Source organism: Tamandua tetradactyla, chromosome 6 (assembly GCF_023851605.1).
Source record: "Tamandua tetradactyla isolate mTamTet1 chromosome 6, mTamTet1.pri, whole genome shotgun sequence".
Taxonomy (NCBI): domain Eukaryota; kingdom Metazoa; phylum Chordata; class Mammalia; order Pilosa; family Myrmecophagidae; genus Tamandua; species Tamandua tetradactyla.
Genome location: NC_135332.1, coordinates 150,656,807 through 151,810,239, shown reverse-complemented (window position 1 = coordinate 151,810,239; position 1,153,433 = coordinate 150,656,807). Strand labels below are relative to the sequence as shown.

The 1,153,433-nt window shown below is 36.6% G+C and overlaps 2 protein-coding genes, 2 long non-coding RNA genes and 5 pseudogenes across 20 annotated transcripts; 4 read left to right on the top strand and 5 right to left on the bottom strand.

The window, feature by feature from the left end:
- Positions 1-125,580: 125,580 nt before the first annotated feature.
- Positions 125,581-126,091, bottom strand: LOC143686431 (myosin regulatory light chain RLC-A pseudogene; annotated as a pseudogene).
- Positions 126,092-224,107: 98,016 nt separating this feature from the next.
- On the bottom strand, positions 224,108-225,950 carry LOC143688952 (uncharacterized). Its single transcript, XR_013178408.1, has 3 exons — positions 225,762-225,950; positions 225,508-225,627; positions 224,108-224,487 (listed from the first exon to the last, which is right to left on the bottom strand). It is a non-coding gene; the product is annotated as an uncharacterized LOC143688952 (long non-coding RNA).
- A 98,515-nt stretch (positions 225,951-324,465) lies between these two features.
- Positions 324,466-399,283, top strand: ABRA (actin binding Rho activating protein). 7 transcript variants are annotated; one of them, XR_013178403.1, is made up of 6 exons: positions 324,466-324,735; positions 327,353-327,396; positions 368,442-368,473; positions 368,794-368,861; positions 369,951-370,002; positions 370,575-370,689. XR_013178403.1 is itself a non-coding variant. In XM_077167476.1 (2 exons), exons 1-2 carry the CDS (start codon positions 355,044-355,046, stop codon positions 371,050-371,052), a joined length of 1,143 nt encoding a protein of 380 aa, XP_077023591.1. In that variant the 5' UTR covers positions 354,984-355,043; the 3' UTR covers positions 371,053-371,176. The 7 variants fall into 7 exon arrangements, 1 of the variants encoding a protein (XP_077023591.1); XR_013178402.1 differs by lacking the exon at positions 369,951-370,002 and having other exon boundaries at positions 324,467-324,735; positions 370,575-370,687; XR_013178401.1 differs by lacking the exon at positions 368,442-368,473 and having other exon boundaries at positions 324,468-324,735.
- LOC143686430 (uncharacterized protein KIAA1143 pseudogene) lies at positions 343,860-344,377 on the top strand (annotated as a pseudogene).
- On the bottom strand, positions 386,328-826,628 carry OXR1 (oxidation resistance 1). Of its 10 annotated transcripts, XM_077167465.1 has the most exons (16): positions 826,544-826,628; positions 661,481-661,665; positions 482,618-482,700; positions 469,875-469,982; positions 468,853-468,966; positions 462,169-462,321; positions 445,845-446,029; positions 442,915-443,654; positions 427,890-428,058; positions 422,771-422,933; positions 404,234-404,314; positions 402,276-402,401; positions 401,362-401,514; positions 400,046-400,141; positions 398,274-398,347; positions 386,328-388,229 (listed from the first exon to the last, which is right to left on the bottom strand). In XM_077167465.1, the coding sequence occupies exons 1-16, from the start codon at positions 826,564-826,566 to the stop codon at positions 388,094-388,096; spliced, it is 2,589 nt and encodes an 862-aa protein (XP_077023580.1). In that variant the 5' UTR covers positions 826,567-826,628; the 3' UTR covers positions 386,328-388,093. The 10 variants fall into 10 exon arrangements, with proteins under 10 accessions (XP_077023580.1, XP_077023583.1, XP_077023586.1 ...); XM_077167468.1 differs by lacking the exon at positions 404,234-404,314 and having other exon boundaries at positions 826,544-826,626; XM_077167471.1 differs by lacking the exons at positions 661,481-661,665; positions 826,544-826,628 and adding an exon at positions 617,325-617,500.
- LOC143685742 (cleavage and polyadenylation specificity factor subunit 5 pseudogene) lies at positions 801,513-803,621 on the top strand (annotated as a pseudogene).
- Positions 826,629-942,921: 116,293 nt separating the features above from the next.
- On the top strand, positions 942,922-944,492 carry LOC143686429 (elongation factor 1-alpha 1 pseudogene; annotated as a pseudogene).
- Positions 944,493-991,777: 47,285 nt separating this feature from the next.
- On the bottom strand, positions 991,778-992,129 carry LOC143686861 (small ubiquitin-related modifier 2 pseudogene; annotated as a pseudogene).
- Positions 992,130-1,120,834: 128,705 nt separating this feature from the next.
- Positions 1,120,835-1,134,476, bottom strand: LOC143688951 (uncharacterized). 2 transcript variants are annotated; one of them, XR_013178407.1, is made up of 4 exons: positions 1,134,384-1,134,476; positions 1,133,255-1,133,383; positions 1,125,756-1,125,811; positions 1,120,835-1,120,903 (listed from the first exon to the last, which is right to left on the bottom strand). It is a non-coding gene; the product is annotated as an uncharacterized LOC143688951 (long non-coding RNA). The 2 variants fall into 2 exon arrangements; XR_013178406.1 differs by lacking the exon at positions 1,120,835-1,120,903 and having other exon boundaries at positions 1,125,396-1,125,811.
- Between the last annotated feature and the right edge of the window lie 18,957 nt (positions 1,134,477-1,153,433).

Below are 1,153,433 nucleotides of genomic sequence, written 5' to 3'. Positions count from 1 at the left end.
AAGGGTGCTTTCCACACATTGAAGGAATTCGATCCTCAAATGCTGATCCACAATGTTAATCTGTAACGTCAATGAAGGCAAATAAAAACATCAAAACCTGAATCAAACATTTATTTCAAATGCCATAATAAGACATTGTAGCAAATGGCCTAAAATAAAAAGTAAAATAACCTCAATATCTCTGAAGGTGCTTCCATTCTGCCATAATCACCATGCTTGGCCTATGGTGATGTCTCCATTTTCTGCTTGCTTGTCCCCATTCTCACAGATATTTGTCTTCTCTTTGCTTTCAGGCACTGTTTTTTGTCCCCCCCCTCCCTTTTAAACTTCTGAATTGTAAATCCCTATCCATTAGTATCCAAATAGTATAGATACAGCATCTTGAAACTCCAGAATCCATGACAGTGCCTTTAGCACTCTCACTTCAGCCTACTGTGTCAGCTCTATCTTGATTTAGCTCTTGGAGTGCAAAGAACCCAGCACTCCCTTCCCCTTGCAGACACCCAAACTGGCCCAGCTGCGACAGTATCGTTCCTAGATCTACCATCCTAAGCCAGCCGGGCTACTCCCGGTGTAGAGCCACACTTTAAGTTTTCAGATGTTTCTGCCCAAATGTTTCACAGTCTGCAAACTTGTCATCACATAAATAGAAGCACACTTGACGTTTTCCCCTGAGGCTTAGTTCCCATCTCCCTTGTTATAATGGTAGGAGGAGCATCATACTTCTACAATTTCCACTATTTCTCTTCATTCATTTTTGGTTTCTTCACTTTGTCCATAATCTTTGTAAAATATCCATATTTACCGCAAAAGGAGAAATTAAAGCAACACTGACTTCCCTTTTCTTTTGTCCATTTAATTTAGATTGCTCTTTCCACCCACACTAAATGTGCATGTGAAAGATTTTAACATGATAGATTCACAAGCACACACCATTTCTCTGCAGAATTTTCCATACTCTAAAAGATGAGTGGCATAAAGTGGGCTAATAATTAATATAGATTATTAATCTATACATTCAGCAGAACCTTTCTTTAGATTATGTGGGGGAAAAGAAGGCACAGGCCAAACTGTCAAAACTTGCGAGAGTACCTTGAGATAAAGGGAGAATAGATGGTGGCAAAAAGTTTTCCCTTCCATTTCTCTTTATGTCCCAGTCTCTATCACAGTTTTTGATACCTAATAAAACATAAATAAAAATTTATAGAATGAAGAAATTAACATCACTGCATAACAAATTTTAGCATATGGAAGTAGTCCTATTGATTCCAAAGGACACATTGTTCTCAATTCAATATGTTATAGTTTAATTTCTGTGTTTTGAAAGCGTCACTGAGGATGCAGCCAAGATATGTCATGCAATCTACATTGTGTAAATGTTGCTAATTTGTTTCATTTTAGAAGAATGGGATTTCTAATTTATTTCCCAGAGACCTGTCAAAGAGATGGCATTGATTACAATGCTTTACTTATACTTTGGAATCTCTCTAAGGTTTAAACTCAACTTGAAAGCAAGGTCATGAGTCTATTCTTGAGTGAGTATAAGGCAAAGTTGCTATAATCATATCACTGTAGTTTTCACATGAAAAATAAAAGTGACTTCAACGTCATTTTAGGTAGATAGTTTGGGATATCTCCCCCGAGTCCCCTTAAATAATTTACATTCTGAATTCTCTGGAACAGTGATTGATGCGTTGACAAATGCTTTCTTCTGTTTTAGATAAAGAAGAGCCTATTGACTAGAACTCAAGCCAAGTTTTGCCTCTAAAATATGCCCAGGAATGTCAAACTATATCAAAGCCTAATTCACGCTACACTGCATATCATGAACGTTGTTCTGATTATAAAACCTGACTTTGAATCCAGATCATATAATGACAACTCTGCTTTCAAACAGTTATACTGTTTGCAAGATTGCTCTGAAAACTGGTTTCAGAGATGACAAGGTCAATTTTTGTTCCAATGAGTTCCATAAACTTGCAACTAAGAAGCCCTTATTTTACCAGGGTTTTAAGTGTCAAGTTAAGGAATGGAATATGTCAATAACCTGCTCTGTAGGTTTTTGGTTTTAGATGTCTGGAGTTGATCACATTTCATGTAATAACATTACCCCATAATTACTTAAGGTGAATTATTTGGAAATATGGAGCACTAAAATAATTCTGAAATAATATCTGAGGTTACCTGGAACCTTAGGTGAATTCATTATTTCAATTTACTTAATATTAATCCAAGGAAAACCTACCAGTTGATTCTGAGCGTTCCCTAAATTATTCATGTTATTATTAGCGCTTGATGTTTTCCCCAAATTGTTCTCTCATAAATGAGCTTAAATTGATAGCTGAACATCAGGTCTAATCCAGATTGCGCTAAAGAAACACACAAAGTTTTCACTGCATTATCTGATTAACTAGAGTTTCTCTAATCACCTCTGAATTCTAATATACCTAACCCGTGACTAAGTAGTTACATAGCCATTTCAATGATGTCCTACTTCTTCCAGCATGTGCTGCTGACTCAGCCTTTTTTTTGGAGCATAGATTTTGTTCTTCCTGTCTCCATATCTCCTGCCTTCAATAAACTTTTCTTATTCTCTTCAAAGTCCAGTTTAAAAACTTCTTCTGACAGTCTCAGCTCCAGGGTGCAATTACCTTTATTCTAAATTTCCTGACCCTTTTAGCTATTTGTACTACTCTTTCTTTCACGTGTCACTGCCTGTCTCCTATTTTCAGAAAGATAGACAACATGCTTTTTTCTTGATGCTCCAAACAGAGTGCATCACACATGCTTGATGGGTCAAGGGGCAGCCATGCAGTTTGGGAAAACCTCTCAATAGAGTTATCTCACCCACTCACAAACTCTTTCTCTTTTCTAAGCCTCCATGAAAACAAATAGTAACCTGAATTACTATTATTTTCTCCCCTCTCTTTCCTGATCATCATATGCAATTGGAACTCTATGGAAGCCTATTGCCTAGATACAGACTCTTGGAGAGGAGAGAAAAATCACTCATCCCCAGGAAGATGATCCAAGATTGGTCTTAATTACTAAGGATCATAACTTACTATTGGATCTGACACTAAAAAAAGAGATTTTTAGCTTAGACATATAGCTTGAAATGTAGTAGTCTCTTTATAAAGGTGTAAAAAAAGAGTCAGGAAATTGTACTTGCTTGGTGCTTTGCATTAGATCATTCTAGCTGGGTCATTTCTAAAGTCATCTAAATAAGTAGAGGTTTATCACTTGCCGTGGTCATATCCTGCAGATTTTTAGAAGGCTGAAATTGTTTCTTTGACCCCGTAACAAAGCAGAAGCAGGTGAAGCAATGGAAGGGAACTGAAACCAACGGCTTCCTCACCACACCAGTTAATCACTGAAAAAGAAAGCTGATTCAGAGATCCAGTGTTACACTGCTGGTCAGCCAAAACTGCTTGCTTTGCCACAAAATCACTTGTGAGTCTTCAGGGACCATCACTGCTGTGAAACCTGCAGAAACTGCTCCAAATGTTATGCAGCAGACAATGCAAACACACAGCATTCAAATGGCACTTGTTTGTCAAAGGAGCAAGGCCAGGGAAATTGATGAGGGTTTTCATTATTCTTAAAGGAGGCAGAGAGGAGTGAAAGGCATTCAAAACTTCATGGTGAAGTGAGGAGGAAGGGAATGAATTTTACCAAACTTTAAAAGGCTCCCAATTCACAGACCAGGAGGGCTGAGGGCAGGACAGGACGCTCTCAATTAGAAACAGGCCTCCTCTTCTATTGCACTCCTGCCATTTCCTTTGTGGATTAAGGCAGTTAGAGTGCAAAATTTTGGCAGTTGTGAAATTTTCTATTTTCTTTTCAACATTAAATATCCATGCACAATACGGGAATATAGGCTATAAGTGCTTTGACTACTTTTTGTTTTGGTGGGTCTTATGAAAATGAGTACTTTCCTCTGGCTCATAAATACCAAAAAGAACAAAATGGTTGTTCAAGTAGTGGAGGCTTTCAAATAAAGATGCAATTACTCCCTGTTTAAACTGCAAATTAAGCACACTCTTGGGTTGAAATGAAATTGCTCTCAACTTAAAAGCAGACGAGCAAAATGCAGTTATTAAGCCATAGATGCTCTCTTGCATCAAAGTTATAAGTTTCAAGAACAATTAGAATAAATTATTTGAGTTGAACCATTAATACAAACTGGCAATTACTTTAAATTGCTTCCATAGGAAAACAAAATATCAATATTATCTTGTATGTCCCTTCTCCAAATACCACAGAAAGAAGACACTGGGAAGGGAAAACCTGCAGAGGAGAAATATCTTGAGATATAGCAATATCTGTGGTCACAAGAGGAGGCCTTGGTTTTATTTTGCTCAGGAATATTTGCGTTTTTAATAGACATACTTAAAGACTGAGAAACTTCCAAGATCTAAAGAAATGAAGACTTGTTTGGAGGAAGTCAAATAATATGGCTGATGTTTAGGATGGAACATATCTGTGCTTCTGAAGTAGGATGAGCTATTAGATATCCATGAAAATCATATAAGGGAGATAACAAAAATTTTTCAGTGAAAATTTACAATTTGCAGAGTCCTATGGCAGGTTCTATATTAATGTGTACTTGTCCTCAAAGAGCTTATAACCCAGTGGGGTTATAAGAAACACATGGCAACCACATGAGAAACTGTTTGATTCAAGACAGCATAGAAAGGGATGTCACATGAAAGTATGAAGACTGGGAAAATTCTCCATGCTGAGGTGGTCAAGAAAAAATTATGATAATTAAACATAGTGTGTTGTTGAAACTGCTGTGTACCCCAGAAAACCCATGCTCTTAAATCCTAATTAAATATTGTTGGATGGGATTTTTTTACTGTTTCCATGAAGATGTGACCCACTCAATTGTGGGTGATACCTTTTGATTAGGTGGTTTCCTTGGAGATGTGTCTCCACCCATTCAAGATGGCATTGCTTCCTGGAGTCTTTTAAGAGGGAACTGTTTTGGAAGAACTTTTAGAGCCCACACAGCCAGAGATCTCTGCAGATGCAGAAGGAAAATGCCCCCCCAAGAAGACTTATGAAATGAGAAGCTGGGAAACAAAGCTAGCAGATGTCACCATATGCCTTCCCAGCTGACAGAGATGTCCAGAAGCCAAAGACCCCAGCAGACACCAGCCTTGTCCCTTCCCACCTGATAGAAGTGTGCCAGATGGCATCAGCCTTTCTTGAGTGAAGGTAACTTCTTATTGGTGCCTTAATTTGGACATTTTCACAGCCTTAGAACTGTAAATTTGCAATGCAATAAATCCCTTTTTAAAAACTGTTCTGTTTCTGGTATATTGCATTCCAGCAGCTTTAGCAAACTAAGATTGTTTCTTGCTTGGTCTAATTTTAGAAGCAGGTCAACTGATGGAACTTTACTTTTCTGCTTCTTAATTGACCCAGACTCTTATTATAGGCTTCATGTGTAGAAATGAAATCCTGGAGCATCCTCTTTTCACCTACTATGCCACCTTTTGATCATCAAGATACTCCCACAAAGGGTGGTTGATATCTTGAGACTCTATTTAGTACAGTGGCTATGATTTATTTATTTATCTACTAAAAATGTTTAAACTATTTTCATAAAAGGTAAGATTTGGTTATGAAAATAAATTATCATTTGGAATTATGGTTGAGTGACTGCATTTGAACTTAGGAAATATCTTGGAAGCACACTCAGTTGGGACAAGAAAGACATGTTTTTCCCAGAGGCTTGATAAGCTTTTTCATGGCTAAAAGATTTGCTCTCAATGTTCTTCCACAAATTGAAAAAATGGAATTTAATAAAATGGAGTCATATTGTCCTTGGTTTATAAAAATAAATGCAAATAATCAAGCCTATCTGAACATCCAGGTGCAACCAAGATTCCTCTCCCCACTTCGCCTGTCAGGTCAGGATTGGAAAGAAGATTTTTCCCACCAGAACTTTAGAAAGAGGAAAAGAATTTCCCCCATGCAAACTACTACAGAAGAACCCAGGTCATTCAGTGCATGAATATGATTACAAATGAAGTCTCCTCTCAGCAGACAGTATGAGTTCTGAACCTGCACAAACAGGCTAAGATCCATTCAAAGCATGAAGAGAAGTACTCCATGCTTCCTCTTCTTAAAATGGTTTAGCACCTTCACTGTAATTATATCTTCAAAGAATTTCAATGAGCCGAGGAATGAGAGCTTGGAGCTGGTCTCCATCAAATTGATGGCTTGCTCTATCAGAATGCCCCACAGGCTTGTACAATTTCTCTCCCAAATGAGATTAGCATGAACCGATGCATAATTTCTCAGTAATTCTGCAGACCCCTTTTCCATAATAGGGTTACACTAACCATCTTTTGTCTTCAGGGATCTCAATTTGAGTCAAACAAATTTGTGAAAATATTGACTGACACATCTCCAGTTTCTACCCTAACTTCCATTATCAGTCTTGGGTGTATAATGTTTAACTTGGTGCCTTGTCAATTGTAACATCTTCTAACACTTTCAGAGTTCCAGCCAAAGCTATTAGCACAGTTTTACTCCCCATTTGATATTCCAAGGAACTTAATCCTCAATTTGGGCAAACTCACTCTTCCCTGTCAAACACTGATTTTGGACGGAGGAAGAATTATTTTTCTTCTATTTTCCTTCTTCCTTGGGTATCATTCCTTTCATTTCAAAATTATGCCTTTTTTTGCTTCTTCTGAAAACAATCCCTACTATAACTATGCATCTATTGTATATAAGAGAAACCTGATAAAGTAAAAGTTTAAGAAAAAAATGCATCTTTAAGTGCATTAGTAACCACAAGTTATCTTGAAGTACAAAAATATTTATTATCTTTGGAACTGCAGGCTTGGGGAAATACAAATTAAAACAGTAGTTCCATATAACTTGATACATACTTAACAAGTTGGAAAAATTAAAAAAGGAGGATAAACCACTAATGAAAGTATAACTGGTATATCCTTTCTAATAGAAAGTAAGTATCAAAAGTTTTAAAATCCACATATATTTTAAGCAACTTCACCCTACAGTTTGTCTCCTAAAATTATTATCAGATGGGCAGAGAGACTGATGAATAAGGAGGCTTGCTAAACCATTACTTGGAAATCATATTTCCTACAATAAGAGATTAAGTAAACTGGTTATATTCATGGGATAAAGTATTATGTAGGCATTATAAACAACGTTTTGCTGCAAAATTCTTATAAGTAAAAAATAAACAGACTACAAAACTCTACATGTGGAATAGGATATAATAAATGAAAAACTTTGTATCTTTAGATAGGAAAATTATGGTGATTTGGAGTACTTTTTATTGTTTTTCAAGAGTCAAGTTTTTGGATTTAGCATGCATCTCTTTTACAGTCTATCAGAGTTATCATTTCTCTACTTAAGAATTTACAGAAGAATTCTATGAGCATTTGTAAACCCATTTTATAAAGAGCCAATTATTTGCAGACTGCAACTTTTAAAAGCAAGTCATCACCTCAGACTTCAAATACAAAGCTATATAAGGTACTTCATGTAAAGTATTATCATGAGGTATCTTTTTTTAAAACATATTTCTGTTGTTGCTCTAAAAAAAGAAAACTAAAATAAATGATTCAAAGAAAGCTATTCTACAATATTGAGTACATTGGTAGAAAATGTTTTGTTTTGTTTACTGTGGCTATGAAAGTTTGTAGAATGAATATGTGGTAGCTGTTTTTGCACAGCTAATTAATAAAACTATCAATCAGGTTCCTGGGAATTTTGAAGATTCCCCAAAGCCAGACAAAACAAAGTTCCTCTAGGTTAATGCTATGGATGTTTAAAGCATATGCAAAAAGGCAAGTTGCTGGTCTCACATTCCATTGTGACTAGCATAGCAAGTTTTATATAGTGAATATATAGTGAATATATATATTTATATAGTGAATATATAAAACTGACCTATTAATTTCAACGATTATTTAGTGAGCCTCTACTACATTCCCATTTCTGCTAATCCTTATGTAGACAATAAAAGGTGTAAGACCTGTTATGCTCTAAACTCAAGGATTAAAATTTTAACCAAGTATAAAGCAACATTAAAATGAGAAAATTGGTAGCAAAATAAACATGCTTGAAGAAACAGAAAAAAATAAAGGAAATCAGAGACATGGAAAAATTAGAGAAATCATAAAAGAGGTTATCAGAAATCTCATTTATTGCCAAAACTGAGAATTGTTGCTTGGATTTGAGTACAAACTCAAAACATCCACAGAGCCAGGCAAGTAAATATGTGTTTAAAACAGGCCAGTATAAGACGTAATGGAAAGGGATGCAGGAAATGCAAACCAGAGATGGGACAATCACTGCTCGGTCCCAGCCGGTTATTGACCAAAGATCAGGCAGATTTGTTCTCAGGTCTTAGATTTTCAATTCCAGCTATCTGCCTATGGGCAAAAGGGAATCCTGGCCAAGACAGGAATGCCAACTGATTGTCTTTACATAGTCATACTCCCTTTATCAATCAGGGTTCCAGAATAAGAGCTCCTACGATACATAGACTAATGTATGTTAATTACAGGGATTTGACTGTGCAACTGTGGGTGCTGATTACATAGTCCATTTGTGGCTATTGTCCATTGTTTCAGTGCCTGGTCTGGAGTCTGAATTCCACAAGGCACTCAATTAAGAAAGGAGAATAGATGAGAAAGGGAAAGACTGAAATCTGCAAGGCTGAACGGGAACCCTTGAGGACAATATAGAACCTTCATCAACTTCTCACTGCTTTCAGACTTGCACTTCAGGGAATGAGGTATCCTGCGGGTAAAACTGTTGAGTTGCTGCCCATGCTAACCAGGTGACTAAACATATATGCAATAATGTGTGTAAGAAGTAGCAGCACGTTGAGCTTTCCTCTGATCTCCAAAGATAGAAAGTAATATGACTGCTACATCTGCAGATCCTGCCTGTTCCTCTTTTATCATCTTTATTCCTGAAACAAATGTGTGTCAGCTTCTAGATGAAGGATGCCAGAGTTTACTGAAGGACGCTGTCATTCATCAAAGTTGGAAGAGTGGAAGGGTGGAAATAGCGTTGCTGAGACATTAAACAACCCTAGATCAGATCTGCTGGATTAAATGATGCTGGGCTAGTCACTTAATGTCTCCAGGGCTCAATTTTCTCAATAGGATGAAAGAATTAGGGGTGGGTCTAAATTCACAAGCTTAGAAAAGCAATGTTTGTTGAAAACAAAGTCATATGCAAAAATTGTACTGAGGGAAGTTACTCACTTCTTTGTTATTCAGTGTGTATAGCTGCAATGTGTACGGAAGAGAAGTCCACAGGCAGGCCAAGTCACAGGGCAGCAATTTCATCTAAAGAAAAACACAAAGATAAGGATGTAACAGACAGATTATTGGATTGAAAATCAGAAGACTTCAACTCTTGTCCTGGCTTTGTAACTAACCGCTTGACTTCAACTCTTTCATTTAGCTTATGAAGACCTCGGATTCCTACTCTGCAACCTGAAGCCTGAGGCAGTGGTGCTCTGGGGAGCTTTTTTAAAAAAATATTTATGCACAGATCCCATCTTCAGAGATCTTGACTTAATTGGTCTGCAGTGTGGCCTGGGAATCAGGATTTTAAAATACAGATTCTAATGTACAGACAAACCTAGGAACACTTTATTAGGGTTTGCTTTGGAAAACATCAACACAATTTAAGGGTTATGGTAAGGCTCTACACAAACGCGCTCACACACACACACGTCGACCACAAACCTGTCAGATTACATGATATTTCATCCTTAGAGATTCATCCCATTGGGTTTTGGTGTTTCATCATTAATTATTAAAAGTCATATACTCCTGGTATATGTGACACCTTGAACTTACAATAAGTTTATCTTACCTAGAATCATGAAAACTCTAATTTGAAAAGAATCTCAAAGGTCACAAGTTCAAACAGGCAAGTGTTTTTATAATGATTTTTAAAGATAAGGAAACTGAAACTCAGAGATGCCTTTCTACAATGTTAGGCTTTCCTGCGAGTATTTATTTTGGTGCATGTGTTGGGACGGATTTTAATTAATGTCATCTTTCTTACATAATATTTCAAAAAATAAAATATTTGGACTGTACATGTGTTATTTAAAGCCACCTGTGCTTTTTTATTTCAACCAACTTCAGAGATTAAAAGTTTTTTTTGGATAAGGAACATCAGGAATGACATTTAAGCCTTTAATATGACTTATTTATCTAAATAAACATTTCCTGCTATTTTATCATTCCCCTGTGATTGCTTTCTGTCATCTTTCTGTCACTCTTTCTACCTTTGATCTTAACACACAATATTTCTGCTCTGTTGGCCAAAGTGAATGTCATAGTTTAGTTCAGAAGCAAAAACTTAAGGAGAATATGTTATTACCAACTCCAAAGAAAAAGGATCCCCTCACCCCCTTATATCAAAGTAATATGCATGTCTGCTCTCAAAGATACATCTGGTAGGGTGCTTATCTGGGAATTGATTGGGGTTCCCCTGGGGTGAAAGGGCCCCAGTCTATAGGTTCACAGTACATAAATCAATCAATCCCTAAACGTAGAAAGTTCTAATCTGTCTAAGCTTTGGTTATTCTAATTATAGTGCACCCTTCCTCTCCTCTCTAATCAGCGTATTTCTTGTCTGAAACAAACCCAAGGTATCCTAGTACCAGATGTTGGTGAAGCAATGTCTTCAATGTCATGACCTCATCTGAGTTTGCACGGGATGGGCCATTCTGAGGGGCTTGCATAAGCCTAAGGTTTTGACCAATACTTTTCTATCGATTTGATATCTAAATTGTAATTGGAATCATTCAAATCTTCCTGTGAAAGTTATAGTGCTGGCTTACTTTTCCATAGTGGAAAAACAATTATTTTTCTGTAACAAAAATAACCGCACACATTTAAAACGTGAAAAAATTCTCATAACCCTGATATTTTTCTCCCTTTAATATATAATTTAAAGCATAAGGGTGAGTGCAGTGCTTGGTATATCATATATTGTTTACATTAGGACACATTATGTACATAAGGGACATTTGTAAAATATATTGAATTGAAAAACTATTTAATATGTTATCATCGTTTAGCCTGAGAAAGAAAGAGAAAAACAATCTCGTAAGATTTGTTGATAAATGTAACCAAGATTTTTCAACTGGCAGGCCTCATACAACCATTTTTTAAAGAAATGAATGAGAAATAAATTAAAATATTTAATGACATCTACCCAGGAAGATGAAAAACTGCATGACATTCACTTGGAAAAGTTGCAAGGAAGTTGCGATGAGATTTATATGGCATCTTTTTCAAGCCTAAGTATTTAAGAAGTCTCAGAGTTTGGGACTTTGGAATTTCTCCATAGGTTAATCATTTTGAACAAGAATTATAATTCTCTCCTTTTCATTCTTACTCAATGATGTGCAATGCGTGTTTTCCTGAAAATCGTTTAGTGAACTACACAGCATCTTAAATTACAATAATCAACACAGAATGATACAGTAAACATTCATGAATTCTAGTCTTTACTCCACCACTCACTAGTTGTATGATCTTTTTTTTTTTACATGGGCAGGCACCAGGAATTGAACACAGGTTCTCTGGCATCTCAGGCAAGCATTCCTGCCTGCTGAGCCACTGTGGCCCACCCTGATCTTGTTATCTTTTTAAGCTATAGGGTTTTTCTCATTTGCAAAATATATCGTGTAAAACTAGGGTTGATTCTGGTAAAATACTTAGAAAGCTGCCTAATAAAATAGCATACTTAAGAGAATAAAATAAATAAAATACTTAAGAGAAAAGAACCCTTTTAAAACAAAATTTGTTTACTTACATTGGAGTGTTACTTAATCAGTTAGCCCTATGCATTAAGGATTCGATCAAGTTTTATCTTCTCCAGAAAAACATTCACCAAAACTTGGAAACCTGGATCTCACAGCCTCCTCCTCATTCCTAAAATCTCTCCACACTGCTAACTGATAATATTTGATTTATCTTTTTAAAAATATATTTTTTCTGTTTATTTCATATCCTCTTACAATTATGGTATTTAAATTACAGAAACTTGATAAAATGGTTTATTTATTTAAAGAGAAGGGTGTTCTGTTTTTGTGTTCATGCACATTTTGTTATAAAAGCTGTTATATATTTATTTTATTGGCATATAACTAACGTAGAATACAATTGACCAATATAAAGCATACAATTCAATGATTTTAGTGTAGTCACAGAGTTGTGCAACAATCAGCACAATCAATTTCAAAATATTTCCATCACCTCATAAAGAAACCTGTACCCATTAGCAGTCATTTCCAATATCTCTACCCTCCCACCCACACCTCACCCCTTCCCAACCCAATCCTAGGAAAACACTAATCTATTCTCTGTCTCAATAGATTTGCTATTTTGGATATTTCACATAAATATAATAATGCCATTTCCTTTAACTTAGGACAATGTTTTCAAGGCTCATACACAGTCTAGCATGTATAAGTACTTTATTCCTTTTCCTTCCCAAATAATGTTTCATTGTATAGATTCCATATTTTATTTATCATCAATTGATGAACATTTGGATTATTTTCATTTTGGGCTATTCTGAGCAGCTATTATGAACATTCATGTACAAGTTTTTCTGTGGAGTTCTTTTCATTTTTCTTAGGAATATACCTAGTAGTGGACTGATTTATTCATATAGAAACCCTATGCTTATACTTTTGAGGAGCAGCCACACTGTTTTCCATTATTTTAAATCCCTACCAGCAAATGTTTGTAGGTTCCAATTTCTCCACAACTTCATCAACACATTATTGTCTCACTTTATAATTATAGAAATGTGAAACAGTAAGTCATTGATCTTGTTATCATAGTAATACAGGTCTCATAGAATAAGTTGTGAAATGATTCCACCCTCATCTATTTTTGGAAGAGTTTGTGAAGAAGTGGTATCACTTCTTCTTTAAATGTTTGGTAGAACTCACCACTGAAGCCATATGAGTATTAGTTTTTCTCTGCTTGGAGTTTCAAAATTATGAATTTAATCCTCTTTTGTTATAGGACTATTCAGTCATTCTATTTCTTTTGGGGTCAGTTTAGATAGTATGCATCTTCCTAGGAATTTTCCCATTTTGTCAAGTTATCTTATTTGCTGGCATACAGTTGTTCATCATAGTATTTCTTTACAATCTTCTTTATTTCTATTAGATTGGTAATGTCTCATCTTTTATTTCTGAGTTTAGTAATTTGAGCCTTCATCTTCTAGGTCAGTTTAGCTAAAAGTTTGTCAATTCTGTTGCTCTTTTTAAAGAACCAACTTTTGTTATTGTTGATTCTCTCTAGTCTTTGTTTCATTTGTCTATGCTCTAATCCTTATTTTTTTTTTTCCTTTCATTGATTTGGTTTAGTTTGCTCTTCTGTTTCTGTTTCCTCAAGGTGTGAAGTTACTGATTTGAGATCTTTCTTCTTTTGTAATGTACGTATTTACATTTGTAAAATTTCCTCTCAGCACTGTACTCACTGCATCCATGAATTTTTGCATGTTTTTTTTTCATTTACATTTGTTTCTAAATATTTTGATTTTCCTTGTGATTTCTTATTTGACCCATTTGTTATTTAGAAGCATATTGTTTAATTTACACATATTTGTGTATTTCCCATATTTCTTTCTGTTATTGATTTCTAATTTTATTATATTGTGGTTGGAGAACATACTTTGTATTTCAATCCTTTAAATTTATTGAGGCTTCTTTTATAACCTACCACAGGATCTACCCTGGAAAATACTACAGATGTTCTTGGTGGATGGATTTTCTATAGATGCCTTTTAGTTGATTTACAGTGTAGCTCAAGTCTTATTTTTCTTTGATGGGTTCTACCTAGTTTTTCTATCTATTATCAAAAGTGAAATATTGAAGTCTCCAAATCTTACAGATTGTTGAATTGTTTATTTATAACATTAATTCAGTTTTTTTCCAATGTATTTTGGAGCTACATTGTTATGTGTAAATATCTTTATAATTGTTATATCTTCCTGATGGGATGACTATTTTATCATAATAAAATGTTTCTGTTTACCTTTTATCTTTAGTAACATATTGGTAAAGCCTCTACAGCTTTATTATGGTTGCTGTTTGCGCATGTATCTTTTTCTATCCTTATGCTTTCAAACTATTTGTACCTCTGAATCTAAACTGTATCTCCTGTAGACAGAATATGGTTGCCTCTACAGCTTTATTATGGTTGCTGTTTGCGCATGTATCTTTTTCTATCCTTATGCTTTCAAACTATTTGTACCTCTGAATCTAAACTGTATCTCCTGTAGACAGAATATGGTTGGATCTTGCTTTTTTTCATCTGGTATGACAATTTCTGCTTTTTATTAACTATATTGTCATAATCCATTCAAATTTAATAGTAATATTATTTATGTTATGTTGTAGTTGGATTTACATCTGCCATTATACTTTGTGCTCTATATAGCTCATATATTTTGTTCCTCTGTTCTGTTCCTCCTTTACTGATTTATTTTTACTATTTTCTATTCTAACATTTCAATTCCTTTAATAATTTTTCACTAAATTTTCTTAGTTGATTTCTCATTGGTTGCTCTAGGCCTTTCCATATAGAGCCTGATTTATCAGGATCAATTACAGATGTGTACTAATTTAAGTGAGATAGAGCTTTATTTCCTCTTCCCCCTTTTGTGTGCTACTATTATTATACATATATGACTATATATGTTAAAACAATGCATTGTTATAATTATTACTTTATAATAATTTGTTTTAAAAGAAACTGAAAGAAGAAAAGAGAACACATATATTTATAGAGGTAGTTATAATAATCTTATTTATCATTTTAGTTCTTTTCCTTGTTTCTGTGGATTTGAGGTACCATCTGGTGCCATTTCTTTACTTCAATACAACTTTCTTCCTGCAAACCTTCTTTTTGCTGTTATCATCAAATGTGTTATATTTTATATGTTATAGGCCCAGCAATACAATTTTATACATATTGTTTATTAACATTAAAACAAAATCAGTTAAGAACAGAAAAGAAAAGAAATATGTATTTATTCAGTCTTTTATAATTACATAATTACTTTTACCAGTGCTCTTTGTTTATTCCTGTGGACTTGAATTATGGTCTGGAGCCATTTACTTTCAATCTGAAGAACCTCATTTAGTATTTCTTGTTTGGTGGGTCTGCTAGCAACAAATTTTCTAAGTTTTTGTTTATTTCATTATGTCTTCATTTTGGAAAGGTAGAATTCTTGGATATAAATTCGTTGTTGACCGTACGTCATTTTTCTGTTAAGAGTTTGAATATGCCTTCCCACTGTCTAATACCATCCATTTTTTCTTCAGATTAGATTCTGTCACTCTTGTTGGGGTTCCTGTTTATGTGACTAGCCCTTTTTCTGTTTCTGCTTTCAAAGATTTTCTCTTTGTTTTTTTAGCACTTTTACTATGATGTGTCTGCATGTGGGTGTTTTTACATTCATCCTGCTCAGTGTCCATTGAGTTTGGCTGTGTAGATTAGTATTTGTTTGTTTTTGTTTTTTTTAATCAAATTTGGAAAGTTTTCAGCCATTATTTCTTCAAATACTTTTTTCTGCTCCTTTTCATCTCCCCTCCTCCTAGCACTCCCATTACATATATATTGTAGATTCACTAAAATAGCCCAGCAAAGTCACCAGAGAAATATGGAAGCAAACAATAAAAGCAAGCCCTGGAGTAGGAAACAGGAGACGTCAGTATCCAAAGTTGTTACAATATATTATCTAAAATGTCCAGTTTTCAAAAAAATATAATGTCACATGCAAAGAAACAGGAAATTGTGACCATATACAGGGGTAAAAAAGCAAGCAACAAAAACCACCTGGAGAGGGATAGATGTTAGAAATAAGAGACAAAGACTTCAAAGCAGTTTTTGTAAATATGTTCAAAGAACTAAAGGTAAACAACTGAAGAAGCAAAGGAAGATGTGATGACCATGTCTCATCAAATAGAGAATGTCAATAAAGAGATTAAAAAAGTAAAAAGAACTAAACAGAATTTCTAGATTTGAAAAGAACTACTGAAATGAAAAATTTACTAGAGTTCAATAACAGATTTGGAGTGGCAAAAGAAACAGTCAGTGACCTGATGGCCTCCACTAATTGCTAGCTGAATGCATTATTGTTTTTGAGAATTGCCCTGGGACATAAATTACCCTACAGTTTGATCCAATTAGATCCAGGTCCCTTGAAGGAGTAATTTTTTAGGCAAGTCTTTGAGGTTTTCACTGACCACAGGAGGATTCTTCCTAGATGCCTCTTTTGCTGGCTCATTCTGATAAACTAACTGTTCCAGGGTTTAGCCTGTTGCTGTCACTAAGTTACCAGCCTCCTCTTCAATGCTTACCACCAAAATCTCCTTTGTTTGAGGTTTCTCATAAGATTGAATTTATTCAGTCTGTTCTAAATAAAAGTTTATTTGGGGAAAATTGCAGAGCTCATTGTTATTATGGTGTTCTTCTCCTCCTGGGAAAAATCACTGAGCTGCTGCTCTGGAGCTGAGGGAGGGGACAGTAGACTTTTATCTCAGAGTGACAACCCTTCTTCATGAGCAGAGCACAGAGTATAGTCAATAGCTTCTGGGTTTGCAACTTGCCTCTCCCAGCATGGAACCTCTGTCATGAGGGGAATCATGAATCCAGTGGTTTTGATCTGTCCCACCTAGAGTAGATGCTCCATCCTACATGTGGGAGCTGGGTGGAGGAAGGAGCTCCAACCATTTGGTCTCACTTGCCTAGAATTTAACCTCTGCCATAGGAGCTGGAAATGATGAGAAACATTGGCTGCTCACCATAGCCCTAGATTGGGAGCTTGCAGGAGAAAGAGTCCTTGGCTCTCTCAGTTGGTTGCAGACAACCCAGTGTGGCGCTTCTTGGGGGAGGAGGAAGAGAGAAAGCAGGTCTCGGCTCAAGTGCCACAGACTCTTTGGGTTCTTATCGAGATTTAGTACATTTTCTTCAATAAATTTTCTTTCATTAGCTTTGCTCTTAGAACCGTTTCAAAGGAATTTAAATGGTTTTGTTTTTACCATTTCACCAGTCATGGTTGTCTTGCTGGGGAGCTGATCTGCAGGGCTCCTGTTGCTGCCATCCCAACATGGGCCTTCTGTGCAATGCATTTTGGGTTATACAAGGGACAGAAAAATCCTTTGCACTTTCAGAGACAACTGCTATTAACATTTTGGTATATTTCCTCCAGGACATGTTTCTAAACATAGTTTATTTTTCCCTTCCTTTTAAAAAAATATGAGCATGACAGCTACTCTATTTAAATGTTTTAAGTAATTCTAAGATGATTTGTCTTCATTAATGTCAACAATAAGGGGTACATACTGTTCTGTCAATTTGAAATGTCAAACTTACCTAATAATCATTTTCTTATGGTCAGAAATATTTTAGTCATATATTCCTGTCACTAGTGGTGCACTCATTTTGAAATACAGATGCTACTGGGCACATTATATATATTATCACCCTAATACAAATAACTTTATAATGTGAAAGTCCTTTTCACCTTATCACCTTTGACAGAAAATGAAACTGAAGATCACTCAGAAAGAGGAAGAGACAGAGCCAGAACGATCACAGATCTCTAAGGTTCTAATTAATATGGCTGTGCACATTTTTTCCCTGCATTTTTTAAATGATTTCTTTTGTAATAATAGGTTTCTAGAAGTAGATTGTTAGATCAAATTAGTTTAACATCTACATTTTCTTGGGAAGAACTGATAAATTGCTTTTTAGGAGGTTTGTTTTTGTTTTAAATCAATTTTCTGTGCCACAAGTAATAGGGTCAGAATGTCCCTTTCATTATTCACCAGAAAAATGACATCTTTTAATATCTTAATCATTTATTTTCATTTGCATTCCATTTTTAACTAAGAGTGAAAGTGTTTCTATGTTCTTAATATGTTTTGCTCATTTATGAATTTTGTACATGTACTTATTGGGACTCTTGGGCCTTTTCTTATTATATTTTATGAGAACTTTGCATGATACAATGAAGGTAAGTCTTACCCATATTTGCTACAAGTACTTCTATTTCACTTTTTTGCTGTTTTATTTGTTTTGCAGAAACAATTTATATATTAGTCAGATTTATTAAGGAGCATCTATTTGATTTTATAGATGAGAGAAAAGAGGCCTAGAAAGACACAAGTAGAAGGTTACTTTTTTGAAAACTACTATCAGTCACCTTCAATCTCTGGGGCACTTCTTGAGGAATGATTCTCTTCACGCTGGCTGCAAGAGCATTGCTTTTGCTGTGATGAATGCATTAAAATGGCTCATACCTCTCCTTATGGAGCTGACCTAAACCGGGGGTGGACATTGCACCACGTTACTCATTAGCTTGCAAATTTCCTCCCAAGGACCTATGCTCAAGATCTGAATCCCAGTGGACCTGGCACTAGACCAATTCTTTCCATGTTGTTATTGTGATTTAAACCCCAACACATTAGGAGCTGTGGTACTCTATATTATAGCCTTCAATTCCTCTTCATCTAGGAAGCATATCTTCCAACCCACTTGAGGGAATGCACTGGCAAAAACTAACAAGGTGATAGAAGCAGAAGCACATTTTGCAATTCTGACTCTCTTCTACATCTGGTTGAATAAACACACACCAATTTATCTTGATTAAGATTAGTGTGACTAATCTGAATATTCTCCTTAGGAGAAGGGCATTTGCCCTCTGAAATATGCACTTCTCCATCAATTAAAGATCTTAGTTCTTAAATCTTCTCAGAATGCATTCGCCACCTAATTCAAGTGCTCCCCCATACACAACTCTATTTCTTCACTTCAAGAGGGAAAGCAAATTTAGTTAATTTCTCTAGACTTCCCAGCTTCTGAGCTACAATGAATTACGGACGGTATACATTATCAGGCAAATAAAAAAATTAAGTCCAAAGATGACTGGTAGTTGAAGGTGTAGATAAAATTTAGATGACAATTCTACCTGACATAACCTAATTAGTAACATTATAGAGGCAATAGAGTCATTAGAACACTTCAGGTCAACTATGTAGACAAATAACCACCTCCCCCAATTTCAAACTAGCTAGCAAATAAAAATAGGCACAGAGCCCTGAAAATTATCAAATTCTTCATTTGAGATAGGACTAGTGACAAATGGCAGTGGTTTAAATAGAATATACTATTCAAAAGTTACTGAGAGTCCAGTTATTTGGGAGAGAATAATTTTACTCTTGCGGCATGAAATAATATGTAATCATATTAATTTAGTTCAGAAATAAGTTACAATTATGTGTTATCACCCACTCTCTGTGGGCAATAATAGCTTGTAGTTTTCTGCTGCCATGAAAACAAAACTCTCTAACCAAAAACTCTAGAATCACATAACCTATATTTTATTGGGAGTTTTGGAGTGGGTGTCTTAAACATGAAAATTCCAAATTGTCATTTTCTCCAGAACATACAGAGGGCTCACTTTTCAGATGTGGCCTTATCCTGAACTTCTCTGAAATAGCACATTCAGCTGAATGTATTTATGGTAACCCTATCAGTTTACTGGAATTTGGAGCAAAAAATACATTCCAGGTATTAGCAGGGAAATGATAGTTCAAGGCTTCAAGTATTCAAAACCTCTGTACATGAAAGTTTGAACAAACTTTGTTACCAACTGCAACTGCTTTGCCTGATATTATAATTTCCTGCATGGGTCTTTCCACCATAAACTCAAGGTTGGGAGATAACAAACAAACAAAACAATTAATGCCTAAATCCCTAAATTATATTATTAATCCATTCCATATCACTTTGGGTAAGAAGAAGATCAATTACCAATTTTGTTCCAGGTAATTTCTATGTGCACAGCTAGCAGGAAAGCCCATCATTCTTCAAGTGCAAAGTAGCAATAAAGGCAGCGTTTATTCCTTCACCTGAATTCCAAAGAATGAGCATTTTGCTAAGGTTCCACCTAGTGGCACCAGGACATGCCATGCTGTGTCAGCACATCCTTATTTCCAAAGGCTCAGACTAGAAAACAATAGAAATTCTTCTAGGGAAGAATATGAACTAAAAAGTCCAATCAGGTGGAGAATGCTTCCTTGAAAATGTTTAATCTTTTCATGAATGTGTGTTTCATCAATTTCACTAACATTTTTTTAGTAAATGTTTCCCAGATTTGGCTTATAAATTCAACTTTTCACTAGTTTGAGAAAAAAAATAAACCATTCCAAAAGGGAAAGGTATCGATCTTTTGTTGTGAAAACTCCTATTCCTTAAGGCTTTCAATACAGAATACCATTTAAAAAGCACACGTGGCCCAAACATCTGTACTCTATTGTGTTTTCCTGAACAAGTAAACCCATTCAGGGTCTATAAAACAAGAATCCTTATAAAAATGGATGTAAGGAAGACATATTTCTATTTTTAAAACTCATTCCCCCATGGCGAAGCTATTAAAAGAAGGTACAAGTTAACAATAGGATATGGGTTAATTGTGTGGCCATCGTGGCAGGACGGGCCAAACGAATGGTGGTGGAGCTAAAATAACTGAGACCCAGAGACCAGACGGACCACAAGCTGTCCTCTGGCGGCTTATTTGAGAGGAAATCAGGAGATCCTCACAGATGTGTCCAGGATGCAGGGTAAACAGCTGGCAGACGTGCCAGGCAGTGAGGGAAGCCTGGGACTGGGTAGCGCTGGGGCTGTAAGAAGAGAAGCTGGGCAGAGCAGGGGGCCGCTGGGGAGCATGTACAGTCAGAATCCCAGCAGCACAGTTAGAGCGCACGCTGGGTGAGGAGTGCTCAGTAATAAACCTCCAATTCCTCAAAGTACTCCAGTTTGGGAGAAACAGGGGAAGTGGAGAAGTTCACAAGCAAGGATTCAAGCACAAAAATGACTCTGAGAAAAAAAAAGGTCCTTAAGGATTCTCAAAAAATGGGAATTTTGAGCACCTCCCCCTAGGTAATATATACATATATCAGAATCTGTTTGAAATAAGTAAGGGTTATTTTGAAAGTACACATTTTTTTCTACCCCCATTCAGTTTCTACCCTACCATAATAAACCACTGTTACTGATAGAAACAAATCTTACTCCACAGATGTGTTGGGGGGGGTGGGGGGGGTGGGGAGACGGAAATACAGGGATGCTGAAAACAGATATTCGTTCATAAAAGAATCAAATAAGGAGCTCAGTAAAGTTCCTGGGAACGATGTAAGATATGGACACGTGTTTAGGTTGATCTTGATGCTGAGCTGGTGAGCACCAGGCAGCTGGGTTTAATGCAAAGCTCATGCACATTGGAGCCAGGTTGGCCAGGATTCAATCCCCAACTCAGCCATGTACACGTTGTGAGAGCATGAGCATGTTTTTAAACTCAAAGACCCTGATTTTTCTATTACTTTGATCCTTGTGACCACATGTTTGGAGAAAAATACACATTTGGTGGTCCAAAATGAGACCCACAGGCAAATTTTCTTTACTTCAGCCATTCAGTGGTTTAGAAAATACTTTCAAGTATCCATCTATAGTCTGTCCCTCCCTAATCTAATTCTCTAAGGGTGGGGCTGAGGCAGAGGATGCTGCGGAGGAAGGAAAATAACAGACTTAGAGTTGGGTGGCTCTTGGCAAGTCAGGAGAATGAGGAGAATCTGGGGCCCATCCATTATCAACCCAAGAGACACCTGCTGGGCCCATGGCCTCAAGTAGAACATTCCCTTTGTTTTCTTCTCAGTCCCTACTAGTAACTGCCGTCTGTGACAAGAGTCTTTTTCTGATCTCTTCTCCCTGGTTCTCTGAAGAATGAACTATAATCTCAATATAAAAACAATAAATGGCACAAATAAATGTATAATTACAAATCAAGATAAAGCGTTACGAAAGAAAAGAAGAGATGCAATGAAAAAGTATAATGGGTGCCTGATTTAAATGTGAGGGGTAGAGTTGTTAGTCAGGGGAGCAGAATAAGTAGACACTGAACATATAAAAAGTAAGGGAAAAGATATTTTTTAGACCAAGAGAATAGCATAACGTTTATTTTAGGGCCACTATGACAAAACTTCTAAAAAGCAGTTTCAAAATCTGTCTCTCTTATCCTGTTTCAATGGGCATCAGAACCAATTGACAAACTTTTTGATGCTTACAAAACTTTAAAAAATAAAACAACTCTTAAACTCTTAAATAATGAGACTGAACCAGCAATATAAAATGAGAAACTAAAATGCTTTAGTTATTAGAAGGATATAGTCCTTTCCATTGTGATCTTACGTGTTGTATGCCACTTTCCCCAAGTCCCAATAGTAGGAAAATGGCATTGAAAAGAAGCCACAGTAGTTGTTCTAAATTGTCTTCCCCCAAGCTATTCAATCCATCACTGACATTTTAGAAACTCTGAGCCTCTTAGATTCTTCCCGAACAGTACTATATAGTGTCTCATTTTGCTCCATGGACTAGGAGTTTTGGCCTCTTCCATTTTCTTCTCCTTCATTGGTTCTTGAATTGGGTTTAATGCAAAGCTCATGCACATTGGAACCAGGTTTGCCAGGATTCAATTCCTGAAGCAGCAGTTGCCCATTGCCTTCACCTTTGCCCCTGCTGGCGGAAGGCTGATGGGCACCAGAGGAAGGCAATGCCAGTCTGTAATAGGTCTTGAAGTAATTAATTTCTTAAATCAAAAGCTCTTCTGACTGCACCTAAGAGGGGCTTCTGTCATTACAGAAATGTAGCATTATTTCTCAGCATTTTGAGAAGTTAATAAAAGTCTCTAGTCCCATAGTCTTATGAAAATTACACCAAAAAATAAAAATAAGAGTAGATTTTACTTGCTTCTTTAGAGTTCCTCATCTGAAGATTTAGTCATGAATCCTTTGGGACTTTGAGGGGAAGATAAGTTCAAATGAAAAGAATAACAGACATAAAACAAGGAGTTTTAGACATTATTAATATGCTTTTATAAACTAGGGAAGTATTGGGGTTACAGAAAAATCAGGCATAAAATTTAGGGATCCCACATACCATTCTATTATTAGCATCATGCCTTGGTGTGGTATGTTTCTTACAATGTATGAAAGCACATGTTTATAATTGAGCTATTAACAATAGTCCATGGTTTAACTTAGGTTTGTGTTGTGTAGTTCCATGGATTTTTTTAAAAAATTTATTCTAGTAACATACGTACAACCTAAAATTTCTACTTTCAACCACATTCAAATATATAATCCAGTGCTGTTAATTATGGTCACAATGTTGTGTGGCCATCATTACCATTCATTACCAAAATTTTCCCATTGTCCCAAATAGAAACTTGATATATTTTAAGCCTTAACTCCCTATTCCCTATACTCAACCCCTCTGCTGGTAACCTATTTTCTAGATTCTGATTCTGCAAGTTTGCTTATTTTGTTTGTATCATATTAGTGAGATCAAAGAATATTTGTCCTTTTGTGTCTAGCTTATTTCACTAAACATGATGTTTTCAATCTTCATCTATGTTGCCACATGTATCAAAGCTTCATTTTTATCACTAAATAATATTCCATTGTGTATATACACCATAAGTTGTTTATCCATTCATCAGTTCATGGCCAGTGAGGCTGCGTCCATCTATATTGGTAAGAAGGAATAATGCCACTATGAACATGCGTATGCAAATGTCTGTTAAAGTCCCTGTTTTCAAATCTTTGGGGTATATATCTAGAAGCAGGATTGCACGGTCATATGGTAATTCTATACGTAACTTTCTGAGGTACTGTCATACTGTCTTCCACAGTAGCTGCACCATTTTAATTCCCACCAGGAATAAATGAGTGCTCTTATATCTCCAAACCCTCTCCAACACTTGTAATTTTTTGTTTTGTTAATAGTAGCCCCTCTAGTGGATGTGAAATGGCATCTCATTGTAGTTTTGACTTGCATCTACTTAATGGCTAATGACATTTAGCCATTTGTATCTCTTCTTTGGAGAAATTTTTATTCAAGTCTTCTGTGCTTTTTATTCGGATTGTTTGTCTTTCTGTTGTTGACTTGAAGGATTTCTTTATATAGTCTAGATATTAACTCTTTATCAGATATGTGGTTTCCAATCTTTTATTGAATGCTGTTTTAAATATATTAAATATTAATAACGTTTTAATATATTACAATGTTAACTCTTGGATTTATTCCTTGAGATGTCTCTTTCTTGAGTTTGTAAAACAGCTAGTGATATGACAGAGATTTTCTTTAGTGTTGGAGCTAACACAACCAAGCAAAGCTAAGTGAAAAACACCTTTCACCATCTTTGCAAATTGGCTTTGTGTTGGTTGGTGCTGTGAGGGCTCAGCCCTCCTATAGGGAAGGTCTGCCCAAGGTTAATAGAAAGTGCAGGGTCTTCCCCGTCTTTTCCAGACCCATCTCTTGTCCTGGGCTTGTTCTTGTAGTGGCTTTAGGAGTCCTGCTGCTTACAGGAGTTTGAATGCCCCCTCTGTTTCCCAGGAAAAAAAGACCTTCTCCCCTTCATAGGTGTTCTCCTGCAGGACTTAAAGCAATTAAGTCTTTGCCCTGGGCCCTCTACCTCAAGCTGGTTCTGACAAGGGGGCAGATTTCTGGGAGGTGGGACATGCTATAGAGCTATTTCTCAGAACAAGACCAGGGACGCACAAATGGAGTGCCAGTGGGCTCCAAACTGCCCTGTGAAGGAGATGAGGAAGGGGTCAGGAAATGTACTAGGAGCTTCTACCCAAGGGTTCCCAAAGGTGTGCTTTCCTGACGGGGTCCCTGCCCAGCAAATGTAGCCCTTCCACTACCCTGCACAGCTCTGAGAAAGCGTACTGTCTTTCAGTCTCCTCTGCCATCTTAGTCTGGGGTGGGTTGGAAAAATAGCTGCCCTCGATGCAGGATGCCAAGTGTTCTGAAGCAGGTAGTCTAAAGAAGTGATTGGTGATCCACCCCTCTCCTTTTGCATCTTGGGGAAGTGGATTTTATATCCTTTTCTGGCACTTGCATGCTACCCAGAGGCCAGATCCCTCTGTTGCCTGCAGCAATAGTGGGGCAAAGGCGATGGTACAGACAAGGTGGTGAGAACAACTTACTGTAAAAATTTACAGCCTATTCTTTTCATTCTTCCCTGGGTGCTGTACCGTATTCCAACAGACTCCAGAGTTTCAAGAAAATTGATTCCTCCTGTTTAATAGTTTTTCTGGTAGAGGCACTAATCAGAATCCTGGAGTTTTCTGTTGTGCCACTTCCCACTTCCCTCTATTAATTTGTTTTTCCTTTTGCCTTTCTGAATACAGGATCTTTACCTCAGTCCACCCAAAACATCCATTAGCCTGTGTGTGGGGGAGAAGCATTCAAATTTTTTTTTTCTTTGACAAGGGTAGGCTCTGGGAAGCAAACCTGGGTCTCTCTGGCATGGCAGACAAGAACTCTGCCACTGAGTCACCATTGCCCACCCTGGATATTTTTAAGTGAATGTGAAGAGAAAAGAGGAGGTAATATTTGGATTCTGAGATCAGAATAGATCATAGTTATGAAAATGAAATTTTCAGATTCCATAGCCTTTGCCCCCCTTTAAAACCAGAAAAAAAAAATAAGCTCAGCCTAAAAAAAATAGGCTCATTATGGTATGGAGGGGGCTGCTCCATTTGGGTCAATTGAGTGGTTGTAAACTAAAGATATTATCTAGGAGAAAAAGAGAAATGCCCTTACCATTTTCAGGTCTAGGGAATTTGTGAAAAGGAAAAGAGAGGACAGAGATGAGAGTGTAGAACAGGTAAGTATCTTCTGAGGGCCCTCCATGATAAAGAAAGGACCTTCTAGAGACGCGAGGAAACACTGCAGGCAGAGAAGGGCTATGCTTGTCCCATATTAAGGCCTCTGGCCAGCAGTCTTCTATTGAACATCCTTCAATCACCAAACTGAGGTGTAGTCAGAGCAACTTGGCAATATTAGCTGGTCGGGGAGAGCAAAACCTCAAAGGCTAGCTTTGTGGGTCCATCCTTGGTTTTAAAGCCACCAAGATTTTGACTAGGGAGCTTGATATACCAGTTTGACATGATGACTCTGTATCAAGGATTACCAAGCCTTGCTAAGTCGAAGGTTGAGTTAGACCCTGAAAATTCTATACTCAAGCCGAAGTCAAGGTGGGCGTGTTTGCTGGGACGACTGCTCAGCTCTGACCATTCTGATGAAGACAAGCTTATGATTCTGACCACATGCAGACTTAAGTTGCATATGGCCAGAGGTCTAGTGGCATCAGCTGGATAAGAAACATTCTGGATCCCAGATGTGACAGAGAGCATTGCGCATGAAGACTCTGACTCCTGTTAACTTTGTGCTACATACACCCCTTTCTCCATACATTTGGACACCAACTTAAGGAGAGAAAGAATGACAAGACATGACATTTGAATGACTATATATTTTATTTCAAGAAAGTATGAGCACATACATGGACTCTTTAAATCAGACTAATATTTACAAGAGATGGCATATTTACTATTATCCCTATTTGTTTGATTTTATTTTGAAGATGGTAAATTGTGTGAGATCCTTGAAGTTAAGGATTATACTTTAACTTTCGCAGCTCTCGCAGTACCTGACATATTGCTCTTCATGAGTCAAAGCTCAAAAAGCCTCTATTGAGTGAGTAAAGAGTTAATATATATTACTATTTTTGAATTTCAATGACCCACAAACTCCTAGAGAGTAGTATACGGTAATTTAAAATTTGCCTTCCAATTTCCAGACTTTACTAACTCAGTGCTCTAGAGAGATAGATTATCTTGAGTAAGAAAAAAACACATCTATATGACTGGATCTCAAAGCTTTAAGATTTTCTTCTCTGTTTCCCTGTAATTTTTTTTGTGTTGGGAGGAGGCAATCATATCTAGTTTGTGAAACTCTGGCTATAAGAGATTTTTAATCAACACACAAAGGTTCACAGAGGTTGTTTCTTCCAAGAATAATCTCCCAGGGCCCCATTCAACAGTAAATATTTCGTAACTTCCCAGTGCAGAAGCTAGTGCAGGACTGAAAACACTAAGAAAATTGCCTCTGTATCCAGCCGGCTGATTTGGCAGATCAAAAGCCAATGCACAAAGAAGGTCTGTCTGTGTTTGTTTTCCTCATACTTTTCCTCCTCTCTGAGCATCAGGCCATGGAGAGTTATGGAAAAGTCTGGGAAGAATGTGTTAGCAACTCCCTCTTCCCACAGACCCTCTAATTATGAAGAAACAAAGTTTTTGCTTAAACTGGCTAGGCAGTCATGATTTTGGCCACTGGACATACAGCAAACATAGACTCCTGTAAATTTTCACATTTAGAGTCTGGGGAGAGAAACCTCAGAATCCTCAGCCACTTCATTTCACTTTCAGGCTCCCTACCCCAGCAGAAATAAAATAAAGACAACAGCCATTTTATGACTCATTGCCCTTATTACCCAGTAGAATCTTAAGGGACATTCCACTTCTGGTATTGCAGAAAAAGCACCAAAATAAATAATAGAAGCTCGGTCTCTTAAAAGGACAAGAGAGCAAATTCAAGGACTTGCCTTGTGCTTCTAGTATAAGTAAAGCCCTAGTTTCTTCTATGACATTGGAGACGTCTCTTTACCTCTCTGGATCTGAATTTCCATCCTGTCAAAAAAAGGGAGAGCTTGGAGCATCGTTTGTCATTCTGCTGTTCAGAGTGCTTTCTAACTTTTTAACTGAATGTAACACCTTACACTTTTGGTCTCAGTTGCATTTTATCATGCCCCTCCCTCCCTCTGTCCCTCCATCCCTTCTTTTCTTCCTTCTTTTTCTTTTGCAAGAATTCTTTTAGGAAATTTTCCTTATACCCATTATTTGAGCTTATTAGCTTGAATTGTTATACAAAGAAAACTTTCCTTCCTCAAGATGAAATTTGTACAGGAAATACAAGATAAAATGGTTGATTATTTCCCATTATTATACATTGCATTATCAAAGTCAAGCAGCTGTGATTCACATTTTTGGTCATAATTGTGAATTTTTCTAGCAGAAGACTAGTCAAAGGAGAGAAGATTCTCTTCTAGAAGTAAACACATTTTATTTCTAGAAAAAAAATTCAGGATGAATGTATGTAGCTATTCTCAGCAATAATGGAGAACTACTATATAACCAACAGCAACCACTGAATCTGCTATTAAATAAAACAAGTTTTTGTTAAGGGAGAAGAAAACCATACAGTAGGAGACAATATTCATTCCCCTAGAAGTAGGATCATAAGCAGTCAAATCCAGGCCCCACAAAGAATTAAGCAGACACAATACATAAATGTGATGCACATTTCAGTAAAGCCAGACAATTCCTGAGATCCATGTGCTGGCAACATACCTTTTTATTTGAAGAAAAATAATAATAAAAACTAAAAATTAAATAAGTTTTTTAAATTAAGAAAAAATGAAAAGTTGTTCTCCTGTGGGAAATTTAAAAATTTTCCATTGCACTGTATTAGCTAACACCCCAAAACTTTATGGCATTGATTTCTCAAAAGCACCTCACACAAGTACAAAGAGCAACTTTTCAGAATTTTATGTTTTACATAAATCTCAATAGCTGTATTGGGGTCCTTGGAAGAGCACTAATGTTCTGAACAAGTGAGAAATAAGACAACGGAATAAGAATCAAAAGGGAAAACCATCACTTTTTATTTTGTATGTGCAGGAATTGGGAATTGAACCCGGGTCTCTGGCACACGAGGTGAGAATTCTGACTCTGAGCCACCATTGGCACCACCCAAAATATCACTTCTATTACTGAAAAAATGATAATAGAGAAGTTGTAGCTTGTATCTGCAGGTATGGAGGTTTCCATCATTTTGAACCCTAGAATCAGGTTTTATCCACCTAGGTATAGCAGCACCACACCATCACTTGGCTCCCTACATGGGGTCAGATCCTAGTAAAATATTCAGCATGGAGATGCAGATAATTATTTGTGAGTCCCTCCCAAGAGGAAATGAGAGAGGAAGATATTGGGTCAAGAATTACTAGTTTCTCCTAGTCTCACCATCAAAGAAGTGATTTCTCCTCTGTTGGGAGCTTTCTGTTTGGGACAGGGAGTGCTGTCATGCAAATGCCTCTCCCTTCACAAAGAGGGCATGTATGAAGTCCTGCAAAAGACCCTTTCTCTGTACCCCAACAATCTTGTGAAATCATGGCTGTTTAATTTATATTGCCTTGCTACCTAATTACTGTAATTTTGGAAAAAAAATATGTCTCCATGACATGTTTAAGGACTTTCTGAAACCCTTCCATTCTGTTACCTCTTTTGATCATCACCATCAACTTTGCCACTGACTTTTGTTGAGCAAACTGCAGACAGACCCTAGCATGGAGGGATTAGTGACTTGCCCAAGTCTAGTTGTGTGATCTTGGGAAAGTTCCTTAAGTTTTCTAAGCTTCTGTTGACTTGCTTGTAAAATGGGAATAGTAATAACTTTTCCAGAGGTTTATTTTGTGCATTAAACAAATTACATGTTGCAATTTTGCATATCAAAATATTCTAGATATCAAAGATGTGGTGTATCACGGGATTACCCACATACACATAAGAAATCTGAATCCCTGATTAAATAGTAACAAGTAGGTGTACACTCTTCAGACTCTACAGATTCATTCAGAGATGCCAGTCCTTGACTAGGCAGTAGGGTGTTGTACCTCCCTTTTAGTGATGTAAGTAGAAGGTCACACTGAAATACAAAATCAAGGTATGAAAGAATTTTAGGGATTATCCAGCCTTCTCATCTTTACAAACCAGAACAATGAAGCCCATTGCTTACCAGTAGCTCAAGTTTCTTTACCTCCATAAGTCCTTCATCTTCATCATGATCATCACCATCAACTTTGCCACTGACTTTTGTTGAGCAAACTGCAGACAGACCCTGGCATGGAGGGATTAGTGACTTGCCCAAGTCTAGTTGTGTGATCTTGGGAAAATTCCTTAAGTTTTCTAAGCTTCTGTTGACTTGCTTGTAAAATGGGAATAGTAATACCTTTTTCAGAGGTTTATTTTGTGCATTAAACAATCTCACTCTGCAGGAGTTCAATAAATAATTGAATTATTTCCTTCTTTGGAGTTCTAGGTAGCTGTCTTTTCTATGTGACTGTGTTTTTATGCTAAAAAGAATAGGAAATAATTAGCAGCAACCAGCTGAAATAAGGTAGTTCTTGGAACCAGCCTTCTCACCTTCTCGTCCATTTACTAATTTCTGAATTAAAAAATAAAAAAGCCAACAGCTTTATTAGCCAAGGAGCTCTTCAGTTGTATACTCCTCATTCTGAGCCATAAATACGATATTCAAATACTTTACATGTTCTCCATAAGGGAACTGGATTAATTGCTGATAAAGAAATAACAACACCAGTGAAATATTGAAATGCTAGCTCCAAATATGGCCCTGAGGTTAAGAAATGCCATAGAAAATAAGTTTGCATCACACATTCAGAATTGTATGTACAAATAGACTAAACAAAAGTGTTCCCACAACTGCATTGAGTAAGCAAAATGTGTTTTGAAAATTGTATATGTGTGTGTATATATATACATTTTCAAATTCTTTTGAAAATTATATGTATTAGAAGGAGGGCATATTGTTTAGATCTTTAATAAAAGAATCTATTCTTTTTATTTATTTTGGAAATATTAGCTTCTATATGCTCCAAACATATCTCTCTATTCTTTCCAATAATCACTTGGCAACCCAAGTATGATTTTATTAAGTTCTCAAGATACATAGGTTAACAGCATCCCACACCTACACTGGGGTCAACCTAGTGCAAATATCTAACAGAAATCAATAAAGAGCATGACATGTGGAACCATTACCTTTCCAGTTTACAGGTGATTATGTTCAGAAAAGAATGCAATACTTCTTTAATGCTAACACTATTTAAATGTTCACCTTCTACGTTTGTCTCTTGCCAGAAGCATAGTAAGTATTCAGGACTCAACTATGCAAAAAACGTCTGGGAATAGTTTACTTGCTTGATCTCTTCCTCATACGAAGATGTTAGAACACGTGCTGTTCTGCCAGTTGGGCCCTTTATGTGTAACTTTTCTTAGTTTTTCACCAGAGCTAGTCACATGCCCTGAAACAAAATAATGTGAAAAGCAGTAAGATACGATTTCACCTTTGGCTCAACCTATTATTCAAAGAGCCTAGGGAAACAAATTAAACTGTTTTGAAATAGGTTTTAAAAAATACTTTTCTGAAGCATAATGCACATCAAGATGCAGAAAGTGCATTTGTATTTTAAATTTCTAAAACTGTTATCATATTAAGAGTTTTACAGCTTGATGGTAATCCTCAGAAACCAAGTGTAGGAGGATCTAGGAATCAAATGATCACATTTTAACATGTAACAAAGGAGGGTGATGAAAGCACATTAAGAATGATAAAAGTCAAATACTAACAGATGTGGAATATTGCACAAAGTACAAACCCAATAGGGCATCTATGGTGAAAAGAACCATGGGAATAAAAGCTAAAAGGAGTTTCCTGAGGTTTATTTAGTCTGTATGCGAGTAGGCTGGACTCAGCAAAATTTACCGAAAAATATACATTGACCTGCCCAACTTACATTCTAGAAAAATAGGTTCTTGAGTATGTAGGTGAGTGCTTGTTACAGGGCTTAAAATATGGGCTGGAAATTCCAAGCATTTGGATATAAATCATTGCATACTTTATATTGCACAATGTAATCCTGAAAATGAGAATGCTGTCTCTTCTGGATTTTTCTCTGGACAACAGTTATCTGAATGGACTTTTCTTGAGTTTCTCCCCTCACCCTCAACTGAGATCTAGGCTGAATATTCTATACATAACCTTCCAAGAAGATGATGTCCTTGTAATTACCCCCTAGTTTTACCAATCAATCACCATAACTTTTACAAGGTTAACTCCTCTCAAACTGTGTTCACCATTCTTCATGCACTGCTGTTATCTGCATGGCTCTCCTATGATCTGGTCCCAGCCAAGCTCACCAAGCTCATTCTGGGACACTCACTGTTGTCCTCTAGTCACACTGGACTCCTGCCAGTCTCTAAAATACAACAAGCTCTTTCCTGCCTCTCTATCTTGCCCACTGCCTGAAATGTTCTTACCCATTTTTTTTTTTTTTGCTTATTTGTGTTGGTCTGATTCTTCAAATCTCAGCTTAAATATAACTCTTCAGAGAAGGTTCCTCCAAACACTCTATAGATACTCTTCAACATTAGTATCTATAACAGCAACCCATACTTTCCGCTGAAGAGCTCAATGATCTGCAGGTAACTTGTTTAATGCAACATATCAGTGAGAATGGAAGTTTCCACTGCTACTGAGTATGAAATAGCTTTTTCCTGATGTCTATGAAATGGAACTTGGACTGCAACATAAAGGGAGTATATAACTCAAGCTTTTTCCCATAAGCACAGGCTCTCATTCATCCTGGTCAAAGGCTCTAAGCCAGTCTGCATTGAGCAGCAAGCTGAAATTCTGCTGAGCTGACAGCTGCTGCTGGCCTGGAGCCCACTGTGGACTTGAGGAGAATAATGTGCCTCATTTCATTCAGGGCTCAAAATAAAGCTAACTACCATTTTGGAGTTGCAGAATGAGGCCACTTAAGGAGGGCTGAGGTCACTGCCTGTGATCTTCATGGGTCAGACAGTAATTGATGGCCATCAGAAGACATCTTCACCAAGCCACCAATGGAAGCATCTCAGTCACAACTTTGCATTATTTTCCTGTTTACAATACAGAAGTAGGATGGATGGATTTTCCAAAACTATTCTCACTTCTTCAGATTACAGAAAGTTGAGCATGGCTTCTGAAAAATATTTCTAAGCTAGTGATTTCTGAGATCACAGAGCCCTTCTGCACTAGGTTATGTATGGCCCTCAATATCTAGGGACATACAGGCTCAAGGGCCATTGTCCTTTTCCTAATGTCCAAGGTATTGGCAGTGCCTCAAGAAACTGATTCGATAGGTATTTTCATGAATAACCAGATAGGAAATTTGTCAACAAGAGAAAAACCATAGTTTCTTAGAATCCCAAAATCATATAATTGCAAAGGCTTTCTGGGATGCAGATCCCGAAGATCCATCTTCTTTTGACAAAGGATTCTTCACTCAACATAATAATACACCATATACAAAGACCATGTGTTATCACAAACAATTTAGGAAGCAGGAGGAGCTTATTGTGGCAGTATATTAAACAGTTTTCAAATGCAGGTAATTTAAGTTTTCTGTTGGTCATATCATGAACTTCAGAGGAAAATGGATACCTATGTTAATGACAGGGAAGATACTGAAGCACCTGATGAATACATCTAAGAGACCAAATAATATTGTGGTTAGATGTGTTCTGTTAAGGTCTAGTTCATTGAAAACTGATGATTCACTTCTGTTATTAACAGAGAGGTACAAAATGAACCATGATGTACCACTCTCTTTCCTTTTCTGTTTTGTCATTCATTTATTAAATATGTGTTGATACCTATATATGTCAAGCATTATGATAGGCACTAGATATGTAAAGTTTTAAAAAAGAAAGACACAATCCATGCCCTCAAGTCACTGATTATCAGAGGGCACAGATTAATGTACATGTTTAATTATGTAATCATATATGTGAAGAGTGCCCTAAGAAGAAATAAGTGTGCCAAAACAGTTTGTAGCAGAATATCCTGACTTCTTCTGAAAGGTCAAATAAAGGTTTTCTGAGAAAGTGACCTTAATTTGAGAAATGCAGGATGAATAATGTGAGCTAAAATAGCAGAGGAAGAACACTCTAACAGTGGAACAGCGTACGTGGAAGGTGGGATGAGAAGAAGCCTTGCAGGTTTAAACCTTACAAAGGCCAATGTGGCTGAAATATCAAAATTGAGGAGGAGAGTAATATGAAATGAAGGTGGTAATGCAAGCTGTATCTTGCCAATTTTTCACGTCAAAATTTTGGAATTTTATCCTTTATGTCCATGGGAAGCTTATCAAGTTTTGATGCCCTGAGGGATTACGATAAGATATGCATTTTTTAAAATTAATTTTTCTTGCTATTAAAAAAATGAATTGAAGAAGGAGTAAGGGTGTATGTAGAGAAATGCTTTTGGCAGCTATTGCTATAATCCAAAAGATAAATAATAACAACATGAACTTGGGTGGTAGTAGCAGTGGAAAAGGAGAAAAGTAGTTATTTCTGAAATAGAATGAGAAGTATTTGATTTGCCTTGCACAGAGTAGTCTTTAATAAATATTTGCTTAATGAATGAAAGATCAGTTCTGTGTACTGAACACAGAAAGGGAGTCAAGGGCCCTTGTACATTTACATTGGCTTGAGAACTTATTCTACATAAAATTGTTCTCTACTCAAATATAGTCCTCAGACCAGCAGCACTGGCATCACCTGTGAACTTGTTAGAAATGCAGATTCTCAGGCCTCACTTCAAACCTGCTGGATCAGAATCTGGCTATTAACAAGGTTAGCAAGTAATTTGTATACACGCTGTATTAGTTAGGATTCTCTAGAGAAACAGAATCAACAGGGGACACTCACAAATACAAAATTTATGAAAGCATCTCATGTAACCATGGAAACACAGAGTCCAAAACCAGCAGGGCAGGCTGTGAAGCTGACAATTCCGCTGGAGGGTCTGGGTGAACTCCACAGGAGAGGCTCACCAGCCGAAGCAGGAAGAGAGCCTGTCTCTTCTGAATCCTCCTTAAAAGGCTTCCAGTGATTAGATTAAGCATCACTCATTGCAGAAGACACTCCCCTTGGCTGGTTACAAATGGAATCAGCCGTGGATGCAGCTAATGTGATCATGATTTAATTCTATGAAATGTCCTCATAGCAACAGACAGGCCAGCACTTGCCCAACCAGACAAACAGGTGCCACCACTTGGCCAAGTTGACACATGAACCTGACCATGACACACGCAAAAGTTTGAGAAGAGGTGTTCTAAGGTAGCACAAGATTGAGGCTATGCCCCCAAAATGCTAAGATATAGATTAGAAGCAAAACTGAAACACAGAAAAAAAGAGTCATATTTAAATATTCATGGTTCAAGTATAAGACCATATCAGAGATATGTTTGAGCATATTAGAAGTCCCCTGGGACTTCCTCCCCAAATTATATTTTCAAATTTCCAAAAATGATAAGACAATGCTGGTTATAAGACTCTTTCTCTGCCCAAACAACAAGAATAATAATGGTGGTAGATACAATAAATAAGGGTTGCATTGTGTTTTAAATACAACAAACAGAGTGCTTGTTTCATATACTTTCTCGCTAAAGAAATATAGGTAAGTGGAAAAAATCCTAAGAGAGAAGAAATTGCCTTGTATTTCATGGTGTGTGTGGGAAATTTTTGTAACTTTTCTTTACTCCCATGCATTTTGACAGAGACTAATTTTTTTTTAAAGTAGGATTGGCACTAAATCTCTACATAATAGCCTCATAAAATCTGTATATCCTGTGTATAAGAAAAAATAATGCTGGGTAATTTCTATGGAACAAGCACAAAAATATTGGAATATAGAAAAGATGTGGGTCCAGGATTGTTATATCAATATGAATCTTGATGGTAGAAAAATGCCAAAAATAGTTCTGAGCTGCACTCTAACCCAAAGTACCATGTTACCATGATTACTAGGCTGCTTACTATTATGCACTAGATCAATTCCATATACGAAAACTTAGTGGGCAGAGAAAGGAAGCCACACTTGTTGCATATATACTTAATATATTGCCAAAAATAGACAAGGTTCACTTGTGCTCAATGGCTCCTGAGGTTACAGAGCATCATTCTTTTCTAAAGTTCCAGCTGGCAGTTACTTTCCCTTACTCTCATCCTGCTCCCTTGTGTTTGTTTTATATTCATGCACATGACAGAGGAGTTACAGAATCAGGCCTGTGCACTCTTGCAATGATTGTTTTCAGAAAAACACAGATGACAGTTATTAGATCAACAATTGAATAATTCAAAGCAGTCGCTTAATATCATATGTGCATAACTCAAAAAGGGCAAGAGAGAGGAGCAACAAAAAGGTTGTATGGCCTAAAATTTTGACTTAAGAAGAAAGAATGAAAAAGGTAAGTTATTCCCCCTTGGTAGCTAAAGGCTGGGGGAGGACGCCGGAAGTCTAAGTATATATGACAGGCTTTAAGGGAGAGGCCCCTGCACTTGCTCACCAAACCAACAGAGGAACAAAATAGTAGTGGCTTCCAATAGCCACAGCAGAATTTCAGGTTGAGCCTTAAAGAAATTAGAGAACCCTACTAAAGTGGTTAACAATATAGGGCTTTGGATCTCAGTATTCCTGGGTTTGATTCCTGGTGCTGAAATGTTAGTGGAAAACTGTCCAGAGAACTGTAGAAAGAGGGAAACTGTGAAATGCTGTTTTCATAGCGGTTTAGAGTTTTCACTGTTATTCCATTATCAAATTGACTTCTGAGTTTTATCCTTTGGTCATCTGCATTGTGCAAGGACAGGAGTTTATTTATGTAAAGGAAAAACCTCCAATATGCAACACAACTTGTTTACAGTCTGATAGAGACTAAAACTTCAATGTTCCATTTCACACTTTGATTCAAATTAAAATGAACGAAGTCACAAATATCAACAAATTAAAAATGTTAGAAAAGATGGATTCGTTTTATTGGGATTCAAATACTAGAGGTAAACATTCTTGACACAATACAGTTTTTATTTTCCTTCAAGCAGTTCCTGTAGAAATGTCTGCACAACCAAAAGGGGCTGACGCCCAAACACAGCTCCTTCCCCAGCCCCTCCTACTCTGGTGCATATCAGTTTTTTAAAAATATATATATAAATCTAAATGTTACATGTTGTATTAGTTAGGGTTCTCTAGAGAAACAGAACCAACAGGGAACACTTGCAAATATAAAATTTATGAAAGTGTCTCACGTGACCACAGGAACGCAGAGTCCAAAATCCACAGGGCAGGCTGCGAAGCCGACGACTCCGATGGATGGCCTGGATGAACTCCACAGGAGAGGCTCACCAGCCAAAGCAGGAATGGAACCTGTCTCCTCTGAGTCCTCCTTAAAAGGCTTCCCATGATTACATTTAGCATCATTAATTGTGGAAGACACTCCCCTTTGGCTGATTACAAATGGAATCAGCTGTGGATGTAGCTGATGTGATCATGACCTAATCCTATGAAATGTCCTCATTGCAACAGACAGGACAGCATTTGTCCAATCAGATAAACAGGTACCACAACTTGGCCAAGTTGACACCTGTCCCTAACCATGACAGTCCACCCCTTGTCAACTTGGCACCTATATATATGTATCACCTTAGACCATACTTAATTTCCAAATGAAAACAAATAAGCACACATTTTTTTCTTTTACCTGACAATACTTAACTGTCCTGCATATAACTGGAAACACATTAAATCTCTCCAGAATAGGGTGCAAATCCTTGGGCAACATTCATTCTTAAACTTGGTATCTTACAACTTAAATAGTATAACATGAACAAAACAGCATTACAGTCCTTGTTTCTGTAACTGATCATGTGGTCGAAGTTCATATTTATCACTACCTTCTTCCACTACCCATTCCATGTTCCCTTTCCCCTCAGCAAGCACTTCAGCTGGCCATGGTTCTTTGCCTGGTGGGGTGACCCAAACCTTCATTCCTGAAGTTTCATTAGTAGTCCTGCCTGGATTGTGTTGTTGCAGTTTTCCATTGATTTTAATCACAGGGCATGGTAGTACTAATAGATGCCCCAGGGGATCTCCTATATTCCAAGAAAACTCTTCTTTACCTCCATTATGTAGTTGCAGTCCTACTTGCTTCTGATAGTCAGGGTCAATTACCCCAGACAATAATGTAATCCCCTTCTTGGCATGTTGATCTAGAGGCATAAGTAGCCCAAAGTGACCAGGTGGCAATCTTAACTTCCAGTTCAGTGGTATCACTGTTGTTTCTCCTGGAGGAAGCACACCCCGTTTTGGAACTAAAACCTGTAGACCAGCAGAACTCAGGGTAGTAGGGACAGGAAGCAAAAATTTTCCTAGTGAATCACTAGGGGTAATAGTGAGTGGCACCACACCCATTTCCACCCCTTGGTTCCTGCACCCATGGATCCTGGCTATGGGAGAAACAGCACCATACAGCGGACACTGATTCAGAGCACACACAGCTTCCTGGAGAACATTACCCCAGCCTTTCAAGTTTTTGCCACCTAGTTGGCACCGTAATTGAGTTTTCAAAAGGCCATTCCACCGTTCTATCAATTCAGCTGCTTCTGGGTGATGGGGAACATGGTAAGACCAGAGAATTCCATGAGCATGTGCCCATTCCCGCACTTCATTTGCTGTGAAGTGTGTTCCTTGATCCGAAGCAATGCTATGTGGAATACCATGACGATGGATAAGGCATTCTGTAAGCCCACGGATAGTAGTTTTGGCAGAAGCATTGTGTGCAGGGAAAGCAAACCCATATCCAGAGTATGTATCTATTCCAGTTAGAACAAATTGCTGCCCCTTCCATGAAGGGACTGGTCCAACGTAATCAACCTGCCACCATGTAGCTGGCTGGTCACCTTGGGGAATGGTGCCATATCGGGGGCTGAGTGTGGGTCTCTGCTGCTGGCAGATTGGGCACTCAGCAGTGGCTGTAGCCAGGTCAGCCTTGGTGAGTGGAAGTCCATGTTGCTGAGCCCACGCATAACCTCCATCCCTACCACCATGACCACTTTGTTCATGAGCCCATTGGGCAATAACAGGAGTTGCTGGGGAAAGAGGCTGACTGGTATCCACAGAACAGGTCATCTTATCCACTTGATTATTAAAATCTTCCTCTGCTGAAGTCACCCTCTGGTGTGCATTCACATGGGACACAAATATCTTCATGTTTTTAGCCCACTCAGAAAGGTCTATCCACATACTTCTTCCCCAGACCTCTTTGTCACCAATTTTCCAATTATGGTCTTTCCAAGTCCCTGACCATCCAGCCAAACCATTAGCAACAGCCCATGAGTCAGTATACAAATGCACCTCCTTCCAAGCAAAATGAACAACCAGGTGCACTGCTCAAAGTTCTGCCCACTGGATTTCCCCTCACCACTGTCCTTCAAGGACACCCAAGAAAGGGGTTGTAATGCTGCAGCTGTCCACTTTCAGGTGGTACCTGCATATCGTGCTGAACCATCTGTAAACCAAGCCCGAGTTTTCTCTTCCTCAGTCAATTCACTGTAAGGAACACCCCAAGAGGCCATAGCTCTGGTCTGGGAAAGAGAAGGTAATGTGGCAGCAGGAGTGGAAACCATGGGCATTTGTGCCACTTCTTCATGTAACTTACTTGTGTCTTCAGGACCTGCTCTGGCTCTATCTCGTATATACCATTTCCATTTTACAATACAGTGCTGCTGTGCACGCCCAACTTTATGGCTTCGTGGGTCAGACAACACGCAACTCATGATAGGCAACTCAGGTCTCATGGTAACTTGGTGGCCCATGGTTAAGCATTCAGTCTCTACTAAGGCCCAGTAGCAGGCCAAAAGCTGTTTCTCAAAAGGAGAGTAGTTATCTGCAGCAGATGGTAAGGCTTTGCTCCAAAATCCTAAGGTTCTGCATTGTGATTCTCCTATAGGGGCCTGCCAAAAGCTCCAGACAGCATCTCTATTTGCCACTGACACTTCCAGCACCATTGGATCTGCTGGATCATATGGCCCAAGTGGCAGAGCAGCTTGCACAGCAGCCTGGACCTGTCGCAGAGCCTCCTCTTGTTCAGGTCCCCACTCAAAATTAGCAGCTTTTCTGGTCACTCGATAAATGGGCCGGAGTAGCACACCCAAATGAGGAATATGTTGTCGCCAAAATCCAAAAAGACCAACTAGGCGTTGTGCCTCTTTTTTGGTTGTGGGAGGGGTCAGATGCAGCAATTTATCCTTCACCTTAGAAGGGATATCTCAACATGCCCCACACCACTGGACACCTAGAAATTTTACTGAGGTGGAAGGCCCCTGTGTTTTTGTTGGATTTATCTCCCATCCTCTGACACGCAAATGCCTTACCAGTAAATCTAGAGTAGTTGCTACTTGCTCACTAGGTCCAATCAACATGATATCATCAATATAATGGACCAGTGTGATGTTTTGTGGGAGGCAGAAACGATCAAGGTCTCTGCGAACAAGATTATGACATAGGGCTGGAGAGTTGATATACCCCTGAGGTAGGACAGTGAAAGTATATTGCTGACCTTGCCAGCTGAAAGCAAACTGTTTCTGGTGGTTCTTACTAATAGCTATTGAGAAAAAAGTATTTGCCAGATCAATAGCTGCATACAAGGTACCAGGGGATGTATTGATTTGCTCAAGCAATGATACTACATCTGGAACAGCAGCTGCAATTGGAGTTACCACCTGGTTGAGTTTACGATAATCCACTTTCATTCTCCAAGACCCATCTGTTTCCTGCACAGGCCAAATAGGAGAGTTGAACTGGGATGTGGGGGGAATCACCACCCCTGCATCTTTCAAGTCCTTAAGAGTGGCAGTAATCTCTGCAATCCCTCCAGGAATATGGTATTGCTTCTGATTTACTATTTTGCTTGGTAGGGGCAGTTCTAGTGGCTTCCACTTGGCCTTTCCCACCATAATAGCCCTCACTGCATGAGTTAGAGAATCAACGTGGGGATTCTGCCAGTTGCTCAGTATGTCTATGCCAATTATACATTCCGGAACTGGGGAAATGACTACAGGATGGGTCCAGGGGCCCACTGGACCCACTGTGAGATGGACCTGAGCTAAAACTCCATTGATCACCTGGCCTCCATAAGCCCCCACTCTGACTGGTGGTCCAGAGTGACGTTTTGAGTCCCCTGGAATTAATCTCACTTCTGAACCAGTGTCTAATAATCCCTGAAATATCTGATCATTTCCTTTTCCCCAATGCACAGTTACCCTGGTAAAAGGCCATCGGTCTCCTTGGGGATGACTTAGAGGAAGGTTAACAGTATAAATTTGTGGCAGTATAACAGGTTTCTCCCCCATAGAGACCTGACCTTCCCTTCATTCAAGGGCCTCAGGGTCCGTAAACTGTTTCAAGTCTGGAAATTGATTAAGGGGCCGTGACTCTGTGTTTTTGTAATTCAGGTTAGACTTCTGTTCCCTTGACCTAGAACTCTTTTGTTTATACAGCTCCAACAAGAATTTAGTAGAATGCCCTTCTATTGTATTTCTAGGCACCCCATGATTTACTAGCCAATGCCACAAATCTCTGCATGTCATATAATTTTGATGCCTCCTTTGAGTTTGTTGTCTATTATAATAGCCACGTCTACCCTGTCTTTGGTGATTAAGTGCTGCCACCTGGCTTCTGCCAACTCGGGATCCTGTCATCCCCATTGTGTTTAAGGATTCCAGCTCAGTGACAGCAGCTCCTACAGTAATATCTGACCTACAGAAAATTGCAACCACAGAGCTCATGAGGGATGATGGTGCTAGTCTCACAAACTTATTTCTCACTGTTCTGGTAAAAGGTGCATCCTCTGGACATTCCTGGGGTGTAAGAGCAGGCTTTGCATGATAAATCCACTCCAACATTCCAATCTCTCTAAGCCTCTGGATCCCCTCATCTACATTATACCAGGGCAGTTCTGGCATTTCAACCTCAGGTAATGTTGGCCAGCTTTTGATCCATGTTTCAACCAACCACCCAAACAAGCTGTTAACACCTTTTCTAACTGCTCGAGCTATAACATTGAATGCAGAATCTCTGCTTAGTGGGCCCATATCAATAAATTCAGCCTGATCCAGCCTTATATCCCTCCCACCATTATCCCACACTCTTAAAATCCATTGCCACACATATTCCCCTGATTTCTGTCTATATAAATTGGAAAACTCACACAGTTCTTTTGGAGTATAACATACTTCCTCATGTGTGATACTTTGTACCTCACTTTTAGGGGCCTGTTGGGACTTTAGTCTAGTTATAGGCCTAGAAGAAATGAGGGATGGTGGGGGTGGGTTATGAAAAGAATTAGAAATATCTTCCAAGCCATTTGCTTCAGGGCCTTCATTTGCAGTTTTATATAGTGAAACAGGATTAATAACTCTAGGGCTAATCCCTTCAGTAGGAGGTTGGGTGGCCAATTCCTCAAGGCAGGCTGGAGGTGGGGCAACTATGTCCTCAGGGCAGACTATTACAAGGTTATCTAGAGAAGGCTCAGCATGGTCTAGGGTTTCAACCTCACCCCCAACATGATTATCAATCCATATGTCACCATCCCATTTTTCAGGGTTCCACTCCTTTCCACTTTAACGGCAGACACCATGCAAGACTGAGATTTCAGTTTACGTTGTAAAGTTGCTACTCTAACAATAAGATTCTGAGTCTGATTTTCAGAGATCTCAAGTATACGGCTACAGGAAATAAGATTTTCCTTCAGGATACTCATTGAAATATCTACATCTTTCAGATGGCGCTTAAGCTTCTCGTTTGAAGCCTTAAGCCCATCCCTTTCACCCTTTAATGTACACAATGTATCTAACAACAACCAACCAACATCTCTATAACTCTTATTTCTACAAAACTCTGTAAAGGTGTCAAAAACATTATCCCCCAGAGTCTGGCTTTGTACAAGCGAAGCATTAGGAGAATCGAATGATGATATTTTGACTATCTCCTTTGCCTACTCACTCCATGGATTGGGAGTGTCATTCTGATTATGGGAATCAGAGTCCTTAGTGTCTCTGAGTCCAGTCAGAGTAGAAAACTATTCATAAAAACCCGTTTTTAAGATTCTGTTCCTTAAGAACCACTCCTGGTACCAAGATGTATTAGTTAGGGTTCTCTAGAGAAACAGAATCAACAGGTAACACTTGCAAATATAAAATTTATGAAAGTGTCTCATGTGACCATAGGAACACAGAGTCCAAAATTCACAGAGCAGGCTGCGAAGCCAATGACTTCAATGGATGGCCTGGATGAACTCCACAGGAGAGGCTCACCAGCCAAAGCAGGAATGGAACCTGTCTCCTCTGAGTCCTCCTTAAAAGGCTTCCCATGATTACATTTAGCATCATTAATTGTGGAAGACACTCCCCTTTGGCTGATTACAAATGGAATCAGCTGTGGATGTAGCTGACATGATCACGACCTAATCCTATGAAATGTCCTCATTGCAACAGATAGGCCAGCGCTTGCCCAATCAGATAAACAGGTACCACAACTTGGCCAAGTTGACACCTGTCCCTAACAATGACATATGTATAAATTCTAATAAAAATGTCAAATTGTGTAGTACAGAGATTTGAATTCTCACCTCCACCAAGGAGGGTCACCTTTCTATATGTGATGGCCTTGATGATCTTCAGCCAGTCCCAAGTAGGCAGAAGGAAAGAAAAATGCCATCTCTTCACCAGCATAGCTCAATCGAGACATGTTGAGATTAGAACAGAAGCAGGGACAAATTAATCTAGTCTACTTTGGGAAACGTTCACTTCTAGAGTCAAAGTGTTTGAATAAATCAAACATGCTTCTCTGATCCTCATAGATCAGCAAACAATTGAATTCAGATTCAAAGTAAAACTGTATGAAGGGAAAGAAGCAACACCATTTCCCCTTCAGCAGAACAAACAAAGGTTCTTCTGAATTATGGCATTAAAAGACACAAAATTGAATCTATAGCAAGATTACACTTCCTATGGCAAAATTCACATTTTTAATGTAATCAGAACCGAGATGAACTAAATACAGTGCCCAGTGTTGAATCTTCTGATTGAGTCATTTTTCCTGTAATGATATTATAGTACCCTCTCTTTCTTTTTAGTGTTAGGACGCAGTTTCATTTTTTGCATCTCTTTTTTTTTTAATAAATGAAGAATTTCAAGGAATTTCTTAAACAGCATAAAATTTCCAGATCTATGAAGAATATAATGCCTTGGGAAGCATGTTTTGCTATAAAGCTTTAAAAAACACCTCTACAAGACTGCACTGTGTACTCTGGGATAAGGTGGGTCTTGCTCTCATCTGTACACCATATGAAATGATAGCTGAACAACTGTGATAAACATATGCATTTATTCACACATTAAAAGCAATAGCTACATTTGAATTCACATTTTCTAAAGAAAACCACATTGAGAGTCAACAGATCATGGCAGCGTACTGAGGTATATTTAATTTAGGTGGGGACAAAACTCTTCATTGGGGAGATCAGCTTGTGAAAGAATCAATGAATTGTAATTTCTAAGTCATGATAAATGCAAAATACTTAGAAAAGACTGCTTCACCTGTATATATCACACTGCACCAGCATTTGAAAAAGTATATATCTTTATGGCAGGGCAGTATTGCACAAATGGAAAGAACATGATCTTTAGTCAAAAATAATTGGATTTGAATCCTGGCTTTGCAACTTACAAGAATTCTGGTCTCAAGTGAGCTATTTCTTTGCATTCTAGTTTCTGAGCCTCCCATTCTTATCCTATGCCACATTATGTCACTGAGCCCCAAAGCTGCTTGTGTGTCCCAGGTTCATAAAACCAGGTTTTTCACCTTTACCTGCAGCTTGTCTCTCCATAAGGCTTAGAGTAAAGCAGCCAGGCCACGAGGGCCAGCTGTGTGACCTTGAGCAAGTTACTTAACTTTTCATACCTCCGTTTCCTGTTATAATATAGTCATTATAGTAATATCTATGCATGAGGGTGTTGTGGGAGCCAAATGCATTAAGTCATGCAAAACATATCTTGTAAGCCCTGCATAAGTGTCAATTGTTATTGAACTGTCATTCCCAGAATCATTCTATAATGAAGACCCTGGGAGCAACAGGAAGTTGTCATAAGAGGTTATATGATGACTCAAACCATTTAACTGAAATATTAAAAGATGTGATTTACTTTGTGCTCCAAACTCGAGCAGTTATCTCCAATCAGAAGATGTAGTTCTAGAAATACAATCAAAGAGTTTTGGGAACAGAGTGGGAGAATTACTTAGTTCTGGAGATGCATAAGATGGAAGAAAAAAGATACATGTTGGATTTAGCGTTTTCACAAGGTTTAGAAAATTTAGATTTTGAAAGAAGGGAAGACTAGATGGTAAAGCAGACTGAGGACATGTCCACAACGGTGGAAACAGGCATACAAACCTGACACACTTGAGAATGGTGAGTGGTACACAGGGTAGGGTTGAATTAATGTGAGGGAACAGTGGGAGCTACAGGTTGAAAAGTAAGCTGGGATTGTGGAGGATGTCAAATGGCATGCTCAGCAGTTCAGATTTACTTTCAAGATAATGAAGAAATACCAAAACTTTTTGTAAATAGAGTCTCCAAGCATTGTGATGTTTTTACACCTTGCTCACTTTCAGACAGTATACTTGAAAACCTTAATGTTGCTTTTATATTCTAAATCTACATGCTCGTACTCCATCCAATAAGTAACCTTCTTGAAGATAGTCCTCGCTGTACACTTTAGGTGTGTCAGCAATTTAGCACAACAACTTAAATGATGGTTTTTTTTGGCATTTTGCCCGTATTACTTAACAAATAGTGGAAAAATTACTGCCCCCTCCAATTAAAGTGCTGACATAAGAAGCAAAGACCTCATGAACTTAATAAACCTGAGTTAAAGATGGAAATCGTTATGCTAAATATACAGATTAAAGCTCAATTGGATGCTCGTCAGACTTAAGCCTGTTGAGTACATGAATAGTTAGGAAGGAAAAGAACGAAGTTGAAGAACATGTGTGAAATGTTAGTTATAAATTCTTGAAGACTGCATCTAAAAAGTAAATTGTAATTGGGAATTTTAGATCAATTTTAGTTCTCCAAGAATACAGCTTTCCTTATATATTCCTTAGAAATAATTATCAACTATGGCAAATTATTGGAGTAAGTAAGGGATTGGCTAGTAAGAAGTACAGAGAAACTAAAGATTATAGAAGATATAAAGAGCAGCCACTACTCCTAGAGCTAAAATCAAATGCCCAAGGAAGAGCCCTCCCACACACCCCTGTCTGAGACCTAAACCTCCTTAGAGAGGCCACTACCTTCTGCCATCACTCACTAAATGGCAGTGAAGTTGCTGTGCTGCCAGTGTGTAGGAATTTGCTGGAAATCTGCCCTCCAGAACTTGCCAGAAGCCTACTCTAGGTATGCTGAAATGAAATTGTAGAATGGAGACGGCAGTGAAAACTGCCGGCTGCTGGTTGCTACTGACTGCCATGTACTGCAAGAGCATGGAACCAAAGAAACAGCCTTTGCTACAGAAGCTGAGCACTGGGGAAAGTGCATGCACTGCAGCGACTGAGTCCTGAAGAAGCTGCATGTGTTGGAAGGCCCTGATGTCAGTGAAGCCACCTGTGTCACAGAAGTCTGGCCCTGGAGAAGTTACGATGCTTCAGGAGATGGGGAGAAGCCACCTATGCTGTGGAGATGGGCACTGGAGAAGCCACGTGTGCAGGAGTAAGCCCAGCAAGCACAGGGGACCCAAGAAGGAAACCTTTCCCCTGCAATGTACACATGGCACACAGCCTGTAGTGGCCATGATGAATATCACAGCAGCTGTCAAAGGAAAAATATTTAAAGGGCTCATCTCAATTTTCACAGAGCAGGCAACAAAGGATAGATTAGGAACAGAGAAGCAATAAATTGATAGCTACCTACCACAGCTAGTAATGGAAACCTAACAGCTATTACAACTAGTATTATTTATTTAAACACACTTTTTAAAAACCAAGAATGAGATAGGGATGCCAGCTACTATTATTTCTATTCAATTTTCAACTAGAAGATCTAGCCAGTACCCATACAAGGAGTTAGAAAATGTGATAGAAGATGTAAGAATTGGAAAGAAAGAAAATACTTATTTTTGTATGGAAACATAAAAGATAATGCAGAAAAGTTATTAGAATTTATGGAATTTAAGCCTAGTCTATCACACTAAAAACTATTTTTAACCAACTTGGTATGCTTTTTTCATAAAGGATTTTTAAAGATGACTATGGTTTTTAACATTTGTCTATAGCACTTTCCATATTTTCAGATTCTACTTTTTTCCACTTTACTATAACTTCCCATCACGCTTCTCATGCTCTAGCTAAGAAACATCTGCCTGAAGAAAATACTTCGAATGTTCCCTACCAACATGGGAGTTCACCAAATGCCCATTGGTATACAAGCATACACACAAAAACAGTTACACAGTACTCGCATGCACACAGACAAATAGAAAAGGGGTAAAACAGATGACATCATCTGTAAGACTGTGGTCTGATTTTCATGTCATCCCATAGGATAGTTTTCAGAATTGAATTGAATACAACATTTAAAGGATTGTGCACAGTTCCTGACAGGTAGTTAGTGTTCAATAAATATTAAAGATGAAAATGATTACTGTTTTTTTTTTTAATTAAAAGGCACACACCTTGAATCACAAGAAGATATCCTATCTCAAACACGCAGTCAGTCTGATGGCATAACTGTCTGGCAATTGCTGAGCTGGGTGAATGAATTTGTTGATCTACATCCAACCAGGACCTAAAGAGCTCTTCTGTTAAAGAATTCATTAAAGCTAGGGAAACAGAGTTTCACAAGTTTCTCACCACTGGGTGTAGGCAATCCAGATTTAGTGGAAACACATTTGTGGGCAAGCTTACACGGAACTGTAGTTTAGATTTACAAAACTATACGTTTTCAAAGTATGTTATGATTATTTACCAAATTACCATGACAAAAAGCCAAAGCTGAATGTCAGCATTGTATGGGAAATGCTTCCAAACTGACTTCCAATGAAAAAAGCTAAAGGTGATTCCAGAAATTTTAAAGAGAGAAGAATCACAAAAAATCCCAGAAACCTCTATGTAATATTTGTGTTCTTTTTTCAATTACCCCTTTAAAGGAGACCACTTTGGGTGAGGAGTATAGCTGAGATTGGAGAAATTACATCACAAATCTGCCTATAGCAGTTTCCTGTGAATGGGTTTTACTGTCAATGTACAATTGAAGAAAGAGGGGGTGAGAGAAAGAGAGGCAAGGAGGAAAGAAGAGGAAGGATGGGGAGAGAAGGAGAGAAAGAGGGAGAGGGATCTCTTCAGTTCATGATAATGATTGATTTGATGTATTTCATTTAAAACTGTTGTTTGGGCATTATTATAAGTGGAGGTCTTTTCCTTTTCATACTCCACACTTTCTCTGTTCTTTCTTTTCATGCCCTATTTTTCTACAACTTTTGACTCTTCTTCAAGGTGGGTTTCTTATGTTGACTCTGACATGTCATTTCTTTTATACTTATTAATAGAAAAATATGATCAGGATGGCAGAGAGGTTGAGTAACAACATTGTGATCTCTTCTCATATAAATATAACAAAACTAAAGCTCTGCATAGGAGGAGAAATTAAGGAAATTGTCTAAGAAATCCTTACTTGGTAGAAGAATTAGGATGGAAACCCTATTGTTTCTCATCTTCAGAAAGAGGAGAATAAGAGTACTCCCCAATAACAACTCAATGACATCTGTAGCCCTAGGTGATATTATATGTAAAATAAAAGATTAGTAAATTGCTTTAGTGGACCGCTATCATTTTTACCTGTCCAGGAATTCTTCTCTCACCTAATACCACCTTAATTTATCTTCAAGAAGTTGTCCGTTCCACGTTGTGTGCAGTCTTGATAGGAAGGTCCTCTCTCTCCTTGCTGGTAGTGTATCCTGTGGTTGGAGTAGATTTAGGACAAGTCAGTGAGATGCTTTCTGCCTGGACCTGCATGAATGATGCAAATATGTGAGTCGTTACTCGTTACACTGCAGAGATGACATGTTACCAGATTTCCACCACTAGCTGTTCCATCCGTGAGTCCAAAGTCCCTTTTGCTTTCAATAGGCAGAGTGGATTTCTTTGCTTACAATTAAGAATTGAACAATACAAATGTTGTCTTTCAAGAGAGCTTAGACGTTTCATCTTGGGAAAAGATACAAACAAGAAGAGATGGTCAGCTGGAAAACAGGACTCATGGAGCAAACCCTGCTGAAGCACACATAGTGCTATTCAAGGGAAATTAACAATGGATTTGGGGTTCACAAGAAGTTCCACCCAGAGAGGGGCATTCAAACATCAGCTAGGGCTCACTGCTTTGGGAAAGGGAAGCCATGTAGAACCAGGGCAAAGAAGAATCAGTGCTAAGAAATAGATTTTTTTATATGCTAAGCAAATATGATGAAGAATTTTTGAGTTCTTGACCTATGGCTTTCGATCACCCAAATCCAAACTTTTGTACTTAAACAATAAAATCGGCATAGATAAAAGCCAATTCTGCCACCCTAATGTTGATGTAGAATCCAGGGTTAAGAAGGAGAATAGAAGAGCCCAGAAGACAGCAATAGGGATGGAGGTTGGATAGTTCTCTAAAGGAGGGCCCTATGCCATGTCCTCCATATTCCCCACTCCAAAATAGGCTTGACTGGATCAGAGAGGAGAGGATCTGTGCCTGGCCTCTGAGTAAGCCTAAACAGGTAGAAAGACTTTCAGGCCTCCTCACTCCCAGGGGTAGCTGGCAGTGGAAGAATAGACAGCGCTACAGTGTATAGGCAGGAGGATTGGACGTGTCCCCCAAAGGTATGATAATGTTAAATAGAAACAGAAAGTTTTTGAGGTTCTCAGAGGGTTCATAGGTACCCAAGAGAGGATTAACTAATCTGAGGAGCCAAGAGGATGTGGTGTGCATGATGGATGTCTGCACATTGGTGGGGGGGGGGGGGGGGGGGGGGGGGGGGGCGTGCAACTTACCTTCTTCAAAGATGCCAGTGGAGATAGATGTCAAAAAGTAAAAAAAAAAAAAAAAAAAAAAAAAAAGAGTGGGGTTGATGTGCACTTCATTGGATGTCAGTGTAGACACATGAGGAATTTGGACCGTATCCCTCTTCTCTGAAACCTAGCCTTATAAAAGCATGATGTTTATAAGCTCACTGGACTGCAGATCATTTCAGCTGAAAAGAGAGGGATAATGTGAAAGGGAAAAATCCTGATTTGAATGAGTTTACTTGGCATTGACTCACTTACTTGATTTTCCCATCAAGGAGAATGACAGATCAAAAGAAAATGTGTTTTAAATTACATAGAAAATAATAAAAATTATATTTTTGAATGGACAAATTATGGACCAAAAATATTGTGTTTATGAAATGTAATAAAAAAATTTAGCACTATTTTGTTAAAACTCGAAAAACAGCTCATGGAAATCTTTTGCTTTTGCCTGCCCAAAACCCAGCACCCTTTTGTTCAGTAAGGGTACTTTAATTTCCATCTGTGAAAGCCCTCTCACTGCATTCCCTCCATACTGCTCCTGCTAGGCTGACTTTATCCTCTAGCTCTAGAGACAGGAAAGTCATCCAGGAGCAGCTGATTAAGAGTCAAAGTAAGTGATTCCAAAATTGGCTCATGACAGCCCAGAAGAATAAGAATAATATGAATAAATCTTGGGGGATTTTCACTACAATTCTTGGAAAACAGGGGTTTTCTCTGTGCTGATAGAACGTTAGTGTGGAGATGCTGGGGGACAACATTACTATATCAAGGCAAAAGTTTGCCTGATGGTTAAGCCAAAATACAGAAAATAAAGAGACGGAGAAACAAATGCAGCACCCTCAAGTCATTACCAAAGGTCTTGATCCAGCTCTTCCTGGATCAGGTTCATTGTCTTGCATATTTTTTGTTATAGTCAAAGACAATTTGAACAGTTTAAAGTAAAATTTTGTTTGCTCATAATGAAAAGAGCCATAATTGAAATGGATTCCCATTGATATTTAAAAGGTCCTATAGCATCAGCTTGCTGCCTGATTCCCCAGCTTCTTACTACATTCCTCCTCCCTAGCAAGGAAGTCCAGCCATACTACATTTTCCTCCCTCATCCTTCTTGCTCTCGCCACTGGGCTTCCCATGGCTGGCCTCTTCTCATCCTTCAGGCCTTGGCTTAAAGATGAAAGAGGACTTTTCTGTCCAACATTCACTTCTCACCTCCCCCTGTCAAATGATCACTACTTCATCATCCAGTTTATTTTCTTCATAAAATTTATCACAGTCCAAAATATCTTCTCTATTGAATTGTTTACTTCTTTATTATCTCCCTTCCCCAATATGACTGTAAACTCCATGATGGCAGATACCTTAGCCATCTTGAGCAAACCCTGGCATCTGACCCTTGATAGGTACATAATACATTCTGCTGAAACAAATGAACATATTTAATTTTTATGTTTAACAAATAATTATATGTTGTTTACGAAAATGCAAAGCACCTCCTAAAGGCTTTCCAATTATTAAGATATTAAATTCTCATAGCATTCACATGAGATTGGATTTGACCTATTATGGAAGATGAATGAAGGGAAGAGCCAAGATCACTTGGCAACTTGGCTTCAGACTCTATGCTGCTTTCCTCCATGCCATGCTTCCTGAACAGCTGACTGAATGATTGAATGAACAAGTTGGCTACCAAGGAAGTGATCATATGTAGGTGGGATATGATTACTCAGTTCTGAACTTCAAAAGAAAGAATTGAAGTCTGGAATTCACGACTCAGTCCACTTAATACCCCTAAGAAGTTGAACCAGAGGCTTCAAGAACTCCCCTCTCACTGCTACAACTCTGTGTAGTGGAGAGTTGTTAGGTTGTGGCCGTGGGTTATGAGTGCTTCTAAAATATGTTACGTCTATTTAATATTGTTACATAACCTGGGTCAGTTGTAAAGAAGCCAATTAGCTCATACATCAGGAATGACTGCAAAGGCTCTCAATGAGGAAAACCCTCTTAGGCACATTTTTACCATTCCTTATAAAAAATCCATGACATTTTATAACACTTGACCAACCATTTTAGAGTTGCTGTTGTTGAAATTTTGCAGCACTCTTCAAATCCTACCCATTATTTTCTTTAATAATTTAACAATATTTATGGTCTGACACTACTGGAAATGAGATGGATCATAATAGAAAGGATGTTCTTCATTTAATCTTCAAAGTCATTTTTATTTTAACAAACATTAAAAAGTTGTGGGTATATTCATTTCTTCCCATTGAGAACATTATGCTTCCCTTGTTAAAGGCAACTTTTTTGTCCTTCTTTGGGTAAAACTTAATCCTTAGAGAAACATGTTGCAGCTGTTGTATAAATGCATATTTTTTTATACTGATAGGAAGCAGTCAGATATTTCAACTATTTGGTTTTGTTTGAAATTAACAGTTCAGTTCACTCTTAAGATGACACCGATGAAGGAATTGTACAGGAATGTGTTTGTGGCCAACTGAATGTTTGTAATTAAACATACTTGTAAAGACAACACAGCTAGACTTGAAAAGAGTTACAAGAGAAATTCATTGGAGAAAAATCCACTAACTCATGAAGTAGTAGTTTTTGACCTCCAGCAGTGGTAAATGCCAGCCAAATGAAGCACAGACTTCAGTTAGTAACCCTTATATAATTGTCTTTACTCAACAATTCCATGATGGTTTTGATTATTAGAATTACAGAATCTGACATGACAAGATACATTTTTAGTATTAGGTTACCCTAAACCCTAACCACTCTCTCTCCATATTCCTATTCCTGACTCAGAACCATATTGTTTCCCTTTTCTGAAATATTTGAAAGTATTAGGAAACCTAGTAGTTTTTACATTTTCTCTCTCAGACTTCCCATTAGCAACTCACATCTGTAATCTTATGGCATCATGCTTAAAAATTGGGTCTAGAATTAAACTGACTAGAGTTGGAATTCAACTAATATAAGTCTATTAAAAGTAGCCTTGTCACTTACTAGTGTCTAACTAAACTTCAGTTTGTTCATCTGTACAAAGGACATAATATTGCCCACTTCAGAGAATTTTGTTGATTATAAAAGAAAATAATATATGGTTAATACCTGGCCTTTAATAGTTTAGCAACAACAACAAACAATACCCCCAACAGTTACAGAAAATATTTAAAGCTTAAATTACAATCAAACTAATGTTTGGCTCCATCCCCCACATTTTTAAGGGTTAGGACTAATTCAAATGAACTTAAGAAAAAATTCGTTAATGATAATTCAAAGTAATACTGGACTGTCTCATAGAACTCAAGGGCAAGAATTCTGCTGGTCTCAGAAAGAAGTAGAAGTCCAAAACCAGCAGATGTCTCTCATCTATGCACCTTTCTGAATATTCATTTGATCCTCTCTTGTTCTCTCTGAAGCTGGTTTCTTCCCCCTTCTCTTGACCTCATGGTAGAGGGCATGCCCATTAACAGCTCCGAGTGTTATATAAATTCAATCTTTCGAGAATAAAAATCTCTTATCTCTTCTCATCCCAAGTCCAAATCCCTTAATAAAGCTTCACTGGTCCATACTGGCTAAAGAGCCCACTTCTCGTACAGATAACTGAGGCCAGGGAGCGCCTTGCTGCAATCATATCAATGGAAAGGGGTAGTGGTAATAAGGCACAATTTAGTTCCTCAGAAAGGGTTTTCATGGAGGGCCTTGAAAATCCTCAGCCTTCTCCAACTCTGTCTATCCAGTTTTCCTCTTACACTGGGATATGCCCACTTGGGAGGGAGAGCTCCCAATCCCTGCGTCATTTCTTGGAGATTCTGGCTACTGTTGTTGCTGATGCTGATCTAGTCCCATGAATGGGACAGTTCTGCAGCATTTGTTTAAGCAGCGTGGCACCTGCCATTGATGCAAGTGGTTCAGGTTCTCAAAAATGCTTGCCTGATTCATGTACATTTTTCTCTTTTCCTCCAAATGGATTATAGGAACTCAGTAAATTATTAAATTTAGAAATTAGAAATAAACCTATACACCACATGCATACACACACCTTTTATAGACAAGAAAACCAAAATCCAGATAGGCAAAGTCCTTAGCTAATGTCACAAAGAAAATTAATAAATCAGGACCAGAAGCTAGATCTCTGAACTTGTGGGGTAGCTGTCTTCCTCCTAAACTTCATTGGATATTTCTCAGACACTAGTCACCACTTATGATCCAGTTCTTTCTTCACAAGACATGGGCTGTTTCTGGGTCTGATCACTTGTCTTCAGTAAAGGTAGATGCCTCCCTCAACCTAAAATAATTATAACTTTGCTAGTTATTTCCAACTTCAGCAGAAGCAGCTGCTGAATGTGATAGTGAATTTTACTTGCTTTTGCCCTAGGGGCAACAAAATACACCTGAAAGGGATTTAAATTACAGCTTGTAATCATTATCTCTGTTATCTATTTTTCTTTAAGTTCCTTGTTATTAGTACATGTACTGAGTAGCAAAGTGTCCCATTAGTGACTCTTTTGAAAGATATTTATAGGTGAGGACAGTAAAGAATGCAGAAAAATGAAGAGTTGAGACAGATTACATCTGGGCCTTTGAGGTAACCTACCTTTTTATATGCCAATCTTAGAGAGAAAAGGACTGATCCCCAGGCCCCAAAATTGAATGCTTATAGAGAGGGACTGATAGAAAATTATTTCATCTACTTTTTAGTGTTTCTACAGGTGAATTTATATATTATGTATATGAAAAAGTAAGGAATCCTCTAGAATTGCTCTCAAAGTAAAATATTCCCAAGACTATGTCATGATATACTGAGCTTGAGGATCATTGGTTTATATTTGTACTGATGTAATATCTGTAGATTTTCCCTCTCCCATGTATAGTTCACATAGATTTTTTTAATTCTGACAATGTTATTTTAATCTTTTAAAAATCACCCCTCCTCCATGTTAGTCACGTGGTTCTAGAGATGATGACTCCACCTTTAGATCCAAGAAGTAGCTTAGCACCCACATACAGTCAATTAGAACATTGAAATGAGCTGGCCATGATGATGGGTTCAGGAATAAGCATAGGTCCCAATCAGCGTCAATGAGACTCAATTTTAAGACATTCGCTGGAATGACTGGGTATAATCCCAGTCCATGAATATTGCTGAAAAGACATCTTGTAAATTGAAGTTGTTGGTAACCACCCAGAAGAGAAAGTCTTTCTGAGATTGGAAGCCATACTGAAAGGCGGATAGAATAAGATGGAGTGGTAGCATCAGTAGATAGTTTGAGCACCCTGGATTCAGCCATGCTTGAAGTATGGTTGTTTTTTTTTTAGGTTTTAAACAGATAATATCATAGTTAATAATTACAGAAATTACATGGAAAAGATAATCTAATAGGATTTAAAAAAATGTTTTCTTTACTTTACACAGTCATATGATAATTAGCTGTTTACTAATCCCTTTTCTTCCAAAATCCAAAGAGACAGCTTTATTTTTATATATTACTTTAGTGGAAAGAATCCTCCCCAATTCACTGTAAAAACTAGTTTTACAAACCTATATCCCATATAAATTAATCTGTGTTAAATCAACCCGCTTTCAGAAAAGTAGAATTCAATGAAAAATGTAATTGGAAATGATGTAATATCCTAATGTGGAAGATGACATGGTCTATAAAATGAAGGGAAAAGAATGATAATTAACACTAATGGGTTGATACCAGAATGTGAGTTTAAAGAAAATAATCTATAGTAATTGGGGGGTGAGGGTAGCTCAGTGGTAGAATTCTCGCCTGCCATGAGGGAAACCCAGGTTCAATTCCCAGTCCATGTACTTCCCAAACAAACAAAGAAACCAGTAAAAACAAACAAACAAAAATTCAACAGATGGTGCTGCAATAACAGGATACTCACATGAAAAAAGAATGAAATGTGACCCTACCACACAGCATACAAAAAAAAAAAGATTCAAGAAAATAGACTATAGTAATCAACAGGGGAAACAGTCACACCTTAAATGATGAAGGTGCTGAAGGAATATGGGTAGAGATGTTGGAGAAGAAACCCTAATAGCACTTGATTATAATAATGATATTTATCTCGATGTATTTTGTGCCTTTGGTGATTGGTAGCATGACACACTGAGGAGCCAGGGGTAGAGGTGGGAATCTTGAAAGAAAAATTTACTGCTCTTTGTTTGCCATATTTCCTTTGATTTAGCACCAAGACAACTAACTTGAGAGCTCTGGGCTTGGATCATAGATAGTTAAGCTCATTTGCATGTAGTGTACATGTAGTGTGGTTTAAAGAGAGTGTGAGGAATTACTAGCATTTTGGCTTATAGAAATGAGAATGGAGAGCCAAGCCTGTGATGTCAGGAGCTCACAGAAATTGGGAGAACTTTATAGAACCCACCATGTGAAATCTTAAAGGGTTGGGGAGGTAAACTGGAGAAGGACGCACTTTTCTGTTTTAACAAATTAAGAGAAGGAAAAGAAAGAAAGAACATCAGAATTCTTGAGTTCTACCCTTATGTGAATTTAGCCATTACTTCAGTCAACTTTTAAAAATAATTTATTCCTAGTAATTTTTAAATAATGTGGCAGAATAAAATCTTTTTATATGTGTGCAATACACTTGTATAGCGAATGCATAGGAAAAGTGTGACCCAAAACAAAACACTGTGGCTACTCTCTTGTTATAAAATACAATGCTTTTAATCTAAGCTATTAGATACTTTATTATTAACCTAATGGGAAAATCCTTCACAAAAATTTAGCATAAACATTAATTTAATAATAGCTGATGATTTATAGTAAATGGCATTGCCAAAGCTTTAATCACACTGGTATCTGTAAAAGATATTTTTATACTAAAGTATCATTTCCAAGAATTATTCAGAAAATAAACAATTATTCATCTATACGTGTGCCTGTTTGAAAGAATTATGCACTCCAGAAAGGCCATGTTTTAATTCTGACTCAGTCCGTGGAGGCAGCCTCTCCTCTAATCCTAATTCAATACTGCAGGGGACAAACCTTTGACTAAATTATCTCCAGGAAGATATGACACACCCAACTGTGGGTGTGACCTTTGATTAGGTGGAGATGTTTAGGACCTACCTAAACATACCTACCATTTCAGGGTAGGTCCTAATTAGTTTACTGGAGTCATTTAAAAGAGGAAGCATTTGGGGGAAGGCTTAGAAATGACAGAGCCAACAGAAACTTCAGAGCAGAGCTGTCACAGATGCCAACATTTGGAGAACAGAGACACAGATAGCTGGAGATGCTTGGAGCCCAGCAGACATCACCACGAGATGTTAAGCAATCCAGAACCTGGAGAGAGCCAAGGGAAGCCAAGAGATGAAAGCCAGTCCTGGAAAAGCAAAATGAGGAACCCCCACAGGAACAGAGGCTGAAAGCAATGGAGCCGAGGAGCAAGGGACCAGCAGAGGCCAGCCACGTGACTTGCCAGCTGACAGAGGTGTTCCTGACCCATCGGCCTTCCTTGAATTAAGGTATTTTTACCTGGATGTTTCAGTTTGGAAAATTTTACAGGCTTAGAACTGTAAACTTGCAATTTATTAAATTCCCCCTAGCCATTCCAGTTCTGATATATTGCAAACTAGAACAATATGTATGACATGAATTAAGATATCTTAATGATCTATTAAAATAGATTTCATTATATCACAAGAACATTATACATGGGATTTTTGTCTAATTCAGGAAATAATCAAATAAATTATATTAATACAATAATTATAACAGGATTTCTGAAGATAATTCCTTTATTTTACATAGCCGTGTGAGAATTAGTTTTTTACTAATACCTTTTCTTACAAAGTCTAAAGAGACAGGTATTTAAAATACATACAAATTGGTACTTTTATAAGACTGCATTGGACAATGGATGATATAAACAATATATTAAGTGCTTTAATACTTAATGTTTGCTAAGTAAAAATATACATTTTGTAATAGTTTTGCTTAAACTCAACTGCATCCAAACCTCTGTAATTTAAGTATCTAGCTTAAAGGGGCTATAGGAAGGAAGGAAGGAAGGGAGGCAGGGAGGGAGACAAAGAAAGAAAAAAGCAAGGGAATAGATGAAAAGGGAGGCACCCTCCCTTTTCTTTTCACGTCTAATGACAAACCCAATCTGGCCTTTATTTAGGCTAAGAGAAGAATTTGGAGGGACACATATATCCAGTATGAAATTAGAAAATATAATCTGGCCTTGGTTGGCCACCAGTCTGAAAAGACTTGAGAAATTTTCTATAGGGCCACTCTGTGGATTTGAGGGAAACTGAAACTGTTTCTTAGGTAAAGACAGTAAGATTCCATTTGCCAAAGCTCTTTTCTTCTTTATTTGACTTCCTGTTAGGATTCCCTACCATGCATTTCTACACCCACTTAAAAAAGTTATCCAACATCTCCTTTCATCCACGAAGTCCTCCCTAACAATTCCTGCCCTGCTAAGGCCTCAACTATTTTTAGATAACAGTCATAAACTAAGGAGCAAACGATAATGACCAGAAGTTTTAACCACCATCTGTAAGGCTAAAAATATGCTGCCTTCAAAATGGTCAGGGTTCTAGCTTTCCTTGACCTGTAGTTTTTATTCAGCCTTTGCAATTTATCTAAATCTATTCTGATCACTCAGACCATATTATAGTGTCACAGAAGAGCATTTTTTCCCTTTATACTCCTGAAATTTATTTTACATGCCCAAGAGGTCGATGCACTGCCTCTTATAAATTCTGATATTTATTGCTAGCTTAAAAGTACTGAGAAACATTTTGATTCAAGGATCTAACCATAAAATAGTCATCTTTTATAATCCTCAAGATATATATGCTTTACAATATATAGATGCGCACATGTACACACACATATAGTTTCTTTAGAAATGTTTGAGTGGGAATCTAAGCTAATTTGGCCAAACAGCTGATGTAGTAGAAGGTATACATATTTGGAAGCACACAGTGGAAGGGCTACAGCCAATAATTTAAATGAGGCACGTAACTTTAGTTATTTACTCAGTGGTCCAAGTAGAATAATTTTCATGTAGTAGTAACAGATTGAGGTGAATTATTTGTACCAGCAACAATAGAAATATCATATTTCACTGTTTGTTATTTTCTACTCTCTTTAACCACCCAGAAGCAACAAAAGGCACTCTGTTTTTGGTTTCTACTCAGTCCTCACAAATTGTGCTATTTTAGAAACGTTTATTGCATTTTCCTTTTATTCTTCAACAGGAAATACAATGTGATTACTCATAACATATCCAAATAACTTGAAACACAAAAGTTCCAAAAAAATGTGTACTTGAGTTTTGCTCTCTCTCTCCTCAGCATTGTTCCCTCTGCTGTCTTCATCTTAGATTTATATTTGAGAATCCAAATAAGTGAGGTTGTGGATTTCCTAGACTTAAACTTATCAACATATTTTGATATTTTGGTCTGAGTGACTGACTCCCAGATAAGTGGAAGACTCCGTGAGAAGTAGCAAGGAGAGAGAGGTTCTTTTTCCTACTGAATAATGGTATTCAATCAGGGAGCATGTGAGATTTGCAGCCACATTGCCATCACAATAGAAAGTACTGGAGCTTCTGGGATAATACTGTTTAGCCTAATTATAAATTAAAAACCAGGACAGGAAGAGTTGACAAATGGAGAGAAATTGAGTCTTGATAGCATTTGAGCCAAACCTCCATCTATGTCATGGGTCCTACTTTGGAATATTTCTGATACTGATAAATATATCTGAATTGAAAAAGTTTCTTTTACTATTTTCTGTCACTTACAATCTGAGGAATCTTAATTGATACAAAATCTGTGTTTGGAGTAAGATCTCTTAAAATATTTGCCAGAGAGTTTTCCAAGGTTACTACTCCCTGGAAACTTCCCATCAAAATAAGTGTCCATGATCAAATACAGTTAGAGAATGCTGAATGCATTAATCCACATGTGTATATTTATTTAAAAAATGGTCTTTTAAATGCCAGTCTCTTTAAAAGCCTACATTATTTACAGCTGCCAACCCACATTCATCAATGGATGAATGGATAAACAAAATGTGCTATGTACATATAATGGAATGTTATTCAGCCATAAAAGGACTGAAGTTCAGATATGTGTGACAAAAATGGATCATCATGTTGCGTGAAATATGCCAAACACAAAAAGACAAATATTGTATCATCTCACTTATATGAAATGATTAGAATTAGAAAATGCATAGAGTCAGAAACTAGAATACAGGTTACCAGGAGCCAGGGGTAGGGAAAGGGGAGTTAATGCTTAAATGGTACATAATTTTTATTTGGAATTGTTCTAATTTGCTAGCTGCCAGAATCCAATATACCAGAAACGGAATGGCTTTTAAAATGGGGAATTTAATAAGTTGCTAGTTTACAGTTCTAAGGCTGAGAAAATGTCCCAGTGAAAACAAGTCTATAGAAATGTCCATCCAGGGAAAGACACCTTGGTTCAAGAAGACTGATGAAGTTCAGGGTTTCTCTCTCAAGTGAGGTGGCACATGGCAAATACAGTCAGGGCTTCTCTCTCAGCTGGAAGGGCACATGGCGAACACGGTGTCATCTGCTAGCTTTCTCTCCTGGCTTCCGGTTTCATGAAGCTCCCCAGGAGGCGTTTTCCTTCTTCATCTCCAAAGGTCACTGGCTAATGGACTCTCTGCTTCATGATGCTGCAGCGTTCTCTGCTCTCTCCAAATCTCCTTCATCCTCCAAAATGTTTCCTCTTTATAGGACTCCAGAAACTAATCAAGACCCACCCAAATAGGTGGAGACACACCTCTACCTAACCCAGCTTAACAACCACTCTTGATTAAATCACAACTCTGGGGAGATGATCTAATTACAACTTCAAACATACAATACTGAATAGAGATTAGAAAAAACGGTTGCCTTTACAAAATGGGATTAGGATCAAAACATGGCTTTTCCAGGGTACATACATCATTTCAAACCAGCGCAGGGATGAAAGAAAAGTGTTGGAAATGAATGGGGGTAATGATAGTACAACATTGCAAAAGTAATTGACAGCAGTGAATTATATATTTGAATGTGTGTAAAAGGGGAAATTTTAGGCTCAATATATGTTATGAGAATAGACACTTTAAAAAAAAACATAGATCATTGATAATGAACTCAACTGTAAATGATGGACTATAGTTCTAGTGCAATTATGATTATATCCTTTCAACAGCTGTAACAACTGAACCACACTAATGCAAGCTATTAATAATGAGGGTGAGTGAAGTAGAGGGAGTATATGGGAACTTTGTATTTTCTGTATGATTTTTCTGTAAACCTATAACTTCTCTAATGAAAAAAAGTAAAAAGAAAAAAAAAACTTTGGACATAGAATAAAAATCAGCATCCTGCAGATAGTCTGGAAGACTCTCCATGAACTTGCCCTTGATTATTTCTCTTTCTTCATTCTGACCTCCTGTTTACCATACCTTAGTGACATTTGGCCTAGCTTCTCATCCAATATAACAGACTTCCTTCTGCCTTGAGGCCTTGGATTTGCTATTCACTCTGCTTTGAATGCCCCTCTTTACCTGGCTAATTCCTCCTTCTTCAGTTAAATCTCATTTCTTAAGGGAGGCATTTCCTATATCCATCCCTGATTAAATGGGTACCCTATCTTGTTCATTTTCACAGCATTTCTTCTTTCTCTTCATAACACAATGCAGTGTACTGCTGTCTAAGTGGTTATAACTTTATTTGTTTCATCTCGGTCTTCCCCATTACCGTGGAACCCTGTGAGGACAGAAACCATGTCTGTTCCATTGACCTTTCTCTGAGAAAAGCATGGCTATCCCGGCACTCAGTGGTGCTGGATAAACATTTCTTGCCTGCATGCTAGCTTCAGTGAGTCCTGTCTACATTTGTTTAACTCCGAATGTCCCAAATATATTCAAAATATGATTTTTGTGAATATTTAATTAATATTCCCAGTATTGCTATTATATAGAGTACAGTTTAGGAAACACTGTTTTATGTTATTTAGGTCATTGCTAGTTTAAGAATGCAAGTTCAAAAGCTTAAGCCCATGTCTTTCTGAGTGTTGGATGGGTCTAGCTTGGAGATTCAAATGAGACACTGCAACAATGATATTCAAGACATGAATCCCAATCGCTTTAGGGGTAATTATACAGTAAGCATGTATTTATGACTTTTCTTATGCTGATTTTCATGGGGAGAATTTAAAGTTTTTATCTTAAAGATCATCAGCATGGAGATTTGTATATTAGATTCTATAACACTAGTACACAAATCCCTAGATAAAGAAATAATTTAATCACTCTCTGTTGAAGAATATGACTTTTATTTTTAGATATGCCTTAAATTAGATAATGAAAGTCAAGTATATTGTTATGGGAATCAGATACTACCCCAGGGTATGTGCTAAAGGTCATATAAAAATAGGCTAAAATCCAAATAAATGGTGATGATTTTAGCTTTTGTTCCCAGTTACATTTCAACTGTTTTAGCAACCCAGAATATTCAGTATAAATAAGTGTCTTTTAAAGAAATCACCAAAGAATATTTAAAACTGGCACTTGCATTACTTTCCATTTAGAGTTTTGAGCTTACTTCATATCTGAGCTCCACCAAAAACAGATGACTTAAGCCCAGGAATATTCAAATGACCACACAAATCAACAATCAAGTCTTCCAGCCCAAGTTTCTAACTCCAGAGCACAAAGGAATGGAAGAGTGTTGAAAACGTCATTCAGCTAAGCAGGTGTAGAGTAAATACTTATTCAGTCAACCAACTGGTATTGTGCACCAAATGCAGAATTCTTCCATAAGCCACAGGTTCCTCAGTAACCACGCACATGAATGACTTGCTCAAGGAAGAGTTGGGAAAATGTCATCACTGGACCCTGATACTCTATCCTTCTACCCATCAAGATCTACATTTCCAATTTCATTTTAAGCTAATGGACTATGAACCAATGCCTAGAGAAGAACGTTAAGATTTTTCATTTATGATTTACCTAACATTCTCTGTGTTGGTTTTCTTGATGTGTCAAAACTCATCTTCAAGATATGGCAAGTAAAAGGTGTTTCCCTTTTTTTTATTCCCACCCTGAAATAGCAACACTTTGGAACTTGCATTTTAAAAGCCTGGAGATGATTAAATAAAGGAGATGATTTTCATTGTACCCAGGAGTGAGATAAGGGACAGAGAGTTTCTTTAATAAAACAATGCACATGTGTCCTCCAAGAGACAGGTATTCTTTATGTCAAATGTCTGTGTGTCCTGTGCAGACTTGGCACTGAGACTGGACTAATCAGTTTTCCTAATTGGCTTGCTTCACTTTTCTCCAACCCTCCTTGGATTTGAATGCTCTCTAGTTTCTTCCTGGGGAAAGGAAAAATGATTGGAATTGAATGATGGATACACCCAGGCAAAGGAGAAAGAGAAGAGATGGGACTGAGGAAAGAGGGGGCAGGTGATGTAGGAAGAGGGGCTTAGAAGGCCAGTGACAGAAGGGTGAGGAGTGAAGAGCATCAAAAGAAATAGGCTCTAAAGGGAGCAGGAAAGGGGCAAGAGAGTGCATATGTGAGTATGGTTGGCAGAAACAGGTAGAGGATCTCCTCCACATAGACATGCAGGTAAGGCAAATGCAGATAGGATTGTTCTGCACATTCCTTTGGTTGAATTGTATATAATGGATCAACCAGCACTACGACCCTTTCAGGGAAGGATTGTACTGTCCCATACTCCAATGCTGAAGTCAGAGTACAGAGGGCATTACAAAGATTAAAAAACAAACACCTCATGAAGCCCAGCACATACAGGACTGTGCTGGTTTGAATCTGTTCTATACCCCAGAAAAGCCATGCTTTGGTCCTGATCCAATGTTGTGGGAGTATCTATTTCTTTTAATCCTGATTCAATACTGTAGGTTGGAAACTTTTGATTAGATTATCTCCAGGAAGATGTGACACGCCCAATTGTGGGTCTGACTTTTTGATTAGATGGAGATGTGACCCCACCCATTTCAGGTGGGTCTTGATTTGTTTACGAGAGTCTTTAAAAGGGGAAACGTTTTGGAGAAACCTCAGAAATGACAGAGCTGACAGAAATTTTAAAGCAGAGCTGACACAGATGCCAACACTTGGATAACAGAGACACAGATGTTTGGAGATGCTTGGAGCTCAGCAGACATTACCTCGAATGTTAAGCAAGCCAGAACCTGGAGAGAAACCCAGAGATGAAAGCCAGCCCTGAGAAGTAACGTGAGGAACCCCCACAGGAACAGAGACTGAAAGCTAAGGAGCCCAGGAGTAAGGGCGCAGCAAATGCCAGCCACATGACTTCCCAGCTGACAGAGGTGTTCTAGAGCTATCAACCTTCCTTGAATTAAGGTATCTTTACCTACATGCCTTAGTTTGGACATTTGTATAGGCTTAGAACTGTAAACTTGTAACTTATTAAATTCCCTTTATAAAAGCTATTCCATTTCTGGTATATTGCATTCCAGTAGCTTTCAAACTAAAACAAAGACTAAATACATTCTACAGTCATTGGAAGAATGCATATTTTTAAGATAGAATTCTAATTTACTTTACATCCTGCCAACCGTATAGAACACTCAGGGCTCTATCTGAGAGTCTATTAAAGTTTCATGCACATTGATAACTTTCCAGAATCCTACAACCTCCGGATGGGTTCCTGGGCCAGATAAGTCCTGAAATGCAGAGGGGCCAGCCTTTCCAGAACATCAACAAGTTCCATCCCCTTGTTCCATATTGTCAACACACTTTTCCAACATGAAAAATTTAGAAAAGGGGTAATCCAAGTACTCTAAAGATTGGGAAAAAGATCAAAGGAGGAGGAGGAGTTATAACAGAGAAGATAGGATTTAACAAATGAGTGTGACTGCTGAATCATTATATTGATATTTCCTTTTGTCTCCAGTGCCCTGGAGCAGCTAGAAGGAGAAATCTAAAACTGTAGAACTATAACCCATACCAAACTCTGAAATCTGTTCTATAACTGCTTGTTACAATGTTCTTAGAAATGTATTGCCTTTTTTGTATCTGTGTTATACTTCACAATACAAAGTTTTAAAGGATAAAAATATAATAAGTCACTTTATACAATCGCAAACAATCAAATATCAAGGTATATATACAATTTTGGGCACACTGATTAAGCTCAGTACCTTGCAGAATTTTTTTAAAGTAGCTTAGATTTCTTCCTAACATATTCACACACACACACACACACACACACACACACACGCACACACACACATCATCACCGCCTTTAGAGTGCTGGTTCCATTGATACATCTTACCAACGTCTAATATTTGTTCCGACAGTTCTTTAAGATTCTCAGGTAAATGTGATAATCTAAAACAAGGGGTTTTGCTGTTGAACTCTGATATTCAAGTGGGAACTAGATGAAACATTTGTATTTCTATCAGTTCAAGCCAATTTATCTTACAGTAGGGGTTCGCCTCTTTTCCCTGGGATCCATGATGTCGGCCTCACCCGTGACAGCCAATATTTTTTGAGCCATGAGCTGAATATCATTTCACCAGACTTCATTCACCTGCACTACAAGGATCATTGATGTTTTTTTTTTTATTTGAGGGATACAGAGTAGATTAATTAATCCTTAAAAAACTTCACATTAAGTTTAAATAAAAGTTAAAATATGTATAATGAAAATGAAAAATGAAATTTTTTTCAGCAAAGTTCTTATTCAATAACTTTTTAAATATATGAAAAGAGCCAAGGAGCAAAACTACCAAAAAAAAATCTTAACAACATTGAAAAACTGTTAAGAAATGCAAGTAAGCAGAAAACTTTCAAAAATGAAGGAAACAATGAAAAGGAAGATGAAGAAATTCTCACATGCCATGTGGGAGACCTGGGTTTGATTCCTGGCCCATGCACCTCACAAACAGACAAACAAGCAAAAAACAAACACAAATTCAACAAAAGGTGCTGCAATAATGGGATACTCACATGGAAAAAAGAATGAAATGTGACCCCATCATACAACATCCAACAACAACAACAACAAAAATATGAAGCCACAATCAACCAGAAAATATACAAATAGAAAGCAGGAAATCAAGAAAATAAAAGAAATACATTTTAAAATAAGAAACCCCTAACAAATGGAAGAAAGAGGAGCTTAATTATGCTTAGAGTACAGCAGTAGAGGTTAAGGACAGTTAAAAAATGAAATATGCTTTAGCAGAGAAATATATGAATAAGTATACAAATATTTGTATTTAAATGGAAAGCAAATGAGCAAAAATAACGAGGCATAGAGTCAGATAAAGTGTTGTGTGTAAATAAGGGCATAAGTCAAGTTATAAAATATCATATTGTCATTTTTCAGGTTCCAGCTTAAATGTATACTTAGATCACCAGCCTGGGATTGAGGCCACACTTAAGTATGAAGAAAGAGCTTGTAGGGATGAGCCCACCAGGAAGCTATGCTTCCAGTAGAAAAAAAGCACTTCCCAGGAAAGAGTTCATCCTAGAGAAGAAAAAAGTCAGCATTTGTGGTTGGCCTATAACAATGGATCAGTCACATGAGGGGCAGGCCTTTTTGAAAACAGTATGGTATCTCTCATGTAAAATCTACCACATATTGAGGACCCCAACAACACCCCCCTGTAATCTCCACTCACCTCCCTGCCCCCTGCCCTTTCCCACCCTCTTCATGTTGTCTCTGGCAAAAGGAAAGTAGCTTGGCCCTATGAAAAAAAATTAGCAAACAAAACAAGAAGCAAAAGATGGTTAATCCCCAAATCTTTGTGAGTCCTCTGCTTTATTACCAGAGTAATATAAAGCAGGCAGACAGTGGTGTTTTCCCTTTGTAGACACACCATGAGCCCTGGACAGCAGGACCTCTGGAGGACATGCCCTGGCCATGGCATAGGGAAAGCACAGCAGGGCTTGTAGGACAGCAAGAACTTCTGACCATGGCTTGAACATCAGCACTCTGTGTGGGCACACCCAGAAATGGCTCCGTGAGTTGCTTCCATGAGGATTTATGGGTATGTGAGGCCCGGAGAAGGAAGAATATTTGGGAAGGAAAATGGCCCCTGCCACACGATAACAGCAGTGGTCTTTTGTGGGCACATATAAGACAGACCTGGAGCCTCCTAGGAATAGTTAGGATGCAGAAACTCTGCAGAGATGCTGGATTCCCATGAAGTTTTTTGGAGGGAAATGAAAGCCAGAGAAAAACATATTTGCCACCAAATTGTAATCCTGCCTTGGTTTGATGCTAAATGGCCTATAAAACATGTTTCCAAATCACAAAATGTAAAGAACTGCTAGCATGATTACCAAGAAATATTTAATAGTTTGGTAACAAGTGTTCTATGTAGAACTAGAATTTCCACCGAATTGAAAACCTGGATGAAGTCTGCCTTATTGCACTGACAGCCTTGACTGAGGATCAAGACATTTTCTATACCATACCTAGTCGCTTCTGCCCAGGACTCCAGTCATTGCAGAGTTTCTTTGCCCACCTGTCTTTGAAAAACTTTTTCAAAGTTAGTGACTTATAAGTAGTCTAACCCAGTGAAGGAATGGCCCTTGATAAAAGACCAGTGATCTAGCATCTTTCTGCTTGTCTTCACATCATGCTGTCCCCATTCATGGGCTTAAATTGTCAAACCCAGTGTCCTCATCTGTTAAACAGGCAGCTCAATACAATGTCTGAGTTCATAGCAAAAGTATTAGTATCATAATGCCATACTGAATTAAAATTTTATTTAATTAGGTATTATTATTAAGTTAGACATTAGGAAAAGTTTTTATTCTTGTGACAGCTGGTCATGTGAAAAGCTATGTGACTTAAACAAATCCACTTCAGTTCTATCACGTAAATACTAAGTCATGCTTTGATAGAATCTGGGAAGTTTTATCAAGTCTTTAAGGTTATATTACCATTCATTCATTCAGTCAGTGAATATTTATTGAGTAACTACATTGTGTCATGTGTTATTCTAGAGCTATAGATACATTACCAAATAAAATGAACCAAACTGTTGACCTCTAAGCACTCATATTATAGTAGGGGAGTCAGATAATAAACAAATACAGAGAACAAAATATAATAATATATGAAGGAAAATAAGGTAGAGAAAAATACGAAGAAATGAAGGAGGTACTATTTTAAAAAGTTTAGAGGATCAGAAAAGGAATCTTTGAAGAGGTTATTCTGATAAAGACATAAAATGAAGGGAGGCAGTGAGCCTTGAGCAGGTGTGAAGGAAGACTAGGCAACTGCATCAGGAATAAGTTAGACATGGTCTGGAAAGATCTAGAAGGACAATGTGGTGGGAGAAAATGAGCAGAAGGACAAGTAGTAAAAGGTGAGATTAGAGACATAGAGCCAGATGATCATGTAGCTCTTTGCAGGCCATCATAAGTACCATGAAAATACTCAATTTAGGGTTGCTTTTTTTCTTGTAACAAGAATCCCAGGACTAAACTGCAAATATTGAACTAATATATTATTGTCTGGTAAATAGAAAGAATCCAGGCAGGCTTTTAATTACCCAGGGCCTATGAAATTGATGACTATGTAAATTGAGGACCAGGAGGTACTAAACCTCAGGAGAGAGAGAATCATGTGTACAAAATGGTCTGGAGCCGCTGGTTGGGGGATGCAGGAAAGCAGAATCTGAACTCGGCAAGGGGCCATGTTACTCACATTTTCTCTCCTAAGGCTCCAAATCTGTTAGGTTCTTAGGAGACGGGAGATGACAGAAAGGTATAAATAGCAAGGTAGCTCAATAGAAGAATCTGGAAAACATGAAATTTCTTTGGCTTAATATTGTACTTAGTACAGGAAGTTAAAAAGGAATGACCCTTCTTGGACTTACATTTCTGGCAATATGGCAGACTAGAAAGCCACAGACATTGCTCCTGGTACCACAAAACTGAAAATACTAAATAAAGGTATCCTCCATAAATGTAATATCTTCAGTGGATTAACTGTGAAAACAAACAAGCAAGAAAAACAGAGAGACAGTAAAAGCACTTGCCTGTCTTGGCTTCCATTATGAGTAAACTGTGGGAAAAAAACACAATTCTGCCTTAAGAATGTCTAGCCATGACACAATACTCACAAGACTTTGGCGTGGGAATGCGCACTAACCATGAAACACCATGTCTCACAAAAGTAAACACTAATACCCTCTGGAAGAAAATGTACTTTAGAGCTAGATTTCATAGAAATTTCACAGATAAAATTGGAAGGAATATATGAGCTCTCACTAAAAGTCACCAAAAATATGAAAGAATAAGCTACAATTAGTTACAGTCAGCAAAAGCTCCAACTGTGAATTCTTACTTGCAAAAAAAAAAAATCAAAATCATCAGATACACAATGTCAAATATTTTTGCTTAATTAGCTTAAAAGTAAAGGAATAATGATTAATGAGATAAACAATAAATTGAACATATTTGAAAAAAGCCAATCAAAGCTTTTATTGAAAACAAAACAATTTAAATAAGAAGTTGCATGAACAGATCAACCATCAGTTTAGACAAAGCTATAGGGAAACTAAGTGAACTGGAAGATAGATCTTAAGCAATTTCACATAATTCAATGTACAGAGAAAAAATGATGAAAATTTTGAATGAGACATTATGTAACATGGAGAGTAGATTGCTTAGATGAAATATGAGGCACACAGAGAGAGAGAGAATGGAAAATAAGCAATATTTGAAGGCATGTTGACTTAAAATCTTTCAGGAAAGATGAAAGACACCAATTCTCAGAGTTCAGAAGCTCAATTAACACCAATAATGATGATAAAAAAGAAATTTATACCTAAGCATATCATAGTTAAGATTCATAAATCAAAGACAAAAAGAAAAATCTTAAAAGTGATCAAGGACAAAAGAAAGATTACCAACAAAGGAACAGCAATGAGACTAACTGCTGACTCATCAACATCAAAAATGAAATCTAAAGGTCAATGCAATAATATTCAAAGTGCAACAAAACAAAATTAACCAACATTTGGATTTCAATATCCAGTGAAATCATCTTTTAAAGAATGAGGTCAAAATAGAGACATCTTCATGCAAACAAAAACCAAAAGATTCTATTAAACAAAGTTACTCATTAAAGTTACTTTTGAAGGATGTCCTTAAGGACAAAGTTCTGACATATAAGAATAATGGTGAGAAAAGAAAACTGTAAATGCACATAGGATATTATATAATAGAGATTTATGAAAAATTAACAACAATGAATCATTTGTGGATTAAAAAATTAAAGGTTGTTCTGACTGAAGCATATGTCACTGCCTAAAATGGGTGACTAGAGCTAAAATGCTCTTAGCTGTTTACTTTACTCAGAAAAATGTATTTATTAACTTTAAAATTTATTAGGTTACCCAAGGATGTTAAAATTCCTACAGTAACCATTAGAACTATAGAAAAATAATTTAAATCTTCAAAATGATCAGAGAATATATATAATCATGGGAGGAGAAAATATCAATCAATTCCAAACAAGGTGAGATAAAAAAAAATTACAGGAGAAGTAGACAAATAGAAAACAAAAAAAGGAGATGGTAGAATTAATCCAAATATATCTGTAATCACAATAATTATAAGTGAAAAATATTTTCTTCTTAAAAAAAGGTTTTTAGACTGGATCACAAACAAAAGCCAATTTTGTATGGCTTACAAAAGTTTAATGTTGGGTGGTGTGACAGTGACTCAGTGGAAGAATTCTCACTTACAATGCCAAAGACCCAGGTTCGATTCCCAGTGCCTGCCCACACAAAAGAAAAAAAAAGTTTAATATTCAAAATTTTAAAAATGAAGAGACATATGTTGTGTAAATAAAAATAAAATAAGGCTAATTTAACTATATTAATAACACAACAAGTCAATTTTAAAGCATAAAGCAATATTAATGATAATAAGGTTCATCTCACATTGATAAACTCTTTAATTCATTAGGACAAGACAACAGTTTTAAACTTGGCTTCACTCATGATAAAATTTTCAAAATATAAAAGTAAAACATTGATGTATCTTATATATACAAATAAAACAACTAAGAAAGTTGGACATTTTAATACTCCTTTCTGCATATCGATTTATTGAGAAATCAAGTATGACTACAGATAATGTGAACAAGATTGATTTAAAGGATATATGCAGAATACTAAACCCAACCATTCCAAAACAAAATTCTTTGCTAGCATAAACTATATATGTGTGTGTATTATATATAAATGCACAACGTTCAAGCCCATATAGTGTCTCACAACAGATTTCAGACATTTTCATGTACAGACATATTTAGCCATCCAAAATCCAATTGTTATAAATCAAAATCAAGATGAACTTTAAGCTGTTAATATATGAATATTTATGCATCATAATATGAAACAGTAGTGTAAATTAGAAAATATTTACAAATTGGCATTATTTTATTGCAAACCTGTGAATTATAACCAAAGAACATATAGGCAAAATTATAGCAAACATGCTTATGTTTAAAAGGATGAAAATAAATAAGTAATCATTCAAATGAAGAAGTTATAAAAGAGCAGAATAATTCAAGGGAAAATAGGGAGGATATTATTTTTAAAGAGAGTGGAAGCTAATAAAATAAAAGCAAATAATTAATAAAATTAAAGAGTGTTTGACTTAATATTATAGTAGACAAATATTTAGAAACATTTATCAAGGAATAGAGCTAGGGATTAAAAAAAATTGTTAAAAGGGGCACAGTTAGATGCAGCGAGATGTAAAAGATAAAATACTGTTTTAAACAAATTGTAGGCAATATATTAAAATTTTGACTGAAATAAACAAGTACCAAAATTATAACAAAAAGAAAAAAAACACTGAGTAATCCTACAACAATTTTAAAATTCTGATCAGTGGTTTACATTTTTCCTCAATACCATGTCATAGTCTTGACATTTTGGTTCATTTTATTTTTTTTTAATTCAAGTCATTTTTGTTATCAGAGAAAGATCATCTCCTGGCCTATACAATATAAAATATTGTTACATAAAATTAAAAAATAAGTTAAACACATGAGGATTAGAAAGGAATAAATACATATTTCCATATCTGTCTACAGAGAAAACTCAAAATTCAAATTGGACAAAATTATTAGAATTAACTCAATTATCAGATTAATGGATGAGATTCAAGAGTATTTCTTTATATCAGAGAGAAAGTATTAGACAAGAAAATTCTTTAAAAACCATCTGCATTAGCAATTAAAAATATAAAGCACAAGAATAAATCCAGCAAATGATGTGTGAGACTATTTTGGAGAAATTTCATAAACTTTAAAAAAACTTTTGAGGAAGGCCTATATAAATGGAAAGATGTAACAATATCATGGCGCAGGACACAACAACTTAAAGACATCAATTCAATTTAAACTAATATAAATTCATGTAAAATCCAACTAAAATTCAAACAAATGTGAAATTTATATGACAGATGAAAGGGCCAAGAAGAGTTAAAATGTTCCTGAAGAATTAATTAGGCTGAAATGACTTATTAGGTATCAAAACTGTATTAAAGTTATAGAGAGCAAGAAAGTATGATAGTGGCTGAGCAGTTGACAAATTTTCTAATGGAATTGAATACAGAGCCCAGAAATGACACAAAAACCATGGGAGCAGATGCAGGGCAGAGATGCATCTCAGAGAAGTGTTTAAATAAGTGGTATTAAACAATGGGGTAACATGTGGAGAAAAATGGAAAGTGTCTCTACCTTACACTATACAGGAAAATGATTCCAGATGAATTAAGGGCTTAAATTTGAATAGCAAAACTTTAAAACTTTTAGAAAAATATATAGAAGAAATGACTTGAAAATATTTCAGTTAAGGAAGAATTTCTTTAAACAAGACTTTAAATATACAAACTTTAAAAATGTAAGTAAAAGAAAACTCAAAAGAAAAATAAGCAAGGACAAGGGCAGACATTTCACTGAAAAGAAAATGTAAGTGCCCAATAACATATAAAGCATATTCAACTTCACTACTAATGAGATATTTCACACTAACCTGATGTGCAAAAATTAAAAATGTCAGATCAAGTGATAATGAGATTACAAACCAAAAGAATTGTCCTTCATGTTGGCAAGTAAAAACAGGGTCAACTAATTTGGAAAACAATTAGGTTGTACCTAGCAATGTTGAAATGAAATTATATAAATTCTACAACAGCTAATTCAACAACACTCCTAAGGCACATATTTACACAGAATTACAGCATTATACAGGCCAAGAATTTGAACATTTGAGAGCAAGTTGTACCCATGGTACTCCTTAAACACATATATCCATGTAGCTTTCCTACAAACAAGGTCATTCACTTACATAATTACCTTAAGGGCAGTTATCAAATTCAAGAAATTTAACATTGATATGAAGTTTACATTCTACTTAACAATTTTTTTTGATGTCCCAATAATATTTTTTGAGACTTTACCCTTCCATTCTTAGATCCCATCCAGATTCATGCATTGCATTTAATTGTACTTTTCTCTTCAGTTTATGTCAGCAACATTTTTAATAATATGATCAATGCTATTATGAAAGACCCACCTTGAATGGTAGAGTCACGTGTCCATCTAATCAAAAGGCCTAACCCACAATTGAGTGTGTCACATCTCCATGGAAATAATCCAATCAGTTTCTACTTAAAATATTAGATCAGGATCAAGAGAATGTGGCTTTTCTGGGGTGCACAACAATTGCAAACCAGCATTGTTCCCATTATCTTCTTTTTTCTTTTGTTGCTTGTGCTTTTGGTGTAAAGTCTAAGAAATTACCAACTATCACTAGAACTTGAAGATGTTTCCCTACATTTTATTCTAGTTTTATGGTACTGGTTCTTATTTTTAGGTCTTTGATCCATTTCAAGTTAATTTTTAAATAGGGGTTTGCTTATGAGATAGGAGTTTGCTTTCATCCTTTTCATTATGGATATGCAGTTCTCGCAACACCATTTATTGAAGAGATTGTTCTCCAAGTCCAAGTTGAGTGGACTTGGGAGCCTTATTGAAAATCAATTGATCATAGATCTGAGGGTCTATTTCTGAACTCTCAACTCAATTCCATTCATCGATATATCTATCTTTATGCCAGTACCATGCTGTACTGATCACTGTAGCTTTATAACATGCTTTAGAGTCAGGAAGTTGATTCCTCCCATTTTAATCTTTTTCAAGATATTTTGGCTACTCAAAGCCCCTTGTCCTTCCAAGTAAAATTGATACTTAGCTTTTCCATTTCTGCAAGGTAGTCTGATGGAATTTTGATTCATATTGTATTGAAACTGTAGATCAATTTGGGTAGAATTGACATCTTAAAGACATTTAGCCTTCTAATTCATGAACACAGAATGTCTTTCCATTTATTCAGGTCTTTGATTTCTTTTAGCAGTTCTTTGTTGTTTTCTGTGTACAAGTCCTTTACATCCTTGGTTAGGATTGATTATTTTAGGTGCTATATTAACTGGAATTTTTTTTCTTGATTACTTCCTCAGATAGTTCATTATTAGTGTATCAACACCCATTGATTTCTGTGTGTTGATCTTGTATCCTGCCACTTCGTTGAACTTGCTTATTAGCGCAAGTAGATTTGTTGTCATTTTTTTCTGGATTTTCTCTATATCGGATCATGTCACCTGCAAATAGTGACAGTTTTACTTCTTCCTTTCCAATTTGGATGTCTTTTATTTCTTTTTCTTGCTTAATTGCTCTAGCTAGAACTTCTAGCATAATATTGAATAGCATCCTTGTCTTGTTCCTGATCTTAGAGGAAAAGCTTTCAGTCTCTCACCATTGAGTATGATGTTAGTTGTGTGTTTTCATATATTTCTTTTATCATGTTGAGGAAGTTTGCTTTGATTCCTACCTTTGGAAGTGTTTTATCATGAAAGTCTGCTAAATGTTATCAAATGCCTTTCCTCCATCAATCCAAATGATGGGGTGTGTATTATTTTTTCAACTCTCTTGTAAGTTTGAAATTATTTAGAAATAAAGTGTACTCAAGTTTTGGTCAACAACAACAACAAATGAACAAATTCTACTGAAAACCTGAAAGTCCTTGAAGAGCAGAAAGGAGATCTTTAAAATGCCAACCCACACAATAAAATGAATAAACTTCAACAATACACACCAACGTGACTGAATCTCCAAAACATAATGGACAAACAAACCAAGTCATAAAAGAAGAAATACATCATGAGTCCACACATATGAAATTCAAACCTGAGCAAAAATAAACACCATATTCTTTTGGGATATATATCTGGCAAAACTATTTTTAAAAGGCAAGGAACTGACTGCAAAATTTGGGCTGGTGGTCATTATCTCTAGCATGGAAGATGAATGAGATAGGGGCACACAAAGAGATTCAAATATGTGAGCAAGTTTCCAATTCCTAAGATGGCTTTGGTTTTAATTTCCAGGCCATGATAAATACCACATAATGTGTTGGCTTAAGCAATAGGAATTTATTGACTCACAGTTCCAAAGACTAGAAGGCTTGCTTCCTCCAAGGACTGGTAGTGTTCTAAATAGCTGGCAATCCTTGGGGTTCCTTGGCTTTCCCCTCACATGTTGATGTTCTCTCCCTTCTCTTCTGGTATCCCACTGACTTCGGGCTTTGAACTCCTCCCAGTGGCTTTCCCCAGTGATAGGATTAAGAGCCACATCTTGATTCAGTTGGCCACAGTCTAACTGAAAATAATATCTTCAAAAGGCTTCCTTACATTGTGTTCATACCCTTGGGAATGGAATTAAGATTAAGAACATGTTTTTTTTCTAAGGTACAAAGCTCAAGCTACCATAGTAGGGTCATAGGTGTTCATTTTAGATTTATTATTTATACATACAGGTACATTACATCCACTTTCGCATGCATGATGTATTTTATTTTTAATTGATGTGTGTGTCTTGAATGTGTGATATAGTTTTCATTTTTTTCAAGAGGTCCACAATCCTCCATTTTCTCACTTCTAAGCATGGCAATGTTTAAATATAATGGCTACACATTGTCCAGTTCCTGGTTGGAACAGATATCAGCCCAGTGGCAGGTGAGGGAACTACTTTTTTTTTTTTAATGGTATTGGTTCAGGGATAGAGAATCCATATAAGGATAAAGAGGAATCCCTTAGCTACTGAAGATGGGAATAACTAATCACTACCTAAGCTGAAGAAAATGTTTAAACCATTCAGGTTTCAGTGATATTGCTAGTGGGACTATACCCAGAAACTATTATTTTGTTCCTATTCTGCAGTGCATTACAGACCACAGTGACCTGAGTAATAAAACATAAATGTACAAAATTAATTTAAAAAGAATAAATATTTTTCTCAATGATATTGTTATATAAATAGTCCAGGTTTTTAAAATCACCAAGTCCTGCATCTTTTACAGCAAACTCCACGAGTATTTGAAAAAAAAGTCTATAGGTCACTTCGAATTCGGTTGTCCTAGCACACAGCTAAATTCAGCAATGCACTGCATCATTTCTTAAGAATGACCTGAAAGTATTAACATATTCCCCCCAAAGCAAACCTTACACCAGGAAGGCTCTTATATTTGGAAGAGTAAAGTCATTTATATTTCTTCTAAAACAGCTAAAAAATGAGACTAGCTATTTCCTAACTTCCTCAAGAAATGGTAGTAACTGATTGTTCAGATACTTAAAAAGAACTATATGAGTCATTGGAATTAAGGACAGCAATCAATGTATTGTTTTATTTGCACATTTTTTCCTTTAATGCACACTACAGTTTTGTTTTGGTTTTTGGGGGGCTGGTATCATTCCAAAAATTATAAATTAGAAAGAAATGTGTGTTCTTTTCCAAAGGGCAGCTGAACTTTGTTCAGAATGCTTAAGAAAACATCCGGTGGGATGTTTGCTGATGGAGCTATGTCAACTCATCTTCAAGATTCCCCTGCTACAACAGTTTAACAGTTATGAGTCCAAATGCCATGAATATTTTATTATCACTGAGATCTCATCTCCTAGTAGACAGACAGCAGTTTTAACTAGCTACTGCTGGAGGCCTGGATATGTTGCTTATTTAAAAGGAAAGAGAAGGTTAAAGGAGATCATAACATGAAATTGCAAGAGTTAGGGTTAGGCACAGGAACTAAAACTGAAAGATATCTTTAGTAAATGAGAAAAAAATATATGTATTATGAATGTATTAAATCCTCCTTCTTTGAGATGCGTTTAACATTAAACAGTTAATGAATAAAAACGAAGATCGTTAGAAAAAAGAGCTGAGCCATTGAATATTGTGGTTTTTACCAGATGAGATGAGGTTATTTGGCCCAAAGGCTCCATCCCCTCTTTTCCACATGTCCTGTCCAGGACTGTAGCAGCAGGCAGCTTTCTGATGGAAGGATTCAGAGACAGGGACAAAGGTCATGAATGTGTGACTTTACAAAGAGAGGAATTCAAAAGGAGATAGTTTGTCTGTGCTTTTGATCTCATAATGAAATTATATGTAAAAAAAGTTACATGGTTTCTGGCATTCTAAAAACAGTTATGATTCATTTTTCTTAATTTAATTCACCTCAGCAAATACCATTGCGGGCCCATAACAAATAAGGCTTCAAGGGGAGACTAACCGCAGTCTTAGAATATTACCAAATTTAAATAGAGCAGAAAATTGAGATTATTCTTTTATTCATCAATAAATATTGTCCTATGTCCTCAGCACTGGGGTGGGCAATGGTTTTACAGTCTTTCCCACAAAAGATATAGTCTTTACACACAAGGAGCTTACAAACTAGTGGGATGAGTTATTATTAACTTCATATTTTATCACACAAATGTATGACTAGTAACAACACATACTATGTAAGAGAAGCGCAGTAAAAATATGTATACTTTTGAAATATGTATGTATTTCTTTATCTGAAATGGACATCAGGGAAGGGCTCCAAAAGGAAGAGATGGTTGAGTTGAGGTCCAAAGGATGACTAGGAGAATAGAAGTTAGCTTGGCAAGGGACTGAAGATGACGGGAAGCATGAAGACAGTAACAATCTAATATTTTTCAAAATTCAAAATCGGAAAAGACTTGACATTTCAGGAGCATTTTAAGTCATTCATACTTATGGACTGAAGCGGATGTGCTCAGAACTGAGACAGGTTGATGGCAGAAACACTAAGCAGTCACTCTGTCTTGCTACCAATCTTGGTAGCAAGTTCGGGGACCAGCTGTCTGGAGTGTTTGATGAAACTGCAAGACTGAAGTGCCCTCAACTACCCTGATACATTATTGTTTTCCCATTCCACATTTCTAGTAGCCAGAAATTCCTACCATTAATTTCATTCCTTTGGATTACACAACCTAATAAATGTAGGGCGCTATCTCTGTAAAGCCACAAAGACTTCTCGTGACTTTTCAAGATCCTGTCACTTGTCTTTATCCCCCAGCTTCAACTAGTATTTCTCTCCCCCATGCTCAGTATAACACCGCAGACTAGCCTCTTCTTTCTTCTAATGCAACAGGTTCCTGCCCACCTGACCATCTCAGACGCCCTGCCCGTTCTCTGGTGTACTCTTCATTCCCATCTTTTTCCAGTTTTCCTTTAGATCCCAATAATATTTTCCTTAGGACACCTTATCTGACCTTCTAGGCCAGATCATTTTCTCACTGGACATTATGTTGACACCTGTACTTCAGCTTTTTAATAATTCATCACAATTGAAATTAATTATTAAACTTAATGATTAATTAGTTGTTTGATGTTTATCTTCCTTGCTTGCATATTCAATTATGGTTATGATGGTCTTATTCCTGATTCTGTTTCCAATAATTAGCACTCAGGATGCTCACAATAATTCTCAAGGAAGGAAAATGGGAAGAACAGAGTGAAGGAGAGAGAAAATATACTTGTTTCCCAGGATGTTTGTCTGTCCAGCATCTGTCCTTTCAAAACTACCCCTTCCTACTCCAAATTGCTTATCCATGGCCCCAATAATTCATTCAAAGATGAGCATGCAGCTCAAGCTGGGCCAGTTATTGTTTTTCTCCAGATTTCTTCTCCAAGAGGTTTTAGATGAGGGCTCTTTTTCCTATTAAATCACTTGATGAAAGGAAAATACAAACTGAAGAAATATGTAGACATGTTCATTGGCCACATGGAAGTAGTCATCAACAACAAGAAAGAATGAGGCCCAAACTGTAAGATAAAGAAAGAGACTATGGAAAATCAGAGAGTAAGAGCAAGAGAGGTAGACTTTATGATGATATCCTTTGAAACTCTGATCCAGCTATGCCTGAAGGCTTTGCTCCTTACCCATAGAGTTTTCAATTATACAAACCAATTGCTTTTGAACATAAGTTCATTTATATTGGGTTTCTGTTACTCAGAAATAAAAACCTGACAAATACCATCATAAGGGGTCTGTTTAAACAAATGTCCACTTCCTCCTCTCAGTATAAATTAATATTTCATTCTCATCACATCTCAAGTGCCAAGAGCAGCACTCAGCATATGTGAAGCATCCAGTAAATATTTGGTGACTGAAAGACCTAACAGTAACTCTGACTAAATTAAAAGGTACGGAACGATTAAGAAAAGAGGTGGAAGAAATAGAATTTCAATATGAATAGAGAGTTGTTGCACCACAGTTGGGAAGTTCAGCCTGAACAGCTACAGCAGGCAGACTAGGAACCAATTATTAAGCAGGAAATGAGTCCTGGATTTAGGATGCAGAAGACTTGGGCTGGCATCCCAGCTCTACTGCTTATCCACTACTGGACTCTGGGCATGTTGTTTAATATCTCAGAGCTTCAATTTCCTTTATTTGCAAACTGGTGATAATAGCTGATCATTAGCAGGAATTGATAGAGTTGTTGCTAAAAGAAAAACATGAAAAGAGTACAAAATTCAATTAGACAGCAAAGAAGACACATGAATCCAATCAAGTATTGCTTGAAAACACACATAGACACACTTATCACACTGCCCCCAGAAGAAGTAGGCTACAAAACCAATTTCAGTTGAATGTAGAGGAAGTCCAACTGTGATTCTCAGAGAATCACCTGGAAGTCTTTTGCTCTTCGACCTCTGTTCTAGGCCTGTTCTCTGACTGAGAAATAATTCAGGGGAAACTTAGAAATAAAAATCAAATTTAATCTTTTAGGATTAAAACTCTGTGTTAAGTTCAGAATAATCTCTGTGCTTGTTACTCAGGTATTTGTAATGTTTAAGAGAATCGGGCGTATTAGTTCTTTAATATTTAAGTGAAAGTTTGTGAAGAATTTAAGTTAATCAAGAGTAGTGGAATGCCTAGAAGAATCTAATTGATTATATTGATGTTACATGGAAAAATTAATAAGAGCTCCACCAATACCTTGTGTGACTTTGAGCAAGTTATTCAATACCTCTATGCCTCAGTTTCCCTGTCTGTAAAATAGGGACAGAATATTTAGCTACTTCACGGGACTGATGCGAAAATTAAATAAATTAATATATATAAAGCTTAGATCAGTATTGGCATACAGGAAGCACTATATAAATGTTACTTTTAAAGGTATAAAAATGCTTTGTAAGTTAAGGTCATAACTAAGCCTTGTCAGACATTTGAATTCCTTAAGGAAATCAAATTATTAAGTTTATAAGTGCTGATAAAACATTTAGAGGGATCTAAGTAACAAAGTTTTTAATGGAATTAATTGCTTAAGGCATTTTAATTTGTTCAAAGTGAGTTAATTGATCACTATTTTGAAGCAGATAAAAGTGATTTTATTTTTATATTATTACTAGTGGATTTATTGATAGAATATCTAGAATAGTATACTGATGGTTGCACAACATGGCGAATGTACTAAATGCTATTGTATATAAATGAACCATACACTTTAATGTATACTTTATTGTACATTTTAATGATTAAATTGGTAAATTTTATATTACGTGTAGCATTTTATCACATTAAAAAGAGGCATGCATGTGCCAATATATGGAATATTGTATTCATGTTAATTTCCTGATTTTGATAACTGTTTTGTGGTCATATAAGCAAATGGCCCTGTTTTTAGAAAATATACACTGAACTATTTAAGGGTTGAAAAAAAATAATTGTATTTCAAACTGAAAGACTAAAAAAAAGCTAAGTTCCTTGAATTTGTCAAATGCAATAAATCAAATATTAATTCAGATCCTAAGTAACTGCACAGAGTATTTTTGCTCAAGATTTTTTTCTGGCTCCAGCATTACAAGAAAATTCACATTGGTAAATACCAGTTTCTATTAGTCAAAGTGAAGATAAAATAGAATATGGCATTTTAGCATTTCTCAAATTATCTTCTAATGTATGTTCTATATATATGTCCCTCTTGAAGAATCACAGTACTTAATAGCATGTTGGTAAACCTGCTTAAATTTAAATTTATCAAAATTTTCACAACATTAATTTACTATGGATATTTGACTTGTGCACTTCCATTATCCTTTTGGGACTGGTTTTTATTTGGGAAAGCACTTAGTGAACTGTAAGTCCCAGACCAACAGTGAGCTGTCTACTCACTCAGGAGCAGAGAGGACAGGTGCCTGAAGGGTTGAAGTGTGTGTGGGGGTGGGGGGAGGTCCTGGAAGGTGATAGGAGAGAACCGCAGATGAAAGGGAAAACCAAAGGGAAGGAAGGGCACTGCAGCATGTTTTGTTTATGGCCCAGTGTCAAGTCATTCCTACCTGTTTTTCCCCCCAAGGTCAACCCTTCCATGAATAACAAAGCAACATAGATCCATTCCTTCCCAACCTATCATGCCAATCTCTTACTCCTGGAGGGGAACGGAAAAAAAAAAACAACTACCTTTTTATTGACAGTGTTCTGAAATTTTGTTTTAATGTGTCATTTCAGTGGTTGTTGAATGGAATGGGCAAAATCTTTTGCCTGATGCTGCTAAATTCCAGTGTGTATGAGTCAGATTACTATGGTGGAATCTGGGGAAATCTTTTTTTACTGCTTCCTCCAAGTTCTCGTGATGTCCAACCCCAGGACACTCATCTTTGGGAGTTCATGCACGCCATCTGCAGCTGGTAGCCGGCCCGCAGCTGCATGCCAGTTTTCCTAGCACGGGTAGGACTCCTTCGCGCCTCAGCTCCTGCATCTGCCCAGGGCAGACATTTTTCCATTCACTATAAGTCCCAACCCATCCCCTTCCAGATGTCTTCCATTTCACCTTTAACAGTCCTGGGACTTGTCACTTTTATCTTCCAGTGGAGGCTTCTTGTTCCTCCAACTGATCTATTTTGTCTCTCACAAGGAGCCTCCCAGGACACATAGTTGTGGGTATGCTATTTTCTGAAGCATTGCATTTTATATAACAATTTTTGGCCACAGCTTGCATTTGCCAAATAAAATTATGGTTCTGTTTATGTGTGTGTGTGTATGTGTGTCCTTTGAATCTGTTCTAACTGCTCGTTGCTGTGATTTGGGAGAGTTGAGGCTAGCCAGAGGAAATTTATGGCAATAAAGGATGGTTTGGAGGATTTTTGACTCACGTCCACCTTTTAAATTATTACCCAAGATATTATGAAAATGAAGATGAAATACAGTTCAAAAATCTGAGAAATAAGAGGCAGATCTTCATTGGAGCACTAACCTTCATAAATTGAATATGGCTTCTGCAAGTCATCTGAACAAAACTTCTGCTTAAAATGGCTGTTTGAGGTCACATTAAAGGATTTAATATCAGTCAATGTGATTTACATCCTTGAGCCATGTAAACAACAAAATACATGTATATATAGACATCTGGATAAAATTATGGTATGCTCCAAGCAATCTAGGAGACAAAATTTTTGCACTACCATCTACCAACGACCTGCCTCGTCTAAATCACACATACTCAACAGGGGTTCTATCACCCACAAGGGAAAAAAATGGTTCTTGTGGGGCTGAAGAAAATCTTAGCTATTACAATGGTTTGTGACTGTTTCTCAGCAGATATACAGAATATCTGTGGTTTTAAAATTTTACGGGTAGAGTGGGAGGCAATTGAAAAAAATGTCTATAAAAGGCTCCTTGGCAAAGGATATAATGAATGATAATGAAGATAAGACAGAAAAGCTAATCTAAACTGAAATTTGTGATGGATTTACAAAATTATTGGACGTTCATTTCGCTCTGACATTTATCAGTTCTTGTCCTGAAGTTTCTGCTTCATAAACAGAATCTGCTGCCTGTGCCGGTCTTGCTTTGGACGTTGAAGATTTGTGTCATTTCTTACAACCCTGTGATTTTTGTTGTTTCATAGATGGCATGCTGGAAGAAGGCCACATGTGTGAAATTCAAAATGACATTTTCCAATGATTCATTTGATTGAACCAAATTTGACCTTTGAATTGGCCTGAGAAAACCCTAAATAATGGGAGTACATGCCACATGTCACTACTTATAATTTGCAAGTACTTATAATTTGTAAGCACTCATAATTTCCATGCCTACTCAATCTTCAAGATCCAAATCAAGCATCACCCATTTTGCAAAGTTTTGGAAAGTGGTCCAGAGAGTAATACCTTCTCCTGAGCAGGCAGTATGGAGTACATATGTCAATTATTACAGTAACCCCACTGCATTGCACTTATTTATTTCTGTATCCCTCTCACCTTCTACATTGAGGGCTCCCGGTGGGTGGAGAGCAGTGCCGTGTCCATCTCTATATCTGCAGCCCCTGCATCATAACTGGTAGGTACACAAATGTGGCAGCTCAGTAGTGTGCAAAGGCACCTGCAGTCCAAAGCAAGGGGCAAGAACCCATGGGCAAGGATTCCTTTTTGCTTTGGTAGTACTATTACAGGAAGGGTTTCTCAATTAAACTGCTTCAGTATTCAAAGTGCAATAATCACAATTCTGCCACAGTTATTTGCAAGTGGCATTGTTATTTTGTTCAAACTCACAGTGTTCAAAATTAAATGCATTTTCTTCCTTCTCCAGTCATGTTTTTCTTGTTTCCCTCCATTTTGGTTAATACCACCATAATTCAGCAGTTGCTTAACCCAGAAACCTGGATGTTCAACTGGCCTTATCCCACTCACCATACCCCGTCAATCTCTTTTCTACCTCTTTAATACTTTTTCAATCTCTGTTCAAGTTCTAGTGTGACGGAGACAGCCTAGTAAAAGTGTACTCCTTCACTGGGTTAAGTATTTACATACTAAGTTTGCTAAGAGTGTGGAGGTATTGTTTATCCCGAGATCTGCGATGGGGAGAGAGGTGGTGGCTGCCGTACTGTTGCAGTTTAGAAACGTTTGGAAGGAATGAACAGTCATTTCAGAATCAAACTGTAGTCATTTTTATTGCAAATGGGAAGGAAGGAGGTAGAAGAAAAGGACATATTAACTAAACAACTTTAGTTCTAATAAAAGACTTTTAAATCGAAGGCCCACGCAGCATATCTATTCTTAAGACTTCTCTAAAAAAACATAGCTGTTGGACGGGCCACGGTGGTCAACTGGCAGAGTTCTCTCTTGCTGTGCCAGAGACCTGGGTTTGTTTCCCAGTGCCTGCCCATGCAGAAAAAAACAAAACAAAACAAAACACATAGCTGTCCCTGGAACTTCTATATTGGGGGGAGGGGTGGGTCACAAAAATGAGAGTAACTGTTGTTTACCTTATTATGACAGCATTAATACATGGTCATTATTAGGTTTTTGTAAAATACAAAAAAGCATAAAAAAGAAAATGAAAATAACTCCGAAGTCAATGCTATTAGCATGTAACAAAAATGCACCCGTATTATAAAATTTGATAGTGCTCATTATTATATGTTTACAACCATTTTTACAAAAGGTAATTTCAAACTGAACATACTTTCAAAACCATTCTTCCCATTTTTAAACAATTTTCCAATATCCCTAAAGCATCACACAATTTAAAAACAGCTCTATTTTGTTCTTTTGTATAGAATTTATATGAGCAATCTTTCATTGTGTTAGCATGCATTTTTCCAAGCTTTTAACTAAGCTTAAGACTTTGAAGAACTACTATATGGGTAAATTTTAACACACACACATCACTGTCTTTTTCTCCTTCAGATGGATTCCAGGAAGGAAGACTGCTGAGTCATGTCGTGTGGACTGAATTTCCCTCCAGAAATGTTGCATCAATTCACACGCAAAGTAGATTAAAGACAATGTTTGGAAACCACAGTTTGACCCACCTTCACAACACAACACAAGTGGCACGGCACTGCACGGCTTCCGAGTAATACTGTAGCAGACAGAACGGCTTGCAGTGTGGCAATCAGGGAGGCTCTTTTCAAGGCAATGTTGGAGGAAAATTTACAGAGTAGCTAATCTTAGAGCCTTGATTCAGAGCGTAAACTACAAGTGCGTGGTCATCCTCACATTGCATACTGGTCAGTCACATGCTTTTTTTTTTTTCATTTCTTTCTAAATTTTCCCAGCCAGGTGGGTACCATCACTTTCAGGATTCTGTTTGAAACCTACAGGACAATGCTGGTGCATAAATAAAAATGCATATAGGGTGCACGGGTGGTTCAGTGGAAGGATGCTCGCCTTTCATGCCAGAGACCCGGGTTCAATTTCCCGACCATGCACCACCCCCCAAAAATGCTTATAGCAGCCATCCAAATGCAGACTCTGAATTAAGATTCTAAAAGGCAGCCTTGTGAATTACACCTATCTCTGTTAATGCTCTCTGCATCTACATGTCAAATAAAATTTAATCTCTCACTTTGGAAAGATTTGAGGACCTAGAATTACTTTTGTCAGTCATTTTCTCCCTCACAGATGACATCTAAAGTATGAGCCTTTGGCATTTATACAGCCATTTCTTCCCAGTGTTCAAAGCATTTCACCTAGGTGACAAATAATTTATTAATGCCAAATAATACTGTCTTTCTCTCCATAGTACAATTAGGACTGCCTCATAACAGAACTTCCTGACGTTCTCTTTTACACCAAAGCCAGAGTATAGGCAGAAACAGGTTTTCTGGTTTCTTCTCTGCTTTCATTTTTGATATCAGGGAAAATGTCCAAAAGCAGAGAGCTGACTTACAAGAGAGTTAATGCCACCATCAACCCATGGTCCATGGGTCCCTGTGCCAGATATAGCACTATGGTGGAAAACGGGTAACGTGACACCACTGGGCCTATAGAATCCATCAGGCCAGCCATTCTATACCACTTAATTTATAGACAAAACCCATAAAGTTCCACAGTCCAAAAATAAACCTTCAAAGAGTTTCAATACTTCAAAGGATCAATTTTCATAATTAAGACCCAATTTAAGGCAGAAGAATACATTTAGTGGGAATGCAGCCTGGTGATTATCTGTACAAAATAAGCAGTTCTCAACACAGAAAAGGAATTTGCACGTACAAGCTTCTGTTTGGATAAGCAAACTTCTACTTTGCACATAAGGCTACATGTTGTGCAGACGTCCTGCTTAAAATGTTCTGGAGCCTCTGTGATTTAACCCACCGGTATCCACCTAATGTCAGTAATTAGAGTACAAGAGCTGACCCAGGGGCAAATTCCAGTTCCTTATCATCTCAGAGCTAAATACATGTACCCTAAAAACCCAAGTCACTTAAAAATTGATAGGTTTACAGTTGCAGTGTTCAGGGGAGATATACTCAAGAAATCTGGTGTCTCTAATAATAACTCTTCTTATGACTTGATTCTTTTTAAGTCACCAATTTATAAGCATACAAACTTCAAATAACCTAAATCTATAAACAATTGCACCTTTACACCCTATTTCTGCAATACCTGCTTAGGAGTGCTGCTGTGAACACCTATTTATTGCTTGTGGAAATTTTGTTCATTCAGAACTAGAAGAAGGGAATAAATGATGAAAAGCAGAAATCATAGAGTGCCTAATTTCAAAGATTGACTGTTGGGCAGAAGTAGCTTTTCTCCATGCATTGAACGGAAATTTCCTAACTCTACTCAGACCACTAGACTGGTTTTCTTTCTTCATTTTGCCACGTTATTTTACATTTTAAAAAGTAAGAATATATTTAGGAAAGTATTTTCATAGTACAAACGTCATTAAGAATGTTCTTTCTCTAAAAAAAACACTCTTATTTTTATAAAGATCACCTGTAATAAACAAAAATAAACAAAAAACAAGTAAAAAAATGTCTTTTAACTTGTAAGGCACTTTATAAATGGACTGTCCCTTCTGTTATTTGTTGCCAACCTAAGTTATTCATTAGCTCCCTTCCCACCATCTGTGTCTTATGTACAAAAAATATTTTTAAAATAGCCCAGACTTAAAATTAACCACTTTATTTCCCTCCAGACACTTGGCAACATATATGCCAATTGTGCATATATTGAGTGCACTCTAAAAAATGTCTGTGGCAATGATGACTGATTAAAAGAAACAGTATATCCACCGAAGCTTAGTTTTACAATACTGAAGCAATGGTAAATTATGGGTGGGAAGGATGGTGCAGGGATATCATTAACCTTTTTAAAAATTAAAATGGCTCTACAATGAGGAAGATAGCATGCTTTCTTAGAAAGCAGTTTTATTTAATAGTTTCTTGAAATTTTAGTGACAGATCTGCCTATTCCCAAAGTAGTTAAAAAAGTGATAAACGAGAAAAAGCAAAGATAATAGCCAACTGAACAGGGCACTAAAATTCATCATCAGTAATAAGAACAGCTCAGGAATAGAGACATCAATGCTCGGTATCATATAGATGCAAATAGTGTGACTTATCTCAATGCTGACACAAAGCAAGAGAATTTCACACATATTCCCAAGATATTTCTAATATACTTTTCTTCTAAAGATGCTAAGGACAAATTACACAGAAAATGGTTGAAGCAATGCAGATTTTTTGCCTGGAGTAAATCAAGTATCCAAGTGGTACCCAAATGAAACTGAAAAAAAAGGGAAAAGAAACTTGCTTTTTATTAATTTAAAGGACAGAAAATGGGTAAGAAATGTAGAGAGACAGACTTCAGATGAACATAATCTAAGAAAGAAGATGTAAGGGTTAGAGTTGGCTGACAATAACATTGACTCTATAAAGTCGTGTGCTTGGGTTATAGATATTCTGTGGTGTAGCAGGAAATCTGGAAATTTTCTCATGGAGGCTTGTATTTCATTTTCTGTATGTTTAGTGATACCTTTTATATATCAAGTATGCTGAATTATTAGAACTACATGCTAGTAAAAAGGCAAATCCATTTTGCATCACACCTGTCACTAGTAAATGCCACAATCTGCCAGTCCTGGGGACCTGCAGTGACCCTAAAACTCTGGCTGATCCCAGGACTGTCATGCTGCAAATACAATACAGGGCAGCATGGACACAATATAATGGAACCCAACACATTGGCAATTTGATGGGCTAATACTCTGGCAAGTAATCAGCCCCAAACCAGACCCATGTATTTGAACACCACCATGGTTGTTGTTTATCATCTCGTCTTTCCCATTTGTCCTTGGTCTCACCTGGTATAGAAACTCAAGATGAGGGTGACCATATGTTTGCCTGGGACAATCCTAATTTATACTTGTCCCAGTATCATAATCAGCAGAGCCCACTTTCACTGTCAAGATCATCCCAATTTGAAAAGCAATGGTATTGTCACCCACCTATGATCCACTATGTCCTGGAGTTAAAAAAAGGAGTTCTTGTTTCATGTGGTATCCTGTAAATGGAAATTCATACACAACAAAAAAATGTGTCCTTCCTTCATAAAGTAGACAATAAAAGCTATGAAACTATTTTGGTATGCACAAGTTTCATTTAGCACAATGCCATGCAAAGCAAGGACTGTCTTTACTTACTATGCTTTATGACAATACTTCCGAAGTGACAATTTTTGGCTAAGTGAACTACAGATCCTATACTCTAGATATTTCCAAATATACAACATTGCAAGGAGACTTTTCCAATTAGGAAGCTGAAGACTTGGCCTCACATAGCTCCTGTTATTTTGCAATTGACCTAGTGCCCTGGCCAAATCAGGTCTTCCTCAGATTCAATGTAGTTAACACTGTCGGCTAGTTTACCCACTGTTATTGGACTATATTTGAGAACCCTGCTTAAAAAAAATGATTGGCTTTCTAGGGTACCTGCAAACTCTTCTAGGCATGTACCTATTAGCATTGTGTAATGCTCTGTCCCCTTACTTAGCGATTTACTACATGAATCCCTTTCCTGGGAAAGGTTAGAGGCAGTATGTAATTAATAAACCTGAATGATATTCTAAAATATTATTCAGAGACTAACTTGTAAAAATCCTTAATCTCCATAAAGCTCTATCATCATCATTTTTAAGCTAACTCCACGTAATGCATTGTTTCCATCCAAGCAGAGAAAATCCTGGATATAAATAGTCCCATTGAATTATCAACATCTGTGTCTACCCTCTTAAACATCAGACTACCTAAACTATCCAAGGTAATCAGTGTTTCCTGGGTATCGGCAAAATTCCAGATGTTGCGATTTCCATTTCTCCACTCTTTATGTTTCATTAATGAATTGCATCAAAAGGAACCCCAGTAGAAATGGTAGGGACGTCTTTTATAGGAAGGTCGTGGTGTCAACTACTTTCACAAGAAGTTGGTTCCAAATATGAATGCATGTTCTCTAAGGGCCATCAATCCCACATCCATCAGGCCACATCCATGATTCGAGAATCTCATGATCCAAGTTGGAAGCAGATCTAATAAATTGGGAAAACCTTTTTCCTATTGCTTGATGGGCCAATCTCATTTGCTCAAGTATCTTAGGGTTAATTCATTTAAACCCAGGTTGCCTATAGACATTTCACCTAGAAACAGTTAGTTTAATGAGAAATGTATCTGAGGACCTTTTCTCCAAAAATTCAAAGCTCTCTGAGTGCTTCTACATCTATATGGGTGCCTACATTTCTGTTGTTATTTTCATGCAGTCTTTTTGAGATATTTTTGAAAACAACTGGTTTAAATTTACATCCAACTTAGTTCTTTATCATAAATATTTATCATTTTTAAAGCATTTCAAAACTGGGAGTGTTACTTTGTCCCCTTGTGGGCATCCTTTCCTTATTATCTTTGGGAACTTATTAATACTTTACCCAAATTAAGAAAGAGCCATCCTCCAAATTTTATTTTTTTAATTGTTTTATTTTATTTTATTGAACTTTCTTTTAAATGCTTATAAAATAAATCCTTGAACAATCACAGGGACTTTGGTTTTAAGCTAGTTAATCATTAGAAGAGTAAATCAATAGAAAAAATGGTATTAGGTGAAGAAATGAGCATTTGGGGAGGTTTACTTATTGGTTTTGTTACCCTTTCTTTCTTTCTTCCTGCCTGCCTGCCTTTCTTCCTTTCTCTCACTCTTCCTTTCACCCTCCCTCCATCTCTCCCTCTTCCTCTTTCTCCTTCTTCTAGGGATCCAAAATCACTAGACACACTTCTGCTTTGAAAGGCATAATATCAAGTGGAAGGCAGAAGCTCTTCCAGCCACAGAAATCCTCTGCCTGAATCTTCCCCACAACAGAGTAACTGAAGTTGAAATAGGCAGGGCTGATACTCTTTTAACACACTGTGGTGCGTCTAATGCAATTGTTTATAACTGGTTGATCTTTGAATTGGGCCAGGATCTATTCTGATTCATTCATGCTTTTGCCATATTGATTGTTTCTGATTTTAATGTTACCCTGCAGGTGTGTGAAAATTGCAACTGAACTTCAATACACTTTTCCACTGACTTAACTTCAAATAGATGAGGCAAATTATTTGCCGACTCTAATGACAACTATCAACAGTAATGTTTAATACCTTTTGAAGTATTTCCTAAGCATACTGAAAAGTAATCACTTCTGATATGTAAATATTTTGAAAATATGTTAGGACCAATTCAACATTTTTTTTAAAGCAAAGAGAAATGGTATTTTGACATAAGCACTTGGGAAATTCACATCTTTTCATTTCTTTAAAGTGGATTATATTTCTCATATAACATTTATGTGGCCAAAACAGAGTTTTGAATATTCTTAATATGTGCATGCATACTGAATTTTCACATCTTTCTAGTCATTTGCTTGATAAATGAAGTATTAAGCACTCTAATTTTGATGAATTTCAATGATCTTTATATGTGGGAATTGTGCTGTCATTTCTCTTCAATTCATGCTGACTTTGAGACAGTTTTATTAGGAAGCTGATGGACTGGCTTGCTCGAGGATTTTGTTTTGGGTTTCATTTCCTATTATATGAAATCGAGCCCACAGTATAACTAATGCTACTGAAACTAATCAGGGAGCTACCATCGACAAAGAGCTATCCATAGAGAGTTGTACAACTCTAGGGTCTTTTCAACTTGGATTTTGATATGTCCTTAAATTATTTTTATTATTTAAATGAAGAGACAATATGTGAATGCTTCTTCAATGCATTTGATAAATAATTACTGCACAGCTATACTGTACACAAGAAGGAGAACTAACATTTGTTAAACACTAAGTTTTTTACCTAAGTACCACTTACTCACTACAATCCTACAAATTAAATATTTAGGGATATGAAGTTAAGCATTCTTAGTCTATTTTTATTTTTTTAATTGACTGTTCTAATTAATCATTTCAAATATATTCATTGCATTTCTTGACATACAATACAATAATCCAATAGGCTAACCATGAAATAAAGATTGAATCCCACTTTTAAGGTTTTATCATAATTTAAAAACTTTGTTTTACAAATTTCTAGCTGTCCTTGAAGAGGATAATTTGTTTTTAAACAGATACACTAATTCTTACAGATGAACAACTAAGGCTGAGAAAAGTTTTAAAATGGCCCTTGCCCAGCTAATAAGGGGGAATCAAGAGTCAAACCTTCAGATTGTCTATTCTAAAAGCAGTACATTGTGCCATGCAGAGTATTTTAGGGACTAAAATATGTAGTGTCTTATCTAAAGAACTCTGAAAGCATAAATAGTTTAAAAATAGTCCAAGAATTAAATTTTAACTCACCCCAAAAAATCTCAAATCATGAGATTAAGTGCAAAGGATTGATATGATGAGATGAATGTTTGAAAGGAAAGGTTATGTGGTTTGAAGTTATCAAAAAGGAAGTTAATTAGGCGTGGAAACAAGGTGAGAGCTAGGTAAATGAGAAGCGAGACAAAAACTCAGACAAAGGAATAATTCGAGAGAAATGTTATCAAAGCAGTAAGTATAGTTCCTTTAGGAGACAGTGAATAGCTGACCTGGTGGAGGAAAAATGTGAAAAGGGATCGTGGGAGATTCTATTTCAAAGGTGGCTTTGCACTTGATTATGCAAAGCTTTCAAAAGTGAATAATATTTTGGACACTCTCTTGTAGAATAAAGGGAATCATTGGAGATTTTTGAGCATTTGTAGAGATATTTGTACTTAACTGGACTTCTAAATTCTGTTTATTTAACCTTGATTTAAAAATGATCAGCATTGGGTGCACGGGTGGTGCAGTGGTAGAATGCTCGCCTTCCATGTGGGAGACCCGGGTTCGATTCCCGGACCATGCACCTGCCCCCCCAAAAAACAAACGTCCGCATCAACTGTGACTGATTCTCCCCAGTACTCCCCAGTATTTGATATCATGAATTGGATTATTTGTCAATCATATACAAACATAAAAAGAAAAGATCAAAGATGATGTAAGCAAATATGTAATATTTAGGGTATGACATTAAGCATTATTAATCTATTTTTATTTTTTAATTGACTGTTTTAATTGATCATTTCAAATATATTAATTGCATTTCATAACCCACAATACAGTAATCTATTAGGCTAACCATGAAATAACGACTGAATCCCATTTTTACGGCTTTATTATAACTAAATTTCAAGCTGTCCCTGGAAAGGATTTTTTTTTTTTTATGAATTCATGGGGTGGAAGAGATTAGAATTAAATGCCATATATCAATATTAAATCTGACAAAACTATATAACACCAGATTTATTAAAAAGGAAACTTAATGCACACATTATTTTAATTTTCTTCTGGTCATAGACATTTAATTTTCTAAAATATGATTCTACTTAAAACTACTAAATTGTCAACCAAATAACGTTACAACAGGATTTGGGGGTGGAACAGTAAGAGGGTTCTTTTACATGCAATGTTAAACTGTGGGTTAATATTCATTTTACTACAACAAGAGAAATAATATTAATTTTTGAGTGTAGTGATAATGCTCATTATCAGAAGAATCTTTCCATTTATAACTGACTCTTCAGAGAGATTGTTCAAGAATCTATTGTGTAAGGCTCATAATCTTTATTCTTAAATATGTTTCATACTCTTATTTATGAGCTTCTTATGGTAGCTGCACATTTTAAAAAAGATTTGTAATTTAAACTGTTCTAATGTAAACGTGACTATGCAAAGTTGAGGCTATGTGATCAGAAACAGGCAATGTCTGATTCCTTGAAATTCATCTAAGAGTAATAAGTGCATAAGTTATGACTCTTAGCCAAATTTCTGGGTAATGTTAAGTCTCAATTTATGTGGTGCTACTTCATTAGATAAGAAGACCGTGTAGAAGCCAGACCTCCCAAACTAGCATTTACAGTGAAGAATTACTAGTTATTCCTTTGTTGGGAGTAGATTTTTAAATTTATGTTTATTGTGGTTTTCCTGTGGATTTTTTTTTCACGGTCATTAGGGTCAGAAGATACTTCTAATATGGAAATGGACAGAAAATTGATACTGAAAGTCTGGAAATGAGGAACATAATTGCATACTCTTGTCCAAACCATCTAAGTACATAAGCCTGGGAGTTAAAAAAAAATTCTTACCTCATCTCTTTTCTTATCCATTATTCTGGATGGCCAGTAATGAAATGATGAGATGATGATAATAATGATAATCACGTTGATGATGATACTCTGATAACTAAACTCAAATTTTGAGATATTTTTGATGTGGACTTTCTTGAAGAAAGAAGTGCATATCATGAGGGAGGAAAGGAGATGGAGAATGGGGAAAATAACCCAACAGTAACCACATTGGGAGTGTTGAATTTTGACAGAGGCATATAAGGGCGATTGAATCTATATATAAAGTCAATAGAAAACCACCTACCTTTCAAAAAAAAAAGAAAGATGTGATTTTTCAGAAATGGTGTTTAGTCCCTCTTTTTCAACAATGACTTTCAGAAAGTAGTTTCCTTATGACACCATTTTTTCTAGTCTTACCTAAAAATTTCTGCAATTCTGATTCTTATTGTTAGGGTGCTTTGTTCTAAGACACAGTTGTTGCTGGCCCAGCCACTAACAATTGTTAAAATGAAAACTTATTATACCATAGTATATTATACTCTAATATACATTTTTAGATGAGAGAGAGGTACATTCTTACTGTCCTGGTAGAGAAGCTCATGCGCTATCTTTTCCTCTCAGTAAACCTTACTCTACCAAATATATACACCTATGGCTATGAGAATCTTTTTTTTCTTTTTCTCTTTCTTCATATTATTTTTGAGAAAGGTTTTTGCTTGAGTTACTGTCTCTCAACAGAGATATAACTCTCTGCCCAAGGAAAAGATTGTAATCCTTCACTGAAGGTCAGTACCCATGAAAATACAAGGCCCCTGACTACTAGACCTCAAGATACCAAAGTATAAGGCCACAGAAGTTGGGTTATCTGAAAAAAAAAACTATCTGACATTGAAGAATACCCTTCATCGAAATATTTCCATGAAAGAACCCTTCAAGTTGGGTTTTCTCCAATTTAAATTAGCCATTTTGACTATTCCCGAGTGACCTCACAGACACAAGTGTGTGGTCATTTGTAATCTGCCTGACTCCTGAACTTACTATGAGAAATGTGAGATTGCTCTACGGAATGAGTGGGTGAATAAGTCTAGCATCTCCAAAGACGCACAGCTTCACAAAGATTTGTGTCTGCATGGTGAAGTGAGCCACTACTGAATCTGGACACTGTAGAAGGTCCATACGGAATAATAAAAGGCCACTGTACATGCTGGGATAGATAAGCCAAGTTAGGACATATCTAAATGCCTACAGATCAAAGATAGAAAAGGGACTAACACTGCAGAATCTTAACAGTTCTCCATTGAAACACCATGACCTTGATTCAGTATTACCAGTGAAACTATTATATCAAGAGATCATTCAGGGATCAATAAAAGGCTAGAAGCTAGGACTCTACATCACAACATTTTAAAACTAAGGTGCCAAATGACAGGAAGAATTACCATGATATTCAATGTATCATTGTCTCCTTTATTGTAACAGACAAATGAATCAGCCTAAAATAAACTCTAACACTTCCAGTTTCCAATATAAACCACAATTGTGTACCCAAAGTTTAGTCACAAGGAAAAGCAAATAGCAAAGTCATTAATTAGGAGCATCCCTTACCATCAGCCCCATAAAATGTAAATTTACCAAAATATAATACTGTGCTCTGAATTAACTGCTTCATATGTTTTCGTCTTATCTCAGCAACAAACACTACAATGTTTTGGCACACAAATTACATGTTTATTCACTCATCAAATAAGTACATTTCTGTTTTTCCCCATGCCAAAATAAAGTGGAAAATTATCAGTGGAACTCAAAAGCAGAACTTAACTAGTCATTAGTTAGGTTTGTTTATAGCACATTTTACTATGCTCAGACAAAATTTTAAAAGATTGACACCTGTAATCAGGGTGTGGGACCTCACTTAAGGAAACGTCTAATTATCCTAAACAATGTACAAACAAACAGCAAATAATTAATGCTTCCGTTATTCATTTCTGCTATGGCTATTACTATTGCTTGCCAAAATTCAGTTGATTGTTTCAACTATGAATAATTCTGAAAGTTAGCGGGACCATTTTTCCTTTCAATTATCTGTTGAAAGCTTCCAAATCACATAGGCCATCTCACATAGTTGCCTCCCATGGAGGGAAATTCCTCTGTGTCATACAGAGAAAAAAGTAACAGTGCCAATAAGTGAATTATCTGTACCTTTGGTGGCAAAGAGCAGAGAGTTTGACAAAAATGAGTTGGCAAAAACTCAATGAAAAACAAAATAAGTAACTGTATTGGATTATAACTCAAAGAATAAACTATATGAGCCCATATAGACACACACACAAAATGAATAAACAAACAGAGGAGAAGGGACAAGTCTCCCCTTATAAAAGAATTGTAATTAATAAATGTTGATGGGATGAGGGAGATGGAAAATCACTATTAGAACACCACTGAATTAACAGCTACAGGCAAAACCCACTGGTGAATCTCCAATTAAAATGAAACAGGGGATTTCCATAGTCTCAAAGTAACTCCCTCAAAATATTTATTAATTGCTGTGGCAGTTTTAACATAAATAACAAATTCTTTGATACTCCTCTCTCTATGAGGTGAAGCTTATTTTCCCCTTCCTTGCATATGGGCTGGACTTAGTAATTCAATTTCAAATAGGAGAGCATGGAGAGGAAAACATCGTAACTTTACAATAATGAAATGGGACTCACCTTGCCTTAACCAAGCGATCGATATCAATATCACTGGTAATAAACCATGCTGATATCACAAAACCTCTTATGTGTTATGATGAGAACAGTACATCATCTCCATGCATTCTTCCCCAAATTCCATAACCTCAGTCTAATCATAAGAAAACATCAGACAAACTCAAATTTATGGTCATTTGACAAAATATGTGACCAAAACCCTTCCAAAGTGTGAAGGTCATGAAAGACAAGAAAACACTATGACAGATTTGGAGGAGGCCAAGGACAACTGGATAAAACGTGAGGGCCTGACTTGCATACTGATGCAGAGAAAGGACATTAGTGAAAAACTGGAGAAATACAAATAAACTCTCTGGCTCAGTTAATAGTATTAGGCTAACGTTAATTTCTAAGTTTCGATCACGTTAGCACATAAAATGTAAGGGGATGCTGATGAAAGATATAAGAGAACTCTGTACTAACTTTGCAACTCTTGTGTAAGACTAAAATTATTTCAAAATAAAAGGCTAAAATGAAAAGATGGCAGGAACTTAAGTTAAAAACGGGTTCAACATGCTGCCTTCAGGCAGGTAACATCATTCATTTAGTTTGGCAAGAAGGCAAGCTCCATGAGAGAAACTTCACTGTCTTGTTCACCACTATAACCTCAACATCACACTATATGCATGAGGAGAGGCACTTAAAAAAACTGAACTAAAGCAATTTTTTAAAGAAGTTACTTCTTTAAAATAATAATTTAAAAAATGACTACAACAGCAACAAAACATAGATATCAAGGGAGTTTTTGTACTCTGCTTTCTTTTTTAGAAAACTGTCAAATTCTTAGACCTAACAAGCCATTTCTCATCTTCCCGGTTTTGGGGAGAGGAGATGCATTTACTGACAAGAAATCATACTGCACTTTGTTTCAAGATTCTTTAACTGCGGCACCAGATATTGCCTTCTGAAGATGCAATGAATTGCCACAGTGGCCTGGGGCAACTGACAAGCCATGGGGCTGGGAGGGGATCTGGAATTCATTCCCATCACCAGGAACTTGTTAAAGGATGCACTCCGATGGAGGGCTCTGAGTTAACACTCTGCAGGAAACTGACAGGGCCCAGGTTACACTCTGCTTTATCTTCAAACAGGTTTTTGGAGGAAGGGAAAATAGGAGGGAGGTTACAAACACCTCTGGTGAGAATTCTTTAAATGTGAGAGAGTCTTACCCGGCTGTCAGAAAGCTTCATTCCTGCCACTTTCCGCTATCTAAACAGAATCATCTTTGGAGCGTAAAAATGACAGGATATAGCTCTTTTGGTCACAGAGAGGCTAACTGCTGACAAGGCAATTCAACTCCTGTAATATGACACAACAGGAAAAAAAATGAATATTCTGACTCACATTCAAAATGTGCTACTTTGGAGCCAACACACAAATAATGAGTCTGCTTGGCACCTGAATTGGCCAAAATAAATAATATTTCTCTTCTGCTTCTTACCTCTCCATAATATGTATAATTCTTGCTGAAAACCAGAGAACATATCATATGGATTTTTTTTTTTTTGCTAATCTCATAAAATTACAAATAAAACTTTCACAAAATCATAACATCTGCTTCAGCAATACCCTGGAGAAAAATCATCTCTGCAGAATCACGTGAGGACATATAGTTTAATGTTCGACTTGCCTTCCACATTTGGCATTCACAGCATCTCTGAAAGGTCTCAGGGAACATCAGCAATAAATGCCAGATGAGGAAAATGGAGTCTCTGGACCTAAGAATGCTTTTGGTTTATGTCACTGATAATATCAAAATCGAAGTATGGCATTATTAATTTGCTCATAAGGACCCTACGGTAAGAATTTTTTTTTTAATACACATTTTCTTAGGACAAAAAAAAGGGGGATGACTGAATGTGAACCAGAAGGTCCGGAAGGATTTGACCTTTGTTTTCAAACTGGAGCAACTTGAAGGGAACTCAAGGCAGAAGTCTACCTACCGATGGTTGTAAAGAGCCTGCTGCATGCTTTTTCTTCTGTCTCCCTGTCTAATTCCACCAAGACAGATCATCCCTAAATATTCCTCAAACATAATCATATCTTCCCTTCCCCATTGCTACCACTAGGGTCCAGGCCATCATTTTTCTCCTTTCCCCGAGTCTGGCTTATATCCACCCAGTGCCATGCTGGTCTACCCAGTTTTCCAAAAACAGCAACAAAAAAACACCTGACCCGTAGTGTTTTCCAATTTCCATTATGGACATACTTCCACAATGACCGATTTCAAGCTACCAAGAGTTTAGCCATCAGTTTGCAAAATTCCTGAATAATTAACAATTGACTCTTGCAAGTAGTCTCCTACTTTAACAAACCACTTCCTCCATGCCTTATCCAGTGAAACCAGTCACCTTTATGCTCCTTGTTTTTAAAAACCTTCAGTAGCTCCCTATTTCCCTTAGCATTAAGTGCCAAATCCCTCACTGGGCTCTCTAAGTTCTGGCTTATGCCCAGCTCTCCACTCTTAATGGATGTGCCTCTTTTTCTCACATACCAGGCATAGCAAATTTCTTTCAGTTCCTTCAATTTATGACAGTATCTCTGGCCATTGGACCATCAAACTTGCTGTTCCATATTCTCTTCACCTTCCCAGTGCCTGCTTCTTCAGGTCTCAACTTAAACAATCATTGTTCATCCTAAATCACACAGATGACATCCTAAAACACATAGCGCTTCTAATAGACACCCCCACAGCTTTCCTCATATCTAAAAACTCCTCAAATTCATCCCACCATGATACTTGTTTAATTACCTTTCTACCTGTAAAACTGCAAACTCTCTAAAGGTAGGAGCCACATCTTTGAGGCCAGTACTTTATTTCTAGGACCTAGCAAATGAGCCTGGTACCCAGGCTCAGGACCAATCGGGCCACAAACACTTGCTAAAATAATGACTAAAGGGGGATTTGGGAGTCACAAACACTCTCTAGATGTAGATTTATATTTGTAAACAAAACAAAATCATAGTTATATTCATAGTTATAACTTTCAGAGTCAAGAAAATTCCATAAGAGAAAGTTCTTCAAATTCCTAAAAGAAAAATAAGGTTTTAAAAGTAATATATTCTGAAAGCTGAGGTCTTATGAAATCAAAAGGCATGTAGCTTATGATGGTGACTGAGAAATGCCACCCTTACGGAGGATTAAAGTGCACAAAATGGGAACATAATCTTTCCTACCCTAGGGGATGTACTTCTGAAGCTTGGTTCAGAGCCTGAACCAAGGATGAATTTTTAAACACATGCCAGGGCTGATATACAGGGAATTCCTGCATTAAGAAATCAGGATCTTCAAGATTGCTTCCAATTCAAGGGTTCTAAGAATTCATACAATAAATATGAGTACTGGAGTGGTCGAATTATATGGCTCTGTACTATTCTCCTTCTCCTATTGTCATGGGGCCCTGGCAGTGACCTTGGAAGCAAGGACAAAAAGTGCCTAAAATTGGGTCCACCCTTCCACCCTTCTGCCCAGAAAAGGAACTTTTTTTAAGTAGCACAGTGAAAGCAATTTTGCCTCACCAGCCATCAAACTCTTATCTAATCTTGGTGCTGGAAAAAAATTATCTTCAGAGATTCAAGGACCTAAAGGTGCATATAAAAATAAAACATAAGATGCTGAAGGTACTGTATATGTGTATTTTCAAATCTTAAAAACTCCTAGATGTGCTTTTCCAAAATGATTAAAGCAGTGTATAAAGAATGCCTTATAAATATTAAAATGTATTTTTGAAAGCTCAGCTAAAACTATAACCCCAGAAATAAGAAACAGCCATTCATTCTTTTAGGATTCAAGCGCTGAATAGCTTCTATTAGGAGCCTAAAATTAGTTTTGCAGGTGGTGATGGGGGTATACAGCTGAGTATGACAAAGTCTCTGACCTCAGGATATTCACAGTGTAGTGGAAAAGACTGACATATATTAAATATTCGCAATTCTGAGTGATTAGTACTGCAAGAAAACTATGACCAAAGCACTATGGGGGTTGGAAATGGATGTCATCTGTTCCCTTTTAGTTCTTTGAAAGCAACAGAGTGTTTTCAAATAGATCTTTGGTTATATTACACATTTCCCCCTCAAATTTTAACATACCAGGAACCCCATTTCATTAAATGTACACATTGGCTTTACGTTATATCCCATTTTCATAAATGTTACAAAGAGGAAAATATTGTTTGTATAAAAATGAGATAGCAAGGTGAAGAGAACAAAATTAACAAATGGCAGCCAAGTTCCTTTTAAGTAGGTAATTATATTAATGGGAAAATCTTATATTGCAGGGATATTTGATAAGTGAGTCCAGGAATCGCCCTCTTGAATCTTCAAAGGAAAGGGGACCACAAAAGAAAAGGAGCTGAATTCGTGGGTGTGCAACCTGTACAACTGCCTCACACTTGGTTTAATACTCTATTGTTGTTGTCTTGAAATTTTTTATAATCTTTGAGCATGTGCCTTGTAAGTGAAGTCTGATGAGGTAATGGAGCATGCTTATAAGCAGGAGACAAGCAGAAGCTGGGCATTTGTCATTTCTTGCTGCTGGTTTGCATATCGCATCCTCAATGTTCCATGAGTACAGGTATCCCATGTACCTACACTGCTTGGGAGTTCAGCGAGTCTCAAAAGTATGACTCCAGTAAGCATGTTATGTCTCCAGCTGAGTAAGTGGTGGTGCTGACAGCCCCCCAAATCCACACTTTCCATTCAAACCATAGCTGGCTTCAAATGCAGAAAGAAGACCAGGACATTCTAAGAAACGCAAATGCTCAAGAAATCCTTTTCTACCTTTTCTTACTTGTATTAGCCAAACACTTATGCTGAGAAGGAAGGAAAAAAATAAGGCAACCTATAGTTCCTTTCCCTTTTAGACCTTCCTTACTTCTTTTAGACCTTCCTTACTTCTCAGTAAGCCCAAACTAGAGTGCCAATATACTGAGCATGGATCAAAAATAAAATAAAAACAGTTAGATTTGTCCAATGCTTCTATGGTTCTGGTAATAAATTAAATATATATGCACGTATGAGTTACAAAATACAAATTGTGTAATTTTAGTGATTCTACATGTAAAATGTTCTCATATTTGCACTTAAACTGGAATTGCACAATGTAAAGATGAACAGCAAAATAAAGAACAGCAAAATTCAGTTAATACTTTAAAATTGCATTTTTTTTCACTCAGTGCAATGCAAAATAACAAATAAGAAACACGATGACAACTTGAGAGAGAAATTGCAGAAGAAAGGAAAACATTTATACTTCAGTACTGTAACAGTACTTTCTTTCCTGCTTTTTGGAGCAAGGGACCCTATGTTTTTACTTTTCACTAGGCCACATAAATCATATAGCTTGCCCTGGATATCTAATTCTACAGTTAGCAAGGCAAAGGAAGAGGGAGATAGGGAGGCTGAGAGACCTAGAGAATGCTGAGTATCTCCTGCATACTACCTGAAAGCAAAGCAAGGGCTGAAGGATTACTACCCAAATCCTCAAATGACTGTTCCTCTTGGAATGGTATTTCTTTTCCAAGCTCTGGTTAATGGAGGTCTTTGCAAATGACAAAACATTCTTTAGATGTTACACATTTGATACTGGCAATAGATTGCAAATTCATTATAGGTAGGAGCCAGGTTTTAACCTTTCTCCCCCCTTCCATGCCTACTGGGACTAAGCACAATCTCTCCTGGATTAATGCAGTGGTGTCTTCACTGGTTTCCCTGATTAGGCCGCTCCCCGCCGCCCACCCCCAACATTATCCTCTTAACACACTGGCCAGTGGGATCCTTTCAAAATTTAAACCAGATCACATGTTGCGCCGCTGCTTGAAGTACTTAAATGGCTTCCCCTCTATGCAGAGTAAAAGCCCAGTCCTTACACTGGTTCGGAGGTTCCACGAGATCTGGCCCCTTCTACCTCTCTGCCCTCAGCTCCTATTACTCTACTGCGCTTACCAACCACAGCACCTTTTTTTCTTGCTTTTTCCCAGCACATCAGGCATGCATATTCCTTCGCATTTTCCTTCCCACCTCCTGACTACTCGTGCCCCCAGGTATTTGAATGGCTCACTCCATCATCTCTTCTTGGTGGGGCCTTTCCCCATCACTCCTTAAAATTATGACTGCATCCCCCACCTAAAGCACTCTTTTTCCCTATAGCTTGACTCCCAACAGCACTTAGCACCACGTAGCATGTAGCATATTTGATTTATATTTGAAGTTGTCTCCCTACTAAAATTTGATCTCCTCAAGGGCAGAGACTTCTTTTCACAATGCAGCATCCAGTATTTTTTATAAAATGCTGCATTTCCATCATCCAGAGTAGTAACTGGCACTTAGGAGGCACTCGAAAATATTTTGCTGAATGGATGATTAAATACACAGTTGATGATTGACTTAACTTATGCTTGTAAGTAATACTGAGTGCTGATTTCTTGTCTGATTTCCCATGGGGAAACTAAATGTTTAATAGTGTACATCAATGTAATCTGTCATCTTTTTTTTGACTATTTTTGAACTATTTTACTCCCTTTAATATCTTCACGTTCATTGTAGTAAATCTCGTCTCACCGGAGAGTGGTGAAGTGTAGAGTCCCACACTGCAGACACTTCAGAGATTCTAGAGAAGCTATCAGGGGCTTGTATCCAGCAGCTTAGTCCAGCACTTGCCCCGATTAACACCTTCAAATATTCTCAACATGTTTCTGATTTTGTTTTTGGTGTTTGTGTCAACTTCACTTGGGATTCTTCGGCCAAGTGGCCTCTTCAGCTCCTGAGGTACATTTGAGTATGACTTAGCCTGCCAGCTCCATTATTACAAATACATTCCCCTAATTCCAACTAATCTGATCCCACTTCATAAGCCTCTATCTAACTAATAACACTAGGGATCTAAAAAAGTGAAAAATATTAAATATTTGTGTGTATATTCTTTCCAACGTATACTTATCTTCAGAAAAGTATAAACTTATAGAAGAGCTGATTAATAATTTTCTTTTTTTTAGTCAGAATAACTTCTAAAAGCCAAAATGTGTACTTTCAGAATTCTTTTTAATGCAAATAGCAAAACCTATCTCAAAACAATTTAGGAATAAAGTGAGAAATTCTAGGGATAAAGGTAGCTTCTGGAATATCTGCATCTAGGGATTCAGCTGATATCATAAGAGTCTCTCATTCCTTCCTTAGAATGGTCTTCAGATGGGGGGCAAGATAGCAGAAGACACCCCTGACTCAAATCCTGCCAACTTAAGTCCAACGGAAGGAAATCATTTCACCAACATTTAGTATGGAAAACTAAGAAAGACTTGTTCTGACTGAGATCACATGTTCATCCTTAATCAGTCTTTTCATCTATGGGGAAAGGTACTCTAATTGGTTAATCTAAGCTCATGCTCACCCTGGGATAGATGGATGGAGGGAGTAGGTTTATTTCTACCCTGAACCACAGGAAGGAGTGCTTCTTACACTGGAAAGGTCTGCCATCCTTTAAGCAATCGTATGGCCATCATAAAGAACTCAATGGACTACTATTAACAATAACTACATATAGGCAAAATTTACGGTTCAGATTTCCAGCAAGGGAGTGTGAGGAGACATGATATGGCAGTGGTATGTGTACCCAGTGTAGACTGGATGCCTTTTATTGGTAGCAGTCTATACTCACTACTCTAAATCCACCACACCTGCTTCCTCCCTCAATCTTCAAAGCAAACCTGTAAGACAGATGGCTATTTTTTCTCATTTTATGGTGGAGAAAGCTCAAATTCAGAGTAAATTGCCCAAGGTCACTAGCTTGGTCACACAAGAATGAGAGCCAACTTTGGAGCCCAGATTTAGCTCTGAAAAACATGCGTTTTTCAACATCTGATAATGTTCTCACTTGAAAACTCTTGGTGCCTTGACAAAGTAAGGGGAGGCTTTTGTTTTGTTTTACTTTCCCTCTTCCTTCCCTTTAAGAAAAACGACATTACCTGTTAAAGGTCAACTTTGGGACAATGACCCTTTTCTAGAGGAAGATCTGCTGAGCCTGGGTCACACAGGGGCTGGGGAGACATTAACATTGAAAACAGCAAGGCAGGTGGAAAAGGTCTTGTGGGTTCTCAATGGAAAGTTTACCTTTTTACTATGAATATAACATGAAAAAGATGGCTGTTGTGGCATTTTCCATTTCCCAATTTACCATCTGTCATGGATGTTAGGCTAATTCTTTGGTACAGTGACTCAGGGTGTGTTATTCATTCATGGAACAACTATTTATTGAATTTTTACTATGGGCTAAGCATAAAAAATAAACCAAAGGGTATAAAATACCTAACAAAACAGTAACGATATAAACCAGTGTTGAAGATAAATAAAGGAAAGTACAAAAGGAAAGAGCAAAACTCAGCCAAATCAACAAAATCTCACACAGGCCCACCTTATGCACTTTTGATCTTTCTCATCCTCTTAAATCTAGAGAAAGTATGTTACAGCCAAGTACAGCTCTTATTCCTGTTCCTCAAAATTACAGAGCTATGAATGGCATGGTTTCTGTCCAAGTGAAAACTTCCCACGGTTTTGTTCCTGACATTTTGCTATACGAAAAGAAAAATCCAATTTCTCTATGGGCAAAACAGGATTTCAAAATTAAACCTGCAAGAGTGATTAGTTCAAAATACACAATCTCTCAGTTATTTGGGGTAACTTTTAACAGCACAGTTGGAGACTCTAAGATGCAGTTTTTCATGTTTTAGTTTTCACTAAAATATATATATATGTATTTATATTCAGGTATAAAGTCCCCCAAAAAACTAAGGGAAGCTAGACAGAGGTTTTCAATCCAGAATAAATATTGTCAGTAGCCACAGATAGTACTGTAAAGAGACCAGCACAGTTACTTAAACCTACAGAATTAAAACTCAGATCTTAGGTTGACACACTAGGTTTCTACCTTCAGGTCCCTAAGTTACCTTTGCATCTTGCCTCAGTAACACCCTCCCCTCCTTTAGGATCTAAAGGGCCACTGGCAATTTCCCGAACTTGTCATGCTAATGTTTTTGTCTTTGTGCTTTTCCTGGCAGTTATCCCTTTGGGCAAGATGCCTTTTTCACACTTTTAAAACACTTTTAGAATTAGCAATGCTTCCTTCAAAATGTAATCTAAATGAAATTTAGGATAGTTACCAAAGTTAAGAAAAAGAAAAAAATCAACCAAATGACTGTTCTCCTGAAGTGTTATTTTTTAATTTTTTTACCTTCATTAGTGATTGCTAATTAAATTTTATTTTACTTAATTTAGGATCATTAGGCTGCAAGTTTCTCAAGAGTCCTATTTTATTCATCTTTATGCTCTTATCCCCTTACAATGCTCCTCTATCAAAGCAGGTGTTCAATAAATCACTGGTTAATTACTTTCCTGAACATCTACTACATGCAATCCATTATTATTCTTGTTCAAGGTAAAAAACAAACAAATGAACACAAAAAAACACAAGCAATGCCTCTGACTCCAGGAAGTCAGTTTGCAAATGCAAACTGCAGAAAACAGTATTGATCTTAATAAAACAATAGAAAAACTGTGTATTATACATACCATATACCATATGCCAGGGAGTATTTTAAGTGTTCTATATGTATTAATTCATCTAACCCTAACAGTAGTACCTGTGAGGTAGTTACGATTTTACAGATGAGGAAAGAATAAGGAATGTGTCCAAGATGAACAGTTAAAATTGGAATAAAATCCCAACCAGGGTGGCTTTAGAGTTACTCTCACCATTTACATTATGCTGTAAAACACGTAATAATTACAAAATAAATTTAACTAACTAAAATAAATGTTGAAGACTTTAAATATTAAAATAACTATATATGCAATTAACCAAAATATTCTTTAATTTTAAATTTCACTCTGAACCACGGATTGAAATTTGGTTTTACGTCTCCTCTCAAACACTATTAAACCTGCAGAAGCTACTAACAACTTTTCGTCAGGGCCCCCTTAATGGAAAGGGTGAAGGTATTGGCCTCATCACCACCTCAGTTCAACTAGAATATCTCTGCGTTTATTTTTTTATGTATTGGGGTTCCATGTAGCATTTCATTTCATAAAAATGGTTCCACTGATAAATTAAAAATATTTTGAAAAGTGTTATTATTTCAGATATATTTAAGTATATGTGAGATCCAGTACTTGCTCCAGATAAAAATATAAATTTAAGTCTAATGTACCTTCAGCACTCATGCCCCCCCCCCTTTCTTTCTCTTGCTCCCCATAATGCCAACAACATGACCACAGTTGTCCCCAAACCCGGGCTTTCTTGGCTATCCATGCTGTGGACTTTTCATCTCATCCTTTCCCCCTGCCACAGTCAGCATTATTTTCAGCTCTGTACTTGATCACTTCTATTCCTTGACTAGCAACCTTCATTTAACCCTGGATTTGACGCTAAACACATGCTTCCTCTAGTAGTCACTCTTAGGTCTCATTTTCTAAATCATCCCAGGTAAAATTCCTGCCCTGGCACCCATCCAGATCACCAGTGTTCAGGGGGTAATCAGTCATCTATAAGATCTTGAATAGGGTTATGATGTTAGCTGATTACAGATGTCCCAGCTTCTGGGACTTCGCATTTTATAGAGATTGTTGTAGACTGAAAGAACAGACTTCTCTTGGCTGTTTACAGCACTGCTGGGTGTTTGGAATCCAGTAACCTATCTGGTAGCACCATCACAACTGATTTTTCTGACATGCTTTTTCCAGATTCATGTAAAAAGCAACTGTGGGCACTACACACCTTTTCTATTTCATCATTCTTTCTCCATTACTGTATGATGAATTATGTAGTTCTATTTGTATATAGTATTATTCTCAGTTCCAGAACCCAGGAAGCATGGGGTTTAAAATAGGGCCATATAAGTCAAATATTTCCAGGAAGCAGAAAATAGAATCAACGAGATATTCAAACCATTTTAGGTAGTCAAAAGACAAAGCGTAGTACCAATAGGTCTATGAAGGTATCTTCATGAGTAGCTTTTCAATAACCTTTAATAACAGCATATGCTTATGTTATACAGGCTTACCAAGCCTGCTGCTATTCTAATATTACTTTGAAATCAGGCCCTATGACTTCCGATGACACATTTCTGATGGCCTTGATAACTAAGAAAAACACACAAGTGCCCCTGTCTGGTGAGACTGAGATAGATGGAACACAAATTTAGTAGAAATTGGAAAAATGAGAAGGAGACTCAAAAGTAGAAGCTCAAATAACATGACCGTATTGGTGTAAAGCTGTTATGTGTCCCAGAAAAGGCCATGTTCTTTTAATCCATCCTTGTGAGAGCAGACCTATTGTGGGTGGGACTTTTTGATTAGATTGTTTCAATTGATATGAGACCCAGCCCATTCAAAGGGGTCTAAATCCTTTACTGGAGTCCTTTTAGAGGAGATAAGAGGCAGAGACATTTGGAGAGAGCTTAGAGAGAAATGCCTCAGAGATGCCAAGAGTGGCTCAGTGAGTAAGCCACTAAAGGCAGGAGCTGAAAGCAAGGGAACCCGAGAGCAAAGGACCAGCAGACACCAGCCATGTGCCTTTCCCTGTGACAGGAACCCCAGATGCCAGGAACCTCTCTTCAGAGAAGGTATATTCCTCTTGATGCCTTAATTTGAACATTTTCAAAGCCTTAGAACTATACCTTCATAAACTAATAAATCCCTATTGTAAAAGCTAATCCATTTCTAGTATACTGCATTCTGGGAGTTTTAGCAAACTGAAACAATGACCATAAATGATGAGAAGTCAAATCCAGTAAACAATCTATTACTGTATCTAGGGATGGTGAGAATCTTTGTGAGGCAAGAATCACATGATCCTTAAGACAATGAGGTAGTCTGATAAAGCGTGAGGACCTCTGAAACAATCCCAAAGTAATTGAACAACTCTGAAATGCACTGAAGAAAAAACTATCAATTGTATGTACTGGTACACTTACAAAAAAAAAAAAAAGAAAAGAAAAGAAAAGAAATTGTGGAACAGTAGGAAATAATCTCAAAAGGAGCATCTCCCATACAGGGAACACAAAGAACAATGCACCCAATACCAAGTCAATTATTTTTAAGAAAGATTTGAAAGCTTCTAAAAGAGCATGGGGCTCAGTTATACATTATTATCCATCTTCTTGCCGTCTTTATATGTGTCTTCCTTGACTCTCCCCTCCTTCCTTTCTCTTCTTACTTCCTTTAACAAACGTTTATTAAGCTCACACTCTAGGTCGGGAACTTTTCAGACACTTGGTGTCTTTATGCACACTGCTTCCCCACAGCATCGGCCCGGCCCCTGCACCTGAGAACAATGCACATACCCAATGGGTCCTGAAGTCACACAGCCTAGAATTGAGTCCCTAGTCTACCAGAGACCAACCATGCAGCCTTGGGCAAGTTACTAAATCCTCACTTGTAACCTGAGTATGATAGTTACATAATTGTCCTCCTAGGTTTGTGGTAAAGTTTATAATGTAAAGGGTATAATGTTATAATTAACATATAGTAATGGTTCAACAAACCTTTATTATTATCATTATTGCTTTAAGATTCACAGTGGCTCCTCCTTCAACCATCCATGAATTGCTGTCCAACTTTGAATTATTACCTTCTTCTGGGGTCCCCTAGCATCTTGTGTGCAGGTGTCAAAAGATGGAACTTGATTCCCAGCTGTAGGGAATATGGTCTTCAGACAGCCTTTTGTCAGTTTTAGGGCCTACCTCAGCTTCAGAAACTTACCTCATTCCAGGCCATGCCCTTCCTTGGTATTAGCATATTAAATTTGCCAAAATTGCAAGTTGTGATGAATATAACACATTTGGCCACCGAGTGAGGCAGAGATCTGAAGGTTTGGCTTGATGAGAGGCAGCAAGTACTTATGGATGGAACTTGCTCCACAACCTCCTACCACATTGGCCAAACCTTTGGCAGACCTGTATCTCAGTCTGAGTTCTTCCCTGACCAGTATGGCTTTCTTTCTCCTGCATCCTCTAATAGAATGTACATCTCTAATAAACATCTTGTACCCAAATTTCACCTCATTGTCTGCTTCCCAATCTGATACCACACCATAGCTGTGTTCTGTTGGTTAGTTTACTTATCTGACTATTTGACTGGTCTTCAAGATCCTTAAGGGAAGGAAAAATCCTATTCAGCTCTGTCTTCTCAGCACCCAGCAAGAGGCTATTAAATATCAAACACCTACTCAGATCATGCTTTTTGAATGAATGAAAAAATAAACAAAGCATGTGCTTGATAGAAAAAAATGTGTTTGGAAAAATCCAGCTATCATAAAAATATCATGTTTCATGTTAACTTAAGATGCTTCCCATGAATGAGATGACAGTTCTTTTACAATCTGGATGTACAAGATTAGAGGAAGTAAATTTTATCAGTAAACTCAACACTGCTCTGGACAGAATACTCTTAACCTCCTAACAGTTGTGGCCACATTTTTTTTTTCTTTCCAGCACTCACTACATGTAGCTGGAGAAATGGATAATGAACAATGTATGTACGACATCTGGTGGCTCCCAGATTATGTTACATCGGCCTTTCCTGGAGTCTGAGCCACAGAATTTAGTGATCATATTAGCTTAAACCTTTTCTTACATTGCAATTCCTACAAAAGATTAACGTAGTTTGGTGTGCCAGTGTTGGGAAGATACTAAATTTGTCAAAGTTGCCAGTTGTGATGAACGTAACAGCCCCATTCCTTAAATCCTTTGATTTATACTGTTTTCAGAATTAATAATCATTCATCCCATTAAATGCCCTTGATCTGGGCCTTGGGCCAATTCTATGTCATAGAAGGCGATAAGACCTATTAGCTATAAGCCTTAAATTAAGCAGCATCAAACCCAAAGGAAGTACAGTGTCCAAATGAGCCACCTCCCTTCTCATTCCATGATGCTAGAAAATATCTTCATTACCTTGCTGTTGTTATGGTCAGCAGAATAGATTTAAATGCCACAATTAATACTCCAAAGCTTAAAAAAAAATCTCTTTTTTCAATCATCAATAATTAAATTTAGAAATTATTTTTACATCTACATTAAAAATATTATAGAGCTAATATAAACTTGTACAAACATAAAACATATCGATACGGGAAGAATAGAATAAAATCATAGAAAAATTTTTTATCTTGTTGATGATCTTATTATGATAACACTCTGATGACCAACATTTTGATGTGATTAAAAAATATTCTGAGAAAAGGAATAGGAAAAGAAAATATTTGTTATTCTTTAACCCTCAGATGGACTGAAGATGAGGTTATTTTTAGTTGTATTGTTTGGATCATTTTTCTTTATTCTACCCTGGACTTTACATGCATCTTTACAGCCTTTGTTGAAAAAAATTTTAAACAGTATTTTGATATCTAGAATATACATCAGGGAAACTAGGAGGAAAAAAATCAAATAAAAATTCAGGGAACATTTGTTAAGTATCTGCAGTATGTTTAGGAAACAGAGGAATATCCACTAAAGCTAAGCTAACGTTTGGTGCAGTTCACATGGATATCAGCATATGCTTCCTTGTCAGGGGCTAAAACCGTGGACCTTTCTTTGAACTACAAATCCTCAAAAATAAGAACCGATGAAAAGGGTCAGCAAAGTTAAATCACCATGGAAATCCAGGCAGTTTTACACTCTTCACTTTTAAAGTTGACAAGTGTCATTGGGTTGAGGTCAACACTGGCATTCAAATAAGAATGTAATCTACATTCCTCAAAACTAAAGCTTAATAAACATTTTAGAATATTTTATTAACAGAAATGTCAACATATCCTCAATCTTTCGAATTCTCTCCTACTATTAATAAACATGGGAAATTCTTCTCCAAAATGACTCTGGAAAATATATCTTTATGCATTTTCATGTAGGCCCATGAATTATCTGAATTAGCATTTCCAGAATTTATTGAACGTGGTTCAGAGAAAAGCCAGGAGATTTTCTGGATCAAGTTACCTCATAGGCTATTTTATTCCACTTGATTTATGATGACTTGTATATAATCTCATGACTACAGAGATTACCACAAAGTTTGATTAGTCAAGAATAATATGAGAAAATTTTTGTTTTTATTGCCTGTTAGGGCATATGCTATCAATTCATGGATTAGTAAACTTGTCCAGATATGGGGTATACACATTTTGGATTTTAATTTCCTTTTTATTTACCATGCTTATCTCTGTGATTTAAACTTCAATTTTAAAATCCTTCTCAAACGTTACACTCATTAGTTTCTATTATTGGTAAATAGCTGTTCAACTGAACTAGGATGAATTCACATTTGACTGTTAAATGCCCGCATCTTCTCTTATCTAATAAAAGTGCTGAATTTTAAGTATAGCTCATTTACAATTTCATTACATTCAAACACTAACTCTAATTTCACCAGAGGCATTCTGCAAATTCAGTAGTAAAACAGAGAAAGTATAAATGGAAAAAAAAAAACATTGAAAAAAAAATCCTCACCTCATTTCTAATTTTAATAAATTATCATTTTTTTAAATAAGAGTGAGCACAGGAAATCTTCCATGAGCCAGGGCTTATGACTAAAAAGCTGGGGAGCAGGGGCCTGAGCAGAGCAATCAGCAGGAGGAAGAGCCCAGGAGCAAGTGAGAGCATGGAACCAGTCGGGAAATGGCAATGCCAACTGACACTGGAATCAGACTTTCGATTTTAGTCTGCACCCATCCATATGTGAAACTGTGTGGTCACCAGCAAGTTCCTAAACATTTGTCTGCCTCCATTTCTTCCTCTGTACAATGGGGCTAAAATCATTCCAATTACTGAGAGAATTAAATTTGATGATGCACATAAAGCACTTAACACTTTGGCCTCTAATTGGCATGTGAAACATGCTAGCTGTTATAATTATGAAAAGGGTTTTGAAAGGATGTAAGGGTATAAAAAAAATCAAGAAAAATAAGGAATATGAAAAGATCTTTAGATAATTAGTATGAGGTTGAATAAGATGAAATTTAACAGGTTAAAAGAAGAGGTAGCTTTTTCTTTGAAAAAGGGGGAAAAAGAATTTGTTTTATAGATTAAATGAATATATGTAAATCCTTAAGTGTTTGACAAATAGGTCAACAAATGTTGTCTATCTTTATGACTGCTATTGTTATTAATAATAGTTGTTGTTTTAGATATTATTTGGCTAAAGGATAGGAATAAAGTACTGAGGACTTGAACTTGAAAACTAAGCAAATTCCTGAAAAGGAAAATGCCAAGCTACTCCCTTCCGGACTGTAGATATAGACCAAGAGAAATGTTTATTGCCCGCTGTAAAAGGATGCAGAGAAATGTCCTGACTTAAATTCTTTCATCAAAATTATATCAAAATAGGGACAAAATCATTTGATGGAATTAGTGAGAGATGAAAGGAGTTGGTCATAATAGGAAATAAATTTTAAAGGGCATGTAGAAAATGGCAAAAATATTGTAACAGACAGGGAGGATTAAAACATAATAATAGTAAAGAATAACAGAGCACTCATGAAAGTGAATGGAAAATAAGGTGACAGAACAAGTTTGGGGAGAGGAGATAAGAGAATTGAACAGAATTAAATCATTATATTGTCCTAAATTTGGTGCAAATTACATCAGTGCTAGAACTGACTGAGCTTCCCAGACCCCTCCCAGGGCTGGTCTCAGGGGAATAATGAAGGTCCTAGAAGGAAATAACCAACTGCATCAAATGTACGTGATTGATTAATACGATAGAGATAACATATTCCCCAAACTCACTTTTCCCTTCCTCCTGACCACACAGCTAGAACCAACTTCTAATTTTCAGCATTTCTAGCAGTTAGGTGGGGAATGAGACTGAATTATGCTCACTCAAAATGTGGTGGGTGTATTGTACATCATTTGCAGAACTAACTCTTAAGCAAAGTAAACTTTGCACCATTTTCTTCTCTCCTGTCTCTCCCCTCCTTGGAAGCTGGATGCAGAGGATTCTTAGGGGAACTTAGGGCTCTAAAGGACAGTGGAAACATCATTTGGGTTGTACAGCGACGTGTGGAGAAGAGTCTCCCCTTATTCCAACCATAATTTGACTGTGACATGATCAAGAAATAAACTTTTATTGTGTTAGGACACTGATATTTTAGGGATGTCAGGAAACCTACCCTGATGAGAACTGTGATTTAATCCTTGAGTTTGGGAGAATGTAGTAATTGATAACCTTGAAAGAAGCTTTTAATGGGATGGTGGGAATGAAAGCATGATTACAGTAGGTTCAAAAGATAAAATCAAGAGCAAACACAGGACAGTTGGTTGAGAAATTTTGTCCTGAGAGCAGAAAAATGGGACAATATCTAGAAAGGAGGACTTTTTTGAAAACCAGAGCCATCATAAGATGCTCATATTAGGCTGAGAATGATGCCATACAAATAGAAAAACGTTAAAGATACAGGAGAGGGAGCAATTGCAGAGGCCAACTCTTACTAACAAGCATTAAGCACATTACACACACAAACAAATAAGTAGTCAGTGTATAATGGTGGTGTGGTAGGCAGAATGATGGACCCCCAGAGACGTCCACATCCTAATCCCCAGGAGCTGTAAATATATTGTTACATGAAGCAGATGGAATTGAGATTGCTTATCAGCTGACTTTAAAATAAGGAGATAATCCTCGACTACCTGGGTAGGTCCAATGTAATCACAGGATCCTTAAATGGGGAAGAAGGAGGCAGAAATTGGTAAACTAGAGAAAAGCATCATGGAAAGACTCTGTTGATCACTGCTAGTTTAAAGGTGGAAGTGGACCAAGAGTCTAGAAATGTGAACAGCCACTGAAAGCCGGAAGAGGCACAGAAACCTATTCTTCCTTAGAGCCTCAGGAAGGAAATCAGCACTTGCTAACATCTTGATTTTAGTCCAGTGAGATCCCATTCAAATTTCTGACCCCCAGAACCTTAAGAGAATAAGCTTGTGTTGTTTAAGTCACTATGATTGTGGCAATTTGCTACAGCAGCAATAGAAAATTAATATGGGGAGAAAAGTTAAATTACATTGAAAGCAACTGAAAGTGTCTCATCTAAGAACACACTTCATAGGGAATATGTTGCTCCTATGAAGAAAATTGCAAATTATGAAAGAAAATTCAAATAATTGGAAAAATATATTTCAAAATAGGAAGTTTAAATATTATACAGGTGTTCAAACTTACATGGAGGTTTAATGCAATTTTACCCACATACTTCAAGGCCCTGTATATTAGTCAGGACGCTTTTGTTTAAAAGTGAAGAAAAAAACAATTGAACTTGAAACAGATATATATTTTTGAAGTGATTTTGTTTTGGAAGGGTAAAGGAAACTAGAAAATACTGAAATTTGGGGTGTTTTCTATCACTCATCTCTGCTTCTCCGCAAATCTGTTCTTTCTTTCCTTCCTACTGCAGACCAGTTCCTTAATATTCCCTGGGGCACATGGCTTCCCACAATATCCAGTCAACAATCTGATTGGCCCAGTCTGGGTCACATGACTGTCCCTGAAGTATTCTGTGTGGTCAGAGGAATGAGTGTGTCATTGCTGGCCCAGCCTAGGATACTTTCAGCCCTGTGGTCACAAGAGATGGGTCTGTCACCAGAAGAAGAGAAGGCCCTATATTTTTGGTATCATCCCATACTGGTCCACAGCCATGGGTGATTTATATTATTTTTCAGAGGAAAGTGGAGATGCAGAAAGAAAGCAGTACTGCAAAATGTTTTTCATCATTTCAATATTTATGAAAGATAAGGAAAAATCTATATACACAACAATAGGGAATGGTAAAATAAAGGATGCCCTATTCACATGATGAAACAGTTTGCAGTCATTAAAAATAATATTTACCAAGAGTTTTTATGAATGATCAATAGAATTGAAAATCCATGGAGAAATATTCATAAAATAATATCAGCAAGAAAAAGGAATACAAAAGAATATATTATGGCCCCAATATTGCCCAAAAAGGAAAATATGTAATTCACCAAAACATTAATAACATGTGTCTCTGGATAATGAGATTATACTGTTTTTCTTTAACTTTTGCTGTATTTTTTTAATAAACAGTTAAAAATAATAAATAATTTATACAGCTTACACAAGCTAAAAATACTTATATCTACTACTCTCCCACTGTAGACACATCTCTTGCCACTGTACCTGGTCTTCTGGCCCAGTGATTCTCAAGGTTGTGTATCACAATCACCTGGATGGCTTATTAGAATACAGACTGACTTCTATAGCAGCATTTCCTTCTGCTATGCCAGTTTTTTAAAAATATATAAACATATTGATGAGTCTTGGTCACATTTTCCCCCTTCTCTTTGGACTATGATAAGCCTTGAAGTAGTGACTGCAGGAGCTAGGTAACTTAGAAATAAAGGGGAAAACATCCTTACATGGAGGAGGAGAAATTCACATGTATGAGTAGGATGTGTTCTTTGGGCTCATTTTAAACCATTTAATGTATTTATCCACCATCAGGACATAGGCTGCTGGGTCCCTGATTCAGTAGGTTTTGGTGGGGCCTGAGATTTTGCATCTCTAACAAATTCCCATTTAATCCTGAGGAGGCTGGTTTGGGGACTAGAATTTGAGAACCACTGTTCTAGTCATATCTGACTCCATGAAAAATTCCTTGAACATCTTGTTCATCTGCACCTCTAAGCCTTTGTTTAGCTTCTCCCTCTCCAGTGACCAAACCCACCGCTGTGCTTTCTAGCCTGCTGAAATCCATCCTACTCTTCAAGATCAGCTGAGGCATCACTTCTCCTGAGAAATATTTCCTTAAACTTCCTAATTTGATTCGGGTAACTTTCCCATCTTCTCTCAAGGCATCTTTGGTTGATTTCTATAAGCCACCTTTGAATGAATTAAATAATGAATGAACCAACTATCTTTTTGATCTACAAATAATTATATAACTGCTCTTGGTGGTGGTAGTGGTGCTATTCAATCACATTTTATGGATCAGTAAAACTGAAGCTCAAAGAGATGAGTTTATCTGTTCACAGTCGATTGAGAGTTAATGGCAAGGTCAGGTCTCAATTCCAGGTTTCTTGATGGCAAGCCCAATATTTTCTGTATCCTTCCATGTTGACCCAGAAACACAGATCGTGGATGCTGTACATCTAGAAGTTTTGTTTTCCACTATTTACTACAGTGAGATCAACTTGGTTTAAAAACAATGGATCTGAACCCTTGTAAAGAGCCAACACAAGTAGACAAGTAATGCACAATAGGCGAGGGAAGTGATTCTTGCCCAAAACACCAAAAACACTTTCATGTTCCTATAGCTGAATTCGTTTTCTGACTATAACAGCTTCACTGAATCATAATTCACATATCTTACAATTCATTCATTCAAAGTACAATTCAACGATGTTTGTAAGCTTCACAGAATTGTGCAAATATCAACACAATAAAATTTAGAACATTTTTATTACCCCTAAAATAAATGTACACTCTTTAACCTTCATTCCCAATCCCTTCCTACCCCCAGCTCCAGATAATCTCTAACCTGTCGCTGTAACATTTCCAAGTCTGGACATTTCATATAAATTGAATCATACAATGTGTGATCTTTTGTGACTGGCTTCTTTCACTTAGCAGGATGTTTTCAAGGTTCATCCGTGTTGTGGCATGTATCAGTACTCCATTTCTTTTTATAGCTAAGTATTATTTCATTGTTTGGATATACTGCATTTTATTTCTCCATCCATCAGCTGATGGGCATTTTGACCGTTTCCACTTTTATGCTACTATGAGTAAGGCTGCTAAGAACATTCACGTGCAAGTTTTTGTGACATGTATTTTTATTTCTCATAAGTATATAACCAAGAGTGGGGATGAAATTGCTGGGTCATATGATAACTCTAAGTTTAACCGTTGAAGAACGGCCAGATTGCTTTCCAAAGCTGCTACACCACTTTAAATTTCTTTTTTTAACGGTGAATTTGTTCACATAATTTGAGCATTTTATTTGCACTGCAGGAAAAAATGTTTAATCAAAATTTTCACTTTTCAGCCAGTTATTCATTGCCAAATCAACACAACTGAGCCTCTGGTTCTCTCTGGAGGAGAATTTGTGAGACATCCCAATCTCCTTCCCGGTGCATCCTGTATCCCCTGGTTCATCTGTCACCCACGGCTGCTGCGCTTTGCTCAATGCCTGACCATTTCTACATTTCTAGAAGTCTGGAGTAAGGACCACTAGGCAGGTGACCTGTATTTTTATGTGAGAACTTGAAAAAGCCTTGGTGACAGCATGGGAGTTGGTTATGCTATTATGTAACCAGCAGACATTGTCTGGCCCTGAAATTTCACTGGTAATCATTTCAACCACTTGCTATATTTCTGCTGAGTTCAGCAAAAGTATCACGTCATTGGAATACTAATCAAGAACTCAGTTTCTCATTGCTCAAATATTTAACCGCAATCCCATATAGGTTGTTCTTTTATTCATATTTCAATTATGCTTTTCTATAATCAGAGGTAAGTCTCTTTTAAAAGAAAAGGGAATCTCATTCGCAAAACAGAAAAAGGTGGGTGGTCTGTAAATCAATAACGTTGAGATTTTTGTTTACAGTAATTCTGAAAATAAGAGGAATAAGCCATTGAAGTTATTATATTCAATTAATGAGAGCCATACCTTACTAACTTACCAAATAAGTGTGTAACTAGTTAACTATCAAAACACAGGTAAAATGCCTTGTTTTCTGTGAGGTCTCCACCCCTCCACATTATAAACTCCAATCACATTTAAATTATCTTCTGGGATTTTGAGGATACCTCTATCATGGTTTTTATCATATTCTAATTACTGTTCTGTTCCCCCCAAGAGACTGTAAGCTACTAAAGTGCACAGTTCATACATATTTATTATTTCCCCCTTGGCCTGGCACATTGCAGATAACAAATATCTGCTGAATAATGAATCAATCAACTTACCTTTGGGCAGACAGTGAAGGCACAGAGGCAACTGGTTGACAAGTACCTTGAGGTAAAGTAGTTTTAAAGCATTTTGAGGTCTAGAACTCCCTTGAGTATTGAATGAGAGCTCAATACCCATTTCCCCAAAGATTTCATATTCACACAAAATTTCCTTACAATGTTAGGTCACAAGCTGGATCGCAGATAATAACTTCTGCTGTGGACCGTCATTTTCTGTCAATGAAGCTTAGCTAGGTCACAGGTTACATAGAAGTATGTGAGCCAGCCTGTGTGAGTAGCAAACAGATCACCCATCTGTTTGCATAATTTACTATCTGCAGTAAATTGAATACCCCGGGTATCTATCATTTCGAATGTAGCTCCCAAAAGACCAAGTGCAGATGACTGGTTTAATCAAAATCCTCAGTCGGAAAAATTCTTTAATATGCTGGTCATAGAAAGATGCCTGGTTTGTTTCTAGTATTTTGAGTAAGATAGTTTAAGCCATCCTCAATTCCTCAACTTTAGATAGATGTAATTGTTAGGTATAGCACTAGATATCACGGGGCCCTGAAGAAGCTTCTCACAGCTTACTAGTCTACCATCTACATGACGCAGAAGTGTTTTCCTCAGGCACACTCCAACTGGGGTTGTTGTTGTTATTATTATACTTATTTGCTAACTAAGAATTTAACCAGAGAGGTTTTTTTGCTTTTGCCCTCAATTGCTGAAAAGCATTCTAAATTATATTTTTTCACTTTCCTGTTTTCATAAGTAAAGACAAAAGATCTTAGGGTCCCTGTACCAGTTTCTTCAGGAGGTATTAGAATGCAGTAAAGTTAGAATCCAAGAACTGAGCTAAAGTGCTGCCTGCTCCTCCAACTTAACTACTGTGATTAAGCAAAATACTTAACCACTTTTGCCCTGGTTTCTGAAAAAGAAAAATAGGATGATGATACATAAGAATATTCAGTGTAAATTATAAAGTTGCGTACAAGTATGCATCCATATATCCCAGGTATAACCTGGAAGTTGTTGAGAATTTTTCTCTCTCTTATATTATCTTATGCATTCTTACTGCATTTAACTTTTTATGACTGGACCTATTTGAACTCTGAAGGTCACATTACTTTTTCTGTACTGATCTTCAGTTAATTAGACTGTGTCAGAAACTGTTTTTTATGAATATTTAAATATACTGTTCAATAATAAAAATGATCACATCTCAGCTTGTGCTGTTGGTGAGCATTCTCTGGATATTAGAAGGCTTGATTGTGAGTATCATAGCAATAATTTGGATCATTTCTGCTTTTATAACTTTTTATTTTCAAGTAATTTCAAACTCAAAGAAAATTTGCAAGAGTGGATAATACAGGAACCCCTTAATTCACTTTACCAAGATTCACTAATTTTTAATACTTTTCCCCTTTATTATCTGTTTTCACTAACTGTATTCACACACACACACATTCAATCATTAATATTTTCTGAATCATTTAAGAATATACTACATATATCATGCCACTTTAACCCTTAATGATTCAATGATTCTTGAGAAAAGGATATTCTCTTATGTAACCACAGTAAACAATCTCAGGAAATTTAATATCGGAATGGTACTTTTATTTAATCTACAATCTGTCTTCCTACTTTGTTAATGATCTCAATAATGTCCTTTATAGTGTTTTATTTTCTCCCTCTAACATAGGTTCTAGTCCAATATATTGCAGTTAGTGGTTGTATCTCTTTAAATCTCCTTTTTTTCTGAAAAAATCCCCAGCGTGGATATTTCATGGCATCATTACTTTTATTAACACAAATCAGTTATTTTATAAAAGATATTCAATTTGAATGTGTCATAGTTCCTTGTAATTTTATATAGATTATGTGTTTCCAGCCTGAATACTAAACAAATGATGTTGCTGCCTTCTTTTGATATTACATCCAGAGGATTCCAATAGCCCTTAATCATTCTTATTAAGCTTAAGATGATATCTGTTTGCATCATTATATAATTATTATTTTTCACTCTTGCATTGAATAAGAGGACTGTACAGTGACACTTTAAATATCATATAAATATCCTGCTACTCATCAGACAACCCACCACTGCCCTCTTCGAAGATTTGTCATATGTTGATAATCCTTGCCTGAAATAAACTATTACGGCATTTGAAAAATGATGATCTCCCAACTTTACCATGCTCTAATTACACAGGGATATATATCTGTACATATACATGAATATATCTTTCGGATTTTCAAAAATTTAAATTTGAAGATGTTTCAGTAGGAAAGTGTCCAATTTACATTATTGGTTTGACTGCTATATTTGACCTTATTATAGTATTTTATATAATAATTACAATATATATTATATATATATGTCTTTCTGTTTTCAAATTTTCTTGTGGAATTCAGGAAGATTTTTTTCTTTTTTTTGAAATTTAGGAAGATTTTTAACTTCCTAAAGTTAAAAATTGTTTTAGTGGCAATGTTTATATTTATTGTTTTTATAGTTTCCTTAATCCTTCTCTTTATACTTACCTTTGTATTATATAGTCTGTCTTTTAAAAAAATAGTATCCCCAGAACATGTAAACTTAGAATCTTCAAATGAAGAATATAGAATGCATTTTCTGATTATTTTTTGCCCTGCATTTCTATGGATGTTTTTTCTATTTTTCATATTATCTTCTATTCCTAGAAATTTTCTGAAGCGATTTCCCATTCCAAGAGCACACTTTTTAGTCAATATATTCAAGTGCAGTTTCTTTAATGGATGATTTAGTCATGGTGGTGGTAAGGGATCAGGCTGGGTTAGCAGGTGTTATTTCTGGAGGATTTTATCTTCACCTTTCCCACCTCCTTCTCCTACCCTGCCACATCTCAAGAAATCTCATCCTTTCTCTATTTATCAAATTCTCTTATAAAAGCATTACTACCCTGAGACTGCCACTTCTTGTCCCACTGACTTTCATCCTAGCCCTCTTCCTGTAGCTGGTACTCCCAATGACCAAGGTTCAGTCCTGGGTTTTCTATTTTAGCACTTAGTTTTTAATTTTTCTTTCTGAATATGACTTTATCTGAGCTGCATCTGTATCTAATGTAACCTTTCTACCTTTACAAATTTCATAGCCATCTTGCTCAATTTCATAACCACAGTCTTTCAGCAGTAGGAAGAACTCTTTTGCTATTTGTTTATTTCTCTACTTAAAGGCCATTTGAATTTCTTGGAATTCTCTGTCTCCTAGCAATGCTAAAGATAGGGGCCATGTGTGATTTAATTTGTACTCCTTGTTTTATGGATATATAAAAACAAATATCCATATCAGACATATAGGAAAGACTAGTTATATCATACAGTGGTAAGTTCTTCATCTATATCAAATAAACAATTATACACCTCATGGGAATGATGTAAGGGTTAAAGAAATTAATATAGAGAGAAAGAATAGGCTATTGTAAGCCCTCAATAAATCTTAAGTGTAATTATTGTTATTATTCAGAAAGAGAACAAGACATTCAAGGTGAGAGAGAGAGACTGATAGGCAAATGCATATTCACAGAAAGAAAAAGAGAACAAAACAAGAACACCAAGAATAAGAGATATAATTTCAAATAAAAACATCTCCACTTAATTATTATTAATTAGGACACCTCTTGAACCAGGCCCCATGAATAGGACAAAACAGAATTGCAAGAGTTAAAGCTGATATGTAGGCTTTGTTCACTGATGAAATATTAAAGTTTGAGCATAACTGGTTTGAAACTCTGAAGCACTGAGAGGTTATATATATATTTCTCCTACCTGTATTTATTTGAAAATATATGTTTTAGTATTTTGAAAAGTCTTGAATTAGAAAAATAAATTTAGAAATATCTACTTTTAAAAATCACACAAGGCAGAAGACCTTTAGATAAATAATATCAAATTCTCTCCCTCAGTTTTTCCTTCTTCATAAAATCAGTTTTCCCCATTATTGCATTCTCTATTTTTTCCCACTCCTCCATATTTATCTTGGCCTTTTTACAAGGTACAAATATTTTTCAAGTGCCTCAACATAGGCTCATAAAATATTAGAGTTGGAAACAAACTTGTCCTCTCTTCTTTTTTTTATTTTTTTAAGGTTGGGCAGTTGAAGATTCATAAATATCAACAAATGAATTACAGTTCTACTATGTGTAAAGCTCTACTCTAAGCCAAAAAAATTAAGAGGTGCAAAATCTAGCCTAAGTTCTAGCAGAGTCATAATAGGCACCACATTACCCAAGTGAGCTATGATTTTATGCTAGTGAGCATGGTATAAAATTGCAGTGACTAAGCTTTCAAGCTACATTATGTTAATTTGGATTAATTATTATATAAAAAAGATAACCTGATTTATACATCATCATTTCCATCAGTGCTGTGGAACTGTTTAAGGTTCATGCACTGACTTTTGCAAAGGCTGGATGCAACTGCCCTCTTTTATCTTGACCTCTCAGTAGTATATGATGGAGTTGGTTGCTCCTTTCTTATTGAAATGCTTTCTTTGATAAGCTTCCATGACCATCCATTTGCCCCTTTACCTCTTACCTAACTCACACTACTTCTCATCATTTTATTAGATTCCTCTACCAGACTGTTAATTGTTGGAGCACCCTAGAGCTGTGTTTTCAACAATAGGCAACCCTGGTCCTGTGATTTTTTTTTTCATCTTTACTAGTAATATTTCTTGGGCACTGGAGAGGAACAAGGCCCCAGGTGCCTTAACAGTCCTGAATTCCACAATGCTCTTCATATGATAGATAATGTAAATGAAAGAGAACAGAATGTGTAGGGTCAACATAGAGCATTCAAGAAACAACTAAATTCTTTTCTCTATCTCAAAATCTTTTGTTTTTCATCTTACAAATCTAGTTTTAAATTAGGCAATAAAATTGATGTGGTTAAAATTATATGCAGAATAGGAGGGTTAAAATTATATGCAGAATAGGAGGGGAGGAAGTAGGTGTGACAAGAAGAGGGACTTTCTTGGCCTCTCCCATTGCTGGAGTCCAAGGCGCCCTCAGCTCTTGCCTGGATGATGGCAGTAGTCTCCTAACTGGTTGCGTGCCCCTCCCTTCGACACACAGCAACAAGATGGAGCGGTTAAAAACACAAAAACACGTTTCTCTCTGCCTAAACCCACTCAGGCCATGCAACAAATGCAATCCCTTCGATCATTCTCTTCGCTCTCACAGTGCTCCTGCCGTGCATGCCTTCAGAGCGGCTCTTCCTTCTGGCTGGAAAGCCTTGCCACAGTCTTCACATGGCAGCTTCCCTCTTGTCATTCAGACCTCAGCTGAACATCACCTCCTCCAGAAAGCCTTCACGACCACCCTCTTCTCCTTTGCTCAGTTCCTCTCTGCCGAGTACTTCTCTGAAATTGTTTATTGACTGTCTGTCTCACCCCCTGGAATGCGAGACCTAGGAGGGCAGTGTCCTTGTATGTCTCACTCTCCATTTATCCCCAGCTCTAGAAGGGTGTCTGTTGCATCATAGGAGATTGATAAAATATTGGTTTAATGATGATTATGATTACCCCACTCTATTTCTCCCTTTCTTTAAATATACAATGATTCTCAAACTGGCTTTGTGATACTTTGTGATGACATTAATCTAATGAGTGGAAAAGGGAGGCAGCTTTGGATTCTTGTACTTGTGGGATGTTGACCAGGGACTTCAGCTTTTAAAATTTCAGTAGGAATGAAACCTGCCCTACTTCCCTCGTGGGCCATGGGAACTAATTAGATAAGAAATATAAAAGCTCTGATGAACTGTAAAGCACTGTAACGGACCAAGAGTTGAAATGATCCCTCCTTTTAAAGATGATGGAAGCCCAGAAAAATTAAGTGATAGCAAATGAACAGATTATCTGCCTACTACACCAAGCTGTAAAGGACAGATATTCAACAACATGTAAATGCATTGGATTGAAGTCCACAAGATACCAAATACAGTTTAGGAGGGGTATAGGTATTGGATAACACTGGGAAACTTTCTTTTTTATCAGTCTTTTCCTTTTGTAGATTCTCTCTCTCACTTCCCATTGTACTTGGCTTTGAGGATTTTAATGAGCTCACAGCAGCCTCATTTAAACAGTTTTTCTGTCCTTCCCTAAGGTCAACAGTCTACACTCCATAGAATGCCTTCAACATCCGACAACGATAACAACAGTGGTGACTAAAATCTTGCATTTTTTTTACATGGATAGAATTTTCTAAAATTCTGTTCAAATAATCAATTACACCAAGATTATTTAAAATTTCAATTATGGTAAATAATTATCTTATAATATAGAAGAAGTGCATGACCCTTTTCAGAACTTGGGGCTTTTCAGAGACAGCACAGTGGTTGAAGCATGCTAAGCTCTGGAGTTAGGCACCCTGGTTGAAATTCCAACTCTAACTCACTAATACTGACTTCAGTAGTTAGGTACTCAACCACTCTTAACTCCATTCCCCCACTGGAAACATAGAACTAAAAAAATCTATTTCACAAGGTTGATGGGAGGATTCAATGCAAATAATATACAAGCAATGCTTTACACAATAAATTTCAATAGTTAACTACTCTTTTCTTCAGATTTTGCTTCTTCTCCTTAAAATCTTATGTCATAAAATGTTTAATGCTTCCTCCAATATACTCTAGATTTGTCATTCAATAGTTCAAATATCTGACTTACTAGCATTGTGGGAAAAAAATGAAGGCATACCTTAGTTTTTACTATATAATGTTAAATTGTACTCAAAAGTTCTGAAGAACACTGTCCCATAAATATGAGAAAATCAATTTTACCATGAAATCTGAATTATATGAAGTTGAAAATCTGAAATAAAGAGCTATCCCCAACTACCACTCATTGGTTTAACTTGCCATTATATTCTATTTGAGTCAGCATTATCTTTACTTCAAAACATCATTTTTATTATATAAAAATATAAAAATCCAGCAAAACCAGAAATGTGGATATACTTTCCTAGACGTTCACATGTGTTGATTTTTATTCACAATCTCTTTTTCATCACAACTTATAACCTCATCCCCATTTACAGTCTGTGACTATACAATTGCTAACTGGTCAAAAGGTCTGGAATAAATACCTCAAAAGAAAAAAAGAAGATAGAGCTGTGAAGCTAGATGTATGCAAAAGGTTTTAGGAAGGTGGGAGGAAGTGTCTTGGAAATAAAACACAGTAAGACATATTAACTGAAAGGTTTTAGCTAAAGTTCTTTCAGTCATCCTTGTCCTTTGCTCTGTGTTCAAGGATGTGTGTGAACTTCAATGACATTGAAGTTCTCCTTTTTGTTGATAGGTGCTTCTCTGTTCAGCTCATTCACTTCCTCGTCTGCAAACCGATCCCCCATGTTGTCAGCAGCTCTCTCAGGTAATCCTCCTGGGTGGTGCTTCTTTGTTAAAGCAAGCAAAAGCATTTCTGAGGACATCCTCTGAGTCTGGGCCATTTAAGTTCTCCCCAAACATAGTGAGGAACATGGTAAAATTGATGGGACCTAGAGCAGCATTCATCATCGCCTCAACGTATGCATCCATTGGATTCTTCCCAGAGAAGAAAGCATATCATGCCAATCTTCCTTATCAATGAAACCACCTCCATTCTGATCGATCATGTCCAAGGCCTCTTTGAACTCCTGAATCTGTGACAGATCAAACATGGCAAATGCGTTGGATGTTGGGCATGTAGGGTGATTTTTGGTGGTCTTTCTCTTTGTCTTTTTGCACAACATGCTTAATTCTGCTTAATTCTGTCACAAACTCTGGAACCAGATTATCCTGCCTGGTCCTATGATTTTTAAATATCATTTATATTTCAATGTTTCTTAAGTTTTATATAACCAACCTGAACCAAGTAGACAATTTTAAAAATTGCCTACCTGCCATCTCCTCTTGAATATCTGAAAGAAAGGCTGCTGAATACAGCCTTATAGGCTGTACATTACATAACCCTAGAGAGATATCACTCAATGAGAATACATGAAAGTCAGTGAATAACCACCACAAGTGCAAGAAGCATCCCTGATGTAAAGGCATCTCTGCTCTCAAGTCTTTCCCATGGCAGTAAATACCACTATCTACCAAGTTGATCAAATCAAAATTCTAGGAATCATTCTTGATCCTTTCTTATCCTCATATCCATATCCAACTCATCAGAAATACCATTGGGTCTACATTTAAAATACAACCTAAATCCAGAAGGCTATAAAAACTCACACTGCTAGGTTGAAGTCCAATCTACCATCATCTCTTCTTAAACTATTTCAATATTCTCTTAACACTTTTACCCCTTACAGTATAGCTATCCACGAAGCAGCAAACTGTTTCAAGTATAGATAAATCATTATACTCACATTCTACCAAACCTTTCATTTCTTCTGATAGCACTTAAATGAAATCCAGTTCATTGGCTATGACTTACAAGACCATATATAATGTGGTTCCAGTCTTACTTTCCAATCTCTTCTACTCCTGTTCAATTCCTCTTCTTCAGCCACAATGACGTTCTTTCTGACCCTGATACACAGTACACTTGTTACCCATCTCAAGGTCTTGGAATCTGCAGTTTCTTCCTCTTAGAATGCCCTTTCCAAGGTTCTCTTCTTCCTGCTTTGTAGATCTGAACTCAACTATCATCATGCCAAAGAGGCTGTCAATGACTTCTCTAACTAGATCAAAACCCCCTTCCCAGACCACCAGACTCTTTACTAGAGTAGTATTTCTGTCATTCCAATTAGTGTTACCAGTGCTTAAGTATCTTATTTATTTGTTTATGTATTCTTCTGCTTTCCCTAACTAGAATGTAATCTTAAGGTCAGAGCTTGCTCTGTTTTCTTCAGTGTGACAGTCTATAATGATGCCCAGGCCACAGTATGTCACCACACACACACACACACACACACACACACACACACACAACCTATGGCACTTACAGATATTTCTCTTTACCCCTTTTCTTCTTCCTCTTTTTGTCTCATTAACTACAGATATTATACTAACCAACTGGCCATATGTGTAGACTTAGGCTCTAGTTTTAGTTTTGTCACTAATAAGAACGACTTTGTATATATCACTCAACTTAACTGATTCAATCTAATCATCTGGAAAAGGAGGTTCAACAAAATGAATTCTAAGGTTTTCCCTTATACTAAAATTCTCTAGCTAGCTATTATGCTTTTATGATCTCCTTTCTATTTTAAGAAAACCTAGAGTTATACTTTCATTATTCTAATACCCAAAGCTAGAAATTAGTAACATAAGCTTGTTTATGTTAATTGTAAAAATTTCAAAAAGGTTTATAGAAATATTTCCTGACCTAAAATAGTATGAAAAAAACTGAAAAATACTCCTAAATCCCTCTTGAAAAACAAATACAGACTGGGATCATGTTAGTACAACTACAATTACATTTTACTAGCAGACAGGAAGAGAAAAGAGTCACTGAGCAACTTTAAGACATAAAGCAGATATGAAGAAAACCCTCCCACTGAAGAAAGAATAACAGCAATAAAACAGCATAGTGCCTGGCTCCCTTGATAATGAGTGAATGAGTGACAGTGTCTTATAATTCATTGACCTGAGCATTAAAATGATAGCAATTAATTATCAAAATAATCCTGTGGTTTTCAGTAGCTGATTGTGAGAGACTGTCCAGAATCTTTTGAAGATTCATTGCACACTTTCTGGTCTGCTTCACAGAGCCTTCACACTGTAATCTGGCTTGAATTTTTATGACACGTTACAATAAGGTAGTCTTTTCCAAATTGATTAAAGAGATTTTTATTAGAGTAAATTTGACATTAAATTCATAAAAATTTTCCTGTTCGTGTTTTGCAGATATTAATAAAAATAACACAAAATTCATAAATAAAGGGAAACTAATGAAGGATATGTTTATATTCGACAAGAAAAAAAGGTAATCAACCAAACAAAAATTTAATATAGATTAAATTTGGAGTAATCCAATTGTCAAGCTTCATAGTCAACAGCCAGAAATGGAATTCCTTGAGAGAAACTCAATCTACATATCTCCGTACATCAGCTGTCCTTGTACTACATTAGTTTTTTGACAAAGATTTTTTTCTCCTTTAAAAAATTGTAGAGAATTCAAATTCTAGATTGCTCTGGGACCAAGCCTTCAGAACTGAGCCAGATCTGATAAGAAGCCAATTCAAAGAGATGGAAAATGAACTTGGGTTTATATAACTTTATTTCCCTAACTAGCCAACAATATTAATTTTAGTAAGAAAATCTAAGAGTAAAGAAATCAATAAAAGTCACTAGTGAGTAAATACCCTTAATTTTCTTTTCAACTTCAAACTTTTCTATATTTGCAGAGAAATAACTATCCCTTCCCTCTCCAAAGCTAGCTCTTAACAATTATGACCTTAATTGTATCTGCACTTAAGAGCTCCATGATCTTGCTTTTTTTAAGTCTTACTCCCTGCTCTTCTACCTTCAATTTCACTCTCTTCATTGGATCATTCCATTCAGCCTCCAAATTTCTGACAGTATCCTTCATTAAAAAGCAAAGGGACAAATCTCAATTTTCTGAACTTCAAGTCCTACATCGCATTCTTTTCACTTTCAGCCCTATGCTTCAGACGTCTTTAAAGACAAATTTTCATGTTTGCTTTTATTCCTTCACTGTGTATTCCCTTCTAAATCTTATTGCTTTTTGTTTCCAACATCATTTCTACTGAAGCTGCTTCTTGATATTTGCTAACAACCTCATAGTCATCAAATTCTTTTCTCAGGTTTGTCACCCTCTTTTACAACTGCTTATTTGATACTTCCAGATATTTCTCTTTCCTTCTTTGTTTCCTCCTTCTCCCCACTATGTAGATATTGCTCAAAACTATGTCTTTGACTTCATATCTTCTTACTGTCAACTTTCTCCTTGGGAGATTTTTTTCAGTCAAAATATAACGATAGCTGTGATCTCTAAATGTAAAGCAATCACATCTGTACGTCTAACCTGATTTGTTTACTAAACTCCAGTATTCAACTACTTACTAAATAAATATCTGTATGTTCAAGAAACATCTCATATTCAACATGTACAAAATTTTACCTCCTCAGCCTGTGTTTTCTAGTACTCTTATTTGATTCACTATTCTCCTAATGAACCAGGCTTAAAATCTAGATGACATCTTTCCATTGTTCTTAGGGCCTCACATCTCAGCTTACTAATCATCACACACTGAACTTCACTAATTCCTCATACCCAGGTCATCCTCTGATCTCCTCACAATCAACATCTCTTCCTCCAATCTAGTTCACACATTCTTGGCAGATTAATTTTCCTCAACCATAGTTCTAACCACTCATTTGTCTATTCAAAAACCTGCAATGGCTTTCTGAATTTCAGATTGAAGTTTGGACTCCAAGCCTGTTATTAATCCATGGTCTAAAGGATTTCTCCATGATATTTTCCAAAACTCCCTTTTTCATGCAGTACCAAACTATTTGATACTCTCAACATAAAACCCCTACTTCCTGCCTCTCTGTATTAGAAAACGCCATTCACTCTGCATAGAATTCCCTATGTCCGCCAACTCCTCTACCCAAGCATATCTAAATTGTACTCCTTCCAAGGATTAGCTCAAATTCCTTTTATTTTGAAATTTCAAAATATTTTGTGAAATATTTCTTAGTCTTCTGGCTAGAAGTAATCTCTCTCTTTTATGAAATCCTAGTTTATCCAATCTGTGGTGTTGGTCTCTTTCGGCTCTGGTTTTCTTTTTTAAATTTTCTCTTGGTTTTGTACCATTGCAATATTTTAATTCCATTTCAACAAACATTTATTAAACACCTGTGTGCATCAAATACATTATTAGACACTCGGGATACAAAATTATATTAGACAAGGTTCAAATCTTCAAGCAGCCTCCATTCTATTGGGCCAATGGACATGGCTTATCTTCTGTACCAAATACAAATGAGAGAGCATTTTGGACAGGAGAACCTACTTACTTCCCAAATGATGTTCATTAAAGAATTTAGAAAAATCAGCTTATAGAAAAAGTGACAGAAACAAGAACAATATTGTGATCAGGAGAAACCAAAAAAAATGTTTTTACCTGCAAAATATCACCACAGACAGAAAGATTCTCAGAACATTCTGTGACTGTATATGCCCCAGTCTATACTAAACTTTACTACTTCAACTTCACTCTAAATTTTTCTTACTTTCTTTGCTTCCTTGCTTCCTCAATGACTGAAGTAATTCTGATTTTTCTTATCAATGAAACGGAAAGTAAACTTTTGTCATAAGAACGGCTTTGCAGATTCATATGACAGTAAATTGGGAGATGTCCCATATACAGACTTACACTTTCCATTTCTTATGGGTTTGTAAAGATGATAAACCAGCCCAGCTCATGACCATCTCCTGGCTATTTTGACTAGAAATCTCAGGTCACCCATAAAATACCTGTACACCGTTAACTATCACAGATTATAATAAAATGCTAATAAACAACATTAATTGGAAACGTATTTAATCAAACCATTGAGTAGTGGATAATCTCATTTTTATACGATAATCTTTCAAATAGATACTACTATGATGAACTCCTCTTTCCAGGCTCAGAAACAAAATCACACAGTAGTTAGACATAAAGCCAAGATTCACGCAGAGATTGGCCTCATCCCAGACCACATCTTTTGAGAAAAAAATATTTTCAGAGACCAGAGATGCATTATTCTGGAGTTTGTCACACAATTTACTAGAATGAGGATAATTAATCAAATCATTTCTTTCCTGAAGATGATCCTTGCTGGAATTGTTCAAAAAAAGTAATTATTATGTCACAATTTCTCCTTTCTTTGCAAATAGTCTACCCCTTCTTTTTTGCTAGTGTTATATTTCATCATTAGTAGATAGTGAGCTCGTGGCAGGGACAGGCTTGAGTCATTTTATATATATATATATATATATATATATGTTATCATTTTATATATTTTTAATATTCTTAGCAGTTAGCACATTGCCTGATACTCATAGGCACCCAAGAATCATTTGTTGAATTGAACTAAACTTGAAATGTCTCACGTTTTATTTTCTAAATTCCAAGTCTTATCATATAATATCAGCGGTGATCAGGTTTAAATATTCTCAGCAGTAAGATACCAGCAATTTTCTGTAAGAGGCCAAAAAATACATGATTTTATAGGGCATGTATGTTTTTAATCACTTCTTGGATCCCAATCAATCAACAGCACCATTTTCCTGGAATTAATACAACAAAATAAAAAGCAGAGATACTTAAGTAATATAATAGGACTCTAATTCCTATTATACGCTTGCTTTATGCTTTGATTTGAAGGAAAATTTACTGAATAAGGGAAAGAAATGATTTATTCCCTGTGAAAGTGTGGTTCTCCCACTCATGCCTAAGGAGGGATCATGAATTCTTATTGTTAAGGGTAGAAATACCTATATTACCCATATACATTACATTAATAATATTTCTATCAATCAAGGAATAGAACGTTCTCTCCATCTCTCTCTTTCCAAAGTGCTGCCCAGAGAAAGTAGTACATTTACTATTGGAAGTCACTAGGGAAACAAATAAAATTAAAACCTTGATTAAAACCCAGATGCTGAAAAACTCATGGCCAAACTCCAGGACAAAAAATTACTATAAATTTCAGGGGCACAGCTGCCAAAGGAATTCCATTTAACAACTGGTGTTGACAGGAGACCAGCAGTGCAAGATCACAGGAAGCAAGAAAGCACACAATTAGATTCTTGATCTGTGACATATTAAAGTTAAGTCAAGATGGTGTGAACCAAGCTGCGGCGCAGCTTGAACGGTCTACCAAAGAACCGAGGGCAAAAACAAAAGGACGGCATGGTTAGGAGGACCAGAGCGACAAATAAATCAAGATAGTACTTGTAATGACATCTCCACTGCTGAGAGTCTGTGGGACATCATGTCAAGAACAACCACATCTGAATGCAAGTAAATTTTACCAATATAGAGACAGACTAATACTCTGCATGCATATGCACATATGTTATGAAAGATGATTCTTCTTTTCCTTCTGACTTTAACACACCCAGAAGGCTGAAAAACTGTAAATTCACTAAACCTAAAGCTGCCCAATGCTTGGGTCCTAAAAATTGCCGCAGTCTTCCAGCCAGGCATAATAAACATTCAACTCCAGGCTGGAAAAGAAAGGGCAGCAATCAAAGCACAGAGAAAGTCCTAGTGCTCTGTGCTTCTATGAGAATCAGAGCCGCAGCTTGGTTGAATTATAAACTCCAGCTTGAAGCCAATGTTTCCACAGGTTCTTTGCCCTGACATCGAATTCCAGGGCTAAAGAAACATGGCAAGAGCACTAAGTGTTCAATAAATCATTAGATGGAGTGTAGTTACTCACCTGGGTATTAATAGCAACAACTGCTTTTAAAATACCATACCCAGCCTGACTTTTTACCCAAGGCCAACTAGGAAACATATCATCGGCTCCCAAATCTTAGACATACATTTAAATTTCTTCAAGAAAAATGCTGTCAAAGTTTTAATCTATGGTTGAGATTGAATTTATCTGTAAAATAAATTGAAAAGATAAGCTTGAGGAAAAGGAAATATTTCTGCCTCTTATCTTTGTTTAAGATGCTAAGTACCATTTTAAATGATGTTTTCATCAAATTTTAAGTATTATAAAAAAGAATTAAGACATTTAGAATGAATCAGACTTGAACTTATTAGAATTTTTGCTCTGGCACTTATTAGCTGTGTGATCAGGTAACTTTCTTTCCTTCTCTGAGCTTCAATTTCCTTATCTCTAAAAGGATTAAGATATGAGATAAGTTATGAGATAGCATGTATAACATGCCTAATGCAGCATCTGTCATATGGCAAATCCTCGAGAAATTATTCTTAGAGTGGGAATTACCATGCAGTTAATAAAATTTTGCTTCAGATTGTTTTGTTTGTTCAGGACCCCTTCCAATTTTCTTGGAGAAGCCCTAGCAAAGTGGGAATTTTATTTTTAAGTTGTTTTGATATATTTTCTCATTATACATATATTTAACTTTAATACCTAACTCTGTAATATTGTATGTATTTTTTCTTAAAGAGAACTTCCTGAATTGAGCTTTAAGTCTCACAAAACCTTGATCTATTCTTAATTTTACAATAAATATTTTAATCATAGTTAATGGTAAAAATCAAATAGTACATACAATTCAGTATAATTTGACTGCTTTTCCTAGCTTAAAATAATTACAAAAGTTTGCTCTGAAAGAAAATAATTATGTAAATCTGGGCTCAGGATTAAGTACATATAATCAGGTTGGGTTTTTATAATAATTATCATCAAGCAATGGGTTTGCATTTTGAAGACAATGACTCAATACCAATATGAATTTAGAAACCAGGTATTTTTTTGAAGCCTGTTTCCAAATGGCCACCTGTTTTATTGAATTAAGTCAGATGGTGCTCAGTGCCCAAATCCTAGTATGTTGAGAGAAGGAAGAAGCACGTGTTATTTTACCCTTCTGAGACAAGGAGCAGATATTTAGAGTTAGGAGGAAGACGTTTGAGTTTAAATGATAATGGATCCAACCCAAAATGATGAGGCTAGGTAGAATGTTTATGAGGGAAAGTCTGCCCAGAGTCATAACTTTCAAAGCAAAACCCCAAGAATGAACACAAGAGTCCAATCACTAACACAGGCACACCTCGGAGATACTGCAGGGTTCATTCCAGACCACTGCGATAAAGCAAGTATCGCAATCAAGCGAGTCACACGAATTTTGGGGTTTCCCAGTGCATATAAAAGTTACGTTTTTACTATACTGTAATCTGGGTATGCAAGTATTATGTCTAACAACAACAAAAAAATGTACATACCTTAATTAAAATGTGACGCAGAAACATGAGGTGAGCACATGATATTGGAAAAATGGTGCCAGCTGATAAACACGATTGAAATAGGGTTGCCACAAAACTTCAATTTGTAAAAAGCACAATATTTGCAAAGTGCAATAAGGCAAAGTATTAAAAAACGAGGTGTGCCTGCATATAATTGAGTCCAGTATATAAGAGCAAGGGAAAAGAGAGAGAGAGAAAAAGAGAAAATAATTATATAAGGAAATCTGCCCACCTCGAATGAGTAAATACCTGGCGGTGGCAGGTGGGAGAAGTACAGCTGCAGGCTCCTTGCTGGGTCTCTGTTCCCATGAGCCTCTCACATGCGGAGCATCTTGCAATCTAGAGTTTCAAGACACAAAGCCCTCTACTTAATCTGATGCTCACCAGAAGAAACAGCTGTCCTCCACTTTCTGTGGAAGAATTTATTGAATGAGCATATGACTGAATACTGTGTGTATGCTTGCCCGAGGGATTTCATGGGTGATTTTCATCATAAAGGATTTTGCTTTATACTCTGATTTAAGAAACAGACCCCTAATTAAAGTAATTCTACCATACCCCAAGACAGGATCACATCTAATCAAGATTCTATAACAGAACAGGAGGAATGCATGCATACACATGTAGCAAATATACATTATCAGGATACGTATCAGTATAGATATCAACAAGTATAACATCCAGATATATAAAACTAATATGCCTCTATAGTTTTAAAAAATCAACTTGATTTTTATCTCAATTCCTATCCTTCCTGATTTTAACTTAATTCAGGTTGAAATTAGTCATTTCAAGCATGAGCGAGACATCTAAGAGTTTCCCTTCCCTGTCCTTCTTTCCCAGATTCCTGGGCTCTTACATAACTTCATGGGATTCGTGAATAGAAGGCTGAGAGCTGGTCACCGGTCACCTTCTGGTCACCTGCTGATATTTTCACCCTCTCTAGCTCAGGCTGGCATCCACTTGGATGCCCTACCCCAGAGGCCATAACCATTGTTCCACAAAGTCTATGTTCCCTCTTCATCCTAAGAAGTCTTTTTTTTCTTTTTTGTTTTTGATCTACTATCCCTCTTTCATTTACTTCTCTTCTACTCTTGGAGTCATAGGATATTTTTTACCAGGCAATGTTGTGTCTACCTACTCATGCCATGCCACCATTTCTACTCCATCAACCTGATGTGGTACAGGGACAGTCTCAGACTTTGCTGTCTTCCTTGGATTCTGCCTTCGAAGCAAGCATAAATTCCTCTTCCCTCTGAATAACAAATTTAAACGGGAGGGAGGTGAAGGGGTTCCATCCTCTGCTTCCATTTGGAACCAACTGAAGGGAAACCATAGCACAACATCCTTCCAGCCATAGAAACATCCTTCTCTGAGGCTGACACCCAAGACTCATGCCTTTGTATATTCTATTCTACCTGTCATCTCCCTAAGCCCAACTTGAAGGTCTTTATCAAGATTCAGAAAAGTGTACTGATTTTTTTTAGGGCATAAAATGTATGCTCTGAATCCTTTGGTTTCCGCTTTTCAAAATACAAAAATCCTAGCTCCTGCCATTCAAAGTGCTTCAATACTCTTACTTTTCTTTTGAAATTCAAAAACCTATTTCAAAATTCAAAAGATGAGCCTTGGTTCATTTCTCTCTGTCTATATTACAGCAATAACATCCCTACTCTGAGGTTAAGAAGGCAAGAATGTCTTAGCTGCCTGGGACAAGGGAAAATACTCAATGAAGTTCAGACGGAGGAAACATACCAACTAATGTGACACAGTATCATGCCAACAACAGCTCTTTAAGAAGAAAGCTACTTGAAAGGGACTAACTTCGCAGATAGATGCTGAGAGGAACTCGACTAATAGAGAAATTTCTTGCAGATTTATTATTTGGGCTTCTCCAGAAACCCTGGAAGAGGAAGAATAAGCTTTAGGGCTGGGGTGCAGCAAAAATCACTGATGATGTGGCAAGGGGAACTGTGGGTAAACATAACTGCACTGAACAATCTTTCTCAAACTTATTCAGATGGCGACATAACTAGCAGTCATGGAATTCTTTATAGAGTGAAATAACTTGCTCAATGGAATTTAACTATTAAAAATATCCTGCTATTTTGAAATGTCTGTATAAATTAGGAACATGTTTATAAGCAGAATTACCCTCTCTCTGTGTGCTTTTCTTTCTCTCCATAAATGTACACAAGTAGAGAAGCATACATGAAAAGCAAAATATGTTTTGACCAATTTTAACCCACATATCCATTCACACTCATTTGTAATTTCTTCATCTATTATTTTATTTGGAGTACTATACTCTGTAACTTTAGTATTCACCAAAGGTTTAAAAAAAATTAGAAACAACTTATCTTTGAGCAAATTATATCTGTGGATTCTTTTTTCCTGAAATCTAATATAGGTTATGCCAAGTCTTTCCTATTTGTTTGCTTTCTATTAGAATCTATTCAGCTCAAGCAACACCAAAGTTTGTTTCATGGGATCACAGCTTGAGAACTACCGTGTACTAATTTATTCTTCTTCCAATTTCCAAAGATTTGGAAGCAACTATTTCCTATATCTGTTCTCTTCACTGCATAGGTTGCAAAAAACCTAAGGCAAAAAGAGTGTTTTTGAGACCCCAATGTAATTCACATGTTATTAAAAGCCCTCTTGCAAATGCTAATGGCAGCCATGGGGCAATCTTTTGTCTGCTTGTTTATTTTTATTTGTGTCAGTTTTAAGTGAGAGATGGTCAATAACTATGAAGAAAATAGGAATTACAAAGGTTTCCACTAGAGAAAATGTTTCCCAACATTTCTTAGTCCAGGCAATATTGCATTTCCTGCCAAAATTCATTCCAAAAAAGTATTTAAGAAATTTGTGTTACTTCAGAGAATTTGGAAGGTGTCACGTAAGAGAACCATATTTCCACAATAGCAATATTGCATAGATTTAAGCAATAATAGATAGAAACAGTAGAATTACAATTGATAGAATCCATCGAGTTCAGACAGAAAGCACCTGTCCCTTACAGGCTGAGCTTTGAACAATTTCAGGCAAGTATTTGCTCTGAACAATAAGCCCCAGATGTAAGATACAGAAGCAAACCATATGGATCAGAAGTAGAAACAAAACTAAGGAAAAAGAAGATTTAGAACAGGCTGAGACTCATCTAGAAACATTATTCTAACTAAGCCCAGTTAGGGGCTCCACCAGTAGCAAGGAAAGGGATGGTAAGCAGTTTGTAAATGAAGGACTAGTTGAGGTTGTTGGGTAGCCATTGCTAGGATGCTGTGCTATGAAATATCAGTAGATTTCATTCCTATAAACTCTGTGTTTGAATTCAGTGGTCATCATAAGTACAGGAACCATGCAGGGTGACTTTGTGCCATGGATATACAATCACAGACATTAACAAACACTGCAAGCAACATGCAAGCAAAGTACTGTCCTCAATCTTCTATTCACTCGAAATGGAAAATTTTGAAGAATAGATGTTATTATGTTTCAGTTAATTCTTTCACTGACCTTATAAAGTATCAAGTAAAAGAAACTTTCAGACATTATTAAAGAAGGACATGTAAATGAGAAGAACCCACATGAAATTGCAATTATTCTGGGTCACTGACAAAACTACAGAAATGGCACCATAACAAGGAGCATCCTGATTAGAATAAATCAATGAAAGGTCCCATCTGAAATGTGTCTGAATAGAGCCTATATGTACAAAAGCCAGAGTGTGCCAAAAAAGAGTATACACACTTGTATCTTTAATCTCAGATATACACATTTTAATACTTCTGAAATCAGGACTAGTACACCATTGACATTTTTATAAACAATCATTTATAGTCAATCAAATGTGTAATGTTATGGTAGTTTTTTTTCCTAAACCACTATATTATATTGGTCAAGTTTACCACCAATTATGCCATCTAAAAATTACGGAAATATGACAGAAGTTTGATCATATCAAAAGTAGTCCTAAATTTCCTCCAGTATCTCCAGACAGAAGCTGATCAAGCTAACTTTAAGTCCTCTGCACAAGCCTGTGACTCAGAAGGGTGATTGACATGCTATCCTGGAAAGAATCAAGGAACTGGAAGTCAGACAACCTGGATTTAGTTCTGGCTCTGATCTTATTTTACATCAGTTTTTTATGCAGTTTTAATTAGATTAAATTTATAGGCTCTTCTAGCTGTAATACTCTTGGATTTTATTAATAAATTTCACAATATCCACAATGCGACAGCAATTGATATTTAGAATTTAGATCTTTTATAATTCAAAAAAGGAAATATACGAATTGTCAAAGATTAAATTAAACTCATAATCTTAATGTTAGGCATTTTTTTTTATATTTGACTTTTAAAATTGGCTCTCTACTTAGAAAGAGCTTTTACTTAAATATAATTTGCTGCTAACTAATTACCATTTTATTTAATTAGGCCAAATGAGCTATACATTAACGTTTGTATATTATGGACTTGACCAAAGGATGAATTACCACAAATCCTTCATGAAAAATAGGTGAGATTTAAATCATCTAGTTAGTTAGTTCTAGATAAATGAAATGAAATAAGGCACATAGCATCACCATACATTGATCACTGAGTAAGAGTAAAATCATTTTTCTATTCAAATCAAGAATTTACTCAAGAAAAAACAGAGATCAACATTAGAATATACTCATTATAAATAAGAAGAAAACACCAAAGGATATTTCCACAAAAAGGTTAAATTTACAAGGTCATCACAGATGGCAGCAATAGCTGAGTTTTAAATCCCTAAAACCCTTTAAACACTTCAGTACTACTCAGTGGAAAGCATCGTTGTAATAGATTTGAAGTGCACATTGTCAGGAGAGGTTTGTGTTTATTGACTTCCTGTAAAAGCTTCAAGAAAATTGTAACAGAAATGCAAATATTGGCATGTGGCACATCACTCGTTTGCCTGCTTTTAAAAGAAATGTCTGTGGCCAAGTTTTTTATATGAAAAAAGCAAACATTAACAGTATCAATTTCTTAATTAAAGAATATAAACCATAGAAAAAAGACTATCAGTTGGCAGGCTTTACTCTCACTATTTCAGACACAATACTATCATAGAATAGTCTCAAAAATATGTTTCCATTCCATGAACAACTGTATTTGGAAAATACTGCTAATGCACCAAAAAGTCTTCTTATAAAGGCATTACAAATGGTAGGGGTCAGTTTAACAATAAGGAATGCTTAAAAGATCTGTGAATGAATGTAGTATTTACAAGGAATTTTAAAAACATGGGGAAAATGTCATGATATCCTGTCAGTGAAAAAGCACAATACACAGATGTATGAAAATTGTGCTCTGACAACCATATACAATATCTATAAATCTGAATAATAAAAATCCTAGAAGGAAAACTTATTGAAAGGAAAGAAATTTACTAAAATGTCATCTATGACTACCTCTGGGTGTGACCTTGATTATATTACTTATACCTTCCTATATTTTTCAAATTATCTTTAATATTCACTAAGAAGTAAAGATGGTTAAGGATATAATAGACCATTTTAAAATCTTTTATCATGACATTAGTTGATACCCAGAAAATTAAAAATAAAAGTGAAATCACGTGTGGTGGTCTGAAATTGCATGTACCCCAGAAAAACATGTTTTTAAATTTAGTCCGTTGCTATGGATGTGAACTCAATGTAAGTAGGACCTTTTGATGAGGTTTCTTCAGCGAAGGTCTGTCCCATCTCAATCAGGATGGGTCTTAATCCTGTTACTAGAGTCCTCATAAGCGGAGTGAAATTCAGAGTGTCAGAAAGAAAGCCATGGAAGCAAGAAGCTGAAATTAAATGGAACCCAGAAGAGAACAGAGAGGCCTGGAGCAGCTACCACGTGCTTTGCCATGTGACAATCTGAGTTACAAAAATGGCCAGTAACTGGTCCCAGACTGCCACAGTCTTCAGGAAGAAAGCATCACTTTGACGCCTTGATTTTGGACTTTTTCCCAGCCTCATATCAGAGTGAATAAATTCCCATTGTTTAACTTGCCCCATTTCATGGCATTTGCTGGAGGAGCTAGGAAATCAAAACACTGTGTAAATGAAAGAAAAGAGTACCTCCATGCTCAATTTAGATAAATGTGGCAGAATCAGTCCCAAACTTGAAAAATTCGTTTTCTTTTATTTCCATAATTACCTGGACAGAGAAATGTCTCTTTATTTGAAGTGTTTCTTCTTTCCCAATGACAATCAATGAGAAACATGACTTTGTATGTATTCCTAGATTTGAAGTTTCAGATCTCTTCCTTTTTTCTATATCTTATGTTTCTTACTATTGATTTCTACAGCTCAGCATTTGTTTGGACAACTGAAGCTTGTTTCATCTGTTCTCTGCTGAGTAACCATGGAAAGCACATCATAACCAGGCTTATTACAAGGTGGCAGAGACAGTTGTTATGAGGGCAGGTCTCAAGTCAGATGCCTGTGTTCAAATTTTTACGTCAGCACTTACTTTGAACTCTTGCAAGTTCCTTAACTGCTCTCTGCCTCAGTTTCCTCATCTGTGAAATAAGGATTATAACATCAAGGGATTTTGTGATGGTTAAAGGAATAATTATTTTACACTGCTGATACCCTTTCCGCTTTACCCCTAAACCTGAGTCTTCTTGCCTCATTTAATGCCAACTAAATCCTTCCCTTCCATTTTACTCAGACCCAAATGCTTGATCTCACTCATAACACCTCTCTCTCATACTCCCCATGTAGTCTGTCAGCAAATTCTGCCTTCGTTGACTTCAAAATAAGTGCAGGCTCTGACTGCCTCCATTGCCACTAACGTGGTGCAAACTGCTGTTCCCTCTCCTGGACAACTGCAACTGCCTCCTCACCACCTCCATTGTCCCTACAATCTGTTCTTTGCAAATAACAGAAGCCAGATCATGCCACTCCTCTGCCCCAAACCGTTCAATGCCTACCCATCTTGCTCAGGATAAAAAGCTGAGAAGAAGGCCCTATAAGAGCTGGCCCCTCCTTACTCTCTGACCTTATCTTGAGCTACTCTCCCCAGTGCCACTAAACTCCATCTGCACAGGATCACACAAGCTCACCTTACTGCAAGGCATTTGCACATGCTGTTCCCTTCGTAGGGATTGTTGTGCCCCAGGACAGTCACATGGCTTGCCCCTCACCCACTTCAAACCTCCACTCCAATGTAATTTCTTAGCAAGGTATGTTCTATTTATTTTAATTTTACTTTTTATTTTAAAAATATTTTTATTGACAAATCTTCACACACATACAGTCCATATATGGTTACAATCAATGGCTCACAATATCATTACATAGTTGTGTACTCATCGCCATGATCATTTTTTAACATTTGCATCTCTCCAGAAAAAGAAATAAAAAGAAAAAAGAAAAAACTCACATATCCCATACTCCTTACTCCTCTCTCTCATTGACCACTGATATTTCCATCTACCCAATTTACTTTATCCTTAACCCCCCTATAATTTATTTATTTTTTATCCATAGTTTTTACTCATTCATCCATAACCTGGATAATAGGAGTATCAGACACAAGGCTTTCACAATCACACAATCACATTGTAAAAGCTATATCATTATACAATTGTCTTCAAGAATTAAGGCTACTGGAACACAGCTCAACAGTTTCAGGTACTTCCCTCCAGGCACTCTAAAACATGATAAACTAAAAAGGGCTATCTATATAATGTATATGAATAACCTCCAGGATAACCTCTTAACTCTGTTTGAAATCTCTCAGCCACTGACACTTTATTTTGTCTCATTTCTTTCCTCTCCTTTCTTTTTGGTCAGAAGGCTTTCTCAATCCCATGTTGCTGGGTCTTGGCTCATCCCAGGAGTTGCTTCCCACATTGCCAAGGAGATACACAATCCTGGGTGTCATGTGCCATGCAGGGGAGATGGCAGGGATTTCACCTGCTGAGCTGGTTTAGAGCAAGAGGCCACATCTGAGTAACAAAAGAGGTCCTCTGGGGGTGACTCTTAGGCATAATTTTAAGTAGGCTTAGCCTATTCTTTGCATAAATAAGTATCATAGGCACGAACTCCAACATTGAGAGCTCAGCCTATTGATTTGGTTGTCCCCACTGCTTGCGAGAATATGAGAAATTCTCCAAATGGGGCAGTTGAATATTTCCTTCTTTCTCCCTAGTCCCCAAAGAGGACTTTGCAAATACTTTTTTATTCACTACCCAAATTACTCTGGGATATATTGGGGCATCACACTAAACTAGACAAACCAACAAAATCTCATGCCCTATACAAGATTTCATGTACTTATGGTGTTAACTAAAGTGAACATACAAGTTAAATTGGGTAATGTACTACCCAAAATATTTATTTTGCACCAAATAAACATCTCTCCCTTTGGTCTCACACAGAAATTGAAGTTTTAAAATATGGACAATATCATCCTTTACCCTGCATTCAGATCTACCTTAGTCCTATCCATACCAGCCTCATTCATATCTCGAGTTGACGTCTCATCCCTTTTTCAACTTTTTACAGTTCCTGTATAGGCACTGCTGGCTTTCATAGATTCAGAGGGCTGATTCTGAGTTTCAGGTACTATTCAAATTGCCAATGTTTCTGGCAACGACCAGCTTATATACAAACAGCTCACTATCTCAGAATTTAGAAATAACAGTTACGACTCCTGAATATATGTGACTGCTGTAAGAGCTTACAATCTAGGACCCTTTACAATAGGCCCCAACCTGATAACCCATGCTCTTGACTTCAATTCACCAAGTTTTTATATTATAGTTAGTCCATATGAATGAGGCATGATGATATTTGTCTTCTTATTTCTGCCATTTCATTTAACATACAGTCCTTAAATTTCATTCACCTAGTTAGATGTCTCACAATTTTATTCCTTCTTGTGGCCACTCAGTAGTCTATTGTATGTACACACTATAGTTCCCTCTTTCATTCCTCAGTCATTGTATCCTTAAACCACCTCCATCCATTGTGAATCCCGAACACTGCCACCATAAACACCAGTGTGCAAATGTCCATTCATGTCCCCACTCTCAGTTCCTCCAGGTATATTCCTAGCAAGGGGTTCAGGATCATATGGCAACCCCACCACTAGCCTCCTGTGGAACCACCACACTGCCCTCCAAGGGGCTGCACCTCTTGTCAGCTTCCCTTCCAACAGTGAATAGGAACATCTCTTTCTCCACACTTTCTCTAGCTCTATTCACACACATACAATCCAACCTAAGTATATAGCCATGCTTCCGCCACCATAGTCTTTATGAAGACATTTCCTTTTCTTCCACAGAGAATCCACATGACTCCCTTACGCCCCCTACTTGTTGCCATTTAGTTTTGGCATAATGCCTTTGTTGCATTCAGTGGAATTATATTACAATGTTACTGTTGACTATAGACCCTAGCTTGAATTGACTGTACTTCTGCCTGTATACCATTCATTTTCAATACCTTGCAATGTTGACATTCATTTGTTCCCCCTCATGCAAAACATTGTTTTTTATTTGTACATTTAATCACCATGATTGCCCACTCTAGGCATTCCTAAGTTATACCATCTCAGTCTTAATAGTCTATCTTTCCTCCTGGCTCATGTGTTCCCCCAGCCCTTCTCCCTCAATCATACTCACATTCAGCTTCATTCAGTGTACTTATATTATTGTGCTACAATTGGGTGGTATTTTGCTATCCATTTCTGAATTTTTACAATCAGTCCTGTTGCACAATCTGTATTCCTTCAGCACCAAATGCCCAGTCTCTCTCCCATTTCTATCTTCTGATAACCTGTGTTCTTAACTTCAATTCTCACAGTTCACTCATAAATGTCAGTCCATATTAGTGAGACCATACAGTATTTATCCTTTTATTTCTGGCTAATTTTACTCAATATAATGCCCTCAAGTTTCATCCACATTGTTACATGCTTCATGACTTAATTCTGCCTTACAGCTGCATAATATTCCATTGTATGTATATACCACAGCTTGCTTAGCCACTCTTCTGTTGAAGGACATTTGGGCTGTTTCCATTTCTTGGCAACTGTACATAATGCTGCTATAAACATCAATGTGCAAATGTCTGTTTGGGTCCTTGCCTTCAGTTCCTCTGATATACACCTAGTAATGGGACTACTGGATCGTATGACAATTCTATACTTAGCTTCCTGAGGAACCACCAAACTGCCTTCCAGAGCAGATTTACCATCTTACATTCCCACCTACAGTGGATAAGTGTGCCTCTTTCTCCACATCCTCTCCACCACTTGTCATTTTCTGTTTTATTGATAATGGCCATAGTGATGGGTATGAGATGGTATCTCATTATGGTTTTGATTTACATTTCCCTAATGCCAGGGAAGTTGAGCATCTTTTCATGTGCCTTTTAGCCATCTGTATTTCCTCTTCTGAGTAGTGTCTGTTCATGCCTTTTGCTCATTTTGTAATTGGGTTGTTTGTCTCCTGCTGTTGAGTTGAAGACCCTCTTTATATATTCTGGATACTAAACCCTTATCTGATATGTGGTTTCCAAATATTGTCTCTCATTGCATAGGCCTTTGTCTTTGGTTGCTTCTGTTTTATAATACCTGGGGCCTGAATTCCTTGAAGGAGTGATTCCACTTGAGCTGGGCCCCACCTCCATTTTCTTGAGGAAGATACACCTTTTAGGGAATTAACCCCTTTCACCTGACTAGTTGCTTTGTCTCTCAGATAGCTTAATTCTGCCATTGCCTGGGGCAGTGTTGGAGCTTGACGCATGAGAGGGTTTCCAGTTCCATCTAATGAGCTGTTAAAGAGAAAAAAAAAAAAACAACTTCTCAAAGCCAGAGCTCCTCAGGTCTGTCAATCAAGAGCATGAGTTGGTATGTGGTTCTCTGTATGTCCAGGCTGTATGTGCCCCCTTTTCTTGGGGTCCAGCCCTTTTCCAATATTTTGTGCTGTCGAACTCAAAAACCCTCTGGTCTTGGGAAGTATTTATGATGGTATTCTCTATCAATCATTGCAAAGTCTTCCTCCAGACTCCTCAGTCCATTCTTTTGGCTTAATTTTTCTCTTCTAGCTTACTACATAAGTTATTTTCTAGCTTACTACGTAAAATATTTACTGTTGAGAATAACAATCTGTGAAGCCAAGAATGTGATATAATCTTTGGGCCAAAATCAATGCCTTGTACCTCGTAAGTAATTAATAAATATGTTCTGACTGAATAATGAACGCATGCCCTTAGGACAGTGCCTGGAAGATAGCAAACACTCCATAAATGTTAACTACTGTTCTGTAAGAAGAATATCATAGAATCATGAAATCATACAGTTAGAGAGAATCTTATCTACCAAGTTTATCTACATTTTTGAAAGATGATGATCCAAGCTTTAATTAAGCTTTTTCAAGAGGGCATTTGCTACCAAACACAGCAGGCTATTTCATTTTTTGATAATTCTATTTCTTAGTGAGTGATAGGCTGAAATATGTCTCCTGGTAAGTTATCCTCATTGATGTCTCTATCTTATCCAGAAGTGAGCATTGAGGGGGTCACCCCATGTATTTGTTTTATTGCAGACCTAGTCTACATTAACATTGTAACCATTCATTATACCATTAGCTCATACTGAGTTTGTAATAAAGTCAGATGCCCAGATCATTTCTTTAATCACAGTCACTTCTTTTAAGGCAGCTGTCTCCCATTCCATCCTATGCTTTTCTCATAGACATGGATAATCTTAATTGACACCTTCCCTCTTAAGTTTAGAAATAAAAGAGTGAAGCATTACAGTGGAATCCTCAAACTATAAAACAACAATTTTAGCCAACTGAAATAAGAAACATCTGCTAAATTTTTAAAATATCAACAGCTAATTTCCATAGAATTTGCAGCAAAAGAGGATCCAGTCTTCCATGAAAACCTTCCTGGACACCTTTCAGGTACTTCATACTCTAAACACATCTCATCCAACTTGCTCTTGAAAATCCCTGTCTCTTCCTCTGCCACAAAACCAGGAATTCAAGAATTGATAGAACTAAGAAGTGATACCTTCTCCCAAAGATTAAGTGGCTTCCTTACTCCATGATTTTTGTAACCTTGTTGATCAAACTCTTTGTGTACCAATGATATCGAACAACATCAGCAATGGAATGAGATAGTCTTGATACAATGCATTTGTAACATATTTTGAACTCCTTACAGAACACATTGTAAATAACAAATATTTATGAGTTAAAGAGCAAATAAATAAAGACAATCATTTAAGAAGTATGTTTTAACAGAGCAGTCTACTCTCTGTATCAATTTGTTTTTCATTATATTATAACCCTCCCCAAATCAGGCCTTTACATAGCTAAGGGAAAAGAGTCTTTATTTTACTTTCAAGACCCATTAAACAAGGTAGGTACAAGACAAATTAGTAGCCAAAATTTGCTAAAGAATTATTTTATGCCTTTAGCAATGGTTACACCTAATTATCAAAATTGGGCATGAGATTTAAATACAAGAACAAAAAAAAAATTGAGCATGAGAGACATACATACATGCATATACATATACATAAATAAATAAACAAGGAAGCAAACAAAGCCATGAAAAATAATGAAATGTTAAACCAGATAGCTTTGATTTGCATTTAAAGGACTTTTGCTAAGAGAGGGTTGTCAGATTTAGCAAATAAAATGCAGGATGCCCAGTTAATTTTGAATTTCAGCAAAACAATGAATATGTTTTTAGTATGTACATGTCCCAAATGTATGTCCAAATATTTATGTTCCAAATGCATTCTTAACAAATAAAGTATACAAAAACTGATTCCACATTTCTTGGGCCTCTCAGTCAGATAAGGATATAAAACAAGGGTGAGAGGATGGGAAAAGTGAAAGAGGATGTGGTGGGGAAGATTTCTATGGAAAAAGCTGCCCTGGAACTCCACCTCTACCCCCCAAGGAGAAAGATCTCAATGAAAGTAAGGGCTGTAGCCAGGGCCCCTGCAGGGCCTGATCTTCTCTGCAGTTGGGAGATATTGTGGACTGAGAAAGCTAAGTCCCCATCTTTGTGGGACGATGGAGAGAGGAGAAGAATGTGTTTGCAAAACAACTACACGTCCACTAATAAAAGTCAAGGAATGTGTTCATGTTTCCTATGAACCAGAGGTGGGTGGGATGCAGGGAAAAAGCTGGCCTGGAGCACAAGAGGACTTGGATCAAGCACAAGGATGGAGAGTGAGCAGTACCAGGGCTGAGGTCAGGAGCTGGCTGAAGAAAAGACTTCATCCCTGCTATGAGAGCAGCAATCGGAAAATGACATTTGTGGGTCTTCAAGGAATCCACATGACAAAGCCTCAGATATGAGCATCTGTAAGAACCAGAGTGAGAAGCCAGTTTATGAAGGTACCTACCAGTCACCCGTCGGGAAATGACTTTCCTCTTCTATTTCCCTTCTCTCCCCCCTCCTCCCTCTTCAATTCTGGCAAGGTCCAAAACTGCAGCTAGAATCCAAGTTCAGGAGGAGGTATGGCTAAGCTTCTCCTTCTCTTCCCCAAATGCCCACTCATCCTACTAGCCTAAGTCTTGGGAAGGGAAAAGAGACATCTTTCTCTTGAAAGATGTCTTTAATCTTTAAAGATTAAAGATTGAAGTGCTAACTAATATCTTGTGCTTTATTCTTTTTAAAATTATGAATTTAGACTATGTTTCATATCTTAAAGTAATCATAGGGTTATCTATGACCCAAGAGTAAGTATAAAAATTTTAGGGTTTGCTAAGTGTTCACCTAATAAACAGAGAAAAGCTTTTCCCAACTAAATAAAGTTTAAAGGAGCAATGACAGATAAAAATAAAAGTCTTTAGATTATATCTAATGACTCATTTGTGTCAATATATTGGTTATATTGGGAAAGGGATTAAAAAATGGAGGCCTTCCTATGAAAACCTGGTTGGCTACAGCAGCTTTCCAGATAAACCCATCTACGTCCTCTTGTCCATCACATTGACTAGCCAAGAGAAAGGCTACCAGCTTCTGGACTGGCTATTTTTGCCATGTTGCACTTTTTTTGCTGCCAAATATAGAGCTTGTTTCAATTTCAGAACCCTACATTACACCAAAATGCTTTTAATGTGTTTAAGAGCCTTTATATCATTGAACACTTTTTTTTTCTATTTTTCTACTTTTTTTAATAGCAAGAATGTGAAAGGACTACACATAAAAATACTTCTAAATTTGTCAGAAATTTTTCAGACCCAAACAAGAGCTTCCTTTGGTCAGTTTTCAGTTATCTCTCCAAAGGTTTCATTCAGTTCTCTTTTGTTTCAGTTTCATCTAATTCCAAAGGATTCTCAGATTCCTTTTTGCAAAAAAAGGAACAATACTAGACAAATGACCCTCTAGAAACTGAGAACAAGAAAGACATATAAACATATCTGGAATCAATAACAAAATCTATTGTAATAATGTATAACATGAGAAACTCCTGATACGGCCAAAACGTGATGTTAGCCAAACATTGCACAATGCTGAAAGCAGCAGAAGGGTTTGAAGGTAAAAATAGAAAACGTTGTCAGCATTGAAAGATGTACAAATTCCCATAATATAATTATCTCACTGGGAATGCAGAAAAGAGAGAAGAGCAAAAATGCAGTGACCTGATCTATTACATGTGTCTATTTTCTAAAATTTGCAAATGTCTAAGATGCATGAAAGGGCTATTCTATTACATATTTTTTGCTATTATATTTCATGACCAAGAATAAATAATGCCACATTTGTGAAAAAAAGGGTAAGGGGACTCTTTTAAGAAAGTAAAATCCGATATAGTTCTTTGTGAGCCCATCAGTGGAATTCAGATTCATATCTTCAAAACTATTATTTATTTTGGTTTTTCTAATTTTTTTTCCTTAAAATATATGAAATCCTAGTTTCAGGTATATAAGCAAAAATGCTACATGTTATGCTTTTAAACTTTTCTGAAAAGCCATGTGCTAATAGCAGGCAGTCTTTCAGGAGAAATTTAAAAGGAAAAATATACTGTCAGAGGGTCACGAATTAGAAGCACTGACTTCCAACTCCTAACTTAAATCCCAGTAAAGTGACTGCACAGAAACATGAGAGAACCTTAGAAAACACACGCCATTGCTTCTGCCCCATAAACAAGAGTTTTAAAAGGGTACATTCATGCCAATGCTAATTCCACCTTGAAGCCACACGGTCTTGAAAAGCCTCTAATCTAAAACACATTTGTCCATAATTTCCCCTCACTCCCTATGCCCACCTTCTCAATGCAATATTAGGGCTTTCTTTTCAGTGGAATAAGCAGGATGGATGCAATATAACCAAAAATTCAAGTTAAATTCTGGCTTGCCCACACAGGTTAATCACAACAAAGTTTTCAAGCCAACAGATTCAAAATAAACCAACCTCTGTCACATCTCAAGAATATTTATTTATTTTAGATTCTATTATGAGCTACACTTTGAAAGCTATTCCTACAGCAGTTACAATAGGAGAGCACTAAATTACATTTTTGAAGTTGGGGGGCTTTTCCTTCAGTCTTAATGACAACAGTGGGTTGGAGGGGTTTAGACTTGTTCATAACAATTCCTCTTTCCTCCCTACACTGCTCCGACACTATTGTCAAGGCATAGAACTTCCTTTAATTCTTTTTCCATGCAAAGCATATTCATTAACAGATATTTGAAAATCCAGACAAGTAGAAATAAGGGGGAAAATCACCAATTTTCCTACGAGCTATACTTAATTTTTTCTAATACTTTTGGTCTTTTGTCTTTTTAAGACTTCAGCCAAAAAATGTACTTTTAAAAAACAACTATTATTGTGTCTTACATATGGTTTAATACTCTGCTCGTTTCACTTAATAGAATTCCATCAGCATTGTCCATGTCATTACATAATCTTGGCAAATATTTTTAGTGGCACATAACATTTTACTGAGGGGATGTACCATGATTTATTTAACCATTTCCTTGTGATTGGCATTATATTTGTTTCCAGTTTTTCACAATTAGTAATGATGAGCCCATGAACTTCGAGTGTAAAGCTCTTTCCTATATTTAGGATTATTTTAATATGGTAGATTCTCAGGGGTAGATTTACTGGTTAGAGGCTATCAGGTTTCTTAAGACTCTCCAACTTATTAATAAATTGCTGTCCAGAAAAGTCATATCAATTGACTCTGCCACCAATAGTGGCTGTGTGTCAGCATTCCAGCACACAGCTTCTAAGTGCTTTCATCCCAGGCTCACTAGCACTTTGCCAATTTGATAGCTAAAGAATTGGAGCTCATTAAAATTTGTAGTTCCTGTTCTTTATCAAGGACATATATGCACATGGATTAAGGGCTTTTTATGAAAAACAGTAATCCCCAAAGTCTCACACATTCACACCAAACATTTCCCACTCCCCAGAGATAGGACATGCTCTAGCCGCCGGTGCTGCTGCCTTTTGACAAGGTCGTGGGCCAAGAGCAAAGCAGCATCCCTCCCTCCCTATTCTGATTACTGACGTCAGGTGAGATTACCTGCCTAGCAATTAAACTGAGCTGGAGAGGTACCCCGATCTTGGAGGGCACTAAAATACCCCACTTATGAGATCAGGGTGTTAATTATACCTTGTTTGTCTTGCTTCCGACTCTATAAAGTGTTCACTTCATAGTCTCCCGTGGGCTGCTCAGCCTGCCTTATACCCAATAGCCTATAGGAATAATCAATGTCCAGTTGTTCCTACTTGGCTCTGCTCATGCACAGTCCAGGTACATCCAATTAGTTACAGGATGAATTACTGCTGTCCTCCTCTAAAGACAAAGCGGCCTTTGCTCTTCCAGCATTAGGTTCTCACTTGGCTGATCTCACGCAGCAATGGGGAATGTAAGAGGCCTAGGAGAGGAGGAGTTCTGAAATTTTTCACTCTGGCATGACCTTACTGCCACTTTCTGGCATCATCCTGGGCAAGTTCTTAACTTCTCTGAGATTCAATTTTCTTACCTGTAAGATGAGAATACTTCTACTACTTATCTTATCAGGGTGTTGTAATGATTAAATAAGCCAACTGTAAGTGTGTGTGTGTGTGTGTGTGTGTGTGACACTTAGAAAATGAGCATCTCACATTCAAAGCACTAAACATATGCTAGCTGTAATTATAATTGTATTCTATTTAATCCCTGCTACCGCATATGAACATGTTGGTTCTTAATTTATGATTACTGCCTGTATACCTACATCTAATTATAGAATGCCTGGTACAAAACCTAGCTGTTCTTATTGCACAAAACCTAGCTGTTCTTATTGCACCAGCAGACACCCCAGGGAGTCAGGACAGAGGCCTACTGTACAAGCAGTCTCACACAGGCTGTGGAAATATTCTTTCTTATATTTTATACTCTAAGAATCATTTTACTGGATTTTTATTGGGACGGTTAAATTCATAAATGAATTTGGGGAGTATTGAGAACTATGCAATGCCTAATCTTCTCAGTTTACAATATGACATGTACCCTCATTTGTCCAATACATTCTTTCCAAATCTCTTTCTCAGACAATTCTATCAGACCGGTAGAACCACTGCACATAAAACAATAGATTTGCACTGGAATTTGATCTTACACAAGATTTGCACTGGAATTTGATCTTACACAACTGGTTAAGCAGTTCCTGTAAGGATGTCGTCCTCCTGTTTGATACTAAAACTGAAGTCTGCAGGACACTGAGTGGGGAAGAGAAGATGGATACAGGGTAGCCAAGAGAACAAGCTGGAATTCACAAGCATGGACAGGAACCCACAAGGTCAGAACAGAACCCTCGTCAGTTCTCGCCGCCTCCATTCATGATGACAAGAGTATCCTGCATGGAGAACTGGTGCCCTTCATGGTGGAGCTAAACACACACCTGCCAGGAGTTGGGGAAGTCAAAGGAGGATCCAGGGGACGGTGGAGCAGCTGCAGGCCAGTTGCTCTCTCACACCAACCAGAGGAGACAGCAAACCAGGGCGACTGGGTGTGAGCTACAAAATGGCTTCTGCGTACTTTCCACCTCCCACATCTCCCAGAAAAATGTCTCCAGTGGCCACCTCACTGAAAATATACAGGAAAGGCAATTATGGGAAATGTAGTTCATTACAAAGCCACCACATTTCTTAATATATTTTTTCATGTATCATACACACATCTCACAGGTATAAGTATTTTTAATTATGTTGCAACTATTGACGGGATCTCTATAGAATATATTTATTAAATTGTAAATATTCTAATACCATCACCCTCTCTCCCTCAGTATAATAATATGATGATACCGCAAATCTGATTAAAGCCAACAGACTGCTCTCACTGCACTGAAGTAGCTAAATACAGCTACAATAAAATCTGAAGCAATGTCGAATAGTCCAAGTTTAAATTTATGATTAAAGAAACTAAGTTCTCAGTACTGTCTGCCAAACTTAATATTACACTTTCCTGGTCAATTCACTCTGCTATTCTTCCAGATGCCTTTTATAAACATAACTGGTCAAATCTTCAACACCCTCCTCCATTCATCATTCTCAGAAATAATCCTGCTTATTATTTCATGTAGAAAATAGAAGCAATCAAAAGAGAAATTCTACATCATCCCACCCCAAAATCTAGCAACCTATCCACATTCGAATTCTGCATTCTCCTAAACTCTGCATCACTCCTGTTACATAAGCTGAAATATGCACGCTCCCCTAGGGGACCAAACACTCCACTTGTGCACTGGACTGCATGCTTTTGTCTACTGAAGGGCCTCTGTGTAGCAATTCTTCTCTTTCTCCTGCAATATTCTCTTGATTCTAACAACTCATTTTCATGAGCATACAAACCTGTCATAATATCTGCTATCTTGACAAAACTCTCTCTAGCCTTACAGCCTCTCAAAAGCCATTGTCTTAGAGCAAAATGCAGGAGCTGATTATACTCACTCTCTCTAATTCTCCTCTTTCCTTTCTCCTTGGACCCAGTCCAAGCAAGTTTCATTGCCTGCACTGTACCAGAACTGCCTTGTCAAGGTCACCAGTGACTTTATCAATAAATCCAATCATCAATGATCAGTCTCCATTCTATCTGATCCACCGGCAGCATTTAACATAGTTGGTAATTTCCTCTCCTAAAAATTTTTTGATTTAGGGGGCACAAGGCACTTGAGTCTCATACTCTACTGGCCACTTTTTCCTCATCTTCCTCATTTAAGCCTCATTGTTCAAGTTCTAAGAGTCAGAACCCCTAATGACTCTATCACTCAGGATTATATATGTGTGTGTGTATATGTGTGTGTTTAATCTTTAAGTGAGCTCATTCAGGTCCTTAGATTTAAAATTATTCATGGCCTGTGATTTCTGAATATATATCTCTGTGCCCAGTCTCCAGACTCAAATATGCAACTACTTACTCAACAGCCAGCTCCATTTAGATATCTGATCTACATATAATGCTCGAAATGTCCAAAACAAAATCCCTGAGTCTCCTTACCCCCACCATGGTTTTCACATGGTAGTCCCATTTTTGGTAAATCACAACTCTATTTATCCAGTTACTTGGGTCAAAACCTGTGGAGTCATTTTGACTCTTTTTCACACACCAAAGATAATTTATCAGTAAATGTCATTAGTCCTTCTTTAAAAACATATCCAAGGGCAGGCAACGGTGGCTCAGTGGCAGAGTTCTTGCCTGCCATGCTGGAGACCCGGGTTTGGTTCCTTGTGCCTACCCATGTAAAAAAAAAAAAAAAATGAAATAAATAAATAAATGAAATAAAAATATATCCAAAATCTACCTACTTCTTACCACCTAGCAAAGCCATCTTCTTCCTGGCAAATTGTAGTAGCCTCCTAAATCATATGTCCACTTCCAATCATGCAAGTTTTATAGTTTATCCTTATTAGAATGGGCCTTTGTAAATGTTAGATTATGGCAGATACATGCTCAAAATCCCCCAATGGCTTCCCATTCTTCCCAGAATAACCCAAAGTACCTACACAGTCTACAGGCCCCAGGCATTATCCGAACTCAAGTATTTGACCTGGTCTTCAGCCGTTCCCTTGTTTACTTTAGCAAACTGGCCTCATTGCTATACCTAAAACACACCAAGCATGTGCCAACTGCAGGAACTTAGCATCTGTTGTATACTCTGCCTAGAATTATTTTTGTCCCTGCTAACTTCATGGTTAAATCATCATTTCGGTCAGGTCTCTCTTAAATACCATCTCATCCCATAGACCCTTGTTAACATCCTCAATAAAATAGCCTCCCTGCTATCTATTCCTACTCGGCTTTTCTTTTTCTTCATATCACTAATCATACCGGACATAGGAATATGAACTGCCTGCATTTGGATCTTGTCTCTTTCACTCACTCTCTTGACCCTGGTCAGCTTCCTTCCTGTGACTCAATTTCCATGTCTGTAAAAATGGGAATAAAAATAGTTCCTATCTACTTCAAAGGGCTGTTAAATTATGTAACAATTAAACGTTTCTGTATTTGAGTGAGTGTGTGTGTGTGTGTGTGTGTGTGTGAAGGACTTTTCAAAAATGCATCTCTGGCATATAAGCATTACAAATAAATTATTATCATAAATATCATTATTTGTCTCCTCTTCAGAATGTAAGCTCAAGGAGAGCAAAAATTTTGTCTCCTTTGTCCTCCATTGTATCCGTAGTGTTTAGAATAGTGACTGTACATAGTAATATTTATTGAATGACTAAAAGAAAGAACAGTTATTACTATTTATCATACATCTGGCCACTTAATTCATTTAAATTTTAACAATTTTAGTGGAGTTTTTTTCTTTTACTCTTCTAGGTATCTAAATATATCAACTACAATCTATAATATTTTCTCTAACTTTCCTATATTTCGTCTTAAAACATAGGCTCCAAATCTGTTTCAATTGGGCCAGAACATATGCAAAAGAATTACATATACAATTGTATCTGTATGTACAAGAATTGTATATGTTCTAGCTACCCCATCACAATATTAAAAAGAACACATAACACATTAAAAGAAATGCTTTAATAGGATGAGTTTTGACACTTATTAAATTCCCTTTTTAATGTAATATGATGGATATAGATTTTTTTTTTTCTTATATAACCTCATAAAGTGACTTGAGCTTCTGTGGGGCCAACTGTGCAATCTAAAACACATGGCCCTTGGGATCTTACAGACATGAACTCACCTCCCAGCTCTGACTTATCAGCATGATGAATTTGACCAAGTCACTAAATCTCTCTGATTCTATTAATCTACATACTTTCTCCAAAGGTTTACTGTACAATAAAAAGATAACGTTCTTGAAATAATTCACAAATTACCTAACATATACTAGATGCTAAATAAATGCTACCTGCAACTCTTGCTTTCCCCTTCATTTTTTAAAGTCACTTTTGAATCCCTACATTCTTTCATTTCTTTGACCAGTGTGTATAGAAAATGCACTAATGCTATTCTCCAGCTACTGGGATGGAAGATCCTGACAGTCTGAAATAGATAAATAAATCATTACAACGCAATGTAAAATATGCCTGACAGAAAGCAGAAACTCAATAACTGTTTAGCAATTAAATGAATGAATGAACAAATGGCCAAGTGAAAATATCTTAACCTATTAGCATTTACCTCTTTCTAAAGTTTCCAATTTAATGTTAGCATTTGTTCTACATTGGCAAAGGCTAAAAATTCCAGTTTATAACTTAGCACAACATATCTCATGTATGCCCAGGGCTATAATGCAGAACATAGGAACAGAGTATGTAGAATGTGGACTAGTAGAAACACCATAGTTTCAACATCTCAAAAAGAGAAAGTGTTTGAAAATAAAAAAAGTTCAGCAATTTATTTTTATAAACATCCTGTCACATCACGGTAGTGTATTAAAACAGCCCCATAAGAAAGTGCCATTAGCACAAAATAAAATAAAATAATTCATAAGACTTCCAAATACCCTTCAACTGATTCTTTTTCTCTGTTTCTAATAAGAACTTAATGGTGAGATAAGACAAAAGTCCAAAATATCACCCTGGTATTTTTCCAATTTCAGAAAAATATATACACATCATTAAAATTAAACCTAAAATTATTCACCTAGCATCATCCATCTTTACTTGGAAAACAACAGTTGACTATCCAAACAGCGTGTGTGATTGATGCTGGGTTCTCAAAACACAGATGAATGGTTTTGGACAGATGTTTCATCAATGACAAATTGGCCTTAAGGGAAATACGACCACCTTGGAACAAAAGCCACAAACCCAACCTCTTTCAATTTCAGCAGAACTCATTCGAAAGTATGTTCTAATCTTAAATTTCTAAGTAAATTTTTGTTAAAATAAATATTAAGGAACTCCTTTAAAATTAGATTTAAGTAAATCCCCTAAAGGCTAAGATTACAGTTTTAAAGTAACCCACTAATCAACTCTCCAATTCTCATGGCAATAAAATTATTGGCAAGACTTTACTAAGAGTTGGATGGCATCAACCACAAACCCTGCTTATGTCCATATTATCACATTAGGGGCACACTGTTTTGATTTTTAGAGCATTCCATTGAAGTTCTGACCTTGAACTGATCTGATTAATACTTTTTCTTGTAGCGGTTGTATTTCATTTTTGACAACACTCAGTGGGAACAAAGAAAACATTCCATTTAAATTAAGACTCTAAGTTTCTGTGATTAGTATTAACACCAAAAGCCTGTGAAATTATCCTCTCAAGTCTCTAGAAACTGGGGTGGAGAGAGCTGTAGTAGCTTTATATAGTGCTTTCAAGAGGAATCAAGAGGAACCCAAGAATTCAGAGCTAGATAGATCACTGATTCCTGAAAGCTGTTTCTGCTGGATTATGTCAGATCTCTCCTAGCCACAGAATCAGGCACTCTCACATACACTACACTACACCCAAACACCAGCCCCAACACCACATACAGCGAAGGCTCTTTACACCATGAACTTATCTCAGTTTTCCCCGCACCATTCTCTTTTGTTGTTGTACTATTAATCTATATCAAGTTTTCAGCCTCTGCATTATTATCTTGAGGTCTATTTTAACATCATGTTCAAGAAATCAATGGTTCAAACTTAAGTGCAAAGAGTAAGAGCAGAAATAATGAAATTATGTCTAAATGTCCAAAATCCTCTTGACCCCGTGAAAATGGATCTATGTCCTCCCTCTCTCTCTCCCTCTCTCTCGCACACACGCACGCGTGCACACACACACACACACACCATGCTTTCTTGGATCAATCAGTTGATCAGCCAACTGTTAAGGGTGATCTAACCATTCCTAGAGCATTTCCCAATCTTAAGAATTTGGATAAGTAATAACTCTTCTAGAATATTCTCATAGGGGAGCGGCAGCAACTTGTAATAATTGGGTTCCAGCCTCCCTACTTTGCCACTGAATTCAGAACACCCACAGCATAGTAGAGATGACTCACAAACGTCAAGGATTCACCTCACCAAGCCTACCCAAGACACCCAAGCTTCTCTTTCCACCTGCTGAGGAAGGTCCAAACACGCGGGGTGGCATTCTTAGGATGAGCACTGCCGTTGTCCACAGCAATCCCCTGCCCGTCCTCCACTTCACTTGCCTGTCCTCTGGGACTCTCAGGCTCCTCCACAAATCTTTACCAAATCCATTGGCAAGTGCCCTTCCTGTAAGTTCACATGGAATTCTTTGCATACCTCTGTCCCCCTCTCAGGGCAGTTACCAAATAATATGTGGCCCAGATGTCAACTGTTTGGTCATTCTCCTGCTTGAATCACACTTCTCTGCCAGAAAAAAAAAATCACTTGGGTAGCTAGGTTTTCATTGCACTCTCCATCATTAACAACTTAAACATTCTATCACCTTTTTCTTTTTTTTTCAAACCATGCTCCCTCAGCAGCATCCTGGCTTTATGCAGAGCAATTCTACTCTGAGGCTTAGGAGACCCATCTGAGCAGACAAAACAATTAACAGGATCTACCCTCCCCAGAGGCCAATTAACCCTCATCTAAATTTGTCTTTCTTGAGCATGCTCTTTGAAATCTTTCCCTCTGATGAAAAATAAATAAATAAATAAATAAAGTCTTTCAGTGTCCGGACTTCGAAGCACTTTTCTCATGAGTTCTGCCAAAGTGATTTAGCTACCCTTTATGTTTCTGTTTTTTCTCTCCATGTCTGTTTCTCCAGCAAATAGCTTCCTTCTTCTATACCATCTAAACGCCTCTTCTCTATCTCACAGTTGCTACTTACTCAACAGTTTCTGCCTCCCTCATAACGTCATTGTGTGTATCATGACCTCTCTAACTTTTCAACTTCTATTCCCAGTACTGCCTATTTCAAATTTCCAAATTAAAAACTCTGATTGGTCCAGTTTATCTTTTAAGCTGGTCTTATCATAGACCATTGACCGATTTATGTATTGATTGCCCTTTGTTTGACACTTCCCCTGGTCCTCCAATCTTCTATAGTTTTGAAGGTCACAAGGTTCAAACTCACCCTTTTTGCAGCCATTGCTGGCAGCTTAGTCATCCTTCGATTGGGATGGAGGGAAGTAACTACTGTGATTGTGATGAATTATGCCAATTGCAATTTCTTCTTTCCTTTTGCAGCAGATGTGTGGTGCCCAGGGCACATCCTTCTTACCATCTAATGCACACATATCCCAGCTGCTGTGAGTGTGGCTGCCATAAGAGACAGCTGCCCTCCCTTCTCCAGGAAACAGCCCTCGGGTCACAGGGGCTGCCAGGTCCCACAGGTCACTCTCATTTCCCCTCTCATTAGCCTTCCTTATCCAGCTTTACTTTCCCTCTTACTTTATTTTTTCTTATTCTTAGGATCTTTAGATGACTCTATATCCCTGAAAATTGATACAGGGAAACAGAGTAAGTGCAAAGTTGTAAAAAGAATGGCATGTTCGGTGAGCAAAAAATCTTTACTGCTGGAACTCAAGATATTAAGTTGGAATCCTGTAAGAAGTTTCTCTAATCATTGAATTAACTTTAGCTAGATAATGTAACTATCATTGTTTTCTATAGCATTTTTCAAATAGACTCTTTACTGTGAATGGTCAATGTTAAAAACGCGAAACATATGGAAGATGGTACCTGTGAAGTCAATTGCATACTCTAGCTGCAGAGATGCAACATCTAGTTCATTGCTATATATGAGCACAGATTTTCTTCCTGGGCCATATGATTTGGAGTTTGCTCTCTTTACCAGAATCATAATGGTGAAATCATACTGTATCTATCCTTCAATGTCCAGCTTAATTCGCTCAGCATTATGTCCTCTAGGTTCATCCACGTTGTCATATACTTCAGGACTTCACTTCATCTTACTGCTGCATAATAGTCCATCATGTGTCTATACCATATTTTGTTTATCCACTCATTGGAGTATATTATATAATTATATAACATATTTATATTTAGACTACAGTTCTTAAAAACTAACTCTTCAAAGAGTTTGTGCTTTGTGGTATGTCTAATATGTAAGTATATTTTTCAGTAAAGCTCTTTGAGATGACTAGTTAACAACTCAATTAAAAATAATTATAATTCAAAGAAAAAAATTTCTTTTATGGAAAAATCTTGTTATTCCAATAACTATCTGACATAAATTGATTGAGACAGTTTCAAGTTTCCTTTAAAGATATGAAAAGTTTATATGCTAATTTCATGCTGTCAATTTTAACTAGATCATTAATGTTATTATTTCTGAAGCCTCCACTTTTTTTCTCTTAGATAAATAATAACCCTAAGCATTTTTTTTGTTGCTTGGTGATCCCACTATTGACTTCTCCACAACTGATAAGTTTGCTTTGAAATTGTTTTAGGTTCCCTATCATTCTGATTATTTTTTAGTTCAATCTGAAACATAACACAGGTCTAATATTTTGCCAGCAAGGTACATCTCCATTTTCTTCCAATTATTCCATCCCATAAAAAGTATAGAACTTAAATTCTACACTAAAAGTCCCTCGACACAAAGTCACAGAATATTTAAGACAGATTCCCTCCAGTTAAGAGATCATTCATACATACGAGAAAGGAAACCTTTGTCAAATAATGCAACCAGTAAAGCATAAATATTTTAGCAACCATTCAGATAATGAAAATATGTTCACGTTGTGTTTTACATTTGCCAAAAATTCTCCACCTCACTTTTACCAAATATAAACAAACAAGCAAACAAAGAAATAAACAACGTGTACTAAATGTTCCTCTGTTAAATAAGGAAAACTGGCTTACTGATTCTATATCCCACCTTCATTATGGAGTGAATTTCTATGCAGCAGAGGCTGAAAAACTGAAAATTACATTTCAAACTCGTTTGCCTCTAGGGTTCTAGATGCTCAGCAGATTCTAACAAAGAGATCTACTCGTGCAAGAGGCAGAAGATGGAAGTAGGTGAGAGGCCAGCTATTTGTTGTTTCCTTTGGCCAGTCGCAGCTGAGATAGCGGGTCTTTCTGCAATGCTGCTCCAGTGCCGAGTCACTACCGTGGGGGAGGGCGTCAGCAGCTGCAGAGGCTGCTGCAATGGCCTGTAATTCTGATCCCTTGATCGTGGCAAGGGGAGCAGTGCCCATGGTTGGCCATTTCCCCAGCCTTGGTCTGAGAGTCATTCCTGGAGGACCTGCCTACAAGCTATTCCTGACTTGTTTTGAAACCCTTTCTGCTTAAATCAACTAAATAAGTATGTTCTGGCTGATACCACTCCAGGGGGAATATTAGAAAAGAGCAGCTATATTTGGGGCAAATCAGAAAATTTCAGTTATAAGTTCGAAAGCATTCCCAGAAACCCAGGCATTGAAGTTCAAACTTTGTTGTAGCTTCCAGCACATGAGTGCAGCAGTGTGCAAAGAGCCAGGCCTTGGAAGTCACACAGCCTAGCAGGTTTCCGATCAGAGCTGCAGTTCCTAGAGGCTGGCAAAAGCAAGAAAAGGTAGCAGAAATTTAATATTCACATAAAGATAAAAGTCCTGTGGTCATCACTAGAAGATCAGAGTATGCCTGGGTAGGTAACCAAGGCTAAGTTGGACCAGCTGGGCAGTCTCTTTCCTAGAAAAGAGATTGTGGTCTTTGGAAGGCAGCAGCTCTGAGGTCTTACTTTGACTTTGCTACTTACGGACTCTCTGGCAATTTCTTTAGTCTCCAAGCCTCAGTTTCCACAACTATAAAATATGGATACCAATACCAGGCCGTTTTATTAGAAATAAAGTATGCAAAGCACTTACAGTGCTTGGCACATAACAGGTGCTCAGTAAGTGCTAATTATTATGATTCCCTGAGACTTTAATTCGATAGTGAATCCAACCTTGTTCTCACAGAAACTGAAAGAACAAAATCTGAGAATTGAAGCAGAAGAAAGCACAAAGAAAAATAGCCAAGAAATAGAGCCAGAAGAGTTAATGTTGCCACATAGACCCTGAGACTCCCTGAGACACAGAGAAAGGAAAGGTACTCACTCCCATGGTGAGAAGAAAGGAAGTAAAGTAGTCTAGAGACACAAAGTCTCAAGGACAGGGCCTCCTGCTGCATTAGCGCTGGGAAATTGTAAAAACATGAGGGCTATGCTCAGCAGTAGAGGCAAGCATAATGTTTCTATTATATTTCTCTGCTCTCACTCAGAACTTGCCAAAAATGCTCTCTTAAGGTGAAACTTTCCAGTATTTTCTACAGCTCAAATTGATTATTTGCGGTAGTATTGGCAGGAAGTCAAGACACACTTGTCATTAGGATGCAAGTAGGTAAGAGAGGAGACACAAAATTATAAGATGCCCCTTGTAAACAGTTAACCATATTGGCATGCCCATTAAAAGGCAGTTGCATTTTTTACTGAAATTTAGCATGTGAAAGAACTTCACAATGAGAGGTTTTGCATTCCTTTGAAAGTTCTGAGTATGGATAATTCCGACTAAACACATAATCATGTGAACTTCATGAATGCAGCAACCATATTCCCTGCTTATCTGTGCCAGCATGGCTTATGTACACTAACTGCGTCCACATTTTACACAGATGGTTTCTACAGCCAACACAGAACAAAATTAACTGGTTCATTAAGTTAAATCAATCATACAATTGGTCAGGTCAGTGAAACAAAACCACAACAATTGTTTTACCATGCAAATCAAATATGAATTCTTTAAATATGGATTCAACTATACTTTTAGGAATGACTACCCACATTCAATAGAGTGCCATCTTCATCTGGCAGCATTTTCCTTTAAGAAAGTTTACCTTGGTGGGGCAGGAGTAGGTGTGAAAAGTACAACTGTCTTCAGCTTGGCTCAGAAGTTGGATGCTTTTTGAGGACAAGAACTCCAGACATTTCGAGAGACACCAGCAAGCCATATAGGTGCTACAGATAAACTTGAAGGTCAGCTTAATTCAGAACGTGGCTCCTTGCAGATATTTGAACATATCAGCAATCAGGGGATGGGGTACTCACATTGAAACATGAGGGCATTAGGTGCCTGGTCACTGGCCTTCTTCAGGTCAGCAATCCCTCTGAGAGAACAGGGATGAGGTATGATATCACTTCTACCTCTGAAGGCCAACTCTACGTGGAATCCAGTTCTGAAAAATGATAAGAAGATCAAGCCCTCAGGAAAACATCTGGCCAGTGATTTCAACTGGCCCCAGGTAGAAAATTATGACTCTTCCTTTCTCAAGTTAAGGCCCCTTCCCATGCCAGGGCACTGGGAAGACCTTTCATGTTATTCATACCAACCCTCATTCTACACTGTAGGGTGGCTGCCCACAGACCGTCCTGGTGGTGGTGCAATTGTTTGCTGTCTGTGGTGTAGACTCCTAGGGCTGTGGATGGGTCTACTGTAGACATTAGTTTCCAAGTTCCTTGGGGAAGAAAGAAAAAATGCTACCACTGATGATTCTCTTTTCCTTGTCCTTCCTTCCCTTTCTCTCCTTACACTCCAATCCCTCCTCAAGTTCATTCAGCATCCTAACAGTGGTTTCATACCCCCCAACATGCTGCTTTCCTCTTGATTATCCTCAACATTTTAATCTAAACCTAGGTCCATAAAACATTAAACTATTTACGGACTGCATATATTATACCATTTAAGTTGTCATCTGGTTTAAGATTAAATAAACTAATAGAGTAAAAATAGTAATATGACACATTGGGTACATACTGCATTCCATATTTCATGTTAAGTTCTTTACATAAAAAAGATGGTATAATATAAATTTGAAAGCATCAATTTGAGACCAGTTAACATAAATTCCAATCCTAGTTTGGGTATTCACTAGTTTTGTAATCTAGGTTAATTACTTAATATTGCAAAGGCCTTCAATTTCTTCATCTATGAAAGGGAAATGCTAGAAGTACCTATCCCAAGCCATTTGGAGAATTAACTGATGTAAAACTCTTAGTGAATGTCTGGAATATAATAAAAAAGTTTATTAAGATAAATTTATGAGTAGTATATGCCATAAAATAAGTACAAATGTATAAATAATGAGCTACATTAGTATACTGCAGTATACTAGTCATATCAATACTAATTTTTTTCCCATCTAATGAAGAAGATCACTGTAACCGTGTTATATAGGTGAGAAAACTAAAACTCAGAGAAGTTAAATCACTGGCCTAAGATCATGCAACTGGTAACTGGCTGCAAAAGGGTTAGTACCTGGATCTTCCTATAGACATAGGTTCTGAAATAGCACCCTGGGGATTCTCGCCACTGGTGGCATCGCAAACAATTGCTCTGTTTCTTTAAAACCACAGATGCCTGGGTGTGGCCTGCAGGGATTGCATTCATAGGTCTGCGGCACTGCACAGGTGGGCTATTATTATTGTTTGGTTTCTCAGGTAATGCTGATGATGACTAAACAAAGTACACTGTCTCTCAGCTGCAAAAGAGCGGCAAAGCCTCCCTCATGATGCCGTGATAAGAATAAAATAAGAAGCGGAATGTGAAAAGTGTCGGTCTCCTTCAGTGCCTACTGAGTAAATACAGTTCTCTGAAGGTAATCAGTTTCCAGGAAAAGACAAACAAGATCCTTAACATAGTTGCCACAAAGGAAATTCTTGCTTGTTGGGCAAAAGAAAAAGTTATACTTGGCCAAAGAAAAGCTCATGGAAAGCCACCAAGAAGGTGAAGAAGGTATAAGTTATATTTTAACTCAGAGAATGCTTTAGAAGATGTTCAGAAGCAATTGCTCCTGTTTAAAGCATAGCTATCAGCTGATCTTTCCATCAGGAACTGGCAGCTTCTTTGATTCTGCTGTCTCATCCCATCCAGCAGGAGACCCATCAATTCTGTCATCTTTCTCCTCTCCATTTCCACATTTTCTACTCTAAATAAAGCCCTTATTAGCTTCTCCTCTGGAATATCTTAATTTCCATGCATGCTCCTAAACCCATCAATTCTACACACAGCATATGCCTGCAGGAAATTCTTTTTCCTGAGTCGAGTCTCCTTAGTCTGCCGTGCAAAGATCTCCATGACCTGGCTCTAGCACTAACTTTCCTGTTCTCTCTTTACACTTATGTCCCATGCTTCTCCACCTCTGTGCCTTTGCCTATATTGTTACATCCACCTGGCATTCTCTTTTCACATGTTCAAGTTCAGTCCTGCCCTCAAGACTTAGTTCCAACAACACTTTCTCCACAAAGACCTTCCTGGCTCCCACAGGCAAACGTGATTTCCCCTAGCCATAAACTCATGAAGCGCACTATTTTTACATTTGCACTGATTTTATGACATCAACTAGTCATGACCTTATCTTAAACATCTTATCTTGCATAATATTGCCTTATTTGGTATTTGGATTGTCCTGACATAGTTCAAGTTTGGGACATTTTACACTTCTGCCTCAGAAGAAAGATGTTTTAGAAGAGGAAAAGAAAAAAGTGAGGCCCACCTCTTATAGCAGAGGCTGGTGTAGGAAAGGGATCATGCATTCTGGAAACACCAAGTGGCTGCTCCTATCCTAAGGGAGGAAAGTACTTTGAATCACTAAAAGCTTCATTTAACAAGGGTTGGTGTAGCATTGTCCTTGGAAAGAAGGCAGAACAAAGTCTTTCATATTTCTAAGTTTAAATCGGAGCAGCTCCAGGAATAGGAGCTTTGGCATTGGACCATGAGTTGGGAGATACTCATCTCAATCCTATCCCACTCTCTAAATATGTTTCATGGCCTGGGAAGTGACAGGGCAAATGAGGTGAAAGAAAAACAGCTACAAGGAGGTATCATCCCCATGTAGCTGACAGTGCCCTCAATGGAGAGCCCAGTTCAGCTCCCAAGCTCGAGGCTTACATCCCTGGTGACCCTTCCCCAGGAGTTTCAGGAAATGATGGACTTTAGCATCTCTCACTCAGACTCTGTATAGCAGAATTGCCCTTTCATGGCACTTATTCACTTCCCAAGGTCAAGACAGAGGGTGTGGCAGTGAGTCTTTGACCCTTGGGGACCACTGGTCAGTATGGAAAAGGAGGTTATTTTGGATTTGCTGTTATTCCTAATAGATGAGAAGACGGGTGTTAGTCATTTTATCCAGTGAGTAGAATGGAACCCAGTGGTAATACTCCTGAAATGCTGAGGGAGGGAACACCCCATTACAGTAACAAAATTCCAGGAGTATGTGGTATATGTCTTGTTTACAGAGATTCCATTGTGCTTTGAACACAAGGTGTTCAGACTTGTTGAATAAAGGTTCTGTTAGTAATTGATGTTTTATTTCCTTAATATGCAATTGACATCACTTATATATTTTTCCTAAAGAATATAGAGTGAAAATAATAAGTCTTACATGATAAGATTTCACAAGTGGTCTCTTTCAATGTCTCCAAATATTATTTATATATCCATTTGTTCAATAGAAATATATGAGCTGCTAATGTATTTAAAGACATGCTAGAGACTAGAAAAATAGCTCTTTTGATAAGAAATTACAACATATTTAGATAGTCATTCACCAAAAGTCCACATATTCAACCATACTCATTTACTTAAAAAAATGAGTGAGCATCTGCCTGTCTATGAGACACCTAGTTAGGCACTGGGCTACACAGTGAGACCCTCAAGATTCTACTCACTAAGTAAGGAAAAAATTCACTATATAATTATAAAGTTTGTTTGCACTATGAAGTAAACAAACAAGATAAACTAATAGAAGATAGCTCCCATTAGCGAGGGAAGGTATCTTTGAAGAGGTGAGGTATCAGTTGAGACCTGAAGGTCAAGAAGTAACCATTTATGACAAAGTTGTTCCGGACAGAAAGACCAGTGCATTAAAGGCTTGAAGGTAAAAAACCCCTTCAAGACAGATCTGGCAAGACATTATGAGGGTTTAAAACAGTGATAAACACATGAGAATGTATTATTTTCAACAAATATTTATTGAGTGACTATGATGAGCTGAGATACAATGGTGAATGCAGACACAGCAAGTTCCTGCAGTCAAGGAATTTGCAATCAGGTGAGAAAGACTGATACTGAGCCTGCAGTTACAGGTGCAATGAGAGTCACTCGATAGGGTGATATGGGTGTATGTAAAAGTGTATTTTACCTAGCCTAGAAGGATGGGGAAGTCCTTTCTGAAGAACTTATATTTAAATCAAGTTTTGAACAGCAATATCTCCATTGGGTCAGAAATGTCGTAGGGTTAGGGGATTATCCAAAAAAGGGTAGAACCCAGATATTTTAGTCGTAGGGTTTCTGGATGAGGAGCTAGGTATAGCTGTTATTTTAGGGGAAGAATTTCCAGAAGTTAATGGACAGAATGGATTTGGTGGGTGACAGAGAAAGTTTTGAAATATAGAAAAAAGAAAGGAGTTGAAGAAGAACTTTTGAGCCTGGTGAGTCATTAGTTTTCATTAAAAAGTTTGTCTAAGAATTAATCAGCCTTTTAATTCTTGTCATCAGGTTACTGTTTTATACTATAGCCCTCTTTTCCCCCTCTGAAGGCATGCTATTATGTCTGTATTTTTACTTTTTTTAAAACTGCTGCCAATAGGGTAGTTTGGTTTTCTCTCCTTGAGGTATATATATATATATATATATATATATTACTACTTGGGGAGAAAAATGGAGATTTGATAAGGCATTATGTATTTCACAAAACAACTACATATTTCCCCCCAAGGGCTTCTAAAGTACTTTTGAACCCAGATTATTTTTAATTTTTTCTGCACACAGCATAGGGCATACATGAAGGCAAGGAAAGGTTTAAAAGGCAAAGGCATTCCAAATTTCACTTGAAAGCACAATTTGTGGGGCAAGACTAAAATATTTATCATTTTTTCTAGAAGCTTTACTAAATGACAGAAAATCCATATGATTATAAATCAAATTTTTACCATTGTGACAATGGATTGGATCATCAAAATAGCTTTACAGTTTCAGAAATTGCTGCTTTACATATAAATTTTTGACATGACAAAGGGTCGTGACCTATGGAACTTGCAATACACTATGTTGTATCATCACAGCTAAATATGGCTTAAGTAGAGTATGGAAATACTGAACCCATGTGTCTTCCTTTTTGAAACCTTCCTGTTTTCCCTGGAAGGTCTGGTTAATCTGAACTCAGCCCTCTATTACAGAAGTTCTAATTGATGGTAATTATAGTTCACATTCCTCTCCCTCACCAAACTGAGCACTTCAAAGCAGGAACTGTTTATTATTTTTCCCTGTAACCACAAGACCTTGCATACGTAGATGCTCAAAAATAAATTCAAGCAGGAATAAATGTGAGTGGAGTTATTAAAACTAACACACTCTTGAGGTCCTCAAAGATTGGACTTTTGTCTTAACAGTATATATAGAACATAAAGGGGGGTGTTTATTTAGAGAAACACCCCCCTTCCCGCAAGTGAACTAGCATCCAAATACCCCTTGGTCACTTTGACACCTACTTCTTTTAAACATTTACCTTCCACATATTCATTCTCATCCAGTGAGTCTATAAAGCACAGCCATGTTTAAACATCTGGAATTTATCATACTGGTCTGTTAATCAAAGTTCTGGAGATCATCAGTTCCAGATGTTAACTAACGAAAGTTACACAAGCACTGATCACATTTTTAACTACAATCAGACCTAACTTCACATATTTTAAAAATAGTTTAATTTATATAGGTAGGAGTTATGCTCTGCACCATTTCTAAAAATTAACTCCCAATTTAGTGCAGATATAAAGTTGATAGGATCATCCTAGAAGTGAAAGAATATCATCAAAAATTCAAGGTACGTATTTTTAGAAATCATGCATTTGGTCATATCAGCTAAAGATCTCATAAGAAGAAAAGAAAAATTAGTGTTACTTAAATTTCCACTATTGGAATAAATTGTCATGATGGGTGATTCCACATGTATTATCTTGTTTAATTGACTTAATTCTTTTAATTGTCTAAAACGGAAATTATCTCCATTATACAAATGAGGAAACATGGTCTCATAGAAATCAATTACATTGTTGAAAATCATATGCTTAGCATCTAAAGTGAGATTACAGTCTAATTTTTCTGACCCCAAGTCTAGCACTCTTTCCACTGCAATCTTGAACAATGTGAGCCAGAAGGATGGATTTAGAACAAAGGAAAAAATAATACTTTCATCATGCCTGGAAACCATTTTCCTAAGAAAGGCCAAGAAGTAAAGCCTAGGTTCCTTTTCAATTATAATTATTTAATTTTGTCTATATTTTAGCAAAATAACTAGTTTAATTATCTGATACATAACATAAATGAATTTTTATGAAGCCCAAATATAGCTGGCATGAGGAAAATAAAGCGATTCAGTTCAAGTGCTGGAGGCTCTGTAGCAAGCACCTGATAATGCACAGATGCTGCCAGACTCTGGAGAAGGCAGTGTATTGCAGATAAATTGCAGTAATATTTTTTAATCAAAAGTAAGAAATCTGCCATGCTAAGGCAAGTTTTAATCATAGGGGGAAGGTATACAGGGGCTGTACTTTCTGCATAATTTTTCTGTTAACTTACAAATTCTCTAACACAACAAAATGTCATAGGCTGACCTCTGATGTTAACAGAATCTTGGGACAGACATTCTAAGTCGTCCCCCTACTACTCTGCAACTTGATCCTGAGGTCTGTGTGCCTCTGGGCTCCATTAGAAGCAAAACAAATTTTATGTGGCAAAAAGTCACCCATAAGGCCTTCAGAATTCCCAAAGATTAAGTTTAATAGAAATAATAGAAATTCATAAAAATAATAGCAATCAATCACCTAACACAAAATGAAATGGGTCACCATGAACCAGAGTTAGCACAAATAACAAACGACAAAATTTAAACTGCCAAAGACTGGAAATGTTGGAAGTAGTCTGGTGGAAAATAGAAAATAAACATGCCATGAAATGTTTAAAGAAGTTTTTAAAACACTAAAAAGATAAGTTAAAGAACAAGAGATTATTTTCAATGACAAGCATATTTGTAAAAGACTAGGAAGAAGTTTTAGAAATGAAAAATATATTAATTAAAATTAAAAACTCAAGGCATTATGTTAGAGAATATACTGGACATAGCTGAAGATACAATCAATGATCTAGAAGCAAAATGTGAAGAATTTCCAATACTGAGATGCAAGGAGATGAAGATATAAAAAAGATTAAGAGCTATTGAAGACAAAATAAAAATAAGAGGGTCAAATATACGTCTAATTGTAGTCCTGGAAAGATAATAGAGATTAGAAGAGAGACAATATTGGAGATATAATAGCTAAGAATTGCCTAGCACTGATGACAGATATAGGATACACAAAATATGCCAAGCAGAGTAAAGAAAAAGAGAAGTCCATGTGTAGAACATATTATAATAAAACTTTGGAACATCGAAGATTGGGTATCTGAAAGGCAGCCAGAAGGAAAAAGTCAAATACTAAAAGTAAGAAGGTTTAATCTAATAGCAGATTTCTCAACAGCCTCAGTGGAAAACCAGAATTCTCTAGAGTAGTATCTTGAAATACTGCAAGAAATAATCATCAACCTAGAATTGTGTCATAAAATTATTTTTCAAAGACTTTTCCAAAAAAAGAAAAACTGAGAGAGATTACCACCAATAGACCTTTACTAATTTAAATTCTAAAAAATGTACTTTAAGAAAGAACAAACTTATTCTAGAAAGAAGTGTTCTGAAATGTAAGAATTGTTGAATGAAAAAGTGTTGAACAAAGAAGTTGTCAAAGATGTAGATTAATCTAAAAAGAAATAGTGTAATTAATAATAAAATGATGACTAACTTCTAGATTAAAGAAGAAAAGATAGAACAAAGATATCAGACTTTTGTTGTTCTACACAGTAACTATTAGCTACAAGTTGATGTTTAAATTGAAATTAAATTAAGCTAAAACTTCAATTTCTCAACCACACTAGCCACATTTCTTATGCTCAGTGGCCAAATATGGGTAGAGGTTATTGTGTTAGATAAAAGAGGTGTGGATTTCTATCACCACAGGAAACTATATCCTGTATTCTTGGAAAGAATAGTTAAGAAATGGATTCTCTTTATACCCTCATATTGATAAGTATGGCTGGTAAACATTTTAATGATTATCACTTAAGAAGAAAAATAGAGTGACTACCTGTCAAAATAGCAAAGTGTGCAGAAATTGAGTAAGGAAAACAATTAGCAAAACCAAAAAATCAATAAATAAAATGCAAGGAAGAAAATAAGATGCCCAAAGAAAATAGGACAAATCACAAATCACCAACAAGGAAGGTGATTTAAAAACTCCCAAAGTATTTCTAATCAAAATAAATATAAATTTACAAAAGTTGCCAATGAGGAATAAAAAGGAAATTATCTATTGGGATTTAAAAATATGCAGTTTATAAGGACAAAACCATACCTAAACAAATGAAACACTGGAAAAAATTGAAAAGCATATAGCAGGCATGCAGACTTTATAGCAAAAGGCATTTTATATTAAAAGTAAGAAGTTCAATTAATCACAAAAATATAACTTTAAATATATAATATTCTGAGCAATTTTATAATAAAAAACTGGAAAACCTAGCCAAAAAAGGAAAAGTTCTATAAAAATATAACAAATCAAAAGTAACATACAAGAAGTAACACTACAAATAATTTGTGCTAAAGTATTGATTACCTAGTGTTGAGTTACCCTAAACCACCCAAAACCTCCTGACATAAGCAACCCCATTTATACTGCTCATAGGTCTTTTACTTTGAGTACTTAATGGGGATGACACCTCTCTGCTGAGCTCAGTATCACCTGGAGCAGCTTGAAGGCTGGAAGTTGGAAGCCTCTGAAAGCTCACTCATGTATCTGGTGAGAGATGCTGGCTGCTGACTAAGAGTTTAGTTGGCACTGTCAGCCGGAACACCAACATGTGACTCCTCCTTGTGACTTGGGCTTCCTCACAACATGGTGGTTGAGTTCCTGAAAACTCAGCGAGTGTCCTGAGACGCAAACGGACAGACAAACACATGAAAGCCACTTTGATTTTAAGACTTAGCCTCAGAAGTCATGGTGTGTCACTTTTGCCTCATTTTATCTGTTGAAGCAGTTACAAATTTTCATCTCATGGGGAAAACAAGATTCTAGCAGAATTTGTGGGACTGAAATACTGCCGTGCCATATTGGTAAATACAAAATCTTTCACAAATTTCAATTATCTAGAAAATCTAACCGATATTAGGAAAGGAGAAAACACTCACTTATTCATTATTTGAGCCTAGTATTTCCTTTATATGAAAGTCATGAAAATCCAATTAAAGAAAAGTACAGGCCAATCTCACTCACAAACATAATTCTAAAATTCTCAAAGAAAATATCAGTAATCCAAAGAAGCAAAGTAATAAATTATAACATGATGAAGAAGTTGGGTCTACCCCAATAATCAAAAGTTGCTTAAAACTCAATCTTTATAAATGTAAATTACTACATTTCCAGGTTAAATAATAAAATATCACATAATAATCTGTACTGATGCAGAATCAGCATTTGCTATAATCCAACACTCTTTTATACACCACAAAGCAATATACTTATGAAAAAAGAACAGAAAACAACTTTCTTTATCTGATAAATAGTATTTACAGGAAAAAAAAGGAACCCACAAAAAATGTTATAATTAATGCTGTAGCTGTAAAGGCATTCATTTCAATACATGAACAAGAAAAAGAAGCTCAATATCACTATTTTCAACATAGTACTGTAGATCCTGTCTACTTTGTAGACAGAGAAGCCAAATTATCACTGTTGAAAGATGATACTGCTGTTTACATACAAAAAAGAATCTAAAGCAACACCACTGATTATAGTAATATTCAAACATCATGTGTTCATATAAACCACAAAGTTAAAAACATAATTTAAAATAAATATTTTTTTATAATAGCAAAATCAATATTTTTTATTTTAGTGGAAAAATATTTAAAAACAAAGGCTTAAAATTTTATTGAAAACTATTTTTAAAGGACATAAACAAAAATAGAGATATACTATGTTCATGGATCAAGGAAACTAAATAACATAAAATGTCACTTCTCCTAAATTAGATATAAATTTAATTCATTTTCAATCAAAATACTAACAGAATTTTTGAGAAACTTGACAAAATAATTCTAAAACTTGTTTGAAAAAAGCCCAATAATGGATCAATTATCACTGAAGAAAAAAGGTAATATTGGCATAATTTTGTACCAAATACCAAGTTTTATTATATGGCAATTAATACAATATGATATTAATTGAAGGAAAGACAGGAACAGAATGAAGAGCCTAAAAACAGACCTGTACATAATGGAAATTTGTTATAAGAGAGATGATATTATTGATCATTGGGGGAAAGATGCTTGAATAATAATATGGCAAATGTATTCTTTGCTTACATAAAAAATATCAGTTCCTGGTGAGTCGAAAATTTAATGCAAAAGGCAAAATTTTTAAATTTTTATGAAGAAATAGGAAAAATAATCTTTGTGATCTCAGAACAGGAAAATATTAACCACAAATGAAGAAAGTTGCTAACCTACATTAGTAAGAAAAACTTCTCTTTATCCAAACATACAATAAGGAAAATGGAAATACAAACCACAAACTAAAAGAAGATATTTTCAACATAAAAAGTGAATAAAGGATTCATATCCATTAATAATGATTAACTCCTATGAATCAACAAGAAAAAGACACAAAAACTCCACAAGAAAACTAATAAATAACCCAATAGGCATGAGAAATGAGAGAAGACACTAATGACACAGCCTTATTAGTAATCAGAAGAGTACAAAATAAGATCACAGAGAGATATCATTTTATTTGTATTATATTGAAAAAGTTAAAAATTCAAAAAAATACAGTGGTGATAATGAAGTAAAATGATGGAAAATATGTATTGCTGCAAGTAGAATATAATTTAGCATATCTAATTGGGAATTCAATCCTCTTGTAAGCCTGAACATGAGGCTACCTATAACAGAGTAATTTTACTCTTAGGAACAAAATCTGGAGAAACTTGCATATGAATCTCAGAAGATGTGTATAAGAATTATGCAACTGAAACAAGAAATTGTGACAATGGCAAACATATAACAATCCAAAAGCCAACTGACAAAAAAAAATTGATTGCATTATATTTGCAGAACAGAATATGACGTGGTCATGACAATAAATGAACTATAGCTACTGATTAAAAAGGCAAGTTTCGGAAAACTAAATATCCTATTTTACCATTTTTTTAAGAAAAAGCATGTTATTTTATTTAGAGATTGCTACAAATGTGTTAAATTTACTTTATAAAGAAAGGAAATAATAAATACATCATTTGAAATAGTGGTTGCATCTGGAAAGGAAGTAAAAGAATTTTGGAAGAATGTACATATAACTCCAGCACTGGGAATGTTCTCATTCTTAATCTAAATAATGGGTCCACCAGTTTTGGCATTGTTATACTTCATAATATTATACACATACTTATAAACATATGTTGAATATTACACAATAATGTTTTAATCAGAGCTTTTGTATATTATTTGATATATCCCATAATCCACTTTGCTAAAAATGGTAAATAAGAGTACATTAAATACAAAAAGAAAACCTAAATTGACCTGTATTATATATACCTGGATTAGAATTTTTGTTTTGATACTTGCTCACTTGAGCTGTACAATCTTGGAACAAATATTTGCAACATTCAAATAGCTCATGGTTTCAGAGGCCAAAAGTCCAAATCAAAGCATTGGCTAGAAGGCTTGCTTCCTCCAGAAGTCAGTATGTTCTGGCTGGTTGGCAGTCCTTGGGTTCCTTGGCTTATTGTCACTTGGTGAGAGCCTCTCCTTTCTCTTCTGAATTCCTGCTGATGCTGTGCTTATGGTTCCTCCTATGGCTTTCTCTGATTATATCTGAATCTCTTCTGCTTATAAAGTACTCCTGAAATTCAGATGAAGGTTCACCTTCACTGAGCTGGACCATGCTTTAACTGAAATACCACTTTTAAGGGCTCCTCTTCCTAATGGAGTCACACTCAAGGAATGTAGTTCAAGACCAAGAACGTGTCTCAATTGAGACACATAATTAAATCCACCACACCGGTTATGTACCAAGCACAGGCCTGGACACTAGGGCTATAATGATGACCAGAACAGACACCATCTCTAAGTGCTGCAGAAATGTGTGCAGAAAAGATTTTACAGGAGCCTGGAAAGGACTAACCACAGCAGCAGTACTTGCTGTGAGACCCATATCAGTGCTCTCATATGAATTTCTGTAGAAATTATTTCACAAATTTTTTTTTAACTTGGTGTAGGTTAGATTTCCAACATTTCTGGCAGTATATGGAACACAGACAAGGACATTTTGCCACAAACTAAAATTAATATGGTAGTATGAATTCGTTTATATAAAAAGCAATATGCCCTTTTGCCAATCTATCAGTTTTTTTTATTGTGTGAATGGGTTAGTTAGTGAACAAGGGGTTGACTCTCTAGAAAAGTCTTTATCATAATTTTATCAGGCGCTATATCCCTGCCTTACTCAGTTGTGTGCCTTCCCCATTTATACTCTCAGTCCCTTGAAACTTCCCCAGTATAACCAGAAAGGAAATATTTCCTTTCTTCCCATCTTCCTGTCACAAGCATCAGGATCATGGTTCTCTCCTTCCTTTTCTCTCTATCTCACTTTCTCCGTGTAGGCCTCATTCATCCTCTTATCATCCTGTTCCCAACCAGCCCTTAAATATTCAACTAATCCTGGGGCTACCACAATTGACGCTCCGTGGGGTTACCAATTACCATTGACCTCAGCTAACACTGGGTTCAAAAGGGTGCATGGCCAGCTTAAGAGGAGGAAAGATTTTTATCCTATGTAAGGAGTACCTAAGAGAAAAATACCATATAATCTGATAACAGATTATACAACAAAAATCTGATAACAGTTTTATTGCCATTAAAATGAAATCTGAGGATATGATATTTATGGGAATGCATATAATGGCCCTCAAATTTAGCAAAAAGGCAGCTTATATGTCAAAGACCCTGCCTGCAAACAATAAGAAATTCCTGGAGAAGGGCAGTGGACTGAAATAAATACTGATCTATAAAGACAATGATCATTACATTCCAGCATCTGGAAATAAAACTAGGAAAGAGAAGAGGAATAAAAAGTAAAATCAGACATTTTAGACAAAATCAGGAAATTTCCTGCAACTGTGAGAGCTAAGCAGCAAAAAGATACCTGAATGTGTATTCAGACAGTTGTTGATAGAAAAGTGTGAGCAAAAAAAAAAAGGACAGATGAGATCTTAATCATTTCATTTCCTGGGAAAAGAGGGTAAGAGAGCACATAGTAGAATCCTGTCAGCTCAAAACTGAGATGGTGACATTGAGCTGCTGAAAGGGTAAATGAACTAGATAATCAGACCACAGGAATGCTTTAAATATGAAAGGTTGTTCTATCGTTTTTTGTTTGTTTTTGTATCTGAATATCTATATCTGAAATGAGAAGCCTGGCCCCATTCTCAAACAAAGCAAAACAAAACACAAAAATGAAAATAAATGCCACTCTGACTCTCTCCTCTTATACCACTTTTCTAAATAGATAATCATTTCTAATTCGTGGGATTAAGAGAGTCTAGAACTACTAGGCCCACTGGCCCTACTGTCTCTGGGTCCCCTCTCCAGAGCAGACCAGTGAACATTCAGCTACCATAACTGGTACCTTGGATTTTTTTCTCTTATTAGAATAAATGGGATCCTAAGGAAAAGTCAGGATCAAAATCCCAGAAAATTAATGTCCAGACACTATGTAATGCTCTGTCAAGAAACCAAGATGGATTTAAGCATGTATGAAACTTACTTAGAGGGTCTACTTAAATAGCAGCAAAATGACAATAAATATCTACATGTAAATCATGCTTTGCTCCAACCTCTGTGTTATTTATTTTTTGTCTCACTATGAACACAGGGCATAATAAAGTTTGTTTTAAAAAATCCCTGAAAGTATTTGTTTCATTGGTGTGGTCCCCATGCCATTCCTTTTGCTGTTTTCACTACTCACAACGCTGTTTTCTTGACTACAGCTCCAGCTCCAGTACCTGTACACAGTGTATGATTTCCTGTTAGGATGAGCGAAGGAGACTAGTTACATCTGGCTAGTGTGTGGTACAGATTTCTATAAAACAGCACTGGGAAACAAAAGTCAGGTCACAAATCCCTTTCTCAAAAGCAAATACAAATCAGTTTCTACATCCAGGCAGAAAGCCAAACCTAGAATAAGAGAAGCCATATGTATGTATTTGTGAGAAAGTTGTCTACATAAGTAGGGATTTTCCCCCAAATAGTGAAGTTAACTTTTTCGATGGCTTTTGGTGGAAGATGGAAATGTAACAATCAGAGTGCAGAATTTTGAAAATATTTTCCAAATATTTTGAGATAATTTTTAAAAGACGAAACAGCATGATAAAAGGACCACAGCCTTCATCAAAACTGATTAATGCAAAGAGGGCAGCTATGGTATTTAAAGGTTCACCAGTTTCCCTACACTCGAGTGCAGCTGAAACATGTTCCCAGATATTTTTGTCCATGTCTAAAGGAAGAAAGCTTTTTCACTAAACAGAAAAGTGCCTATGAAACTACCTCGTCATTCTTGATCTTCATTTGACTTAAAGATAATGAAAACAAGTGAGTGACTCTAGAAACCCTCTTTTATACACTTCAGTGCACTTCAAGTAGATTGATCCTGAAATGTTCAGGATGGGAAGAGTCTGAAGATCTTCTAGACTAGTGGTTCTTTGCTTGGGACAATTTTGTCCAGGGAACATTTGGCATGTCTGGAAACATTTTTGATGGTTGCAACTGGGGGCAGGGGTACTAATGGGCAGAGACCAGGGGCGCTGCTACAGTGAATAGGGAAGATTCTGATTCAAAAGATCAAGTCCCAAGGCTAGAAACCCTGTTTTAGACTAATCGCTCCTGGATTAGCCCAAACTGAGGAACAGTGGTCATTTTATTGGGTTGATTTCTCACCTGGAAGCCCCTCATGTTGAGCAGTTATTTGAGGCCACATTCCCCCTGCTGTAAATGCATCCAATAGCTAAGTATTCTCTTCCTGCTTCCTAGCTTGGGAGGTCCTCCTTGTAAGCAATAATTTGGAGTACAAAGCTCTGTTCCTTTTTTCCATCAGACTGGGCTCTCAGGTCCTGATCTACTGTGGCCTTAAAAGAAAGGGCTTTAGCCTGTGTTTGGCTTTTCTCATCCCACCTGGAATATTCTAAATTATGTGAAATAATGTTCGCAATTTGTTTTCACCCCTAGGTCAAGCAGTATGTTTGACAATGTCTATCAACAAAAATAAACCTCATGAACTACTTGGAATATGAACTCCACTTCACATTATACTACTATATGCATGAATTCCCAAACTGATCCATTTAATCAAGAAAACAATTATGCACCATATAACAACAAAAATAAAATGTGTTGAAATTTTCCTTTATTTGAAAAAATTTAAATATATACTTTTTGAAGTGCAAGATGGGCAATGTTCTTTCCTTGAGAAGAGAAAAAAAATATTCTAAGATGATATGGTTCATAATTTTGAGGCAAATGTTATTTATTTTATTAAAAATGGAAATGGACCGTATCTTCTATGTTTTTTGTCTACCTGTCATTTGTTTGTAACAATCTTAATTAGAAAAATAGTAAATTGGCACCTTGACGTTAGTTCTCCATCTATTTATTTGAAGCATTACTGGTCTGAAAAACCTAAAATCCTGCAATCACTGCCCTAGTCCAGCCAACATTTCACAGCCAAATAGTCAGACTTACTGTTAACTCAACTCCAGTGGTGAGGAATCCATTGCTTCCCGAGGAAGACTATTTCATATTTGGCCAGTCCCATTGGCAAGGCTTCCCCATGTTGAGGTGAAACATCCCTCCTTTCATTCTCTGGCTCTTATTGTATTTTTCAGGCCACAGCAAACAAGCCAAATCCCACTTCAACAGGACAGCAATAAGCAACAATGGTTGCCATTTCCTTCCTGAACATTGTCTTCTCCAGGATAAGCATTTGCTGCTGCTGCGTATGATACAATGTAGAGTTCCTCTCACCATCCTGGCCTTCGTCTTCTGACCAGCTTCCAATTTCCATAAAATTGAGCAATATAGGTATTGGCTGCTACAAAATTAAATAGTACTTTGGTTTTTCTGTTTTAGATACTGTACTTATACTGTTCAACTTAAGGACAAACTAGCTTTGTTGGCAGGATTTATATAAACACATTCTACTGTTGACCCAAATACCCTGTCCTGTGTATGCATGAAATGGGTAGGGTTTCTATTTGATTTGATATTAGTATTTTTAAAATCTATCCCTCTGGAATTTTATCTTGTTACTAAGAGTATATTATTCTACCCTGCTGAGATTTTTAAAAATTTTTTTTATAAAATTCCTTGAGGAACAGGAGAAAAAATTGGAACTATTAAACTTTACCACCAGGGAGACCCTGGATACTGTGTTAAGCATTAGGGTACCCAAATCAATAGGCCAAGCCCTCGATCTTGAGGCTTGCTCTTGTGAAACTTATGTCTGTAGCAGAGAAGCTTAGCTTACCTGTAGTTAAGCCTAAGAGTCATTTTTAGAGGACCTCTTTTGTTGTTCAGATGTGGGTTCTCTCACTCTAAGCCCAACTCTGTAAGTAAAATCATTGCCCTCCCCACCAAATGGGACATGACATCCAGGGGTGAAAGTTTCCCTGGTGGCAAGGGAGATGAATCCCTGGCCCTGGCACTGAATGGTAAGGGAGATGAATGAGTCTGGCCTTGGCACTGAGGGAACAATGCCATCCTGACCAAAAAGGGGGAAAGAAGTAAAACAAATAAGGTATCAGTGGCTGAGAGAGTTCAAATAGAGTCAAGAGGCTACTCTGGACATCACTCTTATGCAAACTTCAATTAGACATTGCTACCTATCATATCTTGCCAACCCCCAACCAAAACCATTCCAGCCAACCCTAAAGAATACCTAGGGCAATGTATGGGTTCTACAAAGGTTCCAAGCTCTAGGGTAACTTTCCAGAAACCTACAACCTCCAGATGGGCCCATGGCCCAGTTAAGTCCTGAAAGGAAGAGGGACCAGCCTCTCCAGAACATCAACTACTCCATTTCCCTAGCCCATATGATCAACAGCCCCTTCCAACATGAAAAATTTAGAATGGGCATAGCCCAAATACCCCCAAAGACTGGGAGAAAGATCAAAGGTGATGGTGGAGTTATACAGAGAATGTAGTGTTTAACAAATGAGTATGATTGCTGAATCATTATGCTGATTTTCTTTTAGTCTCCAGTATCTTAGAGCAGCTAGAAGTAAAAACCTAAAATTGTGGTTTGTAACCCATACCAAACTCTGAAATCTGTTCTACAACTAATTGTGATGTGCTTTTAAATCTGTTGCTTTTTTGTAAAGATGCTATTTTCACAAAAAAGAAAACAAAAGTCGGTTGTGATGATAAATGCACTGCTATGTGATGATGTTGTGAACCACTGATTGTATACTTTGGATGATTATATGGTATGTGAATATATAATAAATAAATAATTCAAAATATTTTTCTTGTGAAATATTTCAAACATATGGAAAATTAGAGGAACTAATATAATGAAGGCCCATAAGCCCACAACTAGATTTAATAAATATTAACATTATACCTCATTCGCATTTTTTGTTGGTTGTTTTATTTTTAGGAAATCAAACATTAAACATAGCTGTGGCCCCACTGACTTCTCTGAAATTCCATCCCTTCTGTCTCTCCCTAGGAAAACCACCATGCTGAAGTGACTATGTTTTCTTTTCTTCCAAGATTTATATACCTAATTCAACATATGTAGATAGCTACGGATGAGATATAATATATGAACTTGAAATACATTTTATTATATTATGTGAATCATTCTCTAACTTGTTTTCATTACTTAACTTTTCTTTCTGACATTCTTCCTTGTTGAAACATAAAGCAGCAGGTCTTTCATTTTCATTTGTCCATTTACCCAGTCTTCTTTGTCCTCTATTTCAAACACTGCTGCAGGGAACATCCTTAAACACATTATCTTTTGTGCATGAGTTATAATGGTTTTAGGACAGACATTCAGAAGTGAAATTGCTGAATTTTAGTTACACATCATCTCTTTTAATAGATATTGCTAAATTGCTCTTCAAATCCATCGTGCTAATTCACAGTACCATCAACAGTTAATGAGAGTTTGCTTTATTCTGCATTATCAACACTTGGTATTGCCTAACTTTTCAATGTTTTTGACAATCCAATGTAAAATAGGATCTAATTTTCATTTTCATTTTTATTTCCTTATATTAGTGATACTGAGCATATTTTGGTCATTTGGGTTTTCTGTTCAGAGAAATACCTACTTACATTTTCTGCCCCACTTTTTTTGTCTTTCATGAGTTTCTTTATTTTATTTTTTGTTACCAAAAAAAATCCCTCTTTCCCCAGTAACCTCTAATCTGCATTTTTGTTTGTTTTTTGTTTTTGTTTTTTGCATGGGCGGATGCCAGGAATCGAACCTGGGTCTCCGGCATGGTAGGCAAGTACTCTGCCTGCTGAGCCACCATGGCCCACTCTCTTTTAATGTCTGCAAATTTTCAATTTCTACTAATCATCTTTTATAAGTTATATCATACAATTTTTGTCCTTATATGTCTTGCTTATTTCACTGAGCAAAATGTTCTTAAGATTCTTCCATGTTGCAGCATGCCTCATAAATTCATTCTTACTTACAGCTAAATAATATTACATTTTATGCATGTACCGCATTTTGTTTATCCTTTAATTGGCTGATGGACACTTGGGTTGTTTCTAGCTTTTGACTATTGTGAATAATGCTGCTATAAATAGAGTCAGTTACCCTGTTTATACTCTCTTTGGGTATATACCTAGAAGTGGGATGTCAAATGGTAATCCTTTATTTCACTTTTAAGGAGCTGCCTCATTTATTAGAATTCACACCTTTTGTCTTCGTTATTAATGTAAGTTGTGCATAAATCCTCATTTTTTGCATTTTGTCTCAATTCAAGACCTTCATGGCAATTTATTCCTCTACCCTGGGACCTAATCCAGTGTCTCTTTAAACACCTTTAATCTCAGCATTTGTCATTCATGACATTAACACTTTGATACAATCAAGCCAGTTACTTTATAGAATGTTCCTTAATATGGTTTTGTTTGCTGCTTCTTGGGAATACTACCATTATTGTGTCCTTCTAAGAGTCATTAAAATTTTCTTAACACAAGTGTTATTTAGAAATATGCCACTGACTTCCAAAAATACAAAATTTAAAGCAATAGTTTCTCATTAATTTCTAATGTGTTACAGGCTTTATAATACTGATCTTTTAAAATTTATCATTTTTGCTATGACAAGATTTCTATTTTTGTGAATGTTTCATGTGTATTTAAAAGGAATGACTATTACAGCAAAATAATTAAAACTCTCAATTTCATTTAAGTCAAATCTTATACCCTTCCACTGAAAGTTTTATATAGGGGAAGAAGTATGGGTAACTTCACTATTTTCTTCTTTTAGCTGCTCCACCATCCTTGACTAGGCTTTCATCAGGTTCACCAATGTTGGATTTCGGAGTGAGGAGAAAGCTGGGGGGTGGGGAGGAAAGTAAAGAGAAAAGAAAGCTTTTATTTGCCTGCTATTGTCCTCATCTCTGCAGGCACCAAGTCAATGTTCAAGGTTGACTGTTTTTGTTGAGGTGCTTCCATGGGTTCCTCAGAGAGTCACCAACTGAAAACATCTGGTGATAGTCCCCTGTTCCAGGTAGTGCTTTTTGGTTAATTACCTGTTTCCTGATCTCTCCACATCCATCTCCTGTCTCTAGTGATAAATCTCTCCTAGGTTTTTTGTTGTGGTGTTTCCAAGCTTTGTGTTTTCTTTCTCTTTTTTTTGCTTTACTATCGTTTTCTTCTGAATTGCTAATTTCACTGTATTGTGTTTAGGGAACATAAATAGTACTATATTGGGGAAGGAAGAAATGTTCCTCATATACCTAGTGAGGAGGTTTAAGAAACCATTGGAAAGCTGGATGCCAATCTTCTGAAGATTGAATAGCAAAGTGACTGGCAGAACTTCTTCAGAACCTGGGAAACCAACTAAAGCCTGACAACATTCCAGGGAGCATTTATTAAAGAAAAATTGCTGAATCTCAATAAGAACAATGGGCTTTGTGGTATTTGAACTTGCCATATTGCCACCCTCTTCTCCCCAGCTCCAGGGTAGACTTGAAAATTAACAGTTCCACAACTAGTGAAAAACAGCAGCCTAGAAGCCCCTTGAGGGGGTAGAATAGGATTCAGCTTTCTCTAGCACCCTATTCCCAAAGAACTCTCATTTTGACCTGACTGTCAGTTACCTTGACTACCCCACTCACATGGCTTGTCTTTATTTGGCCAGAGTCAGAGTCCACCAGACTTTTTCCTGCAGGCTCTTGTTAAAAAGAGTCAGTATTAATGTGGGCAGTGAATAAAGAAGGATTTGCAAAGTTCCCTTGTGAGATTGGGGAGCAAGGAAGAAATATTCAACTTCCCCATTTGGAGAATTTCTGAAATTCTAGCAAGTGGTAGAGACAGCCAAATCAGCAGGCTGGCCCTTGATCTTGGGTTTGCTCCTATGAAAATTGTTCCTACAAAGGATAGGTTATGCCTACTTAAAATTATGCCTAAGAGTCACCCCCAAAGGACCTCTTTGGTTGCTAAGATATGGCCTCTCTTTCTAAGCCAGCTCAGCAGGTGAACTCCCTTCCATTCCTTCTACATGAGACATGACCCCCAAGGATGTAAATCTCCCTGGCAACATGAGACAGAACTCCTGGGATGAGCCAGGACTTGGTATCATGGGATTGAGAAAGCCTTCTTGATCAAATGGGGGAAGAGAGAAATGAGAAATAAAGTTTTAGTAGCTAAGAGATTTCAGAGTTGAGAGGTTATCCTGGAGCTTATTCTTACCCAGTATGTAGATATTCCTTTTTAGTTTATGGTGTATTGGAGTGGCTAGAGGGAAGTAACTGAAACTGTTGAGCTGTGTTCCAGTAGCATTGATTCTTAAAGACAAGTGTATAAGTATACAGCTTTTACAATGCAACTGTGTGATTGTGAAAAGTTTGTGTCTGATGCTCCTTTTGTCCCACGTATGGGCAGATGAGTAGAAAAATATGGGTAATAAATAAATAAATAATGGGGGGATAAGGGGTAAAATAAATTGGGTAGATTGAAATACTAGCGGTCAATGAGAGGGAAGGGTGAAGGGTATAGGATGTGTGAGTTTTTTTCCTTTTTCTTTTTCTTTTTCTGGAGTGATGCAAATGTTCTTAAAAATGATTGTGGTGATAAAATCACATCGATGTGATGATGTTGTGAACCACTGATTGTGCACCATGCATGGAACGTATGTGTGTGAAGATTTGTCAATAAAACTATTTTTTAAAAAAAGAGTTGGCAGCAAGCGTTTACTGTCACAGCTGAATGAAGCAGTGATAACAGTTGGGGAAAACAAAAAACTTAAAAGGGAAAAGCTGCTCATCATGAGGTAATCATAGGATGCTTTGAAAATCTCCAGCATTCTCTAGCCAGGAATAACTAACTAGAAAATACAATTTAAAAATAGCATGCTTTTCCAATAGCCACAAAAATTGTCAGGTATCTGGGAATTATCTTTAAGAAGAATACAGAAAACTACTTTTAAAAAAATGTTAAAATGTAAAAAAGGACGCAGATCATGAGCTGATAAATGGAGGTACAGTCTGTGCTCTGGGATGAGTACACTAAGTATTATAAAGGCATCAGCCCTTAGTGGAAGGGTGACCCAAAACAAACTCTGAAATCTGTTCTTATCCACTCATTGAAGTGTACATTGAAAATCATAGCTTTTTCTTTCTTTCCTTTGCATATGTGTTATATTTGACAGTAAAAAACTTTAAAAAAAAGATATCAGCCCTCCCCAATTTAACCTATAAACTTGACTGAATCCAATTAAAAAATTGCTATTGGACTTTTTAAAAAAATCGAGCATATTCAAAAATCTTTATGGATCAACAAAGTCTACAAATAAGTAAATCAATACATAAAAAGTAAAGCGAAGAGGAAGGCTTACTCTTCCAGATATTATAATAACTAGTAATTGGAAAAAAATGGACAAACAGATCAGAATAGAGAGCTTGGAGACAGACCCACAAACATATAGAAGCAAATGTATGATAAAGTTGGCACCACATAGTAATGCATCAATGCATTACTTGTTTGTTATACAGTTTGGGAAAAAATGGTTTACTACACAGAGGAAAATTAAAATTAGATCATTTGTTAATAAGATTTGGAAAGGTAGAGTCATGGTTTATAAAACACCTAAATATAAAAGTTAAATTATAAAGTTAGTTTTAGAAGATGTGAGAAAATACCTTAGCATCATAGCAGCGGAAATGGACATCTCAAACACAATTTAAAAGCTTAAAATATCAGACAAAAAATAATTTTAAATGTGATCCATTTGATTACATAAAAATAAGAGTGCTTATTGATTGGTGAACAAACTGGCAAATTTAACAGACGATAGATCAGGAGATGGAACTTATACAGTTTGAAATCAGTGAGACACTCTCTCTCAGGCTAGGGATCCCCAAACTTTTTCTTGTAAAGGGCCAGACAATAAATGTTTTAGGCTTTGTGCATCTTATGGAAACTACTCCACCCTGCCACTGAAGCATAAAAGCAGCCATAGACGATACCCAGATGTACAAGCTTGGCTGTATTCCAATACAGCTTTGTTTATGGCATTAAAATTTGAATTTCACATAATTTTAACATGCCACAGAAATCCTCATTTGATTTTTTTCTCTATCATTTAAAATTGCCATTCTGGGTGCATGGGTGGATCAGTGGTAGAATGCTCACCTTCAATGAGGGAGACCCGGGTTCAATTCTTGAACCATGCACACCGCCCCCCCCCCAAAAAAATGCCATTCTTAACTGTGGGCTGTCCAAAAACATGCAGCAAGTCAAATGTGGCCAACAGTGCATAGATTATTGGCCCCTGATCTAAACTATAAAAGGAACTCTGCAAACCAACAAGACAAGAAGGACTAGCAATATCAAATAGGCAAAGGCTAAAATAGGCAAGAATACAAAAGTGAAATTTGAATAGATATTCAAACCAGCTAATGATCAGAAATGCAAATGTAGATATCACATCTTACCCTTCAGAATGGCAAAAATTAGAAAGCTGGATAATGTCAAATGCTCGCTGGGATTAGAGAGATGGGAACCCTTATGCTCTGATGGTGGAAGTGCAGACTACGCCCTGTGAAAAATCTGAAACCACTTAGGCAAATTAATATATTGAAACCCCTCTATTCAGCAATCCTTGTCTTGTCTTTATGCCCCAAAGATGCATATCCATAAATATGCAAGGAGTGCTTGCTTTGGCAGCTCATTTACTAAAATTGGAACAAAAAGCCTTAAACCTATGTACTTATAAAAAGAATGACAATATTAAAAAATACAGAGAAATCAAAAAGCAAAAACTATATAGAAAAAAGCATTTTAGTATTAAGCAATAGAAAGTTAATTTCATAATTTCATTCATGAATATTTGTTTATAATTTATTAATATTTGTTTATAATTTATTAAATTTCATAAAATTTGTTTATACAGTTTAAGATATATTAACTTCTAAGAATTGGTTCATTGAAAAATCTAATGAAATAGACAAATTTCTATTCAATTTTATAAAAAAGAACTAATATATAATTAAAATGAGAGATTATAGTGATAATAGAAAAACTGATTTGCTCAGATAAATTACCAAAATTGACCCAAATGTTACTGTGCAAAACCAAAAAATCAGTTCTTAAAAAAAATATTAAGGAAATGCTGCACATAAAGGCTTTATTCAGTACTAGATTTTTTTTTTTTTTTTTTTTTTTTTTTTAGGAAAGACAGAGAGAAGGAAGGAAGGATAGAAGGAAGGAAGGAAGGAAGAAAGGGAAACATTTTTAAACATTTTCTTGTTTTATTGTATTCTGTTTCTCCGTTTTTGTTACATGGGCTGGGGCCGGGAATCGAACCGAGGTCCTCCGGCATAGCAGGCAAGCACTTTGCCCGCTGAGCCACCGCGGCCCGCCCAGTACTAGATTTTTTTATAAGGGAATTCTTTCAAGGCTTTATGGAAGACATTTTCTGAAATATTTTATTTCAGAATTTTATGAAATGTTAATTAAGAAACATCAGGAGAGGGTTAAAGTTTAAGAAATCTAATAATAAAATACATCAAAATGATAAACTATATAAGAAAAACTGTAATCATCTCATGAGACATTGAGAAGGCAATTATTGAAATCCCATACCCATTTCTGCTTAACACAACAGTTAAGAGAAATTCCTATTCAAACAGAATAACCATCAATGGTTCTTGTATTTCTAAATGTTCTGGCTAATTTCAATAAGAAACAAATCAGAAAACACAGATGTAACTACCTGGAAAAGAGAAGAAAAATATCATTCTTATTTTTGTATTTCTACAATTGTCTACTTACAAAACTTCAATGAAATTGATTGAAAACTTTCTAGAGTTCAAAACTAACTTCAGTAAAGGGCCTGAATAGAAATTAAATATCCTCAAGTAATAGAAATTAAATATTCTCAAGTGAGTAGACCTTCTCCTAATTTAATAGAGGGAAAATAACAACAAAATTATAAGATAATACATAACCCTAATAAGAAATAGATTAAGTGCAAACAAAACCACAAAATTTTGCTAAAGAATGAAAACTCATGTTAAAATATGACAGTGCCAAATACTGTATATATATATATATAGAATATATATATATGGAATACATACATACATATATGGATATATGTATATGGAATATATATATATATATATAAACCCATATTCCCACAATAAATATTTTAGTTTAAATTCAAAGATAAAATTATTATTTGAGTTTATCACTTACAGCACATGGCGTGATAATAAGCATTTGCAAACAAAACTAATGAAAGGGATATAGCTGAAAATTCAAACTTACTATTGAGTTACAATAATTAAAATTTAAAATTTACCACCAAATCGATCTGCACAAGAATATGCCTCTGGCATATATAAAATTGTAATATACGATAAAAGAAGCATCACACATTGAAGAAGAAATGGATTATGCTATTACAGGTGAATTAGAAAAGATCAATTTATGTTATCTGTTCATACTAGACACCAAACTAAATTTCAGATCAAATGCTAACTGTTTTTTTTAAATGAACTAGAATAAAATATGGGAGAACATATTTGTAGTGGTTCTGCTAACTGGGCTAAGCCTTTATAAATGAAATAAAGAAGACACTTTTTAGGAGCGTTGGTAGAATGCCCAAAAATTCAGCCTAGGGACAATTTTTCCACCCACCACTCATCTCCTTATGAATGTGGACTTCCAACCATCTTCCCTAGAGCACTGCACCTATTTATATCAGTTTCAATGTGAATATCCCATGTCTTCTTCCAACAACCCATTTAGCAATCCTACCATGTTTCAAGGAATACACATAAGCTACACATAAGCTTAATGGAATCCCCTGGCCATCTACTATGGTGACAGAGAGAAACTCTCCTGCTGGTTCTCGGGTGTTGAACTGAGAATCTTGGAATGGCACATTGTTCTAGTTTGCTAGCTGCCAGAATGCAATAAACCAGAAATGGAGTGGCTTTTTTTAAAGGGGAATTAAGTAAATTGCAAGTTAACAGTTTTTAGGCTGTGGAAATAACCCAATTAAAGCAAGTCTATAGAAATGTCCAATCTAAGGCATCTAGGGAACGATACCTTGATTCAAGAAGGCTGATGAAGTTCAGGGTTTCTCTCTCAAGTGGAAAGGCAGATGGTGAACACAGTCAGGGCTTCTCTTTTGGCTGGAAGGGTACATGGCAAACATGGCATCATCTGCTACTTCCTCTCAGCTCCCCAGGACCATTTTCCTTCTTCATCTCCAAAAGCCACTGGCAGGTGGACTTTCTGCTTCATGGTTCTGCGGTGTTCTCTGTTGTGGTTTTCTTATGGTTCTGTCCTTCTTCTCTGCTCTCTCTGGATCTCCAGCTTTCTCCAAAATGTTTCTCTTTTATAGAATCCCAGTAAGCCCATCAAGACTGACATAGAATGGGTGGAGTCACGCATCCATCTAATCAAGTTTAATACCAACAATTCATTGAGTCACACCTCCTTGGAGATAACTTAATCAAGTTTCCAACATACAGTACTGAATAGAGATTAGAAGAAATGGCTGCCTTTAAAAAATGGGATTAGGATTAAAACATGGCTTTTCTAGGATACATAAAACTTTACAAACTGGCACAGACATTGAGGAGGAGACATCCCTACTTTTTATTAAAATTATATTTTTATGAGATTTTCATAAGCAGTCTGGCAATTGAGCAACAGTATCTTAAATGATAGGTCAATTTTGAATATATGGATGTGAGAGAAAAGCATCTATGCTAATAGCTGTGAAAGTAGGTAAAGAAGTGGGAAGGTCTGGGAAGCCTGGAGGAGAATGAAGAGGTAGAATCAGCAACAAGATTAGTGGGTAAGCAACAGGTCTAGGAGAGCTTTATTTCACAGGCAATTAAGTACTGTTTAACAATACCTCATAACAGCATAAGTAAAATGACTTTATTTCTTGGAATAAATGAAAATGAGGGGAAGAAAAACAAACTCCTTATCACAGGCAAAGGCATTAGTATAGTTAACAGGGCCAGAATAATTCAAGCTTTAGGAATTTACACATGCTTTGTTATTTCTTCTGGAAATTAGGAACTTGTAGTTCAGGTCTTGGATGAACTATACCAAAACATATATTTCAGCAAAATGAATACTGTAGTCACCAAGAAAAGTTGAACCAACAGCCTACAAAATGGACCATAGCAAAGAAATCTGCTGGAGGATATACAATCCCAGGAATTTTGCGTGCCCTAACAATGAACAGCAGATGGTTCTAAGTCCAAAGAACATCAGTAAATAAAATAGCCAATGGTTTCAATCAGTTGAAAAAATGGAATGTTAACTCCAAATCCTATGTAAACCAGTTTCCACAGAGTTTTTTCTTTTTAAGTGAAAACATATTTGCATTTTGATGGCACATTTCTTCCAAGATTTTCAAAGCATTTTCATGGGTAAGTTTTTCCACTTTATGAGTCATATGGGGCAACTGACTTTCATGTTGGTATCGTGTTGTTGTTTTCATTATAAATGCATCGTGCACATTTCAGGTACATTGAAGTTTCACGGGTTGGAGGGGCAGGCTTTCCAGGGAGGCTACCCATCATTTACAACAATTTTTCCATAAAATGAATATAACATATGAATAAGTTGCAAACTACATAAATATAAATGAACCAGTAAATAACAGATTTATGAACATATCACCATAAAAAATGTCCAGTTTTGTACTAGTTTAAATTTTTTTGTAGAATATAGAGGATTGATACAAATCTATGAACAGTAGCAGATTGTGCAAAAATTAACCCATAGGAAGAGTTTATGTTAATACCATGATGAAATCAGCTTCAACATGGATTACATTCTAAAATAAGGGCATAAGGAGAAAACTACACATTGTCAAAATTACCTTCAACTCTTTAAATCACCTTAAAGAACACTATGTGTTTTTGTGTGCTCTCTACAATGTTGGATCAAATGGTCGCATTTTTTGGGTGGTACCAAATAAGTTATATAAATAAGTAAATAAATAAATAGCTAATATATAAAGTTCATATTGTACTACAAAAGAGCAGGAAAGCCTTCCTCATGATGCTGTGATCAGATAGAGAAATCATTAGATAGACAGACAGACAAATAAAGATACAGACAGGATTTTTTTTTCTTTTTTGCTGTTTTGGGTACTGAACTGGATAAGTGAAATGCAAATATGACACAGCTCCACTTTTCTCTTAAAAATATGTCATAATTAGCATTCACCTCACTTTTACCCAAGTCAATAAAAAATTATCTTCAGCGCAAGATCTAACACCTCTCTCTCAGACCCTCTCCCTTTTATTTTCATTGTCTTTTGGTCTCTCATTTCCAACTCTTTTTGTTTCTCCATCTTTTGGATACCGCAGGTCCAGTAAGGCTGGCATAAACTGATTCCTATGGAGAATAATGGGGAAAATGTAGTATTGAATGAAGTGTGAGCCCTATTACTCACTTACTGTAAGGTCTTACTGCCACTTACTGCAAGGTCTTAAATAGGTGACTAAGCCTATATAATCTTCACCATAAAATTTCACTTTTAGCACCTAAATTACAGAGTTTAGGGGAGACTAATATATAACTTATAGACCCTTAGAATACACAAGCAGGTAGGTATAATATATGTGTAAAATAGCATCCATTTCACAATCATCTGCACTATTTTACAAATATACTATAGACTTGAGAGAAATTCAGGTGTAGATCACAACGATATTGAGACTAATTATTCTAATGTAAGATTTATAAACTTCAGAGACAGAGCTCATCACCAGGAAGTGTCCATGATATAAAAGGCATGGAATCTTTCTCAAGCCTGTTGCTGCAGCACTCAGACCTGAACACATTCATCTAATAACTGAGACATCCAAGTTCTTTTCTCTTCTGCCTCCTGCCATCTATTTGTGAAAACTTTAAGCTTAAATTGCTGCATTCTGCAAATTCCTCCAGCTACTTCATTGGCATGTGGATCATAGAAAATATGTTTGAAGGAGCTGAAATACACCACATGGTGAATGGAGATCAATTCAACTTAAATGTATTAAGGACAATTGAAGTATTTTTATCCACACCTATCTCATAAGACTGTTAAGACAATTTTCATAAATCACCTAAACATCCCTTCTAGAGGGACTTCATATAATTATTATGAGTGTCTTGGAAGCTCCTTTGCCTTAATAAAATAAAAAAGTAAAAGAAAGTGATAAAAAGCAGAATAAACCTGAAGCAATGCTCCCAGTAACACTAAGCACAGATAAAAATAAAATAAAGGCATGCCAAAAATCCATTTTGAAAGAAAAACAATAAAATCGTTGAATAAATACTGCAAGATTATTGTAAGTAAAAGTAAGCTAGTTGGAATGAAAAGGAAATAGCACATTTAAAATTTATTTCTTTTACTTATAATAATCTTTTAGGATATATCCAGAATTCTTCTAGGGTACAGAAGCTGTCTGAATTTCACTCGTTGGCCTTGGTAAATATAGCAAGAGAAGCATGAAATGAATGAGAAATATTGAGCTTCCTGATGACTATGAATTAGCAACAATCTATGACCCATTTGTAAACAGCAATTAGAATGTGATCTTAGTCCAGATATTACAAAATCCAAACACCAAAAAATAATCTCAAAAATACATATTTATGGATTTGGGTTGTTTCTTCTTCTGATCTCAAAAGGAATAGGTATGCTCCTCTTGGAAATTTCTACACTAAAGTATGTGATGCAAAACACAAAATTCTTCCATAATCTCCCTTGAGATAGCCTCTATTGCATCTTAAACAATGAAAAGTACTCGGGTAAAAGTTACTAGGCTAAAATTAATGGTTATTAATTGGTTTTAGGTTTTCTTTTCTGGGGGGGGTGGGGGGTGGACATGAGCCAGGAATCAGACCTAGTTCTCCCATATGGCATGCAAGCATTCTACCACTGAACTACCTGTGCACACTAATTTAGTTAAATTATGTTCACAGGTCTCAAATTTTAGAAGACTTTTTTGGAAAACATTGTTTAGATTATCAGTTAAAAGGAAATCACACATTATTTAATGGTTCAACAAATATTCATGTAGTTACTATTGATTGTTTACCCATTCAACAAGTACCCATTCAAAAAATATTGATGAAATATCTTCTAAGTCCCAAGCACTGTTCTAGACAGTGAGAATGAACCAAACAAATATAAATTTCTTCCCTCATAGACGTTACATTGTAATTTGACGAGGTACATATAATAAAAAAAGAAACACAGTGTTTTACAAGTTTATACAATAAGGATTAACTTTACCCAGTGTGATGGTTGATTCAGTGTGATGGTTTGGCTAGGTTTTAGTGTCCAGTTGTTTGGTCAAACACTGGCTTAACTGTTGCCTGGAGGTATTTTGTAGACAGAATTATCATCTACAATCAGTTGTCTATACATAAAGAAGATTACCCTCAATAATGCAGGAGCCTCATTCAATCTGTTGGAGGTCTTAAGGAAAGGAAAAGAGGATTCCAGGGATCAGAAGGAACTCTACATGAACAGTACACCCTCTATTCCTTCCTGAGTTTCCACCTAAGGAATATGAACTCAAGACTTCCACAAGAATTCCCAGCCTTCAATCTACTCCACAGAATTCAGATTTATCCAGCCATCATAATTGCATGAGGCAATTTTTTATAATAAATCTATTTATATATATATAATATATATATAATATATATAAATAATTATATATATATATCCTGTCAGTTCTGTTTCTCTGAACCCTGAGTGATATACATAGTTCAAAGAATCCACTACTCAATCAATTCTTTGCAACCATCTTCTTCCCTATGGGAAATTTTCAATAGAGCTTCTGAAGTAATCATAAAATAATCTAGTGTATTGAAGCTATAGCAAAAAATCATCAATTTCCATACTTTCTGACTATAAGGCAAATTTCAGTGATGTGTGAGTGGTAATATGTGGCATTGGCATTCATGATGCCATGGGGGACATATTCCATCTAGTATTCAGCTACTACTCAGTTCCACCTAATTGTTGCCATGATTTTTTATAAAGGAAAAAATCTATAGTCATAATTATATGTGACATAGTCTCATTTTTGAATGATGAAAAATTACAATAAAGTAAATATATGTTGGTCATAAGAGTCTAGATTTAGCTCACATGCTTACAATTGGAAACTTCTAGCATGGAATTAGGAGGATAAAGCATTCTAAAAATAAAAAATAAAATCGAATAATAAAATAAGCTAAATAAATGAAGCTCTCCAACTTCTGCTGCCTTGCCCTCTGCCTGACCAGGCTATCTGAGCTTCAGGGAGATGAGCTTAGATAAAGATTAGCTAAATGTAGAGAATTTCAAATGGGTCCCACTTAGGAAAAGCCTATTCCTCACTTTCCAGATAGAAACTAGAAAAAATGACAAGACATCACCAAACAAGGGATGAGGCCAAACTCCACAAAAGCTTAAAATCACAAGATGAAGTGTGATGCCTGAGTCTCTCACTGCCATTGGAGCAGTGCATTTGGGGAAATAATGGCCAGACACATCGTGTTATGCTACTGGAAAGGGACGTTGATCCTGGCCTCCTCATGCATTTATTAAGGAATTGGACAGAACCAGAGATTACTGTCTTATCTGCCTTACTGGCAAGAGAAACATCCTATTCTCTAATGCCAATGGCCTACAGGGGTCGCATGTGGGCAGCCTGTTGAAGAATTATGGCTAGCGTACAAGAAAGAGAGAAGGTACAGAGGTTTGTATCTCTTTGTCCCCTAGTTACAGAGATTCAATAAATTTAGACCTTCCCATCAACTATGGACTATTTTTTTGCCACCTTTTCTGAAAAGTTTCCACTCTGAGCCTGGACAGTCTAAGAACTGCTTGGACTCCTATCCATATATAAGTTACAAAGAGAAAAAGTTACACACCCTTTAACTTCCCACCCTTTCTGAGGTCAACATCATGTCTGCAAGCAACTAATCAAGGGTCTTTCTTTGCTCTCTTCGCATAGAAGACAGCCTGTCCTTTTTCTGGAGCAATTAACTCTATAGGAACTCAGGAGTCCACACCAAACGTGAGCTCAGAAACAAAGGAAGTTAACATTAATATAAAAATGAAGTTAGAGTTTCCCTTGCAATCAGTATGACTATTAGCTGCCACAACCTGGAAAAGAGCATCCAAATTTATGTCCATCTAGTCATCCTCGGTCAAGCTAATACCAGTTTGTTTCCATAGAAGATACTTATTATGAGTGTGCCCTAAATAATCTTATCTGACTATCTGCCTGATCATGCAAGCTAGATCATAAAGAACACAGCTTAAATTTCAGCAACTTGGGCAAAACAACTAATACTGTGAGCACCAGAATTTGCCATTATTAAGATCAATGCCTTCAATAGCCCACTGAATATATTTATCTCAGAAGTAAACTGTCCTATAAAGGAACAATTATTTTGTCAAGTCTTAAAGGCAAAAGTCTGGGTGAGTCAGCAGTTTAAACAAAACAGTTAGTAGTCATTGTTTCTAATGGATGGGCAGCCACTTGTTCATGTAGTTGGCTGAGCCTTAGAGGACCGGTCTTGTTCGTTGATTGGATATACCATTTCCACTTTAAAAAAAGAGAATTCTCATGATTTCAGACCTTATGGGACTTCAGTTAAAAAAAAATATTCATTGCAGAATGGGAATGTGGAGTTAGAGAGTCAAAATTTTCTGTTAATGAGATAATTTCTCTCCATCAGATATGATGAGTGATAAATAGGTATCAGTTTCCCAGATTCCAGTAGATGAAAACAGAATCTTATTATAAAAGACTACAGCCAGCCATGAATCAGGTTACAGATACCTGAGAATGTTCACTTGCATAAACTTAGAGGGTTTTGATGGTACAGGAAACTCCAGAGAGTACACTCAGTGCACCATGATGGACAACATCTGCAGAGAGTACAACCATCAACATGATGGTCCCTCAGGCTAATCTTATATAATCCAAACTCCCCTCACTTGAAGTCCTGGTGAGGAGGGCTTCTAATGGGATTACTCAGAGAGTTTAATCTGTGACCATTGAAGTGGGAACAAAATGGGCTAGGATGCTGGTGGTGGTGGAAGGTGACAAAATTTGGACAATGGGATGGAGAGCATTTTATGCAGAGGTAAAACAAGAAAATGAAAGAGCAACTAACTTACTGCTTTGGCAGCAGAGCCAGGAAAGTTGTCAGTGAGGTTGACTGGCTGCATTCCAGAGTTTTTGAGGGCAAAGGATGGGTGAGTGCGTCTCTGTGCCATAAATGAGAAAGATCCACTGTAGAATTGTCTAGGGTCTGTACTACAAGGGTCAAAGAAATGCCAGCAGCAAGAAGCTGGAGATGGATACAGTTTCATGGACGTAAAGAAGGAGGCTCAAGAAGTGACCAGCCAGAAAAAGAGGGATAATCTCCTGGGTCAAGGAGCTTCCCCCATTTAGAATTTTCAAAATAGCCTACATGGAAGGAACCACAAGTGAAAGAGTCAGCTTTAACCTTGCCATCCAGAACAGTAATATCTATACTCCCATTTCTCTCCTTCCCATTGGGTCAACGCTTGTTGGGTAGAGAACATCTACTCAGGGGAGAATGAGAGAAAAAGAGTGCAGGTGATGATGACTCCCCAGACCTTAGCTGGGAGAAGTTGAGAAGTCATACTTCTGAATAAAGACTGAAGTGTTGATTAATAGCTTGGACCAGATACTTTTAATATTTGAATCTGACTGCATTTCATGACAGTCTGTTACTTCAGTAACTCTTCAGAGCAGAGGAAAGTCTTCCCCCACTGACTAATGTTGAAAGGGGCATTAACAGACAGAGCTTTGTTGCATCCCTTGAGTCATGCATTCAGTTTATCAGTTACACATACCCAGTCTATGTACGTAATCTTCATTATACATGTCGTAGTTTTCCCATTTTAAAAACATCTGCCAATAATTAGGTATGCTTAATTTAAATGCTATAGTAAATATAATTGTACCCATATATTTAATATGGAATGAGTTCTTAATAAGGAATGGATGGTCATAAGTCTGGATAGAGACAGTGTAGCAGATGCAGCTGATGCCCAGCTCATCCCTTGGGTCTACCTCTGAGTTCACCTCCAGGTGGGGCAGACAAATACTCTGCAGGCTGAAAACTTTCCCTCTCAGGATGATGCTGCCATTATTTAATGATATGGAGATAATTATCAGAAAACAAGCAGAACTTTTATAAAAAGACAAAAACAGCTCCCTCTGGGAAATAGGAATGAGATAGGACAAGCAGGTAACGATGCCTTCTCTTATGAATTCCTTTTCCCTTTTCTTCTTATATTTTAAAAGTGTTTATGTATAAATACTTCCCAAAAAAGAAAGATGTTAAGAAGATTTGTTATTATGTTAATCTATAAGGAACAGAATAAATATTACATACATGTTCAATTTCAATAGAACTAAATGTATGTACACACAATGGACAGGGCATAAGACTTTTGGAACTTCTCTTAAATTCCAATTCTTTTCTTGCATCTTGACCATCATTATTGCCCAGAGGAGGCGGCAGGCCAAATTATATCTTGGGAAGGAAGAAGAAGTTTCTTTCACCCCTGAAAGACAGCAGAAAGAAGAAAAGATACAGTGGCTGGGAAGCTGTCAATAACTTCTCCCCACTTAAAACCAAAATGTTAAATTGGCTTATTAGAGGCTTAAGGAGGCTTATTGTTTAGGCTGACGGTAAAACTAAAAGCAGGAGCATTTTCCCTGGTTTCCCCTTATATCCTTTGGGAAAAGGCCAACATGGAGAGGCTCCCACACAGAAAACACATGGTTATGGTATAAGCCGGAAGCCTTCCCTGCCCACCACCCACCAGAAAAGCACACTACACAACAAACACTCCTAGAGAAGGAGAAGGGGATGAGAATAGAACCTGAAAAACTGAGCATTTACTTAAAAAGAAGTCTAGCACAGAACAAAGAGACAACCACCATCAGAATTTCATAAAATAACACACCCAGAGAAGGTTAAAAGAGAAGCAAAACAAAGTAATTGTAACTGTCAGAAATAAGTTCAAACATGAAACATGATAGGTCATGAAATCACTCTGTGATTTGTGAGACATGGATTTTTGCTCTGAGACGCTGTATAATCTGCTCAGTTTGTTGTTGCTGGGGTAGAATTTGGAATGAAGGAAACCAAGTGCCATCTTTTGGAAAGAACTTCCATCCACAACCACATTGGATAAGCTGGCCCTTCCCCCATAGCCAACTGATGGTCTGTCTCTGACGTATCGGATCATGCATGCGTATGAGAGTCTGCCAGTGTGAAACTAATTAATCAAAAGCACATATGGTTTACATTGGGCTAATTAACTTTAAAGCAAACATGAATCTTGAGAGTGTGTTCCACATAACAGCAGGAGTGTGTAAAATGAGCGATAATGCTCAGAGCCCCAGTTCCATTCCTATAAGACTTCAAACAGCCTGGCTGTCTTTAATAGAAGATTACCAGGTTTCATTTTAAAATTGTTATTTTACACTTGATGGCAAAACAATGATCTGAAAACCAAAATATGCAATAAGTCAATGAACTGCTTCCCCAATGTCAAGTTTGATTTTTGCAGTCATTTTTATACTGGCAAATTGAATGAACTGAAGATTGTTTCAGCACCGTAGACAACCTGAGTTGAGTTAGGACGGTGAAGCCTGTTCCAGTCCTCATTAGAAGTGTCACTACAGAAAGTCACACGAGTTATAATAAGCCACCAATGATTTTCCAGTAGTTTGGAAAATTGGCTGTAGAGGTATTTTTGCATATAAAAGAAGCCATCTCTTCAGCATGACATATTACAAAACAGCATGAACTTTGTAGGCAAAGAAATACTAAAGTTCTCTGATTTTGTTCCCTCCTTGGTTAAACAAGATGAACAATGACTTAGATTCCCAGATACAAGCAAAAGACATTGATTCTGGCTGATTTTAGACACACACACACACACAAATGGACTTAGTTTGAATGGCAATGGCTCACTAAATCTCAGAGACAACAATGTAGTAAGTTGAATAGTGTCTGTCCAAAGTCATGTCCAGTCAGACTATGACTTTATTTGGAAAAAGGTTCTTTACAGATGTAATTAAGGTAAGAATCAAAGATGAGACCATACTGAATGAGGATGGGTCCTAAATTCAATGAGAGTATACTTATAAGAGGCAGAAAAAGAAAGGATAAAGAGAAGAAAGTGATATGTTGACAGAGGCAGAGACTGAAGTGATGCATCTACACAAGGAACACCAATAATTGCTAGCAATCACCAGAAGCTAGAAGAGATGTGTGGAATGGCTTCTCCCTCAGACTTCTGGCCTTCAGAACAGTAAGCAAATAAATCCCTATTATTATAAGTCATCCAGTTTGTATAATTTGTTACAGCAGATCTTAGAAACTAATTCAAGCAGAGCCAGAGAACCAGGCTCAAAGGCTGACCACCCCATAGTAGCCATTACTTGCAGACACCTTAGCTTGCCTCTCGGATGCCATGACCAGGTCCATATGTGCCCACTACTCCCACCCATCATCAGCATGGATGTTTCCATGGCCCTTGCTTCATCAGGACACTTTCTTCCCATTCAATAACAAACTGTCTGATTGACAGAATATAGATCATAGGCCATATGCCCACAACTTAGCTACAAGGGAAGCTGAGAAAATGAAGGGAAAACTATGCTGCCTATTGGTTGATTATAAATACCTGTTATAATAAGGCTTAACATACAGGGAGCTATAAATTCCATCAAAGAAGAGACTTTAGGGAAATTAAGCCTGGCCTATAATGGATGCTCAATAGGGATTGAAAGGGCAATGAATGAATGAACGAAGTCCCTTCTTTTGTGTGGTTTATAAAACTACCCATTTCTTTTTTTCTTTTTTTTTTTTGCATGGGCAGGCACCAGGAATCGATCCCGGGTCTCTGGCATGGCAGGCGAGAACTCTGCCACTGAGCTATGGTTGCTCACCCTTGTGTGGCATATAATAGACAACAAATTAATTCTTTGTTTCTTCCCAGTTTTAATGCCACTCGCAAATGCCAGTGTATGTCAGAAAAGGCATATTTATTTCTTGTTTTCTAACATTTTTTGTACCTATCTCAGTAGCACGAGGCAAGTCTAAGCAACCCATCATTGTCACAGTTAAGCTATAGCCATAGAGGTGCAACAGACAAAAAATCTGAGTGTGTGTATGTGTGTGTGTGTATGCATGTGCATGTATGTGTACATGCTACATTTATACATAAATGGCTTAGACATATAATGTGAATATTAGGTCCATGTATAAACATATAAAAAATATTTACTACAATGAATAAAACTAAAAATGTCAATACCCAAATTTCTGGGATCAAATTCTTCTGAAAATAAAATTTCCCTGGAAATTATATAAATTCTTTCCATTTGGCAATTGGAGAGTAAGTTTTCTGATTTATGGATTTAAATGGGAACTTTCATTATATAAATTATAAATTTTAAAATAATTAGAATGCAATAAACACATTTATTGCCAAAGAATTTTGAATCCAAGTATTCCTTTTCATTTTGGGAAGATTTAGAAGGCTGTGCAGTATTACCCTCTAGACAAGGGTCATCTGGATTACAGTTATGAAAGCAATTGTTGTATAATAAAGATTTCTAAAATAATTGCTACATAATAAAGATTTTTTAATTTTAGATTGCCTACTAAGCCACCTTTTAAATATATACTTTTCTCAGTGGCTATGACTAAGAAATTAGTGTCAACACTTAAAAAAGCATAGACATAATGTTTTTTGACCTTTTATAAGAAATTACATTTTGATAGAAAAATAAGCTGTTTTCAAACATGCTAAGTAGTTTTTGATAGGCTCATTTGCCATTCTTCATTTGTGCAGTGAAATGTTCATTTTCTCTAAAAATCATTTGTTTTACTAATAAAGTAATTGTGATGACCCAAACTCTCACCCTATTCAATCCTCAGAATTCAATAATTTTATTACAAAGATGTTATCATTTTCTAGACAAGGCACTAAAAAAAGTGGAGAGGAAGATAATTTATAGCAACTCTGAATAGTCTTATATCTTTCTACCTCTGAAATCTGAGGATTTTACAAAATTACAAAATAAATATAAAAGTAATTCAAGATGTCTGAACCATGTTAAATAAAAAGTAAGCAGACCATGTAGCAAAGCTGTTTACTTCACAGAGCATTTTTCGCCATCTGGACCTTAAACTAGACCAGGCAAAATGATGAAACACACAGCCTGAAAATCACCAACTTCCACCTAGACCCTAGGTGTGGCCCCATCACTGGAAGTTATATAAAACCAAAGATTTCAAAATAGAGCTGTTTCCACAAAAAGCCTTATTTTTTTTTTTTTTTTTCTTTTTTTTTTATTAATTAAAAAAAGAATTAACAAAACAATTAGAAATCATTTCAATGTACATGTACAATCAGTAATTCTTAATAACATCACATAGTTGCATATTCATCATTTCTTAGTACATTTGCATCGATTTAGAAAAAGAAATAAAAAGACAACAGAATAAGAATTAAAACAATAATAGAAAGAAAAAAAAAACAAAAAAAACAAAAACAAAAAACCTATACCTCACATGCAGCTTCATTCAGTGTTTTAACATAATTGCATTACAATTGGGTAGTATTGTGCTGTCCATTTCTGAGTTTTTATATCCAGTCCCGTTGTACAGTCTGTATCCCTTCATCTCCAATTATCCCTTCTCTTTTTTTTTTTTTAATTAACAGAAAAAAAGAAATTAACCCAACATTTAGAGATCATACCATTCTACACATGCAATCATTAATTCTTAACATCATCACATAGCTGCATGATCATCATTTCTTAGTACATTTGCATTAGTTTAGAAGAACTAGCAACATAACCGAAAAAGATATAGAATGTTAATATAGAGAAAAAATAAAAGTAATAATAGTAAAATCAAAACAAAACAACACAAAACAAAACAAAAACCTATAGCTCAAATGCAGCTTCATTCAGTGTTTTAACATGATTACTTTACAATTGGGTATTATTGTGCTGTCCATTTTTGAGTTTTTGTATCTAGTCCTGTTGCACAGTCTGTATCCCTTCAGCTTCAATTACCCATTGTCTTACCCTGTTTCTAACTCCTGCTGAACTCTGTTACCAATGACATATTTCAAGTTTATTCTCGAATGTCCGTTCACATCAGTGGGACCATACAGTATTTGTCCTTTAGTTTTTGGCTGGATTCACTCAGCATAATATTCTCTAGGTCCATCCATGTTATTACATGGTTCATAAGTTTATCTTGTCTTAAAGCTGCATAATATTCCATCGTATGTATATACCACAGTTTGTTTAGCCACTCTTCTGTTGATGGAGATTTTGGCTGTTTCCATCTCTTTGCAATTGTAAATAATGCTGCTATAAACATTGGTGTGCAAATGTCCGTTTGTGTCTTTGCTCTTAAGTCCTTTGAGTAGATACCTAGCAATGGTATTGCTGGGTCGTATGGCAATTCTATATTCAGCTTTTTGAGGAACCGCCAAACTGCCTTCCACAGTGGTTGCACCCTTTGACATTCCCACCAACAGTGGATAAGTGTGCCTCTTTCTCCGCATCCTCTCCAGCACTTGTCATTTTCTGTTTTGTTGATAATGGCCATTCTGGTGGGTGTGAGATGATATCTCATTGTGGTTTTGATTTGCATTTCTCTAATGGCCAGGGACATTGAGCATCTCTTCATGTGCCTCTTGGCCATCCGTATTTCCTCTTCTGAGAGGTGTCTGTTCAAGTCTTTTTCCCATTTTGTAATTGGGTTGGCTGTCTTTTTGTTGTTGAGATGAACAATCTCTTTATAAATTCTGGATACTAGACCTTTATCTGATATATCATTTCCAAATATTGTCTCCCATTGTGAAGGCTGTCTTTCTACTTTCTTGATGAAGTTCTTTGATGCACAAAAGTGTTTAATTTTGAGGAGTTCCCATTTATTTATTTCCTTCTTCAGTGCTCTTGCTTTAGGTTTAAGGTCCATAAAACCGCCTCCAGTTGTAAGATCCATAAGATATCTCCCAACATTTTCCTCTAACTGTTTTATGGTCTTAGACCTAATGTTTAGATCTTTGATCCATTTTGAGTTAACTTTTGTATAGGGTGTGAGAGATGGGTCTTCTTTCATTCTTTTGCATATGGATATCCAGTTCTCTAGGCACCATTTATTGAAGAGACTGTTCTGTCCCAGGTGAGTTGGCTTGACTGCCTTATCAAAGATCAAATGTCCATAGATGAGAGGGTCTATATCTGAGCACTCTATTCGATTCCATTGGTCGATATATCTATCTTTATGCCAATACCATGCTGTTTTGACCACTGTGGCTTCATAATATGCCTTAAAGTCAGGCAGCGCGAGACCTCCAGCTTCGTTTTTTTTCCTCAAGATGTTTTTAGCAATTCGGGGCACCCTGCCCTTCCAGATAAATTTGCTTATTGGTTTTTCTATTTCTGAAAAATAAGTTGTTGGGATTTTGATTGGTATTGCATTGAATCTGTAAATCAATTTAGGTAGGATTGACATCTTAACTATATTTAGTCTTCCAATCCATGAACACGGTATGCCCTTCCATCTATTTAGGTCTTCTGTGATTTCTTTTAGCAGTTTTTTGTAGTTTTCTTTATATAGGTTTTTTGTCTCTTTGGTTAAATTTATTCCTAGGTATTTTATTCTTTTAGTTGCAATTGTAAATGGGATTCGTTTCTTGATTTCCCCCTCAGCTTGTTCGTTACTAGTGTATAGAAATGCTACAGATTTTTGAATGTTGATCTTGTAACCTGCTACTTTGCTGTACTCATTTATTAGCTCTAGTAGTTTTGTTGTGGATTTTTCCGGGTTTTCGACGTATAGTATCATATCGTCTGCAAACAGTGATAGTTTTACTTCTTCCTTTCCAATTTTGATGCCTTGTATTTCTTTTTCTTGTCTAATTGCTCTGGCTAGAACCTCCAACACAATGTTGAATAATAGTGGTGATAGTGGACATCCTTGTCTTGTTCCTGATCTTAGGGGGAAAGTTTTCAATTTTTCCCCATTGAGGATGATATTAGCTGTGGGTTTTTCATATATTCCCTCTATCATTTTAAGGAAGTTCCCTTGTATTCCTATCTTTTGAAGTGTTTTCAACAGGAAAGGATGTTGAATCTTGTCGAATGCCTTCTCTGCATCAATTGAGATGATCATGTGATTTTTCTGCTTTGATTTGTTGATATGGTGTATTACATTAATTGATTTTCTTATGTTGAACCATCCTTGCATACCTGGGATGAATCCTACTTGGTCATGATGTATAATTCTTTTAATGTGTTGTTGGATACGATTTGCTAGAATTTTATTGAGGATTTTTGCATCTGTATTCATTAGAGAGATTGGTCTGTAGTTTTCTTTTTTTGTAATATCTTTGCCTGGTTTTGGTATGAGGGTGATGTTGGCTTCATAGAATGAATTAGGTAGTTTTCCCTCCACTTCGATTTTTTTGAAGAGTTTGAAGAGAATTGGTACTAATTCTTTCTGGAACGTTTGGTAGAATTCACATGTGAAGCCATCTGGTCCTGGACTTTTCTTTTTAGGAAGCTTTTGAATGACTAATTCAATTTCTTTACTTGTGATTGGTTTGTTGAGGTCATCTATGTCTTCTTGAGTCAAAGTTGGTTGTTCATGTCTTTCCAGGAACCCGTCCATTTCCTCTAAATTGTTGTATTTATTAGCGTAAAGTTGTTCATAGTATCCTGTTATTACCTCCTTTATTTCTGTGAGGTCAGTAGTTATGTCTCCTCTTCCATTTCTGATCTTATTTATTTGCATCCTCTCTCTTCTTCTTTTTGTCAATCTTGCTAAGGGCCCATCAATCTTATTGATTTTCTCATAGAACCAACTTCTGGCCTTATTGATTTTCTCTATTGTTTTCATGTTTTCAATTTCATTTATTTGTGCTCTAATCTTTGTTATTTCTTTCCTTTTGCTTGCTTTGGGGTTAGCTTGCTGTTCTTTCTCCAGTTCTTCCAAATGGATAGTTAATTCCTGAATTTTTGCCTTTTCTTCTTTTCTGATATAGGCATTTAGAGCAATAAATTTCCCTCTTAGCACTGCCTTTGCTGCGTCCCATAAGTTTTGATATGTTGTGTTTTCATTTTCATTCGCCTCGAGGTATTTGCTAATTTCTCTTGCAATTTCTTCTTTGACCCAGTCGTTGTTTAGGAGTGTGTTGTTGAGCCTCCACGTATTTGTGAATTTTCTGGCACTCTGCCTATTATTGATTTCCAACATCATTCCTTTATGGTCCGAGAAAGTGTTGTGTAAGATTTCAATCTTTTTAAATTTGTTAAGACTTGCTTTGTGACCCAGCATATGGTCTATCTTTGAGAATGATCCATGAGCACTTGAGAAAAAGGTGTATCCTGCTGTTGTGGGATGTAATGTCCTATAAATGTCTATTAAGTCTAGTTCATTTATAGTAATATTCAGATTCTCTATTTCTTTGTTGATCCTCTGTCTAGATGTTCTGTCCCTTGATGAGAGTGGTGAGTTGAAGTCTCCAACTATTATGGTATATGAGTCTATTTCCCTTTTCAGTGTTTGCAGTATATTCCTCACGTATTTTGGGGCATTCTGATTCGGTGCGTAAATATTTATGATTGTTATGTCTTCTTGTTTAATTGTTCCTTTTATTAGTATATAGTGTCCTTCTTTGTCTCTTTTAACTGTTTTACATTTGAAGTCTAATTTGTTGGATATTAGTATAGCCACTCCTGCTATTTTCTGGTTGTTATTTGCATGAAATATCTTTTCCCAACCTTTCACTTTCAACCTGTGTTTATCTTTGGGTCTAAGATGTGTTTCCTGTAGACAGCATATAGAAGGATCCTGTTTTTTAATCCATTCTGCCAATCTATGTCTTTTGATTGGGGAATTCAGTCCATTGACATTTAGTGTTATTACTGTTTGGATAATATTTTCCTCTAACATTTTGCCTTTTGTATTATATATATCACATCTGATTTTCCTTCTTTCTACACTCTTTTCCATATCTCTCTCTTCTGTCTTTTTGTATCTGACTCTAGTGCTCCCTTTAGTATTTCTTGCAGAGCTGGTCTCTTGGTCACAAATTCTTTCAGTGACTTTTTGTCTGAGAATGTTTTAATTTCTCCCTCATTTTTGAAGGATAATTTTGCTGGATATAGGAGTCTTGGTTGGCAGTTTTTCTCTTTTAGTATTTTAAATATATCATCCCACTGTCTTCTAGCTTCCATGGTTTCTGCTGAGAAATCTACACATAGTCTTATTGGGTTTCCCTTGTATGTAATGGATTGTTTTTCTCTTGCTGCTTTCAAGATCTTCTCTTTCTCTTTGACCTCTGACATTCTAACTAGTAAGTGTCTTGGAGAACGCCTATTTGGGTCTAATCTCTTTGGGGTGCGCTGCACTTCTTGGATCTGTAATTTTAGGTCTTTCATAAGAGTTGGGAAATTTTCAGTGAAAATTTCTTCCATTAGTTTTTCTCCTCCTTTTCCCTTCTCTTCTCCTTCTGGGACACCCACAACACGTATATTTGTGCGGTTCATATTGTCCTTGAGTTCCCTGATACCCTGTTCAAATTTTTCCATTCTTTTCCTGATAGTTTCTGTTTCTTTTTGGGATTCAGATGTTCCATCCTCCAAATCACTAATTCTATCTTCTGTCTCTTTAAATCTATCATTGTAGCTATCCATTATTTTTTCTATGTTTGCTACTTTATCCTTCACTTCCATAAGTTCTGCGATTTGTTTTTTCAGTTTTTCTATTTCTTCTTTATGTTCAGCCCATGTCCTCTTCATGTCCTCCCTCAATTTATCGATTTCATTTTTGAAGAGGTTTTCCATTTCTGTTCGTATATTCAGGATTAGTTGTCTCAGCTCTTGTGTCTCATTTGAGCTATTGGTTTGTTCCTTTGACTGGGCCATATTCTCAATCTTTTGAGCGTGGACAGTTATCTTCTGCTGCTGGCGTCTGGGCATTTATTCAGATTTTTATTGGTGTTGGACCCAGCAAGGTTGTAATATTTTTCTGTGAAATCTCTGGGTTCTGTTTTTCTTATCCTGCCCAGTAGGTGGCGCTCGTGGCACACGTTTGTCTGCGGGTCCCACCAGTAAAAGGTGCTGTGGGACCTTAAACTTTGGAAAACTCTCGCCGTCCGGGGGGTTCGCTAGCCGAAACGGCTTGAGCCGGCCCGGGGTCCGAACGCAGGGAGGGTTGCTGGTCGCCGCAGCCAGGGAAAGAGCCCGTCCGAATTTCCTAGTCGGCCCTGGGCAACAAGCGTGGCGGGAGGGCGCCAGCGGCAGCGGCCCGCCCGAGAGAGTGCACGTTCCCCGGGAGTCACGGGTTTGGAAGGGGCCTCCCCCACCCGTCACCGTTCTCCGCGGCCTGGGGGTTTCCGATCCAATTCTCTCAGTTGGTCCGGGGGCTGCGCGTGGTGTGGGCGCCAGCCGTCTTTGTTTCAGGGGTCCGCCTCTCCAATTCTCCCAGCCGGCCCGGGAAGGGGGAAGGGAGTAACTCCGGCCGCTTGCCACCCCGCCCGGTAAGGCCCGCGCGCCTCGGCAATCTCACCCGAGCTGCTTCTCTCAGCCAGCCAGCCGTTCCAGGATGGGGTACGCTGCCTTTTTTATCTCTGTTGTGGCTTTGGGCGCTTTCTGTATCGTTTCTACTCCCCTAGTAGGTGTCCTGGAGAAGAAACTAAGATCCGCGCGTCTTACTAAGCCGCCATCTTCCAGGAAGTCAAAAAGCCTTATTTTTAAAAAAGCGTTATAACTATAATAAACATTATATGAAAATACAAATAAACAATTAAAATCAGAGTAAAAAGCTTTTGTAACTCTACCATCAAACATAACCACAGTTAACATTTTAGTGTTTTTCCCTCTAATTGTGTTTATGCATATATTTAATGTTGGGTGTGTTTTTAGATGCATGTGTGTACATATGCAAAAATGAAATCATATGGCACCTACTCTGCATAACTTACTTTCTTCTCCTAATAACATTTCTGGCCCATCATATTCCATTGCATAGATCTACAAAATTCTTTATCCAATCATCTCTTTGGGTGTTTAGGTTGGTTCTAATCCTTTGTCAGTACAAATAGAATTATGATAAATTACTAACACAGTGTGATTTCATTTTAGATGTTTGACCATTGTCAGCTTCCTAGCCCCACCCCAGCCCTTTCTTCTCTTGCTCTACATCTGGGCAAGCCCATAACAAAGCTTGGATGCTCTCTCCTTTGACACCAGCAGGGAAATTCAAACCATGTTAACCCCAGCTAGCAGGCTCTCCCCAAGCCCACTCCCTAACCAGGATAAAAATCAAAACCACTCATCCTTCCCTTCATTCAAACCACTTTGGATGGGCTTGGGTTTCTGCCTTCCTCTCCCCCCAAAAGCTTACTTATTTAAGTAATAAAACTTTACATATCATCACAGTGCATATGTGGCATCATCAATCTCTATATCTGAACCAATTTTCAGTGAGGGGTTAATCCCACCATCTACAGGACAATCCACAAAACAAATGCTGTGGGCAGATGGTCCAGGCAATAACCACCACCCTTGGGGGATTTTTCTTCCCTTGCTTTTAAAGCCTGGCAAATCGGCTCTGCTGCCTGTTATGAGCATGCACTTTGAGCTAGGCTAATGCCTGCTGGTGAGCTTATACTTGGAGTTGTGCTGAATCCTACCAGACATCTATTATGGATTTAGCCAACCTGAGTCAGAAGTTTCAATAATTGCTATTTAAGAACTGGAGTATGGAATTGGAGTCCTACCTAAGTGAACCTGGGTCATATGTCTTACCCCAGACTTATCCATGTGTCTCAGATTGTACCATGTGTCTCTATTCCAACATAAGTCATAACTGATGCTAGGCTCAGGGAATGACTCTTCTGTGACCACTCATTGTGTGTCTCTGCCAGGTACTTACCCTCATTTTGTGGAGCTCAGAGATTTCCTATGCCAGACAGGCCCATGGGGTGGCTGCTCAGTGAGGAAGAATAATCATCACGTGGACAGCAGATGAGGAAATGGCTCATTAGGACCCTATGAGGCCTTAAATGGCTCTCCTGCTGCTGCTGCACAGGGCTCTGTCACAACAAATGTTCTAATTCTTGGAATGATAGAGGGGAAACACCCCCGGCATCCCTGTGCACAGAACCTTATTAAAAGGAGCCCCGAATGCTTTATCTTCTTCCTTCCTGAAGAGTAGGAGGGCACTAACACCCTATTGGACAACTGTAAGACACACCTACAAAAACTCTGAGCTCAGCTGAGTGTCAGGGCTTATCAACATGCCAAGGGGTTAATTCAAACCTGCCTCAGGTTCAGGATCTTTAAACTCAATAAAGAAACAATCACCATGGTGTGTATGGGGGGGGCCTCAGGGAATAACCCTGATGATATTGAATTTTAAGTCTCTACAGGAAGAAACCTACAAATATAAGCAAGGTAGGAAGAACCCATCTTCCTGAAGCATATTTAATAACTAAAATAAATAAATAAATAAACCTTGATACAGTAGGATAAATAGAAACTAAAGCAGGTTGGCAATTGGACCCAATTGAAAATGTAAAATTTACTAAAAGAATTCAAGCTACAGATATATAGAAAGAGCACGTCTTTATACCTCTTCAACCTAAGTTCAAAGTTACCTTCAAAGTTTGCTGAAATGCATCAACTGACTTTCCCAGTCTTACTCAATACTGGGGTTCAAATTAAAATTATTCTCAGGACTCCATTAATTGAAGCAAAATACTCCTATGCTCTTAAGGGAGTTAAAAAATACAAAACTGAAGATAAAAATTTATGCCTGTCTTTAAGAAGCAGGCATAAACTCCTTCTTATCATAGTGCCATTGCCCTTAAAATATCCCACAGTAGGTAAATGCTCTAATCCAAAGAGCAGGAACTAAAACAGAAGAGGTCTTTGGCATGTACAGTCTGACAACTTCCTAATATGGAGTTTCCTCTCTAGCCAAAACAGTCAAAATACGGTCCTGTATAATCACACGACACATATTCAAGGAAGGAGTCATTCTTCTGTCTTCACTGTTAATAGTCCAGTTTGGCCAGTACTTAAATAATAAAAAGGAATAGTGGATAAACAAACTGCAGTGATTCCATACAATGGACCACTAGTTAGGTATAAAAAGTAATGTACTATCAAACCATTAAAAGACATCGAGGAACTTCCAGGGAAGATCGCAGAATAGAGAGCGTCTGTGTACAATCCTCCTCCAAAGAAAGCTTATGGCTAGACAGAAACTATCTGAAACAACTGTTCTGGAGCTTTGGAGAACAGGGGAGCATTGCATAGCATCCAGGGAAGAGTGGGATGAAGAGGCTGAGACACTGCAGTAAAAAAACTGTAAGTAAAAAAAAATTTTTAATTTAGGTAAATTGCTCAATAGCAACTGTTGGTGCTCACCCACACTCTTGAGGCTAGTCACCTGAGGTTGGGTTCCTAGTGGGCTCCTGCTGATGGGAGGGTCGAGGAAGCCCTCTTCCCCAAGAATGGAGTTCGGGCAAGGTAGAGGAGTACTGATCACAGCTCTTGATCAGCTAGTTTAGATTGCTAGGTACTGGCTTTTTCAGCTAGCCCTTGGCAGGGACAGCCATGCCATTATTTCAACACCACCCTCGATAGGAGGGAAGGCAGTGGAAATACAAAGAAGCAGGGGCACATTGGGCTGTGGGGAAAAGTTTTCTGAAAAGTACCATCTGCTGGGTAGGCCCAGAAAGCACAGCTTCAGGGAGGCATCAAAAAAGGTTTTTTGGCCTCTTTCCTGATCCTCTGCACAGGGCCCTTTGAAATTAGTTGCACCCCTTCGGGGATCCTTGACTCTGTTTTCTTTGGGAAATATTGACTTGGAAAGTTCTCTCCAGGGTGAGCCTCTTCCCAGACTTTGCCTTCCAGGCAGAAGTAGCTAGAGGCAATGAAGAAGAGTCCAAAAAAAAAAAGCTTATAGAGGTAAAACAAAACCAAGCAGAGCAGATAAAGACTCACAGAAAAGGAATAGAAAAATAGACGCTTTCCCCTATGAGTAAAACAATTTCACAAACAGTGCAATCTTAAAAATTGTTCTGCATACTCAGATGAGGAAGATTTAAATCATTAAATTAAAAACTTTTGTGTGAAGGTCTTTATGACATTTGTGAAAAGACAATCTATTTAATGTGATAAAATATTTGGAAATCACATATCTAATAAGGATTTAATATGCAGAATACATAAAGAAATGCTACAATTTGAATTGTAATCCAGTAGCCTTGATTCTGGAAGATGATTATATAACTACAGAGCTTTTACATTGTGACCATGGAATTGTGAAAATCTTATGGCTGACATTTCCTTTATCCAGTGTATGGACAGATGAGTAAAAAAATAAAGACAAAAAATAAATAAATAATGGGGGGGAAATAAAGAGAATGTGATGCTTCAGGTGTTCATTTTTATTTTTATTTTTATTCTTATTTTATTTTTTGGAATAATGAAAATGTTCAAAAATTGAATGTGGTGGTGAATACACAACTATATGATGATGCTGTGAACCACTGATTGTACACTTTGGATGATGATCTAGCATATGACTGTACCTCAATAAAATTACAGTTTAAACAAAGAAATAATGCTCACTTTGGCAGCACATATACTAAACAAAGAAATACTACAACTCACAATAAAAAGACAAACTACGTAATTTTTAAAAAATGGGCAAAAGACTTGAATAGACATTTTTCCAAAGAGGGAATATAAATGGCTAAAAAGCACATGAAAAAATGTTCAACATCACCAACTAATAGGGAAATGCAAGTCAAAACCACAATGAGATATCATTTCACACCTTCAATAATGGCCACTATAAAAAAAAAAACAAAAGAAAATTACAAGTCTTGGAGAGGATGCGGAGAGAAAAAACACTCATTCGCTGCTGGTGGGAATGTAAAATGGTACAGACACTATGGAAGACAGTTTGGCCATTAACTCAGGAAGCTAAGTATAGAATTACCATGTGATCTGGCAATTCCACTATTAGGTATATACCCAGAAGAACTGAAAATAGAGACTGCAAACTGACATTCATAGCAGCATTATTTACAATTGCCAAAAGATGGAAGTAATTCAAGTGTCCATTAACAAGTGAACGGATAAACAAAATGTGCTAAATACATACAATGGAATATTGTTCAGCTGTAAGAAGGAATGAAGTTCTGATGCATGCAATGTGAATGAACCCTGAGGACATTCCATTGAGTGAAATAAGCCAGATATAAAAGGACAAATATAGTGTAGTCTTACTGATATGAACTAATTATAATAAGCAAACTCATAGAGTCAGAATCTAGGATATAGGTTATCAGGGGTAGAGAAAGGGGAGCCGATGTTTAATTGTGCAGAAGTTCTCTTTAGGTTGATTATAAATGTTTGGAAACGCACAGCGGTGATACTAGGACATTATTGTGAGTGCAATTAGCTGCACTGAATTATGATGGTGAAAGTGGTTGAAAGGGGAAGTTTTGGGTCATGTATATTACTAGAAGGAAAGTTAGACAATAAAACGTGGGACTTAGTAACACAATGAACCCTGTTGTGGATGATGAACTGCAGTCAATAGTACAAATATAAGAATGTTCTTTCATGAACTTTTACAAATGTGTGACACTATTGCAAAGTGTTAATAATAAGATGGTATATGGGGGAAAATATGCCTAAGGTAAACCACAGACTATAGTTAGCAGTAGTATTTTACCAATCTTTCATCAACTGAAACAAAGGTAACACACCAATCAATGCAAAGTGTCAATAAAAGGAGGTATACAGGAACACAGTATTTTTACATAACTTTTCTGTAAATCTATAACCTCTCTAATTAAAAAAAAGACATTGATGAACCTTGATTGCATATTGTTAATTGAAAAAAGCTAGTTTGAAAAGGCTAGAAGCTCTGTGATTCCAGCTATTAGCATTCTGTAAAAGGTAAAACTAAAAAGAGACAGTAAAAGAATCTGTGGCTGCCAGGAATTCAGGGGGAAGAGAAGAATAGGTGGAGCACAAGGCATTTACAGGACTGTGAAACTACACTGTATGATATTGTAAAACACAAGAGTGAAACTTACAGGATATAGACTTTAGTCAATAATAATTAATCTATATTGTTTCATTAATTTTAACAAATATAGCACACAAGAGATTAATAACAGGGGGAAACAGTGAAAGGACATGTGGGAACTCATTGTTTCAACAATTAAAAGGCTCCCACACCTTAGCACAATATCTAGACGCTATTTGGTCACTTGAGGACCACTCCATTCCTGATGCTGTCAAAAAACAAGTATGAACCCTCTCAGCACCTATAACATTTTTTTTTCTTTTTTCCACAACATTTTGTAAGAAGTCCAACATCCTTTAGGTATTTTGGCATTCCGGAGACAATATATTCCTCATTTATGAATTTTACTAAAACCTATCCATGATGTTACTTGGGAATTTGCCCATTTTGAATTGGGCACCTTGCAACATAAGACTCTAAAATCTGTACAAATTGCAATACAACAGATACTCCCATTAGTGCTCCAGAGTACCCTTCATGCAGAGGCTTTAGGAACCTCTTCTCAGGCTTTCTGGAGACTGTGTACCACTCATGACAGGCATAAGTTGCCTATGTGTGCTGGTGCAGGACACATCCACAACTGGCCTCATGTTACATACCACTGGAGGAGAGCAGCAACTCTGGCCACATATTGGGCCTTTTTGGAGATGAAGATACTCAGAAGCCTGAACCTGCGGGTCCCCAGACCCAGCTGCCTGCCATGGCTTGAGACATGGATGCAGTACCCTGCAGGCTCAGCTGACCACAGAGTGCTCCTTAATAAACTGGAAATGGCAGCTCAGGGTAAAGCCTAAACTGGACCTTCAGGCCTGTGCCACCTATGGGGGGAAGGGGTTACCCCTATCCTCAGTTCCTTGTCAGGTTCTATGGCACCAGAGAGCCCAATGGCTAATTGGGGATAACTTTGGGATCAACCGAGCAATCAGATAAGGGAATTTGTACACTTTACAGATGATGGTGGCACCATCAGTTGTGATGGAGCCACCTGGAAAGCAGCTACTGTCCATCCCCTAACTGGGACATCCTGAGAGCCGAGGGTCAGCACAACTGACTGAACTTTAGGCAGTCATCTTAGAACTAGAGGATGGCTGGGGCAACAGTAGATCCTGCCAGCACATTTTTACAGTCTTTGGGGCATTGCCAGTGTTCTGGCCATCTGGCCTGGTCAGTGTCAGCAGCAACAATTCCTTACCTAATGTTCTTCCAAGTGGGGTAAAGAAAACCTGCTTCACAGATATCCAAAATATAAAGCAAGTTCATACATGTCTCTGCACATACTAAAGCCACAATATGAGACCTCACCAAGACATTCCTTATTCTCTTGAGAGTTCCAGAGATTGTTGATAGTGATCAAAGCATTAATTTTACTTCTCAAGATACACAAAACTGGGCTTCTGAACAAGGAAGTCATTAGAACTTCCACATGTCTTACCCTCCTCATGCTGCAGGCCTCATAAGGCACCACAGTGGATTACTTAAGGAAGGTCAGATCCAATTAAATGGGACATGCTACATTTTTCTGTCATAGATCAAGCACCAGGAGTGAATTGCAATAAAGAGTATCAGTCTCAGTTTCTCTCTTTCTATCTCTCTCTTTCTCTTTCTCTCTCAATCTCTCTCAGTAGGAAATTCAAACCATGCAAGCAAGGCCTGTGCAAGGGAACATTTAACCTGGCACCACCCCCTAAGCATAATTAAAATCGAAGCCACTCGTCCCCTTCTTCACTAAAGCAATTCTGAATGGGCTTGGGTATCTGGTCTGCTCTGCCCAGAAAGTCCCATTATGTGAATAATAAACTTTTTTATACCCTCTGGGTGCATGTCAGGCTTCATCAGTCTCAACATCTCAACCAGCTTTGGGTAAGGTGTTGATCCCACCTTCTGTGGGCTAACTACAAAACACATAATTTGACGTATGTCTTTGTCCACTTGTCCAATTATTTCCGTAGGAAACATTCCTGTAAGTAAAATACTCATGATTGTCTTCCAGAAATGTTTTGAAATTTTACTCTTTACCTGGTGATACAAATTGAATGTCTTGTTTCTTCTGAATATTATATATATTAAAAATATAGTTCTCTGTTTGTCAGCTGCCTTATTTTACCAATTTATGGTGATTTTTGCAATAGACAATCTTTCAAATTTTTATATATTTAATTTCAAAAATCTTCTATGTTGGTTTACTGACACATTTTTAATCTGAAGGCAGATTTCTTTACAAACAAATTAGGAAAATCTAAGTTTCTATTTTGAAATAGGAGGAGAGATGACATATTTGGAATTTTATAATTGCTGTGAATTTCCTTGAATTGTTGAGCAAATTAGTTATTTTACCAGAAGGGATCCTTGACATACAGCAACAGAATCCCCACTGCTAATGTCTACTTTTAAAATGCCAACTCAGAATCGACTGAATTGTAGAAACACTGTATGACCTTGCTCCCGCAAGGTTATAATAAAATTAGCAGCCAAAGTAATCATGTTAAAGTTTACGTCATATTATGTACCCCTCTATCCAAACTCTCCAGTAGTTTCTCACATCCATTAAATCAGTGGTTCGCAAGCGGTCGTCGGGGAGGTGGTACAGGCCCATGTACAGGCTCACGCATTGCCTCTCAAGGGAATTTAGCAATGTCTAGAGACAATTCGGGTAGTCACACTGGAGACACGCTGCTGGCATCTGGTGGACAGAGGTCAGAGATGCTGCTAAACATCTTAGAATGCACGCAATAGGCCATACAACAAAAAGTTAATAGTGCTGGAGTTACGAATTCCTGACTTAGAGCAACAGCAGAAGCCCTTGCTATGACATGCAAGGCCCTATTTCATTTGATTAAATGGGACATAGAATCTACCTATAGGGTCTATTTCCTGGTCCCCCAGTGTTGCTCTCTAACTCATTTCTCATGACCCCTCCTTTCCTTTACTGTACTCCAGCTACATTGGCCTCTTTCCCTTCTGGTCTACCATCAGTCTGGAAGGCTGTGACCCCAGGGTCTTTGCACTGCTGTTATCTTGCCTGGAAACTTCTTCCTCCTGATTTAACCTAATTTACTCTTTCCCTCCCAGCAGGACTCTACTCAAAAGCCACTTTATCAATGAAGTCTTCTCTGACCACAGGATCTAAACTTACAGCTTCTGACCCCTAACACTTTGTATCAGCAGTGCTGTTTTTCCTTTTTAGCACTTACCACTATCTAACAAACTATATATTCATTTATGTCATATATTTTATCTCTCCTTAAATAGAATGTAAGTTCCATGAGGTTAGGGATTTTTGTCTTTATGTTTGTTTCTTTTTTTTTTCCTTTTATTTTTTCAAATGCTGCATCCCAATGCCTACAGCACTGCCTGGTACATAGTGAGTGGTCAATGAATATTTGTTGACTGAATGAATAGATGAATGTCCTAAAATCTTGGCTTTGTAAGTTTGTTATATCCCACAAACCCTACATGAATATGAAATTATTGGTCTTCTCATTGTTAGTTTAGGTAATAAGAAATGCAAAGAAGTACTTGAATTCTTTAATTATAGATCCTAATTTTGCTTCAATTACTTCATTAGATGAAGTCTTTTTTGGCACTAATACTTCAGCAATTGTAAACTTCTAATTTAAACTGAGAACTAAGGCCAGAAAAGATGTAGAAAAGAATTCCCTAAGAATTATTTGGTATTTTCTAGCCATTTCCTAAGAAAACAATTTCTCTTACAATTTTCGAAATCTGAGCATAGCACAATTGTTTTGCTTTGGAGAAATACTTCTAATTAGTACTACCTCAATACTTGAAACTGTTTTTTACTGTTCTAATCAACTTCTAAGATACTCTTTAGCATTCTTCTAAGCTAAGCTCCTAAAAGTATTTGACAGACCAAAAAAGAAGAAAAAAAAAAAACCTAGGGAGGGTGGGGATAGGATTGCTATAAAAATATAAGCTATTTGTCTAAAAGCTTCAAATATGCACTCACAGCGCAGGATCACAGTGTGGACACCGTCCGCATGGAGCAAATGCGGCAGGAGCCACAATCAATCAACGCTCATGCTCTGATAATGAGGAAATTGAGCTTCCCCTGTGCCAAGTCAATAGACAAATATTACAGACCACATAGAGCTCTGGGAATAAATGCCTACCAAGGGCTTTCATCCCAATCAAACTGGCATAAAATGGATTGAAAAGACTACTTGAAAAGCTGCACATTAGGAAAATCTGACAGTAAAAAAATTTCTCTCAATTTTACAAATTAGAATGAAAGCAAAATATGACTTTGAATATCATAAACTTGATTCTCTGCCCTCATCAGCCAACAGATCAACTGAAGTATACACCATCCCACCCTTCCCTCTGATTTTAGATCTGATTTTAGATCATTAGTTTATTGATGCAGGTAGAAAGTTTGCCTGGCTCAGTAATTTGTACAGATTTTCTTTAAAAAAAAAAGAAAAACAGTAAGAAAGCCATCATTTTGTTTTGGCAGTAGGACAGAATATCAAGTAAAATACTAATCGTAATCCCAAAGTTCAAATGCACAAATATAAATGGAAATTTTATACCTCAAAGATATTTGTTAAGGATCTCAAGCTCACAAAGCTCTTTGCTCCTTCCCAAAATATAAATCTTAGCCCACATTCCACTATACACCATGATTTTGTTTTGTTTTGGAGGAAAATGCATGGAACAGAATATAGGGGGAAAAATACCCCTCATACCACTGAAAGGAAAGTTTCATATCACTAAAAAGGAAGATTTCAGTTCAAGAATGTGACCCCAAGGAAGCACTTTAAAATCTTCACCTTGGCCAAGCGAGATTGATCAGCGGTGAGTATAGAGAGAATTTCATTGGGAAAGAGACGGAGGCCGCAGGAAAGTGCATCTTGGCCATTTAGTTGTATGTACTTTGAACTGGTGGAGTGGGAGGGAAGACTTTGGAGACAGACAGACAGGGGTTTGAATTCTGGTACTGCCAATTACTAGCTCTCTTTAAGCTTGCTACATCATCTGTAAGTGGGGATAATGTACCTACATCAAAGGATATTTATGAACATTAAATTAAATTATGTTCATAACACAATTTACACATAATAAACACTCAATAAATGACAGCTGTTATTTTAGAATGAAAAGGGTCTATACTCACTTGTTTATTTATTGTCTGTCTTGTTCCCAGAACGACACAAGGTCATTACCAAAAACATATGCTGAACAGTAAGATAATTTTATGAAGAAATAAGAGAAAATTGGGATAAGAGCAAGTTATGGTAGGGAACATAAAGGAAATCAGAGCTGACAATAGTTTTTCAAGATATATACAAACATTTATAATTATCTTAAACTTGGGTCAAAATTTGGCTGTAAATCTTGAAGCAGAATGAGAAGGAAACAAAATCTTGGTAATTTAGAAGATTCACGAGGATCAAAAGATAGAAACAAATTAGTTGTTCCTATGTAGCACAGATATTCCTGATTTAGCATAATAAACATTTGTATAGTCAATAGAGCAATAACTTTCAGATAGTTCTATTTCTTAAAATACCCTTCAGAATATTCCAATGTCATCATGCCAATCCATTCATATTAAGGAGAATGATATTTAACAAAATATACATCATTCTTACCAGATGAAAAAAAAATTTCTCGTGTTCTAAAGCAAAAGGAAAGAATAGACAAATATAAGTACGCTGCTATGGTGGTTTTAAATATATGTCTACAAATCCTTTGATTCTCCTCCTCTCCTTAATTTTCCCTCTCCTTGAATGGGCACTGAACTTAGTGATTTCTTTCTAATTAATAGAATAAAGTGAAGGCGATGATCTGAGATTTCAGGAACTAGATCAAACCAGGCAGGCCTCCATCCTTTTCGCGATCTCTGTCTTGTGGATGGCTCATTCTGAAGGAAACCAGTTGCCAGGTTGTGAGCTGCCATATGGAGAGAACCATGTGGCAAGGAACTGAGGCCTTCAACCAAGAACCAGTAATGAATTGAGGCATGCTACCAGCAGTCACATAGATGAGTTTGGAAGTAAATGTTCCAGCCCCAGACAAACTTTCAGATGATTGCAGCCTTGGCTGATAGGCTGAATCTTAACTGTAATATCATGAGAAACCCCCAGTTACAATCACCTAGCTAAGCTGCTCTCAAATTTCTGGCCCACAGAAACTATGAGACAAATGAATGCTTGTTGTTTTAAGCAACTAGGCTTTAGGGTAATTTGTTACATACCAATATAACTGATGTGGCTGTTTTGAGACAGAAAAGGAGGAGATTTAAGCTCTCTGAAATCAATAAAGTATCATATACTAAAATTGGTTTCCTAGAGACAAAAACGTTTATTTTTAAGTCTCTTTCAATAGGGTAGGAGCAAACACAAACTGTATGTCTACAAGATTTAGCAAGCTTTCACTTGTGGAAAAATACAGATATGCACAATTTAATGAGTCTAATTCAAAACACTGTGCATTCATTTCCTGGTGCCTGCCCACACAAAAACAAACAAAGAAAAACACTTGGCATTGCTTTTCCACATCAGAGTGCTGTTTCGTTGTTCAGTTTCTAGCTTTGTTTTGAAAGCCCTATACAAGAACTGCAAGAATTAGAAGATGATTGGATTAAAAGGATTGATGGTAAATGTCATTAGTTTTAAAATAACATATACTGCCTGCGTCAGACCTGACATCCAGGGGTGAAAGTCTCCCGGGCAAAGTGGGAGAGGACTCCCAGGGATGAATCCAGACCTGGATTCACTGTGGGATCAACAATTACATCCTGACCAAAATGGGGTAAAAGAAGTGTAATTAAGAAAGTATTAGTGGCAGAGAGAGTTCAAATAGAGTCAAGAGGCTACTCTGCAGGTTGCTCTTATGCAAGCTTCGGGTAGACCTTGCTACCTATCATAACCTGCCAACCCCCAACCAGGACCATTCCAGCCAATCCTAAAGAACACCTAGGGCAATTTATAAGATTCCACAAGGGTTCCAGGCACTAGAGTAACTTGCCAGAAACCTACAACCTCCAGATGGGTTTCTGGTCCAGATAAGTCCTGAAATCTAGCCCAGCCTCTCCAGAACATCAGATAGTTCCATCTCCCTACCCCATATTAGTGATAGACCCTTCCAATATCAAAAATTTAGAATTACTATAGCCCAAACATCCCCAATGAGAGGTATAGAAAGATCAAAGGTGATGGTGGAATTATACATAGAAGATAGAACTTAACAAATGAATATGAATGCTGAAGCATTAAATTGACATGTCTTTTTGTTTCCAGTATTTTAGAGCAGCTAGAAGTAAAAACTTAAAATTGGGAAATTGTAAGCCATGCCAAAATCTGAAATATGCTCTACAACTAATTGTGGTGCTGTGCTTGGAAATGTATAGCTTTTTTGTATATATGTTATTGTTAACAAAAAAAGAAGGGGAAAAAAGTGATTGTTATGATAAAAAAAGTATTTAAGCCCTCTAGCCTCCTAAATTCTGGAGCAGCTAGAAGGAAAAATATGAGAGGATTGTATGACAACCCATGACAAACTCTAGGTTCTATCCTGTAACCACTTTTGGAGAGTGCTTTGAAAACTATTGCTTTTTTATTTCTATGCTTTGTGTATATGTTATATTATACAATAAAAAAGTTTAAAAAAATAAATTAATAATTATATATAACATCTGTGCTGCACATAAATTTGTTCCAAAAATTAGATGAGCTAAATGGTCCATAGATATACGTCATTGGCTCATTCTTTCAATACAAAACATTTATTGATTCCTAATATGTCTTGGGCTACTCTAGATGCCCGTGGGACAGACTTAAAGCACCAAACTTGGATTAGCTGATTTTTAATCTAATATTATGAAGTTCCTCTAATATTATGAATATTTAGATGGAAATTCTATGGTGATGGTAGCCCTCTCCTCATTGCCTTTGGCTCTGCTTTTCTCTACCTTCCCCACAATTATACCTATTGATCTCTTTTAGTGAAAATTGCACTTCATTCTAGTTTCCTTGAAATAGGAAGTACTTGGTTTAATCCTAAAGGACTTATAAGCATTACTTTATTCTCTAACCTGAGAAAGTGCTATCCCCAGGCTAGTTTCTCCTGGTTTGCAACCTGTTCACATTCTTTTCTCCAAGTAGTGCAACCTGTTCACTACTTTTCAAATTTGATTCTAGGGCTCTTTTGTCTGTGTTCCCGAACCTACAGCATAAAAATTTAGACGATTCATAGACTTGGACTTCTAATTCAAATTGCACTTCCAAAAATCTTGCCTAGCATTCCAGCTTTGGGGCCACATTTCCCAGCTTCCGAGACTGTCCCCACTCACAATGTTCACTCATTCCAAAGGTTTGATACTCTTTTTAGATGCTCTATGAACAGCCATGCCTTAGTCACCTGAGCTCAGTCCAAGTCCTGCCACCTCTATGAACCCGGTACGGTCCACAGGTAGACACAGTATTTGAATGCCCACTGTTCTCTAAGTTAACAGAGAAAAATTATAGTTTAAAAATGTGGGTTATTTCCTCTGTGAATACCTGATGCAGAAATGTAAGGGAGCTTAGATAAAATTATTTCAGTTACAAGAATGATTGAATCAGAATAGCCCATTTTTCAATTTTGCTGATACAACTTCATCATACACTATATGGCTCGACCATTCATAATTTAACTTCTTCCACAGGCTGCATCTTCTACACAGAAGTGCTGTCCTAATTCTACTTACCTAGAATTCTCTTTCAAATACCATCTTCCTAGGAGCCTCTCACTACCCCATGAAGCCTGGGACAGAAAAATGGTTATTGCACTGAGGCAGGGGTTGATAGTAAGAGGGAAGTGTTGATCCAGGACAATGAGTTTATGCATAGAGTAGTTTGAATTTATTTGAATCAGGATTCAGAGACCAAATTGACTGAGGTAAGAGAATATTCCAACACCAGATGCATGATTTTCTATCCAGTGTCTATACAATCACCTATAGAGCTTTCTAAACCGCAGATGCCTAATCCCCAGTCTTAGAGATATTTAGATTCCAATAACTCTAAGAAAATGCTGGCAATGAATAAAGGCTTCTGATTCAAAAGATTAACTATCATCATCATTATCATTACGTTATAGAGTGAATGTTCATTATAGGCCAGGAACTATGATAAGTATTTTACCTACATTTTCTCCTGACTGGAAACATTTTACAAATGAGGAAAGTGAAAGCTTACTCAAGATCAAGCACCAACTAAAGGTCATGGTCCTCCAGAGTTGAATCCTACCTCTGACCATTCTCAAAGCCATTTGTAATCCCTGTTCTGTACTGCTTTTTAGTATTTGTGCCTCTTGCTATTATCACAATATATACAATCTACTCTTTAGGATCTTTGGGATCTTTGGGTCAGCAATAATCCAACAGGGGGTTCAGCTCAGTTTTCTCCAAAAATAGTTAGCCTTTCTTAACCAAATGCTGAGAAAAGAGACAAAGGGTTTTAGGTCAAGATCCTGTCTGATTCTTCAGGGGGAAACAGAACCTACATGTAAAATTACCTGCCCCCTGCCAGTAGTATACAGTAGTTTACTCTAGAGGGTGTTGACATTTCTCCACATTTCTCAGATAATCTACCATCTTAACAGCAGCCACAGAGCACACTGGAACAAGAACCTTTGACGCTCAAACTAACTAGGTTTGTTGATGTTGTTATTAGTGCATATATGTACATGTGGCATAAAGGTATGTGTGTTCTTCTTTGTTTAACCTAAAGCATATTTAAATATCAAAGCCGCAGTAAAATTGAGGGAAGCCATCACAAAGAACTGAAAGTGAAAGCAGAATTTGCAGTCTCTTCTTCAGAGATATGTAGCTGAGATCAGGTTGGTTGTTTGTTTAAGTTATAAATTCATATCTGAAAAGCAATTAGAGAAAGAGGCTCAGTTGCTTATCGTATGGCCATTCTTATGTTTCAAAGACCCTTAAGTATATGTACAGTCTAAGCAGAGAAGAATTCATTACCACTACTGCTCCAACCCACTGACATACATCATGTGAGTTGGAGGATAATCAAGAGTTTTTCTCTTACCACTAATGGGATAAATGCATGTGCTGAATTTCCAAGAAAGATGAGAGAATGCACAGCATGAGGAAAGTCAGAACACGTCTACCCCGAATTCATGCTCTCTTGTATTTCCATCCAATCTTGAAATGAGAATGTCAAGACAAACATGTCAGTCTTTCCTGGAAACTGCAGCTGCATCCACCAGCACTATGAGTATCCAGAATTCAGGCTCTTCAACTTGACTGTGAAGCAAGGTCTCTGGTACCTCTCCCAGATCCAGTTTCATCTCCATCTGTGTTCACATTTCCCCCATCTGCTAAATCTTTCTCCTCTGCAAGGTCGGACTGATGATTAATTATCTACTATCTGCCAAAGGATCATCAATTTCTCTGGGGGAAATATCCAAAACTCTTATGAATAGTAATATACAGAAATGTGCCCTCCTGATGTCTTTTTCTTGGCCAACTGGAAGCTCCTGAAAGATTAAGGGATTCAGTAAATGATGCCCAAGAGCATCAAGTGTTCCAAAGATGTGAGATCATAACCCAAAATATTTCATTTGGTCATTGTTGTGACTGCAAATGCTATCTTATTCTCTATCTTACTCTCCTAGAAAGACACTGTGCAGAGAGGATCTTCTATCATTGGAGTGTCCCCAAGTACTTCAAGAGCACAAGCAATAATTTAGGAAATGTTTTTAGAAATCAAATATGCCAATTGTATCAACAGCAATAGAGAAACCTGCTTATAGACTGGGGGTGTTTATTAAAGTTCCCATTAAAGTTCTCATTAAATTTAGATTCGCACAGGCATTGAATGCTTCCAGAAACTGGGTTAAGAACAAGAGTGCGCCACCACGACTGCAGAATGATTTTCCTATTTTACATTTCTGACGCTCTGCTCCGTTGATACACAGTATGTAAGGATCCTGGTGTTTACATAGAGGCTATTTGAATACTCTTTACCTGTTGTCAATGAGCCAAAGACTCCATGAGACCTGCTGCTTTACTTATTCAAGTCACATTTAAATCTGGACCTCATTTCTTGTTTATCCAGAGGGAAATTGCTTTGAATCTTCAAATTTCTCCTGTTCAATACACTATCATCTTCAAAGGATGCCTATTATTAGAGCCAGACTGGTATACCTCCATGTCCCTTCTTACCTCTCCATCTCTGAACAGGGCCTGTGGAAAAAGGTGCTGGCACCAAGTGGTACAATGTTAATCAAGTGGTCAAAAATAATATCCAGAAACCTTCCAATAGCTATTTCATGTCAGAAAGAGGTTATATTCCAATGATGGTCCAGTCAGTTGTATTTTATTGGCAGCAGCTTTTCCTATACACAAGCCAAGCTTGAAGATTAAGATTCACATCAGCCCCTCAGAGATTTGCATGTTGGGCTGACAGGTTGTTCACCATTAGTAGTTGATTATCTTCCATGAAGCTCTTAAGGGTTTTCTCAATTTGGGAAAACGTCTCTGTGATCAACTCTATTGAATATAAGAAGGATCTGGAGCAGGAGAAAATCTCTAGTTCACCATCCAGGAACTCAGCGCTCTATATGACTTGAATTTTTAAATGGACAGATGAATGGGTAAAGATTGTCACTCTCCACTGCTACCCATAACACACAAGCCAGGACATTCCTCGCTTTCAGAGATAGAAACACAAACACACATCTTCTTCTGCACCCAAGATGTATCCACTGAGCCTCTCACCTGACCAAGCGAAGACCATGAGATAAGTCATTGCACTCAGACCCACTGAGAACGTTCTTAAAAATACATCATTGTCAGAATATGTCAAAATGTTAATTCCACAGTCTAAATAAATATAGAAGTAAAGCTGGGAACATACGTAGTAATGAGATGCATGAATCTTAATAGCCACATCATAATTGAACTCCCCTGTTTATCAACTTACAATACAGGATATCACTGTAGAGATCTGAATTAGTAGCTTCTAATTTCTTTGACAGGCCTGGATTATAAAAATTTAGGACACTTAGATAAGAATACTGTTGAGAAGAAAAATCTTGTTGACATAGTAAGCAAATCTTGTGTTGAAATTGCATTTCTGAACAAGTTACAGAAGAAAAGGTTGTAGTAAATTCTTTCACTCAGGTAGGGTCCCAGCAAATATTGGGCACAAATTGGGTGATGCGAAAGTTCAATAATGGGTCTATATGCTGTGAGCAGAGTATGGAGGCTGAGGGCTAGAGAGAAGACAACTACCACCCCCAGGCCAGAAAGAGGGAAAGAAGGGGTGATGGCTGGGGAGGGTTATCTACAGAGGGCAACTGCTATGCAGGAGTCCTTGGCTTTCAGAGACAACTGTAACCCATTTGTGGCTGGGAGAATAAATTCCCAGCCTTCAATATCCTACCTCTGCCCCTCCTTGGTGGAACCCAAATATAAACCAGAGAGCAAGGGACCTGCCACAGGGATTAGCCAAATACAGAGATTAGCCAAATACAGCCAGAAGGGGCAAATGCTTATTTAAGTTTAGATCTGTACAAGCTCTGTTTCCTCTTTTCATGATTAAAGTGCCCCTCATTAATATTCAACTGCTTAACTAACCTCTTTGTTTAATCACAAATGAATGTAACTTTTAACTGCAAAGCTTTTGATGACCACAAATTTTAGGAAACATTTGTTATAGGAAGTTATAATTAATCCAATTTATATTGAAAATTTTATCAGCAATTCAATTTACACACAAGTTATAAAAGTACTCACCAACATCAAACTTATCATCAATCCAGCCCACTGTAAATGAATTTATCTGTCTCATGTTTATTAATCCAAAATGTGGGCTCTCCTTTAAGCAGAAGCATTTTGATTGACCTCCTCCTGTAGCTGTAGAAAGAAAGAAAAAAGAAGCTCACCTCTGATAAACTAATCAAAACATATCATAAAGTTATTCTGTTATTTATGTCAGTCATGATCATATTTCCTGGATCTTCAAATATACAAAAACAAATCTGAATTACCAAAGATTGTATGCACTAAATTGCCTTTTATTTACAATCACCAAATAAAGGAGAATCCAGATCTTTGCAGAATACTCAAAACAATTATCTAAGATCTGAGTAACAACAAGAAAACCTTCATGCATGTGTCTGGCTCTTTAAAACTAATCTGCCCCAAAGGATATGTCAGTGAAAGGAGAGAGTGCAGATACAAAACGTTCAGGGTACACTGCTGTTCTCTTTATGCTTAACCTGTGGGACCAAACCTCAGCCTTTGTGATGTCAGGGTCTGGAAAACTGACTTAGTTACACTCCTTGATATATATTGTTCTAGGATGTTTTGAAGGCTTCCTAGATCATGATTTACAAGGCAAGCAAATTTTATTGGACTCAATCACATCTTCTTATGCTTTTGTTTTATTTTTTAAATTGTTAACCCTCTGCAGCTTTCTTTGTATACACACACACACACACACACACACACACACACACACACACATCAAAGAACGCATCCTCCTGAGGACATGCTTAAGCAAGTAGTTAAGGGTCAGTTCTAGGACTGACCCCTCCAGCTTGTTGATTCCATTCTCCTCAAGGTCTCTCCCTTGAGCCAGTTCTTTGGAGAGATCCATTTTTAGTGGTGGTGGTGGTGCTCTTACTGGTGCATTTGCTCAAAGCCTGGTGTTACTGAGTCTTTCTTTTTCTACTTTCTCCAGCCTCACCTTGACTGGATCCTGCCCCACCTCCCCATGTTCACAGAAGAGATGGCATTCATCTTTTCTCAACCATCTGCATGCTCACAGAATATATACAAGTATGAACATAGACACAAATAGACAGACAGACAGACACGCGTTCCTAGGTTTGGGAGTTTGCTTTATTTTTGTTTTACCAAAGATGTTTTCATATTATATTCTCCACATCTACCATTTCACATTTATATATGGAAATCTTACCAAGAAAAGTGACTTCTCTTTTGTTTCCCCATATATATTCAATACTTTTAAGTTCTACCTCTTCTAATAATATTGCCACTCTCCTCTTTTTCTTACCTTTACTTGGTCTCTCTTGTCCATGCTTTTATTTTCAAACTTTATCACAATGAGTGTACTTCATTAAACTTTTTTACCCTAATCTTTCGATTTCTATCTTTCAATGAAAGAATTCAGCCATGGCATATATAATGTAACAATTGAAATACTTTATTTCTTACTTCTTACACTTAACAATGTTTATTTGTCTGGTTTAGGCTTTTTTTGTTTGACTGTTTTTGTTTTTTGTTTTTTGTTTTTGCTTTGTTGTTCTTTACTGTTATTCCTTTACTTGTTTTTGCTGCTTTGCTCTTTTCCAATGTTTACTTTGAAATTCTGTATTTTTCCATTCTATCAGTAATTACTTTCTCTTTCGCAAGACTCTTCAACACTTATTTTTCTATTTTTATGTGAAATCATAAAACTATTTCCTCCAATGTAGATATGCTATTTCTTTACTACATTTTCTTTCTTTCCTCAAGAAAACTACTAAAAGACTTGTATTTCTCTATTCTTCCTGGTGATGAGGTCTTTAGAAAGTTTCTCCTTCTTTCTTTACTCCATCCCAGTATACCAATACCTAAATTCTAAGTATTGCTGGAAGTATTTACTAACTGCAGTTTTCCCTTTGCATATGTCTCTCTGTTTCAAAAGTTTTTTTTCAAAAAGCAAAAAAGTTTGTTTTCAGCACTTAAACCATGCATTACTTATTACACTATCACTATCCACTTATATACATTTTATAATCCATTTATAAACTTTCTGTATTGGTTTAGATACATTTTAAAGTTTAATGCTTGTCATTATTTCTTTTGTTCCTCTTTATCTTCACCTATTTTGAGGTTTCTTCTGATTTAACATTTTACAGGTATTTTTCCCTTTTTGGGTATATGCTTGGCATTTTCTCTGAATCCTCACAAATCCACAGATGAATCGTATCAAGGTTCTCAGCTTCTTTCCTTTTCATTCCAGTGGCCTGAGGCAGTTAGTCCACAACCTCCCATCCTTCTGCCTTCATAAGTAACCTATCTTCTTTCCCTCTAAATTTGTAAGATTTTCTCCTTGCATTTTCCATCTGCTCAAAAATTTTCTAGGTCTACATTTTCCTGTTTTTTCTATTGTCTTTTATTTCTTCTAGCTGCCCAGTTATGAGCTTGTCAATCTAAAGATTTTTACAATTTTAAATTAGTTTTTACTTAACTCTACCCTCTTTTAGCACATTTCTACCCTCTCTCTATTTCCTTCTCTCACTTCTTACATGAGAAACATGCAGCGAGTGTCAGCATATTCATTCACTCTTCAACCTGTGTTGTGTGCATACCGTGTGCCATGTACTCTTCAAGGGAGGGTGGTACAATGATAAAATAGCCCACAGTTATTGAACTTTTTGTCTTCATTTTCTCCTTCATTCATTTTCCATCTACTGAAATCTGTTTTCACATTTCCTCTCACCCTCTAACAATACCTCTAATTGCCAAACCCATGCCTACTTGACCTCTCTGTGGCATTGGCAATTTACTCAACATCTTCTTAATTGTGATGAAGCATCAGTATCAGTTAGGACACTTTCATTGCAAAAGAAAATGCAACTAAAGTTGACCTAAATATTAATAGCAATTTATAAATTAAGGCAACTGATATTTTCAACTAAGGCAGATTTTAGAGATGATTTGATTAGGCAGCTCATCAAGGAGCTGATTTCTTTCCTTCTATTCTGCTTCTCTGGTGTCAGTTTCTTCCTAAACTGTAACAGTTCCAAGCTTCACAGCAACTTACCACACCTTTCAAATAGGTTGTCTCATTTCAAATGAGAAGGTTGTCACATTTCCCACCATGTCTAGTTAAATTTAGTTGGGTCATTGCCCCTTTCTAAACTAGTCCGTCTCACCAAGCAATAGCAAGTTCTGTTTACCTCAGGGTTGAGTTGTTTGAACCTATCATCACTCTGAATGGCTTGTATAAACCAAGGCTCATACCTAGAACAGGGTTAGAACCAGCTTCCCAGGAAACACATCAGTACATAGTGGAAGGGTGTATGGATAAAGAAACAAAAATCTAGGTACTGTCCATAAGGGGGAAGCAAGGAATCACTGCTGAATTGCTCATAGACAAATGCCAATCATGGTTATTGTCTCTTGACTTCCTCCTAGAACACAAATTAAATTTTGTGGCTTTCTATAGTTTTCATGTAAAGCAATTTTGGGCATAAATAAAACCCCATGGCTTTAACTACCTGCTGTATGATGGGCACTCTCAAATCTATGTCTGCAATCCCAGCTCTTTTTTGGAAATCTAAATTTCTGGTTCTAGTTACAAGATGAACATCATGGACCATCACTACTTCAAACTTTAATTTGCCCTGTACCTGCAAAAACATCACCAATAGTCAAAGACAGAAACCTCACAATGACTGTTAATCATCCCTTTTGTTTGTTAATAATTTCTCCAGAAGTGAAGACAGTCATGCTATTTGCATCAAATATTCGTATTTTCTTTATCATTGTGCACGATGCCTAGTCCCATACTAGGTGCCTGAGAGTTATGATAAGAGGAAGGTTCATGTTTAACCTTTGTTCCTAACTTTATCTTTTGTCTTAAAGCCCAATCCATAGCATCATAGCATCAAGCTACCAGGGTAAACCAGCTTAGTAATTGGGAAAGTTAATGTTATTAACCTTTCATCCTTTGGCCTTCCTTAAAGCCTTGACTGGACCTAAGCAACTGAAACTACCTTACTTCTTGTCTTTGAATCACTGCCTGTGTTTTCCCTCCTAAAATTTCCTTTTCTCCTTGAACTACAGAGTGAAGCCTTCTCTAACTCACCCCCAACCTTCTAACAGAGTTGCTGCCTTATCTTTCCAAACACCTTACAGAGGCTTAATCCTTAATTTCAGACATTACCTACTATTGTTCAGGCACAGTCCATCATAATTATTTGGTTTATGGCTATCGCCATGATATATAGTTATGTCCCTGTTAGGTATGTAAAGATGCAGTGCTTGTAAGCATGGAAAGAGGGAGGGAAAGAGGAACAGTAACCTGCATCATGACTTTATAGCATTTGCCCTCAATTTTCAGTATATAAATTTTATATGAAAAAGAGGAATAGCTTGAGGAAGAAAACAAGGATCTGAATCTAAAATCCTCTACTAATCACAATGTGTACTAGAACCCTCAGCCTAGCAACTCCCTTTTCTCCCCAGGACCAATCTCAGTGGTACAAATGCAGATAATTTTCAACAGCCAAGATTTTTAGGTTGGCTCTGGAGCATTATGGGATATGCAGTTCAATGAAAATGTTATGACTCAAATGAAGCATATTGCATTGGTAATGTGTATCTGGTTTCATATGCTGCAGTTCAGATGTGCATAGACACTAAATTAAACCCAAAAACCACAAGAGGATAGCAGATATCTTTCTGCCCCATTTAACAAACACAACTTTTTCTCATTTCTTGGATATTGGGCTCTTGTTTCACTGTCTTATTGCCTATTAATCAGCATGAGGAGACATCTGTAATTGTATTTCCTTCATAAAGATGTAAATCCTGGCAGCAGCAGCCGACTTGCATCTAAAAGCTGTATCCTAAATTACCTTTGTCAGACTGCATAGAAAGTAAAAGGCACACTTCAGTCTTATTTGATTAAACCAGGGAATGTATCAGCTAGCCAAAGGACAGAAAGTCCTTTCCATTTGCATGCTCCATTAACTGCACTTCACTGAAAAAATAAATCTCAGCACAATTCTTTACCTCAGTGCCTCTAATTGCTACTAACAAATTCTTTTCTCTCAATCATGCTCTCACTCAAATGTCAGGAAGCAAAAGCATTTGTAGCTGAGTCTGTGGCTCTAATTTACCATGATATGCCACTGTGCCACTATTAATACCAAAGGTCAGTGATATATGAAGTTGCCATGGGGACCAGGGCATGAAGAGGCGAGAGCCCTCCCTTGCACAACATGGGTGAGACTTCTGTGGAATCCCAAGCCCCACCAACATCAGAGCACATGTCATTTTGGCAGAATCCCTCAGGACCAGCCCATTCCCAACCCCAGAGAAGTATTAATGCCTCTTGCATTCTCTGATACTTGTAATTGGTCCTAAGAAAAATTACATGATGATCATTCACATTAAAAATGGATTCATCATTATACATTCACTTTCAAGAAACATTGCATATGCCAAAATAGTAAAAGACCAAATTTATGGGTGATCAACTGAGGGTGATTTGTAACACTAGAAAAGTATATTTAACTGTACAAAAGTACTCACTTATCTCAAGGTTCTTTATAATATTCTTTACTCTTCCAATTATTATGGACATGCAAAAGATAGGTCATTTCATGGTTGAAGAATGGCTCACATTGTTAAAAATCAATCAGAAATTAGAATATTATATTTACTACAAAGAAATTGTTCCATTTTCTAAACCATTAATTCATACAGTGCTTCAATGATAAAACTTGTTTCAAGCAATGTAAATCTATTTCAGCACATGATCTATGCCATACACATACACAAGGAAAGAACTTCCATATAACCCTTCCACCCCCAAAATATTATTTTCTGGCCCACTTCACTTTTATCTACTCTGCTTTGTCTCCTGCAAACAGAAAATATCAATTATAAGGAATGAAGTCACTGTATTTTCACCATAAGGGAAATATTTTTTTAGATTAGACAAGGAAAATGCAAGGGATTACTACATGATAGTACATAATAACTTTAGAGAACAGTCACCTCAAATGTATGTATGGTACTGCATGATAGAAGTTATTTATTTCCTTGAAAGTCTCTCTAGTCTACTAAGAAAATGATTTCAAGAATCAAGCTGATGTAAACAACCATACCTTCTCTTGTTATAGTTTTATAAAATGTAAAGTCAAAACTGGTGCAAAAATGTATTGCTTGTTACCAGAGTGGTCAAGGCTTTGCTACACATGTTGATTTCATTGTGACTCAAATTATTGTTAACAGTCCTGGGCTCCTTAAACACAAAACATATTTTATGGAATCTTCTGACCCTTCAATTTAAAACCCATGTGTGCTTAAAGAGAAATTTAATTCAAGAGAGTTTTATTCATTTTAGAATTATTAATGTTTAAGTGAATTTCTTGAGGTCAACCAACAAATGGTGAAACCTATGGAATAACACTGAATGAGGTGATTGACAATTAATGAGAGACCAAAGTTAGAATTAGTGTTGTACTGAAGGGAATGGATGCAACAGTCTGTATATGCAAGCAATTAGCCACAAAACTTTGGAAGGTCAGGAAAGATTGGAAGAAGCATATTTATTGCAAAAGTCTTCAAATAATATGGCACACCTTCCTTACCTTTTCAGTAGACTAAATAATGCTGTCTCTCACATGTATCTTTTCTAGCTATATGAGCGTGATTGCATGTATACTATACCATTATATCAATAAAATATAAATTCATATAATAGAACAGTATTTATTTAATGGCATGGTTTATTCCTTTTATTTTTGCTTAATAAATCACTTCTTTACATGATTATTCAAGTATTGATTTGTATTCTAGTAAAAGACAGTATTCTAGTAAAAATACTGCCAATAATAGATCATTTTTACTGAGTTACCATATGCCAAACACACTGCTAAAGACTCATTCATACATCATTTTATTTAATCCTCATAACTCTATGAGGTATATATTTACACCTACAAGGATTGTTTTGTGGATTAAATGTGTTTTTTTTAAGGCCACATATAAACTTTCTATTTATCCTTTAAAAAGCAGTTTAGAAAAGAATGTAGGAAAGGTGGCGCTTGTTTCAGGTGCCATCAACACACAGAGTAGGCATCCCAGGAGATACAGAAAGAGAGAAGTGCCGTCTATTTGTACCAATATCAAGACCAAACAGGTATTCTGTGTCCTGAAGAGACAGTTTGTGTACTAAACACTGATGCTGTACCAGGTTTAATCAAGCAAAACAAAAAACAAAGAGGTAAGACCCTTCACTTACAGCAGAGTAATATACTGTGTTACTGTTCAAAACGTCTACTGCTGCTCTGTGGCAGGGTTATACATCCCTGTCCTATTGACAAGAAGTTTAGCCATAGAAACTGTTTTGGACAATGAAATGTGAACAGAAAGTTACAAGTGTCACTTCTCAGCCTAAGCTTTCAGATCCAGCAGTTGAGTCATTGTGTTTCTATTTTCCCTTAGCTATGAAACTAGTAATGTCCCCAGCAGAGAGTTTCTCCATCAGCATAGGGCTAAGACTGAAGACAGCAAATAGCAAAGCCCCAACCAGCCCACGGTGGACATATAAATGTGAATTAAAAAGAAACTTCTAGTGTTCAAAACCCCTAGACTTGGGGCAGGGGTTGGGGGTGGGGTTGTCATTTGTTACCGTGCATTAACTTTGCTTACCCTAACAGATACAAGCAATATAACAAAGTGATTACAAGGATGAGCTTAGATAAATTCAACTGAAAAAATATGAACCTTGAATAAGCCAAACTTAGTGTATAGTAAATCACATTTTGTTCCTTGAATGTTCTAGTTGGCCATGTGAAAAAACAAGTAGGGTAGTTTAGAAATGGTTTGCATTAGGCAAAATAGATTACAAAGCTTATACATCTCCAAGAATTTGTAAAAGTTTTGTCATTATGTAGACTTATTTTTCTCAAATTTCAAACTATAAATGAATTTGGTGCTGAATTCCTTCCAATAAAATGTATATAGTAACTGTTAAATATGTGAATTGTGTGCTGGCTTCTGTCTGTCCATTACTGTATACAGCTTAATATTGATTCCTCTATATCTGATTCTTTCCATACTTAAGGATTTCATACTCAGAAAATATAGGTGTGGATTTTTCTGCGATGTCATATTAGCAGAGATAGAAATTCATTCCTTATCACTAGTTATTGTAGTTACAGATGTTGATAAGAAAAAACAGAGCATTTGTTCAAGTAATTATACTTTACATGCTTTCAAAATGATTTGGAGTTGGGGGTGCAAGGGTAGTGCAGTGGTAGAATTCTCACCCACCATGCAGGAGACCCAGTCCATGCACTTCCTCCAAAACAAAACAAAGAAGCAAAACAAACAAACAAGCAAATAAAAATTCAACAAATGATGCTACAATAACGGGATACTCATGTGGAAAAATAATGAAATCTGACCCTGCCATACAGCATACCAAAAAAAAAATGATCTGGAGTTGCTGGCATAAATGTAGATAACAACCCAAACTGAAAACAGACAAGAGAATCAGTGCAAAGGAGAATAAAGTCAGGCAGGTTGGATGGGTTCAAGGGTAAAAGAAGAACATACATTGAATGAAAGGGCTCTCATGGCTACTAAAAATCCTCTCCAAATTTAGCTTTGAGATTCTTAATGTACAAAGCAAAGAGAGAAACATAATCGCTTTTCAGAGGCATAATATCCAAAGATATTTCCTCAAGTTATAAGTATGAATTATAACTCAATAGAATGCAGAGTGGAAAATCTGCTGTGTTTTTGTTGCTGTGTTTGAAGGGATATTGATAAGGACATGGTTAAGGGTCCGACTTTTCATTTTATATTGGCCCATGGAGAAAATTTCTGACAGATTTCCATGACATGAAAAGATGTGCTTCTCTTGAGTCTTACTTGGGTAGGTGGGCTACTTGGGAAGGAGCCAGGTAATGAATCATATGAATAGTGTTCATTTAGATTTGGAAGGTTATCTTGGTTCTGCTAGTCATTTCCCAAAATATAAGTATTTGCAAAAAATTTCATTTTGGAAATTCAATACTGGGACATGTTCTTCACATGCTTAACAGCCTCTATTTCCTCATCTTTAAAATGGGGATTATAATAGCAACTGCCTCATGGGATTGTTGTGACGGTTACATGAATTAATATCCATAAAACACTTAGAAGCATGGTGGGCACAGTGTAATGTGCTTGCTATGATTATTGAAGAAGTTCCTACCATCCTCTCTATTTTTTTCTTCATCAACTGTTCAACAGCATAGGAACAATAGAAAGGCACTATAAAAATTAAACATATTGCTGTTTTTTACATAAATGCCAAGCTCTCCCTCATTAGGAAGAAATGAAACTAGAAGTATTCCTTTCCTCTAGCACACATTGTTTTAATCAAGACACAACAAACAGACATTTCAATCAGTGATAATTCAAGAAACGTTTTTTACTGCTAACATCTCTTCATAAATTTCTGCTTTCTGGTAAAGGTCTAAAGAAAGGCAACCATGGTTCCATATCTTTTTTAATTCATAGACCCTTGCCCTCCACACATCTTATCCCTAATGTACCTGATCACCTATCCTTGGATTGGCAGCAAGTTACGATGTAAAGAGCAGAGGACTGAAATAAAGAACATGTCCTGAACCAGCTGTGGCATGAGCACTTCAGATTTAAACAACGTGTTTGCCCTTATTAGGCTGAACTGAGATGGTCTCTGTGGTAGTTAGAGTCAGTTGTCAACTTGGCCAGGTGGAGGTGCCTAGATCTATTGCTGTGGACATGAGCCAATGGTGTGTGAACCTCATCTGTTGCTGATTACATCTGGCTAGGAGGCGTGCCTGCTGCAATGAATGATGTTTGTTTAATTGGCTGATTCTTAAATGAGAGAACTCAATGTAGCACAGCCCATGCAGCTCAGCATACCTCATCTCACACTCGCAGCTCAGCCCAGGCCTTTGGAGATGCAGAAAGAAGTCACCCCGGGGAAAGCTGTTGGAACCCAGAGACCTGGAGAAAACGCCAGCAGAGACCATCCTGTGCCTTCCCACATAAGAAAGAACCTCAGTTGAAAGTTAGCTGCATTTCCTCTGAAGAACTAATGAAATAAATCCCCTTTTATAAAAAGCCAATCCATCTCTGGTGTGTTGCATTCTGGCAGCTAGCAAACTAGAACAGTCTCTCATAATTATAACCTCTATAATTCTCAGAAGCTTTTCACACATTACATACACATGATGGACAATGTGTCGTTAACCCCTCTAAAGTTATTCATCTGAACACAGACTTATAAGGCAGATGAATACTCCTTAACTAGATCATCTATTAGCCAGTTTTTTCCTTCCTAGGAAAACAAGACAGAAAATGGCTCACTCTGAAAGTTAATTCATGCTTTAGTAATTAGAATGTCCTTTATAACATGGAAACTGTCATCCTTTTCTTTCCACAGAGCACATGCACAAATTTCTTGGCACTTTTTACCTTTGCAATGTTGTCAAATTTCTGGATTCCACTTTTTGTCACAGATACAAGTGAGAGAGTCCTTGCAAACATTTTCCCCCCAAAATAAGCTTCCAAATACAGCTCCTTCACTCCCTTATATACAAACATTCACTTTTCTTCTGGGATTTTCACTCCTCCATCACAGAGCCAAGATGCCATTGGCTTGTTTCAACTTCCAGAGCCACAAGTATCCTAGAGGTTATGAGCAATCATTTTGTTCACAGCTAAAACCTCAAACATTTCTGGAGACACCACTAGTGTCCTTAAAGGTAGAACACTTCTCAAGGTCACACTGCCCCTCCACAAAAGGGAGAACTGACAAAAGAGAGCTGAGACCAGGGCTTCCGGGAATGGGGACTTGGTCAGCCATAAATCAAAGCAGGAACATCTGGAGGCTTACATGAAATTTCCAGGAGCCAGGATCACAGAGGAGGGGAGCCTGGGCTAGAGAAACAGAGAGTTAGAGTAATGGGCAGGCAGAGGGGCAGGGAAGCTGGGCTAAATCAACAGGCACACCAAGAAGCAAAGTCCCAGGGCAACAGGGGTGAAGGCATAGCACCAGGGAGAGAAATTTCCTCTTCATCTGAGACTAGAGGGTCTGAAGAGGCCAGAATAAGCTCTTTCCACCCCTTCAACTGTCCTTGTAGAAGCAAACTCTCTTTGGAAGAAAGCTTCCAAAGAGAGGCTCACAGGACTCCTACAGATTAAAAGTAAGCATGACCTTACAAAAAAAAGATAACTAAGCATACAGAAAAACAAGCCACAATGAAAAGATTTAAGCCAAATGGACTGCAAAGGTTGAACTATATGACATAATAGAAAATATCTTTATATTAAATATAAAATGAAAAATACAATTACAAAGATAATATAGAATAAGAAAGTAGGGAAATAGAATTAAAAAGTTACAATTTACAGAAATAATATAATTGTTGAAGCAAAAAGTTCAATAATTGTTGATAAATGGATTAAAGAAATAACAATAGGCTACAGATAGGTTATAGCTAAAGAATTTATCTACAATGTAGCATAAGGGAATAAAAGATATAAAATAGAGATTAAGAGTTATGGAAGACAGAATTAGAAAGCCTTGTATACGCACATTGTTAAACATCCCAGAAAAGATAATGGAGAAAATGAAGTAAAAGGCATCATATTTTTTAAATGGCTGAAAAATTCCCAGAACAAATGCAAAATAGGAATCCACTGACACACAATAAATGAAAAGGCAAACATATTTCAGATCATAAGACAATCATAAAACAGAATAAATATCTTAAAAGCAAACCGAGATAAAGCACAGCTCATCTGAAAAGAATAGCAACAATTTAAATAATAACGGAGTTCTTAGCTAAAATAAAGCCTTGAAGATAGATTAATAACTTCAAAGTGATGGCAGAAAATAACTGTTCACGTGGATTAATTATTACAAAAGTGTGAATAGAAATAGTCTCAGATAAAAACAGAGTAGGTTTACCACCAAGAAGCCTGCCATAAAAGAATTCTGAAGGATATACTTCAAGGAGAAGGAAAAGATTTCAAGAGTATCAGTCTTAGACAAACAAAATATTGTCTGCATAATATTTTGTGGAGTTAAAAACAAAAAAAGACAGTATTAAATATTTGACACTATGTAAGCAGGGAATGGAAATATCAAACTTAAAATGTTTAAAGTGCTTTTATTAATGAGCTTTAAGAATTTATTAAGTGAAATATGTAAAATAAAATTATAAGCACTAAAAAACAGAAGGAGAGTATATAAACTCTAAGTAGTAGAGATCAAAGAAGTGAGATAAAGGGGGATAAAAACAAATGAACAATAAAAACTCAAAAGGAGTAATGAAAATGTTCTAAAATTGATCATGGGAATGTATGCGTGACTATGTAATGATATTGTGAGCCATTGATTGTATACTTTGGATGGTTTGTATGGTGCATGAATGTATTGCAATAAAACTGCAAAAAAAATAAATAATGTAACTTACTAGTAAAAAAAGGAAAGGAGAGAAAAAAAGAAAAAGGCACAAGGAAAAATTGAAAATGATAGAAATAACATCAAATAGTTCAGTAATCACAATAAACATAAATGGACTAAAACTACCAATTAAAAGGAACAAAAAACTTTTATGTTTTTTTACAAAGACATACCAAAAAAAAAAAAAAAAAAAAAAGACATACAGAAAGCATTATGTAAGGAAGACATTTAACATATGTTGTGTCCCATCTCCATTCCAGTCTCTACTTGAGGGCTTTCTCTCAGGTCCCATGTAGGGCAAATTGAAAATACCAGAGATTAAAGCCCTTGGAAGTAGTCTACAATCATGAAATTTGGAAGTGAGAGGTAAATTTCAAGTTTCTGCCCTCATCAGGTCAGATAATTCTGTCTCTTAAAGTACCCCAAGTAGAACTGGAGCCCCATTTGTCCACAATAACAATCTGCTTGATAATATGCCCTATGTTGACTGCTTTCCCTTCTCTGCCTCACTTCTTCATTTCTCTACTGATATTTTCTGGGATTATCTTCCAAATAAACTCTTTGTTCGCAAACAAAGAGTTGCCGCAGAGTGTGCTTCTAAGGGAATCCAACCTACTGGACTGAAAGAAAAGATCCTAGGAAGCAGACCCTCAAGCGTGGAATTCAGGAACTGGATCATTTACTGGCAAGATGACTTTAAAAAAGGATGCTATTGTGGTGTGAAAGAGGTTTGTGATAATATATGGACCACTGAAGCACCACAATTACCAAGACACTCGTCTGTCGGGAAGCAGAATGAGACTGAATAGAAACAAATGTACTAGCTTATGCAATAGCTCTAGCACTTGAGTCATATGGATTTTAGAGATTGTTCCTTACTGCAGAAATGCTAAAGAGAGAGAATAACAGGCTTCTATAAACCAACTATCAATCAGGGCACACTGAAAACAGTGAGACCAGCCTGCAATGATTAAAAAGAACTTCATTTCTTTGGGGGAAGTCTGGCAAACACCTAGCAGTCATTTACCAGCCCTCACCTACCCTAGCCTCCCTTTCGGTTGTGTGTAGATATTTTAATATCTCTCCATTCTGCAGCCCAGGGAGATGTTAGATCTAGTGGAGAGGCCTGACCATACCTTAAACCCAGGAACCAGGAACAAGCACCCCCCATTGCTTATGGAGGAAGGAACCCTCATTGGTAGGGCCTCTCTCTGTGAGGTTGCATAAATATTCAATACTCAAACAGCACAGATTAGTTTTGTCTCTCCTCTCCAAATCAAAGTGAGGCATGTAGAGCTGCCATCCATAGACCCTAACCCAAGCTGTTGGCCTCCCTAGGAGACAGGCCATGATAGGCTCTCCTCCCCTGCTCTTTTGGACCCTTTATGCTATGTAAATAACAAAGTGGTCATTTGCTGAAAGTCTTTGTTGTGATTTAGCCTATGTTCCCACAATATACCATGTAGCAACTCACGCAGCATGCCCTACAACTAAAGAAAAAATTGTCCAGACAATCAGACTGAAGATCTGATTCTAATAGAAACAGAGTTACAGAGGAGGCTAAAATCACAGCCCCTAAAAATTTTTACCTATACTAAAGTTAAGACCCCGACAGGGAGGGAGACAAACCCTGGTTGAAGATATTTGAGTGAATGGACTTGTAAACCTCCTGTTTTCCCTGTATTTTCCAAGAATGCATCAGTGTTCCCGTCCTCCCTCAGAAAAAAGAAGTACTCCCTTGCCTGGAGATGTACAAAGTCTCAAATAAAATGGAAGCCCTTCAAAATTATGTTTCTCCTCCTCAAGATCTGCTCCTGCCTTCCTTATTGCTTCTAAAGCAATAACTAGAGTCAAATCTCATCATGGCAAAAGCAAAGGAGAAAATGAATGATTCACTAAATAATTTGGTCATGAAACAGATTATTCACTGAATGTTCCTAGGTAATATGTATGGCAAGAACTGATAGAACATGGTGGGAATGAGTTTTTAGGGTGCTGGAACAGGGAAGAGGAAGCATATAAGGTTCAAGTGAGAATTTATTAATATGAGGGAATTCACCAATAACTCAGTATTTAACATCCCGTTAAAGTTTTCCAAATATACTGCTGGAATTTTCAAAGCTTGAAAACAACGACCTGCAGTAAATGAAGTGAAAGTCCTGGAATGCTCTTGGAAGACTATTGAGGAAGGGGTGAAAAGACTCAGAAAGGTGGGCACATTAACTGGATTTTATACGTAAGGTCAATAGAGTCAGTTTCCTGAGAGACCCCAGAGGACCCTCTATTCATCAAAGCGTGAAAGCATGTACAAGCAAGAGATGCATTAGAACTGTTGAGAAACTCAGTGGTGACTGTTATTTGTAGAAGGGATGATTGTAATTGACGCTATTCGAAGTTGGTCTCCAAAGAGCCAAAAGGATTACAAGAATCTGGGAAAACCCATTTACCCATGTGTTGTTCCATTTATCATGTCCCATATGTTTCTTCTTTTCTTTCCCATATTTTCCATTCTTTTTATTTCTGTGCTCAGTCTGCATATCTTATGTGCAGCCATCTTCTGGTTTACTAGCCCAACCTGCTTTTGTCCAATTTGTTGAAAAACTCCTTTATTGTATTCTTCATTTCAGTTACTGAATTTTTCTGTTCCTGAATTTACATTTTATTTTCATAGGGCCCATTTCTCTCAGTGAATGAATACATCTTATCATCTGTTTTGTGGAACATATTAATCAAAGTTGTTTCAAAGGCTGTATCTGATAGCTTTAATATCAAGATCTCATGTGAGGTGAATTCTGTCATCTGTTTTTCTGCTTTAGCATTATATGTCAACATGGCTAGGCTATAGCACCCAGTTATTTATTCACTAATCTCGTTGTTCCTGAAGGTATTTTGTAGAAGTGTTTAAAATCTACAAGCAGTTAACCTTAAGTAAAGATTAATCTCAATAAAATGGGTGGGATTCACACAATTGGTTGAAAGCCTTAAAAGCAAAAACTGAGATTTCCCAGAAAAGAAAAAATTCTGTCTCAAATCCTGCTTGAGAAGCCTGATAGTCTGCACTATAAATTTCAGACATATTCAGATATATATATTATATATATGTATAGATAGAGAGATACTGTTTCCCTGGACACCCTGTTGCAGCTTGCCTGGAATTTTTTATTAAATAGTAGACACTATATATTAAAACGTATAGGATCACTGGCTGGTGCTGCCTTCTTCTGAAGATGTTTCTGCCTATTTTCTGGCAAACAAGATGATTAGGGAAAGATCATTTCAATCCATCCAGCAACTGAGCTGATTTGAGGCTTTGTCACTCTTGGTGCACCTTGGTTTCTCCCACTTTTAGGGTAACGTAAGAACCCTGAGAACCTAGATGACTACCAAAGTCCTATTTACTCACAGCCTCTGAACTTCTCAGCCCCACTATCTTCCCAAAGCTTTGCTGGCTTCTCTGCTGCCTCTTAGTACCTGCCCTCTTCCTGACTGCTGCAACCATCCAGCTCCTGAACAGCACTTTTTAAAATAGCAATCAGTTGCAAAGAATCCAAATGGCCATCATCATGAAAATGGATAAATAAGTTGTGTTGTAGTAACAGAATTCAATACACTATAGCAGTGAAAATGAATGAACCACATCTATAAGCCAAACACTAAATTTTACTAAAAATATTGAATGAAGCGGCAAGTCCAAAAAGGGGAGATAACAAATGACACTTTTTATAAAGGAAATAAAAGGGAAACTGAAAAAATATATCATAATCATAAACATATGAACTTCTAAAAAGTCAAAGAAATGGTAAACCTAAAATTCAATAAAGCATTTATCTCTGGGACAGTGGCAAAGTGAAAAATTGGGGAGAATCATATAGGTAGAATTATTGGTAATGTTGCAATTCTTAGTTTAGTTGGTAAAGTCAGAATGTTTATTATTACAGTTTTTTGGTTTGATTGGTGAACTCAGGATGTTGATCAGATTATTGAGCAAATAAGCAAATAAACAAACAAAAATGAAGTACTAGGGTCTCGCCTGGACCAGTAACGACAACACTGTCAATCTCAAGCCTCACCAACAGCTCGCCTTCCTCAAGAGCAGGCAGAAAGGAAATTTTCTCCCTATTGCAAGAGAAATTGGTTCCTTGTATAAGGTTTGAAAACATATCCAAATTAATTAATTTGTATCTATTTAATCCCACCATTTTATCCCACAATACCATCCCCTCTTCCTCGAGAGGAGAAGAAGAGAGGAGAAAATATGGAATCCTCAAAGTTTTTCTTTCTCCTCAGGATTACTTTAGCATAGGATTTCTTCACATCTTAAAAGTGGGACCTTCAGTCATTTTGACACTAAATAACCGAGAGCTTAAATGTTTTCATTGCATTAACTTACTGATCGATTTAACGAAATTACCCTCTTATTTGGCAAACTTAGCACATATTGGGGCTGAGTTCATTTTATGAGAAAAATGTTTAATGCAATTAAACTTAGAGATTTTTAGTCCCTGAGAAACAGGAACCATAATTTTCCCAATGATTTTTAGTTCTCTGAAATCAAAAGCAGTTATTCTGCAGGTATAAACTTGAGTCACAGAAATCTCATAAGGGACCCCAAAGAGGGCTACCCTAATTTCAGAACCTGTGAATGTTACTTTACTTGGCAAAATGGCCTTTGCAGATTTGATCAAGGTTATGTCCTTTGAGATGGGGAGGTGTGCCAGTTTGAAAGTATTATGTACTCCAGAAAAGCCATGTTTTGATCCTGGTTCAATCAAGTGGAGGCAGCTGTTTCTTTTAATCCTGAGTCAATACTGTAGGTTGGAAACTTTTGATTAGATTATCTCCACGGATATGTGGCACGCCCAATTGTAGGTGTGACCTTTTGATTAGATGGAGATGAGACTCTGACCTTTCTAGGTGGGTCTTGGTGAATTTGCTAGAGTCTTTAAAAGGGGAAATATTTTGGAGAAACCTCAGAAACAACAGAGCCAACAGAAACTTCAGAGCAGAGTTCTCCACCACTTGGAGAACAGAACAGCTGTTTGGAGATGCTTGGAGCCCAGCAGAAGTCGCCATGAGATGTTAAGCAGGCCAGAACCTAGAGAGAGCCAAGGGAAGCCAAGAGATTAAAGCCACCCTAAAGAAGCAAAGTGAGGAACCCCCACAGGAACAGAGGCTGAAGGCAATGGAGCCCAGGGGCAAGGAACCAGCAGATGCCAGCCACGTGACCACCCAGCCGACAGAGGTGTTCCTGACCCATTGGCCTTCCTTGAATTCAGGTATCCTTCCCTGGATGTCTTAGTTTGGATATTTTTACGGGCTTAGAATGGTAAACTTGTAACTTATTAAAAGTCATTTCAGATCTGGTATATCACATCCTAGCAGCTTATAAACTAGAACAGGAGGTTATGCTGAATTTTTAGAGTGAGCCCATTCAAATCACATGAGATTTTAAAAGCAGAGAACATTTTTGGCTGAGGTCAAAGAGATGGGATGCAAGCAGAAGAGTCAAAGAGATGAGTCACAAGAAGGATGACCTCCCACCATTGCCTGAAGATTAAGGGGCCCACAATGTGGCCCTGCCAATGTTAGCCCAAAGAGGATCACATTGGACTTATGATTTACAGAAATGTAAGATAATAAATATATGCTGTTCTAAGTTACTACGTTTGTGGTAATTGGTTGTGGCAGCAATAGGAAATGAATAGAGGACCTTAGTGAACAGAAAATTAAAGTGATTTGCTCAATGTCATACCTCGTTTTAGGGATAAAGCTGGGGCTAGAATCCTGGCTCTATTTTCTATGAATTTACTGCTGGTGAAATTGGAATCCATCTATATTTTCTGCTAATAAATATTAAGCTGTTTCCTAATGGCATTTAGCAAATTAACAGATGTTTTGAAATGTACAGCTAATGATTTCCTTAAATTAATATCAATTAGTTTTAAAGGAAAAGAATAAATACTTTTTTTTATTTTGGCTTATAAGAATAAAAAAAACCCAGTTGTATGAGTGTTGTTTCACACATGTTACTTTTAAAAAGCTCATTTTATTAGCTACAAAGAATATGCAGACCTCAATCAAAAAGGTTACTTGCTGCAGTCATACTTTGAAAGCAGCAGGTCAGGTTCTCTGAAGAGTTCAGTCGGGAAGTCTATTAAAGTATTGATGTGTTAATTCAATAAAATATTTACATTAAAATATTACACATGTAAGAGATAAGGACAATATAAAGAAAATTTTTTCAAAAGCCAAACTGTAGAATTTCTTAAGGGACCATTTAAGGACTTTTTAAAGTTGGAAAGGCAACAAATTTTAATAGAAATAAACTTTGGACTTGAGGTAAAATGTTTCTGATTATGTAGTCATGGACAAAACCTCTCTCAGCCTCAACATTTTCATCTTTAAAATAGTAAGGGAGCAAATATGTTCCTGCTTACATGCTATATTATTTTAAGAACCAAATGATATAATAGAGATGAAAGTGATTTGTAAAGGGATCACACGAAGTACTCTGGAATAGGAACCGGAGAGCTGAGTGTTATTTCCCAATCCACCATGTGACATTGCCTAAAAAGTCATTTTACCCCCAAAACTTTAGTTCCAGCATCTGCAATATGTAAATAATATGATATTCCCTTCAGTCTTTGCAAGATACTTTCTTTGAAGGTATTTTCGAATATGAAAGCTATAGATACCTAAGGCTTTTTTGGTACATGCAAGGGACAGTCCACTCAACAAGTCACACTCAAAAGAATCTAACATTCTTTGAGTAAATGATGTGATAATATGATGTGGATGAAGTTGTTCTCCCAGATATATAAATTCATGATCCCTAGAGTTTCACATAAAGTCACAAGGTTTGGATTAATTCCAGAAGGAGCTTAAACCTTAAAGGAAACATACTCTTTGAAAGAGAACCATCAAGTTCTCACTCACAACTAACAGAAAAGAGGCCTACAGTCAAGTCAAAATCAGAAAGGCATTACAAAACTTTCTGAAGGTAGATAGTAAAAATTTGAGACACTGGAGAGGATTTCCAGGCATTAAATAATGAAGAATGGACTCTTTGTCTCCTAGACAAGTTTAAAAAAATCTGCTTACAGAAATATCTGTAAGAGTCATAACATATTTCAGTAATGAATAATATTGTACAAGCTGGCCCATGCATCTGTTTGGATGAAATCTGAAGTTTATAGTACTTCATTATATAATGAACATAGAAATCAAAGACCAGTTTTTTTAAGGTATTTGCCATCCAAATGAGAAGCTTTGCCTTAGAAAGGCATTTTGAAGACTCTAATGTTCATTTTTAGAACACAATCCCACAGAACTATTCATAATGCTCAGAGAAGCCAAAGATCTCCTTTTCGATATAAATTATTCAAGAAAAGAAGGAGCATTCTGTTCAACTGGGTCAAATTCCAACAATTCTAATAATTGTTCGCTAATTGTTCTTTCCACCATCAAGACCAAAAATGCCATCACGACCAAAAATGCTAGCCAGCTGTTGTGAATTCTTCCAGACAGCACCCTGAAGGCTGACATGCCGTTTCTGGAAAAAAATTGTGATTATTTTCCCCTCTCTTCTGGCAGTTGTTAACAAGCATCAAGCTTTTCATTAGGACTTAAAAGTCTAAACTACTCTTAACAATAGCGCACTGTAATTCACTGATCCACAGTATTAACCCTTCTGTCTTTGTAAAATAGAAGATTTTGAATACAATCACCAGATTCCCCCAACAGAAATGGATGGTCAAATATTATATCAAAAAAATTATATTCTTAAAATCAAAAAGTTCTAGTTAAATAAATAAAATAATAAATAAAATTAAACATTCTAGTTAAATAATCCAATCATCATCTTAATTGAATTGTGGCTGATGTAAATAACTACAGCGTATTCCCAGAATAAGAGTTAAAATGACTCCTCAAGTTTCCCAACAGCTGCTAAAATTCCACCTTTGGAATTAGATAGACCTGAACTTAACTCCTCATTCTGACACTTATTAGATATAAGAGCTTAATCTACTTAACCTCTTTAACCCCCAGTACCTATTGGGTAAAAATTAGGAAGAATATTTACTGTATAGGACTGTTACGAGGATTAAAGGAAATGATATGTGTAAAGCACCTACCATGATCCTTGGCACATAATAAAGCAACAATAAATGGAAAGTATCCTTTATCTGATTGGTTAACCCATATCTATAGCAAAGAAAAGGAAATCACAAATTAAGGCTTTTCAGAGATATCTTCTACTACCCACTTCAGCAAACCTGCTGTAATAATCAGAGCAGCAATGCATAATTATATAGAACTTTATCATTTAAACATTTCACAAATATCTCATTTGACACATTTTCATGGCATGAACCAATTCATACCATTTTAAAGACAAAACAATTGAGGCTCAAAGAAATTAGGTGACATTTTAATAATCACTTTTACTATAGCAGATGTCTATTCTTTTGGCTGCCTAGCATTTTTCATTGTCTTGAAGTACCCTGCCTTCCACTTCATTCATATGATTCCTGTGAGAACTTCCAAATCTTACATAAGTCCAGACACATAGCTCTGATTAATCTGTCCAAGAATGGGAACAAGACTTAAGTTGAGCCAATAATAGCAGCTCACATTCACAGTGGCCACTATTAATTGATACAAGGGTGGAAATTTGACTTGAGCTGAGCCAATGGGTCCCTTCTCAAGATTTTTTGAAAATAAACACCAGGAAAGTTTCTCTCTGATGATATGATTTTAGTATGTTTAACTCTGAAGCTATTGGTATCTATGATTTCTATACACTGGTGAAAGTTGTTCTGAGCAAGAAAGAAGAATGAAATAAATACACAAACAAAAGCAGAGAGGAAAGAGATTGGGAGAACCTGTTCTGCTTATTCATGAGACCCACGTTATTCACACTTCTGTCCTTGGGCTCCATGGACACACTGGTATCCTTTAATAAATTCCCTTCAGGTTGAAGCTAGTTTGTATGGTTTCTATAACTTGGAACTAAAAGAGTGTAAATGAGGTTTTAGTACCCTTCTCACTAGACAGATCACTAATAATCATCACTTCACTCCCCCCCAAATTTTATTTTGCTCCCAGATCTCAGCCCACCTAGCTCTTCACCTAGCTAAGTATTGTTACTGAAGTCTCAAACAAGATATGATTTATTTCAGGAGGTCTTCTCTTAATTTCCAAGTCAAATAGCCAAGTGGGTTCTGTGCCCCTCCTCCATGCTCTATGAGCACCTGTATTACATTCATCACAACTCTTATCCTCCTGCAATAAAACTGCTTGATACTTATCCAATTCTCCCGAATTGGGGGGATAATATAATCCAAAGAGGGCAGTAACTAATCTACTCAAGGTAATATCTTCTGTATTTAGGAGAAATACAGCAGATGTAACAAATATTCATTCTTTGTGAAAAAAATTTCCTTGGGAATTTTTATTAATTTCCCATAACCTCTAATCCATCTCACACTCTCCTAACCAAATCACTGCTGAAGTGTCTCAATTCCTGATAATGACATTGGAAATAACTCAACTTTGTCAGGATGGTTGGGAATTAGATTGAAAACAGCTCAATTCTAATATGCCTCTTAGAACAATTCTATTCATATTGATAATGGAGAATGAGAGATTAATTTCTGTATTCTACCAAAGAAGGACAATAAGAATATCAAATATTGCCCCCTTGAAAAGCAATTTACAACAGGTTAAAATTGAAAATTATATAATAGTTCTTACATAACCGGCTATTGACTCTTAAATCTCTGCAGTATCACTGAAGACTGTGATTTTCAGAAAATGCTTTGTCTCATATAAATGGGCATAGCTATGTAACTAAATCACTCTCAGAATATATTAGAAATGACAGTGATTAAATAAAAGAATAACACAGTTAAAGAAATATGTATGATACTCAAATTCCACTGGCAATTGAAATGGTATGAAGCGAACAAGCGCCTCACTGGGTGACATCAATCTGACATAAACAACGGCACCAGGAGAGTAACATACCTAAATATTCTCCTGTCACAAGGATTTAGGTTGAAGAGAGGCAGAGAGGAAGCCAGTGTTTTCATTTCTATCAAGTGTTTGGAACAGTGTTTTCATCCTACTGCTGATCTTGGCCCTCCTGAACCCTCTAATGTGTTCCTTAGGATCCCTAGAAATAGCACATCTCAAATACACAAGGGCTTTGGCTCACGAGGCCAGCTTAATGGCAGTGCCTGGTTATGTGGCATGCCCCAAATCAGGCCCAGCACACGATATGTGTTTAACAAATATTTGCTGAATAGATGAATGAACTAACCAATTAGTTCATTGCCTAGCTACACACTTTGAACTTAATTCATTCTTTTATTTTGGATTTGCTTTTCATCTTTTAATTGGTTGTAACCAAAAAGAAACTTAGGCAGTATATGAGGGCAAAGCAGTTCTATTCATAAGCTGAATGTGCAGCTTCTAACAAATCTTGATTGTAAAAGCATACCTCTCCCAAAATATGCCTAATCTATCTGCCATTAGAGTCACTTTGGGTTAGTTTGTAGATGAGCACTAGCCAAGTTCAAATGTTTTCTTTAAATATGGACATACTCATAGCCCTGAGCAAATGACAAGAGACTGATTCATACATTTCCCCAGAAATGATCAGATTCACGATGATGAGCCTTGGTCATCTCTTTTTACACTCTATATTCTCTCCTAAGATGAAGTCATTCACACCTATGGCTTTGGTTCTTAGGATCTAAATTTGGACTAGCAAATGTATACCTGGAGTCCAGAACTCTTTTCTGAGCTCTAGATACATAAAAAATAACTGCCCTGCTTGTTATCGTCACTTGAATGTCTCAGAGGCTTTCAAACTCTACATATTCTATAACTAAGCTTGTCTTCTCATTGCTTTCTGTAGGAATGTGCCCTCCAGCCAGACCTTAGAGGATTTGCCCAGAAAAACTCTAGTCAAGCATGAGTTCAAAGCACGTACAACAAATAGCAGCATGTATCATGTATATTCAGATATTGAGGATATAATATGCTGAATTAAATGATGCCTGAAATATTTAAAGAAATGAAAATGATATTGAAACATAAGCAAAAATCATTGTATCTGGCAAAAAAACTACAATTACTTATAGGAATGAAATTATAATTCTTAAAAATAAGCAAAATAAATAAATAAAATTGAAATAAGCAGGAGTTAGTGGGAGTGCTGGCAGTCAGCTCACATTTAGCAGTGAGGGCAGAGGCCCAGCACCTGAGCGTGGAGACCGTGACCTCAGCAGAGAAAGTATGGATTTTTTTTTTTTTTATAAATAGAGCTGGGCAATTTTTAACCATATGGAAAATATTTGGATTCCTACCTAACACTATTCATATAAACTCATTTCAGGTAAATTCTAAATCTAAATGTGAAAAACAAACTTTAAAACATGGGCAAAGTTCAAATAGAGTTGAGAGATTACTCTTATACAAGCTTCAGCTAAACATTGCAACCTCTCATGGTTTGCCAAACTTCAATCAAAACCATTCCTGTCAATCCTGAAGAACACCTAGGACTTTATCTGAGATTCTACAAAGGCTCCATGCACTGTGATTACTTTCCAGAGATCTACAACCTCTAGATGGGTTCCTAGGCCAGGTAAGTCCTAAAACCCAAAGGGCCCAGCCTTTATAGAACATCAACTAGTTCCATCCCCTTATCCCATATTATCGACAGCCCCTTCCAACATTAAAAAGTTAGAATGGGCATAGCCCAAATAACCCTAAATATTGGGAGAAAGACTTAGGAGAAGGTGGAATTATACAGAGAAGTTAGGGTTAAAAAATGAGTTTGATTGCTGTATCATATTGATATTTCTTTTAGTCTCCAGTGTCTTGGAGCAGCTAGAAGTAAAAACCTAAAATTGTGTAATTGTAACTCGTACCAAACTCTGAAATCTGTTCTACAACTAATTGTTATGGCGTGCTTTGAAATTTATTGCTTTTTTGCATATATGTTATTTTTCGCAATAAAAAAAAACTTGAGCAGAAAATACATAATAGATCTATGATAACAGTATAGGGGAGGATTTTTTAAATAAGATCTCAAGTATACAAAACAGAAAGACAAAATATTATACATTTAATAACAGTAAAATATAAACTTGCATATTTCAAAATTAAGCATTTAAAAACTGAAAAGACAAGCATAGACTGGGAGGGAGGTATTTGTAGTATATATGACATGCAAAGGATTAATATCCAGAATACATAAAAAAGAAAAAAATCCTATTACAAGTCAATAAACACAAGACACTTCTAAGAAAATGAAAAGCAAACATACAAGTCACAGGAGAATTGAATAGCCAATCAACACATGTAAGATGTTCAATTCATAAGTGATCAAGGAAGTGCGCAGTCAAAGCATAATGACTCACCATTTTAAATGCTTCAGATTAGCCAGAATTTAAACACCTGACAAAACCAAGTATTGGTAATGAATATAGAGTAACAGGATAGAGTAACAGACATGCTTATTCTGTGCTGGTAGTGTGAAAATTGTTACATACACTTTGGAAACCTTTTGTAGAGTTTAAGAAAAGTGCAAATGTTCACACCTCACAATCCATCAATTCCAAATCTACATACATACTTTTAAAAAATTCATATCTTTCAACAAGAAACATGTATGAGAATGTTCAAAGCAGCATTGTTTGTAATAGCAAAAAACATAATTCACCTAAATACAAGCAATCAACAGGAAAATGGATTTAAAAATAAACTATAGTATATGCATACAATGGAAACCTATGTAGCAGTAAAAACTAAATGAACCAATGTTACGGCTGATGTGAATAACTCTTACAAACATAAGCAAGAAGAATGCATATGTATGAGATCATTCAGAATTGTATATTATTTAGGTTCACATCAATATGTTATAAAAGGATAAAGAAATGCATGGGAATGAGAAACACTTAATTCAGATTAGTGATTACTCTGGAGCAGAGACTGTAGGCAAGTGAAAGTGAGAAAGACTGAGACAAAAATTATCTAGGACCCAAGTCTCCCAAGGCCCAGACAGAGGGCTATTTTCCTACCTAAATTACTTTCAAGCCTTCATCTTCATTTTCTTTCTCTTTATCACAACTACCCTAAAGACTCTCAACCAGAACCCTCATCTGTTTTCTCCTATTGAGGCAGCTCTGACATGTTATGTAAGGGAAGTTACATCCTGCCCTAAAAAACGTATTTTTTCCCTTGCCCTGTCATTAGGCTTTCTAAAGACTGCAATTCTATAGCATTAGAAGTAATCGGGGCATCACACAGCATGGCCTAGGTTGCATGGAGGATGAGAGCTCAGGTTTTATAGTCAGACAGCCTGGGATGAAGTTCTCTAAGTGCAGGAGTTACTTCACCTCTCTGGGTTTCAGTGTCTCTTTCTGTAAAATGAAAGTATAATTTAAAATAAGATACTTCTTGAAAGGTTAGGTGTAGGATAAGAGACGTGCATATAAAGTGCATGGACCCAGGCCTGGTCCACTGAAAGTACTCAGTAGAGGTTAGATTTGTTTTTAATTGGTCTATAGTGCTTATAAAATCCCATATCAACTATAACTACGGTAGATTGCCACATTCTGACAGCTGCCTTAAATAAGCACCAGTCGGAGTGATCTTTGGAACTCCATTGCTTAGAGTGAATTCTGAAGGGATGATTCCCTGATGTCCCCTTAATTGGTTCAAAAGTCAGTCGGTGGTGCATATTTACAAAAGTGAGTTTAGTGGACCAACTCATGAACTAGTTTTATACACATTTTATCTATTACCCGATCCATAATGGTTTCGATCATGTATGTTACAGTAGACTCTACATGTCATATGATCGTATTATTGTAGAATCTTTGTAAAAAGTAATAAAGGGTTATTGTTTGGTTTAGGTTAGGGTTTCTAAATCTAAGGTCCCTATTTTCTTAGATGGCATTATAGAAACTGAGAGTCCCTGGGAATTGCATGCAAATTGTAATATGTTTGTACATTTTTCTGCAGACAGTGTTATCTTTCATCATATTTCAAAAAAAGATCTGTAACATAGGAAAACAGAAGAAATCTTGGTTTACTTAAATGGAGCTTGTGTGAATGATACACAACGACCTAGTGTTTCTCTTTTGCATTGGTTCTGTGGCCCGTGATTTATAAGGTCGTTGTGTGTGCGCCCCTTGATCCATCATCTATTTCAACTTATGAGACAGCCACATCTTTTTCCCTGACAGTCACTCACTACATAAGCACTGGGTGTAAACCGCTATAGCTAAGGAGAATTTTCATCCTAGTTTGCCTGGTATAGTCCTGTTTTATACCTGTCTCCCAGTATAATCACTAATGGTACCTCCTTCATTCTCTAAAGTATCCCAATTTAGAGATAAATTGTATGATTATATGATACCCTAAATAGAGACAAGGCTTTGAGGAGGTATCTTCATCCCTTATTAAAGAAAGAAGTAGAAGTGAACTTCTAAACAAGCATAACCAGTCTTGCTGACAGCCAATCTTCACAAAATTCAAAAGTCCTTGCCCCAAATAGGGACTAGAAGTTCCTACAACAGATGTCTATTAAAGAGGCAGAAAAGGGATAGGAGGTTGGAAAAAAGCCACTTCCCACATTGCAGAGTATAGGAGAAAGAAGTTTTTCCATGACAGCATGATAAATAATTTTTTGTTCCAATGTTGCCCTTTCACTGGCCAAGCCACCTGACCTCTGAATGATACAACTACTTTTAAAATCCAGATTCTTAGAATTCTCAGTGACTTATCCACATCCCCAAACTAACCTCATAATTCCCAGAAAGAAAACACTGTGAAAATTCTAAAGTACCATCAGTAGTCAATTCTGGATGTACATTTCAAATTTTAAAATGTCTACTACATTTTCCAAACTGGCCTTTAATGATAGAAAAATGCATCAATAATGGAATAGTAGAAATATGGGTGTTTCTATGATAGTCAAAAAATATAAAGTTGTAGGATATAATATGAAAGCTGAACACAGCACTGTTTTGAATATTCTATTGAATGAGGCCACAAGAATGAATTATTATTCAGTACTGTGGAACTCTTAGGGATAAGAAGTTATTTTAAAAACGGGACAATCCCAAATGTCAAATCTGCTTGTCCAAAAAAGTATAAATACAAGAAATTGGTAATAAATATAAATAAGAAGAAATAAAGATCTCAAAAATTATACCCACATTTAGAATTCGGTAGAAAAATATATGCTAGGTGGAAAGATTCCATACTATGTGAAAATATCCAGAGAAGAAACTCTTCTCTTTTAGAAAACAGCAAGAGCTATAAGTAAATCAAATTTATGTGAACATTTGATGCCTGTGAGGGTTAGGTAAATATAGATGGAATCCACCTGGCTTAAGGAATAAAAATCCTATTTTTGAACATATTGTATTAAGGGAAGAAAACTATTCAATTACACTTTTTCAAAAATGGAAAAAAAAATCCTAGTGAATAAGTACCCATGCTACAAAACAATATTTTTTTTAAATCAAACAAAACCTACATTCTGATAAAAGTACTAATGGTCTCATTGAAACTACCTATGCTGTTGAGATTTCCTCATGAGTGAAAGCTCATCCTTAATTGGCCCCTAAGGACACGCCCTTCTTCAAAATCCAAACTCACCATTTGAAGTAAAATCCAATTGTATGTAAAGTAAAACAATGTCCTTGAGGAATGGGTATTTCTCATTTGACTTAATTAAGAATGTGAAACGTGGTATATGAGCTAGGGAACACAATTTAACCCAATTCCCACCCCAAAGCCTAAATCCAAATGAATCCCTCTAAATCCAAATGAATCCCTCTCAGGTTTTATCTGCCTGGTACTCTGGAAACTCCGTCAAGTTCAAAGAAAGCAGTGGCATAATGGACTATGTGGACTCCTCTTCACAACAGTGAAGCCAGTGCCAAGAGATTCAAATTTTAATATGATGAGAATATGCCCTGACTGGATATCTAGTCCTCATTTTTACCAGACCATTCCTAATTTGGCCATGACAAGTTATTCCAAAAGACATACTATTCTATCAACAAAAATATGGACAAGGTTGCTTCTAAGTGCCACCTACAAAATTACCAGCTGTCTTTTCCTCCCAGATGCTTCTATCCTCATCCCCAAACCCCACTTTACCTTCCCATTCTGTTAACAAGGTCCAATGTCTCTAAGAGAAGAAGGTAGGCTTACAGAGGCATGTTTTATTTCAGCACCCTTCCCACCACTGAGCTGGCTCTAGACCCTCATTTTGAGTCCTTAGAGAAGACAAAGCAATATACTTCTGATAGAACCTTAGACTTGGGCCTAGTCTTTAATTTTTCAAGAAGTCATAAAAGTTTGAAATAGCCTCAGCCAAAACTTTCGCAGATGAAAATAAAGTTTGTTATCTAATTGCAACTAACAGCGCATGGAAACTGGAAATGATGCCATGCAGCATCAGAAACTATGGAGGCAAAAACCCAGTGAGACAAAATATTCAACATGCTGAAACAAAGTAATTGCCAACCAAGAATTTTATATCTGGCAAGACTGTCTTTCAAAAAGGAAGGCAAGGTTAAGACCTACACAGATAAACAAAAGCTGAGCCGTCACCACTAGACTGCCCTACAAGCAATGAAATGATAAGAAATCCTTAAGACTAAAAACAAAGAAAACTAGAGAGTAGATCTATGCTACAAAAGAAATAATGACCTCCAATAGGTAACCAATTAATTTTTTAAGGATATTGATGTAAGCAACCTACTCTCAAATGTTCAGAAAATAGATGATAGGAAGGAAGGGAGGGAGGGTGGGGGAGAGAAAGAAAGTTGAAAGAAAAATAACAGGATGCTATGCGAATGTGGTAAAATATTAAAATTGGAAGATCTGGGTAAGTAAGGGTGGGGTTGTACTGGAGTCCTCTGTTTTGTGTTTGTATTATTTTTACAACTCTACTGTAAGTTTGAAATTGTTTCAAAACAAAAAAACGTTTAAAGTAAAAAAATATATTTTTCTCATTGAGGAAACTTAAGGAAATGAAAAATCAAGCCACAGTAAAGGAGAAAAAATTCACAATACTTAAAGATATCAAAGTAATATACCCAGATTATATAAAGACTTCCTACAACTCAAAATGAAGGCAGACAACTGAATATTTTAAATGGGTAAAAGATTTGAGCATGCACTTTATAAGAGAAGATTCATGAAAGCTAACATCATTAGTCTCCAGGGAAATACAAGTTAAACCACATGAGATACTATTACACACTCACTAGATTACCTAAAATTTTAAAAAATTGGCATTGTCTAATGTTAGCAAGGGTATGGAGGAAATGGAACATTAATGATAGGAATGTAAAATGGTGCCAACACATTGGAAAATAGTTCGACAGTTTCTTATAAAGTCAAACATAGCCTTGTATATGATCAAACAATTCTCCTAAACATCAACATAAGAGAAATGAAGACACATGTCCACACAAAATCTTGTCTTGAATTTTTGTAGCAGCTTTATATGCAATAGTGAAAAATTAGGAAATAAAACTATTGCCCAACAACAAGTAAATGGAAATACCAACCATGGTATATCCATAAAATGGAATACTGCTCAGTGATGAAAAAGACTGAACAACTGAGATGGACAGCAACATAAGTGACTCACAAAAATGTCATGCTGAGCCAAAGAAGGCACAAAAAGAGCACATGCAGAATCATTTCATTTTTATGACAGTCTAAAAAGATAAATCTAAACTATAAATATAAAAATTGGCTCAGAGGTCACTGAAGCTAAGGATGCAAGGTGGAGAGTGACTAGGTGGGGCATAAAGGAACTTTGGAGGCAATGGAAATGTTTGCTATTCTAGTTTTGGTGATAGTAATACATGAATATGCATTTGTGAAAACTCATGGAAGTTTGCATTTGCAATAGGTACAATGGGTGTATACAAATTATGCCTCAATAAATTTGATTTTAAAAATCCAAAGGAAACCCAAAGAATAGTCCAATTTTCCCCCCAGATATTTACATGAAAGAGTCCTTACATTTTTTGATTCCTTGTTCTCAGTGAAGTCTACTCTAACCACCCCATTTAAAATTTCAGTCTTTCCTTCCAATTTCTGAATCTCCTTATCCTGCTCTGTTTTATTTCCTATCATCTAATATACTAAATAGTTTACTTGCATTGTATATTTATCCTTTATTATCTGACTTCTCTAATTAGAATATAAGCACCATGAGGTCATGGATATTTTATCTTTTTTTAATGATTTGTTCACTAATGCATCCCAAATGATTATGTACCCCCCCACACACACACACACAGAGAAGATGAATAATATATCTTTTTTTGGGTGAATGAGTGAAATTTCAAAGAGTCAATTTGTTCAGAGTGATCTAATTTTAGCAAGCCACTAGATAAAAAGCATCGGTACAACTTTAGGAAAATCTTATTTTTCTACACCCAGGCAAAGTCTGCCTAAGAAGTGTTCTCATGGTTACTGGTTGACTCAATGCAACAAATAACACAAATATAATCTTAGCATTGTGATAGATACAGGAGAAGGACTGAGAAAAGTATTAAAAATGATGTATACATGTAAAGATTATACTGCCTTATCTAGTGATATAACAAAAGAATTTGACACCATTCTACTAAAATGTCTTTAATAACATTTACTGTTGGGAAACTTTAGAAGTTGATTACCTCTTAGAAACATTCAAAGGGGGTTATTTACTTAAATGCCAAAGGAGCTTTATTATATTCGCTATAATTAATTTAACCACTCTGGATCAGTTTTCACATCTGTAAAATGAAAGGGGGTTCAAACTAGATAGAACCACTGAATTTTGCCAAGCTTGTTAGAGTTCTAAAGGGTGTTTTACAAATAGAGTTGGATTTAGATAACTAATGAACAAAAGTTGGAGCTAAGTAATGAAAACACTAGAACACTGGAGAGAGGATTCACCGGGTCCGTCTGGTTCTGTTTCTCCGAGCCTAAACTATCCTGCTCTTCCTTTGATTCTCTGAGTTAGACCAGTGTTTTTCTAATAACCCCATAGCCCATTTTTAAACTTATGTAACCAGAATAATTCTCTTTTGTTTGCCTCTGAGAGTCCTGACTGACAAAGAAATTGGCCCTTGAAAGTGAAGTACGACAAGTGGCAAAATCTAACATGTGAAAATAACTGAGTGGAGGTTGAATGAGAAACTGAGACTTTTTACAATAGGGACCAGGAATATTTCAATCTGTGTTACCCTAAATAGCATGTTGTTTGATTAAGCTATCATCTGTGTTATTTTTAGACAAGGATCATGTGACTAAAATTTTTATTAAATGTTGCAAGAGAGGGAAACAAAGTCTACACAGAATTCTAGCCTAAGGGAGCCAGCAGAGAGTACTAGGGTTTTGTTCAGAAGGTCCAGCAATCTTAAGAGTGTAATTTGTTCTCTGTGTGTGTTAACTAGGAGTAGATAAAAAGTAGGAGCAGAGGAGAAAATTGAGGAAGCTTTTGATAAAATTATGATAGAAATTTACACTAAAAAAAGATAAGAAAAATAAAAAGAATGAAAAATTCCATCTGGCAATTAAGAGACTGGTTTCCCAATTAAACAGTGAAGAAATTGGTTAAGATCTGTGTAAAGAATAAAAATTCCCATTCTTTCAGTTCATGCAATTAAAATTTAGAGACAGGATCTGAAAAGAGGCTGAAGGTGAAAAATGGGTTAGAGCTAAATTTATTGGATTGATAAATTAAATCACAGCTGTAATTATAGTCTCTCCCTCTCTATTGATAAAGCAAGGAGAGCCTCAACATAAATAACAAAACAGCTTATTGATATTATATTTTAAGAAAACATCATTTTGACAAACATGAGATTATAGGTCCTGCTCCTCAAATCTCTAGCCATATCCATAACTGTACCATCATCACCAAAATACCACAAGTAGCCTCCATTTGCATGAGATAACACATTTTCCTCCTAGTTAGGCGAGTTGGAACTATAACAAGTAATGAAAATAAGCATAAAGTAAGTAAATCAAATCAATATTATTAATAATTGAGGGTTAACTTTAGAAATAAATTTTGAAGTCACTGAATTTACTTGATTTTTTTTATGTTTAAGATAACTTCATATGTTAGAGAATTTTATGTATGTATTTTAATAAAACCCTCATTCATGCTATGTAGCAGTTATTCTGAGTAATTTAGAAATATGAACTCATTTAATACACATAACCACCCTCTTGGAATACTACAATTATTCCATTTTACAAATAAGGAGATTGAAGCACAGGGAAGTAACTAATTCAAGGTTATATAGTTAGTAAGTGGTAAAGCAGGAATTTGAACCTGAGAAAGTCAAGTGCCGGAGTTCACACTAACATCTTCTATGCTAGTGTACCCTTCTATTGATTTTTTTAGACATGCAGTTTTACTTTAAATTTTTTGAAAGGTACAAAAACAGGATTGATTCATTTGTAGACAGTATTTTGAACATTAAATATGACGATTTATTAAATATGTCAGTTTAGACAAAATTTAGTTACAAGTTTAGGAATATTCTGCTTGTTAGATATGGATGAATATTTACCAAGCTTGATAAAATCAGATATATTAACTTTCATAATCTTTAAGAGAATATAACTTTTAGTTTCCCGACAACTAAAGCAAATAGCATTTAATGGGTTGGCTTAAACAATGGGCATTTATTGGCTCATGGTTTTAAGGCCAGGAGAAATCCAAAATTGAGGTATCAGAAAGGTGATGCTTTCTCTTCAAAGACTGTGGCATTCTGGGGCTGGCTGCCAGAGGGCCTTGGTCCTTGGCTTTTCTGTTACATGGCATGCATATGGCAGCTTCTCCTTTCTCTTCCAGGTTCCACTGACTTCCAGCTTTTCATTGCTTCCTCACCACTTTTCTCTGTGTACGATTTCCTTTGCTTATAAGGATTTCAGTCATATTGGATTAAGCACACCATCATTCGACTTAGGTACACCTTAGCTAGTAACGTCTTGAAAGATCCTATTTACAAATGGATTCAAACCTACAGGACCAGAAGTTGGGACCCAAACATGCCATTTACAGGGGAACAGGAGTCAATCTCCAAACAGCCACTCTCCTGTTCCCCAAAAGATACATTCTTCCCACATAAAATATATATTCATTCCAGCACAACAATCTAAAATCCTTAAGCTATCTGAGAATAATGCTTAATGTCTCATCAAAGATTATTTATGGTTGTAGTCTATCCTAGAGCAAAATTCCTCTGTCCAGTGGACCTGTGAAACCTATAATACAAGTATCTGTTTCCAATATACGAGGGAGGGACAGGATAATATTCCCATTCCAGAGGGGAGAAATTGGAAGGAAAACAGAGGTAATGGATACCAAATGAGTCCTAAACACTGTTTTGTCCTCCAGCCTGGGGGAGTGGCAACCCCACCCCTTTCAAGCACTTGCACAGCAGCCATGCTCTCCCTGAATATTGAAGTGAAGGCCCCACACTCTCCAAGCATCAGGACAGTGGCGAAGATCTCCATGGATACCAGGGCACAGGCCCTACCATCTCCAAGGCTTGGGGTGGTGGCACTGTCTCTCAACAATGAGGTGCAAGGCCCTTCCCCTCCAAATGCCAGGGCTTATAGTTTGCCCCATCCTAATAGGGTCATACCTGCCCTTTCCACATATCTTGGCCTAAGGAGATCTTTTTGATCTATACTTTTGTTTCCATGGTTCTGCCCTTGAACTCATTCTTCTTCAGTTTGTCCTTACTCTTTCCCTTTCAGTCCAGGCTGGCAATGATTCTGCTCATTCAAATTGTGCAAAAAGTTTGCTGGCTTTGCATGCAGTGCAAGTTGATCCAAGCCATCAGATAGTAGAACATTCCACAGATCCTTCCTGGATAACTACGTTTCCAATTCTGACTTCCAGGGAAATGGCTCATTGGATCAATGTTCAGTCACACTCTCTTTAGCAAATGGTTGTTCAGTTAAAACCTCAAATGAAGCCCTTTCCTGAAAGCTCAGGGAGGTCCTTTATAGAGCTGCTTCTGGCTCTAGTCTGAGTTTCCGCTCAGAAGAGGGTTAGAATTTTCCAAACCATCAGTTGTTGGTTTGTTTGTGCTTAACAGTTCAATCCTCTGTTTTTCTCTTTCCTCTCTCATTTCACTATAAGCTGCAAAGAGAAACCAGGCTGCAGCTTCCATACTTAGCTTGGAAATCTGCTCAGCTAAATATCCAAGATCATTGCTTTCAAGTTCTGCCTTCTATCCAACATCAGAACTCATTTTCACCAAGTTCTCTGCCACTTTATAATGAGGACCATGTTCCTTCCAATTTGCAATGATACTTTCATCATTTCCTCTCAAGCCCTTGCCAGAAGTACTTTTAATGTCCATATTTCTACCAACATTCTAATTATGATGAATTATGTATTCTCTAAGATGATACAAACTTATACTACAGTTCTTACTCATATGTAAATCCTGATAATTCTTCCAGCCTTTTCCCATTATCCAATTCCAAATTCATTTCCATATTTTAGATGTTTGTAATAGTAGCATCCCACTCCTGGTACACTTTTATGATAGACATGATTTAATGTCCAGGAATAAATTTTTGTGCAAATGGGGTTCTTTATACTAAGAAATTTCATCTGTTAAATTTATGTGTCAATGAACATAAATCAAAAAATAAATTCATGAGTGATTTTTCCTATTTTATATAAAAACAATAGATTTACAAATAGAATAAAATCTGTACATTGTACATAGGTCTTAAGAAAAAACTATGTTTCAAATGTACACTTTCAATGATTCAAATAGTAATTGAAATCCTAGTAGCCATGAAGAGCCCTGTATGTACACAAAGTTATCTCCCAAGTATTAAATTGAAGTATTAAAATATCCCATTGACATAGCTTTAATGGGCTTTACTACAAAAGTTCGTGTGAAATAATTTCTGTGGACACCTATAATTTTTACTGTATTGTCTAAGCATTTGCTTTATTGTCTAAAGTTATGCTCATGGAAGACCAGTACATTTAGAATATAACAAATTTTAATTTTTAAGTCCTACATTCACATTACATTTATATACCCTCTCATAACAATCAAGATAAAGTACAAGATACCATTAACCTAGAAAAGTTTAGCAATTTTATTGGCTTCAGTGGAACTCAAAGCTGGGTTTGCATGTATTTGCCATCTTCAGGAGTAACTGGCCTTCCTTGGGCTGCGTGGAATATACTTCTGGCCTGGCAGAATTCAGCACATGTACACAATGTTGATCTCAATGGTTTATTCCCTTTATTACAATGGCAGCATCTGTATGTGGGGGCTCCTAGTGTTCTGTTGTCTGTTATACTGTAGTGGAATGTGGATGCAAGGTCTATCCTATTGTCGAGGTAGTCTGCTGCATGGGGATGGACTGTGAGGACGCAGGACCCGAGCCCCTCCTCCATAGTAAGAATAAGGTATTGCACATAGCCACCTACACTGACCAGGACAGAAATGAAAGATCGCCAGACCCCTGGGGAGGGGAGGGCTTCAGTGGATAGAACGTACTGATAGTATTGTAAAGAAAGATTAAAACTCCCCTCCCTTGACACTGCTGATAACAGACCTCTGGATCCCTGTTTGAACCTGCTGAAACTCTGTTGTCACATGTTAGTCTTCAACTCTTACAAACTCTCCCTTGCACTCCCCACCCTTTGGGGAATGCTGACTTCCATTTCCCAACCAGCCCACCAGCAGGAAGAATCTTCTGCTTGTTTAGTCCCAAATAAAGCCCATGCCTGACTCTCAAAAAAAAAAAATGCAGCAGTCATTGATATTAACCAAGAAATGGGGATGTTTGGTCATTTTTGTGGTTTGAACAATGTTCTTGTGTTTTTGTGTGGTCAGGTATTTTTATGAAGTGATCTTTCATGCACAGCACAAATAAGCTTTAAGAAACTATTTTAATTTGGTGTACTATCAAAAAAGAATAAGCATAATTATCTGTCTTAGCGCTTTTTGAACTATCTGTCTGATGGAGAACTTTGTTTATATGCCGCAACTAAAACAATATACCACAACAGACTGAATGCAAAAGCAGATATGAGAAACCAGCTATCTTCTATTAAGGCAGATATTAAAGGTGTTTACAAAAACCTCTTCAATTTCTTTTGCTTGAAAGATAGAGTCCATATTTTTCATTTAGAAATGTTATTTATTTTTACATGCAATGGGTCTGGGCTGTTACATATATATTTTTTTAAGTCTTCTGGTTGGTGATACTCTTTAATGACAGCCCTAAGAAACTAAGAGAGATTTTTGTGTTCAACAAAAGCAAAAAATTTACACAGAATAATCTTGCATATGCATGATTAATTGCCCATTTATCTGCTTGGGAACTATACTGCTAGCCAAGTATCTGGGTTTTTTCCCTTGATGCTTCTTAAACACACTAATTACTGTCCCACCACCAGGTTTTTGCACCTGCTATAACCTTTTGGCCTAGAAACTTACACCCCTCTACAGCCCAGATATCTGCCTGGTACATTTCCCTACTGCCTTCAATCTCTTCTTAAATGGGACCTCTCTGTCCACGCCGCATCAATGAGCCATGTGCCAACCCCTCACATCCCAGCTCCCCCCCATTTCCTTTATCCTGCTGTACTTTGTATTTTTTCTCTCTTTTATAGAATCTTTTTTATGAATGGTCAATGTTAAAAATGTAAAACATATGGAAACCATTGGTTATAAAGTCATTTCTGAACTCTACCTGCAGAAATGCAGTATCTAGTTCATTGCTATATATGAGTACAGATTTTCTTCCTGGGCAGTATAACTTAGAGTTTGCTCATTTTGTCAGAGTCATAAAAAAAATAGAAATCATATTTTTTATCTATCCTTTTGTGTCTGGCTTATTTCATTCAGCATTATATCTTCTATGTTCATCCATGTTCTCATATGCTTAAGGATCTCATTTCAGCTTACTGTTCCAAAATATTCTATCATGTGCATATATATTTTGTTTATCCACTTGTCTGTTGATGGACACTTGAATTGTTTCCATCTTTTGGAAATTATCATGAACATTGGTGTATAAATGACTGTTCATGTCACTGTTCTTGGCTCTTCTGGGTATATACCTAATACTGGTTTTGCCGGGTCATAGGGTAACACGATATTCAGTTTTCTAAGGAACCATTAAACTGTCTTCCACAGTGGTTGTACCATTATACATTCCCACCAGCAGTGAACAACTGTTCCAATTTCTTCACATTCTCTCCAACATTTGTACTTTCCTGTTTGTTTAATAACAGCCATTCTTAAAGGTGTGAGATGATATCTCATTGTAGTTTGATTTGCATTTCCCTTATAGCTAATGAAGGTAAGCATCTCTTCGTGTACTTTTTATCCATTTGTATTTGCTTTTTGGAAAAATGTCTATTCATATTTTTCTGCCCATTTTATAATTTTTTTTATTTTTTGTTAAGTTGTATAATTTCTTTAGATACACAGGATATCAAACCTTTATCTGATATATGGTTACCAAATATTTTCTCCCATTGAGTTGGCTGCCTCTTAAGTCTTTTTGACAAAGTCATTTGAGGCACAGGAGCTTTTGATTCTAAGGAGTTCCCATTTATTTTTTCTTTCATAGCTTGTGCTTTGAGCGTAAAGTCAAAGAAGCTACCTCCAAACCCTAGGTCTTGAAGATGTTTCCCTATATATTCTTCTAGGAATTTTATGATATTGGCTTTTATATTTAGGTCTTTGATCCATTTTGAGTTAATTTTTGTATAGGGTATAGGATAGGGATTCTTTCATTCTTTTGGCTGTTGGTATCCAGTTCTCCCAAGTCCATTTAATGAAAAGACTATTCTGTCCCAATTCAGTGGATTTGGGGGCCTTGTTGAAGAAAGGGCCTCCTTTGCTCTTCTTTTTTAGGATATCATTAGCTATTTGAGGTTTCTTTCTCTTCCAAATAACTTTGATAACTACCTTTTGCAAGTCTTCAAAATAGGAACTTTAATTGATATTGCATTGAATCTGTAGATCAATTTGGGTAGAACTGACATCTTAAGGACATTCAATCATTTTTTAAAATTAATGTTTAAGGTTTTTTAAAAAATATAACCACAAACACAAACATTCTTAACATATTATCATTCCATCTACATATATAATCCATAATTCACAACATCATCATAGTTGTGTATTCATCATCATGATCATTTTTTAGAACACTTGCATCAATTCAGAAAAAGAAATAAAAAGAAAACAAAAAAATTCAGATATACCATACCCCTTACCCCACCCTTTCATTTCAATCTACTAAAGTTATTTTAAGATTTGTTCCCCCATTATTTATTTTTCTTCCATATGTTTTACTCATCTGTCAATAAGGTAGATTAAAGGAGCATCAGACACAAGGTTTTCACAATCACACAATCACATTGTGAAAGCTATCTCATTATACAATCATCTTCAAGAAACATGGCTACTGGAACACAGCTCTACATTTTCAGGCAGTTCCCTCCAGCCTCTCCATTACATTTTAACTGACAAGGTAGTATCTATTTAATGCATAAGAATAACCTCCAGGATAACCTCTCGACTCTGTTTGGAATCTCTCATCCATTGACACTTTTTTTAATCTCATTTTGCTTGTCCCCCTTTTGGTTGAAAAGGTTTTCTCAATCCCTTGAAGCTGAGTCCCAGCTTATTCTAGGAGTTCTGTTCCACACTGCCAGGAAGGTCCAGACCCCTGCGAGTCATGTCCCACATAGAGAGGGGGAGGGCGGTGAGTTTGCTTGTGTTGGCTGGGAGAGAGAGGCCATATCTGAGCAACAAAAGAGGTTCTCTTGGGGATGACTCTTAGGCCTAATTTTAAGTAGGCTTAACCTATCCTTTGTGGGGTTAAGTTTCATATGAACAAACCCCAGGATTGGGGGCTCAGCCTATTGCTTTGGTCGTCCCTACTGCTTGTGAGAATATCAAGACTTCTCCACTTGGAGAAGTTGAATTTTCCCCCTTTCTCACCATTCCCCCAAGGGGACTTTGCAAATACTTTTTTATTCACTGTTCAACTCACTCTGGGATTTATCAGGGCATCACTCTGGACAAACCTACAAAATTTTATTCCCTACTCAAAGTTCCAGTACTTATGGTGTTCAATTAAGCTGTCCACATAAGTTGTAATAGGACCTGCACTAGTCAAAATATAAATTTTGTACCAAATAAACATTTTTTGCTTTAGTCTCACAGATAAGTTAAAATTTTTAAATATTAATTACCATCCATTTTCAATACCCTACACTATTGACATTGCTTTGTTCTTCCTCATGCAAAAACATTTTTAAATTTGTACATTTAGTCACTATCATTATACACTCTAGGAATTCCTAGAGTGTATAATGATGTTAGTGAATAAACTTGGAGAATTTCAGTTGGTAACAGAGGCCATCAGGAAATAGAAATAGGGTAGATATTGGGTAATTGGAGCTGAAGGGATACAGATTGTACAACAGGTCTGATTGTAAAAATTAATGGATAGCACAATACTACCTAACTGTAATACAATAATGTTAGAAATTAGGCATTCCTAGATTATACCATCTCAGTCTTTATTGTCTGTCTTTCTGATTTCTTCTGTGCCCCCAGCCCTCCTCCCTCTATCATTCTCACATTCAGCTTCATTCAGTGTTCTAACATTATTGTATTACAGTTAGGTAGTATTGTGCTATCTATTTCTGAATTTTTACAATCAGTCCTGTTGTACAATCTGTATCCCTTCAGCTCCAATTACCAATATCTACCCTATTTCTATCTCCTGATGGTCTCTGTTACCAACGAAATATTTCAAGTTTATTCACTAATGTCAGTTCATATCAGTGAGACCATACAGTATTTGTCCTTTTGTTTTTGGCTAATCTCACTCAGCATAATGTCCTCAAGGTCCATCCATGTTGTTACATACTTCATAACTTTATTCTGTCTTACAGCTGCATAATATTCCATCGTATATATATACCACAGCTTGTTTAGTCACTCGTCTGTTGATGGACATTTTGGCTGTTTCCATCTCTTTGCAATTGTAAATAATGCTGCTATTAACATTGGTGTGCAAATGTCCATTTGTGTCCTTACCCTCACATCTTCTGAGTAGATACCTAGCGATGGTATTGCCAGAGGACATTCAATCTTACTGTACATGAGCATGGATCATCTTTGATTTCTTTGGGCTATCTTTTGTAATTTTCTGTGTACAGGTCCTTCAAATTCCTGGTTAAGTTTATTCCTAAACACTTGATTCTTGATTCTTTTAGTGGCTATTTTGAATGGAATTTTTCCTTAATTGTCTCCTCAGATAGGTCATTACTTGTATATAGGAACATTACTGATTTTTGTGTATTCATCTTATATCCCATCACTTGGCTGAATTTGTTTATTAGCACAAGAAGCTTTGTCATAGATTTCTCAGGATTTTCCATGTATAAGATCATGTCATCTGCAGATAATGAAAGTTTTACTTCTTTCTTTCCTATTGAGATACATTTTATTCCTTTCTCCTGCCTTATTGCTCTAACTAGAACTTCTAGTACCATGATGAACAATAATGGTGACAGTAGGTATCTTTGTCCCTTCCTGATCTTAGGGGGAATGCTTTCAATTGCTCACTGTTGAGAATGATGCTGGCTGTGGGTCTTTCATACATGCCCTTTATGATACTGAGGTAGGCTTTTGAAGTGTTTTATCAGAAAAGGATGCTGAATTTTGTCTAATGCCTTTTCAGCATCAATTGATATGATAATGGGACTTTTCCCTTTTGATTTGTTAATGCACTATATTACATTGATTGATTTTTCTTATGTTGAACCACCTTTGTATTCCTGGTATAAACCTAATTGGTCATGATGTTCTTTTAATATATCATTGGGTTCAATTTGCTAAAATTTTGTTGAGAATTTTTGCACCTATATTCATTAGGGAGATTGGTCTGCGATTATACTTTCTTATAGCATCTTTAGCCAATTTGGGTATTAGAATGATAATAGCTTCATAAAATGAGTTTGATAGTGTTACTGTTTCCTCAACTTTTTGGAAGAGTCTGAGCAGAATTGGTGTTAGCTCTTTTTGAAATGTATGACAAAATTCCTCTGTGACGCCATCTGATCCTGGGTTTTTCTTTGTAGGAAGATTTTAAATAACTAATTGAATCTCTTTACCTATAATTATTTGTTAGGATCATCTATTTCTTCTTGCGTCAGTGTTGGTAATTTTTATGTTTCTAGAAATTTATTCATTTCATCTAAGTTGTCTAGTTAGTTAGTGTATAATTGTTCATAATCTCTTCTTATGATTTTTAAAACTTTTTCAGGATTCATGGTAATGACCCCCTCTCATTTCTGATTTTGTTTATTTGTACTCTCTCTTTTTTTTTTCTTTTTCAGTCTAGCTAGAGGTCTGTCAATTTTATTGATTTTCTCAATGAACCAATTTTTGGTTTTGTTGATTCTTTCTATTGTTTTTGTTCTCCAATACCTTTATTTCTGATCTAATATTAGTTATTTCTCTTTTTCTATTTGCTTTGGGGTTAGTTTGCTGCTCTTTCTCTAGTTCCTCTAGGTGAGCAATTAGATCATCAATTTTCACTCATTCTTCTATTTTAATATAGGCAGTTAGGGCAATAAGTTTCCCTCTCAGCACTGCCTTTGCCACATCCCATAAGCTCTAATATACTGTATTTTCATTTAATCTCTCCATCTCTCCCTCAGTTTTGCAGAACAGCTTGGCAGGATAAAGAATTCTTGGATGGAAGTCATTCTCATTCAGATTCTTAAATATATCATACCACTGCCTTCTCATCTCCATGGTGCTTGTTAAGTAGTCTGAGCTCAGTCTTATGTAGTTTTCCTTGTATGTAGTTAATCTCTTTCTCTTGCTGCTCTCATGACTTTTTGCTTCTCTTTAAGATTTGACATTCTGATTAGAATGTGGTTTAGAGTAAGCCTATTTGAATTTATTTTATTTGGAATAAATAGTGGGCTCATTTAATTTATATATTTATGTCTTTTATAAGGGATGGGAAAATTTTCCCTACAATCTCTTCAACTAGCCTTCCTATCCCTTTACTTTTCTCTTCTCCTTCTGGGATACGGATAATTCTGATATTTGTATGCTGGATGTTGTCTATCAATTCCTTGAGATCTAGCTCCATTTTTTCTATCTTTCTTGCCATTTGTTCTTTTGATCATTCAAAGTTCAATTGTCCTATCTTCTAATTCACTTATTGTTTCTTCCACTTCTTCACATCTACTGTTGTGTGTCTCTAGTATACCTTTGATTGGTTCTACAATATCTTTCATCTCTGTGGGATCTGCTATTTTTCTATCTATTCCTTCAAATTCTTCTTTATGGGGCTTCCGGTGTCTTCTTGATATCCCTTATATCATCATGAACATCCTTGATTAGTTGTTCTAAATTCTGTGTCTCCTCTGGTGATTTAATTTGGTCATTTGGTTGGGCCATATCTGACTGAATCTTCATTTGCTTTGTGATCTTCTGTTGCAAATGGGGCATTTGATTGTCTTGATAAGGTTATTTAGCAAGTTGATTTCCTTCATTCATCTGAGGTTTTGTATCTACTTGGGTTTTTACATTAAAAGTCTCCTTTTGGATTTGGTTTGTGGGTCCTTCCTCACCAAACCAAGTCCCAGGTCTCATGTTGGGGGGGAAGGAAGGTGGAGGGAGGGGGTTGTAATTGTACTTGAGGTTTTATTGAAAGCTAGGCAGATAGGCAATTTGCCAGACTGCACTTTCTGCTCCTTCCCAGCAGATGGTGTTCTTGATCCACCTCTTCTCCTCAGGCCTGCTTCTCCTAACTGCAGGTACCAGCTGAGTTGAATGGAGACCCAAAGTAATTTCAGCCAGGGCCACTGTTCTCATTGATCGTTGAAAACCACCAACCCTGGGGCTGCGGGATGGACAGTGTACACTCAGGATAGACCCTGCCTCTGTGCCCAATAGATCTGGTGGTCCACAGACCCCTGCTTGGGATGATTTTGGGCTGTGGGACTGGGTATTTCAGCTTCCCTTGCCCACAGCCAATCTGGAAATGTCAGGTGGCAGTTGAAGCATTCAGTTCGGCCAGCTTCCTTGGCCTTGCCTCTCCATTCTCACATGCCCGAAGTCTCTGGGTCTCAGTGGGGAAAGAGAAGTTAGATATCAGGACCCAAAGAAGTCTCTTTCTCTGGTTGGCTATTGTACCAGCAATACTCTGAGTCTCCCCCCCTCCCTGGAAAAGGGACCCCAATTTCCATCCAAAAAGACCAGGCACCCACAGTGCCTGTCTCAGGAGTAGGGAACAGGTACTGTACCCTGCCCAAAAGGTCTTTGTGCACAGGGAAAGCAACTTCACTGGCTTCCAGTTTCTCCATGGGGACCCCCGGCTACTGAGCTGTGAGAGAATCTCCAAGCCAGCTGCTAGTCATGACTGAGCACACTCCTCCTGTTCTATCTGTCCCCATTTCTCTGCTTTTCCATTCAGGGCCTCCCTATATAGAGTAGAAGACCCTTTCTTGTCACTTGCTCCCTGGAACCACTGTCCTGGTAGTTTTTTCAGTGCCATCTCTCGTTGTTCATGGATCTGGAGTACATTCAGCCTTCTCTACTCCACCATCTTCCCAGAAGTCTATTGTGTAATATTAAATCGATTAATTAGTAATAATTTTTTAATTTCTCAGCTTTAATTTCTTATGTGATAAATATAATAACATAACTCATATCAACAAAAGCTCTTTGCAGAACTCAATTTTTTTAGCATAAAAGGATTCCGAGAACAGTTTGAGAGTCACTTATCTGTGGATTAACATGTGTGGAAAAATTCAAAGGCCAGAAAGAATATAAATTCATAGCAAAGTAAAAGAAATTAAGTATGGGTTAACCATAAAAAACAAGGGGGGAAAGACAGAGGAAAAAACACCTGTCAAAATGTTGCGAACTTCTCAGGAACTTTAGTATCTCTTTATCTACCATGGCCTATGTGCTGGTTTGAAAATATTATGTACCCCAGAAAAGCAATATTTTAATCCTGATCCAATCTTACAGAGGCAGGCATTTCTTTGAATCCTGATTCAATAACGCGTGTTGGAAACTTTTTATTAGATTATCACCACAGAGATGTGGTGCACCCAGTTGTAGGTGTGACCCTCTGATTAGATGGAGATGTGACTCCACCCACTCTAGGTGGGTCTTGTTTGGTTTACTGGGATCCTTTAAAAATGGAAACATTTTGGAGAGAGTCAGAAACAAGAGAAATGACAGAAGTCTCAGAGCCAACAGAGAAAGCAGATATAGACACTTGGAGAACAGTTGTTTTAGAAACAGAGACACAGATGTTTGGAGATGCTTGGAGCTGAGCAGACATCACAATGACATGTTAAGCAAGCCAGAACCTGGAGAGAGCCAAGGGAAGCCAGGAAATGAAAGCCAGCCCCAGAGAAGCATTGAGGAACCCCCACAGGAACAGAGGCTGAAAGCAATGGAGCTCAGGCGGAAGGAACCAGCAGATGCCAGCCACCTAACCGTCTGACAGAGGTGTTTCTGACCCATCCACCTTCCTTGAATTAAGGTATCCTTACCTGGATGCCTTAGTTTGGACATTTTTATAGGCTTAGAACTGTAAACCTGTAATGTACTAAATTCCTCTTTTGAAAAGCCATTCCAGTTCTGGTATATCATTCTGGCAGCTTATAAACTAACACAGTCCATCACATGTCTTTACTAGTTCTTTAATTTTTTCTAAAAGTTTTTTCTAAAAATTATTTTTCATTTTTTCCCATTAATTATGAGACCTTGTCATTGTGAAATTTACATTTAGGCTATATGGAATCATTGAAAAGAACTCCTTTGCCTTCTCCCTTCCTCAATTCTTTAAAAGTATACAAATGTTGAGATTTCTTCCAAATAAAAGGTCTTGGTGAAGGATAAAGGGTTGAATGAGGCAGAGATGTTCACTGTCTACTTAACAATAATCAGTGAGATAACTGTCATGAGAACATGAAGCATTAAAATACACCTGCTGTTAGAATTGATTTCATACAAAATAATTATTTAAACTAACCAGAATTTTATACATTAAATAAATGACTGCATGAAGTCTCATCCCCAATATTTTGATTTTGTCTTTAATTTTCTGAGGAACTGGTGTTCTCTCTTTTAAATAAATTTTAAAGATAAAAACTTAAACCTACAGAATGAGAAAGAAGTCCTTTAATCCAGAGTTCCTTTAATCCTGTATAGATTATTGCAATGCCTGGAAACATCCTAGAGTATATTGAGCAGATAATCAAAAAGTATTACCAAAGTCCCCTGAGGGAGGGGTTAAAGACTATGGAACTATTAAACCTTACCATCAGGGAATCCCCTGATACTGTGTCAAACTTTAGGAATACCTAAATCAATAGGCCATGCCCTTGATCATGAGGCTTACTCTTGTGAAGCTTATGTATGTAGCATAGAAGCTTAGACTACCAATAGACATGCCTAAGATTTACTTCTGGAGGACCTCTGTTGTTGCTCAGATGTGGCCTCAGTCTCTCTAAGCCCAACTCTGGAAGTGAACTCAGTGCCCTCCCCCCTACATGGGACATGACATCCAGGGGTGAAAGATTCCCTGGCAATGTGGGAGAGGACTCCCAGAGATGAATCCAGACCTGGCACTGTGGGATCAACAATTACATCCTGACCAAATAGGGTAAAAGAAGTATAATTAATAAAGTATCAGTGTCAGAGAGAGTTCAGATAGAGTCAAGAGGCTACTCTGAATGTGGCTGTTACGCAAACTTCAGGTAGACCTTGCTACCTATCATAACCTGCCAACACCCAACCAGGACCATTCCAGCCAATCCTAAAGAGCACCTAGGGCAATTTATAAGATTCCACAAGGGTTCCAGGCACCAGAGTAACTTTCCAGAAACCTACAACCTCCAGATGGGTCCCTGGTCCAGATAAATCCTGACACGTAGCCCAGCCTCTCCAGACATCAGCTAGTTCCATCTCCCTACCCCATATTACTGACAGACACTTCCAATATCAAAAATTCAGAATTTCCATAGCCCAAACAACCCTAATGAGAGGTATGGAAAGATCAAAGGTGATGGTGGAATTATACACAGAAGATAGAACTTAACAAATGAATATGACTGCTGAATCATTAAATTGATATCTCTTTTAGTCTCCAGTATTTTAGAGCAGCTAGAAGTAAAAACCTAAAATCAGGAAATTGTAATCCATGCTAAAGTCTGAAATATGTTCTACAACTAATTGTGGTGTTGTGCTTGGAAACTTATAGTTTTTTGTATATACGTTATTGTTCACAAAAAAAGAAGGAAAAAGAAGTCGATTGTGATGATAAAACAGTATTTAATCCCTCTAGTCTCCTATATATTCTGGAGCAGCTAGAAGAAAAAATATGAGGGAATCGTATGGTAGCCCATGACAAACTCTGGGATCTGTCCTGTAACCACTTTTTGAAGAGTGCTTTGAAAACGATTGCTTTTACATTTCTTTGCTTTGTATATATGTTATACTGTACAATAAAAAAGTTTAAAAAATAATAATAATAAAGAAAACCAATACACACAAAAAAACTTAAAGCTAAACCCCTCTCCAGAAGGACGTGGTGGAGAAGCCATTAAATCTGAGGCTGTTTTCCCATGGAAATGTAAGGGAACGTCATTGTACTGTGGAGAACAGCCCCTGGTTTTCCTGTAGCACACCATAGATAATCTTGAGCAATGAATTTTAGCTATGATTCATTTTTACTGAGAAACAACTTGTCACGATTGTTGTAATTGTTTTTTTATATTAGAGAACATGTCATTTAACCTAATTAGGAACCAAGATCTATGAGAATAAAATAGCTCACATGACAAAACAACACGGTCCTTCATTCAGAGAAAATCACCGCAGGGCAAATGTTGAAGCTAGTATTTACCAGATATTAATTTTTCCTATAATTAATTTACCTAGTACAAGATCTCACAATTTCTCTAATTTTTTGTCTTTGAATTCTTACTCTGTTACCCTTAATGTGAAAGATGCACAATACAAACGTGCACTAAGGTCAGTACAAATGGGATTATCTGACAATTATTTAACAAATAATTGCCACATCCTTGTTTCAAAATCATGGATTTAAAATATGCATAGACTGACCTAATCTCACTGATGCCCTTCTCCTGCCTCAATTTTCAGAACTGTTATCTTTTTAACCAAATTTGCCCGCATCACTGAACTTTGTTGGGAAAGAAAACAACTCCTTTTTCACAGTACTAGTATAAACCACACATCATCAAAGATAATGAACTAGGAAAATGGGTTTGGGCAGTGGTTTTCAAACATGCTGTGTAGTAAAACAACCTAAGAGCTTTAAAAATACACCCATGTGTGCCACAGGTTTGAAGCTATTGTGTACCCCAGGGAAGTCATGACCTTTAATTCTCATTCAATATTGCTGGATGGAATATCTTGCTGATTGTTTCCAGGGAAATGTGACTCACCCAGTTGTGGGTGGTAACTTTTGATTAGTTGGTTTCCATGGAGATGTGTCTCTACCAATTCAAGGTGGGGTTGCTTACTGGAGCCCTTTAAGAGAGAACCATTTTGGAAAAAGCTTCAGAGCCATCAGAACCAGCAGAGCCCACACAACCAGAGACCTTCGGAGATGAAGAAGGAAAAGACCCCCAGGGGAGCTTCAGGAAGCAAGAAGCTGGGAGAGAAAGCTAGCAGAAGTCACCATGTGCCCTCCTAGCTGCAAGAGAAACCCTGAACTTCATCAGCCTTTCTTGAGTAAAGACAACCTCTTGTTGGTGCCTTAATTTGGACATGTTCACTGCCTTAGAACCGTTAATTTGCAACTTAATAAATTCCCCCTTTTGAAAGGCTTTCCATTTCTGGTTTATCACATTCTGGTAGTTTTAAAAATAAAACACCATGCTTGAGGCCCACCCGGAAATTCTGATTTAATTGTTCTGTGTGGATGCTTATTAAGTATCAGTATTTTAAAAACAATGGTTCTCAACTCCTGTTTCATATTCGAATCACTTGATGCATTTTACACCATGTGGTACCACACTCAGCCCCAGAGCAGCTGGGTCAGATTCTTTGCAGTTGCATTCTCCAATAGCAGGTTTAAAGGTCACAGGTGTTTCTAACAGGCAACCCAGGTTAAAAACTTCTGACAGAATTTCTTCTATAAAACTGATGCGAGATCCCAAACTAAGCCTTAGTAGGAAACCCTATAACCAACTCAGCTGCCTGGCCTCATGCCCATGGAATCTACCACATTTTACATGTCTGTCATGTCCAACACGAAGCTGGATTGTGGTCAGATGCAGAGAATACTATAAGGTTGTCAAATTGGAGAGACTGGGAAAATTATAAAACCCATAAGATTTCCAAATTTCAGTGCCAAAGCATGGAATGGAATGGTTGAATACTGTCATTTTTTGAGAAAGAATTTACAAAGGAAAAGATGAAGAGCTCCTGAGAGCAGAGCGGAGTTACTGCTATGTGAAAACCAAATATACAAAAACAACAATTCAAGAGATAAATAAAAAGATAATTATTTATAAGTGGGATGCAGTGTAGTAGAAATAAAATGCTGAACTTAGACTCAAAGGACTAGTGGTTGCATGACAGCATCAGATACATTCTCTCAGCCTCTATTTTCTCATCTGTAAAAGGAGTTAAATCCTATTCCACACAGCTGTTGGAGGATTCCATGTAAACGTGCAAAGCTCTATATCCTCCCTGTTCGGAGTGTGGTCCTAGAACAAGCAGCACCAGCATCACATGGGAGCTGGTTATAATATGCAGAATCTCAGGCCCCATCCTAAACATACTCAGTTGGAATCTGCATCCACAAGGCGCCCTAGGCAATATGTATGTCTACTCAAGCTCCTCGTTGTACATCTTCGTTATTACTGAAGAAGTCAGCACAGGTTGCCTTTAACATCCAATACTATGAGACAGTTTCATACACATGAACAAAATTAATCAACACCATGTTCAAGCCACACAGATTTGTCTAAAGCAGTGAGTACTGAGCAATCTGCAAACACATACTAAACATTGCAACTTGAAAGTGGGAATTTAGCATCCTGGTTAGTCAATTCATCCTGGAGAACTTTTGTTCTGAACCAGCCCTGAGACTCCTGTTCACATGGCGCTGGCATCTCCCTGGAAAGGGCAGCTTACATTACACTGTCGAAGAGACTGAATATACCTGGAAGTTCTGACCCACTACCAGTAGTAACTAGACCAGGAAACTCTGGTCTGTAGTCAACAGTCCAGGATGTTAGGGAGCTATCTACAGCAACCAGTAAAGGAAGTTGAACCACAATATCTGTTAACAATCAGCCTAGAATAGTGAGGACTTGATCAATAACTGACAGCTTCCCTAATTTTGCCCCCACTTCCAACTTGGAACCAACAGGAGAAAGTCAGATATGCTTCTCTAAACCCCACTTCCAGTTAGCCCTCCTCCAGTTTCCCCATGCCGAAACCTCATGGGCATAACCTGATGTCTTCCCTTTTTTCCTCTGCCTGCCTTTGAGTCTCTACCAAATGCAAGTGATGGTGGGTGACTCCCTTGCTATAGCAAGTATTGAATAAGTAGCCGTTCTTTGTCCTCATTTGGATGCTCTTCATTTATTTCCATATGTTACACACAGTTATCCAAGGAGAAGTCCTTCCCCGCATTCCAGACCAATATGTAAGACCCCTGAACCCTTCAAAGGCTAACAGGAGAATCAAACAGGGAAATGGAGCTACACGAAAGTATCAACTATGCAAGAAACAATTTCTACAGGAAAAGAACAGATAGAGATTACAGACTTCGTGGAATAAAGGAGCTTGAGTTTCAAACCCTTACCCACCTCACATTTCTTTCTTCTCACAGAAACCTTTTCTAAGAATTATTTTCCAGCCAATTATATGCACTGAGGTGGTGAATCTGTATTTGGTAGGCAGAATATATCTTCAGAGTAGAACAGAAATTTTCTGAATCTGGAGGAAGCTGTTTTTCTTGAGATTTGACATGAAAGGAAAAATCTACTATACTGTATGTGACTATCCCTGTTTTCCTGAATTTAGGAGGAAGAAAGAAAAACACACACACACAGCAACTCTCCATTTTCATGGACCAGATACCAATGCAATTTTTCTTTATACAAGAAATTCTATCAGAAGTTTTTAACGTGGGTTGCCTGTTAGAAACAACTGTGACCTTTAAAAACCTGCTAAAAACCTAAAAAAAAAAAACCAAGTTATTATTATTTACTAAAATATCACCATAGAATGGTCATGTGACTGCTTTCACAAGTCCTAATATGATATATATAGTAACTTACTAGCATGTTAATGGGTGCTATATATATTCTGTTAAGATTCTCAACACATTTTGAGTATGAATATTTGCCTTGCCCCAAACAAAATAGTAACCATCTCCTTAATGCTTGTCTGATTATACATATGGATGGGAATTTTCAATCTGCTTTGTCTGTAGAACAAGCTTTATTTTATTTGACTGGACCATAACAAATGGAAATATAGTTAAACACAGATAGGAGAAAACAAACTCTCAACCTAAGCAGGTCTTCTATTCAAAAATAGTCCACCATATCATGTAAAAGACTTGAAGTTTAGGAGAGAAATAGAAAAAAAAAAAAAAGATAGAAGGTTCTGAATTTAGATCTCTAAGAGTTGTAAATTTAACCATTTCTCCCATCAGTAAGTATGTAATATTATCTTCATGGACTAGCACTTCAGTGGTTTGCTCACAGGCAGACACTAGGTATATTCTCCAATTGTTGAATGCAACATTCTATTTTTATAAATCATTGTCATTAAATCTAATTTTCATTCCTATTACAGATTGAACTACAGTTAAAATCTATTATATGCATACTGATTTTTTTTTAACTTTTTTCTTTTACTAGGTACTGAAAGAGGTATGTTTCATTCTCCCTTTATCATCATGGATTTTCCATTTCTCTTTGTATTTCAGTCAATTTTTGTTTTATTTATTTTTTATTTTTAACTGTGGTAAAATATACATAACATTAAAATATCAGCTATCAGCCATCAAAAAAAAAGGGTGGTTCATGGTGGCTCACTGGCAGAGTTCTCGCCTGCCATGCTGGAGACCTGGGTTCGATTCCCGGTGCCTGCCAGAGTGAAAAAATATATATATATATCAGCCATCAGTCAAGTTGGTGTTTCCTTCTTTCTGCTTTTAAAATCTTATCTTTATGTATAGTGTTCTGTAGTTCACTCTGATTTATCTAAATTAGGATTTCTTTTTATTTTTTCTGTTTAATTTTGTGTTTTAACATTGTATTTTTTCAATTGAATGGTTTGTGTCTTTCAAAAGTTCTAGAAACTTCTTAGCATTTATGCCCTCAAATCTTACTGCTTTCCCACTCTTTCTGATTTTTCCTTCTGGAATTCTCACTGAATATTTGTTAGACCATATCTCTCTGTGCTTGTTTTCTTTCTTTGTGTGGTCCAAAAACACTCATAAAATTCTTACCAAAAAATGGTTATTTTTGACATATTTTTGGATCATACAGGCAATATGAATCAAGGTTCAAACCTGCATGAGGATTAACTTGTGGTACAAATTCTTAAGGGAGACATATTCCAGTTACAACCAATGCCAAAGTTATGTCACCTTCTATACGGCAGGGATATTACTCATTTTTCATTACCCCAAAAGTTTGGATATTTGGAATTTGGGTTTTAGGCAGAAGTCTTCCATTAGATTTCTTCACACTGAGGCGCTCTTAGACTTAATCTCCTGCACTTCACTCCCTCCAGATCTTTGAAAATTAGGGCCCGTTCCTTATCTTCTTCCTTTTCCTTTCTCTGTTTAATTCAAAAATACATTTTCTTCCTTCTCTCTTTTATTCACCAAAAAAGCTATTTGACAACCAAAAATCTGTCACAGATTTTTGAGACCCATTTTTAAAAAATAAGAGTTTAGTGATGACAAAAAAAAAAAAAAACAACAACACTATTATTCCTGAATGAGGTGGGAGGTGGCCCCTGGTGGAAGAAATTAACAGTTAACAGAGAGGTTGCCTAAATGGGAGCCAGTTTCCCATGACAGAGAAGACTCAAATAAGAATGGGGGACAGCTGGGATAAACTTTGCGTTGTTGGACTGGAATTGGAGATAATGGTATGAACTCATGGCTTTCAAAAATAAATACATAAATATAAATGTAAGGCTATGTGTGATTGTGCATGTGTGCTCACATAGAGGAGAGACACCCCAGAAGCACCTCACAATCTCCCACCCTGATCTCAGTTTCTGGATCTCTCTTTCCACTGAGTGGAACCAGGGACCCTTGGAAAAATGGGTGACTTCAAGACTAGGGCAGGGAAAGAATGAGATGATTCTGGAACATCTTGGACAAGAGTGTAAAGTAGTACTTAAAGAATAATGACAAAAGAACACAAAAGCCAGCTTAAGGGGACTCCATTCACTAAATTTGGAAAATTTAAGCATCAAAATAAATGGTGGTAGTAATGGACTATATCCCCCCGAATAAAATAAGAACACATGACCCATGTAGATATAAATTAATCAATTAAAAATAAGTAGGATTACTGATAAAAATAAGTAGGGAAAAGAGAAAGTTCTCCCTCTCAGTGGAAGGAACTAATAAATATCAGGTAATAAAAACATTTTAAAAATCACCATTTGATGACTGTGCTAGTAACAATCAATACAAGCAAGAGAGTTTAATGGATATTAAATTAGTTGGTGAAAGTTACTTAAGGAATAGGACTTTGTATAAACTCTAAAGACTTCCATACAAAATAATTATTGAAGTGGGGGGGAGGTGGTAACTACAATGGAGAAACCTGGCAGAACTCATCATAATAAAGTGATCAAATTTAACATAGCCATTAATGGGATTTTCAGACAGACTATGAAAATCCTTATAAGTGTAGTCAGAGTTTGGTACTTGTCCTCAGGCCATGGTGCAAGTGATGTGTAATCAGGGAAGCCAAGAAGCACATACTTCACTTCTGCTCACATTTCATCGGTAGGAACTCATCACAGACCCTACCCAGACAGCTGCATGGGCCTGGGAATGAGGTCTCCTGCATGCCCAGGAAAGTAAAGGAATCTGAGCATTGCTAATGTCTACCCCAGGAGAAGACTAATCATTATATAAGTGTTATATGGTATCCAAATTCATTCTTCTTCAGTGGGGAAAACAGATAAAAGTCAAAAATGATCTTCTAAAATAAAGTTTCATCTATGTGTTTTTGTCTATTGCTATATTATATAAATAAGGATGCATACACTATCACCAAATCGTTAAATGTGTTTGGGATGATTGCTTTTTAATGAAATCAAGCAACCAAAAGGCTCAACAGGTAAAAGGAGGATCAGAGAGAGCCCAGTATGGCTTCAATTCGAAGAGATTTACCAAATATGTTAATCTTCCACTGACAGAGAAAACAACAGTGGTTTCAAATCAATCCCCAAAAGAAGACCGCAAGAGTAGATGCTTCAGACTGCTGCATGTGTGCTCAAGTTGCTTCTCCTACAGGTACTCTCTGTGTGAGCCCAGAGGGCCACAGAGTCATTTTTAATGATAGCTATGATGCTCCTGAATAACTCTATGTTTTGGTTTTCTAATGCTGTTGGAATGCAAAAATACCAGAAATGAGTTGACTTTTTTTTTGCAGCGGCAGGCACTGGAAATCAAACCCAGGTCTCCAGCATGGCAGGTGAGAACTCTGCCTGCTAAACCATTGTGACCTGCCCATGTAGACTTTTAGAAAGGGGATGTATTAAATTAAAAGTTTACAGTTCTAAGGCCATGAAAATGTCCAAACTAAGACATCCAGATAAAGATACCTTGACTCCAAAGAAAGGCCAAGGTCTGTCACATGGGAAGATAGATGGCTGGTGTCTGTCTCTTCTCCTGGCTTCTGGTTTCAAACAGCTCTCTTAGCTCCTGTGGATCCTCCTGGCTTCCCATTAGCAGCTCATGGGAAGTCACATGGTGATGTCTTCTGGGCTCTGCATCTCCAGATGTCTGTGTCTAGGTGTCTGCACTCTCTGTCGGCATTCCAACCATCTCCGTTGGCCCTCTAAGCATCTCTAAATGTGCCTCTGTCACTTCTGAAATTCCTCTGAAATGTTTCCCCTTTTAAGGGACTCTATAAGCTAATCAAGATGCACCTTAAATGGGCAGAGTCACATTTCCATCTAGTCAAAAGCTCACATCCATAACTGAGTGGATTGGATCTCCATGGAAACAAGCTAATCAAAGGTTTCACCCACAACTGGGTGTGTCACATCTCCATGGGTACAATCCAATCAAAATTTCCACCCTACATAATACGTCTGCCCACCCCCCACCAAGATTGGGTTAGGGGAAAGAAGTTACTTTCCTAGGGTACAATAACTGTTAAAAATAAATTTTTGATATTATAGGAAAAGTCCAATCTATAGCTGATATGAACCTTAAGCTATTTTGACATTGCTTAAACTATGCTACTTTTGCTTATTTAGATGAGGGAACGTGGCATGCACTTCGGTTTGGAAAAATTCCATTGTACCCTACTAGCCCTCAGGCAATATAGTCAAACTTTATGAGTCTCAGTTTCCTCATACATAATGTGGTCATAATATATGCACTTTACTGTGTTATTATATGGATTAATTTTTTAAGGTCTGTAAACCATATAATAACATGCTTGGCATGTGGTGTAGGCACAATTAATGGGAGTTCCTATGACCTTATTTCTCATTTCTCTGTTCTAAGTTGTAGTTTTTTGATAAAATCCATTTCTTTAAGTCACTTAAATTCAAAATATCATTCTTATTTTAGGTGTACCAAATAATTATCAACTGAGGAATTTTCAAAATTTTCATTTCAATGAACCAATTTTGCTTTGCAAAAATAAATAAATCATGAATCCTATTAAACCCAGATACCTTGTGTTTTCCATCAAGTGCTGACAAGTAAAATCGAATGTTTGCCACATGTTTTCCCATATGCTAGGAACTACAGATGTCCTGGCATATGTTGCAACGACACCCACAGTTATAACCACAAGCTGAAGGGCTTAAAAGTCTTATGTATGAAATCAGAACTCACTGTACTTGGAAACTCAAAAAGTCCTCAAATGAACAACCCAGAGGTTGGGCTCCATTTACTGTGGTCACCTGATGTCCACCCACAATTCAGCACAGTAAGTATTAGAGGCAGTAAATGTACATCGTGTGTTCTGAAGATTCCCTGGGAGATTTTGTCTATTTCAGGGTTCATGTGGTAGAGCAGATTGCAAAGAAACTGGTAAAGAAAAGTGGGGCCTAGACGTTTGAATACGAGTAAATATAAAAGCCATGGAATGTTGTTGTCAGAGTGTTAGACTGTTGAAAAGTGCCATGCAAATTCAACAGGTTGCCAATGCTAAAAAAAGCAGAAAAGCACAATAAAGCCCTGAAAGCAGGCTTTAAGGAAATATAAGATGAAATTATATGGTCTTTGAAACAGCTCAGATTAGCTAATGCTAGTTCACCAAATAGCATTACAAGGTCTTTCATTCTATTTTTCTTACTTTTGACTACGTACAGGCAGAAGAGCAAAAAGGTCAACTTCTAAAAACAAGCTGAAGAGCAAGAATTTACCATTGTTTCCTTATTTCCCTCTATTCTGATTTGCAAAGATCAGTATTTAGCCTCTCATTGCGAGGAGAGCACAGAAACACGTGTCAAAGAGGAAGTTAGAAAGGAAGTCAAGTGTAGAGGAGAAATGGAGAATCACCACTTTACCAAGGTCTAGATTTTAGTCCTAGCTTGGCCCCAGTTATGGGTTCAGTTTATCCCAAAAAAAGATATGTTCAAGTCCTAACTGGAAATAGGATCTTTGAAGATTTGGTTAGTTTAGATGAGGCCAAACTGGTTTAGGGTGAGCCCTAATCCAATATGGCTGGTGTCCTTATAAGAAAAGGAGAATTGGGCACAGAGAGACAGACACAACAGAGAACACTTTGTGTTGATTGAGGCAGGGATTGAAGTCTAACTATTGCTGACAAACCATTGGAAGAAAGAGGACAAGGAAGTTTTCTCCCCCACCCCCACCACCCCGCAGAGTTCAGGCTTCTATCCTTAGAACTGTGAAACAATAAATTTCTGTTGATTTAAACCGCCCAGTTTATGGTGCTTTGTTACAGCAGCCTGAGAAAGCTAAGACAGCCTGTGATGAAATATGTCAACTAAGTTGCAAATCTCTGTGGTTTTATAGCCTAACGTGTACCATGAGAAGGTTTGGCCAGTTGACCTCTTGGTAAGGGACCATGTATCCCAGAACAGTCCTGGTTGATACCTGATGTCCCCGAGTTAATACAGCAGCTGCTCTTGCTCTCAAACATATCCTGGTTTGTTTGATAAATTATCTGCCCACCCTACCTCTTAGGTTGTCTTTTGAGCTCTTGTAGGTTCAAATTCTGGAAAACCTAATTCATTCAAACTTCTCAATGGGCTGAAAATGCTACCTCTTCATTTTTGTTTGCTTGTTTCTTTTTTAAACTTTTTTTATTGTATAGTATAACATATATACAAAGCAAAGAAATAAAAAATCAATAGTTTTTGAAGCACTCTTCAATTACCTGTTCGTTTTGCTGTCAGTAAAATACACCGTTGTATACCCAGAGGCCTCTCACAGCTTAATAAATTATAATGATGAAATTTCCATTTCCTTGACTACCATGCTTCCTATTTAGAATTGGATACTGCACTTTACAGAGGTAAGGATTTTATATACTAAAAGTCATTAGAAACATATATATATATAATGTCAATTTCTGTGCAAGCAAGATTTTTAAGGACATCAAATTCAAAAGTTATTGTGGCCATAAATTTTAAATAATTTTAGATCGTTTCCAACTTAAGAAATATAATGATTAAATTTCTAGTTGCACATGTTTTCATATGTCAAAAATCCTATAATTTAAATTTTCAGTATGGAATTTTGCAGAATTTCTCCTGGAATTAAAAAAAAAAATGCCAAATCTCAAACTGACACTTAAAAAAACAACAGCTTCCTTTTAGCATTACATAAGTAAAACAAATCTGATTCCTTGTCAACACTTTTTCCATAGATGATGATCCTCATTGAAAATTCAATCTTCTCTTCCTTCTCTATTTCCTTGGCACCATGATTCTTTACTAGGACATTCCTCCTTCTGAACACACCTCCTCCACCTTCCCACAGAGACGTCATCTATGGATGCCTTCATCACTTTTGCACCCTTTAATTGGAATGACTAGTAATTTATAAATGTGACTGCTGCTTTCAGCAAAGGTGAGCTTCTAACATTAACACAACAACATGTCTTGGGGATATGTACAGGCTGTCTTCCACCATCCAAAGGGAGCTCTAAGATGAATTATCTGACTAATCAAGGTCATCTCATATATTCTACCTTACACCCTCATTTTTTGTCCACCTATAAATTTTCATATTTATTACAACTCCTAAAGAAAACTTAGACACAATTCTTAAATTCATTTATCATTCAAGTGAATCTATAAACTTCAAAAAGTTGTAACAACTTTTTATAATTAAAATAATTTCCTATATGATTATAAACCCTCCCACTCCACATATGTCTCAAAAATATCTTAAGTCATTGATTTCATACTATAAACTATGGAATATTAACAGAGTTTAAGTTATTTCTCATGTGCAAAGTTCAAAGTACCTTGGAAGGTCTAATAATAAAAGAAGACAACAAAAAATGAAACAGATGCTTTCAGGTAAGATTGGAAAATAGAAAGGGAAATGAGTCTTTTAAAAGTTAATGCTTACAGTAATTATACCTAACAGCTACCAAATACTTTCTACGTACAAAGCCTAGATGTAAGCTTTTTCTGCTGTATAAACTTTTTAATTACTACAACAGCTCTGCAAGGTAGCTGTCTTGCAAACGAGAAGGCTACATCAAACAGAATGAGGACAACCTCCCCAAGTTCTCACAGCAAGTGGTGGAGATGAGAGTCAAACCCAGTGCTGACTCCATTGTCCTTGTGCCTAATCACCATGTCCTTCTACATAAATTAAGGATTTCCAATGCTGTCACATCAAATACTCCCTTTTAAAATGAACATTGTGTGATTCCTACTTTGCTATCTGAAATAAAATTCATAAAAATCTTACCTCCCATCAGATATAAAGTAATACAAAATAAAACAAAACACAGAATGCCCTAATGTTCATATAAAGGAGAAATAGAAAGAAAGTAATTAACAGCAAAATAATAGGCAATTCAATATGCAAATATCCAGGTAGAATCATACTAGAAAAAATAATGACTTAGACAGCCAAAAAGCAGACTGATACAGGTGTGTTGTATTTTTTATTCAAGTAGCACAAGCAGCATTGCCATCGGTGATGACATATACTTGACTGGTTGTCTCCCTTTTCCAGGCTGCTAAGACAATACCACTTAATGGGTTGGCTTAAGCAATGGGAATTATTGGCTCTTGCTTTCAGAGGCCAGAAGGCTTGCTTTCTCCCGGGGCCGGGAGCATTCTGGCTGACTGGCAGTCCTTGGCTTCCTTAGCATTGCCACCACAGGGAGATGTCTTCTGCTTTCTCTTCAGGGTTCTGTTGGCTTCTGGCTTCAGGCTCTACCCTGTGGCTTTCTCTCCTACCATGACTGAAATTCTTCAGTTTATAAAGGACTCTAGTAATCCATATTAAGGCCCAACCTCATTCTATTGGGCCATACCTAATCTAAAAATAACATCTCTAAGAGGCCCTATTTAAAATGGTTTCATACCTAACAGGAAATGGATTAAGAACTTGTTAAATTGGATTATGTAATTCAATTTACCATAATGGTGAACAACTCTAAGTCAAGTTCCAAATAAATAAAGTAAAATCTTTCTTGAGTTACAGAATAGCTGCATTCTGGAAAATTCAGTTGATACTAAAACTACATAAAAATACCACCTGTTTAGATGTAAAAGGTAACTTGGCTATAGATTCAGACGATTGTATATGGGTTTTTTCTATATGTGGATGTCTGGTGAGACTTCTGAAAGTCAGCAGTACATGGGACAATTATCTGTTATGCATCCTGAACTATGTTAGACATCCAGCTTCCCTAGTTCCCACTCACTAAATGCCAGTGGGGCCTTTCAATCACTGGGACAACCACAAACATTCCCTCCCTCTCCCTTCCCAGATTTCAAAAATCTCTCTTATCATGGGAACTCCCCTAATGAGTACAATTGCTGTATATGAGAGAGTAGGTGATGAGCTTAAAGCAAAGAAAGCACTACTTCCATGAGAGGAAAATAAAGCACAAGCTTAAACAATGATGTGACATTGACTCTGTAATGTAACAATCTAGATAAAACTGATCTTGAATTTTAAATAAATGAAAAATATCTTCCAGGTCTACCAATATTTTGTTTCAACACTTTTCTCCCTTTTCACCAGGATGCAATTTGCCTCTGGGCTAGCTCTTTTTCCTAAACGATTGGTTTGGAATAGCCCCAGGCTACTCTATGAAGGAAAGTTTACTTTCTCTTTTTATTCTCTTTCTGTTAAATTTCTTCACCTTTTCTCCTCTGACCTCTCCTTTCTCATAATCTTCCATTATTCCTAGCAGGCACTCCTAGGAAGCAGAGAGGTGCAGAAATTACTTCCAAGAATAAATATTTGCATGATAAAGAAATTAGTGGATATAAAAAAGAGGCTATGGCTCTTATAAAAGTATTTCTAAAAAGTATTTCATTCATTCCAACAAATATTGCTATCATGTTTGATATGCCATGCACTGGATTATCTATATACTCTCCATCTAAAAGGAAATAACTAAGCAGTAGGTAAGGTAGACAGTAAACAGACTGCTTCAGGATATTGTAATAAATACCACGGGGTAAGCCCAGGACAATATTGATAATCTGGAAGTACATAGAAAGGACACCTGATCCAGTCTGGAGGAAAAAGACACCTAGTGGACTAGAAACTCAGAGAATGGAGAAAACGGCATTTCAGGCTAAGGGAATAGAACACCCAAAGTCTCAAAGTCAAGAGAGCTTGATTGAGTCAGGGAGTAGCAAGCAAGTCCGTGCTGCTAGAGGCAGGTGAGAAGTGATGAGTAGTGAGGGTAGGCCTGTAAAAAGAGGTTCATAGTGGCTCTTATTTGCCATGCTAAGGAGACTGGACTTCACCCAGAGGGCACAGGGTCCCCCTGTGAGTTTTAATTATCAGATTTGCATTTTGGAAGGACCATTCTGGCCCCTTATGGCGAACAAATTGGGGCAGAAAGACCAATCAGATAGAATTTACATTGTTACAGGCAAGGACGATGGTGCCTGGGAATAAAGTAGTGCCAGTGAGGATGGAGAGAAGTATATAGTTTTGAAAGTTAGGACAGTAGATAGGACTAGGTGATTGCCTGAATTGTAGGGGTGAGCACCTGCCCTCGTGGGCCTCTGTGTCAAGCACCTCAGTTGAGAACAGTACAATCGACTGAGATAGAGACCATGGGAGAAACAGCATGTTGGTATAACGAGAATGCTGAAGTTGATTTTGAGGCAAAATATCTATTCAGAACTCTTACTAAGACCACTGATTTTCTCAGTGATCAACTCTTCTGTTTAGAAGTTACTGAATTTAATAATGATAGAACTGAAAGAGGTTTTGGTTATCAGAGGACTAACTCTTCATTTTAAAAATAAGGAAACTGATATAGCAGCATTATTTACAATTGCCGAGAGACAGAAACAGCCCAAATGTCCATCAACAGATGAGTGCTAAATAAGCTGTGGTATATACATATGATGGAATATTACGCAGCTGTAAGAGAAAATAAAGTCAAGAAGCATGTAATAATGTATATGGACCTTGAGGACATTATGCTGAGTGAGATTAACCAGAAACAAAAGGACAAATACTGTATGGTCTCACTGATATGAACTAACATTAATGAATGAACTTGGAGAATTTCAGTTAAGAACAGAGGTCATTAGAGATAGAAATAGGGTAATTGGAGCTGAAGGGATACAGATTATGCAACAGGACTGATTGCAAAGATTCAGAAATGGATAGAACAGTACTACCTGATTGTAGCACAATAATATAAGTACACTGTAAGAAGCTGAATGTGAGAATGATAGAGGGAGGAGGGTTGGGGGCACATATGAAACCAGAAAGAAAGACAGATGATAAAAGTAAGGAAACTGAGCATAGACCATGTGGGCAAGTAATGTAATCCCAAACTTAGAACAAAATAGTTAATAAAGCCAAAGAGGCATAAAGAAATAAAGAAAAAGACCCAGATTCAAATCCCTCATCTGTGACTTGTCAGCTGTATAATCTTTGAAAGTCTTCTTACCTGTCTTTTTTCACTTAACATTGTTGTGAAATAACATGAACCAAGGTGCAAATTACGTCATTGTGCCATGTACATGGCAAATTCATCATTCCAATGAACTCAACCATTATAGGAAGACTTCCCTCCAAAAAAAGGGGAAAAAGATGATTTTCCTAAAATTTTGTTTTCACTGGTCCTCTGCTAGGGCATTATAGCTGGTTAGAATAAGATTTGAAAACAGTTTAAACCAATTAATTAGACAAGTTACCCAAGTGTCTTGAAACTTAATTTCCTTGACTATAAATATGGAGATTCTACTTACCTTTCAGGTTATTTGGAAGATTAAGTGAGATAAGATGTGTGCACATAGATAAAATGGTGACTTTCACATAGTAAAATCTTTCTAAGTAGGCATATACCATGGGAATTTCTATCTGGCATCTTAGGAAGCTTAGGATGAGATATCTAAATTGGGTCCTCTAAACAGAAATGACAGTTGAAATAAGATTCTGAAAGGAAAGTATGTTGAAATGGGGGAAATCTATTAAACCTTGAGGAAGGCCTAGATTTAGAGAAGAAAGGGGAGATGAATCAAAGAAGGAGAGAAAAAAGGAGGAACCAAAGAAATAGAACCAAGGATTATAGTGTAAAAATAATGACAGAGTTTTAAAGGGGATGAGGGATTAGCCAAGTGGCAAATGATGCATAGAAGTAGATAATGAGGGGAACCAAGAAAAGACTATCAAATGTGGAAGCTGGGACAAGAAAGATAGGAGTCATTTAAAAGTGCAGTTTCAGCTGAGATTACAAGTAGGTGAATTAGTCCAAAGCAAAGAAGTCAGTCAGTAAATATGTGCTGCACCTGATATATTGATTTCCAGGATATCTGTGTTTGAGTATACGTGTTTTTATTCACTCGTTTTGGAGGATGTTCTAGTTTCCTTGGCTGGTCTAGCAAATGCCATGCAATGGACCGGCTAAAACAATGGGTATTTATTTAATGGCCCACTGTTTTGAGGTTAGGAAAAAGTCCAAATCAAGGCGTCGTCAAGGCAATGCTTTCTCCCTGATGACTGACGTCCTGGGGCTGGCTGCTGGTGACCCTTGGTGCTGGGCTCCTCTGTCACATGGTGAGGCACATGGCAGCTCTTCCAGCCTCTCCCTTCTCTTTCCATAAATTTCAGCTTCCTGCAGCTCCCTGTGTAGCTTTCGAACTGAATTTCATTCTACCTATAAAGATCTCCAGTAATGGGATTAAGATCCATCCTGATCGAAGTGGGCCACACCTAAACTGAAGTAACCTCATCAAAATGTCCCATTTACAATGGGTTTGCACCTGCCGGAGTGGTTTAAGTAAAAAGCATGTTTTTTTTCTGAGGTATACACAGCTCCGGGCCACCACGGAAGGTGAGAGCCTGCCACTGAGAATCACAGTCAGAGAATGTGGTTGGCAAAATTATTGCTTTAGAAGGTTATTGTGCATCAGTTCGGTGATCTTCAAACTATTCGATCGTGCTATCAGGGAAGGTTTTGAGCTTGCACCTCCTGTAAATGTGTATTTAGAAATATATGCACTAACATATTCTTTAATTTCTGTCCTTACCCTGTGTCGTTTGGGTTCATACTCTGTCTGAGATCACTGGACTAATGAGTGAAAAAAATTTGAAAATGCTCCATGAATACCCGAAGATAAGTTATATTCTCACTGGGTAAAAAAAGTTTTATAATTCTATCAATTATCTATATCCTTAATTTTGACCTGCTTCATCAAAGTCTGCCAGATGTATTTGTTACTTCATGTTGGGGTAGAATGGGCATCTTCATATATTGTTGTTTTTGCTTTGTATATGTGAGTGAGGTTATCACTTGGATTAACATATATGATGATTTCATCATCCATTTGAATCATTTACCCCATCTAAATAAATGAATAAATACATCTATCCCTTGTAATGGTTTCTCCTATGAGTTTTTCTTTGCAGAATACAAATATTGCCACCACTGTTTTTCATTTCGTTCCATGTGCCTAATATATCTTTATCATTTCTTTTATTTTTCAATGTTTGAGTTTGAATTTTTCTCATTTTTCAAACATAAAAACTATGATCCATTTATGTTTAATATAACTACGGACCAGAGTATTAATATATATGTCACCTTTTCATACACCTTTTGTTTATAATTTTCCACCTCATATATTTTTTGTCTTTTGCTTTGTGGACTATTGCCATATTTTCTCTGCTTTTATCAATTAGAAATAATCTACACTATCTTCAAAACATGCTTGATATAATTTTCTCTGATTATCAACATTAAAAATGAAAAGTATCTCTTGACTCTCACATGTAAATAAAGAATTTAGCACATTCTTGTTTCCTTTAATTCTCTCCCACTGCTCAGTTTTTATTTCAATAATATGGCTTTTTGATGCATGGATTGTTTTCATTTTGCATATTCTCCTTGAGCATATTATATTATTTGCACTATGTGCTCTATTTATATTTACAACAAGAATTTATACTTATATCTGTTCATTATTTCTTTCAGTAATTAGCATCAATCCTTCTCTGGCCTGATATTTCCTTCTTTGGGGTTTATCATTTTATATCTTGTTCTTCTGTACATTTAAGTGAATTTCTAAAGGTATGTGGGTGGCATAATCTTTGAATCTTTGCTTTTTCTGAGGATGTCTTTCTCTTTTTTTATATGTGAATGATATGTTGGATGAAGAGAGAAAAAATGGATCAGACTTTTTCCCCAGAAGTGGATCTAAGTATTGTCTCCTAAGAGTCTAACTAAAGTTTCAGAGAAGTATAAAACCAGTCTAATATTCGCTCATTTAGTGTTACTGTGCTAAATTTCAAATAAGGAAAGTTTTGCCTGATCTAACTGTGCAGAATGGAATTTTTTATGAGTAGATTAAACAGTCTTTTGGTCTTTCATTACTTGACACAACAAATGAAACCCTCACATATCCTGGTCACTTGCGCATGCTACTGGTTATACTGCACACTTCATTTCCCGGGAGACAATACAAACCACTTTTCCTGGGTTGGTGGGGATTGTTTTTCCCAAATTTACATAGAAATAAAGGTCCAAACGAGGGAAGTAGAAAGTAAATCATTCTAGCCACCTAAGAAACTAGCTCTTGTCTAAAATTGGGAACACTCAGCAGCTGAGAGCATTTCCCAAAAATCCAGATTCCAGCCATATTTAGCATGAATTTACAGATAAATTAAGCAGGACAGAGAGCTCAGATATTTAGCATAGCATCGAGATGACAGTTTTTTAATTGGAGAAAAATGGTCTGAGAGCCATATAGATGGTCATCTTAAAAGAAAAAAGAAAATTGTATCCATACTCCGTTTTTAAACCAGAATCCACTTCAAACGCATCAAATATTTAGATGCAAAATAGAAAATCATATAATTATACTACTATAAAAGCAGATGGAAATTTTTTTCATAATCTGAAAATGGGGAAGGCTTCTTTAAAAGAAAACACAAAACCCAGAACCCTAAAGGAAAACAAATTATATATAATTTATGTATATGCTAAATGTATTTCAAACATATAAAAACATATTCCACCTCACTTTTTTAAAACGCAAATCAAAGCTACAAAGAAATGTCAGCTTTCACTTTTACTGTGAAGGGGTATCAGGAAACAAACACCCTAAGATTGTTTTGATGAGAGTACAAATTGATAAAAACTCTTTATAAGACTCTTGATTTTTTAAATCTGTCATAATTTAAAATGAACCCACCCTTTGGCATGGCAATTTACTCTTATGAATTATACGTTGAGGCAAGCACATTCATTGCAGCAATTATTTATTTACAAAAACTTGAAATGCTGAAAAAGAAACTAGTTACATAGATTATGGTACATCCACACAAAACTCTTTATTGCCTTTAAGAACAAAGAGCTAGCGAGAAATGCACTATTATGAAGATTCTCGAACATATATTCACCGAGTAAGAAGAGCAAATGCAGATTGCTTATCTAGAATTTGTTTTTAAAATGTGATTTTATACACACACATAAATACTCTATATCATCATAATTTTCTTGTGTAGTTTGAAATGTAATAAGCTATATCTATATAATATGTACACAATTTATTAAATGCAATGAAAAAAAGTCTCAAGATTTAAGTAAAATTGTCAATGATTTGTATGTTTCAGTTCTTTTATCTATTTTATGGGTAATGACCTCTGTATTATTCGGAAAGATTATACCCAAATACATCCAAAATGATTGTTTTAGATTCAAACAATGAATAAAATCAATGCTAAGATTTCTACAATTTTATTTACTGAATCTCCAGTAAATTTTCTCTCTATTGCCTTTTGAAGATTATTCATGTTATATGTAGACATGACTTTGTTACAAATTCACATCACATAAGGATTCTATGTAGACCCTGCACACACAAATATATATATATATATATATACACACATACACAATATTCATACATGTTTGTATATAAAGGAATGCTTATGAATCTTTGGAAGGAAAAACAAGAAATTCAGAAGAAGTCGTTGCTTCGCAGGTACTGAGTGGAGGACAGGTGTAGAAGGAAGATTTCAATGTTTTACCATCCTCTCAGGAAGACATTTGGATTTTTGAATTTTTTTAAAGGAAGAGCTAGTTCTCTCATCCTCCTAGAGCTACCATAAGGTGAAGATATTCGAAGCTCAATCTTGAAACTTTGCCTTCCTCTCCTTCATCACAACTTTAATTTCTAATTCTACTGCTCCACTCCAAGCCAACAGAGCAAAAGCTTCCTAACTTGTGCCCCTGACTCCCGTCTTCCCTCTTCCAATGTATTCGCTGTTCTACCGGTAGAGCGAAAATTCTAAGGTGGAATGCTGACACCCTCACTCCCCTATGGGCTCCCACATTCTACAGTGAGGCTGCTCAAGCATCCTAGATAACTCCAGAGTCAATGAATCTGTAAATCCTGTCGCCAGAGCCCCTGGCGGTGCTCTCCTGCAGCAGGCAGCTTGCTGCCTCACAACATAGGGTCGGAGCACAGTTTCTAGAGCCTTCTGCCTAGGTCCAAATCCTGGCTGTCCTTACTAGTCACATGACCGGCAGGCCTGCTCTGGGGAACCCCCCTGGGCGATGGGGGAGGGGATTATCTAGGGTTTCACTCTCGCATTTTTCCTCAGCTCCTAAAACAGAGATACTGAGAATATTTCCCTCACAGGATTTTTGTGAGGGGCACATAGGATTATACAGCACACTGGCCCTTTTTCAGAAACCTTAGCTTTCAAAGGGATTGCGTAGAGATTTGCAGCCGCAGCATCTGCACAGGTCTATGCACTATCCAACAGCAGACGAAATAACCACAGCAATAGAAATACAGTTAAGAACTTTAAGAACACTCTCTCAAGAAGCACAAAATCTCAGTCAACTGTGGCTAGCCCTCTCCGCACTGAGGAAACTGTGCCTGTACAGAACCGATTCCTCTTGGGGTGTGCTATGCCTGACACAATGTTCCAGCACTTTCATAAATCCCAGGGATGTCATTTTCACGCCCTTTGCAGCTCTCATCTGTGAAATGCGTCCATAACGATATAAACATCCTCACTTTCTGGCTGGTAGGGCACAACAAGGAAGAGAAAAGACAGCTGTATTTTTGAAATGCTGAGACACCTGGAAGAATAAAGCAGTGCACCGAAGAGGGAAATGCGCTAGGACAAGGAGAAACAAAGGGCCACGGGCTTAGCCACCGAACAGACTTGAGATGCATTGTCTATTGCAGAGAAAAGTGCTGGTGACATTCAAAAAGACACAATAAGGAGAAAATGGGACAGACAGTTTGCAAGGGACTAAAATCGCTGAAGTAGGGGGTGGGGGCCCGCATTGGCCCTGGGCATATAAATAAGGTTCTGTAAAGGAACAAAATTTAGAGTGGGACAGATTTGCAGCGAGGAAAGGACAAAGAAGGATGAGGGAAGGAAAGGATTATGCTCAAATTTATTTGGCCATAAACACAGCCCGTCACATTTTTGCTCGTTATTCAATGCTGTGTGATGCATCTCGCCACTGGCAAAGAATTTTGTGTCTCCTGCCAATCTCGTTCCCTCACTGTCCCTTTATTATCAACACTCTTCTTCTTTTGTTTCCCACTTAAGCATCAGACAGTTTAGGAAAACAAATGAACTATTTGACTCCACGTGGATACTGAAGAAGTTAAGAAAACTTCACAAATTCTTTGTACTAACAGGCATATCTTAGCATGTTCCACTCTAGTCAGATGAAGCGTGGGACAGAGAGTTTTCTAGTAATTTTTTAAGATTACTTCAATAATTGATACGCCAGGTGAAAACTCTTTTTCATCTCAATCATCTGAATAACTATCTCAATTCACGTCTGTTTAAAATTCAGTGTTTCTTTATATGAATTGAACTGCCGTTATGTCTAGAGTCATAGTTTAGGTGGAGTCTGATGCAATTCTTCTTGTGCCCTCCAGATGGCAGGCGGGGACTTAGGCTGAGCTTCATAGCTGTGGAAGTCTTTTTACAGCTTGTTTTACTGTTCCAGGTTTCCTATTACTGAATCCATCGAGCCTTTTTTGAACGCATGTTATATGCCAAGTGTTATGCTAGATTTTGTTGGCAAGCTCTCCCATTTAAAAAAAAAGTACCTTAAATTACCATATGGTTTAGAAAAAACACTGGGGTTTCATTCTATTTCATTTATTTAGTTTGTGGGAGAAAATGCAAGAACATTTGGACCATATACTAACGTTAATTGCATCACGCACAGGAAACAGCAACTAAAAAATATGAGAGAAAATAACACCTAGAGAAATAATGAAGATATTAGAAAGATTAGGCATATCAGGTAATTTTTTTAAATCCTACTAGTTTAACCCATAAAATTCTGGCAACTAGATTCCAAAATCCCAATTCTTTTTGCTTCCAAAAGTATTTCCTTTGGAATTTAATGCATTAACAACTATAATTATAAGGTACATTTTTCAGACATCATTGTTAACCTTGCTAATTGAGAAAGTTTGAATCAATGCTAAGAAATAAACTTTCATTGTATTTTGAAAGTCAAAAAACTGTATTTTAAATAAAGAAAGTTTGAAAGCTCACGAAATGGAAGGGAAAATGTTCTCCCTCCAGAATCTTAAAACTTAAATCTGATAATTTTCCTTTCTGCTGTATTGATGCTAACTAATCTAAACTTAAGCAAAATTGGAGTCACTGAAAAAATGATGCATAATACAATTTATTTTTACAAATTTATATACTTATTTGCGTAGCTTTCATATCATTTAACCTTAAAAATTGATTATTAAAAATAAAATCATCAAAGATAAATTTCAAAGAGTAGTATCCAAGACTAAATGAAAGTAAGATGGCAAACGGCCAAATGCAAGGTGGTATTGTAAATTCAATCTAGGAACAAAAAAAGGGTGTTAGTGGAAAAATAGGTGAAATCCAACATTGTAGTTTAATTAATAGTATTGTACTAATGTTAATGTCTGTTCAAATGAACTATGTTTATGTGACATGTTAATATTGGAGGAGGGGAGCTGGATGAAGTAAATGGGAACTCTGCTATATTTGCAACTTTTTTATGTATATAAAATTATTCCAAAATAGAAAGTGAAATATCACTTTCACTTTATTCAACAATCCCAATCTATTCAACAAGCATAACTGGGCACAAACCGCACGCCAGGAAATGCCCTAGATGCTGAAGAAACAGCCTCAGCTCTTCACAGCTGCTGGAGAGAAGTCCATTAAGTTTTATCCTAAATTCGACTTGTCAAAATTTTTAAATACTTACCAACCATGCCTTCTCCTATTTGGAAGAATTTAAAATAGTATCAGATTAATTAATATGGATGAGAGAGGAAAGAGAAAGGATGCTGTGGGAAATAAGGAAAGAAAAGGTGAAATAGAGGGAAAAAAGAGGGATAGCGGCAGACGCAAAGCACAGCTGGGCAGATGAAGTGCACCAACCCGGTGTGATTGTGGAAATCTCCCTCAGTGTTTACTTTTAGACTTGATCTTCATTACAAATCTGCAATTTGTACATGGCTGCAAAATAAATATGATTTAGGTGGCACAATTCCCATGGATAATTTCATATGCTATCATATTCATATATATCCAATTTCATATATATCCTACGTTTGGATTTATGTAAGTGGAGCATATTTTACCCCATCCTCTTAATAATGGGTTTTATGGATATGGGGGAAGAGAGGTTAGAAAGGAGAAGTAGAAGAAAATCCCAGGAACAAAATAAATTGCAGAAGAGGTGGAGAAAAAGAGATGGAAGACATTGCACCTTATCCAAAATCTAATACCCAAATATATAAGTCAGGACCTTGGTAAAAGTTGAGCCAAACCTATTCATGCCTCTAGCTATCACTTTGATAGCTGTGTTCTTTATTATAAAACTCTCAATGGCCAGCCAACTCAATTTTTAAAATCATCACTTCTACCTGCACCATACCCCATGTCCTCTGGTCCTGGGATTGTTGTCAATGATGTCGTTATTGGTACCAAGTGAAGAGCTCACCCATGTTAAATTCATCTCGTTAGATACAGTCAGACTTTTGCTCTGGCTCATAAGATGCTTTTTATTTCTACAAAGGCTATTGAAACTTCAATTGGCAACTGTAAATACAGAAGTAAATCAATTAAATTCAATTCTGACTCTAATTACCTAGAGTTATAGGCCAGACCCTACAAGTTAAGGGTAAGCCTCTACAAGAGGCGCCAGGTGCAATTTCGGGGACGCAAGCCACCTGCACTTCTGACCAAATGACTACAAATTCAAGAATTCCCACCACCCCCTTGAATTCTCTAGAACAACTCATAGGACTTACTGAAAGTGTCACATGTACTACTATAACTTTATTGACGTATAAGAATGCCAATAACAAGAAGCCAAAAGAAGAGACAAATAAGGCGAGGTCTGGGAGGGTCTCAAATGCAAGCTTCTATGTCCCCTCCACCTCATCCCCTCCCAGTACAGCAACATATCCTCTCCATCATGGAAGCTCTACCTGGCTTCAAGTGTCCTGTGTTTTCATGGAGTCTCCTTACGTAGGCATGATTGATAAAATCAACGTGACTTGGGCTGAACTCAGTCAGCAGCTCCCTCCCCTATAGAGGATGGGGAGGTGGGCTAATAGGGCCTGGCTCAAAACCCCAACCATCTGGCACATGGTTGGTCTTTCTATAGCAGCCAGCCCAGGCCCTGGGACCAGGCAGGTGGCTGAGCCCAGCCAGTTACCTTATTAGCATATGACCTATAGCAGGTGCAGTCCTGGGCCCACCATGGAGAGCAAAAGACACTCCTATCACAGCAAATTCAAAAATTCAGTGGTTGTTTCCCTAGGATCTAGAGACAAAATCCAGCCAAGTTTTTAATTATAGTACAATAATCACAGGTAGATTACCCCCAAATTTCACTATTTCTTCCAGCTTAATATCATTCATGAAATCAACTGAGTGGGTCCCAATAAGCATTTTCTTCTTAATGAAATAGACTAAAATCAAGTGCATTTCACATAGCAAGAGTTAGTATTATTCTGTGAATACTTAATGTATTTATATATACACATACGTTTATTAAATGTGTGTGTGTGTATTCTAAGTAACAATATAAAATGTTCTTCTTACTGTTGTCACTTTCTAGAATTTTTTTTTAAATCATTGGCTTAGGATGACCTTTTAACTAATGGTAATGGTAATTGAGTGGAAAAAAAGGCGTTTTCATGCACCTCAGTAAAGCATTTAAAATAGTAGGAGAATTTGGCAATAATTACCAAAAGCCTCAAAAATGTTCAGATATTTTAATCATGTAATTCTGCTGCTCAAAATTTATCCTAAAGAAGTATTTGGTCAAGTACTCAGGGGCATATATTTCTCACAGCATCCCAAATAATATTGAAAACCTGGGAAATCAAAGGGCCAAACAATATAGTAATGTTTTAAGTAAATTGTATGAAAGGATACAACACACAACCATTCAAAAAGTTTGCTGACTGTTATTTATCAATATAGAGAGATATTCATAAGGGTAGGGAACAATACAAATGCACAATTTGATCTTTAGGTTTCAAACAAAAAATGTGTACATATCCACAGAAAAAGTTCTGAGAAGATATAGTCACCAAAATTGTTAAACTGGTATCTGGGGGTGGGGTAGGGAGATGTGAAGCTTCATGGATGGGTTGCATTTTTGCTTTTTTTCTCTCAAGAGTTCTCTTTTCTCTAAAGTGAATACAGATTCGCATTGTAGAGGGATTGATTATAACCATAGAAAGACTGACTTCCAGAGCCCATACTCAGTAATGAAGCTTTGGTCCTCAGCCCAAACAATTTTTTACAAGAGGATTCTGACATGAATGTATATATATAATATGGACATGTTTAAAGTAATAGCATATAAAGCCAACAAGAAAAAGTAGATTCACCTAAAATAGGGCCGTTTCAAGAAAAGATAAGATTAGATAGATAGGGGGAAATCATGCTTTCAGGCCCCTAAGTTAGGATTTACTATATGGGCTTGCTTTTGATAGGTTAATAGAAGCCATTACCTCTCAGGAAGGCATCAGCTATATTTTACCTGTTGGTACATGGTAATGTCCCCTTGTTCTAACTTTCATACCCTGTGGAATACTAATTCAGAAGGGTAGGGTGGTCCTTGATAGAGGTCCATATTGCAAAGTGAAAGTAGAGGCACAACTGAACTCTTTTCTCATAAAACATCAGACACACTTTACCAGCTACATTAGCAAGAACTTAAGTTTTACGACAAACTGAAGAATGCTATGTTCATATATCTAGAAATGTCAGCTTGGGTCCTAGGATTAATATTCCACTTGATACTCCATTTCCTAGAGAGCAAGATCTCTACAGCTTTTTTCCTTGCAATGTTCCCAAGCATTATATGTGGAAAGCACAATGCCTTGTAAAATAAGACCCTCATATCTCTAAGGGGAGTGGAAGACTGTACTCAATATGTTAAAAGATAAGACCATATATTAATTTTGCCTTAAGACTTAGGCTAGAGATTGGCAAACTTTTTCTATAAGTGATCAGATAGCAAATATTTTAGACTTTATGGGCCATATGGTGTCCATTGCAACTACTCAACTCTCCCATTGCAGTGCAAGAGAAGCTGGAGACAATTTGTAAATTAATGGGAGTGGCTGTGTTCCAGTAAATCTTTATTTTCAAAAAAGATGATAGGCCCAGTTTGGTCCATAGTTCCCCAACCCCTAACTTAGGCAACATAAAGTAAATGTCACCAAAACAAATTAATTCACATCTTGAAATTTACCAAAATATAATACTTAGCTAAATGAGAAGAGAATATTTGGTCATTTAAGATGAGATATTTTACCAGATTTGATGAAAATAAATTATTACTAAATACTAGATTTAGTTATTTTTTCTAAAAAAGATTCATCTTTTACAAAATCTTAATATCCAACAATATAGAGATGAGATTAAGTAAAGACACTCAGACATTTCTAATTTTAAATTTAAGACATGCTAAAGTTACTGTAATTCTGTTGGAATGTACATCCATTTTAAGTACATATAACTGGACCTGGCTAGCTCTCCAGATAGGATTTCTTTTCATGGTGGGAAATTTGTCAATCTCTTAATCCAACCCAAATTCTCAGATAGTACAGGCCTGTGGTACGGTGTAGTTATAGTTCAGATTTCTTTCGCAGGCTTTTGGGTTTTCTCCTTCCCTACTCGCTGGTAGTAGTATCGGCTGCGGAGTCCTTGTCCCACTGTCTTCTGGACCATGAGTGATGATGTTCGCTCCTCTCATGAGCAGTGGCCTCAGCAACCTACACGATTGACTCTGCTTCCTTCTTCGCTATTGACTCTGCCTTCCTCCTATTCCCTGGCTTTTGGAACCTGCTGAAATTCCGGCCAAGTTTTCCAGTGGTATGTGGGGTAAACTCACCCATGGACTCAGCAAGGGTTCCCCCGACTTCAGGTCATGGCCACCTGCTAGCAGGCCCGGGAGCACTTCCTCTTGCCAATTCTGCACCCCACTTAGGCCCAGGGGAACTCAAGGGCCTTCTAGGTGTCTCTGGAGCACAGAGAAACTCAGAATGGGGATGGGACAAAGAAGCATCAGACCCTCTGTTGCATAAACATACCACGTTGCCATCTTTAGCTGCTCCCCTTCCCCCAGTCCAGCAGTGTGGAAAGAAAAGGAAAGGCTGCTATTCGCAAGAATCTCAAACAGGGTGTAGGAATGAGTGTATTCCACTTTCAGGTCCCCCAGTCCTGGGACAGCAAGAGCATAGCACAAGGGTGGTGGAGCATGGCTTCACCATGAACTACCACTACATAACTCTTCTCATTTCCACAGGTAGTGTCTGTCATTTTGTTTTATATCTGGTTGGGAGGACCCTTAGTTTTGCACATAAGGCTAAGATTTTGAGATCCTTTATTTTTAAGTTGCTCTGTCTTTGCCAACTCTCCCTTGCAGCTGGGGTGGGTGATGTGATGGTTCACAAACAAAACAAAGGTGTGACCTCAGGAGAGAAGGCTGAGATCCTTTGAGCCTTTCTTCTAAGAAGAATCCCATCTCCAATTGCAAGTCGTTCAGAACCCGTGGTGAGAGCAGATGGGAACCTGCCTCTTGGCTGGAAGAAGAAAGTAGGAGATAAACAATGAAAATGTGCTGTGATCCTTAGTCTGTAAAGCATTTTCAGAGGGAGGAATGGAGTGTAAACCCAGGGACTGTTGAATGGAGGACAGGACACTTATGGGCAGGGGAATAACAGCACATTCCCACCAGGCAAGCTGTGGCAAGAGAGATGAATGATTCAGTATGCCATCATATGGGATGGTGACCTGGCTGTCAGAAAGACAGCTCAGAACTCTCAGTGCCATTTTTGCTGTCATGGATGAACTCCCTACTCCTATCTAAGGACAATCACTCCACTTGTACAATCGATCCTTAAGCTCTCAGCTCTATAAACAATGTGCTCCTAAATACTTCCCCTCTTTCCCCTACCTCATCCTTTTTCTGTTCCCATGGGCAGCTTACTCACATGCTGCAATATCTTCTATCATTCAAAGATTCCACTACTGTCTCCGGGTATCTACCCATTTTTCAGCTCTCATTCACAGCAAAATTTCTCAATACTTGGTCTGTACTCAGTGGCTCCATTTCCAATGCATTCCAAGAATGCATTGGATACCCCTTAATTAATTCTAAACAATAGCTGTCCTCATCACTCCATGGACACCTCACATGTCAAGAAAACCAAGGGACAGATTAATTCGTTAATTTTTACCCTTCATCTCCTAAGACCTGTCAGCAAGCAGCGTTTGACACAGCTGATCATGCCTTCCTTCTTGAAACACTTCCTTCAATTGGCCTTCAGGATATTACATTCCCTGAATATGCCTCCTACCTCACTGGTCAATCTTCTCAGTCTAATCTACTGGATTCTCCTCAGCCCTCTTCTGTATCCTCACTTTTCCTAAGTGAGCTTACTCAGTATTCTTGCTTCAAGTTCTTTGAATATCATTTAAAATCTGATGACTCCTGAATCTTTTTCTCTCCTCCTGATAGCTCCTCTGAGACTCAGCCTGTTATATGTCTCCACTCCAATATGCAGTAGGCAAGGCACTCCAAATTTAAATGCCCCAAATAGAACTTATAATCTTTCCTCATTCTAAAGACAAAAAGAAATGCAAACAAATATTGAACTCTAGTGAGTAAGTCGCTTTTCATTAGCAATTCTGAAACTCTTTTGTGTGTATTATAGGAGTGAGCAAATGAGTTGTTAATAAATTAACAATAATGGCAGGGATTAAAATATAGAAATTCTAGAAGTCTAGAATATTAGACTGAAATTAAAAGTATTAGGATGAGAACACCCTAGCTAAGTCTTGGGAAATTTAAGCATCAAAATAATTAATGATAGCAACAGATAATAATCCACTGAAGAAAACAAAAATCTTTGAGTCAATATCATTATAAATAAGTAAATAAATAAGGAAAAGGCAAAGTGTTAATTTACATTTGGATGGCAATTAATAAATGTAGAAAAAGTCGACTCAGGAGAAAAAATTGCCATTTTGTGATGATCTTTGAAAGAATTGGTTTTGGTAAGAGTTATCAATGATAATAAAATTAACAGATGAGTGTGTGATGAGCAACAGGATATTTAAACAGTCTCTCAGTATCTCTCCCAGGACAATTATTGAAGACAAGGAAAAAGTAGTAATTTTATAGTAGAAAGAGCTAATGAATAACAGCCTCACATAGTAATCAAAGTTAATGACACTGGTAATGGGGCAATACACTTATTATAGCTTCCTGATATGTACTGAGGACATAATATTACTTCTGTAGTGTACTTATATAACCTGAATCTAATTGTGAGGAAGTCTTAAACATAAATAAATCATAGATAAACGTTCTAGAAATTAATTTGCATCTACTCCTAGAAAACATTAAGGTCATGGGAGATAAAGGTGGCCAAGGAACTATTCCAGGTTAAAGAGACAGGGAAACTAAAAGCAATGCATGATACTGGATTGGATACTAGACTGGGGGAGAAAAAAAGAATTATTGGGACAACTGATGAAATCTGAATATAGAATGTGAACTAGATAAGAGATAATAATCGATAGTAAATACTCTGGTTTAGACAAGTTTACAGTAGTCATGTAAGTGAATGTCCTTGTTCTTAGGAAGTATACCCTGAAATATTCAAAGGAAAAAGACATTTTGTCTGCAACTTATTTTTAAATGATTCAGAAAAAGAAACGGAATGATAAAGCAAAAGGGGCAGAATGTAAATAATTGGTTATTCTGAATTAGTAGTTTGTAGTTTTTGGTACTGTTTTTGTGACTTTTTGATGATTCAAAAATGTATTAAAACTTAAATGTTACAAAACTTTAAAATGTATGGTGCCTTAGAAAAATGAGGTACAGCAAAATAATCATAAATAATGACAGAGTTAATAGCAAGTTTAACAGGTGTAAGAGGTCAAAAGACAGAAGAATTTAAGAGTGCTAGGAGAGGCGGGAACTTCATTTTTAAACCCTGTAAAGGAAATTGTTTCAGATGGCGAAAGCATGGCCTCACTGCAGATGGTTGAGAAGAGGGAAGATCAGGAGCCTGCACTGAACAAGTTAAGTATCCAAGAGGTCAGTTATCAGTACAGTGTTTGAAGAATACAAAGATGACAACAGTGATTCACTTGTAAAGCAAGACTCTTCTCTAAATGTTGAAATCATCAAGATGTAATCAGATGATAATAACAAGGAGGTCAGGGAGAAGGTGGCATAAGAGAATAATATGGGCTTCCAAAGAAAGTACCTAATGAAGGTTAGTAGGAGAACAGCAGGAGAGAGGCAGGAAGTGAGAGCTTAAAGTGTACTGATCTTTCCAGGACCCGTGAGAAGGAAGAGGTGGGAAAAGAAGCCTCCTTAAGAAAGAGCAGCCAGAAAAGTGTAATCATGAGGGAAAGCTGTTTCACTTAAAGTGAAGAAGAGAAGTAAAAAAGGTCCCAAGGAAATGTCAAAACTGCAAGGTTGTCTTTTAAACAAATGGTACTGCATATCCACCTGTAAAATAATGACGTTGAACACTTACTTTACATCATATTCAAAAATCAACTCTAAATGGATCTAAGACTTAAATATAAATGCTAAAACTATAAAACCTCTTAGAAGAAAATGTAGAGGCAAATTTTAAGACCTGGCAATGGCTTCTTAAATATGACACAAAAGCAGAGGTAATGAAAGAAAAAATATATAAAGTATACTTCCACAAAATTTGAAAACTCTGTGCATCAAAGGACTCTATCAAGGCATGTAAAAAGACAATCCAAGATTTGGAGAAAATATTTGCAAATCATACATCTAATAAGGGTCTAGTGTCCAAATTATATAAAAAAGCACAACTCAACTACAAAAAGACAAACACTCCAATTTAAAAAATGGACAACAGGCTTACATAGACACTTTACCACAGAAAATATAAAAGTGGGCAAGAAACACATAAAATGTCAACACCATTAGTCATTAGGGAAATGCAAATCAAAACTATAATAAGATAGTATTTCACACCCACAAAAAAAGAAAAAGTAAAATCACAAGTATTGGTAAAGTTGGGAAGAAACTGGGACCTTCATATATTGCAGGTGGAGGTATAAAATGGTGCAGCCACTGTGGTAAACAGTCTAGTGGTTCCTCAGTAAGTTAAAGATAGAATTGCCATATGACCCAATATGACCTAGCAATTCCACTCCTAGATATGCACCCAAAAGAACTGAAAACACTTGTATATGAATAATCAAATAGGCTCTATTCACAACAGCCAAAAGGAGGAAACAACCTAAATGCCTATCAGCAGATGAATGAATAAATAAAATGTGGTATTAGTGGAATATTATACAACCATAAAAAAGGAATGAAGTGCTGATACATGCTACAACACGGATACACCTCAAAAACATTACACTAAGTGTAAGAAGCCAGACACAAAAAGCCACATTTTGTGTGATTCCATTTATACTAAATATTCAGAATAGGCAAATCCATAGAGACAAAAAGCAAATTAGGAGTCACCAGGGGCTGGAGGCAGAGGAGAATGGGGAAATACTGTTTACTGGGTATAGGATTTCCATTTGGGGTCAATAGGTTTTGGAATACATTGTGGTAATGGTAGTTACAAAACACTGTGAATATACTTAATGCCATTGAATTGTATATTTTTAAATGATTAAAATGGGAAATTTTATGTTTTGTGTAAAAAAGTGCAAAATTGTTTCAGAGAACATAGTAGAAGCAGCAATAGCGGTGTGAAGTTATGCCAGGTGTCTGGGGGATGGAGAACAAGCTGATGTGTTCAGATGGGAGGAGTTGCCTGAAGACACCAGAAAAGAACTTCAGGGTCAAATTTTGAAAAGTCTCGAATGTCATATTAAAGAACTTGTACATTACTCTAGAAACAATAAAGTGCCACTGAAAAGTTTTAAGCAAGAAGGTAAGTTGAGCCAACAGTTCTAAGTTTCTGTAACACTCTTTTGAATGGAGGTCCGATATTAGATTTAAACAACTCTCAGAAACTCTTTTATTGACTGATTAAATGTCATTATTGCTGATTAAATTTCCCCCTTCCCTTTCCCAGGAAGCCAGGGTTCAAAAGGCTTCTTCACATGTACTTTTCCAACCTCGCTCTCAAATTGTAACTCAAAAGAAGTAGCCAGTTTGATGGCCATCCTTAACAAGGTTTTTATACCTTTCTCAGGGATTTTTTTTACACAAACAATGAATGGATTGAAGGCCTAGGCTGCTGTTTTAAAAATAAAAGTGCTTTTGACAAAAATGTTTCCCCTGCTCCCAGGCAGCCCCGAGCCCCCTCCTAGTCCTGGGATGATCCTCTAGGCATAGGCACAAAAGCCGGGGCTGCTAACATTTCATGGCTGAGTGTCAACAACGCCGCCTGCTAGTCTGGCAGCTAAAGCACACAGATCTATCTTTAATCAAAACCACAGACAGTTGGTACTTTGGGCACTCCAAGAATGCAGGCAGGAATTCTCTATAATCCAACCCTGGCCAAAAGCTCACATGAACACCTGATGTTTAGAAACCTGGTAAGATCCATTGTTAAGTCCTGCACTCTTCTAGATAGTCTAAGTACCATTCTATTTTAACTTAGAGGGTCGTAAATCTCATATAGATGCCTCATTACCATAGTTCCCCTTTTATAGGCTTTTACTGGATTTTAAATTAATGTTACTGCTTCAGATTCGAATATCCAATTAAATAATACTTCTTTTATTTTTATTATCAACCACATGTTAATCAGGCAAGCTGCCCTTAGTCCGGCATCATCTCCCACTGTCTCCCCATATGGTCCCCACTTTTACTCATTGGTTTCATTAATCATAGGCCCACTAATGTGCCAGGTGCTGGAAATACAAAGATGACTAAGACATGCTTCCTGCCTTCGGGTGTTATAGACCAAAAGAAAAACACTGGGCTATGGCAGGAACAACAGTTTTGTTTTTTTTTTAATTTCTTTCTCCAGCACTATTTCTGTATCTGTTAAAATTCTGGGTCATATATCTTAGGAGCATTGAAAATTAGAATAATCCTACCTTCTAGGCTGAACCTTACTGTGCATTGTTTAATCACAATGAGATGGAAATTTTGGACGACCGGAGAGGCCAGCAGAGACAGGGCCTCACTATCCCTTTATGCAGTGCCAGGCGAGGCCCACGTGATCCCAGCTCCACCCCTGACCTGCGTGTGTCCTTCCCACCTGGCAGGCCAGGACTCCTCGGGTTTCCGTGCAAGCCACAGCCCAACTTCACAGCCACCACCAGTGACTCCTTCAAAGGCAGGAGATGCCATATCCTCTTCTAATACCTCCTGAGCCTTAAACTGTGCTTATCTAATCACAATCCTCCTGTTCTTTTGAGGGTTGAAGGGGCAGGTCTCTATCTAACCTGTCATAGAAACATTAAATGGTAAGCAAAATGATTGGACAAATAGAGTTTTATCAGAGAAATTTTACAAGCATTAACATGCTTTCTCCCATTTTACAATATGTAGAATTTATCTTATAGTGAATTTATTTAAGAACAAACAATGGGCACAGTTTGTGAATCCTGTTTCTCATGAAAAGAGAAAAAAATAAGGATATGCTAAGGGTAAGGGATTTTGAGGCTCTGTAAAGGGGAAATTACTGAGAGCTTCCCACAATAAACATCCACATGGCACCCAGAGGAGAGAGTTCGCAGCATGTGTTTGTTGCACAGAAGGATAAATACAGTCAATGGCAAAGGTTATGTGGCCAAAAGAACACACGGCCTGGCAATAGTGGGGCATGACTTCAGTCTCCTCTGCCATCAATGAGCTCAGATGCTGAGAGAAAATCTAATCTGGTTTTCCGGTTTGGGTTTTCTCATCTATAAAATTAGAAACTGGGCTTAGTTAATATCCACGATGATTTCCAACTCCAAAAAAATATATCATTTCATGATCTTAGACCCTATTTCCCACTCCCTCCTCAGCCTTTCCTCTAAACTGAAGTCTCTGGGTCTTTTTTGGTCTGACCACCGAAATATAAAATCCACGAGGCCTTATTAGTGCGAGTCTCTATTTCTAGCATGTGGAGACTCAATACATTTAATTACATCACACTATGGAAAAACAGTAATTTTAGTCCTCACCGTGTACTCAGGGAATACCATGCTGCGGTCCAGCCAAAGTCCAGCCTAAACTGGCCTCCTTTCCCCACGGGGCACGGGTGGCCGCCAGGTGTCAGTGAAAGCCAGAAAATAAGAACAAGTCTTTGTGGGATGTTTTTTCCCCTTTCCTTTCTTTCTTTCTTTCTTTCTTCTTTTTAAAATAACCTGCCTAAATTTACATGACTAGATAACATTTTGGACATATTTGGGATATATAAAGAATCTCAAATAGAGAAATTCACAAAAATTACCAAAAATGTTTGTTAATACCATGATAAATGAACTACTTTTTTTTTCATGATATAGGAGGATGTCTATTTAGTTAAACCAATGCCACAATTAATCAGATATGCAGCAAACAATGCCACATTAATCAGATATGCAGCAAATAACAAAATCATTTCTATAAACTTGAATACCAGATGCATTCCCACCTGGGATCAGCATAAACATCACGTAAAAAGGACAGTTTTTTGAGGATCACAGCTAATGAGCAAATTAAAGGAAACTTAGTCATCTTTCCCGCACCCCTCATGCTAATCACCTTGCTTCAGATTCTTACTGAAGAAATTCCAGAGGAATGTCTACCTATTGGGGGGATTTTCTCCACCATAAAGAATTAAATAAAAATAATAAGCCCCTCTCCCCCTTGTGGCATCTAAATTCACCACACTTAGAATGCATGGGTAGCTCCTAGGAAGCAATTTCCTATATTTCTACTTAAGAGGCCACTGGGTTCTCGGGTGGGTCTCACCCATACTTTCACATTAGCCAGATTCTTGAAGAAACTTACCTACCTCTCTGCCTCAAAAACAAAATTATCCCTGAGGAAGTAAAAAGCAACATTTTTATACTACTTAATAAGACAACACTTTCCCTCATGTATTTCACTTTGGGAGCGTTCTTGGTATGCAGGTGTGATAACTGCATCCCCATTTTCCTGATGAGGAGGTTGAGGCTAAATGGTTAACTCTTAGCCTCACCCTCCTCATCTGTAAATTCTTGAGACACAGGTCCACAAGCAACGACTAGGTCCCATACTATAAAAATGCTCATTTTCCAGAGAAAACCGCCATACAAAGGTGGAATAAAGAGATGAACGCATGTGACTTTCCAACAGGAGCAACAACATTAAAACACTCAATACAGTCATCGAAAGCAATTGTAGTTAAAGTCTAGCTAAGGAGATTAAATTTGTCATGAGACTACACAACTGTAAACAAAATAGAAATGGATTTTTTTTTTTTGGTCTCTTTGTCTTTGGCAGGAGCACAATGGGTTGAGAGTGAAATTCCCTTAGTGTTTACTTATGAAGCCTATCTTCATATTGTAAAATTTTATTGCAAGGAAACTGGTAAAGGTGGAAAGGTAAAGCTCATGAGGATTTGTGAAGAAGCCCCAATAATATAAATGGTTTGCCCACATGAGCTCTGAACGAACCAGGGCAGACGGAGAAGCCAGGCAGATGCTGGGGCTGGCCGTGGCAGCCCTGTCCCCAGGTGGGAGGCAGCAGTGGTTCCGAATGTCGAAACCGGCACAGATCCACAGAAGCGAAGCCCAAGACAAGAATTGGACCACAAGTAGTTTACTGGGAAATTAACCCCAGCGGGAAGGTTGGGGGGCGGGGGGCGGGTCGTGAGACGGGAAATGCAGGAAAGCCAACAGAGCAGCCAGTTCCAAGGCAGTGACACCGCGGACAGCCTCAGCGCAGTCCAGCTGGGAAACTCTCAAGAAAAGCACAGAACTTTCCAGGTTATCTGAATCTGGGGTATTTGTGCCTAAACTCCTGGCCATCCTTATTTGAGGGATGCCTTGAAGCAATCAATTCTTGGGCACTTCCAGCTTGTAGTGTGCAAGGGTTGAGCATGCTTGGGTGGCCGAGAGTAAACCGCTGTAGCAGCAAGTGAGGTCTTTCTATTCAGCAGCTTCTGCATGGAGAGGTGAAGGCTGGGAGGATGGGGCAGGGCACCAGCAGCTTGGCCCTGCCCACCTGGTCCTAGGTAGCACCACCAACCACAGGGAGGCATCAGTGCTTAACCCCCCCACCCCCACCTGTGCCAACTGTTATTGTTTTAAGGCACTGTTTGGGGGTGCTTTGTTATGCAGTGTGGTAGTTAGATTCAGTTGTCAACTTGGCCGGATGAAGGCACCTAGTTCTGTTGCTGTGGACATGAGCCAACGGTACGTGAACCTCATCTGCAGTCAGCTAGGAGGTGTGCGTGCTGCAATGAATGATGTTTGACTTAATTGACTAGTGCTTAAATGAGAAAGTGCAATGTAGCACAGCCCAAGCAGCTCAGCATTCCTCATCTCAGCACTCACAGCTCAGCCCAGGCCTTTGGAGATACAGAAAGGAATCACCCTGGGGAAAGTTGTTGGAACCCAGAGGCCAGGAGAGAAGGCCAGCAGAGACCATCCTGTGCCTTCCCACGTAAGAAAGAACCTCAGTGGAAAGTTAGCTGCCTTTCCTCTGAAGAACTAACAAAATAAATCCCCTTTTATTAAAAGCCAATCCATCTCTGGTGTGTTGCATTCCGGCAGCTAGCAAATGAGAACATGCAGCAATAGACAACTGAAACAAACTTCATCAAAAATAAAACTCCTTCAACCTCAGCTAACCAGAAAAGAGGATTAAAAGGCATTATTTCTTTGTATCTAAAAAGACCACAGAGTGTCTTACATGCTTTTGGGGCCCCTGAAAGCCAATGATTTCATTCCTCCCCCCTCCTCGGCCCTTCCTCACTCCCCTGTGCACAGGCCTTTCAGCGTGTCCTCTCAGGCCAAAACTCAGCTCTGCCAAATCTCTTCTATTAAGAAACAGGCAAAAATCCCCTTTCTGATCCCTGTTTAGAAATTCTCATAGCCGTCACCTTCAGAAATGGCTACTCTAAGAAAGAAAACTACCAAATGACTCTAAGGAAATGGTATTTTGCTGGAAGATCAGAGCATCAAAAAGAAAGCGTAATTTTCAGTACAGCTTTAATATAAATTTCCCTAAACTCTTTTTTTTTTCTTCTAAGCAGTGTGTAAAAATCATGGGTGGCTGCTTTCCGTTTCTACTGTAAAAGGAGTTTCACCTATTCGAAGATGCAAAATGCAGGAAATTATCAAGACACACTTGCTCCCCAGATTTTATTTTTCTGGATGTGCAGCTGTGGAAGCAGCCTCAGGAATAACAGGCACATCTGCCAGAGAACACCCCCAGGATGCAGTACAAAGGAGGGTGAGGAGAGAGGGCAGGAGGGGTGTGGAAAGAGTAAGCAGAGTAAGAGGGACTTGGGGGGAAAAGGTGGGGCAGAATGACTTCTGAAACCTGAGCTGCTAACTCGAAGTAGCATAACACTATTTCTCCTAAGTGCGTGGTAGCTCTCCCAACATGGAATTAGAGATGCCACAATGGCCAAGCATGAACTAAGCAGAGAGATCTCCTCTTTACAGGGGCAGAGGTTCAAACTCAGCTTTACTATAAGATTGTTGCCTGAACCTTTGATTTTCTCGGTAGAACTGAGAGGCCCATCCTACAGGTCACTGACACTTATATGCTGGTTTTTGACTCTGGATCAGCTCTGCCATCTATCACAAATGCAATATATAAATGTGGCTCTGAAGTACCCGGTTGGGTTCCCAGTTATTCTGCAATTCAACTCCTGCTCCCTCTTACCAACCCAAAGAGCTACTTTATTCACGTAAGTAAAATTTCCTAAAAGGAGCATTACAATTAGACCGTCCCAGGTTATACAAAACTAATTAAATAATAGAATGGCAATGGGAAACAAATGTATGCATTCTGGACAAATGTAGTTCATATGATGGTGGCCTTAATCTGCAGGCTTGAAGGTAGTTGTCGTTAAGTAGTTTGGTGACTATTAGAATCACCTGGAGAACTTTTAAAACCACTGATGGGGCTCAAGGCCCTGCCTGCATCAGGATGGTGTAGAGAGATGCTTCGTGTCTCCACCCCCACAGAAGTTTTGAACAATGAGTTGGAACAGGCAGAAACCACTCTCTCAAAGCTCCAGAAAACAGTTAAAGGACGTAGTAATAGTGAAAGCACCAAACAGAAGAGAAAAAGACGTCTTAAAAGCAGTAGGATGCCTTGGCACCCGACTATCCCCCACCCCCACCCACCCCCACCCCCCTCACCCCTCACTCACAGGCTTGGCTGAGGGGCCAGCTGTGCTCCCAGCACAGATTCCTGGGCCTGGTTCCAGCGTGAGCAGAGCGGGGCTCGAGCACTTGCTGGGAGAGGTATGTCTGGCCTGGTCTGTTGGGGGGTGGCCTGGGGAACTCACTGTCCCAGAACATGCCTGCAGCTCACAGAGCTGGCCTTCAGAAGTGGGAGGGCAGTCAAGTCATGCTGCCATGGGCAAGGGATGCTGGCTGTAGACAGAGGGGGCAGTGCCTGGAGCTAGGAGGAAATTGATTTCTAGGGAAGAGGAGCCATTTGTAACTGTAAGTGGGGGGATTCCCAAAGCCAAGTGGTGCAGGCCCAAGAAAAGAGGCCTACACAGAAAGGATAAGAGCCTCCCACCCTCACCCTGCCCCCCACCTTGCTTTGCCCTGGAGCTGTCCTCACGCAACCCAGTGTGTGGGAAAACCCTGAAGCACAGTGTTCTGCACAGGTCAGTCTGCAAAGACTGAGAAAGGTGTTTTCATTTCTCTCACTCTTTTTTTTTGTTAGAACCTAGCATTCAAGGAAAGTGTTGTCATAATAATATGTGCTGGATACAAGTTTAAGGAATAGATGCCTCAGAGTCTAAATTCCAAAGATAACAGTAAAATATTAAAAAAAACCCAGGTTTTTATATAATAAAAGATTATAAAACATACAAAGAAACAGGAAGCCCAGGAAAAAGGAGATGATGAAGCATTAGAAACCATCAGTGAAGAGGACTGGGCCTGAGGCATACCAGACAAAGAATTTTTTTTTTTAATATTCTCAGAAAACCAAAGGAAAACATGGATAAAATGCTCAAGGAAATAGGAAAATGATAGGTGAACACAAAGAGAATAAATAACAAACGGGGGGGTGGGGTGGGAAATGATGAAAAGGAACTAAACAGAACGGTAGAGCATGGTAACAGAAATTTGAAATTCCCTAAACAGGTTCAACTGATTGGAGCTGGCATAAGAACCATAAAACTTGAAGATAAGGCCATTTAAATCATCCAGAGTAAGGAGCAGAAAGAACGAGGAGAAAAAGCTCAAAGGGACATTATTGGAACATATGAAAAATTGGAATATAGACTGAAAGCTTTGTATCAATGCTAAATTTCTTGAACTTGATAACTGTACGTAAGGTGGTTACATAAGTGACTATCCTTGTTCTTAGGAAATGGACATGGCAATAAATGGTCAAGCGCCAGGATGTGTATGACCTGTGCTCAAGTGCTCAGAAAGGGGCGTAATGAATGGATGGATAGACAGACAGATTTAAACAATAGAGTGATATGGTAAATGTAGCAAAATGTGAAAAATTGGTGGATCTGGGTATCTGAGGCGGGGGGTGGGAGGGGGCAGGGGGTCTAATCGAGTTCTTTGTATGGCATTTGTATTGTTTTTGTAATTATCTTACAAGTCTGAAAGTAGTTCAAAATAAAGTCTTAAAAAAAATACTTTTGTCACTGAACTAACTCTCCAGTGACTAAATTATTCAGTGAACAAATGTGCTCAGGATGAAAGATTTATTTTCATTAAAATAACTGTTTGAATGAAAAAAAATACTGATGCCAAGGGATATTGTTATAGATTTAGGATGTGCTCAATCCTAAATCCTAATTGATCTGCCCAGACCAAGTACATTGAAATCACTAGGAGTAGGACCCAAGTATTGTATTTTTTTAAAAGCTCCCTTAGCAATTATAATGTGCAACTAGGTGAAACTCTGCTTCACTGTGTTTTCAGGAACAATACATCCTGATTTTCAGAATAAAGAACTGTCAGTACATGCAAATGGCCCTAAATCTTTGATAAATGGGGAATTGCCCATCAGAAAAATTGAAGACTACTAGAAAAGGAAGAACTCTGAAAGGAGTGTGTCCACTGCTTGGAAATGGAGTTTCTGTCCTCAATAACCTGATTCTAGTCACTCACCCTAAAGATTTAGCAATGGTTTACAAGTATCTTATGTAGTCCAGGTTAAGCTGGGTGGCCTCAAGACCAGAACAAGCATAACATTGCATCCGTAAGGCAACATAAATACATCCCCAGAAGGCCTTGACATAAAGTACAAGTCTTCACTTATATTTCCTGAAAAGAGACACAGAGAAAACTACATAGCAAAAACAGCAAAGTACATGAAAAAAACATCAGTCTCTCCAAAATCCTACATCACAGTGTAGCAAATGCCTGTCATTTCTCCTCCTTATTCTTTCAGAAACCCCCTTCTCTCAAAAATTCAGCCTTCTCAGGATCTTCCCTTTCGCTCTCTCCTCCTTTTCAAATAAATGTTCCTCCTATAAATAACTTTCTGTTTCTTTACTATTTCATCACTTGTCAACATTTTTTATTTTCCATGCCTAAGATCCATAATTTTTTATTCTTGTAAGAAAAGCACTTATGTCTCCTTGGGAAATCATTTTCTCCCTATATCTAAGTGTTCGGGGACTCAGTTGAGCATGAGTCCTGGCCACTCATCTCCAATCCACCCACAGTGGTTAGTTTAGAATGAGCACATGTCCCAACCAGATATTAGAGGAACAATCCCAAGACTAATTATGTCATTAATCAAGAGGCTTTCTTTTTTTTTTTTTGAAGAAATCAGCCATAGGAATATTTAGGCCTAGAACGGCCAAGGGTAGAAGCCTAAGAATGAAACCAATACCAAGGAAATAGAGCTTAAGAATGGAAAAAAATTGCACTTGGGTCTGACAAGTCACTCAAGTAGGTAAAGCCCAAACCTAGCAAACTTTTATGGAATCCAGCTGTGCTTCGAGCCAAACTACCCTTGTGTTTCAGATATAGAAGACAATACATTATTTTAAATAGACTGAGTTAGGTTTTCTGTCACTTGAAACTGAGAAACATGTCTAATACAGAAACTAGTGCTTGGGAAAAGGGTTTTATTTTATTTACAAATAAAAATCCATAAAATGTGGAATTGGCCGGCTCTGATATGGTAGATGACGGTAAGGAAGTTGGCAATTTTTGTTACAAGATGTTTGACCTGTCACCTGTTGTATCTAGAGATAGAGATGATGTTTCTAACAAAGCTGGAGTATTAGGAAATTTTGCAGAAAATCACCAGAATGTAGGAATAGATTGGTAATTCCCTGCAGCTTTTGCCAAGTTCTAACAAGAAAGAGATTTCTTTTACAAAGAACTTCTCTATATAACAGCCCATCTTGGATACAGAGAGGGAAGAAAATAAAACTTCTCTACCGAACACCCTTTCTGCCTACAGCACAAGTGCTTGAAAATATTTAGTATCTGTTCGTCTTTTTACTTGCAGGGTTAGAGAGGCTGAGTTCTCCACCCCAAGTTAAGGTTGGAATTGAGGCTAAAATAAAGCAGAAGATAAGATAGAAACCCTAAAGGAGCAACACCTCTCTCCCCCAAGCTTCTTCTAAATATTCTGACTTGTAAACTCCCTAAGAAAGGAGATGCCCACAAGAAAAATGCCAGTCTTTGAGCTACAGATTGGGGACAAGGAAAGAAGAGATAGGACTTTTGAACTGTCTTGAAACAGGTCAGATGGGAGACTTTTAAGTTAAATTGTGGTCAGGGCTTTCTCTCTAATCCACTGGCTGAATCTGAATTCTGGGGCACGACCTCACAGGACAGGGAGCTTTGTAAGTACTAAAAGAGATTGGTGCGAAATAGATCCCAACCTATTAAGCTTAAAAGGGGATTGTTTTTTTCAGAGAATTCCCGATTTATTGAACAAAGGTCTATACATATATTCTCCTATAGCTTTGCTTTTTAGTTAGCAGTGTATCTTGGAAAGAGGTGCATACCTGTAATTTACAAACCTAACCCTATCTCTTCAACTTCTGCATGATATTTCATTGTATAAAGCTTTTACAATTTATTTGTTGTCTGCTTTGCTAACCATTGAGTTGATTCCAAATTAGAGACAGCACAAAGAATGTTGCAGTGAATATCCTTGACTGTGCTTATAAAAATAGGTTTTTCTTTAAAGCTAAAACTTGGTGGTATGGGAGGGGTTACCCACAGTCTTTTAGTTAAAACTCGGTATTATGGGAAGTGTTACTATATCCTAGTTGACAACTTCTGGGAACTCAATAAGGATGTGATGAATGAATTAATGACTGTCTTTATTAACCATACATGTTGTACTTCATTCCCAGATGTTAGAATCCCAGACATATCATCCCCTGCTTCAACCAAAGTCCCCAGTGATGGAATTGCAAAGAGCTCTGTGGGTAGTGAATTTAGAGTCTTGGCCTCTTCTAATACTGAGCAGCCCACCGACTCAGAGAGGCTCCACATCCCAGTTTTCTTTTCCTTTTTCTCTGGTTTTGTCAAAGCTCCATGATTTCCTAATATGCCAGCAGCAAGTTTGTTTTTCATTTGGTTGTGGCTTATTAAAACCACAGATGTGGGTGGGTGGCAGGAACTCAGCACTTTGCTTCCTTAGCGATAAGTACTGCCATCAACTCACACATATGGCTCCTATTAAAGTAAATGGAAGGCACGTGTCTAATTTGGAGGGCAAAATTGGCAAAATTGAAACAGCTGTAGCTATTGACCCTGTTTTAAATGGGTGCTACATGGGGTGAACAGTTCATTCTCTTTTTCTGACATGTTCATATGATTTTCTCATTATACAATGGTTATTTCTTTCTACCTCTGGTCAAATATCCTGGGAGATGTCCTTCCTTGGATCAGTATTAATTTTTTCTTCCTCATTATGAAAGAAGAAACCTAAGAGTGATGTTTTACCTGAAACAAATACATATCAATAACAAACAATGATCCTCTAGTGCCAAAAGAAATTAGGTGATCAATTTTTGAGATATATTAGAGGAAAATCAATTTGTTTATTGCTGAGGATTGACCGTAAGATTCCTTTTGCCCTCAAGAGTGGTATTGATTCACAAATGGTATTTAAGATACTGTTTAATATTCAGAGTTTAAATAACTCTAATACCTGTATTTATAGACTTTTTTCCTTCCTTGCTTTAATTTTAAATTGTTTTATGAAACATAATGTGCCTATGGATAAGCTAACTAAGATGTCCATTTTAGGTGGTTAAAATTTCCATATGTTAATGGTAAAAATATATGTATCTTCATATTTTTCATATTTTTCCTGAAATAAGAAAAATATTTAGTAGCATAGGTCATTACTATGCTACAATACAGATATTTGTAAGAACTTTCTACTTGATATTTTGAGAATAGTCACAGTTTTGACAGCTGATCAAATGGTATCTAAGTTAGTTTTTAACACTTAGAATTTAAGGACTTTGCTATTTGAATATGTAGATTTTTTCCTTGTTGCCTTAATTTTAAATTGGTTTATGAAACTTACTGTGCAATCACAGGCTTTTTAATGATTATATGGATACTTTATTTAAATATGCCTATGGTTAAGCTAACTAAGATATCCATTGTTGGTGGTTCTAAGTGGATTGTTTGTTTTATTAAAATTTAAAAAAAAAGTGATGATTCATTGTTAATTCAATGAACAAGCATTTTTTTTTGAGCATCTTCAGCATGTCAGTTGCTGGTAGAATCTGGACATACACAAAATAAAGACAATCTCTATTTTTAAGAATGTTGCATCCTAGGTAAGATGGGAGTACTGTCAGGAAGGTTGTTTCTCATGCTAAACCATGAAAAACTTGATGGCAGAGAAACGTATTCATTATTATAGTCTCAGTACTCAAAAAAAAAAATGTGTTGGATGAAAAGAATAATTTCAATACCTGTGAGTAAGCCAACTAGGGACAGTAGAATCATAGGTCTAAAAGTTAGAAGAATGGTCCAAAGTTGGATGGAGAAGTTTGAATCATTACCACAGAGGTGACAGAGAAGGGAGAGACATGCATGAGACTGACCAGGAAGAATGTGGCCAGCTTTGGAGCAGCTGACCTTTAGGGACAGATAAAGGATGAAGAGTCGGTAATAGGCAGTCAGAGATCAGAATCAGCAGCAAGTAATGTTCCAGAAGGTGAGAGAGGAGAATTTTAAGAAAGGTGTGGCCAAAGATGAGAAAAATTACAGAATACTAATGAAAGATGCAGATTGGAAAGTGTCAATTTAATAAAAAAGATTAGAAAACTAAAATATAAATATTGTAGAAGAATGCCTAAGATTGTAGAGAAGCAATAGCTGAGTAAAGAGGAAAAAATAAAACCATCAGAATAAGAAAAGCTTTTCCTTTTCCCATCTTAATCAATAGAAGCTTCTTTTCCATCGCTGTCCAGAATATAGCACAGTCTATCAAACTGTTCTCTCATGTAATCCAGATATTTTCATAATGCAAAAGGTATTATGTCATACATATATAATATTGTTAGTCTTTCCCAATTTGCAGAAAAAAATGTAATTTCAAGGATGGCATACTCTCAATGTCAAGTTTGTCTCTAATGTATTTTTATTAAACCTTTGGCAGGCCTGCGCCGCACTTCTGTTATCAAGTGCTGAATGCTGAAAAAACAAGAGAAAAAAAGTAATGAAGACTAAAGAGGGAAACCTAGGAAGAAGCTAGTTGGTTTGGCAATTTTTTATTTCGTGGGAGGATGTATGCAAGATGATTTTAACGTATAAACTTAAAATATAGCAATATTTTTCATCAGCAAATGTTCTTTGTTCATGCATTAAAATTAGCTGATCCATTTTTCATGTTTTCCAGAACAGTGCATAAAACCTGGGCACTCTACCTCCACTGACTAAATGCATTGATTTATACAGTGTAAATAAACTTCCCAGTGGTCATATATATATACATATATATATATATATTCTGTGGTGGCAATTAGATGAACAATGGTGTGACATCACTCTGAAACCAAAGAAATCATGGTATGGGCTGGGCCAAGGCTCCAACCTTCCCTTATATTTCTTGTCAGAAATCCTACAGTGAGCTCAGTGTGTGACTTTTTAGCCCTTTGCTAGGAAAGCCTGGGAGGAATAGACACTGAAGTGATTTACAATTCTGGGCAGGCTTTCCCTCTTATGTGAGAAAGCATTTCTCACTGGACTTTGCTCAGCTGTTGCTTTTTCTTGACGCAACTGTCAAACACCCCAGCCAGTAAATTCTGCATCCCTGGAGTGGCCTTGGGTGTTGGCTTTTGTAAGCCAGGATATTTCAGTCGTTACCCACATGCTGAAGCTCAAACAAAAGCCTCAAGTGCACAGGAGGAAGGGTAACTGCAGTTGTCCCTGGGGAAAATGCAAGTAGGAAACCTTTCAGCACACAGCTCAGCATTTCCCTTGGAGGATAAAGGGAGATGGCTGAGGAAGATCCAAGGGGGCCAGGCCAGGGGAATGGACTCTCTGGCACCAGAACATGTCTCTGACCAAAAAGCCTAAAGAGACACCAGCATAGAAGAAAACAGTAGAAGAGCAGGGTCTTATCCCATTCCTCATTTTGTCCACACCCTTGTGTAATGGAGCACCCACAAACTGCTTCTTTGACTCAGTCTGGCAAGGCACAGGGGTGGAACTGATTTCCAGTGTATTTGATGTTGCATGAACATAGCGTGAACTGATCAGTACCATACTCTCCATCTGGGTTATCTGTCAATCGAAGCATCTGGACTTACTGGAAGCCATTTAGATGCCCTCTCTACTTTGCCAGAAAAAAAGGTAAAACTATCACTAGGCTGAAGCAACAGTTTAAATGTTGAAAAGAATATGGAATGGTAGAGCCAGAAATTACCTTAAATTTGTGATTTCTGCACCCCTCATTTTGGGGGTGGAGACTGAGGCCCAGTAAAATGAGTGCACGAAGGTCAGCCAGCTGGTTAGTGAAAAATTAATAACCTCGATACAATTATTTAGCAAAAAAAAATAATTTAGTATATACTGCTCCAGGCATGGCGCCGGTTACCTGTATGTACAAAGGGGAAAGAAACAAACTACACTCTGAGTTTCTTAAGGGCGGGTGCTATGGTTTCCAAAGGTAGGTCAAGGCTGGAGGAAGGTAATTATCCCATGGTTAAATCATAAAGGGGGTGAGTTTATTCTGGTACAACATTCAGAGGGAAAACAGGAGACACAAAACCTAATCACCTTATGACCCCAGTCTAAAGTTCTTTCTCTGAGGCCTACCCCACTCAATGCCTTCAAAAGAAGAAGTTCAGTGCTTCTCCGCAGTATTAAAATATAAAATTTTATTACTTAAGATATTATTATGGGAATCAAAAACTTTAATTTTATGACCAAAATGCCATGAAATCCCATGCTTGTATTGGTTACTATAAAAAACAGATTTTTATACATAACCCAAATATCTCAGACTGCAGTGCCTAGGAGATCACACTCCCAACAATATACTAATCCCAGCAGTTGAACACCCCAGCCTTTTGATAGGCAATCTTTGCCAGGTTTCTTCTTCTGAAAGTTTCCGAGTAACTTAGTATCTTATGTGTTCCTCAAATCTTCCCTTCACCAGCCATCTGATTCTGAATTCTGTAGACTCCTTCTTCCCACCGCAGCACAGCCAGCACATGTATGTCAGAAGCCATGTCCGTCCTTTTCTCACAGCTTTGCAGAGCTGCTTTTCCTTTTTCTATTTTGGGGGGGGTGTGCATAGTCTGGGAATCGAAGCCGGGTCGCCCACATGGAGAGTGAGCATTCTACCACTGAACTACCCATGCACTTGGCTTTTTCTCTTCTAATAAGAGTTTTCTAAAAGTAACCCACAGATGCTGTAGGGCCTCAGGTCCCTTCTGGGGCCCCTACAAAGCAGGTTCACTTCCTCAATCGTAGGCCCAGGGGTTTATCCTACTTGTAAACACTGTGTGGGTTTCATATGCCACCACACCAAGATTTCCTTCCTTCTGTTCTCAGACTGGCTGAGCTATGACTTCTTTTCAGGATAGCTGACATATGAAATGTCCACTTCCTTCAGATGCAAACCCACTATGATGTATAGGATGGCAGTCAAATGCCCAGAAGACAATGCTGATACCAGCCCATTTCCCAAGGCAGTGTTCTTTAGTTCATCCTCAGCTTGCAGGACGTAGCTCAAAGGAAGTTAGGGGATGTCAAAATTAGGAGAATTATAGCCCCCAAAGATGTCCATATCTTAATCCCTAGAACCTGTGAATACATTGCCTTACAGTAAAAGGGACATTGAAGATGTGTTTAAATTAAGGACCTTGAGATGGGAAGTTGTCCTGGATTATCTGGGAGTTTCCAATCTAATCACGTGAGTCCTTAAAATCAGGGGACCTCTCTCTGCTGTGGTTAGGAGGAGATATGACTACATAAAAAAATGGTCAGAGAGATGTGACATTACAGGCTTTGTAGATGGATGAAGGAAACCAAAGACCAAGGAAGTAGCAGCCTAATAAAAATTGGAAAAAGCAAGAAAACAGATTCTCCAGCAGGGATGCAGCTCTGAATTCACCTTGATTTTAGCCCAATGAGAACATGCCAGACTTCTGAACTACAGAATTGTGACATTATAAATCTGTGTTGTTCTAAGCCAGTAAATTTGTGGTAATTTGTTATGACATCTACAGAAAACCCATAGCTATTCCTTTTCAGGTTTTCCTCATTAAGGATACAAAAGACATAAAGGAACAGCATCACCTTGTTAGACTTGTAAAGTGGGTCCACCTTGGATGTGCTTCAGGGCATTTTGATAAGCTACGGTCATGAGCTAACCTGGGTCATCGTTGGACTCCAGAAAATCACGACAGTAAATAAGGGTGAGGTCAGTAGAGTGAATATTTAAATCAGTTAGAAAGAAATTCTCTAACACAGGGTTTCTCAGCATCACTATTGACATTTTGTGTCAGATAATTCTTTGTTGGGGCTAGGGGACAGTCCTCTGCATCCCTGGCCACTACTCACTCAATGCCAGTAGCACACCCCAGCTGTGACAACCAAAACTGACTCCAGACATTGCCCCATGTCCCCCAGGGCGAAAAACCACCCTGGGATGGCAAAATCACTAGTCTTCTAATCCAAAGTTCTCTTGAAACAAAAAGTAGCTTTCTTCTAAGGATAACCGAAATTTCAGGATTTGAAAATGTTCAGTTAAGAATTACACACTTTCTAATAACAGACAAAATAGACTTTAAATACAAAGCCATCGTTAGAGACAAAGAAGGACATCATATATTAATAAAAGGGACAATTCACCAAAAAGAAATAACAATCATAAATGTATATGCTCCCAATCAAGGAGCTCCAAAGTATATGAGACAGACACTGGCAAAACTGAAGGGAGCAATAGACGTTTCAACAATAATAGTAGGAGACTTCAATATACCACTCTCCTCTGTAGTTAGAACAACCAGGCAGAGGATCAACAAGGAAATATAGAAGTTAAACAACCTGATACATGAATTAAACCTAACAGACATATATAGGTTGTTAGACCCCAAAACACCAGGATATCCATTCTTCTCTAATGCTCATGGAACATTGTCCAGGATAAATCATATGCTGGGGCACAAAACAGGTCTTTATAAATTTTAAAACATTGAAATTATGCAAAGCACTTTCTCTGATCACAATGGAATGAAGCTAGAAATCAATAACCACCAAAGAATGAGAACTTTCACAAATACATGACGATTAAAGAACATACTCTCAAACAACCAGTGGGTCAAACAAGAGAGTACTAAAGAAATCAGTAGCTATCTGGAGATGAAGGAAAACAAGAATATAACATAGCAGAACTTATGGGATATGGCAAAGGCTGTGCCAAGAGGGAACTTTATTGCCCTAATGCCTATTAAAAAAGAACAAAAATCGAGGCCTTAACTGCTCACCTGGAAGAACTTGAGAAAGGACAGCAAACTAACCCCAAAGCAAACAGGAGAAGAGAAATAACAAAGATTAAAGCAGAGTTAAATGAATGGGAGAATAAAAGAACAATAGAAAGAATTAAAAAAAAAAAAAGATGGATCAAACTAGCCAGGCTGACAAAGAAAAAAAGAGAGAGGATGCAAATAAAATCAGAAATGAGAAGGGGGTCCTTACCACAGACCCTGAAGACCGAATGACACACATTTAGGCTGTATGTGAATCCCATAGGCCTTTGCATTTCCTGTACATGAAACAAACAGATCTCAGACACACATATCAATTTCCAAGTGATTTAGGTATCAGGACCATTTTGGATATATTTTGTTGTGTTCTCCTACACTTTTAACACAAGCCCTCTTTCCATGAGTCGATCTTTTTTCCTGGCACTCTGACTTAGGACGGCGTTAAACAGCACTGGGCACTGCGGCTCCCTTCTAAGGCATGGTGACTTCTTAGGCTATTCTGTGCCAAAACAACCAACTGCAGGTGGATTCGTGTTACAGAGCGCAAGCCAGTGAGAGGGGAGGATGTCACCAGGAGCCACTGACTGAGAGGGGTCGGGGCTTCAAACAGCTAAATTAACTTAGGCCATAGTTGTTAGATGGTTTCTATTCTCAGAGAAAAAGGAAGGGAAAAAAAAGACATTCCATTGAGTTAGCATTCACATGTACAACCAGTCCCATGGTTGTATTTCATGAAGAAGACTTACCTATGCTAGCCTAGAGTTCTGGCACTACAGGCTGTCACATGCACAAGAATCCAAAGGTTGTCTATTCTTCTCAAATACAGCAGTGATCTAAAAATAGGGAGGTGATTTAGGGACTAAACAAAGCAACTGAGTAGTTGTTTATAACTCGTGAAAAAGTCAGTGCATCTAGGGTAACTTTCCACATCCTACAACCTCCAGATGGGTCCCTGGACCAGATAAGTCCTGAAATGCAGAGGGGCCAGCCTCTCCAGGACACCAACTAGTTCCATCCCCTTACTGACAGCTCTTTCCAACGTGAAAAAGTTAGAGTGGACATAACCCAAATACCCCTACAGAGTGGGAGAGCGATCAAAGGTGGTGATGGAGTGATACAGAGAAGATCAGGTTTAACAAATAAGTACGACTGCTGAATCGTTACACTGATATTTCTTTTAGCCCCCACTAATTCCCAGGCTGCATGGTGGAAGTGTGGGGTTGAGGACGACTGTGTGGAGGCCGCTGTAAGGATGTGATCTCACCCATCTACAGTTAGGGTCCCTGCCCACACCCTCTGTGCCACGTAGCTTGCTGATGGGAGAAGAGAACCCTTTTCTGACCCCCAAGCTCAGTCACCACTGCGGGTTCAGCGGCTCATGAGTGTATGCAGACTTTCCGAGCCCACTACCTCCCCTTATTGTCAGAGCAGGCAGTTCGTTTGGGACTGGGCACACAATGCCTCCAGGGAATACCTATGTTCCTGGGAAAGTGGGTCAAATCGGTAGCCAAGGATTTAGGTAGGCACAGAGTGGCCATTGAGCTGGTAGTCACAGATGTGGATGACTGGCTCTGGAAATCACACCTGGGAAAAGAAGCTGCCATTTTCTGCAGTTATAAGTATAATTAGTTTACTGATCAATTGATCATGGTATTAAGGATTATTGTTTAGTTTTTAGGTGTGATAATGGTATTACAGATATATTAAAAGTAAGAGTAGGCTTATCTTTTAGAAAGACAGGCTGAAATATTTATCAATAAATGATATGCTCTCTTTAGGGTTTATTTCAAAATAATGTGAGAATGGAGGGAGAATGGAAATGGAGGGAGAAGAAACAGGCTTAACCATTGGCTCATAGTTGTTAAAACTGCGTAATAGGGACGCTGGGTACATGGAAGACATCAATCTATATTCTATACTTTGTCTATGTTTGAAATTTTCCATAATATGAAGTTTTAAAGGCTATAATTAAATGAATAAACAAAGAAGGCTTTGATAATGGCAGTTTAATTGAGGAATAAAGGGAGACCACAGTATATGTCGAATTCAGAAAATCAAAGATTGATTTTGGAAGACCTTCTGCTGATGATTACAGGTGAGTGAAAACTTAGGCTTGTAAAATTCAAATTAGATCACACACAAGAAAGGTAAAATTAGAAACACGATCTTAAATTTTAGGTGTGTGCTGTTCTGTTTTGTTTTTATCTGGCAACCATAGTATAGGGTCTACTAATGGGTCATCAGGATTAGGCAAAACATTCCGTTTTGAGTCCAGCTCTGCCAGACGGGGGAGGTACAGGTTCAGGCAACCTCCGGGTCTCACAATGCCTTGTCCGTGTAAGTGAGAGGTGATATGAATCTCTGACTCCATCTTTCCACCCATGGGAGGTTTGGTCCAAAAAATAGCCTATGCTTTACTACCCTAGTGCCTTAGTTTGCCAAAACTGTTATGACCAATACCACAGAATGCGTTGGCTTAAACAACAAGAATTTATTGTCCCACAGTTGGGAGACTGGAAATCCAAAGTCAAGGTGGCAGCAGGACCATGGTTCTCCCCGAGTCAGTGGCAGCCTGGTGACAGCAGTGTCCTTGGCCACGTGGCCAAATCTCCTTCCTCTCTGGCTTCTGCTACTGGCTTTGAGTCGTTTCCGGCTCCTCTGACTGCAAATTTCCCTCTTTATAAAGACATCAGCTTCCTTAGAATAAGGCCAGCCTCGTTCAGTCTGGCCAAGTCTTAACTAATAACATCTTCAAAGGTCCTGTTTACAAATGGGCTCCCATCCACAGGACCAGGGGTTAAGGCTTGAACCTGGGGGGTGGGGGTGGGGACTGAGCCCATCTCTACACCAGGGTGCTGGAAGAACCCCATTATTACATCAGTGGGGTAGAAGACTTAGCAGGTGATCCTCAGCCTACAGGATGGGCCAGGTCACCAAATGTGAGGCAGAGGAGGACACGGTGATCGGGCATTTCATTCTAATTAGAATCTAGATGTCTGTCGCAATCCAAATTCCTGGTAGTGATGTCAATAAGAAGTATGTCAAGGTTTTCACAGCCTGCTTCAGCTACCAGTGAGGAACCGTTTCAGGGGATGAACCAATACTGACTGCGTGAGCAGGTGTCCTGGCCATTTTCAGGTAGGATCAGGTGCTCCCTGGGCACTAAGTACTTCATGGATGTTATCTCATGCAGTCTTTCCACACCTGTCCTAGTTTCCTAAGGTTGCCTTCACAAAGTATCATAAACCAGACAGCTTAAAACAAGAGAAATTTGTTGTCTCAGTTCTGGAGGGCAGAAGTCCGGATCCAAGGTCCTCAGGGTCGTGCTCCCTCTGAAACCCAAAGGGGAGAATCCTTCCCGCCTCGTCTGGCTTCTAGTATTTGTGGGCCATTGTTGGCAGTCCTTGGTTTTTAGGTGCATCTCTCCACTCTCTGCCTCCGTCTTCCCAGGGCCTTTCCCTCGTGGGTCTGTGCCTCTTTTTCCCTTCTTACAAGGCTACTAGTCATACTGGATTAGGGCCCACCCTACTCTACTCTCACTTCATCTTAACTAGTTCCATCTGCAATGATGCTGTTTCCAAGTAAGGTCACATTCTGACATGCTGGGGGTTAGGATTTCATCCTTTGGGGGGACACAGTTCAACCCATAACTGTGTCCTTGTACCTTCCCATTTTGGCAAAAAGGAAACCAAGGCCCAGAGAAGTTCAAAGTCACCTAAGGTCACATAGTAAGTGACTGAGCTGGGCTTTACACCTGGATCTGTCTGACTGCAGAACCCATATTGTTCCCCACTCACAAGCTAATTTTGTTAAATACAAAACAGAAACCAATGAAATATTTCAGAGACCATGTTCTCCCTGGCACTGATGAAGTAAATATACCTTGGTGTTGATTCATCAGTCAAGTCATCCAGCCATGTCCCTTAGCCCTCTGCTGTGAAATTCCCTTCTTTCCGGCTCACCCGGGTTCCAATCTGGGATATGGGAAAGATCCACTCATGCCTTTCATAGTAGCCACTTGTTTTTCACATACACATATACAGAGAGAGAGAGAGGTTGATAAATTGATAAAGTTAGACATAGGCAACAGAATCCCTGAAAAGGATGCCTGCAGTAGTCAAAAAATAATTTCTGATCAGAATTCAGGTGAGAGTGCAACCTAATGCAGAGTTGACATGTTAATTTGCCAAAGAAACTGTTTATTTCTGTCCAGGGAGGAAGTAAATTTGCAAAGTCTGTGGGTACAATACTTGAGAAGAGAAGGGAGAAGGAATAGTTCCTTTTAGATTGAATCTTTCTAAGGAATAAAAGGGAAGGTTTCTCTTTTCCCTGCAAGGGGATAAGTTCAGTGTTACCAGCCTCATATGCAAGCACCAAGATTTATGGTATAATTTTTAAGTGATCTGGTTAACCCTGAAGAACATGTTACTTGACAGAAAAAGTAATTACAACTGTCCCTTTCAAGAGGTGTGAACACTGTCTCCCTAACACCGCTGGGAAAACAATCTTGCAGCTCACACCTGCGTTGAGACCACGGTCTGTGACACGCAAGGCTGGGTGTTTCCTCAATGGCAGCCTCTTCACAACTTAGCACTTGGACCAGCTGACCAGGATATTTGAAGTTAAATAAGAGCATCTTGTTCCCTGGTTTCTACCACTCACATGCATAGGCTTCCCTCAGTCAAATTCACCCACTCTTCACTTAGGGGCATCAGTATACGCATTTAGGGTAACTATTCTGTTGTTCTTTGTGCTAGTATTTCTCATGACCACAGACATGGAATTGCCTCTGTTGAAAAACCAATTACTTTTTTGTAATGCCAGGCCCTGAGAGATGCTTAGGCATAGTAAATAACTTCCTTTTAATTAGAACATGTGAAAAGGGACAATTACCCCATAGACTTGTGTTCTTCCTCACAACCTCTCACAGCATTATGGGGCGGATTGCACAGATGAGTAGTACCTGGTTGCCGTTAAGGAACCAGAGTTTATGCAATTTTTTTTTCTTTTTTTTTTTTACTTAAAGCAGAATCCTGGCTATTTCTATGTCACTCTCAAGGCTTACATTTTGCTTAAGCAGGAGCTCGACTGATTTTAAATGATGAATTCCTATACAAAGTAGCGTAAGCCAAAAAAAAAAAGGAAATTATTAGTTAACATAACTTAAGAGTCCAAGAGAACACCACTTTCAGGTACAGCTTGACCAAGGCACTGATACAGTGTTATTTGGAATCTAATTCACTACATCTTTTGGCGTTGCTTTCCTTTATGTTGATTTCATGCTCACACAGACCTTCCCCCTGAAATGACAGGATAGCCCACCTTATAATTTAGCAGTACCAATAGAAAGAAACCCTCTCTTTCCCAATAATTCCAGCAAAACTCTGGGATTGAGTTTCAGTATATCACGGGATCACTTGGGTACCTCTGCTTCCAGGGTGGGTGGAAATATATTGATTTATTAGACTAATCACTCAGTGGGAGGGGCCAAACTAGACAGGTGGTGGGTTTTCAGTCCCACCCAACCATATGGGCAGAGACTTTACGTGATTTTCCAAAGCAAAATTGTGATGCTCTTTTCAGAAGAAAGAAAAATGGAAGCCAAGCAAAACAAACGAAAACCATCAGCCAGTTCCATACAGCAGGGTGGTTTCAGCAGTAATGTTTGTCAGTTGCATCTAAGACAAACCTATAGTGGTATTTGTGGTTTATAATTTCATAATTTCTTCCAACTTCTTTTCTCATTTATTAATAGATATAATTTAAATAAAGAAGAGAGAAAGGAAAAATGCAGAAAGAGTAAGTAGCATGTCCACATCTATATTGACCCTCATATGTATATGGTATGCCTTGCTTAAATTTTTTTTTTTTTTTTTTTTTTTTTTTTTTAAAGACAGAGAGAAGGAAGGAAGGATAGAAGGAAGGAAAGAAGGAAGAAAGGGAAACATTTTTTTTAAACATTTTCTTGTTTTTATTGTATTCTGTTTCTCCGTTTTTGTTACATGGGCTGGGGCCGGGAATCGAACCGAGGTCCTCCGGCATAGCAGGCAAGCACTTTGCCCGCTGAGCCACCGCGGCCCGGCCCTCCTTGCTTAAATTTATATGCAAAAATTTTTAGAGTTATCTCTCATGTATGTGAATGCAGATACAAGTTTCAGAGCTGCTGTCCCAATCAATGGAGATGAGCCTTAGGGTACCCCACTTGGCCAAAATAATTACTTGCAGCCCACTAAAGATTTCACTGGATTCTTAGTTTATGCTCTTCAGGTTTATGCTGGAATTTTCCCTTAAAATTTTCAATCCATACTAATGTTTATACAGAAATCATCAAAGATGTTACTGGTACCAACTGAATATAATTGCAAAAAGACCCATGCATTAAAATGGGGGGAGAAATTAATGGCTTTTTAATTTCTTTATACATGCATATAATTGCCTTTTAATGAGCCTAATATAATAATATATTTTTATTTAACATTGTATGAGATATTTGACATAAGAAATATTTCCAGATAATTGTTTTGATTATGTGTTACTATGGTATGACAATTCTCTTAAGCGCATTATTTTGTTTAGTAGCTGATTAGTGTACATATCTGGGCCACAGATTTAAAATATCAATTAAGTTAAATGAATATGTCAAAAATCAGTAGTAGCCGCAGGACTTATGGCTCATTGAGTTTGAAAGCTCCTTAGTATATAACATGACTTCAAGCTTGCATGCAATAGGAGTTGTGTCTGCCATGTCTTTCCCCATTGCTGCGGCTTCTCTGTGCTATAAGATCACCTTCCTCATATGAGTTTCCAACCTTTTGGAAAACGGATAACAGTTAACTGAATTTGTCAAAAATTTGTCTAAAATAAGGGCAAATAGATTCTATGTGATCATGTAAGATGCTCTGCAATGAATAAGGTATAATCTTTTCAGTGCATAGATTACATTTGATGTTCCACAACCGCTATGCTACAGAATTCAAGACAGCAGCATCAGGTCTGCACTCGCACGACCTGCAGTAGTTGACATGTAGGAGGCACTCAGTAAACGCGGGTGGAAAGGCTGAATGAATTTGCAGCTTGGCCCTTGTGTATACTGGGCTGAGACCTTTACATTTACTTTCACGGTGTTGACTTTGCTCCAGATGGGGGCACTTTAGATATGTGGGTTTGGCATAAACTGCTCCTGAAAACTCTTGTGAAATGAGAAAACGTGTACAAAACCATTTAGTTTAGTGCTGATATGTAACGTAATTAGTGGTCAATAGAATAAGTTCAATCAGCATTTTATTCACCCTTGATGATTTTTTGTTTGGTTTTTGAAAGCGGTCTTCATTGCTATGGTTTTCAGAGGTGCATGGTGTTACGGAAAAACCACCGAGTCAGGAGTCAGAACACCAAGTTCGAGTCCTCGCTTTCTCACTCATTTCTCGGGCACCTAACAATTTCTTTGAACTTCAGTTTCCTCATTTGTAAAATGAAAATAATCATTCGATTTAACAATAATACACTGAATGCCAATCAATATTAAGGTCCATAGGATTTAAAAGTGCCCTATTGCTTTTCTACTTCACATAGGTTCTTGTAAAAATCAAATTAGGTAATATGAACAGCTTTAGTAAACTATGAAGAAATATCCAAACATTAAATGCTATTAGTATTATTTTTTTTCCCATGAACTTTCAGGTCTTTTTATGTTGCTGAAAGTCATTCCAATTCTTTGATATCTTTTTTCTTCACCGTGTCCTTTGGAGAGAAATCAAAACAAGTAATGCTTTGTTTTATTCAAACATAATTTTAATTGCATTCCTTTTGATTTTTCAAAGGTCCAACTTTAGTTTGCTTTTGGAATTGTTTTATGGGATTCAATTCCATATCTTATAAAAGTTTGGGAACACGGGGGAATGAATGTTTGCTTAGAGGATTTTGGAGAAGGGTTTGCAGCACTTGAATAGGCAGATCTGACCAATGCACAGAATTCACTTTCTGTATTGATCCAGTAGGGAGCCAAGGTATGGGATGTTGATGGAGAAGTTAAGCAGGTTCTTTGAGACCAACCCCCTCTCTGTGTTGGGCAGAGATTTGGGGTATTGTGCTAAAGTTGCCAGATTAAGGAAATTAAAAACAAAACATAACAGGATGCTCAATTAAATTTGAATCCCAGATAAACAATGAATAATTTTTTAGTGTATGTAGGTCCAGATATTGCATCCTGTATTTTGTCTGGCAACCCTAAGTGAGACAATGCCAGTAAGATTCTTACATGCTTTCTTGTGTAATTGAAAGGGTCTCTAAGATATGCCCTGAAATCTTTTGTGATTAACAAAGGATCATACAGCTGCATCCTTTGGTATCCTGTAAAAAAAAAAAAAAGGGAGACCTTTGTCATCTGAAAAGGGATTTTGTGGGTCAACCAGGTTTGTCTGGGAGATCCTGTTTTGGGCTCTCATGCAGGTGCAGCCTCATGGCTGCTGGGGTGGACTTTAAAAGCTCAAGTGAGCTGGACATCCCGGAGGATGCGCTCTCAGGACTGGCTGCCGATGCTGCCTGCTCACTGGGACGGGGTTGGCAGCCACTGACTGACGTGTCCAGACGTGGACAAGCTCCCTGACTTGGGTGTCTCCGGGGCAGAGGGGCCTGGGTGGGGCCGGGGGTAGGGTGGGAGGATGGTTAAGAGGTCATTTGAAGAAAACTGTCTTCAGTGCTTTGCAGTGTTAGGTAAAATTTGAGATTCATGGATTGGACTGGATTGAAATATGGATTTTCTAGGTTAATTCTGTGAATAATGGGAGTTGGTTTGATTAAGAAGAAAGTTGAGCTGCGGGGAAGAGAAACTGCGAATCTGGAATATAGTAAAACAAAATCCACCCAAGCATTTTTACCCTTTAGAGTCCATAAGAGTAAATCACAGTGGGTTCAAGGTTTATCCTTTTTAAATTTCTTGTTTGACTTTATTTACATCCCCTTTCATTGCTTTTAAGTTTATGCCTGGCCACATTATAATAAAAGACTACTTTCATTTAAATACATTCAAAAATGGTAATTTAGCCAAAGTAAATGACTTCTAACACAAATCATGGCTTATATCTTGAATTGGACCATAACACTGACTGCTGCTTCCTCTTCATATTTCACGAATGCTTTTAGTATAGGCTATAAGAATCCCAAAGGCATTCGGGAGCCTGCGTGAGTACAGATCCCACTCTGTCAGAGTGTCTAATCACAGGGGTTTTTTTTACATGCTTAAGATGCACTGGTTGTACAGAAAATGTTTGACTGAGGCTCACTGTGGTTGTAGGTTAGCCCAAGAGGTTGCTCTCAGTTAAATTACGTCAGCTAGAAGGCCACCTTTCCCAGCCCTAACATTGCTGCCTGCTAAGCAAAGCAGTTGGTGGCTGGAAAAGTGGTAGAAAGGGACATGTTCTGCCCGTTGCTATGAAAAGTGAAAGGGGGGGAGCAGATAGCCCAGTGTGAGAGGGGGGAGTAGATTGCCCAACTGGCCCTTAGAGAATTTGCAGAATAGAAAGTTCAAGCCACTCAGCTTCTATTTAGACTCAAATGCAGCGGAGTAGTTTCTCAAAGCTGAGTCCAGTGGGAGAAGGTAAGAAGAGAGGAAAATGAGGACATATTTCTGAGCCACTGACTATAAAATTAGGAGCTGCCACTGCACCAGAAAACACAAAATTTTACCAATAATATTCTGTGGGGAGGCCTGAAAAGCCCTCCTTTGAGTAAGGAGGCGACCGTAACGGGGGTGTGTGTTTCAGGCTAAATGAGAGCACAAGCGGCCCTGGAAAAGAGAAAAATAAATTGATCATCAGTCATATCTGCGCCTTGTTGATATGGACTGGCTATTACTTAACCAAAAGAAGTTTTAATTGAAAAGGGGATTAGGGATGAAAGAGAGTAAAGGTTATAAATAGAAAATAATCAGTTTCACTCCAAAGAGAATGAAGGTTGAGATCAACTGCTCCTGAGATGGCACCTTCCAGCAGCCTGCGGAACAGATACTAACATCTGAACTTTGAGGCATCAGTCCCCTTCCTAAGAACTAGTCTTGACATTGGAACCACTTAGATATATTAGAAATTCAAGGTGGATCTTTACTACAGGGAATGTTGTTTTGGCCTTGGTGTACCTTGTCACAGCAGGAAGGCAAGAGGGATTCATTTATAGATATTCCAATTTCAGTTCCCTGTCCACCCTCATTAAAAAGAAACAAACAGGCAAGCAAACCATATGGTTTAACTCAATTTGCAGAGTGTCTTCATTTATCTTCCAGAGAAAATCCAAAGTCGTCTTTATTTGTATGTTTTTGAGGCCTGCTTATCATAACCAGCCAGATTTGCAGCCACGTAGCTAAATCCTGGCATCCTCTAAGAAATCATTCTGATGATATTTGTATCTTCTGCAGATGACTGTTTTAAAGTGTATGTAGTGTCTTCTTTTCTAGCTCCCTTTCCTGTCTCAGCAAAGGTTCTTAGCAGCTCTCCAAAGGTATTCAGACTCCAAGCATCAGATCTCATGAAGTAGCTTTCCAGGTTGGAATTTCATTGAAGCAGAAGTTGGCTAGTTGACAGTTTTAGAGTTTGACGTGTAAAAATAATGAAACACTCCAACAGAAAGAAGAAAAGGCATGCCACAATCCTTTCTAAGACAACTGCAAGTTGCCTGAATCACTGAAACTTCTCCAGGTATAATAATTACTTTTAAAGTAACATTATCCATGGGTGACATTCAAAATACTGAACCGCTGGGACAAACAGCCAAGAGGACTGATTAAGCTCGGTTATGAGGGTCCCAGCATATGTCCCGGGGGTTAACCCTTTAGGTGTTGGATCAGAAGGTGTCCAGAAATCCCTGGGCTCAAGCATTTCTAGTAAACAAGCGCCGTTTACATGAGCAATTCAGCGTTCTCACAACCGGACCAGCTGTGTCTGCTTCTACCCAGGAAATATCATCCCTGCTTCCAAAACTGCTCAGTACAAGACACAATGAGAAACTAACATGGTAAGAGGAACTGGATTTTCCACCTGTACTGTATTGCCTGTGTAATTTACTTAATCTCGCGTCTTCATTTTCCCTGTGTTAAAAAACATTTCCCACACAAAGTCAAGACATCATGAAAATGCATTGATTATGAAAGGTTTTTTTCTTTTTTAAGGAAAATCTAGAAATATCCATTTACATCACTAATATTGTTTGTGAAAGATTCTTAAAGATTTTTTGCCATGTGATTTTCCCGATACAGTCCATAAAAAATCCTATGCATACTTTTTAGTTAGCTGAATTCCAATTTTAAAAGAAGGTATAACTATTATTAATAATAATAATAATTATTATTATTATTAAGTATATTGTGTTGGCAAAATTTAGATACTCTAAGTCCTGAATCATGCTTGAAAGGAAAGTTTATGTCATTTTTGGTTCACTATTGCAAAATCAAGTACTGTTGAATAGGTTAAAAACATACCCTTTAAATTATCATGTGCATGTTAGAACAACATACAATTTTCACAACTCTGCTACCTCCTGCACAAGCTGATGTGAGAATAGCACATTTGCATTAGCAACAGGACCTAAACCCTGTTGATAAAGGAATGTAAAGTGAAGCATGTATTGAGAGAGATAAAGAAGCAGGTTTATCTCATACTTTAGTGACTTAGAAAAGGTTTCTGAGGGAAGAAAAGGGTTTGGGGATTTGGTTACACATGGCAGAAGATGATTTATGAAAGTTCAATTATAGAGTGACCCTATCTATGGTATTTGCCAGGAACCAAATATGAGTGCTTTTGGTAGCTCAGAACAAAAAGCATTCCTGAATAAATATTGAACTTCAAAACAAAAAGCAATGTAACAGTGGACTGCCAAAGACAAGTATTCTGAAAGGGCATGATAATTAAATATATCTGAACAGCATTTTAACTTCAAGGTCATTCCAAAGTAACACAGGCATTGCCACACAAAAAATGACATGCTGCTCAGAAAGCAGGTGTCCACAACTGCACTGCACCAGCAGCTTCTTGCGGTGGCTTAAAAATTGTCAGGGAAAGGATGGAAATCATCTCCCATTTTAATTTTATTGTCATGACAGCAGCTATGCTACCACTGAAGAGACCTGCCATTGCACTCATTGCTTACGCCTGTAAGGGCTGGCATGACATCAGAAGGAACATTTTGCAAGCCTCCAGGCAAACTTTCTGACAAAGGGGGAGAAGGAAGGGTTTATTGGCTAGAAGGTTAGGTGGGGCAGACATGCAAACAAAGAAGCAAGAGCTGAAATTTGTGTTGGGAAAATAACCATTTTACAAGGCCCATACTCTACCTGAACCGTCTCTTGCCAGTTAGCAAGTGAACTATAGTACTGTAAGAATCCAGGCTTGAATCGAGACACTTGATTTCAATTCCATTTATGCCATTTATTCCCTGCATGACGCGGACAGCTCATTTCCTCCATGGCTCCATTTCCCTGCCTGTAAAGTGAAGCTAATAGTCATGTCCTCCTGATTTGGGTAGTAACCAGGAGATGTCTAAAGAGCTTCTCTTAAGTGAATGACCCCCTTAGTCGCATTTCAGGAAACCCTTGACCAGGAGGGTAACTCTGTCCGAGGGACAAAACAGCAGGGGACACATAATGCAATGTCCTAAATGATGACCAAGAGATAAAGAATAAGTTCTCACCTTGACCCAAAAACAACATGTAGTTTGCAGCAGCATTTACCTACATTTTCACCAAAGCAAACCCAAAAGACACACTTGGGGTTCACGCTCTGGAAACTCATTAATGAGAAATGACACAACTACTTGACCTTCATTCAATGTGCCTGCCCTGCTTCAGCCCTATAAAAAACAGTGTTAAGAAGACAGGAAATTATAATCATGCAAGTCTCCTCATTGGGTAAATGTCATAATAACACAATTAATTGAGCATTTACCACATGTCAAGAAGAATGCTAAGGATTTTGCACACAGTAATTCATTAATCCTCATAACTGCTATACTTAATACTATTTTTACCCTCTCTTTATATTTAGCAAACTAAGACAAAGAGCGGACCAATAAATTGCCCCAGATTTACTGGTTTTCCATTACTGTGTAATGAATTATGGCAAACTCATTAACTCTAGGAGCTAAGGCATATCTTCACAGTTCCTTTGCTCAGGGTCTTATATGGCCAGAATGAAGCCATCCACCAAGCTGCATTCTCATCTGGAGGTTTGACTGGGAAAGAATCTGCTTCCAAGCTCACTCAAGTGGTTGGCAGAAATCATTTCCTTGTAGCTGTATGCCTGAGAGCCCTGCTTATTTCTGGCTGTTGGCTGGAGGATACCCTCAGGTCATAGAGGCCACCTGCAGTTCCTTGGATTTCCCTAAAAGGCCTCTTACTTCATCAAGCAGGCAAGGAGAACCTCTCACCTCAGCAAGGCCCCTTATAAGGAATGTCACCTGATTGAGTCAGGCCCATCCAAGGCAATTTTCCTTTAGATGAACTCAGAAATCAACTCATTTGGGGACCTTAATTATATCTGCAAATCGTCACCTTTTCCATTTTCTGTTGGCATTAAGTCACAAAAAGGTGTGAATGATAGGGTCAGTAATTGTCGGAGGACACCCCAGGATCTATGCCACACTCCATCAGTGCTTCTCACACTCATGCGAGAATCCTGTTAGATGCAGATGCAGGAGGCCTGGGATGGGACCTGAGATTTTGCATTTCCAGCAAAACCTTAGGTGAGGTTGACACTACCCAATAGTCTGGGGACCACCACGACCCATAAAGCTTGGACTGGGAACAGCAGTTTGAGCTCTTGGCCTTGTACGCTAAACCACTCACTATGCCAGTCAAAATCCCCCAGATTTTGCTGCACCTAAGGCTGTTACCAGCAATAGGTGTAGTTTTGTTTTTGTTCCATTTTTGCCCTTGGAATCCTCCAGTGTGCAATGTAGTTGACATCTGGTTGCCTCTTTCCACATTGATGTGGCTCACAGAACTACCTTTGTCACAAGGCACCTTGACCTTGAGGTCAGAGATCCGGGCACTCCAGCTAGACCAAATGTCCTCATCCCCTTCCTCAGGCAGTGAGACAGTCTGCCCTGGGCAAAGGGTGACACTCTCCGGGGTGAGGGCTCACCAAGGTATTGTTTTCACACCGAGACCCATGATGCTCCCGGGGCCCCTCGTCCTGTCTAGACGGCAACCCCCTCCCTCAATGAGAGAACTTTCTCCCTTTTTTTAAAAAATATTTTTATTGACAAAACAACATACAAACGCAAATGTTAACATATGAACATTCCATACTTGGTGTACTAGCATTGGCTCACAATATCATCACATAATTTTATATTTATCACCATAATCATTTCTTAGAACATTTGTATCACTCCAGAAAAAGAAATAAAAAGAAAAAAGAAAAAACTCATACATACAATACCCTTACCCCTCCCTCTCATTGACCGCTAGTATTTCCATCTACCCAATATATTTTAACCTTTGTTCCCCCTAATTTTTTTTCTATACCCCATACCCCTCCCTCTCATTGCTCACTAGTATTTTAATCTACTCAATTTATTTTAACCTTTGTTCCCCCATTATTTGTTTATTTCTTACCCATATTTTTTACTCATCTATCTATACTATAGATAGAAGGAGCATCAGACACAAGGTTTTCACAATCACACAGTCACATTGTGAAAGCTGTATCATTATACAATCATCTTCAAGAAACATGGCTATGGGAACACAGCTCTTCAGTTTCAGGCAGTTCCTTCTAGCCACTCTAATATACCTTAAACTAAAAAGGGGGGATCTATATAATGCGTAAGAATAACCTCCAGGATATCCTCTTGACTCTGAAATCTCTCAGCCACTGAAACTTTATTTTGTTGAGAACTTTCTTCTTGACTTGTTTTTGTAAATTGGAAATTTTGAAAATTTCCATGGAAATTTTCATTTAGTCAAAGTGTTTTACCAGAATAACCTTTTCCTTTTAAATAACAGGAAAGGGCAGGAGTAAAATTGTAAACACTCTTTGGTTTTTCAATAATAATAAATATTTACTTTGAAGAAAAAAACTGTCAAAAATTAAAAACACCTTAACTAACTACAATTAACTCTTCCTTGGCCTTTGTGTTTGGGGAAAACTCATTGTCACCAAAAGAGCAAAGAAATGTTAAACGAAAGTTTCTCTTTCAGTAATCTCTCCCAGACAGGAAACTGTTATCTGCCTTCTTTTAAAAATGCTGCTTAGACCCCTACAACTTAAATTTAGCTCCCAGGTAGCCTCTCCTTTCTCCCTGTGGGGTACAAGTGGTGTTAAATGACAGACAAACGTTAAGCAGATAAGTCACCAAACAGCTTCCTTACCCTCTTTCAGTAAGTACCAATCTCCATTAAAGAAAAAAAAAGAAAAGAAAAGAAAATCTGAAGATAAGCCTGTCAGAGGATTCTGAAATTAACGTAACTCAGGCCTCCTGCCTGTTCCCTAAATCTATCTTTTTCACAAAAATAGTGAATTTCCAATTGTCTGGAAACCAACCACAAAGGCTTTCAAAGCCAGAGTCCCACAGCGTGGCGCCAGGGACCCCCCAGAGCTCACCTTGGCACTGGAGCATTAAGTCAAAAAGGCGAAGATAAATGTCTCCTCGTAAAGCTCCACATCGAAAAGCTGGAGTCCTGCCTGCTTCAGCTGTTGTTATAGGCACTAACTACAAGGAGATAATCTCTACAAAATATTTGTTGAGCATTTAATGTGTTCCTGAGCTCTGCTTACAGCTGTGCATTCAATGCCTCATTTGCTCTTTACAGCAGTCCCAGGGGATGCATATTTATACTCCTCTGGGTAGAGAGCTCAGGCAGACAGAAGTTAAATGGCACACTAGCTAGTGGCTAAGCCTGATTTGATCCAGTCAGCCCACATAATCCAAGACCGAAGACAAAAGCACAGTTAAGAAGCCAAAAGAAAATAAGAGGACATCCTGTAAGAAGACGAGAGGGGGTCGAACTGCGGGCTCCCCACCCCCCAAAATTGTCCATATCCTAAACCCTGGAACCTGTGAATGTAACCTTATTTGGAAAAAAACTCTTTGCAGATGCAATTAAGAATCTCAAGATGAGATAATTTGGGATTATTATGAGAGTTTTACGTAACAACTTTCCTTATAAGACCCTTACATGACAAGTGTCCTTATAAGAGAGAGCTAGGGGGAAATCAGTCAGAAGAAGAGAAGGCACAGGGGAGAAGATCATGGGGAGCCCAAGGCAGGGGTTGGAGCTGGGCAGCCACAAACCAAGGAGGCCCTGGAACCCCCAGAAGCTGGAGGAGGCAAGGAAGGAGTCTTCTCTAGAAGCTTCCGGGAGCGGGCCTCCTGTTGCCATTTGGATTTCAGACTTCTGAGCTCCAATCTGTGAGAGAATAAATTCCTGTTGTTTTAAGCCACCAAGTTTGTGATCATTTGTTTCATTGGCTTTGGGAAATGAACACAGAGATTTTGGGGGAAAAAATCTGTAGGTAATTCCTGGGGTCTCCTGTCCTCATGAGGGTTAGGCAGGCCCAAGAGGCAGAGAAATTATCTCACTCATCCTGTGTCTTTGGTGTCCATGGCAGCTCCATGTGGCTCAGTGAATTGCTAGAAATGGCTGAAGGCCAGGTAATAGAGACCTTAGAGACTGAAAGCCTTGGTCAACTGAGAATGGGGCTGAGGAGGCGGCAGCAAGCCAATCCCTGGCAGAGCGGCCCCACCAGGCTGAAAAGGTCCCTGTGACTCTTCTGCAGCACTGAGAAGGGATCATAGAGAGTTTCCTTACTCACTTTTTCACTACTGCATAGAACGTCATTATTTGTGTACATATACAATAATTTAGCACCTTAATGGCTATTCACATTGTTTTCAATCTTTTGCTGTTTTGAACAATGTTCCAAGACATGACTTTGTACAAACGTCTATTTGAATCCCTAGGATATTTCCCAGAAGAGGGACTGCTGGGTCAAATACTGTATGAATGCGTAATTGTCAAACCGCCCTCCGTGGAGGTTTTACTAATATACACCTCTCAGTGACAGCACATGGCACTGCTCGTCTGCCCACTGGTTGCACATGAAGTGTAATGTCAAACAGTTCTGGAGTTTTTTGTCACTATGATTGATAGAAAAATGATAATTCAATATAATTTTTAGTTTGCATTTGTCTTATTATGAATAAGGTGTACATATTTTCATGTGTTTGATTCTCTTTCCCATTGAACTCTTTACTTACATTTTTCTTCGATTTTCCACTAGTTTGTTGGCCTTTTTTCCTTTGATTTTTATGTGCTTCTTATACATTAGGGATTATTCTGTTTTATGAGTTGTACATGTTTTTTCCTATGTGCTCTTTGCCTTTTGACTCTACTTTTAGATTTCTTTTCTTTTCTTTTGCCTTGCAGATTATATATATAGATATAGATAAAGATACAGTAACAATATATAGCATATATATAGTAACATTTATATATTATAATTCTTATATTTGGATTTATATTTTTGTTTTATGCTCTATTTTGTTTGTCAATTATAGTCAATATAATACTATTTAATTATAGAAATTTCTTCCTTTTTGGTTTTTCCTGGCTGTTTTTTATTATGTATTTTTTGTATAAGCTTTAGAATCAGCTTGTCTCATAAAGCTAGAAAAAACTTGATATTTTTATTGGCATAGAGTTAAACTTAGGAAGTACCATAGAGAGAAGAGATTCTTTGGTGATGCAGGGTTCTCCCATCCAAGATTATGGCTTTCGCATCCTTTTGCTCAATCATATTGTGTGCCTTTCAAAAATTCTTTGAAGTATATTTTATACAGTTCTTGTATATAGCTTTATTCATAGGTATTTCATCTTTATCATTGTTATTGTAAATGTCTGTCTTCTTGGGTTTTTTTTAAATATATATGATTTTTTTCTCATTATCTCTGTGCCCACCATCCTACTGAATTCTCTTCTTTATTTTTAAACATTTTTCAGCAGATTCTCATGCTTTTCATGTATACAATCATATTATCTGCAAACAGTGATGGATTTCACTCTTCTCCCACTTTCTATCTCTTTTATCTAGACTATTTTCTCTTTTGAGAGGTATTTTTTTGCCATCTCTTCCATAAATTCTTGCATCTGCTTTGTGCTTTCCCTTCTTTTATAACATGATGTTTCTTTGTCTTTAAATATTTGCCAAATGTTTACATTTTTCATATGCTCTATGGCAACTTTTTTTTCTGATAAGTGTTCTCTTTGGGTAGGTTTTACTGTACCTTTCCACGTTTCTTTCATAAAGTGTCTTTGGGTTGATATTGGACCCTTTAAAAAAATTATATGTCATTTATTGAGTTGAATTTTTCTGGTCTAGCTTTTGAAAAGAAGTTCCTATATAAAGGAAGGGATGAGGATAGACTCCTAGAATCTGCTGTTTGCCGCCTCAAAAACTGACTGTTTACTGCAAATATGGGACATCCATGTACTATAGTTCTTTATGTAACCTGCCTGCCTCTGCATCTTTAAATCCACTGCTATTTTTTTTTTTTTTTTTTTTTTTTTTTTGGTGCATGGTCCGGGAATCAAACCCGGGTCACCCGCATGAAAGACGAAGATTCTACTGCTTTTTAAAGTCAAAATCTAGAGGGACTTTTATTGAAACCCCCGCACCAGATTCCTGAACTCACAGTAGCAAACAAGTGATGTAGCTTTTTGACTCAGGGGTGAGCTTCATTTCAGAAAATGTAATTTTGCAAAATCTTTCTACAACTCCCGTTGCTGGCACTTCTCTGTATTATTCTTGATTTCCTCCTAGGTAAATCCCAACCAATCTTAGCTAGCTTTGGCAGTCAGTACATATATGTCGGGAGTCTGCAGAGTATATGTTTTATTTAACTGAAATAGAGTTTGAGTTTTTTTTTTTCTATTTGCTCCTTTTAGATGAGTCTCAGGAGGAGGGGGGAAATCTGAAGTACAAAGCCATTTTTAATGGGAGATCTCTACAAATTTTTCTTAAAGTGACATCTCTGCACTAAAAAGAATACTTGTTCTAACACAACCAAAGTTTTAGAATTGGGAGTAAATTATATCTATATATAAAGTATATATGCCTAAGGATGAACTGTATATATGAATATGGTGTAAACATGATTGGTTATTTCCTTCTGGCTTTCCAAGCTTTGCCTTTGTCACCTTCTGCCCCTCAATATACTCACACACACATTGAAAAGGATGTTTACAAGAATATCAAATGCTGTCTAAAAATTAAACAAGTTAGAACTAAAAATCTTCCTTGGATTGGGCAATGAAGAGGTCATCTGTGAGCCGGATTAAATTGGGTTTGTAGACAGCAACCAGAGTTTGGGGTTGGATGAATTGAGAAGTGAACAGGAGGTGGTAAATCAGGACTGCTTTTTAAAGACACTTGCCTATTAAAGAAAGTTTTAAGGGATCAGCTACAAAGTCACTGCTAGGAAACTCTATATTTAGATATTCTTAAGCAGCTTGTTTAGAGAGTGGTGTCATCGTCTTGTGAAGTGCTTGTCCTTCAGGGTGGGGGTAGGAAGCCTTGAGGATGGAAGGAATTTGTGTTAGAACACAGTCCTCAGCAGCCCTGACTCTACTTCCAAACTGCTTGGGTTTGGTCCCTGCTGTATCTCTTGCTGGCTTCGTATGGCTTAGCCTCTGATCCTAAATGACGTCCTATGCTACCTAACAGCCCAGACCTCTCTCCTGGGCTCAGTCTCAGTCTACCGAACAGCTTCCCTCTTAGGTGTCCTACAGGTACCTGCAGATCAATGTTTAGGACTTAATTTAATACTTGTTCCCATCCTCAAATGTCTTCCTCTCTCTTGTTTCTACTCTAAGTGAATAGCAGCACCACCACCCAAGCTGTTCCTCAAGCCAGAACGCCCTTGTTCGTCCGAAATGCCTTGGTTTCCTTCACAGCTACCATCTAATTGGGGCAAGGTCTAGCAATCCTATCCCTTAATTCCACCACTAGTATTTAAGGCCTCTCTCACTGCTTCCACCTTCAAGTACTCATCATCGCTTAGGCTGTTGCTATGGTTTCCTAACTCCACCTCTATTCTCGCCCACACATCATCTCTGAGTCTATCCTCCACACCACCGACAAAAGGATGTTAATAAAATGCAATTCTGGTCAAGCATTCTGCAGTTTAAAAATCTTTAAAATATTTGGATAAAATCTACAGTTCTTATCAGAGCTGTAACGTTCCTTCATGATCTGGTCCTATTTACCATTTGCCTCTCCAGCCTCTAACCTCACTGTACCTTCTTCCTCAGTCTCCATCTTAGAAAGACAAAATAAAAGAAGGTACTATTGCCCTCTGGTTTTCCAGCAAACAGAACCAATTGGCTATCTATATAAATATATATTTATATTCATATACATATTATTTATTTTAAGGAATTGGCTCACAATATTGTGGGGACCGGCACATTTAAGATTCAGGGCAGGCCAGCAAGCTGGAAACTTGGCAGGGGTTGTGTTGCAATCTTGAGGCAGGCAGAATTTCTTCTCTGGGGAAAACTCAGTTTTTGCACTAAGGCCCTTACCTTATTGGATAAGGCCCACCCGTGTTATTGGGTGTAATCTCCTTTATTTAAAGTCAACTGATTATAGAAGTTAATCACATCTCCAAAATACCTTCAAAACCTTTAGTGTTTGACCAAAGGACTGGGCATCATACCTAGTCAAATTGACATATAAAATTAACCATCACACCTCATACCTAGAGAGAAGGATGTTCTTTTAAGAGGAGAACAGCTTTTGATTACAAAAAGACTTTCATGGTGTCTCAATTACGCAAAGGCCCTGACACCAAGCTGGGTGGGGAGTGAGGAGGTTAACACGAAAGGAATCGTGCCGAGGTCCTGAAGCAGGTACAGGCCTGGAGGTTGGCACTGCTGGGGCGGGGTGAAGAATGGAGGCACGTGACAAGAGACGTGTGTGTGTTCAGTTGGGTCAGTAATGGCAGCTGTAGGACAAGCCTCACACTCACTAATGTGCCAAGGAATACCCCATCCCCACTCTCCACCCTGCTAACCCCCACTTTCATACACACTCAGATTTGAAAAGACTTCGAACATAGACCATTAGACTCCCCTCAGTTACATGGGGTAGGGGCTTAAGTTATTTTATTTGGTTGTTAAAAAGAAAGATTTACCCAGAGGCTATGGTATGCAGAGAAACTCAGATTAGACTCTATTATGCCAAGCAGTTTACTCCCCCACTTTGGATGGCTAAACTGGCGCTTCTGTGCTCTCACTTTCACTCTCACTCTCCTCTCTCTCTTTGGGGCTCATCCTCCCTGAACCCCATTCATTTGACAACTACCTATAATGCTTGCTTAATCAGCACCTTCTCTCTGAGGCCTTCTGTAACCCCAAAGATGTAACTGATCACGACCTCATAGGTGTTCCCACTGTAACCCATGTCTCATACCCCCATAACACTCTGCACTTATTTACTTCTCCCCCCGCCCCACTCCGTGCTCTACTGTAAGCTGCTATAGGCCAGGACACCGATCCGATTCCCCTCTTTTGGTAGCCATCCCCTCCACAGAGGAAAACGCAATCGCTAAATAGATGTACAATTACATAGTAAGATCTAAACAGATGGCAAAAGGAGAATTCGGAGGATGAGTGCATTACTGTGAACCCAAATGATGAAGAAAAGAGATCTGAGCTGGATGGCACTGCTGCCTTTTACAGTTTATAAAACACTTCCATATGCATTACTTCACTAAATCCCCACACGAAGTCCAGGATACAGAAGAGGCTCATTATCCCGATTTTACTGAAGAAATGCAAGAACAGAAATAAAATGAAATGTGTTACTCACACTGCAAAGTGGAAGAAGTAGGATTTCAACATAAGGCTTCTCGTCCAAGTCCACGCTTGTTTTAACAATGCATCCTCTGGAACAGGAAGGAAGAAGCTCATTAGGCAAAGGGCCACAGAATAACAGAACAAGAAAGGTGAGAGAGCCCAGGGTTTTGGTCCTGGGATCTGCTCCAGCTGGAGTGGAAAGTGACTGCAAATTATAGTCAGCTGTAACTACTAAGCGAAGCACTTTGAACTTAATCTTGATGGGACTGGGAAGCCCTTAAAGCATATTGAGCAGCTGAGTGCATGAATTTTGAGTTTTAAGAAGATAATACACAAGATGGACTGGCAAAGAACAAATTTGGAAATCGATTTATGTGTTAAGAGGCTATTGCACTATATTCCCCCCAGAGTGGCAATGAGTCAGTGGAACCAGGTGCCATATGTATGGCCCGCTCAGCCAACGTCCCTGGCTCGCTTCAAGGAAAGGGTGGGCTGTAGGGAAGGACCCACTGCTGAGACCACATGAGTCCAGCCTCAGCTCTCAGATGAAGATGGTGATCACAGTGACAAAGATGAACAGCCTCAAGGGGTGGTTTCACAAAAGGGGAGACCTATCAGCTGAAGTCGTGAAATCAAAGCAGCGGTGAAGGCTGCCAAAGCAGATGACGGACCAGCTCAAGCTGATGGAAGGATCGTGTATGAACACCAGCCAAGTGTCCCTCAGATGAAAACTGGTCAGGTTTAATGACAAGCTCAAAAAAGTAGATGACAAATGAAGATGAAATAAATAAAAAGGAGTCGGTTAGAAAGAACTCACAAAAGCAAATAAAAAACAGTAGCCTCCTTTCTTTTGATAATGAAGATGAAAATGAAGAAGTGTACACATTTTGGACTTCGCCTCCTATGGGAGTATACGGTGAAACTTTTTAATAACTTTTTTCCTATCTTAAAGATAATTCAAGTTGATTATAGAAGGTTTAGAAAAGGACAGAAAAAGTTTAATAAGATAAAAACTGAAGAGCCTGCCCACACCAAAATAAATAAATAAATAAAACCCAAACAAAACTATACCCAACTGTCAATATCCCTCTGATTTGAAATGCCAACCTTATAAAAGTTAACTACCATTTAACATTAACTACCATTAACATTTTGTTATCTCTCATATGTGGGTGTACCTATGTAAATTATTTATTTTTTACACAAAATTGAGATTTTATTGTATATGTTCAGTGTCCTATGTCTCACTTGACATAAAACTGTGAGCGTTTTTCAGGTCAAAAAAATTTTGGACCCGACATTTATAGCTACAAGGGCTTTCACAATTAAATGGAAGCCTGTTACCTCTTCCTTCCTTAAACCCTGCTTAAGATAGGGGAGTGATAATGTGCACAGTTAAAAATACCTCCCCAGCTCCTGCTGAGCCCTGTGACTCAGCTCTGGCAAAGTTAAGGGCTACAAGTGGAAGTCTGCTCAATAAAGCTACTGTTGTTTTTATATATATATATATATACAGAAGGACAGATGTAACAAGCATGAACCTTTGCCCTTCTCCTTTTATACTGCCTGGAGCACAGACATGAAATCAGACATACGGAGGCATTTTTAGATATGAACCAGCCACTTGCTCTGGGTGGTACAGTGGAAAGACTCAAGAAGCATCCCTGGGTGCCTGATGGCATGCCTCGTGGGGTGACCTCACCAGCCTTGGGTGCTGACCTCTGTGTGTCTTGATAAATGACAATAAACACCATGCTGAGTTAAGTCTCTGTCAGATTTTCTGTTGCAAGCAGCTAAATGCATTTTTCTAAATGATACAATAAATAACTGTAGTATTGCATGCTTATAACAGAAATCTTCAAGTATATTTCAGGTGATTTCCTTTGAATAAATTGCTAGAAGCAGAAGTACAGGATCACAGAATATTTTTAAAGCTGTTGATGCTTACTGTCAAATTGCTTTCTAGAGAGGTTTTACCTGTTTATTCTTACCTCAAATGTGGTCTCAGTGCACCAGCCTTGTGCTGGCACCATTCATTTGATTTTTGTCAATTTGATGTATTGAAAATGGTATTTTATAGTTTAATTGGCATTATCTTTGCTCTATCAGAAACTAAACTTTTTTGTACATTAATAGACAATTTTGTATTTCTTTTCTGAATTAACTTTGTATTTTCCATTATTGTCAAATTTTCTTTACTAATTTATAAACTGTGTATTCTTTTAAAAAGACAAAGAGGCTATTGTACTAGTTTAGGGGGCAGCCAATGAGACCAGATAGCAGTGATTGATTTTACTTTCATTAAACAGTAAGTTGGCGCCTCATTATATGTGCTGTATGGTATAACTCGCTGGGAAAATAAGGTACGAACCTGATGCCTTAATGGGTATTGTCATTTTAGGGGTGTCCCTCAGTTTTATGACATATAACTCTGATTTAGTATGGTTTAGAATTACCCCGGCATGAATTGAATCAACTTGGAATTAATAACATAGTTAAGACTGAGAAATAGTTAGAGAAAAGTGAATTTGAGTCACAATTACAAGGCCACTTACTGAGACACCATGGTTCAGATTTAATTAGGTGTAATAAACAATCACGTGTTGTGGTTCGTGAATTAAGTTAATGTGACTATAATTTAACAGCTAATAGGACTCCGTGACATTTGTCCTCCGAAATTTTCTTTAGCCTCTGGTAATGTATGTAAATTGTTATTGCTTATAATTTAAAAATTCCTGTTGCATTATTAATATTGAGGTTGGATATATTGCCTATGAATTTAGGGCATTTATTTAGAGTCATTATCCTCAGTAATAGCACAAATAGCAACAATATTAATAGCTTCCTTGTGGTGCTCTCAATAAATATATGAAGGCACCAGGCTAATTGCTTCAAAGAAGTCACCTCCATAAAGGGACAACAACCCAGGGTGAGGGCGGGGGAAATGCATCACTGCCACCTCAGACAAGGTGGCTGAATCTCAGAGAATGTTAATAACTCCTCCAAGCTCTGCAGCTTCTAAAAGGAGACCCAGAATGAAAAATCAGTGTGACTGCCCCAAACCCGGGCAGCTGCTCACTGCAGCCTCACACCGGGCGTCTGAAGGCTCCGCGGGCCTCCCAGCACCCCCACGCTGGAACCGCAGAGCTCGACCCTGACGCCACGTTGGACTTCAGCGCCTGTAGTTGTTAAAGCTCCACAGGTGATCCTCATGTGATTCAGTGATTGGGAACCACTGAGCCGGAGAGAGCCCGTGCCCGACGCTCTCTTATCACTGCCGAGGAGCTGACGCCCAACCTGACCCTCCGCCAGGCTAAGAGGAACCTTTAAGCCGGAGCCTTAAAAGCGTCTCTATAAATTACCTTAAAATAAAATGCTATAAATAAGTTTCCCCCTGCAGCCTCCAGGCCCTGCGGGTGACCCCACTTGACCTTCCCAAATGAAGACTCAGTCCGGCTGGGCTCTGGTATCCATCCTGTCCTTGGTTACACCACCTAAGGAGCTTTAATTTGGCCACTCCTGTGACTCAGTGTCAGGATGTTATATCAGAAAGCATTGACTGCATGTTTGTATGCACCAGGCAGGGTGCCTGACGGCCTACACCTGTGCTAATGGCTTTAGCCTCACCTTGGGAAGCAGGTGCGGAATTCTCATTTTGCAGATGAAGAGACTGAATGAGAGAGAAGTTAAATAACTTGACCCAGGTCACCCAGCTAACCAGAAGCACCTGGATTTTCACCTGGCCCGGCCTGACCCCAGAGAACATGCTCCTGATTACACCTCCTACTGACATCGTGTCTTGTGTGTCCCAGAGCAGACTCAACTCAAGACGAAAGTTCTTCCTTCTTACCACCCATTCCCCCCTTCCCCTGCCCTCTCCCAGCTCATGCACCTACTCACGCCCATCACCGAAGTCAAAACCTCTGGGTCGGCCTTCACACACCCCTACCCAAGGCAACCAGATGGCCCCTCTCTCCTTTTCATGTCACCCCCAATGGCACTCACATCCTTCTTTCCATGCCCACTGTTTTCTTTCAGGCCCTCCTGTGGTTCTTTCCAAGATTGTCACCCCTGTAAACTGTCTCCCCATCCCAGTCTCACCTTTTTCAAATCCAAACCCCACTCAGTTGGTTCTAGATTAATCTTTTTATAACACAAATTTGATATCACAGTGAGACTTAAAATCCTTCAGTGATGTCATGAACCCCACGTGATAAAACACTGATTCCTTAACAAGGCTCTCCACCCAATGTAGTTCCCACTTACTTCTTCAAAGACATTTCCTACTGCCCCCTGGCTCCTCTCCCAATGCTGTAAGTACGGTATGCTCCTCTCCAAAGGTCATAAACTGGAGCTTTACAAGCAGCATCTGGTCCAAAGACATGCTGTACTGTCCCAGTCCTATTTTATCTATGTGCATGTATGTGTGTTAACTGTCAATATTTGAAGAGTTGGGAGAGTTCATTTAAAAATCAAAATCTCTTATTTCTCTTGCAAAATTATTTCACCATTTACCCAGAATCCTCACTGCAGCTTGTTTCACCCCCAACCCAACTCACCTATGCATTTAAGTTACCTGCCTGATGCTGTAGGCAGCTGCATTAGCAGCCTCTGCTCTAGGCCCAGAATGCAATGTCAATCTTCACGATTTTGTAACTTTTTTGTGTGTTTTTCATTTAGATTAGCATACTCTTTCTCCATCTGGTAAAATCCTTATCTTTTAAGGTCCAGATAAAGGGTCACATTTTCTGTGAAGTTCTTGCAATAAAATCAACCCCCTTGTGCTCAGGGCTCCCATTAAACTTTTATTTCTAACATAGCACTCCCCAACTATCACAGGCAGTTGTATGTATCTCTTGGCTAGATTGGGAAGACTTTGAAAGTAGGTTCTGTTTTGTACCCCCTCCCACATGTTGCCATAGTGACTTGAACATGATATTGTCCATATGTGCCATTTTGAAGTTATTATGTACCTCAGAGAAGCCATATTCTTTAATCCTCATTCGATATTGCTGGGTGGAATCTCTTTTATTGTTTCCATGGAGATGTGACCCACCCAGTTGTGGGTGGGACCTTTTGATTAGATGGTTTCCATGGAGATGTGTCTCCACCCATTCACAGTGGGGTTGCTTACTGGACCCCATTAAGAGGGAACCATTTTGGAAAGAGCTTTAGAGCCATGAGAGCCATGAAAGCCACCAGAACCCACAGAACCAACAGAACGGACGGTGCCCTGGGGAAGCCATTGAAGATTCCTGGAGAGAAAGCTAGCAGACTTCACCATGAACATTTCCAGCTAAGACAGAAACCCTGAACATCATCAGACCTTCTTGAACCACATCCCTGGATGCCTTAATTTGGACACTCTTATAGACTTGCCTTAATTTGGACATTTTCATGGCTTTAGAACTATAAACTTATAACTTAATAAATTCCTCTTTTTAAAAGCCATTCCGTTTCTGGTATATCACGTTCTGACAGCTCGCAAATTAGAACACCAAATGATAAGTAATATCTAATTTTTTTCCAATCACTTTTACACCTATGACGAATTTCTTAACTGGTACTTCATTAATTGGGTCTCCCCTTCACCTGCGGTTTCAAATCTTATAGCGTCACAGGAAACTCATATTGTGAACTACTTCTACTTTCACAATCTTTGTCTGTAAAGCTTTAGTTTCATTCCTTTTACACCTTATATTAAAGTAGAAAAATACCAAACTGCTAAGAATCGGAATCTAAGTGGAGATAGAGAGCATAGCATTTCTATAGTTATCAAAAGAGGCCCACATGGTAACACATAGACCGCGCTTTAGGGAACGAAAACATTAAGTGAACAGGAGGAGGAAAAGGATTCTACACACTCTTCTGGGAAATATGAATGAAGGACCACGGTTGCCATGGAGGGGAAATCTCAGAAGGAATGACCAGATTCTTTCAATGCCTCCGAATTGTGCCAAGGCTATCCGCTGACAGCCCAAGCCCCTGGCAGCTGACTGATGCCTATTAATATGGGAAAGACTAGTAACACTTTGCTCTCTACATCTCTTCTCCTCTTATCAGAATCTGAATACGGACCAGATGCAGGCAGGGAAACAGAAGACATCCTTTGAAAGATGTAAATGAGCCTGATCCTGGGCTGATATCCTGGGTGCCTCTGAAGAACCGCTTTCTTTTCCTAGGCCTTCCAGACGGGCTGAAAGGAATCGGACAGGAACTAAACAGTCTGCGCTGTACCTGCATTCCAAGGACTGCCCGAAAGTTCAGACTCAGATTTAAATCTTTGTTCATAATAGTTTCCTTTCCTTGTGATCCAATTTCCTCTTAAGTAATCAAGAATTTTGTCTCTGCATTACAGGCCCTTGGTTAATGCTCTCAGATGCTGCAGAACTCTGAAAACACACTGACAGATTTCTAGAAAGAGTATCAAATCATTTCCCAAACGGTTTTAATCCTAGGTGGTAAATGACCTACATGATGAAAAACTGCCCACTTTATTTTCTTAAAATAAATGCCTCACCCTCAGAAGTAATTAACTTTCCTATCTTTTTGTTTTTTATGCTCTTAGACAATGGTTTTCAGCCAGGATGGTTAACTCCATGTCAAGATTGGAGGAAAGATAGCATTTTAACTTTTACAGAACTGCTTCATAAAAAAAAAAAAAAAGATTCGCTTGCCTTACTTTGAGAAGTTGTTTTAATTTCCCTGACTGCTCAATCAAATACCATCGAGTGATTTGGCTTAAACAATGGCAAAGTATAAGTTCACAGCTGATGTTGAGATCACAGCTGATGTTGAGATAGAAGTCCAAATCAAGGCATTGTCAAGGGGATGCTTTCTTAAGCATACTTAAATAAATAAATGCTATTAGAAGTGGACTCTCCCCTCCTCTTTTATTTTTATTAACAAAGACTCCCCAAAGACTGGGGATTTCTGGGACTGGCTGCTGGTGATCCTTGGTCCTTAACTTGTCACATGATAAGGCACAGGGTGGCTCTTCTAGCCTCTCCCTTCTCTTTCATGTTCTCTTGAACTTCAACTTCTTGCTTCCAGCGGCTTTCTCTCTTTCTCTCTTTTCTGTCTGAATTTCATTCTGCTTAGAAAGGACTCCAGTAACAGGAATAAGTCCCACCCTGATTGAGGCGGGCCACACCTTAAGTGAAGGAACCGCACCAAAACTTCCTGCTTATGATTGGTGTACCCCCACAGGAGTGGTTTAGGTTTACGAACATGTTTTTCTCTGGAGTACATACAGCTCCCAGCCACCACAAGGTCACTCAGTGCTGAGCCCCGAGCATTTTTATCTGGCTTAGTACACTTCATATGTCATTCTTTTTCTGTCCAAATGACCTCTCTTCCCAGTTCTTTTTTTAAAAATATTGTATTTCAGACTTTGTTCTGATTTGAAAAGGTGACTTTGGCTGCATTAACTGAAGGCCTTTGGAGAAGGTTGTGTTAATAAAAATAAAAGAGGAGGGGAGAGGCCATTTCTAATAGCATTCATTTATTTAAGTAGATGGCCTTTTTTTCTTTTACAAAATATTTGAAAAGCTTTATTATGAAATAGTTGTTAAAATTGAATGTACTTGTAAAACATACGGATTAAAAATAAATAATAGGGGAAACATGTCAAAATAAATTTAGTAGATTGAAATGCTCATGATCAATGAAAGGGAGAGGTAAGGGGTATGGTATGCATGAATTTTTTTCTGTTTTCTTTTTATTTCTTTTTTCTGAATTGATACAAATGTTATAAGAAATGATCACGATGAATATACAACTATGTGAGGATATTGTGAATTACTGATTATATATGTAGAATGGAATGATCATATGGTAAGAATGTTTGTGTTTGCTATATTTAAAAAATTAAAACTTAATTTAAAAAGAAGGAAAAATATTGAACGTATGTCCAGCTTTTTTAACTTCAAGAATTTTAATGACTGGACCAGAATTTTGACCGCCCTCTTGTCTACTAATGTGAATTTGTCAACACAGCAAAAACTATTATCGTATAACTGTCCAGGTTGGTCTCTCCTTAGCTGGGCTTCAATTTTCTCATCTAGAAAATGAGGGCTGGATGAGATGATACTTCAGGTCTATTTCTACAGGAATTGAAGACAAAAAAGAGGGATGCCTAGGATGTTTGGTAACTAGAATGAAGGTGGCAGTTTTCATGGCCACAGCATTGGAATAAAACAGATCTGGGCTTGAATCTCAGCTCTTATTAGCTGTAGGAAGTTAGACTTCATTTTACTTGGCTATAATATGAAACTAATCAAGATCTATATTGAGGCCACTGAGGTTCAAATGAGAATAAGTCTGTAATGTTCCTAACACAATATCTGACCCTGTTGTAGTCTATATAAATATAGTGCCACATTTTTTAAACTTTATTTTGAAATACGTTAACATTTACAGGACAGTTACAAAAATAACACAAATCCCATACGAAGAATTCTATCATACCCTTACCCATCTCCAGATACCCAGACACACCAATTCAACTTTTTGCACATTTGCTGTATCATTTTATTTCCTTATCTCTCTCTCATCTATCCATCTATTTACTGAATATTTGAATGAAAGTTGTACACATTGTGTTCCTTGAATATTCGATACTGCCATGTATATTTCCTAAGGGTTCTATTTATGTAACCACATTAAGTCTGGTTATCAAGTTCAAGGAATTTAACATTGATATAAAACTTAGAATCTATATCCCAATTTTTTCATATGTCCCAATAATGTTCCTTTGAGCCTTTTCTCCTCCCTTGCAAGATCCTATGCAGAATCATGTATTGCATTTAATTGTCATTGTCTCCTCAGTTACCCTTTCTTTTCTTTTTAAATTTAATTGTGGGAAAACATACACAACCTGAATTTTCTCATCTCAACCTCTCCCAAGCATATCATTCAATGGGGTTTATCACAGTCACAATATTGTGGTATCCTTACTAACTTCTATCACTAAAACTTTCCCATCTCCCCAGATGGAAACCCTATCTCCATTACACAATTACTCCTCATTCCCCTCCTCTCATACAGCAATCTGTATGTTAATTTCCATCTCTATGAGCTTGCATATGCTCCAATATTTTCTTTGTAGCTACCCTGGAGCTTAATTTACCATCCTAAATCTATAACAATATATTTTGTTTTGATACCAACTTAATTTCAGTAGTATATACACACTATGTTCTGTTCTGTACCCCTTCTTCCCCCCACTTTTACCTGGTTCTTGACACAGATTACTGGTTTGGGGTGCATGAGTGGGTCAGTGGTACAATGCTCGCCTTCCATGCAGAGACCCAGGATCGAGTCCCGGACCGTGCACCTGAAGAAAAAACAAAACAAAACACTGATTTGTCATTACATCTTACGCATTTGTCTTTTAGATCCTGTAGGAAGTAAAAAATGGAGTTACAAACCACAAATATAATAGTACTCACGTTTATACTTACCAACGTCGCTATCCTCACTGGAAGTCTTTATTTCTTCATGAGGCTTTACAGAACTCTCTTTAGCATCTCTTGTCAGGTCAGCATAGTGACAACAAACTCCCTCAGTTTTTGCCTATCTCGGAATGTCTTAACCTCTTCTTCTTCTTTAAAGACAGTTTCTCTGGATATAGAATTCTTGGATGGTAATTTTTTCTTTCAGCACTTTATGTCATCCCAGTGCCTTCTTGCATGTGACATATTGTATGTGACATATTGCTTCTCCCTTGAGACTTTCAGAATTCTTTTCTTATTTTTGGCACTCAACAGTTTGATCATAATATTTGTGGTGTAGTTCGATTTGGGTTTATCCTGTTTGGAGTTTGTCAACCATCTTGAATGTGAATATTTCTTTCTTTCATTAAATTTGAGAATGAATAAATTCTTCATTAAATAAAGAATTATTATTCTTTATATTCAAATTTAATGAAATAATAATGGCTATTATTTCCTTGACTATTCTTTCTGCCCGTTCTCTGTTCTCTTTCTCAGACTCCCACAGCAGGTATGCTGATATGCTGGATGACCCACAAGTTCCTCAAGCTTTGTTCATTTTGCTTCATTCCTTCTTCTTTCTATTCCTCAGAGTTAGTGACTTCAATTGTTTTATCTTCAAGTTCACTGATTCTTTCTTCTACCAACTCCAATCTGGAGCTGAACCCCTTTAGGGAATTTTTAATTCCTGTTACTATTACTACTGTTTGGTTCCTTTTCATAATTTCCATCTCTCTGCTGATACTCTGTTTGTATTCATCTATTTTTCCCCTAATTTCCTTTAGTTCTTTGTCCGTGTTTTCCTTTAGCTCCTTGAGCATATTTAGAAACTTTTTAAAAGTCCTTGTCAGGTACTCAGGTCTGGTCCTCCTTGTTGATGGTTTCTAAGCCTTTAATCTCCTTTGCCTGGGTCATTGCTTCCATTTTCTTTATATATTTGTAACCTTTTGTTGAAACCTGGACATTTTGATATTTTAATGTGTTATCATTGAAATTTAGACTCTGCGGCCTCTGGTCCTTAAGCTTCTATCCAGCTACTGCTATGATGAAGTTTTTCTCCAATGCAAGGAGCTAACAAACAAACAAAAGAAAACACCTTTCCAGTCTGCAGATGGACCCGTATAAGTGCTCTCCCTCAAAGTTTATTCATATAACGAGTTGTATGAGATTAGCTCTAGGACAAAGTATAGGGTCTTTCCTGATCTTTCTGCACAAGCATCTAGTGTGAGACATGCGCATGTGGCCCTAGTAACTCCCCTCTTTATACTGTTACAAAAATCCCCTCTCCCGTAAGAAACGGTTTCCTCCGGTCCCGGGCACTGTGCTGTGTCCCACAGCCAGCAACCCCTTGGCCCAGGCAGTCCGACCTGACCGCCCTCCAGCAGCATTCTGTAGGGGAGCTGCCTTCTTCATGCAGGACCCACCAGATGGACTGGGCCAGAGATGTGTTCCCAGCCTGTGCACGAGGGCCACTCTGCTCCCTCTGGAACAGGGACCAGGGATCCACACTGGGAGCATGGGCCAATGCTGAGCGGAGCCAGTGACAGGGAGGGGAGCATCTGCCCAGGGCACCATGAGATCCTACAGTTTTTAAGAAATCTCCTTCTTGTTTTAGTGTATGCTCTGTTGCTGCCATACCTTAACTGTTTTCTGGAGTCCTGAGAAAGATGGTTTTGCTAGTTTTCACTGGTTGCTCGAAGCCTACGTGGAGGGATGGAGCTCTGAAGTGTCTCACTCCACTATCTTGATGGTGGCAGGAGGTAGGGCTACATTTTAAGGTCAAGAAAAAAAAAAAAGGCTGAGAACCTGCTCAGTGATTTCCACTCTGGCACTTGGAGAAGAAGGAGAGTGAGTGTAGTGCTGGTCTTTTACCAGCAGTGATGTCCGTCTGTGGTGATGAAACTAGAGCTGTCAGGGTTTAAAAAAAGATCACTGTCAGGGTGAAGGCACGACGTCTTGGCAAGAAATGCTTAACATAGTTTCCACCGTCAATAAGCACTACTTCCCACCGCACACCCTGCTTCTATATAAACCCCGGTCACTCCACTGGGCTGCACTCACTTCAGCCGTTGCCCGGGCCATCGGCAGAGAAGGGAAAGGTAGAAATGGCTCCAGGAGAAAAGGAAAGGGAGGCGGGACCCGGCAAAGGGGCTCTCAGGAAGCTGCACAGAGCCACCCTCGTTATCAGCTTGGCCCGAGGTTGGCAGCAGTGGGCAAATGAGAACACCACGAAGCAGGCCCAGGAGCCTGCGGGCTGGCTCCCCGGAGGCACCCAGGACCCACCCGAAGCTCCTAAACCAAGGATGCACCCTACTCCGGTCCAGAAAGACGAGAGCGCTCCAAAGTCTTCCTCCCCAAGCCCGGAGGGGCATGAAGAGGAACTGAGCTCAGAGGAAGCCTCTGAAGTCTCCCATATCAAAAGGAAAGAGGTGACCAAGACAGTGGTCAGCAAGGCTTACGAGCGAGGCGGGAGCGTGAGCCACCTGAGCCACAAGTACGAGGACGGCGGGGTGCCTGCCCTTGAGCAGCCAGACAGTGATATCGACAGAATCCTCCACGGCCGGGGCTCCCCAACGCGGAGGAGGAAGTGCGCCAACCTGGTGTCGGAGCTGACCAGAGGCTGGAAGGAGATGGAGCAGGATGAGCCCAAGTGGAGAAGCGACAGCATAGACACGGAGGACAGCGGCTACGGAGGGGAGGCCGAGGAGCGGCCGGAGCAGGAAGGAGAGCAGGTGGCTGCCGCCAGGATCAAGCGCCCCCTGCCCTCCCAGTAAGTGCAGCCTTCCGCTCCTCGCGCGGAGTGGCGGAGCGGCCCAGCCCGCCCTGGGGAGCCGGAGTGCGGGGCAGCGCTGCCCGGCCGGGAGGGAGGAGCTCAGAGGTGGCGCGGGTCGCCTGGGCCGGGCTCGCCTCTGCGCCGCCAGAGCAGTGGGCCTTTGGGTCAAGGGCCTGCCTTCTTTAATGCTCCTTTGTGTTTTGAATTGAACACTTAAGTTTTAGCCTCAGCAAGGATGATGCCGTCAGAGGGGGGTGTCTGTTTAGAGGATTCTTTGTCAGTTTTATAAGAAGTAATAAAATAAATTCTCTAGAGAGAGGCGTCTGCTGGTGGACTGACTGCAGAGACATTTTCCTTGTTCCAAATCAGTCCATAATATTATCAGGAGACACTGCCACCCAAATACTGTGCACAGAACCCAAATCCCCACGGCTCTGTAAGCAGGCTGAAGTTGCTGTCTAACCTGAGGACGGCCTGTGGAATCAGACAGACCCAAGTTCAAATCCCTGCTCTGTCCCTTACTAGCTCTTTTTCTAAATCAATTTTACTGTTTATAAAATAATGAGGATAGTAACTCTTTGAGAGTCTGTTGGATTAGGAGATGTACATGAGATTCAGGCTGCCGTGCCCTTAGCTTGGTGCCTGACAACATTTTCAGTATGTGAAAGCTATTATTACTCATATAGATTCTATTTAACAACTTTTCACTTTCAAAAAAAAAAGCTTTTTCTGTTTGAAAACAAGACATAAATGCTACTAAAGCTGGATAATAAAATATCACAATCCTAAAATGTTTGGTTGCCATGTACACATACATACACACACAGTGACTCAAATTGAAACATTTACCCACCCTAGAAACACTGTCACTGCATTTCAAGACAGTAGCTCCTCTCCTAATGGAAAGTCAGGATATGCTGCTCAGCAAATGGGCGAGCTCCCCGACATCCCGGCAGGTTAGATGTGTAGGTGGGCTTTTTGAGGCTTATGAAGCAACCAGAGAGCAAAGAACAAAATCACTTACCTGATTTGACAAAGAGCTTTCTTCCAGTTTGTGACTGTACATGTGTTTTGTGAGAAATAGGACAACTATACTACAACTGTCCAAGAAGAATTTAATGGCAAACTTAGATAATTATAACAATCTGCCATGCATTTAGCTCATGGCATGCACTGTGTTGGGTGTTTTACGTGCATTAACTCTTTAACCCTCGCCATCGTAGAGGTAGGTATTATACCATTTTAGGAGTGGGAATATGAGAATGCTGATGCTCAGAGGGAAAGGCTGCCCAGAAAGTTAGTGACAAAGCTGATACCTGCCTGATTCTAAATGCAATGTTTTGGAACCAGACATGGTGTTAATTTCCATGTGCTGCCTTATGGGTGTGTTCAGAGATCTGGATTTGCCCTTGACTTACGGTGATGTAGGAATTCATGATCAGAAGTAACTATTCTACTAAATTCTGGCCCTGTACATTTGTGTGTGTGTGCATGTGTGCGTGTGCTCAAGTGCTAGAATTGGGATAATAAGGACTAGGGGGGCACAATGAGGGTCTTCCTTTGGCACATCTTGAATTGGCCTGAGGAAGGGAGATGGTGGCCGGGACCAACCCCTGTGCCCAATAGGGCTGGTGTCTTCCTTGGCACTTGCCCCACCACATTTCATATGTTGACTCATTTAAACCCCATGGGATCAATACAATCATTATTCCTATTTTCTAAATGGGAACATGAGCCCCCCAAATATTAGGAAATTTGTTTAAGATTAAATAAATTTAATCTTAACTTGTTAAAAATCCCATGTTCAAATCCCATGAGATTTGAACCCACTCATTCTGGCTGTGGAGCCCTCCTCTTGATCACTTTGGAAGAGTGGGAACTGGCCCACAGGACCTTCTCCGAGTTCCTGAAATCAAGCAAGTACACAGGCCCCTTAGTGTGATGGCTAACACATAAGCTTCGAGCAAGAAACAATTGGATTTGAATTGTGGCTACTTTTCTGAGCCTTTGTATCCTCATCTAAAACATTCGTATTTCATATTTATTTTGATATTAGGTTTATAAAGCAGTGGACCCAAAGAAGATACTTAATAAGTTGTAGCCCACTATAATGGAGGGGGTCAGGCCTGGGGATCTCCATCTTTCAAGATGCAAGGGGCTTGGCAGTCTGGGATAAGTGGGGAGGAGGACTAGCTAAATTCAATCTTTTTTTCTCCTTTGTCCCTTCCCTCTAGTCTTAGAGTACATAGAGTGCCAGAACGTGGCACTCAGCCACAGCAGTCCTTAAGGCCAATGAAAATCCTAGCTGTGATCAGGAAGCTTCAGCAGAAGCCTGTTAGGACTTCTCAGCTGAGGGGACTCAAATATTGACAGAAAGAAAGTTGCATTCTTGAGTAAGCCAATATAAAATGATTTTTTACTCACTTTTACTTTAATGCTGGGCACCATTCTCTTCTTTTCTCATATTCTCCCCAAAGGAGATTATTATGCACCACAAATGTTTAAGTAGAAAGTTTTCTTGGTGGTTAAGATGACCCACGGATAATAGAAACAAATCATGTTTGGTAAAAAGTATAGACATTCTTCATCAATAGTGGTTTTGCAATGAGGGATTTTACCACAGTTTGTATTTTTATTTTTTAACATTTTTTATTGTATAGTATAACATGTATACAAAGCAAAGAAATGAAAAAGCAATAGTCTTCAAAGCACTCTTCAAAAAGTGGTTACAGAATAGATCCCATATTTTGTCATGGGCTATTATATGATCCTCTTATATTTTTCCTTCTAACTGCTCCAGAATATAGGACGCTAGGGGGCCTAAATACTTTTTTATCATCACAATCGACATCTTTTCCCTTCATTTTTTGTGAACAAAAACACACATATATATACAAAAAAGCTATAAATTTCCAAGCACAGCACCACAATTAGTTGTAGAACATATTTCAAGGCTTGACATGGGTTACAACTTCACAATTTTAGATTTTTACTTCTAGCTGCTCTAAAATACTCGAGACTAAAAGAGATATCAGTTTAATGATTCAGCATTCATATTCATTTGTTAATTCCTATCTTCTATGTATAATTCTACCATCACCTTTGATCTTTCCATATCTCTCTTTGGGGTTGTTTGGGCTACAGCAATTCTAAATTTTTGATGTTGGAAGGATCTGTTACTAATATGGGGTAGGGAGATGGAACTATCTGATGTTCTAGAGAGCCTGGACTAGGCTTCAGGACTTATCTGGCCAGGGATACATCTGGAGGTTGTAGGTTTCTCGCAAGTTACTCTAGTGCCAGGAACACTTGTGAAATCTTATATATTGCCCTAAGTGTTCTTTAGAATTGGCTGGGATGGTCGTGGTTTGGGGTTGCCAGGTTATGATAGGTAGCAAGGTCTAACTGAAGCTTGGGTAAGAGCAACCTCCAGAGTAGCCTCTCAACTCTATTTGAACTCTCTCTGCCACTGTTACTTTATTAATTACATTTCTTTCCCCCCTTTTAGTCAGAATGGAATTGTTGATCCCACAGTGCAGGTCTGGATTCATCCCTAGGAGTCCTCTCCCACTTTACCAGGGAGATTTTCACCCCTGGATGTTTTGTCCCACGTAGGGGGAAGGGCACTGAGTTCACTTCCAGAGTTGGGCTTAGAGAGACTGAGGCCACATCTGAGCAACAACAGAGGTCCTCCAGAAGTAACTCTTAGGCATGCCTATAGGTAGTCTAAGCTTCTATGCTACCTACATAAGCTTCACAAGAGTAAGCCTCATGATCGAGGGCATGGCCTATTGATTTGGGTGTCCCTAAAGTTTGGCACAGTATCAGGAGATTCCTTGATGGTAAAGTTTAATAGTTCCATAGTCTTTCTCCCCTCCCTCAGGGGACTTTGCCAATACTTTTTGATCATCTGCTTAATATACTCTAGGATGTATCCAGGCATTACAATAATCTATACAGGATTAAGGGACCTTTCTCATTCTGTGATTCCTGTGTTTCAGTTGTTCAAATGAGGTATACAGATAGGTTGAATTAGAATATGCACTACAGAAAATTTCAGTTCCAGATCAAATAAACCTTTCTTCCATTGGTCTCAAAGAGTATGTGTGGTTCTAAAATATAGACACTGTCTTCCTTAGCCCTATGCTCTGAATTACTTTAACCACAACCTGTTCAGCTTCATTCTTATCTCTAAATAATACGTTATATATATATAACAGCCTCTCAAAATCCAGAAATAATAGTCACCACTCCGGACTTAATGTGTCTGCTCTAAAAGCTTATAATCTAGGCCCCTGTTTTCTTATAAACATTTTATAAAGGTGACCATACCATTGTTGTTTTTTTGTTTTTGGCTTATTTGTCTCACCAAATGTCCCACATGTTCATTCATATCGTTACATGCCTCAAGACATTGTTCATTTTTGTGGCAGCACAACCTTCATTCATACGTACACACCATCGTTCACCAATCTACTTCTCCGTCAGTGCATCCTTCAGCCCCCTGCATTCATCGGGCATCATGTAGAAGGCCCAAAGTCCACAGTCCATCAACATTCTCAATTTTAGATAATTTCATTGTTCCCAAAAGACAGAAAACCAATAAATACACCCTCACCAAATAGGAAATCTAAATGTCCTCTTAACTCTTGTCCCTCACCTCATTGTCTACCTCTGCTGTTGCTGTGGTAGTGCTGATGGTTTCCTTTTGAACATAACTCATAGCATGCAATAGCAGTTTCCCCCCTGTACCCTGGATTTAAACACTCTTTATACAAGAATCATATCTTTGAAGTAATTCTTAGGAGAATGCATTCATATTTCTAGTGTGAGTCAGTGGGACACGTAGGTTTATATAACCCCTTTCAATCTTGTTCTTCTTCGATATGGTAATATTACTTCTAGACCCACTAGAGAATCAGCTTCGCTCCTATCTATTCCCTTACCTTGGTGTTCAACCTCATTAACTAATGGTTCACCCATCTCTAGCTTCTACGTATCTCTAAGTCCCCTATATTCTGTATAAGCCTCTGATTATACCTTTATGCTGTTCATGAAAGTAGAATCATACAGTATCTATCCTTTTGTGTCTGGTTAATTTCACTCAGCATTATTTCCTCAAGGCTCATCCATCTTGCCATGTGCTTCAGGATGTCATTTTGTCTTACTACTGCATAATATTCCATCGTATGTGTATACCACATTTTGTTGATCCACTCATCTGTTGATGGGCATTTGGTTTGTTTCCATCTTTTGGCGATTGTGAATAATGTTGCTGTGAACATCACTGTGCAAATGTGTACTTGTGTCGTTGCTTTCAACTCTTCTGGGTATATACCAAGTGGTGCTATTGCTGGGTCATAGGGTAACTCGATATTTAGTTTCTTGAGGAACGGCCAAACGCCTTCCATAGTGATTACACCATTATACACTCCACCGGCAGTGCATAAGTATCCCAATTTCTCCACATCCTCTACAAAGTTTATAGTTTCCTATTTGTTTAATAGCAGCCATTCTTATAGGTGTGAGGTGGTATCTTATTGTAGTCTTGATCTGCATTTCCCTTATAGCCGGTGAAAATGAGCATCTGTTCATGTGCTCTTGAGCCATCTGTATTTGCTCTTCAGAAAAATGCCTATTCATATCTTTAGCCCATTTTTTAATTGTATTGTTTGTTCTTTTGTTGTTGAGTTATATGAGTTCTTTGTATACACAGGAAATCAAACCTTTTCTGATATGTGATTTCCTAATATTTTCTCCCATTGAGTTGGCTGCCTCTTCACCTTTTTGACAAAGTCTTTTGAGGTGCAGAAGCATTTGATTTTAAGGAGTTCCCATTTATCTATTTTTTCTTTTGTTGCTTATGCTTTGGGTGTAATTTTAGGAAGCTACCTCCTATTACTAGGTCTTGAAGATGTTTCCCTACATTTTCTTCTAGAAGCTTTATGTTGCTAATTCTTATATTTAGGTGTTTGATCCACTTTGAGTTAATTTTTGTGTAGGGTTTAAGATAGGGGTTCTCTTTCACCCTTTTGGCTATTGATATCCAGTTCTTCCATGCCCAATTATTGAAAAGACTATTTTTGTCCCAGTTCAGAGGACTTGGTGGCCATGTCAAAAATCAGTTGACCATAGATTTGACAGTCTACGTCTGCACTCTTGATTTGATTTCATTGGTCAATGTTTCTGTCTTTGTGTCAGTACCATGCTGTTTTGACTACTGTGGCTTAATAATAAGTTTTAAAGTCAGGGAGTATTAATCCTCCCACTTCACTCTTCTTTTTTAGGCTCCTTTTAGCTATTCAGGATCTCTTTCCTTTCCAGATGAATTAGGTAATTAGCTTTTACAACTCTTCAAAGTAGGTTGTTGGAATTTTGATTGGTACTGTGTTGAATCTGTAGATCAATTTGGGGGAGAATTGACATCTTAACTATATTTAGCCTTCTTATCCAAGAGCAGGGAATGTCTTTCCAATTATTTAGGTCTCCTATGATTTCTCTTAGCAATGTTGTATGGTTTTCTGTGTACAAGTCCTTTACGTCCCTAGTCAAGTTCATTCCTAAGTATTTGATTCTTTTAGTTGCTGTTTTGAATGGAATTTTTTTCTTAACTCTGTATAGAAATTGCTTGTGTATAGAAATGTTACTGATTTCTGCACATTAATTTTATATCCTGCCACCTTGCTGAGTTTGTTTATTAGCTCAAGTAACTTTGCTGTGGATTTCTCAGGATCTTACAAGTATAGTATCATATCATCTGCAAATAATGAAAGTTTTACTTCTTCCTTTCCAATTTGGATGCCTTTTATTTCTTTGTCCTGCCTGATTGCTCTAGTTCTAGCAAAATGTTGAGTAATAGTGGTGACAGTGGGCATCCTTGTCTTGTTCCTGATCTTAGGGGAAAGGCTTTCAGTCTTTCTCCATTGAGTATGATGCTGGCTATCAGTTTTTCATATATTCCCTTTATCATATTGAGGTAGTTACCTTTGATTCCTTTCTTTTGGAGTGTTTTTTTCAGAAAAGGATACAGAATTTTGTCAAATGCTTTTTCAGCATCAATCGAGGTGATCATGTGTTTTTTCCCTTTTGTTTTGTTAATGTGCTGTATTACATTAATTGAGTCTTTTGTTCAACCATTCTTGCATTCCTGGTATAAACCCCACTTGGTCATCATATATAATTCTTTTAATGTGCTGTTGGATTCCCTTTGCTAATATTTTATTGAGAATTTTTGCATCTATATTCATTAGGGAAATTGGCCTGTAGTTTTCCTTTCTTATGGCATCTTTACCCAGTTTTGATATTAAGCTAATATTAGCTTCATAAAACGAGTTAGGTAGAGTTCCTTTTTCCTCAATTTTTGGAAAAGTTTGAGCAGGATTGGTGTTAGTTCTTTCTGGAACGTTTGAAAAAATTCCCCTGTGAAGCCATCTGGCCCTGGGCTTTTCTTTGTAGGAAGATTTTTGATGACTGATTGAATCTCTTTACTTGTGACTGGTTTGCTGAGATCTTCTATTTCATCCTGAGTCAGTGAAGTTGTTTGTGTGTCTCCAGGAATTTGTTCATTTCATCTAAGTTGTCTAATTTGTTGATGTATAGTTGTTCATAGTATCCTCTTACGGTTTCTTTTATTTCTTCAGGGCCTGTAGTAGTGCACCCTTTCTCATTTCTGATTTTGTTTATTTGCATCCTCTCTCTTATTTTCTTTGTCCGTCCTGCTAGTGGCCCATCAATTTTACTGATTTTCTCAAAGAACCAACTTTTGGTTTATTGATTCTTTCTATTGTTCTTTTGTTCTCCCATTCATTTATCTTTGCTTTAATCTTTGTGATTTCTCTTCTTCTGTTTGCTTTGGGGTTGATTTGCTGTTCTTTCTCAAATTCCTCCAGGTTTGCTGTTAAGTCCTCAATTTTTGCTCCTTCTTGTTTTTTAACATAGGCATTTAAGGCAATAAATTTTTCCCTCTCAGAACAGCCTTTGCCACATCCCATAAGTTCTGATAAGTTGTATTCTCATTTTCATTAATCTCCAGATAGCTACTGATTTCTCTAGCAATTTCTTCTTTGACTCACTGGTTGTTTAAGAGTGTGTTATTTAATCTCCATATATTTGTGAATATTCTCATTCTTTGGTGGTTATTGAGATCCAGCTCCATCCCATTGTGATCAGAGGAAGTGCTTTGAATAATTTCAATATTTTTAAATTTATAAAGACCTGTTTTGTGCCCCAGCATATGATCTATCCTGGAGAATGTTCCATGAGCACTAGAGAAAAATGTATAACCTTGTGCTTTGGGGTGCTATGACCTATGTATGTCTGTTAGGTCTACTTGCTTTATCAAGCTATTTAACTTCTCTATTTCCTTGTTATCTTCTGCCTGATTGTTTTATCTGTAGAGGAGAGTGTTGTATTGAAGTCTCCTACTATTATCGTTGAGACGTCTATCGCTCCCTTCAGCTTTGCCAATGTCTGTCTCATATACTTTGGAGCCCCTTGATTGGGAGCATAAACATTTATAATTGTTATAGCTTCTTGCTGAATTGACCCTTTAATTAGTATATAGTGTCCTTCTTTGTCTCTTATGATGTCTTTACATTTAAAGTCTATTTTGTCCAATATCAGTATAGCTACTCCTCCTTTCTTTTGGTTACAACTTGTGTGGAAAATCTTTTTCCATCCTTTCACTTTCAATCTATTTTTATCCTTGTGTCTAAGATGAGTCTCTTGTAAGCAGAATATAGCTGGATTATGTTTCTTAATCCATTCTGCCAATCTGTATCTTTTAATTGGTAAGTTTAGTCCGTTAATGTGTTAGTTAGATTCAGGTGTCAACTTGGCCAGGTGAGCATACCTAGTTCTGTTGCTGCGGACACAAACCAATGGTACGTGAACCTCATCTGTTGCCAATTACATCTGCAGTCAGCTAGGAGGCGTGTCTGCTGCAATGAGTGTTCTTTGACTTAATTGGCTTGTGCTTAAAAGAGGGAAAGCAATGTAGCACAGCTTAAGCAGTTCGGCATTCCTCATCTCAGCAATAGCAGTTCAGCCCAGGCCTTTGGAGATGCAGAAGAAGTCACCCCGGAGAAAGTTGTTGGAACCCAGGGGCCTGGAGAGAAGACCAGCCGAGACCATCTTGTGCCTTCCACGTAAGAAAGAACCTCAGTGGAAAGTTAGTTGCCTTTCCTCTGAAGAACCAACAAAATAAATCCCCTTTTATTAAAAGTCAAGCCGTCTCTGGTGTGTTGCATTCCAGCAGCTAGCAAACTAGAACAGTTAACATTCAAAATTATTACTGAAAAGACATTTCTTGATTCCACCATCTTATCTTTATTACTTTATGTGTCAGATCTCTATATTATTTTCCCTCTTTCTTTTGTATTCTTTAAATTACCCTTAGTGGTACTCTTCAGTTTTGTGCCCAGCCTCCAGACCTCCCTCTCCTGTCTTTGTTTTTCAGTTGGCAGAACTCCTTTTAGTATTTCTTATAGGGCTGGTCTCTTGTTGACAAATTCTTTCAGGACTTCTTTGTCTGTGAAAACTTTAATCTCTCCCTCAGTTTTAAAGGACTGTTTGGCTGGGTACAGAATTCTTGGCTGGAAGTTTTTCTCTTTCAGGATCTTCAATATATCACACCATTGCCTTCTTGCCTCCAGGGTGCTAGTTGAGTAGTCTGAACTCAGTCTTATTTGATTTCCCTTGTATGTAGTAGATTGTTCTTCTCTTGCCACTTTTAAGATTTTCTGCTTCTCTTCAACATTTGACAGACTGATCAGTATATGCCTTAGGGAAGGCCTATTTGGATTTATTCTGTTTGGAGTTCTTTGGGCTTCTTTGACTTATATATTTATGTTCTTTACGAGAGTTGGGAAGTTTTCTCTCATTATATCCTCAACTACTCTTCCTAGCCCTTTTCACCTATCTTCTCCTTCTGTAACACCAATGATTCTTATATTTGTGTGCTTTGTTTTATCTATCATTTCCCTGAATTCCCATTCATTTTTTTTCCATCTTTTTTGCCATTTGCTGTTTTGAGTCTTTGAAGTCAATTATCCTGTCCTCTATATCACTTATTCTTTCTTCTGTCACTTCAAATCTGGTGTTGTGTGACTCTAGTACGTTTTTTATGTGGTCAACAGAGTCTTTAATCTCTTTGATTTTCACTATTTTTCTATGTATTCTTTCAAATTCCTCTTTGTGCTCTTCTACTGTCTTCTTGATCTACTTTATGTCATTTGCTATCGCACTTATTTTATTAAGTAGAGTTGTATGAATATCTTTGATTAGTTGTTCCCATGTCTGTTTCTCCTCAGGTGTTTTAATTTGGTCGTTAGGCAGGGCTATATCTGTCTGCATTGTGATATGCTCAGTGATCTTCTGCTATCTTCGCTGCATGTAATTATCCTGATTGATTTACTTTGGCAGTTGATTTCTTTCAGTAGTCTACAGACTTGTGTTTGTGGGATGGTTGTACAGCAGGAAGCAAGGGCACAGGGTGGAGCACTCAGTACAGTGATTTGTTTCAGGGCAGCTATGGGTGCATGTTGGGGATATTATGCTGGTGCTTGTGAACATGGGTGCCCAGTGGCCAGGGAGGATGTATCTGTGTGGGTGCACCGGTCTGGGGGGCGTAACCCTGGTGTACGCTGGTCTAAGGCATGGGGCCCTTTGTGTGCATGCACGGAGCTGTGGCAGCAGGTCAGTGTTATACCTTTATGGATTGGGGGCAGATGTGACCTGGCTGCACAGGTTGGCACTTTCTTAGAGCTGGGAAGTAAGGCTGAGGGCTGTGTGCATGTGTGGTTCTAGGACTGCTGTAAAGTGCAATTCTCAGAGTTGAATGACGTGATTGGGGTCCCGTGCACATGCCTGGGCCTGGGAGTGCCATAAATGGATGTGCAGAGTTCAGGGAGTGTGGGGTGAGGCTGTGTGACACTATGGGATGGGGGATGGGGTAGCCTAGGTATGGAGGTTAGTGCCTGCAGCCTTTATGCACTGGCAACAGCCTGCAGGGAACAGGGAGGAGGAGGTGGTGCTTGGGAGAGGTGCGGGTGAGGTGGGTTTCTCTGCACTTGGGGTGGGGGTATGGGGTAAGTACGTGAACTAGGGGCTGGTGGGGTGGGGGTGCCTGGAGCATGAGAAATGGGAGTGGGTGAGGGGTTCGGGTGTGTGGTGAATTGCCGATCATGGGACTATGCCTGTGAGGGTAGTGGACCCTAGGAACGCAGTCTGGCTTACTTCCTGGTCCCGCTTTCCCTCCGTGGCTTCACACCTCCTTGCCAGGCAGCAGCTTTCTCCCTCTCAGTTCCTCGGCCTCTGCAACCAGAGCTGCCACATATGGTGCAGAAGGCTCTCCCACATGAGTCACACTCCTGAATCACTGCCTCAAGTCGCCCTCCTGTCCCTTTTCTAACTTTTCCATGGAGCTGGGCTAATCTCAACCTACCCTAGTCAGCCACCTTCCTGGAAGTCAGAAATCTTACAGTTTGTATTTTATGCCTTGTTTATAAAATAGTCAGTCTTTTGATTGTATAATTATGAGTCGTTCAGCTCAGTCATTTAGACAAAGGGATTGGCTCTAGCTGAAAATTAAAGAACCAGTTACTGACCCCTTCTCTGCTTCTGCTTCAAATCAGTGAAATAGTAGGAGTTGAGCCTGAGGGTGCCATTTTACAGGTAAGGGCACTAAAACACAGAGAAGTTAAATTTCTTAAGCCACATAGCTATTGAATGATGAAGTTGGGAAGCCTGATGCCAGAACTTGTGTTCTTAACTGTCACTGCCTCTTTCAATAGAGAATAAATTCAAGGACTAAATTAGGGATCAAAGTATCAACTTAATTAGTGGACTCCCAATAACTCCCCAAATGATAGGGCTTTGTTAAAGTTGTGTTAAAGGACTTAGAAACGGAAGCAAAAGTATGGCCTCCTAGTACCTACCCCCAGTTCTAGAGTCCCCCATAGACTCTGGAATTGTTACTAAGCTCGCTGCTAGGAGAATTACAGGCCTGGCTCTGCTACTTAGGTGATAACAGAATACAGCACATAATTGCTGACTGGAGGTACTCACATAGCCTTCTGAATGCAGTCACCTTGCTTCTGATGGATGTGACCCAAAGGATATCATGCATCCATTAATCAAATTGGTTATACTTCCAGTGGGGAAGAGCAAGAAAACTGAGGCACAGAGGAGCATCCTCTCCCCAGCATTTCTTTGAGAGCTTGGAAAGGGTGGCAGAAGTCCCTTGCTTTATCCATGGAAAATGGTGCCTGGGTATGTAGGAGAAATATTCCCTCTACAGGAAGATCTGTGGGATGGGGCCAATGAGAGCAGATCTCCACTTTCTTCATATATTTCCAAGACAGACCAGAGAAGCTTGCCTCTAAGCCTCATGACACCTTGAGGTGGTGATGCAGGCGACAGGCAACAGCTGGAGTTGCACAAATTTGTTGCAAATGCACAAAATGACAGTGCATTTTGTTAGGCTTGAAATATCCCTTTTAGCGGGTTTGTTTGCTGTGGGGTTTGCTATATATTTAAGAATTTTGAGCATACTTATTCCACAAAGTGACAGGATTATAGTGCAATTGGTTCCCATATTCTCACCCTATTGCTAAAGAACCCCATTCAGATAAGAAAGCAGCACTCAAATTTATTCAGATAAGAAAGCATTCCAAAACTGTCATGTTTTGGAATCAACAGAAATAATTTTCTCACTTTTTTTTTTTTTCAGTGAACGAAACTAGACTTATAATATCCAGTAAGGTTAGTTACCTTGCACCAAGCTGGCACGGGGAAAATATTTTTTGATTATAAAAAAATTGTTATAATAAATTTATAATATAATCATGAAAAACTAAAAAGGTGGTCTGGATTAAATAATGCTATCCTAAAATACGATTGAAAAGTCAGGTTTGATTATTGCTTTGCTTTCTTTAAATTTATACTAGATTACCCTTTGAAAACTCTATATTCACTTTTTCACTTGAAAATATAGAATAAGATAAGTTGGGTATATTAAGTCTTATATATTCATGAACTAAGGAGAGACTTTCTAACCCATTATTTAAACCTGATACTTTCAGACTTTTAAAAAATTGGAAATATGAAAACAATGCAGAACACTCATAAGAAAAAGAAAATTAAATACCTGGTAAGGTGAATTCCCTTTAGTATCTTTTCATACATACATGATTTTATAAAGTTGTAGTAACTGGGTATAGTATTTGTATGCTGCATTTTTCCCACTTAACTTTATTATATACTTTTGTCCACGTGGTTACAAAGAATAGTAGTGCTTTTTGTAGCAGGGTATTCCTAGTTCAAATTCTTTTGTAAAAGTGAAACTGAACACGGCAAGTAGAGGACTTTTGGAAATAGAGCGTGAGAATTAAAGTTTGCCATCTAGTGGATGTCAGATACAAATGCTTATAAAAACATATATTCCTCTACCTCTTTTTGGTCCCTGCATTTGGTAACAAGATTTCAGGAAGTGAGGTTAAATAGAAAGGGATACTCCAATCTCATCTGTTCCTGGGTTTTGAATAGCGAATTGTAATTGTATATACTTTGAATAACAAGGGATGCCTAGCGCAGGCATTCCGTTCATCTCCATTCCCAGGGCTGGCAGATTTGAGGCCCCTTGAAGGTGGCAGAAGGAGAAGGGTGGGCCACTTGTAGTGAAGAAGAGTGCAAATCTCTGACTTTTAGATAATCCAGGAGTTCTTGTGTTACATGTGAAGGCAAAAAAAAAAAAAAAAAAAGAACCCTAAGGAAGAAAAGACTAGGAGATTGGAGGGAGATAAAGAGATTGGGAACTCTTTTTTAAAGATAAATTTTACTCATCTAAAAATTAGGCCTGCAGCCTCATGACAGTGCTGGTCTACACTTTCCAGTACTGTGTTTTATAGACAGATCCATTCCAAATTCCAAGGACAGACACACACATTTGAAACACAACTCATTTATTAGACACTGCCTCTACCTGCATTTTTGGTGGCATTGTCACATAGTGGAAAGAGCATTGACTTTGGCCTCAGAAAGGTTTGTGTTTGAATCCTGTCTATAACAAGATTTAAGGCAGTTTTTTGTAGTAGCTACGAACACGGTCTGGAGCCCTGCTTAACTTTGGTTCACATCCCGGGTCTACCCCTTAACAGCTTTGTGATTTTAAGCAAGTTACTTAAGGTCTCTGGCCTGTTTCTTCATCTGTGAAGTGAGGCTAATAGCACCTTTCTCATAGGATGGCTGTTGGAAAATTTAATGGAAAGTGTTTAGCTGAATGTTAGCACATAGTAAGTATCCAATAAATATTCCTTTTGCCCGCTAGTGTTTTCTATCTTGCGATTTGATATTTCAAAGTTTTGATACATATATACTTTCATTAAAATTCTGTATGTGAAAATCTATACATAACTATAACAATGTAGGTGTGGTGGTAAAAGCCTTATCTATGGGAAATAACCAGTATCAGAAGTCCTATGAGAAGATTCACTCCTCTAATGTACTTTTATGATTTCAGTTCTAAAATGTCATTAATGTACAACTTTATGATACACACATTTGCATTAATATGTGAAGGAAGTTTTTTTTCTTGAAATAGAGAGAATATAATATTATTTTATAAGGCTTAAGATATTACTGTTATTTATAGAGAAAATAATCAAGAAGGACACACCAAACTGGTAAGAATGGTGGAACTGTATATGAATATTTCTTCTTTTATTTCTAAATTTAGTTTTGTGTTTAGAAATATTTTTATGTATAAAGACATATTGAGATAGATATGGGCTGAAAGTACAAAGGGAAAGCAACACTTGGTGCTAAAAAGCCAATATCTTGAATATTTACTCTCTTCCCCCTTTAGGGCAAACAGATTTTCAGAGAAACTCAACTGCAAAGCGCAGCGGAAATATAGCCAAGTAGGTAACCTGAAAGGGAGATGGCAGCAGTGGGCTGATGAACACGTACAATCCCAGAAGCTCAATCCTTTCAGTGAAGAATTTGATTATCAGCTGGCCATGTCCACCCGCCTACACAAAGGAGATGAAGGCTATGGCCGTCCCAAGGAGGGAACCAAAACTGCGGAAAGGGCCAAACGAGCCGAGGAGCACATTTACCGAGAAATTATGGACATGTGCTTCATTATCCGTACAATGGCTCGCCACCGCCGAGATGGCAAGATCCAAGTCACCTTTGGAGAGCTCTTTGACAGATACGTTCGTATTTCAGATAAAGTAGTGGGCATTCTCATGCGGGCCAGGAAACACGGACTGGTAGACTTCGAAGGAGAAATGTTATGGCAAGGCCGAGATGACCACGTTGTGATTACTCTCCTGGAGTGAACCTTTTCACAACTAAAGCCAGACTTGACCCATTATGTCTTAATGCTAAATTCTAATGTATTAAAAATTAAAGTGCAAACTACTCTGTAACAAGTTAGCAAATATTAAACAATTTTTACATAAATGTCTTCTCTGCCCACTCTTTCTCAGCGATGACAAAGTGTGAAGACTTTGAGAAAGCATACACAAAGCATTTCAGAAAGCACAGTGTTATTAGTACATAAAGTATTAGTTATTTGAAATTCCACTTACTTTTCCCGGCAAAAATATTCAGCTATTCATAGCAGAAATTATAGATTTTCAGTTAAATAAATAAAAGAAGAATGCTGACTTTAAAGGTCATCAGATCGCATTATGATGTCAGCATCTTTTTTAAGGAAAAAAATGTTCCGTTAAGTCTGGCAAAACTAAACTAAGCATAGCATCACTTAGAAAATAGGTGCAGATATAAAAAGTTTTAAAGTTAAAGGTTGAACTTGTCAGTCTCTCTGTGGACTTGGAATTTAATAGGTTTCCAGAAGAGTTAGCCTTCTTCTATGTGACTTGAGCAAATCACCTAAAATCAGACCTCACTGATTGGTTTATCTTAAACATGGTTTATCTTAGAGTCAGTGGAGAGGGCTGCAATGTTCACCTTCCTTCTAAATGTAGAGCAGGGATGGGAGTCAAATATATCTGCCTATGTAGGGGTTCCTGGAGAAGTTTATTTTTTCTTAAAACCCGAATGAGTCATGCTGCTCACATTTACATGTCAACCACCAATGAAAGAGAAATAGAAAATTCTGTGATGAAAGGAGAGTTCAGTATAGAATAATCTCATGGAATCATAGATAAATTAGAAACAGATTTGAGACACTACAATTTCCTTCCTGCAATAACAAAGAAAATTTTCTGGTGTCTGAAAGTCATAAAACGGCAATATTAGTTCTGCCAAACTGAAGAAAGTACTTGTTAAATGCAAGCACAGAGAAAATTACTTGATACAAATCTGTTAGTTGTCAAGGTTTTGCTTTAATGAATAGATTTAACATAACTTCTGTCTTAAAAAAACCTGAAAATAATGTGACATTACAAGTCTTATTGAATTTGATTAAAGTTAGTAAAATGTTATCTTACTATCAATATTATAGCACTTTGGTGTTAAAGAAATTAATGTCAAATTATGACACTTCAGAATAATTGACATTCATAATTATTAGCTGTTAGGTTTAAAATAAAGCAAAGGTTAAATTACCACAGGAATTATTTTTGTTTTCATGCATGATTCTCTTTCAAACTGAAAGTTCATCTATCTTCTTAAAGAAGAAAACATACATTTTTGTTTCCATAACAAATTTATAAAATTCTAAATGATCAATGTTTCTAAGTAGAATTTCATGTAAGATGTGCACAACTATCACAGCAGTGAAACATCTCAAAGATTTAAAAACAAATGGCACAAGAATAAGTGTTTTCTCGTATTTTCTTATCGCCTTTATACTATTATTTTTAGTTATATTCCACAATACCACTTTCTTATGTTTGAAATACAAGAAAATTATAGAGTGCAATGTGGGTTACTTCTAATATAAACAGAGTATTTAAACCAAGGCTTCAAAATAATTTCCTCATATTCAACTCTGGTTAATAACCATTTGTGCAGGCATTGATTATTAAAGGTTCAATTTGTGTCAATTTGAGGATGGAGTAAAGCCCCCTATTAGAGAGCTAACAGTAACATTGTTCTGAATAAGGCATGACTGTAAAGTCAGGAAATAATTTCCTTAGAGGACCATGAGTGCTGTGACAGCCACTCTTAACAAATGCCTTGTGAGGTAGTATCATCATAAGAAATGTCTCATACTTAGAATTCATGGTTTATTGCATTTTATTCCTATGCTAACTATTTGTCAGATCATGTGTCACTGATCTGTTTCCAGATTCGGAGATTTAAAAATATTCTCTCCTTAACCAAAGGATTATCCTAAAACTTAATGATAGGAACATCCATAGTTGAAAAACTTAGGACAGATGTGGTGCAGGGTTGGGGTTGGGGGAACGTAGTGGAAATCAGGTCGGAGAAGAGTGAATCAACATCCTCACAGCCATTTTTTTGGTTGCCAACATAATATATGATAGCACATGAAATGAATATATTCTCAATAGCATTTTACCAACAAAATATGAAATCCTCCGTGATGGGCAGTGTACAGCACATGAAATGAATATATTCTCAATAGCATTTTACCAACAAAATATGAAATCCTCCGTGATGGGCAGTGTACAGCACATGAAATGAATATATTCTCAATAGCATTTTACTAACAAAATATGAAATCCTCTGTGATGGGCAGTGTACAGTTAGCTTCCAAATCTTCAGAATTTTCCTTTTCCAAACTTGCAGATATTTAGAGTTTTTGATCCATTGAAATGTACGCTCATCCCCTTTATTTCTGGATAGCCATCCAAATTTGATCGCATATTAACTATTAATTGTATTTGTGTCAAATTTCCTGAATTTGATCATTGTATTTTTAAGAAGTTAGCCTCATTCTTAGGAGATGCAAGTACGTATTTACAGGTAAAGTGCCACAGAACGGCACTTTACTGAATCCAATGAGTCAGCAAAACAATAAGGTGGGGGAGAGGAAGAGAGAAGGAAAAGTAAACCTTCCTATAAACATTCTAGTCTCTCGGTAAAAAAATGTACGCATTTACTGCTGGGTATATAAGGAATTAAATTTGCTGATCAGAGATATGTGTACACTGAGCTTTAGTGGATACCATCAAAAGTCTCCCAGGAGAAGATGGCGGCTTAGTAAGACGCGTGGATCTTAGTTCTTCCTCCAGAACAGCTACTAAAGAAATAGAAACAGTACAGAACAGCTTCAGGACCCACAACAGAGACCAAAAAGACAGCGTACCCCATTCGGGTACGGCTGAACCGGTGGGGAGAATCCGCAGCGGTGAGATCGCCAAGGGGCGCACGCTTCCCTGGCCCGGGGTGGCTGGCGGCCGGAGTCCCTCCCTCCCTCCTTCCCGGGCCGGCTGGGAGAATTGGACAGGCGGTCTCCTCAAGCCACGGCGGTTGGCGCCCCCCCCCCCCACACGCGGATTCCCGGGCCGGCTGGGAGATCCGGATCGGCACTCCCCCAAGCCGCTTCGGCTGGCGACACTCCCCCACACTGAGAGTTTTCCAAAGTAAAAGGAGCCACAGCATCTTTTACTGGTGGGACCCACAGACAGACGAGTGCCACGAGCGCCACCTACTGGGCAGGATAAGAAAAACAGAGCCCAGAGATTTCACACAAAAAATCTTTCAACCTGCTGGGTCCCACACCCAGGGAAATCTGATTAAATGCCCAGACGCCAGCAGAAAATAACGGATCACACTCGGAAAATTGAAGATACGGCCCAGTCAAAGGAACAAACCAATAGTTCAAATGAGATACAGGAGCTGAGACAACTAATGCTGAATATATGAACAGAAATGGAAAACCTCTTCAAAAACCAAATCAATAAATTGAGGGAGGACATGAAGAAGACATGGGCTGAAAAAAAAGAAGAAATAGAAAATCTGAAAAAACAAATCACAGAACTTATGGAAGTGAAGGACAAAGTAGAAAAGATGGAAAAAAAAATGGATACCTACAATGATAGATTTAAAGAGACAGAAGATAGAATTAGTGATTTGGAGGATGGAACATCTGAATTCCAAAAAGAAACAGAAACTATCAGGAAAAGAATGGAAAAATTTGAGCAGGGGATCAGGGAACTGAATGACAATATGAAGCGCACAAATGTACGTGTTGTGGGTGTCCCAGAAGGAGAAGAGAAGGGAAAAGGAGGAGAAAAACTAATGGAAGAAATTATCACTGAAAATTTCCCAACTCTTATGAAAGACCTAAAATTACAGATCCAAGAAGTGCAGTGCACCCCAAAGAGAATAGACCCAAATAGGCGTTCTCCAAGACACTTACTAGTTAGAATGTCAGAGGTCAAAGAGAAAGAGAGGATCTTGAAAGCAGCAAGAGAAAAACAATCCATCACATACAAGGGAAACCCAATAAGACTGTGTAGATTTCTCAGCAGAAACCATGGAAGCTAGAATACAGTGTGATGATATATTTAAATTACTAAAAGAGAAAAACTGCCAACCAAGACTTCTATATCCAGCAAAATTGTCCTTCAAAAATGAGGGAGAAATTAAAACATTCTCAGACAAAAAGTCACTGAGAGAATTTGTGAGCAAAAGACCAGCTCTGCAAGAAATACTAAAGGGAGCACTAGAGTCAGATACGAAAAGACAGAAGAGAGAGGTATGGTGAAGAGTGTAGAAAGAAGGAAAGTCAGATATGATATATATAATACAAAAGGCAAAATGGTAGAGGAAAATATTATCGAAACAGTAATAACACTAAATGTTAATGGACTGAATTCCCCAATCAAAAGACATAGACTGGCAGAATGAATTAAAAAAAAAGGATCCTTCTATATGCTGTCTACAGGAAACACACCTTAGACCCAAAGATAAACATAGGTTGAAAGTGAAAGGTTGGGAAAAGATATTTCATGCAAATAACAACCAGAAAAGAGCAGGAGTAGCTATACTACTATCCAACAAATTAGACTTCAAATGTAAAACAGTTAAAAGAGACAAAGAAGGACACTATCTACTAATAAAAGGAACAATTAAACAAGAAGACATAACAATCATAAATATTTATGCACCGAACCGGAATGCCCCTAAATACGTGAGGAATACACTGCAAACACTGAAAAGGGAAATAGACACATATACCATAATAGTTGGAGACTTCAATTCACCACTCTCATCAATGGACAGAACATCTAGACAGAGGATCAATAAAGAAATAGAGAATCTAAATATTACTATAAATGAGCAAGACTTAACAGACATTTATAGGACATTACATCCCACAAGAGCAGGATACACCTTTTTCTCAAGTGCTCATGGATCATTCTCAAAGATAGACCATATGCTGGGTCACAAAGCAAGTCTTAACAAATTTAAAAATATTGAAATCATACAGAACACTTCTTGGATCATAAAGGAATGAAGTTCGAAATCAATAATAGGCGGAGTGCCAGAAAATTCACAAATACATGGAGGCTCAACAACACACTTAAACAACGAGTGGGTCAAGGAAGAAATTGCAAGAGAAATTAGTAAATACCTCGAGGTGAATGAAAATGAAAACACAACATATCAAAATGTATGGGAGGCAGCAAAGGCAATGCTAAGAGGGAAATTTATTGACCTAAATGCCTATATCAGAAAAGAAGAAAAGGCAAAAATTCAGGAATTAACTGTCCACTTGGAAAAACTGGAGAAAGAACAGCAAACTAACCCCAAAGCAAGCAAAAGGAAAGAAATAAAAAAGATTAGAGCAGAAATACATGACATTGAAAACATGAGAACAATAGAGAAAATCAATAAGACCAGAAGTTGGTTCTATGAGAAAATCAATAAGATTGATGGGCCCTTAGCAAGATTGACAAAAAGAAGAGAGAGGATGCAAATAAATAAGATCAGAAATGGAAGAAGAGACATAACTACTGACCTCACAGAAATAAAGGAGGTAATAACAGAATACTATGAACAACTTACGCTAATAAATACAACAATTTAGAGGAAATGGACGGGTTCCTGGAAAGACATGAACAACCAACTTTGACTCAAGAAGAGATAGATGACCTCAATAAACCAATCACAAGTAAAGAAATTGAATCAGTCATTCAAAAGCTTCCTAAAAAGAAAAGTCCAGGACCAGACGGCTTCACATGTGAATTCTATCAAACATTCCAGAAAGAATTAGTACCAACTCTTCTCAAACTCTTCAAAAAAATCGAAGTGGAGGGAAAACTACCTAATTCATTCTATGACGCCAACATTACCCTCATACCAAAACCAGGCAAAGATATTACAAGAAAAGAAAACTACAGGCCGATCTTCCTAATGAATATAGATGTAAAAATCCTCAATAAAATTCTAGCAAATTGTATCCAACAACACATTAAAAGAATTATTCATCATGACCAAGTAGGATTCATCCCAGGTATGCAAGGATGGTTCAACATAAGAAAATCAATTAATGTAATACACCATATCAACAAATCAAAGCAGAAAAATCACATGATCATCTCAATTGATGCAGAGAAGGCATTTGACAAGATTCAACATCCTTTCCTGTTGAAAACACTTCAAAGGATAGGAATACAAGGGAACTTCCTTAAAATGATAGAGGGAATATATGAAAAACCCACAGCTAATATCATCCTTAATGGGGAAAAATTGAAAACGTTCCCCCTAAGATCAGGAACAAGACAAGGATGTCCACTATCACCACTATTATTCAACATTGTGTTGGAGGTTCTAGCCAGAGCAATTAGACAAGAAAAAGAAATACAAGGCATCAAAATTGGAAAGGAAGAAGTAAAACTATCACTGTTTGCAGACGATATGATACTATACGTCGAAAACCCGGAAAAATCCACAACAAAACTACTAGAGCTAATAAATGAGTACAGCAAAGTAGCAGGTTACAAGATAAACATTCAAAAATCTGTAGCATTTCTATACACTAGCAATGAACAAGCGGAGGGGGAAATCAAGAAACGAATCCCATTTACAATTGCAACTAAAAGAATAAAATACCTAGGAATAAATTTAACTAAAGAGACAAAAAACCTATATAAAGAAAACTACAAAAAACTGCTAAAAGAAATCACAGAAGACCTAAACAGATGGATGGGCATACCGTGTTCATGGATTGGAAGACTAAATATAGTTAAGATGTCAATCCTACCTAAATTGATTTACAGATTCAATGCAATACCAATCAAAATCCCAACAACTTATTTTTCAGAAATAGAAAAACCAATAAGCAAATTTATCTGGAAGGGCAGGGTGCCCCGAATTGCTAAAAACATCTTGAGGAAAAAAAACGAAGCTGGAGGTCTTGCGCTGCCTGACTTTAAGGCATATTATGAAGCCACAGCGGTCAAAACAGCATGGTATTGGCATAAAGATAGATATATCAACCAATGGAATCGAATAGAGTGCTCAGATATAGACCCTCTCATCTATGGACATTTGATCTTTGATAAGGCAGTCAAGCCAACTCACCTGGGACAGAACAGTCTCTTCAATAAATGGTGCCTAGAGAACTGGATATCCATATGCAAAAGAATGAAAGAAGACCCATATCTCACACCCTACACAAAAGTTAACTCAAAATGGATCAAAGATCTAAACATTAGGTCTAAGACCATAGAACAGTTAGAGGAAAATGTAGGGAGATATCTTATGAATCTTACAATTGGAGGCGGTTTTATGGACCTTACACCTAAAGCAAGAGCACTGAAGAAGGAAATAAATAAATGGGAACTCCTCAAAATTAAACACTTTTGTGCATCAAAGAACTTCATCAAGAAAGTAGAAAGACAGCCTACACAATGGGAATCAATATTTGGAAATGACATATCAGATAAAGGTCTAGTATCCAGAATTTATAATGAGATTGTTCAACTCAACAACAAAAAGATAGCCAACCCAATTACAAAATGGGAAAAAGACTTGAATAGACACCTCTCAGAGGAGGAAATACAAATGGCCAAAAGACACATGAAGAGATGCTCAATGTCCCTGGCCATTAGAGAAATGCAAATCAAAACCACAATGAGATATCATCTCACACCCACCAGAATGGCCATTATCAACAAAACAGAAAATGACAAGTGCTGGAGAGGATGCGGTGAAAGAGGCACACTTATCCACTGTTGGTGGGAATGTCAAATGGTGCAACCACTGTGGAAAGCAGTTTGGCGGTTCCTCAAAAAGCTGAATATAGAATTGCCATATGACCCAGCAATACCATTGCTGGGAATCTACTCAAAGGAATTAAGGGCAAAAACTCAAACAGACATTTGCACACCAATGTTTATAGCAGCGTTATTTACAATTGCAAAGAGATGGAAACAGCCAAAATGTCCATCAACAGACGAGTGGCTAAACAAACTGTGGTATATACATACGATGGAATATTATGCAGCTTTAAGGCAGGATAAACTTATGAAGCATGTAATAACATGGATGGACCTAGAGAACATTATGCTGAGTGAGTCTAGCCAAAAACTAAAAGACAAATACTGTATGGTCCCAATGATGTGAATCGACACTCGAGAATAAACTTGGAATATGTCATTGGTAACAGAGTTCAGCAGGAGTTAGAAGCAGGGTAAGATAATGGGTAATTGGAGCTGATGGAATACAGACTGTGCAATAGGACTAGATACAAAAACTCAAAAATGGACAGCACAATAATACCTAATTGTAAAGTAAGCATGTTAAAATACTGAACGAAGCTGCATCCGAGCTATAGGTTCTTGTTTTGTTTTGTTTTGTTTGTTTTGTTATTATTATTACTTTTATTTTTTTTCTCTATATTAACATTATATATTTTTTTCTGTTATACTGCTAGTTCTTCTAAACCGATGCAAATGTACTAAGAAACGATGATCATGCATCTATGTGATGATGTTAAGAATAACTGATTGCATATGTAGAATGGTATGATGTCTAAAAAAAAAAAAAAAAAAAAATGGTCAGCACAATACTGCCTAATTGTAATGTAATTATGTTGGAACGCTGAATGAAGCTGCATCTGATCTATAGTTTTTTTTTGTTTTTTTTTTCTTTCTCTTATATATTTTTGTACTTTTTATTTTTATTTGTGTTTTCTCTGTGTTATCACTTTATTTCTTTTTCTGTTGTCGTGCTATTTCTTTCTCTAAATCGATGTATATGTACTGAGAAATGATGACCATACACCTATGTGATGATATTAAGAATTACTGATTGTATATGTAGAATGGATTGATTTCTAATGTTGTTAGTTAATTTTTTTAATTAATAAAAAAAATATCCATTTGTAAAAAAAAAAAAAAAGATTAGAGCAGAAATAAATGAAATTGAAAACATGAGAACAATAGCGAAAATCAATAAGACCAGGAGCTGGTTCTATGAGAAAATCAATAAGATTGATGGGCCCTTAGGAAGATTGACAAAAAGAAGTGAGAGGATGCAAATAAGTAAGATCAGAAATGGAAGAGGAGACATAACCACTGACCTCACAGAAATAAAGGAGGTAATCACAGGATACTATGAACAACTTTACGCTAATAAATACAACAATTTAGATGAAATGGATGGGTTCCTGGAAAGACATTGTTCTAGTTTGCTAGCTGCCGGAATGCAACACACCAGAGATGGATTGGCTTTTAATAAAAGGGGATTTATTTTGTTGGTTCTTCAGAGGAAAGGCAGCTAACTTCCCACTGAGGTTCTTTCTTACATGGAAAGCACAGGATGGTCTCTGCTGGTCTTCTCTCCAGGCCCCTGGGTTCCAACAACTTTCCCCGGGGTGACTTCTTTCTGTATCGCCAAAGGCCTGGGCTGAGCTGCAAGTGCTGAGATGAGGAATGCCGAGCTGCTTTTGCTGTGCTACATTGCGCTCTCTCATTTAAGCACCAGCCAATTAAGTCAAACGTCACTCACTGCAGTAGACACGCCTCCTAGCTGACTGCAGACGTAATTGGCAACAGATGAGGTTCACGTACCGTTGGCTTATGTCCACAGCAACAAGATTAGGTATGCTCACCTGGCCAAGTTGACAAATGAATCTAACTAACACAGACATGAACAACCAACCTTGACTCAAGAAGAAATAGGTGACCTCAAGAAACCAATCACAAGTAAAGAAATTGAATCAGTCATTCAAAAGCTTCCTAAAAAGAAAAGTCCAGGACCAGACGGCTTCACATGTGAATTCTACCAAACATTCCAGAAGAATTAGTACCAACTCTCCTCAAACTCTTCAAAAAAATCAAAGTGGAGGGAAATCTACCTAATTCATTCTATGAAGCCAACATCACCCTCATACCAAAACCAGCCAAAGATATTACAAAAAAAGAAAACTACAGACCAATCTCTCTAATGACTATAGATGCAAAAATCCTCAACAAAATTCTAGCAAATCAAATCCAGCAACACATTAAAAGAATTATACATCATGACCAAGTAGGATTCATCCCAGGTATGCAAGGATGGTTCAACATAAGAAAATCAATTAATGTAATACACCATATCAACAAATCAAAGCAGAAAAATCACATGATCATCTCAATTGATGCAGAGAAGGCATTTGACAAGATTCAACATCCTTTCCTGTTGAAAACACTTCAAAAGATAGGAATACAAGGGAACTTCCTTAAAATGATAGAGGGAATATATGAAAAACCCACAGCTAATATCATCCTTAATGGGGAAAAATTGAAAACTTTCCCCCTAAGATCAGGAACAAGACAAGGATGTCCATTATCACCACTATTATTCAACATTGTGTTGGAGGTTCTAGCCAGAGCAATCAGACAAGAAAAAGAAATACAAGGCATCAAAATTGGAAAGGAAGAAGCAAAACTATCACTGTTTGCAGACAATATGATACTATACATCGAAAACCCAGAAAAATCCACAACAAAACTACTAGAGCTAATAAATGAGTACAGTAAAGTAGCAGGTTACAAGATCAACATTCAAAAATCTGTAGCATTTCTATACACGAGCAATGAACAAGCTGAGGGGGAAATCAAGAAACGAATCCCATTTACAATTGCAACTAAAAGAATAAAATACCTAGGAATAAATTTAAGAGACAAAAAACCTATACAAAGAAAACTACAAAAAACTGTTAAAAGAAATCACAGAAGACCTAAATAGATGGAAGGGCATACCGTGTTCATGGATTGGAAGACTAAATATAGTTAAGATGTCAATCCTATTTAAATTGATTTACAGATTCAATGCAATACCAATCAAAATCCCAACAACTTATTTTTCAGAAATAGAAAAACCAATAAGCAAATTTATCTGGAAGGGCAGGGTGCCCCGAATTGCTAAAAGTATCTTGAGGAAAAAAAAAACGAAGCTGGAGGTCTCACGCTGCCGGACTTTAAGGCATATTATGAAGCCACAGTGGTCAAAACAGCATGGTATTGGCATAAAGATAGATATATCGACCAATGGAATCGAATAGAGTGCTCAGATATAGACCCTCTCATCTATGGTCATTTGATCTTTGATAAGGCAGTCAAGCCAACTCACCTGGGACAGAACAGTCTCTTCAATAAATGGTGCCTAGAGAACTGGATATCCATATGCAAAAGAATGAAAGAGGACCCGTATCTCACACCCTATACAAAAGTTAACTCAAAATGGATCAAAGATCTAAAGATTAGATCTAAGACCATAAAACAGAGGAAAATGTAGGGAGATATCTTATGAAACTTACAATTGGAGGTGGTTTTATGGACCTTAAACCTAAAGCAACAGCACTGAAGAAGGAAATAAATAAATGGGAGCTCCTCAAAATTAAACAATTTTGTGCATCAAAGAACTTCATCAAGAAAGTATAAACACAGCCTACACAATGGGAGACAATATTTGGAAATGACATATCAGATAAAGGTCTAGTATCCAGAATTTATAAAGAGATTGTTCAACTCAACAACAAAAAGTCAGCCAACCCAATTACAAAATGGGAAAAAGACTTGAACAGACACCTCTCAGAAGAGGAAATACAAATGACCAAAAGGCACATGAAGAGATGCTCAATGTCCCTGGCCATTAGAGAAATGCAAATCAAACCCATAATGAGATATCATCTCACACCCACCAGAATGGCCATTATCAACAAAACAGAAAATGACAAGTGCTGGAGAGGATGCGGAGAAAGAGGCACACTTATCCACTGTTGGTGGGAATGTCAAATGGTGCAACCACTGTGGAAGGCAGTTTGGCGGTTCCTCAAAAAGCTGAATATAGAATTGCCATACGACCCAGCAATACCATTGCTAGGTATCTACTCAAAGCACTTAAGGGCAAAGACACAAACGGACATTTGCACACCAATGTTTATAGCAGCATTATTTACAATTGCAAAGAGATGGAAACAGCCAAAATGTCCATCAACAGATGAGTGGCTAAACAAACTGTGGTATATACATACGATGGAATATTATGCAGCTTTAAGACAGAATAAACTTATGAAGCATGTAATAACATGCATGAAACTGGAGAACATTATGCTGAGTGAGTCTAGCCAAAAACTAAAGGTCAAATACTGTATGGTCCCACTGATGTGAACCGACATTCGAGAATAAACTTGGAATATGTCATTGGTAACAGAGACTAGCAGGAGTTAGAAACAGGGTAAGATAATGGGTAATTGGAGCTGAAGGGATACAGACTGTGTAACAGGACTAGATACAAAAACTCAAAAATGGACAGCACAATAATACCTAATTGTAATATAATTATGTTAAAACACTGAATGAAGCTGCATCTGAGCTATAGTTTTTTTTTGTTTGTTTGTCTTTTATGTTTTTCTTTTTCCTTTTATATATATATATATTTTTATTTTTTATTATTTTTATTTTTTTCTCTATGTTAACATTCTATATCTTTTTCTGTTGTTTTGCTAGTTCTTTTCCTAAATCGATGCAAATGTACTAAGAAATGATGATCATACATCTATTTGATGATATTAAGAATTACTGATTGCATATGTAGAATGGAATGATTTCTAAATGTTGTTACTATTTTTTTTAAGTAATAAAAAAAATAAATAAAAAAGTCTCCCAAAGTTTTTATTTCCTTTCACATCCACTGTAGCAATGTATGAGTTCCAATTACTCCACATCTTCATCAATATAGGGTATTATGTCTTTCATTTTAGACATTCTGGTGAGCATGTTTTAATTTGCATTTTTTGATGACTAATGAAGTTGAGCACCATTTAAAATAGCTTTTACTGGCTTTTTAAAACACGCTTGTGAATTGCTTGTTGAAGTCTCCTGCCTTTTTTTCTGTATGTTGAGCTGTCAGTCTTACCTTATTGAAAAGACCTTTATACATTGTATGAGTCCTTCATCGAATCTATGCGTTGCAAAAATCTTTCACTCTGCAGGTTGCCTTTTCACCTTCAGTGATGTCTTTTGATGAAAAACTCTTTAAAATTTTAATATAGTACTTAAAAAAAAATCCTTCATGATTAGTGCTTTATGTGATATGAAGAGATCCCCGTTTTAAAATTAATAGCCTTATTGTTTAAACGTTCACATTTAAATCTGCAATCCATAATTACTTTTGTACATTATGTGACACGAATGCTGGGTAAACCATGGACACATTCAGTGGTCATCTTCCAGAGCTTGTCCACCTTTTTCCATTTGCGTGTAAGTGCACATCATGTTTTCATTCTTGTTTGAGTACAGACACTGTATTTCACAAGAGACGGTGGGCAACTTCGGGGAAATGTTTAGATGGTAACCAACCCTGGCTGCTTGCTAGGGCATACGGGTTGTTTGATGAATGCTTTTTGTTCATTGGAGTGGGGGGTCTTTCCCTGGGGTGTATAGAAGCCCAATCACTCGGGCAGCACAAATACGATATCTATAAATGACATTTAAATTTCTTCCTTCCCAACTGCTCTTGCTTTTTCTAGCTTTATTGCACTGGTTAGAACTTCCATTAACGATGTTAAACAGAAGTGAGACAACAGTTATCTTTGAGCGTTATCTCACGTGGAAACTTCGAATGATTTGACATTAAGTATGACCTTTTCTGTATGTTTTGCAAGGGTAGTTTTATTGAAAAAAGATCCCTTTTTTAGTTTGCTAAATTTTTTCTTTTTAACATAAATAGGTGCTGAATTTAATCTAATGAATTGCTTATATTGAGTTATACTTTTTTTTGTTAATGTAGTAAATAATACTAATTTTCACATATTAAACTACTCCTGTTTTTCTGGAATAAACCCAACTGGCTTATGACATTCTTTCATATATTGCTAAATTTGGCTTGCTAATATTTTGTTTAGGATTTTTGCATCTACATCACAATTAAGATTGTTCTGTAATTTCTCTTTTTTGTAAGGATTTTAAGGTTTTGGTATCAAGGTCATACTAGCACCAAAAAGTAGTTTGGGAAGTGTTCCCTCTTCTCAGTGTCCTGGAAGAGTTTGTATAGGAACTGATATATTAACATAGAACCCTTCAGGCCTTGGTTTTGTGGGAAGGCTTTTTTTTTTTTTTAATATTAAAGGTAACATTGGATTTCTGTAATAAAATTTTTATTTAGTTTTGGGCCAAGTTTAATGAATTATGTTTCCAAGCACATTTTTCCGTTTCACTTTGACTGCCATGTTTACTGATGTGAAGCTGTTCATAGTATACTCTTATCTAATGTCTAGAGGTTCTATAGTGATGTTGATAGTGAGGGTCTAGTGATGTCACCTTTTAAATTTCTAACGTTTGTTTTACTGTTTCTTTCTTTCTTGTTTTTCTAGATGAATCTTGCTAGGACTTTACAATTTTATTAACTTTTCCCAAAGATTTTCAGTAGCATTTGTTTTAACTTTCATTGATTTCTGTTCATATCTACTTATTTATCAGAGCGGAATATAAATGCCCCAAGCACCCAAATCTATTCTCTAATTTCTCACATCAGACCATAATAAAGGTCCATAGTTTACCTCAATTACCTATATCATTTTACCATTACCCATCTTGAGGAATAAATAATACACCCAGTTCCTAAGAAAATACAGAGCAATATCCTTAACTCTGATATCCAATCAATAACCAAATCCTATAAATCCTAATTCCTAATCTCCTTCATATCCATACCTCTTTCCTTATCACGACTGCTACTATTCTTCAGGTCTCATTATTTTTTCTCTGAATTTTCCAACATGCTCGTTTATTGGTCTCCTTGTCTAACTTTTTTCTCTCCAAATTGATTTTCCACAGAATTTTCCTAAAGTTTAAATCTGATTTTGTCATTTCTCCATTCAAATGTTTTAAGTTCATCCTATGAGTTAAAAAACAACCTAAATTTCTTGTCATTGTACACAACAAAACTCCTTATGACATGTGGCTTATTTTTGTTATGTATCCTCTGCTAAAAAAATACATGGTTTAGAAATATCAAGTAACTCGCACACACATACCAAGTGCCCTCCTCACATCTCTATTGCAAAAATTGTGGTGTTCCCTCCAACTGGAATGCATATTTCCATCATTGTCATTACCTCCACCCATTAATGCAGACAACTAGAAGCACTTTTTACACATGAAAGAGAGCAGTTTGTTTAACCAAAGAAGTCTTAGATTATGAAAGTAATTTGATCATTCAAGAATTCCAAACTCAAATCTGTATATAGGTATTTAATTTTATTTGGTATATACCACTATGACCTTATTATAAGTAAATCCATAGCAGGATTTTTTTATGGTTAGTCAACTCCACAAAGACAATAATACTGCTGTGGAAGACCAAAGGGGAAAAATTGATACATTTATTTACAATCTCCTATACTGTAAACATTTAATCTATGTACTGTTACTAACTTATAATGAGAGAGCTTTACATAGACAAGGATTATGCCCTGTATTTCTATACATATTCAGCAATAGCATATAATAGAACATCAGATTTTTCCCATTAGCATTATGCTTTCTTTAGATAATTATTTTAACTTTCAAATGAATTAAATATATTCAAGTGCTATACAACTAAAACTACTTAAGCCAACATATTTGGCTTATAATTTCATTTTTAGAATAATTTAAAGTGCTATAAGCAACCTGGCAATCAACACTTTCTATAAGAACAAAACTACCTTTAAACATTAATTTACAAGATAATATACAATGTTTATCTGGAATAGCTGAAATTTCAGCACAAAGTCACTGTCACATGTATAACAGCAGGATTTTTTTATTTTTATTTTTTTCTGCATAACATGAAGCTTTGAAATTAAAGGATGAATTATTGCCACAATGGCTTATTATTGATTTTCCTACAAAAGAGGATAAGAACTACTAGTCTATTCTATCTTTTCATTTTTTGAGGTCACTTGACAGTTAAGTTTGCATATTCCACAAGTCTACGGAGTTACAATATTGTCTACTATAATCACTGCCCTTTTGTAAGAGCAAATGCTAATAGTAATAACATACCACTCAATTAAAAAAAATCACAAGGTTTTTTTTTTTCCTTTTGAACAGGAATAACCCATATTTGGGGAGTTTGTGTGCAACAAGGCTAAAACAACAGAACTATAAAACAGTTTATCTGACACAATATGTTGAAGAAATATGTATCTGTTTCATAGTTTTTGTACTTTTAATGCCCTGCTAAGCTACAAGTACATAAATAATATATTTTATTGTTTAATATATTAAATCCAATAGATTCATCAAGTTCTCATTCTCTTTTGTCATTTTATAAATCTTTATCAGATAATTCAATGATAAAAGCATATGCCCAAACCTACAGATTATGTGCAGTGTGATCATTAGAACTAAAATTTTCCTCAAATTGTACTTTTATTAAAATGAAATTGAGGGTACCATCTAAATTAACCAAAAGAATGTTGTAGCATGAATTAAAACTGGAATTCAGTGGCCTACAGAGTATGCATTACCTTGGCATTAATAAGAAATACTAAGTTTAGCATGTCCAAAATCACGTGCCAGCTACCCTCAATGTAATATGGCAGTATCTAGTGCTCATTCCTTTAATGCCCCAATTAGACTGCTCTAGTAAAAAAGAATCAATATAGTTTAAAAAGTAATAAACCAAAATATGTTCAACAAAAGAGCACCATCCAATAGGGAGAATGAGATAACACAGACTGTTGATGAGGTGGTCACTATGATTAAAATGCTGCCAAAATTCTAAAAATACCCAACGTGTTATTCTGCATGGACCCAGGCTATTGTCTAATCCAAAAGAACTTTGGGAAAGAAACATGATTTAAAAAATAAACTCCAAAATTATACTGTAACAAATGGTGGTACAGACTAATTTTAAAACACTAGTGACATGTCACATTGTATTGCTTCTTGAACTTTCCAAACAATGCTTGTCCATGCCAGGTTTAGGGCATTATCTTGCTAAGACAGAGCATTACATTTATTCAAAAGCCCAGATTTCAATGTCTTGGATAAAGAAATCTTCCTTCTTAGAAAGTGTATGATTCCCAAATGTTTTACAAGAATGGCTTCTTCCATGGTAGAGATCTCCATCAAGCCAAAGAGCAAATTCTCCCCTGCAATACAGAAAAAATAGTTTAACAAGTCCTGATACTTATGCCCTAAATTGTAAAATGATATTAGCAGATATTACAATAGCTATTTAAATGAGAAATTTTAATATCCAACAATCCTAAAATCATGAATTTTCCAAAATCCTTATCTACTCCTTTCCATGTGATATGAGGCAATTTTGTTTTGTCCATATCCCATTATAAAAGCATTTATTATACATATCAAGGGATAAAATGAGCCCTCTAAAATTAACTTTATATAGAACTAGCTTTTGAGACAGGTGCTACTATGCTAATCTTTGTTATTATTATGGGGTTTTCTTTGCTGAATGGCTTTAATGTATTTACCGTGAGTTTCTCAGAGGTATGAAAACTCTTTATCATGTAAAACAAAATGTGGGGTTAACCTTAAGGACCTGTTTCTTTGAGAAATATAGAAAGTAGAACTCTACCATTAAAAACAGATTGTCAGTATGAACAATGAGAATTTATTCTTTCTCACTAAACTGGTAAACTTTGTTGTGAAATGGCTCTGGCTTTCTAGGAAACGGGCAAAAAAAGCTCAGTTTGAGAAGGCTTTAAGTGGATAAAAATATGATGTTGAGATTCTTTATCAAACAGAAAGATTGATTAAGAAGCCAGGTATAATAGGAGCTTTCTCCCACCCCCAAATGCTGGGGGTGGGAGAAAGGGTGATATTAGGACTTTAAACAAACAAACAAACAAACAAACATATGAAGATTTACTTTCTACCTATGACCTTACATTTAATGGACATTCTCTACAAGTGAAAACACTACAAAGACATAATATGACTTTAAGAAGACTTTAAATGTAAAGACATAAGAGACAAAGAAGGACACGATATATTAACAAAAGGAACGATTCACCAAGAAGAAATAATCATAAATGTTTAAGCTCCCAATCAAGGAGCTCTAAAGTTCATGAGGCAAGCACTGGAAAAATTGAAGGAAGAAATAGATGTTTCAATAATAATAGTAGGAGACTTCAATATAACACTGTTCTCTATAGATAGAACGAACAGGCAGAAGATCAACAAGGAAACAGAGAAGTTAAACTATTTGATAAATGAATTAGACCTAACAGACATATATAGGTCATTATACCCCAAACACCAGTACATACTTCTTCTCTAGTGTTCATGGAACCCCAGGATAGATCATATGCTGGGGTACAGAACAGGTCTTTATAATTTTAAAAACAGTGAAATTATTCAAAGCACTTTCTTTGACCACAATGGGATGAAGCTGGATATCAATAACCACCAAAAGAACGAGAACTTTCACAAATTTATGGAGATTAAATAATGCACTCTTAAACAACCAGTGGATCAAAGAAGAAATTGCTAGAGAAATCAGTAGCTGTTGGATATGAATGAAAATGAGAAAACAACATATCAGACTTAGGGGGTACAGCAAAGGAAAAGCTGAGAGGAAAATTCATTGCCCTAAAATGCCTATATTAAAAAACAAGAAAGAGAAAAAAATCAAAGACCTAACTGCTTACCTGGAGGAATTTGAGAAAGAATAGCAAACTAACCCCAAAGCAAACAGAAAAAGAGAAATATAAACATTAAAGCAGAGTTAAATGAATGGGAGAACAAAAGAACAAAAGAAAGAATCAGTAAAACCAAAAGTTGGTTCTTTGAGAAAATCAATAAAATTGATGGACCACTAGCAAGATCAACAAAGAAAAAAGAGAGAAAATGCAAATAAAATAAAAAATGAGAAGGGCTGCATTACCATAGACCCTGAAGAAATAAAAGAAATCATAAGACAGTTCTATGAACAGTTATATGCCAACAAACTAGACTGTTTATATGAAATGGACAAATTCCTAGAAACACACAAACAACCTACACAGACTCAGAAAGAAATAGATGACCTCAGCAAACCAATCAAGTAAAGAGATTCAATTAGTCATCAAAAATTTTCCTACAAAGAAAAGCCCAGGGCCAGATGGCTTCACAGGGGAATTGTATCAAACATTCCAAAAAGAATTAACACCAATCCTGTTCAACAGTTTCCAAAAAACTGAGGGAAAAGGAACTCTACCTAACTCATTTTATGAAGCTAATATCATTTTAATACCAAAATCGGGTAAAGATGCTATAAGAAAGGAAAACTACAGGCCAATCTCCATAAAGAACAAAGAAGCAAAAATTCTCAACAAAATACTAGCAAATCGAATCCAACTATACATTAAAAGAATTATACCCACAACCAAGTGGGGTTTATACCAGGAATGCAAGGATGATTCAACATAAGAAAATCAATTAATGTAATACAGCACAACAAATCAAAAGGGAAAAACCACATGATCATCTCAATTGATGCTGAAAGCATTTGACAAAATTCAACATTCTTCTCTGATTAAAAACACTCTAAAAGATAGGAATCAAAGGTAACTGCCTCAATATGATAAAGGGCATATATGAAAAAATGATAGCCAGTATCATACTCAATGGAGAGAGAGAGACTGAAAGTTTCCCCTAAGATCAGGAACAAGACAAGGATGCCCTCTGTCACCACTGTTACTTAACATTGTACTAGAAGTTCTAGTAGAGCAATCAGGTAGGACAAAGAAATAAAATTTGGGAAGGAAGAAGTAAAACTTTAATCATTTGCAGATGATGAGATGCTATACTAGGAAAATCTTGGGAAGTCTACAACAAATTTACTTGACCTATTAAACAAATTCAGCAAAGTGGCAGGATATAAAATTAAAGTGCAAAAATCAGTAACATTTCTATACACAAGTAATGACTGAACTGAGGAGTCAGTTAAGGGAAAATACTCCATTCAAAATAGCAACTAAAAGAATCAAGTACCTAGGAATGAACTGAACTAGGGACGTAAAGGACTTGTACACAGAAAACTACATAACACTGCTAAAAGAAATCAAAGATCTAAATAAGTGGCAAGACATTCCCTACTTATGGATAGCAAAGTTAAATAAAGTAAAGATGTCAATTCTACCCAAACTGATCTACAAGATTCAACGCAGTACCAATCAAAATTCCAATAACCTACTCTGAAGACATGGAAAAGCTTGCTACCAAATTCACCTGGGAGGGAAAGAGACCCTCCCAGGGTAAGCATTTTAGGACGCTTTAAACAAAGAACGAAAACGATTAATACCTCCTGACTTTAAAACTTATTATAAAGTCACATCGGTCAAAACAGCATGGTACTGGCACAAAGACAAAAGTATGGATAAAAGGAATTGAATCGAAAGTGCAGAAAAAGACCACCAAATCTATGGTCAACTGAATTTTGACAAGGCCCCCAAATCTACTGAGTTGGGATAAAACAGTCTTTTCAATAAACGGGCATGGGAGAACTACATATCAATAGCCAAAAGAATGAAAAAAGACCCTTACCTTATACCCTATACAAAAATGAACTCAATGGGGATCAAACACATAAATAAAAGAACTCGTATCATAAAGCGTCTAGAAGAAAATGTAGGGAAACATCTTCAAGACCTAGTAATAGGAGGTAGCTTCCTAAACTTTACACCCAAAGCACAAGCATCAAAAGAAATAATAGATAAATGGGAACTTCTCAAAATCAAATGCTCTGCACCTCAAAAGACTTTGCCAAAAAGGTGAAGAGGCAGTCAACTCAATGGGAGAAAATATTAGGAAATCACACATTGGACGAAGGTTTGATATTCTGTATACATAAAGAAATCAAACAACTTAACAACAAAAGAACAAACAACCCAATTATAAAACGGGCTAAAGATATGAATAGGTATTTTTCTAAAGAGCAAACAGAGATGACTCAAAAATATATGAAGAGATGCTCATTTTCATTAGCTATAAGTGAAATGCAGATCAAGACTTCAATGAGATACCACCACAACTCTAAGAATGGTTGCTATTAAACAAACAGGAAACTATAAATGTTGGAAAGGATGTGGAAAAATTGGGACACTTATGCACTGTTGGTGGGAATGTATAATGGTAGAGCCGCTATGGAAGACAGTTTGGTGGTTCCTTAGGAAACTAAACATTGAGTTGCCTTATGACCCCCACCCCCCGCAACAGCACTACTTGGATACCCAGAAGAGCTGAAAGCAGTGACACAGACATTTGCACACAGATGTTCATAATAGCATTATTCACAATCGCCAAAAGATGGAAACAATCCAAATGCCCATCAATAGACAAGTGGATTAACCAAAATGTGGTTATATACATACAATAGAATATTATGCAGCTGTAAGACAAAATGATGTCCTGAAGCACACAACAACATGGACAGCCTTGAGGACATAATGCTGAGTGAAATAAGAGAGACACAAAAAGATAGATACTGTATGATTCCACTTTTATGACCATGGTAAAGGTAAAATTAGAGGCTTATAATACAGAATATAGGAGACTTAGAGATATATAGAAAATAGAGATGGGTGAACAGTTAGCTAATGAGGTGAACTCAAATGTAAGGGAATAGATAGAAGTGAAGGCAGTTCTCTAGTGGGGCTGTAAGTGATATTACCATATTGAAGGTGAATATGATTCAAAGGGATTGTATAGACCTATGTGTTCCACTGATTAACACTAGAAATATAAATAAGTTCTTGCAAGAACTACTTCAAAGGGATGATTTGTGTACAAAGAGTGCTTAAGTCCAGGGTACAGGAGGAAAACTGCTATTGCATGCTATGGGCTATGTTTAACAGAAAAATATCAGCAATACACAGCAACAGTAGAGTTAAATAATAGGGGGAGGGACAAGATTTAAGGGGAGGTTAGATTTCTATTTGGTGAGGGTATGTTTATTGGTTATCTTTTTCTTGGGACAATGAAATTATTTAAAATTAAGAGTGTTGATGGACTGTGGACTCTGGGCATTATACATGATGCCTAATGAATGCAGGTGGCTGAAGGATGCACTGACTGAGAAGTCGACTGGTGAACGATGGTGTATACCTATGAACAAAAGTTGTGCTGCTACAAAAAGGATCAAAGTCGTAAGACAAGCAACAATGTGAATGAATGTGTGGGACATTTGGTGAGGCAAAATAAGCCAGAAAAAAAAGAACAACAATGGTATGGTCAACTTTAGAAAATGCTTATAAGAAAATGGGGGCCTAGACTGTAAACTCTTACAGCAGACAAATTTAGTCCAGACTGGTAATTATTATTTCTGGATTTTGAGGGGCTGTTCTATATATGTATTACCTCGTATTTAGAGATAAGAATGAAGCCAATTAGGTTCTGATTAAGGTAATTCGGAACACAGGGGTAAGAAAGACATTGTCTGTATTTCAGAGCTGCACCTATTCTTTGAGACCAAAGGGAGTAAGGTTAATTTTGTCCGGATCCTAAATTTTCTGTAGCACATAATCTAACTCAACCTGTCTGGATAGCTCATTTGAACAACTGAAACACAGGGAGCCCAGAATAGGAATGACTGCCCTTAATCCTATATAGCTTAATGTAACAACTGGATACATCCTAGAATATATTAAACAGATAACAAGTATTGGCAAAGTGCCTTGAGGGATGGGAGAAGAAATTGGAACTTTTAAACTTTATCATCTGACCCAGATACTGTGTCAAACTCTAGGGACACCCAAATCAATAGGCCAAACCCTTGATTGAGGCTTACTCTTGTGAAGCTTTATGTAGGTAGCAGAGAAGCTTAGCCTACTTATAGTATGCCTAAGAGTTACTTCTGGAAGACCTCTTTTGTTGCTCAGACATGGCCTCACTGTAAGCCCAACTCTGTAAGTGAAATCATTGCCCTTCCCTCCAAGTGGGACATGACATCCAAGGGAGAAAGTCTTCCTGGCAGTGTGGGAGATAACTCCCAGGGATGAGTCCAGCCCTGGCACCGTGGGATTAACAACTCCATCCTAACAAAATGGGGAAAAGAAGTGTAACAAATACGGTATCAGTGGCTGTGAGAGTTCAAATAGAGTCAAGAAGCTACTCTGGAGGCTGCTCTTATACAAACTTCAGTTAGACATTGCTACCTATCATAACTTGCCAAACCCTAACCAAAACCATTCTAGGCAATCCTAAAGAACACCTCAACAATAATAAGATTCTACAAAGGTTCCACGCACTAGGGTAACTTTCGAGAAACCTACACTCTCCAAATGGGTCCCTGGACCAGCTAAGCCCTGAAACCTAGAGAGCTCAGCTTCTCCAGAACATTAGCAAGCTCCATCTCCCTACCCCATATTACTGATAGTCCCTTTCAACATGAATGGCTATAGCCCAAATACCCCTAAAGAGTGGGGCAGAAAGATCAAAGGTGATGGTGGAGTTATACAGAAAAGGTAGGGTTTAAGAAATGAGTATGACTGCTGAATCATTAAATTGATATTTCTCTTAGTCTCCAGTATCTTAGAGCAGCTAGAAGTAAAAACCTAAATTTGTGGAATTGTAACTCATACCAAACTCTGAAATCTGCTCTACAACTAATTGTTGTGCTGTGCTTTGAAACTTATTGCTTTTTTGTATAGATGTTATTTGTCACAAAAAAAGAAAAAGAGCCGATTGTGATGATAAAAGATATTTATTTCTTCTAGTCTCCTATGTTCTGGAGCAGCTAGAAGGAAAAACCTGAGATGATGGTATGGTAGCCCATGACAAACTCCGGATCTGCCCTGCAACTACTTGCTTTTTTTCTTTCTTTGCTTTGTACATACATTATATTATACAAAAAAAAAAAAAAAAAAAGTTAAAAAAAAATTAACCCCAAGCTTCTCTCATGAATGGAATTAATTCTGCCACAAGCTTCATTACCAAATAGGAATGGGTTTCTTAGAAGGCAATCTAAATCCCTGATTGGAAACTTTCAGAAAGTTTGTGAACTCCATAAAATGATAGACAAACTTTGGTTGTTTTTTTATTTTAGGGAGTTAGGGTCCACGGCTTTCCTCAGTGTTTCAAAATTTCACTAAAATGTATTCAAGGGTTATAGATGTATTCTTGGTAAAACACCCAGAAAGCATATTTTTATATGATATAGTTTTTAAGGACTATTCATATTACTTTCTGAGAACAGAAAACTGAAAGAATAAGAAAGTCAAGGAAATAAAAATAGTCTTCTGAATCCTAATGTCATGTAACTCAGGTGATACAATGACATTGCAGGCAGAATTCCTTCCACGTACCAGAAGAGAAAAGATATGGATAGAAGGAAATGAGTAATGGTGGCCGGCTCTCATTTCTTGAGTATGTAGTACATGGCTGGTACTGTATTAAAATTTGTACATAGTTTTTCTCATTTGATTACTCACAACCTCCCTGTAAAGGTAGGTTTAATCTCCAATTTACAGCTAAGGAAAGTTAGGCATGTTAAGGAGTTTACTCAAGGTCCCACATGTAGTATTTGTTTGTGGCTGGAATCTGAATTAGGTTTCTCTGATTCCAAAGTCTGCATTCAATCTATTATGCCATGGTTTGGATATCTTTGGAAATTCTGCTTTTCTGAGTATTAATTCTCTCCTCAAAGACTAGAAACTTGTCATGATTTGTTCTCAAAAATGACCCAATGGTCAGTTTAGATTGGAAAATCTAGTTTCAGCAGATATCTCAAGACATTGTGTGTGCTTTTTTCATAGATTCAAGGCATCCTTAACAGCCTGAAATTACAAACTCCTTGTTCGTGAGGCATTCCTGGAGAAATAACTCAATCATATATAAGACTACTATTTGGGGGTGAATGACCAAAAAAATAATTGGCCCATACACACATTATATGCTGAATTGAACTAAACTATCCTGTTTTTAATAACTTGGTTATGTCCTTCAAGGAAGACTAAAATAACCATGGTTATTTTTCAACATTGAAACCGTGTCTTCCAGAAAGCTATGTATAGGAAAAGTAGTAAAAAATCACTGGGGTTGATGAATATTTTTGAAGGCTAAAGAGAACGGGAGGCCTGACTGAATTATTATTATATATCCTTAACTGTGGGATATAAATAATATGATTTAAAACTTTTGCAAGTCTGAGAATTATTTAGCATGCTCTTTATCTGATCCTGAAGTAAAGGAGTCAATGCTTGTAGAGTACTGTTTGAGAAGTTCAGGGAAGGATGTAGAAAAGCAAGTCACTTCCAAATACTATAAAGTATAAATGAGGTTGCGATAAAGAATATATAAAAGTTTCTCATAGAGCCGGTTGTATTAAAAAGAATCAAATCAAATTACTAAATGTGGCAGACTGGATTATGTACCCCCCAAGAAAACATGTTCTAAATCTTAAGCCATTCCTATGGTATGGATAATTCTAAACAAGACCTTCTGAAGATGTTTTTTTTAGTTAAGGGGTCGCCAACTGAATTGGGCTGGGCTTTAATCCAGATCATTGGAGCTCTTCATTAAACAGAATGAAATTCAGATAGAGAAAGAGAAAGCCATGTGAAAGCAGAAGCTGGAAGTCAATGGAACGTAGAAGGGCAAGGAGAAGATGCCACAAAGTGCACTGTCACTTGACAGAGAAGCCAAGGATTCAAGGATCACAGGCAGCCAGACTTTGCCTCAGACTTTGGGGGGGGGAAAAAAAAAAGAAAAAGCATTGCCTTGCCGACTTGTCAATTTTGGACTTCTAACCTCAAAACCATGAGCCAATAAATTCCTGTTGTTTAAGCCAAACCCATTATAGAGTGTTTGTTTTAGCAGCTGGGAAACAAGACACCAAATGACTCATACTGTTAAAAAAACAAACAAACAAACAACAACAACAACAACATGAAAACTTGAGTGTTACTAAAATTTATTACAGGAAAACAAATTTCTATTACTTTCTAAAATTTCATTCCAAATAGTCTCCAGGTTAGAATGACATTAAATTAGGCCTTTTCTGTACACTGGGAGAAATAACTATACCATTGTGGTTATTTGGAAATTTAAGAGCTAAAAAGGTATTCATATATTCCTTTTTGAGGAGTGACTGTAATGTAAAGAAAAGGTGGATTTTAATAAAAATGTTGTCAGTTTGATATATTTTAAAATGCAGAAACAAATATTCTACCAATAGTTTCAAATATTATATTTTAATATCTTCTTGCAAATATATTTTCTGTGTCTTATTACATAGAAATTAAGATTCCAATGTTGGAAACTTTGTATCCAAAGATAACAGATTATTAAAAATCCAAGTGGAGTTAAGCTTCTTTAAAAATCTGACAGTAATTCAACAGGCTAAGCCCTCAATCTTGGTATTTAACTCTATGAAACTTATTTCTGCAAAGGAGAAGCTAAGCCTACTTAAAATTATGCCTGATAGCCACCCCCAGAGAACCCCTTTTTCTGCTCAGATGTGGCCTCTTTTTCTCTGAGCTATCTTAGCAGGTCAATTCGCTGCCCTCCCCCCATGAAGGGCCTGACTCCCAGGGGTGTTACCTTCCCTGGCAATTTGCGAGAGGACTCCTGGGATGAGCCAACACCCAGCACTATGGGACTCACAAAGCCTTCTTGACCAAAAGGGGGAAGAGAGAAATGAGACAAAATAAAGTTTCAATGGCTGAGAGATTTCAAAGAGAAGCGAGAGTTTATCCTGGGGGTTATTCTTATGCATTGTATAGATATTCCTTTTTTCATTTATGGTGCACTGGACTGGTTAGAGGGAAGTACCTGAAACTGTTAAACTGTACTCTGGTAGCTTTGTTTCTTGAAGACGACTGTTTAACTATATAGCTTTTACAATGTGACTGTGTGATTGTGAAAACCTTGTGTCTGATGTGTCTTTTTCCAGGGTATGGACAATGAGCAAAAAAATATAAGGTAAAATAAATAAATAATAGGGGGAGATATGGGGTAAAAAAAATTGGGTATATTGAAATACTAGTGGTCAAAGGGAGGATTAGGCGATATGGGATGCATGAGTTTTTCTTTTTCCGGAGTGATGGAAGTGTTCAAAAAATGATTATGGTGATGAATACACAATTATGTGATGACATTGTGAGCCACTGACTGTATACTGTGGATGGACTGTTTGTGTATGAAGATTTCTCAATAAAAGTATTTTTAAAAAAAATCTCATGGTGACTTACCCACCACCACCAAAAGCTAGTGAATCCATGTCTCCTTTGATAAAAAACATATTATCTCCTGTCCACTTAAAGACCTACATAAATGAAAAAAAGGAAATGTCTATTATTTTGGTAGACAGAGGCATACACATACATACGCGGATGAAAACAGTGACATTACAGCATCAGCTTTTAGAAACCCAAAATGGTTCATGGAGCCTAGACTGTAAAAGGAATAGCAACAACAGCAAAAAATAAAGCTGCCAACAAAAGGGTCTGGTGCTTTAGGTTTCAGTGTATGACTAATCGAAAGCACACAATCTACCTCAAATCAATTCTAATTCCTCAAATTTTATTATCTCTTTATACATACTTCTCTTTGCCAACTGTTGTTTGGTAAATGTAAAAAGTTAAAGATATCAGGGAATTGGCTAAAATAAAATGCCATTAGCCTTTATTTTAATGGTAAACATATAAAGTTGATAACATTATAAAAAACGGCTAAGTTCTTTTCTTTGGGTATGGATTTGCTGATCAATCATCATTCTTAAATAACCATGCCCACAATACATATGTAATTATGATTTTCAGTTTCAAATTCTTTAAATAGTAGTAAGAACTTAAAGACACTGGATAAATATGATGGCAAAACCTTCAAGCTGTTAATATTCTTAAATATTTTTTCTAATCTTTTATATGTGGTTTATCCACACCTAATAAATGGAAATTTCTAGCAACTCTCATTTATCAAGTTTTACCAGAATATTCATTATAGTTTTTATTAAAATACTTTCTTTTAACAGTAATATTTTTATAGTTTCGTAACATTTACTTAATTACAGATTATAGTATCAAATAGAAATAGCATTAAAAAGTTTGAGAAAAAACATAACTGAAGCTTACAAAATTTTTAACAATTGGTAGGCACTGATATGCACAGGTGCCTGGAAAACAGTCCACAAATTTTCAGTCAACTACAGTCATCAGTCAGTACGTTTTATGGAGGTGATGATGAAACCCTGTCTGTGGTTAATCAGGTAAGGCAGTCAATAATCACAAATCGGGTAAGAGAGCTTGTACCTTACCTTATTATCAAATTCTTCCTGTTTTGTTCATATAAAAATTGTTGCTAAAGTTATTTATTTATACCTACCTACTCACTTAACTAAACTAACTCTATTGATTCCTTTTCTCAAAATTAAGATATAATTTTATCTCTTAGGGAAAATTTAATATGACATGCTGTATTTCACTGTGGCTGAGATGCTGGTATTGTGTTCAATGTTTTAAGCAGAGTGAGCATCAATGAAATTCATTTATATCTTTAAATCTTAGGCCTCATTAGTATTAGAATGTACACCATTTAAGTCGTCAAGCCACAGATAAGACTATCAGACAGGATAAAGAAATATGGTAATCCAAATAATTTATTTTGCAAATTTTCAAGTCATCCATCACTGAACTTATTTAGTCATTCAATGTTTCTAGAATTTCATGATGACAATTTATAAACAGAGTAGTGATAATGATGTTTACTCCCTACTGAGTCACTTACGTGCATCTGACACAATGTCAATGTTACATGTTGTATGTACAACATTTCATTTGACTTTGAACAAGACTGTTGTCTTTTATGATCCCTATTCTATCTATAGAAATAGGACCTCAAAATGGTCAAAGAAAGGCTAAGTTATCAATTAGTAAAGCAAGGATAGGAATCAAATGCAAGTAACACCAAAGTATATTCTTTTCATTCTGCCATCTCTTTATAATCAGAATATTGATATCTTTACCTCAAATTCTGGACAGAAGGTAAAAAGAAAGGTCTCTCCAGTACCATAAAAGCCATCACTCACTTTAAATGGCTCAGATGCCAGTGCACCAAAAACCTAAAAATAAAAAGAGGTTAAGGTCAATGACATGACTACTAATTTGTTCAACTGGGCATTATCCCATCATATAAATTTAAGTAAAATGCAAAACAATAGAAATCTGGTATAATATTATCTACTCAAAATTAAAAATTTTTATACCCTGCTTAAGTTTAAAAGTGGACTTTCTTAATGAAAGGTTATTTAATAAATACAGAACATATAAATGTACAGCACAATTTGGAATTCACAAAGGCCAATTCAACCTTTTCCCCAACCAAGAAATTGAACATTACTAGAACGCCAGAAGTTTTCCTTTTACCTCCTCTGTATCATTACCTCTACTCCCCACACCCCCGCCACAAAAGCCACTAGTCTGACATACCACCAGATTCATTTTGGTCATTTCTGAATTTTTTATAAATGGAATCATAAAGAAGACACTCTGTAGTGTCTAGGTTTTAGCTCAGTATTTTGCTTGTGAGACTTATCCATGCTAACATTTGGCAATAGTTTGTTAATTTTCATTGCTGTATATGCCTTTTATTGGATATAAAACCTTGGCAAGCTAATGCACCTCATTTAAGTAATAGTTAACTCACCTTTAAGACACAGGGATAACAATATCTCATAGGGCTTTGATGATTAAATTAAATTATGTATATAAAGTGATTAGCCCAGTGCCTGGCACATAATAAGTTTGCTAAAGGTATCAGCAGTAGTGGAGTATTTTTTCTTTTTTTTAATATTGCAGTTTCACTGTCTAATTACTCTCAAACCTATTAACTAACCTGAACCTACCATTTATAGTACAAGCAAATACTTCTCTTTCTTTTCTGTGCTTTTGAACTTTCTAACCTTTACCCATGTTTTAAGACTGTCAGTTTCCATGAAGCTCATTCTTACCTAAATAAATATGAGCAACACTTACTCTAAACTTTTTCTGGGCTCTTAAAACACTTAGCTAATATAGCAATATTAGCATATTTGGTGCTGTTGAGCACCAAAGATATTGATGTACTTAAATCTTCTTTTCTACCAGACTATAACTTTCTTAAGGGCAAGAATTCTATTGATGCTCATATCTATCCTCTGTAGCACTTAATAATGCCTTGCATGTTAAGAATACTCAATAACTGTCAAACACAATACAATATACTAAGAAAATGATTTTATTTACAAGTTATTGTCATGCTAATCTCTTAAAGAGTTGAGTATATCTAGTTAATTTTTCATACCTGGCCATCACTATCTTTAATAACCATCAGCACCGGGGTGTCCAAACCTGTCATTGTTCGATAAAGGGTCTTCAAGCTTGTGCCATGCTTCCCAGTACCATAAACAAGACTCCACGGATAGCCAATTGTTCTTGGTGGAAGATGCTTGGTAAGCTTTGAAAAACAAAATGCTAATATTTACTTGATAGCTTATTATCTATATGTAGGTATGAATACCAGTTGGAATTAATGGTACTTATAAAATGTAGGTTACAAAAAGCTAATAACAGTTGAAATTATTTAGCTGTCTCAAAGATAATTGAAAAAGTACTTATTTATTTCTCAGCATGAAATACTGTCCAGAGAAAAGGAAAGAATCATGCTGAACAAAATACACATTAGAACAGAGATGAGAAACAGGGATCATATCTTTGTACCTGTTTGTAGTCTCAGTCTCTAATTGATGGGCGTTACCCTTGCTTATTAAAATACTTCTCATATAATGGCCTCTGGTGTCAGACTATCAGAGTTATAAATCAAGCTTTAACACTTTATAGCTGTGTGATCTTGGACAAGTTACTTAACCCTTCTATCCCCAGGTTTCTTCATTTGGAAAACGTGTGCAACATGAATATCCAAGTCCTAGAGACACTGTCACAATGAAATGAGATAATCCACACAAAACACAATGAAAATTCAAATACTGGCTAAAAAGTCACTCATCTAAATTGTTACAGCATTTTATTTTAGTGTCTGCTTACCTAAATCTCCAAGTACCTTCTATTACACCAGTTGCTACATTTTGTCTATTTTTTCTTCGTGGAAGAGGGACAATAGTAATGGTAACCCTGCTGCTTCCATTTTCAAAACTGAAAAGAGATTGTTTACTCTCACAGGCACATATTCAGATATGTATCTATGTGGGTATGTTGTACCTTTTCAATTTGATCTGGCAGCAAGAGTTCACTAGGTTCACTTAGGTTTGGTCGGAAAGATTCTGATTCCAGGTCTGCTTTTACTGGAGCAACCTGCTTTGAATTTATGTCTTCCCTTGTAGTAATCTAAAAAAGTAAACAGCAGCAGCATATGAATATAAAATTGGGACATTTTCAAAAACTTTCAGCCTTTTGAGAGAACTTTACACCTTAGAAACAATGGCTGGAGCTTTAATTCAGGATTTTATAAGGCAAAAGCTGCTCCATTTAATAACAATGGCATCTAATGAAGAAAAAAGATTTTTTAACTATAAGCAGGCATTTTTCGAATCTACTACATGAAGGAAAAGCTAGTAATGGACGATAAATTCTATTATTTCTGTTGAAAAGGAGATAGCTGCATGAAAACTTTTAATTTAGCCTTTTGAAAGGCAAAAGTGAGCCAGTTAGGTTGCTTTTTATTTGAACTAATTAAAATGTGTAAGATTATTTTTTTCATAAAATTTGCCAAAAATAATTAGGAGAACTTTCTGGGTGTCAAAAAATGAATGTAAATGAGCTTAAAATAAAAGTCAGAACTTTCTTTTCATTGTAATATATAAATACACATATACATTTACTTCATTAGAAAAGCTTCTTTTTAAAAGATACCTTTATTTTTTACTTCCTAAACACTGAATTTTTTCCTAGTTAGACCAAACAATAAGTTCTAAATTAATTTCTAAAATTCTAAATTAGTTTCTAAAATTAATTTATTCACAAGGGAATTAAAAAAAAACAGATTATTTGATGTATTGTAAAGAATATATGCTTTTGCTTGATGGAAATGATCTCAGATACTTAAAATAACTTGTAAAAATGTTGATTAGTTCAAAAAAGCTTACTATTATACAATCTGTACTGTTGGAGCTTAGTTTTTATATTTATTTTATTTTAATATATAAAATGCATTAACCTTAGAAAATATAAGATATGAAACATAATTATTGTTGATAAAACTTTTAACTTGGAAAATAAACAGAATTCTGTGGAGCAGATAACTAAAATGCAGCAGTATCCGGCGACTATTATTCCAGACGGGAATACCTGCTAAATTACTCTTTCTTGATCAAATTTCTTACCAATCCTGAAGAGCATATATTTTCAACCAATACATGTTCAAGAAATGTATTGTATCCTGATGAGAATTCTTTCACATCATCATGTTTTACCCTTATTTTGATGATGTGAAAGGTTAAAAACAAATCCAAGACAGCAGTAAAAGAAAAGAAAAAAATTTAGCAGGTCTAACAAAGCCATAAAAGTATACCTTATTAAGAAGAGGAAAAACACACAAGTAATAATGCACAAAACGGAGAAAAATGAGTTTGTATTCCTTTCTCGTAAAAATGACAAAATTTCACAAAATTTCAAATAATTTATTTCGTTCTGATGCTTAACCTACACTATTAAGAAGTATTTCTAAATATCAACCAGGAATGCCTCAAGGACAAAAAGGAATTTCTCCTAAGGTACTTGAGGTGGGACTGACTACAACAGAAATAGCCATAAAGAAGACGACTTGAGCCTTGATATCCAAAAATATAAAAATTTTCTAGAAGTACCACATCTTTCAGATTCTTTTTAGTATGACTTCAGTCCCTAGCCCAACATTATTCCAATGTTAAAATTAAATAAAAATTCCTCATTACACTTAGAAATACAAAGTATTGAGAACAGCTCTAAAGTGACAGAAAATTCCTCTGAATATTTTTTCAAGGGAAAAGATGAAGGAAAATATAATCCTATATCTCTTCAAAACAGTATCGTACTCTTTAATAAAAAAAGGAATTTTCTGATGGGTTATTTTAGTGCTGCAATCAAAACAAATCTTTCAAATGTGAGATTTGCCCTAACAAAGAACACTAAAAATGGGAGTTTTCAATCTCCTGAAGGATTTAAACTACTGAAGGGGGCACCTGGAGACGTCTGCAGAGTGTGCGCAGTTCTTCAGTATTTAGAGCATCGATCCTGCGGTGATACTCAGCCACTGACACTACCTGAATATGGAGACAGGAAGACAATAATTCCACTGACAGTTGAAGAAAAATTCCCCAAAGAAAACTACCAAAAAAAAAAAAACAAAAAAAATCAAAAACAAAACCAAACTCAATGGAGAAATTTAAATGGAGTAAGAGAACTGTAAAGAAAGCAGAAGTGTTATCAATATTATATGATTATATATATTATATAAATATATGTTTTGTGGGCTCCATGAGTTCAGTATGATAATTATACTCATGGTGGACCATAAAAGAAAATCAAGATTTCTTCCTCATCTCCATGCTGAAAATCCTAGTGGATTGTATATAGAGTGAAGCACACATAAGTTTAACTGCTACATCTAACTAGATGAGAACATAAGATTTTAAGAACTATTTCATATAGACTAAATTTAGTAAACAGAATTTTAACCTTTGACAAAGGAAAACAACCTGCTTTTGCTAACATCAATGACAATATCTAAAATCTAAATGGTGTTGGAATTTACAAAGGAAATGATTGTTTCAACTCTCCCATTCAAATCAGTTTAGCTCAAACATTATATCCAAAAGAATTTCTTCTAGACAAATGTGGCAAACATACCCACTGTATATGATCTACATCAGAAAAAAGAGGGGAAGGGAGCAAGAAACAGGTATGAAGTTTTAAAAGCTAAGGCAATATGAAAAACAAGCACCAGAAAACAGAAAATTATATTTTCAAAAGCATGTCCAATCAACAATACTTCTCAGGCATGTTTACTAGTATTTTTAAATTAAGTACTCTAGCTTTTGTCTTTCCTGTATGTTATTTCTTTGTGCTTTGTACTGTAGCAGTTGTGACTAAAATAACTAATTTTCTACATTCTAACTTCCTAAGGGGAACCCTGTATCTTCTATAATCTTTTGGCATAGAAGTGAATCTCAAAGTCATATATGATAAATAAACATAGTAAAGAAACATTATTACAAAAAGTACACAAAAATAAGTTTTTTCAGAGTGACACAGTGGCTACAGTTTTTTAGGATCATGTCATAATTCCCCAAACAGTTACCTCAAGATACCTTACTCTGGTGGAGTTATAAATAAATGCTGATTTTCCTGAGATAAACAATTGATCACAACAGATCATTTATAGAGACCATGACCATGAAGTAAAGTTAAAAACTGCCCATAAAGGGTTTAGACTTGTCTCCTGGGTTTTAAAAATCTCATGTTCTAGCTAAATAAAATATAATTGGCTACCAGTCAGTAAATATCAAGATGACTCCGTAAAAAGCCAGGCAAACTTGTGAAAGCTTTAAGACATTGGAACAGAAAAAAGTTAAAGAAAGTAGACAGATTTCTACTGTGGCCAATATTATCATACTGGCTTTTGCAAAGCAACAATGTATACAATATGATTTACAATATCAATATACAATATGACTTTGTACTTGCAAAGAAACTCAAAGTGGTTAAGAGCCCTTGTGCTTGGGGTGGGGGTGAGGGTCAGATGGATCTGAGTTTAGCTCTTTCTCAATCTATTTCTTCATAAAATAATGGAAATAACAAGAATACATAGAAAATAGGGTTCTTAAGTAGCTCAAGTGAGAAAAAATATATATATATAAAAGATTGATATAGTGCCCAGCACGTAGTAAATGAGAGCTACTATTGCTAATATTATTTTTACTTGATCACTTTTCACAAATTACCCTAAGAACTACATTATAGTGGCTGAAGTTTGGTTTTATTTTTGTTATTACAGTATTTCAGTTTTCAGGACTATTATATTTTAAATGACTATTCTGAAATTACTTTTAAATACCAGTATTAGACAAAAATAATAAAGCCCTTTCAATTAAGAACAACAGAATTCTTATAAAGATAAAAGAAAAATTAGATACTAAAGTCATGGCCTTGCTTTCCTTTGGCCAGTAAAAATGATCTTTACAAAATTATTAAATAGACATTAATGGTTTTGTTTCTTTTCCCCAAGGCATTTAATCTAACTATGAGTATCCTTAACATGGCCAAGAATTTTCAGATCATACAACTTACCTACTCCTCTGTATTTCTTCTACCCCTCCCATTATCACTGATCTTACACCTACTTTTTAAAGCTTCTCTTTTACCATATTAAACACACTTCCTGGATGGAAGCAACATTGAATTATTCTCACAAAAGGATTAGTTATAACCTAATTGACAGCATCAATGAGAGTAGGAACTATTAATAAGAGAACAATGAAATGTCTCTATAACTCTAAGCTTATAACATTTGGTAAAGCCATAGTTTCTTTAAATCTATCTTTTCTCATTCATATTTTTTTAAAAACTGTATTCTTTTCTGGTACTTAAAATCTCACCAGTCCCTTAATCCTAAATATTTACTCATATCCCAATGAGAAAAGCGGTACAAAACTATCAAAAATAAAGTTTATAAATAAATAGAGAAAAAGGATTGAAATAAACTGACTAAACAAACACACTTCCACCTCAAAATTAATGGATAAAAGGAATGCAGATTTCCAGTACGTAAAATTAAACTGGAATTAAATTACTTTTTATCTTCTTGATAACTCATATGCCAGGTTCAGAACTTATTACTTCACCCAAAGCTAAGTAGAAAATGATCATGTTTCTACAAAATATCCCAATTATTAGGGGTACATAGATGAGGAAACCAGGACCGTCCAATTAAAAGTGTATTCATGGCCTAGCTAAAAAGTGAAGCGGTTCTGCATATACTGCTAAGTTTCACCTGAAGAGAACTAAGTAGTACTACAACCAACCCTCTCCAGAATTATGAGCCACTCTCTGGTTTTTTAGTCTTTGTCAAAGGACTCTTACACAGAAAAAGTGTTTTGATAAGCATTTACTCCACAGAACTACCAATGTATGGCTGGATTAAATCTACCCATTTCTGTTAAAAAGAGACCAATAACAAAACAACAAGAGCAAAGAACAGAGAAAATTTTAGTTGCTATCAATCCCATGAATAAGAATATGCTCATCTCATAAACATAAAGACCATAATACCTTGGTTTAACAGCCCTCCTTCCAAGACTTTCCAGTGTTTTTGCTGAGATTATTACATAAACCAAAAACTTCCCCTCCCCAAATTGCCTTGCAGGCTAATAAAATTCTGGCAGATATCTGTGAATGAATGTACCATTTTTATTTCTTCATATCAAAAGAGAGAAAAATGCTATCTAATCAATGCCATTTGTATTTACTTTGGTACCCCAAAAATATGATAAAGGACAAGGTAATGCAAACCTGAAGTTGATGCAGATGACAAAAAAGGACATGGAGCACCATCTTTGCAAGTCATATAACCTTACGTTCTAATACATTAGACAGTATATAACAGAATCTACTAGAAAATGAGAACTGGACTCTTCCAACATAGCTCTATTTTTCTTTCTTTAAAATTACTGCTTTTAGGGCGGGCCACGGTGGGTCAGCAGGCAAGAATGCTCACCTGCCATGCCAGAGGACCCGGGTTCGATTCCTGGTGCCTGCCCATGTAAAAAAAATTACTGCTTTTAAAATAACACTTAACAAATAACAAATGAGTATGAAAGAGCTAATAGAAAATCAGAAATTAGTTAACTGGAAAATAGATCTGGCAGAGTTTGAAAAAAAGATTTAAATCAAGAATGAAGTCAATATAGAAAACAGTAAGGTTTTCATATGACCCAAATCTTCTATATTTCAAATCACTTCTAATTAAGTATTTTTGCCAATGACTCAAAGATTTACATGAGAAAACTGATGTGTTCAGTTATTTTAGTCAAAAAAGAGATGTGTAACTATTCAAAACTATTCATTTATGATATATTTATATCATATTAATTTCCTGGAATGATAAATATAAGAAATGACAGTCTCAGGAGATAATTTTGTTTTCTCCATAGCATATCAGGGAAAAAGCACACTCATTTACATCATCCTGAATTTCCTAGTGTTCTATATGCTCTGCAGATCAGTAATATAGTTTTGAAACAAAATAAATATAAGGTTACTTCTTAACATTTAATTCCTTTGTATTCGTTTGTCCTTTCACTGCAAATTTATATACTGAAGTTACTGGAGTCTTATAAAACTTATGATTTCATCATTTAAAACTTTTGGAAATAAAATGGATATATCATAAGGTTATCTTAATGAATATTCAATAGCATTTTAACGTATTGATTTTTAAATTAATTTTTATTCTATCACTATTTTATTATTCATTTCAAAAAATATTTTAAAGCACTTACTATGCTCCACAAAAAACACCACTGCTTCCCAAAAAAAGAAGGAAAAGAAACTAAGCTGGTAATAAGCAGGAGTTTATGAATGGGAAAGCTGGTTATCCTAAAAGCTAGTATCAATAGTAAAAACTGCTGTGATGCTGAGACTAAGGGACTTAGGACATCAAAATCTGGGTACTAAAACTGAATCTCTTGCATTAAAAGAGGATTAAATGGTCCCGGATATATAGCAAAATCTGGCTCTTGACAGAAACAAATAAATTCTCTCAGAAAGAAAAGATTGTCAATTCAGGTTCTCTTATTCTCCAAGATTAACAGTAAGCAATTATGAGGTCATAACAAAAAATACCCAAACAGTCAAATAACACAATCGTGATAGTAAGCAAACACTGAATTAATTTTACATAATGAAATTAACTAGATATGTAAACTGTGAGATGAGAATAAAAACATGAAATCTAAAAATAAACAAGCAATAAGAGATTATAAAAAATGAGCAAGCAAGCCAATTTAAAACAACCAAACACAGCTGCTATAGAAGTAGAAAGTATAACTAGTAATTTTTTTAAAAAGACGAGTTAAAATAAAAGATACAGGCTAATTAATGAAATAAGAGAGTTTAAATTATCCACAATGCACTACTGAAAACAAGCAAATGAAAAATATAAAACAGGTGAGATTTGGAGAATAAGATGTAAAACACTATAATCAGGGTCCCAGACAAAAGAAGAGAACATAGAAAGAAAATATTTGAAGATGTAATACCTGAGACTTACCAGAACTGAGGAAGACAAGAATCCATAAATTCAAGAAGCATACTTCATTCCAAACAAGAAATATATACCTAACACTACTGCAGTAAAGCTTCATAATATTTAAGAGAAACACAAAGTCTTTAAAAGTAGTCAGAAAAGTCAGATAACCTACAAAGGAATGTCAGTTAGACTGACAGTAGACTTCTCAAAAGCAAATGCAAATCCTATCGGAAATAAAGTATCCTTAATTCAGCCCCTCAAGATCTGCACTTAAGCAAATATGAACCTACAAGGAAAGATTACCAAATACACTATTCACTATGACAGAAAATAATGATTAACCTAGATTTGTTTATTCAAACACAAAACTGTATTACAAGGAGAGGGAAATAAAGATACCTTCACATCAACAGAAACAGTGCATTAACCATCAACAAGTCTTCACAAAAGAAATTTCTAAGTATATACTTAAGGAAGAGGGTCTGAGATACAGGAAGGAATCAAAAAATAAAATGGCAAACGTATATATAAATTTGAGCAAAAAGGTTAACACATAAAATAACAACAGACTGAATAAAATAAAAAAGTTTAATTTGTTAGGTTATAAGAGGATAGAAAGAATACAGAATACAATAGGATGTAACTAGGAAGAGGACTGATGTTCACTAAAGTCTTCTAGGGTCATTTTTTTTTTAATTTTTTCTTGTTCAGGAGGAAATATTAAGACACATTAACTTTGGATTTCACAAAGGTAAATATGCAGGATAAAATTTCAGGGATTCTATTAAAAGAACAGAAACATAAGTTTAAACTAATGTATACAAAAAGAGATTAAAAACAAAACAAAACAAAACAGTTGATTCCCACTTCCCCAACCCCAAGAAAAATCAAGAAAGGAAATCTGATATGATGGCAGAGCACATCTGTAGGAAAGCAGGTATACTTAATGAGAAGTGCTAGAATGGTTGGTTTTCCATATTGTAAAGTGGGGGTGGGGGTGGGGGTGGGGGTGGGGGTGGGGAGAAATGGCCAAAAGGGAGGAAGAAAGGAGAAAAGGGAAATCCTACCTTCAACTACACTAAAAAATAAATTACAGAAGGATTAAGAACTTTTAGAGGTCTTTAATATAAAAATATCTTTATGAGAAGTACTTAAAAAAAAACTTTTTGACCTAGAGTTAGGAAAGACATTCTTAGCCAAAAAAGAAGTAGTAGTAGGTATTAAAGAAAAGCTAAATTCATCCCTATCTTTGCTTAAAAAAAAAAAAGACAAACTAGCTCTAATCTGCATAACAAGTCCAATAACAAATCCTGATACTGAAAAGGATGGCTTAGGGGGACTCAAATGTTCCTGGTTGGAGTGTAAATTGGAACATTCATTTTGGAAAACAATATTATGTTGTTTTGTAAAGTTGGATATTTTTTTACTGTACTGCAACCAAGCAAGTGAATTCCTAAGTATTTACTCTAGAGAAACTACTGAATATGTGCATCAAGAGATAAACAAAGGATGCTCATAGAAACAAATATTCATTTTCATAAAAAACTGGAAACCTACATGACCATTAAGGAGGTATACTTAAAGAATAGAAAGTATACAGAAAAGTAAGTGAATTATGTTTACCTGCAGAAGCATGGATGAATTTTAGAAAAATAATATTGAATGAAAAACTGAGTCCCTAATGTCTATATAAATAGTCTAGTAGCTTTTTGAAGTTCAAAATGAGCAAACATGTTCTTTAGGTATATACACAAAAGTGATAAAACTACTTTTTTAAAAAATGGGAATGATAAACACAAAATTCAGGAAGGCGGCTATGAATTGGGTGGAGACAGGAGATGAGATAGAGAAAGAACACAGAGAGATGCAACTGCATTGGTAATGTTTAGTATTTAATACTCAAGTTGGGTGGTGAGTTCACAGGTATTCATATTATTATGCCTCATAATGTGCATATGTAATTATTATACTTTTCAACTACTAAGCTGAATAAATACTCTACACTGAATATATATGTATGCATCTTTTCTTTTCAATTAGGCCCCAGGTGACCACAGAGCAGAAGATGTTTTACTTATCATAAGGCATATATAAATTTTAATTAATTTCCTGTGAATATCTACATAGGTAGGCAACATAGTAAAGGAGAAAGAATGCTGGCTCTGGACTTAGACTGTTGCCTTTTTGATTTTGCTTTTTATTAGTATTGTGAACTTGAGCTTAAACTTTCCCTTTCTGTTTTGTTTTTTTTTCAAATGGAAATATGCACACTTTAAGCATTTTATGAGGGATAAATGATATATGCAAGGCATATATATATATATATATATATATATATATATATATATATCTATTATATATATATATAATAGATCCTGGTATGTGAATAGTACAAAATAAAAGTTAATTCCCTTCCCCTATTTATATTTTGAAGTTTGAAAAAGAATATAGCAAACCTCAGCTCTGACCCCTTACTGGTTCACCTGACAAAATTATATAACATAATATGACTACTGTATGCCTGTTTCTTCAACTATAAAATGGGGTAATAATACTACTTCACAGAATTGTGATGATTACATAAACTAACTCATTTTAAGTATGTAGAACAATACTTGTGGTAGTAGCTATTATTTTTGTGATTATTGCCATTAGAAAGATTTTTAATTTAAATTAGCTCTTCTTAAAATCCAACGTAAAACTCTTACACAGATGTAAACAATTCATTATAGGAGCTTTTTTCCTGTGTTTTCATACATGAGAGACTAAAAAAAAACCTTGTCTTTTCATTTCTGAGGGTCTAATTTTTTTTAATAGGGTAACTAATTTAGTGAACTACTGTCAGAGATAATAAAACAATGCTACTATTCAATGATCTGTGGCTGTAATCTGATTAAGCCTAAATCCTTATTACAAAAATAGGCTTATAACTATCAAACAAATTACAATTTACTGATAGACACTAACAGGTAAGGTATATTTTGGTTCAAATAAATGTATTATTACAGAGATTAAAATTCAAATTGTGTGTTAGAATACACTGCGAAATATTCTTAAAAAAAGGAAGAAAAGATAAGGACAGTAAAGTACGCATATCAATATGGTTCTCACTGAAGCTAACAGGGCTTTCTACATATTTTGATTGGGGATATATTCTACCTATTAGTTATTAATTTCTTTGAAACTTAAATTAACTCAATTAAAAAATGAAAAAACCTGTACCTGGTTAAGTCAGAGGATTACTGTAAAAGTCAAATATGATAATAAATACATAAGCATTTAAAAAATTGTTAAAGTTGACTGAGATACATGGCAGGCAGTATTTACTACTAGCTCTATAAGATAGTTCATCACTTGTGTCTATTAATAAGTTCTATTAATCAGTTGAGCAAAGATATGAACTATTTAAAAAGCTAGAAAATAAAAAATACAAAAATGTGGCATTTAATTTGTTCTAAAATACTTATTATCTTAGAAGAATCATTCTCTAATTTCAATTTTAAAGCAGAAGAGACCCCTTTCAGGCAAAACCTTACATGGATTTCAATATGTAAAACAAAAGCAAAGCTCCTATTGCTTTTAAGCTTCATCTTTTTAATTAAACCTTTCCTCCTGAATTACAGCCCCACTCTAAACCAAGGAAACCAGTGCAGAAAAGTGGGGATCTGGGCTTGTCTATATATCCAAACACATCACACTGTACATTTTAGAAAACCTTCAAACGAATCGTGGTGAGTTTAAAAATGTGCTAGGGTCATGCAGTCTCTGTGCTCCATGTCAGCCTAGTTCAATAACCACTCTATGCCTCAGTTTCCTCATCTTTAAAATGGGGATGATAAATCTACTGATCTTTCAAAGTTATTATGGAGGTTAAATGAACATTTACATATATATATATATAAGTTATAAACATATGTATGGGTAGAGCTCTTACTAGTGAGACACATGATTTGCTTAGTTAAGAGATAAATTATCTGACAAAATCACATAACAGCCTTAAAAACAACAGGAATTAGTAAGTATAATAAGGTGTGTGATGCACAGCATAGTAACCAATAAAATTAAAAATATCTATAATTTATTTTGCTTATATATGTAATAAATCAAACTATATTAAAGTCTTAGCAAGCTAATGATAAACATCTATTCAAACTGCAAAGCATAACATATCTGAACAGCTCCATTTTTGGGGATTAAAAAAAAACAACCCTGTGTTAACTGGCTAATCTTGTAAATTCTGATTGAAAATTAAAAAAAAATTCAATTATTTCAGGTGCCTAAATCCCAACAAGCTGATGTATCATATAAGCAAAAACCTGCAGATATTAAACTTAGGGGGAAAAGAAAAACATAGCAATATACTCTCATGTCTAAAATGAAAGCATTTTGATATTCTGAAATGCTTAACTTTAAGAGAGGCAAGCAGCTTTGGGGGCCTCATCTAAAGTCACTTCTGGTTCTAATACATATATATTTGGCTCTATTTAAATTATCTAACAGTAAAAATAAAATTAATATTCTCAAGGTAAGATAAAATCCTGAATCATCACAGAAAGAACAATTGACAGTACGTTTTGTAACAAATAATGCACACACATTTTTACTAAAAAATAATTAGAATTCTTAAAATACTATGAAGTCAACGGAGATTTTTCTTTACTAGAATATCTTTTAAAGTTTTATATTAGGGAACTGCTTGAAAACTTTTTGAATGGTTTATTTAAAGAAAAACCTTTTCTCAGATTGCTAAAATTAATCCTAAATGCATTTAGTTTGAGATCTAGTCTACTCTTTTTATGCAAGGATAAATTCTTATTGTTGAAGTTTTAAAACTATAAGTAAAATACAAATTTATAAATCATAAGATTCTTTTAAAATATGCAAAAATGCATCAAGAGGAATATTAAACCAGAATTTCCTTTTCAAAATAAAAATTCTCAGAGCTTTCCGACAAGGAAAAGCCTATATAAAAATATTAAGGCAGCAATAAAAATTTGGTACCATCCTGTTGGAATAGAATAGGAAAACCAAAACAATCTTACAAAAGAAAATTACAGTCCCTATGTTTCCTTTTTCTGAAGTTAACTGGAATTAGAAGAAAATTTAAAGGTTTTTTTTTTTTGCAATCATTATACAATTTTGTATTCTATAAATATTCTCTATGTTTAAACTTTTAGAAATTGTAGAATTTTACATACTGTGATCATAAAAAGAGTAAATATAGGAAGGTAAATAATTAACTAAGATTTACCAGAGTGTATTTAGGATTAATAGGTTGGTGTCTTCTCCCCTTTGTCCCATACCAAAGACGAGACATTTCCTTTCCAGGGTAAGTTAAGTTACATCAAATTATGTAAGAACTGTTTTGAAAAGCATTCTTCCTTTATCAAAGATAAATTCCCAGCACAGGAGCACTACTACAGTGACAAAACAGTTTGCTAGAAACAAAGATTTGATTGACAAGACAGAGAGCTAATCACTAAATAGTATCCACTGCAAAGACAGTCCTGAGTGGAGACTGTAAAGCTGGGGAGGGAGAAAGGGTTTCCCATGCTTAAGTTTGGTTGCACTGCACCCAAATGTGCAAGAAAGGACTCAAAAGTTTAAAGACACAGAGCATGCAATTGAAAACATCAGTATAATAAGAAACAAACTAAAGGTTATTTGATAAAAAAAAATTAATAAGTAGTTTTAAACCTCTCAAAGTACACAAATTATTTCAATGAGCATCATGTTGTTTTTTTCTCATGGTCATAACATTTCTTATGGTTACAGAATCCTATAAACTTTTATTTTCATGTGAACATTTTTAAAGCAATTAGGTGTTCTTACAGAAATTATTTTAGAAATATTTTAAATATTTCAAATCATAAACAAGTATGGCCTTTATTCATACTGTCTCTTTTCACAATTTATAGTTAAATTATAAATTTTGAATGTTTGTGGAATTTTTATAGCTCATAACTTTGGCTAGTAATTAAGGAAGAATATTGTTAACAGAGAAAACAAAACACTGGTTCAAAACTTTCCTCAGTTAGGTTATGTCTTTTTCTTTCTTTTTTTTAAATTAGAGAAGCTGTTAACTTTATAGAAATATCAGGCATAAAATATAGAGCTCCCATATATACCTGTCCCCATTTTTAACATTTTGCATTTAGTATGTTACCTTTGTTACAACTGATGAGAGGATGTTATTATAACTGTAATAACTATAGTTCATTAGTTTAAATTAGGGTTCACTGTTTTGTACAGTCCTATTTTTTTTCAATTACTGTTCTAGCAACATATGTATCACCTACAATATTCTCTTTTAACCACATTCAGATATATAATTCAGTGGTGTTAATTACTTACAATGTGGTGTTATCATCACTACTATACATTAAGAAAATATCAGGTCATATCTTTAACATTATCAGTAGTCAAAACAAACTATATCAGGGAGAAATCCTGCATGTCAAATGGTAATAAAAGCAATATGTAAAGAGTCTAGAACTGTTTATTTATAATTATACAAATATTTCAATATGGATATATTATTTAAGATAGTTTGTTTGGACTTAAAATTTCCAATTAAGTTTTAAATTGCTTTGGTTTCTACCTTTCTTGAACGTGTTGAATTTCTTCTGGAGTTATGACTAGTAAAACTATGCTATAATTTCAAGCTATGCAAAATCCTATGTGTATGTTCTTTCTTTTTTTAAAGGTTTGCCTGAGAAATGTACAACACCTATGTACTGACTTTAGCCATAGAGACAACTTTCACCTTGAAAAACAATACAAAACAATTCTATGTGGATTTTGTTGGATAGACTGAGAAGAGACGTGTTTTGTTTAATATATTGACAATTATAATTTTGGCATTACTTATGCTTTAATACAAAAAATATTTTTGTATTTGCTTTTTCTTTAAAATACATTTAGTATTTAGAACACACAAAAGAGATTAAAATAATAATAAAATGAACTAGAGTATTTACTACCTGGTAGCACTGAAGCTGTCTGATACTAGTACTTAGATATTGCAGCAATACTAAACTGTTCGGAAAGTGTTCTTTAGGAAACTTAATATACAACCCTGGCAATAACTTTACTTAATTTTAGATATGAAAACAGAACTTAATATACATGACAACCTCCACATTGTAATAAAAATCCAAATCAATAATAATACAAATTTTTTGGCCTAAAATGCTTAAATTAGGTAAAATATTTTAAATTTGCATAATTTAAATGGAGAACACTAAGAATTAAAGTCAAAACAGGAAGACTGTATAAATAACTTTGAAAAATTATCTAAACTAGAAGGCAGATTCTGCAATATTTTTTAATAATGGTGCAAAGATTTAAGTAAAAAGCAGCCAAAATATTTACATTTACTTACACTTAAATGAATAAACTAAGCTTTAATTTATTGTAAGAGAAAATGTAAATAATGTTGAACATTAAAAAAGAACCAAGACTTCTCAGAAATCAAAATAGCAAATGGAATGTATTTTTAACAAACTTTGGCAACAGTAAGAAGTGGGAAGTAAATAAAAATAACTCTCTTCTAATACCAATCATTAGTCTTTAAAAAAGAAATACAATGCATCAAAAATTCTTGATTCTCACAAGCAGTGTGGACAACCAAAGCTATAGGCTGAGCCCCCAGTCTTGGGGTTTGTTCACATGAAACTTAACCCCACAAAGGATAGGTCAAGTCTACTTAAAATTTAGGCCTAAGAATCACCCCCAAGAGAGCCTCTTTTGTTGCTCAGATGTGGCCCCTCTCTCCAGCCAACACGACGAGGAGCAGTCTCACCACCCTCCCCGTCTCTGCGTGGGACATGACTCCCAGGGGTGTGGACCTTCCTGGCAACGTGGGACAGAGATCCTGGAATGAGCTGAGACTCAGCATCAAGGGACTGAGAAAAACCCTAGAATGAGTTGAGAATTAACATCAAGGGATTGAGAGAAACTTCTCGACCAAAAGGAGGAAGAGTAAAATGAGACAAAGTGTCAATGGCTGAGAGATTACAAACAGAGTCGAGAGGTTATCCTGGAGGTTATTCTTATGCATTAAGTAGATATCACCTTGTTGTTCAAGATGTAGTGGAGAGGCTGGAGGGAATAGCCTGAAAATGTAGTGCTGTGTTCCAGTAGCCATGTTTCTTGATGATGATTGAACAATGATAAAGCTTTCACAATGAGACTCTGTGAATGTGAAAACCTTATGTCTGATGCTCCTTTTAGCTACTGTATCAACAGAAGAGTAGAACATATGGAATAAAAATAAATAATAGGGGGAACAAATGTTAAAATAAATTCAGTTTGAAATAGTGGTAAATGAAAGCGAGGGGTAAGGGGTATGGTATGTATAGTTTTTTTTTTCTCTATTATCATTTTATTTCTTTTTCTGCTGTCTTTTTATTTCTTTTTCTAAATCGACGCAAATGTACTAAGAAATGATGAATGTGCAACTATGTGATGATATTAAGAATTACTGATTGTATATGTAGAATGGAATGATATCTAAATGTTTTGTTTGTTAACTTTTTTTAATTAATAAAAAAAAGTTTTGAAAAAAAAACCCCACTGGCATATAATCTAAGTGAAACTCATCTATTTTTAATTTAATCAGAAAGCATAAGCCTAGGGGTAAACTCTAAATAAATCAATTAAAACTGAATTATACGGCAGGCCACGGTGACTCAGCAGCAAGAATGCTTGCCTGCCATGCCAGAGGACCCAGGTTCGATTCCCGGTGCCTGCCCATGTAAAAAAAAAAAAAAACTGAATTATAAGGCTAATTTCTTAATTATTTTAATTTCTTATCCCAGGAACATTGCACATTTTAATCTGTAAGTTTGGAATATGTGAGATTCTGAACTAAAAGTAGTATAATATTAACTTTGTAAATAAAAAACAATTGTTCTTGCCAGCTCTTATCCCCGAAGAAATGAAAGTCAATTTGAAGGATGTGAGCCAATGAGCAATTTTAGCTTAAAAGCTCTAGACTTTGAGGCCTGTATGGTTACTGCAACAAGACTGGCACAATCAACACACACAAAACTATGAAACCTAAGACTTTCAGAGGACTGTAATACAGAGCCTCCCAACCTTGATTCTTGTGATTGGAGATGATATAGTCCAGATATAAACTAATGAGTGTGATGACAGGATAAATGTGACTCATTTTATTATAGCATCGTTACTTCATGATAAGTAATCTTAAATTATTTTATGTTGTAATAAATTATGAAGCTGAATGAAAAATTCATGCAAAATTTCAGGCTTAAATTTTACTATGTGGCCACTGCTTTAAGCTATACCACTGGATTCTTGGAGACTTGTCAAGCACATTAAGAGTATTGAGGATGACATTCAAGACATAGGTCAATGATTTATATCCTGATATTTTTCTTGATTTCTTTTTCCTTGCAGTGTCATTGAGTACATAACCTGATAGAAGTTCTTTGGCAGTTAAGAGAATTATACCTAAATTAATCGCATCAGCACGGCTGCCTTTTGAGAAGAAAGTAAAACTCGTTTTGTTTTGTCTTTTTTTTTAAATCAAGGCACAAAATGATTAAAGAAACCTTTCTCCACAATGAACCAAATTTATGTTTTTGGCATATAGATACAATACCTTAATAAAAGGAATCTTTTGAAAAATATTTTACAATATAACTTGCATAGCAAGGACTAAAAAACTGGGCCATATTATGATCAATATAATATGTCGTAGGAGCGTATATATTTAACAGAACACATGTAGTGGTAACACGGTGTAGTATAGTGGTTTTTCCACCTTGACTGCAACATGTAACTACTTGGGAGCTTCAAAGAATAGTGATAACTAAGTCCCATACCAAGTGATTCTGACTTCACTGAAATGTGAGCTGAGCAGTAAGATTTTTCAGAGCTCCCCTACATGATTCTAAGGTTCTGTCATGGCTGAGAATCTGGTGTAGTAGAAAAAGTATAAGCCTTGAGCATATAATTACTATTTTGAAGAGTTTAGGCAAATAAGTAATATGCTTTTAAAAAGGGAATTTAGTAAGTTGTCAGTTTACATGAAAATGTCCCAGTAAAAGCAAGGCTATTGAAAGGTCCAATCTAAGGTATCCAGGGAAAGATACCTTGGTCCACAAAGGCTGATGATGTTCATGCCTTCTCTCTCAACTGGAAAGCCATGTGGCTAACATGACAATGTCTGTTAGTTTTCTCTCCAGGTTTTTAGTTTCACGAAGCTCTCCCAGGGGCATTTTCCTTGGAGTTTCATCTCCAAAGATCTCTGGCTGTGTGGGCTCTTGTAGCTCTCCTAACTCTCTCGTCATTCTAAAGGTTTTCCCAAAATGCTCCTTCTTTTAAAGGATTCCAGTAAACTAATCAAGACCCTTGTGGAATGGGTGGAGTCATATCTCCCTCTAATCCAAGGTTAATATCCACAATTGGGTAAGTCACTTCTCTGTGGAAACAATTTAATCAAAAGAGTCCAAACTATATATTGAATAGAGAATAAAAGAAATGGTTGCTCCCACAAAATTGGATCAGGATAAAAACATGGCTTTTATACATAAATCCTTTCAAACCGGCACACATGACTTGATAAAATATTTACTACAACTGGCATATGAAATTCTTTAAGGAAGCAGATCAACCTTGAAAGATGAATAGAAGCTTATCTCCTATTTTAACCTGCGACCAAGTTCATTCACTACTTCAATAAATAATTACTGAATAAATTATATATTAGGTATCATTCTTAGTTCTGAGAATATAGCAGTGTATGATACTGATAAATCCCTGCCCACAAGAAGTGTACATAGAGAAAAAGGGTGAGATAAGTTTATCATATTCAAGTTTCTCCAGTCAATGCATAAGCTTCCAGCTAAGGAAAATACTTTTACCTGAATAACACTCAAGGATAATAAAGATCTCCTAATTAACACTGCAACACAGTATAGTGAGTAGAGCAGTGAGTTTTAATTCAATTGATGCCCAATTTTGTCAGCCATAGTAAACTGATGGTAAATTCTAGGTCACCTATCCTCCTCTATTCCTATATAGGAAAAAAAAATTTTAAATACCACTTCACATTTTGAAGAACTCTTGTTTTATACAAATTCTAGCCAAATTCTTTCTTTAAAAAAAAATTTAAACATTAAAATGCTAAGATTGCACTCTTTCTTAAGGAATGTATTCATTTACTTAAGGTTTTTAAGCACTGAGTATACATCAGGACTATACCAGCTCTCTACAAGAAATAGAATGTTATAAGTAGATGGAATAATAAATTTTACAGTTGCCACATTAAAAGTAAAGAAAAGCAGGTGAGATTAATTTTAATGATATATTTTACCCAATATGTCTAAAAGAACATTTCAACATGAAACCAATATAAAAAATCAATCATAAATATTTTACATTTTTTCTCTCAATTCTGCCTAAAAATTTGCAGTGTAAAAGTTGATTCATATATCCAAATTGTTCTAAACATATTAAAAAGCTTTCCAATAACTGAATCAAGTATTAGTTTTTAAATTTAAATCAAACTTAAAATTTAAAATTCAGTCTTTCAGTTGTTGCATTAATCATATTTCAAGTACTCAGCCATACATGAACAGTACAGTACTGTTTCTGAACACAGCAAAAACAATTTAAAATTAAAGTTTTTTGCTTCTATTTTCTTATTTGAACCAATTTTTGTCAAAGAACAGAATGGAAGACACCTGCAGAACCTTCCGCAGGAACCCAGGCAGATCCTTTGAATCAAAATACTCAATAGTCTATTATTTCCAAAACTAAGTGCTCCAACCCTAAATGGGGAAAAAACTTCTGATTGCCTTTCTTTGATTAAAACTTCCTTTCACCAGGTCATCCAAGTTAGAAATTTCATAACATAGTTTTCATCAAATCCTGTCAGTTTAATTAATACCTTTTTGACTTTACCTCATCCCCCTCCACACTTCCCTCAACTGTTGCTGCTTTAGTTCAGTCACACATCTTTGATTACTTGGACTATTAATCTTTAATTAATTATTCAATTACTGGTGTAAAATACACAGCTCAGGGTTTTTAAAAATATATGTAATCATCCATGTACCACCACTCAAATGAAGATATAGCTCATCTCCAAAACTCTAAAAGGCTCATTAGTCACCTTCTCAAATCCCCAGTAAACACTAGTCTTGAGAGACCTCTGACTAGTTTTGCCTTTTTGAACTTCATGTAAATGGAATTACATATATGCTCTTTTTTGTCTGGCTTCTTTTAATCAAAGTATTATATGTGATATTCTTCCAGTTGTTACCTGTACCAGTATATCTCTCTTTTTTTAATTACTATTGTAGTCCATTTTATGAAAACACCCAAATTTATTCATCCGTTCTCCTGCTGATGGACGTTCAGGTTGTTTTTAGTTTGGGGTTATTATGAACAAATCTAGTATGAAGATTTATAATGCTGGTTGAAGTATTAAATAAATCCCAAATTTAATACGTACTCAATAAATACTAGTTCTCTCCTTTCTTTTCCTTCATCAAACTGGAGCTGTAGTAAAAACCAATGTTTGTACATATGACACAGAATTCTAAGATGCGCTCAATAGGTTTGCATTTTAAACAAAAGATGTAACATGTATATATTCAAACATTATACATGTTGAGTACATGAGCATTGAATTAAAGTCACATAAACAAGCACATATATTAACACCAAATGAAGATAACAAATTGATTGCAAGAATTCATTATCACATTTTAGCATATGCTCTATATTTTCTAACATATCAAGAAGAGATTAACCTAGGCAACAACAAAAGGAAACAGATATTTTCATTCTACCAATTGCAAAAGACAGACAAAGCACGTACAATTGGATATGTAATCTTATCTAAGAGGTGTCAGAAAAAATTGATTAGTGTTAATTTGGCCATTTAGACAAGTTCAGTAAGTGTGGGCACGTGCAATTTTTACTTACTTGCAAAACCGGCATTAGCTTATTTCCCTAACGTAATATTATTGCTAAAATCACATCAAGATAATGCTTGAGTCTTGAAGCAACAGTAATTTCATGGATGTGTTAAATGACTGCTGTACCTCTTCCATGCAGGAGATAAAATTAAAATGAATCAGAACAGAAATAATATATTTTATGGAAATCAGTATAATAGTGAGTAATATCATTTCTTTCTTGCTCTAATGCTACTTTCCTAAACTAGTCTAAAACACACACAATAAAAGTCACTGCTGATAAAGTTGCATTTGCAATATTTTAAAGATAAAGCAGACTGACAAAGAGTATTAAACCAAAGTTTATACCAAATACTATTCAAATACACTTAACAAATATACCTGGGCAATAAACCTTAACTTCAAAATAAAAAATTTTTTTTGTGTAATGCTCACATTTGTCTATAGTACTATAAAACTAGAAATTCAGACAAAATAAAAAGATGAATCAATCTTGATATTTCCCCCCTTACCTCCCACTCTTTGGCAGCTGCTTCATTAGTAGAACCTTCACTTGCTTCGGACTCTTCAATCTTTTTTACTACTATAAATCCAGGTTCTCTAGTGTATTCTCCAGTGTCTTCTGCATATATTTCTGGACTCCACTGAATGAAGAAGGCATACAAGTGGTCTGTCCTGTTAGGGCAAGTGACTATTAATAATAGACCTAGTATTCTGTATTGTAAGCTAGAATCACAAAATTATAATATCTTGATAAAACTTGAAAGCTCAAAATACATGCAAAACATACTATTGCATTTTATAAAGAGAAAAAGGCCTAGTATCTGGAAGTTGTTACATTAATTTGGTTATGCTCTGACAAGCTGTTCTGAGAAAACTATATTAATATTCTCCTTGGTGTGCTTTTGACTAACTCAGGTGCCGTTTGCAGTCACGTTTCTTCCTCTTTGGAGAATCTAGTGATGGAAGGGACATTGAACTACAACTTAATCTCATTCATTAACTAATTGCATATTTTGAGACCTGGACATTGTATAGAATTATTCCAAGTTAATGTAAATTTAATGTGCTCAACTTCTAAATCAACAATACTAGGAATACACAGGGAATACTTGGTACAGGGATAGATGATCTAATCTTTTAAAAACTCTTGCTCCTGTTTCAATCTTTTGTTTGCTATAATAAAACCTGTGGTTGCAAAAGAGAACTAAAATACTAATAAATATACTTGAGGGTCAAGCACACATTTCAAATATTTCTATTTTGCTGGCTTTATACATGAATAATTGAAACATGAATAATTGAAAATAGATTAAAAATTTCTCAGCTAACATACACCAATAATAACTAACATTGTTTCTGGAAACTGTATTTCCAATCTAACGAATTTTTTTAATACCATTCATTATGTGGCAGCTAACATTAAAAGGGTGTTAAGTTTTATTTTTTTGATGATATGATATGCCAACTATTAAAACAGCAATTTTCATAAGTTACATGTCTTCAAAAAAGTTGAGTATTAATGAAACTAATTTTAATGAGCATTAGTCAAGGTATAAGAACAATATAAGAATGGAAAATTCCACATAAAAATTAAAGCCAACAGTAAAGGAAAAAAAAAACTAAATCCTTATGTTAGTTTTGAAGATGTAATGCAGTTTACATTTTTCATTGTAGTCATCTCCATATCACTGGTGAATCTAAATTCTCGTCAAGGAAAGATTACCTATACTATAGATGGCTCTGTCCCTTTCAGGTATTCATAAATCCTGCAAATCAACCATATTTTTTAATTACTTGAATCACATTTTATTGAATAAACACATTGTACCATACAGTTTTTAGGTGAGAAGAACTTTATTATTTTATCTCCTAAAGCTATACTCTTCAGAGTGACACAAAGATTTTCTATGGGGTACACGAACACTTAAAATAGTTCTAAGGGAATTAATTTCTATAGCTTTAACTTTCATTTGATCCTCTTCACTCATGTTAATCTCTTGAAGAGTGTGGTCAAGATACCTTTTAGAGGGGGTGTGAGGGTAGTTCAGTGGTAGAATTCTCACCTGCCATGCAAGAGACTGGGATTTGATTTCCAGCCCATGCACCTCCCCCCAAAACAAGCAAGCAAAAACCAAACAAATAAAAATTCAACAAATGGGTACTCACATGGAAAAAGAATGAAATGTGAGCCCACCATACAGCATACAAAAAAAAAAGACATCTTTTAGATTCTTCTCTGTTTTACTTAAAGCACCTTATAAAAGGAGGGCATATCCTCACCCATCCAGAACTTTACAAAAGTGCAAGCCTTAACATAAAAACTTGCAGGTCGCTCAAGGTTGGTGCTGAGAAAACGAATGATTTTAAACACCCTGTGGATATCAGGTGATTCTAATTCACTGACTTCCACAAAATTGAAGGAGTTTATATAGATACCTCTTTTTAGTTTTGGTGTATTGGAATAGCTGGAAAGAAATACCTGAAACTGTTGAATTGAATTCCAGTAGCTTTGATTCTTGAAGACGATTGTATAACTATTCAATTTTTGCACTGTGACCGTGCAATTGTGAAAACCTTGTGGCTGATGCTCCCTTTATCCAGGATATGGACAGATGAGTAAAAAAATAAGCAAAAAAATAGATGAATACTGGGGGGTGGGTGAGATGAGGCGTGTGCCGGTTTGAAAAGGTTTAGTACCTTAGAAAAGCCACGTTTTAATCCTAATCAATCTTGTGGGAGCAACCATTTCTTCTAATCCCTATTCAGGACTATAGGCTGGAAAACTTGATTAGGTTATCTCCATGGAAATGTGACTCGATCAATTGTAGGTATTAAACTTGATTAGATGGAGACATGTCTCTACCCATTCTATGTGGGTCTTGATTGGTTTACTGGAATCCTATAAAAGAGGAGAATCTGAGAGAGCAGAGAATGATGACAGCCTTTAGAAAGCTTCATAATGCCACAGAACCATGAAGCAAGAGAGTCCATCAGCCAGCGACCTTTGGAGATGAAGAAGGAACACCTCCTGGGGAGCGTCATGAAACAAGAGGCCTGGAGAGAAAGCTAGCAGATGCCACCATGTTTGTCAGGTGCCCTTCCAGCTGAGAGAGAAACGCTGTATATCATCGGCCTTCCTGAACCAAGGTATATTCCCTGGGTGCCTTACAGTGGACATTTCTATAGACTTGCCTTAACTGGGACATTTCCATGGCCTAAAAACTGTAAACTAGCAATCTATTAAATTCCTTCTTTTAAAAGCCATTCCATTTCTGGTATATTGCACCCTGGCAGCTAGCAAACTAGAACAAAGGCTAAAAAAAAAATTGGATGACTGTGAGGCTGGTGGTCAATGAGAGGGAGGGGTGCGGGTATGGGATGTATGGGATTTTTCTTTTTATTTCTTTATCTGGAGTGATGCAAATGTTCTAAAAATGATCATGGTGATGAACAAATAACTGCAATGATACTGTGAGCCATTTACTGTATACTTTGAATGGACTGTATGGTACATGAAGATAGCTCAATGAAAATATTTTTAAAAAGTGAAGGAGGGTTTATAATGGCTCATATTTGTTAACTAAAAATAATTTTTGATGAAAAATGACTAATTTTTGGAATATAAATAGAAACATTTAAAGAATTGAGTGACATTACTATAATTCAACTTGTCAAGTCTCATATACTTATTTTATATAGGCAAGGCTTCTCAGTAATTATAAGAAAAAGAAAAATGGAAGGGGAAGAACTGATACTGAAACACATCTCATCTCTTCACTAAATATTATTTGTCAATAGATGAATCAAGAACTTGGGGCAGAGCCGCATCTATCTACTAAGTATGTCTTTCCTATGAAATTTTACTTTTCACATGTAATAATTAAGGCAATTTATAATTTATGTGGCTTTAATCAATTGTGTATTAATAACTGTAAGAAAACTTTTTTCTGGATGTAGTTAACATTTGGAACAGTATAGTTGAGGAAGAATTTTTCATGCACCTCTTGGATGTCTTGTGAGTAGAGGTACCCAGTATCTTTGCTCACCATTATCTTCTTAAGTAAATTAACATAGGAAAAAGCCTCCTGTGATGGTTAGGTTCTGGTTTCAACCTGGCCAGGTAATTGTACAACATGTCCGGTTAGGTAAGCACTGACATGACCATCATGCAAGGATATTACATGGCTGGTTTATTAAATCATAAGTTAACTGATTGCAACTGTGACTGATTCCATCTCGGATTAACTAAGGTAGTGTCTCTCTCCAAAGAGATAACCAAATCAGTTGGGTTTGATTCAATTGCTTGAATACTTTTAAGGGAGAAGGGAGAATTTTCACTGCTTCTGCAGCTAGCGAGCCTTTCCTGTGGAGTTCGTCAAGACTCTTTATCAGAATTGCCAGCTCACAGCCTGCCCTACGGATTTTGGAGTCTTGCATTCCACGGTTGCATTAGACACTTTTATAAATCTTCTATTTATGGGTTTCTCTTGTTGGTTCTGTTCTCCCTAGAGAACCCTGACTAATATACTTTGAAAGGTAGAGATAGTATCAGACTCTGAAGTAAAGGGTAAGCATGCTAGCCCATTATAGAACTGATCCAGGTTCCCTAAATTTAGGATTACTCTTCTGTACAAAACCTCCGGCCTTCTTAGCATCATCCTATGGAACTGAGGCTCAAAGTATCCACACCAATGCTGACAGTCTGGCTACTATTATTGCTGTGACTCTCCTGTTTTCTGAGAATATCCATCAAACCATCAAACTTACTGGCTTGCGAGTATGGGAAAATCTTAAACCCTTTACTATTTTGACAACAGTCAGAGAAAATTGAAATATAAATGTAACTGCTCTATGTGTGTATTTAAGTATGTGTGTATTTATAATTTTTTGCAGAGAAATATTATGAGATAAAAATACAGTTCTTTTAAATAAAATTCCTTGAATTTTAATAGAAATATAAAATCAAAGAGAAAAAATAATGACGCAAATTCTATTTAAAAAGACAGGATTCAAGCAGTTTTTACATGGATAATGTAGAAGGCAAATTATTATGATGTTTACATTCTACTGGATATATTTTTAAAGAGCAAAGTGACAGTTTTAAATTAAAGTGTCAATATTTACAATACAGTGACAATGAACATCTTTGCAAATATTTAAACTTAAGAGGAATTTTATTGTGTGAGGGTACACAAAAATAGTTTGAAGATCACAGCCTTTTAGGACCTAAATTAGTGCCATGTATATAGCAGGCATTCAATAAGTATTTGACAAATTTTCAAAATTGGAATTAAACATTTTTTTACTTGCATTTAGGGATAAGCTTTACTAGTTAATATTATTGTGAACCTTTTTGCTCTAAGACCTTTTAAGTGAGTCTTTTTACTACTAAAACTGGGTACATGTTCACTCTTTTTGCCAACCAAAAAGAGAATAAAATTTAAAATTAGGTAAATTAAATAATATAAATAGAACCTAAATTATTTCAAACCAATTTAATGTGAGGTTTTACCCATAAACTATGTATTTAAAAAGTACCCTGCCACTGGCATCAAGTGATATACAAAATAATTCTAATTCAAGAATTCTCAATAATTTTAAAGTCTTATTTGCTGTTTTCTTTTTTACCTTTCTTGTGGCACAGCAAACCAATATTCATGTTTCTTATCTCTCTGTGCATACTGTTGCATTGTTGCACTTGCTTGTGATACAAATGTTTTCCTCATTGGTTTTCCAACTCTAAGACATAAGAACTTATGTAATCGATGCCTTCTTTTTTCTTTTAAAAGTGCAGAACCTAGAATTGAGAACAAACTATTTAATTATCATACAACATGCTTAATTACTTCAGATTAGGTAATATCTTGCCTCCAAACTTTTGACAAATAATCACAGAATAAAATTTCAATTACTGATACTTAAATAGGTGAGTTCTCTTATATAACTTTGTGCTTTTATCTCCATCAAAGGTAAACCTGCAAGTTCAATAAGACTAAGCTTAACAAAAGAACCAATGTAATGAGCCGAAATGATATCTAGGAAATTAGAAAAAGATGTAAAAGCTTAAGAAATTTTTAGAATTCAAGTTTATATATCTATATATGTCATAAGTATAATATATAAAAAATATGAAGGTATAATAAAACACTCAACAATACCAGATTCAGTTTCCTGCTTGGATAGTTACATTTCTGTTTTCTCTAACTCTTCTAACCTGAGATACTGGCATAAAGTTTATTAAGGGTCCTACAATATGGTGGAGTCCAGGGACTTGGGCATTAACTAGCTATGTGAAAGTGGCACACTTGAGGAAAGAGCATTTTTGTCGGGAGATGTTGGGTAAACATACACATACAAAATGTATACATTTCTATCACTCTTTTTAGAGTATAAACTCAATGAAAGTGGAAAAGCAAAAATGTTACCTGAGATAAGTACTATGGAAGAAACAAACATGAGAACATTTCCTCAAAGGAACCTGAACTGTTCTGTCCGGGGTTGGGGGGGGTAGGTTAGTTAGGTGACAGGGTGCATTGTTAGGGAAGGTGAAGCAGTAAGACAAGTAGCTACTCAATAAAAAGGAAAAATAGTAGTTGAAACCATTTTCCTTCTGGGACAAACATATCCCTATACGTTTTAAAAGATCCAAAATTTAATTAAGTGTAAATCAAAAAGCTTCTCGATGTTCGATATTAACTCTTTCTTTTTTTTATTAATTAAAGAAAAAAGAAATTAACACAACATTTAGAAATCATTCCATTCTACATATGCAATCAGTACTTCTTAACATCATCACATAGATGCATGATCATCATTTCTTAGTACATTTGCATCGATTTAGGAAAAGAACTAGCAAAACAACAGAAAAAAATATAGAATGTTAATATACAGAAAAAAATAATAATAGTAAAAAAAAATAAAAGGAAAAAGAAAAAAAAGACAAACAAACAAACAGACAGACAAAAAAAAACCTATAGCACAGATGCAGCTTCATTCAGTGTTTTAACATGATTACTTTACAATTAGGTATTATTGTGCTGTCCATTTTTGAGTTTTTGTATCTAGTCCTGTTGCACAGTCTGTATCCCTTCAGCTCCAATTACCCGTTATCTTACCCTGTTTCTAACTCCTGCTGGACTCTGTTACCAATGACATATTCCAAGTTTATTCTCGAATGTCGGTTCACATCAGTGGGACCATACAGAATTTGTCCTTTAATTTTTGGCTAGACTCACTCAGCATAATGTTCTCTAGGTCCATCCATGTTATTACATGCTTCATAAGTTTATTCTGTCTTAAAGCTCCGTAATATTCCATCGTATGTATATACCACAGTTTGTTTAGCCACTCGTCTGTTCATGGACATTTTGGCTGTTTCCATCTCTTTGCAATTGTAAATAACGCTGCTATAAACATTGGTGTGCAAATGTCCGTTTGTGTCTTTGCCCTTAAGTCCTCTGAGTAGATAACCAGCAATGGTATTGTTGGGTCTTATGTCAATTCTATATTCAGCTTTTTGAGGAACCGCCAAACTGCCTTCCACAGTGGTGGCACCATTTGACATTCTCACCAACAGTGGATAAGTGTGCCTCTTTCTCCGCATTCTCTCCAGTACTTGTCATTTTCTGTTTTGTTGATAATAGCCATTCTGGTGGGTGTGAGATGATATCTCATTGTGGTTTTGATTTGCATTTCTCTAATGGCCAGGGACATTGAGCATCTCTTCATGTGCCTTTTGGCCATTTGTATTTCCTCTTCTGAGAGGTGTCTGTTCAAGTCTTTTTCCCATTTTGTAATTGGGTTGGCTGACTTTTTGTTGTTGAGTTGGACAATCTCTTTATAAATTCTGGATACTAGGCCTTTATCTGATATGTCATTTCCAAATATTGTCTCCCATTGGGTAGGCTATCTTTCTACTTTCTTGATGAAGTTCTTTGATGCACTAAAGTGTTTAATTTTGAGGAGCTCCCATTTATTTATTTCCCTCTTCAGTGCTCTTGCTTTAGGTTTAAGGTCCATAAAACCGCCTCCAATTGTAAGATTCATAAGATATCTCCCTACATTTTCCTCTAACTGTTTTATGGTCTTAGACCTAATGTTTAGATCTTTGATCCATTTTGAGTTAACTTGTGTATAGGGTGTGAGATACGGGTCTTATTTCATTCTTTTGCATATGGATATCCAGTTCTCTAGGAACCATTTATTGAAGAGACTGTTCTGTCCCAGGTGAGTTGGCTTGACTGCCTTATCAAAGATCAAATGTCCATAGATGAGAGGGTCTATATCTGAGCACTCTATTTGATTCCATTGGTCGATATATGTATCTTTATGCCAATACCATGCTGTTTTGACCACTGTGGCTTCATAATATGCCTTAAAGTCAGGCAGCGCGAGACCTCCAGCTTCGTGTTTTTTCCTCAAGATGTTTTTAGCAATTTGGGGCACCCTGCCCTTCCAGATAAAATTGCTTATTGGTTTTTCTATTTCTGAAAAATAAGTTTTTGGGATTTTGATTGGTACTGCATTGAATCTGTAAATCAATTTAAATAGGATTGACATCTTAACTATATTTAGTCTTCCAATCCATGAACACGGTATGCCCTTCCATCTATTTAGGTCTTCTGTGATTTCTTTTAACAGTTTTTTGTAGTTTTCTTTGTATAGGTTTTTTGTCTCTTTAGTTAAATTTATTCCTAGATATTTTATTCTTTTAGTTGCAATTGTAAATGGGATTCGTTTCTTGATTTCCCTCTCTGCTTGTTCATTGCTCATGTATAGAAATGCTACAGATTTTTGAATGTTGATCTTGTAACCTGCTACTTTACTGTACTCATTTATTAGCTCTAGTAGTTTTGTTGTGGATTTTTCCGGGTTTTCGACGTATAGTATCATATCGTCTGCAAACACTGATAGTTTTACTTCTTCCTTTTCAATTTTGATGCCTTGTATTTCTTTTTCTTGTCTGATTGCTCTGGCTAGAACCTCCAACACGATGTTGAATAATAGTGGTGATAATGGACATCCTTGTCTTGTTCCTGATCTTAGGGGGAAAGTTTTCAATTTTTCCCCATTGAGGATGATATTAGCTGTGGGTTTTTCATATATTTCCTCTATCATTTTTAAGGAAGTTCCCTTATATTCCTATCTTTTGAAGTGTTTTCAACAGGAAAGGATGTTGAATCTTGTCAAATGCCTTCTCTGCATCAATTGAGATGATCATGTGATTTTTCTGCTTTGATTTGTTGATATGGTGTATTACATTAATTGATTTTCTTATGTTGAACCATCCTTGCATACCTGGGATGAATCCTACTTGGTCATGATGTATAATTCTTTTAATGTGTTGTTGGATACGATTTGCTAGAATTTTATTGAGGATTTTTGCATCTATATTCATTAGAGAGGTTGGTCTGTAGTTTTCTTTTTTTGTAATCTTTGGCTGGTTTTGGTATGAGGGTGATGTTGGCTTCATAGAATGAATTAGGTAGTTTTCCCTCCACTTCGATTTTTTTGAAGAGTTTGAGGAGAGTTGGTACTAATTCTTTCTGGAATGTTTGGTAGAATTCACATGTGAAGCCGTCTGGTCCTGGACTTTTCTTTTTAGGAAGCTTTTGAATGACTGATTCAATTTCTTTACTTGTGATTGGTTTGTTGAGGTCATCTATTTCTTCTTGAGTCAAAGTTGGTTGTTCATGTCTTTCCAGGAACCCGTCCATTTCATCTAAATTGTTGTATTTATTAGCGTAAAGTTGTTCATAGTATCCTGTTATTACCTCCTTTATTTCTGTGAGGTCAGTAGTTATGTCCCCTCTTCCATTTCTGATCTTATTTACTTGCATCCTCTCTCTTCTTCTTTTTGTCAATCTTGCTAAGGGCCCATCAATCTTATTGATTTTCTCATAGAATCAACTTCTGGTCTTACTGATTTTCTCTATTGTTTTCATGTTTTCAATGTCATGTATTTCTGCTCTAATCTTTGTTATTTCTTTCCTTTTGCTTACTTTGGGGTTAGTTTGCTGTTCTTTCTCCAGTTCTTCCAAGTGGACAGTTAATTCCTGCATTTTTGCCTTTTCTTCTTTTCTGATATAGGCATTTAGGGCAATAAATTTCCCTCTTAGCACTGCCTTTGCTGCATCCCATAAGTTTTGATATGTTGTGTTTCATTTTCATTCGCCTCGAGGTATTTACTAATTTCTCTTGCAATTTCTTCTTTGACCCAGTCGTTGTTTAAGAGCGTGTTGTTGAGCCTCCATGTATTTGTGAATTTTCTGGCACTCCTCCTGTTATTGATTTCCAACTTCATTCCTTTATGATCTGAGAAAGTGTTGTGTATGATTTCAATCTTTTTAAATTTGTTAAGACTTGCTTTGTGACCCAGCATATGGTCTATCTTTGAGAATGATCCATGAGCACTTGAGAAAAAGGTGTATCCTGCTCTTGTGGGATGTAATGTCCTATAAATGTCTGTTAAGTCTAGCTCATTTATAGTAATATTTAGATTCTCTATTTCTTTATTGATCCTCTGTCTAGATGTTCTGTCCATTGATGAGAGTGGTGAATTGAAGTCTCCAACTATTATGGTATATGTGTCTATTTCCCTTTTCAGTGTTTGCAGTGTATTCCTCACGTATTTAGGGGCATTCTGGTTCGGTGCATAAATATTTATGATTGTTATGTCTTCTTGTTTAATTGTTCCTTTTATTAGTAGATAGTGTCCTTCTTTGTCTCTTTTAACTGTTTTACATTTGAAGTCTAATTTGTTGGATAGTAGTATAGCTACTCCTGCTCTTTTCTGGTTGTTATTTGCATGAAATATCTTTTTCCAACCTTTCACTTTCAACCTATGTTTATCTTTGGGTCTAAGATGTGTTTCCCGGAGACAGCATATAGAAGGATCCTGTTTTTTAATCCATTCTGCCAGTCTATGTCTTTTGATTGGGGAATTCAGTCCATTAACTTTTAGTGTTATTACTGTTTGGATAATATTTTCCTCTACCATTTTGCCTTTTGTATTATATATATCATATCTGACTTTCCTTCTTTCTACACTCTTCACCATACCTCTCTCTTCTGTCTTTTCGTATCTGACTCTAGTGCTCCCTTTAGTATTTCTTGCAGAGCTGGTCTCTTGGTCACAAATTCTCTCAGTGACTTTTTGTCTGAGAATGTTTTAATTTCTCCCTCATTTTTGAAGGACAATTTTGCTGGATATAGAAGTCTTGGTTGGCAGTTTTTCTCTTTTAGTAATTTAAATATATCATCCCACTGTCTTCTAGCTTCCATGGTTTCTGCTGAGAAATCTACACATAGTCTTATTGGGTTTCCCTTGTATGTGATGGATTGTTTTTCTCTTGCTGCTTTCAAGATCCTCTCTTTCTCTTTGACCTCTGACATTCTAACTAGTAAGTGTCTTGGAGAACGCCTATTTGGGTCTATTCTCTTTGGGGTGCGCTGCACTTCTTGGATCTGTAATTTTAGGTCTTTCATAAGAGTTGGGAAATTTTCAGTGATAATTTCTTCCATTAGTTTTTCTCCTCCTTTTCCCTTCTCTTCTCCTTCTGGGACACCCACAACACGTATATTTGTGCGCTTCATATTGTCCTTCAGTTCCCTGACCCCCTGTTCAAATTTTTCCATTCTTTTCTCTATAGTTTCTGTTTCTTTTTGGAATTCAGATGTTCCATCCTCCAAATCACTAATTCTATCTTCTGTCTCTTTAAATCTATCATTGTAGGTATTCATTGTTTTTTCCATCTTTTCTACTTTGTCCTTCACTTCCATAAGTTCTGTTATTTGTTTTTTCAGTTTTTCTATTTCTTCTTTTTGTTCAGACCATTTCTTCTTCATGTCCTCCCTCAATTTATCGATTTCGTTTTTGAAGAGGTTTTCCATTTCTGTTCGTATATTCAGCATTAGTTGTCTCAGCTCCTGTATCTCATTTGAACTATTGGTTTGTTCCTTTTACTGGGCCATATTTTCAGTTTTCTGAGCGTGATCCGTTATTTTCTGCTGGCGTCTGGGCATTTAATCAGATTTCCCTGGGTGTGGGACCCAGCAGGTTGAAAGATTTTTCTGTGAAATCTCTGGGCTCTGTTTTTCTTATCCTACCCAGTAGGTGGCGCTCGTGGCACTTGTTTGTCTGCGGGTCCCACCAGTAAAAGGTGCTGTGGGTACTTTAACTTTGGAAAACTCTCACAATGGGGGAGGTTCGCCAGCCGAAGCGGCTTGGATGAGTGCCAATCCGAATCTCCCAGCCAGCCCGGGGATCCAAATACAGGGAGGGTCGCCGGCCGCCGCAGCCTGGGAGAGCGCCCGTGTGAATCTCCCAGCTGGCCCGGGGTGCCAAGTGTGGTGGGAGGGCGCCAGCCACCACGGCCCTGGGGAGTGCACCGTTCCCAGCCGGACCGGGAAGCCACGTGTTTGGAAGGGACCCCGGTCACCGTTCTCCGCAGCCTGGGGATCTCCGATCCAATTCTCCCAGCTGGTCCGGGGGGCCACACGTGGGCGGGGGGCGCCAGCCGCCGTGGCTTGAGGGGACCACCTGTCCAATTCTCCCAGCCGGCCCGGGAAGGAGGGAGGGAGGGACTCCGGCCGCCTGCCGCCCCGGCCCAGGGAAGCCCGCGCCCCTCGGCAATCTCACCAGAGAAGGTTCTCCCAGCCAGTCAGCCATTCCAGAATGGGGTACGCTGTCTTCTTGATCTCTGTCGTGGCTCCGGGAACTATTCTGTATCGTTTCTACTCCCCTAGTAGCTGTTCTGGAGGAGGTACTAAGACCCGCGCGTCTTACTAAGCCGCCATCTTCTCCGGAAGTCACCGATATTAACTCTCTTAATCTACTTATTTAATAAACAATAATTACCTAAAATAATTATTTTAATACACTTTTACTAAATTACCTTACTTTGAAAAATGGTGCTCGTGATTTTGTAAAGTAAGGGCAGTGAGATGTTATAACTCCCACTTATAGAGGAAGAATGAAGAGTTGAGGTTCAGGGAGGTTAGCTAAAACTAGTGACAATCCATAGGTACAAAGTGGCACAGCCAAATCAAGTTTTTAATACTCCCCTGCCACACAAAACAATGCCATCAATTACTTCATTTTTTAATAGCTCATATGAAAGAGGGGAAAAATCTAAGCAAATTTTTAAAAACATGTAAGTAATAGAAAAAGTGCATATATGGTATTATGTCTATTTTGTGGCACTGTGGTAACAGGTCTTTTATTCCCTTAACAATATAATTTTTAATGAGGTTATGTAAGAACATTGATCCTTAGTTGTAAAGCACTTCCTTGTAAGAACTTTTCCTAGTAATCAATCTGTCCTTTTGAATATTTTAAAATTTTGCCTTCAATATAAAATCATACTCCGTTTGGACAGATATTATTTTAGAATTTAGAAACATGTAAATCTCAATGTACAAGCAGTACTCTTTGGAAATATTATCAACAGCTAAGATCTATTTCTATATCTACATATAGATAACAAATACATCTCAATCATTAAATATGGTCTTATCAACTACTTTGTGGTAGTTTATGCAAATTTATGACATAAAAACAAAATCATTTAAACATACCATGTTTTATACTGATTCACATAAATCTCCCTCAACTACCTGGGATCTTACTAGTAAAATCCATTTTCCAAGTTTGAAATTTATGTCCAGGAACTAGCATTTTATTCCTAAAACATGATTCAATGTCTCTACTACTACACAAGGATTCTTTCTCCTCATGGCTCCCTCTCATTAGGTTGTGGCTTGACTATTATAATTTTCTATATAAGGCTCTACATGCTAAATAGTCTACTTACCATCCAGTTACATTCACAGCAATGTACCTAGGTGGTACCAAGTTTTAATACTCAGAATAGAAAGTACTGTTGCTGGATATATGATTTATTATGGAAACTATAAAAATTCTACCTTTGAAACTAGGTGAGAATTTTATAAAGCTGCATTGCTTTTGTGGGCTATGCAATATTTCCTGAGGAAAAGAGTTCAGAGGCAAAGCTAAACTTGGAATTTAGCAATTTATATATTTGTGACAATATATATTTGATTTCAACCACTACAGATACTAATGCCCAGCAAATGGATTAGTCTAATGCTGATCTGGACTTTCCTGATACTCGTATGTTAGTGATTCATTCAATAAATTTTACTGACCATTTACCATGAGCCAGGCTCTCTTCTAGGTACTAGGAATACATCAATAAACAAAACTAAGTTGCTTGCCTTTGGAGCTCACATGCCAGGGGAAAATGAGAGAAACTACAAACCATGATAAATAATTAAATAATATAAAATGATGGAAGGTGGTAGTTTTAGGAAAAAAAAAATAGTGTAAGAGTCATCAAGATTATAGAAGTGGAGGTCTGGCATAATTTGCACTATTAAATGGGAGCTTCAGGTTAAAGTCTCATTGAAAAGTTAAGATTACAGCATTTATGAACAACATGATAATTGTGAAATAGTTAGCTATGTGGTTGTCTGAGGAAGGAATAGTTCATGAAAAAGGAGTGTGCTTGACACATTCAAGGTGGGCAATGTGGCTGCATGATGTAAAATAGGGGGAGAATAGTGAATTCAGAGAACAGAAAGGACAATAAAATACTGAATTCTAGAGCACCCCATTTTTAAGAGGTTAAGGAGAAGGACAGAAACAAACAAAGGAAAATGAGAAAAAGCAACCAGAGAGGTAGGAAGAAAATCAAGGGAGTGTGTCTCCTGAGTAAATAAATATTTTGTTCAAGAAAACTAGACCTAAGTCCTCTGGTAAATGCTAGGAGATAAAAAGATTTAAAATGATAATAATAATAATAAGATATAGATTCTATTCTCAAGGAGCTTACAATATTAAAAGAACATAAAACAGAAAATAAAAAATATGATACTATAGGAAAACTGAGAAAAGAGATAGTTGAGCAGAAGTTTCAGAGAAGAGATACAAATGAGCAGAAACTTAAGACAGTTCAAGAATTCTTCACTATGTTAAATCCAGTATTTTCAATGATTTGACACTGTACATAATGCTTCAACAATCAAATTTATGGAAACTAAGTGTTCACAAAGCTAATTTTCTTGGCATACATTTTTATTCAATCAGATATAAACCAGTAACACTTAAGTTGGCTTGTCTAAAATTCTAGGCAAAAAGGTTTCAGCTAAATTAATTTTTTAAACTAACCTCTCAGAAACATTCTTAGACACAGACTTTGGGCCGACAGGCCATCTGCCCTCCTACTACGTGCCTAGTAATAAACTCTCTTTGAAACTCCAGTGTCTCAGGAATTAGTTATTGGGCATGTCAAGCTAAAGAATCATGGCCTTTGTCTGGTAACAATTTGGCAACCTCCACATAAAGCTTTGAAGTCCCAGCAGAGAAGAAAAGTCGGGTGACCGAGACTTTTGTAGCCACTGGACTGAATTTAGACTAGTGGCTTCGCAACTGTTGGCATTCCAGAGACTTTTGGCACCTTAAAAAGCTTCAAAGAGAAAAACTGTTTTCAGTTTCATGCCCAGACACCTGACTGGGTAAGTGGGTCAACAAGGTAAAAGTGGACTGGGGAGTAAATACGGCAGTTCAAGTCTCCTTGAACTAGGCCTGGGTCATGCTTCCAGAACGATCCCCTTTTCTGTTTTCTGGGTACCATGTTGCATGGGGTTTGAGGCCCTGACCTAAATTTGTCTGTTGAGTATATGCCTAGAAAATGAGTAATTCAAAAATTATTTAGTATTTAATGAAATTAAGTAGGTCTGTTTAAGTGTTAGCTGGTGTGTTACCTGGGTATAATAAGAGCTTAATGTTTCTTTAATTGTTAATTGGTGTGTTAAGTGGTAAATGCCTATTTAATTATTGGTTGGCATGTTCAGTCTAGTTGTCAATTTGTGTGTTACTTAAAATATAAAAAGTATTAAGTGTCTGTTTGATTATTAGTTGGTATCATCCTGTATTTGTATTGGTCAAGTGTTCCTAACTGGTTACTATTTATGGAAATTCTTTAATAAGGGAAGCTTTGGGCTGTACTGAAAATTGGAAAGATTTTAGTTATTAATCTAAAATAAAGAGGTTTATTTCTGTAATATAATCTGGCCTCAAATGATTTAAAATGAAAACACTACCATTACAGTTAAATTATAGATATTATTTAAAATCGTTTTCCAAAAAGGTAGAAATGGATTGAGATAATATATTCAGTCCTTGAGCTGTTCCTCTCAGAAGTATTTCTGTGCTTGTTTCTTGTGTAACTAACTTTCTATTTGTCTCTGTCTGCCTGTTCAATGTATATTCTCATACCTCCAGGTGGTGGTAATAAAATAACAAAAATTCTTTAAAAAAAAAGCTCTACCAGAATTGCTTGAGAAATAAACAGGTGGTTTTATATAAATTTTATATAAATTGGTACTTCTGAAGTAAAAGAATAAAATGACAGAAAAAACTCTCTGAACTGCAAGATTCAAAACCTTAGTTTTATAATTACTGTAAGCAAATCTGGACATTAGAAGGAAACCATCCCTGGAATTTCCCTAAGGCAATAGAAAACTGCTAAAGGACTGCCCCTGGAAAAAAGCAAGGTTGTTTTCCAATAGTCCTGGTCACAGTTTTTAGTAAAATAAATCTAATTGGAAATAGTTAAAGAAGCGCATAGGAACTCTCAAAATTCAATGGCCCTCACCCAAAACTGTCAACAAGAAAGGCTTCATTCTGCCCCAAGGCCTAACCACTGCCCCAAGGCAGTTATGGGGGGAAATCTAGATATAGAAAGATATGAAGTGTGGGGTTTACAATTTTTTTTTTACTAGGCTGGAGATTAGAAATAGTAAGCATAAAAATGCTACAGAATAGACTATGTTTGTTAATATTATGCTTTTCCAATAATAACTTTGCAATGTAGTAACCAGAAAATTATTAAGATATAAATAGCTTTGGGATATGAGTAACTGAATAAAGTCTAATTACCAAATTTCAGTAAGTAAAATGAAAGATCTTTGACAGATATGGAAAAGTTTTCCTGGATTTAGGCTTGGGACAAATTAAACAATTGCAGTATATTTTCCAGAACTTGACAGTCAATGTATTTTTTAAATTATAATTTTAAGATACTATGAAAACAAAAGGATTTTTTTTCAATCTCTGATAAAAGGAATTTTACGGTAAATTCTGAATTGAATAAATGTGAATTTATTCTGCTTGGGTGTGTTCTCTAAATCTATATAGGCTTACTGAAAAAATAAGTTAGTATTAAAAATACATTCTCAAAATTCTTCTTAAAATAGTCTAGATAGGTTAAGTTACATGAACTCAACAATGTATCTGGTAAATGATGACATATATAGAATGGAATAAAATAAGAATATGCCAATGCTTCAAACGTCTTCTATTTAAGCAATCAGTTAAGTTTAGTAAGAAATACAAATGGATTTTTTTGAAACTTTGATTACTGGATTTCAAAAACTTCTGGCTTTTGGTTACTTGGCTATATATTAAATCAGTATGTAGAAGAAATTGAGTTTACAGTGGCTTTGTTAGTGTCAGTCAATATAATTTATTATTAAATGCTGTCATAAATAGAGAAAATCTAATATTCTAGTTAGAATATATTTGTACCTGAGCATAGTGAAGACAGTAATAATAAAGGAATAAAAATGATGGGAGACCTTAAAAAGCAGATAGACAAAGAATGACCTAAGAAGACCTCACAGAAGAGATGACACTTGTAAGTCCCTTAAAAAAGAAAGTAGCATTTAAATAAACAGAATTCTGGACTAGGTTTTTAGAAGCTATAACTTAATTTTGTGAACTAACATATTCCTAACATAACACTTAGGAATAATGTTGGGGAAATTCTGAGTTTTTCTTTTCTGGATATAAATCCTTTAAATATTGAAAAGCTGATTGTCTCAAACTTGGGGCATTTCTGACCTTTGAAGGTAGTGCTAAACTGGACTGAGGGATTTTAGGTATATTGTAAAGTAATTAAATACATGTGTTCTGAGTATAAAATATATGGATGCCCTCAAATAAGAGGAAAGAATTATAACTGAAAAATTAGGATTTAATGGATGATTTTCATTACTGAATTGTATTCCTTTCTGCTTTCTGGTATATTGGAGTAGAGTGGTAAATACCTGAAAATCCCTAAACTGTAATTCAGCTGCCTTGATTGTAAAAAGGGCATCTATCCAAAAATGATCGTAAAAAGCCCTTAACTTGAGCCTTTGTGACTGTAAGAGCTGTTACTCCCTTTATCTGTCATTTTCAAAGGGCAAAGACCCTAAGACTAATGAATTTGAAGTCAGCCTCTTACATTTGTTAACCATATAGGCTAGACTCTGCTATTGAAAGATAACTTGTCTCCCTTCCTTTCTGCTTACATTTTTAGTACTGAAATGATGGCTCTGCCTCCCCTCCTTTCTCCTATTGAAATGATAATGATAACTCTCTTTTTCTGCTTAGACCTTGCTATTTGAAATTGTAATGACCTTATCTCTCCTTGCTAAAATCCATAAAAACCTTGAACTGCCTAAACTCAGGGAGACAGATTTTGGGCCAAGAGGCCATCTGCTCTTCTACTATGTGCCTAGCAATAAACTCTTTCTCTCTGTAACAAAACAAAACATTCCTCAGTCAAGTCATAAGATAATATGCATTCCAGATAAACCCTGAAACCCAGAGGCACCAGAGTCTCCAAGAATGTCAACTAGTTGCATCCCCTACCCCATAATGTTAATAGCCCAAATGAGAGGGAGGAGTAGTAACAGGGAAGATAGGATTTAACAAGGATTGTGACTACTGAATCACTATATTGATATTTGCTACTTTTCTAGTGTCTTAGAACAATTAGAAGGAAATACCTGAAATTGTGGAACTGTAACCCATACCATACTTTGAAATTTACTCTATAACTACTTGTTAAACTGTACTTTGAAATTTATCACTTTTCTGCATAAATGTTATAATTCACAACAAAAAATGCTAAAACAAAATAAAACCACCTTCAAAAGGAAAGTAGTAGTCTACCTAAAAAAAAATTTTTTAAATAATATACATGAATGCTATATACCAAAGGATTTATATAACCAGGAAGTTCCTAAATTAAGCAGTGTAAAAAGTTTATCTGACAATGGAGGGAAATTTTTTGGATTCCAATTCAAATAAACCAACTGTAAATAGTGAATAAATTCTTGAACTTATTAAGGAATCATATTTTGGGGCAGCGATTGTCAAAGTACAATGATTAATGAAATCAAATGTACTAAGAAATGATGATCATGCATCTATGTGATGATGTTAAGAATTACTGATTGCATATGTAGAATAGAATGATTTCTAAATGTTGTGTTAATTTCTTTTTTTCTTTAATAAAAAAATAAATAAATAAAAGAGGGAACAGAGAAAAATAAAACTATTTTTGTTATAACAGCAACACTCATTTGCCTTTTCCACTCCATTCTTTTGCTAGTATACAGTGGAGTTTTCCAAAGGTTACATGATATGTGATTAAATGTCTCTTCTCTAACAGCTAATGAAATGTGTACTTGTAGGCTCTTTTAAATTTTTTCTTACTTTTAATTTCTAACCCAATAAAATCAATAGACATAAACACATAAGCAAAAGTTCTTTGGAGTCCTGGATCATTTTTAAGAATTTAAAAAGTTTTAAGAAGCACAGTTTTGGGAGTGATAATGATGTTATGGTTATGCTAAAAATTTTTATCTATTACAGATATGTTCTGATATATTTATGGATGACATTAATGATTTCTTGGATTTAAAAGATTTTGGAAAGGAAAAAAGAAGAGTGACAAGAAGACATGAAACAAAAGTAGTAGAGTATTCATAGCTATTAATGTTATTGAAGTAATGGGATTCATTATACTATACTATCTACTTTTCTGTTTGAAAATTTCCATAATAAAAAGTATTAAAAAAAAGTACATGTGTAATTAAGATTAATCTGGAGTTAGTATTTCAGTAGAGTGAACATTGGAAATATTATCTAAGCTATCTGAGCTACATCCCATTCGACCCTAAGCACTAAATATTAAAACTGAAATACAGACTATTATCATAATTAAACAGCACCACAAAACAAAACTGAAAGAGAAAATGGTGTTTATATTTACCTTGAGTATCAGTTTTTATAGAAATACATTTAATCATAAGGTGATGGAACTTTTAGACACTTCCAGGAGCTTTAAAAACTGACTTCTATGTCAATTTTTTTTAAATTGCAGTTTTTAGAAGCTGGAATTCAAATGCACTATAAAAACAACTTTGGCAATTACAAATCACAATCAGAATATCATATGTGTAATGAAAAATATGTTTTCATAAGGTAACACACCAAGAACTGAAAGAGGAAGTGGAGAAATAAAAAATATCAGAGAACTTGTTTGTACTCTCAAGAGAAAATCTGTTTAAAAATAGAATGCAGTGAGTCAAGAATGTTAAAAACATGGTGACATGGTTCAACATGTGTAAAATCTACCTGTGGGATAAGACAGAAAGACACTCTACATGTAACTTGGGTAACATGAGTGAAGGACCACTTGACTACTTGTCAAAGTTGCCTTACGGTAGCTTTTTCATCAGTGAGAAATGAGGAAGACAATATATAAGATAACTTTATATACTTCTTAACACTTACCTTCTACATGTCCATCAGCAGCTGCAATTTTATGCTTAATTTCTTTTTGTGATACCTGTTGAATATTTTCCCTTTGCTGTTTAGTTTGTTGCATAGTATGGGTTTTCCAGAGTTTACGGAGCTCTTCTACCTCTGTCTCTGATTCCTGATTTTGCTCTTTTCCTAATTTTCCTTTGTTGACAATTTGCTTTTGTTTAAATTCGGTCACCTCACCACAATACATACTTTCTTTTTCATTCTCTCCTTGGTGTAGTGAATGCTCAGGGTCTGCATTACCTTTTATACTTGTACTTTGTTCTTCAGGGCCTGATATTTCTTGAAAATTCTCTATAACCTGATCTTCATTTACATCCATTTCAATATTATTTAAATCCATTTTATGAGATAGAGTCCCAACCTCATGCCCAGTATTGGATTTTAAGGGACCAGGAGTACTAGTAGACTCTAATTTGACTGTCAAACATTCTGCTCCAGTCTGATTGACAGTTTGCACAGATTCTGATGATGCACCAGAAGATTTATCTTGTCGCAGCTCATCTGAAGAGACAAGCTCCTCTCGTATAGGAGAGAGTTCTGATTCTGTGAACACATCTTCAGAAAGCGATTCCTCAGTGCTCCTGGGAGCAGTGCTGGCACTATCATTTCCTGCATCGCGGATTCTTGAGTCTATTTCATCCGTATTACTTCTTGTCATTTTCTTCAAATGGCAGATATCCCTTCCTGATAACTGATCTATCTCTCTGTTAGTAAACAAAAATAAAAGTTATTAGAATATTAAAATTATGCTACTCTACTTTCCAGAAACTTAACAGTGAATTAAAATTACTCAAAAGGTTTTTCTAAAAAGATATAGCACACATCTCTTAACAGGATACCAAAAACGAACTAAATGATTAAGTCAAACTTTTGCTTCAATTTCATGAGATTTGGGAAATATTCATGTAAGATCTTCTTGCAGGAAATCCACCTGCAGAGAATTCAGTGAAAATTCTTAGTAAAGTTATAATTCCAAATTAAAATTTATTTACTGATGGAACATGGAAAATAAACTTGAATAAAATTTTGATTAAAATTTTCAATCTCCTATTGATTGATGACACATACACTCAGTGTATACCTGCAATCAGTTAGAGATTAAATTAAAACATATGGCTCAAATATAAAGCTAAGAACCAAGTAAGTAGGGGTGGGCCACAGTGGCTCAGCAGGCAGAGTTCTCACTTGCCATGCCGGAGACCCGGGTTCAATTCCCGGTGCCTGCCCATGTTAAAAAAAAAAACAAGTGAGTGGAATTGAGGCAAAAATATTTAATAGAGGAAATCTTCAGACTACCAATAACAACTGTTAATTAAGCTCTAAGAGAACTTTTTCAGCTAAAGAGCTTAAATATTAGATGAATGGTTCATAACAGGGCCCAGATTTCCATGTTTAATGGCATTTGTATATTTAAGTACTAATGGCCAAAAGCTAAAGTTCTATAAAAAGGAAATACAAACATTCATACTATATAATATGTCAGCAATTAAAAATGTTGATTACATGCAGTCCATGTTATTTGGAAATGGATATAATGGAAATTGTATGAGTTCTTAGTGGAAAAGTAGTAATATTTATGCATATACAGTATGAGCATGTAGAAATATGCTGACAAGAAAAACAAGACATTATGAAAGTAATTTGCTGTCTTGGTTGATAACTTTTCCTTTGTCTTTATTTTTTGATATTTTCCAAATTTTCTATAACAAGCACATATATTTTTCGTAACTAGGATAAGTAAAATTCATTTAAAAAATATTAAGTAGTTGAAGTCTAATTCATATCTCCGGCTCCTTTGTATCTCATTCACTTTAAGAAACACACACAACTGATTTATGCTATTAAATATACAATAGTGTCATCTACTGGTGATTCACTCAAACTACATATATTGAGTCTTAAAACTTGCGTGAGGTATTAAGAAACTATTTGACAGACTATTTATAAAACACTAAGGTGGGAATTAACAAACCGAATATGACTATATTTAGATAAGTAATGTACCCTTCAGAGTTAATAAACTGAAAGGCTAAATATTTACTTATGCCAATGATACTGCTACTGATCAATATATTAGTTTCAGATAAATACCTTTGAAAGTGACTTCACAAGCATCATGACAGAAGAAAACCAAATTTCCTACTTATTTTTGCCATACATGACATTATTCTGTAAAATTGCTTGCTTTATTTGGTACCAAATATTTGTAAGGTGTAGTTTCACACCTTTGTTATCAGCTTTACACAAATCCCCTGAACAGTATATTGCAAGGTAACCGTTTGTTTTTTTTTTCCTTTGCATGGGCAGGCACCGGAAATTGAACCCAGGTCTCGGCACAGCAGACAAGAATTCTGCCTGCTGAGCCACGGTGGCCTGCCTGCGAGGTAACTCTTTATAATTGTATAACTTGTGTTTTTCTCCCTCTATATTTGTTACAACTCCAAGGCAGAGGGGTACAAAAATACAGAAATAAATAAAAGCAAAGCTTCTTTAATTATAGCAATGTTAGGTGTTTGCTCATATAACCTCCTCCAAACCTCATTCCCAACTCTTGAGGAACTTTCAAGTAAAATTTGAAAAACTACCATTGATGATGGTTACTGAGAATTTTGGATTGTATGCTGAATAAAAAAGGGTTGGTAAACACTGAATTAAATAAGTTCTATAGGTTACTTTTCAAATATCTGGTTCTCTGGCCAAATAAAGTCTAAAACAATTCCTAACTATTACAGGTACATGAAGAATAATATTTTCAATATTATATGTTTTCGTATTTCAAAGTTGATAAAATGAAAGGCAGTTTTAATAAAACTAATAAAAATTCCTGAGTATTAGACCAGGGTCAACTATCTAGATGCAATAAAATTGTAAAGGAATATAAATACCACTCTTACATGGATAAGGATTCCTTTATTTTGCTATCCAAAATTTCTTTGTACATTGCAGCTGACATCACCTCTTCCATTGGACACATGATGCCATATTCCTCACAGCCATTCTCTTGAACCAAGGGGTCAGTTTTATGTGGATCAAACATAATATTATTTGGTGTAACTAGCAGCACACCACTGACTGTGCCCTAAGATGAAAAAAGAAAATAATGTTTAAACTTTAATGTTTAAATTTTCAAAAAGTATTCTAGCTATTTTTACTAGCTTTAATCTGGTATTAGGCCACTTATTACATATATAAAGGTAGTAAATTAAGCACTACGGCATTCTCATGAAAATGTTTTTAACTGAACTCAAAATTTCTCTAGAAATTGCCCTCTTCAGTAGAGGCAGAACACAAAAAAATATTGTATTCACTCTAAAACAGTCAAGTCAGGAATTCACATTTCCAGCCTCAATAAAATGCTGAGTTATCTCATATCAGGAAGATAACTTTAGTAAGGTAAGAAGGGATTATAAGATCCTACAATGTAGAAGCCATGCTTTACATCAACTTGTATATGCTTCCTGTGTTGTTTCTCACTACATGTGCCAAATACAGCTTCATGTATAGCCTCAATAAATAATGCATTGATAATTTAAACCAATTATAAAAGGAAAAAGAGTACTGTATCTTTAAAAAATAATTTTAAATGTTTTAAAATCCCCATTTCCACTTGACACAACTACTACCAAATCATGTGACCTTGGGCAAGCAAAGCCTCCAGATCTCAGTTTCCTTATCTGTAAAATTAGATGACCCCTAAGGCATACAGTAGTCATTATGAATTTCACTATGTAAAGCTGCAAAATTTTTAATTCACTTGTACAAATACCAATACAAATCTGAAGAGTCCAACCCTCTGATTTTACAAATGAGCAAACTAAGGTCTGCAGGCAGCTGATTCCATTAACATTAGCTAATATGTACTGATTGCTTCTTATATATCATGCTATATATACACTATTGCTCATTTGATCTTCACAATTATAGCTCCGTGATGGGTATTATCACTTCTATTTTACTGATGGGGAAACTAATGCTGAGAGAGGCTAGGAAACTTACACTAAATAATAAATAACATCGCTAATAAGTAGTAGAGCCAGGATTCAAATCCAGGTAGACTGTTATGCTTTTTATTATAATCTCTTTCTTCCTGAGTTCAAATTATATCTTCAAATCAAGTGCCAAACATCCCTTGATCTCTTTTAAACTCCAGTTTCACTACATTCTGCAGGGTAAATATGAAGAGTCAGACAAAATCTTAAAAGGACACCAAAAGTTGTCTTGTCCTTTTTCTGAAGTTATTAAGGAAAAGGACAACTTAAATCATGCTTGTTTTGGTATCATACCCTCCTTCCAAGTTCATATTTGAATCTGAATTGCTAATATGAAATTCATATTTGAATTTATCAGGTTAATTTTAGGAACATAAGACTTAAGTTATGATAGACACTAACTTTTAAAAATGATCAAGTAAAAAAAGAAAAATCCTACTCAAAATGGTTGCCTACTTGCAAGTGAATAGTTATTGCAGATGTTCAAGATAATAAATATTTATCATTTAGAATAACTGCATGAAATACTGGAAAGAAATATATGAAATTTTAAATGTGTATATATGTAGATGTGTATGTGCATTCTAGTGAGGAAAAGGGACTCAATCTGAAACACTGAATAGTACCTCTTTCTAGTATAGACCATGGACTCCCTAAATAAGGAATAACTTTATATAAACCAAACCTATTCATCTTTCTAATAATATTTTAATTAGATTCATAAACAACAGTTTGTATTCTTGGAGCACATGCCAACTCAAGTCAATGAGAGATGATAAAAGTATGTTGTAGAGAACATTTACATTGCCAGGAATAATCCAAGAAATAAATATTCAAGAGTAGACTAAATACAATGTAGGAAACCTTAAGGTTTCCCATCATTATTTTCCTCTCTACCACCTGATATAAACTCAAGCTATTTGAGAACTGGAACAGTAAAAAATAAAGAAAACAAACTCTAAGTTTTCAGAAACTGAATTTATAAATCTCTGATAAGCATTAGTTTTAAATATTACATTATTAATGGTAAGTATAACATTATATAATATCTTTCACTTAGAAGATTTTCACAAAGAAAAGGATTACAAGGCTATGAAAAGGTCCATGTTAATGACTTTTTAATGCTCTGTATACATTAAAACAATAATCTTAGCAGTATATTATAGAAGTCAACTGAAGAGCATTTCAAAACTGTGCTTCTCTTTCTTATTGATCACAATGGGCTCAAAGCCCTACATTTAACATGGTCAGGTCAGTCTGCTAATGCTCCTTTCGAAGGTATCCACCTCTATGCTTTATTGCTGAAAGGATGCATTGACATAATCTTTAAACTTCCTTTCCCTGCTGTATAATCAAAGTTTCCACATAACAGGGCTTTTTGAGGTATTCTGTCTATATTACATTCTCCATAAATCTAAAGAATCTGACCATGAGAAACTTTACTTGAACATAAAATCAGTTCAAAGAAGTCTCTTGAGAAAATAATTTCCCAAACTCATTTGACCACAACAAAGTCCAAAATTATAAACTTTCACTAAAATATTCCTATTTCATTATTTTAATGGTTACATAAATTCTGAAATATTATCAGTAGTATATTAAGACTATTGTGAGCAAAAGGTTTCCAATGAAAGGACCTTCTTAATCATGTTACCTTCTGAAACTTCATGCAGATCTGTCTTTACTATTAACTTCCAATTCCTTTTTAGCAATTATATGACTAATCTGGCTAAGGAGAAAATTAATTCTATTAGAAACTAAAATCTATCTGCAAAAGAAAATTTACCACTTATAGTGTAGTATCTCTATAAATACCAAAAGACTATGATTTGAGAAACCATCTGTGCCAGTTTAAAGGATTATGTATCCTAGAAAAGCCACGTTTAATCCTGACCATTTTATGGAGGCAGTCATTTCTTTTAATTCCTATTCAACACTGTAGGCATGAAATGTGATTAGATTATCTCCATGGAGATATGACACACCCAATTGTGGGTATTAACCTTTGATTAGAGGGAGACATGACTTCACTCATTCCAGGTGAGTCTCAATTAGTTTACTGGAATACTTTAAAAGAAGAAATATTTTGGAAAGAGTGGAGAGAGCCCAAAAAGCCAGAGACCTATGGAGTTGAAGAAGGAAAATGCCCCCAGGGAGCTTCATGAAATAAGAAGCCCAGAGAGAAAGCTAGCAGACGTCACCATGCTCACCATGAGCATTTTCAGTCGAGAGACAAACCCTGAACTTCATCAGCCTTTCTTGAGTGAAGGTAACCTCTTGTTTATGCCTTAATTTGGACATTTTTATAGACTTGGTTTAATTTGGACATTTTCACGGCCTTAGAACTGTAAACTTACAGCTTAATACATTCCCCCCTTTAAAAGCTGCTCTGTTTCTGGTATATCGCATTCTGGCAGCTAGCAAAGTAGAATAGCATCTCAGCAGGAAGAAAAACTTGGACTAATTTTTTTTTTCAGTCTTTAGTCCATAATAATTTGAATATTACAATTACTATTGATAATGAAAAAGGAATCAGTTAGATACATCATAAAAAAACTATACAAAAATAAATAAATAAATAACGCTTATTAAAAGTACCCTAGAGGAAGACAAAAGACAAAAAATTGGTGATTTTTAGTAAGTGTTTCTTTCTATTTACTTTTTTCTCATGCATTGGGAAAAAAAAAAAGACAGCTTCTAACAAGCGATTATCTTCCAAGAACACCAGGCTGCAGGCCATTCCTAATTCTGCTTAAAACTAATAACAAAGCAAAAACTATAGGAAATAACTGTTTTCAGACACTGAAAAGCCAGGCTGTGATATCTAATTAAGGAGAAACAAAATGAGCTCTATGACTGGCCCTGCTGACAGTTTCCATGGAAAGGAGGGATGAGTGCTGCCCAGAGAGAAAGCTTTGGCAAGGTGCCCCTATGTGTAAAGAAATTATAAAAGGTTGAAAAAAGGGACACTTGAAAAGAGTGGGGACACCATCTCAAGTTCTCACAGGGCCAGATATCGTTTGTATTTCTACAAACCAGAACAAAAAACCTTGTCATTTACACGATCTCAGAATACTCAAGGGTATTGTCTCAGTAGTAGAGAAATCTTAGCTGCAGACTAAGTGCATTATAAATGGCTTGTGGGACAAAAACAATGCAAAGAGGGGAAACAGGGATAAGGGAGCAGAACATGTGCATGCTAGTAAAGCTAAATTGGGCATCTTTTCAAATTAGTGGGTTATAGATGTAGGTTGTATAATATAAACCCCAGGGTAACCACAAAGGAAGTTATTTAAAAATATACTAGAAACAGAAATGAAAAAGGAATCAGTTAGATACATCATTAAAAAAACTATACAAAAAAGGCAGTTGCAAAGAAGAAAAAGAGAAACAAAAAAAAAGGTGACATTTAAAAACAAAAGGACAAAATGTCTGAAGTACTGCCTTTACAGTAATATCACTGAATGTTAATGGAACAAACTCCCAATTAAAAGACACAGATTGGAATAATGAATAAAAAAGCATGTTCCAGCTATATGTTATTTACAAGAGACTCTCTCCTCAGACCCAACGACAGAAAAGGTTGAAATGAAAAGATGGAGTAAGATAGTCCATGCAAGTAGCAACCAAAAGAGCTGGAGTAACTGAACTACTAATGAACAAAACAGACTTTAAGTCAAAAGCTGTTATAAGCAAAAAAGGACAATATATGTTAATAAAAATTCTTGCAATACAGCAAAAAGAAGTAAGTATAAATATTTATGCACCAAACCATGGTGCCCAAAAATCCAGGCGACAAATGGTGGCAAAACTGAAGGGAGAAATAGATACCTCTACAATAATAGTTGGAGACTTCAGTTTACCACTCTCATTAATAGACCGAAGATCAATAAAGAAAACTTGAATAATATAATAAATTAACTAGTACTAATAGACAGATATAGAACAGTGTACTCCAAAACAGCAGGATATACATTCTTCTCAAGTGCACACGGATCATTCTCCAGGACCAACCACAAGAAGGATCACAAAACAAGGCTTGATAAATTTATAAAGACTGAAATCAAACTAAGCATCTTCTATGAATATAATGGAATGAAGCTAGAAAACAATCACAGGTGAGCTGGAAAATCCACAAACAAATGGAAGTTAAATAACACTCTCTTAACCAGTGGTTCACAAAAGAAACTGAAGGGAAATCGGTAAATATTTTAAGATGAACAAAAACAAGAACACAACATAGCAAAACTTTTGGGATGTAGCAAAGGCAGTGCTGAGGGAGATTTATAGCCCTAAACACATACATTAAAAAGAGGAAAGAGCTAAAATCAAAGATCTAATGCACAACCAGAGGAACTAGAAAAAGAACAGCAAACTAAACTTAAAGCAAGCAGAAGGAAAGAAATAACAAAGATTAGAGCAAAAATAAATGAACTTCAAATAAAAACAAAAAACAGTGGAGAGAAATAATGAAACCAAAAGTTGGTTCTTTGAAAAAATCAATAAAATTGACAAACCCTTGGCTAAACTGACAAAAAAGAGAGAGAAGATGTAAATAAGATCAGAAATGGGAGGAGGGCGTTATTAATGACCCTGCAGAATATAATCAAGGATCATAAGAAGATACTACAAACAACTGAATGCCAAGAAATTAGACAACCAAGATGAAATGGACAAATTCCTAGAAACACCTGAACAACCTACACTGACTCAACAAGAAACAGAAGATCTCAGCAAACCAACTACAAGTAAAGAGATAGGGTTATAAAAACATCTCAATAGAGAAAAGCCCAGACAAGATGGCTTCAGGTGAATTCAACCAATCATTCCAAGAAGAATGAACACCAATCCTGCTCAAACTCTTCCATAAAAATGAACAGGAGTAAACACTACTTAACTCATTCTGTAAAATCACCCTAATATCAAAGTCAGATAAAGATACTACAAGAAAAGAAAATCGCAGGCCAGTTTTTCTTATAAATATAGACTCAAAAATCCTCAACCAAGTACTTGCAAATCAAATCCCACAGCACATTAAAAAATTATACACCATGACCAAATGGGTTTTAACCCAGGAATGCAAGGGTAGTTCAACGCAAGAAAATCAGCTAATGTAATACAACACATTAATAAATCAAAGGGGGAAAAATCATACAATCATCTCAATGGAAAAAAAGGCATTTGACAAGAGTTGGCATCCTTTATGGTTAATAACACTTAGAAAAACAGGAATAGAAGGAAACTTCTTCAACATGATAAAGGACATAGATGAAAATTCCAAAGCTAATATCACACTCAATGGTAAAAGACTGAGCACTTTCCCTCTAGGATGTGGAATAAGACAAGGATTGCCCACTGTCATCATTGTTATTCGACATAGTAGTGGAAGTTCTGGCTAACTACCAGAGCTATTAAGCAAAAAAATAAAAAAATAATAATAAGGCATCTAAGATGGAAAGGAAAAAGTAAAACTTTCATTATTTTCAAATGACATGATCCTATACAGAGAAAATCCTGAAAAATCAACGTAAATCTACTAGAGCTAATAAACAAATTAAGCAAAGTGGCAGGGTTAAAAATCAACACCCAAAAATCAGTAGTGTTTCTATAACACTTGTAAATGAGCAATCTGCAGAAGAAATCAAGAAAGAAAGAAAAAAAAAATCTGTTTACAATAGTAAAGAAAAAAATAAAGAATCAAATACCTATGAATAAATTTAACCAAGGATGTGAAAGACCTGTACACAGAAAACTACAAAAATTGTTCAAAGAAATCAAAGATGAACTAAATATTATGTTCATGGCTTGGCAGACCAAATAACATTAAAATATCAATTCCATCCAAAATAATACACAAATTCAACACAATACCAATAAAAATTCCAACAGCCTACTTTGCAGAGTGGAAAAACCAATGTTCATATTTATTTGGAAGCATATTTGCCTGGATAGCCAAAACCATCCTGCAAAAAGAAGAACGAAATTGGAGGACTCACACTTCCTGATGCTAAGGCATATTACAAAGCTACAGTGGTCAATACAGTATGGTACTGGCACAAAGATAGATACATTGACCAATAGAATCAAGCTGAGAGTTCAGAAACAGAACTTCACAACTATAGCCAATTGATTTTTGACAAGGTTGTCAAATCTACTCATTGGAAAAAAATCGTGTCTTCAACAAATGGTGCTGGGAAAACTATACCATATGCAAAAGAATGAAGGAGAAACTCTATGTCACACCATATACAAAACTTAACACAAAATAAATCAAGGATGTAAATATAAGAAGCAGGGCTATAACACTCCTAGAAGAAAATGTAGGGAAGCATCTTCAGGATTTTGTGTTAGGTAATGGTTTCTTAAGACTTTACACAAAGTACCAGCAAAGGAAAAAAATAGATAAATGGGGCCTCTTTAAAATTAAAAACTTTTGTACATGAAAGAACTTTGTCATGACAGTGAAAAGACAACCTCCTCAATGGAAGAAAATATTTGGAAATCACATATCCGAGAAGGGTTTAATGTCCAGAGGACATAAAGAAATCCTACAACTCAACAATAGAAAATTAAATGTTAAAAAATGGGCAAAGGACTTGAATAGACAATTTCTCCAAAGATGATATACAAATGGCTAAAAAGCACATGAAAAGATGCTGAACATCACTAGCTATTAGTGAAATGCAAATCAATACCATGATGAAATATCATTTTATAGCCACTAGAATGGCTACAATTACAAAAACATAAAATTATAAGTGTTGGAGAGGATGCAGAGAAAGAGAACAATCATTCACTCCTGGTGGGAATGTAAAATGGTGCAGCCCAAATTTGTGATACTATGAGCCACTGATTGTATACTTCAAACGGTTTCTAATAGTGTGTGAATAAATCTCAATAAAACTGCATTAAAAAAAAGTATTCCCATACTTGTTTAGGAAAAAAAAAACAGTATAGCCACTGTGGAAGATGATTTTGCATTTGCTCAGAAAACTAAATATAAAATTACGACACAATCTAGCAATCCTGTTACTAAGTATATGCTCAGAAGAACTGAAAACAGGGACTTGGACAGATATTTTCACACCAATGTTCATAGCGGCATTGTTCACAATTGCCTAAAGCTGGAAGCAATGCAAGTGTCCATCAGTCAATGAATGGATAAACAAAATGTAGTTTTCTATATGTTGTATACCTACAACAGAATATTATTCAGCTGTAAAATGGAATGAGGCTCTGCCCTCCAAGTAGTAGATGTTCATAAATATGGATTGAATGAATGGAAATCCCTTTTATAGACTGCATGATAGCTCAAAACGCTAACTATACTACATGAGAAGATATCAGATAAGTGTAGCTTGCAAAGGAAAATCCAATTTCATGTATTTGATCTATTTAATTGGGACATTAGGGCATGGCTTATAACACTTCAGGGTCAGCTAAGAAGCTCACTGTGAAAAGGAGATCTCTATTGTTTGGAAGGCTATTTAGTGCAAATGTTAAACTCAGCAAGACCAAAAGTGAGAAAGCAGATCTCAGAGCTCTGAGAAGTGAGTTTATCCTCTTAGTTGGATAGCCATAAAATTCTCAAACTGTTTTGTTTTTTCAATAGCATGCAGGTTAGTTAAGGCATAATATCCAGTGAGCTCTAAGAAGCAGTATGAATAGGTGGGCCTCAGTTTCTTTATCTGCAAAAGTGGAAGCAAAGAGTGAGAGAAAAGTAGGGAAAATCAGCCCAAAGATTCTTCACGCTTAAAGAGGATAGAAGGAAACAAAGGTTTCTGCTTAGTATCTTTAAAATTGATATATGATCCAAGTATATCAAAGAAAATTAAAACCATTTCTAATTCTACCACTCAGAGATAACTACTCAGAGACAATACAACTTTGGCGTGTATCCTTCCAAAGATACAATCTTGCATAGATAGCTAAACAGATAGACACACTCTAAGTTTCCCCCCACAAAAAAGGAACTTTAAATACATACTGTTTGCAACCTACTCTTAAGTCAGTCTCTCACAGTTGGATACCTAAGTTGTTTACAGTTTTTCACTATTGTAAATAATCATATGAACTTCCTTATATTCAAACCTCTACTTTCTCAGGATAAATTCCTATACACATGAATATTGGACTTATAATTTTTATTAGAAATATTTTTTCAAACTGGAAAAACGGTTCCCATGAGTTTGTATGAATTTCTTTCCCAGAAAAGCAACTGAGGGTGGTGCGACAGTGGCTCAGCAGGTAGAATTCTCGCCTGCCATTCTGGAGACCTGGTTTCATTCCCGGTGCCTGCCCGTGTTAAAAAAAAAAAAAAAACAACTGAAAGTCATGGGCAACAAAAACCCCAGAGATCCAATTCAGACTCATTTTGCCAAGACATCATCTCAAATGTTCGTCATACTTAAAGCTACCCCTTAACTATTATGATTGATGATGTACTGAACAGTGTTGATGGCTTTAGAAGCATCATTCAAATCTTCCCATTGTATGCCCCATTGTGGTCCTGCCATGGGATTTGGGAGAGAAATGACTGGCACTCTCCTGGGCTCTGGGGGAGGACTTTTCATTGGACTCCATCAATCAGCATAATTCTGTCACCCTTCCTAGCGATTGATTTCTGGCTAGGTTACTGATAGGGGTTGGTCTAATCATAATGAAGTCCAGCACCTTTGTCTTATGGTTGTTAAGGAGGCGTTCATTCTCCTGGTCTGAAAGAGGAAGCATACAGCTTCAGTTGCTGTGTGTAATCTTCTGTAACCACATGGGGAATCAGCCTCATGATGATGTAAACCTTATAGAAGGCAAACAGCTGGGATCCCTGATGAGACCAAGTTGTTGGATCTAGCTTGGCCTGAATTCTGCCCTCCTGCTGGACTTTTAATTTACATGAGCCACAACATTCCTGTTACTGCCTGTTCAACTTTGGGTCAAGTTTTTTTGTTGCCTAACAGATGCAACTATGGTAGAGCAGAGAAGTTACAACACCATCCATTAAAATCTATTTCTCTTTCCTGCAAACTCACATAAAAACTGCCTTTATTTGTGTTTCACCTATTTTATGACTTCAAAACAAGCCTCAAAATAACAGCTTTTCACATGGCCTATATTAAGTATATCTCACAATTCCATCTTCCATTCTGTATACGAGAGAATCTCAAATCTTTTCTCATGCCCTGGCCTTTCACTTTTTTCAAACCTGATTTTTCAGTTGCCTGTTGACCATCGTGGATTGATTTTTATGCCACACCTGCACCTTAACACAGACCCCCACCCCCCAGAAATTTGTTGGCAATCCTCTGGCCTTTCCAAATCTGACTCCTAACCATCTGTGCTGGTTTGAAAAGATTTATATACCCTAGAAAAGCCACATTTTAATCCTAATCAATCTTGTGGGAGCAATGGTTTCTTCTAATCCCCATTCAGCATTATAGGTTGGAAACTTGATTAGGTTATCTCCACGGAGATGTGACTCAATCAATTGTGGTTATTAAACTTGATTAGACGGAGACATGTCTCCACCCATTCTACATGGAGTTTGATTAGTTTACTGGAATCCTAAAAAAGAGAAGACATTTTAGAGAGAGTTCTTTTCCTGAGAACAAGGAGAGAGCCACAGAATCACAACAGAAGGTGAGAGAACCACAGAGTCCACCAGCCAGTGACCTTTGGAGATGAAGAAGGAAAACGCCTCCCTGAGAGCTTCAGGAAGCAGGAAGCCTGGAGAGAAAGCTAGCAGATGCCGCCATGTTCACCATGTGGCCTTCCAGCTAAGAGAGTAATGCTGAATGTCATCCATCAGCCTCTTTGAACCATGGTATCTTTCCCTGGTGCCTTAGATCGGACATTTCTACAGACTTGTTTTAATTTGGACAATTTCACAGTCTTAGAACTGTAAACTAGCAACTTATTAAATTACCCTTTTTAAAAGCCAAGAAAAAAAAAAAGGAATGAGGATCTGATGTATTCAACAACATGAATGAACCCTGAGTACATTATGCTGAGTGAAGCAAGTGGCACAAAAAAGGACACATTATATGATGTCACTAATGTAAACTATATTAAGGAAACTCAGAGATAGAATCTAGAATAAAGGTTATCAGGGGATAGACTGGGAGTAGAGAATAGGGAGCTGATGCTTAATTTGTACATAATTTCTATTTAGATTGATTATAAACATTTGGAAATGGATGGTGAGTGGTGGTAATGGTAACACATAATTCTGAGTATAATTAACAGCACTGAATTAGGGATGTCAATGTGGTTGAAAGGGGGAAGTTTTGGGTAGTGTATGCTACTAGAATGAATGTTAGAAGATAAAATATGGGATTGTATAACAGTGAAGCCCACTGTGAATAATGGTCTGGTGTTAGTAGTACAAGTATAAGAATGTTCTTTCATGAATTTAACAAACGTAAGACATTAATACAAGGTGGTATTCTAGTTTGCTAGCTGCTGGAATGCAACACACCAGAGATGGACTGGCTTTTAATAAAAGGGGATTTATTTTGTTATGCCTTCAGAGGAAAGGCAGCTAACTTTCAACTGAGGTTCTTTCTTACGTAGGGAGGCACAGGGTGATCTCTGCTGGCCTTCTTTCCAGGCCTCTGGGTTCCAACAACTTTCCCCAGGGTGATTTCTTTCTGCATCTCCAAAGGCCTGGGCTGAGCTAGGAGTACTGAGATGAGGTATGCTGAGCTGCTTAGGCTGTGCTACGTTGAGCTCTCTCATTTAAACACCAGCCAATTAAGTCAAACATCATTTACTGCAGCAGGCACACCTCCTAGCTACTGCAGATGTAATGAGCAACAGATGAGGTTCACACACCATTGGTTCATGTTCACAGCAACAGAACTAAGTACCTTCACCTGGCCAAGTTGACACCTGAACCTAACTACCACAGGTGGTATATGAGAAAATACACCTAATGTAAACTAAGGACTATAGTTAATAGTACTACTTTAATATTCTTTCATCAACTGTAACAAAGGTAGAACACCAATGCAAAGTTTCAACAATAGGGGGGTATAGGGACTGTTGTATTTTTACATGACTTTTATGTAAACTTACAACTTCTCCAATTAAAAAATAATTTTAAAAACACATTATGCTAAGTGAAAGAAACCATACACCAAGTACTACATATTGTATGATTCCATTTATATAAAATGTAAACATAAATAAATCTATATAGAGAAACCGATTAGTGGTTATAGAGGGCTGGGAAAGGATAGATGGATTGAGCAGTAACTGCTCAAGGGAGTTTTTCTTTTAGGAGTAATGAAATGTTCTAAAAATTGATTGTGATGATGAATGCACTCCTCTGAATACACTAAAAGCCACTTACCTATAAACTTGGGACGGACTGTATGGTATATAAGTATATCTCAATAAAATTGCTTTAAAAATTATTATAAAACTATTACAATTGCACTGTCCCATGACCTATACCTTGCACCCTATTATACCTGTAATAGTACGTCAAATTTCTATACAGTAATTTGATACATAAATGAGAACACTATTAAATAAAATGAAGTATATATGAAGTCCCTGGAGGGGAAAAAAAAAAAAAGAGTAGCAGACAAGCCAAAAAGCAGGAAAATCAGACCCAAATCAATTAAAAGAACAGACCCCCAAATGACAGGTATGATAGAAATGGTAGAGAAAGACATTACAAATAATTATTATAACTATATTTCATATTTTCAAGACAGTAGAATAAAGACTGTATATGGTAATAGGGTCATGGAAGATATGAAACACCCAGTTTGAGTTTATAGAGATAAATATCTTAGAAGAAAATGACAATAGATATGATTAACAGAATATTTTAAACTGCAGAAAAAAAAATTAGTTTACTTAAAAATATATCAATATCATAAATTACCAAACCCCAACCAAAACTATTCCTGCCAATCCTTAAGAATACCTAGGGCATTAGGTAAGATCCTACAAAGGTTCCATGTACTACAGTAATTCTCCAAAACCTACAACGTCCAGAATGGTCCCTGGACCAGATAAGTCCTGAAATGCAGAGGGTCCAGTCTTTCCAGAACATCAACTAGTTCCAACATGAAAAGGTTAGAATGGGAATAGTCCAAATACCCTAAAGAGGAGGAGAAAGATCAAAGCTGATGGAATTATACATAGAAGATTGGGTTTAACAAATGAGTATGAGTGCTGAATCATTACACTGATATTTCTTTTTAGCCTCCAGTACCTTAGAGCAGGTAGAAATAAAAACCTAAAACTGTGGAATTGAAAGCCATACCAAACTCTGAAATCTGTTCTATAACTAATTGTTGCAATGTATGTAGAAATTTACTGTTTTTATGTACACATGTTATTTAAAGAGGAGGAGAATAACAGAGAAGATAGGATTTAACAAATGAGTATGACTGCTGAATCATTATACTGATATTTCTGTTGGGTTTCCAGTGTCTTGGAACATCGAGAAGAAAAAAATGAAATATCATGGAACTGCAACTTAGACCAAACTTGAAAATCTGTCCTATAACTACTTGTTAAGATGTACTTGGAAATTTATTGTTTTTTTGTATATATATTATATTTCATAATTAAAAAAACTAATTGCAAAAAAAAGATTGTATAACAAATTGGAAAATCAATTAAAAATACTCCTATTTAAAAGAATATATATATCAATAGAAATTATCCAAAATAAAGAGAGAAAAAGGAATCCAAAAATAATAAAGGATAACATTAAGCCTAAAGTATGCATAATTGGAGTTTCCAAGAAGGAAAGAAAAATACTTGAAAAAATATGATTGGAAAATTTCCAAATCTGATGAAAACTGTGAACCCACAGATCTAAGTAGTGATGAACCCTCAGCAAAAGAAAAAACGAAACAAAAACACATATACCATATACTAAGGCACATAGTAATTAAGTGCTCAAAATCAGTGATAAGAGATAAAATCTTAAAAGCAGTTGGAGGAAAAAGGACTCATTTTAAAGAGAAGACCAGGCATAAGAACAACAGCAAAATTCTCATCAGAAACAATGCAAGCAGTGGAGTAACTGCTTCAAGATTTTTTCAGAATCTTTAAAATTCAGAAAGAAAACCCACTTGACAATCTAGAATTCTATGCCCAGTGAAAATCAGCTTTCAGAAGAAGGAAAAATGAAAGACTTCTTCAGGCATACAAATAAGGAAAAAATTCAAACCAGTAGACCTGCACTATGAGAAATAAAAGTCAGTTCCTCAAAGAAAAGAAAATGATACCAGGTGGAAATAGAGTTATATAAAATAATGAAGAGCATAGTAAATGACAAATGGGAATATACAAAAGTTTTCAGCCTTTAAACAATAACTTTAACAGCCTTTAAACAATAATTAACTCTTTAAACAAAAATGAATACAGTGTATTTAGGGGTTTAATATGTATAATAAGTAAAAGGTGACAACAAGAATAGCACAAAGACTGAGAGGGGGCAAATGAGAGTTATGAGGTTCTTTCACATGAAGTGGGATATCAAAATGAGAATGTGACATATTAAAGATAGATACTGTAAATCCTAAAACATCCACTGAAATAAGTAATAGCTAATAAAACAACAAGGAGATTAAGTGGAATAAAAAGAACATTCAATACGAAAGACAGAAAAAAAAGTTGAAAAAGAATAGAAAGTACGGAATAAACAGAAAACAGCCAGATGGGAGATTTAAACCTAACCATATCAATAATCACATTAAATTAAAAAGGTGAGATTATTTAAAGAAGTACATGCTAACAAAATGCTGTCTACAAAAAACCCACTTTAAATTAAAAGCCATACACAGTTTACGTAAAAATAATAGAAAAAAGATAAACAATGACAACGTTAATTAAAAAAACTTTTAAATGGCTATATTAGTATCCATTGCAGATCTCATTGCAAAGGCTATTAGCAGGAATAAAAGACATCTTTCATAATGACAATCAAGTCAACTTGCAAAGAGGACATAACAATCCCTAAGTTTTTGCACTTAATAGCAAAGTTTCAAAATACACAAAACAAAAACTTATAGAATTGAAAGAAGAAACAGATAAATCCACATTACTGTTGGAGATTTAAAAATCCTTCTGACAATAACTGACAGAACAAACAGGAAAAAAATCAGTAGGGATAGTAGAGATAGAGAGGAACAATGCTATCCCCAACTTGACCTGATATTTATAGCGTAATTCACCCATTCTTCTCAAGTGCACATGTAATATTTATCAAGATAGACCATATTCTGGACCATAAAACAAGCCTCAACATATTAAGCATACAAATATAAGTACATATGTTATCTAACAATCAGGAATATCCTCATATTTTGGAAACTAAATAAAATTCTCCTAAATATTCCATGGGTCAAGGAAGAATTCAGGAGAAATTATAAAGTATTTTATAAATTTTATAATTTAAACAGAATGAAAATGAAAACACAGTATTTCAATCTTAATGAGATGCAGCCAAAAGAATACTTATGAAGAAATTTATAGCACTGAACACTAGTATTACAAATACTCAATTTATGAATTATGACTAAAAAGCAATCATTCTCATGTGTAACTTCTAATCAGCATCATGTTATAGTCACTTTCTAAGCAATGTCTGGAATTTATTCTACAACTCTGTGTTATATGTTCCCTCTGCAGAATAGAAGTTCTTTGCTTAGAAAAGCAGCAAGGTGTGGTAGATAAAAAATGGATTCAAACTAATTCTGGACATGATGGAAACTTTCTGGATTTCTTTTATTTCCTCTGGTAAGAAGGAATACCATCACCTGTCTCACAGATTATGAGAGATAATAATCTCACAGATTATTTTCAATTGATAAACTAATTAAAACACTTCACTTACCTTCTGGTATACAGTAGGTATTCAATAAACATTATTTTTCTTCCTATTTGTATATTATAGTAGGTTTGCATGACTCAGCAGTTGAAATAGTGTTTTTATATGTGCTTTGGTATATTTTATAAACAGCAAATTGGCTGAGTATTATCATGGTAAATTTACTTATATCCCATTGTCATTAACAATTTCAACAGTCCCCCAGATTTGTAAGTAAATTGTGAGTAAAGTCCACCCTAATCAAAACTCATAGTACCAGGGATACCTTTTTAAAAAATACTGATGCTGATGACTTAATATGTAAATGGAAAACTGTCATATTTTAGTAATAATCAAAAGACAGTTAAAAGTTTTTCTAGAGTCATTCATTACCTTGCCACTGGTAATGTATTTGCAATTAATTTTAAGAAATTTCTCAGTAAATGCTTCTTCCTCCTCAGAAGTAGAAGATACAACTCGTGCAGGTCGAACACCAGCAAAATTAGATGATGGAGTTGCTTCTTTCTGGTGGATTACATCAGGATTCTATTTAAAAAAAAAAAAAGGAAAAGAAAAAAGGTACTTCAGAGAACTAAAAATCAGAAAAATAAGCAGATTATTCAAGCCAAATTAAAAGTGTTTCCAGTCAGTGTTTTCCTTCCCATCACACTCTGGAATTAGTTCAAAATATTACTAATATAAGTGCAGCTCCAAAACTTTTCTTATTCTTGTCAAGAATTATAGGAAGAAGGGCACTGCTTTTATGTTCATAGTCCTCATACAGTTTAAACTTGCTTACACTTTCAATGATTTTTAATAGGGATTATATATGAGCATCTAGAGAACTTTGAAAGCTAGGTATCTCTTGCACCTACACACATCACACACACACAAACTCTGTTACACCTGATTTGAACTAATGGCCCTGATAAGACCATATAATATAAATCAGAGAAAGGGAAGATATCTTGTCTGAGACACCCTGGTATATAGTAGAACACATTCACAGGAAGAGCCATTTTATATTTCAAGCTACAAAGAGTTCATTTGATACCAATACTATAAAGTATTAATTAGCTAGATCTGTTTTCTAACTTTTTATGTGCTATGCATTCTTATACTGAACTCTTCTCAAAATGCTTTTCAATGAATAAAATAAAATATGGAATTTAAAGAAAAAAGGAATTTAAAGAATTCAATTATGTTGAAACACAAATATCCAAATAATTTTTAAAAACAAATTAGAAATATAGTTTTATGCTTATTTATAAGCATAATATATTTTGATGGCCATAAACAACACTGTGGTATTTACCACAAATAAGTGATTTGAAAATATCTGAGTTCTACAGAGGACAAAGTCACAGGTATATCTGAAAACAGAGTAGTTAACTGAAAATAGAGTAGGTACACTACTTTATTTTCCTGCTTATATTCCTAATTGAAATCAATGCTGTATTTCACTTAGAAAAAGGTGAAAAAACAGAGATTTTTTTTTTATAACCAAGCTCACAGACCTCCTAAATATTATCCCTCTCATCCCTTTCCAAAGTCCAATTTTCCATGGTGTAGGAAGGCTAGACAAATGCCCTTATTTTTGTTTTAATTACTTCCCCAGGGACATTTTAACCATATGATTGAATGTACACTGCCTTGAAGAACAGTTTTCATAGTAGCAAAGCTCTTCTGAGCTTTGAGTTAAAATGTGCTGCTTTGTAACTTCTACTCAGTTCTGATTTGGCCTTTTGAAATAATACAGAACAAGACTTTCCTTTGATTCGTCAATCTCATAGACTCTCAGATATTTTAAAAGACCTATCACATCTTAACCTGACTTTTCTTTTCCAATAAATAGATCTAACTCTTTCAAACTATATTAGGGCATATTTTTAGATCTCATTTATAAATTTCATGTTTCTCCTAAAAAAGTAGGACTGAATCTCTAGCACAGTGGCAGCTACCAACCAGGCGCTTTTTGAACGAAGGATAGATCATTGCAGAATACTTTAAAACAATCATTTAATATACTATGATTCAATTATAAAAAACTGATATGGAATTAAGATTTTAAGAGCTTCATGACACTGCTGAATTATTAGCATCTACTAACAAAGTTTTAGTCAATCATTTTATATTATTTTAAGAAATTCAGACTAGTCCTGTTGTCTTTGGTAACTACTAGATCCAGGAATTTTCTATCAGATATAAATTCATTTAGCACATATTAAGTAAGTTATACCAGTCTCAAGTGACATTTATGAATACTTGCTATACTTAAATGTTTTATTTGGACCATCTCATTTAATTTTCAAATCAGTCCTATAAGATATATACTATTATCTTGATTTTTAAGGAAACTTATGCTTAGTCAAGTTCAGTGACCAGCCAAAAGACAATGATACAGCTGAGACACAAATCTCTAAATCAACATTATATACTTTTCCTTTCATATTTTCATCCAAATAACTGACAAATGAGTGAGCAAAGAACAGTCAATTAAGAACCATTAGGAGGCCATCACAAGTCAGCAAAAAGCGATCAACATTCTGTTTATGACTATTCAATTACCACTAAATTCACTTAATATTATCTATTATTTTACCGCATTATTCATAAAAAATATAGCAAGGTACAATGTCATGTTTTCCTTAAATTAAGATATACCTCGTAAAATATTTTCTGAGGATCTCAAAAGGTCTCAAATTCTATGTCATAATCTATAATAATCCCCTGATTTGTCAATTTAATCCTATTGCAAAGAATACATGAGATCAGTTTAGCAAATGCTCAATGTATAGCACAAAAGAGTACAATATCTTGCATGAAAGATCAAAGTTGTTCAAAGGAATTATTATCAGTCCTCATTATAACTTACATAAATATACATTACCTAAAGTATTCAGTATCTCTTTGTAGTTGATTTTGACTAGTATTTATAGACTGATTTTTAACATAGTGGTTTTGAAGCTCATTTGAGAGCTCTCTGAAGCTGCTTTAATTTTTTTTTAGCTACTACAGAAGTATAAACATTGCTCTAACCTCTATTACTGCCCCAAATGTTTGTGGAAAATAAAAGTATTGCTAGTACAAATGTCCCCAAAAGGCTGACTTATAATGTTCTTTTTTATAACAAGATTATAATTATACAACATGATTTGCATAACATGATTATAAATCATTACCACAAAATAATTAACAACAACAAACTCTCCATTTCCTGTTTTGCCTTGACTGTATTGAGGCTTTGCCCCTTTGTGATTGAAAATTTGCAGAAATGTTCTCTGTTAACACATAGATAAGGCAAAGGAAGTTTGAGGAGAAAAAACCACAGAGACAGAAATAGCAGCATTTATATTTATTTCTTGCCATATATGCACAATATATAATTTCAAAGAAAAGATTCACTTTTAAAACATGTATATTATATACATTAGATTCAACAGAATAGACAGGATGGCTACCATGTTTTCCCTATAAATTATATTTAATCATCTCTCTCAGAATGTATTAAAATTTCACTTCTTACGACCAAGAATTTGAAGTTGCTTACAAGTAAAACAGAGCAAAATATTAAAATAAAAAAAAAAACAGAAATATTAGGGTCAAAATAAAATACAACTGTAAGTAACAACATAAAGTACTAAACTTGGGAACTAGAATTTGGGTCCAAGCTTTTTAGTAGCCAGGTTAAAAGCAAAGAAAGATCGATTCTTGAATTCTAATTTGGAAACAATGCTCTCATCCAAACTCTATAAGTAAAAACTCACTCAATGATTTACCATTTCTTACTTGTGATATTATAAATATAGATTTTCTTTAATATAAAGATTTGCTTATCTAAGTTCTGGATAAATACAAAGTATACTATAAAGCTCTAATTTTTTTCAGAGCTATATACCATAAAATTTTGTTCCGAAAACATAATAAAATGAAGGTATGATTATGGTATAACTTTATAACAAGTACAAATTTAAAAAATTATAATCCTCTAATAAATAGCTGACATTTATTTCAAGTTTAAAAGTACCACTGCTTTCAGGAGGGAACTGCCTGAAAATGTAGAGCTGTGTTCCAGTAGCCATGTTTCTTGATGATGACTGAACAATGATATAGCTTTCACAATGTGACTCTGTGATTGTGAAAACCTTGTGTCTGATGCTCCTTTTATCTACCATATCAACAGACAAGTAGAACATATGGAATAAAAATAAATAATAGGGGGAACAAATGTTAAAATAAATTTACGTTGAAATGCTCGTGATAAATGAAAGCGAGGGGTAAGGGGTATGATATAGTATAATCTTTTTTTTTCTGTTATCGTTTTATTTCTTTTTCTGTTGTCTTTTTATTTCTTTTTCTAAATCGATGCAAATGTTCTAAGAGATGATGAATATGCAACTATGTGATGATATTAAGAATTACTGATTATATATGTAGAATGGAATGATATGTTAAAGTTTTTGTTTGTTGTTAATTTTTTTAATTAATAAAAAAAGTACCATTGTTTAATTATTTATAAGTATAATATACAGATGTTATATATTTTATAATACATAATTTATACATTATTCATTTAGCATATATTATACTTATATATAATAAATGATGTTTATATAAATATATAATACTTATAGAAGCATAAATATATATTTATTAAATAAAACATACTATATATATATAAAATTCTTTCAAAATGTGATTTTATAAACTTTAGTTGCATTATTTCCCCTAGAACTATATTCATTATAAGGGTTCAAGGTAATATTCCTATATAATTTAGTGTATTTCTCTAGTGCTTATATTGTATTATATACACACACACACACACATACACACACACACCATATATTATAAATTATAATTTTAGGTGGAGTGTTTCTAAACTTAAGTTTAAATATATAATATTTTATATACTTAATAACAATATGTACATAAATAAAGAGAGGAAATATGTTAGACATAAGCTGAGGATTTTGTATATGAGAACAATTCTTGAATCATATGCAATACTTAACCTCTTCAAACTACCCTGATATGTCTAACTAAAGTATCTTTTTTTATTTCTCACACTTATGCTATTACTTGCAATTACCTTCGACATTTCGGGGAAACTATTAGTGGTTACTAGATATATTAACTGAAAATTTCAAGAATGCATACTAACTCAATGCTAATAAACATTCTAATTAATATAATACAAATATGAATTGTATCTAATAGAACATAAAATCCCTGCTTTTAAGGGACTTACATGTAGTATGGGACACATAAACCCAATTATTACAATAAAGAGATATAAGCACTAGAGAAATGCACAAAGTTATATAGGAATATTACCTTGAACCCTTATAATAAATATAGTTCTAGGGGAAATAATACAACTAAAGTTTACAAAATCACATTTTGAAAGAATTATTTCTGTTGCCCACAACTTTTTTGATTATCATCTCCTGGGTAAACGTAAGTTCAAGAACTCTTCCACCTCTTATTACTTTCCTTGACCCATCCCAAGGAGAAGGAACTTATTAATATGGCTGATACTATTAAAGGACATGTTTTGGGCCATCTTTAATAGTAAGTAGAGTCACTTTGGTTAAAATGTCAATCACAGGGCTTTAGTGTTCTCTCACTCACATGGCAAAAGTAGGGAAGTATTTTCATGTAGGAAGAAGCCTGCCTTGTTACTCTCATGAGCTTCCATACTCTATTCTCTTTGATTTTATACCTTCTATGAAAGCCAGTGAGTAGGTAGATGTGGGACAAAGTTAAGCTGAACAAAGGAGCCAACGGGTTTCAAGGTATGCAAGATGCTTTAGTTCAGTTTTTTACAATTCTGCTTTAGAGACTGAAGCACAAGCCCAATTAACCAACAGTACATTGCTTCCCTCTGCCATTGGTTCTTCTGATGTATCTCTTTAGAAATCCCATGGGAAAATGGCATGGCTTTGTTTAAAAAGGCATTCTTAGGTCATTTGGTCCAGAAATACCTATCATTAGAACCTGATTTCCATTCTTATCAATGAACCTAAATGTATTCCTTTAATGTGAGTGCATTCTAAAGGGTAATGATGTCATATTTATACAAACAAGATAACCAATACACATTTGAAAAGGACCGGTCCCCTTCTCTCTCTCTCACATACAAACAGTGCACATGTGTATATACATACAAAGTCCACAGCAGAGAGAAAAATACTTGTCAACAATGCCTTGTACTTTATTCCAGATAATAAAGAAGAACTAGTCTAATAAGAGAGCTTAGAAACTAACAACTGTAGGCAAATATTATTAATTTGTGTTTTGTTATCAATTTGGCATTTTGTATATTAAACTTCACTACAGTGCAAACTAAAACATAGGAAAGGCTGTATCTCTTAAAAGTAACAAAGAAAGCATTGAAGAATCACCCAAGATGTAGCCATTTAATGAGGAATAGCTTTATATATGTAAACAAAATCCTTGGGTCATTAAGAAAATGGGAAATTATGATTAGTATTAATTCTTTAAAAAGGCACATAAATATATAATCCTGTCAAAGTTTTTAATCAAATTGATTAAATAAGCTTGGTCCCTTTAAAATTCATTTGTAAAATGTAACTTACATGAAACACTCATTTCTTAAAAATGCTAGGTAAATACCTGAAAGAATAATTAAGATGATAAATTATTTTTTCAAAGGCAGGACATAAAAAATGAACTTATGAGTTCTACATATTGTATTTTTATAAACAGTCACAGAAACTGAAACAAAAATCAGACTGGACATGCACTACTTCCTATCAGGATAATCTGATGTCTGTTAGGTGAAACACCTTCCCAAATTAAAGTATTATATGGTATTTATAATAGAGAACTCAAGAGTATGTTTGGACTGCCACCACCACCACAAAGTCAATTTGAGGAATCTATTCAATAAGAATATGTCACTCTCAAAACTGGGATTTACAAATTAACACAATAAAAAGGTAAAATTTTTTTCTAACCACAGTCAGAGTAGAATGACAAAAACTTGAAGTTTGAAATATATATACAGTGAGATTTCTTTACAGCCATCTTTGCAAAGACAGGGACACTTACAGTGGTCTTATCAAATTCAGCTTCTGATGACATTGGTGACAGAGGACTAATGGGGCTTAAAGATGGGGAGCTCTCAACACTGGAGACATATTCAGGATCAGGAACATATAAGACCTAAAAGAAAACATTCACACAAAGATTCAATAAAATGAAATGTTAATGATGAGCAGTAGTCTATAAGCAAACTGATCTTTTGCAACAAATATAAAAATTTAAAGCTTTGAGAGTAAAAGAATATTACCTTATCTCTAAAAGAAGAAAAAAATATATTTAAAATCAATTTAGATAAGTTTGATAATACATACTTGTGGGGGATAGGGTAGAAAAGCAGTAACTCTCATATACTACTATTGTTCCTCCTAAAGGGCAATTTGGCAATAGCTACCAAAATTAAAACTGTAAATATCCTTTGACTTAGCAACTGTAATCTAGGAATAACTACAGATAGAGAAATAGATATAAACAAGAGTATTTGCTGCAGTAATATTTACAATCGCAGAAAAGTAGAAACAGAATAAAGCTTATTGTCTGACTAGTTAAATAAGCTGTAATATATGAATAAAATGCAACACTATCACACATGAAAAAGACTGAGATAGAGCTATGATTTGATAGAACATTTTCCAAGTATCAAAGTTTAAAAAAATATATATTGCTGGGAGAACACACAAACTGGTAACTGGTTCCTTCTGGATAATAAAATTGGAAGTCTGATATGGAAGGATACCTTACCTTTAAAGATGTTTGAATTTTTTATCATGTATTATGTTGACTATTTTAAGAAGCCAATTAAAACAATATTTAAAAAAGATAATTCACAACTATTTTCAGTATGTATTAAGAAAGAAATACAGATAGAAATGATACTCGTTTTTCTCTTATATAGCCAATATGATTTGCTCAAAGCATGCATAAATTTTTCTTCTCAAATTTCCTATGCTATTAACTATATTGCAATGGATACTTTCATCTAGTTACTTAATGTTTCAGAATATCAATATATTAAAAAAAAAAGATACTACCTGTCCAGTAACAACTGCTCGGGAAAATAACTTATTTAACTGAACAAGTTCATTGGGTGTTGTATCAAATTTCAGGGCTATGCTGTTCAAAGAATCCCTTGATTCAACCTGTTTCAAAGAAAAAATAAATTTGTTTAAACTGTTACAACAGAAAAACTAAACATGAGACTTATTCATTAATATTTATAAGAACCAACCTTACATTTGATTAATAAACAGTATTTTCAACTTTGGAGATAATACAAAAGTTTTTGTGTCTTATTACTAAATGGTCTCAAACCATTACAAAAGAGACTATATGCTTTATCACAACACATTGCAATTGTCTTCAGGCCTCTATGTCAAGCAGTTACAAAATATAATATACAAAACACAAACCCAAATATTTTCACTTTATAAAGACTTAAAAATAAGATACTGTTTCCAATAAAAAATTTCTGAAACGTGCAACTTTTCAGAAACACTAATTTTGTTTAGCAAAGTACACCTGCCACAGAAAACCTCAAAGTGTTATGTCTGCTGATCCATATCTTTATACTGCCATTTATACATACAAATTAGAAAACATTTGACTAAAGTTGTTTCTAATTATTTTTGTATTTTTGTAGTCAGATTTATATATAATCTTAAATCACGGGATCCTGCTAATTTTCCTAAATGAAAAAGTCATTTAATCTGTCAACACATTCTTTCAGAGTTCTCTGCATGTAAGGTATTATGATAAAAGCACTGTAGAGAATACAACTAAATGCAATTACTTGGTTTTAGTGTATAAGGAATTTACAGACTAGTTGAAAAATAGGCTATACAGAAAAAGTTACATGAAAGATAAAGTGCAATTAAAAATGAACCAACAAATATATCAGAGGTTCCAAATAAGTATAGAACACTATATGCTTTAAACTGTCCAAGACTCTACACAGAAAAGAAGAATTGGTAGGAATTTCAGAGGTAGAGAGAAAGGAAAGAACATTCAAAATTAAAAGAAAAGAAATGACATGGTTAGGAGAGTGCAAAGTACAAAAGACATCTATGGGATACTCTCTCTTCCTCCCAAACCATTCAGAGTATTTTTATGAAGCAAAGATTTTAGAAAGGTGTGTAATCAATGTTAAATTACAAAACAGGATGAAATTGAAAGGGTTCTACTCTAAAATATGTTTCCTAACCATTTAAAAACACTTAAAAACAAAAACACTTAAAAATCTCAATTCATCACACAGTATATGAAGAAAAGTTTAACTCAAAGTTTTGATAATTTATTCCACTTTAAGGATTCATGGAAAATAATCAAGATTCAAAGAAGACTGGAAGTTTTCACAATGACACAAATGTATAAATTAACGTTAAATTTGGAGCCTGTGCCTTCCCCAGGAGAGGGGTGGGGCCCAGCTCAGATGGATCCCCTCCCTCAAGGAATTCAGACCCCAGGGTTTGGAAATTTGAAGCGATTAAAGCCAGCCTACAATCTCTCCTCTGTCTTCACCACACCCCCAGCAGGGAGAGTCTGCCAAAGTTAAAGGTACTGCATCACCTTATGTTGGTGGGACCTGCAGGCAGACAAGCACCACATACTGGGCAGGATAGGAAAAACACACTTGACAGGAAAGTCTTTCAACCTTCTGGGTCTCACCCTCTGGGAAAACTGACCCAGGTGACTCTTTCCTCCTGACAGGAGGCCAGTTCGGTCTGGGAAAACCTTGCTGGGGTCTATAATACCTAAGCAGACCCTCCTAAAGGTGGGGGGGGAAAGGCACCATACAGGCAGGGCAAGAAACAAGAAAGCAAGAACTGAAAAATTCTGATCTGTTAAACAAAACCTAAGCTAGTGGTCCAGAATAAGCTGAACTGAATGTCAAAGAACAGACAGACAACAAAGTCATCCAGCAAGAAAATCCTAGATAAAAGAATTGAAAACAATCTCCAGAATAAACTAATTAAGGTAATTAAATGCCTAGATGCCAGCAAAAAATAATGAATCACACTAGGAAAATTGAAGATATGGCCCAGTCAAAGGAACAAACTAACAATTCAAATGAGAAACAGGAGTTGAAACAATTAATTCAGAATGTTCAAACAGACATGGAAAACCTCATCAAAAATCAAATCAATGAATTGAGGGAGGATATAAAGAAGGCAAGGAATGAACAAAAAGAAGAAATCTGAAGTCAAAAAGAAGTCTGAAAAAACAAATCACAGAACTTATGAGAATGAAAGGCACAGTAGAAGAGATGAAAAAAACAATGGAAACCCACAATGCCCGATTTCAAGAGGCAGAAGATAGGATCAGTGAACTGGAGGACAGAACATCTGAAATCCGACAAGCAAAAGAAAACATAGGGAAAAGAATAGAAAAATATGAGTAGGGACTCAGGGAATTGAATGACAACATGAAGCGCACAAATACACGTGTTGTGGGTATCTCAGAAGTAGAAGAGAAGGGAAAAGGAGGAAAAAAACTAATGGAGGAAATTATCACTGAAAATTTCTCAACTCTTATGAAAGACCTAAAATTACAGATCCAAGAAGTGCAGCGTACCCCAAACAGAACAGATTCAAATAGACATACTCCAAGACACTTACTAATCAGAATGTCAGAGGTCAAAGAGAAAGAGAGACTCTTGAAAGCAGCAAGAGAAAAGCAATCCATCACATACAAGGGAAGCCCAATAAGACTATGTGTAGATTTCTCAGCAGAAACCACGGAGGCGAGAAGACAGTGGGATGATATATTTAAATTACTAAAAGAGAAAAACTGCCAACCAAGAATTCTACATTCAGCAAAACTGTCCTTCAAAAATGAGAGAGAAATTAAAACATTTTCAGACAAAAAAGCACTGAGAGAATTTGTGACCAAGAGACCAGCTCTACAAGAAATACTAAATGGAGCACTAGAAACAGATAGGAGAAGACAGGAGAGAGAGAGGTGTGGAAAAGAATGTGGAAATGAAGACTATCAGTAAAGGTTAAAAAAAAGAAAAATTAGATATGACATATAAAATCCAAAAGGCAAAATGGTAGAAGAAAATACTACCCATACAGTAATAACATTAAACATTAATGGATTAAAATCCCCAATCAAAAGACATAGACTGGCAGAATGGATAAAAAAAAAACAGGACTCATCTATATGCTGTCTACAGGAAACACATCTTAGACCCAAGGATAAATACAGATTGAAAGTGAAAGGTTGGGAAAAGATATTTCATGCAAATAACAATCAGAAAAAAGCAGTAGTAGCTATACTAATATACAACAAATTAGACTTCAAATGTAAAACAGTTAAAAGAGACAAAGAAGGACACTGTGTATTAATAAAAGGAACAATTCAACAAGAAGACATAACAATCATAAATATATATGCACCGAGCCAGAGTGCTCCAAAATACATGAGGCAAACACTGAAAACACTGAAAAGAGAAATAGACACATCTACCATAATAGTTGGAGACTTCAATTCCACACTCTCATCAATGGACAGAACATCTAGACAGAGGATCAATAAAGAAACAGAGAATATGAATAATACAATAAATGAACTAGACTTAACAGACATTTATAGAACGTTACATCCCACAACAGCAGGATACACCTTTTTCTCAAGTGCTCATGGATTATTCCCAAGGATAGACCATCTGCTGGGTCGCAAAGAAAGTCTCAATAAATTTAAACAGATTGAAATCATACAAAATACTTTCTCAGATCATAAAGGAATGAAGTTGGAAATCAGTAATACGCAGAGTGCCAGAAAATTCACAAATAAGTGGAGGCTCAATAACACACTCTTAAACAACCAGTGGGTCAAGGAAGAAATTACAAGAGAAATCAGTAAATATCTCAAGGCAAATGAAAAGGAAAACACAGCATATCAAAATTTATGGGATGCAGCCAAGGCAGTGCTAAGAGGGAAATTTATTGCCCTAAATGCCTATCTCAAAAAAAGAAGAGGACTTCCTGGAAGATGGCGGCTTAGTAAGACGCGCGGATCTTAGTTTCTTCTCCAGGACACCTACTAGGGGAGTAGAAACGATACAGAAAGCGCCCAAAGCCACAACAGAGATAAAAAAGACAGCGTACCCCATCCTGGAACGGCTGGCTGGCTGAGAGAAGCAGCTCGGGTGAGATCGCCGAGGCGCGCGGGCCTTACCGGGCGGGGTGGCAAGCGGCCGGAGTTACTCCCTTCCCCCTTCCCGGGCCGGATGGGAGAATTGGAGAGGCAGTCCCCTGAAACAAAGACGGCTGGCGCCCACACCACGCGCAGCCCCCGGACCAACTGAGAGAATTGGATCGGAAACCCCCAGGCCGCGGAGAACGGTGACGGGTGGGGGAGGCCCCTTCCAAACCCGTGACTCCCGGGGAACGTGCACTCTCTCGGGCGGGCCGCTGCCGCTGGCGCCCTCCCGCCACGCTTGTTGCCCAGGGCCGACTAGGAAATTCGGACAGGCTCTTTCCCTAGCTGCGGCGACCAGCAACCCTCCCTGCGTTCGGACCGCGGGCCGGCTCAAGCCGCTTCGGCTAGCGAACCCCCAGGACGGCGAGAGTTTTCCAAAGTTTAAGGTCCCACAGCACCTTTTACTGGTGGGACCCGCAGACAAACGTGTGCCACGAGCGCCACCTACTGGGCAGGATAAGAAAACCAGAACCCAGAGATTTCACAGAAAAATATTACAACCTTGCTGGGTCCAACACCAAGAGAAATCTGAATAAATGCCCAGACGCCAGCAGCAGAAGATAACTGTCCACGCTCAAAAGATTGAGAATATGGCTCAGTCAAAGGAACAAACCAATAGCTCAAATGAGACACAAGAGCTGAGACAACTAATGCTGAATATACGAACAGAAATGGAAAACCTCTTCAAAAATGAAATCGATAAATTGAGGGAGGACATGAAGAGGACATGGGCTGAACATAAAGAAGAAATAGAAAAACTGAAAAAACAAATCGCAGAACTTATGGAAGTGAAGGATAAAGTAGCAAACATAGAAAAAATAATGGATAGCTACAATGATAGATTTAAAGAGACAGAAGATAGAATTAGTGATTTGGAGGATGGAACATCTGAATTCCAAAAAGAAACAGAAACTATAGGGAAAAGAATGGAAAAATTTGAACAGGGTATCAGGGAACTCAAGGACAATATGAACCGCACAAATATACGTGTTGTGGGTGTCCCAGAAGGAGAAGAGAAGGGAAAAGGAGGAGAAAAACTAATGGAAGAAATTATCACTGAAAATTTCCCAACTCTTATGAAAGACCTAAAATTACAGATCCAAGAAGTGCAGCGCACCCCAAAGAGATTAGACCCAAATAGGCGTTCTCCAAGACACTTACTAGTTAGAATGTCAGAGGTCAAAGAGAAAGAGAAGATCTTGAAAGCAGCAAGAGAAAAACAATACATACAAGGGAAACCCAATAAGACTTTGTGTAGATTTCTCAGCAGAAACCATGGAAGCTAGAAGACAGTGGGATGATATATTTAAAATACTAAAAGAGAAAAACTGCCAACCAAGACTCCTATATCCAGCAAAATTATCCTTCAAAAATGAGGGAGAAATTAAAACATTCTCAGACAAAAAGTCACTGAAAGAATTTGTGACCAAGAGACCAGCTCTGCAAGAAATACTAAAGGGAGCACTAGAGTCAGATACAAAAAGACAGAAGAGAGAGATATGGAAAAGAGTGTAGAAAGAAGGAAAATCAGATATGATATATATAATACAAAAGGCAAAATGTTAGAGGAAAATATTATCCAAACAGTAATAACACTAAATGTCAATGGACTGAATTCCCCAATCAAAAGACATAGATTGGCAGAATGGATTAAAAAACAGGATCCTTCTATATGCTGTCTACAGGAAACACATCTTAGACCCAAAGATAAACATAGGTTGAAAGTGAAAGGTTGGGAAAAGATATTTCATGCAAATAACAACCAGAAAAGAGCAGGAGTGGCTATACTAATATCCAACAAATTAGACTTCAAATGTAAAACAGTTAAAAGAGACAAAGAAGGACACTATATACTAATAAAAGGAACAATTAAACAAGAAGACATAACAATCATAAATATTTACGCACCGAATCAGAATGCCCCAAAATACATGAGGAATAGACTGCAAACACTGAAAAGGGAAATAGACTCATATACCATAATAGTTGGAGACTTCAACTCACCACTCTCATCAAGGGACAGAACATCTAGACAGAGGATCAACAAAGAAATAGAGAATCTGAATATTACTATAAATGAACTAGACTTAATAGACATTTATAGGACATTACATCCCACAACAGCAGGATACACCTTTTTCTCAAGTGCTCATGGATCATTCTCAAAGATAGACCATATGCTGGGTCACAAAGCAAGTCTCAACAAATTTAAAAAGATTGAAATCTTACACAACACTTTCTCGGACCATAAAGGAATGATGTTGGAAATCAATAATAGGCAGAGTGCCAGAAAATTCACAAATACGTGGAGGCTCAACAACACACTCCTAAACAACGACTGGGTCAAAGAAGAAATTGCAAGAGAAATTAGCAAATACCTCGAGGCGAATGAAAATGAAAACACAACATATCAAAACTTATGGGACGCAGCAAAGGCAGTGCTAAGAGGGAAATTTATTGCTCTAAATGCCTATATCAGAAAAGAAGAAAAGGCAAAAACTCAGGAATTAACTATCCATTTGGAAGAACTGGAGAAAGAACAGCAAGCTAACCCCAAAGCAAGCAAAAGGAAAGAAATAACAAAGATTAGAGCACAAATAAATGAAATTGAAAACATGAAAACAATAGAGAAAATCAATAAGGCCAGAAGTTGGTTCTATCAGAAAATCAATAAGATTGATGGGCCCTTAGCAAGATTGACAAAAAGAAGAAGAGAGAGGATGCAAATAAATAAGATCAGAAATGGAAGAGGAGACATAACTACTGACCTCACAGAAATAAAGGAGGTAATAACAGGATACTATGAACAACTTTACGCTAATAAATACAACAATTTAGAGGAAATGGACGGGTTCCTGGAAAGACATGAACAACCAACTTTGACTCAAGAAGACATAGATGACCTCAACAAACCAATCACAAGTAAAGAAATTGAATTAGTCATTCAAAAGCTTCCTAAAAAGAAAAGTCCAGGACCAGATGGCTTCACATGTGAATTCTACCAAACGTTCCAGAAAGAATTAGTACCAATTTTCTTCAAACTCTTCAAAAAAATCGAAGTGGAGGGAAAACTACCTAATTCATTCTATGAAGCCAACATCACCCTCATACCAAAACCAGGCAAAGATATTACAAAAGAGAAAACTACAGACCAATCTCTCTAATGAATACAGATGCAAAAATCCTCAATAAAATTCTAGCAAATCATATCCACCAACACATTAAAAGAATTATACATCATGACCAAGTAGGATTCATCCCAGGTATGCAAGGATGGTTCAACATAAGAAAATCAATTAATGTAATACACCATATCAACAAATCAAAGCAGAAAAATCACATGATCATCTCAATTGATGCAGAGAAGGCATTTGACAAGATTCAACACCCTTTCCTGTTGAAAACACTTCAAAAGATAGGAATACAAGGGAACTTCCTTAAAATGATAGAGGGAATGTATGAAAAACCCACAGCTAATATCATCCTCAATGGGGAAAAATTGAAAACTTTCCCCCTAAGATCAGGAACAAGACAAGGATGTCCACTATCACCACTATTATTCAACATTGTGTTGGAGGTTCTAGCCAGAGCAATCAGACAAGAAAAAGAAATACAAGGAATCAAAATTGGAAAGGAAGAAGTAAAACTATCACTGTTTGCAGACGATATGATACTATACGTCGAAAACCCGGAAAAATCCACAACAAAACTACTAGAGCTAATAAATGAGTACAGTAAAGTAGCAGGTTACAAGATAAACATTCAAAAATCTGTAGCATTTCTATACACTAGTAATGAACAAGCGGAGGGGGAAATCAAGAAACGAATCCCATTTACAATTGCAACTAAAAGAATAAAATACCTAGGAATAAATTTAACTAAAGAGACAAAAAACCTATATAAAGAAAACTACAAAAAACTGCTAAAAGAAATCACAGAAGACCTAAATAGATGGAAGGGCATACCGTGTTCATGGATTGGAAGACTAAATATAGTTAAGATGTCAATCCTACCTAAATTGATCTACAGATTCAATACAATACCAATCAAAATCCCAACAACTTATTTTTCAGAAATAGAAAAACCAATAAGCAAATTTATCTGGAAGGGCAGGGTGCCCCGAATTGGTAAAAACATCTTGAGAAAAAAAAACAAAGCTGGAGGTCTCGCGCTGCCTGACTTTAAGGCATATTATGAAGCCACAGTGGTCAAAACAGCATGGTATTGGCATAAAGATAGATATATCGACCAATGGAATCGAATAGAGTGCTCAGATATAGACCCTCTCATCTATGGACATTTGATCTTTGATAAGGCAGTCAAGCCAACTCACCTGGGACAGAGCAGTCTCTTCAATAAATGGTGCCTAGAGAACTGGATATCCATATGCAAAAGAATGAAAGAAGACCCATCTCTCACACCCTATACAAAAGTTAACTCAAAATGGATCAAAGATCTAAACATTAGGTCTAAGACCATAAAACAGTTAGAGGAAAATGTTGGGAGATATCTTATGGATCTTACAACTGGAGGCGGTTTTATGGACCTTAAACCTAAAGCAAGAGCACTGAAGAAGGAAATAAATAAATGGGAACTCCTCAAAATTAAACACTTTTGTGCATCAAAGAACTTCATCAAGAAAGTAGAAAGACAGCCTTCACAATGGGAGACAATATTTGGAAATGATATATCAGATAAAGGTGTAGTATCCAGAATTTATAAAGAGATTGTTCATCTCAACAACAAAAAGACAGCCAACCCAATTACAAAATGGGAAAAAGACTTGAACAGACACCTCTCAGAAGAGGAAATACGGATGGCCAAGAGGCACATGAAGAGATGCTCAATGTCCCTGGCCATTAGAGAAATGCAAATCAAAACCACAATGAGATATCATCTCACACCCACCAGAATGGCCATTATCAACAAAACAGAAAATGACAAGTGCTGGAGAGGATGCGGAGAAAGAGGCACACTTATCCACTGTTGGTGGGAATGTCAAAGGGTGCAACCACTGTGGAAGGCAGTTTGGCGGTTCCTCAAAAAGCTGAATATAGAATTGCCATACGACCCAGCAATACCATTGCTAGGTATCTACTCAAAGGACTTAAGGGCAAAGACACAAACGGACATTTGCACACCAATGTTTATAGCAGCATTATTTACAATTGCAAAGAGATGGAAACAGCCAAAATCTCCATCAACAGAAGAGTGGCTAAACAAACTGTGGTATATACATACGATGGAATATTATGCAGCTTTAAGACAAGATAAACTTATGAACCATGTAATAACATGGATGGACCTAGAGAATATTATGCTGAGTGAATCCAGCCAAAAACTAAAGGACAAATACTGTATGGTCCCACTGATGTGAACGGACATTCGAGAATAAACTTGAAATATGTCATTGGTAACAGAGTTCAGCAGGAGTTAGAAACAGGGTAAGACAATGGGTAATTGAAGCTGAAGGGATACAGACTGTGCAACAGGACTAGATACAAAAACTCAAAAATGGACAGCACAATAATACCTAATTGTAAAGTAATCATGTTAAAACACTGAATGAAGCTGCATCTGAGCTATAGGTTTTTGTTTTGTTTTGTTTTGTTTTGATTTTACTATTATTACTTTTATTTTTTTCTCTATATTAACATTCTATATCTTTTTCGGTTATGTTGCTAGTTCTTCTAAACCAATGCAAATGTACTAAGAAATGATGATCATGCATCTATGTGATGATGTTAAGAATTAATGATTGCATGTGTAGAATGGTATGATCTCTAAATGTTGGGTTAATTTCTTTTTTTCCGTTAATTAAAAAAAAAAAAAAAAAGAGAAGGGATAATTGGAGATGAAGGGATACAGACTGTACAACGGGACTGGATATAAAAACTCAGAAATGGACAGCACAATACTACCCAATTGTAATGCAATTATGTTAAAACACTGAATGAAGCTGCATGTGAGGTATAGGTTTTTTGTTTTTGTTTTTGTTTTGTTTTTTTTTCTTTTCTATTATTGTTTTAATTCTTATTCTGTTGTCTTTTTATTTCTTTTTCTAAATCGATGCAAATGTACTAAGAAATGATGAATATGCAACTATGTGATGTTATTAAGAATTACTGATTGTACATGTAGATTGGAATGATTTCTAATTGTTTTGTTAATTCTTTTTTTAATTAAAAAAAAAAGAAGAAAGGGCAAAAATCAAGGAATTAACTGTCCACTTGGAAGAACTAGAGACAGAATAGCAAACTAACCCCAAAGCAAGAAAAAGGAAAGAAATAATGAAGATTAGAGCAGAAATAAATGAAATTGAGAACATGAAAACAATTGAGAAAATCAACAATACCAGAAGTTGATTCTATGAGAAAATCATTAAGATTGGTGCACCCTTAGCAAGGCTGACAAAAAGAAGAAGAGAGAAGATGCAAATAAATAAAATCAGAAACGGAAGAGGTGACATAACTACTGACCCCACAGAAATAAAGGAAGTAATGAGAGAATACTATGAACTTCATGCTAAGAAATTTGACAATGCAGATAAAATGGACAACTTTCTAGAAAGGCATGAACAACAACATTGACTCGAGAAGAAATAGACGACCTCAACAAACCAATCACAAGTAAAGAAATTGTATCAGTCATTAAGAAGCTCCCCAAAAAGAAAAGTCCAGGACCAGATGGCTTCACATGTGAATTCTACCAAACATTCAAGAAAGAATTAGTATGAATCCTGCTCAAACTCTTCAAAAAAATTGAAGAGGACGGAAAGCTACCTAACTCATTCTATGAAGCCAACATCACCCTCATACCAAAGCCAGACAAAGATATTAGAAAAAAAGAAAACCACAGACCAATCTCTCTAATGAATATAGATGGCAAAAATCCTCAACAAAATTCTAGCAAATCAAATCCAGCAGCACATTAAAAGAATTATAGACCAAGTAGGATTCATTCCAGGTATGCAAGGATGGTTCAACATAAGAAAATCAATTAATGTAATACACCATACCAACAAATCAAAGCAGAAAAACCACATGATCATCTCAATTGATGCAGAAAAGGCATTTGACAAAATTCAACATCCTGTCCTGTGGAAAAGACTTCAAAGGATAGGAATAGAAGGGAACTTCCTCAAAATGATAAAGGGAATATATGAAACACCGACAGCTAACATCATCCTCAATGGGGAAAAACTGAAAACAGGTTACTATGTGCAAAGCTGACTGCTATATTCTTTAAATAAGCTTCACAAGAGCAAGCCTCAAGATCAAGGGCTTGGCCTATTGATTTGGGCTGACAGCTATATTCTTTAAATAAAGTCTCCCTGGTAGTGTGGGAGATGTTCCCCAGGGATGAGTCTGGCCCTGGCACTGTGGAATCAATGATGCCATCCTGAACAAAAGAGGGAAAAAGAAGGGTAACAAATAAGGTATCAGTGGCTGAGCAAGTCAAATAGAGTCAAGAGGCTACTCTAGAGGTCACTCTTAGGAAAGCTTCAATTAGACATTGCCACTATCATAACTTGCCAAACCCTGACCAAAACATTCCTTAAATCCTAAAAAACACCTATCTAGGTCATTACATAAGATTCTACAAAGGTTCCATGCACTAAGGTAACTTTCCAGAAACCTACAACCTCCATATGGGTCCCTGGACCAGATAAGTCCTAAAATGCAGAGGGTCCATTCTTTCCAGAACATCAACTAGTTCCATCCCACTATCCCATATTACTGACAGCCCCTTCCAACATGAAAAAGTTAGAATGGCCACAGCCCAAATGCCCTAAAGAGTGAGAGAAAGTTGAAAGGTGATGGTGGAGCTATACAGAGAAGGTTGGGTTTAACAAATGAGTATGATTGCTGAATCATTAAACTGATATTTCTTTCAGTCTCCAGTGTCCTGGGGCAGCTAGAAGAAAAAATGAAAAGTTGTGTAACTGCAATCCATACCAAACCTTAAAATCTGTTGTATAACTACTTGCTAAAATATACTTGGAAATTTATCGCTTTTTTTGTTTATATATTTCACAATAAAAAAGTTTTTAAAAAGTCAGAAAAGCTCCATTTTCAAAACTAAAGACACTTAGCTATAAATTAATGCAAATGATCTAATGTTAGAAGGTCATTCTGGAAGAGTAACATCAACTTACTTTTTAAATATTCTCTCTGCCATGATCATTAGTACCGCCAGGAATATAATGAAGACCACATTTCTAAAGTAAATATTTTCCTACAAGCCTAACCTAATGAAAGTTATTGTAGCACAGGAACTTTTTGATTCCCATTAAATTATCATCTTTAATACATTAAATTAGCTAGAATAACTATCTTTGTATACCACTTAATAAAATATCTATGTAAGAAAAATAACCTTTAAATACGATTAAGAATGTAATTATTATTAATGATAAAAAGTTACCAAAAGTAAAGTGTAGATTTTTAAAATATGGAATTAAGAATCTTTGACTTATTTGTCGTATTCACATGAATGGATAATATCTTAAACAATATGGAAAATATCTTAAATAAAAATACTACAAAGATAAACTTTTTTGACAACTTACAGTATATTCAATAGTCCCTTTAGGCTTCTGAAAAGACATTCGTCTCCCATCTTTCTTGTCTAGGGTCTTCTTTTGGCCAGTATCTGAAAAAAATATGAGAAAAATTCCTACTGAATTTATTTTCCTTTTAAAGTCAGGGACTGCTGAATAGAGTTCATTTGGAAGACTTTTAATATACTATATATACAGCTTATTCCCTGTTCTCAAAAACAGCCAACCACCAAGAACAAAATGTACTCCCTACTGCTTGCTTTAGGAATTGACCCGTTTGAAACACTACAATAATTGGAAGTGAATTCAAAACATAAGTAAGGGTCAGCATAAAAGAAGTTAATAAAAACTAAATTAAGGACTCTTTCAATACAGCTAACCTAACTGTAATAACTATATTTGAAATATCTATAGCTATCTAATCTTAATTAAACTAACTCTTAAGAAAGAAATATTAGTCTTCACAGTAGAAAATTTCTATACTTCCACACAACATAGTCAATATATAGTCTTCTTTATGGGATTATATTATTAAGCTCTTTATTTACATAGCATGAAATGAACTGAGATATTTGTTTTCATATACAAACATACTTTTGTACATTTTATGATCAGGTAATATTTCAATTATTCTTCACATGCTTATCAAATATTTCACATGAACATTTCATTATCAAGTTAATGGCACTCTTTCAGTTCAAATTTTGAATGTATTTTACCCTGCATTAGTGTTAACACTCTTATTGATATTTCATGTGACAACAAAAACATGTTCATCTTATAAAAAGCTACTCAGGAACTGCTGACAGCACCTTAAGTGATAAAATAGAGACCCTATCTAAAAATATAAAAATAATTCAACTGAATCTCTAAAAAGCTAATAAAAAAACTGAAGTTTGACAAGAACGTATTCACAGTACACAGACCAGATTTTATACTTACCCTCAAAATTTTACAAGATTCCAACCATAGTTTTCAAAGAAAAGTTCATTTTACTGAAGCTGAAATAATCTAGAAAATATGTATCTCATTGCTCTCCCTCTAGCTAATCTTTATAGATTGATATTTTGACCATTCTAGTTTTGACCATCTACCATTCTAGTAGATCAGTTGTTAGGTGAATGTTTCCAATGAAGATTTATCAAGCCTGAATCCTAAAAAAAAGTTCTGCTATGCTTATCCTACTGTCCATTCAAAGGGGGAAAGAATACCCTTTCAATAAACTGGTGCTGGGAAAACTGGATATTCATATGCAAACGAATGATGTTGGATCATATACAAAATTTAACTCAAAATGGATTAATGACCTAAGCATAGGATTAAAACCATAAAACTCTTAGAGAAAAATATAGGGGCAATTCTCAAGACTCTGGATTTGGCAATGGATTCTTGGACATAACAACAAAAGCGCAAGCAACAAAAGAAACAATAAATAAATCAGACCATCAAAATTAAAAATGTTTGTGCAAAGGACATTATCAAGAAAATACAAAGATATCCTACAGAACGGAAGAAAATAGTTACAAATGATATACTTGATAAGGATTTTATAGCCAGGATATATAAAGAACGCCTGTAACTCAATAACAAAAAGGCAAACAACTCAATTACGTTAAGTTGACGAAAGACTTGAATAGAGAATTCTCCAAAGATATCCAAAAGGCCAAAAAGCACATAAAAAGATGCTCAACATCACTAGGCACTAGCAAAATACAAATCAAAACCACAATGATCTACCAAGTCACACCTACTTGGATGGCTACTATTAAAAATACAGAAAAGAACAAGTGTCAGTGAGGATGTGGAGAAACTGGAATCTTTGTGCACTGGTACTGGAAATGTGAAGTACAATTGCTGTGGACTACAGTTTGGTCATGCCACAAAGAGTTACACACATGACTCTGCATATGACCATATGACTTGGTAATTTCACTTCTAGGTATATATCCCCAGAGTTGAATACAGGGATACTTGGACATCAATTGTTCACAGTAGCACTATTCACAAAAGACAAAAGACAGAAACAGCCAGCGTCCGTCAACAGATGCATGGATAGATAAAATGAGGCATATACATACAGTATTATTCAGCCATAAAAAGGAATGAAGGGCTAATAATTCTGCAATATGGATGAATCTTGAAAATACAATGTTAAGTGAAATAGTCAGACTAAAAATGACAAACACTGTATGATTCCACTTCTATGAAATACTTAGAATAAGCACATTTATAAAGTAGTCGAAAGGTTTCATAGGTGCTGGGAAAAGGAAAGTATGAGGAGTCACTGCATAATTGGTACAAAGTATCTGTTTGGGGTGATGAATAAATTTTGGCAACAGATAGTGAGGATGGTAGCACAACATTGTAAATGTAATTAATGTCACTGAATTGTATACTTAAGTTGATTAAAATGACAAATTTTATGTTTTATACACACTGGCACACACAGATACATATATATGTTACTATAAAAAAGTTATACTAAAATCTTCCCGATCATCCAGGCTAACTTGAGTCTCTATTATTAATTACATAGTGACTTTATCTTTTCTTCATAGCATCTTGCACAATTTAATTTTTATTTGTGTTTTTAAACTGTAAACAACAAAATACCTCATGCCTGCTTTATTCAACACTGTGACCTCAGAACCAAACAAAAGTCTGACACAGGGGAAGCATCTTATTTGAATGAATAAATGTTCTAAAGCAACAATTTGTACTGTACCTCTAAGTACCAAAATTCTTATAAAATGTCATTAGTTTTCTAAAAGAAAAGTTCACAAAGACTTATCGTTAATCCCTTAGAACTCAGAGAAAAAAATTCAAATATACAGCCATTTTCATATCCTAAATCTTTAAAGGGCTTTCAAAATTTGAGGGAAAGAAATGAATTCTCAAATGGAAAAATGGGCAAACTATATTAGCAGACAATTCACAATAAGATATAATAATGACTCTTAAAAATATTGTTTCCATTTGAAAGTAGTATGTACCCCAGAAAAGCTATGCATTAATCCTGATTCAATCTTGTAGAGACGGCTGCTTCTTTTAATCCTGATTCAATATTGTAGATGGAAATTTTTGATCAGATTATCTCCATGGGGATCTGACACATCCAATTGTGGGTGTGACCTGTAATTAGATGGAGAACAGATGCTAGCCATGTGACTACCCAGGTGACAGAGGTGTTTCTGACCCATGGACCTTCCTTGAATTAAGGTATTTCCCCTTGGATGCCTTAGTTTGGTCATTTTTATCGGCTTAGAACTGTAAAGTTGAAACTTATCCATTTTAAAAGCTTTTCCAGTTCTGGTATATCACATTCCAGCAGCTTACAAACCAAAACACACATAAAAAAAAAATTTCCATCTTACAGTTAGAGAAATGCAAATTAAAAAGATTCTATTTTGCTACTATCAGACTGGCAAAAATTCAAAAGTTGGACTATATACCGTTGGCTATAGGAAAACAGGCATTGTCCTACATTCCCGGTGGGAATGCAAAATGGTGCAATCCCTATGGAGAGAAATTTCACAGTATCAAAAGATTACACAGGGCTCCTGAATATTTTACCTTTGACTCAGTAATCTTCCTTCTAGGAATTTGTTGCTATATGACTTCAACAAATAAATATGTATAAGTTTTTATTGTAGCGTAATTTGCAATTGCAAAGTACAAAACCTAAACGCCCCACACATAAGAACTTTGGTTTTAAAAAGTCCTTAAAATGGAGTTCTATAGTGAAAATATTGATGAACAGTGATAGATACAAAGGATAGTTTGATCACTAAATGAAAGCAAAGTATAAAAGAGCAAATATAGTATGCAACATTTTGCTTATTTTTTGTAAAAAGAAACAGTGGAAAATAAACCAGAAACTAATGAAATTGGTTAACCACAGGAAGGTAGGTGGGAATGAGGTAGAAGAGACAGAGAAAGGAGTGACATTTCCTTGGGTATATCCAGCCTTACAGTTTGCACTTTTGGAACTACATGTTTCATATAGTCAAAAAATAAGCTTAATCAAGTTATTGCCAAGCTGTCTTCTCTCTCCCTCAATTCACTAAACCTGTCTTGAAAAAGGAAAATTAACTGACAAATCTGATGGGCTTTTTTCAATCATAAACTGTTTGATTTCTGTGAAGCATCCAACTATATGCTCTTCTTTCCCTTTACACTTTAGTAATTACTCACATTTCTCCTTGGTCCCCTTTCTGATTTTTTCCTGCTTTTGTTCCCCTTTTCTCTATCTGAAATCCAAAGGATTTTGTTGTTGGTTTTCTTCCAAGTGATAAGGCTCCTGATAAAAAAGCCTTGATGTTTAGGGTGCTTTGGGGACCAGCAGCAATAGTATTACTTGGGAACTTGTGAATGCAGACTCTCAGGGCTTACTCAAGATCTACTGATTCATGATTGAACAGCATGCACGACAAATTTGGTAAGTACTATTAATAAACAGAACATTTGATGAGATTAAACTTACAAATAATAAACGAAAAAACAAATGGGCCCAATTTCCTACTCGTGAGGGTATACCAGTAGTTTCCAAATCTTTACTGAACTAATATAATTGTTTCCTACAGTAGTCATTGTGAAAGACTATATTATCGTTACTTTCCATTCTGTATTCTCCTGGGTAGGAATATAAAATATACTTTATGACCCAGCTGATGTCAGTCTTGGCCAATGAAACATGAAAAGAAACGGCATGCGTCTTGTAGGTAGAAGTGGTAACTCAACATTATACTTCCTATGCAATCTTTTCCTTTTATCTCAAGACCGGAGATGTTCCATATACAGGTAGCACTGTCAACCACGGATCTAAGAGGAAAGACAGAACTCCTAGATGCTTCTCTCTCTCTCTCTCTCTCTCTCTCTCTCTCATACACACACACTCACATGCACACACACACACACACACAACTGGCCAGTCCCATCTCTGTTCCTGTTAAATTACTGTACTCTGCAGATAAAAGAGGAATTCCTCAGGGATTAACACATAAAAAGCAAATCACCTACTAGAAGAAAAATAAAGTCTGGCTGGCTTGACACTTTCTACTGAAACATTATCCAATGCCACATGGCTAAAATTATGCCAACTATATCAAAACAAAGAAGTCAGGAATGAGGAAGACATGATAAAAGGACTGGCAAGGAGTACTGAAAATAGTTCATTTCTAAAAATGTGGTGACAATGAGTTATAAATATTAAAAATAAGCAAAGTGTAAAAAATACATAATACATAAATATCAAGAGGTGGGAAGTACAAAAATGGGAGATCGAACTGCTAAGGTCATTTTTCAAAGCAAAGGGTTAAATGAATTTCATTTGAAACAAACAAATGTAAGGAGAATGACTCCACCTCCCAATTTTTAAAGAATCTCTTTAACTTTAGACAGACCTTTTAGGAAATAATTTTTTGTTATGAAGTGTTAATTTCATTCTGTTGCTCCCTCTCTCCAACCATTCATTCATCAATCTACATATATAGTGAGAGACTAGATCTTGGCAATGATAGCTAACTAATATCAGTTACTTTCTGGGGTAGTTGGATTTGAGGTGGCTCTTAAACTTTAATCTCTGTTAATGTATGACTTTTTGATTTATAGTTACATAAACTGTCTTTAAGAAAAAGAATTTTTTATTATAAAAGGCTTGAAATAAATATGCCAAGATAGTAACAGCTGCTATTTGTGATATGAAAATGGGTGACTGTAGTTTTTGGTGGTTTTTAAATTTCCAAAAATAAAATAAATTAAAACAATTACACCATCTCTAAACTTGCTCAGAACCACAGCAATTACTCCACAAGAACTTTGCTACATCAGTCACTCTCTTTCTTCAGCCTGTCCTTCATCTCTCAGCATATAAAAATGTCTTTTCTTCAGAAACTTTTCCTTGTCTGTCACCTCTGCTTTCCTAGCCTGTCCACAAGCTGGCATAAAATTCAAGCATGTGGGGGCTTCCTGGAAGATGGCAGAATAAAGATAGGCAGAACTCACTCCTCCAGCAAAGAACTACAGAACAGGCAGAAGTTGTCCAAAGCAGTGGTTCCGGGGTATGGGTGACCAAAGAAGGATCACTGAAACATGCAATGAGGAGCTGGATGAAAAAGTAGAGAAACTATGACTGAGAAATAGGAGTGAGTGAACTCATATGGTACCACTGCTGAGGCCGGTGGCTGTGCATCAGCTGGACCAGATCCGAGAAAAGTGGCATGTACTCTTACTTCAGCTGCCAGCTGGTGAAGTTAAGCCTCTTAGTCCAGCAGCCTGGTATCTTAACATGGGAACCAGCAGATCCATTATATCCACATACAGAGACGCTTCTGCAGTTCCTGGTGGCCACCACTCACCCTGAAGGCTGGTCACTTCAGGCACCCAGATCTAGGGAAGAAGGGAAGGCCCTTCCCTTGGGAGGAAAGAGAAACACAGAGTAGTGCTTGATCTAACAGCTGGGCATCAAGGAAGACCTGCTAGGTCTTAAAGCCTTAATTCTTTCTATACAGGGGACTAGGGCGGTCACAGTTCGACTGCTTTCATGAACAGAGAGGTCAGGGTGAGAGAGCGAACTCCATAGCAATGACAACACCATCCCCAACTCAGAGGCTGGCAACTGTGCACCAGCTTGGGTCTTGCTAGCCAGCAAAACACAGCACACTCCTGGTCTAGCTGCTGTCCAGAGAAGTTGACCCTCTTAGGCCTACAGTCTGCAGTCTTTCCATACGGGAGTCTGGAAATCACCAGCTCCACTTTACCCACAAGCGGAGACTTCCCCATAGTGTACAGTGCCCATCTCCCATGCCTGGCCCTGGGAGAGACAAGAAGGCTCTCCCCTCAGGAAAAGAGGGAGAAGCAGAGTCCTGAGCTAACAGTTGGCCAGAAAGTGCAACCCTCTGGGGCCTGCAGCCTTGAGCTGGACCTTGACCTGGTCTGGATCCTGCCCAGCTCGCTGCTGTGGTCAGGGAGAGGTGGAGTTGCGGGCAATAGATGGCCTAAGAGTACAATCTGCTGGAAAGACAGGGAAAGTGGAGTCTGGCAAGTTGCTTTCCCATACATCCTCTAAGAGCCTTTAGAAAGGGGTTGTACCCCCTGTGTGAGACACTGGCCCTGGTTTGAGTGGAAATTACTGACAAACCAAGTGCCAAAGGAAAACATCACACAAATCTACACAACAAAATCTTAAGACAAGAGGCCAACTTTCAAAATAACTTTATCAATATAATCAGATGCCCAGAAACCAGCAAAAAATCAAAAGGCACATGAAGAAACAAAACAATATGGCCAAACCAAACAATCAAATTAAAAATTTGGAGGCAACACAGAATTCGGAACAACAAATCAAAGATGTTCAAACAAATCTCCTAAATAACTTCACTGAGATGGTTAAAGAGATAAGGGACATTAAGAAAACACTAAAAGAGGCTAAAGAAGAATCTGAAAGAATAAACAGAAAAATGGCAGATCCTACAGAAATGAAAGATACTGGAGATGAAATTAAAAATATACTAGAGACACACAACAGCAGATTTAAAGAGGGAGAACAAGCAGTGAACCAGGACAGAGCAACCTAATTCAAACACACAAAAAATGGACGAAAAAAGGAAAAATGTGAACTGGGTCTCAGGGAAATGAATAACAACACAAAGCATACAAATATAAGAATCATAGGTATCCAGAAGGAGAAAAGGGCCAGGAAGAATATTTGAGATAAATGTGGAAAATTTCCCAACCCCTATAAAAGATTTAAATATGCAAATTAAAAAAGCCCAATGTATTCCAAACACAATAAATCTGATTCGATCCAGTATAAGACACATACTAATCAGACTGTCAAATACCAAAGAGAAGGAAAAAAAATCCTGAAAGCAGCAAGAGAAAAGCAATTTATCACCTATAAGTCACATATGACTAAATGCTGATTACTCGTCCAGGATCATGGGGGCGAGAAGGCAGGGGTATTATACACTTAAGATTCTGAAAGACACATAGCCTCTCTTTCTAAGCCAACTCCGCAGGTAAGTTTACTGCCCTCCCCCTATATGGACATGACTCCCAAGGGTGTAAATCTCTCTGGCAACTTGGGATATAACTACTAGGGATAAGTCTGGCCTTGGCATTGTGGGACTGAGAAAGACTTCGTAATCATGGGGGAAGAGAAATGAAACCATTTTAAAGTTTCAGTGGCTTAGAGATTCAACAGAGCTTAGAGGGCATATTATTGGTTATTCTTATGCATTATATAGATATCCCTTTTTCAGTTTTTGATGTATTGGAGTAGCGAGAGGGAAATGCCTGAAAGTGTTGAACTGTAATCCAGTAGCCTTGATTCTTGAAGATAACTGTATAACTGTACAGCTTTTATGGTGTAACCATGTGATTGTGAAAACTGTGAGACTGACACTACTTTTATCCAGTGTATGGATAGATGAGTAGAAAATAAAGAAAAAACATAAATAAAAAATAGGGGGAGATTAGGGAGTATGGTGCTTTTGGTGTTTTTTTACTTTTATTTTTAATCTTATTTTCACTGTTTATGGAGTAATGAAAACATTCAAAAATCAATTATGATGAATGTACAACTATATGATGATACTCTGAAGCACTGATTATATACTTTGCATGAGTAATGGTATGTGAATATATCTCAATAAAATTGAGATATTTTATCTCAGTATTAAAAAAAAGAAGATTCAGAAAGAAAAACACTGCCACCCAAGAATTCTTTATCTAGCAAAGCTGTCCTTCTAAAGTGAGATAGAGTTTAAAGTATTCACAGATAAAGAAAAACTGAGAAAAACTGTTAACAAGAGATTTGTCCTACAAGAAATACTAGGGAGTTCTGCTGCCTGAAAAAAAAAAGGATAGGTGAGAGGGGCTTTGAGAAGAATACAGAAATGATGATTATCAGTATGGGTAACTAAAGGGATAAAAGCAGAAAAATAATGCATCTGACAGCTAAAGGACAAGAGATAAAATAGTTGAAGGAAGGCTTTTACAGTAATAACACTGCTAATGGATTAAATTCCCTAAACAAATGACACAGATCGGCAGAATGGATCTAAAAATATGATTCAGGCCAGCCAGCCCTCCTCTCCCTCTTTCTCCGCTGGCGGCGCTCCCGCCGCCAGCCAGCCCTCCTCTCCGTCTTTCTCCGCCGGCAGTGCTCCCGTCGCCATCTTGCCCTTCTCTTTCCCCTTCTGCTCCGATGGCGCTCCATCCGCCATCTCATCCTTCCCTTTCTCCTCCTGCTCCGGTGGCTCTCCAACCACCACCGTGCCCTCTTCCACCTTCACCAGCTCCCCCGCCCCCATCCTCGACAGCCTTGCCACCCTCACCTTTCCTCCTCCAGAACAGCTACTGGGGGAGTGGAGACGATACAGAGCAGCTCCCGGAGCCACAACGGAGATCAAAGGGACGGCATAACCCATCCTGGAACGGCTGACTGTCTGGGAGAACCAGCTCCGGTGAGATCGCCGAGGGGCGCGGGCTTTCCCAGGTGGGACGGCAAGCGGCCGGAGTCCCTCCCTTCCTCCTTCCCAGGCCAGCTGGCAGAATTGGGCAGGCAGTCCCCTAGGCCGTGGCGGCTGGCGCCCCGACCACACGAGCCCCCCGGACCAACTGAGAGAGTTGGGTCGGAAATCCCCAGACTGCGGAGAACGGTGACCGGGGGGGTGCCTTCCAAACATGTGACTCCCCGGTCCGGCTGGGAACGGTGCACTCTCCCGGGCTATTGGCGGCTGGCGCCCTCCCGCCACGCTTGGCGCCCCGGGCCGACTAAGAAATTCGGTCGGGCGCTCTCCCGGGCTGCAGCGGCCGGCGACCCTCCCCGCGTTCGGACCCCTGGGCCGGTTGGCACTCTTCCAAGCCGCTTCAGCTGGCAAACCTCCCCCACGGCGACAGTTTTCCAAAGTTAAAGGACCCACAGCACCTTTTACTGGTGGGACCCGCAGACAAACATGTGCCACGAGCGCCACCTACTGGGCAGGATAAGAAAAACAGAACCCAGAGATTTCACAGAAAAATCTTTCAACCTGCTGGTTCCAACACCCAGGGAAATCTGACTAAATGCCCAGATGCCAGCAGAAGACAACGGATCATGCTCAGAAAATTGAAAATATGGCCCAGTCAAAGGAACAAACCAATAGTTCAAATGAGATACAGGAGCTGAAACAACTAATGATGAATATACGAACAGAAATGGAAAACCTCTTCAAAAACGAAATTGATAAATTGAGGGAGGACATGAAGAAGAAATGGGCTGAACAAAAAAAAGAAAGAGAAAAACTGAAAAAACAAATCACAGAGCTGATGGAAGTGAAGGATAAAGTAGAAAAGATGGAAAAAACAATGGATATCTACAATGATAGATTTAAAGAGACAGAAGATAGAATTAGTGATTTGGAGGATTGAACATCTGAATTCCAAAAAGAAACAGAAACTATCGGGAAAAGAATGGAAAAATTTGAACAGTGTATCAGGGAACTCAAGGACAATATGAACCGCACAAATATACGTGTTCTGGGTGTCCCAGAAGGAGAAGAGAAGGGAAAAGGAGGAGAAAAACTAATGGAAGAAATTATCACTGAAAATTTCCCAACTCTTATGAAAGACCTAAAATTACAGATCCAAGAAGTGCAGCGCACCCCAAAGAGAATAGATCCAAATAGGCGTTCTCCAAGACACTTACTAGTTAGAATGTCAGAGGTCAAAGAGAAAGAGAGGATCTTGAAAGCAGCAAGAGAAAAACAATCCATCACATACAAGGGAAACCCAATAAGACTATGTGTAGATTTCTCAGCAGAAACCATGGAAGCTAGAAGACAGTGGGATGATATATTTAAATTACTAAAAGAGAAAAACTGCCAACCAAGACTCCTATATCCAGCAAAATTATACCTCAAAAATGAGGGAGAAATTAAAACATTCTCAGACAAAAAATCACTGAGAGAATTTGTGACCAAGAGACCAGCTCTGCAAGAAATACTAAAGGGAGCACTAGAGTCAGATACGAAAAGACAGAAGAGAGAGGTATGGAGAAGAGTGTAGAAAGAAGGAAAGTCAGATATGATATATATAATACAAAAGGCAAAATGGTAGAGGAAAATATTATCCAAACAGTAATAACACTAAATGTTAATGGACTGAATTCCCCAATCAAAAGACATAGACCGGCAGAATGGATTAAAAAACAGGATCCTTCTATATGCTGTCTACAGGAAACACATCTTAGACCCAAAGATAAACATAGGTTGAAAGTGAAAGGTTGGAAAAAGATATTTCATGCAAATAACAACCAGAAAAGAGCAGGAGTAGCTATACTAATATCCAACAAATTAGACTTCAAATGTAAAACAGTTAAAAGAGACAAAGAAGGACACTATCTACTAATAAAAGGAACAATTAAACAAGAAGACATAACAATCATAAATATTTATGCACCGAACCGGAATGCCCCAAAATACGTGAGGAATACACTGCAAACACTGAAAAGGGAAATAGACACATATACCATAATAGTTGGAGACTTCAATTCACCACTCTCATCAATGGACAGAACATCTAGACAGAGGATCAATAAAGAAATAGAGAATCTAAATATTACTATAAATGAGCTAGACTTAACAGACATTTATAGGACATTACATCCCACAACAGCAGGATACACCTTTTTGTCAAGTGCTCATGGATCATTCTCAAAGATAGACCACATGCTGGGTCACAAAGCAGTCTTAACAAATTTAAAAAGATTGAAATCATACAGAACACTTTCTCGGATCATAAAGGAATGAAGTTGGAAATCAATAATAGGCGGAGTGCCAGAAAATTCACAAATACGTGGAGGCTCAACAACACACTCTTAAACAAGTGGGTCAAAGAAGAAATTGCAAGAGAAATTAGTAAATACCTCGGGCGAATGAAAATGAAAACACAACATATCAAAACTTATGGGACGCAGCAAAGGCAGTGCTAAGAGGGAAATTTATTGCCCTAAATGCCTATATCAGAAAAGAAGAAAAGGCAAAAATTCAGGAATTAACTGTCCACCTGGAAGAACTGGAGAAAGAACAGCAAACTAACCCCAAAGCAAGCAAAAGGAAAGTAATAACAAAGATTAGAGCAGAAATACATGAAATTGAAAACATGAGAACAATAGAGAAAATCAATAAGACCAGAAGTTGGTTCTATGAGAAAATTAATAAGATTGATGGGCCCTTAGCAAGATTGACAAAAAGAAGAAGAGAGAGGATGCAAATAAATAAGATCAGAAATGGAAGAGGAGACATAACTACTGACCTCACAGAAATAAAGGAGGTAATAACAGGATACTATGAACAACTTTACGCTAATAAATACAACAATTTAGAGGAAATGGACGGGTTCCTGGAAAGACATGAACAACCAACTTTGACTCAAGAAGAAATAGATGACCTCAACAAACCAATCACAAGTAAAGAGATTGAATTAGTCATTCAAAAGCTCCCTAAAAAGAAAAGTCCAGGACCAGACGGCTTCACATGTGAATTCTATCAAACATTCCAGAAAGAATTAGAAACAACTCTCCTCAAACTCTTCAAAAAATCGAAGTGGAGGGAAAACTACCTAATTCATTCTATGAAGCCAACATCACCCTCATACCAAAACCAGGCAAAGATATTACAAAAAAACAAAACTACAGAGCAATCACTCTAATGAATATAGATGCAAAAATCCTCAATAAAATTCTAGCAAATCATATCCAACAACACATTAAAAGAATTATACATGATGACCAAGTAGGATACATCCCAGGTGTGCAAGGATGGTTCAACATAAGAAAATCAATTAATGTAATACACCATATCAACAAATCAAAGCAGAAAAATCACATGATCTTCTCAATTGATGCAGAGAAGGCATTTGACAAGATTCAACATCCTTTCCTGTTGAAAACACTTCAAAAGATAGGAATACAAGGGAACTTCCTTAAAAATGATAGAGGAAATATATGAAAAACCCACAGCTAATATCATCCTCAATGGGGAAAAATTGAAAACTTTCCCCCTAAGATCAGGAACAAGACAAGGATGTCCACTATCACCACTATTATTCAACATTGTGTTGGAGGTTCTAGCCAGAGCAATTAGACAAGAAAAAGAAATACAAGGAATCAAAATTGGAAAGGAAGAAGTAAAACTATCACTGTTTGCAGACGATATGATACTATACGTCGAAAACCCGGAAAAATCCACAACAAAACTACTAGAGCTAATAAATGAGTACAGCAAAGTAGCAGGTTACAAGATCAACATTCAAAAATCTGTAGCATTTCTATACACTAGCAATGAACAAGCAGAGAGGGAAATCAAGAAACGAATCCCATTTACAATTGCAACTAAAAGAATAAAATACCTAGGAATAAATTTAACTAAAGAGACAAAAAACCTATATAAAGAAAACTACAAAAAACTGCTAAAAGAAATCACAGAAGACCTAAACAGATGGAAGGGCATACCGTGTTCATGATTTGGAAGACTAAATATAATTAAGAAGTCAATCCCACGTAAATTGATCTACAGATTCAATGCAATACCAATCAAAATCCCAACAACTTATTTTTCAGAAATAGAAAAACCAATAAGCAAATTTATCTGGAAGGGCAGGGTGCCCCGAATTGCTAAAAACATCTTGAGAAAAAAAAACAAAGCTGGAGGTCTCGCGCTGCCTGACTTTAAGGCATATTATGAAGCCACAGTGGTCAAAACAGCATGGTATTGTATTGGCATAAAGATACATATATCGACCAATGGAATCGAATAGAGTGCTCAGATATAGACCCTCTCATCTATGGACATTTGATCTTTGATAAGGCAGTCAAGCCAACTCACCTGGGACAGAACAGTCTCTTCAATAAATGGTGCCTAGAGAACTGGATATCCATATGCAAAAGAATGAAAGAAGACCCATATCTCACACCTTATACAAAAGTTAACTCAAAATGGATCAAAGATCTAAACATTAGGTCTAAGACCATAAAACAGTTAGAGGAAAATGTAGGGAGATATCTTATGAAACTTACAATTGAGGTGGTTTTATGGACCTTAAACCTAAAGCAAGAGCACTCAAGAAGGAAATAAATAAATGGGAACTCCTCAAAATTAAACACTTTTGTGCATCAAAGAACTTCATCAAGAAAGTAGAAAGACAGCCTACACAATGGGAGATAATATTTGGAAATGACATATCAGATAAAGGTCTAGTATCCAGAATTTATAAAGAGACTGTTCAACTCAACAACAAAAAGACAGCCAACCCAATTACAAAATGGGAAAAAGACTTGAACAGACACCTACCAGAAGAGGAAATACAAATGGCCAAAAGGCACATGAAGAGATGCTCAATGTCCCTGGCCATTAGAGAAATGCAAATCAAAACCACAATGAGATATCATCTCACACCCACCAGAATGGCCATTATGAACAAAACAGAAAATGACAAGTGCTGGAGAGGATGCGGTGAAAGAGGCACACTTATCCACTGTTGGTGGGAATGTTAAATGGTGCGACCACTGTGGAAGGCAGTTTGGCGGTTCCTCAAAAAGCTGAATATAGAATTGCCATACGACCCAGCAATACCATTGCTGGGTATCTACTCAAAGGACTTAAGGGCAAAGACACAAACGAACATTTGCACACCAATGTTTATAGCAGCGTTATTTACAATTGCAAAGAGATGGAAACAGCCAAAATGTCCATCAACAGAAGAATGGCTAAACAAACTGTGGTATATACATACGATGGAATATTATGCAGCTTTAAGACAGGATAAACTTATGAAGCATGTAATAACATGGATGGACCTAGAGAACATTATGCTGAGTGAGTCTAGCCAAAAACTAAAGGACAAATACTGTATGGTCCCACTGATGTGAACGGACATTCGAGAATAAACTTGGAATATGTCATTGGTAACAGAGTCCAGCAGGAGTTAGAAACAGGGTAAGATAACGGGTAATTGGAGCTGAAGGGATACAGACTGTGCAACAGGACTAGATACAAAAACTCAAAAATGGACAGCACAATAATACCAATTGTAAAGTAATCATGTTAAAACACTGAATGAAGCTGCATCTGAGCTATAGGTTTTTTTTTTTTTACTATTATTATTACTTTTATTTCTTTTCTCTATATTAGCATTCTATATCTTTTTCTGTTGTGTTGCTAGTTCTTCTAAACCAATGCAAATGTACTAAGAAACAATGATCATGCATCTATGTGATGATGTTAAGAATTACTGATTGCATATGTAGAATGGTATGATTTCTAAATGTTGGGTTAATTTCTTTTTTTCCATTAATTAATAAAAAAAATATATGATTCATATGCAAGCTGGTTACAAGAGACTCATTTTAGATCCAAAGATACAAAGGATGAATGGAAAGATATTTCACACAAGCAATAACCAGAAAAAAAGCTAGGGTAGTTACACTAATATGAGAAAAATAGACTTTAAACGCAAAAATTTTATAAGAGACAAAGAAGGACACTATATTAATGAAAAGGGCAATTCATCAAGAAGAAATAATTACAAATATTTATGTACTTAATCAGGGCGCTCGAAAGTACATGAGGTAAACAGTGATAATACTGAAGGGAGAAGTAGACACCTCTACAATAATAATAGTTGGAGACTTAAATAGACCACTCTCATCAATGGATAGAACATTTAGACAGAGGATCAATAAGAAAACAGAAATCTTGAATAATATGATAAATGAATTAAACTTAACAGAAATTCACAGAACACTGTACCATGCAACAGCAGGATAATGATTTTTCTCAGGTACTCCTGGATCATTTTCCAGGGTAGACTACATGCTGGGTCACAAACCGGTCTCATAAAATTTTAAAATATCGAAATTGTACCGAACACTTTCTTGGATCATAATAATCACAAATTTAACCAAGGACATGAAATACCTATACACAGAAAACTACGAAACACTGCTAAAAGGAATCAAGGAAGAACTAAATAAATGGAAGGACGTAGTGTGTTCATGGATTAGAAGACTACAGAGTCAAGATGTCAACTATACCCAAATTGATTTACAGATTTAATGCAATACCAATTAAAAGCCTAGCAACTTACTTTGCTGAAATAGAAAAATCAACGATCAAATTTATTTTGGAAGTGCAGAGTGCCCAGAACAGTTGAAAGAATGAAAAGTGAAGTGGGACTGACTTTAAAGCATAATACAGGTTTATAGAAAACGGCAATAGCGCAGCAGTCTGGACCTCCCTTCATCTCATCAGGATGGAATGAATCTTCTAAATCTAATCCTTCCCAGAGATGGTGTTCTAGTTTGCTAGCTGCCAGAATGCGATATACCAGAAACAGAAAGGTTTTTAAAAGGGGAAATTAAGTTGCAAGTTTACAGTTCTAAGGCCATGAAAATGTCCAATTAAAGCAAGTCTGTAAAAACGTCCAAATTAAGGCACCAACAACAGGTTACCTTCAACTCAAGAAAGGCGATGAAGTTCAGGGTTGCTCTCTCAACTGGAAAGGCACATGGAGCACATCCAACACATCCACTGGGATTAAAGTACTGCAGGTCCACAAGCTTCAGCAAATGTGGGCCAATATCTATGCAAAATGGCTGCTGTAGTGATAATACGCCCTTGGCTTGGACATGATTCAACCCTGTTGGTAAAGCAATAGACTCTGACATCTAAGCAGCAATCATTCCATCAGCCAGCCATGAAATTTTTCCTTGAAATGTCATGCCTCACTCTAAACCTAAGTAGCAAAAAGGGCCATCAACAATAAACACTTTCAGCATCTTCCCTCCAGGCTTGAACAAATTTTAATGTAAATATGGATTTGAACAGTATTAGAGTATTAAAGGAGCACTGAGACAGTGGCTCAGTGTCAGAGTTCTTATCTGCTATACCCAGGTTTGTAAATAAATAAATAAAAATAGTGCTAAAGAAGAAGATTAAGGAAATGGATTACAGTGGACAGCATTACTGTGAACACGTCTTTGTATCAAAATTCCAGCAAACATGGTTTATCCATTCTTACACTTGGCCTTAAAAAATTTCTGGAGAATACTAAACTTAGGCCATTTTATTTATTTTAAAATTTTAAAAGTCATATTCTCATAGAACAGTTTCTCATTTAAAAAGTGATTTATTTATTATTAAATCTACAACTTAAAAATAAAAAATGTACCCCCAGAAAAGCAAATTAACCTTATAAATACTATTGTACAGAAGAGATGAGATTATATGCATCCTTTAAAAATTAGTCTCCTTCTGGTGGTCATTTTAGGTATTTCCTAGTTGATTAAATTGTTCTAATGTTATGCTTGCTTGCAAAAAGCATATTACAAAGCTACAGTGTTCAAAACAGCATGGTACTGCCATAAAGATAGATTTACTAACTGTGTTGGTTTGAAATGATGTATGTCCCCTAGGAAAGCCATGTTTTAATCCTAATCCCATTTTGTAATGGCAGACGTTTCTTCTATTCACTACTCACTATTGTATGTTTGAAACTGTAATTAGATCATCTCCCTGGAGATGTGATTTAATCAAGAGTGGTTGTTAAGCTGGATTAGGTGACAATATGTCTCCACCCATTTGGGTGGGTCTTGATTAGTTTCTGGAGTCCTATAAAAGAGGAAACATTTTGGAGAATGAGAGATTCAGAGAGAGCAGAGCAGAACGACATAGCGACAAGAAGCAGAGCCCACCAGCGAGTGACCTTTGGAGATGAAGAAGGAAAATGTCTCCTGGGGAGCTTCATGAAACAGGGATCCAGGATCAGAAGCTAGCAGATGATGCTGTGTTCGCTACATGCCCTTCCAGATGAGAGAGGAACCATGACAGTGTTCACCATATGCCTTTCCAGATGAGAGAGAAACTCTATGTTGGCCATGTACCTTCTCATTTGAGAGAGAAACCCTGAACTTCGTTGGCCTTCTTCAACCAAGGTATCTTTCCCTGGATGCCTTAGATTGGACAGTTCTATTGACTTGTTTTAATTGGGATTTTCTCAGCCTTGGAACTGTAAACTAGCAACTGATTAAATTCCCCTTTTTAAAAGCCAATTCAGTTTCTGGTTTATTGCATTTCAACAGCTAGCAAACTAGAACACTAACCAATGTAAACTGAACTGAGTATTAAATAAAAGACCTTTGCATCCACAGACAATTGATTTTTGATAAGATGGTCAGGTTGACTCAACTGCAATAGAGCAGCCTCTTCAATAAATAGTGCTTGTAGAACTGGATACCCATATTCAAAAGAACCCCTATCTCATTCCTTATAGGAAAATTAACTCAAAATGGATCAAAGACTTTGAACATTAGAGCTACAACCGTAAAACTTTTAGAAGAAAATGTAGGGAAATAACTCAAAGATCTTGTGGCAGGAGGTGGTTTCCTAGACCTTACACCCAGAACATGAGCAATGAAAGAATAAACAGCTAAATGGACTTGTCTCAAAACTGAAAACTTTTGTATGTCAAAGGACTTTGTTCGGAAAATACAAATGCAGTCTATGCAATGGAAACCACATATCAGATAAGGGTTTAGTATTCAGAGTATACAGAGATCCTACAACTCAACAACAAAAAAAACAAACAACCCAATTAAAACATGAGCAGGGTGGTGCGATGGTGGCTCAGTGGCAGAATTCTGCCATGCCGGAGACCGAGGTTCGATTCCTGGTGCCTCCCCTTGCAAAAAAAAAAACAACACCAACAACAAAAAATGGGTAAAAGGCATGGATAGACACTTTTCCAAAGAAAAAATACAAATGGCTCAAAAGCATATGAAAAAATGCTCAACTTCACTAGCTTTTAGGGAAATGCAAATGAAAACCACAATGAGATTTCATCTCATACCTACTAGAATGGCCATTATCATAAAAACAGAAACCACATGTGCTGGAGAGGATGTGAGAAATAGGTACACTTATTCAATGTTGGTGACTGTATTATGGTGCAGCCATTCTGGAAGGTAGTTTGGCGGTTTCTCAAGGAGCTAAGTATAGAATTGCTGTATGATCCAGCAATTTTCAGAACTGAAAGCAGGGACAAAAATGGACCTTTGCAAACCAGTGTTTATAGCGGCATTAGTCACAACTGCCAAAAGAAGGAAACAGTGTAAAAAAAGTCCATTAACAGACAGATGGTTAAACAAAATGTGGTGTATAGACAACAACGGAATATTACATAGCTGTAAGACAAAATAAAGTCCTGATGCATGCAACAACATGATTGAAACTTGAGGACATTATGTTGAGTGATATAGGTCGGAAACAAAAGGACAAATACTTTATGGTTTCACTATATGAACTAATTATAATGAGCAAACTCTTGAGAGTTAAAGTTGAAAATACAGGTTATCAGGAGACAGGAAGATAGGAAGAGGGTACAGATTAGGTATTGATGCTGAAGATGTACAGAATGTTCAACAGGATTAAGTGTAAAGTTTCAGAAATGGATAGCACAGTACTGTGTGAAGGTAGCACCATATTTTAAGTATAATGAACAAAGTTGAGTGTGAGTACCGTTGAAAAAGGAAGACTAGGGGGCATGAATGACATCAGAAAAATAGAAGATAAAAACAGGGACTATATAACTTGGTAAAACCTAGAGTGGACAACGATGATGAATAAATGTACACATATAAGAAAGTTTTTATATAAGGGAGAACAAATGAATGTTACCACTACAAGGTGTTAAAAATGGGATGATATATGGAAAAATACAATTAATGCAAACTAGGTCTACAGTTAACAGTAACACTGTAATATTCTTTCATTATGTAACAAAAGCATTATACCAAAGCTAAATGTCAATAAGAGGGGGCTATAAGGGAGGGGTATGCAATTATCTTTTTTTTCCTCCTCCTCTTCTTTCTTTATGGAAGAAACAGACTTGCTCATACATGGATTGTGGTAGTGATTAAATAACTATGTGATTATCCTGGCAGCAATTGATTATACACTTAGGAAGGACTGTGCGGTGTGTGAATAAAACTTTAAAAATTAAATGGAAAGATAAAAGTGCTGGAGGTGATGTGGAGAGAGAGATATACCTATTCACTGTTGGCAGGGAAGTAGTATGGTGCAGCTCCACCAGAGAGATAGTTCCACAGGAGGAACTTAGGAGTTCCTCCTTAGGAAGCTAAGTATAGGGTTGCCATATGATTGTGCAACCCCATTATTAGGTAGATACTGAACTGAAAGCAAGGACATAAATAGATATTTACACACTGGGGTTTATGGTGGCATTATTCAAGATTTTCAATGGATGGAGGTGGCTTAAGGGTACATCCACTGGTGAACAGAAGGGCGAACAGTGGTAAATACATACAACAGATTTCTGAACAGCTGCAGGAAGGAATGAAGTCATGAGACCTGCAAGTAGATGAATGAACCTTGGGGACATTATGTTGAGTGAAATAAGCCAGAAAAGAAAAGATAAATATTGTATGGTCTGACTAATATAAACTAATTATAATGCACAAACTCTGAGAACTGAATTCTAGATTGTAGTTTATTGGGATAGAAAGTGGGCAGAGACGGTCAATCAGTGATTAAGGAGTACAGGATGTTCAATAAAACTCATTGTAAAGATTCCTAGATTGTAAACTCTTACAGCAGTCATATCTGTTCCTGAGTTTTAACAGCTACTTCTAAATCCTAAGATGCTGTGCTCTTTGTGTATAACCTGGCAGTCTCCTGGAACTTTGGGTATGTGTGACACCTGAGACTCAAAGTTGGAGTTCTGAGGCTCAGAAAGCCAGCACTGCTCCATACAGCAACTGTTAAAGAAGCTGAAAAAGAGATCAGACATCAATTAGAGATATGAATGAAATAGACCTGTCAGGACTAAGGTAAAATATAATACAGGGTAAAGAAGATAATGCCTGTAATTTTAAAACCTCAACTTCTATGTGAGACCAAAGGAAGCGATGTCTATTTGGTCCAAAATTAAAATTTTTTGTAGCACACTATCTAATCAAACCTGTCTGGTCAGTTTATATAAACAACATAATTATATTGGAACTTAGAATAGGGAATGAGATCTTGTTATTCTGTACAAGTTACTGTACTACCCTGAGACATTCCAGAGTATTTTGGTTAGAAAACAAAGGACAAGGGAAAAATGTGGAACTATCAAACTTTCACACCTGGGGAATTCTTGATATTCTCTCAAGCATTAGAGACTCCCAATTTAATAAGCCAAGACCTTGACCTTGAGCCTTCTCCTTATGAACCTTATTTCTGCAACACTGAAGCTAAGCCTACTGATAATTATGCATAAAAGTCATCCCCAGAGAATTTCTTTTGTTACTCAGGTGTGGCCTCTCTAAGCCAACTCTGCAAATAAATTCACTACCCTCCCCCTAACATGGGACATGACTCCCAGGGATGAGCCTGGCCCTGGCATCATATAATTGAGAATACCTTCTTCACCAAATAGGGGAAGAAAAATGAAACAAAATAGAGCTTCATTTGTTAGGAGGTTTTTTGTTTTTTTTTTTTTTTGGCATGGGCAGGCACTGGGAAATGAACCCAGGTCTCCTGCATGGCAGGTGAGAACTCTGCCACTGTGCCACCATTGCCCACCCTGCTATGAGATTTTAAATAGAGCCAAGAGGTCATTCTGGAGGTTACTCTTCTGCAAGTTTCATCCAGATATTGAAAACTGCCACAGTAAGTCAAGTTCTAACCTACAGTATTCCTAAAAACCCTAAAGAATACTCTGGGCTCTATCAAAGACTCTATAAGTTTTTCCTAGTAAGTTTATTTTTTCAGAAACTTAAGGCCTCCAGATTGTTCCTATGCCAGATAAGCCCTGAAATCTAGAGGTACCAGTCTCTCCAAGAACATAAACCACTGTCAATTCTTCATCCCATAAGGTCAAATCCCTTCCAGTCTGAAGAAGTTAAGATGATAACTGCCCAAATATCCCTGAAGATTGAGAGAATGATCAAATATAAGGGAGAAGGCGTAACTGGAAATTAGGATTTAACAAATGATTATGACTACTGAATATATTGAATTTATGTATAAAAGAAATACAGATTTTTTGTTTTTTTCTAGTGTATTAGAAGAGCTAGAAGGAAATACCTAAAATTGTTGAACTGTAACCCGATAGCCTGGATCTTTGATAATGATATTATAACTATACATAGCTTTTATTGTGTGACCATGTGATTGTAAAAACCTTGTGACTGACACACCCTTTAACCAGCATATGATTAGATAAGTAATAGAGACAAAACAATAATAATAGGAGGGGAAATAAGGGGTATGGGATGTTTGGGGTTTTCTTTTTTTTTTTTTTTTTTTGCTTGGGCAGGTACCGGGAATTGAACCCGGGTCTCTAGCATGGCAGGTGAGAACTCTGACTGCAGAGCCACTATGACCTGCCCTGGGTTTTCTTTTTTATTGCTATTCCTTTTTGGAAATAATGGAAATGTTCTAAAATTGACTGTGGTGACAAATGCACAGCTATATGATGATTCCATGAGCCACTGAGTGTATATTCCGGATGGATTATATGGTGTGTGAATATATATCAATCAAATAGCACACAAAAAACAATTACACAGCTATACATTCTAAATTAGATTCACAGGACTAATTTGCACACACTCTAATAAGCCTAATCCTCTGATAAGACCAATACTTTAAAACCTAAATACCAATTATTCATAGACTTAATTCAAAAAATATTAATACTATGCATTTAATAATTTTCATCATTTTTTGCATTTGTTCTAGCCTTTCTTATGTGCTAATAAAATGTGCCCACTAAAGAAAGTAGTGGTTCTCAAAAACTGATTCCTGGAGCAGCAGCAGCTGTATTACTTGGGAAAAGGGCACATTCTTGAGCCCCAACCAAGACCTACACAAACAGTCGCTCTGGGGAAAGGGCCCAGCAAACCTGTTTTTTTTTTTTTTTTTAAGCATTGCAGGAGATTCTGATGCATGCTAAAATTTAAGAACCACTGCACTAGGGTAAAGGTGTCATTCATATTTTAAACTTCAACTGTGTGAGACCAAAGGGAGAGATATTTATTGGTGAAAAATTTATATTAGGTTAGCGCATTATCTAATTTAACTTGTATGGTCAGTTGAGTTCAACACTGTAAGTACATGGAATCTTGAATAGGGCATGCGATCTTGTTGGTTTGTCCAGGTTGGTGTGATGCCCTGATACATGCCAGGGTAATGTGGGCATTGAAAAAAGAAGTATTTGCAAAGTCCCCTTGGGAGACTGGGGAGAAAGGAGGAAATATTCAACTTCCCCATATGGAAAATTCCTGACATTCTTGCAAGCAGTGGGGACAACCGAATCAATAGCTTGAAACCTTGATCTTGGGGTTCGCCCCTATGAAAACACTTATTCCTGCAAAGGATAAGCTAAGCCTATTTAAAATTATGCCTAAGAGTCACCCCCAGTCACCCCAACCTCATTTGTTGCTCCAGTGTGGCCTCTCCTCTCTCTAACCCAACCCAGCAGGTGAACTCACTGCCCTCTTCCCTATGTGGGACATGACTCCCAGGGATATAAATCTCCCTGGCAATGTGGGACAGAACTCCCAGGATTTGCCGGGACCAGCATCATGGGATTTTGACAAAGCCTTCTTGACCAAAAGGGGGAATACAGAAATGAGACAAAATAAAGTCTCCTTGACTGAGAGATTTCAAACAGAGTTGACTGGTTATCCTGAAGATTATTCTTATGCATTATATAGATAACCCTTTTTAGTTTATGGTGTATTGAAATGGCTAGAGGGAAGTACCTGAAACTGTTGAGCTGTGTTTCAGTAGCCTTGATTCTTGTAGATGATTGTACAATAATATAACTTTTACAACATAATTCTGTGATTGTAAAAACCTTGTGTCTGATGATCCTTTTATCCAGGGTATGGACAGATAAGTAAAAATATATATATATGGATAAAAATAAATAAATAATAGGAGAGATAAGGAGTAAAATAAATTGGATAGATTGATATACTAGTGATCAATGAGAGGAAGGGGTAAGGGGTATGGGATATATGAGTTTTTTTCTTTATTTCTTTTTCTGGAGTGATAACAAATGTTCTAAAAACAATCATGATGATGAATACACAACTATGCAATGCTATTGTGAGACACTGATTTTACATCATGCATGGACTGTATGTGTGTGATTTGTCAATAAAAATATTTTTTAAAAATTAAATACTTCGATGTGCAACCCTAAGTAAAGTCTTTTTAAAAATAAAATAGCCTAAAAAAAAAAAAAACAAAACCACTACAGTACTGTAAACTCAATTTCTTAGAGCAGTTTTGTCCTAGAACAATAGGCAATTCAACATACCATAGATCAGCCACCCTCTGAGATAAGTAGCAATTCTAAAATAGGCAAATTTATCTCATGATTGAAAACAGCTGCAATAAAGAAACAATATTATGAACTCAAACCAGCTGGGACTACCATCAGAACAGGTTGGGGTTGTTTATCAATCAGAGACCCTCTCCCCAACCCAGATAGAAGAAGGTTATATTCTTCTATCACTAACCTATAGGGAAGTTACTTTTTATAGTTACTGTAATAGTTGGCAGGCAAGTCCACATTTGGTCTTTTCTGGGTTCAAGGTGAGCCAACATCTATCTCTTCCAGATAGTTTGGCTTGACATTTCGAATCTAAAATTAACTTTCTCAAAACTTTTTTGGGTTTTGCATTTACAGCTCAGTCATTTTAATGTCATCTTTCTGACTCCTAAAGAAACTCTTTAATGACAATTTATCCTATCCTTCACAATCTTACCTAATTCTTTTGTAACTTCTTTTAACTTTAACACCTTACATGTGAGACAGAATTCTGCTTTCTTCTCACATTTTTTGCTTGTATAAGCAGGGACAGAACACTTAAAAATGGGTTCTGCATCTCTCTCATGTCTTCATTTGGTTCAGTTCCCTCATGCAAAAAATGGGGTAATAGTACCTAACTCACAGGATTGTTATTAGAATTGGGTAAAACATATTTGCTCAGTGTCTGCCCCATGGAAAATGCTCACAGCAGCTATCATTATAATTGTTACTGCTGTTGTTACTATTATAATCTTCATTAATACTCCATCAATACCAATAATTGTTACCCCTTTTTAATACAAGTAAAAGATGTTAGTTTTTTTTAACCTAACCTCTGCAAGAGTAGGTTGGTAACCCCTTTTATACATCCACTCTCACAGCATATTTCATTTCCCCATTATAACACCCACTAGTTATAAATTTCTTGTTAAATGCCTATTTTTTTTCAACCAGACAAGATAACTAATAGGCCTCACAGAGAGGTTGTTGAGGATTAAATATATAAAGTGCTTCAGAAGAATGCCTAACACATAGTAAGCACTATATACGTGTCACCTATTATTATTATTTCACATTGAATTTTCTTGCTGTAAACATGGAGTGAAATTAATTCTGTCCCAGAATTTGTTTTAATGGACTTGGATTTGAAGCCCCAGCTTAATAAAACAATTTAATAAAATGCAATTTCTGATTTTGTTCTTAAAATAACTCTTGGAAGATCAGTTCAACAATTTGCATCTAAGGCCCAGAGATAGTATTAAAAGACTCAAAGGACCCACATTCAAGGTTACAAGAAATACTGGTCACTGGGATTAGCATAAGAATAGCCATTTCAGTATAACTGGTCCCAACACTACTTCCACTACGGCCCCCAACAACAGACAAAAGAAGAGATTAGGACTGAAAAGAAGACTCCAGCTTCTACCCCTTTTCCCAACACCAAAGGAGTATGCATCAAGGATGAGTATGCATCAGGGATGAAAGGGTGGTTAAGCATTTGCGAGCATGAGACCACAGCACCTCTCTAGACCAAACCTAACCTGGAATGAGAACTGGAGGTTGGTAGATGGGTGAAGCTTTAAATTGAATATAAGACTGAAATTTTAAAATGAAGGAACTGAGTCTTAAATAACTGAAGGATACTGCTTAAGAGTTTAAAATAGAAAAGAAAGTATAATAGAACTAAGTTTAAAGAGTCCTGTCATCAAGCAGGAAAAGAAGGTTTGCTGCCATAACACAGCTGGGATAGTATATAATAAAAATGGTCTCATGTTTATAAGTTCAGACTCTTAACTAAACTAGGTAAGTCTATACAGCTTCATTAATTTCCATAAGGTCTAGTAAAGTGAATGCTTCACAAGACAACACAATATGGACTTTCAAGACTACTTCTCCAAATAAGAGCTATACTTAAGGGGCAAAACTTTGTTTTTGGAAGTCAAATCATAATTTATCCTTTAAGCAACACTATACATAAGTATTATATATAAATGTTTCCTTTGCAGTTGTTATTAACTATAGCAATAATATTTTAAGTTCTTATTATGTCTAAATCCCAATTATAGTTTTCCCTAAGATGACAAAGCCAGAAACATGAAAAGCAAGTAAGAGCAAAATCAGCCACCATGGAGAGTAGTAAAGGCACAGAACAATGGCATGAAGAGTTAGGTAGGTGGTTTGTTAATAGAAAAAATAAAACCAGAAAGTTTTACCCAAGTTTTATTACATCCATCCTTAATCTATCCAGGGTAAAATTATTCTATCAACATCATTACCAAACGCGAAATGGTGAGAAGCAAGATTAGTAACAAGAAATTGGGTTCTGGAGTACAGCCAACCTACAAGCGTGGAATTATCTATGCAAGAAATAATACACATTACTTATTAAATACAGCAGGAACCTTAAGAAGCTGTTACAAAATGCTGAAATAAGGGCAGTCATAAACAGGAGCAGAGGAAATCTTTCAATCAGACAGTCATTCTGAAGGACACAAATTCAAAGGAGTATCTTATAGCCCAAACATCTGGTAGGCAGCTGCAAAGAATAGAGTTTCCCTTCTTTAAGGACAGACTAGCTAGAATTAAATACCATTTATTTTTTAACTATATGCAGTTGCTATTCAAAAAAGACCATTTGGAAAGTTACACTTAGTGGCAGGAGGTGATTAAACTAGTGCAGGAGCACCAATTTCTGACTGCCTTCAGAACTTTATATCATAATTTCATCGACTATACAATGATTTTGCTCCCTGATGGTTGTTTCCTTGGCACGGTCAACTACCTTTTTCATCAGTTCTGGCTCCGAAGAAAACGGAGCAAAAGAACTGAGAACTTTTCAGATCATCTAGTTCAACCATATTTTAGAAATGAGAAGTAAGAAAAAAGACCCAGAGATTAACTTGTCTAAAAGAATTTGGACAATACTAGGATATACCTGCTCACATCACTGGGGTCATACCGCTACATCACAAAGCCTCTCTCATTTGCATCAGATTTGGGGGCACCACGAACAGTACAGAATATCCCCTGAATTTGTAAGACAATTTCAATAAAAGAATTTGTAAAACATTTTGAAGATGCTATTCTGAAGAGGGGAGCCAGATATATTTGAGTGATCAGTAAATGTTTTTGAACAATCAGATGGAATGTTTGGCCATATTTATTAAATACTGATCATACTGCTTTGTAGTTAGTTTACCACATACTTCTAAATTCTCCACCTATCTCGAGGCTGGTCACATACAAACTGTTTTCAGTTAGGCAACTTCCTCATCCCTGGTCCCATCTTTAGAAGGATTTTGCATCTGGTTAACGTCCTTCAGTGCAAAAACAAAGTATTCCCTCCCCCTTTCCATTTTCTACATCCACAAACAGGAAGTTCTGAAGACAGAACATAGTTTAAATCCAGTGAGGAAAAATTATTAAAATGTTTAAAGGCTAAGTGTTTTCAAGGAACTAGATAGGGAAATACTCTCGTGATCTAGCTCTCTGTGCCACCCTACGGTTAGATTTTAACATGCAAATTTCTTCAAAGCTTAAATTACAGACCTACACAATAAAGGACCTCACGGTTTCACTGCTTTAAAGTGAATGGCAGGACGTGGGATTAAGGATAAATTTTACATTCTTTGTGTTTTTCTGTTTACAAAACTCTCTAATGCTCATATTTACTATCATAACCCCAAAACATACACTAAAACAAGTAACAAAAATAAAATATGACCTGTTACCCTAAAGAAAGCCGACAGTACAACAACAGTTACCACGCGCATCATATACTACGTCTATTTAGCAAGCGCTCTTAAAATTTCTTTAAGATATCAGTATCATGCCAAGATGATTTTTTTCAAAGACTGGTACAACGCCACTATGATGAAAGAAAACAACTGTCAGTACAAACGATAATCAAGAAAAAGTTCTAAGTCCTGCCACATCAAAACAAGATGCAGCCTTTCAAAATACATGACACAAAAGTCAGTTGGGATTCGGATTAAATCAAGCATTTAGCTTTTATTTTTAAGTGCTGAGGTGAATTCTAACAGTAGGCAAATATCAATCAAAAGACTGACCCAAACCCAAACAAAGCCGGGTACGGCGTTTTTAACAATCTTGAAAGACGAAAAAAAAAAAAAAAAAACACACACACACACATGCACGTCATAATTGGTTCAATATTCACTTCCCAGTGGGAGGGGAAGAAGTAGGCGATCATACCCTTGCAATACTTGGTGGGTAAAGAAAGTCGAGTCCGGGTGAAGAAAGCAGGAAGAGCAGAGCAGGAAGAGGCACAACGCAGGCATTTCAGTCTCGGGTCCCCAGAGCAGAAGCAGGCCCTCCCGCGCGCCCGGGTCCCGCCTCCTGGCCCTGCGCCTCAGGCACACCTGCAACACCCCGCCGCGCGACCCCCGCCCACCCGGCTCGCGTCCGCCGCCACCCCCCTAGACTGCTGAGCTGCGCGGGAAGCGAGGGAAGGGTGGGCTCACCAGGTCCCTCCGGGCAGGACGGGGCCGGGAGCCGGTGGGGCGGGGAACCGCACCCGGGGTCCCCCTGGGCGGGCTCCCTCAGGTAATCCTCGAAGCGCACCTGCCGGGCTTCGCCGCCACCCCCGAGCCCCCACAGGCGGCTGGCGGTACCCCGCAGGAGGCGCCCGCTCTTCCCCGTGAACGTGGTCAAGTACTCCATGCTGCCGCGGGACAGGCCGCGGGGCACGGGCTGAGGAGGGCGACGGTTTCCGCGGCTAACGCGCCAGCCCGCCCGTCAGACCCGACCAGGAGCTGTGGCTCCGCGCGCCTCACTGGAGGCGGGGGTGGGGGGGTAGGGGGCGTTTCCGCGTGGCCCGGGGGCGGGCCATAGGGAAACTGCGTCGGGGGAGCAGAAGTTGGACAAAAGTTTTTCAGAAGTTTTTTTTTATCGCTTCCCAATGCCTAGTTAGCAAAACTTAAATGAAAAAGAAGCTGTGTACCGCCCTGGATGCACAGAGGGTCGGAAAGGGGGCGGCAGATAAACAAGCTGGACCGGATGTGTACGATCCCGCTCCCCCACCCCCCCCGCGCTGTGCATCTTGGAGCCGCCTACCCGGCCCAGTCCCGCCGCGTCCCAGACCCGACCGGACTTTCAGGGCTGCAGAGGGAAGGAGGGGGTGGAGGCTGAGGCCCGTCGCTGGAGCGCAGAGCAGGGGACAAAAATATCGCTCGGAGAAGCTTTGCTGGGGCTTCCAAAGAGTCGGGGGCCTCAAAAAAAGAGTGCCAGAAAGTTTCATAGTGTGGATGTGGTTGGGGTTGGGTGGGGTGGGCACAGTCCACATAACACTTTCGCAGCTTGTAATTACTTGCAGGGAGAGGGCGTATGTTTTAAGACTGTAACCACAGTTACAGCATAATCAAGCCCGATGATAAGGCTTTCTATGAGACCCATCTTTGTAAAATAAACATTAGTAGTCACATGGTAAGTTTACTGTGGCATTTTGAGCTGATATTAGAATTCGACAGTGCATGAATCCAGTCCTGTGAGGCACGGTAGTTAAGGGCTTTCGTGGGCAGGGCTGTCTTTTAGGGACAAAGAACCTTATCTTCCTTTAGACAGCGAAAGAGCAATGACTTTGACATACCATTTATTACTCGATTTTGTTTCCTGTGAGATGTGGTTATTTTTACTTTCTCAGCTATGTGTAGCCCTTTCAGTTTTCTGATTAAATAAATCGATCCTCTTTTCTGTAATCACCATTATACTAATGTATTAGAAGAAAAGTGATGGATTACTTCTGAGTTGAAGAGTTAATCATTCCAAATAATGGAATCCAGAGTATCTTGCAGGCATTTAGGCTCCTTACAAAACCATTAAAGATCCCCCCTTCCTTTTTTTTAATGGTCTGATCCCCCACTCTGCATTTTCACTCAAGTCTGTTAGACCAATGTCACCATTCCAACATCAGAAACACCCCCGTCATACCTGTAAAAATACAGACTATCTGGGCTGCACCCCCAGAGGGTCCTATTCACAGTATTATGGGAAGCAGACCCAAGAGTCCCCATATCAGCATCATTCATGTGTTCAGATGTGCTGATTGGGAAAATACTGCTCCAGATTTCCTTTCGTACCCACTAAGGGCACATTTAGTAGATGCTAAGTAGCCCCTGGCTATTTCTGAGAATTCCATTTGATAAGAAAGCATTACTTAGCACCACTTCTAAGTTCTCTCCTAGGCTTAGTAAACTTTAAAAATCGAATGACTTAAATCTAATCCTGATAAACCAAATTGAATGGGACTTTTTTTCTAATTATTTTGTATCTTCCCAAAAGGACTATTTGCTATTTCGTTTGTGTTAAGCATATCCATTTATGAGTTTGAATTTTCTACACCTGATTAAATCTGCACTTTTACGTGCAACTTTAGCCGAAACCTATACTATACAAATTCAGATACAGGTTTACAGGCATTTAACCCATCAGTTTTCTCTGCTATTTCATGGAAGGCTAGAGCTGCTAGAGAAAAAAATGTATGACCTTGATTGAGTGCTTCATGCATTTTTATTTTATTTTATTAACTCAGCTGAGCCTCCAAAATCCTTTTACTCATGTATTCAGCTGTTTTCTATTTTCTACATTTGTTGTCTGACCCCTTGCCATTTTCCTGAAGTTCCCAAATTCATCACTGGCACACATTATTTTGCCTTCTACATAATCCAGAAAATAATAGGCCAACAAATATGAACACATTTTTTCCCCTATTCCCCTTCATATCTACATACATGCTCATCTCCATATCCTAAATCATCCTTAACTCCTGCCTTGGAAGTAGGGAGGTGCTTAATCCTGTCCAACCTCACATCTTCCAAATTACTCCTGAATTTAGTCTGAATTATGTTCTCTGTGACCTGTTGGCCTTACTATTCCTCTCTTATTCTTCCTCTCCCCCTCCACTTCAGTTCTTCCACTTTATCCTACATCAGCCACATAAATGCTTCCCATTCTTAAAAAAAGAAAGTTTCCTTAAAATGGTGCAACTGCTGTTTAAAGCAGTTTGGCAGTTCCTCAAAAAGTTAAACATAGAAATACCATATGACCAGACAATTCCACTCTTAGGTATACAGCGTAGAGAATTTGAAAGCAGGGGCTCAAACAGATACTTGTACACAAATGTTCATAGTAATATTATTCACAATAGCCAAAAGGTAGAAACAATTTAAAGTGTTCTTCAATAGATGAACGATAAACAAAATGTGGTATATCCGCACAGTGAAATATTATTCAGTCATAAAAAGGAATGAAGTGTTGATACACACTCTCTCTCTCACTGTCTTTCTATTCCTGCTGCCCTATCAATTCTTTAAATGAAAATGTTTCTATAATCTGTCCTCACTTCCATTTGTTTTATTTGGATGACTGAATTTACTTCATTGATTGCAACTATCACAAAATGCTGTTGACAAATTAAATCTGACCTTTTCCCCCAATCTTACCGTCAGACTTGCATTAGGAAGACTTGCCTACCTAACAACTCAACACCTGGAGCATACAAACTATATGATAGTTTCAAACTATCTGATCAAAACAACCATTTTTTGCCTTCTCAGATCTCTTTCTTTGCCTGCATTAACTTTCTCAGATCATAGCATCACAATGCATATAGTTCTCTTTAACTAATCTCATTATTTCCCCTTCCTTTACCCAGTCCGAAAAGTCTGTTTTTATCAATCACATCCACTCCAGGCCATCTTAGCCTCTCCCTTGATTAAGGCTATAGCCTCCTTACATGATTCACCTTAAATAATTCTCTTCACTGCCATACCCTTTATGTCCTATGACCACAACTCATCTGCAAAAAAATATCTGACTATGTCACTCCCCTGCTAAAAGATGTCTGGTGGATCCCTAGAGCCCACAGGAAGAAATTTACTCCTATACGCCCAAATAACTTTCCAGCTTCAAATCCTACCGTTTCCCTGGATACACCTTGCAGTTTCACTCCTTCTCACTTTTGCTAATCTGGCTTGTCTGCCTAGAGGGCCTTCTTCCCTACCTCACTGTCTGCCTACTTTACATGCCAGACCAGCTGAACTGTTGGCTTTTCTGTGAAACTATCTCTGATCTCACTCATTGTGTGCTCCTCTGAGATTTCAGAGCACTATGTTCCTATTTCTTATATTTTGCAAATCACATTGTTTCACAATGGTAGGCCACCTCTTACTGCAAAGTCTTATGTCACATTTGTCTTTACATGCCCAGCATGTAAAGTGAATTGTAGGTATATGTGAAATACTTAAGGCAATCCTCCATGTAGAATGGGCATGCATTTTCACTTAGCAAAGACAGTAAACAGGCTCTTTAATCTTTTTTTCCTACAAAATGCCAATTTTTCTAATTGAATGTCTCATTATTAATAGCAGAATATTTTGGTGAGAGTGAGTAGAAACTACCATGTTCATATATTCCTGGTGGGAGTGATGAGTAGTACAACCCTTGGAAGTTTATTTAAAAGAAACTATCAATATTTTTAAAGCATAAAAATTTTGACTCAAGGGTGGGCCACGGTGGCTCAGCAGGTAAGAGTGCTTGCCTTCATGCCCGAGGACCCGGGTTCGTTTCCCGGTGCCTGCCCACGTAAAAAAAAAAAAAAAAAAAAAAAAAACTGACTCAAACCTCACTTCTTGTTATTTATTCTATTGATTTACACAGGCCTGTATGAAATGTTGTACTTTTCTAATAACAATAACAAAATATAACTAATAAGGAAGCTATTAAATAAATTATGAGTCTACATAATGGAATTTTATTGAGCCATTAAAGACAACTAGTTGTTGGTGGAACTGATTTTTAAGATACTTTTTACGAGGGAAAACAGGATGCAGAGCACTGTACGTAGTATGCTTCCATTTTAAAAGTAACATAAGTTATATATATGTATCCACAAATATATGAAATATTTCTGAACACATATACAAGAAACTATTAATGTGCTTGCATTCTGGGAGGAGAATGAGGTAGCAGGTGGGCGGGGTTAGAAGAAGCCTTAGTTTTCATTATCTATACAACGTGCGGGGAACTCCTATTTACAAATCATTGTTTTTTAACTTAGAAGAAAAGAAAAGAAAATGGACCTTGTGCCAGTTTGAAAGGATGCACACACCCTAGAAAAGCCATGTTTTAATCCTAATTCCATTTTGTAAAGGCAGCCATTTCTTCTAATCTCTATTCAGTACTGTATGCTTGAAACTTTAATTAGATCATCTCCCTGGAGATGTGATTTAATCAAGAGTGGTTGTTAAACTGGATTAGGTGTAGATGTGTCTCCATCTATTCCAGGTGGGTCTTGATTATTTTACTGGAATCCTATAAAAGAGGAAACGTTTTGGAGAAAGGAAGAGATTCTGAGAGAGCAGAACGACATAGCCACAAGAAACAGAGTCCACCAGCCAGAGACCTTTGGAGATGAAGAAGGAAAATGTCTCCCAGGGAGCTTCATGAAACAGGAAGCCAGGAGAGAAAGTTAGCAGATGCCATATTTGCCACGTGCTTTTCCAGACGAGAGAGAAACCCTGACGATGATTGCCATGTGCTTCCTTACTTGAGAGAGAAACCCTGAACTTCATCAGCCTGCTTGAACAAGGTATCTTTCCTGGATGCCTTAGATTGGACATTTCTATATACTTGTTTTAATTGGAACATTTTCTTGGCCTTAGAACTGTAAACTTGCAACTTATTGAATTCCCCTTTTTAAAAGCCGTTCCATTTCTGGTATGTTGCATTCCAGCAGCTAGCAAACTAGAACAGACCTTATTTCATTGAGCCTATTCTGTCTTCTAGGTGGTTGCTAAATTGTCCATTGTCAAACTGGCTACCATTTGGGTCTTGCCGAAAAAAAAACATTTCAGATAGACTGCTTTTGTCAAGTGCTATTAAGAACCATGTATAATCTATTGCTTTCTTTTAAGTTGTCTAAATGTTATTCCCATATCAAGTTAGGTCACCTGAAGGCATTATACTGGACCTGGAAGGCAGCATTGCTTTGTCATTAAGAACATGGACCCTGATTCAAATAGAGTAAAGCCTGGCTCCACTATTGCTAGCAGTGTGATGGGAAGCAACTGACTTAATCTCTCTGTTTCTCACCTGTTAAATGGAGATAGCATAGAGAAGTTGAGAAAATTTAATGAAATAATGCAAGCATCTTGCTTAGAATAATGCATGGAATATGGTAAGTCCTAGTAAGTATCAGCTATAATGCTTCCTATCAAAATACCTTATTGGGTTACACTTATTGTTGTACTTCTGACTTTGTTAAGGGGCTCTATGAAAGAAATAGCTATGTGAGGAACTGATAATGAACACATTGCTTATTATGTTGTTATTCAGTATACCTAACTTAAAAATATTTATGACAGGTATTTAGAATTTCCTGTCAGGAAAAATCTTCAAGAAGATCTAACACAGGTTTTCATTAATCAGAAAATAAGCATTATCTTCTCATTTTACATTTCAAATACAGTGGCCTTGTGTTTTTCAAAAACGTAAAATTATGTTACCTTACAGTTTTCTTTGTTTAGTGATTTCTGGTCCATTTAAAATAATTTTTCCTAGATTTTTTAATTAATTAATTTAAATTAAATAATCACATACATGCACATGGTAAAAAAACAAAAATAAAAACAAAAAACTTCAAATAGTACAGAAGGGTATATAATGAAAAGTGATTCTCTCACATCTTTCCTGAATCAAACTCTAAATTTTACATGTATCTTTCATAGAAATTGTGTATGCATGTAAGTGTGTGTGTATGTGGGATGTGTATATCCATTTTTTTCTAAAAGCACAAATGTGAACGTATTGTGTCCATAGTTTTACACACTTATTTTTTCCCACTTAAAATATCTCGAATACCTTTATATATCAATTCATATTAAATGTACAACATTTTTATAGCTTTGGAGTTGAATGTATTATCTATTGAACAAGGCTTTTATTATTTTCCAGATAATTTAATTTAATTCTATCACATCTACTTCCAAAAAGAACTGCTGGAGCCAAAACTCACTGGAATTTGTATATTCCAGATTATTTATTTAGTTAACCAAAAGTGCCCTCAAATACTTTAAGAAATTCTGTCTCTCTGTCACTATTTCTTAAAGGAAACATTCTTCCTTCCATTCTGGAAATAATGACAAAAACACAGTATTTACCGTTCAAGTTATATATGGATGACATCTTAAATATGGATATTTGAAGATCATTATTGCTAAAAACATGAACTGGAGAAAAACAATGATATGAAAACTGGGCAAATGACTCTAATTTTTGTCTTATACAAAAGGCATACTATATTAACCTACAAACAGTGAGAATCAGATTGCCAAAAAGCATTGGTTTGGGTTATTCCCAGAAACTTCAGGAGACTCAGAGATAGAGCTCTGAAGCTGTGATTCAGCAGTTCCCCATACAGAAACTATTTAAAAAGTTGAAAAAGGGATCAGACTTTGACAAGAGATATGAAGAAAGCTGATTTGGATAGGACTAAGGTAGATTAGAATACAGGGTAAAGGATGATATCGTCCATATTTTAAAACCTCTGTGTGAGACCAAAGGAAGAGATGTTTAGTTGGTACAAAATTTATATTTTGGGTAGCACATTACCTAATTTAACTTGCATGGTCAGTTTACTTGAACACTGTAAGTTCATGGAATCTTGAATAAGGTGTGAGCTCTTGTTGGTTTGTTCAGGTTATATATCGTGTGATGACCCAATATATCCCAGAGTAATTTGGGCAGTGAAAAGAGAAGTATTTGCAAAGTCCCCTTGGAGAAATGGGGAGAAAAGAGGAACTATTTAACTTCCCCATTTAGAGAGTTTCTAATATTCTTGCTAGCAGTGGGACAACCAAATCATTAGCTTGAGCCTACGATCCTGGGGTTTGCCCTTATGAAACTTAATCCTGCAAAGGATAGGCTAAGCCTACTTAAATTAGGCCTAAGAGTTACCCCCAGAGAACCTCTTTTGTTGCTCCAATATGATTTCTCACTGTAAGTCAACATGGCAGGTGAACTCACTGCCCTCCCTCCTACGTGGGACATGACTCCCAGGGATATAAATCTCCCTGGCAATGTAGGACAGAACTCTGCAGGATTCACTGGGACCTGGCATCATAGGTTTGAGAAAGACTTCTTGACAAAAGGGGAAGAGAGAAATGAGACAAAATAAAGTTTTAGTAATTGAGGGATTTCAAACACAGTCAAGAGATTATCCTGGAGGTTATTCTTATGCATTATATAGATATCCCTTTTTAGTTTATGGTGTACTGGAATGACCAGACAGAAGTACCTGAAAACTGTTGAGCTGTGTTCCAGTAGCCTTGATTATTTTTTTTAAACTTTTTTTATTAATTAAAAAAATTAACAAAACATTTAAATATCATTCCATTCTACATATACAATCAGTAATTCTTAATATCATCACATAGTTGCATATTCATCATTTCTTAGTACATTTGCATCGATTTAGAAAAAGAAATAAAAAGACAACAGAAAAAGAAATAAAATGATAATAGAGAAAAAAAAAGACTATACAAACCATACCCCTTACCCCTCGCTTTCATTTATCACTATTTCAAACTGAATTTATTTTAACATTTGTTCCCCCTATTATTTATTTTTATTCCATATGTTCTACTCTTCTGTTGATATAGTAGCTAAAAGGAGCATCAGACATAAGGTTTTCACATTCACAGTCTCATTGTGAAAGCTATATCATTGTTCAATCATCATCAAGAAACATGGCTACTGGAACACAGCACTACATTTTCAGGCTATTCCCTCCAGCCTCTCCACTACATCTTGAACAAGGTGATATCTACTTAATGCATAAGAATAACCTCCAGGATAACCTCTCGACTCTGTTTGTAATCTCTCAGCCATTGACACTTTGTCTCATTTTACTCTTCCCCCTTTTGGTGGAGAAGTTTCTCTCAATCCCTTGATGTTAATTCTCAGCTCATTCTAGGTATTTTCTCAGTCCCTTGATACTGAGTCTCAGCTCATTCCAGGATCTCTGTCCCACGTTGCCAGGAAGGTCCACACCCCTGGGAGTCATGTCCCACTCAGAAAGGGGGAGGATGGTGAGACTGCTCGTCGTGTTGGCTGGAGAGAGGGGCCACATCTGGGCAACAAAAGAGGCTCTCTTGGGGGTGACTCTTAGGCCTAAATTTTAAGTAGACTTGACCTATCCTTTGTGGGGTTAAGTTTCATGTGAACAAACCCCAAGACTGGGGCCTCAGCCTATAGCTTTGGTTGTCCACACTGCTTGTGAGAATATCAAGAATTCAACTTGGGGAAGTTGAATTTCTCCCCGCTCTCACCATTCCCCGAAGGGGGCTTGCAAATACTTTTCCAGTCACTGATCAAATCATTCTGGAATTCATTGGGGGATCACTCTGGACAAACCAACAAAATCTCATGTGCTACCTGAGATTCCAAGTACTTATGACATTCAGTGAAACTATAGTAGCCTTGATTCTTGAAGACAATTTTATAAAGATATTACTTTCCCAGTGTGACTGTGTGCTTGTGAAAACCTTGTGTCTGATGCTGTTTTTATCCAGGGTATGGAAAGATGAGTAAAAAAATATGGATAAAAAATAAATAATTAATTGAGGGGATAAAGGGTAAAATCAATTGGATAGATGGAAATAGTGGTGGTCAATGAGAGGTAGAAGTAGAGGTATGGGATATATAGGGTTTTTTCTTTTTATTTCTTCTTCTGGAGTGATGCAAATATTCTAAAAAATGATCATACTGATGAATACACAACTATATGATGATATTGTGAGCCACTGATTGTACATCATACATAGACTGTATGTGTTTGAAGACTTGTCAATAAAAATCGTTTTTGAAACATTGGTTTAGTGAATTTTATAGTTTGTTAACAGATGAATTAAATTATTTGTATTTTTAAGGGGTACATTCTCTGATTTGATGGCTTACCTTGGCAGTCTAAAGTCTTGGCTAATGTTTAATATATTCTTAATAATTTTTTCCTGTCCCATCTCCCAGTCTTATCATCCATACTGTATACAAAGTTCTTTAAATTCAGGCTCACCTCTTTATCTTTCTGAGAAGATGCCATAAAATATTTTTTCTATTAATAACCATTCCTTGGCATACTTCCTGGCTCACTAAAACTAGCAGTAGTAGTTACAACTTCGTATTTTCTTACTTGCTGAAAATGCCTTTTATTGTAGTTAAAATAATCTTATGAAATAAAATGGGATTTAATGTGGAAGCAGAAATATAACATCCTAAGAAAATACAGTATGTGACTACCATTGTGTATAAACCTTTAAACAAAATGGGAAAAAAATGAGATCTATGTTCTCATTAAAAGACTAGCTATATTACTAAACTCAGAAAAGAGCAACTAGATCTTGAAAAGAGTGAATGAAAAAGGATTTTCAAGGTAATCATGTAATATCTACCTGGCAAATACTTTAGATTTTAAAATATTAGACTGAAATTTCTGATGCAATAAGTAGAGCCACTGATAGAATCAATAAAACAGACTGACACTAAGCAAAAGATTTTGTAAATGTTAAGAAACAAAGGAATGAATCCATTATACAATCAGCACATCTAGATCTGTCAGTCAATCTAAAGCCTGACTTGATAGATATCCAAATTAGTTACTGTTGATGTTAACCATTTCTCCATTCATAGCCTTAGTGCTTCTTTCTCCACCAAAAGCTTTATGCTAGCATTTGAACTCTTTATCATATTAGACTCTTACCTTTGTTAAAATTACCTCAGAGGGAAAGAGGCCTATTGTTTTGATACAGCCATGATCAAAGTGCTGAAAAGTATACCACAGAAATCTAATAGAACCTAATTGAAATCTAATAGAACGGGGAAGAATCTAACATTGATTTGAAGAAAAAAAAAAAGCCCCCAAGAGGTAGTGTGGTGGTTTGAAGCTATTGTGTACCCCAGAAAGACTCTGTTCTTTTAATCCATTCCTGTGGCTGTAGAACTATTGTAGATGGGACATTTTGGTTATGTTATTTCAACTGAGATGTGACCCAGCCCATTGAAGGTGGGTCTTAATCCTATTGAGTCCTTTATGAGAGAATAAAAAACAGAAAGAAGCCAGATTGCTGAAAGAGAAAAAGCCTGGGAAAAGCTGAGAACATACAGAAGCACAGAGAGGGAATCACTGGAACCAGAAGCTGAAAGCAACGAAACCCAGGACTGAAGGTCAGCAGATGCTGATCATGTGCTTTCTCATGTGACAGAGGTGTCCTGGGTGCCAGGAGCCCATCTTCAGAGTCCAGGTATCCTGTTGATATCCTAGACATTTTCATGACCTGACAACTGTAAATTGTAAGTTAATAAATCCCCATTATTAAAAGCCAGTTCATTTCTGGTATATTGCATTTCAGCAGCTTTAACAAACTGAAACAGGTACCAATCTTGGATATAATCACTGCAAGCCCTACTAAAGAACAAGTAAGTTTTGCTTAGTTCTGAAAACTGTCTAAAATGTTTTAACTCCCACACTTGTTAGGAATTACATACAGAGGCACTGAAGTCAAACAAGGATCCATCAATGCCATCATCAAGAATTATAATTAAAACTTAGGTCACACTAACTCACATCAATTTACCACAGATTATTTCAGTACTATTTTATACCCTGTAAATATAATTTTATATTATAATTTTATATTTATAGCCTAAAATACTCCATACCCAGAATGTGGTAGCTTCTGGTTTTTAGATCAGTTTCACTTATCTCTTTGAGCAAGTGCCCAGGCATATTAACGTTTATGCCAGAAGTAATGAAAACTCAATAAAGCTTTAAAAATCTATAGGAACAGTAGTCAATCAGGGTCCCCAAAGAGGAATGTTCAATTACAAAGACAAACATTCTCATTCTCCTTCTCACGACATGTTTCTTTCTCTGCCTGCACACTCTCTGAAGCTGTAGTAGAGTGCATGTGCCTATGGATGGGACAGCATGCACGGCCATGACTTAGCCCTATCCTCTGTCTCTTCATCTTTCTGAACTTCTCTTCTCCACCTTTGCCCCACTTCTACTCCTCTCTCAATTCTACAATAGGTCTTCACATGTTGTTGTAACTCGTTATTTATGTGTATTGCATAGAATTTTGATATTGTTCTTAATCTAAAAATTTGGTAAGCAAAACACTTGAATGCATAATAAATGTTTTATTTTAACATATTAATTTTTGCTTATTAGCTTTAAAAATGGTTAAGTTAAATGATTTTGAGTTAAATTTCTGGGGAGAGTTTAGGCCAGAATCTTTTAGAATTTCCCAGTCTATGGTGGGTTGAATGGTGTCCTTCTCAGAACCTTAGAATGTGACCTTTAGGATCTTTGTAGATGAGGTCAGACTGGAAAAGGCTGATATCCTTCTCATAACTTTATTAGAACTCTATAAGCCTGAATCCCTGAGAAACTATGTGGATCAGAGAACCTATCCCCCACAACTTCAACCTGAGTTGGACTGTAATACGAGCAAGAAAAAAAGCGCCCAAAACAGCAAGCCCCTAAGGTTTGGGGTTTAATTTGGTGCTATAGCATAATGACTGGTATCCTTATTAGAAGAGGAGAAAACATAGAAATTCAATCACAGGAAGATATACACAAGGAGGCAGAGATTGACATGATGCAGCTTCAAGCCAAGGAATACCGGGACTGTTGGCAACCATCAGAAGCCAGGGGAAAGACATAGAACTGATATTCCCTCAGAGCCTCCAGAAGGAACCAACCCTGCCAACACCTTGATTCAGACTTCTGGTCCCCTGAACTGTGAAAAAAGTTTCTGTTGTATTAAGTCACTCAGTTTATGGTACTTTCTTATGGTAGCCTTAGTAATTAATATACCATCTTTTCCCTGTATTAAAAAAAAAAAGTGGGGTGGCCACAGTGGCTCAGCAGGCAAGAGTTCTCTCCTGCCATGCCAGAGACTTGGGTTAGTTTCCCAGTGCCTGCCCATGTAAAAAAAAAGGGTATTAGGAATAGAAAAAGTTAAGAAGGAAAAACAAAGTGGGAGAACATCTGTTGTGACTTATTACACTTATTAGTTACTTATATGCCAAAATATAAGATTCCAGGTTTAATTTTTTCTCCTTTAGGAGGAAAATAGTGAGCCCTGGGCTAAGTCAATACAGGCAAAATGGATGAAGCAAGGCAATAAAAGGAGAATCTGTCCAGAAATCTCTCTTTTAGAGAAAATGTTGGGTACAAATCAATTTTTTATTAATAACCACTTGTTTCAGCCATGGTTTATAAGCAGCAAACTGATTAGTGCTGAGCATAATGTGTGAAGGTAGGAGAATGTGCTTCTTTTTCCAAAGAGTGTTGGGGTCCCCATCCCTGGTACTATTTGGAAGGGAAGTTAAATGCCAGGTGAATCAGCCAAAAGGCAGACAACATGTAGGAAGAGACACCAAACCTTCAATCACACCATAAATGATCCAGCACTGACCAGACAGGTTTAATTAAAAAAAACAAAATCATACACTGATCATTTTTTCCTACTACAGCTCTAATTTTAACTGTCAGTCTTCCCAGAAGGCAGCAGGCATGTATATATAATCAAATTCAAAACTTGAGTCTTTACGCCCCTAACATGTTTGGAGAAAAGCTTAACCACTTCCAGGTACCTCACATAAACCAACCCCCTGCCCTCTCCAACCCCAATCCAGGTACTCATATGTGTGTTGAGTTGGCTCTGTAAACAACACCATCAGCCGTAGTGGCATGCAGAAGACTTATTGAGTGAATTGAACAAGGATTCACTGCTGGCCACTTTGTGCCTACCCTCCTGATTTTCTGGGAGTAAAGGAAGGAAGGGGTGGGGATGAGATTCTTAAAATACAACAGAGATATGAACAACAACTTTGTTAGGGCTCCCAGATTATACTGGTCCTGCTAACCCTTTGCATGCTATATGAGCAAGTGCACTGATGTTTGCTTGTTAAAACCCTAAACATTTTGTGGTGAAACAAAATCACCCATCTTCTAGTCTCTCCTCTTAAATCCACCCCCAACACTGCAGCCAGGGTAATCTTGAATCCACACATGTAATTGCAGAGGCTTTAAAAATGTTCCTTGTTCACAGTGGTAGCTTCCTGTTGATAATTAGATTCAGCTATAGAACATTTTTAAAAGTGTAAATTCCCCAACTATATTCCAGAGATCTTGATTCCCAGGTTGCAGGATGGGGCTCAGGAACCTGTATTTTTCAATTCCCAGCCATGTTTTAGATCTTTGAGTTTCTCAAAATGCTTTGGCATAGTTTCCCCATGAGAGATACATTAACTTCTGAAATAGGGTCATGAGACTTAGTTCTGGCAACCACCGAGCAGAAGTGACATGTATTTTACTCTCACATGGTAAAAAAAAAGCCTGTTTAGAACAGCCAGTGTTTTATAGTACAGATGCCTGTGTCCTGCACCAGCAACCAGAACCATATGCTCCTTACGGTACAGCTATAAGGTGGTGGAACTTTATAAGCCTGGACCCCTGAGAAACTATGTGGATCAGAGTACCTCTCCTCCACAACTTCAACCTGAGTTGGACATGTAATATGAGCAAGAAAAAAGCACCTATAAGAGCAAGCCATTAAGGTTTGGGGTTAAATTTGGTACCATAGCATAAACTTAGTTTCTCTTGACTGTACCAAGGATTTTGCAAATTCTTGATTTAGAGCATCTCATATATGCCAAATTAATACACTGAAGACCATCTCATTATCACTGTCAGGTTTATGCAATTTTTTTCAGGCTCTTTTTACTATGTCTATATTCTAAGATTGTAAGACTTTAATTTTACCATTTAAATTCTGTACGTGAATAAGAATTTTCTTGATTTGAAACACTCAAAAGCAAGCGAACACATTACAAAAACAAAATACACAGGCACTGAGGCTAAAAAGAGCCTATCACTCCCAGTTTAAAAATTTAATTTCAAATCAGGCTAATTCTATCAATGTCTTCATAAAATTTGAACTTGCCAAACACATTTATGCTAATGAAACAACACTTTTATCTGTTTTATATATTGGTTTCATGTAAAATTACATTAGAAAAAAAGGAAATAATTCCCTTAACATATTAATAGAAACGTTAACAATTAGACTTGAAAGGAGTTTTAGTATTTACTTAGTTTAAACTCTTCATTTTTATCCATTAGTTAGGCAAGGTCCCGAGAAGTTAAATGCATCTCTCAAGGTCATGCACTTGGATAAGAATAGAGTCAAGAGACGAACACAGGGCTTTTCCATGGGAAAATTCCCCTTCATGTTTTACTTCAGCAATTGCTACTCTCTTAATTCACACAAACATTTGTTGAGGTGGCATGATATCCCATAAAGCGTTCTCCAGCGGTGAGAGCTAGATCAAACTATTTAATTTCTTTGAGACTTAGTTTATTTTATTTATAAAATAAGTGCAGTAATATCTATCTTGTAGCTCATATTGGAATTAAAAGGGACATTCAATGTTAGGCCCATTGTTCTTTGCCCTCAAATGAATGAATTTATATTTACTGCCTTCAGATTTCAGTGTATTCTATTAAAGATCTGAAAACTACGGTCTATAGTCAAATTTGGTCTGCTGTTGTTTGTTTGTTTTTTAATCACATTTTATTGGAACACAGCCACAACCATTTATTTACATATTGTCTATGGCTGCTGTGCCTGTTTGAGGCTGTTATGTATCCCAGAAAAGACAAGTCCTTTTACTTGATTCTATCTTGTGGGGACAGCCATGTTTCTTTTAAGCCTGATTCAATATTGTGGGGTGGCAACTTTGATAGGATTGTTTCCATGGAGATGTGACACATCCAATTGTGGGTGGGACTTTTGATTAGATGGAGATGTGACTCCCCCCATTCAAGGTGGGTCTTGATTAATTTACTAGAATTCTTTAAAAGGGGAAACATTTTGGAGAAACCTCAGATGCAGACTGTTGGAGAACAGTTGCTTTGGAGTCAACAGAGATACAGACATTTGAAGATGCATGGAATTCAACAGAGAGTAGACACCTAGACATGGACATTTGGAGACCCAGAACGCAGCAGACATTGCCATGTGCCTTTCCATGAGATGTTAAGCAAGCCAGAACCCAGATTTTTGTCTTGGAAGAGCTAAATGAAGGCCCACAGATGCTTAGAGAGGAAACTACTGGTATCAGAAACAGGAAGCAACATAACAGGGAATAAGGATCAGCAGTGCCAGCCATGTGCCTTCCCATATGACAGACATCAGCCTTTCTTGAGTGAAGATATCTTTCTCTGGATGCCTTAATTTGGACATTTTTCTGGCCTTAGAACTGTAAACTTGTAACTTAATAAATTCCCCTTTTAAAAGCCATTCCACTTTTGGTATATCATGTTCCAGCAGTATTAACAAGCCAAAATAGCTGCTTTTTCTCAACAATGGTAGATTTGACATTTACTATCTGGCTCTTCTCAGAAAAACTTTGCCTATCCATGTTCTAGATGACTGAGATCATTTTGAAACCACTCTTGAATCTTTCATCCACAGTATCATTTATATCCCTTTTCATTGAGTTAGGCACAAATTTGTCTATATTCAAGTTTTCCATAAAACTATTTAATGAGACATGGGCAAGGAAAGTCACAAGGCACAGCACAAGTCACCACCTCCATGCTAACAATGATTACCATTCATTGAAGATGGTTATCTAAAGAGCTATGAGTCTACTAAATAATACAATCATTCAGACCACTTTATCAACAATGTCATGTATTTTTAAAAGCCTTTTTTAATTTGCAGAACATGAGATACAGACTCCAAGTGATTACTGTTTTTCCCTTCCAAAGTGTTCTCAAGTCTATATTGTTTCTGGAATCCTTCAATGCCACTTCAACCCCATTATTTTGAAATTTTAATTATTCACCTAACTGTTTTTCTGGCAGATCTTCCATTCTCCCGTTAGAGACTGACTGGCTAGTTGTCATTAAACTTGATTCTTCTTCATAGGAAACCAGCTACACAAAATTTTCCAGATTTTTTTAGTAAAGTGATGAAGTTCTAGTCAATGAAAGGATTGCAGAAATGAAGTATGCTACTTCTAAGAGGCCTGGCTTATGAGAGTAGCTGATTGGTGATTCTCCATGCTATTTTCCCTTTCATTGCCTTTAAGCAGATAAACATGACGATGTTAGAAACCATGTATTAAAGATGGCAGAACCACAAGATAGAATGAGCCTTTGTCCCTAAGGCCAAACTTAGAGGTGAGTTATCTACCACTCAAAAGCACCAATTTTGGACTTGAACAAGAAATAAACTTCTACTGCATTTAAGCAATTACACATATATTTGGGTTGGTTTGTTACATTAAAGGTGTAACTTTCAAAAATGCACTATGATGCCTTTAAGATTAGGACCAAATGTTCTATGACTACATATGAAAATATTCTGGTAACTCAGTTTTCTGGACTAAAGGGCTTCTATTCACATAAAGTGAATTCACATAATGTGAGTGGTCTTTCATTATATCCTTACCGACATAAGCCTACAAATTCCTTTTTTGCAGAATTTGTTCTATCCTTTCTAGTTGCTCATTCTTAAATGAGAAAAATAAAGTAAAAATAGATACTGAACTTGTTCTGCCTTTTAGAAACCTGTTGAAACATTACCTATCGCCCTCCAAAAAGAAAGTCTTTCCTCTCCTTGTTCTCTTTTATTCTAGGACTTTTCTTTTGCAGAATGATCATGGTTAGTCAGTTTCTTCAGTGTTTTCTAAAACCTCAGTCTGTGTACTGGCCTTTCTGACATATTTTTTTACAGTTTCTCAAATGTATGTTTTCTGGTTAATATGCCCTTCCTTCTTTCATCTCTTCTAAGATCTAAGGTCAAAGAACACCTTATCAAGTCCTCTGTTGCTTTCTCATTAAGGCTATTCATGAATTATTGTAAGAGTTTGATATGGGGGGCTTGTGCTGTTTTGAGGCTGTTGTATACCCCAGAAAAAAAAAGCCCTGTTCTTTAATCCTGATTCAGTATTGTGTAGGGTGGGGCCTATTGATTAGTGTTTTTTCTATGAAGTTGTGACCCACCCAATTGTGGGTGGTATCTTTTTATTAGGTACTTTCCATGGAGCTGTGTTTCTATCAAGGTAGGTTCACTTACTGGAATCCTTTAAGAGAGAACCATTTTGGAAAAAGTTTCAGAGCCAACACAAGACCCAGATGTTTGGAGATGTAAAAAGTAAATTCCCCTGTGGAAGCTGTTTGAAACCAGAAGCCAAAGACCCCAGCAGGCCAGCCTTGTGACTTCCCAGCTGACAGTGTCCTGGACCCACAGGTCTTTCTTGAGTCAAGGTATCTTTCTCTGCCATTTCTCTGGATGTCTTCTTTGGACATTTTTATGGCCTTAGAACTGTAAACTTGCAAGTTATTAAATTCCCTTTTAAAAAGCCATTCCATTTCTGGGATATTGTATTCTGGCAGTTTTAGCAAACCAAAACAGGGATGCTGCCATTTCTCACTTGAGCCTTAGATCTAGTCTTTGAAATTAGATTAAAATGATTTGTTTGTTTATTTTCTGCCCTACTCCCACCTCCTGTCACTCCACAAGGACAGGGACTCCATCACTCCTTAGAATGTAGTCTAGCACATAGGAAGCACTCAGATATTATATTTTTTGAATAAATCAATGAAATCATGTTCCTCTTTTCTCTAGATTTGACCCCAATCTACTTTTTTTATTTTTAAATTTTTTATTGTATATTATAACCCAACCTACTTTTATAAAACCCAAGACTGAGATATACTTAAGCGCAGCATACTCTCTCTCTTCACTATCAAAGAATACCAATCATCACCAGATACTTTCCCCTTAAAAAGTGGTTCTCCTTTAGTTAAGGACACAGGTTATCAGGAGATAGAAAGCAGGTAGAGATTGGGCATTTGGTGCTGAAGGAAAACAGATGTGGAATAGGACTGATTGTAAAAATTCAGAAATGCATAGCACAATACTACCTGATGGTAGCACAATAATATGAGTACACTGAATGAAGCTGAATGTGAGTATGATTGAAGAAGAAGGACTGGGAGCAGGCATGAAACCAGAAGGAAAGATAGAGGATAAACACTGAGACAGTATAACTTAGGAATGCCTAGAGAGGACAGTGATGGTGATTACATGTACAAATATAAAAATCTTTCTTCGTTAGGGAGAACAAGTGAATGTCAATGCTGCAAGGTGTTGAAAATGGATGTGTGCCGGTTTGAATCTGTGGTGGACCCCAGAAAAGCCATGCCCTTTAATCCTCATTCAATATTGCTGGGTGGGAACATTTTGATTGTTTCCATGGAGATGTGGCCCATCCAATTGTGGGTGGTAACTTTTGATTAGATGATTTCCATGGAGGTGTGTCTCCACCCAGTGAAGGTGGAGTTGCTTACTGGAATCCTTTAAAAGAGGAAGCATTTTGGAGAGAGTCCCTATTTTAGAGCCATAAGAATGCCAGCAGATGCCTCCATGTTTGCCATGTGCCTTTCCAGCTGAGAGAAAAATGTTGAACATCATTGGCCTTCTTGAATCAAGGTATCATTCCCTGGATGCCTTAAATTGGACATTTCTATAAATTTGTTTTAATTGGGACATTTTCTCGACCTTAGAACTGTAAACTAACAACTTATTAAATTCCCCTTTTTAAAAGCCATTCCGTTTCTGGTATATTGCATTCCGGCAGTTAGCAAACTAGAACAAATGGTATTCAGGAAAAGATACAATCAATGCAATTAGGGTCTACTGTCAACAGTAGCATATGCTTCCACTGAATGTCAACAAGCTGGGGGCAAGATTACAAGTGCTACAGAACATGTGGAGAAAGAGATATACCTATTTACTGTTGGTAGGGAAGCTGAGAGGTACAGCCCCTCTGGAGGGCAGCATGGTAGTTCCATGGGAGGCTAAGGGTTCTGTTGCCATGTGATCTTGCAACCCCATTGCTAGGTATATACCTGGAGGAACTGAGAGAGGGAACAGGAATGGATATATGCACACAGACGTTTATGTTGGCAGTGTTTGTGATTCATAATGGGTGGAGGTGGCCTAAGGGTTCAAAGTCTGAAAACTGGAAGGAGGAACTGGGGTTTATATACAATGGACTACCGAGCAGCTGCAAGAAGGAATGAAGTTGTGGGGCATACAACTAGGTGGATGAAACTTAAAGACAGTATGTTGAATGAAATGGTAGAAACAAAAAGACAAACATTATCATGCTTTACTCATATGAACTAACTAGTATATACAAATTCAGAGAAGCCAAGAGCATGGTTATCAGGTTGGGGCCTATTGTTAAGATTCCTTGATTGAAAGCTCTTACAGCAGTCACATATATTTAGGAGTTTGGGGCCTATTGTTAAGATTTCTTGATTGTAAGCTCTTATAGCAGTCACATATTGAGGAGTTGTAACTGATATTTCTAAATTCGGAGATACTGAAGTACTTGTATATAAACTGGTTGTTCTCAAATACTTCAGGTATTTGTATGACACCTAAGACTTAAGAGTTAGAGCACTGAAGCTATGAAAGTAAGCATTACCCCATTCAGCAATTGTTTAAAAAAAGTTGAAAAAAGTGATCAGACTTCATCTGGAGATATGAATAAAGTTGATCTGGATAGTTGATCAGAATACTGGGTAATGTATGATAAGGCTCATATTTTCAAACTTCAACCTGTGTGTGAAACCAAAGGGAGAGATGTTTATTTGGTGCAAAATTTATATTTTGGGTAGCACATTATCTAATTAAACTTGTATTGTCAATTTACTTGAACACCATAATTACATGGAATCTTGAGTAGGGCATGAGATTTTATTGGTTTGTCCAGGTTAGTGTGATGCCCTAATACATCCCAGAGTAATTTGGGCAGAGAATAAAAAAACTTTGCAAAGTCTCCTGGGGGAACTTGAGAGAAAGGAGGAAATATTCAACTTCCCCATCTGGGGAATTCCTGATATTCTCACAAGCAGTGGGGACAACCAACTCAAAAGGCTGAGTCCTCAATCCTGGGGTTTGCCCCTGTGAAACTTATTCCTGCAAAGGAGAAGCTAAGCCTACTTAAAATTACCTCTAAGAGTCACCCTCAGAGAACCTCTCTTGTTGCTCAGATGTGGCCTCTCTCTCTAAGCCAATTTGGCAGGTGAACTCACTGTCTTCCACCCTATATAGGACATGACTCCCAGGGGAGTAAATCTCTCTAGCAACATGGGACAGGACTCTTGGGGATGAACTGGGACCTGGCATCATGGGATTGAGAAAGCCTTCTTGACCAAAAGGGTGAAGAGAGAAATGAAACAAAATAAAGTCTCACTGGCTGAGAGATTTCAAATAGAGTCAAGAGGTTTTCCTGGAGGTTATCCTTATGCATTACATTGATATCCCTTTTTAGTTTATGGTGTATTGGAGTAGCTAAAGGAAAATACCTGAAACTGTTGAACTGTGTTCCAGTAACCTTGATTCTTCAAAAGGATGTGTAACTATATAGCTCTTACAGCATGACTATGTGATTGTGAAAACCTTTTGTCTGATACTCCTTTAATCCAGAGTATGGACAAATGAATTAAAAAAAAATAAGGATAAAAATAAATAAATAATAGTGGGAGATAAGGGGTAAAGATTGGGTAGATTGGAATACTATTGTCAATGAGAGGGTGGGGTAAAGGGATATGGTATGTTTGAAGTTTCATTTTTTATTATTCCCTTTTCTGGAGTGATGCAAATGTTCTAAAAATGATCACAGTGAAGAATACACAACTATGTGATGATATTGTGAGCTATTGATTGCACAATAGTTGGACTCCACATGGGTGGAGATTTTTCAATAAAAATATTTTAAATACAAACAAACAAATAAAAGAATCAGTTTGTTCTAAAACCACCCATGAGTCCCACTCTGATGACTTCATGCCACCCAGCAAGCTCTACTGATTGGCTCCTGCATTTGCCCTGGTCCCTTCTGAGTTATCATTTCTTTTCTGACAGCTTTCCTGTCATTTCAAAGACAAGCCTGCACATACTATTAGGACAACGTAATTAAAAGATAAGTATAGCTAAGAAAAAAAAAGAAAAGAGGTGGTTCTCAACGTTGGCTACACAATTTAGGACCATCTGTCAAGCTTTTAAAAATCCCAGTATCCAGGCCATACTCCATATCAGTGAAATCCAAATCTCTAGGGAGTAGAACACAGGCATTATTTTTTTAGGGCTCCTTAGGTGATTTCAATGTGCAGCCAATATTGGGAATTACTGCAGGGCTCCTGTTATTTCTGTAATACTAAATACTAAACAGTTGTTTTTTATTAGGGAAAAATATAAACAATTAATTGGAGACCAATTAATACTGTGGTATCACCTCGTGAGAGACGTTAGCTGGTAATAACAAACATAGATTAATTGTTTCCCATGTCAGGCTTATATTAGGGTTTTTCACACATTATTTAATTCTCCCTTCAACGCTGTGAGGCAGGTTTATGAACCCTGCTTTGCAATGAGGTTACAGAAGTCAGAGATGTTCAGCAGGGAGACATTGTCCATCAGGTAGGTCAAGAATCTATGAAGTGTTTTGCTTTTAAATTACTGATATATCCAGCAAAGAAGTTGGCAATCAGGGGTGACTTCCCCCCTGCTCCCCCATAGGGCTGCCAAATAAAATACAGGGCTCCCAGTCAAATCTGAATTTCAGGTAAATAATGAATAATGTTTTAGTATAAGTGTGCCTCAAATGTTGCACAGAACATACTTATATCAACAAGTAATTTTCTGTTTAACTGAAATTCTATTTAACAGGGCTACCCATACTTTTATTTGCTATATTTGGCAACCATGCCCCCCCCAGGGGACTTTTGGCAATACCTAGAGATATTTTTAGTTGTCAAACTGAGGGGGTACTTCTGGCATCTAGCAGGTAGATGTCAAGGATGCTGCTAAAGATCCTACAATGCCCAGGACAGCCTCCACCACAAAGAATTGTCCAGCTTCAAATGTCAACAGTGTTGAGGTTGAAAACTTGGGTCTGGAAAATGTTGGAGATAATTAAGCACATGCCTTTGACAACTCTTATCATGTTTTAACAAAGTCTTACTCCATCCTGTGTCTAGCTAAATTATATCCAATATTCTTTAACACTTGCATGTATGTATCTTGTACATAGAGGTAGCATGCTCCTATACATCCCAATACCTCACTTTCTTGTTTACAGAAAAAGATGTGCGGCAGACAGGCTACTGCTACTTCTTGACAGGTCTTTCTGTGTTTCCCCTTTCCGCCCCACATTTTCACTTATAGCTTCAAAAGCTGTACAGTTCCAATTAAGAAAAAAGTTCCTCTCTGAAGTCCTCTTTTCACCAATTTGACTTGGCTGCAATTAGCACAGAAGAATCTGGGACTGGAAGAAAGGTGTGATAGAAGCCCATATGGCAAAGAGAGAAGATAGCTGCATGCAAAATAGTTTATTGCTAACAGAATGATGCTGCTTTAGGTAGCAAATTTTTATGTTGCGACTGCCACTGGGATGATGGTATGTATTTGATAAATTCTAAAGTTAAACTGCCATGCACCTGTTTTCTTAAAACTTCAGTAAATGAATATTAAGATGAATTTCACCTCAGTGATTTTACAGAGCATGAATTATTAGTTTGCCATGAATAAATTTAAACAAATTTTCTTTATAATATAAAAAAAAACTGCATATTTTCCAGTTTGCTTTTGGAACCTATGAAAATGTATGCTAGGTGTTCTTTCAAGGATTGTAATCAAACATTGTGTGTATTTGTTAAAAATACAGTTTTAACTAGTATTTCAATAATTTTGAGGCATGCAGCAAAATCTGAATGTCAAAAGGCTTCGTTTATCTTTCTCAGATGTAACTTTAATACATTCATTTTAGTGTTTCTCAAAATTGATTTCAAAATAAAATATGGCAATTTTATGCCATCAAAGATTGTAGCTTGAGTTACTTCTCAAAGATCACTTGCTAATTTGGGCTATTAAAAACATTTATTTATTTCCATTGTTTTTAAATAGGAGATTACTCTGCTTTAAAATCATCCTACTCACTACCTATTCTCTCTCAGAGATAAGAATTTTAGATAAAATAGGAAAAGTTCTAACAAGGGATCCACTTAACCTTAAGGCCCCAAGAGGAATATCTGCATTAGCAAGGGGATGATAATTATTATCACAAAAATCTAAAATCTATTTAATTAAAAACATATAATGCAGTGTTTGTGTCAAGTAGGTCTTTAATAACTATGAATTATTTTCCTCCCCCAAATTTGATATTAAGTATATGTGCACGAATGCAAGTGGGGTCTGGTGATGTTGATAATATAAGGAGTGAAAGAAAAAGAACAAGGAAGAACATTGCCTTGTTAAATATAATGTCTTTTCTTTGATATACCGAAATAAACCAAAGTAGGACATTCACATTCTTAGAATTCTGGGCAAAGGCAGATGGTAGGGAGGTTATAAGATTTTACATATTTGCTCCCAAAGGACTCTGTGACTACCTCAATTATACCTTCCTTACCATGGTAATTATATGTTTACATGTCTGTCTCAGAATGGAAAGCACAGCTTACTGTCTACCTTCATAAGACTTTGCTACTCTATTGCCTTCTTGTCCATTCCAGGAATGTCCTGAAAGACCCAGCAACTCTTCAGTAGAAAGTACTGACCAACAGTTTATATTCTAGGACCCTACGAATCTCTTGCCTTAAAATCCTCAATTTATTCTATCAATCTTAACTATCATACCCTCAGCCTTACCCAATCTTCACCAACTTGCTACATATAAAGACTTCCTTTAAATCACACTTGAAAATGTCAAATATCCCAACTTGATCTTTCCCCCTCTGAGGCACTGCTACAGCTCCTTTGAGATCATGCTCTCCCTTACCTCAATACACTCCACTTTTATCACAGGCTGTTTCAGAGGTATTTCCAGGAGCCAGCTTTAAACACTCTGATTACACCTTGAACTGTAAAAAGGATGGATCTGTGTCACGTTTGTCTTCTTAGCTGAGCTTTTTAAGTGGTTCCTCTGGGTGGGTCAAAGTGTGATCCTCAGACCAATAGCTTCAATAGCACTCAGAAAATTGTAAGAAATGAGAATTCTCAGACTTACACGATTCACTGAAACTGATAATGGGTGGGGCCCAGTAGTCAGTTAACAAGAGCCACTGAATCTGAGAATGGGTGGGGCCCCGTAGTCAGTTTTTAACAAGACTTTTAGGTGATTTTAATGCACTCTCAAGAGAGTTTTTTAAGAACTGTTGGTAGGTTGTAATAGATGCTCCACACGCAAGAAAAGCACAGAAAAAAAAATGTGATGAGTATCAAGGGGAACTAAATGTAATTTCTTCCTAGAGTGTACAAAGCACAACATGGCATCATAGAGGGGGAAGCAATTGATCAAGGACTTAAAGGATGAATAGAATTAGGAAATATGTAGTTAACTTTGGCTGAAAAAGGTAGGGTCCAGGGGTGCTGGGATGGACAAGAGAACATATTGGAAAGGTGTTGGAAGCTAATTTGTGGAAGTCAGCCTAAGGACTTTGGATTTTATTGGCAATAGGGAGTAACTAATGGTATGATGCAGAACCATAAGGGAAAATTTGTGCTTCAGTGGAAAAATATGCAGTATCTACAGCCCACTCTTCTGGGTTATCTGATTCTAATTGTATGGGAACTAATACACAACTGTATAAATTGTAATTAACTGAAAGCAATGAAAAAATAATTCTCACTGTAAACATGCAGATTTTATCCAATAGACCTCGGATTACTTTCTTCCCCAGCTGTGGAAGAATGTTCCTGCATCTACACATTTGTTTCAATGATTCTGATCTATAAATGTCTCTTGTTTGGATTCGAATTGATTGTAACATCTTACTGGCTTCCTCATTAATAAGTTAGATAAAATATTTAACCTATGTTCATTTTTACATCTATGAAAATCTTTACTTCACCATTTTTGGGGAAAATTGTCCTTAAACTGTATTGTGCTGCTGTCCTATTTCTCTACTAGGACCCATTTGAGACTTAAATTGAGATACACATACACACACATGTATATTAAAGTTTTCTTTTGACAGAATGATATACACTCAAAATAGTGAAAGGAAATAAAATTGTTACTATATACATAGATTCTCTGGACTGTGAAACTTTACATCATGCTTCCTCTCAAATACATCTAAAGGAGTAAAGGCATTTAGGACTCCTGATATCTTGTCATATTTCATAATAATAAATTATTTTTAAAAGTAGCAAAAGGTTAGGAAAAGCAATCCTTTTTTTCTGATTACATAACTTTAGCTAAGTAAATACACAACAGCATGTTGTAGTAGAACAAACTGAAGCCTCAGAGGCTGAGATGGGGAGAAGTAGATGGAGCATGTTTTGGGCATATCAGAAGCACAGAGTTTGACTACCTACCAGGTTTTTGTTTTACTGACTGAAGGCTAGTGAGCAATAGAGGGACTTTTGTTTAGGGGCTGCTCTGGTGGAGGAAACAGGGAGAGAGATTAGGTGTCTGGGCATCTACTAGGGAGAATAAGGAAGAGGGACTAAAAACAACTTAGTGTCTACAAAATTGAAAAACATACACATCTAAGAATGCAGCTTCCTCTAATAGGAGGGTTTCTCAGAATGGTAAAATCTAATTAGAGAAGTGAAGAAGCAGCACCTGAGGGTCACCAACTCTCTGATTCAGAGATGGAACCAAAATTCCCTCCATTCCCATATCACTCTACTCATTCAATCCTCCTAATAAATGTGTGTCTAAAGGAAAATCTTAGATCCTCTACACTATTCTGTAAAGTCCAAACCAACAGGCTAAAATTCAACAACAGAATAAACTGCTTGTGGCTGAAACAGGAAGGTTTCTGAAAGCAAATTCTTGCTCATCTACTGACTCACCCTATAAACACGAGGCACCTATTCAACCAGCCAGGCGTCGGTTGTTCATCCGTAAACAGTGTAATGTCTACTTCTGGAGCTCTTGGCTGGGCTTATTATTTAGTGTTTGAGAACCATTCATATGTCGCTACAGGAAGGAGCTAGAAAATGCAGGACATATTACCACAAATACTGACACTTAATAAGCTGCAAAACTATCCTTTTATTTTATTTTTTGTAAATAGCTTATGGGAATGTTTTTGCTTCCTTTTTCCAGAAATAAAAATGATATACTTTACAGTGGATAAGTCCATTAAGGGTGTTTATATGATGTTGAAAGGAATGCCTTTCAACATGACAAATGTATACTAGCTTAAAGGGTTCCTATTGATCATATAACATCAAACGACCTTATAAGGATAGACTCTGGACAGACAGAGCAGTATAAGACTCTATTAAATGCTTGATTTGGGTGAGTAGGTAATTCAGTATTCCATCAGGCAACCATTTAAGTGGACTGCCAATGAAGAGTGCAATAAAGAGAGGAGATATTAAAGAGAAGCATCATCAACTGTTTTTTTTTAAACATGTACTAAGGCATTAAATCTGAGATCGATGACCCAAAGTATTCACAAAGTTTAATGCCTAACATGGAATCATTTTTGAGAAAGGATGGGTGCTTGACAGATTTTTAAGTCTGTTGGCTTTCACCAGGACTAAATTTAAAACTGCCCTACACTAATGCATTTGTACTATTTTAAAAATTCTTTGGAGAACAATTCTTTGGCATCATTTTAAATGATTAAACACCCTTAATATAAGACTCTTATAGTTACTCTAAAATACCTATAAGAGAGAGTAAGCACATTTATTTTGGTATTTTAGAATTGTTTTATTAAGAAAATTTCTAAAATATTCAAGAGTGATATAATGATCCATCACACAGATTCAACAACTGTCAAGGTTTTGCCTCATTTGTCCCTGTTTTCTTTGCTCAAACATTTTTTTTTTTTTGGCATGGGCAGACTCTGGGGAATCGAATCCAGTTCTCTGGTATGGTAGGCAAGAATTCTGCCACTGAGCCACCATTATACCATCCTTGCTCAAACTTTTTTTTTTTTAATTTTATTGATAAAATCAAACAACATACAAACATGAACATTCTTAACATATGAACATTCCATACTTGGTGTGCAATCAGTGGCTCACAATGTCATCACATAGTTGTATATTCATCACCGTGATCTTTCTTAAAACATTTGCATCATTCCAGAAAAAGAAAGAAAAAGAAAAAAGAAGAAACTCATACATACCATATCCCTTATCCCTTCCTCTTACAGACCACTAGTATTTCTCTCTACCTAATTTATTTTAACATTTGTTTCCCGTTATTTATTTATTTTTAATCCATATTTTTTACTCATTTGTCCATACCATAGATAAAAGGAGCATCAGAACAAAGTTTTCACAATCAGAGTCACATTGCGAAAGCTATATCATTATATAATCATCTTAAAGAAACACAGCTACTGGAACACAGATCTACAGTTTCAGGCACTTCCTTCTAGCCTCTCTAATACACCTTAAACTAAAAGGGGGGATCTATATAATGCATAAGAATAACCTCCAGGGTAACCTCTCGACTCCACTTGAAATCTCTCAGCCACTGACACTTTATTTTGTCTCATTTCTCTCTTCCCCCTTTTGGTAGAGAAGGTTTTCACAATCCCTTGATGCTGACTCCCAGCTCATTCTAGGATTTCTGTCCCACATTTGCTCAAACATTTTAAAACAAATTCCAGACATCATACTATTTCATCCCCCCATGCTATAGTAGGCATGTGCAAATTTTAAAAACTTTGTACATTCACCCATAACTGTAATGTCATTTTCATACCTAATAAGCATTCATTCCTTGGTAGAATCTAATATCAAGTCCATGACCAAATTCCCTTAATTGACAAAATGTCATTTTACGGTTTGTTGAATCAGGATCCAAATAAGACCATATATCACAATTTGTTGTTAAGACTCCAGTTATCTAGACCAGTGCTATGCAAACTTTAATATGCAAATGCAACACTTAAGGATCTTAAGATTCAATAGGATCTAGAGTGAGACTGATATATTCATAGCCAACAATCTTCCAGGTGGTGCCAATGTTGCTGGACTGTGGACAATGCTTTGAGCAGTGAGACCCGAACAAAGGCTCCACTGGCTTTTGTTTATATGTTTGCTTGTTTTCCATGTTATTGGCTTGTTACAAATAGAACAGTTATCTTAGAAAATGTCCAATGTTCAGGATTTGCATGTTTGCTTCCAAGTGGCAATATTTAATTAGCTCCTCCCCCATCATCTTTATTTCTGTAAATGAATGGACATTTAGAAGCTTGAATGGGTTCAGGTACAACTTTTTATGGCAGGAGTTGTGTGGTTCAAATACATATTATTTTTTTACTTAAAAAAATTTTATTACTGTGAAGAATAACATATATACAAAAAAACCCAATAAATTTCAAGGCACACCATAACAGTTATAGAACAGATTTCAGAGTTTGGTAGGGGTTATAATTCCACAATTTTAGATTTTCATTCTGGCTGCTCCAAGACACTGGAAACTAAAATAAATACCAATGTAATGATTCAGGAGTCATACGCATTTGTTAATTCCTACTTTCTCTTTTATAACTCCACCTTCTTCTTTGATCTTTTTTACAAAGAAGTATTTATTTTTTATTCATATATATTACATATTCACATACCATGTAATCATCCAAAGTATACAATCAATGGTTCGCAATATCATCATATAGCTGTGCATTTATCATCAAAATCAACTTTTTGTGTGTGTGTGAAACATAACATATAGAAGAAAGCAATAAATTTCGAAGCACAGCACAATTAGTTGTACAGCAGATTTCAGACTGGTATGGGTTACAATTCTACAATTTTAGATTTTTACTTCTAGCTGCTCTAAGATACTGGAGACTAAAAAAAATACCAATATAAAAATCCAGCAATCATACCCGATCTTCTCTGTATAACTCCATCATCACCTTTGATCTTTCTATCCCTCTCTTTAGGGGTATTTGGGCTATGCCCATTCTAACTCGGTCATGTTGGAAGGGCCTACTGATAATATGGGATAGGGGGATGGAACTAGCTGATGTTCTGGAGAGGCTGGCCCCTCTGCATTTCTGGACTTATCTGGCTCTTGGACCCATTTGGAGGTTGTAGGTTTCTGAAGAGTTACCCTAGTGCCTGGAACCTTTGTAGAATCTTATATATTGTCCTAGGTGTTCTTTAGGACTGACTGGAATGGTTTTCATTGGGGTTTGGCAAGTTATGATAGGTAGCGATGTCTAATTGAAGCACGTGTAAGAGTGACCTCCAGTGTAGCTTCTTGACTCCATTTGAACTCTCTCAGTCACTGATACTTTATTAGTTACACTTCTTTCTCCCCTCTTGGTCATGATGGAGTTGTTGATTTCATGGTGCCAGGGTCTGGCTCATCCCTGGGAGTCATCTCCCACACCACCAGGGAGACTTTCACCCCTGGATGTCATATCTCATGTAGGAGGGAGGGCAATGATTTCACTTGCAGAGTTGGGCTTAGAGAGAGAGAGGCCATATCTGAGCCACAAAAGAAGTCCTCCAGAGGTTACTCTTAGGCATACCTATAGTTAGGCTAAGCTTCTCTGCTACATACATAAGCTTCACAAGTGTAAGTCTCAAGATCAAGGGCTTAGCCTATTGATTTGTGTGTTCCTAATATTTGACACAGTATCTGGGGTTTCCCTGGTAATAAAGTTTAATAGTTCCATAATTTTTCTCCTATTCCTCAAGGGACTTTGCCAATACTTTTTGTCAAATACATATTTGATCTGTATGAACTGCATCCTCATGATGTATAGTGACTATATTGTTAAAGAGCTGGAGTCAGATTGCTATGACTCAATTTCTACCTTCACCAGTTACTATTTATACGACCTTGGGCAAGTTATGTAATTTCCTTAGTCTTCAGTTTCCTTGTCTGTAAAATGAGGACAGCAATCGTACCAACCTAAGGTTACTGCAAGGAATGACACCTGGCAAATATAAGCTATTATTATTTTTTCTTGATTTTGTGATCTTTTTCTCCAAATTAAAATATTTCAGTTGCTGGGGACTTTCTTCTAAGTTCTAAAACTTAGCTTTCCAGCCCCCTTGTTCATTTTAGGTTCCCCTCTAGATCAGCTCATTTTCTGCTTCTTGAACTGTGCAGACCAAAGACTAGGGAGGACCCTAAAAGGAAGCATGTATGAGTTTCTGGAGAAATTTTTAAAAGGTTAATTCCACTTTTAGATATCAGTCCTCAAATAAAAAATAAGACTGCTTTTTTTTTTTTTTTAATTTTGTCAACTCGTCCAAGTAAAGTCTTTCAAAGAGTTTCATTCTTGGTTGCTCATCACAGAAACTGAGTTAATAAAACTGTACAATGTGATATGATTCAAAATCAACCCCCTTAAGTGGATATTACAATCCTAAGGGAGCTTATTGTTCATTAATATAATTCCTGTATGAATTATATGGTCTTTCTGTGTATCATCAGTAATAAGGAAATGTTTTTATGTGAAGATTTTCAAGAGATTACTTCAGCTAAGCTGATGGGACACTGATACTTCCTTATCTTTCTGTAACAGTCTTTTGAAATTTTGAGAGCATCTCCAAATTAAAACTTGATACTTTGGAAAATCTCTCAGAAGCTAGAAACTATCTAGGACAATTCAAAACAGAACAGTGCATTCCGAACCTTTTTATGACTGCTTTTATTGACAAGAACATGTGCATATGAACTTGAAGTACGCAATTATAACTTGAAATTATGACTTCTAAATTATTCTTTCCTTATCTTATGTTCTATCAACAGAGAGTAACTTACAGTTGGTTTTCATAACCAGCAAGTACTGGTCCAGATGATCCAAATCAAAATAAATTAGGCAAAGAGAATAACATTGTCCTACACTTTGCTCTTTCTTCTTTAATTTTTGAGCTTGGTTTTCTCAGCTGTCTTTCCTGCAAGATTATGAACATATTTATTTCAGATATATAGTCTCTTAGTTTAATGATATGGAGAGGAAGATAAGAAGGTAGCATTGATAAAGTATACTTCAGAACAAAAGCAAAATAATTGAAAGATTTTGAAATCCAATTACTTTTAAAGAGTTATTTGTAAGTTAATCATAGTAAGACTTCATAGTTCTAAGAAGAATAGTGCTATTACCATAATTTTGCCATTATGCAATGTTTTGGAATCCTATTATTTACATGTGACACAAGTGACAAAGTAACTAGAAACTGTATGGTAGACTTCCACATAATTACTTTACAAAAGAAAGCAAAAGTTAAAGGAAAAAAAATTCAACTTCCCCAAGTTGAATTCTCGAAATTCTCACAAGCAGTGTGGACAACCAAAGCTATAAAGGCTTGACCCACAAAAGGATAGGTCAAGTCTACTTAAAATTTAAGCCTAAGAGTCACCTCCAAGAGAGCCTCTTTTGTTGCTCAGATGTGGCCCCTCTCTCCAGCAAACACAACGAGCAGTCTCACCACCCTCCCTCTGTCTACGTGGGACATGACTCCCAGGGGTGTGGACCTTCCTGGCAATGTGGGACAGAAATCCTGGGTTGAGCTGAGACTCAGCATCAAGGGATTGAGAAAAACCCTAGAATGAGCCGAGACTCAGCATCAACGGATTGAGAAAACCTTCTCGACCAAAAGGGGGAGGAGGGAAATGAGACAAAGTGTCAATGGCTGAAAGATTCCAAACAGAGTCGAGAGGTTATCCTGGAGATTATTCTTACGCATTAAGTAGATATCACCTTGTTATTCAAGATTAATGGAGAGGCTGGAGGGAACTGCCTGAAAGTGTAGAGCTGTGTTACAGTTTCTTGACAATGATTGAATAATGATATAACTTTCACAATGTGACTGTGTGGTTGTGAAAACCTTGTGTCTCATGCTCCTTTTATCTACCTTGTCAACAGACGAGTAGAACATATGGAATAAAAATAAAAAATAGGGGGAACAAATGTTAAAATAAATTTAGTTTGAAATGCTAGTGATCAATGAAAGGGAGGGGTAAGAGGTATGGTATGTATAAATTTTTTTTTCTGTTTTCATTTTATTTCTTTTTCTGAATAGATGCAAATGTTCCAAGAAATGATCATGATGATGAATATGCAACTATGTGATGATATTGTGAATTACTGATTATATATTCCATAGAGCGGAATGATCAAAATAGGAATGTTTGCATTTATTATGTGTTTTTTGGTATTTAAAAAAATAAAACAAAAAAAAAGTTAAAAAACAAGTTAAAGGAAAAAATGAGATTGCTTATACAAAAAAGTCTCCTTTTTTTTCTTTAGTATATATATATAGCACCTGAAAATGAATTAAGATCAACACAGAATAAGCATTAGCCAATGAAGACAACCCACCTAATACCAGAAAATAGAGTATTTCATTTGACTATTTGTTTTATTTTCAGACACTTAAATGCATTTAGTTGAAACTACTGATTAAAGCCAAGCATAAAAAGGAATAAGATATTTTGTAAGATTACCTAGAAACAAATGAAGTAGTACTTTCAATGTGTTCAGATTTCAGGTCATAGCAATTTTCCAGAATTCATCCATATAAAAATAAAAGAAGTTGTAATACAGAAAATAGGATTTAACAAATGAGTATGACTACTGAGTGATTATATTGCTATTTCTTTTTGGTCTCCAGTGTTATAGAGCAGCTAGAAGGAAATACCTGAAATTGCAGAACTGTAACCCATTCTCATACTTAGAAGTTTGTTGTATAATTACTTGTTAAAATGTATTTTGAAAGTTTTTGCTTTTTTGTATATATGTTATATTCACAATAAAAAATGTTAAAAAATAAAAGGTACAGGAAATGTGTTACTAACTCCAATAATTGATGCCATGTAAAGTTAGCTATGTATCTATGTACAAGTACTCGAAAGTAATGTCTGTTTTCACATTAAGCATGAAGAACACTATTTTTTTCTCCCCAAACCATTTATTAAAATCTGAAGAGTATGCCTTAATTGGATAATTGTACATCTTTTTTTCATTTTTTATATTTACAAAATCTAAGTCTACTGGAAGCCTACTTTCCCAAACCATATTTAGGCTTAGGGAACATATTAATAGCATTTTTTCAATCAGACTTCTTGTCTAGGAAATGAAATAAAATCTTCCTAGTGCCTCTCATTTTATTTCAGCTTTTTAACTCCAAGTATTTAGCATATTTTTGCAATGTGTCCTTGTACAGTATAGTACTGTATAAAATCTTATAAAAAATAGCAGACATAGGACTTTCACCAGAACAAAGGAATAAAGTTTTATTGAAAGGATTTTTCAGTTTCTGATTAATCACTATATCAGCAATATATTTCCTAAGTAAATTTGTGTTGAAAGCCAAGCTTGTTGAAATGGAATATTTAAACACATATAGACTAATTAGGGTCAAAGATTTCTTAGTAGATTGGTTATCATGTATTTTATGATGTAACTAGCTCGTTACTGACACATACTAACCATTCAATAACTGTTTGTTGCCTATAAGCGATGTTACAGGTAGTTCTTCAGACTGAAAGGAAAGGACAGCAGACGGTGGTTCAAAGTGGCATAAAGAAATGAAGGTAAACGTAACTGTATATGTAATTAAAAATGCTGGTACTATTGTATTTTTTGATATGTAACTCCACTTCTTACTTCCTACAGATGCTAAAATGCAAATGCATAACAAATAATGATAAATCTATGCTTTTGGACATATAGTGTATAATATATAATTTGTAACAAGTACAAAAATTGGTGGGAGGATGAAGGGTTATAGGAATAGTGTATGTGAATGCTAGTCAAGTTAAGTTGGTCTCATATCAAATATGATTATTTCATACTTAAGATGTAAAATTTTAACCCCATGGTAACAACAAGGAAAATAAATAAAAAATACATCCTGAAAGAAGTGAGAACGGACTTAATATGGTACAGTACAAAAAATCAAATAAATACAAAAGCAGTCACTAATGGAAGAACTGACAGACAAAAAAGGTATAAGACTTACAAAGACTAAATAGCAAAATGTCAGAAGAAAACTCCTGCATCAGCATTAGTTGCTTTGACTGTAAATGGTCATAAGAGGCTTCAGAATAGATAAAAAAGCATGACCGACTATATGCTGCTTATAAGTGACTCATCTTAAATTCAAGATATAAAAAATCTGAAAGTGAAAGGATGGAAAAAATATATCATGTAAGTAGTATCTAAAAGACAGATGGGGTAGCACACCAGATAAAGTAGATTCTAACTAAAAAATTATTATGAGGGAAAAAAGATGGTCTTTATATACTGATAAAGGTGTTGATTCAACAAGATGTAAAAATTATAAGTTTATATGTACCTAACAGCAGAAGCTTAAAATGTATGAAGCAAATAGAGACAGGTTTTAAAGGAAGAAAAAGATGGTTTTAAATCAGTAGTGGAAACTTTAATACACCATTGTCAATAACAGATGTTGACATTATTGTCAACAGAGGAGCAACAAGAAAATACAAGACGAACAATATTCTAAACCAAATTGACCTAACAGATACATATAGAACACCCAACAGCAACAGCATACACATTCTTCTTGAGTGCACATGGATCATTCTGTAGAATAGAAAAAAAAACTTAGTTCACAAAACAAGTCTCAATACATTCAAGAATATGGGAATCATACATTGCAAGTTCTCCAACCACAATGGAATAAAGCTAGAAATAAATGACAGACGGAGAAATAGAAAATCTAGGAATATGTGGATATTACACAACATACTCTTAACTAACCAATGGGTTAACGAGGAAATCAGAAAGAAAATTAGGAAATATCTTGTGGCAGGTGAAAATGAAATTACAACATAACAAAGCTTATGGGATATAGCAAAGGCCAGTGCTGAGAACGAAATTTATAGCTCTGAATGCTTACATTAAAATAGAAGAAAGAATTCAAATCAGAGACCTAACCTCAAAACTGGAAGAACTAGAAAAAAAAGAGCAAATTAAATCCAAAGCAAGTAGAAGAAAGAAAATAACGAAGATTAAAGTAAAGAAATAGAGAAAAAAATATTAGAGATAGAATCAACAAAGCCAAAAGTTGATTCTTTGAAAAACACCAATAAAATTGATAAACCTTTAGCCATATTGACAAAGAAAAAAGAGGACATAATAATTAAAATAGAAAATGAAGGGGGGCATCTCTATTGATCCCCCTAAAATAAAAAGGATATAAAAAGATACTATGAAGATACTATGAACAACTTGTACATCAACAAATTAAATAACCTGAATAAAATGGTCAAATTTCAAGAAACACATAAAGTACCTACACTGACTCAAGAAAAAATAGAAAATCTCAACAAACCAATAATGAGTAGAGATTGAATTAGTAATCAAAAACCTCCCAAAAAAGAAAAGTCTGCTCCCAACAAAGAAAAGTCCAGGACCAAATGGCTTCGCAGAGAATTTTTAAAAAATATTTTTACTGATAAATCTTAACACACAAACAATTCCATACATGGTGTACAATCAGTGGCACACAATATCATCACATAGCTATGTATTCATCACCATGATCATTTTTTAGAACATTTGCATCACTCCAGAAAAGGAAATAAAAACTCGTACATACCTACCCCCCACCCCTCCCTCTCATTGACTCCCAGTATTTCCATCTACCTAATTTATTTTAACCTTTGTTCTCCCTACTGTCTATCATATTTTAGCCACACTTTCTACTCATCTACCCATACCCTAGATAAAAGGAGTATCAGACACAAGGTTTTCACAATTACACAGTCACATTGTAAAAGTTCTATCTTTATACAACTGTCTTCAAGAATCGAGGCTACTGGAATACAGCTCAACAGCTTCAGTACTTCCCTCCATCCCCTCCAATATACCATAATCTAAAAAGGGATATTTATATAATGCATAAGAATAACCTCCAGGATAAACTCTTGACTCTGTTTGCAATCTCTCTTAGCCACTGAAACTTTATTTTGTCTCATTTCCCTCTTCCCCCTTTCAGTTAAGAAGGGTTTCTCAATCGCTTGATGCTGGGTCCCAGCTCATCCTGGGATTTTTGTCCCACATTGTCAGAGATTTACACCCCTGGGAGTCATGTCCTTTGTGGGGGGAGGGGGGGGAGGGGGGGGGAGGGGGAAGGGGGAGGGGGGGGAGGGGGAAGGGGGAGGGGGGGAGGGGGAAGGGGGAGGGGGGAGGGAGAAGGGGGAGGGGGGGGAGGGAGAGGGAGAGGGAGAGGGAGAGGGAGAGGGAGAGGGAGAGGGAGAGGGAGAGGGAGAGGGAGAGGGAGAGGGAGAGGGAGAGGGAGAGGGAGAGGGAGAGGGAGAGGGAGAGGGAGAGGGAGAGGGAGAGGGAGAGGGAGAGGGAGAGGGAGAGGGAGAGGGAGAGGGAGAGGGAGAGGGAGAGGGAGAGGGAGAGGGAGAGAGAGACTCTTAGGCCTAGTTTTAAATAGGCTTAGCCTATCCTTTACAGGAATAAGCTAATAGTGGTGAAACCCAAGATCGAGGGTTCAGATTATTGATTTGGTTGTCTCCACTGCTTGTGCGAATATCAGAAATTCTTCTAATGGGGAAGTTGAATATCTCCTCCTTTCTCCCCAGTGCCCCAAGGGGACCTTGCAAATACTTCTTTATTCACTGCCCAAATTACTGTGGGATATATTGGGGCATCATATTAACCTGGACAAACCAACAAAGTCTCATGCCCTATTAATGATTCTATGCTCTTACAGTTCATAGAGAAATTTTACCAAACATTCCAAGAAGAATTAATCCCAAATCCTGACCAAACTTTTCCAAAAAATTGAGTAGTAGGGAACACTTCCTAATTTATTCTATTAGGCCAATATCACCCTCCTATCAAAGCCAATAAATATACAACAAGAAAAGAAAATTACAGACCAATATCTCTCATGATTATAGATATAAAAATCCTCAACAAAATCCTAGCAAACCGAATCCAATAGCACATTAAAATAATTATACACCATGATCAAGTGGGATTTATCTCAGATGTGCAAGGGTGGTTTGTGATGATTCAGAGTGGTATGGACCCCAGAAAAACATGTTTTTAAAGTTAATCTATTTCTCTGGTGAACCCATTGTTCTAGTTGGCTAGCTGCCGGAATGCAACACACCAGAGACGGATTGGCTTTTAATAAAAGGGGATTTATTTTGTTGGTTCTTCAGAGGAAAGGCAGCTAACTTTCCACTGAGGTTCTTACGTGGAAGGCACAAGATGGTCTCTGTTGGTCTTCTCTCCAGGCCCCTGGGTTCCAACAACTTTCCCCGGGGTGACTTCTTTCTGTATCTCCAAAGGCCTGGGCTGAGCTGCTAGTGCTGACATGAGGAATGCTGAGCTGCTTAGCAGTGCTACGTTGCAATCTCTCATTTAAGCACCAGCCAATTAAGTCAAACGTCACTCATTGCAGCAGACACGCCTCCTAGCTGACTGCAGATGTAATTGTCAACAGATGAGGTTCACGTACCGTTGGCTTATGTCCGCAGCAACAAGACTAGGTATGCTCACCTGGCCAAGTTGACAACTGAATCTAACTAACACACCCATTGTTAAGTAGGATGTTTTGATAAGGTGACTTCAGTTAAGGTGTGACCCACCTCAGTCAAGATTGGTCTTAATCCTATTACTGATGTCCTTTATAAGCAGAATGATTTTCAGGCAATAAGAAAGACAGCCATGGTAACCAAGAAGCTGAAATTTACTGGAATCCAAAAGAGAATGAAGAGGCCAGGAGCAGCTGCCATGTGCTTTGCCCTCTCACAGAGGAGCCAAGGATCAAAGGTGATCAGCAGCCAGCCCCAGAACGTCAGTCTTCAGGAAGAAAATGTTGCCTTGATGACACGTTGATTTGGATTTTTCCCTTAGCCTCCAAATTGTAAGCTAGTAAATTCCATTGTTTACACCAACTATTGCATGATATTTGCTTAAGCAGACAAGGAAAATGAAAACATGGTTTAGCATAAGAAAATCAATTAACATAATACACCACATTCGCAGAATGAAGGAATAAAAAACCCACATGATCATCTCAATTGACACAGAAAAGGCATTTGACAAATCCAGCACCCCTTCTTGTAAAAAACTAGGAATAGAAGGAAAGTTCCTTAGCATGGTAAAGGGCATATATGAAAAACCCACAGCTAACATCTTAATAAATGGTAAAAGATTGAAAGCTGTCCCTCTAAGATCTGGAACAAGACAAGGATGCCCACTGTACTGGAAGTTCTAGTGAGAGCAGCTGGGCAAAAGGAAGAAATACAAGGCATCCAGATTGGAAAGGAAGAAGTAAAACTTTCCCTCTTTGCAGATGACATGATCCTATATACAGAAAATTCTGAAAAAAACACAACAAAACTCCTAGAGCTAATACATGAAGTCAGCAAAGTGGTAGCATACAAGACCAACACCGCAAATCAGAAGTGTTTCTATCCACTAGTGATGAGCAATCTGAGAAGGAAAACAAGAAAAAAAATTCCATTTAAAATAGCAATGAAAATAATCAAATATCAAAGAATAAATCAAACCAATGATGTAAAGGACTCATAAGCTACAAAACATTGCTGAAAGAAATCAAAAATTTCTGTGTTCATGGATTAGAAGACTAAATATTGTTAAAATGCCAATTTTACCTAAAGTGATTTATAGGTTCAATGCAATTCCAATCAAAATTCAAACAATCTTCTTTACAGAAATGGAAAAGCCAATCATCAAATTTATATGGAAGGTTAAGGGGTCCCAGATAGCCAAAGCTTTCTTGGAAAAGAATGAAGTTGTAGGACTCACATTTCTCAATTTTAAAACTTACTGCAAAGACACAGTAATCAAATTAGCATGGTATTGGCACAAGGACAGATATACAGACCAATGAAATTGAATTGAGAGCTCAAAAATCAACCCTCAAGCTTAAGACCAACCAATTTATGACAAGGGAGCAAAGACCATTTAATTGGGAAAGAACTGTTTCTTCCACAAATGGTGCTGGAAGAACTACATTTCCATATGCAAAAGAACGAAGGAGGATCCCTTTCTCACACCACATATAAAAATCAACTCAAAATGAATCAAAGACCTAAATGTAAGAGCTAAAACCATACAAATCCCAGAAGAAACCTAGGGAAGCACCTTCAGGTCCTTGTGGTAAACAGTGGTTTCTTAGACTTTACACTAAAGCCCAAGAAAGAAAGAATAGATAAATCGTACTTCATCAAAATAAAAAACATGTGCATTAAATGATTTCATCATGACAGTGAAATGATACCCTATCCCTTGGTAGAAAAAAAAGAATAGATAAATTGTACTTCATCAAAATTAAAAACGTGCATTAAATGATTTCATCATGACAATGAAATGATACCCTATACCTTGGGAGAAAATATTTACCATTCTCTTTTTCTTTTTTTTTTGCATGGACAGGCACTGGGAATCAAACCCAGGTCTCTGGCATGGCAGGCGAGAACTCTGCCTGCTAAGCCACCATGGCCCACCTGGGAGAAAATATTTAGAACCTACACAGAAAGGGTTTAATATCCAAAATATCTAAAGAAGCCCTTCAACTCAACAAGAGAAAGACAACCCAATTAAAAAATGCATAAAAGACTTGATTGGACATTTTTCCAAAGAAGATATAAAAATGTCCCAATTGATTCCTGGTGCCTGCCTGTGCAAAAAAATAAAAAAGATCAAAAGCACATTAAAAGACATTCAATGTCATTAGTCATCAAGGAAATAAAACCCAAATCCACAAAAGTATGTTATTTCATATCCACTAGAATGGCTGCTATTAAAAAAATGGAAAATCACAAGTGTCGGAGAGGATATGGAGAAATAGGATCACTCAATTCATTGTTGATGGAATGTAAAATAGTTTAACCATTGTGGATGACAGTTTGGCAATTCCTCAGAAAATTAAGTATAGAATTACCATATGATCCAGCAATCCCACTTCTAGTATATACCCAAAAGAACTGAAAGCTGGGGCTTGAGGAGATATTTGCACATTGATGTTCATGGTGACATTATTCACAATTGCCAAAAGATGGGAACAGTCTAAGTGTCCTCAACAGATGAGCAGATAAACAAAATATGGCATATACATATGATGGAATATTATTTAGTCATAAAAAAGAATGAAGTTCTGATACTAGTGACATCATGGATGAAATTTGAAAACATCATGTTGAGTGAAGGAAGCCAAAGACGAAAGGACAAATATTGTCATATCTCACTGATATGAAATAATTACAATAAGCAAACTCATAGAGTCAGAATCTAGAATATAGGTTACCAGAGGATGGGGTAAAGGAAGGGAATAGAGAGTTAACACTTAAAATGTACTGAATTTCTATTTGATATGACGGGAAAATTTGGTAATGGATGGTGGTGATGCTAGCACAACATTGTGAATGCAATTAACAGCACTGAACTATACATTTGGTTAAAAGAAAATTTTAGGTTATAAATATGTTACTAGAATAAAAGTAAAAATTCATGAAACTATACACTGTACACACAAACAATGGCCCCTTAGTTAGATCATGGACTATAGATAATAGTACAATTATAAAAATGTGCTTGCATCAATTGTGACAAATGCACCACACCATTGCAAGGTGTCAATGATAGGGACGTACATGGGAAAACTATTTTACGCATGATTTTTCTGTAAACCTACAACTTCTCTAATAATAAAAATATATTAATATCTGTTGAATGAATTAATTAAATGCATAAATACTAATAGAATGCAATGAATACATGTTCACTGGATACTCTCAATCTAGGCTCACATTCATTAAATGTTCTTTTATAATAATTCAATTTAGAATTACTTAAAAAATCAAAGCTTCCAAAATATTCTGAATTTTGTTTTGTGCCAAAACAGATAAATGCAAAGGGAAATGTAAAAACAATTCAGGTGTGAGTATTTCTGAAGACAACTAATTTGTCTTCTTGATTTTCATGTTCTATTTATACATGTGTAAAACAACAGCTGGTCAGAATCTTCAACAAAACTATCAAGTATCATTATCAAATAATTGTTAGTTTTTAGAAAATCACAGGTTAAATTGTAATATTATCATATTATTTACATAGATGTGGAAATTACGGAAATAAAAGGAAGAACTGAGGCCTAAGAAATTTTTGTAATGACCTAAACCTACGCACACATTCTTGACAAATTAAGTTCTAACACCAGTCTAACTTCCGGGCAAAGCAAACAAAAAAGCTTCAAGGCCTTCCAGAGTCTTCAGTTCTCTTTGACGTCCCTCTTCTCTTACTACTCCCATGTTGTTCTTCCTTACCTTTCACTACTGAACCAGTATTGGTTATAATTAATCATTGTTTTCTCCTCCTGCAATTATCTCCATGTCAGGTAACCACTTACTTCAACTCAGAAGCATATTCCTTGCTTAAATGATCCCATGGTGTCTTCTCCCAGCCTTCAAACTTGAGGTCAGGCCCCACTTCGTAATGGAAAAACAGAATCTTTCATGGGGAGCTGGTATAATTTTTACTTGAGCACAATACTACGGATTATTCCAGCAAATCATATTTAACTCTCCTGGCTGTTTGCTGAGTATTGGAGCAACTGTGACCATGCAGAGAAGCAAGAGCCCTACTGGTCTTGAACCCCTCTCCACTCTACCCCAGGGTCACATGATAGCTATTTTATGAAATAAATCAACATAGTAAATTAAAAAAAACAAAACAATGAAGCAAAACCTCTGGGTGGTGCTCTCAAATCTTTGAATTGAACAAAGACTTTATTACTTTGATTTGTATCCTAGATCCGAGGTAATTTGTTTCAATTGGGTGGTAGCATTGCGGTAGAATCAGTTTTGTTATTTCTGATGTTCTTTTATTGATAGACTATTTCTGAATCTGAATTGAAAATGAAGGTTACTCTATGATGGCTTCTAGATATTACCTAGCTGCCCCTTGACTGGTAACTTTAATTCTAATTTATTATGTACTAATATTTTGAAAGTAAAAAACCTTATACATTATCTTTGGCAAAATACATTTCAATGTAGAACACTGTTAGCCTGACAAAAGATACCTTTTTTTCACTAAAGAAGTCTGAAATTCTTGAATTCTTGTTTTTTAAATTTTTATTGCTAAAACAATATAAAAGCACATACATTCTTAATAAACAAACATTCTATACATGGTATATACAATGGCTCATAATGTCATTACATAGTTGTATATTCATCACCATGATCATCTTTTAGAACATTTGCATCGCTCCAGATAAAAAAAAGAAAAACTCATACATACCATATTGCTTACCCTTCCCTCTTATTGACCACTAGTATTTCCATCTACCCAATATATATATTTTTTAATTTTAACATATGCTCCCCCTATTATTTATTTATTTTTAATCCACATGTTTTTAATCATCTGTCCATACAGTAGATAAAAGGAGCATCAGACACAAGATTTTCATAATCACAGTCAAATCACAAAAGCTATATTATTATACAATCATCCTAAAGAAACATGGCTACTGGAACACAGCTCTACAGTTTCAGGCACTCCTTCTATCCTCTCTAATACACCTTAAACTAAAAAGGGGATATCTATATAATGCATAAGAATAACCTCCAGGATAACCTCTTGACTGTTTGAAATCTCTTAGCCACTGATACTTTATTTTGTCTCATTTCTCTCTTCCCCCTTTCAGTTGAGCAGGTTTTCTTAAAGTCCTTGATGCTGACTCCCAGCTCATTCTAGGATTTCTGCCCCATGTTGCCAGGGAGCTTTACACCCCTGGGAGTCATGACCCACATAGAGAGGGGGAGGGTGGTGAGTTTGCTTGCCATGTTGGCTGAGAGAGAGATAGGCCACATTTGTACAACGAAAGAGGTTCTCTGGGGGTTACTTTTAGGCCTAATTTTAAGTAGGCTTAGTCTATACTTTGTGGGGTTAAGTTTCATATGAACAAATCCCAAGATGAGGGCTCAGCCTATTGATTTGGTTGTCCCTACTGCTTGCGAGAATATCAGGAATTCTCCAAATGGGGAGGTTGAATTTTCCCCCTTTCTTGCTGTTCCCCCAAGGGGACTTTGCACATACTTCATTCACTGTTCAAATCACTCTGGGATTTATCGTGGTATCACTCTGGACAAACCTACAAAATCTCGCAACCACTGTGGAAATCAGCTTGGTCATGCCTCAGACAGTTGAACATAGAATTACACTATATGACCCAGCAATATAAAAAATATATTATATTATATTTTGAATATAATAGAGTATATTCAAAATAACTAAAAGCAGGGACTTGAACAGGTATTTGTATAACGATGTTCACAGCAGAATTATTCCCAAGAGCCAAAAGGTGGAAAAAAAAAACAAGTATTCATCAACTGATGAATGGATTAAAAAAACGTGATATCTATACATAATAGAATATTATTCAGCCATAAAAAGAACAAACTTCTGATACATGCAACAACAAATGAACCTTGAAGGCATCATGTTGAGTGAAATAAACCAGATGAAGAAAGAAAAATATTATATGATCACACTTTATGAAAAAACTAGAATAAACAAATTCATAGAGATAGAAAGTAGATTACAGGTTACCTGGAGCTAGGGGGTGAGTGGAATGAGGAGTTATTGCTAAATAGGTGCAAAGTTTCTGTTTGAAGTGATGAGAAAGTTGGGGCAATAGACGTTGGTGATGGTAGTACAATATTGTGGATATAATTAATATCATTGAATTGTACACTTTAAAGTGGTTAAAATGTAGATTTTGAGTTTATATATTTTACTATAATAAAAAAAATTAAAAAAGTTCAAGGAGACTTTAGTCATGGTATCTTGAACCTATACCAATAATGGCCTAGTTTGTTTTTTTTTTAATTTAAATTCTTGTTTCCTTGTAGTTATTGTTCTAAATTAGCCAAGCTGGATTTTTAAAAAGACTTTTATCGAGAAATCTTCACACACATACAGTCCATCCATAGTATACAATCAATGGCTCATAACAGCATCACATAGTTGTGTATTCATCATCATGATCATTTTTCCAACATATGCATTACTCCAGAAAAAGAAATAAAAAGAAAAAAGAAAAAACTCATACATCCCATACCCCTTACCCCCACCCTCTCACTGACCACTAGTATTTCAATCTATCAATTTTTTTCACTGAAGGCCTATTCTTGAATTATTTTCTACCTGAGAAAAATAAAGCTTTATGAGTTTAAGCGATTTAATTAGAAGCCTTTATTCACAAAAAAATGCAACTCATCTTGGATATAAAGTTAGAGCAGGAATTTGAATTTAGATTACCAGCTTCCAATTCTGTCACCTTTCGCTTAGGGTGTTGACTTCCTGGACTATAACCTTAACTGTTCTTACTCCCAGCACAAATGACATACAGCATTGAACAACAAGTACTAGACCATGAACAAAGGGTAAATGCTACACCTCAGTTTTTACCTGGTACTTAAACAGCCTTAAGAAAAATACCAAAGTAACCAACAACTGTCTGCTATTTCATAGCTGCCGGAATGCAACACACCAGAGACGGATTGGCTTTTAATAAAAGCGGATTTATTTCATTAGTTCTTCAGAGGAAAGGCAGCTAACTTCCATCTGAGGTTCTTTCTTACATGGGAAGGCTCAGGGTAATCTCTGCTGGCCTTCTCTCCAGGCCTTAGTTCCAACAACTTTCCCTGGGGTGATTCCTTTCTGCACCTCCAAAGGCCTGGGCTGAGCTGCGAGTGCTGAGATGAGGAATGCTGAGGCACCAGCCAATTAAGTCAAACTTCATTCATTACAGCAGGCATACCTCCTAGCCGACTGCAGATGTAATCAGCAACAGATGAGGTTCACGTATCATTGGCTCATGTCCGCAGCAACAAAACTAGGTGCCTTCACCTGGCCAAGTTAACTGAATCTAACTATCAGAGATCCTAACATTTACCATTCAAATCCTATCAATTGCTGCCCTTCTGAAGTACTTAGTATTTAGATATCCTTCCTTCTCCTTCTCTCCCACCAATCAAAGCTTATAGACTAAAAGGAGAAATGTAGAGTTACTGTAATTGAAGCAATTCATAGGGATGTGAAAATTATTGTAAGAGCATTCACATTTTATAAGAGCGACTTGTAAATGCAGTTGAACGTCTAATATGGGAAAGCACTGGAGTGTCATTTGTGAGTAAGGGGCTCTGCTGGTTCTCATCTATACCCCTCTGCCTGTCCATCCCCCCCTTAAGCTTCTTCACTGCACCGACTGTTTCCAGCCAGCACAGGTAGAAACACTGCAAAAGGCAGAACTTTGGTGCTCACTGTTAAGAGCTGTTGATTTCTAGAATTAGAAGAGTGCTAGAAATAGGGAAGCATGGAATATGTGTGTGTGTTTGAAAATCTATACATTTTAAAAACATTCTTAGTAGATATTTTAATTCTGTAATACAAACCTGGGTCGTTAAAAGTTTTTCATTTTTAACTCTATGTGTGGTATGTTATAAACCTTCAAATAAATATTTTTCCTTCTACCTTCCTCTTTTCTCATCAGCTTTCATGGAATCTTATGTAAACAGCCTACTTCCTCTTCCAGATTATTTTCATTACTTGTGTGAAGTAGTTCCGTTGTGCCTTGCAAGTGAACAACAAAACACTCAACCAAAAGACTTGGCTTATAGCCACAAATCTATGACTCCCTCCTTCTATATATTTTTTGTCTCCCTACATATATGTATTTCTATATCTATACATACACACACACAGAGAGAGGCAGATATGTGATATATATATCTATACGATATTGGGCACAGCATCTACTATGCTAGTGAAGTTAGATTCTAAATGTAGAATTCCAGGATTGTGGAGAGCCGCCTCCCGGGTCTGGCCTAGTGGACACGCCACAGCCTGCTCTAGAGTTCCCCCCGCCCATCGAGTGAGCCAAGATGGCGCCCGCATCCTGTTTCCGCGTATGACGCACGCGCCCACCAACCCTATCTTCCAATCACCTCTGTATACGTGGCACTAACCTATTGGGTTTGGGCACAGTATATAAGAGGTTACCCGGACAGGGTGGGTGGAGACGACCCACAGGGAGCCGTACCTGACGGCCGCATAGAGGTTGTTCCCCCGCGGGGTATCTTGTCCCGCGTGGAACCTGTAACAGAGAATGCAAGCTTAACTCCAGTAAAGGTCTGTGCTCACAACCGTTGCGTGCCTCGAACCCGTGTTTGTCACTCGAGTCGGTTTGCCTGCGCCTGTCTCTTTCTCCCCTCCTGTTCCCTTCGCCGGCCGGGGATCAGAAGCCGAACGAGACGGCTGCGGACAAGTGGTGGCCCGTACGGGGAACCTTCTTCTGCTGCCTTTCCCCGAGCTGGTGAAGACGTGCTCCTCGGGTTCACGGCGGAACCTCCGCGCCTGATCAACGTGAGAGGGTAAGTGCTTCCTATTACGTGAGAGTTAAGGGCTGTGGGCGTTCAGGTAGCCCCAGTGAATCGGGAGAGCTCCCCGATTAGTTAAGGTCCAGTGCCGACTGCAAGCATGGGGCAGTCAGGAAGTTCACCTTTATTACCCCCTTTAAAAACCCTTTTGAAGCAGCGATGGCCGAGTGGAGCAGGCGCTCAGCAGCGCTACTCTGAAAAGAATAAACCCCAGTGAGCCTTTTGAAGCCTGCGTGCTGCCGACAGAGTTACAGCCCATGGCAGTGCTATGGCAGCAAGAACCATTACTCTGGGTTCACCCTGGAGTTTCCCCAAAAAAGGTCCTAGAGCACTATCCTACAGCTGTTGCAGATCTGGCCTTAGAATCAATTAAAAGGGCCATACAACATTTCGGCCAGCAACCTGAAAACCTCAGAGTACCTTACTCTTCCCAGCAACTTGAGATACTCACTGGGTGCATAGATCAATGGGCCATCCTCCGGTGTACATTTCTAGGAAGCATTAACAATCAATTCCCAAAAGCCCCCCTTTTGCAGTTTGTTACTCGACACCCAGTAATTTTTCCTAAAGTAACTTCGCCTAAGCCACTAGTGGGCGCCCCCACCGTGTACACGGATGGCTCCAGCTCCGGTACAGGGGCGTATTGTGTGGAAGGGGACACTCCCAAAACAGTATTTTTTCAACCACAAAAACCTCAGTGGGTTGAATTACAAGTCATTATTACAGTCCGTTGGAAGGATGTCCTGTCAGGACAATGGCAAGGCCCTGACCCAGTGCTCAGCTGGGCCAGAGGCTCTGTTTGTGTTTTTCCCCAGGAACCAGGACGTCAACCAGTGTGGGTTCCGGAAAGACTGGTGAGAACCGTGACGTCGCCCGAGGACGCCAAGGAACTGTTGCCCAGAAAATTGATAAGCCTCCAACCAGAGCCACCAGATCCGGTCTCCAACTCTGCTGATGACGGCGGCGACTGACGAGATAGCAACGAAAGCGCCGGTCACCCTTCGATTGTTTAGAAGGGGGACCAGTTTTAATAACCCCCGTTGCCTTCGACCTTTCCGAACTGGGCGAGACTGTACAAAGTCTGTGGAACCAAGTCACCTCATAGTTCTCTTGGCCCAATTTGACTACTTGGATTCTCGTGGCAGTGGGACTATTAGTGGGCTTAGTCACTGTTAAATGCTTGTTAGAACGCTTGTTCCAGACACAGCAGCAATTGCGTGTTACTACCATGTTGGCTATGTCACTCGCCCCTGGTGCTCCTGACAACGACCGCCCTGCTGCCCAGTCCCCCATTTCACCGTATGACCCGTCCCGGCCACTCAGGGCGGGGCGCTCGAAAACAGGATCTGCTGCAAAGCCCATGGCTGTGTCCCGGGTATAAAAGGCGGCACCAGATGTCATAATTTTGGTCTTAGGATGATCTCTAAGGCAGAGTCACGGTCCTGGCCAGACTAGACTCTGGCCATTGCACAGAGACATCTAGTGACACCCTCGACTCTGGTTGCCGCTCTCCTGAGCCCCGCTTAGCCCAGTTGCGAGGCGAAGCACTGCAGGGAGAGTCACGTGGTTTCCAGTTCACGGGCTCTCCGGTCTCTATATGAGGAGTGCACTCTGGTTGGTGCCTAGCAAGCCTAGTCCAGACTCCCCAAAGCACCAAAACAAGTAGTGGGCTAATCAAGCTCACGGGAGCTCACTCATCAATGGAGACACTGGGTCTAAGAAAGGGTCTACGGACCAAAAATAATAAAAAAGGGGGAGATGTGGAGAGCCGCCTCCCGGGTCTGGCCTAGTGGACACGCCACAGCCTGCTCTAGAGTTCCCCCCGCCCATCGAGTGAGCCAAGATGGCGCCCGCATCCTGTTTCCGCGTATGACGCACGCGCCCACCAACCCTATCTTCCAATCACCTCTGTATACGTGGCACTAACCTATTGGGTTTGGGCACAGTATATAAGAGGTTACCCGGACAGGGTGGGTGGAGACGACCCACAGGGAGCCGTACCTGACGGCCGCATAGAGGTTGTTCCCCCGCGGGGTATCTTGTCCCGCGTGGAACCTGTAACAGAGAATGCAAGCTTAACTCCAGTAAAGGTCTGTGCTCACAACCGTTGCGTGCCTCGAACCCGTGTTTGTCACTTAAGTTGGTTTGCCTGCGCCTGTCTCTTTCTCCCCTCCTGTTCCCTTCGCCGGCCGGGGATCAGAAGCCGAACGAGACGGCTGCGGACACAGGATTCTATGACTTATGCCCATGTTTACACATATATCTTAAACCTTTGCAACAACATTGTGGGAGAGAACAGTAACATTCCTATATCGCAGATGAAGAAAACAAGGATAAAGGAGTTTCAGTGACTTTTCTAATGTAGACCAGCTAGCAGTGCTATGGCCTAAACCCAGGTTTTATCTGCCTTTTGTCCCTGCAGGGAAAGCTAAATCATGATTTTCATATACAAAGAGAAGTCAAATTGGTGAGATACAGAGGCTCATCTTTACATTCACAGGAAGACGCAAGAAATTCTCTTAAGATATGGAATTGTGGTTACCATACTTAAGATGACACTTTTTTTGTTTCACATTAATATAATTGCCCCCAGTGTAGCAAATCTGTTTTAAACCTTAAGAGTTGTTCAATCTCTCTGAGGGAAGGAATGGAGGATGCTGTTATGCAATAAAAGAAAAAAAAAAAGCAGCAACAGTTTGTTAGGAATAATGTTCGCCTTGTTCTTCAGATACAATAATGATGGACATTCAGTACTCATTTGATTTATTCTATAATATTTTATATGCTTTATGCCATATGGATGAGTTGCCTATATTTTAGGGGATAAATAGAAATTATGGAAGCATTTCTGTGCTGGTTTTCTTAACATAATGAAATAACAAACTAATAGCACAAATACATCTGTGAGCTTTAAAATTATGCTATTAAACATGGAAAACTAGAATACAGACAATGATTTACTTTGTCAACAGTACCATCTTTGATTTTTACAAATTCTTCAGGGAAGGTGGCAGTAATTGGATGTATGGAAGCCTGGACTAGTAGTCAAAAAGATCCAAGCTCTTTTCCTGGAACGTTCACTGACTCACACTGTGACCATGCGCCTATCACTTGATCCCTCATGTTCTCAGATGTTAGAATTAGTGTTTCCACATTTGCTAACCTGTCGAAACGCTGTGAATGTAGGTATGCCTGTGTTTGCAAAATATTGTAAAAGGACTCTAGAAAAAAAACATACACACACACACACACACAAAAGCCCCAGACTTGAAGTTTAGCAGACTTAGCACGAGGCCTAGCTAGTAATTTTTTAATTTTTAAATTTTTTTTCTAGCTAGTAAATTTTAAAAGAGAATTTAAATATTATTTTGCTATTTCTAAATAGGTTGATACTATTCTTAATATCCCTCACAATGTCATCTTCTTACCTTCAACAATGTTTCTTTCTCATCTAGTAAGAAATTAATTTTGCCAAGGGAGAAGAGAAATGACAAAAAAAGCACTCCTACCATCTTAACTCTAATGATGCTCTTTCCTAAGGTTCTGGTTGAACGCTATTTGCTGCTTGGAGAGTTAGTGTAGTTAAACAGTAAATGGAAGAAGAAATTCAGGATTCTGGAGAAAGGGTAGAGCCCTGCATATTTCAAATTTCTCCTCACAGCCTGCTTTTCTCCTTCAATTGTTCAACCATTGCTGAGTGCTACACATTATGCTAAGTTCTGAGGATACAAAGACAATAAAGATATGGTGCCTGCACCCAAGGAACTGCAAATAGCTCAGATATATGAACTAATTCTTACTTATTCAGTGTGGTAAGTGTGAAGATGATAGAGGAGAGCATGGAGGAGATGGGAGCATGTTTAGAGTAAGAGAAGAAATGGCCTATTAGCCTTAGTGACTAAAGGAAGCAAGAAAAAAATTTTCCAGCTACTATGTAGGTTTTATAGTAATGGAGTTTAAAAAATAAATATTTAATCAAACTGAATTGTACACCAGGCAATGAGCAGTATAAAGCCTATAAAAGCATTAATTTGAGAGGTGCATAGAAACAACTCCCATTCTATCTATGGGGTAACCTGGCAAGTTGGCTGGCCTCTTAAAAATCTTAGTTTTGTCATTTACAGATTGGAGATTATAAAAGCCTCTCTACCTCATGGGGATGGATGAAGGTTAAGTGAGCAAACGCACATAAGCACCTAGCTCAATGCCTGGTACATGGTAAGACGATAAGGGCTCAATACATATTAATTATTATTAAGTATATTAGGTACAATTTCTCACTTAATCCTTGCAACAATCCAATGGACAGGCATTTCTAACTTCAGCTTTATGTGAAGAGGATATAGAACACAGAGGTGCTAAAAGAGGTTTCAGCCCATGGAAAACTATGCACAACATCATAAGGAGTTTGGAATATATAGCAGTCAGTAGGAAATCTTTAATGATTTAAAAAATAGAAACCTAATGAGTTTTATGTTTTAGACAGATCATTAAGATAGCAGTGGGGATAATGGGTGGAAAGGGCAGAAAGAAGAAAGGCTAGGTGTTCAGTTAGGAATTCCTTGCCATAAGTCACTCTGTGTTATAATAGCTATGGGAAATTCTCAATGCAAAAACTATAGACCATGAGAAGGGACGACTGTGCCTCCAGTTTCCATTTCTTCTTATATTCTCTCATGGCAAAAGCTTTAAGACTTGCCTCCAAATGCTTAATGCTTTTAGGTGAAATGCACCAGTAATGGTGGATTTCTTAGATTGATTTTCTTTGTTATGAACTGGCATGAGGCTTTAATTATCTGTGGAAAAGCAGCAAGAAAGCTTTCTACTGGAATTGGAAAAACTAAGTATCAGCATCATTGTTTCTTGGCTACAGGGAACAGTGGAAAGAAGATGTCCTAAAAGTATTTGGGGTGTATGATAACTTTATCATTTTTGTCATCTACATATCTCCTTAATCTACATTGATTTGAGTAGTAAAGTGTTTCATCTTTTTTCTATCTCAAAAGCCCATTTTCCTTATTGCAGCAGCATTGTAATGTTTGCACTATAAAACAGTAGTCTCAAGTATTTTTGCTGGAAATTCTTAGTAGTAAATGTATATTTTGAAAAAGCAAGCAATGTGATGAAAGCATAAAACACGTTGAAGGCCATTCTTTCAAAATTCCATAAACTCAAAAATTCAGGAGGGCAACTATCTGAACTATGTGATACAATATAATTTTATATCACAAGAAATCTGTGAGAAACCAAGATTTCTCTTTATTTTTATTTTAATTGTGGTAACATATATGAAACATGAAATTTGCCATTTTAACCATTTTTAACTGTAAAATTCAGTGCCACTAATTATATTTGCTATGCCATATAGATCATCAACACTATCCATTACCAAAACTTTTTCATCATTCAAAACAGAAATTCTGAACCTACAAAGCAATAATTCTCCATTCCAGCCCCTAATAACCTTTACTGTCTCCATGAATTTGCTTATTCCTGGTACTTCACATAAGTGGAATCACAATATTTGCTCCTTTGTGCCAGGCTCATTTCACTTAACATAATATTTTCAAGGTTCATGCATGAACTTCATTTATTTTTACATCTGAATAATATTTCATTGTGTGTATGCCACATTTTGTTTATTATTATTCTGTTAATGGACATGGGCTGTGTTTCCACCTTTTGGTAATTGTGAATAACGTTGCTATGAATATTGGCGTATAACCAAATTTTGTCTTGAAATGCTCTGTGTGGTGGTATGGAGTTAATGTACCCTAGAAAAACATGTCCTTAATCTCAATAGATTCCTGTGGGTGTGAACCCATTGTAAATAGGACCTTTTGAAAATGTTATTTTTAGCTAAGAGTGGCAAACTGAATCAGATGGGTCTTAACCCTTAAATAATCCTTAATTAATGAAGGCTTTACAGAGAGGGCCACAGGGAAAAAGCCACAGGGGATGGAATCCAGAAGTCAACAGAACAGAGAAAAGAAAGGAGAAGATTCTGCCATGTGACAGAAAGACCAAGGACCCAAAGATCACTGGCAGTCAGTCCCAGAACAGTGTTCTGGGGGAAAGTGTCACCTTGCTGATGCCTGGACTTTGGACTTCTCCTAGCCTCAAAACCATGAGCCAATAACTTCCTGTTTATAAGCCAACCCACTGTGTGGTATTTGTTTTTTTGTTTGTTTTTGCATGGGTAGGCACCGGGAATCGAACCCGGGTTTCCAGCATTGCAGGTGAGAACTCTGCCTGCTGAGCCACCGTGGCCCGCCCTGTATGGTATTTGTTTTAGCAGCAAAGTAATTAAAACATTATCTATCCTGACTTCTCTTCTGCATGGGTTCCTGATCCAATCCTGCTTTATAAGATATGCTTTATCAGAGTTGCTCTGATTTCAAATGTTTGCATAACACATCTATGAGCATTGGGATATATGCTGCTGCTGATATGATAGATAATCTGGAAAAATCATTCAAGACAGAAGAAAAGAGAGGTCTTAGCTTTACACATTTTTCAAGATTTTCAATTTAAAAAAACAACATTAGAAAAAACTCATGACAATCCTCAAAAAAATTGAGCATATTTAAAAAATCATGATGTGTCTAAAGCATGTTTATAATCTCTATATAAATTGGTTTGAAATTTTATATAATGAAAATTAGAAATGGTAAACGTTTTTAGGAATTTTTAAAATAGAAAATTTAAAGTGCTTGAAACTGAGAAAACACATCACAAGACTAATGCATGATAACCACAAAACATTTTCCTCAAGTTTAAGAATTGTAGCTTTTGTTGCAGTTGTTTTTCTGTTTATTACAGGGATCTACATTGTTAAACCAGGAAATCAGCTCTAAGACTTGGCAGGAAAAAGTGGAGAAGAAAAAAAAAGACATCTTTAAATTAAACACTTATCTCAAGTTTAAAAAATGTGTAAGAGTTAAAACAAAACAAAACAAAAAAAAAGAAAATGAGGTCCTCTTAAAAAATTTTACAACAAATGTTTAATTATCCAGAGAGAGAAGGTATTAAGAAATACAACATGACCAAAGAAAGAATAATGAATTAATTAAAAAAATATGAATAAGGGTTAAACTAAAAGGGAAAAGTTACCAACTTCATTCAAGGTCATGCCAGATACAGAATATTATTTGTAGAAATTCAGGTTAAAATATAAAAACAATAAGCAAGATATAGGATTTGTTTGTTTTAAAACTAAATTCCAAAAATACCTTAATTTTATCATCTACAAAAGGTAAAAAAAGGACTTTCTTATCCTAGTGAATGAGATTAGATAGTAAATAACATGCCTTTACATGGTAACTTGTTTTTAACAGTTTTTTTAAAAAAAGAGAAAACATACATTTAGGTTTATGACCTTGACTTCCCTCAAACAAGTGGACTTGAAAGTTTTGGCCCTGGGAGATTTCTAATATGTCTGATTGTGTTTTTCTCAATTTTTAAAAATTGTTTCTTTTTTTCCTAATAAACTTTATGCCAACAAAAAAACACACACAGACAAACAAACAAAACCCAGAACAGAGTAATATAGTACATTTTGATAGAAAAAATATATTTTTAAATGCTGAAAATTATAGACAAATTAGTATTTGGGAAAATATGAAATTAAAAGAGCAAGCATTAAGTACAAAGAAAAGAAAAAGATATTCATTAAATATAATTGGAATTCCTATAATAAGCACATATGGTAGCAAATAATCTAATATCCTTTTTTAAAATTTTTTATTATTATTATTATTTTTTAACATAGGCAGACACCGGGATCCAAACCCAGGTCTCCAGCATTGCAGGTAAGAACTCGGCCACTGAGCCACCACTGTCCTCTAACGTCCTTTTATAGAAAAGAAAATATGTGAATAAACTGAAGATAACTATAGCTAATTTTTATTTAATTTTTAAAGTGCTATCACAGGTGACATCATTTCAATAAGAAAGAGAAATGTTATTTATCATATAATGCAGCAATAACTTGGTGACTAAGGTCGATGGGTCTATGAGAGCTAAACACCAATTCAGGATGTTGACATATCTCACCTGAACTAACCTGTCCTGTTATCATCAAATCCATGTTCCAGAGTGAATTATTTAAAACCTAAATCTGACAGTGACATCAAATGGTGCATAAACTAGGTATCCAGCCAAATCCAACCTGGGGTCAAATAGAGAGTATGCAGATTCTGCTCTACATACATGTGCTATTAGAGCAAACTGATGTCACCCTGTTCTTTTATTCATTGTAGCAATTCTTTTTGTTTTGCTTTTTTTGAGCCACAGGAGCCCATATTTATACCAAAACCCTGAGTTCATTTCAAATCCAGCATAAAAGACAGTTTTGACTTTTTGACAATTTTGACTAAGCATGGGGAGTCAGAACATGTAGGATGGCTCTGTGGGCCTTTTTAATAGGCAAATCAGTAATATTTAAATACCACAGCTCTCTCATCTGTCAAATGGAAATAATGTTAGCTTTGCCTACTTCACAGGGATGTTATGGAAAGCAAAATGAGAATATGTGTTAAAATTTTTTATAACTTATGCAGGGCAGGACAAGTTCAAGTTATTTTCAGGTATAAATGACAGCAGTTTATGAATTGGGGCTGTGCATATAGAAGAGTAACGATGCCACTGTTCACAGACATAAGTTAGGACATATCCTAAAGGTAGCTCAGTCATGAGTATATATCTGGTCCCTGCCCAAATCTGAGCCCTCATTTTATACTGCAACTATTCTGACTAGCCATGCTGGCATTCTTTCAATTCCTTAACAACCCAAATTCATTCCCCCTCAAGGCCTCGGTATTTACTATCTTTCACCTGGTTAGCTACTCCCCTAGCTTCTATGGCTGGCTGTTTCTCACAATTTCGCTTTAGCGCTAATGATCCCTTTTCAGAGGTGCCCACTACCACCGGCCCATGCCCTCCAGTCTCATTTGATTACATTACTCTATTATTTTTTTTCTTAATACTTATGTGAAATTTCTTATTTCTCTTTTTACTTGTTTATCTACTGAATGACCATTATGTGAATGACCAAGCTGTCTGTTCAGTAGGTTAGATGGGGCTGTCAGCGCGTTGGGTAACAGTCAGGAAGTTTAGAGTGACCTTGTCAAATAAGAAGAATGATCGATCAGTTGAAAATCCTAACTTGCAGAGTAATAAGAAAGGGCAGGGAAACTACATGTGAGCATGAAAAGCACACCACAGAGACTGAGGATAAATGGCATTTTGTTTGTTTGTCTTGCTGTAAAGTGTACAATTGGAGTTGAACTAATATTTTAGCAAAAATAGCAAAGAACTGAAAATATAATTTCTTGCTTGGTTGTCAACACTCCACAACTTGAATATGAAACAGAGTGAAGTAGAACACAAAAGTGATTTTTTTCTATATTATACATTTGGATAAGTAATGATATCCTTTTACCAATTAAATTCAACTTACATTCTATAGCATATGAAATGTTCCTTTAGAAATCTTTTCCCTTACTTAATCCCATCCTCCAAGGCAAAACAGTGAAGAAAGTCACATTTATCTTTGTCATTTCCCACTTCCTCTTTCAGAAACTATTTCTTCACTGCTGTGAGCTTAAATCCCTTTCCACTCAATATTATCTACCTGTCCCACAACTCTCCATCCAAGACACTGCTTTCAGCTGTCAGAAGATCCCTATTTGGTGTTCCTTCTTCCAAATTCCAATTTAGAATTGTATGTGGACCCAACTGCGACACTTAAAGACATGTATAATTATAATTGTCTGCTTATGTATGTCTCCTTATTAGACTCCACTTGTATTACTAAATATGTATTCCCAATGTTACTTATGACAGAACATAGTAGGCATTCAATAAATGTTTTCCTTTTATATTTTCCATGCTGTTAATTTTTTTTTTTTTTTACCATTGTGCATGTTACTTTATTATGGCTATTTTTAATGTTAACATGGGTGGGAGAAGGATAATTTGTGGTTTCTAAAATATTTTTCTATTTTGAAACAACCTCCTACTTTTGTTTTAGGAAAATAAATTTCTGAAAGCGTGTGTTCATGGGGGCAAAGGCTGAGGCCGGAGACCAGTTAGGAGAGTCTGGCCACAGTGCTGCTAGAAGATGATGTTGGTGTGGAACTAGGAGGAAGCAGTGCAGATGGTGAGATACAGTATGGAAGAGGCAGGGGATAGGAGAGAAAAGTCAAGTTCTGACTAAAAATTCCCTCTCCTTCCATCTCCTTTTATCCCCACATGTGCCTCTGATTCAGCACTTCCTGCTTTTCTTCACTCCTGTTTCCTGAAAGTATCCCCATCTCAAAATCAAAACACACAAAAAGCACATTACCTTTCTAAAAAATAACCTCTGTGTTTTACATGCACTAAAGTGATGGGATTTATATTCAACAGTATTATATTTTAACTGTTAGTTTTAGCCTTGTGTTTTGGAGATACAACGATATCTTCTTAAAAAAGTAAAATTACAGAATACATATAAATGTCCTATCCAGATACAAAAAGCACTTGGTTTCTATATGGTATCTAGGTTCTTCTTTGAAATTCTATGGAATTCATTTTTCATGCAGCAAATTGTAAAAGTTGAAAATACTTGAAATCCTCCTAAAGGCAGGAAAAAGATCCTGGTTATGGAAGTAGCTATGCAATGGATCCCCCATTTGGTTCAATTAATTTTGTATCATTTCTCCATCATGAATATTAAGAACCAGGAAGTAGTTTCCTCCAAAATTACTGGGATTTGTAGTACTTTTTTTTTTCTAGTGGGTATTATCTATAACTCTCTTGTGGGAGTAAGGTTCTATTAAAATATGTTTATGTGCAAATTCTGTTTCAGTTCAAATCTTTATGTATGACTGAGTATGGTAAATACATAACATTGGAGTTCCAACAAACAGACAATCAGGTGAAGCTTGGTTACTTTGACCAAGAAACGCAAACAAACCAACCTATGAAGAAAACTAATTGCTGACAACCACTTGGCCATATTTTCTCTATGAAAGTGAGCAGTAGACAAAATTTAGGGATAAAATGAATTTTATCAAGTAGGTGGGATAAAATTGATCTCAATAAATTAACTGATAGTGTGCAGTTTGTTCTGAGATTTCTGTGATGCAAAATCCACAATTAAATATGCTTTTATTGTTCTCTCTCTATTTTTTAGCCAAAGCCTCACTGTAATTTACAGATCAATTTGTCTCTTAAATGGAAGGAAAAAATAGATAGGGAATGAACTGGAGAATCTAAGTGACTTCTTATATTTTTAATGCCACAGAGGTCCTGTGGGTTGTAGCTTTGCTATTTCAATAAAGGATACAAGCATTGGAGCCTGGCAAGCATTCAGCACTAGGATTCAGAATAGCTAGGAATATGTTCTATGAAGATAGTTTTCATGGTTCTCTTTTAAATGATTAGTTAATGAGCCATATCATCATTGCCAACAATGATGAAAAAAACAGAATTTATTCTTTTTATTTGCTATGAATGATATAATTTCTTCTTTTTACTCTCTCCAACTTTCCACTCATGCATGTGCCTGTCTAATAATGTTTTATTTAATATTGATTTTTTTTTCATGGGTAGGCACTGGGAATTGAACCTGGGTCTCCAGCATGGCAGGTGAGAACTAAGCCTGCTAAGCCACCGTGGCCCGCCCATTTAATGTTGATTTTTAACATTTATAATTAAGCTATACTTTACAACTTATAAAGTACTCTCATATGCATTTTGTATTCAATATTTTTACTGGCTCACCTTTTTTTTTTTTAACCAAATTGTCCTAACAAATCTGTGATAAAGTATTTGTAATTTGATGCTCTGAGAAAAATTATTGGATCTCTAACACCATACTTTAAGGAGAAGATCTGAACTTGAACCTAGGTATTCTGTTTCAAGAAACCTGTACTCTTTCCATTACAGTTGAATGTTGGTAATTAAATTACTGCAAAAATTCTCTTGGAGAATTCCTCTAAGTTGTTTGGTCAAGACAGTTGGTTCAAGAACAGGCAGAATCACAGCACAGTGGAGGAAGGTAGAGAGGAGTGATCAAAATGACCATGGAAAAACCATATAAGAGAAAAGAACATTTCTACCAAGTTCGAATGTGAAGCGTACAGCCTTTAGCACATCATAAAGCTAACAGATTTATCTGCATTTTATTAGACATATTTCATAAAATCTAAAAACACTTTCAGTTATAAGATGCACCACTAAGAAAGGAAAAAACTCTGCCAATTAAACTTTGGTACACCACTGATCATAAGAAGCTTTCAGCTTTCAAGAAGATAATATATAAAAAAAGATGGATCTTAAAAGCAAGGAAATATAGAGCTGGTCAATGCAGAGGGTAGGGAAATTCTCAAAAACAGTTATAATATAACCTTATTGACTATGAATACACATTTATTAAATGCCTATGGATGGTTACAAGGAAGCAAAATGCATAATCTAGGGGGAGAGACTGTGAAGTATTACATATGAAATATTAATTGCTATACTTCACGATCACTATGATGACTATTGTTGAAGAAAACATATCCATCTGGGAAAATGATGTCTGAGTGTGCAAGTGCCAGGAAGATATGAGACACAGGAAAAGAGGAGTAAAGACGAAGAAGTAGGTAGGGGGAGGGGAGGATGGCTTGGGGGTGGGTCGGAAGAATGGGAGGAGGGATCCATGTAATTAAGAGCTTCATTTAAATTAAAAAATGTTCTAGATCCCCTCCAAACCAAATCTCCTGGGTCTTCCAAAATATAATTGCTGTCCTGCATCTGAAATTACATATATTTGTTTCCAGTTTATTAGAGTCATTCATACATCTCACAAGCCATCCAAAGTATACAATCACTAGCTCACAGTATCATCACATAGTTATGCATACATTCCTATGATCAATTTTAGAACATTTTCATTGCTTGAAATAATATTTTACAACATCAGCTTTGACAAGGGCTTTATACAGTTTTTAAAGCTTTATGTCTAATAATATTTTAGAATTTGAAACATTGAATTATGAAGATTGAAAACTTGACAGTTTTAATAGCTCTCAAAGTGAATTAATATAATAGTGTAAATATTAGGCACTGCTTAGAAATTAAAGGTTTGTGAACGTGAACTCTGCCTTAGTCAATGCTGACCAGAATTTGATAGACCTGTTTATAATATATTTTTAAATTGCTTTTGTGTCAAACTGTGTATTCATACAAAATTGAAGTTCAGTTTTCTCTCTGTTAAAATAATGTGGATTGTTGGTTTGCTGTTAATGAAAAGTCAAAGAAAGTTTTTCTTAATCATCTGAGTATTCTGTCTAGAAGACAAAGATTTCATATCATATCAGAATAATACCCCTGTTGATGTTTATGTTGACCTTTTCATCCTTTATTTCAGAAGACAAGTCTTCGCACTTTTTTTTTTTAATACATGGGCAGGCACCGGGAATTGAACCAGGGTCTCTGGCATGGCAGGTGAGAACTCTGCCTGCTGAGCCACCATGGCCTGCCCTGTCTCCTCACTTTTAAAGGAAAACTGTTGCAAAGTATCTGTTCTTCCGTCTTGTAAAAGTGAGGTGCTAAAATAGTTTAACATATTACACAGGAAATATTTGTGAAGTATTATAATAATTCAAAGGGAATTTCTATCCTCCTGCTAGCTAAATTTTTATGGGTGAAATGTTATTCATATATTTAGAGACTGCATAAAATTCCAAAAGATTTGACAATGTTCTCACTGTCCATGCTGTATGCGGAGACTGATTTTCATGATGTTAGACAACAGTATGATGTTAGTCATGGTTTTAGTTATCCTTAGAAAAAGTTAGAGATCATGGAATGAATCAAATTTACTTGTTAGTTATACTACTTTGCTCTGATCCTTCTCTAAAAGTACACATAGAAGCTATAAGTCAAAATGGCATCTTCAACAAAAAGGGACTTAAAAAGAAAAGCATGGCCAGTATATAACTTATGTTCCATCTGTTAATTAACATCACTCTGGTAAAAAGTGTAAAGCTGAGACCGGACAAAACTTCTGCTATGGTTTGTGGTTGATGTGTTCAGTGTAAGTCAACTATCGAATGTTCTTATTTCTGAAAATAAGAAATTTTCATCTAGAAAATGCTTATAAGAAAATTAGGGCCTGGACTGTATCTTCTTCCAGCAGTCGCATTTATTCCTGAGCTTTAACTTTTATTTCTAAATTCTGAGATGCTTTGCTGTTTGTGCATAACCTGGTAGTTCCCAGAAACTTTGGATAGCTGTGCGACACCTGAACTCAGAGTTCTCCAGCTCTGAAAGTCAAAGTCAGCACTACTCCACTGAACAACTGTGAAAGAGGCCGAAAGTGAAATCAGACTTTGATTAGAAATGTGAATAAAGCTGATCTCATTAAGATTAAGGTAAATCAGAATATGGGATAAAGGATGATACTGTCTGTATTGTAAGACTTTAACTTCCATGTGAGACCAAAAGAAGAGATATTTATTTGTCCAAAATGTATATTTATTCTTGCACACTATCTAATTTAACCTGTCTGGTCAGTTTATTTAAACAACCTAATTTAGCTTTATTTGACAAGGAACCTAGAGTAGGGAATGAGATCTTGATGTTCTGTACAGGTTAATGTAATACCCTACTGCAATTCAGAGTATTTTGGGCAGAAAATGAAAAAGTATTTGCAAAGTCTGGAGAAAAATGTGGAACTATTAAATTTCTCCACCTGGAGAAGGAATTCCTGCTATTCTCTTAAGCAAAAGGGGCTTCCAATTTAATAACCCAAGTCCTCGATCTTGAGGCTGGCCCTTATGAAACTTATTCTATAATAGCAAAACTAAGCCTTCTTATAATTACTACTTAAGAGTCACCCCCCTGGAAACCTCTTTTGTTCTTCAGACGTGGTCTTTTTCTCTAAGCCAAACTCTGCAAACAAACTCACTACCTTCCCCCCTACATAGGACATGACTTCCAGGGGTATAAGTTTCAGTGACAATGTGGGGCCTGTCTCCCAGGGTTGAGCGTGGCCCTGGAACCATGGGATTGGTTGACCAAAAGGGGGAAAAGAAATAAAACAAAATAAAGTTTAGGTCACTAAGAGATTTCAAATAGATTGGAGAGGTTATTCCAGAGGTTACTCTTATGCAAGTTTCAGCCAGATATTACACACTGCCACAGTATGCCAAGCCCAAGAAATAGTGTTCCTAAGAACCCTAAAGAATACCCTGGCCTCTATCTAAGACTCTATAAAAAGTTTTACTTATTAAGCTTATTTTTCAGCATGAAGAAGTTAGAATGCTCATCATCCAAATATTCCTCAAGATGGAGAGAATTGTCAAATGAGAGGGAGGAATTGTAACCAAGAAGTAAGGATTTCACAAATAATTATAACTACTGACTCAGTATATAGTTATTTCTTTTTTACTTTCTAGCATATCAGAATTGCAGAAGGAAATATCTGAAATGACTAAAATGCAGTCAATCTGCTTGATCTCTGATAATGATTGTGTAACTATATAATCATTCTCTTGTGACTGTAAAACCCTTGTTACTTACTCTCACTTATATGCTCTTATCCTGTGTTTCATCTTTAGAGTCTTATGATCACTAAAGGCAGCACCTACTGTTTATTAATGGAGGGCTTTGGAGTCAGCCCAGATTTAACCTAATCCAATTCCAAAGTTATCTTGCTAGATGGAGCTGGATCTAACCAAAATTGGCCCACCTGATGTACACAGTAGCTTAAACTTTAACTTATAAGTGACCTATACCTCATTATAACACTAAAAATCACACCCATCATCATATTAAGGCCAGTTTCTTACATATGCTCTATGAATAACTGTGTAATCAATCTACACATGCATAGTAATTAGATTCTATTTAACCTTGTCAACTCAAGCCACTGTGCTAATTATCCTAAAACCTGCCCATCTTTTGACACTATATACCTATCAGAATTACTGCAGTTTGGGGAGAAGATTTTAGGCCAACAGTCCTTCTGATCTGCTTCACACCTAGCAATAAACTCTTCTCCTCTTTGAAACTGGTCACTTGAGTGCATTGAGCAGAGAGCTCACTGTTTTTGATCAGTATCAATAATAACCTGCAACATCAATAAGCTTCATGACTAAGTGGTTAGTTATATTATACTTCTCAATGCTTGCTATTGAAGAAAACTAACCTAGTAATGGTAATTACTTCTTTTGAAAGGCAAAACTATAAATAAATAATAATGCAGAACAATTTCACTTTTAAAAGTCAATAAGGAATTCCATCTACTGATGCCATTAAAAATCAAAGAGGTTACTTACATGCCTCAGTTCTTTTTATATCTTTATTCCTTCCATTTAAAAGTACAGTTCGATCCATCAATACTAATGTAATTTTTGGCTTGTCTGACCAAAACTTTTTTAAAAAAGTAAAGCTCCCTATCTATTTCTCTTCTAATTTCTCTGGAGGCTTAAAGGACTTAGAGTTATAAAACTACAGGAAAACAAAGACATTAGCAGACTTTTAAGGGGATGGTTAGAAGAGCCTTAATGAAATGTATTACCAGTCCTTGAACCCCAGAGCATTGTGGTGATAAAGCATGAGCACGTGACTCGATCACAATCATTACCCAAGTTATACATATTTTTTTTGTTAAAGGCAAATTAAGGCAATAAGGACATCTAGTTAACAAATGACTTACTGTGAAAGAATGAAAAAACAACTCTAATGACTTGTTATAAATGCCCATAAGACCAAAAAACAGACTCAAAATGTCTGTTTTCTGAGCTCCTTACAGAATCACAATTAGCAGCAGCACCTGCAGCAAATCATGGAGAAATAATGTATATGCACATAAATTGCTTTTTATAATTTATATTTAGATTGAGCATTTTGACAGTTTATCCCCATCCTACCTCCCCCTTAAATATCCCCTTTCTGGAGGCAGTAGACACAGACCCACACAGCTACTTATCTGGGTTTTGAAAATTTAACATAAAGTAATCCCAATAAAGTCTGCCTTATCTGACACTCCAAAACGACTTGCTTAAATGCTGAGAGTATTTACACATACCTTTACGTGAGCAGAACATTTCTGAGGTGCTCCTTTGAAATCCTGTCAGCCAACAATATGCGGCTCTCGGGAAAGAATTTTGGTTCGTGCTTCCCCGGGTAATGTAACACTTCCTTTCTGAGGAGTGCTCTCTCCTCCCACCCAGTCCCTGACCCCTGGTGGCAGTGTGCGAGATTCAGAGGCTTCTGTTTCTGCTCACTGGAAACTCACTGAACCCTTCCTGATACTGTGGGTTTGCTCTTGGCTCACTGAACATTTTGGAAACAGCGCCAACACACTCTGCGTAACATGTTACTGAGCTGACCCAGTAAAGTGTATATGGGATTGGATAACAGAACTCAGTGTTTCACTTCTGAACAGCTCTTACTGTAAAGTAAAGCAATGGCATGGCCACCTTTAACACATCCCCGTTGTATGATCCTAATAGCACTGACTGCCAGTGGATTTGACAAGCTCGGTACCAACCAGGCCGATGTTTTGTACCTTTCCAGATATTTAAATGCTGCTAGCTCACTATCAGAACATACGTTTGAAAAATTTCCCAGAACCGCCTACTGCATCGCTATGACATGGTACATGCTGCTTTGCATTATAAATATTTCTATCTATAATACCTATTTTTTTTCCCCTTTTAGGGCAAGGAGAGAGCCCACCACAACACCTAGCATAGTGATGAACATGTGGCAATCCAGTGATTGGATAATGAGTAATAATAACTCTTTCCATCCCACCTGGCTCCCTCTTAATCTATACTCCCTTTCAGCTACCTGGAAGCAAATGGCTTCTATAGCCTGATTCTCTGACTCCCTCTCTGTTCATGTCCTTAAACTCCAGAATCCTGGAGAAGATTTTGGTGGATGTTTTCCTTTTATTCTCTCTTGTTCATCATGTTTTTATAAGGTCCTTCAATGGCAACTCACTGAGATATACCCAAATTGTAACACAGAGTTTTATTTTGGGGTCAGGGTCACAACCATCAGGAATAACAAATGTCAGCTCAGCAGGTAGAGCTCCCTGCAAGTCCAAAAAGTACTGGATGCTGAAACTGGTGGCCTTCATGGACAAGTTTAAAACATATAAAAGTCATTAAAAACTGTGTTTCAGAGTTAGTATATCACAAAGAACTGATAATGATTATAAAGAAAATGGAGTCCACAGTCTATATTGACACAGGTTCACACCACCCATTCTATGTAAAAATACCAAGCTTTTGCACATGATACAGAACCTGTGGCCTTTGCCACATGCTGACAGTTCCACAATAAGCTTCTCATTGATTAGTAAAGTATAAGAGCAAGACAACATCTTCTTTAGAAGAAAATGTAGAAGAAAAATCTCTAATCTCAAAGGAACTAAGAAATTTGTATCCACCACAATTTCTGCATTTGACTCTTTTAACAGTTCCAGCAACATTTCCTAGGAAGCCTAATAAATAAGTAAGATAACCATGTAAAACTTCTAGTAAATTTCTTGGCATTCTCTATCGAGTAGATGCATTATAGGCGTTAATTTCCACTCCCTTAATGACAGGACTGGTTTATTCTAGTACTAGATACCATTCTATTAGCATTAAAGTAGTGCTAATGATGATGATGCCTTATTTATGTGTAATTCTTTGTCATTTATGTAGTGTTTTAACTAATATTCTCATATTATCCACAGGACCATCCTGGGAGATGTTGTTTATCCTCAAAGTTTGCTGAGCTAGCTACATGAAGAAAAATAACATGATGATTTCCTTGCAGGTTTATCTGACGAGCACATAAAAGAGGGCAGAAGAAGTGTTTTGAAGATGTCCTGATGTACCTCTTCAAATAATTCAGTATAGCTGCAGACTCCTGGGAAACAACACCAGCAGGTAGAAATCAGGAATGAATTGGCTCTTTTTTAAAGCAAGACTTCTTCACTGTTACAAGAAGAAAACCCACATAAAAAGCAGACAACATGTAAACATATGGTTAATCGCATTTGCAGGATATGCATAAGGGGGACTTTTTACATATTTACATCTCATATAAATGGTAATATCACCTAGAGATGCATTTTGTTTGACTATGAATAAGAAAGCTATAAAACCACACACATATATCAAACACACCTGTGAAGTGGTCATAGGTCAGGGACCAAAAGAAATACCTATCATCTGTTTATCTATCCATAACCCCATATCAACACAAGATACACATTTCCCAATATTTTGTCATTTGGTTTTCTTATTTCCTCTCCTTAGGAGTCTGGTAAAAAGTACTAGAATCACTAGTCAGCTAAGTTTAGTTCTTCCAAGATTTTGTAAGACCAAGTCAGTCTTTTAATTTGTGTTTAGAGCTCTTTGTTAGGTATCATTAGGTATCTAATGAACATAGTTTTCAATGAGTTATGACTGGCTTTCAGGAATCATTCTCTCTTAGCTGTCCATCACTTTTGGATCCAAGCTGCAGAGTTCTGATTTCAAAATATTTTGAATTCTGTGGTCTGCTTCTATATTTCTTCTGGTTTTTATTCTAGATTATTTTTCTAGTTTAATCCGTCATTATTTTATACTGTAGTTTACTTCTCTATTTTCCTTAGATTATATGTTATTGCACCACGTAGATTGACTAATTTAGGATAATGTGATTTTAAATGTCAAGGTTTGTAGGTTTATTTTTTATGAAACTGATAAATCTGCTATATTACAAGTTCTAGATAATAAACTAGACAATTTTTTTAAAGGATGGTTAGAATAGACCCTTGGCTAAAGGAAAATTTACAATAAAAGTCTTTCCAATGTCTGAGTAACTTTGGAAGTATGTGGTCTTCCTATTTATAGATGCTAATTGTCGGCAGGTAGGTTTACAAAAGCACCTAAAAGCATTTTTGTGGGCATCATATTGCAATGTCAAGGAAATAGTCTTAACGTGAGGTGTGAATTTTACTTGTAGTGTGCACTCTTATTGAAATGCACGGTGTAGAAGACCAAAAAAGAACACTTTCATTCTTAGATGAAGTATTGGATGGGGAAACAGATGTGATCAAGATGCAGGGTGAGAATGCACCAGTTCTGAAACAAGGTTCTCCAGGGGATGGATGTGAGAAAAGACAGTCTTCCCTGGTCCAGAGAGAACATGTAGCTTCTCTGTGAGATAGGTTACTTATCAAGTATTTAAATAATAATTTTGTGCGTGGGGTGGGGACAGAAAGGATGTTTAAAAGCAATTATTAAAAGAAATTTTGAACTACTTAAAGAAGCAATTATCACTAGCTAATAGCTAATAGTTATAGAACATATCAAATGTATTAGGCTTTATGGAAAATAAATAAATTATAAAATTCCTTGAAGTTTAGCTTGCAAATTAGTTTAGCATAAAAGAGCTTTCACTAAATCAGATAAGTTGGCATGCAATAAAAATTAATAGTGTTTATTGAATAACTGTTTGAGATAATCATGTGCTGTGCACTGAGATCACAATGGTGATGCAGCCATCTGACACATGTAAACTTTTTTTCCCATGAACAACATACTTTCTGACCAACAACAACAAAAACTGCCCCTCAAAGTTTTGTTTCCCCTTGGGAAAAAATATCTAGTACAGTGGGGGGAAGTATGGCTTTCGTTTTATTCTTCTCTCCTGTTACATTTCTCAGAAATCTGCACAAATGTAGTCAGCTTGCCTCCTGCTTTCCTTGGGTTAATTATTTTCTGAGAGCAAATACTGCAGATTAATGAGAAGTTAAGACACTGGAGTCAGCCTGCCTGGGTTTGAATCTCTGTTCCTCCATTTTCCAGCCACATGATCCTGAGTAAATTGCTTAACCTCTCTCCATTTCAGTGCTTCTGTCTATGAAATTGGGATTTTCATATTTCCTACCTCATTGGGTTGTTGTGAGAATTAAGGGATTTAATAGGACTATACTTGACACCTAATAAGGGCCCAATGAATGCTAGTTAAAAATCCTCATCATGAAGAGACAGCTATAAAATACATAGATACCATCAAATATTGCTTGCCATGTCAAAAGAAACCATGTTAACACGACAGTTCTTATAATTTAGAAAGTTATGATGAAATCTTTAAAACAAATATTTCTTCAATTACCTCTTTTAGAAAATTCAAAATTGCCACAAGAAAAGAGATGCAGAAAGGAAAAAAGTAAGTAAAAACTTCATATCATAAAGAGAAATGAATTTTGAGTTTGATTGCAAGTTTCTATAATAAAGGCTGTGGAAGGAAATGAATGATAATTACACACTTAACAAGTTACACAGGATATGAATAGTATTATACTAAAAGAATTATGTTAATGTCCATGTTTGATTAAAATGCAACAATGATACTTTGGAGACTGCCTAATATTGTACATTTTTAACTTTTTACATTATAAAATTGCACTTGACATGCATCATGTCTTCATTTCCATATTATTTTCCTTCCCAGTTCTCTTCTATCTTTCCTTCCTTTCCTTTCCTTTTCCTTCCTTCTTTCCTTCCTCTCTTCCTCCCTCCCTCCCTTTCTCACTTCCTCACTTCCTTTCTCCCTCACAAACTTGAAAGAATAATCTTACCAGAAAAAAATTGTTTTCAAAAAAGGGAAATAATCTTTAAGATTGTGGGCATTGTGAAGGAGAAAAAATAGACATCAACAGAAGAAAATGAAAGGGAAAAACAATGGAATGATTAGAGACTGATTAATAAGGACAGAGAATGTAATAGATACTTTAAAAAATAATATAAGATCTTTTATTCATGTAGGTCAATCCTTGAAATAAGTCGGCTCTCTTGAAAAACAGAATGACCCTTTATGCTTTGTTTCTGCATGTTTTTACCACACAGGGGTGTGTAAGTTACAATTATACTACCTTGGGTCTGTTTAGACCATCTGGTTGGAAGCTGATGTGAAAACTGGCATTCATTATTTTATTTTATTTTTTAACAATGTCTTGCACTTCCTCACATAAGTCATTGCTGCATTTCAAAAGCAAAAGTACTTTTCAGCACCACTTAATGGCTGGAAAAGAACCAAGGTGTGGCTAAGTCAGTTTAATTTTGGAACAGTCAGCAGATGCTAGGGATGGAAAAGGCAAAGGGAAGAGATGCGTGGGCTGCCTAGACTGTCTCCCCAGCACTACTACTTCATGTGGGACAAAGGCTTTGCTCTACTAACTGCCTTTCTGACATCACCTTTCCATGGTTTATCCATTTCTAGCTAATCAAACCACAGGACAGCAAGTTTGATCTAGAGTATATCTGCACATTGTCCTTTGCCCCTCACAGCCTTCCATTTACATAAAAATTCAGCCCAGTTTGAGTTCTGAGATAAAGTATAAAATCATGAAGATATCTGAAATTGATGTAGAGACTAAATCAGACCTGATAGAGTGGAGTTCACTTCTCAGTCCTATGGTACTTCTCAGAACTTCCAACCATCAGAACTTTCTTGCTACTGAACTTAACGTGGGCCTATTTGCTGTTCCTTGAATACATCCACCATCCTCCTGTCTGCAGGCCTCTGCACTTTCCCCCCTTTCCTTGGAATGCACTTCTTCCAGACATTTACCTGGCTTGTGCCAACATTTTACTTCGGTCCCTGTTCATATGACTTTCCCTTGGAGAGGTCTTCTCTGACTACAGCATCCAGGACAGTAACCCGTTAACATGTTTTTCTTCATGACACTTAGTGCTTATATAATGGTATGTTTGTGAATAGTGATCCCTAACACCCAAAACAGTGCCTGGCATGTTGTGAGAGATCAATAGATATTTGCTGAATGACCTAGCAAGAAGCTGCTGTGCATATAACAGGTATTCAATAAAAATTTGTAGAAAATTTTACTGAATGAATGAATGAGTACATGCTTATGCTAGTTTCAAGAATGCATTCATAGTAATCCTATTATCACTTAATTTTATTTTTAATTAGCTTCAAATTATTGTTTTGAGATGGGACTGTTCCATTTAAATAGATGTTTGATACCATGCTAACTTTTTGTTTACAGTAACATAGCTGGCAGTTGATAGTTAGGAATGTTAGGGCTCCTTTCACTCTTGCTCTATGCTTTGGTACACAAATTAGATTCTAAAAGACAAAATGACAAGAGGTACTGTGATTTTTTATAGGGCAAGATAATTAATCATTCATTTACTGAATATTTATTGAGCACCTGCTATGTGTTCAGTAGTAGTGAAAGTGCTACTGTACTAGGATAACCCAGGCACATAAGTTTCCTGCACTCACAGATCCAATGGAAAACACAGAACCATAGATTAGCAATTAGCATACATATAATAGGGGATTATGGAAACACAGGGTGCAGTGGGAACACGTAGGAGACTCAACAGAAGTCAACTAAGACTTGGGGTATCATTAAATGTTTTCTAGAGGAAATTTCATCTAAGGTGGGATTTAAAGAAGAATAAGAGTTCACAAGGCAAAGAAGATTAAGTGTTGGAAAAGCTGTTAGGGGCAAGGATAAGGAAGAGTGCTCAAGACAGACTAGCATTGGCAAAGCATATGGGCCTGAGAAAGCTTGAACTGAATGAAGTCCATTGTGGCAGTAGTCTGATGTAAGAGAGGATAAGATTAAGAGGGGTAGAAAGAGTTGAGATTAGAGAAATAAGCAAGAACCAGAACTGTGATGTGCCTCACAAATTATAGTAAGGATCTGGACTTCAATCTGAGGGCTATAGGGAGACAATTCAAGCTATTAGGCCAAGACTAATAAAATCAGATTTGAACTTGGAAGTTAGTCACAGGACAAGGAATAGAATAGAGGGGGGCACAGACTGAATGCAGCAGACCCCTTAGAGGTGAAGATTATCATCCCACGTGATGCAGGAAGCTGAATAGTGGCAGTAGAAATGGAAAAGGATGAATCAGTTGAAGATCTTTACAGGCTAGAGTAGTGAGGATTCCCTGATCGATGACAGCAGTAATGGGGTGGGGTGCTTGGGGAAGGAGAGGAAAACCTAGTTTGGTACCAGAGATTACTAAGGGAAATTCAGATTTAAAGGGAGATGGGGTGGGAATTATTAAACCAAATTTGTAAAGGTTAGTTTTGAGTATATGCTTAGTAAACAGTTGGATTTATGGGCTTAGTGTTTACAAGAATCTTTCCAGCTTAAATTTAGATTGGAGCAGCATCTGTCCATAGATGTGAATTCATATTGCTTAGGAAGAACACATAGCCCTTTTAGCCTCTCTACCATAACAAGATGATGACTTGATTCCAGAAAAATCTCCCTTTATATTGATTTATGTTATCTCTCCAGTTCTGCAATAGCCTTTTCTTTCTTTCCTCCATTCACTATCTTTAAAAAAAAAATGTGTTCTTTTGTATCTATTAAAAATGATTTTTGCTATTGAGAACTGAAACCATCTACCACCACATTCAGCCTGGACACTGAACCTATACCATACCTTAGTGTCTACATTAACATGGCTTTGTGCTATTCCTCTGTACGGAAGTCTTTCACCTGGGCAAATGGTTTGATTGTTCATTGTAGGAACTTCCCAAAAGACACACCAGCACTTCAAAGGAACACAACCACAGACAGTTTATGCCCTATGGTATCTTTGTAACCCTCACGCTACCCAATTCTAACCAACTCACTCTTAGAAAGACTCGCTTTAAAATCAAACTTCGAATTTTCCATAAATTCTCATTTCACTGCCCTTGTTTGCTTAATCCAAGACACCCAAAGCTCTGGAAGTTGATCTTCTCCCTCAGTAATCAGTAAGCTCAGCTCTCATTTATGCATAGGTTTTGCTGGTGATATTTGGGGAGCCAGAGTAGAACAGGATTCTTTGTATCCTGTTACAATTTTTTAAACAAATATTAATCGAATGTTTTCTATTTGTCTCTAGTAATCCTTAAATAAATAGGGTTATGTATTTCTGGAGTACTGTTTGTTTTCTCAGGTCATTAGTTCTTGACCAAAGGAACTCCTTGCTCTTTTGAGAGTGCATTTGTGTTGAGAAGTATTCTTATGGTTGCTAGTTTCCAACCTTGATGAATTATTAATTCTGCTTATTATCCTGGTCCTCTGCCTTTCTGTTTAGTCTTACTTATTTCCTAACTATTGTGCTGCATTATCTATTGGGAAGAAGAAATAAAAGTAAACTAATACATTTTCCTTACTTTTGGAATGTCTAATAGAAAAAATGCATATAATCATATTTAGCACGTACAATACTAAAAGAATGGTTCTATTATTGCACTCATTTAATTAAGGGACCATGTCTGAGAGAATTGAAGAAATTTTTACAGTTATAAAGCTAATGCAACAGAGTTTGTCCTCAAACCTGGGGTATCTGCTGCCAAGTCTTCTTCTATTAACTATAGCACTAAATTGCCTCCCAAAGAAAAAAGAATGCTGGCATTTTAATGAAAATAAATTTTAGGTAAATTCTATTTGCCATTAAATATTCCTATGATACATAATCTCATCCAGTCCATATAGTAGAAATTTAATTAAAAAGAATTTAATTTTTTTGGCAGTAATTTTAAACTTATTATTTGGAAATAAACTCAAACACAGAAATTTGCAAGATTAAGAACAGTACACAGAATACACATGTACTCTATCCAGATTCATATTTTATCTCATCTGATATATACTTTGCTTCCTTCCTTTCTTTCACTACATACATACCTAATATATAAATATATAAATATATATATATATATATATATATATATATGTATATGTATATATATATATATATATGCTGAACCATTTGAGGGTAAATACCATGTATCATGGTCTTTTCTCCCTAACACTTAAATATACATTGCCTACGAAAATCAAGTAGGCATTCCAACTTTGACTATTGACCCAATAATGATTCCAGACAACATCTAAAATCATCAGGTTCAGGTCTGTTTATTCAGCTACATTTAGCTTTCATAATTACACTAGAATCTAGGTATCACAGGTAAAAGTTAACTTTTTCTATATGATTACATTTTCTTTCCTATAAAAGAAGTAATAAACTTTGAAAGAATATTTCCTTATATTACTCAAGTCCATGTTGCTTGCAACATGGCTTAATTCTACATGCTCTAACACTTATGTAGAATCAGTGAAGGCAAAGTCACCATGTGAATAAAAGAGAGTTGTCCAAACTAACTTCTTTGAATAGCATTTGCTTGGATTCTTCTTTATGGTCAAGAAATTCTGTTAAGACCCAGAAAGCAGTCTTGCTATTACTGAGATTGCCTGGTTTGACTTACAAATTTAAAAGTTGCTAGTTGTATTGGCTCTAAGCTGGTATTTCTAAGAGAAAAAGGATTTGCCATCAGACAGATGGAATCCCAGCCACTTGAATGACCAGAGGCAGGACCTTGAATAAATTAACCTCTCTTAGCCTGAGATCCTTCATCTGTACAAAGGAGTTGGTAATAGCATCTACCTATGAGGTTATTGTGAGATTAAATGAGATAATGAAACACCCATAAAATATTTGCCTGACACATAAGAAGCAGTTTTAATCATCATAATATCCTTTATATAAAATGTGCGAATTTGGCAAATCATTTAACCTACCTGTGCCCCAGTGCTTTCATCTCTAAAATGTAGATAGTCAGTACCTATCTCTCAGGCTTGCTGGAGTATCAAGTGAGAAAGGTATGTAAGAGCAACCCTTTCATTCCTTTGCTGGCACATCTTGACAGGAATTGTTGTTGTCCTTAGAACACTGCTTCCTGAAGTGTTCTGCAATTTTTAAACAAGGCATTAAATGTCTCACAGATACTCTAGGACAGGATTGTATGCTTTTCTTCAAGGAAGTAAAGAAAATTCAGAAACTCATCAAGAAAGTATGAGAGGGAGTAGAGGAAAGGGAGACAAATCCATTCCATGGCATTCCATTGCTAAAGTGGACTTTAGCATTACCTTTAAGAAATATCAGAATTAAAAAATGGAACATGTGGGCTGTGAGCAAAATTTGCCACATTGCCAATAAGAGTTCAGAGTAAGACATTTTAAACCCATCAGCATTCCAAACCTAATTTGACCAAAGAGGCACAATGGGAGCTTTATTTATAGAAATCCTTCACACCCACTTGCAAAGTTGTTAAACTGGTTTCTGTTTCCTTTGTGGGTGTTTTGGTCAAAGAAGAAAAACATGTTTTGGCCTGTCACTGAGGGCTGAGAGATGATCTATAAAGAAAAAAATGATTTATAAGGATTATTTACCTTCACAAGAACCCTAACTAAATGTGGCTCAAAGCCACCCACCACAGGTGGAAAATAACTTCATCTCTTCTCTACCCCTCCTTTTTTTTTTCTAAAATATGAGAAATGCACCTGGTTTATTCTGCAAACTACTGCAAAGGGAAAGGTTTAACAATATACCTGATCTCTGCTAAAAACGAGTGCACATAGAAGTCCTTGGCTGCCCACAGAGACTCCACCAAGATGACCAAGCCATGATAAGTTGTCAACAGGCCACCAGAAGATTGGCCGCTATATAGTATACAAACCCAAACCAGTCTTGATTCAATGGGTACCTTAAAATGAAGTTCGAATGACCGGGCTCAGGTGTAGTGATAAAACTAGAGACTTTGGAATCAGATAGATCTGAGTTTGAATTCTCTCTCTCTGTCACTTGCTGTATAGCTTTGCTTAATTATTTATATAAAGCTCTCTATGCTCCAGTTGTCTCATTAGTAAAAAAGTAGAAATAATATCTGCCTACCAGGGCTTTAAATTAGGATTAAATGAGATAGAGTATATAAAATGTCTGAGTACAATGTCTGGCATATGGTAAGCACTTAAAAATAGCTCTCTTTGTAACCAAGAAATTAGGATTTAATAAATAATTATGATTACTGAATCATTACATAGATATTTCTTTTTTACTTTCTAGTATATTGGAATTGCAGAAGGAAATACCTGAAATGACTGAACTGTAATCAGTCTACCTTGATCTCTGATAATGATTGTATAATCTTATAGCATTTATCTTGTGATTGTAAAAACCTTGTGACTGACCCTCACTTATATCCCCTTATCCTGTTTTTACACTTGAGAGTCCTATGATCACTAAAGACAGCCCCTGATGTTTATTAACAGAGGGCTTTGAGTCAGCCCAGAACTGACTCACCCCAATTCCAAGTCTATCTTGATAGACGGAGCTGGATCTAACTAAAATTGGCCCGCCTGACATGCACAGTAGCTGAAACTTTAATCTATAAGTGACCTATACCTCATTATAATACTAAAAATCATGCCCATTATTCTAGTTTGCTAGCTGCCAGAATGCAATATACCAGAAATGGAATGGTTTTTCAAAAGGGGAATTTAATAAGTTGCTCATTTACAGTTTTAAGGCCAAGGAAATGTCCCAAGTAAAGTAAGTCTATAGAAATGTCCAATCAAAGGCATCCAGGGAAAGATACCTTGATTCAAGAAGGCCAATGAAGTTCAGGGTTTCTCTCTCAAGTAAGAAGGCACATGGCAAAAACAGTCAGGCTTCTCTCTCAGTTGGAAGGGCACATGGTGAACACGACGTCATCTGCTAGCTTTCTCTCCTGGCTTCTGGTTTCATGAATGTCCCTGGGAGGCATTTTCCTTCTTCATTTCCAAAGGCCGCCGGCTCATGGACTGCCTGCTTCGTGGTGCTGCAGCATTCTCTGCTCTCTCCGAATCTCGCATTTTCCAAAATGTTTCTTCTTTTATAGGACTCCAGAAACTTATCAAGAACCCACCCAAATGGGTAGAAACATGTCGTCACCTAATCCAGTTTAACAACCACTCTTGACTAAATCACATCATCCAGGGAGATGATCTGATTACAGCTTTAAACATACAGTATTGAATAGGGATTATTCTGTCTTTTTGAAATGGGAATTAGATTAAAACATGGCTTTTCTAGGGGACATACATCCTTTCAAACCAGCACACCCATCATCATATCAAGGCCTCCATTTTCTTACATATGTTCTGTGACTAAGCATGTAATCAGTCTGAGCATGTGCAATAATCAGATCATCTATAAATTCATTTCGAGCCATTGTACTCATTTTCCTAAAGCCAGCCCATCTTATTTATTTATTTATTTATTTATTATGCTATATGGTGGGGGCCATATTTCATCCTTTTTCCATGTGAGTATCCTGCTATTGCATCACCATATGTTGAATTTTTGTTGTTTGTTTGTTTTTGGGACGTGCATGGGCAGGAATCAACCCAAGTCTCCTGGATGGCAGGCAAGAATTCTACCACTGAATTACCCTTGCACACCTATTTTTATTACTTTTTTAAACTTTTTTTATTGTATAATATAACATATATACAAAGCAAAGAAAGAAAAAAAGCAATAGTTTCAAAGCATTCCTTAACAAGTTGTAGGACAGATCCTAGAGTTTGTCGTGGGCTACCATACCATCCTCTCAGATTTTTCCTTCTAGCTGTTCCAGAACATTGGAGGCTAGAAGGAATAAATATTTTTTATCATCACAATTGACTTTTTTCCTTTTTGTAAAAAATAATGTATATACAAAAGAACAATAAATTTCAAATCACATCAACAATTAGTTGTAGAACAAATTTCAGAGATTGGGATGGGTTACAATTCCACAATTTTAGGCTTTCATTTCTAACTGCTCTAAAATACTGGAGAGTAAAAGAAATATCAATATAATGATTCAGCAATCATACTTGTTTGTTAAACCCTACCTTCTCTGTATATCTCCACCATCAACTTTGTTCTTTTTCCCACCCTATAGGGGTATTTAGGCTATACCCATTTTAACTTTTTCATGTTGGAAGGGGCTATCAATAATATGGGACAGGAAGATGGAACTAGCTGATGTTCTAGAGAGGCTGACCCCTCTAAGTCTCAGGACTTATCATGTCCAGGGACCCATATGGGGTTTCAAGGTTTCTGGAAAGTTACCCTAGTGCATGGAACCTTTGTAGAATCTTATATATTGTCCCAGGTGTTCTTTAGGACTGGCTGGAATGGTTTTGGTTGGGGTTGGCAAGTTATGATACGTAGCAATGTCTAACTGAAGCAGGCATAAGAGTGACCTCAAGATTAGCCTCTTAAAGAGCCAAGATGGCAGCTTAGTGCAGTGTGGGATTCAGTTCATCCTCCAGAGCAGCTAGTAAATAGCCAGGAACAGTATAGAACAACTGCTGGGGCCACATCAGTGACTGGACACACAGCGTACACCAGTCTGACAAGCTGGACAAGCTGCGATCCCATCCAGAACCGTGAGCTCCCCAAGCCGTGGTGGCCAGCACCCCTCCACCACAGGCTGCTTCTCAGACTTTACTAGCAGCAAGGGACTGAGCTCTACCAACCTCCAGTTGGTGGAATTAATTAACAAATTCTGACTACTAAAAATAGGCCCCCAGCTCAGCTGAACCTTGAGTAAAAGGTTGGTTTTTGCTCTGGTATGGAGGGGGCAGGGCTGATAGAAAAAGAGAGAAAAAAAAAAAAACAGAGCTTTTATTTTTGGATCGGACAGCACAAAATACTCGAAAGGGTCTGGGCCCTGAAAGAAAGGAGGGGGCACATAGGACCTGGAGATACATAGTGCAATGTACCAACTTAAGCTCTTGGTTGGCAAACCTGAGAAATGGGGGTCATGCTCTGAAAAGGATTTTGTTTTTCTTCTCTTTCTTGTGGCTGTGTTTTTATGGCTTGAATGCTCTTTAGATACACCTACAAGGCTTCTCAGGCTCCAACTGCCCCAGGCAAGGGCACAATTAAGCTTGTCTGAGAGCTTGTCTGGAGGCAGTGCTTTCCCCAGGAGATGGATGGGGCCCAGCTCAGGTGGAATCCCTCTCTCAACCCAGGGTCTGGAAAACTGAAGTGATTAAAGCCAGACTACAACCTCTCCTCTGAGACTGTACCCCCAGCAGGAGTCTGATAAAGTTAAAGGTACCATATTACCTATGTTGGTGTGACCCACAGGCAGACAAGCACCACATACTGGGCAGGATAGGAAAAACACAGAGTCCAGAGACTTCATAGGAAAGTCTCTCAACCTGCTGGGTCTCATCCTCAGGGAAAACCGACACAGATGACTCTTTTCACCCAAGAGGAGGCCAGTTTGGTCTGGGAAAATCTGACTGGGGTCTATGATACCTAAGTAGACCCTCCTAAGGGGGTAAAAAAGGCACCATACAGACAGGGCAAGAAACAAGAAAACAACAACTGAAAAATTCTGATCTGTTAAACAAAACCTAAGCTAGAGGTCCAGAATAAGCTGAACTGAATGTCAAAGAACAGACAGACAACAAAGTCATCCAGCAAGAAAATCCTAGGTAAAAAAAAGTGAAAACAATCTCCAGAATAAACTAATGAAGGAAATTAAATGCCTAGATGACAGGCAAAATATAACAAATCATACCAGGAAAATCGAAGATATGGCCCAGTCAAAGGAACAAACCAACAATTCAAATGAGATACAGGAGTTGAAACAATTAATTCAGAATGTTCAAACAGGCATGGAAAACCTCATCAAAAATCAAATCAATGAATTGAGGGAGGATATAAAAAGGGCAATGGGCGAACAAAAAGAAGAAATCAAGTCTGAAAAAACAAATCACAGAACTTATGGAAATGAAAGGCACAGTAGAAGAGATTAAAAAAACCAATGAAAACCTACAATGTTAGATTTCAAGAGGCAGGAATAGGATTAGTGAACTGGAGGACAGGACATCTAAAATCCAACAAGCAAAAGAAAACATAAGGAAAAGAATGGAAAAATACGAGTAGGGATGCAGGGAATTGAATGACAACATGAAGCATACGAACATACACATTGTGGTGTCCTAGAAGGAGAAGAGAAGGGAAAAGGAGGAGAAAAACTAATGGAGGAAATTATCACTGAAAATTTCCCAATTCTTAGGAAAGACTTAAAATTAGAGATCCAAGAAGTGCAGCATACCCCAAACAGAATAGATTCAAATAGATGCACTCTAAGACACTTACTAATCAGAATGCCAGATGTCAAAGAGAAAGAGAGAATCTTGAAAGCAGCAAGAGAAAAGCAATCCATCACATATAAGGGAAGCCCAATAAGACTATGCGTAGATTTCTCAGCAGAAACCATGGAGGTGAGAAGACAGTGGTATGATGTATTTAAGATACTAAAAGAGAAAAACTGCCAGCCAAGAATTCTATATCCAGCAAAACTGTCTATCAAAAATGATGGAGAAATTAAAACATCTTCAGACAAAAAATCACTGAGAGAATTTGTGACCAAGAGACCAGCTCTACAAGAAATACTAAAGGGAGCACTAGAAACAGATAGGAAAAGACAGGAGAGAGAGGTCTGGAGAAGAGTGTAGAAATGAAGGCTATCAGTAAAGGTAAAGAGAAGAAAAATTAGACATGACATATAAAATCCAAAAGGCCATGGTAGATCAGCAGGCAGAGTTCTCACCTGCCATGTGGGAGACCCAGGTTCAATTCCTGGTGCCTGCCCATGTTAAAAAAAAAATTCAAAAGGCAAAATGGTAGAAGAAAATACTGCCCTTGCAGTAATAACTCTAAATGTTAATGGATTAAACTCGCCAATCAAAAGACATAGACTGGCAGAATGGATTAAAAAGCAGAACCCATCTATATGCTGTCTGCAGGAGACACATTTTAGACCCAAGGATAAACATAGGTTGAAAGTGAAAGCTTGGGAAAAGATATTTCATGCAAACAACAATCAGAAAAGAGTAGGAGTAGCTATCAATATCCAACAAATTATATTTCAAATGTAAAACAATTAAAAGAGACAAAGAAAGACACTATGTATTAATAAAAGGAACAATTCAACAAGAAGACGTAAGAATCATAAATATGTATGCACTTTTTTTTCAAATGTAAAACAATTAAAAGAGACAAAGAAGGATGCTATGTATTAATGAAAGGAACAATTCAATAAGAAGATATAACAATCATAAATATGTATGCACTGAGCCAAGTGCTCCAAAATATATGAGGCAAACACTGTAAACACTGAAAAGAGAAATAGACACATCTACCATAATAGTTTGAGACTTCAATTCCCCACTCTCATCAATGGACAGAACATCTAGAAAGAGGGATCAATAAAGAAACAGAGAATTTGAATAATACAATAAATGAGCTAGACTTAACAGACATTTATAGAACATTATGCCCCACAACAGCAGGATACACCTTTTTCTCAAGTGCTCATGGATAATTCTCAAGGATAGACCATATGCTGGGTCACAGAGTAGCCTCTTGACTCTATTTGAACCCTCTCAGTCACTGCTACCTTATTTGTTACACATCTTTTCCCCCTTTTGGTCGGGATGGAATTGTTGATCCCATGGTGCCAGGGCCAGATTCGTCCCTGAGAGTCATCTCCCATGTCACCAGAAGACTTCACCCCTGGAAGTCATGTCCCATGTAGTGGGGAGGAAGCCAGCCCATCTTTTGATACTATAAACCTATTAGAATTACTGCAGTTTAGGGAGACAGATTTTTTAGGCCAACAGGCCATCTGATCTCTTGACATTAAGTAATAAATTCTTTCTTTGAAACCCCAGTTTCTTAGGAATTGGTCATTTGAGTGTAACCTATTGTACTTTTGATTGGTACCACCTACACCCTTCAGCATGCTGAGGAAATTGAGTCAGTAAAAGTCAGAAGAGGCAGAAAAGAGGGACCTGAGACTTCCTGAGGTTGGTGGTACAAATCTATGAAGCCAGGAAAGCAGGAGATAGTCAGAAGGCTATACCTACAGTCTAGACAAGGGCACAAAAGACTTGAACTTGAATAGCACTGATTAGGAAGATGACTTGAAAGGACTTGGGAAAGTGTAAAAAGTATAAGAGGGCAGGTGAAATCACGTGTTCACACCTATGTGACACTATAAGTGGTGCTGCCCTGGCAAGTAGTAGGAAGGAAGAAAGAGTCAAAACACTTGAGTTCAAGAGATGTTTCCAAGATCAAACAATATTGGGGGGAAGTTGCCAGCTAACAGCCATATGCATGGTATTTAATTTAAGCTTGACAGAGAGGTTAGCATTGACGTTTTTCCCTTGGGGAGTCATCTACACATAGGTGACTTGATACCATAGCAGTAAAAGATCCTCAAGAAAGGAAGGAATGTAGAGAGAAGACAGCAAAGAAGTGACAGACCATTAGCTTGTTAGCAGATCATAAAGCTGCTCTTTATTTTTTGTCTTTACTGACAGAGTGCCAAGACTACTATTTGCAAAGGGTGCTGAAATGCAGTGTGCACGAGTTCCAAGCTCATTTTGTCTCTGGGACATTAGTCAGCTGGCATCTGACATAAACAATAAAAACCATTCAGATGAGCATTTCCTTCTTTCTTGGTGTTAAGATTAGCAAAAATGAACGTTCTCTGTGTGTTAACTTTGTGGCAGGTGCTTTGGTGTGGCAGGCAGAATAATGGTCCCCAACAATGTCCTCATTCTAATCTCTAGAATCTATGAGTATGTCAGATTACATGGCAAAGGAGAATTAAGATTGCCAATTGCATTTAAGGTTTGCTAATCATCTGATGTTATGATGGGGGAGATCATTTTGGATTATCTGGATGGACCCAATGTAATCATCAGGATTCTTACAGGTGCAGAAGGGAGGCAGGAGAGTCTGTCAGGGTGATGCAATGTGAGAGAAACTTGATCAGTCATTGCTGATTCTGAAGATGGTTGGGGGCCATGGGCCAAGGAATGCAGGTTAAATTCATTTAACTAAAATGCATTTTGGATGTCTAACCTCAAGAACTATAAGATAATACATCAGTGTTGTTTTCAGGCACTAACTTTTTGGTAAATTGTTATAGTTGCAACAGGAAACTAATACATCTGGTAAACATTTTACATAGCATGTATGGGTTAGAACTTACTATCCCTCATTTTAGAGAATGCAGAAATGGAGACTTAGAGAAGTCTCTCAGTCTGACTTCTGGTCTGAGACCAAAGCCCAAGCTCTTAGACACTGTTTTCTTTCCTTCCAGCTTCTTCCAAAATATCTAGAGGGAAGCCTCAAATCATCACCCTTCTTTCCTCAAGACAGGGAATATTTCTCAAGACAGTTCAGTGCATCTAAAGACCTTCATGATATAATAGGATAAGAATGGATTAGAATCATACCTAATAAAAGCAATATGATTGTCTTCTTGTTGCTATGACTAATTACTTTTCATTGGTTGCTCTCAACAAGGAACATAAAAAGGACTTTGACACAGATAAATAACTGCCATTCCATTTCTTTTTGTTTGTTTGTTTTTTGTTTCTATGTTCTTTTTTCATTTATTTATTTATTTATTTATTTTTATGATCATTCCATTCTACATATATAATCACATTCCATTTCTTGATATTTATGTTCTCAACCTAAATAAGCAGGTGATATCCAACTTGAGATGTTTAGCAATGTCTTGATCTAAGCATTAGATCCTAGCTGTGCCTGTCCTGGCTCCTCCCCAACATAATGTGGTTGGCTCAGTTAAAACAGGCCATGAGGCAAGTCCAGACTGAATCTTGTAAGAAAAGCAGGAAGAATATCTGACCTGTACAAATAAACCCCAGACAGAAACGAAATGAGCAATTCAGGAAGCCAGCCATAGTCTAACCTTGTGTTTTAATTTTTTAAAAAACTTTTTATTGCAGCAATCAATAAAGAGCAAAAAATTTCCCATTTTAAGCACATTCAAGTGTACAATTCAGTAGTATTAATTATATTCACACTATTGTATTATATTACATATCTATTATACCTCCACCCCTTACAGTTTTAATTTTGAAAAATAATTTCTTTATAAAAATCATGATTTATAAGTATAAAATATAGTTTTTATCTTTATGAATTATACAGTCAACTTTTATAAAAGACTGCCTTTTTCACCAAATCATTCCCCCTCACCTCTTTAGAACAAGGAATCATTTTGGCCCATAGCTAATAAAAAATCCCAGGGTATCATCTCCTTTCAACTTGTAAGATTTCAAGAAACCTAAACTGAAGAGAGTTATTTTGAAGCATCTGACCTAATAACTGACAGCAATCCGATTTGGCTTTTTACTCGGAAAGAATGACATCTCCAACCCCAAATCATGGAAAAAGATGTGTGAATTGTGTGCGTATGCATGGACACAGGCCTAAATAAACTCTCACGTGCATGCATATACTTGTAGCCAGCTTAAGGCATTTCTGGAAAGTTGCCTTCTTGGTATAACCTTCAGAAATATTACATAAACTTTGCAAACAACCCTATGAAAACAAACGAGAAAAGCTTATGTAATAATCATCAAAAAACAGGTATATGTTTTATGTTGCAAAGATCTGTGCAGACATTTGTTAAGCAACGGTGTACTAGAAAAGGCAGTAAACATTTATTCAGTAACACTCTTCCTCTCTCCTATTTGTCCGAAATGCAAAATGCAATTCAACAATTTAGCAAAATCACCGAGATTTGTTACTGTATAAATTGGCTGCATCTGGTAATAGACAAATGGATGAGTTCAAAGGCAGTGATTTTTAATGTTCCAAGTCTTAGTAGTGACAATCATATAATTCTAGTAAAAGGCAGAACTCAATATCCTATTCATATCCTATCCAAATTGGAGGATATCAACAATAGCATACATAGTAGAAAAGGAAAAGATGGTCCCTAAAATCACATAAATATGTAGACTGGTCCAATGAATTATGTATTTTTCTTCCCTATTGGAAGATGCTACTAAAGCCACAAACATGGTCTTGCACTCTCTCTCCATTAAAAGCAATGCCTTTGGGATGATATTGCCTTATTTTCCTGTTCTGTAGCTCTTGGCTATTAAAGGCTTATGCTTTTTAAAATAATTGTTCTTGGCTGTGGAACATAACAAAGCTTACAGGTAGACAATAACTTTAGGAGGAAAAGCACAGAAGTCCAAACATTTTGGCTCTAAAACTAGTTGCACAAACCTTAAACAACTTTTAAAAATAACTTTAGTATATCACTTCTAAGATTACTTACTTTTCTAACATTTATTTTAGCCATATAACATTAACCAAGCTAAGAAGATCACATACTAATCAAACTCAAAATGATTACATTCCATTTAAAGACCAACAATAGTACCTCTCCACATGAAATGCCAGCTTACACAGGGATAATTTCTAAAAGTCAACAAGGAAGAGATGAAAATCATATATTATCAAATTTATGATTGAAAAATTCATTAAATCACCCATACACAATATTTTTGTGTATACAACACATACAGAGAAATTCTTAAGCACATTACAGTATGTTTTAGGAAGAATATAAGGAAAGTCTATATGCAAATGTTTGGACACTCAAAACATGCTGCCTTTAAGATACTATGAAACCCTACTCATGAATGGGGTCTTGATGGAGGATTCTAAAGAGTTTCTGCTTGTTTCTGTTATACCCTTTTAGTTCTGTTTTTCACAAAAAGCTTATAATTTTAGTAGACTAACTCGTTGTGAGGGTTAGATGACAGTGGAGTCATGTTTTACACATGCAGGGTTGGACTGTAAAGTCTAAGGATACGTTCACAGTGATGAGATTCCATTGCAACTACACATGGTAAACATGTTTAGGAATATCATCCAAGCCTACATTGAACAGGTGGGCCTATGTGGGCATATGGTTCTCTATGACCCTTTCTTCACAGCTGAATGGATGAGAAGATTTTACCTGATCTAGATTTAAGTGCTTTTCTTCCACAGGCAGGTGAGATGATCTGGGCCAATGAGACACTTTCAGATTTCAACTAAGAGACAGAGGCATTGCAGACAGTCTGTTTTAGATGCTGGAGCTCAAAGATGAACATGTAAAGTTGGAGCCTAAGTGATACTATAACAGCAAAAGCTATGTGCAAGCTAATGGATAAGCAGAAGAAGCTGTTCTGTAGAGAGGAGAATGGAAAAGACATGCAGAGAATATTGAAAGTCAAAGACTATGGGGAAGCAGGGGAGGGAGCCAAGCTTGCCCCCTGATTTCCTAGGACTGAGTCTGGATTCCATGAAACTTAGCTGGCATTTGGATGTCCATGCAGCTGCTTGCCCAGTCTTTACCATGTCTATCTTTCCTTTAGTTGTTTTTGTCAGTTTTAATTTCTTGTGATTCAGAGAGCCTTGACCAGAAAGAACTACCATTTAAAGTGTGCCAAACATCTAGCTGAAAAACATAGATTTTTCTCATTTGACCCTCACTAAAGCTCTGAAAAATACACAAGAAGGTTTTGTTCAAGGACGTACAACAAGTAAATTTCACAGAACTGGTATATTCACTCAGGACCATTCTCCACCTCCATCATGTCAAGCTAACATAACCATTACTCTCAAACTTAAATACTTCTTGTTTTCTAATAACTGGAACCATGTCCAGAATATGGTTGCACAGCTTCTTTACCCGTAGTGCACTGCTGCCACAGCTGCTATTGGAATTTAGCCCTCACACCAGATCCATAAATGTAGTGGTTAGTACATAAAAAGTTGGGGGGCATAACTGAGACTGATCTTTCTGAGAGTATGGGCTATTGTCACCTAATATGTAAACACAGTAAGTTGGACTCTGTCTTGATTAACATGTTTGGCACATAATAGGAACTCAAATATCTAGAGTTTGCTCAGGTTGTTGGCGTGGGAGAAAAAACAAAACAAAGTAAAACTATACTTTCAAAGCTCCAGTGATTCCTTTTACAAAGCTGTAGGTGGAGAATCTGATTGGATGGCATTTCACTTAGCAGAATATCCTAATGAGCTATTAAAATGCAAATGTAAGTTCAGAGCCTGGACTGGGGTGGAGGACTGGAAAGCTAAACAGCTATGTAACCTGTCCAGTTTTGGGGAGCGGTGATAAGATCCTAGGGATGTATGTCTGTCACTGAATTTGAAGTTGTTTCCTATTCTTTGCAGTAATCACTTTGACCTCATCTTTCCAGTTTGCAGCCTTCAGTAAAGTGTTATACCCATTAACATTGTTTTAGTTGTGCCTTGTGGGTCAAAAGGCAAAAAGTGGGAGAAAAAAAGTCTATCGTGGTGATAAAAAAATATTTAAGCCTTCTAGCCTCCTATATTCTGAAGCAACTATAAGGAAAAATCTGAGAGGATAGTATGGTAGCCCATGACAAACTCTGGGATCTGTCCTATAACTATTTGCAGAAGAGTGCTTTGAAAACTATTGCTTTTTTATTTCTTTGATTTGTATATATGTTATACTATATAATAAAAAAAGTTTAAAAAAACTTAAAAAAAAAAAAAGTGAGGTTTCCAGCCAGAAGCTAAGTGGGAAATGAGTGCGTTCTATACCCACCAGGCAGATGAACAAAAATTAGAGACTGTAATGGCAAAGAAGCAAGCTGGCTGCACAGTCTAATTCACTGACAGCTATTCTTGAAAGCAGTGGAAAGTTTAGGTTAGTGTAAACTGGTAAGAAAAACTGTTGTCTGGTTTTTTGTTTTTTTGTTGCTGTTGTCTGTTTTTTTTTTTTTTTTTTTTTTGTATGGGCAGGCACCAAGAATCGAACCCAGGTCTCCAGTGTGGCAGGTGAGAACTCTGCCTGCTGAGCCACCGTGGCCTGCCCAAGACTGTTTTAAAAGATATTAATTAGCTAAGGATTAGGATTAGCAACTGAGAGCAAGATTCAGGAGATAGTTCTGGTGTCAAATCTATTCACTATTTACCAAAGTGTGATCTTAGGCAAGCTATTTTTTTGAGCACTAGTTTCCTTATTTGTAAAATTGGCTACCTTAAAACTTCTTTAGGTATTTAAAAAAGAGAATGCATATAAAGCAAATGGCTGACTGCCCAGCCCATAGTGAAAACTCAACAGGTAAATTACCATCTACATCGAGAACCCTGTGGGTCTTTTTTTAAAAAACATTTTTACTGAAAAATCTTCACACACATACAGTCCACATGTGGTGTACAACCAATGGCTCACAATATCATCACATAGTTGTGTATTTATCACCATGACCATTTTTAGAACATTTGCATCACTCCAGAAAAAGAAAGAAAAAGAAAAAACTCCTACATCCCATATTCTTACCCCTCCGAGTAACCACCAGTGTTAAAATCTACCCAATTTTTAAACCTTTATCCCCTCCTATTATTTATTTAGTTTTTATCCTTATTTTTTTTTACTCATCTGTCCATATTCTGGATAAAAGAAGCATAATATACGAGGTTTTCACAATCACACACTCACATTGTAAAAGCTATATAATTATACAATCCTCCTGTGGATCTTCTAATGTGGTTTGCAAATGTCATTTAATAACTGGCATTATGTGCTTGATAATGAGCTGTGAAAGGTTTTCTTCCTTTTTTTTTGCTTGGACAGACACTGGGAATATGAACCCAGGTCTCTGGCATGGCAGGCAAGAACTCTACCACTGTGCCACAATTGCCTGCCCAGTTTTCTTCCCTTTAAAGCCAAGCTTCCTGACTTCACAGAATTGTGGATAATTCCTTCACTGATAAACAATCACCTCTTTGGCATTTTTTTCCAATACATTTTTAAAAGATGTATGAAAAGGGACTTTAAAATTGTCCGGGTTTTTACAAAAGTATAATTGTTGGTTTGAGACCAACTGTTATAGCACATAATTAATACACTATATAAATCCACTTTTGCAAAAGTTTTTCCATTTAATCCCTGAAAATGTTTAGGTTGTTTCTGTCCTTGATTTATATATCAATTTCAAAAAATTATTTTCTAAGACACTTTAAAGTGCTTTTCATTAAATTTTGAAAGCTCTATTCCAATCTTTCTTTTTATCACAAATTACATGTTCATTGTTAAATGTTTGGAAAATACAGAAAAGTAATAAAAAGAAAATAACAATTACCCATCATAAGCCCATCATCTAGAAGGAACCAATAATACATACTCCGTTATAATGAATTTATTTATTTATTCATTTTACAATGAATTTATTTTAAAATACCGATTCTTCAAATATCTCGTAGAGATTTTTACTTAATAGTTTTATCTCAGAAGGATGGTTGTATTAACTACCAAATACCATTTTAAAAGTAAAGAAAAATAGGATGAAATGTTAAATATTGGTAAACTATAAAAAATTTTGCAAGTCATTACTGTTGGCTTTCTGTCAATTCTATGGTTTTGGAGGGATGCTGATTGAGGATGAGCACAGTATTATGGCTTTCTAATTCTAGATGATTTGGGGGAATATGTCAGAGGAAGTGTCCAGGCTTTCATGGAAAATGCTCAGTTTTAACAACACAGTTCTGTCTCCCTAGGCTTATTAATGACAGAGCCTGAACAGACATACGGATCTGGAATACAACGAGAGATGTCAGGCCAGGCAAGAAAGAAAAAACAGTATCATAGATACCTTTAAGATACCTGGGTTATGATAAATTAATAGAAAAATGAAATTTATTTTTCACCTTTAAATTCCCAAAGATATTTTCTAAATAGTAACTCCCAGTGGTGAAGGTGAAATGAACTGGCTTTCTCAGACACTGTCGGAGGGAATGGAAGTTGGCACCCTCTTTCCAGAGAGCAATTTAATATATTTGCATTAAAAAAAAAGACATTAAAAATGCTTATAACTTTGGGGCTTAATAACCACAATTCTCATGACTTTTTCTAAGGAAATAACGAGAATGATGGTGTAAGATTTAGTTATTCTTATATTCACTAGGACATCATTTGCAAAGGTGAAAAATTAAAACTATCCCCCAATAAAGGGAAAAGGGTCTGGTTAAATTCTTAAGAATTTCGCACACTGAAATATTATGCAATCATTAAAATGCATGTTTTTTACTGTTAATTGAGGAGAAAATAAAATGGAACACTATCAACCTAATTTTATTAGAAAAAAACTGTAATTGCTAACTTGATGACATATTAGTTTGAAAATCAAACACCGCCTTCTGCTACCCTGCTGGTCAAAATGATCCTTCCCTATCCCCTCAATTCTCAGTATGCAGGACCACCACCCATGCATGCATTCGCTTCTGCCAAAATCCTGAGAGTCATTTTTGATCATTTCCTTTCTTTCACACTCCAAATTCAATTTATCATCAAGGCCAGTTTCACCTCCAGAATTTAAGATCTGTCTACTTTCCATCTCTGCAGCTAGCATCCCACCCCCAGCCACTATCATCTTTTGCCTGGGCTACGGCAGAGACTTTCTAAGTGGTCTCCAGTCTTGTCCCTCTAAATTAGTTCAATCAAAAAGTAGATCATGTCTCCTTCTTATACTGGCTATTGCTGTGCAACAAACTTCTGTGAATTTCAAGGCTAAAAACAACACGGATTTACTATCTCACAGTTTCCATGGATCAGGAGTCCTGGTATGGCTGGGCTGGGTTCTCTGTTCAGGGTCTCACCATGCTTAAACCAAGATGTTGGCCAGGGCTAAGCAATCTCATCTGAGCCTTTTCCAAACTACTAGGCTGGTTACAGTACTGAGGCCCTCAGCGACTAGAGGCCACCCTCTGTTCCCTGCCACGTGGCATCTCCACATGACAATTTGCTTCTTCAAGTCAAAAGGAGGTCATATCTGCTGTTTTCTGACCTCTAGATCTTCTTTTAATGAGTCCCTCCAGGATAATCTCCCTTTGATTAACTCAAAGTCATCTGATTAAAGGCCTTAATTACATCCTCAAAATCTTCACCTTTGCCATATAACAGAACCTAGTGATATCCCATCACATCACCATATTCATATTCCTGCCCATGCTCAAGGGAAAGTATTACACAGGGCCTGTATATCAGGGTGTGGGAATCTTGGGAGCCACGTTAGAATTTGGCGTACCAACCCCCATGTCACACCATACTTGTCTTTGGGTGGTGGTATCTTGTGTAATTTATTTTCTTTTTAGTATTTTTTGTGTTATCTGAATTTTCTACACTGTTTGTATGTTAGCATTCTCCCTCTACAAATATTTCTCTAAGATCATATCATTCTTTTGTTTAAAATTCTTCGACAGTTTCTCACTATGTTCTCGGAAAACTCTAAACTACTGGCCTACATGTCCCTGCATGATCTGGCTCCTGCCTGCCTCTCCAGCTTCTGTTTCCTTCAGAGCACTTACGAGAACTTTCAATTATCTTGCTCTAGGTTTTAAATTTATTATCTGTTTCCCTGAGTAGAATGTGAGCACAAAGGAAACAGAGTCCTTCTTATTTAGCATATGCCTATCACAAACTAATTCCTCTGTAAATCTGTGATAGGATAAACAAACACAAATGGGCCTTTTTGAGAAGATTAGCCTATATAACATCAGTCACTTAATAAACTTAGAATAATACAGTAAAAAAATGAGGACTCTATTTGCAGTTCAGGAACTAACTGCCTCATCCTTGAGGCAACAACTTAAAACCCTCAATAATGACACATTCAAAGAGTCACAAAACAAAGAAAGGCCTAGAAGATACTTGCTGACCAGAGCAATCTACTGTTAAAGTTTTATAATTATTATAATAAAGCCCCACAGAGACTACTACCTCTACCACCACCAATGTGATTTACAAAGGACCTGATGGCATTAAAAGTTGACAAATTCCCAATTAGTGGAAATGTTCAAACAGAGGTTGAATGGCCACTTGGCAGGAATGTTGGAGACAGGATTTGAACCTTGGATGAGAGGTTGGAAGAAACTGTTTGGGTCGGACTCATTTGCAAGGGCATCAGTTTGGGGACCCATAGGTCAAATTTGGCCGGTAGATGAGTTCTTTTGAAGATACAATGTTTATTTTTAAATTGATCTGAATATCATTAGCTAGGGTATATGCTCTCATTCAGTCATCTTATATTAGATGCCTATCCCCTGCAGGCATCTGAGTTGGTTCCTCTCTAAAGTCTCTTCCAATATCAGAAAATGGGAATAAGTTAATACTATGTTAGGAGAGTTGTTGGCATGGAGGGCTATGAACTTTACACTAAGAATAATCATCTCTGTATGACTTGCAAATCTTTTTTCTACCCTTCATCTTTGACATTTTACCCTATGAAATTTAACTCTGATTACCGAAGCTCATGACTCACTTTGAAGATTTTATCTATTATCAAAATATTGACTTAACCTTTCCCAAGAAGAAACTTGAAAACAATCCAATACATATATAGAGCAATAGAAAGTGAAAAGAAACTCTTTGTACCTGCTTGAAGAATAAATATAACCGAGTTCAGATATGAGAAAGAGGTATACAAGGAAAGACATTCTTTAATTGTGCAAATATTGAATTCTGGCTCAATGTTCTTTTTGGTTTCAAACCAATGAATTATAATTACATTTGATTTTATCAGTGCAACACTTATAAATGACTGTGGTTAGTGACTTTGTGTCCTGACACCACTTTTAACTATTTGAGATGCTGAATCAGTATCTGAATAAAGAAATACTGACAATTTCTCCTCAGCAATTAAAAGCAATAGGAAGAAAGAAAAGTGTTCATCATGCATGATTAAAGACACCTCTAATCTGCCTTTCAGCTAGCCTCCTTAAAGGAAATTAGGTTTCACTATGTGAAGCCATTGAACTTGTCTCCCAGTTCCCTTCTTTCTCATTTGCTCATTATTTTCTTCCAAACAATGAACAATCATCATAACAAGGGGAAAAAAATATTTAAGACATGAGGGAAAAAAACTGTTTCTTTTTAGAATACAATAAATTTTACCACAAAGCTTTCAAATTAATAAATCCTTAATAAATAAAACCTGGACCAATAAATAGTGATAGACTAAATAGCTTAGCTTCTTGTTATCACAGAAATAACCACTACCTTTTCTAATTTGGGAAAAAGAAAAAAAATACTATTTGGCTCATTAATTGGATATTTAAGGTATTATTAAAGTAGTTTATGTTTTTAGTTGTACTTGAAGCACACCTTGTCTATAATCTTTATAAAAATACATTTAAGTGGTACTGAATCCAGATTCATATTTCTTTCAGAGCAACAATTATTTAGTATACTGAATAACAGGTTTCAATATTTTAAATATCTGTGATACTGGCCAATTTTATTTGATTGAGCAAAAAAAGATATCATCACCTGCATTTTGGTTTTTGAAGCAAGTACTCACAGTGATCATTGAAGTTTTCTTTTCACAGGCTATTCCAAGGCTGTTCTAGCTATTTTAAGAGGTTGAATGTGAGATAGTGAAAACAGCTGCCTTTAATTTACCGTATCTGACCTATCAAGAAGAACTTGCTATGGGAATCCTTCACACCAATACCCTTAGAAGAGTATCAGTTTTCATTTTGGTGAGTTAGTAATGAAACAACAATTATTGTTGTATTGTTGCTTTTGCTTTCTACTTTCAATTTAAGTAAGTCCACAGTACCCTTGATCACCTTCTAATGGTGGAAATAAACTGCTCTCTTTTCAAATTGTTATAGTTAAGTATTAGAGTTAAGGACGTCTCTCAATACCCTAAAATCTAGAGTGTGGGGTGAAAGAGTCATCATGAAGATGCCTCCAATACTCCTTCAGTTTTCCCACATCATGGTGTCATGTGGCAAACCTCAGTATAAACCACTCCAGGGTCTGATTCTTCAGAGCCTGCATAGTTACCTCCCTCCCATGGCTCCCTGCAGTAGAGAAGCCACCTTCTCACCTGTCTGTGCCTAAGCAGACAACTTCCCTTTCACTCCTGTGCCTTTCTGAACAGAGTAAGGAGCAGGTACGTTAAGTTCAAGAACAGATGTTGCAAGCACAGTCTTGAGGAATAGCTGAAAATACTTGTTATTTTGGAGGATGAGGAAACTTCAGGTCATATTTTAAACTTCATCTAATATAATCCCTATCCTTTAGCCATTAGTGATCCATAATATTTAACTGATCCATCGTTGATTTGGCAGGCAGTGATAGAGTCATCACACAGTCATGCACAATTTAAGAAGTTAAATTTATTTTAAACATCTGACACCTCTGTTAATTTTCTGAAGTTAGTTGTGGGGAGAATCTAAACTTTTCAAAAGGTTGTGTTCAAGGATAAAATTTGTACTTAAACTTCATCCTGAATGTATTCTATCTGCATTATGTAAATATTAATATTAAGTGCTTCAAAATTAGTAATAGTTATGCTCCTACATTTTATTTTCATAGCTCTTTTAATGCTTTCCAAATACATGGCATTAGGTTTGAATTACTATACAGCTATACAATATTAGCTTAAAAACAGCTGTCCTTTGAATTTAGTAAACTTTGATTCACCTAATACAAAATATCAAATGTAAGTCAAAATTTAAGTATAACCTCTGATATTACTGAACAATTTTTATTTTTTTTACTATTTCAGGGGATACATTTGAGTTATTAAGGATGTGATTTTACATATTAATAAGAATTCCTTTGTGAACTCTTTATAACATGAACTTACAGAGTAGTGGACTAGCTTAAATAGCTGATTATTTTTAGAGATTGTCTAACATTGGGAGTTTATAAAGTATATACTGTAAGGATCAGACACACAGCATATATGTCTGTGAATCATTAACATGCCATTTATGGTAAACTTTATTTTTTGGTCCAAATCTTATCATTTATAATTATGTTGGGTATTTACATTGTTGGCATTTGCAGTTGTTGTTTTGTTTAAAAAACTATTGCTATTAACTCTTTCCGTAACTGTATTCCTGTAGTTAAAATTCTACGTAGAGGGCGGGCCGCGGTGGCTCAGCGGGCAAGAGTGCTTGCCTGCCATGCCGGAGGACCCCGGTTCGATTCCCGGCCCCAGCCCATGTAAAAAAAAACAAACAAACAAACAAAATATAATAAAAAATAAGAAAATGTTTAAAGATGTTTCCCTTTCTTCCTTCCATCCTTCCTTCCTTCTCTGTCTTTCCTTCCCTTCCTCCCTTAAAATAAAAAAAAATAAAAAAAAAAAAAAATTCTACATAGAAAAAACTGAGGCACAGAGCTTTTACTCAACTGTCAATAACAAAGGATACATGGGAGCCGGAAGTCTTTGATCTGGATATCTGCATCTCTGTGTCTCTCTGCTTCTCCAAAGAAATATCTCAATTACAAAAGCAGTATATTTATTTTAACAATTTAAGCAGTATAAAAGAATACAAGAAAAGATTAATAATCCCCTCTTTCTCTGATCCAGAATTGCACTGCCTCCTTAGTAACTATCTTAAAACAATAATTACTCTAAACTCCAGTAACAGTAGGTTTTCTCCTTTTTAAATAATTCTATTAGTGGAATAAAACAAGTCACAAAAAAAAACCCAAGTTGATTTTAGCCATGTAAACAAAATTCCAACAGCCAAGGATAACAGATTAATGATTTTACATAATTACCTATTATGGAATCACAAATAATGGTATATTTACATAATTGTATGAATATTGAGATATATTCTTAATAATGGCCCCCAAATATTTGGAATATACTTAAGTAATAAGCAATGACAGCAAAGACTGGAGAAAGTAATATTTCAAAAGGATTTCCAAAAAAATAATGACCATACTAACACATACTAGTATGAGTGCTTCTGTTGTGTTTGGTAGTCTCTGTACCATATCTTAATTAATCTTGATAACTATAATATAGTACTACCTTAACAAACAAGGAAACTGAGGTTCATTGATTTATGTCATCCAGCTCATAATGGAGTTGGAAATTGTCCCTTTCCTTTATAATTATTTGAATTGCATTTATTGATCTGAAAATTCAAGTAAGCAAAATTACTTGCACGTTTTGAGTTGAGAGTTTTCCCAAGTCTATATAAGATGATTTAAATTATTTGTGCCAAAATAAGAATGTTAATCACTTTTTAAGAACTCATGAAGCAAAAGATCAAGCATGATTAACGGATGAAGTAACTCTCTCTCTTGGATAGCTCTGGTGCCATGCAAAAAAGTCCCTGGTACTAAATAGAGGGCAAGTTCTGTAAGAACACAGATTGTATTTAAACAAGAGCTACTAAGAGATGATGTAATACAATGGAAGGAACACCTAGGATGATGCCCTGGTTCTGCCACGTCTCTGTGATTCTGTCCCAAGGTCACTACTTGCCTTCCTTAAACCTCTAATAAATCACCTGTAAAACAGGTCTTAGGGATTATAAAAACCAAAAAAGTCAATGTGAGCCAAAGGGCTCTGTCTACATGAAGAGACCCTGATTTAAATATGGCCCCAAGAAAATCTTCTGTATTAACAAATTTTTAATTAAAAATTCTCTAGTGCATTTTCTCCCCACTGGAGCTAGCAATCTGTCAATATTACTACACCTGGAAGAGGTGATGAAGGATATGCTGTTCTCAAAATTCTACTGCCAGTGTGAGTGAAAATGAAAATAACAGGGTGATGCTGGCACATCTGAAGCCAAATGTATATATGGCCAGCAAAAACTGAAATATCTCTACTCTAACGAAGATATTAAAGATTACTGAAAGTGCAGTCAGTAAGCTTTAATATCTTCCTTAGAGTAGAGATATTTAATGCTAATTGCTCTGATCAAGAAAGTCTCAGCTGTCTGGAAGACCAAGCCACTATGAACATTTTCCACTGACATGAAATTGGTTTGCAAAGAGGAGGCAGAACAGCAAGTAATTCTGAAGGTAGGAATCAAACTCCAGTGAGCACACAGGATTTGTTCCCACAGAGTGATGGGAGGACAGGAGCAGCAGAACTGGAAAAATTCCCAGACACTACTAAATAATTTTCAATACTGGAAGAGTTCTAGAGAGGCCCACAGAAACAGAGGAGAGAGTTACCTTCTCATCTGTAGTTATAGGGCTATGACAAGAACAGGAAGGACACAGCAGTAGGAAACCCAAATTAGCAGAAGCAGTGAGCCAGAATGAGATATCTCATAAGGCATCAAGCTTGCAGAGGGAGAAATATATAAAATGACTAAGCTATCAGCTTGGAAAGTCAAGACAAAATTTAAAAAGAGGCAGGGGAAGGATAAACTAATCCTATCATGGATTTCACTGTACCCTGGCTGCAGTTCTCCCCAAAGCAAGTTTAAAAAGGTTTGGATGAGGGGTAGGGATCCTCATGTAGGGCTCTAAAAGTGAAGTATTCAGACAAATTATAATGGACCAGAATCCAGCTATGAATAGTAGGATGGACCAGGACGTAGATGATTTTGCATAGGTGTTCTAGTATTGCAACTTACTATGTAGTCTGAACAACTGATTAATCAAGTTGCTTGTTTATTCATAGGTTGAAAGACTCATATGGGTAATAAACCGTGCTAAGCTCTTGGTTCACTGATGGATAAGACAGTCTCTGCTCTCAAGGAGCTTACAGACCAGGAAACAACCCATTACAGAAGGAGCAGTTAGTATTATGATAATGACAGGGATAAGCACAGGGTGCTGGGGAAACACACACAGGGGGCATCAACTTCAGTGTTGGTGGAATTAGGGACAGATCATCAAAGGAAGTGATGTCCAAGCAGAGACCAGAAGAATCAGTAGAGGCTGGGCAGAGGAGGTGCAAAGTTCTAGAGGCAAGAGAGAGCTCAGCAAATGGGGAAAAAACAATAGCTTGCTATGGCTGCAGTGAAGGAGAAAGTGGCAAGATGCAATGTGGAAAGGTAAGCAGAAGGGCCTGGTAAGTCAAGATCAGTGGCTTGGATCTTAACCCGAGGCCATCAAAGAACCACTGAAGGAGGATAATTTCACCAAACCTCTGAGCTTAATTTTTTCACCTAAAAACCCAGAAATAATTCCACCTATTTCTAAATTATAACAAGCATCAAATAAGTGCAAGAATTTTGTAAACAACAAAGCATTATAGAAAATAAAGCATTATCCCCTTCCCTCACTGGACAAAAATGAAGTATGAAAGGTAGATAATTTTTAAGAATTTCATTATGCAAAATTGTTCGTATTAAGTTCGTCTTCTCCCTTTTGCTTTAAGGATATATAAAATTTGGAAGAAGAAATATTTGAAATAGATTTTCAAAATTCTAAAGCCTTAATCAAAACTCTCTTTTAGAAGGGTTCCTAATAACTAGTCACCTCTGACCTGGGTGTCTAACAGAGTTCCGAAAATACTCACGTGTATACTGTATTCTACTTTCAGCAGATTATTGAGGATTTGAATACTGCTTTAGGAGTTTTGTTGGCCACCTTTATTGGATGCACTTGGATCCTGTTATACCTCTGGGTTCATTTACAAGCCCAGATGGTGGAAAAGGCCATTTTCACCACTATTGCATGCTGGTAAAAGTCACCATAAAAACAAGACAAATGCTGTCTTTCTTGCTAATTTTTTTCCCAACAGGTAGAATTTTGTCATTCTTACATAGAAATCATGCTTCGATAGGAAGAGAGAATGTAATGATGACACTGGTTGTTAGTAAAGCTAAAAAGCTAGTTTTGTGCATGCTCCCTTTTCAGAGTCCAGGGAACAGGAGTCTATTTGTAATTTCAAACAAGGATTGCAAATGGATAGTTCCCAGGCCACATCTGGCTCCATACAGATTTCTTTAAGTGAATTAATTGCCGTCTCTTCCATAAAAAGAGTTAGTAAAAATCTAAGAATTACACCTTCTATTGAAAAAATCTGGCAGCTGCGGGCAGGCTTTTCTGCAGGGCAAGAGCTTGCTGGAACTCAGGAGCTTTTTGCTTTAGACCAGGCAGGCACGTTCCAGTTCCAGCATCTCCCCCTGGCAACCTTTCCCTTCTGTGTAACGCCTTCCTTCTGGCATAGGGGCTTGTGTAAAGATTAGTACCTTTTAGTGGATGATAGACCAGTTCTGGGTCATTTGTGCTCACTCTGCTGTTTGGGCTTCTTAGGTCAGTTTTGACTCTTAGAAGCAATGAGAATTGGTCCATTTTTACCAGTGTTCTAGGTGTCCAATTTCCATGCCTTATCCCTATCCGGCTTCCTCTTAGTTTTTCCTAGCAGCCCTAGGAAAATAATACAGATGCTCAGCTGAAAAGAGTGCTGCAGAGAAGTGTGAAAAAGGTGTGGGTTTCCAGGGACAGTCGTGCTTGATGGATGGAGGTATGTTCGGGTGACGATACTTGGGAAGTGTGATGACTGGAGTGTTAGCAGCCATGTTGAAAGTATGAGACATGTGCTAAGGATGGCAAGACATCCTGATGTCTCTATAGATCCCAGGCTCTCTACCTCTGGACATTACAGATGAAGAGAATAAAGCCTTAAATTTGTCTCAATATTGTAACTGCATCTCTGTTACTAGCTAACATACATACTTAATGATAACACATAATACACATTTTCACTGAAATTATGGAAAATTTGGTTCTGATTACCCTTGCCTTCACTGATGTCTATAACTCATAGAAATAAAGTTGAGTCTTTATCATTCCACAATAGATCTACATTTATGAAAGAAAAGGATTTTTTTTTCATACAAAGTGCTATCCCCAGTAAAGTTAAGGAGATTTAGAAGAATTTCCTCAAAGTTGGGGCTAGGAGGAAAATTTTCAACAACAAAAAGAGGAAATCGAAGATATTTAAAGCTAAAATTTAACTTTTTTATTGTTGGGAAGAATGTTTAGAAATAAAACAGGACTTTATATTTAGAAATGTCAGAGTTGATCTTGATATTTGTCTAAAAAGAGGGATTTAAAATAATCTGTTGCTAACTACATGGCATAGGATTCTAGACTTTTTAGGGTTAAACTAAACACATGGCAATTTAGTTTGCTGTAAACTCAATCCCACAGCCAAATGGATCACATTAGGTAGAAAAGGAAAGGCAATCTCAGGTGGCATTTGATGGCACAACATGGGATTAAAGGGTGTTATTGTTCCATTGTCAGATGATATTTAGAGTCAGTGCCCAGTACTGAGAGTCACCTTGTGAGAGGACAAAAGGTAAACAGTCGGAGGCTCTGGAGAGAGGAATGGCTACAGGAACTAGGAACATTAGGCCTTGACAAGATGAGGCACGAGTGAGACATAAGTTATCATCCTTCTAACTAGTTGCCCTTTGCTAACTCTTGCCCTCCTATAATCTATTGCACCTTCAACACCTGGAGTGAGCTCCTTATATCATGAATCAAATAATGTCACTTCTCTGATTAACATCTTCCAATGGCTTCCTCTTGTAATTCAGAGTAGAATCTAAGATCCTCACCATGATGTGGCTTCTGATTCTCTCCCTGCTTGCTCCATTAAACAGCCACGTGGGCCTTTTTTCCTGGTATTCTGATATTCCAAACTAATTTCCACCTTTGGGCCTCTGGGTTTGCTATTTCTTCTGCCTGGCATGATTTCCCCTAGATCTTGAAAGTGTGGCTCCTTATCATCATTTTGGCCTCATTTTAGTATCATCTCAGGGAAGCCTTCTCTAATCACTTCTAGAGTTAGTTGGTCTTGTTTCAAATCTTGGCTCCAAAGCATATGATCATCCTGCTTCTGCCTCAGTATCTTCATCTCTGAAGTGAAATATCTACTAGAGGGATGCTGTGAGGGTCAGATGAAAAAAAATCATGGAAAGTGCCTTGAACAGGGCCTAGAACAGCAGTGCTCATAAATGTTAGTTGTCATCATCTGAAATTATTGTCTTTTTTGGAGATTTCCCCATACAAGAATTCAACTCCCATCAGTGCAGAAACCTTGGTTGTCACTGCTCCATTTTCAGTGCCTCTGACAATTCCAGGTCCATAGTAGGAAAAAGGTAATATGGCAAAGCAGGAAGAAGTTATTTTTTTGGCAGTCTTAATGCTAAATCTGCCACCACCTGTGTCAATTTGATCACTTTCATAACCCAGTTTCCTCTTCAATATGATACTATAATTTGTATTACAGAATCCTGTTTATTTAATAAGGATGCAAGCGAAGAAGCAAAATAGTCAACCAGCAGGGGGTAGCAGTGTGTTGAAAATGCATCTGCAGCTCAAAAGTGTCTTCTCAGTTCCCATTACTTGAATAACCTTGGATTTAAATATACCATCAAGCCATTACATTGTGTGAGATAAAGAAGGAATTAATATCTTCAGAGAAACGATATCCAAACTGTCTTTCTTTCTGTAAAAATGGAGTTTTCAATTCAAGGATCAAAGAAAACTCATCCTTGCCTTCTTGTTTTATTTCCAAATGGGAAGCAGCTGGTCATGTTACTGGGCTCCACAAAATCAGATTTAAGGAGAGTGGTGGTGGTAGCAATTTTCCCAGTTCCTCTGATTATTAGCGTGTGACCTTGAGAATGTCGGGAATAAGTAGTAAAAGGTAACTTATTTATAATAACACTGCTTAATTTTCAGAACAACTGTAGGAATTGGATATTAAAACATCAAATATTGAGAGATTAAATAAGCTGCCTAAGGCTCACAGCTGAGAAATAAAAGCCCTGAACTTGAAGCCAGGTAGTCTAGAGCTAGTCTAGATCCATGCTTTTAACCATCACACCTTGCTATAAGAATTTGCTTGGTTTAAAAGCAAATGAGGAGTTATTTCAATTTTTTTGCAAATAAATGAAAACCAAGAAGCAATGAACATTTCTTGTTTGAAAAATTAGATCATTAAAGTAAGTGGTTTGGTATTCGGTTAAACCATTATCTGTCTGGCAGTTCTACCCAAAAAAACTGAAGATAGCCTGGGAGCTCTCCAGACACAGATTATGAACTTCTGTAAATAAATCATGCGTTTTATTTAGGAAGGGTTTTTTTGGTATGCTGTATAAAAGTCACATTTCTTTTTTTTTTTTTCCATGTATTGTAGCACCATTTGTTGAATTTTTGTTTGTTCGTTTTTTCTTTCTTTGTTTGCTTGCTTGTTTGGTTTTGGGAAGTACATGGGCCAGGAATCAAACCCGGGTCTCCCACATGGCAAGCAATAATTCTACCACTGAACTACCCTTGCTACCCCTCATGGCTTTTATTTAGGATACAACATTCCAGCACCCTTTTTTCCCTTCTCCCTAGCCCCAAAATATTAATATTCTTCAGTTAAAATATTAACATTTCTATCTGAACTCATGTCAAGCAAAATGGGAAAACATGTGAAATGTGAATATGGAGAGATTTCAGGAGAAGGAATGGAAGAAAAGCCAGGTTGTATAGTTTATCTAGGCATAGCACTGGGCACACATGAGCATACATATCAAACCAAAACCCACTGATGATTGCAAATTGACCTATTCAAACTGCTAAAGGAAATTAAACAAATGAGTTTGAGAACATTTAGTATTGAGCCTATTAAGTCATTTTGTATTTTAAAACATAACTATATAGTTATGATAAGCAAGCTATCCAGAGATATTTATGCCTGAACTTCAAGTGGACCTCTTTAGTGCCTGGCATTAGTAATATATTTTCTTGGTTCATTTGTTCTCCCACTCTCTTAGAAGACAATGTTGCACAGTTCCCTCTCTCCTGGAGACCCCAACAATTCTTGCTCCATCATTATTCTCCACTGATGACTTTGCTTCCTGACTGATAAAAATGAAGCATTCAAAGAACTTCCACAGACTTCAGTACCATCAATTCATCTGCTGGCATCTGCATCCACAGACTTGACCATCTCAGCTGGTCCTATAGAGGAAATAGTCCTGCCTTCATTTTTGAGCTATCTGTCCCCATCCTCTCTTATCTATTCAAAGACATTCCTTCTGAAACTCTCCATTCTCTTCTTCATCATCAAATATTTTCCTCCTTACTGGGTTACTTTCATCCACATAGAAATATGTGTTATTTCTCCCATCTTAAAAAATCATTCCCTTGACCCAACTTACTCCACAGAGAAATATCGCTCTCATCAGCTCCTCTTTGCATTAAAACTTCTTGAAATTTTCTATGTTTATTTCTGATTTCTCTTTTCCTATGCTATCTCTGAGACCCACTCAACTGGACTTTCAAGCTCATCCCTCCACTGAAATTATTCTTTTTAAATTCACAATGACCTCCACTTTGCTAGCAAGAAATGATAAGCTCTGACTAACATTTTGAAAGATTCTTTCCAGCTGGAATGTGGAGAATAGATCTACTGATGATAGAGTACAAAATACATACGGGCACAAGTGATGCACCGGGTTGTAAGAAAAGGTGTAGGCTTGAAAAGTCTCATGGAAAGAAAGAACTTGAGTAGTTGACCTGTAGTTTGGATAGAATTTTCCTATAAATAGCACCAAGAAACACTATTCTAGAATCACCATTCACAACCCAAATCTGTGACCAAAGCTGCTATGGTACACTGGAGATGGTAAACAGTCTCCTTGGTTGAACAAGTACGTTTTTAACTCCAGGAAAGTATACAAGAAAAGTATAAAGATGATAAAGAAATGAATATTGTTTAAGTTGGATTAACAGAGGTATAGTGAATTTTTAATCAACATGATGATATGATTATGTTTTGTCTTGTTATAATTGTAGTTTTAATTTTCATCAAAGTTACACATGAACTGAAGCAGCAAATAGCTCTCCTGGGCTTCTTATTAAAAACAATTCCTCTAACACCTTCCCCATCCCATTCCCCGGTACCACCCACTTTCAGCTTTTTCATTCTGACCTGTTCTAGTCAGTTGATATTATTGTCTCCTCTATTCTTTGTCCTTTTGGGTCTTTGTGTCCTTTTATAAAAATCCTTTTGCTGTTATTTTAGTTGAGCTTTGAAAAGGAGCAGACCTTAGTGGTTGCAGATGATCTGCCATCATTAACTAGAAGTCCTGCTTCCAGTCCTGACTTTAAAGTGTTTGAAATACTTAGGATAATTCAATTTACTGCACTTATAGATTTTATTTATTAGTTTTACAAGAGTTTCTTAAGTGCTTAGACATGATTGGCTTATTATATTTTAAGTTGGTCCAATTAAGGCATTTAAAGTGTTGAAAATCATACACATTTTAAATGTAATTTGAAGTGTTTATTTAACTAGGCTTGTAAATGTGAGTAAATTTTAGGGGAACTTAATTTGTTAAACTTAAAAGCTAACTGAGTTAAGTGACTTTATACAAAAATACCTAGACACCTTTAATTGTGTTTAAAGGCTTAAGAAAACTTGCCTGTTAATCAATATTCAGTTTATAAAAAGTTATAAATTTAAATCAGTAACTAATATTTTGAACAAAAGACAACCCTTCCCCCCAACTAAAAGCCTAATTTATGGGAATAAATAAAAATAGCATAAGTTATTTATGGCATAGAAGTGTAGAAGCTTTGAAAATGGAACTTTGTTTCAATTTTGGCTGCAAACCACAAGGTTGAACACTGTGGAAAGGGTGTTAAATATCTATAAATTCTAAAAGTGATGCAAAGTGACTGGTTTAAGCAGCATTAGCCCATCCCATCTCCAAAAGGTATAAACAGTTGATATGGAAGATGCTGAGAGTGAATTTCTTCGGCCTAATTAAAGCACCTGCTTCAGCTGCAGACCAGAGAAAGAGGAGGTTGTCTAGCTATTGAGTTGTGTTTCTACTAATGGCAGAGCAAAGCAGTCTATTTTGTGAATGAGATATCATGATAGTAATTCCTTGGGGTTGTTTGAAAAGAAGTCTAAGGCAAGAGGGATGCCCAGGGAGTGAAGAAACCCCAGCAGAAAATATCTGAAGGGTAAGAGTCAGCCAGAGGAAAGACATTCTTCATATTAATCAAACTGTAGTCAGAAGTTCTCTGACATAATTATATAGAACTCTATAAAAGTATACTCAGTTTTTGTGGTGGCTTGGAAATATGTACTCAAGTAAAACATACTCTCAAATGTAATCCATTCCTGTGAGTGTGAACTCTTGTAAACAGAACCTTTTGATGAAGTTTCTTCAGTTAAGGTGTGGCCCAAGTGAATCAGGATGGCTTTGAATCCTATTACCGAAGTATTTATGGAGAAGGCCAACAGAGCTAGAGAAAGCCACGGGAAGGAGCTGGAGTCAACAGAAGTCAGAGAAGCCAGGAGAGGCTGCCGTGTGCACTACCATGTGACAGAATGACAAGGATGGCTGCCAGCCAGCCCTAGAACCCTACCCACAGTCTTCTGGGAGAAAGCATCACCTTGATGACACCTTGATTTTAGACTTCTTCTAGCTTCAAAACCTTGAGCCAATAAATTCACATTGTTTAAGCCAACCCACTACATGGTATTTACTTTAGTAGTCAGGAAACTAAAATAGTATTTATCTGAAACAAGTATTGTCAAAATAGGTCAAATAGCATCTTGACTCTGAAATTAGTATTTGCCAGAAAACAGTGCTCCTTTGTTACTTCATTGGTGAGAGACTCTCTGCTAAATTAAAAAGAAATAACATACTGTTACAGCTATGGCTGAACATTCCTTATCATCTCCAATTACTGCTAAAAGAATCCCTAGGAAGGCCAAAGATCTGCTTTCTTGTCTTTTCTTTCCCAATTTTTCTCAAAGAAACTTCCTCTCTGTTCCATGGCTACCTCAGTTGTAAACAAGTCTACAGACTTCTCCAAAATTTCCTTATATTGTAAATTAGTTCATAAATCCTTCTTTAAATAAGCCTGTTGGTCAAGTGATAAGCTTTAGGAGTTACTTTCCTGAAACAGAAAATACAACACTGCACTTACTTTTTACCCCTACACTATGGAAACTGACATTCTCCCTCTAACTTCATTATTATTAAGCTTTACTCATATAAAAAGATAAGGAATTTGGTTTTTAACTTTAATGAAAAAAGCCAAGTTAAAATGTTCCAAAGGGCTGTTTATTTTTATTTAATACTTACCAGTGTCACATTCTCACCACTGTGAAGGGAAAAATAGTAACCCCTTGCTAGCAGGAACATTTCTGTTTTTGTTCACCAAGTTAGATGACCAGAAGATAAAATAAATAAGGGAATAAAAACTTCATGGTTTGCTATTTTTAGCTACCACACAGAACATGTGCCTTGTTTTTAGCTTTTTATTAACTTTTATTCCTAAACTTCCATAATCTTGCTTTACCTAATAGGTCTTTGTTATTTTTATTTCTAAGGGGGCTGCTCATGTTTGGCTTTTGCTACATATGTACCTATTTTTAAAAACCTTTCATGCTGTCCTTTATATCCATTATTTTTATAAATTATTTTATAGCATTAAAAAATTCAGGAGTCACTAGCTAGAAAACATAAAACCTTCTGAATTTTTTTCCATACCGGTAGTTCTTTGAGAATGTCAATATTGTTGTTTCAGGGTGGGCCACAGTGGCTCAGCAGGTAAGAGTGCTTGCCTGCCATGCCCAAAGACCCGGGTTCGATTCCCGGTGCCTGCCCATGTTTAAAAAAAAAAAAAAAAAAAAAAAAAAATATATATATATATATATATATATATATAGTTGTTTCATAGTAAATAACACGGCATTAAATGTATTATAATTTCTTTTTTTTTTTTGTATGCTGTATGGTGGGGTCACAACTCATTATTTTTCCATGTGAGTATCCCATTATTGTAGCACCACTTATTGAATTTGTTTGTTTGTTTGTTTGGGGGCAAGTGCATGGACCAGGAATTGGGTCTCCCACATGGCAGGCGAGAATTCCACCAGTGAACTACCCTGCGCCCCCTATAATTTCTTTTTATTCATCTGCTCTCATGTTTCGAGTGAAAAAGATATTTTCCTCTAGAAATTTAACTAATGAAATAGAAAATGGAATGAGAAAACATATCATATAATGTTAATAGAAACAAAATAAATGGTTTAAAAAGGTCTTTAAAAAACAAATCATATTACAGAATCAAAATATTACAGTTAATATAACATTCTTTGAGAAAAGTCAGAATTTGGCCATTTCTGACATTTACTCAATAGAAAGGCAACTATACAAATACCCAAATCTTATTTGCATAAGATTCCACCATTTGGTTAAATTCTATGCTTACTGAGCAGGACTCTGTTTTCCACAACTAATGACTGACATTTCAATCAAATGAGAAATAGAAAAACAGAAAGGCAAGATTTCAGAAACTTACTTCTCAGCTTCATGGATATTGCAAATATTTTCTTGGAATTCAGCCTTTTTCAGTTTTCTGAATTTTGCAGAAAATTCGGCCTTTGGCAAGTTTTCTTTTGAACATTCTTCATTTTCCATCCCAAATTCTAAATCTCTAAGTACAGCGTGTCTTTGAATAGCACCATTCTTTCCCATCTTTAGCAGTCTATTGAAGTGAGAAGTCTATACGTTCCCACTTGTCTCCTGACTAATTTTAAGAGGCTTTTAGAACCGGGTAAGGCAGTGGTAGCCAGAAGAATGAAGAAGCAAGTATGTGCTTCAGGTTTGAAAGGGCAAGTTATTCATTTACTTAAGGAATGTTCAGGGAAATATTTAGCATCTGAAATTCTGCACATTTAAAAGCTAGAGATATTTAAATATATTGGTCCCTCATTGTTTCTTACAAAGAAATAGCTTTGGTAATATTATATTTTCTGAAATAAAAAACAAATATATTGTTTTATCAAAATAAATAAATATATATAACATTTTAAAAGATACTTGTATAAATTATTTTCTATTTATCATTCTGTGCAGTTAAGAGTCATAGCTGTCAGGCTGTCACACACAGGAAGAAAATGCTGGTCACCAGTTACAAGTTTCTCAACCTAAATCATGAATAATGGCTTTGGAACAGACTGTTGTACAATTTCCACTCTGGTTCAGGCTGTTCAATGAATGCTATTCTTTTAGGTTCCTAAAATCTTTTGGTCTTTCAAATACTGACTGAAATCAGATTTCAAACAATTTATTATGTTTTTTTCCGCTTTTTCACTTACCGAAATAGGTGCAACATAAAGATAGTGGGATGAATAGTTTGTAAGGAAAGCTAAGTATACTCCATAACCCACTTGTAATGATTCCTCTGTCAAGAGAACAGTCATTTAGACATAACATTCAACTTTGGATATTAAAAGTATGACCAAATACCATGTTTGAGGGATAATAATAACGGTTAACATTTTAGTGCATTTTATGTGCTAGACACTTATAAGCAATTATTTAACATAATCTTTTCAAAAATCTCGAGGTAGATACTCTGGGTCTATTCATATTACAGTTAAGAAAACAGAAGTATAGAGAGGTAAAGAAACTTGCTAAGGTCCCACAACTAGTGAACATTTGAACCAGGGTTTGTTTCAGGGTATCTTTTTCCCAAGACTGCAAACTTAGCCATGAGGCTTTACAACATACTTCCCTGAATATTCACACATAACCATACATGCACCCACTGTGGCTTAGGCTTTCTGCTCATTTATTCTGCTAGCAGCTGGTTGATGTGGGCATCAGGAAGGCCAGAGCTAACTAAGGGTCTCAAGAGAGATGAAAGGACTTATGTGAGAACCAAAAGTTTTGAGGCATATCAAGGGTGAAGATTTTCAAGTGTTGACTAGCAATTACAGGATATCAAAAAGGAAGCCGTGAGTCAAGTGGTCACTGTATAACCTGCTACAGCCATAAAAGGCAATTTGAGCAAAAGCCAAGCAGTAAGCCAGAAATGTGACTTGGGCAAGCCAGGAATGCAGAGTCAGTTCAAAGGTCTTGGAATCAAAACAGTCATGGCAAAGAGGAGATAGTCAAGAAGTTCAGGAGCTCATGAGAGGTCAGTCCGAGTCAGCAATAAAGGAGGTGGCAGATATTTCAGGAGGGTTTGATAAATTTTCTTTCTGGGCAAGAAAAAGAATGAGAAGATGAACTAAATGGAAAGTATGGCCAAAGGTGCCTGTCTTAGTTTTACTCAGCTGCAATCACAAATATCATACACTGGGTTGACTTAACCAATGGTTATTTGTGAGCTCATGATTTTGAGGCTAGGAGAAGTCCAAAATCAATGGGTCAGGAAGGCAATCTTTCTCCCCATGTCTGAAACATTCTGGTGCTGGCTGTCAGCGACCCTTGGGATTTTCTGGTGTGGATCCTTTGCCACTCCTGGTGATTACCTCTTCTTTCTCTTCTGGGCTCCAGTGACTTAAGGCTTCCAGCTCCTTCCTGTAGCTTTCTCTGACTATTTATAAATTTTTTTCTGATTTTAAAGGACTCCGGTAATCTGGATTAAAGCCCACTCTCATTCATTTGGATCACACCTAAACTAAAATAACACATTCAAGAACCATTTACAATGGGTTCACAGTTATAAGGATGTGGATCAAAACCAAGAACATGTCTAAATTGGAGTATATAATTCAGTCCTTCACAGTGCCACTCTCTCAGTGGGTGAATTCAGTTGATGGCAGGTACAGGTAGAGCGTAAACGGGAAGACCAGGACAATCTTTTTGATAAGAACAAGGCAGTCACCATGTAAATATCACTAAACTGATGAATATGTATCTAGTATGCTAAGTATTTTGCTAAATAAAATGAATTTAGTTCTCAGAATACAGGGCTCAGATGCAAGTGAGACAATGAAATTAATCGAATCTAAAAGTTAACAATTGATTTACTACAACCAATTAAATCCTTAAGTTTTTTTCCTTCCTATCACATTTACAAGTAACCCTAATTGTTTTTTATAGAAACTTTTGTCCCTGCAGCTAGTTTTTATGCTCTCTCTCTGTACATATATATAATAGTAAAATTCTTAAATTTTAAAAATGTTGCCTAGGAAGTTATGCTGGTGCTCAAGAAGTATTAAAAACCCTAATTGTTTTTTATAGAAACTTTTGCCCCCTTCAGCTAGTTTTTATGCTCTCTCTCTCTCCATATATATAATAGTAAAATTCTTAATTTTTAAAAATGTTGCCCAAGAAATTATGCTGGTGCTCAAGAAGTATTAACTATGGTTAATATTTTGGACCAAACAGACTACATATATCTTATATGTGAACTTATTTCTTTATAAAGTAAGTAAAGTTTAGATAGCTTCAATCAGAGTTACCATTTATGCATACCATGTTACTTGTACATAGGTCCATTAACTGAAAGGAAAATATTCTATCAAGTTATAATTCTGCTTTAGGAAATTATGCTGTAGCTGTTAGAATGTAGCCAGGAGACAAAGCAGAATATAAATAATTGTTTACCTAGATATAAAGTTGATAGCACTAAGTTATTACAAAGGTAGCAATGGTGAGAAACGGCATCTACCTGTAGAGCTGGGGAACAAAAGGGAAGTGGTTGGAATTTATTAAAACATAGACGCCTGGAGAAGAGACCCTGCATAAGGCATCCAGATAAAATATGGATTCCCAGTTAAATATACAATATTTGGGATGCACTTACACTAAAAAAAAATTTTTTTTTTTAATCTAAAAGTCAAATTTAACTGGGTGCCCTGCATTTTCCTTTGCTCAATCTGGCATCTCTAAGCCATGGACCACACTTCCGGGCCAGCTGGTGCTAGAGTCTGTAAAGAGGATTTTCTGAAGGGGCTGGATCTGCAAATGTTAGAAAACCACAAACTGCATTCGGTTGTTTTTGAAATGAGGAATGTAGCTGGGGAGACACAGGAAATTCAAGCAGAGAAAATAGAGCAAGATCTGTCTTCTCCTTCAGGCTCCCAGCCTTCCTCTGGCGCCCCCTATAGGCAGAGCCCAACAGGTAGCAGCACTTGGCAAAGTAGTCATGTGGTATGCAGAGTCCCAGCCCCAGCATCACGAAGCTGAGCAGTATGGGTTAGGGTCTAAGAAATAACAACTTGAGGCCTGGCACATGCAAAAACGTGTTCAATGTAATTTATCACTTAATTAAGGAACTCATGTAATTATTTAATTGCTCTGTGGTTAGTGTAGAAAATCTGCATATCATTAATTTTAAGCTAATAGTAAAGAAAATATTTCATACATAAAATACAAAATAGTAGGAATTCTTCTGAGTAAAAGTAGTAAAAATTGTTTCCCTAAAATACAAAAAAAATATATATTTCCCCACTGAAATGCTGTAAAAACTATTTACATAAAAATTCCACCCTTACATGCAAGAAAAGTGCATCTGAAAACATATTAAATGATTTTTTTGTGTGCTTAAATGGTTAAAGTTACACTGGACTGAAATGTAATTTTAATTTGTAAAGTGTTTACCATAATTATTATATAGCATGAGCATTCTTTCTAAATATAATGATGTTTGACTTTCCAATTTAAGAATTGCCTTTCAAATGTCATAATGTATGATCAATTACTATGATCATTATTTTACAGAAGACATAATTTAAATAGCATCCAAGAGACATTCCCAGTGAACTGTCTAAATATTGCCTTAAAAAATTACCTCGATTTAAGTGTTCTGAATTTCTGCTAGTTTCCTTTTTAAAGCTACACATTTATTTGAACTCTAGATGAAAACCTTTCAAAAACACACTTTTTCCCAAGTCTTCTGTAAAAAAGTCCATGGAAATAAATTTGATCTTTTATTTTTAACTTGGCTACCATTATGTGTACAATCACTGTATAATTCTTTATATTACTAAGTTAATACTAATGACATCTTAAAATTTCTAGAATACCATTATAAAAAAATAACAGATTTTAGTTCTCTTTATTAGAGTAACACATATATATTTTAGAAAATACATGAAAAATTATAAAAAAGAAAAATAATCTTAGTACTCTAAGAAAATTATAGTTAATATTCAATGCATTTACTTCCAGTATGGCTGTTTTCAATTTTTAAACCATATTTGTGATCGCATTCTATGTGAAAAGTTGTATCCAGTTTTCAAAAAAAGTATTTTCCTGTGATATTAAAGCTCCTTGCAAAAAAACATATATAAGAATTTAATATAATATTTTTTGAATAGATGAGCCACAATTTACTTAAACACTATTGTTCTATTGTTATAAACTGTTGCTGTTTTTTAAAAATGTAACTTCATTTTTTGTTTTGTGTGTATGTATGTTTTTAATATAATCAACATCTCTATCTCTCACCTCTTTGGCAATTCTTGGTTGCCATTATTTGTTGTTAATGTGTCTGCTGTTCTTTTCTAATTTGCTGTTTTTAATCTGCCATAGACTCGGAAACCATATAATCAAATGTGTTAGGTTTTATCTAAATTCAGAGTTAATGTGCTTTGAAATGAGAATTTTAAGTCTCCCCTCTGAGAAAACTGTTTGAGCTTTGGCACATAAATGAGAAACCATTTATTTTAGCAATTCAACACTCCCCTCTGTTTTTTTTTTTTCAAATACATTATTCAAGATTCTTCCTGGATCAAGTTGGTTGATGTTGCTTATAAGTGCCATTTAATAAGATGTCATATATTTACTTTGTGTCTTCTTTAGTATGTAACACAGTTTGGGCACATGATAATTTATATTTGCATTAAAACAAGGAGTGAATATGTGATCAAAATGATAGACATTATAAGGAAATATTACTGGTGCATGTGAAAACATACTCAGCCTCATCAATAATCAAAGGCCTGCAAGTGTACTTTTCACATAATCAAATGATCCATATTTTATTAAATTATAATAATGCTAGTGAGAGTGATAGGAAACAGATTAGCAGAACTAGTTGAAAGGGAAATTTTCACAACTCTGTGGAAAGTGATTTGGTAGTACAGATCAAAAGTCTTTAAAAATCTTTCTACTCTTTGACTCAGTATTATTCTTTGGACTCTATCCTAATAATTAAAAATGCAGGCAAAACTTAATGCCCAAAGATGTTTATAGTAGGATCACTAATAGCAGCAAAGACCAGAAACCCTAAGCATCTAATATTAGAAACATGTTGAATAAATTCTGGTACTTCTATAGATTAAAATAATACAACTATAAACAAAACAATATTGCAATAACATTTTAATGAAGTGGGGAAATACACACTCCCAGGTTTAATAAAAAACAGAGTACAAAACTGTATCCGATTATTAAAATAAAAAAAAGTCATATAGGCAGAACCATAACGGAAATACACTAAACTCCAAACAATGGTTATCTTTGGTTAATGGGATTATTGTTGACTATTACTTTGTTTAAATTGTCCAAACTTTCAAAAATATGCATTTTTAACAATCAAAAAGAAACTGTGTTCCAGTAGCCATGTTTCTTGATGACTGAACAATGATATAGCTTTCACAATGAGACTCTGTAAATGTGAAAATCTTGTGTCTGTTGCTCCTTTTATCTACTATATCAACAGAAGAGTAGAACATATGGAATAAAAATAAATAATAGGGGGAACAAATGTTAAAATAAATTTAGTTTGAAATGCTAGTGGTAAATGAAAGCGAGGGGTAAGGGGTATGGTATGTATAATCTTGTTTTCTCTGTTATCGTTTTATTTCTTTTTCTGTTGTCTTTTTATTTCTTTTTCTAAATCGATGCAAATGTTCTAAAAAATGATGAATATGCAACTATGTGATGATATTAAGAATTATTGATTGTATATGTAGAATGGAACGATATCTTAATGTTTTGTTTGTTGTTAATTTTTTTATTAATAAAAAAGAAACAATACATGTCATAATTTTTAAAATGCTGGAATCTAGCACACATGATAATTGCAGTAGAAACATTATTTTGAGTACAAGAATCTTTTATTCTGTCCACCATAGTTTATATTTGGACACACTGATACACTTATTGGGAAAACTGAACCAACACAGCTTTAGCAGACAGGAAGTTAAGCAGTCTCCTTTTTTCAGAGGCTCTGTGTCAGAGTCTGCTAGTTTTCTCCATAATATCTCTTTTTATTTACATCTATCTATTATCTATCTATCAATCTATCATCTATCTATTTGGAGAGATGACTTAATTGGGTACAAGGCTGTCCAGGTTTAAGATTGTCCAGTTTACTTTGATTCTAGGTGTGATCATTTGATAGTTTCTGGCCAGTGAGAAATGAACAGAAATGAACTGACAATTTGAGTTCTGCTCCAAGGAGAAGTCTATCTCCATCTTTTCCCTTCTAGTCACTGGCTAGAATGTAGATAGATGCTGAGCTCACACTGGAGAAGTCTTTTTAGATAGGGCAAGGGGAGTTGAATTTTTAAGGACACAGAGGAACTAGGAGTCTCTCTACCTTAACATCAAGAATCTGCCCAGCACTACTCATCTTTGACTATTGTGTGGACCAAAAATAATCTATTTTGTTTATGTTACTTTTTTGGCCTTTGTTATAGCAGCTAAATCAGTATCTGGACTATTACTGCTTCTACTTGGCAGAAGCATGCATCTGGATTTAGCTGACTCTTAGAAGCTGAGCTCAGCATCATTAATTGTATCAAAACTAAAATCACTGTATTTAGTAATCATTCTCTAACATATAAATACTTTTAAATAATCCACTGTATAGTCTAATTAATATAGATATTTGAGAGTGTAAAGTACTGTGCTATTTGAAACCAGATGTCCCAGAAGCCATCTAAGGTTTTTCTAAGAATGAATGCTCTTTTTTTTTTTCCAAATTAAGATCACTCATTACAGCCATATGGCTCAATTCAGTTGTTGGAGAAGATTCAAATAATTTATTATTAGGAGAATATTGACAGTACTTGCAGGCCATGTGGCTTCCCAAATCAGTACTGAAATGATGGCGAGGCCTTCAACTGTTCAGCAGAATGCCAGATACTTCAGATCTGATATCTTAAGCATGAAGAAACTTGTTTTAGTTTATATCTTGGAATGCTGAACTATATGGTCTCTTCTTAGAGAACTAAATTTTGAACTGACAACAATAGAATACTGCTCAGTTCTCTGAAATAGTTTTATTTGAAGGACAAATGGACATATTAGCAATCTATCCAAATAATGTTACCACTAACTTAGACAATCAGAAAACAAAATATGTAAATGAAAAGTTAGTATTTGAATGGCGGCTGAATACATGTCTCTGTGAAGAGTTTTGTTTGTTTTTACACAATACTCCATTCAATAAACTCTCCTTTGAATTTAATTTCTGGAAGTGTAAGGTGAATCTCAAGGTTCCTTTTTAAAAATTGCTTGCGGATAGAATGATAGAAGTGAAAGAAGGAAAGAGAGAGAAGGGAAGAAAGAAAGGAAAGAAAGAAAGAAAAAGGAGTCAAGGAAGGAAGGGAGGAAGGAAGGAAGAAACGCGTTTCCCATTTAGTTGCAGTTACTGGGGTGGCTCATGCCTAACTACCTGTTCAGTCCCCTAGCACATACTCGTCTTACCCTTGATAACAGCACTCCCATTCTTGTACTGGTCCCACATGTCTCCAGTGCAGCACTCGTGCTTCAAGACTGGGATTCCCCTTTCCCCTCCCCTAAATTAAAAGTAGAATCTGTGGCTCAGGGCTAAGCTAATTTGCATAACCATTTCTCTAGTCACATCATTTGGATAAGGGAAGGGCACGTGTTCTAGGTTAGTTCATTTAGGTTAAAGCTCAAAATTTTTGAGAGTGGAAGTCCTGCACTCTTCCTTGCTGAATGTAAATGAGAGAACATGTATGAGAGTCAAATTCTCAATTATTCACTATAGAATGTTAGCTACTTCTGATCTGACATCTTAACCATAAAGAATCCTGAATGTGAATGCTACAGCCACCCTGAGACTGTGAAGTTAGAAAGCCTGCTTAGAATGGAGTTACCACCAAAACAGCAGTCGAGAAATGGAGAGGGTATGCAAATGCATCCTTCTCACATGATTTTAGTGAACATATCAAGCTTCATCTCAAGAAGTTCATGGATGCACAAGACTGAAATCCAGAAGTAAACTGGTCCTAGAGAAGATCTTGAAGGTTGCACAGCAGTAAACCCAGCTGCTGGGACCTGAACCTCCAAAGCCCAACTCTTTCTAGTATGCTAGACTGCCTTAGTTAAATAACAAATTCTAAACAAATCAAAACAGGCTAATGGATATATCACTTGGCATGTGAGTTTTTGAAACATTGGCCACCCCACCCCTACCTCTGTAGATGTGTACACCATTCTAAAAATCAGAATTTTAGTTTGAAAAAATCTAAAATTTTTCAGACTACTCTCAGATAACTGTAATGTTTCTAAAATAAGGCAAGATATCACTGACTCTTAAAAAAAGAAAAACATAACTGCTAATTCAAATAGTCTGACAGCTAGTAACTATTTTTTTTGTCTTTATCCTCCATAGGCATCACATGCATCAAATGATCCTTTATCAGAGCTATTTTTAAATTTCTTTCCTTTCTCCCTAAGCCAGTATCTCATAGCTCAAATTATCTCTATTGTTAAAGCCTAATTCTTGGCCATTTTCTGCTTTCCTACTGTAATTTCTCCCTTGATTTTTGGGCTTTCTTTTCCAAACTAACATCCTTCCCCTGCAGGTTAAGGCCACTCTCTTTGCCTACTTTTATATCATCTCTTTCCAGCATGTATCAAGTTTCTATTTTTTCTCTCAAAGTCTTGTTTAACTCTTTAATTTTGTTATTCTTCCTCCTCTCCCCTCCCTAAATTTCCACATTATCTATCAGCCTCCTTTATAATTACTAGTGCTGGCAACTATCCCTCTTTGAACTGCTTCTTAAATATCAAAATCATGGTTGGAGCTCTTGGTATTCATTAATTGATTACATCAAATTGAGCTCTACGCAATAGAGAAACTACAAAGGAATAGCCAAAAACTTGCACACTTCCAGTAGTCTAGAAATTTCTTCAAAGGGGGAAGATGCAGGCGCAGTAGAAGCAACATTAATGATTTTCCTGAATGTCAGAGTCTGAGAACAACAAGAAGCACACCTTGATATTGTCAGATTTATTTTTCACATAAAAGTAGATGATAAAAATGTGAGCAAGATTCACAGACAGGGGTCAAGCTCAGATGAAACCATCAAAGCTGCATCATGACAGTGTTCTGACAAGAAGGCAGTAGCTGTGAAAATTATGTAAGGCCACATCCAGCTGCAAAGTGTTCTGTTTATTTCAAAGCATTTACACCTACAGATATAAATAATAATCTATTTACCTTGGAAAAACAGTTCCCACACAGACATTCCATATTTGGTTTCAAAAGAAGAAAATATTATTCAGGTTACCAATATTTCACAAGGTTTGCAGTGTTTCTGGATTTCATAACAGGTTGGGATTAATTTAAATGTGCACTGTCAAACCATCCAAATATGAAATTTAACTTACCCAAAGTGATTACAGTGTGCAATAATAGAATGTCAAAGTGATACTGATGTGAATATCAATGGACTATTTATAGGAACTTTTCTGTCCTTTTTCCTAAATTAACTAAATTAATGAAACAGACATATGAGAATTCTCTTTACACTGATTTGGCAAGACTTTATCCTTATTGGATCATAGAGTCTTGTATCTCAGAGAAAAATTTTGGAAAGATGTCCTGGGCTGGTAAAAATAGCATTCAGAGTAGATACTCTGGCCATTCAAGATTTAGTATGCGATAACCTGCTTTTAAAATTAGTTTAAAATATTTTGTTAACATAATATCTGATTTTATGAGGGTACAGGGAAATGGGACAGTGAAAGTTCCCTCTTCTTCTCTCTGTTCCCAGTGAGACACATAGTGGGAAGACAAAATAATCTCATGAAAGGTAAAATAAGCAAGCTCTTAAGTTATGCTTATAGCAACCTGAATAAAAATAAGATGGGTGGAAGCAGAATGGTTTCATCAGAGGGTGGGATCTACCTATTATGGGTCGTCGGATGTGGACAGTTACCTCAGCACTGTATGGAGCCTAAGTCATTCAGGCAGATGCTCCTGCTCAAGAGATGGGACTTCCAAGGCATGTAGATGCTTAGGAGTATGTCTACAGATAGCAGTCAAGGTTCAAGACCAAAACAACCTTTGGATGCCTGCCGCAAGCAAATCCTGGCCAGGTGTGCACAACTTCCATAGCAGTAAAATGAGTCAAGTGGGAACATCCAGTGCTGGCAGAACAGGCCCAAGAGTGGGGTTTTGCAGAAAGAGCTGGAGAAAAGATCCAAACCAGTTTATGGAGCAGAATTCCATTATACCAGTGGATAGGATATCTTAAATTTGCCTAACTGAATTCCTTTCTTACCCAGGTTACAGTAGTTTTACAATTGTTCTTTAAAAGAAGCAGATTGTCTGCATCTACTGGTTCTCAAACTTCAGCACCAGCAACAATCATCTGTTTAAAATACAGACCTGGGGTATATCCTAGAGATTTTGACTTTCTCCATTTTCCCCTCGTTTTAGGTCTCTCAATGTTGTTTAACCCACATTGCCTTTTGAAGTGGGACATGTTATCTTCCCAGTTTAAGAATTATGTGTTTGGGAAAATCACTATCAACTTTTATTTTTATTTTCTATTATGAATAAAAGAATGGGGCTTTTGATTGTTATCATATTGAAATACTGAATATGTTTTTTTTTTTTAACTACTCATTACCTTTTTTCCCTCAATTGGGAATTATTACGCTGTTCCTTTTTTTAAAAAAAAAACTTTTTTATTGTATAATATAACGTATATTCAAACTGAAGAAAGAAAACAGCAATCGTTTTCAGAGCACTCTTCACAAGTAGTTACAGGAGAGATCTCAGTATTACTCTGTTCTTAAGGAATACTTTTTAATTTGTGCTTTTTTGGTATGAATTTACTGAATTTGGGGGCAGATGTGATAAAGAGACACATGGATATAAGTAGCATCCTTGGTGCAACGATGTAGGGAGCAGCTGGTATTAATTGCAATGTAAAGTATATTCATGATAAGATACCCAAAAAGTTAGGGCAAACTGGACAGGGGATGATTATAGTATGGATGAGACTAGCTAACATTCAGTCAGTGTGTAACAGAAATAATTTTTTTTTTTTTTTTTTACATGGGCAGGCACCAGGAAACGAACCCGGGTCCTCTGGCATGGGAGGCAAGCATTCCTGCCTGATGAGCCACCGTGGCCTGCCCCAGAAATAATTTTGTATTGGCTGACAAAGAGCTGCTGTCCCAAAATTCCATTAGGCTCCTCAGACCACCCAGAAACCAAATGACTGACAATCACTTGGCAGAAGGTCCCCAGTCTGATGTCCTGCACTGCAGACTACAACTGATTGGTCTGAGCTTCTATCAGACTGTTTGCTAAATATTTTGAATAGCTTCCCTGAATAGGGGTAAAATATATAAATAGTCATGTATTGATTCTTTTAGTTGAGCTGACTATGAGTGATTGTCATTTTAGATACAAAATTCTGTGTTGGTTTATTGTGCAGCAATAGCTAACTGATACAAAAGGTCCATATGCTTTTACTTTCTAAAGCAGCCTCTTCAAGAGGGAAGTTTTTCTCAAACACATATCATAGGATTAGAAGCTCATCACTTATGTAATTCTAACAGCAGCCCTATGAAGTGATTGCTATTCCCACTTGATAAAGAGGAAATGGAAGCTTAGAGAGGTGAAATGACTTTTTTAAATTCATGAATCTAATGAGTAATAAAGTCAGCATTCAAATCCAGTATGTCTGACTTCAACATCATTGAGATTAACAACTGTAATAATGTGTAATATACTATAGTTTGCCGATATATTTTTATTTTTCAACTTAATTTTGGAGGTAGCTATGTTTAAAGCATTCCTTGATGATTTTTCCTTCTTTAGGCAGGTGCCATGGTCCCTTTTCTCTTGAAAGTAAAAGCAAAACAGATAGGACAAATCATAACCCAAAACCCATCCAGAGGGGAAGTTTCTATCACCAACATGAGTGGAATCTGATCACTCCACAGGACTGTAGCTCTTCTTTATGACTGCAAGGACTTATTCTTGCTGCATTTTAGCCTAGTTCATTGTTGCTTGCCTGCAGAGATAAAGAATAAATGCTGAGTACCATATTTTTTTGTGTGGTGAATACAAGTAGAATCCAGTGGAGAGAGATGCTTCTTTAACTTCCTGGGAGCTGTTTTGTTACATGGTTGTCTCAAGTAAAAAAGTAGAATTCTACAAGGCAGTGGTTTTACTGAGAAGTACTCTTTGCTAATTCTTGGATGTAGAATTCCATGTTTCCGATGAACATGTTCAGGAATACTTAACACCCAAGTTGCCTGTCTATTGTGGTTACTATCCAGGAGAAATCCAGGCTAGAACAATAGTCGCTGTGGGTAACATAATCCTTAACTTTATGATCTGTACAATTAAAATTTTACTTTAAACTTGGTATTAACTTACAGCTCTGGATTGAATTATTTCCCAAGTTTCAGGTTCTTTGTTAAGGATGGCAAGAAATTAAAATGGTTTTAAGCATTACAAAGAGGAAAGATTTCTTTAAACACTACTGATCAGCTCTTCAGGTAATGTGTTATGTCTTTATTAGAGAAAGAAAAAAAATCTTAATTAATCTAATTAAGTGGAAGCATTTAATGTAGACAAAGTTTTATTAAATACAATTAGAGCAAATACTAAGGGAGAAAATGAAACATGAATTTATGCATATGTGTGAGAAAAGGGAAGAAATTAAGTTCATATAGGAGTTTAGAATTAAAGGAAAACTGGAGGTGGGTATTGGCTCAGACTGCTTAAATACCTTCAAGGTTACAAAATTAATGAGGGAAGGGACTTGCTCAGTCTCAGATGAGAATACAGGAAGCCATGGCCTGAGGCGAAGGAAGGAAAGCTCAGACTAGCTGCTAGGAAACACAGTGCATTAGAAAGAGCATTTAGTAGTGAAACATATCCACAGAAAAGTGACTCTGAGGGAACATCAGCAGAGATATTACATAACCAGTGAGGAAAGATCATGTAACACGCAGGCGCAGCATTAGATGGTCATCCTACATAACAAAGGGCTTCTGTGGCGCTTTTGCCGAAGTCAATTTTCAACTCTTTTCCGTGCTTTTGTGTTTTAAAGACCTCTGACTCCCTATTATGCTCAATTTTCATGAGTGATCTCATTTAATTATTAACAACCCATGAACTAAGTACTTCTATTGCCATGTTTCACAGAAGAGGTAAATGTGACCAAGAGATATTAAGTGGCCCTTCCAGCTCACAGTTAATAAAGACAGAGCCGGGATTTGAAGTCAGACTCTGTCTTTTGACACCTATGTACATGCTGTCCATGGGGCTATAGAGCATCTGATGTTGACAGAGTAACATATTCTTAAACATAAATGATTTATATTCTGCAGCACAGCAAGCTGTTAGAGGTTTGTCCTTCTTCCTAGAGTTGCCTAACTCACAGAGTCTTAAATGAAAGCAAAATACAAAACAGGTTTGCAATGCCTTCTCCTTACTCAACAGCCTTCCAAGATGCCCCTAGAGCCAAGCAACAGGGCTTGGCTGAGAAGTGTTCGATCTGTTTCTTCCTGCTCCCAGCCGACTTTCTGCCTTTCCTCTGCTTTATAGTATGTATTATAAAGATAGTTATGGCAGGTCATAAGCCAGGGTCATCCCTAATGCTTTGTTTTGTAGAGTTCTCAGAGAATGCTGGTGCTGAAGCACTCTAAGGGACAACAGAAACATCAGAGAAAACAAGAAGGTGCAATTTGCAGCAAGGCTTAGGAAGTTGGAGACATTTTCCCCAACTGTATCTTTACCATCTTCCCCAAAAATCTCCAGCCAATTTGAGAGAATTTCCACTGCTCTATTTTTGTTCTTTACTATGCTACAGCCGAACAGAGCTTACTTTGCAAATGAACACTGTGAATTTTCCTCAGAGGCAAAGTCTTGGCTTATACTAGCTATGTGGACAGCTTCGTTTGTCAGCCAATTTCATCTTCCCAGGAGACTCGGCCCATCTACTTTTCCAACAAAGCAGGTGGCTGGAACCCCATTCTGAGGGAGTGCCAGAAGTACAGAAAAGTAATGTTTTCCACTCGAAGAGGTAATAAGCCAGTTTTTGGAATGGTACATATATTTATATTTAATAGATAAATATCCAAAGGGAAAGGTTTACCAATATATGAATTATACCAGTAAGCAGAGGAACCTGTAGAACTTGGGCCAAAATAAATAATAATTAAGAACCACCTAAAATGGAGAAGGAGTAAATTATGCTATGTGAGAATCCATTCAGTGTCTTGTTAGGTGAGGAAATGTAACATTTAAATATGTTATCAGTCTATACCATGCCATCAGTACCTTTGAGCCCCAACTTTTATCAATATTTCCACAGCCAATTTATACACTGTGACAAAATTTTATTTCAAAACATGAGTGTATAATTCAGATCAGAATTTGTCCTAAGGTATTTTATTAGGCTGATTACATGGAGATGCTAGAAAGTGTTAGGTTCACACTTACTTTGTAACCCTGGAAAATAGCCTCCTTAGACTCATTTGAGAAACCTAAGACTCATTAATTACAACCGGCATATTCATTTATGCCAGCCTGAATATGCACACTCAGATGTGACCACATCAAAAAACTGCTGAAGAAAATATACTCAAAGTAAAATTTTCACTTTTATGATGCCAATTAATATTTTTTTTCAGGATATCAGTTACACTGTGGCAAACTAGTTCTAGGGCATTAAACGATAAACCACTGTTCTGGAAAAGGGAGTTTAGCTAGTATGCTGAATCTGCAGAATTTATCAAACTTTCATCATAATATTATTAGATAGATCAAGAATAGATATGATATACATATTGCTTATTTTCAAGTCACAGGGGGTTGCATGTTGTACTGAAATGCATATTGGAAAGTGTTTTGATTTATTAAAGATATGGGAATGCATGTAGATATAACCTATTAGATTAACATAATACTATAAGAAGAATTCATTATTTCTACATGTGAAGTGGAAAAGTTTAGACCACTTTCTGACAAGGATACTTATTCAGTATTTATCAGCATGGTACTGGTTGTTTCTCAAAGGAAAGAGACTGGAAAATTATTTCTACTGAATATGGAAAACTTGAATGTCCTCAAATAAGATGCAAAACTTATTTTCATTTTAAATGCCAATGGTATGAGCAAATATATTTTAATAAGGACAGAAAAGTTATGTTCATCCTTTGTAATGATCCCTCATCAGGGTTGGCATTAGTTGTAGTTATAGCCTTGCTTCTTACCAAATGCCTTAATTGTAAGATTAACTTTCAGCTGACATCCTTAGAAGGAAAATTAAATAATGCTCCTTCTTCAATTTAAGTATTTCTGCTGAAAGAGTACAGGGCGGGACCACACAGCCTTCCCACCCCTCCAGTACATACCGAATGTGGAGCTGCCAGGCTCTTCCTTCCCAAGGATCTGCAGACATGGGTCACTGAAGATCAGAGATGGGAGGGTGAGGGAAGAGCTGCAAGGCAAGTTCAGTGCTGCCTCGGCAAGGTGTGTCATCTAATGAGCTCTTAATGAAGAGGCAGGTGCTACAGCCCGGACGTTCTGAGTCTGCAGGAACAGGGATAGGGTGCCCAGTGGACTTACCCTGAGTAATGTCTACAAAAAGGCACTGATGTTTGGCTCATTTATTTCTCCTCTTACTCCATGTGTTTGTGCATGAGAACTCAAAGCACATAAAGAATCATTGTTTCAAATATTCAGCTTCATTATTAATTTCCACATGACTTCAGGGACGGCAGTGAGCCAAAAAGAAAATATATATATATAGTTCAGCAAGCACCTACCTCATCACCCTGGAATTAGGCCACTCACAACTGACAAATGAAACTCATCTTCAGCAGTTACAAGGGAGTACCAAGGATATCCTTGATGCTGATCATCAAGATAAGAAACAGGATTCACAAGGGCCACAAGGCACGTGGGAGTTTGAGAGGTGCTAAACACAGGCACTGTCCCTCAGATGCCCCCTCTTCAACATTGGAACTGGGAAAGCTTGGGCTCACATACTTCCCCCTTGGTCCTTTTCCCTCTGCTCAGATCTCCAGATCCACTTCACCAGCAAGTCCTTTGAAACAGATTCTGAATCCATTCATTTCTCTCTGTTATTATCACTCTAACCCAATCTATTATCTTCCCTGTCACACTAAGGCAGCGTCTCAGCTGGTCTTCCTCGTTCCAGCCTGTCTCCACAATCCATTCTTCGTACACACTAAATCTTAAAAAACAAAATTAGGTTCAGATGATTGCTCCATTTAAACCTCCTTACTGTGGTCTACAAGCTCTAACAAGACCTGCCCCAATCTTCTTTTCCAATTTCATCTTCTACTACTTTCCTCCCTCCCTCACAGTTCTGGTCTTATTTTCCTTCCTGCAATGTTCCTTGCTCGTTTCCACCTTAGGGCTCTTGCTATTCCCTGCACTTGGGAATCTGTACCACCTTGATGTTTATATGACTGACTCATTTCTCATTATTTAGGTCTTAATTCAAAAGTAATTTCTTTGGAGATGCCTTTCTTGGTAGCCCAACCTAAAGTAGCCATCCACCATCTATATAACCTTCTCTATGGTGTCATCCTATTTAGTTATTTTGAAGAGCACTTTATCCTATCTAAAATTGTCACATTCATTTATAAATTTACTTCTTTATCATTTGTATTCCTCTACCACTGGAATTCAAGTTTTGTGAGTTCATAGACTTGACTGCCCACCACTCTACTCTAGTACTAAGCACAGGAGGTGCTCAATAAATCCCTACTAAATAAATCATGGTAACACTTAGAGCTAAGTCAGAGCGTTACACCACCCATTGTTTAGAACCTTCCTTTACCTGCTACGATCACCTTAAGAAAAGGTCTCAGCTTTCACTACCAGAACCAGGATCAACTCTAGAACTTTTAGGTAGATTTAATATTCCCCCAAATTTTCTGATCATAAAATTCACCTTGGATGAATGTTAAAATCACTTCTCTGCCCTGGATATCGACTCAGTACATTTTGGGTGGGACCTCTACATTAACATTCTAAGATATGCCCATGATCATGCACATTTGGGAGCATTAATTTAAGGCAGAGTTTCTCAACCATGACTTACAAAGAATTACCCAAAGAGCTTTTAAAAATTGCCAATACTTGGGCCTAATGCCTAGATATTCTGATTCAATCTGGGATAAAAATTGAGCACTGGGATTTTAAAAAAGCTTCCCAGGTGATTCTAACAGACAGCCAAAATCAAGTACCATAGGTTTAGAGGAGTGGTTCTCAAACAAGTCTTGTCTATTAGAATTACCTAGAGAGATTTTTAAAGTACTGATATCCATCAGGTATCATACCCATCAAGTTAAATCAGAACACCTGGGGGGGGGGGGGGGGTGACGGGAGTCACTTTCTAAAAAAAGAGTTTTTCTTTTTGGTGCATGGTTTGGGAATAAAAAAATGTTTTTTAAAACTTTTTATTCTGAAATCATTTTAGACTTACAGTAAAATTATGAAAACAGGACAGAGAATTACAGTATAACTTTCACCCAGCTTCCCCTAATATTAGCATCTTAAATAACTATAGTACAATTATCAAAACCAGGAAATTAACATTGATAAAATACTATTAACTAATCTGCAGGTCTTTTAATAACACGAGAAGTCCTGCTAATGTCCGTTTTCTTGACCAGGATCCAATCCAGGATCCTGTACTCATTTTCATTGTCATGTCTACTTTAATTTATTACACCTCCTCAGTCTTTCATCTTTCATGACATTGATGCTTTGAAAAGTGCTGGCCAGTCATTTGGTAGAATGCCCCTCTAATTGGGTCTAGCTGATGTTTTCTCCTGATTAGAGTGGGGCTGTGCATTTTTGGCAAGAATACCACAGAAGTGATATTGTGCGCCTCTCAATGCATCATATCAGGGCAACTGTCATACTATAAGCACTGATTATGTTTTAAAACTACTTAGGTGATTCCAATGTGCTGCTAACTTCAAGAGCCACTGGCTTAGCAGAGATTATGGTGAGTGTCTCAAGCAATCTGTGGTGACAGTGAATCCTGAGAATAAGAAGAAAAACAACAACAAACGACTGGATATTAAAAACCAAAGGATAAAATAAAAATAAGTAGCATTTAGGCTTAAAGCTCTTTAGTGACCGTTTACTATGTGCCAGGCATGGTGCTAGGTTCTGGGAAACAAAGAAAAACAGGACATAAATTTGGCTCTCAGGGACCTAAAGAGAATGGGTGGAGAAACTATTTTTAGATACTCTGTAACTAATACAGAAGAGGACCTATAAAGGCTTCCTGGAAAATAGGCTACTTGAGTTAAATCTTAAAGGATGACTAAAAGTTAGTGAAGGGTGAGAATGGACTCAGACAAGAAAAACAGCAGGGGCAAGGACCGGGAGGCAAGAATAGCAGGTTTGTGGGTGGAGAGGGAGTAAGTGTGCGTTATATGCATTTTGCTCTTAATATATAGTATAATGCTATTTTAAAATACTATGCAGGAATATGAATTATATAAAAATAAACTGACATCAAAAATTTTAATTTGGGTTTTAGCTTTTTAATGTGCAATACTTCTAATGGGATAGCTTTCCATTTATTTAGATCTTCTCTGATTTCTTTCAGCAATGTGTTGTAGTTTTCAGTGTATAAGACTTTTTTCACCTCCTCAGTTACATTTATTCCTAGGCATTTTATTTTTTTAGATGCTATTATAGATGGAATTACAAAACACGGTCTTTGAATGTGCAACATTTCTGATTATGCCTACAAAAATTTTGTTTCTCTTTGGTTTAGGAAAGTCTTCCTTCCTAAGATGCCAGTAAATACAGAAACAGTAACTACATGCCCAGCCCTGTGATCCGTGCAGGGGACAACAAAAAAGAGAGAATTAAATATGACTTTTGATTACTTTAACTTTCTTATCACTTTTGAAATCAGGAAGTGAAAGTGCTCTAACTTTGTTCTTTGTCAAGATTGTTTTGGCAATTTGAGGCCCCTATATGCATTTGAAATCTGTTTTTCAATTTCTGCAAAAAAAAAGTTCTGTTGGAATTTTGGTAGGGATTGTGTTGAATCTGTAGATCACGTTGGGTAGTATTCTAGTACATGAACACAGGATGGCTTTCCATTTATTTAGGTCTTCTCTGATTTTTTTCAGCAATATTTTATAGTTTTTCAGTGTATAAGATGTTCACTTCCTTGGTTACATTTATTCCTAGGCATTTTATTTTTTTAGATGCTATTATAAATAGAATTATAAAACATAGTGTTTGAGATCCAGGATGCTGTTACTATGGAGTGACAGGTTGAAATGATTTATCTCCTATGACCACATTCAGGTATATAGAAACTGTATGTATCTAAGTAAACTGAGAACCCACCACTGTCAGTACTGTTACAGGAAATGAAATAGTCATACTAGTAAACTTAACTGTCTTTCAAATGAGTTTCAGGTCTGAAAATCTAAATATAGGCTTTTTCCAACTCCATCCATAGAAAAAGCTAAATATTTTATCTTTTGCAAATGCCAAAGCCCAAATAAATGGAATCACAATGCACTTTGGCTTTGTGGTTTTTTATAAATATATCTAATCTAACAGCTAAATTTAGAAAATGCTATGTATTTGTAATCCCTATGAATACTGAATTTAACTCTGATTTTTAAGTATTATAACAGTTTAGTCCTGAGATCCATATATTTATACTGCCTTAGAAGATATGATACGATATAGCTATCTGCCTAGCCAAAATATTCATATAGGAGGTTGGGGAACAAGACCAAAATCGATAAATAGAAATAGGACTGTTTAGAATAGATTCCTAAAGGAAAAGTGGTATCTGATTTATCATCTCAGCTGCAGCTCTTCTGATAATGTTTATTTCAGCTATGCACCTTGTCTGCAGACTGACACAAACAATGATATCAGTCCTTTCAACAGAGATAAGTTAGCACCTCAAGTGATGTATTAATCCTCCCTATTTCCCTAAGGTGACAGTGGTTATTTTACTGAAACCCACTCTTTTTTAAAAAATTAAATTTACTTAAAAAAAATCTTATCTAACATACAAATAACACCATCAAGAAGTCTCCTTCTGTTGCACGTACTCTCTCCCTCTCTTAGATGTGGTCTCAGGATTCTAAATTGAGCTGTTAACCCAAATGAAAATCAGGACTCAAGTAGCTGATGGGCATTTCATTTTAGCCTACATAGGCAAGAAAGAATCAAATGCTAAAGCAAATAAGTATTTAAGCATTTTTACACAGCCAAAGTGTTTGAATACAATGACACTTTAGAACGATTTTTCTGTGGCTCATTTCTTTTGTTAACCATCACGTTTCAACTTAATTTTTCTAATTTCAGCAATCTTCTTTAGGACAAATTCCCTACTCACAGCAGTGTTTGAACACTATATTGCTGGTTGTTGGATGAATACTACGTTTAATTGATTGTTCCCTAAAAATATATATACTGCTCCAGGATGAGAGAATTTTCTGAATAATTTACATGCTTATTTTAAAATGTAACTGCTCTTAATGGTAAACTATTTGAAAGCCATTACTCCAATTAAATGCTCAAATAAACAAAGATATTAGCAGAATGGGAGTGTAGAAAAAGGAAAGATTCATTTGGGGACTAAGGGAAAGATTCACAGGACACACAGCATTTGAATTAAGTTTTAGACACAAACTATTAACTAAGGGAGAAGGCCATTCTAGGATAAAGAAAGAATTGAGTGCTCAAACATTGTGACAGCTTTATTTTTGCACTGCTTGGTCATCTTCACTTAATTTGGGTCCTCCAGTATTCTAAATACATTCAGATGGGTGAGGCTTCTGAATGTCTTACCAGTGAATTTTATGGAAAGCTGGCGTGTGGACTTACTGCACTACTCTGTCTAGTGTATACTGAGTGTTTTGAAAGCTGTGACGACAGTTTCTTTCTGCTTAGATACTGTACAGAGACAGCAGTTTGGGACTATGCCAGAGAGCACTTGGTGACACTTCACCAGTGTAACCCAGGGCTTATAGCACAAGTTTCCAAGTTCCACTCCTTAGTAGTGTCGAGACTTTGGGCAAATTTTTAAGGTCTTTAAGCCATAGTTTTCTCATATTTAATTTAGTAATGATAACATGTACCTAGAGGCATTGTTCTAAGGATTAAATTAGGTATCTAGGAAAAGATTAGGATGATACTAGGAAAATAGTATATATTCAGCTCTTAATAAACCACATCCTGCCTCAAAGCAGGAGGTACAGCAGTGGATCTCCTATGTGGATAAAATATGGTATGCGGCCCTTATCATTTATGTCTTTAAATTTTCATGTAAGTGATGATACCATTTTAAAACACGTATAATGATGAGCCATTAGTCAGAAAGAACCATTGGTGTTGTATGCTGAAATAAAATTCCAGAGTTTTTAAAAATTAGAATTTTCCCAATTTGCTCTGAAGTACTTAGCAGTCAACATTTACTAACTCACAAATTCAACAATTCCACAGATATTTACTGTTCGTGATGACCAAGCATTCATGAACCCTGCCTTCCTGCAGTCAACAGACTAAATGAGAAGGATGAATGCAACTTCAAAAATGTTTAAATTCAGAAACGTTTGAAGGGGAAATATAGGTGCTTTGGGAGGTTTTTATTCAGTTTGTGGCATCACAATTTCCTTTGCTTTTAGGAGCATTGTATCTATTTTACTGTTCTGACTCCCTGGAGAAGATGGTAACCCATAGCTTAGATTTACATTATTGCTGCTGTTTCTTGCAGCGATCAATCTTCACTGGCAATAGGGCTGCTACTTTATGCCGTTTTAACGTATTCATGAAAATGCGGGGTTATTTTTGTGTTGTGATCAATTTCAGTGAGGGGGGGGAGGATTCTGTGACCGGATGTTTAGACAAGTAGTTCTTTATCTGCAACTGGTTTTAGGCTGCCAGAAAATGGCATATTTTATCATATCCACAGATTATATAATTTCTGAATTCCAAAATATTTTGAGAACTCTAAAAATCGAATCCAAATCTCTTCATATTACTAGAAAATGACAAAACAACAGGCAATGCTCATCCCACTAACATATGTGTTACTCTTTTACACAATGTAATTTTCTGCAAAGCACTGAAGCCCCTGCAAAGCACTGAAGTCCCAAATATTATGGTAGCAATAAAACAAAACGATTTCAGCTGGCTATCAATTCATTGCTGAGAGAAAGAATAAACTACCTTTTAATCCACTCTTCTCTCTGTACAAGTTTGTGGAGAGAAGAATATTTGTTCAGCTTTTTATGTAACTTTTTAATAGTTTTTTTTTTACAGCTTCCTTGGTGGCCTCACAAATTTCCTATCATGTCTCTTTTTTCTTGCCTCAAAGAGATCAGGATTTAGCAGAGAAGAGAACTAAATAAACCGACATGCGTGATAAGAGCTAAGTGTACAACTGTATGGGATTATATAGGGGAAGTCTAACAGAGACTGCAGAGGTCAAAGGAGGAAATGGCTCAGCTAAACCTGGGGGTGAAGGAGAGAGAACAGGCCCTCAGGTAAAAATGAGAATACAAAATGTCACAAAGACACCAACATTTATTCTGTTGAAACATATAGTATGAAGGGTTTATTTTTTTTTCCTAAATAGTTGACAAATGGTACCAGCATCATTAAATACCTTTACCTTCTGATTTGTGATACTACCTCTCAAAACTAATATGTATGTATATTAAGGTCAGTTTTGAGACCCTTTATTCTGTTCCACTCATCCGGTGGTATACTTACTACTTTTGTACACCACTGTTTTGGTTGTTAGAGGTTTACAGTATGCTTTAGTATGCAGAAGAGAAAAAATGATTTTAATTCCCCTCTTTTTATATGTCCACACATTTCCTGCTTGTGCTATTTCTAATTTTTTGTTTTACTGCCCATTATATAAAGTACCTCCAAATTACATTAACTTGTTTTTGATGGTTATTTAGTTTTGTATATTTATGTTGTTTTTGGCTATTTTATTGAAGTCTTCAGTTCAAATAACAACAACCAAAAGATAACTTTGTCTTTTTTTCAGTTACTATGTTTCAAATTTCTATTTTGTAATTCATATTGTCCAGAAGAGTGGTTCTCCACCAGGGATGACTCAGGAGTATTTGGCAATGTCTGGGAACATTTCTGGACCTTAAGTTGACAAAATCAGGGGTTGGGGGAGTGCTACTAGCATCTAGCAGGTACAGGCCAGGGATGCTGCTCAACAAATCACAACGCACAAAAAAGTTCCCACGAGCAATAGTTATTTGGCCCTAAACAGTATTAGCATGGAATTTAAGAAACTCTGGTCTAGACCTTCCAGCAAGTGTTAATAGCAGTAAAAGAAGGTCATCGTTGACTTCTTCCTACATAATCATTTTGCAGTAATAAATTTTAATAAGTTCATTAAAATTTAGATGGTAAAATTACCCAGTATATGCAGATGTACTACTCATCTTGAAGATTTTTATCTTATTGGAGGATAGTCCCCAAAACCATTTAAATAATAAGAGCTACTTTATAGCCATATCTAGCACATCGTATTTTAAATTTTATACATGGACCCAGGACAACCATATAATCTTTCATACAAACCTTTTAGAGAGAACCTACTGTTTTTTTGATGATGAATTTCAACATTACAACTTACTCCATTATTTTTATTCATAGGGGAAAACACAGAACTCTTTCACAGAGTTTTATGTCAGTCAAAAATAATCTGACATTCAAGAAAAGGAATGCCCTTCCATTCTCCATGATTCTTTCTACTATAGTGTAGTAGGCAGCCCATTTGCCCAAGCCATTTCTCTGCAGTCTGCCCTGTACTGTAACCATTCAGTGTTAATCCTTGCTCTGTTTCTCAGACCCTCCCTGAAATCAACTGTCTCCATAGTTCATCATACCACAGGGAAATGCTTCTGTGCTTCTAAGATAGCAATTATTAATCTGCTAAATTCAGTTTTGCTGAAGTACTTTTTAACAAGAATGAAAAATGTTCCCCTACTTCCCAGATAGATCAGAGATTCTCTGGGAAAAAGTCCCTGTCTTTGTTTTATAACTTGTGGGCAATTCTATTAGGAGAGTTTTGGGGTCAAATGAAAAAGGAAAATGTTTGGGAAGTAGATATGGCTTTATGATATCCCTCAAATCATGCAGCATGTGTAGACACCAATGCTTTAAGTGACTCTTGTTCCATTTACTTTTTTACCATTTTACTTCCCCATTGTTAGTCAATAAGGTGAAGAATGTTGGTGAAATGAGCTTGTATTTCCTAAAAAACTTAGAAGAGACTATAGCATGAGTTTATGCTTGCTGATAGAGGTACAGGGATTGGGAATGAAGGATTAGTGCTGGGTCCTTACATGTTTTGAAACACTATCCCAGGAGCACCATATGACAATTTACTTCTCATTAATATAATATTTATTTTATTCCTTTAAGTTTATTTACTACTTATATATTTTTCTGACACTTCTAAGTACTTTAAAAGCATGAATTATACTCTTATACACTACTGTTAATATGCATCATATATTAAATATTTACCATATTTCAAAGGACATCTTAATTAAAAAATATATTATCCACACTTAATCCTCGTAATAACATGAGGTAGACAATATCTTCATTTTACAGATGAAGAAATTGAGGTTCAGAGAAATTAAGCAATATTCCCAATGTTACATGATAAGTAAGTGGTGGAGATCGAATTTAAATATGCCAATATTTGGCTCTAAAACTGAGGCTGTTATCAAACTTTCTGCACTGCTTCTTACTAAGGAATTTTCTAAATGAGGCCGTAATGCAGAAGTTCCAGAAAGAAATGGAAGTCATTTCATAAGTCTATCAAAATACTAATGAAAGTGGATTGTGGCATCATGTATACTGAAAATGTAATAATATAGACATTGACATTTTCCTAATCCTTGAATCTTTTATTTAAGAAGAAAAAGTTTGTTTCACATGAGTCCTTCTTAAAGAATTCACGCTAAATCCCACTATATAGCTTTTTTTTTTCTTTTCTCATGGGCAGGCACTGGGAATCGAACCCGGGTCTCTGGCATGGCAAACAAGAACTCAGCTATTTGAGCCATTGTGGCCCACCCTATATAACCTTTTAAAAAATCAATTTAACATTTCTTTAGCAATCTGTTTAGTGAGCTTAGTTTTGATTCCTATTAAAATTTTATTTTAATTTTCTCAGTTCATAATTCACTAGAGCATAAAACAAGCAAATTATTGGAGTCCTTTTTAGGTTCAGTAAAGAATCTATACACACACTTAAAATTCATAACTCTCAAGCCAAATCATAAAATGTGTTTTAAACATTGTCATTCTTCTGCTTTCATTGAAAAAATATGAAAATGGGATGTTTAGTGTTTCAGTGGAACAATGAATTAATCATAAAATACTATTTCAAATGCACACATGAGAAATAAAATTACATGACCAAGACTAATGCATAATATGGTTATCAATTATTTATTATTGTTCTGCAAGAAACTTAAATGGCATCCAGTTTTATTAATTATAAAAACACTAACAGGTATATAGCACTTTATAGTTTATACAGAGCTTATATAACCATCATCTCATCTGATATATAAATAATAAGCCACACAAAAATAAAGCAGGCACCTTGGAGAAAGTGAAATTTAGTGAAAAGAAGAAAGGCCTTAAATATGGATTTAAATAAATCTTTGTTTAACACCTTATAAGTTGGGTGGGTGATCTTTGGCAAGTCATGGAACATCTCTGGGTCTCATATGTAAAAATGAGGTTTGAAAAAACCTACTACAACAAGGTTTTCATGACAATTAAATGAGATTATAGTGCATAGCATCCAGTATTAATACATGTTGGTACCTTTCCCCATTCTCTTCCCACATTGAAGAACCTAGCTCCACGTGTACTTTTGTAGGTTGAACCTTTAATTTTGCTTGACAGCACACTGAAACCTACTTTTATGCTGTTGACAACTGTTGAGTTGGTCAGAACTACCTGCAGTCATGAACACAAAACAAAGGACATAGCCACCAGGAAATGATTCTTTTCTCCAAAAAGACCTAATTATTACAAAGGTTGCTGATTGTAAAGCAGCAGTACAATTGCTGTATTAAATAAAGAAGTTTCGGAAACTGCAAAGAAGACATATCATTTTGAAAGGTTGAAATTATGAACAGGAAATCAGCAGGCCCTACCTGAAACTTAAAACATTTTGGAAAAAGAGCCTGGGTTGGGAACAATGAAATTTAATGCAAGCGAGTACCAAGAAAGAATTCTATCAAATGCCAGAAAGGAGATGGTATGAGTAACAGAACATGTTTTTACAAAATTATTTCAAGCTTTATTTAGATAGGTGTTGTGCCAAAAGTTAATGCTCAAAATGATTTCCTTTGCATATACTAATAAAATGCACCTCAGTTAAAAATGTTAAAATCAATGTGAGGCTAAAAGGGGCCTTAGTGATTATGAGATCAACTCTCCTCATTTACAAATGGGGGATTTAGACTCCTAGGAGGATAAGCAATATCCCAGGACCACATATTTGGTTAGAAGTAAATACAGGAATAGTTTTTAATTCAGCCAAAGCCTGAACCTTCTGAAAGCCTCTGTCTGGAACTCCTCTATATCTTCATTGTGGAAATCTGTGCCTGGCCTTCAATAATGGCCACTAAATATGTTGTTTTACTGTCATTGAAATCCCTTCCATATTTGCGGGCCCATCTCGAATTTTCCTTCACTCTAAAGCCATCCCTTATTCTTCCTAAATTAAACAAGGGCTCTTTCTTACACTCCTGTATCACTTTGCATCTGCTTTGGTGTGGCATTTACAGCCGGTGTGGCATTTACAGCCCGTGTGGTACTATGCCCTCACTTGTCCTTGTTCAGTTGTACTAGCTGTCAGCATCTAAAGAAAAGGGACCTTATCTTACTATCTTCTGCACTATTTGGCACATTGTTCTGCATGGAACACATATCTGTTGGTTGAATTCTTGAGGGGATTGGATATTATTGCTGGTGTTAGGGTTCTTTTTGAGTCTGGTTTTACAAAAGTTTGGCCTAGTGAATCTGAGTAACAGACATAGCCTGGGTGGGAACTTGCTATTCACTTAGCATTGTGAATCTTTTATCTCTGTTGCTCTCTTTCTCATTCATGTTTTCAAATTCCAGTGACCTGACATCCTTTTAAAACATGACTGGCCAGGTTGCTCTCTAAATGCTATCTCCTAATAGCGCCTAGAGGGGTCTTACCTCTGACTGTGCCTTTGGAGAACCACAGAAATCTTTCCCTCTACATTTCTCCAGGACTATTTCAGCTTGTCCTTCAGCAGGACAATTATATTTGGCAATGATCATGCATCACCAGCAGTGCTGACATAAGGGAAGCTGCAAACCACACCCTTGTGGTCCAAATGTTGATGAGAACTATGTAGAGGATAGCCCCATCATCTGCTGTAGTGTTACCTGACTGGTGGGCAGACTTGAGAATGACTTCCTAAATTTTTGTAAATTTGTTTTCCATTTTCTTAACCACTTACCAAGGAAAATTATTGACTCAAGGAATTATTTAAGAGGACTGGGGTGAACGAAATGTATTAATAATTACGTGTTCAAGAAAATTGAAGGAAATATGGGCTTTTCTCTTAATTGTAACTAAGAAATGAAGGTTGGGATGGGGCAGATTTGCCAGGGATGTTTCTACTTTCTTATAATTACATAATATAATGAATAATTTTTTTCTCTATCAATATAACTTTGCAATACAGGTCTTAATTGTCAGGAAACAAAGAATAATTTCAAGTTGCTGCATGGTCAGGCTTCTCTAGCAAAGAAAACTGGCACCTGGGTTAAAGGGCAACGGAATAGAGAGAAACCTCTGGAGAGATACAGAGATTTATCTCTCTGGAGCTATGTGTTTACTCTGCAAACAAGGATTGCACCCCCCCACCCCTTGTTTTCTCACAGCTGTTTTGTTTACATTCCAAATGACTATAAAAATTTAGAGACCTTCCCTAGAGAAGATCTGTTTACATTAAGGATAAAGTTTCTTTTCCCTTCCTTCAGAGGGAAGAAAGTAGCTGTCCAGTTCCTATAAACTTCTAAATTCATAATTTTGGGGTTCTTGCAGTACAGACCTCTATATGTGCAGCTGGCATCTGCTCTCATTGTGTCCTGGTGGAAAGGTAGTCAGGGAAATCAGTATTGTTATTGTTGCAGATAATAAGTTTGATCCAGGAATCTTATATTTGCTTCAGGAGAAAAACAACAAATAAAGATATTAAAAATTTATCAAGAATGTATTTTTCCCAAGCTAGGACTATTTATTATGGTGTAGTTATCTCTGTCCTATTCACTTATCTCCATTTTCATTCTTCTTTAATAAAACAGCAACAATTTGTTAAGTACTTACTAATGAGATTCAGTGCTAAGAGACTTTCATGCGTTTCTTACTTAATACTTACAAAAACCCCATGAAGAAAGTGCTTTTATTGCCATTTAATAGTTCAAAGAACTGACCAACAAACAACTGAACTAACAGAGCTGTGAATAGCAGAGCTAAAATAGCCAGCGAACTGCTAAATTCTAATATGTATCTCTTTCCTCAGGGCCTCTGTTATTTCTACAGTTCTACACTAAGTAACAATATACTTAACTAATCAAATAGCATCCTTAACTAATCAAATTCAGAAAATGCTAACATATCTCAAAGACCCCAAACAAATTTTTCTGTTATAATAGTATGAAAATGATGGGTATGTGTGTGTGTGATAATATCTACATCCTTTTTTCTTGCTCGTTTTGAATATCATAGTTATTAAGGGCTGGGTGTTGGGTAATTTGTTTAGTGAAAGGAACACAAGTCTTAATGATAAATTCTTGATCTAGGATGAAAAGTTGGGACCAAATGATGAAAAATATTTTATGTGGGTTACCAAGTGGAAAAAGTCTCTAGGCCTTTTAGAGTAGCCAGCTTTCTACTCAAAGTGATCCATGAAACAGCAGTGTTGGCAGCACCGGGGAGCTTGATATAAAGCCCCTGCCCCGGACCTACTGAGTCAGCATCTGCATTTTAATAGGATCCCCGATGCACAATGAAATTTGGGAAGCCCCGTTTTAGAATATATTTAAGGCTTTACAGCTTTTCCCCTCTGAGTCCTGCCAACGAAAAGTAAAGCAAGCCTTTCCTCTGTTCTGGTGGCATCATGGAATTGCCTCTATTCCCTGAGCCATTTGCTGTCTGCTACTCATACTTAAATTTTCTACAAGTCCCAGAATAATGCAGGAGAAAGTTCTCAGTTGGTGTGAGGTGGTTTGGCTCTGTAATAAATAGGGTATTTAAACAGAATGAATCATAAGTGTGATTTACAATAAAAGCACAGACCGATGGATACTGATTCAATACTGGAAAAGGATGTGTTTTCATTTTCTCTGAATTAGATAAAATCATTTTCCTTTAACACCAAAAGTTTTCTGATGCAATATTTAGACATCAATCCAAGTTCCTCCCATTTTTCTTGGTAGATTTTATTACTGTAATAAACTTAAATCATAGGTGATGGCCAAAGAAGGGAACCAGAGAAGCTGATGCTCCCTCTTCTTCAGACAGCAGATTTTTCTCCCCCACCTCCAATTTAGCTTTAATAAACACCTTTATTTCCTAAATCTAGGATGTCAAGGCCCTGTTCTAATAATCTTCCTTTGCATTTTTAGTTATATGAATGATATAGCTTCATTTCTTTCCTAAATAAATAGTAGAAGTTAAGAATGGACAAATTTAATTGGATTACAGAGCTGGAGGAAACCTCTGAGATCGCCTCCTACACATCACCAGACATCTTTTCTTGTTTCTTTTTGCAAACTATTAATCTGTTCCCTACACCTTAAATTCGGAGCAGGAACCTTTCTTTTACTTGTATTCACTTATATAAAGAAACTCCTCTATACCTAAATGCTGATTTGGATTTATAGCTTCATTCTAAACCTATCCCCTGAGCAACAGAACTGATGCTCCTCTGGAGTGTACCAAGGTTGTGAATTAAGGCTGGCTTAGGTGAGGTGTGGGGCACAGACCAGCCAGGGTGCCACAAATCCTATTGCTTTTAAATCACCTTTTTCTCGATTCAACACTTGCCCTGACCCAGTAGCCTTTTGTTTCATGGAGCTTTGAGGAAGATGTTTCTGCCAGGTTTTGCTGGTTGTTCAAAGCTTCTGTGGGAGACAGAGCCCTGAAGCATCTCACTCTGCATCTTGATCAAGGTAGGTTATTGCTGTGTTTTTTTAAAATTCTTTTCTGGCTCACAGAGATATTCTTTTTGATTGAAAAATTATAGCTATAATTGTTCCAAGTATTTAAATTCTGAAGTCACAGTACTGACTGGAAAATCTTCCTCTTCCTCAAATATCCCAAATACCTCAAAGACACTGAAACTACCTAATAGGAAGGAAATTCTTTTGAATTGGTCTAAAATTTAATAAATGAGAATCACACAGTTCAACTCTCTGCAGACACCTATATATTGTTATCTGAAATACATGATAGAAGATAATTCTCCTTTCATAGTTCAGAGATCAAGAAGAGGGAATCAGTATCCTTCCTATCAATGTGTATAAAAATTTAAGCAACAAAGCAAGGCTTTAAGGATCCTAAAAGTGCAAATTTTAGCAAACAAAAAATATCGTAATGCAGCAGGCAGGCAGAGATACTGTTATAGTATTTTTACTTTAGAGTTAGTCCTTTTAATTCTTATAATCAAAAATTTTGACTTCAAAATGAGAAGTATGCAAGTTTTGTGATGATATTTTAAAATGCCTGGTGTACGCAATTACAAAGCAGTTAAATGCGCATCTTGCTTTTCTCTTTTTAGAATTTCCTAACTAGTTATTACTGTTTTAATTTTGCCAACTACTGAGAAGAACTCCCAAGGAACCCCTAATTCTGTAGGCTCTCTTTTCAATATGCAAGCAGCCTGGGGTTAGTAAAATATGAATTTGTATTTAACTATGTTTCATAAGTTGGGAACATTAAACATATTCTCTCCTGAAGGAAGGGTAAAAGATTGGATCATTGGGTTCCAAATTTTACAATTTTGCATACCAGTAAAATTTCAAAAGAATATTTGGGGATCATTTTACAAGTTGGTATTTTTACAACTGAGATGATTAAAGAGAAAAACAAAAAACAAACAAGCAAAACACACAAAACCTACCAAATCAAATACTGTATGTGCTGGTTTGAATCTGTTAGGTTCTCCAGAAAACTCATGCTCTTCTAATCCAATCTTGTGGGTGCAAACCTATTGTAGGTGGGACCTTTCAATTAGGTTGTTTCCATGGAGATGTGACCCCTGCCCATTCAAGGTGGGTCTTAATCCTTTCCTGAAGCCCTTTTTGAGAGAGAATTCAGAGCTGACACAGAGAGCAATAAAACCAAGTGACAGGTACTTGGAGATGTAGAAGGAAAATGCCCTAAGAGATACCAAAAGTTGAGAGAACTGTTTGAAACCAGAAGCTGGGGAGAGAAGGGCCTTCCCACATGACAGAGAAACAGCACATGATCAGCCTTTCTTGAGTGAAGCCATCCTCTTGTTGATTCCATAATTTGAACATTTTCATGGCTTTAGAACTGTAAATTTGTAACCTAATAAATCCCCTCTGTAAAAGCTAATCCACTTCTGGTATACTGCATTCTCACAGCATTAGCAAACAGAAACAGATTTTGGTACCAGAGAAGTCAGGAGATCTGCAAATAACAAAAATGCTAACATGATTTTTAAAATGGATATGAGGAAGCTTCTGGAAGAATTGTGAGGAGAATAAAAGGAAAGGCCTAGGATGGCTTGGAGAGATAGTGAGTAGAAAAATGGACTCCAAAGATATTTCTGAAGAGGACTGAGACAGAAATGAGAAATGTGTTATTGCAAACTGGAAGGAAGGCACTCCTTGTTTTAGAGTGGCAGAGAATTTGGCAAAATTGAGTCCTCATGTTAGACGAAAGGTAGAACTTGAAAACAACAAGTTAGGAAATTTAGCTAAAGAGATTTCCATACTAAAAGTGGAAAATGCAGCCTGGCTTCTCCTTGCAGCTTATAGTAAAATATGATGCAGAAAGGGATAAGCTGAGAATTGAACTCTTGAGTACAAAGACACCAGAAATTGGTGGTCTGGAAAATTCTGGGCTTCTAGAATCAAGACCCCCAGAGGCTAGTGCCCCATTTAAGGATTACAGCAAACATGGAACCAGTGAGCCATGTCAGGATAAGCCAGTATGGTTATGGAATTACCCAGAAAATATCTGTGGAAGATCCTATTGTCTGATGATTTTGACCCCTGAATTCTACATGTCAAACCAAAAATTTTTTTTGCAAGATCTGTATGAACAAAACCATTCTCAGTCTGGTCTAAAAGGGACAAAAAAGGGATAGATTGAAGGAAAAAATGACTTCAAAAGCAGAACCATATAAGCTAAGGTCTGGAGTCAGGAAATTTGGGGACAGGAGAGCAGATCCATCCATGCATGTGGAAAGGGTGTGTTTGCCCCTGAAGCAGAGGAAAGGCCTTCTGCTTCTTTGCTTGGGGACAGGGTTGCCCCCTCAGACCTCAGAAAGGGTGGATTACATTCCCTGGGGATTGGGGAGAGCCTGGCCAGCACCCCACTGTTCTGAAGGGGTTAAGTGTGGGCCCCAGAGATGACAGGGAGTCTGGATGTCACCCAGATGTTTCAGCAGGGTGGGGCTGAGAACAACATGGTCTCCCCCATGCTCCCTAATGTAGCAACCCACATCCCAGTGTTTGGAGAGAACAAGGCAACTGCATAAGCCCTTGAAAAGGGTGGGACTGCTGCTCTCTCAGGCCCCAAGGATGAAATGTCCTTCTCTAAATGACTCTCAGAATTTGAAATCTAACGGAGTATGTCCTGCAGGTTTTCAGAACTGTTTGGGTCCATGACCCCTATATTCCATTCAATTTCTCTCTCTGGAAATGGGAATGTTTATACCATGACTGTCCCTCTTTTGTATATTAGAAGCAGATAATGTATTCTGAGTTTTGCAGGTCCATAGCTACAGGATAACTTTACTTAAGACAGACCATGCCTGTAGATTTTGTACTTTTTAAAAATTTTGTATTGTATTTGTATTGTTACTGAAATGGTTTAAGGCTTTTGTCATATTGTGATGGAATGAATGAATTTTGTGTACAGAAAGAACATGTGTTTTGGGGGGCCAAAGGTAGAATGTGCTGGTTTGAAACTGTTATGTACCCCTAAAAAGCCATGTTCTTCTAATCCAATCTTGTGGATGCAGATCTATTGTAGGTGGGAACTGTTGATTTGCTTGTTTCTATGGAGATGTAACTTGCCTGTTTAGAGTGGGTCTCAAACTACTACTGGAGTCCTTTAAAAGGGAGACATTTTGGAGAAAGCACAGCTCCTTGGCACAAAGAGCAGATGCTTGGAGATGCAGACAGAAAAAGGCCCTCGGAGATGCTCAGCTAAGAGGTGAAATCCAGAGTTTTTCCTGGAGAAGCTAAGAGAGAACCCAAAGACGCTTAGAGAGAGAAAGCCAGTGGAATCAGAAGCTGAAAGCAATGGAACTGGGAGCAAGGACCATCAGATGCTGACCATGTGCCTTCCCATGTGTTCTAGTTTGCAAGCTGCTGGAATGCAATATACCAGAAACAGAATGGCTTTTAAAACGGGAATTTAATAAGTTGCCAGTAAACAGTTCTAAGGTCAAGAAAATGTCCCAATTAAAAAAAGTCTATAGAAATGTCCAATCTAAGGCATCCAGGGAAAGATACCTTGGTTCAAGAAGGCCGATGAAGTTCAGGGTTTCTCTCTCAAGTGGAAGGGCACATGGCGAGCACAGCATCATCTGCTAGATTTCTCTCCTGGCTTCCTCTTTCATGAAGCTCCCCAGGAGGCATTTTCCTTCTTCATCTCCAAAGCGCTTGCTGATGGACTCTCTGCTTCATGGTGCCGCAGCATTCTCTGCTCTCTCTGAATCTTCTTCATTCTCCAAAATGTTTCCTCCTTTATAGGACTCCAGAAACTTCTCAAGACCCACCCAAATGGGTGGAGGCATGTCATCACCTAATCTAGCTTAAAAACCACTTTTGAGTGGGTTACATCCCAGGGAGATAATCTAATTACAGATTCAAACATACAGTATTGAATAGGGATTATTCTGCCTTTACGAAATGGGATTTAGATTAAAACATGGCTTTTATAGGGGACATATATCCTTTCAAACCAGCACACCATGTGACAAAGGTGTCCAAGATGCTGGCAGCCCTTCTTAATAGTCAAGGTATCTTTCTTTGGATGTCTTAATTTGGACATTTTCATGGCCTTAGAACTATAAATTTGTAACCTAATAAATCCCCTTTGTAAAAGCCAATCCATTTGTGGTATTGCAATCCAACAGCTCTAGCAAACCAAAACACCATATATTATGTCATCATTTCAAAAAAGACAGTTCACTTAGATGGACGGCAAAAAGAAGGAAAGAAGGAAAAAAAGGACAGTCACTTTAATGTAATAAACAGAGTTTCATGATGGGCTCATTTGAAAGGATTATATACCCTAGAAAAGCCATGTTTTAACCCTGAACCATCTTGCAGAGGCAGCAGTTTCTTTTAATCCCTATTCAATACTGTGTTAGAAACTGGATTAGATTATCTCCACAGAGATGTGATATGCCCAACTGTGGGTATTAACCTTTGATTAGAGGGAGATGTGTCTCCACCCATTCCAGGTGGGTCTTATTAGTTTACTGGAATCCTTTAAAAGAGGAAACATTTTGTAAAAAGCCTCAGGGCCATGAGAGCCAGAAGAGTTCACACAGCCAGAGACCTTTGGAGATGAATAAGGAAAATACACCCCCCACCTCCCCCCAGAGAGCTTCATGAAACAAGAAGCCTGGAGAGAAAGCTAGCAGACGTCGCCATGTTCACCACTATGCCTTTCCAGTTGAGAGAGAAACCCTGGACTTCATCAGCCTTTCTTGAGTGAAGGTAACCTCTTGTTGGTGTTTTAGTTTGGACATTTTTATAGTCTTGCTTTAATTTGGACATTTTCACAGCTTTAGAACTGTAAACTTGCAACTTTATAAATTCTCCCTATTAAAAGCCATTCTGTTTCTGGTACATTGCATTCTGGCAGCTAGCAAACTAGAACACATGGAAAACTAGTATTCTTTTAAAATGGATCTGTTTTGCCATGGACATTATGGACTCACATTTGGGAAACCACTCGATGAGGTCTCTGTCAGTGAGCTAACTTTATTTTTGTTTTTGTTTTTGAGTAGAGAGGTTGACCTGAAAACATATGTAGAGGAAGAACTCTTTACCATTAGTCTACCTAGATTTTTCCCTTGACTTTGGCTATATTTTCAGTATGATCATGACTAAATCACTCAACTACCAGACTTAATTCTTTAAAATGCTATATGAAGTCCCATTTACCCTATAGGAATGACATAAACATTCATTGCTTTCAACATGTATTTGTTAGTCACCTAATCAGCACTGCCAACCTGTATGCCAAAATACTCTGAAATGTATTAATGTTGATCAGATATTGAGGAGAACTGGCTAGAATGAGGGAGTTTGGGATGAATCCTGACAAATGCATAGGTGCTCAGAAGGCTTGGAAGTATCATCATTTATAGGCAGAAAGAAGAGGGATCTATCAGTTGTCTGGTGTATAGGGCTGTGGTCTGAAATAAAGCTGGGAAGTAGGCAAGGGTAGAGCATGGACATTCAATGGGCTAATAGCCTAAGTATCTTGTGGGCAATGAGGAACTACTGCAGGGCTTTATGCAGGGGGATAAGTGGATCAATTGGCAAGACTCAAGACAGGGCTGGCTTGACATAAGGTCTATGAGGGCAGGGTCTGTGGTGTTTCACTCATGCTGCATCCTTGCACACAATGACAATAACACCACTAATATTTATTGAGGACTTGCAAGTTCTAGGTGCTATGATAAACACTTCACATTTACTCTTCACAGCAGCCCTTTGAGTAAATACCAGTGCTACTTCCTTTTATAAGTGACAGCACTGATTTTTGAGATTCAGAGGCCAAGTGCATCATCATTGATCCACACTGCCTATGTGAGCAAAAGCAGGAGCTCAATAAAAATCCCCAAATGACAAATTTCAGCCTTCATGCTATTAACCAATATCACTTAGTATCTTTGAGAGTGCATATCTCTTTCACCTTTCCCTTTAGGACTACTGACACCTAAGACACTCTGAAGAGATGACAGATGTACTTCAAAAAAATTTCTTAAACTCTCCCCGTCACAGCACATCAATGTTCTTTGCTATAGTGTAAGCCATGTGCCTTATTCTTTTCTTGGTAGAAATGAAGAACATCTGGATACTTTCTATCTAAAATAACTCTGGAAACTTGAGGATCATTAAATTTCTCCTCAATCATTTACTTTTTCATGCTTCAGATTTCAATTTTGTTAGTCTGTTCACAAACTAATTATTCTGAGGAGGGCAAAAACAACTTTTGAAAAATGTATTAATGCATCTAATGTCCTGCAATTGAAACCAGCCTAATTGATTTCTGCTAGTACTCTGTAATTTATCTGCTAGAATGTTTATAAAAATTATACAATACTTAAACACATTTTACATGAATAATCTCTTTATTATTCTCTCTTCCTTTTATCTACTTTATTTTTCTTTAAAAAACAGGTCATTCCTTGACAAAATATTAAATGTCTGATTATTTATTTCCCATTTTCCCTAATAGAATATAAGCACTTCAGAGTGGAGACTTGATCTTATTTATTTTTGTAGATGCAACACATTGAAAGAAATCTGGTACATAATAGACATTCAATAAGTATTTATTGAATTTATAAATCAATAGATTAGTAATTGAATAAACATGTTTTCATATATGGAAAAATTTGACTATACATAATCCCAAATAAACCCAGAAGTCATCCATTTGAACATAACTGGAAATTACTGTGTTAGGAACATTAGATGATTAATCATAGATGGTGTCATACAAGGAAGTAAGAAATTGTTACAGTAAGATTAATTTAGATAGGATAAAAGGTAGAGTCTGATCCCTGAGGGCAGACAGGAGATTAAAAGGAGACAGCAGTTTGTCAGTTGAGATGACGAAGTGAGAATCCAAGAAGGAGAGATTTCAACTGAAGAAAAGCTCCAGAAGTACTATTTTCTAGATCCTCTTAGCCAAGTGTATTAGGATCTCCCTTGTTTGACCTCTGCTGAGAAAGGAACTTGTGAAGGTTAAGTAAGAATCATTCCTTTTCTGCCTTCTCCATAAAGTTGCAAAAAGCTTTTAAGTAGCATGAGCAATAAGAGGGCTTTGGCAATGCTAACCTTTTTTGTAGATGTAAAGGTTGTATTATCATACTCATTCTCCATAGGAATTTTCCAAACCTTCTCTAATGCCATGAAGTCTCCAAAGTTCTTCATTGAACTGAACCCTTAGCATTTAACTATGTGCCTTACACTGTGCTAGGTGTTGGGGTAGGTGAAATTAAAGTCATCATCCATGTCTTCTCATATGAACTGACAACCTGGTATGGAGGCGGATGTACCAACACATATAACGGAGCAAACAAACAAAGGTAGGAGGAAATAGTGAGGAGTTGCTTGATCCATCAAGTCAATATAGAGCCTCTGAGTGTTTTTACAATCTGATGTGATTTCTCCATAGCACTCTATTTGAGCCATTTCTTACCCCCTTCCCTTTCACTGCTTCCCTCTCCTCATTACCCCATGGTATTTAGAGCATTCTATCTAATTTGCTACACTGGTTGCAAGGCTCTCCGAATTTTCGTTCTATTCCAAGCAGCAATCTTCCATAGAACCTTATACAGTAGGGTCTGACTGTGAGGACATCCATTCAAGAGTTGTCCTACCACTTGCCAAGGGAAAAATCTTCTAAGTTAAGGACTGAAAAGAGACAAGCACTTTCTACTAATAGCCACAAAGGCTGGATAGAGACATTAACTTTAGGTCTTGAAATGAGGAGCAAATATGATATGGAGTTGTACAGATCCAGCAGAGGGAGCAATGGTGCATTTTTGGATCATATGACGATGGTCATCTTCCCACCTCTATGCTTAAGTTACAATTCTTTTAAAAGTTCTTACAGGAGTTTTCTAAATGAAGGGTACCAGAATAAATTAAGTACTACAAATATTTGAGTATATTATTTAGTTTCATCTTACTTTCTATATTTAAGGAGGGCTATGGTTTTGAAAGAGGTCAAACTTACAGAGAGTGATATTAAAGCTTAACACATCAGAATAAAGCAATTGTCTGAAAAAAAGGAGGTTATAGAAATTATCTGGCCTAAATGAAAATGTATTAATTACAACATGTAAGAACATCATAGCATCAGGAAAAAGAGGTTCTACTAACATAAAATCTGGTATTGTTGGACTGGGGTTGAAATCTACTTTTCTTGACAAATAAAAGCTTCTTATATACATTGTCAAAGTTGTGTAGATTTGTCTAGCACAAACAAACATTAGAGTAATGAAAAATTCTATTCTATTTTAATTTATTTACCCGTTACAGCTAGTACACTAATCTACTATTTTGTTATTTTAGGTCTAATTAATAATTTTCTTTTAAAAAGAATAATACAATTCTGGTTCTCTAAAGGATTTCAAATACCATCTAAGCTGCTGACTTTCACAGATTGCAGGTCACAACTCATTAATGGTTGAAATGGTATGAAATTAATTTATTGAGCTACATTGCATTTTTAAAATGAAATAGAATAAAATAAAAATTATCATAATACATAGAAAAGGAAATATCTTGGAGAATTCTGTTTGAACTTTATTGGTATCTAAGTGTAATATATGGGGTAGTGGTACAAAATGTACCTGTGTTAAGCAGAATTCTAAAACTGCACCCAAGATTTCCCACCTCCCTGGTACATACACCTTGCACAGTGTCCAGGACCCTGAATATGATGAATTTTACTTCTGTGATTAGGTTATGTTCACCTTAAAACAGGGAGTTTATAGGGATGGATCTGACCCAATTTCATAAGCTCTTTTGAAAGCAGAGAGTGCTCTTGGCTGGCTGAAGAAGAGGAAATAAAAGATTCAAATGAGAAGGATTTGACACCCTGTTCCTGCTTTGAAAATGAGGTGGGGGTGGGCACGTAGCAAGGAAGTAGGCGGTCCCTAGGAATGGCCCCTGGCTGACAGTTATTATGGAAAAGAACCTCAGTCCTAAATTCAAGGAACTGAATTCGGGTGAAGAAAGAGCTTGGAAGTCTAACCTCCCCTAGTCTCCAGATGAAAACCCCACCCAACTAAGAACTTGATTTCAATCTGTGATATTCAGAGCAGAGAATCCCATCACCCCATGTGGACTTCTGACCTACAGAACTGTGAGCAAATAAATGGGTGTTGTTTTAACCCATTAAGTGGGTGGTGATTTATTACACAGTAGTAGAGACTTATACAATACTTCAAATGGTCAGTTGTAATAATACAAAGAAAGTTAGAGAAAAACAAAATGAAACAGAAAGACACTGATTTGTTCTTTCACTTTACAGATAAAAAAATTAAGGTCAAGTGATTGTAAATAACTTATGCAGGATTACAAGTTAGTGACAGAAGCAGGCAAAAAGGCTCTTTCCTGAGCCCAAGCTCTGACATTTTTCTTTTAATTTTTCTGAAACTGTAGCCAAGAAATCAATATTTAAGGGATAATTACAGAATCATTATATAAAGATTCATTTTCGCTTTCTGGCATATCAGAGTAGACAGGGAAATAAATTGTAATCCAACTGCCTTGATCTCTGACAATGGTCGTATAGCCCTTATTTTCTGCCCCTGTGATTGTAAAAACCTTGTGACTAACCTTCATACCTAGTTATTCAGATTTTCAACTTTCAAGTCTTGTAATCACTAAAGACAGCCCCTAATGTTTGTTAATGAAGGGCCTTGGGTTGGCCAGGAGCTAACCCATCCCAAGACCCAAATTACCCTGACGACTGAGACTGGATCTAACAAAAGTGGGCCCACCTGACATGGGTAGTAGCTTATACTTCAACCTACAAGTCATCTATACCTCATTCTGCCATTTTCTTTCATACGTTCTGTGACTAAGCAGGTGATGAATCTGCACATGCCAATAATCAGCTCACCTCTAACGACATCACCTGGAGCCACGGTGCTCATCATCCTAAACCCTGTCCATCTTTTCTCTAATAAAACTACCCAAATTACTGCAGTTCGGGGAGGCAGATTTTGGGCTGCTAGGCCATCTGCTCTCCTACTACACGCATAGTAATAAACTTTTTCTCTCTTTGAAACCCCAATGTCTCAGGAATTGGTTATTGAGCTCATCGGGCAGAAGAATCCACCGCCTTTGTCTGGTAACAATTATTCACATTATTTCAGATCAGTTCCCCTACTTATTCCAACTCATTGAAATTTTATTGGACTTCTTCAAAGACTGGTCCTTCTCTTATAAAAATCATGAATTTCAGCTGTCATTTTCTTTTCTTTTCTTTTCTTTTTGCTTCCTCTTATGTTTAATATGTTTCTGTTAGGAGGAATAATTCAGTACCTGAGTTTATCATCTGTACAAGGGACCTATAAATTCTTAGCTAGAATTCTTTCAAAAAGAAGTAGACCCCATATATAGGTTCATTAAAGATAATAGCTTATGATCAAAAAGACATCTCTAGAGGAGCTACTGAAGTCATTTTCATGAGCCACTAACAGTGACATTTAAATGAGTAACAATATTTTCTAGTCATTTACTTTTTATTTGAAAATTATTTAAGTCTGAGAATTACTGCATGATTTAAATATAATAATTCACTTAAATATAGTACTGTACATCACTGAAAAATTCAAATACAGTACTGCAATTGGCCACCAGAGGGCTCCCAGGTTTTCTAGTTGTGTGAATCCTAAATTGAGACACTGAAAGATATTTCAAGGGCATAATGGCTGGTGGATGGATTAGTGGGCATGGTTTCTGCCAGTGAGATTCTCTGGGAATTGCCGCAAAAATGTTACTCAACTGTTTTACCCGGAGAAGCTCCTCTAGCTCACCTCTGTGTAGATAGGGATGGCATTCTTCTGAGTTATATAGAAGGCTAATTCTAAAGCGTCACACAAGAAGGTTAATTTCATTGCAGAGTCTGCTCTCTACAGCTTGTGGCTCCTCCTTTAACTTCTCTTTAATTCCTCATCTATAAAAATAGGGATTATAACACCTATCTCTAAGAAGTGAAGGATGAACTTAGGTAATAGAAAAAGAAGCTTAACTTGTGCCTGGCATATAAAAAAAGCAATATGGCAATTATTGTTGTTGATTATGACCACTACATTTTACCAAAGGACTCTAAAATAGATGTGTTTTACGATACAATTTTTCAGTATAGGCAAGGACATAATTGCTACTATTTTAGCCTTGAAACTAGTGTTTCCAGGTCCAAATTAGTAGATGCATTACATAAACACAGTAAATCTGAACAATTGGTATGTCTCTTCTTAACATAAAAGATATGACACTGACATTGACTAGGACTCAAATTGTTGCAATTTCAAAAATTAAAAATTTACTAGAGGTGGTGGTACTTAAAATAACTCATAACTCATTTTTCTACAATTCAAACTTACTCTACACTTCTGTTTACTGGGCTTATCTCTTTACTGTCACCCTACCAGTCAGTTTCCTCCCTAACTTTCTCACTTTTAAGAAATATTGAATTGGTAGGATAAATTTTATTTTTCTGGAGGTAAAATGTGTCTTCTTAGGCAGTAAAGAAATCCGAAAAGCAAGGAGGTGGGCATGTCTAACAGCAGTGGGTAGGACAATGGTAAATGGAGAGACAGTTATGTAAACTTTATGGAATTTTGTATAGTTGATTGATTATTAGAACTATGCAACCTAAGTTTTAAAAGTGGAAGTGTGCACCTGTGCCCACTGTCATATCAGGTCTCATTACTTGACTATTGACATTCTTAAAAACAACATGCTTTTTGCCTGTTGAAAAATAAGACTGACATTTTAATTTGGAAAGGGGAAGCCAAAAAGTATGTATTAGAGCACTTAAAATGGTGAAAACATTGCTTGAGCAGCCAAATTATGAAATATTACTAGAACTACAAGGGGACTTCTCTGATCGGTCACATAGAAATTTGGTATGAGAACCAGAAGTAGAAATCTGGTGTTATAGGGACATTAAAATATCTGAGAAAAGAATTTCAGTAATCTTAAAACAAACGTCTTATTGGTATGAGAGGACGTTGGTGAATACCAAATAAAACTGACCTCTTTTAGATAACATTGGTGAAACCCCAAAGCCAAGTCTCTACTATTAAGCATCTAGATGTGTTTGATTCTCTCCAAAATGAAGTATTACCCAAAGCCGAAGTAGCCTCATTCTTCACAGGTAGATTTATCTTCCCTACTTATCTTCCTCCTCTATTTAATAAATATTTAGTAACTTTTGTCTCAAATAGACCTCAGATACTAACAATTGTTACCATTTGTTAAAAAGCAGGTCAAAGATTTGTTGGACAAATATTGGTACACAAAAGTTGGCAATTCAGCTTCCTTAGACTGATTACCTACAATTCTTCAGTTTAATGTTTAAGTTCAAAGCTACAGGATATTATTCTATGTGTGAAAAAGGGGGCTAATGCCTGCGAGGCCCTACCCACAACCTACTCCCTCATATAGAGGTTCTGGAGTTGATTTAGTTTCTCCAAAGTGAAGTAACATGCATGGCCAAAACAGATCCAGAACATAATTTGTTCTTCCTCAGAATATAATAAGTTTCTACCTTCTTAGCAGTTGCTAGCTGCCAGCTGACAGCAATCACTATCTTAACAATATGGCAAAACAGGGTTAAACACTTGGGAGCTGCAAGGGAAAATGAAAGGAACAAAACCAAACAAAAATGGTGCTGGTTATAGAATGGCTAAAATGGATATAGTGGCATATACACTTAAAATTTGGAAAACCATTACCTGAAACCCACAAACAAACAATTTACTCTCCTTAGGATAGGATATAGAAGGTCCACAAGCTTCCTTTCATTTAGCTTTTTTTTTTTTGTATGCTCTGTGGCAGAGGTCACATTTCTTTCTTCTTCCAAGTGAGTGCCCCATTATTGCAGCACCATTTCTTGAATTTTTGTTTGTTTGTTTGTTTTGGTTTTGGAAGGTGCATGGGCCAGGATCAAACCCGGGTCTCCCGCATGACAGGTGAGAATTCTACCACTGAACTACCCTTGCACCCCCTTCATTTAACTTTAATGAAGGTTTTCAGCATTTTTCTATCTTCATCTTCAGACCATATAACAAAATATACGAATAAACCATCAGAAAGATACACATGTTTTATAAACAAGGGACCATTTAACTGCAAACCCACAAACTCACGATGCTATTTAGATGACTTCACCTATTCACTAGCATAAAATGTCTGGTGCTCACCAATGGTGTAGAACCGCTTCAGGTCACTCCTTCGGGAAGGATGCTTCTGGATATTTGCTGCATTATTCTGCTCTTCTTCAATGATGGGTGCAGGCGGCTTACCGGCTTGTGGGGTTTGTTTTCCTGCACCAGCCAAAGGGCTGAGCCCTGGAGTAATATCCACTGACTGGGACTTTTTCTTCAACCTACAGGTAAAGAACACAACCTGCTGTGATTCCTGCCCCAAGAGACACACCTGTCCCATGTCTAAGAAGAGAAAATTACACCATGTCTTTCTCCGTTATAATTTTTTTTTTTGAAAACTGAGTTGAATTCGACCCTGAATTAGCACATGGTATATTCAGAAAATAGATACCTTCCCTACAGTATTGTACGGTAAATCCAGAAAATATTTTTGAAATTAGTAGGAAAAACATCTTTGCCTGCCTAATCATTTTGAAAAGATTTTTCTAAAGTACATTAATAAGTAAGGTGATAAAGGACTTTTATTGTTCTAATAGCAATCATAAAAGGTAGTATCAGACAAAGAAAATGCTTTTGGCTATAGTATTTAGTTCTGAAACAAATTTTTCAACTATATTAAAACACTGGTTTAGAAATAAATAATTGCAACCCAGAAAACAATAATGAAATTATTATTTGGGTTATAAAATGCTGCCAGTACGCTTCTATATAATCTATTACAGCATCTTAACTGTAAAAATTATAGCATTCACATTATTTCTCCAGAGAGTTCAATGACAATAAGTGAGTTGCTCACATCTACATTTTAGAGATCTGACATCAGGCCTAAAATGGAAAGCAAAAAGTTATTCCTGAAACATTTCCCCTGCTCATGTATGAGAATGTTTCTCTTGGTGTAAAAATCAAAGGTAATGTAGGAATCATTGGTGAATGATATAAATTAAATTTAAATATTTCAATCTACACAACTGAATGTAATTACACCCTAAATCCAGCTTACTATTTGGCCCATGATACTTCCAGGGGCTTACCATAAGGATCATTTTCCATTAAGACTTAATTCCCTATAAAAAAGAAGTTGGTAGTTTCCTTATTTATCAAATTACATCTGAGCATTTGCAAGTTTCTAAAAGTTTGGTATATCTTTACACCTCCACATTTTATTAAGACTTTTCAAATTATAACCTATGTTATAATTAAAGGTCCAATTTCTACCCAAATGCTCATGCATCTAAACTCCCTCCTCTGAGAAGCTCTCCATGGCATGGATCTTGGTGGCCTCATACTATCTAGCAGAGGGGAGTATTCATAATTCATCTTCAGTAAGCTCCTACCAAAATGAATTTACCAGAGCAAAAGCTTTTTAAGGAACAGAGAATATCAATTGCTAAAAGATTCATTAATGAAAGCACTATTTACTACATTTTAGACATTTAATTATTACGTATATAATTTCTGCCATACCACTACCAACAACATTACCTACTTAATATTCATTAAAATTGACTTCATCCAAATCACCAAAAAATATATTTAAAAGTACTCAACATGTTTGCTCATGAAAAATACAAATTGAAATTACACTGAACTCATAACACACCCACTAAAATGGCTAAAATGAAAAAGAAAAGTGATACTAAGTACGGCATTGAGGAGCAATTGGAATTTTTCTGTACTGCCAGTGGGAGTGTAAACTGGTATGGACACTTAGAACAGTGGCAAGCAATATCTACTAAAGCTCAGGCATGCATGTGCACACAGCAATTCTTTTATTAGTATGTGTCCAAAAGACATATTCAAGAATGTTCACAGCAGCTCTATGTACAATAATACATAAAAATGGAAAACAACCCAAATGTTCAATAGTAGAATAGGTAAATAAATTGTGATATATTTATAAAATGAAATTTGATGCAGCAATCTATCAAAATCAAAATCAAATGAACTAGAATTACTTGTACTTGCAATAACATAGATGTATGTCATAAAAATAATGTTAAGCAAAAGAAGTCAAGCACAAAGGGGTTTATATTTCATTTATAAAGTTCAAATACTTGCAGAACTAATGAATGATATTAAAATTATGGCTAGAGGGTGCATGGGTGATTTAGTGATAGAATGCTTGCCTTTCATACGGGAGGCCCGGGTTTAATTTCTGGACCATGCGCTGCCCCCCACCCCCCCAAAAAAAAAGTATGGCTAGAGTAACTGTTAGTGGCTATTACCTTGAAAGGGATATAAAAGGGCTTCTGGGATTCTGCTAATGTTTTGTTTTCTGATCTGGGTGCTGGGTACGAGGATGTATTTATTTTTTGAAAATTCACTGATGTATGATTTGTGTATTTGGGGGATGTGTGTTGTAGTTTAATAAAGGGATTTAAAGAAATGGTGTTGAATTCTAAAGAAAGAAACCAGTTGCTCTTTAGCTAGCTCTCAGCAATGACTATCAAAATGTAACTGTGACAAGTTTGATCTCAAATTCACATAGCAGATTGTCTTACCATCAGAAACTGTTCATATTTTACGCTTCCCTATTTAAAATTGATCTGAGTTACTAAATTAAATCTTATATTGGAGGATATTATCAATGGCAGCTTATGTTTGATAAAATTTTAGTTTCTCAAAGGCTAAAATATATTGGGTAGATGTAAATACTGGCAGTCAAAGAGAGGGAGGGGTAAGGGGTATGGTATGTATGAGTTTTTTCCCTTTTATTTCTTTTTCTAAATTGATGCAAATGTTCTAAGAAATAATCATGGTGATGAATATACAACTACCTGATGATATTGTGAGTTATTGATTTTATACCAAGAATGGAATGCTCATATGGTAAGAATGTTCATGTTTGTATGTTATGTTTAAAAAAAATAATGAAAATAAAAAGTTAGTTTCTTTAATCAATGGAGTTTCTAGATCACTTTAAAGTGACTAAGGGCTCCACTAATCCTTTCTATTTAGTGTTCTTTAGAATGAGGAAAGGACACAGTTCTCAAGTCCAAAAAGTCAAAGGCAAGCAGAAAATAGCACACCGGTATCTTTCTTCTTTCCTCCTCCTTCTCCCTCCCCCAAATACTTTCCCTACCTACAACTAGAGGGGTATCAGGTTTTATTGTAGTTACTGAAGTCTGGAACACTGCTGGTAGGTTCACTTAAGAAAGATTTCCATTTGCACATTCCTAGAAAGCAGAATTGTGTGGGTAATTGAATTACTCCCTAGAGCTTCTAAAAATGACTATTGTGGTTGACAAGGAAACCTGCTAAATGCTACCTTCAATTTCCAAATTTCATGAAAGGGGGACTCTCTAAATTTTTAACAATGTTCTTAATTAAATGTGTTAAACGTAAATATAGAATAATGGAATATGTAGGTGTGTGTGAGATAAATACTCATTGATAATAAATGGAACTTTACAAATAGAGACAAAAATAATCTCTTAATAGGCGCTGAAAGGATCTTTGTTTAAAGTGCTTTGTAATTCCACAGGAAAATGAGTGCTGCCACTGTCTGTGATGGAAAAGAGGAAATGGGTAAAAGGAGCCACTCCTCTTGGCCTGGCTCTGAGAAACAGACCAGTGTTTTATAATTCTTCCTTTTCTTGTTCCTTCCTTTTCTTTTGGGCAGAAAAGAATGAGCATCCCTATTCCACCTACAAGTGTGCCCATGTGGTGATAATGTTGGGCACTTTTCTGAGACTCAGTTTCCTGATCTATAAAGTCTGAGGATTAAGTAAACATCTTTGGAAGCATCCGGCATAGCACCTACACAGGAAGCTCTCAATATGTTCAAGTTCCAATCTCTGAATAGGAGGATATAAGAGGATAGTATCATTTTGTTCTGCAAAATTCCCAGGGCAGCTGAGAAAATTATATCCATTTCTCAGGACCTTCCCTGCCATACCACTTTTGGGTGGACACTGAGCCTGCAGAGACTGCGCTACATATTGTAGGGGCTTCATTCATTCTAGAGTATGGGTTTGTGGGGAGGAGTGGAGGATAACAAGAGGCAAGTTAAATAGGAGTCTCCTGTATGGTATACAATGTGCTCTTTCTCTGGCAGTAATCTCCAAATAAAACAACTAAAGCCATGAGATATTTCACTTGAATCACTTGAGTACATTTTTTTTTTTTTTTTCTGCTGGGTCTGAACTAAGACAGCAAACCCTGAAGCAGGAGTGAAGACTGGGGAACTAGGAGGAAGTAAGGCCAAGTATAAGCAAGGAGAAGGTCGGCTTTTGGCTTTCCTGCTCTGTAAAAATAGGGTCTGTAGAGACCCAGGGCCCAAGCCCCTCCTCCAGATTGAGAATAAGTTACTGCATGTAGCCGCTTACAATGACTGAGACAGAAATTATAGGTCATCAGATCTTCTCTGGGGGGGTTGGGGGTGGAAGATGTTCAGATGGTATTGTTGCACGGAAAAGGGACAAGGCTTTCTGCCTCCTGGAGTGTTATATAGAAATAGAATAAACTGGGCTGAGGCGCCGAAGTTTCAGGAAGTAGGTTTTATTTTCTATGGCCGTCGGGCTCAGCCGAGTAGCCTCTGAAAGTCTGAGCCCCAAACAAAAGGCAACTTTGGATTTTATAGACTGTATTACATACTAAAGATAAGGTAAGCTTAATATGGCCACTGGCAATATTAAAGGAAAAACAATTTATTAGTTTAAGGCATAAAGCCGGTTACAGAAGCAGATGAGCTATTAGGGGAGGGTCCCCATCCCAGGTGTCTTATCTCACTTGCCTGCAGTTTCACCCAGTCCTGAAGGCTAGGAGAGGGGGTTTCTATCCCAGGAATGTGTTTTATCTCGCTTGCCTGCAGTTTTACCCGTTTCTGAAGGTCAGAAGAGGGGGTTCAGGGATTTTCCACAGAGAAGGCAGCTGAACCAGAAGAAGAAAGAGGGGAGAGGCCTGCCTGCTTTAAAGCCTGCTTGCTACAGTGTCATAAACTACCATTAAAACTTCCCTCCCTTGATCATTGTTGATAACAAAACTCCAACCCCCCATGTCATGAGACCCTGTTGTAACTCTGTTCTCACACCCTTGTTCTAAACCCTTATAAGCTCTTGCACTCCCCTCATTTCCTCTGCATAGCATTAGCTCCCGTTTTTTCCAGCTGCCATCAGGAAGAATTCTCTCCTGTTTGTAAACCCAATAAAATTCATGTCTAACTCTTAGTCTCACATGTCCTTTGGTCTTCAGGTTGCCCTGATATAACCCCTGCCAAGAGCTGGGTTGGAATAATTGGCAAGCCAGCCAGGAGACCAAACGGCTGCTAGCAATTCCCTAGCAATGAGTCTAGGGAAGGGAGAATTCATGGGGGAAATCACAAGTTGGCCTCTATTGTTCACGTGGGGACAGATAGCAGTCCTCCTCGATGAATGGGGATCATTGCCACAGTATGGGGATGTCATGAAAACTCTGGCAGTGTTGCTAACTATTTTGCAACAGATAACAGGATAACTAAATTTGACTAAGAAGAAAGGAAATTACCAAACAGTTGTGGCCATAGCATGGCCCCTGTTAGGATCCCTGCGAATAGTTACCATGGCAGAACTAGCAGTGAAAGCCACTGTGGGCAATTTGGGAGGGGTTTGGGAAGCAAAGACAAAGTAACACCACCTTCATATGCAGGATTTCCAAAGGTTGCCTCTACTACAAGGAATTAGCACTATGTCATTATTACCTTGTTTTAAGTTTAACTAATGTTTCCTTTAGTTTTCCCTTGAATAAGGCCAGTCAACCAGCTTTCGCCTTCACCTGGGAAGGAGAACAAAGGGCTTTCACCATGATCTCACAAAGCTATTTACACAGCCTGACCATCTGCAACAGCCTCATTTGGCTAAGTGGAAAAGTCTATTTCACTATATTGATGATGTCATGTTAACTAGTAATTTTCTTTCAGAACTAAAAACCTCAGGCTCATTGCTATCTCAACTTCAGAGTGGGGGATGGGCCACTGATCATGGCAAACTACAACATCTTAGCTGTTCTGTCAAATTATTGTGTGTTGTATGGTTGGGTAAGACAAAGTTGATACCATCTGCTATAATTGATAAGGTGCAATGTTTCCCCATGCTGCAAATACCAACACAACTAATGTCTTTCTTGGTGTTACTGAGATATTGGTGCCCTTTTGTTCCTCACTTAACCCAAATGTTAAAACCTTTGTATGTTTTAATTAAGAAAGGCCATCTCTAGGAACAGGATACCTCCCAACAGGCTGCTTTTGAAAGGCAAAGAAAACAACAGCACAGGCACTCAGTGATGTTACTGGGGGGCATAAATACAGACTTGCCTTGTGAATTGTATGTAGTCACCCTTGATAATGGCTTTAGGTGGGGTCTGTGGCAAAGGCAACATTCTAAATGGATGTCCCTTGGCTTTTGATCACAGTTATGGAAACGGACAGAACGGAGATACAGCCCATTGGAAAAAAATTGCATACTGCATATAAAGCCTTACTGCAAGAGGACAGACTGAAGCAAAGATGCCCAGTCACCTTGAAAATGGCCATCCCTATTCAGGGATATATGACCAACATGGTTTCTAAGCCACGCTCTAGCAGTACTCAACTGAGCACACTGACCAAATGGAAAGCCTACCTACTATAGTGCACTATTTTCAACATCAGCCCTCTGAGTGCAGAAATGCACAAAATTCTTAGACCAGTGTCCTATACAGAGGATTCCACAGCTAAAATTGCTGCACCTGAAAGAGCTAATAGCCAATGTCAAAATGCCTACTGTAGAAGACACGGGTACCATTCTTAGGTCTTCTTGATACACTGATAGTTCTGCTAGTGGGCAGCTCCCACCTAGACAGCTGCAGCAGTGCAACTCAGTACTGACACTATATGGTGAGGGACTGGCACTATGCAAAGCAGTCAATGGGCTGAGTTAAGAGGGGTATGAATGGTAACAGTGCATAAGCCAGGAGATGCACTGACTATTTATACCAACAGCTGGGCTGCATGCAAAGGCTTTATGACCTGGATGACAACCTGAAAGTAGGAGCAATAGATAGACATAAATCACCCTCTCTGGGGACAAAAACTGTGGAAAGACATCTAGGATGCCTGCCAATGATGAAAAGTAACCATTTATCACATCCCTCCCACACTCCCAACATGTTATCCAGAAATGTGGAAGCAGATGCACTTGTACGAGTTTGGAGCAGCACAGCTAAAACCAAGGAAGCGGCCACATCAGAAAAGTGGACACCAAGGGTATCAAACCCTGTGGTGTATTGCCCAGCAGTTCTAGCTCCCAATCACATGCCAGCAGCTAGTGGACACTACTAGAAAATGCTCTTCATGCTCCCTGTGTTGACTATGTAGGCTACCACATCAGATGGGAAACACAGGCTATAGGCTGGTCACAAAACCTTGTGATGCAGTAGCAAGGGGATTACATTGGTTCCCTTCCACTCCTGTAGGAGGTGAGATATGCTTTTACTGCTGTGGACATGGCTACAGGATTATTGTTAGCTTTCCTGGTGGGGAAGGCTAACCAATGGGCTACCATCAGATGTTGGGAGAAAGTGACCACTATGTATGGAATGCCTACACAGATAGACAGTGATTGGGGGACCCCATCACTGGAGAGATAGCCCAATCCTGGGCCATGGATCAGGACATCAAGTGGATGATCCATCTGCTCTACAATTACACAGGTGCAGGTCTTATTGAAAGACTGAATGATTCATTAAAGGAACAGCTAAAAGATGGTAAGAGGTCCTTGCAACAGTGGACTAAGAAACTCTATCAAACTTTAATTAGCTTGAATTCAACACAGAAGGCTGTGGACCCAGCTCCTCTTGAAATGCTAATGTTCTCGCCTGCCATGCCGGAGACCCAGTTTCGATTCCCAGTGCCAGCCATGCAAAAACAGAAAAAAAAGAAGTGTGTGCTGGTGGCAATAGTTTAAAAACTGTACGGTTAGAATTGTTCTGCAAAAAGAGAGAAATGGGATGAGATAATATAGTCAATCCTTTATTTGTCCCTCTCAAAAGTATGTTTGTATTTCTGTTTTTCGAAGTAATGAATTTCCTGTTTGTGTTTGTATGCATTTTCAGTGTATGTTCTCATACTTCTGAATGGTAAGAGTAAATTAATAAGAAAACTCTTTAAGAATCTGAACTGCTTAGAAATAATTAGGTGCCTGATACAAATAAATAAACTGGGACTTCTGAAATAAAAGAGAAAAATTCTCTGAATGACAAGATTAAAAAACCTTAGTTTTGTAATTACCGTAAATAAAGGGGGACATAAAGGAGAAACTGCTCATGGAATTTCCCTAAGGTAGCAGAAAACTGCCAAAGAACTGCCTCTGAATAAAGCAAAGACCTTTTCCAATGGTCCTGGTTACAACTTTTAGTAAAATAAATCTAATAATTGGAAATAGTCAAAAGATGAGCATAGGAACTCTCAAAATTACATGGCCCTCACCTAAAACTTTCAAACCCAGCAAGCCTGATATCTTTCTGTCTGTGCAACTAATTCCTGCCCTGAGGTCTCACCACCTAAAGTAGGTATGGGTGAGGCCTAGGCACAGAAAGAAATGGCAAGGTGTGGTTCAAAATTCTTTTTCTTTTACTGGGCCTAGAGATTTGAAATGCTAAGCATAAAGAATGCTGTACTATAGAACATGTTTGCTAATATTATTTTTTTGCAGTGGTAACTAGTAATTAGATTATTATTAGATAATCTAATAGCCTTGTGATGGGACTAACTGAATAAAATTTAATTATCAAATTTCAGTAAGTAAAATGAATTATCTTTGAGAGATATGGAAAAGTTTTTCCTGAATTTAGACTTGGAACAAATGAAATGATTTCAGTATATTTTCCAGAACTTAATAGTCAATATACTTTTAAAGCTGTTCGTAATTTTAGGATATTATGAAAACAATAGAGGGAATTGAATGATAAATTTTTGAACTGAACAAATGCAATTTTATTCTGCTTAATATGTTGTTCTTAAATTCATATAAGCTTACTAACAAAATAAGCTAATATTTTAAGTACATTCTCAAAATTCCTCTTAAAGTAGCCTAACTGACAGGTTGCATAAACTGAGCAATGTACCTGGTAATGTTGACACTTAAATATATTAAAAATAAGGATATAATAATGTTTCAAATATATCCCATGTTTAGGATAAATATAAAGAAATAAGTTAAATTTAATAAGAAATATAAATGGATTTTTATTATACCTTGATTATCTGGATTTCAAAGAATCTGACTTTTTGTTACTTGGCCATCTGTTACCTCAGTACGTGTAAGAATTTAAATTTGTAGTGGCTTTGTTAATGCCAGTCCGTCATGAATAAAAAAGACATAAGCCTTAGCTTTTAAGCATTTATATTCTAGTTAGAATATACATTATGACATGGTACAAAACAGTGGTAACAAAGGGATAAAAATGCTGGAAGAATTTAAAAAGCAGATAAAAAAATAACCTAAGAAGTCCTCATAGAAGAGATGACATGTGTAAGACCTTTAAATAAGAGAGTAGCATTTAAATAAATAGAACCCTGAACAAGTTTTTAAAAACCATAACTTAATTTTGTTAACTAACACCTTCCTGGCATTATTAGCAGTTGGGAATATTGTTGAGAAAAAAATTTTTTTTTCTGGATATAAATTTCTTAAATAGAAGAAAGTTGATTATACTTCAAACGGGGTTGTTCTGACCACTGAAAGTAGGGCTGAATTGGACTGAGAGATTTTAGGCATATTATGAAGTAATCATTTGGGTATTCTAAAAATAAAGTATGCAGATCCCTGGCTGTGTTCCAAACCTGAGCATAAATTTCTTCCTTCTTCCATTATTTTGTAGTATCTCTGTCTCTCTCCACTTCATGAGTACTGCTATTGGAAGGAAGTATGCAGGTTCAAAAGCTTTGTGTATCATATATTTAAAAGAAGCTTTTGTGTTAAGCTGAGAATTAATACAAAGCTAAAGTTTAGTTTTCTTTGTGTTAAAATAACATGGACATCAGAATAATGTCCTTGTTAATGCTTATGTAGGCATTACCCTTTATTTCAGAAAACAAGTCTTCTCACTGTTAAGGGAAAAACTGTTAGAAACAATTTGCTCTTTCATTCTGTATAAATAAAGTGCTAAAATAGTCTAACCTATTGCATAGGAGGTGTTTGGGAAGTATTACAGTGGTTAAAAGGAATTTTCTATCCTGTTTCTGGTTAAATTTGTATAGGTAAAATATTATTCATATGCTTAGAGACTGTATAAATTCCTAAAACTTTGATAATGTTCTCACTGCCCATGCTATATCCTGACACTAATCTGTATGATGTTAAGCAATGGCATGATGTTGTTAGTGATGGTTTCAGTTATTCTAAAAAGGCTACAGATCATAGAAACAGCCAAACCGTCAGATGCACTGCTTTGCTTTAATATTTATCTAAATGTATAAGTGCTCAACTTTATTATTATTTTTTTTTACTAAGAAGAATATTTATTGAAATAATACAAAGATGTTACAAGTATACATTAGATCATGGTCCTAAAAAGCTGGGTGTTCATAAGTGCACGGTATATGGCTGCTGGGACTAGAAAGTCCTCTGCTCAATCAGCCACACACACATTTGCCCTTTCAAGGAAGATGTGCTGAGGTTCAGATTGGTTGGATCTAGGCTATGCTATGCTCAACTTTAAAGGAAAGGTTGAACAAATATACATGTTATCTTTTATCTGTTAAATAACATAACTCTGGTAAATGTATAAAAGTGAAACAGAACAAAACTTTTGCTATGGTTTCTTAACATAAAATGGCTAATGTTTTTGTTTCTGGAAGAAGCTTCATTTAAAAAATGCTTCTAAAGATTAAATTAAAGCTCAGGTTGTAAGTGTTAACTGTTACCATTAAATTCTGAGGTCCTTTACTTTTTTGTATAGCCCAGTAATTCTCTGGAACTTTAAGTATCTGTGTGACACCTAAAACTCAGATTTGGTTCTCCAGTTCTGAAAATTAGCATGAATCTACCAGAAATGGTTAAAAAAAGAACTGAAAGAGATCAAACTCCAATGAAAAATGTGATTAAACTGATCTGGTTAAAACTAAGGTAAATCAATATACAAGGTGAAGAATAATATTGTTTGTATTTTAAAGCTTCAACTTTTGTGTGAGATAAAAGAAAAATATTTATATTGTCCAAAATTTGCATTATCTAATTTAATCAGTCTAGTCAGTTAAACAACCTAATTCAGCATTATTTAATATAGGACCTGGAACAAGGAACAAAATCTTAATGCTGTGTACAAGTTTATGTTATGCATGATGCATTTCAGAGTATTTGGGGCAGAAAATGAAAAAGTGTTGTTCCTTGAGGAACTGGGAAAGCTAGAAGTATTTAGCTTTCTCACCTGGGGAATTCCTGATGTTTTCTTAAGCAAGAGGGGCTCCCAATTTAATAAGCCAAGGCCTCGATTTTGAGACTTGCCCTTATGAAACTTATTTTTTAACAGTAAACTGAACGTACTTAGGATTAGTGCCTAAGAGCCATCTCCAGAAAATCTCTGCTGTAGTCTCAAATGTAGTCTCTCTCAAAGCCAAAATCTGAGATTTTCCCCAACGTGGGGCATAACTTCCAGGGGTATAAGCCTGGCGCTGACAGTGTGAAACATAACTGGCCCTGGAACCATGGGATGTAACTGACTCTGGCATCGTGGGACATAACTGGCCCTGGCATTGTGAGCCAAGGATAAGCCTGGCCCTGACATGAATGAACTGAGCACAAGATGGGAAAGAAATAGAGTTTCAATGACTAAGATTTCAAATTGAATTGAGAGGTTAATCTGGAGGTTACTCTTATGCAACCTTCAGCCAGATACTGCAAACTGCCACATTATGGCAAAGACCAACCAACGGTGTTCCTGGAAACCCTAAAAGATATCCAGAGCTCTATAAAATTTTACTTGTTAAGTTTGTTCTTCAGAGTAATGGTTTATCTCTTTTAAACACTGAAATGACCCTGATGTGTAGATCAGTACTACAAAACTGAATGGCCTTAGGTATCCTAACAGCTTCATAGGGAGGGACATGCAGTGCAATATAAATGGAATGTTGTACCCATATACCTGATGAATCTAAAAATGTAACTAAAGTGTTAGAACCTAAGAAAAATCAAATTAATGCCACAAACAATAGTTCCACCTCTTCAGTGTATTTAATTTAGCTGGCTTCCTATAGGAACAGGATCCTGGGTTCATTCAATATTACAAGTAGGGGTAATGCTATTGCTACTAATAATTCTGAGCATGTGCATTGTTAAAATATGTCTCTGTCTCTTATCCCAGCCTGGCCCTAGGTGAAATATGGGAGAAGCTTTAACACTCTGGAAGAAAGCTGAAGTTAAAGAGTACATCCAACTACAATCTAAGAAGTTTCACTCCCCAAACTCTTAGTAGTCAACACCCTTTGTCAGCAGGAAGTAGCCAGGGTGGTCGTCATTCAGATATCCCTCAAGATTGGGGATGATCAATCAAAAGGGAGGAATTATAACAGAGATATTAGGATTTAAGGGATGATTTTAATTACTGAATCATCATATAAATGTTCCTTTTACTTTTGGGATTTTGAGTAGACTAAGGAAAGCACCTGGAAGCCCTGAACTATAATTAAGCTGTTTTAGATATCTGAAGGGATTGTAAAAAGCCCTTATCTTTTACCTAATGCCTGAGTGGTTATGAGAACTGTCTCTGATAAGCCTCAATGCTAAGGAAAATGACCGTTAACTAAATGGCCTCAGTTCCTTGCATTTGGAAATTATATCTGCTGGGCTCTGCCACTGAAAGATAGATAGCTCTGCCTTCTTAAGTTAACCTATGCCTAACAATGTTTACTTTTTGTCTCTGGTATGCTCTGCTATTGAAGGATAAGATAGCTCCTGTCAACTTATGTTAACTTATGTAACACTGTTTTCTTTTTTGCTATTAACATTATTATCTTGTCTGTGTTGAATTTACTATCAAAATGACCTCATCTCCCCTTGTTAGAATCCTTAAAAAACCTCAAATCCCCTTTGTTCAGGAAGACAGATTTTGAGTCATTAGGCTGTCTGTTCTCCTGCTGCACATGTAGTAATAAACTCTTTCTCTCTTTGAAACCCTGGTGTCTCAGGAATTGGTTATTGAGCGCATCGGGCAGAAGAATCTATGGCCTTTGTCTGGTAACAGAACTAGAGGGAAAAAGAACTGGCACAAAGTTTCCAATATCAACCAATTTAAACAGAATTACTTTCATAGTAATTGGCTAAATTTTATCCTTGCATTATTTGTTTCTATTAATAGTTTCGTTAACATGTGTAAATACTGTACAATATAACTTCACCTCGAGCCTGTGCTCAATACTGATATGACTTAAATGCATTAAAAATGTTGTCATTTTATTGTAGTTCTGAATAGGAATTGACCCTCCTGTCAGTGGAATTAAAACTGAACCTGCATTAAATCTAATTGGATATATTCCTGAGTTCTGTAGCCCTCTGGGAAAAAAAAAAAAAAACCTTCCACTGTCCACATATTATACTGCCAAGTTATGGGAGGCAAAACGAGAAACAGTTAAGAAAATCTACTATAGCTTCGTGGGTTTGTTCCCTGATTTAGAGTGGTACAACATTAGAATGGAAAAGCTCCATTTCCATATATTGAATCGCCAACCTCAAGAACGATTGCACAACGGTTAAGACATGAACACAGGCCCAGATTGCCTGAAAGTGAATCCCTAGCCTGGCGCTGACTACCTGTGTGATCTTGGGCAACTTTCTTAGCTCTCCTTGCTTTAGATTTCTTATTTGAAAAAGGAGAGTATTAACAGTACCTATATCGTAAGGTTGACATGAGGATTAAATGAATATTTGTAAAAGTACCTAGAAGAAAACTTGGCATATATTAAATGTTACAAAACTTTTCATTTTAAACAAACAAACAAAAAAAAGAGCAAATACTGTCATTGAACATTTATACATAGATGCTATAAGGCCACATGCTATCTATACATTATTTCATTGATTTATTACAACAAATCTATGAGGTAGGTATCATGTTTTCCATTTGTAGAGGAGTCAAATGAGGTTAGAGAAAGTTGTAGACATAAAATTGAGGGGAACTGGGAATCCAAAAAGAGCAACCTGATCTAAAGATCATGTTTTGGAATTAGAAAACAGAGATTAAATTCAGCTCTGACACAGCTGTGTTGGTGTTAGACCAGGACCTAGACAGTGTAGGTTTCTATTTCTTACCCATAATAATGGTGTATCTATACTTATCTGCCAGCCCTACCTAAGGGAGCTATGTGAAAGCACTCTGCAAAATTCTACAATCCACAGAACTAGTAGTAACTATATAAATGTACCCTTTGCCCCATTTATAAGATGTAAACTTACACAGATATACATGTGCACCTATATACATGGATGCAAGTGAACGGCCGTGCTCCAAAGGCCCAATGCCTTAAGATGTACTGTAATCCCTTCTAGAACTTCCAGAAAGAAGACCATCTGTGGTTTGCACATCTCATTACTGTTAGAGAAGCTGTCTCTTTACTTCCTAAAAGAGCTAATGTAAGGATATTATTTAAAGTAGTAAAGCTGCTGAGAATGCAGGTTTTCCAAATTGGATATGCTGTTGCAAGACTCTCAAGTTAAGACTGAGAGCAAATGCCTAAAATATTTTCAGATTTCAGAATTATGGGCTTTTGTTATCCTTCTTGCATCATCTGATGAAAAGTCAGCAGCCAAAAATCCCCACAAAATCAGCAAAAAACAAGCATTAAAAAAAGTTCAACTACTAAAGAAATGACATATTAGAAACATGCATTAAAACAAGAAAACAATCCCTTGGGATACAGAACATGCCAGTTAGGCCTGTTCTAGAATTGCTATAGCCATACTATTCTTCATGCCCCCAAATACGAGGATTAAGACAGAAAGTCTCATTAAATGTGAAATCATAAATTATGAAATTTTCTTTTACAATTCCAAATCAATGCAAAGTGTTTCAACATAAGTACCCTTTAGGAATGCAAATGGTGTCTGAACAGTTAATGGCATTCAAAAATTAGATACCTTGTTATAAAGTAAGACATGTTTTCTAATCCTGTATTCATGTTAGGAAATTTACATTTTCCTATCTTGGAAATTCAGAGAACAGATAATTTAAGAATTAATTAACAGGTGCAATGATATATAGGAATAATTTGCTAGAAATGCTCTTGTTAAATTCAACTAAATTCAATTCTGTGAAGGGCAATGCCAGTACACCTCAGAATCCTATAGAAGGATACATGTATTCATTGCTATCATCCCTAATTTTGTGCTATAAATACAGAAACTAAATTTCAAGCCAAGCTGTGTCCCCAGAGTTTAATAAACCCTAACATTAAAGGTTAGCATTTTTCTGATCTTTTATGAGAAAAAGACAAGTTTATAAGTTTGCCAGCTGTTTATATCTCTGTGCTTATACCAGCCCAGAGAAAAGAGGTATGAAAGAAGCATTTTCCATCAGAAATCATCGCCTCCAGGTCAATGTACTTCCTACATTCATGGAACATCTAGTCTGCTCGCCATTTTATCCCCAGGACTTAGCATAGTGCTTGGCATACAGTCGGCACTTAGCATAAAATTTTTGAATGAATAAATGGTTTAATTATGGGGAACACCCCCAAGAAGTAATATAAAGATGTAAGAAAGTTACATATAAAAATCCATTAAAATAAACTAAATGAGCGAGAATTTGGATAGCCAGGTTGCAGAATCATGGTAGCAGATAATGTAGCCTTTCTCTGACTCCATTATGGGAATATATTTGGGGGCTTGGATAGAAAAAAAGGAAAATAGTTTCATCTCAATCATCAATACTATGATAAATCTAAACATGATCTCAATCCATTATTCATTAAATTTAGCTTAAGAAACACTCCACAGCTTTGATCACTTGACATCCTTATACAAAAATGTTCAGTGGTAGTATGGTGTAGTGAAAAGAACAAACAACAGTTTGGTAGAGTGAAAAGAACAAGGAATTTGTAATCAAAGATCTTGGGTCAAGTTCAAACTCTGCTTTTAAGCAACCAAATGATAAAAATTTTCATTTTATTGATTGGAAAAATTTACCACACATTCATGGAGTATTCATCCCGACTTTTGCACATCATTTGTCTAAGTTTCAAAGCACTAAATTAGTAGTAATAAAATTTTTATGGGTTTCTACTTTCATGTACTTTTGAATTATGCCACTATGTTTGAAAAGCACTCACTTTGAAACTACGCAAATTTCCAATTTATTTCAGTTTTTGCCTTGGAACTTCAAAGTCTTTCAACTAGAAAATCCTGAAAGTAGAAACACATTATGTAAATCCAAAGATTAGGGCTTGAAGGATTTGGAAGTCAAATTCTTGTAAATGCTAAACAGTCTCCTGCAAAAACTCACAGAGCTGAAATTTAATTTCATTACCTTTGATGAAATGATTTGCAACATGCTATTGCCACATCGATCATATTCTGTTTATTCGTTTTAGGAGGAAGGAATCAGAATAAGTAAGACTATTTAAAGACTTTAGGCTTCTATCCAACATTGTTGATTAAAGAAATCTATTTTTAACAGAGCCTATTACAAACTATCTGTATAAAGCATATGGACTAACTGATTAAAATGGAGTTTTGCTTATGCACAACATAAGGCAACTACAAACTTAATCAAGATAGCTTCTGCATGTAATAATAATCAGGCCAAAGCTCAATGGTTTATGGTAAAAATGCAAATATAATACAATAAGCCCCCATCATAATCTCCTGAAATGAAAACACGAGAATTGGGAAAAGAAGCTATATAAAAATATGGTTCTCTTTTTTATATATTAATTCAGGAACTTGATGGAAAACATCAATCGAATTAATCCATTATTTCTTTTCTTTAATTTTACAGATGTAATAAAATGAAAACATTTGTATCTCAGAAACTATGAAAGTGTAGTTCATTATAGAATGACTACACTGTTGAAGATGCAGTTGAGAAGTACTTAAATGTACCAGACTCTTTAATATGCAGATAGTCTGTAGGAAGAAAAGAATGTGATAAGCCTTTTAAAGTTTTCTAATATTTTACTTACAATGCATACTGTATAATTAAGCTATTATGACACACAAATTTGGGAAATCTTTATAGATATCATCATTTCAACAAATATGCTATGAATAAAAGTTCCTACACAAAACTATACATTTTACCAGACAATTAATTTCTGTAATGTAGCAAACTCACAATCATCCAGAGGAATGTGGAGAAAACGTGCAGAGTAACAAAGACAGGAGCTGTGTGTGATTTTTTTTTTTTTTTTTTTTTTGGTACGGGCAGGCACCGGGAATTGAACTTGGGTCTCCAGCACAGCAGGTGAGAACTCTGCCTCCTGAGCCACCATGGCCAACCTTATGTGTGATTTTAATACATGAAAAATACGGTATTTCATTTTAGTGATAATGGGTAAATTAATCAAATAATACAGGCTATTAGACAATTAGGCAAACAAAATTAAATCTTTTCCTTTCAGCAAAAATTTTCAACTGACAATGCAGCAGAGATCAAAGAACAACATAAATTAACTAAAAAAAAATTATTTCATATATTATAAAAAGGGAGGCATACCTGTTATGTCAGGTTCCAAACATTAATTTCTTAGGCCAATGATATAATAGTCCAAGGAGTATATGCATTTCATTGTTTAAAGTTGATTTCTAATGTTCAAACTATTTACTTCAAAATATATAGAAAATAAGATAGATCTCTATTTCAAAAGCTCAAAAGAAATGTTTTCCCCAAAGTCCACTTCTGAACTGCATGACTCCAATACAGTGTAACTTTGAGTTAGTTAGAATGTCTTCAGGTATTACTAAGAGCATACCCTAAATGAACTGGTTTAAGAACAAGTTTAGAGGGGGTGCAAGGGTAGTTCAGGGGTAGAATTCTCGCCTACCACGCGGGAGACCAGGTTCGATTCCAGGCCCATGCACTTCCCCAAAAAACAAGCAAGCAAACCAACAAAAAAACCAACCAAACAGAAATTTAACAGATGGTGCTGCAATAACGGGAAACTCACATGGAAAATAATGAAATGTGACCCCCCTGCCCTCACCTTGCCATACAGCATACAAATAAATAAATAAATAAATTTAGTCTCTCACACACAAAAACCAGCCCAGAGGCTCGTGGCTAACGAAGCTGGTCAGCTTGGCGGTGCAATACCATCGTTCAGGTCCAGGTTCTCCTGTTCTTTCCACTCTGCCACGCTTAAAACCACTGGCACATTCAGACCATGTAACGTTCACCAGAAAAGAGCGCGCTAATCTTGCATGGTTTCTTGAATCTTTGAGGCCAACTTTTCCAGACATATCTATCAGATATCCCCTTTGCTTATCTGGTTAGAATTGGGTCCAATGACCACTCCAATCACTGGCAGTGAGGATGGGATTATCTTTATAGATTGAAACGAATAAGTATTTATCCAGCGTCCTGTCAAGAGGAGCAGACACCAAAGTCTTCCAGCACACAATAAGAAGGGGCCTTCCCAACAGCAACTCTGTGAACTTACATTTATCTTTTCCTGTTGTTTTAAAGAAAGTTCTTCCTCTTTTGATACATATGTCAAGGCCATATCTTTTCAGAATCCAACTACATCCTCTATCTGTACTTTGGGCTTTAATGAACTAATCACTCTCTTCTCTATAAATCCTGAACCAAATAGGAACTAGACACAAGAGGCAGAGATCCCACCACAAGTCATCAGTTGGGAGAAGCAGCATCCTGGTAAGGCTGTCCTGGGGCAGCAGGAGTACAGAGAATATGGGCCTGCTGAAGACAGTCAGGTCCCAAAGAGATAATCCACAGCAGGCTGAACTATACCTCCATAAATCCTTTTCACAACCTGAGAAGTCACTCTTCTTCCTTCAGAAAAGTCAAAGTTCCCTTCTGGAATCTTCAGAAAGGAAGGAAGTTCCCTTCCTTGCACAAAGGAAGGGATGCAGGAAAAGGAGAAAAGGCTCCTCCTACACGACTTTCTCAAGATTTTACTCCCAGGTTACCTGCTTTCCATCTCTGCTGAACCATTCCTACCAGCATTCAACCAGGCTTTAACATCTCCCACACCTTCAAGTCATTTTCTCTCTTAAGGTTACTATTCCATTCCTTCTCTCAACCTCCATAGCATGTCTTCATTTCCCATTCATTGCTTAACTTGCACCAATACAACTTTGCACCCACCACTCTAACAAAACAATTCATTTAGGTTTTCAACAACTTAATGTGGTCAAAAGTTACACTTTGGTTTTTATTTTTCTCAACCTTTTAACTGACAATGTATAGTACAGAGAAGGATAGCCCCATAGCTAAGAGTTTAGACTCTGGGAGTTAGAATGCCTGGATCCCACACTTGGATCCTGGACGAATTACTTAATCTCTCTGAGGTTTCGTCATTTGTAAAATGGATTTAATAACATCACTTACCTTAAAGGGTGATATGTTTGTGTGTTTGTTTGTCAAGATTTACAATAATCTTAAAGGGTTATAAAAAAGATTACATAACATCATTCTTACAAAGCATTCAGCATGGTAGACACTGGTATATGCTCAGCTTTTTTTTCAAACCATCCTCTCTATCTTGATACATTCTACTTCAGATTACCTGACATACTTCTCTTTGAATGTTCCTTTTCCCATTATTCCTAGAAGGTGCTCCTTCTCTGGTCAGCTCCTAAATTTTGGAATTCCCTGCTGCCTAATGAAGCTGAACCTCCCTCTGTTCCATTTTCATTATCTCACTAGATAATCTCATTCATTTCTTTGGGATTAAATATTTATATGCTGAATAGAGCCATATTTAAACTTTTAGCCCAAATTCTCTCTGGAATTTTAAACTTGAACATTTGATCAGCTTCTTAGTATTTTCCATGACATGTGACACAGCTCAAAATGAACATGTACTTAAACAAAGACGATTCCTAAGCTCACCCTTAACCTTCCTTCTGCCCTTCCTGTTTCTGCAAATGGTACATCCACCCAGTTACTCAAGCCAGGAACTTGGGAGCTATCCGTGATCCTTTACTTTGCATTACTCCCCTCTTCTAATACATCATCAAATTCTCACTATTCAGCCTCCACATTGTTATCTCAATCTCTCCTTTCTTCCCTTCTCCACTGCCACCACTCCTCTGGTCTATTCCCAAAGTTTCCACATTGGTCTTCTCTTCACTCCTTACTACCTACTCTCCTTACAGTAGTCACACTAAGTATGTTAAGGCATGAAGTAGATAGTCATTCTGCTTCCTAGAATAGAATGGCTTCCCACCATGGCCAGATGAATTTCTAAACTTCTTTGTATGATCCAAAAAAAAAAAAAAAACCCATAGATTTCCTCTTCTGTCTCATCTTAGACTGCTATTCTTATTGACAACTGTTTCTAATCACCTTGGTATCTTTCAAGTTCCTCAAATGTATCAATCCCGTTCTTTCCTTAGGGCCTTTGTACATGCTATTCCCTAGAATGTTCTTCAAGTTGCTGATTGCTTCTCACTTTTTAAGTGTCCTCAGAGATAGCAGGCTCTCGAATTCTAAGTCTCTTATTTTGCTGCTCTGCCCCCTCACTCCTCCAACCCAATTTATTCTTTAGCACTATACTCTGCTTATCTGCTTCTCATGGTATTTCTCACAAACTCTAATGATGCATTTGTTAATTTACTTGTTTCTAGTCTGTCTCCCCCACTGAACTATACATTCTGGTGGAGCTGGAAGCATAACTTATGTATCGAACAGAGGATCTTGTACATAGTGTGCACACCAAAAATATTTACTGCATGAATGAATGAATGAATGACCACTTCACATACACCCCACACATGTCTTCTTAGAGCAGATTCGCAGGGGCATGATCTTTTTATATTCTCAATCTTCTTTCATTCCTAGTTTGGCTCAGTCACAATACCCCAAATCTTTCTCAAGAAATTATTGTCATATCTGTTTGGTTAGAAAACAACTAACAGTTATGTTCAAAGAGAACTGTCATCTGATCTATTTCTTGGACAGTTCTGAAAACTGAAAATTATGGTTGAATACATATCTATGAAATAGGTATCAGATTTTAGAGATCTTTTCATATGTGCTGATTAACTGGCTTTATGCTAATGAGCCTTTCACTCATGCATTTCCCAGGCTTGATCCCGGGTGGTAAATTACATTAAGAGAAAACTCAAATGGAGACTGAATGCAGAGAAGCAAAATGTTCCACATTAACTAAAGTCAGAAAACAAAGGTCAATGGTAATTAGATATATAGTTAAATTCTAATTTCATGAAAGACAGAGAGAAATTTCTACATAACTCTTTATTGAAAACAGTATATTCAGTCAATCATCATTACAGAATAAGAAGTAAAACCTGACAGCAGAAAGTAGCAAACACCATCTGATTGTAGATTGGAGGATTTGAAACTGTAAGGAACCTAGTTCAACCACTAAAGTTCATGGTGGTGGTGAGGGAATTAATACAACTTGAGCTCATGCTATATGTTAAAAAAAATCATGTTATTGCTTTAAATCCATATACCAAACCCATAAGCTACTTGAGGTTGGGATTGATATTCAAGCCAACCAATACGTTGAAGCCTGCCAGTTACCCAGTATTCACCATTAAAGGCTTAATTTCATCAAAGGATGAATCAGTACATACAGATGACACAGGGAGAATTATCTTAAAGTCCAGTCATGAATATTTAGTTGCTTTACATCACAAACCTGATAATGTTACTACACTTTTAAGAGAGCTGTTCTGGGCTCTTTTCCACTGTGATAGTGTTAACATGAAAACATCAGTGTTCTGGACTAGATTCTGCCATTATGAGAAATGAAATTTGAAGTAAAGCACTTAAACCCAAGCCTCAGAATTTTCATCTGTGCAATGGTGATAAACAACTATGCCATATTTGTCTATCTAACAAGGTCACACATTCTTCGCTCACCAAATAGCTGCTAAGTCCCCTCTTTGTTTAAGGCACTGTACTAGAGTCCAGGGATCTTACTTTCTGGCATCAGTACTCTGCATTTTGTTAGTGTTTAAAGTGACTCTTTCTTTTGTTGGGTGCCTTATTCAATGGGTTCTTTTTAGTCCGTTCCTCACTGGAGAACTCTCCTTTGCAGGTCTCTCTTTGTGGGTGAACCCAACTTTTCCCACTGGTCACTGGCCATTCCTTCCCCAATCCCCAGGTATCTGGCAGTACACCTTCATCTTCTTCTGGCTGGGGATACTTCTCTTTTCCAGCCAGGCCTCTTGAAACAAGAACCAAGATTCTTTCAGGTAGGCTCTCACAGAAAATAAGCATTCTTTGCCTTAAAAATTTCGGGGTATCCCCATGTGGAAGCTCTTTAAGAGTCCCTAGGCAGCTACATTCTCTACTCTTACATTTCTCAGATCTGAGGCAAAGTCTAGTCCATTCAGTCTCCTAGCTCTCTGAATGGTCCCAGTGAAGCCCTTTCCCTGGATTTGAGATAAGGTAAAAACATCCCTTGCAGGTTTGATAGGATTCTCAGCACAACAGCTCTCTCTAAAAATTCTGTTTTAATCTCCAAACTGTTAAATAGGCTGGAGGTAGGAAGACGGATAAGGGGCAGTTCCTGGCCACTAGCTTTTCAAATCTTGATTTGGTGGTTTCACAGCTTACTCTGAAATGTGGGAGTAATAAGTACCGCCTCAATTCCAGCTGAAACAGAGATATATCTAATTTTAATATCCTATTACAGATAAAATGCACTTTTATTAACCTTTCTTAAGGCCATCATTCTCTTTGGCTAAGTCAGAAAAAGTTGCAACTGCCAAAGAAAGCGGTGATAGAAAAGAAGATGGCCTATTTCTGATTTGCCCTTACTCAACTAGAAGAAATTTGGTGCAGGGATTTTTGAACTGAGTCATTGCTACTGGGAATAATTAGAAGAAGAGAAAATTCATTCGGGATTAGAAAGAAGAGATAAAGGGAACGCTGAAGCCAAGTATGGAGGGTTTTTTTTTTTCTTTCCTTTTTAGTCAAGAAGCACTGAAATGAAACGAGGTGGTCAAATTTTATTATACAGAAGAAGATTTAAAAACAAAGGAAAAGCTGTCACCTATTACCAATGTGTTACAAAACAAAAGATATGTTAAAACACAACCGACAAGGCAAATGTAATCTTGGAATGAAGCGCAGATCTTTGAGTTGAACAAATATAGCGTTACAAAAAACTGTGGGCATCATCATTCACATTCTTATTTTGCCATAGGTAGGTGAAAATCAGATGGGCATCAACTACACAGCCACTTGAGAACCCTTGGACTAGAGGATCTCAAATTCCAAAGGCAGTGAATTTGCTTTACCAGAGTCCCTTTGTTTAAATCTGCCCTCTCCTGCTTTTCTATGGTTTATAGCAGAGTAACTGATTTTCCTACAGTCTTCCAAGCTACATAGCTTGTACCTAGTGCAAAATGAAAATGTAAGAGTCTTTGTTACAAAATTATTAAGAATTTCAAGAGAGTGAGAGTAGAGCATTAAACCACGGGTGGGGTCTTCTAAGCGCAGAGCCCTGTACCACTGCATGGGTTGCATGCCCATGCAGCCAGCCCTACCTGTATTGCCTCATGCTATTTCCAAAATTGGTTTCCTAAATCACAGCTTTTAAAAAAATGATGTTATACAAGCTAAGAATCTTGTACACGGGAACATTTTGAGGTAGATGGACTCTTGATAATGGTCAGTAAGTCCTAACTTGTGAGTTTTAGCTCAACCCCAAAGTATTATAGTTTTTTTAATTTAAATAGTGTCTTAATTATGAATTTAAATAGTGTCTTAATCTTCTGGCAGTTGAAACTTCCAGTTAGTTCAAGTTAATAGTTTTGTCTTCAGGGTTGTTGTTGGAGTTTAAGAATAATATTCTGAGTTTATTCAATTTGATCAAAATCACATGATTGTTTCATAACAATCTCCCTGTAGAGAAAAGGAAAATGAGATTCCCAAGACCTGGGACAGGGACCAGCTATGGAGGCATTATGCTGATTTCTCCTTTTCATGTTAAAGCAGAAAGTATTTAGATGGGAAGCATTTTTATTTTGCACAGGTAAAGAGGCATTTTAAAGCAAGGACAATTTGAAGAGTTCAGAGAAGACTGTTCTGGCTTTCACATCTGGCTAAAATCCACCATTATTCCTTCTTTGGATACCATTGCAGCCTCTTCTTATTGTTTCCATTCTTTCTTCTCACTCAATACATTCTCCACACAGGGAGAAGAGTGCTCTTTTGAAAACATAATTCAGATCAAGTTATTCTCTCCAAAAGCTTCCCATCTCACTGAGATTAGAATTCAAACCACTGATCAGTTTGCATAATCCAACATGATCTGGCCTCTGCTTACTTCACTGGCAGCATCTCTGTGCTCCCCTTTGTTCTCTCTGTTTAGTTCACACTCTTCTTTCTGTTTCTAGAAGCTCTTCCTAGAAATTGCACTAATCTTTAAGCCTTTGTACTAGAAGTACCCTCTGCTTGAAATAGGCCTTCCCTAAAATTTCATACCAGGCTCCTGTCATCCCGGTCTCAACTCAGAAGTTCTTTCTAAAAAGATCTTCCCAGGTCACTCAACCTAAAGTTTTAGTAAACTTCCCTGAAGTGATTCCCTATCTATCTACCACTCTACTTTATTTTTATTTTCTTTATATCTTATATCACTGATATATTTTCTTGTGAATTATCTGTGACCCCCTATGTCCTTCATTCATGATATGAGAGATGGAAGTTTGTCTGCTTTACACACTGAGGTATTCCCAGTGCATAGAATAGTGCTTTAGAGGGTACAGCAATTTTGCAACACACTCAAATGCTTCATTTTTAATTAACCAAGAAAGAAACTCTGTACACTTTCTGTCACTGAAAGTGAAAATTTACCTGCAGAGATTTTTAACTAGAAGGAAATGTTATATAATTAACATCATTTTACTTTTTTTTTTTTTTGGCTTGCATGGTCCAGGAATTGAACCCAGGTCTCCTGCATGAAAGGTGGGCATTCTAACCACTGAACTGCCTGTGCACCTTAATTTACAACATTTTAAAATGGCAATTTCCCTGAAGAGGTTTTTAAATATATGGGCAAAAGAATGATATCTTACATGTATGTGGTGCTTGGAGTTATGTACCCCAGAAAAACATTTTTTAAATTTTAACCCACTCTTGTGAGTAGGAACACATTGTAAGTAGGACCTTTTGATGGGGTTACTTCAGTTAAGGGGTAGCCCAATTGACTTAGGAGGGACCTTAACTCGATTACTTCAGGCGTTTCTGAGAAGGCCACAGAAAGAAAGTCAGGAGGAGCAGCCAGAAGCTGCAAGCCAATGGAAACTAGAAATTAAAGAAGACATTGCTATGGTCATTGCCATGTGATGTAGTAGCCAAGGAACTCTAAAGATTCTGTGCCAGCTAAACATACTGACTCTGCGAGAAAGCATGTCTTCTAGGCTCTGAAACTCCGAGCCAGTTTGTGCCCATTGTTTAAGTAAACCCATTATATGGTAGTTGTTTTGGTACTCAGGAATTGAATATACATATATTACTTCCGTGTGTACTATCTGCTATTTTTCTCCTTACTGAATGTACTTATTTTATCTTTGGTAATTTCTCAGGAGCTCGTTTAAGCAATCTATTCACAATGACAATTTGCACTACAAAAAATGCAAGGAGTACTACAGCCAGCAGCCAGACTTTGGTGGTCACTTACGGTCCCTAGTCATTATCTTAGTCCCAGGAAGGAAGTGAATGCTCACTGACTATATATTTAGCATTCAATTCTCAAAGTTATAGGCAATAAAAATATGGCTTTATTATTTGACAATGACTTAAAATTCCAAGTCAATGCATAGACAGTGACAGACAGGTTAGAGTTTTGGGAGAAGAACAATTCTTTGCTCATCACATATGTTCCTATTTAACTTCAAGGGTATTATGTAGTTAGAACCCTAATTTTGCTTTATCTCACTCCACACACATCAACTCATTACACTGCTCAGTTTCCTTTTTCCCTAACAGAGAATGTGAAATAAGATTCTACTAGCTATTTAAAAATTAAAGAAGAAGGAAAATTGTAAAACTTGTTTATAATTCTTTCCATGCGCTCAGCTGGTTAAGAACAGTAGTTATTTTCGAGGCAATGACAGGTCCATTCAGTGTTTTCCTCTTTCTTACACAGTGGAAGCAAAGTATCAAAGTTTGAAAGAGGGGAGAAAAACAACAATAGACAAACAGAGCAGAATAAATTTTGTTATTTCTGCTGCTAACAATGTAGAACAAGAAAGAAAAATCATAATACACAAAAGTTTGGTCCAGGGACATTTATATAGGGATAAAATTTAACTGAAAGCAAAATTAGTAATTTAACAATTATTCTGGTAATCTCCTACTGGGCAAAATTATGGTTGTCAAAGAAACAGAACATACCTAATTTTAAGACACATGATCATTCTTTAGCCATAGAGGGAAATCCTGCATCAGTTGATCTTTCACCACTTAAGAGGATGAGGTATACTAATCGTACATGAAATAGTCCGCGGGGGAAAATTAATCAACTGAAAACATTTTTTAAAATGTCCTAAGTAACATACCACAGTGGGTTCCAAGATGCAAAATCACTATCACTGTGTGTTCTTCCCTCTCTCTATATAGCTTATGATGAGAGTGGAATGGAAAATAGAGACACCATGATTCAACACAATAGTTCAGAATTAAAGTAATTGAAATATGCTGCATTGCTATGGTCATTCACTGCTATGATTTAAAGAACTTGCATATCATACAAAGATTTGTTTGATTGAGGCTAAAATATGTGGTCTTCAAACTGTCTCATGAAATTTGCTCATTTATAAGCAAATTTTACTATTTCTGCAAACACCAAATTTTCCCTCTATATTTTTTATTAGATATGAATTATTCTGTTGATTGATCTATTTAGAAGACACAGTACATTGAGATTTATGTTTAAAGGAATATTCCATCTTTGAATTTATTATCTAGGCAGTAAACCTTAAAATCATATTAGAGAAAAATGCTTACTCTTCAAGAAATATAAAACCTGACATTCATACAGTTGCACCATTTTCTTAGAAATATTATTTTACTACAATATTACAAAATAGAATTCATAGCAAACAATATACACACATTTCCAGGAGTCTTTATAAGAGCTCTTGTTGGCTATTGCTTAAGGAAAATTATCTGCAAATTTCTAGTAGGGAATTACAATTAAAAGGTTATTATATACATACAGATTAGAGATGAGTTAGGACATGTGAATCCAGTTAAGAGTATACTAACTAATCCTATAAAGTGAGTTTTCCTGGGCCATATACATACATATATAGTGAGAATGGGGAAAAATTATGGCCACAGATGGGAACAGAAATTGAATGTGTGTATTTCATAGTGAGAAGATGAAATATTCTCTACCACCATATTTCTGGCCTTGCTCTCTGACACACATGAAGGCACCAGTAAAAATACTGTAACAACAAAATCTCTTCCATAGTAAACTTCTGGAGGGGTCTAATCATCTACAGGAGCACTATACCAGGGTCATGAAGTACAAATGTACTGTTTTAACTGTAGATTACAATCTTCATCAAATACACATTTATAGTGGCACAGTGCCGAAGACACCAGTAGATATTTCCAAGAGTGTCAAGCAACAAAGCTTTCACTAGATGAGACAAGCATTTTTTTTACAAGACTGTATTAGTTCAACTTGTATGGTACTACTTTCTCATCATTAAATGGCTAAAACTCTCTCTTTATTTTGAGTTAAAGCAAGGCAGGCAGAGAAAATATTATAGAAAAATGCCAGCTGAACGTGTGTAAAATTATCTAACAGATTAAAAAGGATTACCTGTCACAATCACAAAGAAATGCTTAAGTACCAATGGCTCATACTGCTCCATTAGCTGAGTCTCAATATGAATTTGGAAAGATTATAGGTCTAAGGCTTTTCTCAGCCAAATTGTCAATTTGGCCAGTATTAAACTATTCGAAGAGTTTATTTTATCATCAAGAACATTTATATAATCTCCCTCTAATGTCCTTCGTTAGGCATTGAACTAGAGCAGTTTACACAGATGACACTTACTGTACAAGATCAGCTGTGTCAGAAATATCACTTTTCTTTAAATCAACTTGAACCTCACACTGAGCATCCTGTGGCAGAAACTTTTATCTCCGCCACTTTTGCACTTTCTTTCCTTGACCAGAGTTGTAAAAGACTATCAGGGCTTAAGCATCACCAAAGTAAAGGGAAGTGTACCTCCCTTGGCTCACAGCAGTCATTGGTCCACCTTGGCCCACCCACTGTCCCTACTGGCATGGAACACATTGGTCTACCCACTGTCTCTGTATGAATCCTTCACGGCCTGTAAATTCTGCTGCTTTTGTGCTTGCTGCAAGCAAAGACATCATTGGCGTGGCTGAGGCAAGTCTCTTTAGATGCCACTGCCTCAGAGCAGGTCATCTCCTGTCATCACTAGATCTGGGGGCTTCTGGGTATTTTCTGTCCCCCTGGGTGAAGCCATATGATTAGTTCTGGCCAGTTACTGAACTGGAAGGGAGTATGTGTCACTTCTGGTTCATTAATCACCAGTGTGAGACCCTCCAGGGCTACTTTTCCTCTGGCATAGTTAACAGCGGGGTTGGAGATAGTAGGTGCTCCATCAACTGTCCAGAAAGAGTCCCGGAGTGAGAAGATATTGAGTAGAATGTGGAAATGAAGCTTGGGGAAAAAAAATAAACCTGGCCATCTTACCCTACTGAGAGTTGGGTTTAGATTATTACTAAAGTATAATTTAGCCTAGTGCTTCTCAAACCTGAGCATGCATCACAATCAACTGGAGGGACTGTTAAAACACAGACTGCTGGGTCCCAATCCCAGAATTTCTGATTCAGTATGACCAGTTTAGGAGCTGAGAATTTAGATTCCTAGCAAACATCCAGGAGCTGCTGCTGCTGCTGGTCCAGGTGCGAGACTTTGAGAGCCACTGAACTAGTCATACCAGGAACTGTCTCCAAGTGACATACAAGCCCTTCAACTAAGGTGGGGGTTCTGGGATCCATCCCAAAGGGTCCGTGCACTTGGATGGGAAAAAAAAGTACATCTTTACTTTCATTAACCTATAACTAAAATTTTTAGAATTTCCTTCCATTATAAATGTAGGCAATAAGCTACATCAATATTAGCAGTACCTGCAAATCTGTCATCAAAAGAAATCAGAGATATTTTTAGAACACTACAGTTAAAATATTTGTGCTCATCACAAATCAAAATTAAGGTAGTTATTAGGTCTTCTCCCAGATTGTATTAATTACTTTATGCATTAATAAATAAACACAAATTATTTTGTATCCCAGTCTTTAAAATTATTTTGATAAATGAATTTCAATATAATTGGATTCCTTTGTAATCCTCACCAAACTACTGAAGGGGACCAGAATATAGAGAAGATGAGAATACCAGCACAGCAGCATCCTCCCAGCTCAGATTCTTTCCTGTTGTGGGAAAATTCTTTTTCATCTAGCTGTTGTCAAAAGAAGTCTTCTCTCTTACATCCTACTACAGGATGTGCAGAATAATGTCTCCAGCAAATTTAGGTTTTCAACAAAATATATAAAAGGCAGCGATTTCTACTTTCTGCACACTGCAAAATTCTTTGTAAGTAGGAAAATGAGGGACCCAGAAAACTAATTGGAAATAGAGAAACTTCGAGGGGGAGAAAACTCAAAATAAAATCGAAAAAAGTACTCTGCCTCACAATTCCTTAATATTATCTACATGGAATACTGTCTTCTCCTCTCTCACTTTCTATAGAGAAATGTGTTTGTCTTCCTTCAAGACTACTGCAAGTTCTATCTTTTCCTTATTTCAATAGTTTTTTAATTTTAAGAAATCTTGGTGTAGTTGTCCATAATAATACCACTGCATATTTATAACATGAGGATAATAATATATTCTTTATAGTACTAGGGGTATTATAAAAAACATTGTGTAAGCATTATATATCTGTGTATATTTCTAGGATCTATATGCATTCAGTCATTTATTGAGCTGCAAATATTATTGAGTATTAGTATGCTGGCAAATCAGCTTTCCAGAAAATAAAACACCTGATTTGTAGTGTCTTCTACTTTCTGTGATGTAAACACTCATGCCATGACTGATTGCATGCTACTAAGAGTAAATGTGTGAATATTTAGTTATAGGTTCTCATGAGCTGGGATGAGGCTGCTCCAGCTTACCAATGTAAGTACCTAGACGTGTCAGGCACCATTCTAGGCACTGAGAACATAGTGATGTGCCAGTTACAAGGTCTATGCTCCTACAAAACTTAAATTACAAGCAATAAAGAAAATAAAAAAATAATCAGGAAATGCCAAGGAATAAGTATTCTGCAGAGAATTAAAGGAGAAGACCACAATTTCCCAGTGCTTCTCAAACTTCAATGTGCATATGGGTGATCTAGGTAATGAACCAGCAATGTTTGTGCTACCTGGGAGATTATTAGAGATTCAGAATCTCAGAATCTCAGAATCTCAGAATCTAGACCTACTAAGTCAGACTCTGTATTTTAGTAAGATCCCCTGTGATTTACTCATATTCTAAAATTTGAGAAGCACAGCTATAGGTAACTACATAGAGTATATAATAGGTTTTTAATATTTATTCATTTAGTCAGGGTGATTATCTATAGAGTGACCACCTATTGTAGTTGCAGGTTGATAAACTGCTGATGAAAGTTTGAGTGGGTTTTGGTTTACAGATACCTGTCTTTAGACATTAAATGAACTTGGATCATTTTCAGTGCCCATTTCATTCCTTACAGTACACATTTACTATGTATGGGAAAGGGGTATCAGATGCAATTTTTTTTTTAAAGGGAAGAAGCCAATGTTATTAGTGAGACGACAAACAATCTAGTCAGCTTTCAATTTTTACTAAGTGCTACCAAAAACAACAAAAAGGAACTAAAATCTTAATTCTGCAAAATATTGATCCTTTAAAACCTTGGGACTCTAGAGGGTATGGGACTATCTAGTCAGAAGTCAGGTTGTAGAATGAGGCAGATAGGGGTGAGAAGTGTCTTCTTCCTGTGGCTCCCAGTCACGACCTGCAGAATGAGTCTTTACTGCATCCATTCTCAGATGCTCATCTGTAACATAGAGCTAATAAAAGTAACATGGAGCTAATAAAATAATCAATCTGTTTACTATTTTCAGAGATCTAAGCTCTTTCAAACATTCTCATTATGACTTTTTAAGGCAGTTATGATCATTCCTTTTTCATAAATAAGGAATTGAGGCTTAAGAGTGATTGAATATCCTACAGAATCATACAAATTATACATCGCAGAGCTGGGGTTTGGTCACAGGCTTCAAAGATTGTCTTTTCTTTAGCTTATATTGCCTCATGGAGCTGTTTTGGTAATGTAATACTAAATTCATCTCAGTTTCCAGCTCTGTTGTCCTTCAACCCCCTCGCCTGTAATAACTAGAAACATCAAACTAGAATGTAAAAATCACCCTTGATACTCAATCAGCAGACCCTAGAGCCCTAGAAGAAATAAGTATGGTCAGAAAGATACTTTCCTGAAAGGAAGGGAGAAAAATGCATTCAAATGTACAAAGTCCCTAAAGAGCAAGCAATAATTAAAAAAATTGAGAAATTCAATGTGGCCTGACCTTTCCCAATTTTAGCTAATATAAGAATTACCCAGGAAGTTAATTAACTGATTAACTGATTCCTGGACTCCATCTCCAGAGGTCCTGATTCTGTAGAACTTCATTTTAAATAAGTTCCCTTAGGGGAGTCTAGTTCAGGTGGTTCATTGATCTTAGATACGCTGGTAACAAAGAATATAAAAATGGGGAGATAAAAATAGGGAAGGTTGATAATTGGGGTTTTGGTTTGGGAGACTAACTTCATTTGTTCCGTTTACCAGAGATGGGAGCCCAAAAGAGGAGCAGACTGAGCAAGTCTTGGGGTTGGGGAGAGAGAAGAGCATAGGATTAGGTCAGTTGTAGATGCTATGTTTGAGGTGCCTATAGGAGTCTGAATGGAAACCCGGCACAGGGGAACGGCTCTATATGCATCTGGAGTTCATGGGACAGCACTCTTGTATTTGCTCTCTTGAGGAAATGATGAAGGAACATGTATTCTTAATGCAATCAAACACTGTAATGTCTTCTCTTTCCCTCATGTCCCTCTCATTAACCAATATACTGACAGCAGTTGTTCTCTTGCTTCTCTCTCCACTTTCTTCTGGAAAACAGTTCAGACCCTCATCCCCTCTTCCCTGCCCACCCCACCCCCCATGAGTTCATGTCCTCTTCCTCTGTGCTCAGCCATACCACCTTGCTGTTGGAAGTTGTCCTTGTCCTCCCTCTTCCTATTACTAGCTGATTAGAACACTGCACTGCACCCAGAGAACACAGGAGTGTCATGCCCTTGACTGGTTCTCCCTCACTCCCTTTCAGTCCCCTCCCATTCTGGGAATGCAGTTCTTCTGTTCCTCTGAATTGCTTTTCTAGTAAGAGATGCTGTGGTACATAGAACTGTCCAGTTTTTCCATTGTTAAAGGATTGTTTCTTCACCTAACTACAGTGCATTACTTATAACTTTGAAGGCTAAATTTTAGTCACTGGATGAACCAAAGATGGTGCATAGGGGAAGACAAGCTTTCTGAGCTAATAAATGCCAGGTGGAAGAGAATGCCACCAGAATCTGTTTATGCACAGAGCAAATTATAGGCAAGCCACTGCATCCTCACACATGGCTGTTGGCGTTGTAAAATTTCTATCTCATGGTTACCACAAGAAACTTTCAAATCTATTAGAGAAAATGCCATTTTAGGAGGGACAGAGTTATTAAGGACAATGACCTTAAATAGTCTGAAAAAAAATAGCACTGTCATTATTTGTATATGATACATTTATAGTTTTAAAAAGATTTTTTGCCTATTTCGACTTTCAAAGAATCCACCATTAAAGTTAATGATTTTTTATTTCATATATTTAGATTACTCAGGACTAAGATTTTTAGTTTATCAAGAACAAAAAAAAGATTAAAATTTAGAGTTCATAAGGAAAAATTCCTGACCTTACATGCAATCAGACAACATTTCTGAATTGAAAACATTCCATCAAAGAGGCCAAGAGGTGCTTTGTATTTTTTTTCAACAGGGCCAAGCTTTTTCTTTAATAAAATAATGATAACTTTCAATACAAAGAAAATTCAGTTACTGGCAATCTTTGCAAAACAACCAACCCCCAAAACCTAAAGTGACATTTAAGTAAGTAAATCAGTACAACCCAGGGAGGAATTATTTATTGATCAGTTAAAACCAAGCACTTTTAAAATTAGTTATAATTTTTTGATAAATAGAACAAGAAGCTAACAATGAAATCCAGTGACCTTTGTCTGAACCCTTGAAAATTAAATGTAAATTCAGTCATTTTATTAGCATCTAGGATAGAACGGCTTCATTTTACATGGATAGGTTCTGGGCAAGGATATTTGGGAAAGGCTACGGGCTCCCTAGATAGGTCCTTCTATTTAGTCTGTGAAACATCATATTTCCCAGAATCTGGTCCTAAGCTCTGTGGGCTGGAAAACGTAATTGTTAATCCACAGGAGAAAATCTATAGATAATCAGATTTACAAGAGACTAATACATTAAAATTACAATGCCAAGTCATTAATTTACAACCAGAAACTTGGTTAGAAGTAGAATAGACATATTCCATTTGAAAGCTATAATTTATATCCAGATAATAATTGGAAGCTTGCTTGGTGAGCATGGAGTTAAGCGGATGATTTCTTTTCTTTCTTTTTTTTTTTTTTGCATGGGCTGGCTTTGGGAATGGAACCTGGGCCTCCAGCTCGGCAGGCGAGAATTCTTGCCACTGAGCCACTGTTGCACTACCCTAAGTGTTTTATTTTAATGGCTACTTTCAAGGAACTATGAGAATATACTTTCTACATGAAATCGAGTCCAGATCCCATAACAACAGGTCTCCATCTAGATGGTGCTAGAGGTGTCCTGTCAGGAATTTCCTCACCAAGTCGCCATTGTTTCTCTCCGTTGTTTTACACTTTCTTTTCTCTTCTATAGAAATGTAAAAATTCTCAGTATCAGTTCTTGCTCTGAGGTCTTTCAATGTTGACTTCTCTGATATATAATATTAACTTTGCAGTTTGCCTGTCAGAAAGCAATCTTACTTCTTTAATTTTAAGTCTCAAGTGGTTAGAAACTTTGATGTAATGTTTACCTACAAGAGTAAAATAACCAAGTGACCTATGATACTGTATGACAGTTTTCAAAGCACGTTCACTTGTTCTATTTCATTAGCTATGTTGATTATTATCATTATAGTAATTGAAGGCCAAGAGAAGTAAACATCAAGGACACGATATCTGGCAAGACACAATCTGCTCATTACTAACAGAACTGTCTCAATGCCTTCACATAGTGACATGTGTAAAGCCATTGCTCATCTGAAAGAGTTTTTGAAGCCTAAAAGAGAAGATTCATAGTGAAGTGAAAATTAAAATGACTGTGAACAAAACAAATTCCAGTTAATAAGAAAGATGAGGAAGAAGATTTTAGTACTTTCTCTGATGAACTGGATGTCCATCAAACTATACTACTGATAATAGTGTGTTAATCTAGTAATAAGGAAATTAATATTTATTAATTGCCTACCATATGCCGGAACTATGGAGGTCATTTCCATAAAGAATATAAGAATTCCATATTATTATTCCCATTTCAAAAACAGAGACACTAGTTTAGGGAATCTATGTAATTTCCTCATTGTCTCTCAGCTTGATAGGACTAGAGACGAGATTTAAGCCTAGGTTTTTTTCCCACTCCAAATTCTGGTTCTTCCCAATACCTCACCCATACTGTCTCAAGATCTTATCTGCTCATTGATAAATGATCCTATTGACTAGTTCCTTGAGAAGTTCTTCCTTCTGTTTTTGTCCTCCTGATAATTTGGCCTTAGAGCATCCATGCCACAGCACGGCCTTTAGGAGTTTCTTTGGTTAATACATTCTCTACCAAGATGCACTAATATAGAGAGACCAGGGGGATCCATTCTAGATTTTTATGGAATTGTGTAGTTTTTCCCCATCAAACAGTGATGTCGCTTTCAAAAGATAAGCCAATATGATGCCTGTGTCAGAACTGGACACTCAGTAAAATGTTTAATGGATGAATTACTGAATGAAGGAATGCTACATCTATGTTATTTTGACATACCACAGTCCCTGTGGTCTTGAGTGAGGCTGACTCTACTCCTCCAGCTCCAGGAATGAATAAATAATTCAAATCTACACCAATCAATACACTCCATCCTCCTGACTGCAGTGATAGGTTCAGGGGTAGACTTATGACCCACTTTGGGCCAGTGACAGTCAGGACTGGGTATTGTTGAAAAGTGAGAAGCTTTCCTTTTTCAGGATATGAAACTATGATGATAAAAACCTGGAGTAGTTAGCAGTCAATTTATTATGACCAGAGTAGGCCGTCTCAAAAATGGAGCCAAAATGGGGAAAGAAGAGTAAATAGAGGAAAACAAATACAGGGAGAGTAAAACATAGGAAATGGAGAGGAAATGGAGAGACATTGTTAAACTGCTGACTGGACTCAGACATTCCTGAAGCTAGTTTTACCCTAAACTTCTGAATTTTGTAAGCTAATGATGTTTTTTTTTTCCTGTTTAGGACAATTTGATTTAGATTTTGTCACCTGCATCTGAGAAATATGGTTAACAAAGTAAGTCAGAACTCCTACCATTTTCCATTTTATTTTAAGCACTACATTATAACGTTAAGTCTCAAAAGCCTAGCATTTTATATTCTTTATAAGCATATAAAGTAAAAGGTTATACATCTTAGCCTGTGGTATTGATACATGTTGCAAAGTTTACAAATCTAAAATCACTTTATGCATATGAGTTAATTATAGTATTTGGTTATAACTAACATGAATGTACTGCATGAATATTTGGGAAACTTTTATTAGGGGTTTAAATTGGTAGTCTTGGTGAAGACAATTTTTTGGACCCAAACCCCCCTGTTGTGTTAGCTCTTCTCTGAAAATAACTTTGGTCAGCTGGTTTGAGAACTCCTTAAAAATAAGTTAGATAAGGACTGCCACGTGGAGTTTGTAGTTGGGCACTGAATAACTCTAGGAGGCATCTTTCACATCATAGCCATAATATATTTGTATCTTTATTATGATAACTCTCCAGGAAAATGGCAGTTAAATGTCTTGAGGACCGGACCCCTTTCTCTAATTAACACAATGGCACCATATGGAAAATATATATATGAACTAGGAATCTTTAATACTTTAATACTTTATTGAAAAATGACTTAAACTTTATAGCCTATTCATGAAACCCAATAGCATCATAAGCATATTGGAAAATTAGAATTAATTACTTAACCTACTAATAATTCATATTCATAACTATTAGAAAGAAGATGCCCAGAATAAAATAAGCATTAATGCATATATTGTAAGCCCAAATGCATAAAATAAATATAACTAATTATTATTATTCCAAGACAGATTTTGACTTAATAAAAATCAAATTATGACTTCAGAGAGGATGCTTTAGATAGATTTTTTGAAGTAAAATAGATTAAAATTTCAAAGAAATAGGTGGAAAAATTGAGTTGCTCCACATAGGAGCAGAGGATGCCTAATACTGGTCTTTATCAAAAGCTCTTTGGAGTACCCTTTCTCTCCTATGGTTCATCTTAAGAATCTACCCTCCTGGTTCTTTAGTCCACAGGCACTTATTTGCTCTCAATGTCAAGTCCTACCAGCACTTAGAAAGGAGCAAGTCAGATGTTCATACTGGAGTTACTTAAAAATTGGAGAATCATGCAATATGGTCTTTAAAAGCTTTGTACCTACAGAAGCATCAATATTCAAAACCTGTATGGAGTTATATTATATTTCTGGTACAACCTTCTCTGTTGTGCTACATTTTTAATGCAGTTTTCCTTCTTAAAATTTTTTTACAGCCTCCTTGTTTAAATCTACTGGGTAGAATTAAAGAGGTAGCAGAAAATGATGTTATGTAGTTTCAGTATAAGGCCTTCCAAGGCCCATTCAATACCCAATCTTTAATGCTGAGGATCCTGGGAGTCACAAATCACCCAATTATTTAAGACTCCAAGACTTAAATATGCTTTAGTAAAACCCTTGCCTGCTTTAGAACCAGCACAGTATAATGTTTTCAGAGAAATAAGAGGGTACTACCATTAGGCAGCATACCATTCTTGCTTAGTTATAGCCATGGCCTTGTTCATTATCTCCATTTACTTGGTAAAGCTGTCCAGCAGTGCTGCAGATGACTGTAAGATTCAGAGATACAAATTTATTTCAGTCAGTGACCTAAAACTGGGAAGATTTAAAAAATAATCGTCAGCTTAGTTTAGTTGAGAAGTATCTAATCTTTCTCTTCTTTAGATTCATATGATACTTTATTGATCCATAGAGTTGTTCACATAACATTAAATAATTTGATTCACACGATCTCTTGTGAGATAGGCAAGGCAGATATTTTTATTTCTGTGAGCAAGCCAAATTCAGAAAGCTTAAGTGGCTCGTGCAAGTTTATGTAGGTAGTGATTGGCAGAGGGGACACACAAATTCAGAGATGAGACTGATGCTGGAGCACTTTTTGCTACATCACAAGTGTTTACTGAGGGTTCACACCTTGTGTACCATGCATGCATTCCAAAAGCTCTAGTTCGGGATTCATGACAGCAAAACATGAAAAAATTAAATAACCGTCACTAACAGTCTAGGGGTTGAAATATTTCTATAGCAGTCAATTTTGCAGTCAACCAAAGCACACCAACAGACAAAATAAATTATTATTTAAGAAAAGAATGGCAGTATGAAAGCAGTTATTTTTCCATAAGCCTAATCAAAATATCAGTCATTTACTAAAAGGAAATGGGAAAAATGCGGGAAGTAAAATAGCTATGATAGATTTAAATTTTAGAAGCAAGATAATTCGGGGAGTATAACAAGGTGGAGAATAAGAGATCGAAGGTGGCTCTGCTGTATTGGTGTGTGATGTTAATAAAGTCAGTTGATCTCTCTGGGTATCTCCTCCTTTTATTCCCCTTCTTCTTTCCACACTTCTCAATTGCTTGTCACATACAGCTTAAGTATCAATGATAAAATTAATCAGTTCTTTGGGAATGACATTGGGGGAAGGGAGCATTCTAGAAATTGGAGGCATTTCTACTACAGATGTTAAAAATACAGAGATGTCAAGAAGTGGCAAAATGCTTATATTATAATACATTGACTATAACAACTCCTACAACTTCTGTCTACATTAAGAAGCCAAGCTCACAGTTGAAAAAAACATTGCAATGTAAATATGCTGAACTATATTCTCAGTAAAGACTTTTAATTTTGCTCTTAAAATCAAGTAAAAAACTTTAATCTTTCAATTAGTAAATTCTAAAGTCCAAATCTTTACACTCTTAAGTACTGCTTCTAGTTCAGGAATAAATTTGAACTGATAAAGAATAAAACAGTAGTGAATACTACTTAAAATTTATAGTAACTGAATCTTTTTTTTTAACTTTTTTGTTAATTAAAAAAATTAACAAACAAAACATTTAGAAATCATTCCATTCTACATATATAATCAGAAATTCTTAATATCATCACATAGTTGCATATTCATCATTTCTTAGTACATTTGCATCGATTTAGAAAAAGAAATAAAAAGACAACAGAAAAAGAAATAAAATGCTAATAGAGAAAAAAAACCTATACGTACCATACCCTTACCCCTCGCTTTTATTTACCACTATTTCAAACTGAATTTATTTTAACATTTGTTCCCCCTATTATTTATTTTTATTCCATATGTTCTACTATTCTGTTGATACAGTAGCTAAAAGGAGCATCAGACATAAGGTTTTCACATTCACAGAGTCTAATTGTGAAAGCTGTATCATTGTTCAATCATCATCAAGAAACATGGCTACTGGAACACAAGTAACTGAATCTTGTAACCAAATTCTGGATCTTTATGTAGAGGCTAATTAATGTAAAGTATATGTAAATTAATTGGCCATTTCTAAATAGTGAACTTAAGTACCCAAAGTTAAATTCTCCCATGTTTATGTTAAGGTAATAACATGGCTGCCGTGTACAGCCACGCAGATTGTGCAACTGGACAATTCCAGGAGGCCAATGGTGTCCATGGAATTACACAATGCAGCAGCCCTGCAAGGGAATTTAGTGAAAGTAATTGCTTCCTATCAGCAGTTGAAAAAATGTGTTGAGAGAATCTAAAGTGATACTATAGAGGGCAATTAAGACTCATTAGGCAGATGACACATTGCATATAGTACGTCAAAGGGAATTGAATGAAAGATTGCAATTTATTATTCCATTAGGCACAACAATGGGGCAGCATGCATAATTATCAGCAGCATAAGGTTGGTACTGATTTTTAAAAGTAATTTAAACAGGCACAATCCTTGAAAAATGGACAAGATACTGACACAGTAATATTCAGGTCATACACTAATTACTTAGACCAAAAAAGCTTGTTATTGATACTGTATCAAAAAAAGTTATAGTAATATAAAGTTAGCGTAGAGCTGCAAGAGTGATTAATCTAGTAAAGTCACCCTTTTTATTCCACTTTTGAGGGGTGGGTATTGAATTGCTATATTATTCAAAGACTAATATCTAGAAATTACCAAAGTTATAGGATTGGAAGGGAATTGGATAAGGTACTTAAACTATCATAGATTATATAAATACAATCTAATTTAATTTCCTACTTTATTAGAAAATAAACACACACATACACATAAACACAAATTCCCCAACCTTTCTTAGAGACCTTTTCTAATTTTTAACTTTCACTTGCAGTAAAGCCTTTTCGTATTTCTAAAAAGTTATGCTGACTTTATAATGAATAATAAGCAGTAGGAGAAATTATATAACCATATATATAAGAAATTATGTAAGTTCTTTCTTGTAATAAAATTACTTTTAGAACTAATCATATAGATCATGTTAAATTTAACTATTAACTAGCTCAAAGGCACCAGGGCTTGCCCAATAAATTCTCACTCTATATTCACCCACCCCTCATCCTAAAATATCCTCTTTTTCTGTGTGTAACAGAGTCCTGTGTTTATCTCTAAACAAAACCACCTCTTCTAACCAATTACTACATTTCATCTTTTTTTAATAGGTACTCTTTCTGCCTAGCACTTTCATATTTATTGTTCATTCACCAAAGAATTCAACCATGAGATATCTGTATTACCATTTTATTCCACTTTGTAAGTGTAAATTAAAATACAATCTTGCAAAACACCAACTTTTGGTGATTTGAGGTGGCCTAAAGTATATAATGTAGTAAAAAGCAATCTACCTGGGATCCAATAATTTTGAACTTATGGCAGTTTGCTTAGAGGCGTGTCAGTTTCTGCTTTTCAAATATATTAAGGATGGTGTGGTTTGTGAATAATGATATAAGCAAAAAGTAGTTTTTGTAATGGATGCTGATGATGGTACATAACACTTTAAGGTAATCAATATGACCAAATTATATAGAGTGGTTAAAATGGGGAATTTTATGTTGTATATATGTTAATACAATTTATAAAAGACTTTTTTGAGTCATACTCTATCCCTTATAGAATTGCCAATTGCATACAATTCATACAATGGTAATAAATGGTTCCCACTTATTTATATGACAAGGTCACTAAGGACATTACTATTAGTCAATAACTACTTTTTTTTGTTACCATCAGTTTCATTAATTTTTGTAAATGTAGAAGTAAACATTATATCAATCACAGAAGGCCTTTCCAAAGTATTTTTTCCTTTATTCCTTCTATTCTGATAGCTTTCCAACCTCTAACCAATTTGAGAATCATAAATACACTGATACATTGCAGTTGGAAAAGTGACTAATTATCTTCAACCAGAACAGCTAACATTTACTGAAATTCCCTCAGTTTCATATGGATTATCTAATATAATTCTTATAATAATCTTCTGAGGTAGATTAAAACAATCATGACACCAATAATAGTAATAAAATTATATCAGTAATGCCAGAGTGCTTTAAAATTTTCACCTGTGCTAATTTATTTAATTTTGTAGTACTTATGATGAGGAAACCGAGACATAGAGAGGTTAGGTAACTCATCCAGGCCAACAGCTAGCAAAAGCAGAACGATATTTCAATTTGGTTTGGCAGATGACTCTGTGACTACTGCATTATGTAGCCTCTTCTCTCATGACAATTCTTTGAAATAGGTCCTAGTTTATTAACCCCAGATGAGGAAACTGAAGCACAGAATATTTAAGTATTTTAACTACAATCACCTAGCTCGGTCACAATTACTCTGCTATTGTAGCACTAAAGGAGCCATAGACGATACATAAATAAATGAGCGTGGTCATGTTCTAATAAAAGTTTGTTTATGTGCAAAGAAATTTCCAGGTATCACAAAACATTATTCTTCTTTTGATTTTTTGAATTATTCAACAATATATAAACCGTTCTTAGGTCACAAGCCATACAAAAACAGGCAGTAGGCCAGATTTGGACCTGGCTGACTTCCTGACCTAGTTTGTGATAGTTGGACCTGGTACTTATTCCACATAGTCCATCTGCAGAGTTCGAACTCCAAACTACAGCTATTTGAATGTACATAGGGATCTTGTTAAATTACACTTATTTAGATTACCAAAAAATCTCCTAGTCACTGTAATACACACACTCAACAGATGCTGCTGTCCACAACAAAGTGCTGAAAAGATACACTGTCCAAGTAAGTTTGCACTCCTGTTATGTGGGGGGATGCTGATTTATCAAATAAATAGAAAACTTCTTTGGATCACATAGTCCATCTGTTGTCAGTCCCAAGGATCTAAATTCTAGAACAGTTTAGAAATAGCATGAAATATGATGGATAAGCATTTCTCATAGGATTTATAATAGCATAGTGTACCTGAGTAAATACACTTTTGCTTTTAAATTGGATTGCAGCTCCACTAACAGCTGTGGAGCTCATGTCAGTGGCCAAAAAAGGCAGTGGCAGAATAGGAAAGAAAGAGGGGGCTTCTCATCTGTTTTTTTCTCACCAGAGTATTTATTAGGCAGGACTGAAACTTCTCCCTCTGATAGAACTCAGACATTAAACACATAGGAACTATTTGATAAGCAATCATTTAAAAGTATTGTGAACATTTTTGTACTACCCAGCTTTGTCTTATGAAAAATGAAAATAATGCTCTTTTCAAACTTCTGCACTTTCCACTAGAAATTATACACTGTTAACTCCTAATTTATTAAAGTGAGTTTTTTTCCCTACAGATCTGTGGTCATTTCAAGTGCTCTTTTTGGAGCCTTCTAGAAAATAGAAAGACATGCACTTTGTGTTAAAAGAAAGCCTTTATGGTTATCTTAGGAGTTTATTATTTTACATAACAAAAGGTTACATTTAGTTTTCTTTTAAACCTACAATCTAGTACTCAGCGTTGTAACCTTTGTTTTATTTTTCTGAAGATACCCTGAGATGCCTAATGAAAGTATCTACTGCCTAAACAAAACACATTTTTTTTTACAGGCTTTTCAAGTGGTGTTTTCAAAGGCACCAGGAGAAAGGCTGATGTTGTGTGATGACTACCATTAGGATGCAGTGATATTCTTTGACCTTTATTTAATTACCATCATCAAAAGGCATTACCAGGTGCCTGGTTGTGGCAGCAGGTTATTAGTGCCATAGCATTAAGTTTCATCCTGCCTTAGGGCTAAAAGAAAGCTTGAGTGGTCATTTTATTCAACATGAGGTTCCAAACAAGAATCCATTTCATCAGTTCTGAGAAAGAGTTTCCTCTCCTTTTCTGAATAGTATAACTCTTAGATCCTTCCTTGTCAATCATTTCATGACAAATTCAATTCAAAATAGGTAAATAAGTTAGATTTTATAAGCCACACCAGAGATGGGCAATCTGGGTAAGCTGCCCCCCACCCCCCGCCTCCCTCCTGTAAATGATGGAAAACACAATGTCTGTTCCCGTTGGGCAGTCTGCAACACAGCTCACTGTTAGGAAAACACTCAAACAAACAAACAAACAAACATAAAACTCAGAGTACAAGGTTAAAAAGAACAGTTGCAAAAATTCAAGCATACGAGCCCAGACCAAAGGACCATTTGAAATGAGACTATTGATTACTCTGGCTTAGTAGGGAGAAATTCCTGAGAAATATAACCACTGGACACTGATATTTAGATGAAGGGCAAAAGTGGTTATTCACTTTAGAAGAAAACAAGATACATTTCACTGGAATGACAGGAGTAATGAAGTAATATAATTTAATTGTATAAGTCTTATTCACGACCTAAGGATGAAAGAGCAAGTTTTTTTTTTTTAACATGTAACTCTATCTTCCATTATAACAGTAAATTTGTTATATGCTGAAGTACATTTACCATCTCTAGAATAAAAGTGGTTCATGGTTGAGGACTGTGGTGAATATGTGTCGTTTTTGTCAATTATTATACATTTACCCTTTATCTTATAACTATATGCCTCTTTCCCTATGAGGAACAGCCCCTCCCCTCTTTCAGTTCACATGCCTCAAGTGAAGCTGACTTTACACCCAAATCCCGGAGCAGGGCATGTGATACAAATTTAAGCCAATCTCTACGTTGTTCTCCCTTGGCGACAGTGCCCAGTTCAGGGATGAGAATGTGATCAGACAGGCTAAATAAGATATAGGAAGATATGTACGGTTGTTTCTGGGAAAATGATTCTTCTTTCCCATTGTCCCATATAAACATATCAACTATGGGTACATTTTATGAGTTCCCTTTTTCAAGATCCTCCTCTTCTCTATCATCTCTTAATGTTAGTTGCCCCAGAGCAGTTCTTCGTCCTCTACTCCATTTACACTCACTCCCTTAGTTAAGTCACGGCTATAAAATACCATCTCTATGCTGACAACGTCCAAACTTTTATCATCAGACTAGACCTCTCCCAAAGTCCAGATTCAATATCCAACCTATTGGCACCTCCACTTGGATACCTAATAGACATCACACTTTAACATGCCCAGACTGAACTTCTTTTCTTTACTTCAAACTACTCTACCAAGAGTTTTTCCCATTTCAATTGGAGGCAACTCCATTTTTCCAGTTGGTTAGGTCAGAATGCTTGGAGTCCTCCTTGATTCTTCTTTTTTACTCATATACCTATCTAATCTCCTACCAAAACTTAGCCATATATTCAAAATGCAGGGATAATGAAGAATGTTTTACATTATATTTTCCTAGTATCTTCTCATTTCAATATGCAAACTTCATAAAATACACCTATTTTGATGGTTATAAGGGAAAATTTTATAATTACAGATCATGCCCTTCATATGTTCAAAATCCTACAACGGCTCCCCTTTCCACTGAAAGAACCACTTATGTCCTAACAACAGATTTCAGGTTAATTATGATATGCTTCCTCCACTCTTATCACTTCTCTGACCTTCATCCTTTCATTCATTGCACTGCAGCCGCTCTGGCTTTCTTGCTGCTCCTCAAACAGGCCGAACATGCTCCTACTTTAAGGATTATACTCTAGCTGTTCCTCCTGCCTGGACTGCACCCCACCTCAGAGATCTGCTTGGCTACTGCCCTACCCCACTCATGACTTTCCTTAAATTCACCTCCTTAATGAGGTCTAACAGGCATACCCTGATTACCTTAATTATTACTACAATCTGAGCTCCCAATGTCCATTTCATGTTTTACAAACATTTTCTATGGTATGTTTATTATGTATTTGAGTATCACACTTGTTTCAACCTCTCTGCAATGACATGTGGCCACCAGAGAAAGCCTTGTAGGATGTCCCAATCATATATCTCACAATATAAACACTGTTAATCACAAACTGCATATCTATTTGAGTAAGTCGCATTGCTTACTCAAAATCTCTCAGTTAATCTTCACCATTCCAAGTATTTATGTCTACTCATGGCAAAATATAATTTTGCTTTTATATTTGCTATAATTGTAGCTGAAATCTATTGAGCTGTCTGCGAAGACTTGCCCTTTTATGAAAGCTGTGCTCTCAATGATCCTGATTGAGATCTAATCTAACTTCTCTGTGCCAGGTTTGAAATTATAAAGTACCCAGAAAAGCCTTGTTTTAATCTTGATCCAATTTTGTGGGGGAAGCCATTTCTTTGAATTCTGATTCAATATAAAAAAGGGTAGAAACCTTTGATTAGATTAGCTCCACAGTGATATGGCACGCCCACTTACAGATGTGGCCTTTTAATTAGAGGGAGATGTGACTCCACTCATTCAAGGTGGGTCTTGATTAGTTTACTGGAGTCTTTTAGAAGGGGAAACATTTTGGAGAAAACTCAGATGCAGATACAGGCAGATGTTTGGAAGAGCAGATGGAGAGCTTGGAGAATAGTTGCTTCAGAGTTGACAGAGCCAGCACAAGATGCAGATGTTTGGAGATGCAGGGCCCAGCAGATATTGCCATGTGCCTTTCCATGAGATGCTAAGCAAGCTAGAACCTAGAGTTGTGTCCCAGAGCAGCTAAGTGAAGGCCCCCAGATGCCGAGAGAGGAAATCCCACAGGAAATAGAGGCTGAAAGCCATGGAGCCCAGGAGCAAGGGAGAGCATATGCCAGCCACATGCCTTCCCATCTCACAGAGGTGTTCTGGATGGCATCAGTCATTCTTGAGTGAAGGTATTGATGCCTCGGTTTGGACATTTTCTCGGCGCTAGAACTGTAAACTTGTGACTTATTAAATTCCCTTGTTAAAAGCTATTCCATTTTAGTATACTGCTTTCTGGCAGCATTAGCAAACTAATAAACTGACTTACCCATTTCTGGGCATAGCTGACTCCATCAGTAGTGGATATATTACCAAGATGAGCCAACTAAATATTCTTTTCAGTAAAATTTCAGTTTGGACCCAGAGAATCTATATAAAAATAGAGAAGCTTCATAATTATGTTTAGGCATTCAAACTGAGAAATTATGTAAAGTGGGACTGAGGATCTCATGTTTGGCCATAGATATGTCAAAGCAGAGTGTCTATATGCGATAATGGAGAGAAGGAGGGAAGGAGGAATAGAGGGTGAGAGAATATGAATATGAATAATCCCATTGGTTCCTGATAGTATTCTGTTCCCTGTTACAATTTCTTATGAGGTCTAACTATACTTTCTGCCTTTGGTTTTCATGAGATACCCTGAATTCCTTACAATAAAATCCCCGTCACGTCAACTAATTTCAATGTGTTTTATTCCCTCATGACTAAATAATTCCTAATAATTGAACATCTCTTGGCTCATGTTCTAGTTCACTAGCTGTCAGGATGTGATATATCAGAAATGGAACAGCTTTTAAAAAGGGAGATTTAGTAAGTGGCAAGTTAACAGTTTCAGGCTGTGAAAATGTCCAAATTAAAGCAAGTCTATAGAAATGTTCAATCTAAGGTATGCACAGAAAGAAACCTTGGTTCAAGAAGGCTGATGATGTTCAGAGTTTCTTCCTTCAACATGAAAGGTACATGGCAAACATGGCAAGGTCTGCTAGCTTCCTCTCCAGGCTTCTTGTTTCATGAAGCTCCCCTTCTTGAAGAAGGAAAGCATTTTCCTTCTTCATCTCCAGATGTTTCTGGCTGTGTGGGTTCTTGTGGCTCTGCTGGTGGTTCTGTGGCTCTCTAAAAATGTTTCCTCTTTTAAAGGATTCCAGTAAACTAATCAAGACCCACCTGGAATGGGTGGAGTCACATATCCATCTAATAAAAAAGTTAATAGCCACAATTGGGCATCACACCTCTATGGAGATAATCTGATCAAAAGATTCCAACCTGCATTATTGAATAGTGATTAAAAGAAAAGTCTGTTTCCACAAGATTGGATCAGGGATAACACATGGCTTTTTTAGGGCACATAATCCTTTGAAACTAGCACAGCTCAATTACCAAAATCATTATTAGACTTCCTGCTTTTTTTCTTGTTCAACTACAATCCATTCACCCCAAGGAGCAAGAATGGTCTTACTAAACATAGACTCAAATATATCACTCTATGATTAAAAACTTTCAATCACAATAAAATTTCCTTACCATGAAAACAGATATGCCAACAATCAAAGTTATAATATATTAAAAAAACAGCAGAAACTCGTGCAAGATATAGAGATAGTATAGTGAAGGAAGAGATTAATACGCTTTGGAAAATGATATTAGAAAAGGCTTCTTAGAGAAAATAATGCCTGATAACTATTTTGAACACATAAATTTGAGACTCAAAGTGACTTGTCATACCACATGAGTAGCTCATGAAAAATTCAGGAATAGAACTCCAGTCTCTAACCAGTCTCTCAGATAAAGTATTATAACAGTATTCTGCCATGATGTTCAAGCAGGTGAAATTTTCACTCAATCGAGCAATAGAAGAGAAAGGATCCTACCTTGTAACGATGTTTCTCAGACTGCTCATGACCTCTCCAGTCTTCTAGGGGCTCAAGTCAAAGACCTTGGGATTAACTTTGACCTTTCCCTCACATTCCACAACCGATTCATCAGCAAAAAATGCAGGATGCATCATCAAAAGATATTCACAATTTGACCACTTCTAATCCGTCTACCACCACTGCTCCAGTCCAAGCCATGATAACTTCTCACCAAATCTTTCTGTTCTGCCCTATTTTTAGTCTCAACATTACAGCCAAAGTGATCCTGTTAAAATACAAATCTCATCAAGACATTTATCTGCTCACTACCTTCCAGTGGCTTCCCATCTCACTCAGAATGAAAGCCCAAGTTCTAACCATGACTTACAAGGCACTACATGGCTTGTTTTTCTATTCCTTTCTGATCTCAACCCCTATCAGTCCTCCATCTTCCCTTGATGAATTTGTTTCAATCATATTGCCCTCTTCTTTCACTTTTATTCAAATACACCAAGCATGCTCCCATCCCAAGTCTTGTTTTTTGCTTTTCCTTCCATTTGAAATGCTCATCTCTCAGACATCTGTGACTAGATCCTATACTTCTTTCCAATATTGATTCATCAATCACTTTTACAGTGAGGCTTTCCATGGCCACATCATCTAAAATTTCAACCTGGTCCCAAAATTTATATCCCCTTTCCCTACTTAATTTTTTTCTCCTCAGTACTAAAAAATATTTAACATTATATAGTTTACTATAAGTAGCTTGCTTATCTTCCAATGGCAATAAAATTTCATCAGCACTTTGTACTTGCTGTTAGCAGGTAGCATAACAAAGCATTTGGCGCTCCAACCACACTGCTTTCAAGGGTATAGGTGTCTGAGACACCCCCCACTTCTTAGATCAGAAAATAGGTTTAAAAACTCATTTGATTATAGAGAAAGAGAAACTGAGTTGCTGTTCTTTAAAATGTGTGTTTTGTTCAAATTTTGACAATGTTGCTATAGATACCAAGAAAAGTCCTTGTCCTTCATTCAAAGCCTTCTGGGATGCAGGCTCCATTGAGGGCAGGGAGTTTTACCATTTTTTTTTGTCTTCTATTTTACCTCCACTGTCTAAAAGAGTGCCTAACATGTAGTAGCTACTCAATAAATACTCAATGAATAAAGGAATAAGTAAGACGTTGCGATAGCAAAGAATAAGCCTATAATCAGTGATGCAGAAAAGTGAAGACAATTCATGACAACCGTGTAAAGAAGCACTTCTGTACCTGACATATACTGGGTGTGCAATAAATATTTGCTGAATGAATAAATAAATGACAAAAGCGTATTTACTCCAGATCTAGAAAAAGTAAGACCTGCCATTTGACAACCATGAAACTGCACAAAAGGCGACCAGCTGGATTGTTCATGGTCTCTCTCACTGCCACTCTTTTGTGCTACTGTCAGGAAACCTGGATAACTCTTGAAATGGTTGCAGTAGCCTGAAATGTGTCATATCAAAAGCTCCTCCACTCTATGAAGAAGAGGAAAAGACATAAGAGAAGTCAGGAAATTAATGGTTTCCTCTTCATGTCTTTTATTTTTTTATTTTTAAATTTTTATTCAAAACTCAGCATGGGGCAACAAGCCTTTTATTTCACAGATGTACATTTCTCATGAATTAATTTTGTGGTCTAGAAATAGAAAACTCAGAATCTTTCCCCCAGAGCTTAATTTACTCCAATAGCTATGCAATCAGTACGCTCATCACAAAATATGAATAAAACACCTATATCACAATATGTTTTGAGAACCTGTGCAATATTGTGCTTAAAAATATTTTGTAAAGCATAAAATATTATTATTATGCTAAAGGAAGCATTTCTGAAATATGATACTTCGCTATGAAAATTCTCAGTTCAAATAAATAGCCTATAATCAGACAAAACAATGAGAAAATAACCAGGAATTTTTTTTAGAAACTAGTAAAATAAAATCAGAATAAAAATAACAGAAAAAAAAGATAAATTCACTCGAGAATGAAGACAAATAGAAGAGGCCCCTGTATTTACACAGAAGCACCTATACATTGATGAAGAAACTGAGCAATAACTGACTCTGTGCTACCGAAATGAGTCAGGTTCAGAGTATAGGTTTTACTATTCCCAATTCAGGACACTAAGAAAAACATCATACTGGTTTGATCCCCAGGTTTTGGTACCAAACAAACAAACAAAAAACTTGCATCATAAGGCATTTATTGAGTTCTTGCTATGTTCCAGGTACATGTACAACATGATAAAGCTGGTACTCTATTTGTTTCTGTTTCACTGCCAGGTGAGCTAAGACAAAGGCACTGGAAGTAAATGAGGAAGGTTATACAATTTGGCAGTGGCTGAACCATGATTTGAAATGCGGCAGACTGACAAAAGACTATTATTCTCCTAACCTCTAGGCCACTTCAATCAGCAGAGGTAGGCTGCTTAGCCTTTCATCCAGAATCCTCATGCATTCTTTTCATGCAAAATTAATTCTTGGGTGGGGGAGTGAAAGAAAATCTTAGCACAATGGCTCATGGCCTTCCAAAGGACTACAGAACATAAACGTATATGAAGGATATTTGTGTTATTACAATTTAATGGGGGCTTGGCAATTAGGATGAAGAGTCTAAAAATGTTTCCCTGTAAGGGGGGATGATTTTTTTTTAAGGCAGAGAAACACAGCCTTAGATCAAGACCTGAATTACCTGAAAAAAAGCTGAATGTTTACTTTATGCATTAAATTGAGAAAAGATTCAATAAACTCCTCTCCTGTTAAACCCATTCTCATCACCAGTTAGGAGACTTGTAGTTGAGTCACTGATAGAAAAGTCATTTAAGGATCTTGCCCTAAAAAGGCTGACAAGCAACCTCTCTCTCCCACACTTTTTCCTGCCAGTCAGTGACTTGTTTGTTTCCCTAAAGTGGATAAAACATGGGCTTAGGAGACCAGGTACTCAGATTACTGTAGAGGCAGCAGGGTATAGTAGAAAGAGCACAGAATATGGAAGTACAAGAGTGAAGAGGACTCCTGAGCCCACCACTCACTAATATTGACAAATCATTTAAACCTTCTCAGTCTCAGTTCTCTCATCTGTAAAAGGGGGGTAATAAATGATTGCCAAGTATAAATAACAAAGAATTATAAAAATGTTAAATATTGTTAGTATTGGGAGGGATATTACTGGTTTTATTTAACACTATTAAAATCTACCAATAATGTAAATGTTTATTATGGTACTGTGAGTTTGTAAAGCATATTTTCATTTTACCAATTGCTTCATTATACATGATAAAGACCGGAGTCTGTAAATCTACTAGCCAAACCTTGCAACTCCATAGAATACCTTCCCTCCCAACCATCCCCTGCTCCACCATCACTCACTGTTGGAGTAAAATAAACAAACAAACAAAAAACAAGCAAACAAAATCCCTCAGAGTTGTGACTGTGGGTAAGGAGAGTTCCCTCAGTACGTGATCTCATAGACTGAGATTAATATATTATCACACATTTGATCCTTAGGATAAAATACATCAATAGAAAAATAATACATCAATACAGACTAAGAAAATAGTAAATAAGAAAGAGAAATATATTCATTAATAATCCAGGTCCCCTTAATGTGAGTCAGTGTCCTTTTCCCTAAACACAAGACTCAAAAATACAAGTTCATGTAATTCTCTTAGGTGTTTTAATTTGGATATTTCTTGTAAAGGCTAATAAATAACTGTGGTACTAGTCAGGTCTGATTCAGACTCATTAATGAGTAACTTCCTTTGGTGCAATAGAAATACTCATTCCTTACATTTTTTACGACACTTGGCATACATTATCTATTCTGATCTACAAAATAACCTGTGAGGGGAAAGACAGGGATTATTATCACCAGTTTGCAATTGAGGAAAACAAGAATAAACAAGAATCCTATATCTTTCAGTTTTAAAATAACTCTAAAGGCCATCTATTTAAACCGCATACCCAATGCTTGACTCCCCTCTGCATTACCTATTTTGTATTTAAAAACATGTAGCAAAGGGGAATTATTTCTACCCCGGCAAGATCTGAATTTGGAAAAATTCTTCCTTATGGTAAACCTAAAAACATGTTCACAAAGATTCAAACCACTGGCTCTATTTTACCTTTAAGGCTACACAAGACATATCTAACTTCTCTTGGATGAACAGATTCAAATATATGATCTTGCTATCATGCCCACCGAGTGCTCTCTCCTTCAGGCTAACCATCCCACTTGTTCAAAATTTCTCCATGTCTTAAAAATATATAAAGAGAAAAAATACATAAAAATATACAATTTATAACTAATATACATTTTATATTAGCTTAATATACAAATGCATATTAATTTCCATGAAAGATCACTTTATGTATAATTGATAAAGAAATATGTGATGTATTATACAATTTACATAGGCTCCAAAAAACTGCATTTCTTGTGAGATTTTATGCAGATCTGTAGAGGTAAAACTGAATTTCATTCAAACATATCATTTTAACAAATCAATAAATATCTGGATTATTACTATCTACCTGAAATTGGGCTAGCTCCTATAGAACAAAATAAAGTGGTATAACATATGGGACTTTTTCCCAATTAGTCTATAGTCCAGTTGGAGAACTCTATTTTAAAAAATATATAGAATAATCCAATTAAAATTAAACACACAACCATCTAATACTAGTTATAACTGCTTTAGGAATTTATAGGGTTATCAAAATCAGGTCTCACATACAACAACTTCTGTTGCCTTGCCCATGGCAGGCATTGTTAACAGATCTCTGTATTCAACACTGGGGCTGAATTAAAAACTTCAGAATCCTTCTCTAGGCAGCTCTCTAATCAGACACTAGCAATCAACTGGAATCAGTACAAGAGAGGAATAATCTGAAATTTCTAAGTTAAGGAAAAGGAGAACTAAGCATTATTGTTAATCATTTTAAGAAAGTGGCTAGCATCTATGCTAAAAGCTTGAGTGCCTCAAAAGAAATAATTAAAGGTTAGTTTGGTGATTACTATGTGAGTTCATCTATACGATGCTATTTGTCCTTGCATAAATGAGAAAACATTTGACATGTATTTGACCTATTTAACTCAGAATTTATTTTTGGTTTTGTTACCGCTATACATTATTGCTAAAATTTCTATAGAAAATCTTGCTGTGCTGGCTTGAAACTCTTTGTGTACCCCAGAAAAGCCTTGTTCTTTAATCCAGATTCAATATTGATGAGTGGGATCTTCTTGATTAAGTTGTGTTCATGGAGATGTGACCCACCCAGCTGTGGGTGGAACCTTTTGATTAGATGGTTTCCATAGAGATGTCTCCATGCATTCAAGGTGGAATTGCTTACTAGGAGTCCTTTAAGAGGGAACCATTTTGGAAAAAGCTAAAGAGCTCACACAGCCAGAGACATCCGGAGATGCAGAAAGAAAATACCCCTGGAGAAGTCTTATGAAAGAGAAACCAGGAGAGAAAGCTAGCAGATATTACCATGTGCCTTCCAGGCTGCAGAGAAACCCTGAATGTCATCAGCCCTTTCTTGAGTCAAAGTATCTTTCTCTGGATGCCTTAGTTTGGATATTTTTGTGGCCTTAGAACTGTAAACTTGTAATTTAATAAATTGCATTTATAAAAGCCAATCCAGGGGGATTCAAGGGTAGTTCAGTGGTAGAATTCTTGCCTGCTATGTGGGAGACCTGGGTTTGATTCCCAGTCCAATCACTTCCCCAAAACAAACAAAAAAGCAAAAACAAAAAAGCAAACAAATAAAACAAAAAAATCAACAAATAGTGCTACAATAATGGGATACTCACATGGAAAAATAATGAAATTTGGCCCCACCATATGACATAAAAAAAAAAGCCAATCAGTTTCTGATATATTGCATTTCCAGCAGCATTAATAAACTAAAACAGTTGCTTTTAAGTAAAATTCCCTATAATAAGTTTGATTTTTGATAATAACATGCTCTAGCTAAAATTCTTTAATGCCTCATTACAGATACAATTTTTACTTTTCTTTTTTCAGGTTTCTAAATTTAGAAATGACTGCGATATTTGTTTGCATACCAATAATGGTAGAGGGATTAAGTAGACGTCTATAAAACTAGGAAAATTATGTGGTGCTTTTATCACCACAAGGGAAGCAATAAAGAGAACTAAAAAGTGGGGACTTCTGGGAAGATGGCAGAATAGGATAGGCTGAGCTCACTCCTCAGAATAATTAGAGAAGTGACAGAAAAGTGACTGGGACAGCAGTGCCAGGGTGTGAATAATCAGAGAGGGTCTTCTACACTGTATAAGGAGGTTCTGGTTGTAAAAGCAGAGAAATTGGGATGGAGAGAATGGGGTGAGTATGGCTGGTCATGGCTCCACCTGTGGCAAATGGCAGTGTGCAGGAAGGAGTAGGTTCCATAGGAATGGGGCCAGCCCCCACAGAAATCTTGGAAGATATTCCCTCTCAGGTCTATAGCTGGGAGTTCCTGTGGGAACCTGGAAGCCAGCATGTGTGGTTTGCCTGCATACAGAGATCTTCCAGCCAGTGCACAGTGCTTGTCCAACCCCTGAGACAAGCTTCTGTAGACAGCTGTTTTCAGCAGAGACTGAGATGGCCTCCTTTTTGGAGAAGGGAGAGACACAAAATGGAGTTGGTCTGACAATTGGCTGGCAAAAGAGACTTATTGGGTCCCACTACCACTTCCCTTTCCCCATGGAGGCCCCAACCCCTCAGGTGTGCATGGATGGAGAAATGTGGCTGAGGAAGCAAGCCAAGTCACACTGCAATGCCAGGCTTTTCTGGGTTGGCTGAGTGCAGAGACAGTTGAAATATTCTGTCCAACAGCCCAAGATCATCCCAAGCAGGAGCTTGGAGACTACCAGACCCATCAGGTCTACAAGCAGATTCTCTGCAGAGCTGCACACTGCCCATCCGTCAGCCCCAGAGTTGGCGGCTTTTAGTGCACATTGAGTCCAGCAGCCTTGGCCAGAATTGCATCAGGTCTCCACGTTGCTCAGCCAGTTGCCACAATTGGAGAGAGGTGGGCCTGAGGGGAAGAGGTGGCCCAAGAGCACCAACTGCTGGGAAGATAAGGCAAGTACAATCTGGCAAACTGCCTATTTGCCTAGTTTTTAACAGATATTCAAGTAAAGTTGCATCTCCTGTATGAGATTCAGGCTTTGATTTAGCAGGGAATTATTGACAAACCAAGAGCAAAAGGAGACTTAACAAACCCAGGCAAATATAATACCTTAGATGATTGAAGGAAATCAACTTTCCAACTGTCATATCAAGACAGTCAAATGCTGCAAAGCCAACAGAAAAGAACAAAGCACATGAAGATGCAGGTAGATATGGCCCAGCCAAATGATCAAATTAAATCACCAGAGGGAACACAGAATTTGGAACAACTAATCAAAGATGTTCATACAAATCTCTGAAATAAATTCAATGGGTTGGCTAATGACATAAAGGATGTAAGAAGACACTAGAAAATCATAAAGAAGAAATTGAAAGAATAAATAGAAAAATAGCAGATCTCACAGTGATGAAAGATACTGTAGACCAAATTTAAAATATACTAGTGATACACAACAGCAGATTTGAAAAGGCAACAGAAAGAATAATCAAATTAGGAGCACAGGACAACTGAATTTGAACACACATAAGAACAAGTATCAAAAAAGATGGAACAATTTGAATTGGATCTTAAGGAAATGATGGACAACACGAAGCATACAAATATAAGAATCATCAGTGTTCTAGAAGGGGAACAGAATAGTAAAGGGCTAGAAAGATTAGTTGAGAAAATAATGGGGAAAACCTTCCAACCCTTATAAAAGACATAAATATGCAAATCAAAGAAGCCCAATGAACCCCAAATAGAATAAATCCAAATACACCTACTCTAAGACACATACCGATCAGACTCAAACGCTAAAGAGAAGCAGAAAGTCCTTAAAGTAACAAGAGAAAAGCAATTCACCACATACAAAGGACTAAGTTTGGAATACTCAACAGGCATCATGGAGGCAAGAAGGCAGTGGTATGAAATATTTAAGATTCTGAAAGATAAAGCCTTCTAGCCAAGAATTCTTTATCCATCAAGATTATCTTCAAAAGTGAGGGAGAGATTAAAATGTTCACAGACAAACAAATTCCAAGAGAATTTGTTAAGAGATGTGCCCTACAAGAAATACTAAAGGGAGTCCTATTGGCTGAAAAAAAAAGCCAGGAGTGGGAGGTCTGGAGGAGGGCACAGAGTTGAAGAGCATAAGTAAAGGTAACAAAGTATAAAAAGAGATAGAGGGAAAAGAATATACAGATTGGACAAATAAAAAGCAAAGGACAAGATGATAGATTCAAGAACTGCCTTTACAGTAATAACCTTGAATGTTAACAGACTAAATTCACCAATTAAAAGATACAGACCAGGAGAATGGATTTAAAATATGGTTCATCTATATGCTGCTTACAAGAAATTCACAATAGTCCCAAGGATACAAATAGACTGAAAATGGAAGGATGAAAAAGATATTCCATGCAAGCTATAACAAAAGAAAGCAGGAGTAACTATACTAATATTAGCCAAAATAGACTTTAAATATAAAGATGTCATAAGGTACAATGAAGGATATTGCATCTTGATAAAAGGGAGAATTCATTAAGAAGAAATAACAATCATAAATGTTTATGCTCTCCCAATCAAGGAGCTCCAAAGTACGAGGCAAACATTGACAAAACTGAAGGGAGTGACAGCCATTTTAACATAATACTGGGAGGCTTCACTATACTACTCTCCTCTCTAGATAGAACAACCAGACAGAGGTTTAATAAGGAAATAGAGAATCAAAATGATGTGATAAATAAATTAGACCTAACAGGCATATATAGATCATTATATCCCAAAACATCAGGATATACATTCTTCTCTAGTACTCATGGAATATTCTCTGGGATAGATCATATGCCATGACACAGAACAGGTCTTAATATACTTAAAAAGACTGAAATTATTCAAAGTACTTTCTGTGACCACAATGGAATGAAGCTGGAAATCAATAACCACCAAAGAACCAGAAATTTCACAAATATGTGGAGATTAAATAACACATTAACTAATCAGTTGGTCAAAGAAGAAATAGCAAGAGAAATTCGTAAATATCTGGAGACAAATGAAAATAAGACTACAACATATCAGAATGTACGGGATGTGGAAAAAGCAATGCAGAGAGGGAAATTTATTGCCCTAAATGCCTATATGAAAAAAGAAGAAAGAGAAAAAATCAAGTACTTAACTGCTTACCTAGAGGAACTAGAGAAACAGATCAGAAAAACACTTTCCCCCAAGGCCATGATTACATATATGCATACATGCGTGAACCTACATACACATATTTAGTGTGCTCTCTAATTTGATGTCACCCTTAGATATTTTATTTTCAGACTAACTCTGAGATATCTTGACACTCTAAGTTACTTTTCTGTGTTTTTTGGTACAGACATGTTTTAACAGGCTGAGTCTCAGAGAGCATGGAGCAATAAGAGATCTTCAATCAAAGCTGGGGGCATCTTTATCAATGGCAACTCCCTGGTGAAGAGTTTATTTTGTGCCTCTAAAACAATCCTGGCAATAGCATAGGATGCAGACTCAGAAGTGAGGCACCAAGTGAGATGGTCCTGTCACAGCCCAGGGAGAGTCTGAAATCTGCTCTGCAGCATGATAGGAGGTGCTAGTCATTATGAGGATGTTTCCATATTGCAAATATCATACAACTGCAACTAGGAACCTTCTGGGTTTTTTGGGGGAGATGATACTAGTTCATCAGCTGGCTACCTGCTTTAGGCTTATATACATGCTGGTACATTCTGAGTGGAAGGGAGAATTTTGCCTCACAGAAAGCTTTTTCCTTAACCAGGCATATTAAGAACATGTCCTAGACTTTGAAACAGTTCAACAGAGCACATGTGTTTTTTAATTGCTTTTTTGTATGCTGTATGGTGGGGGTCACATTTCATTCCTTTTTTTTTTTCATGTGAGTATCCCCTTATTGCAGAACCATTTGCTGAATTGTTTTTTTGTTTGGTTTTTCATTTGTTTGTTTGCGCAGCACATGGGCTGGGGAGAGCACATGCTTATTAATTCACTTTTATAAAATGAAAAAAATTATTCAAATCGCTTCACTAGCAATAGACCTGATTCTGTACAGGCTTGAGGTATGTGTATTAGCCACTTTAGTAACTGCTTTTAAACCCCCTTAGTCAGCATTTGGAACCACTTCTGAAACCAAGGCTGTGGGTGACCTTATCACTTTACTTTGTACAAATGTTTTCACAGACCAAAATGCCAAGCAAAGGCATAGCAGAAAAGAACACAGGCTTTCTGCTTCATTAGCATCTACCTCTTTGCCATCCATGCTTTTTCAGTTAATTGGAAGCAGAATATAGGGTTTTGTGAGTCACATCTCTCTTATACAACAAGATGATGATGGCATTTAATCCTCTGCTGAGAAACAGAAGGTGGCAGCTCCTGAAGGACAGGGCAGCATCATATATTGCTATGAAAATCTTCACCGATATTTTCAGATGTAAAAAGATTCTCAGTGACATCTTCTACTGATCACTGTCAATGTGTGAAGACTCTGATTGAAAGCACGGGTGTCAAAATTAATTAAAAGTGAGTAGCAAGTGACAGCCCAGAGTCCATGAAGGTGAGGACATCTCTGCCTTGTAGACTGTGCATCTCTCCTAAGTACTGTGCTTGCCACAAAACAGGAACTCATTATTCTTTTTTTTTTTAAGGAAAGAATGACTGAATGACTATAATGAGTTGACAATCAACTGTATAGCCAGAGAAAAAGAGACAACTGTGCATGCTTCAACTCCTCATGACTATAGCACATGCAGTACAGCTGGCTTGTGATGCTGCATGTATAATAGGGCTAACGACAATTCATCTTTCTGGTAGCCTTTAGTTTATCATAGTGAGTGACTTTTATTAAATCAAAAGATTGTGTTTTAGTGAATTAAGAAGTACACACCATGATAACTGATGCTGCAGGAGAGACCTAGCATGTGTGAATGTGGGTATGTCATGGCAGACATTAAACTAAAATAAAGAGTAGATATGCTATGTCCTGGACTTTCCAACATTCTGGCCTGTCTTCCCTCCTAGGGAAAGTCTCCTTAACAGGATAGAAAAAGATTATCTTATTATATATAGGGACAGAAGAGAGAAGGATTCTTCTAACAAACAATGTTGGAAGTCTAACCTAAATTGTAGAACGGCAAGGTGAACAAAAGGAAGAAATTATCTTGCTCATTAGTAAGTTCCAATGCCAAGCATAGTGGCTGGCATGTCTTTGATAGATAAGAAGATATTAATGAATTAGTGATATTAAATGAATAAATCCTGGCTTAAGAAGTGGAGAAAAACTAAAAAAGATGATAAAAATTGTCTGAAATGTATGCTAATAATGACAATGGTCAGATGTCTTAGACATTGAATTAGGGGTAAAGTCAATGATGCATTTTATCTAAAATGAATGCATTAAATACAATAAGTAAATAAATACGGGAAGAAAACACACATCTATTTGGCCTCCTGGATTCCTGGGTCTCCACTCATTTTTCATCCATCAGTTGAACTGAAACTCTGGTAAAAGCCCAATCAAAAGAGGGGATGAGCACAGGGATTAACTAACTAGACTCAAGAGGTATGAACCATTTGCCTAACTTACTGTTTATCATGGATGGCTGTTCACAATCTGCAAATAAAAAATTTAAGTGAAATCATGGTTTGGAAGAAAAAAACCAAAATAGCTCATCAAGATAGATTCAATTTCATTCCTTTCCTTCAAAACTCATTTATGTTATTAAATAATTTCACAGACAATTATTTTATCAATGTGAATAAAACTAGCCAGTAGTGCCAGATATATTCCAGTTCAATTATTTAATCATTTTCTTCAAGTTTCCTTTTCATTATATAAATAATCCAATGCTTTTCTAGTTAATAGTTATTCTGCTTCTGCTGACTATCCCAGAAGAAGTCCTGAAAATCCCTAATGAAAAGCTATTCAGGAAACAGGCACACCATGGCATGATCATATGACTCAGTGAATAGAGTTTAACTGTTAGAGGAAGGAGGCAAGCAGGCATATTATATAGAAGGATGAAATATACATTCTATTTCCAGCCGTCTCCATCCTCTGGGTGACCTATGATGACTCACACCTCTTTTCTCTCTTTTTTTTTTGAGTGCTGGCAGTGACTCAGAATTGTTTTTAACAGTTCTCTGCTTAATTCTCAATGATAGATTATTTCTTCCGGAAAACATACAATACAAAATGATCCTCTTTTAAGTCCTTCTAACTGTATTCAAAGTGAGGGTTATTAACTCCCCAGATGTACAGATTTGGGTGAAATATCCTTAAGAATTTTATGATGAAAGTGAGTTATTTAAATTATTATAGAAAAAAGTTTTTCAAAGTTTTGAATTATGAGACTTAACAGCATTGAATTTTACGGCCTAGAAAAGGAATCCCTATTGGAATATGAGAATTAACCTAACACCACAAGGAAAATATTAATATATTTTCTGTGGTAAGAGGATATTTTAACTTCTCTGTATAAAAGAATAGCCCAGAATCACGGGCATTAGTAGTGTGAGTTTGGCCCCCGGAGGCTGAATTTCTGTCCAGTATACCATTTGTTTGATGCACGTTGGACCAGACAATATTTTCAGTAGCACTATTCTAGAGCATTATCTGTTCCTTTGCCAGTATTGAATTATGTCAGCATCTATAAGTAGTATGACTTATGGCTAACATTAGGCATTTGGACACAGACTGTTGGTACTGACTCTTGCAATAAAATGAGAAGACAATTTTAAAAGACATACATTTGTCCCTGGTTAATGTTTTTATCAATAGACAATATATCAACTGAGCCATTAAACTTTCTATTAAACGTCCTGGTTTTGTCATTTTCAGGGTCTGTTCTCTGGATTGATTTTATGATAAAAATTATTAAAAAGGTATTATTTAACAAATAGATCACACAATACTGAAGAAATACATGCAAATATTGGATTAGATTTTTGTCATTTTTTTGGTAAAATATAGATCTTGACCAATTCAAAACTTAATAGTTTACTATGACATTTCTGAAAAAGTAGAACAATCCCTTTGGTAGATGATGCTGATAAAGAGTACCAGACATAAAAACATTAATGACAGAGGTACCCCCAGTACAACTTTGGAACATTGCTCCTTCACTCCATGCCAAATAATAATGTTGGTTTGAGAACAGAGAAGAGATCCATTTTATGCAGAATGAATAGTAATGAATACAACAGCCCAGAGTGCAGAAGGATCTGGTCCAATACACAAAATTTCCAAATTCATTGAGTTGTGGGGAGAAGAGAAAGAGTGGGGGTTAATAATAGCCTGTATTAAATCTACAGCTACAGTCATTCATTTCATTGCTTCTGAGATGCATTTTATTTACTTTTAACATTTCAAAACATCAGGATGCAGTCGCTAAGGAGGCAGTCAAAAGATCGTCATTAATATCTAGGCATACATAATAAAACTTGCAAAATGGGTATCAGCACCTTGGAATAACAGGAGTCTTTTTTTGTATGCTTTTACCCCAAAACTCCTAATGGAAAACTGAACAATATTGTATGTGGAAACATGGATATCTGCAATATTAGTGTTACGGTTCCAAAGAACACAGATAGTGGCCTAGGATGCTCCAGAGAGCCTTTCTTCCATGAATCTTTGAACAACCAGTAAAAATTAGCAGAAACATCTTCCTCAGAATTCTGGAAAACAGTTAAAGGGTTGCAGTAACTGGGTGATTGCTGAATCAATAAAATGCAGCTTTAAAAACAGTAGGAGAAGATTCTGACATTCTGCTGGTCCCTTCTTTACCTCTCTGCATGGTAGGGAACAGCCATGTGTTCACATGTGCATCACCTGCCCGGCTTCTGAGGGAATGCAGTAACACCAATGAGCATACTGTGGTACCTGTATGTTGGTGCCAATCATTAGGGTGGCAACCTGAAAGACTGTACCAGGAAATACCTCTCTGGTTTGCCTTCCCAGAATTTGTCCTACAGGCAGAAGAGGCATCATAGTTAAAGCAGTGTGGAAACCATTTAATTAAATTTGCCTGGAGCAAAGGATTATGTGTTTTAGTCACACAATAAAGCCACCCAAAGGTAGAGAAGTTATATTTGATAGAGCATAGAGTGGGCCCTTGAATTCATGTGAACAGGGACGTTTCTAAGGCCACAAACAAGCACAAGCCCAGAATACGACACAGACTCAGAAAAGACAGAGAAGACCCTATACTTCACATATACTCAGACTACTCGTCTTGACAGGAAGGTTCAATGCTGAAAGAAAACACCAGCCAAGGAAGATCAATTTAGAAAGACTATGAAAACTCTTTTTGCATGAATTTGTATGTTTTTATTAGTTCCAGACACTCAAAGAAATCTTGGTCATATCACTAGCTGGATACAAACTTCAGAAAGAGAGTTCAAGAACTAAATCCCGGAATTAACACTTTAAAATATCAAAATGCATAGTGTACAACTGAAGATTACAAAAAGAACAAAGAAACAGGAAATTATGGCCCATTCAAAGGATTAAGATAAAAATCTAGACACCATTAACAAGGAGGACCAAATTTTGGCCATATTGAAAAAAGACTTTTAAAAATGATCCTTAGTGTAAGGGTGCAAGGGTAATTCAGTGGTAGAATTCTCATTTGCCATGCTGGAGACCCAGATTCGATTCCTGGCCCATACACTCCACCCACCCACCCCTCAAAAAAAAAAATCAACAAATGGTGCTGCCATAAGGGAATAGTCACAGGGAAAAAGAATAAAATGTGACCCCCACCACACAGCATACAAAAAAAATGATCCTCAGTATGCTCAAGAAGTTAAAGAAAAGCAAAGAGAAAGAACTAAAGGACATGAAGAAAGAACAGTAAGAAAATCTTAATGAAAAGATAGAAAGTCTAAAAATGAATCAATCAGAAATACTGAAGTTGAAGACCACAATAACTGAAATGAAAAATTCCCAGGATGGTTTCAGTAACAGGAGAAGAGAATCAGTGAACCTGAAGAGAAGATAATTGGAATGATTAAGGCTGAGGAGCAAAAAGAAAATAAATAATTTTTTAAAAGGGAACAGGTTTAGAAGAATTGTGGGCCACCAACAAGCACACCAATATGTGAATTATGGGAGTCCTAAAAGGAGAAGAAATGGGTTGAAGGAATAGTCAAAGAAATAATGGCAGAACTCTTCCCAAATTTAATGAAAGACATGAATATGCACGTTCAAAAAGCCCAATGAACCCCAAACAAGATGAATTTGAAGACACCCACACCCAGACACATAGTAGTCAAACTGTGGAATGCTAAAGACAAAGAAAGAGTCCTGAAAGCCGCAAGAGAAAAGCCATTTGTTCTGTAAAAGGGAGTCCCGGTAATACTATGTTTCAAATTTTCATCAGAAACCATGGAAGCAAGAAAGCAGTTTGATGAAATATTTAAAGTGCTGAAAGAAAACAATTTCCAACCATGAATTTTATATCCAGTGAGAGTTTCTTTCAAAAATGAGGGAGACATTAAGATATTCCCAATAAACTGAAGTTGACTGAATTCATCACCACTAGATTTGTCCTTAAACAATGCTAAAGGGAGTTCCTCAGAGTGAAAAGAAAGGACACTAGTCACTGGACTGAAGTGACTCAGAGAAATAAAAACATCTAGTGAAGGTAACTATATTGGTAGTTAAAAATGCCAATACTATTGTATTTTTTAAAAATATAACCCCACTGTTTACTTCTTACAGGTTCTAAAATGAAAATGCATAAAAAAGTAACGATAGGGGGTACAAGGTAGTTCAGTGGTAGAATTCTCACCTGCCATGTGGGACAGTTGGGTTCGATTCCCAATCCATGTACTTCCCCCCAAAATAAACAAACAAAAAACAAAACAAATAAAAAATTCAAATGGTGCTGCAATAATGGGATACTCATATGGAAAAATAATGAAATGTGTTCCTGCCATACAGCATACAAAATGAAAAAAGTAATCATAAATCTATAGTTTTGGATATACAATATATAAAGATATAACTGGAAATAACTACACAAAAAAGGTTGGGGGATGGAGTGGTATAGGAAGAGTGAATGTATATGTTATTAAAGTTAAGTTGGTATCAAATTTAATGTGACTGTTAAAGATTTAGGATGTTAAATTTAGCTCCATGACAACAAAGAAAATATATAAAAATATATATACATAAAAAGATGAAAAAGGACTCAAACGGTCACAACACAAAAAATCAAATTACTATGAAATTGGCATTAACAGATGAACTGAGGGACAAAAAAAGGTTTAAGAATAAGAAAGAGAAAATAGCAAAATGGTAGAAGGTCATGCATTATCAGTACTTAATTTAAATTCAATGGATTAAATGCTCCAGTCAAAAGGCAGATATTGACATAATGTGAAAAAGCATAACTCAATTATGGGTTCTTGCAAAAGATTCATCTTTTTCAAAGACACAAGTAGGCTAAAAGTGATAGGCTGGTAAAAAACATATCATGCAAACAGTACCAAAAGAGAACTGGGGTAGCTATATTAATATCAGATAAAATAGACTTTAAGTAAAAAATTGTTATGTGGGACAAAGAAGGTAACAATATACTGATAAAGGGGTCAATTCAACAAGAAGAAATATCAATTATAAATATATATTCTCCAGGATAGACTACATGCTAGGTGTTCTAGTTTGCTAGCTGCCAGAATGCAATATACCAGAAATGGAATGGCTTTTAAATTTAACTGCTGACTAGTTTGCTAGTCTACAGTTCTAAGGCTGAGAAAATGTCCCAGTTAAAGCAAGTCTATAGAAATGTCCAATCTAAGTCATCCAGGTAAAGATACCCTTATTCAAGAAGGCCAATGAAGTTCAGGGTTTCTCTCTCAAGTGGAAGGGCACATGGTGAACACAGTCAGAGTTTCTCTCTCATCTGGAAAGGCACATGTGAACACAGTCAGGGTTCCTCTCTCATCTGGAAGGGCACATGGTGAACATGGTATCATCTACTAGCTTTCTCTCCTGGCTTCCTGTTTCATGAAGCTCCCTGGAAAGCATTTTCCTTCATCTCCAAAGGTTGCTGGCTTGTGGACTCTCTGCTTTGTGGTGCTACAGCACTGCTCTCTCTGAATCTCCTCCTTCTCCAAAATGTTTCCTCTTTTGTAGGACTCTAGAAACTTATCAAGACCCACCCAAATGAGTGGAGACATGTCATCACCTAATCCAGTTTAACACTACTCTTGATTAAATCACATCTCCAGGGATGATCTAATCACAGATTCAAAATACAGTATTGAATAGGGATTATGCTGCCATTATGAAATGGGATTTCGATTAAAACATGGCTTTTCTAGGAGACACACATCTTTCCAAGCCAGTACACTAGGTCACAAAATAAACTTCAATAAATTAAAAAGTACTGAAATCTTACAAAGTATCTTCTCCAATCAAAACAAAAGGAAGATGGACATTAGTGAAGAGGGAGAACTGAAAATTCACAATAAGTGGAAATTAAGCAATGTACTCTTAAACAACCAATGGGCCAAACAGGAAATGACAAAGGAAATTAGGATCTATCTTGAGGAAAAAGAAAATGAATTTACAGCATTCCAAAACTTAGAGGATGCAGCAATGGCAGTGTTGGGAAATTTCTAGCTAAATGCTTACATCACAAAGAAGAAAAATCTCAAATCAACGACCTAACTTCACAACTGGTGTATCTAGGAAAAAAACAGTAAATTAAGCCCAAAGTGAGTAGAAGAAAAAAAAATAGCAATGATTAGGGTGGAATAAATGAAATAGTGGATAAAAAAATAAAGAATGAACAAAACTAAAACTAGGTTCTTTGAAAAGACCAATAAAATTGAAAATACATTTACATAAAACATTAACACAGAAAAAACAGGATTAAATAATTAAAATCAGAACTGAAAGGGGGGCCATTATTTCCAACCCCACAGAAAGAAAAAATACTATAAGAGGATACTAGGAATAATTGTACACAAACAAATTTGATAATCTAGATGAAATGGAAAAATTCCTAGAAACACAAAAACTACCTACATAGATAAAAAAATAGAAGACTTAAACAGATCAATGACAAGTAAAGAGATTGCTGCAGAAATTAAAACCTTCCAAGAAAAAAAAAAGTTTATGAGCAAATGCCTTCACTGGTGAATCTTACCAAATATTCCAAGAACAATTAGCACTAATCCTGATCAAATCATTCAAAAATATTTGTGAGGAGGGAGCACTTGCTCACTTTATGAGGCCAAGATCACCCCAATTCTAAAGCCAGATAAAGATACTACAAGAAAAGAAAATGACAGACTAACATCTCTTATGAACATATATGCAAAAATCCTCAACAGCATAATAGCAAATTGAATACAGTAACTCAGTAAGACAATTATTTACTTTGATCAAGCGGGATTTATCCCAGAGAAGATATGCAACAGGAAAAAAATAAATTAATGTAATACACCACATTAACAGGATGAAGGGAAAAAATACACATGATCATCTCAATTGACGCAGGAAAGACATTAGACAAAATCCAGCATACCTTCTTCTATAAAAATACTCAGAAAACTGGAAATAGAAGGAAATTTACTCAGCATGAGAAGGGGCATATGTGGAAAATGCACAGCTAATATACAGTTCAATAGTGAAATACTGGCAGCTTTCCCTCTAAAATCAGGAACAAGATAAGGATGCCCACTGTCACCACTGCTAATCAACATTGTACTGGAAGTTCTAGCTTGAGAAATTAGGCAAAAAAAAAAAAAAAAAAAGAAAGAAATTAAAGTAATCCAAATGGAAAATAAAGAAGTAGAATTTTCCTTCTTTACAGATGCCATGAAGATACACATAGAAAGCTCTAAAATATCCACCAAAAACATACTAAACTAATAAAGGAATTCAGCAATGTGATGTGGTACAAGATCTACACGTGAAAAATCAGAAGTGTTTCAATACAGTAGTAATGTACAATCTGAAGAGGAAATCAAGGAAAATATTCCATTTACAATAGCAACTAAAAGAATCAAATATCTAGGAATGAATTTAACCAAGGATTTTAAAACTTATTATAAAGCTACAATAAACAAAATAGCATGGTTCTGGCACAAGTACAGACATATAGACCAATGGAATCAAATTAAGAGTTCAGAAATAAATCTTCACATCTATGGTCAACTGATTTTTTTACAAAGGTGCCAAGTCTATTCAATGGGGGAATGTATAGTCTCTTAAACAAATGGTGCTGAGAAGACTGGGTATACATATGTAAAAGAATAAAGATGGACCCTGACCTCACACCATATACAAAATTTAATGCAAATCACATTAACAGGGTGGGTCACGGTGGCTCAGCAGGCAAAAATGTTTGCCTGCCATCCCAGAGGACCTGGGTTCGATTCCCAGTGCCTGCCCATGTAAAAAAAAAAAAAACAAACAAAAAAACACATTAAAGACATAAATATAACAACCCAAATTATAAAACATCTATAAGAAAACATATGGAAGCATCTTTAACATCTTCTGTTTGACCATGGTTTCTTAGACTTTGCACCAAAACCATGAGTAACAAAAACAGATAGATGGAACATCATCAAAATTAAAGACTTCTGTACATCAAAGGAATTCATCATGGAAGTAAAAAGACATCCTACAAAATGAGAGAAAATATCTGGAAACCACACATTTGATTAGCATTTAATATTCAGAATATGTAAAAAAAATTCTAAAACTCAACAACAAAAGACAATCAATCCCATTAAAAAGTGGGCAAAAAACTTGAATAGTCATTTTTCCAAAGACTATATACAAATGGCTTATAAGAACATGAAAAGATCCTCAACATCATTAACTATCAGGGGAAATACCATTTCACATCCACTAGAATAGCTACTATTGAAAACATGGAAAATAATAAGTGTTGGAAAAGACGTGGCAAAAGAAAAACACTTGATCATTATTGGTGGGAATGTAAAATGGTGTAGCTGCTGTGGACAGCAGTTTGATGTTTTCTTAGGAAGTGCAGAATTACATACGACCCAGCAATTCCACTTACAGGTATAGAACTGAAAACAGGGAACTCAAACAGATATTTGCACACTAATGTTCATAGAAGAACTATTCACAATTGCCAAAAGATGGAAACAACCCAAATGTCTACTAACCGGTGAATGAATAAATAAAATGTGGCATATACATACAGTGGAATACTATTCAGCCATAAAAAAGAATGAAATTCTGAAACATGAAGACATCAGGTTGAGTGAAATAAGCTAGACACAAAAGGACAAATATTATATGCTTTCACTGATATGAAATAATTAGAATAAGAAAATTCAGAGTCAGAAACTAGAATAGTTATCAGGGGCAAGGTAGGGGTAAGAATGGAGAGTTGATGCTTAATTGGTACCACTTTTCTTTTTGGAAAGAGGGAAGAGATTTATTTGCTAGTAGATGGTGATAATGATAGCACAACATTGTAAACGCACTATATACCTTTAATTATGTATTTGAATGTGGTTAAATGAAGTAATTTGAGGTTGAATACATATTACTAGAATAAAAAGTTGGAAAAAAACCCGTAATAGGACTCTGCAACACAGTGAACCCTAATTTAAACTAGGGTTAATAGCATACCAATAATATTGTTTCATCAATTGTAACAAAGTTACCATACTAATGCAAATGTAAGGGGGTCATATGGAAACACCATATTTTCTGTAGAGCTATAAGTTCTCTGGTAAAAATGTAAAAAAGAAAAAAAAAGAAAAAGAAACAGTAAAAAAATAAATATGGCTAACAACTCTATGATGGAAAGATTCAGAAAAGCTCAATTTTGTGAAGTAAGAATATCTTAACCAATTTATTTTTCTTATATTTTCTTTTTTTAATTTATTTTGTGTGAAATAAAATAAAAAATTTTTTTTCTTGAAGAAGTCTGAGAGAGGTCTTTCAATAATAATAAAATAAAAATTCAAAGGGATAGAGAAGCAGTGTGCCATAGTTTCACAGATTATTTTGGTCTTAATGGTATACAAAATAATGGTGTGTTTTGTGATCACTGACATCTTAGATTCAATTAAATTAGTTATTCAGAAAATGTGTATTGTGTGCCTAGTAAATGCCAAGCACTATGCTAGATGTGAGGGGGTACAATGATGGACAAAAATGCTTACAGTCTAAGTAATACTGGGCTGAAAAACTTGGGCTAAATCTTATAATAGGGAATCCCCAGGGGGTTTTAAGAACAAGGAGGTTAGCTCCATTCAGTATACAGGATGGAAGGCAGGACAGGGGACTCATGATAGGCAGACTAGTTAGGAAGTTCTTGAAATATTTTACTTGAGATATAATGAGGACCTAGTTAAGGCATGGTCACAGGCAGAAGTAGAAAGAACAGGATTTATCAACATGAATCTTACTGGTCATAGTTCATGATTAAAGAAACTCAGCAGACGATTTAAACTGACTTTACACAGCCAGAAATACAGTATAACATCAGAACTATTTAATCATAAAACACTTTGAAAGTATTACATATACTTTAGAATTAATTCACCCAACACTAAGGCAAGGCATTATGGTCAGTCTTTGGAATACAAAGAAGTGAGTTTTCTCATTCGGGAGAGATATCAAGGATGACAAGAAAAATGTGATTATGTGCAGTAAAGAGGCGTCAAGCAGACACTGTGCAAGCTTAAAATAGGCAGCACTGCCTAGAGATGGAGACAAAATCCAAGGGGAAATTACATCTGACCAGACATTTGAAGAATTAGTATAAAGAAGCCATGAAATGGATAATGCAAGAAAGGCCATTGCAGGCAGAAATAAGCCTGTGCAAAAGCACTGGGCTGAGAAAGAGTAAAGTATTTGGGGCAATTTTAAATATTTGGATATAGCTAAAGGAAGGATGTCTAATGCCAGTGGGAAGATGTGAAAAACAGACAACCCATCTGTATTAGTTAAGGTTCTCTAGAGAAACAGAATCAACAGGGAACACTTGCAAATATACTATTTATAAAAGTGTCTCACGTGACCGCAGCAACACAAAGTCCAAAATCCACAGGGCAGGCTGTGAAGCCAACGACTCCGATGGATAGTCTGGATGAACTCCACGGGAGAGGCTCACCAGCCAAAGCAGGAATGGAACCTGTCTCCTCTGAATCCTCCTTAAAAGGCTTCCAATGATTAGATTAAGCATCACTCATTGTAGAAGACACTTCCCTTTGGCTGATTACAAATGGAATCAGCTGTGGATGTAGCTGACTTGATCATTATCTAATCCTATGAAATGTCCTCATTGCAACAGACAGGATAGCACTTGCCCAACCAGGTAAACAGGTACCACAACTGGCCAAGTTGACACATGTCCCTAACCATGACACCATCATATTTAAAGGGTTCAATTTAAACCTAGAAATGCTATAGATCCACTAAAGGATAGTTTACATTTTTGTTATTTAAATAGGTCTTCAAGATTTTTTACCACTCTAAATTGGATTACATATAAAAACTTTAAAAATCATTTTTAACCAATTTCAAAATAAAAGAAATAATACTAAAAACATAGCGTAGTGATTTCTAACCCCAGTTAAGTCATGCAATTAGTTTAAAATGCCCCCCATAAAGTGAAATGCCAGGAACAGCAAACTAATGATCAGATTAAAATTATTTTATTCCTTTATAGTCCTATATTACATAGTGAGGGTAACCCTGTTTAAGGGTTTTCCCATGATATACTTTGATGTCTCAGAAGGAAAAGTGCCCATAAATACAGAGTAGTCTAAAGATTGATTCTTTTTGTAAAGATTAAAAAAATGGGACAATTTTCCTGATTATTAAAAGTTACTCATTTATTTTTCTCAGCATAGTATATTTAAGGAAACACATAAAAACAATTCAACACCAACATTTTCGTTTGCTGTCAATTTTTATAGAGTAGTTTAAACAGTGCTGTCTTTGAGTTTGGATTTACATGGATTTCGCAGATTTAAGGAAATACCAGGGAATGAATAACTCAGCTGGTATTTATGTTTCTGTTGTGATATTTGTGAATTCTGCACCCATCTTATGTCATTTATAAGTTACCTCTTAAGAATGAACCGGGCGGGCCGCGGTGGCTCAGCGGGCAAGAGTGCTTGCCTGCCATGCCGGAGGACCCCGGTTCGATTCCCGGCCCCAGCCCATGTAAAAACAAAACAAACAAACAAACAAAATATAATAAAAATAAAGATGTTTCCCTTTCTTCCTTCCTTCTATCCTTCCTTCTCTGTCTTTCTTTAAAAAAAAAAAAAAAAAAAAAAAAAAGAATGAACCACTTCTTTGTCCTGAGTCTGTAATTACAATATAGAGATCAACTGCTGATGGGGTCTGGAGTTACCCTACCCAGGAAACGTTTCTCAGGCTCTGCAGCACCAAACAGTGTACAGTGGGCACTTAGTCATTTTCCCAAAATGACCTCATGGGCTCACCTGTTTCTAACTTCCCCTTTGTGAGCAGGTAGCAGCCATTCTGTTGTTATACCATATTTATTATTCACACGTGTCACTCTTAGTTTTATCCACTAACCTGTGAAATTCTGGAAGATAGGAAGCATGTTTTACACATTTTTTAAATCTTGTAACAAAATGTCAAATGCCTTGCAAAAAACAAAAGCTAAAGAAATTTATGTTGAATTTAATTAGAGATGTGTGTATAACACTTAAAATTCCTTATTGCTAGTCTCAACAAATAATGTTTCTAAAAAACAGTTAAAATTTTATATTATATAAAGGTATGTGTGTAATGCCTCTTTGTTTCTTTGTGCTACTGTAAAACCATTAATTTTCAAACCAGCATATTTCATCACCACCATCCCAACATTTGAAAAAAAATCTAATTATTCTGAATTAAAAACACTCAACACAAATTGCTTTGAAACTGAACTGGCTTTGAAGGGAATGATTATGTGTACACAAAATTTCTCCAAATGTCAAAATTGTAAGAACAAATCCTTAACTCTATTCTGACTGGTATGTTTAAAGAAAAATTGCTATAATATATATATATATATATATTCTGGACAAGTTTTTGTTCCTAGTTGGATAGAATTCATCTGTGTGAATAAAATAAATATAGATGCCAGTATATAGGTAGGATATCCAAATGCAGTGGTAATAAATAAGTCCTCGATTATAGACAGTCCAGAATAGAATGCTCGGAATATCAATATTAAAACTCAAATTCTCAGATGATTCTTGTCATTATCTCAAAGCATATTGTTTTGCCTTAAATCCTTTGTATATAAGAAAAATGTACATTTTCTTCCAGAAAATAGAGAGGTGGATAGAATCAGGTTCAATATCTTTAGTTTTGATGGGTTTCATAGCACAAAGAATGTGTTACTTTCTTTCTGGGTCCCCAATTTTTGGTGGAGACAGTACTGAACATCACTGTTTGCTGCCTCACAGAACACTGTAGATTAAACAAGTCTGTTTCAGTTCAAGAAGCAGGAAAAGTCCGTGTAGATGATTTGATGCGCTATTCATTCTTTAAAAAAATAAGAAAAGGAGGAATTAGTCTTCTTAGGCACAGAGGGGAAGTTCTCATTGTAGAAGATCTTTTGTTTCAAACAAAACTAAAAACTAAAGAAATACTCAGAGCTCTAGAAAACTGAAACACAAAAAAATCTACAGAGTAATTCCCTATGCTCAAAAAGAACCTTGGTTGATTAAAGATATCTGCATTCAGTATCATAGGAGATGTGGGATTTATTGCTTGTTGTATACAATAAAACTGCTATTATGTCAGTCATAGGGAAGCATAATCTTGAGGCAAATACCCTGAGCAATGTGTTTATTTTAGTGCTGCCTCACCTTTTGTTTTGCTTTTTTTGCTCTCATTTTTCCTTTCCAATCCAAAGTCTAGGACTGCTATGATTTAGTGGGTTTTCTCCCATCAGCAAAAACTTTAAATTATATAGATATTTCAGTTTTTACATTTCCTAAGTCCCCCTGCTTTGCTTTGAAGAATGTAAATGGGAAATATTAGATAGAGACAAACATAAAGAGATCAACTACATTCCTTGAGGTGACGTGGAGCAATTTAAGAAATGGGTACTTGGGATGCTGCCAGGCATAATTTTGATAAGGTAATCCCTAAGAAATGGAACCATTATGAGGAACGTCTTCATATACAGACTTTAGCTTCAGCAAAAGGATCTGGCTCATCTCACTCTTTCAGTCAGGTATCTATTTCAGGCACTACAATTGTTCATTCATTTATCTAAACACCCACCAACAGTGTGAATAAATTATGGTTCATTCATTACACGAAATATGCACCAAAACGAAACTGAGCTATAACTCTATTCTCCTAGAGTGAGCACTGTGCTATGTGGTTTGGTGAAATACCAAGTTTCAAAGTATTGTCTATAGTACATTTTCATTTTTGTTTAAAAATATATATGCATATGGGAAAGCACACATATGTGATATTTAAACCTGAACAAAAATGTGGAAGGTTAAATATCAGAAGAGTAGATTTAGAAAGGGGAAATAAGGTAAAGTTTTTCTTTGTACATTTTTATGCTGTTTTATTTGTATCAATAAGCAAATCTTAATTTTGTAATTTGAATATCTAATGAAGAAAATTTGAAAGGAATTTTAAATTGGATTGGATTTGTTTTAATTTTTAAAATACATTACCATGCCACTGTAGATCCTACTGCCACCACTTACTAACTGTGTTACGCCAGGCAATTTACTTACTCTTTCAGTACATCGTATCTCAATCATTACAAAAGGGATAATAAATGTAGAAACCTCATAGGAGTGGTTGTGGTAACTGAAAGAGTTAATAAATGGAGAGCAAACAGAACCGTGCACGGCCCATCTTAAATACTGAACAAATGTTAGCTATTAGCATTAGTCTTGTATCTGGGGAAACGCTTAAAGAAACTATTTGCTCTGGTTTCTAGAAACCTCTATTGGTTTGGTAATGAAAGCATATTCTGTGTAGCCGCAGGCTTTTGGCTCAGAGCTTTGCAAGGTTTTCCTCATTTAAATATTGATGGAAGGAAGGTCAGAAGAATTGCCCATTTTTTTCTTCTTAAAGAACTGAGTCAAAAGTGATCAAGATATAGTATCAGCTGCTGCTACTTAATTCTTATGTTTTAAATGGTGGTAACATATATACATATAAAATAAAATTCCTCATTTTAATGTTCCAAGCACACAAGATAAATAGTGGTATTAACCACGTTCACAATATTGTGCTACCATCACCACTATTCATCACCAAGAATTTTTCATGACCCCAAACAGCAACTACTCCACCTATTCATAATAACTTGCCATTCATTCCCACATCTCCAGCTCCTGGCAACCTCTAATCTACATACTCTCTCTCTCTATGAATTTTTTATTCCATATATTTCATGTAAGTGGAATCATACTATATTTGTCCTTTTGTGACTGGCTTTTTTTACTCAATATTATTGATTTTAAGGTTTATTCATGTTGTAGCATGTATTTTAGAATTTTAACTAGGCCATTTCAATCCCTAAAATATCTGTATAATTCAGGCAATACATATTTGGCTTCACATATATAAATTTATAGTCAACTACAAATGTCAAGCTAGGTAGCAGAGGGCTAGTTAAGTAATCTAGTTAAGTACCAAGTTTCAAAACTAATGATTTTTCCCCAATTGTCCACCTATAAACTCTATGCCAGGAGGAAAAAAAATAGCTTTAATAATATAAGAAAACATTATAAGATAACTTTGAAATTTAAATGCTGCCAAAAACCATCAATGATGTTTTCTATATCTTACCAAAATAAAGAAAAATAAATCTTACAGTCAAAAAGAATGACAATCAGGGAATAAAAGGAATTTGCTGCTGGAGATAGGGGTGGGGGCAAGTTTCTGCATCTCAACTACATAAAGGTCACGTGGGCATCCACTACTGCCAACGAGGCACATGCCCATAACAAAGGAGAAGTGAGAATTTGTTGCTACATCTACCCCATTGGAAAAAATTAAGTGCCCACAAAACTATTATTCTCAATGATCATATCAACAAACTTTTCACTACTTTTGTTTTCTCAATTACTTAAAATTTTTAATATTATACTTGAAGCAAAGTACAACATATTGAAATCCATACTGAGGACTTGGGGTTCTTTTAGCTGAAAATACAAATTATGATTATCTGCCCATAACATTTAAAACTATTCAACTCACACAACAAAAGGTGTTAGTAAATGATAGGTAGGGTAGAGATAAAACTAGGAAAAATACCATTTAAAAATTACAAAACCCTATGGTTTTGAAAAGAGATCAGATGTAATGTAATCAATACGGCAAGCCAAGCATGTCAAAAGAGCTTTCCCTTTCTTTAGTAACCCATGTCTTTGGCGGTCTGCCTTGTTTGCGATCACGTTTCAACCAGGAACCAAATGGCAATAGAATCCATTTGTTTGGTCCCATATGCACAACCCATCTGATTTACCCCTTGCCCAGAATCAGAGACCTATTTCACAATAAAAACTAGGAAATGTTTTCTTCATAATAACTGAGGAAACAACAACAGATAGAGGCTAGTAGATTCCACCTACCCTGGGATGTTTCCGTTCTTCGTCATTTCTGTGCAGGCGAGCAGGCAACCTTATAGCTGTGCAAGGAGCCCAGCCAGGTCCGAGGAGCATTCAGTTACCTGCCCTCCTGGTACTTGTGTTGAGCAAGCTCCACCCACCACCCCCACCCAGAGCCCGGGCCCTGCAGGAGGAGCTGGCTGGTGGAGAAGACAGCCTAGGAAAAAAGGGAGACCCAAGCCCCACACCATAAGCGGTTATCCTCCAGAGAAATAGGCAGTTGAGTGAGTACAGTGGGCTAAGATTAGGTGTTAAACGCAATCTCTTCAGATATGCCTGTTCATATGCTGCAAAGAAAACTCAGAAAGGGTTAGAGAATAGTGTCTACATCAGACTTTTAGCACCAAAGAATACAATAATACTGATGTTGATACTGCTATCATTATAATTCATTGTGCTCTTATTATGATAAGTGCTTTAAATGCATTATTTAATTAATCTCCACAATGGTCTGTTCTTATTTCTGTTTAACAGAAGAAAGAATGGAAAATCAGCAAGGTTGAGGAACTTGTCCAAGGGTACAGAGCTAGTAAATGGTGGAGATGGAATTTGAACCCTGTCCTAGTCAGGCTACAAAGACTAACTTCTTGACCACTTCATCATGCGTCTCTTGCCCTCAATAAAGCCTTTCAGTCCACCTGAGCATTCTCCTTAAATATCAAAAGAAATTACCTATGTAAGAAAGATATAGTGTTTCCATGTGAAATAGTCTACAAGAGATAAGGCTTGGTACTAACTTCAAACATATTTTTAAAATCTAGGGTGTGAATAATGACAAGATATTTAAAAATCTGTAAAATGATGCTTAGCTATCAAAATCCAGTTATAACTAAAAGAAGTAATAGAAAGAGTCAAACAGATACTATTTATATGTTGGGAGTGGAATAAAAATTATTTAGATTACTTCCATCAGAGAACATTGTAAAAATTCAATTTCTAAGCGGAGAAGCTCCCTATGGATTCAGAGAAATAATGAAATAAGATAACCCCAGGGTATTTCTGCACCTTGACTTGTGAAGAGAAGTAAAAATGAGTTATAACAGGGCAGTCTCCACAGAATATAAGCCAATTTGTTAACAGAATCCTATTTGTACACAAGGTGTCAGTGAAAAGATGTGCACTCATATTTTCCACTCTCATCCAACTGCCTGGATTGGAGAAGAAAATTGTCACATAGTTAACCTCCATTTCATAGCGTGGTAGAAAGGGCTCCATTTGCTTCCCTGTACACATTTTAGGGTTTGAAAAAGACACATGGCCCTCGTCTCAGTAAAGCTTCTGTTCACCAGAAACTCCTGCTTTTAATTAAATTAAAGCCAATTTGTTTGAAAGGCAGGACTTAGTCTGGCCCAACAAAAATTCCATTTTTGCCAACATCCATCAAGAGGAACTGCATTTTTATTGCCCTTTAAAAGAAATGGAGAGTAATAATGACTTGCCATGCTGAGTAATTCTTCCTAAAGCTCTGAAATCTGATAGTGACAAGCTGTGAACTAATTAGTATAGCATTCTTTGGTTTCTCTAACATTTTTATTTGGGTAAAATCTGATTAAATGGGTGTTAGGGATTGAACCATGTCCTGTACAAAAGGCATGTTCAGGTTCCGACCTCTGGTACGATGGGTGTGAACCCATTTGTAAATTGGACGTTCGAAGATGCTAAGTTAAGGTGTGTCCAAACAGAATGAGAATGGGCCTTAATCCAACTCAGTTAAAGTTTTTTTAAGCAGAGAAAATTGGAGACAGAAAGAGAAGCCTTGGGAGAACAAGAAGCTGGAAGTCAGTGGAAGCTGGAAGAAAAGGAGAAGACACCACCACATGGATTGTGTGACAGAAAAGCCAAGGAACCCCAAAGATTGTGATTTGGCCAGAAAATATCAACACAGGGAGAAAGCAAGCCTTCTAGTCGTTAAAACAGTGAGCCAATAAATTCCTGTGTTGTTGGTATTTGTTTTAACAGACAAGAAAAAAACAATGGACATTTAGAGTAAACTTAAAAGGTAAATAATATCTAAAAATGGAAAGATACAATGGGCATGGCTGTAATTCAAGGAGGACATCTCTGCGTTGACAGGAGTGATGAGAAGGTGCCTGTGTGCCCGGCATGGTTATAAGGCTGGTCTTTATAAAGCTTTGAGCACAGGCTGGAAGTGGTACCATCTGAAGGTTGTTGCCCTCAGACATGACTCAGTTAATAAGAAGCAGTTCCAAACTGTGGACCCTAGAGTCTCAAGTTTCTGCAGATAAATTCATATCTCATGTGAAAAAGACAAAGTATGGATGGACTCATAATTTAGCAGTTAAGATTCATTATACTTTTCACCTCTACATTATGGGTTTGGTTTATAATGACTCAGAGTACACCAGTGTTGGGTTATTATGCCTAAATAAGCCTCCTAAATGACTGCAAACTTGTCAACAGCCCATGATGTTATACTAAAAATAATATAGGTGAGATTAGCATGTTTGTGTACTTTACTGCAAGACTCTTTAATCACAGGAAAGTAGGTGGCTATTATAGGACCATGTTAGTAGTTTCTATCTAATTCCCTATAAATAAATAGCTCTGTCAGTGGACTCAGTCAAAGAATTTAGAAACACCAAAAAAAGAACTCTCCTTAGAGTCCTAATGCCTCTTGTACAAAATCAAATCTAAAGTGTTTTATATAGTTTGTAGACTGTATTTTATGTTAAATTCTCCTAATGGTAAGAACTGTGCAGTACGTATATTTGGTTTGAATGTGTGTGCATGTGTGTATACACATTATTTTCTGTAAGATTTTTAAAACTAAATTTTTCATATATATATATTTTTTTATTAATTAAAAAAAGAATTAACAAAACACTTAGAAATCATTCCATTCTACATGTACAATCAGTAATTCTTAATAACATCACATAGTTGCATATTCATCATTTCTTAGTACATTTGCATCGATTAAGAAAAAGAAATAAGAAGACAACAGAATAAGAATTAAAACAATAATAGAAAGAAAAAAAAAAAACAAAAAACCTATACCTCACATGCAGCTTCATTCAGTGTTTTAACATAATTGCATTACAATTGGGTAGTATTGTGCTGTCCATTTCTGAGTTTTTATATCCAGTCCCGTTGTACAGTCTGTATCCCTTCAGCTCCAATTACCCCTTCTCTTTTTTTTTTTTTTTTAATTAACGGAAAAAAAAGAAATTAACCCAACATTTAGAAATCATACCATTCTACATATGCAATCAGTAATTCTTAACAGCATCACATAGATGCATGATCATCATTTCTTAGTACATTTGCATCGGTTTAGAAGAACTAGCAACATAACCGAAAAAGATATAGAATGTTAATATAGAGAAAAAAAATAAAAGTAATAATAGTAAAATCAAAACAAAACAAAACAAAAACCTATAGCTCAGATGCAGCTTCATTCAGTGTTTTAACATGATTACTTTACAATTAGATATTATTGTGCTGTCCATTTTTGAGTTTTTGTATCTAGTCCTGTTACACCATCTGTATCCCTTCAACTCCAACTGGCCATTATCTTACCCTGTTTCTACCTCCTGCTGGACTCTGTTACCAATGACATATTCCAAATTTATTCTCGAATGTCCGTTCACATCAGTGGGACCATACAGTATTTGTCCTTTAGTTTTTGGCTAGACTCACTCAGCATAATGTTCTCTAGGTCCATCCACGTTATTACATGCTTCATAAGTTTATCCTGTCTGAAAGCTGCATAATATTCCATCGTATGTATATACCACAGTTTGTTTAGCCACTCTTCTGTTGATGGAGATTTCGGCTGTTTCCATCTCTTTGCAATTGTAAATAACGCTGCTATAAACATTGGTGTGCAAATGTCCGTTTGTGTCTTTGCCCTTAAGTCCTTTGAGTAGATTCCCAGCAATGGTATTGCTGGGTCGTATGGCAATTCTATATTCAGCTTTTTGAGGAACCGCCAAACTGCCTTCCACAGTGGTTGCACCCTTTGACATTCCCACCAACAGTGGATAAGTGTGCCTCTTTCTCCGCATCCTCTCCAGCACTTGTCATTTTCTGTTTTGTTGATAATGGCCATTCTGGTGGGTGTGAGATGATATCTCATTGTGGTTTTGATTTGCATTTCTCTAATGGCCAGGGACATTGAGCATCTCTTCATGTGCCTTTTGGCCATTTGTATTTCCTCTTCTGATAGGTGTCTGTTCAAGTCTTTTTCCCATTTTGTAATTGGGTTGGCTGTCTTTTTGTTGTTGAGATGAACAATCTCTTTATAAATTCTGGATACTAGACCTTTATCTGATATATCATTTCCAAATATTGTCTCCCATTGTGTAGGCTGTCTTTCTACTTTCTTGATGAAGTTCTTTGATGCACAAAAGTGTTTAATTTTGAGGAGCTCCCATTTATTTATTTCCTTCTTCAGTGTTCTTGCTTTAGGTTTAAGGTCCATAAAACCGCCTCCAGTTGTAAGATCCATAAGATATCTCCCAACATTTTCCTCTAACTGTTTTATGGTCTTAGACCTAATGTTTAGATCTTTGATCCATTTTGAGTTAACTTTTGTATAGGGTGTGAGAGATGGGTCTTCTTTCATTCTTTTGCATATGGATATCCAGTTCTCTAGGCACCATTTATTGAAGAGACTGTTCTGTCCCAGGTGAGTTGGCTTGACTGCCTTATCAAAGATCAAATGTCCGTAGATGAGAGGGTCTATATCTGAGTACTCTATTCGATTCCATTGGTCGATATATCTATCTTTCTGCCAATACCATGCTGTTTTGACCACTGTGGCTTCATAATATGCCTTAAAGTCAGGCAGCGCGAGACCTCCAGCTTCGTTTTTTTTCCTCAAGATGTTTTTAGCAATTCGGGGCACCCTGCCCTTCCAGATAAATTTGCTTATTGGTTTTTCTATTTCTGAAAAATACGTTGTTGGGATTTTGATTGGTATTGCATTGAATCTGTAAATCAATTTAGGTAGGATTGACATCTTAACTATATTTAGCCTTCCAATCCATGAACACGGTATGCCCTTCCATCTATTTAGGTCTTCTGTGATTTCTTTTAACAGTTTTTTGTAGTTTTCTTTATATAGGTTTTTTGTCTCTTTAGTTAAATTTATTCCTAGGTATTTTATTCTTTTAGTTGCAATTGTAAATGGGATTCGTTTCTTGATTTCCCCCTCAGCTTGTTCATTACTAGTGTATAGAAATGCTACAGATTTTTGAATGTTGATCTTGTAACCTGCTACTTTGCTGTACTCATTTATTAGCTCTAGTAGTTTTGTTGTGGATTTTTCCGGGTTTTCGACATATAGTATCATATCGTCTGCAAACAGTGATAGTTTTACTTCTTCCTTTCCAATTTTGATGCCTTGTATTTCTTTTTCTTGTCTAATTGCTCTGGCTAGAACCTCCAACACAATGTTGAATAATAGTGGTGATAGTGGACATCCTTGTCTTGTTCCTGATCTTAGGGGGAAAGTTTTCAATTTTTCCCCATTGAGGATGATATTAGCTGTGGGTTTTTCATATATTTCCTCTATCATTTTAAGGAAGTTCCCTTGTATTCCTATCTTTTGAAGTGTTTTCAACAGGAAAGGATGTTGAATCTTGTCAAATGCCTTCTCTGCATCAATTGAGATGATCATGTGATTTTTCTGCTTTGATTTGTTGATATGGTGTATTACATTAATTGATTTTCTTATGTTGAACCATCCTTGCATACCTGGGATGAATCCTACTTGGTCATGATGTATAATTCTTTTAATGTGTTGTTGGATACGATTTGCTAGAATTTTGAGGATTTTTGCATCTATATTCATTAGAGAGATAGGTCTGTAGTTTTCTTTTTTTGTAATATCTTTGCCTGGTTTTGGTATGAGGGTGATGTTGGCTTCATAGAATGAATTAGGTAGTTTTCCCTCCAATTCGATTTTTTTGAAGAGTTTGAGGAGAATTGGTACTAATTCTTTCTGGAACGTTTGGTAGAATTCACATGTGAAGCCATCTGGTCCTGGACTTTTCTTTTTAGGAAGCTTTTGAATGACTAATTCAATTTCTTTACTTGTGATTGGTTTGTTGAGGTCATCTATGTCTTCTTGAGTCAAAGTTGGTTGTTCATGTCTTTCCAGGAACCCGTCCATTTCATCTAAATTGTTGTATCTATTAGCATAAAGTTGTTCATAGTATCCTGTTATTACCTCCTTTATTTCTGTGAGGTCAGTAGTTATGTCTCCTCTTCCATTTCTGATCTTATTTATTTGCATCCTCTCTCTTCTTCTTTTTGTCAATCTTGATAAGGGCCCATCAATCTTATTGATTTTCTCATAGAACCAACTTCTGGTCTTATTGATTTTCTCTATTGTTTTCATGTTTTCAATTTCATTTATTTCTGCTCTGATCTTTGTTATTTCTTTCCTTTTGCTTGCTTTGGGATTAATTTGCTGTTCTTTCTCCAGTTCTTCCAAGTGAACAGTTAATTCCTGCATTTTTGCCTTTTCTTCTTTTCTGATATAGGCATTTACGGCAATAAATTTCCCTCTTAGCATTGCCTTTGCTGCATCCCATAAGTTTTGATATGTTGTGTTTTCATTTTCATTTGCCTCGAGGTATTTAGTAATTTGTCTTGCAATTTCTTCTTTGACCCACTTGTTGTTTAAGAGTGTGTTGTTGAGCCTCCACGTATTTGTGAATTTTCTGGCATTCCGCCTATTATTGATTTCCAACTTCATTCCTTTATGATTCGAGAAAGTGTTGTGTATGATTTCAATCTTTTTAAATTTGTTAAGACTTGCTTTGTGACCCAGCATATGGTCTATCTTTGAGAATGATCCATGAGCACTTGAGAAAAAGGTGTATCCTGCTGTTGTGGGATGTAATGTCCTATAAATGTCTGTTAAATCTAGCTCATTTATAGTAATATTCAGATTCTCTATTTCTTTATTGATCCTCTGTCTAGATGTTCTGTCCATTGATGAGAGTGGGGAATTGAAGTCTCCAACTATTATGGTATTTGTGTCTATTTCCCTTTTCAGTGTTTGCAGTGTATTCCTCACGTATTTTGGGGCATTCTGGTTCGGTGCATAAATATTTATGATTGTTATGTCTTCTTGTTTAATTGTTCCTTTTATTAGTATATAGTGTCCTTCTTTGTCTCTTTTAACTGTTTTACATTTGAAGTCTAATTTGTTGGATATTAGTATAGCCACTCCTGCTATTTTCTGGTTGTTATTTGCATGAAATATCTTTTCCCAACCTTTCACTTTCAACCTATGTTTATCTTTGGGTCTAAGATGTGTTTCCTGTAGACAGCATATAGAAGGATCCTGTTTTTTAATCCATTCTGCCATTCTATGTCTTTTGATTGGGGAATTCAGGCCATTAACATTTAGTGTTATTACTGTTTGGATAATATTTTCCTCTACCATTTTGCCTTTTGTATTATATATATCATATCTGACTTTCCTTCTTTCTACACTCTTCTCCATACCTCTCTCTTCTTCTTTTCGTATCTGACTCTAGTGCTCCCTTTAGTATTTCTTGCAGAGCTGGTCTCTTGGTCACAAATTCTCTCAGTGACTTTTTGTCTGAGAATGTTTTAATTTCTCCCTCATTTTTGAAGGATAATTTTGCTGGATATAGGAGTCTTGGTTGGCAGTTTTTCTCTTTTAGTAATTTAAATATATCATCCCACTGTCTTCTAGCTTCCATGGTTTCTGCTGAGAAATCTACACATAGTCTTATTGGGTTTCCCTTGTATGGGATGGATTGTTTTTCTCTTGCTGCTTTCAAGATCCTCTCTTTCTCTTTGACCTCTGACATTCTAACTAGTAAGTGTCTTGGGGAATGCCTATTTGGGTCTAATCTCTTTGGGGTGCGCTGCACTTCTTGGATCTGTAATTTTAGGTCTTTCATAAGAGTTGGGAAATTTTCAGTGAAAATTTCTTCCATTAGTTTTTCTCTTCCTTTTCCCTTCTCTTCTCCTTCTGGGACACCCACAACACGTATATTTGTGCGCTTCATATTGCCCTTGAGTTCCCTGATACCCTGTTCAAATTTTTCCATTCTTTTCCCGATAGTTTCTGCTTCTTTTTGGAATTCAGATGTTCCATCCTCCAAATCACTAATTCTATCTTCTGTCTCTTTGAATCTATCATTGTAGGTATCCATTGTTTTTTCTATCTTTTCTACTTTGTCCTTCACTTCCATAAGTTCTGTGATTTGTTTTTTCAGTTTTTCTATTTCTTCTTTATGTTCAGCCCATGTCTTCTTCATGTCCTCCCTCAATTTATCGATTTCATTTTTGAAGAGGTTTTCCATTTCTGTTTGTATATTCAGCATTAGTTGTCTCAGCTCCTGTATTTCATTTGAACTATTGGTTTGTTCCTTTGACTGGGCCATATTTTCAATTATTTGAGCGTGATCCGTTATCTTCTGTTGGCGTCTGCGCATTTAGACAGATTTCCCTGGGTATTGGATCCAAATGTTTGGAAGATTTTTCTGTGAAATCTCTGGGTTCTGTTTTTCTTATCCTGCCCAGTAGGTGGCGCTCGTGGCACACGTTTGTCTGCGGGTCCCACCCCTAAAAGGTGCTGTGGGACCTTTAACTTTGGAAAACTCTCGCCATCCGGGAGGTTCGCTAGCTGAAGTGGCTTGAGCCAGCCCGGGGTCCGAACGTGGGGAGGGTTGCTGGCCGCCGCAGCCCAGGAAAGCGCCCGTCTGAATTTCCTAGTTGGCCCGGGGCACCAAGTGTGGTGCGAGGGCGCCAGCGGTAGCGGCCCGCCCGTGAGAGTGCACGTTCCCGGGGAGTCACGGGTTTGGGAGGGGCCTCCCCCACCCGTCACCCTTCTCCACGGTCTGGGGATTTCCGATCCAATTCTCTCAGTTGGTCCGGGGGGCCGCGTGTGGTGTGGGCGCCAGCCGCCGCTGTTTCAGGCAACCGCCTCTCCAATTCTCCCAGCCGGCCCAGGAAGGGGGAAGGGAGTGACTTCGGCCGCTTGCCGCCCCGCCCGGTGAAGCCCGCGCGCCTCGGCGATCTCACCCGAGCGGCTTCTCTCAGCCAGCCAGCCATTCCAGGATGGGGTACGCTGTCTTTTTTTATCTCTTTCGTGGCTTTGGGAGCTGTTCTGTGTCGTTTCTACTCCCCTAGTAGCTGTCCTGGAGAAGAAACTAAGATCCATGCGTCTTACTATGCCGCCATCTTCTCCGGAAGTTATAAATTTTTCATATATTTTATGCTTTAAAAACTCAAAAGAGGAATGACAAATTTAACAAAAGTTGATAAAACCAAGCTCAGCTATAAAAATATAAATAAAGACAATGGTTAAAAGTCATACCAGGAGTGAGATATTAATGGGAGGGGTGCTAATTACATATAATTGGAGAATTTCAATGGGTGAATAAGCACTCTGATCATTTATGTTAACATGTCATACTGGTATTTTAATTTCAATTTGGTAATAAATTTTATTTTAATATATTAGTATTTAAAAATATGAACTATAGAATGTTCTCTTCAATATTTTTAACTTCCTGTATCTAAAAAAAAATCCTACAAACTATGTCTCATTCCTTCTTGAAGGTAATCAAATAAAAGTAAATGTAGGATAATATTCTATTCATCAATGACTTTATATTTTTGGCTAGGTTTATCATAAAATTTTAATGAGTTGGAAGTTAATCTCTCATCCAGAAAGAAAGAACGGCCTCCTTTTTACTCCAAGCCACACGTGAAATAATCTTCTTCACTACTGAGAAACAGCAGTGCTTTCAGTGTCTTGAGAAAAACTATTTACATTTTCATTAGAGATTGTGCCGATTTTCCTGTGACATAATAAATGTCACAGGATTATTATATATTTACGGACAAATTGTGTCATGGTCCATATGGCACCCCTGAGCCCAACTGTCTAGGAAATGTTTACTCCCTTGGAGCATAGCCAATTCTACTGTAGCTTTTTAGGGGCAGGGTGTGGGTGAAATAAATCAGTAAACTATAAAACTATAATAAAGTAGACAATATCCCAGAGTTTCTAAAACTGCTGTCCACTTTGAAAACAGTGGTTTAGAATCTCTGAAAGCAAAAGTCAGAAAAGCAATTTAGAAGAAAAAAGCAAAAATAAGAGAAACATCTAAAAATAAAAACCAAACAAAATATAACTAACTTTTTAAAAAGAAAGTTATCTTTAGAACTTTAACAACAGAATAAATACAACAATAATACAATTGATATTCACTCTTATTTTTATCCAGACCATGTTCTAAGCACTTTTCATGCATTATCTCATTTAATCATCACAGCAATAAAGGGGATGGGACTTTTGAAATTGTAATTTATATTTATGTGGAACTGAGGTGCAGAGAGTTAAGTAACTTGTACAAGCTCACGTTATATTAATTTCAAAGGGTTACCACTGCGAAGTACCATAAATGGAATGGCTTAAAACAACAGAAATGTATTGTCTCACGTTTCTGGAGGCTAGAAATCCAGAACCTGGAGGGGAAATCCTTGCTTGCTTCTTCCTAGCTTCCAGTGGTTTGTTGAGAGTCTTCGAACTTCAGTCTCTGTCTCCATTGTCACATGGTGTTTCCCCTGTCTATGTCCAATTTTCCCCTTCTTATAAGAACATCAGTCATAATCCAGCTTGGTCTCATTTTAACTACTAATAGCTTCAAATACCCTATATCCACATAAGATCACGTTCACAGGACTGGGCATTAGAATTTGAACATAACTTTTTTGGGGACCCAATTGCATAATACATGGCTCATAAATTAAGGGTAACAGAGCAGTGCTAATCTACTTCTACACCTACAGACAAGCTATAGGGCTCTGCACAAGATACCATATCTCTGGCTCCATATCTGAAACACGCTACTATCCTTTGCTGAATCGTAACTATGGGGCTGGTTCACTGTTAATAAATATTTCATTTAAGACTTAGACACTTAGAACTACACTGTGAGAACAGCACTACTGTCACCCATTTTACAGATGATAAAGTTGAATCTCAGAGCTGGTAAGTAACTTGCCCAGCTACAAAGAGGCAGACCCAGGCATAAAATCTCAAATCGGTAGACGTTGCTCTTTATCCTTGTCTGTCTTCTTTTCTATATGAGGGTATGAAAATACACTGGTGACCTTCTAATACTCTAATAATCAGGCAGTGCTGATTCATTAGCAGAATTTTGGGAATACAATGCTGTATATGGAAAAAGCACTGGTTTTAGAAAGCCCAAGTTTGAACTCAGGTATTTGCTCACTGTGGATCCAGGACAAGTTACTTGAGCTGAATGAGTCTTCTGGGAAATAAGATTTCTCTACCTCTTACTTTCTTTATTCATTCTACTCAAGAAGTGGATCTAATTGATAAATAGCCCAGTCCTTGCGTCCATACCTTGATATCCATGGACACAATTAGATTTGCCCATATATCAAAGTGTAAACAGTCCCTAAAGAACTGGGATACTGATTAGAAATCACCTGAAGTATTTGTTTGTCCTTTTCAAATGACACATTGAATAGGTTGCTGTTTATATTTGTTTTTCTCTTTGCCCATGTCTCTCCAGCTAGACTATACATCTCACAGGGTTTTTTCTCATGTATCTTTACAGCCCCAACTCCTAGTACAGTGCCAAGTATATATTAGACAATCAATGCATTTTTGTAGATGACAACAGATGCCCTTGAGGAGCTATCTTGCAGCCTTCAATGCACTTACCAAAGTGTCTTGCCATAGATTCTCAATACGTATTGTCAGAATGAATGGATTTTTCTTTACTGACTAATTTGAAAGGCTCTACTGCACTCATTGTGAAAACATAGCCATTAAAGATATCATATAAGATGGTCATTGGAGATCATTTCAGAAATTTAGAACCTCATTTACCATCCTTCAAGTGCAGGGAGCTATCGTCAAATTGAGATCATAATCCTGGCTTCTTGATTCCTTATCCTGTACTCTTTCCACAGGATTAGATTATTTCTCTTTGCTTATGCTTTTCTGCCTATTTCTCCGAAGGGGAGAGTACTGTGTCCAAAGTCCAAAGGTCACAAATACTGAAATGATTACTGAATTGCCAACAAGGGCGGGTTGTACCGGTAGGAAAGACAGAAAACTGTAGTGTAGCCTTAAAAGATGAGGGGAAAGTCTACTCTATTCTAAATATTCTTTATTTTGGAGATGTAAAGATGGAATATTTTAGTCAATAAAAAATGTTAAGAAAGTAGACACTAAGTAGTTATATGGTCTTACCTAAAATTTAAAGAGTTTCTAGCTTCTAGAACTATTTCCCTGCATGTTGTGATTAATTTTGTTGAGATAAATCACAGGTAAGCTGATGCACTGTAAACTACTTTACTTAACAAATAAGAATCTTTTTCTCACAGATGTATAAGAGCTTGAGAAATGATCTCACAACAGATTTCTTAAAAAATTATTGTGGTAATATGCACAACTCAAAATTTCCCATTCTAACCACGTTCATGTGTACAATCAGTGTTACTAATTACAGTCACAATTTTGTGCTAGCATCACCATCAATGATTACCAAAAACTTTTTATCACCCCAACCAGAAACCCTGTATTTATCAGCAATAACTCTTCACTTCCCCCACCTCCCAGCCTCTGGTAACCTGAAGTTTACTTTTGGTCTCTGTGTTTGTGCTTATTTAGGTTATTTCATGAAAGTGGAATCAAACAGTATTTTTCCTTTTGTCTTTGGCTTATTTCCCTCAACATGATGTCATCTAGGTTCATCCATGTTGTAGCAGAAAATTCCTTTTGATGGCTGAATAAAATTCCATTGTATGAATATACACATTTTGCTTATCTACTCATCGGTTGATGGACACTTGGTTGCTTCTACATTTTGGTTGTTGTGACTCACACTGCTATAAAAGCTGGTGTACAAATATCTGTTCAAGTCTCTTTTCAATTCTTTTGGATATATATGCAGAAGTGGAATTGCTAGTCATAAGATAATTCTATGTTTAACTTTCTGAGGTACTACCAAACTGTTTTCCACAGCAGTTACATCATATTTTATTCCCATAGGCAATGCACAGGGTATTTCTCTGTATCTTCACCAGCACTTGCTTTTTTTTCATTTTTTCAGTAACAGTCTTTCTAGTGGGTGTGAAATGGAATTTCACTGTGCTTTTGACTGTGTTTCCCTAAAAGTTAATGATGATGAGCCTCTCTTCGTGCATTTTTTTTTTACTCTCTGTATATTTTCTGTGGAGAAATGCTCATTCAAGTACTTTCTGATATTTTAATTGGGTTTGCCTTTTTATGTTAAGTTCTAGGAATTCTTTTATATTCTGGATACCAAACCCTTATCAGATACATGATATCTAATTTTTTTTCTGTTCTGTAGGATGTATTTTCCCTTTCTTAATAATGTTTTTAGATGTACACAAGTTTTTAATTCTGGTGAAATCCAATTTATCCATTTTTTTCTTTTGTTGCTTATGCTTTTAGGTGTCAAATCTAAAAATTCCTTCACCTAATATCAAGTCCTGAAGATTTTCTCTTATGTTTTATTCTAAGAGTTTTATGGTTTTAGCCCTTATATTTAAGTCATGGTTCATTTTGGGTTAAATTTTGTATATGATGTGAGTGAGGGTGAGGTCAGGGTCCATTTTTTTTTTTGCATGTGGATATCAAGTTTTCCCAGCACCACTTGTTGAAAAGGCTATTTTTCCACTACTGAGTATGCTTGGCACCCTTATCAGAAATCATTTGGGCAGAGATGTGTGGGTTTATTTCTGAGATATCAAATCTATTCCATTTGTCTATTTGCCCTTATGCCAGTACCACACTGCTTTGATTACTGTAGCTTTATCATAAGTTTTTAAATTGAGCAGAGTTATTACTCTGGTTTCAAGGTTTTGGTTATTCAGGGCATCTTGCCCTGAATGAATCTGATGACTGGCTTTTCCTTTTCTGCAAAAAAAAAAAAAAAAAAAAAAAAAAAAAAAATGGCTGCTGTAATTTTGATACGAACTGTGTTGAATCTATAAATTGCTTTGGGCAGGACTGACATCTTAACAATCGTAAATCTTCTAATCCATGAATACAATATGTCTTTCCATTTATTTAGTTCTTCTCTAATTTCTTTCAGCAATGTATTGTAGTTTTCAGGTAAAAGCCTTTTACATCCTTGGTTAAATTCATTCCTAGATATTTTATTCTTTCAGATGCTCTTGTAATCCTTTTTCACAATGAATTTCTAAATGCAATTATAAGGATAGGATTATTACTCTAAAGGGTAAGGGAAGGCACTTTGGAGTCTTATAAATCAGGCATTGCATCTTGGCTCTGCTAGTCTTGTTGTTGGACTTGAGATACATATAACAGATGGTATTTTGTTTTGCTTTGCTCAGCTGACAGTTTTGCCCCTTTCCATCAGGGAAGGTAAGATTTACTTACCTCTCTTCTCCCTTCTCTCCAAGGGGTTTAAGTCATATTCATCCCACTCCCCTGCCATAGGGGTGAGCCTGTGATTCAGACCATGCCAAACAAAGTCTGAATGATATCCATTCCAGAAATGTGTTGGAATTGCAGGGAAAGGGGCATGTCTTTGCCACTAAGGATTGCTTAGAGGAGAAGATTGAGCCTGTAACTGTTGAAAGCCATTCTGCCACCTCAACAGGATAGGCTATATGTGAAGGTAGCCAACAGAGAGGAAAGCACAGCTAAGAGACGACGAGAGAGATCATGTCCTCTGGGATCAGGCATAACTGAAGCCAGTTCTATCTCTGGACTTTACATGAACACATAATACCTACGTTTGCTGTCACTGGAAATTATAAGTCCTAATTAAAACTGTAAATTACCAAACTTAACTTTTCTTAACCTCTGTTTTTGTGATAAAATAGGCTGTGGTGAGGAATAATTCAGGTAATATATATAAGTTTCTGCAACACAGCGGAAGGCACTCAATCAGTGGTTGCTGTTCTGATTTTAAATGGGGCAGGAAAGTGAGGTGGTTAAGACATTGGCTAAGACATTGGGCTACTGAGCCAAACAGATTATGTCTGAAACCTGAATATACTCTTCACCAGTAGTACAAATTTAAGCATGCTTATGTAATCTTCTGAATTCATTTTAAGCCTGTAAACAATAATATATATCTGATAGAAGCATCATGTCTATTAGAAATAACTTATGCAAGCACCTAGCTAACCTCCTGTCATATAATAAGTAATTATTAAGTGGTGGTGATCATATGATAGTACCAATTTCAGTGATTACTAATTTCAATTATTCTTATGGCAAAAGTATTAAAAATACTATCTTTTAACTTTTAGGCAAAAGTTACCATTATTTAAAATTTTTCCTTGGAGAGGAAATATATGAGATATGGGTTTCAAAAAAGCTACTGTGATCTTAAACAGTTAAAAATGGATATAACATCCAGAATATAGAAACTAAAAGCCCTACTTTATTCTTCATCCTTCTGACCCCCTTCAGAGTATAACTCTAGGTTTAGGTGTAATTATGATGTGATTGGTTATACAGATATGACCAATGACATCTTATAAAGCAGTGAGTGATTTGAGCATTGAAGGGTGAGGAAAATATGTCACATGAAGAATGGCTGTCATATAGGGGCCCCAAATCCTAAAGAAGATGGAGGGACTTCAGTAGGGCTCCACACCTCAGTGATGAAGAAGATATGATCCTAGAGAAAGTTCCTCAGCAAAGTGAAAAATGGGGAGACAATCTCCCTGCTATTTCAACTCAAAATACACTCACTGTTTGGAGTTTTGTGATCACCTTTCCCCTGCCCATGTACAACATATAGAATATGCATAAGCTCTTCACCTGGGATATAAATCCATACCCACAAGTTCCCAAAATGCATATAAAATCACACAAGCATACATGACTAATTCAGGCCTTTATAAATAATAAACAGATATACTGATGTTTAGTAGGAACGGGTACTTTTCTTAAATATTATCATATATCTTCATAAATTGAGGGTATCTAGACTCATAGAGATATCATATGTCCTCATAGAGTGACCGAATATCTGACACGCCCAGAATAATAAGTAATTTTGTAGTTTTCTATGTTCAAGCAGACTCTAGAAATAGTAACAGAACCAGTGAGTGAGATATTGCAAGAGTGCTTTGGGATCTGCCTTAGTGATGTGTTAATAAATAAAATTTGCAAAGAGTACATTGTCATTCACATACTAATAGTGTACTGTACAAAAACAATGCCTTCTATGAGATTCCACAAGGGCTCCATGCACTAGAGTAACTTTCCAGAAACCTGCAACCTCCAGATGGGTCCCTGGTCCAGATAAGTCCTGAAACCTAGCGGGCCCAGCCTCTCCAGAACATCAGATATTTCCATCTCTCTACCCCATATTAGTGACAGACCCTCCCAATATGAAAAATTTAGACTGGCCATAGCCCACACACTCCTAAAGAGAAGGATAGAAAGATCAAAGGTGATGGTGGAGTAATACAGTGAAGATAGGATTTAAGAAATGAATATGAATGATGAATCATTAAACTGAAATCTCTTTTAGTCTCCAGGATCTTAGAGCAGCTAGAAGTAAAAACCTAAAATTGTGGAACTGTAATGTTCTACAACTAATTGTGGTGCTGTGCTTTTTTGTATATATCTTGTTTTTCACAAAAAAAAGAAGGGAAAAAAGTCGATTGTGATGATACAAAGATATTTAAGCCTTCTAGCCTCTTATATTTTCGAGCGGCTGGAAATAAAAAATCTGAGAGGATGGTATAGTAGCTCATGACAAACTATGGGATCTGTCCTGTAACTATTTGTTGAATAGTGCTTTGAAAACTACTGCTTTTTTATTTCTTTGCTTTGTATATATGTTATACTATACAATAAAAAGTTAAACAAACAAAAACAATGCCTTCTTTTCCTGGAACTTCGAAATTCAAACACCAAAGATATACTAAATATGGCTCTTTTTTCATTTTCAATACTACCCCATTAACTAGGGCTTAGTTGGCCCCCTGAGGGTCATTTGACAGCAGTCTGGAGACATTTCTGCTTGTTAGCAGTGTGTTCAGTATCTACTCAGGATTAAAACAATAATTTATCATCATCATCATCATATCATGATTTTGTGTGTCAGGAATTTAGACTGGGCAAAGTGGGGACAACTCATCTCTGCTTCACACTATCTGGAATTTCAGCTGCAATGGCTCAAAAGGTTGGGAATTGGAATAACTGTAGACTGGCTTGGCATATCTTGGGCTTTCCTATGGCATGGTGGCCTTGAGATAATTGAACTTCTATGACAGCTTAAGGCTATAAAAGCAAGTGTCCCAAGAATTGTGGGCAGAAGCTGCAAGGCTTCTTAGGGATCTGGCCTCAGAAAGCCTTGAACTTCACTTCTGCCACATACAATGGGTCAAATAAGTCACTAAGGCACCCAAATTCAAGGGAAGTGTAATCTTCTCAATGGAAGGAGTAGTAAAGAATTTAATTATCACATTAAATTACTTAGCTATTCAGAGATACAGTAATCTAGTCTATAAAATGGAACAATGATCTTTATCTCAGAGAGCTGTAAGGATAGCAAGTAAAGTACATAAAGTGACTATTGATTACATAGTAGGACCTCTAAAATGGATTTTTCCCTTCAGACTTACAGAATCTAACAAAACCATTTTTCCTGAGATGAGGAGAGTCCAGGAGGTCCTTTAAACCCATTAGTACAGAAAGAGTTTGGTACTTATAAGAAGGCTTTATTATTTTCTTCAACACTTGTAAGACCATGGCAGAAAGATAAACCAAAATCCCACCTCTAAAGTACTCTAAACTCTGTGCATCTTAGTTTTCAAAGTTTTATGACTTATATAAGATACACAGCAGCTTTGCATTAGTAAAGGTTGAGTATCATTTTTACACTCAGCAGGTGTTCAGTAGAGGAGAGTTAGGTAAGTGAAATTTTCAATCTTAAGATTATAATATCAATAAACTGTTCTTCATATGGCAGCTGTTAAAAGCAAGGAATTTTGAACATAGAAATAAATGTTTCTTCACTTGGTTCTGAAATTAAGTCAGATAAGAACACAATCTACAATTATGGAATCTGTATGGATCAACATAACATTCAGTCCCAATTATGCTGTATAAAATTATATTTTTTAAAATGCTAGCTAGTTTTATCACGTCAGTTCCTTTTAAAGACTACGAAACTAAAATGGTCCATTGGTTTTCATAACACCCAAAATTCATTTCACCTTCTTATAATGGGCTTTTGTATATCTGGGAAATACATTAACTTTGTAACATATTTACAGGGAAACATATTTAAAGAGAGTAAAACATATCAACCTATCACATAAATGAAAGTTATATCCACACTCATATGTACATAAGAAAAAATCCATCTATAGAAATCTATGTATTCTTAGTTTTTGTTTTAAATAAACAAAAATCTCTATAGCCATCAATTCAAGCGAAATATTATTTCAAAGATTACAAGAAAATATTTACACTGAACATCTATCAACTTTAAATACACTGAATAAAATATTTTAAGACATTCACAGATTCTACCTAAATTTCACAATCATATTTCCTTAGCAAAACTGAGAAACTCAAAAGCAATGTAGATCAAACTCAATTATCCTTGATAGGGAAAAAATACATATATAATAATCTAATAGTCCTTTAAAATTTGTAGATTCTTTGTTCTCCTTTGATATCATCAATTTAACTGTTTGATAAGGCAATTATTTCTTAAGTGCCTACTATGTGTCAGGTGGTCTGCTAAGATCTAAAGAAAATTAGAAGACAGTCTTAACTCTTGAGAGACTCATAGTTTTTGGTAGGTCTTTGGGGAATAGAGGGTCGAGACTGACTTTATATAATAGGACAGTCACTGCTAATGAAGTTCAAGTAATGGGAACAACATGAGCAGATGTGGGTCTTAGAAAGACAATACAGTTAGTTAAGTGGCAGAATGAGAATATGAACCCAGGGTGGAGTGACTTCAGAGTACTGGCTTCATTTTTCAATCCTACCTCAGTTATCTTTAGATCTGACTCCTGACTCTGCTACACAGTGGTTATGGGTTTGGACAAATATTTTAATTACTCCAAGCCTTGGGTGCTTATTCTGTAAAAGGAGGTTTTAAATCTCTGCTCATGGTTCAGATGATAAACATTGGGAGCATCTTCCAGGGTGACCAATGGGCTTGTTGCACCAGAACCTGCAATGTTGTTTTGAATTTCTAACACTCTTTATTTCCTCCCTAACTTGTTGATTTTTTTAGTACTTCAATAGCTACCTTATTACCCAATCATTTTTCAGTTTTCCTTACATACAACACTGTACTCATCATCACAAGTCATGTTCTTTGTTTTAAGAATCATGCCAACACATCAAAGTTCTAGTGCTATATTCTGTAGCGCTAGCAGTCAAGAAGCTCAAGTCCAGTGTCACCTACAATTTACCACCTGTATTTTTGACAAAGATATTGACAACTCAAGGCCCATGATTAAAACATTCTATAGGATAATTAGCTAAATGTATGCTATGGCAAAAACTATAGACTGATGTATTCCATGTCCATTCCATCCTCTTCTTCCTTTTGCTTTTTCTACCATAGAAATTGGTAAGTGAAATACTTGAATTCCCTGCCTCTCTTATAGCCAAGGTGGCAAGTCCTAGCCACTGAGAGGTAGGTCCCTGAGGAGTAACAAAGAAATAACCTCCCATGTGAGAAGTCCTAATCTTTCACTGGACCTTCTCCCTGCGAAGAATAGAGGAAATGCCTGGAGATACAACCTTCTCTTGACCATAAGGATGAAAGCCACACATTAGGGATGCTGCACGGGAACACAGAAAGAGCTTAGTTCCTCGATAACATCCTTCTGTACCCAAAATAACCTTGCATTGCTTATTTCCAGATTTCTTCTTATGTGAGTAAAATAAACTTGTTATTGCTTTAAGCCATCATTTATAGCTGTGCTGTCTCATATGGCAGGCACTAGCCACATATGGATACTAAAATTTAAATTAATTAAAATTAAATAAAATTTAAAATTCAGTCCTTCAGTTATATTAGCAAGACTTCAAATGTTCTATATCCATGTGATTAGTAGCTACTATGTTGGATAGTGCAGATTATAGAAAATTTCCATCATTACAAAATTTTCTATTTAAGCAGCATTGGAGAAAATTTTGTTAGTTGCAAATGAATATACTCTGAATGTAACACCCCTATGCTAAAGGCTCAGACTTTACATTTCCATCACTATGATAAAGGCACACATGTTATAGCTTCCCTCCCCTAAGTCCATATGCTCCTGGGTGTCTGACTGTTCATTCCATACAGGAAAATACTCAAGAGATATATTAACATTGATACATCACATTGATTTATCTTTCACCTAAGAGATTCCTCATGTTTTCTTGAAGGATTAATCTCTAGAACATATTCTTCACATAGCCCCAAATAATAAAGCATGCTGCAGTAGATAATGGCAGAATTAAGAAAAGTTAATATTCCTATGATAATATTTCAGGAGAAGAGAAAAACAGCCACTGTCATGTGATAACAGCAGCAGCCAGGTAGAAGCAATTAACTTCTATACGCAGTGATCCTCGTGTGGTGGTTCTCAGAATATATCAGTCTCTTTTATGCTTTAAAAATTAATCTAGAATGAGAGCTAAATCTGAGATCTATAGCACCCACAGCTGCAAGGTTGACTGTTTGAAGAATTCTGACTGGGTTTCAATGAATACATATCATGAATCAGTCTATGAAGTGTGCAGGCACATCACAGAATTAAAATCAATGAGAGGAAAGAACTGATGAGGCAACTGCCTGCAAATTTTAACTTAATAGCAAAAGTGGAAGAAATGGTGAAAATTTCAAAAATATTTCTAATAAATTTCCCAATGTAGTAATTCTAGTTTCAGTTTACTTCTTTACTTATAAGCCATTAAAAATGTTGATGATAATATCTAATATTTATTGAATACTGACTGTGTGCCAGGCAGCATTACAAGTAATGTTCATACATGCTGTTCATTTAATCCTCACAATTCCACTTTTGAGATAGGTACTGTTATCATCCTAATTTCATCTTTATCTTTATTCTAGACAAAGACATTGAGGCAGAAAGAGTTAAAACAACTTTCCTAAGGTCACACAATTGAGTATGTGGTGATACTTAGATTTGAACCCACAACATGTGTCTCCAGAGTCTTCACTTTTAACCATAAGACTCTTTTAAATTGATCATGTGCCTGCAGAAATAAATCAATAATTATTCCATAACCCAACACAGGGACTATCACTCTCCTCCCTGTGCAGATATATCCTGGAAACAGTCTAAGACCATACTTAAACTTTCTGTATCATTTATAACCTTGCTTCTTGAAAGACAAGAAACAGAAATTATCAACAGAATTATTTTATAATACACAAAATTACTTTGGATTCAGGTATGAACTTTCAATAAAGTCTTTAAAAAGATCAAATATAAGAATGCAGAGAAGAAAAGACAAAGTAGAGTAGATCCGCCACAAATTAGCCTTTATAAGCTGGAAAGCAAATTTAAAGATAATAATACCAAACAATTACTGAAATCTTAAAGTATCAGATGGGTTAACATTTTATCCTCACAAAAATCCAGAGAGATATCAATTATTATTATTCCCATATAAGGTAGGAGGAAACTGGGGCACAGAGATGGTCATACAGAGAGAATGCGGCAGTCCCAGGCATCTAGTTCCACAGCCCATACACTGTAGAGCAGGAAATACTGTCTGTTTTTCAACCTTTTGTGGTCTGGCCTTGACCTCTTCTCTGATCTCAGCACCTAGTCCTCTTCCCTATGTTCACTCTGTTCCAATCCCCTTGCTGCTCTTTAATGTTCCCTCTTCAAGAAGTTTGCACTTAATATTAGCTTTCTGCAACCACATAAAAGAGTAATCTCCTTCCCCAGTCCTGGACTCTAGCACATATTAATTGATTTATTTCTTAAAAATATTTTTATTGAGATATCTTCACGCACAATACAGTCCATCCAAAGCATATAATCAATCAATGGCTCACAATATCATTACATAGTTGTGTATTCATCACTATGATGATTTTTAGAATATTTACATCACTCCAGAAAAAGAAATAAAAAGAAAAAAGAAAAAAGAAAAAACCCATACATCCCATACCCCTTACTCCTTCTCACTGACCACTGCTATTTCAATCTAACTTTTTTTACCCTTTATCCCCTCTATTATTTTATTTTTTGTCCTTCTTTTTTTTTTTTTTTTACATATCTGTCCACATCCAGCATAAAGAGAGCATCAGCCACAAGGTTATCACAATCATGTGATCAGATTGTAAAAGCTATATAGCTATACAATTGTCTCTCTTTTTTTTTTTTAATATGGGCTGCTACCGGGAAATCAACCCGAGTCTCTGGCATGGCAGGTGAGAACTCTGCCTGCTGAGTCACCATGGCCCACCCTATACAATTGTCTATAAGAATCAGGGCTATTGGAATATAGTTCAATAGTTACAGGTATTTCCCTCTAACTACTCCAATATACCATAAACTAAAAAGGGATATCTATTTTATGCATGAGAATAACCTTGAGGATAACCTCTTGACTCTTTTTGAAATCTCTCAGCTACTGATACTTTATTTTGTCTCATTTACTTTATTTTGTATCATTTCTCTCTTCCTCCTTTTGGTCAAGAAGGCATTCTCAATCCCATGATGCTGGATCCTGGCTCATCCCTAGAAGTCATGTCCCACATAGGGGAGAGAGCAGTGAGTTCACACTGTTGAGTTGGCTTAGAGAAAGAGGCCATATCTGAGCAACAAATGAGGTTCTCTGGGGGTGACTGTCAAGCATAATTATAAGCAAGCTTAGCATCTCCTTCGCAGGAATAAGTTTCACAGAGGTGAGCCCAAAGATCAAGGGCTTAGCCTATTGAATTGGTGGTCCCCCAGCTTGTAAGAATATCAGGAATTCCCCAGATGGGGAAGTTTAATATTCCTCCTTTCTCCCTAGCCCCTCAATTAGACTTTGCAAATACTTTTTTATTCTGTTCCCAATTACTCTGGAATCTATCAGGGCATCACATTAACCTGTAAAAACCAAAATATTCAAGTTTTCCTATTCAAGTTTCCATGTAATTATGGTGTTCGAATAAACTGATAATGCAAGTTAAATTAGACTGCCACAAATATAAATTTTGCACCAAATAAACATCTTTTCCTTTGATCTCACACAGAAGACTATATTTAAAATATAGACCATATCACCCTTTACCTTATATTCTGATATACATTAGTCCTATCCAGATCAGCTTCATTCATATCTCTAATTGAAATCTAATTACTTTTTTCAACTTTTTAAATAGTTGCCGTTTGGGGTAATGCTGACTTTCACAGCTTCAGAGCGCTAACTGAGTCTCAGGTATCACGCAAAAACCTGAAGTTCCAGTGAACAGCCAGGTTATACACAAATAGCTCGCCACTTGGAATTTAGAAATAACAGAACTCTGAACAGATGTGACTGCTATAAGAGCCTACAATCTAAGAACCTTTACAATAGGCTCCAACCTATAACCCATGCTCTCCACTTTAATTCTCCAAGTTCATATATTATTATATCAGTGAGGCATGATGATATGTCTTTTTGTTTCTGACATTTCATTCAACATATACTATCCTCAAGGTTCATTCACCTAATTGCATGCCTCACAACTTCATTCTTTCTTGAAGCCACTCAGTAGTCCATTATTTGTATAAACCATAGTTCCCTCTTCCATTCCTCAGTCAGTGTACCCTTAGGCCACCTCCATCCATTGCAAATTGCAAACATCGGTGCCATAAATGTCAGTGTGCAAAAGTCTATTCATGTTCCCACTCTCAGATTCTCAAAGTATATGCCTAGCAATGGGGTTACAGGATCATGTTGCAACCCTACCTCTAGCCTCCGGTGGAACCACCACACTGCCCTCCAGAGGGACAGCAGCACTCTGCTTCCCAACCAACACTGAGTAGGTACATCTCCTTTTCTACATTTCCTCTTGAACTTGTATATCTCTGTCATTTTTGAACAGTTTTATCTGCACATCATACAATCCTACCTAAGTAAAAAAAGTAATGGTTCCTGGCATAATCACATAGCCATGCCTTCCCCACCACAGTCTATATGAGTACATTTCTTTTTCTTCCAAAGAATTCCATACTTAGGTTTGGCATATTTCCTTCATTACATTCAATGGAAGCATATTACAATATTACTATTAACTACAGACCCTAGCTTGCATTGATTGATTTTTTCCTGTATACCATCCCATTTTCAACACCTTGCAATGTTGACATTCATTTGTTCTTCCTCATGCAAAAACATTCCTATATTTGTACATTTAGTCACTACCATTGTCCACTCCAGGTATTCCTAAGTTGCACAGTCTCAGTCTTTATCCTCTATCTTTCCTTCTGGTGTCATACATGCCCCAGTCCTTTTCCCTCCACCAAAGTCACATTCAGCTTTATTAAGTACACTTAAATTATAACACTACCATCAGAAATTATCGTGGTATATATTTCTGAATCTTTACAATCAGTCCTGTTGAACATTCTGTACTCCTTCAGCATCAAATGCCCTATCTCTACCTTCTTTCTATCTCCTGATAACTTGTGTTCTTAAGTTTAATTCACAAAGTCCACTCATTAATGTTAGTTCATATTAGTGAAACCATCTAGAATCTGTCCTTTTGTTTCTCGATAATTTCACTCAGCGTAATGTACTCAAGTTGCATTCATGTTTTATGTGCTTCATAACTTTATTCTGTCTTACAGCTGTGTAATATTCCATCACATGTGTATACCACAGCTTGTTTAGCTACTCATCTGTTGATGGACATTTGGACCATTTCCTCCCTTTGGTAATTGTGAATAATGCTGCTATAAACATGTGTGCAAATGTTTGTGTCCTTGCCTTTAATTCCTCTGAATATATACCTAGTAATGGAATTACTGGATCATATTCAGAATACTGTGCAATTCTATACTTAGCTTCCTGAGAAACTGCCAAACTGCCTTTCAGAGTGGTTGCACCATTCTACATTCCCACCAACAGTGATAAATGTGCCTCTTTCTCCACATCCTCTCCAGCAATTGTGACTTTTTTTTTTTGATAAAGCCATTCTAGTGGGTGTGAGATGATATCTCATTGTGGTTTTGATTTGCATTTCCCTAATACCTAATGAAGTTGGGCATCTTTTCATATGCCTTTTAGTCATTTGTATTTCCTCCTCTGAAAAAGTCCGTTCGCGCTTTTTGCCCATTTTTAAAATTGGGTTGTTTGTCTTTCTGTTGTTGAGCTGTAGAATTTCTTTATATATTCTGAATAATAAACTCTTACCTGATATATGGTTTCCAAATTTTGTCTCCCATTGTGTAGGCTGCCTTTGTACTTTCCTAACAAAGTTCTTTGATGCACAAATGTGTTTAATTTTGAGGAGATCCCATTTATCTACTTTTTTGCATTGCTTGTGCTTTGTGTGTATGTTCTAGGAAATCATCTTCTATCACAAGATTTATAAGATATTTCCCTACATTTTTTTCTAGAAGTTTTATGGTCTTAGCTCTATTATTTAGGTCTTTGATTCATTTTGATCCACTTTGTACAGGGTATTTGATATGGGTCTTCTTTTATTCTTTTGCATATGGATATCCAATTCTCCAAACACCATTTATTGAAGAGGCTGTTCAGTCCCAGTTGGGTTGGCTTGACCACCTTATCAAAGACCAACTGTCTGTAGATGAGAGGGTCCATTTCTGAACATTCAATTCAATTACATTGGTCAGTATATCTTTATGCCTCTATCATGCTGTTTTGACCACTGTAGCTTTGTAATATACTTTAAAGTCAGGGAGTGTGAAACCTCCCATTTCATTTTTCTTTCTCAAGATATTTTTAGCTATTCGGGGGACACTGCCCTTCCAAACAAATTTGGCTATTGCTTTTTCTATTTCTGCAAAGTAAGTTGTTGGGATTTTAATTGGTATTGCATTGAATCTACAAATCAATTTTGGTAGAACTAACATCTTTTCTTTCTTTCTTTTTTTTTTTTTTTTTTACATGGGCAGGCACCGGGAATCGAACCTGGGTCCTCAGGCATGGCAGGCAAGCATGCTTGCCTGCTAAGCCACCATGGCCCGCCCTAGAACTGACATCTTAACTATATTTAGTCTTCCAATCTGTGAGCACAGTATGCCTTTCAATTTTTTTAGGTCTTCCATGATTTCTTTTAGTAATTTCTTATAGTTTTTTGTGTATAGGTCTTTTGTGTCCTTAGTTAAATTTATTCCTAAATATTTTTTTTGGTTGCTATTATAAGTGGAATTGTTTTATTGCTTTCCCCCTCAGATTGCTCAATATTAGTGTACAGAAATTCTACTGATTTTGGGGTGTTGTTCTTGTACCCTGCTATTTTGCTGTAATCATTTATTAGCTCTAGTAGCTTTGCTGTAGATTTTTGACATAAAATATCAAAGCACATGTTTTTGGAATGACTAAATAAACCTATGTTAACTCCTCCTCCTCAGGTAGGGTGAAATGATGTTTGACACCAAGGAACACACATCTGGACACATGTTCCATACTTGCTTTCCTTTCTATCCTCCTCTTTATTCTGATCAATTTTTAAAGAATAGGAGCCATGTCACCCAAATGGATTAACTCTAGAAAACAAAATATGTTTCAGACAGAGAACCATATTATTGTAAATGGTATATGCCTCTTACATTCTTAGAAGATGAAAGAAATAAGACAAATAAGGAGGGGTATTTACCAATTTCTTTAGTTATGTTGTAAATTGTTTTTATTTTTTTCACTTAATGGTAAATCTTATGCTTTTCAGAAAGTCCATTAGGACAGAGGAGTAATAATGCTATTTAAAGGAGTGTAGTAATGTAAAAAATTATATTGAACACTAACTCCTTTAAAGTTAAAAACATGTCTAATTCTTACAAATTTGAGTGCAGTATAGTACTCAGTGTTCATGGGTTAATTTCAAATTAGTTTTGAATTTATTTCTTTCTGATCAATGATGAAAGAAATATCAGTTCTAACTAGGCTAAACAAATAACTAAATTTGGGGGATGGTTTAAAGAAATATCTGCCAATTCAAAATAAGAAACGCAAATTCTAAAATGCATAAGAAAAGCATTCATCTTCACTAGCAAGATGAATAAAAATTACCTTTTTTACATTTCTCAAACTGAGAAAAAATGTAAATGATAATAATTAGTGATAGAGAGAATCCAAGGAAATTAAAATATTATTAAAATTGCTTGTGGGTTAAAACCTTGGAAAGGACAATTTGACAAAATTTATTAAAGATTACTAATTTACATACCGCTTGACCCATCATTTTTATTACTGTGAATTTTTAATAAGAAAATAACTTAGAATATTGAATGATTTGGTTATATAGATGCTCAATTGCATTATTTTCATAACAGGAAAAAATTAGAAAAACATAATTGTGACAAACGAAACTGGCTAAATATATAACGGAATACATACACTAATTACTAGGTAGCCATTAAAAACATGCCACTGAAGAATATTTAAGGACTCAGGAAAATATTCAAGAAATATATTTTAGTAAGGAAAAAAAGCAGATGACAAATTATAAAGCCATTCAAAACTACAAAAAATCAAGGAAAGTATGCACAAATAGTTCAAGTTTTATTTGGATGATTGAATAAAAGATAATTCCAATAGTCGTCCTTTAATTTACATGTATTTTCAAAGTTTTCTACAAATAACCAGGACTTAAGTTTTCACTAAGAAGTAATTATTTTATAAAAAGAACTGCTTGATAGAGGAGGTAAAAGTATTTCACCTTTTGCCTATATTTTATCTAAGGTCATATACTGAGATTATTTTTCTCTAGCTAGAGTGTCCAGAGAGTAGAAAAGAAAGGACAGAGAGAAATAAACTCTTCAGGGATGTTATAAAGCTTTTCCTTTTGTCCTAATCTTCTGTGATTCAAAATGATGGCAACATGTTCAGACTAGCACTAGCCAATTTTTCCTCTGGTTTTGCCTCACCAAAAGTTTAATTCATGGTAGAATTCCACTGGATAAACAGCTGTTTTGGCATACTAAATTAACATAACAGTGGCTTAAAAAAGCTAACTTAGTTTGGAAGCATCTTGGGTCTAACATTTTACCTGCCAGAGTTTAGTCAACTAATTTTCTAAAATTGCTCCTAGAATATATCCTAGCTATATATCCAGAAAAACAGAAATAGCTACTTGACTAAATAAAGCCCAGTCATTTAATTTGAATGACAGTTCCAAGACTGATCATCTGAGATTTCTTTACTAATAAAGAAGAATGGTCAACAGGATAACTGATGACTGCATTTTAGAACAGATCTTAAATCTGACAGTATCCATCATGTTTAACCTTGAGGGTGACAGATACCGAAAACTGGGTCTATGGTGATAAAGGCTGTGGTCTCTCTTAAATGTTTTTCTTTGTTAATTTTTATTTAACTAGATGCTGATTTAATAAATTATAACAAGAAATAAAACTCATAGGGACTAGAATATTTATTGATTAATTATGGGAGCAAAATTATACTGAGTAGATGGCTTAGTAAAAACGCAATTGGAGTCAGGCTGTGACCCAGTGGGATGAGCCAACTCCAGGATGAAAGTTTTTTGAGCTCTAAGAAGTCAGAGGCATCCATAACCCTCGGGGAATGCTAGATATTAATGCTGATAAGCCAGAGGATGCTCTCTCCTGGTCAACACTGAGGACAATTTTGGCCTCCTTTAAGATCCTTTACTTCAGATCATTCACCTCTTCAAAGGTTTCTAGGTTTCCAGCTCAGAGTTATAAAATATATGTAATATTAAGTGCAGTACAGTGTAATGGTTACTATCAAAGAAAAACGGATTCAAGTTCTGATTCTACAACTGACTGTGACCTTGGGCAAGTTACTTATCTTTCTAAGTTTCAAAAATTTTTTTAATCCATAAAACTGGGGTAATAAAAATAGCTACCTCATAAAATTGTTTTGAGCACTAAATGAGTTCTCTAAATTGGCCCAAAAAGAGTGCTCTAAAAATGGCTGTCATTGCTATAAGGGTGAATATGCACTCTGAGAAGTCATTAGTCTATTTATTTGAAATAATATATATGGAAAACACATGAAATATTAACTGTGGTTTAAAATGAAGATATTAATCTTTTTCCTATTTTAAAATGCCTCAAATTAACAATAATTAGAACTCTAAGACAATAAATAGAGACATTTATAACTTATCCTTAAAAATATGTACAAAGTTTTCATTCAGAATCAACATCATGTTCTTTTTTTCTTTTTTAAAAGAGGTGCTCGTATTTTTCAACTTTGGATTACAAGTCTTTAAATTAAAAAGTATGTGTGATATATACGACAGGACACCAACTTTTGTTGGCTTTCCTTGTGGAACTTATCATGTTCTAACTTAAATTATAGATTTCTATTACATATTTTCTTTAATCTTAGCCCAAAGCTCCTGAAAGGAGGCTTCCTTTCTGTGTTACACAGTGTCCTACATAGTACTGGTCAGCAGGGTTACACATATAAACAAGCAAATGCATGATTACAACCACTATCCTACTTCCTTTCTTTCTTAGAACCCATACTATGCAAGCCAGTGATGTCAAACCCCTTTGGAAATATAATTTTAAATTTTAACTTAAACTTATAATGAGCTGACATTCAAAGATGAAACCTTTATAGTCTCTAGGGCCAGATAACTACCCTAAATACTCAAATAGTTCAGAAAGTTGGGTATAATCTGTACTGGCAACTCTTTTGGCTATCTGGGAATTATCAGTCCATTTGTGTATATTTAATGGAAAAGAGACTTTCTCATTGCTGTAGATTGATTGCTTTCCCTGTAAGTTTGTGTTCCTTTCCCAAACGGATGCAGCGCACCATCAGGTGACTTGCTTTGGCCACTGGGATAAAAGCAAAATTGATAAGCAGGGGCTTGAAAAAACATTTGCTAACTTCTGTTTCCAATCTTGCTTCTTTGAGATCAACATGAGAATATACCTGTCTAGCTTTCTTAAGTTATATAAATAAGAGACAAACATGTGAGGAGCATTTGGAAGGCAGCTCAGTTGTCCCAGCTGAGGAAATCCTAGACAAGTCCACAGCTAGTCAAGAGAGAACTCAGCTAAAATCAGCAAAACCATCTGATTAGATAACCTGCAGCTCATCATAGCAAATGAGCCCAACTGAGCCCAGAAAAATCACCCAGCTGACCTACAGACATCTGAATAATAATACAAATACTTCTGTTTTAAGCTACTCAATTTTGGGGAAGTTACATGTGACTGTTCTGGTGATAGATTAATATACTTGTAAATTAGCAAAGAAATCAGAGTTGTCTAATTTTAAATTTCATTTTTGCAACTCAGAATTATTTCAAGAGATCTAAGAAAGCACAAAATTTTATATAACTGTTCCCCAAATTGGAGGGTGTTCTAGTTTGCTAGCTGCTGGAATGTAATATACCAGAAACAGAATGGTTTTTAAAAAGGGGAATTTAACAAGTTTCTAGTTTACAGCTCTAAGGCCTAGAAAATATCCCAATTAAAACAAGTCTATAGAAATGTCCAATCAAAGGCATTCATCCAGGGAAAGATACCTTGGTTCAAGAAGGCCGATGAAGTTCAGGGTTTCTCTCTCAAGTGAGAAGGCACATGGCGAACACAGTCAGGGTTTCTCTCTCAGCTGGAAGGGCACATGGTGAGCACAGCGTCATCTGCTAGCTTTCTCTCCTGGCTTCCGGTTTTATGAAGCTCCCCAGGGAGGAGTTTTCCTTCTTCATCTCCAAACGTCGCTGGTTCGTGGATTCTCTGCTTTGTGGTGCTGCAGCATTCTCTGCTCTCTCCAAATCTCCATTCTCCAAAATGTTTCCTCTTTTATAGGACTCCAGAAATTTATCAAGACCCACCCAAATGGGTGGAGACATGTCGTCACCTAATCCAGTTTAATAACCACTCTTGATTTTAATCACATCTCCAGGGAGATGATCTGATTACAGTTTCAAACATACAGTATTGAATAGGGATTATTCTGCTTTTACAAAATGGGATTTAGATTAAAACATGGTTTTTCTAGGGGACATACATCCTTTCAAATCAGCACAAGGGGCATACCCAGGTGTTCCATAACATCATCTATTTGCGAGGTTTCTTAGTTTTCCAGCTGTTAAAACAATTACCATACAATGGTTACCATAACAAAACGTTGTTTGGCTTAAATAATGAGAACTCATTGTCTCACAGTTTTGAGGCCAGGGAGAAGTCAGCAAGGGGATTCTTTCTTCCTGAAAATTGTAGCATTATAGGGCTGGCTGCCTGCAATTCTTGGGTCCTTGGTTTTTCTGTCACTTGGCAATACACATGGTGGCATCTTCCCCTTTTTTCTTCCAGGTTCTGTTAATTTCCAGCTTCTGCTCCTCCACGTGGATCTCTCCACTACTGCATAAATTTCTCCAGTAATCTAGATTAAGACCCATTCTATTTTAGTTAGCCATACCTTATATAAAATAACGTCTCCAAAAGATCATATTTGCAATGGGTTGTTCAAATCCACAAGAATGATTTAAGAATATATATTAATATAAACAGAAATTCTAATATTTTTCAAATAGCTCCTTTGGTAAGTTTTATCATGTATACAGTTGCTAGGCACGGGGTTGTTAAGGATTCCACATGAAACAGTGAGTTAAAGGTTAATAGATTTATTGGGGAAGAAAAAGTGGGAAAAGCAGAAGGGAGCCACTGACACAAAGGTCTGAGGAAGTTAGAAAAATGGCCGCGACCCTTTGTTCTGGGAACTATATTAAAGGGAAAGTGATATCAAGAGGGGAGGGTGCCACTAGGTGGTGTGTTGTCCCTTGATTGGGTGGGGGCTTTTTGACTTAGGGTATGACAGATTGCTGAAGTATTCTCCTTTGAAGTGCAGGTGTATCAGGCAGGTGTATCAGGCAGGGTGAGACACTAGCAGGGGAGGGTGTTATCAGTGGTGCCATCTGGAGAATACAATACTAGCTAGTATGGCAACTGGTTCATATCTGGGTCCTTGGACCTGCCAATGATGCTGGGGGTGGGGGTGGGGGCTCTGCATCAAGAGTTCCTTTTGCTCTTAGAATTCTTTTTCAGAAATCCAACATATATCATTACGTACTGTGAAACCAGGAACGAGGCTCTGCAAGAGTCTCCAGGCACGTTCTGGGAAAACAGGACTGGGGCGCATAACCAGGAACAAGGCTGCAAGCCTCCAGATACGTTACACGGAAACAGAACAAACCGGGATTGAGGCTCTGAAGCTTCAGGAAGTACGTTTTATTAGTCTATCATCATAGGGCTCAGCCGAGTAGCCTCTGAACGTCTGAGCCCTGAGCAGGGGCTGACCCAAGATTTTTATAGACAAGATGGCTCGTTAGAGGTAGGGTGTTCCTAATATGGCAACTGGCAATGTCTGAAGGAGATGATTGGCTGTGTGCCAGTGATCAGACCCAGAAGGACTGCAAACCTGAGTTTACAGAAGCAGATGAGCGGTTCCGGGGGAGGGGACTCCTACAGAAGCCTCTTTGCTTACGTGAGCTTTCAACTGTCCTTGGGGCTGGGAGATTTTCCGAAAAGGGAGTAGCCTGAATAAACAAGGAGACTGCTTATTGCCAGGGGCCTGCGTGCTACAATTATAGTAGTTAATATATAATTTATTAATAAGTACATGCATATACAACGGATATACATATTTATTGATAGGGGCACACAATCAAAATTCCAGAGACTGATGATCTTAACTTGGCTTACATTTGGTTGCTTTCTTCTCTAGTAATACTTCCCCTTGCACTTTAGTTCTCATGGTGGGTCATATATTCAGAAATCAAATGAAGACCAATTAGTTGGGTAGATGCCATCCTTCTTTTCTGAATTTGCAGATTTTAAGTATCTTTAAAAATTATTAATATCTAATTAAGTTAACTTGAAAAATAAAGGTAAGTTTCTGTGTGATTTTTATTTATGTGCAGTCAGTATACAGAATAGTTACATAGAAAAGGATAGCAAGCCTCTCTGACTTGAGAATATTACTAAAATATTAATTCCGTACTGACAATACCAATTGTGATGTGATATCTTAATAGTAACTCTAAAATATTTCTCATATAAAATGTTTTTACTATCAAATATATAATCTTTACTATCAGTAGACAGTTATTTTAATGAATATAAAGACTTGAATGTTTGTGATTTTATAAGAGATATATGGTTTATGATGATTTTAAAACAGCTTGATTGTATAAAGATTGTATAAATTTACTTGATTGTATAAAGAAATCCTAAATTAACTTTTTATTGGAACTGAAATTATAAATTTATCTATTAGTAGAGTAGATGTAGTAAAGAAGCATGTATTTCTTTCTCAGATAAAAGGAAATTTACAAGACAGACATTCTTTGTGACTTCAGTAAGTAAAAATAAATGTTAGAACATAAATTCTACAAGTTAATTAACAAAGATGTATGACTTCCAATTCATAAAAAAGTTTACAGTGTGCTATGTCTTTAAAATAAACACAAGATATTTTTCTCCCCATGATTTCCTTCTTTTATGCCCCAGGGACTTAAATATTTTAGAATACTGATTTTTCAGAAAAGCTCAGTTTAACCTTTTGGAAGAAGGTAGAAATAGTATGCTTATGCTTATACAGGTTGAACTGTGTTTTTGAAATTTTTTGAAAAATAAAATTCCTTTTGGGAAAAAATAGGGCTTAAGAGTAATATCTAATTTGCATATAAATTTGCATGGTGTTTTGAGTTACATCTGATTCAAGAAAATGAAATCAATCTGTCACTTCATATATTATTCCAGTTGGATTGGTAAATAAAAACACAGGTTATTAAGAAATAATTGCACAAATAAGAAACAAAGGCTAAGAGGCTTCTGTCCTCCATCAAAACAACAATCCAGGTGGAAACAGAGATAAGGAATGTAGTAGGCCCCAGTCTGCCCAGGTGGGGGGCCCTCTGGAGCCCCACGAAGGGAACTTGACATGACGCAGGAGAACAAAGGCCCCATCGCATTTCAACTCCCCCTGCCCAGCCATGCAATGAGCTCAGCTGACATCCATTTAGTCTATGAACCAACGGGCTCCACTGACTACACTCAGACATGACTGTTCAGGTTGTTCTTTGCAAGATCTGCTGACAGACTGATCATGTAACCTTGAGCAAACCAGTGCACGCTTCAAAGTCAATCCAATAGTCCGAAGTTCTCTATCTGTAAATAGAGGATAAGAAATAATCTGCCACCTACCTGCCTGCCCCACTAGAATATCAGAACACTGAATGAGCATATTCTTTAAATTCACTGCCAGTTCTGAGGAAAGAAGATGCTTAGTCAGGATGGGATGTATTTTCTTGTCCACAGCACTCAAAATGACTGAAGTAATAGCTCACCACTCCTCACAAAGCTCCTATGCTTCCATTTCCAAAAATGTCACATGCTAAAGTGTCATGAATAGATAAAAGCAACCATTTTAATAAATTCAATTGGTGTTCCTGATGATAGAGTTGGAATATTCTGCTTATTTTTTTCTCATAGTAGTCCCTTCTTTTTAGTCATTATGAGCATTTTTCCAAAAATTAAAGAGAATTCATTTTCTGAGTACTAATATAATACACACTCATTGTAAAAAAATTCAAATGATACAAAAAAGCACAAAAAAGTGAAATAACTGTAAATCCCGTCACCCAGAGGTAACCATTGACATTTTGGCAATTCTCCTTCTGGACATCTTTCTGGTCACACATATCATAAATATATACACATGTATACACACAGTAATTACACACATATGTACACATTTTGAGATAGGTTTAAAATGGTGTCTACTTACTAACCTATCTCTCTCTCTGTCTCTACATATATATAAATATATAAATAAAAAATATAAATATACATAAATATATATATATAGCATACATATGCTATTTAGAAACCTGCTTTGTTTTCATTGTTATGGACATCTATTTCTCTTCAATAAACAGATTAACAGTATAATTCTAATTAATTTTTAAGTAATCTTAAGTAAAATACTTTAAGTAAATTATACTGACTAGTTCATTTACAAGAGAAAAAAGAGTCCAAAATTCCAAATCTTGGACTTCATTTTCGAACAATAAAACACCCCTATATGGATCCCCCCACCCTAACTGATTTTTTAACCTCCTTATAATATTTTATCATTCTGTGGATGAGCTGCCACATTTTGCCATTTTTGTACAAAGTTGAAATTTAGGATGAGTTCCTTTACTGGAGACAGCTGCCGCATCCCTAAGAAGGTCTCAGCTTCGATGAGGCAGCCCTTTCCACAGTCTTCTGCCTCCACCCTTACTCCCCTGAGGCCCAGGAGTGGAAAAGCTGCCTCTATCACCACTGCTGTTCCTATTCCCTCAAGGTTATTGCACTTTCCTGTGCCTTTCTACATCCCAGTACAACCTTTTTAAGTCATCCCTTTATTAAACTCTCCTCAAATTACCCATTTTGAGAATTCCATCTGTTTCCTGTTGAGATACTAATCGAATCATCTCCTTCAAGGGTATAAAGCCACTACCATAACAACTTGGACAGAATATGGTGAAAATAGGAACTTGTATTGGAGTTTTACATTACAAACTTTGCCTGACTAGACAACAAATTTCTTTCTCTGTGAATAGTAATACTGTTTGTAGATGGTGGATATTTCAATTAAAAATAGAAATTTTGATAAATGAACATATTGGCTTCAAAGACATATTTTGAAATTTAGTTAGACTATTATGTGTCTTCAGATCATGCTGGAATTTTGAATTGAATTTCCTCAGGCTCAAAGTCTGAAGTGATAAATAATTTATTTCTTGAAAAAAGGGACTGTACATAATATATTGTAATAAACCTTACTAAGACTAAGTGATACATTTTCAGAGAAACTGTGCATTCTCCCATATAGGTACAATAGTACAAATTTGTCTTATTTACAAAATTGTTGAGTTAGTATCAATGTATCATAATCCTCATCACCAGTATCATAACAATAGCTAACACTGATGGTATTTAATATTTGACAACCATCTTGTTAGTTACATTACATAGATTATTGTATACAATCCTCTAATGGTCACATGACAATCCTACTATAATTGACATTTTTTTCAAATGAGGTCATACAGTTAGACTAAGGACAAGATGAAACTTGAAAGTTCAAAACACATGTTAATTCTAAATCACGAAATAAAATTCATTAGGCAATGCAGAAAATGTTTTGATATATAATATTCCTATAAGCCTTTTTATATCACTTTTCCTCCCTATGCCTTAATCCTGTTTCTGGAGTCAAGGCCCCTTCTAGGTTTCAGCAGCCACAAAAGGCTTAGCCACCCAATCAAATAAAATCTTATAAGCTTCAACTTTGGACTTAAATCTGGAGATAAGAAATGGCCAAATACATAGCACTTTGGTTGACCCAAGAAATATTAGACCAGCCTTTAACCGAGTATAGATTTATACATTCTCACTAACCCAACTGTACGTCACACCTAACTGGGTTTCTCCTATGAAAACAAGACAGAATACTTGGTAACAGATAGCAATATCCAGAAATGCATATTGAGTTCTTATATTAATCATGCACTATGTTAATCACTTTATTTGCATTATCTCTGAAAATTCACAACCTTGAGAAAGTAGGTACTGCTATCATCCTTCCTTTACAGATAATATAATCCCAATTCCATAATATTCTAAATGTGCCTATAAATTCTAGAAAATGAAAAAATAAAGTGGCACTATTTTAAACCAAATACTATATGCAAATTTTTTCACCAGGAGCTGTTTCCCAGAACAAATAAACCTTTCTCTAGATGCATATGTGCATAGTTCCTCTCTCTCTCCCACCTTCCTTCTCTCTCTCTCTCTCTCTCTCACTCTCAATCCCTCTATTTCATACACTCACATATTTTAAAGGTCTCGACATGATCAAAGATTAAAGGAAATTAACAGATTCTTATATTGCTGACTAGCGAAACAGAAATATCCTGGTTGCTAGAACTGAAATTTAAATGTTTTCTTGTAGTCAACATCAGCTGTTAAATTAAACTGCAGATAACATAATGATATCTTCCCTTTTGGCAAGACATATCAATACCAATAAAAGATGGCAAAGCATTAATACAAGTAATAAGACAGATGGTGATAGAGTTTAGGCCTGTGGAAAAGCTATAAAAATACACTGAATATTTTACAAGGAAGAGAGGTTTTAAAAATGGTGAAAAGTAAATTATGGCACTGTTAAGGCATTTTAATAGGATGTCACTGTGGAGTCAAATCAGGGAAGTCAACTCCAAACTGACATGTCACCTGTCACTTCAGATATTTGTTTACATTTCCAGGAGTTTCTACTCCACTGTAAAATATGACTCAGATTAAATTCAGGCCATCATCCCTCACTTTAATTGGTTTGCTAATTCTGCTGCATAGCTTTTGGCTTCAGCTCAGCGGTGGGCCTAAGGTTATAAAACTGTGCTATTTATTAAAGCCTTATTAAGACTGCTGTCAGCTGTAATCATATTGCTTCTCCACATAAGACCTTTAGTGGCTCCCCACTGCCTTCCTAATCAAGTCCTAACTTCTTATCTTGGCAGTCAAAGGTCCTTTACAATATCTTGCTGACCTTCCTTTACAGTCTTTATTCTGCTTCCTCTCCAAAGGTTGGTCTGGCGTGGTCTAACAAACTACTTCTTGCTTTACAAATTCCGCTTTCTTTTTGCTGTCCTTTTCCCCATGTGGCTCTGACTGGAATGTTCTTTCCTCTTTTCATCTTTTGTATCCCATCCCCACCCATCCCTCTAAATGAATGATGTTTACCAAGACTTCCTGGTGTATTTCAAAAATACCTTGTCTATAAAAGAATTTATATGGTATAAATCAGAACGATATCAGCTTTGGGGTGAGAAAGAGTTGACCTTGAATTCTAGCTCTTTCTTCTTTCTATTTTCTGGGTGGCCATGAGCACGTTAAATGAGATCCCACATATAAGGAGCCTGTTATAATGCCGGTACATGATAGAAAATCAACATACGCTGGATTCCCTTTGAGAAGTTCAGCTCTTGGAGGAAAACCTGTATGTGATGTTTCAGTTCTAACCATAACAATTATAAAGGCTTTACCTGGCAGCTTTCATGGGGGACAGCTGTCCGCCCTGCACAGACTTGGTGCACAGCCACTGCACTGCTGTTCTGCAGTGAGCTGTACTCAGTTCTCCCTGGCCCATCATGCCTTTACCTAGTGTAATAGTTATTTCAGGTGTCACCTTGGCCAGCTGATGAGACCCTGTTGTTCTGCTGCTGTGGACTTAAATCATCAGCATGTGAAATGCATCTATGGCTGGTTATATCTGCAGTCAGCTAAGGGGAGTGCTTTCCACAATGAGTAAGGTTTAAGTTAATTAACTGGAGGCTTAAAAAAGAGAAGTCAGAAGATAGCCCAGCAGCTCAGCATACCTCAAATCAGCATTTGCAGCTCAACCCCATACATTTGGAGATGTGGAAAGCCACCCGGCAGTCAAAGCTGTGCCTTCCCATGTGACAGAGAAACTCAGATGAAAGTTAGCCTTTCCTCTGAAGAACTATAAATTTGTAAGTAAATAAATCCCCTAGTTAAAAGCCAATCCATCTCTGGTGTGCTGTATTCTGGCAGCTTTATCAAACTAAGACATCCATATTTACCTTCCTCAGGGGCCTCTGCTGAGACCTCCTTATTAGGGGAAGGTTGGGGTGACCCTGAAGACACTTTCTCCAGCTTGACTTGGTTTTCAATGCTTTTCCCCTCCTTGCCTTCCACCCCCATCCCAGCCCCTGGGTCCATAGAAAGCAGGAGCCTTTTGTTTGGGGCTCCCTTCGGAGTGAGACAGATCAGGCAGCGCTGATCTATCTGATCCTAGGATGGTGATGCCAAGGCAGGAGCCACTCTTTTTCTCTGCATTATCCCTTGTTATACTTTGTAGTAAGTAATCAAAGCCTTCTGTCAACTTCCATTTTGGCTTGACTGTTACTGTAATTGGCAGCTGTGGATACATCACAGCTTAGCTCTCTCTCAGCTCAGCTTTTGTCACCTTTTCCCTGAATTCTCTTTTCTCTCTGAATTGCATACTACAGGAATCAGTTTGTGTCATCTGGGAGTTACACATAGTTTCATAGCTCCTGCCACATGGGAAATATGTGCCCTTTCATCAGTTATAAGTTGCTGATGGCACATTTACAAACCCAATATTAAAAAAAAAAAACCAATGCCAGAACAAAATCTCCAACATATCAAAATAAATTCAAGTTCAGGAACTTAACATAGCTCATTAGCACCTTATTTAGACTAAAAAACATTACTGGCTAAGAAAAAATGAAGGGAACTATGCAGTACTAAAAATAAATTATTATAAGGTAGTCAACTAAAAGTAGATATAACATTAGCTGTATTTTAATCCCCTTTTGCTATTTACAATATGCTAACCAAAGTACACATTGAGAACTGACTCTGCTTTGGAAACTAGGAAAAAATATTTAATTAAGAATACTTTCTTGATAGCATGGAGCTAAAATAAAATCTATTTATTGACCCTCAACCCACTTGTTAAAAATCTTTTCAGTATTACCGAAAATTTATTTTAATTAGTTCTTGTTCAATTTAACACATGTTTAATGACCACTAACTATACCTAAGATACTTTAAAATTTTAGAGGATTTAGAGTTTTAAGAAGTTCTATAGACATTAATATCTTTCTAAAAATATTAGCCCTGTGCTAATATCTTACACTGTACTGGAAAGGATAGTTAATTCTGAAAGGAGTGAATAGGGAGTACAAGAGGATTCCTGGTTTCGGGTATTCACATGTGCATTGAATATATTTTATATCTAATATCAAATGATCAAGTTTTTTAGGACAAAGTTGAGGCTAAATCCAAATATTATGAAATGAACTTGCTAAAAACAGGCCTCATAGCTGGCAAATGTAACATTAATAAAAAAAATTTAGAAAAATGAGGTACAGATTCTCAAAAACATTTAAATGAAAGCTGAGCCTTGTCCAAAACAAAATTTTCTTCAGTTATTTGTGGAAAAATGTTCTACTCACTCACTGACACCAACCAAATATATTCTCTGGTAAGCAATGAAAATTCCTATGATATTCATCACAAATAGCTTCAGAAAAAATGTAAGTTATGTGTCACTGAATTTCTGTAACATGTTAACATGTAACACTTGTGTGTTCCCTTTAGCTGGCAGTGAGAATGAATGAGATTATAGAACAGGTAAATATATACATTATTATTCTTCAATGCAACATACATCTTTTTATAGGAAATTATTTTCTGGTTATATAAATGACATAAATTTATTATAAAGTTTTTTTGTAAAATGTAGAAAAATCAAAGAAGGAAAGATATATATCCCAATATATGTGAGAATTAAAGTTCAATATCCTCAGTTAACCAAAAAAATGGAAGCTGAAATTACCTGACTTGATCATAAACATAATACTATTTAGGGGCATAGTGTTAGGCCTAAAACCCTCTAGTTCCTTGTTTACTTCACCTTGAAAAATGATAATATTTGTTCAGGTGTCTTCCATGCCAAAGTAAACAAGGTTATAGGATTTTGATGAGAACTTCTATGTAGGAATTCTCACAGCCAAAATGTGTGCTTGGCTCTAATGCTATAAGCCGCATGCTATAATGTATGGAGACAGTTTTTAAAGAGCCTGGGAATTGTTCCCCAGATTGGTCTTAAGCAGCTTTTATATTAACAGTTTAGTTTGAGAAATGAGATGTAGCTCATTTTCAGTCCCAGGGCTACATTTCTGTATCCTAATATTTGAGGAATAGGATGCCTACTGGGATTTTGGGGATTGATTTCTGTGCTCCTAGATATGTCTCAGGAAATTTCCTGGGAGTTTCAAAAACCTGGGATGGTCTAATATAGCCAAAGGAGTGCAGGGTGTAAGAAGAAAAAAAATCTAGGTTTAAATTAGTATCTCACAGGAATTGTAAGAATTACCTAATAATAATAATAAAACCCAACAGGTAATATTTTCTGAGTATTTAGTAGTAATGTGTATCAGGAAAGTACTAAGAATTTTGTGGGCATTTTTACATTAATCCCTCATAATAATCCTGTAAAGTAAGTTCTGCTTTTATCTCCATTTTTTTTGCTGAGAAAACTGATGACAATAAAAATTAAAATATCACAGCTTTAGCGAGAAGCAGAGTCATAACTGGACCCTACACAGTTTCACTCAAAAGTATTCAATCCCTACTTTGTTACAGTGAGATACTGTGTGTAATGTGTCCTTTAGACTGGCACTTACACTGCCTTCAAAATGAACCAGGTCCTTTAGTTACTTCTGAAATTCTATCGAAAGTGGAATATTTTAATCACCAAAATCAAGGACAGAAGTGATGTGAAACTTCAAACCCCCTGGATTCTAAAAAGCCAGAGTCCTAAGATTCAAAGATTGGTATAGAAATCAGGAGTCCCTTGAGGGACTGGAGAAAAAAAATGGAGCTATTAAACTTTACCACTAGGGAAACCCCTAATACTGTCTCCAAGATTAGGGATTCCCAAGTCAATAGGCCAAACCCTTGATGTTGAGGCTGCTCTTATGAAGCTTTTTTTTTTTCTGTAGTGGAGAGGCTAAGCTTACCTATAGTTATGTCTAAGAGTTACTTCCAGATAACCTCTTTTGTTACTCAGATATGGCCTCTCTCTTTAAGCCCAATTCTGCAAGGAAAATCATTATCCTACCTACTACATAGGGCATGAAATCCAGGGGGGGAATCTGGCAATGTGAAACATGACTCCCAGGGACGAGTCTGGCTAGCACCATGGGAGTGGCAATGCCTTCTTGACCAAAAGGGGGAAAAGAAATGTAACAAATAAGGTATCTTCTAGTTTACTAGGTGCCAGAATGCAATATACCAGAAACAGAATGGCTTTTAAAAGGGGAATTTAATAAGTTGCTAGTTTACAGTTCTAAGGCTGAGAAAATGTCCCAATCAAACAAGTCTACAGAAATGTCCAATCTAAGGCATCCAGGGAAAGATACCTTGGTTCAAGAAGGCTGATGAAGTTCAGGGTTTCTCTCTCAAGTGGGAGGGTACATGGCGAACAGAGTCAGACTTCCTCTCTCGGCTGGAAAGGCACATGATGAACATGATCAGGGTTCGCCTGGGCATATGGTGAACACCGTGTCCTCTGATAGCTTCTTCTCCTGGCTTCCTGTTTCATGAAGCTCCCTGGGAGGTATTTTCCTTCTTCATCTCAAAGGTCGCTGGCAGGTGGACTCTGCTTTTCATGGCTATGTTGTTCTGCTCTGCTCTTGCTGAATCTCCTTCATTCTCCAGAATGTTTCCTCTTTTATAGGACTCCAGAAACTTATCAAGACCCACCCACATGGGTGGAGACATGTTGTCACCTAATCCAGTTTAACAACCACTCTTGATTAAATCACATCTCCTGGGAGATGATCTAATTACAGATTCAAACGTACAATACTGAATAGGGATTAGAAGAAGCGCTGCCTTTACAAAATGGGATTAGGATTAAAACATGGCTTTTCTAGAGTACATACATAATTTCAAACCAGCACAGTATCGGTAGCTAAGAGAATTCCAATCGAGTTGAGAGGCTATTTTGGTGGCTACTGTTATGCAAGCTTCAGCTAGATATTGCTAATTACAACAGTTTGCCAAACCCCAACAAAAACCATTCCTGTTAACCCTAAAGAACACCACTGGCTCTATTGAGATTCTATAAAAATTTCACACTCTAAGATTACTTTCCAGGAACCTACAACCTCAAGATGGTTTCTAGACCCAGACAAGTCCTCAAACCAAAGGGGCCAGCCTCTCCAAGAATATCAACTAGTTCCATCCTCTATCCCATACTGTTGATACCCTTCCCAACATGAAAAAGTTAGAATAGGTATAGCTCAAATACCACTAAGATTGGGAGAAGGGTCAAAGTAGGGTCAAAGTTAAACTCCTTTAGAAGGAGGAGTTATAAGAAAGAAGATAGGATTTAACAAATGAGAATGGCTGCTATATCATAAGTCTCCCATGTCCTGGAGTAGCTAGAAGGAAAAACCTAAAATTGTGGAATGGTAGTAACCACACCAAACTCTGAAATCTGTTTTATAACTACTTGTTACAATGTACTTTGAAATGTATTGCTTTTTGTATAGATGTTATATTTCACAATAAAAAATGTTAAAAAAAACAATCGGGGTCACCGGATCAGCAAAGCCTTATCATTGCCCAAGGACCTGTGGGGAGGCTAAAAGTGCTAAGGTCCACCCACTGAGAATGTGTTATTTTTCCATGAAAAACATTAATAGGAGAACTTCAAACTAGGAGGCAATCTTCAATAAATAAGTACATTTAGGTATTAATATCCTTAAAAAAGAGCCTATACAAGTAACTAAGAAAAACAAAGTTCCCAACAGAACAATTAGCAACAAATATACAACAATAATTCACAAATGAATAAATAAATTGCCTATAAGCATGTGTGATAAATGATCTCCAAAGGTGACTCATCAATTCCTTCCTCCTGGTATGTACTACCATTCCAGCCATCAAAAAGTGAAGCCTAAGTCTCATCCCTTTGAATAGAAAATGACTTTGTTACTTGCTTTGATCATTACGATGTAGCAAAATGATGTTCTGGGACTACTGACCTAGATCTTATGAGGAATATCAGCATCTGTTTCCTCTCTTTTGGAAAGTGAGCAGCTACCATCTAAGAAGTCTGTTTACTCTGGGCCAGTATGGTATCAGGAAGCCCAAGTGGCCACATGGAGAGAAAAAGGCCATATCGAGCAGTGAGGCACCAGCTATGTGAGTGAAGCCTGCTTGGACCTTTCTGCCCAGTCTAGCCACACCTGAGCACAACCAACTAAGTAACCCTAACTGTGACCATGCAGAGTAGAATACCTGACCAGATGAACTTTGCTTGCATTGTTGACCTCCAGTGCCATGAGAAATAATAAATGTGAAAAGACCTTAAGTGTGAAATGATTTGTTATGCAGCAATAGATAACTGAAACAGTATGGGGGGGGGGGGGGACAAAAGGTGCGATCTCAATAGTAATAACAAATTTAAATTAAGCAACAAGATGCCATTTTCTCCAAATCTAATTTTCAAGGATTAAAAAACAAACAAACTAAACGCCAGTGTTGGTGATATTATATATAGATACAGTTACATATTATTGTGGGAATATATGGATATTATGAAGATTTGGCTATATAGAAAAGTCTTTAAAATACAGTTATATTTTGGCTCAATAATTTCAATTATAAAAAACTGCCCTAAGAAAACGATCAGTGATGTAGAAAAAAAATACCCTGAAAGGTTATAGATAGAAATGGTCTCTTTTTATTTTGATCTCAGACATGATTCCGTTTGTATCACTTCAAGATATTTGTAGTATGTGTATTGCATTATGGGTATTTATAAAAATCATGCAATCAATAAATATTTACAAATAACACATATTGGTGTCCTTCATTGCATTAGGGACAGGGGATGTAAGATGAAGGGATAGGAACCCTCTCTCCCTTCCTTCTCCCAATAAGGAGGTCTCAACAGAGGCCTCTGAGAAAGGCAGATATGGGTAAAGGCAGGAGGGGCCGGGGAGAACTGAATCCTTTACTGCAGCTCTCTACAGAGACAGCAGTGCAGTAGCTGTGCACCAAGTCTGTGTGGGATGGACAGCTGTCCCCCATAAGGGCAGCCAGGTAAAGCCTTTGTAATTGCTGTCATCAGGACTGAAAAATCAACAGATAAGTCTTTAGCCAAGAGTTGAACTCCTCAAAGAGAAGCCAGTGTATGTTGGTTTTCTACCATGTGCTAGGCATTGTAACAGGCTCCTTATATGTGGAATCTCATTTAACATGCTCAAGGCCACCCAGAAAGTAGAAAGAAGGAGCTGGAATTCAAAATCAAATCTCACCCCAAAGCTGATATTGTTTCTTAGAGGGGAAAAAAAAAACTTCAATTATACATCTCCTTTATGATACTACAGATGGCTTAGAGAAACCAACTGTGCCTTCTTCACCTCTGGGTCCTTCGTGGTGTCAGTTATATACACCACACTTCTCTTAAGGCCTACACAGAGCCTTCACCATGTAGTGTATAATAGGTATGCACTGGTTGAAAACCAACATGTTTATCCTGTAATAAAGGGCTGTGCATGATTTGGTCTTTGACTCATGTTGCACCTCTCCTCCTACTCACTCCATCACATCTAGCCTTCTCTCAGATCTCTTAATTCCTTGAACACATCAGGTCTTTCCCAAACCAGAGCTTTTGCCCTTATGCATATTTCAGTTTATGTGTCACTTTTACAGAGAAATCTTTATCCTGTACGTTAGGTCAAATTTCCCTATAAATTATTCTCACCTCACAAGATACATTTTCTTCATAGCCTCATATAAATCAAAGTAAGTCAAACATTTATTTATGTAATTAATTGTGTCAAGGCAGAAATATTGTAAGTTTTATTTACTGTTAGAATCTCAGCAACTACCATAGCACCTGCTACCTGGGAGTGGCTCAATAATGAATAAATGGATGAATAAGCATGGGCAAACAAATGAATCAATTTTGAGGACATATATAAAACCACATATGTAACAGAAACACATGAATCCTAAGAAGTTTAGATGTTAGTGCAGAGAGAGTTATTACAAATTACTACTGTTTTTTTTTCATGGACAGTTATTTTAAAGTTGATTGGTATGCACATTCCATCAGTTATCTTTTGCTTATACCGTTCAGTCATCCATATAATGATTTTCTAGTCTTTTCAGCAACACCCCATATTAGTTTAGCCAAATACTTAGTTCATAAGTAAGAGGCTTTTGACTATCTCTTTGCTATGTTTATAAACATTGGCACCCCCATTTGGGTTACACCCATTTGCAATTAATTCAATATTCTAATAATTTGGAATTAATTCAATATTCTAAGAGGCCAATGGCTCTTCTAACGACTCAGAACTCCTTTAAAAGAAGGTTCCAGGTTGATTTTGTACTAATGAATTAATCTATTAAAACAAGAAGTGCATCCTTTCTTCTAAGGATGATTCACTAATAGCCAACATCTACCACTGCCCCACATATAAAAGATAATAATCACTGGATTTGACTAGAAAAGCAAGAAAGTAACAGCATCTTCAACTTTCAAGCTAAATCAACTTCATTAATTCTCTGTCAAAATTCACAAATTGAATGTCAGAGCTAGAAAGATGCTTACGAAATATTAAGATTATAACAATTTACAGATAATTTGGTGCATACTAATTCTTTTCCTCCTAGAAATGAATGAGGCAAAGTGCAAGCACAAACTCAAAGATGGTTTCAGTCTTTTAAACCCTTAAATTGTTAGTGAGATAAAGGTGGGTCACGGTGGCTCAGCAGGCAGAGATCTCCTCTGCCATGCAGGAGACCTGGATTTGATTCCCGGTGTCTACCCAAGTAAATAAACCAAGAAATTATATATTTGTTATCAGTTTGATGTTTGACATTTTATTGGCTGTTTTTTAAAAGTTCAAACGTGTTTGTGTATGTATGTTTGGGGGGGGTGGAGAGAGAGAGGGGAAGGAAAAGATCTCATGTAGGATTTTAAAAAAAATCAATCTCAATAAACCAAAAAAGAAATTCTTCATTTTGCTGTTTAGCCACATGGGGCCTTATCACACACTCCTCAAGGTAGAATATTTGCAAGACAACTCTCCAAGGGGAAGAGGAATTAAGAAGGATTTAAAAATCATTTAATTCACTAACTGTTTTTAAAGACTATGTGAAGTGATTTGATATATTCAAAAAAAATGAATTCAGTTCTTTTTCCATCATTAAGCACAACCATAACTAAGTCATTCATACAATGTAGCCATATCATTCATGTACCATTTTTCCCATAAATCACAAATACTCCTAAATATTTTCTAGGAGTTGTGAATTAATTTCAATGAATGTTATTCCTCTGAGTTTTACTTAAAGATTACTCCGTTTAAAATTCTGTGTTCATTGCTTTCACAATTTCAGTGGCTCTGTATACTGAGTACAGCTAAAAGTTGGTTCTCTCTAGAATAAGATAATTAATTTCTTTGGAAATAAACAATGTTCTATATTTAATTATTCCTTCCTTGGCCAAATTGTATAATCATTTCCTAGGAATTAGATAAGTATAGATAAGGAAAATACCTATACCTAAAAAAAGACCTATTGTGTTCAATAGTAAAATAATCTTTCTTTTTCTTTCAACTGACAAAAACACAATGATGCCCCTAATTTCTTTGCTTTTGCAAACTTGATCTCTAGCAGTGATTTTGGAAAAGCTAATCATTATGGGGAAAAGTGGTACATGATTCCCTCTATGCTTAATCATAGTAAGCACAGTAAGCATTTATTGTATGCCTAATGTATACAGGGCACTGGAAAGAAAAGAGGTTCAAGTCTGGGGGTGTGGGGGGGATATATTTATTACACATAAATACTACTCAGGTGAAAGAAGCTTTCCTGGTGGATCATTTGGCTAAATCCTTCTTCATAGGCCAACTTTCTCACAGCAACCATACAATAGTCTTACCTTTCTTCTGGAAAGCTAATGGAATTGTAATATTGTGAATGCTATCTGTTTTTCTCAGCTAAGTCATACTAAAACCTGCATGTGCAGACACATAAATTACACATCCTGAAAAAACTGAAGGAGTATATAAATCTGACTGGATATATAAAGTTGCCATTAGAGCACGGAGAGGGACACACCCATTGGATTTGCCAATAATGAGATAATATTACTTTGGTTAGCTTTTTTTTTTTATTGTAATGAATGGCTTTTAACTCATTTTAACTAGTAACAAGGACAAAAGCAGTTATCAATAATCTCATTTGCTAGTTTTCAAGAGCAACTACTTTTAAATCTTTGGCTTTCCATCTATTTTTAATTTCCCATTTTCTTAAATTTACTATTCAATACGTGTTAACACACTGAAATTTTAGAGTAGCAAGTATTAAACCATGTAAATTAAGAAATTAAAAAGAACATTTAATTCCCCAAAATACACATTTAACTGTAGGTATTGTCATAAAGCCACTCATCAGAATCATGATATCTTTGGGCATGCTTTATCTACACAATGTAATTAGATATTCTGTCTCAAAGTTTGATTCAGAATGGAAGCTTGTTATGGAAACATTTTATCACAGATGTTTCTCTTTGTTGTAATGCAACAAATTTAAATTCTATTTATTTTCCTATTCTAAATTGGATGCTCTAACTTCATATTTGGAATAGTTACAAAAGTAATTGTCAACTCTGGTAAAATCATAATAAAAGACCAAGTTATACTAATTTTAAAAAAGGTTTAAAAGTATGATTGTGAACATTTTAATACTTTTAGGAAAAAAGGAAACCGATTTAAAAGCAGTATTTTTGTTAACATATAGAAATAATTGGGATTCCTCCAGTCCAAAAATGTTCATTCTATTCCATTTTCTTTGGAGGCTATTTAAGAGGATAGCCATAAAACCAGAAGAAATTGACAACTTTGCTGTATATATATGAAAAGTAGTTTTATTCAATATTCTACAAATTCTATCCAGCAATTCTTCCCTACTTGTGATGCTGCTGATCAATATTCATTGATTTCCAATTATTCAAATAAAATTTCCCTAATTTATGAGAAGGTTTGCCATTTAATAAAAAGCATTTTTGAGTATCTACTATGAATACCTTGGAAGTAATATAAAAGGAAAAGTAGGTAATATTCTTGATTTAAGGATGTTGTAGCATGCTTGGGAATTTTGAGCAAGTACTCAATAATTATATAAGAATATAACCAAAGCAACATAGTCCTGAATGATCATTAAAATAGTGCAAAGTATGCGACTGTTAAAAGACACAGGATAAAAATGAAATCAAAATGGGTGGAAGGCTCTAGGTCCAGAGTGATCTGTAAAAAAAGTGAGTTTTGAAAGGGTAGGCAAAATACAGATTATTTGTGAGAAAAGCTAGAATAAATTAGGAATGCTGATGAAGATAGAACAGAATGAACAGAAAGCATATCATTGCTTTAAAGAATTCCCCAGTGATAAATTGTCTTTGACTGACTAGAAATGAGGATATTTGAAACAGGAAAAAATACACTGAGATTTTCTATAGAACCCCATTTTATGACAGAGGCAGCAAAACAGAGGGGTTAAGAGCTTGCAGTCTGGAGTCAGGCTACCTGGGTTCAAACCCGACAGGCCCTTACTAGCTGTGTGACCTTGGGCAATTTCTTTTACAAAGTTTCTTCCATATAAAACAGGGATAATAAAAGCACCTACCAATGTTGGATTATGCTGTGTCAGCATGTTTAAGGTGGGAATTATATTTCCCAGAATTCCCTTCCCTATACTATTCTGGGTTAGAATTGATCAAAAGGAAAAACTTGCAGGAGATGCACAGAACAAACCTAAAACAGTCATCTTCCATGCGGGAGACCCAGGTTCGATTCCTGGGCCACACACTGCCTCCTCCCACCCCACCAAAAATAAAAGTGAAGCAGTGTCCATGTAATCTTAACATTAGAGTGGTTAGATTTGATGACGGACAAATGAAGAGATGCCCGGTAGGTTCCAGCCTGTCCCAGCTTTTCTGCACTCCCTCTCCAGTAATTTATCCCTCCTTATGCTGCTGCTGACCAACAGTGTGCCAAGATCCACCCAGAGACCCTTAACCAAGGACCCACAGAGGCAGAAGCTAGAAGAGGCAACAGGTTCCCAGTGACCTCTCCATGAGCTCCCCCTTCATGTTGCCACTTCAATGGCTGGATGCTGCTGGCTTCTCAGGTTGACTGGTAGATGACTTTGCTAATCCTCCAATTTCTCCTTATAGACTTTTTTACTCTCAGCTTCTCCCATAACTGTGTAAGATCTACTTCCTTTAATATATCCTTATGCCATAATACTTATTGTGATTCTGTTCTCCAGACAAAATACTGACTGATTCTCTTCTTATGGAGTGTTGTGGGGATTAAATGTGTTACTATTCGTAAAGTGTTTGGTATTATATACTAGCATATAATAAGTGCTATATGTATTTTTTAAATGAAAAAATATATAAGCCTTTGAGTGTTAGGAAAGTGAGTAAGAATAAAAACAATCTTTAAGAGGGAAGGATTAAAAAATGCAATATTCTCTATGATTTATTCTCTATGATTAAAAAATGCAATATTCTCTATGATTTATACCATTGTGGGTAACTGCAGCACAGAAATTCTAGCATTTGATAATAGAGTGGTAAACAGAGTCCTCAAATAAGGACTACCAACAGAATATGAATAGCTAGCATTTATTGATTGCTTTCTGTGTGCAGGTAACGTTCTAAGTCCTTTACATAGATTATTTCATGTAATCTTCATAAATACCTAGTGAGGATGGTATTCTCATTACTGTTTTACAGAGGTTACTGAAGCACAGAAAGTATCTATAAGACTATAATGAGATGTAGATATGAAACCACATGTAGCAGAAATAAATTTCCATGGCTACAATTATCATAGTTGGAAAGTAGGTCTAATGAGCTGGTAACACATGGTTTCTCTTCCCTGTTTTCTGTCTTAATAAAATATATCACAAATTATCATTGGGCCGAGTAATCTCTTTTCTTACTGGAGATTCTGAGAGATTATACTCTGAAGGAAAATCACTGTTGGGGCAGGTTCTTCACTTTTTACTGTACGGAAGAAGCTATAAGCAACATGAACAAGCACATCTTGGCACACAAAATATGGGGTACTGGTAACTAGAAATATCTGTGTTTGATTCCTGACTTTGCTACTCCCTCCTGTGTGACCTTGAGCAAACGCCTTACCAAGATAGGTTCTAATTTCCATCACATATAAAATGGAGATAACACCAGCCTCATAGAACTTTTGTAAAGATTTATGAAATAACATTAGAGTAATATTGGTGCATTGTCTAGAGGTGATATTATTTATTCTCTAGATGTCAACGTCTAGGAACCAAGATCAAGATTTTTTTTTAAGTTCTGAATTTATTTGTTAAAAATAACACCAACATTCTTTGATTCCCATAAGTAAGGTTTGTTGATTTCCTAATTACTCTGAAATAACAAAGTTAATGTTGAAATGGTGAATATATTATGTGAGATATAATAGTACTAATTTGGAGACCATAAGGTAAAAAAAAAAAGGCACTTTCCTCATACTGAGAAAAAATGTGCATTTTCCGGTATACTGAGAGAAAACACGTAAGTGGCACACCAGGTCATAAAACCAGTTTGTACTGCCATTTCTAAATGTGACAAAGTGTTTATCATAACTGATAATCCTGCTAATCTACATATTTGAAAAATAATAGAAAATTAAATGGTGAAGTTACTGTTTACACTTCCTTTTCAAAATAAATAGCTATATGTTTAAAAACAGTACTCTGACTTCTTTGTCATAGTGGCTAATAATAATGGCAATGTATTCGCAATTTACTTTACATTTTATAGCAGAAGAACACTCAAAGCTTTCTTATACTAATGTATCAACAAAATGGATTGTCTTTCTTAGGATAGAGAAGATGATTTTTAATTGAAAGAATTAGACAAAGGATGATGATTCATTAATTTTTTTATTGTTGCTCTCTGCTGTATTAGCCAGAGGTCTGTCCAGTGTCCACTCTAACTCTATAATCTCTGATTCTCTAGTGTTTCATGACAACATTTTGGGAGACAACAAACATATTTTTAATCATAAGAAGAAATAGTATAAATTAATTATTTCATTTTTACTCCAGTTTTACTGGGTGATTTCCCCCTCTTTTCATTCTCAACTGAGTCCAAGGAAATTGAAGAAAAAGAAGGAAATAGGGCTTTTAATCAAAGTCTGAGTATTTTACACTTGAGAGAAGCATCTTTTGGGATAGCGAAATGTTCATTAAAAATGTTTTACTATTTACATCTGTCATTGTGGCATTCTTAGTCTAAAAAATGACATAGTGGATAGGGTTGAAGTATCACATTATTAAGCCAAGATGAGGTCATCTTTATTTCAACTGTCCCCAGCCAGGTAAACAACTGTGAGCGAGATGAAATAATGATGGTGAAATGCTAAAATACACGTAAAAATACTTTCAAAATTGTTAAGAGATACCCAGCAAGAAAAAAATTTGCCAACAATAGTATAGTGTTTATGTACACTTCATTCTGTTTCTAGCTTTACAGTTTCTAGTCAAAATGATATTTTTCTAAGTTTTCCAGGTCAATTTCTTTTTCACCACTACTTTCAGTGAAATGCTATCAGATAACATTAGTAAAACAGATTGGTCGGTCTGAATTCCATCCTGGGATTGCCTGTCATCTGGTTGATTTTTAAAAAAAATCATTTGTATCCATTAAAATTAGCTCTTGAGATGTAAGTTCTATGGACTTAAACAAATGCATACAATCATATATCCATCACCCTTGTATCCAGATCAGCTCCAATATCCTACAAATTCCCGTGTGGCCCCTTTTAGTCAAACCCTGGCAATCTCTGTTTCCATCCCTATATATTTTCAAAAGGGTCAAATACATGGAATCACATATTATGTAGTTTCTTTGTCTTGCTCCTTTCACTTCACAAAATATATTTAAGATTCATCCACATTGTTGCAAATCAATAGTTCCTTCTTTTATTGCTGAGTGGTATTCTATCACATGAACATATAACACTGGTTTATCCATTCACTAACTGAAAGACATCCAGGTTGTTTCTAGTCTTAGGTGATTATGAATAAACCTATTAAAAGCATCATCATACAGAATTTTGCTTGAACACTTTTTAAATTTCTCTTGGGTAAATACTTAAGGAGTGGGGTTGTTGAGTTAAATGGCAATGTATGATTAATTTTGTAAGAAAATATTTTATCTTTTTCTGTTTTGCCATTATAATAGGTGCATAGTGGTAAATATTCACTTTAGATGTCCTCTAATTTTAAAGACTTAATCTTTTAAAAGGAGCAATATGTCATGATTTGTGGGTGATTGTATGTCAATTGCTGGAATTATGTTCCTTCTCTGACACAACTTTTGAAATAACATACTGTTCTTCAAAGCACCTTGTCATTGGTCATCTAATGGATACTAAATCTTTAGAATAATTATATTACAATTAGTTTGGGGGGGCAGGGATTCCATAAAAAGTAATTTCTACATTTTTTAAAATATATCTTCTACTATTTTCTTTAAAATCTGTTTTAAACTTCAATAGCTAAAATTATTTAAAGAATATTAAAGTGTTACTTTTTCTTGGCTAATAATTTACTATGCTTCTGACTTAGTATATAATATATGGCAATATGAAATCCTAATGTTAACTATATGGTTTACAGTTATATCAAGAGCTTAAGTGTAATTTCATAGGAAAACATACATATAAATGAAGATATTTACAGAATTCATAGAATTCTGTACAATAATATATAAAATTTACTAGAAAAGTTAGTTTTAAAATTTTTCCATGTTTCTAAGAAGGTAGCTCTTAAATGATTATCAATCTTCAATACAGTTATTTTAGTCCCCCCAAATAGATATGAATTTATTACTCACGACACCTGCAAGAAGAATGAAAGGGGAATAAAGAATGCAGATTGTAATTTTGGTAGCATTTATGTATTTGTATATTTTTAATGATTTAGACAGCATATGTTTTTTTTTCTTAACTGTTTCTTACAGTAGTAGGACTTTTTCCACAGAATCTTTAAAAATAGATCCATATTATGTGATGATATTTTTAGCCAATATGCAAATTAGTAGCGTGAATGAAAAACTCAAATCATTCTATGAAACTGTGACTTGGAAATTTGGATTTATGGGAGGATTATGGTTGCTGAATAATTATATAGATATTCCTTTTTGCTTTCTGGTATATTGGAATAGACAGGGAAATAACTGAAATCTTTGAACTGTAATCCAATTGCCTTCATCTCTGATAATGATTGTATAGCCTTTATCTTCTTTACAAATAGCTTGTAAAGATTTGTAAAAATTTTGTGACTGACACTCATTTGTAGCCATTTTATCTGGTTTTTCGACTCTGGAGTCTTATGATCACTAAAGACAGCCCCTAATGTTTATTAAAGAATGGCCTTCAATCAGCCCAGAATTGATGCAACCCAATTCCAAAGTGATCTTATCCTCTGGTCCACTATACAAAGCAGATACACATGTGGGGCACGACTTTACTACTTATAAGAATTAGTTTTGTTTTTTTTTTCCAATAATTTCTATATGGACTGAGCCCATAGATCTGTGAGATGGTGGAAAATTTACTCTCAGTCATTACTGGGGCTGGGCATCCATCGGTTACTCAAATTGAATGATAGCTCACCAGGCAACAGAGTAGGTGAGACCCACTGTGATAGAGTGAAGTATGCAGATTAGTGCTCACTGTCCCAGTTTCTTTCAAGGTCCTACAACTCTGTGGCTTCTATGCCATGCTTAGCACAAGGAACTCTCTGGTGAGGCTGGGAGTCCTTCAGGGCACTGTGATGGTTAAGCTCAAGGGTCAACTTGGTTAGAGCAGTGCCCCATTGTTTGATCAAGCAAGCACTGGCCTGATTGTTATTGTGAGGGTATTCTGTGGATTTAAATTATCAGTAAGTTGACTGCATCCATGGTTGACACATCTATAATCAATAATGAGAGAAGTCTCATCCAATCAGTTGAAGGCCTTAAAGGAAGAACTGATGTTTTCAGCAATCAGGAGGATGAATTTCCATCTCTACTTCAGCCAGCCAACTTTTCCTGGGGGAATTCATCAAAAACCTTCAACAGAGTTCCCAGCTTGTGGTCTGCCCTACTCAATCAGGACTTGCCAATTCCCACAGTTGTGTGAGCCAATTCTATAATAAAACATATTATTTACATATATAAATATATATATATACATACACACACACAATCACAGAATATATATATTCTCTTGTTGGTTCTGATTCCATGAAGAACCCTGACTAACATAGGTACCATGTAGCAGTTCCCACTGATGTCTTCTCTGGGCATTGCTGAGGCATAGTGTGATGGTACCGCTAACCACTACTCTTAATGTTTCAACTGATATTTCTGCATTATGGGTTTGCAGGTGACTTTTTTTTCCTCCTTCAAAACTTTCTATATTTTTCAAATTACTTGATATAATAAATATATTTCTTTAAATATCAGAAATAAGTAAGTTGTGCTTGGAAAAGCACTAAAAAAATGGAAAGAACAAGGGGTATAAAAATATATCCCTGGGGCGGGCCGCGGTGGCTCAGCGGGCAAGAGTGCTTGCCTGCCATGCCGGAGGACCCCGGTTCGATTCCCGGCCCCAGCCCATGTAAAAAACAAACAAACAAACAAAATATAATAAAACAAGAAAATGTTTAAAGATGTTTCCCTTTCTTCCTCCCTTCCTTCCTTCCATCCTTCTTTCCTTCCCTTCCTCCCTCTCTCTTTAAAAAAAAAAAAATATATCCCTAAATTTTCAATAATACCTGACTTTGCAGATCTCAAGAGAATGGATGAACATATTTCTACTTCATAAGAGAGGCTGAAAATCAACATAGTAAAAAATGTTTGTTGTGGTATATAAAAAACTAAAAGGATGCAGACTTTAAATCTCATTTTAAATAGAATATGTGTTTTTATTTGTTACATATCAGTATTTATTGATTACCCAAAAGATACTTTAAAGAAGGAACACATTTTTCCCTCAACACTCAAGTTAAGGAATATATGCCTTGATTATGGGCATTGGCATCATTTTAATGAAAATGGTTCATTATTTATTTATACTTTCATATGCTTAACACCACCTACAAACTCTTTGCTATGCATGTCCAAAATGTCACCCTGGCAAAGTCAGATATAGAGTAAATGCCAAATTATTTTTTCATCAACTATAACCTCTACATTTTTTTAAATTTTTATTTATGGAAAATGTCAAATATATAAAAGATTAAAGGAATAAATAATGAACCCACATGATTCAACAATTATCAACTGATCACTTAGCTTTAATAAGTATTAACTCATGGCTAATTTTGTTTCATCTATATTCACATTCATTTTATCAACTCCAATTATTTAAAAGCAAATTTCAAACTTCATATCATTTAAGTTTCTATATTGTTTTATAGGCAAACCCACACGAGACTCAAGACAAACATATGGGAATGTAACCTTCAAAATAATAACACTGACCCTCCCTTCTTGCACAAAACAGAGTCATAGGTACAGAGTTAGTGGTCTCCTACAAGGAATAATTTAGGGGCTCCAGAAGACCAAATGATTATAAAATAAATCTTTTAGTACTATGTAGTGCTTGACAATGACTTAGAGGCATATCCTAGGATTAAGACGTGCCCTCAAACGTCCTTTGATGAAATATAGTTTTCTCAGAAGATAAAGTATGCTAGGCATTAGCCCATTAATCAGATCAATTTCTGAGCTATATAAATGATAAGTACCTTCAACAGCATTTATAAAAAAAAAAACAACAGGAAATAACCACTGCATTAATTTCCCAGTAGCAAAAACGAATACTATACAATGTGTTGGCTTAAACAATGGGAATTTAATGACTCAGGATTTTGAGGCCTCAATTCAAAACTGAGGCATCAGCAAGGAGATGCTTTCTCCTTGACGCTGTGGCAACCTGGGTCTGGCTGCCAGTGATTTTTGGTTCTCGGCTTCTCTATCACAATGGCAATGCCCATTGCCCACAGGTTGCATCTTCTTTTTCTTCCAGATTCCACTGACTCTCAGCTTCTGGCTGCTCTCCATGGCTTCCTCTGTGACCAATTTCCTATGCTTATAAGGACTTCAGCCATATTGTATTAAAGCCCAAATGCATTCAGTCTGGGCACACCTTAACTACTAACATCTTCAAAGGTCCTATTTACAAATGGGTCCACACCCACAGGACCAGGGGTTGGGTCCTGAAAATGTCTTTTGGATTTAAATCATTAGTCAGTTAACTGAATCTGTGGCTGATTACATCCATAATCAACAAAGGAGACTGCAATCAGTAATTAGAAGAAGTCTCATCCAATCAGTCGAAGGCTTGAAGGGGAGAACTGTTGATTTCAGCAGTCAGAAAGGAGAATTTCTATTTTTACTTTAGCCAGCCTGCTTCTTCTGTGGAATTCATCAAAGCCTTCATTGGATTCCCAACTTGTGACCTGCTCTATAGAATTTAGACTTGCCAATTCCCACAGTTGTGTGAGCCAATCCCTATTGTGGAGAGCCGCCTCCCGGGTCGGGCCTAGTGGACACGCCGCAGCCTGCCCTAGAGCTCCCCCCGCCCATCGAGTGAGCCAAGATGGCGCCCGCATCCTGCCTCCGCGTATGACGTACGCGCCCGCCAACCCTGTCTACCAATCACCCTTGTATACGTGGCGTTAGCCCATTGGGTTTGGATTTTGTATATAAAGGCGTTACCCGGACGGGGAAAGCGAGACGACCCGCAGGGAGCCGTACCTGACGGCCGCATAGAGGTTGCTCCCCCGTGGGGTAATTTAGCCCGCGCGGAACCTGTTACAAAGAATGCAAGCTTAGCTCCAGTAAAGGTCTGTGCTCACAACCGCCGCGTGTTACGGATTCGTGTCTGCCATTCAAGTCGGTTTGTCTGCGTCTGTCTCTCTCTCCTCTGTCCCCTTCGCCGGCCGGGGGCTTGACGCTGAGCGAGAAGTCCCGGACAAGTGGTGGCCCGTACGGGGAACCTCTCTCTCCGAACTTCCGGAGTTCGCAGTGGACTTTCTGCGCCTGATCACCGCGGAAAGGTGAGTACCTATTATTAAGTGGGAGTTAAGGGCCGCGGGTTTTCAGGTAGCCCCGGTGACTCGGGAGAGCTCCCCGAGTGATTAAAAGACAGTGCCGACTGCAATCATGGGGCAGTCAGAAAGTTCGCCTCTGCTAGCTCCTTTAAAAGCAGACGGCTCCTGTAAGAGTGAGCCGCCAACTCATAAGCCGACCGAGCCCAGCAATAGTCCCGACACCTCTGACTCTGAGTCAGATAGTGATGGGACCGAAGGTGCGGATGCGCCCCCGTTAATCGACTGGGAGAGGCCCCCTGTCTCGCCCACGCAGCCCTCTGCCCCGCCAGTGGTCACTGTAGGGGCGCGGCAGCTTCCCAGTGATCCCGGCAAGAAACCTCACCGAGAGCTCCCCCTAGTGTCCGAATCCGGTAATTACGCTGGTCCGCCTTTGCGGAACCCGGAACCCCTTGCAGGCGGGCCGGGGGAGGGGCATCTACAGCTGTATCCCCCACCTGAATACTCAGGCCCTCAAGACCCCATATCATCAACAAGTGGAAGGAGGCATTTCTGGAAATGGGTCCCCTCTTTAACCTTTAGGCCTTTCGGTATACTAGGTGGGTACCAACCGCTTAAGCCAGAGCCAACCCCAGAAATGTACCCGGTTATCATTAATCCCCAGGGTAACAATCAGTATGAAGCATATGATTACAAAGTATTAAAGGAGTTGAGGCAAGCCGTCCATCAGTATGGCCCCAATGCCCCTTTCACATTGAATTTGGTTGAAAATCTTTCTGCCCTGTGCCATACTCCTGCAGATATATACCAGCTGGCCCGTGCTTGTCTGCCACCGGGCCGATATATAGATTGGAAAGCATGGTTTGAGGAGTTAGCTGAAGAGCAAGCCGCAAAAAACGCGGCGGGGAGACGCGGCGGTTGGAGTGCAGATATGCTACTAGGGAAAGGTGCCCACTCACAAAACCAAACAGGGTTCCCTACAGAAGTCTATGGACAGATCTTTCGTTGCTTCATAGGCGCCTGGAAAAAGTTAGCAGGTCAGGGAGAAGCTCAAGCTTCACTTAGCAGCATACACCAGGGCCCCACTGAACCATTCGTAGACTTTGTAGCCAGGATGCAAACTGCAGCTGAGAGAATTTTCACAGACCCAGGAATAGCAGAGACTGTAGTTAAACAAATGATATTTGAGCAGTGCAATAAAGAATGCAAAGTAATTCTAGTACAAAATAAGGGAAAGAGCTTGACGGACTGGGTTCGGCTGTGCAGGGACGCTGGCAGCCCGTTAACTAGTGCAGGCCTAGCTGCCATGCTGGCCAGCTCCTTACGAATAAATGCAGTGCAAACCGAAAACCCAGGAGCAAAGCCTAAAGGATGCTACCAATGTGGCCGATCGGGACACATAAAAAGAAATTGCCCTAATAAGGACCAACCAACCACCGCCCAACAATCTAATAAGCCTCATGCGACAGCCAGACTCTGTGGCCGTTGCCATAAGGGACCCCATCGCGCAGAAGACTGTAGATCAGCCTTCGATGCGCAAGGTAAGCGCCTTTCTGGCCGTCCTGAGCAAATTCCAAAAAACGGGCAGAGGGGGTCCGCCTTTCCGGTGGGCCCCCTTACTGGCAGTGTGGCGACGCAGTACCCATCCAGCTCCGCGCCTCCCATGGATCAGCAGGACTGGACCTCTGTGCCACCTCCAGGCTCGTACTGACCCCATCTATGGGAGTCCAATCAGTGAGAACCTCCTTTAAAGGGCCCTTACCGCCAGGTACAGTGGGGCTCCTTTTAGGGAGAGCATCTACAGCCCTGAAGGGACTAACAGTGATACCAGGTATTGTGGACCCAGAGTCCACAGATGACACCCGGATTATGATACAATCTCAGCAAGGCACCTTAGTTATTGAAGAGGGTGATAGGATAGCACAGCTTCTACTCCTACCCAGCTTGCATGCACTCCTTCCAAGCAGAAACAAGCAGAGAAAAGATAAGGGAGTTAGGTTTACTGAAGGAGTTTTTGAGGGCCTTCATATGTCCTTAGAGAATCGACCCATGTTGACTCTTAAAGTGCAAGGCCGACCCTTCTTAGGCCTGCTAGATACCGGGGCCGATCGGTCGATTATAAGACAGCAAGAATGGCCCCCTGCCTGGCCGACGTGCAAGGCGGAAGAAACCATTAGAGGAATAGGCCATGTCTCAGCACCCATGCTGAGTGCAACTGCCCTTCATTGGGCAGATGAAGAGGGACATCAAGGTAATTTTCAACCCTATGTACTAGCCTTGCCCGTGTCCTTATGGGGAAGAGACATTCTAGCCCAGATGGACGTTACTTTGACCAGTAACTGTTCTCCAACTTCTAAGCATCTGTTAAAAGGAATGGGATATGTCCCTGGCAAAGGCTTAGGAGCCTCATTGCAGGGGCGCACAACACCTATACAGGCTGTCTCCAATTCTGATAAACGAGGCCTGGGTTTTTCCTAGGGGCCACTGAGGGGAGATTCCCATCCACACCTATAAGACTAAGGTGGAAAACCGAAACCCCGGTTTGGGTGCCTCAGTGGCCCTTACCAAAGGAAAAACTCTCAGCGTTACACACTCTTGTGTCAGCACAACTAAAAAAGGGCCACATCATTCCTTCCACATCACCTTGGAACACCCCCGTATTTGTCATAAAAAAGAAATCAGGTAAATGGAGACTGTTACATGACTTAAGGGCTATTAATAACTGCATGGAGCCCTTAGGACCTGTTCAGATTGGGCTGCCCCTCCTCTCAGCTCTACCAAAACATTGGCCTATTGTCATCTTGGATCTCAAGGACTGCTTCTTTTCCATTCCACTTCACCCTGAAGATACCCCAAAATTTGCTTTTACTGTGCCCTCTCTTAACCAAGAGAAGCCCTGTCACCGCTTCGAGTGGACAGTCCTGCCCCAGGGCATGACTAACAGCCCTACCATGTGCCAGTTGTATGTTGCTGCAAAACTGGCCGATACCCGGCAGCACTTCCCCCAAGTAAAAATCCTTCATTATATGGATGACATTTTGCTGACTCATAAAGACACAGATCTCCTTAAGACAGCTCTGTCACATTTAGTCCTTACACTTAGAAAAGCCAACCTAGAAGTAGCCCCTGAAAAAGTCCAGATAGCAGAGATTACCACCTTCCTGGGGGCAAAAATTACACCTACTCATGTATCCCCCCGAAAGGTGTCTCTTAGGCTAGACAACATACATACCCTCAATGACTTGCAAAAACTTATGGGAGATATCAATTGGATTCGCCCGTACCTGAAATTACCTAATGCCAAATTAGCGCCTTTATTTGACTTGCTAAAAGGGGATTCGAACATAACTTCGCCCCGGCACCTCACTCCCGAAGCGAGGCAAGCACTATATCAAGTAGAACAGGCACTCAGTAGCGCTGCTTTAAAAAGAATAAACCCCCATGAGCCCTTTGAGGCCTGCTTACTGCCAACAGAGCTACAGCCCACGGCGGTGCTGTGGCAACAGGGACCATTACTCTGGGTCCACCCCGGAGTTTCTCCTAAGAAGAGTTTAGAGCATTATCCTACGGCGATTGCAGAGTTGGCCTTAGAAGCCATAAAAAGGGCCGTACAACATTTTGGCCAACAACCTAAAAACCTCAGAGTACCTTACTCTTCCCAGCAACTTGAGACACTTACTGGATGTATAGATCAATGGGCCATTCTCCGGTGTACCTTTTTAGGAAGTATTGACAACCAATACCCAAAAGATCCCCTCTTGCAATTCGTTACCCGACACCCAGTAATCTTTCCTAGAGTGACTTCACCCAAGCCACTAGTGAACGCCCTCACCGTGTACACGGACGGTTCCAGCTCCGGTTCAGGAGCATACTGTGTGGAAGGGAGTACTCCCAAAACAGTGTTCTTCCAACCACAGAGACCTCAATGGGTAGAATTACAGGTCATTATTACAGTCCTGAAAGAAATTACCGATCCCATAAATATTATATCTGATTCGATTTATGTCGTAAATTCTGTAAATATTTTAGAGACGGTGGGCATTATAAAATATTCCTCCTCAGTAAGACCATTCTTTATCAAACTTCAAGAGACAATATGTGCCAGACAACATCCTTTCTACATAACTCACATTAGAGCGCATACAGGCCTGCCTGGCCCCATGGCACAAGGAAATCACATAGTAGATGTAGCCACTCGACAGCCACACATCTTCCCTGCGCTGACACCATATCAGCAAGCCCGAGAATTCCATGACAGATTTCACATCAATGCAGGTACCCTAGCTAGGCGGTTTAATATACCACGTGCGACAGCTAGAGATATAGTCCGAGCGTGCGGAAATTGTGTAGAACAAAGAGCAGTCCCTTCAGTTGGGGTTAACCCTAAAGGTCTCATCCCGGGAGACATTTGGCAAATGGATGTCACCCATCACTCAGAGTATGGTAAAGTTAAATACCTGCATGTGTCAGTGGATACTTGTTCTCAAGTTTTATTTGCCTCTGCCGAATCAGGAGAAAGAGTCCACCAAGTAATTGCACACTGCCTTGCCGCTTGGGCAGCTTGGGGTAAGCCGAAAATATTAAAAACAGACAACGGACCCGCTTACACCAGCAAAGCCTTCCAAAGCTTTTGTGCAAATATGGAAGTGCAATTAAAACATGGTATCCCCTACAACCCTCAAGGGCAAGGAATCATTGAAAGAGCACACAGGTCTCTTAAAGACTTGCTCAAAAAACAGAAAGGGGGAATAGGCCACGGCCTGTCCCCGAAGGCTCAACTGTCTGTAGCCTTATTTACATATAATTTTTTAAATGAAAATTCACTAGGAATGACACCTGCTCTTCAGCACACTACTCCGAGTCCTCCACATAGAGGTCTAGTCCGTTGGAAGGATGTCCTGTCAGGACAATGGCAAGGCCCTGACCCAGTGCTCAGCTGGGCCAGAGGCTCTGTTTGTGTTTTTCCCCAGGAACCAGGACGTCAACCTGTGTGGGTTCCGGAAAGACTGGTGAGAACCGTGACGTCGCCCGAGGACGCCAAGGAACTGTTGCCCAGAAAATTGATAAGCCTCCAACCAGAGCCACCAGATCCGGTCTCCAACTCTGCTGATGATGGCGACGAATGACAAGATGACAACAGGAGCGCTAGTCACCCTTCTATCGTATAGAAAGGGGACCAGCTTTAAAACCTCCCTACCTTTACTAACCTCTCCCAACAGGTGGATTCAGACCTTCGAGTGCTTGGGGATATCAAGTTGACCCCCGTTGATTTCGACCTTTCCAAACTGGGCGAGACTGTACAAAGTCTGTGGAACCGAGTCACCTCATGGTTCTCTTGGCCCAATTTGACTACTTGGATCCTCGTGGCAGTGGGACTATTAGTGGGTTTAGTCACTGTTAAATGTTTGTTAGAACGCTTGCTCCAGACACAGCAGCAATTACGTGTCACTACCATGTTGGCTATGTCACTCGCCCCTGATGCTCCTGGCAACGACCGTCCCGCTACCCAGTCCTTCCCCTCACTGTATGACCCGTCCCGGCCACTCAGGGCGGGGCGCTCGAAAACAGGATCTGCTGCAAAGCCCATGGCCGTGTCCCGGGTGTAAAAGGCGGCACCAGAAGTCATAATTTTTGTCTAAAGGATGATCTCTACGGCGGAGTCACGGTCCTGGCCAGACTAGACTCCGGCCATTGCACAGAGACACCTAATGACGCTCTCGGCTCTGGTTGCCGCTCTCCTGCCCCCCCACATAACCCAGTTGCGAGGCGAAGCACTGCAGGGAGAGTCACGTTGTTTCCAGTTCACGGGCTCTCCGGTCTCTATATGAGGAGGCATTCTGGTTGGTGCCTAGCAAGCCTAGTCCAGACTCCCCAAAGCACCAAAACATGTAGTGGGCCTGAGTGGCCCACGGGAGCTCACTCATCAATGGAGACACTGGGTCAAAATGAATAAAAAAGGGGGAGATGTGGAGAGCCGCCTCCCGGGTCGGGCCTAGTGGACACGCCGCAGCCTGCCCTAGAGCTCCCCCCGCCCATCGAGTGAGCCAAGATGGCGCCCGCATCCTGCCTCCGCGTATGACGTACGCGCCCGCCAACCCTGTCTACCAATCACCCTTGTATACGTGGCGTTAGCCCATTGGGTTTGGATTTTGTATATAAAGGCGTTACCCGGACGGGGAAAGCGAGACGACCCGCAGGGAGCCGTACCTGACGGCCGCATAGAGGTTGCTCCCCCGTGGGGTAATTTAGCCCGCGCGGAACCTGTTACAAAGAATGCAAGCTTAGCTCCAGTAAAGGTCTGTGCTCACAACCGCCGCGTGTTACGGATTCGTGTCTGCCATTCAAGTCGGTTTGTCTGCGTCTGTCTCTCTCTCCTCTGTCCCCTTCGCCGGCCGGGGGCTTGACGCTGAGCGAGAAGTCCCGGACACCCTATAATAAATGTCTTAGTATCTATCATCTATCTATCTATCTATCTATCTATCTATCTATCTATCTATCCATCTATCAATCAATCTATCTATCTAATTATCCATCTGTGTATTTCTCTGTAGGTTCTGTTTCTGTGCTGACCTTGACCAATATCATCAGGATACCAAAAATCACCTTTGCCAGCTTCACAATTTTGCCTAGGCTCCTCTTGATTCCTCTTGGTCAGGAAGGAACAGAACAGTCAATAAGGAATATGAATGAGTCATTCTCACATGGAGCTACTAAATCTGGACTTTTAAAAGACTATCCACTAAAATTTCTAGTGAGTCATTCCACATGGCCAAAAGGTATTGGAGCATCTTGCATGTGACTCTACTTGGACAATTAATACACACGGACTTACAGAAGAATTTAGGTGTTCTTGAATATAATTTTTTAACAGTTTTATTGCTTTTATTATTAGAAAATTCATCATTTCTTTTTCAATACTTTTCTGCCACATCTATTTATCCTGAAAATATTCTTTATGATGATAAAAACATTTCTGGAGAAGGGAAACAGAGAATGCACAATGGTTAGGAATATGACAGACAACCAGACTGCCTGGGTTTGAAGTGTTGCCATGACACTAACTGTATGACCTTCAGAAAATTGCTTAACCTTTCCTATCTCAGTTTTCTCATCCATAAAATGGAGATAGGGCGGGCAACGCTGGCTCATATGGCAGAATTCTCACCTGCCAGTGCCTGCCCATGTGAAAAACAAACAAACAAAATGTCCATGTAAAAAACGAACACTAAAAAAAAAAAGGAGATTATAACTCATTTCATAGACCTGTTTTGAGGGATTAACTGAATTAACATATGGAAAGTGCTTAGGATACTGTTTAGCACATAGTAAGCACTGTGTAGCTGTAAACCATTATATTTTCTCCTTTCACCACGATGTAAGCTCTGGAAAGACTGGTGGTTATTTTGTCTATGAATGTATCCTCAGTGACTGGTACTGGCACAAAACACACTCATTTAACATTTGTTGAATAAGTAAATATATAAAGCTTTAGTTATCTTATTACACAGAAAGTTTTAAACCTTTACATTTATCACTGAGGATGACATTTAAGAAGAACAATGTTAAACAATCATGATGAAGTACAAATAATTAACTGAAAATCAGGAAGAAAGAAATTACATATCTTTTGATTTTTAATTATATTCATGATGGCGAGAGCAAAAAAAACTAACCTATGTTCAAAAGGCAGTGAAGCCCAGTGGTCTTTCGTTCCCGTTAATATCTGAATACATATATCATCAAATATGAATTATATCTTTACTTTTGTTTTTACAAAGGTAAACTCAATTTGGTAAGTCAGCTATATTAGGAAAATAACTGGGAAATGAAGACAATCAGCCTTTCAAAAACATTCCAAATAGACGGCTTACTCAAAAAAAAAAATTTTTAATTGTCAATTAAAACTTCGACACGCGTAACTCCCCCTGCGCGCTCACGTTAACGGCAGCCGGCGGCGTTGCTGAGCGGGTCGCAGGTAACCGCTCCCTGCGCGGGGAGAGTCTCCTCCCTTTCCGCGCGCAGTCAGTGCCCGTGCTCGTGCTCGCCAGCAGTGGCGTCGCCCAATCGCAAGTAGACCCGCTGGCCCTAGGGGTCCACCAGTTCGGCAACAAATACATCCAGCAGACCAAGTCCTCACCCTGGAGCGCAGCATCAACCTGTACCCTCTTACCAATTATTCTTTTGATACAAAAGAGCCCCTCTATGAGAAAGACAGCTCGGATGCAGCCCGATTTCAGCGCATGAAGAAGAATTTGACACAACTGGAAAGTGGAGAACTGTAGAAGGAGTTCTGATGGTACAGGAGCACCGGCTACCCCATGTGTTACTGCTACAACAAGGAACAACTTTCTTCAAATTACCTGGTGGTCACCTTAGCCCAGGAGAAGATGACATTGAAGGACTAAAACGCTTAATGACAGAGATAATAGTTCGTCAAGATGGAGTCCTGCATGACTGGATCATTGATGATTGCGTTGGTAACTGGTGGAGACCAAAGTTTGAACCGTCTCAGTATCCATATATTCTTGCGCTATTACAAAGCCTAAGGAACATAAGTTGTTTCAATCAAGAGAAAGCCGTATTTGCAGTCCCTAAAAATTACAAGCAGGTAGCTGTGCCATTATTTGAATTGTATGACATGTATGACATATGGGCCCATAATTCTAGTCTCCCTCAGCTTTTGAGCAGGTTTAATTTGTATACAACTGAATTTCTGTGCAGTGGAGAAGTAAAAGAAACCTCTCTGTGAGCACAGCTATACAGTGTAGAAGAGTAAACATGGCAGAATTTTTTTTTGGTTTTATCTTTTTCTAATTCCCTAAATTGCCCCCTGTTTTCTGTTGATTGAATAGTAAAGTTAATATGAAGAACTAAATAGGGGTGTAAACAAATGTAATAATGTTTAATTCACCTTGGTTCTACTCATACTTTTATGTAACATTAAACAAAGTGTTCTTCTTTGTACATTTTTTTTAAATTTCACATTAAACTTTTAAAATCCTTTAAAAAAATCTCAATTAAAAACTTATTTAAGGGTGGTACAACAGTGGCTCATTGGCAGAATTCTTGCCTGCCATGCAGGAGACCCGTGTTCGATTCCCGGAGCCCGCCCATGCAAAACAAAACAAAACAAACTTATTTAGACTCTACAGATAAAAGCATCCTATGATTGGCAGGCAGCTAATATTCATGTTTATCTTGTTTTGTTTTCTTGCTTTCTTATGAAAAAGCACTGCCAGCATATAGGACGTTTCATAGAATTTAACTTTTCAAGTAACCTAACATTATCTCTCTCTGTAGTATTAAAACATTTTCATGGGCATTTCCCAAAACTGTATTAAATTTATCCTTGCTGTTTTGCACATTGCAGGCCTTGCTTGGTTAAATTTTATGTTGAATAATTTAACCTTTTCATAATGACTCAGGGTCATCATTACCAAAATTAATTATTGCTCTGTGTTGTAATACAGGGATGCCCTAGGGAGTTTTTGAGGTTTAGGAAGTTGTTTGCCTTACCGAAGGCTCCATCCACATTGCTATGATTTTTCAGTTCTTATTAAGAGGATGAGGGTAAAAAGAGGGCTGACACTAAACATTTACTTCAGCAAGTATGGAAAGCCACTGGGCTCTGATTTTGAACCAAGGCCCTTAAATAATCATTCTCCACCACCAGAGGGGCTGTGTAAGAGAAAAAGGAAGCTAATGTTTAGACACCTGAGCTTAGAGTCTATCCCAGGAGAAACTCTCCTGAAGTGAGAGAGAACAAAAGAACCTTGTAGAACAAGGAGGACTTCTACTGCAGCCCTAAGTATTTTACACGGTCAACTTCCCAGCCTAGCTCATATGCCTAAGTCATAAAAATATTACTTATAAATCTCAAGATGCAAGAAAGTAAAATGGTAGAATTTCTTAGGCACTGTACTATTGAAGTTCAACTTAAAAATCTCATGAACTTTGGTGGAAATAGATGATGTAATAGCAGTGTTGGGTCAAGGGCAAATGTTGCAGGTTTTTGAAAGAGTGACACAAATGCCCGAGACTAAGATGAAACATCATTGCTCTTAGCAATTGCTGCAAGTATCCTACATTAGCCAAGTATTTTATCTATTCTTCAGACTTTGAAAAGTTTCTTTTTCTGAGACAGGGAAAATAGGGATTATATTTATCTCCATCTATTTTTAACATAAAATTCTTAGCTTTTACTTCTTGGTGGAGCTAGTTTATCTGTCACTCTCTGTCCCCCTTGTAATTTGTTGCTTCTAATTTGTTCTGGGCTGGGAAGCCACAATCCAAGCTTTCTAATATTGGATCAATAATAAAAGGAATATTGGCATGAGGGTTTTGCCCATGGAAAGTGCAGAGGCTTCAGGCAATAGACAACAATGTTATCTATTTTAGGATCCAAAGGAATATTCGATTTGATTCCTGGTAGTTAATATGTTCTAGGATTGCTAAAATTGCAAAACATATTACCTTGAGATAAATAAAGTGTCATCACAAATGGATTTAGAGACTCTGAAGTCATCAGTTTAGTAGTGATTTAATGCATGCTACTCAAGTGTTTTATCATAATGACCACTTTCTGTGCAATCTTATTACTTGTGAAATTGGGTACCCTTGTATGACTGGTCTATAGCATGTGCCCTCCAATAATTTAGTAGAAATTAAATTCTAGGAGAAACATAAAACTATATTTAAGATGTTTTTTAAAATTATTCTTAAAATTTCCATGTGGAAAAAGAAAAGTTAATTTGAGCTCTGCTTATGACCTTTGGATCTCTCTATTATCTGCTAAACATTTCAATGTCTTCACAGTATCCCTTTTATAAAGATTTATAAGTAAAATTAAAACAGAAGTAAAAACTAGATTAATGACCACAGTAAAAGACCCAACAGTTTCTAAAAACTGATTTCCTTTTTTAAACCCATGGGAGCAATCACAGGGAATTCTTCTTAGTACAGATTAGAAGATGTAAATCAGTTCTCCTCTTCAGATATTCTCTGCAGGATTATGTCTAGATGCAGAGAGAGAGAGTTGCTATAGAATTCGCAGCCACTATTGTATGTTCAATGCTGGTTATTGCAGTAGTAAACTTTCACTTACAAACAGCTTAAAACAATCACTGCATCCCCTGCTATTTGTCATCTACTCCTGACTGTATTTGAATTTGTGCTAAAAGTGTAGAAGACAGCAACTTTCAAACTATTATTGCTATTTACATCTTTGGGACATGGCATTGTTGACCACTTTCCTCTTTTTAAACTCTTTTTTATACTTAGCTTCTATAATAATTTCATAACTTGGACCAGTACCCTTTACTAACTCCTGTCTTTCCCCTTCCAACTTTGTATCTTAGGTGTTTACCCACCCACTGCTAGGTTATTAAAGCAGTTTCATAATTATTCTCCCTTCTATCTCTTTTCTACCTCGAATCATCCAACTTACCAAGTTCATATCAATTTTCTTAACAGATCCTTTTTCCAAGCCTGCTCAAAACTGTCAAATCCTATCTGCATGATAGAAGTTCATTTCCTTAGTTCTTTCTAAGTAACTCTCCCCAAACTTATTTTCTCCTATTTCTCTAACCTTCCTTCACCCCAGCTAAACTTTCAGACTTACCATCTTAAAGACACCCTGCCTATGATCTCAATGATTTTTCCCCACCATGGATGCCTCCTTCTCACCTCGATATGGTATGGGATGTTGGTGAGAAGAAGAGAAATAAAGGCAAGAAAAAAATCCCATACCATTTTTGCTTCTCTAAAATTGAGGGTGTTGATGTAACAGGCAATGTTTTATGGCGCCTTTCTTAACTAAATTCTATTATTTGTCTTGTTCTTCACAAGAAGCACATTATCTTCCAGAAATGCAACGCTTTTTGTAAGATGGCTAACTCAAAGAAGGAAGAGATAGTCTCTACCAAAAAACTGGTTTAAACAAAGCTAGGAATGGTCTTTCTTTGCCCCATCTGGTCCTCCATCTTAAAAATTATACAATTTTAAATGTGAAATGGGCCTTCTAGTCTGTCGTTCTAGTATTAGAGGAACACATTACCTCTAGTTCAATTTTCCATCACTGAAATTATACCAAGGGTATGGGAGACTCTTAGACTAACATCTCTTTGTAAACCTGAAGTTCTCTGTATTGATCAGGGTTCTCATTTGCAGGGAACCCAATCTAACTAGCTAAGCCAAGGAATTTTATTACAGGCAGTAATTAGTCACAGAAACTCTCAACAATCCTATAAGAATGTTGTATTGTTAATCCTGCTGCTATTGCTGCCCCCTGCTTGGCAGGAGTAATACCAAAAACCAGACTAGCAACCACAGAAGAGCCACCTGCCTTTACTGCCATACTTGCACCTCACTTCACACACTCAAGTCTTGGACAACTGAAACTATTTTGCAGAACTTTGAGGACAGGTGAATTATAGCGCAAGAGTCTCAAAAAGCTGCTTTTTTTTTTGGTTACCGGCCTTGATAGTAAAGGTAGATATTCTATAATGGGAGTACAGTACATATCAGGTGAGCCAACCTGTAGTACCTGTCCCATGCACTCACCATACAATGAATGATTTTGCCTCTCTCATTAGAAATAAACATGATTATGAGAAGCTTTGTAGACAAGTGATTGTGAGTGTAGGCTCTGAAGCAAGATGGCTAAGGTTCAAATCACATCTCAGAAATTCACTACCTGTATGACACCAGGCCATTACTTATTACTTCTCTTCATTTAATTTGCCATTTGTAAGGAGGACAGTTATAACTCAACTCCCAGGCTTGGTCTGAGGATTAAGAGCATTAAAATGTAAAGTGCTTGGGACACTGCCTGTCACATACTAAATGCTCAATAAATGTTAATTATAAGTACTCTTAGGATATTGTGATTTTTTTGTTTTGAATATAAGCAAGCTGTGCTAAGATGTGTGCTAAGATCTTTCCCAGAAGACATGTAATATTAACTCCAAGTAATGGAACATGTGGTATTTGCAAACTACCAATAAGAATTTTCTCTGTACACATTTTACCAGCTTGATTTTGTAATGTTGCTATTAAGGAATGGAAAGGGACCTGTAAATAATAGGAATCACATTAGGTAATTGTCACAGTCTATCACTGCTGTCCAAATGAAGGTAATGAAGCTTTCAGGCTCTTTGAAGGACTTGTTCATTGTTAAGCTAGGACATTTATTTTGAGCTCTGAGAAAAACAATCTACTTCAATATGAGGGGGAAAAAAACAGTCCAGACTGGAACTAGTAGGTTAAATAGCAAAATGCTCTTAAATAATTTTTTTGAGTCAACAAGGTAAGGAGAGTTGCACAACAATAACAACAGCAGTTTTTGACTACTCTTTGTATCTAAGCAACTGAATTCTCCATTTCTATATTAAAAGAATCTAAATTAGGCACAGACCAAAGGAAAAAACTTCCCCTGATTTTAGCATAAACTTCCTCATGTCATTTTTTGGCATCTCTGTTTATCAGAAAATCTTTGACATAATGCTTAGGAATCTGCTTGCCTAATTTAATCCACTGGCTAGTTCTATATCCTGGCACTCAATGAAATCACTCTCCCTTTTCCAAGCAAATTTGCAGTCCAGCTCCTGGGACTGGCAGCAGTTTGGACAGAATGCATCATTGCATCATGGTACCATCATTAAGAACATGGGCTTGAACGCTCTCTCTCACTGCCTGTGTATCTCAGGAAGGTGTGTTAACTTCTCTGTGCCCGCTTTACTATATGTAAAATGAGAATAGTGTGATTACCTCACTGGATTGTGAGAATAATATGTGAGATAATCTAATAAACATTAGTTATCATTAATGATTCTCATTACATTACCATCACCATCATCATGGAGTTCAATTGGTCTTAGAGTTAACACATCGAATTGAAACATTCTTACGTGATGACGTTCTATTATGATGTACCTTCTGTAGACAATTTCATTTTGTCTGTCTCTTCAATCATGTGGAAGTAGTAGGACATGAGAACTTTTCTCCCTGACCCCTTTGTTCTTGCTTCATGTTTCTATTAATGCCACCTATTATTAATAGGTATGGGAGCTCATCACAATTTATGGACAAATAAAATACATAAGTCTCTTTCAGAGGAGCTGCTACTATATCAAGTCTCTTTCATTTTATTTTTACAGGTGATTTTTTTTATCCTAGGCCTTGGTCATTTATGAGTTAAAGTTCTTTATAAAAGTAGGATAAACCAAATGTAGATAATTTCCATGCTATTGAAATAATCTAATTATATCTGTCTTCCCCATCAGGCTATGAGCTATATGAAGCCACAGTTTCAGTCTTGAGCATCTTTTTATCTTTGGGCCAAAATTGTGCCTCAATACATACTAAAATACTAAATTCTATACAGTAAAGTAATTATTTTCTTTCTTGGTTTTTATCAAACATGTACAAGATAATTCTGATAGATTTGTGAGCATTGTCTCAATTTCTTCATGATGCCCTATTTTAAATGATGCAATGACAAGGCACACATCTGGCCTACAATCAATGCTTCATTTTAATACAATCTTGTAGCTGCCTAGAAGATGTAATATATGCCATAGATAATACATTTCCGAACAAATACAGCATGACCTATTACAGGTACTGAAAATAAATTTAGATGTAGTGAGACCAGTGAGCCTAACTATGTAAAATGTATGGAAGTCCTACAAAGAGAAATTTTAAAACACCTTTCAGGCTAAACGTAATTAAAATACTGATTAACAGTGTTCTTGCCTCATTACACAAGAACTCAATGGATGACAACTGCTTTTATGATCATTTATTATTAACAATGGGAAAACATGATTTCCAATAAAATAGACACTCTGAAATGAAATGCCACATACTCTCAATAGATATGGTAATCAATCTTTCCTTCATATTCTTCAAGTCCCTTCAAGTCCCTTCTCCCGGCCATTCTAGGCATCAAGGGGAAAAATACATAAGTGAAAGGAATTTACAAGTTATTCCTTCCATTTAATGCCAATATTCTTCCTCTCCAGAATTATTCCAGACGCACAAAAACAGAGTTGCTAAGAGCAACATCTATGGATGCTAGCTGCTAGAGGTTCAAATCATTTCCTTCTACTTACCTGGTTAAATAATTTAACCTGGTTTCCAAGTAGTAAAAAATTGGGATTACCCAACTCCCCAGATAAATATAAAAACTCATTGGAATTATATTACAGAATACATAGCACAGTGCCTAGTAGAGAAAGCACTCAATAAATAATAGTTGACAGAGTTATTATCCAAAACAACAACACCACCACCAACAAAATATGTAGCCCACAGACCTGGGTAGGAGAATGTGGAGTAGAGAAGAAAATACCAGAATGATAGGACTCTCAGAAAAGGGTGAGTCATGATGCAGGAGAGAAATATTCACAATCATGGTTTATACTGAGAAGGAGGCAAGTGGGCAAATGATATCAGGAGGCCTGGAGCTGAGACATCCCAGTAAGCAGCTCTGGGTTAGTGTTCCAATTATGCATGAAGGAATCCATGGATGTGAAGGAAACATTATCAGAATTTCTTATGGAAGATTTTCAATTAAAGAAATAATCAATGATAAAATAAGACATTATAGCACATACACCTTTAAAACAAAGTTTCATATATGTATATATTTAAAGTTGGGGCTCTGGATTATTATTCTACAAAAGAAAGCAAAACTGTAAACTTAAAGACTCACAGAGTAATAAATCTGGAAGGGACTTTCATTTCATTTCAATCTAGAAATCTTATAATAAAGAAAAAAAGCATCCAGAGAGAGAATGGGAATTGATTAAGGACACTGTGATAGTTTAGAGCTGTATGTACCCCAGAAAATCATGTTCTTAAAGCCAATTCATTCCCTTGGGTGTGAACCCATTGTAAGTAGAGCCTTTTGATAAGGTTACTTCAGTTAAGGGATGGCCTAGGGTGGGTCTTAATCCTTTTACAGCAGTCCTTTATAAATGGGATGAATACATCCAGAGAGGGAAAAAGTCATGGAAGTAAGAAGCTGAAATCAACGAAACCCAGAAGAGAAGGAAGAGAACAGCAGATACTGCCATGTGCATTGCCAACAGCTGGTCTTCAGGAAGAAAGCATCCCCTTGATAATGCTATGACTTGGACATTCCCATGGCCTCAAGCTATAAGCTAACATTTTCCTACTCTTTAAAGCCAACCCATTTTATGGTATCTTCTTTGAGCAGACTAGAAAACTAAAACAGACACATAGCTAGTTAATAGCAGAGCCAGGACTTAAAGTTGGGTCTCCTGATTTCTGGCAAGTTAAAAGTCCAATTTCCATACGTTTATTCTCCAGGTACTGAAATCACATCAAGAGGAATACTTCATAAAGAAACCACAGAGAAAAAATGGAAAACTATCAGAGGAAAGCTCATAATTTAGAAAGGAATGCTTAAATTATTGTTTATTGGTTTTACTTCAGCTAAAGGGATTAAAATTAGCAAACACTTAACACACTCAAATGCTACTTGGAGTAGGACAAAACTGGAGGAATACCAAAGTCACTGAAATAATGAATTGTGAGAGATATCAGGTATATTTTGAATTAAAAGCTCGCACGAAACTGTAGAATGTCACTAAGAAAAATACTAATAATACAGAATATACTATAATAAGGAACATTACATCACCAAAGTATCAACTCTGATGATTTAATAGAAATTTAAGGGGAGTATATTACAAGAAGAGATGTGTAATGAGTGTTGGAAATCTCATTCAGATGGAGAGGTCTGATGTGAACAGTGAAGATACATCTTGTCTATTTGCACTCCACAATTGAGAATAGTGGATGAGCTTCAACATGTGCCCTGACAGCCATCAAGAAAATTGTTCCTACTTTGCTTTTTATTTGCCTCCACCTTATTGAGATTTTTACCTTTTTCTTTTATGTGTCATCAATTGTTCCCTCTCCTCACACTTCTTTTCCATCACTTCAAACATGTTCAAATCACTCCAATCTAAAGACCTTCTTCCTGGACCCAGATTCTACCTTCTTATCAACCTCCCCTCTTCTGCTCATCATGTGGCAATTTAAAGAAGGCAAGTCTTTAGAGTCTCCATTTCCATCCATCTCCCTCACTTATAAATTGAGTGCATTATGCTTGTTGCTATTATCCCAGAAAAAGCTGTTCTCCTGTATAACCAATAACTATGATCCTAACTTCCAAATTTAATAGCTTATATTTGGTGCCTATCCTTTTCAGTATTTAGCTGTCCACTTTTATGGAAACTTTCTTTCCTTTAAAACTCTGTGTTGACTCCCTCCTCAACAAATTTCAGGCAAAATCCCTCAATTAAACAACCTACATAAATAACAGTTAAATTTGATGTCGAATTATCCTAGTAGTGGCCATTGCTACTTATTTTTCATTAAAAAGAAAATTCACATTTTATTTATACTTCATTAATCTCTCTTCCCACATACAAGGATAATTTTTGGTGCATAAAGCCTTTATCAAAAATACTATTCTGAACTCACGTATCTGTTCAGAGACCTGTATCTATAATATGTAAAGAACTTCACAATTCAATAATAAAAAGACAAATACCCCAATTTAAAAAGTGGGCAAAAATTTTGGATAGACATTTCTCCAAAGAAGGCCAATAGCACATTAAAAGATGCTCATCCTCATTAGCCATTAGAGAAATACAAATCAAAACCACAATGTAATACTAATTAAACCCACTAGGAAGGCCATAAGCAAAAAGATTATAGCAAGCATTGGCTAGGATGTGGAGAAGGTACTCCCCTTCTGCTGGTGGGAATGTAAAATGAATTTTGGAAAACAATATGACAGTTCCTCAAATGTTATAAAATTGACTGTGGTAATAGTTGCAAATTCTGTGAATATACTAAAAGCTATGGAGTTGTACACTTCAAATGGTGAATTATATGGTATGTGAAATTCTATCCCAAGACAGATGTTATATTAAAAAAATAAATAAAAACAAAATACTACTACTTTGAGAACCAGAATGGACAGGAATGGCAGGAATGGCCTACAACCATGCACTTTCTTCTTTGAGTGTTTTAAACATTAATAAAAGAATGGGTTTATTGTTTTTAAGTTATATACAAACAAAATAGTCCAACTATTTTATCAATTGGATGCTGCAGTTAACAGGATAACAAACAGAATCTTATATGCTGAGGACATTCTCTTCCCTTCCAAAAACAACTTTAAAAAACAATTGAACCTGTTAGTTAAAATGATCAGAAAGACATTCTACACCATATCAATGATGCCCAAATTATTATTTTTTAGCAGCTACACAAGACTCAAGTGAGCTAACTTTTTACTAGTTTTTCTCAAACTCTAGCATGCATCAGAATCACTTGGAGGCTCTGATAAAATACAAATTGCTGGGCTCCATCCCCAGAATTCCTGACTGGGTAGTGTTCGGGTGGAGCATCTAACAAAATCGTAAGTGATGGTACCCCAGGAACCAGACTTTAAGAACTATCTTAGACTAGTCTATTTTGTTTTCTTGTGGACCTACTTCTGGCTAAATCCTAATTGACTCAAATGCACATATAGTTTAAAAATCAAACCTGCTACATGAACCATCTGATAGACTGGAAATGCTATAGTAGAAAGACTGTTTGATTGACAGGAAGATATTGCATAAATCACAATTAGTAGTGTGGTAAGGTATGCCCAGGGTAAAATGAAAGGGTCTGGAAATTATGTAACTAAGTAAGGGTTAAAAGAATTGTCCTGTTTAGTCTGAGAAATGTAAAGAAAGGGAGAGTAAGGCAAAGAAGATAGCTTTCATCTAATGATATTAGTACTGTCCCAAATAACATCAACAACAAGAAGGAAGGAAAAATATTCCAGAGAATTTGGGAAACCTGGAATATTATTTCTTCCACTTGAATACCTCTAGTATAAATGAGCACATAGAACACTGCCTGGTATGTAGTAGGTGTTCAATAAATTTTTTAAGTTAATTAGCATAATAACAAATGTGTGAAGTATTGAAACTAAGTAACCTATTGTTTTAATTAATGTTTTCCAAAATAATTTTACCATGGACTCTCTTTACTTATAGTAACTCTTAACATGTATCGTGGAATTAATGTTCTGGTGAAGACACTTTGGAAAAAGTTAAATTAGATATCACATATGTCTCTCTAAGTAAAATTAAAAAGTCGTAATTAGAGCAATAGATTTAAATCCAATGCAGAGGACAATCTAAAATTAGAAAATCCCAAAAGCACAATGGGCCATCTATGAGGTTGACAACTCACAGGAAGAGTTTTAAGGAAAGGCTAAAAAGACCACTTGTTAGGGTTTCCATTGATGGGATTTATGGTTTTGGTAACAACTCAACTAGATCACTGGTTCCCAGTCTTAGATTTTCAGACCCATAAATTTGAAAATTAGATTGGGAGACCCACTTTTGAACTAATCATTCTTGTTTTTATCAATTAAAGACAGTAATTATAATATATTATCACCTTCATTTCATAAAAAGAAGACCATTTTAACATTAAACTATCAGGAAGGATATTTCAGACTAAAGAAAGAAAATAAGCAATCTTAGTCAGATATTATCTTTATTTTTCTCATTTGGTAACAAAATTCTTTGTCACTGACTGGCTCTGGTCCATGAATCAGGACTTTGTAACCAATAGTCTATAACCTCACAGTTTCCTTCTAGAAAATATGCTATGATTTTAGGCAAAAGTCCTGTCAATGTCAGCCAATAATTTAAAATGATGAGAAATAGCTAAGTGACAGAAAGGGCAGAAGATGACAAAACATGGATCTGAGGAAATTTCTCCGAACTGTAGAGGTTAAAAATCAAGAGGACAGAATGGGAACAGGCTGTTTTCTTTTCTTGGAAATTTCCCCCTTGGCTCAAATGAGGCAGAGCTTTAATTCACAGCTGAGAATACATGCCCCAAACTCCTCAATGTCCAGTGAGAAATGACTGCCTACAGTAGACATAGAACCTCACGGCAGCCGAACCACTTCACTTCCCATTCAAATATTGGGCTTTTTAAAAAATTCAGAATCTTCCCACCCACAGTATATATACAGTCTCTGTTCCAAAGCCTGGCCGAGGAATCAGACTGAATTTTCAGGTGAACATCGAGACATTCACGGATACAAAGCATCTGCTGAGTACCTGGTGCTCACCATGTGTTAGGATGATGCCATCTCAGTCCTCAGTAGTCTGTTGCCTAGTGGATGGTCTAACTGGGAAGCTGAAATTTCATGCATCTCACCATACATGTTCTGGTAACAGCCATAGATCAAGGCTTGACTTTTCAATCTGTTACATTTATAACTTGCCAAAGTACCATAAGCATTTTATATAACTGTTTTATTTTCCAAATATGTAAGGTTTGAACTTGGAAAAAATATGGAGGAATAGCAAGCAAATCCTCACTTCAAGAAAATTACTTTCTCTTACTCAGTGCATGAGCACCCAGAAATAATCAACATAATGAATGCTTTCACTGTGCAAGCAAATTAATAGATGCCTTTTAAATCTTTTCACATCATCATTTTTACAGTCATTTAAAGATACCTAACTAGTTTTCCAAAAAGACATTTAAAGGAATATTATGAATTGAAAAAGATCATCAAAATTTCAATGGATCTGATTCTATGCAAACTCTGCATCTGAATATAATTTTATGCTATTATAAAAACCTCAGGGAAAATGTCTAAGTGAAAACTCACCCAGAGACATCATTTAGTTTGAATTTTAGTATCTTCTGTCATATTTATGAATAATCACTTTGTATCAGTATTCTAGAACTAAAGAATAGTTAACCTAATCTAATTTTGTGTCAAATGTTGGAGTAAAACCAATTTTTAATTCCAGAGGGAGTCGATGAAATTAGTGTACATAAAGCTCAAAACCATCTGGGAAAATAATGTCCCTCCCACACACATAAAAAAAATCATCTGTCAGAAAAGATGGTGGATGCCTCAGAACCTCAGCATTCCACCATGAGTGGAATAACTGAGAAAGGGAGGCTGGGTGCACTTGCTCCTTTAGATAATCATCTGCCAGCAAGAGTTAGTGTGTCCACCCCTGTTGTTGGTGTTGGGTTAAAATATCTAGCAATGAATTTGCTACAGTCAGACACCATATTATTATCTAAGCAGACCTAGATTAAAGTAAAATTTTCACTTCGAGTTTAATTCAGTATCTATATTTAATAGTTTCAACTCACTAAAAATGATGCATGCAAATGTGAAAGCATTAAATTTCCAAATTTGAAAGGCTCAAAACACATTCAAAGGCTCCATCCTAGTTATCATGAAAAACAGACATTTTTTATTACTGGAAGTAACATTAACAAGATAAGAAACATTGAGGAATGGACTAATTTTGACCATAATAGATGAGGAGTGAACAAATTTTGACCATAAAAGAAAGCGTGCTTGTTTGAACCACCAGTAACTCTATCTGATAAAGAAAATGTAATTATTAAAAAGAGAAGGAAAACACATAAATGTTAAAAACAACTGAAAAGCAACAGCTGGAAATAAGACACTGCAACCCCATGAAATTTCTTCCTAGACATCAAATGGCAAAGTACATCTAGGAAGAAGGAAGAATTAGCCATGCCTTCTTACATAAGCAGTGATTAGCACATGTTTAGGAAAAGAAGAATTCAACAGACTATATATTTACAGGTTGTAAGACCATTTTTCCCATTCTAGGTAATAATGTCATTTTCAAACACTCTCAATACACTGAATCTACAAAACCACATGACAAATAAAGGTGATAGATACCCATGAATGATTTCTTCTGTGATTTGGATCATGTAATATTGTCAATTAATACTTTGGATTGGAGCTAGTTTTAAATAAGTCCAAGTTCACCAGAGGTTTCATGGTCCAATTAAAAAAAAAAAACAAGATGGGGGAGGATCAACATTGGAACCAACTTTTATTTTCCCAAGTAGAGACATTAAAAATTCTATAACTGCTGCCTATAACCAGTACCATAAATGAAACCAAATGTTTTTCACCAAAAGTGTAAAAAGGTCATAATTTTTGGAATAGAGGTAAATTTTTTCCAAGAAAGGATACTAAATTAGTCAGGATTCTCTAGGGAAAAAGAACTAACAGGAGATATATAGTAAATACTATGAGATTTTTATACGAATTGTATCATGCAACTATGGAGATGGACAAGTCCAAATTCCATATGTCAGGCTGCAAGCTGGAAACTCCAGTGAAGGTTTTCGATCTATTCCACAGGAGAAGCTGGCTAGCTGAAGTAGAGATGGAAATTCTTCCTTCTGACAGCTGAAATCATCACTTCTCTTTTTAAGGACTTTAACTGATTGGATGAGACTTTTCTCACGTTGAAGGCAATTTCCGCAGTTGGTTGTAGATGTAACCAGACACAGATACAATCAACTTACTTATGATTTAAATCCACAAAATATCCTCATAGTAACAATTAGGCCAGTACTTGCTTGACCAATAGTCAACTGGTCACTATAACCTAGCCAATATGGCACATGAACTTAACCATCACAGATACCTAGTAATTTTATACCAGGCTGCTCTCAATAAACCATGTTAGCACTTGAATGGATACTATATTGAATCTGGTTCTTCATTAAACCACAAATATATTAAACAAGCAGTAGACAGAAGGCAATTCATTGCTTATAAGTTTATGGGGAGATTTAAATATAAACATAAAATGCACCTTGGAAAACTGATAATATATTCCCAATTTCCATAATTTACAGAAAAATTCATTCATCTATTGTAAAAATCCTTAATGCAACCTAGAATGTTTTCATAGGTTAAATCTCTTTGATGTTATGTTCCTAACTTTTCAAATGTTTCAGATTTGTTGAATCTTTTTAAAAGGAAGACACTAGAACACAGGCTGCATTTGTGAAAAAGGTTTTTCATTACCCTACTATTTTTCTCTTTCATTATTATATATTTTCAATCATAACTGCCAAGAGCTTATATTAAGAATATAACATGAATTGTTTTCATCAAAATTTGAAGATTATGTTCAAAGAGGTCACCTGAAATAGAAATCAGAACATGTAAAGAGTCGGCTCTGAATCCTCAATTCTTCCCATCACTAGATTTCGCTAAATTCATATTTTATACAAAATTTTACTTGTAACTTCACAGGTGAAGTCAAAGCTTCCCATCATATGTAGAATACAATCTAGTCTTTCTCATAGCCCACATGGTCCCCTGCTACCTCTTCAAGTTCAGTTCTGTGGCTCTCCCATTGTGTGCTACTTCTGCCATATTAGCTTCTTGCAGGTGCCTCAAACACACCAAGCACATTTTAGTCTCTGAGCTTTTACTCTTCCTGTTTTTCTGCCTCAAATGGTTTTCCTCAAAGAGCTGTAAAGCTCAATTCCTTTCTGCACAAATATCACCCCTGAGAGGCCTTTCCTAATCAACCTATATAAACTACCTCTCCTTACCATACTCTATCCTTTTACTCTGCTTGATTACTCTTCAAAATACTTACATCACAATATATATTTTCTTATCTATACTGAACACTTGAATGTAAGCTTTATGAGATATGAACTTCTGTGCCATTCATCATTTTACCCATGATGTGCCTGGCACATTGTACATAAACAAAAATATTTGCTGAATGAAGAAATGGATGAATATAAATCTAAGAAAATAAATTCTAATTTATATAAAAATAATAGTCACTGTCTAAATAGAATTAAATTATATAGTTCACCTCTAATTGGGCAAGAATTATTTTAAAATTCCTATCCGTTTTAGACTAACTTCAAATTACTCTTAAAACTCCAAAGAATAAAACTATTCTTAAAATTGGAACATAAAACCAGGTCTAAATGGATGGATCTAACTTCTATAATAATCATGTAATTGAGTTGGAAGGTGTTTGGTTTTTTCAATTAAAATTAAGGTGAAACCTCTCTGTGATCTTAAAATCAAACATAAAATAAATAAAATCCAATAAATAAGCAAGCAAAAAGAAGATGGAGAAGACATACCAGGATAATACAATAGTTGATAATTTTATACACTGGTAGAAAATGATGTTTGAGATTTCACCATCAATTTAATTTTGTTTATTAAATATTAGCCTACATAATTATTTTAAAACTATACCACAGACCATTCAACAGTCTTTATTTTAGTTTTAAAGTCTGAAAAAGGTTGGTCCTTAGTAACTCTAGCCTTAGGGTTAGAACAGATTGCCCAATTCTATCATAAAGCTTCCACAGTTTAAGGAAATATTTGGGGTGAATATTCACTATAATTATTTCATAAGAGTAAATTATGATTCTCTGAGAATGATAAAAAGACCTATTTTGAAAGGAATATGATATATGTCACCCATTATCGAACTCTGAAGATGTTAACCCTTAATTTTAGTGTACAGTTTTTCTCCACTACTGGGCGGTGAATTAGTGATAATCTATCAACTGTTTCTGTTGACTTCTGACCATTGAAGAGTATATGAAGGAGGGTTAATCAAGGTAACAGGTGTGAGCTTTGGCCATGAAAGAGAGTGGAACTAATTAGTTCCAGTGAAAATTGAATCTACAATCTCAGACTCATTAACTCTAGAATAAAGCAAACTGTTCTTATCAGAACAAAACTTATCAAACAAGTATCTTCAAAGGTGTGATTTATGTCTAACTGGCATTGTGTTTAAGAACAAAAATAAAATATTCTGTTTTATAAATTATTTGATTATTCAAGGAGAAAGAATCTGAGGCAGATATGTAAGGAGAAAAATATCCAGAGGGTTTCCTGTAAGTTTTTAAATTAAAAAGCAAACTATGTCTAAAGGCTCATACTTCAATGTCAAAAATGGTCTGGGGCTCTTAGGGAATATTTACATAAAACGTCAAGTCCAAAACACAATAGTATTAATCATTTTAATAATGAAAGGGATTTCTATTTGAAAAGACATTTTCTGAATGGAAAGGTATAGTGTAATTTTGCAGAATTCAGTAAATTAAGTTTCATTCAAATAGTTGCATGCTACCCTACAGTTTTACGTAATTTGGGGGATATATTTTCATCCCTCTTGAACTTACGTTTGGCTATTTTAGTTGCTCTCTCCTCATTTCCTCTCTTAGGTTATTTTCTCCTTATTTATTGTCCCCTAAACTCTACTCACTCTTCTTTTCTGCTCTAGCTCTACTCCTTTGCAAGCTGACCATTCCCACTTTACATGAGGATTCTTAAGTTTTGGCCTGCACTTCGAAAAACACTCTCTTACCATTACCTCAATATAATAGCCATTCATTCAATACGCACTTAATGAAAAGCACTCATGTTCTCTCCCCAACCAAGCTTTTCCTATCACTCAGAAAGTTTCTTCTCTTTTCAACTAGAAACATCATTTTATATTTATGCCTAACCTTTTTAATTTACTCATCTTTAATAATAGAGTGTTGACAGTTCTGACTTTTTTTTTTCTTGTAATGTAAACCTGGGCCTGAGAGCTTCTCTTTCAACTTCATGCTATCTGAGATTTTTTTCCTATGGATTCTGATCCCTCTAAAAATAGAGACAATTCAAGTCTCTAATTCCTCTGCCACTGCAAACATGAATACTGTCTCTGGTGGCCTATAGTTTAATAATTTAATATTGCAAGTAAGACAAGTAGTTTATAGAATAGTGGGTATGGCAAATTTTGCAGAATGGTCCTGCTTTCCCCTTTCTCACTCCTTAAAATAAGCTGCTTTTATCTCTTCAGAATTTTCTTCTAAATGCAGGTGCCAAAGAATGATATGGAATGATTCACTTCTTCATTTATTCATTAAAGAAGAAATTAGACATAAATATATATATAATGTGAATAATCTGAAAAAGTACAGTTTCTACACTTCTAATTTTGCATATTTCTCAAGTCTAGAATTTTCAACACATTATTATTAGATAAAGAACATAATTCAAATCAGTTTTATCACCTATTAGAGTGTTTTTGAACTTGCTAACATTCGTAAGAGTGCTTTATATTATAAGGTTATTCAATAAAAAATCATTTACCACTTGCAAATTGAGTAAATACATTAATAACTTACACAATTTAGATTTGATTATGTTTTCAATTTGTGGACATGTACAACAAAATATTCTGTTGGCTTTAATAACATGCTATTAGCCAAACTGTAAGTAAATATTTTGTAGAGAATGATCAGCACATTTTTCAATGTTTTTGAAGGGCTAACTTTTGTAAAAGGGTTAGCATACATGACAGATATGATCCTTCTCTAAAATAAAAAGGGGCTGAGTTGGCAGGACATCTTCTAGGAAGTACACTATTTCCTTGAAGTCTGCCATCCAGGTAGCTGCAGCAAGACAGGATCCCATCAGGTACCCTCAAAAGCACAGTATCCTGTGACCCAGCACTATTTAAATAAAGTTCCTCACAGCAGAAGTACTTAACAACAGTAAAAAATAAATCAGAAAACACCTCAAGGTCTAGCCTAGATGGATGAAACAGCTCTACTACTATACAATGGCTCACCAGCCTTTATACATAATAATGTCCCTCAAGAGACATAAAATGGGGAGATATCCACAGAAGTGGTTCAGTGAAAACAGAAGATGGCAAAATACCATGTACCATTTGCAAGAGTTGTAAACATATATATAGTTGACTTTTGCAAGAGTATGTAAACATATATAGAAAATAATTTACCTCAGAATTTAAACAGTGGTTTTCTGAATGGTAGGATTTTAGATGTTTTTTGTTTCTGTTTTATAATTTTCTGAAACATTTGACTTTTTGCAGTTAGCAGCTTTCTTCATATTTAAGAATAAATGAAAGAGATAAATCTGTGATTTGAAAAAATTACATTTGAAAAAATTAAGTTGAAAAATGGTCACGTCTTCCCAAGCGGGAAAAACAACTATCCATTTTGTTACCAAAACATTCTGGGCATACCTTTAGAGCACCTATCACAACGAATCATTGATATTTCATTATTTATCAGTCTTGCCAACTAAAATATGAGCTTCAATAAGAGCCATAGTTATTTTGAATCCACACTGAATCCCTGTTTGTAGCACAGGGCATGGTACATAATACATTTTGGCCACTTGGCTTCTTACTTTCATCTAGTGCCTTCTTTCTCTCAAATCTGACTCTAGTTGGGTTACCTTTACCTCTGTCTGACACTATACGATCTTTAGGACACTGTGGGGCAAGAGTTGAAGTGTGGGCAGGCATAACAATGAAAAACAATGGTGTGTCCAAAAAATGTCATTTGGCAAAATCAGTTGAATCTTCACCAGGATCTCTGACTAATGTATGTACAGTAACACTAGCATTTGCAAAAAAGTCAAATGCTGCAGAAAATTATAAAACAGAAACAAAAAAATTATCTAAAATCCCACCATTCAGAAACTGAGGGATGCAGTGGCGCTTGGGGGAATGAGAGTACTTGATTTGGTGGTGGAGGGTTTCTATGAGATGGGCAATTGAAGGACGCTTTCAGTTGTATTATACCAAGGTGCTCGTGTCTTTCTGCTGCTTTTTTACCTTTTGTAGAATGGTAAAAACCTGACAATTTCTAGACTGTACATAACAAACAGAAAACATATTTCATGGTTTAGTAGTTCACTGCACATAATTCTGCAAGTTCAACTAAGTTTCTTACAGCAACAACTCCCTACTTACCCTCCCCCCCCAGAAATTAAGGGGTCCTGGGCTGTACCCCCAATAACTATTCTCATGCCCGATAGTGATCTCAGATCCAAATACTTACTTCCAACCAGCAGAGGCTCCAGAATACCTAAACTGGAGAAGTTTAAGGGAGACAGTCCAACTGGAAATGGGAACAGGGCATTTGTCTTGAAGCTGCATGCATACAGCAAAATGCTTTTTTTATAGGCATAGTTTAATAGTTAGGAGTACTAGCCAGAGTCCAACTGACTGCATTTATTCCCTAACTTCTCTGTTCAGTGGCTGAGTCATTTTGGACAAGTGCCTTGTCCCTTCTGCACCTCACTTTTACCATTTGTAAAAATGTGGATAACAATACTACATTCTTAACAAGGTTTTTATGAGAGTTGTGTGGGTTAATAATTGCTAAATGCCTAGAAAGGTACTGGAACATGGTAAATGCCACGTGCATGTTCACTATTGATAATTATATTTACTTTGCTTGTATGTTTTTAAGGGGATAGATAATGGTTATTGGTGAGGAAAGTACCAAAAGTCCTTTCAAGTATCTCTTGGCATTGTGCAATTTCCCTTTTTGTGCCCTAGAAACAGAAATAGGAACCTTTTCAACTCTTTCTGACTTCTAATATTTCCTACTAATTATCTCTGCTACCAGCAACAATTCTGTCCCTCAGATCATAGTCTGAAGCCTGTTCATAGATGTCTGTAATTGATTCTGTCCATCCTTTATTTTTGTCTCAACCAGCATCAACTCAATCATCGTACTTATTTACTAAACAGGAAGATTCATTAAACATCTGTAGTATATCTCCATGAGACTCTTACAATCAATTCTCACTACCACCACCTGCCCCCTTTCCTGAATGATGCTGTACTATCAGTCTTGAAACTCTTGGAGGTTTCCTAGACTGCATTCCTTTTTGAGATTCTGCATGCATGAAAAAAACCAAATTATTTTATTTTTTTCCAATTACACACATAATTACTACAGCAATCAATTTTTTAATATTTAAAAAGAGAATTTTCTTATATTGGGTATTTGCTTGAATAGTTGTACATATCAACATAAGTATCTTAGCCTTTATTTTCTGAATTCATAGGTTGTATACGAGGATCTCAAGTAGAGATTCCTTCTCCATTAAGCTTTAGAGTTAAATTATAAAATCAGCATATGGCTATGGTCAGATATATACAAAGTCATGGTAGGCAGAACAAGCCATTTACAGATTGAACTAAACTTTGATTATAAGCTCTCCTAACATTAACAAGAATGCCAAGCAAAGGGAAGTCTGCCAGAAGCGGAACTTAGAAAAATCAGAGAGAACACTAGAAGTGTTACTGCAACTCCTGTCGTGAAGCAGTCATCCTGAGAAACAGCTATGAATGTCTGACAGATACATCCCTTACAGAAAGGATATATTATTCTTCCAGGTATACTCAGTCACAAATCTTTGAACATTGGAAGCACTTAACTCTCCTTTTTGATCATATGATCATCAACCAAACTTCTGATTTAGGGTCCCATGTAGTTTTCCATAACTGTTAGAAAACACATTAGCCAGACCAAATCAAGCATTCCATGACTTAAAATTTACATATTTTATTTGAATTAATAATCTGTCAGCACACTTTATTTTCCAATGTTTGTCACTATTTTCATGTTTGAAGTTTCTGGATTTCAAAGGAGAGGGAGAATCAGACCCTGGACTCTAATTTCACTAAATTAATATAATTCTGTGAGGGATTCCTATGGAGAATTGATAAATTACTACACATTTCTTTTAAATATTTATACAGTACGAATTACAGAAGAATTAGAAAGGTTATTGTGAAAAATATATGGGAATATATGGGAATCCTATACTTTATACATGAGTGTTCTATAAACTCACACCTTTTTTAAAAAAAAATAAAATTAGCAGCATTATATACTACCATGAAAAAAAATTCTAACTGAATGCAAGTGAAATAAATCAGTGACTTGTTTTGCATATCCTAGATTTCCTCCCTATTATCCTTCCCTGTCAGTCCTTGGGCAGCTGAAATGCTAAGAGAGAGACTGGAGATGCCAAACACCGGCACCATGACAGCTGGATGGAAAGCTAATGTGGAACGTTGAACTCAAGGATAATGTTGAAAGAAAATATCCAAGAATTATTGCTATAAAATTTGAACTTTGACATGGAATGAATTCTAACAAATTTCAGATATATAAATTCTATAAGATACACTGAAATTTTTAAAATTTCTTTTAGAATGAAAAGTTTACTGTTTTGCATTTTTTCACTTATTTACATAGCACATATTAAAGAACACTTACTAAATTCTGAGTACTTTGCCAAACAATTGGGCTGAAAAGATGCATGCAATACAATCCCTCTTTTCAAGGAGTTCACTGTGTATTGCAAGTCTTAAATTAACCATTACATCATATCAAGGCAGCTGTTAATAAGGAAGAGGACTGTAATGAGGACAGGTCCAGGTCGCAGCCCTATCCTGACTGTAAACCAGACGACACCACAAGCTATCTTTAGCTATTGAGATATTACAATCATATATACGTTTTAACTTTTTTTTTTTTTCTGGCATTTCTTCCTGTCTACCATTGAACAGAGACCCAGGAGAAAAAAAAATTTATGGATTCTTCTCCTGCACACATTTGCCAAGGGCATAATTCCCTTAAATAAATGTGAACTAAATATCTCCCGGGGGATTCTTAGATGGAATCTAACATTCCACATGTTCTATGGAAATTGTTTAGGTTTTTCTTTTTGTTTTCATTTTAATGATAATTTACAACAACATAAAAATAAAACATTTGGCAGTAATAATTCAAAATTTACATTTTTACAGAATATATGTTATCTTCTATAATTCATTTTTTAAAAAAACTAAAATACTCAGCATCCAGGCCTAGAGATCCAATTATAAATTCAAGAGAATCCATAAAAATTAGGTCCTTCAAAAACACTGCTCTCAATGGAAACAAATTATCCTACCCCCTGCCCTCAAGTAATTGCTTACTTAACTAAAAACAAATTTGTGGAGCCAGATTGTTACAGGAAACTACTATTTACTCTGATGTTGTCTACTGAAGAGCAAGGATGAGATAGGCAAGGGTTAAGGAAATGGAAAACATTACCCGGTTTTTTTCCTTTTTTTTTTTTTTTCACTTTCACATATTGAATATGGTGAATTTGTATGATGGTACTGATTTGCCTCTTTAGATAAAAAACCCAAAGTTCAATAAAATGGTTTCAAATTATTGTCTGCCAGTAATGCCCTTCTTTGCCATAAAAAGTTGACTATTTGCCAGAAAAAAATTTTATATTTCTTTTTTTAAAATCATAAAACAGATTTTAAACATGAATTAAAAGTCAAAGTGGGCAGGTCACAGTGGCTGAGCAGGCAGAGTTCTCTCCTGCCATGCCAGAGACCCAGGTTCGATTCCCGGTACCTGCCCATGCAAAAAAACAAAACAGTCAAAGATAATTTAGAATGCCAGTTATTTTGAGATGTAAGTGTATAAAGGAATTTTCTCTTCCATATATGAGTTCTGTTCAGTTTAATTTGGGTATGTCTGTTGAAATGCAAAGTCTGAAGAAAAGTACTAATGAGCCAATATCTGTCCCACCCTTACAGTCACCCTTATAGCTTGTTAGTTCTATCTCTAAGTGGGAATATAACAGATACAAAGAACATTGGAAAGCTATTTTATTCCTACTCCTCTCTACCCCAGAGTGTGCTGGAAAGAAAAGCATTGGCTGCCACGGAGATTGAGTGTAAGACTTAAATCCCTTCCAGAATTCCCAGTAACCATAGCACTTAGAGTGTCAAACTCTTATGTCCATGCTGCATTCTTCAATCCTAAGGTAGGTCAACAAACAATCTCTGGAAATTGGACTTATTTTTTTAAAGTCCTTCTTCTGCCCCAGTCTTTGTAGTCAAAATCTCTTTCAAAATATTGCTTCATGATATACATTTATTTGCATTTAACATTAGAAAGGGATTCACTTACCATGATAGATTGGATACAGACATTGTAGCAATTTGTGGAGTCTTCTCTTGATTTCAGAATAAGGTAACAGTAGTCAATACCCGCGGTAATTTAGCTTTGCTAGCAGAATGGTGGATAAACCATAGAGCCACTCACTGTTTCAGAGACCCTATAAAGAAAATGAATATAATGATTATCTATAGCACCTAATCTATATGACTTCTCACAGATTTATTTCATTCAGGACAATAGTTAATTGTAGTAAAAGACACCCAAAAGAAAATATGATTTTTTTCCTTGAAATATAACTCAGGTAAACCAAAGATAACATTAACCCAACCATATGATGAGCTCAATACCTTATCTTTAAAATCAGTTTAAGGTTAATAAAATATTCATTCCCTGAAGCAGAGAATACAAGAAAGAAAAGAATGTGTTTTTTGTGCTGGGTTGTTTTTGCTGTTTTTTAAAAATACACTTTATATTTTAGAGCAGTTTTGGATTTACAGAAAATGTGCAGGGAGTATGGAGAATGCCATATACTACTCCACCCCACAGATTGCCCTATAGTTATCTCTTGCATTCATGTGGTATATTCGTTTCAATTGATGAAATAATATTAATATATTATTACTATCTCAAGTCCATAATTTGCATTAAGGGTCACTCTCTTTGTTGCACAGTTTTATGTGTTCTGACAGATCTATAATGTCATGTGTTCATCCTTACAGTATCATACAGAATAGTTTTAATGCCCTAAAAATGGCTGATGCTCTACCTATTCATCCTTTCATCTACCCAAACCTAGGCATCCACTGATCTGCTCCTGTCTCTATAATTTTGCCTTTTCCCAAATGTAATAGAGTTGGAATCATACAAGATGGGGCCTTTCAGAATGGCTCCTTTCACTTAGCATTCTGTATTTAAGGTTCTTCCACATCTTTTCATGGCCAAAATGTGTTTTCAGAGGCATCAAATGTTTTCACCATAAGGGCAATCAAGCTCTCTAAATCTGTTTTATATACGTATGATAAAAGGCTAAGACCAAAGATCCTGATTAGCCCATAGCAGAAATTTAAAAAGTTTTAATTCTTTGGAATAAGCTACAACATGCCTCAGGCTATAATAAAAATTATCATCCATTTACTGAAACAGAATGAGTAAAATTTTATAGTGAGTAGTATGTAGGAGGTAAACCTGGGTATATTTACGTAAATATTTCCACACATTTTTATTAAGCATATATTGTAAACATGGGTCCTATGATCTTGAACCAACATTTTCTTAGAGTACATTTTATTCTATTGTAGCATGTTTGGCACTTTATTTCTGGTATATAATCCAGTACTATTCAATTTAAATAAACATTTATTGAGCATTTACTACATTTGCACTTATACAATCTTAGGTACAGCCCAGAGATAAATATGAAAAATACATGAATGTCTTCAAAGGACTTATTATGTAAAAGTAAGGTAATTTTAATAAAATATGGTAAATGTTCTAATGAAGGTATACAGAAGATATGTGGGAATTCAGAATAGGTGTTTCCAGCCCAGACTTAGGGATCTGGGAAGAATTTCTAAATCTGATAGGACACAAACTTTTAGATTTGGCAGCACATGTCAAACAATAAAAAATCAAAGTGGTTTCGAGAAGATAGAAATTTATTGTTTTCTTTATGAACAAATCTCAAATTAAGAAGCCCAAGGTGGATAGGCAAGTCCATGGACACCAGAGAGGGAGGTCCTTCTTCCTTGACATTCAACCATTCTTAAGATGGGGCTCCTCTTCACCGTGCAGGTGGCTACTGAGCTGCAGTAAGTATGCCTGTATTCTAGTTGTCAGAAAGAAGGGAGAGGAGAAGGATGCTTCCTAAAATTCACATGAGATTTCTGGTTGCATTTCACTGGTCAGAGTTTAGTCCCCAGGTCACTCTTATCTGTAAGGAAGACTGAAAACAGAGCCAATGTTCTAGATAGCTGTATGCCCAACTACAAATCAAAGTGTGTATTAGTGAAGAAGGAGGGGAGTGGCTATTGGGAGAAAATGGCTGTAATTGCCATTTTCATAAAGAAAACAATATATATATTGTTCATAAAGAAAACAATATATATATATATACAAGTGTACATGAGTGGCTATAGGAGAACAGAGAAAGAACTATAATACTAGTGGATTCTAATTTGAATAGACTCTGACTGCCAGAATTATTTTGGCTGGCCAGTGGAGTAAGCAGCTATCAATATTCATATACTAAATAGTCTCTTTACATCCCAAATGTGCTCCTTTAGTTATCAAATCATATAGACTTCTATTAAGGGCATGGGAACTCCAAATTCTACTCCCAAACTGGTAACATTAAACTCTCAAAATCTGTTACCTGTTTATTATCAAGGATTCAGTTATAGCAAAAACAGGTAAGGAATATTGTTTGATGCAATTAGATCATCCTTCAAGATATTCTTAATTCTAACCTTAGAAAACTATATGTCTGGATGTGATTTTGATACCTAATTTATTTGCTTTTACTGAACTGCACTTAGGGGTTTGCCAAGCATTTGTATTATAAACATTATTAGAGAAAATAAATCAACAAACAAAAACTAGGCCTATGAATTTTGCTAGTAAGTACATTTAGTGGAATGTTTATTAGCACAAAAATGTTGCCTTTGTCATTCAAAGGAGAAAACTGTGTCAGATTTCGGCACCAGAAAAACTATTCTCCTGTTTCTGGTTTGCTTTTATCCCAGGGATATTATTGTAACTTATTATACTTCATTCCTTGCTTTATCTTATGCTCTGAAACAAATTAGTGACATTTCTTTAAGAACTATTCAAAGCTTTGACGCCTGCTTTTTAATGTTAATCTCATGTTCCTTTTCTGCTAAATTTCATATTTAACCAGCTGATTTTGATAAACACACATATGAATACATATACATAGGATATTTATATGAATATACAGACAATCCTTCCTGTACGGGTTGAATAGTGTCCCCCCCAAATTCATGTCCACCCAGAACCTCAGAATGTGACCTTATTTGGGAATAGGATCTTCGAGATATCATTAGTTCAGATGGGCTTATGCTGGAGTACGGTGGGTCCTAAATTCATAGCTAGCATCTTTATCAGAAGAGAAGAGGGTGCACAGAGACTCTCCCAGAGCACAAAGACAACATCTTCTGTCTCTGCTATGTTAGCCAAAGGATGACAAGAAGGCCTGGAGCACCAGAAACTAAAAAGAGGCAGGGAATGTATTCTTTCCTCAGAGGGAGCATGGCTCCAGCAATGCCTCTACTTGAGACTTCCAGGCTCCAAGACTGAGAGAAAATAAATTTCCATTGTTTTAAGTCATCAAGTTTCTAGTAATTTGTTGCAGAAGCCCTAGGCAACTAATACACTCCTCAAGTCCTTTTTTTGGAATGAGAAAGGGATAACTGATGACCAGTCTCAGATTTGTTTGCTTATGCAGAATGTAGACATAACAAGTAAACAAATTTGATCCTAGCATCTTGAGCTATATGAAGGTCAAAAAAGGCCGAATAGGACTCGGCAGCCGCTCAGAGCCCCTCAGAGCACCAGGTGTTCCTGCCGGCCGCAGTGCCACCTGGCAGCCTCAGCAGGTGCAGTATTTGGGTCCACCTCTCAGAACAAATGTTTGAATGGCCCTGGAGTGAATGATCTCCCTGTGAGCATAAAAATGCATACTTCTGGGGGCAGCCCTGGTTGAGGCAGATGAAGAACTGAGAGGCAGAAAGCTGGAGCCTGGTGTGGAGGTTCAGAGCCCGTGGGAGTTCACAGACAAGAGCCCGGGACTAGGAAGTAAGCCAGGCCATGTTCCTGGGGCGTGCTACCCTCACCAGTGCAGCCCCGTGACTGGCGACTCACCCCACACTGCAAGCACCCATACCCATCACTTGTGCCCATTCCCTGCTCCAGGCGCCCCCACCTCACCAGCCTCCAGTGCACATACCTGCCCCCCATCCCCACTCCAAGTGCAGCCCAACCCACCTCTCCTGCACCCCTCCGGAGCACTAACCCCCCTCCCTGTTCCCTGCAGGCTGTTGCCAGCACATAAAGGCTGCAGGAACTAACCTCCATAACTATGCTACCCCGCCCCCCCATCCCAGGGTGTCACACAGCTTCACTTCTCCACTCCAGAGCACAGTGCATTCATTTACAGCACTCCCAGGCCCATGCATGCGCACGGGCCCACAATCACATCATTCAGCTCTGGGAACCACACTTGACAGCAGTCCTAGAACCTCATGCAGTCCTGAAACCGCGCATGCGCACAGCCCTCAGCCACACTTCCCAGCTCTGACAAAGTGCTGACCTGCGCAGCTGGGTCACATCTGCCCCAGATCCATGAAGGCATAACACCAACCCACTGCCACAGCTCTACGCACGTGCACAAAGGGCCCTGTGCCTTAGACCAGGGCACACCAGGTTTACACCCCCCAGACCAGTGCACCTGCACAGCTACATCCTCCCTGGCTGCTGGATGTCCACGTTTACAAGCATCAGCGCAACATTCCCAAACTGCACCTATACTTGCCCTGAAACAAATCAGCGCACTGAGTACCCACCTTGTGCTCTGCTCCCTGCTGTACAACCATCCCTCAAACACAAGGCCTTAGACTACTGAAAGAAATCAACTCCCAAAGTAAATCAATCAAGATATTTACATGCCATGAAGACAGAAGATCACTAAGCATATCACAATGTAGACAGATATAGCCCTGCCTAATGACCAAATTAAAACACCAGAGGAGACACAGACATTGGAACAACTAATCAAAGATGTTCATACAACTCAGCTTAATAAAATAAGTGGGATAGTAAATGACATAAAGGCGATCAAGAAGACAGTAGACATGGGATCAACAATTACATCCTGACCAAAAGGGGGAAAAGAAGTGTAACTAATAAAGTATCAGTGGCAGAGAGAATTCAAATAGAGTCAGAGGCTACTCTGGAGGTTCCTGTTATGCAAGCTTCAGGTAGACCTTGCTACCTATCATAACCTGCCAATCCCCAACCAAAACTATTCCAGCCAATTCTAAAGAACACTTATGGCAATATATAAGATTTCACAAGGGGTTCAGGCACTAGAGTAACTTGCCAGGAGCCTACAACCTCCAGATGGGTCCTTGGTCCAGATGAGTCCTAAAGCCTAGCCCAGCCTCTCCAGAACATCAGCTAGTTCCATCTCCCTACCCCATATTAGTGACAGACACTTCAAATATCAAAAATTTAGAATTGCCATAGCCCGAATAACCCCAAAGATAGGTATGAAAAGATCAAAGGTGATGGTGGAATTATACAAAGAAGAAAGGACTTAACAAATGAATATGAATGCTGAATCATTAAATTGATATCTCTTTCAGTCTCTAGTATTTTAGAGCAACTAGAAGTAAAAACCTAAAATTGTGAAATCGTAATGCATGCAAAAGTCTGAAATATGTTCTATAACTAATTGTGGTACTGTGCCGTGAAATTTATAGTTTTTTTGTATATATGTTATTGTTCACAAGAAAAAAAGGGAAAAAAGTCGATTGTGATATGAAACTATTTAAGCCCTCCAGCCTCCTATATTCTGGAGCAGCTAGAAGGAAAAATATGAGAGGATCGTACGGTACCCCATGACAAACTCTGGGCTCTGTCCTGTAACCACTTGTTGAGGAGTGCTGGGGAATCTATTACTTTTTTATTTTTTTGCTTTGTATATATGTTATACTCTACAATAAAAAAGTTAAAAAAATGGCCAAATACTTGTAATGTATATGGTACAACAATAGAAGTGAAAGATACATTTTTTCATCCTTAAAGGCCTGAAAAACTTTCTATTTCCCCCCCAAATTATTATTATATGTAAATTATAATGTTGTAAATAACATTATTTTTAGGAAATAATGTTAAAAATTATAATCTTTCCTCAGTATCCTTTACCCATACTAACTACTAACTTAGATTATGTAAGCTTATATTACATGCTGAAATATGAAATAAAATAACTCCATTTTTTCTGACATTAAAGCTAGATATTTATAAAAAGCAAATACCTGAACACAAAATTCATAGTGACTAATTATAGCAATTACAATAATCACTCTGACACTTTGGTATTATATATTTTTTAATTTTTATTTGAGCTTTATCTGATTTTTTTCTTTAAAGATAGGCACAATGTATGATGCACCCACCAGGAGTGCAATAATTTTTATTGAGTTGAACAAAACAAAAAAAGCCTGATATATTTACACCTGCATGACGTGAGGTTTTTCACAAAGGTCTCAGTAGTAAGCTTGTTATTCCTTTAAATGACATTTAAATGATTCATTGATTATCAATGCAATACTTTCAAAGACAACATCTTTAGGATCTTTAGACAAATTTAAAGTTTCTGTTCATTTTAATGAATCACAAACTTTATACAAGTCTGCACACTTGAAAATAAATTCTTTAACATTACTAAGAGCCATCATCTGCCCCTTGTTACAAGGTGTGCAGGTTTGAAAGGATGTATGAACCCTAGAAAAGCCATGTTTTAATCTAAATCCCATTTCATAAAGGTAGAATAATCCCTATTCAATACTGTATGCTTGAAACTGTAATCAAATCATCTCCCAAGATATGTGATTTAATCAAGAGTGGTTGTTAAACTGGATTAGGTGACGACATGTCTCCACACATTTGGGTGGGTCTTGATAAATTTCTGGAGTCCTATAAAAGAGGAAACGTTTTGGAGAATGAAGGTGATTCAGAGAGAGCAAAGCAGAACGATATAGCCATGAGAAGCAGAGTCCACCAGCCAGCGACCTTTGGAGATGAACAAGGAAAATGCCTCCCAGGGAGCTTCATGAAAAAGGAAGCCAGGAGAAGAAGCTAGCAAATGATGCCATGTTCGCCATGTGCCCTTCCAGATGAGAAAGGAACCCTGACTGTGTTCGCCATGTGCCCTTCTACTTGAGGGAGAAATCCTGAACTTCATCAGCCTTCTTGAATCAAGGTATCTTTACCTGGATGCCTTAGATTGGACATTTCTATAGATTTGTTTTAACTGGAACATTTTCTCAGTCTTAGAACTGTAAACTAGCAACCTATTAAATTCCCCTTTTTAAAAGCCATTCCATTTCTGGTATATTGCATTCCGGCAGCTAACAAACTAGAGCACAAGGGAAAGAGAACTTATCTTCTTACTAGAAGAATCTTTTCAAAATATAACATGTGACTTGACTTCCCCTGACTGCCCATCAAGGATTGCAGGTTGTAAGCATAGGCAAAGTTCTCTTCAGGTCATTCTTAGACTGTAACATTAGGAAAATAATATATGAATTTAATAAAAGATCCCCATTTGGCATAATCTCAAAAAAATCAACAACATTCAAAAAAGTCAATGAATTATTGAAAACTATAGTATACATCATCTATAGAATTCTATAAAATATATAATTTATTCTATCTATAGAATAAGAATACTATAGAATACATATACTATATTCCAATAAGTACATTTAATTATAATTACTTTTCCATTTACTAATATAATGTATAAAATAACTCTGTAAAATTATTTTACTCAACCAATAGAAGCTTTTTTATAACCTAGTCCCATGAATACATAGATGCTTTTCTATATGTAAGATGTTAAAAATACATTAATATCAGTTAAGTAGAATACCACATAATAAATATAGGCTTTATATATTCCATACTTCAGATGAAAAACCTAGAAAATTATTTAGAAGAAGAAAAATGATAGAAGGTTTTGGCCATAAGAACTACTGAGTATAAATAACACTCTGCCTTATGAATTACGTTGCTTTGCCAGAGAAAAGAAACCCTGGAGCACAAAAGGAACACTAAAAATTATAGGGTAATTTCAAACTTGGTTAGTTCAATGGTAAGGCCATTGGATTTTGTTTTAGGCAATTTTTGTAGAGGTGACAGGGTACACATATACTCTAATTCCACTAAGGGCACCCTAAACAAGATAATGGGCATAAAGTGAAAAATAAAACATATTAGGTATGGAAAAAAATACTTTTATGGTAAAGATTCAAAATAAATGTTAGCAAAATGAATTATCAAGGAAATAGTAAATCTTTTGAGTTTTACAGGTGGCTACCTTTTTGTTATCACTTCATATCTAAGACCTCTTCTTTGCTTTCTGGCTCCCTGATAAACTAGCCTATCAAAATTCCCCAACCTGGTTGGGTTGGCTTGCTTACAATGTTTATTACTGAGTCCTGACAATACAAGAAGTTCTGGCTCTCCTTTGTGGCTTGAAGTTTGTAGGGAAAAAAATAGAATACAGGTCTGAAATCAAGAAATACGAATATCTACAGAATGCTGAATTAAAAGCAGCATCTCTTGTCCTTTTAAACTATTACAATATTTCTTTGTCATATTTATAGCGTTTATATTTTTGAATCTATATACTTTTTTTTTTTTACATGAGTAGGCACCGGGAATTGAACCCAGGTCTCCAGCATGGCAGGTGAGAACTCTGCCCGCTGAGCCACTGTAGCCCACCCTGAATCTATATACTTTTAAAACTAATTTTTTTATATTTGTTTGAAGTTTGTACATTAAAGGAATATTAATTATGAAAACACTAGTGTAGAAGTCGTTCCATTTTTCATATCTATTGTTTTTTTTCAATTTTACCCAGGATATGGCTTCATAGTTGTGCTGATTTCAATCTGTTAAGTACCCCCAGAAAAAAACTGTGTTCTGGGCGGGCCACCGTGGCTCAGCAGTTAAAAGTGCTTGCCTTCCATGCCTGAGGACCCAGGTTCGATTCCCGGTGCCTGCCCATGTTAAAAATAAATAAATAAATAAAAAATACTTGTGTGAGTGTGAAAAAAATTATCATATAACAACAAAAAGAACTTTTTTACAAGAATAATCCATTCTTGTGGATACAGACCCATTGTGGGTGGGACCTTTTGATTATATGGCCTCTGTGAAGATGTGACCTACCCAATTCAAGGTGGGTCTTAATCCTCTTTACTGGAGTCCTTTGTGAGAGGATAGAAAGAGTAAAAGCTAGGAGAGCCCCACATCTTTAGAAAGAGCTATGAAATAAATGCCCAGAGACATTTTGGAGGGAGCTGATATGGAGGCAGAGAGAGAGAGAGAGAGAGAGAGAGAGAGAGAGAGAAACACCCCAGAGGCGCTAGGAGTGGTCCTGTAGGATACAGAGAACTCAGAAAGGTATCCCCAGAGGAGCAAGGACCCACAGAAGCTCAGAGAGAAACCATGTGAATCAGAAATTGAAAGAAATGCAACCCAGGAGCAAAGGATTAGCAGATGCCAGCCACATGCCTTTCCATGTGACAGAGGAACCCCAGATACCATTGGCCTTTCTTCAAAGAATCTTTCTCTTGATACCTTAATTTGGACATATTCATGGCCTTAGAACTGTAAATTTGTAACCTAATAAATTCCCTTTGTAAAAGCCAACACATTTCTGGTATATTGCATTCTGGCAGCTTTGGTAAGATGAAAACAGTAGTACAAAATTTAAATTTTATTTTTATTTTTATACTCAGTGGGGTCAAACAATCCTGATATTCTAGCTGCTTCTGCATTCATTACTCAAAACTTGTAATAGGATATAGATACACACCTTTCTAGAACAACTTAGTGGTTAAGGTCAGCATGGATATAGAATGAATGCTCAAGCACCTTCCAAGCTGTTTTTGTACCCTCTTGATATCTACCCTGCGAGTACACTTTTTATACAGGGTTGAGAAATCCCACACATTGAAATTTCAGATCCGCACAGATGGTAACCTTGGAGATGAGCTAATGCAAAGCTTTATGTGTCCTTTCCTGCAGTGCAGCTGTCATTTTACTTGTAACAAAGTAATTTCATGGGAGGTATTAGTATTCAATTGAGCATATCAGTAATTGGTCTAAAGCATTTATCAGAGAGGCTTGGCTATATTTGTGATTATTATAAGTGCCCACTTCATAAATATCCTCTATGTTCAAATTATAGGAAGTACTTACCAAAGCCATAGAAAAAAAGGGTTATGGACCTAAGAGTAATTTTTAAATAAATTATAAATTTTTATGAACAACGTTCACCCTAAATAGTCTGGAATTATTTTCTTCAAAATTGACTGTATTAGATATTGTTATAATTTTCTGAGAAATTTCCTTATATTTTTACATGACCTACAAAGATAACCTTTCTACCAGTGCTTTGATTTCATTCTCTCTTGGACCACAATACAATCATTAGCTTCTCTGTTGCCTACATCTTTCATCTCTGTCTGTTACTGATTCTTTTACCTCAGTTTCCTTCATTCTATGCAACCTTTCCTTCCCTTAGCTAGGACTCCAGACTATTCCTTTCTCTCATTTCTTACCTTAATTGACAAACTCTACAAAATATTAATCTATATCCCTTGCCTTCCTTTTTTTCTAAAAAAATAATCATTTTGTTCTCTAGTTTCCATCCTAACATTCTCATCACCAGTCAAATAGGCAACTATGTTACTACTGATTCCAATAGACTTTTGTCAGACTCCACACTCTGTAGGCCCAACAGTTGTCCACTTGTTCTTGAGCTCTCCTCTCTCAACTTCCAAGATACTGAAATACCCAGGCTTTCCTAATGCTCTCTGGTCTCCATTGATCTGTCATCATTCTTCCATTTTGTTTATGCTAATATTCTTCAAAGTTCTGGCTAATATTACTTTCCCTTAATAAATCTTCCCAAATATCTATCTATAGAGCTGATCTTTTTTCCTGAGCTCCACAATAATTTTTCTAATCTATTTATTGATTGGTTGCCAAACCCCATGTGTTTTTTTTTTACCACTCAGTCATATTTTTTACCAGTTATATTTCTTTATGTTACAGTCTCCTTTTTATTCTTACTACCACCCAAGTTCAAGTTGTTATCGTCTTAACCAGCTTTTCTTTTTTAATTTTTAAATAACATTGGGCCATATTTAAAAACCAAAATCTTAAGAAAGGATCACCATACTAATTGAATAAAGGTGAAAAAAGCTCTTTGACCAGCTTAAAATCTTTAGAGTTCAGTGGGGAATTTATCATTGTTTGGAGATAATACTTGAAGCAATTCTCATTAGCACTATTTTCTCTAGCACACAGTTTGCAAATTACTGGGCAAAACGTATTGCTTTGGCCTTCAAACTTGTCTCTGATCCCCCTCTAATACATATTACAAATCAATTTTATTATGGCAAAGTCTTTATATGTGCAAATTCCCTATTTAGAAAACCTCTAATGGCTCCCTATCACCGAAATATTACACTTGGTATCCTCATCAGATGGTCCATCCTACATATTCAGGCTTGCCTTCTGTCATGACAAAATGCTACTTATTGTTCAATGAATGTATTCCCACTTCTACTGAAGGCCTGGCACAGCACTCTGTATGTAGGAACTAGTCAGGAAATATTACATTAAGTCTCAAAGACTCAAACTTTCCAGGTACCCATTATTGTTCCTAAGGGTAGCACTAAATAAATAAACCCTTTAAAAAGTACGCTATCTCTAGCCTGCTTAAAGTTTCTAGAACGTAACAAAACTTTTGATGAGTCACTAAAGGTTCAACCCCATGAGGATCATGCAGTAGTAAGGATTACCAAAAATGAGTTTAATTAAAAATGAAAAGAAACACAGCAGATTGATTTTATTAAATAACTGTTCCAAGTGAAAAAAAAAGAACTTAGACATTTTTTTAAACTTTCTTTATTGTATAGTATAACATATATACAAAGCAAAGAAATAAAAAAGCAATGGTTTTCAAAGCAGTCTTCAACAAGTGGTTACAGGATAGGCCCAGAGTTGTCATGGGCTACTGTATGATCCTCTCATATTTTTTCTTCTAGCTGCTCCAGAATATAGGAGGCTAAAGGGCTTAAATACTTTTATATCATCACAATCAACTATTTTTTCATTCTGTTTTTGTGAACAATAACATACATACAAAAAGGCTATAAATTTCACAGCACAGTACCACAATTATTTGTAGTATATCTTTCAGACTTTGACGTGGATTACAAAAATTTCACAATTTTAGATTTTTACTTCTAACTTCTCTAAAATACTGGAGACTAAAAGAGATATCAATTTAATGATTCAGCATTCATATTCATTTGTTAAGTCCTTTCTTCTTTGTATAATTCCACCATCACCTTTGATCTTTCCATACCTCTCATTGAGGTTGTTTGGGCTATGGCAATTCTATATTTTTGATATTTGAAGTGTCTGTCACTAATATGGGGTAGGGAGATGGAACTAGCTGATGTTCTGGAGAGGCTGGGCTAGGTGTCAGAATTTATCTGGACCAGGGACCCACCTGGAGGTTGTAGGTTTCTGGCAAGTTACTCAAGTGCCTGGAACCCTTGCGGAATCTTATAAATTGCCCTAGGTATTTTTTAGGATTGGCTGGAATGGTCCTGGTTGGGGATTGGCAGGTTATGATAGGTATCAAGGTCTACCTGAAGACTGTGTAAGAGCAACCTCCAGAGTAGCCTCTTGATCCTAGTCCCCTTATAATATGGTAGAATTAAGTGCTCTTAATATTTGTTCTTTTGTACTATATATTCTTCTATTGCAATAGTTATCATATTTCACTAGAGTTATTGTTTACGTGCCTATGAAAGGCAAGTACTGTACATTAATAATTTATTATATAATTTAACTAATTAAGAAATAGTTATATAGTTAAGAAATATGGAATTTGAAGTTGCTGGCTGGGTTGGGGAGAGCACTCTAAGGTTATAACAAATTCACAGACAACCAAAGAGTAGAAAAAGTAACATTTATAGATTGTATAATTATTTATAATTTTATATTATTTATTTATTTCAGAAAATGTAAAAAAGGAATAGGTTACTCACTTAACTGGTCCCCACTAGTTTCTTGAAAGTAGAATTATACATTAATTTTTTCCCTTAGACCCTGTAATACCTAACATAGTTTAATACCTAGAATAAATAATCAAAAAGTATCTGTTAAATTGAATTTAGTTGAATTGCTATATTGTCAAGGTCATGCAAATTACTGATTTCTGTTTGACAATGAAGTGATTACCATAAGACACTCAGACTCAAACAATTGATATAAGAAAAGCAGCCTACTTCTAACAGAGGCAAAATCTTACAGGACAAAGAATTCCCCTGTTGATAATCACTAGCCCCCAGGAAAATGCAATACTATTTCTTAGGAATCCTGGAATGAGGCAGTTTTCACAGATATATATTAAAATAAAAATTTTAGCATGTTAGTCTTTATTTAGGCAAATGTCTTCATTTGGGCAATAGTTGAAAATACCCAACATCATCAAAATCAGTTAATTTCTCTAAATGAGTCTGTTCAGTGAGCCTGGAGAAGAACAGCTGACTTTTCTCTAAGAGTCTTTGCAGTAGCAATTTACTCTTCAACATTTCTTAAAGGACCCTGGGATGTTTAGAGTTACACAACTACACAGGTTTTGGTTTAGCATGGCCTTTGCAATTTTCACTTAAAAGCTGTGTGAGCCTGTTATTGGATGCTTAATATCTGCATTCTTTTTTTTTTCTTCTTATCTTATGATAAGATGACCTCCATCTTTAAGTCAAATTTTATTTTAAAAAATAGCATTAGTGAAAATTTGTATTATGAAAAATTATATATGACTATAACTTGTAGTCACTTTTGTCAATAGTTTTCTGCAATTCACTGGGGAATATTGCTGTACCCTTATTAACCAGAAGCAGCCTCCTCTGTCATCGTCAAATGATGGAGCCTTGCATAGTTTTTTAATGTTTAGAACCACCCCAAACTTGCACTTGAAGTAGAAGTTCTATTTCAAATGATCAAATTCCTTCAGTTCCTCTTTCTTCAGCTCTTCAAAGGTGTATGGTGCCTTCAGTGGCATCTACATGGTTTCAATGACTATGGTTATCAGTTGGTCACATAAGATACTTCTCTAGATGTTAAAAAATATTCTGCTATTCTTGAGTAATACAGTGAAGCTTTCCAAAACCAACTAGCATAATACATTGTTTTATATTTTCTCAAATGTGGAAAAACCATAAGCATCATAGACAGGGACCTGTGCATGACCAACCTTATGTCTTTTGTGTTTGCCTCTCTCAGTGTACTTTATCTCTGCAATGTTTCTTAATGCATGGGATTTTATAGACTCTGTGCTCAACAACTTTCTTCACCATCTTTTCCAGATTCTTAGAAAACACTGACATAATCCTATAAAGAGAACTGCTGAGCTATGACACTGAAGGACACTACCTCCTTGCATCGCATGCTGTATTGGTTTGTTAAGCTGCTGGAAAACAATGTATCAGAATGGAACAACTTTTAAAAAGAGAATTTAATAAGTTACAAGTTTACAGTTCTAAGGCCATAAATGTGTCTTAATTTAGCATCCAGAGAAAGACAGCTTGGCTCAAGGAAGGATGATCTAGGAAGGGATGTGGCTGGCATCTGCTGGTCCCATGCTCCCAGGAACCATTGCTTTCAGCCTCTGTTTCCTGTGGGGGTTTCTCATTTGGCATCTGTGGGTCCTCACTTAGCTTATCTGGGACACAACCCTGGTCTCTTGCCTGCTCAGCATCTCGTGGAAAGGCACATGGCAAAATCCACAGGTCTGGTATCTCCAAACATATGGATCTCTCGTAGGCTCTGTCAGCTCTGAAGCAACTGCCCTCCAAGCATCCGCATCTGCTCTGAGGTTTCTCCATAATATTTTCCCTTTTGAAGTACTCCAGTAAACTAATCAAGACCCACCTTGAATGGGCAAAGTCCCATCTCCATCTAATCAAAACATCATACCCACAAGTTTCCACCCTAAAGTATTAACTCAGGATTAAAACAGCTGCCCCCACAAGACTGGATCAGGATTAAAACATGGCTTTCCTGGGGTATATAATAGCTTCAAATCTACACACTCACCTACAGCTTAGACATTCTCAATGTTGCACATATATAAATTTGTTATACTGGAATTTCTATTTGGATAGTAAATTTTGGTTGAAATTTTTTTGCAAAATATTATAGCAAATATTTTGATAGTAACAGTTCAGATAGTAAGGGCTACCTGTTCCACAGGAATATATGTGTTGAATGATCTCCAATTTAGAATCTTAGAGGAAGATGTGCATTGCCCAACTCATTCCTTTTAGATCTAACCAGAATTAACTGGTGCCAATTAAGATACCCTATTATAACTTATATTTCTTATATTATTCATTTACCCATCTAATATTTATTGAGCCCCTGTCATGTGTCTGGCACTGTGCTAGGGATACAGGAATGACTAAAATGTGCTCTTTGCTCTCAAGGATCCTGCAGCATAGAAGAAGTAGGCAAACATAAATACGTGAATATGATAAATTATAGGAATTATGGCAAATATTCCTATAAGTACTGTTGGGCACAAAGAGAGACACAGCTGTTTTCTTAGAGGAGGGGGATTTCAGGAAAGTTTTCATTGAGAAGATGAAACTTGACACAGCTATTTAAAGATGATCTGTCATATGCAGAAGGTGTATCATTAGCCAGACACCAAAGGAGGTTTGAAAGAGGATGAAGAACATAGTATATATAAGAAAGTGACGGACTAGATCTCAGGGTATGGCAGGTTCACAGTAAGAGGTAAGACTAAAAAGGGGTACAAAGGCTAGCTGACTATGAAGGGCCTTGCAGCCATATAGGTCATTCTTGTCATGAAGAAATTGGATAATAAACATTATTGCAGAATTTCACCATTCACGATTAATGACCAAATTCTTCCTGTTCACTGCGTCTACTAAGAGACAGGCTGGAATCTTATGTCATCTCCAATCTACCTCAGTGATGGTTTAAAAAATTAGGGGTTAGCTGGCCTTGCAACCTAATCCCCGTGGAAGGGATCAAGAGAGAAATCCGCATGGAAGAGGATTTCTGCCTCTTCTCCACCCCAGCTTTAAGTTACCAACCTCCTGATAACTAAGGAACCCCAGCCACCTGTGACATTCCCAAATCTTAAGATCCCAGTGGGAGACAGGGATTACAGAAACCATAATATAGGAAATCTTCAACCATTTTTAGCTCTGTGAAAATGGAACACCCCCAACATGTATGCTAATTTTCAAATTGTCACTTGACTTACAAACATTCTCATGATTTATTACGTAAGAAAAGAGAAGATGGCCCATACTCAGAAATTTGAATTTTGTAACTGACATGGGTCATTCCCTATGTCTAACTTTGGAAAACTACCTAATCTCTCTGTACATCAGTTTACTCACTGTCTGATGGAGTTGTTATAAAAAATAATTAAGTCAATACATGCAAAACATTAAAGCAATGCTTAGAACATATAAAATACTCAACAAATCTTATATGCATTCACAATGAGTAGTATGTTTCTCAGCATCCATTCCTCCTTCTTCTAGCAACAGTTTCTATTGGGATTTATATTTGGGAATGTATCTTCCCTAATTCTTATATGGTCTGAATGCTGGCCAATAAAGATAATAAAATCTTGCAACCACAGTGACTGGTTTAGGGGTAGGTACATAGCCCAATTATGATGAGATACTGTGAATCCCCTAATGAAGTTTAGCTTTGGCATTCTTGCTTTCTTTCCTGCTGGACCATAAAGCTGAGAAACTGTACAGCCAGAACAGCACCCGCCATCTTGCTATCACACTGGACCAACACAAAGGAAAGCAGAACTGAAATAAAAAGAGAAACTGATTCCTGTTGGCATTAATTACTCAATTCAGATCTGTTCCCTGGAATTTTCAGGTGGCAACAGCTCCATTTTGCTTCAGTAATTCAAGGGATGTATTTTTTTTATTTTTAAATAAATGAGTATTATATCATAAACAATGATTTTAAGTATGGGGAGGAACTTGAACAGATTTAAATTTTAAAAGGTAATTCTAGCATCAATGGAGAGGACTGCCTGAAAAATCTAACAGAAGGTGAGAAGACAAATTAGGAGAAAATTAAAGCAAGTAAGTAGGAAATAATGAGGACCTAAAGGAGGGTAGTTGTGGTGATGTCAGTGAAAGAAAAAAGTCAGGAAGATACTGGTGAATGACTGGATTTGTAGAGTAAAGAAAAGCAAGGATCTAGGATCATTCTTAGGCCTCACATTGTGGACTTATGGATGATGAGGCCATTTATCTCCATTGGAAATATAGAAGGTGGAGTACATTTAAGGAAAAGGAAAATGAATTTAAGGTTTTGACATTGAGCTCCCAATGCTTGTGACATAATTTGGTAGTGATATTAAGAAGGCAAATGGACATGTCAATCTGAAAGTCAAGTAAAAATTTGGCCTGGAGCTTTAGATTAAGCAGTAATAAATGGAATGGTTTGAAACTATGAATATGGGTGAGCTAACCAATGTAGAGGTTGTGCAAGATAAGAGGACAATGACCAGAATTATCGGGATATCAATAATTAGTAGCAGAGGTAAAGGACTCAATGAGAGAGACAGAGAAAGAAGGGTCAGAGTAGTGCTAGAAGAACCAGGAGATACAATGTCAAAGAAGTTAGAGTAGGAGATTTTTAGAAAGCAATAAATCAGTCCTATCAAATGCGGCCTGAAGTTCAGGTAATATGGCACATTTTTTCCTTTAGTTACAGCACTTTCAGTACAGGCAGCAGTGGATGTTTAATTTTAGAGATTTGAGGTAAAGTGAGGAAGCTGATAGATTAAAAGAAGACGACTTTCTCAAGAACTTGGTTTTTAAAGGATGGTGAGGGCATACAGCAGAGGTATGTCTATAAATGGTTAGCAACCAGCAGTGAGGATGAAGAGCAGGGGAGAAATCAGCTTTGTAGCATTTGCCAATTTCTGTCATGTAAATGCTCCCAGTATAGTGGAGCAATTTCAATCTACCAATGCGACATGATTGTACACAGAGTTAGGAAGGGATACTCACAACGAGGTCTCCAGAGCCAAAGTGGTGTGGCATGGCTTCTGCACACAAATGGTTGATGGAAAGTAACCAGAGGTAAGTGGGTAGAAGGTATGAAAAAAGAAACAGCAGAGAGTGAAAAGTGAAATTAAAAAAAAAAATGGAGATAGAAGCAAACAAAGAAATTTCTTGGAGAGAAGAGATCAAATCAAGAATATAGATGGAAGGATGAATCTAGTACAGAAAAGGGAGGAAAATGAATCTTAAATAAAGGAGGCAAGACTGGATACAGAAATAGAAACATTTGCACTTCAGAACAGGAAATTGCAGTACTTATGTAACCAAGAAACTGGGATTTCAGGGATGATTTTGATTACTGAATTATTGTGTAAAAATTCCCTTTTGCTTTCTGGTGTATTAGAGTAGACAGAGGGAAATAACTGAAATCTTTGAATTGTAATCCAGTTGCCCTGATCTCTGATAATGATTGTATAGCCTTTATCTTGTGCTCTTGTGATTGTAAAAACCTTATAACCAATCTTCATTTATACCTATTTATCCAGTTTTTCAACTTTAGAGTCCTATAATCACTAAAGACAGCCCCTAATGTTTATTAATGAAGGGTCTTGGGTCAGCCCAGAACTAACCCACCCCAAGTCCAAAGTGATCTTGATAACCAAACAATATCTAATCAAAATGGCCCACCTGACATGCGCAGTAGCTTACACTTTAATCTATAAATCACTTATACCTCATTATATTACTAAAAATCACATCTGTCATCATATTAAGGCCACCATTTTCTTACGTATGTTCTGTGACTAAGCAGTAATCAATCTGCACATGCTCAATAATTAAATCACCTCTAAGTACATCATCTGGAGCCACTGTGCTCATTATCTTAAAACCTGCCCATCTTTTGATGCTATAAAACTATCAGAATTACTGCAGTTCAGGGAGACAAACTTTGGAGCCAACAGACAATCTGATCTCTGGCAATGTGCCTAGAAATAAACTTTTTCTCTTTTTGAAACCCCAGTGTCTCAGTAATTGGTCATTAGAGCTCACAGGCAAGAATCCATTGCCTTTGTCTGATAACAGCTGGCACCCTAGATGGCACAAAAAAGGTGCTAAGAAGCAAGTAAGCCATCTGCCCGAGGTCCTAGGGCCTTGGTAGAACAGCTAAGCATGGAAACTGAGCCCTTTGCAGCTACTAGATGTTCTTTATTCTAGAGGCTCATCAGCCAGGATTTCTCTGTTCTGCTGGCACTCCACACCCTTTGGTGCCTTAAGAAGTTTCTAAAGAGAGAAACTGTTCCCAGTTCCCAGTCTGTACATCCAACTGAGTGAGCAGGTAAGCAAGGAACAAAAGTGGATCAGGTAGTTAGTTCGGCAGTTCAAGTCCCCTAGACCTAGGCCTGGGTCACACTTCCAGAATGATCCCCCTTGCTCTGACCTCTACACCTTCTGTTTTCTGGGTAGCATTCTATATGGGGTTTGAGGCACTGAAATCAATTTATCTATTGCATACTCCTGGAAAATAAGTAATCTATGTTCAATGAAATTAAGTAGGACTGTTTAACTACTAACCAGTGTGTTATCTAAGTATAGTAAGTGTTTAATGCTTGTTTAATTGTTAATCATTGTGTTAACCGTTTAATTGTCAATTGGTATGTTCAGTCTAATTATTAATTGGCATGTTACTTAGATATGATAAGTGTTAAATGTCTGTTAAATTTGTTAATTAGTGTCGTACTGCATTTGTATTGGTCAAGTGTTACTAATTGGTTACTGATTATGGAAGTTCTTCAAAAATGGAACTTTTAGGCTGTATTAAAATCAGAAAAATTTTAGTTATGAGTCTATGAGATAAAGGTTTAATTATATAATATTATTTGGCCTCAGTATGATTTTAATTTTTGGGGGGGTGGTGGTGCATGGTCTGGGAATCGAATCCGGCTCACCCGCATGAAAGGCAAGCATTCTAACCACTGAATTACCCGTGCACCATCAATATGATTTTAAAATAAAAATGCTAACATTACAGTTAAAGTTAAAACTACAGTTAAAATTGTTCTGCAAAAAGGCAGAAATGGAATGATTTTTGATGCTATAAAACTATCAGAATTACTGTAGTTCCAGGAGACAGATTTTGGACCCATAAGCCATTTAATCTCCTGCTATGTACCTAGTAACAAACTTTTTCTGTCTTTGAAACCCCAGTATCTCAGGAATTGTCCATTTGAGTGCACAGGCAAGAATCCACTGCCTGTTAGGACTGAGAGTACATTATCTTTTGAGAGGTAAGTGGCAAGATCAAATAAATAGTCAGTGGTCAGATGGCATTGGGCTAACAGAGAATAGAAGAGCTTGTGTGATATGCACACATTTGATGTTCTTACCTACCTTACCCCACTAGACTGAAATTCCTCCAGAAATGTATATATCTCATTTATCTTTATTTCTCTAATATAGATTCTACTATATTTAGAATTTTTTAATTAGAGAAGTTGTAGGTTTACAGAAAAACATGCATAAAATGTAGAGTTCCCATATGCTACCTATTATTAACACCTTGCATTTGGTGTGGTACATTTGTTACAATTCATGAAAGAGCATTTTTATAATTGTATAATTGAACTATTAAAATACAGTCCATGGTTTACATTAGGGTTCACTGTTGTATATATAGCCCTATATTGTTAATTTTTATTCTAGTAATATATATCCAACCCAAAGTTTGCCTTTTAACCGCATTCAAATATATTATTCAGTGCTGTTAATGGTGTTCACAATATTCTGCTACCATCACCATCCATTACAAAACTTTTTCACCAACCCAAATAGAAACTCTGAGTAATTTAAGTATTAACTTCTCATTCCCTAGCTCCACCATCCTGGCCCCTGGTACTCTATATTCTAGTTTCTGCCTCTATGAGTTTGCATATTCTTATTAATTCATATCAATGAGATCATACAATATTTGTCCTTATGTGTCTGGCTTTATTTCACTGAACATGATGTTAGCTTTTAATAATTGTGGGGAGGTAGGTAGGAAGAGTGGCTGATTTAATAAACAAGGGAATAAATATTTAGATATTTCCAAATGCATGTGCTATTTTGAATTTCTTTTATGCCTCAGTCTCATTCAAGTCTCATTGATCTGTATTTGTATTTCATATTTATGCTATTTATTGTTGTTGTAGGCAATTAGAGCATATATTTGGACAACAGTGTATAATAATTATATATAACTATAAATAAAGGTGCTTGTGAGAAAAGATATTATATACATCTAGATGACATAAAACATTACAGGAATACCCTCCCTTTTTTACAAAAAATGTAGAATAGAACTTTTACTAGCAGCAGTTGAAATATTTTCAATGCCCTTGAGTGAGATAAGCTATCTAAGCTTTGCTCTGAACATCTTCATATACTGTGTTTATTTGCTTATTTCTACATTATGAATAATGCAAATTTTACCTAGTGTATTTTTTATATTACAGGAAGATTTACTCTAAATGCCATGCAAATATCAGTAAAATGTTGACTACTTCAGAGGTTTTAAGAGATTAGATTTCAGATTCCCAAAATTTTAGCCAAGAAAACACATTTAAGTCATTGCTTCCTGCTGTGTTCCTTGGTGCTTTTTATATTCTTGAATTCATGCATTGATTCGGTTGACACATACTGAATGACTATTATATGAGAGAAAAATGTTGCTATCTTCATGTGGTTTATATGCTAATGGGGGAAAAAGACAAGGAAAATAATAAAGGGATATATAATATTAAGAAATGATAAACACTATACAGAAAAATAATAAGTAGCTTCTGGGCAATGGGGGCTACTATTTTACATATAGGGTAAGGGAAGGCCTATCTAAGGAGGTGATATATAGGCAGAGAAGATAAAAGAGAATAATTTACATTCCTTTCTAAAGGGTTTCTGGATTTTGAAGGATTCTTCAAAATTGTATCAAAGGTAAAAATAGGGTATTTAGTTGCTGAGGTAAAATTTCTAAAGTATATTATTACATATAGCTTTGCTTTCTTAAATGGGATAAAATAAAAATAATTTAAGTTCTTCCTGGTGACTGGGTGGGAGGTCACAATTATAGTTCTTTTAAATTACAAGTTTTTCTTTCTTTTCTCTCAATGATAGCTGCTCTCATCACAACTATTAAGTTAACTCTCACTAACAGCTATGGTATCAAAACTCAGAACTAAGATTAAAAGGATTCAGTGTAGACAGAAAAAATTCTGAGTGATGGCTTTAAGGATTGTCTACATAATGAAATTCCAGAACTTTTGCTATAGGTTTATAAAAAAGCCTTTCATTAGCTCAGAAAATTGTGTTTTTTATGAACGACTTTGGAAAATTAAAAAATATTTAAATGAAACAATAACATTTACATATCAAATCATAAAAGTTAATATTTATTGACTGCATACTATATTTCAATCTTTGTTATAACCACGTTATCTTCACCTAATCCTTCAAAAGTTAAGCTCTTTACCTCCTCAGTTTCATTATGTGTAAAAGAGGGAAAATAGTAGCACCTTCTTCAGAGTTTTACTAATGAATTTATTATTCACCAAATGTTACATTTAGCAAAGAAAAAAGCAAAGTGTTCTGGAAGTGCCAGGAGTAGCAGACTCAAGGAGTAACAATAACAAAAACAAGTTACTGAGCACCCATGTGCCATAATATGTATCTTACCTACATCATTTCACTTAATGTAATAACCTTCTGAGAAAAATATCAAAATCCATTCCTTTTACAGAGAGGAAACTGAGGCCCAAAGAGATTAAATAGTTTGCACAAGGTTCCATAATTACTGACAATTGAGTTCAGATGTGAGCCCAAGTGATGTGGCCCAGACCCTTTCCTTTTTTCTCTTTGGGTACATGGTCTGGCAATTGAACCCGGGTCTCCCGCATGAAAGGAAAGCATTCTACCACTGAACCACCCCAGACCCTTCCCTTTTAAACACTTGACCAGACAAAGCACATACTCAACTGATTCATTCGCAACTGTTTATGGATCATATATTAGGGGTCAGCTTTGTATTAGTTTGTTAAGTTGCTGGAAAGCAATATACCAGAAATGGAACAGCTTTTAAAAAGGGAATTTAATAAGTTACAAGTTTACAGTTTTAAGGCCATAAATACGTCCAAACTAAGGCATCCAGAGAAAGATTCCTTGACTCAAGGAAGGCTGATCTGGGAAGGCATGCGGCTGACGTCTGCTGGTCCTTGTTTGTGGCTCATTGCTTTCAGTTTCTGATGCCAGTGATTTCCTTTCGAAGCATCTGTGGGCCTTCACTTAAGCTCCTCCAGGACACAACTCTGGGTTCTGGCCTGCTTAGTATCTCATTGTAAGGCACATGGCAACGTGGCTGGACCCACTTCTCTAATTATCTGGGTCTTATGTTGGCTCTGAAGCAATTGTTTTCCAAGCATCTGCCTCTGAGGCATCTCCAAAATGTTTCTCAATTAAAGAATTCTAGTAAACTAATCAAGACCCACGCTGAATGGGTGGAATCACATCTGCATCTACTCAAAAGGTCACAATTGGGTGTGTCACATCCCCATGGTGAAAATCTAATCAAAAGTTTCCACCCTACAGTTTTGAATCAGGATGAAAAGAAACAGCTGCCCCCACAAGATTGGATCAGAATTAAAACATGGCTTTTCCGGGGTACATAATAGTTTCAAACTGGCATAGCCTTGTTTTCTGTCCTGCAGGTACAGTGATGAAAAAACCCTCCTGCCCTTGTTAAATTTGCATTCAATTTGGGGTCACTGACAATGAATGAAGATATGAATATATTACATAATACCAGCTAATGAAAAGTGCTATGATGAAAAGCAAGGCAGGAGGTGATATTTTAGCAGATGTGAATGAAGTGAGGGTGAACCATACAAATATCTGAGGGGAAAGAGAATAATGTCTAAGGCCCTGAGACAGGAATGAACTTGGTGTGTTCCAGGTACAGTAAAAAGCCAACTCGACTCACTGTTGAATATGTACTTGTAAATAGAAGTATATGTTATTTTCCAGTATTGTAAAATTGTACTATTATCTGATTGATCTGTGCTTCAATTGAACTTATCAATGACTATAGCTGAACACATGCAATCAGGGAAAAATCTTTAAACATCAGGATTTCAAATGATGAAAAAGAAAAATATAAGTTTGTTCTTAAAGGAATACATTAAATCCAAAATGTGAATTTCCCTTTCAGAAGAGAGAAAATTTATTAAATCCAAAATGTGAATTTCCCTTTAAGAAGAGAGGAGATTTAACTAAGAAACTGAAAAAAAATCACTTTTGTTTATTTAAGTCCTATATATAAATTATTTCTTTTGACTGATAAGAGAAGCTAGAGAGGACAGAGAATATTCATGAACTATTTGTCTCAGATGGAGACAAGATAGGTTTAAAAAATATGTTTTTGTTCCATCAAATATAAAAAGAAATAAGCAACATAACAGTTAAGTACATATTTCTCCTCCAAATAGTAAATCTTTGTGTTTGTATAGATATCAAGAATCACAAAATTTAATTTAGAGAATTAGAAGTTATAAAGCATGGATGATTTAAAATATAATCACAGTTCATGAACTATAATTGTTAATCGGTCAGATAGAACTGATCTTAATAGTGGATACGCTGAGATTTCTCATTTAAATCTATAAAAAGCTAAATCAACTTTTAGTTTTTGAGATAGTGATTACAGTATTATTTCCCCTTTATGAATGAGTATTTAAATAAAAGTACTTCTGATAATACTTAAAGCCACCTGTAATATGAAGTTCTTTTTCTACGTCAACATAGGTGAAAAGTGATTTTCTAAATTTCCGAGTGGAACTTAATGCTTCACTCCCTTCCATAAGAGGAATATTTTATTTTTCCCTCATGACTTAAAGGAAAATATTACTCAAAAACATTTACGTTTAGAACTCTGAGACATTTAGGACTTAAACAAAATTTGACAATGTTTAAATAATTTTTAAAGCCAGTTTATAGGCACTTGAGTTGTTTCATAATGAGAGTTTCCCATGGGCACAGATTTATAAAGCTGATGGCTCAGAAACTTAGGTTTGTGTCAGGATGGTGTCAGTAACACTGTGAGCCTGGTTTAATCATTTAAGGAATGGTAATCTGAGTCTGTAGCTATAAAACAAGCAAGTTGAACCAGATCATCTGCCTATGATTAAGTAAATGAAAAATGTCATTAAAAATATTTCATAGTGTTCCAATAATATATAGATTTATTATCACCCTTACCTAAGGTCTTCACAAGCTTTAAGGTTCTAGAATTTTGTGATCACGCACTTCTAAGAACCTTGTAAATTCTTGAATCACCAAATACTAAATTAGAGTCCACACAGTATTAATATTAAATATATTTTATCATATTTAGTTATTAGGTATACTACAATATATTTATCAGATACTTAATTAATGCCTTAGTCCTAAATCATTCCTTAATAATAACAAGGGTTTACTCTGTATACCTAAACACACATACATACGTTTTTCCCTATGTAAAAATAAATTAATAAATCAAGGCTATAATTTTTTTTAGGTGTACCATAAGTTTCAGTGATAGCTTATATTTAAAATTGCTGATTTGTATGATAAACTAATTTCTACAAACGTTAGTATATATATAGCTGAAATATATTTTAAATAGTTTAACGAAAGAATTTTAGAATTTTTCATCATTTACTGACTTTTTCTTTGTGCTGTATTTCTGTTTTTGCTAGTGTTGCATTTTATACAAACTCTTACTTTCAGTTTTCTTATTTTAATCAACAAATCCATATAATGTACAGAACACTAGACTATAAAATTCCTTGCTCATCATTAAAACTTTCTTTCAAACTATTTTTATCAATTAAATATGCCATACGATGAAGATATTTTGGTCTCAAGGCAGAGTTAAAATCTCATCAGGAAAGAACAAGCATATTTATGAATTACCTTTTTTTCTGTTAATTACAAAACTAAATATTTTATTTAAGTTATGCTTTATAACTGGAGATATTCCAAATAAGAAAATTGACTAAGCAAAACTGCTTGATGCAAAATTCAAACATATTTGTAAACTGTAAATACAGCTTTATTTACTAAAGATTCATAATATCCTGTAATCATGTTTAGACATTTGCCTAACAAAGTTTGAATTAGCCTCAGTGTCTAAATGACTTTTGGTAGTACCATAAATAAATATAGCATTAGTCAAAGAAATTGACAGAAAATTTTCCTAGGACTGAGACCAATTTTTATAGCCAATTCTAGTAACTATAGCTTCTCTTTAAATAGCAGCCATAAACATTATATACAAATATGTATTAGAGATCCATATATGTTTGTTAAAGGTCATATACATATAGGAAATCAAACTTTTAATTGTGAGAATTTTCCTCTATTCACTTGTATCCAAGTATTTATGTTGCAGAAAAATGAGACGATTGTAGTGGCAAGGAGAAGAAGAGGTATTTGGCTGCCGGTGCAGAGGTCAAGATCCTGGCAATCCTCTCCAGAAACATATATACTGATCCATTTGGCAAAAGAATATCTAAAAAGGACTAAGAGACTAATTGAACTCATTATTGCAGCTGTCATTGGAAGCATCACAGTGGCTGCAGTCACTGGAACTGCATTGCATCAAACTATACAGATGCAGCATTGTTAGAAAAACACCAGTGAACTGTGGCATAGACAATCTCATTGATGAGCAAATTAATAATAGATTAAATGATATAGAAATGACATTGGTTCATATTGGAGATCAAATGTATAATTTAAATCTTTTACAAAGTTTAAAGAGTAAATGGAAAGAGAGCAGTTTTTGTATTACCCCTTTTTAACATATAACCTATCTGAAATAGAATGGGAAAAGGTAAAAAGGCATCTTTTAGGGCTTTCAGATAGTTCTGATATCTTAGAATTACAAAAAAGGGGTATTAGAATTATCTCAGAATAATTTACATGTAGCCTATGGAGGTAATGTTACACAATCACTTACCCAAGAGCTAAAAAATCTTAGGTTTGGGGCTTTTTATACTCTTTCTCTTCCTCCTCCACTGTGTTAAACAACAAATAATCAAAGTCAGAGAGCTTGACTGGCAGCCAATGATGGGTAAGACCCTTCCTTCAGAGCCGAAGGGCAACCTAAGACAGGCGCGGTCACCTCGGCTTATAAAATAAAAAAGGGGGAATGTAGGAGCCAAGGGTTAAAACAAGACCTGCAGGTTTTGTTGGGAGCAGCTGGCCTCAGGATGGTGGCAGTAAACTGTGGAGATTGTTATGTAGAGTAGTCTGGGAGGAAGAGAATGTTTACTCCAAATGGTTATGTTAAGTATGAAGAACACTGAAAGATAAGAACTTTGCTTCCTCAGGAAATGCATGTATGCCTATTGACATCCTGTGGTTTATAACCAGGATCTGGTTAAGAATAAAGTTGTCTGAAGCCTGTCTGAAGTAAACTCAAGCTTCAGACCCCCTGAGCCTGTCTGTGTCTTTCTTTCTTCCTTTCTTCCTTTCTTCCTTTCTTTCTCCCTTCCTTCCTTCCTTCCTTCCTTCCTTCCTCCCTCCCTCCCTCCCTCCCCACCTCCCTCCCGCCCTCCCTCCCTCCCTCCCTCACTCCCTCTCTCTCTCTCTCTCTCTCTCTCTCTCTCTCTCTCTCTCTCTTTCTCTCTCTCTTTCTTTCTTTCTTCCTTTCTTTTTTTCTCATCATTCCTTAATATCCTTCGAGCTCTGTTTCAATAGGAAGCAACAATGGGCCCACTAAGCAGAGATTCTGCATTCAACGTTATAGCTCGAGGGGTTAGAAAAGGCATTAACAGTTTGGATGCTTAGCTGAAACGTGGATCAAAAGGTGGCCAACATTATCTGAGGTTGAATGTCAGGACTGTCATGGTATAATGTAGATGAAGGGATCTGATGGCTTAGAGAGATTGGAATGTTAGAGTGGATTTATCATGGAAAATCTCCTCATACACCCCAGAAATGTCTGGAGGATTCACCTTTAACCCGAACTGTGAGAAATAAATTTGTGAGACTAGCGCCATCATCTCTGAAGAGTTCTGTAGTTGCCCTTCTCTGTAGGTCAGTTATTACTGTGGGAATTGCTGTCACTGAATGAAATCCTTAAATACAATGGGGATGACTAGATCTCAAGTTGGCAGAAGCCAAGTGGCAGCACTTAGTCACCAAAGACAAGGTGGTCATGGCTATCATAACGGAAAACAGACTCAAAGCAGGAGTCAAAATAATCTGACTCACAGAGACCTGTGGCATTGGCTAGTAGATCATAGGGGTATCTAGAAGTAAAATGGATGGTCAGTCAACTACATTCTTGTTTGAGCTTATAAACAAGAGTTCTAGGTCAAGTGAATGGAAATCTAACTTGAATTTACAAAAACAGAGAGTCACAGCCCCTTAATCAATTTCCAGACTTGAGACAGTTTACAGACCCTGAGCCCCTTGAATGAGGGGAAGGCCAGATCCCTTTGGAGGAGGACCCTGTTACACTGCCACACATTTATACTGTTAATCTTCCTCTAAGCCTTCCCCAAGGAGAATGATGGACTTTTATCAGGGTAACTGTGCATTGGGGAAAGGAAATGATCAGATATTTGAGGGATTATAAATCACTGGTTCAGAAGTGACATTAATTCCAGGGAACTCTGGTTCACCAGTCAGGGCTTATGGAGGTCAGGTGATCGATGGAGTTTTAGCTCAGGCCCATCTCACAGTGGGACCACTGGGACCCTGGACCCATTCTGTATTTATTTCCCCAGTTCCAGAATGCATAATTGGAATAGACATACTGAGAAACTGGCAGAATCTCCCCACTGGCTCTCTAACTCATGGAGTGAGGGCTATTATGGTAGGAAAGGCCAAGTGGAAGCCAATAGAACTGCCCCTACCTAGCAAAATAGTAAATCAGAAGCCATACTGGATTCCTGGAGGGATTGCAGAGGTTACTGCCACTCTTAAGAATTTGAAGGATGCAAGGGTGATGATTCCCACAGCATCCTCATTCAACTTTCCTATTTGGCTTGTGCAGAAAACAGATGGGTTTTGGAGGATGACAACGGATTATCATAAGCTCAAGAAGGTGGTACTCCAATTGCAGCTGCTGTTCTGGGTGTGGTATTATTGCTTGAGCAAATTAATACATCCTATGGTACCTGGTATGCAGTTATTGATCTGACAAATGCTCTTTTCCCAATAGCTATTAGTAAGGACCACCAGAAACAGTTTGCTTTCAGCTGGCAAGGTCAGCAATATACTTTCACTGTCCTACCTCAGGAGTATATCAACTCTTCAGCCCTATATCATAATCTTGTCTGCAAGGACCTTGATCATTTCTCCCTCCCACACTGGTCCATTATATTGATCATATCATGTTGATTGGACCTTGTGAGAAAGAAGTAGCAACTACTCTAGACTTATTGGTAAGGCATTTGTGTGTCAGAGGAGGGGATGTAAATCCAACAAAAATACAGGGGCCTGTGCAGTGAAATGGTGGCTCGGGGCAGTCTTTTCACTGGCTAAGTCAGAGATCTGGGTTCGATTTCTGGTGCCAGCCCATGCAAAAAAACAAAAACAAAAACAAAAAAAAAAAACGCAGGGGCTTTCCACCTAAGTGAAAGTTCTAGGTATCCAGTGGTGTGGGGCATGTTGAAATATCCCTTCTAAAGTGAAGGATAATTTGCTGCATCTGGTCCCTCCTATAAATAAAAAAGAGACACAATGCCCAGTTGGTCTCTTTGGATTTGGGTGACAACATATTCCTCATTTGGGTGTGCTACTCTGGTCCATTTATCAAGTGACCAGAAGAGCAGCTAATTTTGAGTTGGGACCTGAACTAAAGGAGGCTCTACAACAGGTCCAGGCTGCTTTGAAACTGTTCTGTGTATGTTTTGAAACTGCTCTGCCACTTGGACCATATGATCCAACAGATCCAATGGTGCTGGAAGTGTCAGTGGCAAATAGAGATGCTGTCTGAAGCCTTTGGCAAGCCCCTATAGGAGAATCACAATACAGACTCTTAGGATTTTGGAGCAAAGCCTTACTGTCTACTGCAGATAACTACTTTCCTTTTGAGAAACAGCTTTTGGTCTGCTACTGGGCCTTAGTAGAGACTGAATGCTTAACCGTGGCCCACTAAGTTACCATGAGACCTGAGTTGCCTATCATAAGCTGGGTGTTATCTGACCCACCAAGACATAAAGTAGGGCATGTGCAGCAGCACTCCATCATAAAATGGAAGTGGTATATGAGATAGGTACAGAGCAGGTCCTAAAGGCAGTGGCCCAAAGGCCCATGGTCTGCACTCCTGCCACATTACCTTCTCTTTCCAAGACTAGAGCTATGGCCTCTTGGGGAGTTGCTTACAGTGAACTGAATGAGGAAGAGAAAACTCAGGCCTGGTTTACAGATGGTTCTGCACGATAGGCAACTACCCAAAAGTGGACAGCTGCAGCTCTACAACCCCTTTCCAGAATGTCTCTAAAGGACAGTGGTGAGAGGAAATCCTCCCCGTGGGTAGAACTTTGAGCAGTGCACCTGGCTGTTCATTTTACTTGGAAGGAGAACTGACCAGAGGTACATTTGTATACTGACTCATGGACTGTTGCCAATGGTTTGGCTGGATGGTCAGGGACTTGGAAAGAGCATGATTGGAAAATTGGTGACAAAGAGGTCTGGAGAAGAGATATGTGAATAGACCTTTCTGAGTGGGCTAAAAACATGAAGATATTTGTGTTCCATGTGAATGCATACCAGAGGGTGACTTCAGCAGAGGAAGGTTTTAATAATCAAATGGACAAGATGACCCATTCTGTAGATACTAGTCAGCCTCTTTCCCCAGCAACTCCTGTCATTGCCCAATGGGCTCATGAACAAAGTAGTCATGGTAATAGGGATGGAGGTTATGCATGGGCTCAGCCACATGGACTTCCACTCACCAAGGTTGACCTGGCCACAGCCATTGCTGAGTGTCCAATCTGCCACCAGCAGAGACCCACACTCAGCGCTGATATGGCATCATTTCCTGAAGTGACCAGCTGGCTACATGGTGGCCACTTCCTTCATGGAAGGGGCAGTAATTTCTTCTAAATGGAATAGACACAACTCTGGATATGGGTTTGCTTTCCCCATATGCAATGCTTCTGCCAAAACTACCCTCTGTGGACTAACAGAATGCGTTATCCATCATCATGGTATCCACACCACATTGCTTCTGATCAAGAAACACATTTCACAGCAAATGAAGTGTAGTAATGGGCACATGCTTATGGAATTTCCTAGTCTTCCCATGTTCCCCATCATCCAGAGACAGCTGGATTGATAGAATGGTGGAATGGCCTTTTGAAAACTCAATTATGGTGCCAACTAGGTGGCAAAACCTTGCAGGGCTGGAGTGGTGCTCTCCAGGAACTGTGTATGCTTTGAATCAGCATCCACTGTATGGTACTGTTTCTCACATAGCTAGGATCCATGGATCCAGGAACCAAGGGGTGGAAATGGGAGTTGCACTACTTACTATGACCCCTAGTGATCCACTAGAAAAATTTTTGCTTCCTGTCCCTGTGACCTTGAGCTCTGCTGGTCTACAGATTTTAGTTCCAGAAGGGGGAGTGTTTGCACCAAGAGAAACAATGATTCCATTGAACTGGAGTCTAAGACTGCCACCTATCATTTTGGGCTATTCATGCGCCTGGATCAACAAGCCAAGAAGGGGATTATTTTATTGGCTGTAGTGATTGACCCTGACTATCAGAGGGAAATAGGACTACAGCTACGCAGTGGAGGTATAGAAGAATTTTCCTGAAATATAGGAGATCCCCTAGGGCGTCTTTCGGTACTAACATGCCCTGTGATTAAAATCAATGGAAAACTGCAACAACCCAATCCAGGCAGGACTACCAATGGCTCTGAAACTTCAGGAATGAAGGTTTGGGTCACCCCACCAGGCAAAGAACCACAGCCAGCTGAAGGGCTTGCTGAGAGTAAAGGGAAGATGGAATGGGTAGTGGAAGAAGGTAGTGATAAATATGAACTACGACCATGTGATCCGTTATGGAAATGAGGACTATAATGCTGTTTTGTTCCCGTTATAGTATTTAAGTTGTAAGATATCAAGTTTAAGAATGAATATTACCCAAGGACTTGCACCCTATTCTGGGGAGATTCAATGAGTTTCCAGTTGTACGTGGGACAGTTGAGTATTGTTAGGTGAGGAAAAAAATGTGTCTGTTATTGTTTTCTCTTTAGAGATTAAGTATGGTTTAAGGTAATATATATATATAGCTGCCAAGTTGACAAGGGGTGGACTGTCACAGTCAGGTTCATGTGTCAACTTAGCCAGGGTTGGGTGCCTGTTTGTCTGGTTGGGCAAGTGCTGGTCTATCATACTGGCCTATGTTACTATGAGGATATTTCATGGACTTAAATCATGACTACATTGGCTGCATCCACAGCTGATTGTATTTGTAATTAGCTAAGGGGAGTATGTTCTGCAATGAAAGATGCCTAATCTAATCACTGGAAGGCTTTTAAGGAGGATTCAGAAGAGACATTTTCTCTTCCTGCTTCAGCTGGCAAGCCTCTCCTGTGGAGTTTGTTGAGGACCTTCATTGGAGTTATCAGCTTGCAGCTTGCTCTAAAGACCTTGAACTCTATGTACCCACAGTTATGTGAGACACTTTTATAAATTTTTTATCTACAGATATTTCCTGCTGATTGTGACTCCCTAGAGAGCCCTAACTAATACAGATTGCAAAGGAAGTGCAAGATCTATAGACATACATGGTAGGCCTGAGTCTTAATTAAGAGGCATGAGTTACCAAAGCCCAATTCCACCTTTCTAAGCTTTTCCTGTGATGAGCCCTTGTACTATTAGATGGGGTGCAAGTCCTTGGGTAATATTCATAGTAGTTTTCTACTAATGAACTCAGGCATCAGTAAAAATCTAATTCTTTATGATAAACAATGCAAGTTCCTTAAAAATAAAAGATCTTAAGGGCCTGATTTTCTCCCAAAATATTTAAGAAAGTGGGAATCCAAATGGAAGAAGATCCAACTGGAAGAAATATGGTAAAAACAGGTTCTTGAAACAGTATATGTACAACTTAAAACAGTATATGTGGAGCTCAAATTTGGAAGCTGTTAATTTATCATAGCCTAAACTTTTCCTTCATCCCTTCTCATATCTGCTTCCCAACCCCTTAATAAATGACTTGATTTTATAAATTCCCATATCCAAAACAGTTATCGTATTTATGAAGAAAATTTGCATTTGAGGAGTATAAAGGGAGGTAGATGTATATGTACATATTTCCACTTTTTCCTAATAAGTATAACAAATAGTGCCAAAAGTATTCTCTTGAAGTTGTTTTATGTAGCATATCCCATTAGAAATTACAAAGAATAAAAAGATTTTCAAAGTGGGATTTATGACATTTCCTTCTTTAGCTCATCAAAATTTCAAAGCAATCATTTTACATTCTATTTTTATTAAAAAGTTAAAACAAGCATCTGTTTAAAATAATTTTATAATATATTTCTAAGAATACATTATATTTTAGAGTTTTGCTAACTTGTTTTAACTCCAATGAGTTAGCAAAAGAATTACATATGTTTCTATAAATGTTTGAATGACAAATTAATCCACAGCAATGATAATTTTTAATTGTGAAAATATTTGAAGCAATTTTCAAACATTTCATTTTAATCAACTAATGGAAACTATCCAATCATATTTGCATAAAGTTAATTTTTAAATGTTTTGTTGATATTAGATAATTAGAATATTACTGTTTTCTGTTACTGGAAAAGATGTTTCTTTGAGGACTGAACACGAAGTGAACTTAAATATTTATAAAGTATGGGGAGTGGTATTAGGAGTAGTAGTTCAAAAATGAAAAAGTAACAAGCAGGTCTTGAACAAGGCAGTCGTTTATTATATTAAAATGATTCTGGGCAACTCAGCAACACTAATTCACAGCAATATGTAGAGGAACTACAAAAGTCTAAAAGACATTTACAATGAGCCAATGTACCTCTTAGCACGTCATACTTCTCTTAATAAACATTTTTTTAAATCAACTGATCACCCTTTATCAAAGCTATCTTGTGGACTATCAAACAATAATTATTATTTCTGAGTTGCCAAGAAACAATTCCTCATTTTTGTAGAAGAAATGCTTCTAATATTTTACTGTGGTCATATCACCCTCGTTGAATGTTTCAAGGTTGATAAAAATGAGCTACTAGCTCTATGAACCTTGATGACGTAGTCTGATGACCTCAATATCATGACCTGTACTTATAGTGAATGTGCTGGTTTGAAAGGAAGTATGCCCCCTAAGAAAAGCCATGTTTTAATCAAAATATCATTTCATAAAGGTAGAATAATCTCTATTCAATACTGTATGTTTGAAACTGTGATAGGATCATCTCCCTGGATGATGTGATTTAGTCAAGAGTGGTTGTTAAACTGGATTAGGTGACGACATGTCTCCACCCATTTGAGTGGGTCTTGATTGGTTTATCGGAGTCCTATAAAAGAGGAAATATTTTGGAGAATGAGAGATTCAGAGAGAGCAACACTACGAAGCAGAGAGTCCACCAGTCAGCAACCCTTGGAGATGAAGAAGGAAGACGCCTCCTGGGGAGCTTCAGGAAACCAGAAGCCAGGAGAAGAAGCTAGCAGATGATACCATGTTCACCATGTGCCCTTCCAGATGAGAGAGAGAAGCCCTGACTGTGCTTGCCATGTGCCATTCCACTTGAGAGAGAAACCCTGAACTTCATCGGCCTTCTTGAACCAAGGTATCTTTCCCTGGATGCCTTTGATTGGACACTTCTATAGACTTGTTGTAACTGGGACATTTTCTTGGCCTTATAACTGTAAACTAGCAACTTATTAAATTCCCCTCTTTAGAAGTCATTCCGTTTCTGGTATATTGCATTCCGGCAGCTAGCAAACTAGAACAGTGAATCATGCAGGTCATTCCCAAAGCAGGAAATGCAAGAAAGGTGGGGTTTTGAGAAGATAAGCCATAGTCTAGGAGGAAACCTTAATACCAGTTGGTCATAAATGCATCAGGGAAAAAACATGAGGAGAAATGTCTACCTGTGAGATGATTTTTATCTTTTCTGTTACAATTTACAAATGAGCCTGCTTTCCTTTTTCAATGCTAAAGAAAGCTTCAGTTGAAACAGACAGGTTAGTCAGATAAAACTGAAAAAGGCTGTGAATAAATCATTGTACTTAGGCCAAGAATCCATTCTCTAACACTTAGATACCAATGATCCCGGAAGCAATGGTTCTTTCAATGAGGCTCCTGCACTACCCCACAGTGAGCGTGAACTAGACAGATACACGAAGAAACCCATTCTACCTTGGCACTTGAACACTTCAAAGAATACTATCTGATAGAATATACACGCACAATATACACTTTACTCCAATTTAGAGGGTTTATATTTCTCTAGAAGTTCTGGATGGGCCGCTTAATTAACTGAGGATATTACCATCTGAATGGAGAAAAAAAATAATTGTTTATGTTTGTACAAAATACAATAATTGTATATGAGCTGTCCGTGGTTTTACAGATTTAGAATCTCTAATCTGAAGCAGTTCTAATACTGAAGCAACTTGTAAAACTGCTAAAAGTCATTGCCACTTGGCAACAAAAAGGACTGTGTTAGATAAGGGAATTTGAGATTATTGTTTATCTTGTGTCTCCCATTTGAGAACCACCCATTGTAACTTTCCCACTTCAGGTGGGCACTTAACCCATATTAGCCAGAAAATCTCATCCTTCTGGTTGTCGATTTATCCAGGGGTAGACACATGGACAAGAAGGGCCAAGTAAAGGCCCCTTCTGGGACCTTTACTGGGGTCGTGTTTGCCTGGGGCTGTCAGAGCGCCATCTTTGTTTACTGCTATGCATTACCTGAGAACGGTGCAAAAAGCAGAAGTTAGTAAAGGTGAGAGTCACAGCGGCATTTAGAATCCTATGATTATCATTTGAACACCTTGAATAACACCACCACCTTAGGCTTTCCATCCCTGTTTTGATTAAACTCATTTGAATTGAGTTTCAACTACTTGCTGCTGAAAGAGTCCTGATGACCAATGTGATAAAAACAATAAATTACTTTATTCTCTTTTAAACCACATAATAATAGGATACTATTTGAAAACAGGTGTAATATATAGTGAAGTAATTTTACATTTCGCTTATCAAAGGATTAACTTATAACCTGATGTTCATAGTTCCTTTGGTACTGAGTAAACCAACTATTACAAAACCTTGAGGTACAAAGCCAAATGTGCATTTCTTACAGAAAAAAAATTTTAAAGAGAACAGTAACAATAAAGAATAAAAGGTATTTTTTCAAAAGTATAAAAATAATAGAAATCTGAAGATTTCAACACTTAAAACAATGTAAAGAGCTGCATTTAGCAAGGGACATTTTCTTTTGAGAGTGATGGAAAACATGAGTGAATCTATTTCATGAATTATGCATTGCATCAGAATCTCATTTGGTAAGCATACTGACCTCTGCTATTTTTGTGCTAGTGTCTGTTGTACTCCCAATTAATCAGAAAAGAATTAGCATAGTAGATAATAGTTAATGTTAGAATTAAAGACAGGAAGTTGAAAACTCTTACAGTAATTTAACATTTAAAAGCATGAAATTAGTTTTGAAATTAAAATGAAATCAAAGATCAAGAGCAAGAAGCTACCTCATTCTGGTTTAAACTATAATTTTTGAGAGGACATGAAATTGCTCTCTATATTTTTATTCTCCACAAAAGAGTTCAAATGCAAATGAGTTGATCAAGGTACACTATGCATTCAAACTGAATGTAACACATTAAAAAAAAAAGAACCTGGTGGTCAAAAAAGAACATGGTGGTCTACAGAGAGAAAAAAATGTATACAAAGGACATTTCATCATTGAAATTCAAGAAAAATCTTTTTTTATCATAGATGGGAAATTACAATGGTTATATGTATATATATGACTTTTCCTAAAATTAAAATAATTTAATAATTTCTCTCACAAAGGAACACTTTACAAAATATGCATTATTTTTTAAAATAGAAAGTTCTAAGCAAAGAAATTAATTAAAAAGCACCATCTCCTACAAAGTCATACATGATGACCCTCAAGTTGTGCCCATTATCTCTTGACTTTATTTCCTACTGCTTTCTTCTGCTCACTGGTTCTAGTCAAACCAGCCCCCTTAATGCTCTTCAAGTGTTCCATACATGTTCCAATCTTATGGCCTGTGCATTGCCTGCTTCCTCTGCCTGGAATCTCTTTGACCAGAAACCCACACATGGCTCCCTCCCTCCCTCTCTTCCTTTAAGATTTGCTCACTTGTCATTTTCTCAAGAAGCCCTACCTTTACCATTCTCTTTAAAATTGTTGAGCAGTATCTCTCAGCTTCCCATTCCCTGCTCTACGTTCTCTCTCTCATTTTACCAACTTTCAACAAAGTGTACAATTTAATTTTTGTTTGTTTTTGTTATTTCGTATCTCCTCCACCCCCCAAAAAATGGCAGAGATTGGTCTGTGTTGTTCATTGATCTATCCCAAGCACTGGAAACAGTACATTGTAAGTGTTCAATAGATATTTATTGAGTGAATAATGAAAGGGTGAATATGACAATGTTGTATGGAAAAGAATGGCATATAGATCTCACTAGTTTACAGGTTTAAGGTACCCTGTAAATCCCCAAATGTAATTAAATTAGTAAATCTAATAATTGTGAATATGAGGCAAATTACATGTAATTTGGGCCCAGAGAATACATTTGGGTCTAGACGGTAGTAGAAGTATATCCTAGTTTTCAGTAGTTCGGAGTCTCTTGTCTCTTACAGATTATACTGAGCAAGTTAGAAGGACTAGGAGGAGAGAAAAGGGGAGGAGATGAGCGAGGGGAACAAGAAATAGTGCAGCCCCCAGTTGTCCGAAATTGGAGATAATTTCTGGGAAACAATGAGCCGGAGAATGACTCCAAGATTTGCACTTTCGGTTACAAAGTTGATGAGCTAAGCTAATGTGGATTCCCTAGTCCCTGCCACAACACACGGAAATGCTGGATAAACTACAACAATAAAAAATCACATGAGCTTGGAAAGATAAGGAAAAATCCCCAAGTACTGAAAATAAAGATAAAACAAGGACTGTAAGGAATGGGAATTTAGAATATAGGATATAGGTCAGAGCACTTAGTAGACCAGGTATTTACATCTGTACTGGATAAGGGATAAGGCAGGAAGGTGGAGTAGAGGCTTCTCCCTAAAGCTAGAATTCTCAAAGGACTTAATATTCAGTGAAAGGGGTACTAAAAAGAACTGTTATGTTTCAGTCCCTCGAATCGACAAGCTTGTTTCAGTCTGGATTTCTAAATTGGGTAGGAGAGAAAAAGGGTACATATGAAGGGCACTCGTCGCATGAAAAACAGAAATTCTAGATTTGTTCATTTGAGAATGTGGAGAACACAATCAGAATGACTTCAGGATTCAGGAAACTTGAAGATGAGAAATTAAGGGAGGGAAGAAGATAATGGAAAATGGCTTTAAAAAGTTTTCAGGTTTTTCTGATTTACTTCAAGTAAAACAGCCAAGTTTGCTCCAAAATAAAAATTGCATCCCCAAAGTGAAGTTTATATGGCAAATATAAATATAGAAATGTGTCCTTATACAAACCCTAGAGAATAATGAAGTTTTCTTAGAGAAGATTAAAGTGGAGAATATGGAGGAAAAAGCTGAAAGATCTCTGATTTAGGGGAAAGTAAAATGTTCTAAACATAAGGAAAATGTAACTAACTCTCTATCTTCATTGACTAAAGAAAGAAATTAGGCTTCTCTTAACAGAGGTAGAATTTGGTTAGCAAACAAGAGTCATTTTAAAAATTCCAACACAGTATTTATCTTACACTTTTTCTTACCTTATTGGAATTATGCTAAAGAGAATGCTAACATTTTAAGATCCATGTACATACACAAGAAAACTTACCTAACCAGACTATCCTAACACTCATCCTATATAATACTTTTGACCAATCTGCTACAATATCAATAAAAATTATCTTCATAAATAGACATTTTCAAAATTACTTAAGCATTTTTTAAGAGAAACATTTATCGATTAACAGAACTCTTTATTCCAGAATCATAGAATTAAAATTCCAAAGGATGTTACTATCCAATCCTCTTTTATCAGATGTAGACTAGAAAGTCTAGAAAGTGACTTTCCCAGGGCTCACATAAGTATCAGTAGAGCTAAGTGGGCTTATAATCATACCACAAATAATTAAAGCAGAATAAAAATGAGTAATCTGAAAGAACAATTTATTTTATGAAGTATCAAGTTAAAACTTTAAAAGAATTCAATTCCATCCATGTCTTATATGTATACTCTAATTTCCATTTTTTGTTTCTTTGTTTTGTTTTGTTTCATTTTTTGCTTTTGCTTTAGGTTAGCAACCACATTCATTAATTGATTCACTTGGAAAACATTCATTTAATTCTTGCTGTGTTCCCAGCTCTGTGCTGGGCACTGGGGAACCAATAATGAAGTAGGATAAATTTCTGTTGGTGCTGGCCTGACATACACTTAATGGATGCAATCTTGTCTACATTTTCCAGACAATCATCAATCATCTGCTTCTGTCTGAGTTTCCAAAACCTATCAATCAAATGCTGCTGAGGTTTATGCTATGCGTATCCCATGTGCCAAGTTCTGTCTAAGTGCTGGCTATACATCTGCGGATGAGTTAAAAGTCCTAGCCTTTATGGAGGCTCCATTCCTGAGCAGTGGTTCTCAGACCTGGCTGCACATTGGTATTGCCTGGGAAGATTTTAAAAATCTGATCCTGGCCGTACTCCCAGAGATTCTGACTTAACTGGTCTGGAGTGTGGCCTGGGAATCAGACATTCAGTACAATTTGTTTTAATTCAATATATTTGCTTAAATTCTGATAGTTATTGGCAACTTTAATATAATACTTAACACTTTGAGATTGTGCAACTCAAACAAGATGGGAGATACATAATTCATTTGTGTGCTAAATTTAAAAACAAAAGTCAAAAGCAAAGGTAAAATTTTCCCCCACAAGCCAAGTGAACAATACACAGTGGGTATATTTTAGCAAAAGATGTTTTTGCTCCTTACCATTTAATTGCTCAAATGTGTAATGGGTTATCCATATGTGCTAATATAATTTAATGGTAAATTGGTGAAAAAAAAAGATTGACTTAGAGTCCAACATATACCTTTATATGAGGCAAACAATTTTCTACCAGTTTTTTCCAAAGGGTACTCAAGTATCTGTCCATGTGCATCTACTAATTTATTATCCACTTAGATCTATCTTGGATGCTTTTATTATAATAAAAATATTAGGGACAAATTTTTACTGTTGAAAGAGACTCTAGAGATAATTTAATCCAGTGAGTAAATGGAAGCAGAGACGTTAAGTGATTTGGTCAAGGGCATATAACAATTTAACAGTGAAACTGATGCCAAACCTCAGGGCTCTTAATTTCTATGTAGATTCTAACTGCAGTAGTATTCCACACTTCTTATTTTGGGAGGCTTATATACAAATATCATCTTCTGGAAATAGTACAAAGATATTTCAGAATTGTTTCTTTCTTATTGCTTGGAATATTAAAAAACAAATGAAAAAACATGTTCTGGAAAATATACAGGTAACCTCAAAAGTAGAAAAGTGCTCCCAAATATTTCGGGGGGGCCTAAGGGTAGTGCCTATGGCTTGGTTGAGTCAACTGTGGTTGCTGACATTTGGCCTTTTTTCTTTCCTCTTCTGTCACAGCCCCCTCTACCAGGTAATGCTATGATTGATGCTATGCTACTCATGCTAGATACTGCTCCCAGGTACCTGCATGACTTGCAGACTCCCACAGAACTTGCACTGGGTGCCATTTTTATTTTACTTAGAATTGCTGTTCCCCTGGATGTAGCTAGTGTTGTTGGGTACTGCCCCCACTTCTAATAGGCATTGTTGTTTCCTATCAGGCATCATGTATAACACTCGCCAGAACCTAAAATCTGTCAGGTAGAATGGGAATGTCCTGAGTTCCTTGAGTGTAACAATATACAATGGTGCCTTTTACATGATGGAGGAGAACCAAAGCCCACAGCCTCATTTCTAACACATTAACACAATCAATGGTCTTACAATGTGCCCTCATTATCTCTGGAAGCCAGATATTAACTCATGGGAAGATGTAAGAATGAATCACACTTTTATTCCATCAAAATCACCCTAGGCTTTGCTACTGGGTCCAACTTTTAGGCCCTTCCACCAAAAAGGGGCACAATCTTTCTCATCTACCCCTCAGTTGTACTTTTCACCACAGTTTTCAAAGCAGTTTTAGCATACTTTAGAAACTGTTGAAAAGATTCCTCTTTATACTGAGTAACATCTAGCATTGCTTGGTACATCTGTGCTTTCTACCACCACCCCTTCCTCTAACCTCAACACCCACCTCCAATTACTGCCTTATACCTGTTCCTGTTACACCTTGGAGCAGATATTATTCCAGCCACAGGAAATAATATAGTGGGGGCCTTCCTCACTATGAAGACTCCATTTCATTAATCACTGTAGAAAGATAAATATGCTAAATATAATCAAACTATAAAGTCTACTATATTTATTCTTTGAAAGGTGCAAAACATTTGATATAGAAAAAAATTTTTTATGTCACAGGTCCTACTACCATCAAATGAAAATTTTTAACAAGCTATTTTGTAAGTTGATTCCAAAGACCATTTTACCTAAAAACTACTGTTTTCAAAATATATTTTGCAAAGATAAATTTTTGATCCTAGATTTGAAAAAATTTTGCGGTTGCCACATGAAATACTGGGATTTGAGTTCCTAAACCTTATAAAGAGATTAATTGAAACTTTAGTTGTCAAAAGCTGTTCGCAAGTAACAATTAGAATGAGAGAAAGTGAAGCAAAGAAAGAGAGAAAAAGAGGGCAGAAGGGAGCAAGGAGAGAGAGAGTGGAGGTACGAGGGAGGGAGGGAAGGAGATCGAAGGAGCAAGAGACAGCAAGAATGAGAAGTACAAGACAGAGTGATTTCACACTTAACACCACAAAATTATACGTAAAAAAGAGTACATATTCAACAAACTCTTACCGATCAAATACTACTTACTTCCCTAAATACTAAATGGAAGAGGATATTCAATTAGCACCATTATAAAAAAGGCAGTGTAATTATGGGGAAGGATAAAGTGTTAAAGTATATGTTTTCATAACCATACCAACTGCTCCCCTTCTAAGGAAGATTTTTTGCTATCTTGTTCCTATAGCCCACTCAAGAGTAAAGAGTAGAAACACATGCTTGGAGACATCTAAATCTGCAGCAAGGACATTGTGAGGCAGAAATTGGCAGTGACATAAAGAAGAAATTGTCTGTGGGCAGATGGAGGAAAGGAAAGGTATGAAGAAAGCTCTGAACACCTAAGAGAACTTCAGAGATTGAAGGAAGCCTTGCTGTGTGACATGATGGGATTGCTTCTGTAAGCCTCCTCAAGAGATAGTGCAAGTTGATATAGTCTTTTTGGAATCAGATTTGCATTACTTTGGAATGGGTCATCATGAATATATGTTTTGGTTATCTAGATTTTAATTATACTTTTTTCCACTGTTTTACATTTTAGTTATTTAATTATTTTCTTTTTGAATAATATAAACATAGGGTACAATGTTCAAAAGGTATAAAAGGAAAAAAAAAAAGGTACAAAAGGGCTTACAGATATCCTATCTCCCAAATTACCCAATTCTCCTCCAAGGAGGCAACCACTATTATTAATTTCATATAATATACATATCAGAAATAATCTAACATACACAAGCATAAATGGCAGCACTATATGCTTTGCTCCTTTTTAGTTAACAATGTATCTTGGAGATAGCTGTTATAGAGCCACTATTTTTTTTAATAGCTGCATATTTCATTCTAGACTCTACCATAATTTACTTAGCCAATCCTCTATTAATGGATTTAGAAATACCTTTAAAAATTTGTTCTGGGTAGGGCCCATTATATTTAAATAATAGCTGCCATTGCTCCAAGACATTCAGTCTTGTCTCTAAGTACAGATTTAAAGGGGCATGTCCCGAAGTGTAAACTTCACTCACAGATTCTCAGCCTCACTTCAGACAAATGGTCACCTCTTAAACTTCCACAAGCTTGGAAATGAAGATTAATAACTTTCAACAGCACCCCACTGCTAAGCCTCAACTAGGACAAGAAATATTGCTGATCTGCAACTATTCCTAATCAAAAAGTTTGTTGATTTCTAACTTGGGCTAACCAGCCAATCCACAGAAGTGCCCACAGCATAAGAAATAAAGGATTGCCTTTATTCCTCCTGCCTGAGGCTACTAAGGAATTAATTTATCTTCAGGGAGTTATTCTCGAAACTATTCCACCAGAATGCTGCCTAAGGGGAAATAACTGCAGCTGCTGCTTAATGCAATTTTCAGCAGGAAGATAAGTTTCCTCATTGAAAGGGTAAATGGAAGAAGAAAAGGCTTCTGCAAACTGTCATATTTCACAAGGAGGCCTTTTAAAGTTCCCTTAGAACTTTATTTTGTCTTATGAACTGAAAGGGCTATAATTGTCCTACTTCAAAATGGGTATGGTATACCTTGGTTTGTTCAGTCCAAACCTAGACAAAAAGTTTAACTCTCTGAAAAGCTACCCCTCCTTTTATAAAATAGCCTTTCTTTCAGAGATAAAGTTGGCCAGTAAGCAGTCTGAAAATACGCTCCCTTTAGTGGAATATGATCTTCTTTAGTCAAAGAAAAGTGACTTTTCAGCCTCTCCCTCTGGGCTTCTTGGTAAAGGCGTGATTAGGCTGCTTCTTTCTTTTCCTTTAGGCACAGCTCCATTTCAATGTCATCGACTACACATAAGACTTCTGGATAGACACCAAATCCTAAATTACTTCTGTTGGCAATTATATAGAAATAAAAGAGCCTGTAAAGCCATCAGTTTGAAGAAAATGACATGATATATTTTAGTTACATAAATTAATTTTGTAAGGAATCTTTATGAAACTCACCCTGGTTATGGTGAAATATGGAGCAATTTAACTTATCTTGGGAATATACAAGATTCCTGAAAAATCAACTATCCAAATAGTCTGTCCATTTAAATAATCAAATTAATATACTCATAAAAAGTGGAAGAGATTTCATATATTTTCTCCTTCATTTATTATGGTGACTGGTGACAGTTGTAAATAGATATATTATTCATTTCAATAATTCAGCAAAATTTTATTTACCAGTATGGCAAGCTCTAGATATGAAAAGATGCACACTATATTCTACCTGCTCTCCACAAGACTAAGAAACTAGCAGAAAAGCAAGTGTCTTATAATAATAGTGTAATAGACTTCATACTTGTGATATGAATAAAGGAGTGTGGGAACGCCAAGGAGGAAGAAATTCTGCCAGTAGTAAAAAGAAAAAAAGGATGCAAAAAAGTCTTCACAAGGAGGGCCAATTTGACTTAAGGAATAAGTAAAAAATTGTTAGTGAAGTGAAGTGATGAGGGGGCATTTCAAAAGACGATTAGGTGAGGACTGAAAGTTTGTAACTTTTGAGGAAAGCCTTGGTGAGCAGAAAGGAGTTCGAAAGGGAGTGCACTGTGGGAAAAAAAGGCTAATGACAGATTTTTAATGAAGTTTTAAATACTATACAAAGAAATGAGAAACTTCTCTGAGGCTCTGAGGAGTTGTCAAGATTTCTGAGCAAGCATGAACCTTCAAACAGAGCTGTTGGTTAGAAAGATGACCATGATTTCACCATTTGGCTAAATTAAAGTTAAGGCAAAATGATAGTTGCAATAAATATTATACAATATACTCTTAAAAAGCGAATTTTCTTAGAGTTTAGTTCATCAATTCTAGGGCAGAGACAGGGAAGAATCCCTCACCAATTTTTAGCCTTTTCATTCTCTCCGTGTGTTTATATTCGGATAACAAACAACTGATCTTTAAAATGTATATACCACTTTCATTACTATAATTCTCAAGGCGTAATTTCTACTTGAGATGCCTATGTACGTAAACCCTACATATATAAAATATGTATAAAAGGGACTAGAGTTTGATGATATTACCATTATTTCTGTCAGGGTTGTTTGGAATATATTAATTTTGTCTTTCTATTCTTTACATAAAAGATTTATTTTCTTTGTTAGTTTTCCCTTTTTATCTTCTTTTGTGGAGAAAGGGATTGAGATCTTGATGTGCACTCCATTGTGGCTGAATGTGAAAAAAAAATCTTTTCTAAGTTTTAATTTTTAGAATAATAAAAACTAACTACTTGTTTTGGAATTTAGTTAGAAAATATTTTAAAAAATTAAAAAAATAAAGCAAATGAGAATTCTCCTACAGAAAGATATTCTGAGGCACTCTGCTGTGTCAGATCCTACAGCTGCTCAAAATAGGAGATCTCCGGAAATACTGGGCTGTGTAATAGGAGATGAGCTTTCATTTTTTTTCTGACAGCATTGCTCCAATGTATCCTAGCTAGAAAGTTATCTGGCAGACATGAGTCAAAGGAAAATACAAATTAAAGATATATTTTATGCTAAAATGCATTAATATGAAGAATAATTAAAATCAGATATTACATTTAGAATATTCAAATGCACTAAAATTAAATCCCTTAATTATATCATGAATGCTTAATGTATTTCGTGTTCTGTTGACACAAACTTTAATAAAAATCATACAAGGTATGTTGTACACTTGATCATAAAATTGGTTTAATAACTTTGCTGTGTCTATTCGAAGAGAAAATAAATATATCAAAAGCCACCAGCCTTTCCTAGCCTCATAATTTACTTATGTTTTAAAGGGAGAAGTTCAGCATTAAATCTTTGCAGGGGCCCAAACTATAAAGAAGGATGTGATTTGATATTGTAGGTTCATTTACCTTTCTTTGTTAAAAAAAAAATCACTGTAAGTAAATGCTTATAACCCTCAATGACCAAGAGGTAACAGGATCACAGATAAATGCGAAACGTAATGATATAGGATTGTTCAAAATGCCCTGCAAGTTCTCAGCATACATTCTTTCACATAAAGATTGATGGCAGCTTTCAAGGCAGACTGTATGTCATTAGTCTTCAGATATCCCATACTGGGAGGCTAAACTCCTCCATGGCTATTTTTATTAGCTGCTGTTTGTCTATACTTGACATGGAGAAAAAGCATCTGTAAATCCTTTATTTTATAAATGTACCCTTAAACAACGACAGCAACAGACAGGTTTGCATCAGGATATAATCATCCAATATGGCTGCCTGAATTTCTTCAACTGTCAGATTTTTGTTACATACTGTTACCAAAGAGAAGTTGCATCAGTGATAGTGATACGAAATGTACTATGGATTTATGATAGTTTTTTATTTGACAAAGGCCATTATAAAATCACACAAACCATAAGAGATCAACTCTCTCCTTAAATGGCTTATCTACCTACAGAAGATAATTTATTTCTAAAGGCCTTTGGAGAAAGATATTTCATGATGCTACTTTAATTCCTTTAATTTATTACAAAGGTTAAAAATAATACAAAAGCTAAAAGACTCTTCCAGTTAAACCTACAGTTTCCAGTTTAGCTCATGTGGATTCATCCTTTGTGGAATTAAGTGCTAGTGTTAAATATAAGTGGAAAGGACCATCTCAGATATAATGGAGTCAGAAGTCCCTCGCTACCAATGGCCATATAGGTGTCTTGAGTTTGTTTCCTTTGAATGAAATGAAGAAAATAATAGTTGCAAATAAAACAGATTTCAACACTCGTTTTGCCACATTACCCATGTTTATTACTATATATTTTTTTTTATTTTAAGGTGCCATTGATTACAAGGTGCACCAGTGAATTATTAGAAGCTTTTCTGAACATTTCTGAAATTTTAAATGAGTAAAAATATGTGTAGGAATAAAAAAAGAGCAGGATTTTTATTAAAGGCAATTTTTAATCAGGCTTTACAGATTCCCGACTATGATTTAGTATGTCAGGAAGATGCAGGTTAGGTTACAGAAGGTCCCACGTGTTTTATATTGGGATTTAAAAATATATCAACTAAGTTTTATTAATTTCAATAACAAATAAAAATTTAAAATATTCTAAGATAGGAAAAAGGTAAAGAAAATGCTATTTACTTGATATCTGCTATTTGCTTAATATAAATTCTTTCAGGAAAAAAACAAAAATGTGCCCCAAAAAGGTTATCTAGTAATTTACGAAGTGGGGATTCAAAAAGTCTAAGTCCCTTTCCACCTAGTGCTACTCTAAAAAATGCCAAGTTGTCAACTTTACAAAAATTAACAAAATATCTGATGAAATATTTACTTTCAAAACAATTTGCTTAGAAATACAACTTTTATGTCATTTCAACCTAATTCTTCAGGGGTATTTACTCTGATCAGTAACACTTAAACCAATCACCCCAAGAGAGTTTTGAGAATGTCTATACTGTTAGGTTCTAAGAAACATAATCTTTTTTTAAAAAAATCAGTTAAGATCCCATTATTTCTACATAAATTAGGATGCTCTGTATCTGACAAGACTCAAAAAACAATTATTAGGGTATATTCCAACCTATAATTATGGGGCAATAGTTAGGTACATGCATGAAATCAGACCAAGCTAGGTTTGAATCTCTGCTTCCCTATATTTGTTACTAGCCATGGGACCCTGGACCAGTGACTGAGGTTCTTAAGCCACAGCATCATCATGTGTAGATGTGAGCATTAAACAAGATCGTGTTCATTAAGATTTATAGTGCACTGCCTGGCACAGAGTAAGTCCAATTGATTTATTCCATAAATATTTTAAATGTTACTAGGTACATAGCCTATAAAAGGGAATTCAAATTCTCTATGCATTTAACTTCAGCTTAGGCAATGAGCAAACTATGTTCAGTGTTACATACAGAAGTAATTAAACTTAATTTTAGATTCAGATATATATATCAGCTCTTTCACCAATTAACATATCAAATATTAGAATAGGAAAAGCACTAGTAAAAATTACATGGTGATTCATCATATCCACCTTTTAGAGATCACATCTAGATAAGAACTTCAAGAACCAAGATGAACTTTGGTCTGCAATGAATTTGTTCCATGGATACTGGCCCTACAATATATTCTTAGAGGAAAAAGGACTCCCTGCATTTTGGATTCGAATAAAGTATATCCTTTTGGTGATACATGATGACCATCTGCTCTGTGATGGCCTGTAATAAGAAAGCCTGTTTAACTTTATCTGATTCAAAATTTTCCAAATTTGTACGATTATGGATTTTTTTCCATAACAAAACACTTATTCAAACGAGTTTTATGGAAACTTAATCCAGGATTCAATAATCCTCCTTTGAATCTCTGATGGAAGGATAACTAAAAACAGTTTTCTTTAATCTCTAATAAAAACAAATGTATTATTGATTGCCTCTTCAGTTTTCAGAAAAATTCTGCTACAGAGGCATGGAGGTACATGCTAGATTTTCAATGTATTCAGTGTTGAGGTCTACAGGATAAGAAAAGCATATGGCAGTGAGTCTCACACTTCCTACCTACATGAACTGTTTTACTTCCATAAAAAGCTTTATGTTTCTTTTATTTGGTAATGGATTCTTGCAACAGAAATAATATCTCTCTAGGCAATGATATGGCTGGAAGAATTCATTTTGTCCTAGCAAGAGGGATGGGGAAAAAATACACTGCACTAGAGGGCCCTCCTCATCACAGAACAGCAACATGTGTCTTGCAATTGATAACTGTGCTAGTTAAAAAGAAAAAAATATTCCTCCCACAGTAAAACATGGTCTCAGCTTATTGGTCACCCATTTAGGAAAATCTCATTAATTCAAAACACCCAAATGAAAGTCAAACAGCCATGGAAAATGGTACCTCATTTGCATGTTTCTAAATTCGTTTGCAAGATAGAATATGTTGTATCCTAATTATATTGTTTTCTGTTGTTTTTAAAATACTTAAAATTACAACTTTCTGAAAAAATTCTATGCAGTTAGGAATTTAAAAAGTTCCAAGAATGAACCTGTAGTTTCAGCAGCATGATATAGGGGAATGGTAAATCTCCGAACCTCCAAGTCAGTCATGACAATAGCAATTACTCCTCAACAAGGCAGAAGCCTGTACTCCATCCTCCTGAAATGACATTTCATGCAGCATGAGGACTACTAGGAGCATTAGGACTAAACATACAAACGCATTCTGAAGAAAAATATCAAGATCCTCTATACCTTCCCTCCATCTCATTTTTCTGAGTGATCTGTGATGCTCCATATGATCACAAGTTTCCAAAGACCAGTTTTCTAAAACAGATAATCCTCCACACTTTTTCTGCAGTCAAAGGACTGGCTTTTCCAAACAGCAGTCCTTATTCTGGTATCATCTCAGCCTGCTTGCCTGGCTTACCCAGAGGAAGCCCCAAAGCCAGAAAATGTGGATACCCCTTATTAACAACTTTTAAAAGGTTAACTTTAAGGTGGACCTCTTTATATAGACCTGGACTAGTTAGCTGACAATGGGATTCATATTATATAACAGATTTTATAGGTTGCTGGATTAATTTAAGCTTTATAAATAGCTTTAAAGAAACTATTTTTTTTTTTTATTTTGATTCTTCACAAGTATCACCGTAGGATTTAATTCTTCTAAGGGCATCAATTTGAGTCGCTAAAGCTTATGTATGACAGTAATCTAATCAGTGAGACAACCTGGATTTATACCTAGTGTGATGGTACTTATCATTCAGTGTAGCCCACTGTCATTCTTTGCCTCCTGGTAGTCATACTCCTCTGTGTCATCTCCCATAATGAACAGAGCCAGCTGATCTCTAATAAGATACTTTGGAAATGAAAGAGTATGGCATTTGAGGTTAGGTCTTAGAAGACATTGTAGCCTGTGCCTTGTTTTCTTGGTTTGATCACTCTGGTGGAAGCCAGACACGCTGTCATGAGGACACTCAAGCATGGAGAGGCCCAGATAGGGCAGAACTAAGGCCGCCTGCCAATAACTAGCATCATGTGAATGAAGCATTTTGGAAGCAGCCCCAAGTAGAGCCCTCAGATGACTGAAGCCTTGTGTGACAAACTGATTTAATTTCATGAGAAACCTCCAGCCAGAGCCAACCAGCTAAGCGGTTCCTAAATCCTGAACCCAGAGAATATGTGTGACATGATAAATATTTATTCTCTTTAAGCTGTTAAGTTGTGTGGTGATATATTGCACAGCAGTGGATAACCAGTGCACCTAGCCCTGGTTAGGGCTCTCCAATCATACAGCTCTACAACTTTTGACTTGTCGTAATAAATGTATTTTATAAATATATGCTCTAGTGATGGTCACTAAACAAGTGCAGTCTTTCAAAGAATCCAGAATGTCTCTCTCAAATGGCAAGGGTTCATTGTGCTGTGAATTACAAGAAACACACAAGTGTAGATACCACAAGGGCAGGGATTTTTGTCTTTTTATTTTGTACTTTTTCTCCAATGCCTAGAACAGTGCTGAGATCACATTTGGGATTTAACAGGCACTAGATGAATAAATGTCTGTACAGTTGGGAGAATGTCACCTAAGCAAGGTTCACTGAGCACAAGCACACTTTGCTTTGGAATGCTTTATGTTATTATACAAAAGGGTCTTTGACAGGAAAAAAGAACATTTGCTCTGCCGGGCTTGCTTGGAAGATATTTCCTCCACTTTTTCAAATGTTCTTCTATGACGACTACCTATGTTTCCCCATAAAAGGCCCCACTGAAATTGAAGCTGTTCCTTAGGCTAAACTACAACTGAGCGCTGAAATTCTCCATGTAAAGTTTGGTAAAACCACCACACTGAAAGCAAGAGGGTGCAGCAGGAGATATACACTTAAGATAGAATTAATTTAAAAATATATCGCAAGGCTATGAAATACAGTTTTTAAAATCTTTAAGACTCCCAGTTAGACAAGTTAGCCTCTTCTCTATCCCATGACTCCACACAAGTAACAATACAGGGATTTAAAAAGGCTTGAAAATAACAAGGAAACAGGAAGGAAGACAATGGCTGAGAGAGAGAGAGAGAGGGCACTCAAGAGCAAGCAAGGGTGTTTACAAATTTGTGAATGCTGGAAAATAGAATACTGAGGGATAGAGCAGAGAAAGCTGAAAATTCTTTCTTGCCAAGAAGGGGTGGGGAGGGGCAGCAGCCAAGAAACTAGCAAATTCTCTTGATAGAACCAAGGAAAGGGAGGAATAAGAGGCATCTTGGAGCTCTGTAGGGAGCAGCATAGGTTGGGCTGAAAATGATGGTTGGTTAAACATCTAAAAACAGTTAGATCCTTAGACCCACACCTCTACCCCGAGTAACCAGATGAATTTGCCTCCTCCATCCAGGCTAAAGACCGGCGGCCCAGTCTCTTCCTAAGAAGACCCCAGTCAAAGCTCAAGTGCTGGTATGTCATAAAGAAAAAAGAGAATAAATAAATATCTACTGAATGTCTCTGTATTGAAGAATGATCCTTCTTCCACGCTACTCACTCCAACTGTCCTCTCTTACTTAGTTGAAAGAATTTCAGCAGCTAAGTAAGAACGAATTCAGAATATTCCTCTTGAAGAAATTGACAGGTACAAGACAAAATACCTATAGATACTGATAAAATAAGTGATAATAACACAGTGAAGCGAAGCCTACCACTTCCTATTTCTGTATTTTAGGTATCCTATCAGCTTTTAAATGCCTTTTCTCAAATATGAATGATCAATCAGACAGGGAAAATATACAGAAGAGAAGAAAAATTTTTTTAAACTCTAATTAATAAGAGAAGAGAGGCAAACATGGAACACTAACAGGAATTATAAAAAAAAGATAGTGAAAATTAAAAATTAGAGTAGAAATAATACATTCAATAAAGAGGTGTAAGATAAAGTTGAAGAAATCTCATAAAAAAGTAGAACAAGAATGAGAAAAAGATGGAATTTAGAGAGGAATGGTAAGCACATTAGAAGATCCATTAAGTAGGCCAATATTGATATGAAAAGAACTCCAGAAATACGGAACAGAAAACTTAGGGAATTACTAATAAAGTGTTCCAGAAAATACACTAGAATTGACGTTTATAAGTCTCCAAACTTAAAAGGGTCCACTAAGTGTTTCAAATAATGAATTAAAAAATGATCCAATCTAGCGCACATCAGTGTGAAATTACAGAATACTAAGGACAACAGAATGCGCTAAAAAGTTCCACCAAAGAAAACAGTAAAACTAACTTTTAAAAATATGACCAAAAATGAATTATTAAGTAGTTGGAGAGCATCAGACTTTTCAACAACCAAAAACTAGAAGGTAATGGAGAAACACCTTCAGAGTCTGGAGGGAAAAATATTTCTAACTTATAACTCTATTCCTAATGAAATTATCAGTCAAATCTTAGATGAAAATAAAAACATATTCAGACCCATGCAATATTTCAAAAATGTATCTCCAATTCTTATAGGTTTTCTCTGAAAGCTATACAAGTATGTACCTGACTAAAATGAAAGAGTAATCTGGGAAAAGGTAAGGTATAAGGTCCAGAAAAGAGGATATCCAAGACAAGGGCAAAGCAAAGGGAATTTTCAGGTTGATAGTGAAAGTAAATTATGCTTTAGCAGTAGAATTCTATTTAGCAGTAGAATTACAGAGCAACTAACCCAGAAACAAGAGGATAGATGACTATATGACAGCTCTAAGAGGTTTATCTCCGAGAGCATAAAATAACAATAAAGCATGATAGACTACATCATTTGTATGAAGTTATTTAGAGGTAGTTTATGTTTCTGATAGAGTTTAGGAATAATTTTTTTTAAAGGAGTGAGAGAGAATACATACCAATTATTAATTCTATGAGAAGCAAAACATTGTTAATTGTTAAATTAAATGCAATTATATTATCAACAAAATATTTTCACAATCATGAAGTTGGCACTAAATATTAATTTAACTGAAAATTGATGTAACCAAATTGAAAAGTTGGAGGACTAGAAACAAATTTTAAACTTATTTTCATCTTCTATAGAGGACAATATGCAAAATAGAAGCAGAAGAAATGAAAGTATTTTAAAACATGGAGATTAACGTGGGAGGAATGCAGCTAAAAATGCTCAAAGTGGTTGTACAAAAGAATAAGAATAGGGATAGCTGAAGGACAGGGACAGAGTACTGTTATAAATCTTGCAAAACTACTGAACTTTAAAGTAGGCAGATATAGTAATTTGATAAAAAATAAAATTTAGATTAAAAAAATAAAGCTAACTGACTTTCTCAAACAGTCCTACTAATTTCACATGTAATAAATGTGAGAGGAATTCCTCTGCATGTGAATATCATGGGAGAAAAACAAATTATATCCTGCAAAAGAAAAAAGAATACTTATTTCTATGAGACTGATAAATTATTCATTTCTCCTTAGACAAAAAAAGTCATTATTAACTAATTTTTTATATTAAAAAGATCCAGATATCATTCCAAATACTAATATAAGCTACAGAAATAAATGAGACATGTATTAGGTCTACCAAGAAAGGGTATAATTCTCTTTCAACAATAATAAAAAATGTACTACACCAGTACTATGGGTAAACAATGGGGGGAGGGATAAGTGGTATGGGAGAATTTGGGTTTTCTTTTTTATTTTTCTTGAGTAATGAAAATGTACTTAAATTGATCATGGGGTTGTGTGCACAACTATGCGATGATACTGTGAGCCAGTGATTGTATACTTTGGACGGCTTGTATAGTGTGTGAGTATATCTCAATAAAACTGTGTAAAAAAAAAAAAGAAAAGAAAAAAGTATGGTGAGCTCAAGTGTCCTGGGGTATGTATGTATGTACAACTTGTATGTTATAAATAACATATATATTAAACTTTGGGTGTAGGATTACGGAGGATAATTGTGCTATTATTGCTACAGAACTCATTTTATTTTCTCTGAAAATGCTTTGCTCAATATGAGAATTAAAATTTAACTTACAGAGCTGTAAGTCATATATATAATATAAACACAATTATATGGCATATAATATAAAAATGATATTTATTATTATTTATTTTTGTATGTTGTATTGCAGGGGTCACATTTCATCCTTTTTCCATGCAAGCACGCTGTTACTGCAGCACCACTTGCTGAGTTTTTGTTGATTTGTTTGCTTTTTGGGAAGTGCATGGGCTGGGAATTGAATCCAGGTCTTCCACAATGCAGGCGAGAATTCTACCATTGAACTACCCTTGCACCCCCCAAAATGATGCATATATCATTTTAATGCAAATTACTTAGAATGAGAAACACGACCAAATATTTCAATGAACATGTGGATTTTTAAAAAGTACACTCATTCTATGTTAAGTTTGTAATTCCATATGTAATACACCATTTGTTTTCTAAGTAACTATATAGACTTTATTGATGACAGTTTTAAGAAAGAATATATTATAAAAAATTAGGGATCACATGAGTACATGTACATTTATCTAACCAAAAAATTGTTTTATTTACAAATAGATTGAGAACAGATTTTATAAAAGGAATAAAAGTTGCATCGGTTAGTAATTGCTTCAAGTAATCCTTTTTTTAAAAGAGACATGTCTGGTAAGTACTTATTTTCTATGGAGTTCTAGATTTTTTCATCAAGTAGTTTAATCAAATTGAATCATATACTGTATACAACTGAAAAGCCTTACTGTTCTGCTTTGCCAACTATTTATACAATAAGAGTATTAAGAGTTGGCAGAAAGATAAAGAGAGCCTAAGCAGGTAAATATTGAGTATTTTCCTATAACAAGATACACATTTAGCCTGACTATCAATTTTATTTTGTATAGCTCTTTTAGTGCCACACAGTATTTTATATGGGAGAAGTTGTTCTAAATATATTCTAGCATTAAAAATGTAACTTTCAGGCATTAATCAATGGAAGATTATATAAAAACTCTTGGCATAGAGATATTCACCTTGACATGGATGTGCTTGTTTGAAAGGAAGTATGCCCCCTAAGAAAAGCCATGTTTTGATAAAAATCTCATTTCATAAAGGTAGAATAATCTCTATTCAATACTGTATGTTTGAAACCGTAATAGATCATCTCCCTGAATGATGTGATTTAGTCAAGAGTGGTTGTTAAACTGGATTAAGGGACGACACATCTCCACCCATTTGGGTGGGTCTTGATTGGTTTCTTGATTGGTTTATTGGAGTCCTATAAAAGTGGAAATGTTTTGGAGAAAGAGACTCAGAGAGAGCAGAGAATGCTGCAGCACCACGAAGCAGAGAGTCCACCAGCCAGCGACCTTTGGAGATGAAGAGGGAAAACGCCTCCCGGGGAGCTTCATGAGCCAGGAAGCCAGGACAGAAAGCTAGCAGATGATGCCCTGTTTGCCATGTGCGCTTCCAGCTGAGAGAGAAGCCCTGACTGTGTTTGCCATGTGCCTTCTCACTTGAGAGAGAAACCCTGAACTTCATTGGCCTTCTTGAACCAAGGTATCTTTCCCTGGATGCCTTTGATTGGACATTTCTATAGACTTGTGATTGGGACATTTCCTCGGCCTTAGAACTGTAAACTAGCAACTCATTAAATTCCCATTTTTAAAAGCCATTCTGTTTCTGGTATATTGCATTCCAGCAGCTAGCAAACTAGAACAATGGACATATTCACGCATTTTCTTTGGATACTGATCTAATTGGACAGGAGTTAACATGGAGGGACCTGTTAATATACAGGGAAGGCAAGGAATTGTTGGGCCTCTCTCAAGTCTGACCATGTCAGCACTGGAGTATTGACCCGTATAGCAGACACCACTTATTTTCAGAAAGTGAACATTTGACAATCATTGCCTTTACCCTATCAGAAATCTCACTGCAGAATCTATACCAACTGACCTGACATCTTGGGGACTGTGCACAGACTAATAGAGATTTAGGAGTCAACATTTTATATATGAAAATTATAGACCCACATCTTTTATGAATACAGATGCAAAAATCCTCCACAGAATAGTAACAAACTGAATTCAAAAGCACATTAGAAGAATTATACTCCATGATCGAGTGTGATTTATCCCAAGTATGCAAGAGTAGTTCAATAGAAGAAAAGCAGTTAATATAAACCACGACATTAATAGAAAAAGGCAAAAAAAAAAAAAAAACCCAAAACACACTCAGATCATCTCGAATGACAAAAAAAATCCATCTGACAAAATCCAGCACCCCTTCTTGACGAGACCATAAAGAAACTAGGAAAAGAAGGAAATATTTCAATAAGATAAAGGGCACATATGAAAAACCTACAGTTAATATCATACCAAATGGTGAAAGACTAAAAACTTCCCTTCTAAGATCTGGAACAAAACAAGAATGCCCACTGTCACTGCTGTTATTCCAGAGTCTACTGTAAGTTCTAACCAGAGCAATTAGGCTAAATCAGTCAATCAATGGCATTCAAATTGGAAATGAAGGAGTAAAACCTGCCCTATTTACAAATTACATGATCCAGAAAATCCCAAGAAATACACAACAAAGCTACAAGAGCTAATTAACAAATGCAGCAAAGTGTGGGATACAAGATCAACATGCAAAAATTGGTAGTGTTTTTCTATGCTAGTAATGAACAATCTAAAGAGGAATTAAGAAAAAAATTATATTTACAGTATGAACTAAAAGTGTCAAATATACAATGTGAAATGAATTTAGCCAATGATATAAAGGACTTGTACACAAAAGACTAAGAAACATTGTTTAAAAGAAATAAAAGAAGAACTAACAATCAAAAGGACAGTACATGTTCATGGATTGGAAGACTAAATATTGTTAACGTGAATTCCACCCAAAGTGATATACAGATTCAATGCAATTCCAATCAAAATCCCAAAAGCATTCTTTGCAGAAATGGAAAAGGCAATTATGACATTCATACACAAGGGTAAGGGGCCCCAAATAGCTAAAACTCTCTTGAAAAAGAAGAACAAAGTTGGAGGACTCTCATTTCCTGATTTTTAATGTTTTACAGTAATCAAAACAGCACGGTAAGGGCACAAGAACAGACATTAAACCAAGTGAATTGAAATGAGAGTTCAGAAATACATCCTCAGATCTATACCCAATTGATGTATGAAAATGGTGCAAATTCCACTCAATTGAGAAAGAAGAGTTTCTTCAACAAATCATGCTGGGAAGTATGGATATCCATAGGTAAAAGAATGTAGGTGGTATCTCATACCATATACAAAAATGAATTCAAAATGGATCCAAGACCTAAACATAAGAACCAATACTATAAAACTCCTAGAAGAGACATAGGAAAGCAACTTCAGGACCTTGAGGTAGGCAATGATTTCTTAGGCTTTACCCCAAAAGGATGAGCACCAAAAGAAAATGTAGATAAATGGTACCTGTTCTAGTTTGCTAGCTGCCAGAATGCAACACACCGGAGACAGAATGGCTTTTAATAAAAGGGAATTTATTTCATTTGTTCTTCAGAGGAAAGGCAGCTAACTTTCAACTGAGGTTCTTTCTTATGTGGGAAGGCTCAGGGTAATCTCTGCTGGCCTTCTCTCCAGGCCTCTGGGTTCCAACAACTTTTCTCAGGGTGATTCCTTTCTGCATCTCCAAAGGCCTGGGGTGAGCTGTGAGTGCTGAGATGAGGGATGCCAAGCTGTTTGGGCTGTGCTACATTGTGCTCTCTCATTTAAGCACCAGCCAATTAAGTCAAACGTCATTCATTGCAGCAGGCACACCTCCTAGCCGACTACAGATGTAATCAGCAACAGATGAGGTTCATGTACTATTGGCTCATGGCCACAGCAACAGAAATAGGTGCTTTCACCTGGCCAAGGTCACAGTTGAATCTAACTACCATAGTACCTCATCAAAATTTAAAACTTTATCCACCAAAAGATTTCATCATGAAAGTAAAAATTTAAAACATTTGTCCATCAAAAGATTTCATCATGAAAGTAAAAAGACAACCTACAGAATAGAGAAAATAGTTGGAAACCACATATCCAATAAGGGTTTAATATTCTGAATATATAAAGAAATCCTACAATTCAACAACAAAAAGACAAACAACCCAATTTAAAAATGGGCAAAAGACTTAAATAGACATTTCTTCAAAAATATACAATGGTCTATAAGCACATGAAAAGATGCAAAACATCATTAGCCACTAGGGAAATTCAAATCAAAACAACAAGATACTATTTCACATCCATTAGAATGGTTGCTATTCAAAAAAAATGGTAAATAAACACTGGAGAGGATGTGGAGTAATAGGAATACTGTTTGTATTGGCAGGAATGTTAGATGGTACACCCACTGTGGAAAACAACTGGGTAGTTCCAGTTGTTGTAATTCAATAAAGAATTACTATATGACCTGGCTATCCATCTTTTAGGTATATACCCAAAATAAGTGAAAGCAGAGACTCAAACAAGTATCTGCACACCAATGTTCACAGTGGCACCATTCACAATTGCCAAAAGATGGAAAAATGTAAGTGTTCGTCAACATATCAATGGATAAACAAAACAGCGTATACACACAATGCAATATTATTCAGCTGTAAATAGGAATGAAGTTCTGATATATACAACAACAACATGGATGAACCTTGAAGACATCAGGTTGAATGAAATAAGCCAAACATAAAAGGACAAATGCTATATAATCTCAGTGATATGAAATAATTAAACTAGGCATGTGAGTTTCTATCTATGTATTAGCTGACATGCTAGCTACTGTGAATTACCTTGTGATGAATCCTGACAACTGACCCCAATTTATAATGAAACTGAAATTCCCTTAGGTTAGAGGTAAAAAACAGCCAAGAGATTTTTCCCCAATGTTTTAGTTTGCTAGCTGTCAGAATGCAATATACCAGGAACAGAATGACTTTTTAAAAGGGGAATTTAATAAGTTGTTAGTTTACAGTTCTAAGGCTGAGGAAATGTCCCAATTAGAACAAGTCTATAGAAATGTTCAATCAAAGGCATCCAGAGAAGGATGCCTTCGTTCAGGAAGGCCAATGAAGTTCAGGGTTTCTCTCTCAAGTGAGAAGACACATGGCAAACATAGTCAGGGCTTCTCTCTCAGCTGGAAGGGTACATGGCAAACACGGTGTCATCTGCTAGCTTTCTCCCCTGGCTTCCTGTTTCATGAAGCTCCCCGGGAGGTGATTTCCTTTTTCATCTCCAAAGGTCGCTGGCTGGTGGACTACTCTACTTCACGGTGCTGCAGCATTCTCCGCACTCTCGGAATCTCCTGGCTTTCTCTCTTGTTGTTCTCTTTTGTAGGATTCCAGTAAACTAATCAAGACCCACCCAATCCAGCTTAACAACCACTCTTGATTGAATCACATCTCCAGGGAGATGATCTAATTACAGATTCAAACATAACAGTACTGAATAGGGATTAGAAGAAAGGGCTGTCTTTACAAAACAGGATTAGGATTAAAACATGGCTTTTCTAGGGTACATACATCCTTTCAAACCAGCACACCCAAATAACCAATTTAGGTCTGAGCTGTCCAAAAAGGTAGCTACTAGTTGCAAATGGCTATTTAGCACTTGAAGGGTGATTACTGCAATGGAGGAGCTGAAGTTTTTAACTTAATTAAGATATGCTATAAGTGTAAAGCATGCTGGATTTTAAAGACTTAGCATGAAAAAATAATGTTTAATATCTCATTAATATCTTATATTCCATACAAGTTGGAATAATATTTTGGACACATTAGGCTAAATGAAATATATTTAAAACAATTTCACCTGTTTATTTTTACCTTTTAAAATGTTGCTACTAGAAAATTTTAAATTACATTTGTGGCTTACATTATATTTCTATTGGAACCAACCAAACAAAAAGCATCTGGCTCAATAGAGTATAAAAGCTATGGGTTCATTTGACTTTCTTCAAGATAAAATGCACTATGATTATGTCCAACATTTTATGAGACAGAATATTTGATTGTATCAATTTTCCTACAAGAGTAATTAAAAATAATGTATGTTCATATATCCAAACTATTTTATTTAACGAAACAGATAGGTATTTTAAAGTAGCAATTTTATTATTCATAGACTAATTGAACAGCTAATAAAAGAGCGCTGAATAATGGTATTAACTTTAGTTCTTTTTCAGCAAAAAATTAATTGAAACACATACAGTTAAATCACTAGTCGATATTACAATTTTGGAAGGTGAATCACATACTCAAATATATTTACCTGGCAAGTACTGGAAGGGAAGCCACAGCCATATTGATTAAAAAATATTTAAAAATTGTAATTATAATAAGCTTAAATACTTCATTAAATAGTTACTTGTATTTTTTAATATATGAACCATAAATGCTAAAAATGTAAACAGTTACTTTGAATGCTAGTTGTTAATCTGCCCACTATCTATCCAAAAGGCTTATCTGGATGATTACATGAAGTAAGTAACACAAATTAATCTGCAGAGAGAAGGTATCCAATAAAGTTTATTCCTTTCCCTATAAATGTGAGATGTGTGAATTCTAAAATTAAGAAGTCAGCCAAATCAACACAGAAAATTTAATATTTTAGGCTATCTTTATCAATGATTTCCTTTTCATATTTATATTTAGAAAACACAGGAATGTTTTTCTTTAAATCTTTTCTTCCCCCCAAATAATCACTTACCAGTTTTTTCTCCTTCATTATACTTTACTGCTATACTTAGGTAACAGTTTCTAAATGATTCTCAACATTTTTAATTCTCGACATTTTAAAGGTCCATCCTTGACTATGAGATTTAGACTGAGTATTGTGGAAAACGAATTGTTGAATTCACATATAGTAAGAAGCTCTTTTTTTTTTAAAGTAACTGAATTTATTTCTCCCCTGTATCTTTCCAGCACACCTGTGAGTTGGCTGTCTTTTTTTTTTTTTTTTTTTTTTTTTTTTTATACATGGGCAGGCACCGGGAATCGAACCCGGATCCTCGGGCTTGGCAGGCAAGCATTCTTACCTGCTGAGCCACCGTGGCCCACCCAGTAAGAAGCTCTTTTGACTGAAGAATGTATCTAGAACCTGGGACAAAGAATGACAATAAACTAGAGAAACATAGCAGGTGTCTATGAATTCTTTATAAAGGTATAATGCAACACCCCAGGTAACTTAAATCATATTATAGTAGGTCTTTCGTTTTTCTTATCTCACCTCTCAGTAATTTAACAAAATTGATTTTAATTTTTATCTACCCAGCTTTTAATTCTCCCATATGATAAAATGACTTTTCTTTTAGAAGGAAAGCATGGTTAGCCTACATGTTTATTTCCGATTCTAAGAAGCATTTTTACTTGAAATATTACCAGCTCTTCTGAATATCTGAGGCATTTACTAGGCACCTAAAATGAACCTTAACATATTTACACAATATCTCATATAACTCTAATATCTGTATAAATCTTTAAAACATTCTGAGTTGATACTATTATCCATTTACGTTTTTCATAGACAAGAAAATTAAAGTTCAAAGAGGTCATTACTTAACTTGTCCCAAATCAAGTTAATATTTTATTAACTTTGAATATACATTCAAAGATGTTTTATTTATCACAATCATGAAATCAGGTTACTACTTACAAACACAGTATAATAATTCAGTGAAATTTGGCAACAAGAGCATCATGGAAGGGATCCAGACCCAGATTTGTGCAATCCAAACTCCCGTGTTCGTCCACATGACTGCATTATAATGAGATTGAGCCCAAATTCTGAATTCAACACTTTACTGTATTCCCCAGTTCCTGTAAATTTAAAAACCTAGATACATTTTAAAAATTATCCTATTAATTGAATACAATTGATCAATCAAAAAATAAAAATGGATGATTACACTGAACTTTAAATGGTTACTGTATACTACATGTGTAACACAAGTCACTCTTAACTCAGAAATGAATGTATGAGTCAATTTTCTGTGTTGAAATCAATTCATATATATAGCTAAAATATAAAGTGATTGTAAAATTGATAAACAATACATGAACAATAACGAGCATCACATCTTCAAATATTCTGGCTCCAATTAGCATGTTCATTATTCTTACCTTGGATGATTTTATAGTTAAACCAAATGAACATTATACTGACAATCAAGGAGCCTAGATTATAGTCCCAGCTGTTAAATGACCTTGGTTTCATTACTGCATGCTTTTGGACCTAAAACTGTCTCATTTACAACCTAAGGCTTTAGGTCACTTTGAAATATTTCAGTTCTAAATATGATCTATCCATCTAACCTGAATATAAAGAAGAAAAAGAGGGGAGGAGAGAAATAATGTAATTGTCCAACATATTTCTGCAGGGATACCCTGGAAGGCAGTTATATAAGATATTGTTCTTCCCTAGAGAAAAGCAAAGCATAGACACATGTTGTTTCCAACCTCAATTCAATATTCAATTGAACCTCTTCAAAGAGGTGATGCCCAAGAGATTCTTTCTCAATATATGTACCACTGCATTTCATGAAAGGATAATTGAACCAATGATGGTTTTCCTGGCAGGTTACATTTTGATCTGTCTCTGAAATGCCTGAATAGACAGTCCTTATGCCACAGATGAGTCATTGAATGCCTTGGGGTGAATATTTGTAGAACATCATAAAAATATGACTTACAGTGAATTTTATGTGGCAAATGACTCAGTTTGTCAAATTAATTCATTATGCTAAACACATAAACTGAGAGACCTATGGATGGCAGTGAGAATTATATATTTTGAATTGAAATATGAAAATTTGCATGAGAAATTTAGAGAAAGAAATCTTTTCAATCACTCACTAGAGCTAGCCCATTCTATCAAAACTGAACAAGGCATAAAACAAAGAAGGTTAAATATAAATCTCATATAAACATTGAAAGGGGGAAGATTAAGGAAGAAAGATCAAGGGTCCAAATAATACAAGATAATGGATGAAAGGAAATCACATACCTTGATGATTTCCTTTCATCCATTATCTTGGATACTACTTGTGCTGGTTTGAAATGATGTATATACCCTAGAAAAGCCATGTTTTAATCCTAATCCCATTTGTAAAAGGCAGCCATTTCTTCTAAACCCTATTCAGCATTGTAGGTTTGAAACTGTAATCAGATCATCTCCCTGGAGATGTGATTTAATCAAAGTGTTGTTTAAACTGGATTAGGTGACATGTCTCCATCCATTTGGGTGGGTCTTGATAAGTTTCTGGAGTCCTATAAAAGAGGAAACATTTTGGAGAATGAAGGAGATTCAGAGAGAGTAGAGAATGCTGCAGCACCACGAAGCAGAGAGTCCGTCAGCCAGCAACCTTTGGAAATGAAGAAGGAAAACACCTCCTGGGGAGCTTCATGAAACAGGAAGCCAGTGGAGAAAGCTAGCAGATGACGCTGTGTTTGCCATGTGCCCTTCCAGCTGAGAGAGAAACTGTGACTGTCTTCACCATGTGCCTTTTCAGTTGAGAGAGAAACCCTGAACTTCATTGGCCTTCTTGAACCAAGGTATCTTTACCTGGATGCCTTTGACTGGACATTTCTATAGACTTGCTTTAACTGGGACATTTTCTCAGCCTTAGAACTGTAAACTAGCAACTTATTAAATTCCCCTTTTTAAAAGCCTACCATTTCTGGTATATTGCATTCCGACAGCTAGCAAACTAGAACACTTACTAAATAACTTGGGATACTCCCTTGCAAGGTTTTCAATTGAAAGGTGTGAATAAAAAGAAGAGGTCAGGTTATCCCCCATAGCGCCTCATAGTTCAATGACTCCCTGCTACTTTTTGACATGGTAGATGCTCAATAAATTTGTTGGATGAAAAATTTGTTGGAGAAATTATATATCCAAGTATTCCAATGGAATAGGAAACCTAGAATCTCTGGATAGTAACTGGTCAACTCTTAGACTTCAACTGGTCCTGAGATTCTCAGGAAATTTATCCAAATACCACATCTGAACTGAGACTAAAAAAGCAACTGAAAGAAACTAATCCATTCTGCTATCTCAAATCATATAGTAATATGGTTTATTGCATAATGAGTTATGCCCTCTACAATGAAGTTATAATAATATATATATGCAGTAGTGTCCTTCACTTCTGAAATATCACTCATACCATCTACTCTCTTTTTCAATGGATATAATTGAAAAGTCCAATGTGTAATAGTCATTTAAACATTAAAAATTCTTTTTCATATTTGAGGCTTCCACTTATGCATTTACCTCAAATTTTGGTTAGCCTAAAGAAGTCTTTCCTCTTGTAGTTAACTCAAATTTGAATGATGATCATTATGCCCAACAGTGTACACAGTTACACTTTTATTCTTTGAAATTACATCACACCACTTCAGCTTTTAAAGATTTAATCAAATATCTACAATATTCCAGACATTCTACTGGGTACCGGAGTTATAAAACACAGCCTTCCTTCTACTTGCTTATAGTAAATAAAGGTAAATCCACTTTCTTGATTTATAATTATACACTGTACATGTGTCACCCTGAAAACTTGGTACTGGTGTTCAATGATGACTTCATCTAAATCAATGCTCCTCAAAATGAGGTCTGCAGATGAATTTGGTTTGCAAACTCCTCCCGTCTATGACAAAATAAGGAGCCTGAACTATGAAAATAAATTCACTGCCTCTCCTTAATTGAGAAAATCTTACTATGAAAATAGTCATTTGAATTAAACAATGTGCTTAGTGAGAAAGTTGATTTACATTTTGTCACAAGCTCCATATCTTGTTACAGACCAGTAGTAAAGTTTGCCAACCAGCTCTGAGTGGCACTGATCTAAATGAGGCTCACCTATGTTGGACAGTTCTCTTTCCTTAATATTTAGTACTCAGTCTTCAAATTCTACATGCACTATCATCCTGCGTATGCAATCTTTGAAATGTATGTCCAATCCAGCTACTTTTAGTACCTCTACTGCTATAATCACAATCCAAACAATTCTTATTTCTCACCTCTATTATTGCAGCAGCCCACTAAATGATCCGTCTGCTCTGTCCCTGCCCTGTACATTCTCACCTCCCTTGGCAGCCAGGGTAAAGCTTATAAAACCATCAACTGGACCATGTCACTTAAGGGTTTAAAATGCTCCTATGACGTAAGCATTCTCTAGGGAACACTGCCTTAGTCCTCCTTTGCCTCACTCACTGCTTCTATTGAGGGACCTTACCTGGTTCCTCTCTGTCATCCCATCCTCTAAATGTTGGTCTACCCCCAAGCCAATCCTCAGATTCCTTCTCTTTTCTACCCACATTGTATTACTGTTCCACATCCCCAACATTAGTCATGCTCTATCATACTATCTGGTTATATTTTCATCAAAGCCTTTATCTATGTATGTGCTTACTTGCTGATTATCTGTCTCCACAAACAAAATGAGAAGTCCATAAAAGAGGGACTTCTGACTTCTTATGATTTATTTACCACGTATTTTTCAATGTTTGGCAAAAAGTGAGCAATCAACACACACGTTGATTGAAAGAATGCATGGAACAATGGATGAAATTAATCCCTGCAATTAATATGGAATGCTAATAATGGACTTCATTATACTGAAGTATAATATTATGCAAAATATATATCCAAGGGGAGGGAGAGGAGTGTTCCTAGATCAACTCCAGTCAGCCCTCTCCTCATGCCAGGCTATGGTAAACATCTAGATCTTCTCTTCTTATTTTACCCAGATGTTGCCTCTCTGTGCCTCATGCTTCTCTACATTAGAACAGCCCTTCCTTGCATCAGGGCCCATTATGCAAACAACAGAGTATGCACAGGCTTTTGTCAGCAAGTGTGTGGTTCATAAATTCAGTCACCAATTGGACTTCTGCAGGCCTAGCTCTCTTTTCTTAATTTCACAAAACTTAAGAAGCCTCCCATATCTCCCAATACACATTGCCTGCCAGTATTAAACCCTCATCACCCAGGAACCCCTGTTTGCATGGTTCAGCTGTCCCCAGGCTGCAGCTGTAGGCTGCAGCCCAGCAGCCTCTACATTCTGCATGGGTGTGTCCGTGACAGCAGGATATTCTTCATATCACACTCCTTTTGGTGGAAGATGGTTCAGACTGAGATTCAAATGCAAAAGAAACTCTACCGAACAGAGGAATAGATTCCAGCCACTTCCCGTGTGAGAATACAAAAGTGTCCGATTTGAATGGAACAACTCAGAGGGATTCTACCCTGTTAGTAATCTATGCTTGTATAAACTATCACTATAACAAACTAAATACTTAGAGGCAACCCCCAATTTAAAAGTGAATGTTAGTTTTGTTTACTAACAATCTTCTATGGATACAAAAGTCAGAACTGTTTGTGTGTGTGTGCATGGTTTTGCTTTATTATTTTTTTTTCCAATCAAGGTGCTAGTCTATTAAATCATCAATTTAATGAACAGGAGTTTCATTAACCTCATGCTACTTTCTCTGGTGCAGTATATTTCTTTTGAAAATGTACTCTTTCCATTAAATTACCTATTTTCCTATTCTATCAGTTCAAGGGATAATAAACACCTCAGTACCTTCTGTGACACCTTGAGGGAAACTGGTATTTATGAATTTTCCCTCTAAATGGCCGTGTGCTAACCAAGGTGTTTCATAACTTACTTGGAGACTTTCCAGACCACACCCTAGGAGACCTTCTCTGGCCACTGCATTACAATATGGCAAAGCCTCTTCTTATAGCTCTATTTTTAGCTAAAAGGATTATTTTATAATTCTTCTTAGCAGAACTCTGTGAGACAAACATCAATGCAAGATAAAGTGAACCTTAATAATGTCTCTGATACCCCTAGTTTCTATTAAGCTGTGAACAATACTAATTTATATGCCTACCATGTGTCTCTTCATAAAGAAACCACAGCAAATAAGTCACTAGCATAAACTTGTATCATAAATGTCATTATCATTAGTCACTAAAAATAAATCTGGTTAACCTCTGTTTTTCACTTTAGGTTCACAGGCTACTTGAAATAATCATTTGCATTACCATCCTATTTATCTTCTCTTCCTTATCTTAAAAAGGAAATGTCTATAAGAAACTAATACCTAGGATACAAAACGGTGAGACTGGCAGAATTTTGCAAACAAAATGACTCATCCATATTTCCTAGCTATTTAATGTCCAAATGAGACTTTTATTGCTGAGTTACTAGAAATAGATACTTGGCAAGGTAATTTATCTTTCATTATTTTTACTGCTTGTCCCCCTAATATTATTCATGTTAGAGACCATTTCTGGAGTTGTAATATCTTATTTGTTAAAAAAAAAAAAGAATCTAGAATACCCTATGTTAAAAGCAAATGCATAACAAATAAATGTATCCATGGATTTCAGATGGCAAGGCTGTAACTAGGAATCAGCCAGCCACCATTTATATTTGTTTTTGCAATACATAGCAACACCAAGTCTCCTGTTTCTATATATGAGAAAACTAGGATTATACCATCTCAGAGTATAGGCAGTTTTTGTTAAAAAATCCAATGCAACAGGGGGAAGAATTATCACCTTCTTCAGTCTCTCTTACAAATTCTTTCTGGGTTAAAGCAACAAAGCTTTTCAAAATTTTCGCAAATTTGCTTTCAGACCTTCTCTCCCTTCTACTGGCATCTTAAGTGTAGGGAAAGTCCATGGGAAGCATTGATGTCTTAATTATTTTAGTTGAAAGTAACAAAATCCTAACTCAAGCTTAAACAGAAGTGGAAAATAATGGGTTTATGCAGCTGAAATATTGAGGAATAGTATTGGTTTCAGGCATGGTGAGATCAAGGGACTCAAATTAGTTTATCAGGACAGTGGCCCTCCACCTCCTGTTTAGGTTTTCCTTGGACTAGCTTCATTTTTAGGCAGCCTTCCTCCATTTCTTTACAAAGATGGCCATCAGACCTCCAAAGCATACATCCTTATAGCTCCATAACCCCTATGAGAAAGAGGACATCTTTTTGATATTCTTTCAGAATCCCAGGGCATACTCTCATATTTTTTAGTGACTTGGATCAAATATTCACTTTTGAACAAATCACTATAGCTACAGATAGAGGGTACTTTGGCTGGGTAGGCCACATTCTCACCCTTAGAGAAATGGAGGCAGGTCACCCACATCAACCAAAAGGAATGAAAAAGTTGATTATGGACTTTGAGGCTGTTGACATCGCGTACGAAGATGCAAATACAAATGCAAGATTAATCTGTGTCAAGGGCCTTTCAATGCTTGTGTACTGGGTAATAAGAACCTGGTTCTAATAATGAGTCCCTTCAATACAAGTGGAGGATAAGCATTTCAGCATCCATTGCCTTAGCTTCATATGAAAAGCATCAGAAATTACATATATGGGGACACTGGGTTGACTGCATTAAAGGGAAGGGTACACATCTCGTTCATGTCCAGTGTCTCAGAATATCCAAAAATAAAAGAAGTCTGATTATCCATTAGAATAATACAGTGAACTAATGACTAGTCCCCACTGGTAGTTAATACCAAAAATTAGGCAGAGTTGCTCAGTTACTTTCTAGACAAATGTTGCCACCTCAAAAAACACATACATGAAATGAAAACTGCACTCACGCTTTTACTGAAATGATCTAAAGATTGCAGGGACTGCTGATACAGGGTAGTGGCTGAGGGCCATGTATACATCAGTGTTCAATACTATTATGGTCCATATTTGTTCATTGAGGGCAGATTTTTCTCCAAATTTAATGGTACTAGATATTATTGTCCTTAAAAAAAGCTTTCTTGCAAGTCACTTCAATTCAACTACAGTTATGCATCCAATCTTTTATAACAGTACCTAAATAAACAGATAAGCTATGACAACCGTAGTAAACAAACATTGAAGTTGTTCTAATAGCTTTTATTTGAAACATGAAGATTATGTTATAGTCTTTTATGATGGAAAGCTTACAAAGAAATCATAAATGGCAAATGACAAAGGCAAGAGGTTTAGAATTACCTCCACTTCAAACATCAAGGAAGCAAGTAATTTAATCCAGGCACCGAAACCAAAAGCATGCTGTTTAGAAGTGAAGAAATATTTATAATAATGTATTATAATTTGTGGTACATGTGTCATGCCCACAGTGTTTAACTGTCTTTTTCTTTTTTTGTGTTTCCAGGTATTCTGTTTTTTCTTAATCTTGTTCTCTAGAAAAAGTATTATCTCTGTGCCAATAAAGGACAGCTGATTATGTCATCATCAGCTTTAAAGATCAAAATCCTTAGTCTCACCAAGAAGACACTGGGTCTCACCTCCATTCAGTTCCTCCCTCACCTTTGCCCCAGCTGCACAGACAATCTTTCATTTTCTCATTTGTGCTAAACTATTTCTTCTGCCTGGAACAACTCTCTACTCCTGCCCAAGCCCCACCCAGCCTAGGTGGATGGAGAAGAGAGAGGCTCCCTAGGCCTCTCCCTTCTCTAAGTCAGGTCCCTCTACTGCACAGCTCCCAGCTCCATATGCTTTGCCTTTGGAGTACATTCCCAGCACTATACTAACACTCATCCCTCCCCCCAGCCAGTGCACAATAAACTCCATGAGGGCAGGGACCATGTCTGCTCTGCCCCTTATTTTATTTAGCACCAGTGTTCATCAGAGTGCCTGGCACATACTTGGATCCCAAATATTTGTTAGAAAATTGTTCCATTTAGCCTAAGACTAGTGTTTTTCAGTAATGTATTTCTGTGAAAATATACTTTGATTTGGCAGATTTCACTATGATGTGCCTTCCTCAGTCACATCAGGAATGCCACAGTAAGAGCATCCCTAGATAACTGTAAGGTTTCACAGACCAAGTAAGTCAATGGCAGATATCAAACAAATGCAGATTTTACCTCACAGGAGACAACTTCCTATCGGGGTTGTCAAAAATGAAATGAGCTATCCTCAAATATTTAGAAAGTTTACTTTTTAAAAACAGGTATCCTTTTCTGATTATAAAAATATAACCCATGGGAAAAAAAAATATATATATATAACCCATGGAGAAGCAATCCTCCTTTTCTTCAAGGCCCAGATGGATCCCCATTCGACCACTGCCACTGTTGGTATTTACATCACCCAAATGGTTAGCTCTGGCATCACGGTACTTAAAGTTTAAAAGATAATAAAAAGAGTAGAGAGATCTTGGCAAGGGGTAGTTAATTTAAATAATTCCCAGACTTCCAAAGAAATGAATCAAAATTGTTAGGAAAATATCCCTGACCTATGAGCTCTGAAGTTCTATACCAGTCCTCCTGGGATTCACAAACACACGAACCTGAACCAACCAGACTGAGCTATGTCAGAGCTGCCTGTCTCCTCACCAAGGTTTCCAGAGGCCAGACGACATAAATATGGAATGGTGCTCTAAGATGTAGGTCTTTTGACAACAAAGTTAAAGTGCCTCCCATGGGGGTCCTTTGAAGGATGCAATGACCCCACTAAGAAGAGGCTTCCTAGAAAGGCCACAGGAACCGACAGATTTAATTATGTACCCATTGCACTCACTGAGCATTTTGAAACCAGGTAAGACCAACGTTTCCCATAGAATGGCACAGTTGACATCTGGCAGTGCTGGTTTTCTGGACCAAGGCATTTGCACTGAACAGAACTTCCTACTGAGTGAGTCAAAGAAATATTTTCTGGTTCTTACCCATTTTTTTGTGCTATGAATCCCTCTGGGAGTCTGGGAAAACCTGTGACCCCTTCTAAGAATGATACACGTGGCATTATGAAAGAAACTAAATACAATGAAACATAGTTATTAAACTTAAAAAGGATGAATTTGTAACATAGTTACTTTATTAATACTGAAAGTAAAAAGATCTAACATTATTTCAAAGTAGTGATGAGCATAATTGATTTTTCAAAATATCTGCAAACAACTACAATGTTATGTGATATTATCTATGATTTCTGCTGGTTACAAAGTCAAAAGTACTTCTAATACTACTGTGTTTGTGACTTACACTCATAATTAATGAAAATGCTAAGTTTCAATTACAATATTATTGTAATCCAATTAGTTACAATGTAATTTTAAAGATGTAATTTTTCTTCATCCATTTGTGTTCTAACTGAATTTTATCCATGTATATGAACTACAGGTTAAAAATGCATTTTAGAAGGATGTTAGATGAATTCCACATATTCCTTCACCTTGAAGACTCTATGGTCAAGTTGAGACAACATTAGGTAGGATAGGGGGAAGGTTGTGTATGTATTTATAGAGGATTTTTTTTAATAGAGGATTTTAGTTTTAAAATTGAACAGTTTATAAATCAGTAACATTTTATTTATCTTAGTGAAACTCCAATAGGATGTAGGAATTTTTTTGCTTAGCAAATTATGGCCACTAAGCCTCTCAGTACCAGCCTTATATTCTGTCCTTACAATCAATCCCTCTAAACTACTCTTGCTTTTTACATAATTTTCTTGATCTGTTTCTGAACCTTCACATTTTCTAAAAGTGCCAGGATTTTCATGAAACTTCCATGGCTTCAGCCCTAACAATTAGCTCAGTGCTCACTAGCACAGCAGTGAGGTCAGTAATATTTTATTCTTTTTTATTGCCACACAAAATTCCATTTTTACAGAATCTGATACAATTTGTTTATCTATTCTGAAAGTGATAGATATCCAGAAGGTTTCCAATCTGTGGCAATTACGAATACAGCTACTATAAACATTTGCTACAGATCTTTGTGTGGACATAAGTTTTCATTTCTCTCTGGTAAATATCCAGTAGTGGGATTGCTGAGTCATATAGTAAGTACACATTTAACTTTATAAAAAATCAATAAGGTGTTTTTGAAAGTGTCTGTACCACTCTGAATTCCCACCGATAATATATGAGAGTTTCAGCTGCTCGACCCCCTTAGCAGCACTTGGTATTATCACTGTTCTTAAGTTATGTAATTTTAGTAGTTCTATAATGGTATTCATGGTAGTTTTAATTTGCATTTCCTTCATGATTAATGATTAATGATGCTCAGGATCTTTTTCAGGTGTTACTTGACAACACTATTGCCTCTTTGGTAAAGTATGTGTTCAAGTATTTTGTCCATTTTTTATTGAACTGTTAGCTCTTTTTTTATTGAGTTGCTTCAATTGCTGAGTTTTAAGAATTCTTCATATGTTCCTTTATCAAATATATGCTTTGCAAGTATTTGCCTTCATTCTGTGGCTTTCCTTTTTATTTTCTTTAGAGAATTTTTAAATAAGTTTTTTTAAAAAACTTATTTAAACTTAAATTGGACTGAAGAGGTCCAATTTATCAGTTTGTTCTAATTCTTGCTTTTTTGGATCACATCTGTTTTAGTTTGCTAGCTGCCAGAATGCAACACACCGGAGACAGATTGGCTTTTAATAAAAGGGAATTTATTTCATTTGTTCTTCAGAGGAAAGGCAGCTAACTTTCAACTGAGGTTCTTTCTTACATGGGAAGGCACAGGGTAATCTCTGCTGGCCTTCTCTCCAGGCCTCTGGGTTCCAACAACTTTCCTTGGAGTGATTCGTTTCTGCATATCCTAAGGCCTGTGCTGAGATGAGGTATGCTGAGCTGCTTGGGCTGTGCTACATTGTGCTCTCTCATTTAAGCACCAGCCCATTAAGTCAAACATCATTCATTGCAGCAGGCACACCTCCTAACCGACTGCAGATGTAATCAGCAACAGATGAGGTTCATGTACTATTGGCTCATGTCTACAGCAAGAGAACTAAGCATCTTCACCTAGCCAAGTTGACACCTGAATCTAACTACCACAACATCTATGCAATTTTTGTCTAATCCATATTTTATCTCTACTGCTGATTTACTAACTGTACCATTCTATTATGGTTGCAGATAGCTGGATGATTTTATAGTTGTTTAAAATTTTTTTTTTAAATAATGATAAGAGCTTCTTTATAATGTAAACTTTATTTGTAAAGAAACATAGGAGAAAAGTGGAGAACAATGGCGGTATAGGAAGGTGTGGAATTTAGTTAGCCTTCTATAGCCGTTAGGAGCCAGAAACCATCTAGAACAATGTTTGGGGGGCATCTGCAACCAGACACACATTGTATACAAGTCTGAATGGGGAGAAGATCCAAGATCAAAGCACAGAACTGTTAAGTAAAGCCCCCAAACTGCAGAAGCTGGTGCCCCTCCCCACCTGGCATGGTAGGCTGTTGGAGACATGTCCCTGTAGGATAAAGAAGCTGTTTCTACTAGGAGTAAGGGAAGGTAGCTCACCTGAGTTCCAAATGCAGTTTTAATTAACAAATTTGGATGGCTGAATACAAGCTCTAAGCACAGATTAAATATAGAAAAAGCAAGAAATTAACCCTGATGTCTTTCCAGACAGAGATGAGATGGAGCTGATGAAGGAAAAAACAAAAGAAAACAAAAATTGAGGCTTTCAGAGTTGGCCAAGCTCAGAATACTGGAAAAGGGCTGTGCCCTAACAAAAGGGATACATAGAGCAGGGTACCAACTCTGGCTCTTGACTAGTGAACCATGGGAACTGAGGAGACTGGCTCTGAAATGGGATTTTACTTTATTTATTTATTTTTCTTTTCTTCTTTTTTTTTTTAATCTCTTTTAAGTATTCTAAGTAGCTCATTAGATAAATCCTCAGGCATTTGCAAGTTTCAATGCTGACCCAGGCAAGAGTAGTGTTATGATAGGAGAGAGAAAGTAACTAGTCAAAGAAAGGAGAAAATTCCCTAAAGGGCATATCTTCCCCAAGAAAAGTGGGAGCAGGGCCCAGCTCAAGTGGCAGCCATTTTTCAGAGAATTCAGACCCCAGGGGTGGGGAATCAAAAACAGCTTAAGTTTACCTTCCACAGCTTCTGTCTAAACCACACCGCTGGCAGGCTGGGAATTGAATGTTCCACACAACTTTACCCCAGTGGGGCGCTGTGAGCTGACAAGCACCACCTGCTGGGCAACACAGGGAAGAGCACAGTGCCTAAGGGCTCCATAGGAAAGTCAGAAACTGCTTGGTCTCATCCACAGGGAAACCTGATACTGATTACACCCTCCTCCTCAGACCTGGTCCTGTGTTTTCTTGGAAAATCTGATTGGGGTTGATCACATAAGAGAGACTTCTTCAAGAAAAGGTTCCATATAAGCAGGGAACGAACCAGAAAAACAAGAGCTGAAAAAATTCTTATCAGTTAAACAGAAGCTATGCTAGAGGTCTAGAATAAACTGAAATAAAGACCAAAGAACAAATATAGAACAAAGTTGTACAACAGGTAAAAGAGTGAAAATGACTTCCAGAATAAATTAATCAAGGACATCATCATTGCCTAGACATTGGCAAAAAATTCTGAATCATATTAGGAAAAATGAAGATAAAGACCAGTCAAAGGAACAAATTAACACTTTAAACAAGAAACAGGAATTCAAATGACTAATTAAATATGTTCAAACAAGCATGTTAAATCAATTAGAAAACCAAATCAATGAGGTGAGGGAAGATACGGCAAAAGAGATGAAGTATATAAAAAAGACATTAGGTGACCATAAAGAAGAACTCAAAAGCTTGAAAAAACAAATGGTAGAACTTATGGGAATGAAAGGCACAATAAAAGAAATGAAAAACACAATGGAGACTTTCAACAGCAGATTTGAAGAGGCAGAAGAAAAGATTAGTGAACTAGAGGACAACATCTGAAATCCCATACACAAAAAAATATATAAGGAAAAGAATGGAAAAATATGAGCAGGGTCTCAGGGAATTGAATAACAACAGGAATTTATGTGTTATGGGTGTTCCAGAAGAAGAAGAGAAGGTGAAAGGGGCAGAAATAATAATTGAAGGAAAAAATCACTGAAAATTTCACATCTCTTATGAAAGATATAAAATTCCAGATCCAGGAAGTATAGCACACCCCAAACAGAACAGATCCAAATAGACATACTCTAAAACATTTACAAATCAGATTGTCAAATGTCAAAGACAAAGAGAGAATCCTGAAATTAGCAAGAGAAAAGCAATCCATCACATAGAAGGAAAGCTCAATAAGGCTATGTGCAGATTTCTTAGCAGAATCCATGGAGGCAAGAAGGCAGTGGTACAGTATCTGTAAGATACTGGAATAGAAAAGCTGCTAACCAAGAATTCTATATCTGGTAAAGCTGTCCTTCAAAAATGAGGGAGTTTAAAATATTTTCAGACAAACAGACACTGAGTTTCTAACTAAGAGACTGGCTCTACAAGAAATACTAAACGGAGCAGGACTACAAGGCAGATAGGAAATAAAGATAAAAAGATAGAAAAGAGTTAAAAAAGAGAAAAAGTAAGATATGATATATCAGAATAAAGTTACAATGCATGCAACAACGTGGATGAATCTCAACATTATGTTGAGTGAAATTAGCCAGAAACAAAAGGCAAATATATATGGTCTCACAAATATGAACTAATATTAACAAGTGAACTTTGAGAGTTGAAGGTGAGAACACCCAGGAGACAGAAAGAAGGCAGAGATTGGACATTTGATGTTGAGGGAGTAGAATGTTCAACAGGATTGATTGTAAAGATCCAGAAATGGATAGTACAATATTATCTGACGGTAGCACAAAATTGAAAATACACTGAACAAAGCTGAGGGTGAATATGCTTTAAAGAGGAAGGCCAGGGGTATGTATGACACCAGAAGGAAAGATAGAGGCTAAAAACTTGGACTGGATAACATACTTATTGTCTAGAGTAAACAATAATGGTGATTAAATGTACAAATATATGAATGTTTTTGCATGAGGGAGGACAAAGGAATGTCAATAGTGCAAGGTGTTGAAAATGGAATGGTATATAGAAAAAATACAACCAATGCAAACGAGGGTCTATAATCAACAGTAACATTGTAATATGCTTCTATTGAATGCCAAAGCCAAATGTCAATAAGAGGGGGTTATAAGGGAGGAGTATGGGATTCTTGGTGGTGATGCTGTTTCTCTTTTTTCTTTTCTTTTCTTTCTTCATTTAGTTTCCTCCTCTTTCTTTGTGGAAGAAATTGAAATGTCCTTATACAGATTGTTACAGTGAATGTATAACTATGTGATTACATTGTTTGTTTACTTAGGATGGATTATATGCTGTGAATAAAACTGCTTAAAAATAAACAGAAAGATACAAGAGCTGGAGAAAATGTGGAAAGAGAGATGTACCTATTCACTGTTAGTAGGGAAGTAGAGTGGTGCAGCACCTCTGGAGGTCAGTGTGGTGGCTCCACAGGAGGCTAAGTATAGGGTTGTCACATGATCCTGCAACCCTATTATTAGGTATATACTTGGAAGAACTGAAAGCAGAAACTGAATGGGTATTTACACACTGTTGTTCCATCTGCAATGGATGGAGGTAGCCTAAAGGTACATTGACTAATGAATGGAAAGGCAAACTGTGGTGTATACATATCGTGGAATACTGAGTGGCTCCAAGAAGGAATGAAGTTGTGAGTCATGGAATTAGGTGAATGAATCTTAAGGACATTATGTTGCATGAAATAAGCCAGGAACAAAAAGAGAGATATAATGCATCATCAGTATGGACTAACTATGATGTGCAAACTCTGAGAACTTAATTTGAGAGCATAGGTTATCAGGGGAAGGCTTACTGTAAAGATTCCTAGATTGTAAGCCCTTAGAGCAGTCACATCTGTTCCTGAGTTGTAACTGTTATTTCCAAATTCTGAGATGCTGACTTCTTTGTGTATAACCTGGTCGTTTCCTGGTACTTCAGGTATTTGTGTGACATCTGAGACTCAGGGCTAGAGTTCTGAAGCTATGAAAGTCAGCATTACCCCATACTGCAACTGTTAACAAAAAAAAAAAAAGCTGAAAAAGAGATTAGACTTCAATTAGAGATATGAATGAAGTTGATCTGGTTAGGACTAAGGTAAATCAGACTAAAGGGTAAAGGATGATACTGACTATATTTTTTTCATATTAAACTTGTAGTTTTATTATATTGACTGTAGTTTAAGACTTCAAGTCCTGTGTGAGATCAAAGGGAAATATGTTTATTCGGTATAAAGTTTGTATTTTCTGTAGTACACTATCTAATTCAAATTGTATTGTCAGTTTATTTGAACACCATAATACATGGCACGTTGAATAGGGAGTGAGATCTTGTTGGTTTGTACAGACAAACCAGATTACAGACAGTAATCTGGGCAGAAGATTAAAAAGTCCCCTTGGGGGTCTGGGATAAAATGTGGAAATATTCAACTTCCCCACCTGGGGAAGACTTTATATTCTTGCAAGCATTGGGGACCACCAATTTAATAGGCCAAGTCCTCGATCTTGGGACTTGTCCTTATGAAATTTATTCCTGCAAAGGAGAAGCTAAGCCTACTTAAGAGTCACCCCCAGAGAATCTCTTTTGTTGCTCAGATGTAGGCGCTCTCTCTATGCCAAATCTGCAAGTAAACTCGCCTCCCACCCCCTTCCATGTGGGACACACTCCCAGAGGTGGAAATCTCTCTGGGAACATGGAACTGACTCCTGGGCATCAGCCTAGCCTTGGCATCATGGGACTGAGAAAACTTTCTTGACCAAAAGGGGGAAGAGAAATGAAACAAAGTTTCAAGTGACTGAGATTTCAGATAGAGTCAAGAAGTCATTCTGGAGGCTATTATCATGCATTATATAGATAACCCTTTTTAGTTTTTAGTGTGCATTAGACTAACTAGAGGGAAATACCTGAAGCAGTTGAACTATATTCCAGTAGCCTTGATTCTCGATGATGACTGTGTAACTATATCGCTTTTATGGTGTGACTGACTGACACACCCTGTATCTACTGTCTGGACAGATGAGTAAGAAAATGAAGACCAAAAATAAATAAATGGGGGTGAGAGGGTATGTGATGTTTTGGCTGTTCTTTTTTACTTTTATTCTTATTTGTATTGTTCATGGAGTAATGAAAATGTTCAAACTTGATTGTGATGATGAATGCACAATGATATAATGATACTGTGAACCCCTGATTGTATATGTTGGATGATTAATGATTTGTGAATATATCTCAATAAAATAGCATTAAAAAAAGAAATACAAGTAATCCAATTCAGTTTCACGAAAACACTAACCTTTCTCCCTTAAATTATCTTGTCACCTATTTTGAAAATCAATTGACCATATATATGTGGGTCTATTTCTAGATTCTATTTTGTTTTCTGGTCTATATAACTATCCTTACACTTAATACTGCATCATGATTGCTGTTAACTTTACAGTAAGTATTGAGGTAATGTGAATCCTCTTAAGTTAAATGAGATTCCTCCAAATTTATCCTTTTCATCACAACTGTTTTGGCTATTCTAGCCCCTTCATATTTCCATATATTTGAATAAATATGAATTTCTTAAAAAAATCTGATCAGTTTTTTTCAAGTTATTCTAATTTATAGATCAGTTTAGGAATAACTGAATCTTAAAAATACTGAGTCTGCTCAAATATATTTCTCTACTTATTTAGGCCTTCTTTCATTTCTCTCATCAGTGTTTTAAAATTTCCAGCATACAAATTATTTTGTTGAATTAATCCCTACGTATTTCACATTTTTTGCTGTTGTGAACACTATTTAATTTTAATCTCTAATTGTCATTGCTAGTATATACGAATAAAATTGATTTTGGTATTCTGACTATGCATCCTGTGACTTTAAATTCATTTGTTAGTTCTAGAAGCTTTTTTGTAGCTATTTTGATATTTTGTAGATATTTTGTATTTTAGTATTTTCTAAGTAGGTGATCATCAGTTAAGTTGGGAAGTGTTTTTCCCTCTTCAATTTTCTGGAAAAGTTTGTATAGTACTGGTGTTATTTTTTTCCTATAACATTTGCTCTTTTTTATCTGGTTTCTTAAAGTGTAACCTTAGATTACTGATGTGAGAACTTTCCTCCTTTCTACTATTATAAGTCAATGTGATAAATCTCCCTCTAAGAACTGCTTTAATTTTCATTCAATTCAAAATATTTTCTAATTTCCTTTGATACTTCCTTTTTGATCCATGGGTTATTTAGATTGAGCTTAGTTTCCAAATATTGGGGGAGTTTCCAGATATTATGTTATTTCTAGACCTTCTGTTATTGTTGTCTACTTTAATTTCATTGTGGAGAGAGGACAAACTTTGATTTGTTATGTATTCTTGATTAGTTCTGGTTTCTTGATGAATTGATCACCTTAAATATTATTTAATGTTTCTCTTTATTCCTATTAATCATCCTTGTTCTGAAACTTACTTGGTGTGATATTACTGGAGGAATTCCAGCTTTCTCTAGATCAGTAGAGAATGGTATTCATTTTTCCATCCTTAAACTTTTAACCTACCTGTATTTTTATATTTAAAGGGAGTTTCCTTTCAGCAGCATATCTAGCTATCTCCTGCTTTTATATACAATATGACATCTGACTTTTAATTGCAGTTAGACAATTTATATATTCATGTGATTATTGATATGTCTGTACATAAATCTACTATCTTGCTATTAATTTTCTGTTTCCCCATCTGTTTTTTCTTTCTTCTTACTTCTATCTTTGGGATTGAGTATTTGTAATGATCCCATTTTTAAATCTACAATTGGTTTATTGGGTATAAAGTTTTTCAGAGTAGCTGCTCCAGGGTTTAAAATATATATCTTTAACTTTTATGGTATGACTTTAAGTAACAACATCCATTTGACATGTAATGGAAAAGGCCTTATAACAGCATGCTTTCATTTCTTCCCTCCTGTCCTTTGAGCTGTTTCATACATTTTAATACTGTGTTTATTATAAATCCCACATTGTTACTCTTTTTTGCTTTAGACTATATTTCAAGGCAATTAAAAGAAATATTAATATACATATACATAATCTACATCTAATATCTTCATATATACATATGTATTTTTAATTTATTATTATTAGATTTTACCACTTCTGATGCTCTCCATTTATTTGTATAGATAAAAATTTTCATCTAATATCACATTTTTTCTTCTAAAAAACATTTAATATTTCTGGTACTATAGATGTGTTGACTACAAATTCTCACATCTTTTTATGAACACGTCTTTATTTCACCTTCATTTTTGACAGAAATATACACATGGTAGAAATTTATGAATTGGCAGTTTACAGTTTTTTTCCTTTCAGTGTTTTGAAGGTGTTGTTCCATTGTCTCCTTGATTATATTGCACCTGATGTGGTCTGCAGAATTTTTTTCCTTTAGTGGTCTTCAAGACTTTTTCTTTTTCTTTGATTTTCAACAGTTTTGACTGTGATGTGTTTAGGTATTTTCTGTTCGGTTCAGTTTGGTGTGAGTTGGTTTGTTTTTGAAATTCATAGTGCTTGGGATTCTCTGAGTTTGCCTGATCTATGGTGTGTTTTTCTCATCTATTTTGAAAAATTTTAGCTATTTCTCTTTAAATATTCCTTTCCCTGTTCTCTTTTCACCTTTCAGGACTTCAACTGCATTCATGTGAAATTATCTGCCATTGTTTCCCAGCTCTTGGAAGCTATTTGGGTTTGTGCTATTGTCAACAATGTTATACTCTTTATTTCTATGGTGTTTTAGCTTATGAAATATCATTAAATCCACTGAATCTTTCTTCAGCTCTGATAAGTCCAAAGAAGAGCTCATGAAAAGAATTCTTTATTTCTGAGAGTGTGGTTTTTATATCTGGCATTTCCATTTGACTCTTTTAGTTTCATTTTCTGTTCTTAAATTCTCCATATGCACAGGCATCTTGTCCCTGTATTTCACTAAATTCTTTAATATTTTCAAGTTCTTGCCTAATAGTTCCACATCTGGGTCATCCTTATGCCTGCATTTGTTAATTGCTTTATCTCTTGATATTATTTTGCTTTGTTTTCTTTGCTTTGGGGGGCCTAGAAATATTTTTTAAATAAATTTCTAAACATCATATGTAGAGGAAGGGTAGAGACTGAGATAATAGTAGTTACACCTGAAAATGGGCCTTCTTTTCTTCTTTCAGGCCATTTTGAGGGTAAGTGGGGCAGGGGGAGGGAGGAAGGGAGACAGAAGGACAACTAGTAAATTTAGTCAGTAATTGAGTTAAGTTTAAGTTTTGTTGTGGACATAAATCAACTTAAGTACTCTGCCAGTAGTGAGCTGTTTTTACTTTGTGCTTAGTGTGAGATGCTGGAGGGTTTTTCCTCAATGTTTTTATTCCATCCTCAGCTTCCAGGAGTCCCTACATGATATGCTTGTGACAAAGATATGGTCTCTTTCTACTCTCTTGCCCCTCTCCCATTCATCAGGTTTGTGATGGAGACAAGGGGAGGCTCTTGGTTCTCTAGTTTTAACCTTAGTATTTAACTCTGAGTCTGAGCCTTGGGCTGGCACTTTCTTAACTTTCCTATCCCTTTCCCTTCCCATGGCAAACAAAATATGATCTGGATGCACTGATGCAGCCCTCCACTTTGCACTGGTGCAGAATGCTAGGCCCTATAGAGTCTTTCCCTCTCCCCACGTGGCTTACAGCTTGTGCTTCACAAGAGAATACAGTCAGGAGTGGTGGGTAAGATTTTGTGCCTGTGCCTTTTACCACCTGCTCACTTGTGCCATCATGGGAGGGCTCTCTCTGCTCAACTTCTCTGCTCCCAACTTTCTAGTGAGTACTAAGCAGACCATGATAAAGAGCCTGCGAGGGACTGCAGATTCCCCATGTGTCTGGGTTCCCAATTATTCTCAATTGTCCTTCTAACTCTCACTTGGCCTTTAAGAATTTACTTAAAATTTTAGCTGCTTTCTTCTTACCAACTTTTATGGTAGCTATCTCTCCCTCCTAAGATCAGCCAAAGGGGAAAGAGTTCATGTTCCAACTCTCCTTGGAAAGGCTTGCCTCTCTTCAGATCTCAATTCACTTGCTTGTCCTGTGACCTCAGCAATGTGATAGCCTCAAGAATTTTACAATTTTGAATATTATTCAGTTTTTCTCATTGTGAGGATGAAAGTGACTTCTTTCTACATCTTTACTTTATTAAAATATTAAGATACAACTTGGGAAAGAGTGAGAATTTGGAGGAGGAAAAAGCATATGTATGAAAGTGAGTAAAAGAGAAATACATCTTCATCTTCCATATATTCCAATCTATGAAGCCAATAGGAAATATCAATCATAATTATCAAGATCTAGAACTCTAATCATGTTTTTAGGAATACTGAGGTAAACACTAAAAGAAACAGCTAAAAGAGTTAAAAGTGATTGTTTCCTTAGAATGAGAATTGGAAATTGTTAAAAATGAATCAGGAAACTGATATTCTACATTACATGCCTTATAGAACAAAGTGACTTTTAAACATGCACATGTATATGATTTGTTTTTTTGAAAAAAAAAAAAATTAGAAGTACGTATAATGATCCAAATGATCGCAATTGATTAACTGAGATGGTGTGTGCTGGTTTGAAAGAATGTGTTTTAATCCTAATCCCATTTTTGTAAAGGCAGCTGTTTCTTCTAATCCCTATTCAGCACTGTATGCTTAAAACTGTAATTAGATCATCTCCCTGGAGATGTGATTTAGTCAAGAGTGGTTGTTAACTGGATTAGCAGGAGGCGTGTCTCCACCCATTTGGATGGGTCTTGATTAGTTTCTGAAGTCCTATAAAAGAGGAAATATTTTGGAAAATAAAAAGATTCAGAGAGAGCAGAGCAGAACGACATAGCCACAAGAAGCAGAGAGCCCACAAGCCAGTGACCTTTGGAGATGAAGAAGGAAAACACTTCCCAGGGAGCTTCATGAAACAGGAAGCCAGGAGAGAAAGTAGCAGATGATGCCTTGCTCACCATATGCCCTTCCAGCTGAGAGAGTAACTGTGACTGTGTTTAATATGCACCTTTCCAGATGAGAGAGAAACTCTGAACATCAGCAGCCATCATGAACCAAGGTATCTTTCCTACCTTTGACTGGACATTTCTATAGACTTGTTTTAATTGAACATTTTTTCAGCCTTAGAACTATAAACTAGCAACTTTTTAAATTCCCATTTTTAGAAGCCATTCTGATTCTGGTATATAGTATTCTGGCAACTAGCAAACTAGAACATGGTGAAATTAATGAAATGAAAAAGCCCTAAAGCTTCTCATTGCCCCCTTGAAGCCTGTGCCCTATCACAAATCAGGAAAAACAGTAGAAAAATAATTACACAGTTTAATTTGGCCTTCATTCCAGCAATCTAATAATCTTCTTTGAAAGCCATGGAACAAACTTGAACTGATTTTAAAGGGTAGTTCAGAAATACTTAATAGCTAGGCAAACCAAAGCTATATATGTGTGTGCACATGTGTATATATAAAATTGTCCCTTTCTATGGAACAGATTTCCTCTGAACCAGTAGAGGAAGGAGAGGCACTAACATAAAATAGCTATTACAATGCAAAAGAATTCACAGCAAAGAAATAAGCCCAGACAAATGAACTGTCAGGGGAAACTGGACATAGAGATTCTAAGTCTCAATCATTTATGTATAAATTCTTAATATTTTTCAATATCAAACCATTTTAAAAACTTTAACTGCATGCATTTTATTAAGGAAACTTGTGTCAGTACTTTATATATAGACCATCACTTAGCACAAATAGAAGATAAAATTTTAATGAGTATAGTGAAAACAAAGACAACGTCACAGACTTCTGAAGACTTGGCATCTGAGGCCTGCTCTTTATTAAAATGGGAAATTCTATACATGTGTTGGAGAAGTACAAAAATGAAGTGAAAGGAAACTTTCTCCTTGACTTAATAAGAAATATTGAAAAGGAACAGACTCAAAATCCTTTCAATTCAATTCAATACATGCCCATATACCTCCCAAAGTCATCTTGTATCATACCATTTGTAGTGTCCCACAGTTTGGGAACCAGTATTTAGCTAAAGTCCCCTTCAGTGTTAACATTAATACTATAACTTCAGCGGTTCAGGGTTATTTCTGCTGGCAAAGGCAGTCTCGAGGAGAAAAGCAATTAAGGGAAAAAAATTACCTCCTACCCTCCACCCTCATTTTCAAGATGGTAAAAATGAAACAAAGGGAAGGATGATTTCTAGGCAAGGTAATCCTACTTAATCAGAAGGCTATGAAGAAACAGGGTGAGTAAATATGGCAGGGTTGATAATGACCAAGTAAGTACTCCAGGTAAACAGTTTAAACATATATTAGTAAAGAAGACTCTGATTCAGCAACAAATTAACCCAACAAACAGTTATTCATCATGTGTTCTGTACTAGATAGATAACTGCATTGGATTTTGGATTATTCTTTATCACCACCACATACAACTGTGAAATATTTGTCTATGTAACAACTAGAGACTGCCTGCTGTTTTCACTCCATTTCCCCCAGCATATGATACTGTTTTAGATGCTTGGTAAATGTTTGTGGGGTTTTCTGTGTATTCAGGGAAGCAGAGAATCTTGAACATGAAGGGACTTTGGACAATTAACCAAACTAAGTTCCCTTTGCATTCAGAAATCTCTTATCATCCATAACAAATAGGTATCTAGCTTCTTCTTGAATGCTTTCAGAGTGAGGCTCTCAGTAACTCCCAAGGTAGCTCATTGCTCTCTTGAATCATATTAATATAAGAATGTTCTTGCTTATACTGAGAGAAAATCTTCCTCTCTGAAACGTCCAGTCATACGTCCTAGTTTTGTCAAAATGAGCAATAAAGAGTTTATTTTATTCCTTTAGATATCTATTTATCCTAATACATATATGTTCTGTACCAGATAGATACTGTGCTGGATTTTGAATTAAAACTCCTCCTTGTCAAGCTTATGAGCTGTAGTTCAAATTTTTATTTTATTTTATTTTATTTATTTTTTTACATGGGCAGGCACCAGGAATCAAACCTGGGTCCTCTGGCATGGCAGGCAAGCGTTCTTACCTGCTGAGCCACCGTGGCCCTGTAGTTCAAATTTTTTGTCTTAAAGAACAAGTTGCTTTTTCAGTCATTCTCCAGTGGGTACAAGAACATCTGAAAAGGGGCACCTAAAACCAGGCTTTATACTTCCAATAGTTTAATAGTACAGAGAAAAATAGGATATTATTACCCCCTTTCTTATTTTAAACCTAACTATATTTATTGTTACTTCCTTTATCTATATCAAATTTTTGTCTGCCATATAAGTACTGTTACCCGTGGTTTTTTTTTTTTTGTTTTTTTCTTGTAATTCATCATCACAGAGGCATGGTTTTCCACCCTAAATCTGCAGTAGACATTGGTTGAATGTGCCTGCCCAGCATCATCCGTTTACCTTCTTCAAATTATGCAACATATTATGCCTTGGGGTAATTCCTCAGGTCACTCTAAACAAGATATTGGTGGAGCTGTCAATCAAGATGCCCTGCATTTCCCCATATTCTAACTTTAACTCTCTTGCCTCTTAACTCTAACTCCTTCTCCCCTCCCCTTCCTCCTAAACTCTCCCTCTGTTCCTCTTCTCTCAGAAATTTGAGTTTTCAGCACAGTGACAGAATGATGGAAAATAGCTAGAGCTGATTCATCCCAGCAGTGGTGTCTTGGACAGCTTGTCTATTACGTCCTGCTTCTGAGAGCCCAGCAGCTGTCCTAGCTGCCATCCTTTTCCCAAGACTTGTCCTTCAGATTTCCTTCAATTTCATGAGTTTTTCTCCATAACCATCCAATGGATTTTTTTTGCTTAAATTAACCAGAATCATTTTAAATAAATTAAGAAACTCTGATAAATTACAACATTGAAATTTTGAATTTTGTTTTGTTCTGTTTTAATTATTGTTTATCCTATTTTCACTCACCACTCTCAGTAGGTATCAATGAAAGTTCGGCTTCACACCATTTCCTACCAGAAAAAAATCTCTATTAACTCAAAAATCTTCTTTGTAAAACTACCTATTTTGAATTTATATTGTTTTTGCAAGTCTAAGTCTTCAGTCCAAGAAGAGGAAAGTGATAGAAAACTTTAAAAAGTTAATGTACCATTTCCAGCTCAACTACTAACAACCATTTTATTCTCACTCCCATTAAGGGCAGCAAAAATAATTTATGAACAGCAATACAAAAAAATATTTCTCCACAATATTTCACGACAAACTTGTGTACCTGGGACCAAAACACAAACTCCTAATATATAACATTTATCAGCAGCTCTAGCTACAAGACTACATTAAAATGATCTCTCTCAAATTATTGAAAATTTCCATAGCACCAGAATAGTTTTTTCTAAAAACTGTACATTATTCACTCACATGGCTTTTTGCCTTCTCTGCTATAAATTCACCAATGTGACTGCTAATCCGAAATTTAAAAACATGCTGGTAAAGAGAGAAAATCTCACTTCAATGATACTTTAGTAGTATAAAAGAACAGCTTTCAACTTCCCTGGCTCTCTTAAGAATTTACATTCTAAATAGATCTAACAGGTAGTGAATTCATCACTGATTTCTACAGGTTTTCAATTTTTAACTTCATTGTGCTAGACTATCTCCACCCCCACTGTCCCAACATTGGAAATTAACTATGGGAAAACCAACTGCTCCAATGATATACTTCTCTTACACCCTGCAAGTAGATTACATTTTACAGCTGCATGTATTTAGCTTTAAAAATACATGGATATCTGACTTGATTTTTCCATTTTGAAACATTTCAAAATAAGAGACATTTACTTATATTACTAAACCATTAAGATGAATGAACATAGAAATAAATATATATATTTTTTACTCAGAGCCATTTATTATAGCTGTTAACATTCTTTTCCTAAATGTGTGATGTGTACTTGTCACATTCTGTCCGTGACCTATGCAGAAAATTAAAAATAGATAAGAGAACGAGTCTTTAGTCTGTTAATATACTATTCATTAAAAATACATGACCATGATGGGTGCGCTGGTGGTTCAGTGGTAGAATTTTTACCTGCCATGGAGGAGACCTGGGTTTGATTCTTGGCCCATGCACCACCCCTCCAAAAAAAGTATGACCCCGGCTGTTTCATTTTGTTAAAGCTGCTGGAATGCAATATACCAGAAATGGAATGGTTTTTATAAACAGAATTTAATAAGTTACAAGTTTACACTTTTAAGGCCATAAATATGTCTAAACTAAGGCATCCAGAGAAAGATACATGGCTCAAGGAAGGCAAATTTGGGAAGGCAAGTGGCTGGCGTCTGCTGGTCCTTCTTCCTGGTTCATTACTTCCACTTCCATGCCAGTAGTTTCCTCTCTAAGTGCCTGTGGGCCTTTACTCAGTTCTCCCAGGGCATAACTCTGGATTCTGGGTTGCTTAGCATCTCATAGGAAGGCACATGGTGGCATCTACTGGGCTCTGCCCATGTCTAGGCATCTGCTGTCTCTTTTCTGCTCTGTTGAAAATCCCTATCTCCAAACATCTGTGTCTCTGTCAGCTCTGAAGCAACTGTTCTCTAAGCATCTGCATCTGAGATTTCCCCAAAATATTTCCCCTGTTAAAGGACTCTAGCAAACTAATCAAGACCCAACTTGAATGGGTGGAGTCACATCTCCATCTAATCAAAAGGCCACACCCACAATTGGGCATGTCATATCTCTGTGGAGATCATTTAATCTGACATTTCCATCCTACAATATTAAATTAGGTTTAAAGAAATGGCCTCCCCCAAACACTGGATCGGGATTAAAACATGGCTTTTCTGGGGTACACAACACTTTCAAACTAGCACAACTGCACTTAAAGAGATTTCTGCAACAGGAGTGCCAAAAAGTATTGTAGACTTCTTTTAAAAAATATAAACATTCAACAAATTAACCTTTCTGGAACACTTATTAGATGCTTGTGGGTAGCACTTTGTAGAAACCAAGAATTACTTGATGCATAAATTTTGGTGGCCTTACTTCCCATTTAGTCTGTGGATATAGGACCAGAGGCCAGCAAGGCCACTCATGAACCAAGGGATAAATCATTTGACATTAGATAATAATATTTTACATAATGATGGCTTCTCCTGGTGTTTCTCAGAAACTAGTATCTAATGCAAGAAAATGTACTAATTTGTTCCCTTACACAAATTTATTTGTAGCTAAATATGAATTCGTGTCTAAAACAGCAAGTTCCAAAGATGTATATAATGAAGGAGATTTACATGCACTGGTTTTGATTAATCATAATACTCAAATTACTAGAACTCAATCATGAGAAAGATACATTCAGTAATGGAGCAAGAATAATTCTCTAGACTTTGACCATGATCTATATAAAATTAAACTATGACTAACATTTTACTTTGGGGCCAAACAATAATGCAAATACTTTGGTAGTCCCTAATAAGTAATCTGTTCAATGTACAATCCCCCTTCTCCCAAAAACAATCCCCCATATTTCTATAGGAAAACAGACTTCCTCAACCAGTACAGTCCACCTTCCTGGTCTCCTGTGAAAAAAAAATGGGCTCTTTACTTGGTCAGATTAAATGAGATGTGAGGGGATGTTTGCTGGGCTTTCTGGAAAGAGCAACTTCCTCTTTCCCTTGAAAGGACTATGAGAAGAGAGTCCCTTTCACTAGATTGGAACCTAAAGTATAAATCCATGCAAGTTGTCAGCACCCATCTTAGAAACCAAAAGAGAGAGTCTGTCAAGAGCAGAGCCAACATTCAGGAAGTGGAGCTAAGAAATGACAACTAGAAAACAAGAAATTGTTCACATGATTTGAGCCCTTAATCATGTCATGCCTGGAGTCAGACTTAGTTGCCTCTACTCAGTTACAAAAGTCATAAAATTTCTCAAGGCAGTTGGCAGTAGGTGTTCTGCCTTTTGACAATGAAATAATCTGAAGTGATTGAAGCATAGATGATCACTCTTTGAAGAGGTGGCTGAAGTTTGGTGGAATCAACAGTGTACAAGGACAAAAAAGGGTGTCAGATATCATGTTAAGATCTTTATTTTCTTATCTTGCTTACATATCACAGAAAAACTATTTTAAAAATTATGGAAACATATATACCATGCAAAATTTCCCAGCTAAACCACTTTAATTTATACAAATCAGTGATATTAATTACATCTAAAATATTGTGCTACCATCACCACCATCCATGGCCAAAACTTTTTTATAACCCCAATCTGAAGCTTTGTACTCATTAAGCAATAACTCACCATCGCAACTCCCTACCCCAATTCACTCCTAGCCTCTGATAGCATGCAATCCACTTTCTGTCTCCAAGTATTTGATTATTGTAGATATTTTATATAAGTGAAATCATATAATATTTGTCGTTTTGTGTCTGGCTTATTTCACTCAACATGATTATCTTCAAGGTCCATCCATGCTGTAGCATATACCACAGCTTCAACCCCTTTTATAGGTGAATAATATTCTATTGTATGTATATACCACTTCTTGTTTATCCATTTATCTGTTGAGGAATACTTGGGTTATTTATACCTTTTGACTCTTATGAAAAATGCTGCTATGAACACTAGTTTACAAATATCTCTGATTACTGTATTCAGTTCTTTGGGGTATATATCTACAAGTGAAATTGCCAGGACAAGTGGTAATTCTATATCTAACTTTTGAGGAACTCGCAAACAAAAATACTAATTTGGCAAATGTGATATTCAAAAGGCAGAAGTTGGAAAGTCAAGGAATTCACCGGGGTTTTTATAGCTAATAACTGAAGAATGGGGGTTTAAATTCAAGTTTGGTTCTAAAGGGAATGTTGTTTAAAAGATTCCGTCAGTCCTGGTTTCTGATTTCAAGGTTTTCATTATTTCAACTTACTTTAAGTCAGTTGCAATAAACTGCAAATAAGACAACATACATAATATCCTTGGCAAGTGGCAAAGGATTCTAGCACAGAGTAAGATTTTTCACACTTCTATTAAACCTGAAATTCTTTTAAAATCACAATGTCAACAACACAGAATTGATTTTTAAAAAACTATTAATTTAATAACAGAAGTATCAACAAGGGCCAATTTTCATTTTGTTGATAATCAATGAACATCATTTAGAGCATTATTCATAGTGGAAATTTTTGTTTATACTTTTTAATTTTAAGCCAAATAGAAAAAATTACCTAAAGTTCAACTTACGTTCGTTCTGCTACAGGTATGGGGTGGGGTGCTTGATCATTCAGGTGAACACCTGAGTTGAACTACTGTACAAACTCAATTAGAGACGCATCAATGACCTTTTTGTCTATGGAAGACCTGGAATATAACAACTGAAAAGAGAGCTTCTTGAGCTGAACAGGCATTTTTAAATAAACAGAAAAAACATGGATTTAACCAAGAAAATAAGAGTAGTTTTAAGGTGGAGAGGGTTTGTATGGAGAGTATGAAAAATGCAAACTCAGCTAGAAATGAGGCAGAGCGACTCTTGACTTCAGGCAAATCACTTTATAATCTTCAATCTTCTGTTTCTGTGTTTTGACTGATGAGAACATCAGATGACTTCTCCTCCAAAATCCCTTCCAACACCAGGATTCCATCCTGTGATTCTTTTCCATGTCATACTGCTCATCAAGATCCCTTCTGACGACAAGCCCCCTTTGCCCACCCCACCCCCCACATTTTGGACAAGACATTAAACTTCCAGCAGTACGTATAAGCAGTATCATCAGTGGAACTATTTAATAGGTTCTCTGTTTTAAAAATATGTCCTCCAATCCTACAACCAATTCTACAGGAAAATCATAATTATCTCTAGTTTAAAGATGAGACATTGAAGCTCCATGAAGTTAAAAAAATTTCATCTAAAGTTACAAAACTACTAAGTAGGAGGGCCAGGATTTAACTGCAAAGCTCACAATGCTCCCTAAGACTGTGCCTCTTTCCTTGTAAATAAAGGCTAGTTTGGATCTTCAACCAGACTTTTCCAAATCAAGTGATTCTCAAGCCTGGTTATACTGGTCAAAATCAAATTTTTAAAAATATGGCTTCATAATTCAGAAGGCTGAGGTCTCTCTTCTATTTAGTATAGTTCCAGATAAGGCCCAGCAACGTGCATGTCCTTCTGTAAAACAGGCTGCTGTTTTACACACTCCTAACTGTGCTGGCAATGATAGATAGCACCTCTCTTGTACCTTTTTCAAAAGGACAGAGACAACTTTAAATACAAAATTACAAGGGACTGTATCAACTATCTCACTTAGCTCAGTATTCGGATTCCAAACAACATCACATAATGAATAGAGAAAGAAGAGGAGCATCATTAATAACGAAGGTTGAAAACCTCAGAATATGTTCCCAGCTTTATGTTTCTTAGGATGAATAAACATTTACAAACAAAAGTAAAACCTTCTACAATCAAGGTTACCTTTTCTCAGGCATTGCTATTTCTTATCCTCAAAAAATAAGCCAAAATGAAGTTAAAAACTCTCTTTGCCTAGCATAAATTTCAAAATCCTGAATTTTTGTTGTTCCCTCTTTCCAGCTGGGACAATAATTAATAGGCCACAGTGACAGCAAGTTTGTTTATAGGGAACTGGGGTTGACAGGTTATTTCATTTTCCCCCAAATATGTGTATTCCAATATTTTAAAGCATAAATATCACTTAGTACCCCAAACAGCAAAAACACTCCGCTTTGTATCCTATTAATCTCCTCAAAATTGTTATGTAGCATACTCCATCTTGAGAGTGTGTTCAAAACCTCTGTTGCAAACATCATTAGGTCAGAACTGATTTGAAAATTCTGCTTCACTCTAACCATCAGTACTAGCCCTCCCACTGCTTTCTACCTCCATGGCCTTCAAAAATGTAAAAAGGGCACCATGTTCATTCAGCAAGTATATGCAGGGAAGAAAACCATGTCTCCCTGCTCAGATGTCAAATCAATAACCATTTCCCAAGGAGAGAAAACGGGAGACAAAGTTGACCCCTTCAACCTCAAATTTCTTACTCCTTCCTTGTCTAGCCTGAAGTTCTGTTTTCCTTAGCTCTTTCACTATTCCCTCGACAAAGAGGAAGCTTTCCTAGCAGCAAGAATATGCAATTGAACATACAATTTAACAAAGCAATAGAGCAAAGATTCAAGCAGAGAAGTTGGGGTTGCCTTTGTGAAAAACAAGGGCTTTTCTCACTGCCTTTTGCCAAAAGAGATGCAAATTTCTCTTTCACCTGGAAGCAAGAAAGAGCTGTCTGTGTTTGTACATGTGGGAGAAAGGGAGGGTTGCTGGGTGCCCCAGAGAAGGGCTAAGAAGTCTCTGCTGCTGCTCAAATCCCTGGTGGACAATAATAGCCAAGGGTGGAGGGAACCATTATTAGAACAAGAAAGGAAGAAAGCAGCACTAATGATCATCCTTTCAGAATGGATTCTGAAACAAATAAACCAATAAACAAAACAGTGGGGATGGAGGGGTGGGGGGAGAGGGAATAGGAACTATGGCCAAATTTCTTTAGCTTCTCCAATTCTCACTGCAATAATGACAAAGCTTTTACCTACTCAGGGCTTGGAGTTCCTGCATAAAGGCACTATTAGAACAGTTCACAGATCTTATTACATTTGAGTACAAGCTAATGTTCTCTCTAGGCCATGTATTGTTCTATAAGCTAGAAAGGATTGTTTCTCAAAACATGCCATGCTATCAATTTAAAATTGAAACTAAATACATGGAAATTATAAGGGATTCTTACCTTCCTTCTATGATACTAAGGTTTCATTCTAGAATATTTCATAAGGCTTCTTACAAAGATTCATGTAACGTTTTTCTCTAATTCAGCTCGACCTGCTTCTAAATAAAGAACTACACAGAGTTGTAATTTTAAGTAAATTAATTTAAAAAGTAAAACTGTTTTTAAAAGTAGTTATCAAGCATTGAAAAAAATTTAGTAAAACAATTTTAACTTGCTGTCATCAAGTTAAAATCCCAATATTTGAAGGATATTTTTTAGAGGCTAAAAAGTTCTGAGGGGAAAAATCTGGTTAATTTCCTTAAAACAAGCAAGTTTTTGTTTTAACATGAAACCATTTTTGCAAACTAAGTCTCTTAATATTAACTAATCTGGATTTTCAAGACACATTCTCAACAGGAATATTTGAAAGCATCCGAAAGGTAGTTCCGTTTAATCCTTATCATGCCTTGTTCTAAGTCAGGGTTTCTCAGCTTCAGCACTATAGATATTTTGGGCTGGATGATTCTTTATTCTGGGGGGTTGTCCAGTGTATTGCAGAAAGTTTAGCACCCCTCCCCCACCCCCAGCAAGTTGGGACAATCAAAAGTGTCTCCATAAATTGCCAGTGTCTCCTAGGGGGTAAAATTGCCCTGAGGTTGAGAATCACTGTTTCAATGTTCCAAACCTATTAATAAATTCCATCCCTGAGGCAAGAGAAGTGATAACTCTCCTACTTTGACACCTACTGTTTTTCATTCTTGTGCATCATAAAGCCATTTCACCATCTTTAAAATACAAACGAACAAAAAATTTTTATTTGGGGGCAGCAAAGAAGATGCCATTGACTATTTTCTAAGTTATACCAGGGATCTGGGAACAATCTTCCAGAAAAACCCAACCAGCATGAGGGTATAATCTTTTGTATTTCAAGTACAGGAGGTAAGAGGTGGGGAGTGAGATTTTTCTCATTTCCCATTAAATTCAGCATTCTATAAATGAAGCTTTTACTGCCACATACTCACAAGATCTTCAGGTGCCTAACACTGGCTTTACTTGACATTTGCCCAGCCCACCCTCTTTTCTAGAAACAAACAAACAAAAGCCTAAAGCAGAGGCAAATGTATCAAGGTTATGTTTTATTTGAATAACATTTTTGAAGAGAACAGAATTAATGTCTGAAACAATCACTTATTTTGCCTCTACCACATGTTCTATTATATAATTAGTTAAAAAAAAAAAAAGCATAGTAATAGAAACAGAAAATGACAGCAGAAGTCATTGTCTTCAAACTTCCATCTTCCAGGTGTCCAGAACAACAGACATATTTCAAAGGGCATATTTCAATAGTTACTGTGCTAGAAACTGGGCCAGCCACTATCACATGGAACAAGAAGGCCTGCTGGCCACTAGAAGCTTGCTGTCCTTTCTCCTGTGTATCTCCACGGATCAGCACCAGCAAGCAAGACAACCCATCTGTGGTGCTTGTCACTGTGGCACAGAATTCTCACTTCCATTGATTTGGGCTGCCCCCTGCAATTTGAACGTTCAAAGACCAACCATGTCAGATACTGGCACACAGTATGGTTCGGGGATCCTTTCATCAGTGGCTCAGGTTTCCAGAGTTGCCTTCATCCTCATTTTCCCACATCTGGTAAAGTATAGCTTAAAATGTGGCACCAAGGGCAGAAAACAGCAAGCCAGACCGAGTCTGAGAAAACAGTGGCTACAGTAACACCAGTCCCCCACCCACATGCCAGTTTCCAATTCTGTACTTTGTAGACGCATCTTCCTCCCTTTCTTCTTGTGGTTGGCGAAATATTTGCTGATCAAAGTGGCATTTTTACATAAAGATTTTGCATGAGATGCTTGTTTATTCCTTTGCCTGGTCTTCTCCTTTTCAAGTCACATGCACATGGAGAGGGAGGGGGCAGAGCGCGGGGAGGTCCCCCCCCCAGCCCCCGAGAACCCACCACAGGAGATCCCGACCGAGGACTGGTCACTCTGCCGGGTATCTCATTTCTCCTGGCCGTTTGGCCATTGCGCTTGCCTAGTCCATGGAACCTGGTATCACCGCGTCTCCTGCGGAGGCAGCAGAGTGAACCGCGGACCCCAGAGGGACGACTCAGCAGGAACCCCTGGATTCGGGAACCCCCTAACTATCGTGACTTACAGGATTCCATCCTGTAAAGGGATTCCGTGGCGGGAGCAGCCCAGAACGGTGGCATTCTCCGGGTGCGGAATCAGAGCACAAGACCAGTGTCAGGTTTGGGGTGCTGTGGTTGTGGGCTAGGGTTGAGGTAAAGGAGGCGCATCACTGGGCTAGCAAAGAATGTGGACCTAGGAAAGGGAGCAAAGAGACGGAGAAAAGCACATTTCCCTTAATCCTCTTCCCGGGCCGCCTGTGGAGCCCTGGATCTCTCTCCTTGTGGTGGTGACTGACTGCCGCAACACTGGAGACCCCAGGCCAGCAACACACAACACGGCCGCGAGTCGCATGCTGGCTGCGGACTTCTGCCTGTGTCCCCCGCCCAAACACCTGGGCTTAATCACTGATTCCAGTAGATTGGAACAGTCAACCCCCACCCCCACCCCCCCAACGCACACACATTCATACTTCCACATTCCACCCGGAGGTGCCTGGCACCACTCCAAGGAAGTCCGGCAGCCCCCCTGCAATTGACTACCTTTCCAGCTCCCTGAGGAGCTAAATCTCCTCTACTGCGAGCCGCGTAGTGGTCAAACAAGGCAAGAAATCCAGGAGTCTGGGATGTAAGAGGAACTCAGAGAGCCGCTACTAAATCAGTATTCAGCGGCCCTGTTTCACGTTCGTATCCCTGCACGGCTCCCCTCCTCCCTTTCATCGAAATCTCTCAGCAATTTTCCAACCAGCACTTTCAGGACACTTTCTACATCCATTTCACTTCTCCTCTTTCCAGCTGGTTCCCAACTTGTAGTCTCTCGTATTTCCTTCGAAGACATGGATCCAAAGGTGCTTCTCTCCATCATTATACCGCCCAAGCCTTGTACGGATTGCCCAAATTATCCAAGTCTACTCGCCCTCCGGATCCCACTGTTCCTTCCACTGGCATCTTCTGATCTCGTTCAAATCCGCTTTCCACGCGCTCCACTTTCCACCCATCTTTCCTCCCGCCGCTCGGGTCAGGACGCGCTCGCCCTCTACTCTGTCCCCTACACTAGCTCTCACTTGAAAAATCCGTTTCCCCTCTGCGGTTGTCCCCTGTGGAGCGCCCGCGCCCCAAAACCCATCCTCCCAACCCGCTCCAACCCACTCCGGCCCTGCTGGGTACCCTCCTCCGCCGCGCGGTCCTTCCCTCTCCCCAGTTCTACCCTCTTGTTTTGCCTGTCACCCCTCCCCCCCACCCCCACACACCCCGCCTGTGTCTCCCTAAGCCACCAGCTTTCAAATTGGCCAAGAGGCTCCGAGAGGCAGGGGACCCAGGGCGCAGCGACCAGCCGGCTCTCAGGGTGCAATCGCGCCTCCTCCCCTGTCAGCCTGGGCTCCCCCGGTCGCCAAGCCCTCGTCCCACTGCCCAGCTGCATCACAAACTTACTTGCGGGTCGCCAGGAGGGGGCTGCGGTGAGCGGCTGCGGGCCCCGCGGCGGCGAGTGCGCCCCTCTCGGCGGGGCCGGGCGGCGCGGCGCTGGCGCTGCGCTCCTGCGGCCGTGCGGTGAATGGGCTCAGCCTGACGCAGCGCGGCTTTGCCCCCGCCGCCGCCGGAGCTGCCGAGCGCTTCCACACATGCTCAGTTTCCGGATCTGCCCGCGTGGAAGCTACCAAGAGCGGGCAGCGGCGGGGGAGGCTAAAAGGATGAGCCGCGAGGCGGAGGCTACCATAACCAAGAGATTTGCGGGGTGGGGAGGGATGCCGCTAAAAATAGCTCCTGCGGAAGCCACCGACAGGTCTCAAAGCGTCCCCGCGAGTGTCCCCGCCCCAGGTGCTCGGGAATGTCCAGTCACAGCCGCGGCAAGGACCGGAGCACACGCCCTGCTTGTTCTTGCCCGCACCCCGGGGAAACGGCGTCTCCCTCAGCTGCATCCACGCTTTTCGCTGGACCTAAGCGCTAACCGGTGTTGGCATCTGGCTCCCGCCGGCAAGGCGGCTCTTATTTGGGGTTTTTCGTCCAAAGAAACGGAAAAAGTTGGGTTAAAGCGATGAAAACACCCCTCTGCGCCAACGAATTTTTGCTCTGACTTATGAAAAATAAAAGTGAAGGAAAAAAGGAGGCGAGGAAGGCTTCGTATGATAGTCCAGAGATGGGGTGAAGGGACGGCGTCGAGTGGGAGGAGAGGGCTCTGGAAGGAGCTACCTTTAGACTTGTCAGCACGCTTGGGACTCCTCATTCCGCAGGGTTTTGCAGTTACTTCGTTGACACCCACCCTGACCTCGGTGATTTTGTTCTTGTTACCCGAACTGGAAATGAGTTCTCCCACGTTCAACCTTCACCACCACTCCCACCCCCACCCCCACCCCCGACCCGGTTTTAAATGGCAGAAAGCAAAGGGCGCACACTGGGGGTGTAAAATGACTGCTTTGTGACTGAGGAACGAGGGGCAGGGGTCGGTCCTGTAGCTGAGTTCGGACTGAGGTCTCCTGACTGTGCGATGGCCTAGGCCACCTGCGCGCCCAGCGAACTCTCCCGGGCCAGGGCCGCTCGGGGCCACCTCAGCTGCTAATGAATTAGCCAAATAATTTTCAGTGTTTTCTACCCTAGTTCTGGACGACTTATTAAAAAAAAAAAGACAGCTTTTTTCCTTTGAGAATGAGAGATACAAATGCTGCTTAGGTAAAATTCAGTCTACTTTCATTCACCCTTCACCTCCACCCGTGAGAGAATTAATATTGTTCCCTTTTGACCGATGAGGAAGTTGACGTTCATAAGCTTTTTATCTTTTGCGTGGTATATTATAGTGTTGAACCCAGCATCTGCCAAATTAGAAACTTCGCTGGTTCCTGCATAACCTACTACCCCAAATTAATAGCTTTACCTAAGGTAAAAGCGCTCAAAAATTTTGGAAGTTGTTCTCTGTGGAAAAGCCATAATTGCTAAAGCCTGTTGTTACAAGTAATGTTCTCCATTATTTTCCCTGATTTCTTTCTGGGCATTTATAAAGCTTTTGTACCTAGGAAATAACTGTTTGATTTGTGTTCATCCTTTCAGAAAGCATATACTGAGCTTGTAATAAGGGCAATGCATTGATTAAGAATTTATTTAAAAATTTCTCACAGTTCAGACTTTGCTAAAGCTGCATCCTTTTGCCATTATTACAAATTAGTGAGGTTTTGTTATGCCTATTGATGATGTATGTGTGATTTCTCACAGAAATGTAGTATATATCCGTTTGGGTCAGTCAGGTCCTCCCTCCTAAGCTCCCCCCTACTCCCCCAACTTACAATTTAGTGCATTGCCTAGTCATCAACAAAAAAATATTTGATCTTTAATTTTCTAGTCCCCAGATCCTTTGTTCCTTCTTCCTTTAGAGTGTTTCTCAAATAACATTTTTATCCCTTTTCTTTAGGACTACTGAGGCTACTGATGTCATCTCTAGGATCAGAGCTGCTTTGTAATGGCAACTTTCCTAATTTTCCATGGGTGATTTATTGGGAAGATTAAAAACGAAATTTCTTCAAGCCATTCACACAATTCATCCATACCTTTCTGTAAGTAGTGAAAGAAGATGAAAAGTAAACTGTTTATCCCGCTTGTTTTCCTGCTTCTTTTCTCAGTGATCTTAAGATGGTTATCACTGGTCTGAACTTTTTCGTGCTACAACATGCATATTAGGCATAATCATGAAACAGGCAGATTGTGATGTCAAGGTTAAGTTCTCTTGATTTCCTATCTAAATATGTGGTTAAAAACATATTGTATTGTGGATTCCTTTAGTACAAGTGACAAACTCAGTTCTAACTAACAGAAAATGTATTGGCCCGCATAACTCAGAAGAAGGAATGGGAGGGCTCTTCTGGGGTTTAACATCAACAAGAATATATTTCTTTCCTTCTCTCTCTCAGTGTTACTTTCTGTGTTGGCTTCATTCTCAATCAGGTTGCCACTGCAGTTCTAGCCCTGTACGGATGACAAAGCTTAAAATAAGAGAATTTAAACTTTCTAGTTTTTATGAGCAGATCTATCTTTGAAAATGCACTCTGTTTGGCTAGCTTGGCACATGCCCTGCCTTTGTACATTATCCATAGAAAGCCCTATTTCGGGGGAAGAAAGAGTCTAAAAAGGAAAGTATCCAGTTAGCAAAAGAAAGAACAGGGAATACTTAAAAGATAGAAAGAATAAAAGTCCACCACATCCATGAACTGGCCTGTTTCTCCATTAATAAAACAGTATAGCAAACCCCTGGTGATATCGGTTGGCTTGAATTATTCAGAAATGAGCAAAAGAATACTACTACTTTGAAGTTTTTTTCATATCTCTTTTTAGGCTTAGACGTTTTGATTTGTCGCCTAAGGGTAACAGTTTGGTTATCTTTTCATCTTTATTTCAGGACCATGGTTACTTCCAAAATGGTGCCATTCATTAAAGTAATATAATGAACCAGCCAGCCAGCTGAGGCCTCTAGTCTATAATCTGTCCCTATGGGAAAAAGACATTTCCCATATTATTAAAGCCTAATCTTTCTTTTTTGGTTCAGTATACTTGACCATTATGTAATCCATTTGTGTAATAAAAAGTGAGTTTCTTCTCTTTTGCCTCTAAGCCAGGACAGACAGGGAAAAAAACACTGCTGTCATTATCACTGCTATATTATTTATTTCTTATGGGGTTGCAGGGCTATTTATTTCTTACAGTACTATTTATTTCTTCATTGCTCTAATTACTGAAATAATTGACCATTTTGTCTTTTTTCTTATTCCTGAATCCCATGTAATTACTTTTTATCTTTTTCAGTATTTGTTAATGAATAAATGAATGAAATCCACAAATCACTTCACTTGAAAACTTTTATAGTTAAAGTGACACCATCAAATCCAGAATATTTTCATTAATCTTATTCCTCATTGGCTTCTTTGTACCTTGTCTTCTAGGAATCCCTCCCTTAGCTTTTGTTACACCATACATTCTTACCTCTGTTTGCATCTCAGTTTCTTTTCCTTTATCTCTGTAGCTCTTTCTGCCTCCCATGCACCATTCTCACTTTTGTTTGTTATCTATATACTTGCTTTTCTTCCCCCTCTGAACTACAAGTTCAAGAAGGGTTGAGACTATGGCAAATGAGCGTGTGTGTATGTGTATATTCCTCAGTACTTGTACCAATTTGAAAGTATTGTGTACCCCAGAAAAGCCATGTTTCAATCTTGATTCAGTTTTGTGAGGGCAGCCATTTCTTTTAATCCTGATTCAATACTGTAGGGTGGAAGCTTGATTAGGTTATCTCTGCCTATTCCAGATGGGTCTGATTAGTTTAGGAGAGTCTTTAAAAGGGGAAACATTTTGGAAAAATGACAGAGCCGACAAACACTTCAGAGCAGAGCTGACACAGATGCTGACACTTGGAGCACAGAGACACAGATGTTTGGAGATGCCTGGAGCCCAGCAGACATCACCATAAGATGTTAAGCAATCCAGAACCTGGAGAGAGCCAAGGGAAGCCAAGAGATGAAAGCCCACACTAGAGTGGGACAAAGTGAGGAACCCCCACAATAACAAAGGCTGAAAGTAATGGAGCCCAGGAGCAAGGGACCAGCAGAGGCCAGCCATGTGGCTTCCCAGCTGAAGTAGCTGTTCTAACCAATTGACCTTTCTTAAATTAAGATATCTTTCCCTGGATGCTTTAGTGTGAACATTTTCAAAGGCTTAGAACTGCAAACTTGTAACTTATTAAATTCCCCTTTTTAAAAGCTGTTCCATTTCTGATATAGTGCATTCCGGCTATATTGCAGATATATTGCAAACCAATATTGCAGTATTGCGTATTGGCTATATTGCATTGGCTATATTGCAAACCAATACAGTGCTCATAGATACTTGCTGAAGCATCACTGGATTATAAGAAGAAAGTGAATATTTTGGTGTAAAACAAGAGGATTCATGGGTTCAGCACTGAAGCACAGACTTAAGTGGGTAGAGAAAATGATGGAGGGGGCTGAGGCTGGAGGTAAAATGACATGGGATATAGATCTTTGCCTATTTCATCATTTTGTCTTGGCATAGCTATATAACTCTTTTGCTTTTTCTACCAAACTTTTCTAGCTTTGAATTTCCCTTTGTACAATCTTTACCACATCACCAAACATCTTTTTATTCCAGATATTGGCATTGACCACTGAGAAAATTCTACTTATATAAGGCAGAGGCCGCCCAGTTTAGACATTTGAGTACTGGATTGTTTGCCCATTACACTTCTTACATAGCAAATCAGCTTCAAAAAAATCAGAACTAAATTAGGAAGGTGAAATAATTAATAATTGAGATTTTTAAGAGGAAAAAGGAAATACCAAGAAAATATAATAAACAATTAAAATTTGTCTTCTTGATAGTGGATATTTTCTCATTGTATAACACTTCTTTAAATATGGAAAATAAAATGGTAGTAATTCAAAGTCACTAATGCCTAGATTATTCTTTCATTTCATGATTATAGATAAATGTCATAACAGATCAACCAATAATATGTATTAAAGATATAAATGTTCCATCTTCTGCTCTCCCACCCCCACCTCTGCTCTTCAAGGCTAAAATTGCTCCAGATAATAGTCATGAAACGTTAAGGATGCTCACAGTATTTGTGAAACAAAGATGCTTATTCACACAAAGACTCTGATGGTGCCTCTTTCCTCAGGGAGGAAGGATGTGAATAATTATGTACTTCAAATATCAGGCTGTTCTTTTCTTGCCTCTAAATCTAATACAAATATGACTTAGTTCTTGAACAAGCACCAAGGTCTTGATACAGCTACAACTCTTTTCACTTCTCATTGAGTTCAGTTGTACAATAACACATTTAATCTATATCAGATTTTCAAGTATAATCAAGTTCTCAAGTATTATCAAGAAATTCATGATCATTAATTTATTCCCTCAATGCTTTTGAATATGATGGCTTCAAAATACTAGTCTGCAGTTACAATTGAATCAGTGAATAATAATAATAATAATAGTAATGATAGCCAACAGTTATTGATACCCCTAGTATTTGGCACTTACTTTGCATATTATTTATCATTTAGTTCTCATAGCTATCCAGTGAAGTACTATGTTACTCATCATCTTTTTTGTTTGCACATATGGAAACCTCTCCTAAACTGGTTTGTATGTGAAGTAGTTGAGCATGTAACCTCCAGAAGGCAGGGGTCTTCTCTGAGCCTCCAGGGTAGAAATATTACCATAATTCTTTCCAACTCTCATCAGCACCTCCCTCTTGTATCATCTTTATTTTCCTACCCTGCAGACTGGCTTCCTCTACAAGCTGCCTAGTCCTAGGATTCCTCCATTAAATAACGACTCAGTCTATTTTGTTTGTTTTGATTTTAAAATTCCCGGAGAACTTAATGGCTTGTTTCCTGACAACAGAATATAAAAAGGAAAAAATAGTTGCTTTAGAGTAGAGAAACCTGGAAAGCTCTACTTTAACCAAATATCATCATCAGTGATGTCATACAGATATTATTTACCTCTACTGTGAAATTCTTTCCAGAGCACCCTGTAATCCCAGTCTAATCATGAAAAAAATCAGGTAATCCCAAATTTAGAGACATTCTACAAATACCTAACCAACCTGTACTCTTCAAAACTGGCAAATATTGAGAAATATTTCAAAATAAGAATGAAATATTGAGAAATTGTTACGGACCAAAGGAGAGCAAGGAAACATCGACAGTTAAATCCAGTGTAATACCCTGGTTTGGATCCTGGAACAGAATGAGTTAGTGAAAAAAATTGGTGAAATCTAATGTTTACTTAAAAGTAAGGTACCAATGTTAATTTCTTAGTTTTGACAAATATGCCATGGTCGTTTGATAAATATTAAGTTGTTAATCTTAGGGGAAAGCACATGAAAGATACACTAGAACTCTCTGTACTTACTATCTTTATAAATTTTCTGTGAATTTAAAGGTTTTCCAAAATTAAAAAAATATTTAATATAAAGAAACAAAGCTAATATTAGTAAAAAAAAAAAAAAAAAATCTAAGCGAGAGAGAAAAAAACATGGTCAAACCACCTTGGGTTAGGTGCTCGTCCAAGACTAATTAATTGTGAGCAGTGGGCAAGGTCATTTGGCAGAAGAATGAGTCTTAGATTCACACTTACTATCCCAGCTATTCTGGGAGATGGGAAATAGTTGTGAACGAGGCAAGGCAATTGGTGAGTAACACAGATGAAAAATGTGAGGGTTAAAAAATTGAATACTGTATTTCATCAATTCTAAGATGAAATATTTCACATTTTAACCTTTCAAAAATTGGGATGCATCTTTTCTTTATGATTTGTCAGTAATATTTTTATATTTGATGTAATGGTAATTTACAAGAAAAAAGTAATTAATGATAACTAGGATTCAAACTCAGGGAGTCTGTCTCTTAACCACTCTATTACCCAGACTCTCAAGAAGAAAATAAATATCTCCTGTCATTATTTTCAAGATTCCCTCAATATTGGCCACACTACCATATAAAACCAGTAGGAATTCTATTAGCCAAAACTGCAGAGACAGAAGAGGAATAGAAATTATGAAAAATTTGACCGAACAGTTTATTATTCTGTTATTACTGGGTCACCATGCATAGCAACAAGCATCAAATTAGATGGATTTCTCCAAAATTAGGGTAGAGTCAAGGATCAGGGTTTAGGCTGTTTTATATATAACATGCATGAAATGCTATAACACTTAATTTTATATATGTCAAGTTGATAATTTGGCTCAAATAGCTAGAAAGAAGTTAGATAGATTTTAAAATGTTATCTTAATTGTATACTTAGTTTAATAAGGTTTTTTGAATCCAGTTTGCACAGTCGTTTATGTTTCAAACCTTTAAGAGATGCAATACATTGTAGAAATTACTCAAGAGAATGAGGCAGCTACTGTCTATTCAATTTCAAAATACATAATCCTTTATTATGTACCTGTTATTCCAAGTACCATAGTAGACACTGGTGATATTGTATAATATGAAATAGACTTAATTCCTGCTTTCATGGAGCTTATGGGTCTGTATAAAAGGCTGACATTGTACAGGGTAATCACAAGTATTAAAAATTGTAGAAATTCAGGGAGCATGTGGCCAGGGAATTTCATCCAATCTAGATAGACAGAAATGGCCTAAGGGAATGGTGCTTTAGCTGAGAATAGAAAAACAAGTACAAATCTTTTTTAAGCACTTGCCATGTACCAGGCACTATGTTGGGTACTTTTCCCAGCATGTCAATATCATTCCAGTTGGCCATCTTATCATATGTTTTTTTCTCACTCTTGATATTTTAACATATCCAGAAGTTGAAAGGCCCCAAAAATTCCTCTCCCAAGTATCCAAACATGATTTAGTTTCCGCCAATGAAAGCAACTATTTGAGTCTTGAAATTGGAACTGAGTGTATGGGAGGAGATATGATGAGCTTGATAAATTTCATTTTGTTAGTATAGCAGTTGTAGGTGTGGTAATCTTCCATCTTCCTCATCCCCAGATTACAGTTTGGACAGGATTCTGACAGTACTCAGATCTCAACTACAGTGGTGAAATTCTGGAACTTGCAGTTGGCAAAGGTAACCAGCCTGCGAGGGGGCCAGTTTCATGGGGTTGTTCTGAGAGTTGTTCCTAGAGGCCCTGCACCTCTGACACTTCTAAATGATTTTTGTAAGCACTAGTTCTCTGAAAAATTTTTTCACCATAAGATAATGGGTGGTTTCTTTTATCTGCTACTGAGCCATGGCTTATACAGTATTTGGTTCCAGAAGTGGTTATAGGCCATCAAAGAAAGCTGACCTGATTGGGTTTGAAGGGAGTGAGATACTAGAAATTTACTACAGTCATTGGTGAAAAGTTGCTTAAATTATAACCTGGAGTATCTTAATTTGTCACTTATGGTTATTGGAATGAAATGCCTGATGAGAATGCATCCTTGGTGGTCCAGATGGCTGTTGCTGTGATATAAGGTGATGGAAATGGGAAATAATGAATGTAGGGATGGTATGGCTATGTATAACTATTGAAGAGCATCATGAAAGAAAAGGAAAGATTTAGGTTTTAAATTAGCTCAAGGCATGTCCAGAGAGAACCAGAGAGTTCTAGGACAGGAATTGTGTCTGCTTTGTTCACCACCATGTTCTCAACACAATCCTGGCACCTAGAATAAATGTGTATTCCATATATGGGTTTTTCATGTATTGCATGCCATCTCCTGAAGAATGGTGGAAGTTTATAATAGCTATCTTCTTCAGAAGAGATGAAAATTTTACTCATAGGCATTAGAATTCAGAAAGGCTTTGAATTCTGCTAAAACAAGACTATATGAAATCATTTGGAGAAAGAAACATGGTTTTGAACAGGTAATAAAATTTATAGATTTCCTCAGTTCTCAGTGGCTTGTATTTTGAAAGAATTTCCTCATTTATGAAAAGAACAGAATAATGACTTACTTTGAGAGAATCTAGAAAGATATTGGTCACATAGGACAATTATGTGATTCTATTGTGTATTTGTTGTTTGCTTTTACTATTTAATATTAAGCAAAGTGTTCATGTAGCAACAAAATTATACACATTTCATAAAAGATGGAGGTGAAGGAGACAAAGAGAGGAGTAAATGAAAGTGTTACAAAAAACAAAATGTATCACAAAGACATTTCATATCAAATTTTGTTAAAATAAATCATTAATGGGGGAAATACATAATTTTTTTTTAATATCCAAGTAACAGTTGAGGGAGAATATTTTTTAACTGAAACTGAAATTGCATTTTTCTAGAGCTTCTAGGGAAAGATATCATGAGCAGAGAATTCTTCCTAAATAACCAATGGATCATGCAAACAGAGAAAAATCTACATAGGAAATCATGCATGGGTCAACTGGTCCACTGCATGCAACATTTTGCTAGTAGAACTTGCTTCACCCACCTACCTCCCAACATTTTTCTAGGATCAGTTTAGACATCTCTGATACCACATCTTCAGCAAACAAAGTTGGATTGGGTACTCCTCCTAAGTACTCTCATATTATCATATTCTACTCATTCCTCTATAATACTTAATTGTTAACAGTTACTTATTTTCTTATCTGTTCCCCAAATTGAGAAAAAGGTCTATAATCTTGTTTCAGAAAATATACAAAACACTTGCACTGTGCCCAGGCACAAAGTTGCTTTTAATAAATGTTGATTGAATGAACAAAGCCACAGAAGATGACACTTGACACCTTGTCTTCTGGCAGAGCATCTTCTGGGATATGAGTAGTGGTCCCTGAAGATACTCTTTAATGCAGAGAAACAAAGATGAAGATGAGGATTGACAAGGGCTTAGCAAGAAGACTCATGTTTTGGTTTGCTAATGCTGCTGGAATGCAATACCAGAAATGGATTGGTTTTTACAAAGGGGATTTATTAGGTTACAAAGCATACACAAGGCAATGCTCTTTATTGAAATCAAGAAAATTCCCTTTGATTCCTGATTTGTTGATAGTTTTTATGATAAATGAGTACTATAATTTGTCATTTTCCCCCATTTATTCTGAATTATATTGGGATACATTGATTTTTACAAGCTGACTCAGCCTTGTATTACTGAGATAAACTTTACTTGATAATAATGTATTATTCTTTTATTTATATTACTTGATTAATATTTTATTGAAGATTTTTGTGTATCCTCATGCAGAATATTTGTCTGCAGTTTACCAATATTCTAATGTCTTTTTCAGAGATCAGGATTATGTTAGCCTTATAAAATGAGTTGGAAACTATTTCTTCCTTCTCTATATTCTGAAAGTATTGTTTATGGTTAATGTTATTTTCTTCTTAACTGTTTCAAGGAATTCACCGTCTGAAACCATCTGGGCCTAGAGTTTTCTTTTTAGAATAGGTTCATTTAATTTTGTTAACAAATATAGGGCTATTATCCTGTCTTCTTGAGTTTTGACAGAATTGTGTGTTCTTTTTATGAATTCATCCATATCATCAGAGTTATTGAATATACCTGCATAATGGTATTCATAAATATAATTCATAAAAAATAATTATAAAATAATTATAATTTTAATATTGGAAGAATCTCTAGAGATTTCCTCTATTTCATTCCCAATTTTAATAACATTCATTTATTTTTTTCTTAACATTACTTGGTTTTATCTACATTATTAATATTAAAAAAATAACTTTTGTCTATTAATTTCTCTATTGTTTGTATTCCTTCTCATTGATTTTTGCCATTATATTTATTATTATTATTATTATTATTATTATTTTCATATGCAGGCACAGGTCTCTGGCATGGTAGGCAAGAACTGTGCCTGCTGAGCCACCATGGCCCACCCACCATTATCTTTATTATTTCACTCTTTCCAATTATTTTAAGTTTAGCTCCTTTCCTAGCTTAAGGTGATAATTTAGACAATTGTTTTTGAACCTTTTTCTTTTCCTAACATAGGCATTTAAAGTTTTTTTACTTTTAAGCATTGTTTTAGCTGTATCCCACAGATTTTTTATATGCTGTATTTTTATTATCACTCAGTTCAAATTAATTTCAGTCCCTCTTTTTATTTCTTCTTTGACTCATGGTTGTTTTTAGAAGTGTGTTGTTTATTTTTCAAATATTTGCAGGTTTTTCTAGATATCTTATTGTTATTGATCTCTAATTTTATTCCTCTTGAGACTTATTTTATAGTCCAATACATTGTCTATTTTAGTAAATGTTTCATGAGCAGCTGAAAAGTACTCTGAAGTTTTTTGGTATAATGATTTGTAAATATCATTATGTCAAGTTGTTTAATAGTATTATTGAAAACTTCTGTATCTTACTTTTTTGTCTACTTATTCTGTGAATTACTGAGAAAGGATATTAATATTTCGTTAGGCATGTGAATATTTTTTTCAATTAGATTGGATTTTGTTCCATAGATTGTGAAACTCTGCTATTATATACATACACATTTAGATTAGATGTCTTTATGATGAATCATCCCTTTCATTTTTAGGTAATGTCCCTCTCTGATAGAATATTGTTACTAATACAAATATTATGCACTCGGGTTTCTTATGTTTATTATTTGTAAAATACATATTTTTCCATCCTTTTACTTTCACCTCATTAGTGTCTTTATATTTAATATGCATCTCTTATAGACGACTTATAGTTGAGTCTTGCATTTGAATGATTTTAATTTAAGCATTGTATTAGTCAAGGTTCTCCAGGGAAACAGTATACATTACATACACAGACAGACACACACAGAGAGACACACATATGTAATGTAAGTATTTATTATAGGAATTGGTTCATGTAGCCATGAGGATAGACATGTCTGAATTCTGTAGGACTGGCCACAAGCTGGGAACTCTAATGAAGGTTTTTGATGAATTTCCTAGGAAAAACTCAGATGGCGATGGAAATTCTTCCTTCTGACAGTTGAAATAATCATTTCTCCCTTTCAGTCCTTTACTGATTGAATAAGACTTCTCTCATTGCTGAGGGTAATCTCCTTAGTTGATTGTATCTTTAGTTGATTGCATCTTTCAGTTAAAGACACAATCAGCTGATTGATGATTTAAATCCATGAAATACCCTCACAGTAATAATCAGACCAGTGCTTGCTTGACTGAACAACTGGACACCATAACCTAGCCAAGTTGACACATAAACTAACCATTCTAAGCATTAAGTTCTTCAAGTTTAACGGAATTATTCAGATGGTTTGATTTAAGTCCACCATTTCATTGATGATTTTGTGTTTTTATTCCTCTGCTGCTTTTTACCTGCCTTTTTCTGAGTTAGTCAAACATGTTCATATTCCATTTTATTTCCTCTATTGGTTTTCTAGCCATATCTGTTTTATTTTTAAATGATTGCTCTAATGCTATACCTCTTTTATTATTTTTTATTATATTTTTATGATATAATGCTCTAGTTAATAATATACTTCCTTAACTTACCAAAACTTAAAGTCAATATTGTACCATTTCACACTATATACCTGATGCTTTATGCTTCCCAGTTTCTACTTCCAAATTTTTACTTTCTACCTAATACTTCCCACTTCAAAAATATAATAATTTCATTTACTTGCCAATATCTCTCACTTACGCTGGTGTTCCTTTTTTCTTTAAACAGCAGTAACAACACAAAAACAGTTGTCATTTAAGGAAAAAACTCAGTCTTTTATATTTGATGTCATTTGCCATTCATTTCCTGTAGCATTGACTTTCCATCAGGCATAATTTCCCTTTAGCTTGAATAACATCCTTTCCTATAGTGCCTGCCTACGTGATTGTCTGTGTCAACAATGACAATATGATTAGCCCAATTTTCTACTGTTGGTCATTTGATTTTTAATTTGATATCAGTTTATGGATTAGCTGCCTTTAGATTAGGGTGACCATACTTGACCTAATCAGCTGTTAATGAAATTTGGGGATGGGTAACATAGGACCAAATATTGCTGACTAGAACTATAGCTTCAATAGATGTTGTAGCTGGGATAGTTTTATCCTATAAAATAATATTAATAACAGTTACCACTGACTGAAAATTTATGAGATGGAGACAAGTCCAGTGGTTAATAGAGATTATTTTATCTAATGCGTAGAGGTACCATAAGAGGTGATTATCATTGTACTTCTGAGATGTTAAATAAATTTCCTAAAGTCACTACATCAGTAATTGTGGAGCTGGTATTCAAAGTCTAGGTTGTATAATTTCAAGTGCATGTATTTTTTTAACCACCATATTCTATTGTTTACTTCAAAACTAATCTGTCACCAAAATTGCCTAAATAATCAACTTGAAGATGTCCAATGGAACAATGAAGAATAACTAAAAAAATCCCTCAAGAATGATGAAATTTTGATTGGAAGATGTTGGCATTGAAACTGTTTAGCCATATAAAACTAGCTTTAAATAATTGTTTTACATATGGTTACAAAATTGATTATAAATGTACTTTTTACTAGGAAGACATAATATGTAGTAGAAATACATGACAGCTTACAATTATATAAATGTTCCATTTTTCATAAAAGAGAGTCTTCAGAAAAATTTTGGCCTTTTAGATAGACAATGGAAGGAATGAAAAAAACAAACCAAACAATACCTACCACAGAGGTGATTTCTAGGTGGTAACATTATGTCATTCTTATTTCACTATACTTTAGTGTATTTCCTACAAATAAGAAGGAATAACTTTATTATAAAAAAATGTATTTTCCCTTTGGCATCTTGAAAGTCCCAAAACACATGAAACATACATTTATTCCACAAATGTAAGTATGAAAGAGATGTTTTCTGTAAGTCAACTCAATCCAACTACAGCCCCTGAGCTGCCAGGCTGGTGGGAAATTTAGTCTTAGATACTCTCTACTCTCTCTCCCATCAGAGTTCATCTAAAATGCCTCTCCTTTCATTGATCTATCCTGGTTATTGTGGAACTGGCCAGAGTCCAGAAAGACCTAATTCTTTGAAGGCTAACATATCTGTTTGCCACCCAGCACATAGAAAACTGCCATTTCTTTGATATCCTTCTAATCGTAGAATTTATGGATCTCATCAGCTTCCTAGGCTGGAGCAAAGTACCTCCCTAAGCACTTACCTCTCTTTCCTCTCTCTTTGTGGGATAATCCCATTTTTGGTTAAGATCTTGTGTTTGAGCAATATTTCCCCCAAATCTCTTTTTTGTTGTGTGTGATGTGCCAACAACCAAGAATTTTTGTCTCTCATTGTAGAGAAAAGCTTTTAGTTAGGTGCTGGGGTTGGAAAGAATTCACAACCCAGCTGGGAAGGTAGGACATTGCTGTGGAAAATAAACAACTTGACAGAACGATATGAAAATGTTAAGTATAAATTGATGTTGCTGGTTTCATTGCAATTTCTTCCAAATGTTTTTAAATATTTTCTACATCTTTCAGTTTTCCTTTCCTTTATCTGTTCCTCACGGCCACCACAACCACAACACACACACGTCTTTAATCAGCATCCCTGGTCTTTTTGCTCAAATGAAAGGAGGCAGATTTCTTCCTTTCTACACAGTTTACTCAGCCAGTATGTCAAAAGAGTTTTTGTTTTATTCCCACAAAGCAAATCAGAAAATTGAAATGTCAGGTAGACAGATGTGTTAATAGTCCTTGTCAGGTAGAGGAAAAGAGATAATTCAACATCTATACATATAGAAAGCATAAAAAATTCATTTCTGTTGTGTTTTGAAGAGTAAAAAACTCAAAAATTACAGTCCTAAATTATCCCAACAATACCTTTGTCCTTTCAAAGGTTTCTCAACCTTTCTGTTAAAAAAGTGAAGCAACATTACAACACAACTGACTGGCTCTCTTATACCATCCTCTGAGTTGTCAATTTTGAGCCTTTTTTTGAAATTTCTTTCTTCTTCAAATATGCTTTCTTTGATGAAATAAACCTCCACTTATCCTAAATGAACTAGTTTGTCTAGCTTTCCTAGTAAACTCTTGTCTGTCTATTCAGTCCCTCAGGGAGAAAAAGATAGAAAAGGGAAAGAATGAGGAAATATGTTACTATTCACAGTCCTCTAATGTTGGAAGATTGGAAGGAAACACTGAGAATGCTATGTAACCTGCCCCCTTCAACATCCCTCTCCTCCCCTTTCTCACCTCCTCATTGCTATCAGTTTGCAGCAGACATTGATTCTTAAAATACTCTACTTTTAGGACCTCAAGAACACCTGAATAGTATATAATAAATGCATATTGTATTATACATTATTGTTGCTTAATGAAAGTTAGGCAACAATCTATCTTCTTGAACATTATAATTTGGTGTAAACTACTTGGATTCTAATCCTTACTTCTGAGACAATGATATTGTAGAAGTGACAACTACTTTGTCTCATTTATTTCATCAGTTAAGTGAGGAAAATAATAAAGCCAAGTTTCCAGGATTGCTCTGAAGGATACAAAATATAACCCTATAAAATGCATTGAGCCAATAACGTAGAGAGTACTCAATTAATATTTTTATTAATATTTTCTTGAATATAAAATAAAATTAATTCGTGGTTAAATTCAGTGTTTTGGGATTGTCTGTAGATTTTGCCTCTCTTTGGACATGTGTTAGACAATAAGCAGGTAGCACCAGAAAAGATTTGAGTAGAGCCTTTTAAAATAGTATAATTCTATGTAAAACACTCTCTGAGACAAGTAATTTCCTTCTACCATTTCTTGAGTTTGACTTCTGCCCATAACCTGTGATATCTTTTAGCATTTTCCCACCTCAATTCCAAATTATCAGCTTCCTTTTTCCCCACGCCCACCCCTTATTTTCTCCTGTTGGTTTTGCCGTTGTGCTTACCCAGGGCATTTGTGTTTGGTCTTCTTCTTGCCTGTAGAAATCACCCTGGGGTGTCTCACAGAGTTCAGATAAATCTCATGCTGAAAGGGCGTGGGAAATAATTTAAAAGCCTTTTAGGAGTCAAAGCCAGGAGATGTGTTAGTAAGTTACTTTATAATCTAGTCTTTCTTTATTTACTGGGTTCCTCCAAAGAAAGCAAATTTCTAAGACTTCTTCAGTCCCAACATGAAGGATAAAACTTATTTTAGTTTTGAAAGAAAAAAAAATTGTTGGTATATATATAAGATACTGTTTATAGCTCAAGTTGTTTGTTTATTTTACCAAATATAAACTTTTGAGAAAAGAAATACCTCTGGGCTTCTAAATGTGCTGTGTACTGAGTGGGTGCAAAAATGGATCAGATGAGAGCTGTGGTCTTAAGAAGCATTACATATATAATAAAGAGTAATAAAGGTTGAAAGTAAATAAATATTAGAGGAATAAAGCATCATGGAAATTTAAAGGAAAGGGAGATTATGTCTAGCTGGGAAAATCCAGTAAGGCTTCATGTAAAAGAAGGTAGTAGCCTATTTCTTCTTTCACTGCTAAATGATATTTTGTTGTGAAAAGTAAAATTTCAATAGTGGCAAAAAAAGAAATGAAAAATGCCCAAGTGTTAGTAAAGGAAAAACATATAATGAAATAAAACTTCTACTTCCCAGGTTTTAAACTGGAAAGATGAATTGATTAGGTCCTGAAGCAAGTCAGAAGCCAACTCTAACCTAAGAAAGGAAGTACCTTGGGCCATATAATTGAGAAATCTAGAGGATATTTATTTCAGACCTAACTGGGTCCAGGTGCTCATGATTCATAACACTCACCAAGCACTCTGTGTCTTAGCCTGTTGGCTGTGCTTTCCTCTGTATTAACTTTATTTTTATGGAAGCTCCTTACATAGTGGCCATATTTGCTACTGTTCCTTCTAGGCTTTATACAGCCAGGAAAAGTGGAAAGAGGTTTAGGGGATGAATTTTTAGTTCTGATTTGCAAAGCTTGGATTTTGTGCCCATCCCTAAATTAATTACTGTGACCAGGGAAATGTGATTCTTTGGTTGCTAGGTCTTAATGATGTGTGAATACTCAGAGCCTGAGATGTCTTCCCAAGATAACCATGTATCCTGAGTATGGGGAAAGATGGTTCGTGATGTTGTCACTAGCAGTAGGATGACTACAGGCTGGGACAATAAGAGCTCCAGATATTCCATTTCCAAGGGGGAACTCCAGGTTGTGGGAGGAAAAGTGGCTAACCAAGCAGTTCTAAATGTCTTCCTGATTTCTGCCATCATCTTGCAGGCATCCAAGGGTACACAGTTCCTTCTTTAACACTCTGGTCCAAGCATTTTTTTCAAAAAGCAGGCAAACATCAGCTGGGTCTCTTTAACACAGCTGAGGCTAATGAATCTTTAAAAAACACTAGGGAAATAAATGCAAGAAAAATAAGACATTTGCATTAAAAAATAAAATTTGTTTTTTAAAATAATAGGATGAGGAAAATATCAGTTGAAAACATCCTTTTTTCTCTTCCTTCTTTTGTGATAGTGCTCAGACTTTTGTTCCTATATCCGCAGCTTTCCTATATAGCTCATGTACTTCAAAGGAAGCTGAATGCTTCCACAGTTCCAAGGGTGGGTCCCAGTGATAGATGTACCCACAAAAAATAATAAGACGTCATTTAGAAAAATGAAATGTGAGGAAAAATTTACTAAGGTTTTCTGAAAAAGAAGTTTCTCCACTCTTAAGAATTCCTTTGGAAGTAACACTCCCTTACTTTTTTAGGTCATGGTGTATAGAATTTAAACTTGGATTTGTAACTGTTATTTTGTTCCTCTTTCTCTTCCTCCCAACTTCTATTCCTTTTCTTTCTCTTTTTCCTTCATCTTTCTGTCTTTATGGAAGAAAATTAACCTCTGCCATGGGGTAAGACACATGGTAGCATCTGTTGGTCTTTCCCTTCTCTTCCAGGTATTGTTGATTTCAGCTTTTTGCTTATGTAGCTTTCTCTCCTCTCTCTATTCATTCTATTCATAAAGGTAATAGGATCAAAACCTTCCTCAATGAGGTGGGTCATACCTTAACTGAAGTAGCCTCCTCAAAGGACTCTACTTACATTGGGTTTATACCCAAGGAATAGATTAAAGAACATGTTTTTCTGTGATATGTACATTTGCGAACTACCACAAACACTGACAGAGAACTAAAGGAAATCAGAAAAAACAATAGATGAACATAAGGGATCTCAATAGTGAGATAGAAATTATGGAAAGGAACCAAGCAGAGTTGAAGACCGCAGTAAAAGAAATAAAAAATTCCCTAGAAGGTAAGATGACAGATTAGGAAGCTGCAGAACTCAGTCCTTCCACTAAAACACTATAAAAAGGCAGGAACTGTCTAAAACAAATTTCAAAATTTTGAAATTCTGGAGGCCAGAAGAATACTGTACTGCATCTAGGGAAGAGCCAGAGGAAGAGACAGAAAAATTATGGTAAAGAACTTTAAATTTCTTTCTACATGGTGGCTAATGGCACCCATCCCCCACTCTTGTGCAGGCACCTACAGGGTCCAGTCCTTTGCTAGCTTGCTGGTGACAGAAAGGGACATAAAAACCTTCTTCCCCAGACCAGGGATCAGATCACGGCTTTTGATTAGTGAATTCGGATCACAGGCGGCTTGGCTCTAAGGACAGCTATAATTTCAACCTGCCCCAGACAAAGACCATGGCAGCCATTATTTCAACCCTCCTCAGGCAGGGACAGAGGTAGTGGGGGATTTAAAGTCACAGTTCTTCCTCAGGACTGAAGGGCTGCGTTTGCTGGGTAGGCTAGGAAAACGCAGCTTAGGGGACTATAGGAGAAGCTCTTGGCACCCTTGCCAGCCTCCTCCCCAAAGCACATTGGAGCCAGCCTGCACCCCCTTTATGGGTCTCTGACCCTGTTGTAGCTGGAAAAGACTGAATTTTTGCAAGTCCTCTCTATTTTCCCTCCTCCCAGAATTTGCCATTCAGGAAAAAGCAGCTTGAAACAAAAAAGGATTATAAAAATTTATAGAGGCAGGCAGTCTGAGACAAGGCCTGTTGGCTTCAGACACCCTGGAGAGGAAGGTCTCCTGGGAAACAGAGGGGACAACCAAACTCCTGTAAATAGGGAAACTCTGAAACAACTAACAAGCAAAAGTTCAGGAAAAAACAGAGGCCCAGAAAGACGGGAAAAAGCCTGCACACTTTCTTTCACTTTAGGCAGACCTTCCTGATGAAAGGGCTGAAGCTCGAGAAAGTCTCTGTCTTATTGTCAGCTGGTTACAAAACCAAGAAATAGACATCTCAGAGGATGAATTCCAGAGGTAAGATTTCAAAGTACTAAAATGTGCAGTGTACAACAAAAGAGTCCAAGACAAAGAAACAGGAGCTGATGGCTCACCAAAGGAAGAGGATAAAAATCTAGAAAATATCAGTGAAGAAGATGAGAATACTGAAAAAAGCCTCTCAAAAATGTTCAATTTGGGGAAGAAAAGCGCAGAGAAAGAAGAATATCAGGATTATACCCTTAAAGTAGAATCCAATCTGTTTCAAGAGCAGACTGGAGCTTGCAGAAGAAAGGATCAGTGAACCTGAAAACTAGACACTTGAAATGAATCAGGCTGAAAAGCAGAAAGAAAATAGAAATATTAAAAGCAAAAAAAGCCTAAGACAGTTATAGGACACCATTAAGCACATCAACACACATATTGTAGGATTCTGAGAAGAAAGAAAGTGGCAGAAGAAATGGTTTAAGAAACAATGACAGAGAACTTCCCAAATTTAGTAAAAGTTGTGGCTATGCCCATCCAAGAAGTTTAAAGAATACCTAACGGGATAAACACAAAGAAAACTATATTGAAGATGAACAAGATTGAAAGGGGGAGTATAGACCTACGTATCCCACTGAGTCACACTAGAAATATGAATTAGTTCTCTCAAGAATTACTTCAAAGATATGATTCTTAAGTTCAGGGTACAGGGGGAAAACTGCTATTGCATGCTATAAGCCATGTTCGAAAGGAAACCATCAGCACCACCACGGCAACAGCAGAGGCAGAGAATGGGGGGAGGGACAAGAGTTAAGAGGAGGTTTAGATTTCCTATTTGGTGTGGGTGTGTTTATTGGTTTTCTTTCTCTTGGTAACAATGAAATTATCTAAAATTGAGAATGTTGATGGACTGTGGGAAAAAAAAGAAACCTATGCCCTGTCATATATTGATTACACTATTGAATGCCAAGGACAAGGAGAGAGTTCTGAAAGTTGCAGGAGAAAAGCAACATACTATGTACAAGGGAGTCCCAATTAGACTGACTGACAATTTCTTGTCAGAAACCATGGAAGCAGCTTTTTTGCAGTGGGTTTGCCACCAGAACACAAGTGTCATGAAAACTGTCAGTTTATCTTAAGCCAAAATGGGAAAGAAAAAGAATCATATCCACATTGTGTTATTGGACACATAGATTCAGACAAGTCCACCATGACTGGCCATCTGATCTACCAAATATGATGGAATCAGCAAAAGAACCATTGAAAAATTTGAGAAGGAGGCTACTGAAATGGGAAAGGGGTCCTTCAAGTATGCCTGGATCTTGGATGAACTAAAAGCTGAACATGAGCATGGTATTACCACTGATACCTCCTTGTGGAAATTTGAGACCAGCAAGTACTATGTGACCGTCATTGATGCGCCGGGGCACAGAGACTTTATTAAAGACATGATTACAGGCACATGATTACAGGCTGACTGCACTGTCCTGATTTTTGTTGCTAATATTGTCGAATTTGAAGCTGGTATATCCAAGAATTGGCAGACCCAGGAGCATGCCCTTCTGGCTTACACACTGGGTGTGAAACAACTAATAGTTGATGTTAACAGAATGAATTCCACTGAACCACCTTACAGTCAGAAGAGAAAATCATTAAGGAAGTCAGCACCTATATTAAGAAAATTGACTACAACCGTGACACAGTAGCATTTATGCCAATTTCTGGTTGGAATGGTGACAACATGCTGGAGCCAAATACTAATATGCCTTGGTTCAAGGGATGGAAAATCACCCATAAGATGACAGTGCCAGTGGAACCATGCTGCTTGAAGCTCTGGATTGCATCCTGCCACCTGTTTGTCCAACTGAGAAGCCCTTGTGTCTGCCTCTTCAGTGTCTACAAAATTGGTGGTATTAGTACTGTGCCCATGGGCCTAATGGCAGCTGATGTTCTCAAATCAGGCAGGTGGTCACCTTTGCTCCAGTCAGCATTACAACGGAAGTGAAATCTGTTGAAATGCACCATGAAACTTTGGTTGAAGTTCTTCCTGGAACAATGTGAGCTCCAATGTCAAAAACATGTCTATAAAAGGTGTTTGTGGTAACAATGTGGCTAGTGACAGCAAAAATGACCCACCAATGGGAACAGCTGGCTTCACTGCTCAGGTGGATTATCCAGGCCAAATCAGTGTTGGCTATGTACCTGTGCTGGATTATCACACAGCTCACATTGCTTGCAGGTTTGCTGAGCTAAAGGAGAAGATTGATCGCCATTCTGGCAAGAAGCTGGAAGGTGACCCCAAATTCCTGAAATCTGGTGATGCTACCATCATTGATATGGTTCCTGGTAAGCCCATGTGTGTTGAGAGTTTCTCTGGCTCTCCTCCTCTGGGTCGTTTTGCTATGCATGGTATGAGACAGACAGTTGCTGTGGGTGTCATCAAGGCAATGGACAAGAGGCTGCTGGAGCTGGCAAAGTCACCAAGTCTGCCCAAAAATCTCAGAAAACTGAATGAATATTACCCATAACACCAGCCACCCCAGTTTTAATTGGTGGTAGAAGAATGTCTCAGAACTGTTTGCCTCAATTGGCCATTTAAGTTTAATGGTAAAAGACTGGTTAATGATAGCAATGCATCATAAAACCTTCAGAAGGAAAGGAATATTTTGTGGACCATTTGTTTTTGTGTGGCAGTTTTAAGTTACTGGTTTTTAAAATAAGTACTTCTTAAATAGAAACAATGAGCAAAAATCTGTCACAAAATTTTGAAACCCATTAAAACAAAGTTTAATGAGACAAAAAAGAAACCATGGAGGCAAAAAGCAGTGAGTTGAAATATGGTGCTGAAAAAAAATAATGCCGGCCAAGAATTATATCCAGCAAGACTCGTTTTCAAAAATGAGTGAGAGATTAAGACATTCTCAGATATACAAAAGTTGAAATTCATCACCTCAAGGCCTGCCCTATAAGCAGTGCTAAAGGCAATTCTCATTGTAGGAGTCACAAAAGGGGAAGAAACAGAGAAGGGGCAGAGAAAATATTCAAAGGAATAGTGGCTGAAAACTTCATAAACCTAATAAAAGGCAAGAATATGTACATTCAATATATTCGGTGAACCCCAAACAGGATAAACCCAAATAGACCCAGATTGTGCCATGTTATAATCAAACTGTCAAATGCCAAAATAGAGACTTTTGAAGGCCAAAGAGAGAAGCAGTGTGTCACAATCAAGAGATGAGCCTCAATAAGGCTAAATGCTGATTTCTCATTGGACACCATGGAGGCAAGAGTGCAATGAGAAGACATTTAAAGTACTGAAAGCAAAAAGTTGCCATCCAAGAATACTATATCTTGCAATAGTGTCTTTCAAAAATGAGGAGGGATTAAGACATTTTTAGATAAAACAAAGCTGAGGGAGCTTGTCCTCACTAAACAGACTTTATAAGAAATGCTAAAGGCAAATTCTGGAAATAAACTCACTTCCCTCCCCACCATGCAAGACATGACTCCCAGTGGTATAAGTCTTATTAGCATTGTGGAATATGACTCCCAGGGATGAACCTGGCCCTAGCATTGTGGGATTGACAATGCCTTCTTGATCAAAAGGGGGAAGAGAAATGAAACAAAGTTTCAGTGGCTAAAATATGCTACAAATTGCCACAGTATGCCAGGCCCCAACCAACAGTATTCTTGAAAACCCTAAGGAATATGCTGGGCTCTTTCTAAGACTCTATAAAAGTTTTACCTTATATTAAGTTTATTTTTACCTTTTCAGCATGAAGAAGTTAGAATTGTCATTACCCAGATATCCCTGAAGATTGAGAATGAGCAAATGAGAGGGAGGAGTTAGTATTTAACAAGTGATTATGACTACTAACTTGTTATATAGATCTTTCTTTTTAGTTTCTAGTATATTAGAAAAAACAGAAAGAAAGCTGGAATTTTTGAACTGTAATCCAGTAGCCTTGATCTTTCATAATGACTGTATAACTATATAGTTTTCATCTTGTGACTGTCTGATTGTAAAAACGTTGTGACTGACACAACTTTATCCAGTGTATGGGTAGATGAGTTAATAAAGGCGTGCATGAAAATAATATTGATAATAAGTTGGGAATATGGGGAAAAAGCACCCTGCATAAACTGTGGACAAGTTAATAGTACTATTGTAATCCTTCATCAATTGTAACAAATGTATCTACTGTTAAAAAAACAGAATTACAATTGTATCAATTGTAACAAATTTTTCTCACCAATGCAAGTGTTGGTGGTGGTGAGGTATATGGGAATCCTGTATAGTATGAGTGGCTGTTCTGTAAACCCACAACTTCTCTAATAAAAAATTTAAAAAAAGAAAGATCCTGAGGCAAACAGAAAGATAAACATTTTTTAAAAGCCAAGATAAAAAGCCAATTGACTAATTTAAAATATAGTTCTGATTTTATTAGTCCACAGTGAATAATGAGTATACTTTATCCCAGAAATTTAGGATTTGAGCAAACAAGTAATTTTAATGTTTTTTTTTGTGAACTTTTTAATAAATGAACTTTAATAGAAGTCAACTTTATGAACTTATTTATAAGTTATTTGGGTTCCATTTCACCACTAAGAGTTTCTATTTTGAGAATAAAACTAGTTAAATACAGGCATGGCTAACAATTATAACATTTTTCAGGGTACATCATTTTACACATTCACATGCAAAATGCCTTTTGAACACATTTTTAAAGTTAACCCTCTCACCTTACCAGGATGTGGCCTGGTATATGTACATTTTTAAAGTGTTCCATAGAAACCTGGATGGACTAATCACTAATGTAAACACTGAGAATAAATGAAATAAAATGTGTATTTGGTCACTTTTTCTTCGTGCTAAGAAAATTTTTTTCTTTTTGCAAATGGAGAGTAAAAAAAGGAATTTTTAAAATAATCAAAGAAATAGCTTTATTTTTATCCTTATAAATTTGACAAGTGCTGCTGTTAATATTTGCATACTCAAAACATAAAATTGTATCCTTTAATAAACATCCAGAAGTGGCTATATTCTATTTAAAAAAAAAAAGAAAAGAACTGCTAAAGGAAGTTCTGCAAATTAAAAAGATACTGAAGAATTGACTGAAGACACATGAAGAAATAGAGAAATCAAATAAAGATAAATATCGGTAAACATGAATACCAGTACTATTGTATTTTTTATTTGTAGCTCTGCTTTTTACTTCCTACAAAATCTAAAAGTCGTATGTGTAAACTGTAATGATAAATTTACATTGGACTCAATGTAAAAATAATTTGTATCAAGAACTGTATAACTTTTTGGGGTGGTTGGAGTAAAAGAACATAGTTTATATCTGCTATTGAAGGTAAAGTGGTATCAAAGCAAATGAGAGTGTTCTAGTTTTAGGATATAAATTTTAAGCCCCAGGATAACCACAAAGAAAATATCAACTGATATGAAAACTCAGAGACAGAAATCAGAGCATAGGTTAACAGGGGTGAGGGGCAGGGGCAATGAGAAGTTAAAGCAAAATGAGTGTGAAGTTTCAGTTTGGGGTGAAGGGAAAGTTGTAGAAATGGTGAGGGTGATGCAGCATTGTTGAGTGTGATTAATATCACTGAATGGTGTGTGTGGCAGTGTTTGCGATGGTTAAGATTTTTTTTTTATAATTAAAAAAAAGAAAGATAAAGTTATATTAACACCTAAGTGTAATAGGTAATACTTGATGGGATCTAAAAATGGAGGAGAAAAGGCCCAAAAGGACATCTGTATCCATCTGAATATATAGAACTTAACTGACATCACAGAAGAGGAGAGCTAAATGAAGTGTGAAAGACTGGTCTAAGATTCATCTTCCTTAATAATGTTGTAGGACCAAGACAGCCTGGAGTGCTTGTTTGCTTTTTTCTTCTTGGATGATACCAGCTGTTTTATGTATTTTCACACTAGTATAAAATACCCAATTTGTCAAAAGCACAGTGAGAATTAATAGGATTGGAATGCCTAGCAAAATTGACATCTGGAAAGAAAATGTTCTTTTACATTATGGGTCACTTTGCTTTTATAAAAACCACACAGCATCAAGCCCATTTATCTGTATGTCCCAACATACTTGGGGCACCCATTAAAACCATGATTTAGTACTGATAATGCAGTTTTTAATAATCAGTCAAGATAAGCCCAATTAGAATAACTTGTATTTTATTTATTTTATACATTTTGGGACTTGTTTCCCTTCAAAGGAATATAAACTCTTTATGCATACTATCATATAAATATTTAAACCATAATAGACTTTAAATGAAGTTTTTGTTGTTGTTTTAAGACTTTACTACCCTTTTTAGTGTTTTCTTTTGTTGTTTATTTGTTCATGTTGCAGTTCTTCAGTTAAACCCAAATAATAGCATTCTTCAAAGTTTGTTCCCTGGACTATGAATTCTGCAGAAAACTACTAGATTCTCTGGGTGACAAAAGGTTTCTCTTATCACATTAGTTTAGGAAACATTGGGCATTAGGAAGATAAAGAAGCTTATTTACTTCAAAATATTTCGAAGTCTGTAGTATGCTGATGTACATTAGGACTCTCACAGAGGTTGGCTCTGTTTTTCAGCATTTCCTTAACTTTATTGACCATCAAATATTTTTGTAATGAATGTCTTGCAGGAGTATTACTTAGAACACATTCTGGGAAAAAGCCATTGTAAGACCTTCAGGAGTTGGGGTGAGTGGAATTATAGGGCAATGTATTTGTTTCTTTTTGATAGATTTGGATTCTGCAGCAATGACCTGCAGCTCCAATTTTAACTACTCTAGTTTCTCGTTTACTGCCAACTCAGGGTTCCATACCATAAAAATCTCATGATCAAAATGTCATACTTTCGGGGGGTGCAAGGGTAGTAGTAGTAGAATTCTCACCTGCCATGTGGGAGGCTCGGTTCAGTTCCTTGTCTGTGCACTTCCCAAAAAACAAACAAGCAAAATGATTTACTTTAATAGCTTAAATCAAGAAAAATTAAAAATTTCAAAAATTTAGAAGCCTTGTAAAACCATACACATTTTTAAAAGTTCAAAGTAACTAAGAATTTTTTTAAAGAGAAAACAGTGAAAGTTAAAAAAAAAACCTATAAATTTTAGTAACGGCATACCTTAGTTACTTGTCCCTTATTTTAAAATATGAAGTTGATATCTGCAGTGACATCACTGAGGATATCTAAGGTATGTTCTGTAGAATTTCACAACTTACTCAAAGAACAGAAATGACAGCAGTTACTTTTCTATCCCAATAACCATGTGGATAGAGTGAGTTGACACTTTAAACTTCCTATGATTTTGAAATGTCACATAAAAATTCTGTATTTCCATACAAACTCAGAGATAATATTTGCCAGATAATTTTTAGTTATTTATTTTTCATAGAGAGACTCTTCCTGTGAACGATCTTAGTATCTTTGCAAATATAGGCATTGCTGCCTGATAATTGTACATTTTTTGGAATTTTTCTTTACATTTTATTCATTCATATATATACATATGCGTGTGCACACACACATGCACGCATATATGACAATTTTATCGGTGTACTTTTTTGTGAATTTGAAAATAATCCTTTTTGTCAGTCAGTGCTAATATAATTTCCTCCTCCTCTCATAAACTGAGAATATCAGAGCTATACAACAGATGTTTCTAATGTTCTTGTGGTCTTACTACTATGTTTAATTTTTTAGTAAATAGAAAATTATATTTTTTACAAGCTTCAGGTCAATTGATGACATATGAAAAATGAGAACTACTCCTGTCCCCACCCTCCCTATCTTTGGGGAATTCTCCTCCACCTTATTTAGAGCAGCCTAAAACAGAGAGCCTTTTTAAGTTCAGCCTGCCAGTCACTTCCTTTGCATGGCTCTCATATGTCTTTGCCTGACTTTCCTTGGGATCTCATTGTGCCATCTCTTCCTGATCTTAACCTACCTATGGTAGCTTTATTGGTTGGAACATAGTTTTAGCAGTTGTTTAGCTTCTTGGATTACTCTGTTATCTGTTGCTTATGTAATCTTTGTTTTAGCAGAAGTGAGGGGAAATGTCTCATCTTTTCTTTCTAGATGACTGTTTCAACATCTAAATTTCGGATTTATTTCCTTCCCTTTGTATTTACTTCCTCTCTACCATTCACATGCATCATTATATAGTCACTTCTGTTCTCTGGTCCTCCGAAGGTAGAGTGGGTTATTGGAAGTAACAGTCTTGGGGTCAAATAGATTTGAGTTTGGATTCAGATTACAACTTTTATTACCTATTTGGTCGTAAAACTTACCTTAGGTTCAGTTCCTCTTTTATCTTTTTTTTTTTTTTTTTGCAGAGCCAATTCATGCACCAAATCCTTTAAAAAACAGTGTATGTATCTTGTCAGTTCTGTTTCTCTGGAGAGCCCTAATATAGATTTTGGTACCATAGATTCAATGTCTTTAAATGCAAAATAAGATAAAAACAATGACAACAATCTCATAAAGTTATTGGGAGAATCAAATGAGATAAACATCTTATAAAACTGTTGCACATAATTGGGATTCAGTAAATATCTGGCCGCTCTTGGAAAATTCTTCCTCACTAATCCACTGTGCAAACTCTGCAGGTATTTCATACTCCTACTAAAAGCAGTAGAGTCAAAACAATCTGCTGCTTATTGATTTTTACACTTAAATGCAATACAATAATTAGAAATTTGTTTCTCGGGAATTTACTATTTAGTTTATATGCATTGCACTGCACTGAGGATGGTACAAAGAAGTTTAAGAACCAGCCTCTACTCTCTAGAAGAAGCACTTTATCTATTTGGAAAGATAGGAAATGAAATAGTAGAGCATCACTAGTAGAGTTCAAAGTTTTATATGGTTAAGTGCAAAAATAAGTGCTATAATATATGCAGTCAATTTTTTAAAACTGAAGAACTTAGTGTCATAGGACTGTTTGGAGAAGGCCTTTTGAAACTAATTCACTGATGATCTAATCATCTACAAATGACTCATGATTCATTGGTCCTGTAAGACTATTTCCCTATTCTGTTACAGCTTAATGGTTTGAAATGTTTCATGCTTGATATTCTGAATATTTTCTTCAAATTCCCTTGTGACTAAAACAAAGGATTGCTTCTCAGAGGTGGTAAGATGGTTTTCACTTCTGTAGGAAAATAATCACCACCTCAGATCATAAAATAAGGGATTATTTTAAAAACTTGTCTAAGTTGTAAAATAAGCAAGAAACTTTTTGTAGTTAGACACATAACCTTTTTTTTTTTTACATGGGCAGGCATGGGAAATCGAACCCAGGTCTCCAGCATGGCAGGTGAGAACTGCCTGCTGAGCCACCATGGCACACCCTATTATAACTTTTTGAATAACTATTTAAATGAAGTCATTTAAGATTATAATTTAGAAAGCACCATACTTCAATGCTATAAACACTAATTCTTTTTTTCATGTATTAATTAATTCATCCACTCAATAAATACTATTAAGTGACTTTCATGGGCAATGGTGATTAAATTAGAGTTGTTCCTGTCCTCCTGGAGCTACAGTTTTGTGAAGGAGACAGGCATTCAAACACAAGTATATAGCTAATTGAATAATTACAAATTTTGGTGAGTGATAATAGAGGACAAAAATGAATACTCAGAGAGAGAGATTAACAAGAAGGAACAAATTCAGATTTGAGAAGAGGTCAGGGAAAGCCTCTCTGGAGGAGTGACCTGTGAATTGAGATCTAAACAATGAGCAGGAGTTAGCTGGCGAAAAGTAGAAAAGAAGGATTCTAGGCAGAGGGCACAGCATGTGCAATGGTCCTGAAATTAGAAAGAGCATGGTACATTGGTTGAAGAATTTTTTTTTTTTTTTACCTTTATTGTGTTGTTGAAGTTTCCTTTTATTCCTATCTTTCAAAATGGTTTTATCAACAAAGGAGGCTGGATTTTGTCAAATGCCTTTTCTGTATCAATTGATATGATCTTGTGGCTTTTCCCCTTTGATTTGTTAATGCAGTGTATTACATTAATTGATTTTCTTGTGTTGGACCACCCTTGCATACCTGGGATAAAATCCACTTGATCATAGTATATACTTCTTTTACTGTGTTGTTGGATTTGACTTGCAAGTATTTTGTTGAGGACGTTTGCATCTATATTCTTCAGAGAGACTGGTCTTTAATTTTCTTTTAGTATCTTTATCTGACTTTGGAGTTAGGGTTTTGTTGTCTTCATAGAATGAGGTAGCATTCCCTCCTTTTCAATTTTTTGGAGGAGTTTGAGCAGAATTGGTATTAATTTTTTATTCTTCTTGGAATGTTTGGTAGAATTCACTTGTGAAACCACTTGGTCCTGGGCCTTTCTTTGTTGGCAGGTTTTTTTTTTTTTTTTAATTTCTCATTTATTCTTTTTTTTTTTATTAATTAAAGAAAAAAAAAGAAATTAACCCAACATTTAGAAATCATTCCATTCTACATATACAATCAGTAATTCTTAACATCATCACATAGATGCATGATCATCATTTCTTAGTACATTTGTCTGCGACCCACTGTCAGTGAAACTATTGGTTTCGCTCTTAGGCTGAGGGTCCAATCACTGAGGTTGAAGAAATTTTAAAAGGCCGTTTAGCTAAAATAGAAAGAACAATATGGAGAATGAGATGAGATGAAATTGAAGAGGATCTAGGAGATCATGACAAAGTTTGGATATTATTCTAAGTAAAACAAGAAACCATTACAATTGCCTTTATTTAGGGATTATTATATAATGGCATATAATAATTATTATATAGTAGCACAGTACCTGGCGCTCAGCTAATAAATGGTAATTCATTATGATATCATAATCTACAGAAAAATGGAATATAAGAATTCAATTCTAGAGGAACTTTTTTGAATCTTGTATTGGTATTCCTGATCCTTTCAGGTCTACATATTAATAGAACAGATTGTGGACTAGTTAAAATTTCACCTTAAAGAAGTAGTCCCTAGAGATTCCATTGTCCTGAACTCTCAATTCCATAAAGATGCCAGGAATCCTTGCTGAATTGCAAGATTCATTTTTTTAAAAATAGTAACATCATCTCTTAAAATCATTTAGTGTATATTTCTTAGAGTTCAAAAATTTAAATACTGTCATTGTCAACACATATTTTTATTAAAAGCATATTATGTTATAAGTACTTGAGTTACAAAAGGATATAAGAAACAGCCCTAGAGGAGTTTAGACTCTGAAGGATCAAATTAAGAATGCACATGGAAAAGAGTAGAACAGATGCAAATGTTGTAGGAATTCAGACAGGGACTTATCAAGAATGGGAACAGTTTGAGATTCCATTCTAGTGCCAGAAAAACTTCAGCATAGAATTGAGGACAGGGAAACTCTTTTAAACAACACTCTGAATGTCCCCCAATACGCATGATATTATGTCACTATCACTGTAAGATATTAAAATATTGATACCTAATGCAAAATTCAGAGAATTAAAAGTCTCCTCATAATAGAAACCATTCATCATTGGTGAGAAAATCTGCAATTGGGGAAACTCACCCAGATTTGGTTAATTAACTCACTAGAAATTCCACGTTTTAATTAGAAACAGCAGCAAGCATGAGATCTTTTGGGACCCAATTTTGGTATTAATAAACAATTCTTCTAAAATATGAAATTATTTTAAAGGGGACAGTGATGATAATACCTCATCAGATCTTAGGATTGTGTTTATAGCTGCATAATAATTTAATAGGTTTGATTGTGCTTCAGTTCTGTACAACCATTGTCAAATTCAATAGAGATTTTCTCCTAAATCTCCTAGATAGTAAACTCATGATTTTCCATTGCTCCAAAATTTTAATTTTAATTTTTAATTTACATTTTCAGTTTGCTCCCTAAAAAGAAGTACAACTCACTTTAATTTTTCCATGATTACTTTTCCAAGTTTCAAAGAAAACCTTCTTATCCAGGATCTGGTGATCAAAATCTTTATTTATTCCCCACATGATTTTATCTATTCACAGACATTTAGCATTTGTTCATGCAAATCTGGAAAGAAGGTACAGTATTGTATATTGAAGAAAAATAAGATAGATTATGGGAAGCATCTCACTGGCCTTTTAAAAAATGGACTCAGAGCTTCTAAGAGCCCAGCGATTTTCATTTGATTTTGAAGATTGTTACAGTTTGAGGGTTAATGTGATATATCCCTTCCCTTTTTCATCTCTCTCCTCTCTTTTTCATACACATAAGCACACACATAAATTTCATAATGTTAAACTTGAATTATTCATGACTTACACTTTGACAGTGGGCTTTCTGATATTTTGAAAATAAAAAACAATAATAGGAAACAGTGAATAAACCATTTTAGCCATTTGCTGCCATTTCAACTTTAATGATAAGTTAGTTACTATAGTTCATAAGTCTAGGCACCAAAAATAAGGTGCAAACTTTGCTGTACTTCCAGTTTTAACTCCACTCAATTTCTTTTGTACTTAAGAAAGTATATAAGTTTACTGGTGAATGAGGGAGATGTTTTTGAAATATCTTGAATCTGGTCCAATATAATAAAAGAGTAAATCTCTTATAAACTTCAAAATTTTATTATGAAAGTCAAATTATTAAAGGTAATATGCATAATGGTTAAATTCGAGGTCTCTGGAGGTAGACTGTCCAACTTGGAATATCAGACTTTGCACTTATAAGTTGGGTGACCATGGACAAGTTATTTAACTACAATATATTGGATAGTCTCTGTTTACATCTGCCCCCTCCCACCCCAGATCTATTTGCCATCCTTCTTCACTCTGCCCCATCCTCTGAAACTGGCATTATGACCTATATCAAATGCCCCCTTTGTCTTCTATTTCCAGTTGGAAGGTACTGACATAAAACTAGAGGATAAGTGAAGAATTAATTTAAGTTTTTATTCTTTTGACTTACTCTCACCATCTTATGGGTTGGTAACATCTGGGGTCCTCTACCAGAGGCGCCAGGTCTCACCAGACATCCCTCTGTTGCAGCCATGGCTCCTGAAGCTACTCCCTCCTCCTGTATCTTCAGGCCTAGAGGTGGTGGTAATGACTCCCCAGTGTTGCCAGTCCTAGGGTGTTTCACCATCTGTTCTTTGTCAACTTTAGCTTTCCCCATGTCTTTATAAATAGTTACTTTGTTAAATTTCTTCAGTTGCCACTGTGGTGTGCCATGTTTCTTGTTGGGATTCTAATACATACAATTTCTCTCTCTAAAAAAAGATAATAATATAGAGTTGTAAAAATTGGTGTATCATATATACATATATGTGTATACACATGTATATATATATACATGTACCACACACATACACACATGATATAGATATATAGGTAATTAAAACAGTTCCTGGTGCTTATAGTTTCTCTGTGTTTAAGTGTTCTCTTAGTTTACAACTGCTTCACACCACATTTCAAAAAAATTTCCTAGGAAACCATTATGTGGACCTGAATGAAATTCGGAATTGTGGCAAAGATTTCTGGCTCTTCACTGAAATTTTGTTCTTCTTCTTCATGTATACAAAATAAATCTATATTAACAGCCTTCTTTGCAGTTCAGTATGGCCAAATGCTTGAAGTTGGAATGTGAGCAGAATTGATGAGTTCTGAGAATTATGAGGCCTGGTCTATAAATCACCCCTGCCTTGTGTGTTCTTCCATGATCTTCTCTCTTTATGAATAACTGAGAAGGCAACCACCAAAGCAATCTGCAAACTCTTGAAGATGGTAGGTTAGCCATCAGCCTGAGCCTCTGATGATCAAATGTGGTGATCATCCCACCAACCAGGAACACTTGACTCAGGCTGTTATGTGTGCAACAAATAAATTTCTTCTCTCAGTCTTGGGACCATCTTGATAGAAACCTCCATGACACGAGAGCCAAGTGAAGGAAGAAGTGACTCTGCAGGCTGAAGCTCAAAAGAAGAAATATGAGGCAGAGGTCCAAGTAAAGGGCTAAATGTGTACCAAGGAGGTTACAGAAGCAGGAATATGGAATGCCAGGGGCCAGGAAGGCTGGTAGAGGTTGCTGACTGCATACTACAGTCTAGAACTTCTCTCTCAATGGCTCTAGATCTTCCCGCACCATCCATTCTTCCCAAACAACTGTGACGGACCCTTGCTTGTACCAAAGCAGTCCCTTTTGATCCTTTGCCTTAGACCTTGTGATATTCTGGACTACTTCTGTTCTCATTTGTGATCAGGTATAACACATGTATAATAAATGATCTCTTTTGCTGTTTTAGCTGAAGAATCAAAAGAAGCAAACAAAAAAATCCAAAAACTTCTGGTGTTCTTGAGCTAGAATACATTTTTTAGGACAATTTTTTATAGCAACTCACATCACTTTACCTAAAATGGTGGTGAATTGCATTATCACCCTCCCCACCCCAAAAAAATTGTTGGGATTTTGTAAAAAGTTGCAAAATCAGAACACATCAATAAACATGAAAACTACGTATTATTTGACTTGATGCTTTCCAAAATGTCTCTTATGGGACAACCTGATTAAACATATTAATGATTGAACATATTAATGGTTAGGCACAACAATTTTATTTTTGTTTGCCTTTCAGTTTTTATCATATATCACGTTTTAAGTAATATAAATCATAATGACTTGATCTTTTTGCATTTTGGCTTAACCACTTAACAAAAAGTTCTCATATTCATATATAATTTAAAAAAGGACATGATAATGCATTTAATTGATATACCATAATATTCTTAACCATACCCTTATTTTTGTACATTCAGGTAGTTTCCAGGTTTTTATAACAAATATAATGCTGCAATAAACATTGTGCATTTTCCCATTAGAATAAATTCTTAAATACAACACCATTAGATCACTATATAAACATTTTATGACTCTTTTCCAAATTAATTTATTAGAAAATTGTTCCAAATCACTACCTTCCAAGTATAAGTGAGTTAATAGACTAATTACCAGCCACTTTTCCAAAGATAGGGCTTAGAATTTCAAGATGAGTGACATGTATTGATCTTGTGATGACTATGAGATTGAGGTACACGAGTCAAACCTTCCTAGCTCATTATCTGGCATATTTTCAGCATTCAGTAACTCCTTGCTGAATGAATGCATAAGTGAATGAGTAATGATTAAGTGATTGAATGAATAAATGGAGTATGTGATACCCCTTGTTCTAGTTTTGATTTTAGTTCAATATATTAAATGCTCTGAGGTATTTTCAAATTATTCATCGTAAGGAATGGGTGTGTTGTTATAGTGGGATACTGTCCCGCAAGTGGAGCTCTCTGTCCAGCAACCACTTTTGACTATGTCAGCTTAATCAGTTTAATGTAGGGAGACACAAAAAAGGGAATCTGAGATAATGTCATTTAAAAAGAGCCAGGAGTTGAGCTGAAATTCCAGCTAAAGCCCAAAGCCCAAAGACAACAATAGTTGTGGTAGTCATCTGTAGGATTGTTTTCTCAGGTCTATTTGGAGGTACTCTCTCCTTGTCACATGGTTCCTATGGAAACTGCTCTGTTGTTTTTATGACTGACTCGTCAAATATGGTTGATTGGTTTAGGAATGGACACATGAGCCAGTTTGGTCAAATGAGTCCTTTCCAAGGGACTTGGGACCACATTGAATATGAGGTCACTTTTTCTCTAGAAGTCGTAATTCTAAGAATATTCACGGATGAGCAAATATTCTGCCAAGGGAAATATTTTCTAAGGAGATGTTTTTTTAATGGAGGGCAGAGATGGGGAGCATTTTCTTCTTGTGAGGCTCCAAATTGATTATTAAGTAATTCCTATAGGGCAGCAAGTAAAAGCTTCAGCACTTTAAAAGATAGATACCACGCGGAAGGATTTTTCGATGATGTCCCTTTATTTTCTCCTCAAAAATATGTAATAATTTGATTTTTCTTTCACTGGTTTCTTAGAATTCTGTCTGTGAGCTCATTCTCCTTAAACTGCTGTTCCTCACTGTCATGCGAACCATCTGCTTCAGGAGAGAGGAGGTAGACAATAAAAGGGACTTCTATAGCCAGATTCCATGGATATGTTCCCATCACAGCATCTCCTCCCTGAGAAAAACTGTCTCTTATAGCAAAGATGATTAATTGACAGTGATGTTAGCTCTAGTGGATTGTATTAATTTGTCAAAATAGTTGTAGACTCATTCTACCAGCCCAATGGACTTCTTCTCCCTTTAGAAGTAATATTCGTCCTGGCCCTTGGCTGTTTAAGTTGGTGTATTTGTTTCCGGGCTGCAATCACAAGTACTACACAATGTCTTGGCTTAAACAATGGAAATTTATTGGTTCATGATTTTAAGGCTAGGAGAAGTCCAAACTGAGGCATCAGCAAGGTAATCCTTTCTCCCAGAAGGTTTCCTAGGAGAAACTTGATTTGAGCCTTTCTGTACCTTACTCGCTTAACAATTGTTTTTTGAACAATTCCATATATTCTGAGGCTGACTGCCAGTGATTATAGCGATCCACATGGCAGCCTTTCCCTTCTTTTCCAGCTCAGCTGACTTCCGGCTTCTGCTGCTCCATTTGGCTTTCTCTTCATAAAGCTTCCAGTAATAGGATTAAGGCCCAGCTCATGCTGTGGGACCACACTTTAACCAAAAACAGCATCTTCAAAAGGTCCTATTTATAATGACTTCATACCCACAGGAATAAATTAAAATTAAGAACATGTTTTTTTTAATCAAAATAGGAATGTTTGCATTTATTTGTTGTTTTTTTGTATTTAAAAAAATAAATAATAAAAAAGCATCAAAAGATATGTAAACATGAAATTGTTAAAACTTTCTGAATGCTAAGAAATGGCAAATGTTAGCAAGGAAAGCAAGCTACAAAGTCTTTTACAGTTGAGTTACTGTAATATATAAAATAATCTAAAAAATATTTATATTGGAAGAACGCTAACATTTAAAAATAATGTACAGAGGCCATGGTGGCTCGTGTCTTTTCTTTCTGTGCCTGCCGTCTGTCCATGGCCTTCATGCCACTGCCGGTAGCCCCCATGCTGGCCGGCTGCTCAGCACTGCCGTTGCCCCGCAGGAATCTGGGCGAGGCCTGTGGCTTCACAGCCCATCTCGGTGCTCATGCAGGTTCCAGGTAGAGTTACACGCTTGTGCCACCAGTAGAGTGATGCACCTTTCTTCAATGAGAGAAGACTCAGGTGATAATTGATGGGTGTCTGAAGATGAGAAGGCATTTTGCCATCATTGCTGACTCTGATAGAGGAATTCTGTTGGATTTCTATTTGTGTCTTGCCCTTTGAAAATAAATCTGGGAGAACTTTGTTAGATTCATGTAAATTGCCTCATCCAAAAGTACTCAGCATGCATCACTGTAGTTAGATGGCCTCACAAGTGGGCTGTGAAATGTGATATCCCAAAAATCATTCTCTAGTGGAGATATGCAAAAGCATGGGCTTTAGCGTTTTTTCATATCCTGAAGTTGTGCACTTCACGAACAGTCATCAAATAGTAGACTCACTGCACTCTCACTTCTTAAAAAGGCAATCTTTAAAATCTCATGTAGGGTGGGCCATGGTGGCTCACTGGCAGAGTTCTCACCTGCCATGCCGAAGACCTGGGTTCGACTCCTGGTGCCTGATTTTGGAGATCATTTTCCTTTTTCTTCCATTCAGCATTTGTGGGGTCCTTCTGCAGTCTCTGTTGTCCTCCAGAGTTCCAAGCCAGTGGAATCTTTCCTTTCATCATTTGGTTCTGAGGGGAGATTTTTTCCTGAGGATGTCTTACATTGCTGTTTTGATGTCACTCCAGATTGTTTTTTAACTTCAGGGATGAGGAGTCTCCTCGCAGGGTTTCTGTTGGCCTCACTGGGCAAAAAAGAAGAACATGTTTTTTTGGAGGGGTACATAATTCAACCTACCACACTTGTTGAGATTACTTACTTTAGCCAAAGGAATGTAAGCATAAGTGGTGTATGTCACATCTGAGCAGAAATTTTATAAACCATTATCAGGTTCTATCATTGCTTCTCTCCCTCTGCCATCAGAAGGCAAGTTCTGAATAGGGACTTCTTATATTGGAACTTAAACAGAAAGACACATAGAGCAGAACCACAGCTACCTCCAGACAACTGGAATGTGGATGAGAAATAGTTTGTTATTGTAAACCCACTGAGATATTTTTTGGTTGTTTGTTGCCATAGCATAAACTAGTAAAAGCTGACTATACAACAGTAATTACCATTTTTCTTTTCTCATATAAGGCACTGAGAGTTAATCATCTTCTATTCTCTAATAGAACATGAAATAGCTACATGCAGAAATTCTCAGGATATCATACAAGAGAGAAAGACTAAGGAATATCCTAAACTAATGCTTTATTTACCTTGTTATAAATGATATTAATTATTTCCTAGGAGAAACCTGATTTGAGGCTCTCTATACCTTACTCTCTTAACAATTGTTTTTTCAACAATTCCGTGTATTGAAGAAAAAGTTACATGGCAAGTAGGTCAAAACTCTCTCTCACTCTGATGAGGCAGGAATGGCCAAAAAGTGACAATGGCATAATCCTTATCTCACTTTTTTTGTATTGATTATGAACAGAAGGTAGCTGTGCTACTTGAAGAATAGTAAATCCTGGTATCTGGCCATTTTCCAAGGCAATATGAAAGAAGGGGTGGCCTTCATCTGGCTCAGCAATAGATGACAACTAAAAATAAGTGCTAGGCCCAATCATGAAAAGACTGCAAGTTGCTAGGAGAAAGTGCTTTTTCTTCAGCAGTTTAGGGATCTCCAGTCACAAGTTTAAAATTAGGTACTAATTTGTCCGATATATTTGTTTCATGGTTGTGCTCATTTAACATCCACTTTTATGGCCTCTCCATCTTATATTAAATAAGATACAGGTGAAGATGATTTACACACTGAAGAAGGTCCCAACTGCCGTTGGCCTCTTGAGTCCATGTGTGATATTGCCCCTTGTGAGTTTCTATCCAAATACTGTAATTTCATTCTGAAAAGCACCATTTTTTTGTGTCTATAAAAGTTACGCTATTAAATATAGTTTCTGTTACCTTGAAAGTGTGGTCTTCTAAGGGTAACTGATATTAACATTAGATGCATTAAATTTATGCTCATTCCTTGACTAGTTGTTAGAGTTGCTGTCTTTCCAACAGACAGAGTAGCAGTTGAATATGCAAAAGCAGTCTCTTAGAGCAAAGCCAGATATTTTTATCTATGCTTCAGTGACTATTATTTTAAACTCAGAGACAATAAAACAGCTCACTAAGGACTAGTAGTGTGCATAAGCATAGTGTTTGTAAGGGGAAAAATCTGTTGATTAGAAGAACAAAACTGAACTGTAACTCTTGATGGTTACAAAGTAGCTATTTTAACTCCCCTAGCAGATCTCATTTCTTTATTTTATGTAGGGTCCATTGATAAAATTACACGGTAAAATTAAATAAACATGCACAGAAACATGCAACAACATGGAGGACCCTTGCAAGCATAATATTAAATAAAAGAAGTCAATACAAAAGAATATAGATCCAGTTATAAAACTTGAAGCCAGGCAAAATAATCTATAGTGTTAAAAGTCCGATTATTTTTGTGGAGGAGTGAGGGGCTTGAAATTGGGAGGCAGCATAAGGACACCTTCAGGAACGGTTGCCATGTTTATTTCTTGATCTGTGTGGTAATTGCACAGTTGTGTTCCATTTGTGATCATTCATCAAAGCACATACTTATAATTCATGCACTTTTCTGTAGGTATGTTACACTTAAATAAAAAAGAAAAAAAATCATACTCCAGAACTAAAGCCATAATCTTGGGTGGCTATGACTTATTAACTATCTAGCTATTATTAGTTGTTTATGTATGAACTGTAAATTAAATTTCATGATTTATTTTTGAATCACAGCTTTATACTTTTCTAAGTCCATCAAACAAGTTTTAGTCTTTTGCTTATTATTTCTAACCTATTAATAATCTCTTAAGCATGAACAAAATCTGACCCACAATTAAATTTTGACTGGCTCACGCAGTTCAAATCACACTGCAGTATTACTTATTGATTTCAATAGCCTCCCCAGCCATAAGCTGTGCTGACTGATTCTTTTTTATTTCTTTTCTCGCATGGGCAGGCACCAGGAATTGAACCTAAGTCTCCATCATGGCAGATGAGAACTCTGCCTACTGAGCCACCGTGACCTGCCCTGACTGATTCTTTTATGGACCACTATTGGCAACATCTATTTTCAATTTGCCTTAGTTCTTTTACATAGAATTTCTAAAGGTTGGATGGCCCTAGTGAAATCCAAGTAAATTTTATATCTGCATATTATTTAGTTCTATGTAGAATCTTGAAATAGTTCAAACCTCTGCTGCATCCTCTTCAGGATGTGATTCTGAAAATTTCTGTGTAGTCCTCTGTTATTTTAATTTTGTTAGGCTGATTTTTCATCCCAGACTTGAGATTTAAAAAAAAAGCCAACTTATTTTGGTATTCCCACTACTTATGATACCAGTATATGCATGACTTGCATGCCTCTTAATAGAAACATTTAATTTATAGTCAGACATTGTTAGATGAACTCTAATGTACTTTTAAACTATATCTTCATACCAGGTACCTCGACTTTGACTTAAGTTACTGTATGCACTAATTATCATCAATGTTTGCTTTTTCCCATAGTTTCCCTTCCCCAGAAATTATGGAGAAGCCTTACCCCGTCCATAAAGTTCAGTTTACATCTCCTACAGATGCTGTCCGTTGTGATTAGATGTTAATTACATGAAAGTCCATAGTTAGTCTTAGACATGGGACTAAGTATTTTTAGTCTGTCCAGAGAATCTCATGAGTGGTTATCAGATATGCTTCAATTTGTGTCATTTCTCAAAAAAGTGATGACTTTGCTTTTCAGGTCTAAAAAATGCAACTTGTTGGAGGGTTTTGTATAAATTAAGTTGTAGGTTTGCAGCCATAATCAAGAGTAGCTATCATTAGAAAGAACAGGATTAAGAGACCCAGACTGGGAAAGTAAAACTTTTTAATATCCAATAATTTGGTGATCTGAAGTTATATTTTAGAGTGGCATTGTTTAGTTCCACAGATAGTTTTTCTTGGGTTCTTAAGCATTGCCTCCCCTTTTTACATAATTAACCCATAACTTTCCTCCTGTTTGGTAAAAGGGAGTTTTCATTTCACTCAGTCTTTTTAGTGAATCATAAAGTCATGAATCCCTGATGTGGTTTAATCAGTGGGAAGTTACATTTTTTTCCCCAAATTTATGGGGTTCTTTTCCCATACATTTTATTTCTCTATATAAATCCAGGAAGTAAGTAAGCTTCAATTCTGTTCCCCACTTGGGTTTCGATAAAGAAATATTCAAATGTTTTATTTGTAGTATTTCATGGTGGTTAGGGTAAAATATATCTAGAATGGGAGGGTAGTCTGATTTATAGATCAGATTTATTTATCTCTCTCTCTCTTTTTTTTTTTTAACCTGTCTCTTCGTCTTATCTGCTAGGAGGCATGTAACTAGAAAGATAGCACTCTAAAGGGAGAGTCTATTAATAGACTCAAACTTGTTAAAGTTTCATGTGTTAGAGTTTTGACCTGAGACTTAAGTAATCCATACTATAGTTCTATTATATCCATAGCTTGGAGATAATAGCAAGGTAAATTTTCATTTTATATTCTTAATATACACTCACTCATAGACAATTCTAGTTGTAAACTTTATTCCCTAGATAGTTCTCTTAGGACCAAGAATTCTGTATATATGACCATCATTCTGCCTGAGATTACTAATTTTAATGCTGTCTTGCTAAAATTTGCCAGAAAAGTGATCTTAAAACCTGAATGAGAACGTTACATGAATTTACTTTCTATTGGATCGCATAATATGTCGATCCAATAGAATCGACATGTAAGCAATGTACATGTAAGTAGTTGTACATATGAAAAGATACTCGATCTCATTTGTAAGTAGAGGAATACAAATTACAACTGAATTAAAATGCTATTTTTTATATATGACTTAGTAAAATCAAAACATTTAATAGCATTTTGTTGATGAGGGTAGAAATATAAATTGTTATAATATCTAAAGAGTTATGAGTTATTTGGAAATAGCTATCAAAATTACAAATTCATGTGTAGTATGGTCTAGCAATTGCCTTTTTAGGTATTTATTTTACAGATGTGCTTGTACTGTGCAAAGTGAGTATAGAAGAATATTTGTTCCAGCAATATAGTTATAATAGCAAAAGACTAGAAGCAACTTAAATGTCAGTAAATATGAGAGAAATTAAATATGGTTTGATATATTATTACAATGGAACAATATGCAGTCATTTAAAAATAATGGGATTTTTTATATACTTAAATGGAATGATTTTTTAAGATACAAATATTATTAAAGCAAGGTACAGTATAGTATTCTCCCATTTATGTAAAAAAAGTGAGAATAAGTAGTATTTACTCATATGTGCATAAAACATCTAGCAGGATATGTGAGAAACTGATAGCACCAGGGGACTGGAGGGAAAGGAAGTGGGTGGCTGTGATATAGGGATGGAAAGGAGAGTTTTCATTACATATCCTTTTGTGTGTTTAAGACTCTGAAACTTGTGAATAAATAACTTACTCAAAAACTAAATATAGTTGGCAAAAGGAAAGGAAAGAATTCATTTTTCTGACCCAGTATCTCATTAAATCAAAATTGAATTGAAAAGATTGTCCTAATATTAAAAGCAATGGCAGGCCTACCAGAAGCTATAGTTAGCACTCACTCATTTAGCTTCCAACATCTACAATTAATCTGTAGGATATTTCACTCTTCATATTAGACCAAATTGGTGATTGAAAGGACTAATCAGTGGGTTGGATTACCCAGTTCTTGTTTTCAAATTCTAGTTGTGATTTCAGTTATTCTCTCTGGAACTTGGTTCAATTGTATATTTATAATTGTAGTAGTATGGGCAAGCTCCAGAAGTTTGTGTATGCATGTCCTATGATCACAGGGAACAATATCTGGTCTGCACATTCAAGTAAAACCTCCTCCTTTCTGCAGTGTTACTATAAATACACACTAAGGGAAAAGTAAATCCACCCCAGCAAATATCCTTAAACTTCTCTATCCATCAAAACATGTACCACAACTCATAAGTTCTGGATACTTACTCCTCCAGTTCCTTCATGGTCAAAGGAGTCCCCCCTCATTATCCTGGAATTAGTGCTCCCTGTGAACCTATATCTTAAAGCCCCTGAAATAATTGTTCTCTAAAATACTTAGACTCTGCTATAGGACTAAGGTCATTTCAAAAAGATTTGATGTTGTATTTAGAGAGAAGAAAATTGGGCTATTTCTCCTTCCCCTTAGAGTTTTTAGACTAAATAAGATATATAGAAGTTAGTATTACTTAACATTACCCATTAAATTGGAAGAAAATGCTAATACAATCCATTATTAAGCCATTTTTCTGTTGGCTAGTGTGCCGGTTTAAATCTATTATGTACCCCCAAAAAGCCGTTTTAATCCTGATACACTTTTGTGGGGGCAGCTGTTTCTTTAATCCTGATTCAATATTGTAGGTCTGAAACTTTTTATTAGATTATTTCCATGGAGATGTGGCATACCCAATTGTGGGTGTGACCTTTTGATTAGATGAAAATTGAAGGTGGTCTTGATTAGTTTGCTGGAGTCCTTTTAATGGGGAAACATTTTGGAGAAACCTCAGCTGCAGCTGCAGACAGAGATGTTTGGAAGAGCAAATGCAGATTCTTGGAGAGCAGTTGCTAGAGAGCCAATACCAGACCCAGACGTTTGGAGATGCAGGGCCCAGCACACATTGCCACGTGCCTCCGCATAAGAAGCTAAGCAAGCCAGAACCCAGAGTTGTGTCCCCAATGAGCTAAGTGGAGGCCCACAGACACTCAGTGAGGAACCCTCACAAGTAACAGAGGCTGAAAGCAGTGGACCCCAGGAGCAAGGGACCAACAGATGCCAGCCACATGCCTCCCAAGCTGACAGAGGTGTTTTGGATGACATCAGCCCTTCTTGAGTGAATGTAACCTCTTGTTGGTGCCTTAGTGTGGACATTTTCACAGCAATAGAATTGTAAACTTGTAACTTATTAAATACCATTTATAAAAGCCGTTCCAATTCTGGTATACTGCATTCTGGCAGCTTAACAAACTAATACAGATTTTGGTACCGGAGTACTGGGTGCTAGTTTGGAAATACCAAACATGTTGGACCAGCTTTTTAAATGGCTAAAGGGTAGATTCTGAAAGAGTTGTGAGGACCTTGACAGAGAAGGCTTAGAATGCTTTGAAGAGACAGTTGGTGGAAATGTGAACTCTAAAGATACCTCTGACAAGGCCTTAGACAGAAATGAGGTATGTGCCACTGCAAACTGGAGGAAAGATGACCCTTGTTTTAAAATGACACCAAAGCTTGCAAAATTGTGTACTGCTGCTGGATAGGAGTTAGGATTTAAAGGCAACAATCCAGGATACTTAGCTGAGGAAATTTCCAAACTAAATTTGGAAAATGCAGCTTGGTCTTTGCACCTCATAGTAAAATGTGAGAGGAACAGGGTAAGTTGAGAACTGAACTTTTGGGTACAAAGAAAATGGAACTCAGTGGTGTGGAAATTCTGGGCTTCCAGAAAATGAGGCCCCCAGTGAATAGGGCCCCATATGAGAATTTAACCAGACATGGAAGCAGCCAACCATTACAGACAAGGGAAGGTCGGAGATGAAGTTATCCAGAAAGGATTTGTACAAAGTCCTATTATATGATGATTTTGATCTTTGTGTACTACATGGAAAATTAACAGTCTTTTTACAAGATCTGTATGAATGGACATACTGCAAGTCTGGACTAAAAGGGACAAAAGAGGAACAAATTGAAGGAAAAATGGCTTTAGAGGCAGAACCGTGGAAGCTAAATTCAGGAGCCAGGAAATTTTGGGCCAGGAGAGAGGACTGTCCATACACATGGAGAGGATGAGTTTGCCCCAGAAGCAGAGGGCAGGCCTTCTGCTCTATTACTCAGGAAGATTTGTACCACCCCAGGCCTCGGAGAGGGTGAAGTGCATAAACCAGAAACTGGGGGAGCCTGACTGCCGCCTGATTGTTTTGGAGGTGTCAGGCATGTATCCTGGAGATGGCAGAGATCCAGGTGTTGCCCCAATGTGTGGAGAGGGTGGAACTGAGAAAAACATTGCCATCCCTCCCCCCAACACACCCCAGTGTTGCAACTCACCCCGGTGTTTGGAGAGAGAGCAAGGCCACTGCATAGGCCCTTGGAAAGGATGGGACTGCCACTTTCTAAAGCCCAAAGGATAACTGACTCTCGGACTTTGAAATTCAGTGGAGTTTGCCCTGCAAGTTTTCAGAACTATTTGGGCCTGGTGACCCCAGTTTTCCTTTCACTATCACCCTATGGAAATGTGAATATGCATCCTATGACTGTCCCTCCTTTGTACATTGGCAGCTGATAACTTGTTTTGAATTTCACAGATCAGCAGCCAGAAGAGAATTTTTACCTTAGGATAGACTTTGCCTGTAGCTGCCTTTAATGACATTTTATACTGGTTTTGACTTTGTAGTGTATTAGTAATGTGTGCTGGTTTGAAATGATGTATGGACCCTAGAAAAGCCTTGTTTTAATCGTAATCCCATTTTGTAAAGGCAGCTGCTTCTTCTAATTCCTATTCAGTATTGTATGTTTGAAACTGTAATCAGATCATCTCCCTGGAGATGTGGTTTAATCAAGAGTGGTTGTTAAACTGGATTAGGTGATGACATGTCTCCACCCATTTGGGTGAGTCTTGAGAAGTTTCTGGAGTCGTCTAAAAGAAGAAACATTTTGGAGAGTGAGAGATTCAGAGAGAGCAGAGAATGCTGCAGCACCAAGAAGCAGAGAGTCTGCGAGCCAGCGGCCTTTGGAGATGAAGAAGGAAAATGCCTCCCGGAGAGCTTCATGAAACAGGAAGCCAGGAGAGAAAGCTAGCAGATAATACTGTGTTTGCCATGTGCCCTTCCAGCTGAGAGAGAAGCCCTGACTGTGTTCGCCATGTGCCTTCTCAGCTGACAGAGAAACCCTGAACTTCACTGGCCTTCTTGAACCAAGGTATCTTTCCCTGGATGGATGCCTTTGTTTGGACTTATCTATAGACTTGTTTTAATTGGGACATATTCTTGGCCTTAGAACTGTAAACTAGCAACTTGTTAAATTCCCCTTTTTAAAAGGCACTCTGTTTCTGGTATATTGCATTCCGGCAGCTAGCAAACTAGAACATAATGTTATTGAAATGTCTTAAGGCTTTGTGATAGTGTAATGGAGTCAATATATTTTGTATATGGAAGTAACATGTCTTTTTGGAGCTCCAGATAGTAGAATGTGCCAGTTTGAATCTCTTATGTACCCCAACAAAAGCCATGTTTTAATCCTGATCCAATCTTCTGGGGGAGCCATTTCTTTTAATCCTGATTCAATATTATAGGGTAGAAACTTTTGATTAGATTATCTCCACAGAGATGTGAAATGCCCAATTGTGGAGGTGACCTTTTGATTAGATGGAGATGTGATTCAGGATGGGTCTTGATTAGTTTACTGGAGTTCTTTAAAAGAGGAAACATTTTGTAGGGAACCAAGAGCTGATGCAGATGCTTAGAGAAGTTTCTTCAAAGCAGACAGAGCCAACACGAAACCCAGACGTTTGGAAATGCAGGGCCTAGCAGGTGTCACCATGTGCCTTTCCATGAGATGCTAAGCCAGCCAAAACCTAGAGTTGTGTTCCAGAGTAGCTAAGTGAAGGCCCACAGGTTCCAAGTGAGGAACCCCACAGGAGACAGAGGCTGAAAGTAGTGTACATCAGGAGCAAGGGATCAGCAGATGCCAGCTACATGCCTTCCAAGCTGACAGGGGTGCTCTGGATGACATCAGCCCTTTTTGAATGAATGTAACCTCTTGCTGGTGCCTTAGTTTGGACATTTTCTCAGCAATAGAACTGTAAATTTGTAACTTATTAAATATCATTTATAAAATATGTTCTATTACTAAAAAGTTGCTTTCCAGGAGCATTAACAAGTGAATACAGGTAGTTATGCACACAAATGAAGTCTAGAAGAATATACAAGGGTCAAGAAGCTCATTTATAATCCATACCAGTTGTATAAGAATTGTATGGTGGGATGTGGGAGTGACAGCTTGGTTCTTTTCAAATCATTTACAGTTCACCAGCAGACTTGGGTCGCTTACAACTCTTAGTGAGCAAATCCATCACTTTAGAATCTTGCCTTTTTCCTTTTCCCTAATAGGGCTTTTTGGTCACCTAATCCTTTGTTTCTCTTCCCCAGAGTTCCATGTTTTCTTCTCAGCTTCTGGTGCAGTCGTCTGTCATTTACTTCCATTCGGTTCCATCTTGGATGAAGAAGGTCAAGAATCATCCCAGTGGACTCTCTAGATAATATTACTGACTGATGCTTTTCTTTTTCTAGTGCTACTACTGGAGGAAGGGAGGAAAACTCTCTCTGCTCTATCACTTCTTTATGAGGAAGAGATACCCCAATTATCTTAGTTTGCCAGGGTCTCCATAACAAATACCACAACTACTTGACTTAAACAACCGGAATGTATTGTCTCATAGTTTTGAATGCATAGAAATCCAAAATCAAGATGTCAGCAGGATCATGCTTTCTGTGAGCTCTGCAGCATTCTGAGTGATGGCTTCCTGGCAATCTATAACTCAGCCTCTGCCTCTGTCATATGACCTCCTGTCTTCCCCTTACTCCTAATACTTTATCCAAATTTTCTCTGATTATAAGGACTCTAGTCATATTGGATTAAGGCCCACTCTTATTCAGTTTGGCCTCATATTAATAGTATCTATATATTCACAGGACCAGAGGTTAGGACCTGAACATGTCTTTGTGGGGAACATAATTCAATCCAATGCACCAACTTTTAGCTGAAGGTTAAAAACATGCTTGCTTCATCTGGACTAAAATTAACTATACATCTTTAGCTTTGGCTACTTCTGACTTCTCCCTGCTCCTTATATTTCTGTTTTGTTCAATAAAAATATCTGTCTTCTATACCAGCTTTTCCTCAACTCAGCAGTTTACTTAATATGAATAATTAAAACTTTGTAACTAAGAACATCAGAAAGCCAAAGTCTAGCTAATTTATTTTAATTAAATTTGATTCACAGAATTCAGACTGGTCCCACAAGGCAAAAAATATGTAACCAAATTCAGAAGTTGCTTTGGCAGTATGGAGAAGGTCAGTCAGCATTTCTAAATGCCAATATAGGTTTAAGGTCATTAAAATGTCCTTAGAGAAATAACCAGTAAATGTGTGATATAGATATTAATGTATATTTCAGTATTTGGTCTGTTGGACTGTAGCTTTCTCTGGAGATGCTAAATTTGGAGATATTGACAAGGCCGGACAAACTATCTATAAATATTTAAGATGCATGGACAAAATTGTAAATTTGGGGGTCCAAATTAAGGTTATTTAAAAAATGGACATACTGCACTTAAGTGCAAGAATGGAATGCCTGCACTGTAAGAAAAATAAATTCTTTATACTAGAATAATAATTTAATTTTAAAAGAATCATCTCTATACTAATTGTATATTGTACCATGTACAGTTGTGGGGGCCCTTTTTTATTAGCATATCATAGTCTAGATATTCAATTTATTTTTTGCCAAATCCTTATGGTAATGTTAACCAGTCAGACACTCAGTTCTCTAATGCTCTTGGACACTGTCTACTAGCATTAAAGCAGTTTATGATTGTTTTAATCTATGCAAAATTGTCCATAGTGGAGGTGTATTATGGGAAGATGACAGCATAGAAAGCTCCAAGAACCAGTTCCTCTACCAAAACAACTATTGAACTAGAAGAAACTGTCTGAGTCAACTATTTTGGAACTCTGGAGTCTAACAGAACTCTTTGCAACATCTGGGGAGGAGTAGGAGGAAGAGGCTGGTAAATTGCCATAAATACCCGTGATTTCTACCCTCCCTGCAGTAGCTGCATTTCCCTATCTCCAGGCCTCATGACAGGCAGCAGTGGTTGTCTGACCCTGTTCCAGGGGTAGCAGAGTCGCCCCTTTGTGCATACTGGAGTGTATGCATGTCAGTGCTAATCTATTGGGCGGAAGTTTGAAGGACCAAACCTAGGAACTTGTCTCAGGCTTGCCCTCCCAGAGTTTGTCCTATGGATAGAGAAGCAGCTTGCAGATGGCTGGGGCGCTGTGAGAATCAATTAATTGAAAGTGGCTTGGGGCAATGGACTACCTGCATTAAGTTTCACAAAAGATCACCCAAAAGAGGGTGAAAGTCTATTTCAAAAGGAGTAGAGGGGGCATCCATGAACTTGGACACCTGTAAACGGTAAACAAGGAATTCTTAAAGCCGCAAGAAAGTGCAAGCCCAGGGAAGGAAAAAGACTTAATTCTTAAATCATACAGAGTTTCTTTTGGGATGATGAAAAATTTTGGTAATGGATTGTGGTGATGGTAACACAACCATGTGAATTTTTTAATTAGCAGTACTGAATTATGTATTTTAATACGGCTAAAAGGGGAAATTTTAAGTTGTATATATGGTACTGGAAAAAAATTGTCCACAGTGAGTAAATCTTTTTAAGGTCTTATATGCCTTGTTATTTTGCCAGTCACTGAGTAATTCTACTTGTTCCTAAAATAAATTCTCCCAGGACTTTTGATTGGGCCCTATTTTTAGCAGGTTATTAAAGAGGGAAATGAACCAGATGTTGAAAACTTTCCATTCCCATAGATTTAATTACTATTCCTGGTATAGAGAAGGCATTAAAATATTATTTTTTGAATGAAGGTTGGGTGACTATCTGATGAGAAATCACAATGATACTTGTGATTTATTATTTATATTTGACATCCTGATGAACCCCTTGCCTGTCCTTTGTTTTTGTTTGCTACTACTGCTTATGCCTTTATAGCATATAATGAACAAACATTTTATCCGATGGTAGTGGGACAGGACAAGAGAAAAAGAGAAAAAAAGGAAGAAAGGACATTGCAACCATAACTTAAAAATACTAAGTATTTGCTTTTCAAATCAATTTTTAGATGTATGAGCAGATAAATTCAAACATTTTCAGTAGGGAAAAATGTAGATAAGACATATAGAATAAGAAAAAAAATGAAATAAATAAGGAAAATATGGTTGAAGTATTTTCTAAGTGTTCTTCACTGTTGCAGGTTCAGGGTGAGTTCTGTCTTTAGTAATGAAAGCCTTTAGTTAAAGATTTTAATGAAGAGAAAGTGGTAGGCTTAACTGAAATTTGCCATTTAAAAAGACAGACTGACTTACAATTTTATAAAATAAAAAGTAGCTAATAGGGACCAGGTTAGTCTGTGACCTAATTTAAGAAGACTCCCTGGATTTCATCCCTCTAAAACATAATGTGCTTCAGAATAATAGGATTGACCCATCTATTTCTTTTATGCATTCCATCCTCAGGACCACATTATAACTTTTGTGGATACTAGGCACTTTTACCTTTGTGAGTCCCTTTCTCCATAAAAAATATTAAATTTTAAATTTTGCAACTGATTTGTATAAAAACAAATATGTGCCTATTATATATTGTATATGTTGATATTATATATCCATGTGTTGATTTTTTGTGTTTTATAAATATGTTAATATTTTACATTAAAACATTTTCTTTAACCTATATGTTTATTTTTTCCTTCCAATTTTAAAAGAAATTCAGGTGTTACTGTGAGCCCTAAAATCACTGTGGGCCCTAGGCACAGTGCCTACTGTGCCTCATGGATGAGCTGGCCCTGTTCATCCCAGAATGTCATCTGGAAAAAATAAGTGTTGGCGCTTGCAAGATCCTTAAAGTGGAAGTTCAGTGTTTTCTTAGGTATTGGGCAAAGTAAATATTCTATTGAAATAAAAATAAATAGCTGGAACACTTCTAAATTGTGAAATTCAAAGATAGACAATGTTTCTTTAGAGATCTTAAATTTGAGTAATCAGAGCTTTGTAATGAATTAGCTATAAATGGGAATATGTCAATCACATATTTGCAACATCTTTTAAAGTAAATTTTGTGTTGAAGTATAAGTACATACAGCAAAGTGCACATATCAGAAGGAAACAGCTCAATAAATTAGCATAAAGTGAATATTCCCAAGGAACCACCACCAGAAAATGCTATCAATATTTCAATGCAGAGAATAGAAATGATACACTTTATGATTTGGGGCTGAAATATGAAAAATATGGTTTACCATATACTTTAATTCTAAAACTAAATAACTCAAAAATAGATGTGTGAGTGTTCAGTTTTATTTTATGCTATGAAGTCATGTTTATAGCAGGTACCTCTCATCCTATCACTGAACATCACCCCTCAGTGGTCATCCATCCTGAATCCTAAACTTATTTCTGAGCTGCATATCCCCTCTGACTTCCTTTCACTTCATCTCTGATACCCTTGCTTCTGATATTTATCCTGTCATTGATTCATTCACAAGTATGTGAGAAACTATTAAGTGCCAGACATTGTGTTGGATGCCAGGATACAGCAGTGAACAAGTTTGTGTTATCTTGGAGCTTCAAAGTTAATATGGGAAACATAGAGTAAATCAATTATCTCATAAATGCAGTTGTGACAAATATTAAAAGGGAAAAGTACACAGTGCCATGAGAATGAATAACAGGGAGACCTAACCTAATTCTGGTGGCAGTTGGTTCATTCTTTACATTTTTATTAAACTAAAAATGATAATGATCATATTGATGACCACTGACAGCTAGAATACCTGTGACACAGGATATAAGAAGCACAGACCAATGAGCATTTTCACATTAGACAATGAATGAAATAATTTTAAACTCTTATGACACTTTTTGCTAGTGCCAAAATGGAATTTATCCTTCAGAAATGAAGCATCAAAACAACAAGCATCTTACTATCCATGGTATCTAAGTCTGTGTCCATCCTTCTCTGTCTGTAATATCTCTGTCCCTCACACACATACATGCCAAATCAAAATTTAAAGCAATTCCCTGGTCTCCACAATAATTTCTCTTTATTTCAAGATAGACACCAGATTAAAAATCTGTCTACTAAAAAACCTTTATAGATTTTTGCTGAATGGGGTCATAATTAAGCAATCATATCACTGCCTGATATGATATAATGTTGGGTAAATGCCTTTACCCAACATTATTTATAAACCTTGAATAGGAGCTAGTTCACAAAAGCACATGTGCATTGCATGTGTTTTTCCAGTGCTGAGCTCTGGCAACATGTTAACTGTTGTGGTAGTTTGAAGCTGTAGGCACCCCCCAAAATTTAAATTTAATCCATTCTTTTGCATGTAAACCCATTGTATATAGAGCCTTTGGATAAGGTTACTTCATTTAGGAAGGGATGGCCCACTTAAATCAGGATGGGTCTTAATCCTGTTACTGTAGTCCTTTGTAAGAGAATTCAGACTGAGAAAGAGAAAGCCACAGAGGAAGCAGCCAGAGGCTGAAATCAGCAGAACCTGGAAAAGAAAGGAAAGACCAGGAGACCCCACCAAGGGCCTTGCAATGTGACAGAGGAACCCAGAATTGCTGGCAGCCAGCCCCAGAAGGCCAGTCTTTGGGGAGAAAGTATCACCTTGATTTGGACATTTTCCAGCCTTGAAACTGTGAGCTAATAACCTCCCTATTGTTTAAGTTGGCTCATCTCATGGTATTTGTTTGAACAACCCAGGAAACTAAAACCAGATTTTAAAAACAGGAGAGTGGGGTGCTCCTATTACAAATATCAAAAATATGGAAGTGACTTGGGTAGTGGGTAGAGGCCAGAAGAATTCTGAGGTGCTTGATAGAAAAGGCCTAGACTGCTTTGAAGAAACTGTTGGTAGAAATATGAATATTGAAGATACTTCTGATTGAGGCCTTAGAAGAAAATGCTGAAATGTGTTGTTGGAAACTGGAGGAAAGGTGATCCTTGATTTAAAGTGGCAGAAAAATTGGCAAAGTTGAGTTCTGATGTTGGAAGGAAGACAGAACTTGAAAGCGATGATCTTGGATATTTAGCTGAGAATATTTCCAAGCTAAACATGGAAAGTGCAGCCTGGTATCTCCTTGCAGCTTATAGTAAAATGTGAGAGGAAGGGGATAAGCTAAGAATTGAACTCCTGGGCATAACAATACCAGAAATTTATGGTTTGGGAAATTCTGAGTTTCTGGAAAGTGAGTCCCTAAAGAATACTGCTCCTTGTAAGGTTTTCACTGAACATGGATCCCATCAGCAATTTCTGGGCAAGTCAGGATTGAAGGTAGAGTTATCCAGGAATGGTCTATGAAAAGTCCTACTGTCTGATGGTGTGGACTCTTGAGAACTACCAGAGAGGCCGACAAGCACCAGTCTTCAAGGAAAAAGGATCACCTGATAACACCTTGATTTAGACTTTCATTTAGCCTCAAAACCATAAGCTAATAAATTCCCATTGTTTAAGTCACCCCATTTCATGATATTTGCTTGAACAGCCTTGGAAACTAAAACAACTGCTCAGCGGGTACATGAGGTAAGCCAGCATGAATATTGTTGAACTTGATCAGTGCAATTGGACCCTTGTTATCAGAAACAAATGCATTTTCTATTTTTCAATATAGTTCTTTCTCATTAGACTCAGCTGATAGAGTTAAACTTCTGACATCCTTGGCTTGTTTTATTTTCATGAAAATTTTCTGGAACATGCCTTAAAAAATCTTCCCTGACTTTGTGGTTGCCTTTGTCAATGAAGTAAATAATTCTACCACCTCTGAAACATCTGTATCCTATGTAGACAGAGAGAAGATAAAACCATAGAGGACATTAGCTGATCCTTTCCTGCCAACGTTCTTTTCTCCACACCATAACATGACTGTTTAAGCTGATAGCTGCTATTTAACAATATCCCTCGCTGCTTTTTTTTTCTTCCTAAGTAGTCAGCTTACAGGTTTTCCTAATGTATATATTTTTACTTTTTGAGCAAGCTTGCCTTCTTGTTCCATTTTAACAGGTTTGACCTGGCTCATAATTAAATGAAAGAGAGGTACATGAAATGATGCATCCTGTGTCCACCATTAAACCCTGGGGGATAGCTGTCTCAGGGAATATAACCATAAATCCTGAGATATCATCTGTAAAGTTTTAAGTACAGTTATGTTGGTTTGCTTCCTTCCCCAAATTCCAGATAGTAGATTGAGGTCCTTGAAGTTGGGAAAATTTACTAATGTGTCTTTGATTCCTAGCAGAAAACCTGGCAAGTAGTAGGGACGTATTTAATACTTGTCGAATGAATGGATTTGTTATTCCTACCATGGACTCATTAGGCCAGCATGGTTTCCTCTTCACCAACCAGGTTGTCTTTCCCCTGTAGGTTAGAAGTTTTTATGTGTGTGGTGGCCCAACCTTTGCCAGTCTCCCTGGCCATAGTTCCCAGTCTCTTGGTGGGGGAAGGAGAGGCTTCTTCTTGTGTTCAGGGTCAACTCTCAGTCCTATAGCATAATTGTACTTGTAAAGGAAGGTTTTTGCGTTTTGGCTAACAGTTCAACAATTTCCTCTCTGGGCTTAATTACATTTTTTGGTTTCATGGATTTACCTATACTTAGTTGGCTCATAATTTCCAGAGTAGCCTGGGCATTTCCCAGTGTTTGTTTAGGTACCTCCAGCCAGCACACTTCAAAAGGCAATGTAGGAGTGCTTAAACTCTTAACAATTTCCTCTCTAAAAATGTTGACAAATAATTTGTTTACTCTCTCTTTTGTCTGTTCTTTTCCTTTGACATGTTCCACGTACCATCATCAGCATTTTCTGTCTTTAAAACATCTTCTGTCTTTAAAAACATGTCATCTACATTATATTCCCTGTAAGGTCCTTTTGGTCTTCGTTTCCCATTTGTATCACACCTGCTACATTCTAATATGGTAATGTTCTTTTTACTTTGACGATATATTTTTAAAATTAGAATTTTTCTAGGATAATTTCTTTTAATTTTCCAGCTAAGGATGCCAGAGGTTTTTTTTTTCTTTAATATATAGTCATTTTGAAGCATATTTACTTGCAAGATTCTAATGAACTATCTTGAAACACTTTCTTGAGTTCCTGTAAATGAATAGATTTGTATATAGTTTCATTCATTTTTTCCCAGTATTTCCTCTATCGTTTATCAAAATTATCTATTATAATGAATTTTAACAAGATATATGATGGAAATAAATATGGGCAAAATGAAGCAATAGGCTGGATGATTATACAATTTGAGGAGAATGTTGAAAAATAAGTGCCTCGAACATAACATGTATGAAATTATTAAGGGATTGGTTCAAGGTTAAGGTTGGTATCTAGAGGCAGGCCACAGGGCTCTGCAACTTACCTTATCCTTAACTCAACTGCAGCTCACTAACACACAAAATAGTATTAAAATAAAAGCAATCAGAGTATATTCTAATCACATCTGAAAAGTATGCTATTCTGTTTGGCATGCCAGTACATCTTTTAGGTTTTAAGAAGGACACTGTCAAACTATAGTGTATTAGGATAAGCATTACTGGAGAACAACTAATTTGAAAACAATGAAGAGAATAGATGAAGTGGCCAAAGTGGGAACATGAAAGATGACTTTGTTTATGGGGCGTCATGTGAAATAGGGATTTATTCAAATTTAGCTCTAGAAAAAATGAGTAGGGCTATTTACAGGAATTTAAGAAAATGCCCACTTCAGTTCAATATGAAAAAATGGTAAGATTATTCCAAAACAGGAGTAATCTGCCTTGTGGGTCATGAGCTCCCTGCCACTGGGAATGTTACAGCAGATGATGAATAAACCTCTGACAGAAATGTCAGAAATCCCATCAGGTTGAAGGTTAAAGTAAGTTAACAATTGTTCCCTCCAAATTAGAGATGCCATTGTTCTGATGACTCCAGGTTAATTCCATTTTCCAAAAGTAGAGAAGACTGATTTATGTGCGGTACTGACCTTCAAAACTTATTTTGAGAAACTCTCCCCACTTATCTGTCACAGCATTACCAGTGATGCTGGTGATTGTGGGCTAATTATTCCCTGAGCTCTAAATTCTGGAGAAAATGTTAAGAAACATGGCATACCCGCAGAGCCTGAACCTAGATCTGTGAGAAGGCTGCTTTGATTGTCTCCTTTCCTTATCAATCGATGCAAACATCTCCTGCTGGAAGTCCATTTTTACAATTGATAATGCTAGAGAAGCTATGGCATACACTTTCCATTTCAACTTTTTCTCCTGATCACCTACTGGGCAGTCGTGCAATAGAAGAAGCATCCTGTAGTGAGATTCCTGGGAAAAACTATGCTTTCCTGATTCAAGCATTGACACTTCCTCCTTCTTCAGGTTTTAATCATGAATACGGATCTTGGAGTTACTACAGCGAATGTGCAGCCGTGAGGAAATGTCCCTGGAGAACAGCAAAGGCATCAGTGCCGATAGCTGCCTTACAAACGCCCTCCACCTATTTGTTGGGACTTATGTGCTCAGATTTTTTTTTTTTGCCAGCAGCTGAAAGCATTCCTGACTGAGATATGATTCCCCACTCATAGGTATGAAATATTTCTAGCTATATGATTGCTTAAACATCTTGTACAACTAATTTGTAAGTAAGAGGTCTGAGAAGCATATTGTATATTTATGGAATTGTTATCGTAGTGATAAAAGAAATCTTTATTTAGAGATTATCAAATTAAAAAGTCTCACAAGTTCAGGGATTTCCTTCTGTAGAGTCCCTGATAAGTGGTCATTCATTCATTCATACTGAAATTCACAAAATATTTATTGAGTGCCTATAATATTTGAATACCTTCATGAGGATCTCAGTACCAATCAAAGAAACCTTTGAATATCTCTGATTGATAGAAAATTCTCTTTATGAACCAAAATGGTTTTTATTTTCTAAGTGACATATTTTTAAAACATTTTGGTTTCACTTAATGTGTAATCTCTGTTAGCCATCTGAATATTTAGAACTGTCTGAAATAGTTATTGCTACAATTTATTGGAAAATGACTTATATTAGAAACCACATGATCTTTGAGCAGTTTGCAGAATCCATTGGCACTGCCTCTTGCTAGCTGTGTGATTTTGGGCAGATTATTTGTGCTGGTTATTCTCTATGTGTTGCCCATCCCTGCCCCCACCCCCAACATCTCCATGCTCCACTTGTCAGAGTGTATCACTTAGGCTCCTTGCCCTCTGACGCTAGATGGTTTGGTCAGTGGGAAGCATCAGCAGGCGACAGACGATGGGAGGAGAGAGGAGGTAAGGATATTTGCTCTTACAGTTGGCTTCCTCCTTTCCCTATGCTTTGGGCAGTGGCTACATTCCTTTAGGTTAGCTTCTTTAGGGTGATCTTTCTTCCTTCAATGATGTTCCTTCTGTAACATCCATTTCTGCCTTTTGGGCCAATGTGTGGTATTGGCTTCCTGCTGTTGCACGATCCTTTTGATATTGTGTTTTTTTCTTCTATGGGGCTTAGCCATCCCTTATTGGTTTCCTTATTTCTTTTCTCACTTTTGGAAATCATCCCTTTTGAACATGCAGTCTTTCTAGCTGTGTTCTCAGCTGCTGCAGCATTAAATCTTTCTCAGCCTCAGTTTACTCACATGCATAACTAATAGCTATAGCAAAGCGTCCCTGTGAGGGATTAAATGAAATTACCTCTGTAGTACACTTAGCCCATAGTAAGTGTCACATGGTGGATACTGTGCAAACATAAGACTGCATGACAAAGCTGAAAACATAATTAGCATATATTGGGGGTGGACCAAAGGCAGTCTTTATATTTTCACATGTTGACAAGACCCTTTTTTCAATATAGAGACTAACACATAGGAGTAGAGAGAGCATGCAATTATATCAATGACTGCAAGCGTAACAAAAAGTATTGCTTCTCTTAAGGTCCTCGCTTTCCCTTGCCAGTCCAATCTATCTTTTTCTCTCTAGATGTCTGCTCATTCAAGGATGAGTAATAGATAATGCTTCACAAGCTAAAAGCAGTGCCACTTTTATTTTATGACCTATATAATTACCTGATAAAGGGCAATATCACTACCACTGATTATATTTTTATCTATATTTTTTACTTTTCTCCATAATTTGAAAGTCTGGATGAATTTTTATTTGCAGGGTACAAACTTTCACAGAAAGAAAATCTTTATGCACATTCTTCCCTATGTAGAGCCTACATCTCCCCCCTGAATTTGCACATACATCTGTCACTTTTTAAATTGCTTTGTAGTTAGTTGTTTGTATTTTGCTCTTCTCTGTGAGACTTTTTTACCTGCAGCACCTGTTAGAGTGCCTTGTATACAGTAGGCATTCGTTAAATGTTTGTTGAATGAAGGGCACAAATAATAAGGTAGCGAAGACTATTGCTTTTATTTAGACTCCACAGTCAGGTGCAGATGGCTTGGCAGATGGCTTGTAAGGTCATGCAATGCCTTCCTAGGGAGCCTGAAATTATTCACAGAAAGCCATTACGTCACTGCTGTGACCAGCTTGAGCACTCCTGTAAATCTGAGCAGACACATTAGTTAGCAATACGCTGATTAATAAGGGAGAGTTCAACATCCTGTCCCCTACTGTGAAACAAAAATATATGACAGTAAAAGGAAATTAATGGCCTGAGGACACCAGCAAAGGTCAATGAGAGCCATATCTTAAGTAAAAACATAATCAGGGTGAAGCTCAAAAAAAGTGGTATTAGCACTTTTTTTCTTCCTGAGATTTTTTGGGGTTAGATGTAGGACATACAAAATTAATGGACAGGCCAGAAAAAGTGACTATAAACGATTTAATGTTATACCAGCAAACACATCCAAGGTCTATTGAGAATTCCTTCATTGAGATCATTCTTTTATATTGATTGCTGTCATCATGCAAAAGATATGCAGTGACTTAAACAGTATAGGTACCTACTACTTCCTGATTTATCTATTGTGAGGCAAAGGGAATAGTATTTGGAGTCTTCACCCTTAAACATTTAATTTCTAATGCAAAAGAAAAATCAATATTAAATGTCTGAAGTGTACAAATCATGTGATCCTTCCTTTTGCTTGAGTTTCTGCCAGTGCTGTACCTAAAATTCTTTTCTCCCGCTTATCAGTCTAAATCCTGAATATGAAGCCCTCCAAGTTTACACTAAGACCAGGATAATTTCCCTTCCCATATACCTCCCCTGTTAAAATACCTTTGCAGAGGAGGCTTTGTCAGAAGCATTTCTAAATAGCATTGTGTACAAATTCACAGATAGCTAGTTAAAACTTATATGGAGTTCCTCTAGTCATCCGTTTTTTCCCCTGATGGTCATAATAGTATTGGAGGTGCCTCAAAATTACCTGGTTCCACTTATATTCTTCTCTGTTATCCCAATGAAGCAGATACTTTGATTTCAGTATGAAGCAAAGGACTAAATTATTTACCCAACTTCTGGAAATATTGCTAGCAGGCAGCCCTCAATCCTTGCAGAGATGGCCTCAGCTGAAGACAGCCACCTGACCACGTTGGCTTTCTGCAGTGACCCATTCTCCTTCCCCCAGGTTGGGGTAGCTCTGAGGTATTATTCTATCTTCAGGATTCTCCACAGGGTTGGCTGAAGCTTTGGTTGAGATGGTAGTACTGCATGTCTCTCTCGGTCCAATTCTGCTTCCTTCTCTCACCTTCTCTTTCAGAGATCTAGAGCCAATGAATACTCCCTAATAAAGCCCTTGCATGCTAAGCTTTGTCTCAGAATAGGCTTCACAGGGAACTCAATCTGTAAGATTTAGTGGCAAGAGTAGTACAAGAAAACACACTAGGATGGGACTTTGGATCACATGCTGGCTGGCATGGCAGGCAAAGAGGACCCCCATCACTGGTTGTAGGTGGAGCACAATGAGCCCCTGGAACAAGGTATAAGTGCAATTGGTAAGACTTTCACTTGTGGAGAACCAGGATGGCACACACATAGAAAGTAATGCACTAGCTGTTGTGATGTATCAGGCATCTGAGAAATATGGAGAAAATAGTAATTATAAGGAGGGTGGAGTTGGGTGGCTTTTGCTAAGCTTGATTTATGCTTTAAAAAAATACAACAAAAAGCTGAGAGTGATTAATCTTCATTTAAAAGCTAAGTGTGAAACCAGGGTCTTCATTGGTAGGAACAAATAAACTCTCACCTCCTCTCACAAAAAAGAGTAGAAAAACAAAGGACCAGGCACAGAACTTTAACTGAAATCCAAAAAAATTCAAAATCCTCTTAATACAGGGCTACTATTGAAAGATTAGAGCTCATGGGTTGATGCCCTAAAATTCTTGAATCCTCAGATCCTCTTGAGTCCTCTGAGCCTTCAGAAAAGGCCTACTTCTTTTAGTCTAGGTGCACCCCAACTCCTTCCCACCCCGAATTGATGCACTCACCTCCCCCCTCCACTTGAAAATGATGCACAGTCCTCTTTCTCTAAAGATGATGTATGACTTCAACTCTCTCTCCACTCCTCCAGGATCAGCCCTCAACTGCTGGTAAGAACAATCTGCTACTCATGGTCCAAATATGAGGTAGAAATGCTAGAATTGCCAGAATTGTTAGAATTCTCTCTACTAGGTCAATAATAGAGTTTAGTTATGACATAAACACTAGGGACGTAGTGAGGAAGAGATATTTCTGATAAGGAAGGATAAAGTCTGGATGTCCAAATTACTGCAGGACTAGTTGGCATGCACCCTCAGGAGCTGAAAGAGTGCTCATGGCACTGGATTTTGCATGTCCCTAAGTTGGGCAGAGCATAAAAGTTGGATAAGGGAGAATTTGTTTGGGATCACTCTTCTGAGATACAAGGGGTAATACCCTGGCTAAAACTCAGGAAGATGGTGAGAACAAGCTGCCACTCATGGTCCAAACATGAGGTAGAAATGCTAGAATTGCCATAATATATAGTGTAAAAGGAGATTAACAGGCTGAGAGATAAGGGCATGCTGGAGTGACTATCCTATGAACATGTTATTCAAGGCCAGAAATCCTACCAGCAGACTATGTTCTATAGAAGAGCCCAGAGAATACATCATACACCAAAGCAATAAAGAATATACTGATAGAGGGTGTCCTCAACATGGTGACATAAACAGCTACTAAAAACCTTGTCCCAGAGAGTCAATGGAAAAAAGAGACTATTCCTACTTGTTCAGAACCCTGAAGAAAGTTATAGACTGGGAAAGGATCCTACAAAAACTGAATCAAGAAAGAGAAAAATATTAGGTAGGAAACTTCCTTTCCCTTACCCACACTTGGTCCTACCAACCTCTGGAATTTCTCAGAGGCAGCAGCCAGGATCGCTCCCTGCTCCCACCAGGGACAGACTGTAAAGTATCTCACAGCAGTGAGACAGATCCCCAAGACAGATCCCCATCTATGCCCAGACATAGAGACGCAAGCTTATAAGGACCCACGGTAGGACTTAAGCTGTGGGGAAGGGCAGAATATAAAAGGGCAGGAAGGAGGAAATTTTTCTTTTTATTGTGAAGAATAACATATATACAAAAAAAAGGAATCAATTTTGAAGCACATAGCAACAATTAGTTGTAGAACAGATTTCAGAGTTTTGTATGGATTATAATTCAACAATTTTGGGTTTTTACTTCTACCTGCTCTAAGATACTGGAGACTAAAAGAAATATCAATATAAAGATTCAGCAATCATACTCATTTGTTTAACCCTACTTTCTCTGTGTAACTCCACCATCACCTTTGATCTTTCTCCCACTCTTTAGGGGTATTTGGATTATACCCATTCTAGCTTTTACATGTTGGAAGGGGCTGTTGATAGTATGGGATAGGGAAAGGACCTCACTGATGTACTAGAGAGGCTGCCTATGCATTTCAGAACTTATCTGGTCCAGGGACCCACCTGGAGGTTGTAGGTTTCTGGAAAGTTATCCTAGTTCATGAAATGTTTGTCAAATCTTATATAATGCCCTAGATGTTCTTTAGGATTGGCTGGAATGGTTTTGGTTGGGTTCGGCAAGCTATGATAGGTAGCAGTGTGTAACTGAACTGCATAAGAGTGACTTCCAGAGTAGCCTCTTGACTCTAGTTGAACTCTCTCAGCCACTGATACCTTATTTGTTACACTTCTTTTCCCTGTAAGGATGAATTTTAAAATGGAGGACTAGGGAAGGGACCACAAAATCTTCTCTAAGAGTAACAAGTAGCCAGGCTGAGACTACCCAAATCAATAGTTTGGGGACCCTGGGGACAGGGGAGGACATTTTAAGGCCCAGGTCAGTGAAGGATGAAAAGTCAGAGAAAACATGTAGAGAGACTGTATTTCCAGTTCTGGGTCTGAGAGCCCATCCCCCACCTTTGAGGGAAACAGCAGCTGGAAGTCTGATCCATACCTGGGGAATGGCTGCAGCATGGGGCAGCTGAAGGAATCCTTCACTGCAAGTAAAGTGGGGACACAGTCCTACATTGAGCCAGACGTTGTTCAGCTAAGTGAGGGCAAAGGAACCCCATTGTTTAAGCCCAACCTGGTCAGATACTGCCTGGGCTCCACAAGGTAAACTGCTGATGAGGATAAATAGATCACCAAACAGTGCCATCTTCTGGGCAAGCCGAAAAATGAATGGGGAGCTGCAGGGCTTTTCAGAACCTCTCCAGATCTCATCCCAGGACAATCAGAGCTGGTTTACACCCCCCACACAAATACCTGGCCCTGTTGTGGTTGAGAAACACAGATGTCCTAACTGTCTTGGCAATGCCCTAATACAAGCCTAGGTCTTGCTTTACAGCAAAAAGCAGATCACTCCTGATCTGGCTGTTGGCTGAGGAAATGAAAACTCTCCTTCCCACAGCCTGAGGCCTTATCATGCAGGAGCCTGGGAATTGACAGAACCATGGTGTCCACAGCAAGAGTCTCACTCATAGTGTATAGTGCCCACCCCCTAACCCCAGAGTCAGCGGCTTCCAGCGCAGGTGGAGAATGGCTGCCTTTGCTGGAGTGTTGCTGAGCACACTGCTGCAGCTGGGAAGAGACAGAGTTGTGGGGATGAGGTGACCAAGAGTACCATCTGCTGAGAAGACAGGAAAAGTGCACTCTGGCAAACTGTTTTCTGACCTTCAAGGCAAACTCAAGCAATTATAAAATCTTAGGTGAGTGAGGGGAATCAACTTTCAAAAAATCTGATAAGATTTTTTATAATAAAATGCCTAGCAACCAGCAGAAAATCACAAAGTACATGAAGATGCAAGAAGATATGGTCAGGCCAAATGACCAAATTAAAAAGTTGGAGGAGGCACAGAATTTGGAAAAACTAATCAATGATGTATATACAAATCACCTAAATAACATCAATGGGTTGGTTAAAAACATAAAGAATATCAAGAAGACACTAGAAGAGCATAAAGAAGAATTTTAAAGAATAAATAGAAAAATATTATCTCTAAGAAAATATTTTCTTAGAGAAATGACACTATAAATCAAATTAAAAATATGCTAGAGACACATAACAGAAGATTTGAAGACAGAATAAAGGTTAAGTGACTGAGATGACAAGATAATTGAATTCTTATGTGAATGCACATAAGAACAAATGGCGAAAATTTGAGTTGGATCTCAGGGAAATGATGGACAACAGAAAACGCACAACTATAAGAATCATTGGTGTTCCTGAAAGAGAGAGAAAAGGGCTAAAAACAGTATTTGAGGAGATAAATGGGGAAAACTTCCCAACCCTTATAAAAGTCATAAACATGCAAATCAAAGAAGCCAAACAAATTCAAAATAAAATAAATCCATATAGACCCACTCCCAGACACATACTAATTAGACTGTCAAATGCTGAAGAGAGGGAGAATGTTATGAAAACGGCAAGAGCAAAGCAATCTACTACATACAAGGGAAGCCACATAAAACTAAGTCTGACTACTCAGTGGCCACCTTGGAGGCAAGAAGGCAGTGATATGATATATACAAGATTCTGAAAGAGAAAAACTGTCAACCAAGAATTCTTTATTCAGCAAAGTTCTCCTTCAAAAGTGAGGGAGAGAGGACTTCTGGGGAGATAGCGGAATAGGATAGGCAGAGTTCACCTCGGTTCTAAGAAACAACTAGAGAAGTTAAAGAAAAATGAGCAGGACAGCAGTTCCAGGGTGTGAGTGACCTGAGAGGGTCTTCTACACTATACAGGGAGGTCCTAGATGAAAAAGGTGAGGAACAGAGACATGAGAAATGGGGTGAATGTGCTTATCAGGACTCCCCCAGGGACAAGAGGCTGTGCCCAGCAAAGTATCTGCACCCACACTTAGTTTGGGATATCAGCCCCCTCAGCTCAGTTGCCTGGAGCTCCCTTGGGGAACCCAGAAGCCAGTGAACTTGCTTTCTCTGCTCATAGAGACTAACCAGCATGTGCACAGAGCCTACAACTCCCCTTTCCATATGGAGGCCTGAGCCCTCAGGAGTGCATAAGCAAGGAGGCCAGGACGAGGAAACAAACCACACTGTGTCTCTAGCTCCCACACACCCATACCCTGCTCCCCATGCCTCATGCCCCTGTGTACCTGTACACCTCATGCCCTGCCTTGTGCACCCCCTGCATATCATGCTGCCACGTGCCCCTGCACCCCACACACCCACCCTCTTGCACACTGTGCACCCATGTTCCTCATGCTTACCCTTGCACCCAACCCTTTCTCAGCCACCCTGTGCCCTGTGTACTTGCACCGCTGCACAGCTATGACCCACACCCCATCCACTTGTACATCTACACACCCACAAACCTCATATCCCATCCCATACCATGAACCCCAGTGTTCCACGTGCCCACACCGCAGCTTGTACCCCTGCATTGCGCCCTGCCTCTGTGCCCCATTGCCACGCCCTACCCTGTGCCATGCTGCCACATCACTGAGCTGCCCCTGGTCCCCTGCCGTGCCCCATCCCATGCTACCATCCACACCTGTACCACCACAACATGTCCATGTCATTGCATTCACATCCATGCCCCCATGCCCTGCATACCATGACACACTCTGCATCCCCACTCTGACACTCACTGCACCCACTCCATGCTGTGCCCCATACCCTGCCCTGTGCCCTAGATCCCAGCCAGGTCTAGCTGGCAGGCATATCCAACAAAGTTGTGGATGGGGCAGCTGACATATCCAGTCATTCTTGGTGGGAGTCTGGTGACAACCAACACCATAGGGCCCCCTAAACAGAATTTCTGCTGAATTGCACATTGTCCACACTCCAGCCCTGAGGTTGGTGGTTTTCAGGGTGCACTGGGATTCAGACTTGGCTGGAATTGCACAAGGTCTCCACCCAGCTCAACTGACTGCCACAGTCAGGGAGAGGCAGGCCTTAGGGGAAGAGGAAGCCCAAGAGTGCCATCTTTGGGTAGAAATGGAAAGTACAGTCTGGCAAGTTGCCTATCTGCCTCGCTTCAAACATATCCTTAAGTAGAGTTGCATCCCCTGCATGAGGTCTGGGCATTGGTTTGATGTGAAATTGCTGGTGCAAGTACGAAAGGAGATCCTCAACACAAATCCAAGATAATACTAAGCCTTAGACAACTGAGAGAAATCAGCTTCCAGAATATATAAGATAATCAAATGCCTTGAAACCAGTAGAAAATCACAAAACATATCAAGATGTAGGTAGATACAGCCCAGCCAAACAACCAAATTAAAACACTAGAGGAGACACAGACTCTGAAACAACTAATAAAAGATGTTAATACAACTCTCTTAAATAAATTCAGTGGGTTGGCAAATACCCTAAAGAATATCAAAAATGCGCTGGAAGGCCATAAAGAAGAATTTGAAAGAATAAGTAGAAAAATAGCAGTTATCACAGAGATGATAGATACTGTAGACCAAAGTAAAAATATACTGGAGTCACACAACAGATTTGAAAAAGCAGTAAAAAAGAATAAGCAAACTACAGGACAGGACAGTTGAATTCAAATGCATAAAAGAACAAATGCCATAAAAGATGGAAAATTTTGAATTGATGAATTCAAATGATGAACAACATGAAGCACACAATGTAAGAATCATCAGATTCCACGAAGGAGAATAGAAGAGTAAAGGGCTAGGAAGAATAGTTGAGTAGATAATGGGAAAAAACTTCCCAACCCTTTTAAAAAGACATAAGCATGCAAATCAGTGAAGACCAAGCAACCCCAAACAGAATAAATCCAAATAGTCATGCTTCAAAACATATACTAATCAGTCTGTCAAATGTTGAAGAGAAGCAGAAAGTCCTGAAAGTGGCAAGAGAAAAGCCATTCACCATATACAAGGGAAACCACAAAATAAAATAATTAGATAATTTTTATTTGTTTCATATATGTACGTATATAATATGAGACAAAAAACAAAGAATTAGGTGATAGATTCAAGAAATGTCTTTACAGTAATAACTTTGAATGTAAACAGACTAAACTCACCAATTGAAAGATACAGATTGGCAGAATGGATTAAGAAATTTGATCCAGCTATATGCTGTTTACAAGAGACTCAACTTAGCCCTAAGTATACAAATAGATTGAAAGTGAAAGGATAGAAAAAGATGTTCCATGCAAGCTGTAACCAAAAGAAAGCAGGAGTAGGTATACTAATATCAGATAAAATAGACTTTAAATGCAAAGATGTCATAAGAGACTAAGAAGGATAGTACATATTAGTAGAAGAGACAATTGACCAATAAGAAATAACAATCATAAATGATTATGCACCCAGTCATGGAGCTCTACAGTACACTAGGCAAACATTGACAAAACTGAAGGGAGTAACACACGTTTCTACAATAATAGTGAGAAACTTCAATATACCACTCTCTTCTATGAATACAACAACCAGACAGGGGGTCAGCAAGGAAATAGAAATCATTAAACAATGTGATAAGCGAATTAGACCTCACAGCCATATATGGATCATTACACTCCAAAACACCAAGATACACATTCTTCCCTAGTGCTCATGGAATGCTGTCCAGGATAAATCATATGCTGGGACACAAAACAGTTCTTAATAAATTTTAGAAGATTAAAATTATTCAAAGCACTTTCTCTGACTACAATGAAATGAAGCTGGAAATTGAAGAAATAGAACACCAAAGAAATAGAACTTTCACAAATATATGGAGGTTAAATAACACACTCTTAAACATATCATTGGGTCAAAGAAGAAATTGCAAGGGAAATTGGTAATATCTGGAGACGAATGAAAACAAGAACACAACATATCAAAGCTTATGGGATGCAGCAAAGGCAGTGCTGAGAGGGAAATTTATTGCCCTAAATGCCTATATTATAAAAGAAGAAAGCAAAAGTCAAGGATTTAATGCCTCATCTGGAGGAACTAGAGAAAGAACAGCAAACTAAGCCTAATAAAGCAAGTAGTAGAAGAGAAATAAGAAAGATTAAAGCAGAAATAAGTGAATTAAAGGAAAAAACCCAATAGAACCAATAAAACCAAAAGTTGGTTCTTTGAGGGCGGGCCACGGTGGCTCAGCAGGCAAGAATGCTTGCCTGCCATGCCAGAGGACCTGGGTTCAATTCCTGGTGCCTGCCCATGTAAAAAAAAAAAAGAGTTGGTTCTTTGAGAAAATCACTAAAATAAATGGAACTTTAGCCAGGCTGATGAAGAATAAAGAGAAAGGATGCAAATATATAAAATCAGAAATGAGAAAGGGATCATTACCATAGACCCTGAAGAAATAAAAAAAAAACATCATAAGAGGATACTTATATAAATAAGACAGCTTAGGTAAAATGAACAAATTCCTAGACACACATGAAAAAACCTTCACTGACTTGAGAAAAAATAGACCTCACCAAACCAATCACAAAGAGATTCAATCAGTCATCATAAACCTTCCTACAAAGAAAAACCCAGAGCCAGATGTCTTCACAGGGGAATCTTACCAAGCATTCCGAAAAGAACTAACACATTCCTGCTCAAACTCTTCAAAAAAATTGAAGAAAAAGAACACTACATAACTCATCTTATGAAACTAACATTACTCTAAATCTTAAACTGGTTAAAGATACTTTAAGAAAGGAAAGTTATAGACTAATCTCCCTAATAAATATAGATGCCGAAATTCTTAACAAAATACTTGCAAATCAAATCCAATGGCACGTTGAAAGAATTACATACCATGACCAACTCGGGCATGCATTGGTAGTTCCAGGCATTCAATGGTGGTTCAATACGAGAAAATCAATCAATGTAATAAAGTACATTAACAAACTTAAAGGAAAAAGTCCCACGATCATCTTAATTGATGCTGAAAATGCATTAGACAAAATTCAGTATCCCTTTCTGATAAGAAAAAAAAACACTTCAAAAGGTAGGAATCAAAGGAAACTTCCTAAATATGATAAAGAACATATATGAAAAACCCACAGCCAGCATCATATTCAACAGTGTGAGGCTGAAAGCCTTCCCCTAGGTCAGGACGAGACAAGGATGCCCTCTGTCACCACTATTATTCAATGTTGTGCTAGACATTCTAGCTTGAGCAGTTAAACAAGAAAAAGAAATAAAAGGTGTCCACATTGGAAAGGAAGAAGTAAAACTCTTGTTATTTGCAGATGGCGTGAGCCTATATTTGGAAAATCCCAAGAAATCTATGACAAAGTTACTTGAGTTAATAAATAAATTCAGCAAAGTTGTGGGATAAAACATTTATGTGCAGAAATCAGTAATGCTTCTATATGTTAGTAATGACTTAACCAAGGAGGCAATTAAGAAAAAATTCCATTCACAATAGCAACTAAAAGAATCAAGTATCTAGGAATAACTTTCACCAAGGATGTAAAAGACCTATACACAGAAAACTACAAAACATTGCTAAATGTTACTGATGTCAGTTCTACCCAAATTGATCTACAGATTCAATGCAATACCAATCAACATTCTGACAACCTACTTTGCAGACTTGGAAAAGCTAGTTATCAAATTTATTTGTAAGGGAAAGGGGCCACAAACAGCCAAAAACATCCTTAAACAAAGGAGAATGAAGTGCGAGGACTTACACTTCCTGACTTTATAGCTTATTATAAAACCACGGTTGTCAGAACAGCATGGCATTGGCAAAAGATAGACATACTGATCAATAGAATTAAATTGAGAGTCCAGAAATAGACCCCTAGATCTATGATCAGTTGATTTTTTTTAAGACAAGAATTTTATTTAAACCACAAGACAGTTTGACTTGAAGGGAAAACTATCTAGGATTCATTTCCTTTAGAGTAATTTATCCCTACTTAAAGACAGATTGCCCTACTTAAAAACAGCTACACACAAAAAAGTTATAAAATTGTCCTTGGTTTTGCAATGATAAATGAAAAACATTGAAATTCTCCAATTGAACAAGGTATGCAAGGATTTTTTTTATGTTACTGGTTTTTGTTAAACAGTTAAAGCAAAATAACTTACTGAAATACAAAGATAAAAATTGAATGAGCATGCCACTAATGGAGAAAGAGGGTATTTTCACAGAACCAGTATTTTTCCCCATCCCAACTCCATTTGATGTCAATTAAAACATACCATTGGCCATTTAGTAAAAGAAAAAAAAAGCAATATGCTTATGCACATATCCCAGTTACTTTATGTATAATAAAGGAACAGAGAAGAGTAAAATGAAAGAATAGAGAAAACTGTACTGTAGTAGTCAGGATGTAGTGGAACCAAATTGTGGTTTTTCTAATTGAGAATGTATTCTTCGTTTGTAGGAACAGAGTTCTGGAGTGAAGTAGCAGGCTGTCTTTTTAATAGACACCCTGTCTGCTGCTGGAACACCTCAATTGTATCTTCAGCCCCCAGTTCCACCTGTGCAGGTGTGTCTGTTTCATTGCATGGCTTCCTGTCAAATCAGAATCTGATCCTGCCTCATTGACAAACACTGTCATTCACAATAGGCTTTCATTAGTTTACTAAACTGTGTATGCCTCTTAATCTTAAATTGCACCACAAAACCATCCTGCCCCACCACCTTCGAATTAATATGATCGTTGTTCTCAGTCTTGCCTCCTTCCTTGGGCTTTTCATTGGCCATGGTGAGAGCCAGAATCTCCTCAGCTGCCATGTCACAAAAGAGGTACCAGGTCCACACCTATGAGCACACAGCAGCACCAAGAGTGGCAGAAGAGAGAGACACAATCAGTTGATTTTTGACGAGTCCCTCCAATCCACTGAACTGGGACAGAATATTCTGTCAATATTATTGACAGAATAGTCAATAGATGGGGCTGGAAGAAATGAATATTCATATCCAAAGGAATGAAAGAGGACCCCTACCTCACACCCTATATAAAAATTAATTCAAAGTGAGCCAAAGACCTAAATATAAGAATCAGTATCATAAAACTCCTAGAAGAAAATATAGGGAAACATCTTCAAGACCTAGTGATAGGAGGTAGCTTCTTAGACCTTACACCCAGCACACAAGTAACAAAAGACAAATGGGAACTCCTCAAGATTGAGTACTTCTGTGCTTCCAAGTACTTTGTCAAAAAGGTGAAGAGGCAGTCAACTTAATGGGAGAAAATGTTCAGAAACCATGTGTTCTAGTTTGCCAAAGTGGCCAGACTGCAACACACCAGAGATGGATTGGCTTTTAGTAAAAGGGGATGTATTTAGTTAAAAACGTATAGCTCTTCAGAGGAAAGGCAACTAACTTTCATCTGAGGTTCTCTCTTCTTACACAGGAAGACACAGGGTGATCTCTGCAGGTCTTCTCTCCAGGCTTCTAGGTTCCAACAGCTCTTCGCGGGGTGCTTTCTTTCTGCATCTCCAAAGGCCAGGGCTGAGCTGCAAGTGCTAAGATGAGGTATGCTGAGCTGCTTGGACTGTGCTGCATTGCGCGCTCTCATTTAAGCATCCAGCCAATTAAATCAAATGTCATTCATTGCAGCCTACACTCCCCCTAGCTGACCACAGATGTAATCAGCAACAGATGAGCTTCACATCCCATTGGCGTATGTCCATGGCAACAAAACTAGGCACCTTCACCTGGCCAAGTTGACGCCTGAACCTAACCACCACACCATGTATCTGATAAGAGTTTGATATACAGTATATATAAAGAAATCCTGTAACTCAACAGCAAAAGGACATTCTTTTACATTGGATTTACTATAATTATATAATTATAATAATCAATTATAAAATGGGCAAAAGATATCAATAGACATTTTTCCAAAGAGGAAACAGAAATGGCCAAAAAACACATGAAAAGATAATCATCTTCAGTAGCTATTAGGGAAATGTAAATCAAAACCACAATAAGATATCATCTTACACTTATAAGAATGACCACTATTAAACAATCAGAAAACTAGAAATGTTGGAGAGGATGTGGAGAAAATAGAACACTTATTTAATGCTGGTGGGAAGGTAAAATGGTACAGCCATTGTGGAAAATAGTTGGTGATTTCTCAGAAAGCTATTGAGTTGCCTTACAACCCAGTAGTTCTGCTACTCAGTATATACCCAGAATAGCTGAAAGCGGTGACACAAACAGACATTTGCACACTGATGTTCATAGCAGCATTATTCACAGTTGCCAAAAGATGGAAACAATCAAAGTGTCCATCAACAGATCAATGGATAAACAAAATGTGGTTATATACATATGGTGGGATATTCTGCAGCAGTAAAAAGGAATAAGGTCCTGAAGTATGCAACAACATGGATGAATCTTGAAGACATAATGATGAGTGGAATAACTGAGACATAAAAGGATAGATACTGTATGGTTTCATTAATATGAACTACCTAGAAAATTTAAACTCAGAGTCTTAAAATTTATAATATGGGGACCTAGAGATAGATAGACATTAGAGAAGGGGGAGTAGTTACCTATATGTACATATTTGTTAAGAAGATTGATCTTAAATGTTTGAGAATGGATAGCAGTGATGGTATTCATTACTGGGATTATAAGTAATTAGTGCCCATTGAAGGTGAATATGATTGAAAGGGTTTATCTAAAATCATGTATCTCATTGATTAACACTACAAATTTAAATAAGTTCTTGCATAAACTACTTCAAATGTATGACACTTGTACAAAGAGTTAATAATAGAGGTGTATATGGGAAAAATTACCTATTGCATACTATGGACTATATTTAATAGGAATGTCTTCCTGGTAACATACTGATTCTAGGGGTAAATTGGCAGGGATAAGGGATATGGAGTATTTTTGAGGTGGCTGTATCTATCTGTTATTTTTCTCCCTGAATGGAGCCTAGAATAGGGAATGAAATCTGGTAATTCAGTATAGTTCAATGTAATACTATGATGGATTCCAGAGTATTTTGGGCAGATAATAAAGAAGTACTTGTAAAGTCCCTTGAGGAACTAGAGAAAAAATTATGAAAATATTAACTCCTCACCTGAGGAATTCCTGATATTCTCTCAAGCATTGGGGACTCCTAAATTAATAAGTCAAACCCTCACTCTTGAGACTGGCCCTTATGAAACTTATTTCTTTCATGGTGAAACTAAGCCTACTTATAAACACGCCTAAGGGTCACCCCCAGAGAACCCCTTTTGTTTCTCAGATGTGGCCTCTCTCATTCTAAGCCAAACTCTGTAAATAAACTCATTAGCCTCTCCTCTATAGTGGGACATGACCTTCAGGGATGCAAATCTCCCTGGCAACGTGGGACATGACTCCCAGGGATGATGCTGACCTGGGCACCATGGTTTGAAAATGCTGTCTTGGCCATAAGGGGGAAAAGATATGTAACAAAATAAGGTTTCAATGGCTAAGAGGTTTCATATAGAGTCAAGAGGTCATTCTGGATGTTACTCTTATGCAAGCTTCAGCTAGATATTGCAAATTGCCATGGTATGCCAAGCCCCAACCCACAGTGTTCTTGAAAACAATCAAGAAAATCCAGGTTTCTACCAAAGACTCTATTCAAGTTTTACTTCTTGAGTTTACTTTTCAGAAACTTAAAACCTCCAGATTGTTTCTGCACCAGATAAGCCCTGAAATTTAGAAGTACCAGTCTCTCCCAGAACATAATCCAGTTGCATTCCACTACCCCATAATATCAACATATCAACACCCCTTTTCAACATGAAGAAGTTAGAATGGTCATTGCCCAAATATCCCTGAAGATTGAGACAATGAGCAAATGAGAGAGAGGAGTTTTAACAGAGAAGTTAGAATTTAGCAAATGATTATCACTACTGAATTATTATATAGATATTTCTTTTTAGTAATTCCTGAAATTATGGAACTGTAACCCACACTATAGCATGAAATTTGCTATATAACTATTTGTTAAACTGAACTTTGAAATTTATTACTTTTCTGTATATACATTATATTTCACAATACGAAGTGTTTAAAATATATATAATATAGAGATACAGCTCCTTGAAAATGCCGATACAATCACTTAAAAATACAAAATTGCAATTTAGAATGAAGGCACCATACCTCTAGGCATTTACCATTAAGCGCATAGTGCATCTTAAAATTGTGAAGAAAACAGTGAAACAGCAAAAGATCATGTTCCTTTTATCTTTCTCCTTCTTTGTAACAGGTTCCTGTTCCTCTTGTCATGTTCTAGAGAAGGCAGTCTGGTAGTATCACAATACAGTCATGTTTAAAGCATTGCATGGTATTATTGGTCAGTTACCCTTCCTGTTATAAAGTTGATTTTACAACTTGGCTGATTCAATTTTCACAATGTAAAACTTGAAACACAAAGTGGTTTAGTAATTGGAACAGCAAGGTAGAATTCTCTTTGATATTTAAGACACAGCAATGTGTGTAGAAGGCAGTGTGTTCACTAACTATTGGCACTAATTTTTAATATAACATATTATGCTAACCAACTTTAACATTTACTTGCCTGCATTATTTTTGTCACTTCAAATACTTTCAACTTTCTAGAATAACTGTCGAGTGTTTTACTCTAAGAAGAAAAGAAAGTATGCTGGTGAGAGGGGGCACCAGAATCACTGAAAAGCTAAGGGGTGACCAACTTCTGAAGGCCAGGCCTAATGACAAGATTTGTCAGTATAAACTTGACTTTTTAATTATAGTGGGGACAATAGGACTCCGGAACAACAGTCTAGTGACAGCACTTAATGACCAAAAGTCAGACACAATGAATGGCAAATTTTGGAGAGCTGCCAGATGGGGCCTGACTTTCATAGAATTATGGAAATGTTTATTAGAACATGGTTTCTCTAGGGACAAAAATGATGGGCAACTAGTAAAGGTACTAGCCAAACTGTGTAATTGAAAGAAATCATGAATGGATGATAAGGAGGTTAAGAATGATTGGGAGGTTGAGGGTGATTGGGAGGTTGAGGGTGATTGTGGGGTTGAGGGTGACTGCCCCTCAAAAAATTATAGGCCCTTACTCAGACCTCAGTCAATTGTTTATTAGAACTGAAACCTACTGATTGAAGGGGAGGCCTGATTCCCATAAGGAAAGACCCTCCAACACCACAGTATGTATACATGCTATGTTTCTCTCAGGTCTTCCCTAGTTTTGGTGTGGTTTATACACAGCAATAGATAATTGATATAGCCACCCTGGAAACATTGTGCATGAGAAAACTGAGCAAGTACTGGAATGAATTGGAAATTATCCCAATTATAATCATCCTTCTGCCTAGTTATGAGACACCTTTTACAAAGAGGGTGTTTTGAAACCTACATACATTAGATGATAATGCATATAACAAACACCTAGCTTTGTGTTCTGGGTCTATCCATAGCTTTTCCACTACTTGTTTGTCACTAATCTTTTCTTTTGTTTTTTCCAAGTCCCTGACTATCAAGTCAAAACGTTAGTTTTTCATAAATTGGTATAGATCTTGATTTTAAGCGACCTCTCCTATAAGCAGAGGACAATAATATCTATTGCCCCCAAGGCTTTGCCTATTGTTAGGATTTCCCTTATTTGTGGTCTTTCAGATCATCCTTAGTGGGGATGTAATTCTTCAACAGTCCACTTCCAGCTAATACAGCATATAGAGCAGAGCTATCCATAAACCACATGGCTGTAGGTGGAAGAAGAGATTGTGGTGCATCTGAAGTAGATGCACATGTCATGCCCTGAGACGAGTATTTGGGATGGGACTGTGTGATTTGTTCTAAGTTGGAAAGTTGCTATAAGTCAATAGCACAGGCTGAGACACAACAGAAATTTTCAGCAAATGACAGTTTTATTACTTACACAGCACAAAGCGTCCAAAAGAGCATGGAAGAGATCCCATTGTGGCTGGTCTCTCAGGGAGACCAACTCTTTGAGTCAGGATCTATGGATGGTAGCTTTGCATTGGGAACAAGAGACACTGTACTGCCCAAGAGTCGGTATTTATATACTCTAGGTGGAGGTAGCCTGTCTCTAAGTAAAAAGCATGTATCAAGCCTGATAAACAGCTGGGGCTGCCTGTACCTGGTTATGGATTCAATATATGGTCATGTCATTCTATTAAACCTAAACCTCTCTCCTGAACTGTGAAATGGAAACATATTGAAACATTAGCACACATAGAAAAGAAGCAGGGTAGGTGACAGCTTGGAGATGACCAGTGAACATGTCCATAACTTCCCCAGCACAGACATCTAAAATCTTGCGTTTGGTTGGTATTTCTTTCCAGGAGAACTTGGAATAATTTATTAGCTGTTTTTCTGTGGTAGTTCATGGCTGCCAGTTTCCCATCTGTTAAAATGGACTGTATACAGCTACAATCACTCCTGGTACCATTTTCTCTAAACATCAGTGTTCTTCTTTACTAGCAACATAAACTGAATTTGTCTGAATTAAGCTGAAAAATAATTTATTAAGCAGATATTGGGCAACTTGAAGAATCTGAGCAAAGATGAGGAATAAGCTTAGAAACAAGTTAAGTATAAAAGTTGACTGTGCAGCCAGAATTGGAAAAGAAAACCCGTCCTGAGAACCAGTCAAGTTAGAGCACTGACACTGCTACATATACCTTGTATATGTACACACCTTGTATCTACATTGTATCTGCTATATCTTGTATCTGCATTGCCAGTACTGGGCACTGGCTGTTACCATGGCAATAACGTGACTCTTACCTCTGGAAGATCTGGGCGCTTTGTTACACCAAATATTTACTAATGGGTGTTACTCCTTGTGCTTTTGCAACAGAAACAATTCCCCAGTGTGGCTGTCCCTACTTCTTTAAGTTCTTAGCACTGAACTCCAAATCCAGTGCAGGTGCATTTGATTGGTTAGACCTGGATCACACATCTGCACGGTAGTTGCCGTGGGACCTTGGAAAGCAACTAATTGACCTTTTTGGCTTTCTTTAGTGGCTGATGGACTCACTATGCTTCATGTTCAGAGAGAGAATTTCCAAACATAGAAATGAAGTTCATATATTCACTTATTAGACAAGGAAGAAATAGACAAATGTTCTCTACATAAGATCCCACTGCTCTTTTAGTCCCTGACTGAATTCCCTCTCTCAATTGTGGTATATGTGAATCTTCAGGAATCCATTTATGTTAAAGGATTTGAGAAATACACTTCCTACTCTTGAACATTTTGTGCTGCAAACTGAAATTCCAGACATTTTCTGAAGAATTACAAAAATGAATAAATAAATTGGGCATTATGTATTTTTTTCAGGTGGAGAAATTTGTACACAGAGAACTCCAAGTTACAAAAACACATGAGTATTTTCAGTTTGAGACCTATTTAATTTCCAGTAATTGAAGTCCATAATCAGTCTATAGAGTTGGAAATTGACCCTTTATTGTATAAATGAAAATGAGTTATGAAAAAGACTTACTTTAGAGTCATAAGAAATGAGGTTAACAAATTCAGATTAATAAAACTGAGTTAATATTTTAAAGATACTAGAATCTGAATTTGAGGTCTTCCATAAAACAGTGAGTCATAACGGATGAAAAATAAATTTACATTTTCTGAGACAACTTCAAATGAGAGGTTTAAATATAATTTGGCCTCTGGCCCCTTTTCATGTACAGACCATACTAACTACGGAGGAGAGATTAAAATCTGAATACATAGATATGGAAGACAGAAAAGATAGTTTAAAAAAAACATTTAAGCAATGACTGATGATATTAATGGCTAAAAGAAATTACTGCAGATTTATCTAATGACTCAGCCTTTCTTCACCACCCTTTTCAAGAAATCTTTCCCATATGGATGTATGAAGAGGGTAGTATGTTCAGAAAATCTGTAAAGGTCAGGTGCTCTTCAAAATTATTGCAAGCATCAGGCAGAGGGCCTGAAATTCATGTTCTCAGTACCTCCAAGGAATTATACATGTAGAGTACAGTGATGTACATCATGCTATGTAGGCTCACAGAAACCATGGAGCTTCTAGTATTATTTTCCCAAGGCCTAGTAGGTTCTCAGGTTCTCTTCCTTTAAGTTTCTCTCTCTCTCTTTCTCTAATCATCATCTTTTTTTTTTTTAACTTTTTACTTTGAAACACTTTCAAACTTACAAGACACTAAGAATTTACAGGACAAAGTCCATGCAGAGAACTGCAATATACCTTACCCCTCCCAAATATCAAGACCCACTAATTTTAACATTCTGCCACATTTGCTGTATCATTCTATCTATCTATCTATCTATCTATCTATCTATCTATCTATCTATCTATCTATCTGTCTGTCTGTCTGTCTGTCTGTCTGTCTGTCTGTCTATCTATCTATCTATCATCTATCTATCTATCTTTTGAACACTTGAGTTTAGTGTATGCATTATGCTCCTTAAACACTTAATGATACCAGGTACATTTCCTAAGAATAAGGATACTGATTCATAAAACCATCTTAAGTGCATCATCAAGTTCAAGAAATTTACCATTGGTATGAAAGCTTCCATTCTATATTCCAATTTTTTCATATGTCCCAATGATGTCCCTTTGAGCCTTTTTACCTCCCTTTCTAGATTTCATCCAGAATCATGTATTGCATTTGTCATTCTTCTTCTTTTCTTTACATTGTAGGAACATAGATACAATATAAACTTTCTCATCTTAACCACTCAGGCATAGCATTCAATGGGATTCATCATATTTACAATATTACAATACACTTTCCTATCTCCTCAAACAGAAAACCATTATGCATTAACACTCCATTCCCCCTATCCACCACCCCTGGAAACCTGCACTCAAATTTCTGTCTCTGTGAGCTTGCATATTCTTTGATATTTTCTTTGTACTTAACATGGGGCTTAACTTTAATAACCTAAGACTATAACAATCTTATTTACTTTGGTACCAATTTAACTTCAATAGAGAAAAATATCTATGTTCCTAAACCCCTTTGTTCTCCCATGTTTGTATAGTTTTATCACAATTGAATGTTTATACATCATTAGTCCAAAACCACTGACTTGTTACATTTTATGTATTTGCCTTTTAGATCCTCTAGGAAGTAAAATGTGAAGTTGCAAACCAAAAATACAACAGTACTGGTATTCATATTTATCCATATTTTTACTCTCACCTGGGGACTTTTATTTCTTCATGTGGCTTCTGTCAATTGTCTAGTGTCCTTTCCTTTCAGCCTGCAGAACTCTATTTAACATCTCTTTTGTGGTCACTAGTGGTAACAAATTCCCCCAGCTTTTGTTTATCTTGGAATGCCTTAATTTCTTCCTCATTTTTGAAAGACGGTTTTGCCAGATACAGAATTCTTGGATGGCAATATATATATATTAATATATATAATTAATTATATTATATTATATATAATTTATATATTAATATATATAATTAACATATATTAATATATATGTATATATTTTTTGCTTTCAGCGCTTTGAATATGTCATCCCACTGCCTTCTTGCCTTCATGGTTTCCAATAAAAATAAGCACTTAATTTTGAGGTTTCCTTGTTTGTGACACATGGCTTCTCTCTTGTGACTTTCAGGATTCCCCTTATCTTTGGCATTAGGCAGTGTGATAGTTAGGTTCAGGAGTCAACTTGGCCAGGTGATGGTGCCAAGTTGTTCTGATGCTGTGGACTTAAGTCATCGGCATGTGAATTTCGTCTATGGTGGATTACAACTGTGTTGGCTAAGGGGCATGCCTTCTGCAATGAGTGATGTTTAATTTAATCAGCTAGAGGTTCAAAAAGAGGCGTCAGAAGAGAGAGAAGCTACTCAGCACAGCCCAGCACATCCCAGCACAAGTCAACTTGGGACTCAGAGCCAACACAGCCCCAGACATTTGGAGATGCAGAAAGGAAATCCTCTTGGGTTTGAATCCAGAAGCTGGGGCGGGGGGGGGGGGGGGGGGGGGGGGGGGGGGAGCCAGCAGATGTCACCAGTTGCCGTTTCAAATTAGTAAACTCATAACTAAATAAATTCCTTTTATAAAAGCCTATCCATCTCCAGTGCATTGTATTCCAGCAGCTTTAGCAAATTAAAACAGTTTGGTTATACTATCATATGATGTGTGTCTATTTGAGTTTATCCTTTTTAGAGTTCATCGAACCTTTTGGATGCTGCACTGGTTTGAAACTGTGTGTACCCCAAAAGAAAAACATATTCTTATATCTAATCCATTCCTGTGAGTGTGAACCCATTGTAAGCAGGACTTTTTGATGAGGTTACTTCAGTTAAGCCCTCAGTCAGAATGGGCTGGGGGGATGTGTTCCTTATAAGTGGAGTGAAGTGAAAGACACCGAGAGAGAAAGCCACAAAGAGAGTTTATTGATTTGTTAAAGATGCTGGAATGCAATACACCAGAAATGGAATGGCTTTTATAAAGGAAATTATTATGTTGCAGGTTTACAGTTCTTAGGCTGAAAAATATCTAAACTAAGGCATCCAGAGAAAGATACCTTGACTCAGGAAAAGCCAATGGATCCAGAACACCTCTATCAGATGGGAAGGCGTGTGGCTGGTGTCTGCTGATGTCTTTGGCGTCTGGTTTCAAACAGCTTCCCCTGGGGCATTTACTTTTTTTCTGCATCTTCAAATGTCTGGGTCTCATGCTGTAACTGTGCTTTCTCCAAAATGTTTCCTCTTTTAAAGGATTCCAGTAAACTAATCAAGACCTGCCTGGAATGGGTGGAGTCACACCCCCATCTACTCAGAATGTCCCACCCACATCTGGTGTGTCATATCTCCATTGAAACAATCCAGAATTTCCACCCCACATTATTGAATCAAGACTAAAAGAAACATGGCTGTCCCACAAGATTGAATCAGGAAAAAGAGCATGGTTTTTCTAGAGTACATAATAGCTTCAAACAAGCACAGAGAGCAACTAGAAGCTATACATCATTGGAATCTAGAAGAAAAGGGAGATACCAGTAGGCACCACTGTGTGCATTGCCAGTGGACAGGGATCACCAACAGACAGACCCAGAATCCCACAGTCTTCAGGAAGAAAGTGTTACCATGATGGTACCTTGATATAGAGGTTTTTTTTAGCCTCAAAGCCATAAGCAAATAAATTCCCATTGTTTAACCCAACCTCTTTCATGGTATTGGCTTGAGAAACCCAAGAAACCAAAGCAGATGTGTATATTCATGTCTTTCATTAAATTTGGGAAGTTTTTGGCCATTGTTTCTTTGATTAGTCTCTCTAACCTTTCTCTCTTTCCTCTCCTTCTGGGATTTCCGCAATGTGGAAATGTTTGGTGGCATCCTTCAGGTTCCTCAGGCTCTGTTCCCTTTTCTTCATTCTTTCTTCTTTCTGCTCTTTATATTGAATTATGTCAATTGTTTTATCTGCAAGTTCTCTGATTCTTTCTTTTGCCATCTGCACTTTGTTGTTGAACCCCTCTAGAGCATATTTAATTTGTATTGCTGTTGTCTTCAGCTCTTTTTGGTTCATTTTCATGTTTTCCATCTCTCTTTTAATATTCTTTTTGTGTCAATCTATCATTTTCCTAATTTCTTTTAGTTCAAGAGTACACTTTCCTTTATTATTTGAGCATATTTAGGATTGCTTTTTTAAAGTCTTTGTCTGGTATGTCTCAGAAGTGAAACTTCTTATTGATAGTTTTTAATGCTTTAATATTCTCCTTTGTCTGGGCCATCACTTCTTGTTTCTTTGTATGTTTTGTCATCTTTTGTTGAAAGCTGGATATTTTGATATTTTAATGTGTTATTGCTGAAATTTAGACTCTGAGACGTCTGTTACTTAAGCTTCTTCCCAGCTTATATAATGACAGAGCTTTCCTTGATTGCCAGGAACTAGCAAAAGGAAAAAAAAAAAAAAGGAGAGGGAGAGGAAAACAGAAAACACCTTTCCCAGTCTTTGCAGATTGACCTGTACAAATGCCCTCCTTTAGGGCTTATCCATAAAATCAGTTTAAAGAATTGTTTGGGCTCCAGAACAAAGTGTAGGGGCGACCCTGATACTATCTGTGTATGCGGCTTGTCTTGGGCATGCATGTATGATCCTAGAATTCCCCATTTACACAGGCCCAAATGTTCCCTCTTACCTATGAAAGTTTCCTAATATACCTTGGCACTGCACTGTGTATCCAGTAGCAATCCCTTGCCCTAGGCAGTATGCATTCTGCAGAAGAGTTCCATGAGCTGCCTTGTAAAAGCAGGGAAAGTTCTGAGATGATAAGTCCCTTAGGTCACCACCAGAGAGATTGGGCCAGATACATGCTCCCATATGGGCATAAGGATTACTTTGCTCCGTCCAAAACCGAGGCTGAGAATCCACAATGGGAGTTTTAGGTAGCTCTGCACTGATCCAGTGAAGAGTGAAGGGTGCTGCAGGTCACCAGGAGATTGTACTGCTTTTGAGTAGCCTATTTCTTGATTTGATCTCACTCTGTTACTGCAGTCCTTTAATAGTTTTCTGGAGCTTTTAGAAAGATGGTTATGCCAGTTCTAATTGGTTTTCAAAACTTCTCTTGGGGGACAGAGCCGTAAATTGTCTTACTTTGCCATCTGGACAGGGTCTGATCTAATTTTTAATTGCAGAAAAATTCAACCATAAACTGAAAAAAGCAGAGAAATATAATGAAACTTTATATAACCATCTCTAATTTTAATAATGACTAATTTGCAGCAAATATAATTTTACCTTCACTCACTTCCTACCCTCCGTATTTTGAAGTAAATTCCTGACATTTTATTTGTAAATATTTTAATTCCTACCTCTAAAAGTTACTCTTTTTAAAAACATACCCACAATACCTTTATCACAAATAGAACTTAAAGAAATATATCCTTAATATCATAAGATATCCAATCAGTGGTCTAACTTCCAATGGGCTCCTAATAGTCATAAATATAAGTATTTTGGGGGGATTGAAATAAGAATCCAAATAAGGTCCCCACATTTTGATTGGTTGATCTGTTTCTTTAATATTTCTACATCTATAAGTTCTCCCTCCACTCTGCCCTACTCCCCACTCCCTATCCCTCACCTTAAAACTTATTTGTTGAAGAACCAGGTCATTTGTCCTGCAATGTTCCCCAACAGCTTGGAGCTGTGATTTTTGAGAACAAAAAATAGTAATGTTTGAGGTGTGGGTGTTCACAGCCTTGTGCTCCTTGCCCCTAAGAGAAATCTGATACTGCCAAAGCAGTTCTTAGGGTTTTGTGTAACATAATCCGGATGTTAACAAAGAGCAGTAGGTTTAGGAAAAGCCAGGCATGGAATTTGCCTCTGAAATAGACAAGATATACTTGCCTGATGCAGTAAAAGAAAGGATGAAGGTAAAAGAGAAGAGGAGGGAAAAGAAAAAGAAACACTAGCAGGGGCTTAATCTGTAAGTATGAGCAGTTATAGTATGGGAGTTAAATGGAGCACTAGAGGTTTGTGAAAACAGTTGACAGTTCTATGGATAATGTTGAGGTCACAAAAATAGAGACTCTTCAACTTTTTGCTGTAAATTAGTAATCTCATCCCAACACTCTGGTGTTTATAACAGGCCAAAGAAATATTGGAATTAATTTTATTTATGTTTTTTCTATCAGATTGTTATTTATGATTTCCTTTGAGCTACTTCAGGTTCCTTCACCCTGAAGGAATTCCAAGAAAGGTGTCCTTTTCACCAACTTCCCACACTCATGGTGACTAGAAGTAAATATTTGTCCCATAATCTTTCTTCTTTACTCTACCCTACTCAGTAGGGCCTTGTATCACTTAGTGTACTTTTGGCTGAAAGTAATGGAAACCTTAACTTGAGGTCTTAAAAATAAGGAACACTTATAATCTCACATAACAAGAAGGTCTAGGATAGGTAAGATTATTTCATCCTTAGAAGCTCAATTTTGTCTACCGTTCACACTTCTCATGGTCACAAGATGGCTGCAATTGTTTCAGCCATCTCATCTTCATAAAAGAACATCCAGAGGCAAGAAACAGTAATATTTTCTTCTTCTGTGTTTCTGTTTAAGAGGAAAATCTTTTATCACAAGGTATGGCTCATATACCAGTCTTCCCCTCATGTCTCATTCTCCAAAATTAGGCCCCATGACTCTTGCTAAGCAAGTCACTGGCAAGGGAAATGACTTGGAGTAATAAAGACCCACCCTTCTGAGGTTGGGGATCTTAACACTTTCCCGAGCACAAAGCCTTGTAGAGAGTGAACTGTTGAAAACAAAGAATTTGCCATCAAAGATGGGGGTAGGGGGATCCATTTGTTTAAACATCCAATAGTGTCTATTATAGGACTTATCGGACACTAAAGATATAAGAATGAAAAATTGCTATGGAAATAGAAACATTCATAGAGAGAAGACAGGTTCTTATTAGAGAGACTTACTGCTATCCTCCTTCTCTCACTCCTGTCCCATGTATCCCACTCCCCTAACTAGATCTCTTAAAACTTTGTGTGTTGGGGGGTTGGTTGGAACAAATTAAAGGGAAGTCACATTTTAGACTGGGAGGTGGGAAGTTTCTTCTTTGATAGTTCCATTCATCCTACAGAGTCAAATAACCAGAGCTGAGTGAGAGGAGAGAAAGAAGGGTAATATATTTCGTGCACAGTCATGCTCATTATGGCAGGGATTCAGAAAAGAGAATGTGATCAATAATGAAACAGTTGCATTTGGAATGCATATATATTGTGTTGTACCTCTTAGAACTTTGGCATGAAAAGTTGGAGCTAGATTGATAGAAAACTAGTAGAAAAAAGGAAAGACTAATTCTCTAATCCAGGAGTCAGGAGACCTTCTTAGAAGTAGCCATCAAACAGTTTCCCATTCATACATTCATTCATTCAAAAAATATCCCAAACTTACCCCCATATGCCTTCCCTTCTACCTATGCTAAGTCTTAATTGCAAGGATAAAGCATGGATATTTTTCAGTAAGGCAGGAAGATACTTGTACATATCTAATTATTCTCTTACATTTAACATTACCTCTTTTGTCCTTGGTGAATCATATTCTGTGTTGAAATATAGTTCTATTTTCCATCCCTACTAAAGCATTCAGATATGTACTAAATACAATAATTTCTTTCACTGTCACTTTTTGCATGCTACAGATTTTTTAATGCAATTTTATTGAGATATATTCACATACCATATAATCATCCAAAGTATACAATCATGTTTCACAGTATCATGATATGTTACGTTCATCACCACAATAATTTCATTATTCCAAAAAAAGAATAAAAATAAAAAAGAACACCCAAAACATCCCATCCCTCTTATCCCCCCTATTATTTATTTATTTTTTGTCTTTATTTTCTTACTCATCTGTCTGTACACTGGACAAAGAAGTGTCAGTCACAAGGTTTTCACAATTACATGGTTACAACATAAAAGCTGTGTAGTTATACAATCATCTTCAAGAATGAAGGCTACTACTGAATTACAGTTCAACAGTTTCAGCTGTTTTCTTATAACATTTCTAATATACTAAAAACTAAAACTGGATATCTATATAATGCATAAAAATAACATCCAAAATGACCTCTTGTCTCTATTTGAAATCTCTCAGCCTTTGAAACTTTATTTTGTTTCATTTTCTTCCCCGTTTTGGTCAAGAAGGCTTTCTCAATCCCACAATGACAAGGCCATGGCTACCCTTGGGAATCCTGTCTCACAGTACCCTTTACACATCTGAGAGTCAAGACCCACATAGGGGTGAGGACAGCGAGTTTACCTGCAGAGTTGGCTTAGAGAGAGAGGTATATATAATTATGCCTATAAATTAGGCATAATTATAAGTAGGCTTACTTCTCCTTTGCAGGAATAAATTTTGTAAGGGCAAGCCCCAATATCAAGGGCTCGGCCTATTAAATCTGTAGTCCCCAATGCTTGTGAGAATATCAGGAATTTCCCAAGTAGAAAAGTTTACTATTTCCATGTTTTTCCACAGTCCCTCTAGGGTATTAGCTGATTTTTAAAAATTTTCTCCCCAAGTTATTCTGGGGTGTATCAGGGCAGCACATTAACCTCTACAAACCAACAAGATCTCACTCCCTATTCAAGGTTCCATGTAATTATGGTGTTCAAATAAACCGACCATATAATTTATATTAGATAATGTACTACAGAAAATACAAGTTTTGCACCAAATAAATAAACATCTCCCCCTTTGGTCTTACACAGAACTTTAAGTTTTAAAATACATTTCAGTATCATCCTTTACCCTTTGTTATGTCTTACCTTGGTCCTAACCAGATCAGCAACATTCACATCTCTAATTGAAGTCTGATCTTTTTTTCAGCCTTTTAAAACAGTTGCTGTATGGGGTAATGCTGACTTTCATAGCTGCAGAACTCTATCTCTGAGTCTCAGCTGTCACACAGATATCTAAAGTTCCAGGGAATGACCAGTTATACACAAAAAAACTCCACACCTCAGAATTTAGAGAAAAGTTACAACTCAGGAACAGATGTGACTTCTGTAAGCGTTTACAATCTGGGAACAAGCCTTCCCCTGATAACCTGTGCTCTCAAATTCAATTCTCAGAGTTTGCACATTATAGTTAGTCCATGTTAGTGAGGCTTTATAATATTTGTCTTTTCATTTCTTGCTTAGTTCACTCAACATAATATCCTCAATGTTCATTCATATAGTTCCATGACTCACAATTTCATTCCTTATTGCAGCTGCTCAATGGTCCATTGTATGTATACACTACAGTTCTCCCTTCCATTCCTCAATGTACCTTTAGGCCACCTCCATCCATTGCAAACCATGAATATTACCACCATAAACACCAGTGTGCAAATGTCCATTTGTGTCCCTGCTTTCAGTTCCTCCAAGTAAAAACTAAATAATGGGGTTAAAGGATCATATGATAACCCTATATTTAGCCTTCTGTGGAACCAATAAATACCCTTTATCCTCCAGAGGGCCTGCACCATTCTACTTTCCTACCAGCAGTGAATAGGTACATCCTCTCTCCACATTTTCTGCAGCACTTGTATCTTTCTGTTTGTTTTTTAAACAGTTTTATTCACACCCCATACGATCCATCTTAAGTAAACAAACAACGGTTCCTGATATAATCACACAGTTATGCGTACACCACTGCATTCTATGTGAAGACATTTCCATTTCTTCTGCCCAGAAAGAAGAGGCAAATAAGACAATAAATGAAGAATTAAAAAGAAACAAAAATAAGAAGGAGAAACAACACCACCAGCAAGAATCCCATGCCACTCCCTTATTTCCCCCTCTTATTGACTGGGTTTGATTCCCATGTAAAAAAAAAAGCAGATCCATCTCTGGTGTTGTATTAGTTAGGGTTCACTAGAGAAACAGAATCAACAGGGAACACTCACAAATATAAAATTTATAAAAGTGTCTCATGTGACCATGGGAACACAGAGTCCAAAATCCACAGGGCAGGCTGTGAAGCCAATGATTCCAATGGAGGGTCTGGACAAAATCCACAAGAGAGGCTTGCCAGCCAAAGAAGGAAGAGAGTCTGTCTCTTCTGAATCCTCCTTAAAAGGCTTCCAGTGATTAGATTGAGCATCACTCATTGCAGAAGACACATCCCTTGGCTGATTACAAATGGAATCAGCTGTGCATGCAGCTGACATGATCATGATTTAATTCTATGAAATGTCCTCATTGCAAGAGACAGGCCAGCACTTGCCCAACCAGACAAACAGGTACCACCACTTGGGCAAGTTGACACATGAACCTGACCATGACAGGTGTGTTGCATTCTGGTAGCATTAACCAACTAAAACACCCCCTTTGGTCCTAGTAGAGACTGCTTTTCCCTACAAGGAAGTGTCCCAAACACAGCCTACCCTGCCTGTGGTGAAGAGGTGCCATCCTCCATGGTTTAGGGTCTTTACTTACAGTTCTGTGCTGCGATCTCAGCCTTTCCACCCATTCCAGACTGATGTATGATGTGTTTCCAGTCATGGATTTCCCCAAAGCAGTTGTTCCAGAGAGTTCTTGGCTATTTACTGCTGCTTTAGAGGACTAACCAAGTTCCCCACCTCACTATTCCACCTTCTTAATAGGACCTCCCACATGCTACAGATTTTACCTGGATATTTTCATCCACTTCCAGCTCTTTTAACTACCACTCATACGCTAGTGATTTTCATATTTGTATACTCAGTCTAGACTTCTTTTCCATCATTAAGCCTTGAAACCAGCTGTTAATTGATCATGTCTACCTGAATATCTCACTGGCCTCTCATATTCCCCATCCCCCAAACTGATCTTCTCATCTTTGCCACTTATGTGAACTTTCTCATATAATCAGACAATTTTTGATCCATTTATTTCCTTAATCTTGTTACTGGGTACTTTGAGTAATCAAATGATGACTAGGGCATAGTGCCCTTTAAAAATCTCTTACCCCATGATTTCACCTTCTAAAGAAAGGAGAGAGAGAGAAAAAATTCAGTGATAATTCTATTTTCTAAAATTCTGCATTATTGGCTGCATAATTTAAAAAGATACTTGTTTAATTGGTGTAGAGTTTTCAAAAAAAAAAAGCTTCTGTTTTAGTTTCACCAGAGATGGTTTTAATTAGGAATAGGAATTATGCCAAATAAATTAAGTAAATGAATTAAAAGATAAAATGGCATGATTAAGCAATGTTGTTTTTATCAAGATAATAAGTCCAATTGGCAATGACTTTGGAAGCTTTCATGAAGTTTGAAAGAAGCATCAATTAAGGCAAAATATAGAAAAAGAATAGTTTATCTATATTAAATGGAAATGTGTCTTAAGAAGGGAATTCAAGTGGGCAAAAATGAATTCAGAAAGAAGACTTTTATCACATAATTAGCTTTCAGGGAATCAGTCTATTTTCCCACTTGATAAAATCTTTCATGATGATATAAAGGTCAGCCTCCTGTGTTATTTCTAAGTTAAGAGTTCATATAATCTAACTTCTTAATGAAGTTCACTTGAAGATAATGCTTAAATTAAGATTTTTGTGAAACAATTTTTGTAGGCGAGGGTTAGGTAGTAATCATAATGTAAATAAAACTAAAGTAATTAATGCAACTTAATAATAAGTGCTAAGAAAAAGTGTGCATTTAATATGAGGCCCTCAAGGGCATGGAACCTGCCCTTCAAGATGATTAGAAATTAGTACATTAATGAGTCATATTCACAAGCTCCTGCTGTATGAGGTGAATTTTGATAACTTCTACAAAATACAGACACAAAGCTATGGGAATTCAAATAAAGGAGGTTGCATTTAATAGCAGGAAAGGAAGTCTTCATGGAAAAGGAAACACTAGAGCGGAGATCTTAAAGGTGAGCAGAGTAAGCAGTAGGAGTAGACAGGGTCCTGCTTGCTGGTTCAGCATGCTGGCCCTTGGAGTGCTAGGTGCATTGCAGTAGCAAATTGAGTATGAGAAGCTGGCCAGTATGCACTGTGAATTGTGAGATAGCAAATGCCCACTGGTTTTCCAACCCAAAGGCTAGATGATGAATTTGGGTCATGATAGATGAAAAAAGAAGCAACTGGAGGAATGAAATAAAAATTAGTAAGGAGTAGGGGACTAATGTAATTGAAGGATACCAAGATAATGAAAAAGGATAAATATTTGTCAAGGCTTCTCATTGGATCCAAATGTGGGTTTACATAGCTGAGATGCATTCATTTAAAGGCCACAGAGGATAGATCAGAGGTCTGTTTCAAATAGAAGAAAGGGCATGAATCAAAATGTAAATCTGGTAAAGACCTAATTGATTTGGGAAGAAATAATTGATCCAATTGAACTGATATTTAAATATACATTTAGAGGAAGAGGGATATATGAAGAGTAGGAAAGTAGTGCTAAATGTGTGGAACCTTTAATTCTAGGGCAGGGTTTGAAACTTACCCTGCAGGTTGTGAGCAGACCTGCAGATTTGTATAGTCAATGAGAGAAGACTTTGCTTTAAGGGATTAGCTTCATAGTTGTTTTCCACTGAAAAACAGAAAGCGTGTGAGTAGAAAGATAATTTGGGATCACTGTTGTTGTTTAGTGAAGGAAGAAGATATGAGAATCTAAATCTAAATTTTAAACCTAAAATAGATTTAAAAGACTAAATCATTGTGGAAGAAGGAGGAAGAAGAAACTAAAGATGATTCTATATATTTGTAATAGGTTATTTGGAAAAATTGTGAAACAATAAAAGAAATAAAATAATCAAGGAAAAGAGTTGAGTTAATGCAATTATGAGTTGATGAAGAGCTTAAGGGTATATTTATTTCAAAGTACAAGCAGGATAACTTGGTGAAGATACTTTGTGGAACATCAATGAAAGCAAGGCCAGAGTTTGGGAGAGAAGCCCCTATTTGGAGACCTTAATTTGAGCACTATTCAACTATTATTAATCGCTTTTTCTGGGCAGGTACAGAGATGATAGGTGAAATTGTGGGAATGAAATCAACCAAGGCAGATTCTATTCAGAGAAGATGGACGAAAACCAAACATAAGCGCTTGGGGGAATGGCTGCATTTAGGTGATAAGAGGAGAAACCAGAAAAGAATTAACCACCATCAAACATTGCAGGAAATCCAAGGAATATACAAACTGAGAAAATGACCTTTCAAAGAATAGCTCCACCAAGACTGAAGAGCTAGATTTCAAAGGAAGATTCCTACAATTGGGAAACTCCAAAGAAATAAACTGTTACTGCTTCACTTAGGGAAGGTCTGTTATTATTAGTGAGTTAAGTCCACCTGCTCTTTTGGTTCTTCCAGGTTATGTTATGCCAATGGAAAGTTCATTTGGTATTTGTCATATCAAGAGGTTAGAATTTTTTATTTCTTATATGTACATTACAAAAGTATCATAGAAATTACTTAGTTCCCACACAGTCTGCAGGGTTAATGACATTCTCAAAGTTGCCTAGCTCATAATTATAGAGCAGGTAAGCAGGATAATTAATGCTTCAACTCTAATAATAATTAGACTATACCATCTGGAGTCAATACAGTATTAGTCTCTTTTATTGGTAATTTTTAAAAATACTGAAGGGATATTGTTTCTGCTACTAAACTTATTTTTTTTAATGTGTACTTAGAAATATAAGATCTTGGGCACAAAATGTAAAGAGTCCAGATGCTCCTGCTCCTGGAACTCTCAGCTTTGCTGGAGTTGAACTTAATCAGTAAGTGGGGCTAGAAGAAGAACCATGAAGGGAAAATTTGCAAAACTATGCTGGAAACAGGAAGAGAAAGAAAGCTGAGGAGAGCCAGGACTTTCATTAGAGGTAGTATCTTGGTTATCTATTGCTGCATAATAACCATCCCAAAATTTAGTTGTTTAAAACAACAACCATTTTATTGTTTCTCAATTCTATGGGTTTCTGGGGCTCTGCTGGGTGGTTCTTCTGCTCCATCTGAGTCTGGCTGGGAATACAGTCATCTGGCTGGCAGTTAAGACGGGCTTTCAGGTGGGTGCTCATCTGGGGCTCTCAACTGGAGTATTTACATTCTATGACCTCCCATGCAGCTGGAGTTCTCATAGTATGGTAGCTGGGTATTGAGACAAAGGGTCCCAGGAGTGAGCATTCCAAGAGGGAGGAAGCAGAACCTGCTGTCTTAAAGAATAGACTTGGAACTAGTGTGTGTCATTTCCATTACACTCTGTTAAGCAGCAGAGTCAGCCAGATTCAAACAGTGGGGAATAAAATCTACCTTTCAGTGGGAAGAATGATAAAGACTGTGAAGCCAACCTTCAGAGAAATGCCAGGAGACAAGAAAAATAGCACGTACAAGAAAATCAATTAGGCAGTTATAGAAAATCAAGGCAGAAAGTTGTTTTGTTTTAAACTTACTGTTTATATATACTGGGCATGAAGAATCCCCTGAAAAATGCAAGCATACCTAGAAAGCTCCCTTATGTAAATATCATTTCTAAACCAAAATTGGTCAGAAGAGGAAAAGTACCATCAAGTCAAAAGCAGAATATTTAGCATTTTGGCCTGCTGGCAAAACAAAAATCAGTTTCTTTTTCTACCACTAGAGGGAGGAAATCCCCAAAACAAAGGTTCTTAGTAGATATCACATAAGTTTGCCCTGATAAATTGGACTTTGGAGCCATATTAAAATTTGCTGTCGAGGTAATTAATTGAGAAGTGAAAAGGTTATATGTGATCCCTATGTATATATTTCATTTCTGATTATAGATTAGCATTTTATGCATTTAAGAAAGGCATTGCTATTACAAAAGCAATGAAGACTACTAATCAAATGAAATTAAACATGAAGAGAATTTCCATGTGGGAATAGAAATAATTCACCATTAATGATGTTATCTTTTGAGTTTCATCATTAAAGATATTTCTAAGAATCGAAGCCAGATAAGACAGGAATTTTTTTTAATGGAAAGTTCTAAAATACTGATTCACTAATGTTTTTAATCTTTGAAAATATCTTCAATAGAATAGACTCAAATTCAAACTTATAAGAAAATCCTGACGCTTCTTAATCCTCAGGCTTGGGTCCGATTACCACACACAGATTACCACATTCACCTGTCTCCAAATTCTGTAAGAAATCAACTCATTTATTCAAACAATTCTCTATTTCATGTGTACTGTACTGGGCTAGCACTAAGTTTGCATTGGTGGATGGGTAATAGAAACATGATCCTGACTTCATGGAGCTTGTAGTCTCTGGGGTTCAGGCCATTATTATGGATAATAACAAAAATAATTATAATTAAAAGTTTTATGAAATGGATCAGAACCAATTTTAAAAGAAATGTAATAACTCATCAAAAATTAAATTATACTTTTGCTTCCTTTTAAATCCTGCATCATGTCTGTGAGGATCTTGGAACATTATGTTTCTGAAGACAGTATTCTATATATGATTCCCAAACAAAATTAAAGAAAAAAAAAAAGTTTATCTTGTTGCATTTGAAATCTGTTACCTCTTGTGTACTCCCTTTCATTATGTAGAGTGCTTAACACATACCTCCAGTACCTAAGTTCACTGGTGCTGCCCTCTTTCCTAAAGATTCCACTTAGTCCCTCTCGAACACATAGAGTTTTATCTATTTCTTTTTTATCTTTCACCTAAATCATGGTGACATGTCTAGTTTTCCAGTACAACTAACAAGAGATAAGTGTTACAAGTGCCTTCACATGTTCTGAGTATCTCCAGCTCAGGATTCCCCCACGCTCCATTGTAAATACAGCTCTCTATTTCGCATCTCCATTTGGGTACCTCCCAGTTACCACCAATGCATCTTTTTAACAGCTAAGTTAAATTTTTCACCACACTTGCAGCTTCTCCTGAGATTCATGTACCCATTTAACAGGTATTCATCAAGTACCTTCTGCGGCCTGTGGAGTGTGTTAAGTTCTAATAAAATCTCATTATAACTAATTCTTTATTTGTCATCCTCCTTCATTTGGCCTCTGTAATGCCCATTACCCATTTTCAGGGCCTTGAGCATTAATATCTGTCTTTTTGAGAAGAAACATAAGAGGTTTTCCCAGAGGACTATAGCCCTCAAGTTTCTTTGCATTTACCATCTTTCTTCTTTTCTTCTCTTCACTTTCTCTAAACTTTTCCAGTGGCAGTTGTCCTCAATTTAATGCTTCCAGCATCCAGAGACATTCCCCAAATTACTTATTTCAGCAAGGCTAGTGCTGATAGTCAAGTTGCCTCTAACACTGGGTAGATAGTAGCTCCTTCTAGGCAAGTAAATAGAAAAAAGAAGTTTAGCTAGTATGTATCAAGTAAAGACAAAGTCTCTGTCAAGTATTCATAAAGTGTCTCTGTGAAAATAGCTTTAAAACTTTATCTTTGAAGGGCCCAATATTGTGTTGCCTTAACCAGAGAGAAAGAAATGCAGTCATGTAACATGAGAACGGACCAGAAGGATGGGTCCACTCTTAAAATGTTATCCTCTGCTGGCAAAATAAAGATTGCACAAAATTGGGATCAATCACAACTTGGCTGTTAACTTCGTGACTTATTTGAAGGTCACTTGAAGTTCTTATTTAGGGAGAAAGAAAAAAATAATAGCTATACTTATAGGTGAAATTAAATGAATATTCTTTCCTTTGATTTATCAGTGCTATGAATTTCTTTTTACTGTTGTAGAATCTTTTCTTCTATATCCATATTGCTATTAAATGAGAACAAAGACTGCTCTTGGCTAATTGGCAAGATGTATGTTGAAGCATCTGAAGTGATGACAAGAGTTAATCTTCTTATAACATCATGCTGAAGTAAATATTTGAACTATCTAATTTAACATATTTACTTTACCAAAGAAAAAAAAGAAAAGAGAGACTAGGCAATTAAGTGACTAGTCCAGGTTGACCCAGCTTTGTTGAATAGGAGGCAAATAAATGGTAGACTTAAACTAGGCCTATAGGTACCGTAAGGTCAGAGATTACTCATACCTGCCATGTGGACTGGCACGGAGTGAGTGTTTCATAAATATATGCTGAATGGATGAAATAATAAAGAGGTTATTTCAAATTTCTTTATATTTTTCCAAAGTTACTAAGTTATTAAGTTCATAAAATCCCTCCAACCTCAAATATTTACATTTACCCTGTTTAATTTTTTCTTATTATAACTAGAGATTTGGTAGGAAGTAGGAGATTGTTTTTAGTAGGAGGGTGTACTATTCAGAGGACAGGAGTTAAATCAGGTAATAACATAAGTCTTAGTTACAGGAGAAGGAGAAAGCCATTCTGAGAATCCTGCAGGAGGCAGTTCATGGTGACAGGTAAGGATGACCAACAGAAAATGGGTTTCAGAGCATTCTGTTTGATAGTGTGTAGAACATAACATGATTTTCAGGATGTTAGGAAGTACATCATAGGTTGAAGACTGTAAACACAGGCTTCTGTTGGTTATTAGGCTCCTTAGTCATTTGTCTGGGGATCAGGGTCAAGATTCTTATTCCTAAAGAACCTAGGCAGGCAGCCCCTGTGATTTTCAGAAGGGAAAGGACATTAAAATTGTAGGTTATAAAAATAAAAAACAAAACAAAGAAAAATAAAAATAAAATTGTAGGTTACAAAATCAATACCCAAACAGGGGTTTAACCACTGGAAAATATTGAATTTATTGTTTCTGGACAAATTAAATATGAACTAAAATTATAAATAGGTTAAGGTTTTCACATCAACTTTGGGCTCCTTTGGAACATCATCATCCTGTGGTAGCACTTTCAGCAAGAATATGTTCACAGGAAGGAATTGAGGTGTTACCCTCAGCATAATATAATATTCAGGAAATAGAGCAAATAAAAAATGTGACAGATTGATGACCAGCACTGCTGTTTCCAGTCTACTTTTTTCCTCTAATTTATAGTCAAGCTTCCTTCTCACATGCCTTAAAAATTCAAAAAATTATTATTTACAGGATAAATTTTATGACTATAGTTTTGCCAAAAATCCTTTGAATAAGAAAAATTAGAATGTTCTAGTGGAACTTTAATGGGCATATTGTAAAATTTAATGATTGTGAGATGATGAATTAATTTAAAAATATTAATGGATCATTGTGCAATGTAAGCTGCAATCCTGATATAGAAATAAGTTCAACCGCATGAACCAAGGCCTCAGACGAAAAGCATCAGGCCAAATAGCTATGAAACTTTGGGGTCTTAGAGTCAATCCTTTGGACAGGGGATTGTATTGACTTCGTGCAGAGCTAATAATTCAAGCTACTAATAAAAGGCTGATTGATGATAAAGTAGATGGTAGTAGTGAGGGAATTACTTATCTGAGAAGATGCCTAGGAAAACTGTATCCCTGTTGCATGTAGGAACTGCTGGGTAGAATAAAGTTAATTTTCTTGATTATGGAGTTTTTCAGAACACTGAAAATGTTAACAGTTGTTTTGAAAACTGAAACAAAAATTCAACAAAATTCAAGCCCCAATTCCAACATACTTTTGTTCCCCATTTTCCTGGCTGTAATTCAGTACTTTAAATGGCTTGAATTATTCTGATTAATCTACTTATTTTCCCACTCCACTTTACTACTTGGGCCTGGATTCACAGTTGCAGGCTGGTGCACAAGTCTTCAGATTAGCAGCATATGGAGAGGTAGAAAGGTAGAGATCTTCCTGCCCAAAACCCTTAAATTCCAAGTTTTTACAGAGACCACATTATCCCCGCCTGTGGCCTTACACCACAACAATATTCTGAGACTATTTCTCCAAGGAACTGTACTTTGATTTTTCAGTGGCTAAGGATCAAATCAGCAGGTAGTTGGGCCGGCTCTGACATCATCCCTAGTTCTAGAACCCTAGCTGTTTTAGTTTGCTAAAGCTGCTGGAATGCAATATAAAAGAAATGGAACGGCTTTTAAAAAGGGAATTGATTAAGTTACAGGTTTACAGTTCTAAAGCCATAGAAATGTCCAAAGTAAGGATGCAGACAAAGATAACTTACCTCCAAAGAGAAGGCCAATAAAGTTTGTGGTTTCTTTCTTAGCTGGGAAGGCACATGGTGACATATGCTAGCTTTCTCTAACCAGCTTCTGTATTTCCAAAGGTCTCTGGCTGTGTGGGCTCTTTCCAAAACAGTTCCCTCTTAAAAGGCTCCAGTAAGCAACTCCACCTTGAATGAGTGGAGACACACCTCCATGGAAACCACCTTATGAAATTTACCATGCACAATTGGGTGGGTCACATCCAACAATCAAAAAGACTCCACCCTACAATATTGAATGAAGATTAAAGAACGTGGCTCTTTCGGGGTACCCAGCAGTTTCAAACCAGCACACAAGCGTTCACTGCAGTCCTTGTCAGCAAACTCCCACTTATGCTACAGTTCTAGAAATGTTGGCATGCATCTTCTTTCAGGACAAAGATTCATGCTTAAGGGATAAATGGAAGATCTTGTAACAGGAACTGTGGTCTAGGGTGAGGATTCATTTTAAGATTTTGAGAGATAATATGGTGGTTCAGTCAGTATAGCTGGACCCAAGATTTGTCTTAGTAGGACACCAGCATATTTTACTCAGTGCTGAGTCCCCGGAGTGTTGAAAAGAATTTCCTTTAATCCCTCCTGTATGAAGATGATAGAATCCTGCAAGAGGTCTCAATAGTGAGGATCGAAAAGTGATTGGGTAGGTAACCAAACATGCACAGGTATTCTTAATACAATGTGTATTTCAGAACTCCTTTTTGAACTGGAAAGTGCCAAAATGATTGAAGAAATAGTTATTCTGCATGTAGTCTATATAAGTCCATGAAACATTGATATATGATTGACATGAAAGTGGACCCAATGTATAATCTTTTTAAAAGGTTACATTAATAATTCCAGGGACTTCTCAAGGTACAATTATCAGAGATCAGTCTGACTGTGATTTCCAGATTAGAGTGTGTTTGCGTGTGTTTCCCTGATGGAAATTTTGATATCTGAGGAAATTTTCTTTAGAAAAACTCTCAACACTGGAATGTCTTCTTAAATCTGCACCCTTCATTTCTGCACAATTACTTCTAAGGTCATTCGCTTTCATATTACATGACTGATTTTTCAGTAATACAGAAATCTCCAAAATGCATTTGTATCAATTAAAAAAATAATAAGAAGAAAAGCATTCTGTCGTCAAATGCATTTGGGGAATGCTGGGCAGAATTAAGTTGAACAATTTTCTTTTCTTAGACCTTTCCGGAGCCCTAAAATGCTGATAGTTGCTGTGAATCTCTGAGAAGAACTAGTGTTGGGACCTTATTTGAAAACAGACTCCTCCCTCTTTATTTCCCACCCATGAGAAACATTTGGAACTATTCTGTGTTAGCTCATTTTGGGAAATGCTGCTTTGGAAACCAAGGGAACAATCTTAAATAGGACTTTTTATCCTTTCAAGTTGATTCATCCTTCCCAGCTTTAAAAACAGTAATTAGTTATAACAATAGTTAATATAATAAAGCAGGGCGTGTTGTAAACCAGATTCCATGGGATGAGCAAAAAAGCAGACCTTTCTCAGAATGCTAACTTTGCATCCTTTCTTCCTGTGTTTGGCCTTGATTTCTTTACTGTGAGTCATGGATTTTCCTTGCCTAAAATAGAAAAGGTTTCTGTAATCAGTGAAGCACAATGATGGTTTTGAAAGGCTCATTTTTAAATGCTATTTGTATCATAGATGTGACAGCTATATGCTAAAACATACTGGAGATTCTTGTGAGAAAAAAACAATCATAGGCAAGACATTAAGACTGGATATTGGACATGTTTATATTGGATAGTAAAAATAGCATAAAGTAAAATATACAACAAACAACAGCAGAGAAGTTAAATTGTTATATAAGTTATAAATTAATGTTAGTCTTCATGGCAAGGAAGAGCATTCTTGTTTTTAAATAGGATAATGCCAATTGGATTATTAATATTACAAGGAATTTTTTCAATATTACAGGGAATAAATAAAATTTAATTTAATAAAATTTGTATCAAGCTTTTAATATTAATCATTATTTTATTACCCTCTTTCACTTGGTTGTTTTGAAAATCTCATATTTTTTGTTAACAGTAATTAATAGTGACAGTAGTAATTAAAATTTTATAGGGCTTTACATATTACAAAGCACATTGATCTCAGTTATTCCCCAAAATTCTGTAAGGTAGATATAATTATTATTCCCATTACATATTTGAAGAGGTAAGCAAATTATTCAGTTGTGAACAACTGTAATTAACTGTTAGAGCCAAAATACAGGACTACTACCTAAGATGCCAAATCCAAAAATCCAAGTGCCATCACCCACGCCATTTAGATAGCCTGATTATTTAATGACCATATTCTACATCTCTTGGGTCTTCACCTAAAAATATATGAGTTAAGTATCCAGTTATAAGATGGGTAGTCACATTTCAATTAGATTGATGATAAATTATTTTGGATTGTGATTAATTTAAAGTCCATTCTTCTTGTTTCCCTTGTTTTGCCTGTTTTTGCCATTTAACTGCATCAGAGGAAAATTAGTGAGTATTCCTTATGAGATAATAGAAGAGCTAGTCATGTAAGTTTCTCATGGCTTCTGCTAAATGATTTTGCAACATTCCATTGTTACATACCAGGTTGTTCAACATTACAGAGAGTACAGGATAGCCTGAGTAAATACCAGAAAATCCCCAGGAGTATGAAGGTGACCTGGTTAAGTAAACTGTCTTGTTACATACCTGGTCTTCAGTTGTTTCTATCTTCCCTCTAACCTTGCAAGCTCAGGTTAGGACACACAAAAGTTTGGTCATGACCATTCCCAGCCCCCTTCCTTCACTTCTCATCCACTAATTCTTGTTCTGGTTTATTTTGGGTTTCTGACCTTACAGTCTGCCTGACTGTAAGTCTGCTCTTGATAACATCCCTGGCTTGATGACCCACTCTTGACCCAGCTAGCCATTACCTCCTTGACATGATCTTTATTTTCACCTTCTTAGAACAGTTGCTGCTGTTTCTAAAGGGGCCCTATTGCTATTGGCTTTTTTGGAATTCTTTGGTAAACTTCTCGTCACATGTCCCTACTGTTGGAAGTGAAAGATTTCTCATTACAGAGAATGACCTTGAGTCAGGAACATTTATGTTGACGTTTTATTGACTACAGTGTGGTGAAAAATACAAAGAAGCTTCAGAAAACTGGTCAGGAAAAGGGTGGAATTCCAGAGCTGGAACAGAGAAGAATCAGAAGTCATTAGTTTACATAATTCATATTCTAATCATTCAGCAAAACTTTCTTTTTCTGAGATGTTATGAAAAGCATTTTAATTTTATTTATATTGTTGAACTAAAACTACTTAAATCAGGCTTGAATTGTTGATACTTATAATGTGAAAGAACCATAGTTCTACTGGGCCAAGTAATTGGTTAGCTTGGAAAATGCTGATTGTAAAAGAGTCCTTCAAATAGAATTGAAAACAATGAGTTATTGAATACCACTGAGTGACCAACATTACTGCAACATGCCATTACAATACTGTGGAGAATAAATACTCATGTATATACATTATACTTAATGTTTTAATATAACCACAGAGAATTTGGAAAATCAGGTCTGCTATTAAATCTTTAATAAAATTATGTTATAGCTTCCTTTTCCTTTCATGATGTATTTCAAAACCAAACTTAAATTGTGAAGAAGTTGGAAAAACAACCAAAAAGTTCTATTCCCTGAAATAAATTTTATTTTAAGCAAGCATTTGCACAATTCTGCAGCATGACCAACAATTTATATAATCTCTTGTGAGTCACCAAGGGAAGCAGGCAAAGTTGACCTAAATGCTTTTGATGTGCAAAAAGGAGACAAGGTGAGTAAGGGAAATGTGTCTGGAATGCAGATTAATGTTTACTACTTTGGGAGTATTCTCTCCTGGTTCTCTTTTGGAAGATTCACTCCAAATAATTTCCATCATATAAACTATTCATTAAGATTATACTTGAATCCCATTTTTCTCTTTTTTCATTTTGATGTTGGGACTATAATAGGTTATAGTGCAAGGTGTGACAAAGATAGAAGAAAAGGATAGAAGTCATGAATCAGCCTATTTAAGGTGTCTTCTTGTAATGAGTCTTTCTCTTTTCCCCTCCATTTTGATGCTTTTTGACCCAAGAGAATGTCTGTTTTTCCAGGAATGTATAATATTTCTCAATCTGACAATTCACAGGACCCTTGGGGATCACCAGTCAGGAAATATTGGCTAGAGGTAAATGAGGTTTTAAAATTGCGATGAATTTCTTGAAAAATTACAAAAGTTTTAAATGTTTCTCAAAAACAATTCAAGCAGTTCTGAAGTGCCCATGGAAAAAAGTGAAAATCTTACTGTTAATCTTGTCTTCTCTTCTCCTGTTAACAGTTGGTGTGCATTCTTAAAGAAGCTTTCTAGGTGCTAATCCAATCACATGGTAGTTTTTTTTGTTGTTTTTGATTTGTTTTTGTTTTTTACAAAAATTAAAATATAATCATACTATGTATACCTTTCTTCTCTGAACAATATTAGCTTTGAAATTGTCCTTTGTTAGAACAGAGAGAACCAATTCATTCTTTTTTAATGACTACAAAATATTCTGTACTATAAAATATCATAATTCTTCTCTTGATGGGCATTTATATTTCCCCTAATTTTTGTTTTTCCATTTTTAGGGCTGAAATAAAATTTCTATACTTATATCCATAAATAATATTTTGCATATTTCTCTATGTTGGGTTCCTACAGCTGAAATGATTGCATGAAAGGATGGAGTATTTTAAATTTTAATGATTGTTTCCCATAGTTTGTTTTGATTTATAATTTCATCACAATGCATGAGACTTTCTGTTTCTCACTTTCTTGCCTACTCTGGATAATATAATTGTTTTTAATCTGTACTAGTTTAATAACTTAAAAATGATATGTAATTACTGCTTTAAATTGCCACAATAAAAACATTAGTGTTATTCTTATTGCTTTATTCACTAGCCTTTCCTTTGATGAATTTTCTAGATGTAATTATTTTATACCCACATTTTTAATCCTCCTTCTTTTCTTGTTGTATGTGTTGTTATAGAATTGCAGCAATTTAGAGCAAGACAGGGACTTGGTAGATATTTATTGCTTCCACCCATCTAGTGCATGATTAATACTCCCACCAAGTGTTTGGTCAGCTTGTACTTGAACAACTCCAGTGAGGGACAACTCATTATATTCTGAGGCATCCTGTTCCATCTGGATGGACTTCCACTGCATGAAAGATTTTTAAAAGAACCAAATGGTCTCTCCCTGTAGTTTCTACCAAAATAGTTCATGAGCTTTCTATATGAAATGTAAGAGTGTTTTTTTTCCCCCACTGTAATCTCATCTGGGAGTGCTTTTCCTAATGCTGCTTTGCTTGTCCACATATTAGCTCCAATTAGTTACTAGATGGAAAGAAGCTATGCTTACATTCTTTAGAATACTTCAGACATCTCACATTTGAGGTGCCTCCTATCATCCCTAATGTTTGTGTCTTTATACATACGCTATAGCATCAGTGTATGCTTTTTTCAGGAATCAAGAGAAGAGACAGGCATTCATAGAAAGCCATACACTTTCTTCTAAAAGATATTGGCTGCAGTTAATTATATTTGTTTATTGGGGAGTGCATAAAAGTTAACTAGACTGTTTATCTTATGGGAAATCTAAGGTGATAACTTAAAAAATACATTTATGTTTTCTTACTCCATATATTTAAGGTAAGAGATATGTACATCTGGATTGTTACTGCTTCTTGTTTATTCTGAACTGAAATTGGATTATTAAAAATACATGTATTTCAGTTTCTAGTCCTTTGTGCTCTGGATTATTTAAAGCAGAAAGTCTGGAGCCTAGGATGGGTACATTCTTCTTACTTGGGAATGAAGTAGGAAGTGGGAAGTGGGTAGTCCTAGATCTTTTTGCATTTCCTTCTGAGTCAGTTGATCAATTCTTGTTATGCTCAGCCAGGGTTAGTGTTTGTCAACCAACTGCAGGGCACACAACTTGATAATAGTGGGTGTGATAGTGTTTTCTTTTCTGTTATTTACGTATACTATATTCTAGGTTAGTGTAATATCAAAATTTTAATGCTAGATGAAAGTTTCAGAATTTTTTTGGAGTTTTTTTTTTTTTTTTTCCAAATTTAATGGTTGCATAAAGGGAATTATGAGGTTTGGAAAACAGGGTCCTAGAGAAATTTTTAAAGTAATTCAGTATTTCTAGGTTGCTATTTGACTGTTTTGGGATCAGTCTATAGAAAGGCTGCTTATATGATAGAACAGGTGGCAAAGTTACTGAAATATAGTACCAAAGTTAAAAGCTATTTTAGGTTTTCTTCTTAAGAAAATAGGATTGGATTTCATTTCTATTTAAAAATTCTTTTTAAATGCGTAATAGCAAGTTGAAAAAACTCAAATTTCAAAGAACACTTATTCAAGTCCCTCACACTTAGAAGTGTCCTCATACATTACCATTAAAAAATATGGATCTCAAACATTGTATGCAATAGTTAACGCTATGATCTGTCAGAAAATGTCAACTACATGCAATGCAGAATATGATTATAGGCAGTTTAGAGTTAGAGGGATATAGGTAAATATTCAAGCTCAAACACGTGTTGACTGTGTGACTTTGGAGAAATCATTTCATTATTTCAGCTTCAGTTCCCTTATCCATAAAATGGAGATACTTATAGTACTTGTTTCATTGATTTTTCTAGGCCTTATAAGGGTTAAATGACATGGTGATGAGGACAAACGTTAACAAGTGATTAAAAAATAGTAAATTGGATCAAGTTACTTTATTCTCACAACCTTCCAGTGGTTTCCAATCGTAATTAAATTAAAATCCAAATAATTTATCTTGGTTTGCAAGATCTTATGTGATTTAGACCAAGGATAATTTTCTAAGTTTTCCTCTGTAGTGTTTTCTCACATTTCTTGTACTTCAGTCATACTGGCCTTTTTAACTTTTTTGGGTTTTTTTGCATGGGCAGGCTATTGGAATTGAACCCAGGTCTCCGGCATGGCAGGCGAGAACTCTGCCACTGCACCACTATTACCCAACTTTTTTTTTTTTTTTTTTTTTTTAAGTTTCTTAACTGTGTAAAATGTATTTCTACCTCAGAGGGTCTGAACATACCTTTCCTTCTTCCTGGAATGTTCTTCCCCCATATATTCCAAGACCAATTGTATTCTGGAATCTTTAATTTTCATCTCCTAAGAGAGTGCTTGAAACCTATTTAAAATAGTGCCTACCAGGAGGTAGGATGACACCTGGACTGAAAGCCTCAATAGGGCAGAGCCAGATCTCACCAGATGGGTCAGGGTTGAAAAGATAATGATCTGGGTATCGAATAAAAACCTGGGATGGCCACTCTCTACACATAGACACAAAACATGGTTTGGTAGGAAGAATAATGTTCCCCCAAAGATGTCCATTTCCTCATCCCTGGAACCACTGAATACATTAATTTATATTGTGAAAGGGATTTTGAAGATGTGACCTTGAGATGGAGTGATTATATTGGATTATCTGTCTGGGACAATCATAAGTGTCCTTAAAAGAGTACAAGAGAGATTTGATTTGAAGAAGCCGTGCTGCTGCCTTTGAAGATAGAAGAAAGAGCCTTGTGATGATTAGATTTTTGTGTCAGCTTGGCCATATGATGATGCCCAGTTATCTGGTCAGGAAAGCACTGGCCTGACTGTTGCTACAAGGATATTTCATGGCTGGTTGATAAACCAGAAGGCTGGTGTATTAATCATCAGTCAGTTGATTACATCTATGGCTGATTACATCTGCAGTCAACTAAGGTGCATCTCCCTCAATGAGATAATCCAATCAGTCAAAAGCTTTTAAGGAAGGAGAGAGACTGTTTCACTGCTTCTTCACCCAATGACCTCTCCTGTGGAGTTCGTCCAGACCCTTCATAGGGGCCGCCAAGCTTCACAGCCTGCCCTACAGATTTTGGACACTTCCGTATCCATGGTTGTGTGAGACACCTTTATAAATCTCATATTTGCAGATCTCTCCTTTTGATTCTGTTTCTGTAGAGAACACTTATTAACACAGGCCTAAACCAGGGATTACTGGCCTCTAGAAACTGAAAAAATGAAATAGATTCTTCCCTAAAGCCTCCAGAAGGCTTATGTACAGATCTACATAAACCTTAGTTTTTAGTCCAGTGAGATTCATTTAAGACTTCTGATCTCTAAATTGTAAGAAAAAAAATTTGCTGTTCTAAATGCCACTAAGATTGTGGAAATTTGCTACAGCAGTAGTAGGGAACTAATATACATAGGTAGACTAAATGTTAGAAAACTCAGTTCAGTCCCTGGCTGCATTGATAAGATCCGTGCATCACCATAATTGCCAAAAGCAGAGAGGTACATTATCTACAGTACTAGGATTCCTTAGAAACAGCATTGACATAGACATACAATAATAAGAATTCTAGACATATGAAAAGAGTAAAAAAAAAATGCATGAACTAAAATCAAAAGAAAAAATAGAAACAATAGTCGATCCAGATTTTGAAGCTAGCAGAAAACAATCTTAGAATAGCTATGGTTAATATATGGATATATATTATATAGTATATGGATATATATATATATATTTCATATATAGAATATATGGCTAATATATTCTAATCTTAGAATAGCTATGGTTAAAGATAATGATGAAAAATGGAAAAAATATAAAGAATCACAGACACTTTATGATAAAATTGTAATCTAGTAAAAACAAAAAAAAAGAACCAAAAGGAAATTATAGAACTGAAAATAAGTGAGACCTAAAATAAAGAAATCAAAGGTTTGGTTTAAGAGAAGATGGGACTCAGCAGAAGACAGGATTAGTGAACTTGACCAGTAGATAGAAAATGCTCAAACTGAAGCACAAACAGAAAAAATATAATGAAAAATTAAAAGAATAGAGTGTAAGAGATTTGTACACACTTAAAATGTCCAACATATGAAAAACTGGAAGCAAAGGGAGGCAACATTGCAGAAGCAATACCCAGAGATCATGGTTGAGAATTTTCAAAACCTGATGAAAGCATAAACCCACAAATTCAAAAGTCTCAGTAAACTACAAGCAGGACAGACACAACATATGTTCAGGTGCTACAGCAAAAGGAAAAGAGAAAATCCCAAAAACAATGACCGAAAAATGCACAGTATTTTGAAAGGAACAGAGTAAAACTGATAGTTGACTTCATGACAGAAACAGTGGAGCCAGAAAACAATGGAATGTCATCTGTAAAGCACTGAATGAAAATAGGTGTCAACTTAGGATTCTATATCCAGTGAAAATAACCTTTCAAAACTGAAGGTGAAATAAGTGTGTTTTCAGACAAACCAAACTGAGGTAATTTATCACCAGAAGGGCTACATTAAAAAGAACACAAAATTTGTAAAATAGGCAAGACCTTAAAGAGATATTTTCAATCATAAGGAAAAGTAGAAATTCAGAGAGGGTACTTTTATGTGTAAGTATAAATGAATATTGGCTATACAAAACAATAAATGAAATGTCATCTATAGTTAAGGTATTTGTACAACAAAAATGCATAACAACAATAATATAAAAGGCAGGACATGTTAAATACTATTTAAGATGTTTAAGGTTCTACCAATATCAATGAAATAGTAAAGTAATAATTTATATTAGGTAAAATAAATCAAGAGAGTATGTTTTCATCTCTAGATTGACTATTTAAAATTCTAAAAATGTATGCTGAAGCAGGTAATAATAAAACAATAAAAATTCCATGATTAATTCAAATGTAGGGAAGAAATGAGGAAAATGGAAAAGAAAATAGATTCAACTAGAAAGTTAATAAATAAATGATAAATACTAACACAACTATATAAAAACTTTTAATGTATATAGAGTAACTGTTCCAGGAGGAAGCCTAATATTGTCAGACTAGATTAAATTTTAAAAAAAGCATGTGCTGAATACAGGAGAGAGACATATGTATAAAACATATATTAAAAAAAAATATATATATATATATATATATATTTATTTAGGCAGGCTCCAGGAAATGAACCTGGGTCTCTGGCATGGCAGGCAAGAATTCTGCCACTGAGCCACCATTTGCACCACCCCAGGAGATGTATTTTAAATAAAAGAATCCAGAAAACTTAGAAGTAAAAAGATAGTAAGTGATTTGGTATTCAAATACCAACAAAAAGAAAGCTAGTGTGGCTATATTAACGTTAGATTAAATAGATGTTAGCGTAAAATCCATTACCAGTGATAAAGAATTTTCGTAAAGATATAGGACTCAAGCCAACAGGAAGATATATAAATCCCAATAATAGCTTCAAAATATGTAAAACAAGAATAGATAGAGCTAAAAAGAGAAACAAACAAATCAGCCATCATAATGGAACACTAATATATTTCTCTCAATAGCTGCTTGAACAAGTAGGGTAAAACTAATAAGGATATTAATGATCTGAACAAAAAAATTAGTACATTTTGATCTAATTGATACATGCAGCCCATGTTCTCAACAGTAGTAGGATTCTCTTCAAGTACAAAAAGGAATATTTCTCAAAATTCACTATATGCTGACTGCAAAGAAACCAACTATTCTGCAAAAATTTAAATTACTCTGGATGGAATGTTTTCTGACTTTAATGGAGTTAAGTTATATATTATCATTAAAAATGATAATCCTTCCCAGAGGAAATGTTTCATTTTTAAATGAAGGCTAAATAACATGTTCAGATTTTTTTACTCTAAGAGAATTCATTGACTGCAGACTTACATTACAATAAATGATAAAGGAAGTTCTTCAGACTCAAGGAAAATCATAATGGATGGAAACTCAGATTTCTAGGAAAGGAATGAAGAAAATGAGAAATGATACGCATCTAGGTAAATATAAAAGGCTGTTTTCTCGCTTAATTTCTTTAAAATACTTAGAGCTAGAGAAAAATTATAATATTATCTTGTGCAGTTTATAATATATTTCAATGTAATACATATTACAGTGATATTGTAAAGGATGAGGGGTTAAATGGACCTTTATGATCTCAAACTTTCTACATTTATGTGAAGTGGTATACTATTAACTCTATGTAGACTACTCAGAGCAATCACTGAAATGTATAATGCCAAGATATATTGCTAAGAGAACAATGGATAAATCAACATGAAACTGAAATCAAAATGAATCTTTAAAAAATGTAAACAATTTAAAAGAAGACAGAGAAGGAGGAACTGAGAAACTAAAAGCAAGAAGAAACTAGAAGAAAATAAATGATGAATTTAAATCAAACTAACATTAACTAAATTAAATGTTAATGGACTAAGTGTTCCAATTAGAAGGCAAGATTGTCTGAGTGAATAAAAAAGTGATATATATATCTATCCACATGTTGTTGATAAGATATGTACTTTAAATATAAAGCTATGGATAGATTGAAAATAATTTAGTGGGAAAAAGATTTCATGCAAACTTTAAATGTAAGAAAGCTAGGGTGGTTATATTGATAAGAAATGAAGACTTCAAGACAAAAGTATTACCAGAGAAAATATGGGCATCTCATAAATTCAAAAGGATCAATTCATTAGGAGTATGTTACAATCATAAATTTATATGCCCCTAATACCAGAATTTCAAAATACACAATATAATTAAAGGGCAACATTAACAATTCCACACTGAGATTTGGAGATTTAAAAACTCAGCAATTGATAGAATAACTGAACCAAAGATCAGAAATGATAACATTGATCCAAAAATATTATAAGCCACCTTTTTCTAATTAATACACTAAACTATTACAAAATCCACATTTTTAAAAGAGCAAATGGTACATTTATGAATATTAACAAAATGAACAGTTCTGGGCAATAAAATATCTAAGGAAAACATACATTTTTTTGGAAATTAAATTGCACATTTCTAATTAATCCATTGTGTTAGAGGAAATCACAAGAATAACCAGATAATACTTGGAACCGAATGATAACGAAAATTTGTGAAATGCAGATAATTCAGTACTTAGTGGGAAATTTATAGATTTAAATGCTTATAATAGAAAAGAAGAAGGGTCTAAAATCAATTGGCTAAGTTTCTACATTAAGAAGCTAGAATAAAGAGCAAAGTAAGCCCAATTAACTGAAAGAAAATAATAAGAATAAAAATAATAAAATCAGTGAAATGGAAAGTCAACAATAGAGTTGTAAAGATAACATAATTCATCAATCCTTAGTTAGACTGATTGAGAATAAAAGAGAATCAACACAGGAATTCAAACGTGGTTTAACATTAGAAAGGTCATCAATTTAATTTATCTTATTAACAGAATAAAGAATAAAAACCAACTGATCATAGAAATTGATACATGAAAGTCTTTGACAAATTCACCATCCATTCGTGATAAAAAACTCTTAGGAACTAAGAATAGTAAGGAACTACTTCAACCGGATAAAGAGCATCTACAAAATCCTTATAGTGAAATATTGAACTCTTTCTCTTATATTGGGAAGAAGGCAATAATGCCTACTTTCATCACTTCTATCTCAACTATGAACTGTTGTTGAGTAAGTGATTAATTTATATACAGTGCTTAATTAACATACAGAGCTGGTCATGTAGTAAGCATCTAATATGTGTTAGCTGTTATCCTTTTTATATTACTTGTTAGGTCTTACCGTATTCATTTGTGTAGGGATATCATTTCACTTGTTTTGTTGATCATGTCCTGCTTGATGTAATGAGAATTCAGAGAGGAGGAACCTTTAAACAGAAAGTATGTCTCTCATTCTAGCTCACACCCATCTTATAGGTGAAGACTGACACAGAAACATATGCTTAGATTCTCATGGAAGCCCATTAACACGGCAAAAAATCAACTACATGTAAGGAATTGGTGGTAATTTTGTTTTCACTTATATAGAGGCAAATGTTTATGAAATGTTAGGATAATTTTGTTTGCATCCTGGCTAAGCTGTATTTCAGAAAAGAAGAAAAATGATATAGCTCTCTAGGTACAAGAAGTATAATACTTTTACATTATTATGGCATCTTTCAGCAAAACTGTACTTATCTTCCTGCCTACCTTAAGTCTGGTGCAAACTGACAATTATAAGACAATGCCTCAAAAAAAAAGTGATATTGCCTCACAAAACAATGGTGAGGGGCTGCCACATATTATAAGATGAGACAGATGTCAGAGCCAACTGTTCAGTTGTTTTGGGCCCATCCTGTGTTTACCATCCTGTGTTTATCTAGGATTTGAGCTATTAAAAATATCAGAATTTTTAAAAGTATTTCTTTTCATAAATTTGTGTAGGAGGCACCTGTGAACAGTCAAAGGAATATTTCCAAATAAGAATTGTGTTGTGGAATATATAGTAATAGCAGTATGTTTTATTCTTTAACTTTCTTCATTATTCTCTCCGCACCCTGGATAACAGAAAATAAATATTTCTGATTAAGTGGTTTGATGAATCTATTCTTCTCTTCAAAAGTGTTTTGCTATTGATCTAGTCCAGGATTTGAGAAACATCTAAAAATAGGTTAAGTGCTATTTGGCATTTGGTTTCAAGCCTGGATTCCCCATCAATTGAGATCACTCAGAATATATGTTTTTATTATTTTATTCACTTATGTATCACAAGAACATAGTAGGCCCTCGATAAATATTCATTGAATGTATGAATAAGAGCCTCGGATATCTCTCTGTACTTGAATGTGCTTATTAAGTTTTTGTAAAATAAAAAATTTAAGTGAATCATTATTTTAGAAAAGTTAACTGGATCCTCTGTCATAGAATTAAGTTGGTTTTTAGTCAGGTCAAAACAATTTTCTTAATGGCAATTAGCCTACTAATTTTGAAAGCCAACTTAGATCTACATATCTAAGCAAGAATAGTGAGATCTGCATAAAACTAAGCAAGAATAGTGAGAAAATAATTCACTGGTGAATCATAATATAGATTGTTTTAAAGTAGTAATATACATGATATGTTTTGTGCCGTTAAACTATAGAGAATTTATTCTTTGGAGTTTTTATTTGAAAATGGAAATCTTCCTCTAGAGACTATAATGACATCTGGATGGAGGAAGTATACCCGTAGAATAAGGAACCAATTTTCATGTCATGAATGTTTTACACATTTTGGATTAAATGCTATACAAAAAGTGTATTATTATGACTAGCATATTTAATATCAATAACATTGGCTTTCCAAATATTTGGACTTGTTATTATACTTGAATATATCAGCTAACCGGCTAACCTTTTATAACTTTTTAATTTTAGGATATGAGATCAGAGGCGCAGATAAAGAATACAGAAGCTTATGGGGGGGGGAATGAGTTCATTTATATGTAATTCAAAATTAGTGTGCCTCATCTTCATAGCACCCTATTCCTTCTACATTCCTTTTCTTCTTTTAAAGTTTCCTTTTTTTCTCTGTATACTTCCATTTGAACAGTTTCTGTTTGACTACATTTAAGTTCATCAATCCATTCTCTTTTTTTTGTAGGAGCAATTTATTATTCAATTTATATTTATTGAGTGCTGTTATAATCCAAGCACTATTCCAGTTATTGGAGGTAAAATATGCACAAGAGAAATAAAATTCAGCCTTCAAGAAGGTATCAATCTTGTGTCAAAGCAGTGTAGTGCATTGAAAGTTTGAATAATTTGATAAATACCATAAGATGTACAAACTATGGATGAAAAGTAGAAAGAAAGACACTGTGACCAGTTAACAGAAAGCTTTGCAGAGAAATCATATGCTGGAGACTTTAAAAAGAAATAGGAATTGTCAGGTAGACATGAGAGACAGGGAGAGGAAAGAGACTTTTACTGGCAAGAGAAAGAATGTGGAAAGTTCAGTGATGTGCAGAGAATGTATATATGTGGAACAAAAGAGTGTATATTATGGCATAGAAGAGATGATATAAAAGAGATATTTAGGGGCAAAAATCATATACCCTCATTAATTGATTCTTAACAGTGTTCAATCTGCTCTGAAGCTCATCCAGTGATTTCTTTTCTCAGGTATTATCGTTTTTAGTTCTAAAATTTCCATCTGGGTTTTACAGTTCTGTTGATCTGTTCTGATTTCCCATCTGTTAACTAATTGTGTCTACAATTTACTTTACATCTTTAAATATATTTAAAATAGCTGCTTTAATGTTCTTTTCTGCTCACTTAAACATGTGCATCATGTTTGGAACTATTTCTATTGACTCTGTCTTATTTTGTGTTTTGGGGTATCATCTTCATATTTCATCACACATCTAGTAATATCTGATTATATGCTGGACATGGTGGATGCTACTTAGTTAAGTGTCTGGATTTTTGTTTACTTCCTTCAAAGAGTGTTGAGTTTTCTTCTTGAAGGAGGTAATTTATTGGCAGATCAGCTTGATCCTGTGTTCCAGTTTGCTAAAGCTGCTGGATTGCAATATACCACAAATGGATAGACTTTTACAAAGGAGATTTATTAGGTTGCAAATTTACGGTTCTAAGACCATGAAAATATCCAAATTAAGGAATCCAGAGAAAGATACTTTGTCTCTGAAGAAGGGCTGCCAGCATCTCAGACACCTCTGTCATGTTGGAAGGCACATGGGTAGATCTGTTGGTCCTTGCTCCTGCTTCTGTTGCTTTCAGCTTCTGATGACAGTGGCTTTGTCTCTCTAAGCATCTGTGGGTCCTTTCTTAGCTTCTCCAGAGAAAACTCTGGATTTCATCTCTTAGCTTAAGCATCTCCTAGGGCATTTTTCTGTCTGCATCTCCAAACATCTGTGTCCTCCCCCCAAAATATCCCTCTCTTGAAGGACTCCAATAAGCAGATTAAGACCCACCTTGAATGAATGGGGGGGAGTCACATCTCCATGGAAACAACCCAATCAAAGGATCTCACCTCAGTTGAGTAGTTGCATCTCCATGGAAACAACCTAATCAGAAGGTCCCACCTCCAATAGATGTGCACACACAAGATTGGATTAGAAGAGCTTAGCTTTTCTGGGATATAAAACAGTTTCAGACCAGCACATCCTGGCAAAGCTTAATTTTAAGCTTCATTAGAATAGATCTAGAGTAGCCCTATTCATAAGACATGGCCTTTCTGGGTTCTCAGATAAATTTCTGAGGTGTTCAGTGAGGTCTCTCTATTCTCGCTGATTGGAGCACCAATGCTACCCATTACTGTGTGACCTCCAGACTCTCCGTTCATCTCACAGTAATCCAGGTTTTGTTTTCTACCAGGCTGCCAGGAATCTCACTCTGTGGATGTGCAACTTACTATTTTGCAGAAGAGTTAAGAACCTTCTTCTGTGTACAACCCCCGCATTTCTGTTATCCTGTCCTTCAAAATTCTCCTGACTCAACAGTCCTGAACTACAGTCTCTGTTTCCTATGCCCAGCGAGTCTTTTGCTTTCTGTTTGGGCTTCCCTTCTTCATGCAACACTCTGGAAAATGACCCAGGTAGAAATTCAGAATGAATGTGAAGCTAAACATATATGTTTTCCTTCTCTCAAACACACTATGCTCTGTATTATTCGATGTCTAAATTGTCCAGTTTTATATTTATAGTGTGTATGGTGGTAGGTTTCTCTGTCATGGAGAAACTGAAAATCACCATTCACTTAGGAAGTTTGGAAGTGCCATGAGTTTTATACTTTGGTGAAATTATTATTGAAATAAAATTGAGTTAGATAAATATGAAATAAATAATGAAAAAAGAGTGTTGGTATTATAACATAAAGCCATCTGAAATCTTAATCAATAATTACTGAGAAAAATTATAGGCTAGGTAGGAAGTAAGAGGTTTATAGGGATAATATGAAAAACAAATTAATTTTTTAACAGGAAGATTTAGAAAAATGTCCCTTTATGGATACCTTTATTGGCATATAATTTAATGAATTTCCTCCTATAAATAATTATATAATTAAATGAATTCCCTCCTTGAGGTATTATCTAAGCTTTTATTAACTTGATAGACTTATCCTGAATGAAAGCAATTACACTTAAATGTTTTGATGATATTCATTAATATATTTTTTACTTAATTGGATAGAGAAGACAGAAAGAATAGATTCAGTCAAAGCAAAGAGACTAAGTTTGTGTGGGTCAGGGAGTGGTCTGACTGGAGAGTTGAATAGTCTATTTACATAATTTATTTGTATACAGCCATGAAAATTAATGACTATGGCTACACACATCACCATTTTTGTAACACAATGTTGAGTGAAAAAGGCAAGTCATTAAGGAATTTTCACAGTGATGTACCCTTTTTATAGAGTTGAAAAATAGGCAATATCAAACAACATATTTAAAAATATATGTGCAATATATTTCATGCAATAAAAAACAAAAAAATGAAAAATATTCAGAATAGTTGTGATGGTCAGGTTCATGTACCCGGTTGTCTGGTCGGGCAAGTGCTGGCCTGTCTGTCACTGTAAGAACATTTCCCTGGACTTAAATCACAACTATATTGGCTGCATCCACAGCTAACTGCATTTGCAATCAGCTAAGGGGAGTGTCTTCTGCAATGAGTGACACTTAATCTAATCACCAGAAGACTTTTAAGAAGGATTCAGGAGAGACAATCACTCTTCTTGCTTCAGCCCTCCAGCCTCTCCTGAAAGTTCATTGAGGAGTTTCACTGGAGCTGCAGCTTACAGCCTGCCTTACAGACTTTGAACTCTTATATCCCCATGATTATAGGAGACACTTTTATAAATTTTATATTTACAGACGTCTCTGCTGATTCTGTTTCTCTGGAGAATTCCAGCTAATACAATAGTAGTTATTATTTGAGGAGAGTCAGGAGAGGAGTTAATAGGTAGATGTTGAATTATAGGTTATGTTTTATTCTTGATTTAGGTAGTGGTTTTACAAATATTCTTTATACTATAGAATGAAAAATTAAATACACAAAGAAAATGAACCAATAAATAAAAGAGGGACATCATACTAATGATGCTGTTTATTGTGAACCAAGTGTTGTGTTTAGTTGTTGGGCAAATCCGTGCCCTTGAGCATCAGACCAAAACCTTTGAGGAAAATTAACAGACAGTTGGAAACAAATGATGAAAAGGTAGGAAATAACCAATCCATCATTTTGGGAAATACAGTCATTTTTCCTGTCCCTTCCTGTCCTAGGAACTCACAGCTGGCTACATTCGTAAACAGCAAGCAACAGATTCAATCTTCATCTGAATTATTGGATTACCTTCTAAAGCAGGAAGTATCTCAATGAAGTTGGCATCCCTGCCTCCATTTAGAAGTGCCTCCACTTATGAGATACTCACACCTGGGATCTAGGGGATTAGTTAGAACCACTTACCTCCTTAATTATCTAACACTTATGGACTCTCCATCTCCCTGGCGTGACCCTGCACATTTATAGTCTTCAATTTCTTCTCAATTTCCATCTTCTCTGCTGTCAACTGTCACCTCCTCCCATAACTCCTGCTGCCCTCCAAAACACACACTCACACACACACAGGAGTTCTGTAGCCTGCAGTGCTAGGTTACTTAATTGGTCTCTCTTACTAAATTTTGACTGTCCATTCTTCAAAATTTCTTAATTCACTTTCAAGAGTGGATCTGTCCCCACCCTGTTGTCACCACTATTTTCTCTTTTTCATGCCAGTCTGTGGCTCTATTTCCATATTCTCAATCTTGAGACCAACATCCTACTATTGTTTGAATTCCACGTAACAAGCCTCAAATATCTTATCCTGTCATTTGTTTCAAATATCACGCATAGCCAACTGTGGTCTTTCTCTCTCAATCTTGTCTTTCAAAGTTTAACACAGTTTTTGTCAGGTTCAATGTGGTTTTAATTAGATTCAACTGTAATGTTTGCTTCTCTAAAGGACCCATCTCTGCCTGATGTGCCATACTTACTCATTCCTATAAGGAAATTCTTTTGTATTTTTTAGTTGAATACAAAATATTTTAATGTATGACCATGCCCAAGCTCTCTTCTGAGCCTTTTTCCAGTTCTAAGAGCAATATTTCTTTGCCATCCTCCTTCTTGGACTTTTGTGGACAAAACTGTAATAAAAGACAGAGAAACACAGAATTAGAAAGGCTGAAGAAAAGAAGAAACTATTCTTCTTTACTGGGTCATACCTGGGTATACTTTTGTGATGAAGAATCTCAGTAATTGATGACAGAGAGAAAACTAAATTTGAAGTCAGAGAGGAAAACCAAAAGACCACCTGGATGGACTGTAAATGAATGTTTAAAGATTCAACAAGCCATAGGCTCAATAATTTGCAGAGAATGAGGGAATTTTAGAAGAGAAGAGAGGAAAATAGGTTTTATAGAGTGTTGCTATAGGATATAAATTGAGTTACCAGTAATATGTTCCCAGAAATATGTGTAGAGACTGGAATTACTTTAAGTTGTTGTCAATTGCTTGACTTTCTTTGCTTTGACTGAATTTATTCTTCTGCCTTCTCTATCTAATTAGGTAAAAAATAAAAAAAGAAAAGAAGAAGAAGAAGAAGAAAAAAAAAAGAGTCCTGGCTTTATTATTATAATTTTAGAATATATTTAGAAATGGAATTTTAGAATACATTTAGAAATGGAATGATTTCTAAATGTTGTGTTAGTTAATTTTTTTAATTAATAAAAAAAAAGAGTCCTGGCTTTATTATTATAATTTTTTTGTATGTTGTATTTTAAATTTTTATGGCCCTGTGGTGCTCAATTTAGATCTTCTAAGGACAGGGACTGCAGTTTCCCAGCATCGCAACTGTACCTAGGCACATATACTTAATAATCTTTGTTGGATATGCAAGTAAATTGTGTTGAAATTTAAGTGCCAGGCAGGAGAATAGATTCTGTATTGGGTGCTGTGGAGAGGCACTAAAGGGTTTTTACCAGATAAATATCCTGATTGTATTTCTTTTAGAATTGGTAATTATAGCAGCAAAGTAGAGGATCATTTGAATATGGGAAGAAAATGGAGAGAGCAAAAAGCTATAACACTGGAGATTGGGAGAGTTTACAAAGGTGTGAATTAGCATCTCTGGGAATAAAAAGAAGAGGATGGACATAAGAGTCATTGTGTGGACAGAGTTGTCAGGACAGATCATTGACTTGTAAGCATCTTCGGGAAACTTATTTCTTTGTTTTTACATCTTCTGAGGTATCTGTGATTGTTTCTTGTGCTTATTTAGATTGAGGCAATGATTCCAAGAACTCGGGGTTGATCATGAAGTAGAGAAAGGGATAGAAAATAACACTTGTATTATGAGTCTTAGAAATCAAAATGATGGCATGGTTGCTAATAGGGGCAGGAACACAGAGGGAAGGGGGAGAAATAGCATTATGATATAAGATGATATGTTTTGTTTGTTTACTACAGCCATTTAGAGCACATGGGAATGATCATGAAAACAATGAAAATGCTGTTGGGGTAGTATTTAGATCACAGTGAGAAGCAATATGTGCTAAGGGTTAATCTTTGGGGAACAGTTATAATTAAGAGTTGTGTACCCAAGAAGTTAGGATTTAAAAGATGATTATGGTTGCTGAATCCTTAAACAGTTATTTATTTTTTGCTTTCTGGTATATTGGAGTAGACAGAGGGAAAAACCTGAAATCTCTGAACTATAATTCAGCTGCCCTGATGTCTAAAATAATTGTAGACACACTTACCTTGTGCCTTTGTGATTGTAAGAGCTGTTACTCTCTTTATCCTGTCTTTCTCTTAAAGTGACTTATAGGGCAAAGGCCCTAATGCTAATGAACAATTGAATCAGCCATTCACTAATTCTAGATATTTACACTGGTAAATTGTATTGGCTAAACTCTGCCTCCCCTCCTTTTGGCTTACATATTTACTGTTGAAATGATAACCATGCCTTCCTTCCTTTCAATTTGTACTTTTGAAATAACTCCCTCCCTTTCTGCTTAGACTTGATTATTTGAAACTGTAATGACTTCATCTCCCCTTGCTAGAATCCATAAAAACTTTGAATTCCCTAAACTCCGGGAGACAGATTTTTGGGTCACTAGTCCATCTGATCTGTTTTGTGCCTAGCAAAATAAACTCTTTCTGTATTTGAAACCCCTGTGTTTTAGGAATTGATCATTTGAACATGCAGGCAAGAATCCACCACCTTTTTCTGGTAACAGTTGGGCAGATAAAACATTCAAGAAAAGCAGAATGAGAAAAATTATAGAAGAAGGAGAACTAGATAATACAGATTGAAAGTAAGCCAAGGGAGGAAAGAATTTTAAGGAAGCTCTGGACATAAATAGGGGCCCCTGCAGAGATCACTCTGAGCTGAAGGAAGATGATGACTTGGAGAAAAGTAAGAATCAATGGTGGCTAGAGATATTAGCAGTTAAACAGAGTGAAGTGCAAGATAAGTCCATTAAATTTAGAAAAATATTATTAGTAAGCCTTAATAAAACATATCACAGATGGGGACAGTCCAGATTTCAGGAACCAAAGCTGAAAATGGGAATGAAAGTGGGGATAACAAATAGCAATGCTCTTTCAAGAAGTTTTGCAGTAAGAGGAAGCTTGCTTCCTTCACTAGCTAGCTTAGTAAGAAAAGAGAGTTCAAGTAGCAGATTTGAAGCTGTTTTCAGGTTGGATGAAGGGAAGAAGTGGAAAAGAAGACTTTGAATATGTAAGGAAGTAAACTGACTAATGGAGCAAGGTCTTGGAAGAGCCAGGCAGAACTGGGAGGTCCCAAACAAACAGGATTTCTTTAGCACATAAATCATTCTCAAGAAATACCAGTGGAAGGGGAGAGAGAAGAGGTAAGAAACTTTATATCACATGCTCTCAAACATTCCTGAAAAGTAAGCATTCCGATTATCTTCCAGGAGAATTTTGGTGGTGAGTTTAGAGTTTTGTGGTGAATAAAAATAAATTCAGATGATCTCCTTTTCCATACTCCCGTTTGAAGGCTATTGGTATATCTTTGAAATCTTTTGAAGCTGCTTGGAGGTATTTTATAAAGAAACAATATTATACTTAATTTATGCTTTCACCCCAAAATAGATTGATAGCCCTTTACTCACCTTGGAAACTTGGAAGCAGTTCACCTTGAATCTGTGCAATAGCCATTATAGTCAGGTTGTTCTATCCAAGTGATAATTAACCTTTCATTGGTTTCTTTTCTGCCTATGACATTTTGCAGTGAGTTTTCTGTAGTAGCCCTGGGTGAGTGAATGCACAGACAGGAGCATGACCAACTTCAGAACAGGCTGACAGCAGTTTCATCCCCAAATGGCAATGCATCCAGTAATCAAGCCTCCTCATATATCATTTCAAATGGACAACTCTCTGTAGATAAGATCAAAGTCAGATGATATTATTTCAGAAGAATGACCTAGATTAAAACTGCCTTAAAACCTGTAAGATTATTATATATCACAGTGAACTGTATTTATTTATTTATTTTTAGCAATTAATAACTCAAGCTAAAGAATCCTTTTAAAGTAAGACATTACCATCATCCTTAAAAATACCCATATTGAGCAGGTGAACCCGCTGCCTTCCCGCCTACATGGGACTTGACTCCCAGAAGTGTAAGTCTTCCTGATAATGAGGGGCATGATTCCCAGGAATGAGGCTGCCCCTGGCATCATGGGAGTGAGAAAGCCTTCTTGAGCAAAAATGATCTTAAAAATGCTCAAGTTAATGGAGGAAAGTACAGAGAACGAACTAAAGGAAATCAGGAAAACAATGAATGATCAATACTAGAGTCTAAGTAAAGAGACAAAGATTTTAAAAAGGGAACCAAACAGAACTATTGGACTTGAAGACCACAATAAACTAAAATGAAAATGCCCAGAGCAGATTGGAGCCAGCAGAAGAATCAGTGAACTTGAAGATAAGATGCTTGAAGTGAGTCAGGCTGAGGAGCAGAAAGAAAAAAGAAATATTAAAAGCGAAAATAGCCTAAGACAGCTATGGGACACCATCATGCACACCAATAAACACATTATGGGGGTCCCAGAAGGAGAAGAAAGAGAGAAAAGGGCAGAAGGAATAGTCAAAGAAATAATGACAGAGAACCTCCCAAACTTAGCAAAAGATGTGAATATGCTTAACTAAGCTCAAAGAACATTTAACAGGATAAACATAGAGAAAAATACCCCCACAATATACTGATTACACTATTTAATGCAAAGGACAAGGGGAGAGTTCTGAAAGCTGCAAGAGTAAAGCAACCTTCTACATGCAAGGGAGTCCAACTTAGATTGAGTGACAATTTCCCAAAAGAAACAATTAAGGCAAGATGTCAGTAGGTTGAAATACTTAAAGTACTGAAAGAAAACAGATGTCAGCCAAGAATTTTATGTACTGTGACACTCTTTTTCAAAAATGAGGGAAAGATTAGGTCACTCACAGATAAATGAAAGCTAAGGGAGTTCATCACCACAAGACCTACAAGCAATGTTAAAGAGATTTCTTCAGACTGAAGTGAAAAGACTCTAGATAGTAGTTCAAAGAAGTTTAAAGAAATAAAGAACTGTGGTAAAGGTAACCCTGTGGGTAATTATAAGTGCCAGCATTATTGAATTGTATTGTTTGGTATGTAACTCTGCTTCTTACTCCTGCAGGTGCTAAAATATAAATGCATAAAAAGGAATCATAAATCTATGGTCTTGGACTTACAATGTGTATATATATAAGTGGTAACAAGTACAAACATGGTGGGGAGTCAGTGGGTATAGGAAAATTATATGTGCATGTAATTACAGTTAAGTTGATATCAAATAAATATAATTGTTATATCTTTAGGATTTTATCATTTTAACCCCATGGTAAGCCAAGTAAAATAGATGAAAAATATATCCAGATGGAAATGAGAAGGTACTCAATATGATACAACACGAAAAGCAAATAAATATAAAGGTAGGCATTAACAGAATAAGAGACAAAATGGGTATAAGATTTGCATAAGCTAAATAGCAAAATGGCAGAAGAAAGTCCTATCTTAACAGTAGTGATTTTAAATGTAAATGGGTTAAATGTTCTGATCAAAAAGCAGAGATTAACAAAATGGACAAAAAAGCATGAACTGACTATATGCTGTGTGAGGGGGCTAACCTTGAAGTCAGATACAAGTAGGTAGAGAGTGAAGGATGTTAAAAATATGCCACACCAGGTGCATGGGTGGTTGAGTGTTAGAAGGCTCACTTGCCATATGGAAGACCCAGGTTCTATTCCTGGCCCATACAAAAAAAAAAAAATATATATATATATATATATATATATATATATATATATATAATTATGAAAGTTGTAATCAAAAGAAAGTTGGGGTGGCTATACTAATATCAGATAAAATAAACTTTAAGTCACAAACAGTTACTAGGACAAAGAAGATCATTATATATTGGTAAAATGAATAATACAACAGGAAGAAGTAACAATTATAAATGTATATGTATCTAACAGCAGAGCCCCAAGCTATACAAAGCAAATATTGACAGATTTGAAGGGAAAATTTGACAGCTCTGCATTAATTGTAGGAAACTTTAGCACACCACCATTAATAATGGATAGAACATCTAGTTAAAAAATCAGTAAGGAAATACAGGACTGGAGTGATACACCTAACTCACTAGACCTAAAAAACATATATAGAACACTGCACCAAAGGAAAACAGAATACATATCTTCTCAAGTGTGCATAGATCATCCTCAAGAATAGACCATATGTTAGATCACAAAACAAGTCTAAATAAATTTTAAGATTCTGAAATCATAAAATATATATACTCCAACTACAATAGAATTAAGCTACAACGGAATGAACAGAAGGAGAAATGGAAAATTCACAAATATGTGGAAAATTGAACAACATACTATTTAACAACCAATGTATTAAAGAAAAAATCAGACCTAGGAAAAATCTTGAAGTAAATGGAAATATAGCATGCCACTTATGAATGCAGTGAAGGCAGGGCAGAGAAGGAAATTTATAACTCTAAATGCTTACATTTAAAAAAGAAGAAAAGCTTCAAATCAGAGATCTAACTGCAAAACTGGAAGAACTAGAAAAAGAAGAGCAAACTAAACCAAAAACAAGCAGAAGGAAGGAAAGAACAAAGATTAGAGCAGAAATAAATGAAATAGAAAAAAAATGGAATCAACAAACCAAAAGTTGTTTATTTGGAAAGATCGATAAAATTGGCAGAACTTTGCCTAGACTGAACAAGAGAAAAAGAAAGAGGATATAAATAAAATATCAGGAATTAAAAGAAGCACATTACTACCAGTGATGCTGAAATAAAAAGACTATAAGAGAATATTATGAAAAACTATATGCCAATAAATGAGATGACATAGATGAAATGGATAAATTCTCAGAAACACGTGAAGTACCTACATTGAGTCAAAAAAATAGAAGATCTCAGCAAGGTAATTATTAGTAAAGAGTTTGAATCAATATAAAAAATCTCCCAACAAAGAAAAGCTCAGGACCAGATGACTTTACAGGGCAGTTCTACCAAACATTCCAGAATACTTGACTCAAAATCTGTGCAAACTCTTCCAAAAAATTGAAGAGGAAGGAACACTTCCTAATTTATTCTACAAGGCCAATATCAACCTCAGACTGAAGCCAGATAAAAATACCGCAAGAAATGAAAACTGCAGACCAATATTTCTTATGAATATAGATGCAAAAATCCTGAACAAAATACTAGCAAACTGAATTGAGCAACATATTAAAATAATTTTACACCATGATTAACTGGGATTTATTCCTGGTATGCAAGGTTAGTTCAACATAAGAAAATCAATTAATGTAAAATACCACATTGATAGAATTAAGGAAAGACCCATACATGATCATCTCGATTGAAATAAAAAAACACATTTGACAAAAATACAGGAACTTGATGAAAACACTTAGAACACCAAGAATAGAAGGAAACTTCCTTAACATGAATAAAGACATGTATGTAAAACCCATGCTAACACTGTACTTAATGGTAAAAGACTGGAAGTTTTCCCTCTAAGATCAGGAACAATACAAGGATGCTCACTGTCATCACTGTTATTCAACATGTACTGGAGGTTCTTGCCGGAGCAATTAGGCAAGCAAAAGAAATAAAAAACATCTGAATAGGAAAGGAAGAAGTAAAACAATATTTACAGATGATATGATTCTATGTATAGAAAATCCTGAAAAACAAACACAACAAAGCTCCTAGAGCTAATAAATGAATTCAGGATCGTGGTGGGGTTCAAGACCAACATCTCAAAATTGATAGTGTTCCTATACACAAGCATGAACAATTGGAAGAAGAAAGAAAGGAAAAAATCCCGTTCATAATAGCAGCTAAAAGAATCAAATATCTAGGAATACATCTAAGCAAGGATGTAAAGGTCTTATACACAGAAATTGTAGGACATTGCTAAAAGAAATTAAAGAAAACCTACACAAATGGAAGGACATTTCATGTTCATGGATTGGAAGAACAACTATCATTAAAGCTGTCAGTACCACCCATGGCAACTTATAAATTCAGTGGTGTCCCAATCAAAATTCTAACATCCTTCTTTGCAGAAATGGAAAAGCCAATCATCAAATGTATATGGAACACTAAGGGGCCTTGACTAGCTAACACTATTTTGAAAAAGAAGAACAAAGTTGGAGGATTCACACTTCCCAATCTTAAAACATTACAAAGTCACAGTAAGCAAAACAGCATGGTACTAGCATAAGGACAGAAATGTAGACCAATGGATTTAAATTGAGACCCCAGAAATCAACCCTCACATTTATGGCCAACTGATTTTTATGCAATTTTCTTAGATTATATTCACACACCATTTAATTCATTCAAGGTATACAATCAGTGGCTCATATACTTGCACATCCGTCACCACAGTCAATTTTAGAACACTTTCATTGTGCCAAAAAAAGGAAATAAAAAGAAAATCCAAAAACAACTCATCTCCCTTATCTCTCCATTGTTATTAATTTTCTTTGTCTTTATTATTCATCTGCCCATACACTGGCTAAAGGGAGTGTCAGTCACAAGGTTTTTATAATCACATGATCATACGATGAAACTATATGTAACTATATAACTATCTCTTTAATTTTTAAACAGTTTTATTCACCAGCTGTTTCAGTTTGCTAATGCTACCAGAAATGGATTGGCTTTTACAAAGGGGATATATTAGGTTACAAATTTACAGTTCAAGTTCATGAAATGTCCAAATTAAGGCATCAACAAGAGTATACTTCACTCAAGTGAGGCTGATCGTGTCTGAGATTTCTTTATCACATGGGAGGACACATGACAACATCTGCTGTTCCTTCTCTTCCAGCTTCTGGTTTCAGGAGGCTCTCTTAGCTTCTGACGTCTCCTGAGGTGTTTCACTTCTGCATCTCCAAACATCTGTGTCCTCTCTGAAATGTCCCTCTCTTAAAGGACTCCAATAAGTGGATTAAGACCTGTCTTGAATAGGCAGGATCATATCTCCATGGGAAACAACAAACCCAACAATGGGTCTGCTCCCACAAATTGGATTAGAGGAACATGGCTTTTCTGGGGGTACATAACAGTTTCAAACCAGTACAAGGTTGCATGTATCATGGGCCATTTCTTCTATATTATTATATATTCTCCATACCTTATACTCAGTTATTGTTTGATAAATCTGCTTAATGGAAGAAACACATTTTACTAAGAGTTTCTGTTCTGATGTGACTAACATTCCTCTGAGGGAAACAATTTACTGAGAATAAGGTATACAATAATCTTACTTTTCTCTCTGCCCTGCTGGGATCAAGCCTAATGCATGATGGTACCCCCAATACTTGTCAGTGCAAAACAGAAGGAAAAATGTAGTATGGGAATTTCTGGATGGCAGGGGCCCTATCTTACTTGAATTTTGCTATCTTATAGTCATGATTGGCTTATGTGGTTGATGATTTATAAATAAAATAAGTAGATTGTGCTAGTTAGACCAATATACCTAATTCTGGAACAAATAAATAAATACAATAAAAAATTAAGTGATAAAAATGCCAAAGAAAGAACCAATAATGCTCTGCCCACGAATCAACCAAAGGGGTCCATATACCAGACGCACTACCAATATACCAAATTATGTGCAGACGTCTCTGCAGTAGCCTTAGTTTTCAACCTCAGACTTCTGCTTTCTAGGCAACTCTACCTTGTCCCCTCAAAATAATAAGAGCTAGTTTAACAATTTGGTTAGGCAAAATTTTGTGATTATTTATGGGTAATTCTGCAGTAGTAGGATGTAGGATGTAGGAGTAGGATGGCGTAGACTTGGAACCTAAACCAGGAAGAGGGCAGAATGGCATATAAAGTCCTTTATAGCACGTAGAAGTCGGCTTGTCTAAGCAGAACACTAAGCTACCACCCTAATCTTGAACCAATAGAAAATTGACATTAACCTGGTATATCTTAAAATGTATTTAACTCTACATTGCTCCAGTGACTCCAAGAAGTATCTAAGCAGTGTATCTTGATTATTCAGATGCTGGGCACAGAATAATCACTTAATAAGCAACTTCTTTATGAATCGTTGTTATTGTCTGCAGAAGTCAGTACATTGAGAGCAACCAGGTGATCTAGCTTCATGCATCTTACATTTGAACGTGAATATTAATCATCAGGAGATGCTTTTACACTTCAGATTCTGATTCAGCATGAGATTTGGTGTTTCTAACAGTAAGATGATGCTGATGCTCAGAAAACATTTTGAGTAGCAAGGACTTAGTGCCCTGGTTCTCAAATATGGCTGCACATTGGAATCACTTGGAGAGCTTTAAAAAAATACAAAGTCCTTGATCTCACTTTAAGAGATTCTGATTTAATTGGTATTAGGTGTAGTCTAGGCATTGTGGGTCTGTAAAAGTGCCCCCATAGTGTGAACACTGCTGATATAGTAGACAGAGCAAGATGGGTATGAGAGGAGCACAGTATAGTTGGAAGGGAATTTATAATAAAAGATTATTTTATTGAATGTATGTGAAAAGTTACTAGTAAAAATAGTCCAGAACATATTGTCATTTCACCTTTTTATATATCTGCTGTGAGCAAGAATAGTTATCCTCTGTCAAGGCAACGGTATCACCTGATCACTGTATCTGCACCTGTTATTTATTGACAAAGCAGTTAATGTTCTCAGGCTCCCTGAGTTAAAACAACAGAAAAAAAATCACTAGTGTGCTTTTCATTTTCTTTTAAAAAACATGGTCATATGTTGTTCACCTAATTCTAACTACATGGCTTTCTGAGAGCTACTTAGTTTTATGGGTAAACTGAATTCAGTTTGCTCCTGAGATAAATGCAAGTATATCTTTTTCTAAAGGGGAAAATATGTTGGCTGGATGAAAGAAAAATTCTAGCTCACCTTTTTGATAGGCCCAAGAGAAGTCATTATGTCATTAAAATGAGCAAAACTCTGGGTTGATCTTATACAAAACATGGGATAAATTTGATGAATCTATGTGCAAAAGTTTAGCAAGTGTCTGATTTGGAAATATCTTTTTAAGCATAAATTCAATTAAAGAATAATGAAAGGAAATGGATATAGCTCTGTCTACTTGATTGAAATAAGATTTCTTGGAGATATTACTACCACAACATTCATTCATTCTGTAAATATTTAATGAGGGCCTGTTATATTTGTGGGAGGCAGCATGCTAGGCCCTGGATATACAATGCTGAATAAAACAAACATGGTCCCTGTCTTCTTGGACCACTAACATTTGAAAGGTAAAGGCAAACTGAAAAATATTTGGGAAGGTATTCTGGGAACATGGTGGCCTGAACACAGCTCTCTTCCAAAGTCCCAGTCCCCATAACCAAAATACAAGCTATTTGCCTCTTCTGATGTGAGTGGCTAATGGGCCCTGAAGGCAGATGTGTGCAAATGATGCTGTAAGCTTTGTTGGGATCCTGGTGGAGAAAACTGGTACTGGGATTTCATTCCTTCAGGCATGAAGAGCATCTGGAGACTGATAAGAGAGTCTCTGTGTAAAATCTGAAAATAGTGATTAAGTGATGTGAGAATTGAATTGAGAAGATGTGCCAGTTTGAAGCTATTATGTGCCCCAGAAAAGCCATATCCTTTAATCCTTATTCAGTATTGCTGAGTGAGATTATTCTGGTTGTTTTCATGGAGATGTGGCCCACTCAGCTGTGGGTGATCACTTTTGATTAGGTGGTTTCCATGGAGATGCGTCTCCACTCATTTAAGGTGGGGTAGCTTACTGGAGCCGTTTAAGAGGGAACTATTTCGGAAAAAGCTTCAGAGCCACCAGAACCAACAGTATCCACGTAGCCAGAGAGACCTTTGAAGATGGCCCCAGGGGGGCGTCATGAAACAAGAAACCAGGAGACAAAGCTAGTAGATGTCCCCATGTGCCCTCCTAGCTGAGAGAGAAACCCCGAACTTCGTCGGCCTTTCTTGAATGAAGGTAACCTCTAGTTGGTGCCTTAATTTGGATATTTTTGTTGCCTTAGAACTGTAAACTTGCAAACTATTAAATTCCCCCCTTTTTAAAGCCATTCCAGTTCTGGTATATCACATTCCTTCAGCTTACAGACCAAAACTGAAGGCTCACACCACCCTTAGAATAATGCTGAGGTTTTTCTACCCCCAAGAGGTCAATTTAAAGCTGAGTGAATGAGCAGAGTTCTTTCAAGATGGGAGAGGACAAGAATACCCAAGAGCAGGTAGTCTTCCTGCACGTATCTCATCAATAGAGAGACATCTTGCTGGTGCCTGCTTATATGCTTTCAACACGTGGGAGTAAGACCACATTACCTTTCATCACCTATGAAAATGCTGCCTCTTAGGGAACTTTAATGTTGGCAAAGCTCTGATGGGCAGATAAAGAAAAACAACTACCCCCCTGAGGGGACCAAAAACCATAACTAGAAGATCAATCACAGCAAATAGAATTATCTCAAATGAAATAGGTCTTCTAGAGGAAACCAAAATGAATTGAAGGGAAAATGAGAGCATTGTTTTGGAGCAAAAGCCTAATTTTCACAACTATGCAATTCAGTAGATAAATGAGAGAGGATGATTTCTACTGAGACATGAATTATTAGTTTGGGAGCAAGTTTACAAAACATTCCAAAGCACAGAGGTAACTAAAGACAGATTTAAGATATAAAATGAAACACAGGAGAATTAAAAAGTAAAGTATAAGGCTTGCAGAAGGAGAATGGAACAGATATAAGAGAGAGATTGGTTAAACAAATAATAGAAGATTTTTGAGCTGAAGAAAGACACAAGTTGCCAATTGAAAGGGTTACACAAGCTCCAGATGGAACTGGTGGAAAATTACATGCACCTAGGCAAATTTGGCAAAATTCCTAAGCTTGTAAGCATCTGTGCAGAAAGAATGAGTAGTCTACGGAAGAAACGAAAATCGGATCGATGCTGGACATCTCAGTCAAAACTGAATTAAAAAGCAACGAAATGGCATCTACAGATTAACAAGAGAAACGAACCATGGCATAAAAACCCAAACCCATCCTAGCTATCATTTATTCATCAGGGTAAAAGATTTGGGGGAACATGCTATGTTCTTGAATGCTATGACTTGATATAAAACATCAGTTCTCCAGAAATTAATATACAAATGTTATACGATTCCCATTAGAATCCCAGTAGGTTATATTTAAGTAGACAAAATTGTATATATAACCTTAAATGTACATTGTAGATTAAATATAAAAATATAGCGAGAAGACAGGCATTAGAAGAATAATGAGCAAGGGCTCTTATTTTATTAGATACGATACCACCATAAAATATCTTAGTAATCATATTAACATTATTTTCATATAAATAGACAAATAGTAGCAAAAAATAGAAAATCTATTATACAGACATGTTATATATTAGAATTTATCATATGCCAAAACTGATTGTTCATTCAGTAGAAAAAAAGATAGATTCATTTTTAAGTTACGCAGTCTTAACTAGCCATTCCTCCTGAAAGAAATGGTGAGTCCAACATCTTACACTATAAAACAACAGTTTGCAGAAGAATTAATATTAAATACAAAAGATAAATGTAAAAATAATAAACAACTTTCAAGAAACATTAAAGTCCACATTTAAAACCAAGGTATAAAAGATGCTTTCTTAACAAAGACAGAAAAATCAGAATATACATAAGAGAACATAATCATCTTTGACTACTAAATTATAAACAAGATATCACAAATAACGTCATTACATAAAAGCATGACTTAGAAAAAAATAGTTATAATGCAGATGGCAGACAAAGTTATGTATAATATATCTTTTACACATTGGTAGTAAAAGAAAAGCAACCTAAAGGAAAATGTTCAATATATATGAGTAAGCAGTACACAGAGGATAAATTCAAATAGCCAACATATTCATGAAAAGATTGGCAACATCTTTAATAGTAAAAGAAATGCAAATGAAAATAGCCATGTATATAACTTGACTCTTGTTGGACTGGCAAAAATATCTAAAACACCTATTGACGGTGGCTACATGGGGAAAATGGAATTCTCATATATTACTCATAGAAATATAAGCTTTTATAACTTTGAAAGATTTTAAGACAGAGAAAACCAGCATATTAGTGTTTCAAAAGGAACCTCTGTGGCTATTAGGTAAAGAATGGATTGCAGTGGACAAAAGTGAATGCATATAGTTTGGCTTAGAGGCTTTAGAGAGAGACTTGAATGTAGGGAAGCATCTTCAAGATCTTGTGGTAGAAGACTTCAGTGCACAAACAACTAAAGAAGAAATAGATAAATGCAACCTATTCAAAATTAAATACTTTTGTGCTTCAGAAGACTTTGTCAAGAAAGTGAGAAGGTAGTTGTATTAGTTAGGATTCTCTAGAGAAATAGAATCAACAGGAAATACTCACAAATATAAAATTATAAGAGTGTCTCACATTACCATGGGAATGCAAAGTCCAAAATCCACAGGGCTGGCTGTGAAGCTGATGATTCCGAAGGAGGGTCTGGATGAATTCCACAGGAGAGGCTCACTGAGCAAAGCAGGAAGAAGAGTCTGTCTCTTCTGAATTCTACTTAAAAGGCTTCCAGTGATTAGATTAAGCATCACTCATTGCAGAAGACACTCCCCTTGGCGATTACAAATGGAATCAGCAGTAGATGCAGCTAATGTGACCATGATTTAATTCTATGAAATGTCCTCATTGCAACATACAGGCCAGCACTTGCCCAACCAGACAAACAGGTACCACCACTTGGCCAAGTTAACACATGGACCTGACCATGACAGCAGTTATGCTGGTTTGAATCTGTTATTTACCTCAGAAAAACCCATTTTTTAAAATCAATCCCCATGGGTGCAGACCTTTTGGGTGTAGGACATTTTACTTAGGTTGTTTCCATGGAGATGTGACCCAGCCCATTCAGATAAATTTTAATCCCCTTGCTGAAGTCCTGTCTGAGAGGACAAAAGGCAGAGACATTTTGGAGAGAGCAGAGAGAAAGAAAATGTCCCAAGGGAAGCCAGAAGGACCCACAGGAGCTAAAAGAGCCATTTTGAAACCAGAATCCAGGAGAGAAGAACCAGCAAACATCACCATGTACTTTTCCATGTGACAGAGGAACCCTGAATGCCAATAGCCTTTCCTCAGAGAAGATATCTCCCTTGATGCCTTAATTCAGACATTTTCATGGGCTTAGAACTATAAATTTGTAATTTAATAATGACCTTTGTAAATACCAACCCATTTCTGGTATATTGCATTCCAGCTGCTTTAGTAAACTGAAATAGCAGCCTACTCAATGGAGAAAATATTTGGAAAAAGGAATTTAATATCTGGAATATAAAAAGAAATTCTACAACTCAACAATAAAAAGACAAACATCCAATTAAAAAATAGGCAAGAGACTTGAATAGATACTCTTCTAAAGAGGAAATACAAATGGCTAAAAAACACATGAAAAGATTCTCAACATCACTAGCTATTAGAGCAATACAAATCAAAACCACATTTCACACCTTCTAAAGTGACCACTGTTGAAAAAATAAAACAAAACAGAAGACTACAAGTTTTTCAGAGGATGTGGAGAAGTAGGAACGCTTATTCATTGCTGGTGGGAATGTAAAATGATGCAGCCTCTGCAAGACAGTTTCGCAGTTCCTCAGGAAGCTAGGTATAGAATTGCCATATGTTCTAGTTTGCTTGCTGCTGGAATGTGATATACCAGAAATGGAATGGCTTTTAAGAGGGAGAATTTAATGATTTGCTAGTTTACAGATCTAAGGCTGAGAAAATGTCCCAATTATGACAAGTCTATAGAAATGTCCAATCAAAAGGCATCCAGGGAAAGATACCTTGATTCAAGAAGGCCGATGAAGTTCAGGGTTTCTCTCTCAAGTGAGAAGGCACATGGTGAACATGGTCAGGGTTCCTCTCTCATCTGGAAGGGCACATGGCAAATATGGTGTCATCTGCTAGCTTCTTCTCCTGGCTTCCTGTTTCATGAAGCTTCCTAGGAAGCATTTTCCTTCTTCATCTCCAAAGGTCACTGGCTGGTGAACTCTGCTTCTCGTGGCTATGTCATTCTTCTCTGCTCTCTCTGAATCTCCTATTCTCCAAAATGTTTCCTCTTTTATAAGACTTCAATAAACCGATCAAGACCCACCCAAATGGGCGGAGACATGTCATCACCTAATCCAGTTTAACAACCACTCTTGACTAAATCATATCATCCAGGGAGATGATCTGATTACAGTTTCAAACATACAGTTTTGAATAGGGATTATTCTACCTTTATGAAATGAGATTTTGATTAAAACATGGCTTTTCTAGGGAGCATACATCCTTTCAAACCATATGATTCAGCAATCCACTACTAGGTATATAATCAGAGGAACTGAAAGCAGGAATGCAAGCAGATATTTGTACACCAATGTTCATAGTGGCATTATTCACGATTGCCAAAAGATGGAAACAACCAAATATTCAACCAATGACATAAACAAAATGTACTTTATCCATAGGATGGAATATTATTCAGCTGTAAGAAGAAATGAAGTCCTGATGCATGCGATAATATGGATGAACCTTGAAGACATTATGTTGAGTGAAATAAGCAAGATACAAAAGGACGAATATTGCATGGCCTCACTAATATGAACTAATAAGCAAACTCTTAGACTTAAAATCTAGAGTATAGGTTACCAGGAGATAGAATGAGGGTAGAGAGTAGAGAGATGATGCTTAATTTGTACAGAATTTTTAATTAGGTTGATTTTAAATGTTTGGAAATGGATAGAGGTGAAGGTAGCACATTACTGTAAGTATAATTAGGAGCACTGAATTATGGTTGTGATTATAGTTGAAAGGGGAAATTTAAGGTCATGTAAATCACTAGAAGAAAGCTAAAGGATAAAATACAGGACTGTATAACTTAGTAAAGTTTGCTGTGGAAAAAATGACTGTGATTATTGTGCTGGTTTGAAAGGATATTTGCCCCCTAAGAAAGCCATGATTTAATATAAATCCCATTTCATAAAGGTAGAATCATCTCTATTCAATACTGTATGTTTGAAACTGTAATGAGATCATCTCCCTGGTTGATGTGGTTTAGTCAAGAATGGTTGTTAAACTGGATTAAGGGACGACATGTCTCCACCCATTTGGGTGGGTATTGATTGGTTTACTGGAGTCCTATAAAAGAGGAAACATTTTGGAGAATGAGAGACTCGGAGAGAGCAGAGAATGCTGCAGCACCACGAGGCAGAGTCCACGAGCCAGCAACCTTTGGAGTTGAAGAAGGAAAGTGCCTCCCGGGGAGCTTCATGAAACAGGAAGCCAGGAGAGAAAGCTAGCAGATGATGCTGTATTTGCCATGTGCCCTTCCAGCCAAGAGAGAAGCCCTGATTGCATTCGCCATGTGCTTTTCCAGATGAGAGAGAAACCCTGGACTTCATCGGCCTTCTTGAACCAAGGTATCTTTCCCTAGATGCCTTTGATTGGACATTTCTATAGACTTGTTTTAATTGGGACATTTTCTCGGCCTTAGATCTGTAAACTTGCAACTCATTAAATTCCCCTTGTTAAAAGCCATTCCGTTTCTGGTATATTGCATTCCAGCAGCTAGCAAACCAGAACAATTATGAAATACAAGAATGATCTTACATGAGCTATAAAAATATATGTCACTATTACAAGAAGTCAGTAATAGGCAGTATATAGGAAAACATACAACCAATGCGATCTATGGACTATAGCTAATGGTAATATTATTCCATTAACCATAACAAAGGTACTATACCAATGCTAAGTATCAATAATAGGGAGATACAACTGGTATGGGAGTTTTCTTTTTGGAGCAATGAAAATATTATCAAATTGATTGTGGTGATGAATGTACAACTCTGTGATTATTCTAAGAGTCATTGATTGTACACTTTGGATAGTATACAGTCTTCATTATTATGTTTGACTGTTTGATGAACTCATGTGTGATTTTCCCTTTTCATAATTTTTGTGTTTTCCTAATTTTTGCCAGTGATGACACATTACTAATCAGCTATTTTTTAAATAAATAAGAGGGGGTACAGGGGTAGTTCAGTGGTAGAATACTTTGCTTTTCATGCCAGAGATCTGGGTTTGATTCTCGGACCATGCACCCCCAAAAAATAAATAAATAAGAGGGTAAAAGTTGTTTTGCCATAGAATATTTCTTATGTTCATTGAAATGAAATGGCTGAATTAGCCAACTTGATTTTCTCCCTTATTTTTAGTTTCATCTGCATTCAGATTACAAGTTATTTGAATCTTTTTTCTTCAGTCTTTAAATATGTAAAAGGAGTTAAGTTACCAAAGTATATTCATATTTTCATTGAACTGAATATTCCAAAGCCACTTCTTATTTATAGTTCAGTTGGCTAAAATTCTGGTAGAAGCTAGCGAATCTGACATATAATTAATGTTTAAGTTCAGAATGTCATGAAAACCTCAGTGGAAAAAGTTTTGAAGCAATGAGAGAGACACTGACAATAGTGAGAGTTTAATAAATTTTTATTCTGAAATTGGTTGGAATAATATTCTATCCTTAAATTAGAAAGCAAAAATATTAAGATAGTGCTATAGATAAAATACAATATTTTATTCCAAATACTAGAAAAAGTTCCATTGAATAAATTTTCCTAAAGCTAAACCATTTGATGTGGTTTCCTAAAGCTAAACCATTTGACGTGGTTGGCTTGTGTGGTATGTGTACTGAGGAATGATAATCTTGGAAATGTGTAATATCTTTAAAAATAGAACAAAATGATTTTACAAAAGAGAATGAGCTGAGAGAGAAACACCCAAAGACATTTGGAGACAGCCATTATAAATAGGACTTTTTGAAGGTGTATTTTTAGTTAAGATGTGCCCATCTGAAGCAAGGTAGGTTTTTATCTGGATTACTGGAAGCCTTATTAAGAGCACCAGTAAGTCAGTGGAAAAAAGAAAGAGCAAAAAAAGGAGAGGGCATAGCCATGTGACAGGAAAGTCAAGGAACCCCAGGGATTGCCAGCAGCCAGCACCAGAATGCTACAGTCTTTGGGGAGATAGCAAGTCTTGCCAATATTTTGATATTGAACTTCTAGCTTCTGAAACTGTGAGCCAATAAATGCTTGTTGCTTCAGCCAACCCATTGTGTGGTATTTGTGATAGCAGCTCAAGAAAACAAAAACATAACATGATATCATACATTCATATTCATACACATTAGCCTCCATATCACTGTTCTCCAAAGTGTGGTACATAAGTGGCAAGATGATTTTAGGCAGTAAATAAATGGCATTTACTTTAATATACATTTATTTTAGTATGTGTTTGGGTTTGTTAAAGTTGTTGGAATGCAATATAGCAGAAATGAGTTGGCTTTTTCAATGGGGATTTGTTAGATTACAAATTTGTAGTTCTAAGGCAATGAAAATTTCCAAATGAAGGTACCAAGAGGTAGATTCCTTCTCTGAAAGAAGGCTGCTGGCATCCAGGGTTCCTCTGTTACATGGTATGCCAGTTTGAAAGGATTTATGTACCCTCAAAAAGACATGTTTTAATCCTGATTAATCTTGTGAGAGCAACAGTTTCTCTTAATCCCTATTCAGTACTGTACGTTGGAAGCTTCATTGATTTCTCCACAGAGATGTGACTCAAACAACTGTGGGCATTAAACTTGATTAGATGGAGACATGTCTCCATCCATTCTAAGTGGGTCTTGATTAGTTTACTGGAATCCTATAAAAGAAGAAGTATTTTGGAGAAAGCTTCAGAATGACATAGCCACAAGAATCAGAGAATCCACCTTTGGAGATGAAGAAGGAAAATGCCTCCTGGGGAGCTTCATTAAACAAGAGACCTAGAGAGAAAGCCAGCAGATGCTGCCATGTTTACCATGTGCCTTTCCAGATGAGAGAGAAACCCTGAATTTCATCAGCCTTCTTGAATAAAGGTATCTCCCTGGATGTCTTAGATTAGACATTTCTATAGACTTACTTTAATTGGGATATTTTCATGGCCTTACAACTGTAAACTTGTAACTTATTTAATTCCCCTTTTTAAAAGCCATTCCATTTCTGATATATTGCATTCCGCCAGCTAGCAAACTAGAACACATGGTAAGGCACATGTCAGCATGTGCTGGTCCTTCTCTCCTGGTTCTGGTTTCAATGGCTGTCTCCAAATGTTTCTGGGTGTTTCTCTTTCAGCTCCTGTAGGTCCTTGCTTGTTTTCCCAGGGCATTTCTCTCTAAGCTTTCTGGGCTTTTACTGTGTTTTATCCTCTTTACAAAAGACTCCAGTATGTAATTAAGACCCACATTGAATGGGCTTAATTGAAATAGCCTAACCAAAAGGTCCCACCTACAATAGATCTACCCCCATGAGAATGGATTAAAAGAACATGATCTTTTCTGCAGTGCATAACAGATTCAAACTGGCACAATATGTATTAGAAATATACAACCAGTACTTTAAATTTTGATTTCACTGATGTTGCTTAGAAGGAAGCTGATTTTTTCAAATTATTTATTTAATGTTGTTTAAAAATTATATATATACAAGCACATATATATACAATAATGCAGATGATAAATCTATGGCAAAAAAGTCATGATGTTCTAGTTTGCTAACTGCCAGAATGCAATATACCAGAAACAGAATGGCTTTTAAAAAGGGGAATTGAATAAGTTGCTAGTATACAGTTCTAAGGCCGAGAAAATGTCCCAATTAAAACAAGTTATAGAATTGTCCAATCAAAGGCATCCAGGGAAAGATACCTTGATCAAGAAGGCCGATGAAGTTCAGGGTTTCTCTTTCAAGTGAAAGGGCACTTGGTAAACACAGTCAGAGTTTCTCTCTCATCTGAAAAGGCACATGGTGAACATGGTCAGGGTTCCTCTCTCATCTGGAAGGGCACATGGTGAACACCGCATCATCTGCTAGCTTCTTCTCCTAGCTTCCTGTTTCATGAAACTCCCCGGGAGGCATTTTCCTTCTTCATCTCCAAAGGTCGCTGGCTGGTGGACTCTGCTTCTCATGGCTGTGTTGTTCTGTTCTGCTCTCTCTGAATCTCTTTCATTCTCCAAAATATTTCCTCTTTTATAGGACTTCAGAAACTTATCAAGACCCACCCACATGAGTGGAGACATGTCGTCACCTAATCCATCTTAACAACCACTCATGATTAAATCACATCTCCAGGGATATGATCTGATTACAGTTTCAAGCATACAGTATCGAATAGGGATTTTTCTGCTTTTATGAAATGGGATTTTGGTTAAAATATGGCTTTTCTAGGGGACATACATCCTTTCAAACCAGCACACATGGCCTTGGTGTTTTACTGATTAAAGTTTGTGAAATGCTCATCTATGTTTAAAATGTTCTTGGAATTCTGAAGACTTTAAGTCCCCCAGAAATCTAAACTATTGAGCCAAAAAACTGGAAAACTAAGGAAATCCTTTAGTTAAATTAACATATGTACTTTATTTTTGCCAACAGTGTGCCTTTTAAAAGAGTGACTTCCTTTTTATCATGTAAATTAAATTAAGTGCCTTCTCTCCATTTCATCAAGATCTTTTGTTCATATTCTTTTAATTTCTTCTTAGATTCATGAAAAAATTCATATTAACTGTTTTCCCAGTTCTAGTTTGATCCTTTCCAGTCATTCTCCAGGGTATTAGCAAAGTGATTTTTTTTTAATAAAATAGATCTGATACCTTTAATCTCCAATTTAGAAAAAATCTTGGAATGGCATCCTTTGGTTTACTAAATAGTCATGGAGTCTAAACTACTTAGAATAACCACCCTCTAACTTCCTTACCATTTGCTTTACCATCGCCTTCCATCTTTTACACTCCCCATACTCCAGACACATTGAACTAGTTTCTATTTCCTAAACAGCCCAAATTCTAGATCTTCACCTAAAGTTTGGTATATTTCAACATTCAGCACATTCATTTATTTTTTTCTTCACACAACAAATATCTATTCAGTGCTTTATATATATCATGTAGTGTGATAGGCAAAGTGTAAACAGGCATGATTCTTGTTTCCTGCCCTTATAAAGTTTACAGCTCTATGGAGGAAAGGCATTAAATAAGTAAAACAGTAATTATGCATTCTATATTTTAAAAGGCACTAAGTTATCTGAAGGAAAAAACTCAGATGATATAAGAGAGAGAAGAGAAACATTTTTATGAGTAGCCAAGGGTGATCTGTAGAGTTGACATTTAAGATAAGGCCTGAAGCCTGAAGATATCTGTTTTAGTTTCATATTGCTTCTGTGATAAATTGCTACAAACTTAGTAGCTTAAAATACACATTTACTATTTTACGATTTTGGAAGTTAGGAGTCCAGAATGGGTCTTCCTACAGAGCTAAAATCAAGGTGTCCACTTATCGAGGCTGCCTCCATCCCTTGGTTAGTGGCCCTTTTTCATTTTCAAAGCCAGCAATCACATTACTCCAAACTCTGCTTCCATCTTCCCATCTTCCTCTTTCCCTAATGAGGACCTTGGAATCACCTGGATAATCCAGAATAACCACTCCTCCCTCAAAATCCTTGAGTGAATCACATTTGTAAAGTCCTTTTTTGTCATGTAAAGTATAATACAGTTGCCAGGGTGATAAAGTATAATACAATTGCCAGGGTGATAAAGCCCTGGGGACGCATCATGGAAGCTCTACTTCCTCTTTGAATGTCTTCTTGAGTTTCCTCTTTATCTTCAAACCCTTGTTCATTATATTTAACCCAACAGAAAATAAAGCCCACCTGCTCTAAACCCACCCCTTTAAGATGGACAAACCTTTGTTCAGTCAGTAGGAGACAAGTAAACTTCCTTTTTGTATCTATAATAATAATTTGGCATCCCTAAGAATGTTGAAGCTGCTTCTGTTATTACAAGTAATTTGGCTTCTTTGTTTTGACAAAACTTTCGTGTCCCAAATAAAATGCTGTAGTCTGCTAACTTGACTCTGATTTGTCTTTAACAGGGGATTGGGCATGGACATCTGTGGGGAGAGATTATCCTGCCTATCATAGAACCCAGTCATGATCTCCTACTCTTGGTTCCTGTTTTAGTTCCTAGGTTGCTCAAAAAGCAGATAACATGGAATAGTTTCAACCTAAATGATGGGAATTTATTAGCTTACAAGCTTACCATTTTGAGGCATTAAAATGTCCAAATGAAAGCATCATCAAGGCAATGCTTTCTTCCCACAGACTGTCTGCCAGTGATCCTTGGCTCCTCTGCCACATGGCAAGGCACATGGAGGCATCTACTAGTCTCTACCTTCTTTGCTGGGTTTCATCGAGTAGCTTCTTGCTCTTGTGGCTTTCTTCCCCCCCTCTCTGTAGTCATTCCATTTATAAAGGACTCCAGTAAGAGGATTAAGACCTGACCTGAATGACGTGGGCCATACCTTAACTGAAGTATTCTCATCAAGTCGTCCTACTTACAGTGGGTTCACACCCATAGAGATGGTTTAAATTTAAAAACATGTTTTTCTGGACTTCACAGCTTCAAAATACAGTTCCCTTCTCTAGTCTCCTCTTTCTGAGTGACATGGCACCCTGTGTTCTTTCCTGGTACTCTGTACAGTCCAGCTATAGCACTGCATAGATGTTTATGAATCTGTCTCCTCTCTCTCTCTCAAGTTCTGGAGGATGTCTTTATTAATTTTTGGATTCCCAGCAGTTGGCATGATGTCTGACACATAGTACACATTTCATGTTTATTAGTTGAAACGTCAGTGTATTTGATTTATTTGAGGACATTGTGAATACTGCCCCTCTTTTGCCTACAAAAAAATTGTGCTATGCCTTAGCTAGAAAGTTCCACTACAAGTGGGTTTTTAATCAATAACATATGTTGTTTAAATTTATTTTAACTTTTTCCCTTAGCATTAAAATAGTAGTTAAGTGTGTGGGCACTGGCAGAAAACTGCCTAGGTTGGAATCCTGGCTTTAGCGCTCACTAACTCTGATGTTAAGCATGTTCAAAAATTTTTGATGCCTTCATTTCCTCAAATGTAAAATGGGACTGAAAATGATATTGGCTTTTTAGGGCTGTTGTAAAGATTAATAGAGAGATTAATAATGTAAAGTTTTTAAATTGCTGCAAAGAATATGAGCTGCTATTATTACCATTAACAAATATTTATTGAATGGTGATTATAATTGAGGTAGGGATTCACCTGGAATTTCACCTATATCTGATTACTGTATAATCAATCATGATTTTTTTTAACAGAAATGAAATTTGAGGTAAGGTTAATACATTAATATCTGCCTCACTAGTAGGCTTTAAACACTTTGAGAACTATGTCACATACCAAGGAGAGTACATGGGGACTGGAATTCTGTTTTAGCATTCACAATTTTACTTGAAAATGAGATTCTAAAAATATATATTAAATTAATTACTGACCTATGGCAAAACTTTGACATTTCCAGAGATGAATAGCTTGGCTCTGTGAAAATGGTCAAATGTCAACTAGCCTTTGCTAATTTGATTTCAACTAATTTCAATGATAAAAATACAGGTTTTACAGTGACAAAGTTTAATTTTTTTTTCAGCAGAAAGTTGTGTTGATCACAGATAATAAGACTTTCAATGTGGAGAAAGAATAGACTGCCTTTCAAAGGTAAAAGTACTATTTAATTTGGGGTTCTGCCCCCATACTAAGTTTCTTGGTACTTTCTTTTAATTGGTGGTGTTGTTTTCCTATTTGTAGATAAATTACATTCCACTGTGGATTTTTTTCCAAGATTTCTGAATAATCTGTATGGTATATTACATGCTTTCTGTTTTATGTCAGTTTTATATCTTTTAATCTTCAGAATTCAACAGATGGTGACTCTTTCTGGAGGTTAGATGAGCAATTAAAATGCTGTCTGGTTACTTTGTGTCAGTACATATGTTATTCACAAATAATGCTAAATGTGAACAAACCACACAGTCTTCTTTTGCTATTCTTTCCTCTTTGGGAATTTAGGAATAGAAATATTCTTTCTTCCTGACAGCTGTGAGGAATGAGTCATAGGAAAGATGTGACATCTAAACTCAGTTAATATCCACCAAAGCTAGGCAAATTCATATATTCTCAAAACTGCTCCTAAATGTAATTTTGCCAGTAATTGTCCTCAATAGGAGTTCACAACACACAATCAAGTAGTGCTAGAAATGCAGGTCACAAATTAGCCTTTAGAACAAGAAATTAATTGCCTAGGTATACTCTTCTGTGTGCCTCAAAGACAAAGATGTCATACTGTATATATAATTTTCTAATTTGTTAATAGTTGATATCCTGATATCTTTTATCAAATTTGTCGTATTTTGTATGGGGCACACATAGGTCTCTCATTCTGGTTTTACTACTTTGGACTCTTAAAAATCAAATGAAGAAGAGTGAGGGGGAGGGTGGCTTTGTGAGGTGTGGAATTTAGTTCATCCTCCAGGGCAGCTAGTACATAGTCAGGAACAGTGCAGAACAACCATTGGGGCTACGTCAGTGACCAGACACACAGTTACTGGACAAGCTGGACCAGCTGAGACCCCTACACAGAACTGTAGGTCTCCCAAGCTACAGTGACTGGTGCTCCTCCCCCACATGCATGGCAGCCTGGTTCCCTGAGGTGAAAGGAAACAGACTTTATTAGCAACAAGGGCTTAGCTCAACCAAGCTCTGTTTACGGAATTAATTAACAAATTCTGACTACTGAAAATAGACCACCAGCTCAGATAAACCTGAAATAAACATTAAAGGTACTGAGTATTTTTGCCCTAGCAGAGAGGGAGTGGGGCTGACAGAAAAGAAAAAAAAAAATACAAAACATCTAGGCTTTTTGACTTGGACAGCACAAAATACCGCAAAAGGGCTGGACCCAGGGTTTGGGGAAGATGGCAAAATAGAGGGTTTTGGGAAGATGGCAGAATAGGGTAGGTTTAGTTCATCCCTGCTCTAAGGGACAGCTAGAGAAGGGATGGGAAGGCAACTGAGATGGCAGTTTCAGGGTGTAAGTGACCTGGGAGGGTCTTCTACACCACTTAGGGAGGCCCTGGTTAGAAAAGCTGAAGAATTGAGATGCAAAGAACTGGAGATTGTCCAGCTGGCACAAACAACCTAATGTGCAAGTTTCCAAATAGGAGCCTGGAGCCCTCAGGAGTGCACAGAGGGGGAGATTTGGACTAGGAATATTCTACCTCTCTGTCTCCAACAGCGCACCCTACTCCTGTGCTCCAAAGTCTATGTGAGTGCACCACATACCCATGGCCCCCACACTGCAACTCTACAACCCCGCAACCCATACCCCATGCTCAAAGGCACCAGTGGTGTGCCCCCAACCTGTGCTTACACCTGCACTACAACACATCACTGCACTGTTGTGTCCCACCCTGCACCCTGCATCCAGCTCTACATTCATCCCACAAATATGAAACATTAGGCTACTAAAAAGGAAATCAACTTACGAAATAGACCAATCAAGATATTTACATGCCACGAAAACAACAGAAGATCACTAAGCATATTGAGATGCAGACAGATATAGCCTAGCCTAATAACCAAATCAAAACACCGAGAAGACATAGAGTTTGGAACAATTACTCAAAAATGTTCATATAACTATATTAAATAAAATAAATGGGATGGCTAATGACATAAAGGAGATCAGGAAGACAATAGAAGAGCATAAAGAGGAATTTTAAAGAATAAATAGAAAAATAGCAGATATCACAGAGTTTAAAGATGCTGTAGACCAACTAAAAAGTATACTCAAGACACACAACAGCAGATTGGAAAAGGCAGAAGAAGAATAAGCAAACTAGAGGATAGGACAACTGATTTCAAATAGTCAAAACAGCAAATGGCAAAAAGGTGGAAAAATTTGAATCAGATCTCAGGGAAATGATGGAAAAACAAAGCACTCAAATAAAAGAATCACTGGTGTCTCAGAAGGAGAAGAGAAGAATAAAGGACTAGGAGGATTAGTTGAGGATATAATGGGGAAACACTTCCCAACTCTTATAAAGGACATGAATATGCAAATCAAAGAAGCCCAAGGAGCTCCAAATAGAATAAATCCAAATAGGCCTTCCCCAAGACACATACTAATCAGCCTGTCAAATGTTGAAGAGAAGCAGAAAATCCTGAAAGTAGCAAGAGAAAAACAATCTACTACATACAAGAGAAACCACATAAGACTGAGTTCGGACTACCCAACCAGCAACATGGAGGTGAGAAGGCAGTGGTATGATATATTTTAGATCCTGAAAGAAAAAGACTTCTAGCCAAGAATTCTGTACCTAGACAAATTGTCCTTCAAAATGTGAGGGAAAGATTAAAATTTTTACAGACAAATAGATCCTGAAATAATTTGTCAACAAGAGACTGGCCCTACAAGAAATATTAAAGGGAGTTTTGCCAGTTGAAACAAAAGACAGGAGAGGGAGGTCTGCAGGAGGGAACAGAATTGAAGAGTACCAGTAAGGGTAACTTAAAGGATAAAAAGAGATAGAGGGAAAAGAATATGAAGATCTAACAAATAAAATAAAAAAGATAAGATGGTAGATTCAAGAAATGCCTTTTCAGTAGTAACATTGAATGCTAATGGACTAAACTTACCAATTAAAATATATGGATTGGCAGAATAGGGGGTACAAGTGTAGTTCAGTGGTAGAATTCTTGTCTGTCATGTGGGTGACCTGGGTTTGATTCTTGGGCAATGCACTTCCCAAAACAAATGAGCAAACAAACAAATGAAAAACCAAACAAAATTTCAACAAATGGTGCAATAAGAGGATATTCACATGGGAAAAAATGGAATGTGACCCCTGCCATAGAGCATACAAAAGAAAAAAAAAGATATAAATTGGTAGAATGGGTTAAGAAATATAATTCAGATATATGCTGCTTACAAGAGACTCATCTTAGACACAGGATAGAAAAAGATGTTCTATGCAGTTTGTAAGCAAAAGAAAGAAGGAGTAGCTATACAAATATCAGGCAAAATAGACTTTAAATGTAAAGGCATGATAAGAGACAAAGAAGGACACTATATATTAATAAAAGGCATGATTCACTAAGAAGAAGTAACAAACATGAATGTTTTTGCTCCCAATCAAAGAGCTCCAAAGTACATAAGACAGACATTGGCAAAACTGAAGGGAGCGATAGATGTTTCAACAATAATAGTAGGAGACTTCAATTCTCCTACTTGAAGAATTCTCTATAGATAGAACCAGACAGAGGATCAACAAGGAAATAGAAAAGTTAAACAACTTGATAAATGAATTAGACCTAACAGACATATGTAGCTCATTACACTCCAAAACACCAAGATATACATTCTTCTCTAGTGCTCATGGAACATTCTCCAGGATAGATTATATGTTGAGGCATAAAACTGGCCTTTATAAATTTTAAAATGTTGAAATTATTTGAAGCACCTTCTCTGATCACAGTGGAATGAAGCTGGATTTCAATAATCAGCAAAGAATGAGAACTTTCACAAATATATGGAGATTAAATAACACAGTCTTAAACAAAGAGTGGGTCAAAGAAGAAAATGTTAGACAAATCAGTAGCTATCTGGAGACAAATAAAAATGAGAATACAACATATCAGAACTTATAGGATGCAGCAAAGGCTGTGCTGAGAGGGAAATTTATTGCCCTAAATACTTATATTAAAAAAACAAGAAAGAGCAAAAATCGAGGACTTAACTGCTCACCTGGAGGAATTTGAGAAAGAACAACAAACTAACCCCAAAGCAAATAGAAGAAGAGAAATAACAAAGATTAAAGCTGAGTTAAATGAATGGGAGAAGAAAGGAACAATAGAGCAAATCAATAAAACCAAAAGTTGGTTCTTTGAGAAAATCAACAAAATTGATAGGACACTAGCAAGACTGACAAAGGAAACAAAAAGAGGACACAAACAATCAGAAATGAGAGTAGGGTCATTACCACAGACCCTGAAGAAGAAAGAAATCATAAGAGGATACTATGAACAACTGTATGCCAACAAACTAGACAACTTAGATAAAATGGACAAGTTACTGGAAACACACAAACAAAACACTAACTCAGGAAATAAAAGAAGGTCTCAACAAACCAATCAGAAGTAAAGAGATTCAATCAGTCATCAAAAATCTTCCTACAAAGAATAGCCCAGGGCCAGATGGCTTCACAGGGGAATTTTATGAAACTTCTGAAAAGAATTAACACTAATCTTGCTCAAACTTTTCCAAAAAATTGAAGAAACGGGAATACTACCTAACTCATTTTATGACGCTAACATCATTTTAATGCCAAAACTGGGTAAAGATGCCAAAAGAAAAGGAGAACTACAGGCCAATCACGCTAATGAGCATAGATGCCAAAATTCTCAAGAAAATACTAGCACATTGAATCCAAAATCACATTAAAAGAATTATACACCATGACCAAGAGGGGGTTATACCATGAATGCAAGGATGGTTCAACACAAGAATATCAATTAATGTAATACAGCACATTAATAAATTAAAAGGTAAAAATCACATGATCATCTCAATTGATGCTGAAAAAACTTTTGACAAAATTCAACATCCTCTTCTGATGAAAACACTTCAAAAGATAGGAATCAAAGGTAACTTCCTCAATATGATAAAGGGCATTTATGAAAAACCCAAAGCAAGCATCGTACTCAATGGAGAGATAATGAAAGCTTTCCCCTTAAGTTTGGCAATGAGACAAGGATGCCCTCTGTCACCACTATTATTCAACATTGCACTAGAAGTTCTAGCGAGAGCAATCAGGCAGGACAAAGAAATAAAAGACATCCAAATTGGAAAAGAAGAAGTAAAACTTTAATTATTTGCAGATGCCATGATACTATAATTGGAAAATCCTGAGAAATCTACAACAAAGTTACTTGAGCTACGAAACAAATTCAGCAAGGTGGCGGGATATAAAATTAATGTGCAAAAATTGGTGACGTTTCTATACACAAGGGAATGATCTGAGGAGTCAGTTAAGGAAAATATTCTATTCAAAATAACAACTAAAAGAATCAAGTACCTAAGAATGAACTTAACTGGGGACAGTGAAGGACTTGTACTCAGAAAACTGCATAACATGGCTAAAAGCAATCAAAGATCTAAACAGGTGGAAAGGCATTCCCTGCTTATGGATAGGAAAGTTAAATATAGTTAAGATGTCAGTTCTACCCAGATTGATTTACAGGTTCAATGCAGTATCAATCAAAATCCAACAACCTACTTTGAAGATTTGGAAAATCTAGTTACCAAATTCATCTGGAAGGAAAAGAGAGAGCTATACGGGGTAGAGCTAGAAGCATCATGAGAAAAGAAGAATAAAGTGGGAGGGTTAACACTTCCTGATTTAAAAACTTATTTTAAAGCCACAGTGGTCAAAACAACATGATACTGGCACAGAGATAGAACTATTGAACAATGAAATTGAATTGAGAGTACAGAAATAGACCACCAAATCTATGGTCAACTGATCTTTGACAGGGCCTCAAATTCACTGAACTGGGACAAAACAGTCTTTTCAATAAATGGGCATGGGAGAACTGGATACCAATAGCTGAAAGAATGAAAGAGGACCCTTACTTCACACCCTATACAAAAATTAACTCAAAGTGGATCAAAAACCTAAATATAAGAACTAGTACCATAAAGTTCCTAGAATAAAATGTAGGGAAGCATCTTCAAGACCTAGTAATAGGAGGTAGCTTCCTAAATTTTATACCCAAAGCACAAGGAATAAAAGAAAGAATAGCTAAATGAAAACTCCTCAAAATCAAATGCTTATTTTTTTTTAAACAAACCCGGGTCTCTGACATGGCAGGCAAGAACTCTGCCTGCTGAGCCACCATGGCCTGTCCAAAATCAAATGCTTTTGAACCTCATAAGACTTTGTTAAAAGATAAAGATGTAGGCAACTCAATGGGAGAAAATATTTGGAACTCACATATAGGACAAAAGTTTGATATCCTGTATACATAAAGGAATCATAAACTCAACAGCAAAAGAACAAACAGTCCAACCATAAAGTGAGCTAAAGATATGAATAGGCATTTTTCTGAAGAGCATATACAGATGGCTTCAGAGCACATAAAGAGATGCTCATTTTCATTAGTTATAAAGGAAATGTAGATCAAGACTAAATGAGATACCAGCTCATACCTATAAAAATGACTCCTATTAAACACAGGGAATTACAAATGTTGAAGAGAATGTGGAGAAATTGGGACACTTATCTACTGCTGGTGGGAATGTATAATGGTACAGCCACTACAGAAGACAGTATGGCGATTCCTCAGGAAACTAAATATTGATTGCCCTATGACCTGGCAATAGCACTAGTCAGTATATAGCCAGAAGAGTGGAAATCAGTGACACAGACATTTTCATATACATACAACCACATATTATGTATATATTATGCAGCAGTAAGATGAAATGATGTCCTGAAGCACAAGACGAGATGGATGAGCCTTGAAGACATAATGCTGAGTGAAATAAGCCAGACACAAAAGGATAGATACTGTATGTCTCCACTTTTATGTCCATGGTAAAGGTAAAATCAGAGGCTTAAATTACAGAATATAGAGGACTTAGAGATACATAGAAGCTAGAAATGGGTGAACAGTTAGCTAATGATGTTGAACTCAAATGTAAGGGAATAGATAGAAGTGAAGGTGGTTCACTAGTAGGTCTATAAGTAATAGTACCATATTGAAGGTAAACATGAGTGAAAGTGGTTGTATAGACCTATTGGTCCCCATGATTAATACTATAAATGAAATTTGTTCTTACATGAACTACTTCAAAGATCTGATTCTTGTACAAAGAGTATTTAAGTTCAGTGTATAGGGGGAAAACTTATTTCATGCTGTGGGATATGTTTAACAGGAGAATATCAGTAGTACCACAGCAACACCAAGGGTAAATAATAGCAGGAGGGACAAGAGTTAAGGGGAGGTTTAGATCTCCTGTTTGTTGAGGGTGGGTTTATTGGTTATCTTTCTCTAAATAATCTAAAATTGAGGTGTTGATGGACTTTGAACTTTGGACATTATACATGATGCCTAATGAATGCAGGTTACAAAGGATACACTGACTGAGAAGTAGATTGGCGAATAATGCTGTATACATATGATCGAATATTATGCTGCTACAAAACAGAACGAAGTTGTGAGGCTTGCAACATTGTGAATGAACCTGTGGGACATTTGTTGAGGCAAAATAAGCCAGAAACAAAAGAACAATTATTGTATGGTCTCATTTAGAAAATGCTGATAAGAAAACAGGGGCCTAGATTGTAAACTCTTATAGCAGTCACATTTTTTCCGGAGTGGTAATTATTATTTCTGGATTTTGAGAGGCTGTTTCATATATGTATATTGGTTTGGGTTTGGCAAATGATAATAGGTAGCATTATCTAACTGCTATTTGTACAAGAGCAACTCCAGAGTACAAATTATCTTATCAGAGATAAGAATGAAGGTGATCTGAATTAAGGTAATTCAGAACTCAGGGGTAAGGAAGACATTGTCTATATTTTAGAACCTCACCTACTCTTTCAGATTGAAGGAAGAAAGGTTTATTTTGTCCAGAACCTAAATTTTCTGTAGCATATAATCTAAATCAGCCTGTCTAGATAGCTCATTTAAACAATTGAAACACAAGGAGGCCAAAATAAAAATGAGGGCCTTTAATCCTGTATAGCTTAATGTAGTGACTATATATATCCCAGAATATATTAAGCAGATAATCAAAAAGTATTGGCAAAGTTTCTTGAGGGATGGGAGAAAAAATATGGAACTATTAAGCTTTACCACCAGGGGAACCCCTGATACTGTGTTAAACATTAGAAACACCCAAATCAATAAGCTGAGCCCTTGATCTTGAGGTTTGCTCTTGTGAAGCTTATGTATATAGTGGAAAATCTTAGCCTTTCTATAGGTGTGCCTAAGAGTCACCTCCAAAGGACCTCTTTTGTTGCTCAGATATGGCCTCATTCTCTCTAAGTCCAACTCTGCAGGTGAAAGCATTGCCCTCCCCCCTACATGGTACATGACATCCAGGGGTGAAATTCTACTTGGCAGCATGGGAGATGACTCCCAAGGATGAGTCTGGCCCTGGCACCATGGGATCAACAATGCCATTCTGACTAAAAAGGGGAAAAGAGGTGTAGCAAATAAGGTATCAGTGACTGAGAAAGTTGAAATAGAGTTGAGAGGCTTCTCTGGAGTTGCTCTTGTATAAATTGCAGTTAGATATTGCTACCTATCATCATTTACCAAACCCAAACCCAAAACATTTCAGCCAATCCTAAAGAACACCTAGAGCATTGTATGATTCTACAAAGATTCCGTGTAGTAGGGTAACTTTCCAGAACCCCCCAACCTCCAGATGGGTACCTGGACCAGATAAGCCCTGACTCCTAGAGGGGCCAGGCTTTCCAGAACATCAGCTAGTTCTATCTCCCTACTCCTTATTAGTGACTGCCTTTCCAACATGAAAAAGGTAGAATGGGCATACCCCTAAAGAGTGGGAGAAAGATCAAAAGGTGATGGTGTAATTATACAAGGAATGTAGGGTGTAGCAAATGAGTGTGATTGCTGAATCATTATATTGATATTTCTTTTGGTCTCCAGTATCTTAGAGCAGCTAAGAGTAAAAACCTAAAATTGTGGAATTGTAACGCATACCAAATTCTGAAATCTGTTCTACAACTAATTGTTGTGCTGTGCTTTGAAAAGTTATTGCTTTTTTGTATATATGTTATTTTCACAAAAAAGAAAAAATTAATGATAAAAAATATATATATTCCTTCTAGCTTTCAATGTTCTAGAGCAGCTAGAAGGAAAAATCTACAATGATGGTATGGTAGCCCATGACAAACTCTGGGATCTGTCCTGTAACTGTTGAAGAGTGCTTTGAATATTATTGCTTTTTTTCATTGTTTTGTTTAGCTGTTATATAATTAAAAAGTTTGAGAAAAAATCAAATGAAGCATTAGATTGTACTGGGACCATAACAGGTTTTGATTAAATTCAACAAACTTTTATTGCATATCACATCTTCAATGGATGAAAGGTTCTATACTTAGGATGGTTGATCATCTGGGGAAGTAAAAAGGATAAATAAAATAATCTTTGCCCAGAAGCATCATATAACAAATTCAGAACAGAGAGAAATATATCACCATTACCTAGAAGATAGGCAATAAGTGGTTATTAAACAATCACAAAATGTCATGGAACCATAAAGGACTGGTATTGGAGCAAAGAGTAGGGATTGATTTTGAGTTTGAGTATTAAGGGAGACTTGATGGAAAGGGCAGTATTAGATAGACTTGAACAAGAGAGGCTTTTGGAATTTAGATTGGGCTCTTGAGAAGAGATTTGGAACTGACGCAATCTGGGTTGAAGATGTGGGAATCATTTAAAATATTCAGGGAACTATTAACAGCTTTCTATGACTGGGGATTACAAGAAACTAAAAAGGATATTTACAGACAGATTATAAAGGTCAAGTTAAGGAGTTTGGACTTTAAACAATGGGAAACACCGACACTTGAAAATACAGTAGTAGTGAGCTAGAAAACTGGTTTTCTGGAGAAAAAGAAAGAAAAAGCCCTGATTTGAATAATTTGCCAATCTTCATGATGTGAAGATGCCCACCATGACTGATTTTAAGCTACTAACCTGACAATACTGAATTTAGTGGAAAGATGATGTGTATATTCAGCTCTTGTCAGCTAGAATGAGCTGGTTTAAGAGCACCATTGACAAGCATTGGCATGCTCAGATTTCTATTTTAGGAAGATTGTCCTGGCATCTAGAGGAAAGAGATTGGAGACAGGAGTCAGAGTCAACTGACAGACTAAGCTGAAAGATGGAGAAGAATGAAGCATGTAGTAAGAATGAACTGGGGCAGATTAATGAGAGAGGAGCAGGGCTTCTGAGAGTGGAGTCTAATGGTTCCAGGATATCTACGGACTCCCTGAAACGGTGTGCACTTTATTGTACACGTATGTTTTGGAAATGGGATTTTCGTTTCAAATGTATCTATGATCCCTAATGCCAGCAGTTAAGAAGTGTGGTGTTTAGGTAGGATAAACAACTTGTACAACCAATTGTATTTGATGGGGAAAGAGGTCATTGTGGAAAGGAAAAAGAGTAGCGTTTCAAATGATTTAGGGATGTATAATTTGGGCAACTGTAAACTTCTGATATTATTTTCTGGGACAGGGAATGGAAAAAACAGGGAAAGTTGGAAAATTAAGTATATTTACTAAGTAAATGTGATATTTATGAAAGTTTTAGGATAAAGTAAGTTGAAACACAACAGAGTATGTATAAGAGAATTAGGTGCCAACATGGGTTTATTTATTTATTTATTTATTTATTTATTTTTATTATAGAAATTGTAGGGTTATAAGTTACAGGATTCATAAATTACAGGATTTCCTATTAACATATTACATTGGTATATTACATTAGTTACAATTGATCAAGGCATATTTTTATAACTGTATTATTGACTATAGTCCATGATATAACTTAGGGTTTATTATTTGTGTTGTGTGGAATTTTTAATTCTTGACTTTATTTTGTAATTGTACATATATACCATATTTTGTTTATCCGTCCATTGGTTGATGGAAACTTAGTTTGCTTCCATCTTTTGGGCTTTTGGCAATTGTGAATAATGCCATTCTCACTGTTGGCATGTGGATGTTTGTTTGAATCCCTGCTTTCAGTTTTTATGGGTATAAACCTAGAATTGGAATTGCCAGGTCAGGTGGTAAGGCAGCACTTTCTGAGGAACTCCAAAATTATCTTCCACAATAACAATACCATTTTACATTCCCACCAGCAATGAATGAGTGTTTCTATTTCTCCATGTCCTCTCCAACACTGTACTTTTTCTGTTTTTTTTTTTTAATAGTAGCCATTATACTGGGTAGGAAATAATATCTAATTGTGGTTTTGATTTTCATCTCCCTAATGGTTAATGATGTTGAGAATCTTTTCACGTGCTTTTTAGCCATTTGTGTTACCCTTTTTTAGTTGGGTTTTTGCTTTATGTTGTTGAGTTAAAGGATTTCTTTATATTTGCAGGATATTGAACCCTTATTGGATATGTTGTTTCCAGTGTTTTTCTCCTATTGTGTTGGTTGTCATTTTGCTTTCACAGTAGAGTCCTTTGAAGACCAAAGTTTTAAATTTTGAGGAGGTCTCGTTTAACTATATTTTCTTTTTTTGCTTGTGCTTTGGGTGTAAGGTCTAAGAAACTACTGCCTAACCTAAAGTCCTGAAGATGCTTCCCTAAGTTTTTTTCTAGGCATTTGTTAGTTCTGACTCATACATTTAGGTCTTTGATCCATTTTGAGTTTATTTTGTATAATTTGAGGTAGGAGCCCATACTTATTTTTTTGCAAATGGATATCAGTTTTCCCAGCACCATTTGTTGAAGTGACTGTTTTTTCCCTTGGGTGATCTTTTCTCCCTTATCAAAAATTAGTTGGGCCATAAATGTGAAGGTTGATTTCTGAGCTCTCAATTAGATTCCATTGATCTATATGTCTGTGCCTATGCCAGTACTATGCTGTTTTGATTACTGTGACTTTCTAAAAAGTTTTAAGTTTGGGAAGCGTGAGTCCTCCATTTTGTCCTTTTTTCAAAATGGCTTTGGCTCTTTGATGTCTTTGAGGTCTGTGCTCATTTGGGAGTGTTGTGTGCTACAGAAAAGCCATGTCCCTTAATCCTGATTCAATATTGTAAGGTGGAAACTTTTGATTAGATTGTTCCCATGGAGATTAATGCACTTAATTGTGGGTATGGTCTTTTGATTAGGTTTACTCCAATGGAGATGCAACACACCTAATTGTGGGTGTGGCCTTTTGAGTAGGTGGAGATGTGACTCTGCCCATTCAAAGTGGGTCTTCATTAATTTATTGGAGTCCTTTAAAAGGGGGGTAGATTTTGGTGAAAACATAATTGCTTCAGAGCCAACAAGGAAGCAGACATTTGGAGATGCTTGGAGTGCTAACAGAGAGAGCCGATGTGAAGACATAGACATTTGGAGATGCAGAGCCCAACAGACATTGTCATGTGCCTTCCCATGAGATGCTAAGCAAGCCAGAACCCAGAGTTTTGCCCTAAAGGAGCTACGTGAAGGCCCCACAGATATTAGAGAGGAAACCACTGTCATCAGAAGTTGGAAGCAAGGGAACCAGGAACAAGGACCAGCAGATGCCAGCCATGTACCTTCCTATGTGGCAACATCAGCCTTTCTTGAGTCAAGGTATCTTTCTCTAGATGTCTTAGTTTGGACATTTTTGTGGCTTTGGAACTATAAACTTGTAACTTAATGAATTTCCTTTTCAAAAGCTGTTCCATTTCTGATATATTGTATTCTGGCATTTAGCAAACTAATACTGGGCCCCTTAATGTTCCATGTAAATTTGATTGGCTTTTCCATTTCTGCAAAGGAAGCTGTTGATGGTTTGATTGGGACTACATTAAATCTGTAAATTGCTTTCTGCAGAATTGGTATCTTAACGATATTTAGTTGTGTATTCCAGGAACATGGAATGTCTTTCCACTTATTTAGGTTTTCTTTGATTTCTTTTAGCAGTGTTTCATAATTTTCTGTGAACACGTCCTTTATATTTCTGGGTATATTTATTCCTATATATTCAATTCTTTCACTTCCTATTGTAAATGAAAATTTTAAATTGATTTATTCTTCAGTTGTCCACTGCTAGTATATAGAAACACTATTGACTTTTGCCTGTTGAGCTTGTATTCCACCAGTTTCCTGAATTCATCTATTAGGTCCAGGATCTCTGTTGTAGATTTTTCAGAATTTTCTGTATATAGTATCTTGTCATCTGCAAATAGGGAAAGTTTTACGTCTTCCTTTTCAATTTGGATTCCTTTTTTTCTTCTGCTTGCCTAATTGCCCCAGCTATAAATTCCAGTACATTTTTGAATAACAGAGGTGACAGTGGGCATCCTTGTTTCCAATCTTAAAGGGACAGCTTTCAGTCTTTTGCCATTGAGTATGATATTAGCTGTGGGTTTTTCATGATATCCTTTATCATGTTGAGAAAGTTTCCTTCTATTCCTATTTTTTTAAACTATTTTTATCAAGCGGGGTGCTGAATTTTGTCAGTTGTTTTTCTGTGTTAACCAAGATGATCATGTGCTTTTTTTCTTCAGTAATGTAGATTATTACAATAATTGCTTTCCTAATGTTGAAACAATCTTGTATTCCTGGGATAAATCTCAATTTATCATGCTATATAATTCTTTTTGAGCTGTTGGATTTGGTTTACTAGTATTTTGTTGATGATTTTTGCACCTATATTTATAAGAAATATTGTTCTGCAATTTTCATTTCTTATAATACCTTTATTTGGCTTTGGTATTAAGGTGATGTTGGCCTGATCACCTTAATACCAAAGGAAGGCGTTAGATATTATTCCTTCGTCTTCAGTTATTAACATAATTCAATTATTTTGAAGAGTATAAGCGATATTGATGTTAATTCTTCTTGAAATATTTGGGAATATTCCCCTGGGAAGCCATATGGTCCTGAGCTTTTCTTTTTTGGGAGATTTTTTATTACTGATTCAATCTCTTTAATAGCAATTGATTTGCTGGGATCTTCTGTTTCTTTTTGGGTCTTTATAGGTAGTTTGTGCATTTCTAGGAATTTGTCCATGTTACCTAAGTTATCTAATTTATTGATGTACAGTTGTTCATATTATCTCCTTATGGTTCTTTTTATTTTAGTGGTGTGGCTGTAATGTCCCCCTTTTCATTTCTAGTTTTATTTATTTGTGTCCTCTCTTTTTTAGCTAAGATTTGTCAATTTTGTTTATCTTTTCCAAGAACCAATTTTTGGTTTTGTTGATTCTCTGTTGCTTTTTAGAATTATCTATTTCAATTGTCTCTACTCTGATGTTTTTTATTTTCTTCCTTCTGCATAAATTTGGATTAGTTTGCTCTTCCTTTTTTAGTTCTTCCAATTTTCTAATTAGATCTTTGATTTGCAATATTTCTTCTTTTTTAATGTAGACATTTAGAGCTATATTTTCCCTCTCAGCACTGATTTTGCTGTATCCTGTAAGTTTTTGTTTGTTGTATTTTCATTTTCATTTTCCGTGATATATTTCTTAATTTCCCACGTGCTTCCTTTTAGGTTCTTTCAGTTTTTTAAGAATGTATTCTTTATTTTCCAGATATTTGTGAAATTTCCATTTCTCCATCTTTTATTGATTTCTAACTTTATTCCATTGTGGTCTGAGATGATACACTGTATGATTTCAATATTTTTAAATTTAATGAGACTTGTTTGTGACCCAAGATACAGTCTATCTTAGAAAATGATCATGTGGACTCAAGAAGAGTGTGTATTCAGTCGTTGTAGGGTGTAATATTTTATATATATATATATATATATATATATTAGGTCTAGCTGCTTTAAAGTATCATTCAAGTCTTCCATTTCCTTATTGATTTTCTGTCTACATGTTCTATCCATAAGGTATCTATTCACTACATTAAAGTCTCCTACAATTAATGTAGAACCATGAGTTTCTCCTTTCAAATCTGTCAATATTTCCTTCATATATTTTGGGACTCTGCTGTTAGGGGATATGTATTTTTAATTGTTGTATCTTCTTGTTGAATAGACCCCTTTATAAGTATATAATGACCTTCTTTGTCCCTAATAACAGTTTTTGACTCAAAGTCTATTTAGGTTATTACTTTCATGGTATATTTTTTCCATTTTTTACTTTCAGCCTACTTACATCACTAAATTTAAGGCAAGTCTCTTGCAGACAGCCCCATGTTTTTTTTTAACCCATTCTGGAAGTCTCTGTTTTTTGATAGAAAGTTTAGTTCATTTCCATGTTAAGTTACTACTGATAATACAAGACTTTCTTCTGCAACTTTGCTATTTAGTCCTTATAAAATTTAGGCTTTTTTGTCCTTCAATTCTTTTGTTAATGCCTACTTTTATATATTTGGGTTTTGCGTGGTAGCATATTGGGTGTTTTCTCTTTTCTATCTGAATATGCTTTTCATATATTTTCTTTATGGTTGTCATGGAGTTAAAATTAAAAAATACATATCAAACAATCATATTTTCTTTGACACAAATTGATTTCAATAGATACACATACATTTTCCTGCACCTCTCTGTTCCCCCACCTTTTTTTGTACTTTTCACCAATTATACCTTGGTACATAGTATGTCTAAAACCATATATTTATCATTACTTTTTATGCATTTGTATTTTAGCACTTGTAGGAAATAAAAAGTGGAATTACATATCAAATAATACAATTTTTAATTACCCAAATGCTTATCTTTACCAAAGGCCTTATTGCTTTATGTTCCTTTCAACCACATCTGGTGTTCTTTCCTTTCAGTTTGAAGGAAACCCTTTAGCATTACTTGTAAGGCAAGTCTAGTCATAATGAACTTCCCTTTTGTTTATCTGGAAATGTCTTATGCCCCCTCTCATTTTTGAAATAGCCTCACAGTTCTTGGTTGGGAGTTGTTTTATTTCAGCATTTTAAGTGTTTCAACTCACTGCCTTCTTGCCTTCATGGTTTCTGATGAAAAGTCAGCATACAATCAGATTGGGACTTCCTTATACATAACACATTGCTTTTCACTTTCAGGTTTCAAAACTATGTCCTTGTCTTTTGCTTTAGGTAGTTTAATCAATATGTGGTGGAGTATATTTTTCTTTACGTTTATTCTCCAGGGAGATGATCTAATTACAGTTTCAAACTATGGTCCTGAATAGGGATTAGAAGAAACAGCTGCTTTTACAAATGGGATTAGAATTAAAGCATGGCTTTTCTAGGGTACATACATCCTTTCAAACCAGCACACTCAATATGTCTATTCCAAATATGCATTCTGGACCTGGGGAAATAACTACAGAATAGGTGTGGAGACCCACTGGACCCAGATGGACCTGAGCTAAAACTCTATCAATCACCTGACCTCCACAAACTCCCACTCTGACTAATAGACAAGAGTGATGTTTTGGGCTCCCTGGAATTAATGTCACTTCTGAACCAGTGTCTAACAATCCCTGAAATATCTGTTCATTTCCTTTTCCCCAAAGCACAGTTATCCTGGTAAAAGGCTGTAGGTCTTCTTGGAGATGGCTTGGAGGAAGATTAACAGTATAATTTGTAACAGAGTCCTTTCCCAAAGGAAGCAGGCCTTCCCCTCATTGAAGGGGCTTTGGGTCAGTAAATTGTATCAAGTCTGGGAGTTGATTAAGGGGTTGTGACTTTCTGTTTTTGTAATTCAAGTAAGACTTCTGTTCACATGACCTAGAATTCCTTTGCTTATACAACTCAAACAAGAATATTGTAGACTGCCCATTTATTGTACTTCTAGGTGCCCCATGATCTGCTAGCCAAGGCTATAGGACTCTGCAAGTCAGAGTATTTTGATTCCTGCTTTGAGACTGCTGTCCATTATGATAGCCATGCCCACCTTCTCTTTGGTGATAAAGTGCTGCCACCTGGCTTCTCCCAATTCAGGATCCAATGATCTCTGTTGTGTTTAAGGATTCCAACTCAGTGACAGCAGTTCCCACGGTAAATCTGACCTACAGAGAAGGACAACTACAGAGTTCTTCAGTGAGGATGTGTTTCTCACAGTTGTAGTAAAAGCATTTGGGTCCTCTCATCTACATTATACCAGGGCAGTTTTGGCATTTCAACCTCAGGTAATGCTGGCCACCTTTTGATCCATGTTTCAGCCAAGCACCCAAACAAACTGTTAATGCCCTTTCTAACCCTTTGAGCTATAACATTGAATGTAGAATCTCTGCTTAGTGGGCCCATATCAACAAATTCAGCCTGATCCAGCTTTATATTCCTTCCACCTTTATCCCGCATCCTTAATATCCATTCTCATACATATTCCCCTGATTTCTATCTATATAAACTGGAAAATTCATACAATTATTTTGAAGTATAGCATTCCTCCTCATGGGTGACACCTTGTACCTCACCTGTTGGGGCCTATTGGGATTTTAGCCTAGTTATAGGTCTGGAAGAAAAGAGGGGTGGTGGAGGTGGGTCATGAAAAGAATTAGAAGTGACTGTCAAGCCAATTACCTCAGGGCGTTCCTTTGCAGTTTCATCTGGTGAAATAGGATTAATCTCTCCAGACAGAGGAGCAAGTGCTGTTTCCCCATGGGAGGGTATTTATGTACCTCACAGGCACTGAAGGGTTAATCTGTTCAAGTGGAGGTTGGATGGCAGACTCCTCTGGGCAGACTGGACATCAGGAAAACATTTATTCAGCTGGAGGCTCTTTCTCAGGGAAGCTCTTCCCTCAGGGCAGGCTGGAGGTAGGACGACTATATCTTCAGGGCAGATCATTGCAGGTTTATCTAGGTAAGACTCAGTAGAGTCTAGTGTTTCAATGTCTCCACAGTTGTCATTATCAATCCATATGTTGCCTTCCCATTTTTCAGGATCCCATTCCTTTCTAATCAATGCCCTTACTTTAACAGCTGATACCTTGCAAGGTTGAGATTTCAGTTTGTGTTATAAATCTGCTACTGTAACAATAAGACTCTGGGTCTGATTTTCAGAGATCTCAAGTCTGCAGCTATTAGAAAGTAAGATTTTCCTTCAGGGCACTTATAGAAACTTTTATATCTTTCATACAATGCTTAAGCTGCAAATTTGAAGCTTTCCACTCAGCTGTTTCTTTTATAACTATTGAGCATATCTAGGGACAACATCATTATATCTTTTAACTCCATAAAACTCTGTTAAAGTGGCAAAAACACTTTCACCCTGAACCTTGACTTATATAAGGATACAATTAACAAAATCAAATGGTGATGTTTTGCATATCTCTTTTGCCAACTCACCCCATGGACTGACTGTCAGTGCCATCTTCATTATCAGAAACAGAGTCCTTTGTGCCTTGGAGTCTAATCAGAGTAGAAAAGCAATTGTAAATCCCCATTTTCAAGATTCTTTTTTCTCAAGAACCACTCCTGGTACCAGGCTATATTAGTCAAGGTTTTCTACAAAAACAGAACCCACAGGAGATATCTATAAATATGAGATTTATAAAAGTGTCTCATGCAACCATGGGGATGTAAGAGTCCAACATCTGTAGGGCATACCCTGAGCTGGCAGCTCCAATGAAGGTCCTCAACAAATTCCACAGGAGAGGATGGCTGGCTGAAGTGCAAAGAGAGATTCTCTCTTCTGAATTCTCCTTAAAAGCCTTCAGGTGATTAGATTAAGCAGCAGTCATTGCAGAAGACCCTCCCCTTAGCTAACTGCAGATGTAATCAGCCATGGTGGCAACTGATGTGCTCATGATTTAAGGCCATGAAATGTCCTCACAGCAACAGTAAGGCCAGTACCTCTTTGCCCAGACAACTGGGCACCATCACCTGGCCAAGATGACCCATGAACTTGACCATCACAGTTACTAATTATGTGAACCCAAATACAGGAATTCAGCATATATTCTGTCATAGAAACAGAGAGACAATTTTAATTAGAGCTACAGACCAACTAGTAGGTCCTTTTGATGATGAAGAAGGAGGAGGAAAAGGAAGAGGAGGAGAAGGGTGAGGAAGAAGAAAACAAAGAAGAGGTATAAGCCCTATTCTAAGTTTTTTTCTTCCCAAGCAATATGCATTATCAGGAATTAGAGGAAGAGGAAGAACAATAGAGTGGAAAGACCACAAGCTATGAAATAAAAGGACCTTTAGTTTGTAACTTAATTCTTAGCTGTATGGCCATGACAAAGTTACTTAACCTTTCTGATTCTCATTTTCTTTATTTGAAAAAGGGAATTACTGAAATCTACTCTTCAAGACCACTGTAAGGATTGGCGTTAATATCTATAAAGAATCTGGTAATAATTGTTCAAACTAGCTATTATTATTTAAAGAAGATAATTCTCTGGTACTTAGAATCTGAATCATGTAAGACATCCTTATCCCCTGATTCACAGGCCAGTTTCATATTTGCACTGCCCCATTCTACAATGTTCTCTGGGAATGATGTGGATGAATTTCTTCTTTGATTAATATTCTTGCAAATATTATAGTCTTTGGTATATTATACTCTTTGTAACTGTAGCAATTGCACACAGTAGCAGACTTAAAGAGGCAGAAGGAAGAATAAGTGAGCTAGAAGATAGAACAATAGAACTGGAGAGCAGAAAAGAACAAATGGCAAGAAAGATAGAAAAAATGCAACTGGATCTTAGGGAAATGATGGACAACAAGAGGCACAAAAGCATAAGAATTGTTGGTGTCCCAGAAAGAGAAGAGAAGGGCAAAGGTTTGGGAGAGTTAGTTGAAGATATAATTGGAGAAAACTTCCCAACTTTCATAGAAGACATGATTATGCACACAAAGAGGCTCAGCAAACTCAAAATAGAATAAATCTGAACAAACCCATTACAAGACACATACTAATCAGACTGTCAGGTGTTGTTGAAATATAGAAAGTCCTTAAAGGAGCACCAAAAAAAGGCAATCTACTACATACAAGAGAAAACAAATAAGACTGACTTCAGACTGCTCAAAAGGCACCATGGAAGCAAAAAAGGCAGTGGTATGATATTTTTAAGATACTGAATGAGAAAGACTTTCAACCAAGAATTCTTTATCCAGCCAACTTATCCTTCAAAATTGAGGGAGAGATTAAAATCTTCAAAGATAAAGAAAGATTGAAAGAACTAGTCAACAAGAGATCAGCCCTACAAGAAATACTAAAGGGAGCCCTGTCAGCTGATAAAAAGAGAGGAGAGGGAGGTCTGGAGGAGGGTACAGAATTGAAGAATATGAGTAAAGATAATTTAAAGGAAAAAGAGAGAGAAGGAAAATAGTACACAGATCTGACAAATAAAAACTAAAGGATAAGATTGTAGAATCAAGAACTGCTCTTACAGTAATTATTTTGAATGTTAATGGACTAAACTCACCAATTAACAGATATGGACAAGGGTGGTGTGATGGTGGCTCAGTGGCAGAATTCTCACCTGCCATGCCAGAGACCCAGGTTTGATTCCTGACACCTGCCCATGAAAAAAAATGATACAGACTGACAGAATGGATCAAAAACCATAATCCATCTATATGCTGCTTACAGGAGACACATCTTAGACTCAAGGACACAGTTAGCTTGAAAATGAAATGACAGAAAAAGATCTTCCATGCAAGATGTAACCAAAAGAAAGTAGGAGTAGCCATACTAATATCAGGCAAAATAAATTTTAAGTGTAAAGACATCATAAGAGACAAAGAAAAGAAGGGCACTACATATTAATAAAAGGGACAGTTCACCAGGAAGAAATAACAATCATAAATGTGTATGCTCCCAATCAAGGAGCTCCAAAGAACGTGAGGCACATATTGGAAAAACTGAAGGGACCTATAGACATATTAATAGTAATAGTGATAGACTACAATACACCACTCTTTGCTATATAGAGAACAACAACACAGAGGGTCAACAAGGAAATAGAGAACCTAAACAATAAGATAAGTGAATCAGATCTAATAGAATATACAGATCATTACATCCCAAAACACCAGGATACAAATTCTTCTCTAGTGCACATGGAACGTTCTCCAGGATAGATCATGTACTGGGACATAAACTGAGTCTCTGTAAATTCAACAAGATTGAAATTATTCAAAACACTTTCTCTGATCACAATGAAATAAAGTTGGAAATTAATAATCACCAAAGAACCAGAGCCTTCACAAATATATGAAGATTAAACAATACACTCTTAAATAATCAGTGGGTCAAGGAAGAAATTGCTAGAGAAATCAGTAAGTATCTGGAGATGAATGGTAATGAGAATTACTACATATCAAAACTTATGGATGTGGCAAAGGCAATGCTGAGAAGGAAATTTATTGCCCTAAATGCCTATATTAAAAAACAAGAATGAGCAAAACTTGAGGATTTAATTTTGCTCACCTGGAGAATTTAGAGAAAGAACAGCAAACTAACCCCAAAGCAAATAAAAGAAGAGAAATAATAAAAACTAAAGCAGGAATAAACAAACTGGAGAATAATAAAATAATAGAAATAATCAACAAAACTAAAGGTTGGTTCTTTGAGAAAATTAATAAAATCGATGGTCCCCTAGCTAGACAAACAAAAAAGGAAAGAGAGAAGACACAAATAAATAAAATAAAAAATGAGAAGGGGGTTGTTACCACAGATCATGAAGAAATTTTTAAAAAATCATAAGAGAATACTATGAACAACTCTATGCCAACAAACTAGATAACTTTGATGAAATGGACAAATTCCTAGAAACACATGAATTACCTATACTGATTTGAAAAGAAATAGAAGATTTCAACAAACCAATTACTAGTAAAGAGATCTAATCAGTCGTCAAAAATCTTCCCACACACAAAAAAAGTCCAGAACCTGATGGCTTCACAGGAGAATTTTATCAAACTTTTCCAAAAGAACTGACACCCATCCTACTGAAACTCTTCCAAATAATTGAATAAAAAGGAAAACTACCTAACTCAGTTTATGAAGCTAACATCACTCTAACAACAAAACTGAATAAAGATGATATAAGAAAAGGAAGCTACAGACCAATCTCGCTAATGCACATAGATGCGAAAATTCTTAACAAAATACTAACAAATTATATCCAATGCCACATTTAAAGAATTATACATCAGGAATGCAGGGGTGGTTCAATATAAGAAAATCAGTCAATGTAATGCAGCACATTAACAAATCAAAAGGGAAAAATCACATGATCATATCGATTGATGCTGAAAAAGCATTAGACAAAATCCAGCATCCTTTCCTGATAAAAACTCTTCAAAAGTTAGCTATCTAGAAGGTGCAATGGTGGCTCAGTGGCAAGAATTCTCACCTGCTGAGCTGGAGACCTGGGTTCAATTCTGGAGCCTGCCCATGCCAAAAAAAAAAAAAAAAGAAAAAAGTTAGGCATCAAAGGAAACTTTCTCAGTATCATAAAGGACATATATGAAAAACCCATAGCCAGCATCTTACTTAATGGTGAGAAACTAAAAGAATTCCCCTGGAGATCAGGGATGAGACAAGGATGTCCATTGTCACCACTATTAAACATTTTATTAGAAGTACTAGCTGGAGCAATTAGACAGGAGGAAGAAATAAAAGGTATCCAGATTGGAAGGGAAGAAGTAAAACTTTCATTATTTGCAGATGACAGGATTCTATACTTAGAAAACCCTGAGAAATCTACGGTAAAACTACTTGAGCTAATAAACAAACTCAGCAAAATGGCAGGATACAAGAGTAATGTACAGAAATCAGTAATGTTTCTATACACAAGCAATGACCTATTCGAGGTGACAACTAAGGAAAAAATTCCATTCAGAATAGCAACCAGAAGAATTAGGATCTAGGAATAAGCCTAACTAGGGATATCAAGGCTTATACACAGAAAATTACAAAAAAAAATGCTAAAAGAAATTAAAAATGACCTAAATAGATGGAAAGATATTCCATGCTCATGGATAGGAAGGTGAATATCATCAAGATGTCAATTCTACCCAAACTGATTTGTAGATTCAATGCAATGGCAATAAAAATCCCAACAACCTCCTTTGAAAACTTGGAAAAATTGGTTATCAAATTTATATGGAAGGGAAAAAGACCTCGAATAGCTAAAGATATCCTAAAAAAAAAAAAAAAAAAAAAAAAGAGCAAACAGGGAGGTATATCACTTCCTTGCTTTAAAACTTACTATAAAGCCACAGTGGTCAAAACACCATGGTACTGGCACAAAGACAGGGCTGACAAGTGGAATAGAATTGAGAGTGAAGAGATTGACCCCCAAATTTATGGGCATTTGATTTTGAAAAAGGCCCCAAATCCACTGAATTGGGACAGAATAGTCTTTTCAATAAACGGATATGGGAGAACTGGATTTCAGTAGCCAAAAGAATGAAAGAGGACCCTATACAAAAATTAATTCAAAATGGATCAAAGACCTAAATGTAAGAGCCATATCATAAAACTACTTGAAAAATATGTAGAGAAACATCTTCAAGATCTAGTAATAGGAGATAGCTTCTTAAACTTTACACCTAAAGCACAAGCTGTGAAAGAAAAAATAGGCAAATGTGGACTCCTTAAGATCAAGAGCTTCTGTGCCTCAAAAGGCTTTGTAACAAAGGTGAAGAGGCAGCCAACTCAATGGGAGAAAATATTTGGAAACCACATTTCGGATAAAGGCTTGATTACCTTTGTACATAAAGAAATTATTCAGTTCACCAACAAAAGAACAAGCAACCCAATTATAAAATGGGCAGAGGAAATGAATAGGCACTTTTCTGAAGAGCAAGTACAGATGGGTAAAAAGCATATGAAGAGCAGCTCATCTTCATTGGCTATAAGTGAAATGCAAATTAAGATGACAATGAGATTATCGCCTCACATCTATAAGAATGGCTGCTATTAAACAAACAGGGAACTATAAATGGGGAGAGGATGCAGAGAAATTGGAACACTTATTCATTGTTGGCGGGAATGAAAAATGGTTCCGCTGCCATGTAAATCAGTTTGGCAATTCCTCAGAAAACTAATTATTGAGTTACCCTATGACCCAGTAATACCAATACTCAGTATATACCCAAAAGCTTTGAGAGCAGTGACATGAACAGACATTTGCACACCAGTGTTCATAGTGGCACTATTCACAATTGCCAAGAGATGGAAACAATCCAGGTGCCCATCAACAGATGAGTGAATAAACAACATGTGATATATACATATGATGGAATATTATGCAGCATTTAGACAAAATGATGTCACGAAACATATGACAACATGGATGAACCTTGAGGACATAATGCTGAGTGAAATAAGTCAGACACAAAAGGACAGGTAGTATATGATTCCATTATTATGACTCCTATAAAATCACCATTGTTTTGGAGCAGCTAGAAGGAGGAGTCTGAGTTGAGGGTGTGATGGCCCATGATGGGCTCTGGGTACTGTTCTGTGGCTGCTTTGAAAATTGTTGCTTTTTTTCATTGTGTATATTCTTTTTTTTCTTTCTGTTATATTCTACAACTAAGCAACAGTTAAAAAAACTATAACTATAGCCAGTTATAGTAAAATTAGATAAAATAAATTCCTGAAATCAAAAATTTGAAAATATTTAGTAACATAGCTTACTACTATAGCAAAGTTGATATTTTTAATAACTTTTTAATTGATATTTTGAGACTGCATGCAGTTTTGATAGTTAATCAAATGGTATTTAAGATAGTTTAGTATTTAGAATTCAAGTAACTGTGATATTTGTATTTATAGATTTCTTTCCTTCCTTGCTTTAATTTTAAATTGGTTTATGAAACATTGTACAAACAGGTTTTATGATGATAACTTATATATTTTTTAATATATCTATGGATAAGCTAACCAAGATATCCATTTCGAGTGGTTAAGATTTCCATATGTTAACTGTAAAAATATTTGTATCTTCATATTTTCCTAAAATAAGGAAAATATTTGGTAACATAGGACATTACTACAGCAATGCAGATATTTGTAAGAACTTTCTACTTGATATTTTGAGAACATTCACAGTTTTGACAGCTAATCAAATGGTATCTAAGTTAGTTTTTAATACTTAGAATTTGAGAACTTTGCTATCCTAATATGTAGATTTTTCCTTGTTTCCTTAATTTTAAATTGGTTAATGAAACTTATTGTGCAAATGCAGACTTTACAATGATTATATGGATACTTTTTTAAAATATGCCTGTGGTTAAGCTAACTAAAGTATCCATTTTTGGTGGTTCTAAGTGTATTGTTTTCTTAAATAAAAAATATGTAAAAAAATTTTTTTAAAAAGCACTCTTCAGCAAGTAGCTACAGGACAGATCCCAGAGTTTATCATGGGCTACCATATGATTGTCTCATATTTTTTCTTCTAGCTGCTCCAGAATTAGGAGGCTAGAGGGCTTAAATATTTTTTTATCACAATTTTTTTCCTTCTTTTTTGTGAAAAATAACATATATACAAAAAAGCTATAAATTTCAAAGCACAGCACCACAGTTAGTTGTAGAACATAGTTCAGAGTTTGACGTGGGTTACAATTCCACAATTTTAGGTTTTTTACTTCTAGCTGTTCTAAAATACTAGAGACTAAAAGAGATAGCAATATAATGAATCGGCATTCATATTTCATTTGTTAAATCCTATCTTTTCTGTATAACTCCACTATTACCTTTGATCTTTCCATCCATCTCTTTAGGTGTGTTTGGGCTATGGCCAGTCTAAATTTTTCATATTGGAAGGGTCTGTCACTAATATGGGATAGAGAGATGGAACCATCTGATGTTCTGGAGAGGCTGGGCTAGGTTTCAGGATTTATCTGAACCAGGGACCCATCCGGAGATTGTGGTTTTCTGGAAAGTTACTCTAGTGAATGGAACCCTTGTGGAATTTTATATATTGCCAAAAGTGTTCTTTAGGATTGGCTGAAATGGTCCTGATTGGGGTTGGCAGGTTATGATAGGTAGCAAGGTCTAACTGAAGCTTACATGAGAGCAACTTCCTGAGTAGCCTCTTGACTCTATTTGAACTCTCTCTACCACTGATACTTCATTAGTTACACTTCTTTCCCCCCTTTTGGTCAGGATAGAATTGTTGATCCCATGGTGCCAGGTCTGGATTCATCTCTGGGAGTCATCTCCCATGTCACCAGGGTGGCTTTCACCCCTGGATATCATGTCCCCATGTAGGGGGGAGGGCAGTGATTTCACTTGCAGAGTTGGGCTTAGAGAGAGTGAGGCCACATATGAGCAACAAAAGAGGTTCTCCAGAAGTAACTCTTAGGTATGCCTATAGGGAGGCTAAGCTTCTCTGCTACCTACATAAGCTTCATAAGAGTAAGCCTCATGATCGAGGACGTGGCCTATTGATTTGGGTGTCCCTGAAGGTTGGCACAGTGTCAGGGGATTCCCTGATGGTAAAGTTTAATAGTTCATATTCTTTCTCCCATTCCTCAGAGACCTTGCCAGTACTTTTTGATTATCTGCTTAATATACTCTAGGATGTATCCAGGCATTACAATTATCTATACAGGATTAAAGGACATCCTTTGTATTCCTTGGCTCCCTGTGTTTCAGTTGTTCAAATGAACTATACAGATAGGTTGAATTAGATTATGCACAACAGAAAATTTCACTTCCAGACCAAATAAGCCTTTCTTCCATTGGTCTCAAAGAGTGTGTGTGGTTCTAAAATATAGACACTGTCTTCCTTAACCCTATGTTCTGAATTACTTTAACCCTAACCTGTTCTGCTTTGCTTTTATCTCTAAATGTCAACCTCTCAAAATCCAGAAATAATAATCACCACTCCAGACTTAATATGTTTGTTCTAAAAGCTTACAATCTAAACTCCTGTTTTCTTATAAACATTTTCTAAAGGTGACCATACTATTCTTGTTCTTTATGTTTCTGGTTTATTTTGTCTCACTAAATGTCCCAGATTTTCATTCACATCATTATATACCTCACGACTTTGTTCCTTTTTGTAGCAGCACAACCTTCATTCATTAATATGTACCATCATTCGCAAATCTACTTCTCCATCAGTGGATCCTTCAGCTACCTCATTCATCAGATATCATGTATAGGGCCCAAAGTCCACAGTCCATCAACATTCTCAATTTTAGATAATTTCAATGTTCACAAGAGACAGAAAACTTATAAACACACCCTTGCCAAATAGGATATCTAAACCTCCTCTTAACTCTTGTACCTCCCTCCATTATTTACCTCTACTGTTGCTGTGGTAGTGCTGATAGTTTCCTTTTGAACATAGCTCATAGCATACAATAGCAGTTTTCCCCCTGTACCCTGGACTTAAACGCTGTTTGTACAAGATTCATATCTTTGAAGTAATTCTTGCGACGACTAATTCATATTTCTGGTACTAATCAGTGGGACATGTAGGTCTATACAATCCCTTTCAATCTTGTTCATCTTTGATATGGTGATGTTACTTATAGACCCACTAGAGAACCACCTTCACTCCTGTCTATTCCCTTACTTTGAAGTTCAACCTCATTAGCTAACGGTTCACCCATCTCTAGCTTCTATGTATCTCTAAGACCCCTATATTCTGTAATGTAAGCCTCTGATTATACCTTTATGCTGGTCATAATCATACCGTATCTATCCTTTTATGTCTGGCTAATTTCATGCAACATTGTCTCCTCAAGGCTTATCCATCTTGTCATGTGCTTCAGGATGTCATTTTGTCTTTCTGCTGCATAATATTCCATCGTGTATATACATATATATACGTATATATATGTATATACACATAGATGATCATGTGATTTTTCCCTTTTGATTTGTTAATGTGCTGTATTACATGAATTGATTTTCTTGTGTTGCACTATCCTTGCATTCCTGGTATAAATACCACTTGGTCATAATGTATAATTCTTTTAATTTGTTGTTGGATTTGATTTTCTAATATTTTATTGAGAATTTTTGTATCTATGTTCTTTAGGGAGATTGGCCTATAGTTTTCCTTTCTTATGGCATCTTTACCTGGTTTTGCTGTTAAAATATTAGCTATGTAAAATGAGTTAGGCAGAATTCCTTTTTCCTCAAGTTTTTTTAAAAGTTTGAGCAGGATTGGTATTAGTTCTTTTTGAAATGCTTAATAAAATTCCCCTATGAAGCCATCTGGTCCTTGGCTTTTCTTTGTAGGAAGATTTTCAATGACTGATTGAATCTCTTTACTTGTGATTGGTTTGGTGAGATCTTCTATTTCTTCCTGAATCAGTGTAGCTTGTTTTTGTGTTTCCAGGTATTTGTTCATTTCATCTAAGTTGTCTAGTTTGCTGGTGTATAGTTGTTCATAGTATCCTCTAATTATTTCTTCTATTTCTTCAGGGTCTGTGGTGATGCACCCCTTCTCATTTCTGATTTTATTTGCATCCTATCTCTTTTTTTCTTTGTCAGTCTTGCTAGTGGCCCATCAATTTTATTGATTTTCTCAAAGAACTAACTTTTGATTTTGTTGATTCTCTCTATTGTTCTTTTATTCTCCCATTCATTTATCTCTGCTTTAATCTTTGTTATTTCTCTCCTTCTGTTTGCTTTGGGGTTAGTTTGCTGTTCTAGCTAAAGTTCCTGCAGGTGTGCTCTTAAGTCCTCAATGTTTGCTCATTCTTTTTTTTTAATAATTTTTTATTAATTAAAAAAATTACAAGAAACGTGAACATCCTTAATATATGCTCATTCCGCTCCACATACATAATCAGTAATTCACAATATCATCACATAGTTGCATATTCATCATCATGATCATTTCTTAGAACACTTGCATCAATTCAGAAAATGAAATAAAAAAACAACAGAAAAATAAAACAAAAACAGAAAAAGAAAAAAGAATTTTACATACCATACCCCTTACCCCTCCCTTTCATTGATCACTAGCATTTCAAACTGAATTTATTTTAACATTTGTTCCCCCTATTATTTATTTTTATTCCATATGTTCTACTCATCTGTTGACAAGGTAGATAAAAGGAGTATCAGACACAAGGTTTTCACAATCGCATAGTCACATTGTGAAAGCTTTATCATTATACAATCAGCATCAAGAAACATGGCTACTGGAACACAGCTCTACATTTTCAGGCAATTCCCTCCAGCCTCTCCATTACATCTTAGATAATAAGGTGATATCTACTTAATGTGTAAGTATAACCTCCAGGATAACCTCTCGACTCTGTTTGGAATCTCACAGCCTCTTTTTTTAAATATAGGCATTTAAGGCAATAAATTTCCCTCCCAGCACAGCCTTTGCCACATCCTATAAGCTCTGATAAGTTGTATTCTCATTTCCATTCTTCTCCAGATAGCTGTTGATTTCTCTAGCAATTTCTTCTTTGACCCACTGGTTGTTTAAGAGTGTGTTATTTAATCTCCTTATATTTGTGAATGTTCTTGCTCTTTGGTGGTTATTGAGATCCAGCTTCATCCCATTGTGATCAGAGAAAGTACTTTGAATAATTTCAGCATTTTTAAATTTATAAAGACCTGTTTTTTGTCCCAGCATATGATCTATTCTGGAGAATGTACAATGAGCACTAGAGAAGAAAGTATATCCTTGTGTTTTGGGATGCAATGACATATATGTCTGTTAGGTCTATTTATTTATCAAGCTATTTAACTTCTATTTATCAAGCTATTTAACTTCTCTATTTCCTTGTTGATCTTCTTTCTGTTGTTCTATTTGTAGAGGAGAGTGGTGTATTGAAGTCTCCTACTATTATTGTTAAAATATCTATCACTCCCTTCAGTTTTGCCAATGTCTGTCTCATATACTTTGGAGCTCCTTGATTGGGAGCATAAACATTTATGATTGTTATATCTTCTTGCTGAATTGACCCTTTAATTAGTATATAGTGTCCTTCTTTGACTCTTATGATGTCTTTACCTTTAAAGTCTATTTTGTCTGATATTAGTATAGCTACTCCTGCTTTCTTTTGGTTACAACTTGCATGGAAAATCTTTTTCCATTCTTTCACTTTCAATCTATTTGTATCCTTGTATCTAAGATGAGTCTCTTATAAGCAGCATATAGCTGGATTATGTTTCTTAATCCATTCTGCCAATCCGTATCTTTTAATTGGTAAATTTAGTCCATTAACATTCAAAGTTATTACTGAAAAGAGGTTTCTTGAATCCATCATCTTATGTTTTTTACTTTATTTTTCAGATCTATATATTCTTTTCCCTCTTTCTCTTTTTATTCTTTAAATGACCCTTAGTGGTACTCTTCAATTCTTTGCCCTCCTCCAGACCTCCCTCTTCTGCCTTTTTTTTTTCAGCCAACAGAACTCCTTTTAGTATTTCTTGTAGGGTGGTCTCTTGTGGACAGATTTCCTCAGGACTTCTCTGTTTGTGAAAACTTTAATCTCTCCCTCATTTTAAAGGACAATTTGGCTGGGTACAGAATTCTTGGCTGGAAATCTCTCTTTCAGGATCTTGAATATATTGTGCCACTACCTTCTTGCCTCCAAGGTGCTGGTTGAGTAGTCTTAACTCAGTCTTATTTGGTTTCCCTTGTATGTAGTAGATTGTTTTTCCTTTCCCACTTTCAGGATTTTCTGCTTCTTTTCAACATTTGACAGACTGATTAGTATGTGTCTTGGGGAAGGCCTATTTGGATTTTTTTTTGTTTGATGTTCATTGGGCTTATTTGACTTGTATATTTATGTCTGAGAGTTGGGAAATTTCCCCCCATTATATTCTCAACTACTTTTCCTAGCCCTTTACTCCTCTCTTCTCCTTCTGGGACACTAATAATTCTCATATTTTGCACTTTGTTTTGTCTATCATTTCCTGATATCCAATTCAAATTTTTTCATCTTTTTTGCCATTTGCTGTTTTGAATTGTCGAAGTCAGTTATCCTATCCTCTATATCACTTATTCTTTCTTCTGTCTCTTCAAATCTGTTGTTGTGTGCCTCTAGAATTTTTTTTTATTTGGTCAACAGAGTCTTTAATCTCTGTGATATCCACTAGTTTTCTATTTATTCTTTCAGATTCCTCTTTATGCTCTTCTATTTTCTTCTTGATCTCCATTATGTCATTTGCTGTCCCACTTATTTTATTAAGTAGAGTTGTATGAACATCTTTGATTAGTTGTTCTAACGTCTGTGTCTCCTATGGTGTTTTAATTTGGTCATTAGGCAGGGCTATATCTGTCTGCATTGTGATATGCTTAGTGATCTTCTGCTGTCTTCATGGCATGTAAATTTATTGATTGTTTACTTTGGGAGTTGATTTCTTTCAGTAGTCTAAGATCGTGTGTTTGTGGGATGGTTGTACAGCAGTGAGCAGGGTACGGGTAGGGCACTCAGTGTGGTGACTTGATTCAGGGCAGGGATAGGTGCAAGTTGGGGATGTTACACTGATGCTTATGAATGTGGGAACCCAGTGGCCAGAGGATGTAGCTGTGTGGGTGCACCAGTCTGGGGGCATAACCCTGGTATGTGCTATCTGAGGCCCAGGGCCCTTTGTGCACATGCATAGAGCTATAGCAGCAGGTCAGCATTATGCCGTCATGGATTGGCAGTGAATGTGACCTGGCTGCGCAGGTCTGCACTTTCTCAGACCTGGGAAGTGTGGCTGAGGGCCATGCACAAGTACAGTTCTAGGACTTCTGTAAACTGATGTTTCCAGAACAGAATGACATGAATGAGGTCCCGTGTGCCTGTGTGGGTCTAGGAGTGTTGTAATCTGATTAGCAGAGCTCATGGAGGGCGGGGTGAGGCTATGCAACACTATGGGTAGGGGGGTAGTAGGAGCCTACATATGGAGGTTAGTGCCCGCTGCCTTTATGCACTGGCAACAGCTTGCAGGGAACAGGAAGGGGAGGTAGTGCTCGATGTGCAGGAGAGGTGAGTTGGGCTGCACTCAGGGTGGGGGTGTGGGGCAGGTACATGCACTGGGGGCTGGTTGGGTGGGGGAGCCTGGAGTGTGGAGAATAGGAGCGGGTGACAGGGTTCAGGTGCGTGCGGTGTGGGGTGAGTTGCTGGTCATGGGGCTGCACTGGTGAGGGTAGCACATGCAGGAAACACAGTCTGGCTTACTTCCTAGTCCCTGGCTCCCATCCGTGCACTCCCATGGGATCCATGCCTCCACACCAGCCTCCAGCTTTCTGCCTCTCAGTTCCTTGGCCTCTCCAACTACAGCTGCCCTAAGTGATACAGAGGGCTCTCCCAGGTCAGCCTTCCAGTGATTAGGTTAAGCATCTCTCATTGCAGAAGACACTCCCTTTAGCTGATTACAAAGGCAATCAGTTGTGGATGCAGTCAATGTAATAATGATTTAAGTCCATGAAATTTCCTTATAGCCACAGGCCAGGGCTTATCCGACCAGATGACCAGGCACCACCACCTGGCCAAATTAACACATGAACCTGACCATGACAGTCCACCCCTTGTCAACTTGGCAGCTATACACATCACCTTAAACCATAGAAAATATCTCTAAATAGAAAACAATAACAGACACATTTTTTTCATCACCTAACAATATTCAACTGTCCCACATACAACTGGAAATGCATTTAATCCCCCCAGAACAGGGTACAAATCCTTGGGTAATATTCACTCTTAAACTTGATATCTTGCAACTTAGATATTATAACATGAACAAAACCCCATTACAGTCCTCATTTCTGTAACTGATCACATGGTTGTAGTTCATATTTATCACTACCTTCTTCCACTACCCATTCCATGTTCTCTTTACTCTCAGCAAGTGCTTCAGCTGGCCATGGTTCTTTGCCTGGGGGGTGACCCAAACCTTCATTCCTGAAGTTTCAGAGCCATTTGTAGTCCTGCCTGGATTGGGTTGTTGCAGTTTTCCATTGATTTTAATCACAGGGCATGGTAGTACTAAAAGACACCCTAGGGAGTCCTATATTCCATGAAAACTCTTCTTTAACTCCATTGTGTAGTTGCAGTCCTATTTTGCCTGATAGTCATGGTCAGTCACTCCAGCCAGTAAAGTAATCCCCTTCTTCATTTGTTGATCCATGAGTATACCAGAGTGACTGGATGGTATCTTAGATTTCAGTTCAATGGAATCATTGTTGTTTCTCCTGGTGGAAGCACTCCCCCTTATGGAACTAAAACCTGTGGACCAGCAAAGCTCAAGGTCTCAGGGACAGGAAGCATAAGTTTTCCTAGTGGATTGCTAGGGGTAATAGTGAGTGGTGCCAGTCCCATTTCTAGCCCCTAATTCCTGGACCCATGGATCCTGGCTATGGGAGAAACAGCACCATACAGTGGACACTGATTCAGAGCATACATAGCCCCCTGGAGAATGTCAACCCCAGCCCTGCAAGGTTTTGCCACCTAGTTGGCACCATAATTGAGTTTTCAAAAGGCCATTCCACCATTCTTTTAATCCAACTGCCTCTGGATAATGGGGAACATGGTAAGACCAGGAAATTCCATGAGCAAGTGCCCATTCTCACACTTTATTTGCTGTGAAGTGTGTTCCTTGATCAGAAACAATGCTGTATGGGATACCATGATGATGGATAGAGCATTCTGTAAGTCCACAGATGGTAGTTTTAGCAGAAGCACTGCATTCTTTTTTCCCCACTGCATGTGGGGAAAGCAAAACCAAATCCAGAGTATGTCTATATCAGTTAGACCAAATGGCTGCCCCTTTCATGAAGGGAGTGGTCCAGTGTAATCTACCTACCACAGTGTAGCCAGCTGGTCACCTCTGGGAATGGTGCCATATCGGGGGCTGAGTGTGGGTCTCTGCTGCTGGAAAATAGGGCTCACAGCAGTGGCAGTAGCCAGGTCAACCTTGTTGAATGTAAGTCCATGTTGCTGAGCCCATGCATAATCTCCATCCCTACCACCATGACCACTTTGTTCATAAGCCCATTGGGCAATGACAGGAGTTGCTGGGGAAAGAGACTGCTGACTGGTATCCACAGAACAGGTCATCTTATCCACTTGATTATTAAAACTTTCCTCTGCTGAACTCACCATCTGGTATGTATTCATATGGAATACAATATCTTCATGTTTTTAGCCCACTCAGAAAGGTCTATCCACATACTTCTTCCCCAGACCTCTTTGTCACCAATTTTCCAATTATAGTCTTTCCAAGTCCCTGACCATCCAGCCAAACCTTTAGCAACACCCCATGAGTCAGTACACAAATGCACTTTTGGTCAGTTCTTCTTCCAAGTAAAATGAACAACCAGGTGCACTGTTCAAAGTCCTGCCCATTGGGATGATTTCCCCTCACCACTGTCCTTCAGGAACATCCCAGAAAGGGATTGTAGTGCTGTAGCTGTCTAATTTTGGGTGGTACCTGTATATTGTACAGAACTATCTGTAAACCAGTCCCAGAGTATTCTCTTCCTCAGTCAGTTCACTGTAAGGAACTCCCCAAGCAGCCATAGCTCTGGTCTGGGAAAGAGAAGGTAATGTGGCATGAGTGCAAACCATGGGCATTTGGGCCACTCCTCATGTAACTTACTTGTGCCTTCAGGACCTGCTCTGTCCCTATCTCTTATATACCATTTCCATTTTATGATGGAGTGCTGCTGGCACACACCTAACTTTATGGCTTGGTGGGTCAGATAACACCAGGTTTATGATAGGCAACTCAAGTTTTATGGTAATTTAGTGGCCCATGGTTAAGTATTCAGTCTCTACTAAGGCTCAGCAGCAGACCAAAAGCTGTTTCTCAAAAGGTGAGTAGTTATCTGCAGCAGAAGGTAAGGATTTGCTCCCAATCCTAAGGGTCTGCATTGTGGTTTTCCTATAGGGGCCTGCCAGATGCTCCAGACAGCATCTCTATTTGCCACTGACACATCCAGCACCATTGGATCTGCTGGATCATATGATCCAAGTGGCAGAGAAGCTTGTACAGCAGTCTGCACCTGTTGCAGAGCCTCTTCTTGTTCATGTCCCCACTCAAAATTAGCTACTTTTCTGGTCACTCAATATAAGGGCTGGAGTAGCACACCCAAATGAGGAATATGTTGTCGCCAGTTATTCAAAGAGACCTACTAGGCATTGTGTCTCTCTTTTGGTCATAGGAGGACCAGATGCAGCAACTTATCCTTCACCTTAGAAGGGATATCTCAACATGCCCCACACCACTGAACACCTAGAAATTCCACTGAGGTGGAAGGCCTCTGTATTTTTGTTGGATTTATTTCCCATCCTCTGACATGCAAATGCCTTACCGATAAGTCTAGAGTAGTTGCTACTTCTTGCTCACTAGGTCCATTCAACATGATATGATCAATATAATGAACCAGAGGGATTTCTTGTGGGAGGGAGAAATGACCAAGACCCCTCAGGCAAGATTATGACATAGGGCTTAATATGTCATAATTGAGAGATATATTAAGAGAGTTGATATACCCCTGAGGTAAAAGAGTGAAAGTATGTTGCTGACCTTGCCAGCTGAAAGCAAACTGTTTTTGGTGATCCTAACTAACAGCTAGTGAGGAAAAAGTGTTTGCCAGATCAATAGCTGCATACCAGGTACCAGGGGATGTACTGATTTGCACAAGCAATGATAACACATCCAGAACAGCAGCTGCAATTGGGGTTACCACCTGGTTGATCTTACAATAATCCAACCTCATCCTCCAACACCCATGTCTTTTCTGTACAGGCCAAATAGGAGAGTTGAATGGGGATGTGGTGGGAATCACCGCCCCTGCATTGTTCAAGTCCTTAAGAGTGGCAGTAATCTCTACCATCCCTCCGGGAATTCCGTATTGCTTCTGATTTACTATTTTGCTAGGTAAGGGCAGTTCTAGTGGCTTCCACTTGGCCCTTCCTACCATAATAGTCCTCACTTCATGAGTTAGAGAGCCATTGTGGGGATTCTACCAGTATCTCAGTATGATTATTCCAATTATACATTCTGTAACTGGGGAAATAACTACAGAATGGGTTTGGAGACCCACTGGACCCACTGTGAGATGGAACTGAGCTAAAACTTCATTGATCCCCTGACTTCCATAAGCTCTCACTCTGACTGGTGGATTCGAGTGATGTTTTGGGTTCCCTGGGATTAATGTCACTTCTGAGCTAGTGCTAATAATCCCTGAAATATCTGATCATTTCCTTTCCCCAATGTACAGTTACCATGGTAAAGGGCTGTCAGTCTCCTTGGGGAAGGCTTGGAAGAAGATTAACAATATAAATTTGTGGCAGTGTAACAGGGTCCTTCCCCAAAGGGCCCTACCCTCCCCCTCATTCAGGGGGCTCTGGGTCTATAAACTGTCTCAAGTCTAGAAATTGATTAAGGGGCCATGACCCTCTGTTTTTGTAGTTCAGGTTAGACTTCTATTCACTTGACCTAGAACTCTTTTGCTTATACAGCTCTAACAAGAATTTAGTAGATGTCCATCTCTTGTACCTTCAAAGATACTCCAGGTTCTACTAGCCAATGCCACAAGTTTCTGCAGGTCACATTATTTTGACTCCTGCTTTGAGTCTGTTGTCCATTATGATAGCCATGTCCACCTTGTCTTTGGCGATTAAGTGCTGCCACCTGGCTTCTGCCAACTCAGGATCTGATCATCCCCATTGTGTTTAAGGATTCTAGCTCAGTGACAGCAGTTTCCACACTAATATCTGACCTACAGAGAAGGGCAACTACAGAGCTCTTCAAGGACCATGATGCTACTATCACAAACGTATTTCTCACAGTTGTAGTAAAAGGTGCATCCTCCAGACATTCCTAGGGAATATGAGCAGGTTTTCCATGTAAATCCACTCTAACATTCCAATCTCTCTAAGCTGTTGGATCTCCTTGTCTACATTATACCAGGGCAATTCTGTCATTTCAGCCTCAGGTAATGTCGGCCACCTTTTGATCCATGTTTCAGCCAATCATCCAAACAAACTGTTTATGCCTTTTCTAACCCCTCGAACTATAACATTGAATGTAGAATCTCTAAGTGGTCCTATATCCATAAATTCAGCATGATTCAGCTTTATATTCCTCCCATCGTTATCCCTTACCCTTAAAATCCATTGCCACACATATTCCTCTGATTTCTGTCTATATAAATTGGAAAACTCATGCAGTTCCTTCAGAGTATAATGTACCTCCTCATAGGTGACACTTTATACCTCACCTTTTGGGGCCTGTTGGAACTTTAGTTATAGGTCTGGAAGAAATGAGGGGTGGAAGGGGGGGATGGGTTATGAAAAGAATGAGAAATATCTTCCAGGCCATTTGCTTCAGGGAATTCATTTGTAGTTCCATCTGGTGAAACATGATTTATCACTTTAGGGCTAATCCCTTCAGGGGAAGGTTGGGTAGCCAACTTCTCAGGGCAGGCTGGATGTGGGATGGCTATGTCCTCAGGGCAGACTATTACAGGGTTATCTAGAAGAGGCTCAGTATGACCTAGAGTTTCCACTTCTCCACCAACATCATTATCAGTCCATATGTTCCCATCCCATTTTTCAGGATCCCACTCCTTTCCAATCAATGCCCTCACTTTAACAGCAGACACCATGCAAGATTGAGATTTCAGTCTATGTTGTAAAATTGCTACTCTAATAATAAGATTCTGAGTCCAATTTTCATAGATCTCAAGTCTACAGCTGTAGGAATAAGACTTTACTTCAGGACACTCATAAAAACATTTACATCTGTCATATGGTAAATAAGCTTCTCATCTGAAGCCTTCAGCCCATCCCATTCCCTCATTAATGTATACAGCATATCTAAACAACCATCTCTATACCTCCTGTTTCCCCAAAACTCCATAAAGTATCAAAAACATTATCCCCCAGAGCCTGGCTTCAAACAAGGAAAGCATTAGAAGAATCCAATGTTGATATTTTGACTATCTCTTTTGCCAACTTACCCCATGAATTGGCAGTGTCATCTTGATTAATGGAAACAGAGTCCTTACTGCCTTTGAGTCCAGTCAGAATAGAAAACCAATTCTAAAAACCCATTTTTAAGATTCTGTTTCTTAAGAACCACTCCCAGTACCCAAGCTATATTAGCTAGGGTTCTCTAGAGAAACAGAATCAACAGTGTCTCACATAACCATGGGTGCATAGAGTCCAAGTTCTGTAAAGCAGGCCACGAGCTGGTAACTCTGATAAATTTCCTCAACAAAATCTCAGGAGAGGCTGGCTGGAGAACCATAGGAATGGAAGAGTCCAAAATCTATAGGGCAGGCTGTAAAGCTGATGACTCCAATGAAGGGTCTAGATGAACTCCACAGGAAAGGCATGCTGGCTGAAACAGGAAGAGAGACTGTCTCTTCTAAATCCTCCTTAAAAGCCTTCCAGTGATTAAGTTATGCATCACTCATTACAAAAGACACTCCCCTTAGCTAATTACAAACACAATCAGCTGTGGATGCAGTCAAAGTCATCATGATTTAAGTCCATGAAATGTCTTCATGGCAACAGACAGGCCAGCATTTGCCCGACCAGATGACCCGGCACACCACCTGGCTAAGTTGATACATGAACCTGACCATGACAGATAGTAAAAATCAAAACAAGCAAAAGACAGTAGGAAATATAATCAAAAAGTGATACTTTGCAATAAAATCAATAAGATTATAGCAAACCAGATTAAGGAAAGAGAAAGAGTGAAAACAAAATTATTCAACATTAAGATGAAGGAACATATGATCACAAATATTGAAGCAATTTAAAAATTTTATGGGATTATTTTGTGAAATCTTGTGTAATTTTAAAAGAATGCATGACAAAGCATTTGAAGATCTAGAGAAAACCAAATAATTTCATAATGAAATAAATGATACCAAAATTGATCCAGGGAAAGTACCTAAATTGATCAAAGACCAATATAGAGCTTGGAAAGACAGTTGAAGAGTCACCATTTTAAGAAGGTACAAACCCGTTTTTTTAACATATCAATGTTGTTTTATTAATTGTTGCAAATGTACTATACTAATGTTGATTCTAATAATACGGAAAATCTGTGTGGGGGGAGGGGGTGTATGTGTGCATATACAGGAACTCTCTTTACTATCTCCAATTTGTCTATAAATCTAAAACTGTTCTAAAAACTAAAGTTCACTAAAAAGAACTGAAGTAAGGGAGGTTGTGATGACCACATCTATCAGTGAGGTCCTCCTCTTGAGGATCAGACATCCTGATGGAGCCTGTGAGGGTTAATTCCTTTGAGCAGATGTGAGCAGCTTTTGGTCTTGGAAAAAGGGTATTATGGAGTGGCCCTGTTCAGCCTATGTAGGTACTTACACATGCACCTCTGGGACCATGGTTCTGAAGTCCTAATTATGCTCCCAGAAGACCACTGGACTGTGAAGACCTGGGAGCATCAGGGTTTCCAGACACTGATGCTGATAATGGAAAAGAGCCCCATTTCAGGGCTGATGGAGAGAGTGACATGTGGGCTCCCTATGATGAGGGCTAAGTACCTTCTAGCTATGACCACAGAGGTCCCTGCAACCTTTGACCTAACCTGTCATTGGTGAGCCTCCTAGGGTGCAGGTCATAGATATTGGGCTTGGGTACAGCATTCATTTTTCAGAGGAATCACTTCCCAGGAATCAGAGAAAGAGGAATTACTATTTTCTTTATTAACCAGTGAGATTTCCCCTGTATACCTCCACTCATTAAAGTAGTTGGTCCTGGAGCTTGCCATAGCTGTAAAGAAGGATTGTTACAACAGAATATAAGAAAACAAGAGTCAAATTTGAGCTTCCAGAGATGATTCTCAGATGTAAGAACTTGTAACTTGTAAGCACATGAGACCTGTGTAGCTCAGGGGGTGCCTGCTGGAAATTAGGAAAAGGTGCACCTCTTTCTTTTTAAAATTGTGGTAACATATATACAATGTAAATGTTCCCTTTTAATCACTTTCAGTTATACAATTCAGGGGTGCTAATTACATTCACAGTGTTGTGCTACCATCACCACCATCCATTACAAAAATTTATCCCAAATAGAAACTCTGTATCCATGAAGCATTAATTGTCCATTCTCCTTATCCCCAGCCCCTAATAACCTGTACTCTACTTTCTGTCTCTATGAATTTTCATAGTTATTTCATATAAATGAAAATATACAATGTTTGTCCTTTTGTGCCTGGCTTATTTCACTCAACATGATGTCAAGATTCCTCCACGTTGTTGCATTTTTCAGCACTTCATTCTTTTTTATGACTGAGTCACATTCTATTGTAAGTATATACCACATTTTGTTTATCCATCCAGCTGTTAATGGGCTGTTGGGATGCTTTCACCTTTTGGCTATTGTGAACAATGCTGCTATGGACATTGATGTACAAATATCTGAGTCCTGCTTTCAGTGATTTGGCATATATACCTAGAAGTGGGATTGCTAGGTCATATGGTAATTTATATTTTATTTTTTGAGGAGCCACCAAACTGTTTGCCTCAGCAGCTATACCATTTTGCAATCCAGCCAACACTGTACAAGGTATATTTCTCTACTAGCTGGTACTTGTTATCCTTGCTAGCACTTGTTATTTTCTGTTTTGTATCTTTTTTTTTTTTTTTAAATAGCCAGGCTAAGTGTTGTCTCACTGTCATTTGGATCCTCATCTCCTTTTGTACACATCACCAAGCCAGGGCCCACAGCCTGGAGATTTTACCACCAATAGCCATGATTTTCACCACTACTAAGAGCCTGCACACCTGTATGCAGGAAAACAGGACAGTCAGAGCCAAGTTTTCCAGGGAAGGATTTCACAGGCTGGGTGGTGATCAGGGATGAATGTCAAGGTGGAAGCAAGAGGACTGGGTGCAAGAGATTCCTAAGCCAGAGAGACCAATGAGGTTTGGGCCTGGGAGCAGAGGGCATATTGCCTTCCTGTCCCTGGGGTTGCTCAGCATAGGGAGAATAGCAGGGAGCCTGCTGAGGGTTTTCCGGGGAGAAGACCAGGAACAACCTTGCAGATTCCCCATATCCACCTGGCTTCAGAGCAGCTGGATATTTTGTTAGTTCCAAAGCAGCCTATAGAGGCAGCTCTGCCCTAATTGGTGGTCTGCTTTTTTTCAGAACATTAGAGTCATCAGGTCTGTTTGCTCCTGTCCACTCCATCCCACGAGGCCATCACCCTGCTTTATACTTAGCAGGGCACTTCTATGCACCCTGCCTTGGTGCAACCTCCTTTGGGCAATGCTGTGTCATAAAACAGGCAAGAGAACTGAGGGCCAGAGAGTGGTTTATTCCAAACTGCTCAGAAAGTAAGACCTGTGACATTTTTGTCAGGGGTCTTTGTGACCAGAGCCCACCTTGCCCATAGCCACATGCAGAAGCTGGGACCAGGTAGGAAGATTCATCCCTGCAACCTTTGGATTCCAGTCTAGAGATCAGACTCTTGGGACCTTTCCTGTGGTAGTTAAAACCCAGGCCCAGGGTCACAGCCAGCTTGATTACATAACCTCAGCCAGATTGCTAATGTACCCAGCCCAAGCCCTGTTTTGTGGCTGATTTTGAGCTAATTTTTAAGGAGAATGTATTTCTCATGACATTTAAACTATTTCAGACAATAAAATAATATTGTTATAAAACGAAATATGAATACAAAATATGTTAATGCCAATATGAAAATGAAAATATAGATCAAATTTATTTATAAATCCAATATAAAAATTCTAAAATCAGGAAATTAAATTCACCAGTAAGTTGAGATTTTCAACATGACCAGATATGATTTATTTCAAAAACATCCATTAGAGTTAACATTAGGAAATACATAACTGTCATAAACATAAGTGAATATATACACAAATTAATGGGGATAGGGTAGGAAATCTCATGATTATATAGGTTGATGATAAAAAGGATCATACCTAGTAGATATTCCAAATAAAAACTCTGGCTAAAATAAGAATAGAATATTATTATGATTACTTTTCACAGGTGTGTATATTTACATCAGTTATGCTTTTGTCAGTAGCTTATGGTGAACTCACACAGAAGTGGCTTGCTAGCTCTGCTAAAGTTCATTCTTAGTCTATCCTGTTCTTTGCCTCTGGAGTATTTTACACTTCTCCTGTCTGGAGAAGTTCTTTGTTTAGGGTAAGAGTCAAATACACAAAGATGTGTTAGTTTCCTTGTCTGCTCAAAGCAAATACCATGAAAGGGTTTAGTTTAAACAATGGGAATTCATTCACTCACTACCTGGGAAGATGTCCAAATCAAGGTGATGCGTTCCTCCTGAAGATGTGCTACTGGAGATCCTTGGATCTTCTGTTATATGGCAAGGCACATGACAGCAGCTGCTGGTCTCTCCTCTTCCAGGTTGATTTCAGCTTCTTGTTTCTGTGGATTTCTCTCTCTCTGTGTGAATTTCATTCTCTTATAAAGGACTCTAGTAATAGGATTAGGGCCTATTCTAGGCTATGCCTTAACTGAAGTAGCCTCATCTTAAAGGTCTACTTACAATAGGTTCATCAATAGGGAAAGATTAGATTTAAGAATGAGTTTGTCTGAGGTACATACAGCTTCAGAACACCACAGTAGAGATAATGGAATATCATATAGAATACACAGGATAAACAGAAAAATACAGGCCCCAAAGAGAGTTGCATCAAACCTTGCCTTCAGAGATCAGGATGGGGAAGACCAGTTACGACAAGAAAGTATTCTTTTCTGAATTCATGGATTAGAAAACTGGATTCTCAGCTGTACTTACCAGCAGCTCTGAGAATCTGCAGTAAAGTCATCATCCTCATTCCTTTATTGATCATGTGTCTTCCTCTTTTTTTTTCCTGATCATCTGATCAGTCTATTTAGAGGTTTATCACTTTTATTGATCAGCTCAAAGAACCAGATTTATATTTTATTGAATTCTCTACTGTTTTCTATTTATTGATTTTAGTCTGACTTTTGAATTTCATTTCTACCCTTTGTTAGGCTTAATTTGCTCTCATTTTTTTTTCTTATTTCATAAGATGGAAGCTGAGGTCCTTAATTTAAGAACTTTATTCTTTTTTAATAGAGGCATTTAGTTCTACACATTTACCCCATTTGCTGCTTTATCAGCATCATACAGGTTTCTTTGCTTTTTTTATTAGAGAAGTTGTGAGTTTACGGAGTTCCCATATACTTCCTCCCACACATGCATGGCTTTTTGTATTAACTCTTTGCATTAGTGTGGCAGCTTTGTTACACTTTATGAAACAATATTTTAATAATTATACTATTATCTGCAGTCCATTGTTTATATTAAGGTTCACTGATTGTGCTGTACAGTAATACAGTTTTAAATATTTATTCAAATAAAATATATACAACCTAAAATTTCCCTTATTAACCACATTCTAATATATTATTGTGATGTAATTAACATCACAATGTTGTGCTACAGTCACCACTATCCATTATCAAATCTATCCTTTTACCCCAAACAGAAACTCTGTTACCAATTAAGCATTAATTTCCCATTTCCTACTCCCACTCCAACCCCTGGTAATCTGTGTTATGGCTTCTGACACTATGAATTTTATTATTCTATTGTCATATCAGTAAGATCACACAATATTTATCCTTTTATGTCTTTATTTCACTCAACATTACATCTTCACAATTTGTTCCTGTTGTTGCATTTATTAGAATTTCAACCCTTTCAATAGCGTATAGTATTCCATTGTATGTATATACCATATTCTGTTCATCCATTCATTAGTTATTGGACACTTGGGTTGCTTCCATCTTTTGGTAATTATTAATAATGTTGATATGAACATCAGAGTAGAAATGTCTGTATGAGTCCTAGCTTTCAAATCTTTTGAGTATATACCTAGAAATGCAATTGCCAGGTCAACCAGAAACCATTCTACAAATTTTGATATGTTGCATTTTCATTCTTATTCACTTCAAGGTAATTTGCAATTTACCTTTTGATTTCTTCTTTGACCCATGGATTATTTTGAAGGGTGTTATTTAATTTCCAAATATTTGGGGGTTGTTCAGAAATATTTCCATTAATTAAGTTGTGGTCAGATGTTTTGTAAGTCTCGACTTCTTTTTAAAAAGTATTTGAGATTGTTTAATAGCCCATAATATGATCTATCTTGGTAAATGTTCTATATACATTTATAAAAATACGCATCCTACTGTTATTGGATAGAGTGTCCCATATGTGCCAATTAGGTGTTCAAATGTGGATAACTCTTACTGCAACTCTATTCCTGATATTCTTTCTTTTAAAAATTTAAATTATATTTATGCTTATAATTTCTGCAATAGTGACATCTGATCTTTAAGCTATTATGTACAGTAATATATAGCTCCCTCTGTTGACTAAATTCAAACTTATTTGTTTGCTTCTGAAAATTTCAGAATACGTCCAGCAAAAATTAACACTCAAAATTTAAAAATTATTTTTAAGGTGTCCCAGCATATAAGTTTTACAAATAGTAAAACATCTTATAACATATCTAATTATGAAAATTATTTTCATCATTACAGGGGTTTAACCACTTATGGCATTTTTGTACTTTTTTTTCAATTCATATATAGTCTATAACTTTTATGTATAAACTGAAAGATGGGTTCCTTTGTCATAATTACAGTAAATCAATCAATCATAGTCTTTACTCTATGCCCTTCTTGGTGATACAGATTCTTCATTCACAAAACCAAATAATTACTCTACACACAGTAATTGATTTCCTATTATGTGCCAAATACGGAGCTTGGGGAAGAGCATTCAGAGGTAAAATACATTGTCCTTCAAACCAAGAAATTCAAATTCTAGTAAAGAGACAGTTCTATAAACTTTTGATCAAAATACAATTTATTAAATTCATATTCCAGACACTTACAATCAAACAAGATGGTGGCATAAGATGCTCCAGGGTGTAATTCCCCAAAGACTCTTTGAACAACAAGTAAAAACTGCCAGAGCCATCTTCTTCCAAATTCTGGAAAACAGTCAAATGGTTTCAGTAATTGCCTAGTGTCAAATCAAGCTTTAAAAATAGAAGGAAACTCTACCTAAGGATGTAAAGGACTTGTAAACAGAAAACTAAAAAATATTTCTAAAATAAATTAAAGAAGACATGTTTAATGGAAGGACATTCTGTGTTCATGGATTGGGAGACTAGATATTGTTAAGTTGTTAATACTACTCAAAGCAACCTATAGATTCAATGCAATCCCAATAAAATTTCCAACAAATTTCCTTCTTTGCAGAAATGGAAAAGCCAATCATCAGATTTAACAAATGTACTACACTGAAGCAAGATTTTGGTGGTGGGATAGTATCTGTGAATCCTGTTTTATGCATGATTGTCCTGTAAATCCACAACTTCAACTTCTCTAATAAAATTGTTAGAGAAGCTCATTTCATCCTTGCTTGCCTCTATATCACTCTCTCACTAGTATGGTGTGGAGTCTGGCTTGCTCTCATTGTAGAGTCCTGGTTATGTTCTGAAGGGGGCAGAACTACCCATGCACTGAACTACCCATGCACTCCTCATATTTCCACTTTGTGTGCACACATCTCTTGGCTGTACCATAGGAAAATGTTAAATAACTCAATGGAAACCTTGCTGTTATTTTGATATTGATCTGACAATGAATTCTCTTAGATGCATTTACTTTCTGTACTTTTACTTTATGTCTAATTTTAAATTGAGCATTAAGGGAATGCAGGATTTGTAACTCTGCCAATATCTGTAGAGGCCTTTGCCATTTTTGTCTTTTATGAAACTTTTGTTCCCAAGAAAGGCAGGAACCCATTTTTCCCCGATTGAATTAGTGTCATGTATTCTTGGTTATCACATTACACATGGCTTTGTGACTTTGAATTAGTAAATATTCATGAGAAAGCAAGTATATTCTGTGTGCTCTCAGCACATAAGTATGCGTGGTCAGAAAAAAAATAAAAATCATGAAAAAATGTATGCTCAGTTATGTGTATGCACATAAAGGAACAGAAGGATATGTAAACTGCTTGTGATTCTGGATGACTTTTGTGTTCTTTGTTTCTTGTGTTTTTCAGTTTTATAGTTTTCAGTTGTATAGTTTTTTTGTTTTAAAGTCACTCCATTTCTGGTATATTGCATTGCAGCAGCTTAATAAACTAATACAGAGTTCAAGAAGAAATCACAAGGGAAATTAATAAATATCTTAAGGAGAATGAAAACCAAAGAACAACATACCAAAATTTATGGGACGATGCTGAGGGAAATTTATAGCATTAAATGCTTACATTATGAAAGAAGGAAGAGCTCAATTCAGAGGCCTAACTTTACAACTACAGTATCTAGAGAAAGAAGAGCACAAGTAACCCAAAATAAGAGGAAGGAAGGAAACAGCAAAGACAAGGACAGAGGTAAATGAAATAGAGATTAATAAGCAATAAAGAGGATAAATGAAAACGAAAGTTTGCTTTTTGAAAAGTTTAATAAATTGACAAAACTTTAGACTGACAAAAAAGGAAAGACTTAAATAACTAAAGCAGAAATGAAAAGGGGTATTATTACCAACCACATGAGAATAAACAGGATTACAAGAGTATACTATGAATAACTGTACAACAACAAGTTACATAACCTTAGTGAAACGGACAAATTCCTAGAAACACAAAAATTGCCTACACTGACTCAAGAAAAACATGGCTCTCAACAGAAAAATAACAAAGAGATAGAATCTATAATAATAATAATAATAAAAAATCCCAGCCCAAGATAAGCCCAGGTCCAGATGGCTTCACTAGTGAATTTTAGCAAGCAATCCAAGAAGAATTAACAGCAATTCTGCTCAAACTCTTCTCAAAAAACTGAAGTGGAGGGAGCATTTCTTAACTCTTTCTCTAAGGCCAATGTTACCCTAATACCAGGGCCAATAAAGATACCTGTTGAATGTCAGGTGCTATGTTACACATTTATGTTAAAAAAACACATATAGAAATGAGAATAATTATTGCTATTTATATATGTTTGCCATTTTATAAATCAGATTATTCTTTGAAAGGTGTGTGTAAATAAAATTTTATAAATAGAATTACTTGAAATGTAGAAATAGATATATCATGCGTATCTATCAATCGATCTATATACAAAATCAGAGGATGGATAATGCCTACCTTCATATCCAAGTGCGACCTCCAAAAGTTAGATATATGGTATGTATAGCCTCCCAAATTAGGTTGCAAGCTGAAATTTGAACTTTTCTAAGCATACTCTAAAAATTGCTTTTGGTATTATAGGTGCTCAAAAATTAGTAATTGGCTGATGTAATACACTGATTCAATGGGAAAAGTTCAGAGCCTCTGCTAGGTTACTTAACATATATATTCTTTTTCTAGGAATGCATAGAGAGTTTGAATACAAAAGGAATACTATATTACATTGAGAGCTGGGATATATTCGTGTTTCAAATCTGAAATGATCATTTCCATTAGGTGCATGAAGCTTAGATGTTAGTTTCCATCCCCAGAATCTTAAGTTCTAAGGTTTAGAATCTAAATTCTAAGAACCACGGAGTTGTGTTCAAATTAGGAACAATACTCAACTTTTCTCTGTCTTCAGTTTGGAAAACATAAGAGAAAATAAATTTGTGTCTTCATAAAGAATTTATACTTGACATTTGACACAGGAAAAATTTCTTTCAAAGAAGTTATTAAACTTTGAGAAACAGTGCCAACACTGGGGCCTGATGATGATGAAATACATACTAGTTATCAAGCATCAAACAGGTACCAGATCTTGTGCTAGATTCTTCACATTCATTATCCATAATATTTATGAATTGTTCACAAATTCTTTTACAAATGAGATAATTGAAAATATCAGTTTTAGTGACTTGCCCAAAACTGAATGAATAGTAAATGTGTATAGAATAACTTCTTCAGCAGTAAAAGCTGTCACTCTACAAGGTGACCCCCAAAAGTTTATTTTATATGGATTAACAAACAATAATGTGAAGTGCTATCTTCTTAGTGAAGACTGTAGTCCATTTATTGTCTCTTCAAATATTTAAAGGCATTTATAGAAGACAAAACAGAAGTTTGTCTACTTTTCACCCGGTAAAACAGATAATTTCTTATTCTTCAGAATTTTGTTTTTTATTGATATTGAAGGAATGTACTAAAAGTAAATTTTTGAAACTAACTTCTGCTCTGTGTACCTTCAAAATTTTGCCACAAGATTGGATTAAAAGAACAGAGGCTTTTCTGGAATACGTAACGGATTCAAACCTGCACGCTTAAGTTTAACCGAATCAGAGGAAGACACACATAATTTACCTGTGATTGCTCATGCTAGGCTCTTTAAAAATGTGTATCCTATAATTCTATCCTAGAAACCAAGGAAAAAATACTGTTTTTAATATCTTCCCAATCTCATTACATTTTATGTTTGCTATTGCATTATCAAATGTGGGATGCATGGATTATATGATTATTTAGAATTATTAAAAGATGTCATACAGAATTAAATGGAAAAATTAATAAATTATATAGCAAACATATATACTTGGTAATAATCAAGAAAATAAAAATTAAAATGTTTTATTATCTAACTAATCAAAGGCATAAAAAAGTGGTACAGACGATTTCAACACTTGTTTCAAAACTTGTGCATTCATATATATATATATATATATATTTGTGTGTGTGTGTGTGTGTGTGTGTGTATGCAGGCACCAGGAATTGAACCCGGTTCTCAGGCATGGCAGGTGAGAAATCTTCCACTGAGCCATCATCACACTGTCCGCATTCATATATTTTTATGACATTGAAAATTAATATAGCCTTTTTGGAAAGCAATTTGTTCACAGATCAAAAGACACAAAATTTAACTGGATAAATTCAATTTGAAAAATTTATTCATAAAAAAATGCTTTGGTGCAAAAGATAGTGGAATTGTTTATTGGATATTTTCTATATAGTGCAAGTGAAAAATAGTCATAACAGCTAATACCTGTAAAGTACATACCCTGTGCCAGTCACATTTTAGGTGCTTTACTTAATCCTCAGAAAAGCCTTATTCTTGTCTTACAGGTAAGGGAAATGAGGCCCAAAGTACTTGCTAAAGAGCATCAGGCATTAAATTTTAGATTTCGTACTCTTAAGCATTATATGGTTTAGCTTCACAAATGGAAACTTAGCAATAGGGAAGTACTCTGTAAATGATTAGTTTAACTGGGCAGACTATTAGATAACCATTAAAATGAATTATTGTGAAGAGTATGAAGCAAAAAAAAATATGGAATCATAAAATAATACAGTAGGCTTGAAACATTATGGTTGCAACAATAAAAACAAAATGGCTCTTAGGAGGGGCTTAATGTAAACCAGTGTGGTGGATCAGTCTTCCTTCCATCTCTCCATCACTCCCTCCCCCTCCCATATCTTCTTTCCCCCCTCCCTTCCTTCTTTCCTACCTCCCTTCGTTCCTTCCTCCCTTTCTTGCTTCCCTCCTTCCTTCCTTCCTTCTTCTGTCCCTCCCTCCCATCCTTCCTTTCTAGAAAAATTTAGGTAAGTTATCTGATTGTCAATAAATAAGAGTTAACTGCATTAATTCGCCATTTTAAATACATAAACTCGTGTGGTTTATTGTGATAAATTAACTTGGAAGGATTTTTTAAATAAGCCAATTTCTTTTTAGCATCCATAAATAAAAAAGATAGATAAAATAGTATGTCAATTTCTGTTTTGTTTCATCTGGTATCAAAAAACAAACTAATGGTTGCCTGGTTCTGCCATTTGGACTCTCTGTGGAATTAACTTTAATATATATTCATTTTCAAAATGTCTTTGCCACCACTCATAGATTCAAGTTCTAACACTGAAGAAATTTTCCTATGAAATTCTCCTGCAAGTGCTACAACTGAGAAATCAGGATTTAAGGGATGATTTTGATTATTGAATCATTATATAGAAATTCCTTTTTGCTTTCTGGTATATTGGAGTAGACAAGGGAAATTCCTGAAATCTTCAAATTGTAATCCAGCTGCCTTGATCTCTGATGATTGTATAGCCCTTATCTTCTGCCCCTGTCATTGTAAAAACTTTGCAACTAACCTTCATTTGTACCCAGTTATCCAATTTTTCAATCTTAGAGTCTTGTAATCACTAAAGATAGCCCCTAATGTTTATTAATGAAAGGTCTTGGGTCAGCCCAGAGCTAACCCTCCCCAAATCCAAAGTTATATTGATAACTGAGACTGGATATAACCAAAATGGGCCCACCTGACACATGCAGTAGCTTAGACTTTACCCTTCAAGTCACCTATACCTCATTCTGCCATTTTCTTACACACATTCTGTGACTAAGTATGTACTCTATCTGCACATAGTCAATAATCAGATCACCTCTAATTGCAGCATCTGGGGCCACTGTGCTCATTATCCTAAACCCTGTCCATATTTCTTCTAATAAAACTATCAGAATTACTGCAGTTCAGGTAGACAGATTTTGGACCACTAAGCCACCTGCTCTACTATGCACCTAGTAATAAACACTTTCTCTCTTTGAACCCTGGTGTCTCAGGAATTGATCATTGAGAGTGTCAGACCAAAGAATCCACAGCCTTTATCCGATAACAGTGCCACTGAATCCTCTTGGGATTCAAGTGCTACCAACGAGGTATGCCTCTCTGAACTAATGTTCTTTGATCTGTATCAATTTAGCCAAATTTTATTTCTAGCAAACCACCTACATTACCCAGGTACTTTTATCTTCTAAGTAGCAAAATTTAATTATTGGTTGAATTGTATCCAAAATACACACTTTTTTTTTAGGGGGTTGCAATAGAAAATGAAGAAATCCTACTGTCAGAGCTTTGCAAACAGTGTCAAACTGAGGCCATAAAGCATTAATAATCTGTCCTGTGTTGCCGCTGAGCCTGCTTGATGCTAATGAATTTCCTTTATAGGGCCTTAATCTGTTGCATTTCCTGTGACTCAATCAAGCCTCCCACTCCCTTGAAAAGAGTCATGGACGGTTTTGAAATAGTTTGCATTGTGCACTCTTTATGCTTTGATTGCATCAGAGGTAGTTATATTTAGTCACTAAAATGCAAGCCTTTGCTCATAGAACTAACTACAATACCCTCTTTTACCAAGATAAAGCAGTGCTCTCCACCAATAATAGCAGCGAACTTTTACTGAATACTCACTATGTTCAGGCACTCTTCTGTGCACTTTTCATACATTAACTCATTTGCTCCTCATAATAATTCTAGGAGGTAGATATAATTATTACTCCTTATTTTTTCACATAAGTAAACTGAGACACAGAAGTTTGAATAACTTGATTAAGTTCACATAGAGAAGTAAGGATTCTAACTCAGGCAATCTAGCAGGAGAACCCCTGTAAAACAGTCTCAGTTCCTCTTTGCTCTCTCCTGTCAATGCTGACACCTCCTGGTAATTTACATATAGTCTATACTCCAGCCAAACTGAACTACTTTGTGGTTCTCCAAACACATTCCTATCCTTTCAGTTATAAATTAGATTCCCTTTCTATGCACTCCCATTGCCCCCTGCACTTGCGCAGTCTGTCTGGTTTCCTTATGAGGAATATATCACTGTCTGCCTTTAAACCAGGACATTACACAGGTATTTCAGTAAATTTTGTGGAGGTCAGGATATGGGGGGATATGTACTGGAGGACATTCAGATGGAAATGCTGATTTATTTAACTTTATCATCTGTCGGCCTGTTCAATTTGTAAAGATGGACTCAGAGAAAGGGTGCTAGAGAGAAAAAAATTGTGGTAAAGATCAGATAAAAGGTCTTTTGCTGTGCTAAGAATTAACTCCTTAGTTACTGGATAACAACAAGGCACAGGGAACTATGGAAGGGGCCGGGGTAGAAGGGGAGCTAGAGAAATTTGAGGTAGGGTCTGTTTATCAATGGGTATGGCATTATTTAAATATTTAAATAACCAGTATGTCTTACCAGTATTTCCTGGCTAAAGAGTCTCACTTGATAGCATCTTGTATTAGTTGTCTGAATGAATGGAATATTAAAACCTCATAAATAATCCTTTTCTTATTCTTCTACTCTTTATCACAATAGAAGTATGCTTTGGTTTAGTAATAATCCATGCACATTTTTGTCTCAGAGAAGTGGGGAAATAAATATTCTTCTCTGTGTTGCTTTTCTGAGCAGAATACATTATTGAGCTCTTTGACGTATTCATCATGGAACCTATATGTACAGGTACCAAGTTCACAATACATTTCAAATTCTGTGTTCACTGGTCGTATTTTAATCTCTTCTAGAATTATAATTTCCTTTTACTTTCTGTGTTGGAAATATACAGCTTTATCCTTCTGTTGATAGATGACTTATCTATTGTCATCACAGGGCTGGAAGGTTAAGAATTTAAATCCAAATTTAGAGTATGGATAACTCAGATATACTGGTTATATATTGGATCCCTGCTCTATTTAACTTGTACACAAGGCCTCATACACTTTTTTATTTTGCATGGGCAGGGACCGAGAATCAAACCTGAATCCCCAGCATGGAAGGCAAGAACTCTGCCTGCTGAGCCACCATGGCCCATCCAGGCCTTACATACTTTTGCCTGCTTAACCACTTCCGTCCTTTAGGCATCTGGCTGCTCCTTCATCACCTACATTTTCCTCTTTAATAGATAATTTCTAGTAACATTAAACTATGTTGTTGTTTTCTGATCTTAAAACAAATAACAAATGTAAAATCTCCATTACCTTTCAGGTTTGACCATCACAGTAAAATGTCTCAAAAGAGTTTTTGATATCCACTGTGCCAGTTTCTTCCTCTCTCATTCATTCATTCATTCATTCATTAACTTAATCCAATTGGGTTTCTGTGTCCTCCAGTTCATAAATAACATATATGCTGTCTAATTCCGTGACCATTCCTCATTCCTCATATTACTCAACCCCAAGCCAAGTCAATACTTGGCTTCAAAGATTCAAAGGAGTCGCTGACTCTCTTGTTAGGAGCTAATACAGCTGGTAACTTTAAGTTGAAGCCAATGCTTACTTACCATGAAATGAAAATCTTAGGGCCATTAAGATTTATGCTAAATCTGCTCTTCCTGGGCTTCATAAATGGAACAACAGCATATCTGTTTAACACATGGTTTACTGAATACTTTAAGCCCACAGTTGAGACCTACTGCTCATGAAAAACAAAAGATTCTTTCAAATTATTAGTGCGCATTCACAATACACCTGGTCACCCAGGAACTCTGATGGAAGTATACAATGTGATTGATGTTACTGTACAATGTTGTTTTCAATGCCTGATACCACAACATCCATTCTGTAGTCTATGGATCCAGGAGTAATTTTGAATTTCAAGTCTTACTGTTTAAGAAATACATTTCATAAAGCTTTCAGTGCCATGGATAATGATTCCTCTGATGGATCTGGCCAAAATAAATTGAAAATCTTCTGGAAAGGATTCACTATTCTAGATGTCATTAAGAACGTTCATGATTCATGTGAGAAGGCAAAAATATAGATATTAACAGGGGTTTGAAAGAAATTGATTCCAACCTCATGGATGACTTTGAGGAGTTCAAGTTTTCAAAAGAGGAATTAACTGCAGAAGTAGTGGAGATAATAAGAGAACTAGAATTCAAAGTAGAGCCTGAAGATTTGACTGAATTGCTGCAAGCTCATGATAAAACTTAAATGGATGAGGAGTTGCTTCAGAAATGAGCAAAGAAAGTTGTTTTTTTGAAATGAAATCTACTCCTGGCAAAGATGCTGTGCACACTGGATTTATGATAGTCCATAAACTTAGTTAATAAAACAGTAGCAGGGTTTAAGAGGATTGACTCCAATTTTGAAAGCTCTAATTTGGGCAAAATGCTATCAAATAGCATTGCATGCTACAGAGAAATCTTTCATAAAATGAAGAGTCTATTGGTGCAGCAAACTTCATTGTTGTCTTATTTTTAAAAATTATCACAGCCACCCCCAACCTTAAGCAACCACTACCCTGATCAGTTAGCAGCTGTCAACATCAAGGCAAGGCCTTCCACCAGCAAAAAAAAAAAGCATAACTCACTGAAAGTCTCAGAGGATGCCTAGCATTTTTTACAATAAAGTATTTTTAATTAAGTTGTGTACATTGTTTTTTAAACATAATGTTATTGTACATGTACTAGACTATAGTATACTGCAAAAGTAACTTTTACATGCAAAGAACACAAAATTTGAGTGTCTCACTTTATTATTTATTCACTCACAATTAAGTGAAATATCCCATGCTGTCTCCGAGGAATGCCAACCTTTCTCTGAGCTATCTACATGACATCTGCATTTGGATTTCTAAAAGGAATTTCAAACATAAACATGTCCAAAATGAAATTTTTGTATTTCCAACTTGCTCAATCCTAAATTCTCTCTCTGTGAGTAAATGCTACCACATAAGTATCATCCTTGATGACTTCACCAAGTCCTTTCCCTTCTCCCGCCAGTTTATATGCTGGGTTTTAGCTCCACTGAATACTATAATCACTCCTTGTTTTTTCTCTTGCCCTCCTACTATCCAGTATCCACTTAGCAACCTAAATGATTATTTGAAAATATATATTCAAACCCTCTTAGTAGATGAACAAACAGGCAAAAAATAACAACAGAAGTACTTCTTCCCCGTGCATTTACACTGATCCAATAACCTTACCATCGTCTTTGCCTGGGGTTGGAAAACCAGAGTTCACAGGCCACACAGAGCCCACTGCCTGTTTTTGTAAATATGGCTTTTTTGGAACACAATCATCTCATTCATTAACATATTGTCTGTGGCTACTTTTGTGTTATAAAAGCAGAGTTGAATATTTGTAATAGAGACTATATGGCCCGCAAAACCTATCATATTTACTATCTAGGCCTTTACAGAAGAAGTTTGCTGATCTCTGTTTTATATAGTCCTGCACAATCAAGCTTATACATAACTCTGAATTCGTACTTTTAGCCACTCTGTCTTTAGCTCACTTAAGCCTCTTCCCCAAAGGGTCTTATTCCTATTACAGGACCGGGGTTAGTGCTGTACTGCCGTGAAGGTTTTCTTTGTATTTCTTCTTCTCTCGAATAGGGAATGTTCTTTCCTTTCATCTTTGATTGACTAGTTCCTTCTTATTATCCAGGTCTCACCTCCCTGGAGAGAGGTATTTCTGAACATCTCTTTCTATCACACTTTTTAAAATTTCCTTTAAAGCACTTATCAGTCAGTAATTATCTTTAGGTTTTTGTTATTTTTTCATCTTCTTCCCCAGTAGAAGCTCCATGAAGTAGAACCTCTTTTATCTTATTCATTGTTCTATCCCCAGCAACTAGTACAGTGCTACATACATTGTAGGTACCCAGTAAATATTTGTAAATGAATGATTGCTACCACTGTTTTTGTTTCCCAGATGTGTCTCTCCCACAAAGTTTCCTGCCAGGCATTCTCTTCTGGACATCTGAGGCTGTCACTGCTTCTGTCACTGCAGATTCTTGGGTTAATAAAGTAGAATTTTTGTCCTCTAGACAGCTCTGGACAGCAGAAGCAATACTTTAAGTGAGGAAACTTTCATTCACCTCATTTAATTATTGCATTCTCCTCTTTCCCACCCTCACTACCCTAACCCAGTACAGTTGCTGTGTAGTGTCATAAGTTCAAAGCAAAGTGGTGATCTAGTACCTACAGAGCAGTAGTACTTGGATGGGCAGGAAAAAACAGACAATAACCAAAAATGCCACAGAAACAACAACAACAAAACTGGAATTCGGTGTTACCAAGTTCCAGGGATCTGTGAAACCGGGATGCTGGAAAAAATAAATCACAAAGCAATGAGCCCAATACTCTGCACACAATTTCTCTTTTTTTATTCCTAGGTATTTGATCAATTCCTAGGCTGAACTTGATTCTTAACTAGGCTATACACAAGAGTGATAAAGAAAATAAATGGGATATATGTATAATGATAAATGGGTCAATTCAATGGGAAGGTATAACAATTTTAAATTTATATGGACCTAACAATATTGCCTTAAAATGTCATAATGCAAAACCTGACAAAAGTCCAAGGAGAAAAAGATTGTGTATCCATAATCACATGGCTGGAGATTTTAACCCCTTTTTCTCAGAAACTCATAAAGCAAGCAGAAAAAAATCAGTCAAATTTTAAAAAGGGGTTTGGAACCTTATAATTAACACCCTTTACATAATTAACATATATAACATGCTGTATTCAGCAATGGTAGTTTATACATTTTCTCAAGTATTTGCAAAGTATTTATGTTTGGCCATAAAGCAAGTCTCAGCAAATTTCAAAGAATTAAAATCATACAGAGGGGCCCCGTAAAAACAAAAAAAAATTAAAAAAAAATCATACAGAGTATATCTTCTAATCACAATAGAATCATACTAGAAATTAATAGCATAAAGGTAGCTCAAATATTATATTGAGACATTAGACAATATATGTTATCATAGATCAATGAAGAAACTGCTTGGAAATTAGAAAATAATCTAAAGTGCATGATTATGAAAAATAACATCATAAACCTTCTGGGATTCAGTGAAAGCTATTCTTAGAGGGAAATTCCTAGTTTTTAATGAATTTTAATTCAAAGCTTTTAATGAAGCTTCCTTCTAGAGGAAAAAGACTGAAAATTAAGGAGTGCACAGGTAGTTCAGTGGTTAGAATGCCTGCCTTCCATGTGGGAGAACCGGGCTCAATTTCCAGACCATGCAACCCCTCAAAAAAAACTGAAAATCAATAATCAAGCATATTTTTCAAAGATCAAAAAAATAACAACTAGATTAAATCTAGATAGATTGAAGCAAATAATAAAGATAAAATTAGAAATCAATGAAATACTTAACTAATGTAGCTAAGCATTTGTAATTTTAAAAGCCTAATACAATTGATCAATGCATAGAAAATTTGATTAAGATAGAAAGACACAATATCAGAAATGAAAATGGAAGCATCGCAACAGACCCTATAGACATTAAAAAGGACAATAATGGGATCTGCATAATGTTATGCTAATAAATTTGAACATTTAGATAAAATGGACAAATTTCTTGACAAGTTATCTTAGTAAAATGAATACAAGAGAAGTAGAAAATCTTAATAGTGCTTTATCTATTAAATAAATTGAATCCATATTAATACTTTTACAAAACTATCCACAAAGAAAACTCAAGGCCAAGTTAACTCACTTAAGATTCTTTGAACATTTAAGGAATAAATAATGCAAATCTTATATAAGCTGTCCCAAACAGTACTTCCCAAGTCTTTTTATGAGGTCAGCATACTCTTAATAGCAACATCTGACAAATATACTACAGAAAAAAAAAGATTATAGATCAAATTCTTTCATTAGCATAGATTAAAAATGCCAAACCATATAATTGGCAAATCAAAACCAGAAATTTAGAAAAAGTATTATACATCATAACTAGTGTTTATTCCCAGAGTACATGATTGACTTATATACTAATAAAGCTTTTAGAAGGCAATATAAGGACAATGTATTCATGACCTTAGAGTAACAAAGAATTTTTAAAATGATATGACACTTTAAACTTACTACAAAGAAAAAGATTGATAAATTTGTAAATTTAAGTTTCTGAATATAAGAACTTCTGTTCATCAGAAGACATGCTACAGAGTTTAAAATATGAAGCTATATAGTGAGAGAATTTATTTACAACATATACAAAATATTTACAGATTTGCTAACAATTGATTAGTATCCAAAATATATAGATAACTCCTCCAAATCCAAAGAAAAGACAATTCAGTGGAAAATTTTCAAATGCCAATAGAACATGTGGAAATGTTCTCAGCCTTGAATAGTGATTCAGGTAATGCAAATTAAAAATTCTCTACTTTCCAGATAGACAAAAATTAAAAAGGTTTGCAACATCAAAATGTTATCAGAGATATAGAACAAAAGCACCTTCATATACTTCTGATGAGAGGATAGATTGGTACAACCAATTTGGAACATATTTGGGCACTATTTTTAAAAGGTGAATGCATAAATATATGACAAGCAATTCCATTTGTAAGTATAAATTACAAAGAAACTTGAGCAAATGTGCATCAGAATATATATGTATAAGAATTTTCAAGCAGCACTCATTCATGTTAACCAAAAAATGGAAACAACCCAAATATGCAGTAGCAGCAGAATAGATTAATAAAAAGTTATTATATTTATATGAAGGTATATAATGCAATAATATAAATAAATTAGCTCCATAAAATGGCTTAAATGAATTCCACTAACATAAGATTGAGCTATGGAAGCAATATACCAAAGTATACTTAGAGTATGGATCCATTTACATGAAATTATGATATAGGTAAAAATAAGCTTTATTGCATAGAGATGCATAAAGTGGATATAAAATCATGGGGGAAAAGCAGGGAGGAGATTACTGTAAAATACTAGGTAATGTTGATCTTTGGTAGAACAAGGGCTGAAATAGGAAAAGGACAGATTAAGAGCTTCTGGACTGCTGACAGTATTTTTATTTCTTGATTATTACATGGATGCTTGCTTTTTAATTTTTTATTAAATTTTGTATTTATTTTGTATATATTTTTACCTATGTATTTCACACTGAGACCACTGAATAAAGAAATAAGAAATGATAATAAAATGATGTCAGAGTATATTGTGGAGGCTAAGAATTAAATTAGCAATATGGGGATAGTTTCTGATTTCTGAGAATTAAAACAACTGACCCAGACATTTTAAATTAATGTACTTGCTGTCAATGTGCTGTCAATTTCCTAAGTTTAAATTATGCTTGGTACTTTTTATATGACTGTCATTTACTGGAATAACATCAAGGAACTTCCTAATTTTGCTGAAGTGATTATTCTCTACTTTTAATCAATCATTATTATCCTTTTAGAAGGTGGATGCTAGATTTATTGTTTATTTTCACTTGAGAATTTGCTTTGCAAATTAAAAAAAGAGTATTTGACAAATAGAACTCTGCAGGATGGTAATAACTTCCCCCTCAAAAAATCAAAAACAGGTTTACTAAAATGGATATTTTGTATTTAATATGATTACTTAATCATAATGAACTGGCATAACTGACACTTCAGTTTTCATTGACTATAAATCAACTTAGTAAATAAATTAGAAATATATATTCACTTACCAAAATTAATTACCACTATATTTTTAAAAAGGCTTCATAATGGTAGACATGTTTAATTTAAAGTGTGATTTTATTCTAATCTATCATATTTAATGGATCTCTTTTCCCTTGAGGAAAAGCATTTCTAATACTCATGCATTGTTGTATAAAGGGCATTGGTCAATGTATATAGTAGGCAACAAATTCAAACTCATAAATCATACTATGTATTTGGAACAAATAAGTCATTTATTTTTATTTTTAATTTTGAGTTTTGTTTTTGTTAAAGAACTTTAGTGAATGTAAGTATCAAGAATAGTATGTTAGATGTTCACAGGTCTGCATACCCATTCCACATTTTCATATAAAAATACCTAGGAGCAACTGAATTTGTTTGGAAATGAAATCGAACTAAAAATGTAATAAATGAATTTCTAAATTTCTCATTGCTGCTACTCAAGATTCTAGTTTAGTAACAATAAAATGAATGAATATGAATCTTGAGTTGGTCCTTTGGGCACTTTTGAAATATGGGGAGAATAAAATTTTTCCATTTCAGGTTCTGCCAGTGTTTAAGATTCTGAGTAGCTTTGTCTTCCAGGATTACACATTGGCAGGAGTTATGCATTCTCAGCAGTTGATGCTCAGTAGTTGGACTGACCACACAGTTACAGCTGCTTTTCATCCTTTGCCAATATCTAGGAGAGCAAAATTGTACTGAAATAGCATTCAATCCTATTAAATTGCTTACATCTCTTTTTCAGAGTGTTCATTAGCCTTCCCAATGTACTTCTACAACAACAAATATTTACCACTATTAAGGAAATATTATATATTCATCTGTTTATTTAATAGCATTCCATACCAGATAACTTGAAGGCAAATATTACTAACCCTATTGTTCTAGTTTGCTAGCTGTCAGAATGCAATATACCAGAAACAGAATGGCTTTTAAAAAAGGGAATTTAATAAGTTGCTAGTTTACAGTTCTAAGGCTGAGAAAATGTCCCAATTAAAACAAGTCTATAGAAATATCCAGTCAAAAGCATCCATCCAGGGAAAGATACCTTGGTTCAAGAAGGCCTATGAAGTTCAGGGTTTCTTTCTCAAGTGGAAGGGCATGTGGTGAACACAGTCAGAGTTTCTTTCTCATCTGGAAAGGCACATGGTAAACACAGTCAGGGTTCCTCTCTTATCCGGAAGGGCACATGCCGAGCACAGCATCATCTGCTAACTTCTTCTCCTGGCTTCCTTTTTCATGAAGCTCCCTGGAAGGCATGTTCCTTCTTCATCTCCAAAGGTCACTGGCTGGTGGACTCTGCTTCTCGTGGCTATGTCATTCTGCTCTGCTCTCTCCAAATCTCATTCTCCAAAATGTTTCCTCTTTTATAGGACTTCAGAAATTTATCAAGACCCACCCAAATGGGCAGAGACATGTCATCACCTAATCCAGGTTAACACTTGATTAAATCACATCTCCAGGGAGATGATCTAATTACAGTTTCGAACATACAATATTGAATAGGGATTATTCTGCCTTTACAAAATGGGATTTAGATTAAAACATGGCTTTTATAGGGGACATATATCCTTTCAAACCAGCACACCTATACACAAGTAGAGAAATTGAGAGAGAATTAAATAATTTATAGTGACTCATACAGAGAGTATACCACCATTAAGAATATTTAAAAGATGCAGGTGTGGTGGTCCCTATCTTATCTCTGTCTAAATTTCCTGGCTGGCCCCTGCAGAAATGGATAAATCCTGGAGACTGACTGTAGTGTAAATCACTGCAAGCTCAACTGAGTAATAACCTTATTCACAGCTGTCTACTGCTGTAGTACCATTGCTAGAGACAATTCATAATGTCTCAAGTACTTGGTATGCAGCCACTGATTTGATGACTGCATTGTTCTCTATTCCAGTGTAGTAGTTTGTAAGGTTTTGTGTTCCAGAATAGATTGTGATCTTTTAATCCATCCCTGTGGATATAGACCTATTATAGGTGGGACCTTTTGATTAGGTTATTTCAACTGAGGTGTGACCCACCTCATTCAAGAGGGTTTTTATCCTCTTAGCGGAGTCCTTCGTATGAGGATAAAAGATGGGAAAAAAAACCAGAGAAGTTTAGAGAAAAAGCCCCTGGAGGGCTGAGAGAGGACATACAAAGAACAGAGAAGAAGCCACTGAAGTCAGAGGCTTAAAACAGTGAAAACCAAGAGAGAAGAAGCAGCAGACTTCACCATGTACCTGGCCATGTGACAGAGAAGTCCCAGATCGCCAGCAGTCTTTCTTTAGAGAAGGTATCGTCCTGTTGTTGCCTTAATTTGGACATTTTCATGGTCTTAGAATTGTAAAATTATAAATTAATAAATCCCAATTGTAAAAGCCAATGTATTTTTGCTATATTGCATTAGGCAGCTTTACCAAACCAAAACATCCAACCAGAGAAATGGATCAAACACAGGTTGCATTCACGTGAATGAGTCAAAAATACTCATTTATGCTTTTGCTTCAGAGCTGTTCTAACTCCCACTACCCCCACCATCACCACCATCTTCCCTCCCCACATCAAAATGTAGTCTGAAGAGATCTGGACGAAGTCCCTCTGAACAGAGATTTATCTATCGTGTCAGTGGCACCATGCAGATTGAATAGTATGAGCAAGGGGTGGGTAGTGTGATAGAAGTTACATGTGTTCTTGGTAGTAAGATAAAATCTATGAAGATTCAGGGACTTCTTAGTTCCCTGGAATGTTTAGTTGTCCAGAAATCAAGGGAGTGCTGGGATCTCTTCTCCAAAATGAAGGATAACTTTATGGCATCCCCTGTCATAAAGAAGGAAGCACTTTGAGTTCTGAGGCACCACTTTCCATATCTAGGGCTACTGTCTGATCCTTATATGGACCAAGAACATGGAAAGCTACCAGCTTTGAGAGGGGCTAGGAGCAGGAAAGGGCTCTGAAGTAGATCCAGAATGCAGTGTGCAAGCAGCCCTGCAACCTGGCAGACTCTATTGTTAGAGCAATCATGGATGGGGAAAGAATATATGGTGGCGATTATAGCAAGCCCCAGGTAGAATCGTAACACAGGTCAGAGTTTTAGCTGGACGCATGGCTGCCCTTAGACTATATTTCCTAGCCTCCCTTTCAGCTTTATGAGACTAAGTTCTAGCCAATGGAGCATACTCCAATTTTAGGGGAGTATGGATGTGATGTGTGGTACTCCTGCTTGTGTCCCTAAAATTGAATCTGTGTTTTCTCCATGCCCTTTCTCCCTTCTCACAGGCCTCATGATGAAGAGAACAAGAGCAGCTTCTTTGGATGAATTAGAGATTGCAGAGCCTCCCTTGCACCCCTGGAACCTCTATCTCTGGACCATGACATGAAAGAAAAATAAACTTCTTATTTGAATAGTTGAATTTGTGTCTATTTGTTTAATCAGTTTGGATTGTGCCACAAAGTACTATAAGGGCCATTTGACCAAGTTTTTTTTTTTTTTTTTTTTAAAAAGAAGAGGGCAAAATAAAGCTTGAAAAAACTATAGAAAGTTTAACTTGTGTTTTCTTTCTGTGAGCATGAATGGCAGCATGTAGTCAAAATTAGACAAAATACAAACATGCATGCAGCTTCCTATCCCAAGAGAATTGAATAGATGAATGTGGTATTTACTTTAAACCTTACCAAAATCATACTATCATGCTCAGAGAAAGAAAATAAATGAGGGGACAGGGGTGGGAGTCCTCATATTTGAGGATCTGTAGTGAACTCTCTGGATACCAGTGTTCATTTATATATTACAGTTTAGTTCAAAAAGTCTTCTTGTCTGTATTCTGAAGCAAAAATTCACCCAGCTGAAGCCACTATATACAGGGCTTTTTCTCCTGCCTTTTAGTGGGACCAGAAGGTATCACTGGTGGGGAGCACAGGTCCAATAAGGCAGTTTTGGCCTTTGTACTCCAAGATGTGAGAGCTAAGAATGAGAGAATCTCCAGTGACAGCACAGCTGTTTTTCTGGGGAACAGAAAACAGCAAGCACCACAGCACTGGTTCCCACTACATCGCATTTTAAATCTGCATTGTGCTTTTATTAGTTATGCATCCATCTTCTCAGTATCAAGATTTTTTGAAAAGATTTTGTTCTTAGACCTTCATGATTATCACCTTGAAGTTAAATGAATTGAAATTAAATCATTCATGAACTAATTTATATGCAGCAGAAAATCCAAAATAACTGCCATGTCTAATACTTATAAAATTATTATTTAGGAGGTGAGAATATTTTAATAATTAATATAAATAATTAGCATATTATATGACTATTCTGGCTGTACTGACTTTATGAAAAAGGATTTTAAACTATCTGTGAAAAACCTGTATCAAGTATACTCGATCTTGATTAAAACTCAGTAATAATTTTATTTGATTTTTTTCTTTCTTTTATAAGAAAATAAGTGCATTTGAAATGCTTCATTAACTAAAAAATGTTTTAAGCCATCCACAGTTGAATTTGTACTTATGAAATACGTAGATATTTTCTAGGTATAAAATTTTAACTGCTGCTGAATTCAACTGAAGTACCATAAAAAACATAACTAACATAGCCCATAATTCTATTTTTCATTTTAACAACCTTGGCTAAACATTTGCTCAGAATTGAGGTTTTGGAATAAATCTGTTTTAATGACTATGACCTCACTTCCCTAAAGAATTTCTGCCAGACTTCCTGGGGCACAACTGCCATCCTTGGATTCCAAATAGGACCAGAGTGGGAACCTTGCCTTGCAAGAAAGTAGGAGCCGATTCAACAGCTGAAGAGTCTACCCTTACGTATTTATCCATTCCTTTGTTTCAACATGCAATCTCCCTTAAAATACAAATACCCTGGAAGTGTGGGGTTAAAACTTTGCAGCATCCACCGTTCTTTGCTCCTTGGTTTAAAAAAAATACTTTAACCTTAAGAAATGTAACTGAGGGGAGTAATTAGATTGTATCTCTAGGTAGGTAGGAAAGAGTTTATTTTACAGCCCACAGCACTGCCTAAGGGGGTTGTATGGAAGTTCTTGAACCTCAGTTATCAGTAGGGGCTAGAAGGAAAGGCTCGAGAGAGATTCAAAAATTTAGAAATGGGAGGCAGAGGCAGAAACTCTGGCTTAGATATGAAGAACCTTGATTTTTTTTTCCAGATATATAAATAAAGCTACAAATTATCTGGTGAAATATATCCAGGGCAGATTCAGCTTTTGTGGGACCTGAAGCTTATATATCTTTGGAGGCCTCCTGGGGGGGGGGGGGGGAAATAAGATTTGAATACAAAAATAGGTAGAGGACCTTGAAAGAGGTTTATAAAAGTGAGGAGCCTTGAAGCTTCAACTCTGTTAGCTTCATGGTTACAGCCTCCTCTGGAGGTAGATGCTGGAATTTCAATTTTCATATGACACAGCTGAGACCCAAACATAACAAAAGACTTGCCAACTAATACATAGAGTTACAACTTGAACTTGGTCTAAAGAAGCACAATAACCATTTTTTCTATTACACAGTGGAACCTTTCTATGTGACCTCAGGCAAGTTACTTCATCTCTTTGGTCCTTTGGCTGTGAATCTGGAAAAATGAAAGGTAAAACAAAATGAATTTAAATTTCTTCTGTTTGATGAAAGCACTGCCCATTTACATAAGCCAAAAACAAGAAAATTGTCCTTGTTACTTCTTTCAATCTCACCCCTACATCTAACAGAGAGAGTATAGCATAGTAACTGTTAGTACTGCTGTGACAGCCTGTGTGTGTGTGTGGCGGGGGGAGGGTTTGTGGGGGGCATTCCAAATTCTGCTACTTATAGCTGTGGATGCTTGGGCAATTTACATGGACTTTCTATGCTTCAAATTCCTCATTTCTAAGTTGGGGATGGCAATAGTACTGAAAACATAAGTGATGATTATAAAATAACTTCATGCATGGGACAATAAGAATTAGCAATTATTATTTTCTAACTAATCACCAAATCAAGAACAGCCCTGTGTGGGTTTGAACCTGTTGTGTACTCCTAGGAAAGCCAGGCCTTTTCATCCTGATTCAATGTTGTTGGGTGGGATCATTTTTATTAAGTTGTTTCCATGGAGATGTGACCCACCCAATCGTGGATGTGACCTTTTAATTAGGTGGTTTCCATGGAGATGTGTCTCTACCCATTCAAGGTGGGGTTGCTTACTGGAGTCCTTCAAGAGGAAACCACTTTGTGGATCAAAGATCTAAACATCAGGTATAAGACCATAAAACAGTTAGAGGAAAATGTAGGGAAATATCTTATAAATCTTGTAATTGGAGGCAGTTTTATAGACCTTACACCCAAAGCAAGAGCCCTGAAGAAAGAAAGAAAGAAATGGGAACTCCTCAAAATTAAACACTTTTGCGCATCAAAGAACTATATCAAGAAAGTAAAAAGACAGCCTACACAATGGGAGATAATATTTGGAAATGACATATCAGATAAAGGTCTAGTATCCAGAATTTATAAAGAGATTGTTCAACTCAACAACAAAAAGACATCCAATCCAATTACAAAATGGGAAAAAGACTTGAACAGATACTTCTCACAAGAGGAAATACAAATGGCCAAAAGGCACATGAAGAGATGCTCAACTTCCCTGGCCATTAGAGAAATGCAAATCAAAACCACAATGGGATATCATCTCATGCCCACCTGAATGGCCATTATCAACAAAACAGAAAATGACAAGTGCTGGAGAGGATGTGGAGAAAGAGGCACACTTATTCATTGTTAGTGGGAATGTCAAATGGTGCAACCACTGTGGAAGGCAGTTTGGCGGTTCCTCAAAAAGCTGAATATAGAATTGCCATATGACCCGGCAATACCATTGCTAGGTATCTACTCAAAAGACATAAGGGCAAAGACACAAACAGACATTTGCACACCAATGTTTATAGCAGCATTATTTACAATTGCAATGAGATGGAAACAGCCAAAATGTCCATCAACAGAAGAGTGGGTAAACAAACTGTGGTATATACATACGATGGAATATTATGCAGCATTAAAATGAAATAAAGTTATGAAGTATGTAACAACATGGATGGACCTTGAGGACGTTATGCTGAGTGAGATTAGCCAAAAACAAAAGGACAAATACTGTGGTCTCACTGATATGAACTGACATTAATGAATAAACTTGAAATATTTCATTGGTAACAGAGACCATCAGGAGATAGAAATAGGGTAAGATATTGGGTAATTGGAGCTGAAGGGATACAGATTGTGCAACAGGACTGAATATAAAAACTCAGAAATGGATAGAACAATACTACCTAACTGTAATATGTTAATTATTATGTTAAATATGTTATGTTAAATTATGTTAAAACACTGAATGAAGCTGAATGTGAGAATGATAGAGGGAGGAGGGCTGGGGGCATAAATGAAATCAGAAAGAAAGAAAGACGATAAAGATTGAGGTGGTATAATCTAGGAATGCCTAGAGTGTATAATAATAGTGACTAAATGTACAAATTCTAAAAATGTTTTTGCATGAGGAAGAACAAAGGAATGTCATTATTGCGAGGTGCTGAAAATAGATGGTAATTAATATTTTAAAATGTCACCTTATGTGTGAGACTAAAGCAAAAAATGTTTATTTGTTACAAAATTTATATTTTGACTAGTGCATTTCCTAATATAACTTATGTAGATAGCTTGATTGAACACCATAAGTACTTGGAATCTCAGATAGGACATGAGATTTTGTTGGTTTGTCCAGAGTGATGCCCCGATGAATCCCAGAGTGATTCGATCAGTGAGTGGAAAAGTATTTGCAAAGAATGGTGAGAACAGGGAGAAATTCAACTTCCCCAAGTTGAATTCTTGATATTCTCACAAGCAGTGTGTACAACCAAAGTTATAGGCTGAGCCCCCAGTCTTGGGGTTCGTTCATATGAAATTTAACCCCACAAAGGATAGGTCAAGTCTACTTAAAATTTAGGCCTAAGGGTAACCCCCAAGAGAGCCTCTTTTGTTGCTCAGATGTGGCCTCTCTCTCCAGCCAAGACAACAAACAATCTCACCACCCTCCCCCTGTCTACGTGGGATATGACTCCCCGGGGTGTGGACCTTCCTGGCAACATGGGACAGAAATCCTAGAATGAGCTGAGACTCAGCATCAAGGGATTGAGAAAACCTTCTTGACCCAAAGGGGGAAGAGTGAAATGAGAAAAAAGTGTCAATGGCTGAGAGATTCCAAACTGAGTTGAGAGGTTATCCTGGAGGTTATTCTTATGCTTTAAGTAGATATCACCTTGTTATTCAAGATGTAGTGGAGAGGCTGGAGGGAACTGCCTGAAAATGTAGAGCTGTGTTCCAGTAGCCATGTTTCTTGATGATGATTGAATAATGATATAGCTTTCACAATGTGTGTGATTGTGAAAACCTTGTGTCTGATGCTCCTTTTATCTACAATGTCAACAGATGAGTAGAACATATGGAATAAAAATAAATAATAGGGGGAACAAATGTTAAAATAAATCTAGTTTGAAATGCTAGTGATAAATGAAAGCAAGGGGGAAGGGGTATGGTACATATAATCTTTTATATTCTGTTATTGTTTTATTTCTTTTTCTGTTATTTTTATTTCTTTTTCTGAATTGATGCAAATGTTCTAAGAAATGATGAATATGCAACACTGTGATGATATCGAGAATAACTGATTATATATGTAGAACGGAATGATATGTTAATGTTTTTGTTTGTTCTTAATTTTTTAATTAATAAATTAATTAATTTTAAAAAGAGTCAAAAAAAAAAGAGGGAACCATTTTGGAAAAAACTTCAGAGTCCACACAGCCAGAGAAACTTTGGAGATGCTGAAAAAAAAATGCCCAGGGAAATCTGTTTTGAAACCAGATGCCAAAGGACCAGAAGGCATCAGCCATGTGCCTTCCTAGATTGCTCTTTCTTGTGTCAAGGTATTTTTATCTGGATGCCTTAGATCAGACATTTTTATGGCATTAGAACTGTAAACTTGTACCTTAATAAAGTCCCTTTATAAAAGCCAACCCATTTCTGGTATATTGCATTTCCAGCAGCATTAACAAACTAAAATAAGCGCCTATCAATATTTGTGAACATCTTCCTTTTCCTCATTTTTTTTTTCTTTTACCATTTGCAATCACAATGCTTCTCAGAATTCACTTCAATATTAGGACAGAACCAACCGGAGCTGCATACAATAGGTCTAAGTTTCTAGAACTTGCCATTCTTTTTTGTTGCCCTAGTTAAGTTTGTTTGTTTACCTACTACTGCTAAACTTTCTTTCATTCAATGAAACTTTCTGGACTGCTGTACAAGCAACTTGAAATCTAATAGTGGTTGTTAGCAGTGGTAAGATTGAGAGTAAAAATACAAAATGAAAAGGGCGAGATGGAGGTACATGCAGAGAGAAGTGGGACCAGTTCATAAATCTGTCAGTGTCTGCAGAAAGCTTCATGGCAGTGAACTGTCTAAATGGTTTCTCAGGCAATCAGAAAGCATCCAGGGTAAGGGAAAGAGCTTGCGCAAAGGCATGGAAGTGCATATGCAGTCTTCTCCCCAATCCCTTTTCCTACTCAATCTTCATGAGAAATGGAAGGTTTTTCCTCTCTGTCATTCCAAGGCTGCCAGATTTACAGCAGCAAAGGCCTTTACAAATATACTTCAAGATGAAAAAGTTGAGTTGATCTACTCAAGACTGCTGGCTAGTCTTAGGACCTCTCTACCTCTATGAGGTATGTTTGTTTTCAATTACCTTTGCAACTTTAAAAAATATACTTACCACATTTGTTTCTTTTTCCTTCAACTATAGATGATTTATCTTGATCTCTAGCTTTGTAAAATGAGACTATAAACATCCCTATCTTTCTCTTCATTTCTCTTCTGCCTCTACTTTTTCCCACGTACTAAACAATTCAGGTGGGAAATGTTTCCCAGAAAAGGGTTCAGGCTCTTTCTATTCTTTTGTCACCGTCCATCTGATGAAGAAATATACTTTCAATTTTTTTCTTCTTCTAGAAGAGCACAGTCTCTTCAGAATAGCTCCCTTCTTTCAGATGTATAGTTTTGCATAGTCCTTTGTTTCCTCATTCATAAAATAGGATGCTAAGTGTTCCTACTTGAGGATTAACAAACCAAAGTATGTAAATTAGTTACCATGCTGTCTAGCACATTACAAACATTCAATAAGTATTTGCTTATAATTGTCATTATTATTATTATTACTATGATTATTTATCACCATTATCATATTCTCTCCAGGGGAGTTTGGTAATAACCTGTGTTCTTTTCCCTGGTAAATACTTTCCAGAATGAACACAGTGACAATCCATTTCCAAGTTCTAGAAATAATGAACAAAAGGTTAAATATACTGGTGAGTATCTCCTAATCAGGGACACTTCTTTTTGTTATTGCCAAATCTATTTTTATGTTGACATATAATAATTAGTTTGCATTCTTATAAACCTCTGATTTAAAAAAAAAAACTAAGTGACTAAACATTCATAAGAGACAGCTACTTTGTTGTAGTGGAGGGAATGGAGCCCAAGTCTCTGGCATGGCAGGCAATAACTCTGCCTGTTGAGCCACCGTGGCCCACCCTAAACATTCTTTTAACAAGTAATTTCAAAAGGTATGTTCAAAATAGGAATGACATCAGGGAGAGTTTGATGCCGAAGGGATGGTTTTAGAGCACAAAGTAATTAGGATTTCTTGGCAGGGGGGGAAACTTTAACAAAAATAAAATCCAATTCTTTGTTCATGAAAATTTAATGTTGTACATTTAATAAACCTTATTATTAAAAGATTAATTTCTTTATCCCCAATTTTAGGAGAAAAGCATGTTAATGAAGGCCTTGTATTCTGAGTACATACATTTAAAATAGTGATTGAATTAGTGCCCTATTCTAAAATGTTCTACTTTGATATAATGAATATGAAATATCAACTGTGTCTTCAAGAATGACAAATTCTGGAATGGTTAAGTGTTCAGCATGGAAAGATACTATATTTAATAATGAAATAGTTTGTTGGCTCAGATAAGTCCTTTAGAGTTTATTACACATTGTTATTGTGTTTCTGATGATTGTGTGGTTAAATACCTTTGAAAGCCTCTATCAATAAAGAGTAACACCCTTGCCTAATTGAAAAGTGAGAAATGAATGATTTGTTAAAGTAAATCATAACACAGTGGTAGTCAAAGCATCAGAATCTCAGTTGTGGTGGATATGAATCTCTACTAAATGTTTTGCCTAGAAACTGTAAACTCTAATTCAGAAAAGCTAATAGAATATTCACTAATTCTTCTAATTATCTACTCATTCAACATTTTCTTATAAGATCAAATATATTCTCTTTTAGTTTGTAAGCTGCTGAAATACAAAATGCCAGAAATGGAATGGCTTTTAAAAAGGGGAATTTATTAAGTTTCAAGTTTACATGTTCTAAGGCCATGAAAATGTCAAAATTAAAGCAAGGCTATAGAAATGTCCAATCTAAGGCATCACAGAAAGATGCCTTGATTCAAGAAGGCCGATGACATTCAGGGTTTCTCTCTCAACTGGAAAGGCACAGGGTGAGCATGGTGATGTCTGTTAGCTTTCTCTGCTAGCTTTCTCTCCAGGCTTCTTGTTTCTCGAAGCTCCCCAGGGGGAGTTTTCCTTCTTCATCTCCAAAGGTCTCTGGCTGCCTGGGCTCTCCTGGCTCTTTCCAAAATGGTTCTCTCTTAAAGGGCTCCAATAAACAACCCCACCTTGAATGTGTGGGGACACATCTCCATGGAAACCATCTAATCAGAAGTTACGACCCACTATTGAATGGGTCACATCTCCATGGAAGCATTCAGAAAACTCCTACCCAGCAAACACAAAATGAGAATTAAAGAACTTGATTTTTCTGGGGTTCACAACAGATTCAAACTTACATATATGATGAAGATGACATTAAGTGCTATATATACAAAGTTTAAAAGAAGTCGACCAGGAAACTGCTGTCAGGGAGCTGAAAAATTAATGCGGCATAGTAAACTGTGACCTGTACTTTGAAAGAAACAGAGAAAGACCAGTAACATTCTTGGAGGATGTGATATTTATGCTGAAGTCTGAAAATGCCCAGGAGCCAGTCTTATCATTCTAGGTCTGAAAATGCCCAGGAGTCAGTAATAGGAAGAATGATTGGAATATTCCAGCAGGTGAAATACAAACACAAAGACCCTGGGGTATGCACGAGTTTGAGAAACAGGAAGAAAACCATAGGGATAGGTTAGTGAATGAGGGGAAAAGTGGATTGAAATGAATTTGAACAGGTAGACAGGGGTCAGACTATGTATATAATATAGTAAGGCAGTTATATTTTAATTGATATGCAGTGGGGACACAATTTTTGGAAGGAAACAATCCTGCCATTAATATAGAAATTATACATTGACTTATTCCTTTGAAATAACAGAAATTGTTCTACTTAAATTATGCCACAAACTTGGAAGCAATATAACGGAAGGAAGAAGAGAAATGGAGGAGGCATTGTGGTGGTAAAGAACTGTAAAGAATTGAGACGGAAAGAGAGAATGCCCAAGAGCTGTCAGCATGAGATTATAAGAAAAGATGAGATATACTTTTCATATGGAGTTATTTTTGTTTTGAATACTATCCTTTCCAGAGATTGGAAGCCTATGTTTCTAAAAGGGTTATAATTCTTTCAACAAATTTTCATTGATATTTTGAAAAATAACTGGAATTTCTCAATTTAAACAAGATTTAATTTATTCAGACCTTTATAGAAATTGTGAAGGAGGATAATGGGGAAAAGTGGAAACCTGTTTAGTGCAGTCAAGTGGGTGCTTCAGTTTTGGAAGACAATCTTTCATTCATTCAGTTGAGAAATATTTTGTGTGAGGATCATATGAAAGTCTCAGTAAGGCTATCTGAGGTGTACAGATTTGAGTAAAATTTACACCCTGCCTTCAAACCCACTTACAATAGAAATTTGATATGACTCACAGATCCCTTTTACCTGTCACTCAAGGGTTGCAGCTTAATTCATTTTCTCCCAAAACAAAATGTGTTAATTGCCAACTAAATGCCAACTATCACCAATTCTTGTACATGTCTTCTCTAGAATTTTATTCTTTCTGAATGAAATCTGTAAAAAAAAGAGGGACAAACAGTGTATATTGTGTACCTATAGGGTGCCAGTCAATATGCTGAATACAGTTTGACTTTATTTTCACTCCTTACAAATTTATTATCTTCCCCCTTTTATAAGGAAATTAAGACCCACAAAGTTCATAAAATTTGTTAAAATTCAACTATATATTATGTAGCAGAGATGGAATGTGAATATATCTTTCTGATTATAAAGCCCGTTCTCTCTCCTATTCTTAGCTATTTCTGGGTCTGTACTTGGTTCAGTAAAGTAATTTTAGAACAGTTAGTTTGAAGGTATATTTAGATATACAGAAGTGGAAAGATATCCAAGACATTGTTGTATGAAAAAAAAGCAAGTTGAAAGTCAAAACATATCCATTTGTTAAGTAATAAATCCCAAATCAAAGACTAACTGTACAAATATATAGGGAAGGGCATTAAGGGTATACACAGAACTGGTTACACATTTGCTTCCCAGAAAGCAGTGTCATTAAAGTGAAAAGGGAAACATTTTCCCTGTGCTCTGTATAGTTTAAATTTTTTACAAGAATGAATTCATGTGTTCATACCCATGTAATTAAATAAAACAGATATATAAGTAAATTCATTTTGCTTTAATTAAAATAACTGTGTGGCAAGAAAAGCAGTGCAGTTACATGTATATAGAAGGGAGTTTTAGAGACAGTTCCTTCATTCTAAGCAGAGGTACGCTTTCTGTGGAGTCTTACTGGATAAAGAGACTAACCATGTAGTAACAGATTTTATTGGAGCAGAACATTTCATACTGCCATGTCTGTCTAAGATGTTACTGTAGATAAATGCAACCTCAAGATTCTAAGTCATTACAAGACCTCCAAAGAGCAGACCACAAATGCCATTAGTGAAGTTTGTCAACACAGACCCTGCTGTGGGACTGGGATTCTTGTCTGTAGACCTTTCATAGCAGCAATAATAATGAAAAGGCCCTTGTTTTTCCCATAAACACATTCTCTTACCTTTCACAGTGCTTGCCAAGCACTATTTCTGAATGTTAGTTTTCAGATGTTTTTATACACCCCTTGGGATATTCAGTGTGCTGTTTCCATGGCTACTCTTTCTGAAGAGTTCTTTTTGGTGACTGCACAATCTGCAATGACTCAGATATTTCAAGATCTTCAGTAGAACAGAGCATCTTTTTCATGAGGGTGTAATTTCCTCATCTTGGTCTAGCTATCAATTGCTATGACTCTGATGCTAATGTTAATATCTGTTTCCTTCTCAAAGCTTTTTCTCAAGCATTTACCATTGGATAAGGGAGCATCCTTGTATGACGAGAACAAATTCTGTCATATGAAAAGAAAAACTGTTCTCAGTGAAAAAACCATGATAGAACATGACTAGAACTTCCACCTCCTGACTCCTGCCTCATTGCATTTTCCAACTGTATCTTGGTACCTACATATGGATGGGTCCCTGTGGGTGGTCTCTGCTTAACCTTAGACATTAATCATCATAACATCACAAAATCAAAATAGATGCAACTTCACAACTCACCTAAACAATGAATTTTTTACCTAAGATTTAATAGGGGGACAGAACAAAAATTCTCTTGCATACCACACAGCAGAAACTTAATTCAATTCCCCATTAGACATCTTTCTTTTTCTCTCTAAGAGGTCACCCCTATTGCAAGCCTTCTCATTTTTCTTCCTTTTCTGTCTGACACAATTTCTCAAAATTTCCTCTCTATCTTCAGCAACTCAACTCAATTTGCTCAGCTTCCAGGTTTAGATGGAATTCAGAAACCTGCTTCACTCAAGCATGCTCTTTGATAGTCTCCTTCACCCAATACCAACTTTAGTCCTATTTGACTGACAGAAAAATTTAGTGTGGTTAGGAGGAGAATTTCTACATTTAGATGAAAAATTCAAGACCAATTCTATTGACCCGGTAACTTCATGTCATCATGGGTGGCAGAGACCTGATCTCATGTCATCTAATATCTGGTCTAGTACTGTTACCATTCTACTGTTTTGAACATTAAGAACTTGAATTTGATTGCCTTAATTCTGAATAAAACTATTTTTGCTTCAGAGGAACTTGGGCTCCACAATAATTGTGAATTAGGCTTAATTTGGAGTGTGCATAAAACCATTTTTCCTATGAAATTTTTGGTAGAATTGTTTAATGACAGAGAAAAACCTATGGATAATTTAATTAGGAATGGCTATCCAATGTGCAAGTTTGCAAGGATATTTTGATAACAACTTCAATAAGTGTCTCCAATTCATGGAGGAGACCCCGAGTAAGAAGCTCCGTGATTTTCTTTAAGTCGCTAGGATTAGTGATCTGCCAGTCCCTGCAAAAGAAAGGTGAGGAAAACTAAAAGGGCTTTTCTGTAGCTGGACTTGGGCACTGCTCCTCCTTGGTTGAAAGAATGAGGGTGACCTAGATTAGTAAGCTCCTTTGAACAGGATACATGGCCTACCTCATAGAAGAGGACATTGTGATCCCAAATGGGGTTCTTTCTCGTATAACTAACATATTTACAAGTGCCCATGATTAGGATGTGTACATTTTGGGTGTGTGTATGGGGGGGCATTATTGTCCCTACCGCCTTGACTCATGAAGATCAACAATAATGACATTTATTAGGTATTTCTCTGTATAAAAACCATTATATAGATAACTCATTTAATCCTTACAATAGCCCAATGAGGTGGGATTTTTATCACCATTTTACAAACAAGAAAATTGAGGGAAAGAGTTGTCAGCAATCATGTTTAAAATCACAAAGCCAATGAGGGGAGAAAATAAGATTTAAATCCAGTTTTGTCTGACTCTAAAATTTCTACCCCTTCCCCATCAAAGCATCCATCCCTTGCTGTCTATAGATGGCCTCCACTCTTACCTTTTTGATAAGAGTGAGGCTGAGCAAATCTCCTCCATAACAATTATTTTTATTTAGCCAAATCCAGCATCCCCTCATCTTTTGCTCTCCTCACAGAGAATATGTGTTCCATTGCCTTCAAAGGTAAGTAATTGAAGCAGGTTCCACTTTAAGATGTTTGGGTTGACAGTGGACAGGGCATTGTTATTGCATAGAATCAGGAATATTGGGACTCTGGGACCCAGAAAAAGCATATAATCAGAACTGAAGAGGGTCAGGGCTGGAAGAAAATCAAGTCAATTCCTCTATTTTACAGGTGACAAAATGAGACTCACTTGATTCTCGAAGGCTATTTTTTAACTATATTGCTTTTATAGTGTGACCCTGTAGTTGTGAAAACCTTGTGGAAGATGCTTCCTTTATCTGGGTATGGACAGATGAGTGAAAAAAAAATGACAGTAAGTAAGTAATAGAGAGGAATAGGGATGAAAAGAATTGGGTAGATTGCAATACTAGTGATGGTTGAGGGGGAGGGGGAGGGGTATGGGAGATATGTTTTTTCTTTTTTCTTTTTATTTCTTTTTCTGGCATGATGCAAATATTCTAAAAATGATTATGGTGATGACTATACAACTATGTGATGATTTTGTGAGCCATCGATTGTATAATTTGGTTGGACTGTATGGTGCATGAAGATATCTTAACAAAAATATGGGAAAAAAAAGAAGCCAATTACTCTTATTTTAGAGATGAGGAATCTGAGTAACTGAAAGGTGAAGTAACTTGCTCAAATCAAGCAGCTGGTTTCTGTGTTGGCTAGAATTCAAACCCAGTCAGTCTGATGACAGAACTGTGCACTTAAGCTCTGCATTATATAGCTTCTCAGAAAAATGGAAAAATGGAGTCATATATGCTTGTAAAATGTTTTGCCCAGTGCCTGGAAACTCAGTAATTAATTAATGAGTCTTGTTATATTAGTCTTTAAAAAAAAAGTGAGGCTCAAAGAAAATAAGTAGTCAGTCTTGAGTTTTATTTATAGTGACAATCTAAACACTTATTTCAAGTTCAGATTTTGGGATTCTCTACTTAGGCTTTCCTGCATACCAGGGGAAGCAAACCATGGCCTACTGGACAAATCCAGCCTACTCCCTGTTGCCTCAGTTTGTATCACCTGTGAGCTAAGAACTGTTTTTATATTTTTAAATGGTTAAAATAAATAAAAAGAGGAATATTTTTTTGAAAACTGAAAATTATATGAATTCAAATTTCAGTACCTATAAATAAAGTTTTATTGGAATACAGCTGACTTGTTTGTTTACATATTATCTACAGTTGCTTTTGTTTTACAATGGCAAAATTAAGTAGGCAGCAGAGACTGGATAATCCTGCAAAGCCTAAAATATTTACTCTCTGGTCAGAAAATGTCTTCTGACCCCTGGTCTAAACCACACTACTGGAATCTTCTCTCATTAGTGGCATAGCCTGGACGGGCCACACTGGGCTTAGCAAGCAACATTGATGTGGGAACTGTTTCAGTCCTATGCTGTCTTGCTCTGCATGTACTCAAGTCAGGGTAAATCTTTTTGAAAATGAAATTGTTGTATGAATAACATCCTTGTACCTTTCCTTTTGCTTTGTGAACAAAATATCAAGATTTTATCCTTAGGGAGAGCTGTCTACTTTAGCCAACATCTCTGGAAGGAATATTTTATTCACACTCTCATTTATTCTTCACAACAACTAAGAGAAATATTATTACCCAGTTTACAGATAAAGGAACTGAGATTCAGAGAAATTAACCAATTTGCTCTGGATCTCAACCAAGATTTTAGAATCTAGATCTTTCTCAAGGCCATGTTTTTTTTTTTTTTCTCTGTATAACACTGCTTCATTAGCTACCTTCTGAAATAAGGAATAAAGAACAGCTAACAGAATTTTTAAAATTGTTCTTCATTGTTCCTGCCTATAGTTCTAAAAAGAGAAAGGTTAAATAATTTGGCATGACATTCGTCCAGATACTATTTTGCAATCCACGTGAAACTCTAATCTATGGGTACATTTTGAATCCAAGTGAGGAATCACATCTCACAAAACAGAACAATACCATAAGGTAAAGTCCTGTCCCCTTCCACCCCACCCCCACCAACCCTCGTAAAGTTGTCTAGGAGAAGCAGCAGCATGCTCTCTAACCATGGAAGTAAAAGAGATCCTTCAGCACTGCAAATTAAATCTGAAGTGCTTTGTCAATTGACTCCCAATCGTTTATTCCAAGTGTTTGTGCTGCTTAGAATCTGGTTTCTCCCAGGGACACTGAAGAGCAGTGCTTAATTATTCATCATGAAATTTAATTTCAGAGCTTATAATCATGTAACTGTTTAAAATGGAATTTGTCACTGAGACATGTTGAGAGGAAACAGAGGATTATTTAACATCTACGCATCTCACTTCCAATCACAGGAAAATTGGATGGGTTTTGCGATTTCACAAGGGCAATCACATAAGGGCCATGTAAGTTAAACTCCTACATGTCTTCTGTTAATTTGGTTGATTTAGGTCATTTTGCTTCATGAATTGGAAAGGATATTATAGATTAGGAGATATAGATAACAAGTTTTTTCTTTCCTCGCAAGGGTCCATCTCCACAGGAACACAATTAACTTACTCTGAGCCATTCCTTGAGATGCTTAGAAAAAATATTAGCTGAAAAATTAAGTCTAAGGTAATAGTTTTAATAAACAAGAGGTGCTCAATGATTTGTTGAAGAAACAAATGAGGTCAGATATTTCTTCCCACCTCCATGACACTTCCTTCACACATATTTGTGGACACTTGGACAAATTGATGGCTATAGCAAACAGTCTTAAAACTAGTGAACATATTCTGGATCATATAATGAAAAGCAATATAATTAAGTGATGTCTCCAAATTTTATTAGTCCCAATTTGTAAATGCTCCAGTTTACTCTAATAGTTAAGTGCAGTATAACGCTTTTAGATGCTGCCTCTAACCACTAAAAGCTTATAATTTTGTTGGTGCATCAACAACTAGACATCTATAGGTTAACTATGTATATAATTATTAAAGATAATTAAATTAAGTGGTGAAATAGTGAGGAAATTAAAAGAGATAGCCAAAGAATTTCAAAGAATTGAGACAGATAGGACATTAATTTGGTTAAAGATGGGGAGAAAAGCATGAAGAATGACAAAAAAGGAAAGAATATCATGCTATTCAACAAGAAAAGAAAGCAACTTGTCCAGATTAGAGACTATCTATTGGGAAGTAGTTTAGGTAGAATTGGGTAGGTCTTACAGATTCATGAAGAGACATTAATGCCAGACTGAGTTGTGTCAGCATGAGTTATTGGCCAACAAGTTGTCATTGCAATACATGATAAAACTCCAGAAAAGTCATCTGGTAGGAATATTGAAGGACAAAAAGGTAATCTGTTAATAAGACAAACATGGAGGTAATTGAAGCAATACATAAAAGAAGGCAATAAAGATGAAGAAAAGGGAAACAAAAATATATTGATGGTTATCTGTAATTTCTGTTCTCTGAAAAAAGGAGATTTAGACTTATTGGAATAAAATGATCTAGATATTTTAAGAGACTTACATATTGAAATTATAATTTTCCTTAACTGCAAGAAATTATTTTATGGGAAAGTTGTTTCAATTTGAATAACCAATTGGTACATTGGCTTAACTTTTGACAGGCATTTCTCATAGCATCACTACTTGTGCCAGTTTGAAGCTGTTATATACCCTAGAAAAGTCATGTTCTTATCTTGATCCAATCTTGTGGCACCAGAGCTATTGTTTAGGGTGAATCTCTTGATTAGATTGTTTTCATGGAGATTGACTCACTCAATTGTGGTTATGTCTTTTGACTGTATTACTTCCATGGAAATGTGACAGGGCCCTATTGCGGGTGTGGCATTTTGATTAGATGAAAATGTGACTGCCCATTCAAAGTGGATTTTGATTAGTTTACTGGAGTCTTTTAAAAGGGGAAACATTTTTGAGGACCTAGATGCTTGGAGAACAATTGCTTCAGAGTCAACAGAGATGCAGACATTTTGGAGATGCTTGAAGTGCCAACAGAGAGAGTAGACACCTGACAAAGACTTTTGGAGATGCAGAGCCTAGCTGATGTCACCATGTGCCTTCCCATGAGATAATAAGCAAGCCAGAACCCAGAGTTGTGTCCCTGAGGAGCTAACTGAAGGCCCACAAATGCTTAGAGAGGAAACCACTGACATCAGAAGTTGGAAGCAATGAAACTGGGAACAAGAACCAGCTGATACCAGCCACATACCTTCCCATGAGACAGACATTGATGTTTCTTGAGTCAAGGTGTCTTTCTCTGAATGCCCTAATGTGAACATTTTTATGGCCTTAGAACTGTAAACCTATAACTTAATAAATTCCCCTTTTAAAAGCCATTCCATTTCTGGTATATTCTATTCCAGAAGCAGTTAACAAACCAAAACACTACTGAAGATTTTATCAGCTAGAATGAACATGTAGTGAATAGACATTAAAAGTAAAATAAATAAGCAAAGAATTTGGATTAAAATTTTCTTGACCCAGTACATATTTAAGCCTTATCTTATGGAATGGCTTAAAAATTCTTGGCTTGTGTATAATAGAAGCTTTCTTAGCTTGACATTATTCTCAGATGTCACCCATACTTTAATTTATACCAAATTCAAAAGGACTTTGTGAAGCTAAGCACATAGGAATTTTTAATGTAGATAAGCTAGGAAGGAACATAGTGCTCTTTTGGAAAAGTAGAGTAAGACGCTTTGAACTTGTTTTTCTTCATCTTTTCTGGTTTTATAAGTTTTGATTCTACTTCAATCTTTTAATATGTAAAAGTTATTTGAAGAAAATCATCTTCAATAAAAATTGCTTTTGGAGCCTAGGAAAAAAATCTGTGACATCACCTTAAAACATAATAAGAATTCATAGAAACAAATAGAAGACTGGAGATTGCATTAACTCTGTTCAGTAGAAATTACTGTAGACATATAGAGGTCTGCTTTCTACATCAGACCACAATGTCAGTAAAAAGCATGTTGGTACACCCTCCTCTCATAAGTAATATACTACCATTATTTCATTATAATGTATTAGAGTTCTACAACCCCCCCACACACTTATAATGATAATTCTTAAATTATCATTATAATTTTGGAAATACAGAAATATCTAAAGAATCAAAAGAAATTACTTGCTCTCCCATCAACTAAATTAGCCACTTGGTTTTCGTCAATTCTGTGTCACTATAAATAAATTGGAGTTACACTACACATTCTACTTTATAACTTAATTTTTCCACTTGATAGTACATATTAAACATGTGCTATGTTTTAAAACATTCTGAAACTTTTTAATGGCTGCATATCACATGGTTAGACATGTACTGACATTTCTTTATGATAAATGATGCAACAATTAACATCCTTGTGCAAAAACAAAACTATATAAACTGTCCGTATGTTTCGTTTTCCTTAAGTTGAGTTTCTAGAATTGTAATTGCTGAGTAATAGGGCATATATATTTCAAGAACTTTCAGTATAATTTTCCAAACTACCTTTTTAATATTCATAAAAATATAGTTTTGTTTCAGGTTAGCATATTCTCTATTGCCCCATGTTTATGACTATATCACATGGCACTGGATTTTTCATCTACTTTGTAATTTTTCCTTTGACCTTATCTTTAATGGAAATAGTCTTCTTCTGGGGATTCCTGCATGTACCCTGGATTGTAAATGCATCCTATGGTTCAGTCACGTGGTTGCCTCTGCTGGGCAAAGCCAGTGGGATCATGAAGCAATATGACCTTAAAATGGTAAAGTCAAGACCACCCAGAACCTGTAGGTCATGTTAAAAATTGGGCAGGCATTGAAGAGTTTAAAGCCTGTGTGTGTGTGTTTATAAAGAGATCTTTTGTTTTTATAAGAGAGATTAGGCAAAGATGTTATTCACCAGTGTTGTAGGTTGAATTGTGTCCCCCAAAAGATATGATCAAGTCCTAACTACTAGTGTCTGTGAATGTCACCTTATTTCGAAGCAGGAACTTTGCAAACATGCTAGATTAGGATGAGCCCTAATCCAAAATGACTGGTGATTTTATAAGAAGAGGGAAATTCAAAAACAGAGGAAAGACAGGTATGCAATGCTGAAAGCAGAAACAGAATTTATGCTGCCACAAACCAAGGAGTGCCAATATTGCCAGAAACTAGGGAGAGGTAAGAAAGAATCCTTTCCTAGAGCTTTCAGAGAGGTCATGGCCCTGCTGACATCTTGAATTTGGACTTCTTGCCTCCAGAACCCTGAGAGAATAAGTTTCTTTCATTTTAAGTCACCCAGTTTTGGATACTTTGATACAGCAGCCCTAGGAAATTGATACAATCAGTATGCATCAGTCAGTTTGCAACAGTGCAATCATACTAATTGTCACAATACTGAAATAATTTCAATCTTGTTAGGTTGGTGTTACCCTGGGCCCCAACTTCCTTCCACTCAGGCAACCCTAATTCCATGCTAGAATCATGAACCAGGTGCAACAGTAGGCCTCCAGAATGCGATGTCTAATATTGACTGTAAATATTCTTAATATAATTTCTGCCTAGGAGGATGATTATTAACAAAGTTTTCATAGCAGATTAGGAAAGAGGAAATAGTAACCCACTTTGGCTAGGGCAAGGGTATTTGGAAGAAAGAGAATTAAATAAAGATGAGAATGATTCGTAAGACTTGGTGATGAGTTGGATATGGAGGTTTATGATGGTGAGTGTGTCAGAATAACTCATGTTGGTTTCTGTGGCTACATGGATGATGTCACTAGTTAATGAGAGAAGAAACATGAAAGTCCCAGGAGGACTGTGTCATGAGTTAGGTTTTGGAGCTGTTTAGATTGAGGTATCTTTGAGAAATCTGAGAAAAGCTGTTGAATGCACAGTCAGATATTCAGGTCTGCAGCTCAGAAGAGATGGTCTGACCTAAAAATAAATACTTGGGAGTAATTGGCCTAGAGATGGCCTTTGGAGTCATGGGCATGGGTGATTTGCTAAGGAGAGAAGTGAAGCCTGAAAAGCATTGATAGTGTAGATGAGTCTTAAAGACGTTAAGCTGGCTGATCCAGCTAAAATTAAGGAAAATGTTCAGAGTGGTAGAAGGAAAACAGAGTTTTAAGAAGGATGGAGAAATAAATAATGTGAAATGATGATGAATTAGCAAGCAGAAAATGACTAACCCATACCCTCTAGATTTTGCCTAAGAAAGTCAGTGTTACCCTTAGCAAGAGCTATTTCAAAAGAGAAATAAAGCAGAAGCTAGATAGGTATAGATTTAACACATAATGGAAAACAAGCAAATGGTAACAGACAATATAAATGATTCCTTTGAGCATTTTCTTTGAGAAGCTTTTGGAGCCTAGGAAAAAAATCTGTGACATCACCTTAAAACATAATAAGAATTCATAGAAACAAATAGAAGACTGGAGATTGCATTAATTCTGTTCAGTAGAAATTACTGTAGACATTTAGAGGTCTGCTTTCTACATCAGACCACAATGTCAGTAAAGAGCATGTTGGTATACCCTCCTCTCATAAGTAATATACTACCATTATTTCATTATAATGTATTAGAGTTCTACAACCCCCCCACACACTTATAATGATAATGAAAAGACATATGGGGGTAGAGGGAAATTATTGATTAATGGATGATGATGATTAAAATATGGGAAAACAGAATAATTGGAAGACTTCATTAAAGAAAGTAAGGTGGCAAATACTGGAGAAATATGAAATAATCAGTAGTATAAGGTCCATTCATTCAGCTATGGTACAGGATATTCAGTGTTGAAGAAAATGCATACGGTTTCTGCCTTTTCAAAGATTATATACTGGAAGATATTGGGTAAGGATATGGGGGCTTACACTGAATAATAAATCGAATAAACAATGAGCTACATTTGTGATAACTACTCCATTGAAAATGAGGTTGAGATAGGGGAGGGCTACTTTGAAATGGTTACCACTTAAGGTCTCTGAATTGTTGGCATTTAAACTGAGCTCTGAATGAGAAAGGAACATTAAGAAAGATGTTCTGACAAAGGAAAAAGAACAGTTATAAAGGCTCTGAGGCTGGAAAGAGCTCAGCATATTTACTAATACCAATAGAGAACAAGATCAGTGCATTTCAGGAAGTGGAATGCAAGTAGGCAGGGGAGTGGAAGGACAAAAGATTAGTGACAAAAGATTATCATTCCTCTGATAACAGGAATGATTTACCTTACACAGGGATGGAAGACAGCTCTAGATGGCAGAAGAATTGGTCCAGATGCAGATAGGTCAGTAGGTTTGGTAGCAGATATTGAATGCATCTCAGTAGCTCATATATTTCTCTGTGAAGTAGGAAGCAGGAGCATGTGCACAGACAAAAAGAGGTCAAGAAGTTCCAAAGAAGTGGAGACTTGAAATGCCATTTCAGAGAATAGGAAAAGAAATTGAATTAAAAAATATATGATCAGTCAGGAAACTGGATATCTGTTCCTCTGCTATGAGGGTGCTTCTTTCTTAGGCTAGAGGACTGAATGTTTACCAACTCTAACTCACACCTCCTCTCCTCCTACATTAATTTTGGAAAGCTTCAGGGTAGAAAGGTGTGGTAAAGATGGAATAAAGTAATGGATAGGAGTAAGGCAGAGTTAGGAAGGTCACTTGTAACATTCACTATTTGGTGTAGTTTTTCAGATATTCATCTGTTTGAAATGTCAGAGAGCCAGACAAAGACCCCATGTTAAATCATGAGCTTCAGTAATGAAATCCTGCTAGAAATTGTTATTCAAGTTAGAATTTATGTAGGTTGAGTTCGACTCTTCTCTGAATTCAAGTCTGCAGGACCAGAGAAATTAATCCCAGGGTTCTGAAAATGCCTCCAATATATGTTCATTTCATAGAACTATTTCACAACCCTGAGAAATCATGGATCTTAACAGTCAGAAGATTGGAGACAGACATATGCTCCCATAAAAAGGGTCATTTGTAGATTCAAATGCCTAGAATATGCATAGTTCTCTATGAATAAGTAAGCTACACTGACCTAATTTTTTAAACTAATAATATTATTAGATTTATAGATTAGTAACTTTCTGCATGCATGGCTTATCTTGACTTTTGAATAATACCTCTCAAAATATTCATGTAGGGAAGGAGAAGAAGTGCAGTAGGGATCACTAGAAATTATCATCTTAGTTGAATATAAATTCAACTTGTCAAAGGAAAAACTGCACTAGACAATGTTAAACAGGCCCGGATGACTTTATTCAGGAAACAGATAAAATAGAGGAGACATTAGAACTCTAATCTGTCGAATCAAAGGACAGCACACTTTTTAAGTGTTGGGGATGGGTTGGAGGAAAAGCACTGAAAGATAGTCAGGACAGTTGATTACTGGAATGGGTGAGCAATATATTGAGGGTGCAATTAGGACAGCTTGGTTTCCACTGAGATGGGTGAGAGGTTTACTGAGATTGCAGTTAGAACTATTTGGTTCAGAATGTCTTCCCTAATGGAAATTAAGCTAACTGGAGTCTATGAGGGCCAAGAGAGAAGAGGAGGGGGATAAGAAACTACCCAGTTAGGAGACTCAGGCACCCGGGTAGCCAAGGTAAGAGAGACAGGGGAGGCAAGTTGATATTTAGAAGAGTTAAGGTCTGATGTCTTTTTTTCCTTTCCTCCCCTGCAGTCCAAGTTGTTTTTCTCTGCAGTCCTACAGCTGCAAGATTTGGTTCCAAGGTAGTCAGGACAAAGGAGGTGGTCAAGATGGGGAGTCAAGTAGGGGTGTGTGAAGGGTAAAACTGACAGCTTGGTTAAGAGAAAGATAAACAGTCTTTGTCAAACTATAGTGTATATAAGGTGTAATAATGGATCAATGTCATTGTGCATTTTTTCATTAAGCAAACATATTTACTGAATATTTTCTATGTGCAAGGCACTATATAAGGTGTTTATTTTACAGTAATAAAAAAATCAGACACAAATTCCTCAGATAAGCCTCCATAGCCTTCTTATTTTAGGTTCTTCTTGACAGTGAAGTCTGCTAGCTTGTTGGCAGTTAGTTTGGGTAGAAATTCTAGGAAACGAGAGTTGGAAGACAAAAGAATGAAATAGGAAAGGAGAAAAAGACAATTAAAAGGTGCATTCTTTTACCACTGGTTACCACTATGGGACGTCTGATGAATAGTATAGAACGTAACTCAGAATTGTCTTCCCTAGACATGGAAGAGGGGAATTTTAGCCACTGGTCAAAGACTGCCCAAAGTTGTATTGACTCCCTTGCACTTCCAGATGTATCAGGTTGAGTGAGCTCTTACAGTTTTCCATGCTGAGTAACAGAAAAAAGCCCAGGGCAGAAAGTAAGAGATGTGTAGAGTCACAGCTGGGGTGGGGGAGTAGGCAGTTGAAAAGAATGTGCAATAGTCTGCATGGTCCTTACCTTGCACTCTTGGATATACTAATCATAGACTCCTCATTTTTGTATTTGGCTGCATCTCTATGAAAGACTCCATTCAGATAGCTAGTAAATAAAGCTCGAGGTCCCTGTGTTACAAAGAATGTGGTTGGCCTTTGGCTCTGGTCCCTGGGAGATGACCTCCTTTGTTATTTGTGATGATCCCTCAGACCATACCTGATAATTTGTGTAAGCATTATTAACTCATGCTGATCCCCTACATAAATTATGCTAACATATGACTCAAGAAGGGACTAGCAATGTCAAAAAGACCTAATATGTAATTTGATTGTTGGGGAGAAGGTCTGAAGGTTAATTTCAACCATCAACCACATAGTAAATGATTCAATTAATCATGCCTACGTAATGAATAATGAAAAATGAATAAATAATTAATAATAAACACTCTGGACACTGAAGCTCACCCAAGATAATAGTGACAACATTGTTGGCAATACTGTCAAATATTGATGTATTGGGAGGATGATGCATCCCATGCATCTCTTCATTTGGCTACTGATGATTTGTTTGCTCTAATAAAGCTGTAATTGTATGTATAGTGTTTTTCTGGGTTCTGTGTATCATTCTAGTGAATTATCAAATCCAAGGGAGTCTTTGGGGATCCCTGAATTTGTAGCCAGCTGTGAGAAGTGAAGATGGTCTTGAGAACTCCTAAACTTGCATCTAATATCTGAAGTGAGGGCCATTTTGGGCCTTCAAACTGTGTAGTTTGACCAAACTCATTAGTGTTCCAATGCTGCAAATAGTCCTGATGCTATAATAGATACTTATCCTCTCCTTTCTCCACCACCTATTCCAAGTTTTCCTTAACCAGCATGTCAGTGGGTATAAATTGCTTTCCTGGTTGAGTGAGAAACACTTTAATTATGAAGGGAATTGGAATCCTTAGTTAGTTTACAGTTGGTTGGTATAATTACCTATTTACAATTATAACTAGGTATGAAAGCCTGTCTCAGTGAATCTCACAAGCTCCTTCCTACCATCACTATAGAGCAGCAACCCCAGTTCCTCATGGTAATCAGAGCCAGTCACATCCATTGGTATGCTAATACTTTTCCTTGTCTACGTGTTTAGACAAAAACCCAAAATGACCATGTTGCCAAAAACCACAGGTTTGCTGCCCAGTGTGCAGAAATCAATATAGTGACTCTGGTACTTCAGAGAGAGAAAGGGCTTTACTTCATGATTGCCAAGAAAGGAGACTGAAGTAAAAAAAAACCTCAAATCTGCCTCCCCAGGTCTAAAGAGGTTAAGGTTTTTATGAATTCAAACAATGGGAGGTTGAGTTGTTACCATTATAATAACAAGTAACTAAACTAAAATAGCCATTACCATAGCAAATACAAACAACAAAAGTAACCATTACAATAACAAATGTAAACAACTTTAATATCATGTAAAGGAGTGGAACTGAGCTTAACTAACCTATTACAATAGCAAGTATAAACACTGTAGTCAGTGGTTACAACTGACTGGTAGTCATAGCTATATATATAAAGAAACCTTTGCTGTGTGTTCTGATATAAGCATTCCCCACCTCTCCACCCATCCCCCACTACCACCTCAGGAATCAGGATGTCTGATCAAGAAGAGTCTAGAGTTGCAGGAAGTGACGGTACAAAAATTATAAAATTCTGCATTTGTTTCAGTGCTAGTTATGGTGAGAGGACAAATCCTATCCACTCCTTAGTTTCCAGACCAATGTATCCAGCTATTGGAGACATAATACTGTATATTGACTATTGATGCCTTAGAAGACAATTCCCAACTACTAAAAATTGTCTCTGAGCTGGCACCTTAGCCTTTAATAGATGATCCAAACATTTTATCAGGCTGGAAATTTCCAGGTTTTATAGTCTCCGGCAGGATTACTGAACCCACGGTCATATAACCCCATTATCCTACCTCCTTCAAAGTGAAATGGAATCCTTGGTCTGGGTTGATAGTATGTGGGATTCCATGTGGACAAATCAGATGCTCTGTAAGCCTTTGTAGAGTGGTGCTGCCAGAAGCAAGGAATGCAAGTCTGTATCCTGATGAATGAAATACATATCATTTTTTTCTGCTCCAGGCTTAGAGTGAAAAGAGTTCTGTGTAATCAACCTGTCTCTAAGGAGCAGACGGATCTTCTGGAGGTTTGGTGCTGTGTAGGTCCCTGCTGTTGCAAGGCTGGACATTCAATCAAGGCAGTAGCTAGTTAACCTTAGGGAAGAAAGCTAATGGTCTGAGCTCTTGAATAAACTTCATTCCTGCCAATGTGCTCATATGCCGTTTGTGCAAGCACTGGATGGCTGAGGAGAGAGGTTGGCTGACATCCATAAAATAAGTCATTTGTCTCTGGTTGTTGAGTGCTTCCTATGCTCTCTAGTAGGCTTTAATGTAAGATACAACAATCCTCCACACTTTTTGTAACACTCCAATAAATCCACAAACTTGATCCCAAATTTCTTTCTTTACCAAATTCTAGTCTTGCCACTATTAGGCTTCTGTGTATGTGGACAAGGCAATTTGCTACTGCTAGAAGTTGTATATATCCTATCCTTAGGCTACTTCTTCTAAATAAGAGGAACAACCAAGTTTGCTTGCAGCTCTGCCTACTAGGAGGATTTCCCTTCACCACTAGCTTTTAGGTAAGCCCTGAGTGGGGCTGAAGAATGACAGCATTTCATTTTGCACTTGCACTGACATATTCAGCCAATTCATAGATGAAACAAGCTCAGGCATTTTTCTGCCTGTTAGTTCTTGTAAGGAAGCCCCCATGAGGCCAGAGGTTTGTGCTGAGGTGTAATAGCATTTGTTTTACCTTACTTGTCTATATTAGTATTTGCAATGGATAATTTGCAAAGACTCAATGGAAAAAACATCAGCCAAGTAATCGTTACAATATATGTGAAGCACCAAAGTCCTAATTAATGAGGTGGTGGTGAGAAGAAAAAATGTACAATTCTGAGGAATATTGGGCAGGTACAAGAGAAATGGAAGAAAAGGGAGAGGTTCAATGTAGGGAAGAAAACAGTGAATTCACTTTTAAACACACTGAGATGGAGAAGTTGGGGATAGTCCGCCACATTTTATTGAGTACGTACTATGTGTCCAGCATTGTTCAAGATGTCAAATACACATTATACCATTTTCTATGATAAATCTACTGAGTAGGAGCTCTTGTGCCCATTTTGTAAATGATGAATTTGAACCTTTAAGACTTAGTGCCTTCACCAGAGTATAACACCATTGATGTCTGTGATATTCTTTATAGTGAGGCAAGCGATAAATTATCAGCATGTTTTCCTGGTCCTCTTTCTTCTCCTGTCATTTTTCCTTTTTCTCCTTATTTTTAGTTAATTTATCTTTGTTTGAAGTTAAATTTTTGGTATAGAAAGAAAATTTGCACTGTCCATAGATGATGTTTCATAATATTTTGGGGAGAGAGAAAGATCCTTAGAAATTATTCTCCCCAGCCCCTGACATTTGATTTTGAAACCAAAAATCTTCAGAAATTCTTATTACATAAATATGCATTTTTCCAAAAGTTTTAAAATATAAAATTTACTTTAGTACAACACTTCATGAATGATTTAATTTCATATTGTAAAAGCTATATTCCCTCCTACCTGTGTTCAGCAAAGAGTAATTGAAACTAAATATTCTCTGCTATGTCATGGTCACAAATGTACAAGTTTTAATTATGCATAATTAAAATCAGATTGTGCTGTCTTATTTTATATTCCCTTTCATATGCTATACGTTATTTGTTCCTATTAAAAAGATGTAATTTTAATAAAAATGGACTTTTGCTTCTTTCTTCTACTACAGTGGTTTCACAGCTCTTAAATCCATTATTATTAGGTTCAGGTGCTAGTGGTTATTAAGCTCGCCATATTTTTCTCATAGTAGGGGTTAAGGCAAGATAAAGGAAAGCACTGGAATGACTCTGGAGTTGGCTGAAGATTTGAGTTACTGCTTTTATGATTCAAAAGTAAGGATGAATTTGCGCCAGGTGTGTCTCCTGAAATCCCCAGAGACTGTCGATTCCACTCTATGAAAATACTCCTCTGAACTGACTAACACTCAGCTAGCCTCTAAGAAAAGGGGAAAAAATTCTGAGTCAAAAGCTTTCATTTAGGGTGGGCCAAGGTGGCTCAGCAGCAGAGTACTCTTCTGCCATGCTGGATATCTGGGTTTGATTCCCAGTGCCTGCCCATGCGAAAAAAAGAAAAAACTTTCATTTATAATTATTTCTTCCTGCTGCTCATTGACTCTAGATTTTAGTATGATTTAAGGCAGAATTTCTCGATTTGTGAGTTGCAAAGTAATTAATATGATTTAATGTGCCTCTGTGTTGTTCCCTCTGGCTCTAGAGTAGCCTGCTCCAACTGGGGCAGCTCAGGTTTCTCGGCTGGTAATTTCTGGCTACTTACAGCCTTTCTTATTTATCCCCCAGAGAGCTATGCAAATATCTTAATTTTCTATGTATTCCAGGATATCAGAAGAATTAGAAGCACTGGTTTAAGGATCTGTACAATAATGAGGAGAAATGTCAACTATAGAGAGAACTGCTATGAGACAAACCCAGTATATTAAAACTCCTGGGTGGACAGCAGTGGCTCAGTGGCTACCCGGGTTTGATTACCTGTGGCTGCCCACGAGGAGGGTGAGGCGGTGGAATACTGATGCCTGGGCTACAACCCAGATTCATTACCTCATAATCTCTGAAGGTAGGACCTAGTCGAGAAATAATGGCTTTAGTGGTCTATATTATTCATAGCAATAGGAGACAAATATTAGGTTCTCTGAAACAGTCCTGATTTCAATAATTCTTTTATGTTAAAGCAATATATTAAATTTATAACTAAATGTGAAAATTATGTGCATCTAAATATGATTCCATTTTTATAGCTTAATACTATTTTTTCATGTAAAAAAAAATTCACAAAACAGGAGAAAAAGGAACAGCTTTATCTTATTTGGCAAAGTTATATCAAGTCAACCAGAATGGTAGATATAAAAATTTTTAGTGGTTGCTTTACTTTGTATATATGTGTATATATATATATATATATTTGATTTTAAAAGAAAAATATATATATGTATATATAAAATTGTGAGAATTAGGTAAAATGTAAAATTACTTTTCTTTGTTTGTGAGATATCTTATTTTTATAGCTATGAGTCTTGTGCTATTAATCAGAAAGAAAAAAGATGGTTTTGGTGAAAGGAATCACATGAGCCTGCACTGTGAGCAATTTTGTGCTTTGCTTTGGGAGACTTGTATACATGGCAATGAACCTTGGTGAGGACAAATTTGATTCAAACAGTTAATAATTATTTTCTTAAGCCATGAACATCAAACAGGATATATAGTAAAAAAAAAAAAAAAAGTGAATAATTATCTGGGAAGAGTGAATTGTGGAAAGCAAAACTGGCAAACTCAGGCCTGACTTGCTAACTTTCTTTAGTAGAATTTGCTAAAATATTCAGCTATTTTACCTAACAGTTTGTATCGCTTAACTAGTCTAACTAATCACAATTGAAGAATCTGTGACTGTCTTTATCAGTCACTGAAGACATTTTGTTTTGACCAAGTATTCTTACCTGATCTATAGATTGCCTTCAGTGGGTTCATGAACCTCCTGAAAGTAAACAATAACATTTTGTGTTAATATGGACAGTTAATTTATTTGGGGAAAGAGTTCAGTGTTTTTCATTAGATTCTCATAGAATTATCTGACCAAAAGGAATAAGATATCACTTTTTAATTAATCCAAAATTTATAATACTGATTTACCAGACCCCAGAACACTATTTAAATTTAAACCCGCCAGGGCTAAATTTGTATGCATTTGTCTTTTGTTTCATTTCCAAATTTAAGTTAATGTAATAAACATATTGTACTATTAGGAAATTTAATTCTAATAAAATAAAAATAGTATAAATTGGCTCTGGTCCTTTCTTTGGCTTAATTTTGGTAGAAAAATGTTGAGAGCCCGTGAACATTCACTCTGAGGGCTTAGTAAGTTTCCAGAATCTCCTTTTGTGGTCCTCTCCAGAAGGAAGATACAGCTACAGATGCGAAATGCTAGCAAAAGGAAGGAAAATATCCATTTGCCCACTAAAGAAAAGCAAAAGGAAGGTTGTTAGGTGGAGACAGGAAAATGAAAACCCAAAAACATGTGCAGTGAATCCTCATGCCATCCATTTCTGTTCTTTTGACTTGCTTTTTTATTCCCTTTTTGTTGGTTACAGCTGTGTTCTTTTGCTGGATAAGCAATTGCAGAGTACTGTTAATTTTAACTTAACCTGTAAATCATGGTGATTTAAAAAAATCTATAACCCAGGCATGCTAATTAATCTCCCTTGTATAGGAGTTCTAATGGTGGAGTAAAACCTTGGGTATCTATCTGAGAGCCATGTTTTCTGAGCCCTTGACCTTACCTGGCAATGATAATATTGCATCAAGCTTTATCTCCTAATATTAGTTTTATTCCATGTCCCTGTCCAAGAAATGCTTTGCAGAAACATCAGCTGAACTGGAAAAAATATCTTAATTCTTTGCCTTTTTGCTCTTTTTCAAGGGACAAGAGGTTGTATGCATGACAAACAAGACTGCCTGCAGTACAAATGCCA

Coding starts and splice junctions, on each gene's coding strand:
- OXR1 (XM_077167465.1), bottom strand. CDS start 826,566: ATGTCTGTATCCAATCTATCATG. Junction 446,030..462,168: donor AATACATTACCAGTGGCAAG/GTAATGAATGAC, acceptor TTTTCATCTTAG/GGCACAGTCAGTGGTGTGCT. Junction 428,059..442,914: donor TGCTGATGGACATGTAGAAG/GTAAGTGTTAAG, acceptor TCTCAATTCTAG/GTTCTGCACTTTTAAAAGAA.
- ABRA (XM_077167476.1), top strand. CDS start 355,044: ATGGCTCCAGGAGAAAAGGAAAGGGAGGCGGGACCCGGCAAAGGGGCT. Junction 355,709..370,574: donor AAGCGCCCCCTGCCCTCCCA/GTAAGTGCAGCC, acceptor TTCCCCCTTTAG/GGCAAACAGATTTTCAGAGA.